At 37.9% G+C, this 1,153,433-nt stretch overlaps 3 protein-coding genes and 2 pseudogenes across 3 annotated transcripts; 3 read left to right on the top strand and 2 right to left on the bottom strand.

Moving 5' to 3' along the window:
- Window positions 1-209,965: 209,965 nt before the first annotated feature.
- On the top strand, window positions 209,966-217,428 carry LOC149236498 (disease resistance protein RPV1-like). Its single transcript, XM_089368928.1, has 2 exons — window positions 209,966-210,498; window positions 216,543-217,428. Exons 1-2 carry the CDS (start codon window positions 209,966-209,968, stop codon window positions 217,426-217,428), a joined length of 1,419 nt encoding a protein of 472 aa, XP_089225054.1.
- Window positions 217,429-406,068: 188,640 nt separating this feature from the next.
- On the top strand, window positions 406,069-409,610 carry LOC149236497 (disease resistance protein Roq1-like). Its single transcript, XM_089372413.1, has 2 exons — window positions 406,069-406,733; window positions 408,199-409,610. The coding sequence occupies exons 1-2, from the start codon at window positions 406,492-406,494 to the stop codon at window positions 409,004-409,006; spliced, it is 1,050 nt and encodes a 349-aa protein (XP_089228539.1). The 5' UTR covers window positions 406,069-406,491; the 3' UTR covers window positions 409,007-409,610.
- Window positions 409,611-430,763: 21,153 nt separating this feature from the next.
- Window positions 430,764-431,423, bottom strand: LOC149236496 (uncharacterized; annotated as a pseudogene).
- A 251,390-nt stretch (window positions 431,424-682,813) lies between these two features.
- On the bottom strand, window positions 682,814-683,524 carry LOC149236495 (DNA replication licensing factor MCM5 pseudogene; annotated as a pseudogene).
- Window positions 683,525-933,234: 249,710 nt separating this feature from the next.
- Window positions 933,235-947,496, top strand: LOC149236494 (disease resistance protein RPV1-like). Its single transcript, XM_089368927.1, has 5 exons — window positions 933,235-934,030; window positions 944,855-945,944; window positions 946,079-946,448; window positions 946,498-946,505; window positions 946,536-947,496. The coding sequence occupies exons 1-5, from the start codon at window positions 933,504-933,506 to the stop codon at window positions 947,280-947,282; spliced, it is 2,742 nt and encodes a 913-aa protein (XP_089225053.1). The 5' UTR covers window positions 933,235-933,503; the 3' UTR covers window positions 947,283-947,496.
- Window positions 947,497-1,153,433: the final 205,937 nt, after the last annotated feature.

Raw genomic sequence — 1,153,433 nt, 5'->3', positions numbered from 1 at the left:
ACGATCAGTGTTGGAAGATGGAGAGTTGAAGCTGGAAAAGATACACACTAGCCAAAACCCTGCAGATATGCTAACAAAAGTTGTAACCAGGGAGAAACTGAGAATATGCTCAGTTTCAGTTGGTCTTCAAGGATGACGATGAAGATGAGAAACAACCAGGTCCAAAGAGGAGTCATTGTCCAGCAAATGGAGCAGCGGTGGAGTTGCTACAATCAGTCTCCAAGTGGGAGATTGTTGGGTGTGGAGCCTGATTATCCTCTATATTCAAAGGTATCGCCACATAGGACCCCAACTCGAAATGGGGGCGGCAACGCTGCCCGTAAAATGTTCGCTGCAGGGGGGGTCCAGGAGGGGGCGGCTGCGACCTTTGGGAGCCCCCCCCTGGCGGGGGGTTTCGGGGGCAGCGCCCCCGAAGCTAAAAACAGCTGTAAAATTGCCTTGTAAAAGTATAGTAATTTCTAGTCAATCTGGGCCGTTCATTAGGCGGATGATCTGACAGTAGAACTTATGTTTATTTTAGGGTTTTTTGCCCTAGAAGGCAACCCCTCTCTTTATATGAGGGCATTGTATTTGAGGCTGTGAGATAGATGTGTATTCGGTGAGCGAGAAACAGAGAGGTGAGAATGTGAGAGAAAACAGAGGATATTACAGCGGATTTGCTGTAGGTTGTGTCTCTTCATTTTGCTGGATAATAGAAAGGAAGGACTGGCTATTCGGGGTGGACGTAGCCCAAACTGGGTGAACCACGTATATCTGTGTCTCTCTTGTTTTGTGCATTTTCTGTGTTTATATTTCTGCAATATTTTATGTGTTCCATTGCTCCGTAATATATAATTTTCTAACAAGGTGCGATGGAGGGAGAATGAGTTGTTCAAACCCCAAGGGCCCAGAAGCAGGGAAAAACTTGCTCAAAATCAGAAAAGGATGGAATGCAAATGAAGAGGTCAGGGTTAGCTCCTACCTGGTCCTAATGGCACGGAGAATAGTCCATTGGATCTCTCGAAATCAACTGATGAAATTTGAGGGGGAAAACCACTCCAGAGCTCCAGAATCCCAAATTTGAACTGAAATGGTGAAATGAGAGGTAAAACTACGTTTATGTTACTATTCACATACTTCGAGTAAAATGTTAGTTTTTAACTCATTTTTCGGGCATGTATATGTATTTCTAATCAATTTGATGGAGCAGTGCTAAGGCATAATTTGCTAAGGCTTAATGACATATATAAAGAATGACGGACATGTAATCCACCAATTGCACTTGTTCCACATATCCTTTCAGATGCTCATCTTTACTAACATGAACCCATGGGTCGAGTGCCTCCTCCGAGTAGACTGAGTTTTTTTGGGTGGGGGGGGCGTTGGTCGAGCCCTGCCGGACCTCTCCTTATCAGTCGAGCAGGTACTCGACTGTTAAGGAGAGGGAGAGGAGAGGAGAGGGACGGAGTCACTCACTATTCATATGGTGAGGGTCCTTTTAGTCGAGCCTGCTCGAGTTCACTTGCATGTGGTCGAGATCGTGGGCATGTGAAGGACTGCGGCGGGCACCAAGGCTGTTAAGGGGAGAGCGCCACTTTCTGTCTTCCTGCTTAAAAAAGTAAATAAAAACACTATTCTATGTAGTGCCTAACGCAAGCCCGAAAACAATCTCCTCGTGGGGCTCCCTGTAGATGTGTGGGCAATCAAGCAAGAACTCTCCGGGCAAGCATCACCCGGCCACCGGAGGTCTTGCGCTTCCGAGGGCAAGGTCCGGCAGGGGCTCGACTGATAAGGAGAGGAACTTGGCCGCTAAAAAACGTGAAGAAAAGACTTCAGCTCAAGATCCCAAAGAGTCAAACTACCGCACATAACATAGCGGGTCTAGCTCCAATTATCCCAGTTATCCAATGTTGAGAGTACACCCCCTACGCGCTAGGAGGCTTGGTCCACGGCATCAGCTATATCTCCTTTGCACTTAGTTGGTTCTCCGTACGAGATGATTGGTTTATGCCTCCGTCCTCAGTAACACTATTGATTCCATACCAATACCTAGAGATTAGGAGATCATGGGAGTACCCTACTCTCGGACTAACCTAGCCAATGGAATATCCATTTCACCTAGCAAATAAATGGATGTTGTGCCAGCTTAGCCCCTTCAATGACAGAGGTTCTCAAGATCTGGGGTTACGTCCAAAATCAAAGGTATCCTTTCCTCGACTTACCGGTTGAGCGCTTGTCATGATCGAACAGAAAATAGGGGTTTGGGCGGACGGAGGGAAAAAATGCATTCCATTAGGTTATTCCAGTGATTCCATCATCATTTTCCATACGACCTTCGGGATGCAGGCAGGTAGAGGGCGCGTAAACCTTCCTCCCTCCATTTCTCACTCCCCCTAAACCTCCTTCTTTACGAGCCCCATAACAGGAAATAATATATTCCGTTAAAGAGAGCCCTTCGCGTAAATTCCGTCGAAAATCCTTCCTTGAATTGTGCTATGCGGAGTTTTACTCTGCCTTGGAATCTATTTTCTGCATTCTGTGATCAAAGAAAAGGAAAATACATATTGCACAAAAATTTTCTGGAAATGACAGATCAATTCACTCTATCAATAACGGGATCTTTGGCATCTTACTCCGACTGAATGGTTGTGAAATGAAGGGCTTTGGGCTTTCCCGTCAAGCTTGAATCGAGAATGAAATGAAAGAGAGGAGTGGGTTGGTTGCTGGGCATCTGGAAATTATGTTCTTCTCCCTTCTTTTTCCCTTCCCTCATGAACTTAGAATAGAGGCTCACCTCACCTGTATAAGCTTCCTTCTGCTGTCACTGGTGAGAGGGGGGTGACTATTTGGAGCACTGCTCCATTGTCATTTGATCTATGCAATCTGAAGCGGAAGGGATCCATTATCCCAGCAGACAATTGCTGAGTCCTTATGTTTAGCGTGGCCAGAATTGCACTATTTCAGAGGTTTATTATTAATGGCTCAATCAAATATTAGAAAAAATATTATATTACCATCACTTATTATAGCCAAAAATATGGGTCGTATTTTATTATTTCAAGTCCGGTGACCTCTTGTCAATGAGACTGTATTCTATCGGCGGCCACTGTCTATCGACCGGCTGGAAATGGGGTGGTAATTACCTGGTTTACAATGAGCAGCTATCGACAATGATCAATGATCACTGGATCAGCGACCACTGGGACTGCTTGGCTCAGTGTCATTTCGGCCAACCACTGTTTCGACATCCATGCTAGGCTTTCCCGCCTTGTCCAAAATAAGTATCCGTGCACACCTAACTCACTCCGTCGGGATGGGTGATTGAACGTATAACGTATATTCTGGCTGCTTTCTCTCGTAAAGCCAAAGACGCCCCCCGTTCATTGAGGACAAGGTACAACTGTTGGTAATTCCTACCTATAGGTAGGTAGGTAGTGACGAACTCGAAGGCATCTGGACATGATCGAATAACCTAGATCTGGGCTGGGATAGTGGCATATGCCATATACTCTTGCTGGGGGGCATCGAATGCCCATTAGTTTCGAACAGGTTCGCTCATGCGCATCCTACCTACCTACGGTTCTTCTAGTTCACATAAATCTGAATGAGTTATCATGGAGGAGCCACATGCAGGGAAACTCGCATGTGTGGTTCTGGCCGCCTTCGGTATCTAATAACCATGCCTTTGCTCGCCGCTGGCGCACCTCTCCTTGCCCTCCTATTTGTCGAGCAAGGGAATAACCTAACTATCGCCCATTTTTTCCGGTGTTGAGCAGGTTGAATGACCGACGAAAGAATCTAATGTGTTAAATGGTGAATTGAACATCTTTGACCACTATCATGAGCAATGTTTCCACAAGGTTCAAGCTTGTTAAAAAATAAACCCGCCACTGAGCATATGTTAACGCAAGGTTCAAGCTCATTAAAAAATAAACCCGCCTTCAGTAAACGACCTCTGTGATTGCCATGCTATTAGCCTTTTGAGCCTTGGTTGTGTTCCTACCATCACCTCCATTCTTTTGGCCGATCATATGCTCCCACTTGAATGTTTACCTTTTTGAGGAACAAATGCAACGAGTGATTCTGTTAGCCACCCTCTTCACATGGCCATGTTTTGAGAAGTTCCAAACTTACCTGGAACCAGTTGCTACCCGAAAACACCACTCATTCCTCAAAAACGAGTCTCTTTTAAGCTCTTTTTAGACTCGTTAAATATGAAAATATTGCCGATCTACTGGCCTTTCCAGCTCGTTAAATTAAGGGGAAGTGCCATCCCTCCTCTACATTTTAATCTTTTTGGACCTGAGGGATCATCCCACAAAAAGATTGAGCGCTTGTCTTTTTTGGCTCGCTAAAGCGATCAAAAAGTCATTTCTTTCGTATTATTTTATACTTTTTCAGACTTAAGGGATTATGCTATGAAAAAGGACTGCTAGAGTTTCCTTTTCGCCCCTTTTCAAACTCTCTAAAAATGAAAAGAACCGAGTTATCTTTGTATTTAAACTCGTTAAAACAATAGTGACAAACTTGTCCACCCAGACAAGAACGAGTTTCACTATCGCTAGGCTCGCTAAAACATAGCGACAGGTTTGCCCAAAGGGAAAATTATAGAACAAGCATATGTTATCCTCCTCAAGCTTGAAAAAATAAAGAGGTATTGGTCAGCAATGACTGGGGAAAAAATGGAAGAAAACTTGAAGAATTTTATTGGTAGCAGGTCACTCTTGAACATGACACTTTCACTCCATCACCATGATTGAGTCGGGTTGGGTTATTCGATTCATCGGTCATATCACCATTGGTCCTCTGTACCATCCATGTTTTGGGGTTAATGCCACCAATCCATCTCAGTGTCGTTGATATGTTCAAGAGAAGTCATTCAGAGAATCACTACCCAACTAACTCCTCATCCACTGCAATATCTTCACCCTCCATTTTTCATGACCGCCATTCCTAAACCATGTATCATCAGATCGTTTTCACCTCCAGAAAATCATTTGCTTTGTTTCGTGTCATGGACATGGAAAATTTTAGGGGCTAATGTTCGCCCAGTGGGCTAATTTTCCATGATTTTTCCACAAAAAAGATTCGCCAATTTCCAATTTTATAAAAGACGATTCGCCCAAATTTTAGAATATAAAATTATTTTACCTTAAAAATCGCCAACATTGTATAGAGGCTATATATAAAATCATTATAAATTTGAATAATTTTACAAATATATCAATAAACATTTTATAGTTTGCATATTAGGGATTAGTGAGATTCGCCAATGTTTTTAAACTTCGAGAAATTTTTCCATCCTTAAAATTTTCCTTGGTCATAGATGTGGGATACATTAAGGCCCTCCTACGGTGGGTCACTTCTTGTCGACATCAGCTCATTATCCAAGAAGTTGACTTAGGAACAACCCTTTCAGTACTTTGAAGCTTTCATGCCTCAGTGGCAAGTTTCTCATTTCTGGCGACAGGTTTACATCAATGGCCTTCGACCGAAAGATTTTACGTGGTGTTCAACATTGGATCATATATTCACACCACGTGAATTGTACTGTAGTACCTTGAGGGTCATTATCATTATTGGTGATTCCTCTCGCACCTGTTAACAACTTACATCATTGGCTAGTAATCAGACGATGTCTTTCCATGTTTGACTTCAAAACATCTTTTCACATGGATCGACTTGTACATCGGGCGAAGATTGAACGAGTTTGAAGACCTCGAATCTAGTTTCATCCATTTGGGCTATGATATATTTAGGAATATAAAGACATCAAATGTACACAGAAGCTACACAGATGATCATCCAAGCTAAGGGATGATGACTCTACATATGAAGAATCACCAGTCTGCAACAGCAGATGATTATCTGTCCTATGTACATGAAAATGAATTTATAAAGCTGAACATGGGAATGCTCGCCTCAGCTAGATCATGAAAATAATATGATGATGATGTATTGTATTGTATTTTATATAGGTCACCTTCCAGTTCAAATACCCTAGATCCTCATGATAAAGCATTTCACCCGACATCAGAAGATTTATGACCTCATGCTTTAGGGGGCAACTGTTATAGACATATTTTGGAACTGCAACCCCAATCATATATGTCGATAAATCAAGGGCTCTTTAACACCTAAAGGTGTTGTTTCATACCCTAAAAGATCATGGTCAAACGATTACATCATTTCCCAGAAGTTCCACTTGAAAAACCACTCAGAACTAGCCAAAACTGGACCATACTGAATGCTCCTTGGTCAAGGTGTGATGCATACTGGCTCCTACACTAGCCAGGTGTGATGCATACTAAATAGGCCTTCTGTGGGGTGCAATGAGCGAGAATGGACAAATGGCTGAGACAGTTTGCTAAGTGGATGCTCATAGAATCTTCTGGAAACTTCTCTTATGACACTTGCCTCTCTAAATTCGCCTAGGGATGAGTAAGAGATCAATGAAATCTCCAAGTGGAACCAAGAACTACAAGTGGAATGACACTAATAAAAAACCCAGAGATGACTCACACCTCTACAAACATCTATAAATGGATCCCTCATCTAAGAGATCTGGAGGCTGGAATTTTGTAATTTTTAAAGAAGTGTTGTTAGTTTGTCTTTGAGATGAACATTGTATTGTTGGGTGATATTGCTTTTCATGAGGTGAAGAGGGCTTTGATGCTGGGAGAATGATGCTGGATCAGATAGCTAGCTTGTAATCCTCCCTTCTACAATTAATAAATTTCTTTGAGTTTTCCTCCATACAATCGTGTATTTGTGAATGTTGTCATTTGTGAATGCAATTGTATGGTCAATGTATTTCTAATTCTGCATTGTTTATGGTATTATAGATCGAGATGCTTTCATGGTGTGTTGTAGATCTAACCCAAAGATATTATGATAATAGAAATAACCCAAGAATAACAAGATCAAAATAGATAGAAATGCTTCTTTATTATCAAAACCATTATGGTAGGGCAACACCATACATTCACTCCTTAAGGAAGGAGCACACTCCACAAGCCATATGCCTGTTCATACAAGAATACTTCTCTTCATCTTCCTATGTGGAGTCTCTAGCCTTTATATAGGCCTCATACATACAATACCATGTACCATTACCATGGTTTCCTTATACCATCAACTAATACCACGGGCCCCTTACATTATTATTAACTACTTGTGGTCCCTTACATGACATGGGTTAACCACCTTATTTATTACTATGGCCCATCCAATTATTACCTTGGGTACCTCCCTTGGTACCCCATATTATCCCCCCTAGGTACATAACATTCCACCCCCCTAACTTGTTGTAGCTCTGATACCAATTGTTGTAGATCTAACCCAAAGATATTATGATAATAGAAATAACCCAAGAATAACAAGATCAAAATAGATAGAAATGCTTCTTTATTATCAAAACCCTTATGGTAGGGCAACACCATACATTCACTCCTTAAGGAAGGAGCACACTCCACAAGCCATATGCATGTTCATACAAGAATACTTCTCTTCATCTTCCTATGTGGAGTCTCTAGCCTTTATATAGGCCTCATACATACAATACCATGTACCATTACCATGGTTTCCTTATACCATCAACTAATACCATGGGCCCCTTACATTATTATTAACTACTTGTGGTCCCTTACATGACATGGGTTAACCACCTTATTTATTACTATGGCCCATCCCATTATTACATTATTACCTTGGGTACCTCCCTTGGTACCCCATATTATCCCCCCTAGGTATATAACATGGTGTTTTGTTGCTTTGTCTCTACAGGTATTTTCTAAAGCGGGACAAGTAGGAGAGGAGTTTCAAGCTCTATCAAGGGAGAGAGAAATCAAGCAAGGAATCAAGCAGGAGATCTAGGTTGGTCCTCTTTGCTTCTCTCTTATCTATCAAACATAAAGGAAATCACAAGTTTCTTTGATTGTTTGCTTCTAGGATAGCTACCAATCTTAGTGGGACTAGCAGATCGAAAAGACACTAGTTTTCCAGGAAACACTCCTGTGTTCTCACTTGTGGAATTGGTTCAAAGTAACCCGTGAGCTATTGAGGCATCTAATCGAGACTTCAAAAAAATGGCACAGCATGGAGCTCCGTTGCCCTCTAACAAAGTCATACTTGAACCAATTATTTGCAAATCTAATGTATAACTTTTTTTAATTATAATTTAATTCTAAAATAAATCTAATCAAACCTTAAAATGGATATAAAATCTTCATAAATGCGCCTCTAATATATTCTATATTTACTTTTGAAATATTTTTAAATATAATAATTTAAGTTATTTTAAATAAAATAATTTAACATAAGATAAATTAATTAGTGTTAAGTTAAACATTAATAACAAAAAAATATGATATACTTGGTAAAAGTCTAAGTTGAAGGAAGTTAAAAAGTTTCTTAACGGAGCATGGATTATTTTTAGCCTCGATGAAGACAGAGTGATCCAATATGTTTGGGGCCTAGGCACATCAACCAACAACTCAACTGAATGTTTAGCGTTATGGAAAGGATTAGATTTGGCAATTTCAAAGGAAATTTGTCATCTTTCTATCTTTGTTTGACTCTATGATAGTAATCCATCAGGTAGTCAAGATCAAGGAGAATTTAGAGCAACTCCAAATCCCCATTCTACATAGGATTAGTCGTCAAATTGCTAATTTTGATAGTGTGTAATTTTTTCACATTAAAAGTAACCTTAACCTAGTGGAAAATTCATTGGCAAATATAGGTGCCACATTGTGTTAAGGGATAAATTCCCCTAGGTTCTTGGGTCAATACCCTAGCAGATCAGAGGTTATCTATGGAGAGAAACACACATTCCATATAGACATGATGCTAATATAAACAAATTGAACGAAATGAGGTGCACTTGGGGGTCCTTCGTTTGGGAAGATCCTGCCAGGGTCCAAACCCTCTTGGAGTTCCTTTTGCTTCTACAACCTACAAAGCAATCAATTCAAGAAAGTACAATAGTATATGGACTAAAAATCATAAAGAAATCATCTTCATAGTATATTGAAAGGTAGTTAGTTACACAATTAGAACAACCATTCATATATGAATCATAACATAGATATCATAAACATGAAGAAGATTTATATCAGGAACAAAGACAAGTGTTTCTTTTATTATAGATAAATAAAGTACAGAAAGGAATAATTTCACCCGAGTCATCCTTTTGCAGGCTCCAAGCGGAATTGTCCTCCAGATTCGTACAGTCTCAAGCCTTTAACAAACTCCTTCCATGACTTACTCCATGATATCTCAAGTAGTAAATAGACATCATCACACAAGGAAACAAGGGTTTCCTGTAAATGGGGGAAGTGCAGGAGGCACAAGGATCTTCAGACTTGGTCAGGGAAAATCCCAACAGTGTGATATTTCTCTCTCTTCTCTCCTCCTTAGGCCTTCCCATTGAAGCCTTTTATACTTCTCCCAAAGTAGTTTTTTAGTTGGGAATTCGTTGGGAACAGTTGGGCCATGAGCACTAATAGGTAATCAACAGGTGAAACCCATGATCTCTACCCGAAATTAAGGAGATTTAATATTTTTAAGTGTTTTAAGACATATATGCGTGTTGGGTATACACAAAACCGCATACACACGTGTTTAGCTCAAGGCAATGTTGCATATAGGGCGTAAAACTCTTTTTTTTTAGTTTTGGACTAGGTCTGGAAGGAGGGGTTGTCCTAGGCCATAAGTGCAACATCACAAGCCTCAAGAGTGAGATTTAGAGCTATAACAGATGCCCCCTAATATATGAGGTCAGAAGGGGTACATGATGGCTGAAATGTATTAAGCAAGTACATGGAAAGGAAATCTGTCAAAAACTGAGAAGGACTTCACCAGAGTTCAGCCTGCCAAGCCACAAAAGGAGATCAGAAAGAAACACTATCTGAGGTGGGCATACCCATGCTCAAAGAAAGTACAGCATGTCCGCATATCAAGTACAAGTGGATCCACTAAGTATACAAGTATAAAAGACTGGAAAATACATAATGGATCATCTGATCACGATCGAACAAGTACATGTCTGAATGTCACATATAAGAATGTCAATGATGCTGAAGGATGAAGCAGATCACTGATATCAAAGACTGATCCCGAAAAGTACCAAATGAACATGATGGAGTAAGATGGTACTACACTGCAAACTCAGGTGCCAGCATATAGAATGTTGCCATGAATGACTGCAACATATAAGGTGGAGTGGTATAAACTAGAAGCAATAGGAGCAACTATCAAGTGAACCAATGAATGTTGATACAACCTGAGGTCTTCACCGACCACCGTGGTACATTTCTACAGCATGGGAATAAATGATCTGAAGTCGACAATGTGAGAAATCATTTGATTACCGGTCATTGATGTATACTGTTAACAAATGCGAGACTACTCACCGATAATGATAATGAGTGTCAAGGTACCCAATACAATCTAACAAGTGTGAATAGATGAGCTAAAGCTAAACACCTGTAAGAATCTATCAATCAGGAGACAATGATGGTTTCCCACTATTGATAGCGAAGGATCTGCCACTAATTACTGCAAACCCCAAGGTAATACCAAATGGACTCTAGATCTTTGCCCCAGAGCAATAAGTCGTAGTCAATAGGGAAAGATCCGCTAGAAGGCATTAAGGAATCCTTCATCAATCTAGTGCGAGTGTAACTTGTAGGCCAATAATTTGGAAGGAATCAGACGAAAAATATGTAGTAACACGACCAAAGTACATTTCTGGCATACACAAGATGTGGCTAGCGCATGACAGAAACCCTCTAAACCAACCAATAATGAAAACTGACACAGAGGCGAGGTATCCACCAATAGGGTCAAATGGAAACCAAGGTATTTCACAAATCCCAATGTGTGATAATGAAAGCTGATGTCGAACACAAGGAAAACCACTCAGTCAAAGACCCATGATACTAATTGATGCTGAGCACAAGGTGACCTATCAATAATGAAAATAGGGCCAGGGTGCAGCTCTAGGCTGTCCTCAGAGCAAGAAGTCATCGTCGATAAGGACAAGAACCGTGAGCAAGAAGTCAATGGGGACCTTCTCAAACTGGCATGAGTAAAGGACCAATATAGCTGATGTGATGATAGACATAATACTGACAATTAAGGATGGCTGATTGAAAAATGAGTCAAGAGACACCTTAGAGAGGCCGAGTCAGGCTAACTTCCCTTGAACAAAAGCATGCCTCAATGTGACTATGTGGCAGCATATGATGACTATGTATAAGTTCATCATGTAGGAGGCACGAACTAACCCTCCATATGATTGGAAGAGATAACCAATCGGGGGAGAACTGACTCAATAACAAGGTTAAGGCATACCTAAGTCAAACTAAATCCCGCCCAAATGGAGGAGACTTTATTTTTTGAGTGCTTTTTTCAAGGGCGACATGATTGACTCTAGCTGCCAACAATAAATTGAAATATTGTCCCCTTCCCGCTCTTGTTCAGAATATATATATATATATATTTGTCTTTTTCTTTTAAGCTGGAAAAAGAATAAAAGAATGTTATAGTACAGTGGAAAGAATGAGTGTTGGAGAAGCAGATGATCTAGTTCCTGGGATTGGAACAATCCTATGTTCAATGCAGGGAGGTGAAAACTGGTCAATAGACACTCAAAGGTGTGTTCCTTCCACGGGTCAAAGTGTGTCAAGTTGCAGAAGTCAAAGGTATGAAAGTTTGATTTTGCAGTTTCATGGTCAAAAGTTGGCTTAAACACGAGTCCGAGTGAAGCTAGCTCAAGGCCAAAAGGTGCAAATGGTCAAAATGGAATGCATTAGTACAACTCAACACAAAGGAGCCTCTAGGGTATATGGCCAGAACAAAGCGATGAAACAAAGAGGAATGAGTCTTCATCGCATAAGTCATGGCGGGACTAAAGAGGACTCCCGAGCCTACTCAGATCGGAGCAGCATGGGAAAAAAATGTCAGCGAGGTGCTAACTATGATGCCCATGTAAAGGATGGATTCTATCATCATGTCATGATTTAAAGAATCGACGAGTGGAAGTGGTTTACGAACCATAACATGATGGGATCGACCCTATGGCAAATGTATCGACAAATGGAGGCTAGTATGCATAATTCAATGGAAAAATGGCTTCCCTAACCTATATGCCAGTGAGAAAACGATACCTGCCATGACGGGTCAGCAGTCATGGAACTGTCCCGAAACTGTTGAAAAAACTTCCAAAATGCCCTGAAAATTAAACCATTCTCGACATTCCAAGCTCCCAAGTTAAAAGTAACATGAGGCCAAACAAAAGCAAATTTTGAAAAAATTTTGCATTTTCAAAGCCTATAAAAGAGTTTTTGGACTCACCATTTTCGCCATTTGAGTTTGAGAACAAATTAGTGGAGCAAAGGAGCAAACTTTTCCATACGCCAAATTCAACCGTTCAAATCCTTCCAAAATCACCAGGTAACCCTTATACTTGTCTTGCAATCAATTGTGACTAGTTTTAGAATTTTTAATTTATGTTTTACCGTTGGATTTTTTATCAAAAATTTCACCGCGACGTATATGCGGGTTGGATATATGAAACCCGTGTACATGCGAGCCCTACACATTACTGTGTGTAAATGGACCCGCGTATATGCCATGAACATTTCAAACAAAAAAACTAACGGTCTAAATTCATTTTTTCTTTAGGATGGTAGTTAGTTGGTGAGAAAGAGAGCATACCGCAGTGGATGATGAGGTCATGAATGATCCCAATGCTTTGGATGCCTTATGGGGATGTGGTTTGCTAAAATTCTTCAAAATGCCAAATATGAAAGCAAACACTCGCCTGCTTGAGATGCTCATTGACTATTGGAGTATCGAGGATGATTCGTTTATGATTGACCAGATGCCACTCAGGATAGAAGTGGAAGACATTTATTTCATCATAGGCCTTTCCCAAAGGGGAGAGGTAGTACATTCCAGGGGCAGGACATGAGGCAATCTCTCGATCGAGGACTACGTACATATATATTGCCCGAGACATCCAAAAAAGGTTGGAAGTCAAATTTCAATCACACATGTGGAGAGTTTATCACTGAGGATAATCTTGTTCACTATAGCTAGAGTGAACGGATCAGCTTCTCTGCACCAGGCATCATGGCTAGCCATAAGCTTGGCGGTCAACTGTCTCACCACCGTATTTGACTGGTGTGCTCCTCTTCTGGCTAGCTTGAAAAGTCAACTTACTTCCATCAAGAGAGGGAAGACCAAAAACTTCAGATATGGGACTATTTTGTGTTCTTTCTTTTTTGACAGGGTCCCTGCACTTCGTCCTAGAGTACCGGTTTCAATCAGCACCCCACGAGATCCACGAATGGGTAGGTGGGCTAACTTATTGAAACATCTAGGAGGTGGAGACGTCCCACGAATTACATTTGACGATGAATTCTTCTCCTGGTGGGAGCAGCAGATCATCGCCATAGATGACTACCCTTATGCTGGGTTGGATTTTCGAGGAGATCCCGATCTAGTATTACCACCGACCGCAGCATGGGGCGACATTGGTACATGTTTTTTGATTTTATAATTTTTTTTGGATTTTTCAAATATAATAATGAAGTTTGAAAATTTTTTTTGATAGGATTCAAATGACTAATATGATGATCATGTTCCAGATATTGGGCTGGTACGACTAGATGAGTTCCCATGGCATAGACGTCGCAACCGAGGGGCTGAAGAGGCAGCTGCAGACACAGAGCGACTACACACAGTTCAGCAGCACTTGGTGAGACTAACTCACGGAATACCGATGGCAACTGTAGAGGATCTTCCTGTAGATATGCAGCGTCATGTGGTTGGCATGCCACGAGACTGGGTCCGTACTCTTAGGCGTCTGGGCAATGCAGTGATTGCCTACTTAGACGCTCATCCTAAGCCAGGGCATTAGATGTACTAGACATGATTATGGGCATTTGAGTCCCAATTTTGTATATTATTTTTGGACAGACTTATGTACACTCGAGATGTTTTATGATATCTATATATATATATATATATATATATATATATATATATATATATATATATATATATATATATATAGTTCGACCTTTTGATGCTTGATTTTATTGTGATGAATGATTGATGTGCCAGTCTAATCTTTGATTAGCGATAGAATCAGCTAACCAATTATGAGATCTTGGAATGTGCAAATAATTAATATAAGTAAATGATCTTTGCAACAACCTCACCCTTAAATACTGGCGATATAAACATGGATCCCTTACCCGATAAATGTTATTCAATTGTGACACTATCAATTGTGAATCAAGATAAACTACCAACGAGTTGATTTCGTGAGAAATTGCCTTGGATAGTAAATTAATGACGGCAGTATACTCAGCCATATTATTTGAAGCGGGACCAATGCATACTCCCCTTGATACCAGCAACTGACCAGTTGGATAGTAGAGTACCCAAGCTGCAGAAGCGAGGTTTCGAGTGTGCCGACTAGCGCCATCGGCGAATCCAAAATAGACCAAGTCATCCATCAACACCTGCCACAGCAGACCGAAAGTGTTGATATCAAAAACTCTCGATAAGATATGTACAAATATACAAAATGTACAAGGAAGCCATTGCCTAGCTGCTACTTAAGCAAAGTACTTCTCGAAGTAGAGCCCATTTTGGGGCTCCACAACTTGTTTCCTTCAAAATCGATTAACTCATACGACCCTTTTTCTAAAACTCGTTTAATTATGAAGGGACCGTACCACATAGGCTTGAAATTGCCTACCCCCAAGGTTTCCTTATCTTGATCATAGACCAAGACAAGGTCACCTTTAGAAAAGGCTCGAGGACAGACAGCTTTATCATACTGAGTTTTAACCCTTTTCTTATGAGCCTCATTTACTGTGGTAGCATCTCGACGCTGCTCATTGAGATGTTCCAAGTGAAGGAGGTGCTCTTCGAGACTAGAAGTCTTTGGAAGGAGCTCAACAGCTAACTTAAGAGATGGGTTTTCACATTCGATAGGAAAGATAAATTCCGTCCCATAAAATAACTGAAATGGTGTAAAACCTATAGCAGTCTTTACAGAGGTTCGGTATGCCCATAGAGCCGGATACAACATAAGATGCCAATTGGACCGATTTTTGTCGATTGTCCTTTCCAGGATCGTCTTAAGAGTTTTTTTCACTACCTCAACCTGTTCATTGGCCTGAGGATAATAAGGAGTTGAATGCTCCTGTTGGAAACCTAATTTGAGAGCCAATTCAGACATTACTTGATTCTGGAAATGACTGCCATGGTCAGTGACAATCTCTCTGGGGATACCAAACCTTGAGATAATTTGATTAAAAAGGAATAATGTCATTGTTTCACTATCGTTTTTATAAGTGGGCATGGACTCAGCCCACTTCTTGAAGTAGTCTGCGACCACGATAATGTACTTGTGATTCGCTGCTAAAGGCAGATTACACATTGTAAAATCAATATCCCACTTAGTAAAAGGACCAATAGTGACAACGAGAAAAAGAGGAGTTGGATGTGCATGCATCTTCCGAGTATAAATTTGACACGGGTGATAGCATTTGACTGCTTCAATACAATCTTTGAAGAGCGAAGGCCAAAAATTGCTGGCACGCAAGATACGTTGAGCTGTAACAAGCCCTGATAGATGACCACCACAAGCTCCACTGTGGCAGTCATTGAGCACTAACTCTACTTCCTCTAAGGTTAAACACCGTCGAAGGATTGAATCAACCCCTCGATGATATAATGTATCACCAATGATAACATAATTTTTAGCCAGGTGACATAATTTTCGACGTTCATCCTTAGAGAAAGTAGAGGGAAACTTTGAAGTCTAGAGATATACAATGATATCTCCATACCAAGGGTCGAGTGAAGAGATGAGGAATAAATGTTCATCGGGAATACTTTCCTCATAAATAGTATCTTCTCCACAAGGTAGCTCGGAAATTAGCTCGACAAAAACCATAGATTTCTTAGACTTAGCGAACAAGAAATTGAGATCAAATTCCTGTAAAATGACTATCCATCGATTATATTTGCCCCCAATCACTTGCCTACTGAGGACAAACTAAAATGGATTGACCGTTGCTAAGACAAAAGTTTTGCGTAGCAAAATATAATGGAGGAGCTGCTGGACAGCATGGACAGCTGCCAAGGCCAACATCTCAACAAGAGAATAGCAAAGTTCAGGACCTATCAAGCCTCAGCTCAAATAATAAATCACATGCTCTATGAGAGCATCGTCTTCCTGAACGAGAACCATACCAATGGTTGATTCTGCTCCAGTGAGATATAAAAGGAAGTCCCTACCATAATCCAGTGGACTCAAAAGTGGGGCAGAGACTAATGCCTTTTACAAAGCATCGAACGACCGCTGCGCAAAGTTGTCCCATACGAATGGAACTCCTTTCCGTAGCAAACGCATGAACCCTTTAGTGATCTCAGCATAATTCACTATAAACCATCTTAAGAAATTAGCCTTCCCTTGAAGACTTTGAAGTTGCCGAATTGAGGACGGGGGAGGCAACTGAATTATTGCCTCAACCTTGAAGGGATCAACCCTAATCCCTTTATTTGACACAATGAACCCTAATAACTGACTGGACATAACCGAAAAAATTCACTTATTGGGATTCAACCTGATCTTATAAAAATGACATTGCTCAAAAACCAATCGAAGATGACTAGGGTGATCAGTTCTCTTTTGAGAACGAGCAGCGAGATCATCCAAGTATGCTTCGATGATATGTTTAATGTCATGGAAAGCATATGACATGGCCCGCTGGAAAGTAGCTCCAGCATTTTTAAGACCAAAAGGCATCTTTCTGTATGTAAAGGTATCCCAGGGACATATAAAAGTTGTCTTATGTTGATCTTTAGGACAGATAGATATTTGATTATAACAGGAAAAATCGTCCATGAAGGAAAAAATTTCATTACCCGCACACTCGTCAATAATATGATCAATGAATGGCATGGTGTAATTATCTTTCAGACAAGCCTCATTTAGGTCTCTAAAGTCAATGCATACTCGAATTGTTCCTTGCTTTTTATCCACAGGGACTGGATTAGATACCCAATCGATAAGAGGAACAGGGCATATAAAACCCGCCTTGAACTTCTCTACTTTAGCTTTAATGGCTGCTGCTTTCCTAGGATTAACTGGTCAAAGCCTTTGACGAACCGGTTTGGCGTTTTCATACATCTTGATCTCATGTTGAACTATAGAAGGATCAATGCCATGCATTTCTTCAAAAGACGAAGCAAATACATCTCAAAATTCCTTGAAAAAGTCGGTATAAATTTAAATTTCTTCAGGGGAACATTCGATTCTGATGAAGAGATTCTCAATCACATTAGGGTTCCCAGAGATGTTTATAGATATCATTTTTGAAATCACCGACATATTACCTTCGGCATGAAAGTGTGTTGGAGCCAAAGGATTTGATACCGTACAAACATCACTAGTAAAGAGCTCGGAGAACCTAGATTCTACTTCCTGCAATGGAGGAGGAAAATATGAACGATGGTGTAAGTCTTCCTAAGGTCGATCTATACCCATCATTACTTCTAGGATTGCTTCTTCAGAAGGTAAAACTGTATCTAAGCAGTCCAAGGCAGAGGTAGAATCAAGGGTCCAGGCTGGGGCCACATCACCATCTAACTCCTCCTCAGAAAAAGGAGTAGAGTGGTTGTCTGCAGAGTTAACGATAGACTGATATCTGAGCTCAGCTGCAAACATAGGAAATTCCATTCCATTGACCTTTCCTTCAGCTAATGTGGTCGTAGGTGAAGGCAAGGGCCAAGGGTCTGAAAAATAATGAGTTTGGAAGAACTCTTTTCGAGGAGACTCCTTAGATGATGAAACAGCATTGATTCTAGCAATAGGAGAGGGAAAATCAAAAGTACCCATTAATGAAGAATACATCCCAACTCCTAGATTCTCACTAGGCAGACGAGGGTTATCCACTAAAGGAACAGTAGGGTCAGAAGTTGCTTGAGGATCGACTAGACAATAATCCAATTGATCAACCTTAATGATTTTCCCTTCATGAGGAAATCAAATGACACGAAACAGAGTCGAAACAATGGCGCCCATTTCGTATACCCAGTTCCTTCCTAAGAGGAGATTGTAGTCTAGGTTAGCATCAATGACTTCTACTTCAATATTGACGACCTTCCCCCAACACATATAGGAAAGGTCGGGATAATCCCATGCGGCTTATGAGAATGCCCATCAAATGCAGTCAGAAGGGTAGGTGAAGGAACAGCCGAAGGCGATCCAATAGCCTTCCGGCATGACATCGACATGACGCATGTGGAAGCTCCTTCATCAATAACGGTATGAAAAATGTTAATTATTTGGTATGTAGACTTTATTTGAAAAGCCATATGATGAGGGAGTCGCTTTTTGACATTTAACATGTAAAAAGTGAGCACTAAAGAGTTAGTTGGATCAACTGCCCCAATTGCCGACAATAAAGCACTTCGCTGAGTTGGACACGACTGGAGAACCTCTAAAGCGGACATGGCGCATGGAATCTAAGCCAGATCCTCAACAATGGAGTAATTCTAGACATCCCTAGCATTAGGATTAATAGTCGCGTGTCTAGCGGAACCTTTTGGTATCCATGGTATAGTCTCAACAGCGGGTCGCTCAATATGAAGGTCGGTATTTCTGGGAGCAGCTTTGTCCTTGGAAGTTTCAGCTTCATTATAATCACGCGACCGAGTGGCCACATGGACATTAGAACCCATCATGAAGACATTTGATGATTTCTCGCCTTCCTGGTTGCCCCCTGTGGAGGTACCCGGATTTGAACTCGCGCCAGCAAGAATTTGCTGCCCTCGAGGAAAAGGGTTGGTTAACACAGCTTTAGAGCTAGAAGTCCCTTGCTGCCCTAACAAGCACTGAGTGTCTTGCATCTTTGGGCAGAGATGAGTTAAATGGTCTCCACTGCATAACTTACATGGAAACTTGCCTTTCTTTCTAGACTCATTTCTACCACCACCAACATTATTGTCAGATTTATTTGCATCAGCCTTTCCATCTTGACTCTTTTTCTTACCTCGCCCTTTCTTCTTCCCATTGGAATTTTGATTTCCTTTGGGATTGTCAGATTGGACGGCATTAGTCGAAGAGGGTTTGGAAGACGAAGGGTTAGACGATGTGCCCTGGTTGTTAGGAGCAGTTTGCAAAGACAACTGCTGCAATTGGCTCAACAATTTCACCGCATTTGTGTCTACCGATCCAATGATACCATTCGCATGGGGACCTAGCTTCGACTTGGCTATATCAACCTTAGTCCCGGGAGCATCAAGCAAGATTTTTTGTAGAATCCTAGACTGAGAGTAAATCAATTCTAATTGTTGGGCCCTAAAAATAGCTTGCTCCTCAGAATAGACTCCGGACAGGGAGACATCATTAGAGATTTCAGGTTGTAAAGATTTCAAAAACCATTGAAGACAATATTTTGGGGGAATTTTGGCTCTAATGAGCCTATTTCTCCGTCTCCATTCCTGAATATGGTCAGAAATGTGAGTTGCCATGTCCTGACGAAAAGTGGCCAGAAGTTCAGTTCCGGCATCATAACGGATAGGCAACTCGAAATGATTTAAGAAAATATTAGCTAAGTCGGTGAAAGATGTAAAGTTTCCCCTGGAAACTCTATATACCACTTGGTTGCATTACCAGTCAAGGTGCGTTGAAAAAGTCTCAACCTAATCGAGTCATCAATAAAGGAGTTTGATGAGCACCACAAATGGAATGTCGTTACATGGTCGCCTGGGTCTTCACCACCCTTTCCTTCGAATTTTGGAATGTCCAAAGGGAGTTTGGTTGGGACTGGAGGCCAGGCTGGATTGTATTTGATTGGATCATTTGTTGATTTCTTGAGGTCTGGCAAGTTCAAAGTTGCCAGAAAAGGAAGCCTAGGAGGACCTTGGGGATTCCACCTAGACTGGGCGGAGCTCCCAAAGTTCTGAAAAGATTGGCCTGGATTTTGGAAGGCACCAGGCTGCCTAAAGTAACCAGCAGAACCAGCTGAACCCAAAGGTGAACCTTGTGATCCAGCAAAATTCGGATTTTGACCAACTCCAGCCGAAAAACCTCCATAACCGGCGAAGTTCCCTCCTAAAGGATTATAAGGAGTCGATAACCCCTAATAAGGATTCCAAGCAGAAGCTAAGGGAGGAATACTTCAAAATGAACTAACTGTGGAGTATGACCTATTCCCTTGTTGGCCGAAAAATGGATTCCCAGTTCCTATGCCACTAACCACAGGGTTAGTCCAACCTTGAAAAGGATTGTTGCTTTGTCCTAAAGAAGAAAAAGGCATAGATCCAATTGTTGGGTTGGAATGTGGTATATGACCACTTTCGAAAGGAAAACCCTAAAATGAAGTCGATCCACCCATCATGTATGTGGAGGCACTAAATGGAACTGACAGAATACCTTGTGAATGGGTGCCAAATGGGAAGAATCCAGAACTAAAAGCATTGGATTGGGATTTCCACTCGTAGAAGGAATGGAGGTAGACCCAACTAAAGATGTGCTAGAAAAAGACCTGAATAAAGAAGCAGAGGGGATGAAAATAGTTCCTCCCCCATGTACTTATGTTGGAGTCTACATAGTTGTAGCACTTGTAGTAGAAGCCATGCTTCCAGTAGTGGTCATCGATGGTAAGTGTGTAATGTGACCTGGACTTGACGGTCTATGCGTCGGAGTCCCAACGTATCGTAATAATTCAAGATAACTAGAAGGTAGGGGAGAATTCAGAGTCGCTAACGACTATGGGAGATCTTCTACCTCTATGTTATCTTCCATTTGAAAGAGAACTGGAGTGTTCCTCTCTTGTTTTGTGGAAGTTCCAGGCCTTACTTGAACACTAATGCCCCCGACAGGAGGATCAATCCCCGATGGATCAGTTGCAGTGGGATGAAACCCACTGGTAATATTACATCTATGCCTTCTAGGAGAAGGCTGTAAACTTGGTGGTGAAAGACCACGAAGTCTTCGAGACTGTCTAGGTGATCGGTCAGCCACTTTGAATTTTTTATTAAGATCTAACTAAAGACTCAAAAAATTGAAAGCTAGGCCAACTAAGAGCACAGAGCACACACTAAAAAGTCCCTAAAATATATCAGCCAGTCAAACAACTTTCAAGTATTCCCGCTCCGGGTGATGAGGACCGAACACCAAAATACAAGAAAGTGAAGTAAGGGGACTTCCGAAGATAGTCTGGGATAATGACGGCCCAGTCCTACCAGCGAAGGTAACAAAGGAAGTTACACTAACCTCCTAACAACAACCTGTGCCAGTGCAAGCCCCCAAGCTTCTCAAGGGTGTCGTCTAGTAGTATCGTTGAGAGTGATACAACGTCGACCTCAGGTGCCACGGGATTCCCCTCCGCAGCCACTTATGTAGATCCCTAGGAGTAGCAACTAAGGTTACCAACTCGTGTCAGAAGCCAGGCGAAACAGTATTGAGGTAAGATCCAACAATTAGGAGTGGGGGTATATCTCTTCCTTGTCTTCAAAAATTGTCGTGCTTAACTCCCAGATCCAGAGCTTTCCTGGTCTCCCTAACGCTATTGGATTTTCACTCACTATTCAGACTCCTATGTTTGACAGCTTAAATGGCCTTGGAGACTTTTCTCTCCACTCGCCTAATCCAAGGCCCTAAAATATCCTAAAACTTGTTGGTGTGTCTAACTTGACAATTATAAAAAGTTATAGTATATTTTAATTAGCGCTTTTTTTTAAATGGGTTGTTCTTTAAGTCAAGGGGTAAGCGAAAATGAAACTAGTGGTGTTTTGACACAAAAGAAATTAATAAAAACCAAACTATATGCAAATGCACTTGTTTTGTTTTTCGATGAAAGAAATTTCTACTAGGTTCAGAGGAACTTCAAAGAAAGTAACAAATTTTTCTTTTCTTTTCTTTTACTCAAGCTTCACACTCACAAAAATTAACAAAACTATGGATGCCTAAAAGATGCACAAATTTCCCCTAATGCAATAAGTACATGCTGATGCAAAACTCAAAACTACTCTTAAATCAAGAAATGAAAGTAACTTGTTTATCAATTTTTAATTTGCCACTTAAAATGTTTAGATAGAATATAAGTTGCTGATGCTCATTTCATCCAAACACTAAAAGCAAGTTTCAAGACAAACAAAAATGCACTTTCACTCGCAAAAAGGAAACTAAATCAAAACAAAGTTCAAGAAAGCAAAACCAAGTTTTCAAGAAGTTTTCTTCAAAAGCAAAACAAAAATGACTTTTCAAAAGTGCTCTCAACAAGACTGAAACTTTATGATCGAAGAATAGGCCACAAAACACTTTGTGAGTTTGCAACACAAAACAGGTGAGAACTCAACAAAAATGTGTTTCAAAATGCTCTTAACAATCAAAAAGCAGCAACAAGAGCTTGGTAAAAAACCAAAAGATTGAAAAGACAACTTTCAAGAAAGTGTGAACCAACAACTTTCGGAAAGCAAGAAAAGTAGATGGTCATAAAGGTATAGTTTTGACATGCAAACCAGAAAGTCACCAAAACAACTAGACACAAAGGTTGAAATCAACCTTTCTGCCCTGAAGACATAGAGCAGTCAAGATCCTAGCAGGAAATCTTGTGTGCTTAAGCAAAAACGATGACGTTTGCAACACAAAACAAATAAGACCAACACTTTCCACAGTCAGAGAGAATTTGAAATCAGATACTTGCTGTAAAAATAAAGACTGACACAAAAAAGTAACTATTCAGGATTGGACCAGACTAGCAGATAGACCTTCAGAAACAAAAAGATTTGAAAAATCATAAAAATTTTAAGATATACGCGACTGTGTTAGTGCACAGATGCGTGTATACGCAACTCAGCCTAAGGAAACATGCGTATATACGCTTCTATAAACTAGAAAAACAGTGTATATAAAATATTTCAAGAAAAAACAAAAAACAGTCTGAAGAAACTGATCAAACTTACAATTCAAGTTCCTATAGGAACAAACTACACAGTAACAGCAAGCAAATAGACAGTTGAGCCCTGATTGGCTTGAATAAACCCAAACTAGGAACAACAATACTTTTGTCCCCAGCGAAGTCGCCAATTCTGTTAAGAGATAAATTCCCCTAAGGTCTTGGGTTAATACCCTAGCAGATCAGAGGTTATCTATACAGAGAAACAAACATTCCATACAACCATGATGCTAATATAAACAAATTGAATGAAATGAGGTGCACCTGGGGGTCCTTCGTTTGGGAAGATCCTGCCAGGGTCCAAACCCTCTTGGAGTTCCTTTTGCTTCTACAACCTGCAAAATAATCAATTCAAGAAAGTACAATAGTATATGGACTAAACATCATAAAGAAATCATCTTCATAGTATATTGAAAGGTAGTTAGTTACGCAATTAGAACAACCATTCATATATGAATCATAACATGGATATCATAGACATGAAGAAGATTTATATTAGGAACAAAGACAAGTGTTTCTTTTATTATAGATAACTAAAGTATAGAAAGGAATAATTTCACCTGAGTCGTCCTTTTGTAAGCTCCAAGCGGAACCATGCTCCGGATTCGTCTAGTCTCAAGCCTTTAACAAACTCCTTCCATGACTTACTCCATGATATCTCAAGTAGTAAATAGACATCATCACACAAGGAAACAAGGGTTTCCTATAAATGGGGGAAGTGCAGGAAGCACAAGGATCTTTAGACCTGGTCAGGGAAAATCTCTGCAGCGTGATCTTTCTCTCTCTTCTCTCCTCCTTAGGCCTTCCCATTGAAGCCTTTTTATACTTCTCCCAAAGTAGTTTTTTAGTTGGGAATTCGTTGGGAACAGTTGGGCCACGGGCACTAATAGGTAATCAACAGGTGAAACCCGTGATCTCCACCCAAAATTAAGGAGATTTAATTTTTTTAAGAGTTTTAAGACATATACGCAGGTTGGGTATACACAGACCCACGTACACACGCGTTTAGCTTAGGGCAATGTCGCATATAGGGAGTAAAACATAGTTTTTTTAGTTTTGGACCAGGTCTAGAAGGAGGGGTTTCCCTAGGTCATAAGTGCGGCATCACAAACCTCAAGAGTGAGATTTGGAGCTATAACACATTGGATCAAGGAGAATTGGTTCTAAATGAGGGGAATCCTACTCATCGTCCACTACCATGACAAGTATGAAGACAAAGTTAGTTACTGTTGGGTGTGGAGCCTGATTATCTTCTGTATTCAAAGGTTTCAGCTGGATGTATACCCTAGGAAGACTGTACACCCCTCATCCCCCCCCTGGGGGGTCCAGGGGTTAGCAGTCCCCAGTCGGGGTTTGGGGGTAGCGCCCCAGAAGCTAAAAATAGATGTAAAATTGCCTTGTAAAAGTCTAGTAATTTCTAGTCAATCTAGGCCATTCATTAGGTGGATGATCTGACGGTAGAAGTTATGTTTAGTTTAGGCTTTTTTTCCCTAGAAGGCAACCCCTCACTATATATGAGGGAATTGTATTGCGTCTATGTAGATCTGTATTCTGAGTGAGGAAGAGAGAGGAGATTGAGAGCGAAGAGGGTGTTACAGTGGATCTGCTGTAGGTTGTATCTCTTCAGTTTGCTAGATAATATAATAAAAGAAGGACTGGTTGTTTCTCCATGGACGTAGACCAAACTGGGTGAACCACGTAATCTGTGTCTCTCTTGTTTTATGCATTTTTTGTGTTTATATTTCTGCAATATTTTATGTGTTCCATTGCTCTGTAATATATATTTTTCTAACAACTGGTATTAGAGCTGAAGGTCTATTTGGCTGATAAACTCGCAGGAGAGAAGGGTTCCTGGTTCGAATGGGAGCAATGGCGGAAGATGGTAGGTTTAGGGTCAAAAAATTCAATGGCCAAAACTACCAGCTGTGGAAGATGCAGATGGAAGATTATCTGTATCGGAGAGATTTGTACCTACCATTGAGCGGAAAGACAAAGAAGCCGATGAGTATGATAGACAAAGAATGGGATATTCTCAACAGAAAGGCACTTGGAACAATACTGTTGTGCCTAGTGGTGTCGGTAGTGTTTAATATTTCAAAGGAAATGACAACACGGGGTTTAATGTCAGCATTGGCCAAACTATATGAAAAACTCTCGGCCTCAAATATGGTATTTCTTATGAAGCGTTTATTTAATATGAAGATGTCAGAAGGTGGATCTATTGCAGACCATTTAAATGATTTTAATAAAGTTACAAGTCAGTTAAGTTCTGTAGGGGTAAATTTTTATCATGAAGTTATGGCTCTGTTATTTCTGTGCTCATTGCCAAAAAGTTGGAATGGTTTAGTTATGGCCATTAGTAACTCTGTCTCTGGATCGAGTACTTTAGAGTTTGATGATGTTGTTGGTGCAATCCTTTGCGAGGAAATGCGATGGAAAAACTCCGGTGAGACATCAGGTAATGATTTGACTGCAGAGACTAGGGGAAGAAAAATGGAAAGAGGAAAGAGCTTTGGATATTGCAGTAAGTCCAGAAAAGACAGATCCAAGTCCAGATCGGGGATAGTGTGCTAGAAATGCAGAAATAAAGGACAACTAAAGAAAGACTGCAAATCTCGGAAGGAAAAAGAAGGAGACGCGCAGGAAGAAAACAATCATGAAGCGAATGTAACAGGTGATGTGTTGCAAGATGCTTTGATTCTTTCATTAGAAAATATTATTGATCCATGGGTGGTAGATTCAGGGGCCTCATTCCATGCCATACCTAATAAGAAACATTTTCATGATTATGTTCAAGGAGATTTTGGATAGGTTCGATTGGGTGATGATAAACCCTCTAAAATCGTTGGAATGGGTACAGTTTTCATGAAACAACAAAATGGAAATTAGTGGCTATTGAAGAAGGTAAGGCATGTTCCAGATCTAAAGAAAAATATGATTTCAACAGGGCAGTTGGGAGGTGAAGGTTGCGTAAGTGCTTTCATAGATAAAAACTGGAAGGTCACTAAAGGATCCATGGTAATAGCGAAAGGAGAAAAGGTTGGTAAATTGTATTTATGCAATGGTATTTCTAATTCTGTTAATGCTTTAACCTCTATAAGAGAAGATACAGCATTGTGGCATCATAGGCTCGGGCACATGAGTGAGAAGGGGATGCAGATTTTTCACTCAAGAAATTTGTTGCTAGGTTTGAAGCATGTTGATTTAAAATTCTGTGAGAATTGTGTTTATGGAAAGCATAAGAGAGTTAGATTCCTTAGAGTTGGGAAAGAAAAGAAGAGTGAAAAATTAGAACTTGTGCATACAGATGTATGGGGACCTGCTCAAGTATCATCTCTTGGTGGTTGTCATTATTATGTTACTTTTATTGATGATGCAACAAGAAAAACCCGAATTTATTGTATTCGAAATAAATCTGATGTATTTGATACTTTCAAGAAATGGAAAGCTTTGGTTGAAAATGAGACAAGAAAAAGGTTGAAGTTTCTTAGATCAGATAATGGAGGTGAATATTGCAACAAAGAGTTTGATAAGTACTGTTCAGAGAATGGAATTCATAGAGAAAAGGCAGTGATAGGAACACCACAAGAAAATGGTGTTTCAGAAAGGATGAACAGGACAATCATGGAGCATGCAAGGTGCATGAGATTGCATGCAGGATTTCCTTTACAATTTTGGGTAGATGCTGTAGATACTGCTATTTATCTAATAAATGGAGGGCCTTCAAGTTCCTTGGATGGTGGTATTTTAGAGGAGGCATGGACAGGTAAAAAGGTAAACTACTCACTTTTAAAGACTTTTCGTTGTGAAGCCTTTGTCCACATTAACAAAGAAAATAGAAAAAAGTTTGAGGCAAAATCAAAGAAATGTACCTTTATTGGATATGGTGTTAATGATTTGGGTTATCGCTTATATGATTATGAAAATCACAAAATCATTAGGAGCAGAGATGTAATATTCAATGAAAAGGTCTTGTATAAGAATCAGTGGTAGGAAAAGAAACAAGAAAAAGAAAACAAAGAATACATATTGCTTGATGATATCACAGGAAAAGTGATGGTGCCTGAAAATCATAATGATCAATAGCTAGAACAACAACCACAACAGCAACAAGCACCTCAAACACCTGAAAGTGGTGTTAGAAGATTTACCAGGATAAGTAGACCCCCTAAACGATACTCTCCTTCATTATATTATGTATTGTTGACTGATTCTAGTGAACCAGAAAGTTATGAAGAAGCAGTGTAGGTAGAAACCAGGAAGAAGTGGGAGCAAGCCATGAAAGAAGAGATGGAATCCTTAGCACATAACCAGACTTGGGACTTACTAAGGTTTCCTGCAGGTAAAACAACATTGTAGAATAAATGGGTTTACAGGCTGAAGGAAGAAGATGGATGAAAACAGAGGTACAAAGCTAGACTTGTGGTGAAGGGGTTTGCACAGAAGAAAGGTATTGATTTTGATGAAATATTTTCTCCTGTTGTTAAAATGACTTCAATCAGAACTATTTTAAGTCTAGTACTAGTTGAAGACTTGCATCTTGAGCAGTTAGATGTAAAGACAACCTTTCTCGATGGGGGCTTGGAGGAAGAGATATATATGCAGTAGCCACTAGGATATGAGGTAAAAGGGAAGGAGAAACTAGTGTGCAGGTTGAATAAGAGCTTGTATGGCTTAAAACAGGCACCAAGGTAGTGGTATCTAAAATTTGACAGGTTTATGTTTGAACAAGGTTATACTAGATGTCACTCTGATCATTGTGTTTATCTCAAAAGGCAAAGTGATGGCAGGTATATTATATTGTTATTGTATGCATATGACATGCTTGTTGCAGGTTCTAACATTCGGGAAATAAATGTGCCCAAAAGGAAATTGGCAAACTCATTTGCAATGAAGGATTTGGGTGTTTCAAAAGAAATCCTTGGTATGAGAATAACTAGAGAGTACATAGAAAAGGTGTTGAAAAGGTTTAATATGCAGAATGAAAAACCAGTTGTATACCTTTGGCTAGCCATTTTAAATTAAGTAAGGAGGCGTGTCCCAAGACTCAGGAAGAAATGGCTCATATGTCTAAAGTTCCATATGCATCAGCAGTTGGAAGCTTAATGTATGCAATGGTCTGCACAATGCCTGATATTTCACATGCAATGGGAGTTGTAAGTAGGTACATGAAAAATCCAAGAAAAGAACATTGGATGTTGGTGAAATGGATTCTCAGGTATTTGAGAGGTACCACAAATCAAGCATTATGCTTTGGTGGTTCAAACATTTCTCTACAGGGATATGTTGATGCAGATATGGCAGGTGATAAAGATAACAGGAGGAGGACTATAGGATATGTATTTACTATAGGTGGAACAGCTGTCAGTTGGGTTTCAAAAATCCAAAGTGTTGTTGTACTTTCAACAATAGATGCAGAGTATGTTGCTGCTATAGAGCTAGTAAAGAAATGATTTGGTTACAAAGGTTTCTGGATGAATTGGGTAAGAAGTAGGAGTTCGGCAGGTTATACAGTGATAGCTAGAGTGCCATACATCTTGCAAAGAACTCTGCATTTGATTCCAAGACTAAACATATACAACTCAAGTACCATTTCATATGGTCAGCATTGGAAGATGGATAGTTGAAGCTGGAAAATATACACACTAGCAAGAATCCTGCAGATATGCTAACAAAAGTTGTAACCAGGGAGAAAATGAGAATCTGCTCAGTTTCAATTGGTCTTCAAGTATGATGAAGAATATGAGAAACAACCAGGTCCAAAGTGGAGTCATTGTCTAGCAAATGAAGTAGTGGTGGAGTTGCTATAATCAGTCTCCAAGTGGGAGATTGTTGAGTGTGGAGCCTGATTATCTTCTATATTCAAAGGATGTATACCCTAGGAAGACTGCACACCCCTCCATGCGGGGGGACTTTTCCCCTCGCGGGGGTTTGGGGTAGCGCCTCGAAGCTAAAAATAGATGTAAAATTACCTTGTAAAAGTCTAGTACTTTCTATTCAATCTAGGCCATTCATTAGGTGGATGATCTGACGGTACAAGTTATGTTTAGTTTAGGATTTTTTGCCCTAGAAGGCAACCCCTCACTATATATGAGGGAATTTTATTGCGTCTATGTAGATCTGTATTCTGTGTGAGGAAGAGAGAGGAGATTGAGAGCGAAGAGGGTGTTACAGCGGATCTGCTGTAGGTTGTATCTCTTCAGTTTGTTGGATAATATAATAAAATAAGGACTGGCTATTTCTCCCTGGACATAGCCCAAACTTGGTGAACCATGTATATCTATGTCTCTCTTGTTTTATGCATTTTCTATGTTTATATTTCTGCAATATTTTATGTGTTCCATTGCTCTGTAATATATATTTTTCTAATAGTTAGTGATGCCATAATTCTAATAATGCGAAGGGATGTCCCATGTTCCTTTGTCAGTGCAACAATATGCACATCATTACATTCCTTTAATACCCTATTGTTTTGGTGACTTGTTTCAATTGCAAGGATTGAGTTTTGTGTTATCTTCTAGAATACCCACATATCCCACGATCTATTAGTGGATAGATGTATGTTGGCTCTGAAGGATAATAAATTTGAGTTAAGGCAGGGAATTAGTAGATGTGCACTTCATGTACAGGAAACACGTTTGAGCTCGATAACATTAATGGATCCTAGTATTAGTTGTAGGAAGGAAATCATGGTTGAAGATTTCAATATTGGGCACTTGCCTGAGAAGCACAACAACATTGAAGACACTGGAAGTACATTCAAATTGGAGAGGGCAACAAAGCTTGGGTATAAGAGGAGACAACATGATTCTAATGTAGTAGAGTGGCTCAATTGGTTCTCATATTGTTTGGGTGATTTTAGAGATAGTGTTGTGGTGTTTCTAATAGAGAATTTGCACATTTTTGATCCAACATCAGGGGCACTGGGGATTAGGAAATTAAGCAAACAATGAGGTGGAAGATGACAACACTAATGGAAGATTTGCGTAGAACAGGAGTACAGTTTGTTTGGATCGCAGCCTGTGAAACAAGGTTTGCATAATTGAAGCAGAGGATGGTTACATCACTTATCCTCGTGTTCCCAGATTGGAGTAATATTTTTCATGTGCATGTGGGTTCCTTTGGCATAGCACTAGGAAATGTATTAGTGCAACCAGGGGAAGAAACACTAGATTATTCAGTGTACTTTGCAAGCAGGACATTCTATAGGGCTGAGCAGAATTACACCACCATAGAACATGAAGGATTGGCAATGGTCTATGTGCTCTATAAGTTTTGACATTACCTACTGGGTCATCCATTTCATTTTTCATGGACCACTCAACATTTCAGTATTTGGTCAACAAGCTAGTCCTAGAAGGGTGGATCTGCCATTGGCTGTTGTTGTTTCAATCATTTTCTTTTGAAGTGGTTTTGAAGCCAGGAAAGCAGAATGTTGGGCCTTATCATCTTTCTCAGTTACAGCATGGGGATACTACAAGGACAGTTGATGAACTACCCGAAACTACTCTTTTTCATGTAGAGGCCATTCCATACTTCTTTGCTAAGATTGTGTCATTCCTCTCCCCTTTGGCCGAGTCACTTAACGTACCTTAGTACAGGTTCAACACCTAAGGACTATGATCGGTGACAACGATCACAGTTGATCGTACATGCAACTAATTCTTAGTTAACTGTCGGATAGTTGTATAGGTTGGCTACAGATATGATTCTATAGAGATGCATGGTGGATCATGAGTGGCTAGTAGTACTATGTGAGGCACCAATAAATATAGAATTCAGTGAGAACCAGTTCAATTAAATTGATCGAGAAAGGCAGTAAGAAAACTCTAGTTCCGACACTTTACTAGTAGAGTGAAAGCCATAGTTCCGTGTCTGAAGCTCCATGGAAATTAGCTAGTCAAGGACTCTAGCCAGTTTACATTGCCTAGAGTCCTTGACATAACCTCCATGGAGTATGTCATTAGTTTGATATCTAGGCGGGGGGGAAATCAATTGACTAAATCAAGAGCGCATTTTTCTTTGCTTAATGAGAATCTTAATTTGTTGGAACCTAAAATGGTAAGGTCACAACTGGAAATTGAATTGTTGAATGCCAATATGGGAAATTTGGCCATTCTATCTGACTTGGACTCAGTCGAGTAAACCAACGAGGAAGCTAGTAACTTTGGTGTTCAGCAGGAATTACCCTCAGAGCTACAACCGATGATCCAGGTGGATATTGGTGGCCACCTACCTATCCCACTTGGACCCCCACAATTGTCTATTTCAGTTTTTCAGTTTCCGTAATTGTAGCACAATTTACTATTTTTAGCAGTTTTTCAGGTCCCGAACTTCTAGAGACATTTTGAGACCCTAAATGACTTTTTTTAGGAAATTTGGGAGCAACATGGGGCCATGGATCGATGTTTCTCTTCCTAAATTTATATTTATCAGATAGATATTTCTAACGAGCTATTGTATGCGTCAAACGAAGATCAGATGCCAAAGTTACGACCTCGGGAAGTTGATGTACCAACTTAACCAAAACAGGGCCCACAATTTGGCATTTCATCTTCTAGGGTTAGGTGATGTTAAAGGTTTTCCATTGTTTCTCAACAATAAATATGCCTTCGAGCCTCATTGTAACACATTTTAGAGGCATGTAGCCGCCACATCTCTTCTCAGAGATAAGCTGCCATCGCCCTAGCTGGTTTATTTCCATTTCTGTTTGTAAGCATATTTCAATAGTTTACAGTAATGAAATGAAGTATTATTTCCATTGCATCTCTATGTATATGGTTATCTCTATATTTTGTTGTGTTCTTGTTTAAATCTAGATCAACCAAGGATGTCTGGAGCAAAGCCTCTGTCTTATCAAGCTGGGTTTGCAACTCATGGAACTGATGAAATCCTTGGACTCGGGGTGGACCTTGTTAGGTCCTTATAATACTAGTGATTACCCCATTACTATTGTAGTTGTATCCCTTATTAATATTGTTGTGCCCCTATTGTCCCCATATTGTTATTACTATGCCCCATAGAATCCCTCTATTGTTATTTTTGTGGCTTTATATTATTATTGTTAGCTCGGCTGGGTTATATTGTGACTCCTTAGACTCCTATATATAGAAAGAAGGTTTTGTCATTTGAATCATCCAAGAATTGTTCATTTATGTAATGTAAAGGAGGTTGCCCCCTCTAAGAGGCTGAATTCTAAGGCGTTGATCTATCTTTTCTATCTTTTTGTGAGTTGTTTTCATAACATTTGGTATCAGAGCTTTGGATTCTAGGGTTTTGCTGCTCCAAATATGTCATTGTAGCATTTTTTATATAACTTTTTTCGGAGATATTTCAGAAGATAAAACAAAAAGCCCATTTGAGAGGAAATCACATTGAACCTTGGGTCCGAATTTCAGAGCTTTTGGCACTGTATTTGCGGAGATATGATTTGAGGAAGTTGGTCTTTTTGCAAACTCTTGAATTACATTCTAAATAGGTGACCTGGGGAAAATTGTCATAACTTTATCTCTGAGCATTGGATTGAAATTTTGTAAGAAGTTACAGAAAGAGGATGGACTTTAGTTTCTTGTATATATTTTTTAGAGCCAAAGGTCGAAACAATGATTTGTGGCACGTCATAGAAGTTCGCTCTACTGAACTAGTCTATAATCAGGTCACTATGTAAGGTTTGGCATAACTTTTCTCTGGAGAATCCAATTTGGATAAGACTAGTGGCATTGGAAAGAGGATGCAGAGGGCTACTTCAAGACACAATTTCAGAACTGGATGATCCGAAATTACAGAGATACATCAGATTCAATATCAAGCTCCTACAAAGTGAAAAAAGATATGTAGTTTTTTTTAAATTTTTGCATAAGCTTGGTTTGAGAAATTAGTTTGAAGGAATTCAAAGGGCATAGTGTTCTGAAACCAGCTCAAGAAAAGATAGAAAAGATAGATCAACGCCTTAGAATTCAGCCTCTTCGAGGGGGCAACCTCCTTTAAATTACATAAATGAAAAATTCTTTGATGATTCAAATGACAAAACCTCCTTTCTATATATAGGAGTCTAAGGAGTCACAATATAATCCAGCCGACCTAATAATAATAATATAAAGCCACAAAAATAACAATAGAGGGATTCCATGGGGCACAGAAATAACAACATGGGGGTAATAGGGGCACAACAATATAAATAAGGGGTATAACTACGATAGTAATGGGGTAATCACTAGTATTATAGGGACCCAACATGCCCCTCTCCTTCAAAAAAGTGTTGTCCTCAACGCTTGAGTAGTTCTGGATACTTCTGCATAAAATTCTCATCCTCCCATGTGGAATCTTCAGCGGATAAGTTCTTCCATTTGATAAGATACTCTGAAATTGATCGATTTCGTAGCTGTCGAGTTCTTGTTTCTGTGACTGCTTCCAGTTCCAATATAATTTTTCCTTCCTCGTCAAGTTCTGGCAGTATTGTTTGAACTGGGAGCTTGTCACCTATAACCTTCTTTAAACATGAAACATGGAAAACTGGGTGCAATCGAGAAGCTGCAGGAAGCTCCAATTTGTATGCCATAGTACCAATCTTTTGCAACACCTTGTACGGACCATAATACTTTGGCGATAATTTATTATCCTTCTTAGCTTGCTTTAGGGACATTTGCTTGTATGGTTGTAGCCGTAGGAATACCCAATCACATACATCAAAACTTCTTTCACTGCGATGTTGATCTGCCTGTTGTTTCATTCTATTTTGTGCCAACACGAGGTTATCCTTTAAGAGTTGGAGGACTTGTTGTTGATGCTCTATGTGATGTTCCACTACCTGAACCTTAGAATTTTCTCTTAAATATGATGTGACGGATGGTGGTTGATACCCATAAAGTGCCATAAATGGGGTCATTTTTGTTGCTGTATGGAAGGAAGTGTTATACCACCATTCAGCCAGAGGCAACCATTTGACCCATTGTGTCTGTTTATCAGATACAAAGCAACGAAGATATCCTTCCAAACATTTGTTTACTATCTCAGTTTTCCCATCAGATTGAGGATGATAAGATGATCTATGAGCTAACTAAGTACCAAGACAAGAAAATAATTTTGTCCAAAAATTTTCAGTGAAAATGGGATCTCTGTCACTTACAATAATCTTTGGGTTTCCATGTAGCTTTTGAATTGTTTCCATAAATGCAGTAGAAACTGTACTGGCTTTAAATGGATGTGATAATGCACAAAAGTGTGCATACTTGGTAAGTCTGTCAACTACCACCATGATTACACTCTTTCCCTCAGACTTGGGTAAACTTGTGATAAAATCCATTGAAACCTCCTCCCAACGTTGGCTTGGAATGGATAAAGGTTGTAATAGACCCGGTGTCTTAATTGTTTCAACTTTATTTTGTTGGCAAACCAAACATTCCACCACAAACTTTTGAATATCTGATTTAAGGCCATCCCAAAAAAATTCCTTTTTAACCCTGTGGTAAGTTTTTAAAAATCCTGAGTGCCCTCCTAAGGGAGAAGTGTGCAATTCCATAAGAATCTTTTGTTTTAGCTGGGAATTCTTAGAGAGGTATAAGCGATCTTTCTACCATAACGAATCATTTTTCCAGCTAAATGTATCAGACGTACTAGAATCTTGTTGTAGCTTTTGAATAAGTTCCCACACTTCTTCATCATTCTTCCATTCCTCCCTTGCTTCGTTTATCCAATCTGGTTGGATAATAGAAATGGCGCACAACAATGCTTCCACATCCTCATCCTTTCTTGAGAGTGCATCTGCCACCACATTTTGCTTCCCTTTTTTGTAGATGATTTCAAAGTCATAACCCAACATCTTTGTGACCCACTTTTGTTGCTCTTCAGAGGATAATATTTGTTCTAAAAAGTATTTAAAGCTATCATGATCCGTTTTTACCTTTAAGTGTCTTCCCATTAGGTAGGGTCGCCATTTCTTAAGTGCATGGAGTATTTCCAACATTTCCTTCTCATAAATAGCTTTTATTAAAAAAATTCCCTTGATTGGACGACTTTCAAAAGCAATGGGTCTTTCATCTTGCATTAGAACATCACCAATTCCATTTCCTGAAGCATCACATTCCACAATAAAGGTTTTTGTGAAGTCCGGTGTAGCTAAGACCGGTGCTTGGCACATTGCCTCTTTAAGATGTTCAAAGGCCTTTGTTGCTTCTGGAGTCCATGAAAATGCATCTTTCTTCAATAATGTTGTTAGAGGTGCTGCTATTCTCCCATAATTCTTAACAAATTTGCGATAATACCCTGTCAACCCAAGAAATCCTTGCAGATGCTTTATGGATGTGGGGATTTTCCATTCCTTAATGGCTTTAATTTTCTAGGGTCTACCTTAACTCCTTAATGGGATACAATATGACCCAAATATTCCACGTCCTGGACTCCAAAGAAACATTTGGATCTTTTTGCATATAATTGTTTCTCCTCCAATAGTTGTAGCACCTTGTCAACATGTTCAACATGATCCTTCCAAGACTTGTTGTAGATTAGTATATCATCAAAAAATACTAACACAAATTTTCTAAGGAATGGTTTGAAAATTGAATTCATCAAACCTTGAAATGTTGAAGTTGCATTGGTAAGGCCAAAAGGCATGACCAAAAATTCATAATGACACTCATGAGTTCTAAATGCCGTTTTCAGAATGTCTTCAATCTTCATCCTGATTTGATGATATCCTGAACGAAGATCCAACTTGGTGAAGTAAATTGGTCCATGCAATTCATCCAGTAATTCATCAATGACAGGAATGGGGAACTTATCTTTAATAGTGAGCTTGTTGATCTCCCTATAATCCGGACACATGCGCCATGATCCATCCTTCTTGTGCACCAATACTACTGGAGCAGAGAAAGAACTTTGACTTGGTTGAATTATACCAGCCTCTAGCATTTATGCAACCATACGTTCAATTTCACTTTTTTGGACATAGGGATATCTGTACGACCTGATGTTTGGAGGAACACTTCCTGGAATCAGATGGATAGCATGATCATGATCATGCATAGGTGGGAGACCTTTGGGAGTCTCAAATACCTTGGAATGATTGTCCAGGACTTTTTGGAGATCTGGAGAAATAGATGATTTCGATGTGGAAACATATAGCGAACATAATTGTGCAATTACACCTCTTTGCTCCTTTTTTAGAAGCTTTGTCATACCATTAGAGCTGATTATCATTCCTGGTTTCCCTGCAATACCCCTTAATTCAACTTCCTTTCCTTCCGTAGAAAATTTGATGAAAAGTTCTTGAAAATTAAAAGCTATTGTACCCAAGGGTTGTAGCCATTGGACTCCTAGTACAACATCAGCACCTCCCATTGGAATGGAAAGCATTGGGCTAGTCAATACATATTCTCCCATGGATAGCTTGATATTATGGCACCTTCCAGAGCAATTTATTGTTCCTCCATTTGCAATCATCACTTGACACTCTGGTGCTGGATATAGGAAGCAATTCAATTCTTTTGCTACCCTACAATGAATAAAATTGTGGGTGCTTCCTGAATCAATCAACACTATTACCTTTTTCTTCTTGATTTGTCCTTCTATCTTGATGGTTTGAGGAGTGGTAATTCCTGCCAATGCATTACAAGATATGGTCGGATTTATTTGTTCTTCATCTAGGCTTTGTTCCTGGAGTATATCTTCTTATTTTGACCTTTCTTGCTCCTTTTCTTCTTCCTCTTCACAATCTATGTAGAATGATTTCTTCTCAGCACACTTATGACCTTTAGTGTATTTGCAATCACAACTGTAACAAAGCCCTTTTGCTCTTTTTTCTTCCAATTGTTGTGGTGTCAACCTTATAGGTTGTGGAAGACTAGGGGCAACAACACTTCCGTCTTTATAGTTGTGAGTGGTATGCTTCCTGGTTTCCATAATTTTTCTTTCCATTTTTATTGCTAACCTGAATGCCTTCTCTAATGAATCAGGTTCCCAAAGGCGAACATCATGTTGGATATTATCCTTTAAAGACCCTATGAACACATCAATCCTATCCTCCTCTGGAATATCTTTTACCCTTATGTTCAATTTTTGGAACTCCTCAATGTGCTCCATTACTGAACCCTTTTGTTTGAGACTAATCAATTGGCTAAAAAAAGTGTTGTTTTTTGTATCTTCATAATGTGCTATCAATTATTCCGTAAAAATTGCCCAAGTGATAAATTGTTTACGAGAGTAAAGCCATTGATACCATACAAACTGATTTGGTTCCAAATATACAGTTGCCATACGTACCTTTTGTGTGTTTTTCACATTATTGAGATCAAAGAACTGCTCCATCTGTAATATCCATGTGGCGGGATCCTTGCCATCAAACTTCCTCATATCGATTTTTGGAATATGGTGAGTCTTCAATCCAACATCAGCATCTATGGAATCATGATTAACATTTCTTTTGTTCTCATCATGAATTTCCTTTAGTACCCTTTCACCCTTAGGGACTATTTCTTGTAGCAACTTATTAATATTTATCTTCAATTCGTCCATGTCTGTCTTCAAATCTATCTTCAAATCATCCATCTTAGCTTCCACGTCAATCATCTTAGCTTCTACGCCTTTCTTTAAATATTCCATCTTAGCTTCTACACCTTTCTTTAAACCATCCATCTTAGCTTCTACATATTTCTTTAAACCATCCATCTTAGATTCTGTTCCTTTTTGTGCAAGGGACAGTTGTTGCACTTGGTCTTGTAATTTTGATATATCATGTTGCATTTCTTCCTCTTCTTCATGAGTCATGCTAGAGCTTTCAGGTTCCTGACTAGGTGTTTGCATTTTCTTTCCTTGGGGCATCAGTTACCGATAATAATGCTCTACTATGCCCTTTTAATTCCTTCAAAATAAATTTTCAAACCAAGCTTAAGCAAAAATTTAAGAAAATCTACACACCTTTTTTCACTTTGTAGGAGCTTGATATTGCCTCTTATGTATCTCTGTACTTTCCAATCATCTACTTCTGAATTTGTGAACTATAGTAGCCCTCTCTGTCCTCTTTTAAATGCCACAAGTCTGACCCAAATTGGATTCTCCAAGGAAGAGTTATGTGAAATCCCCCACAGTGACTTGCTTATAGACTAGTTCAGTAGAGCGAACTTGTACGATGTGCCACGAGTCACTGTTTCGACCTATGGATCTGAAACATGCATACAAGAAACTAAAGTCCATCCTCTTTCATTACCTTTTTACGAAATTTCAATCCGATCCTCAGAGAAAAATTTATGACGATTTTCCCCAGGTCACCTGTTTTGAATGTAATTCAGGAGTCTGCAAAAAGACCAACTTCCTCAGATCATATCTCCAAAAATATAGTGCGAAAAGCTCTGAAATATGGACCCAAGGTTCAACACCAATTCTTCTCAAATGGGTTTTTCTGGCAACTTCTGAAACGTCACAGAAAAAAAGTTATAGCGAAACTTCCACGATGACCTGTTTGGAGCAGCGAAACCCTAGAATCCAAAGCTCTGATACCAAATGTTATGAAACCAGCTCAAGAAAAGATAGAAAAGATAGATCAACGGCTTATAATTCAGCCTCTTCGAGGGGGAAACCTCCTTTACATTACATAAATGAACAATTCTTTGATGATTCAAATGACAAAACCTCCTTTCTATATATAGGAGTCTAAGGAGTCACAATATAATCCAGCCGACCTAACAATAATAATATAAAGCCACAAAAATAACAATAGAGGGATTCCATGGGGCACAGAAATAAAAACATGGGGGTAATAGGGGCACAACAATATAAATAAGGGGTATAACTACAATAGTAATGGGGTAATCACTAGTATTATAGGGACCCAACACATAGTAAAGCATTATTATCGGTAATTGATGCCCCGAGGAAAGAAAATGAAAACACCTAGTAAGCAACCTGAAACCTGTAGCATGACTCATGAATAAGAGGAAGAAATGCAACATCATATATCAAAATTGTGAGACCAAGTGTAACAAGTGTCACTTGCAAAAAAAGTAACAGAATCTAAGATGGATGGTTTAAAGAAAGATGTAGAAGCTAAGATGGATGGTTTAAAGAAAGGCGTAGAAGCTAAGATGGATTTTTTAAAGAAATACGTAGAAGCTAAGATGAATGACGTGGAAGCTAAGATGGACAATTTGAAGATAGATTTGAAGAAATATTTGAAGACATGCATGGAAGATTTGAAGACAAACTTGACAAAGTTTTTACAAGAAATGCTTACTAATGGTGAAAGGGTAGTAAAGGAAACTCATGATGAGAACAAAAGAAATGTTAATCATGATTTCATAGACTCTAATATTGGATCAAAGACACACCATATTCCAAAAATAGATACGAGGAAGTTTGATGGCAAGGATCTTGCAACATGGATATTACATATGGAGCAATTTTTTGATCTCAATAATGTGCAAAACACACAAAAGGTACGTATTGCAACTTTATATTTGGAACCAAATCAGTTTGTATGGTATAAATGGCTTTTCTCTCGTAAACAAATTATCACTTGAGCAATTTTTACGGAAGAATTGACAACACATTATGAGGATACAAAAAGCAACACTTTTTTTAGCCAATTGATAAGTCTCAAACAAAAGGGTTCAATAATGGAGCACATTGAGGAGTTCCAAAAATTGAACAGAAGGGTAAAAAATATTCCAGAGGAGCATATGATTGATGTGTTCATAGGGACTTTAAAGGATAATATCCAACATGATGTTCACCTTTGGGAACCTGATTCATTAGAGAAGGCATTCAATTTAGCAAGAAAAATGGAAAGCAAAATTATGGCAACTAGGAAGCATACCACTCACAACTATAAAGATGGAAGTGTTGTTGCCCCTAGTCTTCCACAACCTATAAGGTTGACACAAAAATTGGAAGAAAAAAGAGCAAAAGGGCTTTGTTACAGTTGTGATAACAAATACACTAAAGGTCATAAGTGTGCCGAGAAGAAATTATTCTACATAGATTGTGAAGAGGAAGAAGAAAAGGAGCAAGAAAGGTCAAAAGAAGAGGATATACTCTAGGAACAAAGCCTAGATAAAGAAGAAATGAATCCGACCATATCTTGTAATGCATTGGCTTGAATTACCACTCGTCAAACCATCAAGATAGAAGGACAAATAAAGAAGGAAAGGGTAATAGTGTTGATTGATTCAGGAAGTACCCACAATTTTATAAATTGTAGGATAGCAAAAGAATTGAATTGCTTCCTATATCTAGCACCAGAGTGTCAAGTGATGGTTGCAAATGGAGGAACAATAAATTGCTTTGGAAATTGCCATAATATCAAGCTATCCATGTGAGAATATGTATTGACTAGCCCAATGCTTTCCATTCCAATGGGAGGTGCCGATGTTGTACTAGGAGTCCAATGACTACAATCCTTGGGTACAATAGCTTTTAGTTTTCAAGAACTTTTCATGAAATTTTCTGCAGAAGGAAAGGAAGTTGAATTAAGGGGTATTGTAGGGAAACTGGGAAAGATAATCAGATCTAACGGTATGAAAAAGCTTCTAAAAAATGAATAAAGAGGTGTAATTGCACAATTATGTTCGCTAAATGTTTCCACATCGGAATCATCTATTTCTCCAGATCTCCAAAAAGTCTTGGACAATCATTCCAAGGTATTTGAGACTCCCAAAGGTCTCCAACCTATTCATGATTATGATCATGCTATTCGTCTGATTCCAGGAAGTGTTGCTCCAAACATCAGGCCGTACAGATATCCCTATGCCCAAAAGAGTGAAATTGAACGTATGGTTGCAAAAATGCTAGAGGCCGGTATAATTCAACCTAGTCAAAGTTCTTTTTCTGCTCCAGTAGTATTGGTGCACAACAAGGATGGATCATGGTGCATCTGTCCGGATTATAGGGAGCTCAACAAGCTCACTATTAAAGATAAGTTTTCCATTCCTGCCATTGATGAATTAATGGATGAATTGCATGGATCAATTTACTTCACCAAGTTGGATCTTCATTCAGGATATCATCAAATCAAAATGAAGACTGAAAACATTCCGAAAACAACATTTAGAACTCATGAGGGTCATTATGAATTTCTGGTCATGCCTTTTGGCCTTACCAATGCACCTTTTGCATTTCAAGGTTTAATGAATTCCATTTTCAAACCCTTCCTTAGAAAATTTGTGTTAGTATTTTTTGATGATATACTAATCTATAGCAAGTCTTGGAAGGATCATGTTGAACATGTTCACAGGGTGCTACAACTATTGGAGGAGAAACAATTATATGCAAAAAGATCCAAATGTTTCTTTGGAGTACAAGAGGTGGAATATCTAGGTCATATTGTATCTCATGAAGGAGTTAAGGTAGACCCTAGCAAAATTAAAGCCATTAAGGAATGGAAAATCCCCACATCCATAAAGCATCTGTGAGGATTTCTCGGGTTGACAGGGTGTTATCGCAATTTTGTTAAGAATTGTGGGAGAATAGCAGCACCTCTAACAACATTATTGAAGAAAGATGCATTTTCATGGACTCCAGAGGCAATGTGCCAAGTACCGGTCTTAGCTACACCGGACTTCATAAAAACCTTTATTGTGGAATGTGATGCTTTAGGAAATGGAATTGGTGTTGTTTTAAAGAAAGATGAAAGACCCATTGCTTTTGAAAGTTGTCCAATCAAGGAAAAGTTTTTACACAAAGCTATTTATGAGAAGGAAATGTTGGAAATACTACATGCACTTAAGAAATGGTGACCCTACCTAATGGGAAGACACTTCAAGGTAAAAACAGATCATGTTAGCCTTAAATACTTCTTAGAACAAAGATTATCCTCTGAAGAGAAACAAAAGTGGGTCACAAAGATGTTGGGTTATGATTTTGAAATCATCTACAAAAAAGGGAAGCAAAATGTGGTGGCAGATGCACTCTCAAGAAAGTATGAGGATGTGGAAGCATTGTTATGCACCATTTCTATTATCCAACCAGATTGGATAAACGAAGCAAGGGAGGAATGGAAGAATGAGGAAGAAGTGTGGGCACTTATTCGAAAGTTACAACAAGATTCCAGTACATTTGATACATTTAGCTGGAAAAATGATTCGTTATAGTACAAAGATCACTTATACCTCTGTAAGAATCCCCAACTCAAAAAAAATATTCTTATGGAATTGCACACTTCTCCCTTAGGAGGGCACTCAGGATTTTTAAAAACTTACCACAGGGTTAAGAAGGAATTTTTTTGGGATGGCCTTAGATCGGATATTCAAAAGGTTGTGGTGGAATGTTTGGTTTTCCAACAAAATAAAGTTGAAACAATTAAGACCCCACGTCTATTACAACCTTTATCCATTCCAAGCCAACATTGGGAGGAGGTTTCAATGGATTTTATCACAAGTTTACCCAAGTCTGAGGGAAAGAGTGTCATCATGGTGGTAGTTGATAGACTTACCAAGTATGCACACTTTTGTGCATTATCACATCCATTTAAAGCCAATACAATTTATACTGCATTCATGGAAACAATTCAAAAGATACATGGAAACCCAAAGATTATTGTAAGTGACAGAGATCCCATTTTCACTGGAAATTTTTGGATAGAATTATTTTATTCTCTTGGTACTTAGTTAGCTCATAGCTCATCTTATCATCCTCAATCTGATGGGAAAACTGAGATAGTAAACAAATGTTTTTAAGGATATCTTCGTTGCTTTGTATATGATAAATAGACACAATGGGTCAAGTGGTTGCCTCTAGCTGAATGGTGGTATAACACTTCCTTCCATACAGCAACAAAAATGACCCCATTTATGGCACTTTATGGATATCAGCTGCCATTCATCACATCATATTTAAGAGAAAATTATAAGGTTCAAGCAGTGGAACATCACACCGAACATCAAAAACAAGTCTTCCTACTCTTAAAGGATAACCTCGTGTTGGCACAGAATAGAATGAAACAACAGGTAGATCAGCATCGCAGTGAAAGAAGTTTTGATGTAGTTGATTGGGTATTCCTACGGCTATAACCATATAAACAAATGTCCCTTAAGTAAGCTAAGAAGGATAATAAATTATCACCAAAGTATTATGGTCCGTACAAGGTGTTGCAAAAGATTGGTACTATGGCATACAAATTGGAGCTTCCTACAGCTTCTCGAGTGCACCCAGTTTTCCATGTTTCATGTTTAAATAAGGTTATAGGTGACAAGCTCCCAGTTCAAACAATATTGCAAGAACTTGACGAGGAAGGAAAAATTATATTGGAACCAGAAGCAATCACAAAAACAAGAACTCGACAGCTACGAAATTGATCAATTTCGGAGTATCTCATCAAGTGGAAGAACTTATCCACTGAAGATTCCACATGGGATGATGAGAATTTTATACAGAAGCATCTAGAACTACTCAAGTGTTGAGGACAACACTTTTTTGAAGGAGAGGGGTATGTTAGGTCCCTATAATACTAGTGATTACCTCATTACTATTGTAGTTGTATCCCTTATTAATATTGTTGTGCCCCTATTGTCCCCATATTGTTATTACTGTGCCCCATAGAATCCCTCTATCGTTATTTTTGGCTTTATATTATTGTTGTTAGGTTGGCTGGGTTATATTGTGACTTCTTAGACTCCTATATATAGAAAGGAGGTTTTGTCATTTGAATCATCCAAGAATTGTTCATTTATGTAATGTAAAGGAGGTTTCCCCCTCGAAGAGGCTAAATTCTAAGGAGTTGATCTATCTTTTCTATATTTTTGTGAGCTAGTTTCATAACAGACCTTGACAAGGAGTTTCTCTTACTAATCTATGTTTTGTAATTTCATCTTAGTATTAGGATTTTTTTGAAGATATTACAAGGATAGTGTTTAGAATAGTGGAATGTATACATAGGGGAATGAGGGACATATCTTTTTGCTTAATTTTGAATGCAAATGCTGAAAATACTATCTGTTATGTACAAGGTTATGTGAAATATCCTTAAATTACAACGACTAGAATTTACTCTTCTAACTAGTTAGCGGTTTATTAATTTTATGATTGATACCGAATAAATCACATTGTAGTTCTTTACAAATAAATTCTACGGAAGCTAAATAAAATGTTGGAACTTAGAAAATAGATGCACACACAATAAAATAGACAAATATTTTTAGACTAATAATCCTCGGAAAACCCTCAAAGGGAAAACCAGTGCAGCAGATGAGGGTTTATTTTATTATTATGCAGCAGTAAAATCTAAGTAAAATAATTTGGATGCCTTACTGGCAATCCTTCAGAGATAATCTGGCCAAAATATTTGTGAGACAAATTGTCTCTCCACAACTAATTTGACTCCAAAAACTAGATCAATATAGGCTATAAGAAATTCCCCTACGCAATTCTTGCACAGACCCTACTCGCACTGCCTTTGGAACTACCTAGAATCTATCTCTTTTCCTGACTCTGCCTCTAGAAATGAATCACTTGGCTTTTGGATGAAAATCTCGATCACCAGCAACTAAATCGACCCCCTCTCTAGCTGAATCAAACTAGCCCTTTGAAGCGTCTGCATAGCCTCACTAAAGAATAATGTGGTCTCCCTTTCCTACATTGGAAACTGACTCGAAGTGATCTGGAATCCTCTTGTTGCTCCCTCAATCAATGTTGCTTTGGATCAAGCTTACTTTCTTACTGAATCACTACACTGGATAGTTCGATCTACCAAGGATTATCTCTCTCCCTCTTGCTCGATGTCTCTTCGACCTATCTTTTTCCATCCCATCGATTTGCTCTTATAATCTCTCTTTGGAGCACCAATGGCCATGATTAAATCATTATCAACAACTACGATCATCTTAGACTTGATCCATGTGAGTCTCTAGAGATTTCTCGATATTTCTCAATTAATTGTTGTTAATTAATCAATTTTCCTAAGTTAGGCTTAGAGGAGATCTCTAGCAACTTAGAATATCTTCTAAGATTTCAGATCTCTTTCCAAACATCAAACTTTTATTCAGTTGATCATTAGTTTTTTCTAATGCCTTTCCCAAGGAAATAATCTCAACTTCCAGTTTCTCGCAATGTACCTTTTTTTCCTCGAGGTGGCTTAGTAATATTTCTTCTATGTTTTTTGCCTCTTCTAGTTGGAAATTTATGAGAGAGAGTGTTGATTTATTAAGATCATGATTTTTTTCTTTCTCATGTTTCTGCAACATCTCCTTCCACTTTTTATCGAGTCTTTCTATTTCTTCTAATGCATAGATAAGTTCTCCCTTAAGATCTTCAACATCTTCTTCCTCTAAATTTGATTTCTCTTAATCAGAGTACTAAGCCTCCATGGTCATAAGTAGGAATTTTGTTTTGTCATTATCAAATGCATATCCATTATTTTATTCTAGTGAGCCACATCTTTCATTTTCACACTCATAAGATTTTCTCTTATCTTTGTGTTTTTCTTTATCTTTACTATTTACCAAAATTACATGTGGATATATAGATGCAATATGACCTCTTCTTCTACAATTATGATAGAATAGTAGACTACCTTTGCCTTTTCTAATTCCTCTTGAGATAGATTTCACTTCTTTTGCATCTAATACATCATTGGAACTATCAGAGGCTTAGAGATTTTTCACTTCTTCATCTAAATTTGATATCTCCTTATCAATGCATTGAGTCTTCATAACCATGAATAGAAACTCTTCTTGGTCTTCATCAAATGCATATTCATCATTGTCTTTTGGTGAGCTTCTATATTCCTTAGAATAGAGGCTTTTCTTCTCGAAAAATATTCCCTTCTTATTTTCATTACATTTTCTTCAATATTTATATTCTTCTTCATCATCATTATCTTCCAATTTTGCATGTGGACGTTTAGAAGCATAATGACCTATTCTACCACATTTAAAACATTTGAATGGTAGCTTACCTTTATATTTTCCAAATCCTCTTTTAAACTTCCTCACAAATTGAGATTCTTCTTCATCTAATTTAGAGCTAAACTGATCATGGTCCTTGTGTCCTTTTTTCTTCTTTAATGCTTTGAAGGCTACTTCCTTTATTCTTGACTTCTCCTTTCATGTTCGCATCTCATATGTAGTGAGAATTACATGTAATTCATCCATATTCATATTGTTAGATCTTTCATTTCTTCAATGGAAAATACCTTTGCATTAAATCTCAATGGAAGAAATCTCAACACTTTATGAACAATTAATGTTTCATCAATTGTTTCAGTATGTCCTCTAAAAGTATTGATAATATCATCTATATTAAGGAAAAAGGCCGCAATGCCTTCTTCTTCATTCATCTATAAACTTTCAAATTACATTTTGTGTGTTTGAAGCTTAACCCTCTTTACCTATTTATCTCCTTCATAACAACGTTAAAGCTTGTTCCAAATTTCTTTAGCAGAGTTACACTACGTTACCTTGAAAAATTTTGAATCAACAAGACCACTTAGAATGGCATTCATTGCTTTGGCATTATTTACAAAATCCTTTTTCTCATCCACGTATGTTGGAGGAATTGCTAGAACTTTATAGTCATCTACCATAGAATGCCATGCATCAACACCAAAAGACATTAGATATGCCCTCATCCTTATCTTTAAGAAAGCATAATTTGTTCCATCAAAGAGTGGGGCTTTGTTTGAGAATGAGAAATCCTTACTAGCCATTTCTCCCTTTAAGATTTACCTACTAGTGGTTAGATTGCTTTTGAAGGAACCCATTATGATACCAACAAAATTATACTAAGAAGGGGGGTGAATCAATATAGTGAAAACTTTTACTTATTTAAACATTTGAACATCATAAAACATCAATCTCATAACATGAACAAGTAACACAAGATATGCATGGAAACCCTTGCAAGATAAAACCACGAAACTTCTTTATATGAAAGAGCTTGTAGGCATCAACCTACAAGAGACACCAATCTCATTTGTTGTTTTCCGAGCACCAACCTACATGTGACCAATCCCCTTTGCCTATTTGTAGGCACCAACCTACAAGAGACACCAATCTCCTCTTGTTAATTTTGGGATAACAATGGTATGTTTTATCATTTAGAGCAATTTTACTTCATTTTTCTTTATTAGCCCAATATCATATCATGTATAGCAATCACATCATCATGATAGTAAAATGCAGATAGAACATAAACAATAATGGTAGAAAACAAACCAACACAAGAGGACACAAGATATGGCACCGGCTAGGGACAAACCCCAATGTGGGGAACCCTTGATCAATTCATCTTATATTTCTTCAAAAGTTCAGCAGAGAGAGTACAATTTACAATATTCACTTTCCCAAAGTGATCAGTCAAAATAGCAGAAACAAAAATCCCTAACTAGAAATTCAACGTTGGTACACAAGGCTGAAATTGACCTCCAAAACAGCTCGGTCAACCTTGGTCAACTCAACATATAATAGAAAGATAATGCAACCCAAAATAGTCTTAAAATAACCAAACAAATATGGTCAATAAATGTCAATGCAGCAACCTGAATTAGGGCAGTCAACATTAGTCAATGCAAGGGTAAAATAGCCGCGGTTTTCGTTCCTAGAATAGTAGCCTACCCAAACAGAAGTCTCCCTCACAAAATTGAAGTCAAACAAGGTCAACACTGGTCAAAGTCAGCCTCCTAAAATTTTGGTCTCCTAAAATTTTGGCCTCTTGAAATTTTGGCCTCCTGAAATTTCAGTCAAATCTGGGCTAGAGGAGGCTAATTTGATGGTTGGCTAACCTTGATAATTTATCCATAATCAAAATAAATTCATAACTTCATTTGTACATGTCATAATTAGATGATCTTTATATCAATCCTACACCTCTTAGAAAGAGGAATCCAAGAAAAATATCAGCTGCCTCATAAGAGTTGTCCAAAACCCTAGTTACCAAATTTAGCACTCACTTTCAACAAGGGAGAACATCACTTGAAAAACTCTTTGAAAATTTGTACCATCCCTTTCACTGCACTACTTTGCTGAATCATGAAGAAAGAAGAAATGATCAAGAATGTATCATACCATTCTCCACTGACCCGAAGTTAGTGTCCAACAATAGAGAGTGTGTCATACCACTCTTAACTGACTCGTAGTCAGTTTCCGTTGATTCCATAGCAATATCAACATCCTATCATAGGGAGTACAATAGTAAACAATGCATCCATCGATAGTACTATGGTCCCCATCCTCATTTCCCTACTCATCGGCCAGATGAGAGGTACTTCCCATGAGTCTCGGACTGCATGGATAGAATGTGTTGGTAGGAGAAGGTGAACCATTCATCCTACTCATATGCCATAGGGGAGGGTGAACCACTCAACCTATGAATATGCCACCATGGGGTATCACAGGGGAAGGTGAACCATTCACCTTGTACGCAGAGCACCACTAGGGGAGGGTGAGTCACCCTATTGTTGCTCATCGCTCCAAGAAATACCCCAAGCCCCACGGAGCTCCCAGAGCTCCCTATCCATCTCATACAGGACCCTCATAAGAGGGTCTCTCCACGACTCCAAGTCTTTCATGGAAGGTTAAGAATTTGACCTTCTTGAGTGGCTTCGTAAGAATATCAGTGACCTGCTCATTGGTCCCAATATGATGGAGCCTTAGTGCTCCCCGTTGCACCATATTCTAGATAAAGTGGTACCTGATATCAATATGCTATGAGCGATCATGAAACACGATATTCTCAGAAAGACAAGTCCCACTCTGGTTGTCATAGAAGATCACGGTGGTATCCAACACATGTCCAAACAGCTCACTAAAGATCTTCCTCAACCAGACAACTTCATAGGAGGCCAAACTAGCAGCAATATATTTAGCCTCAGCAGTGCTTAAAGCAACTAACTTTTGTTTCCTTCTCATCCATGATATTGAAGCAGAACCTAGTGAGAAGTAACATCCTAATGTGCTTTTGCGATCCACCACACTATTAGCCTAGTCTGAATTAGAGTAACCATGGAGCCTTTCCCAGCAGTCTATATAGGTCCATAAGTGATTGTGCCCCGAAGATATCTCAAGAGATTATTAGCAGAAATCCAATGTATATGATGAGGCTTGACCATAAACTGACTCATTGTGTTCACTTCAAAACATATGTTCGGATGAGAGTTCACCAAGAAAATAGAGGCCCCTATGAGTTGACGATACTCAGAAGGATCTCTCAAATCGGGTCAGGCAACACTTCCGCATAACTTCTTGAAGTTAAGTTCCATCAGAGTAGTCACGGACTTGCATTCCACCATCCCAAATCTTTCAAGTAGCTTCACAACATATTTTCCTTGAGAAAGGAAAATCTCCCTTGGCTTTTGCCAGACCTCCAACCCTAGGAAGTAATGCATTAGTCCTAGGTCCTTCATATCAAATTCAGAAGCCAAATCTCTCTTACATTGATGAATAAGAGGGTTTGCACCTGTAAGAAAGAGATCATCCACAGAGAGTACCAATGTGAGAGGTTTATCATTCTCAACCTTAAAGTAAAGGTTTGGATCAACTTCACTTCTTGTAAATCCCAACTTCATCAGATATCTATCAATCCTCTCATACCAAGCCTGGGGTGCTTGCTTCAACCCATAGAGGGCTTTCTTCAACCTGACTATCTTGAACTTCAAACCCCTCAGTTTGTTCCACATAGAATCCCTCCTTAAGTGAACCATGTAAGAAGGCAGTCTTGACATCCATCAGGTGTAGATTCCATCCCTGCAAGGCTACAAGGGCTATAATCGAACAAATGGTGGTGTAGCGAGAAATGGGTGCAAATATCTCATCATAATATACACCTTCCTTTTGAGAGAAGCCTCAAGCAACAAATTTGGCCTTGAACTTCTCAGCACTTCCATCAACACCATGCTTGATCTTGTAGATCCATATAGAGGTGACAACATATTTTTCCTGGGGTCTAGGGACCACATCCCAGACATCATTATTCATAATTGACTCGTACTCTTTATTCATAGCATCCTTCCATACTTGTTGCTTCACAACTTCTTTGAATGAGCAAGGTTCAGACTGAATAATTGTGCTCATAGGAGTTAAGTAACCTTGGTACCTATTAGGCTTCTTGCTTTCACGAAATGTCCCCCTTGATGCAACATGTCTCCTGACATATTCGAGAGTTTCTCTCAGCCATGAGGGGCTCCTTTTGGAGGAGGAGGGTTCATGAGGAGGAGGATCAATGGGATCCATCAGTTCTTCAACATCGAGCATGGGCTCATGCTACGAACCTCCCTGATTTTGTGCATCTACTTCTTTATCCTTCCTTGGAATAGGAAGGTTACTAATCTTCCTTAGGGAAGCATCCTCATTGAAGGTGACATCATGACTCAACTCTACTTCTCTTTGACCAGGCACATAAATCCTATATGCCTTAGAAGTTTTACTATAGCCCACAAAAGTTCATTTCTTCCCAAATGCCTATGATTTACTTCTCTTTTCTTTCGGCACATGAAAGTATATAGGACTACCAAAAATTCTAAAATGAGAAACATCATGTTTCTTACCGGTCAAAGCTTCTTCGGGAGTTTTGGAGTCCAATTATTGATGAGGGCATCGATTTTGAACGTACACAACAGTCTTGGCAGCTTCTCCCCATAGGAACTTTGGAAGTCCTTGATCATGAAGCATGGCACGAGTGGCTTCTATAATGGAACATTTCTTCCTTTCAGCAACACCATTTTGCTCAGGAGTATATGCAGTAGTAGTCTCCCTCTTAATGCCAGCTTCCTTGCAATAGTCATTGAATTCATTTGACTCATATTTGCTTCCATTATTGGTCCTCAATATCTTGATCTTCTTCCTTGTTTGATTTTCCACCAAGGCTTTGAAGTCATGGAACCATGAAAATATTTCGTCCTTCTTCTTCAAGAATATATCCAATTTTTACAAGAGAAGTCATCCACAAAGACAACATAACATAAATATCCTCCTAATGATTTCACATGCAACATACTAGATAGATCAGAATGAACCAATTGCAAAATGTCTATGGTCTTGCTATCACTTGCGGGGAATGGTCCCCTTGTATGTTTTCCCTCGGAAGATCCCTGACATACACCTTCATGCTCTATTTTAAATTTTGACATACCTTTAACCATCTTCCTTGCGTCAGGTAGAGCCTTATAGTGAAGATGAGCAAACCTTTGGTGCCAAAGTTTGGATTGAAGAGATGTGTCACAAGACATGGCTCCCAGTGGACTTCCTCCAACTTGATATAAATTGTTAATCCTGAATCCAAGAGTAAATGCTTCTTTGAAATTTCTTTTCCACACACATACCTTTCCATCGACGAATGCCACCTTGAATCCTTTGTCTTCCATCGTCGAGATAGACATTAGACTCTTCTTTAGATTAGGAACATATAGTACTTCTTGAATATGAACAGTATTACCTTGATTTAATTGAAGGGTAACAATCCCAACTCCCTTCACGGGATATGTGGCATTGTCTCCAAGGATAATTCCAAATTTGTATCCTTCTCTATCAGATTTGAAAGATCTTCCTTGTACCCAGTGAAGTGCCTTGAGGCACTAGTATCAATCAACCAATTTCCCAAAGTATCGGGGGGTGAGGCAGTAGAGAGGTCAGATATAAGATAAAATTCCTTTTGCTTAGAATTTACAACATTAGACTCATCACACCTAGAGTTTCTTGTTCTTTTAGAAGCTCGATCATTTCCAAGTTGAGTAGCGGAAGCATTCCTTTTCCCTTTGTTGTTGAACCTGCCATTCCTTTGATTGTTGTTGTTGACCCTGGAATGATTATGATCATCATCATGAGATGTGTCCCTTCTATTTGGACACTCCCTGACATACTGACCAAACTTGTTGCAAATGAAGAATCTTCCCTTCCTTCCATTTTTGAATCTCGGTCTTCCTTGACTTTGGTTCTTTGAACCTAGATTGTCCTTCCTCTTGGCATGAGCAGAGAATGCGGTAGGAATATTCCTATTTGAATGCATCTCCAATTCCATCATCCTTGTTTATTCTTGAGAACATCTAGTCAACAATACTTCAAAACCTAGAATTTTGTTGTTATTGAGAATAGTAGTGCTGAACACATGTCATTTGGGAGGAAGACCTCCAATGGAAATGAGTGAGCTCCCTGTCGGCAATAACTTGACCAATCGAAAGAAGATCATTTTTTATCTCCGTAATCCTCATGAAGTAGGATTGAATATCTTCACCTTTTACCTTCTTTATATCCTTCATCTTATTCAGTGAGGAAAAGAATTTGATTTGCATTGCTAGATTTGAACATGCCAACCAACTTACCATATATCTCCTTTGATGTATTCAAATCGGAGATGTAAGAAACTAAGTGCTTATGAATAGAATCCCTGATGATCTTCTTGGCTTTGACTTCACCATTCTTGTACTTTGTCTTAGTAGCAACCGGTGCATTTGAAGGAGGTTATGGAATCTTTCCTTGCACATAATCCATGACATCTTACTCTTCTAAAGTCAAATCAAGAGACATCTTCCATGCATGATAATCAGACTTATCATGAAGCTTATCATCAAACTTGAAGTAGGATGTGGAGGCCATTGAAACTTATTTTTTATCAGTGATTTCTCCTCTTAGTGATTGCTCTATACTCTTGCTTGGGCTTTGTCTTCACCTCAACTATGATACCATGTTAATTTTAGGATAACAATGGTATGTTCTATGCTTAGAGAAATTTTAGGTCAATTTATTTATTAGCCCAATATCATATCCAGTATAGCAATCAAATCAACATGTTAGTAAAATATAGATAGAACATAAACAATAATAGTAGAATACAAGCCAACACAAGAGGACACAAGATATGGCACCAGCCAAGGACAAACCCCAATGTGGGGAAACCCTTGATCAATTATTCTTATAATTATTCAAAAGTTCACCAGAGAGAGAGTACAATTTACAATATTCACTTGCCCAAATTGATCATTCAAAACTGCAAAAACAGAAAGCCTTAACCAGGAAGTCAACATTGGTCAACAGGGCTGAAATTGACCTCAAAAATAGCTCGATCAACCTTGGTCAACTCGGCCTCCAACAACAAGATAATGCAGCCCAAAAAAGTATGAAAATAACTAATCAAATCTGGTCAACAAAAGTCCACGCAACAAACTGAATTAGGGTAGTCAATTTTGGTCAACAGAGGGGTCAAACAACCTCGGTTTTTGTGCCCAAATGGAAGTCTCCCTCACAAAACTGAAGTCAAACAGGTTTTGTTAGCTCTGCTACAAACTTCACCATTTGGAGGACCAAATTTCAACTTAGCCATGCGTTGATGCAGAAAAGGGAGCACGCTGCAATCTTTTTACTTTCCTCCTTCAGTTTCCTCACACCCTCTTGACCTCTCACTGTTTCTAGTTTCCCCCAAAATCCTTCGTAAACCTATATTCTCCTCCACTCCCGCCTTCTGCTGTCCCTGTTTCTTATATATCTGCTTTCCCCACTTTCCTCCATCCTTTTACAGGACTCTTTGAAGCCCCATGCCTTCATTCGATCCTCGAATTAATCGTCTCTTGCATGCCATAACCCGCACCTACCCCGCTATACCTCTGCTTTGATTTCCACCGTCGGTCGCATCCTGATCCAAAGGTCTCCGCGTTCTCCGCCCGCACGTTAAGCCTCGTGCGTGTTCCCCTCCATCTAACCATCCGTCGCATGATCAAACGGTAGTCGCAAGGCTCGATCGTGCAATCTACCCGCCCATTAATGCGTGATCACGGTGGTTTCCTGCCGACACGTTTTGCTGTTTATTGGATCGCGAGGGGTTATACGAAAACTGCCCACCTTCGATAAGTGGTGCAGGGAATACCGCCCACCCGTGAAACCGCCTTTCCTCGTTCGATATCATCCGCGCATCTTTCACGTGCGACGACCGTTGGATCCACTGCTCCTTGATCTGACGGCCCATGTTTCTCCATCCGCCTATTCTCCCGATATCCACTGTAAGTCATTCTCCACCGTTTATCTATTTCATCCAATGGCCAATTTTATTCCTCCACCCATTCACGTCCACAACCATTCTTGGATCCCGAAGGAAGAAGGTGGCCAGCTACCTGTACCCAGCGCAATTACTCCTCATCAACTGCATTTAAAGAAGAAAATGGTCGAAGGACAAACAGGACAACCTCGAGTAGTTAACACAGTTATTAGTGTGTATCAGTCAGTACTTCACCTGCTCAGGAAGGACAACAAAATATCCAGAAAGGCCAATTTTTTCCATTAAAACATTCAGAATTGCGGCGGAGGCCCATTTCTGATTGTAAATGTGGTTGGTGGTCCATTATGACCCCTCCACGCATAGTTTAGCAGACTGTTTTTTTAAATCAACCTCTATATATATCCACAAGACAGAATGTAATAGGTGGATGAGTGTTATTTTGTTGTAAGCTTCAACTTCTGGAGACTGTAACTACTATGATACCTGCAGCGTCTGGTCTTCATTTTTAGCTAATGCAAGCTTCTTTTGCTGTTAATTTCTCACTTTCCACTCCTTCTTCTTTGTTCCAGGCTGTGCCTATTATGCATTTATTCATGTGTTGTAGATGTTTAGCATTAGAGGGGTTGTCATCCCACCTCTGTGTTAGAATCTAGTATGTATCATTGAATTTGTATGTAGGTTTCTGTTTGTTTAATGCTAGAGAGCTGTCATCCTGTCTGTGTTAAAAAATAGATTTGAAGACCTCTTTACTGGTTGCAGCCGGCCATCACAGGGTCCTGTGCATCTGCTGGTGTGGTCAGTATTCTCCATCTTCACCTATTCCTCAAACTATGAGTAATGGGTGGTTAAAAGCCTTGTAGTCTGGGGGTGTTCACCCATGTCTAGGGTTAAGCATAGTATAAGTGGTTATCTGGCTTGAATATGCAACATTTTTTTCATTCATCCACCATTTTTCCAACATTTTTGGTTGAGTTTGAAATGTTCTTGAGCATCTCCAAGATACAACCTAGGAGAGTTTCTTGGGGTGATAATAGGTTCAATGCTGGTCAAAGTCAACCTCCTGAAATTTCGGTCAAATTTGGTATGGAGGAGGCTAATTTGATGGTTGTCCAACCTTGAAAATTTGTGCATAATCAAAATAAATTCATAAATTCGTTTGTACATGTTAGAATGGGATGATATTTAGATCAGTCCTACACCTCTCTAAAAGAAGAATCCAAGAAAAATATCAACTACCTCATAAGAGTTGTCCAAAGTGATGTTTGGCCCTAGTTTCCAAATTTAACACCTCTCCTGCTTTTTAGGCACCATCCTACGGGGGGACACCAATCCTCTTTGTTGTAATATTTGTAGGCACAAACCTACAAGAGATACCAAACTCCTATTTTGCTTTGTAGGAACCTACCTACAAGATACACCAATCCTCTCTGCTACTTTATAAGAACCAACCTACAAGAGACATCAATCCCATATATTGCAAGATTTGTAGGCACCAACCTATAGGAAACACCAATGCCATCTATTGCAATATTTGTCTGTATCAACGTATAAGAGACACCAATCCCCACAACTGCAAATATTCATAGGCACTAACCTACTTCACTGAGTCTACTTGCTTTTTCACAATGTATGTTATCTACCTCTACTTTCACCAAGTCTTCTTGTTGCTTCTTCTTTCACTAGGTTTGCTAGTTTCTTCTACCTTCACCAGATCTACTTATTGCTTCTTCCCTCACTAGGTCTACTTCTCCCAAATGTTTTTCTTTTGAATTCTTCTCAAGAATGAACTTGCACAACATGACATGTATCCAATTTTGAAAATCTAGTTTTCAAATTTCTACCATAAGTACATAGAGATCCCTTCTCTATCTCCTCCAGATTTCACAGTCTAAAACATCTCAAAAGGAAAGTTATAACAAAAATGCTAAGTTGACCTATTTGAAGAATGTTTCAGGAGCATTCTAGAACACTAATTTCCTCTGATCATATCTATGAAATTATAGCAAAGCAAGGTATGCAATTTCTACTATAGGTACCTTGATATCTCTTCTTTGTCTCCCCCATATTTTGAGAGTCTGAAACATCTCGGAAAGAAAATTATAGCAGAAATGCCAAGTTGACATCTTTGAAACACGTTTTAGGAGCATTCAAGCAGACTAACTTCCTCAGATCATATTTCTAAAATTATAACAAAAAAATATTTGAAATTTCCATCGCAAGAGCCTTAAGATATCTTCTCGCTCTTGTCCAAATTTCGCAGACTAAAATGTCGCACAAAAAAAAAATTATAGCAAAAATACCAAGTTGACCTATTTGTTGAAAAGTGTAACTAGGTTCGGTCTTCATAATAACATGTAATTGTGGTTCTATGTAAGAGATGTAAACAAGAAAAATAAAATTATTGTAATGCTTGCATCATGGGCTTCATGAGCATGAGATTTTATTTTTAGTTTAGGCTCCCATTGAGATCCCATAGGAATTTTGTCATCTAGTCATAAAAGTCTAAAGAGTCATTGTCATGTATTGAAGGCATGTTACACTTTGTAAAAGAGTCATATTTGTCTATGCAAAGTCCCCCTCCAAGACCTTGTCACTAGCTCTCATCAAGTCGACGTACTACCAAGGGATAATCCTAAAAGATGAAGTCAACCTACTCCATAGATCATGTCAGCCTAAACAGTCATAACATATGACTATATATACCAGTGCTTGTCAATGACAAGCAATTCAGTGAAGCAAGTCTACAAATAAGTGCGAAAAACATAATAGAAGAAGCCTCTACATCAGCTAAGCAAGAAGGAAAGAGAGTGAAGATTGTTGTGAGTTGTTTGGGGCTAGTTCACCCTCCCATGTGAAAGGGTAGCAGATCCAAAGGTGTCAAGAGGAGGTCGAAGGATTGTAGTCACATTGAAGTGCTCTTGTTTGGGTGGAAATCTTTGCTATAGGAAGCCGAGTAAGAGAGGAAATAATCTCCTTCAAGGAGTCTATTCAAGTGGAAAATATGATCTAGGGTTTCTGCTATCAAGAAAAGGAGTTGCAGAATGACAAGGAGAGGTTGAAATTCTAGAGGAAGCCGAGAAAGAGAAGAGGAAGAGCAGGGTTCAAGAGGAGGCTAGTGACTTGGTCTTGGGAGGACTCTAGTGTCAAGGGTCTTTGTCATGGTCTTGGTATTCATTAATTGAAGATCTATAAGAAGAATTTCGTTTGGATTTTACCCTCAAAAAATGAGAGGTTTTGACCTTAGCTAAAAAGCCTATATACTATGTATCTTGTCTCTTTATTGTTAATGATTTGGTAATTGGCTTGATGAAAAGAACACAATAATAACTCAAGAAGAGAATATCATAATCAAGAAGTAAAAATACTATCACAAGAAATTATCATAAGTAGAGAAATCACCTATCTCTTGATGCCCTAGAGTTCTCAACATGGTTTCAGAGCTAAGATGATAAAGTCGAGAAGGGGCATCTAATCAAGGAGATAAAGAATACCAAGAAAAAGATCAAGATCTTCATCATACTGAAACTTTAGACGAAGAAATCTACTTTAGCAAGAATCTTGGAATGATCATCAAGGAAGAAGTAGAGAAAAAGTTGAAACCCTAGAAGTACTTCTAATCTACAAAGTAGTCAAAGTATCTTGAAGGCCCTAGAAGGCTAAAGGCATTGTCATCATATTCTAAAATGTTCCAAGGCAGTCTCCCAGTTATTGAAAGAAGGATCTCCTTATCCTTAAAATAAGACCATCTAAGAAGAATTAAATCAATCATTATCAACAAAGGGATATCTCCACTTATCAAGTAAGTACCATTTTTTTAATAATCTATTAAAATGACTTCATGTTTCAAGGAGAACTATAAGCTAGTTGGGACATCGAACTTCCTTGCTTAGGAAACAATGATAGACATAGTCCTTGAAGTAAATGAAGTCATTGATCATGTCCACATAAAGGTCTCCAAACCAAATGAATATCATGCACTATCTGAATACATGGAACGTGATCTAAGGGCTCAAAATATTCTTAAGGAATCTGTCAAAGGTCCCCTCATTCCCTATATAGCCAAGCTAGAGACATGAAAAGAAATATATGATAAGCTAGTAGAACTAGTATCTGAAAGTACAATAAGGAAGATCATATCACTTAGATCTTATCTATATAAATTTAAGGTATCAAAGGATGAAGGGATATATTCATGTCTCTTAAAAGAATCTCAAATAAAAAATCAACTGCAAGATCTAAGAGAGATAATATTTGATAAAGAAATGATCTCCATTTCTCTAAATGCATTAATTTATGAACAAGCTAACCCCATATCTAATAAGGAAGAGGAAGTTATTCAATTCAACAACTTGTGGTCTCTATGCAAGACAAAAGAAAACAGGTTGAAGGGAGAAAGTGATAAAAGATCAAATAAAAGAGGTCAAACATTGAAAAAGAGAAAGGGAAAGTTTAGTAAATTTGGTCCTCAAAAGAAAAGGAAGAATATGGCTAAATTTAGTGCTATAGATGTCAAGAATATGGGCACTATAGAAGAGATTTTCCTAAAAAATGCAATAACAAGAGAAATAAGGAATAAGCCCATAGATGAAGAAGCCTAAGAAGGACGAAGTGAAAGATCACTACTATGACTATGAAACACTTATTTTGTTCACTCACATTCACAATGCTCAAAAACATTGATTTTTTTAAACACACACACACACACATATTCGATGATGATTTTACAAGGCTAGGGTAGTTGTCCTTTATAGGAGTTGTCTGGCCATGAACCTAGAGACATGTCCTTTGAAGTAATGCATATTCCCAAATAATTGAGTAACTTAGCATCATTTCTAATTCATTTACTAAATATTAACTAATATTTATTTATTATTATTCTAATATTTGATAATTTATTTTATTATATGTATATTTATATATAGTTATGGATATTTAATTCATAACACTGTCTCTCCCTTTAAAAATGCTTTATCCTCAAAGCATAACAAATGTTTGGCATTGATGAAGAAAATGTTTTGTCTCCCATGATGAGTCTTCCTCTGGTAGTTTTTTCCTTTTGATAAGGTACGCCTTAATAGTCTTGGATCGTAGTGCCTTCTCCTTGGTAGAAAGTATGCATTTAGGTTCTAAGATGATCCTTCTATCTTTGTCAGTCTCAGGTATCTCTGTTTGACTTGTTTGATTTTGCCCCAATACTTTTTTGAGACTTGATACATGGAATGTGTTGTGGATTCGACAATTGTCTAGTTTCTTCAATCAATTAGCCGCGCTACTTACTATTTTTATTATTTAGTATGGTCCATAGTATTTAGGAGATAACTTATTTTCCCCTTGTTGTTTTAATGATAACTACTTATAGGGCTGAAGTCTAATAAAAATCCAATCTCCTTCTTTGAACTCTCTTTCGATGCAGTGTTGGTCGACTTGTTGCTTCATTCTATTACGTGCCACTATTAGATTTTCTTTTAATAGGTTAATAATTCCTTGGTTTTCTTCTAAATGGTCCTTTACTACTTGTAATTTAGAATCGTGTAGTGCAAAATCCTTCCACCTAGGTGGTTCATAGCCATATAGGGCTTGGAAAGGATTCATTTTAGCTGAAGTATGATAGGTGGTATTGTACCACCATTTTGCTAGGTGTAGCCATTGAGACCATTTGTTTTGTTTGTCGGTTATGAAACAATGGAGATATGTTTCCAAACATTTATTTGCAACTTCAGTTTGATCATCTGTCTGGGGGTGATAAGCTGAACTCATGTTGAGAGATATTCTTGCTTGGTGGCAGAAATCTTTCCAAAAATTGCCTTTAAATTTTGTGTCTCAATCACTGACAATGACTTTGGGAAAACCATGTAGTTTGTAAATGTTTTTACAAAACACATATGAAATTTTCTTAGTTTTATCATTTTTTTATTGCCATGAAGTGGGCATATTTAGTGACTTTTTCGACTACGACAAATATATTTTCCTTGCCATCCAACATAGGTAGTCATTCAATGAAATCCATCGATATGTCCTCCCATTTTTTATTTGGAATATGTAATGGGTGTAGTAAACCAGAGATTGGGATATTTTCACTCTTATTTCTCTAACAAAAATCACATTCTGTGAAATATTTTTGTATTTTATTACTCATACCCTTCTAATAAAATGATTGTCTAACGTTGTAGTAAGTTTTGAAGAATATGACATGCCTAGTTGCAGGAGAGTTGTGAGATTCCTTTAGAATTTTCATTCTAAATTTGGATGATGGGCTTAGGTAAATCCTACCTTTGTACCATAATATTCCATTTTCCCATTCAAAATTGGCATATTGAATGATATTTTCAATCATCGAACCATTGTCCAAATCCTTGGCATACTTAGCTCGTATTTCGTCTAACCAATCAGCGAAAACTACCAAGGTGGCATGTGTTGTGTTGTTATCATCCTTACGTGAGAGTGAATCAACTACGAAACTTTCCTTTCCCTTTTTGTGTAGTATTTGTAGGTCGAATGCTAAAATTTTCTCCATCTACGTTTGTTGTTCTATTGACAATGTTTTTTGTTGAAGTAAGAATTGAAGACTATTTTGGTAAGTTCGGATTGAGAACTTACTTCTAAGAAAGTACTGTCACCATTTAGTTAAAGCATGTATGATGGCAAGCATCTCCTTTTGGTAAGTTGATTTCAATCTTTCTCATTTGTTAAGTTTCATGCTATCGAAGGCTATAGGATGGTTGTATTTCATTAATACTGCTCTAGTTCAGAACCCTGAAGCATCAAATTTGACTATAAATGTTTTGGAGAAGTATGGAGTTGCTAGTACTGGTGTGGTTGTCATCACTTCTTTTAGATTCTCAAAACATTCATCTGCCTGGTTATTCCATTGAAAAACATTTTTTTTAACTAGTTGGCCAGGGGTGTCATCAAATGTGCATAGATTTTTATGAACCTTCTATAATACCTAGTTAAACCTAGAAATCCTATTCATTTTGATACGTTCTTGGGTTTGGGCCATTCTTTAGTTTCATTGTTTTTTTTGGGGTCCACCTTGAGTCCTTCATGGGATATAACGTTTCCAAGGTATTCAACTTCTTTTTCCCCAAAGGTACATTTTGATAACTTGGTGTAAAATTGATTCCTCTCTAATACAGACAGTACTTCCTCTAAATGCTTGAGGTTCTCCTTCCCTGTCTTACTGTAAACGAGAATATTGTTGAAGAAGACTAATACAAATTTTCACAAGTATGGGTGGAAGAGTTCATTCATGGTTACCTAGAAGGTGGTTGCTGCATTTGTTAAACCATATGGAATTACCTTAAACTCATAGTGCCCTTCATGAGTTCTGAATGTAGTCTTTTCAACATCTTCTAATCTCACTTGAATTTAATAGTAACCTGACCTCAAATATAATTTTGAGAAATATTTTACACCATTAAGTTCATCCAACATCTCATCAATGAATGGAATTGGAAATTTGTGTTTAATAGTAAGTTTGTTTAATCCTCTGTAATCTATACACAACTGGAAAGATCCATATTTCTTCATGGCCAATGCTACTAGTGTAGCGTATAGACTTCTACTTTTCATAATGACTCCATGCTTTAATAGATCTTGTATTAATCATTCTATTTTTTTTTATGATGATGGGGGTAGTGATATGGCTTTACATTTATTGGTGTTGAATCTTGTTTGACTTCGATGATATGTCCAATTTTCCTTTCAGGGGGGGGGATTTCATTGGTGTACCTTGGAAAACCTTTTCATATTTTTGGATTAGGGATGAAACATCAGGTTTTTGGTGAGCCCCTTCCATTGATAATAACTCTAACTATTGACATTGTGCAATGAATACTAGGGCTCCCTTGCAAATAAAATTTTTCATTTGTTGAGCTGAAATGACTTGGGTAGGTGGGGCTTGGAACCTAGAAAACTTATACTTCCTTCCATCCATTTTGAACTTAATGAACTATTTTTGGTGATTTGTAGAATATGTCCCTAGTGTTTCCAACCATTGTACTCCTAGGACGGTGTCTACTCCTCCTAAAGGAACCGTATAAAAACAGGATTCCATTTCACATTCGTTCAATTGCATTTTAATTTTATGTCACTTTCCGACTCCATCTATTTGTTTTCCATTTGCCACCATAACCTTTAAATTTTCTATAGGATAGGAAAAAATGCTTAGTCTTTTTGTGACATTGTTGATGGATAGTAAGGTCTGCAACAGAGTCGGAGGATCGTTGGTCACCACCGACATTCGCCGCCGCATTTTCTGATACCACTGAAACACTTAGTTTGTTCAATCACGTTCACAATGCTCAGAAACATTGATATATATATATATATATATATATATATATATATATATATATATATATATATATATATATATATATATATATAGAGAGAGAGAGAGAGAGAGAGAGAGAGAGAGATAGAGATATATTCAATGATGATTTTACAAGGCTAGGGTGGTTCTCCTTTATTCGAGTTGACTGGCTGTGAGCCTAGAGACATGTCCTTTGAATTAATGCCTCTTCCTAACTAATTGAGTAACTTAGAATACTTTTTAATTCATTTGCTAATTATTAACTAATATTTATTTATTATTATTCTAATATTTTATCTATATATATATATATATATATATATATATATATATATATATATATATATATATAGTTATGAATATTTAGTTAATAATATACTAAGATAATCTTCTTCACTAAAAGGTATTCTTCTGTTGTGTAAATTATAGATAGGAAGATTTGTAAATAAGATAGGATGCATAACATTAGAGTATGGCATCATGGTCGAAGCATTAGAAGAGTTGGAGTCATAAGCAACATGAAGGATGTCTAGAAAAAAACCTATAACAGTCATCTATGTAGGATATAACTCTTGGAAACCTCATTGAAAACTCAAGTTGTACTCATGAAAAGGGAGAGGCCATATAGTACAAGGTTCATCGTACGTTTGTCAAATGGAAACATCTGTTGATGGGGATACTATAGATCCTCAAGTTTATCTGATGGAATATTCATTTAAAGGTTCATCGATTGTGAGGGAAAGCAAGTGTTTCATCAAGAATTACAAAATTATGGAATTCATGGGATGAGGGTATGATGATATAACAAAGAAACAGATCAAAGGAATTACTTCCTTCAAGGGAAGCTGCTAAAGGAAGTTCGGATGACCCAAAGGAAATATGAGGTATGTATGCTTACATTTGATATTATGGAGTCATGTCATATGGTTTTAGGTAATATGGATCAATGGGAAGCATGATCAATGAAAGGATCTCCTCCCTTAAAGTATGTAGCAATGCATGGGTCACATATTTACAAGATAAAATCAACATAATATGTCATCATATGGAGTATGAGGTAATTTACTATAATTGAGGAACTCTAATTGGAAGTTCCTAAGAAGGAAATATGTGAATAAAGAAAGAAATAGATTGTGGAATATGAAACAATGGAAAAGGCAGACAACATCTGAAAGACCAAGAATATTTGACTATGTTATCTCCTAGAAAGATATGAAGACTTTGATGGAAGTCTAGAAAATATGGAGACCCTTGACAATACATATATTTAGGAGATGTGTCAACATGTATGTTGGATGTTGATGCCTATAGGAAGATATCGTGATGAAAGACCATCACAAAGGTAATTATGATTTAAGTGTTCATTTCTTATTTATGAACTAGTATTTGGATGGGCTTATGCGAGGCTACCAAAGGGAAGAATGTTATGAAACCATCTCACAAAAAGATAGAAAAGATATATCAATGCCTTAGAATTCAGTGTCTTCAAGGGGACAACCTCCTTTACATTACACAAATGAACAATTCTTGGAGTATCCAAATGAAACAACCTCCTTTCTATATATGGGAGTCTAAGGGGTCACAATATAACCAAGCCGACCTAACAATAATAATTTAAAGGCATAAAAATAACAATATGGGGAAAATAGGGGCACAACAATAACAATAAGGGATACAACGACAATAGTAATGGGGAATCACTAGTATTATAGGGACCTAACATGCCCCTCTCCTTCAAAAAAGTGTTGTCCTTAATGCTTGAGTAGTTCTGGATGATTCTGTATAAAATTCTCATCCTCCAATGTGGAATCTTCAACAGGTAAGTTCTTCCACTTGATGAGATACTCTGAAATTGATTGATTTCGTAGCTGTTGAGTTCTTGTTTCTTTGGCTACTTCAGGATCCAATATGATTTTTCCTTCCTCATCAAGTTTTGGAAATATTGTTTGAACTAGAATCTTTTCACCTATAACCTTCTTTAAGCATGAAACATGGAAAACTAGGTGCACTCGGGAAGCTGCAGGAAGCTCCAATTTGTATGCCATAGTACCTATCTTTTGCAACACCTTGTACGGACCATAATACTTTGGTGATAATTTATTATCCTTCTCAGGTTGCTTGAGGGATAGTTGTTTATATGGTTGTAGCCATATGAATACCCAATCACCTACATCAAAACTTCTTTCACTGCGATGTTGATCTGCCTGATATTTCATTCTATTATGCACCAAGGTGAGATTATCCTTTAAGAGATGGAGAACTTGTTGTTGATGCTCGATGTGATCTTCCACTACTTGAACCTTAGAATTTTCTCTTAAATATGATGTGATGGATGATGGATGATATATATAACGTGCCATAAATGGAGTCATTTTTGTTGCGGTACGGGAGGAAGTGTTATACCACCATTTAGCCAGAGGCAACTGTTTGACACATTGTGTTTGTTTATCAGAGACAAAGAAATGAAGATATCCTTCCAAACATTTGTTTACTATTTCAATTTTCCCATCAGAATGAGGATGATAAGATGAGCTATGAGCTAACTGAGTACTAAGACAAGAAAATAATTATGTCCAAAAATTTCCAGTGAAAATGGGATCTCTGTTACATACAATAATCTTTGGGTTTCCATGTACCTTTTGAATTGTTTCCATAAATGCAATAGAAATTGTACTCACTTTAAATGAATGAGATAATACACAAAAGTGTGCATACTTGGTAAGTCTGTCAACTACCACCATGATAACACTCTTTCCTTTGGACTAGGGTAAACTTGTGATAAAATCCATTGAAACCACCTCCTAATGTTGGCTTGGAATGGATAAAGGTTGTAATAGTCCTAGGGTATTAATTGTTTCAACTTTATTTTGTTGGGAAACCAAACATTCTGCCACAAACTTTTGAATATCTGATTTAAGGCCATCCAAAAAAAAATCCTTCTTAACCCTGTGGTAGGTTTTTAGAAATCCAGAGTGCCCTCCTAAGGGAGAGGTGTGCAATTTTCTAAGGATCTTTTGTTTGAGTTGGGAATTCTTACATAGGTATAACCGATCCTTGTACCATAACAAATAATTTTTCCATCTAAATGTATTAGATGTACTGGGATCTTGTTGTATCTTTTGAATGAGTTCCAACACTTCCTTGTCATTCTTCCATTCATCCCTTGCTTCGTTTATCCAATCTGGTTGGATAATAGAAATGGCTCAAAGAAATTCTTCCACATCCTCATCCTTTCTTGAGAGTGCATCTGCCACCACATTTTGCTTCCCTTTTTTGTAGATGATTTCAAAGTCATAAGCCAACATCTTTGTGACCAATTTTTGTTGCTCTTCTAAAGATAATCTTTGTTCTAAAAAGTATTTAAGACTATCATGATCTATTTTTACCTTGAAGTGTCTTCCCATTAGGTAGGGTCACCATTTGTTAAGTGCATGTAGTGTTGCCAACATTTCCTTCTCATAAATAGCTTTGTGTAAATATTTTCCTTTGATTGGACAAATTTCAAAAGCAATGGGTCTTTCCTCTTGAGTTAAAATAGCACCAATTCCATTTCCTGAGGCATCACATTCCATAATAAAGGTTTTTGTGAAGTTCAGTGTAGCTAGGACTGGTGCTTGGCACATTACCTCTTTAAGATGTTCAAAGACCTTTGTTTCTTCTGGAGTCCATGAAAATGCATCTTTCTTCAATAATGTTGTTAGAGGTGCTACTATTCTCCCATAATTCTTAACAAACTTGCGATAATACCCTGTTAACCTGAGAAAACCTCATAGATGCTTTATGGATGTGGGGATTTTCCATTCCTTAATGGTTTTAATTTTGCTAGGGTCTACCTTAACACCTCCATGAGATACAATATGACCCAGATATTCCACCTCTTGTACTCCAAAGAAACATTTGGAGATTTTTGCATATAATTGTTTATCCTCCAATAGTTTGAGCACCATGTCAACATGTTGGACATGATCCTTCCAAGACTTGTTGTAGATTTTTATATCATCAAAAAATACTAACACAAATTTTCTAAGGGTGGGTTTGAAAATGGAATTCATCAAACCTTGAAATGCAAAAGGTGCATTAGTAAGGACAAAAGTCATGACAAAAAATTCATAATGATCCTCATGAGTTCTAAATGTTGTTTTTGGAATGTCTTCAGTCTTCATTCCGATTTGATGATATCCTGAATGATGATCCAACTTGGTGAAGTAAATTGATCCATGCAATTCATCCAATAATTCATCAATGATAGGAATGGGAAATTTATCTTTAATAGTGAGCTTGTTGAGCTCCCTATAATCTGGACACATGCACCATGATCCATCCTTCTTGTGAACCAATACTACTGGAGCAGAGAAAGAAATTTGACTAGGTTGAATTATACCAGTCTCTAGCATTTCTGCAACCATACATTTAATTTCACTCTTTTGGACATAGGGTATCTGTAAGGACTGATGTTTGGAGGAACACTTCCTGGAATCAAATTAATAGCATGATCATGATCATGAATAACTAGGAGGGCTTTGGGAGTCTCAAATACCTTGGAATGATTGTACAAGACTTTTTGGAGATCTGGAGAAAAGGATGATTTCGATGTGGGAACCTCTAGTGAACATAATTGTGCAATTATGCCTCGTGGTTATTTCTTTAGAAGATTTCTCATTCTGTTAGAGCTGATTATCTTTCCTAGTTTCCCTGTGATACCCCTTAATTCAACTTCATTTCCTTCTTAAGAGAATTTCATGAAAATTTATTGAAAATTAAGAGCTATTGTACCCAAGGATTGTAGCCATTGGACTCCTAGTACAACATCAACACTGCCCATTGGAATGGAAATCATTGGGTTATTCAATACATATTCTCCCATGGATAGCTTGATATTATGGCACTTTCCCGAGCAATTTATGGTTCCTCCACTTGCAACCATCACTTTACACTCTGGTGCTGGATATAGGAAGCAATTCAATTCCTTTGCTATCTTACAATGGATAAAATTATGGGTGCTTCCCGAATCAATCAACACTATTACCATTTTCTTCTTGATATTCCCTTCTATCTTGATAGTTTGAGGAGTGGTAATTCCAGCCAATGCATTACAAGATATGGTCGGATTCATTAATTCTTTTTCTAGGGTTTGTTCCTGGTGTATATCCTCTTGTTTTGATGTTTCTTGTTCCTTTTCTTCCTCCTCTTCACAATCTATGTAAAATAATTTCTTCTCGGCACACTTATGACCTTTAGTGTATTTGCTATCACAACTGTAACAAAGCCCTTTTACTAGTTTTTCTTCCAATTGTTGTGGTGTCAACCTTGTATGTTGTGGATGGCTAGGGGTAGCAACACTTCCATATTTATTATTGTGAGTGGCAGGCTTCCTTGTTGCCATAATTTTTCTTTCCATTTTTCTTGCCAACCTGAATGCCTTCTCCAATGAATCTGGTTCCCAAAGGTGAACCTCATGTTGGATGTTATCTTTTAAAGTACCTATGAACACATCAATCCTATGTTCCTCTAGAATATCTTTTACCCTTATATTTAATTTTTGGAAGCCCTCAATGTGATCCATCATTGAACCATTTTGTTTGAGTTTTTATCAATTGACTAAAATTTTGGGTTGTGTTATATTATTAGGTTGGGAAAACCTACCTATGGTTTTGTGCATGATTTTCGCACATGGTATTGGACGCGATGGTTTTTCGGTCCATGGTATTGGATGCTTCGGCATGTATAAATATGTATTGTAACATTGAAAGGAACATAATGAAAAATCAAGCTGGTAGTCCCGGTTTTGGGATCCAGGGAAAAATCTTTGTGCATATGTGTTTTATGGGTTATGCTCTCGCATTGTTTATTTTCTTTGTTTAAGAATTCGTATGCAGGTAATTTCTGTACAGGGTTAAAACCTACATTTGGTATCAGAGCTGTTTTGGCTTCAAGGGGACGCTTTTGTTGCTAAGGGGTTTTCGCTCGGGCCTGTGGTAGACCCTGTTCAGTGGGAGATCTGCGAGATCGATTCTGGTGGTGAAAGAAGATGGCGAGTAGTGGAAAGATCGAGATTGAGAAGCTCAATGGTCAGAATTTTGAGTTGTGGAAACTCAAGATGGAGGATCTGTTGGTGGATAAAGATCAGTGGATCGCGGTAGATCCGGGTACTAAACCATCGGGAGTGACCGATGAAGAATGGAAGAAGTTGGATCAGAAGGCAAAGAGCACAATACGATTGTGTGTCTCAGATTCAGTATTGTTGAATGTATCAGGGGAAGCTACGGCGAAGGCTTTGTGGGACTTTGTACCAATCTAAGTCTCTGGTGAATAAATTGTTCCTGCGGAAAAAGCTGTATAACCTGAGGATGAAAGATGGAGACTCGGTGACAGAGCATCTGAATGCATTTAATACTGTGGTAAGTCAGTTATTATCTGTTGATATTAAAATTTCAGATGAAGATAAGTGCATCAGTCTATTGTGTTCTCTACCAGATTCGTGGGATAGTCTGGTTATTGCAATAGGTAGCAATGCAACTGCTTTGCAGTTTGATGAAATAGTCTCAGCCTTGCTGACGGAGGAGATGAGACGGAAGAATATGGACAACCAGAATGGTGATGCCTTGTTTGTACGAGGACGGTCCCAGAACAGAAACAAAAATAAGTCATCGAGTGGGAGATCTAAATCTCCAGGAAAACCTACAAAGGTGGTGTGCTGGAAATGCGGAAAGGAAGGGCACTTCAGAAGGGATTGTAAATCTAAAGCTCCTGATAAAGGAAAGGGATCTGATGATGCTCCTTCTGTAGAGGCGAAAACCACCTCAGATGAAGGTGGGGATGTGTACTTGGCTTCTTCAAGTACACATGTAGATCATGAGGCATGGTTGATTGACTCAGGTGCATCCTTTCACTTCACTCCCCATAGAGAGTGGTTCTGCGAGTATGAGAAATACGATGGTGGTGATGTCTTCTTAGGAGATGATAAGAAGGCTAGAATCATTGGTCGGGGAAAAGTAAAGTTGAATTTGCAAGGTGGAAGGGTTAGAACACTTCCGGGTGTTCTACATATTCCTGCATTGGCCAGAAATTTGATTTCTGTAAGCAAGTTGGATGATGCAGGTGTAAAGACGGTGTTCAAGAAAGATACCTGCAAGATGGTTTGAGGAGCACTGATATTGATGCGGGGAGTTCGGATTGGAACTCTGTACAAGCTGCAAGGTAGCACTGTTGTTGATGGGTGCAATAGTTCTATGGTTCCTGAAAATGGAGTAGAAAATCTAGTGGTCTCTGGAGAGAAGACCATGTTGTGGCATCAAAGGCTTTGACATATTGGAGAGAAGGGCCTTCGAATACTTCATGGTAAAGGTATGGTAGAAGGTATGAATGATAGCTCTCTGGATTTTGATTTCTATGAAAATTGTGTGTATGGGAAGCAGAATCGAGTGAGTTTCCCCTCTGGTGGTAAGAGGACGAAACAGATATTAGAGCTTGTGCACAGTGATGTGTTTGGACCTGTGAAGGTTCCATCACTGGGTAAGTCTGTGTACTATGTATCATTCATAGATAACTTCTCAAGGAATACATGGATATATTTCCTTAAGAAGAAATCTGAAGTCTTTGACAGGTTTAAAGAATTTAAGGCTCTGGTGGAAAATCAGACAGAGAAGAAGATAAAGGTGCTGAGGACAGATAATGGTGGAGAATTTTGCAGCAAGGAATTTGAAGAATTCTGTAAGAAGTGTGGTATAGCACGGCAGAAGACTACTCCATATACACCTCAGCAAAATGGAGTCGCAGAAAGAATGAACAAGACGTTGATGGAAAGGGCAAGAAGCATGCTCAGTGGTGTCGGGTTAGGACAGGAATTCTGGGCAGAGGCGGTGGATACTGCACGTTACCTGATCAACAGATCACCCTCATCAGCGTTGGAGGATAAGACTCCACAAGAAGTATGGACTGGTAAGAAACCCTCTCTTTCACATCTGAGGGTATTTGGATGTGATGCATATGTACATGTTCCAAAGGAGAAACAAACCAAGTTGGATAGTAAATCTGAAAAGTGCATCTTTATTGGGTATAAGGATGGTTTAAAGGGTTATAAGCTTTGGAACCCAGTCACACGGAAGGTTGTGTACAGCCGAGATGTGGTGTTCAGAGAGGTAAAAGATGTTATTCAACATGAAGTCCAACCAAAGGAACCTGAGAAGATAGAGTTTGAGCCAAAGGAGGAAGAATCAGACTCTGCAACAGAGGAGGAATCAGAAGATGAAGAGCCACAAACTCCGGCTGTGAGAAGATCAGGTCGAGAAAGAAGGCAGCCAGAAAGGTATAGTCCATCTACTTTCAGTTCAAATTTTGCTTTGTCTGTTACTGATGATGATCCCAGAACTGTGAAGGAAGCAGTGGATTCAGAGGATGGAAAACTCTGGAAAGAGGCCATGGTTGATGAAATGGCATCTTTGCACAAAAATGAGGCTTGGGATCTGGTAGAGTTGCCGGCTGGAAGGAAACCCATTGGCAGAAAATGGGTGTTCAAGAAGAAGACTAATGCAGAAGGAAAGGTGGAGAAATACAAAGTTCGGTTGGTAGCAAAAGGTTATTCCCAGGTGCCGGGAATTGATTTTGGTGATATTTTTTCTCCTGTTGCCAAGGTAGCTTCTATTAGATTACTTTTATCTGTTGCTGCTGCTTTTGATTTTGAGGTAGAACAGATGGATGTGAAGACAACATTTCTTCACAGGGATTTGGAAGAGGAAATCTACATGAGGCAACCTGAAGGCTTTGTGGTGAAGGGTAAGAAAGAACTGGTATGCAAGTTAAAGAAGTCTTTGTATGGGTTAAAACAGTCACCAAGGATGTGGTATCAGAAATTTGATACATTTATACGGGGACTTGGCTTCACCAGAAGCAAAGCAGATCATTGTGTGTATTTTAAATTAATTGGTGACCGTGTTATTTATCTAGTCTTGTATGTGGATGATATGTTGCTGGTTGGAAATGACAAAGAAATTATCCAGGATTTGAAGACCCAATTGTCCTCCAAATTTGACATGAAAGATCTTGGTGCTGCAAACTATATTTTGGGCATGGAAATTAAAAGAGATCGGGCAAAGAGGAAGCTCTGGTTAAACCAGAGGAAGTATTTCGAGACAATACTGCAGAGGTTTAATATGCAGGATAGTAAACCGGTGAAGGTTCCTATTCTTGTAGGTGTGAGGTTATCTGCTGAACAGTGTCCCAAGACACAAGAAGAGGAAGAGGACATGTCCCGTGTTCCATATGCAAGTGCAGTCGGTAGCCTGATGTATGCAATGGTCTGTACTAGACCAGACATTGCACATGCAGTGGGAGTATTAAGCAGGTTTATGTCAAAACCTGGGAAGGAGCACTGGACAGCAGTGAAGCGGGTTTTCAGGTATTTGCGTGGCACTAGTGATTATGGTTTGTGCTACCAAGGAAGACCAGGATTGGACAGAGTGTTGGATATTCATGGTTTTGTTGATGCAGACTGGGCTGGAGATCTAGATCAAAGAAGATCTACAAGTGGGTATGTGTTTAACCTATTTGGAGGTGCAGTCAGTTGGATGAGTAAGAAACAATCTGTAGTGGCACTATCAACTACAGAGGCAGAATACATGGCAGCCACTCATGCAAGCAAGGAAGCAGTTTGGTTGCAGAGATTGTGTTCAAGTATGGGGTTAGTACAGGGAGCTATAAGAATAGACTGTGACAGCCAAAGTGCAATTTTCTTAGCAAAGAACCCTGCTTATCATTCAAAGACAAAGCACATTGATGTTCAGTATCACTTTGTGAGGGATATGATAGAAGACAAAAAGGTGTTGCTGGTAAAGGTGGAAACTTTGAAGAATACTGCAGATGGATTGACAAAATCTGTGAGCTCTGAGAAGTTCTCTTGGTGTAGAGAAACAATGGGTGTTTCAAGGCTGGAAAAATGACTAAGCTCTCTTGTTGCCCCCTGTGGAAAGAAAACAACAAGTGGGAGATTGTTGGGTTGTGTTATATTCTTTCCACGACTAACCCACGTAGTTAAACGGGGGGTTAGAGGGGGGCGGTAGCCCCCTTCGTTGCGCCGATTGCACAGCGGGGGGTTTGAGGGGGGCGGGTAGCCCCCCTCTACGGGGTCCGGGGCAGCGCCCCGAGAAAAATTTTTTTGGACCCTATATTAGGTTGGGCAAACCTACCTATGGTTTTGTGCATGATTTTCGCACATGGTATTGGACGCGATGGTTTTTCGGTCCATGGTATTGGATGCTTCGGCATGTATAAATATGTATTGTAACATTGAAAGGAACATAATGAAAATCAAGCTGGTAGTCCCAGTTTTGGGATCCAGGGAAAAATCTCTGTGCATATGTGTTTTATGGGTTATGCTCTCGCATTGTTTATTTTCTTTGTTTAAGAATTCGTATGCAGGTAATTTCTGTACAGGGTTAAAACCTACATAAAAAAGTGTTGTTTTTTGTATCTTCATAATGTGCTATCATTTCATCTGTAAAAATAGCCCAAGTGACAATCTGTTTATGAAAACAAAGCCATCGATATCATACAAACTGGTTTGGTTCCAAATATAAAGTTGTAGTGCGTACATTTTGTGTGTTTTGCACATTATGGAGATCAAAAAAATTCTCCATCTATAGTATCCATGTTTTTGGATACTTCCCATCAAACTTCCTCATATCATTATTTTGAACATGGTGGTTCTTCGATCCAATGTTAGAGTCTATGAAATCATGATTAACATTTATTTTGTTCTCATCATGATTTTCCTTTACTACCCTTTCACCATTAGTAAGCATTTCTTGTAGAAACTTTGTCAAATCTGTATTCAAATCTTCCATGCATTTCTTTAAATCATCCATCTTAGCTTCCACACCATCCATCTTAGCTTCCACGTCATCCAACTTAGCTTCCATGTCATCTATCTTAGCTTCCACGTCATTCATCTTAGATTCTACGCCTTTCTTTAAACCATCCATCTTAGCTTCCATGCCTTTCTTTAAACCATCCATCTTAGCTTCTACCTCTTTCTTTAAACCATCCATATTATTTTCTGTTACTTTTTGTGTGAGTCATGCTAGATCTTTTAGGTTTCTTACTAGTTGTTTCCATTTTCTTTCTTCGGGTCATCAATTACCAATAATAATTCTTCACTATGCCCTTTTAATTCCTTCAAATTAATTTTTCAAACCAAGCTTATGCAAAAATTAAAAAAAAACTACACACCTTTTTTCACTTTGTAGGAGCTCGATATTGAATCTGATGTATATTTGTGATTCTAGATCTCCCGGGTCTTAAATTTCCTCTTGCGATAACCCTCTGAGTAATCTTTCTAACCATGCAAGTCTGATCAATATTGGATTCTCCAATGAAGATTTATGCCAAATCTCCCACAATGCCCTAAGTATAGACTGGTTCAGTAGATCAAACTTGTACGATGTGCTATGGGTCACTAGCTCAACCTTAGTTTCTAAAAATGATACCAAAAAAACATAGATTCTGTCCTATTTTTGTAACTTCTTACGAAAATTCAATCTGATTCTTCGAGCAAAAGTTATGATGATTTTCCCAAGTTGACCTATTTGGAATGTAATTCGGGGTTTGCGAAAACCCTAACTTGCTCAGATTATATCTCCACAAATATAGTGAGACAAGATGTAAAATTTGGAGCCGAGGTTCAGACCAATTTCTTATCAAATGGGTTTTTTTTAGCTTCTGAAAATTCGTAGTGAAAGAGTTATAGCAAAAACTCCATGATGACATGTTTTAGATGACATTATAGAGGTTGCACAAAATCTAAATTCCTCAGATGATATCTCCGAAAATATAGCGAGACAAAATCTGAAATTCAGAACCAAGGTTCAGCGTGATTAAGTCTCAAATGGGTATTTTTTTACTTCTGAAACATCACAGAAAAAAGGTTATAGCAAAAATTCCACGATGACCTGTTTGGAGCAGCAAAACCCTAGAATCCAAAGTTCTGATACCAAATGTTATGAAACGAGCTCACAAAAAGATAGAAAAGATATATCAACACCTTATAATTTAGTATCTTCAAGGGGGAAACCTCCTTTACATTACACAAATGAATAATTCTTGGATGATTCAAATGAAAAAACCTCCTTTCTATATATAAGAGTCTAAGAGGTCACAATATAACCAAGCCGACCTAACAATGATAATATAAAGGCACAAAAATAACAATAGAGGGACTCTATGGGGCACAATAATGATAATATGGGGACAATAGGGGCGCAAAAATAACAATATGGGATACAACGACAATAGTAATGGGGGAATCACTAGTATTATAGGGACCTAACAAAGAACCGTGGATGTCTTCCAAGATAACCATGTAGAAGGATGTAATATCCTTCGAAAGAAGAAAGCATGATGAAAGCAGCATAACACGAAGCAAATCCAGATGCAGAATAATGGAACACTTTCTAATGAAAGGAGTAATGACATGATTGATGCGTGGATTAAATTGATGAATGCTCTGTGCCCTTTGTATAAGTCCCAAAAGATGAAGACTCTGAGAAAAATAAATTTGTTACATCAAAGAAAGGAGTTCTTCAAGCAGCTAGTTGTGAAGAGATGTTGTAGGTCCCTAATTAAGAGGGGGTTTGGAAACAAGTTTCTTACTTGGAAGAAACTTTCAAATTCCTAAGCCAAGAGGGAGCTTAGGTAAATTCCTTATGTAGGAATGAGTACAGTCCTTTATTGGAATAGATATGTCCTCCCTAATTGAGAGGGAGATATAGACACATCATTCTGGTCTTCACCTGGGAAGATAGAATGGAGGATTGTGTAATTAATTGGCATCTAATTCTCTTTGAGGATGAGATAGGGAATCCAAGATAAGATTAGTTGTATAGGATCCATATTCTTTGAGGACTAGGGAGTCTAAGATAAGAATATTCTTGATGGAACACAACCTAAGAGAACCCGGGTGGGGTATGTTCTGAGAGGGACAGTGATGAGAATGTCTATTAATCATTGGTCTCACCAACATTGAGCTCAAATCTTGTGGACAGATAGAGTTGTTATTCAAGGCCTTGTTATGTACCAATGTTGGTTGATATGATGTTATACAAATGGGTTACAAATCTAATTCTTCTTATGAGAAATTCTTCAAATTGAGAATGACCAAGTACCATTATGAAGGCCTCCCTAGTTAAGAGGGAGTGTTGAAAAGTGTAACTAGGTTTGGTCTTCATAATGACATGTAATTTTGATTTTATGTAAGAAATGTAAAGAATAAAATTAAAATTATTGTAATTCTTGCATCATGGGTTTCATGAGTAAGAGATTTTATTTTTAGTATAGGCTCCCATTGAGAGCCCTTAGGAAATTTATCATCTAGTCATAAAATTCTAAAGAGTCATTGTCATGCATTGAAGGCATGTTACACTTTGTAAAAGAGTCATATTTGTCTATGTAAATTCACCCTCCAAGACCTTGTCAACAGCCCTCATCAAATCAACCTACTACGAAGGGAGAATCCTAGAAGATGAAGTCGGCCTACTCCAAAGGTCATGTTTCCCTAAACAGTCGTAACCAATGAATATATATACTAGTGCTTGTCCTCATTTGGTGACAATCAATTCAGTGAATCAAGTCTAAAAATAAGTGCGAAAAACATAATAGAAGAAGCCTCTATATTAGCGAAGAGATAAGAAAATAGAGTGAAGATTGTTGTGAATTATTTTGGGCTAGTTCACCCTCCCACATGCGAAGGTAGCAAATTCGAAGGTGTCAAGAGGAGGTTGAAGGATTGCAGTCACATTGAAATGCTCTTGTTTGGGTGGAAATATTCACTATAGGAAGCCGAGTAAGAGAGGAAATAATCTCCTTCAAGGAGGAGTCTATTCAAGTGAAAAATCTGATCTAGGGTTTCTGTTGTCAAGAAAAGAAATTGCAGAATGACAAGGAGAGGGCGAAATTCTAGACGAAGCTGAGAAAGAGAAGAGGAAGAGCAAGGTTCAAGAGGAGGCTAGTGACTTGGACTTGGGAGGACTCCAGTGTCAATGGTCTTTGTCATGGTCTTGGTATTCGTCAATTGAAGAGCTATAAGAAGAATTTCGTTTGGGTTTTCCTCTCAAAGAGTGAGAGGTTTTGGCCCTGGATGACAATCCTATATATTGTGTCTATTGTCTCTTTATTGTTAATGATTTGGTAATTGTCTTGATGAAAAGAACATAATAATAACTCAAGAAGAGAAGATCATAATCAAGAAGTAAAAATACTATCATAAGCAATTATCATAAGTATAGAAGTCACCTATCTCTTGATGCCCTAGATTTCTCAACATTGTTTGAAGTAGATTTTAAGAGCATTTAGTAATCCTAACTTCCTTAGAGCATATCTCCAAAGTTATAGAAGTTTGACATTATAACCACAAGTATAAGAATACATTTTGTCTTTATCCTCCAAGTTTCATGGTCTAAAACATCCCAAAATAAAACTTACAACGAAAATTCCAAGTTGAAATGTTTGAAGCATATTTCAAGAGCATTCAAGAAGCCTAACTTCCTAAGAGAATATCTCCAAAATTATAGCGAACAAATATTCGAAATTTGAACCATAGGTACATGAAGTTCTTCTATCTGTATCTCCAAGTTTCATGGTTTGAAACATCCTAGAAGAAAATCTATAGTGAAAATTCCAAGTTGACCTATTTGAAGCAAATTTCAGAAGCATTTAGGAAGCTTAACTTCTTCGGAACATATCTCTGAAATTATAGAAAAACAAAATCTAAAATTTTAATCACCAGTACAAGAAGATATTTTTATATCCTCCAAGTTTCATAATCTAAGATATCCCAAAAGAGAACTTATAGTTTAAATGCCAAGATGACCCATTCACCCCATACATCACATTTTTGTTTCCACCATTAAACTCCAAGAATCACCCCAAACATATTCCTTAGTTCCTCTTGAACACCCCAGTTGTCATCTTAATTAGATACACATCAAATTAACTCCTCTATCCTTTATTTATAGTGTTTCTATGTTCACTTATGGGATCAACTTGTAAAATTGGTTAGGTTTGGCCTACTTGTACTTTAGTTGGGTCATCCTAACAAAATCCTTCAAATATCCTCGTTCCTATGGTGTTAGAGGGAGTGTCATTTACCATTGGAAATGTCTTAAAATGAGATTTCAAATGATATATCCTACTCTAATTTGATCTAGGAAATTTGAGTAAAAATTCCTTCAAAGATAGGGTATCCAAGTTGGGCATCAAAAGCCCAAAAACAATATTTCCAACAATCTTCATTTTCAAATCTTTATCTTGGATATATGTAGTTTCCCCCTATCTTTGAAATTTATGATGATAATATTTCAAACATCCAGGTGCATCCCTCCTTGGTCCAAAATCAACCTCGTTTCTTACTAACAATGCTAAAGCAATGTTTGGCTTGAAATTGTTATAACATCTACATTATAGATATACATCCATCTCAGGGAAGTGTTGGGGATCAACTCGGAAGAGGACATTTGTGGATGTGATTGATCAAAGGGGGTAAAAAATATTCTACATTATGTTCACTTACCATTACTACAATCTCTAATTCATCCCCAACCCATCTTTTCCTTGAAGTAGCTCATGGGAAGGATAGTTATCAAAGCTTTGACTAGGCAGATCAACAATATTAAGCCTGAAGAAGAAGCAGTGGCATGCATACAAGACACTGTTAACAACTTTGGGTACATGATGTTAGCCACGTGTTATGGCTCGGTTGTAGTGATGGAAATTGTGTCACCTAGTTATAACATGAGGGCCATGTGATGCTATATGCATTGACAGATGAGCGGGTTTAAGATGAGATCCTTAGTTTTCAAATAATATAAGTTCTTATTCCAGTGTGATAAAGAATAATAGAGTATTTGTATATTGTTCTTGTGTGACGAATCATATATATATCTAAATATTAACCAATTTGGTAAATATCATCAATCTTGTTACTCCAATTTCATAAGACTAACAATATTTTATAACGATTTTTATATGAAAATATCCATTTCTTTTAAATAAATTTATTTTTTATTTGTTTATATATATATATGTTATTTCTTAAATATTTTGTTTTTTCGAACTAGGTTGAGCCTAAGTTAATACCAACCCCATTGTTGGATGGAAGAATGAATTTTCAATCAGTGGGATGCTATCACTAGGATTGTGTGATGCTCAGTCAAACTTAAATGCCCCTTGGGATAATTTAATTCCCCCATAATAATTTATAGGATACTTTTTATTTATGAAATAAAGGAGTTATAACATCTCTCAGTCGAAAGAAAAATTACTATAAGTTTGCTTAAAGTAAAATTGATTCATTCTATAGATTCATAGGTCGTAAAATTTTAAATGAATGACTCTGAAATTGCCCAATAAAGTAGTCTCAAATCAATGGATGATGCCTATGCATCCTTCTCCAAGTATGACAATATTATAGTTACTAAGTTAATTGCTTAGAATTAGTTGAACCATTGCTTGTCGTGCACAAATTAAATACGTTAACACTATTATCATCATGTGGGAAATGGGGAGCCAAGTATGGTATCCCTAGAGGTGCTCACTAGCCCAATATGGAAGAGATGTTATAATGTAAACATAAACATTTTGACTTGGTCAAACAAAAATAAATTAAATTAATAATTTACCATTGCCAGTTTTAGGGGTCAAAGTTTTCACAACCCATGGTTTTGACCATGGTATTTTTTATGATGAGGCATATTTAAAGGATTGAGGAAATCTAATATGGAATGCAAGAGTACTAGCTTAGATCCATCTTAACTCCAGACTTGATCCCTCTCGATGCTTAGTACATCTGGATTTAAGATGGTTCTAGGCTTCTTTTATTAATTCTTTGTTAGGTGCTAAAGCAAAGAGTTAATCATTAACTTTGCATTTGATTATAGTTCTCTACGACCTATGAATGTAGAGTTTGTAAAGCATATTCATTTACCTCTTTGAAAACTCATTATATTATGGCATTGAATGAAGTGTAATTATTCTCTTTACATTTTATATTCACTTAGCAAATTATATTCCACTGTGCCCTCTTATTATTATTAAAAGATTTTTTATAAATGTTTAGCCTTATTAAATTTGTATATTTCAATTAACATGTTTTTAATATATATAAAACAAAAAACAAAAATATACAAGAAAAAAAAACAAACAAATAAACTTGATACACCTTGAATCCAATATTTATTGAATGCAATTTAAACAATTGAATATGTTTGAGTCAATATTGAGTTTACTTATATTTGTGTTTTTTTAAACATTGAATATATCATTAAACCATAAATGAAGGTTTCCTGTTCATTTGAATCATGCTACTGACTTAAGTTTATTAAAACTTATTTCATAAATAGTGAAGTAACAATAGGAACTTATATTTCCATCACAAACGGTGTTTAAATTGTCGGGTGGAATCAACTAATTGATATGCAGGTGAATCATTTACTAGTGAAGGACAGGGCTGCCACCAAATGGACATCTTGCATGGAAGGTTATACAATGACAAACATAGAAGGGCCTAGTAGGAGCGTGGGAGAGGATGGAGGTGATATTTATGGATGCATGGGAACCCGGGGAAGGACAAACTACTCTATTCTCAAACATGAGGTGTCGATGAATTACAATAATGTATGAATCAGGCTAGAAAATATAGTATGATGACATTAGTGAGGATAAGGGCAATGAGGAAAGGCAACTTGCAACTCATATACTTGTTCGGGGACCTCCCTTTGTGTAGACTCTATGGGAAGTTACTATCCTCCATGGAATTACTATTTGTGAGAAAGAAAAACTAAGAGAAAAGGTGAACTAATGTTTGCTAGGGAATGGACATAACCTTGCATGTAGGGTTGATGTTCGTCCTTAGATAAAAGCTAGGAAGATTGGAATTTTCTATGACTAGGGCACTACAACTGCAAAGAAGGTGTTGCAGGTTTGCAATTTTTCTTGTCTTTTCTCTAAACATTTTTGTAGCTATAAATTTGATGATATCAGTATTATCAGGGAATTATGGTTTCATAGTATTTTGGTTTCATGTTCCCGCATTAGACTTGTTAATTTTGGTGGGGTTTCATTATATGGAAATCAGAGTTTCCTCTAGAGTTTAGGTGTTGTTCTTATTTTCACTTGACCTCCTCTTTTGGTTATTTTATATGTAAATTTAGTGGAGACTTGCACTTGGAGTTTGTATTTCACTTTAGGGATTTCATCTAGTGTTTTCACTTTTCTATTAATGTCATCCCCACATTTCTCAATGTTGATCCTTTCCCTTTATATGTTACTCAATATCCTTCAACCCACTCTAGTGTTTCATGTCCTAGGGTGGTTTTCAATTTGAGTAAGGTAAGATGGCTAGGTGTCAACTTTCAACCCCTCGTCACACTAGGCAAGGAGGTCACCTGTGTCCCCCACTTGCCTCTAAATAACCTATTTCTACTACTAGCCAAACCCATGAACAATCAGTTACTCATGCCACGGTGTGTAGATATAGAAGTATTATCCTTGAAGTATTAAAAAGAGCCATTTCTAAAGTGGAAGGCTAAGTGAGACAAAGTAGAAGATTTATTCTTGATAGACATATGAAAAGAGAGACCAAGGGTTGGATCGCTGACATTGGTAGCTCAACTAGGGCTCCTTCCTCATCTTATATGCAAAAATTCAACTTATACTGACACATGAAAACACTGAGGCAGGGTGCTTACTAAAAAAGTTGACACACGACAGGAGCTACTAATTTGTATAGGGAAAATAGTGGAGAACGTAGAAAAGCTTAACAAGAAAATCACAAGGTAGGCAAAGGCTTTTGGGAATTATCCTAATTCCTCCTTTAACAATGAAAATGAATAACAAACACCTTTCAAGTGGATCCCCCTCTTGAAATGTGATCAATCAAGACTATCAATTGAATAATATCATAGCTTAGGGAGATGTAATGTTTATGTTCCCCGGATCCGGGTGGAATTGAATCAACCAAGGCGCAAAAAAATTCGCATTCTAGTGTTGCATGAATTATTAATGAGAAGGGTTGGGTGGTAGTCATTCTCTCAGCACACTGAAGGTTACATTCATTGTAGACAAGATATGGGTGACCATACAAAAACAAGGAATTTACTAGTGGCAAGGAACATGAATTCCACCATTAGCACCTAGCAAGACATTAATTTCCTTAACTTTTTTTTTAGGTGGATAGTTATTGTGGTTTGGAAGGGTTGAGAGATTCAGGGTATTTTATGTCAAACGTATATAATTTTCAGGTATGATCATCATGGTCCATGAATGGGGTTGATCAAGTAGCGGTGGCATAGGACATGGGCATCAACCTTGTTAGGGTCCTATATTATATGGATCTTAGTCATTTTAGTATTTCTATTCATTTGAGGTCAATTTGTAAATGTCAGCCTTGATTTCATGAGTATTTTGGTTTAAAGGGGTCTTTTCTAAATAAGAGGTTTAGATTTGGATTGAGTGTCATGTAAAGTTTTTAAGTCAAAAGGTTATATTTGTTAAAATACAAAGTGTAATGTCTTCAAGGATCATCATTAAAAGGGTAATCATAAGGGGTCATTGGTCATCATCATTAAAAGGTCATGTCATCTAAGATTTTGGTCATCATGAGTTAGTTAGTTGAGTCATGTTAGTTATGGGAATCATTTATGGTCAATCATTTCTTGTTGTCATTATTTCACATTTAGAAAGTGGGTCATCATTACTTCAAAAGATCTTTGAAATGCATTAAGGCTAAAAAGGTCCCTTTCATTTTCATTTTAGCTACTTGAAGACATCATCTGATCTAAAATAACTTGGAGAATGAGAAGATGAATGCTCTTATTTTCCATTGGGAGCTGCTGTGAAAATTGCGAGTTGCTGTGAAAGTTAGAGTCTATTGCGTAATTGAGAATTGTTGCATATTTCAAGAAATCATTGAGTGAGTCATTAGTAAGGGTGTCTCTCATTTATCTGCATTTTTTACGTTGTATGTGCCCTATTTCATCTTGTCAAACTAAGCAGAGACCTTCAGATATCCTCCAACCATCTTAAGCTATGATTGTTGCATGTTTTTTGCGCAAATCCTTATTGTCTTTCATTGTATGTGAAATCCTTTTTCTGTTGCATCTAGTCTTTTCCTTGAAGCCAATATACCTCTATTTTAAACTACAGTCAAGTATCATTAACTAGGTTCTTGTTTACCTCTTTCCAAAGAATAACCCTAGCTACAGTTGTTGTGCATTTACCTATTTTCACCTTGCTATAAAATTCACCATTGAATAACACTGCACATTTCTTGGAAGAAGTTTGTAAGTCTGCACATACAACCATGGACATGTTGATAAATCTAGGGAATTAGCATTAGGCGATTTCTCTCCCATTAGTAATTTCTTGGGTATTCCTTTTGCTTCTTAAGATTATAATCTTTTCTTCTTAGATTATTAGTGTTCTTCTTCATCAAACGGTAACCAAAGCATGAACATAAAATATTCAAGAGACACAGAATGCAGGCTATCAGCCAGGGCCAAAACCTCTCACTCTTTGAGAGGAAAACCCGCACAAATTATTCTTATAGAGATTCAAATTGACAAATACCAATACCAAAACGCTTGACCTATTAGCCACTCCAAGACCAAGACACAAGTCCTCTTCCATCTTCTCGATTCATCTTCCTTTTGATCTTCTTAGTATTGAAACATTTCCAGCACTGAGATCTTATCATTATCACTAAGACTGCCAATCTGTGATCTTCTACTATGACACCAAGACTTTCCCTTTGAGATCTGAACTATTGTTCATTTGGATATCCCTTAAACTTCTTTGTTACTCCTTCATCACCTATATAAACTTATCTCTGCACTTGGTCATTGAATTCAGAGAGATCCAAACTATTCTTGATTTTGATCCTATTTGCACTTAAGAAAGAACTAAACTCTAGCCTTCACCAAACTATGTGAGACCGAGATTTCCTCCTGAACTGGTCATTCGAATCTCAAAAGTAATATGAAATGCCCCATGGCAATTGTAACCTGAAATCTCAGGGATATGTATGAAATTATAATTTTCATTGTCCACCAAAAAACTCAGAGAGGCATCCAAACTGTTGATTGTGATTGTCCCCCAAAATCACAGAGATACAAGTGAGCTTCTTCATTGTAATCCTATCCAAACTTCAGAGAGATATGTGAATTTATCTTCCACAATAGACATTCAGAAAAATCAGAGAAGAATGTTTGAAATTCTATTTTTATGGAATGAGTCGAGGTTGTTATTTATAGTGGTTGGTCCCATATAATAAGCCAACATGACAACTCGAATAGGTGTGTCTCCATATAACTGAGATGACATGAGTTATTATTTCATCTTGTAGGCTGACATAGGAAGAGGATTGTGTTCTTGTCTTTGGAGGGCTATTTAGACACATTATAGATTCAAATACATTGTTATATCCCCAAGAAGGGTTCTTCATACATGACATAGACTCTTTGACTTTTAATGACCAATCCCAAGGCTATCAATGGGAGCCATCTAAAATAAAATCACTTTCTTATGAAATCCATGAAGCAAGGCCTACAAAAATAATTTTATTTTCCTTATTACATTGTTTACAAAAGTCACAATTACATGTCATTATGAAGACCAAACCTAGTTACACTTTTAACCACTCCCTCTTAACTAGGGAGGTATTCATAATGGTACGTGGTCATTCTCAATTTGAAGAATTTCTCATAAGAAGAATTAGATTGGTAACTCATTTGTCTAGCATCATATCAACCAACACTGTCACATAGCAAGGTCTTGACTAAAAACTCTATCCACATGATTAGAGCACAATGTTGGTGAGACCAATGATTCATAGACACCAAAATCATTATCTCTAAAGGTTCATACTACACTCGGGTGTTCATAGAGTATGACCTTCTTTGGAATATTATTATCTTGGATAGCCATTCATCAAAGAATATGAATCTATGACTACTATTATCTTGGAGGCCCTATCTCATCCTCAAAGAGTATCGGATGACAGATGATTACCGAATCTTCCATTCTGTCTTCCCGTGTGAAGACCAGAATGATGTGTCTATCTCTCCCTCTCATTTAGGGAGGACATATCTATTCAAATAAAGGAATGTACTCATTCCTAGACAGGGAATGTACCTAAGCTCCCTCTTGGCTTAGGAATTTCCAAGTTTCTCCCAAGTAAGAAATTTGCTTCAAGGCTCCCTCTTAATTAGGGACCTACAGAATCTCCTCGACCAACTACTTTAAGAGCTCCTTCCTTTGATATCATGAATTCCTTTGTCCAAGAGTCTTCATTTTTTGTGGCTTCTATATAGGGCATAAACCATCCACCACTTTCATCCACGAGTTAGTCATGTCATTATTCCTTTCATCTGAAAGTGATCCATCAGTCTTCATATGGCCTTGCTTCATGTCATGCTCCTTTTTTTATGCCATATTTTTCGAAGGGATCTTACATCCATCTATATGGTCCTTTCGAAAGTCATCCACTGTTCTTCCCCTTGGTATTCCTGCGTAAGCCCATCAAGATATTTGTTCAAAAATGAGAAATGAACACTTAAATCAAAATTACCTTTGTGATGGTATTTCATCTTGACATCTTCCTGTAGGTATCAACATCCTTCATATATGTTGAGACATCTCCCAAAGATATCCATTGTCAAGGGTATTTATCTTTTCCAGACTTCCAACAAAATCTTCATATCTTTCTTGGAGATTTCCTAGTCAAATATTTCTTGATCTTTTGGATGTTGATTGTCTTTACCATGGTTACATGTCCCATGATCTCTTCCTTTCTTTCTTCACATGTTTCTTTCTCAGGAGCTTCCAATAAAAGTTCTTCAATTTTAGTCAACGACTTCATACTTCATATGAGGACGTATTATGTTGATTTCATCTAGTGTGGCTTATGCCTTCCTACATCCTTTCAGAGGAGGAGATCATTTTCTCTTGATCATACTTCTCGAGATAGATGTAGTGATACATGTTACCTGCAACCACACGACATGACATTATAATATTAAATACAAGCATACATACCTAATTTACCTTTAGTTCATCTAGGCTTCTTTCAGTAGCTTCCTTAATCAAAAATATATTCAAACCCTTGATCTGCTTCATCTCTTATGTCATCATACCATCATTCCATGAACTTCACAAGTTTGAGTTCCTGATGAAACACTTGCTTCCTCTTTTGATTGGTAAACCCTCTGATGAGGATTCCATCAGAGAATCTTGAGGATCTTGTATATCCCTATCCGACAGATGTTTCATTTTTTACTTGATGTATGACGAGCCTTGTCATAGATGACTTCTTCCTTCCCTTAAGTTTGTAATGAGGTTCCCAAGAGCTGTATCCTTCATATTTGATTGCCATGGATTTTTTTTTTGTCTGTCCTTCATGATTCCCTATGGTGATGTCATGAGCTCTTGTTTCTAATGCTTCCAAGATGCCATGATACATCTTATTATTTATTATAGCCTTATCCTATAAAATATTTAGGAGCTATGACAAGTACTTTTGTGAGGGAGACTATGATGGCATAGTAGAGATCTCTTACTTCCTCTTTTCTTGGACTTCTTCTCTTCGGCTCCACTTCTTTGGTGATATGGGATTCTTCTCTTCCTATTTTGATATTTTCTCTTTAGGAAAATCTTTCGTGTAATGTTCATAATTTTTACATCCATATCATTGAATCTCAGCTATGCTCTTCTTTCTTTTTAAGGAACAAATTTTCCAAACTTCCCTTTCCTTCCTGCAAATGTTTGAGTCCTTTAACCTTCAACACTTTTGCCCTCAACTTGTCTTATTCTATCTTGCATAGAAACCACAAGTTGTTGAATGAGGTAACTTTATTATCCCCATTGATATTTTTTACCTTGTTCAACAATTAATGCATGTAGAACAATGATTATTATCTTCTTATCATCTCTCCCAGATCTCATAGTTGAGATCTTATGAAGATATCCCTTCATTCTTTGATACCTTCAATTTTGTGTAGATCATATCTAAGTCATGTGACCTTCTTTATCGCATCTTCAGGGAATAGTTTTACGAGATTATCATATACATCTCTTTGATGTCTCCAATATTGCTATATGAGGGGAAATTTCATAAGAATCCCTCTCCATAAATTCATAGGATACCTTTTTCATTGATGTGTTCAATGCCTTCACTTTCTTCGAGGACAATGTCTATACTCCTTTTTCGTGCAAGAAATTTTGATGACCTAACCAACTTATAGATAACGTTGAAAACACGAAGTCATTTTACCAAATTTGATTAAAGCATCAAATATACTTACTTGACAAGTGAAGATGAAATCTTGAACTTGATCACTTTGATGATGGTTGAAGAAGATGCATCTCTTGTTGCTTACTCATATGATCTTCTTCGAGGACAAGGTGTTGGGTCCCTATAATACTAGTGATTACCCCATTACTATTGTAGTTATACCCCTTATTTATATTGTTGTGCCCCTATTACCCACATATTGTTAATTTTGTGCCCCATAGAATCCCTCTATTATTATTTTTGTGGCTTTATATTATTATTGTTAGGTCAGCTGGATTATATTATGACTCCTTAGACTCCTATATATAGAAAGGAGGTTTTGTCATTTGTATCATCCAAGAATTGTTCATTTATGTAATGTAAAGGAGGTTTCCCCCACAAATAGGCTGAATTCTAAGGCGTTGATCTTTCCTTTCTATCTCTTCTTGAGCTGGTTTCATAACATTTGGTATCAGAGCTTTGGATTCTAGTGTTTCGCTGCTCCAAACAGGTCATAGTGGCAATTTCGCTATAACTTTTTTTCTATGACGTTTCAGAAGTCGCAAACAAAACCCATTTGAGAAGAAATCGCTGTGAACCTTGGGTCCGAATTTCAGATTTTTCGCGCGATATTTTCGGAGATATGATCTGCGGAAGTTGGTCTTTTTTCAGACTCCTGAATTACACTCAAAACAGGTGACCTGGGGAAAATCGTCATAACTTTCTTTCTGAGCATCAGATTGAAATTTCATAAGAAGTTACAGAAAGAGGACGGACTGTAGTTTTCGTTTATATATTTTTCAGAGTCAAAGGCACAAACAGTGACACGTGGCACGTCGTACAAGTTCGCTCTACTGAACTAGTCTATAATCAAGTCACTGTGGGAGATTTCGCATAACTCTTCCTTGGAGAATCCAATTTGGGTCAGACTTGTGGCATTGGAAAGAGGACACAGAGGGCTACTACAGGTCACAAATTTAGAACTAGATAATTAGAAAGTACAGAGATACATCGGAGGCAATATCGAGCTCCTACAAAGTGAAAAAAGGTGTGTAGATTTTCTTTAATTTTTTCTTAAGCTTGGTTTGAAAATTTATTTTGAAGGAATTCAAAGGGCATATTAGAGAATTATTATTGGTAACTGATGCCCCGAGGAAAGAAAATGCAAACACCTAGTAAGGAGCCTGAAAGCTCTAGCATGACTCATGAAGAAGAAGAAGAAATGTTATATGATATATCAAAATTACAAGAACAAGTGCAACAAGTGTCACTTGCACAAAAAGCAACAGAATCTAAAATGGATGGTTTAAGGAAAGATGTAGAAGCTAAGATGGATGGTTTAAAGAAAGGTGTAGAAGCTAAGATGGATGGCATGGAAGCTAAGGTGAATGGCATGGACGCTAAAATTGATGGCATGGATGATAAGATGGATAAGTTGCTACAAGAAATGGTCACTAAGGGTGAAAGAGTACTAAAGGAAACTCATGATGAGAACAAAAGAAATGTTAATCATGATTCCATAGACTCTAATGTTGGATCGAAGACTCACCATGTTCCAAAAATCGATATGAGGAAGTTTGATGGCAAGGATCCCGCCACATGGATATTACAGATGGAGCAATTCTTCGATCTCAATAATGTGCAAAACACACAAAAGGTACGTATGGAAACTTTATATTTGGAACCAAATCAGTTTGTATGGTATCAATGGCTTTGTTCTCGTAAACAATTTATCACTTGGGCAATTTTTACGGAAGAATTGATAGCACATTATGAGGATACAAAAAGAAACACTTTTTTTAGCCAATTGATAAGTCTCAAACAAAAGGGTTCAATAATGGAGCACATTGAGGAGTTCCAAAAATTGAACATAAGGGTAAAAGATATTCCAGAGGAGCATAGGATTGATGTGTTCATAGGGTCTTTAAAGGATAATATCCAACATGATGTGCGCCTTTGGGAACCTGATTCATTAGAGAAGGCATTCAGGTTAGCAAGAAAAATGGAAAGCAAAATTATGGCAACTAGGAAGCATACCATTCACAACTATAAAGACGGAAGTGTTGTTGCCCATAGTCTTCCACAACCTACAAGGTTGACACCACAACAATTGGAAGAAAAAAGAGCAAAAGGGCTTTGTTACAATTGTGATAGCAAATACACAAAAGGTCATAAGTGTGCTGAGAAGAAATTATTCTACATAGATTGTGAAGAGGAAGAAGAAAAGGAGCAAGAAAGGTCAAAAGAAGAGGATATATTCCAGGAACAAAGCCTAGATGAAGAACAAATAAATCCGACCATATCTTGTAATGCATTGGCGGGAATTACCACTCCTCAAACCATCAAGATAGAAGGACAAATCAAGAAGAAAAAGGTAATAGTGTTGATTGATTCAGGAAGCACCCACAATTTTATTCATTGTAGGGTAGCAAAAGAATTGAATTGCTTCCTATATCCAGCACCAGAGTGTCAAGTGATGATTGCAAATGGAGGAACAATAAATTGTTCTGGAAAGTGCCATAATATCAAGCTATCCATGGGAGAATATGTATTGACTAGCCCAATGCTTTCCATTCCAATGGGAGGTGCTGATGTTGTACTAGGAGTCCAATGGCTACAATCCTTGGGTACAATAGCTTTTAATTTTCAAGAACTTTTCATGAAATTTTCTGTGGAAGGAAAGGAAGTTGAATTAAGGGGTATTGCAGGGAAACCAGGAAAGATAATCAGCTCTAATGGCATGACAAAGCTTCTAAAAAAGGAGCAAAGAGGTGTAATTGCACAATTATGTTCGCTAGATGTTTCCACATTGGAATCATCTATTTCTCCAGATCTCCAAAAAGTCCTGGACAATCATTCCAAGGTATTTGAGACTCCCAAAGGTCTCCCACCTATGCGTGATCATGATCATGCTATTCATCTGATTCCAGGAAGTGTTCCTCCAAACATCAGGCCGTACAGATATCCATATGTCCAAAAAAGTGAAATTGAACGTATGGTTGCAGAAATGCTAGAGGCTGGTATAATTCAACCGAGTCAAAGTTCTTTCTCAGCTCCAGTAGTATTGGTGCACAAGAAGGATGGATCATGGCGCATGTGTCCAGATTATAGGGAGCTCAACAAGCTCACTATTAAAGATAAGTTCCCCATTCCTGTCATTGATGAATTACTGGATGAATTGCATGGATCAATTTACTTCACCAAGTTGGATCTTCGTTCGGGATATCATCAAATCAGAATGAAGATTGAAGACATTCCGAAAACGGCATTTAGAACTCATGAGGGTCATTATGAATTTTTGGTCATGCCTTTTGGCCTTACCAATGCACCTTCAACATTTCAAGGTTTGATGAATTCAATTTTCAAACCATTCCTTAGAAAATTTGTGTTAGTATTTTTTGATGATATACTAATCTACAGCAAGTCTTGGAAGGATCATGTTGAACATGTTGACAAGGTGCTACAACTATTGGAGGAGAAACAATTATATGCAAAAAGATCCAAATGTTTCTTTGGAGTCCAGGAGGTGGAATATTTGGGTCATATTGTATCTCATGAAGGAGTTAAGGTAGACCCTAGCAAAATTAAAGCCATTAAGGAATGGAAAATCCCCACATCCATAAAGCATCTGCGAGGATTTCTTGGGTTGACAGGGTATTATCGCAAGTTTGTTAAGAATTATGGGAGAATAGCAGCACCTCTAACAACATTATTGAAGAAAGATTCATTTTCATGGACTCTGGAAGCAACAAAGGCCTTTAAACATCTTAAAGAGGCAATGTGCCAAGCACCAGTCTTAGCTACACCGGACTTCACAAAAACCTTTATTGTGGAATGTGATGCTTCAGGAAATGGAATTGGTGCTGTTCTAATGCAAGATGAAAGACCCATTGCTTTTGAAAGTCGTCCAATCAAGGGAAAGTTTTTAAGCAAAGCTATTTATGAGAAGGAAATGTTGGCAATACTCCATGCACTTAAGAAATGGCGACCCTACCTAATGGGAAGACACTTCAAGGTAAAAACGGATCATGATAGCCTTAAATACTTTTTAGAACAAAGATTATCCTCTGAAGAGCAACAAAAGTGGGTCACAAAGATGTTGGGTTATGACTTTGAAATCATCTACAAAAAAGGGAAGCAAAATGTGGTGGCAGATGCACTCTCAAGAAAGGATGAGGATATGGAAGCATTGTTGTGTGCCATTTCTATTATCCAACCAGATTGGATAAATGAAGCAAAGGAGGAATGGAAGAATGACGAAGAAGTGTGGGCACTTATTCGAAAGCTACAACAAGATTCCAGTACTTCTGATACATTTAGCTGGAAAAATGATTCGTTATGGTACAAAGATCGCTTATACCTCTGTAAGAATTCCCAGCTAAAACAAAAGATTCTTATGGAATTGCACACTTCTCCCTTAGGAGGGCACTCAGGATTTTTAAAAACTTACCACAGGGTTAAGAAGGAATTTTTTTGGGATGGCCTTAAATCAGATATTCAAAAGTTTGTGGCGGAATGTTTGGTTTGCCAACAAAATAAAGTTGAAACAATTAAGACACCAGGTCTATTACAACCTTTATCCATTCCAAGCCAACGTTGGGAGGAGGTTTCAATGGATTTTATCACAGGTTTACCCAAGTCTGAGGGAAAGAGTGTCATCATGGTGGTAGTTGACAGACTTACCAAGTATGCACACTTTTGTGCATTATCACATCCATTTAAAGCCAGTACAGTTTCTACTGCATTTATGGAAACAGTTCAAAAGCTACATGGAAACCCAAAGATTATTGTAAGTGACAGAGATCCCATTTTCACTGGAAATTTTTGGACAGAATTATTTTCTTGTCTTGGTACTCAGTTAGCTCATAGCTCATCTTATCATCCTCAATCTGATGGGCAAACTGAGATAGTAAACAAATGTTTGGAAGGATATCTTCGTTGCTTTGTATCTGATAAACAGACACAATGGGTCAAATGGTTGCCTCTGGCTGAATGGTGGTATAACACTTCCTTCCATACAGCAACAAAAATGACCCCATTTATGGCACTTTATGGGTACCAACCACCATCAATCACATCATATTTAAGAGAAAATTCTAAGGTTCAAGCAGTGGAACATCACATCGAACATCAACAACAAGTCCTCCAACTCTTAAAGGATAACCTCGTGTTGGCACAAAATAGAATGAAACAACAGGCAGATCAACATCGCAGTGAAAGAAGTTTTGATGTAGGTGATTGGGTATTCCTACGGCTACAACCATATAAGCAAATGTCCCTAAAGCAAGCTAAGAAGGATAATAAATTATCACCAAAGTATTATGGTCCATACAAGGTGTTGGAAAAGATTGGTACTATGGCATACAAATTGGAGCTTCCTGCAGCTTCTCGATTGCACCCAGTTTTCCATGTTTCATGTTTAAAGAAGGTTATAGGCGACAAGCTCCCAGTTCAAACAATATTGCCAGAACTTGACGAGGAAGGAAAAATTATATTGGAACCAAAAGCAGTCATAGAAACAAGAACTCGACAGCTACGAAATCGATCAATTTCAGAGTATCTTATCAAGTGGAAGAACTTATCCGCTGAAGATTCCACATGGGAGGATGAGAATTTTATGCAGAAGTATCCAGAACTGCTCAAGCATTGAGGACAACACTTTTTTGAAGGAGAGGGGCATGTTGGGTCCCTATAATACTAGTGATTACCCCATTACTATTGTAGTTATACCCCTTATTTATATTGTTGTGCCCCTATTACCCACATATTGTTATTTCTGTGCCCCATAGAATCCCTCTATTATTATTTTTGTGGCTTTATATTATTATTGTTAGGTCGGCTGGATTATATTGTGACTCCTTAGACTCCTATATATAGAAAGGAGGTTTTGTCATTTGTATCATCCAAGAATTGTTCATTTATGTAATGTAAAGGAGGTTGCCCCCTCGAAGAGGCTGAATTCTAAGGCGTTGATCTTTCTTTTCTATCTCTTCTTGAGCTGGTTTCATAACACAAGGAGATGATCCTTGCTTCAATGAGATGGAACTTACCTTATAGCTTTGAAGATGATGATATTGCCTTATCGCTTTCAAGATACTTCAACTACTTTGGTTGTGAATGAGTGTAGATCAAAATTGCTTCTAGGGTTTCAGCTTTCTTCAAGATAATGTGATCTTCGCCTTCAAAGTATTTTGAGCTATCTTGCCTTGTGGATAACTTGATGAGGGTCTTTGTGGTCTTTTGATGGTGACTAGAGGATCCCAAACTTTTTTTGTTGTAGACTGCTACTATTGTCGCTCCTAGATACATCCTCGGATTGCTTACAAGACCAGTGCCTGGGCACATCTAGATTTTGTGTGTCTCATATGATTCTCTAAAAGTTGGAGACATCACACACACACAGATATAGATATCTATATATATATATATATATATATATGGAATGGGCTGGTTTATTCACTAAAGGAGTAAGCCATGAATTCCTGGTACTTCTTCACATATACATATCACATAAATATATGCATAAGATAGTGGAGGCCGAGTAGTTCAAGGATCTACAATTTAATAAGGTTTGGTAGAGCAATGAGAGAGGATAAGGAGAAGGAGTAACTCATCACATAGAGCTTGAAGCATCAATAATTCTATACTTAACACATAGAGCTCGAAGCATCAAGAATTTCTACACTTATCTGAGTTACAGGTCGATATAATGGATAGAAGAGAGACTTGGTGCTATGATTCATGGAGTGCAACTTTAAAGATATAATTTCAATAATCCATATAGGCACATGCATTAAAAAGTCGATACAAATTAATACATGACGAAGTTTGAAATATTTCTAATAACTACGATTACATGAATTTAGAGAAGAACATGAACATAATGGATTTTAACATAGGGAGAACATATTGTAGTACTCGAAGGGGAAATCACCACCATTTCCTTTATATTCTGAAAGGTATGTACATTAAAGTCATACAGCCTGAAAATACATGTAGTTCTTTCTTAATAATTTTGAACCTTTGTAAAGTGTCGCTTCTTCCTATTTATTTGTAGAGGGGAGCCTTTGAAGATTCGTTACAACAAAATATCTTATGTCGAGTCTCAGCTATCAAATTGACTAGCTGTCTCGACCAAGGATGGATCTGTGGCCCAAAAACATTACAAAATATTAATTGACTCTTTAAATGGCAGCACGTTATAGGATAAAAAATTAGTCGACAATCAGATGAACACGTTAATAAAATATCTTTGTGCCCATCCCTGTGATCGCCGCTAATTAAGGTTGATTTTTTCTCATGGTCCAGCCTCCTATGTTACTCAATTGACTCCTGTCGCTTCATCCTTTATTGCTTGAACCATTCATCCTTTAAAGCTGGGAGTGGGCACTATCAGTTTCATGTTGCAGTACTGAAGCAGAGGACCCTTGGGTGGTACTTCGTCTTCCCTCTATATGGGGGAACCATGTTGAATAATCAAGTCCTCTAGAGCTTCCAAGTCATCATTTACTTCTATCAGCGTTGACCCGAATATCGTGTCACAATGGGCTTGTTTGGGTCTGTCCATGCCGAGTTTGAATGCTCCATCTCCTTTATCAAATGCCACAACTACCGACCCACCTTGCCTTTAAAATGTTTCACTACCTAGTCATGGTAGTAGTGGAGTGGAAGTGGAACAGAAGTGAGGGTGACATAACCAGGATGATGTAACAGTCAGTTGACGTGGAGCTGAGTGATAGGTGGAAAAGGGCATGGGACCATTGGCGGGAGACAGTGTGGGGATGAGTGGTTTTCGAAGGGGGGCATGAGTGGTAAGTGATAAATGAGGGGGGTGGGGGAGTGCGAAATAACATGAGAGGGACATGTAGTGGCAGGGCCTGGTAGGGAAACCACTTTTTCATACCCCCCCCCACTGATAAAGGCAAACATGGCAGGGGGTGCCGAAAAGGCCTGGGAGCTGTTGATCTAGGGAGATTCAATTTGGGTCATCCATAGATGGGGGTGTTTAATTAATATGTGGCCTTTGAAAATGGACAGAACTGACAATTCTTTAAATATATTGTATAAAATATCACAACTGGACTGGGACTTAACCACAAACCTGGACCTGAAGCCTTTCAAAATACAATTTATAATCTCATCGGGTCCAGTCAGGCTTTGATCGCATCGCGATTGCAATTCGGGAGGGACTTTGACAGAGGAGGAACTTTGCCTTGTGTGATCACCAATATGCGAGATTGGCCCCTTTTGTGCTTAGCCCTTGGTTCCTCGTCCCTCCATGTGATCACAAGCCAACCCCGTTATTGGAGCCCCCTTTACCGCAAATCACAATTAGAGACTTGCAATTGTAGTTGCGACCCTTTAACTTCGCTGATCGCTGATCTGCAGGAATCTCGTTTGGTGACATCGTCAGTGCTATGTGGCACTTCTTGAGTTGTGACACATGTTGCCCGGATATGCCCCCATAGGACCCCTGAAAACGCCAAATTTGCATGCCATGTGTCCTTTGTACTGTCACGTCATGCTGACGTCAGGTGCCATGTGGATTCTTAGGGACCAATGCTATTCCACCATGTGGCCCCCTAGAGGAGAGAGAAAAGGGCCCTCCTACCCTTGGTTTTTTGCTACAATCCTTTTTTAAATGGTTTTCAACCCCTCCCAATGATTTTACACTATATCAAGACTTTTCCACTTCATAATATTTTTAACCCCAATCCTATCTAGAATCGCTAATGTTGTGGGATTTCTAATATTGCAGGAAGTCCAACATGTGGGACCTCCAACCGCTAATAAGTCGATATATTGTGCCTGGGGCCTCCCACTGCCAATAAGCTAATAGACTATACCTAGGGCCCTCCAATCATCAATCTACCTTGTCTTGGACCCGTCAATATACGGTGTGAAATATCGGTGATCCACTGATTGCAGATTTCGTTGTTTACCCCTGCCGCTACTTCACGAAAACCCCTATTCCGATTTGCGATGAGCCTGACCCTTAGCCATTTTTGCTTTGTTTTCTGGCTTTGAAAGGGTATATTCAATCTACTCTATTTTCTCATCTAGGAGTCTGTTTTTGGACTTCCACCTATCGTTGGAAATATTATTCTGAACAGCATCCAATGGAGAAGATCTAATTTATCTTTGAGATCTTATGTGGATTGGAAGATGGCTGCAAAATTTGACTCTCTTTGGTACTCTTTGTACAACTGGAACTTTGTTTTCAAAAGGTGATAACATTGGCTCCACCTGGGGATAGTGCCTTGCTAGCAAGGTGCTGAGACATTTCAAGCTATGAACTTATCCTTTCGGCATGGAGTCTTTTCTAAACAAATGATAATGTCGTGAAAGTATAATTTTCAACATAAACTCAAAATTTCATATAACAATTACAATATACACATCGATATCTACAATGAGTGAAATACATGTACCTCTAGTTTTGGAAATAGAGTTTGAGGAACTGACCATTTACTAGTAGTTCCAACGATTCACCGTCCAGATTTTCAAATAGGTATGTGTTATTTCCTCTCCCTTCTACAATATTGAAAGGGTTGAACCATAGCGGATCGAATTTTCTGTGTTTTCCTTTGTCTTCCTATCAGACATCCCATCGGAGAACCAAATCTCCTGGTTGAAGAGGTCACTCTTTGGCCTTCTTGTTAAACAAGGATTTTGATTTTTGTTGGTAATTTTACAATTTGACCCCCACCTATTCTGCGTTTTCATGAAGTTCGACGATTTGATTTATCCTTCATGTCAAGGCACTCGGCTCTTCCTCAGCTTCCTGTAATAACTTCACCATTGGCATCGCTATTTGGATTGGGCAGACTATAGCCTTACCATACACTAGATTGAAAGGCAATTTTCTTGTGGATAATTTAGGAGTTACTCTGTTGGCCCATAGGGAAAACTTCAGTTGGGAGTCTCAGTTTCTATGATTCTCGATGATGGTCTTTTTCAGCACCCTCACCACAGTTTTGTTTGAGGACTCAACCAAGCCATTGGCTTGAGGATAGTAGGTAGTGGAGTGACCGATGATAATATTGAATTTATTGCTGAAGTTGGTGAATTTCGCGGATTTGAAGAACTGAGCATTGTCAGTGATAATTTTGATAGGACAACTAAAGAGAGATAATATGTTCTCCTCCATAAACTTGATTACCACTGAGTTTGTAGCGTTTCTGGCTGGGATGGTCTCTACCCACTTGGTGAAATAATATGTGAACATTAATATCCACTTGTGTTGGCCACTAGAAGGTGGGTTTATTTCTCCTATGAAGTTTATTCCCCACTGTTTGAAAGGTTCTTCCACATGCACTAGAATCAGGGGGAGAGGATAAAGTTTTTTCCACTCAGAAAACATTTGGCACTTCTGGCATGACCTGACCTAGGAATGAACATTTCCAAATAGTGTAGGCCAGTAGAATCCTATCTTGAGGATTTTATGTGTTGTGGTCTTCCAGCTGTAGTGACCTCCACAAAATCATCTGTGAAAATACTCAATCACTTTATGGGTTTTTCCCTCTACCAAACATAACAACAATACTCCCACCGGGTTCTTCTAGAAGAGTAGACCATTGGATATGATATATTTTTTCATTTTCAATCTCAAAGCTCGGTATTTGGATTTATCCAATCCCACCATTTACCTCAGGAATAAGAGATAATGAACGATGTTCTTATACCAAGGTGATCCCTTATATTTAGCATAGATCTTCTACTTGGATGTTTTAATCCTATCCTAATGATCCTTTGGTCTGCCTCCCTCTATTATCAGGTTTATCCCTAAATCTTGGCAATTAGATTTGGATAAAACCTTGGCCAACCCTTGGCCTTTTATGAGGTTAGTAGACTTTATGTCTAGTTCATATTATTGTATCTTTTCTATCCACCTACCCCCTTTTCCTTCGATGTCTCCTTGCACCAAGATGTCCTTGACCACTATCGTTGGGAAAATGTTGTGATTTCCAATTGTAGGACATCGATATGAAATTCCTTCAAAGCCTTGACTAGTGCATAGGCTTTTTTCTCCAAGATGTTATATTTAATCTTAGCATCCCTCAGGACTTGGCTGAAGAAGGCGATGGGTTGTTCATAACCATATTTATTCTTATGTAGTAAAAATGAGGCAATAGTATGCACAAAGAAAAGATTTAGAAAGGCATTGAATAGTTAGGGATGACTAGTACTAGGGATTCAGCCAAAGATTCTTTAATTCTAATGAAAGAATCTCGGGGGCAGGGCTATACTTGACTTCATTTTCCTTCTTAAGCATGTCTGTAATACCCTTGACTATTTCTGTGTAGTTGGGTATGAACCGCCTCAATAAATTTATTCTCCCTTAAAATGCTTGGACCTCTTTCTTATTTCTAGGTAGAGGGATAAGACTGATGTATTCGACTCATTTAGGATCGATCTTCACAACTTCCTGCACTACTATGTGTCCTAGTAGCTTCCCCTCACTCAGGGTGAATTGAGATTTCTTAGGATTAAAATAAATACCATACCTCCTGCATTTCTCAAAGGTGAGCTTCAAGTGGAGGATGTGCTCTTCATCAATCTTAGAAAATACTATGATATCTTCTAAATAAACTACCTTGAAATTATCTTTATCCCCTACAAAATCTATATACATAGCTCTTTGAAACATGGCTCCTGCATTAATAAGACCAAAAGGAATGCGAGCATACATGAATGTTCCCCAAGGGGTGGTGAAAGCAGTCTTCTTCTGATCATCAGGGTGGATTACTTCTTGGTTGTAACTAGAGAACCCATCCATCATGGACATTCTAACTAAGCCAACCACCTTCTGCAATATATAATCCATCTTAAGTAGCAGATAGTTTTCTTTCAAGGATACCCTATTTAGATTCCAAAAATCTACACATAGCCTTATTTCTCTGTTCTTTTTTCGAACTGGGACTAAGTTGGCCACGCACTTAGATTACCTTAAAGGCACTATGATTTTTTTCGTGTAGAAGCTTTCTCACTTCTTTTTCAATGGAGGGGAGTAAGAGTGGATTTATCTACCTAAGTTTTTGCTTGCATGGCTTTATTCCACTCTTTAAAGGAATCTTATGTTGAATTATGTTAGTATCAAATGCTTCTAAATCCTCATAAGACCAAGAAAAAACATCCTTGTAGACTTTGAATCGATTTAAATACCTTTGTTTGTATTGCAAGGGGATTCCTTTTGATAGTTTGATCATCTGGGGTTCCTCATATGAGCCGATATTGCAATCTTTTACTTGATTGTCCATCTATGGATCCATTTGTTTGGAGGCTATGTCATACTTATTAAAAATTCTTTCCAGTGGGACAAGTCCGTGAGGAATGGTATTCCCTTTCAGTTGTATAATTTTACGTCTAGCGACTATGTCTTCCCACGAAGTGGTTTCTTGATCTACCTATTTTTCCTTTTCTTGATTGATGGTTGAGTTAGCGAACTCCCCAACAACTTATATAAATTGTATCACCTTCTCATCATCCTCGAATACCTACTAGTGCTTGACATTATCAGGTAAAGAGGGTATGTATTTGACTTCCACCTCATACCTAAGGAGCGATTTCGAGGGGGTTTAAAACTGCTTTCTGCTACAACAAGGGAATCATCCATTTTGTTTCCTTCTCTAGGAAGAAATTGGATATTAGAGACCAAGAATATTTTATCAATTAGATCCCACACTTCATTATGATAAGTCCTCACTCTGGGGTGTTTGGCCTGGCACTAATTTATGATTTGCCTTACAACTAGATTAGAGTCTCCATAGACTGTTAGGCATTCAATATTCATATTCTTTGTTGTTTGTAGCCCAAGGAGCAATGATTCATACTCCACCACGTTGTTGGTTCCCTCAAACTGCAGCTTGAATGAGGGGGGTGTCAAGCTGCCCTCCAGAGATACCAACAATACTCCTGCTCCATTTCCCTCTTTGGAATTTGCTCCGTCAAAGTATAGTTTCCATACTTTGTTTTCATTTGTGTGTTGGTGTTATAACTACCTTGTTAGGTGTACTGATGTTTCTTCTAATATGGTATCATATTATTCTAAGAATAGGCAGGATAGGTCACTTTCTTTTCCATGCCCTGGGGAGTTTTTTTAGCCTTTAGTTGGGGTCACAGTTTTTACAAATCTGGACTCTTTGTACAACCTCTTACGTTTGCCTCCAAAAGTGGGGATAGTGGCATAAGTTAGATCTAACTTGATAGAGCATGTCAAACAGAGGGGGAATATCTACAACTACTATGTCCATTACCACACTCTTCAAAGGGATCTAAGCTAGGTTTACCACCAGATCTTTAATCATTCCTAAGCATTTGACCCTCTTAGAGTCAAAGGAGTATAGGTCCTTGTAGGGCCTAGTGATCTGAAAGTTAAGTTGTTGCATCACTGCTAATGACATGAGGTTGTGTGAGGCTCTGGATTCCAACATATAATTATTCAATAAGAGGTCATGGATTACCAGGGTCAATAGAAGGGTGTAGTAGAAGGATTCACTTCTTCCACATGAGGCCCAAAAACAACCATTGGCCTTTCTTCTTGAAGGTTTAAATAATCATGGGTAGGTGAAGAGGTGGATGGATACATGAATTAAGAGACTTGAGCTATATAAGTAGGCCTATTTATAATGTTGGGTTATGTTATATTCTTTCCACAACAAGTCCACATAGTTAGCTGGGGGGTTAGAGGGGGGGTGGAGCCCCCCCTTCGTTGCCAATTGCGTAGCAGGGGGATCACAGGGGGTTTGAGGGGTGCAAGTAACCCCCCTTTATGGGGTCTGGGGCAGAGACCCGGAAAAATTTTGTTTTTGGACCCCATATTAGGTTGGGGGGACCAACCTATGGTTTTGTGCATGATTTTCACACATGGTTTTGGACGTGATGGTTTTCGGTCCATGTTATTGGATTCTTTGGCATGTATAAATATTTATTGTAACATTGAAAGGAGAATAATGAAAAATCAAGTTGGTAGTCCTGGTTTTGGGATCTAGGGGAAAATCTCTGTGTATATGTGTTTTAAGTGTTATGATATCGCATTGATTATTTTATATGTTTTAGGATTCGTATGCAGGTAATTTCTGTACGGGTTTAAAACCTACATTTGGTATCAGAGTTGTTTTGGATTTAATGGGACACCTTTTTTGCTGAGGGGTTTTGCTCGGGCCTGTGGTAGACATTGTTCAGTGGGAGATATGCGAGATCGATTCTGGGGGTGAAAGAAGATGGTGAGCAGTGGAAAGATAGAGCTCGAGAAATTTAATGGTCAGAGTTTTGAGTTGTGGAAACTCAAGATGGAGGATCTGTTGGTGATAAAGATCAGTGGATCATGGTAGATCTGGGTACTAAACCAACGGGAGTGTTTGATGAAAACTTGGATCGGAAGGCAAAGAAGACAATACAATTGTGTGTCTCAGATTCAGTATTGTTGAATGTATCAGGGGAAGCTACGGCGAAGGCTTTGTGGGACAAGTTAGGGACTTTGTACCAATCTAAGTCTCTGGTGAATAAACTGTTCCTAAGGAAAAATTTGTTTAACCTGAGGATGAAAGATGGAGACTCAGTGACAGAGCATCTGAACGTAGTTAATACTGTGGTAAGTCAGTTATTATTTGTTGATATTAAAATTTTAGATGAAGATAAATGCGTCAATCTATTGTGTTCTCTACAAGATTCATGGGATTGTCTGGTTATTGAAATAGGTAGAAATGCAACTGCCTTGCAATTTGATGAATTAGTCTCATCCTTGCCGACAGAGGAGATGAGATGGAAAAATATGGAGAGCCAGAATGGTGACGCCTTTTCTATACGAGGACGGTCCCATAACAGAAACAAAAATAAGTCATCGAGTGAGAGATCTAAATTTTGAGGGAGATCTAAATCTTTGGGAAAACCTGTAAAGGTGGTTTGCTGGAAATGTGGAAAGGAAGGGCACTACAAAAGGTACTATAAATATAAAGCTCCTGAAAAAGGAAAGGGATCTGATGATGCTCCTTTTGCATAGGAAAAAACCACCTCAGATGAAGGTGGGGATGCGTACTTGGCTTATTCAAGTACACATGAGGATGGTTGACTAACTCAGGTGCATCCTTTCACTTCCCTTCCCACAAAGAGTCTTTCTTTGAGTATGAGAAATATGATGGTGGTGATGTCTTCTTAGGGGATGATAGGAAGGCTAGAATCATTGGTCGTAGAAAAGTAAAGTTGAAGTTGAAAGGTGGAAGGGTTAGAACACTTATGGGCATTCTGGATATTCCAGCATTAGCCAAAAATATGATTTCTGTAAGCAAGCTGGATGATGCAGGTGTAAAAACAATGTTCGAGAAGGATACCTGCAAGATAGTTAAGGGAGCACTAGTATTGATGTGGGGAGTTCAGATTGGAACTCTATACAAGATACAAGATAGAATTTTTGTTGATGGGTGCAACTGTTCTGTGGTTCCTGAAGGTGGATGTTGTGGGGGAAAGTATCCAACTCGGAATGACCCTAACCCACTCTAAGGGTGACAGTTCCTTAGCAACAGCTGAAAGCAAAGCTATCTAATGTTTCTTCTTTATGACATGCAAGAGATAAAAAGGATAGATCCACTTACCGATGTCTTGCGCAAATGGTCGATCCAATCTCCTTTGATTTCCGCTTGCTCCCAGCTCCAAGTCTTTTCACGGGCCCAGCTACACGAGATCCTGCAAATAAGACAAGAAAAGGAAACTACAAGAAGCATGCATGCATAACTGATTCAAGGATTAGCATAAATCAAAGACGCAAGTAAGACAATACACTATTGAAACACATGCGAATAGAAGAACCTCAAATGCTTTATTAATATATGGAAGTAAGGTTCAGGCGGTGATACAACCATGAGAGGTCCAATCCAGCATCACCTTCCCGACGGAGAGAAATCTCTTCTTCACCTCCCTCAAGCAATCACCCAATGCTCACAACTGTAAACCAACAGCAATTCTTCGCGCTAAATTCCGGCCTCCTCCTTGATCCCATGGGATGAGATCCTTATATAGAGTTTTGGAGTGAAGATAAGTCAGCTTGATGTGTGACTTGTTGTCCTCTTCAACTCCAGTTGTTCTTCAGTTCTTCACTCGGAGTTTCTATCTTCCACTTGGAGTTTTAGAAGCTCTTAACTCATCATTAGGTGAATCTTATGATCAAGTGTCTTTTTGGAAGCTTCCTGGGCACTGGCACATTGAGAAAAAGATTCCTCCACATGTCAAAGTACGCCCAGCACAGGTAGCCTTTGTTGCACTTGCGATGCAGCGCAGGTAGCCTTTGTTGCACTTGCGATGCAGCGCAGGTAGCCTTTGGAGCAGCTGCTTTGATCTAGAATTGTCCTGTTTTTGAGTGTTTTTCAGTGGAGAACTGATTTGTAGTGTTGTGGTTTGCTGACCTTGTTCCTCTAAGGGTAAGAACAACTTGTTTAGGGACTTTGGATCCCTTAGATTATTGACATTTCATGCTCTATGCTGTAAGGCACAAAAATGTCTATAACAGTTTCCCCCTAAAGTATGAGGTCGTTTATCGGGTGAAATGCTTTATTAGGAGGATCCGAAGTTCATTCGATCGCCGGGAGGTGACCTGTAACAAAATACAATACAATACATTATCTTTTCATACTTTCTTTTCATGATCTAGCTGAGGCGGGCATTTCCCATGCTCAGCTTTATAAATACATTTGTTGTACATAAACAGACGATCGTCTGATAATAGACTGATAATTCTCCGCTTTTAATTATCATCCTTTTTTAATAGGATGATCATCTGCTGCACATGTCTATGTTTTTATCTCTTGAATATATATCGCAGCCCGGATGGATGAAACTAGATCCGGGGTCTTCAAACTTGTTCGATCTTCACATTAGTACAAGTCGATCCATGTGAGAATTTCTTGAAGTCAAACATGGAAAGACATCGCTTGATTACCAGTCAATAATGTAAACTGTTAACAAGCGCGAGAGGAATCACCGATAATGATGATGACCCTCAAGGTACTGCAGCACAATTTACGTGGTGTGAATATAGGATCTGACGTCGAACACCACGCAAAGTCTCCTGGTCGAAGGTCATTAATGTATACCTATCGCCGGGAGTGAGAAACTTGCCATTGAGGCATGCAAGCTTCAAAGTACTGAGGGGGTGTTCCTAGATCAACTTCTTGGATAATGAGCTGATGTCGACAAGAAGTGATCCGTCAAAGGAGGGCCTTAATGAATCCCACATCAGTGACACGAAACGGAGCTAGTGATGATTGGTGAAAACGATCTATGAAATATGATTCAGGGTGGCGGTCATGGAAGGATGAAAGATGATGTACGGTAGTGGATGGGACCCGGTTGACACTTTCTGAATGACATCTCTTGAACATATAACGACACTGATGAGATGGATCGGTAGCATTACCCCATGTATGGACGGTATGGCGAGACCATGGTGAAGGGACCGGTGAATGATAATAACCCAACCCGATATTTATGGAGGCAAAAGTGTCATGTTCAAGAGCGACTTGCTACCATTAAGCTTTGAGGTTCTTCCCAATTTTTCCCCAGTCATTTCTGACCAGTACCTCTTTATTTTTTGACAAGCTTGAGGAGGATAACATATGCTTGATCTATAACCTGCCCTTCGGGCAAGCCCATCGCTATGTTTTTAATGAGCCTAGCGATAGGGAAACTCGTTCTTGTCTAAAGACAAGTTTGTCGCTATCTAATATTTTTAACGAGCCCAGCGACAAAGACAACTCGGTTCTTTTCATTTTTAGAGAGTCTGAAAAGTGTACATAAAGTAGACTCCAGGGGTCCTTTTTCGTCATCTAATCCCTTAAGTCCGAAAAAGTATAAAACAATACAGAAGGGATGAATGTTCGATATCTTTATCGAGCCGAACTAGACAAGCGCTCGATCTTTTTGTGCAATAATCCCTCAGGTCCAAAAAGATTAAAATCTAGAGGAGGGATAGCTCTTCCGGTCCTTTTAACGAGCTGGAAGGCCAAAACTCGGCAAACTTTTCATTTTTTACGAGTCGGTGAAAAGAGCTCAAAGAAGACTCGCTTTTGAGGAACGAGTGATAAACAGGGATAACAGCAGATTCCAGGTACAGGTTGGAATTTTCCAATCACGGCAGTGTCACAAGGATGGCTAGGTGAAATCACTCTTCGCAGCTGTTCCTCAAAATAGGTAAACAATCAAGTGGATGTGAATGATCGGCCAAATGACAAGTGGAGGTGACGGTGCACAATCACGACCAAGGCTTTTATGGCTGATGAATTTACGGTCTCAGATGGCTATTTACCGGTAGTGGGTTCATTTTTTAAAGAGCTTGAATGCGCCAAAACACTGCTCAATCTTATGTTTATTTTTTAACGAGCATGAACTATGCGCTAAAACTGCTCGGTTCTTGCGTTTATTTTTTAACGAGCATGAACTTTGCCAAAACTGCTCGTTTTTATGCATGCCCCCAGCATCATAATGACGCATGTCAAAGGAGGGTGCCCCCCAAGCTTCATTGCATTCAACTTGGTGGTTGGAATGAAGGTTTACCTTTGAATTTTGAAAAGGGGATTTGTTTCATTTTTTAATGAGGTTGACATAGTAAAAGAACTATCCTCATGATTCCTTGTTTCATTTTTAAACGAGGTTGACACGAGATAAGAACCGTTCTCGGGGCCCATTGTATTTACAGTATTTCCATTAGGGCGACGATCCATGCTGACAAAATATTTAGGAATCTTTTGAATCCGTTGGATATAGAAGATTTCATATTGTAGGTTTCCACTGTGGCTACTTCCGCCAGATTACCTGCCGGCGGTAGGGCAAAAGTACCCATTAAGGCTGGGTCTTTTAGGAGACCTACTCCAATATTTTGGAGCGATTGATTACTTTCATGGATCATTGTGCTGCTTCCCGTAACTTGAGAACTGTTGGGGAGAAATGTTTGTTGGTCGACGATTGTAACTTTTCCTTGAAAAGGAAATACAATTCTCCTGTAGTAGGTCGACACAACTGCAGCCATGGCATATATCCAAGGCCTTCCCAGTAGGATGTTGTAATCGAGGTTTCCGTCGATTACTTCCACATCAACTTCTACTGTTTTGCCCCCCAGTTCAACTTGCAAGTTACTTAAAATCCCGTATGGAGTGTATGATCGTCCATCAAATGCTTTTAACGTCGTTGACGATTTCGACAAGGGTGGTGAGCCTAAATTTTTCCAGCAACTCATCGACATAAGACATGTAGATGCCCCCTCATCAATAATTGTTCGATGAACAGTTTTGTTGAGGGCCTTCACTTTAATAAGGAAAGCTTGTTGAGCTGGTAACTTAGGGTCATATCCTTTATGATCAAAGGCCACAAGATTGGAATCCATTGGGCCAATCCCACCTATAGCTGATAATAAAGCTTGCTCTTGGAAGGTGCAATTTTGTGCTACCTCAAGTGTCGACATAGCGGACGACGATTGGGTCAGGTCCTCTATTATATTATAATCCTGTGTTATTTTTTCACGAGGATTAAATGTAGACTTGTGTACTACTCCCTTTGGCGACTTTATCATTGGATTAGGAATGATGGGTGGCACAACTTCAGTCAAAGTTGTTGTTGAACTACTAGGTTGTTTATCAGCCTTGCTATTCGACCGCTGTGGATTCCGGTAACCTTTATTCCTTGTCAAAGCATTATTCTGCTGCTTTGAGGTGGACAACATAAGCACTTGGGATCAGGAAGCATTTTGATTGGCAACCAGATTTTGGCTTGGATTAGGGAACGGATCAGTCAATACTGTTGGGGTTTTTGAACTCTTGAAGAGTTTCTTAACTTCAGGTATATGTGGACAATCTTTCGTCCAATGATCCTCATCGCATATATGACACCCTGTCGGGGGTCTCCCTTTCCTTTTCTTTTTCTTCTTGCCCCCTGGTTGCTTCAGTTGTTTGCCCTTGTCGGTCGACATGGCATTTACTTCTGAGGCAAGAAGTTCCTCATCTGCATTTTGACTAGAAATTTTGCGTTTGCCAGTCACGCCATTACTGGCGTGAGAGTTAGTATTTGATTTAGGAGGGGGAGGAATTGAAAATTCAGGTCTAGGGGCGTCAGGTATTTTGTCGTAGAGCGTGCCCGACTGAGTATATACTAAGTCTAAGTATTGAGCATGAGCAATGACTTGCTCCTCTGTTACGACTCCTCCCTTGGCCACATCTTCCGTTATAACCGGAAGTAACGACTTTATAAACCATTCAGCTAACAGCTGATCGGGAACGTAAGTTTTCACCATCCTACGACGACGTCGCCACTCATGTATATGATCAGATATGTGAGTGGCCGTTGTCTGTTTGAAGTTGGTAAGGAGTTCTGTTCCTGTTTCATACCTTATCGGTAATTGAAAATGGGTTAAGAAAGTCGTGGCTAAGGAGCTGAAATTGTCGAAAGAGGCTCTTGGCAATTCAATGTACCATTTAGCCGCTGGACCTGTCAATGTCCTCTGGAAGAGGCGAAGTCTTATCGAATCATCATTCAGGGTGTTTGATGAACACCATAGGTGGAATGTCATCACATGATTCGACGGATCTTCACCTGGATTTCCATTGAATTTAGGAATGTCCGATGGAAGTTTATGCGGAATCGCTGGCCACCAAGAGGCATAAGCAATTGGATCATTAGTCAGCCAGTTTAGATCTGGTAATTCTAGAGTTGCTATAAAGGGCAACTGTTGGTTCAGGTTAGGTGAAGCATATCCAGGATAAGATGGTATCGCCTGAGCAATGGGTCTTTGCAGACCAGCATAATGCTGACAACTTTGACAAGGTTGATGGGCATAACCATTATAGCATGGTTGCCCATTACTTACAAAGACTTGTTGCTCAAGTCCTTGATATGATTGCTGGAATGGCGGTTGTTGAGATTGAACCAGCTGTGGTTGTTGGACCATTTGCTGTTGACCACTACTGGATGATTGACCAAGATGAGGAGTCACAGTACTTGTTTGAGCCTGAGTCGCTCCAGATAAGGAGGCACCACCCTGAGATTGTGAATGAGCCGCTGAGCCAAGAGGTTGTTGTATTACAACAGGTAGCGCTTGTACTTGCGACGCATTCGCCATAGCAGGTGTGGTGGTAATATTCGACACAGGGTGTACTGGTTGCATTGAAGATACAACTCCTGGTTGTTGGGGCAGTATTGGTACCCAACCGCTGGATGTAATTCCAGTTTGACCTAATCCTTGTTGTAAACTCTCATATGGTTATTCTCTAGGAGGGAACAATGAAAGAGCATACTGCCCTCCACATGGTGGAAATCCAGTACTTAAAGGGTAAATTGGCCTTTGAAGACACATTGGATCAATTTGTCGAGTTTCAACATAAGAAGTACCAGATGATAATCCGGATGAAGAAATAGGAACTAACCATATTGTCGTCCCTGATGGGATTCCGGCTTGTTGTTGACAATTTGCCGGGACAGATGGTATACCAGCGAACATCGTTGGAGTAGCAGCAGGAGGTTCTGCTGCTGCTGTGTCAGACGACACAGTCCTAGATGTCGACGGTTGTTCAGACATATCTAGTCTATCCAAAAGATTTCTTAGCAATTCTACAAGAACTTACGATGCCAAAAGACTAACTTCGAAGATCAACGCAGGAATAGGAGGTGATTATGTTCCGTTTAAGATGAATTTTATATGACGACGCTTTAGACACAACTTGCTTTTTCACTTTTTAAGAGTCGAGAAAAAGCTAAAGATGACTCTAGTCTCCTTCGATGTATTAACGAGCCCGAAGTGACAAATGCTCGGATGGACTTTTTCAGTTATAGAGTTTGAAAAAGGCCAAAAGAAACTACTCTGGAGTTCTAGGCAAGGGTGTGCCAAACCTTTCGCGAAACCACAGAATACGTTTTACGGTACGAGTGGTCGATCTTCGTGAATGCTGTGTTCACTGCATCGCGATCAGTAGGGCGGCCGACACGGCTTCCTATGGATAAAGGCTTTGTTCCTATAGGGGTCCCCCAATATACGCGACGGTACGCGGGGGCACAAGTCCGTATTAGTGCTATCGTCCCTCAGGAGGAATCACCCACCTTCGTAGAGATCGACAGTCACTATGTTTAACGACGCCGGTTCACGTCTCTACCTAGACCTCTACTGTGTTTCGTTATGTTTCAAAGCGTTGTTAGATAAATTCAGTTCTTTTTAGGTTGATCTTGCTTAGCAGTTTGCCTTTATGGATCACCACGTGATGTATGAGACAACTCCTAAATGCAGTCTAAGAATGATAAGCAAGCTTTTTCAATTCTTTCAACTTATGAAAACCTTAACTACTGAAGGAAAAGAAGGACATCATCTTTTCAAACAGATCATAGAGCACACACTGATGCACTTTTCCTAAATCGACATGCAAGCTATCAAAATGCACATGCACAATGCAAGTATTTCTTTTCTTCTTCCTTAATGTTGATGTATACAAAAAGAAAGTTGTTGTATAATTTCGAATTCGATTTCAAGCGTAAGCAAACAAGTTTTGTCCAATAATCAAAGAACACCTTAAGATTCACTCGTTTCAACACAAGAAATATTGAAATCTGAACCATATAACGAAAGCAAATGCTCAAGCATCTATGAACAGCAATAAACTAGCTCTTAGAGTCACAAGGACACTTTCTCACAGGTCTAGATCCAAGAGGTCATAGCAAGACTAGTTCGCTTTCGCTATGGGAAACAGTGAATGACAGCAAGAAATACAATAAGAACAATCACGGTTTCTTCATACAACTGAGGAGGAATGAAGGCAAAGAGAAGTGGTTTCAGCTGGGTATACAGGTTGACAACAGGCTGCAAAAAACAATACTGAAAACTGGGCAACAGACAGTGGGGAATCTCAGTTGCACAAGGCAAAACTGGATCAGCGCAGGTTCTGCACTGTCAACCTGCGATGCAGCGCAGGTAGCCCCTTCGAGACCTGCGATGTCAGTGCAGGTAGCCTTTGTTGCAGCTGCACTGATGAGACAACTCTCGTCTCTCTCAGATTCCGGCTCACAGTTTGCTCAAAAATGAGCGGTTTTTGGCCAAATCAGTTACTATCAGTCAAGTATACTCTAGAGGATGATTAAAGGAAGATGAACACTATCACAAAGAGCTAAAAAGAGTCCTTGTGGATCAGCTCTTCAAATCATAAACATGCCCAACACTGGGCTAGAGTAGCTGCCCTCTACTTTGCATTCGAAGGACTCGCATGCAGTTCGATTCGGTACTCTTTTGTTTAAGAAATGAATAACAAGAAACACAAGCTACCAACAAGACACGATCCCCAGCGGAGTCGCCAGTCTGTTGTGGGGGAAAGTATCCAACTCGGAATGACCCTAACCCACTCTAAGGGTGACAGTTCCTTAGCAACAGCTGAAAGCAAAGCTATCTAATGTTTCTTCTTTATGACATGCAAGAGATAAAAAGGATAGATCCACTTACCGATGTCTTGCGCAAATGGTCGATCCAATCTCCTTTGATTGCCGCTTGCTCCCAGCTCCAAGTCTTTTCACGAGCCCAGCTACACAAGATCCTACAAATAAGACAAGAAAAGGAAACTACAAGAAGCATGCATGCATAACTGATTCAAGGATTAGCATAAATCAAAGACGCAAGTAAGACAATACACTATTGAAACACATGCGAATAGAAGAACATCAAATGCTTTATTAATATATGGAAGTAAGGTTCAGGCGGTGATACAACCATGAGAGGTCCAATCCAGCATCACCTTTCCGACGGAGAGAAATCTCTTCTTCACCTCCCTCAAGCAATCACCCAATGCTCACAACTGTAAACCAACAGCAATTCTTCGCGCTAAATTCCGGCCTCCTCCTTGATCCCATGGGATGAGATCCTTATATAGAGTTTTGGAGTGAAGATAAGTCAGCTTGATGTGTGACTTGTTGTCCTCTTCAACTCCAGTTGTTCTTCAGTTCTTCACTCGGAGTTTCTATCTTCCACTTGGAGTTTTAGAAGCTCTTAACTCATCATTAGGTGAATCTTATGATCAAGTGTCTTTTTGGAAGCTTCCTGGGCACTGGCACATTGAGAAAAAGATTCCTCCACATGTCAAAGTACGCCCAGCGCAGGTAGCCTTTGTTGCACTTGCGATGCAGCGCAGGTAGCCTTTGGAGCCGCTGCTTTGATCTAGAATTGTCCTGTTTTTGAGTGTTTTTCAGTGGAGAACTGATTTGTAGTGCTGTGGTTTGCTGACCTTGTTCCTCTAAGGGTAAGAAAAACTTGTTTAGGGACTTTGGATCCCTTAGATTATTGACATTTCATGCTCTATGTTGTAAGGCACAAAAATGTCTATAACAGTGGAGCAGAAAATCTAGTGTTATCTGGAGAGAAGACCATACTGTGGCATCAAAGGCTTGGACATATTGGAGAGAAGCACCTTCGAATATTTCATGGTAGGGGTATGGTAGAAGGTATGAGTAATATCTCTCTGGATTTTGAAATATGTGAAAATTGTGTATGTGGGAAGCAGAATAGGATGAGTTTCCCCTCTGGTGGTAAGAGGGCTAAACATATATCATAACTTGTGCACAGTGATGTGTTTCGACCTGTGAAGGTTACATCATTGGGTAAGTCTGCGTACTATGTATCATTTATAGATGACTTCTAAAGGAATACATGGATATATTTTCTTAAGAAGAAATCTGAAGTCTTTGACAACTTTAAAGAATTTAAGGCTCTAGTGGAAAACCAGACAGAGAATAAGATAAAGGTGTTGAGGACAGATAACAGTTGAGAGTTTTGCAGTAAGGAATTTGAAGAATTATGTAAGAAGTGTGGTATATAATGGTAGAATACTACTCCATACACTCATGAGAAAAATGGAGTTGCAGAAAGAATGAATAAGACATTGATGGAAAGGGCAAGAAGTATGCTCAATGGTGCCAGGTTAGGACAAGAATTCTAGGCAGAGGTGGTGGAGACAACATGATACCTGGTCAATAGATCACCTTCATCAACATTGGAGGGTAAGACTCCACAAGAGGTATGGACTGGTAAGAAACCCTGTCTTTCACATCTAAAGGTATTTAGATGTGATGCATATGTACATGTTCCAAAGGAGAAAACAACCAAGTTGGATAGTAAATCTGAAAAGTGCTTCTCTATTGCATATAACTATGGTTTTAATGGTTATATGCTTTGGAGCCCAGTAACAAGGAAGGTTGTGTACAGCCGAGATGGGGTGTTTAGAGAGGTGAAATATGTTATTAAACATGAAGTCCAACCAAAGGAACCTGAGAAGATAGAGTTTGAGCTTAAGGAGGAAGAATTAGACTCTACAACAAAGGAGGAATCAGAAGATGAAGAGCCACAAACTCTGGGTGTGAGAAGATCTTTTCGAGAAAGAAGGCAGCCGAAAAGGTATAGTCCATCTGATTTCTATTCAAATTTTGCTTTATTTTCTACTATTGATGATCCCAGAACTGTGAAGGAAGTAGTAGATTCAGAGGATGGCAAACTCTGGAAAGAGGCCATGGTTGATGAAATGGCATCTTTGCACAAAAATGAGGCTTGGGATCTGGTGGAGTTGCTGGCTGGAAGGAAACCCATTGGTAGAAAATGGGTGTTCAAGAAGAAGACAAATGCAGAAGGAAAGGTGGAGAAATACAAAGCTCAGTTGGTAGAAAAAGGTTATTCCTAGGTGCCAGGAATTGATTGTGGTGATAGTTTTTCTCCTGTTTCCAAGGTATCTTCTATTAGATTACTTTTATCTGTTGCTGCTGCTTTTGATTTTGAGGTAGAACAGATGGATGTGAAGATGAAATTTCCTCATGAGGATCTGGAAGAGGAGATATACATGAAGCAACTTGAAGCTTTTACAGTGAAGGGTAAGAAATAAATGGTATGCAAGTTAAAGAAGTCTTTGTATGGGTTAAAACAATCACCAAGGATGTGGTATCAAAAATTTGATACATTTATACGGGGACTTGGCTTCACCAGAAGCAAAGCAGATCAATGTGTGTATTTTAAATTAATTGATTACCGTGTTATTTATCTAGTCTTGTATGTGGATGATATGTTGCTGGTTGGAAATGACAAAGAAATTATCCAGGATTTGAAGACCCAATTGTCCTCCAAATTCAACATGAAATATCTTGGTGCTGCAAACTATATTTTGGGCATGGAAATTAAAAGGGTTCGGGAAAAGAGGAAGCTCTGGTTAAACCAGAGGAACTATGTCGAGACAATATTGCAGAGGTTTAATATGCAGGATACTAGACCGGTGAAGGCTCATATCCCTGTAGGTGTGAGGTTATCTGCTGAACAGTGTCCCAAGACACAAGAAGAGGAAGAGGACATGTCCCGTGTTCCATATGAAAGTGCATTCAGTAGCTTGATGTATGAAATGGTCTGTATTAGACCATACATTGCACATGCAGTGGGGTTATTGAGCAGGTTTATGTCAAAACTAGGGAAGGAGCACTGGACAGCAATGAACCGAGTTTTCAGGTATTTGTGTGGCACTAGTGATTATGGTTTGTTCTACCAAGGAAGTCTAGAATTAGACAAAGTGTTGGATATTCGTGGCTTTGTTGATGCAGACTGGGCTGGAGATCTGGATCAGAGAAGATCAACAAGTGGGTATGTGTTTAACCTATTTGGAGGTGCAGTCAGTTGGATGAGTAAGAAACAATCTGTAGTGGCACTATCAACTACAAAGGCAGAAGACATGGCAACCACTCATGCAAGCGAGGAAGTAGCTTGGTTGCAAAGATTGTGTTCAAGTATAGGGTTAGTACAGGGAGCTATAAGGATAGCCTCAGACAGCCAAAGTGCAATTTTCTTGGAAAACAACCTTGCATATCATTCAAAGACAAAGCACATTGATGTTCAGTATCACTTTGTGAGGGATTTGATAGAAGACAAAAAGGTGTTGCTGGTAAAGGTGGACACTTTGAAGAATATTGCAGATGCAATGAAAAAATATGTGAGCTTTGAGAAGTTCTCTTGGGGTAGAGAAACAATGGGTGTTGCAGGGCTGGATAAATGACTAATCTCTCTTGTGGCACCTTATGGAAACAAAACAACAAGTGGGAGAATGTTGGGTTGTGTTATATTCTTCCCATAACTAGCCCACATAGTTAACTAGGGTGGGGGGGAGGGTTGGAGAGGGGGCAGATCCCCTCCTTTGTTGCATGGATTGTGTAGCAGGGGGGGTCACAGGGGGTTTGAGGGGTGTAGATAACCCCCCTCTATGGGGTTCGGGGTAGCGCCCTGGAATTGTTTTTTTTTTTGGACCCTATATTAGGTTGGGTGGACCTACCTATAATTTTTTGCATGATTTTCACACATGGTTTTGGACGTAATGGTTTTCGATCCATGGTTTTGGATGCGATAGTTTTTGGTCCATGGTTTTGGACGCAATGGTTTTCAGTCCATGGTATTGGATGCTTTGGCATATATAAATAGGTATTGTAACATTGGAAGGAACATAATGAAAAATCAAGCTGGTAGTCCCAGTTTTGGGATCCAGGGGAAAATCTATGTGTATATGTGTTTTATGTGTTATGATCTCATATTGTTTATTTTCTGTGTTTTAGAATTCGTATGCAGGTAATTTCTCTATGGGGTTAAAACCTACATATAATATCAATTAGAGGAACATGAATCTTTACCTTTCAAGCTCCTTCTAAAGATTGAACATAGGTTGGCCTTTTTCTATAACTCCTGGCTCTGCTTCTCCTTCCTTACTGGAAGTTTTTAGCAGAATAGGTGACTTATTTTCTGTGTGTTCCTCGAAACTATTGCTTTCCTTATTTTAGGAGACTTTTATCTTGGACGAGTCAAGATTTAGCTTACATTTCCCTTTATCTAGTACTGGGGGAATATCTTGGGGAGAAATTACCTCTTGTTGTTCTGGTTCCCTCGACCTCTTTCTTGAAGATATTATATCATACATTTGGTGTATTTGTGCTTGCATGAAATCCACAAATTGTTTACAATAATAATCTATATCCTTATTTGTTGTTGCTTCTCTATCATGACGAGTCTCCTATTGAGCCATATTTTCATGTTCTTCTTCAGAGAAAGTGGAATAAAATTTTCCTTGCATCTCATGGGTATCTGACGACTGTTCATCAGGATCATCTTCTAAATATAGATGATGAGGGTTCTGATTGAGTTGTTCGTTTCTTTCCCTTGGAAGTATCCATAATGGAGGCATTCTATATTGTGGGTTATAACCCCAGTCATTGCCTTGAGAATTCTATTTGGAGAGACTCTTGCTCTCAAGTTCAATATTTCCAACCTTATGTGATAAACTCTTGATGAGTTTATCCAGTTCATCCCACTTCACATCTAGTGATTCTTTAGCTTGACCGGATGAGGATGCTTCTTCTTTCTCCCTCTTATTGTCAGTATGTTCCTGCTTTCCTCTTGACTTTCCCACCGAGGTGAAATTTTCTTCCACCTCCAGAGCATTGACATGGAGTTAATCTAAAGTGAGAGACTTCCTTTCTCTTAGGGTAAAACCAGTCTGATTCAAAGGCTCGCAAAAAAGCTATGCAATTAGTAGCTGGAGGAGGCTTTATCTCACCAGGCAGGTTATTATACTGCTTATTGAACCTTTTTATAAATTCTAAAGTATCCTCTTTGGAATTCTTCCTTATAGCATTAAAATCTATGAGGAGGTACTCATGGTTTCTCTTTTCACCCCATTTTTGTGTGAAAGAGTTTTCAATTTCCTCCTAGTTGGTGATGGAGGCATTAAGTAGGGCTTTACACCATTTTTTGGCTTCTCCATCAAGGGATCGTACAAAGAGTCTAAGGACCACATCCAGATTCTCTACATTTATATTCTCAGCAAAAGCACAAAAGGTTTTAATGTGTCTCTATACAGTGTTTTCATCCTCCCCATTCAACCTAGGCAAAAGATTTAGGTAGTCCTGGGGAATATCACTTAGGGGTTAAGGTAAACCAAGAGGAGCATATTTATTCAGCAAAAAAAATGAAACAACCATCTGAATTAATGGAGGGGGATTGAGATTTTACCGAGGTACTTGGGCCACAACCATAGTGGTTGGAGTGACTAGATTGAAAGTGGGGTATGTAAGGGTCTTAGGAGTAAATAATTAGTAGTGAGTAACAATGGGTTGGGAGCTGGATGAGGAAGCTTCAAAGACTGATGAGACGATAGCACAGGTAGTAGGAGTTTTCTCCTTCCAGACTTTCCTGAAAATTAATTTCTCTGGGTCAGATACAAATGGGGTTTTTTGCTAAGAGGTATCTGAGCGAGTGTGAGGCTTTATAAAAGCTAGGATGATAAATGATAATGGGGTTTGTGGAGTCTCCAAGGTGATGTGGATGCAATCAGAGTACCATTGCTCACCTACACAAAGAGGGCTCAACTTGTCATATCCGAGGGGAAAAATCCTTCAATATGTTCCCCGAAAACAGTGCTAGAAGATGTTGTCACTTCCAGAGTAGTGCCTAGGCACATCTAGATTATGTGTGTCTCATATGATTCTCTAGAAATTGGAGACATCACACACACACACACACACACACACATATTTAAATGGAATGGGTTGGTTCATTTGTCTAAAGGAGTAAGCAATGAATTCCAGGTACTTCTTCACATATACAAATCACATAAATATATGCATAAAATAGCAAAGGTCGAGTAGTTCAAGGACCTACAGTTTAATAAGCTTTGACAAAGCAATTAGAGAGGATAAGGAGAAGGAGTAACTCATCACATAGAGCTTGAAGCATCAACAATTTCTACACTTATCTGAGTTACAAGTGGATATAATGGACAAAAGAGAGATTGAATGACATGATTCATGGAGCTCAACTTTAAAGATATAATTTCAATAATCTATACAGACACATGCATTAAAAAAGTAGATACAAATGAATCTGTGAGGAAGTTTGAAATATTTCTAGCAGCTATGATTACATGAATTCAGAGAAGAACATGAACATAATGGATTTTAACAGAGGGAGAATATACTGCAGTACTCGAAGGGGGAATCACCACCATTTCCTTGATATTCTGAAAGGTGTGTATATTAAATTCATACAGCATGAAAATATATGTAGTTCTTTCTTAAGAATTCTGAACCTTTGTAGAGTGTTGCTTCTCCCTATTTATCTGGAGAGGGGAGCCTTTGAACATTCGTTACAACAAAATATCTTCTACCAAGTCTCAACTATCAGATCAACTACTTCTCTCGGCCAAGGATGGCTCCTTGGCCCAAAAGAATTACAAAATATTAATTGCCTCATTAAATGGCAGCACATTATAGGATAACAAATTAGTCAACAATCAAATGAACACATTAATAAAATTTCTCCGTGCCCATCCCTATGATCATCTTTATTTCAGGTTGAATATTTCTCACTTCATCCTTTACTACTTGAACCATTCATCCTTTAAAGTTGGGAGTGGGCACTATCAATTTCATGTCGCAGTACTAAAGCAGAGGACCCTTAGGCAATACTTCGTCTTCCCTCTATATGGGGGTACCATGTTGGATAATCAAGTCTACCCAAGCTTCCAAGTCCTCGTTTACTTTTGTTAGAATCAACCCAGATATCGTTTCACAAGGGGCCTGTCTTAGTATATCCATGCCGAGTTTGAATGCTCCATGTCCTTCATTAAATGCCACAACTACCGATCGACCTCGCCTTTAAAGTTCTGCACTACCTGTTTTTGGCAGTAGGGGAGTGGAGATGGAATGGAACTAAGGGTGACATAACCGAGAGGATGTAATGGTTATTTGACATGGAGCCGAGCGATAGGTAGAAAAGGGCGTGGGACCATTGGAGGGAGAGAATCTGAGGATGAGCGGTTTTCAGTGGTGGCATGAGCGGTAAGCGTTAAGTGAGGGGGGTGCGAAATAATATGAGAGGGACACATAATGGTGAAACCGCTTTTTTAGACCGCCCCCATCTCCAATAGAGGGAAACATGGAGGGGGCGGGTGTTGAAAGGGCCTGGGAGCTGTCGATTTGGGTCGTCTAGAGATGGGAGGTGTTTAATTAATATGCGGCCTTTGAAAGGGGACGAACCTGACAACCATTTAAATCTATTGTATAAAAATTTTTATCCAGACTAGGACTTAACCATAAACTGGGACCCGTAACATTTCAAAATGAAATTTATAATCTCGTCAGGTCCAGTCAGGCTTTGATCGCATCGCAATTGCAAGCCGGGAGGGACTTCAGCGGAGGAGGAAATTTGGCCTGTGAAATCTTCGATCTACGGGATTGGCACCTTTTGTGCTTAGCCCTTGGCTCTTCAGCCCTTCATGTGATCGTGGGCCAGCCCCCTTATCAAATCCCTCTTTACCGCAAATCACAATCGAAGACTTTTAATTGTAGTTGCGACCCTTTAACTTCATCGATCACCGATCTCCAGGAATATCCTTTGCTGATGTCACAAGTGCAACGTGGTACTTCTTGAGGGGTGACACGTGTCACATGGATATGCCCCCCATAGGACCCCTGAAAACACCAAATCTGTGTGCCACATGTCCTCTATACTACCATGTCATGCTAGCATCAGCTACCATGTGAATTCTTAGGGACCAATGGTATTCTGCCATGTGGCCCCTTGGAGGAGAGGGAAAAGGGCCCGCCTGCTCTTGGTTTTTTGCTACAATCCTTTTTCAAATGGTTTTCGGCCCCCCTCGGTGAATTTACACTATATTGAGACTTTTCCAATTCACAATATTTTCAAACCCAGTCCCATCGAGAATAGCCGATATTGCAGGATTTCCAATATTGTGGGAAGTTCGACATGCGAGACCTCCAACCGTCGATAAGTCAATATACTGTACCTGAGACCTCCTACCACCGATAAGTCAATAGACAATGCTTGGGACCCTTTGATCACTGATCTTCCTTGCCTTGGACCTGCCTATCTACAGTGTGCAATATCCATCAATCACTGATTTTGTTGTTTTCCCTTGTTGCTACTTCAGGAAAGCCCCAACTGTGATTTGCAATGAGCCTGACCCTTAGATATTTTTTCTTTGTTCTCTCCCTTTGAAAGGGTATCTTTAATCTGCCCTAACTTCTGATCTAGGAATCTTTTTTTGGACTTCCACCTACTGTTGAAAAGCTTATTCTAAACACCATATAGTCGAGAGGGTCTGATTTAGATTTGAGATCTTTTGTGGCTTGGAATATGGCTGAAAATTCCTATTCTCTTTGGCACTCTTTGTACAACTGGAACTCTGTTTTCAGAAGGTGGCGACAACTACTTTGATCTAGGGGTTTATTCCTCAATGTGGATCCTTCTCTTTTCTTTGATGCATTTCTTAAAACTCGATCCTTGAGTGTCTCTTTGATTAGATGTCCTTCCTTTGACTTTAGAACCTTAGCTCTGATACCATGTTGAGAAATCTTGATCTGTATCTGAATGTTAGTTTTGTTGTGCTAATTTCATTTACAGATTTAAAAACACATGTTTGTATATTGCTCCATGTGCAGGGTTCTTTTATGTTGTTTGTGATTGGAAACGGGGAGATTTTATTTCAAGTTTTATGTGAAATCATGAGCTTAATAGCATGAAATTAAGTACTAAATAACAATAAGAAAATGAATAGCAAACCATCAAGAAAAACACTCAACACAATTTTTTGATAAAGGTGTTCATCCCTCCTGAGCTACATCTCCTTGGTCTAGTTCCATGGCTTGGGCCTCTGTATTTTCTCAAAATGGAAAACAAATACAGTTTTCAATGCTCTACAGCTCCTAAAACATGCTTCAATGGACTCAGAGATTCAAAAATCCCTAAGCTGACTCTCCAAACTCCTCAAATGGACCACAACTATTTTGAGCATGACCTCCTCCCTGGTGGCCCTTGGCTTCATAAACAATCAATCTGGAATGCTCCATAGCCTTTGAAATATGTTTTATGGTGTTCAGAGGACCCAAAAACCCCAAAAATGATTATTAGATCTCTGAAAGCTGACTCTAGCTGATATGAGTATGACCTCCTTCCCTTGTGGCCCTAGGCTTCCCTAAACTTCCATATGGAAAAATCACTTGTAGAAGTCTTATATTGCCTCTGAAACCTACACCAATGAGTTTATAATGTTGAAATAATCTATGAATGACTATTCATTTTTCAAAATTGGTTGAAACTTGAGCAATCTATGGCTTTCTCCAGTTTAGCCTAGAAAACCTCCGCTAAAATTGGAAAGACTCTAGTTAAGTCCGCCAAAGTTGGCAGTCCTGCTGAATTTGGCACACCTCCAAAAATGTTGCCAACATAAACTCTAGATTAATTAAATCTAAGCTAGATTAGTGGAACTAATCGCACTTAACCATTTGGCGTTGGCCCTTGGTCATATCTTGAGGTCGTATGATGAGGGAGTTGGCCCGCGGGGCTGGCTCCCTCCGCTTTCACTATCACATTGTTGTAGGCTTTAAACACAATATCGTTACCATTATTTTCAAGCCTTAATGTTTGGTATAATGGAAATGCCATGGAGTTGGGAGGGGGAGGTCACGGATTCGACTCGCCTTCTGCCCATCCCTCATACATTTTTCCATACAAATAACATTGTGCCTTTATGTATTATGTGGATTTGTATTTAATGTGGAATTATGTATTATGGTTTGGAATTATATAGTTTGGAAATGATAATATTTATATATAATATATAACATATATAAATTATAATATAATATATGATTTAAATCATATAAAATAAGATATATATATATATATATATATATATATATATATATATATATATATATATATATATATATATATATATTAAAAATCCAAATAATATTAATCATGAACCATAATTCCACCTTGGAGGACATTGGGCAATTTGACCTTCACACAACCAAACTGGCGAATACTGAAGTGACACTTATCACAGTCTCATTGGTAAAAAACTGAAGAAGATTCCCATCATGTTGACTATACTACCATGTCATCATTCTATCTTGTTTTGCCATTTTTTTATCTGTTTAGTAAAATGGACAACATGCCTTTTCTCCTTCATCTGAACTCGGTTTTCAATTAAACAAATTGCATTGTGATTGTCTTGACGAGATGGACGTAGTCATATAGGTTTTGAGCTAATCTGAGAACTTTGATTTTTGAGCAAATTTTGGCCCCCTAATCCAGATTCCGATCTGTCCTTCCCATTGACGGGCTTTTGGACCCATAAAAATTGGTTATCTGATGAGAGCTAAACACTCTTATCTTTCCAAAGTTCTATCAACTAATTTTACTTGAAGAAATTTCCATGCCAACCACTTGGGTACACTGACATGCCTCGCATTGCAAAGGGCTATGCCCCTCAATCACTGTTCTCCCTTTGCTGCTGACCCAATCCAAAACTTGCTGGACATTTACTAGCTACAAAATACTTTTCTTGTACCAGATTGACCCCTTGGTGCTTGGAAAACTGATACAAGCCGATAGCCTTCCCACTGAAAATCTTGGCGTCAACACATACAATGATCTACAATGGCCGAAATGCTTTGGCATTTTGTCCACTTTTTGCTTCTTGCCTCTATCATCCTTCAGTTCAATATGTTTCCCATGTCATGATTTGAAAATGAAGGCGAAGCATGAGCATCTTGCTCAAGGATGGGCCTTCCACCATCGTGTAACATCTTGTCACAAGAAACACCCATTAAATGGAAAAACACATTATACAAGAAATTGTAAATCGACGACCTCTTCTTTTTCTCCTTCAAAGCAAAAATTGTCACAACATGTAACATCGCCATGTACTCTTGCATCTTGGTGTACAAAATATCGATTAAACACAAATCTAAAAAACATCATTGACCATACATAAGTCGATAAACATGCTCCAACAATTGACTTGACTTAAGAGCCAAAACATAAGCATGTACACAACTTGAGGATTCTTTGCATAAACAACAAGAATTTTACATCTCATGCAATAACATGTCAACAACTCCCTTTCATATTTGGAGATAAAATCAACTCTTCCAAGTTGATATGTTATACATGCAACAAAAATCAACACAAGTCGACACTCATGCATGTATCCAAACCAATGAAAATTCTCAAGTTTTCAATCATACATGTAACAAAGCAATCGATCGATACAGGTCAATCACTCATGCATGTTGCTAGTTTCATTCTTCACACACACACAAACTTTCATGTATGTGTACAATTATTCAACTCTCCCTCAAGTACAAACACAAGTACAATAACCCCAAAAACATGTATGGGTATATAAGAGTTGAGTTGACAAATTCGTTGCAAATGAAGTGAGTAGCATACCCCACTTTCATACACCTTAATGGCAAGAATATGCAACATCAAGAATTCTTTCAAAAGAGATGCATTCACGTACAAACTTGTAACCACAAATTGCCTTCTTTGCTACATTAAAGTGACTCAAACAGAACTCCACTTTCAACATCTTGCATCATACAAGTTCCAACATACTTTCAATACAAAAGTATTACATTTATAAGGCAAAGAAATGCATTTTTAAGGCAAAGAATTGCGTATATCAACAAAAAAAATGCAATCCTTATTTGGATAAGAAATCAATCCACCTTTTACCGAACCATTTCAATGGCCATTCTTGTGGCTGCACATCATCTTGTGAATCATATTGATGCACATAAATTATGTAATCTCCTTTTCCATCCTTTCCAAATTCTCTCTCCACCTTCTTCAAATGTCCTGGATGAGTTGTTGGATACAAAATCCAACATTTGTCTATGAGATGACCTTGCTTATGGCAATGAGTGCAAAAAAAATTGCATCTTCTTTGCAACATGGTTTCCATTATCAAATGGACCTCTGGTTTTTTTTCGCTTTTTCTTTAAAAGTTTTCTGTATGTGGCAATTTTCTTCCAACATCTTGAAACATTATGGTTATTCAAACCACAAAAGGAACATAAACTTTTTCTCCAATTCCTACATGAATATTTACCATGTTCAACATAATCAAAATAAACTTGATTAAAAGTAGATTTATAGCTTGAACATTCACCTCTGTCACCTTCTTGAGGAGGTGAATTTGAAGAGGTAGTGGCTCTCTTTGGAATACCAACAATGGTGTTAATAACCTTAGAACTTTCATCATTCTCTTGTTTGCCTTTTTCACTAGTTGCATGCTTATGAGCATCTTCTTGCAAAGTGGGTATACAACTTTTGCATTCATCATGAACACAATCTTCATAATCTTGAGGGTATGAACATGTAATTAAATTCTCTCTTGGAACACTTTCATGTGCCTCCTTGTCTTTGGAGCATTCTCCATCATGTCGTCCATAACCAAGACCCAAATACCTAGGCCTTTCCTCAACAACAATTGGCTCAACTATGCTTTGTGCATGTGTGCCTAACCCTTTACCTTTAAAGCCCATCTTCATCAATAATTTTGACCCTATTCCTCTAGTGTGACTTTCAAAAGCACCAAAACATTCATTTTGAGAGGAAATTGAAGATAAACTTGTATTTCATACCTCATTTTCATGCACATACTTTACTAGGGTGTCTTTGGCATCATGGAGTAAAATCTCCATCTCATGCATATTTTCAAGAAGCTCTTGCTTCTCCTCCTTCATGGCCATCAACTACTCCTGAATTATAATTTTCTACTTCCTATATTCAATCATCTCTTGCACCATACCTCTCATGATGAAAAAATCCTGCAACATCTCTTCATCAAATAATATTACTAAGTAAGAGAGATTAGAGAAATCACTTGTTGAAGTTGTCATCACATAAACTTGCACACTATTAATTCTCCTTGCACAAATCTCAAGCAATCAAGAAAATAAACCTTTTCTCTTATAACAACTTGATCTGTATCTGAATGTTAGTTTTGTTGTGTTAATTTCATTTGTAGATTTAAAAACACATGCTTGTCTATTGCTTCATGTGCAGGGTTCTCTTATGTTGTTTGTGATTGGAAATAGGTAAATTTTATTTCAAGTTTTATGTGAAATCATGAGCAGAATATCATGAAAGTAAGTATTGAATAGCAGTAAGCAAATGAACATAAAATCATTAAGAAAAACACTCAACACAGTGTTTTGATAAAGGAGTTCACCCCTCTTGGGCTACATCTCCTTGGTCCAGCTTTTATGGATTGGGCCTCTGTATTTGCTAAAAATGGAAAAAAAAAGTATAGTATACAATGCTCAATAACTCCTGAAACATGCTTCAATGGAATTATATAATTCCAAAACCCCTAAGATGATTCTCCAAAATCCTCAAATGGACCACAATTTTTTTGGGCATGACCTCCTCCCTGGTGGTCCTTGGCTTCTTAAAAATTCAATATGGAAACATCACATACAAAAGTGCTCCATAGCCTCTGAAATCTATTACATTGTGTTCATAGGACCCAAGAAACCCAAGAAATGACTATTAGATCTCTGAAAATTGACTCTGGTTGATCTGACCATGACCTCCTTCCTTGGTGGCCTTTGGCTTCCTTGAACTTCCTTGTGGAAAAATCACCTATAGAAGTCTTCTATTGCCTCTAAAACCTACAACAATGAGTTCATATTGTATAAATAATCTAGGAATGACTATTCATTTTTCAAAATTGGTCGAAAATTGAGCAATCTATGGATTTCTCTAGTTTGGCCTAGAAAACCTTCGCTAAAACTAGAAAGACTCCAGTTAAGTCTGCCAAAGTTGGCAGTCTTGCTGAATTTGGCGCGCCTCCAAAACTGCCACCAACATAAACTTTATATTAATTAAATCTAAGATGGATTATTGGTGCTAATCATGCTTAAGCATTTGGCACTGGCCCTTGGTCATAGCTTGAGGTCGTATGATGAGGGAGCTGGCCCGCGGGGCTGGTTGCCTCTGCTCCCACCGTCACATTACTCTAGGATTTAAATGTAATATCGTTACCACTTTTTTCAAGTCTCGTTTTTTGGTGTAATAGAAATTGCATGGAGTTGGGAGGGGGAGGTCACGGTTTGACTCAGCCTCCGCCCACCCCTCATACATTTTTCCATACAAATAACTTTGCGCCTTTATGTATTATGCAGATTTGTATTTAATGCGGAATTATGGATTATGGTTCGAAATTATATAGTTTGGAAATAATAATAATAATAATAATATATATTTCTAAAAAAAAACTCCAAATAATATTAATCATGAACCATAATTCCACCTTGGAAGGCATTGGGCAATTTCACCTTCACACAACCAAACTGGCGAATCCTGAAGTGACACTTTTCACAGCCTCATTGGGAAAAAATTGAAGAAAATTCCCATCATGCTGACTGTACTGCCATGTCATCATTTTGTTATGCTTCGTAATTTTTTTAGCTTTTTGGGAAAATGAACAACAGGCCTTTTCTCCTTCATCCAGACTTGGATTTCAGTGAAACTAATTGCGTTGCGATCATCTTGATGATACGGATGCATTTGCATAGGTTTCGAGCCAACATGAGAACTTCGATTTTTGAGTAAATTTTGGCCTCTCATCCAGATTCTGATCAAATCTAGGGCATTAGCATTAGGTGATTTCTCTTCCATTAGTAATTACTTGTGTATTCCTTTTCCTTCTTAATATTATAAAGTTTTCTTCTTAGATTATTAGTGTTCTTATTCATCAAACAGTAACCAATGCATGAACATACAATTGACAAGAGACATAGAATGTGGGCTACCATCCAAGGCCAAAGCCTCTCACTCTTTGAGAGGAAAACCCACACAAATTATTCTTATAAAGATTCCAATTGACAAATACCAAGACCAAGACTCTTGACCTATTAGCCACTCCAAGACCAAGACACAAGTCCTCTTCCACCTTCTCGATTCATCTTACTTTTGATCTTCTTAGTACTGAAACATTTCCACCACTGAGATCTGATCATTATCACTGAGATCACCAGTATGTGATCTTCTATAGTGACACCAAGACTTTCCCTTTGAAATATGAATTGTTGTTGATGTGGGTAGCCCTTAAACTTCTTTGTTACTCCTTCATCACCTATCTGAACTTATCTCTACACTTCGTCACCTACTTTAGAGAGATCTAAACTATTCTTCACTGTGATCCTATTTGCTCTTCAGAAATAATCGAATTGTAGCCTTCACCAAACTATGTGAAACTCAAAATTCCTCCTGAACTGGTCATTTGAATCTCAAAAGTAATCCGAACTACCTCACTACAATTGTGACCCAAAATCTCAGAGATATGTCTAAAATTCTAACTGTCATTGTCCACTGAAAAACTCAGAGAGGCATCTGATATGTTGACTGTGATTGTCCTCTGAAATCACAAAGAGACATGTGAGCTTTTTAATTTTACTCCTATCTGAACTTCAGAGAGAGATGTGAATTTATCTTCCACCACAAACATCCAAAAAACTCAAAAAAGAATGTCCAAAATTGTATCTCTATGGACTAGGTCAAGGTTTCTATTTATAGTGGTTGGTCCCATATAATAAGCCGACATGAAATCCCAAATAGGTGTGTCTCCACATAACTGAGCTAACATGAGTTATTATTTCATCTTTCAGACTGACATAGGAAGAGTATTGTGTGCTAGTCGTTCGAGGGCTATTTAGACACATTATAGATTCAAATACATTGTTATATCCCCAAGAAGGGTTCTTCATACATGACATAGACTCTTTGAATTTTAATGACCAATCCTAAGGCTCTCAATGGGAGCCATCTAAAATCAAATCACTTTCTCATGAAACCCATGAAGTGAGGTGTACAAAAATAATTTTATTTTCTTTATTACATCATTTATAAAAGTCATAATTACATGTGATTACGAAGACCAAACCTAGTTACACTTTTCAACACTCCCTCTTAAATGAGGAGGTATTCATAATGGTACTTGCTCATTCTCAATTTGAAGAATTTCTCATAAGAAGAATTGGATTGGTAACCCATCTGTCTGGCATCATATCAACCAACATTATCACATAGTAAGGCCTTGAATAAAAACTCTATCCACATCATTGGAGCACAATGCTGGAGAGACCAATGATTCATAAACAACAAAATCATTGTCTCTCAAGGTTCATACTCCACCCGGGTGTTCACAGAGTATGACCTTGTTTGGACTATTCTTATCTTGGATAGCCAATCTTTAAATAATGTTGGTCCATGACTACTCTTATCTTAAATTCCCTATCTCATCCTCAAAGAGTATTGAATGCCAGGTGATTACCCAATCCTCCATTCTGTCTTCCCAGGTGAAGACCAGAATGATGTGTCTATCTCTCCCTATCATTTAGGGAGGAAATATCTATTCTAATAAAGAAATGTGCTCATTCCTATACAATAAATGTACCTAAGATCCCTCTTGGCTTAGGAATTTCCAAGTTTCTCCCACGTAAGAAACTTTCTTCTAGGCTTCCTCTTAATTAGGGACCTACAACAGCTCCTTGACCAGCTGCTTGAAGAGCTCCTTCCTTCGATACCATGAATCTATTTGTCTAGGAGTCTTCATTTGTTGTGGCTTCTACATAGGGAATATACCATCCATCACTTTCATCCACGAGTCATTCGTGTCATTATTCCTTTCATTTGAAAGTGATCCATTAGTCTTCATTTGGCCTTGCTTCATTTCATGTTGCTTTCTTTATGCCATATTTTTCTGAGGGATATTACATCCTTCTATATGGTCCTTTTGAAAGTCATCCACAGTTCTTCCCCTTGACAGTCCTGCATAAGCCCATCTAGATATTTGTTCAAAAATAAGAAATGAACACTTAAATCAAAATTACCTTTGTGATTGTCTTTCATTATGACATCTTCCTATAGGTATCATCATCTTGCATACATGTTGACACATCTCCCAAATATATCCATTCTCAAGGGTCTTTATCTCTTCCAGACTTCCATCAAAGTCTTCATATCTTTCTGGGAGATTTCCTAGTCAAATCTTTCTTGGTCTTGTGGATGTTGATTGCCTTTACCATGGTTGCATGTCTCATGATCTCTTCCTTCCTTTCTTCACACTTTTCTTTCCTAGGAGCTTCCAATCAGAGTTCTTCAATTGTATTCAACCACCTCATACTTCATATGAAGATGTATTATGTTGATTTCATCTAGTGTGACTTATGACTTCCTTCATCCTTTCAGAGAAGGAGATCATTTTCCCTTGATCATGCTTATGATGGAAGTAGTGATCCATGTTACTTGCAACCACATGACATGGCATTATAATATTAAATACAAGCATACATACCTCATTTACCTTTAGGTCGTCTAGGCTTCTTTTAGTAGCTTCCTTAATCAAAAATATATTCAAACCGTAGATCTGCTTCATATCTTATGTTATCATACCATCATTCCATGAGCTTCACAAGTTTGAGTTCCTGACGAAACACTTGCTTCCTCTCTAGATTGGTAAACCCTCTGATGAGGATTCCATCGAAGAATCTTGAGGATCTTGTATATCCCTATCCTATAGATGTTTCATTTTTGACTTGATGTATGATGAGCCCTATCCTATAGATGTTTCATTTTTGACTTGATGTATGATGAGCCTTGTCATAGATGACTTCTTCCTTTCCTTAAGTTTGCAATGAGGTTCCCAAGAGCTATATCCTTCATATTTGATTGCCATGGATTTTTTTATGTCTGTCCTTCATGATTCCTTGCGGTGATGTCACGAGCTCTTGTTTCTAATGCTTCCATGATACAATGATACATATTATTATTTATTATAGCCATATCCTATAAAATATTTAAGAGCTATGACAAGACCTTTAGTGAGGAAGACTATCTCATCATAGTAGAGATATCTTACTTCCTCTTTTCTTGGACTTCTTCTCTTCGGCTCCACTTCTTTGGTGATATGGGCTTCTTCTCTTCCTCTTTTGATATTGTCTCTTTAAGACAATCTTTCCTATAATGTTCATAATTTGTACATCCATAGCATTGAATCTCAGCTATTCTCTTCTTTCTTTTTCTGAGGAACAAATTTTCCAAACTTCCCGTTCCTTCCTGCAAATGTTTGAGTCCTTTAACCTTCAAAAAAATTTCCCTCAACTTGTCTTCTTCTATCTTGCATAGAAACCAAAAGTTGTTGAATGAGGCAACTTTCTTATCCCCATGGATATTTTTTACCTTGTTCCACAGTTAGTGTATTTAGAACAATGATGATTATATTCTCATCATCTCTCCTAGATCTCATAATTGAGATCTTATGAAGATATCCCTTCCTTCTTTTATACCTTCAATTTTGTGTAGATCAAATCTAAGTCATGTGACCTTCTTTATCACATATTCATATAATAGTTTTACGAGCTTATCATATACATCTCATTGATGTCTCCAATATTGCTATATGAGGGGAACTTTCATAAGAATCCCTCTCCATAAATTCAGAGGAGACCTTTTTCATTGATGTGTTCAATGACTTCACTTTCTTCGAGGACTATGTCTATCCTCCTTTTTCATGCAAGGAATTTCAATTACCTAACCATCTTATAGATCTCCTTGTAAACACGAAGTCTTTTTACCATATTTGATTAAAGAATGAAATATACTTACTTGACATGTGAAGATCAAATCTTCAACTTGATCACTTTGATGATGGTTGAAGAAGATGTATGTTTTGCTGCTTCCTCGGATGATCTTATTCAAGGACAAGGATTCAATGAGAGGGAACTTACCTTATAGATTTGAAGATGATGATAATCCCTTCTCAATTTCAATATACTTCAACTACTTTGGCAGGGAATGAGTGCAGATCAGAATTGCTTCTAGGATTTCAACTTTCTTCAAGATAATGTGATCTTCACCTTCAAATTATTTTGAGTTTTCTTGCTTTGTAGATAACTTGATGAGGGTATTTGTGGTATTTTGATGGTGACTAGAGGATCCAAATATTTTGTTGTTGTAGATTGCTACTTTGATCCTAGTGTTCTTCTTCATCAAACAATAACCAATGCATCAACATAATATATATAAGAGACACATAATGTAGGCTATCAGCTAGGGCCAAAACCTCTCACTCTTTGAGAGGAAAACCCGCAAAAATTCTTTCTATAGAGATTCCAATTGACGAATACCAAGACCAAGACCCCTGACCTATTAGCCACTCCAAGGCCAAGACACAAGTCCTCTTCCACCTTCTCGATTCCTCTTCCTTTTGATATTCTTAGTACTGAAACATTGCCACCACTAAGATCTTATCATTATCATCAATATCACCAATTTGTGATATTCTACTGTCACCAAGATTTTCCATTTGAAATATGAGTCATTTTTCATGTGGGTAGCCCTTAAACTTATTTGTTTCTCCTTCATCAACTATTTGCACTTATATTTGCACTTGGTCACCGAATTCAAAGAGATCTAAACTCTTCTTGACTGTGATCTTATTTGCACTTCAGAAAGACCCGAACTATAGCCTTCAACAAACTGTGTGAGACCGAAATTTCCTCCTAAACTAGTCATTCGAATCTTAGAAGTAATATGAACTGCCTCATTGCAATTGTGACTTGAAATCTCATAGATATATTTGATATTCTAACTTTCATTGTCCACCAAAAAACTGAGATAGGCATCCAAACTATTGATTGTGATTGTCCTCTGAAATCACAGAGAGACATATGAGCTTCTTCAATGTATTCCTATCCAAACTTCAGAGAGATATGTGAATTTATCTTCCAACACAGACATCTAAAAAACTCAGAGAAGGATGTCTAAAATTGTATCTTTATAGACTGGGCCAAGGTTGTTATTTATAGTGGTTGGTCCCATATAATAAGCCGACGTGACAACTCGAATAATTATGTCTCCATATAACTGTGTTGACATGAGTTATTATTTCATCTTGTAGGCTGACATAGGAAGAGGATTGTGTGCTTGTCATTGGAGGCTATTTAGACACATTATAGATTCAACTACATTTTTATTTCCCCGAGAAGGGTTCTTCATGCATGACATAGACTCTTTGAATTTTAATGGCCAGTACTACGACTCTCAATGGGAGCCATATAAAATAAATAACTTGCTCATGAAACCCATGAAGCAAGGTCTGCAAAAATAATTTTAACATCTTTATTGCATCATTTACAAAAGTCACAATTACATGTCATTATGAAGATAGAACCTAGTTACACTTTTCAACAAGATGCTCCAGAGATGAAAAAGAAGGTAAAAGGAGGAGACATTGTAAGATATGAATCCCAAGACCTCAGTCTAGTGAATTTTGACCCTGTCATTAAGGTTTCGTTTGAAAAAGCTGGGTGTATTGATTTTTGTGAGAATATTCAGAGCTAGGGCCACCACTTCCAACTCACCAAGCAAATTGCACTGAATTTCAAGAGGAAGGAGCTAAATGTTGGAAGTTTGGTGTTTTTTGTCTCTGAGAAATCAATAGTTGTTGTCATTGATATCCCTTTACATGGTGAAGAGTGGTTTAAAGGTATGGAGTTGGATTTATCTAATTTTAAAGACCTTTTGAAGCCATAATACTAGGAGGGGTATGGGTCTGTTATCCTAAGGAGTTATCTGATGGACCACCATAGTAAGTTGTTGAAAGTGATTCAAAGGTATTTTACATGTGAAGGGAGGTTCATCAAAATCTATCAGTACCACATTAGACTTCTTATGCATTTTACAAGCAAGAAATCCTTGAATTTCCCTTACTATTTGTTTAGGAGTCTCAGAAAAATGTTTCATAGAGTTCAAGCAAGGGGGAGTAATATTCAACCTAGCCTATTCCATTTTTCATTGATAAAACTATTGGTGCTAAAAGAACTTGACAAGAGGGAGCATTCATGGAAAGAGTTCTTGATTTCTTCATGGTGGATGGTACAGTCCTCTGGAAGCCTAAAGAGTAAGAGAGACACCCCATCAATTGCAACCAAAGAAGCCTCATCTGCAGTAGTCGTCTTAGTAAAAAAGGCCTTTGATTAAGGATAAATTAGTGAACAAGAGAGGTTCCAAGAAACTTCACTTCTCACCCGAGGTAGAACAAGTTGCTAGGGGACCGAGAACAAGAGATTGCATGTAGAACTTACACCTATTCAAACTATTGAGATATCAGAAAGTGCACATGAAGAAGTGGAATCTGATGAAAAATATCAGAGAATTAAGGGCCTGCAACATAAACTTGGTAAGGTACTAAGGTACATTTAATGATAGCACAACTACAACAAGACAACATAAATATCAAGAGAAAAGCCTTACAAGAAATTGCTAAGCCTAGTAAGGAAGAAACATCAAAAAGAGCCTTGGTACTAATTGTTGAAGATAAAGGCAAACAAGTAGCACATATTGAAGATGTATAGAATATGGAAGTTGCGTACTCAAAAAGACCTAGAACTAGGTATACAGTGAAGAAAATGGAAATGCAAGTTTTTATCACTCAGATTTTCCTTAGAAGTTATTGAAAGAAGGAAAGGGGTCCGAGGTAACCACAAACCAATCTTTTAAGTATGGAATCTAGCCAATCTGTACTCAGAGAGGGCTCTCTCTTTATGATTTAGCTTTATTTGAAAAGATTTTAGGCTAGTTATAAATGTTCAATATTGTTTAGTTTGAGATTTGTGGAATTATGAAGCAAATGGACAAACTAGGCTTCAGGCCATTGGGCTATGGAGTCAATCTGGAAGAATTCATTGGATAAAGTCAAATTGCTGAGGTGAGATTTCAAAAAGTAGGATAACAGAGTAAAAAAAAATCAGGGCTTAAATGGATGATATTTTTGTTCAAAACAAGAGGGAAATTAAGAATCCTCAAGTTAGGATTAGAAGGAAGAGGGGATGATAGGTCAACTAGCATAAGGCAATTAAGAATCTTATACAAGGGACTTATTAAAGAAAACTATAGGGATAGAGGAGTAATTAAGAATTCCTTTACCAAAATAGTCTAGAAGAAAACATATAAATGACATATTATTGATAGCAGAGAGCAATGAAGCTAATTCTGATATACTTTGACTATTTTACCATTTAGTTTTGAGATGCATGGAACATTAAAACATGTACAAAACACATAAGTCACAAGGATAGAATACTTATTTTCTATTAGACCGCACATGAATCTGATGAAATGTCCTCAACTTTTATTCCTTTTCCAGAAAAAATCTAGACTTGAGTACAAAAGCTTTCTTTGCTTGATAGTGTATAGTTACAGAAATGTTATAGAATCCACCCCTAATACTTCAAATAAAGAAGTATTTATACAAAATTTACATCAAAATATCTCATAACTAAATGATATTTATTCTAGGAATATAGAAGATCTTTACACACAAATATAGAGAAATATGGTCTCGAATATAGAAATAGATAGTGAACTGATTGTGGCTATCCCTGTTTTTGTTGAAGGAGTTGGAGGCATGCTCTACAAACGTGCATCTTACTATTGCTCTAGTAACTTTGCGTTGGACATTTGATTTGACCTTTCCAACTGATACTCTTTCACTTGTATCTGATACAATTTACCTGTTCACCAACATTCATCCTTTTTACCAAAATTTAATGTGGTAAGTATTTCTATTTACCTCACTTTTGTCATGGAAATTTATAGGATGTCAGTCATGTTGGTCCACCACTTATCCTTTGGTATTTTTGTTCTTATCAACTTCCTATAAATTTCATCTGCCTCTGTATACTTCAAAAAATTGGGCTATACTGGAATAAGTGCTTTACTTCATGTTCAAGAAAAAAGAGGTTCTCTAAACTGTCGTACAACACTTTTCCTGTTGGTAATGCCTTGGCTAAATATGAACTAGCCTGACTGTTAGCTTTTTGATGTAATTTATCAATGTAATCAATCTAAACCATTAGCCTATTATTGATGACTAAAGGGCTTGGGAGTACTTTAATTCTTAGGATGTCAAATTTTCTCATGAACTCATCTATATCTTCCTGCATGCTTTGACATCTACATTCTAGGCCTTAAATCAGATTCCTTTCGGTCAACACTTTCTTCAGTGTTGAAAAGTGTGCAACAAGAAATGCTTGTTGAGAGTGCAACAATATGATGGAGCTTAGTGAAAAGAGTCGCCTTCACTAAGTGGGCCCGCAGGCTATTTTTGGCGCAAATCTATTTTTAGACTATGTCTACTTTTAGACATATGGATCATGTCTATGGATTGCAGGTTGCTGTTTATGGATGATTGGTCAAGTTGGGAAAAATATATGGATTCTATTTTTGATGAAAGTGTGAGTGATCACAATGTGAGTGATCAAAGTCTATTTTTAGACTGGCTGTCAAAAATAGAAAAGTCAAATATTATTGTCTCGTAATAATATTTGGACTATAAACTTGATCTTATTCTCTTGGAGCACTTCAGTTTGAGCTACAGAGGTGGCACATGCAGCTGTCAGAAGGAAATACACTTTTCTTATGAGTCAGTTGAGTTGTTGCATGCATGACTTCAGTTAGAACTCAATCAGTTGAGTTTGGTGGAGTTGATTGTGGAGTTGATGGAGTTGTGTTCAGTTTGACTTGGTTAAACTAGTTGTAGTTAGTCTAACTGCAGATAGACTAATGATGAGTTCTTAAACTAATTATTAACTCATGATGCAACTAATGAATACATCAGTTAACTCAGTTGCATGTCTGTGCATGTTCAGTTCAACAGGGACAAGTGGTAGAGAATTAGATTGCTATCAGTTGTGACTATAGTTGTGCACCAGATCTTGCACAATCAAGGGATTGAGTATGCCAATGAGTTTGCTCACGTATTTTCCCAGTATTGTAGCCTTTTCTCACGTCCAACAAAGTGTGAGTGATTATTTTGAGGTGAAATACGAGTTTGGGAAGCCATTCTCATCAGTTCTTGAGCAGGTATTGAGCAGTAGAGGCAGGCAAAGCAGCGGGGGAGATTTGGAGATCAAATCTAAGATGTATTGTGTGTAACAGGTGGAGCTGGTACTGGATTGCTTGTGATAAGCATTGTACTTTGTAATGTTACATGATTCAATCAATATAATATACAGATAGTGTGGGGTTTTTAGCGAGATGCTTTCCCCGGGATACATACTGTGTTAATGAGTTTGATTGATGCTTCTATGTGCGCCTGTGAATGTTTCTGCTTCTCTAAATTGATGATCAATGTAGAGGAGATTATGTATTATACATGTTCCGCTTATAATTGTATGATCAGGATAATCTCCATTGAATATCTGTCATATTATTCAAAATTTCTACATGGTATCAGAGCTAGATAATTGTAGAAAAATTTTCTACATGGTATCAGAGTCGCTTGATTTGTAGAAGATATTTTTACAGGATATCAAGCGAGGATTGATCATCTGATCTACTATTCAGGAAGTTTTTACATTCTATTTCTTTAGGTAGAGTCTATAATCGGGCCAGGTAGCCTCTGGATTCATCCTTCTTTTGGAAGGTGAGATATCCGGTAAAAGCCCATACAATCAATCTCTGTACGAGAAATAATTTGTTCTCACGAATTCTAGATCGGAAGCGTTTTAGTTTTGAGCAGGGGGAATTCGAATTTAATTCCAAAGCAAGAGCGAAACTCAGAAACATTCTGTGTGAGAATGGAGACAGTATGCCCAGGTATCTCACAAAGTTCACCCAATGCCGGGATGAGCTGGGAAGTGTGGGGGTGACTATCGGATGAGGATGGTGAGTCTAGGACTCCTTGACCTTCCTAAGAGTTGGCAAAGCTACCAGGACTCGGTGAATGGAAGGGAGAAACTGCCGGGATGGGAGAGACTTTGGTCGGATCTTGTGCAGGAGGAGATTAGACGGAGCACCAGAGACGGTTCTTCATCCATGCAAGATGAGGAGAACTGTGCCTTAGCGAGTAAGGCGAAGAAGGGGAAGGGGAAGGTTTCTCTTTCTGAATCTTGTTCTTCCAATGATGGGAAGAAGGTTGACAAGTCAAAGGCGAGATGCTTTCATTGTCATGAGATTGGTTCACAGGTCAGGAACCTGTATGCTCTTGAGGTTCAAGATGCATGAAAAGCCTTGAGCAGCGAGGCAACTGGTGGAGACTTGGTGGTTGAGAGGGAGCGTATATTACCTCTCAACATGCAGAGCCAGAAGAAGTCTCAGACAATTGTGGAGAAGCCACGATTGGTGCAGAAGCTTCAGGAGGTTGTGGAGGAGCCACAACAGGGGAAGCTGAGAGGAGATCGAGTAGAGACATCTACTCATCCAGAGACCTCCAGTAGGGGGAAACTTCAAGCCAGGTGGGTTGAGGGATCGCATGCATCCATACCTCCAGGTAGGAGGTGGGGTGATATGGATTGATTGTCCCAAGGAGGAGGGGCAGGATCCTTGAGGTACCCAACCTCTTGGATGAGACCTTACTACGGGAGCCCCGATGTGTAGTAGCAGGAACTGACTGATTGGGTAGAGACAAATGTGGATGGAGCGATAGAGAGAGCGACAGTGCAGGGAATCCCAGGACAACGCATAGCTAGCAGGCTGTAGCAATGCGAGAGGAACAAGTGTTTTGCACAGTGCTAGGTGGCACAGAGAGGTGTGCGATGGTGCGAGATGCATGGAGATGTTGCAGTAGCGCAGATGTCACAGAGGGAGCACTTTTCAGCAGCAGGTAGAGCTTCAACATCAAAGGGTGTTTCTATCCCAACAGGGAGGTCAGTTGGGAGGTGCAGTGTGGATGCAATGCTGGGAGATAGAACCAGCAGCAGCACGGATGCAGTCAGAGATCAAAGTGACAGAGGCTAGAGCAGTCAGATACTGAAGAGCACAGAGATGCAGAGCTTCAGTCGACAGAGGCAATAACAGTCAGAGACTTTGATGACAGAGCAAGTGGACTGGCCAGATGTGTTGCATGGAGAACATTCCAGAGTTACAGGATCGGGTTTGAGAGGAAGCCTTTCTTGTTGAGAGGGAGTGTTGAAAAGTGTGCAACAAGAAATGCTTGTTGAGAGTGCAACAAGATGATGGAGCTTAGTGAAAAGAGTCGCCTTCACTAAGTGGGCCCGCAGGCTATTTTTGGCGCAAGTCTATTTTTAGACTATGTCTATTTTTAGACTATGTCTATTTTTAGACATATGGATCATGTCTATGGATTGTAGGTTGTTGTTTATGGATGATTGGTCAAGTTGGTAAAAATAGATGGACTTCTATTTTTGATGAAAGTGTGAATGATCACAGTGTGAGTGATCAAAGTCTATTTTTAGACTGGCTGTCAAAAATAGAAAAGTCAAATATTATTGTCTCATAATAATATTTGGACTATAAACTTGATCTTATTCTCTTGGAGCACTTCAGTTTGAGCTACAGAGGTGGCACATGTAGCTGTCAGAAGGAAATACGCTTTTCTTATGAGTCAGTTGAGTTGTTGCATGCATGACTTCAATTAGAACTCAATCAGTTGAGTTTGGTGGAGTTGATGGAGTTGTGTTCAGTTTGACTTGGTTAAACTAGTTGTAGTTAGTCTAACTGCAGATAGACTAATGATGAGTTGTTAAACTAATTATTAACTCATGATGCAACTAATGAATACATCAATTAACTCAGTTGCATGTCAGTGCATGTCCAGTTCAACAGGGACAGGTGGTAGAGAATTAGATTGCTATCAGTTGTGACTATAGTTGTGCACCAGATCTTGCACAATCAAGGGATTGAGTATGCCAATGAGTTTGCTCACGTATTTGCCCAGTATTGTAGCCTTTGCTCACGTCCAACAAAGTGTGAGTGATTATTTTGAGGTGAAATACGAGTTTGGGAAGCCATTCTCATCAGTTCTTCAGCAAGTATTAAGCAGTAGAGGCAGGCAAAGCAGCGGGGGAGATTTGGAGGTCAAATCTGAGTTGTATTGTGTGTAACAGGTGGAACTGGTACTGGATTTCTTGTGATAAGAATTGTAGTTTGTAATGTTACATGATTCAATCAATATAATATACAGATAGTGTGGGGTTTTTATCAAGATGCTTTCCCCAGGATACATATTGTGTTAATGAGTTTGATTGATGCTTCTATGTGCACCTGTGAATGTTTATGCTTCTGTAAATTGATGATCAACGTAGAGGATATTATGTATTATACATGTTCCGCTTATAATTGTATGATCAAGATAATCTCCATTGAATATGTGTCATATTATTCAAAATTTCTACATTCAGTTCGAGGATGGTAGCAGTCCTATCCTCAATATCTAATTGTTATAATTGTTGTCTTCTTTTACTATTCAAAAAATTGATTAATCTGATTGCTTCCTCAAGTTTTCTACCCAGGTCTTCTTTGGTCTTCTCAATTTCTTCAAGAGCAAGCTTTACTAAATCAATCTGTTCAAAAATAATTTGAATTGATGACCAAATATCATTGATGGAATCAATGATATTAGTCCAAAATATCTTTCTAATGTCTGTAAAAGGCTCTTCAAAAGTCAGGTCCTTCTCCAATGCTTTAATCTGTTCTGTCATGCTCTTATTTTTCCTTTCTCTCTTTTGCATAATTTATCTTTGATAAATCATATTTCTGCTCCAATGTAGTGAACTTCTCTTTTACCTTCTGTAGCTGTGTTACTTGGAGCTTCATTTCTTCCATTGACTTAATTAAGTCCTTTGTGCTCTGTGTTGATGTACTTGCCTGTGTTGTACCCATTGCTTCCACTGGTGTGGTGGTTGCCAAAGGAATGTTTGTTGCTAAAACAATTGCCATAGTGGAAGGGACTGTTGTTGAAACTATAGGCACTACAGTCTCGAGCTCGATGGTCCACTCACTTTGCCTTGACTGCACTACTTTCTCCAATTCCTACTCTGTTTCCTTCAATTGATCGTTTAACTTAAGGACCAAGTCCATATGTTCTTCTTGATTTTTCTTCTCTATAATCTCAGCAATTTGAGTGTGTATGAGGGGTCGAAATTTCAGTTGTTTTCTAAGTGCAGCTATGTCTTCATTCTTCTTCTTGATTAAGCTTTCTATTGCCTTAACATCCTTTGGGTCATGACCCAACTCAACTACTGACTCTTCCAATGATTTTATTCTATTATCCTTTGCCTGTGAGGAGGCTTTCTCCAGCTGCAATTGGGTTGTAGAGTTGCTCAATGAATTTTGCAATCTATGAGCCATCAGTGCTTTGCTGGTCAATGTTGAATAGACCATCTCACTCATTTTCTTGTGTAATTCAATCTGGTTGATAGGGTGGATGTATTTAGCCAAAACCTCAAAATCACTTTTCAAATAATGTACTAAGGATTTTGGTTGTTCCACTATGGGCTTCAGGAAACTCGTTTGCATTTTACCTTCTTTGATGTCAAAGGTTGACATCAGTCTGGTCTGGTTTCTGGGGGGCATTTTTAAGTATTGAACATAGGATTGGTCCTTCAGTTGCTCATTCTTTGTTTTGATCTCCTTGTATTTCCCCTTTACATTTATCATCTTCTCTGAAGAAGACCTGAAAAATGATACTTTTGTGCTAGGTTTCCTTTCCAGTTCCTTCCTGTGTGAACTAGAGAGTGTCCCACCTGTTGGAAAAGTCTGTAAGTTGTCTGTTGCTTCCATCCTTATGCTCTCTATAGTCTCTCCAATGAATTCTTCCTCTGAATGAGGATTCAACCTTTGCCTCTTAGCAAAGGGTGGATCTATGGGTTTGCTAGAAGGGGTAGCTACTTCCCTTTCTCTTTTCAATTTTATTTCTTCATTTAGAGGAGTCTGTAGCACTGGAGAATCACCCATGTTAGTTTGAGCTGGATGTGGCTGTGTGTTGTTGGGAAAAGTATCCAATACGGAATGACCCTATCCCACTCTAAGGGTGATAGTACCTCAGCAACAACCGAATGCAAAGCTATTCAAGATTACTTCTTTATGAGATGTAAGAGAGAGGGGGAAGAGATCCACTAACCGTTATCTTCCGCCAATGATTGATCCAATCTTCCCTCTTTGCTGCTTGCTCCCAGCTCCTTGCTCTTTCACTGGCCCAGCTACACAAAGATCCTGCAAAAGCACAAGAAAGGGAAACTACAAGAAGCATACATCCATAATTGATTCAAGGATTAGAATAAATCAAATATACAAGCATCAATACACCATTGAGACACATGCATATAGAAGAACCTCAAATGCTTTATTAATGGAAGAAGTAAAGTTCTGAGAGTGTTACAACCATAAGAGGCCCAATCCAGCAACACCTCCCAGCAGAAAGAAATCTCCTCTTCACCTCCTTCAAGAAAATCACCCAATAGTTCTATGCACAAACCAACAGCACTTCCTTACATTCACAAGATTCCAGCCCCCTTAGACCTCATGAGAGAGCTCTATATATAGGAGTTTTGGAGAAAGGATGAGTCAGCTTGAGGCTGGCATGAAGCTGACTAGTGTCCTCTCCCACTTTAGTTATACTTCAGTTCTTGAGTCCACTTGGAGTTTCTTGCTTCCACTTGGAGATCTAGATCCTCTTACTCATCACATGGCGAATTCCCTGATCCAAGTGTCATTTTGGAAGCTTCCTGGGCACTTGACACCTTGCAGAATGACTGTGCCACTTGGCCAATCTCGCCCAGCGCAGGTAGCCTTCATTAGAGTTGACATTCAGCGTAGGTACAGAGTGGAGCAGTTGACATTCAGCGCAGATGCTCAGTGGAGCAGCTGACATGATCCAGAATTAGCTTGTTTTTGAGTGTTTTCAGGTGGAGAACTGATTTTTAGTGCTGTGGTTTGCTGACCTTGTTCCTCTAGGGGTAGGAATAACATGTTTAGGGACTTTGGATCCCTCAGATTATTGACATTTCATGCTCCATGCTGTAAGGCACAAAAATGTCTATAACAGTTGCCCCCTAAAGTATGAGGTCGTTTATCGGGTGAAATGCTTTATCAGGAGGATCCGAAGTTCATTCAATCGCTGAGAGGTGCCCTATAATAAATACAATACAATACATTATTTTTCATTCTGCTTTCCTGATCTAGCTGAGGCGGGCATTCCCATGCTCAGCTTTATAGATTCATTTTGGTACATATAACAGACGACCGTCTGATGGTAGACTGATAATTCTCTGCTGAAATTATCATCCTTTGAGTAGGATGATCATCTGCTGTAATGATGTACATATCAAATGTCTTTATTTTTCCTGAATATATATCGCAGCCCGGATGGATGAAACTAGATCCGGGGTCTTCAAACTCGTTCGATCTTCACTCTAAGTACAAGTCGATCTATGTGAGAATTGCGCTGAAGTCGAACATGGAAAGACATCGCTTGATTACCGGTCAATAATGTAAACCGTTAACAAGCGCGAGAGGAATCACCGATAATGATAATGACCCTCAAGGTACTGCAGTACAATTCACGTGGTGTGAATAAAGGACTTGGCGTCGAACACCACGCAAAATCTTCTGGTCGAAGGTCATTGATGTATACCTGTCGCCGGAAGTGAGAAACTTGCCATTGAGGCATGCAAGCTTCAAAGTACTGAGGGGGGTGTTCCTAGATCAACTTCTTGGATAATGAGCTGAAGTCGACAAGAAGCGATCCGTCAAAGGAGGGCCTTAATGAATCCCACATCAGTGACACGGAACAGGGCTAATGATTTTAGTGGAGGTGAAAACAATCTGTGAAATATGATTCAGGGTGGCGATCATGGGTGGATGAAGGATAATGTATGGTAGTGGATGGGACACGGTTGACTCTTTCTGAACGACATCTCTTGAACATATAACGACACTGATGTGATGGATCGGTAGCATTACCCCAAATGTGGATGGTTTGGCGAGGACCATGGTGATGAGACCGGTGAATGAAACAACCCAACCCGATGTGATACGGAGGACAAAGTGTCATGTTCAAGAGCGACTTGCTACCATTAAAGCTTTGAGGTTCTCCCAATTTTTCCCCAGTCATTTCCGACCAGTACCTCTTTATTTTTGTCAAGCTTGAGGAGGATAACATATGCTTGTTCTATAACCTGCCCTTCGGGCAAGCCCATCGCTATGTTTTAACGAGCTTAGCGATAGGGAAACTCGTTCTCGTCTAAAGACAAGTTTGTCGCTATTTAATTATTTTAACGAGTCTAACGACAAGGAAAACTCGGTCCTTTTCATTTTTAGAGAGTCTGAAAAGGTACAGAAAGTTAACTCCAAAATTCCTTTTTCGTCATCTAATCCCTTAAGTCCGAAAAAGTATAAAACAATACAGAAGGGATGAGTTTTCGATAACTTTAACGAGCAGAATAAAACAAGCGCTCGACCTTTTTGTGTAATAATCCCTCAGGCCCAAAAAGATTAAAATCTAGAGGAGGGATAGCTCTTCCGGTCACTTTAACGAGCTGGAAGGCTAAAACTCGGCAAACTTTTCATATTTTACGAGTCAGATGAAAAGAGCTCAAAGGAGACTCGTCTTTCGAGGAACGAGTGATAAACAGGGATAGCAGTAGATTCCAGGTACAGGTTGGAATTTTCCAATCACGGCAGTGTCACAAGGATGGCCAAGTGAAATCACTCTTCGCAGCTGTTCCTCAAAATGGGTAAACAATCATATGGGGGTGAATGATCGGCCAAATGGAATGGAGGTGGCAAGTGCAAACACGACCAAGGCTTTTTATGGCTAATAAATTTACAGTCACAATGGTTATTTACCGGAATAGGTTCATTTTTTAATGAGCTTAAACTCTGGAAGAAACTATTGCTCACGCTTTTCTATTTTTTAACGAGCATAAATTCCATGGTAAAACTGCTCGATTCTCACTTTTCTATTTTTTAACGAGCATAGATTCCGCGGTAAAACTGCTCGATCTTATGTTTATTTTTTAACGAGCATGAACTATGTACTAAAACTGCTCGGTTATATGGTCAAATTTTGATTTTTTACCATTACTAGCTTTTCTCTTTTCAAATATAGTACTGCATTTTCAATTGCTGCAACAAACTTTGTTAGAAATGAATAATATTTGCATGAAAATGAGATTATAACCCTAATATTTCACTTTAAACTGTGTAAAAAGTCATTAAAAGGTGTTTTTACCTCTCATTTACCACTTCATTTTCATTTGGTTTGTTGGAGCTCTGGAGGTGCCTCTTCCCCCTTGATTTTCACCAGCTGATTTCGGGAGATTCTACGGACGATTTTCGGCGCCGTTTGGACCAGGTAGGAGCTAAACCCTAGCTCTTTCTTTTCATGGTTTCATTTTCCTGTTTCATGCCTGTTTTCCAGTATTTCTGAGCCCCAGGGGTTTTGCAAAATCGCCCTAGTTCCAGCGCAGGTTCCCCTTTCGAAACCTACGCTGAAGGTCAAGCTGCCTTAAGGCAGCCTGACCCTCAGCACAGGTGGGAGACTCTCTGCCTGCGCTGGGCTCAAAAACTGAGTTTTTTAGGTCATTTTTTGATGATTTTTCGCCAGTTTTTCATCAAAATCAGGAACTTACTCCTTCTCTTGTTTGCTTTGCAGGGAACCTTGAACAAAATGTCCCTTACATGGCGAGAACGAGAACATGAAGAGGAGGACATGATTGCCCTCCATGACCCTGTCACGGTGAACGCGTTGCGGAACTGTGGCCTGCTGAAGTTCTTCCGTATCTCTAGTATGAGAGCACAGATTTCTTTGCTGCAGTACATGCTTGATGCTTGGGATCCTGTTAACCAAGTGTTCCAGATTAGGGGAAAGGCCATCCCCTTGACCATAGAGGACATGTACTTCTTGACTGGACTGTCAAGACAAGGTGCCCCCATTTCCTTGTCAGGTACGGCCCGGGGACTGATTCCACTAGAGATTATGTCCGCCAGTATTGCAGGGAAGGTTCTTAGCTGAGCAGAGACGGCAAGATTGTTATCCGTGAGATTACTGATCGGGCTCTCAGGTCCATTCTGTTCACTATTGGTAGGATGGCCGGCAGTGCAGCTCTACATGTTGCCAACAGGTCTTATATGCAGCACGCCTTGGAGTGTCTCCAACCGAAAGTATTCAACTGGAGTGATGCAGTACTTGTTCAGATGAAAAGTCAATTGACCAAGGTAAAGGACGGGAAGCTAAAGAACTTTGGATTTGGTTCTATTCTGACTGCCTTCGCCTTGGAGAAAATCCCACTGATGCAGCCTCATTACATCATACTCGACTTGCCTTCTCCGACCGAGCCACGCATGCAGAGGTGGGTCAACCACATGTCTAGGCACGCTGGTCAACCTCAGATTACTTTTACTGAGGCCTTCTTTAGGTGGTTCGAGCGCTAGGAGATGGCGTTTTCCGAGTATCCATACGTGGGTATGGATTTCCGAGGTAATCCGGATTTGGTGCTACCGGATGGCGAACAGTGGGGTGCCATTGGTAAACTCCTTGACCATATTACTGTTTACTGTTCTTATTCATAATGTTGTTGTGTTTTATTCTATCAAGACTTTTAATTGTACTCTTGGGTGCATGCAGATATTGGTCCTGTTCGTCCGAGATCGCTAGCTGCTGCCCCGGCAGTGGAGCCTGCTAGGAGAGTTGTTATTCGCGATCTTGACGATACTGAGACCCTTACAGCTGTGCAGGAGCAGGTTGAGAGCCTTACTCGTGGTCTTCCGGATGTACAGATTGACGAGTTACCTTTACAGCTGCAGCGGCATACCATTGGTGTGCCTAGACGATGGACTCGTCTCTTGCGCATGATTGCACATGCCGTGACGTACTATCATGAGCACCACTAGGCTAGGGTGCCCCCTAGCATCTTTTTGAGTTTTTAGGTCATATGACCAATTTTTTCTTGGTTACAGAACATTATGTATGAACTTATATAAACAGCTTATATATATTTTGATTTTCGAGTTTTATTCTGGTTGATTTATGTGATCCATATGTACAATCTTTGATGATGTGTCCTTTTTATAAATGTTGCAAATGTCTATCTAACACATAGTTCGCTAATGAGTCAGTTAATGTGTTTAAGTTTCTTGAAATATGTTGATATTGAATTGAATCAAATCGTCTTTCCAAGATCTTAACCCTTAGGAACATGCGATAAATAGCTGGATTGCGAACAAAATATATACCATTGAGTTGTAGTATTACGAGCTGTGAGTCTAGCCTGACAATTAGTCGACGTATGCCACGTGTGATGGCATCAGAGAGTAGTTCTATCAACGCGCTATACTCAGCGATGTTATTCGTCGATTGTCCAATACATACACCTCTGAAACTTACTAACTCACCGCTTGGATCAAAAATGGCCCAGGCTGCGGAGGATAGGTTCCGCGAACTACGACTCGCTCTGTCGGCATATCCAACACATGTCTCCAGAAGGTTTGACATCTGCAACGAAAAAAGGTGGATCACTCGACCAGAACAAACACTTTAGCGAAAACAAAATACAACAAAAGCATGCAGGTTACTATTTAAGCATAGTAACGCTTGAGGTACAACCCGTTGCGGGGCTGCGCCAGTGGAATTCCATCGTAATCCATTAACTCGTAGGCTCCTTTTGCTAACACCCTTTTAACAATATAGGGGCCCATCCATAAGGACTTGAATTTACCTGCTCCCAATTTATCGGATTCTTGGTCATAAAGCAAGACCAAATCACCTTCTGAGAAGACGTGGGGTTTGACATTTCTGTCAAACTGAGCCTTGACTCGTTTCTTATGAGCTTCGTTAGCCAAAGCGGCATCACGACAGGTTTCATCCAATTGGATTATTCCAAGAAACGAGCCTCTTCTTCTGAAGTTCCAGGGAGGAGATCAATTGCGAGTTTAAGCGACGAAATTTCACGCTAGATTGGCAAGACTGCTTCCAGGCCATACACCAGTTGAAAAGGTGTGAACCCGGTTTCGTTCTTTACCGACGTTCGGTAAGCCCACAAGGCTGAGTACAGGATTAGGTGCCACCTTCTTTTATGAACCCCAATCATCCTTTGCAACATACGCTTCAGGACCTTGTTGATTGCTTCAACTTGTCTGTTGGCTTGCGGATAATATGGGGTAGAGCTGTCGTGAGATAGCCCTAGCTTGGCAGCTAATTCGACCATCATGTGATTGCGAAAATGCGACCCATGATCTGTAACTATGGCCTGTGGTACGCCGAACCTGGCGACTACATGATTGAAAAAGAAAAGGGCAGCTGTTTCACCAGTGTTATCCAATGTAGGCATCTCCTCGGCCCATTTGGTAAAATAGTCAACAGCGACTATAATATACCCATGCCCCCCAGTCGAGGTGGGGTTACATTGCATGAAATCGATGCCCCACTTGGCGAAGGGCCCAATAGCAACTATCGGTTGTAAAGGTGTGGGTGGTCGTCTGGTTTTGCTATCAAAGATTTGACAAGCATGGCAACTTCTGACTGCGGTTATGCAATCTTTGAACATGGTTGGCCAGAAGTATCCTACTCGTAAGATTCTTTGTGCTGTTGCATATCCAGACTGATGCCCCCCACACACGCCTGAATGACAATCATTCAGGGCTTTTTCGGCCTCCTCATGGGTAAGGCACCTCCTCAGAACTGTATCGACACCACGACGGTAAAGTGTATCACCGACGATCATGTAGTCTTTTGCTTGGTATCGTATACGTTTTTGTTCGGAGCGAGAGGTGTTTGGCCTGAATTTTTGGGTTTGGAGATAAACAATGATATCTCCATACCACTCATCGCTTACAGATATCATAAACAAACTTTCGTCCACGATTGACTCTTCCGATGTTTCATCGTTGGACGACGATGGGAGATCGCACAATAATTCTGCGAAAACTAGAGCTTTCTTTGATTTGGATTTCACAAATTCCAGATCAAACTCTTGAAGGATCGCTATCCATTTTGAATATTTGCCCCCCAGCAACTGTCGCGACAGTATATAAGTCATGGGGTTGCAATCTGACAAGATGGTAGTTTTCCGAAAGAGGACATAATGTCGAAACCTTTGAATCGCTTGAACAGCTGCAAGCGCTAGTTTTTCAACATAAGAATATTTACTTTCTGTATCGTTTAAGTTTTTACTTACATAATAGATAGGATGTTCAATTCCATCGACTTCTTGAACTAAAACCATTGCAATGGTCGTATCCGCTGCAGCCAGATACAGGTTAAAATCTCTTTGATAGTCCGGGGCATACATTAATGATGCTTTTACTAGACAATCTTTCAGAGCATCAAAGGAAGCTTGCGCCACCTGGTCCCAAACAAAAGGTACATCCTTTTTCAAAAGACGAGTATAACCCTTAGCAAGTTCTGCGTAATTTGGAATGAACCTCCTCAGAAAGTTTGCTTTCCCTTGGAGTTTCTGAATCTGAAGCAAATTTGAAGGTGGAGGCAAATTAATGATTGCCTGAACCTTGCAGGAATCGAGACGAATCCCATCCTTAGAGACTACAAAGCCAAGTAAATGACCAGAACCGACGCAAAACACACATTTGTGTGGATTGAGTCTTATCTTGTAGTGTCGGCAACGTAGAAATATCGCTCTTAAATGTTGCGGATGATCAGTCCGCTTTCGCGAATGAGCTGGAAGATCGTCGAGATAAGGTTGAACAATGTTCTTGATGTCATGGAAGGCATAATTCATCGCCCTCTGAAACGTCGCCCCTGCGTTCTTTAAACCAAAGGGTAATTTTCGATAAGATAATGTGCCCCACGGACAAATAAATGCAGTCTTTGACTGGTCCTGTGGGCGGATATTTATTTGATTATACCCGGAAAATCCATCCATAAATGAAAAGATTTCACATCCGGCGCATTCATCAATTATCTGGTCGATGAAGGGTGTAGGGTAGTTGTCCTTCAGACAAGCTTGGTTTACATCCCTATAATCAACACACACTCTAATCGTCCCTTGTTTCTTCATAACAGGGACAATATTCGATACCCAATCGGTTAGAGGAACCGGGTAGATGAATCCAGCATGGAGGAGTTTTTCAACTTCCGCCTTAATGGCAGCGGCTTTCTTTGGGTGCACTTGCCGAAGCCGTTGTCTTACTGGTTTGACATCAGGATACATTTTGATTTCATGTTCAACTATACTCGAGTCAATGCCTGGCATTTCATCATATGACCAAGCAAAGACATCTCTAAATTCACGAAAAAGAGCGTTATATATTTCCAGTTCTGAAGGGGAACAACCTTTGCCGACATAAATATTCTCTACAACATCTGTTTTAGTCGAGATATTTATGGCTATAGTCTCTTCAATATTGGATAGGTTTCGCTCGGAATCCACCGTGTTTACAGTATTTGTTAGGATGATAAAGGTTGCTTTGAGTATCTTCTTCATATTCCAGAAGAAGGTAACGATGGTGGTGATCATTCCATGGTGCCCCCTCAATCATCATTGATTATAAGATTCCTTCGTCAGTCCCATGTACTTTCGACCAAGGATCTAATGGGGTTCCATATTTTCTAGACCTATCTACCCAAACACTTGACGAGCGTTGATTTGGGCTCGCCTCCCATGCTTGAAACATTGATTGCTACAATATTTATAAAGGGCTTGGGGGCAAGACCATTAAACGATCCATGTCGACCTTCGTGGAAGATATCATGTTGCAGGTTGCTACAAATGGTACATTTCCCGTATAAAAAGGGGGTGGTAGCGCGAAAGTTCCCATCAATATGGGGTCTTTCAATAATCCTACTTTGATATCTTGAATTGAATGGTTGCTCTCATGGATCATGGGAATGCTTCCTGTAACTTGTGAACCATTAGGGAGGAAATTCTGTTGGTCGACGATCGTAATCCCTCCTTCAAACAGGAACGCGATCTTCCTAAAATAAGTCGACACGACAGCTGCCATGGCATAAATCCATGGTCTACCCAGTAGGATGTTATAGTCAATATTTCGATCAATGACCTCAACATCAATTTCTACTGTTTTTCCTCCCAGTTCAACTTTCAAGTTATTAAGGATACTGTATGGGGTATAAGTCCTTCCGTCGAAAGCTTTTAATGTCGTCGAAGATCGCGACAAGGTTGGAGATCCTAATGTTTTCCAGCAACTCATCGACATAATACATGTTGATGCCCCCTCATCAATAATTGTTCTGTGAACAATTTTGTTGAGGGCTTTTACTTGAACAAGGAAAGCTAGCTAAGCTGGTAACTGAGGATCATATCCCTTGTGATCAAAGGATACAAGATTGGAATCCTTAGGATCAACCCCACCAATTGCTGATAACAACGCCTGCCTTTGGGTTGGACAATTTTGTAGTACTTCAAGAGTCGACATAGCGGATGGCGATTGGGCCAAATCTTCCACTATGTTATAATGTTGCGTTGCTCTGGCGCGAGGATTAAATGTCGACTTATGTACTACACCCTTTGGCGGTTTTATTGTTAATTCAGGGATGGTGGGTGTTACAACTTCTGTCGAAGTTGTTGTCGAACTACTTGGTTGATCTTTACCTTTTTCGTTCGACAGCTGAGGATTCCCATAATCTTTGTTCCTTGTCGAAATCAAAGCATCATTTTGCTGTTTCGAAACCGACAACATAAGTACTTGTGATGCGGAAGCATTTCCACTATCAACCAGATTTTGACCTGGGTTGGGAAATGGATCAGTTAACACAGCTGAGGTTTGGGAACTTTTAAAAAACCTCTTTAACTCAGCTTTGAATGGGCAATTCTTTGTGCCATGATCCTTATCATCACATATTAGACATGGATAATTCTGTCTCCCTTTCCCAGGAGGGTTTGAAGAATTTTTTCCAGGGGATGACTCACCCTGTTTCTTCTTCTTCCCTTTGTTTTGTTTCTTCTTGCTTCCTGGTTGATTGGTTTCTTTGCCTTTATCTTCCGATACGGCATTTACTTCCGAAGCAAGAATCTCTTCTTTTGCATTTTGGTCCGAATTCTTACGGGCTTTCTTTGACGAAGCCTTTGTCGATTTCGCGTTTGCTGTGCCAATCACGCCATCACCGGCATGAGAGTCACTATTTGATTTAGGAGGGGGAGGAATTGAAAATTCCGGTCTAGGGGCGTCAGGTATTTTGTCGTAGAGCGTGCCGGACTGAGTATAAACTAAGTCCAAATACTGCGCACGAGCAATGACTTGCTCCTCTGTTACGACTCCCCCCTTGGCCACATCTTCCGTAATAGCCGGAAGTAACGACTTTATAAACCATTCAGCTAATAGCTGATCAGGAACATATGTTTTCACCATCCTACAACGACGACGCCACTCATGTATATGATCAGATATATGGGTGGCAATCATCTGTTTGAAGTTGGTTAATATTTCTGTTCCCGTTTCATACCTTATCGGTAATTGAAAATGGGTTAAGAAAGTCGTGGCTAGGGAACTAAAATTGTCGAAAGAGGCTCTTGGCAATTCAATATACCATTTAGCCGCTGGACCTGTCAATGTCCTCTGAAAAAGGCGAAGCCTTATCGAATCGTCGTTTAGGGTGTTCGACGAACACCACAGATGAAAAGTCATCACGTGATTTGATGGGTCTTCACCTGGATTTCCATTGAATTTAGGAATGTCAGACGGAAGTTTATGAGGAATCGCTGGCCACCAAGGGGCATAAGCAATCGGATCGTTGGTTAACCGGTGTAGATCGGGTAACTCTAAAGTTGCCACGAATGGTAACTGTTGATTCAGGTTAGGCGAAGCGTAACCAGGGTACGATGGAATCGCTTGAGCAGTGGGCCTTTGCATACCAGCATAATGTAATTGATGTTGGTATGACTGATACGGTTGGTGGACTTGACCACTGTAAAGTGGTTGGTTTTGACCGTTTTGGATATACGGTTGTCCACTGTTCGCAAAGATCTGCTGCTCAGAACCTTGGTACACTTGCTGGAATTGCGGTTGTTGGTATTGCACAAGCCATGGTTGTGAAGCCATGTTTTGTTGTGCTATGCTAACCGTTGGACCGAGGTGTGGGGTAATTGTACCCGTTTGGACCTGTGTCGCCCCACCAGTTGGCGATTGTGGTTGTGACCCATGGTCAAGCGGCTGTTGCATTACAACCTGAGAAATCTGAGGTTGGCATGCAACAGGTATCGTTTGAACTTGTGATACAGTTACAATAGTCGGTGTGGTTGGGATGTTCGTCACAGGTACACACTGTTGCATAGAATATACAACCCTTGGTTGTTGTGGTAGCATAGGTACCCAACTACTTGATGCAATTCCAGTATAACCTGAACATTGTTGTGAACTCACGTATGGGTACCCACCCGGAGGGGGTAATGAAAGGGCATATTGCCCCCCATACGGTAGCAATCCAGAACTAAAGGGGATTGATTGCCCAGATTGACCTCCAAATGGATCAATTTGGCGAGTTTCAACATAAGAGTTGCCGGGTATTACTCCGGATGAACAAACTGGAACAGACCACACTGTCGAAATAGTCCCTTGGTGGACTCCTTCTAGCGGTTGAGAGCTAGTCGGGACAGCTGGTATGCCGGCAAACATTATCGGAGTGACGGCAGGGGTTTCTGCTGTCGCTGTGTCATTTGACACAGTCCTAGATGATGATGGTTGTTCAGACATTTTAAGTCTATCCAATAGATTGCCTAGCGATTCTACAGGAACTTCCACCTGTGGTGGATTAACTTCTGATGAAGGAAATAGAGTGACCCCGACTCCAAAATGAGTTGGAGTACTTGCTTGCGGATCCTCTGCGATTTCCTCTATCGCAATCAAACCCGGTGGAAGAGGAAGACCGTCAGGTCCGTAAAATATTTCTGGTGCCGAAGAAGTGGTTGTCTCGACAGCGACAGTTGTTTGAGGAACAAAACTCTCTGGACCGGTTATATATGGAACTGGTTCAGTTATACAAGTATTTGCCCCCAGACTAGGATCAGTATTACTGTCCTTCTGTGGCTGTTGAACTTCTTCTATAGAGGCAGGGTTTCCAGAAATGTTAGGAGTAACCGGAACCTCAGATGCAGTTGGAACACTTGTTTTAACTTTTGAAGGAGATTTTGAACTGGTTAAACGAGTTCGCTTTGTCCGTACTGTTTTCGATTCTGGAGACAAAGATGGTTGACTCGTAAGCCTCCGCGAACGACGGGGTTTCAATTGACTTTCTTCCACGATTGCGGATTACTCGATCAACTAAAATATTAAAAGGGGAAAATTGTGTTTCCGAATTGAATGAATTTTATTAGACGCTTTTAGACACAACTTGCTTTTTCACTTTTTAAGAGTCGAGAAAAAGCTAAAGATGACTCTAGTCTCCTTCGATGTATTAACGAGCACAAAGTGAAAAATGCTCGGTTGGACTTTTTCAGTTATAGAGTTTGAAAAAGGCCAAAAGAAACTGCTCTGGAGATCTAGGCAGAGGGTGTGCCAAACCTTTCGCAAAACCACAGAATACGTTTTACGGTACGGGTGGTCGATCTTCGTGAATGCTGTGTTCACTGCATTGCGATCAGTAGGGCGGCCGACACGGCTTCCTATGGATAAAAGATATATGCCTATAGGGGTCTCCCAATATATACGCGACGGTACGTGGGAGCACAAGTCCGTATTAGTGCCACCGACTCTCAGGAGGAATCACCCACCTTCGTCGAGATCGACAGTCACTACGTTTAACGACACCGGAACACGTCTCTAGCTTAGACCTCTATGTGTTTGCGTTATGTTTCAAAGCGTTGTTAGGTTTATTCAATATATTTTAAGTTGATCTTTTTAAATTTTGCCTTTCAAGGTTCACCACGAGATGTTTTGATACAAATTCCTAAATGCAGTCTAAGATGAGAAGCAAGCTTTTTCAATCTTTTCGACTTATGAAAATCTTAACTACTGAGGGAAAAGAGAGATAAAATATTTTCACACAGATCAAAGAGCATACACTAATGCACTTTTTCCCTAAATCAACATACAAAATTATATGCAAAATGCAAAATGCAAGTATTTCTTTTCTCTTTCTTAATGTTTGTGCGACACAAAAAGAAAGTTGTTGTATAATTTTGAATTCAATTTCAAGTGAAAGCAAACAAGCTTGTCCAAAATCAAAAGACACCTTAAGATTTACTTGTTTTGACACTAGAAATGTATAAATTCAAACCATATGACGAAAGCAAAATCTCAATCAGCTATGAACAGCAAATAAACTAACTCTTAAGATCAAAACGACACTTAATCAGAGGCCTAGATCTAAGAGGCCACAGCAAGACTAGTTCACTTTCGTTATGGGAAACTGCAAATGATATAAGAAATACACAAAGAACAAACGCAGTTTCTTTATACAACCGAGGCAGAATAGTGGCAAGGAAAGTTGGTTTCAGATAGGTACATTGACTGGTAACAGGCAGCAAAAACAAGAGTGAAAACAGGGCAAGAAACAGCAGGAAACCCCAGTAGCACAAGGCAAGACTGGTCCAACGCAGGTGGTACACAGGCAGTTTGACCTTCAGCGCAGGTAGCCCCTTCAGGAATTGCGCTGAAATGCAGACAGCCTTCACACAGCCTGCACTGAAGAACGAAACTTTCGTTTCTCTTGGTTTCCGGGTCACAGATTGCTCAAAAATTCACAGTTTTTGGCCAAATCAGAAGCTATCAGTCAAGTACACACTAAGGAATGAAAAGGAGGATGAAAAGCTATCACTAAGAGCTATTTATAGTCCTTGTGGATCAGCTCTTCAAATCATAAACTTGCCCAGAAACTGAGCTAGAGTAGCTGCCCTCTACTTTGCATTTGAAAGATTCGAATGCAGTTCGATTCGGTACTCCCTTTGTTTATGAAATGAATAGCAAAAACACAAACAACCAACAAGATACGATCCCCAGTGGAGTCGCCAATTTGTTGTTGGGAAAAGTATCCAATACGGAATGACCCTATCCCACTCTAAGGGTGATAGTACCTCAGCAAAAACCGAATGCAAAGCTATTCAAGATTACTTCTTTATGAGATGTAAGAGAGAGGGGGAAGAGATCCACTAACCGTTATCTTCCGCCAATGATTGATCCAATCTTCCCTCTTTTCTGCTTGCTCCCAGCTCCTTGCTCTTTCACTGGCCCAGCTACACAAAGATCCTGCAAAAGCACAAGAAAGGGAAACTACAAGAAGCATACATCCATAATTGATTCAAGGATTAGAATAAATCAAATATACAAGCATCAATACACCATTGAGACACATGCATATAGAAGAACCTCAAATGCTTTATTAATGGAAGAACTAAAGTTCTGAGAGTGTTACAACCATAAGAGGCCCAATCCAGTAACACCTCCCAGCAGAAAGAAATCTCCTCTTCACCTCCTTCAAGCAAATCACCCAATAGTTCTATGCACAAACCAACAGCACTTCCTTACATTCACAAGATTCCAGCCCCCTTAGACCTCATGAGAGAGCTCTATATATAGGAGTTTTGGAGAAAGGATGAGTCAGCTTGAGGCTGGCATGAAGCTGACTAGTGTCCTCTCCCACTTTAGTTATACTTCAGTTCTTGAGTCCACTTGGAGTTTCTTGCTTCCACTTGGAGATCTAGATCCTCTTACTCATCACAAGGCGAATTCCCTGATCCAAGTGTCATTTTGGAAGCTTCCTGGGCACTTGACACCTTGCAGAATGACTGTGCCACTTGGCCAATCTTGCCCAGCGCAGGTAGCCTTCATTAGAGTTGACATTCAGCACAGGTACAGAGTGGAGCAGTTGACATTCAGTGCAGATGCTCAGTGGAGCAGCTGACATGATCCAGAATTAGCTTGTTTTTTAGTGTTTTCAGGTGGAGAACTGATTTTTAGTGATGTGGTTTGCTGACCTTGTTCCTCTAGGGGTAGGAATAACATGTTTAGGGACTTTGGATCCCTCAGATTATTGACATTTCATGCTCCATGTTGTAAGGCACAAAATTGTCTATAACACTATGGTGGAGCTAACTCTACAGAGATTTCAGGCTGCTCTGATTCCTCTAGCTGTTCTGTTGTTTCTGGTTGTTTTGATGTAGGGGCACTTGTTTCCTGAGTTTGCCTCTAAGAAGGATCTGCTGTGGGACCACTATGTTCCGGTGTTGGCCTTTGGGAAGACTCTGTAGGTACCTATACAAAGGAGTCCATATCAATTCTCTTCTCCAAATCTTTCATCACATTCTCAACCTCGACCTTATCACTATCTTGTTCTATCAATGTCCCTTCCCTCCATTCATTTAAATTGGAATATTGTTCTATTTTAGGAAGTCTGTGATGGATGTAGGGTGACAACTTGTGTTTCATCCTTCTATCACAGATGAAACTGTGAGGATCATATGGCCAGATAAAACTTGTTTTCAACCTCATTCTCTCAAGGATTTCTTCTGCTTCTTGCCCTACTTTCCTGTTGTTGCACACAAATGGGCCTAAATCGTCTTTGATCCTCAGCTGAGCTTTCTTTTTTGCTTTCATGAAGTGGATTTGATTAGAGTTGATTATTTGTCTGTAGTACTCCAGGGAAAATAATCTCATGGGGACATACTTGGGTGATTTGTAGGGAGGCAATTCACACCCATAAACTCTAATCTCATTTTGGTTCTTGTATAAGTACCAGTCCCCAATCTTGTACTGCTTCGATAACTAAAGGATTCTTTTGATATCATCACTGATTCTAGGAGGGGGATATCCTATCAGCATGGTAGTTACAGGATGGACAATCTAATCAACGAAATCTATATATGAATAGGGAGAAGAAGGTGAGTAGTGAAAAATAGAGGTCCAGAAAATGACTGACCTAGGGCTCCCTTTGGTATCAATCTTATGCATAGAGAAGGGGAATTTTTCAGTTTGGTAGTAAAGGAAGAGATGATATAGAACTGTGGACTATTTGAACACTCTCCCATTCTCTAGCCTCATGAATTGGTCATGGATTTTGTCTGCAATGAAGGTGGAAAAATCATATTTGGCTGCAGGACACTAAACAGGGGTGTGAATAGTCATGAAATCTAGGGTCAATTCATCAAGAAACTCACTAGTATTGAAACTCATAATGCTAGCAACCATATTAACAATATCTTTGCCTATATTAGTGAAGAAACATGTTAGGTAGGGAGGGGGATCTTTGGGTATATGATTCTTATCCATGAAGGTATGGAAAATAGGGCTGAGTTCAGAATCAGACATTTTGGTGGATTTTTCTAGTAATTCTGCAATGGAAATGAGGGTGAGGTTATGGCCGTGTTGAAGCTGCAACATTTCATTAATTGAATCAGCAGTAATTGTAAATAGAACTGACTAGTTGGGGGACATTACAGCTCTGAGGTTAGGATTATAATTGTCATAACATTGATGGATAATGTACGGGAAAATGTGCACAGAAGGGAATAGGTAGTTTGGGAGATTTGATTCCCAAAGTCCTATGGTATCAAAATTGTTCAAGTAATTGTCTCAGCATCAGAAATATACTTTCACGGGGCAATTATCAGGTTTAAGGCCTTTTATTTGGAAGTCTTTATCTGCTAAGGGAAGGTAGTCCAAGTCCCTGTGAGGAATAGTGATTGGAGCTACATTTAGGGCCACAGGGGTTTCCATACCTGGTTCTTGTGTTTTCACGGACGAAACTAGGATTTTTCAATGAAATTTGTTTAAAATAGAGGTGCCTGGGAAGCTTCGACTAAGCTAACAACTCAATTGAACTGAAAACTTTGGGGTTTAAAGCAATTTCAAAGGAATTTCAGTATACAAGAGGGTTCCTGGGAGAAAATCTGGTAAATACCTATTCCTGGGCAATTGTTTATGATTTTCACGTTTGCAGGATGCACACAGTGGAATAGAGCAACGTTGAAAGGCAGCGTTCAAAGTGGTTGACGGTTGGGGTATGAGCTAGTTGATTTTGGACGTGCTGCGTGCATGCATGGGATTGTTCTGAATAAAGGACGAAGAATAGATTACACTTGTTTTTTATGCAAAGTCAATGTTTTGGCGGGTTAGCGACAAGGACAGATGGCGTCAACTTGATGATGTGACATTTTGTCGTTTATGGGAGGCAGTAAGTGGATTTCATTGCACCGCTTATGGGAGGTTGGTGGTATGGAGGGAGGGCTATGTGATTCCATTTATCAATTGACATGTAGCATCAACAACTTTTGGAAAAGCACTCATATCGCGTGCTTAACGTCTAACCAAAGGGCCTGCGCGATATGAGTTGTAGCCGTCGGATCTAAGAGATTCGATCGGACGGTGGTCGGGGATTGGGAAGTGACTGATGGTTAATGGAGGGCCCCGATGTTAATTAAAAGGCATTAATTACATCGGAAGTGATGTGATTGGTCAAAAGTTATTAATTAATCCTTTATTGTCATGGCGGGGGAGGGGGTTCTTAATTAGTCATGGGTTGACTAATTAATCCCATTTATAAAAGATATTAAGGTTATTTCACAATCGCGGGGCGGGATATATATTTATTGGAATTTTAATAATAATACGTGCAATGGGTGATTTTTCTGGAGTTGAATAATAATACAAATTAGTAGCTTGTTTGACTTAGTAGGATATGAATACGCACTAAGTTAAAATGTTTCCGAAAGCATTTCATTATACAAAATTAATGACTTAGGCTAGTAGAATATGAGGGTTTTGAGATAAAATGTTTTAATTTCCCTAAGTAAAATAGGATTTCACTTAGGAAAAGGTTTATGAATGGAATGAATGACTTTATGGAGGGGTAATATTGATGAAGGGGATTTAAGTACTTTAGGTATTTCAAATTATTAGGCCGAGGGTCCGGTCCCTTAAAAAGTCAGAGAAATGCTCTGAGCCCCTCTAACTTGTTATAGGTGCCTTTAGTGCTTAGGGGAAATTAGTAAAAAATAGGGGAAAAGGAGTGAGGAAGTTAATTAATTTGACTTTGAATTCTTAATATGTTGTCTTCATTGTGATCCATGCTTTGTCCCAAGTGATGAAAGCAAGGGATTTTAGCATTAAACTTAACCATTCATCACACCTTTTTTTTGCAACCAATCATCTACTTACCGTACCTACTTAACCTAGAATTTTTACTTCTTTATTAGGGTGCACTTAAATTGGCAAACCCTTATCGCACTTTTTTTTTTACATATAGCAATCTATCTAAATCTACACTTATTACATCCAAGGCTCAGATTAAACTGTTGAGCTCCTTCTATTCACTATACCTATCTACTTATCTACCAAGATTAAACAGTTTGGTCAGATTTTATTCTCTATCTCTATAAACATGAAATCGAAACATGGATTAACCAAGGTTAAACTATTTGGTTACCATGGATTGTGGCCTAGGTAACAAGTTGCACACAAACTTTATTACACAAAAGTAAAGTGGTGGCATTTGGACTTGCACACTTTCATGGTCTTTTCATTTTATCTTGGGGTTCATTTTCTTTCACTTTTTCTGACCTTTTCATTCTTTTTACCCTTTGATTTTTATTTTAGGGCATACCCTCTTTACATTTTTTTATTTTTTTGATTTTTTACAAATATGGAAAACATTTGCAACAAGCAAAGGTATTTACATATTTCAGAACCAAACCAAGTCAATCATGATATATGACACCTATTGGTATAGGAACCTAATAGTGGCTCCACTTGGGGATGGCTTTCCCTGGTGGAAAGTCAAGAACTGTAGACCAATGGCCCTTGAAAGACTTTGATTGTGCTCTGCAATTTCCTTTTCCCTGCTGCTTTATTGGTATGTATGACAGTAATATTTCTGAAGCTTAGGGCCTTCTCTTCGGGCTTCAACTTCAAAACTTTACCATCCAATCAACATTGAAAATTATGAAGGATATAGTATATACAACTGAACTTGTAAAATTAGTAAATGGGGTCAATGTAGTGATTTAACATTTGACCATTGATTGTTCCTCCTTCAATCTCTGTACCATTCAATTCTTTAAGGAAATATGAATTATTTCCTCTGAAGGCATATATAATGTATGGCCCTTTCCACATGAAATCAAACTTATCATGCTTCCCTTTGTCCTCTCTTCTTGAATCCCATTTTAACACTTTGTCTCTAAGATAAAAGTCTTCTGCATTGGTCCTTTTGTAAAAAATCTTCTTGAAGTTTTTCTTGTACTACATGGGACCTTTGGTACACTTCCTCTCTGGTTTGTTGTAGATGGATGGTTTGGTTAATTCTCCTCTATATATCATTTGGTTCCACTTGGGATTCCTGAAGTAACTTCATGACTGGAACTCCTAAATATGAGGGGAAAACTGCCTCCATTCCATACACTAGCTCATAGGGACTGGTTCCAATGGACTTCTTGGTAGTAAGCCTGTCTGCCCACAAAGCATTGGTTAATTTTTTGTTCCAAGTTTTCTTATTATCTTCCAATAGTTTTTTGATAATATTTATTAGACTTTTATTGGAAGATTCTGCAAGTCCATTCCCTTGAGGGTAGTAAGTTGTAGAATGACCAAGTGTTATATGATATTTGTGACAGAAAGCAATCATTTTCTTTAACTTGAAGGCTGCAGAATTATCAATAATGATTTTGTTGGGGCAACCAAATCTGGACAGGATATTGGCCTCTAGGAAACCTATGATAACAGTGTCATTAGCTTGCCTGGAGGGAATGGCTTCTATCCATTTGGTAAAGTAATCAGTTGCAGTGAGACTTCGTTTATGCTGAGTATAAGAGGGTGGATGGATTTCTCCAATGAATTCAAGACCCCATTGTTGAAAAGGTTTTTCTGTGGAAATCGGTTTCAGAGGCAAGGGTAAAAGTTTTATTTTGCCTTCGAAAATCTAGCATTTATGGCATGGAGTTACAAATTTTTTAACATCTACAAACAAGGTTGGCCAGTAAAAGCTAGCCCTTAAAATTTTATCAGCAGTTGACTTCCAGTAGATATGTCCACCACAATCTCTTGCATGGAATTCTTGGAGTACCTTGTCAGCTCCTTCTTTTAACAAACAATTCAACAAAATTCCTTCATAATTTTTCAAAAACAAAGTATTATCCATAATGCAGAATTTTAAAGCTCTCATTTTCAAAAACCTACTTTTAGTTCTGGATAACCCTGGAGGAGCCTATAGGTTTTGTAGAACATATATAATATCAGCATACCACGGTGAGTCTAAAAAGGACTGGCTGATCTGTGGAGTCGCCGTCTCCTGTTTGTTATCCAGTTCTGCAATAAAATTGATGTCTAGGGCTTGGAAATTTGTTTCTGCCATGAGTTTGGCCAACCCCTGACCTTTAATTAACTTAGTAGGTTTTATCTCTATATCATATTCTAAAAGAGTAGCTATCCATTTATCAACTCCATCCTGTGTCAGGATATATTTGACTACAACATCTGGAACATAAGCTACTACATGAGAATACAAAATATATACTCTAAAATCATTAATAGCCTTTACCAAAGCAAAAGCTTGTTTTTCCATTATTTTATACTTTAATGAGGCATCTCTAAGAGCTTTACTAAAAAATACTATTGGTTTTTCACATCCTAGATCATCTTTTTGTAGTAAAACTGCAGCTATGGTGTGTTTTGATGTAAAAGAAAAAATAATGAAGTGTCTATCAAATTTTGGACTTGTGAGGGCTGGTGTTTGAGTTAAGGCTAGTTTAATTTCTTCAAATGATTGTTTAGCCTCAATTGTCCATTTAATGGTTGAATCTTTTTTCAACATTTTATTCAATAATCTAATTAATTCATCTAAGTTAGAGATGAATCTTATTAAAAAAATTATCTTTCCTAAAATTGTCTGAAGTTATTTAATGTTTCTTGGGTGAGGTATCTGCAAAATAGCTTCAATCCTAGAGGGGTTTTTTCAGATGCCATCTTTAGAAATGATGTGACCTAACAAATTTCCTTCTTCTAAACCGAATAAAGATTTCTTTGGATTTAAGGAAATACCATATTTTCTACATTTTAGAAAAACTTGCCTTAGATGCTCCAGGTGTTGCTTATCTAATTTGGAAAAAACAGTGAGATCATCAAGATATATAACAAGAAAATCATGAATCTCTTTTGCAAAGGCAATGTCCATTGCTCTTTGAAAAGTTGCTCCTGCATTTTTTAGTCCAAAGGGAATTTTAATGTACATGAAGGTACCCCATGGTGTAGTGAATGCAGTTTTCTCTTGGTCATCCGGAAGAACTAAGATTTGGTTATAACCTGAAAACCCATCTAAAAGTGAAATTCTAGAGGAACCCACTACCCTTTGCAGTATGTGGTCCGTTTTGGGTAAAGGATAGTTATCTTTAAGTGAGACCTTGTTCACATTTTTCAAGTCAAAACATAATCTTATTTACCTCGTTTTCTTCTTGGTAGGTACTAGGTTAGATACCCATTCTAAAAATCTAATAGGGGCAATAATTCCTGCTTCATACATGCATTTGATTTCTTTCTCAATTGATGGTAATAACACAAGGTTAATTCTTCTGAGTTTTTGCTTAAAGGGCTTTTTATTTTGTTTCAAAGGGATAGTGTGTTGAATGATAGAGGTGTCATAGGATTTCAAATCTTCATAACTCTAGGCAAAGACATCTTGGAATTTCCTCATAAGTTCAACATACTTTAGCTTCTGATCAGGAGGTAAAAATTTTGACAATTTTATCAATTTGGGATCATCCTGTGTTCCTATCTTATAATCTTCAATGTATACTTTTAAAGGCTCCATTTTAGGTTTCTTCAGAATGTCATTAGAGTCAAACAAATCCTCCAAAGGAGTCAATCGTTTGGGTAAAGGATTATCCTTTAGATTTATAACCTCTGTTTCTTCTTCAATTATCTCATCTAGGTCCATTTTTAGGTCTTTGATTTCTGCTTGTGAGAATTTAGTAGGGTGAAGCATGTTTATTGAATTCTCTTCCAGATTGTTAATGTCTACCTCATTAGTGTGATCAAAATCTGAAACTAGGTCTACATCCATGTTAAGGTTAGAAAATTCCTCATTTAAAGTTAGAAAATTATTAATTTGCTTATCACTATCAAAGACTTGCGAGTTCTTAAGATTATCTGGTATGGCTGGCCTGTGCCTAATCTCAACAGTATACTAGTGATTGGGCTGGAAAGGAAATTTGCAGGTGCTGGCAAACATAGCCAGGCTATGAGCTTGCATATTATGTTTTGTAGGAATGGTTGCAAGCTAGGTTTCTAAAAAAGTGTTAAGGATTTCTATGATTGTCCCTCTGTAATATCCCAATCTAGGATCTCTAGTTATGTAAATTCCTTTTATTTTTTTAGCTATCAGTTCAGAATCTCCCATGATTGATACTCTTATGGCTCCTATTCTTTTAACTAACTTGAGGTCTAGCAAGAGTGCTTCATATTCTGCCATATTATTTGTACATTTAAAATTCAACCTATAGGCATGTCCTTCTGTGTGATCATTCTCTAAGTTATAGATCCATACCTAGTTTATTTACCGAGCCATCAAATTCTAGATGCCATAAAATTTCATGTTCACAATTTGTATCTGGGGTAGTGTAGTCTTTCTTAGCTAAGGTTTTTGGATTTTCTTCATTATCTGATTTTTATTTGTCATCTAATATCTCTTGAATTTGAATAGTTGATCTTTCATTTAGAATTTCTTTTGGTTCTATTGCTATACTATTTGAAATATCTTCTGGATCAATTTTAGCATTATAGAGAATAAAGGAATCCATATCAGAATGTACTGAGTAAATGGGAAATTTTTTAGGTTGCTCTTGACTACTCACTACATACTTCATTAAAGTTTCCCTATATAGCTTCTTTGGTTGTCTAGAAACAAATATGGTAGCATATGACATGTCTAATTGTAGAGACCCTTGAAGTTTGGCACCCGAGGATCTAGACAACAGCATGCCATACTTGGGTGGAATGTCTGCTACCACTATGTCCATAAGTATAGTTTTAGTAGGGTATTGAACCAATGAAACACATAAACCCTTTATAAGACCTAAACACCTCACTTGACTGGAATTGAAGGAAAATAAGTCCCTATAGGGTCTAGTGATGTCTAAGTTGAGTTTCTCCATTACAGACTTGGGCATGAGGTTGTGAGAAGCACCAGAGTCAAACATGGCATTATGAAAAATCTTATCATGGATATTGAGACTGACATAGAAAGGTGGTATCCCTCCTTCCAATGGTTTCCCATTTAGTTCAGGACCAAAAATCAACTCAAGCTGGTCATCAAAGAGATTTACAGAATTTGCATTTTCAATGATATTTAATGATTTGTTTATTAGAGACTTGTAAACATCATGTTTTTCCAGTTCTGTCAAAGGAATTGAAATTTTAAGCTTGGCTACCTCTATTCCTAGATTAAAGGGTAGGATTGCCTTGTCAGTTTGAACCTTTGGGTTTCTGGTAGAAATGTTTTATATGTTTTCTTCTATTTCAGGATTTGAAACATCCTCTACTGATTTCTCTGATGTGATCTTTTGAGATTCTTCCACTGTTTCCTTGGAGGGAAGTGAAGTGGAAGTTTGTTCATTACTGGGCTGGTTATCAGACACATCTTCTATGGTGGGGCCGGAAGGATGTTGATTTTTTCTTGAAAGCATCTGAAGTGTTCTGGTTACTAGAACTGTTTTAGAATTTTTGGGTTGATTAGGAGTTGTTTTTTGGTTTGTTTAAGGGTTATCAGTACTTTTTCTACTTCTTAAATTATACTGCTTATGTACTTAAAAAATAGTAGAGTCATATCACTGTCTGAAATCAAATGACTCTCTTGTTTGGGTTTTAAATTGTTGCAGCACATGGGATTTTTGGTCATCCTGAGTTAAAAATACATCTTCCTCCCCCTCTAGACCCATTAAATTTTTCAAAGTGTCTTGCTTAGGGTCTTCTGATTGAGAGGCTTCTGCATAGTTTTCCTAGAAAGGTGGTTTGATATTCTGGTCAGGAATATTCTTACTAGTGTTTTGATTCTGATTTTTCCTAGAATTAGGATTTCTCCCTGAATTGGCCTGCTAGCCATCGCAAGGAGATTTCCTTTCAATTGTATCAATTTTTTCAAACAATTTGTCAATTCCTTTAACAATAGCATCAATTTTTTGTTCAAATGGTGAACTTTCATCTTTTGTAGGTATTCTTCTCTCGTTTCTAGCTTTAGCTCTTTTAGAAAGTAGATTAACCTCAACTCTTATAGCTACGATTTGAATTTCTTCCAGAGTGGGGGGATTTCTTTCTCTTAGCTGAAAAGCCATGTCTGAATCAAATCCATCAGGAAATTTCACCAGAGCTAAACCAGGAGGGGGTCTAAGGTTGAGTGGAATGGCACTATAAACTCTATTAAATCTAGTGCAATAGTCCTGGACGGTTTCATGAGGTCCCCTTCTAAGGTTCTCATATTCAGATAAACTCTGAAGGGGGTATTTCCTTTTTTCCCACCTGTTCAAGAATTGTTAGTAGAGAGTTCTTAGTCTAACTATACTATTGGGTGTTAAGGCTCTAAACCAGGTTCTAATTTCTCCAGACAAACTTTGAACAAAAATTCTCATTTGAACATCAGCGGTGTCTATCTCATATATTTCAAAGTAATCGGTCATCTTCTTAGTGTGCTACTGAGTAGTGTAGGTTCCAGTTCCATCTGTTATAGCCTAAATCTACCTCAGGTTGAGAAAGGCAGGTCTAGGGTAACATCAAACCACGCTTAACCTGGTAGCTAGCCCTACTAGGTCGGGAGAGGGCTCTCTACTTATCAATCTCAATGAAAATATGTCAAGAAAGGCTTGAGATGACTGATAAGAATAATAATTTTAGGCTAGGTATGCTTTCCCAGAGGAATTTGATTGAATTTAATGGTTGGGTTGCTAGATCAAATGGGGAAGGCAGCTTTGGGTCTGGGAAATGAACACAGATTTGCAGAGGTTTTTGTGGGGTGACGTAGGCAATTGTTTTAGCACTTTGAAATGAGTGTAATGGTGAAGCTAAAGACTAGTGAGGAGCTAGAGAGGGCATGCAAAAGTCATGAGTCCTCTTCAAATATTAGAAAACATGTAAAACTAAATAAACCACAAGGCAGAGCACTGAAACATCAATGAATTGTACCTTTTACACTTGATTCATTTAGCTATGAAGAATAAAAGAGATGGTGGCACACATAAACATAAGATCATTGAATAACTGAGAAGGAAACTATGCTAATTCACATTGCCACAAGAATCCCACAAAATGCTACAAAACCCTGGTTTATTTCCTTGCCAAATTGTAGAAGTGATGTACAAAATAGCTCAATGCATCCACAAGAGTCCAACCTTGACAAATGACTAAGAAAGTACAAGATATAGGCATAAAACCACCTATGCTCGCCATCAGGGGTCAAATCCATGAGTCAAGGGGCTGTTTCAACAAGATGTAAACTAGGAACTGAAAAATAGGCAGTGGAACAACTTGCCTCTAAAACTATGGAAACTGAGTCATTCAGTTCAAAACCACCTAAAACTGATGTATCTACCTCCTTAAGTCAATTTTCATTATTTTTACATCAAAGTACATAAATCTACATCAATTTACATAATTAATTTGACCATAAGAGAGAAAAAGTCAAACTAGAAGAAAACTAGGCCAAAAACAGAGTTTTTGAGCAAAATTGGCACTTTTTCATTCTGTGCATAGCACTTTTTCCAAGCTGCTTTTGGAGGGCTTCCCGAGGTCCAAATCAGGTGCAGGATAGCTTTTTGGAAATCCCTATGAGTCTAATTTCTGGAACAACTTGAATTTTTGATTTGGAGTCCATTTTCCCGTCCAAAATTGCAATCTCCCAAGACTGCTTCCTATGTGGCCAAAAAGTGGTAGAGAGGGCATTTTTTGGTTGTTTTTGGCCCTTTTGGAGATCCAAAACTTGTCAAAATTTCCTAGTAATTTTTGAGCATGCACAAATTTTCATAAGGAATCCAAAAATGCCAATTTTTATTCAAATGGAAGTCCCTATCAAAAGTGAGCGCCGGTGGCACTACGCACCTGCCAAAAAAACCTGTTTTTTCCCTAAAAAATTCAAAAATGTCAAAAAGTTCGCCAAATTTCTTGAAAATTGGCACGGGTGATCTATTTCAGGTGATATGCTGGGCCAATGAAGCTTCAGCCAAGATCTTGAGCTTATCTTGCTCTTTCTTGCTCCTCAAAGTTCTCCTTAACTTGGCTTTTAGGCTTCTTATCCTTGTTTTACAAATTTTGTTCCGGGCCAAATAGTGATAAGCCATGTGGCGCAACATCTTTTTCTCCTTGTTGGCCTTGTCTAGCAACTTCTCAAGGTGGATATTGACTCTTTCCAACCATGATTCTCGGTCGGCCTCTATTTCTTGCTCTAGTGAAGTTAGCTTGATTTTCCTCTTCTTTGCCAATTGTTGGTTTTCCCTTATGTTTTGCAGCTCCATGATTGTTTGTTTGTCCTCCAATTGCTTGTTCTGTTGCTCAAGGTAATTAATGACCCATTTGGCCCTTTCAAGGTTAAGTGATAGTCTTTGAATCTCAACTTCTTTCTCCTTGATGATCTCATCCTTGAGCTTTGAGCTTTGGGAGGCCAAATCAGTGTCCTCTTCCTCAACCAAAATGAAATCTCTGTCTTGGCCTTTAGAAGGCCCTTCATCATGCAATGGTTGTTTTCCTTTGTCATGTACCTACTCTTTTGAAGAAGAAGGCAAAGCCCCTTTCACCCCGGGTGAAGATAACATTTGCCTATTGTCTAGTGAAGAGAACAAGACCCCTTCCACCTTTGGTGGAGATAATACTCATGTTGCTGCTGCAAATAGCCTCCTTGTCCCCTTCTCATAAGTGACAAACACTGGCACACCTATTGGTTCAGTCTCATGAACATATGGTTGGTTTGATGGCCCTCCTTCCTCTTGAAACACTGATGGGGTTACCTGAGGGCTTTTGAAAACCTCATGTGAAATGAAAGTATCCCATGAAATACTCAACAAGCTCAGTTGATGCAAAACAACAATCTTGATCAATGAAAAATGATAAAGGCTACTAAACTATTGAGGAAGAGGTTTCCTTTGCACCAATGTAGCCATCTTCTCAATATTTCTACATATGAAATAGGGGAGGTTCATCATCCTCACTCTAGTGAAATGCATCAATAATCTAACATGGTAAGTGTACAAGTGAGAAAACTTCCCTTCACAGGTGAAATATTTGATAAAGAGCTTCATGAGTGGAGCATTAGCGTCCTGTAGGTGTCTGAAAGGAAAGACCCTACTGATTTGCTTTTGATAAATAGCCTTGACATAAGGCTCATAATGCTCTTTGCCCACAAGCTATCCTTTGTTCCACTGTTCACCTACATTTGGAATACCTATTGCTGCAGCTATGGTTTCAGGTGTCAGAGTGAAGGAAACACCTGCTAAGTTCACTTGGCCATTGTGAAGATGAAGGAAAAATAGCTTGGCAAGTTCATGGTGGTATTTCACCCTCTCCACCATCTCTCAAAACTGGTAGCAAGACTAATGTTTAAAACATGTTACTGCAAGAGAGCAAGCTAGTAACTCAGTGAGTGTGGTGGGCTCCTCTCAGATATGTTTTCCTCCCTTATGTGGTTTTCTTGGTGCATGAATCTCTTGGGAGGAATCACTCATAGTTTCCTCATCCCTTTCATAAGCTGAATCCGTTTCCATATTTGCAAATGTAGAATATAGAATGATGAGTATGAAGAAATTTTCTTAAGTATAGGTGACTGCTATTTTCTTTCTTGGGATTTGATGGATTGACTGATAATAAAAATGCAAAGGACGGTTTTGATGATGGTTGTAGGGTTTTTAGGGAATGATAGGGTTTAGGAAAAGGGGAATTAGGGAAATTTAGTGCAGGGGGATGGGATGTGGGAAAATCATACAAGGGAGTAAAAATAGCAAGAATGACAAAAACTACAAAACCCTAGACATTTTTTGTCAAGGAAAATTGAAGCAACTAGGGTTTGATTTTTTACCATTGAAATCATTATGATGGATGACAAATTCTCTTGCTATGGCAAACAGGAGGGTGTACTTACTTGAAGAGATGATATTTGCAAATTTAGAGGCTTAGAAAATTGATGGCATGAAATTTGTAGCTCGGTTGACAGGTGTGCAACTCCAACGCCTAGGTGTGTAGTGCTTGGCAAGTGCATAGCGCCTGTTGAAAACCCTTTGGAAAACCTACACTCGCTGTGTAGCGCCTAGCAGGTGCGTTGCGCCGGGAAAAATCTTGAAATTTGATGCAACTTTCCCTATTTATCCTCAAAGCGCGATTTTTCTTCTTGTGCTCTCTCACTTTAGCACAAAATGATGTCTTCTAACACAAAGGATCCCTTTATATACATTTGGACTCTAATTTTTCATTTAGAAAAAACCCACTTTCTAAAGTTCCCTTTCACTTTGCTTTTAAAAACCCTGTTTTTGCAATTTGGCTCTTTTTTGTCATTTGATGGACTGATGCTTGGATGTTTTTGTTTCTTTCACAGGAGATGGGGTGCTGGAGTTTGGCAAGGTGACCAAGGCCTACAGATGATTCTTTATTACATATGAAAACAATAAAATTACATAAAAATTTTACATGAAATAGAAAAAATTTGTTTTCACCTCAAAGCTCACTGGGGTGCTGGTGTTTGGCAAGGTGACCAAGGGCTGCAGATGATGCTTTATTACGTATGAAAACAATAAAATTACATAAATTTTTTACATGAAATAGAAAAACTTTGTTTTCACCTCAAAATAGAGTTTTGAGGTAAAAACCCTTTATGGAGCAAAACATTCGTAAAATTTGTGATTCTATGAACTTAATAGACATCCTCATGTGCCTACTGACCTCTTATTGAGCTTTTGAAGACCATGGTGGCAAACCCTATACTTAATGAGACTTGAAAATCCTAAAATGAATTTTGCAAATGTAAATGACAAAAAATGACTATAAATGACCTGAACTTGTGAAAATAGGCCAACAGGTAAAGACCATGAGGGAAATTTGATAATGAACCACTTCCATCAGTTGATCCATGACCTAATGGAATGCAATTGATCGGATGGGACACCTAAAATGCATGCAAAAAGAGAATTTGATCACTGATGGAGGGATGAAGATACCAACACTAACACCATCAAAGGTGGTAATCTTACTCTGATAGTCTGGAGGCATTGCACCTAGGTTAGTAGGTAGTACCATGGGAGCATATCTATTGGCCATTATTCTGGGTTGGGTGAGAGTAGAACTAGGAGTTGGGGTAATGGGAGGTGATTGTGTTGTGGAGGAGGAACTAGAAGTGGTAGTAGGATGTTGAGTGATGATAGATTGAAGAGGGAGTGAAGGGATGAAAGGAGGAGTGGAATGGATTTCAGATGAATGAGGGAATAATGATGAGCTAGCAGAAAGAGAAGTAGTCTCAGAAAGTTCGGGTGTCCTATCGGTGATAAGAGATGACTGAGTGGAATCCTGCAGATATTGATCAATTGACAAATTGGCTCTTTGGATTTCAAGTTCTTTGAGGAATTTTGAATCTTGGGCTAGATCTAATAATTCACTGTCAGATGAGGTTCTAAACAGGAGAGTTTGAAGTGTTCATCAAAAGGAAGATCTTCTAGGGAAATCCATTTAATAGGACATGAATGCGATCTGAACAAAGGTCTGGGACTTGCTAAGCTTTATTGCCTTCTAATGATTCTTGGAATCAGGTTAGGATTTTCAAACATAGGTGGTGCATTGGGATCAGGATTAGCCCTAGTGTAACGAGTCCTTTCTAAAGCCAGATTTTAAATTTTTATGAATTTTCTTATATAAAGTTTCCAAGATAACTTCTAAAATCCTCTAAGATGCTTTAAATCAAACTTTTCGATTTCTTAAAGGTTTATTTCGACTGAGGAATTTGTTCATTCCCCAGTATGGTCACCACTATGTTATCACTCAAATTTTCCTTAGAAGTTATTGAAATAAGGAAAGGGGTCTGAGTTAACCACAAACCAATCTTTTAAGTAAAGAATCTAGCCCATCTGTACTCAGAGAGGGCGCTCTCTTTATGATTTAGCTTTATTTGAAATGATTTTAGGCTAATTATAAATGTTCAAGGTTGTTTTGTTTGAGATTGGTGGAATTCTGAAAAAAATGGGCAAACTAGGCTTTAGGCCATTGGACTATGGAGTCAATCTGGGAGAATTCACTAGATCAAGTCAAATTGCTGAGGTGGGATTTCAACAAGCAGGATAACAGAGTAAAAACAAATTCAGGGCTTAAATGGATGATATTTCTGTTCAAAACAAGAGGGCAATTTAGAATCCTCAAGTTAGGATTAGAAAGAAGAGGGGAAGATAGGTCAACTAGCATAAGGCAATTAAGAATCCTATACCAAGGACTTATTAAAGAAAACTACAGGGATAGAGAAGAAATTAAGAATTCCTTTACCGAAATGGTTTAGAAGAAAACATGTAAATGGCATACTATTAATAGCAGAGAGAAATGAAGCTAATTTTAATATACTTTGACTATTTTACCATTTAGTTTTGAGATGCATGGAACATTAAAACATGTAGAAAACACATAAATCACAAGGATAGAACACTTATTTGCTATTAGACTGCACATGGATTTGATGAAATGTCCTCAACTTTTATTCCTTTTCCAGCAAAAATAAAGACTTGAGTAGAAAAGATTTCTTTGCTTGATAGTGTAGAGTTACAGTAATGTTATAGAATCCACCCCTCATACTTCAAAAAAATAAGTCTTTATACAAAATTTACATCAAAATATCTCATAACTAAATGATATTTATTCTAGGAATATAGAAGATCTTTACACACAAATATAGAGACAAATGGTCTCGAATATAGAAACAGATAGTGAACTGATTGTGGCTGTCCTTGTTTTTTTTGAAGGAGTTGGAGGCATTCTCTACGAATGTGTATCTTGTTGTTGCTCTAGTAACTTTGTGCTGGACATCTGATTTGACCTTTTCAACTGATACTCTTTCACCTATATCTGATACAGTTTACCTATTCACCAACATTCATCCTTTTTACCAAAATTTACTGTGGTAAATATTTCTATCTACCTCACTTTTGTCATGGAAATTTATAGGATGTTAGTCATGTTGGTCCACCACTCATCCTTTGGTATTTAGTTCTTATCAGCTTCCTGTAAATTTCATCTGCCTCTGTATACTTCACAAAATTGGGCTGTAGTGGGAATAAGTGCTTTACTTCATGTTCAATAAAAAAGAGGTTCTCTAAACCGTCGTACAACACTTTTCCTTTGGTAATGCCTTGCCTGAAGATAAACCAGCCTGACTGTTAGCCTGTTGGTGTAATTTATAAATATAATCAATCTGAACCATTAGCCTATCATTGATGACTAAAGGGCTTGGGAGTCCTTTAATTCTTAGGATGTCAAATTTTCTCATGAACTCATCTATATCTTCCTGCATGCTTTGACATCTATGTTCCAGACCTTGCATCAGATTCCTTTTGATCAACACTTTCTTTAGTTCGAGGATGGTAGCAGTCCTATCCGCAATATCTAATTGTTCTAACTGTTGCCTACTTTTATTGTTCATAAAATTGATTAATCTGATTGCTTCCTCAGGTTTTCTACCCAGCTCTTCTCTAGTCTTCTCAATTTCTTCAAGAACAAGCTTTACTAAATCAATCTGTTCAAAAATAATTTGAATTGATGACCAAATATCATTGATGGAATCGATGATATTGGTCCACAATATCTTCCTAATGTCTGTCAAAGGCTCTTCAAAAGTTAGGTCCTTCTCCAATGATTTAATATGTTCTGTCATTCTCTTATTTTTCCTTCTCTCTTCTGCATAATTTATCTTTGATAAATCATATTTCTGCTCCAAAGTAGTGAACTTCCCTTTTACCTTATGTAGCTCTGTTACTTGGAGCTTCATTTCTTCCATTGACTTAATTAAGTCCTCTGTGCTTTGCGTTGATGTACCTGCATGTGTTGTACCCATTTCTTCCATTGGTGTGGTTGTTGCCAAAGGAATGTTTGGTGCTAAAACAATTGCCATAGTGGAAGGGACTGCTGTTCAAACTATAGGCACTACAGTCTGGGGTTGGATGGTCGACTCACTTTTCGTTGACTGCACTACTTTCTCCAATTCCTGCTCTATTTCCTTCAATTTCTTGTCTAAATTAAGGACCAAGTCCATAAGTTCTTCTTCAATTTTCCTCTCTATAATCTCAGTAGTTTGAGGGTGTATGAGGGTTCGAAATTTCAGTTGTTTTCTAAGTGAAACTATGTTTTCATTCTTCTTCTTGATTAAGCTGTCTGTTGTCTTAACATCCTTTGGGTCATGACCCAACTCAATTACTGAGTCTTCCAATGATTTTATTCTATTATCCTTTGCCTATGAGGAGGCTTTCTCCAGCTACAATTGGGCTGTAGTGTTGCTCAATGAATTTTGCAATCTATGAGCCATCATTTCTTTGCTGGTCAATGTTGAATAGACCATCTCACCCGTTTTCTTGTGTAGTTCAATGTAGTCGATAGGGTGGATGTCTTTAGCCAAAACATCAAAATCAGTTTTGAGATAATCTACCAAGGATTTTGGCTGCTGCACTGTGGGCTTTAGGAAACTCATCTGCATTTTACCTTCTTTGATGTCAAAGAATGACATCAATCTGGTCTGGTTTGTGGGGGGCATTTTTAAGTATTGAACATAGGCTTGGGCCTTTAGTTTCTCATTCTTTATTTTGATCTCCTTGTATTTCCCCTTTACATCTATGATATTCTCTGAAGAAGACCTGAAAGATGATTCTTTTGTGTTGGGTTGCCTTTCTAGTTCCTGCTTGTGTGAACTAGAGGGTGTCCCATCTGTTGGGAAAGTTTGTAAGTTGTCTGTTGCTTCCATCCTTATGCTCTCTATAGTCTCTCCAATGAATTCTTCCTCCGTATGAGGATTCAACCTTTGCCTCTTAGCAAAGGGTTGATCTGTGGGTTTGCTAGGAGGGGTAGCTACTTCCCTTTCTCTTTTCAAGTTTCTTTCCACATTTAGAGGAGTCTGTAGCACTGGAAGATCACCCATGTTAGTTTGAGCTGGATGTGGTTGTGGTGGAGCTAACTCTATAGAGATTTCAGGCTGCTCTGATTCCTCTGGCTGTTCTGTTGTTTCTAGTTGTTTTGATGTAGGGGCACTTGTTTCCTGAGTTTTCCTCTAAGAAGGATCTGTTGTGGGAGCACTATGTTTTGGTTTTGGACTTTGGGAAGACTCTGCAGGTACTTGTAGAAAGGAGTCCTGGTCAAGTCTCTTCTCCAAATATTTCATCACATTCTCAACCTCGACCTTATCACTATCTTGTTCTATCAATGTCCCTTCCCTCCATTCATTTAAATTGGCATATTGTTCTATTTCAGGAAGTCTGTGATGGATGTAGGGTGACAGCTTGTGTTCCATCCTTCTATCACAGATGAAACTATGAGGATCATATCGCTAGATAAAACTCTTTTTCAACCTCATTATCTCAAGGATTTCTTTTGCTTCTTGCCCTGCCTTCCTATTGTTGCACACAAATGGGCTTAAGTGGTCTTTGATCCTCAGCTGGGCTTTCTTTTTTGCTTTCATGAAGAGGATTTGATCAGAGTTGATTATTTCTCTGTATTACTCCAAGGAAAATAATCTCATGGTGACATACTTGGGCAATCTGTAGGGAGGTAGTTCACACCCATAAACTCTAATGTCAGTATGGTTCTTGTATAGGTACTAGTCCCCAATCCTGTACTGCTTGCATAACTGAAGGATTCTTTTGATATCATCACTGATTCTAGGAGGGGGATATCATATCAGCATGGTAGTTACAGGATGGACAAATTGATTAACAAAATCTATATATGAATAGGGAGAAGAGGGTGAGTAGTGAAAAATAGAGGTCCAGAAAATGACTGACCTAGGGTTCCCTTTGGTATCAAGCTTATGCACAGAGAAGGGGAATTTTTCAGTTTGGTAGTAAAGGAAGAGGTGATACAGAACTATGGAATATTTGAACACTCTCTCATTCTCTAGCCTCATGAATTTGTCGTGGATTTTGTCTGCAATGAAGGTCGCAAAATCATATTTGGTTGTAGGAGGCTGAACAGGGGTGTAAATAGTCATGAAAGCTAGGGTCAATTCATCAACAAACTCACTAGTATTGAAACCCATAATGCCAACAACCATATTAACAATGTCTTTGCCCATATCAGTGAAGAAACATGTTAGGTAGGAAGGGGGATCTTTGGGTATATGATTCTCATCCGTGAAAGTATGGCAAATAGGGCTGAGTTTAGAATCAGACATTTTGGTGGATTTTTCTAGTAATTCTGCAATGGGAATGGGGGTGAGGTTATGGCTAGGCTGAAGCTGCAACATTTCATTAATTGAATCAGCAGTAATTGTAAATAGGACTGACTAGTTGGGGGACATTATGGCTATGAGGTTAGGATTATAATTGTCATGACAATGATGGATAATGTTTGGGAAAATGTGCATAGAAGGGAATAGGTACTTTGGGAGATTTTATTCCCAAATTCCTATGGTATCAGAATTTCTCAGGTAATTGTCTCGGCATCGGAAATATACTTTCAGGGGGCAATTATCAGGTTTAAGGCCTTTTATTTGGAAGTCTTTATCTGCTAAGGGAAGGTAGTCCAAGTCCCTGTGAGGAGTAATGATTGGAGCTACATTTAGGGCCACAGGGGTTTCCATACCTGGTTCTTGTGTTTTCAGGGACGAAACTAGGATTTTTCAATGAAATTTGTTTAAAACAGAGGTGCCTGAAAAGCTTCGACTAAGCTAACAACTCAATTGAACTGAAAACTTTGGGTTTTAACGCAATTTCAGAGGAATTTCAGTATACAACAGGGTTTCTGGGAGAAAATCTGGTAAATACTTGTTCCTGGGCAACTAGCTATGATTTTCACATTCGCAGGATGCACACAGTGGACTGGAGCAGCGTTGAAAGGCAGCGTTCAAGGTGGTTGATAGTTGGGGGACAAGCTGGTTGATTTTGGACGTGCTACATGCATGCATGGGATTGTTCTAAATAAAGGACGAAGAATATATTACACTTGTTTTTTATGCAAAGTCAAGGTTTTGGCAAGTTAGCGACAAGGACAGATGGCGTCAACTTGGTGATGTGTCATTTTGTCATTTATGGGAGGCAGTAAGCGGGTTTCATTGCACCACTTATGGGAGGTTGGTGGTATTAAGCTAGGTCCATGTGATTCCATTTATCAATTGACACGTAGCATCGGTGATTTTAGGAAAATCGCTCATATCGCGTGCGTAACATCCGACCAAAGGGCCCGCACGATATGAGCGGTAGTTTTCGGATCTAAGAGATTTTGTTGGACGGTGGTCGTGGATTGGGAAGTTATTGATGGTTAATGGAGGGGACACGATGTTAATTAAAAGGATTTAATTACATCAGGGGCAATGTGATTGGTCAAAAGTTATTAATTATTCCAGATGATTTAATTAATCCTTTATTGTCATGGCGGGGGACGAGGTTCTTAATTAGTCACGGGTTAACTAATTAATCCCATTTATCAAATTTATTAATGTTATTTCGCAACCATGGGGTGGGATATATATTTATTGGGATTTTAATAATAATATAGGGAATGGGTGATTTTTCGAGAGTTAAATAATAATACAAGTTAATAGTTAATATGGCTTAGTAGGATATGAATATGCGCTAAGTTAAAATGTTTCTGAAAGCATTTCATCATACAACATTCATGAGTTAGGCTAGTAGAATATGAGGGTTTTGAGATAAAATGTTTTAATTTCCCTAAGTAAAATAGGATTTTACTTAGGAAAAGCTTTATAAAGGGAATGAATGACTTTATGGAGGGGTAATATTGATGAAGGGGATTTAAGTACATTAGGTATTTCAAATTATTGGGCCGAGGGTTCAGTCCCTCAAAAATTTAGAGAAATGCTCTGAGCCTCTCTAACTTGTTATAGGTTCCTTTAGTACTTAGGGGAAATTAGTAAAAATTAGGGGAAAAAGATTGAGGAAGTTAATTAATTTGACTTTGAATTCTTGAAATGCTTTCTTCTTTGTGATCCATGCTTTGTCCCAAGTGATGAAAGCAAGAGATTTGAGCATTAAACTTAACCATTCATCACACCTTTGTTCTGCAACCAATCATCTAGTTACCCCACCTACTTAACCTAGCATTTTTACTTCTTTATTAGGGTTCACTTAAATTGGAAAACCCTTATCACACTTTCTTTTTTTCACATATAGAAATCTATCTAAATCTACACTTATTACATCGAAGGGCTCAGATTAAACTGTTGAGGTCCTTTTATTCACTCTACCTATCTACTTATCTGCCAAGATTAAACAGTTTAGTCAGATTTTGTTCTCTATCTCTATAAACATAAAATTGAAACATGGATTAACCAAGGTTAAATTATTTGGTTACCATGGATTGTGGCCTAAGTAAAAGGTTGCACACAACCTTTATTACACAAAAGTAAAGCAGTGGCATTTGGACTGGCACACTTTCATGGTCTTTTCATTTTTTCTTGGGGTTCATCTTCTTTCACTTTTTTTTACCTTTTCATTCTTTTTACCCTTTGATTTTTCTTTTAGGGCATACCTCTTTACATTTGTTAATTTTTTTGATTTTTTACAAATATGGAAAACATTTGCAACAAGTGAAGGTATTTACATATTGCAGAACCAAACCAAGTCAATCATGATATATGACACCTATTGGTATAGGAACCTGATACAAGTGAATGAATATTCTAAGCCAGAAGAGAGGATAGTGGAAGTATTTGATGAGAAAAATGAGTTCAATAAATTGATGGAACAAATGGAGGAAGTCCAACAACAAGTAGCTTGGCTTGAAGAGAAATATCGAAGGGATAAGATGAGTTTATTTAATCAATTGCAAGTTGTTGAACTCGTCATTGAAAAGGCCAAACATAAGTTGAAGTGGACCTTGCCTCTGTATTGGCAAGTAAGAAATATGTATACAAAGAATTTGGTCTTTAAAAGGAGACTCAGACTAGTAAAATAGCAGTTGACTAAGGCTAAGCAATATAGAAGAAAGAGGAAGTGGGGCAAGTTAAACATACTTGCAAAAGCAGAATAAAGTTTAATTTCATCAGGTGAATTCCACCGAGTTCTGAATTTTGTTTTTTTTGTCCATAAAGCTTACACAAGTGAGTTTTTTGATGAAGAATACAGAAATGTAGCAAGACATGTTGTGCAATTGGTCATGATTCCTCATTTTGATAAAGCAGACACAATTTTGAGTTTTTGATAGTTTTATGGTATATTACAAGGTTATTATAGTTAGTGGGTGTTTCCTTCAACAATTTGGTTAAGGAGAAATCAAAGTTTGGAGATGTTGTAGTGTTGCACAAGTTTGATGCAAATCTAATAACAAAGGGAGATAGTGTTTTGGAGGCTTGCTTTCAGTTTTGAATATGTTTCATGAGTTCATGAGCTTCTCATGGGAATTTCAAGACAACCCACATGCTTTAGAATGTTAGAGATGAACCAGAGATATGCACAACTTGGATTGTTGCGAAAGTTGCTACAAAACTGGAGATTCGCAACAGATTTGTTGCATTTTTGACATAGTGGACATTTCAACTTGCTATTTTGAATTTTTGGTTTCTACAGGTTGTTTTAATCATGTTATTAGGTGTCATGGAACTTTAGGATGATGTAGTTATGCATTGTTGTGGAAATTAAATGTTTTTATGATGTATCAAGTTAAGATTTGCAGTAGGTAATTAGTTCCTATTTTTTAGCATAGTAGGTGAAAATGCAACGTATCTAGCTGTTGACTTGTTTTCTTTTGAAAAAATCAACCCTGATAGGTGGGAGTGGAATATTTTGATGTATATAATATGTGAAAAACAAAGAAAAATCTTTTTTTGGTTAGTGTGAGGAAGCAAGGCTGATATTTTGTACTTTTTATCAATTTTTCAAATGAATAGAAGAAGGCAAAAGGGATTTGATGGGTATTCATGTGTCAGACTTTGGAGCTAATGTTTTTCTCTATGTTTTTTATTATATCTTACAATTCCATGCTTTAAATACATGTCTTCATGTTTGTCTTAAGAATTAATAATTCAGAATTCACTAATGTGCTATGTTTTATGTAAGTCGAATAGTTTATGTTTCTTTCTCCTCATAATGGCACTTAGAATTTATCTGTAACCTAATGCTCTGAATTGTTATCTCATAATTATGCAGTCACCCTCCCTATAATGAAATCAAGTTAGAGTACCAACAAAACTGCCTATCTTGCCCCTTCCTAAATCACCTTTATCATCTCTTATTCACTTGAAATCATTAGCAGAATTGAAATCCATGCTTAATGGGTCTATATTCTCTCACTTGCTAACAAAACAGTAAATCAAGCCCGCTCTTTTGATCCTCATAACTAGCCTAATATCAAAGATGATTCATTCAGTTGATTGATTGAGAAGCAAACCTAGTGAGAGAGCCCTCTCCAAGGCTAGAAGGGCGAGATTCTTGCCTAAAAGTGGTATGTGGTTACCTTTATAATCCTTTCTCAGCCTAAAGGAAATTGCAAACTGATAAGAAACAATGTCGCTTTGTAGAACCATTTTCTCTCTGGTTTAGTAAAATTGCAGTTGAAGCCATTGTTACAGACATTTATCGAAATACCTATACAAGTGAAATGGGTCAGGCTCGATTGCAGGGTTTTCACAGTCAGCTTGAGTTCAAATCCTGTGGTAACGCAAATGTTAGGAGTCCCTGGCACAACAAATCGAGCATCAGCAGGGCTTCGACACCGGATGTGGAGCTGCGATAGGCTTCGACACTGAATGCAGAGCTGGATGGCCAACTCATAGCCTTCGACCTTGCTTACCTAGCCTGTAAATGGCATGTGAAACCAACAGTGACTTTTCCAAGTGTCATATTTTCATTTGTGGATGGACAACAAAAATGAGACATTTTTGTTGGGATTGGCTGGCTGGTTGATCAGTGTTTGCAACCCAACTCCGCAAAGAAAACACCTTTAGTATAATTATTTCACTCAAACTAATTGTTACTTATTTTTATCACTCCCACAAAAAAGTAAAAACACCACCTCGTAAAACTAAAAAAAAATATAATCTTAAAACTTAATCTGACACGAAAAAAATAATCAAGATACCCACCATCCATCTTTATAACTGATACTAAACAAAAAATCATATAATATAACTTCACATTTAATTTCTAATTAAAAAATCAAAATAATATATATATATATGAATGACCCATTACAAATATAATAAATAAATATATATTAGAGAACCATTACAAATATCCAATTGAAAATAAGATGGAGAGTCCTAACCGATAACGCACACAACAAGAAGCGTAGTGTGGCCGATGACGTTGAATTTCATGTGGTGGTGGCCCCATGGGTGTGATGGTTTGGCTGCCTCATCTCAAAACAAGAGGTTGCCAACGAGATTGCGTTTACTTCACTCCATCTTTTATTATGCGTTTGCTATCATCTTATCTTTCTGTATTTCAACGGGTTTCGGATTTCAAAAGAGCAGATGGTTTTTTTAATTTATTTTATTTTTTAATGGAAAAACAATTATTTTTATGTCGGCTTAACCTGAAGTAATAATAATGAAAGGAAACAAGGATGGTTGAATGCACTTTATTTTAATGCCAAATATACACACCTATAAGTATAATGATATAATAGAAACTATTAAACACCACTTCCGTGATTAAGAATCTACCATTATAGAAATTTTATAAAAACACCCACACAAGTTTGTTGGATTCCTAAACTTATGTAATAGAAACTATTAAACACCACTTCCGTGATTAAGAAGCTAACAATATAGAAATATTATAAAAACATCACACAAGTTTGATTCCTAAGTTTTTGGAAAACTATTCTATGCTATGTGCCATTGATTTATCTTTAATTAATTGATAAGAACTATTCCTTCAAAAATAAGTAGTTCATCAGGCATCAATGCGAACAAGATAATAAAGGTGAGCACAGTTGCAAAGCGTATAACCCACTATTCTTTAGTGTCCTATTGTTACTCTCTTTACACTAACTTGCCATGCAAATGAGAAATTAACAATAAATCCCATGCAAATTGTACATGGACAATATCATAGGACAAACACCTTGCTTTGCTGCTAATAAAATGTAATCGATCTTAACTCATGTATGAATACCATTCTTGAAGTTAGAGATGGACAATCTCATAGGATAGATGCAGTGTTGTGCAATTAGGAAAACTTAATTAGTATTAATTCAAACTATTTACTATATGTTTAGTAAATATGTATAGTATTGGTAAATTAGGAAAACTTAATTAGTATTAATTCAAACTATTTACTATATGTTTAGTAAATATGTAGAGTATTGGTATTTTAGCAAATAGACAATTACTTTTAAATTGAAATAAATAATTGATTTTAATATATATAACAATGATATTTTAAAAGATAATTGTTTTTACAGGTATAGTTTAATTGGTAACCAGTCTAGATTTATCTAATTCTAGATCCATCATGCATTGAGAGGGATCAAATCCCTCGAAGTGCAAACCTTCTTTTTGGATTGTAGAATTTGAGGAAAGATTTGCACCTCGAGGGATTTGATCCCTCTCGGCGCATGATAGATCTGGAGTTAGATGGATCTAGGTTGGTTCCAGTTGAGGGCAACAATGACACATTTTTAGATTATCATTATTATGTATATGTTTGAGATAAACTTCATACTTTGAAATTTACATTATGTTTTCTTTGTTTGACATGACTATATCATTCTCTTCTTTAATTTTGTTTTTGTTGCTTGCCTTGAATGGTTTGTATGTCTGTGCTTGGATGCTTTGAGTGGTTTGTGTGTTTATGTGTTTGGATTTGGATGGTAATGTTTGTAAATGTTACATTTGTTGTGTTATATTCATATGTGTATGTTATTATCTATTAGTAATTACTTGGTGATGAAGAAGGGAGACAATCTTGTCAATAGTTTGCAAGAGGATTGATATTGCACATTTATTTCATTTAATTTTAGGTATCACAACTTTTGACAATTAATTAATTCTTAATAGTGTCCCTCCAGGTATTACTAAATATATCTTGAAGAGTAGTTTTAATAATTTGTTGAAACAATATTACTCTTGAAATAATTTGTTTCATTGCTAATGTTTGAAATAATTTATTTCCTTCAAAATATTTTGATGAATTTTTTTTAATCTATAGTTTGATTTGTAAAAGTCAATAAATAATGTAATTTTGATTTTTTTCAATGAGTGGTCAGATTTACAAAATCTTTACATTATTTGTTAGTTTTTCCATCTTTTCATATCAATTATATGAAAAGGATAGTTGAGATAGTAAACCATCCAATTCTTTAACTCTAACTATTGTAGTAAGCATCATACCTTGTCTCTCTTGCTCTGTAATATTAATATGTTGAATTACTCACAAAAATCAATGCACATTGTCAACCATTTTTCTGTGTTTCTGAAATCAATGTATCTAATGCATGTAATCAAATAAGATTATAAAAAATCTATACTTAAATTAATGAATCTAATGCAATCAAGCAAATAAGGTTAGAAATCAACATCTACACTAAAATCAATGCATCTAGTGCAAGCAATCAAATAAGATTAGAAATCAACATCTACATTTAAATCAATGCATCTAATGCAAGCAATCAAATACGATTAGAAATCAACATCTACACTGAAATCAATGCATGTAGTGCAAGAAATCAAATATGATTAGAAATCAACATCTATACTAAAATTAATGCATCTAGTGAAAGCAGTCAAATATCATTATAAATCAATGTCTACACTGAAATCAATGCATCTAGTGCAAGCAATCAAATAGGATTACAAAACTCCATTTACACCAAAATCAATGCATCTAGTACAAGCAATCAGCTAGAATTATAAAACATCTACACTAAAATCAATGCATCCAGTGCAAGCAATCAAATAGGATTAGAAATCAACACCTACTCTTAAATCAATGCATCTAGTGCAAGCAATCAAATGTCATTAGAAATCAACTTCTACACTGAAATCAATGCATCTAGTGCAATCAATTAGATAGGATTAGAAATCACCATCTACCATGAATTCAATGCATTTAGTGCAAAAAATCTTCTTCCCTCTCCCTGCCTTCTATCTCTCATTCTTTGTCTCTCTATCTCAACCCCAAATATACACACTCTCGTTCCATCTCTTCCTTTTCAATCCCCCCTCTCTCTCTCTCTATATATTTCTTCTTCCCTCCCTCTCTCCCCTTCCAAATCCATCTCTTTTTCCTCCCTCTACCCTCCTCTCTCTCCTTTTCTCTCTTACCTCCCTCTCTCTCCCCCATCTCTCTCTCTCTCTCTCTCTCTCTCTCTCTCTCTCTAACCTTGTCCCTTATCCCTCCCTCTCTCCCCCTCTCTCCCCCCTGTCTCCCCCTCCATATTCGTGTCTCCCCATCTCTCTCTCTTACCCTTCTCTCCTTCTCTTACTCCTCTCCTTCTCTCTCTCTTCATTCCTTCTCTCCCTCTCTTATTGATCTCCTTCTCTCTCTCTTCATTCCTCCTCTCCCCTATCCTTTAGTTTATCTCCTTCAGTGCAAGAAATCAAATAGGATTAGAAATCACCATCTACACTAAAATCAATGCATCTAGTGAAATAATTCTTCTTCCCTCTCTCCCCCCTCCATATATATATATATATATATATATATATCTCTCTCTACCTCTCCTTCTTTTTCTCTATATCTCACCCCCCACCCCACAAATACACATGTTTTCTCTCTCCATATTTATCTATCTCTCCCTCTCTCTATCTCTCTCTTCTTCCCTCTCTTCACCTTCCATATATATATATATATATATATATATATATATATATATATATATATATATCTTTGTCTCTCTATATCACCCCCAAAACATACACATGCTTTCTCCAGATTTATTTATCTCTCCCTCCTTCTTCATCTGTCCCTCTCTCTCTCTCTCTCTTCCCCTTCTCTCCCTCTCTCCCCACTTTTATCTCTCTTCCCTCCTGCTCTCCTCTCTACCTCTCCCTTATCACTCCCTCTCTCCCTCTCCACCTTTCTCTCTCTATGTATTTCTTCTCACCTCCCTCTTTCTCTCCCTCCTTCTCTCCTTCTCTATCTCACATCCTCACTCTCTACCTTTTCCTCTCTCCCTTTCTCTCTCGTCTCCCTCTGTCCTTTCCCCTCATCTCTCTACCTCTATCTTTGTCTCTCTTTCTTTCTCTCTCTCTCGACCCTCCAGCTATGTCACTATCTCTCCTTCTCTCCCCCTATTTTCTATATCTCTCCTTCTCTATCTCTTTATCTCACCCCTAAACATATACACTCTCTATCCATCGCTCCCTTGTCACTCCCCCTCTCTCTCTCCACTTTTCTCCCTCTATGTGTTTCTTCTTCCCTCCCTCTCTCATCCTCTCTCATCCTCTCTCTCACTTCCTCTCTCATCCTTCCTCTATCTCCCTTTCTCTCCCTTCCACTCACTCCCTCTATCTCTCCATTGTTATCACTCTATGTCTTTGATCTTCCCTCCCATATATATATAGAGTTAATATATATCACGATATAGTAATATATATTATAATATGACAAATTTAATATTGTATTAATCCTAAGCTATTAAATTTATAGTATTAATATTAATGTTAGATTTAATGATATTTTTTACATGGCATAATAACAATATTTTCAAATATTACAACTTTGATTTGAAAATATTTATGTCTTTAGATATTTTAATATATCCATAGGATATGACTTTCCTTTTAAAGATTCATTCTACAAATATTTAATTAAAAGAAGTATTAAAATATTTTGGAGCAAGATTTTCGATTCTTTGTGTTGAATTAACCTTTTTTCTTTATTTTAAGAAATGGTATTGACTTTAGTAAAGAGTAAAAATGTTTAAAATTTTTCCTGATTTGGAATTTAGAATGTGCCATGGCTATAGATGGATTGATGTTTTCTTCTCCATATTTATCTCTCTCCCTCCCTCTTCCTCTCCCTCTCTCCCCTCTTCTATTTCTCTTCCCTCCTGCTCTCCTCTCTCTCTCTCTTTCTCCATCTCCCTTGTCACTCCCTCTCTCTCTCCACCTTTCTCTCTCCATGTCTTTCTTCTTACCTCCATCTTTCTCTCCCTTCCCCTCGCCTTCTCTCTCTCTCACATCCTTGCTCTCTTCCTTCCTCTCCCTCCCTTTTTCTCCTGCCTCCCTCTGTCTCTCCCCTTCATCTCTCTCTCTCTCTCTCTCTCTCTCCTTCTCTCTCTCTCTCTTTCTCTGCCCTCTAACTCTATCACTATCTCTCCTTCTCTGCTCTCCTTCTCTCTATCTCTCATTATTTATCTATCTATCTCACACCCAAACATATAGACTCTCTCTCCATCTCTCCTTTGTCACTCCCTCTTTCTCTCTCCACTTTTCTCTCTATATGTGTTTCTTCTTCCCTACCTTTCTTTCCTTCCAACTCCATTTCCCTATCCCTCCCTCTCTCTTCATCTCATATCCTTCCTCTCTCTCTCGTTCCCTCCCTTCCTCTCACTTCCTCTATCATTCTATGTATTTTTTCTTCCCTTGCCTATGTATCTAGAGTTAATATATATCATGATATATTATAATATAAAAAATTTGGTATTATATTAAATTCAATATTGTATGAATCCTAAGCTATTAAATTTATAATATTAATATTAATATTGGATTTAATGATATTTTTTACATTGCATGATAACAAAATTTTCAAATATTACAACTTTGATGTGGCAATATTTGTGTCTTTAGATATTTTAATATATCCATAGCCTTAATGTTACCCTTGGATTTTGGTGTTGGAGTTGTTGTAGTGATAATTAATGTTCATCATGCAATAAGCCAATCACGGGGAAAAAAGTAGGTATTTGATAATGAATCTAGTCATGCATGGAATCCATGATGTCATGCCACTAGAGACTACAGGGTTTTAGGTGCTCAATGATCTCTAGTTGTGCAACATGAACATGTTTTTCACTAATGGCCTAACCACCTTGGTGATACTTCACCTCGATTATGCCTTGCAAATCAGTGATTGATTTAAAATGTCTTATACAAGTTATATAGCATAATAAAACACAACTTAAAACTCAAGTGTATCTTTGCCCACTATTCAACTTCACATTCGCATGTGCGATCACAAGTTTGTTTGCAACATTAAACTCTTCACAATGTTATCTTCTTATCATCAAATAATTTTAATTTTTAAACAACATTATTTTAACAATCCACAAGTATGCACATTATTCACACACATAATGAACACCAAAATATATAAAGGGAGTGGCCTGTGACCTTACTTCAAAAGAAATTTATAAAAGCCACAAATTTTACAAGTCTTACCAGTTTGGATTGGGACACCACCTAAGCTCACCCAACCAGATCACAAGAGAATACAAGAAACTGCAACTTTGGGTTGTTGCCACCCATTACTTAGCTCACACGGATCATTCCATAGCTCACATGAATTGTGCCATAGGTTAGTAAGTTTGTGTCACAACTTAGGCTGGTAAAATTATCCCATTTGGTATACATTTAAACCGAGTCATTGGAAGAGAAACCACTCATCCTAAGAAAAGATCACCCCTTGATCTTAGTTGCAGTTTTGTTTGTCCTCTATCTTTCTCTATGGTTCATTTGTCTTATGTTGAGTCATGTTATGTTTGCATTATATTTCTTGCTCCCACATTTGGTTTTCCCCTACCACACACACACACACATATATATATATATATATATATATATATATATATATATATATATATATATATATATATATATATATATATATATATATATATATATATATATATATATATATCGGATGTGGGGATGCCAAAGGGAATGACCCTTATAATTTCAGCACATGTTGCATCTCTTCACATCTTGATCCAACCCCATACTTCATTCTTCCTTTCCCATCCTTAGTTGTGTTGACTCAGTAATCCACTTCATCTCATCATTGGCACAAATAATCTCATGGGTCATCTCACTTGTTGGCTCGTTGCATAACTGGGGTATGCATTCTACATAGTGCCACCCACTTAATTATGTGACATATCATCTTAAACATGTGTGTGCCCAACCAACCCTACACACATGAAAATCCCATCATCTTGATTGGGCATGTGCACCCACTTCCATGCCTAATCATCTCGGGTTGTCACCTCTTGCACTCATGTTTCCAAGTTCACATGGAAATCCCAAATTTAATGCAAAAAGTCATAAGTATCATCACAATTATTATGATTCCCATCTTTTCATGCTCATATATTTTATGTTGTGCACACGCTCAAGCTGAGGGCCTCATGTCCTCCATCACTCAAAATACTTTACATCATCAGTAATGCTTGAGTCCATAATTTCCCTAGTCACAAATTGAATTGTTGCATTGTGAAGTGTTACGCCTTCCTAGATAATGTATCTAATTGCATATATCAAAATCACTCCTACATGTCCTCCCTATAACTCTTGGCTAACCAAGTAGCTAAGCTTATCATTGCACCAAGATCTAGAAGAATGCATGTCACCCACACAAGTGTGATGTCCTCGAACCTCATATCATTTAAGTAACCCCGTCAACATATGCTCTACATGTGCATGTGGTATTGTGAAGGCACCCCACATATGAATTGCCCTCCAACTGATACAATGAGCCAACACTCCTCATGGTTCAATGTCATGGTGAGTGGTAATCTTAGTGACAACCACCTCCATCTCTAAATCCCATTTTACCTATTGGAATTACATTTCTATACTTATCTGTAAATTCCTCAACAATGGTGGATGTGAATCAATCCTACCTTTTGCTTCTTCAACACGATGCTCTTGTAATAACCTCAAGTTGATTCTCTATGTAAATAAATTAAACCAAGGTCATCGGACACATAGTCCAAGGTGAATGAGGGGATAAACATTATAGTGGGCATCAGTTGTGGTTTATTATTGGCTATGGAAATTGGCATTGGCATTGTAAAATTAAAAACGGAAATAAATGGCAATCAATTAAAAGAAATAAAGGAAAATAGGAGAAAAGGAAGATGAAGAGACACAAATGTGCATGCAAGGGAAAATGAAGTAAAAATGGAAGAAAAGGAAAAAAAGAAGAGACAGAGAACATTATATGCCTCTCTTAGGACTCTTAGGACTCTTAGCTACTCTTAGCACTCTCAACTACTCTTAGTCATTCTTGATCACTTCTTGGTTACTCTTGGACATTCTAGCATTCACTTGGAGAAAAGGAGTACTTGGACATAAGCAAGCAAGCTAGCAAAGGAATTTGAGGGAAACGAAGAAGAAGGATGGAAAAGTAGCTACAATAGGGGAATATTGCAGGTAACAAGTTGCATGTGTGATAGCATTGCTGATATTTGACTGCATGGTGCATGCATTTGATTATTTTGTTTCTTTACTGTCATTAACATGATAATTTCTTGGATTAATTGTGGTTTCAACCTTGCCTTTCCATTTCCTGGATAGCCATGATGTAGTGGGTTCTCTGCTTTGATTAAGCTATGGATGGATGGTAGACTTTGGATCCCTTTTGAGTTTGTCTTGGGAAAATTCCCAAGAGTCAAGGGTGGAGATGGAATTTATCCTGGAACTTTTGACCAATGGGTGGAGACATGAAATTTTTTCTAGGTATGGTGAAGAAATTCAGAGGAATCCAAACTTATTTTGGTATTAGTGATTTCTAGACCAATTGAGGTGAAATCATAGTGGTTGGGGAATGAGGTGGTGTAGCCTTTGGATTCCCTAGTTTGTTTTTTTTTTGTTTATCCCATGTGATCCCACATTCATGCTTGGAATATGGCACATAGGTGATTGGTTGACGAAGAGATTTGGTTTAACCTAATCTATGGTCAAGTGGTTTGTGCAACGCCCTGACTTGGTTGGATTTATGCATATGTTAATATGTGTTATTTTCTTATCAAGATCAATCAACATATGTATTGGTTACAGTGTTGATATTATGATTGGTTTGTCATGGCTTCATTCTGGTTAAATATTGGTTATAGGCATGGTTAATCAAGTGCTCTAGTTATGGATCTTATTGATGATTTGAAAATGTGTTGAATGGTTATATGAATGCATGGGATAACTATTTTTTTATTCAACTAGCTTGAGAGGGCATTGAGCCTTCTTAATGATTCTCTGATGAAGCTACGAAGACAATGAACAAATATGCATTCATGACATGTAGTTACTAGTTTTACCATGTGTTTGAAAAATTATTATCATGTGTTTGGAAAATTATGAGAAATATATAGCTTTAGTATTTATGATACAAACTTATTATCATCTTAGATTGAATTCTAGAAATTTTTGGGTTGTTCTAGGTTGCTAGCTTGTAGCTAGCCCTAAAAATCCAAAAATGGGTTTCTAGTCACATCCTTTGAACTGAGAGATATTCGTTGCAACCACATGGAGAAAAAAAATTTCATGCGGCTGGAGCTTTCGAGCCATATTCATAGTTTGGCAAGTGTGCGGATGGGATGCAGGGTCAAGGAAAATAAAGTTCCATCCCCATGGAAATATCATCAACATATGTTTTTTGGTATCTGGGTGATGTGGTCTTGCTGGGAGGTCGTAATATGTTTCTAGTTAGTAGACCCCACTTCCATAACTAGAACTTGGATCTTGGGTCATTTCATAGTAACTCTCAGCTCATGTTATCAAGCTACAACTATGATAGTTGAGCATATGGTGCAGACAGGCACAGAGGCATTAAGGAGGGCACTAGAATTGTCAGTAAAGGACTTTCGGGAAAAGATCATGCATTTCAAGACAAATCTTATGAAGTTGAAACAAAGAGTCTAGATAGTCCGATACATTGTCTTACAAGAGAATAGGAAAATTGAGGGTCTCATAGGGGTAAGTGTCGAATCAATGACCAAGTTGTATAGTGTTGAGGAATGACTCATGTCCCTCACAAGGCAGCAAAAGGAGTATAGTTGGGAGTTCTAGAGTAGCCTTCTACAGGAGTACATAGTTAAATCTTGCAACACTACCAACCCGCCTTTATACATTGGGGAGAGCAGGTCAGAGTTCTCCAAATGGATCATGTTGGGTGGTCAAGTGGAGCAACATGAGTTAAGCATCATTCAGCATCAAAATAGTAGAATTATTCCATGTGCAGGCATTCCTACATTAGATCATTCCCACGAGCTTTATTGGTGAGAGATTATGAGTTGGAACTCTATCGATGGGGTGATTCCTAGGAGGATACCCTTAGCAAAGGGCATAGTGCAGCTTGGGCCCTTAGGCACGGGAAGTGATGAAGAGTTGAGATGGTATCATAACTCACATTTCCCATGACTTAGGTGGCAATGGGATCCAAGTGAGTCTATTGAGGCCATGATTGGATGGAGGATTGTTTGGGATCTAAGTATCAAGGGGTCCATTCAGAATCATTTAGCATGGAGGTATGGAATAACACACTAGTTTGTATGGGATCCAAGTATCAGTATGCAAATGTTTTTGTTGTGGATAGAAGTGGATTGCTTTAGGGCAAGCAATATTTGGGTGAGGGGATTTGTAATATTCCCTTTTCTTGATGTGGTCAAAATGGACAGAATCTACCCATGGTATTTACGATGGTATTTTCCCATGGGATCTGCCCATAGTATTTGCCTTCGTTTTTTGAGGGAAAATAATAAAATAATATTTCTAAAGAGACCCCTCGAACCTATTAAAGGAGATAGGAGCTAGGCATTTGGATCATCCGGAGTTTGTCTATTGTATTGTATGTTTGCTTAGAACTTGGTGTGGTCAGTTCTAGCTTGATGCTGAGATGAAAACCCCGCAGTGAAATTTATGTGGTGGATCCATCCAGGGTCCAAAATTGTGCTTCATTGTCTTTTGTTGAGTAGTCGTGCATGCCATTGCAGGGGCTCTGATATTATTGTATGGGCATGTAATAATTTCTTCCATTAATAATATAAATAAAGGGTTTCACTTTCAGATCCCCAATTATGTTCGTATTTTTTTACTACAAGCATTTTTAGAACACTAAAGTGTGCTAGATCTATCAATAATTTTGACGCTTGAGTTCTTACAAAAAAATCACATATATGTAATTTTAGGTGAAAAAGGTTCCTTAAATAAAGATGATTAGTCAATTTACATAAGCCAATAATAACCATCTCAATTGATACACTTTATTACTTATTAAAAAAATTGTGATACATTTTCTTACTCGATAAAGAAAATATCCAATAATACTTATGAATATTGATGCACGTTATGCATCACCAAAAACATATGAAACAAGGAGGGTTGCACAGTAGCTAGTCCCTGCCTTAAGTGGGAGGAGTAGGGAGTGAGTGGTTGAGGACTACATGGGTTGACTTTGAAGTTAAGGCAATTGAACAGGCAGTTGTTGTGCGTGATTCTAGTATACTTATACTAATACAAGTAACTGATTACCTATACTAATACAAGCAACTACTCGGCTACTCGGTTTGCCTAATCGGCTACTTGTTTGGACTTGACTACTTCGCTTGGATTCCAGGCTACTCAACTACTCAACTAGGCTTGGTTGGCTACCAGATCGACTGGGCTAGAAACAATTAGTGCCTATAAGTTCTACTCAGTGAATGGATTTCTTGTCGGTGCACTTATAAACTCTTGTAAGTGCATTAAGCTCTGGTTGGTGCATGAATGAATGAAGCTCTACTCAGTGCAGCTAGTCATAGAAGCACCATTAAGGACTATGTTGAGACATTTTTCTTTTGTTGTTTTCTGGCAACAATAGACAACCATATGAAAGTTGCTTGAAGATTGAATTCTAATCTGGTTGTAGAGGGCATAGTAGAATGAAGAACATAGTACTAGCCCATTTGATTATGCCAATGGAGTTGAGCACCTTTTGATTTTTAACTCGTGACTCAAATGGGTGAATATCGAGAATTCTTAGATGTTTCTTTTGGTGCAGCTTATTTCTAGCATTGAAGATTTTATGTCTAGCTCTCAAACTGAAAAAGAGAGGTTGCAATTATAAAAGAAGAAGTGACTAACCTCATGTTAAACCAGATGAAAGGGGTTGAAGACAGATCACCACAAAAGTAGACTTTAGATTCAATGTTCTATTGAGATTTCCATCAGCAGGGTGTTTTCAAATTAGTTGATGACATCGAACTGTTTGTTTCCAAGAAAGCTCTTTGCACATTTCTAATTCAAATTTCCAATGACAATGCAAGGGCCAATGACTATGCAAGGGATTAGGCTCTAGTTTAAAAGAAAGCAGCTCCCAAATGACGTGGTCGATATTTTCCAAGGAGCCTGCTTTATATGAGTCATATAGAAGGTATTTCAGGTGGTTTTAATTCCCCCACTGAAAAGTCCCAAGTTGCCCATGTGTCCTTTTCATGAAAAGGATATTTTCAAGACTTGTTATCTAAATCTTGTTCTTGTGTAGACATGGTTTCTCCCCCCTTTAAAATTGTACCTAGTCACTGGACAAAGGACTTCAACAATTGATGGGATTGGGCCACCTAAGGATTCTTTTTCCTTCAATGACAATTCATTCACAATACATGAATGAAGCAAACCTCTATGGAGGGGGTGTTTTCGTGGAAAACTACAAGGAAGATCCAATTTTTTCATAGAACAAAGAGAAACTTATCAAATCTTTGAAGGATTAAAAAGAAGAAACTTTGATCTACAAGTTCAAATGTCTTTGCTTGTTTGCAGATGTACTGGAATGGTGGATAACACTTTACAACACTAAGGAATTTACAATTTTCTTCATTCTTGGGGATATTTCATTATCTACTTCATAAATCTTGAGGATAAGAAAAAAATCATGGAAGTCTTGTCGAAACAAACAGAGACTTCACCATCAAAAGGGAAACCAGACAATAAAATCCCAAATTTCTAGAGATTATGAGACAAGCAAATGGAAATATTGCCTAAACAACCCAAAAACAACTCTGAAAAAAGTCCCTTGACCCCACTCAAGGCAAGGGTTGAGTTTCTTTTGTTATTTTCTGTCCACCTAGAGTATTTGTTGATAACAAGTCTTTTTTCCTCAGTGTAGTACATCCACTGAAGTAAGAATAACAACAAAAAGACTCAGAGTTTTCAGTGTGTTCCACTTTTATGTTTGCATTGCATTAATCATCTTGGCTATACCATTGGTACACAACTCACTAAATCGAATCTTCCACTGTTGGAGTCACCACTTGAGAAAAATATACAAATCTGTTAAGGGGATGACAAGGGAATTTCTATAAGCATGCCCCATATCTGTTGCATGACACTCATGTTTTTGGAAACCATGTTTTTGGTCACCATCTTTCAACAATTATCATGAATTTCGCTACCGAATCTGGAATTTGGTTTTGTCGAATCCCCGTCACATCTGTGGTTTGACAGGAAACATAATGGAAAAGATACTTTGGTGTGCTTTCTTGCTTGGTTTGATCTCATCTTATCACAAAGAACCAACTTGACAGTTTCAATAGTTGACTCATAAGCTTATTGGATGCCACTAGAACAGATGAGTTATGAGCAGGATTTTGTGCAACTGGTAGAGAGGGCTCCCATCCAAGGCTGAGCAAGTACAATGATCATATTAGAAGAAGCTTATGTGGGAAAGAAGTCAAAAATTGGTAAAAACGATCGAGATTATAAATACAAATAAGGCCAATCATGAATGAGAAAAGGGCTATCAAGAAAGCATGGAACAACGTGATAAGTTGTAGAAGCAAGCTATGACACATAGATGAGTCATCTAATTGTTTCCTGAATAAAAGGCATGTTAATGGCTATGAGATGGTGGATAATGGATATGAGAGGTGGAGAGGGGTCATGATCTCTTATATCTCATTTGGGATGTACAATATGGAGCTAGCAACTAGTTTTTCCCTTGAAAAGGGATGGAGAAGGGATTTTTTTTACTTAGTACTCAGAATCTGTTTTCAAGTGTCAAATTTTGAGGTATCAAAAGAACTGAACTAGAACATAATGTGCTTGTCAAAAATTTCATAGGAATAAAATGGTTGATGTAGAAGTAATCATGCCCACAACTGGTAGCACTTCATTTCATCTCTTGCATTCAGATAGCAAGTTGTTAGAATCAACCACTTGATAGGAACATAAATTTTGGCAAGAAACACCATAAGCCTTCACATTTTTTTCCCTTTTCAACATATACATGTCCTGAGACTCTCCCATCTTTGGTTTGATCATAAAGAGAATGTAGAAGCCAAATTGTTGTGCTTGCTTCTGCAAATATAGAAGGAGTTAAGCAACATTCATTGAAGAGGCACCATTGGATTAAGTTTAAGTGGTGTGATTTTTAAATTTTACTCTAGTATCAAAGGGAGTTGCACCCATAGGGAAGGTAGTAGGGGCGGAGGTGAGATTAAAATACTCAGGATAGAACCTAGACAGAGGAAAATCTCTTATTCAAACAAGAGGAAAATGCTCGAAGGAACTCTAAGTAAGAAGCTAATAAGAGATCAATAAATGTACATGTAGAGGAATTTTGTCAGAAAGAGGATGATCATAAACAAAAGGTGAGCTTCATTAAGAGCACAAATCAATCGAACAACCTAAACAAATGGAAAGAGGATGACACTAATGCCTTGCAGGAAGGAGACCCGACATCTGTTTACAGGTAACCTGACCTGAGGCACCATATTAAGAAAACCCTAAGAAACACTTTCTAATACCCAATTCAATATGTTTCCTGAGAAACTTAGACGAAGCCTTGAAGAACAAAAAGAGAAGAACTATCTCCACTTAAAGCTAATTGTTAAGACCACTGAAATCCCTAAAAATGTTCTCAAGGTAGAGTGAAAATTTTCTCTAAGCCAATTAAGAAAATGTGAATAAAATGGCCATTATATCTGTTCTATTTTTGCTAGTTTCAAAGGGTTTGAATTTTGGATTTCAGTAGGTAAAAGAATGGAAAGTATTCTGGTAAAGGCCCTTGTTAATGGTTGGATGTAAAAACCACTGAAGTCCCTAAAACCTTCTAAAAACCACCTAAGTCCCTAAAATATTTCTCAAGCTATAGTAAAAATTTGTTATAATCCAATATAAACTGGAATAAAGTGTCTATTATATTTTTTCTATTTTGTTTGGTTTCAAAGGGCTTAAATTATGGCTTTCCATAGGTAAAACAATGGAAATTATTTTTGTAAAGGTTAAGGGATGGATGTAAATACTATGTATAGTATAGTTTTCTTTTTCCTTAAAAAATGGTTTCGTCATCACTACACAACTGCTCATGCTGGAAACATAAGGGACTACTAAGTTTCAAATAAAAAGAAAAGACATGCAGGCATATGACTAGAGATATTTTAAAATTATCAGCATGAGTCCCCCTCTGGATACACTTTACCCTTGCAAACAAAGCACTTAAATAAAATCCATTCTTGTCAACCAAATGTATAATCTATGCAAAGTTTTATATCATCTTTCTTTTTAATAATACGCTACTGTGCAAAAACTACTAATGTTAATCATCACTATAGAACAACAAGTAATTTTTGTGTACCTTTGGAGTGAAAATGTCTATTTTGTTGTTCAGATTGCAAGTTGAAATGTGTACTGAGTTGTTCAGATTGCCAATGTGAGAATCCAGTGAACTCGTTCAATAAAATACATTCAAGAAAAAAGATATTGATAATTAGTGCATAAATTTATGATTAGTACATACACATAGTGTGCTAGATGAATGAAGTTCAAAAAGAAATGATTGATGCAAATCAACCCTTGCTAGTCAAGGTGCATGATACATTCTAACATGTAATTTTTGTTTATAGTGCTTATATGCTTTCTACTCATTTCTTGTAGATTCATGTACAATTAATATAGTGTAGTTATAATGGGCATAACCTCAAGGAAAATGAAGTTGCAAATTTGCAATCTTCAATAAAATAACAAGAAGATGAAATAAAAGACTTGGAAAGGAATATTACCTCAAAAGATGAAAACATAAATGAGCTAAAACGTGAGAAAATTGATGTGTAAAAGGAGCTAGAAACTCTCAAAGGTAGAATGACTGGAATTCAAAAGATTTCAATAGTCTACTTTTTGTCAAGTTTTATACTATTAAGGATTTGAAGCTTTAGGATATTTATGACAATTGTGGTGGTTTCGATATAAAAAGTCTGATATTAAGTAAGGCTCCAACGACTAAGTACATGACAGCTCAGAAAGGACCCAAATTTTAAGAGCATGGAAACTGAAAATATGCAAACACACTTCCATATTTCTGTGAATAAAAAACAGTAAACAAAAGCAAGAAGAAAAGCTATGAAGTGCAGCAAAAATTGACACATCTTCAAATGCTACAAACATCCTGAAAGAAAACTGCATTTTCTCGTCCTTCGTGATTTGATGGAATTGTAAAAAGTAGGTAACTATCAGAAACAACCCATGAGAAAGGTGAAGGGCGGGAATAAAACTAAAATTTGTCACTTCCTTTTTTCATAAAGTCTTATAGTTCCAAGAAGAGTGGTGTGAAGGTTGATATCCATAAAGAGAGTGAGAGTGCCCCCTACAAAAAGGTGATAATGCTATTTGAGAATTCTCTTTATATTTTGAAATTTAATTTAAGAATAAGATAAAAATATAGAAGACTTGAAATTGGTTCCACAAAGGTTGGAGAAGTAGGTAAATGACACTATTTAGAATGTCCAAGTCCCTATTGAAATAAATGGTTGACTATGGTTGACTAAGATCTTGTGGAAATGTTGAAAACATAGATTCAATATGATTTACAATTCCATGGCTATGCTATCAAAGACCTTGCCCTTTATAAAGCATTATAGAGTACCTTAGAACCAAATACAATTGCATGTTACTGAAAACTAGTAAACACATGTACAAATAGAATCAAGAGAAAAAGAAAATAAAACAATATCACCATGTGATATTTCATTTAATCAAAGAATACATGATTTAGCTTAAGACACACTTATCTATGGTCTCATGCCTATTATCTAACACAGTTTCTAGTGTCACAGCTGGTATGTGGATAGTAAAGCCTCGAAACATATGACCTATAGTATGAGGGCCTTTAGCAAACTTCAGGAACAGGAGGCAGGCATGCATGCAAGTGGAACTTGGTTATGATGCTACCTAGCCAGTTGCAGGACAAGGATCCATCTCATTCCAAATTCCATCAAATGATATCCTTGAGCTTACTATATTTTTGTATGTACTTGGCTTAACCAAAAAATTCAATTTGTTTTCAAAATTAGTTGCTCGTTGTATCTAAAAACATAGATTTTGTCTTCATTTTGGCATTGCTGTGACAAGCCAACAAAACAATGTAGAGGAATGGCAGGGTTATTGAAGTGGACATTGAAAAAGAACTTCATGCATGTGTAGGAGATAGGGTGAATCCATACCAGTTCACCGAATTGATATACAATGATACTTGGTTACAAAAAACAACAACCAAAGCTGACATGGTCTAATCACGTGGCCATACAAGTTGAATTCACATGGAGAAGTTGGTCGAACTTGCCCATAGGCCATATGAGTTATCGGGTTAGTTGATGCTCTCTCTAGTGGATATGATCCACTACTAAAGCGATCAAGTGTTGCTGATGCCAGAGCTAGGCTAATGGCCATTGCAATGAAATTTACATCCTTGCAGAGCCATATCCACTCAACTCGTTTATACATGATATTTCCATGGATAAATTTACCAATTTGATATTGGCATATCTATCTACTTGGCACAATGCTCTAGACATGGAGCCATGAACAACAATGCTAATGGTTCATATATAATATGGCTTCAGAGATGCACAATCCATATAACTATCTCTACTAGTTCATATATGATGTAACCATATAGACGTTTACACTTGCCCATAGACTTAATAACATCCAAAAACCTAAATGACATGATTAATATATGATGTCGCCATATATACTTACTTGCTATGAACAACAGGAACTTTACCTAGGTGGTTATGCCCTTAACCCATGCCTACTCCCATAGTTGAGAAATTACCCATATCAACCTGAAGACTATGAATATGAAGGCCTATGTAAACTCTTATGTTGTTTCTAGTTCAACCTAGTTAACATACGATATCACCATGGGTAAGTACTAGCCTATGCTACTATGGGCTAGTTTCAGTTGCATATCTACGTCTGCAATTCTACTAATTTCTCTATGGGGCCTATTTGGACCTGCTGGGATGCGGCTCCTAATCAGGGATCCTGGCCATGAACAAAGAGAACAGGTTGAAATTGCATAGAAACATTGAACTTGGACTCACATGGATAAGCCCTATTGACCTATGTTATAATACTATGGGAAAGTTGAATAAATAACATATGTAAGTTTAGTTTTCACATGTTATGGCAGGTTGAACTCGGTGAGAAGTAGGATTGCTAGGGTGTGGTATGGAAATAGTGTGTTGTGCTTTATTGGTGAAAGTAGGCAGGCTGGTCCAAATGTTGATCACTCGATTGTGTTACTTTTAAGCATTGTTATGAGGAGTATACCATGGCACAATTGAAGAGAATTTGATAAAAGAAAAAGAGGTGCAAAAGTAATGGTCGAAATAGAAAGGAGCTCCAATAAAAAACTCAAATACTTTGAAGGGAAAATTGCATCAATATGGAAATCGGCGGTGGAGTGATCTTAGTAAATTGTGTACATTATGTTTATGAAATATATAATCCGAACTTGTTATGAAACCAGCTCAAGAAAAAGATAGAAAAGATAGATCAATGCCTTAGAATTCAGCCTCTTCGAGGGGGAAACCTCCTTTACATTAAATAAATGAACAATTCTTTGATGATACAAATGAAAAGACCTCCTTTCTATATATAAGAGTCTAAGGGGTCATAATATAATCAGAGCCTACATAACAATAATAATGTAAGGGCACAATAATAACAATAGTGGGATTCTATGGGGCACAATAGTAACAATATGGGCACTACATGGGTAAATCAATATAATAAGTGGGTTGTACTAATAACAATAAGGGGTTACAATAGTAGTATAGGGGCCTAACATGCCCCTCTCCTTCAGAAAGTGTTGTCCTCAACACTTGAGTAGTTCTTGACGCTTCTGTATAAAATTCTTGTCCTCCCATGTGGAATCTTCAGCGGGTAAGTTCTTCCACTTGATGAGATACTCTGAAATTGATTGATTTCGTAGTTGTCGGGTTCTTGTTTCAGTGACTACTCCAGGTTCTAATATGATTTTTCCTTCCTCTTCAATTTCTGGAATTATTGTTTGAATTGGGATCTTTTGAAAATTTTGAATAAGTGGCCCTACTTCTTCGTCCTTCTTCCATTCATCCCTTGCTTCGTTTATCCAATTTGGTTGGATAATAGAAATAGCACAAAACAATGCTTCCACATCATCATCCTTGAAGAGTCTTCCCATTCGGTAAGGTCGCCATTTTTTAAGTGCATGTAGTATTGCCAACATTTCCTTCTCATAAATAGCTTGCTTGAGATGTAGCAGTAAAAACACCCAATCACCTACATCAAAACACTTTTCACTATGATGTTGATCTAGTTGTTGTTTCGTTTGATTTTGCACCGAAGTGGCGTTATCCTTTAAAAGTTGGAGAACTTGTTGTTGATGCTCGATGTGATCTTTCACTGCTTGAACCTTTTTCTTCTTGATATGTCCTTCTATCTCTAGAGTTGGAGGAGTGGTAATTTCTTCCAATCCTTTACAAGATATGGTCGGATTCATTTCTTGATGCTCGATGTAATTTCGACCAATGAATTACAAGATATGGTTGGATTCATTGCTTCTTTCTCAATGTGATCTTTCACTTCTTGCACCTTTTTCTTCTTGATATGTCCTTCTATCTTGAGAGTTTGAGGAGTGGTAATTCTTGCCAATGCTTTACAAGATATGGTCTGATTCATTTCTTCTTTCTCTGGGGTGGGGTCTTGGTGTATATCTTCTTCTTCTGATGTTTCTTGATCCTTTTCTTCCTCCTCTTCATATTCTATGTAAAATAATTTCTTCTCAACACACTTATGACCTTTAGTGCATTTGCTATCACAATTGTAACAAAGCCCTTTTTCTCTTTTTTCTTCCAATTGTTTTGGTGTAACCCTTGTAGGTTGTGGAAGGCTAGGAGAAACAACACTTCCATATTTATATTTGTGAGGGGTATGCTTCCTGGTTTCCATAATTTTTCTTTCCACTTTGTCACAAAGCCCTTTTACTCTTTCCAATTGTTGTGGTGTTACTCTAAAGAAGGTGTTGCTCTTTGTATCCTGATAATGTGCTATCATTTCCTCTGTGAAAACTGACCACGTAACAAGTTTTTTACGAGAACAAAGCCCTTCATACCATAAAAATTGATTTGGTTCTAAATATGAAGATAAGATACATACCTTTTGTAATAGTGGTACACCATGTAGATCAAAATATTGCTCCATCTGAAGTATCTAATTTACCGGATCCTTGCCATCAAACTTCCTCATCTTGCTTTTTCTTGATTTTAGGAGGTCGATCTTGAAAAGACTGTAACTCTGTACTTTTGAATCTTTAAGTTCTAAAATTGCAATCTGTAGTAGACCTCTGTGTCCTCTTTCAAATGCCACCAGTTTGATCCAAATTGGATTCTCCAAGAAAGAGTTATGCACAATCTCCCAAGATGACCTGATTATAGACCTTTCCAGAAGAGAGAACTTGTATGAAGTGCCACGTGTCACTATTTCGACTTTTGGCTCTGAAAAATATATACAAGAAACTACAGTCAATCCTCTTTCTGTACCTTCTTACGAAATTTCAATCCAATGCTCAGAAAGAAAGTTATGACGATTTTCCTCAAGTCACCTGTTTGGAATGTAATTCAGGAGTCTGCAAAAAGACTAACTTCCTCAGATCATATCTCTGCAAATATAGCACGAAAAGCTCTGAAATTTGGACCCGAGATTCAGCGCGATTTCTTCTCAAACGGGTTTTTTTTTCAGCTTCTGAAACATCGCATAAAAAACGTTATAGCGAAAATTCCACGATGGCCTGTTTGGAGCAGCGAAACCCTAGAATCCAAAGCTCTGATACCAAATGTTATGAGACCAGCTCAAGAAAAAGATAGAAAAGATAGATCAACGCCTTAGAATTCAACCTCTTTGAGGGGGAAACCTCCTTTACATCACATAAATGAACAATTCTTGGATGATACAAATGAAAAGACCTCCTTTCTATATATAGGAGTCTAAGGGGTCATAATATAATCAGAGCCTACATAACAATAATAATGTAAGGGCACAATAATAACAATAGTGGGCTTCTATGGGGCACAATAGTAACAATATGGGAACTACATGGGTAAATCAGTATAATAAGTGGGTTGTACTAATAACAATAAGGGGTTACAATAGTAGTATAGGGGCCTAACAGAACCCTACAAGGAAACCAGAAGCGATGTTGTTCTAGTAGTGGCCTCAGTCTTCCCTAGATGGGATGATGAATAAAAAAATGTAGAGCTCATGCCTCTGGTAGTTAATATAGTGTAGTTATAATGGGCATAAACTCAAGGAAAATGAAGTTTCAAATTTGCAATCTTCAATAAAAGAACAAGAAGATGAAATAGCAGACTTGGAAAGGCATATTACCTAAAAAGATGAAAACATAAATGAGCTAAAACATGAGAAAGTTGATGTGTAAAAGGAGCTAGAAACTCTCAAAGGTAGAACGACTGGAATTCAAAAGATTTCAATAGTCTACTTTTTGTCAAGTTTTATATTGTTAAGGACTTGAGGCTTTAGGATATTTATGAAAATTGTGGTGGTTTTGATATAAAAAAGTCTGATATTAGAGAAAAAAAGAAAATAAAACAATATCACCATGTGAGATTTCATTTAATGAAAGAATACACGATTTAGCTTAAGACACAATTATCTATGGTCTCATGCCTATTATCTAACACTGTTTCTAATGTCACAGCTAGTATGTGGACACTAAAAAAGGAGAGACAAACCAGTGACACCTGATTTTATTTTTCCACTATTTCTAATTATGTGTATTATGAAGATACTCTATTATAAAGAGGTTGAAGATTACTCATTTAAAAATGATCAATAAGGTTTGCTTCAATTGATGAAAATAAAGTTTGTCAGTTACCAAGAGTGTCATATAGAGGGACCGAGATGTAAGAATATGAGGAGAATGCATGTTCAGTAATAATCCATTTAGTTATGTTGATTAAGTACAGTCTAATGCAAGCTCCCTAAGTTCAGGAAAATGACTCAGTGAAAGCTTTAAGGATCCTGCTAATTTGTGAGCCTTGTAGAGGCTATTCATGAGTATTGTGTAGATGTATATAGAAGGACACTGCTTTCTATTAACCTCTTAAGAAGCATATGTGTTCTTGCACAATACTCATAACTAACATATTGGAATGAGGAGAAAAAAATCTCTTTGACACCACCATTAGTTCCAATACTTGTGCTCTAGTCTCAAATGACTCACAACAGTCCATGTCTTGAAGTTTAGGAAAAACTTTAAACTCATAAACATGATCATTGTTTCCTTTCTTTCATTGATACTCCTTGTCTGGATATTTGTTTTCTCTTATTTTGAGGTTCAATGTGTAGGTGAGAAGACCTCCTTGTCTACTTATACAACCTTAACACAAACTTTTCTTTGAGCAAGACGACGATTGGTGTCCGTTTTTTGTTGTTTTTAGCACAATTTCCTTGTCTAAAAGCAAAGAAACCAATCAAGAAAGAGGAAGTAAAAATATAAGTGTTCTATGATCTTGTGGGGAAAACTTCTACCCCAATTCAATGTACAGTTATAATTCCTATGGTTTCATGTTAATGTTCATTTCTATGGTTATGCCTAGAATTGCATTATTTACTTTCAAGCACTGTTATATTTATGTAATGATCAACAATTTGACTCATACTGAATTTCTTATCAACCTAAAACTAAACAATAGAGATAAATGAAGTCCAAAAGCAAGTTACAATGCTTTGTAATAATTCTTCCAATCTTTATTTCAAATCAAAGCCACTATGGCTCAAGCTTCTTTAGTATGATGAAAAAAAATAATTGTGATCCCTTTAACCCTACCAATGAGGAGTATAACACAACACAATTGAAAAGAATTTGATAAAAGAAAAATAGGTGCAAAAGTAATGGTCCAAAAAGAAAGGAGTTCAAATAAAAAACTCAAATATTTTGAAGGGAAAATTTCATCAATATGGGAATCGACGGTCAAGTGAGCTTATTAGGAGGACCAAGTGAAAGGATCTAGAAGCAAAAAAGGACACTATTTTGTCCTAGGAGGAGGCTATGTGCAGAATTAAGAGAAGGGCGACATGGAAGAAAGTAATAGATAAAAAGAAAATATTCTTCCACAAACAAGCAGGGACTGGGAAAGCCCAAAATACCATATAGATATATTGCAATGAAAGAGCTGATATTTGTGTCCTTCTCTTAAATTAGTAAATTTCCTAGATTATATTTCTGAAATATATAATCCAAACCCTACAAGGAAACTAGAAGAGATGTTGTTCTAGTAGTGACCTTGGTCTTCCCTAGATGGGATGACGAATAAACAAATGCAGAGCCCATGCCTCTCGTCTCCATGAAGCAACTAAATTACATCCTAAAGAATAGACAAAATGGAAAAAGACTTGGATTTTCAGGGCTCCCTTTGATTTATTTAGATTCTTCTTGGAAATTATAGGGGAAGACAATTTTGGCAATGCTATGACAAGACATCATATCAGAAAGAACTATGTACTAAGGTCGCAAATCAGAGCAAACACCAAGCCAACCCAACAATGCATATGATTACTCTGCCACGAAAATTATGGCACATATCAATAACATTGGCATTGTTTACAAGCTAGAGATATATAGGCAAACTGGAAAGATGCCCTGAAGGCTAAGGACAACCTTTACAGAGTCTAAGGAAAACTAAGAAGAATATAGCAGCTGTTAAATAATGAAAGGGTATTGAGCAAGGCGAGACTTCATAGAATATCTGATCTAGATAGAACAAAAGATGCCCTGAAGACGAAGGACAACCTTTACAGAGTCCAAGGAAAAATAGGAAGAATAAAGAATCTGTTAAAGAATGAAAGGGTACTCAGCAAGGCAAGACTTCATAGAATCCCACACATTTCAAGGACTTGTAAAAACCAGGTGACTATCAGGAACAACTCGAGGACAAACACTCTTAAGTAGTCTCACAAGTTATTGTGAAGACGGAGGTAATATAGAGATAGGCATCTAGCCTGCATATCCATCCAATCCGCATGGGAGCCTACGATGACATTTCAGGATGCGAGAGCTTTCCACCCATTTCAAAACCATAGCAGAGCTAGCTAAGTAGAAGTCGTGACTATGTTATGTATAGCCCCCTATGAGGGAAGGCATAGTTTTTTAGGAACCTACCCTACAGGAATTGGGTGAGGGAGCTTAACCATCATTAAATGGGATTACTACTCCCGCTTTCAGAGCATCATCGCCCATATAACAATTTCAAAAGAGAAAAAAAATTACTTGACTAGAAAAACATCAAAGGAAGACATTTTGTTTTGTTTACTCAAAAAAAAAAATTCTTCAGTAACAAATATTTCTACCCATATGCAAGATTACAAGATTGATCAAATGGATGTTAAGATTACTGATGCTTTTACTTACTTGATATGCACCAACCAAGTCGGGCCGAAGCAAAAGCGAAAGGGCTCAAGTCACTACTAATTGATTTTCAAACAATAGAACTTTATTGACAACAACCATATTATATAACAACAGTAACTTACACGTATCATGACTCTGCATGCATAATGCTGGATGGAATGAAATGTGTTCACAATAAATTATTAGCAAGGAACACATATAAATGATGTGATTTGCGTTAACCTCTGTCAAATCAGCTTAACCAACACAAATGTCATAGATGTCATAGGTTTTGAAATAGATGTCATATTACCTCACTGAAACTAGTTCAGTTCTGATGATAAGCTACTCTTTGGTACGCTTTTTGTTCATTCGCCATGGGAAGTTCGACCTGCCTTCTCTATATGAGGCCTGCTTGAGCCTAGAACTGCCCCAGTTACAACAAACTCTTTACACCCGGAACAGTTCACCCAATTAAGCACCCCCTGTAAGCCCGCCTGGTCCGAAATTCGAAGTTTGACCTGCCTTCTCATGACCTATAAGCTACTTTTCTTATGAATTCATTATCAGTCTAATAGTAGTCAGTCTCCCTTTATCCTCGCTCGCTTCCAGATTCGTTGAAGCAGCAGTTTCAACAGTTGAATATCCAGTCTCCGTAATTTAATCCATTGATCCAATTGACCGAGAGCGATACCCCACCCTAGTTCAAGCAAATCTATGGGAGGCATAGCCTATTGATGTTTCTCCATAGCTCATTACCTTTAGGGGTGTTCCCTAGCCACCATTAGTTTCAGCACCAGTAAAAGCATCCTCGCCTATTTTAGATCAAGATACAGAGCCTCAGTGATAGTGAATAAAAGGGTAACTTGTCACAGAGCATACACTTTCGCAACTATAGATCACTCCAATCCCCCTCTGCCCACCTCTGAAGCTTCGTGATAATTGTCCCTATAGTGTCTCTGGGTAAAGTGTCAAGGTTGGGATTTTCTTTGACAGGCCATACTCTACTTTCTAATATCCCTAGTGTGGAGGGTCCTCCATCCCAGTGCCATTATGGAGAAAAGGATGAGGATGCCTAACTCCGACTCATATGGGAGATTCTGTCGCCTCAGATAATTTTTTTGATGTTTCCTTTAACACGGATGCCTCAGATGGCTCAAAATTGTAGTGGGTTTAAGAAATTTCTCCATTAGCAGTCTCCATGGACTAGAGGAAATATTCAACACAGTGAAGTAGACATCTATCAATAGTTTCAGTTCCATGGCATCAAACAATCAGGTAGTATTCGACAAGATCTTAAGTGACCACACAACATCTACATGCATCCACCTGTAATGCAGTTGCGACTCCACAATAACTTCCTGCAACCATAGCAAGAAAATATTTTCGCACCTTAATAATACATAACATTTAATAACCTCAAACTAATGCTAACATTAGTCCGCCACTCAAAAATATTTCCAAAAATGAACCGACTAACTGCAAAATCATATATAGTCTCTTCTGCCTTCGGAAGAGGCCAAATAAGATGTTGAAGTTGAAAGACTAACTAATGTCAAATGCATCAAACTGATTACTATAGTCCCATGAAGATTAACTAATGTCCAATGCATCAAACTGATTGCTATATTCCCATGCCAGATGGCAGGGACTAATAAGATTGGTGAGCATTGATGTGTCTCATACATGACAACAAAATCAGTGTGCCCATCGCTAACTGTATTGCATATGAATAGGAATAGAAAATGTCTTGTCAGTGGTGAGAGATGCGTGTAAATGGATTGATCAGTAAATGCCAAGAACTTTGACTAAACGCTAAATACTTTGTGTTTTATAACATAAACATTGTTATTTGGTTGGTGGCTAGATTATTAAATATATAAGGTTGTTGCTAATATTTAATTGAAATTAATAATATAATTCGGTGAGATGGTAATGTTTTGTTATTTAAAATATATTTTTGTTAATCATATATATGAATTAGAATAAGAAAAAATTATTGGAGTACTGAAATTGTTAGAGTTCTTAGAATACTAAAATTATGAAAAAATCATAAATTAAATTTGTGTTTCCAAAAATTTCTATTAAATTATATAAAAAAAAGTAACAAAAACACTCCAAAACATCTAACAAATGTGTTACAACTATTTAAAAATGCATTGACCAAAAAATTGTCCGAAACTTTCGCTAATGCTTCTTTTACTAAATGATTTATGTCTAATCAATGTGTTATACCTAATAGAGGCATGATCGAAAATGCATTAAGGAGAAATTGCCCAACAACTTTGGTTAAATGTTTGAATGAGGATTCACTGACCTTTTTATTTTATTTTATTTTTTAAATTGACGTTCTAGATTGATTCTTAAGGGAAGGGAATATTCTCAACATATGTTTCGTATGAATGTGTGTTAAAGAGTTTGTTAGGTTGCATTGACTTTTAATAAATTTAAAAAAAATTGATGTCCCAGTGCCATTATGGAGAAAAGGATGAGGAGGCCTAGCCCCGACTCAGATGGGAGCTTCTGCCAGCTCGGATGATTTTTCTGATGCTTCCTTTGCCATAGATGCCTTAGATGGCTCAAAATTGCAATGGGTTTAAGAAATTTCTCCATTAGCGGTCTCCATGGACCAAAGGAAAGATTCAACGCATCGAAGTAGACATTTATCAATAGTTTCAGTTCCATGGCATCAAAAAATTAGGTAATATTCGACAAGATATTACGCAACCACAGAACATCTACATGTATCCACCTGTAATACAGTTGCGGCTCCACAACAATGACCTGCAACCATAGCAAAAAAATATTTTCGCACCTTAATAATACATAACATTTAATAACCTCAAACTAATGCTAACATTAGTCCGCCACTCGAAAATATTTCTAAAAATGAACTGACTAACTGCAAAATAATATATAGTCTCTTATGCCTGGGAAGAGGCCAAATAAGATGTTGAAGTTGAAAGACTAACTAATGTCAAATGCATCAAACTGATTACTATAGTGCCATGAAGACTAACTAATGTCCAATGCATCAAACTGATTTCTATATTCCCATGCGAGATGGCAAGGACCAATAAGATTGGTGAGCATTTATGTATCTCATACATAACAACAAAATCAGTGTGCCCGTCGCCAACTATATTGCATATGAATAGGACTAGAAAATATCTTGTCAGTGGTGAGAGATGCGCGTAAATGGATTGATCAGTAAATGCCAAACGCTAAATACTTTGTGTTTTATAACAAAAACATTGTTATTTGGTTGGTGGCTAGATTATTAAATATATAAGGTTGTTGCTAATATTTAATTGAAATTAATAATATAATTCAGTGAGATGGTAAAGTTTTGTTATTTAAAATATATTTTTGTTAATCATATATATGAATTAGAATAAGAAAAAATTATTGGAGTACTGAAATTGTTAGAGAATACTAATATTATAAAAAAATCATAAATTAAATTTGTGATTCCAAAATTTCTATTAAATTATAAAAAAAAGTAAAAAAGAAACTCCAAAACATCTAACAAATGTGTTACAACTATTTAAAAATGCATTGACCAAAAAATTGTCCAGAACTTTCGCTAAATGCTTTTTTTACTAAATGCTTTATGTCTAATAATGTGTTATACCTAATAGAGGCATGATCGAAAATGCACTAAGAAGAAATTGCCCAACAACTTCAGTTAAATGTTTGGATGAAGATTCACTGACCTTTTTATTTTATTTTATTTTTTAAATTGACATTCTAGATTGATTCTTAAGGGAAGGGAATATGCTCAACAGATGTTTCGAATGTGTGTTACAGAGTTTGTTAGGTTGCATTGACTTTTAATAAATTTAAAAAATTTGATGTCCCAGTGCCATTATGAAGAAAAGGACAAGGAGGCCTAGCCCCGACTCTGATGGGAGCTTCTGCCAGCTTGGATGATTTTTCTGATGCTTCCTTTGCCACAAATGCCTCAGATGGCTCAAAATTGCAGTGGGTTTAAGAAATTTCTCCATTAGCGGTCTCCATGGACTAGAGGAAAGATTCAACGCAACGAAGGAGATATTTATCAATAGTTTCAGCTCCGTAGCATCAAACAATCAGGTAATATTCGACAAGATCTTACGCGACCACACAACATCTACATGCATCCACCTGTAATGCAGTTGCGGCTCCACAACAACAACTTGCAACCATAGCAAAAAATTATTTTCGCACCTTAATAATACATAATATTTAATAACCTCAAACTAATGCTAACATTAGTCCGTCACTAGAAAATATTTCTAAAAAATAATTGACTAACTGCAAAATAATATATAGTCTCTTGTGCCTAGGGAAGAGGCCAAATAAGATGTTGAAGTTGAAAGACTAACTAATGTCAAATGCATCAAACTAATTACTATAGTTGTTGAATTTAAGTTTCTATGATCCATATCAGGTTTTTTTAGAAGAATTTTCAGCGTAAATCACATTCGAATGCATTTGTCGACGCGTTTTGAACCAACGAGTGTGGTTCATCGTCAGGACAAGTTGAAGAATCAGATCTAGGTTGCATGTTAAAAGGTCAGAGCAGAACATCCAACGACTATATTTGACCATGCAACGGCTATATTGAACTAGTAAGCTAGACTCGCTAACGACTATATTTGACTGGGAAACTACTAGTCAGACTAGACCAAGGGACAGGGACAGGAGAACATAACTATATTTAAATGAAAATTAATCACTAGGAATTAATTATTTACTTGAAATGACATCTATTTAAGTAAGATAAATAAATATTTAGTTAGTTAATTGAAAGTTAGTTTAGTACCAAATATAAACTAGGTAATATATTAAATATATAAATAAGGTAAAGTTACATAATTAATAGTAAGTTAGTTTTACTATTATTAAATTAAAAGGGGTTAATATTAAATTTACATTAAATAGTTAATGGAAAGTTAGTTTAAAACATATATAAATAAGGTAACATATTTAATTAACATGAATAAAATTATATAATTAAATATTTAGTTAATTAAATTTAAGTTAGTTTTTAATTTATATTTAATCAAAGGAGTTAATAAAAATTTAAAATATAATTGTAAATTAGTATTGTTATATTTATTACCATAACCATAATTGTTGTTAAATCTATTAATCGATCTTAATAAAGCTATTAAAATAAAATAAACTTAAGCCTTATCTAAAATATAATAAGAATAATTCTTTAAAGGATAACTTATTAAGGTAGTTGAATAAGGGATCAAGGATAATTTTTTTTTTTAACTAAACCAATGGGGAGAAAGAAGCTTGTTTTAAAGAAGGTTAGTTCATAATAAAAAACCTTCATCACTAATTATGAAAAAAAAAGTTTTTATAAAAGGATTTTTTATTTTTTATTTTTTAAGCAAACAATAAAGTTTTCAATATAAATCGAGAGGAAGGGAAAGAGAACAGGCGAACAAAAATAAAAATCAAAGGGACGATAAAAAGGAAAAACCGACAATCCAGAAAACGAGGGGGAAGAACAACAAAAGGAGCGGGGCAGGGGGAAACGGCTAGGAAGAGAGGGCAGGGATCCAACAACTACTAATTTTCTAGCCGTCATCTCTATTGAGATTGTTTGGCCTTTTTCCAATCTCAATGGCTTCCCTAAATTTCCGGTGATGAAACTGAGCAACCCTAGCAATAACACGAGCCTCCTCAATACATACATGATGCTTTGTCTTTTCAGCATGCTCTGCTAAGGCGGACGACTGGGTCCTCCCATGTTTTAAGTCGGCTGAGTGCTCATTAATCGTTTGATTAATAGGACCCATCTCACCAATGGAGGGGGTCCCACAAGAACAGGGAATAACATAGACACCTTTCATGTCCTTGGGGTTGATCGGGTCTTTTAGTGACCAGAGGGAGCTACAGATAGTGTTAAGGGGTCTAAAAGTAGAGGGAACATTATGCTTCCTAAGAATCCTAGCAATCTTATGAGTAGTCCCTTGGATGAAAGGGAGATGAACCCTTGAGACTGACTTGATCATCTTTAGGGTTTTCTTGACCAATGAATTATTGCTGGCTTTAAAGAAAGCTTTTTGACTGAGGTGCCTACTATAACCGTTCTTAACAAAGACATTAAAGAGATAGACCTTCTCTTTATAGAGGCTCAAACTAATTAACTCATACTAATGTCTCGTAAAAACTAACTAATTTCAAATGCATCAAACTGATTGCTATATTCCCATAAAAACTAACTAATGTCCAATACATCAAATTAATTACTATATTCCCACGCGAGATGGCAATTGGTGAGCATTGATGTATCTCATACATAACAACAAAAATCGGTGTGCCCATCGCCAACTGTATTTCATATGAATAGGAATAGAAAATGTCTCCCAAGTGGTGAGAGATGCGCGTAAATGGATTGATAGTAAATGCCAAGAACATTGACTAAACGCTAAATACTTTGTGTTTTATAACAAAAACATCGTTCTCGGGTTGGTGGGTAGATTATTAAATATATAAGGTTGTTGCTAATATTTAATTTAAATTAATATAATTCTGTGAGATGGTATTGTTTTGTTATTTAAAATATATTATTAATTTTAATAGGAAAAAATTATTGGATTACTAAAATGGTCAGAGTTTTTGGAAAAAAATCATAAATTAAATTTGTGATTCCAAAATTTCTATTAAATTATAAAAATAAAAATAAAAAACACACTCCAAAACATCTAACAACCGTGTTACAACTATTTAAAAATGCATTGACCAAAAAAATTGTCCGGAACTTTCGCTAAATGCTTCTTTTACTAAATGTTTTTGTGTCTAATCAATGTGTTATGCTGTATTGTTTAATTACAATACATCAGTATCGGCTGAAAATGCATTTGAGAAGAAATTGTCAGGGCATTAAAAACAATTTATTATTAACAGAGAAGGGCATTATTTTGATATATAAAGTCCCACTGTGTCTTCAATGAAATGCGAATTTCAGAAATCAACCAGATCTCAGTGCTGTTTTGTGTTTCATAGATTGGTTGAACACATTGAAATATTGAGACATAAAGAAAGTGATACAGGCGCAGCTACTAGCCTGGTAGGTACTATGAGAAGAGGACCACAATATTAAGGTTAAGTGCGCAATCCCAAGCTCTGCAACACATCTTCAATCTTTACATCTTTCTTTGTTATTCATTTCTATAATATCCCATGGCTTCCTCCTCAACATCTACCTCACACAGCGTCAACAACAACGACTATGTGTGTGATGTTTTCATCAATCACAGGGGCCCCGATGTCAAGAAAACCTTGGCCACCCATCTCTACCATCGCCTTTGCAAACATGACTTGAGGGTATTTTTAGATGACCAGGAATTGTGCGTGGGAGAGAATCTGACCCCTCAAATTGAAAGCGCCATTAGAACATCCTCTGTGAATATAGCAATTTTTTCTCCGAATTATGCATATTCAAAATGGTGCCTTGATGAGCTTGTACTGATGGTGGAGTGTATGTCAAAGTTTAAGTCCACCATCATCCCGGTCTTCTACGACGGTGTCAAGCCTACAGAGCTACGATGGGTGGAGGGCGGAAAGGGAGTCTACGCTCAAGCCCTACGCGAACTTCAAGAGAAAAAAAATCTGGATGGTCAACAACGATACCGCTCTGAAGAACTTGAAAAATGGAAGACGGCTCTGTCTGCAGTTGCAGATATAACAGGTTTTGACGGAGAGAAGTATAACAGGTGAGAACAGCAGCCCTCCATGTACATCTTAGCATTTAATTCGTTGAATTATTAAATAGATAACGCCATGTGTAGACATTTCTGCATGGTGAAAGAGGTTGACTGATAGCCATTTATTATTATTGGTTTGTATTCCATTTTGCGGTGAAGATGATTTTCGTTTACGTGGTGGTAATAAGCACTTACATAATAAGATCAATAAGATCTCTTTTCTCTTAGAAAGATAAATACTAGCAATTGCCCAAAAAAGTGTAAGGAGAGGCTGATAAAATTGTTAAATTGAAAAAGTTGTACTTTGTTTTGAAATAATAATTATTGTATTAGATTTAAGTTGTTTAGTATGTTTGTGTTAGGTTGGTAATATACAATCAAAATAATAATTGAAATATTGAGATGATGAAAGTCCTATAGTTTGTCTATACATATCAAACAAGCCCCTCAGTTCTCTACTTGCCCCTTAGGTTCTCTACATTTTACATATCCTTTCATACATCACAAAAAATAAATAAATAAATTTTGTGGGGATTTGAATTTGATATCTAATTTTAACATGCTATTGTTGCATTTTCATTAAAGTAGAATTCCTCTCATTTATATATATGTTTACTATATGTAGTAATTCAAAAAAAAATATTATTAAATATGTCCATTGATTTTTTATATATATTATTATTTTTAATATATATTTTTAATCTAGTATATAAAATTTTGATATGATAAAATGAATTATAAACTTATATACTTAGTGATTGTTAATATGAGACCATTGAGAAATGCTTATAAATTTTCTCAATTTACTAAAACATGTTTTAGGTTTTCCCAATTTACTAAAACCATACACAAGTCTCTGCACAATTTGGTAGGACTCACCTCTTCTCCAAAGAACTTATTAGTGCTTTTCCCTTCGAGGGTCTGCCATGGGTGTTTACATCTTTTTCATAAGGCAACAACGTCTAGCTTGTTGTCTATGTCTCTCTTGAATATATACCAATAATTATTCATGAGGAATATATGTTGACAAAAGAAACATGCACTAATAATCAAACTTAAGAATAATATTGTTAATAACAATATTTTAATGTATATATAAATAAAACAAAGTAATCTAAATTTAAAAATTTCTTATATTTTCTTCAAATGTGTCATTTATTTCATTTTTAAGATGGAATTGATATATAAGATTTAAAAAAATAATAATAATAATAAAGAAAAGTTTAATATAGGTTATACATCAAATATTTGAAGATGCATGTTGAGTAAAAGATTTTAACATCAAACATATAGAGAGAGAAAAAGTGAGAAAATTCTTATTCCATTAATAAATTCTTTCTAATTCAAGGTATAAGGGAACTCATGATTAATCTGAATTTGGTATATAAAAGAATATTAATAATAAAAATAATTAAATATATGCAAGGAAGAAAAAATATTAATAACAAAAATATTTAATATGTGTGTAAAAAGAATGTGTGTTGCTCAAAACCAACATAGATCCGTCTAACTTCAGATCTACCAAACATAGATCCATCTAACTTCAGACCTATCAAGAGTTGAGAGGAATAAATCTATTAAGGTGCAAACCTTTTCTTAGTCAGAAACAAGTTTGCATATTGAAAGATTTTATTCCTCCTTCAGATCTACCAAACATAGATCCATCTAACTTCAGACCTATCAAGAGTTGAGAGGAATAAATCTATTAAGGTGCAAACCTTTTCTTAGTCAGAAACAAGTTTGCATATTGAAAGATTTTATTCCTCTGCTTGGTAAATTAAATCCCCATAGAAATTATTTTTAAACATATAAAAAAAATCCCCATTATTATTATTATTAAATATATAAATTGTTATGTCTACTACATTCTAATTATAAATAGTGATTACGTCCACATTCTAGTTATAAATTGTTATTAAATCCACATTCTAGTTATTAAGTCCACATTTTATTGAGTTGAAGGTTAAGTAAATACAAACAATACAAATTATTAAAACATATTTAGAAAGAAAAATACATTTAACACTTTCTAAATGTTACCTAATTATTCCACTTTTTAATTTTTATTTAGTGATTTTTTTTAACTTATATTTTTTTTTTATTATTTAAAATATGTTTTTAACTATATAAATACATTCAATGTGAAAAAAACTTGTAAAATTGTATAAATTTCATAAAAAGTTCATCCAAAACTCATAACAATTAGACTACCATTATGCAAAAACAACTATTATTTTTTCGGAAATTTTATAGAATTATTTTTTTAAAAACTTTATAAAACATAACTTGACCATGGAAGAAGAAAAAAGAAACATATTGTATATAGATTGGGAGCCCCATAATTTCCCATAACAAATTAAGGTACTTAAAAGTGAAAATGACACATCATTGTAGTGGACTCTTAACATTGATATTGAACAGACCTATAAAAAAAAGTGTCAACTACTACGAAATGTCATAATTATAGACATTGTAAACTAAAATAAATACTGCCAAGATCTAAAAAAAAATTTCAGCAAAACTGTACACTAATCTGTATCACCAACAAACTACCAGTTATCACCAACAACGATGATGAAGGTTATCCGGCCATGAGCGTCTGGTGGTGCCCGTGGGCAGAAGGGCTAGATCGGCATAGAGGAAGCGTCGGTTGGGAAGTACGTGGTAGCCGAGAAGATTTAAGTAGTCTTGGCCCGCCTCCAAGAAAACCATAGCAGCAGAGGTCGAGGTTTGGCAAGGTGTGTCCAGCCAGTATAGCTCGAGGATCAGTTTATTTATCAGTCTGATAAATTGTCTTATGTGAGATCAGATTGCTCAAAACTCTATCATTAAAATTCCAAAATAAAGGAGTGGATTTTCCAAGTTGTGTTTCTCACGAAAAATTATTGATAAATTGTCTTATGTGAGATCAGATTGCTCAAAACTCTATCATTAAAATTCCAAAATAAAGGAGTGGATTTTCCAAGTTGTGTTTCTCACGAAAAATTATTGTTTCTTGTGGCTGTGTTTTTATCTGAGTTTATTTTTATTTTGGTAAAAATAAATTAATTAATTTCAGATGGTTCATCATGACAATTGCAAAATTTCAAGGAATTTAACCTAATAAATTTGGAATTAAAAAGTATATAATTAATGTGTTTGACATTTAAAAAAATAATCATCACATAAACTAACTTACAAAATAAAAACAAAGAGACCCAACACATTTAAGAAGTGGAATGCCTCAACATAACATAATTATATTTGATAGGAAAAAGAAGGCCACATAGTTTCTGCGTACATTCAATCAAGGAAATATTATATTTATATACGTAAGAGGTATTGACATTTCTATATACGAAATAAATCCCCAATTTCAAAACAATAAACCCGCACCCATACCCAATACCAACAAATCCTTTTAACCTTTATAAGAAAAAAATTTTAAAAACGAAGTTGCACAAGGAAGCCAGAATGCCAAGGTGCCCCAGAATATTGGTTTATTGTCTGTTTCTCAAAAGTTTAATAACCACATATAAGCATTTAATGAAATGTATTGCTGAGCTTTAACTGAATTTTATGTGTGTAAGATTTAAAATACAATATAATAAAAATAATCGATATTCATTTGTTTATCATCAGTGAAATGAATATAGTGACTGTTTTTTTTTTCTAGTTTAAGACTAACCTAAGTACCCACGGGGGATTTGAACCGGTGACCTATCGCAAGGAGTGTCTTAACAGCTCACCCATTCACCGTCAATCCAAAACCGCGTGGGCTAGTGACTGTTAATTATTATAATCGAACTAAATACATAATTTACCATTCCAGGTTAACTATTGTCTAAAAGTCCACCACCAAATCCAGAAGAAATCCAACATAAAATAATATAGACAAGCTTATCATCAGTTAAATGAATATAGTGACAGTTAATTATTATAATAATTTACCATTCCATGTCAACTATGGTCTAAAGGTCCACCAAATCCAAAAGAAATCGAACATAAAATAACATAGACAAGCATAAAATAACAGAGACAGGCCGTTGGAAAAACCAAATCAATAATACGAAGTTGATATCATATGTTAGATAATAAAACCAACAAAAATAGTTAATATACACTCTTTAAATTAATTATCTATTTCAAGACATTACATTTACAATGTCACGAATAAAGTTGGCCAGAAAGAGGCCCTTCAGGAGATTATTATATTCACCGTGTAGCAGATCATGTTTGGAAACTAAAAACAATCATATTATTATACGTTTAACGAAAACAGGACACCCGCTACTTGGAGAACTAAAAAGTAACAACAACCATTGAAGCCATTTGGATAGATAGACAATCGCTTTGATGAGGAAAGCACCTTAATAACCAGATTTTCCTGCTATGGACAAATTCTTGAAGCCATTTAATTCCCTTTATAGCCCCTGTTTAAACCTAATTTCATATCTCCCCGGAAAATGATCCAATTCAAAAACACTTTTATTAGCGCATCTTCTGTTCTTGCATCCTTATCACAAACAATATCTGAAGAATCAAGATGCATTGAAATGGTGATGCACTGGTTGTTCTTTGGCTAAATATTTACCCAAAGAATCAACATGTTTTTCAATAAGTTTCATTTCGAATTGTAGTTAATTGCAGTATCCTCCACCATTTGTGAAAGAGATTTAACCTTTAATTTTTGAAAAAAAAAATGAAAGTGGAAAAAAAGGGTTCCATGGTTGCCTGGTAAAGAGTTCTAAAACCGTGAGGGTTTGCAGCAAATCCTGCTTTCCGCATTCACCAGAAGAGAAAATCCAAGAGAAGGGGACCAACATTTCAACTCTCTTCTTATATAGTTGGTTGCAGAGCCATTCACACTTTGAGATATGTACAAGAAAGTCTGCATATCGAGGACCTATGACCACCATCTGATAAAAGTAGTGATTCCACCAGTACAGGTCTTTTCCTTTTCGCATAAAATTCTTTCCAGAAAATCAAGAATATCCTTCTTTCGCAGCCCATAAAAGGTAACCAAATCAGGACCCCATAATCCATTACATTAGATTCAACACTCCTGTGTACATTACTGTTGCACGAGTTCGTCATTCTTGCTTGAGCATTGGCGTTATAATCTAATCCAAATCCAAGCGTTAGATACTATTTTTGTTGAATGCATCAGAATCCATTTCTTGAAACTGATAAAGACTAACAATATTATAGCAAATGCCATTAGATTGCTGGCCCAAAATCAGGGGTGGCACGTCATGGTAGAGGTAGTGAGTTGCAACTACACCAACCTCCTTTCCAACAACACCAACTGTTTAGGTGTCCCAATATAATAATCCTATGCAAATTTCGCTGAAATTGCCATGCGAACCGATAATGGCACCTCTAGCCATAGAAATTTCCAGAATTTGCCACTCGAACAAATAATGACCACTCGCCATTGAAATTTCCATTGCATCAGGAGAATGGCACAACTAAATTGATTGGAAATTCCACTATACATCAAATTCTACAACACATCAATTGCCCGCTGAATGCCCGCTCAATGAATGTGGACTACAGATGTAGACGTTAGAAACAAAAAGATGACGAAAGTCGGAAGGCCTATCGGCCTAAACATATAAACAAATATTCTAGAGCAGTTGAAGTACAATAGAGCGAAAGCAGATGAAATTCAGAAAATTGTCATTGTTATACTGATATGGTAGCGAAAGTAGGGTAGGATACTGATAACCTGAAAGGCCAAAATTGCATAGCTTCTGGGTTCAATTAGTTATTAGTCTTCTATGCCCTGCTGTGGAACAAAACCTTTATGAAGGGACAGGCAATCGGGAGAGTTCGTGATTAAAACTTCCAAGGGTTGCAGATGGCCCATGGATATACGCAGCTTCATTTATTTCTAATTAGGGCTAATGACGTAAATTCAACTGTTCATAAATTCTTCTTTTCGTTCATGCCTCCCTTGGTTTTCAGTGCTTGCATTTTCTTTTTTTAGATTTTTAGCTCGGTCCTTTTGGTTGAATGTGACTATCCTTTGCTAAATCACTGTTTATGTTTGGTTTCTTTTATTGTTGAAGTGGGAAGACAGGTATCTTGCAGTGCCTTGAGGCGCTCTTTGAACTCTGCAACTTTCCCTTCGTATTCAAAGAAGAACAGCTCCTCGAAGACGTCGTGGAAGCAGTGCTGGAAAAAGTTAAAAGAAGGCTGCATGTGTCAGAATATCCAACAGGCTTGCAAGAAAAATTAAAAGATTTTGAAACCACAATGCCATTGCAGCAGGAAGTTGGGAATGTTATAGTTACCGGAATTGTGGGCCTTGGAGGGGTTGGCAAAACCACCCTAGCGAAAGAGTTCTTTAATATTCAGAGATCAAAATACAAGCGACTTTGCATTTTAGAGGATATCAGAGACAATCCTTTAACTACCTTGCAGAAATACCTTCTAAAGGACTTAACCCAGAAGGACGAGGAAATACGCAGCATTAATGAAGGTAAAGGAAAGCTCCGAAGGCTTCTCCCATCTTCTGATTGTCTCATTATTTTAGATGATGTAGATAATATTGAGCAGCTGGAGGCATTACTTTATCCAGCGAAGGATGTCCTTAAAAGCAGTAGCTTAATTTTAGTGACATCTCGCAATAAGGATGTTCTCACAAGCTCAGACATCCCAGAATCATCCATATACATTCTGAAAGGCCTCAGTCGACGGCACTCCAAAGAGCTCTTTTGCTCGCATGCATTTGGCCAGCATCATCCTACTGCGGGATTTGACATAGTGGTTAACAAGTTTTTGGATTCCTGCCTTGGATTACCATTATCTATTAAAGTGCTTGCCTCGCTTCTTCGTGGAAAAAATGATTTAAATCATTGGGAAGCACAATTTAGCAAAATCTCCAACGTGCTTCCTGATGATATACAAGGCAGGCTAAGAATTAGCTACGACGGTCTTGATGAGGAGGAGTAAAAGATATTCTCAGACATTGCTTGCTTCTTCAGAGGAGAAAAAAGAGATAGAGTCATTAGAATATTGAATAGAACCGGCTGGGAAGGAACGCTGGGCCTTTGGAAGCTGGAAAACAGATGTTTGGTGCAAGTGGACAGTGAAAACCGTCTGAGAATGCATGACCATGTCAGAGACATGGGCAGATATCTGGCGGTGAAGGAACCTCCTGATGGTGAGCTTCGGCTCTGGAACCCAACTGCCAACCTTTTTCATAAGCTTTCCGGCCAATTACCTGTAAGTATTTTGAAGTGTTTTCGACAGATTTCCAATTAGCGTCCTGTTATCACAATTGTGTCTGGTTAGTTTTGAATTCTTAAAACTTTGCAAGAATGGATCTTGTTTCTAACAGCTCTGAGTGAACAATTCAGGTGCGTGGAATTAGCCTGGTAGATAGAAATGAGGTTGAACAATCTTTCGAAAACCTTGCGGAGCCTGCTCGCACTCGTTTATTGAGTAATATGAGCGGGTTGCAGTTGCTTAAGGCTGAAGGTTATTTTCCTACATGGCTACTGAATGTTTGCCACCATTTACCAAACCTAATATATTTAGACTGGCTGAGCTGTCCCGAGTCCTCCTTCCCTTCCTGGATTCCAACCAAGAATTTAAGAGTTTTAGATATAGAGGGACTTTTTTTTGAAACACTCTGGCAACACGAATCTCAGGTATTCTTCTTAAATTTCTATTTCTTGTTTTTTCTTCAAATTGTAAATATTTACTGCATTTAAGAATTGTCTTCCTCTAACACACTGCCTGTGACATTTACAGTCTTAGACGTACTTTAATGATGTATGTAAACAATGCAGGCACCTCTGCAGCTGAGGGAATTGTGTATTCACGCTCCCCTTTTAAATGTTCCAGATTTCATTGGGAACCTGCAGCACCTCGAAATATTTGTACTGTCCCACAGTCGTCATCTTAAAAGTTTGCCAGATTCGGTTGGGAACCTAGCACGCCTCCAACATCTCCACTTGTCGGAGTGCTCCGATCTGCAGACGCTTCCTGACTCGGTTGGGAACCTAGCAAGCCTCCAACATCTCAACTTGTGTAACTGCTTCGCTCTGCATACGCTTCCGGATTCGGTTGGGAACTTTTCAAGCCTGCAACATCTGTACTTGATCAGCTGCTCAGCTCTGCAGACGCTTCCGGACTCGGTTGGGAACCTAGCAGGCCTCCAACATCTGGACTTGAGGTACTGCTCCGCTCTGCAGACGCTTCCGGACTCGGTTGGGAACCTAGCAGGCCTCCAACATCTGGACTTGAGGTACTGCTCCGCTCTGCAGACGCTTCCGGACTCGGTTGGGAACCTAGCAGGCCTCCAACATCTCAACTTGTTTAACTGCTACGCTCTGCAGACGCTTCCGGACTCGGTTGGGAACCTAGCAGGCCTCCAACTTCTGGACTTAACCTACTGCACCGCTCTGCACACGCTTCCGGACTCGGTTGGAAACCTAGTAGGCCTCCAACATCTCATCTTGAGGTCGTGCTCCGCTCTGCAGAGGCTTCCGGACTCTGTTGGGAACCTAGCAGGCCTCCAACATCTGGACTTGACCTCGTGGTCCGCAGTGCAGACGCTTCCGGACTCCTTTGGGAACGTAGCAGGCCTCCAACTTCTGGACTTAAGCCAATGCACCCCTCTGCAGATGCTTCTGGGCTCGGTTGGGAACCTAGCAGACCTCTAACATCTGAAATTGTTTCGCTGCTCCGCTCTGCAGACCTCTAACTCTTCGATTGGCCCGTTGTTGAGCATGGTGCCCAATGTTGAGCTTTTGGGTTCGTTGGAGTATTTTAATGCGTCTCAATGTTCCAAACTGCAATGGGATGCGGGAATAGTAGAGCAGCTGCGCCAACGCCTGGGAGAAGGCTTTATTGAAGAAGTTTCCAGTGATGGAGAAGGTTTCAATGAAGAAAGCAGTGACGAAAGCTGAGAAATAGATTTCAGTGAAGAAAGCGTATCAGGGAGACGAAAGCGAGTGGTAAAATATAACAGTACTTTCAGAATGACAATCGTGGTCTGGTGGCTACAATGTAGTTTTTGATTAAAGATTATTATCGAGGACGAATTATGTATTTGGAGAACTAAACCTTAGATATTATAAAATTTCTTTGAATGAGTTTTATATTAAATTGATGTAAATTCATTTAACACAAATTTATTGAGATTTTTACATTAAATTTATGTAAATTCATTTAATAGAAATTTATGTTAAAATTTATTAAAGATTATTAAAAATACAGAGGAAGAAATATGGAAATATTTAAAATATTTTTTTATATGTTTGATTTTTTTAATGAATAAATTTTATTTAAAAAATTTATTAAAATTATATATTTACTGAATTAATTTAAAAACGAAAACTATTTAAAATTTATATAAAAGAAATGAAATTTTATTATATTAAAAAAAACTTAATAATTTAAAATTTCCATCCTTAAAATTTTTAACTATACATTTACTAAAATATTATATAAAAATAATAAAATTCTGTTATAATAAAATATTAAAAAAATTAATAATTTGAAATTCCCAATCTTTAAAATTTTTAATTATACACTCACTAAAATATTATATAAAAATAATAAAATTCTATTATATTAAAATATTAAAAAACCTTAATAATTTGAAATTCTGAAAATTCTTAATCATATTCTAAGTGCTTATCATTTTAAAATTTAAACTTTATTATGTACATTTTTCAGAAAAAAAAAAAAAAAAAAAATTGGAAAGTATTTTAAGCTTCAATATGTTTTCATAAAATGTGTTTTATTGAAAAATGAATTTATTATCATTTTGCAAATATAGAAGTCTATAATTGAAAGCCATATATATATCTATAAATAAAGTCTTTTATATATAAAATTATATATTTATTTATTGGAATTATATATATATATATATATATATATATATATATATATTCGATTTTACGTTTCAATATGTTTTCATAAAATGTGTTTTATTTAAAAATTAATTTATTATCATTTTGCAAATATAAAAGTCTATAATTAAAAGATATATAAATATATATATATATATATATATATATAAATTATAATTAAACATTTTTGAAATAAATATATAATTATTTGATCTTTATTTTATTTGATTGATTCATTCATTCATCAGTATATTTTTATTTTTATTTTATTTATTTATTTTTAATTTTTTTAATTTATTTTTTAATATTATTTATTTATTTATTTATTTTAACTTTATATTCTATACATTTAACATCTCTAACTTACATAAATCAATATACTTCTAAGCATTTACAACGCTCATCAAAGCATCTACACACAAATAACCATTAACCAACGAAATAATAATATTGCTATAAAGTAACTCTTCATTGCTTGTCATTTATACCTATTTTTGTAAATGAGGAGAAACAAATTAGAGAGTGGGTATGCAAAATACTAAGGAAACTTTTATTTTATATGCAATTTCTCACAAGTGGGAGTCATATTTGTTGATAGTCATTTAGAGTTGAATATTCTATAAATTCAAGTATTTTAAAAAAATTTTATAAAAATATTGATGACAATAAATTTAATTAAAATTTCATTTTTATTTAATTGAATTCTGTTTTTATATAAATATGTAAAGAAACAGATCTATTAAATATTATGTATAAATTATTATTTATTCATAAAATATTTAATAAAAATAGATTGTATAATAAAAAAATTATATTTAATTTCTCAATATATTTTTCATTTTGTAAGTTTAATCTAATTAATTTTTAAAACTAAATTGATCATATTAATTATCTATATATATATATATATATATATATATATATATATATATATATATATATATATATATATATAGATATATGTGTGTGTGTGTGTGTGTGTGTGCGTGTGTGTGTGTGCTGTTAAAAATTTTGTTTATGTTGTACCTAGGGTTTCTTTTGTTGTCATGCTATTTTAGTCTAGTGAAGTTGTGAGTTGCATTTGTAAATTATTAATTTCTTCATCCTAATTTCATGAATGGATCTTTGAGCAATTTTGTCAACATGAGACTCCCATATATTATTGTGTGTTTACATGTGCCTTTCATTTCTCTAGGCTTGCACTTCATATTTGTTGATTTTTTTTGTTGGTGTGTTGTTAAACAATCTCAATGGTTGGGCCTTCCACATCAAATGTGGAAGCCCTTGGTTCAACAAGTAAAAAGAAATACAAAATTGTCAAAAGGGCGAGTTCCAACTCCACTCTAGATATGAAACACTCTATGGAAAAATCAAACATCAAAAATTCGATGGAGAGAGGATTAATTAATGATTTCACTAGCCTTTGGTCTAGCCCCAATATTGTTCAAGAAAGGACTGCTAAGAATTGCATCAATCAAAACTTTATTTCTATTATTACTGCAAACACACACACACACACACACACACACACACACACACATATATATAATGCATTAGATATTCCATTGGATAGCTCGTCTCAACATATTTGATAAAATATTTTAAAATTCGAAAATCTATACTATGAGGGTTTATTTTTCTTAGATTTGTAAATTTATTAATTTAATAAATCTAGAACAACAAAAAATACGGAAAATAGAGGACAGTGAAAAGTAAACATCAACAAACCACAATGAACATAAGATATGCTTTGGGAAATCCTTTTAGGAGAAAAATTAGTTGGAAGGTGAGGTTGCTTTGCTGTCTCTTCCTCTAAATGGAAATGGTGCAAATACAAAGTAGTGAGACCTATGGCCAGTGGTTTACTACAAAACAAAACCCTCTATTATGCTCTCTCTCTCTATCCACTCTTAGCAACTCTTTTCAACTATGGAACATAATGCACTTGAATAGAATGGAACCCTGTTTCCTCCTAGTGGCATGGTGATAACATAGCTTGGTAGCCAACTAGTGGTTAAGTTTGAGTCCTTTGAACTCTTAAGTAAAGTACAATATCGACCCTTCTAGATTCCTCTTCATCATGTTCATGTGTCTAGTGCTTTTTCTATGAATAATAGGGCTTGGTGTGGCATCCTCTCAAATTATGGTGGTTCATCACGATAGGTGAACTTTGGGAGGCATAACTCTTGCATGCAAACTCTAATTAACGAATTTTGTAGATAGTTGGAAACTTATATGTTGTATAGCAACACTAGTGGATGGAGTGCTCAAGGGGAAAAGTTTTACTCCAAAAAAAACATCACTAAAGGCCTCACACTGGCCCTAGAAGGTTCAAGGCCCCAATTCTCCAAATTGGGCCTTACCGCTAAAACTGCTCATGTAAGTTGATTTCTCTAATTTTCCACTCTATAAGCATTGAGATTGATAAAAACCAATGTAATGATCCAATCCACATCGATTTTTATTTGAAAGTATAGAATAAAGGGGCTCTATCTTTAGAACTCATTCCTATTCTATGGGTTGCAAGGAAATAGGGGAATGTATTTATTTCAATGGAATTTAGACTTTAACCTAGATATAGAAATCACATTTGCTCCTTTTTGGATCAAAATCCTGCACCTCCCTATTATCTTTGGGACCTTGATTCCTTCAAATTATTGGAGACAAGTTGGGGTGTTACATAATTTACATTGAACCTAAGGGAAATTTTTTTACATGTGCTAGAATTTGTGTGGAAATTGACTTTCAACCGAGAGTGACTGAGGCAATTTAACTGAATTTGGACGACCAGAGTTATCTATAGGCCCTAATTATGAAAAAGTTATTTTTAAATGTAACATGAGTGTGGAAATTTTTTAAAATGTTACTTAAAATCCCAAGAAATTCAAACATCCTCGAAGTAGAGTTCAAAGAAAATTTCAACCTCTCAAAATAATACTGAGCAAGGTGCACTCAAACAAGTAAGAAGAAAACATGAGTGACAATAGCCTTGGCGGGACTAAACTTGATAACCAATCTCATCTACACTTATCCAATCCCTCTAATAATATATTTGGATCTCTGACAATGAAGAAGAGGTTGAGAAATATCATTCAAAGAATAACTTAGAGCCTAGCTGAGGGTGTCTTTCAAAGGAACAAAAGATCTTTAAAAATGCAGCTTCTAATGATACCCATATTGTGCAATGTGCACCTTCTTATGTGAAGGGATCTATTCCATAAATAGAGAGTATGGATCCACTTCTGAAGGATAATATAGTTACCAACTTAATGAGAATTTTTATCTCAAAATGAGAACACTAGGTCAGCAAATCTAGATTAAAAAATCAAAATTGACTTTAAAATTGGCACTTGAAATTTATTTACTATTTTTTTTTTTAAATTTACTGATAAAATAAATTAATAAAAAAATGATTTGATATTTCCTGATTCATCACAATATATTTTCTGGTTGACGTTTCGAGCTAGAAAATGTGGCTCATCATCAAGACATAGATAAGAAATATGATCTAGTTTAGAAGGATAAATGGGAGAGAGATGCAAGGTCAAAGAGTGGAAAATAGATGTTAGGTTAGATAAAAGTTAGAGATAAATTTAATTCATTAATAAAATTGTAAGAACGTGATTCAAACGATCATACTTATTAAAATATGTAAAATAACAACGTGTGTGTGTGTGTGTGTGTGTGTATATATATATATATATATATATGTATGTATTATATCAAAAAATTGTATATATATATATATATAATAAAATGTGTAAAAATACATTAGTAATAATAACGTTAATATAAGGAGATCGAGAAACAAAAGAGATTCAAATCGCCAAAAGTATATAATAATTAATAGAAAGATATATATATATATATATATATATATATATATATATATATATATATATATATATATATATATATATATATATAGATAAAATCAATTCTTACATTATAAAAGAAGGAAATAAAGATATTAAGTTCAGAAGAAAATTAGTAGCACTACGAAATTATTATTACAATAATGAGGGTTACAAAAATAATAGGTAAGATATATATATATATATATATATATATATATAAAGGAAAAAGACGTAATTTTCATTAATATGTTAAGAAAATTACATGTTGGATAATGTTGCATGTATGAGATGCATTCACTGAAGAGCAACTCAGAAGAGTTAGGGAAAAATTGTATACAAATTTACATCATAGTAGTCCAGGTAGTTATATCCACCATAATAAACAAAAATACTGAGTCACTGTCCCAATAGTAATAATAGAAACTGTAGCAAAAAAACATAGAACCAAAAAACCGAAAAAAAAGAATGATCTGTGAGATCACTCCGAGAGATGCCCGTTCATCTCAATGAATGGCCAGTGGAAAAAATGGTAGAAAATGCCCTCCCTGTATTCCTGAATTTTCCATTGTCCCATGTTCAGCTACGTGGCCGCTTTGGAAAGACGATCAGCAATCTCATTCCTTTCCCTGTATATATGTGAGCATACAATAAAATCAAATTGTGATTTTAATGTAAATATATCATCTAGCATGTCTCTGAGTGTGTGAAAGTGACAATGATATACATCGTTTATCTAATTTATAACAAGTTGTGAATCCCGTATATCTGAATCTTTTAGCAATTTAGTTCTCTCGCAAATAGGAGAAGGTGTTTTAGTTTGTTTAGTTCTGCATAATTATTGGTTCCCCTGCCTAGGTCGACTTGGATTTTGTAGGACACAAGATTGCTGATGTGTAATATAGCCCCCTCACAACCCTCGACTTGGGCCGAGCCATCAAAATATCCAATACACACACACACACACAGATATATATTTCAAATGTAAGAAAATATTTGACCAAGCTAGAAAGAAGGGGGTTAGAAGAAAAATAAAGTAAGAAGAATCAGGGAGAAGAATTTGATGATCAACATAAATATGTTAGAAATTAAATAACAAAGCAATGGAACACATAAAATGTTGTAGAAACACCAACATTAAAAAAATCATAAAACAAGAGAGTCACATATATACATGGTTCACCCAATTTGGGCTACATCCCTAGAGAAGCAACTAGTCGTTCCTTTTTATATTATCTAGCAAACTGAAGGGATACAGCGTATAGAAAATTCCTTGTAACTTCCTTTTATCTCTCACACAGTCTCCTATGTTTTTCTGTCACGGAATAATACACAATCGCAATACAATTCCATCATATAAATTAACGGTTGTCTTCTAAGGAAAAAACCCTAAATTAACATAACTTCTACTGTTAAATCTTGTGCCTGATAAACAATCGAGATTGACTACGAAATTACAATATTTTACAAGGAAAATTTTCTCTAATGTTTTATTCAAGGGCGCTACCCCTGAACCCTTTCCAAGCCCCACCTGATGACACTAGTGGGGGGGGTGTAAGCCCCTTCACAACCCCCGTAAGGGACTCACATCCAAATGTAGTTGAAACAATACCTCTAAATCAATAAAATAATCAGGCTTCACACCCAACAAAAGAGAGAATGAAGGGGAAGATAAAAATGAAGAAGACAAAATTTCAAATGAGACAAGAAAATGAAAGTAGAAGGGAAATGGGAAAGGATTTGCTTTAGCATGAAGAAAAAACAGGAACTATAAACTCAAAATAGGAACTTTGGCCAAAAAACCCCGAAAAGACATCAAAAACAGGGCTAAAAATGAAAAATGTGTATACTAGAATGATGGTTTTTTTAGGGTCAATTTTGAACTTGTTTTAAAAATGGAAGTGAAAACAAATTTTTCGTAGAATAGCATTTTTCTTTCCTAAGTAAAATTTCAATATGTTTTAGTAATGACGATAAAGATATAATAATGGGATCTAAAACACATTAAAATTCTATTAGTTTTCATCGATGTTGTTAAACATATAGTAACATCACACTAAAGATTGCCAAAATTCTAATTGTTTTCAACCATAACATTAAAGATACAAAAAAAATTGGAAAATTTTCAACCATAAAATTAAAAAACCATGACATTATGAATAAATTACATGACTAAATTAATCAAAATGTCATTATTTGTAGATTGAATGAAACTACATTATAACTTTAATTTATTGTTGCATTGTAGATATTCTAAACAATAAAAATAATCATAATTAAAACATATAAATCAACAACATAAAAATTACTCATAACTTTTGATTTAACACCATATGGAAATCAAAATTTTTATTTCAAGATACGACGCAAACATCAATTATATAAACTGTCTTAGACAATTATTCAAAATCACTCATATTTTCTTGCACACCATCAGAATTCACATCTTCAGATGAATGACTAGATGCAAATGAAGATGTTCCATATTCTTCTCTTTCATCAACTAGTGCCCCATCTGAGCCCACTTGCATGCCCACCATTTTAGGTTTCAAAATTCTTTTGGATCTACGACTGGATTCAGCACACTCCCATCTACACACTATTCCCTCTGGTAACAACCTTTTCAGAATCTCTATCGTCTTGAAGCGAAGAGTTCCTCTCTTTGTTAAATTGAAGTCATAAACAAGTATGCCAATATCCTCCAATTTTAAGAGGTCTATGCGGCGACGATTTATGTTTGTACCCTTTTTTTTTCTCTTTACGCCAATTTTTTTATTAGATACCATCTCTGACTTATACACACCATTGAATGGGTGTGTATTTGTGGCATACCAATGTACTTCAACATCTGTAACATCTTCATTTTTTGTAAAGACTTTTATAACCTTAGCAACCCAAAATGGATAGCCATTGGGATCTCCATCCGCTAGCACTGCGATCATGCAACCCTCCTTAATATCCTATACTGAACCCCTATAGAGGTCTTCCATGGCTTCATGTTGTGCATGAGATCTTCTGGAACCAATATACATCTCTCTTTCCTCTATCTGTGAATAATTAATAATACCTTGAGATTGTTGTTGTTCAATAATGTTTCATTCCTAATGTTCATTTGACACATTTTGGGGCCAAATAAATGGATTTTTCAAAGGTATATCTTCATTTTTTGTTCTTGAAATGATATCACTTTGATTATTGAAAAATGACTCCCACCAAACTGAATTAGCAATGTCAAAGTACTCATATGTATATCTAATACATTTTTTAATTTCTTCTAGGAAATCAGAATAATTTATATCTCTATTCTGCCTGCATGCATTATGAACTTCACCAACTAATTGTAGTAACAATATATTTGATACAAATATTGGATGATCTGGAATAAACTTAAAAAATTCCAAACCTGATGACGGTGCCCATTCTGCAGTAGTTGAATACTTCTTTCCCCTTATTAGTGTTTTCCCATCAATTTCTTTGATACCAAATTGATGTTGGAAGCTAATGTCATTAAGTTGTTCAATGTATTTCTCCTCACCATGCGATCCCATAAGAAACCTTCGCATGTCATCAGTTTCTTCCAACACATCAAAAGTAGGCTCTAGAATGTATGATTTCTTAATAGATGCAGTTAATGATGGCAAGCTCCCAACTTCCTTCCTCCTTAATGTGACTGAAAAACGACTAAACATCTGATCAATATTGTCATGAGTGTGCCCAACAAGAAGGAAACCAACCTTTACCTTCTGAAAAATTCTCAATTCAACAAGCATGTTTAGATATCCAAAAACAACCTGATTTTTGTTTTCACAGCAAGTGTTGTTCAATTGTAGATACAAAAATTTACGAAGATGACCAGACCAATGAGAAATAACATCATGAATTATGGTTATTGTCAGACTTGCATCATTATGAATATTTAGAGTTGTGAAGTACACCCTTGGCAACATTTTCCCATTGAAGACCATACAAACGAACAAGTGATATTGAATAAAATTTTCCTCCTGTAAATTTTTGGGTGTGCGAACAAAATGTGGTAAAAGTGTTTTCTTTTGGTCCATACCACCAATTATCAAATCCAAATATTTATTCGAATTATCATAACACTTATTTCAATGCTTTTACAACTTTTTCCTTTCACTTGTTTGTTGTTTGTGATGCTCCTGAAGTTCTTTGACAATGGAATCTACACAACATAAAATAAAGTCATTAAGAAATACGTTTTCATAGTTGATGACTATACAATTTTAAAAGTTAAAGCTATGAATGCTTACCTCTTTCTCACCCTTCACATTTATCCCTTTTTTATTTAAGAAAAGTACATGTACTGCAAATCCCCATCCTTGTCTTCTTAGGAATACAGACATTGTTGAATTCTTTCTTCCATACCTTGACAAAATATTGATATGTAATAAATCGACCATGTCCCTCAGAACCTTCTGCATATTCTTTGTATAAGTTATAGACTTATTGTCTTGAAAAATTATATGGAATATGTATTGTCTCTCTTTTTGGCATACACTCTCCATGCTTTGAAAAGAAATCTTTCATCCATGACGTTGCAATATTTGATAATGGCCAAAACTGTCGTTTATGATGTACTCTTGAATAAAATGTGGGATCCTTTTCCAAATTTTCTTGGATTTTTGAGAGACAAAAATTACCCATCGAATGAAACATTTTGAAAGCCTTTCTACAGATAAATAAAGACCCAATATGATAATCATAACCTGATAATGTAGATTGCATGCACCCAACTAAATATGCATTTTTCATGCTTTTATTCGTTGACAAATATCTCTTCCTTTTCTCTAATGGAAACTTGAAATCCATATATTTCAAACAATATTTTTGACAACATTCACTTGAAATGAGAGCGCTAATAGAACTTCTTCTCTTCAAATATTCTGCTCTACCCCTTATATAACTGGAACATCTTGGATTGATATGAAAAGGTCTACTCCTACTCCTTGATACAAAATTTCCTGGCAACATCTCCATCATTGGATCATCATTTTTATAAGCATGTTCATCATCATTCTAAGGAATTTTATCCTCACTATGATCAACTATGCTTTTGAAATACTGACTTCGAGGATATTCTTCATCTTCCCCTTCTTCAATGCTACTATCATAGTCCTTAGAATTAGGACTAAATGGAAAATTTGACTCGATGTTTATTGGATATTCTTCCTCATGTGCATTGCTAGTGTTGTTATCATAGTCCATAGGATTAGGACTACGTCGAAAATGTGACTGTTTACTTACTGAAAATTCTACATCATGTCCTTTGTCATTGCTACTCTCATAGTCCTTAGGATTAGGACTAAGTGCTTCATCCTATCCTTCGTCACTACTGCTCTCATAATCCTTAGGATTAGGACTAAGTGGAAACTGTGACTCTTTATTTATTTGAAAATCTTCATCATGTTCTTCATCACTGCTACTCTCATAATCCATAGGATTAGGACTAAGTGGTCACCATGACACTCTATTCATTGAAATTCTTCATCATGTTCTTCATCACTATTGCTTTCATAGTCCATAGGATTAGGACTAAGTGGACACTGTGAAACTCTATTCATTTGAAATTCTTCATCATGCTCTTCATCACTACTGCTCTCATAGCCCATAGGATTAGGACTAAGTGGACACCGTGACACTTCATTCTTTTGAAATTCTTCATCATGTTCTTCATCACTGTTGCTTTCATAGTCCATAGGATTAGGACTAAGTGGACACTGTGACTCTCTATTCAGTTGAAATTCTTCATCATTCTCTTTATCACTACTGCTCTCATAGTCCATAGGATTAGGACTAAGTGGACACTGTGACACTCCATTCTTTTGAAATTCTTCATCATGCTCTTCATCACTGCTATTGTCATATTCCATAGGATTATGACTAAGTGGACATTATGACGCTCCATTCTTTTGAAATTCATCATCATGCTCTTCATCATTGTTTCTCTCATAGTCCACAAGATTAGGACTAAGTGGACACCGTGACACTCCATTCTTTTGAAATTCGTCATCATGCTCTTCATCACTGCTGCTCTCATAGTCCATAGGATTAGGACTATGTGGACATCGTCACACACCATTTTTTTGAAATTCTTCATCATGCTCTTCATCATTGTTGCTCTCATAATCCATAGGATTAGGACTAAGTGGAAACCATGACTCTTTATTTATTTGAAATTCTTCATCCTGTCTTTCATTAGTGTTGCTCTCATAGTCCTTAGGATTAGGACTAAGTGGAATAATTGACTCTCTATTCATAGTGGAAGAATTTCCGTTATATTCATCAATATGAATAAAGTTGTTACGCGATGAAGATGTTGATGCTTCACAAAGGAAAACTTCACTATCAGAAGAATCCATGCCTTTCAAATAGAATAGGTTGAATGATACAAATGAAGACTCTCCTAATGATAATATATAGCTTAAGGAATGAAAATTTCCTTCAAAAGAATTTCACCAAAAATTTTCCCTCGAAAAATTTCATTTCACGTATTTCCCTCCATTATTTTCTTCTACAATTTATTGAAAATTTTTAACTAAAATTTTCTTATGAAATAAATCTTTTAAATTAAAATTGTAAACTAAATCTTTGACCTAAATTAATTTATTACTTAAACTATATAATATTTACTAGAAAATTGATTATTTTATTTTATTTTTATTATACCTTCTAAAACAAATTAATCTCACATTCACCATGCTGTAAAACAATTCCGTAATGTTCACTTTATCATAATTTCCTATATCACCATAACAAAATTTACATGTTAAAATTTATAAAAGAAAATTAATCCCACATTAACTGTATGGTAAAACAGTTATGTAATTTCCCCTATACAATACATTTCATTATCACTATTCCTCTCATCACATCAAGGTTTTCCGAGGTTCGTTAAAAGACATCGAGCAAATTTGTGGAGCAGCTACATTGCCATCAACAACATATTCAATGGAGGATTATTGCATTTGAAAGGTTAGTTAATTTTTTAGCTGTGCAAATTTTAAAATTAAATAAATTTAATGATTTTTTTTTAGAAATTAATTGTTTTTGTGGGACAAATTTACCCACTACGTCCGTAGTGGGCGTGGTGGGCCTGATCATGCTCTTGATGACCCAACAGACCCGTGGGTGAGAGGCGGGGGGGCCGGATACCCAGCACCCCGCCCCACCCCAGCGACCCAATGGCCGGCTAGGGCGGCGGGTCGTTGGGCTGTCGGGGTGGGGCGGAGGGGTTGGCGCTGAGCCCCTCGCCCCACCCCGGCGGCCCAATGGCTCATCACCCCAGCCAACAGTTAGACCGCTAGGGTGGGGCGGGGGGTTGGGTGCCAGCCCGCCCACCCAACCCCGACAACCTAACGGTCGGCCTGAGCGGTTAGTAGTTCGGCTGTCGGGGGTGGGCTGGGGATGGGTATGGTGTGGTTGTTGGGCCACCATGTTGGGGTAGGGGGGCTGACCCCAACTACCGGCTTGAGTGGTTAGCCGATTTTCGGGGTGGGGCAACAAGGTGCTGTATTTTTTAAATTTCTTAATTTCTTTTTTAAATTGTTATGTTTTACAAATTTAATTATTATTTATCATTTTATTTGTTAATTTAAGCTATAATTTTTTTGTAATTTACTGATTTATATATCTGTCTTTTTTTTAGGAAAACAACATCAAAGAATATTTTTGTGAATCTTTCTGGACCAAAGACTATTAAAGGTGGATTTTCCAAAAACACTGTTGAACGAACCAAACCTGAGCTGATAGCCACAAATCTTTCAAGTGCCTCAAACGATAAGAAGATTTCATACTGGAAGAAATCAAAAGAAGTGAAACTTCCAACAAATGTCTGGTGAAAGAAATATAAAGCCAAGATGTGCAGATATATCTATATGTTGATATACCTAATAATAATGAAATTTATGAGGTGCTAGGAAAGGTCATAGACATGTGTTCAGTACTGGACAGTGAAGTTGTTTACATACTTTCAAAACCGTCCAAGTCACATGAAATGATTAAATATCAGTTATTATATTTAGTGTATGGCCTGAGAGATGTATCTACAAAGTTGTGTAAACAAATCGTAAATGATATGACAAAAAATATTGTAAGTATTGTTATTTATATTTGTGTTTTGTGTTCTTGTAACTGTCTCATTATATTTTTATAACTTTGTTTTTATCGACATATGATATTTTGTTTGGCATAATTTTGTTGAAAGTGTTTCAATTATGTTGGGAGGCATTCATTTCATAGAGCATGATATTATGAAAGTTGTCAGCGGTTTCTAATCAGTGCCAGAACAAGATAGGCAAAAAAGCAAAATGTAGTAATTCATGATGCTACAAAACTACATCCAAGGGATCAGAAAGAATGCCTCTAGTGGATAAATCTAGCAAAGGTAGACAGGTTAATTTTGAAGATGATGAAATTGAAACTGACACTAAAGAATATGTATTTGTTACTGAGGATGACATTGGAACTGATGTTAGAAAGGAGAAGAGCCGTAAAAGACCAAAAGTAACAATGCCCAAGAATAAATCTATTCTAGTTAATGATGAGAATGTTATGATGAAGAAAAGTAAAGTTGAACATTCTCAAGTTGTCATTACCAACAATGAAGATCCTAGTGAAACTTCAAAAGAAAGTAGAGATATCATTACACCAAGAGTTGATTTAGAGGATGGCATTATTAAAACAAAACAAAATGCCATTCGACAAAACTTGACAAAGAGAAACTTAATTGAGGGTGGTCATACATTTCAGCTTAATGTGAGACAAATCTATAAGGCAAGTAAAGGACAATGTAAATGTCAAATCAAAAAACCATACCACCTACATGTTCACAACTTGAAGACATTGATGAGGTACAATCCATGTGCTCATCTGGTTAATTATGTGCTTCTTGCTGAATTGAGGCTTCTGTGATCCATATCAATTTTATGAGAAATTTTTCGGCATAAATCACATGAAATTTCATTTGTCGACGCCTTTCGAACAAACAAGTGTGGTTCATCGTGAGGACAAGTTGAAGAAACAAATCTAGCTTTGCCTATTGAATAGTTTGAACAGGACCTCCAAGGGCTAAATTTGTTGACCAAGCAACGACTATATGGACTAATGGCTAAATTTGACCAAGAACTAGTTAGTTGAATAGGATTAAGGGCATGACCTCTATTATTATAATTCCAATGAATATTAAATTTGATATTTAATTATATACAGGTTAAAGGGACTACGAAAACTTAAAATAAATAATATTTAAATTAAATTAATTAATAGTTAGTTAAAAAATGATTAAATATATAAATAATAGTGTAATTAATTATTAAGAGATGTTAGAATATATTTTTATTAAAAAGTTAAAGGGACATATTTTATTAAATTATAATTAGAAATATATAAATTTATTTTAAATTAGTAGTTTTATACAAATATTATATAAATTTTTAGGGGTTAGAAAGAATATTTTAAGATTAATTATATTATCCTAGATTGATTTCAATAAATAGAATTATTATTAGAGTATTGAAGGAATAATAGTGTTACCATAATAAAATTAAATTAATTTATTAATGAAGTCGTATACTTATAATCTAAATAAAAATAAAATAACCATGAAGAGAGACTAAGAGGCGAGGGCTGGGACCCAACAACTATAGATTAGCCATAACTAATAAAGGCCAAAGAGAGAAGGATATGGGAAAACAAGGGGAAACCAGGACCAAGAACAGGCAAAAAAGGAGGGAGGGAAGAAAACGACTAGGAAGAGAGGGTTGGGATCCAGCAACTACTGATCTTCCATCCATCCTCTCTATTGAGATTGTTCGGTCTTTTTTCAATCTCAAGGGCTTCCCTAAATTTCTGGTGATGGAACTGCGAAACCTTAGCAATAACACCCACTTCCTCAATACAAACATGATGTTTGGTACTCTTCGCATGTTCAGCTAAAGCGGAAGACTTGGTTCTCCTGTGCTTGAGGTCAGCTGCGTGCTCACTAATCCTTTGATTAATGGAGCGACCAGTCTCACCAATATAGGGGGTCCCACAAGAATAAGGAATGATATATATCCCTTTCATATCCTTAGGGTCGATAGGATCTTTCATAGATCTTAGCGACTTACGAATGGTGTTGAGGGGTCTAAAGGACGAGGGGATATTATACTTCCTAAGAATCCTAGCAATCTTATCAGTAGTCCCCTGCACAAACGGAAGATGGACACCTGGGACCCGCTCTTTCGGTTCTCTTCTAGTTAAGGAATTTTTTGCCGCTTTGAGGAACGCTTTCTGACCCAAGTATTTACTATAACCATTCTCAACAAAGACATTAAGGAGGTGGGTGGGATTTCTCTTTCTCGAAGCTCCTTTCATCAGAGATCCTAAGGGCACGAGTAGTAAGGGTGTTGAGAACACCCAACTTCTGAGCCGCGAAATGGTGGGAATCGGAATGAAAATATTGTCGATTCCCACCATTTCCCCGCTCAGAGGTTGGGTGTTCTCAACACCCTTGCTACTCGTGCCCTTAGGAACTTTGATGAAAAGAGCCTTGAGAAAGAGAAATCCCACCCACCTCCTTAATGTATTTGTTGAGAATGGTTATAGTAAATACTTGGGTCAAAAAGCATTCCTCAAAGTGGCAAAAAATTCCTTAACTAGAAGAGAACCGAAAGAGCGGGTCCCCGGTGTCCATCTTCCGTTTGTGGAGGGGACTACTCATAAGATTGCTAGGATTCTTAGGAAGTATAATGTTCCCTCGTCCTTTAGACCCCTCAACACCATTCGTAAGTCGCTCAAATCTGTGAAAGATCCTATCGACCCTAAGGATATGAAAGGGGTATATATCATTCCTTGTTCTTGTGGGACCCCCTATATTGGTGAGACTGGTCCCTCCATTAATCAAAGGATTAGTGAGCACGCAGCTGACCTCAAGCACAGGAGAACCAAGTCTTCCACTTTAGCTGAACATGCGGAGAGTACCAAACATCATGTTTGTATTGAGGAGGCGGGTGTTATTGCTAAGGTTTCACAGTTCCATCACCGGAAATTTAGGGAAGCCCTTGAGATTGAAAAAAGACCGAACAATCTCAATAGAGAGGATGGATGGAAGATCAGTAGTTGTTGGATCCCAGCCCTCTCTTCCTAGTCGTTTTCTTCCCTCCCTCCTTTTTTGCCTGCTCTTGGTCCTGGTTTCCCCTTGTTTTCCCGTATCCTTCTCTCTTTGGCCTTTATTAGTTATGGCTCATCTACAGTTGTTGGGTCCCAACCCTCGCCTCTTAGTCTCTCTTCATGGTTATTTTATTTTTATTTAGATTATAAGTATACGACTTCATTAATAAGTTAATTTAATTTTATTATGGTAACACTATTATTCCTTCAATGCTCTAATAATAATTCTATTTATTGAAATCAATCTAGGATAATATAATTAATCTTAAAATATTCTTTCTAACCCCATAAAAATTTATATAATATTTGTATAAAACAACTAATTTAAAATAAATTTATATATTTCGAATTATAATTTGATAAAATATGTCCCTTTAACTTTTTTTTTTTTTTTTTTTTTAACTGTAACGGCTGTAGGATTTTATTTATTTGAATAAAAGAGGTGGGGTCTTTGCCGAGGCAGCCCTGTTTACACAGAAAACAGCAAGCTTATTCTGCTTGTGAATTACAGACTTTTCAGGGAATTTGGTGGAAGTTTTCGCCATTGATAAACAACTGTCCTTTTATGAGCGGGCATCCTTTGTTCACCATTTGATCTGCTTCGCCATTCAGGTTTCTAAGAATGTGATAGAATTTATAGGAAGTGAATTCTTGGATGATTCTTTTCAATCTTCCCAGAAGTTTGTTAAGGCTTGCATTGTTGAAAAGATCTTCAGCATTTAACTTTTTGATTAGGATCTCTGAATCACCAAAGGCTTGGAAATCTTTGACTCCCTTTTCTCTTGCTATTAGACAAGCTTTGAGTAGACCATAGATCTCTGCCTGATTATTAGATTTCTGGCCTAGACCCCAATAAAAGTTGTCTCTTGAGTTGCTGTCCGGAGAGTAAATGACCCCTCCAGCTCCAGCGTTCCCGGGATTTCCTTTGGAGGCTCCGTCAAAAAAGATGGTGGTGAGATTTTTGGATTTCCACCAATTTGTGAAACTTTCCTCAGTTTCTCTTATTCTCCACTCCGGATTAACTGTTTGAGGGACGGGATGGAGCTTACGGGGAGAAGGCTCAAGTGGACAGAGCCATCTCCTTTCTTCAGGAAGGAGCAGTGGATCTTCTTTATGAAACTGTTGTTGCGCTGCTTCCAAGAGAAATGCTTTAGCTTTGGCTGCAACTTGAAGAGGAGTGTTTCTGTTTCCATTGAAAATTTGATCATTACGTGCCAACCATATCTGCCAGCAAACGAATTTTGGAATTGCTGTCCAAATTTTTTTCGAAAAGGATTTGTTGGGGATGCTATGGGGATAGATATTATTCCAGGAGGCAAACAATTATGCTACTGTATTTTGGGGAAATGCTGGAATCTAGAGGTCCAAAAGGGTGTGCTCCCACGCTTCCTTAGCAAATTTGCACTCTAGGAATAAATGCTGGGCTGTTTCAGAGTAGCTTCTGCATAACGCGCACCTATGTGGTCCTGCAATATTCCTTTTCTCTAGATTGTCGCCAGTGAGAAGTTTGTTGTGCACCAACGTCCAAAAGAAGAAGTTCACTTTGGGAAGAGCTAGATTGTCCCAAACAGACTTCCAGAAGGTTGGTGCATGACTGCTGTTTCTTGGACTCTGGAGAGCTTTATATCCTGCTGCTGTGGTATATGTTCCAGTCTTTCCCCACGCCCAGCTGTCTCTTATGTACCGATGCTCGGGAGAGGATCCTTCCAGTAAATCGATAAGACGGTTTTTTTTGTGGTATTAGCTAATCTGGGATACCATTTGTTATGCTCTTAACCTGCAAAATAATACCCAAATACAGAATATGCGAAGAAAAGATAGCCAGAACACTGAATAGCAATGATTTTATTATTCAGAGAGCAATGTTCACATGCCTCTTCGAGGGGGCAACCTCCAATAGAGCAGAGCTCGATTACAAAAATAAGACACAATGCTCCTCGCAGGGAGTCTCTATCCTTTATATATGACTCATACATGCAATACCACAGGCCAATACCGTGGGTTTTATTAATACCATCTATCTAATACTACGGCCCATTTGCAACTAACTGTGGTCCCGTCATTAATTGCGGGTTAAACACTTACAAATATTAATATGGGCTTTATTGACTCTTGACTATGACGTGATCCCATGACATAAATAAGGGGGTTAGGGTGGGACGCTAACATGCCCTCCCCCTTAATACTAGCCTTGTCCTCAAGGCTGAAGCTACGGAAACTGCTGAAGAATAGTGGCTGGTTCCCAAGTTGCATCTTTCAGAGAGGTGTCTTTCCATTTGACGAGGACTTCCTTAATCATGCGGCCGCGCAGGTGCTTGTCTCATGTATCTAGAACCTGTTCGGGTTGAAGCTAGATTGACCCTTCTTCGTCCAATTCAGGTAGACTGGTTTGAACTCGGAAATTGTTCCCAATCACTTTCTTGAGGCACGATACATGGAAAACTGGATGGATTTTTGCCGTAGGTGGCAAAGCCAACTTGTAAGCCACTTCTCCAATGCGCTGAAGTACTTGGAATGGTCCGTAGAATTTTGGAGAGAGCTTTTGACAACCCTTGTCTTTGAGTGATGTTTTCTTATATGGTTGCAGCCTCAAAAAGACCTGATCCCCTTCTCGAAATTGGCGCTCTGAGCGATGTTGGTCGGCCTGTTGCTTCATGCGGTTCTGAGCTTGATGAAGATTCTCTATAAGATGGGCGAGCATGGTTGCGCGGTGTTGTAGGAGTTGATCCACTGCTTGTACTTTGGAGCACCCCTTGAGATAAGAAGTAGGGGAAGGCGGAAGTTGACCATAGACTGCTTCATAGGGAGTCATTTTGGTGCTGGCATGATAGTTGGTGTTATACCACCATTCAGCCAGAGGTAACCACTGTACCCAAAGGTGTTGCTTTTCTGAAGTGAAACACCTAAGGTAGGTTTCTAGACATTTGTTGACGGCTTCGGTTTGACCATCTGTTTGCGGATGATATGAAGTACTGAGTTTGAGTTGAGTGCCTTGTATTCTGAAGAGTTCCTGCCAAAAATTACTGGTGAAGATCGGGTCACGGTCGGACACAATAGAAGTGGGCATGCCATGCAATTTGAAGATCTGATCCATGAAAGATTGAGCAACCAAAGTTGGTGTAAACGGGTGGGGTAGGGCGCAGAAATGAGCATACTTCGACAGTCGGTCCACAACCACCATGATGACTGACTTGTTCCCTGACTTTGGAAGACCTGTAATGAAATCCATAGAAACCTCTGTCCAAATTGATGCCGGAATGGGCAATGGTTGTAATGAGCCTGGTGTGTTGACGGTTTCCCCTTTGTGGCGTTGACAGACATCACATTCTTCTACAAAAGTAAGGATGTCCTGTTTCATACCTGTCCAAAAAAATGATCTTCTGGTGCGAGCATACGTCTTCTGAAAGCCCGAATGTCCTGCAATGGGAGATGAGTGCAATTCTGCCAAAATGTGACTTTTGAGGGTGGATGTTGGTGATATTACAACTCTGTCCTTGTAGCGAAGAATATCATTCTGCCACGAGTAGCCCTTGCTGGAATTAGGATCTACCTGCAATTGAGAAATGAGTTGGGAGAGCCGGGGTGTGAAAACCATTCCCTGCGAGCCTCTTCAATCCAGTCTGGAATGGGGAGGGAAATTGCGAGCATACTACTTTCCTCCTCAAATTGGCGAGATAATCCATCTGCTACACTGTTGTCTTTCCCTTTCTTGTAAATGATCTCATAATCATATCCTAGCATTTTGGCTAACCATTTATTTTGTTGTGGGGAGGATAGGCGTTGCTCCAAAAAATATTTAAGACTGTGATGATCTGTGCGGATTTGGAAACGTCGCCCCAATAAGTAAGGTCGCCAGGTCTCGACTTCATGTAAGATGTCCATCATTTCCTTCTCGTAGGTAGATTGGCTCAGATTCCTCCCACTGAGCTGTTGGCTTGTGAAGGCCAATGGTCGCCCTTCCTGCATTAAGACCGCCCCAATACCTGTACCCGAAGCATCACATTCAATGACAAAGGATTTGGTGAAGTCAGGTAGTGCTAAGACTGGAGTGGAACACATGGCGTTTTTGAGAGCAGTAAATGCCTGTTGTGCTTCTTCGTTCCAGAAGAAGGAATTTTTCTTTAGGAGTTGAGTGAGGGGCTTCGCTTTGCGGCCATAGTTGCGGACAAATTTACAATAATAGCTTGTGAGACCCAAAAATCCTCTCAAGCTCTTCAAGGTATTAGGTTGAGGCCATTCTTGCATTGCCTAGATCTTTTTGGGGTCCACCTTGACACCTTCACGCCCCACAATGTGGCCCAAATACTCAACTTCTTCCATGCCAAACGAACACTTAGACATCTTGACAAATAATTTATGCTTGCGAAGCAGTTGCAAGAGTAGATCTACATGCTGAAGATGTGCCGCCCAAGTGCCACTATAGATGAGGATGTCATCAAAGAAGACAAGGACAAATTTTCTGAGATATGGTTTGAGAATGTGATTCATAAGGCTCTGAAAAGTAGAGGGGGCATTACAAAGACCAAATGGCATGACCAGGAACTCATAATGGCCTTCATGAGTTCTGAAAGCCGTCTTGGGAATATCGACTTCCTCCATGCGAATTTGGTGGTAGCCTGAGCGAAGATCCAACTTAGTGAAGAATTGAGCCCCATTGAGTTCGTCTAGCAAATCGTCAACCACGGGGATGGGAAATTTATCTTTGAATGTCAACTTATTGAGGGCCCTGAAGTCAAGACACATCCGCCACTCCCCATCTTTCTTGAGGACCATGACCACTGGGGATGAATAAGGACTAATGCTGGGACGAATGACACCTGCTTCCAACAATTCCTTGACGATTTTTTCTATTTCATTCTTTTGGGTGAACGGATATCTGTATGGCCGCACATTTGGGGGTTGGGCCCCTGGAACCAAGGTGATGCTATGATCATGTTCCCCTCGCGAGGGTGGAAGCTCATGAGGCCTGTCAAAGACCGTCCGATGGTTATTTAAAATCTGTTGCATCTCAGGATGAACTAGCAGAGACAGGGTTTCGACTACCTGGATGGCATTAAATTGAGCGACCACTCCATGATGGCCCTTTTTTAACAATTTTTCCATCCTATGCGAGCTGATGATAGAGGGGGCTCCCGCCTGGAGTCCACGGAGGGTATGTGTGGAGTTGTTCTGCTTAAAACTCATATATAACTCCTGGAAATCCATTGTGATTGGCCCAAGAGTGTGGAGCCATTCAGCGCCTAGGACAATGTCGCAACCCCCCATGTGTATGGAAAACATGTGGGTTTTCAATTGATAATCCCCCATTTGAAGTTTGACATTTTCACAGCGGCCTTCACATTTCATTGTGCCCCCATCTGCAATTTGGACTTGGAAGTTAGAGACTGCCCGTACAAAACAATGCACTGCTTCTGCGATTTTTTGATGGATGAAATTATGGGTACTTCCACTATCAATTAAGACTACTATTGGGCGATGTTTAAGAAAACCCCTGATTTTGAGAGTTTGAGGGGAAGAAATTCCTGCCAACGCATTTAGTGAAATAATTGGTTCGTCAGATACAATCTCCTTTTGGTTGTCTTCTTCGATCGCCTCCGGTTCCTCAAGTGGTGGATCTTCCTCGGTGGAGCTGTAGTCAGTGGCATCTATTTGAAAAAACTTGGGCTCCTTGCATTTATGACCCAGGGAATATTTTTCATCACAGTAATAACATAGTCCTTGCTTCCTTCTTTCGGCCATTTTCGCAGGTGACACCTTTTGAATCTTAAGTTTCTGAGTCATGTTGGGAGCCTTTGGGGGACAACCTTTAGCGGGGAAATTGGGGCGGCTGTATTGGGCTGCTAATGCACGTTCCACCTTACGGGCTACCTGGCAAGCCTCTATCCACGTGGGAGGGTGGTGGAGTAGAACTTGAGCTTTGATGGCTTCTTTAAGACCACTGATAAAACATTTCGTGTAGAACTCATCTGTGAGACCCTTAGTGCGGAAGGCTAAGGCTTCAAAAGCGGTAATATATTCATCCACTGTACCCGTCTGTCGGAGCTTAGTGAGATGCCCCAAAAAAGAGTCTTCCTGTTCAAAGCGATTTCGAAGAGCTTTGGTAAATTGGTCCCAATTCTGAAAAGGTCCATTGCAACACCGATGCCATTCCCCCCATTGCCATCGTTCATTGTCCAAGTACATGGTCCCCACCATAAGCTTAGTCCAATCATCTAGGATATGATTCAATTTGAAATACTGCTCCATTTGTGCTAGCCATGCGGACGTGTGAGAACCGTCAAATTTATGCATATCCAACTTGGGAGGTCGCTGACTGGGTGGTGGATGGGTGTGCCAGACGTGAGGAGAGTGGCTCGACTCACCCTCATGGTATTCATGGCCATTATACGCCTCCTCGTGGGCTGGTTCCTTGCCCTTCGAGAGTGCTTGCTGTACCTGGAGACTTAGTCCGCTAATCTCACGTTGGAGGGAGCTCATATTTGCTTCAAGTTTGTCCAGCCTTTCATTGGCCATCGCTTGAGCTCTAGTTTCTACCATACACCAACTTGATGAAAAAATTGGGACCGCCTAAATTTTTTTTTTACTAATAAATTGAATGGTACCACCTTGCTCAGCTCGTCGTCCTGATGCTGATGGGCTAGATCACCAATAAGCGCCTTGGAAGATCTCAGACTTTTTTTTTTGTTTTTGGAAAACTCCTAACGGAGTTTTACTCCTTCTTGATCAATACTGCAGTCGCCAAATCCTCAAAATGTAAATGCTGCCAAAGGTCCTGCGAAAAGTATACCCCGATATAGGAACCCTTCACAATAACTCTGATCTAGTGGATTTGAGAGATATGAATGGTGGAACAACTGCTGCTGCAGATCTGATGGAGTTGCGGGACTGATGTCTGCTACTGCGGCACGTCTTTGCACACGCGGATCTAGAATAGATGATGTGTGATCCCCCGATAGAAAAGGGAACTATGGTCTAGAGGAGTGTCAGGTGCTACAGATCGCAATATACATAAGGGTTTGACAGTAGTACTCGGCCCAATGTTTCAGGGCTCTAACTAAGGAGGATCGACCGTACCCTTAGACGTACAACCCGACTACCCTATCGTACGGGCGAGTAATCTCCCCGAGTGCTGTTCTCGGTGTACTGTAGCCACAAGACGGTCGAAGGTTTATCTATGGCGAGGTTTCAAGGGAGCCTAGGGGGCTTCCTATATACCCAGAGGGTACGTGGACGACAGTCCGTGCGCGGTTCTGTCTAATGCGCTACTACTCGAAGGGGTACCCACAGGGGTTACAAGGGAGTCCAACAGACGTGACCACCTCTTGTATTTCCTACGTGCATGCCTCCCCAAATCCGCAGGTTTATGCGCTTAACAATAGATCCCGTGGTTTAAAGATGCTGGAACACGTCTCTAGCCAAAAAAAAATTTTGCTAAAAATTGGAGATCCCACCGAGCCCTGGAAAGTGCTCTGATACCACTTGTTATGCTCTTAACCTACAAAATAATACCCAAATACAGAATATGCGAAGAAAAGATACCCAGAACACTGAATAGCAATGATTTTATTATTCAGAGAGCAATGTTCACATGCCTCTTCGAGGGGGCAACCTCCAATAGAGCAGAGCTCGATTACAAAAATAAGACACAATGCTCCTCGCAGGGAGTCTCTATCCTTTATATATGACTCATACATGCAATACCACGGGCCAATACCGTGGGTTTTATTAATACCATCTATCTAATACTACGGCCCATTTGCAACTAACTGTGGTCCCGTCATTAATTGCGGGTTAACCACTTACAAATATTAGTATGGGCTTTATTGACTCTTGACTATGACGTGATCCCATGACATAAATAAGGGGGTTAGGGTGGGACCCTAACACCATTGATATCCCAACCGGCCCATTCACCTCTGCTGTCCCAGCTCGAAATGTCATAAAGTCTGGTTTTACCTGCATGCAACAGCCACTCTCTGATATCCGCTATGGCTTCATTTTCTTCCAATGGGTCATTCCCCATTATTCTATCGTTCCAGATGTTGATTCGTTTGCCGTTTCCAGGCACTCTGTAAAGGTGCTGATTAAAAAATTTGCTACTTTTACAGCATAGCTTCCATATCTGCGTGCCAATGGCAGAGGAATCGAACTGCAATCCTCTGTATGTGGAATTTCGGGAGTATTTTGACATCATCGTATTGCTGATCTGATGGTTTGGTTCGCTGGCCATTTTCCAAAGTAATTTCCCACCCATCGCAAGGTTTACGAGTGAGGGGTCTCGGATTTGAAGGCCTCCCTCTGCTGTCGGCCGTCTGACCATATCCCAACAGACTAAATGCATTTTATTTTCATTCCCTCTCCCGCCTTGCCATAAGAAATCCCGTAGCAATTTTGTAATCTGCTCCGTGACATTCCTGGGGGCCAGCATGAAGGCGGCCTGATAAATTGGGAACGCAGATAGCTGAGTTTTGATTAGGACTGTTTTCCCTCCTTTGGTAAGCCAATAGCCTCCCATCGCTTCTATCTTGGATTTAATTTTACATATTAAATCTGTCCAGAGCATTCTCCTATTGGCACCATTGATAATTGGAAGGCCGAGGTATTTAATTCGCTCCCAATTGGCATGTCCTCTAAATCCCATGATTGCCGCAATGTTGTTGGTCTCTTGCTGACCTGTGTTCCAACTATAAATTTCGCTCTTTTTTTCATTGATGAGAGCACCTGTGACCCTGCAGTAGCCTTTCAAGATTGAATCGAAGCCTTTGGCGATTCTGAGTGACGCACCTCCGAGGAGAAGTAAGTTGTCGGCAAAGAGAGCATGGTTCTGGGGTACTGCATCAGAGGATGATTTGAGTCCAGGAAGAGTGCCAAGAGTTCTTTCAGCTGTGAGCCTTCTACTGAGGGAATCTGCCATTATAATGTACAGGAAAGGGGAGAGGGGGCATCCTTGCCTGATGCCTCTCCGGGCTTGGAAGAAATTAGAGGGGCGGCCATTGACCAGGGGGGCAATCCAGGGGTTATTTATGCAAGCATTAATAAGCTGAACAAAATGAGGCGAGAATCCAAAGGTGAGGAGTACCTTAATGAGAAAAGAGCGATTGACTCTATCAAACGCATTTGCCATGTCTAATTTAATCAACATACCTTTCTCATTTCGCTTCACGCTGGTGTGGATTGTCTCCTGGACTTGGATGACATTGTCGAGAATGTGTCTGCCCTCCACAAAGCCGCCTTGAGGACCAGAGATCATCTTCTTGAGCAAGGGCTTGATTCTGCTTGCTAGCAATTTTGCCAGAATTTTATAGGATGCATTACACAGAGATATGGGTCTGAATCTGGAGAATGTTTCTGGATTAGATTCTTTGGGGATTAATGCTAGATACGTAGAGTTGGTTCCTCCACCAATCTTAGCTTTTCTCATGAACCCCTTTATCATTTTTTGGATATCTCTTTTGATGATGTTCCAACAGGCTTTGTAGAAGTGTATCGTAAATCCGTCTGGGCCCGGTGCCTTATCTGATTCCGTGGACCATATAATTTTAATAATTTCCTCCTCTGATACTTCTCTGGTGAGGGCAGTGTTTTCTTCTGGACTGATTAGATGAGGGATATTGGAAAGGAATTATGCAATTTCCTCCTCGAAAGCCTGTTCTCCTCTACTAAAAAGATTTTGGAAATGGTTGTCTGCAGCAGCTTTGACTTGGGCAAAGCCTCTGCTGACGTGGTCCTCTGTTGTCCTTATTTCATAGATATGATTCCTGTTCAGCCTGGCTCTATATTGTCTGTCGAAGAAGGAGATGTTCCGATCGCCTGCCTTTAACCACAGACTCCTTGATTTGATTCACCAATATTCTTCTTCTTTTCTAAATGATCTATATGTAGCAGCTTGAGCCTTGACTTCTTGTTCCAGAAGTTCAGCTGTGATCTCTTTGCTCTCTAATTCCGTTTGTAAGGTCTCCAATGTGCTTACTGCATCTTTCCTTATGCTGATTGGAGTAGGGGCTGGTTTCCTTATCCACTCCTTCAACGCTTGTTTGGTGGATTTTAGTTTTTGTTCCCAAACAAAGCTTGGGGACCCTGAGAATGACTTGGCCCAGGCTTCTTTAACAGTTTCAAAAAAACCTTCTCTCTCAATCCATAAAGGGCTGAAGTGGAATGGTAGAGGACCTAGATCCTCTTCATCTTCAAGGAGCAGTTGGATCGGCTTGTGATCAGAAGCTAACTTGGGTAAAATTTTTGTTTTGATTATCTTTTTATCCATGATCAGAGATCCTTGTACCAAAAATCGATCCAATCGAGCAGATATATGTTCAGACCCAGATCTGTTGTTGGACCAAGTGTATAGACCACGAATGGGCTTGAAATCTAAGAGGTCCCATTGCTGCGCTAGCTCTTCCACGAAGGCCAGCATAGGGTCTCTGTTGGCAGAGCCACCCCTTTTCTCTTTTGATTTCATTACTATGTTGAGATCACCTGCTAGTATTATGTTGCTTGGGGTATGCTGGTCTAAAAATGCTGAGAGAGAGGTCCAACATTCTCTTTTTTCAGAATAAGAAACAGGGACATAGAGATTAAATAAAGAGAAAGACAACTTACTTGAATATTGTGTAAGCTCCGTGAATATCCAATGCTGGGTTTCATGAGATTTTTTGAGTAAAAAAGATTCTTCTGACCAGAGGGTTGCCAGTCCTCCGGATGAGCCCCTTGAATTTACTGCTTTGCCTGAACTTTTCTTCCACTTTGTCTTGCTGATATCTAGAAGCGCTCGGGCTTCTATCTTCGTCTCTTGGAGCATGAGAATGTCTGTCGATTCTATTTTCAGGAGATCCATGACTGCTTCAACTTTGGAGGGGTTCCCCAAACCTCTACAGTTCCAAGAGACGAGCTTCATGTTTTACTTGAGGAGGGGGGTTGGGCCTCCCTTTGAAGGCCTTGGTCTTGTATTTCTTCCAATGGACATTTCTATGGTGGACTGGTTGCCTTGAACTTTGAGTCTCTCAGCTTCCTCTTCCCTTATTTCTTTGCGGGATTTCCTTCCTGATCTTCTAGAGGGGCGTTCAAAGGCTTCATCCTCTGAAGAACCCGCACTGTCTATTGGTTTTTTCCTTGTTACCTCTGTATAAGATGGATTGGAGGGGCTACCTTGCTCGGCTTGAGCAGCTTCTCCCCCTTCTTGGTTTAATGGTGGATCTCCTATATTTTCCTTTTTTTCTTGTGTCTTGCTTGCTATGACGGTCTGATCTTTTTCATTGTCATTCATGGTTGCGTCCATTTCTTGGTTGTCGGTCTGGTCTTTCTCAGTGTCTTTCGGGAATGCATCCATATCTTGGTTGCTCTTGGAGCTGCCTGGAGCTTCGGAGGTGTGCCCTTTTCCATTTCCTTTTTTTTGATGAACAGTCTTTCGGACTTCTGTCCATTGGTCCTCTTTTGCTTTGTCTGTTTGGTCTTCTGCTTTTTTCTTGCAATGCTTCACGAAATGGCCATGCTCGTGGCAATGTCTGCATTTGAAAGGGAGCTGTTCATAATCCAGTTCCTGTATGTGAGTCCACCCAGCGATAGAGAGCTTTATTGCTTCAGGCAAACCCTCTTCTAGGTCAACCTCTATGCATATTTGAGTGCATGTGTACTGATCTTTCCTTGCTGCCTAATCTATGTATTTTCCGAGCGCATTACCAATGATCTGGAGGGTTTTATGATTCCAGCAGTGCAGGGGTAGGTGGGGGAGTCGCACCCACACTGGGACAGTGGAGGGGACTTCCTGAGAGGGATCAAATTTAGGAGACCATTTATTAAGATACAGGCCTTGTGGTCCCATGAAATAAGGGCCATTGCTGAAGATAAGACTTCTGTCTTCCAGGTTCTCGAAGACAAAAACGAAAAACCCTTTACCCACAAAATAGCTCTTGACCCCGTCTTTGATCAGTGGAGACCAATTTCTTTGGGTCTAGTTCTCGACCAATTTTGGAGAAGGCCAGAGGCCCGTAAACTGTCCTATTAATCCTCTTTCTGCTAGGTTCAGTGCTGCCTTGCATGTTTCTTCTTCAGGAAGGGCAACCGTAGGAATCGATCCAAGTTTCTTGACGCACTTTTGCTGGCTTGCCGTGAGGGGGCGTTTCTGGCTTGCGGCTATTAGTGCTTTGAATGTTGATATCTCAGTAGGTGGATTGAGAGGAGGGGCAGAGCCCCCGCTGGATTCCATGGCATCTGCGGGTCCGCGCTGTCTTGCTCCCAACAGCCCAAACTTTCCAGTTCAAGCAGACAGACTTTGCCAATATTCCAGGTGCGATGGGCTCTGGTTCAGCGTGAGTCAGAACCAGGTTTCTTGCAGCGAGGGGGCCGAGGCTAGCCTGCGGCAAGAGGATCGGCGGCTAGGTCTTCGGTCTTCGCGGCTCCGGAAGATGGATGTCCCTTTAACTTTTAATAAAAATATAACTAACTATATTTTAACATCCCTTAATAGATAATTACACTATTATTTATATATTTAATAATATTTTAACTAACTATTAATTAATTTATTTTAAATATTATTTATTTTAAGTTATAGTTATAATTATTCATAACTACTAATTTAAAATAAATTTATTTTATAACTAATTTATTTTAATATATATTTTGAATTATAAGTTAATAAAATATGTCCCTTTAACTTTTTAATAAAAATATATTTTAACATCTCTTAATAATTAATTACACTATTATTTATATATTTAATAATTTTTTAGCTAACCATTAATTAATTTAATTTAAATATTATTTATTTTAAGTTTTCGTAGTCCCTCTAACCTGTATATAACTGACTATCAAATTTAATATTCATTGGAATTATAATAATAGAGGTCATGCCCTTAATCCTGTTCAACTAACCATTTCCTGGTCAAATTTAGCCATTAGTCCATATAGCCATTACTTGGTCAACAAATTTAGCCATTAGAGGTCCTGCTCACACTATTTAATAGGCAAAGCTAGATTTGTTTCTTCAACTTGTCCCGACGATGAACCACACTTGGGTCGAAACGCGTCGACAAATGAAATTTCATGTGATTTACGCCGAAAAATTTCTCATATGTGCTTCTTGTTGATCTAGTTCAACTTCCCAACAAAGAAGCATTTGATAAGTCAAAATGTTTTGAATACAATTATTATGTGCTTAGGGGGAACCATTTTGTAGAAGTTCAAAGACAATTGATGGAGGAATATCCCAATAACCCACATTTTGAAATAATGAAATGTATAATTTATGTTGGTTTATCAGATACAAAAGTAAAGTTAGTGGCATGGGATCATAATTCAGATAATGAATAGAGGATGTCTATGACTTTCATCCAAAGGGTTAGATTTATTCATAGTGAATTTGAACAAAAATGTGGCGGGGATAAGATAAATGTTACTATAGATTTCCGAAAGGAATGTTGTATGGATATAGGCTACCGAATTGAAGAGAAAATTAGTTCAAAAGGTGGCAAAGTAAATACTGATTTATTCAGAGGTATTGACAACATTTTCCAGTTGGCATTTAGAACTGGAGAGATATAGGAATTGATTAATGAGATTTTTAGCATGTGGGAGAACATTGGCATTAAAAACTAGAAGGTCAAAAGATCTAAACCATTGATATGTAGCAACAGTAAATCAGGTCCTGAAATGAAGCAACTTCTAGAAGATATGACTATCACACCTTGGAGAGCATTGCAAGGAGTGAAGGATGAAAAAATTGTCAAAGCAATATTATCTCATGTGAGGTCAGGGGAATTATCATTGGAGGGAATGTATGAAGAATTTCAAAAGTAAGTTTGTTGAATTATTTTCTAGATTATAATTTTCTTTTAAATATAACATATTGTTCTTGGTATTATTTGTTATACATATCATTATATTAACTTTTTTAAATTTATCTATGCAGTCTCAAAGTTTACATGAAAATACAAGAAATGGTTAAATTGTTGAATGAAGATGGTTGGGATGATGTTGTACGCAACTATCCAAATTCACGTTCTACATCAACATTAATTTTTTTTTATTATCTTGCATTTAAAAATGTATGTTGATTTATACATTCATTTCTATTCATCTATATACTATTTTTATTTTATAACTTACACATATATTTGTTCATTTTAGTAAAGATTAGGAAGGATGAAAATGGAGCACCAGATAGTTTTCAGAACCTTTATTGAAAAAATTAAGATCAAAAGATTGAAGAAGCAACACCTTAGGAATGTTGAACTTGATCCAACTCTTACTCATTTCATTTGGAATGGGCTTGACCCTATTCAATATCAAGCAATACAAGGCGACTATGAAGATATTGCTAAAGTCATACCTAAAAGGGATTATGCCCTAGTGATTGCAAATATTCCCCATGGTTTCAATATTCCGAACATTGACTATGATAGTGACCCTTATACTTATCAAGCTCTTAGTAAAGTTGTTGCGGAATTTCTAGAAGTCACATCATCACCATTATGGAGATTTGTGACATTTCATTCAGACACACAATTGACAAAATTATTGTCAAGCTTCAGCGGGAAAACAAACTCAATGACGCAGCTTACATGGTAAGACGTTGAAAATGAATATTTGATTAATGTTAAAAAATCCATTTATGTACAAGTTAATTGAACTTTTACTATTTCATGTTACAAGCAAAAGTCAAATCTTCTTAACCATGAAGATCAACCATTTATAAATGATTGTGAGTTCATCCATATTGATAGTTGGGCAAAATATGATAACTATATGTCTATGATTTTTAATCGGGTAGATGGAAAGAGTCATAGCCAAGAACTCGCCTATGATGTTGCTGTGAGAAAACTAACATATGAAAACAAAGAAGAAAAATGAGAGATAGTTAACATTTATAAAAAACCTTAGTTATTGATTAACTATCTTATAGACATATGTTCAAATGAAGGAGATTGGGTTCTGGATTTATTTTCTGGTTCAGGTAAGTTTTATTATATGGAATTGAATTTCAATATCTTCTTTCTTAATTTATATGTCATTGTACTAATTTACTTTATTATTTCTTTTGTGTTTGGTAATTAGGTACAACACTAGCATGTTGCCATCAAAAAGGAAGAAATTCCATTGCCATTGAAAAATATTCAGTACAGTGCAATTTTATTCAGCAAAGAATTAATGCTCTTCAATTTCTTCTAGATGCAATGCAAGAAATTGGGTTGAAGAAAGGGGACTTTAGTGAATCACATGTGGCAAAAAAGGCAAATGAACCTCAACCACTATTACATGGAATGATTGGAAAGGCATACATTGGGAGATTAACAGACATCAAAGATCCATTAGAAGAGGAAAATGAGGAAAATGAAGCAAAAAATATTGTGGAAGAAGACAGTGATGAAACTCTAGAGGATGAAGAGTTTAGATTACGTGATATTGTTGATTAAATTTAAGTTATGCTTGGAAATCAAACTCATTTTTTGTAACTATTAATTAGTTATACTTGTAATGTTTTGAATTTGACATTTGATGAGAAGAATAAGCATTTAATTAATGTTGTTATGTGTTCAATATTTGTATTATGTGATTTTCGCATTAATTTTTATGTTAATCATTATTTTTTGAAAAAATAGTAATTATTATTATGTTTTTGACATGAAATTCGTAAAAAAGACTATTATTTAACCATTTTTAGTTAAAATTTTCCTATAAAAATTGTGATTTTGACATGTCATTTCTAGCAAAAGATTACAAAATATTATCAAAAAGTGTAATTTTTTAGTTATATTTATGTTGAAAATGGTTATTTTTATGTCAATTGTTAAAAATTATTGTTTTTTAGAGACAATTACTTCATGTGCATTGAAAAATTAATTAATGATGTATAAATATATAGAATATTGAAACTTCAAAATATTGACCTTCTTCTTTAAATATGCAAAACAATAAAAACCTCACTACAAAAAATAAAAAAATAAAAAAATAAATAATATATATATATATATATATATATATATATATATATATATATAAAGAAGAAGACCACTTCAAAAATTGTTGAATTTAGAAAATAATTATTTACATTTCATACATTAGAAAATTTAAAGTCAAAAAATAGGTCTTTTAAAAAAAAGGTGATGCAGAATCACCACTTTTTTAAATTAACATGCAAATCACTAGCATTCTAAAACGTAATGTACATAAAAAAATTTAAAGTGCCAAAAACTATGCCCTAAAAATAATATGTGTGTTCTGCATCGCCCCTTTTCAAAATCGGGTCACTTTTTTGTTATCTCTACGAAATGGGTAACAGTATCAGTTCCTGTTTCAAAGTTTACATTGTTCAAATCTAAAAGAAATGGTGTGAACCAAGTTCTGACTAATCTTCCAACCATCATCTCTATTTAGATTTCTGGAGTGTTTTTCAATCTCAATTGCTTCTATGAACTTCCTATGATGATAATTCCCATTTTTTGATAGGATCATGTAGTCTTCAATGTGAATATGTCATTTGGTTTTCTTGGAATGCTCAACTAGAGCTGAGGAATGAGACCTACCATGTTTAATGTCTTCCACATGCTCTAGAATTCTTTGCTTAATAGATCTTCTTGTCTCGCCAACATAGGGAGCCCCTCAAGAGAACGACATTAAGTATACCCCTTTCATGTTTGAAAGGTCAACGGGATCCTTGACAGATTTCAAGATACCACTAATGTTGCTTAATGGCTTGAAATAAGTAGGAACTTTATTCTTCCTTAATATGCGAGCAATTATATCTATGGTTCTATGGATGAAGGAAAGTTGAACGTTGGTGATAAGATCAACAAGGTCTCTCTTTTATCTAAGACACCAGCTATATTTTTGGAACGCCTTGATGCCTTGGTTTTTCTTATAGACATTTTTCAAAAAGACATAAATGAGGTGGGATTTTTCCTCATTAATGTAGCTTTCATTAGAAATCCTTAATGCCTGGGTGGCCAAGGTGTTTAACACACTAAATTTATGGGTTAGATGATGATGGGACTTAACATGAAGGTATTGCTCCACGTGCATATTTTTTTGAAACACTTGGTGCGAGATGGAAGGAACAACATTCTTGGAGATAAGAACATCAAGGAATGACAGGCTCCCATTACTCTCGACCTCCATAGGAAACTTGATAAAGTTTGATTGATCATTCAAATGCTACTTGAATACTTCTAATTTATCAAGACCGTGGAGTCATATAATAAAAGTATCATCGACAAATTATTTCCATAACTTCAGATGGAAAGGAGCAGAGGCTAAAGCCTTGGTCTTGAAGTCTTCCATGAAAAGGTTTGTCACAACTGGGGAGAGAGGGGAACCCATGACAATACCACATGTCTATTCATAGAATTCACCTTGAAAACTGAGAAAAGTGGAATTCAAACATAACTTGACATACTATGATGGATCCATAAGTATCAAATCAAAATTGGCCATCTCACAAAAACTTTAAATCTGAAAGGAAAAAAAAAATTACTACTTTCTTAAAACACATTTAAAATATAAAAAACCCCAATTCAAATTTTCCAACAAAAACAATTAAAAATTTTGAAAATTAATAAATTAAAAACAAAAATAACCCCAAAAATGAAAAATACAATTTAAAAAAACCAAAAAAGGAAAGAAATATGGATGCTAAAAATAAAAACAAAAAATTGGCTACAAATACCTAAAATTATTTTAAAAGTACAAAACTAATATTAAAAAATAAAACAAAACATTAAAAGAAATCCAAAAAAACATATTTATTTTGTTTTTAAAATAAAATTAAAAAGGGAAAAAATAATTAAAAAAATTAAAAAGTGTTGAAAAAAGCAAATGAAACAAATCATTAAAACTATTAAAAAATCGTTTGTTTTGTGAGCAAAACCCAAACCTCCACCCAAGCTCCCATCCTCTCACTACATCCATCCAAACAAGCTCCACCACCATGTCACTTGTAGGTCACTCCACCAAAGATGGACACCCTTTCATCTTTCCCATCCACGTAGACTCCACCACCATGTTGTTGTTGAGGTGGCCCATGGCCAACTAGATAGTGGTTGTGTGGATAAACATGGCGGAGGAATGGGAATGTAGGTGGAGGGGTCACACAATGCCCGTCCCCAAAATACATGAGATTTTTAATAGTTTTAACGTTTTCTTTCATTAATTTTATTTAATTTTAAATAATTTATTATTATTATGTAATTTATATTTTTTAAATATTTTCTAATGTTTGTTTTATTTTTTTTTAATTTTTAATTTTAGTTTTAAAAAAATGTTTTGAATTTAGTTTTTAAAAGTGTTTTTTTTCTGTTTTTTATTTATTTTATTTTGTTTTGTTTTTGAAAGTTATTTTTATGTCTCTTTTTTTTTCTTTTTTATTTTATTTTATTTGGAAATGTGTTTTCATTTTTTTATATAAAGATTTGGGACTTTTATTTTAATATAAAAATTTAGAAAATATTGATTATGGATTTTTTGAAATTATTATTATTATTACTATTTTTTCTAAGAAATTTAAAAACACATTTATGTATTTTTTTTTTATATTTTATATCCATTTAATTCTTTAATGTAAATGTAACACCCTCCTCCCACATCCACCCAAGTAACCATTCTAACCGGGGCAAACATGATATGAGAGGCTACTATGATCAAATTCGACCTCATATGTGACCTTAAGGCTGTGGAATCGGCGAAATATCACATACATTCATCCAACATCATCAACAGAACCCTCAGGAGACAAGTCAGCCACTCAAATAGCTTGTTTTTGGGCCCCACTGTTATTCTAGACCTCTTAGGCCATAGTCGCTCTCTTTTTTTTTAAATGTCTTCAACCTTCATTCTAATTTGATGATATCCCGAATGAAGATCTAGCTTGGTGAAGTAAATTGCTCCATGTAATTCTTCCAACAATTCATTAATAACAAGAATGGGAAGTTTATCTTTAATACTGAGGTTGTTGAGCTCCCTATAATTTGGACACATACGCCATGATCCATCCTTCTTGTGCACCAATACTACTAGAGCAGAGAAAGAACTTTGACTAGGTTGAATTATACCAACCTCTAGCATTTCTGCAAACATATGTTTAATTTCACTCTTTTGGACATAGGGATATTTGTAAGGCTTGATGTTTGGAGGAACACTTCCTGGAATCAAATGAATAGCATGTTCATGATCACGAATAGGTGGGAGGCCATGGGGAGTCTCAAATACCTTGGAATGATTGTCCAAAACTTTTTGGAGATTTGGAGAAATAGATGATTTCGTTGTTTGAACATCTAGTGAGCATAATTGTGCAATTACGCCTTGTTGTTCTTTCTTCATAATCTTTGTCAAGCTATTAGAGTTGATTATCCTTCTTGTTTTCCCTATGATACCCCTTAATTTAGTTTCCTCTCCTTCCCAAAAACAATTCAAGAAAAGTTCTTGAAAATTAAAAGTTATTGTCCCCAAAGATTGTAACCATTAAATTCCTAGTACAACATCAACACCACCCATTGATATGGAAAGCATTGGACTATTCAATACATATTCCCCCATGGTTAAGTTGATATTATGGACTTTCTAGAGCAATTTATAGTTCCTCCATTTGCAACCATCACCTGACACTTTGGTGTTGGATATAGAAAACAATTCAATTCCTTGGTTATCTTACAATGAATAAAATTATGGGCACTACTCGAATCAATCAACATTATTACCTTTTTCTTCTTGATATATCCTTCTACCTTGAGAGTTTTAGGAGTGGTAATTCCCGCTAATGCATTACAAGACATGGTCAAGTTCATTTCTTCTTTCTCAGGGGTTGGTTCCTGGTGTATATCATCCTCTTTTGATGTTTCTTGTTCCTTTCCTTCCTCCTCTTCACAATTTATGTAAAATGATTTCTTCTCAGAACACTTATGGCCTTTAGTGTATTTGCTATTTTTTCCTCCAATCGTTGTGGTGTCAACCTTGTAGGTTGTGGAAGGCTAGGAGCAACAAAACTTCCATTTTTATAGTTGTGAGTGGTAGACTTCCTTGTTTCCATAATTTGTCTTTCAATTTTTTTTCCACCTATAATGCCTTCTCCAATGAATCAGGTTCCCAAAGGAAAAATTCTTGTTGGACGTTATCCTTTAGATTCCCCATTAAAACATCAATCCTATCGTCATATAGAATATCAGTTACCCTGATATTTAATTTTTGGAAGTCCTCAATGTGCTCTGCCATTGAACCCTTTTATTTGAGATTTATCAATTGGCTAAAGAAGGTGTTTCTCTGTGTATCTTCATAATGTGTTATCATTTCTCCATAAAAATTGACGAAGTGACAAGGGTTTTATGAGAAAAAATCCATCAATTCCATACAAACTGATTGGGTTCTAAATATAAAGATGCAATGTGTACCTTTCGTGTGTGTTGCACATGATAGAGATCAAAATATTACTCCATCTTTGGTATCCATGTTACCGGAACCTTACCATCAAATCATATTCATACATGGAATGTAGTTTGTATTTAACCAAACGTTGGAGTCTCTAAAATCATAATTCATATTACTTTTGTTCTTTTCATGATTTTCATGGATTATCTTGTCACCATTGGGAAGCCTTTCTTGTAGTTACTTTTTCAATTCTTCCATCTTAACATTCATCATTGCTTCCACATCTTCTTTTAAACCATCCTTCAAACCTTCCATGTCCCTTTTTATTTTTACGTATAAACCATCTATCTTAAAATTCATCATCAATTCCAATTCATTTTTGGTTACTTTGTAAGAGAGATAAATTTATTGCACTTGGTCTCGTAATTTTGATATATCATGTTGAATTTTTTCCTCTTCTTCATGCATCATAGTTGAGCTTTCTCGTTTCTTACTAGGTGTGTCCATTTTTTTCTTTGAGAATTTTTGAATCAAACAACGATACATATGATTCACTATGTCCTTTAAATCACTTTAAACTGATTTTCAAACCAAAGTTAAGTAAAATTTAAAAAAAATACACACATTTTCTTGCTTTTTAGGAGCTATATATTGAAACTATTGTATCTCTATAATTTTGGCTCTACAAGGTCTAAAATTTCTTCCTGTGGTTTCCCTTCGAGTCTTCTTTCCAATTCCATAAGTCATACTGATATTGGATTATTTAAGATAACGTTATACCCAATATCCCATGATGACCTGATTATGGACTAGTTGAGTATATTGAACTTGTAGGTAATTCCACATGTCATTATTACAACCTTCGAACTTGAAAATGATACAAGAAAAACTACAGTCCGTGAAATTTTAGTCAGTTTTTGTAAAATTCAAATTTGATGCTCATAGAGAAAGTTATGACGAATTTCCCTAGGTCACCTGTTTTAGACTGAATTCTGGACCCTACAAAACCCCAACTTCTTCGGATCATATCCCAGAAACTATAATGAACCAAGATATGAAATTTGTACATGAACTTTAGTCTATTACATCATGCTTAATCCCTAGTTGCATTGTGTGCTATTATGAGGAACACTAGAATGTTGTAGAGGAGATAATTGTTGTTACTGAAATTACCTCTAATGGTTTCTTTTATATGCAAATAAATCTCAGGTTTTCATTACATAAGGTTTAATGAACCACCGTTGATTTTCATATACCTAGATGCTACAAAATTTACTTTGAAACATGCTACCTATTAGAACATGACAACTAATGGTATCATATGTAAGGAACAGACCATAAATCTATGTATATACATAAGATTGTTCACGGGTTACAGCTAATTAATATAATTAGTGGATCTACAAGTTTAAATCTCCTCTACATTACAACCAACATATGGATTAACAGGGCATGGTTGTTATTGTTCCTTATCTAAGAAGTCCACACTAAGAGGCTACAAGGGGTTATATCCATGATGAAATTTGGGGTTAACATATGCAATCTCGTAGTGTATGCATTACAACAACATGTTATAATGGTTTTGTATGTTGATCAAGTGAATTTTTCACATGCGTAATGTTTGCCTAGGCTGGATATGTTTACATTCGACTAGTTGTAAATAACCTCAATTGCAAAATTCCTTTTTCTATAAAGTAAGATAAATACTATGATCAATGTTAGAGTCATTTATTGTGAAATCTATATATATATATATATATATATATATCCTGCACGTGGTATCTTATACTACATCGTTCATCGCTTGCAAATAATAACAAGAATTTGAGGAGCTTCATTAGATGCATGAATAGATTCAACAAAAAGGGTAGAAACAATGCTTATAGTTACAAACCTCTAAGTGGATAGGTGAACAAAGTAAACAAAGATGCACCACGCTATCAGCAACAAGGGTGTCAAAGGAAATACTCAAATTTCTAGTCCCTTTACAGAGCTGGGATGCCGAAATATCTCCATGTAAAGTACGCTTGACATCTAATTCTGTTAAGTGGTAAATATAAATTAGTATTCCAGATCTTAGAACTAGGTACGTTGACAACCAAACTTGAATTTAACTCTCCAAAATATCCATTACAGCTCGCAGTTTAACCTGTATATGAATTGCAACCCCTCTATTACTACCTAGACTATTGTTGTACAGTGGTTGCTAAGGATACGTTTTTCGCTTCCCTTAAAATACTTTGAGACAAAATGCTTGACCTTGCGAATTTAAAATATGATGTAAGATATGTTTTTTGATCTAGAACAAAAAGTTTCATTGTTCAAATCTCCATAATTCAATCCAACCAAAAACCAAACTTAAATAATGTGAGTCATAGAACCCATCCTCACCTAGAGAGACAGGTTCCCCTTTCAGTCATTTCCCCGGTTCAAAGAGGTGTGTTACAACAACTGCTTTCTTTGAAATTCTTCTTGCTTTTGTTGAAACTCTTATTCTTCCATTTTTCTTTGGTCATACAACATGCTCTTCATGTGTAGATTTTGGAGGCCATCTTTCAAACTAATGGAGGTGAAATGAATATTTATAGTTGGCCAAGAAGAAAACAATCGCGAGATGGAAAATAAAGGCATGAAAAAAATTGCAGGAATGGAAAATGCAGATAGTAAATTTTACATTTAATGTAGCTTAAATGTACTTAAATGTACTCCATGATTTCTGTTCTAGCAGGAAACCCAAGAAAATACCTCCAAATTTGACCTGGCCGAAAAACCCAACAAAAACCTCCAAATTCCACCTAGCTGGAAAACCAAGAAAAGCCCCCATATTCAACCTGGCCACTGAAACAAGGGCCTTTGGGTAGAGTTTTTAATTAAAATAGCTAAATTATTAAAAGAGTTATATAGATTCGACCTATTTAAAATGTTGTAGGAAGATATTGGATGGACTTGTTGAATGAGTCTGTATCAATGACTCTGCGTTGAACTGCTCCGCATTATCACTTATGTATCAATTAAGATGATTTGAACCATCTAGGAAAGCAAAGACATCTAATTACTCGTGATAGTGTGACTACCTACCAACTTGATAACTAAACCAATTAATTACTCGTGACAACATGACTACTTGCCATTTATCGACTAAAATATGAGCAAAGCAAAAAATCTTAATTTTTATAAATTATTTGATGCAAAAATATCATATGAGACCATTGTGAAATTGGAGTTACATAATGCATTGTAAGTGCTATTTCAATTGGAAAATAATCGTGTTAATTCTAATTTTATTGAGGGTGGGCATGGATTATCAAGTGCTTCAAAATGGAAAAACATAATCCACGAGACAAAAATTATGTTCGAAAGTCAAGCCCCCTTTCTCTATGGATTGAAGATTTCGACCATAATTTTAACACACGTAAAGTGGGGCTTACAAATGATTTTTGTGATTTTGTATCATTATCGTTAATTGTCATAACATTCTGAATAATGGATCTATCTGTATATTAGATGTGACTCTCCAAAAAGTTAGTAGGGAGAATTTGGTTTTTCTAAAGTAAAATTGGTTTAATATCCTATGACAATTGTACTCTACTTATGATGTTCAGAGGAGAAAAATCACTCTAGAAAAAATGGTCTACGTGATTGATTCTAGGGTTTGTCCGCTACGCCTCTCTTTCCCTGATGTCGTTGCTTCCCATGAGTTGGCTTACACTGTTGGGGAAGGGCCAAAAAATGGAGACTGGTTCTTCTGTTATCTCGATGCGAACGACAGTGGGGACCTTTGAGATATGGCTGAGGAGGAACAAAGTTTGGCTAAAAAATGAAGGTGTGGCAAGTCGAGACTGGGATCTAGATGTCTTGAGAGAAATGCATCAGATTTGCCAACAAAGGGTTGCCATTTTTGTGCCCAACTTTTTTTCCACAATCGCAGTGCTCTCGCCATGGATTGGTAAATGGTGGTATGGCTCCTCTGTGTGTGGTGGCTATTTTCTTCAATCGCTAGAGTATGTTTCCATTTATGTTCATGATTTTGATTCTAGCTCATTCGATGACCACGACCATGGAGGGTTTTCCTATGGTTTAAAGATTGCGCTCGATAATCATGGATGTGAAATTTACGAGACCAAATACTTATGTTTCAGATGCATATTGAACACTTCATATACTATGTAGTAGATCTTCCAAAGTGTTATACTAATTTAGCAGTCCTCGTCTATACAATACTTGATCTGTGGTTTCTACCTCCTTTCTTGGTAGAACCCGATGAAGACGAAAAGGAGGGTCTCTCAAGGTCGATGAAATATGGGTGAGAGGCATTTTTTATTCCAAATGAATGTCCATCAAAGAAAAGCAAGAAAGCACTTATCATGGTAAAATGTGTAGTATTTCAAATTTTCACTCAAACCCCATTTGGAATATCTATCCTCATGAGGGTCAAAAAATGATTTCTTGGTATGATATTTGAAAAGGGAGATCCATAACAGATCTTGTATTCCAATGGAGGCATAAAGTTTGATCTATGTCGGTAAATCTATGAAGGATGATCAACAACTATAGGACTATGGCGTAGATAGGAACTCCACAATCATCATTAAACTAAGGTTGTAGGGAGTCTTGCCTGGACGAATTTATGGATCTACTTCCTTTAAAGACGCTCTTAAAGGTAAATCTGAACAGACTCTAAACATTCATGGAGCCTATATTGTGGAGCAGATAAAACAAATCTTGGCAATGATAATAGATCTAGCATAGTCAACTAATATTCGTGCAACCTATCAATCCCAGGCAATTATTTGTAGGTTTAATGGTTTTTGCCAAAACCTCTAGATCTCTTTCAGTGGATTTTTATGACTTGGACACCAAACTGTGAGGTTCATTTATGGTCCAAGGGTTTCCTCATAGTTAAATTTGAATCATCAGAGACCAGAGAGTATGTTATACAAGAGGTCCCATGGTTTTGGGGTAATGTAGGACTATTTATCACTCCATGGTTCCCATATTTTGATGCCAACTCAATGGTGGTCTCAAAAATGCCAGTGTGGGTAAGATTTCATAATTTAGCCCTTCATTTATGGCATCCAAAAGTCCTCGAAGGAATTGGTAACTTGTTGTGAAGATACATCAAGATGGGTACACAAAGAACAAAAGGAGAAATATATACTTTTTCTTGAATTTGTGTAGAGGTGGACCTCAACAAAGCACTTGTTGATCGTATTCTTCTGCAACACAACAATGAGTGTTGGACCCAATTCTTAAATTATGTGAATACAACATTCAGGTGTCGCTTTTGTCTACAAATTGGACATTTACAAAACTCATGTCCTTTGACAAAGAAAGATCCTAGAAAGAAAAAGAAACCAACCAAGAAGCCTAAGTGATGGCAATTCTCAGCAGGCCAACTAGACGAGGAAGAGGAAGAGGATCCCATAACTGAGGATAACTCAAATCCTCCAACAAACGTAGGAATAAATCAAGAAGGAATGGTGGGAGCAAGGTCACAAAATCCAGATGCAGAAGGAAATCTTGATCAATAAATGCAAAAAGAGAAGGAAATCAGAGGACCCAAACGTCCTTATTCCTCTGAGAGCTCAGACTCAGATAAGGAACATCCGAGGAAAATAATATACAACCAGCTGATCATTGTAATGTCCACTCCTGATCACGGAGGATGGCGAAAAGTAGAAAAGAAGAAGGGTAGAAAAGGGTGACTAAGATTTTTTCCTTAGTCCCATCTTTCTTCTTTTTGTTTGGTTTTTGGCTTTTAGGCACCAACTATTGACTGGCTCTGCCTTGAAAGTTTCATGTAATATTTTATTTCTTATTTTTCTTTTTGGGCATCAGTCGAATGGTTGATATAAATGAATGCCTACAGGCATCTGCGAAATTTAATTTAAATTTTCCTTGATTTTCAGGTTGACTAAAATTATGATTTTTCTTCGGAAACAAAAATTGTACCCTGCTTACAATAATATTGTTTGGTGAAAACAAACATTCTTACTTTTTATAAATTACTTGATATAAAAAATATCCTAAATTTTTGGTAGAGGATTCTAGCACTCTTGAGAGAACCATGTTGAAGGAACTAGGAAATGTGAGTCCATAACTTCTGGAGTTAGTAAGATGCGAATAAGATTAGGAGATGGGTGGGTTACCATATGAAAATATTGAATTCAAACCTTGGACAAAGAAAAAACGATCCCTATGAACTAGATTATTATGAGCCATACTTAGCATTTAGGTATCAACTACAAAGGAAACATGTCTAAAATTACCTAATAGTGGAAGAGGTCAAGATCATCATGAAATGATAGATGAGTAAGAATATAGAATGCATTAGAATGCCCTTCTCGATGATCGTTTACTTCTACTAGAACAATATTCACAAGTTATGGTAAACATTCTCACTCACTAACAAATATCAATCCTCTTTTTTGGTAAAGAAGTATATTTACAAGTTAATTATTTATTTAGTGTGATAGTCAAAGAATCAAATTTAATTTACTAAAGAAAGTGAGTGGGTTTAATGGATAGATATTGGTTTCAAGTTGAATAGATAATAGTAATAAACTTTATAGTATTTTCAATTGCATGGAATAATGAAACTTAAGTTTACTAAAGAAAGTGAGTGAGCCTAATGGATAGGTATTGGTTTCAGGATAAATAGATAATAGTAGTAGAGCGGCTTGTGCCTTCAATTGTGTAATAATGGTTGTTGGTTTTTATTAGAAGTTCAATTGTATGAGTTCATAAGGAGCAACAACACCATTGCCCCCCTCGACATTTTCATTATTGGGGGCATGGACTTTACAAATTTTAAAACTAACCATAGGAGTTTAATTTCCACCATTACATGGACGAAACCACATAGCAAAGATTCTAAGATTTCTTATAGGATTTTTCAAATCTCAAGGGGAGAGGTTGAGGATGGGATCCAATTGTGGAGGGAATAAATTGTGCAATGAGCCATAAAAAAAATCGATCCACTCTCGCACATTCCTAGAAATAACATTCCTCTTTTGAGAAGATCATCCTTCTATTCAACATTGAAATTTGTCCCGACTTAAGTTCAACATAGCTTGACGCAAAAAAAAGTCTAAAATTTTGATGTATATAAATCTTGTATTACACCTACTCATAAATATAAATTAAATATATTTCAATACATTTTTTCTTTAGTTTTAAATACAACTCAATTCATTTCATCATAATTATATTAATATTATATATTATTATGAAAAATAATCTAAATATTATAGAACATTATTAATTAATGAGAATTTTCGGAAAAATCACATACAGAGAATTTGGTTGATGCGTTTTGAACCAGCCACTGTGGTTCATATTCAGGACAAGATGAAGAGACATCTTTAGGACAAGATGACGAGACAGATCTCGGAGGAAGGTTAAATAAAGAACTAAGTCAACCTAACAGTCATCTGAAGAAGCAACTATTTTTTACTCGGGAGGAAAATATTAATGGAAACCAACTAAACGACTATATAAGACTAGGGAAAGGGGTCACTTTAAATTGATTAAATAATTAATAAATAATAATTTAATTAATTTAATTTTAGTATATTAATTAACTTATTCCTACCTTATTTATTAATTAATATTATATATTTATTTATATGATTATTCGATAAAAATAAAATATAAAATAAATAATATATGAAAATAAAGAGTGAGGGAGTTCTTATATATATATAAAATAATAATAATAATGATAAATAAAAATAGAATAAAATGAAAGAAAAATATACCAAATTATTAAGTAAACTAAAAATGTATATATATACAGGTGAAATTAAATATTAAATAAACACTATTGAAAACTATTTAAAAATATATATAGATAAAAAAGGGTTTTTATATTATTAAAAAAAAAATTAGGAGAAAGACTAAGAGGAGAGTGTGGGAATCCAACAGCTACTAATTTTCCAACCGTCATCCCTATTAATGTTATTAGAGGACCGCTCAATTTTAATGGCTTCCCTAAACATACGGTGATGAAAATGAGAAATTTTTGCGACGACCTTAGCCTCTTCAATGCATATGTGATGCTTGGTCTTCACTGCATGTTCAGCTAAAGCGGAGGATTTGGTCCTCCCATGTTTGATATCAGCAGCATGCCCCTTAATCCTTTGGTTAATAGATCGACCTGTTTGGCTAATGTATGAGGTCCCACATGAACATGGGATGACATAAACACCTTTCAAATCCATAGGGTTCACCTGGTCTTTAACCAACTTTGGGGAGCTTCGAATGGTATTGAGGGGTCTAAAGGTTGAAGAAACATTATGTTTCTTCAAGATTTTTGCAATCTTGTCTGTCATCCCTTGTATAAAGGGGAGGTGAACTCCTAAATGTTGATCAAATGTGTCATTCTTAACCTTAGGACCCTTACCAGCTTTGAGGAAAGCTTTAACACCCTGCTGCCTACTATAACCATTCTGGACAAAAACATTGAGGAGATGGGACTTTTCCTTAGAAAGGTGGTTTTCATTTGAAATCCTAGAAGCACGGGTGGCTAACGTGCTGAGAACACCTATTTTATGAGCAGGAAAATGGTGGGAACTTGCATGAAGATACTGCTGAGTATGAGTCTTTTTTCGATACGCCTGATGGGAAAAGGAACCATTAACCTTTCTAGAAATGAAGACATCCAGGAACGGAAGACAACCATCCAATTCTCGTTCCATGGTGAACTTTATGGAGTTAGACTGATTATTAAGATGCTCAAAAAAGCTATCTAACTTATCGGGACTGTGCTGCCAAATGGAGCAGGTATCATCAACAAATCTTTTCCAAAGTTTAGGTTTAAAAAGAGCTGAGGATAAGGCTTTGGATTCAAAGTCTTCCATGAACAGGTTAGCAATGATAGGATATATATTATATTCTTTTTTATATTATATATATATATTTTAGGGTATAAATCAAATCAACTCAACATATAATATAAAATTAATACATAAATAATATATTACATTTATTATATTATATTATTTAAATTTTATATATTATTTTAATGATATATTACTATATAATTAAATTGTACTACGCGTGGGTAAGAAGGACGCCCAAGGATGGGGAGTTGCCCAAGGGTTGTACACGGTGGCGCAAGGCTACAAGAGTCTGCAGGATCGTTCTTATGTCCCCCCTAACCCAGCTGTTTGGAACGAGATCTGAACTTCAAATCCATGCCTAAGGTCGATTCTTTTTGCTGGCTGTTATGCCACAGAGGGATTTTAACAACTGACAGATTGCAGAAGAAAGGCTTTCATGGCCCCTCTCGTTGCCATTTATGCTGTGACAGCGAGGAGAACGCTCAGCATATCATTCTGGACTGTAAATTTTCAAGAGAAATCTGGCAAGGACTTCTGAGTTACTGGAAATCTGAATTCACTTTGCCCATGTCTATATCAGACCTTTTTGCAAATTGGCGGAATTACTACCCTGAAACTCTCCCAAAAAATGAAAGATTCATAGCAGCATGGCTCTCCTTGCCGAAATTCGCTTGCTGGCAGATCTGGCTCGAGCGTAACAGAAGAGTTTTCAGGGATGAAAGTCTTAACTCACAGGTCATCATCATCAAAACAAAATGCCTTTGGAAAGAAAGTCTCGGGGATTATCTGTTGGATCTGAATCTGAGCCAACATGACTTAGATTGGGGTGCCTCGATGGACCTCCATTTCTCAGGTGAAATTAGGCACCACAAGGCCATAAAAGAATGGCAATTCAGAGGGAAGGAGAATGAACTGTCGGATTTGCTTCTCAGGCAATCCAGATTTTCTTTGTTCTTTGACGGAGCAGCGAAAGGCAATCCTGGATTGGCTGGGGCAGGAGGAATTATAAAAAATAAAGAGGGCATAACAGTGGCAAAGTTCGCTTGGGGATTAGGGCAGTCAACCAGCATGCAAGCTGAAGCCTTGGCTCTTCTGCAAGGTCTTAAGCAAGCAAAGGCTATTGGTCTCTCAGAAGTCAGCATTATAGGAGATTCTCAAGCCATTAGTAGAGGATTCCTCTCTTGTAGACATTAGACTGGCAAGAATCATTTCAAGAATTAGAACCTTGATGAAATCTTTCCCGACTACAACTTTCCTCCACGTTTTGAGAGAAAACAATAAAGATGTTGATTTGGAAGCCAACAGGGCAGTTCCTCTTTCCGCTGGCTATCTCTTGGCAGACGAAATTGAGAGCTGGGATTCCATTCCATAACGATTGTCATGTTTTTCTACATTTTGCTGAATTAGTTTGTTTGTCTATTTAAGATAGGGAAAATAACAGAGATAGACTCGATAGTCTTGAATAAATCTCGTGGGTACCCAGGGTTTGGGACCTTTAACCAGCTAGTGGAAGAAAGTTTAAGGGCTATGCCCGACCAAATGTAACCGGTGAAAGGCATTTTGGCCAAAATTTAATATAATCCCATACCCATTCTTGAAAAAAAAAATAAAAAATTGTAAAATTTAAATAATATAATTTTTAATCAATAATATAATGTACTATTAAGAAGTTATATTTATAATTTATTTTAAGTACAAAGACAAATGCATTAATTATTTAATAATAATAACTTATAAAATAAAAAATAAAAAAAACTAGTCCAACGAGACTATTTTTTTGCTCTGAAAGTCATGGATGAAAATCTAGTAAGGATTTTTGTAAATCCAAGTTATAGTTGTTAAACTTTAAGATTTTAGGTGCCTTAGAGGTTTTTGATGCTGATGAATCTATTTCCACCATCAGAAACATAATTCAAACACTATATCTACATTATTTTTTGAAAAAAATTTTATCTACTACTTTTCACTCCTCCACCTCTACTCCTAAAAAAACTCATTTTTATTATAGTCACATCTATACATTTTTCTATCTAGAATTAAAACCCTGAGATTATCTCAATCACTGATTCCCCAAATATTCGACAATCGGATTAACACTCGCTCAGTCCGATTAACTATTGCAATATTCGACAATCGGACTGACATTATCTCAATTACTGATTCCCCAAATATTCGACAATCGGATTAATTAATACTCGCTCAGTCCGATTAACTATTGCAATATTCGACAATCGGACTCACACTCGCTCAATCCGATTAACTATGGCCGAATATTCGGGGAATCGGCAATAGAGATAAAGATGCCCAAGTTAAAATGTGTGGTCACTGTGAATCCGATCAATGACATAGCTTCGTTTTATTCCTCCTCCGTTGACTAAAAATATAACACGTCTCAGGAATCTCCGCGTCCTGGATCTCTTGACCGAGTTGACTGGTTCAGTTGCCAGTGTATAACCTGTCTCCGCACCCTCACTTCTTGCGACCTCCATGATAACTTCGTTAGCGGCTCCATTCCCCCGTCCCTGGGGAAATTGCTGGATATGTCTGACACTAGGGTCACGGGAAGCTCCATCCTGTACCTCTATACAAACAAACTCAGCGGCAACATCCCATCCCGACCTTAGTAGGGAATACGACGTCTCTGGATTTCTTCCTTTGGAGGAAAATAAATTGAGCGGAGAGCTGCCAATTTTAATGGGACTTCTGGTTAATCTGCAAAGAGTTTATATGTCAAATAACATGATGACCGGTCCCATTCCGGCTTCGTGGGGTAATCTTCAAAGATTCACTCACCTCTACCTCAACGATAACAGGCTGTCGGGTGTCATTCCCACGCCTGTAGGAAATCTTTCTAAGCTTCAATTTCTTGATCTCCCTCATAACAATCTATCAGGGAGCCTACCCGATGAATTATTATAGTTTTAACTTTTATGATCTGCAAAACTTGGATGTTTCATTCAATAATTTCAAGTTTGGGATTCTGCCCACATTAATATTGAACCTTAGTGGATTGCTTCAGCTTTCTCTCAGTAGTTGTGGCTTCGAGGGTAGAAGTCCCTACGGGTTTTTTGACAATGCTGTGAGGTCTCAAAATGCTTGACTTGTCAAGCAACGACCTCGGGGGCTCCACACCGCCATTGTTGGGCAACATGATGGGATTATATTCTCTCAACTTGTCAAACAACGCATGGACATCCATGATTTTAGAGGAGGTCCGTAACCTGCAATATCTGGCCATTCTGGACCTTCATTCAAATCTCCTAACATGAACTGTAACTGTCGTATTCTCCGCGATTTTTATTCAGCCCCAGAGTCTTTAATTGTACTAAACTCGCCAACTTAACTGGTATGGTGACGCACAATGTATTGAAACTGAGGTCCAGCACCATCAACTAAATCTGGTATGGCTCCGCTCTGCTGTTCCATACTGTTCTGACCACCCACTTTCAGAGATTTTTATCCCGTGAAATTGTTGTGGGACAAGTCCGCGGTCTCTAAATCCCCATTTGGAAACCGACTCTTAAGTGGAGAGTTTCTGAACCTCACGTTCCTCTTGCAACTGAGCGTGTCGCATAATTCCCTGTCAGGGAGGATTCCAGTCGGGGGTTTGCTTCAAAAGTTTCTAATATTATCATACTTTGATAGCAGCGGACTTTGGAGATCCTATTCCTGCTTGCTGATCCAATAAGATTCTTCAACTGCTCGAGGTTGTTGCCATGTTTTGCTTTTGTGCCTTCTACCATACTGATGGATACTTTGTCTGTCATATTCTGTTGAACTTTCAAATGGTAGGCATAATGAAAGGACTCAGTGTTTTAGATTTGTATGTTTTATATGGATATTTAACATAGATAATGAAGTTTTACTGAATCCGAAGTTTTGGATTCAAATCTTGTGTTATCAGTTCACTTATATTCAAAGTGGTAAAGTCAGTAATTTTTGGTTTGAATTTCAAATATACTCTATTCTTAAATTTATAAATTTATAGTGATTTGCAAATATATATAATTCAACTTATTACATGCAAATTTAAAACAAGCAGTGATGTTATGGAGTGTGGTGCGTTTTATTTAAGCCATCATTTTTTTAAAGAAAATAAGGATATTCCATAATTATAAAATAAGAATCATTATCATAATTTTTTTTCAGTTACCGTAATTAGAATATTATATTAAATATTGACATAGAACATTTAACTATGTATTGTGCCCTTGAACTTGGAGGGTGCTTAGAACTCCTCACATAGTGACCCTCCAAACCAATAGTAAGTGGCATAGTGACACGAAATATGGAAGAGCTAGGCAGACTGAAACCTAACAAGACTAAGATAGTATCACTATAGGGAGAAACATGGTAGAACCACAATGACACCTAGACTATAACTCAAGACAAGATAAAGAACTAAGGACAACCTTGAACTTCAATCCAAAAGGAAAAGGTGGTGAGAAATTTTGCCGAAAATGGAGTAAAACCCACACCTTTCCTTTTGAAATCAAACTAAAAGTCAAATCCTATGAGAGGTCCCACACATTGTGGAAAATGGTTAATGAAATATGATACAACAACAAACATAAGCATTGTAACAAAGGCATAAACTGGTAATAATAGGGCCACATGCTAGACAAGGAGTAGACCTCTAGAAAAATAAAGTTACTAGCCATAGAATTGAAATTATAATGTGCACCACGTGCTCCCCTATGAGTTGAACTTGAGTGTAGAATAAGGGAATTCTTTGACCAATTTTCCAGCTGAATCCTATTGTTGGTCACCAAAAAATTGAGATTGTAACCAAACCCCACAAGGGAACACAAACCTCCTTAATGATCACTAGAAAGAACAAACTTCCATGAGACTGAACACTGTAATACAAGCTCCCAATGCAAAAAATATTCCCCCCAGCTAGGAAATATTTGTTTACAAAGAATTTAAAATTCTCCAGGAACAGAAAACCTAGGAAAAGTGAGTGCTCAAAGAGAAATTATGACTAAATACAAATAGTTTCCTAACCAACATCCTTTGTATAACGCCAAGTATCCATACTCACACCCTTTTCCTTGCCATGAGAGCTATGTTATGTCTCCTTCTTGAATAATGATGATTCTTGATGGGAGAGACCATCAAACACATCATCGAGACAAAACATAGTGCAAAAATAAACCTTACCACATGTGCATGAACCATTTTCATATATAATTTCCATGTAGGTTGTTCATAGATCCCCACCTCCCTCAATTATTACCTCACTTAATCATTGGTTGTTCCCCGATTAAATAACACATTTGTTAAATAGTTGATTTAGTATTGAATAAATATCCATCGTATATAAAATTTTGAAATGCGAGAAATATGTTAGTTTGTTTTGAAATGGTTCACTAACAAATGTTTTTAAGTCAAATTTTTGTTTTCCATTTGTTTCAACATTTTGTATATATGATTCTTGCTTGATTTTACATCTAGTTAAATCCAATAATATATAGCTAAGGTATGGAGCTTTTGATATGAATTTTTTAATTTTTGTAACTAATAAGTTCTAAATTTAACATATATTAATTTTATGTTGAAATAAAATTATCAAAAAATATAATATTAAAAATTAATTCTCCCGGATCTAGGCATTTTCTTGATGGTGGATCCCTGTCAAAATGGGCTACACAAAATTAATTCCTAAAATGATTGGTGCCTCCAAGTGGCAGCCATGCCTCTCTTGAGGTGATAGACGCACAAGTTATTACAAATTATCTAGCTCATTCCTTCATCATCTACTTCGTGATCTACCTCACAACTTCTCTAATGTTCCAATTAATTCTTATGTCCCTACTCATGTCCCAACCTTGTGGTCTCCCCCTACATTCCTTCATGCAAATATTAGCAACTGATAGGCACAAACACTCCTTCGCTGTCCTTGTGATTGTTGATAGGGATCACTGCACAAGGTTCATCGATTCTCAATTTACCATCATGGACATAGAGATAGGAAGAGCAAGACGAGGGGGGGGGGGTGAGATGTCACTGGTCATCACCTCACATTCCCTTGATTGATGACGATGTGGAGTTATTTGACTTAGATGTTCAAGTCCATATCCATTGCAAGTTGGCTTCCTTGGAGGACGAGGAATGAGGAATTTTGGGTGAAGGACGTTGGGTTTTTCAGAACTGGTTGGTGTGCCATCTATAGACTATGGAGTTAGCTGGAGAAGGCATTCAAAGGAGAATGGTAGAAACAAAATCTCAACTCAGTAGAACTCATCTCTCATCACACAACCTCTCTAGATCCATTGGTATTGACTTCCTACCTACTCCTGTATCCTCGACATCCCCCAGTTCCTTGGAATGTTATGAGGATAGAAATTCTACCCACCAACCTCGTTATCCTCCTCTCCCTGATCTCCCAATAGGAAAAGTGCAAGACAAAGGTCTTGTGGTCAAAGGTTCTCCAAGCCATAAGCCTAAAGAAAAGGTGTGAAAATTCAAGTAGCCCTCCACCAATGCCACCCATATTGCCACTGAAAATCCCTCTCAGCAAGACACAAGTTCTTATTGATGCCTCATTGTTGAGGAAAAGGTGGATGGAAAGTCTCCAAGAAATATAAGCACCAATAAAGGAGGAATAAAAAATGCACAAGTTCCATCTGGCTCCAAGGGAAAGCAATCAACCGAATAGGATTTCTATTTAGTTTCATTTATTTTTATTCCTCCTTAGCTCATTGCATGGCTCTAGGTTTGATGGCCACTCCTGTAGGAATCTCGACAAATCTGTAAGACCTCTATTATCTTTGAGGGGCCATCAAAACTAGATGGGCCACATCTAGATCTAGTCATTTTGGTCTTGACTCCATGCCTCATAGTGACTCTATGATTGTATTCTATGTAACATATTTTTGCTAATATAAAGTTGCTTGCTTGCTTACAAATTTATTTTGTTAAAATATTTATATTTTATTTTACTAGAATAAAATAGTGTAGAATAAATCTTTTTAATATAACATTAATTCTTTATATTTTTAAAGGAAAAAGTATACAAAATTAAAATTAAACTTAAATTTTAAGTATATTTCTAAACATATATTTTTAACTTACTATTGTTATTAAATAATAATAAAAACTTACTCTAATATTAATAAATTATATAATTTTTGTACTTTTAATTTTTAAATAAATTTTAATTGATCTCATATTAATACCCTTTCACCTTATTTAGCTTTTGCAAGTGTTGTTTTCACTTTTTCTTACTGTCCTAAGTGTCATTTTTTATTATGTCCACTCCTATATGTGTCGCGCCTTCACACATCACTGGAGGCAACGCTAGCACATTCTGACACATTAGATGATCCTACATACCATAAGAATATGTGCTATATAAATTCTTATAGCTTAGCGCACTTTTTGGTCGCAATTGATGCTTTTGTTTCAATTTGTGTTTTAAGTGTTGCAATGCTATGTTTCAATTGTCGCACTTAGAAATAAGTGTTTCTTTGTTGTTGTTTGAAGGTGTGATTGTTGATTGTAAGTCTCATGCATTCCCTTCGTCTGTATTGATGAAACTCATGTGTGTGATCTATGTTTGAGTCTCCTTTTAATGTTTTTCTCTCTTTTACTCTATTGATCCCATACTTAGCCATTTTGGAGCTCTTCTTCATCCTCTTGTAAGGTGTAAGTTATGAAATCATTAATATTCCACCAGGTGATCAACACTGCCTATGCATGAACCTCATTGATAGAATCCTACCCTCTGGACTTATGCAATATGCCTTTCTTAGGGACAACCCCTATCATTGCACATCCCTCTTGGTTTTGACCTTCTTGTATTCATCTTGTAAATTTATGAATCTCATCCTCATCATCAGCATGATGTCATTCCTTCCTTACATGAACTAGGGTTTCTTCTTTCACCAGAAACATCAGCTCTAACATTTTATCTACAAACCCTAGGTTTTCACATCTAAGACTTCAAATATTCTAGAATTTACAAATCCTATTTTTATAATACTCATTTTACACTTTTTGCAAGTCCAAAAAACAAAAGATATGTACATAAATGAAAGTTGCGCATATATGGAAGATGCACATATCTTCCTTATATGCACAACTTCCATATATGTGAATATATTTTGTATATGCACATATCTTCTGTATATGTGCAACTTATGTATATGCACATACACAGAATTTGTGCGCAGCTTCCGTAACTTGCATATACGATAGTCTCCAGATATGCACAACTTTCGTATATGCACATCTATTGTATATGCAACTTTCAAATATGCACATATACAGAAGAAATGCACATATGCGGAAGATATGCACATATATGAAATATGTGAACATATTTTGTATTGCATATCTTCTGTATATCCACAACTTCCATATATGCGCATATATTTTGTATATGCACAACTTTTATATGGTTGCATATATGAAAGCGCATATATGGAAGTTGCATATATACATAAGTTGCGTATATACAGAGGTTGAAGTTGTGCACATCTTCTGTATATGTGTAGCTTCCATATATGCACATATGGAAGTTGCAAATGTATGGTAAATATACATATAGATAAGTTGCGCATATACATAATTTATATGCAACTTCAGCCATTGTAGATATACAACCTCCATATATCCACAATTTTCATATATGCATAATTTTTGTATATGTGCAACGTTTGTATATGCGCATATCCATTTGCACATATACGGAAGGTATGCACATATATAGAAGTTAAACCTATACAGAGGTTGAATTTTTGCACAACTTCCGCATATGCACAACTTCTCTATATGCACATATCTTTTGTATATGTGCAACTTTTGCATATGCACTTAGCTTCCATATATGTGCAACTTAAGTATATGCGCATATATGGAAGTTTTTCATATACATAAGCATTGTGCAACTTTTATAATATGCATATAAGACAACCTCCATAAATGCATAACTTTCATATATGCGCACATTTTCTATATATGCACACATTTTCTATATAAGCTCTACTTTTGTATATGTGCATAACTTCCATATATATGTAGCTTTTGTATATGTGAATCTACCGTATATGTGCAACTTCCGTATATTCACATATCTTCCGTATATGTTTAAATTCCTTATATACGCACATCTTATGTATATGTGCGTCTATCACATTTGCGTAACTTCCATATATGCACATATACAGAAGATATGTGCATATGGAAGATGCGCTTACACATATGATATGTGCATATACGAAAGTTGCATGTATATGAAATATATGCACATATACATAAATTGTATATATATGGAGGTTGAAGTTGTGCACATGTATGCACATATACGAAAGTTGCACATACACAAAAGATATGTGCATATACGAAAGTTGCACGTATATGGAAGATATATGCATATACAAAATATGTGCATATACAGAAGTTGCACAACTTTTATATATATGCATCTTCTGTATCACATATCTTCCATATATGCACAACTTTTGTATATGTGAAACTTCAATATATGCACATATATGGAAGTTGTGTATATGGAAGTTGTGCATACATGAAAACCGTTCATATATTGAAGTTGTGTATACAAAAGTTGAGCATACACAGAAATTGCGCACATATGGAAGTTATGAATATATAGAAGATTTACTTGAAAATTGTGTAGGAAATTAGTTGAATCACATATTCTTCTCTACTCTTTGAGCACTAAGTCATTTTCAGCGTTAGGGGCATTACTAAGAACATATGATAAGAGAGGCATATTCGAACTTTCCCTTTGTGGCTCTTAACATAGAATGACTGCCTTCCATGTGAGACATGTAGATGGAACATCCTACATATTAAACATGTGGATTAGAGTTGACATCATGGCATTGATTAAGAGTCTTATTTTATACGTGTTTGTTCAGGGAACAAAACAAACATACTTGGTCTTAGGTCATGGTCCTAGATCCAGAAGGTAGGATTTCATCAATGAGGCTCATGCATAGGAAATCCTCATCAACTGGTGAAAGATCAATACTTTGATAACTTGCACTTGATAAGAGGATGAAGAAGAGCTCCAAAATGGTAAAGTGTGGGACTAATAGAGTAAGAAAGGGAAAAACATTCAAACGAGACTCAAACATAAATCACACACATGAATTTCATCAATAAAATCAAAGGAAATGCATAGGACTCACGATCAACAACTACACCTTGAAACAAAAACAAAGAAACACTTATTTCTAATTGTGATACTTGAAACATTATTAGCATTACGATGCTTAAAAAACAAGTTACGACAAAAGAATTGAATGCAACCAGAAAGTGTGCTAAGCTATCGGAATATGTATAGCACACATTATTATGATATATATGATCATCTAATGCAGAAGAATGTTCTAGAGCTACCTCCAGTGATGCACGAAGATTCAACACACATAGAAGTGGACATAATCAAAAGCGAAACTTGGGACAGTAAGAAAAAGTGAAAATGACACTTGCAAAAGCTAAAGAAGGTGAAAGGGTATTGATATGAGATCAATTAAAATTTATTTAAAAATTAAAAGTACAAAAATTATATAATTTGTTAATATTAGAGTATGTTTTTATTATTTAATAATAATAATAGTAAGCTATATATATATATATACTTTTTCCTTAAAAAATATAAAGAATTAATGTTATATTAAAAATATTTATTTTACATTATTTTATTCTAGTAAAATAAATTATAAACATTTTAATGGAATAGTGAAGCTGATCTAATTGAACAACACTGGATAAAAACAATTTTGAGAAATAACATTAGCAAATAGCAGATTGTCATTTTTAATGTATATGTCCCTAATCACTACAGGGATAAAGAAATTTGTTGGGAAACTCTCAATAAAAACATCATGGAAGAAGATAACAGTGACATCATATTAGGAGGTGACTTCAAATTAATCATGCATGCCAATGAAAAGTGTGGGGGAAGCTTTATGCCAGATCCTTTCAGAAATCAAATGGAAAATATAATGCACATTGGTGACTTGATAGATATATCTCCAAAAAATCGCAAGTATACATGGAGCAATCGTAGGCTAGGCAGCAACAATATCATGGAGAGGATGGACTGGTTCTTGGTCAACATCTCCCTCCTATCAACTTTTTCAACTGTCAATTCCTCCATCTTGCCCTTTGCCGCTTCTGATCACTACGCAATCACTCTAGCTATAGATACATACTGCCCCCTCGGTCCGCTTCCATTTAAATATAATCACATTTGGAGTGATTATCAAGCTGCACGAAACATCATCCAACACACCTGGGGACAACATATTGAAGGATCCCTAGGCTTCATATGGAATAATAAATTAAGGAATGTGCAAAAAGCGCTCAGAAATTGGGCCAAATTGCACTACAATGAGCCTGAAAAGGAAAAAAGTGAGCTTAAGTCCAAAATTGCAGAACTTCAATGCACAATAGAACAAAAGGAATATTGCCAAAATGAAAAGGCTCAAGAAGAAGAGCCTTACAACCAACTGAGCAGAATTAAAAGAGAGGAGGAAGAAAAGTGGCGCATCAAATCAAGGCAAATGTGGCTGGAAAGCGGGGACAAGAATACTTCCTTCTTTCACAAACAAGCCACTGCAAGGCAAATCAGAAATACCATAACTGCCATTGTTGATAGCACAGGTACTCAACACGTTGAACAAGCAGATATCAAAGGAGCTGCCACTGACCATTTTAAGGATCTCTTAACTGAAACAAAGGAGGAAGAACCTTATGATGATCTGCTACAACATTTGCCTACTAAAATCATAGCTAATTTGAACAAAAGCGTGATAGCAGAAATAAAAGAGGAAGAAATAGTGGAAGCAATTTGGAGTCTCCATCCCAACAAGGCACCTGAACCGGATGGATTCCCTATTTGTTTTTACAGAGATTACTGGGAGCTGATAAAGAAGGATCTCATCAAATACTTCAAGTGGATCCAGAGAAAAGGCAAAATTGGTGGATATAGAAATTCTACCCATCTTGCCCTCATTCCTAAGGAGAACCGCCCTTCCAATTTCTCTCGCTTCAGGCCTATATCATTATGAAATTCTTCATACAAAATCTTCACTAAAATCATAGCCTCTCAGCTAAAACATCTCCTTCCAATGCTAATCTCTGAAAACCAAGGAGGATTTATGGCTAATAGACAAATTTCAGATTCTATTATGTTGGTTTAAGAAGCCATCCATTCAAGTCATGTAAGGAATGAAAAAGGATTTATTTTGAAACTAGACTTGGCCAATGCCTTCGACAGGGTAAGGCATTCATTCTTATTTGCAGTTCTTCAGAGGATGGGCTTCTCACCTCTCCTTATTAATGTCATAAGAGCTTGTATCTCTGGCCCATGGATCGCTCCCCTCATCAACGGAAAACATGGACCTTCCTTTCTATCCTCAAGAGGATTAAGACAAGGCTGTCCCTTATCCCCATATCTCTTCATCCTCATGGCAGAATCATTCAGCTGTGCGCTTGACCAGAAGAGACAGTCAGGCCTCATCACGGGCATCAAGTTTGAAGATGGAATTAAAAACATAAACCACTCTCAGTTCGCTGATGACACCCTATTGCTAGGGGGGGCGACCACCATTATAGCAAGAAGATTCAAATCCCTGCTAGACAAATTTATGAGATATTCAAGAGGTCATATAAATCACCTCAAAAGTTGCATTTATGGATGGAACGCTTCTCCTCAAATGATTCACAGCATAGCCAACATTTTTGGTGTCCCCTACAAGCTAAATTGGGACAGCTTCAGTTACTTGGGAATGCCGGTAAGAAAAGGGAATGCAAAGACAGGTGTTTGGGATTTAACATTAGACAAAATGAAAAGGAAAGTTCAGAAATGGGGAACTCTGTGGCTCAATCCAGCTGGGCGACAGGTGATTCTAAAATCAAGTCTCTCCTCCCTTCCCCTCTATCAATTCTCCCTGGCACAAGCTCCAGCCTCATACCATCGAAAAATGGATAACATTCTCAGATTTTGTCTATGGCAAGGGGGCAAGAACGAAAAGAAAAAATACAACCTAGTAAAATGGACACAAGTATTTCAAAGCCCAGAGAATGGAGGTCTTGGCATAATATCCCCATCTCTCATGAATTTAGCATTTGGAGGAAAGTTGATTTGGAGACTTCTGGACAATCAAACAGCCCGGTGGAAAAAAGTCCTGGAGGCAAAATATCTCAATCAGCCAAGGCAGAATCTTCTCACTTCTGAGATCCCCAGCAGAAATTGTACAAAGATATGGAAGCTTTGCAAAAAATCCATTGCATTCATGACGAAAAATGTCTCCAAAGTTCCAAAAGGAGGTGAAACGGTGAACTTTGGTTTGGACAAAATCATGGGGAACCCTCCCTTAAACAGTCTCCCAGGTATGGATCCTATAATTCATTATTTACAAAGCAAAGGTATATCTAATCTGAGCCAAATCTCTCAATGGAATGTTTCAACCAATGTTTTGATGTGATGGGAATTTCCACCCATCCCCCACCATCTTAAAGGCAGCTTCGATTCTTTTTGCAACCACCTGCACAGTATTGCGCCCACCATCAAAGATGAAAAGGATGAGTTCCGATGGGATCCTACAGGAACCAAATATTCAATCAAAGCAGGTTACAACTATCTAAGTAGCAAGGAATACCCAACGACTGTTTGGACACCCTGGAAAATTTTAAAGAGAGCTGAAGCAATTCCAAAAGTCAAATTTTTCATGTGGACTCTCCTGCATGGGAAACTTCTAACTACGGAGGATCTCAAGAAAAGAGGCATCGTTGGACCCTCTAGATGTCCCAACTGTAAAGTTGCAGAGGAATCCATACAACACTTATTCATTTCATGTCCCTTTGCAGCCTCATGATGGAACAACATCATTCCTTCTGCACCCCCATTTGGAATTCTGAGCACTCCATTGACGAAGCTATAAAAAACTGGAGGAGAAACTACCCTTGGCAATCAGTGAAGCAAAATCCAGCTAAACGAGTTTGGAATTCCATCCCTTTTGCTCTTCTGTGGCGTATATGGATTTCCCGGAACAACATGATATTCTGAGATAAAACAACTACAACTAGGCACATTCTCATCAAAGTAATAAGTCTGGCTTCTGAGACCATAGCTTCCAAGACAACAAAAAAAATCGACTCCACCAGTTTATGGGCAGAGGAAAGAAGTTTCATTCGGCACCTTATTGACAATAGCAGTAATACTTCAATAGTACAAATCAGCAAGTTGAGAGGCAGAGCCAACAATCCTGATTGGAAAATCCTCCTAACAAAGGAAGAATTTAGTAAATGGCTCCAATCGAAGAAATCTCATTCTTTATTCTTTGATGGAGCATCTAAGTTTAATCCGGGAGCAACGGGAGCAGGGGGCATCATCCTCAACCCTTCAGCTGTTCCAGTTTCCTCTTTCGAATGGGGTTTCGAAAATTTAATCAACAACAGAGCAGAAGCATTGGGCCTCTACTAGGGCATCCTTCAACTTCAGGTTCAAGGGATCAAAAAAGCTCTTATATTTGGTGACTGTGCCATCATAATATGCTTAATGAACAACAACCGACAAGAATCCAATCTCTTTTTACATCAGACCATCAACCGCTGTAAAAGTCTGCTAACTCAGGATTTGGAGTACCAATTTTTTCATGTCCTCCGATCCAACAACCAAGATGTAGACAAAAGAGCCAGTAAAGCCTGCTCACGAGAAAGAGGAAGTATCCTATGCAACCACGCGAATCTGCATCAATTCATTCCTTGATATTCATGATCGCTCCAAATCGATCCCCTCCAATGAACTGCGCCTCTTCTAATAAGGAATCTGACCAAATCCAAAAAATTCCTGATATCCATTGCAGCAAATCCCGAACTTTACAGTCGTATTACATCTTTGGAAATTTTGATACAGCAAATCAAAACTTGAACAGTAAAACCCGTGATCGCCCTTGCTTCCTCCTTGTGATCTGGTCCTCTTCTTGCCCCTGTCTGCCCGCTACATTCTCCAGCTCCAGATTCCTCTATTCCTCTGTTCTGCCCTGTTGTGGTTTACCCAGTTCGGTTTTAGCGCCCGGTTCTCAGAGAGATAGCTCTCTCAGAATTGTAATCAGATCTATAGTTGCAGTAAGTGCATGCTCTTCTCCAAAGTTGCCCCAAGACAGAGCTGAAGTTGTCCTTATGAATCGAAGCAAGGATTGCTTTGAACAAGAGCAATCCAGCGCTCTCTCGAATACCTTCCAAGAGTTAGGTGAGATCCTCAATTTCATTTCGGACAAGATCATCAGTTCAAATGGTCCAAGCACCAGCTCCTCCAGTGCAAGAGTTGCAGCAGTAGACAACCATCCGGAGGTTCCCAATGCCCGACAGATTAGCCTTATAAGCTTCGACTAGATGTATTGCAAAGTCAGCCTACTGCTGTCCCAATTTATCAAAATTTATACTTGTATTAAGACCTTTCAATCGAACAGTAAAAGCATTTTTACGAACTGTCATAATGTAATACAACCACAAGCTATTCTAGTGAGCTCATCCTCTGTAAAATCGGAGCTTAGTCTCCCCCTTGTTTTTTGAATATATCTAGCAACCGACTTTGTGAAAAAAAATTAAAAATAAATTATAAACATTTTAATAAAAAGAATTTGTAAGCAAGCAAGAAACTTTATATTAACAAAAATATGTTACATAGACTACAATCATAGAGTAATTGTGAGGCCTAGAGCCGAGACCAAAATGAGTAGAGCTAGATGTGGACCATCTACTCATGAAGGCAAAACCAGATGACCCCTCAAAGAGAATAGAGGTCTTACAAATCTGCCGAGATTCCTACACGAGTGACCATCAAAAGTAGAGGCATGTAGTCAGCTAAGGAGGAACGAAAACAAATGAAACTAAATAAAAAACCGATTCCGGTTGATTTCTTTCCCTTGGAGCTAGATTGAACTTGTTGTGCTTTGTTGATTCCTAATTTTTCAATGCTTTCATTGCCTAGAGACTTGCCATCCACTTTTTCCTCAATAATGAGGCATCCATAAAAACTTATGTAGACTTGCTGAGAGGGATTTTCAAGTGGAGTTGATAGGGGGCTACTTGAAGTTGCACACCTTTGCTTCAGGTTTATGTTTTGGAAAACCTTTGACAATAAGACTTTTTTCTTGCAATTTTCCTTCTTGGGATATCAGGGAGAGGAGGGGAGCGAGGTTGGTGGGTAGAATTTCTATCCTCAGAACATTCCTAGGAACTAGAGGACACCGAGGATATAGGAGCAGGTAGGAAGTATATATCAATGGATCTGGAAATATTGCATAACGAGAGATGAGTTCTACTGAGTTGAGAATTTATTTTTTCCATCCTCCTTTCAACACCTTCTCTAGCTAACTCCACAGTCTAGAGATTTCGATCCAACAAGTTCCAAACAAACTATTTTCCATCACCCAATCTTCTTCATTCCTTAACCTCTAGGGGAGCCACCCTACAATGGATATGGACATGAACATCTAAGTCGAATAACTACATGTCATCATCAATCAAGGGAATTTGAGGTGGATGTTTGTGACTTCTTCCCCCTCCCACCTCCTCGCTCCCCCTACCCCATCTTGCTCTTTCTTTCTCTCTGTCCATGATGGTAGACTGAGAATTGATGAATCCTGTACAATGATATTTGGCTACAATGACAAGGAGAGTAAAGGAATGGTTGTGCCTATCATCTTCTAATATTTACATAAAGGAATGTAGGGGGATACCACAAGGATGGGACACGAGTAGGTACATTAGCATCAACTGGCATGTTAGAGCAGTTGTGAGGTAGATCACAAAGCATATGTTGAAGGAATGAGCTAGAAAAGCTGTAATAACTCGTGCATCTATCACCTAGTGATATGTTATTGAATGTTAGTTTTGTTGTGCTAATTTAAATTTCAGATTTATAAACAGATGATTTTCCATTGCTTCCTATGCATAGGTTTCCTTAGGTTGTTTGTGAATGTAAACATGTAAATTTTATCAAGTTTTATGTGACATTCATGAGAAAAATAACATGAAAAACAAGTGTTGAACATCAACAATGAAAAGTACAACAAACCATCAACATGAACACTTAACACAGTGTTTTGATGAACGAGTTCACCTCTTTTGGGCTATATCTCCTTGGTCCATCTTCCATGGCTTGCACCTCTTTATTAGTTCAATATGAAAAAAATGTTGTTTACAATGCTCTAGTTCTCCTAAAACCTACTTTAATGTGTTTAGAATATCCAAATTAGCTAGGAACACCTTTTCCTAAGCTCCATTTGGTCGAATTTTGCTCCAGTTATGACCAAAATGATTTTCTCCTAGAAAACCTCGTCCAAAACTGGAGGAACTCCAGTTAGCTCTACTAAAATTGGTGGAACCTCTGAATTTATCGGATCCATTAAACATTCCACCAACTTAATTTGCAGTTAACTTAAGGATTAATTAAAGATAAGCGCGATTAGTTGGAGGTTAACTGTGGATTAGCGTGCAAATATCGTGTTGTTAGCTAATTGTCAACCTCCAGATGTGGGTAATGGTCACATAACGCGATAACCATGAACGGTTATGTCTACTGGCCATTTGAATACCCATAGCCGTCAGATATATGATATGTCACATGTCATGGTGTATTAACTGTGAGGGTTATGTTGTCGCCGGTTGGTATGTGTTGTCCGCTGGTTGGTATGTGTTGTTTTTCGGTTTGTAGTAACTGTGACCACTAAAGCGTTCACATGGGAGGGCTGGCCTGTGGACTCGCCCTCCTAACCCCCAACCGCCAGATCGTTAAACTTTAAATATATGTGAAACCCATAATAGTTAAGAACCACTAGCGCGGCTCAACGGTAAGTCACGAAGTTTGTTGGGAGCAGGTCTCAGGCTCGACCCCCCGACCAGACACATAATTTGGTCACACTACGCATCGAGTTGACCTTTAGGGAGGGACACGTGGCAGCCTCCGGGCTTGCCACTTATCCTTTTCTCATTGTTCTACCATTAACCATCCAAAACCTGCCACATCACCGCACTTTTGAACCAATAAAAACATGCCACTTGGTAAATCATGATTGAGCATTGACCACTGTTGTCCTTACACAGTCACCTGCCACGTCAGTAGTACGAACTGCTGACTGTGTAGCGACTATGTATTTTTTTTTTAATTTCTTCTATTTGGCAAAGCAGACAGAACTAATATCTTCCTCATACGAACTCGATTTTCAGTGAAATGAGTTGCATTGGAGACAGATGCGGTCGTTAAGGTTTCGACCAATTCTGAGAACTTTTTTTTGAGCTAAATACTGAGCACCTGATCATTCCTCCCCACTAGAAGCCTTTTGGACCCCAAAATATACTATCAATTGTTCAGCAGGTGAGGGTACAGCTCCCTCACCTTCTCGATATATAACCATTTGGCTTTAGAAGACTTTTGTCCCTTAAGTCCCACTCTAAGGTCTTCGACATTCCCTCGCTTTGAAGTTCTGGTTCTTCTGTCAAGTATGAGATCCTGCTGAAGTTCATCAAGATATTCTGGAGAGAAATCATTTATTGATGGAAGCTGATCATTCTCTCCTTGATCATCAATCGAAGGATGCTCAAACAAACTCAAATTCTCAACATTAATAATAGAGTATATTTGTATATAAGGAGGAAAATCTAGCTTAAATGCATTGTTACCAATCTTTGCAGAATTTTAAAAGGACCATAACGGATTGGCTTAAACTTTTTACCTTCCCCTTGAAGTCTCTCTTTGCTAATATATAACCAAACTTCGTCTCCAACTTGAAATTTGTGATCGACACAGTGTTTGTCATGCCTTGCCTTATAGCTGCTTTGACTTCTTTCAAGTTGTTCCTGCACTGTGTGATGTATGAACTGAATTTTCTCTATGAAATTCCTTGCCTTATAGATGTCATTGTGACCATCGATGGTGACATATTTCTCAAAGATGAAGTCCAATGGTGATCTTGGAAAGTACCCAAAACATGCCTAAAATGGCGATGTATTTGTGGAAGAATGCTTTGCCCTGTTGTATGCATGTTGTATGTAATGCAACTGTTCATCCAACAACTTGGGATGTTTGCTACAATATCCTCTAAGAAGATGAATGATTGTCCTATTGAACATCTCGGTTTGTCCATCTGTTTGTGGATGAAAGGTTGTACTCTTCTTCAACTTTGTGTCCATCATGTCCCACAAATTTGACCAAAAATTCCCAACAAATCGAGAATCTCGATCACTTACAATGGAAATAGGAAGACCAAAATGAACCCAAATGTTTTGGAAGGAAAGATGAGTTGTTCGTTCAGTTGTAATTTTCTTTTTACATGGTGTTAGTATACACATTTTAAATCTAAAAACCCTAAATTAACATAACTTCTACTGTTAAATCTTCTGCCTGATAAACAACCGACATTGACTACGAAATTACAATATTTTACAAGGCAAATTTTCTCTAATGTTTTCTTCAAGGATGCTACCCCTGAACCCCTGCTAAGGCCCCCATCCCCTGCTGACACTAGTGGTGGGGGGGGGGGGGGTGAAGCCCCCTCACACCCCCCGCAAAGGACTGACATCTAAATGTAGCTGAAACAATACCTCTATTTCAAGAAAATAACCAGGCTCCACACCCAACAAAAGAGAGAATGAAGGGGAAGATAAAAATGAAGAAGACAAAATTTCAAATGAGACAAGAAAATGAAAGTAGAAGGGAAAAGAGAAAGGATTTTCTTTAGCATGAAGAAAAAACAGGAACTATAAACTCAAAAATGGGAACTCTAGCCAAAAATACCCCGAAAAAACATCAAAAATAGGGCTAAAAATGAAAAATGTGTATACTAGAATGATGGTTTTTTTATAGGTTCAATTTTGAACATGTTTTAAAAATGGAAGTGAAAACGATTTTTTCGTGCAAAAATTGTGCAAAAAACACCCTGAAAATGAAAAATGTTGATACTAGAACAATGGTTTTTTTTTTAGGGTCAATTTTCAAAATTTAAAAAAATTCTAGTAAAACCGAATTTTTATGTGCAAAAAAATAGTTGTTTTTGAGGAAAAAACACACTAATGTTTTTGGTAGAATAACATTTTTCTTTCCTAAGTACAATTTCAACATGTTTTAGTAATGACGATAAACATAAAATAATGGGATTTGAAACACATTAAAATTTTATTAGTTTTCATCGATGTTGTTAAACATATAATAACATCACACTAAAGATCGCTAAAATTCTAATTGTTTTCAACCATAACATTAAAGATACAGAAAAAATTTGAAAATTTTCAACCATAAAATTAAAAAACCATGACATTATAAACAACTTACATGACTAAATTAATCAAAATGTCATTATTTGTAGATTGAATGAAGCATACATTATATCTTTAATTTATTGTTGCATTGTAGATATTCTAAACAATAAAAATAATCATAATTAAAACATATAATCCAATAACATAAAAATGACTCATAACTTCTGATTTAACATCACATGGAAATCAAAATTTTTATTTCAAGATACGATGCAAATATCGGTTATATAAACTGTCTTAGACAATTATTCAAAATCACTCATATTTTCTTGCACATCATCAGAATTCACATATTCAGATGAATGACTGGATGCAGACAAAGATGTTCCATATTCTTCTCTTTCATCAACTAGTGCCCCATCTGAGTCCACATGCATGCCCACCATTTCAGGTTTTAAAATTCTTTTGGCTCTATGACTGGTTTCAACACACTCCCATATCAACAATGTTCCTTCTGGTAACAACCTTTTCAGAATTTCTATCGTCTTGAAGTGAATATTTCCTCTCTTTGTTAAATTGAAGTCATAAACAAGTATGTCAACGTCCTCCAAGTTTAAGAGGTTTGTGCAGTGACGATTTATATTTGTACCCTTTCCTTTTCTCTTTTTGGCAATTTTTTTCTCAGCTACCATCTCTAGTTTATACACATCATTGAATGGGTGTGTATTTGTGGCATACCAATGTACTTCAACACCTGTAACATCTTCATTTCTTGTAAGGACTTTTATAACCTTAGCAACCCAGAATGGATAGCCATTGAGATCTCCATTTGCTAGCACTGTGATCATGCAATGCTCCTTAATTTCCTGTATCGAACCCCTATAAAGGTCTTCCACGGCTTCATGTTGTGCACGAGATCTTTTGGAACCAATATACATCTCTCTTTCCTCTGCATGTGAAGAATTAATAATACCTTGAGATCATTGCTGTTCAAGAATGTTTCTTTCCTCATGTTCATTTGACACATTTTGTGGCCAAATAAATGGATTTTTCAAAGGTATATTTTAATTTGTTGTTCTTGAAATTATATCACTTTGATTATTGAAAAATGATTGCCACCAAACTAAATCAGCAATGTCAAAGTACTCATATGTATATCTAATACATTTTTAAATTTCTTCTAGGCAATCCGAATAATTTATATCTCTATTCTGTCTGCGTGCATTATGAACTTCACCAACTGATTGTAATAACAATATATTTGATGCAAATATTGGATGATCTGGAATGAACTTCAAAAATTCCAAACCTGATGACAATGCCCATTCTGTAGTAATTGAATACTTTTGCCCCATATTAGTGTTTTCCCATCATTTTTTTAATATGAAATTGATGTTGGAAGCTAATGTCATTAAGTTGTTCAATGCATTTCTCCTCACCATGCGATCCCAGAATAAACCTTCGCATGTCAACAGTTTCTTCCAACACATCAAAAGTAGGCTCTAGCATGTATGATTTTTTAATACATGCAATTAATGATGGCAAGCTCCCAACTTCCTTCCTCCTTAATGTGACTGAAAAACGACTGAACATTTGACTAATATGGTCATGAGTGTGCCCAAAAAGAAGGAAACTAACCTTTACCTTTTGAAAAATTATCAATTCAACAATCATGTTTAGATATCCAAAAACAACCTGATTTCTGTTTTCACGCCAAGTGTTATTCAATTGTAGATAAAATTTTTTAGGAAGATTAGCAGGCCAATGAGAAAGAACATCATGAATTATGGTTATTGTTAGATTTGCATCATTATGAATATTTGGAGTTGTGAAGTACACCCTTGGCAAGATTTTCCCATTTAAGATCATACAAACGACCAAGTGATATTGAATAAAATTTTCCTCCTGTAAATTTTTGGGTGTGCGAACAAAATGTGGTAAAAGTGTTTTCTTCTGGGTCCATACCATCAATTATCAAACCCAAATATTTATTCAGATTATCATAACACTTCTTTCAATGCTTGTAAAACTTTTTCCTTTCACTTGTTTGTTGTTTGTGATGCTCCTGAAGTTCTTTGACAACGGTATCTACACAACCTAAAAGAAAGTCATTAAGAAATACGTTTTCATAGTTGATGACTATAAAATTTTAAAAGTTAAAATTATGAATGCTTACCTCTTTCTGAACCTTCACATTTATCCCTTTTTTTTAAGAGAGGCACATGTACTGCAAATCCCCATCCTTGTCTTCTTGGGAATACGGACATTGTTGAATTCTTTCTTCCATACCTTCACAAAATATTGATATGTAATAAATCGACCATGTCCCTCAGAACCTTCTGCATATTCTTTGTATAAGTTGTAGATTTCTCATCTTGAAAAATTATTTGGAATATGTATTGTCTCTCTATTTGGCATACACTCTCCATGCTTTGAAAAGAAATCTTTCATCCATGACATTGCAGTATTTGATAATGGCCCAAACTGTCGTTTATGACGTACTTCTGAATAAAATGTGGGATCCTTTTCCAAATTTTCTTGGATTCTTGAGAGACAAAAATTACCCATCGAATGAAACATTTTGAAAGCCTTTCTACAGATAAATAAAGACCCAATATGATAATCATAACCTGACAATGTAGATTGCATGTACCCAACTAAATATGAAATTTTCATGCTTTTATTCATTGACAAATATCTCTTCCTTTTCTCTAATGCAAACTTGAAATCGATATGTTTCAAACAATATTTTTGACAACATTCACTTGAAATGAGAGCACCGATAGAACTTCTTCTCATCAGATATTCTACTCTACCCCTTGTATAACTAGAACATCTTGGATTGATACGAAAAGGTCTGCTCCTACTCCTTGATACAATATTTCCTGGAAACATCTCCATCATTGGATCGTCATTTGTATAAGCATTTTCATCATCATTATGAGGAATGTTATCGTCACTATGATCAGTTGTGCTTTTGAAATACTGACTTGGAGGATATTCTTCATCTTCCCCTTCTTCAATGCTACTATCATAGTCCTTAGAATTAGGACTAAATGGAAAATTTGACTCGAAGTTGATTGGATATTTTTCCTCATGTGCATTGCCAATGCTGCTCTTATAGTCCATAGGATTAGGACTATGTCGAAAATGTGACTGCTTACTTACTGAAAATTCTACATCCTGTCCTTTGCCCCTGCTACTCTCATAGTCCTTAGGATTAGGACTAAGTGCTTCATCTTGTCCTTTGTCACTACTGCTCTCATAGTCCTTAGGATTAGGACTAAGTGGAAATTGCGACTCTTTATTTATTTAAAAATCTTCATCATGTTCTTCATCACTGTTTCTCTCACAGTCCATAGGATTAGGACTAAGTGGACACTGTGACACTCTATTCATTTGAAATTCTTCATCACAGCTGCTTTCATAGTCCATAGGATTAGGACTAGGTGGACAATGTGTCACTCTATTCATTTGAAATTCTTCATCATGCTCTTCATCATAGCTACTCTCATATTCCATAGGGTTAGGACTAAGTGGACACCGTGACACTTCATTATTTTGAAATTCTTCATCATGTTCTTCATCACTGCTACTTTCATAGTCCATAGGATTAAGACTAAGTGGACACTGTGACTCTCTATTCAGTTGAAATTCTTCATCATGCTCTTCATCACTACTACTCTCATAGTCCATAGGATTAGGACTAAGTGGACACCGTGGCATTCCATTCTTTTGAAATTCTTCATCATTCTCTTCATCACTGCCGCTCTCATATTCCATAGGATTAGGATTAAGTGGATATTGTGACACTCCATTCTTTTGAAATTCATCATCATGCTCTTCATCATTGTTCCTCTCATAGTCCATAGGATTAGGACTAAGTAGACACCGTGACACTCCATTATTTTGAAATTCGTCATCATGCTCTTCATCACTGTTGCTCTCATACTCCATAGGATTAGGACTAAGTGGACACCGTGAAACTCCATTCTTTTGAAATTCTTCATCATGCTCTTCATCATTGTTGGTCTCATAATCCATAGGATTAGGACTAAGTGGAAACCATGACTCGTTATTTATTTGAAATTCTTCATCTCGTCTTTCATCAGTGCTGCTCTCATAGTCCTTAGGATTAGGACTAAGTGGAAGAATTGACTCTCTATTAATAGTGGAAGAATTTCCGTTATATTCGTCAATATGAATAGAGTTGTTATGCGATGAAGATGTTGATGCTTCACAAAGAGAAACTTCACTGCCAGAAGAATCCATGCCTTTCAAATAGAAGAGTTTGAATGATACAAATGAAGACTCTTCTAATGATAATATATAGCTTAAAGAATGAAAATTTCCCTCAAAAGAATTTCGCCAAAAGTTTTCCCTCCAAAAATTTTGTTTCATATATTTCCTTCCATTATTTTCTTCTACAACTTATTGAAAATTTTTAACTAAATTTTCTTATGAAATAAATCTTTTAAATTAAAATTGTAAACTAAATCTTTTATCTAAATTAATTTATTACTTAAACTATATAATATTTACTAGAAAATTGATTTCTTTTTTAATTTTTATTATACCTTTTAAAACAAATTAATCCCACATTCACCGTGCTGTAAAACAATTCCGTAATGTTTGCTTTATCATAATTTCCTATATCACCATAATAAAATTTACATGTTAAAATTTATAAAAGAAAATTAATCCCACATTAACCCTATAGTAAAATAATTGTGTAATTTCCCCGATATAATAAATTTCATTATCACTATTCCTCACATCACATCAAGGTTTTCCGAGGTTCGTTAAAAGACATGGAGTGAATTTGTGGAGTAGCTACATTGTTATCAACAACATATTCAACAGAGGATTATCGCATTTGAAAGGTTAGTTAATTTTTCTGCTGTGCAAATTTTAAAATTAAATAAGTTTAATGTTTTTTTTTAGAATTTTTTTTTTTGTGGGATAGATTTACCCACTATGTCTGCAGTGGGCGTGGTGGGCCTATTCATGCTCCCAACGACCCAACGGGCCCGTGGGTGAGAGGCAGGGGTGCCGGATACCTAGCACCCTGCCCCACCCTGGTGGCCCAACGGCCGGCCGGGGTGGCGGGTCGTTGGACCGCCGGGGTGGGGTGGGGGAGGTTGAAGCCCAACCCCTCACCCCACCCTGGCTTCCCAATGGTCTGCTGCCCTAGCCGACAGTTGGGCCGCTGGGCGCCAACCCCCACCCGATGACCCAATGGTCGGCCAGCACGGTGGGCCGTTGGGCCGCTGAGGTGGGGTGGAGGACGGGTGGGGCTGGGGATGGGTAGGGGGGCAGTGGTTGGGCCGCCAAGTTTGGGTAATAAGCTGGGCCCAATTGCCGGCCCGGGTGGCCGACCGATTTCCCGGGTGGGGGGACAAGGCACTGCATTTTGTAAATTTCTTATTTTTTTTTAAATTGTTATGTTTTACAAATTTAATTATCATTTATCATTTTGTTTGTTAATTTAAGCTATAATTTTTTTGTAATTTACTGATTTATATATCTGTATTTTTTCAGGAAAATGACATCAAAGAAGATTTTTGTGAATCTTTCTGGACCAAAGACTATTAAAGGTGGATTTTCAAAAAATACTATTGAATGAACCAAACCTGAGTTGATAGCTACAAATCTTTCAAGTGACTCAAATGATAAGAAGATTTCATACTGTAAGAAATCAAAAGAAATGAAACTTCCAACAAATGTTTGGTATGTGAAGGAAATATAAAGCCAAGATGTGCAGATATATCTATATGTTGATATACCTAACGATAATGGAATTTATGAGGTGTTAGGAAAGGTCATAGACATGTGTTCGGTACCAAACAGTGAAGTCGTTTACGTACTTACAAAACCGCCCAAATCACATGAAATGATTAAATATCAGTTTTTATATTCAGTGTATGGCACGAGAGAGGTATCTACAAAGTTGTGTAAACAAATCATAAATGATATGACACAAAATATCGTAAGTATTGTTATTTATATTTGTGTTTTTCATTCTTGTAACTGTCTTAATATTTTTATAACTTTTTTTTTATTGACATAATATTTTTTGTTTGGCATAATTTTGTTGGAAGTGTTTCAATTATGTTGGGAGGTATTCATTTCATAGAGCATGATATTATGAAAATTTTCAACAATTTCTAATCAGTGTCAGAACAAGATAGGCAAACAAGAAAAATGTAGTAATTCATGATGCTACAAAACTACATCCAAGGGATCAGAAAAAATGCCTCTAGTGGATAAATCTAGCAAATGTAGACAAGTTACTTTTGAAGATGAGGAAGTTGAAACTGACACTGAAGAATATGTTTTCGTTACTGAGGATGACATTGGAACTGATGTTAGAAAGGAGAAGAGTCGTAAAAGACCAAAAGTAAGAATGCCCAATAATAAATCTGTTCTAGTTAATGATGAGAATGTTATGACAAAGAAAAGTAAAGTTGAACATTATCATGTAGTCATTACCAATAGTGAAGATCCTAGTGAAACTTCAAAAGAAAGCAAAGAAATCATTACACCAAGAGTTGATTTAGAGGATGGCATTATTAAAAAAAACAAAATGCCATTTGACAAAACTTGACAAAGAGAAACTTAATTGAGGATGGTCGTACATTTCAGCTTAATGTGAGACAAATCTATAAGGCAAGTGAAGGACAATGTAAATATCAAATCAGAAAGCCATATCACCTGCATGTTCACAACTTGAAGACATTGATGAGGTACAATCCATATGCTCATGTGGTTAATTATGTGCTTCTTGTTGATCAAGTTCAAGTTCCCAACAAAGAAGCATTTTATAAGTCAAAATGATTTGAATACAATTATTATGTGCTTGGGGGGGACCATTTTGTAGAAGCTCAAAGACAATTGATGGAGGAATATCCCAATAAGCCACGTTTTGAAACAATGAAATATATCATTTATGTTGGTTTATCAGATACAAAAGAAAAGTTAGTGGCATGGGATCATAATTCAGATAATGAATATAGGATGTCTATGACTTTCATTCAGAGGGTTAGATTTATTTATAGTGAATTTGAAGAAAAATGTGGCAGAATAAGATAAATATTACTGCAGATTTCCGAAAGGAATGTTGTATGGAAATAGGCTATCAAATTGAGGAGAAAATCAGTTCAAAAGGCGGTAGAGTAAATACTGATTTATTCAGAGGTATTGACAACATTTTCCAGTTGGCATTTAGAACTGGAGAGATATGGGAATTGATTAATGAGATGTTTAGCATGTGGGAGAAAATTAGCATTAAAAACCAGAAGGTCAAAAGGTCTAAACCATTGATATGTAGCAACAGTAAATCAGGTCTTGAAATGAAGCAACTTCCAGAAGATATGACTATCACACCTTCGAGAGCATTGCAAGGAATGAAGGATGAAGAACTTGGCAAAACAATATTATCTCATGTGAAGTCAGGGGAATTATCATTGGAGGGAATGTCTGAGGAATTTCAAAAGTAAGTTTGTTGAATTATTTTCTAGATTATAATTTTCTTTTAAATATAACATATTGTTCTTGATATTATTTTGTATACATATCGTTATATTAACTTTTTTTTACTTTATCCAAGCAGTCACAAAGTTTACATGAAAATACAAGAACAAATGGTTAAATTGTTGAATCAATATGGTTGGGATGATGTTGTATGCAACTATCTAGATTCACGTTCTACATCAACATTAATTTTTTTTTATCTTGCATTTAAAAAGGTATGTTGATTTATACATTCATTTTTATTCATCTGTATACTATTTTTATTTTATAACTTACACATATATTTTTTTATTTTAGATAAAATGAGGAAGGATGCAAATGCAGCATCAAATAGTTTCAGAGCCTTTATTGAAAAATTTAAGATCAAAATACTGAAGAAGCAACGCCTTAGGAATGTTGAACTTGATCCAACTCTTACTCATTTCATTTGGAATGGGCTTGACACTATTCAATATCAGGTAATACAAAGCGAGTGTGAAGACATTGCTAAACTCATACCTAAAAGGGATTATGCCATAGTTACTGCAGATATTCCCCATGGTTTCAATACTCCAAACATTGACTATGATAGTGACCCTTATACTTATCAAGCTCTTAGTAAAGTTGTTGCAGGATCTCTAGAATTCACATCATCACCATTATGGAGATTTGTGACATTTCATTCAGACACACAATTGGCAATGTTATTGTCAAGCTTCAGGGGGAAAACAAACACAATGATGCAGCTTACATGGTAAGATGTTGAAAATGTATATTTGACTAATGTTAAAAAATTCATTTATGTACAAGTTAATTGAACTTTTACTATTTCATGTTACATGCAAAAGTCAAATCTTTTTAACCATGAAAATCAACCATTTATAAATGATTGTGAGTTCATACATATTGATAGCTGGGCAAAATATGATAGCTATATGTCTATGATTTTTAATCGGGTAGATGGAAAGATTCATAGCCAAGTATTGGCTTATGATGTTGCTGTGAGAAAACTAACATATGAATACAAAGAAGAAAAATGAGAGATAGTTAACATTTATCAAAAACCACAGTGATTGATTAACTATCTTATAGACATATGTTCAAATGAAGGAGATTGGGTTCTGGATTTATTTTCTTGCTCAGGTAAGTTTTATTATATGGAATTGAATTTCAATATCTTCTTTCTTAATTTATATGTCATTGTACTAATTTACTTCATTATTTCTTTTGTGTTTGATAATTAGGTACAACACTAGCATGTTGCCTTCAAAAAGGAAGAAATTGCATTGCCATTGAAAAAGATCCAATACAATTCAATTTTATTTAGCAAAGAATTAATTCTCTTCAATTTCTTCCAGATGCAATACAAGAAATTGGGTTGAAGAAATGGGACTTTAGTGAATCACGTGTGGCAAAAAAGGCAAATGAACCTCAACCAACATTACATGGAATGATTGGAAAGGCATACATTGGGAGATTAGTAGACATCAATGATCCATTAGAAGAGGAAAATGGGCAAAATGAAGCAGAAAATATTGTGGAAGAAGACAATGATGAAACTCTAGAGGATGGAGAGTTTGGATTACGTGATATTGTTGATTAAATTTAAGTTATGCTTGGAAATCAAACTCATTTTTTGTAACTATTAATTAGTTATACTTGTAATGTTTTGACTTTGACATTTGATGAGAAGAATAAGCATTCAATTAATGTTGATATGTGTTCAACATTTGTATTATTTGATTTTCACATTGATTTTTATGTTAATCATTATTTTTTGAAAAAAACAGTAATTATTATTATGTTTTTTACATGAAATTCATAAAAAAAACTATTATTTCACCTTTTTTAGTTAAAATTTTCCTATAGAAAATGTGATTTTGACATGTCATCTCTAGCAAAAGATTACAAAATATTATCAAAATGTGTAATTTTTTAGTTATATTTATGTTGAAAATGGTTATTTTTATGACAATTGTTAAAAATTATTGTTTTTTAGAGACAATTATTTCATGTGAATTGAAAAATTAATTAAAGATGTATAAATATGTAGAATATCGAAACTTCAAAATATCAACCTTCTTCTTTAAATATGCAAAACAATAAAAACCTCACTACAAAAAAAAAACAAGAAAATATGAAGAAGAAGACCACTTCAAAAATTCTTAAATTTAGAAAATAATTATTTACATTTCATACATTAGAAAATTTAAAGTAAAAAAATAGGTCTTTTAAAAAAAAGCCTGATGCAAAATCACCACTTTTTTAAATTAACATGCAAATCACTAGCATTCTAAAACGTAATGTACATAAAAAAATTTAAAGTGTCAAAAACTATGCTCTAAAAAACATATGTGTGTTCTGCATCGCCCCTTTTCAAAATCGAGTCACTTTTTTGCTATCTCTACGAAATGGGTTATAATATCAGTTCTCGTTTCAAAGGTTACATTGTTCGAATCTAAAAGAAATGGCAGAAACTAAGTTCTTACTAATCTTCCAACCATCATCTCTATTCAGATTTCTGTAGTGTTTTTCAATCTCAATGGATTCTATGAACTTCCTATGATGATAGTGCCCATTTTTTGATAGGATCATGTAGTCTTCAATGTGAATATGTCGTTTGGTTTTCTCAGCATGCTCAGCTAAAGCTGAGGAACGATACCTGCCATGTTTAATGTCTTCCACGTGCTCTAGAATCCTTTTCTTAATATATCTTCATGTCTCGCCAACATAGGGAGCCCCTCAAGAGAACGACATTAAGTATACCCCTTTCATGTTTGAAAGGTCAATAGGATCCTTGACAAATTTCAAGATACCACTAATGTTGCTTAATGGATTGAAAGAAGTAGGAACTTGATTCTTCCTTAATATGCGAGCAATTATATCTATGGTTTCGTGTATAAAGGAAAGTTCAACATTGGTAATAGGATCAACAAGGTCTCTCCTTTATCTAAGACACAAGCTAGATTTTTGGAATGCCTTGATGCCTTGGTTTTTCTTATAGACATTTTTCACAAAGACATAAATGAGGTGGGATTTTTCCTCATTAATGTAGCTTTCATTAGAAATCCTTAATGCCCTAGTGGCCAAGGTGTTTAACACACTGAATTTCTGGGTTGGATGATGATGGGACTTAACATGAAGGTATTGCTCCATGTGCATCTTTTTATGGAACACTTGGTGCGATATGGAAGGAACAACATTCTTGGAGATAAGAACTGTCAGGCGGAAAAAGTTAACAATGCGGACACTATCAACCTCCCTAGGAGTCTAAGACTCTCTAGTGACAAACAAAACAAAGTAGAGCTATCCTTCTCTAAACATGCATTATTATATGAGATATCAAGTACGTGGCTCTTACCTTTGTCCAAACGCTGTTGTTGAAGTCCAAGCTTTGTTGATCCAGATGAGCTCCTCCTTTTCTCCAAAACCTGCAATCACCAACAGTCAAACCATTAAATAGCACCTGATTATAACATAAAACAAAGCATATTCAACATGTAGACCAAGAAACGCATGAAATAACTCATAAACAACAAGTTATTGAGAAGAATGGACTAATTTGCATTAAAGGTAACAAGAGAAACAATTACAACCTGAGTGTCTTGGTGTTGTGCAAGTTCCTCCCAAGGGTCCTTCAAGATTTTCCTCTACTTTGACAAAGCTCACCCCTCTTCCAAGTAGAACAAGTAAAGATGGCAATCTCTCCTCACAAGCTTCTAAATGGGAGTCTCTATTTCGACAGCATTTACCCTTAGAAATCTATAGCTTTCAACCTCCCCTCCTTCTGGCCCAAGGCCTTTATTTATAGTGCTCATGAAGAAGTTATTCAGATCCACCATCAATGGGATAAGTCCCTCTTTGGGTGGGATAGTTCCCCTCTTGATGGGATAAGTTCCTCCTTCATAGGGATACATGAACCATCTGGAGGCGCTCCATACACGTCGAACAACCTTCTAGAATGCTCTAGAAATAACCACAAGTAACTTTTTAAAGATGAAACTTGCGCATTTTGACTTTTACAGGGGGACGCACCTGTCCCTTTACATACAGAGCGTCTTTGGACGCAGCTTTTGTGAACATTAGGTGCGACCCCGCAGGAAAAGCTGAGAGAATCTGCGTCCCCAGAGATAAACACTTTTACAAAGACTTTCTCTCATTTTGGAGTTTGACATTACAAGCAGAGGCATAAGACTTGCCTAAGAGGATAGCATGACTGTTGATAGAGCCATACTAACTGTTCATGACCATGGTGACATTTTTTAGTGTAACAGATTGCCCCCTAAAGTGCGAAGCCTGTAGTAGATTAGGGTTTTGTAAGATCTAGGAAGGGTGAAGTGCTTTATCATTTCGAGGATCATCTCGAGGAGAGCCTGGTCAGAACCTGCAATTTTCAACACAAAATACATGTATAAGATTATATCATCACTGAGGTAGGCATTCCCATACTCAGATTCAAAACTTTAACTAACAGACTAACTACTCTGATACAGGAATGATCTTGCAGTACATCATAATCATAGACTTTTTATAGACACAGTATGGGTGCAGCCATCTGTTTATGATTGGTCTACTATATAATGAATACAAAACTCCTCGCAGCCTGGATGGTGGAAACTAGATCCAGGGTCTTCATTTCTGCTTCTCAAATTGGTACGATTCTAGTCATGCGAATAAATGAGTTGATGTCGAGCATGGTAGAAACCACTTGATTACCAGTCAATGATGTAAACTGTTAACAAGTGTGAGAGAAACCACCAGTAATTTCAATGGTTCTCAAAGTACCCAGTACAATCCATGAGATGTGAATGAATGAGTTGATGTCGAACATTTCACGGAATCCCTTGATCGAAAGTCAATGATGTAAACTGACGTCAAAGGCGAGAAACCTGCCATTGATGCATGCAGACTTCAAGGTACTGACGATTCCTAAGTCATCTTTCTAGATAATGTGCTGATGTCGATAGAAAGCGACCCGTTGCAGGCAAGCCCATAACACGAAATCTTTGTTTAAGTTGAAGAAATGTTGCTGTAAGGACCGACTCAGGGATGGTCAAATGGATGACAAGTATTTTGCAGATGAAAGTTTTGTTTGCAGACCTCTTGAACACATAACGACACAGCAGATGGTTTGGTGACGAATGACTCAAAGTTAATCCCGATTCCCGGTTAAAGACTTTCAATGTGGCTTGATTGACTATGAGGCAAAAGATTTCCCAACCCAAGTGAATGAAAAGTGTCGTGTTCAAGAGTGGTTATAAAGTTTCTTCTGTGATAAAGGATAACAAATGGGCTCATTCTTCTCTCTTTTCCCCCACCATTTCTGGCAAGTACCTCTTTATTTTTAACAAGCTTGAGGAGGATAACATATGCTTGATTATAAGCTCACCCTTCGGATGAGTCCAACCTAGTTTAAATTCGAACCCTAGGAAGGAGTGGTTCGTTCCTGTTTGTAATTGAACAGGTCCTTTACTGTGAAATTTTAACGAGTCCAGTATAGGAAAAACTCGGTGTTTTTCAATTTTAGAGAGTCTGAAAAACTTAAGAAGACTCCAAGTTGAACTTTTTCGTAAATTTGTGTCCCACAAGCCCGAAAAAGTATAAAATAATACCTGGGGGAACCGCTTGATCTTGCGACCAAGGAGTACTTTCATAGTTAGTGCCACTGACCTGAAAAGTAAAAAGCGATCAAGGACACGTCGTTTTATTTCCGTATCGAGTTTGAAACGACAAAAACCCGGCAATCTTTTCCTGATTTTACGGTCAGAAAAGGGCTATAAGGGGACCGTCTTTTAATTCCGTTTTAACGAGTGTAAAAGAAACGCTCGGCAATCTTTTCATGTTTTAGGAGTCAGAAAAGGGCTTAAAAGATGACTCTGATTTGGTTCGTGAAAAAATAACAATTTTCCCTCTAAGTCCCATTGTCCTGCACAAAAAGTGACACATTACTCATACCTGTTTAAGATAGGCAAAAATTCATCGAAAAACATCTTTTCATGGTGAAAAACGATCGAAATCATCCAAAAAACCTATAAAAAGACTTTTTATCATGTTATTTTACCATTTTACCGTTGAGGTTGAACAAAGGGCTTTTTGGCAAGAAACATCCCGTGGCTGCTGCGGAAAATCTGACCGTCGGAACTGAACACCGTCTTATCCAGGTATTTTACACATCCTACTCTGCATTTCTATCCGTTTAGAATTAATTTTTAGGTCTTAGTTTCATTTTTTGGGGGGGGTTTTGGTTTTGGAATGCGCCTCTCGGCGGACACGGGTGCCCTTCGGGTGACCCGCGTCCCCCGACTTTTTCCTACATAGGAAAACGGTCTGAAGACGCAGCCCGTATTCGGAGCAGCCGCGTCCGGACGCCCTGTGCTGAAAAGTCGGGGTGCGTCTTCCGCGAAACGCGCATTTCAAAACCCCAACCCTCTCAAAAAACCATAAAAAATTCCAAAATCAATTTCTAATTACTGTTTTTGATGTGCAGGGCATTAACCATGTTAGATTGGAGAGAAAGAGAGCATGTAGAGGATGATGAAGTTGCAATAAATCATCAACCTTCCCTGGATGCCCTAAGAGCATGCGGATTATACAAATATTGGACCATACCGGGCATGAGGGGCCAGGTAAGATTCTTGGAATGGCTGGTTGAGCGATGGAACGTTCAAGAACAATGCTTTTACATAGGAGAGCACCAGCTCGAGATAGAGCCCTCGGATGTATACTTTCTTACTGGCTTGCCAAACAAAGGCGAGCAACTCACTCTTGCGGGGACTAGGCCGGGTGGCCAATCCCTTGATAGTCTCCGCGACGAGTGGTGCACACCTGGGGCTCACCATGCGAAAGGCATAGAGATAAAACACATCACTTTGCGTGAACTCAAAGTCATAGCGTTCACGGTTACCAGAGTTTGCGGCGCGGCCGCTTTACACATTGCTTCCGGATCCCAAATGCGGATGGCAGTTGACTGTTACCAAGGCACCATTTTCAACTGGTGTGAAGCTGTGTCGGCTCAAATGAAGAGCCAACTGACCAAGGCAAAGAACGAACGACTAAAGACTTTTGGATATGGGCCTCAAGTCGTGAGCTTTGCCTTGGAGAGAGTTCCAATGCTGATCCCTCAGCAACTCACTGTTGATACTTTGGGTCCTCGGCAGCCAAAGCTGATACGATGGGTAGCGGTGATGGCCCGGCATCCTGACGAGGGTGCGACAGTTGTTCGATTCTTTGATAGTTACTTTCACTGGTTAGAAGACCAGGTTTTTGCGATACAGGACTTTCCGTATGCCGGAGTAGACTTTCGACATGATCCGGACATGGTTCTTCCACAGGGAGAATAATGGGATGACAGAGGTACTTTATCTTTCACAAGTTTTTAAATTATCTATATTTTTTTGTTTTTTATATATATCGTCGCAAAACTGACAGTAAAATGTTTCAAAATGCAGATGTTGGTCCACAGCGCCCAGCCAATCTTCGGGCTTTTGAGAGGAGACATCCAGTTGCACCGGTACCGGCCCCACAGGATGCGGCTACAGAGTCACTGGCCGAGTTGGAGCATGATCTAGAGCGTCTCACGGCGGATATACCCGAGACTACTATGGGTGACATTCCTACCAGACTTCAGCGCTATGTAGTCGCGGTCCCTGGACCGTTTATGAGATTTTTGCGCAAGGTAGCCCGTGCAGTGGTGTTGTATAGAGAGCATCACCAGTGATTGGATGGTTGCCTTGTAGACGCATGCGACATTTTTGACCTTTTTGTACTTATCATTTTTGCCGACCATAAGGTGTTTTTCAACCTATGGTCGAAGACGATGTATATTTTTTGACACACTCCTATCTATATATATATCACTATTACCGGCTTATCTTGTTAAACATGTATGATGAAATGTTTTTAAATTTACTTGTATGATTATCGTAAATGTCTTTCCAACATTCGAGAAGCAATTGCATCTGCTAATGTATTTAGAGACCTTGGAATATGTTGATATTCAATGTAATCAAACTCACGTTCCAAGAGACGCACTCTCAAAAATAATCTTAATAATACAGGATTTCTAATGGCATATACTCTATTAAGCTGTAATACAACGAGTTCAGAATCTAACCTCACTATCAAACGTCGAATTCCAAATGAAATGGATTCAGATAATAATTCAACCACTGCACTGTATTCTGCAATGTTGTTCGTTGTTTGACCGAGGCTCACCCCATGCATAGAAACTAACTCGTCAGAGGGCGAATAAATAACCCAAGCTGCGGAAGAGATATTCCGTGTACTACGACAAGCACCATCAGCGAATCCAATGTATGTTTGGAGAGGCGTCGACATCTGCAATATCAAGAGTAAAACCAAGATAAGCCAGAATAACGACGAGAAACACACTCTCTAAGCTAAGCACACTGTCTAAACTAACAAACACACTAGCTAGAAAGTAAAAACCTACCTAAAAATTCTCCATACCCATCATTTAAGCATAATACCTCTTTAGGTAAAGTCCATTTCTGGGTTTACCCAAAGAGTCCCCATCAAAATCAACTAACTCATAGGCCCCTTTTGCCAGCTTGCGCTTGACAATGTAGGGTCCATGCCACATGGGAACGAATTTTCCAGCCCCTAGCTTATCATTAGCTTGATCGTATAAGAGCACTAGGTCTCCCTCCGAAAAACTCCGAGGGGTCACGTTTTTATCATACTGAGCTTTCATTCGCTTCGCATGAGTCTCAATTGCCAAAGTAGCGTCACGTCGAGTCTCATCTAATTTAGCTAAGTACAATAAACGTTTCTCCTCTTCGGAAGTAGCTGGAAGTAATTCGACAGCCATTTGAAGTGATGGGATTTTGCATTCAATGGGTAACACAGCTTCCAAACCATAAACTAGCTGGAAAGGAGTGAACCCTGTTGAAGTTTTCACTGAAGTTCGGTATGCCCACAGCGCTGAAAATAACATGTTATGCCAATTCGTCCGATGAATGCCGATGATTCGTCGGACCATAATAACAAGAACTTTGTTGATAGACTCAACCAAACCGTTGGCTTGCGGATAATAAGGTGTAGAACTATCGTGGCGCAAACCAAGCTGGCTTGTAAGCTCAGTCATCATGGTGTTTCGAAAATGACTCCCATGGTCTGTGATGATTGCTTGCGGGACACCGAACCTAGTTATAATGTGATTGAATACGAAAACTGCAGCTGTTTTGCCGCTTGCGTCGAATGTAGGCATCGCCTCGGCCCATTTAGTGAAATAATCAACCGCGAGGATGATATACGCATGCCCCCCGGCCGAGTGAGGGTTACAAGTAATAAAGTCGATACCCCATTTGGCGAATGGTCCAACGGCAATTATAGGGTGGAGAGGAGCAGGCGGTGCGCGCATCTTGCGATCAAACACTTGACAGTTGTGGCATTTTCGGACCGCAATGATACAATCTTTAAACATGGACGGCCAGAAATAGCCAGCACGCAGCACCTTCTGAGCTGTGGCATACCCAGACATATGACCGCCACACGCTCCAGAGTGACAGTCATTCAAAACCCTCTCAGCCTCTTCGTGAGTTAAACAACGTCGAAAAACTAAGTCTGCCCCCCGGCGATAAAGTGTATCTCCAATAATTCTGTATTGCTGGGATTGAAACCGAATTTTCCTACGTTCTGACTTTGAAGCTTCAGGCCGAAAGGTTTGGGTCTGGAGATAGATGATTATATCTCCATACCACGGATCTAAAGTACTGATAAGAAACAAAGATTCGTCCGCAATGGACTCCTCTGCCACAGTCTCTGCGTCAGTACGCGGGAAATCACACATCAATTCCGCAAAGACTAAGGATTTCTTAGACTTGGACTTCTCGAACTCCAAATCGAACTCTTGCAGGATGACAATCCATTTAGAGTACTTGCCCCCTAGCAGTTGTCTCGTCAAAATATAAATCATAGGGTTGCAATCCGAAATCACTGTAGTCTTACGGAGAAGAATGTAGTGACGAAAACGCTGGACAGCTTGAACGGCTGCCAGGGCCAATTTCTCCACATGCGAATATTTTAGCTCGGTGGGATTTAACGTCCTACTAAGATAATATATCACATGTTCGGTTCCGAATTCGTCTTCCTGAACTAACACCATTCCAATGGTGGAATGCGAAGCGGCGAGGTATAAGAAGTAGTCTTGGTTGTAGTTGGGAGGATGCAATAACGGTGCATGGGTCAACGCGTGTTTAAGTGCATCAAAAGATTGTTGGGCAATCTCATCCCAAGAGAATTGAGCGTTCTGTTTCAACAACCTTGTAAAACCCTTAGTGACCTCGGCGTAGTTAGGAATGAATCGGCGCAAAAAGTTCGCTTTCCCTTGCAAACTTTGGAGTTGGCGCAAACTCGAAGGAGGAGGCAGTTTGATGATTGCTTCAACTTTCGAGGGATCGACGCGAATACCGGCTTTAGAAACAACAAATCCCAACAATCGACCTGCTTCTATACAGAAAACACACTTGTGGGGATTCAACCGAATACGATAATGCCTACACCTCATAAAGATTGCGCGTAAATGGATAAGGTGATCGGCTCGACGTGAAGAATGAGCAGGCAAATCATCGAGGTACGGTCGCACAATGTGCTTGATGTCATGAAAGGCGTAAGACATGGCCCGTTGAAAAGTGGCTCCGGCATTCTTAAGTCCAAAAGGTAATTTGCAATAAGCAAATGTCCCCCATGGGCAAATGAATGTCGTTTTTGGTTGATCGACAGGTAGAATATTGATTTGATTATAGCCCGAAAAACCATCCATAAAGGAGAACATTTCACTTCCGGCACAATCATCAATTATTTGATCGATATAGGGCGTAGGATAGTTGTCTTTTGGACATGCTCGATTGATATCCCTATAGTCGATACAGATTCTTATTGTTCCTTGTTTCTTGTTCACCGGAACAATATTCGATACCCAATCCGTTAAGGGGATCGGATAAATGAAACCTGCTTTCAACAGCTTTTCGACTTCTGCTTTAATCGCAGCCGCTTTCCTAGGGTGAATCTGACGCAAACGTTGCCGGACGGGTTTAGCGTCCGGGTAGGTTTTGATTTCATGAACAACAATGGCGGGATCGATTCCTGGCATTTCTTCGTAAGACCAGGCAAACACATCGCGGAATTCTTGGAATAGGGCCTTGTAAATTTGAATTTCTTCTTCTGTACACGAGGCACCTATATGAATGTTCTCAACAATTCCGGGCTTCACTGAAATGTCAATGGGAATAGTTCGAGAAATGTTCCCTAAATTCAACTCTGAGTCAGGATGTTTCGTTGGACTCTGAGCGTCTTTGACATATTCAGCGGTAAAGATAGATGAAAAATCGTTTTCAAAAGCATCAGCCTCAGGTAAAAACGAAGATCTATGATGGAGATCTTCCCATGGTAGATCGTCTACACTTAGGATTTCGCGAAGTTGCTCGTCAGATGACACGACTTCGGGAAACGTTATCCGTTCTGAGACTGATGGGAAAAGAGATTCCTCACTGACCACATTCATTTGGTCGATTTGGGTTGAACTTGGGTCGGTAAAAGACACGACGGCTTCATAAGCAATTTCATATGGACTCAATGGCATAGAGTCACCGAAAGAGTCTATCTCAGATTCAGATGGGACAATCCAAGGATCATCGTAAAAAATGGTGTCTGAAGTAATCATATGAATGGATGCGAATGAAGGGTCTGCGTTAACTGGAGGAAAAGGAAAAGTTCCCAGTAAACCAGAATCTTTAACTAAACCTACACCAACGTCCCTATAAGGGATTGTCGTTTTAGCGACATGCTGAATACTCTCTGAAGAGGCTGGGTCGGATGAAAAGTATGTCAGCTGATCAATTGTCACGATCTTGCCATTATATGGAAACTTGATTACTCTGAAGACCGATGAAACGACCGCTGTCATAGCATATGACCAACTTCGACCCAACAGAAGGTTGTAGTCCAGAGGGGCATCAACCACCTCCACATCTAGACTAACGGTTTTACCTTCTACCCCTATAGGTAATTCCTGCAAAATGCCAAACGGACGGAACCCACGGCCATCAAAAGCCTTAAGGATGGTGGGGGATTGGTTCAGCGAAGGAGAACCAAGTGATCTCCAACACTGAATCGACATAATACACGTGGAAGCTCCCTCATCAATTACAGTCCGATGAATAGGTCTGCCTTTGACTATCACAGGGATCTGGAAAGCCATTTGATGGGGTAAGCGCGGTGCACTATTTTCTAAATCGAAGATTATGAGATTCGGATCTTGAACGTCAACAGCTCCGATAGCCGACAAAAGTAATTTTCGTTGTGCTGGGCATGATTGCAGCACTTCGAGAGCCGACATCGCTGAGGGTGAAACAGCTAAGTCCTCAACAATGTTGTAATTCTGGGCCGCTCTCGCATGTGGATTGAAAGCAGACCTTCGAAGTACACCCTTGGCGGGCGGTTTGATTACTAGATCCGGGTTAGGTTTCTCGATCTGTAGTGGATCGGAACCGGAAGCTGAGGTTGATGGAATAGAATGAGAAGATTCTGCTTCTTTACCATCAACAGGATTCTTACTACCATAATCTTGCGATCGAGTCGCAATCCTCACATGAGACATCATCAAAATGGGTTCTTCACTGGCATTTGAGGAAGAACCTATCATTTTACTCTCCTGCTTTGGAAATGGATCCTTTAATACGGCAGGAGTGGGAGAACCTTTAACTATTTTCACAACCTCGGCCCGATGAGGGCAATCCCTAGTAAAATGATCCTCTTCACAAATAAGACAAGGATATCGAGGTTTGCGCTTTTCGTCATTGGTTTCCGACTTTTCTTTTTTCTCCTTCGGAGCCTTGTCTGCTTTATCCTTCTTCTTACCTTTCTTCTTTCCACCGTTTTTTGATTTGGCTGTAGATGACTCTACAGCATGAATATCGGCAGTAAGTTCAGGAGAAGATGAATCTCCTGTCGGAGAATCAGGTAAAGTGATTATAGGAGTAGAAGAATTCTTGGAAGATTTCTTCTTGCTCTTAGTGTTCACTGTACCAATCATACCATCAGCGGCATGAGATCCCGAAGGAGCAGCAGCGATTTGATTCGACTTTGGAAGATCTGGGATCTTCTCGTGTAACGTACCCGACTGAGTGTAAACTAAGTCAAGGTATTGCGCTTGAGCAATGACTTGCTCCTCAGTAACTACACCGGCCTTAGCTACATCTTCAGTAATCTTCGGTAATAATGATTTGACAAACCATTCAGCTAAGATTTGGTCCGGAATAAAAACTTTGACTAATCTTCTTCGACGTCTCCACTCATGAATGTGATCAGAAATATACGTGGACGTCGATTGTTTTAGCGAAGTTAATAGTTCCGTGCCGTTATCGTATCTGACCGGCAACTGAAAGTGAGTTAAGAACGAGGTAGCTAACTGGCTAAAACTGTAAAAATTGGCCCGTGGCAACTCAATGTACCACTTGGCTGCGAGACCAATGAGTGTACGCTGGAAAAGACGTAAGCGGATCGAATCATCCGAGATAGAATTTGAAGCACACCAGAGGTGGTAAGTCATCACATGATTTGACGGATCCTCTCCAGGCTTACCTTCAAACTTGGGTATATCACTGGGCAACTTATTCGGCATTGTCGGCCAAAACGTTTGATAATTGATTGGATCGTTCGTTAGGCGCGACAAGTCTGGTAAATCCAAAGTTGCAATAAACGGCAATTGCCGGTTCGGATCCCTAAAACTCGGAGTCATTACACCAGCCCCAGGAGGAGGATATCCAGGGTAACTTGGAATAGGCGTTGCGTTCGGGATATTGTATCCTCCTGGAAAACCAGGATTAACCGGACCGTACTGGGGTTGTTGAGGTTGTTGATAAGTGTACCCAGGATACGGTTGATACTGATAAGCCGGTTGCTGGACAGCTTGCCCATATTGCTGCTGACCCTGGTACGGTTGATAAGCATATTGAGGTTGAGTAGTAACAACCGTACTTATACCAGGCTGACCTACAGGCATTTGAACCGAAGTTTGAATCGTAGATCCAGACGGAGGTAAAGATGTCTGAGGGGTGGTAGCAGAGACAGTAGAAACAGGAGCTGTCGATACTCCGGAAGTGAGTGCGGTGGATGAAACAGGTGTTGCAGTGGTTGCAGCAGTCGTTTGAGATGGAGTACTAGGCCCAGCAGGCCCCGACTGAGTAACTACCGGAGGTACAGAAGTTTGAACATTTGACTGGACTGGTTGCTGGGGTGGACCAGTAACTAAAGGTTGTCCAGCTGGAGGTAACAACGGTACATTCGGTTGCAACACTTGCTGACCTTGCGAAGGATCCCACACTACAGGCATTCCAGGGTATTGACCCATTTGACCCATTACGGGTTGAGGATATTGAGGTCCGTAACCGTATTGAGGATAAGATTGATAATTGTAAGGGACATTTCCCGTATTTGGAATGTAAGATTGACCTTGGGGTGGTTGATAACCTTGACTCGGGTATTGACCTTGAGGGAGATAGCCTTGAGGTGAATACTGATACTGGGGTTGGCCATATTGATACTGAGGTTGGCCTTGAGGTACATATTGAGGTTGGGGTTGACCTTGAGGAAAGTATTGTGCCATAGGCACATATTGTCCTTGAGGTTGCCCCCCAGCCACAACTGGAGTACCTTGAGGTTGCCCCCCAGGCATTATTTGAGGCTGCCCCCCAGGCGGTAATTGACCACCTTGAGGTTGAGAACCGGGATTTGAACCTGACATCATATAAATGTCTCCTATACTCAATGGTTGATTACCATTGTTTCCAGTAAATAACCCATGTTCAATGGGTTGAGGAGATGCCCCTGCAAAAGTACCAGACAAAGACTGATACCCAGAAGGAACAGAAGGACCGCCATGCAAGAATGTTTCAGGCGATTGACTAAACATTGACGACTGACCAGACATATTTACAGGAGTAATGAAACCTCCAGGTGGAAAAGGAGTACGAGGTGTAGAAAAACCTAACCCGAAATTGTCCAAATGATTAGTTAACGAAAGGTACCAAGTGGTACTCCTAGGAGGACTGTAAAATATGGATTCACGCTCTCTGAGATCAAGAGTAATTTGATCTTGATCTTCAAGGTAAGAAACACCTATATCTTCCTCTGGGGCAAGTTCTTCAATAGCAATCAAACCAGTAGGGAGATCTTCGGTGATAGTTCGTTCTATCCTTGGTGAATCGGGAACACTAGAAGTTGGAGTAACAGGTTCAGATATTTCAGGTTCCTCACCTACGTCACTAGTAGATGCAACACTACCAGCAAGCTCGGAAACTGTAACAGCGTCAGGGTTATAACCTGTCTCTAGACTTTGGTAATCTGGATGGACTACCAAGGCAGATTCTCCTTCTTCAGGTGAACCTACTCTACTGCCACTAGGAGGAGTTACAAGGACCTTTAAACCTTCTAGATTACTGGGCTCGTCTCGAGGAGGCTCACCCCGAAGTCTACGGGATCTTCTCAACAATTCGGCCACAGAAATAACTTCGGGAGACTGGCCCCGCAATCTACGGGACTGTCTCGGTAATTCCGCCACAGTTAAAACTTTTAACTACTACACACGAAAACAAAGTAAAAATTTCAAATCAAACCACCTAAATCCGCTAAAGAACCAAACAAATTTTGATGCACACGCCTAAAGAATCTAGAGCGTCAAACCACACACAAACAGTAGCCTTCCGGACCGAAAACACTAGTTGGAGATGAAACCCAACGTCGCCGAATTTAGTACAGAAGTGGAGGGTGGAACAGTTACCCCGGCAACCTGCTTAATGAATAGACCGGCACAAGTTCCTCCACTTTAACCGTCTCGAAGTGAAGCGAACCCCCCGGAAAATCCAAGTGAGTATAACCGACGTCTGCTCCAGGTACAGTGGGATCTTCCCTCCACCGTCACCTTGGGTAGAATCCTAGAGATTATGGTCACTAAGGTTACCAACGGCCACAAGTACACCTGGGGGAACAGTCTAAACTTCGACAGCACGCAAGGGCAGAGTAACAAGCTCCAATCCCCTTACCGGCTCCTTGAGAATAATCCAAGGTTTACCGATAAGTGACCCCTGGCTCCTCGACAATGGTTAATCCGAGGTTTACCGTTTGTAATACGTACTGTCTGGCGTCGTTCCCAACGAGGGAGGATTGATCCCCTCACTGGTTCGGACACGAGCTCGTGCTTCTCCTTTAAGAGGAGCTTTCCCAGAGTGTAAATGTAACAATTGGATTTGATTCTAACTCAAGATCAGCTACTTGTTTGTTTTACTGTCTTGGAGAGTTAAGTACTCACCTACTCCAAGACACTAGCCTAAGCTAAATTGGTGCTTCAGAGCCCTAGTAAAAGAAAAGTTACTATGTAAATTTTACTTTAAGCGTGATTTTTATGGTTTTTCTTTAACTCAAAGGGTGGCGGAGATGAAACTAGTGGTGTGTAGACTCGACTCAAACCACTACAAAAATGCACCTAGGATGATTTACTCTACTTTCCTTTTTCGATGAAATTCTTAGCTAAGAAAGTTTAGAGAATGCAAATTTATAAAAACAACTCTCTTTTGCAATGAAAATCAAAGAAATAAAGCTTTTAGTCTTTCCAAGCATACAAACATGACCATTTAATACTTGCACGAAAAAACTCTTTTCTCTTTCAAAAATCAAAAAGCTACTTGAAACAAGACTTTCAAAGAAGATGTTTTTGTATTTTTCTTTTAATAAAGCAAATAAATCTATCTTAATCAAAAAATCAATCTCAACAACTATTAAAAAACTACGAAAATTCACTCAAAAGCAAACTAAAAGATAAATTTACTCTAAGCAAACTCAACGAGGTCAAAACCTTCAAGGATGTTTCTAGGCTGTTTTACTTGACCAAAATCAAATCAAGGATCAGCTATTGCAGAATCAAGAGCTGATCAAAACAAAACTCAAATCTTTTTGTTCTTTTTGTAAAATGGAAATCAAGACTTAATCAACAAGCACTTTGAAATTTGACCCAAAGAGACAACTTAACAGCTTGGTTGCTCACACAGGTAGACTTACGACAGATCCGACTCTTAAGAAAGTTGACCAAAACAGAGAGATCTAAGGCTTGACAACTTCCACCATTAAAGTCACTACAGGATCTAGTCAAAAAATCAAACCCTAGGCTTAAATTCCAATGAAATCCACTAAAACACTTAATGCTATAAAAACCAATTCAGGTGAAGGATCTTTGACAGGATACTAATGGATCTGGGCAGAAAAATCTATAAAAAACCAAAATTTAAGAGGAAAAAATCTAAAAAATGGAATTTTCTCAAATTTTAGCAGGGGACGCAGGCGACCCGTTTACACAGGTGCGTGCCCGCTCTGTGCGCACAGCAACAGCGCGTCCAGAGACGCACTGTGCGATACTAAGAGGGTGCGTCCGTCTGTAAAAGTCAAGAAAAACTAAATCTAACTTAATGCTAAACTAATCCACCCAAACACAAATTCACACAGTCAAAAACCAGAAAAAGAAATCAATTTTCTCAGAGCAAAGTTCATTCAAAGGAAAAATCTTTTTCATTCATGGAGTCCCCAGCGGAGTCGCCATTTTGTCAGGTGGAAAGAGTTAACAATGCGGACACTATCAACCTCCCTAGGAGCCTAAGACTCTCTAGTGACAAACAAAACAAAGTAGAGCTATCCTTCTCTAAACATGCATTATTATATGAGATATCAAGTACGTGGCTCTTACCTTTGTCCAAACGCTGTTGTTGAAGTCCAAGCTTTGTTGATCCAGATGAGCTCCTCCTTTTCTCCAAAACCTGCAATCACCAACAGTCAAACCATTAAATAGCACCTGATTATAACATAAAACAAAGCATATTCAACATGTAGACCAAGAAACACATGAAATAACTCATAAACAACAAGTTATTGAGAAGAATGGACTAATTTGCATTAAAGGTAACAAGAGAAACAATTACAACCTGAGTGTCTTGGTGTTGTGCAAGTTCCTCCCAAGGGTCCTTCAAGATTTTCCTCTACTTTGACAAAGCTCACCCCTCTTCCAAGTAGAACAAGTAAAGATGGCAATCTCTCCTCACAAGCTTCTAAATGGGAGTCTCTATTTCGACAAAATTTACCCTTAGAAATCTATAGCTTTCAACCTCCCCTCCTTCTGGCCCAAGGCCTTTATTTATAGTGCTCATGAAGAAGTTATTCAGGTCCACCATCAATGGGATAAGTCCCTCTTTGGGTGGGATAGTTCCCCTCTTGATGGGATAAGTTCCTCCTTCATAGGGATACATGAACCATCTGGAGGCGCTCCATACACGTCGAACAACCTTCTAGAATGCTCTAGAAATAACCACAAGTAACTTTTTAAAGATGAAACTTGCGCATTTTGACTTTTACAGGGGGACGCACCTGTCCCTTTACATACAGAGCGTCTTTGGACGCAGCTTTTGTGAACATTAGGTGCGACCCCGCAGGAAAAGCTGAGAGAATCTGCGTCCCCAGAGATAAACACTTTTACAAAGACTTTCTCTCATTTTGGAGTTTGACATTACAAGCAGAGGCATAAGACTTGCCTAAGAGGATAGCATGACTGTTGATAGAGCCATACTAACTGTTCATGACCATGGTGACATTTTTTAGTGTAACAATCTCTCACTCTCTTTTTTGTGAAGTTACTAGGAAATTGTAGGATCGAAGTTGCTAGAGTTGTAGGGTCGAAGTTTTACTGCTGCAGTGGGTCGAAGCTATAGAAGGGTCGAAGTTCCTAGGGTCAAAGTGTTGTTGCTGCATAGATCGAAGTGCTGCATAGATCAAAGTGTTTCATAGGTCGAAGTAGGTGTTGTTGCATAGAACAAAGTTTTGTTGTTACAGAGGTCAAAGATCTAGATCGAACTTGCTGGAAGGAATGGCTAACTTGGTGGTTGGACAAAGTCTTTATCTAGGATGAAGAGTCTAGGATTATCTCAGGAAAACTATTGAAGGAAGATATTTTGACTTGGTTTTCCCCTAGATAAGGTTTTTTCCCTAGCATAGTGCCTACATCTTGTGTCTCTTGTTTTGTGATCTTCATACACACATAATTTGGTAATTTCTTGATAAAATATAATATAACAAAGAAGTAAAATAAGCTATCATAATTTACACATAATTATTAAGAAAGAGGAATCTAACACCTAAGTCTACTTGCATTAATTTCTCAACATGGTACTAGAGGTAAGGTCAAGAAATATTGAAGATCACTCTATTGGCTTGAAGGAAATGGTCACTCCCTCTATGATAAGTTATATGAGAATGGGATTCAATACTGCATGAAGTTGGATCAAGAATATCTTCTACTACTTATTCAACAAGGTCAAAAGTCAAGGGTTCTTGGTTGCACTTATAGGTTCACTTAGTGATGATAATGCATGGATATTGACAATGGAGAATCAAGGAGTATGACAGGGAAGAGTAAACAACTTCAAACTCTATCAAAGGAACCATCCTCTCATGCAGTGGAATTGGGAGACAAAAAAAGCCATGTTGTTAGAGGCATGGGATCAACATATTTAAAGCTGGAAAATGGAGCTAAGCTACATCTCAACAATATAATATATGTTCTAGTTTTGAAAAAGAATTTTCTTTCAATTTCTTGCTTAGAATATAAAGGGGATAGAGTTTCTTTTGTTGATGGAAAGATTTTGGTTTGGGGAAAATATTAAAGTATCAATAAAGTTAGGATTATTGGAGTTCGTGAAAGAAGCTTATATAGAGTCATAACACATCTCCTCAAGCTCTAGTTCATATGGAAATCAATCCCATTGAGTTATGCCATAGAATATGTGGCCATCTACACTATAAGGTCATTCCCACTCTTAATCAACTAGTTTATGGCATCCCCAATATCAAAGAAGACCTTGAAGGATTCTGCAAGGGATGTTCTTTGGGTAAACAGACAATAAAACCATTTGAAAATAATGAAACAAGTTCTAAAGAAATATTAAACCTCATTCATTCAGACGTATGTGGGCCTATCTTTGAAAAATCACTTGGAGGTCATCTTTACTATGTAACATTCATTGATGATCACTCTAGAAATACATGGCTCTACCTTCTCAAGAAAAAGGATGAAGTATTTGAAAAATTCAAGGAGTTTAGATCTAAAGTGGAAACCCTAACCGAAAGAAAAATAAAGACTTTGAGATCCAACAATGGCAGGGAATACACTTCTAAAGAATTGATTGCATATTGTAAAGAAGCTGGAACTAAGAGGGAGCTCATTGTTCCCTACTATCCCAAACAAAATGGAGTGGTTGAAAGAAAGAATAGGACAATTGAAGAAGGTATATGAACAATGCTCCTTGATCAAGACTTACCAATATTTCTATGGGGAGAAGCAACAATGGCAGAAGTATATATTCAAAATAGAAGTCCTCATATATTATTGAGAATATGACACTCGGGGAAGCATTCACAGGGAAGAAGACAAGTGTGGACCATCTCTAAATATTTGGGAGTCCTGCCTATATCCACATTCCAAAGGAAAAACAAAAGAAGTTAGATTCTACAAGCATCAAAGGGATTTTCGTTGGTTATAGTCTTTCCTCAAAAGCATATAGAATCTACATCAAGGAAGGAAGACATATCTAAGTAAGAAGGGAAATTATATTTGATGAAAACTATGTCTTCAAAATATCCAAATATATACCTATTGATTCTAATGAAGAAGATATACCAATATTCAAAGATGAAGAAGTACACCATGAAAATCCTTCTACAATTCAAGATGGAGGAGGAGGACCAAGTGGTCCTATTCAACTTGTGATCATACTAAACACTAGGAAGAGGCTAAATTGGTTAAAATATACTCTTGAAGATGTTGAAGGACATGGAGTTGAAAAAGGAACCTTTAGAGAAAGCAAAACACCGAAAATATATTCTGGATATGCTGCATATATAACAAAATTGATTGAAGTTGAACCATTTACATTTGAAGAAGTTTCTCATCAAGAAGTATGGAAGAAGGTAATGCAGGAATAATATCAATCCATCATGAAGAATGGGGTTTGGGAAATTGTTCCTAGACCTAGTGACTAATCAGTTGTCACCTCCAAATGGATCTATAAGATCAATCATACTGTTGATGGAATTATAGACAAATACAAAGCTATATTCTTTGCAAGGGGTTTCTCTCAAAAGGAAGGCATATATTATGAAGAAACCCTTGCACCCATCGTAAGGTATACTACCATTAGATCTTTGGTTTCATTGGCTGCAACAATGGGATGGAATATCCATCAAATGAGTCTAAAGATAGCATTTCCGAATGGAACAATCGATGAGGAAGTATACATTGAACAACCAGAAGGCTTTGAAGTAAATAGCAAAGATGCTCATGTTTGTAGACTTAAGAAGGTCGTATATGGTTTGAAGCAAGCTCCTAGGGCATGGTATACAATAATGGATGCATACCTTCTAATAATTGGGTTCATGAAAAGTATTGATGATCCAAATCTCTACATCAAGGTTGTGGATAACGATCCAGTAATTAGTCTATTATATTTGGATGATCTATTTAGTATAGGTGTGGAGAGAATGATACAAGAATGCAAGAATAAGCTGGCAGACGAATTTGAGAAGAAATATTTGGGACTGATGCACTATTACCTAGGTCTAGAAGTATGGAAGAAGCCTGGGGAGATATATCTGGGGCAGGAAAAGTATATCATCAAGTTATTGCCTAGATTTTGGATGATGGATTCCAAGCCTGTGACTACTCCTATGATCACTAATCTCAAGAAGTTGAGGAGCTCTGACTCAAGTCTTGTAGATCCTACCTCCTATTGTAAGTTGGTGGGTTCTTTGATGTATATGTTAAATACTAGGCTAGATATATGTTTTGATGTGAACATTCTTAATAAGTTTCAGTTGGATCCTCGTCATGATCACCGGATAGGTGCCAAGCATATATTGAGATATCTTCATGGCACTATAAATCACTGCCTAAAGTATGATATAAAGGAAGTCAAGTTGATTGGCTTCACAGATTTTGATTGGGATGGAAGTGATACCGATGGAAGAAGCACTATAATTGGATGATTTAGTTTGGGATCTGCCATGATCTCATGGATTAGTAGAAAGAAAGATCTTCACTACAACAAAACCCTGTGATTAGCATCCATTTTTTCTTCCTTTTTTGCGTCTAGAGCCCATTTTTGGTGCTATTTGTGTCCATTTATCAAATATGGTGCAAAACTTGATGCAATGTTTGCACCGATTTTTTCACCAAGTCTTACACCAAGTTTAGCACCAGGTATTGTAATAGGCTTTGCACCAGGTTTTACACCAGGTTTTACGCCAGGTTTTATGCCAAGTTTTGTGCCATCCTTTGCACCATGTTTTGCATCAAGTTTGGCACCTAATTTTGTTTCACCAACTTTTGTATCCTTTATTGCATCCACTTTTTGCGCCTACACTTGCATCAACTTTTGCATCATCTCTTGCATCCTCTTTTGCATCATTTTTTAAATCATTTTTTGCATCCATTTTACATCATTTTTTGCATCCCCTTTGCATCAAGATTTGCATCAAGTTTTGTGTCTCATATTGCATCTACTTTTGCATCGAATTTTGTTGCATCAACTTTTGCATCCTATTTTTCATCCATTGTTGCACCCATGTTTACGTTCACTTTTGCATCCCTTTTTGCATCTTATTTTTCATCTTCATTTGCTTCTTTTTTTGCATCTATCATTACATCTACTTTTGTTGTGACACTATTTGTGCCATGTTTTGTACTTACTGTTGTACCCACATTTGCTTCCAATTTTTCATCCATCTTCGCATCCACTTTTGCATCAAAATATTGCATCTATTTTTGCATCCACTTTTGTGTTGGATTTTGCATCTCATTTTGTATCTTCTTTTGCATCTACTTCCATTGCATCCATATTTTTTATCCAATTTTGTTTCTGTTGTTGCACCCATGTTTGCATCCACGTTTGCATCCCTTATTGCATCTTGTCTTGCATCCAAGTTTGCATATTTTTTTTGTGTTTTTTATTACATCCACTTTCTCATCCACTTTTTTTGTGCCACAATTTGTACCATATCTTGTGCCTATCGTTGAAACCCACATTTTCTTCCAATTTTTCATCCACATTTTCATCCTCTTTTGTGTCCAAGTTTGCATCAATTTTTTTTTTATGTTTTTTGCATCCCATTTGCATCTACATTTACATCCACTTCTAATGCGTCCAATTTTGCATCTAATTTTGTGTCCACTATTTCACCCATGTTTGGTCCATGTTTACATTCATTTTTGAATCCAAGTTTGCCTCCTTTTTGCATCCAAGTTTGTGTCTTTTTTTTGTTCATTGGTGTATCCACATTTATTTCACAACAATTCATGCTAAGTTTTATGCCTACTATTACACCCATGTTTTCTTCCACTTTTTCATCCATGTTTGCATCCTATTTTGTGTCCAAGTTTGCATCAACTATTGCATCTACTTTTTCATCAACTTTTGTGTCAATTTTTCTGTCTTGTTTTTCATCTACTTATGTTGTGTCCACTCTTCATCCAATTTTACGTCTATTGTTGCCCCCAATTTTTTTTCACTTTTTCATCCATTTTCCAACACTCATATATTTTTTGCATTGATGATATCTCTTATGACATTAACAATTATAAACAACTGATGACAATGTCAATAATTATGACGATGATGATAATGAAGATGATGACGATGACATGAATTGTGATTATTATGATAATCAAAATGATGATAAAGACGATGGGGGTTACAATGACAATGATGATGACGATGCTATTGACCTTGGACAATCTTCCCAATTTTGTAGGTTTTAACCCTATACAGAAATTACCTGCATACGAATTCTAAAACACAAAAAATAAACAATGCGAGAGCATAACACATAAAACACATATACACAGAGATTTTCCCCTGGATCCCAAAACTGGGACTACTAGCTTGATTTTTCATTATATTCCTTTCAATGTTATAATACATATTTATACATGTCGAAGCATCCAATACCATGGATTGAAAACCATGGCGTCCAATACCGTGGACCAAAAACCATCGCATCCAAAAACATGTGCGAAAATCATGCACAAAACCAAAGTGGGTCTGCCCATCCTAACATAGGGTCCAAAACCAAAATTTTCCAGGGTGCTGCCCCCAACCCCATAAAGTGGGGTTATGAGTACACCTCAAACCCTCTGTGACCCCCCCCCCCACTACACAATCGGCGCAACGAAGGGGGGCTCCGCCCCCACTCTAACCCCCCAGTTAACTACGTGGGCTAGTCGTGGAAAGAATATAACACAACCCAACATTCTCCCACTTGTTGTTTTCTTTCCACAGGGGGCCATAAGAGAGCTAAGTCAATTTTCCAACCCTGAAATTCCCATTGTCTCTCTACACCAAGAGAACTTCTCAGAGCTCACATATTTTGTTAATGCATCTGCAGTATTCTTCAAAGTGTCCACCTTTACCAGCAACACCTTTTTGTCTTCTATCATATCCCTCACAAAGTGTTACTAAACATCAATATGCTTTGTCTTTGAATGATATGCGGGGTTCTTTGCCAAGAAAATTGCACTTTGGCTATAACAGTCTATCCTTATAGCTCCCTGTACTAACCCCATACTTGAACAAAATCTCTGCAACCAAACTGCTTCCTTGTTTGCATGAGTGGCTGCCATGTATTCTGCCTCTATAGTTGATAGTGTCACTACAGATTGTTTCTTACTCATCCAACTAACTGCACCTCCAAATAGGTTAAACACATACCCACTTGTAGATCTTCTCTGATCCAAATATCCAGCCCAGTCTGCATCAACAAAGCCATGAATATCCAACATTCTGTCCAATCCTGATCTTCCTTGGTAGCACAAACCATAATCACTAGTGCCATGCAAATACCTGAAAACCCGCTTCACTGTTGTCTAGTGCCTCTTCCCTGGTTTTGACATAAACCTGCTCAATACTCCCACTGCATGTGCAATGTCTAGTCTAATACAGACCATTGCATACATCAAGCTACCGACTGCACTTGCATATGGAACACGAGACATGTCCTCTTCCTCTTCTTGTGTCTTGGGACACTGTTGAGCAAATAACCTCACACCTACAGGAATAGGAACCTTCACCAGTTTACTATCCTGCATATTAAACCTCTGTAGTATTGTCTCGACATACTTCCTCTGGTTTAACCAGAGCTTCCTCTTTGCCCGATCTCTTTTAATTTCCATTCCCAAAATATAGTTTGCAGTTCCAATATCTTTCATGTCAAATTTGGAGGACAATTGGGTCTTCAAATCCTGGATAATTTCTTTTTCATTTCCAACTAGCAACATATCATCCACATACAAGACCAGATAAATAACATGGTCACCAATTAATTTAAAATACACGCAGTGATTTTCTTTTCTTCTCGTGAAGCCAAATCCCTGTATAAATGTATCAAATTTCTGATACCACATCCTTGGCGACTGTTTTAACTCATACAAAGACTTCTTTAACTTGCATACCAGTTCTTTCTTGCCCTTCACCGCAAAGCCTTCAGGTTGCTTCATGTATATTTCCTCTTCCAGATCCCCGTGAAGAAATTTTGTCTTCACATCCATCTGTTCTACCTCAAAATCAAAAGTAGCAACAACAGATAAAAGTAATCTAATAGAAGTTACCTTGGCAACAGGAGAAAAAATATCACCAAAATCAATTCCCAACACCTGGGAATAACCTTTTGCTACCAACCGAGCTTTGTATTTCTCCACCTTTCCTTCTACATTTTTCTTCTTCTTGAACACCCATTTGCTTCCAATGGGTTTCCTTCCAGCCGGCAACTCCACCAGATCCCAAGCCTCATTTTTGTGAAAAGATGCCATTTCATCAACCATGGCCTCATTCCAAAGTTTTCCATCCTCTGAATCTGTTGCTTCCTTTACAGTTCTGGGATCATCGTCAGTAATAGATAAAGCAAAATTTGAATAGAAAGCAAATGGACTATACCTTTCTGGATGCCTTCTTTCTTGAACTAATCTTCTCACACCCGGAGTTTGTGGCTCTTCATCTTCTGATTCCTCCTCTGCTGTAGAGTCTGATTCTTCCTCCTTAACCTCAAACTTTATCTTCTCAAGTTCCTTTGGTTGGAATTCATGTTTAATAACATCTTTTACCTCTCTGAACACCACATCTCAGTTGTACACAACCTTCTGTGTGACTGGGTTCCAAAGCTTATAACCCTTTAAACCATCCTTATACCCAATAAAGATGCACTTTTCAGATTTACTATCCAAATTGGTTCGTTTTTCCTTTGGAACATGTACATATGCATCACATCCAAATACCCTCAGATGTGAAAGAGAACGATTCTTACCAGTCCATACCTCTTGTAGAGTCTTATCCTCCAATGCTGATGAAGGTGACCTATTGACCAGGTAACATGCAGTATCCACCGACTCTGCCCAGAATTCCTGTCCTAACCTGAAACCACTGAGCATGCTTCTTACCCTTTACATCAACATCTTATTCATTCTTTCTACAACTCCATTTTGCTAAGGTGGATATGGAGTAGTCTTTTATCGTGCTATACCACACTTCTTACAGAATTCTTCAAATTCCTTGCTGCAAAACTCTCCACCATTATCTGTCCTCAGCACCTTTATCTTCTTCTCTGTCTGATTTTCCACGAGAACCTTAAATTCTTTAAACATGTCAAAGGCTTCAGATTTCTTCTTAAGGAAATATATCCATGTATTACTTGAGAAGTCATCTATAAATGATACATAGTACACAAACTTACCCAGTGATGGAACCTTCACAGGTCCAAACACATCACTGTGCACAAGTTCTAATATTTGTTTTGCCCTCTTACTACTAGAGGGGAAACTCACCCGATTCTGCTTCCCATATACACAATTTTCATAGAAATCAAAATCCAGAGAGATATTACTCATACCTTCTACCATACCGTTACCATGAAGTATTCGAAGGCCCTTCTTTCCAATATGTACAAGCCTTTGATGCCACAACATGGTCTTCTCTCCAGAGACCACTAGATTTTCTGCTCCACTTTCAGGAACCACAAAACTGTTGCACCCATCAATAACAGTGCTACCTTGCAGCTTGTACAGAGTTCCAATTCGAAATCCCCACATCAATACCAGTGCTCCCCGAACCATTTTGCAGGCATCCTTCTCGAACACTGTTTTTACACCTGCATCATCCAGCTTGCTTACAGAAATCATATTACTAGCCAATGCAGGAATATGCAAAACACCTGGAAGTGTTCTAACCCTTCCACCTTGCAACTTCAACTTCACTTTTCCGCGACCAATGATTCTAGCCTTCCTATCATCCCCTAAGAAGACATCACCATGATCCTATTTCTCATACTCGCAGAACCACTCTCCATGGGGAGTGAAGTGAAAAGATGCACCTAAGTCAATCAACCATACCTCATGATCTACATGTGTACTTTAAGAAGCCAAGTACACATCCCCACCTTCATCTGAGGTGGTTTCTGCCTCTACAGAAGGAGCATCATCAAATCCCTTTCCTTTATTAGGAGCTTTAGATTTACAGTCCCTTTTGTAGTGCCCTTCCTTTCCGCATTTCCAGCACACCACCTTTACAGGTTTTCCTAGAGATTTAGATCTCCCTCTAGATTTAGATCTCCCACTCAATGACTTATTTTTGTTTCTGTTTTGGGACTGTCCTCATACAGACAAGGCATCACCATTCTGGCTCTCCATATTTTTCCGTCTCATCTCCTCTGTTAGCAAGGATGAGACTATTTCATCAAACTACAAGGCAGTTGCATTGCTACCTATTGCAATAACCAGACTATCCCACGAATCTGGTAGAGAACACAACAAACTAATGCACTTATCTTCATCTGAAATTTTAATATCAACAGATGCTAACTGACTTACCATAGTATTAAATGCGTTCAGACGCTCTGTCACCGAGTCTCCATCTTTCATCCTCAGGTTATACAACTTTTTCCACAGGAACAGTTTATTCACCAGAGACTTAGATTGGTACAAAGTCCCTAACATGTCCCACAAAGCCTTCGTCATAGCTTCCCCTGATACATTCAGCAATATTGAATCTAAGACACACAATCATATTGTGCTCTTTGCCTTCCAATCCAACTTATTCCATTCTTCATCGGACACTCCTGTTGGTTTAGTACTTGGATCTACCACGATCCACTGATCTTTATCCACCAACAAATCCTCCATCTTGAGTTTCCACAACTCAAAACTTTGACCATTAAATTTCTCAATCTCTATCTTTCCACTGTCCGCCATCTTCTTTCACCACCAAAATCGATCTCGCAGATCTCCCACTGAACAGGGTCTACCACAGGCCCGAGCGAAACCCCTCAGCAACAAAGGCGTCCCCTTGAAGCCAAAACTGCTCTGATACCAAATGTAGGTTTTAACCCCGTACAGAAATTACCTGCATACGAATTCTAAAACATAGAAAATAAACAATTCGAGAGCATAACACATAAAACACATATACACAGAGATTTTCCCCTGGATCCCAAAACTGGGACTACCAGCTTGATTTTTCATTATATTCCTTTCAATGTTATAATACATATTTATACATGTCGAAGCATCCAATAGGACCGAAAACCATCATGTCCAATACCATGGACCGAAAACCATCGCATCCAAAAACATGTGCGAAAATCATGCACAAAACCATAGGTGGGTCTGCCCATCCTAACATAGGGTCCATAAAGTGGGGTTACGAGTACACCTCAAACCCCCTGTGAACCCCCCCGCTACACAATTGGCGCAACGAAGGGGGGCTCCGCTGCCACTCTAACCTGTTGTAGCTCTGATACCAATTGTTGTAGCTCTAATACCGAAATATAAATATACCCAAGAATAACAAGATATAAATATATAGAAATGCTTGTTTATTATCAAAACCCTTAAGGTAGGGCAACACCATACATTCACTCCTTAAGGAAGGAGAACACTCCACAAGCCATATGCCTATTCATACAAGAATACTTCTCTTCATCTTCATATGTGGAGTCTCTAGCCTTTATATAGGCCTCATACATACAATACCATGCATCATTACCATGGTTTCCTCATACCATCAATTAATACCATGGGCCCATTACATTATTATTAACTACTTGTGGTCCCTTACATGATATGGGTTAACCACCTTATTTATTACTATGGCCCATCCCATTATTACATTATTACCTTGGGTACCTCCCTTGGTACCCCATATTATCCCCCCTAGGTATATAACATTGTTGTAGCTCTAACCCAAGAATATTATAGATTTGATATAAAAGTATAAGATAATGCAAAGAAACCTAGAAATAATATGAAATGCTTCTTTATTATCAAACCCTTAAGGTATATAACATTCCACCCCCCTAAGCATGTTTCGTCCCCGAAACATGGGAAGAACACAAATAATAAGATCTACTCAAAAGAGTAGTCCACTGATACCATGCACGTGCATCTAGCCATCCAAGAGAAAGGTGAACCCTCGATTTCCCTGGTGCCTCGCTCGCTTGAGATGGAAGTTGACCGTGGCCGCTCTTCTGTGTTGATGTGTAGTGGGTGGATCTTCTCTCCTCGCGATCCGTCATGTGACGACTTGGTTTCCATCTTGATGGTTGTCTCGCTGGGTGATGTGGGTGATGATATGTTGAAGTTTTAACCCACGATGGCTTTTGCTTGACTTCACCATGTTGTGGTGCCTGTTGTGGTGTCTTCTTTGTCAATATGACTTCAACCACTGAGCCCTCCTCTGATGTATCATCACCTGTAACCTTTTCTTCTGCAGCCTCTGTGTGTGTTTGATTGTCGATCATCAAAGGCTCATCATCTGATATGTCAGTCCCTTGAACATCTTCTGCTTCAGCCTCCATGTGCTCAGAATCCTTATTATGACCTGTTTTTAGAAATGGAACCATCATTCTACATCTGCCCATGTGATAGAAATTTTGATCCAGGCACTAGAATTCCAGATCTGCGCTGCAACTTTCCCGCCGTCACCCAAAATTTCTGAAAAAAGAGCTGATTTTAAATCAGCAATATCTTCCTCATCCGGACTCCGATTCGCCTGATTTTTTTTTTTGAAATCAGGTGTTTTGTCACAAGGATTCCAGATCTACAATTAGATCTTATAGCTCTGGCACCAGGACGTCCAGATCTGCACCGCAAATTCGCTGGCCCTAAAAATTCTCTGCAACCCCACTGATTTTTAGATCAGTGATATCTCCTTCATCAGGACTCCGATTCAACTGATTTTTTTTTTGAATTCGAATATTTTTGCACAAAGAATCCAGATCTGTAATTATATTTTATAGATCTTGCACCAAAATGTACAGATCTGACCTTCAAAGTCGCCGCCCCCGAAACCCTGCAAAAAATAAAAAAAAAATCTCCACTTTTGTGCCCACGAAAGTGCTCTGATACCAATTGTTGTAGCTCTGATACCACTTGTTGTAGCTCTGACCCGGAATATATGAGAAATAACAAATATACCCAATAATAACAAGATGCAAATATAGATAGAAAAGCTTCTTTATTATCAAAACCCTTAAGGTAGGGCAACACCATACATTCACTCCTTAAGGAAGGAGAACACTCCACAAGCCATATGCCTGTTCATACAAGAATACTTCTCTTCATCTTCATATGTGGAGTCTCTAGCCTTTATATAGGCCTCATACATACAATACCATGCATCATGACCATGGTTTCCTCATACCATCAACTAATACCATGGGCCCATTACATTATTATTAACTACTTGTGGTCCCTTACATGATATGGGTTAACCACCTTATTTATTACTATGGCCCATCCCATTATTACATTATTACCTTGGGTACCTCCCTTGGTACCCCATATTATCCCCCCTAGGTATATAACATAACCCCACGGTTAACTACGTGGGCTAGTCATGGAAAGAATATAACACAACCCAACAAATTTTTAAATGTTGTCATGGTCATAATCATAATCATTATCTTTGGATTCATCTTCCAAGTCATCATCATTTGATCATCATTATAATTATTTTCATCTTGGTAATCATCAACAAAAATAGTGGCATGAATGATGATTATGATGTTCATGACGAAGTTGACAACAATGATGATAGAAATTACATTATTTATGATGATGGGGATGATGAAAATTATAATGACGATGATAATGGTAGTGATGATGATGATCATCGATCATCTCTAAAAAATAAAGTTGTCATTTCTCTTTCATATATCATGTGTCCTAACAACCCTTTTTTAGCACTCGTAATATTTTTTGGGTTGATGATATTTCTTACAACACCTATAATTATGAACAATTGAAGACAATGTCCATAATGATGATGATGATGATGACGACGACATGAATGGTGATTATGACGATAATGCAATGATGAGATTGATGGTGGTGATGATGATGATAATGAAGATGATGACACTCCCTCTAAACTAGGGAGGTACTCATAATGAGACAAAAAAGTACTCTCAAGTTGAAATATTCATATAAGAAGGGATCTAGATTGATAAGCATCAATGATGATTTACATCATCATAGCCAACATTGTCAAAATAGAAAGGCCTTGACTAACAAGTTCTATCTCTCCATTAGATCATAGCACAATGTTGGGAGGCATAAATTTGGACACCACTGCCTCTTTAGGCACTTACCCCACTAGGATGTTCATCAGGAATTTCCTCACATGATCATTTCCTAATCCACTGTCATAATATTTGACACCAGGAAATGTCAATCCTCATGACTATTCTTATCTTGGATTAATGTACTTGACTTATGGTGGTTAGTCCTAGTCAAAGCACAAATTCTCAAAGAATATTGGTCCCAGATGTTTATCTAATCCACCATTCTCCCTACTGGTGTCTTTAGTAGGCTTATGAATGTTAGTCTCGGCCATAGTACATGTCAAATGGATAATATGGTGTCAACGCTCACTCCCTCTCAACTAGGGAGGAGACATCCACAAGCATAAGCGTTTCTCAAGAATAGCCATCATTTTCATAGAGAATAACATCATTAATTTGTTTTCATCGCATGATGCCTTTATGATTAAGCATTCATAGATTTGTGGAAAAATATTCCCCCTTTTGTCATTTGTGATGAAATAAAATCAAAAAGTGAAATCCAAAATCATTAAAGACACACTATAATGATTTATCGAAGTCTAAACTCTAAGGTTGAAGTGAAAATTTATGTAAATATTATATCTATGAGTTGTTCAAAACTTATGAAAACCTTATTCCCTAAGTCCTATATATAAGAAAAATCAATAGAAAGAAAAATAAGGCCTAATGAATGGTAACTCATGTATTCACATCCTCTTTGGAAAACATATGAATATATACACTCCTAGTCACACTTGATCACATGTTTGTGATGGTTAAATCATGAAGTCCTCTTTTCCCATTTCATTTTCACTTCATCATTTAAGCACCTAATTGAGGATCTAGGGAATTTTTCTTGCCTAAGGGTTTCATGTGTACTCTTGGTTTACTTATGTCACACTATGGTCAATTATGTGACGGAGTGAAATACTTAAGTTTGTGGAGTTATTAGAACAGTGTGTTAAGTTAGTCACCACACACACATGTATTACATCTCATTGATCCACATGTGTGGGTTGGAGACTCATTGATTGAGAACTTTAATGGATAATACTTTAGGGCTTTGATGGTATATCTTACATAATCTCTTGGTAAACATTGTGATTCATCATTTCTTTTCCTCGAGACACTTGATAATATTGAAGTCACTCCCAATAATCCATGGAGATGGGGAGTATAAATTACTTGTGCTGGAAATGGAATTGAGAAATAGAGGTTTTTCATTTGCGATATTGGAGTCATAGACATTGGATACATGGTAGTAGTCCTCGATGTCAATTAACTAAAATTATACTGTCATAATGTGAAAAGAGGTAAACATATTGGTAACCTTGATGTCCTGATCATTCCAAATAATAGTCATTCCACCCGAGTATATCTAGTCATCAATCACTACTACTTGGAAATTCCTCCCCCATTTGCTAATTATATGAGGTAGAACCTCACTTAATATTTTTATTTCTTATATCAACATTATTGATGGGTGCTTTGTGTACCTTTTTTCTTTTAGGAGTATTTGTTTTCCTTTACTATTGAGGCCCCTCATGTTCTATGAGACTATTTTCATGGAGAATTTACACAGAAAGGAAGTATAATGTGATTAAAAAAAACATGTTCCAAGATTTAAGTTCTTGGACAATGCCACTTCATGACTCCTATATTTCCTTAACCTAGGACTGAATGGTGAACTTGATAGCCTTAAGGGAAATTAACCAATGAAAATCTCAAAAAGAGGTGACTTTTGACTTTATCACATACCAGTTAATATACTAAAAAAAATATCCATAAAAATTTCATCAATCAATGAATCTTTAAAAAAAATATCCAAAACAATTTCATCAAGAAATGAATCATTACATTCTAAATTACAATCTATAAACTTTTTGGGAAATTTTTGCTAAACCATGTTCAAAACCAACATATTTAATATTAATATTTAACAATAATATGGACAATAACACATTTTCATAAATTAAATAACATGTTACCAATCCTAAGAAATGTCACTAACATAAAACTAAAAAGCATGCAACTAATGGGAGTGACCACTCAAGGCCACCATAAGACAATTAATCTATTAAGACAAGGATTAATGGGGAAAAAATCTACAAAGGGCAGAGGAAAACCTATTTTAACTTTATTTTTTTATTAGGTGCAAGTTGAACATCTCAAGATATAATGGAGAGCAGAATTAATTTTATTGCATTAAGAAAACCCAAGCACATTCTATAACTTAGCAAGGAAGAGATGTATAATACCCATCTCAGCAACACAACGCATGGCATTAAGTTACTTTTTTATATATAATTTAAACTTATATCATAAAATCACAAATTTAGCATGAATGGATGTTTAAAATTCATTTTTATAAAAAGAAAATATAATTTTTGTTATAAAAAAAACCAAAAACTAAATAAAAAATTTTAGAAAATAAAAAAATAATAAACTGAATATATATTAAAAAAGAAAACTAAACTTAAGCAAATAAATTTATTTATTTTTTAATTTAAAATATTTTTTAGAATTTTTTTAAACACTCCCTTCCATTCTAAGAAGCAAAAATAATAATAGAAATAAGGACGAACCAAAAATATTCCTTTCCTTGGTAAGTGTTTCCCACCATTCATTCCACTCACTCGAGTTATTTCATAAAACAGAGATAAGTGTTATTTCACACTCTTTTGGAAAAGCCTATTGAGCTTCTCTTATGATATATCTATTCCTTGATGGAGTCCTTGATATATTGATCAAGTTTTGATTCCTTGGAGATTAATTAGAGCAAAGAAAACATGGGTACTCTTAATTCCAAGTTCAATGCCTCTAATGGTGGACACGAGGCAAGGGAGGGGTTTCTGTCATGGTCATAACTCCAAGTTCACTGTATCTGATGGTGGACGAGGCAAGGGAGGGGGTTGCGGTCATGGTCGTGGTCGTGGAGTTTTCTCTTTTACATTATATTTAGGGAGTTCAAAGCAATTTGAATGGAATCATTGTTGTCATTAGGTATAATGGATTAAGTGTGATAATGGATAAAATGAAGTAATTATTTGTGAGCATTTGTTCTTGAACGAACATTTTGATCCATTTTATTACAGAGAAAAGTACATGCATTAAAAACAACTCAATATTTCATGTGACATTCATATTATATGCGACTTATTTTTCATTAAAAACAATTTACTTTTTCATGTGACATTCTTTTTTTGTTAAAATTTCTTCTATTTCTAATCTAGATTACAATTGTAATTTGAAATAAAGCTTCCAGTAAATATTAATTTACCAATTGTGCATGGAAATCATAAGAAACATTCACAATATAATATGAAGAACAAATGGGTACCTACTTCATATGAATTAAAAAATGCTTCTACTACTTAATGTGAATTACAAGTGTAATATTAGTTGGATCTCCAATATATCTTAAGCCATATTTTCATTTTATTTTTAGTACTATTAAATGTTATTATCTCCTACCTCATTTTATTGTTAGCATTGTAATAAAAATATGCATTTTTCTATAGAATTAGTACTAACATGTAATATTGATTTTTTTCCCAGAACACTATAGGTAATGACCACGAAGATGATGATATAGACTATGTTTAGATTACATCATATATCTGAGATGATGATGAGGAGGATGGTGATGGCATTGGTGATGATTATGTGGATGATATTATCATGATGGTCAAGATGATGATTATGGAAATGATCATGAGGATGAGCTTGACTATGATTTTCGTGGTGCTATCTAGCCATGCATTATTTTTTATATTTAGTTGGATGGCTTAATATGGTAATCATACATTTTAATTTTAGTTGATTTGATTAAATATGATAACGATATTATCATTTTTATCTTGTTATTTTACGCATATATTGAAAATTATCAACATTATTTTGATGGAGAATTATTATGTATGATGATATTACTATTGTTTGATGGATGTTGTGAATTTACCTTAGAATAATGGTGTTCATGAAATATTTTGATATGATAATCACACATTTGAATCTTAGTTGATTTGATTAAAGATGATGAGGATATTATTATTATTATTATCTTGTTACTTTATATATGTGTTGAAACATGTCAATGCTTTTTGATGGGGAATGATTATGTATGATGATATTACTATTTTTGGATGTAATGTTGTGAATTTACCTTGGAATAATGATATCTGCGATAAGTGTTGATTTAGTAGTGATATATGTATATTGAAAACTGTCAATGATATTTTGAGGGAGAATAGTTATAGATGATGATACTGTTATATTTTTTATGAATGTTGTCAATTACCCTTAAATTTCTTTACAAATACTAAGTTAACAATTTGAATTGTGATATCTTCTTAAATGTGTTATATATGAAAATACCTCCTCATCATCTTGGAGGAGAATACCATGTTGTTGGTTGAAATGCCCCTTTCTCCTAAACTATATAAGACTATAATACAAGTTATGTACCATGAGGACCACGTTATCCTAGTCTATAGCAAGTTGTCCCCTTCATCTAACTTTTCTTACCAAAATTATCACATTAGAGAAATTTTCAACTCAAAAATAACCACCTAAGAAAAAATTAAGAAACTAATAATATAATGCCATGTAGACAATTTTTTAATATATCATTTTTATTATTCTTTTACCAAAATTACCCAAATAAATGTCACATTTATCAAAATAATTGTATATGTATTTTATATTTAAATTAATATATTAGCACAACATTTAATAAAATTTAAATTAAAAAAGAAAATTAAAATTAAAAAAGAAAATTCAAAATTTAAAGGAAATTTAAATTTAGATTTAAATTACCCAAATAAACCTCACTTTTATAAAAAATAACCGTCTACATGTATTTTATATTGAAATTAATTTATTAACACAAGATTTAAGAAAATTTAAATTTAAAAGGAAAATTTAAAATATAAATTAAAGTTAAATTTAAATTTAAGTTACTCAAATAAATGCACTTTTATCAAAATAACCATATATTTATATTTTATATTTAAATTAATTTATCAATACAAGATTTAATATAATTTAAATTAAGAAAGTAAATTTAAAATTTAAATTAAATTTAGGATTTAGGATTTTACATTTAAATTTATTTACTTAGCACACCATGATTTACCCTTCATTGAAAATATTCTCTATATTCTAACTTTTATAGATTAAGATATTAATTTTATTTTTAATATTTAATATAATTTTGGGTTACTTGGGCACCATTCACAGTTAAATTAGGTAAGTTATATTACTAAAAAATATCCAGTGCCTAGTCACACCTGTATGTATTTTAAATTTTAAAGGATTTTGTTTGGCTTACACATTATGACATGGAAATTCAATGTTAACATTTTAAAATGAAAATTCCGCTAATGCTAAGTCACAAGGAAAAAATCTCGAGCTAACTAGAATTCGACACTCTTGTTCACTTTCATAAACTCATATGGCAAAATGTGATCTCTTTATCCTCATCTTTAGATTTTTCCTAAAAAAATAATAGCATACTATAGTGGGAAAGAGCCATAAAGCATGGGGAAGCTTTTTCCTAAGCGCAAAAGCATCTAAAAAGTGGAAAATGCCATTTTTATATGAGGAAACATTATTAACCCAAAATATTTTTCCAAAATTGAAATAATGAGGAATTTGAGAAATCTTCATAGCCTTCACTTTCCTATATATTGGAGGCTTGGGGAAAAGATGGGAAATCATGTATTGTCATGTTGCTAAGATCTACCTTGAGAGGGAGTGTTTTGGAGCTAGGAGTTGAGAGAGGTGTTGTTGCCTGATGGTTGTAACTTTCCTCCAACTCCTTTATTAATATAGATGAGTGGTTCTTCCTTCCATATGCTACTATTCATTCTTTACTTATCCTATTTAACTAATGAATGTATGGGATTTTGGTTTATATTTATTTATTCAATAATATTTATATGTTTATGATAGTTTCAATTATCAAGATATTATGTTCTAAAGTTTTCTTTGTTCTCTCTCTTGTATGTAGGACCAAGATTTGGAGCTAGCTAGGAGGACTTCCCAGCTACACTAAAAACTCCAACAAGACCTAACTCCAACAAGACCTGCATCTGAGGACTCACATGAATTCATTCTCATTTTCTTAATCTATACTCTACATCTTGATCTACTAAGAATCCTGAGCCTTAGAACAACCTTTCTCTTAATCAGTCTATCCTAGGTTTCTAGGATAAACTGAGAGGGTTTTATATTCATCTAACTGTGCATTAAATCCTACAACAAAATGATATTTAGAAACTGTAATATATTTCACTATGTAATAAAATTAGTAAAATGGAAATAAAAGTAAAACTCTAAACAAGAAGCCAAAAGTGGATGTAACCATCGATGCAAAATTGGGAGTAGAATTGGATGTTAAACTAGCCATCAAAACAAGATGCAAATAATGACACAAAAGGGTTTTAAAGTAGAATTAAAAAATGGTGCAAAACTAGACACAAAGAAGGGAACAAAATATGGCATACAAAAAGATACCAAATTTGGCACAAACAAGGATGCAAAAATGGACACCAAAATGAGGATGCAAAGAATGGTGTAAAATTAAGATGCAAAATTGGGTGCAAAAAGGATGTAAGAAAATACACAAAACAAGATGAAAAATGGGACAAAAAAGGGGTGAAACTAAGGATGCCAAAAATGATGCATAACTAGATGAAAATTCAAACTAAAATCTAGGTGCAAAATGAGATGCAAGTGTGGACACAAAATGTGGCAGAAAAAATGATGCAAATTTGGATGCCAAAAAGGATGAAAAATTAGACACCAAAAAGGATGCAAAATTGGACATAAAAAATGGTGAAAATTTGGACACAAAAGTAGAAAAAATGGTGTGAAAATGGGCATAAAAATGGCTCAAATTTAGATGCAACATTGGATGCAAAATGAGGTGCAACAAATGATTCAAAACTTGGTGCAAAAACAAATGCAAAAGTAGACGAAAAAAATGGCTCAAAATTGAACGTAACATTAGACACAAAATGAGATTCAAAGGTGGATGCAAGACATGGTTCAACATAGGGTGAAAATTTAGATGCTCAAAAGGATGCAAAATTGGATGCAAGAAATGTTGTTAAAAATGATGCTAAATTGGATGCAACAAATGATGCAAAATTAGGTGCAAAATAGGATGCAAAAAAGGGAGACAAATGAAACAAAAAATTGGATGAAAAAAATGGTGCAAAAATGGATGAAAATTTTGGCACTAAATCAGATTCAACATACGGTGCAAAATTAGATGCAAAAAATGGTGTAAAAAAAGGTAGAAAAATTGGCGCAAAAATAGATGTAAAAATAAGTACAAAATTAGAAGCAAAAAATGGCATAAGACTAGATGCAAAAACTAGCACAAATTGGATGCAAAAAAAGGCACTAAATCAGATGCAAAAGATGGTGTAAAACTCGATGCAAATTACGACACAAAAATAGAAGCAAAGAATGGCACAAAACATGAAGCAAAAAATGATGCAAAAATAGATGCAAAAAATGGCACAAAACTAGAAGCAAAACCTGTTGTAAAACCAAATGCAAATCTTGGTGCAAACTATGATGCAAAATTTGGCATAAAAAATATGCAAAATTTGGCGCCAAAAATGACACTTTAAAAATTGTACAATAGAGCCAGATTTAGCGCCAGGCTGCTCATCCCAATGGAGAGAAAAATACACTAAAATATGGTGCTAAATCTGGCGTAAATTTCTTGTTTTGTTGTAGTGCTTGTTGCTTTGAGTAGTGCTGAATCAGAGTATGTGACTACATGTGAAGTAGGAAAGTAGGTTGTATGGTTGAGGAAGCTTCTAATAGACTTGTTCGAGAAGCCTCTGAGTCCTACTGTGATAAACTGTGATAACCAAAGTTGCATAAAGATATCTAAAGATCTTTTCTTTCATGCTAAGATGAAGCATATCAACAAAAAGGTCCATTACATTAGGAACTTGGTGCATGATGGGATCATGGAGCTACAATATGTCTTGACCAATAATCAGGTCATTGATATACTAATAGAGTCTCTTCCTAATAAGAAATTTGAATATCTTAGAAACATGCTTATTTTAGTAGATATTGTTCATCTTGTTGATGATGATAAAAGTTTGGAAGATATTTGTTGAGGTTTTCTGTGTGAGAAACATTTCCTGGGAAGACATCAAGTCGGTACTATGTGTTGATGTCTAGATCTCGAAGTAAGGAGGGTGGTGTTTTTCATAGAGGTCTGACCTCGGATACGCACCTGAATCCATGGGTTGATGGTTAGCAAGTCTGATGGTACCAAGAGAGGATGAAATCTTTAGTCAATCTTAGTCCCACCCAAATAGATTTCCCTGGTCAGGAATCTAATTTGCGGCACCATGAATGCCAAAATTGTTGGAAGACCTTGGATAGATTTCCCTGTTCAGGAATCTAATCCATGGCATTCTGGTTCCTAAACTCTTCATAGTTCATATGTTATGAGATCTTCCTTGTTTTGGCATTATGATACAGGTGTTGTCCTTGATGGCAACTCACTCTGATGACAGATCACAGTGCAACAGGTCAATAGCAAAGAATTAATGATCAGACTACAAAGAATGAAGAAAAAGATGTATACGCAGGTTCACCTTGACAAAGAAGCGTATACACGCGGGTTAACAGAACAAAAGGAGCGCATAACGTACACACACACTTTCACAAGAGGGAAAGTGTGTACTTGTTGGAAAACTAAGTTTTTGGTCCAAGGTATTTGGTCCATGGTATTTTGATCCATGGTTTTGGTCCAAGGTATCTGGTCTGAGGTATTGACCCTAGGTATTTGGTCCAAGGTATTGGTCCTAAGTGATTTGGTCCATGGTATTGAGAAAGGCATAAAACTATATAAGGAGGAGAAGATCATTAGGGCAATGTGTGTAAGTATTGAATATCTGATGAAGTGTGAGATTGAGTATGCAGGTTATGGGTTTGTGATGCTTTGCTTGATCTGAACCAAGGTTGCACCTATGTGGATGATGACGAATGATGGATCGGAATCTTAAGGCTTGGAATGTATTATCAGTATGTGGTTTGATCATGGATAGACTAGATCTGAATTACTAACGCATATTTTATTCTATAAATGTTATGATCTGGGTATGACTAATGCCTGGAATAGCTGCAGAGTTATGAGTAAATATTTGTAGATCTGTACGTGGGTTCGCCTTGGTAAAAGCACGTATACACACAAGTTCGTCTCATCAGACTAGTGTATACATTATGAAATATTATATTTTAATTTGCAGTTGGTTCTAGTAGTTGTTGCAGAGTTCTGGGTTGTGCTCTGTGTTCTATTGACTGTGTTTTGATGACAGTGATGATGGGCCTTTAGTGATTCAGTTGTGGGTGATTCAGAGATTGATGATGCAGATGTAATTGATGGTTGTATTGCAGTGGTGATTGATTTTATGCTTCAATGTTGTTGATGGGTCCAGTATGAAAATTGGATGAAACGTGGCCTTCATATTATGGTGTTGTGTTCTAGGAGTATCTAATCTGAAAATTTATGAAACATGGTCCTTGGAGGAAGAGAGAAGGTCGTAGCCTTCTATAGGCCACACCTACGTACTAGTAAACATATCGCCTAGTACAAGAACCAAGGGTTTGGAGCTCCCTTCTAGTAGTAGCAGGAAAACAAGTGAACGTTGGAGCCTTCAGTAGCCCGGCGCCTATGTACTAGTAAACAGATCAGTTAGTACAAGAGCTAGGGGGTTGTAGCTCCCTTCCAGTAGAAGCTTGATAACGATAGAAGGTTGTAGCCTTCTGCAGGTGGGTGCCTACGTACTAGTATGAGTTTGCACCAGTACATGATTGTAAACAGGTTTTTCTTATATTAAAAGAAGACAGCAGCAAGTGGTTTTTGTCTCGCCTTGGGTTTCCACCTTAAATCTTGGTGTTCATGTGTGTTTCTTATGTGTGATGGTTTGTTCTATTTTTACTACACCTGGTTACTGTTTATATGGTTAATGAAGTTCTGATGCACTGATTAAAGATCAACATATGATGAATTAACTGAATCATAAGTCTGTTGGATGTATGTTAGTTTCCTTAAACACAGTTATGTGTACACGCGAGTTCCCTTAACTAAAGTAGCGTATATAAATCTGATTATGGAAATGAAAAGTTATTGGCTTGCTAATACTGACTCACCCCCCCCCTCTCAGTATTATTTCCAACAATTAGTATCGGAGCAGGTCCTTTGGTAGAAGTTTGATCGCTTGAAGGAGATCCGTAGAAACAATGGGAAAGAAGCTAAAGAAGAAATCACCTCAGAAGAAGAACACAACTCAAAGGAATAGTGACAGCAGGAGAGACAATTGGCCATTAGGTGGAAGCAAGGATTCAGATTCCAAATCACCTTAGATTGAAGATGAACAAGAAAATGAAGCATCAGATAAAATCATAGATCAACAAGATCTATTTAACAAAAGGGAGTGTGCCTTCAAAGAAGAAGTTACTAGATTAAAAGCTCAGCTGGAGGAAGGAAACAAAGTAAGGAAGCAGCTACAGGATGAAGTGATATCATTAAGAAATGAAATAAATGATCAGAATTACTATGTAGCTAGGATCCTCTCTCTAAAAGAAGATCTTGAAAATAAGTAGAATGAAGAACTACCTCAAGAATATAAAGAATAAGAAAATGAAATTCTCAAACTAAGGCAACAAGTGGAAGAAGGACGAAAGGCTGAAGAAATCTTGAAGAAGCAATATCTGGAAAAGGAAGAACAACATCAGGTTGAGGTAAATATCTTAAAAGGTAAATTAGAAGAAAAGGATAAATTGTTACGATTTCAAGACAGTACTAAGATTTTAGATAATATTCTTAGTAGTCAAAGGTCTCCTACCATCAAAACTGGTCTTTGTTTTCATGAATCTGTTGAAGGTGAATCTAGCTCACAAGGTGAGGCAAGGAACTCTAATGCAAAATCTGAAATGCTCAACAAGGAGATGAGAGGTCAACCCCATCAACAACCAAGGAAAGAAAGTCTTCAAAGAAAATCTTTTACTCCTAACTATGGAAGTGATAGACGGTTATTTCCTTCGATGAATAATGTTGAATGTTTCATATGTCATAATTTTGGACATGTTGCAGCCATATGCAGTAGTAGAATGGTTCAAGACCGTCGCACAAAAAGATCATCACATTCCAGGTACTTTAAGGGATATTGTTTTTCTTGCAATATGTTTGGTCACAAAGCCATTGACTGCTATAGAAGGAATATGAAACATGTAATATGTTATGCATGTAACAAGCTTGGGCATATAGCAAAGGAATGCAGGAGAAGATTTCGGGCACCATACCAAAAAGAAAAAACATCATCACAGTCAAAGATATGGAAGAAGAAGGAAGTACAGTCAGAAAAATGTGGCATGACACAGTGTACAGACATAACAGACTCAGGGGGAGCTAAAAGTGTGAAACCTCAGTGGTCTAAATCCTATACACAAGTTTCATGAAGACAGGTCGCATATATATGCGAGTTTGAAGTTGCACAGTTGCATATATGTTGGTCTAAGGAAAAGCAGTGGGACAGACTCAGGAAAAGGGGTCTGATGTGGTTCAGTCAACTATCTGCTCTGTTTGATGATGGTTACAAGCTGTTGATGATGTGTGGAAATGTGTTGGTACTCATAAGATGTTATTTAGAAGGGCTTTTGATCCTCACAAGTTAACTTGATGTATATATGATTAATGATGATGCCTTGATACTTCTTACTAATATATGCAATGATCAGATCTGACAGTGAACAGGTGGAACAAGTTTAGGGGGAGAACATGTTATGCTTCTAATAAAGCATTGTTGGCATTATGGTTAGAAGATTTTTTTTGTGATGATACTTATGTGGCTAAATGATACATCTTTCTATCTCAGATGATACTTGGGGTCGCATTGTTTTTATTCAAATCAGATTCATGGATGATTACTTAAGTGGCATATTATTGTTGGTTGGACAAGAGAATGGTGTTATTGTAGGTTACAGGTCTAGATGTTGTTGACAGATGCTTATGATGTAGATCATATATGGTGTATGATAGTTGTCGATGACTATCATGGTCTTGTTTAGATTGTTGGTCTTTGTTATAAAAGTCATGTATATCATTTGATGTAAAGGTCATGCAAAGACCTAATTTGTAACCCCAATTTGCATGGGAAGGATGATGTAATAATTTCTATTTCATTCATGTATAAACAATTGGTATATCCCCACTTGGTTGGGTGGATGAGCCAAATCTGGTATATCCCCACTTTGTTGGGAGATGGATGTATGTATGAGTCTTTGGTGATAGGAAGGTCATACTCACATAGTTGAGTTATAAAGTCATGTTATTCTTTTGGAATATATTTTTGTAGACTCTGCATATGCTCAGGGGGAGCATGGTTGGTTTAATGCATCTCAGCATGTACAAAGGGGGAGCTTAATCAGAGATTTCAGCATGTACTCAGCGGGAGCATGAACAGCATAATGTATGTCAAAGGGAGAGAATATCTTGGTCCACCCTTTGCCCTTGATGTCAAAGGGGGAGAGTGACTTGGTGTTGTTGTTGCCATCAAGTCCAAATGGGGAGATTGTTGGCATTATGATACAGGTGTTGTCCTTGATGGAAACTCACTCAGATGACAAATCACAATGCAGCAGGTGAATAGAAAAGAATTAATGATCAAACTACAAAGAATGAAGAAAAAGAGGTATACACAGGTTCACCTTGACAGAGAAGCGTATACACGCGGGTTAACAGAACAAAAGGAGTGTATAACGTACACACACACTTTCACAAGAGGGAAAGCGTGTACATGTTGGAAAACTAAGTTTTTGGTCCAAGGTATTTGGTCCATGGTATTTTGATCCATGGTATTGGTCCAAGGTATCTCGTCCGAGGTATTGACCCTAGGTATTTGGTCTAAGGTATTGGTCCTAAGTGGTTTTGGTCCATGGTATTGAGAAAGGCCTAAAACTATATAAGGAGGAGAAGATCATTAGGGCAATGTGTGCTAGTATTGAATATCTAATGAAGTGTGAGATCAAGTATGCAGGTTATGGGTTTGTGATGCTTTGCTTAATCTGAACCAAGGATGCACCTATGTGGATGATGATGGATGATGGATCGGGATCTTAAGGCTTGGAACGTATTATCAGTATGTGGTTTTATCATGGATAGACTAGATCTGAATTGCTGACGCATATTTTATTCTATAAATGTTATGATCTGGGTATGATTGATGTCTAGAATAGATGCAAAGTTATGTGTAAACATTTGCAGATCTGTACGCGGGTTCGCCTTAGTAAAAGCACGTATACACACAGGTTCAGCTCATCAAAGTAGTGTATACATTATGTAATATGATATTTGAATTTGCAGTTGGTTCTAATAGTTGTTGCAGAGTTCTGGGTTCTGCTCTGTGTTCTGGTGACTGTGTTTTGATGACAGTGATGATGGGCCTTTAGTGATTCAGTTGTGGGTGATTCAGAGATTGATGATGCAGATGTAGTTGATGGTTGTATTGCAGTGGTGATTGATTTTGTGCTTCAATGTTGTTGATGGGTCTAGTATGAAAATTGGATGAAACGTGGCCTTCATATTATGTTGTTGTGTTCCAGGAGTATCTAGTCTGAAAATTTATGAAACGTGGTCCCTGGAGGAAGAGAGAAGGTCGTAGCCTTCTGTAGGTTGGCACCTATGTACTGGTAAACATATCAGCCAGTAAAAGAGCTAGGGGGTTGGAACTCCCTTCCAGTAGTAGCTAGAAAACGGGTGAAGGTTGGAGCCTTCAGTAGGCCGGAGCCTTCAGTAGGCCGGCGCCTACGTACTAGTAAACAGATCAGCTAGTACAAGAGCTAGGGTGTTGTAGATCCCTTCCAGTAGAAGCTAGAGAATGAGAGAATATTGTAGCCTTCTGAAGGTGGGTGCCTGCGTACTGGTATGAGTTTGCACTAGTACAAGATTGTAAACAGGTTTTTCTTATATTAAAAGAAGACAACAGCAGGTGGTTTTTGTCCCGCATTGGGTTTCCACCTTAAATCTTGGTGTTCATGTGTGTTTCTTATATGTGATGGTCTGTTCTATTTTTACTGCACCTGGTTACTGTTTATATGGTTAATGAAGTTCTTATGCACTGATTAAAGATCAACATATGATGAATTAACTGAATCATAAGTCTGTTGGATATACGCTAGTTTCCTTAAACACAGTTGCGCATACAAGCGAGTTCCCTAACTAAAGTAGCGTGTATAAATCTGATTACGGAAATGAAAATTTATTGACTTGCTAATACTGATTCACCCCCCCTCTCAGCATTATTTCTAACACCTTGTACTTGTATATGTTATTATGAATAACTCCCTAGTTAAGAGGGAGTGTTGAAGAATGTAACTAGGTTCGGTCTTCATAAATGTATTTGAGTCATTATGTAATGTAATTATCAAAATAATGAAAAAACAAAAATTTAATTATTGCTACAATGACTTAGTGAAGCATGGGTTTCATGCTTGGGTCATATTTTATTAGTCAAAGCCCCCATTGTGGACTCCTAGGATTTATATTGAGTCATTAGAGTCATTGTACATTTTATGAGACCCTTCTTGGCCTTTTGAATCATGTAAAAAGAATTATTTTTTAGTCAAAAGTATATTTTGTCACCTCCACACGAAGTGGGCCCTTGCCTGATGAAGTCGACCTGAAAGGGAAAAATTCGATCCAAAATAAGACTATATATACAAGTGTAATTCTATCTATTTTCTCATCCACTCAACAAGTTCAATACACATAAGAAACCATGGAGTAAAAAGTGCAAAGTGCAGGAGGAAGAATAAAAAGTGCAGGGTTGAATTTTTTGGGCTCTCTCTCTCTCTCTCTCTCTCTCTCTCTCTCTCTCTCTCTTCTGCGAAGTTACTGGGAAAGTGCAGGATCAAAGTTTTGCTCCTGTAGTAGGTCGAAGTTGTAGTAGGTCAAAGCTGCAGAAAGGTCGAAGTTGTTGGGGTCGAAGAGTTGCTACCGCATAGGTCGAAGTGTTGCATAGATCGCAGTGTTGCATAGGTCAAAGTAATTATTGTTGCATAGATTGAAGTTTTGTCATTGCAAGGTCAAAGATCTATATCAAAGTTGCTAGAAGGAAGGTTTGACTTGGTGGTTGGAGGAAGTTTGTATCTAGGGTGAAGAGTCTAGGATTATCTCAGGAAAACTATTGAAGGAAGATATTTTGATTGGGTTTTCCCCTAAACAGGGGTTTTTCCCTAGTAGATTTCCTACATCTTGTGTCTCTTGTTTTGTGATCTTCATATACACATAATTTGGTAATTTCTTGATGAAATTTAATATAACACAAAAGTGAAAGAAGCCAACATAATTCACGAGTAATTATCAAGAAAGAAGAATCTAAGACCTAATTCTACTTGCATTGATTTCTCAAAAGGTTCGTTGCCTAAATTTCCTCACATATGAATATTATAATATGATATTGTTTTTATATTGAATTCAAGAATAGTTCAGATTACCACTTCTCATTTCTTAGGTTAAGAAACAAAGGGGCTAAATACGGTAGTCTGTGAATTCTTCAATAAAATTACTAAAGACTACTTTTATACATACATATAATGCAAAATATCCTTAGTTTTCTCTCTAGATGATATGGCTAATTAAATTTTGTTTTGTTTTATATGGTGATTTTTTTTGTTTTGTTTTAAATTTCAAATGCAAAATATTCGTAGTTTTCTCACTGCATGATGTGGCTAATTATATTTGTTTTGTTATTAGCAATTTTTTTGTTTTGTTTTATTTGGTGAGTTTTTTTTGTTTTATTTTATATGTATGGTGCATTATATATATATATATATATATATATATATATATATATGTATGTATGTATGTATGTATGTATGTATGTATGTATGTATGTATGTATGTATGTATGTATGTATGTATGTATGTATGTATGTATGTATGTATGTATGTATGTATGTTTGGAGATATATATACTGAATCTTTATATTTATAAAGTATACTTGTATATTTAGGATTTAGATTTTATTTGAACAAACGAAGCTTCAAGGGACACTCTATCAATTAAGATATTGAAATTGAACATCCTAAATCCAATAATAGAGTCATGCAATAACAAAGTTTGTAATATCTTGGGGAAGGGAGATGTAAAAGCACATGAAACAAATATAGGAATATTTATGAAATCATATGGAATTATTGTAATTTCTTTGTTAGATATGTTAAACACACACATGGCAGCAAAAAAAGATGAATAATAAACAGGAAAGTACATTTATTATTAACAAATGATATACATTTATAGTACATGCATATGACCTTTGGTTTCGTATTCCAAGGTCTCTTGGACTTCCTTAGTCTATTCAGCTTCCACGCCAACCCTTAGAGGATTAGGTGTCCAACATTCCCCCCCTTAATCCAAAGGGTTATGTATGAGTCCAAGAAGAGAGCTATAATACAAAATGTACAAAAACATGGCATCACTAAGCTGAATGTGCTCTCTGAAATTTTGGTATAAAGGGAGGTGGTTTAAGGATGACCACCAACATTGGAATGCTTAGTGCAGTTCCCAAAATTCTTCCAAGTCTGGCATGAAGCTCAGGTCTTCTGCTAGATGAAGTGCTCCTGATGTTTTTAAGAGGGAAACCTTCAACCAATAAAGGGAGGTCTCACCCCGCATAAAAGGGAGAACCTCAACCTGAAAGGGGAGGTCTCAACCTGTGATGGTTTAAGGATGACCAACAACTCTGGAATGCTTAATGCAATTCCTGGAACTCTTCCAAAACTAGCAAGAATGAATTCTTCTGCTAGAGGAAGTGTCCCCAATTATTTGAAGAGGCATCACCAACTAAAGGCATGCTCAAGGGTATCTTTGTCTCTGGCTACAACTCTGAATCTGGTATGGCAGTTTGTGGCTCAGGCTCGCTTGATGTGGATTTAAAGCTTGTAGATGACCATCATTTCCCCCCTGTCAGATACAAGGTGAGATGATGGAGAAAACTCAACTGCAAGACTGTTCAATAGTCTAGAACAAGTTCTGACATGTGACTGAAATATCTTTTGGGCTGTTGATGCCCATTTCCAAGAAGTGATCCATCTAAGATGAATCTTTTTTCTTGCAGTAGGCTTGTTTCTGAAGCATCTATTTGAAGAATGACTAGTTTTATGACAGTGCTTACATGGATGAAGATCAAAATAGTGATCTTTCAGATGGCCAACTCGATCACAGTGTTGGCATTTCACAATCTGTTGTTGTTGTTGTGGAAGAGGAAGAGAATCTGGAACAGTTGAAGGTGAACTGTCATGAGGAGCAGGTGAAGATGAACTATCGTAAAGAAATCAAGCACTTTGAAATTGGATTGGTTTGGGGTAGTCTGGAATATGAAAGGACATGTCCTTGTCATATCCAAGACCCGTTTTGTGCTTGTTGTCGACAAGCTCTTCCTAAGGTCTCATGATGGGCTTGGGAAATGCAAACTGAATTTCTGTATCTGCATGTATAATTGCTGCTTTATTGGGCACTGGATCTGAATCAATTGTAACATTATTGTCTTGCTGTTTATGGGAGTCTGTTTCAATCTTCTGAACAGAAACAGGTTCAGAATGATGACGTCACTGCTGTAATTCCTCTTGTTGTAGTTGAGATTCAAGCTACAAAAAGACAATGTTTTCTTGTGCATGCTGTAAAGATGTTTGAATATCTCAGAGAGTGTCTTTGCTGACTTTAATTGTGCTTCCACCACTAGATAATATTAGAGTGCTTAAAAACTCTAATAATCCATGAATTTTCTCCATTATTCAAACAATCAAATCAATAAATGACCAAAAAATGCATTTGTAGAAACAATAATGGTTTTATAAAATTAATTTGCCAACTTTTCAACATGAATTAATTTGCACTGATGTCTGCTCATGTTCTCACTTCACAATGTCTTGTTCCTCAATTTCTACATAGCAAGCTCGATATTGTTGCCTTAACAGAATGTCCAGCTTGACAGGTTTGCAGCCCACAGGCTCTTCAACGGAAATGAGATTAGCTTCTATATTTCATCGACCATACACCATATAACACTAACAATGCAACCAAGGCTCTCCCACAACATTGTTGCTCAACTATCAATTTAGAAAACCGGGGAGCCACACAGATTTTCTTCAAGCCAAGACTGTTCCAAGGCATATAGTCAAAGGAATTGGCTTTGCCTTTTCTTCCAATACGCTTGAATCTGTTTTGTTTGACAATCAGTCTTAGAATTTCATCTCTCTTCTGAGGTTGTGCTTTCAGCTTCTCATCTCTCTTCAATTCTCCATTGTAATAATCTTCACAACTGGAGTAGGCCAATCGAACTCATTGCTTCCTTTTACAAGTCCATATACAACATTTAAGCATCGAACTGCATACTAGCTTTCTCACCACTAGGGAATACCTTTTTTTATGTCGACCAACTAGCAGATACAATTGACTAACTTTAATTGTATGGACTAACTCTCAACTTCATGTATGAATAGTCTGAATCATTTATATATGAATTGACCCTCAAAATGATTTAAGGCATATATAAATGGTTTTATATTCAAAGCGCATGTCTAAATGGTTCAACATAAGAATTGAACATCCCTCAAAGCAGAGACACCAATATACCAATACAAGCAATCAACTCTTCAATGCAAATGTATCACTACTCAAGCATACAATACAATACATTCAACATAATATAATAAATATTGCATATGCTCCAACGTAATACATTCAACGCACCATCCAACACACAAAGACCATCATACTTCAATTGGAGACTAGGAGTTACGCATGGAATCAACACTCCATTTAGGAATTGTAACCTAGATACAAGAATCGAATGTTGGACGGAGCTGAATTTGTTTTCAAAAATGAAGGGCCCGTACATGCAGTCAATTTAGAAGACTCGAATATCAGAGCAGTCACTATTGGTGACACTCCTTATACTTTAGGAAAGACGTTTGAGGAGTTGAACCTTTCCCATGAACTACTCAGAGGTATGTACTCGGAGATGGGATTTGAGAAGCCGAGCAAGATCAAAGCAATAATTCTTCCAATGATTCTTATTCCACCTTACCAAAATCTGATTTCTTAGGCTCATAATGGGTCTAGAAAGATTATTTTTCTTGCTATAGCTTGGAAAAGAGTGGCGTGGAGTAGCCTTCTTTGCAGCTGGCATCTTTGTTGGGGAAACTGGTTTAGTAGCCTTGGCTCACTTGGTAGCAGGAGCCTTCGTAGACTTGATGGACGGAGTAGCATGAGAGTTTTGGATGAATGACGACCCTCTAGTTCACTGTGGAGCAGCGTTCACCATGGAAGGACAGCGGAAAATCAAGCGCATATATATAACATGTGAAGCTCCAGCCTTGTATATATGGAACAACAGCCTGTATATGGAACAACAGCATTCAACCAACAGTGTAGGAGCAGTGTTCAATGGATACCAACAACGTATCAACCATGCCAAGGGCCGAGGTATGGAGGAGGGCCGTGGAAGTATGGGAGCAGAGCGATACCATGGATATATGGTAGCAACGATATATGGTAGGGAGCAGCGATACCACGGATATATGGGAGCAATGATGGTTAACGCAGAGTGACCAGTGGACTCTGGTATGGCAGTTCAACGTATGGACAGTGAATCAGAGACCAAAAATAGAGACCTGCGGATTTCAGAGGTCAGGAACATAGTCATTTAGACTAAGGTAGAGGAACTGTCACACATAAATGTGTCAGGGATGGTAGGATAATGGCTAAAATTGGAGCTCAAGTGTGCAGGGAGCGTTATAACTGCACTTAATGAATATAGTCTTCAATCTCCCAGTTTCATTCTTCAATGCAGAATACAACTGCAACAACCGACTACGCTTTTTTTCACATGACTAACAGTAGAACTGGCCACAGAAAACAATGACTCAAATATGAGCAGGGCCAAAATTCGCCCGCTTTGATACCATGTTAAACACACACATGGCAGCAACAGAAGATGAATGATAAACATGAGAGTACATTTATTATTAAAAATGATATACATTTATAGTACATTCATATGACCTTTGGTTTCGTATTCCAAGGTCTCTTGGACTTCCTTAGTCCATTCGGCTTCCTCACCAACCCATAGAGGATTAGGTGTCCAACAAGATACTTGAAAAAAAAAAAACTTATAGTGAAGTGTCTAATTAAGCTATTTATAAATAAAAAAAATGTTATTTAAAAATATATTTTGACAATTTTTTATTTTTATTTTAAAATATAATCAATCAATTAAATTAATATCCACTCACTTTGGAATTAATATGAAAAATATCATGTACTTTGTTTTTCTCTTATGTCCACTTAGTTTGGAAGTAATATGAAAAAGAAAGCTAAATTAAATTTTGGTATTTTGTTTTGATCTCATGTATAGATAATATGTTACAGTCTTTATCACGTATAATATGTTATAACCTTTCTCAAAATTCATTGAACCTAAAACATTGTGGAACTTAAGCTAATTTCAATTATAATGTTGAATTCAATGGTGAATTTAATGTCTAAGCATTGATTTATAAATTTCACTAACACATTTAGATTCTCTTTTTCCTTGTTAGATTTTTGAATAAAAAAACACACATTTATTGATATATTTTTGAACAATATGATATTTCAACATGTTTTCAAGAATTCTCTTTGTCTAATTTGAACATTAATGTGAATTTGAATACAAAGGTTGGAATCATTTCACAATGATTTATCTTTCTAAAAAACAAGGAGAATGCTTTTGGTATATAGTTTGTATATATGTAAATATTCACGAGATTATAATACTATAAGTGTATATAGATATGATGTTGTTTTTTTATTTTTTATGAATAAATATGTTGTTGCTTTTTAATTTATGTATTTACTTATTTTATTTTTTGTATTTCTTGATTATGTGTAAATCTTGAAAAATATCTCCCCTTGGTCATCCTAAGAAAGATAAGAACCAATTGTCAATCATTGATGTATTTGGTATCCCACAAAGTTCCAATCGACCATGTAATGATCAAAATTAATTTGATGCTCATCTACTTGAAGATGATGAACCAGATAGTGTGGAGCATGTTGAAAAGGAACAACCATCAAAGAAACACAAAATAATGTTCAAATCCAAATGGAAGACAAGTTTTCCATGTAATATTATTTTTTCTTGATATGGTCAAAATGGACGGTACTTTCCCATGGTATTTGCCCATGGTAATTTCCTTTTTTTTAGAAGAATAGTAAAAGAAAGGCATTCAGAGAGTCCATCAAGCATATAAAAAGGGAGAGGAGCTAGACATTTGGATCATCTTGAGTTTGTCTATCCTATTCATTTTTTGTTGAGAGCATGCTATGGCTAGTTCTAGTTAGTCCCCGAGACAAAAACCCTGTAGTGTAATTTGTCAGGTGGATCCATCTAGGGTCCACAAGTGTGCTTCTATTGGTTGATTCATTTGATGAGCAGTTGTACATGCCATTGGAAGGGGCTTCAGTATGACTTGTATGCGCATGTATCTTTGTTTTTAGTTATTAATATAATTAAGAGGCTGCATTTTCAGATCCCTTTATGTTCAATGTTTTTTATTGCAAGAATTTTAATTAGAACACTAAAATGTGCGAGATCTATTAAAAATTTTAATGTTTGGGATCTTACAGTGGTATCAGAGCAATGCATCCTCCCAATTTGAGGGATTCTTGACAGTAGATCAGAATTTTTATTTGAAGGATTGAAATTTTATGTCGTAACTTTGGTGGGATTTCTCTCTCCCTAATCGACATTTTACATCTTTGGTGGTACTCAATATCACCCTATTTGGTCTCTTATTTTTCAGCAAATTATTCCTACAACTAGTTCGATGACTAGATCTATATCTGCATAAGGTTTTTATATATATATATATATATATATATATATATATATATATATATATATGGAAAATTCGCTTTTGCGGACAAAAATGAACTCCCTACATCTAGTGGTATGATCTAGAACAACAGAGAGAAAAAAGATCTATGTTTTCCTTAGAGATATTGAAATACAGGAAAGAGACCTACTTGGAATCTATAGTAAGTTCTCTTCTCCTTCTTGCTTGTAAGCTCCAACTCTAGCTCCTCACATTATAAACTGAACCTAAACAAATGAATAAAACAAGCAAAGGAACTACAACATCCAGATAGAATAATTCAATATCTCTAATCAATGAGTCCACATGGTATTGAATTACATAAGCATTAGCATGACACAAGTACAGGAAAAAATAGTGCTTTTTGTATTAATAAATAAAGGAGAGAGTTACAACCATATATAGAATTTGACTTTGTAGATGTCTCCCCAATTGTCTTGCCCTTCCTTGCCAGAAAGAAAATCTTCACACTTAACCCTAATGCATAAATGGATGAATTACTTAAGCTCAAAGCAGCAACATGATGGCACTAGGAATCTCCATAATCCAACCCAAACTCTATGGGAGGTACTACATTTATAGGGTCAAAGTGGTAGTTTAGGATTTATCAATCTAGGCTTGAGATCCACATATGAGGGAGGATAAGCTCAAAGGATAAATTATAACAGCTTCAAGATAGGATCAAATAGGAATTTGGGATCTCTATCCATGCTAAATGGTTAAAACCACTTTAGAATCTTTTAGAAGAAGAAGATTCGAAAATATTTTGTAATTTTCCCTAAATTCTAGAATCAACACGATAACAGAATGGAGCAACCTGCGCTGATCAGTGTTGATATTCGGTTATGCAACTTTCATCCAATGCATGTGGAGGGGCATGCAGAGTGCGTTGGGGCTAAAAACATGGTTTTTGAGATGATTAACCCAGAAACTCAAACTTTTTGGAGAAGTGATGCTTAGGGATTTGTAAAGGAATTATGAAAAAGTTTTCAAGGATGTTGATTGATCCATTTTTCAGGCCTTTTAAGTGGATGTGACAAAATAACCTGTAATAGATTGCTCCCTAAAGTAAAAATTTAGAAGTAGTGGATGAGGACTAAATTTTTTTACCTTGTGACAAGTCTAGATGAAGAATAAATTAGTTCGAGAACATCATCTATTACAATACATATTATCATCATGATATCATCGTTGAGGAAGGCATAGCCATTGCATATAAGTCAGTCTTACATGTACAATGATCAAGAAGTCTCGTCCACTGATGAAAAGATGTGGACCCATGCTTGGATGACTGTCTTGAATGGTCATAGCCATCACACTTTGTAAACTTGTATCAATCTTGAAATCGCATCCTGGATGGATGGAACTAGATCTGGGGTCTTATACCTTGTCATTCGATAGTACGAGAACAATGTAAACTATCAAACAGGAACTGTACCAAGTAGCCATTTTTTGAGGTAGCAAAAAAGCATCTGATTTGAAAAGTGTTTTTTTATCATTAAAAAAACTTTCATTACATTTTTCAGGAAAGAATTATTTATAAAGATCATCTTAACAGTCCCTTTTCTCTCCTTCTAAACAGATTTGTTGATATTAGAGACTAGAGGATACCATAGAAAACACTTGACAAACATTATTTCTAGGAGGCAATGTAGCCTTAACATATTATAGCAACATATCAAGGAGGGGGGTTGGGGGCATTACAGCAGGAGCTACAAAATAGCCAGCACAATCATGCATATGGAAATCTATGTGTTCCGCCTGTGCTTCTAGGCTGCGTAGTTTTCCATTTGTGTGGTTATTGTTGAGATGAAAGTTGTCCAATTGTTCAAGAATTTCACTTTGACTGTATTGGGTGTCATTGATATCAACCACAATTTCTTTTGATCTTCATACCTGTGGTCCCTGAGAATGTCCATGTTGAGTTGAATGTTCTGAAGCTGCTCAGTGATGGACTTCATGGTAGCAAGGGCCACTATGTGACCAGAAGAGTGAGATCGAGAGATAGCTGTAGCATCCTCTGTCTCCCAATTGGCCAAATTGTCTGAGGAAAAGTTATGGCCTGACTGGGGATTCCCTACACGGAAGTGCTCCCCCCCCCTCTCGCAGTGAGGACTGCCCTATTAGTGAGGCATACTGAGATTGGCATGAAAAAGCCATTGAATGAAAGGGAGGGACAATGAGAAGTCTTCACATAACCTGCAATAACAAAACCAATAGTTGAAACCAAGAATCTAATGCCCCAGGTGGGTGATACCATCATCTAGGAAATACAAGAGTGAACACAGGGAGAGTTAGCATCGACTCAGACCAAAGAACTATACGGGGCAGATGCCTTCCATCATCCAATTACCCCATGGAAGCCAACAACACAGACCCAAGAGCATGCCGCAATAAAAATAGTGACACCTATTCCTAATAGTCACCCAGACCACCAGTAGAGTTGACCAAAGACCGAGGTAGCACCCCCCCACAAACAAGAGCTAGTGGTAATTCCCCACAGTGAACCAGCAATAGAGTGATCCCAGACAAGAAAAGATATAGCCCCCCTCCTATTATGAAAAGCGGAAGAAATTACTATCATAGATACATGACCCTTCACAGCAAGAGGTAGTTCATGTAGCTTCCGCTTCTGTATTGTGGGTTTGAGGTAGCTTGGCCCATGACTAGCATGAAGAAGAGATTACATCCCAACTGCTCAAGTTCTCGAATCCTAGGGACAAGCCAGCAAACCAATTTTGACCCAACCCAAAATAGCATAGACATCCACTCCTTGCTCAACCAAGGTCGTAACCCTAGAGGGTTGTCATGGAGCCTGTCTCGCACGCCTTTATTCTCCTCCCAACAAAAATTCATCGCCCAATCGTCCAGACTGGAGCGCACCACTCGCTTGCCCGTGAATTTAATTGTGGAATGTGCATGCAAGATGAGCACTCGCATGTATTGAATGCGAGGTCGACACATGAGCTGGTGTTTAATGAGCATGTGGAGGCAGGATGAGCCCCAATGGCCACGCATGTGACAAGTGTGTAGCTGGTAGGTCACCCTCATCAAACTTGATTTTGAAAAGTGTTAATTAAGAATACACCTTTTTTTAAGCATATTTTTGACACTTTAAATTTTTTTATGTATCAGGTATGAACATTTTTTTTAAATGTTAGTGATTTTCATGCTAATTCTGAAAAGTGTTGATGCAGCATCAACCCTTTCTTTAGAGGGCTTATTTTTGACACTTTAAACTTTCTAATGTATTAAGTATGGATAATTTTGTTAAATGTTGGTGATTTTCATGTAGATTTTGAAAAATATAAACAACTTTTTTTTAAGGCATATTTTGACACTTCAAATTTCCTTATGTCCTAAGTATACATATATTTTTTTTAAATGTTGATTATTTAACCATTCTTCAAGTTGTCTTATTCATTTTCATGTTTTTCATCTTAAGATATTTTTTTTAAGTGTTTTCCAAATTTTTGTTTTTTGTTTTCCTTAGTAATGTTTTTTCATAATGAATTTTATTTTTTTCTCGCAAAGTTTTAAAAAAATAATAAAATTAATATTTTGAGGTTAGGACTTTTTTTATATTTATATATCGTTAATTAATATTTCTATACACATAAAATAATTGTCACTAAAAAATAATAAATTTGAAAACTCGAGTAAAAATACACATTTTGCATAAGATATAATTAAAAAAATAAGTATTTCAGAAACTTTTCACTAAAAATGACATGTTAAATAAAATATTTTTATGGAAAAGTTAAATTAAAAAAATTGAAAAAATAACAAATTTTATGAATTTTGTATAAAAAATGATAACATTCGAAAAAAAAAAATTCTAAAAAAAATTATTCAAATAAAAAATTAAGTAAAAAGAACAAAATAATAAAGATACAATTAAATTATAAAATTAAAATAAATTAAAAGATTAAAAAAAACCATTAAAGTAAAAAAACAAAAATAAAAAAACATTTAAAAAATAAAAATTATAAATATTTAAAATATATATATATATATATGGAAAAAATATAAAATATAAATTTAAAGAATTTAAGAAAAAAACATTGTTATATATATATATATATATATATATATATATATATAACAATTAAAAATAAAATAAATAAATAAACATCAAAATATATGTAAAAAAAAAAAAAAAAAAAGTGGCTCGCGGCTCTGTCGATTCTAAGAATTGAACTCCACTTTCCCAAGGCCAAGGCACCTCGACCTCTGGGCAGGCTCATCCAATTCAAGGCCTCAATGTTTATTTTTTTCAATTTTACTTATATATTCTTTATAATTATTATTTTTAATTGTTTTTATTTTTATTTTTAATGTTTTTTTGCTTTTTATTTTGATTTTTTCCTTTATTTAATTTTTTTTTTTTTAAATATTTTAATTTTTTAATTTTTGTTATTTTGAATTCTTTTTATTTTTATTTTTTTTAATTTCTTTGTTTTTTTTAAATGATTTTTTTTCTAAGGTATTATTTATTTACTTATTTTAATGGCTTTTCTTTTAATTGTCCAATTGTTTTTGTTTCTTTTGTTAATGTTCCTTTTTAATTATGTTTTTTTGAATTTTTTTTTAATTATTATTGTTATTTTTTTCTCTTTTATAAGTTAATTTTGTTTTTTTATTTTTTTCCTTTTATAAGTTAATTTTGTTTTTTTTTTTTACATTTTTTTATGTTTGATTTTTCTTCTTTTATATAAGTTTATGTATTTGATTTTTTTTTTGTCTTTTTTTTATCTTATTTTTTTGTTCTAATATATATTATTATTTACCCATTATTATTTTTATTTTTATTTTCAGTGTTTTAATTTTTTCTTTCTTTTGTAAATTTTTGTTTTCAATTTTCTCTTGAAATTTTAAGGTTTTTTGGAGTCATGAAATTTTATCTTTAACGTAATTATTTAAAAATGTTGAAAATTTATCCCAAAAAAATATGGTATTCCAACATCAACAATTTTCATTTTCAGGGTGTTTTTTGCACAAAAACGATTGGTTTTCATTACTATTTTTAAAAAAATGTTGAAAATTTACCTTAAAAAAAAAAAATTAATAATAATAATAATAATAATAATTGTTATTCCAACATCAGCATTTTTTGTTTTCAAGCTGTTTTTTCATGTTTTGGGGGGGTTTTTTGGCTAGATTTATCATTTTGAGTTTACAATTTCCGTTTGATAGTTTACATTGTTCAATTGTAATCATGTGAATAAGTGACTTGAAGTCGAACATGGTAGAATACATCTGAATATCGGTAGATGATGTAAGCCATTAATAGATGCAAGAGAAACCGTCGATGATGATAATGGCTCTCAAGGTACTATAGTACAATCTATGTGGTGTGAATGGATGCACTGAAGTCGAACACCACACAAAATCTTCCAGTCGAAGGCCGATGATGAAGACCTATCACCTAGAGCGAGGAAACTTGTTATTGACGTAAGTAAGCTCCAAGGTACCGAAAAGAGTTTCTAAGTCAACTTCCTGGATAATGAGCTGATGTCGACAGGAAGCAATCCATTGTAAGAGGGTCGTGGTGTATTCCCCATCAACGACATGAGACAGGTATCATGGCTTGCGACAAAATGTTGCTGATGCAGAGCTAGTTCAGGAAGGGGAGACATGAATGAAGGTTTAAGGGTATTTTAGAAAATGTGAACTGAAGGACTTCTCTTGAACATATCAGTGACACTTTATGGAGTTAGCAACATTGATCGAAAATTGATTACGGAGGCTTTTGATATGGTGTAATTAATCAAAGATGCAAGCAGATTTCCCAACCTAACAGTAACAGAGATGAAGTGAAAGGGTGTCATGTTTAAGAGTGACTCACTGCCATTAATAAGTTAAGTTCCCTGTTTCCCCAATTTCCCCAACCATTTATGGTCAATACCTATTTAGTTTTGACAAGCTTGAGGAAGATAACATATGCTTGATCTATAAGTTCATCTTTCATATGAATCCTTCTAAGTATATTTAACGAACCCTCAAGAGTGGTTTGGTCTCATCATGTTTGACGAGTCCAACATTTTTTGATGATTTTATGAGTCTAATGAAGGTATAACTCGGCTCCTTTTTCATGTTTAGAGAGTCTGAAAAAGAGGTGAAAAAGAAAACTCCAAAGGTTCATTTTCTTAAATTTAGTCTCTTGAGTCTGAAAAGGAAGAAAATAATACTCAAGAGAACCTTTTAATCATGTTAGACTAAATTATTCTTTTTTCGTAACTAGTCCATCTCAGTCCAGAAAAGGGTTAAACTTACACTAGGCAGACATCTTTTCATTTACTTTAACGAGTTCGAAAATACAAGTGCTCGACAACCTTTTCATGTTTTCGGAGTCTGAAAGGAGCTGAAAGAGGACTCCAAGGGGTTCCTTTTTCATAAGTTTACATAGATAAATCTAAACTTTGAAACGGGAACTGATACTGTTACCCGTTTCATAGAGATAGCAAAAAAGTGACCTGATTTTGAAAAGGGGTGATGCAGAACACATGTTTTTTTTAGAGCATAGTTTTTGGCACTTTAATTTTTTTTATGTACATTACATTTTAGAATGGTAGTGATTGTCATGCTGATTTGAAAAAGTGGGTATTCTGCATCAAACCCTTTTTTTAAAAGACCTGTTTTTTGGCTTTAAATTTTCTAATGTACAAAATGCAAATAATTATTTTGTAAATTTCATCATTTTTGAAGTGGTCGTTTTCTTCATATTTTCTTGTTTTTTATTTATTTTTATTTTTTTTGTAGTGAGGTTTTTATTGTTTTGCATTTTTAAATTAGAAAGTCGATATTTTGAATTTTCGATATTCTACATATTTATGCATCCTTAATTAATTTTTCAATCCACACGAAATAATTGTTTCTCAAAAAAAAAAAAAATTTAACAATGGACATAAAAATAACCATTTTTAACATAAATATAACAAAAAACTACACGTTTTGATAATTTTTTGCTAGAATTGACATGTCAAAATCACAATTTTTATATGAAAATTTTCACTAAAAATGGTTAAATAATAGTTTTTTTTATGAATTTCATGTCAAAAAAATAATAATAATCACTTTTTTTTTCAAAAAATAATGATTAACTTAAAAATCAATGCAAAAATCACATATTACAAATATTGAACGCATAACAACCCTAATTGAGTGTTTATTCTTCCCATAAAATGTCAAAGTCAAAACATTGCAAAGCTTGATTTCCAAGCATAGCTTAAATTTAATCAACAATGTCACGTAATCCAAACTCTTCATCCTCTAGAGTTTCATCATTGTCTTCTTCCACAATATTTTCTTCTTCCTTTTGCTCATCTTCCTCTTCTAATGGATCTTTGATGTCTGCGAATCTCCCAATGTATGTCTTTCCAAACATTCCATGTAATGGTGGTTGGGGTTCCTTTACCTTTTTTGCCACACGTGATTCACTAAAGTCCCCTTTCTTCAACCCAATTTCTTGCATTGCATCTGGAAGAAATTGAAGAGCATTAATTCTTTGCTGAATAAAATTGCATTGTACTGGATCTTTTTCAATTGCAATGCAATTTTTTCGTTTTTGAAGGCTACATGCTAGTGTTGTACCTAATTATCAAGCACAAAAGAAATAATGAACTAAATTAGTACAATGACATATTAATTGAAAAATAACATATTGAAATTCAATTCCATATAATAAAACTTACCTGAGCTAGAAAATAAATCCAGAACCCAATCTCATTCATTTGAACATATGTCTATAAGATAGTTAATCAATAATTGTGGTTTTTGCTAAATGTTAACTATCTCTCCTTCTGCTTCTTTGTCTTCATATGTTAGTTTTCTCACAACAGCATCATAAGTCAGTATTTGGCTATGACTCTTTCCATCTACCCGATTAAAAATCATAGACATATGGCTAGCATCTTTTGCCCAACTATCAATATGAATGAACTCACAATCATTTATGAATTGTTGATCTTCATTATTAAAAAGATTTGACTTTTTCCTGTAACATGAAACAGTAAAAGTTCAATTAACTTGTACATAAATGAATTTTTCAACATTAATCAAATATAAATTTTAAACATCTTACCATGTAAGCTGCATCCTTGAATTTGTTTTCTCCTTGAAGCTTGATAATATCATTGCCAATTGTGTGTCTGAATGAAATGTCACAAATCTCCATAATGGTGATGATGTGACTTCTACAAATCTCGCAACCACTTTACTAAGAGCTTGATAAGTATAAGGGTCACTATCATAGTCAATGTTTGGAATATTGAAACCATGGGGAATATCTGCAATGACTAGGGCATAATCCCTTTTAAGTATGAGTTTAGCAATGTCTTCACAGTCGCCTTGTATTACTTGATATTGAATGGTGTCTAGCCCATTCCAAATGAAATGATTAAGAGTTGGATCAAGTTCAACATTCTTAATATGTTGCTTCCTCAGTCTTTCGATCTTTATTTTTTCAATAAAGGTTTTGAAACTATCTGGCACTCCATTATCATCCTTCCTCATCTTTTATAAAATAAACAAATATATGTGTAAGTTATAAATTAAAAATAGTACACAGATGAATAAAAATGAATGTATAAATCAAGATACCTTTTTAAATGCAAGATAAAAAGCTTTTAATGTTGATGTAGAACTTGAATCTGGATAGTTACGTACAACATCATCCCAACTATCTTCATTCAACAATCTAACCATTTGTTCTTGAATTTTCATGTAAACTTTGTGACTGCATAGATAAAGTAACAAAAAGTTAATATAATGATTTGTATAACAAATACTACCAAGAACAACATGTTTTATTTAAAAGATAAATATAATCTAAAAATAAATAAAAATAATTCAACAAACTTACTTTTGAAATTCTTCATACATTTCCTCCAATGATAATTCCCCTGACTTCACACGAGATAATATTGTTTTGACAATTTTTTCATCTTTCACTCCTTGCATTGCCCTCCAAGGTGTGATAGTCATATCATCTAGAAGCTGCTTCATTTCAAGAGCTGATTTATTGTTGCTACATATCAATGGCTTAGACTTTTTGACCCTCTGGTTTTTAATGGCAATGTCTTCCCACATGCTAAAAATCTCATCAATCAACTTCCAAACATCTCCAGTTCTAAATGCCAATTGGAAAATGTTATCAACACCTCTAAATAAATCACTATTTTTGTTGCCTTTTCCACCTTTTGAATTGGTTTTCTCTTCAATTTGATAGCCTATTTCCATACAACATTCCTTTCGGAAATCTGCAGTAACATTTATCCTATCCCCACCACATTTTTCTTGAAATTCACTATGAATAAATTTAACCCTGTGGATGAAAGTCATAGACATCCAATATTCATTATCTGAATTATGATCCCATGCCACTAACTTTGCTTTTGTATATGATAAACCAGCATAAATGATACATTTCATTGTTTCAAAACGTGGGTTATTAGGATATTCCTCCATCAATTGTCTTTGAGCTTCTACAGAATGGTTCCCCCCAAGCACATAATAATTGTATTCAAAACATTTTGACTTATCAAATGTTTCTTTGTTGGGAACTTGAAGTGGATCAACAAGAAGCACATAACTAACCACATGAGCATATGGATTGTACCTCATCAATGTCTTCAAGTTGTGAACATGCAGAAGATGTGGCTTTCTGACTTGATATTGACATTGTCCTTCACTTTTCTTATAGGTTTGTCTGACATTAAGCTGAAATGTATGACCACCATCAATTAAGTTTCTCTTTGTCAAATTCTGTCAAATAGAATTTTGTTTTGTTTTGATAATGCCATCATCTAAATCAGCTCCTGGTATAATGATTTCTCTACTTTCTTTTGAAGTTTCACTAGGTTCTTGACTGCTGGTAATGACTACATCAAAATCTTCAACTTTACTTTTCTTCGTCATAACATTCTCAACAGATTTATTCTTGGGCATTTTTACTTTTGGTCTTTTATGGCTCTTCTCAGTTCCAATGTCATCTTCAGTAATGGCAACATATGCTTCACTATCAGTTTCAACTTCATCGTCCCCAAAAGTAACTTGTTTACCCTTGCTAGATTTATCCACCAGAGGCATTTTTTTCTGATTCTTTGGATGTAGTTTTGTAGCATCATCAATTACTACATTTTGCTTGTTTTCCATATCTTCTTTTGACACTGAGTAAAAACTGCTGACAACTTTCATGATATCATGCTCTATGAAATGAATGCCTCCCAACCTAATTGAACAACTTTCAACAAAATTCTGCCAAACAAAATATCATATGTCAATAAAAACAAAGTTAAAAAAATATAGCGAGACACTTTCAAGAACGCAAAATACAAATATAAATAACAATACTTACGATGTTTTGTGTCATCTCATTTACGATTTGTTTACACAACTTTGTAGATACCTCTCTCGCGTCACACAATGAAGATGATAGTCGGTATTTAATCCTTTTATGTGACTTGGGAGCTTTTGTAAGTATGTAAACAACTTCAGTGTCCAGTACCGAACACATATCTATGACTCTTCCCATCACCTCAAAAATTCCATTATCATTTGGTATATCAATATATAGATATATATTCACATTTGTGCTTTCTTTTTCTTTCACATACCAGATTCTTGATGGAAATTTCACCTCTTTTGAATTCTTCCAGTCTGAAATCATCTTCTTATCACTTGAGGCACTTGAAAGATTTGTAGTCATGAGCTCAGGTGGAGTTCATTCACCAATGTTTCTTGAAGATGCACCTTTAAGAGTCTTTGGTCCAGAAAGATTCACAGAAATTTTCTTTGATGCCATTTTCCTGAAAAATAGAAACACATAAATTAGTAAATAACAAAAACATATTAACTTAAATTAACAACAAAAATATATCATAAATTTCTTATTTGTATAATCAGAATCGCCCAGCCACCCCTAACGGGCGGGTGGGCGGGTCGGTGGGCAGAAGGGAGGCCAGGTGAGGGATGGCGAGGTGGGGTGGGTAGTCGGGCGGGTGAGGGCAGGCAAGGTCAACGGGCGGGCAGGGTGGGTGTGGGAGAGAGGGGTGCACGTGTGTGGGCGGGCGGGCGGTGGGTGGGGCCAAGCGTGCGAGGGCGATCCGGCCCCCAACCTCCCCATCCTCACCCGCACCCGACCCCCTTCCACCCCCACGCCGACTGTCTTCACTCACACCCTCACCCCCTCCCCCCTCCTAACCAACCATCCCCCTCACTTGCCCTCCCCACACCCTTCTCCACCTTCCCCAACCCCTCACCTCCTCTCCCTCCCCATCCCCCTCACCCAAACTCCCCTCTCTCCCCACCCACGGTTCCCCTCCCCACCCCACCCACCGTTCCCCTCCCCCTCACCCACGCCCCCTTCCCCACCCTCCTCTCCCATACCACACCACCCGCCCCCTCTCTCGTACCCGCCCTACCCCCCCCTACCCTACCCCCCCCACCTACGCCTCCCATACCCTTCCCATCCGTCCCTTCCCGCCCCCCATGCCTCCCTTACCTGACCCACCCTCCCCCTCCCCTCCCCACCCGCCCCCTCCCCTCCCCCCACGCCTCCCCTCCCCTACCCACCCTCCCCTCACCCACTCCCTCCCCCCGCCCATGGGCCTCCCCCACCCACCCCTACCCACCCTCCCCTCACCCACTCCCTCCCCCCACCCATGGGCCTCCCCCACCCACCCCAACCCACGAGCCTCCCCCTCCGCCCCCCGCCCACGGGCCTCCCACTACCCACCCCCGCCCACGGGCCTCCCACTACCCACCCCCGCCCACGGACCTCACCCTCCGCCCACCACCCACGACCCCTGCCCTGCCCACCACTCACTGCCCTCGCCCCGCCCATCGTTCACTACCCTCGCCCACCGCTCACCGCCTCCACCCCTCGCCCCCACCCCTCGCCCCTCGCCCCCACCCCCCGCCCCTGCCCACGGCCTCTGCCCCCCACCCCCGCCCACGACCTCCACCTCCGCCCCCCGTCCACGGCCCGCCTCCCCGCCTGACTGGTGGCAGGCGATTCCTGGAATCACCCAGCCACCAGTCGGGTGGGGGGGCCAGCCGCCGAGGTGGCGCCGGCCGAGAATCGCCCGGCCACCAGTCGGGCGGGGGTGCAGGCCACCAGGGTGGCGCCGGTCGAGGCCGCGCCACCCCGACGGCTCGCCCCCCGCCTGACTGGTGGCCGAGCGATTCCGAGAATCGCCCGCCACCAGTCGGGCGAGGAGACGAGCCGTGGACGGGGGTCAGAGGCAGAGGCCATGGGCGAGGCGGGGGCGGTGAGCGATGGGCGGGGCGGGCGGGGGCGAGGGGTGGAGGCGGAGGCGGTGAGCAGTGGGCGGGGTTGGGGCCATGGGCGAGGGGCGGGTAGGGGGAGGCTCGTGGGCAGGGGTGGGTAGGGGAAGGCCCATGGGCGAGGGGCGGAGGGGGAGGCCTGTGAGCGGGGGCGGGTAGGGGGAGGCTCGCGGGCGGGGGGAGGGGAGGGAGTGGGTGAGGGGGTGGGGCAGGTAGGGGGGGAGGGTGGTGAGGGGGACGGGGAGGCATGAGGGGGACGGGGAGGAGAGGGTGGTGAGGGCGGCGTGAGGGGAGTGGGTTAGGGGGAGAGGAGTGGGTGAGGTGTGAGGGGAAGGGGAGAGGGAGAGGAATGGGTTAGGGGGAGGAGAGGGTGGAGATGCGTGAGGGGTGGGGGAGTAGGAGAGGAGTGGGTGAGGAGAAGGTGGGGTGGGGAGAGTGGGTTAGGGGGAGGGGGAGAAGGGCGAGTGAGGGGGAGGGTTGGTTAGGAGGGAGGAGGTGAGGGGGAGGGCATGCGCGTCAGGGGGGTGGGTGAGGGGTCGATGTGGGGGCGGAATGTGGAGGGGGGGTTAAGGGGGCAGGGGCACGGGGTGTGGGTGAAGGGGGTGAGGGTGTCGGGAAGGGGGGAAGGTGATAGGGGGCGAGTCGGGTTGCGGTGCCCAGCCCGGCAGCTCGCCCACCCACCACGGGGTTGGGCGATTCTCAGAATCGCCCAACCCCCGCGATAGACGGGCAAGCCATCGGGCCACCCCCACACCCCCTACCACTCCCCCCCCCACCCTCACACCCCACCCGCTCGCCCGACCTCCCCGCCCACCCTGTGACACCACAGCGGCCCACCCACAGCTATTGGGTGATTGAGTTTGATTGGTCCCACCATGCTCACGATGGACGTAATTGTCATTTTGGCTCAGAAAAATTATTGATTTAAAAAAAAAAAAAAAAAATCTTCTTCATTAAAGTAATTTAATATGAAAATTTTCAAGGAAAAAAATTTAACCTACCTTTCAATTGCGAAAATTCTTCGTTGAATATGTTGTTCATAGCAATGTAGCTGCTCCAAAAATTCACGAGTCTTTCAACGAACTTCAGAAAACGTGGATGTGATGTGAGTAATAATGATAATGAAATTTAATATATAAGTGGAATTACGGAGATGTTTTACCGTATGGTTAATGTGGGATAATTTGTTTTAAAATATTATAAAGCGAATATTGTAGAATTGTTTTACAACGGGTTGAATGTGGGATTAATTTATTTTAGAATATTAAAAAAAAAAAATTCAATTGTTTAGTAAATATTATATACTTTAACTATTAAAATAATTAATGTAGAAGTTGTAGTTTACAATTTTAATTTTAATGATTTATTTCATAAAAAAAATTAGTTTACATTTTTCAATAAATTGTAGAATAAAATAATGAAAGTAAATAAATCTAACAAACTTTTTGGAGGGAAATATTTTCGCGAAAATTTTTGGAGGGAAATATTTTCGCGAAACTTTTTGGAGGGAAAATTTCATTCTTTAAGCTATATAATATCTTTAGGAGACTCTCCATTTGTATCATTCAACATCTTCTATTTGAAAGAGATGGATTGTTCTGATAGTGAAGTTTCGATTTATACACCATCAACATCTTCATCACGTAACAACTCTATTCATATTGATGAATATAGCGGGAATTCTTCCACTATGAATAGAAAGTCAATTCTTCCACTTAGTCCTGATTCTAAGGACTATGAGAGCAGAGCTGATGAAAGAGGGGATGGATAATTTCAAGTAAATAAAGAGTCACAAATTCCACTTAGTCCTAATTCTAAGGACTATGAAAGCAGCAATGATGAATTGCATGATGGTGAAGTTCAAAAGAATGGAGTGTCACAATGTCCACTTAGTCCCAATTCTGAGGACTATGAGAGCAGTAGTTTTGAAGAGCATGATGGTGAAGTTCAAAAGAATGGAGTGTCGCGGTGTCCACTTAGTCCTAATTCTAAGGACTATGAGAGCAGTAGTTTTGAAGAGTATGATGACAAATTTCAAAAGAATGGAGTGTCACGGTGTCCACTTAGTCCTAATTCTAAGGACTATGAGAGCAGCAGTGATGAAGAGTGTGATAATGAATTTCAAAAGAATGGAGTGTCAAAGTGTCCACTTAGTCCTAATTCTAAGGACTATGAGAGCAATAGTGATGAAGAGCATGATGATGAATTTCAAAAGTATGGAGTGTCACGGTGTCTAGTTAGTCCTAATTCTAAGGACTATGAGAGCAGCAATGATGAAGAGCGGGATGAATTTCAAAAGATTAGAGTGTCACGGTGTCCACTTAGTCCTAATTCTAAGGACTATGAGAGCAACAGTCATGAAGAGCGTGATGATGAATTTCAAAAGAATGGAGTGTCACAGTGTCCTCTTAGTCCTAATTCTAAGGACTATGAGAGCAGCAGTGATGAAGGACAAGATGATGCACTTAGTCCTAATTCTAATGAGTATAAAGGTAGCAGTGACAAAGGACAGGATGTAGCATCTTCAATAAGTAAACAATCACATTTTCTACGTAGTCCTAATTCTATGGACTATGAGAGTAGCACTGAAAATGCACATGAGGAAGAATATCCATTAAACATCGAGTCAAATTTTCCATTCAGTCCGAATTCTAAGGACTATGACAGTAGCACTGAAGAAGGGGAAGATGAAGAATATCCTCCAAGTCAATATTTGAAAAGTAGAGCTGATCATAGTGTGGATAACATTCCTCTTAATGATGATGAAAATCCTTATACAAATGATGATCCAATGATGGAGATGTTGCCAAGAAATATTGTATCGAGGAGTAGGAGCAGACCTTTTCGTATCAATGCAAGTTGTTCTAGTTATACAAGGGGTAGAGAAAAATATCTGATGAGAAGAAGTTCTATCAGCGCTCTCATTTCAAGTGAATTTTTCCCAAATGATTGCTGGAAACATATGGATTTCAAATTTGCATTAGAAAGTAGGAAGAGATATTTATCAATGAATAAAAGCATGTAAAATTCATATTTAGTTGGGTGCATGCAATCTACATTGTCAAGTTATGATTATCATATTAGGACTTTATTTATCTGTAGAAAAGCTTTCAAAATGTTTCATTCGATTGGGAATTTTCATCTCTCGAGAATTCAAGAAAATTTGGAAATGGATCCCACATTTTATTCAGAAGTACGTCATAAAAGACAGTTTGGGCCATTATCAAATATTGCAATGTCATGGATGAAAGATTTCTTTTCAAAGCATGGAGAGTGTGTGCCAAATAGAGAGAAAATACATATTCCAGATAATTTTTCAAGACGAGAAATCTACATCTTATACAAAGAATATGGAGAAGCTGCTGAGGGACATGGAAGGTTTATTACCTATCAATATTTTGTGAAAGTATGGAAGAAAGAATTCAACAATGTCCATATTCCTAAGAAGACAAGGATGGGGATTTGCAGTACATGTGCTTCTCTTAAATCAAAAAGGGACAAATGTGAAGGGTTAGAAAGAGGTAAGCATTCATAACTTTAACTTTTAAAATTGTAAGTCATCAACTATAAAAACATATTTCTTAATGAATTTCTTTTATGTTGTGTAGATTTAATTGTCAAAGAACTTCAGGAGCATCGCGAACAATAAACAAACGAAAGGAAGAAGTTGTACAAGCATCGAAATAAGTGTTATGATAATCCAAATAAATATTTTGGTTTGATAATTGATGGTATGGACCAAAAGAAAACACTTTTACCACATTTTGTTCGCACACCCAAAAATTTATAGGGGGGGAATTTTATTCAGTTTCACTTGGTCGGTTGTATGGTCTTCTATGGGAAAATGTTTCCAAGGGTGTACTTCACAGCTCCAAATATTCATAATGATGCAAATCTAACCATAACCATAATTCATGATGTGATTTCTCATTGGTCTGGTAATCTTCTTGAAGTTCTGTATCTACAATTGGACAACACTTGCCGTGAAAACAAAAAATAGGTTGTTTTTGGATATCTAAACATGCTTGTTGAATTGAAAATTTTTCAAAAGGTAAAGGTTGGTTTCCTTCTTGTTGGGCACACTCATGACCATATTGATCAGATGTTCAGTCGTTTTTCAGTCATATTGAGGAGGAAGCAAGTTGGGAGCTTGCCATCACTAATTGAATGTCTTAAGAAATCATACATGCCAGAGCCTACTTTTGATGTGTTGGAAGAAACTATTGACATGCGAAGGTTTATTCTATGATCATATGGTGAGGGGAAATGCATTGAACAACTTAATGACATTAGCTTCCAACATCAATTTCGTATCAAAAAAATTGATGGGAAAACACTAATATGGGGCAAGAAGTATTCAACCACTGCAAAATGGGCACCATCATCAGGTTTGCAATTTTTGAAGTTCATTCCAAATCATCCAATATTTGCATCAAAAATATTGCTATTACAATCAGTTGGTGAAGTTCATAATGCACGCAGACAAAATACAGATATAAATTATTCTGATTGCCTGGAAGAAATTAAAAAATGTATTAGATATACATATGAGTACTTTGACATTGCTGATTCAGTTTGGTGGGAGTCATTTTTCAATAATCAAAGTGATATCATTTCAACAACAACAAATGAAGATATACCTTTGAAAAATCCATTTATTTGGCCACAAAATGTGTCGAATTAACATGAGGAAATAAACATTGTTGAACAACAACAATCTCAAGGTATTATTAATTCTTCACAGGCAGAGGAAAGAGAGATGTATATTGGTTCCAGAAGATCTCGTGCACAACGTGAAGCCATGGAAGACCTTTACAGGGGTTCAATACAGGATATTAAGGAGGGTTGCATGATTGCAGTGCTAGCAGATGGAGATCCCAATGGCTATCCATTCTGGGTTGCTAAAGTTATAAAGGTCTTTACAGAAAATGAGGATGTTACAAGTGTTGAAGTACATTGGTATGCCACAAATACACACCCATTCAATGGTGTGTATAAGCCAGAGATGGTAGTTGACAAAAAAAATGGTGGAAAGAGAAAAAGAAAGGGTACAAATATAAATCGCTGCCGCACAGACATATTAAAATTGGAGGATGTTGACATACTTGTTTATGACTTCAATTTAACAAAGAGAGGAACTCTTCGCTTCAAGACGATAGAGATTCTAAAAAGGTTTTTACCAGAAGAAATAGTGTTGAGATCGGAGTCTGCTGAAACCAGTCATAGATCTAGAAGAATTTTGAAACCTGAAATATTGGGCATGCATGTGGACTCAGATGGGGCACTAGTTGATGAAAGAGAAGAATATGGAACATCTTCGTCAACATCCAGTCACTCATCTAAAGACGTGAATTTTGATAGTGTGCAAGAAAATATGAGTGATTTTGAATAATTGTTTAAGACAGTTTATATAACTGATGTATGCATCGTATCTTGAAATAAAATTGATGATTTCCATATGGTGTTAAATGAGAAGTTGTGAGGCATTTTTATGTTGTTGGATTATATGTCTTAATTATGGTAATTTTTATTGTTTAAAATATCTGCAATGCAATATTAAATTAGAGATATAATGTATGTTTTATTCAATATACAAATAATGACTTTTGAATTCATTTAGTGATGTAATTTTTTCATAATATCTTGGTTTTTTAATTTTATAGTTGAAAAAATTTCAAGTTCCTTTGTATCTAGCATGTTATAGTTGAAAACATGTTGAATTTATACTTAGGAAAGAAAAATGATATTCTACCAAAAACATTAATGTGCTTTTTTCCTCATAAACAACTTTGTTTGGCACATAAAAATTTGGTTTTACTAGCATTTTTTAAAAAGTTTGAAAATTGACCCTAAAAAAAAAATCATTGTTCCAGTATCATCACTTTCGTTTTGAAGCTATATTTTGCACGAAAATTTCGTAGTAAATTTCGTAGTCACTGCCATTTTTAAAACATGTTCAAAATTGACCCCTAAAAAATAAAATCATCGTTCCAGTATACACACTTTTCATTTTTAGCACTGTTTTTGATGTTTTTTGGGGGTTTTTTGGCCAGAGTTCCCGTTTTGAGTTTATAGTTCCCGTTTCAAAGTTTACATAGTTATAGCCTAAAAAAAGCAATAAAAGTATTATCTTTCATCAAAATGGCCTGTATTGAAATTGCCATAAGATCCTTCAATTAGCTTTAAACATGTTCAAAACATCACCAAAAGATTAAAAATATATGAAATATGGTAAAATTAGGTCAAAATAATAAAAATATAATTAAATAATAATTAAATTGACCATAAATAGGAAAATGTAAATTCATTTTTCACCATTTTTCATTTTACCTCTTGTGAGTGAGCTTTGAATGCATTTTACCCTGAAACTTCAGTAAGTGATTGTAGCCAATCCGGTGGACCATTTCAAGTGTCACTAGTTCTAGGTAGGATATTTGTCCTTGCTCTTTTTTTTCACAATTTTCATTCTTCATGTTATGAAAAATTTTGAGATTATTCAGTGATTTGGGGTTTTAGATTTGCGCCCTAGGTCCTGCGCACCCTTTTAGTATCGAATGGTTCTTTGGTGTTTCTTGGTTAACACTAGGAAGAGCACCTCAATGCACCCTCCCAAGAAGGGAAAATGCACTGGAGCACTCTATCCTCTTAAAATTAGGTGTGTTGGGCATAATTCAAAAAAAGGATTTATGATTTTCACCTAAATTTCTCTCAAATTTTTTCATAAGATTCATTCTAAGGGTTCTTCTCATGGTTTTACAGCTATTCACCAAAACAAAAATGGTTCTAAATTGGAGAGAAAGAGAACATCTGTCCTGAGATTTGGATGTTTCCAATGATCCAGTAACAATACAAGAATTAAAGAATTGTGGACTCCTTAAATTTTTCTGGCTTCCAGGCATGAGAGCTCAGCTTGAGTTACTAGAATATCTAGTTAGGGCATAGGATATATAGGGACAGTGCTTCAGGATTGGAGCACATAGTCTCAGGAAAGAGGTAGAGGAAATATATTTTCTAATAGGCTTGTCTTAGAGAGGAGCTCCTATCCCATTATCCAAGATGAGAAGGGGTGGTGAAACCGTCAAAGATTGCATAGCTACACAATGTATACCTCACTCTCAACCAACAAAAGATGGCAAGATAGATATTAAGGATGTGAGTCGACTACCTCATAGGACGATCATTTTCATCATTGCTAGGTTGGTTGGTAATGCTACCCTGCATTTGGCTACCAAGTCCTAAATGAAATATGCATTAGAATGCATAGAATCTATTTTTTTTAAATGGAGTGAGGGGGTGTTGGCCAATTTAAAAGAACAAATCAATAGAGAAAAGGATGGGTGACTGAACAACTTTGGATATGCTTCCATTATGATATCATTTTCTCTATAGAGGATATCAATACTTCTACCACAACGTATTGAGCTTGAGGTTTCAGGTCATAGAGTTCCATAGATGAGGCAATGGGTAGATCTCATGTCTCTTCATGCGGGTGCATCTTCGATGAGCTTCACTCCCACTTTATTATGATAGTTGCAGATGTAGCTCATTATGATCAAGGACTATCCATATGCCAAAGTTCATTCCCGAGGAGATCCAGAGCTCGTTTTACCTGAATAAGAGCAATGGGGTGATATAGGTAAAACAATGTTATTTTGAATATTTTTTATTTTTTGGATTTTACAAGTTTTGTATGTTTTCGATGTATCAGAGACTAGCTATTGGATTTACATGCAGATATTGGACCAATACAACTAGTAGTCTCTTCCTATCTTCAATGACGAGGAGATCCACAACTTGCACCAGTAGAAGTTGTGGTTGCTACAAGGGCAGAGGAGGAGATCTAGGATCTCAACATAACTGAGAATCTTGATGAGTTCGAGCGCCATGTCGGGGGTTTGACCCATAGTATTCTAGAGACTAGGGTCAATGATATCCCCATGCTCTTACAATGATACACCATTGGAGTACCAAAGCGTATTAGTCAGTTGTTGTGCAAGGTTTCCTGTGTGGTTGTCGATTATCGCAATCACCACCGGGACTAGTCTACTAGGAGACCTTATAGCCATATTTTGTGTGCATGTATTTTGATAGAATAGGTCATGTGGCCATATGTGTCTCGGACACAATTTTTATGAAACCAATCTCTCTCTCTCTCTCTCTCTCTCTCTCTCTCTCTCTATATATATATATATATATATATATTGATGTTTCCCATTTACTCTATTTCTAATTCAATGTGTGATGTTGATTGAAATTTTTACATGTATTGCAAATGTCTGTCTAAAACATAATTGGCTAATGCAGCATTTAATGTGCTTAAACTTCTAGGGATATGTTGATATTAAATGTAATCAAAATGTCATTCTAGAAGATGAACCCTTAAAAACATGTGAACCATAGTTGGACTTCGTATGGAATAGACATTGTTCAAATGTAGTATTAGAAGTTGTGAATGATTTATGACTATCAAATGATGAATTCCATGTGAAATAACATCAGACAATAATTCAATCATCACATTAGTTTATAAACCGATATAAATCCCTTGTAAACTCACTAAATCGCCATTCGGAGCATAAATAACCCATGTTGCAGAGGAAACGTTTTGAGTACTACGACTAGTGCCATCATCATAACCAACATATGGTTGAGGGAACACTGAAATTGAAAATCAAATGTAAGCCAACATCAATAGAGATGGTATAAAACTTCAAAGGAAACACACTGCATACACACTAACACACCTATATAGTATGTACATAGTGACTATGCAAAGATAATCTAGGCATAGTAATTTTTAAGGTACAACCCATTTAAGGGTTGTGCCAAAGGGATTCCATCAAAATCAATGAGCTCATAAGCCCCTTTTTCAAGTACATGTTTGACAACATATGGGCTTAGCCACATCAGTTCAAGATTCCCAACCACTAACATATCAGCTTCCTGATCATACAAAAGGACTAAGTCACCTTCCAAGAAGGCACGAGGTTTAACATTTTTGTTTCATTGTGCTTTGATGTGTTTCTTATGAGCTTCATTGGCCATTGCGGCATCGTGCCAGGTTTCATCTATGCATGTTAGATGCATGTTAGGTTTCACTACTCCTCTTATGTGGAAGTTGCGGGAATAAGCTAGATGACAAGCTTCAAAGATGGAATCTCACATTCGATGGGAAGGACCACTTATATACTATACACCAACTGAATGGGCATAAATCCAGTAGGAGTTTAGACAGAAGTTCAGTATGCCCACAAAGTTGAAAAAATAATGAGGTTCCAATTCTATTTATGCATCCTTATCATGTGTTGCAACATTGTTTTCAAAACCTTGTTAATGGCTTCTACTTTCCCATTATCCTATGGGTAATGGGGATTCGAGCTATCATGTTGAAGGCCACGCTTGGCTGTAAGTTTAGACATCAGGTGATTTTAGAAATGTTTCCCATGGTCTGTAACAATAGCTTGTGGCACACAAAATCTAGAAATGAAATGATTGAAAATAAATAATGCAATTATTTCATCGATGTTTTATATGTAGACATCTCTTTAGCCCATTTAGTAAAATAATCTACAGCCACAATGGTGTAGTCATGCCCCCGAGCAAATGAGGGTTACATGTCATAAAGTCAATGCCCCATTTTGCAAAGGGACCAACAACGATAACAAGATGCATAGGAGTGGGAGGAGCCTGTGCTTTACGATCATAGATCTAGCAAGTGTGACACTTTTGGACTGCAAGAATGCAATCTCAAAACATGGTGGACCAAAAGTAGCCATCTCGTAAAATATTTTGGGCGGTGGTATAGCCAGATATATGTCTGCCACATGTTGCAATGTGACACTCATTCAAATCTTTATCGACCTCCTCATGAGGCACCATCTAAAAATCATATTGACACCATGGTGGTAGAGTGTGTCACCAATTATAATGTAATTTTAAGCTTGGTATCGAATACGTCATTGATCAGAGTGAGAGGTATTAGGCTGGATATTTTGGGTCTGGAGATAGATAATGACATCTCCATACCAAGGATCAGATGAATCAATTAGAAACAACAACTCATTGGGAATAGATTCATCAAACGTAGACTCAATTTCAAATGAGGGAAGGTCGCAGATAAGTTCAGTGAAGACTAGGGAATTTTTAGATTTTTATTTGATGAAATCCAAATCAAACTCCTGGAGAATAAAAATCCATTTATATTACTTGTCCCCCAATAATTTTCCTAACAAAATATATGTCATCGGGTTGCAATCAAAAACTACTATAGTCATGTAAAGTAGAATGTAGTGGCAAAACCTTTGTATAGCTTGCACGACTACCAAAGCTAACTTTTCAATGTGAGTATATTTGATTTTAGTATCATTTAAATTTCGACTCAAATAATAGAGAGGATGTTCATCCCCTAGGTCATCTTCTTGGAAGAATATCGTGGAAATGGTGGTACTAGCAGTAGAGAGATATAAGAAACAGTTGTGTTGATAATCAGGGGGATACGAAAACGATGCATGAACCATAACAACTTTCAAATCATCAAAATATTTGTGTGTTCTATCATCCCAATGGAAAGGAACCCCTTTTTTCAATAGGCTAGTAAATCCTTTAGTCAATTTTGTGTAGTTTGGGGGAAATCTTCGTATAAATTTAGCCTTCCCTTGGATGAATTGTAACTAAACAAGTGAAGAAGGTGCAGGAAAGTCAAGAATTTCCTGTACTTTGAGTGTATCGATATGATTTCCTTCCTTCGACACAATGAAGCTGAGAAGTCTACCAGATTCGACACTAGGAAAAAACATTTGTGTGGGTTTAATCTGATATTATAATGTCGAAAACATAGAAAAATATCCCTAAGATGCATTGGATGATCTTCTCAATGTTTGGGGTGGGAAGGTAAACCATGCAAATAAGGTTGTACAATGTGTTTGATATTATGGAAGGCATAATTCATGGCCCTCTGAAAAGTCGCACCAGCATTCTTCAAACCAAAAGGGAGCTTTTGATAGGAAAATGTTCCCCATTGACAAATAAAAGAAGTCTTATGTTGGTCTGACGGGAGTATGTTGATTTGATTGTAGTCTGAAAAACCATCCATAAATGAAAAAAGTTCGCTTCCATCACAGTCATCAATGATTTGGTCGATAAATAGGGTAGGATAGTTTTCTTTGGGGCAACCACAGTTATTATCCCGATAGTCCATGCATAATTGAATCATTCCTCATTTCTTCATCACAGGGATGATGTTGGAGACCCAATCAATGAGAGGAATCGGGTAAATAAATCCAGCATGAAAAAGTTTTTCGACCTTTGATTTGATCGCAACATCCTTCTTGTGGTGAATTGTGCGTAAGTGTTACCAAATTGGCATAGCATTTGGGTAGATTTTAATTTCATGTACTACGATATTCAGATCTATATCGGGAATCTCTTCATATGTCCAGGTGAAAACTTTGTGAAATTCTTGAAAAGGGGCTTTATAAATATTGACCCCATCAAGAGAACGAGATGCACCAATATGGGCATTTTCAATAACTCCAGAATTTATTGAAATATTAAGAGGAACAGTCTCTTCAATATTCGCTAAATTCTTCTCGAAATCGACATCATGAATAGAGACAAAATCCTTAAATGTCTCGGCAATATTGGGTGAATAAATATCTTGAACATTATTCTCAAGGGTTTCAGGTAAGGAGGAATGATGATGATTATTGTCCTGTGGTACATCATCTAATATCCATTTTCCATTATTCTTTCACCAGTAGAGAATGTACCAATGAAAGGGTCAAAAGATGAACCAAAATCTTAGGAATGATCAACCCAATTTATTGAGGATTTGAAATCATAATTTGTCAAACATGCCAAATAAATGGCTTCGTATTCAAGCTCAATGGGACTGAATGGCATACAATCACCAAAAGTATCAACATTGGAAAGTTTTGGTACTATCCAAGGATCAAATGGAAAAGTACAAGAGGAAATCATATTAAAACAGGCAACCGGATTTGGAATGTCAGGAGGATGGAGTAAGAAAATTCCCATCAAAGAAGAATCTTTCAGCAATCCAACTTTGACCTGTTGATAGGACTATGGGTATTCACCCACAAGAGGGATGCTTCTAGTAGTTTGAGAATTATTGGAAAAAAGGGTAAGATGGTCGATGGCCACGATGCCACCCTAGTGAGGGAAACAAATCATCTTAAAATAAGTTGGTACAAAAGTTTCCATGGCATAAATCGATGTGTGGCCTCCATCTATAAATTCAACTTCTACTGGAATCATTTTGCCAGCGAATTCTACTTGCAATGTATTCAAAATTTCCTAAGGTTTGAAACGTATTCCATCAAAATATTTAAGAGTGGTAGGTGATTGATTAAGTTTAGGAGAACCAATAGCTTTCCAATAGGAAAGTGACATGATACAGGTCGAAGAACCTTCATCAACAATTATGTGATGGATAGTTTTACTTTGAACAACAACCTAGGTCATGAATGCCAATTGGGGTGGAAGTTTGGGAGTATGATTCTCATGATTAAATACCACAAGATTAGAATCTGATGAGTCTATCCCTCCAATTGTTGCAAGTAATGACCTCTTGCAATACCTCGAGAGTTGACATAGAGAGGGAGCTTGGGCCAAGTCCTCAACTATGTTATCATTTTGTACAGCCCTTGCATGAGGATTGAATTTGAATTTGTGAATAATTTCTTTACAAGGTTTAATTGTTAATTCAGACGGTATCATATTTGGAGAAGGCTTCAAAGCAAGTTAAGTGGGATTGGCAGGTGGATCAGTAGCCTTACCAGTCGATGGATTTGGGTTACTGTAGTATTTATTTCTTGTAGCCACCATGATCTTGTCTCTATATTTGGTGAAAGATAACATCATAACCTAGGAAGAGGAAGCTGGAACTCGTGCAAACATATTGGTCTCCTAGTTGGGAAAGGGATCGGTAAACACAGTAGGTGCGTTAGATGATGACTTCAGGAATTGATTAACTTATGCCTGATGTGGACAATACCGAGTAAAATTTTCCTCATTAAAAATAAGTCAGGCGTAACAAGGATTTCATTTGTCCTCAAGAGACTGATTATTTTGTTTTTCATGCAAATAATTTTCTTTCTTCCTCTTTCCTTTACCTTTATTCTTACTTCTAGGTTGTTGAGGTTTTCCATTCATGCATTGAACAACATTAATCTCAGAAGTAGTCACGGGAGTAGCAGAGGATGGGTTTTGAGTAGCCATAGCAGGAGATGAACAGGAGAGTTTACTCACTAACTGTTGACTAGCATAACCAATCACACCATCAGCAACATGTGATTCTTTGGTAGGAGGTGGTGTGACAGTATGTTGATGTAGCAGAGCACTGTGTATCTTGTCGTAGAGCATGATAGATTGAGTATAGATCAAATCAAGATATTGGGCATTAGTAATGACTTTATCTTGAATAACAACTCTGACTTTAGCAACATCCTTAGTTATGGATGGTAACAAGGATTTGATGAACCATTCAGCCAATATTGATCAGGAATGAAACTTTTTACCAGTCGATGCTAATGCCTCCATTCTTAAATATGATCAGAGATAGAGTGGATTCATACTATTTCAAAGAGGTCAAAAGTTAAATTCTAGATTCATATCAGATGGGTAATTGAAAATGGTTCAGAAATGTAGTTTCTAAGGCATTGAAATTGTTAAATGAAGCTCATGGCAATTCAACATACCACTTAGTTTCCATACTAGTAAAAGTCCTCTGGAAAATTCATAAACGAATTGAATCATCATTTAAGGAGTTAGATGAGCACCATAAATGATATGTCATAACATGAGTAGACAGGTCTTCTCCAGGATTTACATTGAACTTTGGAATATCACTGGGAAATTTGGTAGGAATGGTTGGCCACCAAGGAGAATAACAAATAGTGCCATTCGTTAGTCGGGTTAAATCTGGTAATTTGAGGGTTGTCATGAATGGAAACTTCCTAGTAAATTCGGGTGGAGGGTACCTTGGGTATGACGAAATGGGTTGAGAAACCGGAATTTTCATTCCATGATAAGGAGGATTTTGATAACTAGGACAATTGTTTGTCAACTTAATTGTCTTAAACTGATTACATAAATAATTGACAGGATTTGGTAAACTTGTAAAGTGCAAGTGAACAATATATGTTAAATTCCTTTTTATTAAGTTGGATTTATTAATTGATTGAGTTATTGGAAATGTGTCTTTAAGTTTTTTATTCCTATTTCAAAATGAAATTAACATTGCTATCTAGTGAAAATAAAATGATTGTGAATTTAAAGCAATATTTCTTACTTAAGAAATGAAACCATAAAGAAATGACACTTGTAAAAATAAAATCTCACTTGCAGAATGAAAACTATATTAACTTACACTTGCAGAATGAAAACTATATTAACTCACACTTGCTTAAAAATTGAAAGTTCAAGAAGTAACTACAAACAAACCACTCTTCTTCTAAAATTAAACTAAGAAAACTTTTGAATAAAAATGCTCTAAATATAAAGTTGAAAGAAATCTATATACCCAAATATATAGGGAAAAACATAATTTATGCTATGAAGTTGGAATGCTTTTTAATGAAACTCCAAATAAATCACAAGGAAATCACTGGTATTTTGATGATTCAAATTAGCTTCAAAAACTATAAAGAGACTTGTAAAGCTACCATAAGAAGATAATGAACATATGTGAAAATGCTACAACAAATAATAACAAAAAGGAAAATCTACAAGTTAAAAACCCTCACTATTTGCAGGGGCCCTCCACAAACAGGCGGTCTCAAGCTTCAACGAAAAGTTAATTGTGAATCAAGTTTTCAAAGGTGCTTCCATTAAATAAAAACATAGAGTTTCAAAATGATTACAGTCACAAAATATTCATTCACTACCGTCATCTGTTTTGTCCTGCCTTACTGTATTTATAAAAGCCATTCAATAAATGTTTGAGGCTTTCATGCCTACTTTCAGCTAACAGAGTTCTAATTCAAACTATCAAACTGAGATTCCTAATTTTAGCTTCTAACAGATAGCGATTCACTCACGATTTGCTATTCGGCAAAGAAAATCATGAGGCATTTTCATCTCGGACTCTCGCTCGCTTGCTCCAGCTACATGTTGACTTTTTCCTTTGACCACACGATTTGGGCTTTCTTCTAATGATTTGGTGTAGATAAATAGGAGGAGATCATTGAGGGGATCAACCTCTTTTTGCCCATATCTTTCTTTCCTTGAATGGCACCTCGGACCCTATTCAACAATGGAGTTGACTGTAGAAACATATGGTAGTTGCGGAATTGCACAAATCCAGTAGCCAATGAAAAATTTAACTTAATAATAAGGAACATTTTTGAAATATGAAAAATAGGATAATTAGTACCTTACCTATGTCAAAAACCTGCAATTTGATGCCTATCAAGTCAAAAATAATGGTCAAGGAGAAGGAAAATGAGTAAATAAGAGTGTCAAGATGAAGCATTCATGAGGCTCTACATTCCCCCACATGGAGGTCATTGCATGTCCTCATGAAAAAATGAAAAAATTAGTGCCCTTGTCAACTACTGCATCTCCTTTGAAACTCGAGCTAGCACATCTAAATTTGTCTTTTTCACCTTTTTCCTTGCCACTTCCATCCTTGGCTTCTTCATCAGAATTTTGTATTTCAGATCTATCACTTTTCTTTTAAGGACCTTATTCTTTTGTTTCATCTTATTATTTTTCTTATACCATAGGCTTAGATGTAAGACAATATTGTCATTTTGGGTTCTTTGTATTTCATTCTGCATCTTCAAGGCTTTATGTTCCTTTTGTATGTGTCTATTTAGCATCTCTAGTTCAAAGATTTCTTGTTTTGAAATATTTATGACTGGAGGTTCTTGTGGGCTACTAAACTGATCTTCTTTTTCATGCACTGTTGAACCAGATGTCTTTTCTGTAGCTTTATTTTCCATGGATTCAATATAATCATATATCTCTTGTTGTACAAGATCTATCTCTAGTGTTCCTTGACCTAGGCTTTGAATGGATGAAATGACAGTAGGTGAGGTAGTCCTCTACTTCTCTTTTTCCTCTAAATTAACATATTCCATGACTTTTAGAGATGGTTCCTTCAATGCTTGATTAAGCTTGGCACTTCTTCTCATATTTGATGGAGGAGGGTTTTCTATTTGAATTCTTTTATTTTCTATTTTTACCTCCTCTATCTCCTTGGATGTGTTTTCTTCTTCTCTACTAAATTTCTTTCTTCTAACAGTTTAATTTATTATTCTTCCTAAAATTTTTGCAATAGGAATTTCATCCTCTGATTGTTCCTGGGACTGTTATTGAGGTAACTTTTGAATAGGGCTTTCAGATACTCTTTTTCTCCCTCTTTTTCCTTTACTACTACTAGCCTATTATTCTTCTTTTTCCTTAAAACGCTTTCTAAGTAAGAAGTTTTCCCAATCATCTCCTAAACCCTTAAGGTGGAATTCAATAAGCATTTTGATGAGGCCGTGATGATACATAGTGGTCTCTATAAAGTGAATATTTTTTTGTATATTTTCTAACATTTTTCTTAAGCTATTCAACAAAAAGTATGGCAGATTGATCTCATTTCCTTCCAGAAAATGCATCATTAGGCGAATGTGATAAAAGAACATGCAGCCAAACCTTCCTTCACAAGAGATAAATTTTTGAATAACCAGTAATAGATTTCTCCATTTACTTTTAAGTGCAATGCTTGGGATTCCTTTCTTAAAAATGGATGTGTCCATACCTGGATTCTTTAAGAAAATTTTCCATTCTTCACTTTCTATGCCTCTGTTTTTAAACCATCATTCTCCTCCTCTGGATAGGTCGGTAGCTTCAGAAATAAGGGACTCTGTCACTGCAAATTTAACATCTCCAATCTCAAATTCTACTCCATCAAAAGCTCTAGCGAAGGATTTGGTCACCTCTTTGTTGAAACCATCAAATTTCTCCATGAAATGTAGCCACTGCACTTTCTGCAGCATCTCTTTCACATGCAGGTAACCTTCAATGAACTTTCTTCCATTCGGATCAGACCTCATAACGATCCCCATGATTTGAAATTTTTTCTTGTGACTTGCTTCTTGACACAAAATGGATCACGGTTTCATAATGAGGGGTTTCGGCAAGGGTATAAATGAAAATGAGGACAAGATATGAATGAGTGAAGTGACCATTCTAGACTATTTAATGAATGTGAGTTGGTGATTTCGGAGATCTCTTCAATGGGTTCGAATTTGAGTTGGGAGTGTTGTGAAATGATTAGAGGCAAATGGCGGTGTTATGGTGATATGACCAAAATATCTTTCAACCTTAGGCAATGATGGTTTTTAACTGGCGGTGCAATCATCATAAAATTCATATAATTAATGATTTTTTATCCTTATTACTAAATTAAATGTTTTCGTACCTTTGCATACCCTTACTTTGATATTTCTAACCTTTGTTTGCTCCTTTCCTCATTGTCTTCAGGTGCTTTCAAGAATGAATTTGATCATTTCTTCAATTGCTTCAATCGGTCGTTCCTGTTAAACATCAACTGTAGAATTATGTGAAAGCTGTAGATTTCTTGCTATTTTGTAGCTAGTTAATTTCTGAAAAGTAAAAGAGGGACAAAAAGAAAATGAGAATGGGAAAAAAAAATAGAATTCCAAAATTACTTGGTTTTCACCCTAAATTTTCTGTATAAACATGCCAATAGTGTTGGTTTTCATGTTTATACAAATTTCATTATATATTTTTTATCTTTTTTTCTAATATATGTGTGTGTGTGTGTGTGTGTGTGTGTGTGTGTGTGTGTGTATTATAAAAGAAAAAGACTTATAAGTCAAGTTGGAGGAGAAGGAAAATCCTTCTTAACCAACTGGAAATCAGTGTTGTCTTGCAAATGTTTGATAAACTCCTCCTTTTTCAATGGCTTATAATAGATTTTTAATCGATGACCATTCACAAGAAAAGTGGCTCTCTCTTCATCAATAGTTCTGATCCTAATTGCACCATTATCAAAGACTGTTTCAATCTCATAGCGCCCAAGCCAATGAGTTTGAAATTTCCCTTTGAAATATTTGCAATTTGAATAAAAAAGTAATGCCCAATCTCCTGGATGGAACTTTATTTCTTTGATATATTTGTCATGCTATCTAGATATTTGTTGTTGAACTAAACTTGTTCTTTGGATTGCATCTTGTCTTATTTCATCAAGTTCATTTGACTGCTCCACCATTTGTCTTTGTGCTTCTGAAAGGTCAAAACCCAATTTAAGTGTTGTCTTGAAAGTTTTGACTTAAAACTCGATATGAAACATGACCAGCTTCCCATAAACTATCTCATAGGGAGTGTGCCCTGTAGTGTTTCTCCATGTGGTATGGTATGCCCATAAAGCTTTTGGAAGCTTTTCTGCCCAGTCTCTTCTATGCAGATGCACAGTTTTGGTGAGAATTTATTCAATTACTTTATTGGTGGACTGCACTTGTCCATTTTCTTGTGGATTGTATGGAGTGGACTTCTAGTGTTTGATTTTTTACTCCTCCATTGTCTTCTATACCAACTTGGATGTGAATTGAGTACCTTGATCTATTAAAATTTCCCTTGGGACACCAAAATGAGTAAAGATATCCTCAAAAAGAAATGAAACTACATCATTTTCAATAGCAAAAGGAAGTGCTTTAGCTTCTACCCATTTTGTAACATAATCAGTGTAAACAAGAATGTACCTTTTCTATCTCGATGGTGGATTGATTGGACCAAAAAAATACAGAGCCCATTTTTCAAAAGGCTCAATAAGTACCTGAGGTTGTAGAGGCATTTCATTAGAGGGAATAGGTTTCCCCATCCTTTGACAACTATCACATCTCTTGACATACTCCTTAGTATCCTTAAAAAGGGAAGGCCAATAGTATCCCAAGATAAGGACTTTGTAGGAATTTATTTCGCTAGCGAAGTGTCCTCCACATGGCTCATCATGACAAGCTTTCAATATCTTTGGTACTTCATATTCTCTAACACACCTTTGGATGATTAGATCTCACCCTGTTTTATACAATTCTTCATTTATCCATGAATAAGATGCACTAATTTGAATTACCTTCCATTTTTCTCGAGGAGATAAATATGATGGTAACTTCCATGTACCCAAATAATTATTAATATCTTCAAACAAAGGTGATTTAGTAGATACTACAAAAATTAACTCATCAAGGAAATTGTCTTCTAGAGGTACATCATTATTATCATTTTGAATTCTAGATAAAAAGTCAGCAACTTTATTTTTTTTCCAATTTGATCCAAAATAGTAATGTGTTGATGGGGTCTAAATGTACCACCAACAATTAAGAGGTCTCCCCAATGTGAAGTCCCAGTTAGACCTCACATCGTTTGGGATAGGAGTCCCATCCAGTATGTGGGCCCAGATGCCACCTTGAATTTTTCTACTCTTGGTTATCAAATGATAAGGTATCAGAGTGGGACAAGAATGAAATGCTCAGGTAGTAAAACAAAATAAGCCCAAGATTGAAAAATTGCAGAAAGAGGTACAATCAAGTCTCAGCAACAATAAGAAGAGATATACCATGAGAGGGATTAGTGAGCTAAAAACACATCAAAGATAATAAATAGGAACATGCTAGAAGTCAATTGCAAAGTAGTTCACAATAGGTCATTGACATGGCAAGGAACAAGTAAACACATATTCAAAATCAAAACACACATGCAACCATTATGTATCAGTCCATAACATATTGCGTAGATGAAAGCGCACATACAAATGTGGTGAAGTACCATACAACTAATACAACCACCATAAGTAAGCATGGGAATCAATGCCAAAGATGAAGAACATCTTATTAATATCGTTGAAACTTCAAATGCATATCATGCTATTGGTCAAAACCCAATAATGGAACATGGGTTGTTCATACAGTTGCCTGATGTCAAAACCCTAGCCCCACTGCAAATCCACTCTACTAGCTGCCAAGAGCTAAGTGGCCCTAGCTCTCAAGCATAAATTAGCTATTTATCCTGGCCTCCACTCAAGTGCTAAAGTCCCCCACTGTGAATGAGGGATGAGGGAACATTTATAGAGGTCAGGTGACTGTTCACCTACCTTGGCTTTTGTCCTTCCCTCATGCCCTTTCAGCTACCTTTATGCCTCTTGAGCTTCCTCACTGCTCTCTCATGTCTACCACCTAGTACAGGCTAAATTGATCTTAGCCTAACTGCTGACATCATAGGAGAACATTTACATTACGATGAAAAAAAGAAGAAGATGTAGAGGGTTCTTGTCGACCCTAGAACGCTTGTCACCAAGGCAGTTTCCAGAGTACAAGACCAAATTGTGTGGTTCATTGGTTGCATGGAATGTCATCGCAGTTACCATAGTGTCTCGATCAGCTATGTGGAGCCATCTTGTTCATTGGTTGGTCATCCTGACCATAGGGCTTCCTACACGTAACCCTATATATCTCCTCATAAGTTGAAGTTCTCACTCTCCTATACCCTGTAAGCAAATACTTGTAGTTATACATGATGATAATCAAAGAACCACACCATACATGTAAAAATAGATAAATAAACAACAGTAATCACGAAAAACCAAAATCAACTTTGGACCCCTGGATAGTCCTATCCCGTGCTATGGCAGTGTTAGAGCGAGTGGATTTGCAAGGCCTTACCAAACTTCCATATCATTCTTCATGGTTTTAATCATAGTGAATCCAAACCCTAACTTCTTCCTTGCTTTCACGAATCAACTTTATACAATAGGTTCTTTGGGCAAGGGTGTGAGGAGCGCGCAGTTAGTCATTGCATTTCAATGCTTCATGTCCCTTCAGCGGGTGCACAGTAGATCCCTTATGGTCATTACAAGGCATATATCTAGATTTAGGTTTGGTAGGGAAACTAGCAGGACCTATGTTCATCAGGCATTGACTTCCTTCCTTCAAGCTCTCAAGAAGAATTTCTTAAATACATATCACCAAACTCCCTGAGGTTCACCCTTGCATGAGAATAGTGCTTCATATATGGGGAAGCATGTCCAATCCACATTGGCACCTAAAGTGAATATAGATGGACCAGAATTTCTGATTGTTGAGTGTGGAATATCATCATCGAATAAAAGAAGACATGTTTGATATGAGTGGCATATTCTTCTCTTTCATAAACAAACCATCAACTCTAAGCACCTGTCCTTTACATTCAGTTTCATTTTCGGCTTATGATCAAGGCTAAATTTCCTTGACATAGTTTGACAAGCCATGTTGGGTCCAATAATTAGAAGGCAATAAATGTAGAGTCGCATTTCAAGATTCTCCTCCGTCCCAAGGAATAATATTCGTGCTCCCTTGTATACAAAGTAAGCCCAAGAATTATGTGGAGGCCTGGGGAGTGATTTGTGATTTTCCCCAAAGTCGTATAGTCGCACTTCTGCAAGTCACATCTCTGCCTTCTTTCACTAAGGGATGAAAACACAACCTCGTGACCTATGTGGGAGCGTGACATACTAAAGGTCGCATGGTCGCAGCAGATGGATGGTCGCACTTCCTAGGAGCTCGCCTGAGGAGTTGTAATGTGACCTGGCGACTTAGTCGAAAGTGCGACCCCCCCCCTGGAGGTCGCTAGGTCGCAAAACAGTATAGGGCACAACACACTCCAAGTCGCACCTCTTAGATGCCCACCTGAGGCCTTCAAGTGTGACTTAGCAACCATTAGTCGCACAGCCACATTTTTAGCAAGGTCACACTTTTGGTTTCTTCCCTGAGGGTGTGAAGTCTGACTTAGCAACTGGTGAGAGCAAAACAATTCACTTCTAAGCCTGATGTTGATCCAAGAAGACGGTCTGACATGAAATGCATGATTCCATTCTTGTATGGCCAGGATCCTATCAGTAACTTTGGGAATTCCAAAAGAATGTAGAAACGTTTCTTCTAGCTCCCTTATGGATCTCAGGCGTAATGTTTCCTTTTCGTTGAGTGGTTTGATGCAATTGTAGTCTTGACATCCCTTAATCTTGACATGTTGTGACTTTATTGAAGGCTTGTGTTGCATGGGCACGAGAAATAATTCATGCAAGCAGTTCTACCATTGGAGTTCTGAGAACTCTTGCCAAACATTACCCATGTTTCATCCAGATCTGGAAGCATTATTAATGTTCAGTTCCTCTCATCCCCTCAGTAGATCAGTATCCTTCGACGAGAAAGTGGATTTGGCCTCTGTGTGGGCATCTCTATAACTCTCAAGTGTCGTGAGAATCATTCTTTTTAATTCATTGGCATTTTGTGTATAGTGACATGGCATGCATCCTATTCGAACTCGATTCTAATCTTATTTCCAACGCAAATTTATTTCCGACTCTACCACCTAACGCAAATGTATTCCCCTCATGGTTCAGGTGTTGGCCATATCTTCCTTTGCCACATCACTTTCAGTCTCAAGTCTTGTTAACCAGGTGTTGGCATGCTCCGAAGATGTTCCAATAGAGTTCGAACATTTGCATAGTCATACACAATGGAATTCATGTATTTTAGGGTGAGTCAACAATTTGGTGGTCCAACGAACAACATGCAGTGTTGTGTCAACATTAAGCAGAACTGGTATGGGTTATTGTTGTAGTATGCCTCCTCATGTTGCAATAATGGTGTGGTCTCCCTTTTCCCCTTGTTGCATATGCGTTACGATATTCCCAAGACATTTAGAGAGGGATGACATTAACAATGGTTGTCGAGTGGCATTGAACATACAGGTAGAGCTACAGCACACTACACATTTTCCTTTTGAAAGTGTTTGATGTGTAATCCTAATGTCCCAGTTAAATGTATGCTTCTTCATACATTTATACGTTCGAACACGTGCCTCTTTTCAAGGAGTTGTACGCGATAGGTGGTTTCTCCATGGTGGTTTCAAGTGCTTAGAATTCCCTTGAAGGCCCAACTCCCATTGGTTGCATGAGGGACATCCTTAGTCACAACAACTTATGGTTTTATAATATGAGGGTAAACCCACAATATTTCGAACCCTAGATCTGAACGCACCAGGGCACATGTGTAGTATGGAAAATGTTGCATCATATGTCTATCTCTCGGACTATTCCCTCATCGTTGCCTCATAAATACCAATGTGCCCCTTCTATTCTAAGCTCATTGTTGACATATTCACAACTTATCTAATATATGGTCAACCATTCACCTTCAGCATGCTCAAAAGATAGTTTTTCAATGTAGAGATCTCGTGGGTGTTGGTCATCTATGATGACCTAGATACTTCATTCTTCGTATGCGACAGGTGCCATCATGATCTTTAGTGATATTACACAAAACCTCATCTATTATCGAGCCTACATTTATGTTGGTAATATTATATGTCACAAGTAGAAGCCTTTTCACACTTAGAAGTCTATACCTACAAGGACAATTAACATGGGGCCAAGTCTTAAAATACTTGTTATAAAAATGCTAGATGTGTTCTAAATGGGGACATAAATACCACTAATGTAAACGACCTTCCTATAAGCGTGATAAATTGTGAGCATGTGTATTATCCAAGGCTTTAATCTTGGGTATGTAAGTGACAATTTATCAAATGTATCAAACCCCTTAGCATGTGAATTGGCTCAAATTCAAAAAGTGAATATGTATATGTCATGTCTAGGACCGAAGCTATGATTTCATTTTGGAGAGGGAAGAGATTGAGGTTATAATTTGGAAATCATTAAAATTCCTCCAACCCTGGTGCAGCCAGGATGATGTTATGGTGTGCTAACAATGCCAACACATGTTTGTGGCAATGCAGTTAGAGGATAAGGTGATGTTAGACAAGGTCATGGGTTTATTCGATCATCAGGGTTTCTGGTGCGCAAGATGGGGATCACAATACACAAACCCAAATACATTTGGAAGGGACGAGGATGATGGTGAGGAAGTGCCATCGACAAAATGTATTCCCATAAACCCTAGAGGGTGAGGATTACTTCAAAGCAAGGTTGGACCTTCAATCATATGCACCTAGGGTTACAGAGATGTTAAGGGAAAGCCATGACCCCTTCAAACCCTAATGCACATGAAGAGGTGAAGGATCTGCCAACAACCTGGGGAAAGTGTTTTGAAATGACTCTCACCATGATGCCAAGTGATGCCGACGAGAATGCACCCCTACAGGAATATGCGAAGGTGAGCTTCAAAATCATGAGAGACTCTTAATGCATCAATGCAACCATTAACCTTCAAAACCCTAATGCGATCCTAAGGCCTATGTCTGAGATAAATCATGACGTGCGGATGCAATGTATGAAGCATGAGTGGGCACATCAAAGGGGTTGGATAGGCAAGGTCGAGGGGAGAGTAACCAGTTGAAGGCCTTATCGCAACCCTAGTAGCTTGGGGTGAGTGATGGGGTACTAAAACTTTTGGATATGCCCAAAATTTTGGGTGGTGTTGTAGCGGCTACAACATAAAGTTAAACCCTTGCAACAACAACAACAATCTAATGATTCTTCCATTAGTGATTAGTTTATTAATTAAGTACCTAATTGCAGAATGATATGTAAGTATAAAATTTTCATAGCCAGTATTGTAATGTCTGAATTTATTAATAGCATGGACAATAACTAAAAACTCCTTTTTTGTTACAGTATAATTTAACTCTGCAGGAGTCAAATTTTTACTGGTGTAATAAAGGGAATAAGGAGTTAAATCCTTTTGTCCAAGTACAACTCCTAAAGCTGTGTCCGAAGCATCAGTTGAAATGTGAAAAGGTAATTTCCAATTTGGTCCTCTAAGAATGGGTGCTTCAAATATTTTCTCTTTTAATGTCTGAAAGGCCTTTTGGCAATCAGAATTCCAATTGAATTCACAGTCTTTTGTGAGCAGTTTGAAAAGTGGAGATGAAACTTTTGTAAAGTTTTCTATGAATATTCTATAATAATTAATGAAACCAAGAAAACTTCTAACATCTCGTTGATAGGTTGGAATTGATAATTTAGAAATAACTTCTACTTTAGATGTGTCCACTCTAATTCCATTTCCTGAAATATGGTGTCCTAAAAAAATTCCTTCAGTAAACATCATAAAAAAAATCCATGGCTCAATGAGAGATTTTCCTCTTTACATCTAAGGAGAAATTTTTCCAAATTTTTAAGAGCTTCTTCAAAATAATTTCCATAAACTATAAAATCGTCCATATACACTTCCACACAATCATGAATTCGACCAGAAAAAATACCTAAAACTGCTCTTTGGAATGTTGCAGGTGCAGTACATAATCCAAAAGGAAGTAATTAGTACGCATAAGTTCCCCATGGGAAGGTAAAGGTAGTTTTAACTTGGTCTTCTAGGGCTACTTGGATTTGATTATACCCACTAAAATCATCTAAGAATGAAAAATATTTCTTTCCTGCCAATGTATCTAAAACTTGATCTATGAAAGGAAGTGGAAAGTGATCTTTTAAAGTGGATTTATTCAATTCCCTATAGTCAATACACACTCTCCATTTTCCATTCTTTTTAGGAACAATTACTAAGGGTGAAACCCACTGAATGTTTGATATTGGATAGATGAAATTGACATTCAACAGTTTTTGTAGTTCCTCCTTAACAATTTCCCTTATATTTGGATTCATTCTTCTTTGAGGTTGTCAAATTGGTTTGGCATTTTCTTCAATATAGATATGATGTATACAAGTATTAGGATAAATTCCCTTCATGTCAGTATATTCCCATGCATAGGCAGAGGAATGTTCTTGTAACATCTTTATGAATACTTTCTTTTGAAATTATCCCAAATTATTGTTGATATTCAAATTTTTTCCTTGAAAGATTTCAATTGTAGAATTGCTAATTTTTTCCATAGAATGCAAGGATAGTTGACGAGATGATCAATATTCAATATTGTATTGTTCTCGAAAACTTTGACTAGATTCACAATATGATGAAGATTCATTTTTTTCTATTAAATTCAAAATTTGATCTTCCTCATCTATTTGTTAAGTAGCAAAGATTGGTCTTATATCAATGTCATCATCTATCCATTCTTCATTTTCAACTTCTATTGTTGTTTTTGCATATGGATACAGTGTGAATTTCTTTGTTGAGCTCCCATCATAAATGAACATATCACCAGATCTACAACTTATAAAATCATCGGTTGTAGCTAGCCATGGTCTTCCTAGAATCAATGGATGTCCTCCTAAGTTATTCTTGGGTGTTAAAATCATAAAATCGATAGGGTATTCCCAAGAATATAAGGATACATATATATCTTCTAATACACCATCAGGTTTGATTACAAATCTATCTGCCAATTGTAACAGTGTAGGTGTATATTGAAGATTAGAAAGTTTTAATTGATTCATAGTTTGTTTACTCATGATGTTTATAGCTGCTCCTAAATCAATCAATGTATTTGGGATCTCTACACCATTGATGTGTGTTTTCACAATGGGACTTCTTAGATCAAGATATTTTTGAATTGTTGTCTTACCCATCATGATATCTGCAATTTTTCCAACTAGTTGGATTCTTTTGATTTCTTTTCTTTTTCTTCCTGGTCTTTTTATGCTCAATTCCCTAATTGTCTTTGTGAAAATTGGTATTTCATTAATGGCTTGTAGCAAAGGAATCTTTATGCAAACATTCTTCAGTTCATCTAACATGTCATAATTAGGGAATAAATTTTATTTTTATAACCCCTCATCAATTTTTAATCTCTCAGGAAAAGGTGGTTTTGAAACAGATACTAAAGGTTGTTCCATAATAGGAGTTGAGTTATTTGAATGTGTTGGAGTAACTTGCTTTTGAGTTTTTTCTTTTTCATTAAGAGACTTCTCTTCTTCAGAGATATTTTCTTTTTCACTTTCTTTAATAAGAAATGATGGGGAATTTTTTATAATATTCTACCATATCTAAGTCAAACATTGTTTAGATCTAGTGGAGTTATCATGTAACTTTGAAAAAAAATTCCTTCCATATTGTAAACATGTTGTGAGTTTTTATTAGTGTTTGGATTTGGGAGTGGTTGGGCGGGCAATTGGTTTGATCTTTGAGGAAATGGTAATGAAATTTGTGGATTCAAATTGTGAGGTTGATTTTGTTGAATGAGCTGAGGATAATATTGTGGAGGAAAAGTAGGATATGGTTGTTGAAATTGTGGAAATTGAGGATATTGAGGGTACTTTCCATAAGGAATTTTCCATCCTTATTACCAAGGTTGTGGCTAAGATTGCCAATGCATTGGGGTAATCCAATTAATTTGTGATGATTTTGCAAATGGTTGAGCGTTAAATCCTTGAGCTGTATTTGGTTGTGGATTCTTCCAAGGTCTTTTAGCAATAAAACAAAGAGGATCTACTTGATTTGGTACTCCTTCGTCTTGATAGACAGCTTTAAGACCTAGTATTGAGGGACATTGTTTTGTATCATGATTTTCCGCACATATAACACAAGCTTCTACACTCTTTAAATCAAGAGGACATTCTCTCAGGGCATGTTTCTTTCTGCACTTGGGGGAAAAAATGGACAATGCAACATTTTCATCTTTTTGTTTGTTTTGTATTTTAAGGGTGTCAATTTGTTCACTAAGGCTCCCTAAAATATATGTTTTAAAATTATTAAGCAAATTCCTAATTCTGCTCTACTTATTGTCCCAACTGTAGATTTATTAATCCTTGATAAAAGAGGATCTCTTGGATTTTTCCTGGTTCTTGCTTTGCCTCTTGAAATGTGTATGCATAACTCACAAATTTCTCCTAGTGACAACTGAGAAATGTCTCCCTTACCCATTAGATTGAGAAGATCAATCCACTCATCTCTAATGGATTTCAATAAGAGAGCTTTCAAAGTTTCCTCATCTAGATTATTCATTTTTTCCCTTTTAACATTATAAGCAAATCTTTCAACGAAGTCTTCAAGATTTTCATCTTCTTTTTGTACCATTTTAAAAACTTCATCCTTAATATTATGGGGCATACAATAGTCCTTATATTTCTCTAAGAATGTAGTTTTCATTTGTTCCCATGTTCTTATGGAGTTTATTCCTAAACTCATAAACCATTTTAATGTTGCATCTTTAAGGGTTGCATGGAATAATTTCAACTTTTGAGCATCTTGCAGATAATCATATGATCTACACAAGACTTCAAATTCAAAGAGAAATGTTTTAGGATCTTCACTCCTTAGTCCATGAAAGTTTGGAAGGATAGAGGGTGATATATTTTTCATTGTCACAGTTGTATCTTCATCGAGGATAGGAAATCCAAAGGGTTTTGGACTTATATCCTCTTCTCTTCCTCTTCCTATTCCTCTTCCACCTCCCCTATTTCCTTCTCTTCCTCCTCCAATCCTAGGTTGTTCACCATTTAAATTATGTACCTCTTCTTCCCCTTCTCCATCCATTGTAGATTCTTTGGTTCCAAGATTGGGTTTTCAACTTCCTCTAGTTCCTTTGGTTATTCTATCAATGGTTTGTTAAAATAGGTTTATTCTTCCTCTTCTTCAGTAGGAACTTCCATCTCTTGAGCTAGAAGTTGTTCTCCAGTGAAGATAGGAAAATCACTCCTATTGTTGGGGATATGGGATCTTCTTCTTCTATTATGGCTTCTATTGGTGAATTTGGTGAATCTCTAAGTTGGATTTCGGATCTTAATACCTCAGGGAGTTTGTGTTTGCCTGCTATGGATGGAATTCGAGTTTATGTGGGTGGTGTGGCACTACGAGGTCGTGGTAAGTGATGTTGTTGGAATTAAAATCTTTGCTCTACCTACAATTCTACCCTTAAAGCCTCTTTCCCTATTCATATCATATTTTTGTTTTTGTTGTTCTTTTTTAATCTAAAAGAAATAAAGACATATTTACACTTCCTCGACAATGGCGCCAAAATGTTTGTCAACTTAATTGTCTTAAATTGATTACATAAATTATCAACTGGAGTTGGTAAACTTGTGAAGTGCAAGTGCACAATATATGCTAGAAGCCTTTTTATTAAGTTGGATTTATTAATTGATTGAGTTATTGGAAATGTGTCTTTAAGTTTTGTATTCCTATTTCAAAATGAAATTAACATTGCTATCTAGTGAAAATAAAATGATTGTGAATTTAAAGCAATATTTCTTACTTGAAAAATGAAACCATAAAGAACTCACACTTGCAAAAATAAACTCACACTTGCAGAATGAAAACTATATTAACTCACACTTGCTTCAAAATTGAAAGTTCAAGAAGTATCTGCAAACAAACCACTCGACTTCTTAAATTAAACTAAGAAAATTTTTGAATAAAAATGCTCTGAACAAAAAGCTTAAAGAAATCTATATACCCAAATCTATAGAGAGAAACATCTTATGCTATGAAGTTGAAATGATTTTTAATGAAATTCCAAAGAAATCACAAGGAAATCACTAGTATTTTGATGATTCAAATCAGCTTCAGAAACTATAAAAGAGAGTTGTAAAGCTACCATAAGAAGATAATGAACATACGTGAAAATGCTACAGCAAATAATAACAAAAAGGAAAATCTACAAGTTAAAAACCCTCATTGTTTGCAGGGGCCCTCCACAAACAGGCGGTCTCAAGCTTCAACGAACAGTTAATTGTGCATCAAGTCTTCAAAGGCACCTCCATTAAATAAAATCATAGAGTTTCAAAATGATTAAAGTCACAAATATTCATTCACCATTGTCATTAGTTTTGTCCTACCTTATGGTATTTATAAAATCCAGTCAATAAATGTTTGAGGCTTTCATGCCTACTTTCGGCTAATAGAGTTCTAATTCAAACTATCACACTGATATTCCTAATTTTAGCTTCTATAAAATAGTGATTCGTTCATGATTTGCTATTCGGCAAAGAAAATCCTAAAGCATTTTCATCTCAGACTCTCGCTCGCTTGCACTAGCTACATGTTGACTTTTTTCCTTTGACCACATGATTCAGGCTTTCTTCTAATGATTTGGTGTGGATAAATAGGAGGAGATTGTTGAGAGGATCAACCTCTTCCTGCCCATATCTTTCTTTCCTTGAATGGCATCTCATACCCTGTTCATGGAATTGGTTGCAGAAACAGATGTTAGCTGCAGAATTGCACGAATCTGGTAGCCAATGAAAATTTTAACTTAATAATAAGGAACATTTTTGAAATATGAAAAATAGGATAATTAGTACCTTACCTATGTCAAAAACCTGCAATTTGATGCCTATCAATTCAAAAATAATGGTCAAGGAGAAGTAAAATGAGTAAAGAAGAGTGTCAAGATGAAGCATTCATGAGGCTCTATAACAAGCATAACCAAAATTGTCCAATTCCTTGATAACCTTGAAGAGGCTGGAATGATTTTGTTTGAATCTGTTGGCGTTGCTAAGGCATTGGTGGAATAGTAATTTGAACAATAGGTATTTGTGGGATACTTTGGAATGGTTGCCCAGAGAGATTTTACATCATCCCTACATTGGGTTGAATGGTTGGTACTTGGGCCATACCATATATAGGTTGATTTACTCGCATATGAGGTATAGACTGACCAATTGGTGGGGTTCACAATGCACCTTGAAGAGGCATGGTAGGTGGGACTCGAGAGATCCTAGATACCAGTGGAATATGTTGTGTTGGAGATACAACCTACACAAGTTGACTTACTTGAGATAAAACTTGGGTAGTTTGAGGCATAGTTTGAATAGGTGTGCAAGTGGGAACTTGGGGTGTGAAAAAATCAGGTTATGAAGTGGGAAGTTGATTCAAAACCAAACCAAGTTGAATAGGAAAAGTAGGATTCCAAGAAGCCATTCTAGGGAATGGAGGACTTGAATAGCATTGAGCACCCATTTGTGACATTTTATCATGAGATGGAGACATGGAAATAACAGGTTTCTCCCTATTGGGGTTTAAGGAGTATATGGAGGAAACTTCCCCTCAGGAGGTGATTACCTAGTATAGGATGGCATAGGTTGTTGTAGATGTCCCAATCCACTAATATATGAACCATATTGTTGCTCCAAAGAAGGTTGGGGTGCAATAGGTGGAACAGATGGTGATGTGCTATCAAAGAAGTGTTGGATAACATTCCAGATGAAGATGACAAGGTAGAAGTCCATGGACTAGTCGACGCACTAGAAAAGGTTCTAGATAATGACTAGTAGCCAGGTGGCACTGACATACCACCCTACAAATGGGTTTCTAGTAAAGTCACAAACATGGAGGTACCTGCAACTTTAGTTGACTCACTCATAATAGAATATACAGGTTGAGAAACTGTCATTGACTCAGTCATGGTTAAATTTCCCAAAGAATTTTTTCGAGGGAAAATCAAAGGTGAGTTGAAACAACGAGTGCTAGGTGAAGGAACTTGTATGGGAGTATGAGGAGTATGAAAAGGATGAGATTGATAAATAGGAGTCCCTCCTAAATGGAAAGCAGACGAGGGTCAAGACTCTTCAGTAATTTCCTCAATTCTCAAGAGATCAAGTGGAAGTACTTCTCCAATGGGACCAAAATATACAAGTTGTGGTTGGGTCGAAGGCAAAGGAAGAGAAAAAGAAGGCCTTAAAGTAGTGGGTTGAGTTAACTAAGGCTCCTCAGGTTGAATAACTTTAGTTTGTAATGTTTCTGAATTTGGAAATTCAAGTTCAATGACCTCAAGTAGTAAAGTTTCAAGGTTTTCAATTTTGATTGCGTTAGACTCACCAGTTGGTAAAGATATGATTTCGGAATTAGTACCTATGGGAAGTGATTATTCTAGTTGATTGATTTCATATGTAGTGCCAGAAGGGGAATCTTCCGAAGTACTAATTTTGGTAATTCGCGTATTTTTATTCTTTTGATGACTAGGTGTTGCCTCTGGAGGTAGAGGAGGCAATCTTTACATTCTATGTGAACGAGGAGATTGTTGAGGGTGTTCTTCCATGATGGTTTAATGAATTTTATAACTTTAACAACAATCAAAAAATAAAAAAGGGGTAACTAGGAAGAAAGGGATTACTAAGTCACTTTGAAATGTGGAATATTGTTTCCAGTACATGCAGAAAATATCCATGAATGTTGTGTTTGGTGTATCACAGTAGAAAAGGTGCCTGACTCGATTACCTATGACGAGATAAAAACCTATAGGGGACTTCCAAAATATACCTGGAAGTATGTGGAAGTGTTGTACATGGTAGTGTTGTCTAATGATAGGAAATATTCTGATATACTTTTCATACATGGAGCATCATCCAATATACCCAGAGGTATGTGGAGAATGGCCTAATATACTTATGTACGTGGAATATCGACTATCCCCATAATATAACACAGACAATTAACGAAAACTCCAATGTTTGAATACATCGGAACACGTCTCTAGCCTAGACCTCTATGTGTTTCGTTAATGTTCTAAATGCTCCTTTGATTGATTGAGTAAATTTTAGAAGTTGATCTTCAATTATGTTTCAGTTTCAAAGCTCGCGATAAGAGTTAACTTGAATCCTCTATGATGCAACTAGTATGATAACAAGGACTCTTTTATTTTCAATGAAGATCTATCTACAAGAGATAAGAAACATAGAATAATGTAGTAATCAATGATGTAGAAAAAAAAGTTTCCTAAATATATATTGGCAATGTAATTGTTCCCATTCGAATTGAAAACCCTATATGCAATGCAAATAATGAAAAAAAAAAACTTTTCTTTCCTCTTAATTTTAAAATGCAATGAAAACTAAGATGCAGCTAGATCATTGATAAAAGAAATCACACAGAATATGACTGTAATACAAATTTGTTCAAGCCAGTCAACAATCAATCCCAAAAGACCTAATTGATAAGAAGGAATAAAAATCAAAGAAATTCTTATCTAAGGCTAAGAAAATCAAATGCAAACACTATGACGGCTTTTCAGAGACACAGAAAAACTAAGAGACTCAAGAAAACCTTTTGGACCAAAGCATGAACAAAGAGAAAGGCAAATAAATTCAATATTTTGCATTCTACACGATCAACACGGGTGTAGTATGGGCACCAAAGTGCAGCAGCACACTTCCAGAGAAGAGAAATTCCGTTGCAGTTCTCTGTCACATAACAGAGAGTGTGTTGGGGCTAATTTGGTCAAAATACAACACAAGAAACCCTACAAAGCTCAAAAATGTGCTTTCTTAAGGTAAAATGTTATCTAAATAAGTAAATTAAGGTCACTTTTAAAGGTGACAAGATGTTAAGGCCAAGGAAACCACTAAGGGAAATCTCGATCCCCAATATGGTTGTCAATTTTTTATATGGAAAATTCACTTCTATGGACAAAAATTAACTCCCTAGATCTAGTGGTCTGATCTAGAACAACGGAGAGAAAAAAGATCTATGTTTTCCCTAAAGAAATTGAAATACGGAAAAGAGACCTACCTAGAATCTATAGTAAGTCCTCCTATCCTCCTTGATTGTAAGCTCCAACTCTAGCTCCTCGCGCTATAAATGGAGCCTACACAAATGACTAAAACAATCAAAGGAACTACAACATCCACATAACATAATTAAATATCTGTAATCAATGAGTAAACATGGAATTGAAATACATAAGCATCAACATGACACAAGTATAGGAAAACATAGTGTTTTTTGTATTAATAAATAAAGGAGAAAGTTATAACCATATATAGAAGTTGACTTTGTAGATGTCTCCCCAATTGTCTTGTCCTTCCTTTCCACAAAGAATATATTCACACTCAACCCTAATGCATCAATGGATGGATTCGTTAAGCTCAAAGTAGCAACATGAGGGCACTAGCGATCTCCAAAAGCCAACCCAGACATTATGGGAGGCAGTAAATTTATAGGGTGAAAGTGGTAGTTTAGGATTTACCAATCTAGGCTTGAGATCCACATATGACGGAGGATAAGCTGAAGGGATATGAGATAAGATTTCTAAGATAGGATCAGATAGGAATTTGATTTCTCTATCCATGGGAAATGGTTAAACCCACTTTAGAAGGTTCTAAAAGAAGAAGATTCGAAAATATTTTTTAAATTTCCCTGAAATTCTAGAATAAATGCACTTGCATAATGGAGCAACCTGCATTGATTAGCATTGATACTCAGTTATGCAACTTGCATCCAACGTAGATGGACAGGCATGCAGAGTGCGCTCGGGCTAAAAACATGGTTTTTAAGTTGTGTAGAAATTCCTTGTAGATTTAAACTGCTTATGTAATATGCTAAAACAAAAGACTTGAATCTACTCTACTCATTAGCAGAAACAATTAATCGATTGAGAAATCACAAAGCATATTAGAGAAAGAATTCAATCAACACATTACATAATTATTTCCTGGGGAAATCCACAGCTAAAAACCCTTTATATCTGTATATTGCATTAGTCAAAAAATATGAGAAGATTACAATGCTTTGCTCAAGCTCGAGGTACCTCTACACTATATCTATCTCACAACTTCCTAGACAAGCTTTGGTCAATACTTAACCAAATTTTGGCTTTCCCAAGTCCCTATTTCCTTGCGTTATTTCCTTGGGAATTATCCCCTTATTAATTAGGGAAATTCCTCAATATGAATTATGCAATCCTCATAGGCCTTCCTCTAACTGAATGCACCACCCATATAATTTGGATGATTATACAACTAATAGTACATTTACCTTGAAATCCAATCTCAACTGAGTAACTCTCAAATCTATCATGCATGAGTTATTTATGAGTGAATCATCAGTTAACTAGTTGAACACATGAAGAAGAAACCCACTGTATGAACTCCTAATATTTCCTCCATCAGTTTGAACTAGTTTAACTAATTTTAACTCAGTTAAACTGAATTTATTAATTACAACTCAAAATAAACTCAACTAGGGCTCCTATAAAGTAGGAGAAACTGTACATGAATCTAGTTAGACCCTCAACTCGAATTAACTGAGACAAATAAGACAAATTAACTTAGTTAACTCATACAAATTGTCTTGTGATGTGGAATTACAATTGTATTCCTAATTTAATTCAAGGACAAAGTTAAATCATGATTTTCTTGTAGCATTTTCAACACTCCCTCTCAACAAGAAAGGGATTATTAGATACCCCAATGTTGCCTCTATGGAACTCGAATTTACCTTTTGAAAGTGTCTTAGTCAATATGTTTGCATCTTGTTCCTCTGTAGGAATGTACACCAACAACATGATTCTGCTCTACACACAATCTCGTATATGCTGATACAAGATGTCGATATGATTGGACCGATCATGAAAAACTAGATTCTCAGAGAGTTTGATACAAATCTTATTGTCACAGTAAATCATTGTAGGATCCATCTACTGAACAAATAACCCAACAAGGATATTCCTTATCCAGATAGCCTCACAATCTACTTGACTAGCAGTCATGTACTCTGCCTCTACTGAACTGGGGACAACTAATCTTTGCTTCCTATTATACCAAGAAACTATTGTTGACCCAATACTGAAGATTCCCCCTGATGTGCTCTTCCTTTCGGATGGACTCCCTACCCAATTTTCATCTGTGAAGCCTTGAAGCTTCCAACAGAGTTTGGTTGGCTTAACCATTACTTGACTAAGCTAGTTAACTACAAAACATGTGTTCGATCGTGTGTTCACCAAATACATAAGTGAACCCTGATCCGGATTTAAACAGGAACGCAAAAAATTACAGAGATAACCATAAACACAGATATGCAACGTAAATAATACTTCATTTCATTAATGTAAAATACTGAAATATGCTTACAAACAATAATGGAAATAAACCAGCTAGGGCGATGGTAGCTTATCTCTGAGAAGAGATGTGGTGGCTACATGTCTCTGAACTGTGTTACAATGAGGCTCGAAGGCCTATTTATTGTTGAGAAATAAAGGAAAACCCTTAACATTCCAAAACCTCACCCTAGAAGATGAAACGCCAAACTGTGGGCCCCATTTGGGTAAATTGGTACATCAACTTCCTGGGGTCGTAACTTTGGCATACGATCTCAGTTTGGCGCGTATAATAGCTCGTTAGAAAGATCTATCTGAGCACCACCACTTTGGGAAGGTAAACATCAGTTCATGGACCCATGTTGCCCCCAGATTTCCCAAAAACGTCGTTTAAGGCCTCAAAACGGCTCCAGAAGTTCAGGACCCGAAAAACTCCTAAAAATTGTAAACTGTGCTACAATTTAGGAAACTGAAAAAGCTGAAAGAGACAATTGTGGGGGTCCAAATGGGATAGGTGGGTGACCACCAACATCCACCTGGATCATTCCTCCCCCCTTAGGAAGCAATGGTCCTCATTGTGTTGAGTTCCTCCATCTGTTGAACTTCGTCCCTGGTGAGCTGTTCTGCAATCTCTCATGTGTCCAGTAATGGTGAGAAGCATGGTCGAGTGCAGTACACATTGAACACGTTGTGCAGACGAAGGAATGGAGGAATGTTGTGCTTTAAAGCATTATTTCCCACAGCTTTAGTAATGGTGTAAGGACCATGTCAACGTGGTCGGAACTTTTGATGAGCTCTTGTAAGGTGTTCTTTTTGTCGATGCAACCAGACTTTGTTGCCCACCTGAAACTTGTGTGGTACCCTTGTGGGTGAGGAGAAGTTGTTCCTATGTTCTGTCATGACCGTATCCCTTTGTTGCTGCTGTTGCATGGAGGAACCCTTTGCGGGGGTCATGGATGTAGCAACGATCTTCCGCTTACTTTGGGAGTGAACCAGACAGATGAATTTCCTGGTCTAGGAGATGAGCTTGATGCCTTTCTTAGTAGTGATCAAAGAGGTGGCAGTAGGTGGGGCTACCTCTGGTATCCTGTATAATGAATTATTCAAAGAAATAATGACAGCACGAGGCCTTGACTCATACACAGCATGTTGCCTCCACAAGTATGGCTGGCCTAATAGTACATCACAAACATCCAGAGGTGTAACATCACACAATACCTCATCTGTGAAGGGCTTGATGCTGTAGGGAAGGCGACACTATTGGCGAACTTTGAGATCTTGTCCTTCATGAAGCCACTCGATAGTGTATGGCTACGGGTGTGGTGTAGTCGGTAGGCCTAACCGCTTCACGACCTCTGCTGAAACAAGGTTCTTCTGGCTCCCACTGTCAACAATGAATTGCAACGGTGAACCCTTCACCCACATTTATGAGTGGAAAAGGCGCTCCCCCTCCTCTGGATCTTCAGGCTCATTCTTCTAAATCTTGGCGGTGGCAATAGTGGTGTTGGGATCCGCATCAATGATCTACTTCCCTTTGCCATTCCCCTTGTTAGGTTCTGGCTTAGGGTCGGAACATGCATCTGATTCAAAAGCCTTCAACTCAGCCACCAGCGACTGCTTGGTCCGACACTCACTTGTGTTATGAGTGGGACTCTTGTGGAACTCACACCACTTTCCTGTGTCCTTCTTCGACTTCGTGGTGTGGTTTTTTTCTTGCGGCTTTGAGGGGATGTCTTGGGTCACCCTGCCTTGGATTTTTCCTTTGGGCTTCAGATTTGCAAATCTAATGTCTCGCTTCTTTTGTTTGAACTTTTTCTCGATTTTGACAGTGTATCGATATGCCGTGCCGAGCGAGAAGATGTTCAGGAACTCCATCTCTTCCTGGATGTATCTGTGTAGGCAGCCGTGGTATTTGAGTACCAGATGCAGCTCAGAATCTTTGATACCCAACTGTGTGCGAAGGGTATGAAAAATGTTTGTGAACTCCAGCACATCTTGATCTCGTCCATGCCGCAGTGTGGTCCATTTGATGTATTTGTCCTCATAGCTTTTGACAAGGTAGTACTACTCCTTGACGGCGTCTCGGAATGAATCCCAAGTGGGTGCGGCTGAAAATAGTGAGCCAATGCTTTCATCCTTCTGCTCGCAGTAGGTTTCCCACCAGTCCTTGACGTGGGGGGCTGCTTTAAGAAGAGCGAAAACAATCTTTTCTCGACTCGAAAATTCATGAACAGAGAAATACCCTTCTAGCAGATTAAACCATTTATCTACGGCATTTGCGTCTATTTGACCCTCAAAGATGGGGATTTCAAAATTAACTTGTACCTTAAACGATGTGGTGTTTCCAAAGTAGCTGTTGGAAGTCGATGCGTCGCCTCTGGGTAGTCGCTGAAGGATCTGGGCAAAGCTATCCATCATCGTGTTCCGTTGTCGTTCGAGGGCTTCTTCGAGCAAGATTTTGATAGGATCTCCTACCCCCTCGTCTTTCTTCTCATCTGCCATGGGAGGTCGTCGGGATTTGCGGGGCTAGTCTTGCAAAGGTTCGACCAGTTCAAGCCCTAACTCCTTATATCCCGACCTCGTTGGGGACATGCAAAGGAAAACAGAGAAAAAGCAGACCGCTCTGATACCACTGATCCGGATTTAAACAGGAACGCAACAAATTACAGAGATAATCATAAACACAGATATGCAGCGGAAATAATACTTCATTTCATTAATGTAAAATACTGAAATATGCTTACAAATAGTTATGGAAATAAACCAGCTAGGGCGATGGTAGCTTATCTCTGAGAAGAGATGTGGTGGCTACATGCCTCTGAATTGTGTTACAATGAGGCTCTAAGGCCTATTTATTGTTGAGAAACAATGGAAAACCCTTAACATTCCAAAACCTCACACTAGAAGATGAAACGCCAAACTATAGGCCCCGTTTGGGTAAATTGGTACATCAACTTCCCAGGGTCGTAACTTTGGCATACGATCTTCGTTTGACGCGTACAATAGCTCGTTAGAAAGATCTGTCTGAGCACTACCACTTTGGGAAGGACAGCATGGGTCCGTGGACCCAGGGTGCCCCCATATTTCCCAAAAAACGTCGTTTAGGGCCTCAAAACGGCTCCGGAAGTTCAGGACCCGAAAAACTGCTAAAAATAGTAAACTATGCTACAACTTAGGAAACTGACAAAGCTGAAAGAGACAGTTGTGGGGGTCCAAATGGGATAGGTGGGTGACCACCAACATCCACCTAGATCAACTGATCTGGATTTAAACAGGAACGCAACAAATTACAGAGATAACCATAAACACAGATATGCAGCGGAAATAATACTTCATTTCATTAATGTAAAATACTGAAATATGCTTACAAACAATAATGGAAATAAACCAGCTAGGACGATGGTAGCTTATCTCTAAGAAGAGATGTGGTGGCTACATGCCTCTGAACTGTGTTAAAATGAGGCTCGAAGGCCTATTTATTGTTGAGAAACAATGGAAAACCCTTAACATTCCAAAACCTCACCCTAGAAGATGAAACGCCAAACTATGGGCCCCATTTGGGTAAATTGGTACATCAACTTCCCGGGGTCGTAACTTTGGCATATGGTCTCCATTTGACGCGTACAATAGCTCGTTAGAAAGATCTATCCGAGCACTACCACTTTGGGACATGGATCAGTGTTGCCCCCAGATTTCCCAAAAAACGTCGTTTAGGGCCTCAAAACGGCTCCGGAAGTTCAAGACCCGAAAAACTGCTAAAAATAGTAAACTATGCTACAATTTAGGAAACTGACAAAGCTAAAAGAGACAGTTGTGGGGGTCCAAATGGGATAGGTGGGTGACCACCAACATCCACCTGGATCATTCCTCCCCCCTTAGGAAGCAATGGTCCCCATTGCGTTGAGTTCCTCCATCTGTTGAACTTCGTCCCTGGTGAGCTGTTCTGCAATCTTTGATGTGTCCAGTAATGGTGAGAAGCATGGTCGAGTGCGGTACACATTGAACACTTTGTGCAGACGAAGGAATGGAGGAATGTTGTGCTTCAAAGCATTATTTCCCACAACTTTAGTAATGGTGTAAGGACCATGTCGACGTGGTCGGAACTTTTGATGGGCTCTTGTAAGGCGTTCTTTCTGTCGATGCAACCAGACTTTGTTGCCCACCTGAAACTTGTGTGGTACCCCTGTGGGTGAGGAGAAGTTGTTCCTGTGTTCTGTCATGACCGTATCCCTTTGTTGTTGCTGTTGTATGGAGGAACCCTTTGCGGGGGTCATGGATGTAGCAACGATCTTCCCCTTACTTTGGGAGTGAACCAGACAGATGAATTTCCTAGTCTGGGAGATGAGCTTGCTGCCTTTCTTAGTAGTGATCAAAGAGGTGGCAGTAGGTGGGGCTACCTCTGGTATCCTGTATAATGAATTATTCAAAGAAATAATGACAGCACGAGGCCTTGACTCATACACAGCATGTCGCCTCCACAAGTATGGCTAGCCTAATAGTACATCACAAACATCCAGAGGTGTAACATCACACAATACCTCATCTATGAAGGGCTTGATGCTGTAGGGAAGGCGACACTGTTGGCGAACTTTGAGATCTTTGTAACATCCCTTAACGACGTTTTTTTGGAAATTTGGGGGCAACATGGGTCCATGGACCGATGTTGCCCTTCCCAAAGTGGTAGTGCTCGGATAGATCTTTCTAACGAGCTATTGTACGCGTCAAACGAAGATCGTATGCCAAAGCTACGACCCCGAGAAGTTGATGTACCAATTTACCCAAACGGGGCCCAGAGTTTGGCGTTTCATCTTCTAGGGTGAGGTTTTGGAATGTTAAGGGTTTTCCATTGTTTCTCGACAATAAATAGGCCTTCGAGCCTCATTGTAACACAGTTCAGAGGCATGTAGCCACCACATCTCTTCTCAGAGATAAGCTACCATCGCCCTAGCTGGTTTATTTCCATTACTGTTTGTAAGCATATTTCAGTGTTTTACATTAATTAAATGAAGTATTATTTCCGCTGCATATCTGTGTTTATGGTTATCTCTGTAATTTGTTGCGTTCCTGTTTAAATCTGGATCAGTGGTCCACAAGAGTCCCACTCATAACACAAGTGAGTGTCGGACCAAGCAGTCGCTGGTGGCCGAGTTGAAGGCTTCTGAATCAAATGCATGTTCCTATCCTAAGCCATAACCTGACAAGGGGAATGGCAAAGGGAAGCAGATCATTGATGCGGATCCCAGCGCCACTGTTGCCACTGCCAAGATCCAGAAGAATGAGCCTGAAGACCTAGAGAAGGGGGAGCGCCTTTTCCACTCACAAATGTGGGTGAAGGGTTCACCGTTGTAATTCATTGTTGACAGTGGGAGCCAGAAGAACCTCGTTTCAGCAGAGGTCGTGAAGCGGTTGGGCCTACCGACTACACCACACCCGCAGCCATACAGTATCGGGTGGCTTCATGAAGAACGAGATCTCAAAGTCCGCCAACAATGTCGCCTTCCCTACAAAATCAAGCCCTTCACAGATGAGGTATTGTGTGATGTTACACCTCTGGATGTTTGTGATGTACTATTAGGCCAGCCATACTTGTGGAGGCGACATGTTGTGTATGAGTCAAGGCCTCGTGCTGTCATTATTTCTTTGAATAATTCATTATACAGGATACCAGAGGTAGCCCCACCTACTACCACCTCTTTGATCACTACTAAGAAAGGCAGCAAGCTCATCTCCCAGACCAGGAAATTCATCTGTCTGGTTCACTCCCAAAGTAAGGGGAAGATCGTTGCTACATCCATGACCCCCACAAAGGGTTCTTCCACGCAATAGCAACAGCAAAGGGATACGGTCATGACAGAACACAGGAACAACTTCTCCTCACCCACAAGGGTACCACACAAGTTTCAGGTGGGAAACAAAGTCTGGTTGCATCGACAGAAAGAACGCCTTACAAGAGCCCATCAAAAGTTCCAACCACGTCGACATGGTCATTACACCATTACTAAAGTTGTGGGAAATAATGCTTTGAAGCACAACATTCCTCCATTCCTTCGTCTGCACAAAGTGTTTAATGTGTACCGCACTCGACCATGCTTCTCACCATTACTAGACACATCAGAGATTGTAGAACAGCTCACCAGGGACGAAGTTCAGCAGATGGAGGAACTCAACGCAATGGGGACCATTGCTTCCTAAGGGGGGAGGAATGATCCAGGTGGATGTTGGTGGTCACCCACCTATCCCATTTGGACCCCCACAACTGTCTCTTTCAGCTTTGTCAGTTTCCTAAATTGTAGCATAGTTTACTATTTTTAGCAGTTTTTCGAGTCCTGAACTTCCGAAGCCGTTTTGAGGCCCTAAATGACGTTTCTTGGGAAATTTGGGGGCAACATGGGTCCATGAACTAATGTTGCCCTTCCCAAAGTGGTAGTGCTCGGATATATCTTTCTAACGAGCTATTACACACGTCAAACGGAGATCGTATGCCAAAGTTACGACCTCGGGAAGTTGATGTACCAATTTACCCAAACGGGGCCCACAGTTTGGTGTTTCATCTTCTAGGGTGAGGTTTTGGAATGTTAAGGGTTTTCCATTGTTTCTCAACAATAAATAGGCATTCGAGCCTCATTGTAACACAGTTCAGAGGCATGTAGCCACCACATCTCTTCTTAGAGATAAGCTACCATCACCCTAGCTGGTTTATTTCCATTACTGTTTGTAAGCATATTTCAGTATTTTACATTAATGAAATGAAGTATTATTTCCACTGCATATCTGTGTTTATGGTTATCTCTGTAATTTGTTGTGTTCCTGTTTAAATCCGGATTAGATCTTTGCTTCCTATTATACCAAGAAACTACTGTTGACCCAATACTGAAGATTCCCCCTGATGTGCTCTTCCTTTCGGATGCACTCCCTACCCAATTTTCATCTGTGAAGCCTTGAAGCTTCCAACAGAGTTTGGTTGGCTTAACCATTACTTGACTAAGCTAGTTAACTACAAAACATGTGTTTGATCATGTCTTCACCAAATACATAAGTGAACCCACAAGCTGCTTGTAAATAGTAGCCTCCACTACTTCACTTAAAGTAGCATCTTCCTTCTTCCATTTCCCTACTAGAGGAGTCTCCATGGGTTTGATGCTCTCCATGTGGAACTTTTTCAGTATCTCATTGGCATACTTGCCGTAAGAGACAAACAACTCCTCATCTCCTTGCCATACTTCCATACCAAGGAAATAATGCATGAGCCCCAAGTCCTTCATCATGAATTCTCTTGTAAGATCCTTGTTGCAAGATTTCACCAGCTTCTTATCACATGTTAGAATTAAATCATCGACATATAATACTATAATCAATAATTTACCTTCAACCACAATATGGTAAAGGTTCACATCTGCTTCACTTTTGGTGAAGCCCAACCTAGTGAAATAGTTTTCAATCATGGTGTACCAAGCACAAGGTGCTTGTTTCAATTCATATAGCACTCGCTTGAGTCTGCACACATGTGACTCTCTGTTGAAGGTCTTAAATCCTTCCGACTGCTCAAAGTACATCTCTTCCTAAATCACTCCATTGAGGAATGTTCTCTTCACATCCATTTGATGTATATTTCATCTCATCTGCATTGAAAGTTCTAGAATAGATCTGGTTGAAGAGTACCTTGCTACTAGAGAAAAGGTCTCCTCATAATTAATTCCCTCCACCTGAGAGAACCCTGTGGCCACAAATATGGCCTTGTGTTTCTTGACACTCCCATCTGTTGCTTGATTTACCTTGTAAAGCCATCTGGAACTCACCACTGACTTGTCAGCTAGTCTTGGGACCACTTCCCAATTTAACATTGTTTCTGATAATGAAATCATACTCCTCTACCATGGAATCAACCGAGTGGAACACCAACAACGTCACGCAAGTACCCGGGGGGAGAAACGAGCAAGTAAACGGCCCGAACAGAATAAGGCAGCTGACGAAACAACAACGAGAGTATGTGTTCTCAAGGGGACTTAACATGCCCTACACCGGTTGAACTGGTCACGATGCATGGAGGACACGTGTCACATGGTGGAGGACAAGTGTCATACGACACCTCACCTGGTTTACATAGCATAATGGTTGGTCTACGTCGACCCGTTCACATGGTGGGGTTGTTCCTCATATGTACACGCAAGAGATTATGAATTGGTACCTAGTTGATAATATGATTCCTAGGAGGTCATTCTCAGTTGGGACGTGATACAATTAGATCCATGGCGAATGGGCCATGAAGTTGGGTTGTGGTGGAATTGGGATCTAGGAGGATCTGTTGATGGCAAGTTGATTCAATGGTGAGATTGGGATCCAGGTAGCAATTCACATGCCAGTGGGTCTATTGATGGGTAGTGGACCCAGAGGTTGATATGGTATCCTCGCATCAGGAGATCCTTGATTGGATGATACAATGGCATACTATGATGATTCAGTGGTTCATATGGTACCCCTGTATTGGTACGCGTTTGCTTCGAACAACCATACTGATAGGCAACTATGAATTTCTTGAGGGCAAGCAATATCGGGGTTGAAGGATTTGTAATATTCTTTTTTCTTGATATGTTCAAAATGGATGGGATTTGTCATGGTATTTACCCATGGTATTTGTCTTTGTCTTTTACAAGAACAATAAAAGAAAGGCATCTAGAGACTCCATCGAACCTATCAAAAGGGAGAGGAGATAGGCATTTGGATCATATTGAGTTTGTCTATCCTATTGAGTTTTTGTTGAGAACTTGGTGTGGCTAGTTTTAGTTGATCACTGGGACAAAAACCCCGCAGTGTAATTTGTTTAGTGGATCCATCCAGGGTCCACAAGTGTGCTTTAGTTGGTCGAGTCATTTGATGAGTAGTCATACATGCCATTGATAGGGGATTTAGTATGACTTGTATGAGCATGTATCTTTGTTTTCAATTATTAATATAAATAAGAGGTTGTTGTTTTAGATCCCTTTGTGTTAGGTATTTTTTATTGAAAGCATTTTAATTAGAAAACTAAAATGTGTCAGATCTATTAAAAAAAATTGGCGTTTGGGACCTTACATTCCATGGGCTTAGGTTGTGAAATATTTTAGCGGAAATGAAAAGATAAAATGTTCTTGGTGTATTAAATTTAAGAGAGACACTCCATTTTCTAAAGAGGGAAGTACCACTTTTCAAGTTAGTGCGCTGGTTCGCCATGTAGAATAAAAAACTCATAAATTTTCTTTACAAATTTTGGAAGGATAAAGCAAATGGAGTAATCTTCCAATCACTAAACACGTAGAACTAATGTTAGACGTTGAGGAGGAGAGAAATATATCAGTGGTTGAAAACATGTACTTTGTTGTTATACATGATTTATCTTTAGAAATGTATCAGTCAATATCTGACTTGAACATGTATAAATGTGCTCCAAACATGTCTTTATCAAATGAATATTTTGCATACACAAACACGACATCATGAAAATAATTTCTTCAAGCTGCTAATGTGATGTATTTAAAACATTTAAAAGATACGATATTACATAGCCCATTTTAGTCAATTCTAGTTGATGAAAGCATTGATCGAACTATGAAACACCATTTGATTGTTTATATTACATATTTGACAAATGGAGGAAGAGGTCAATGTGTAACAAAGGTTATATATATGCTTCATATAAAGGATGGAACAACTTAGTGGATATATGATGCTCTTAAAACTCTTTTAGCATAGATGGATTTATCTTTGAAGAAGTTAGTTGGTTTTGGCTCAGATGGTGCATCTTCCATGAGGGGTATTCATGAAGGTTTATCTTTTAAGCTTCATCAAGATGCTCCTAATTTATTAGATATCAATTGCATAGCTCATAGAGAATCATTAACTACAAATGATGTTTCATCTCATTTTCGAGAGTTGTAATATATTGACAAATTTGCAAACAAAGTTTATTCATGGCTTGGGAAATTGACAAAAAGACATGGAGAATTGAAAGAGCTAATGGGATCATTCCAAATCACTAAGCTAGAGGTCTTACAAATTCATGGAATTAGATGGCTTTCTAGAGGAAAAGTCATGGAAAGACTTGTTAAAATCATGTGTGCTTTGTTAAAAGATTGGGAATCAAGGGAGAAAAAAATGTATGAGTTGGCAACAATATTTCAAATGAAATTTTTCATCCATCTACTTGTAGATGTGTTAATTGAATTAAATAAGTTGAATAAGAAGTTTCAAGAGGATCATGTTGATATTACATCTATTGGCACTACTCTAGATGTTTCTATCAGCATGTTTCACAAACAATTTTTAGGAAGCAGTTTTAGGGCAAGTGCAATCCACATATCCTCTTTTCTAATTAAAGCACAAGGGGGGACCCTTGAATTTGTGGATAACATAGGTATGGTACATTTACATCCATTGAGGTTTGAAAGTTTGCCAAAGATGCAAACATCAGGGACAATAGATGATTGTATTATTTTGGGAAAATGTTTTGTTATGAAGATGATTGAATCTCTAGGTAGCATGCTCAAACTAAAAGATGGCTGAAATGTTTATGTCAAAAATTTAGTGTTGGGGAATCACCTATTGTAGAACTGCTAGAAGTTTGGGTGAAATGGATGAATTTATTTGTACTATTTATAAATCATATCCCTAAAAACATATGTTTGGAGCATGAGATCTATGTGGAGATGAACCTAAATTGTATGAAGACTTTCCATATTTGATGCAATTATAGCAAACAATTCTTGTTATTCCAACAAGCACAACAATGTGTGAAAGAGGCTTCTCAAAATTAAACGAGATTAAAAACAATGATAAATCAAGACTTTCATTTGAGACGCTAGATATGTTGATGTTCCTCTCTTTTAGTGCACCTCACGCTGTAAATGAGGTACATCGGAATGTTATTTATGACGTATGGAAACAAATGAAAAGTAGAAAGCCTCTGTCATTGTGCAAATAGATTGAAATTTTCAATGATGTAAGTCCAAATATTTTTGAAAATCATCTAATGAATGAAAGAAACATTTGCTTGGTTGTTTTTTAAATAAAATTTGAGAAAAATCTTTCCTTATTTACTAGTTTTATTGAAATTTTGGGGTATTTTGATGTAATCACAATCTAATTTTTTCAAGATGTATAGGTTTAGAAGGGCATTACTTTATTTATGCATTTTTTTAATAAAAGGTTTATTTACTCTACACTTGTCAATTGAAGTACAATTTTTTTTAACGTTTCATCCTTGAAAAGTTAGATGAGTATATACTCTTCCAAATGAAATTAATACGAGTACTTCAAATTTGATCACTCTCATCTTTATGAAAAAAAAATGAAACCACTTTTCTTACCATTGGGACCATTCTAACATGAGATCACTAAGTGTGCTTATCATCTTTATTAAAAAAACAAAATGAAACCATATGACATGAGATCACTAAGTGTGTTTGTCATCTTTATTAAAAAAACAAAATGAAACCACTTTTCTAACCATTGGGACCATTATGACATCCAATCAAATTTGATCACTCTCATCATTATGAAAAAAACAAAATGAAATCATTTTTCTGACCATTGGGACCATTATGACATCCAATCACTGAGTGTGCTTGTCATCTTTATTAAAAAAAACAAAATGAAACCACTTTTCTGACCATTGAGACCATTATGACATCCAAGAATGTGAAGTTATCATCAATGCCAATTGTTTTACATATGAATGAGATTCATAACATTTCATCAATGTCAATTGTTTTACATATGAATGAGATTCATAATATTTTGAGAATAATCAAATGAATCAGAGCACAATTTTGCCTTGAAAACAATGGCAATTTGACACAATTTTAAATTTAGTAGAAATTTTTGGAAACCAAAGTTATTATTATGAAGCTTCAAAGTTTTGAGCACCCAAAAATTCTTTATAATGTGTCAAACACTAAGATCAGATTTTTTGAAAATTTTCACCCATAATTTCACCCTATAAGCAAAATTGTGGGCTCCTTAGGGAAGGCCATAAAGCCGTAGGAAAATGAAATCTGATCTGCTTTATGTCCAATCAATGCGTGGTATTGGGTCCGTGGGAAGATTCCAAAATTCAGTGAGGAAATTCCTTTGATCTTTAATGCTTTATCTTTAATCAATGCGTGGTATCTGGTCCGTGCTAAAATGCTTTCCCAACCTCTGCAACACATCTTCAATCTTTACTTCTTTGTTATTCTCTATCCACTGGCCTCCTCTTCAACATCCTCCTAACCTCTGCAACACATCTTCAATCTTTACTTCTTTGTTATTCTCTATCCAATGGCCGCCTCTTCAACATCCTCCTCACCAGGCGAGAACGAAAGCTATGTGTTTGATGTTTTCATCAGTCATAGGGGCGCCGATGTCAAGAAAACCTTGGCCACCGATCTCTACCATCGCCTTCGCATGTATTTTTAGATGAGCAGGAATTGCGTGCGGGAGAGAATCTGACCCCTCAAATTGAAAGCGCCATTAGAACAGCCACTGTGCACATACCAATTTTTTCTCCAAATTATGCGTCTTCGAAATGGTGCCTGGATGAGCTCGTACTGATGGTGGACTCCATGTCAAATTTTAAGTCCACCGTTATCCCGGTTTTCTACGGTGTCAAGCCTGCAGAGCTTCGGTGGACGCAGGGCGGAAAGGGAGTCTACGCTCAAACCCTAAGCCAACTTCAACAGAAAAAAAATGTTGATGGCCAACCGAGATACGACTCCAACACACTTGAAAAATGGAGGAAGGCTCTCTCTGACGTTGCAGAAATAAAAGGTTTCGACGGAGAGACGTATAACAGGTGAGAACACCACCCCTCCATGTAAATCTTAGCATTTAAATTTGCTGAATTGATAGATAGATGGCACTGTACCTAGGCATTTCTGCACAGTGAAGTAGGCAGACTTGCCGCCACTTATTATCGGTTTGCATTTTATTTTGAAAGGGAATGAAAGCAGCGAAGATGATTTTTGCACACGTGGTAGCAATAAGTTCTCCTGTAATAAGATCAATAAAATCTCTTGGAAAAATAATTAACAAATAAACAAATATTCCTGAGCAGGAGAAGTAAAAACAGAGCAAAAGCAAATGAAATTCATAAAATTGTCACAGTTATAATGAATACTGTTAGATTCTTCGAACCTGAAAAGCCAAAAATGCATAATTTCGTGCTTCAATTAGTTCCCATTCTTCTAAGGCATGCCAAGCGGGGGAACAAAATCAAAATGTGATTAAATCGTCTGATGGATGCAGATAGACCATGTAAATAGGGTTAATCACAAAGATCAAATAGGATATCCACCTTCACCATTCACGCTCGACCTACCCCAACCCCTTCACATTGCCACAAACACAAGCACCACCACCATGACCGCCACAGGTCTGAGCACAAACACAAGCTCAAATGCAAGGGCAAATTCAAGCACCACTGACCTCACCATTTTCCACACCACAAACATCACAGATTTCACCATTCCCCGCACCACAAACATCACAGATCTCACCGTTCCCCACACCATCATCATATAACTAATGACATTTTCAGCCCCTTCCATCATAAACATCATGCCGCGTTTTACTGACATGCTACTCTACCCCACCATGGCTTTTTCAATCACCCCATTTCTACCACTCCACATGAGGGCTTATAAGTTTTGTGACTCCCCCACACTTTGATAATATTCTGCACTACAGCTTGTTTATCTACAGGAAAGGAATAATCAGTACTTTTAGACTTTGGTTGCTTCTCTACAGGAAATGGATAATCAGTACTCCTAGACTGTAGTTGCTTAGGCGGGAATCAGAGCCATAGATACTTCAGATCATTGAATACATTTCACTACTTTGTATATGTATCAGGCATTGAACTATATGTAGCATGCCATGGAATGTGTATTTATTTTATTATCTTTGAATTTAATATGTTACTCAATTTGTGCACATGAATGTATGTTTCAATTACTTGTATGGAAAATGCTGGCAATCGGTTTTTGTTTGCATCTTTCATGGCAATTTGGAAAATGATCTCTTAATACCAGCAACAAATGAGTGCGCCCTATTTGTCTCTAAATAGGGTTAAATTGTTAATCATAAAGATCAAAGAAGATTTAAATTACATATCACTCAATTGTTCAGAAATTCTTCTTCCCCTTCATGTTTCCCAGGCTTTACTGAGCGCTTGTATTATTTGTTAGAGATCTTTAGTACTGCCCTTCCAGTTGAAACCGGTTCTGCGTTGCTCAACCGCTGTTCATGTTTGGTTTTAGTGTGAAAACAGGGGTCAACCTTCCTGTGGTAGAGCAGCTCCTTCAAGACGTGGTGGAAGGGGTGTTGAAAAATGTTAAAATACCGCGGTTTGTGTCAGAATATCCAAAAGGCTTGCAGGAAAAACTAAGAGAATTTGAAACCAGAGTATCACTGCAGTGGGAAAGCGGGGAGACTAGAGTTATAGGAATTGTGGGTCTTGGTGGGGTTGGCAAAACTAATCTAGCAACAGAGTTCTATAACCATCAAAGATCAAATTACAAACGATATTGCTTTTTGGAGGATATCAGAGACAATCCTTTAACTACTTTGCAGAAATACCTACTAAAGGACTTAACTCAAAAGGACATGGAAATACGCAGCACTACTCAAGGTAAAGGAAAGCTCCGAAGCTATCTCCCATCTTCTGATTCTCTCATTATTTTGGATGATGTGGATCATATTCAGCAGTTGGAAGCATTACTTTATCCAGCCAGGGATGTCCTTAAAACCGGTAGCTTAATTTTAGTGACATCCCGCAATAAGGATGTTCTCACAAGCTCCGGCATCCCAGAGTCATCCATATACATTCTGAAAGGCCTCAATCGACGGCACTCGCGAGAGCTCTTTTGCTCGCATGCGTTCGGCCAGCGTCATCCCCCTGCAGAGTTTGACAAAGAGGTTGAAAAGTTTTTGGATTTCTGCCATGGATTACCATTATTCATTAAAGTGATTGCGTCGCTTCTTCGTGGCAAAAATGATTTAAAACTTTGGGAAGCACAATTCGTAAAATCTCCAACATACTTCCGGATGATATACAAGGCAGGCTAAGTGCGACTCTCTGCCGTGGCTCCACAGACTCGATTGGGAACTTAACGAAACTCCGAATTCTTGACTTGGCCTATTGTTCCAATTTACAGATGCTACCCAATGTTGAGCCGCTGAGTTCGTTGGAGAATCTTATTGTGTTTCGATGTCCCCAACTGCAATGGGATGCTGGAGTAGTCGAGCAGCTGCGCAGCGATTGGGAGAAAGCTTTATTGAAGAAAGCTGGCGAGAAGTCTCCAGTGATGAAAGCTCCAGTGAAGAAGGTTCCAACAAAGAAAGCTAAAGAAAGCATGCGTTGTGTACACATTTACCGTTCCTGAGGTTTTGGCCGAAGTTTGTTGACAGGTGTGTTAGTTAAATTTTGTTCACGGTACGATATGTCTCATTCCAACAAATTTCTTTTGGGTCAATTAAACAGCAAAATATGTCCAGGAAAATATTACAGCACTTTCATCATTACATTCGTGGTCAGGTGGCAACAGTGCGCTCTGCACGCTGCCTACAGAGCTCTGTCATTAACCTCTGAAGGCATTTAATTAATCATAAGGTTTGCATTTTATTTCAGGTGGAGTCAGGGTTGGAATTTCAAATCTCTTTTGCCCGTCAAATGAAAATTTATTGACGTTTTTATATTTTTCATGCCTTTCATTATACCTTCTATGCAAAGTTGTGAGTGTCAACTTCTTCTTATAGGGAAACTTTATTTCAACTACTCTTGCATCTCAACTTTCACTAATCTCTCTAAAAGTGTCTTGTTTTTTCTTAAGTTAGCATATGTGCTTCAAAATAGCATACAACCACACTTTTAAGATTTTGTAAGGCTTTTCAGCTTTTTGGGTTAATAGTTTCGATTATATACTTAAATTTTAATATGTGAAAGGCACTAAAAAAGGTCAGATAGTTAGGATGATGAGGATCCTCAACCATTATTGGATGAGATGGTGTTCTGCATCCCTTTAAGCATATTAGACATGGAAAACCTGCATCAAGAGAAAAATACTAAATGGATGTAACTAGTTGTCGAAGAACCATTGCCCATCACAAATGATTTGTTGGCTAAGCCCAATCATGACACCTTTGATCTTTTAGCTAAAATCTATGATAACTTGTGTTTAAAATAACAATAATTATGTATATTGTTAATGCAACCATCAAGACATAAACTAATACTTTTAATGGTTTTCGTATTAAACTTTGGGCATGTGATCTCTTTCAAATTTGCTAAGTTTCATCTACAAGATGGGATGAATAAATAGTTTGTTACAACAATGAAGTGGACAGAAGTATCATCCTCATTGTGAAAGGTTTGAACTAACATTGCTAACTTTTGATAAGCATGATTCTAGGCAGTGAGGGTTATTTATTTTGACGACAAGGGCAAAATTATGATAATTTTTACAACTAATTGAGGAGCCTTTTATTAAAGATATGAACAATAGTGTGAAGAAATGCTAAGTCAATTTTTTTCTAAGAACATGCACATGGATTGTGGTGAAATTTTGCAATTTGAGACCTATTGAGGAATACATTTTCATGCTTCAAAGGTAGGCGGGCTTCAGAGAAAACTCTTTCTGATATGAAAGACAAAAATATCATACTTTGTGCAGATATGAAAGTAGATTGAAAATATACAGGAAAGATTCAACAAATTAATTTTTTCCAAAAGTCAAAAGCATATTGTTACATGAGCCACTGCTTGTTAAGGTTGAACATTTAAGGTTCCAGAAAATACCGTTGGATAAAAAAAATCTTGTTCAAGGTTCATTCAATAGAGCCTAAATGTGTCCTATGTGAGTATGTGACTGTGTCGATATTGGAGGCCATGAGTGTAATACCTCTTTGATCTCGACCCGACCTAGAATTAGAGGTAATGTAGAAATGAAGTTCAGTATACTAGGAGTAAAGAAAGAAGAGAATGCTAAGTTTATGGACTAAAGCATTTGTTGGACTTGGAAAGTTGGAATGTATGTTGTGTCTAGAGTCCAATCCCTCCTTTTCAACAAGACTGAAAGTTGATAGATGAAACCAACTCTGAATTGTGAAGTCTATTGCTACAAGACAGTAGAAGGCCAGACAAGAGAATTTATAAAACCCGCCCATCCTTAGACATGGAGTCCAGTGTTTTTAGTTTATAATAGAGTCATACTACTTTAAAGGTCAAGATTTTCTTCCTCCCTCTAAGCATTAGTTAGTATATGATATATCTCTAATTTCATAAAGTAATATATAGTATTTTAATCCAAGAAAAACTAATTAAAATTTAAATAAAGAAAAATATAATTTTAATAATAAATATTATAATAAAAAAATATATAATCATGCCTAACTACAAAAAATCATACAAAAATTCAACTTAGATACAGCATGAAACATTATAATTAAAAAAAAAAAAAAAAAAAAAACCTATAACCATATATTTTACAAAAAAAAATCTACTCTATACATACCACTCTCAATAATTAGAATTTTTTTCTTGTCATCAATAATGACAATACAACAATTTGTGTATTTTATAAAAACGATGAGGGATTCTTGGAGCTCTGCAACCCCAATGACCTTGCGGCTATGAGGTAGGCGGCGCGGAACACCTCGAAAAACTAGAGGACAGGCACAGACAAAAGTGAACAGGTGGTTGAGAAATGACAGAGGAGACTAGGAGGGGAGAGATCCCCTCCTACAGAGATGCGACAGCGGGAGAAGGAACCAGTAACACCAAAGTGGAGGCTGCACAAAGGACACCATGACCAGTCCTGGGAGCACGTTGACAAGCAGGAAGCAAAGGAAGATGTCTGCCTGCGTAGTGGAGAAACCGAGGTTTGTCATTTTGATGAACAAACTGGAAAGGTACAGAAGTTACATGAAGGATCGTGCCTTGATTTGCAAGTACATTGGAGTCTAGCCCCAGAAAAAGAACTGACAAGATGGATCCAGCAGAAATGGCAGCCACGCAGCCACATTGAACTAAAGCTAGGAGCACGCGGTTTTTTTATGGTAATCTTCTCAAACCTGCAAGACAAAGAGAAAGTTTTTGAAAACGAACCATATTTCCATAACAATGCAGGTTTATTTATGAGGTATTGGGAGGAATGCTATAACCCACACCAAGAAAAATTCCTAGCAGCATCGGTATGGGTTAGACTGTTTGGACTACCTATGGATTTCTGGGACCCAGAGATTCTTGAAGGAATAGGGAACACCATAGGCAGTTTCGTAAAGATAGTGGAATCAACTAAAAGAGGGAGATATACCTTGTATGCAAGAATATGTGTATACATGAACATTGCAAACCCTATACCAAGTGCAGTCAAACTAGAGTATCATGAGGAGGTCTGGCAGCAAGCTCTGGACTACGAACATATACCATTTAGATGTAGAAAATGCCATGAATATGGACACTTTTTTAAGGAATGCCCCTTAAATGCAGAGGAAGAGGAGAGAAAGACCAAGCAACAGAGGAAAACCAATGAAGATGATGAGGGGTTTCAAGAAGTAAAACCCAACAAACGGCCCACTAAAGAATTCTAGCAGAAAGGAAGGAAATAACAACCAACCACAAGTCAAGAGACAAATAGGTACGAAATACTACAAACAGAAGAAGGGGAGGAAGAAACCCAAAAGATGGACTACCAAGAAGGGACAGATCAGGAAGGCGGGGGGAAAAAGTAGGATACCAACAACAATAAGCAGAAAACTCAAGAAGAACAAGAAGAAAAGGGGAACCAAGAAAAGGAAGTACACCAGGAGTATGAAGTAATGGAACTAGACATAAATAAGGGGGATGAACCAACCACAGAAGAGGAAATTTTAAAAAAATTACTGGATAAGTGGAAGAATCTGGACGAACGGTTTATCCCATAGGAAGATAAAAAGCTATACAAAGACATCTTCCAAAAATACAAAGAAAAGCAAGAGAGTGGAAAAACAGGGATGACTGAACAGCTTGGAACACAGCAGGATAATAGCTAGGAACATCAACATAAAGAGAAAGGGGGGAAAAAAAGAGGATGGAATAACCTACAAGAATCCATTCAAATAATGGGTGAAATGTTAGTTAACACAGGAAGAGTAGTGCCGCTCTCAGCAGTCTTCCCCCAAACAACCCAACCGTCTCAATGATTATTACATATTGGAATATAAGAGGGCTTAACAACAAGGGTAAGCAAAGATATCTGGCTAAGAGGATCAAAAAAGAAAAACCTCAAATCATGTTGCTTTAAGAAACAAAAATAACAAGAGCAAAAATGGAGGAAATTTTAAAAAAAATCAAGCCTTATTATGAAAGTATGATAGTCGATGCAAAAAGGGAGTGCAGGGGGTATAGCAATACTGTGGAACCCAGCAGAAGTAATGGCTGACCTATGGACAGGAATGCGAAGGATTCTATCAAGAAGATTCAAAATGGTAGGACATAAAGATTGGTTCCTGGTATCAACAGTCTATGGGCCGCATATACCGCTTGAGAGAGAGGCCTTTCTAACACAGCTACACTGAATGGGCAACCTACACACAGAAAAACTATGGGTGATAGCAGGAGATTTTAATATGATAACAACCACAACAGAAAAGAAAGGAGGACTGCAATGGGAGGATGCAGATATGGAGAGATTTAGGGAAACCTAGACAGCCCTCCAATTGATTGATATCAATACTACCAATGGAAAATGCACTTGGAATAATAGAAGAGGAGGTAGCAGGTAGATAGCCTCCAAATTGGACAAGTTCTTAGCCACAGAACACTTCCTAGTGAAAGATATATTCTACGAAGCAACGATCTTACCATGCCAAGGATCGGATCACTAGCCAATAAAACTTGAAATTGCCATGAACAATCAAAACCAGCACAAACCCTTCAGGTTTGAAGCCTTTTGGCTAAGAGATCCAACACTCATTGACAAGCTGGAAACCTGGTGGCAGAATAGTGAAGGAGAAATACAAGGCAAGAATAAGATGCATACACTCCAATTGAGACTCAAGGAGCTGAAAAGAAAAATTAAGACTTGGAACAAAGAAGAATTCGGCAACATCCATAAAGACAAGGAACAACTCCAAACAACAATGAAAAGGATACAACAAAAAATCATAGAAGAAGGAAGAACCGAGGAGAGTGTGAAGGAAGAAGGGGAGGTGCTAATCAGACTGGAGGAAAGGAGAAAGCAGGAGGAAATCCTATGGCACCAAAAGTCAAGAGTTCAATGGCTAAAAGAGGGAGAACAGAATACAAAATTCTTCCATCGAGCAATGCTGCAACACAAGCAGCAGAACCGAATTTTCTCCCTCAAAAATAAACAATGTAACAAGATAATCCAGAAAGAGGAAATGGAAAATCTCCTAATCCAACATTTCAAGGGCATACTAATAGAGCTGCAAAGCAACATAACAGAGGAGATAGCAAAGATAAAATAATACATCCCAGAAAAGGTAAGCAGGGACCAAAACCTAGCGCTTTTATGGGTAATTACGGAAAAGGAGGTTGAGGAAGTAATCAAGACAATGGCTAAAAATAAAGCCCCTGGCCCGGATGGCTTTACAGCTGAATTCTTTCAAACAACGTTGTGGTTCATAAAAAAAGATATTGTTAATGCAGTAAAAGAATCAAGAAGCCATAAAAGAATGCACCCAGCATGGAATGCTACCTTTCTGGCCTTAATACCAAATGTAGATCAAGCTGAAGAACCCCATAGCTTCAGACCTATAGCTCTTTGCAATGTAATCTATAAAATTATGGCCACTATAATGGTAAAAAGATTACAACCCCTACTTCCGAAATTGATAGCAAAAGAACAAACAGGGTTTGTGAAAGGCAGACAGATTGTGGATGGGATTGTAGTTGCGCAAGAGGTGATCCACTCCCTAAAGAAAACCAGAAATAAAGGAATGATGATCAAACTTGACTTAGCGAAGGCATATGATAAACTCAGCTGGCAATATCTACAATAAATCCTTCAAGCCTATGGCTTTGATGATAGATGGATGGCATGGATAATGTCCATGATATCCACACCTAGTATGTCAATCCTACTTAATGGGACCCCTACTGACACCTTTAAGCCTACCCGTGGCCTAAGACAGGGAGACCCTCTCTCACCGTTCCTGTTCATCTTAGCAACGGATGGTTTAGGTCACTTAATCAACTCCAGAGTAGGCAGAGGAGAATTCAAAGGGCTAAGATTATGGGGGGAAGACTTAACTATCACACATCAACAATTTGTGGATGATGTGATGATGTACAACCAAGCAAACCTCAAGGAAGCAAAAAAAATAGGGGAGATCTTAACAGAATTCACAAAAGCTTCAGGAATAGAGGTGAATAAAGAGAAAACCGAAATCTTCTTTTTCAACGCGCCAACAGTGAGCCAAGCCTTCCTAGCAAGAACATCGGGGTTCCAAATTGGGAAGTTCCCAACAAAATACTTAGGAGTACAACTGAGTGATCAGCAGTACAGAGTAGCGAATTGGCACGGTTTGATAAGGAAAATTCAAAAAAGAATGGACAATTGGATGTTTAGAACGCTCAATACACCGAGTCGTCTCATACTCCTGAAATCAGTCCTCCAAGCTATGCCAATCTATTAGATGGCAAGTCAAGCAATCCCTAAGACCATATGTCAAAAAATGGTGCAAATCTTTAAAAAAAAATTATGGCAAGGGGCAAACAAATCAAAAAAATGGGCATTAATTTCATGGACATGGTTAAGCAGGTCGGTATCAAAGGGAAGTATGAGACTCAGAGACCCTTATATTTTAAAACAAGTCATGGGGGAAAAATTATGGTGGAGATGGATTCAAGGAGGGACTGACCTATGGAAAATGTTGTGAGAACAAAAATATGAGATAGCACGGACACCGGAGGGTAAACTCCGAACCTTGATAGAAAAGAAAGGCTCAGCGATTTGGAACCTTGCCAATATGAACAGAGCCCTGATAAGAGACAACAGCATCTGGGAAATTCGTGAGGGAGACAAAGCAGATTTTTGGCAGGGAGGGTGGCAAAAAATAGGTACGCTGAGTCAAGAACCCCAACTACACAAAATACAACAGTACACAACCCAAGTAGTGGAAGACGCAGTAAGAAACTATTGGGTAGGGGACCAAGACAGTTATTGGCGAAAATGGAAGATGAAGAATGACTGGCCTGAAGCCCCAGAAACTGATCAATGGACTACCTATCACAAAGAATTGGCAACCAGGAAAATAGCTATTAAAGAAGGACCAAATATAATAAGATGGGGCAAACGCATCAAAGGCATATTCACAATATCAGAAGGCTACCATATGAAAACAAGAGGAGCTGGAAATGCAGACACAAAAAAATGGAAAAGAATTTGGTAGCTAAAAACCTGGCCAAAAGTGGCGTTTTTTACCTGGACAGTGCTACATGGGAGAGCCTTGACTTGGGATCAATTAAGACGGAAAGGGATGCACAGGCCCTCGCGCTGTGTGCTATGCCAAAAGCAAGAAGAAACCATGGAGCATGTCGCAAATCCCTGTAATGTAAGTAACAACTTATGGCAAAATCACCAACAAATTTTTGGGATTACAGAAAGAAAAGTAGAGAGCATTAAAACAACAATAGAGCTATGGAGCAGCAAGCCGTACCACAACATAAACCTCAACCATGCTTGGAACCTATTAATTGGGTTTTCCCTGTGGAACCTCTGGAAAGCCTGAAACAGGGTAATATTCAGAACAGAAAAAAATGACATAGGGGAAATCTGGAACCAAATTATGAGAAACATAAGGGAAACAATCACTCTAGAAAACTGGACAGAGGAGGACTAGAAGACGAAAAGTACGGAAACCAGCATTATGAACCGACTGGAAATTAAAGTCAAAAACTCAAGTAGCATAAGGAAGGTACAAGATGTAGAAAAGGTAAGAGCAGAATAAAGTTAGAGGAATCCCCCCCAAGGATTCATAAAACTAAACTTTGACGAGGCAGCAAAAGGCAACCCAGGGGAGGCGGGTATTGGAGGGATATTTAGAGACGAGGAAGGAAAGATCATAAGGGCATATGCAATGGACTGCGGCATTGCCACAAACAATGAAGCAGAATATCATGCACTAAACAGGGGATTGGCGATAGCAATACAAGAAGGGTACCAAAGATTGTAGATAGAAAGGGATTCCATGCTGGTCATAGACACCATAAAACAATTACAGCGAGGAGTACTCATGGAAAAACTAAGCAAAAGTTGGAGGACAGCGTGAGTAATAAGAGATGTGGAAAAGCAACTTCAGCGACTGGCATATACTATCTCATCCCATGTGAAAAGGAAAGGAAATGCCCCGGCAGACCTCCTCGCGAACTGGGGATGCCGAAACAGAGAGAAACAGTTAGACGCAGGAGAAGCAGAGCTTAGCCAGAATGAGGAAATGAACCAAATGAAACAGGCAGTCAAGGCAGACCAGCGACAACAAGAGAACTCGGGTGACGTAGATGGGAGGGTAGAAGGATGAAGGCAGGTGCAGGCAGACCAGCACAGATCATCCATGGAACAACACAGGATGGAAGAAAGGACAAAGAGGACATGGATGACGGAAGAGGAAAGGGAAAGGACTAGCCCAAGAAGCGTGGGGGTAGAAATGGAAAGAGGTGGGTGAAGGGAGAACAGGACAACAGGACCAAGAAAGGACAACAAAGGAAAGCCAAATGGAAATGCGGAGTCAGCAAATGGACGGCAAGAGCAATTGAGAGAAGATAAAAATTAATGAAGCACGAAGGACAAGACATTTGGGCATCATCCCAAGGAAAGTGGTTTGGAAAGCGAGCCACAGATGGACGGAAATGGAGACAGCTCGAGGTAAGGTTAAGATAGAGGAATGTTAAAAGAATAAAGTCTGAGGGAAACCATGCATTTTGCATGTGGACGCGGAAGAAGGAAGGTGCAAGTGAGAACGCATTGACGGCCAACGACAGCTGCAGAAGATAGAACAGCGCAACCAGGTCAACAGGTATGTTAAATTTCCTCCCCCTCGTCTAGAAAATAGTTTCTGCATGAAGCATAATGTAGGCATGCAGTTAGATAGGGATAATCTGCATCACCTCAGAATCAGTTACAGAGTTAAGGTAGTTTGGGATAGGGGAGAACCCTGAGAATCCATGGTCGGGAAGGGTGAGTATGACAGTAAGGAGAAGGGCAAACAGGAAATGAAGGACCCATCCACCCATGTCCCCTACAACAGATGTGGAGACCCAGGAATTTCAAACCCTGAGACTATGCCTTTGGAAAGGAAAACCTGGAACATCTGAGAGTGGAAGCAGGAGCATCCCATAGGATACAAAGAATCTGAAAAAAATTGGGAGGGGGACTCTGAACCAGAGGAACCCAAACCGGGGATGGGGATAGGTAAGCCTAGGAGAGCTAGGAGGGGCCTGGAATGCAAGGCGAACCACTCGTCCCAGAAAAACAAGCTAACTATCATAGTGTAACCCTGAGAGATGAAAGCTCGGAGCTGGACAGTTCTAGAGAGGCCTTGGATCTGCATAAAAGAGACAACCATAATTCAAAAGGACCTACGAAGAAGGGGGGTTAGTGCTACCCTTTCCAATTATACCGCCCCAATGGTTACAACTGACAACTGTGTTCATAATGTGATAGGTCTAACAAACAGTAAGGGGACAACTGCAACCCAACAAGAATATCTGAAGGAACAGAGCACCAGTAAGCTGACCAGTGAAAACATGGCTCCCAGGCGAAGCAAAAGAAATGTTAAGCAAGAGGCCAGAACAAGCAGTGTGGGCCAGGAAAAAGGAAGGAAATCAACAGGTGAATAGGTTAAGAAAATAGTGGACGCCTACATGAAGGAAAATCCACAGGAAATCCAGGACCAGATTTGGAGTTGGGAATGAGACCTAAGACAAAATCTACGAGGTAGAGACCTTCCCCTGCATGAGTGGGAAGAAATGGTACAAGACCTAGGCACAACAAGTGGTCGACAATCTCTCTATATCAAGACTTTGCAACAATACTGGATCATGAAACACATAGTTGCTCGCACTATGACCCTCCATCAGGAGCACATGGAAGGGGAAGTGTTGAACCGGCAGGAGCGAAAAAAGGAACCGGAACTTGGCCGAGGAGAAATGATGAAGGAACTGGCAACCATCCATATACAAACATACAGGAACAATCTTGCTTTGGGCCGCATCGAGCAGTCTCTGTCCGAGATAAAGTGGAAATTGTTCCAGTAGGGACAAGAGCTCCCAGGCCCAGGGGTGAAGCCACAGAACACTGGAAAGAAGATGTTGAGCCCAGAAGAGAAGGAAACATTTCAGATAGCCTCCTTAGATGAGGAGTAGGAGCTTTATCTTTAGTTTTCTATATCTATAGTTTTTGAATGTTTATGTCTGAAAGGCCAAAAAGAGAAACTTCGGAGATATTGATGCTAATGATGAATTTATTTAAATTTTGGAGTGGATACAATGTTGATCGATGGCCACCTGGTTTCCCTCGGGCATGTGGCTGGGCTGATCGATGTTTTAGAATGTAAATTTTGAAAAAGTAAATATAGAAAGTACTACCTTGTTTACAAAAAAAATGACAATACAACCATCCATGTGAAAAGAAAAACAATGTTTTTAAGTTTTTAGGGTTTTTTTTCAAATTTAATGAAATTATATTTAGAAAATCAAATTATAAATTTGACCATAAACTTACCATAATTTAAATATTTAAGTAAAAAAAAAACAAATTAATTTATATGTTTAAAATTAAATTTTAAACTATAAATAGTTTAAAATTTTGTAATAAAATTAGAAAATATGAATCAAAATTGTTTATTCAGGGCAATAAAAAACTCCAAAAGGTATAGTAATTAATTAACATTCAACTCTAAATCTCCTTCTACTACAAATAGGATGGTGAGTCAAAATCTCCTTATACCACAAATAGGATGGTGAGTCAATATCATTGACCGGATCTCAGTGGCAAGGGCGCACTTAATTTCTATTTCTTCTTCACTATGTTGAGATGGCACAATAATGGGATGGGCCGAAGGGATAGTATTAAGGATTGTCCTATAAGGAAGCCACAATTTTGGTTGGAAAACAACAAGGAATCAAAATCTTAGACTATAATGGAAATCAATTTATGTAGAAACGCAAGCTTCAAACCAGAGACAACGCATATCATCTGAAATCAAGTTCCTCCCATAAATAACTAATATTGTACATCTCTAAAGACATGAAAGTTACCAATGTAAACACATTTAAAATTTGTGTAGTGTATCATTTAAAAACTAAAAGACAACAAATGATTCAATTCAAATACATCGCCAAAAAACTCAAAAATACAATGAAAATCTAAATGTAAATGCAAGTGTTTCTACTTAAATGCTAACGCAAACAGATATGAAACAAAATCCAGCATATGAAACTTTAAATTAAATTTAAATCCAGAATTCGCCAAATTATAAAATTAATTTAAATCCACACTTTGCTGACTTTTAAATTAAATCTTAATCCACACATTTCAAAGGGTTGCATATTAAATTCATACCCAGACTTGGCAAAGGTTCAAGAGTAAAAGTAAAACTAACCCTAAGAACAACAAAAACAACATAAAAACTCACCTCTACTGTTTTCGAAGATCAAAGGAGGAGATTGAGTCTGCAAATCAAAAAATTGGGGCAAAATAGTCCTCTGCTTTGGTGGTTCTTCCTCTGCTAAAAAATATGTATCGCCCTAGAAAATAAGAAATTTGTGCCTTCCGCCTTAAAAATTGAATTACCGACCTTTATTTAATTTTACAAAAGAAATCATTTAACATTTACACCAAAGCCGTCATTTCTTATTCAATGGTCTGGATCTGGTCTAGAATAATCTACGATTGAGCCGCTGAGGTTCATTGAGCCTATACTCCATTCCCCCTAAAATTTATGACGGGCAACCTAAATACCTGAACGTCAAATTTACGGTTTGAGAATTTCTTTTAACTGTCACTTAATACGTTTGGAAAAAAAATTTGGGCCGTCAAATACTTTTAAAAATCGAAAAAACGTTCTGTGGAACGTCGAATTCCAGGCCTGGGTGGAGTTTTAAAACATGATGTCACAAGCAGGAAAACGGACCTGTCAGTTACTGCGATGTTGGATGCTACACTTGCAAGAGAACCAATGATTGAGGAGAGAATAATTGCCTTAAAACTTGCAAATATGATTTGATTTAGCATAGCTTCCCAAGAATGGGGACATTTTGATGCATTGCATATGATTTGATTTTACAGAGCTTTGCAAGAATGTGGGTATTTTGATGCATATTTCACATTTGGAACTCGATTTTGGTTGTTGATAATATTTGGGTGTTTTATGTATTTAAAAAAATATATATTGAAGGATTATCGTATCTGGAGGGTTCTCTAACCCAGTATAGAAGAAGAGATGTAATATCTTGTGCATTTTGTCTTATTTTATTAGCCAAAGATTTTGATTTTTTTAAATTATATTAAAAAAATAAAAAATAAAATACAATAAAATAATTAAATAAAATTAAAGTAAAATGGTCAATTTATACTTAGTGGTGTTTGGACTCTCATTTTTGAGAGTCCATAATTTTGTGAATAATATTTTTAAGAATATATAATTCTGGATCTCCGAAGTGTAGAGGGATCAAATCTCTTGAGGTGCAAATTTCTTTTAAAGTGAAAAGAGATTCGATCCTTCTCAGCACTTGGTAAATCCTACTAAATTAAGATAGTTTGTATATTTAGAAAACTAACATTTTTTTTTAAATATTTGAAGATATAAAGTGTTATTGTAAAACTTCATTATATTGATTATAGAGTGTTATTGTAAAACTTCATTGTATTGATTATAGAGTGTTATTGAGTCCAGGTGAGACAACCCGATTCGCTATGGTCAGGTGAGCGAGGATGTTGGTCCCCCTAGGTTGCGGGTTCAAGTCCTTGAGTGAACAATGTAATCAATGCAATCTTGGGCAAGACTAGTTATATATACCTAAGAGTTGCTCTAGGCACAATTTCTTCTAATAAAAAAAATAAAAAAATTGGTCCTTACAAGTTGGTGTTCCAATCTTAGACAAGACTATATATATCTAAGATTTGCTCCGACACAATTTCTTTTGATAAAAAAGAATGAATGGACTTAAATTTATTTAACACAAAATTATATTAAAAATTGTTAAAAATTATTAAAAGTATTAAGGAAAAAAACATAAATAATTTTACTTTTGAAAGTGTAATTTTTTTTAAATATAAAATTAAAATAACTGTGTTATGTTTGAATTTTTAATAATAATTTTAATTTAAAAATTTACAAAAAAAACACCCTGATACAATATATTTACTAAATTAATATAAAAAATAACCATTTAAATATTATATAAAAATAATGAAATTTCATTATATCAAATATTAAAAATAATAGTTGAAGAAATTTAGCACAAATGGTGAAGGCACATGTTTAGTGGCCTAGCCACTGAGTTCAGGGCTCTAGAGAAATCCCTAGGCTCTAGAGAAATCCCTAGCGAGTAGGTTCAAATCTCTAAAAAAACATTATTCATTTCTCAAAAACAAATATGAAAAATAATAATAATAATTTGAAATTCCCAATTTTTAAAACTTTAATCTATATATTTTAAAGACTTGTCATTTTAAAATTTAAACTTTAATCTATATATTCTTCAAATATTATATATATTAAAAAAAAAAAAAAAAATATCTTCATAATTCATTTCTCAAAAACAAAATATGAAAAAAAAATAATAATAATAATTTGAAATTCCCAATTTTTAAAACTTTAATCTATATATTTTAAAGACTTATCATTTTAAAATTTAAACTTTAATCTATATATATTTCAAATATATATATATATATATATATTAAAGACTTATCATTTTAAAATTTAAACTTTAATCTATATATATTTCAAATATTATATATATATATATATATATATTTTAAACACTTATCATTTTAAAATTTAAATTTTTTTTTGCTGAAGCAAGAGACGATCATTCTATTTCATTAAAGCAAAAATAATGTTACAATATATACAAAAACCGTCCATCTTCATGGACTCAGGAGAAACAAAGGGCATCCCACCATAGACATGGCTCCCCCTACAACAGTCATTATCAAACTCTCAAATTACATTAAAAATAGGGCTAAAAGGTTCTCCATCCCCGTGGAAAACTTCGGTACCTTCCACCTCCACTGCCCGGAGAATCCACAACAGTCGCCACCGACCATACTTCACGCGCCAACCACCAGCTGATGGAAAAAGTGTTCCAATGAGACTCGTGAAGAAAAAGACCTGGCCCCACCGAAACAGCATTGTCGTTTCTGACCGTAGATCTGGACGACTAGATCCAACGGCCAGGAGCAATATCGCGCCGCCAAGCTGACCTAAAGTTAGTGAGCGATGGGGGGCGGTATTCCATCCCACCCCCCTGCCACGTGTAAGAAGCCTAATGGGATCGCTGCCAAAAAACCAATACCATTTACCACTCAGGACCGCTGCGATAGTCTGGAAATTGCTGAGAACCTTGTTTTCCGAAAAGAAAGTTGTTTGAAGGGATATTGTCATCGCCAGAAATCCCTCCAATCTAGACCGATGAACTGCTTGATTAATCCCGGTCGTCGAATCGCCTAGTTTGATCCGATGGCTGAGGATCATTCCGCAACGCCTAATACCACTGAACATTATCACTTCCCGCCAACTAAACTGATAACTTGCACGATCAATCCCTGCCATAGAATCACTTCGCATGATCCGACGGCTGAGGATCATTTCGCCCCAACTAAGTTCACTGAACATTAGTGTGCGATGAGGGCGGTATTTTAGCCGACCCCACCGCCACGTGTTGCCCTCTGTATGGAATCACTCCAAATTCGGCAAAACCTTTTCCTACTTGTGAGGGTTGCGATCGTCTGAAAACCTCTCCCAGCCCGGTAAACCGAACCCAGACGAAAAACCTCTGGTCTTGCGATTGCCGAGAGTACCCGGGATTCTACCTATCGTTTTGTTTTCTCTGTCGGAAACCTGAAAGGACGAAACCTCCGCCAGCCGATCTTTCTTAGATGAACCAGGGCCCCCCGAAAGATTAACCATTGGAATCTCCAAAACAATGCTGACTTGATATAAAATGGTCGACAAAGCACTGCAACCCCCTGAAGACCTGAAAGTATAACAAATAAGAAACATAGAACACAAGAATCAATTAGATTCCATCTCCATGGCCCTACTCCGAAACACAAGCTTGTCTTCATCTGCCTGATCATAACATTTCGCTTTTAACCTATTTTGAGGCATTTCTTGCTAGACAAAAGCAACCCTGTTCTCTGTGCTGATCACTCCTTGATTGGCAAGAAGATCAGCCACTTTATTTTCCGATCTTCTTACATGTTTAAAGCTAACAGTCCAAAGGCTCTGGAGGTGCTGCTGAATCCGTTGAAAGCCCTGGATTAGACGCCAGTTCCTCGAGACTTTTTCCGGTCTTGAGCCCCAGCTGATCCTCTTGACTGAATCAATGATTAACTCTGAATCAGCTTCAACAATCACATTTTTCTGGTTATCCTGTCTCATGAAATCCAAGCAATGCTCCATAGCCATCAATTCCACCATGTTGTTCGTTGCTTTTCCTAACTGACATTGGAAGATGAAAAGAACTTCACCATCCTCATCTCTTAACACTCCTCCGAAACCCGCAGAGCCCGGGTTGCCCTTTGAAGCCCCATCAATGTTGAATTTCAAAAAGCCCTTGGGGGGAGGATGCCAAAATTCAAGCTCAGAAACTAGGGAGAAAACTTTCCTATCCCATCCCTTAGGAATAAGACCCTGCAGACCTAGATCACTGAGAGTTTTCAAATCCGCAGCAGGAGTGTTCTTGGGGAGATTTCGCACAATAGTGCCAACGTTTCCTTGATTTGTTTTAAGATCTGCTCAAAAAGACTTTGGGATGACCTCTTTTCATTCTTGAAGATTCTGTTGTTCTTTTCTTTCCATACATTCCAAATAATGAAGGTTGGCATGATGGCCCATGCTAAGCTAAGAATCTCATTTTCTGAAAAAGTTCTTCTCCATCTGTTTAGGGTATTGATGATGCTTCCTTTGTCCCTGTCAGACTGTTGGAAAATGGTGGCAAACGAATCCCATAAACTGGAGGTGAATATGCAATTATTGAGAAGGTGCTCCATAGTTTCCTCTTGGGATTCACAAAGCTGACATCTGGAAGGCCCCAAGACACCCCTCTTCCTGATATTCTCCCAGGTCAGGATTTTCTTATGCTGGACTAACCACATGAAGAGTTTAATCTTCATCCATCCTTGATGTCTCCATAGGTCTTGCCAAGTCTTGTCTGGAGCTTGAGAGATGAGGTCAAGGAGAATGAGTTTTGCTTCTTTGAGATTAAAGGTACCCTCACTTTTGTTACCCCATCTTAGCTGATCCTGCTCCCCTGATTTCAAAATCTTCCTTTGCTCTAACATATTATTTAGAGTCTCTGCTTTAGCCTTCAGGGGGTTTTCATCCCTGAACTCAAACTTCCTCCAGGTTCTCCATTTTCCACTACTGTTGGTTTGGATCCAAAAGTCTTTTACTTTAGATAACCCTTTAGTATTTGTATCCTCCTTGAGATCCCTTAAGTCTTCCTTTAACAAAATAGGTTCTTGTTGCCATCTGTCCTCCCAGAATAAGGCAAGGTTTCCGTCTCTAATTTCCCAGAAGCTGTTTCCTTGGACTAAGCCCCTATTGTCCCAGGCATTGTTCCATATGTGAGAGCCCTTGTTGAATCCTGACATTCTTGTTAGATCTTTATTTTGCCACATGTGTGCATATTTTTCTTTCCATATCCTTGCCCATTGTGCCTCAGGCTCTTTAACCCATCTCCACCATAATTTAGCTCCTAAAGCCTTACTTTGAATCTCGGGATCATCCAGACCAAGTCCTCCATAGCTTTTGGGTTTGCAAATTTTTTCCCATGCTACCAGGGCTCATTTCTTTCTTTCTTCCCCCTTGCCCCAAAGAAAGTCTCTTTGCACGTTTCTAAATTGTTGCAGAACACCTTTGGGGGCTGGGAGAGCTGATAGCATGAAGACTGGAATTGATTGAAGGACTGCCTTGGTTAACACCAATCTTCCAGCCAAATTTAAAGCTCTGAAAGTCCATTTCCTAATCTTATCTTGCAGTTTGCTTATCACTGGCTCCCAGATGCTCTTGTGTAACGGCTTGGCTGTTAGAGGGACTCCCAAATATTTTGAAGGGAGGATCTCCCTTTGAAAGCCCAAAATTCTTGAAATATTTTTCTGAATAGCAATGTGAGTATTGAAGAAAAAAATCTTAGATTTGGAGAGATTAACTTCCATACTTGAAGCCATGGCGAAGTGTCTCAGGATTTGCTTATAAGCTAGAGCTTCTTTGACTGTGGGGATGCCTTGCAGCATGGTATCGTCCACAAATTGTTGATGTGTTAAAGCTTGACCATCTTCAGTAAGTTGGAGACCTTTGACTTTACCAACTTCTTTAGCATGCCTGATAGATCTACCCAACCCTTCCATCATAAGAATGAAAAGAAAGGGAGAGAGTGGATCTCCCTGTCTGAGGCCTCTTGTAGGAATGAAAGTCTCTGATAACAAGAATTGAAAAACTCGGAGAAGTTACTAGGGCCATTACCCATCTGATCCAATTGTGATCAAACCCAAAAGCCAAGAGAACTTTTCTGATATAGTTCCAGTTCAGCTTATCATAAGCTTTGGCTATGTCCAACTGCATGATCATTCCAGCTTTCCTCTTGCTTGTTAGTGAGTGCACCACCTCATGAGATTGAATTATATTGTCGAGGATTTGCCTGCCTTCCACGTATCCAGATTGTTCCCCTGACACCAGGGTGGGGAGAAGAGGCTTGAGTCTATTGGCCACAACCTTGGATATTATCTTGTAGACTACATTGCATAGGGCAATGGGTCTGAACCTGTCAGGAGTTAGAGCTGAATCCTGTTTAGGGATTAGGGCAATAAAGGTGGTATTTAGCGCTTTCAGAATGGTTTTGTCCCTTCTAGAGTCTTCCACTACATTCAGAACATCTTGTTTAACAATATTCCAGCAAGCTTTGAAGAAATCCACATTGAAACCATCCGGACCTGGTGCTTTACCATTTTGCATTTCTTTTAGGACCTCACTGATCTCATCTTCCGATATTGGTCTATTAAGGTTGAAATTCTCCTCATTGGAAACCAGCGTTGAAATATGTCTAGATATAACCCTAATAGATTGTTCCCTATCTGAACAGGATTCCTGAGCAATACCACGAAAGTGCTGAACCAGTACTGCTGCTATTTCTTCATGAGAATGAAGAAGATTACCACCTTCATCCTTGATAGTAGAAATCTTGTTGTGAGCTCTGTTCGCCACAGTGGATCTGTGGAAAAATATGGTACATTGCACTCTAGATTTTTGCCTCCACAAAATCTTCTCTTGTTTACAGAAGTTCTCCCATTCTTGTTGATACTTGGTTGCCTGCTCATTTCTGACCTTATCAAAGCCCTCCCTAATAAGGGTTTGGTTGAGTTCCTGCATTTTTCCTTCAACAAATTTTTTTTCCTTCAAAAATATTACCAAACTCCTTCTTGTTCCACTCCTTGAGCTTGAGTTTGATATGTTTTAGCCTTTTTTGGAGTAGGAACATGTTTGTGCCTTGAATGTTTAATTCTTCAGCCCACTAGATGGCTATATTGTTGGTGAAATCTGGGTGGGAAAGTCAGATGTTTTCAAATCTGAAAGGTTGCACGGGCCAGTGATCAGAGCCTCCAAAGGGGAGAACGCTTGCAACTATGTCCTTGTCCTTGAGCATAAGATCCTCTGAGATGATGAATCTATCTAATTTGGAAGCTACCTGAGACTCTCCTCCTCTTTTATTGTTCCAAGTATAGGAACCATTACTCATACCAATATCCACTAATTTCATAGTGTCTATGAAAGAAAGGAAAGCACAAGAATCTTTATTTAGAATTCTGATGCCCCCTTTTTTCTCAGACAATGATTTGATCATATTGAAATCCCCCCCAAGATCCAAGGGATACTTGCATGTCTTTCCCTAAGATCCTGCAGGGAGTCTAAAAGCTTGAGTTTGCCATCCAATCTTTGGGGACCAAACACATTCGTTACCAGGTAGGCTTCCTTATCTCCCACTGGCTGAATGACCATTGATAGATAATCCTTGGCTGCCTCTGCATCTATAATGTCAATTTTTTGGGGGTTCCAAAGTGTGAGAATGCCACCAGCTGTATTCTCTGCTTTGACTTCTAGAAACTCAAATTTATTGAGCCATTTACTGTGAATCTCTTTTATTTTCTGAATGGAACATTTAGTTTCCTGGATGAAGATTACATCCGGTGCTGCTTGTTTCATTCTATTACTGAGTAACCTTTGTTTTCTTTTACTGCCTAGGCCTCTAATATTCCAAGAAGTGAATTTCATTATTAAAGATTTTTCATTATTAAATATTTGTAAAGGAGTAGCTGGATAGGTCTTTAATCTTACCTGAGTCTATCATTAGCTTTCCACATTCCATCAAAAGCTCGTTCTGCTTTTTCCTGCCTCTTTTCTTTCCTGGGTATCTGGGTGCCAAGCTCGGTGTGGTTTTCAAAGCTTTCACTCCTTCGCTGCTCTGCCTTTTATGAGTCCCTTGCTTTTCCAGTCCTGTGTTCTAAGTTTTCCATAAGAACAGTTGTTGAACTCTATTGAACTCCTCTGGAGGCAACGAATCCACTCCCTCCCTTGTTCCTTGTTTCAAGAATCCTTCTAGATCTAGATTCTCTTTCTCAAGAATCTCCTGTAGTTCGTGATCTTCCATTTCCATCTCACTCTGGGTCATTTCCAGATCCATCTCCAATTCTGTGTCACTCATCATGTCTTCTTTCTGTTTGTTAATGGTTTTTGTTTGCTCCTCCTCTTTTTCGTTCTCCTCGTTCTCTGGAGTGTCTTCCTTGGCCTGATCTGTTTTCGTTATCCCCTCTTCCTCTTCTAGTGCTTGAAACCTATTTTGACTGGCTTGTTGCCTATCATTTTGATGTGTCTTCGATCCCCTCTTGCTCCCTTTTCCTTTCTGGACCACTTTGTGAAAGCTTTCAGTGTCTTTCATGGTATTGGTTTTACTGTTATTTTCAGTCTTACTAAGTGGGCAATCTCTGAATAGATGCCCATGTTCATGACATTTATGACATCTGAATGGGATGTGCTTATAATCCACGGTTTGTACCCATTCTTCATCAAACACTTCCAATATGACCTCATCCGGCAGAGCTCCAGAAAGATCCATCTCCACACATATTCTTGCAAAGGATGTGTATTTTCCTCTTCTGGTGGCCTCAGAAGCTTTGACAAAACGTCCTAACTTATTTCCTATGGCAGAAAGGGATTCCAATTGCCAGTAATCCAAAGGTAGAGAGTAGAGTCTTACCCAGACCGGGACTGAGGTAAAAGTTTCACGTTCTGGGACAAAATTCATGATCCAAGGTCTCATATACAGGCCTGCTGCTGCATAAAAGTAGGGCCCTCCTTCAAATACTTTGTCCTTATCTTCAATGTTTGCAAAAACTACCGTAAAGAATCCCTTTGACCCCAGATGTAGTTCTATGCTTCCTTTTGGTTCCCAGTGGTATTTAATCCAAGATTGTAAAGCTTTTTCAGTGGGCTATAAACCCATGAACTTACAAATGATTGCATAAGTCTGCATGTGGTCCCTATGCGCCTGCAGAGCAGGATCATTCAAAACAACTCTCAGAGTGATAGTAGTCTTGGGTTTGCATGGGCCCCTTTGAGTTTTGTCTTTTGTGCCCTGTTCCTTGTCTACTTCCTTGCTTTCTTTATTGTTGTTATTCTCCTTGGATTCAGAGCTCTCCTGCTCCCTTTCTCTGTTTCTTTGTTTTTCAGCGAAAGGATCTATATCCTCTTCTACTGGTTTTTTTCCTCTGTTGGCTACTACCTGCTTACGGCCTTCCATGGAGAACGAACTCTGCTAACCTGTAACCCTAGCTTCAAAATCGCCCTCCGCACCCCCGCTCTGACCTAACTCATATCATTCATAGCCTCATTTTAAAATTTAAACTTTAATCTATATATTTTCAAATATTATATATATATTTGAGATTATGTCCAGTAATTAAAATAATATTTGAGATTATGTTCAGTAATTAGAGAAATGACTTCATACCTTTATCTATATATAAAAATATATATTTATTTAATATTTCATTGTATTTATTTAATTAATTATTTTAATTATTTATATAAATTTATTTATTTTATTCGGTAATATAGCTATAATCACTTCATACCTTTATCTATATATAAAAATATATATTTATTTAATGTTTCATTTTATTTATTTAATTAATTATTTTAATTATTTATATAAATTTATTTATTTTATTCGTTAATATAGCTATTTGTTATAATTTTATTGTTAGTTATAAATGAAACTTAATTTACATAAATCAATAACCTTCTAAACTAAATATCTATATCCAAATATAACACACCCAAATAAACAACATGGCTGTGGAGCAGCAAGTCCCTGCCCAGGCAGTGGACTTTGCCAATGGAATTTAGCAAAACTAGTTTCTACCATCTCAGCCACAATGTTCACAGTGTTCAAAATTCTACAACTGAGAATGAGCCTTTTCCTTTTCTTACCGAATGTCAAAACAGGCTTCCAGCCACAATGTTCACAGTGTTCAAAATTCTACAACTGAGAATGAGCCTTTTCCTTTTCTTACCGAATGTCAAAACAGGCCTCCAGAATTCAATTTTGCCAAACTCAGCGTTTTCTTTTTCTTACCGAATGCTAAAACAGGCTGCGTATGACCAAGTCGGGTCATGTTGATCACGAAATATGGGATTTGCAGCAAGTTGCTCAGCGAGCGTCTCCACTAACAAGTACAGAAACACATTATGTTCAAGTTGGCCATTATGGTCTTCATGGACACTCGCAAAGATCTGATCATAGAGCAACTCAACTGTTTCATTGGCTTCTAAAGACCGCAGTTCTGATTTGCTAACTTTACCATCTTTATTCACATCCAACTGCTAGAACATAAGATTTTCCACTTGCTCTAAAAGTTTTTCATCTGCCAGAAACTTTCTCAGTTGTAAGCCATTGAAGACCTTAATATCTTGGATAACAATGGGCTTTAAAGCCAGAAAATCAGCCAGATCTTGCAAGATACCCTGGAGTAACTGAGCAAACTGAGCCTGCGCTAATTCTTTGGTCCCTTCTACCCCATGCTTCTTTAAAATGTTTGTCGGAAGAGCATCACCTTCGGGGGTAACTGTGAAGGGAGGAACACCCATCTTGACTCCCATTTGAACAAGGGAAGACCGCAACTCATTTCTGCTAAATTTTGCCACTGTCATCTGTATGAAGATCTGTGAGCAGATTTTCTTCCAAAATGATCATAAACATCTGACCAACTACTAGTTGAATAAAACAGAGTACAGAGTAATATTGTATATAAGTAGATTAAAATTTGGAGTATATTTTTCTCTTTCGACTTCCACAGGGGAAGTAGCTTATGTGTTGTAGTGGGGGCTTCAACAACATTTTCCTTCCTGTCATTTTGGGAAGGGAAGGTCAGTAATAAAGAAGTGTTGTACAAGCATTCAAGCACCATCAAGGACTATGCTGAGACATTTTTCTTTTGTTGTTTTCTGGCAACAACAGACAACCATACTAGAATGAAGGATACAATACTAGCCCAACCATACTAGAATGAAGGATACAATACTAGCCCATTTGAGCATGCCAATGGAGCTGAGCACCTTTACTCCAGCATGTTCTCTGATTTTTAACCCGAGACTCAAATCGGTGAATGCCAAGAATTCTTAGATGTTTCTTTTGATGCAGCTTATTTCTAGCATTGAAGATTCTATGTCTAGCTCTCAAACTCAAAAAGAGAGGCTGCAATTATAAAAAATGCAGTGACTAATATTGCAATATTGCAAGCAATTGCAGGAGTAAACCAATATACCAACCTCATGTCAAACCAGATGAAAGGGGTTGAAGACAGATGACCACAGAAGTCTTGGATTAGTTACACGCAACTTTACCTCTACTAAGTAGAAGATCCAGTTTTGTCTTAGAACAAAGAGAAACTTATCAAAGCTTTGAAGGATTAAAAAGAAGACACTTTGATCTACAAGTTCAACTGTCTTTGCTTGTTAGCAGATGTACTGGAATGGTGGATAAAACTTTACAGCACTGCGGACTTTACAATTTTTCTTCATGCTTGGGGATATTTCATTATCTACTTCAGAAATATTGAGGATAAGAAACAAATCATGGAAGGGCCTTCGTTTTGGGGAAAAGGGAAAACTCTATATGAAAGATTTAGTTCTTGAATTTTAATCTTGTCAGTACAACCATGATCACTTCTGTAGGAATGAGATATTGAAACTACCAATTTATTTATAGAATGGAGGAGACAAAGCCAACAAGCGATGCTGAGTAATAGATAGATGCAAAAAGAGTCTGGACAAGTAGATGCAATTTGTAATTTGGTACAAGCTAGGTCTTAAGTAAATAGGTATTCTAGACAAGGAGAAGATGGATCTCAATGATGTAATGTGATGGTAATGCCATGAGTAACGGCTTAGGTATTGAGGTCACTCGGAAGCCCGGTTGTACAGAGCCTGCAAAGAGCATATTTTGAGAGAAATTATGAGGTGGAATAGAAAAAAGGCAAATTGAAATATAATCCATTTTTAACAAAACAGCTTTGCTCCTAATGGTCAGGGAGCATAATTTCAAGTTTCTCCTAATGGTCAGAGACAATAATTAAAACTTGAAGGAGTGAAAAATTGGGTCTTCCCACCATGCCTAAACTGCATCCAATGATGGTGAAACAGAACATTGGACATAGTTGCAATATTGAAAATCTGTCAATCTAGAAAAGAGCACATGCTTTAAATAAGACACAGAATCAATCCATTTGACCTTGGAAAATTAAGCAAAATAACTGATGGTGATAGAATCTCCTTGTACCCCAATCAATATGTTGGTTGGATGGATATAAAGAATAAAATGGGAATAAAGGGCACGCGATTTTTGCTAACTCTAGTTCAATAATGCCCACCTACACCTACTTTGAAACCAGACACCTTCCCCCGAATTGAGCTACTAACATTAGGGGCCTCAACCTCTTAGTTTACATGTCATGGTGCTGGGGATTTGATACTATATCACCCTTCCATTCCGGTTCAGCTGCTGTTTTTGAAACAAAGCTTGAAATTCAAAAATACTACATCATTCCTACATATTTCTACAACATCCAAGTTCAAACACAGTTTTAACCAGCCAAAATGTTTTAACCAAAAGAGAGTAGCCATGTGCACAGCCTAAACCTTGTGTGATACTTAATTTCACACCAGCTGGTTTAACACACAAAATTATTGTGATACTTAATTTCACACCAGCTGGTTTAACACACAAAATTATACAATAGCTACAGAGAACACATTATTTTCATTTTCTTGATAATGTATAACCAGAAATAAACCCCAAATGAATAGAATATGTTATGATATTACTATTCCAAGTTTTAAGTACGTTGTAAGAAGCCCCTTATTTTTATCTCCTGGAGAGAATCTTGCCTCATCCAATTTTCTCTGCAATGCAAACAAAGCACAGTTCATGTGTCTATCCCTATTATTTAGTGGAACTTGCAAGTACAGATAAAAAAATTTAAGTATCTAGTATCAAATAAGAGATGATGTGCTGATTTAGATTCAGAAAGTAACATAGCGGACTATTCTTCACAAGTTCGAAATCTGAAGTTCTCAGATCAAAGATAGGTTTGATGAGATAAAATTTGTGTTGTTGTGCAGGCATGACAAGAAAGGCATCAAAATTCAAAGTTAACAAACTTACACCAACATTGACCATGTTTCCCAAATATTTGCAGCAAAACTTCCAAATTTACAACTCTAGATCAGTAACAGCCAAAACAGTTCCTGACTCGGGGTGGATCCCAAACAATATATAATAGTGTGTTTCATGATCTTGCAATGTAGTGCTATGCATAATCAGACACTATATACAAAGAATCTCCACTTTGTGGGAACTTTAAGTTACCCTTGTGAAAATTTCCAATAGAAACGAAACATGAAAATGAAACTTGCAGTCTCTAGAAAGAGAAAATAAGTTGTGCCACTCTTCGAAATGAAGAGTGAAAACTCTGATCAGTTGGGCCATTTAAGGCTTGCAAATCGTTGGGGGCTTCACACCTAATGCCTTAAGCCTGAGTCAATCGCCTTAATAGAAGACTATCTTAGTCCAAGCATGAAGCTGCATGGACTGCCCTATGGATTGTAGTTCTGTTCAAGCCCTAGAGTCTAAGCTTTAGTTTCTTGAAAGACTTGCTTGTCTGTTTCCGTAATAGTCAGCCCGAGATGCATGCAGAAAACGTTCAGGCAGAATCTGATTATAGTTAGTCCCAGATGCACATTAAGGCAGAGTCTGATTCTTGGATGCACATATCAAAATCTGATTCCTAGATGCAGATGCCAGTTACCATGAGAATACCAAAATTTGATTGCTAGATGCAGATACTACTTACCCTGAGAATACCAGTTACTTATCCGTCCAAATGCCTTAATCCTAGGGGTAACTATTGATAGAGCATTTTTGCGAAAAAAAAAAAAAAAAAACTATTAATAGAAAATAAATGAAAATAAATAAATAAAAAAACATAAAAATAAATAAATAAAATTGACAAGAACAACTATGAGGTTGCATGCAGCCCATGTGTTAATATTATGAGGTTGCATGCAGCCCATGTGTTAATATTAGAAAATCTGTATATTGATAAAAACAACACAACAAACTTGGGGTCCACGTCGTGCTTGCATGCAACCCACATTGCCACTTGGCAGTAGAGTATGAAATTGAAACATGTACATGTTAATGTCTTAGTAAGAATATATCACACTGTATTTCAAAAGCGAAAGGTTCAGATTGATCTTTGTTCTCCATGGATTTCCAGTTCTATATTCATTACAAGGGCTCACCAGTTGGATATCATGAGTTGTATTAGTATATCATGAAATACAAGATATTACTATGGTTTTCCATGGTTTGCTCCGGCGGCTTGCTCACTGGCATGGTTTGCTCCGGCCACTGGCAACTTGCTTTGCTCTGGCGGCTTGCTCCCTGGCAATACATGATAGTACTATGGTTTTCCATGGTTTGCTCCGGCGGCTTGCTCACTGGCATGGTTTGCTCCGGCGACTGGCGACTTGCTTTGCTCCGACGGCTTGCTCCCTGGCAGAGCATGGTGGTAGACAAAAAAATTCCTCCAAACCATTATAGCGAGGTCATCTTCCCCAATAAGTACAGGACCTGGTATTACTTGCTTGGGTAGAGTGTTTATTCCCCTTAAATCGCCCTCTGAACGGCCAACGGAGGCATTCATGTGTGGAAAGCATGGATATTTTACATGTGGAGGCTGCCTTTGGATTTCTTGGTAGGGCACTAAACAGGCTTAAGGGGTCTTAAATCTTGAGCTTGGAGGTCAGTTCTTTACCCCCCGAATGGCATATTGGAGGTCAGTTCTTTTTCCCCAAATGGCATTAGCATATTGTGATGCAGGTGTGTTCACCGAGCGAACACACCAGTCACCGAGTAACAAGAAATAGTTCTGAACTGGAGATTTCTTGCAGTTGTGGAGTCAACTGGACTTTAGAGCTAACGTGTATAAATACGATGGTAAGGAGTAAGCATTTAACCACTTCAATTATCATTTCAGTGTAGTCTCTTCTCTTCTGTTCGTCACAGTATTACAGTATTGTATTGTGCTTCTCTTCTACTCATCATAGTGTTGTATTGTGTTTTCTTTAACATTGTGATAATCGCATTGGGTCAAAATAGAAAAGTTGCCTTAAATTACTAGAACGATGAAGAACTCTACTATGATTATTTTAATGTTGCTTGCAGCACCATCAGTTGAGACTGCTCGGATTTTCGGCCTCAAGCCATTCTCTTTCAATAGCAATTCTCAAGCCATTTTCTTTCCATAGCAATTTTCAGGTTAAAGCTACTCTTGCAATTAGTTATCCAAAAAGACTCCTGAGATGGCAGTCCTGGAGCTAAACGAGGTAATTGTTATCCAAAAAGACTCCTGAGATGAGAGGCCTGGAGTGAACGAATCTTTTAGCGGAAGAGCCTCTCCGAATGAATCTTTTAGCTCAAGAGCCTCTCTTGAAAAGCATCTTGGCTCACATGCTAACTTCATGCCCAATGTATCTGTGAGCCAACTTCATGCCCAATGTATCTTCTGAGCCGAGCCGAGCCGAGCCGAGCCAAGGAGAAATCTGTTTCGCTTCTGAGCCGAGCCGAGCCGAGGAGAAATATGTTCCCCACTTTGAACATGTGGTTGACATGCACTGCCATGTGGTCTGGGGGTGTCTGGCGACGTGTTGTGGCTTGCCTATATCAACTGACAAATGTGCTGTGTGTTGTGGCTTGCCCATATCAACTGACAAATGTGCGGTGTGGTCTGGCGGAGTGCACTGAAAATCAATGCGTCCATGTGATAGGTTGAATAACCACACTTTATAAAATAATAAGTTTAGACTTTAGCTTAGACCTGCACAGAGTAATGCTGGGACAAAAAAACGAATGCTGAGACAAAAAACGATTACTATAGTCTCGTGCCGCAGGGACTAATAATAATATTGATTAAGTAACCCCTTCATTGCCCGTAATTTATACCTATTTCTCTAAATAAGGATAAACAAATTTAGAGATTGCGTATTCGAAATAGTAATATTTGTGGATGTTCGTTGAAAGTGAGTTTTTGTATTTTGTAAGTTCATGTTATAACGATATTGATAAACTTTTCATTTTCTTTTGATTGAAGTTCATTTTTATTTTTATATAGATAAATGTGAAAGAAACATGTTTATAAATATTTGTTCAAAAAAGTTATTAAATATGAATTGTATAATTAAAAATTAAAATTATTACTAAAAATAAAAAACAATTATATTTAATTTTTCAATGTAATGTGAAAGAAACATATTTATAAATATTTGTCAAAAAAATTATTAAATATGAATTGTATAATTAAAGATTAAAATTATTATTAACAATAAAAAACAATTATATTTAATTTTTCAATGTACTCTTTATTTTGTAAATTTCTTGTAATTGGTTTTCAAAACTAAATTAATGATATTAGTTTAGTTTTGTTAACTTCCGTTTGATATATAATAGAGATAGAAGTTGTGTTTTTATTCCGGTTAGGATTTCTCTAGTTGAAGTTATGAGTAGTGTTCGCAGATAACTAATCCCCTCGTCCCAATCCTATGGATGGATCTTCATGTGATTTTGTCAACATCAGCTTCTTTAGGCTTGCACTTTAGATGTGTTGAGTTTTTTCTCATTGGTGTGTTATCAATCAATCTCAATGAGTTTTTCCTTGTTGGTATGTTATCAATTAATTTCAATGAGAAGAAATATAGATTTTTCAAAACAGGTGGGTTCCATCCCCATTCTATGGCAAATTTGAACATCAAAATCATGATGAAGAGATGATTAATTAGTAAGTTCACTAGCATTTGGCTTAGTCCCAGTACCCTTCAAGGATGGACCCCTAAGAATTGGATCACTCAAAACTTTGTTTCTACCTATTACTACAAAAACACATAAATGTTGTGGATATGGATATTTCGTTGGAGAATGCATCCCAATAAATTTGACAAAAATATATTAAAATTTGAAAATATATATATATATATATATATATATATATATATATATATATATATTTACAGGAACGGATAGAGGATATATTAGATACTTGGCCTTAATGCCAAAAAACAGATTACAAAAGGTGAGTCTAATTCCACAAGTACCACACAACCATGCAAGGCCATGGCATTTATGCTTAGCTCACATCTCTTTTTGCTTGTTACTATGTAATCTATTTTTGAGATTTTCCAAACTTTATGGGTACATGCAAACTGATTTAACAAAAGGCAGTAAAACATGATAGCTATCTAAATTAAGGAATTGGTTCCCATGATTCTTGTCCTCCTCTGAGTAGGGCTCCAGCCGTAAGGAGGGCTGCTTTATTGGCTTTGATGTCCGCCTCCTTATTATTAGCTCTCAACACATGATAAAAATTCAACTTCTGGAAAGAGTCTCTAAGATCTGTTACTCTGAAAATCAGCCTTGCAAGCCTTAGATCCGTTGGCTTAGAATGAGTCACCATAATGTTAATTATTACCTGGGAGTCCCCAATTACATTTGCCTCCCTGATGTTCAGCATTTTCATAATCTTGAGTCCTTGGAAAAGAGCCAAAGCCTCAGCTTGAATGCTAGAAGCTATGCCCAGGCCCCAGGCGAAACTGTGTATCCTTATGCCATTAATTTATGGTTTTATTAAATTAATGTTTTCTGCTTGTGCATGCAGTAGATAAAATATGAAAAATAGAGAATTGTGAAATATAAAGACTCACAAACCACAATGAACACAAGATATGCTCTGGGAAACCCTTTTAGGAGAAAACTCAGCTAGAATGTGAGGTTGCTCTGCTCTCTCTTTCTCTAAATGGAAATGGTGCAAATACATAGTAGTGAGACGTGTGGTTGGTGGGATGCTACATAACACAAACACTCTATGTTATGCTCTCTCTCTCTCTCTCTCTATTCACTCTCATCTACTCTTTTCAACTATGGAACAAAATGCACTCAAATAAAATGGAACCACTTTTCCTCCTAGTGGCCAGGTTATAACATATCCCAATAACCAACTAGTGGTTAAGTTTGTGTAATGTCCCCATTTTTATTCTTCTTCATAGTATAGCCAAGGTGGATTTCCAGGGCAGGGGATGTCCAGGTCAGTGGAGCAGGTTTATGTCATCAAGGGTTCCGATGGAGTTTTGAGGAGTTTTTATGGGGTCTGATGACATTCGCTCGGCATATTCATCATTATGAGCAATTCCGCACATCTTGTTTTTGGTTCCATGACTTTTTGATAATTCCCATAAAACGGGGTTATTATTGGCATAACTTAATTAATTATGTTCAAGGTGGCATTCTAGGGAGATTAATTGATGGAACACCTTAGTGTAATATCTCGTTGGAATCGGAACGAGAAGATCTACAAGATGGGATGCTGAGAAATGACTTCCAGTGGACGAAGAGAGTATGGTGGATGTTTTACCATTTTCCTTAGTTAAAAATGACTTTAATTAGTCATTTAATTAAGGAAAAATAATTAATTAGAAGAAATGGTCCAAAAGTGACTTAAGTAAAATAAAATAAAATAAAAAGGGGTCACTTAAGATAAATTCAATGGAGAAGCTTCTAGAATAATAATAAAATAAGATGCTTCTAGAGGCTTGGAGATCTATCCATTAGATCTATAAAAGGAGGAGGAGAAGATCATTTGGGACATCTTGGTTTTGACATTGTTTCTTGTATGTGAGGTTGAGAACCCAGTTCTCTACTCCAGTAGTAGCCCCAGGATGGAAACCCTCGGGTGATTTAGAGAGATTGGGCGAGCACCCATCTCCCCTTGGTGGGTTCATTCAGAATCCACAGGTGTAGTGATTTTTTTTTGTTTCAGTTTGGAGACCAGAGGGTCATTCCCAGGTATTGTATTGGCATCTATCTATATATAATAAAGCTGGATTTTGGTTGCTTCATTTCTCATTGTTCCTCATGTTGTGATTTTTAATGAGATTTTATACAATTTTTGGGTTTATGGTTTCAGTCAAATTTCTGGCGTTTGGGTTTCCATGGCAATTTCTTGTTAAGTGTTAGATAATTTGATTTGAGGAGTTTGTTCCAAATTTCTTGCGTTTGGGACATTACAGTGGTATCAAAGCCTTGGTCTTGGCTCAACTAGCGGGTTTTCAGTTTTTCAGCTGCAGCTATTATTGAAGGGGTTTCATAGAGAAATCGAAAACCCACCTTCTGCAACAAAATGAGAATTTGTTAAAAGGAGCTCAACAATTTTATTTGTGAATATGCGACAAATTGACAAAGTGTTGCATGCAGAATAAAAATTCAATGAAAGTGTGTCGTGAAATATCATCAAAGTTTGAAGAGCCAAATCATTATGATTTATTTAAAAGAGGCCAAGGATCAAATTGAAAATGGGGCCAAATTAAGCTTGGTCTAATTTCTCCATGTGGCTTGTATTTTTGAATGGGGTCGTGAAGATATAGAAGGGTAGACAATGTTATTATGTGAAAGCCAAGCATAATGCAAAGTAATTTGATGGCAAATTCCATTATGCCAAACCTCATCAATTATTTGGGGGCTCTCATGTATACCAAATTATTTCTTGTTGCAGTCGCGCAATATAACAAAACTTGACCGGAGTTCATTTTCGAGCCAGAGAAAGGGATCAATTGCAAGGAAAATAGAGGCCAAGTCTTCCTGCCCAGGAAAAAGCCGTAAGCTCATAAACCAATCGCTCCAATTTTTGGACGTGATCTTGCTCCAGCGGGACCGAGGGTGGATTACCAGACCACCACGATTTTGCTCAAGGGTCGAAACCAACATTCATTCAAGAGGCCGACATTATTTCAGCAGCCTGAATTTGTCTTTTAAGGATCTGCTCACATCTGGTGTCTAGTTGTAAGTGCTAGTGGCCCGATTTACATTGTAAACGAGTAGCTCCAGCTTCCAGACAAGACCAATTTGAAGTCTCGATCAAATCAACACCAGCACAAAATTGTCATACGCTAGGAAGACAAGTCGTGAGCCTAATATCACCAGCGAAGCTGAGTTCTCTCTGATGAATCGAACTCTGGAGAAGAGACTGAGGTTGATGTAGTTCTTTTGGGGCAATTGCACCACGCCATAAAAGTCGCGTTCCAAGCTTCGGCGGAGTTATCACTGACCGGAGTCAACTTTCTTCAGGTGGCAGCATTGACACTCGTTGACTGGAGTTGTTGAGTGTACTGGGCCTGGTGACGAAGATATTAATTTTTTTTGGGAGCAATTTAATATGCTTGTGACCGCATGACTATTTGTCTGGAGAAAGCAGCCAACATAAAGAATTAGTGGCCACTTATGAAGGGAAAGACAATACACCTGTAGCAGACATTGCATCCTTGTTGATTCAAATTTAAAGAAGGGCCGAGTTGGGGTCTTTCCTTGAAGGCACTCACTCAGTCTATTAATTAAAAGTACACAAGAAGTCGGGCCAAATTCTATAGAAGTATATATTTCCATTTGGATGCTTGCTTAAAGTGGTCACATTTGATAGGTCATCGACACCTTGAACGCAGAGACATTTTCAACAGTCAAAATCCATTTCTTAGATTTAATTTACATTTGGAAAGTGCTATCATCCCAAGAGGACGGGACTCATAAGGGTCCAACCTATATCTTCATCAAAGGCTGAGAACCAACGAGGACTGTGTGCCAAATAAAAGGAGGGCGAGCTTTCAGCCTTCAAGCCTGAAGATTACACTATGGGATCTCTCATTACAAAGTCTGGATGTTGAAGTATGCATAATGGGTTTGTTCCAGCTTCTTTTTCCTCTGTACCTAGTTCATGAAATATTTGTTTGTTTAAAGTCCTTTGCTATGCAAACTTGTGTCAATATTGTGTAAATTATGGGCATGAGATTTGTAATATTCAGAGTATTTGTAGTGTCAACTTGAAAAGGATCCTTCAAAACAGCGGGTGTAGGTGAACTTTTGACGAATTTGGAAACTTCGTCCCGATGAGGGCACTCATTAGTGTAATGGTCTTCCTCACAAATCAAGCAAGGATATTGAGGTTTCCTATTTTCGTTAGATGGTTCGTTCTTGGTTGATTTCTCCTTAGAGCGGTTTTCTTGTTTAGTTTTGTCTTTTCCCTTTTTCTTATTTTCGGATGACTTACCCTTGCCAGTAGATGAATCTATGGTGTTGATTTCGGAAGTAATTCTAGGAGAAGGATCTTCGTTAAGTGAATCAGATAGAGCCAAAACTTGAACATTCTTAGAATTTTTCTTTTTGTTCTTAGACTTTTGGCTCACAGAACTAATCATGCCATCTGTGGCATGTGATCCTGGAAGAGGTGGATTATTTGGAGTAGTTCAAGGTAAATCTGGGATCTTTTCATACAAAGTACCAGACTGAGTATAAACAAGATCGAGATATTGAGTGCGGGCAATTACTTTCTCTTTAGTTACAATGCCCCTTTTGGCCACATCTTTAGTTATTACTGGTAAAAGCGACTTTATGAACCATTCAGCCAGAATCTAGTCTGGAATGTAAACTTTAACTAGGCGACGTCTTCGTCTCCATTCGTGAATGTGATCTGAGATATGGGTTGACGTTGACTACTTTAAAGAAGTCAAAAGTTTAGTTCCATTGTCATACCGAATGGGTAATTGAAAATGGGTCAAAAAGGTTGTAGCAAGGGCATTAAACATGTTGAAAGAAGTGCGCGGCAATTCTACGTACCATTTGGCTGCCGAACCAATTAGGGTTCGTTGGAAAATTCATAATCTAATAGAATCGTTGTTTAATGAGTTGGACGCGCACCAAAGATGGTAGGTCATGACATGGTTGGACGGATCTTCATCGGACTTACCTTAAAACTTAGGAATATCACTGGGAAACTTAGTAGGAATAGTCAGCCAGTAGGGTAAATAAAGAAGTGGATCATTAGTTAACTGAGAGAGGTCAAGAAAATCCAAAGTTGCAATGAAAGGCAACTGGCGATTAGGGTCTTGTGATGGATATTGATAACCCTGAGGGGCGAGTCCCATACCGGGAGGAGGATATCTAAGATATCCTGGGATAGCTTGAGCAGTTGGAATCTGCATACCTCCTGGGTATCCAGGATGAGCCATACTATATTGCGGTTGAATAGGTTGTTGAAACGTATGACCTGGGTACGGTTGATTCTGGAAGGGGAGATTCTGACCCATTTGACCTTGAACAAATTGTCCTTGAAAGGGTTGAATTTGCAAGGGTTGACCTTGAAGAAATTGAGTTTGAAAAGGTGTAGCTTGAACAAACTGACTCTGGGGTAAACCTTGGAAAGGTATCCCTTGAAAAGGTACTTGCATATATGGAACACTAGGCTGAAAAACAGGTATTTGAGGTGCTGACGGAATCGTAGGAATGGATTGAACACGAGATGCCTGAGGTAAAGACTGAACAAGAGTTTGCATAGTAACCTGTGATGTAAGCGGGACAGTTATTTGTGATACTCCTGGAATGGGAGTTTTAGGCGAAATTGAACCTGGGTTCTGAACAGTCATTGCCATAGCAGACTGCCCTACAGTTTGATGAGTACTTTGGGCGGACTATTGAAGCGATTGTTGGGTAGGTGTCGATGAGTTAGCCTGGAAGGTTCATTGGATTTGAGAAGACATACCTTGAAAAGGTAATTGTTCCATAGTTTGTCCAAGAGGCTAGCCAGGGTGATACAAAGGCATCTGAGAAGCAACAGGAATTGATTGTTGAGAAGGGTTCCAGATTGTATTCAATCCATGGTAAGGCATTCCAAAGGTGGGTTGAGGCATAACAGGTTGACCAAAACCGGTTTGAGGCATTTGAGCATAGTTAAAGTAGTTTCCGGCAAGGAGTTGCCCCCCAACTGTAGGGTAAGGTCTACCAAAAGGTTGTCCTCTAGGTGGAGGATACGATGGTTTCCCCCCAGGTGGATAATAACCACATGATGGGTTGCTTGTGGATTACCAACATTACCAGAAATCATATTAATGGCTTGTTCAGATGCCAAACCTTCATTGGTAGGGTTAACTACACCAGTTGACATGTTTGAAGATGAGTTCGAGGAAGAAGCTCCTGAATAAGCTCCTGCAAGAGAGTGATATACAAGTGGTAAAAAACCACCATACAATGTGCACTCCGGAGAAGTGGAATACATGGATGTATCTGACACGACACTTCTAAGAATCATTGTGGACCAGTCAAAACTAGGTACGGTAAAATAAGGAGTCATGTAACACAGAATCCCTTGCCCTAAAAATTTCAAGGGTGTAAAATACCAAGGGTCACGGTAAAGAGATCGAAACAAAAGTTCTAAGATATCTGCAAGTTCACTGGTAGAAACTATGGGTCCTCCCTTTTCGTCTGAAACAGTGCTTCAATAGCAATAAGACCAGGAGGAAGACTATCAGTAATGTTAAGTTTCACACGCGGCAAAAGTGAAGGATCCGGAAAATGTGTTGTAGCAGATGTATGAATTTTAGGCTTAGAAATATCAGACTCAGGTTTGTCAATATCTGGTTCGGAAACAAGGTTTCTATCGGAAGATTCTCCGGTATTTGATTCAGTTTGAACGAGTTCAGTAATTTGTAAATCAATTGCTGCCGAGTCTGATGTTAAATTCCGAGTTTGATCAAATTCATTTTCTATTACTTCAATGCCTCAAATAGTAGATGTTATAGGTTGATTAACTTCAGTTCCTCTTACATCAGAATCTATAATAGTAGAAGTTTCAGTTTCTGTTGCAGTTCTAGTTTCAGATGATTTAGATTTTTCTTCTTTAATCTTTTCTAACTGACTCGATGTATACTTAGGGGGATCCCCGAGTATCCTACGTGATTGTCTTGGTAGTTCCACCACAATGAATTTTTTTTAATTTATTAATCACACAATATCTAAATTATACCTAAAGTCTTTAAAAAGTAAAAAAAATCAACACAGAAAGTAACACACGCTAAAAAATCTAGGAGTTCAAACCACACAAACTTACTCTTCACAGAGATCAATATATACTAGTTGGTGATGAAATCCAACATCGAAGAGACCAAGGTGAATTTTTTTTATTTATAGAAAATGAGTATTTGGACCAGTTACCCTAACAACCTGCTTAATGAAACGGTATGGTGCAAGTAACTCTTATATAAACCATCCCGAGCAAAGATTACCCTCCAGAGAGTCCAAGTGAGTCTAGCCAATGTTTGTTCCAGGTACAGCACGACATTCTTTCTGTCACCACCTTAGGTAGAGCTCTAGGATTATAGTCACTATGTTCACCAAATACAATAATTTTATCTGGGGGGTAGTCGTAGATCAGACATACACGCAAGGGCAAAGTAACAAGCTCAATCCTCTTGAAGGCTCCTCCATGTTATCACTCAGGTTTTTTCCTTAGAAGTTATTTAAGAAGGAATGGCCCGAGGTAACCACAAAACAATCTTTTAGACTCAGGTTCTAGCCAACCTAAGTCCAGAGAGGGCTCTCTCTTTATGATTTATTGTTGTTTTGATATGATATTAGGCTAGTTATTGATGCTCAAGAGATTTTGTTTCTATTTGTTTGGTGGAATTAAGGAAACAGATGGGTAGAGCAGGTATTCAGGCCATTGGGCTATGGAGTCAAATAGGAAAAGTTTAACAGGATTTGATTAATCACTGAGGTAAGAGTTCACAAGGCAAGATAGCACAGCAGGGACAAATCTGAAAGTCTCAATGGATGGAAATCTTAACCAGGGCTAAGGGCAATGAAGAATCCTCAACCGAGATTAAAATGAAGAAGGGAGGTTTGGCAAGTAGCAAGGGAAATTAAGAATCCTGTACTAGGGGCCAATAGGGGGAATAAATTACAGAAGTGAGGGAGCAATTAAGAATTCCCGGACTTAGGCAATTTAGCAGAAAACATTAAATAAGCAAACAGTTAAAACAGAGAGCACTTAAGCTAATTCTGATAGTATTATTCCTTGTTTGCTTCTAAGATTTATAAGAAAACACATGTGATATTTCATAACATGAAAGAAAACAATATTTCAAACTCAGAGAAATGATACTTATTTGTCTTCCACAGTGCACATGAATCGAGTGAAATGTCCTCAGCTTTATTTAATCCAGTAAACCGGTCCAGCCTTGATTACATCAGCTCCTTTAGCTCAAAACAAAGTCTCCAGAAATGTTTTTTAATCCACCCCAATTACTTCGTTTTGTGAGGTATTTATACAAAAAATATTACAAAATATCTCATAACTATACGAGATTTATTATAGGAAACAAAAGTTATCTTCCACACGAAGATAGAAACAGATGCAAAATGTATTGTTTGCTGTCCCTCTATTTGTGAATGTGCTGGATGCTGGAACTCGAATTTGTCTCATGCAGTTGTCTTGGTAATTGTGTGCTGGACTTCACTCTTATCTTCACCTACTGATACTCTTTACCTGTGCTGATACTCTTTACCTGTATTTACCAGACTATACTGTAGTAAACATTTTTACGCCATAGATTTACAGGGATGGGGATTTTCCTAAAATTAGGATTTCTCATTGGATTAGCCTGTTGGTTATCCCAGTGATGTTTCCTTTCTCTGAACTATGTTGAAAATGAAGATTCTGTGAATCTCTTTGATGACCAACCTGAGTTACTTTTCGGGCCAGATGTCAATGGAAAGCCAGTTGAAGGAGGGATACCACCTTTCTACATCAGCCTTAACATCCATGACAAAATCCTACACAATGCCATGCTAGACTCTGGAGCCTCACACAATCTTATGCCTAAGTCTGTAATGGAAAAGCTTAACCTGGATATCACCAGACCTTATAAAGATCTATTCTCCTTTGATTCAAGCCAGGTTAAATGCTTGGGGCTTATAAAAGATTTGTGTGTCTCCCTAGTTCAGTACCCTGCCAAAACCATACTCATGGATATTGTTGTTGCTGATATACCACCCAAGTATGGTATGCTGTTGTCTAGATCCTGGGGTGCCAAACTCCAGGGATCTCTGCAATTAGATATGTCTTATGCTACCATTTTAGTCTTTGGACATCCCAAGAAATTATATAGAGAAACTTTGATGAAGTATGTAGTGAGTAGTCAGGAGAGGCCTCAGAACTTCCCCATATATTCAATACATTCGAACATGGATTCTTTTATTCTTTATAATGCTGAAATTAATCAAGAAGATACTCCAAGTAATATAACAACAGAACCAAAAGAAATTGTAAAAGAAAATTCAAATGTCCAAATTCATGAGATATCAGATGACAAAGAAAATCTGGATGCCCTAGTTAAGAAAGATTCCACCACCCCAGATGAAAATTATGAACATGAAATCTTATGGCATCTAGAATTTGATGGTTCAGTAAACAAGCTAGGTGCAGGAGCAGGTGTATGGATTTATAACTTAGAGAATGATCATGCAGAAGGTCATGCCTATAGGTTAAATTTCAAATGCACAAACAATATGGTAGAATATGAAGCACTCCTGTTAGGTCTTAAATTGGTTAAAGGATTAGGAGCTATAAGGGTATCAATTATGGGAGATTATGAACTGATAGTTAAACAAATTAATGGTGCTTATTTAACCAGAGACCCTAGATTAGGATTTTACAGAGGAACAATTGTAGAAATCCTTAACACTTTTTTGGAAACCAAGCTTGCTACTATCCCCAGAAAACATAACATGCAAGCTCACAGTCTGGCCATGTTTGCTAGTACTTGTAAGTTGCCTTTCTAGCCCAACCATCAGTATACTGCTGAGGTTAGGCACAGACCAGCTATTCCTGACAACTTAAAGAACTGGCAAGTATTTGAAAATGATAAACAGATTAACCATTTCTTAACTTTAGATAATGAATTTGTAAATACCAACATAGATACTGACATAGCAGTAGATTTTAGTTGCTCTAATGAAGTAGAAATAAATGAACTAGAAGAAGATCAAATAAAAGACAGACTTTATCCTACAGAATTCACAAAAACAGATATTCAAGATTTAAAACAAATGGAAATTGATGAAATAATTGATGATGAAACCGAAGTCATAAACCTTAAAGACAATTTCTTACCCAAAGGATTAACTCCTTTGGAGGACTTATTCGACTCAAATGATATTCCTAAAAAGCCTAAAATGGAACCTTTGAAATCAGACATTGAGGAATGTAACATAGGATCTGAAGAGAATCCCAAGCTAATAAAACTGTCTAAATCATTGCCTCCCAATGAAAAACTGAAATATATGGAACTTATGAAGGAATTCCAGGATGTTTTTGCCTGGAGTTATGAGGATCTAAAATCCTATGATACCAGCATTATACAACACACTATCCCTTTAAAAGAAGATCAGAAGCTTAGAAGAATTAACCCTGTTCTACTACCTTCTATTGAAAAGGAAATCAAACGAATGTATGAAGTAGGAATTGTTGGAAATAATACTGAGAGGGGGGGGGGGGGGGGGTGAATCAGTATTATCAGATCAGTAAAACCTTTCCAATTTCATACTCAGAAACATATACACTACTTCAGTTAAGTGAACCAGCGTGTACACGCTACTGTGTCTAAAGCAACCAGCGTATAACCAGAAATCTTATGATTCAGTTAGCTTATCTTCAGTAAATGCATCAGGACATTATTAACCATATTAATAGTAAACAGGTGCAGTATAACAGAACAGATCATCACACAAAAGCCACACACATGAACACCATGATATAAGGTGGAAACCCAATGTGGGTGAAAACCACCTGCTGCAAGTCGTCTCTTTCTTTCTTTAATAAGAAACTTCAGTTTACAATCTTTTGTACTGGTGCAGCCTTATACCAATACGCAGGCTACAACTTGCAGAGGGCTACAACCCTCTCTCGTTTTCCAACTACTTCTGGAAGGGAGCTACAACCCCCTCAGCTCTTGTACTAGCCGATCCATTTACCAGTACGTAGGTGCTGACCCTACAGAAGGCTACAACCTTCTTTCCTTCAGGGACCACGTTTCATCAATTTTCAGACTGGATCCATGAGTACAAAACAAACACTGCTTCAATACAATTATCAACTTATACTTGCATCATAATCACCCAATACTGAATCACTGAAACCCTGTCATCAAGAACACAGAACACAAACCAGAGCCCAGAACTTTGCAACAACCACCAGAATCAACAGCAACCTGAAATATCAAATCTTAATATGCATACGCTACTTCGCTATACCAAAACCGCGCGTATACGCACTTTCTCCAAAGGCAACCCACGTGCAGATCTAGAAATAATTACTTATACCTTCGCTGTCAGATCCGACCCTTGCCAAGCGTCCCGAACAGATAACCAGCAATACCAGATCTTCTCACTTCATCAGACACACATTGCTTGCCACACTTTGCCTAATGATCTTCTCCTTATATAGCCTTAGGCCCTTCACAATACCATGGTCCAAAACCATAGTAACACAATACCATCAACTTCAAAACTAGGGATCGACACGCCCGTCGAGACACCATGGTCCAAAACCATAGGCACAACTTCCAAGGACTAACCGCCACGGACCAAAGGTACGTTTTCACATGTACGCGCTTTTACTGAAGCCAACCTGCGTGTATACGCTGATGTTCCTTAATGAACCTGCGTATATCTCTTTCTTGTCCTGCTGTTATAAGATCTGTCCTCTGATTAAGTTGCCATCACTTGTACCTGCTTCTGAGTGAGTTGCCATCAAGGACAACACTTGTATCATAATGCCAACAATCTCCCCCTTTGGACTTGATGGCAACCACTACACCAAGTCACTCTCCCCCTTTAACATCAAGGGCAAAGGGCGGACCAAGATATTCTCTTCTTTGGTATACCTTCTGCTGTCCATACTCCCCCTGAGTACATGCTGAAGTTTCTGATTTGGCTCCCCTTTGTATATGCCAAGTTGTATCAATCCATCCATGCTCCCCCTAAGCAGATGCAGGTTCTAAGACCAGCAATAACTATCATTTATCATATATGATCTGTACCATACGCATAAGCCTGCAATACCATTCCTTTGATCAAACAACAAGATGTATCATTTAGTTTCATCAGCAACCATAATGCCAACAATGAATTATTTGAAGTATATGCTCCCCCTGAGCGTGAGCCAATCATGACTGAACCATTTCCTGAGTCTGTTTTGCTGCCCTTTATGCTCCCCCTGAGCCTGAGCCAACCATGACTGAACCATTTCCTGGGTCTGTTCTGCTGCCCTTTCTACATATACGTGACTTTGCAGCCTGTAACTCGCGTATACACGCGACTTGTCTTCATTATATCAGCGTATGCAAGATGGAATACTGAAATTCATCACTTTCAGATTCCCCTGTGTCTGTTATGTCAGCTGACTGAGTTATGCCACACCTTTCTGTCTCTGTCTTCTTCAATTCCTGGAACTGTGATGATGTATGGTCCTCTTGTTTTGAATTTTGAAATCTGCTCTTGCATTCCCTTGCTTTATGCCCATATTTGTTGCATGTATAACATCTTACATATTTCATGTTCCTTCTATCGCAATCAATTGCTTTGTGTCCATATGCATTGCATGCAAAGCAATATCCTCTGAAATACCTGGGATTCGATGATCTTTTGTAATGGTCTTGAACCATTCTACTTCTACATCTGGCTGCAACATGTCCAAGATTATGACATACATAACATTCAACATTATTCAGTGGAGGAAATAATCGTCTATCACGTCCATAGTTAGGAGTAAAGGATCTTCCTTGAGGATTTTCTTTCCTTGGTTGTTCCTTGTTGAGCATTTCAGATTTCTCATTAGAGTTTCTTGCCTCACCTTGTGAACTAGATTCACCTTCAACATATTCATGAAAACCAAGACCAGTTTTGATAGCAGGAGACCTTTGACTATTAAGAATATCGTCCAAGACTTTAGTACTATCTTGAAATCGTAAAATCTTATCCTTTTCTTCTAATTTACCTTTCAAGATATTTACCTCAACTTGATGTTATTCTTCCTTTTTCAGATATTGATTCCTTAGGTCTTCTTCAGCTTTTCTTCCTTCTTCCACTTGTCGCTTTAGTTTGATCACTTCATGTTCTTGATCTTCAAGAGCTTCTCTGTTCTGTTCTCTTGATTTTTTAAGATCTTCTTTTAGAGAGAGGATCTTTGATTCAAGTCTCTGAATAGTTATGCTCTGATCCTTTACTATATCCTGCAATTGCTCCCTTACCCTGGTTTCTGTCTCCAATTGTTCGTTTAATTTGGTAACTTCTTCAGTTTCTGCATTCTTCTTTTCATGTGCCATGAGACTTCTAATATCTTCACTATTATTGGATGAAGCATTCTTCTTTTCATGTGCCATGAGACTTCTAATATCTTCACTATCATTGAATGAATCATTACCTTTAACATGGGTATAATAGCTTCTACCATCTTCTTCAGACATCTTTCCTTTGTTATGAGGGCATCTAGCAGCATAGTGACCAACTCTACCACATAGAAAACATTTGAAAGGTAGCTTACCTTTGAACCGTCCAGTTCCCCGTTCAAGATTCTTGACAAAATTTACCTCATCTTCTTCCTCCGACGCTTCGAATGCGGCTTCCGATGGTACCTCTATTCACATTTCAAAAGCAGTTAAGATCCCGTGAAGCTGTGACATGGTGATTTTCTGCACGTTCTCTTTTTCTTCTATGGCAGACACTTTGGAATCAAATTTAGAAGACAGAGATCTCAAAACCTTTTCAACTAAGACAACTTCCTTAAATTCTTCACCCAGATCCCTCATACAATTTACAATCTCATCCATACGCAGGAAATAATTAGCTATGCTTTCATTACTATGCATCTTAAGATTTTCATACCGGATTCTGAGAGTTTGAAGCTTTTCTCTTTTTACCTGATCATCTCCTTCGTAGCTTGTAACGATTTTGTCCCATATTTCCTTAGCTGATTTGAAATGCATGACCTTCATAAATTCTGATTGTGTCAAACTACTCAATAAGACAGTAACAGCTTTGGCATTGAGCTCATATTGCTTTTTCTCTGCTGGATCTGTAGGAGTTGCTAATGGGAATTTATATCCTCCTTCTACGATTCCCCAAACTTCTGCTCCAAGTGATTGTAGATATGCAGTGGTTCTTATCTTCCAATGGGTAAAATTGTTCCCGTCAAAGACTGGTGGCCTGATGTGTGCCTCTCTTTCTGGATTAGCCATTCTGATGGATCTTTTCCTTCAAGCGATCAAGCTTCCTCTGAAGGACCTGCTCCGATACCAATTGTTGGAAATAATACTGAGAGGGGGGGGGGGTGAATCAGTATTATCAGATCAGTAAAACCTTTCCAATTTCATACTCATAAAAATATGCGCTACTTCAGTTAAGTGAACCAGCGTGTACACGCTACTGTGTCTAAAGCAACCAGCGTATAACCAGAAATCTTATGATTCAGTTAGCTTATCTTCAGTAAATGCATCAGGACATTATTAACCATATTAATAGTAAACAGGTGCAGTATAACAGAACAGATCATCACACAAAAGCCACACACATGAACACCATGATATAAGGTGGAAACCCAATGTGGGTGAAAACCACCTGCTGCAAGTCGTCTCTTTCTTTCTTTAATAAGAAACTTTAGTTTACAATCTTTTGTACTGGTGCAGCCTTATACCAGTACGCAGGCTACAACCTACAGAGGGCTACAACCCTCTCTCGTTTTCCAGCTACTTCTGGAAGGGAGCTACAACCCTCTCAGCTCTTGTACTAGCCGATCCATTTACCAGTACGTAGGTGCTGACCCTACAGAAGGCTACAACCTTCTTTCCTTCAGGGACCACGTTTCATCAATTTTCAGACTGGATCCATGAGTACAAAACAAACACTGCTTCAATACAATTATCAACTTATACTTGCATCATAATCACCCAATACTGAATCACTGAAACCCTGTCATCAAGAACACAGAACACAAACCAGAGCCCAGAACTCTACAACAACCACCAGAATCAACAGCGACCTGAAAGATCAAATCTTATTATGCATACGCTACTTCACTATACCAAAACCGCGTGTATACGCACTTTCTCCAAAGGCAACCCGCGTGCAGATCTAGAAATAATTACTTATACCTTCGCTGTCAAATCTGACCCTTGCCAAGCGTCCCGAACAGATAACCAGCAATACTAGATCTTCTCACTTCATCAGACACACATTGCTTGCCATCCTTTGCCTAATGATCTTCTCCTTATATAGCCTTAGGCCCTTCACAATACCATGGTCCAAAACCATAGTAACACAATACCATCAACTTCAAAACTAGGGATCAACACGCCCGTCGAGACACCATGGTCCAAAACCATAGGCACAACTTCCAAGGACTAACCGCCACGGACCAAAGGTACGTTTTCACATGTACGCGCTTTTACTGAAGCCAACCTGCGTGTATACGCTGATGTTCCTTAATGAACCTGTGTATATCTCTTTCTTGTCCTGTTGTACTAAGATCTGTCCTCTGATTAAGTTTCCATCACTTGTACCTGCTTCTGAGTGAGTTGCCATCAAGGACAACACTTGTATCATAATGCCAACAGGAATTATTGCGCCCATTAGGTTTTCAGATTGGGTATCTAGTCTTGTCCCCACAAGAAAGAAAACAGGAGAAATAACACTGTGTGTTGACCTAAGGAATTTAAACAAAGTTTCGCTCAAAGACAACTATCCCCTAAATTAGGTTCCACAAGAATCTCATTGTTAGATGGTTATTCACAACCCCATGGGGTACCTTTATGTACGTTAAAATGCCTTTCGGATTGAAAAATGCAGGGGCCACCTTTCAAAGGGAAATGGATATTTCTTTTGCAAAAGAAATCCATGATTTCCTAGTTATATACCTTGATGATATCACAGTGTTTTCCAAATCAGATCAACAACATTTGGATCATCTTAGGCAGGTCTTTATTAAGTGCAGGAAATATGGCATCTCGCTAAATCCTAAAAAGTCTTTATTTGGTTTGGAAGAAGGCAAACTATTGGGCCACATTATCTCCAAGGATGGAATCTAGATTGATCCAACCAGGATTGAAGCTATTTTGCAAATACCTCATCCCAGGAAAAATAAATTTCTTAAGAAGATTCATCTCAAATCTAGCTGAACTGATTAAACTATTAAATAATATGTTGAAGAAAGATTCAGCTATTAAATGGACAGTAGAGGCTAAAAAATCATTCGAAGATATAAAACTAGCCTTGACTCAAACACCAATCCTCATAAGTCCAATGTTTGACAAAGAATTTATCATTTTTTCTTTTGCATCTGAACATAGTATTGCTGCAGTTTTACTACAGAAGAATGATCAAGGATTCGAACAACCAATAGCCTTCTTTAGTAAAGCTCTAAGAGATGCATCCTTAAAGTATAACATAATGGAAAAACAGGCTTTTGCTTTGATACAAGCCATCAAAGATTTCAGAGTCTATATCTTGTATTCTCACATTGTAGCTTATGTTCCCAATGCTGTAGTCAAAGACATTTTAACACAGAATGGAGTTGATGGCAAAAGGGGAAAGTGGATAGCTACCATATTAGAGTATGACATAGAGATTAAACCTACAAAATTAATCAAAGGCCAAGGGCTGGCTAAACTTATGGCTGAAACCAATTGTCAAGCCCTAGGTATAAATTTTATAGCAGAACTGGACAACGAAGAGGAGATGGCGACTCCACAGATCAGCCAAGCCTTTTTAGACTCACCCTAGTATGCTGATATAAGATACGTTCTACAAAATTTACAAGCTCCTCTAGGGTTGTCCAGAACTAAAAATAGGTTCTTGAAAATGAAATCTTTGAAATTCTGCATAATGGATAATACTTTATTTTGGAAAAATCATGAAGGAATTATGTTAAATTGCTTATTAAAGGAAGAATCTGACAAAGTACTCTGATAATTTCATGTAGGTGATTGCGGAGGATGCCTCTACTGGAAGACAAAAGCTGATAAAATCCTAAGAGCCGGATTCTATTGGCCAACCTTGTTTTTTGATGTGAAAAAGTTTGTAACGTCCTGCCACAAGTGCCAAATCTTTGAAGGAAAAAGAAAGCTTCTGCCTTTACCTCTGAAACCCATTTCTATTGAAAAACCATTTCAACAATGGGGTCTAGACTTCATTGGCAAAATTCACCCCCCCTCTTCTGCTCAACATAGATGGATACTGACTGCCACAGATTACTTTACAAAGTGGATAGAAGCCATTCCCTCCAGACAAGCCACTGATACTGTCATCATAGGTTTTCTAGAGGCCAATATTCTGTCTAGATTTGGCTGTCCAGACAAAATTATCACAGACAATGCTACAACATTTAAATAAAAAAGGATGATTGATTTCTGCCATAAATACCATATAACCCTTGGTCACTCTACAACCTACTATCCCCAAGGAAATGGACTTGTAGAATCCTCCAATAAAATCTTAATGAATATAATTAAAAAATTGCTGGAAGACAATAAGAAAACATGGAACAAAAAACTGATCAATGCTTTGTGGGTAGACAGGCTTACAACTAAGAAATCTATTGGGACCAGTCCCTATCAGTTAGTCTATGGGATGGAAGTTGTTTTCCCTTCATCATTAGGAATTCCAGTAATGAAACTACTCCAGGAATCCCAAGTTGAGCCAAATGATATTCAGAGGAGAATCAATCAGACCATTCATTTGCAGCAAACCAGAGAGGAAGTATACATCAGAGCCCAAGTACTGTAGGAAAAACTTAAGAAAGTTTTTGATAAAAGAACCAAAGCAGAAGACTTCTATCTTGGTGACAAAGTTTTGAAGTGGGACTCCAGAAGAGAAGACAAAGGGAAACATGGGAAGTTTGACTTCCTGTGGAAAGGTCCATACATTATATATGCCTTTAGAGGGAATAATTCTTATTTTCTCAAAGAGTTAAATGGTGCAGAGATAGAAGGAGGACTAGTCAATGGTCGAATGTTGAAACACTACATTGATCCAAGCTACTAATTCTACCCATTTCAGTTGTACATAATATATCCTTCGCAATGTTTAAGTGTTGATTGGATGGTTAAGTTTTGGAGTTAAAGCCCGAAGAGAAGGCCCTAAGCTTCAAGATTATCACTATCATAGATATCAATAAAGCAACAGAATCAAAGGAAATTGCAGAGTGAAATCACAGTCTCTCAGAAGGCCATTGGTCTACATTTCTTGACTTCCCACCAGGGAAAGCCATCCCCAAGTGGAGCCATTGTTATGTTCCTATACCAATAGGTGTCATAATTTATGATTGACTTAGTTATCTATGAAATATGTACATACCTTTGCTTTTGCAAATGTTTTCCATATTTGTAAAAAATAAAAATAAAAAATAAAAATGTAAAGAGGGTATGTCCTAAAAGAAAGATCAAAGGACAAAAAAGAATAAAGAAAAGGTCAAAAAAGATGAAAAAATAAACCCCAAAGGAAAAGAAAAAGACCATGAAAGTGTGCAAGTCAAAATGCCACTGCTATTTTATTTTTGTATAATAATGATTGTGTGCAATTTGTTACTTATGCCACAACCCATGGTAGTCAAATAGTTTAAACGTGACTATCTCATGTTTTAAATTTTTATGTCTATAGATAGAGAATAAAATCTGACCAAACTGTTTAATCTTGGCAGATAAGTAGATAGGTAGAGTAAATAAAGGAGCTCAACAGTTTAATCTGAGCCCTTGGATGTAATAAGGATAGACTTAGATAGATTTCCATTGTAAAAGAAAAGAAAAATGTTTCATAAGGGTTTTCCAGTTTAAGTGCACCCTAATAAAGAGTAGAAAAAATGGTAGGATGTGTAGATGGGTAAGTAGAGGAATGGTTGCAGAATTGTGCATGATGAATAGTTGAAACTCATATCATTTTCTTTCATCATCATATTACTTTAAAAAGTATGGATAACAATGAGACATTTACAAAGTCAAGTTATTAATTTCCTCATTCCTTTTACCCCTAATATCACTAATTTCCCACAAATAACAATAAAAGCGCCTAAAACCTTAAGTCAAAGGGGCTCAGAGCATTTCTCTGACTTTTGGAGGGACCAGACCCTCGGCCCAATGACTTATAGGTTCCAAGTGCTAAAACCCCCTCATCAACATTCACCCCCTCCATAATTCATTCATTTTCCCTAAAAACCCCTTTTCCTAGAGTAAAATCACTATTTGCTTAGGAAAAGTAATTATCCTCATACAAAACTCCTTCTCACAAAAAAACCCACAAAATGCACCTAAGCCTAAGTTATAATGTTTAAATGCGAAAATGTGAATATATTTCGAAACATTTTACTTAGTGCATTCTTATCTCCGTTTCCATTTCATATTAACACTAATTTATTATAGTTAACTCCCGGAAAATACACCCTGTCCCTGTATAAATTATTAAAATCCCTTATATTAATATCCCGCCCTAGTTTGAAATATAAACCCTAAATAATGAAATAATCAGATAGACTGATTAATCGATAGATTAATTAATCTATCTGCCATCAATCAAGACCTATAACCCTTCGCTGCATTAAAAAGGAATTAATTAATCAACCTATGATTAATTAAGAACCTTCCTCCAATCACATCGCCCCCGACGTCATTAATCTCCCTAATCCGCAGTTATTACCCCGTTAGGCCCCTCCATTAAATCCTGATCAAGTCCCTTCCTCGACCACCGTATGATCTGACGCCTTCAGATCTAACGGCTGATGCTCATATCGAGCGGCCTCTGATGCCGAACTTTACCCACTCGATACGAGCGGTTTCACTATTCACCCCGCCGCTACGTGTCACCCGATGAATGGCATCGGGCGGGCCTCTCCCAATACTGCTACGCCCTCATAAGCAGTGCAATAGATTCCACTTGCCACCCCCGCTTACCACCTTCGCTAAATGACAAAATGTCCCATCCATTAAATCGTGCCAACTATCATTTTCATTATACCCGCCAAAACATTGACTTTGCCAAATAAAAACAAAAATACTCATTATTTTGTTTTACCAAGAAAAGAACCTTTTGTTCTCCATGCACACTCAGAGTACGTTTGAGCCGCCACCTTGCTTCCAACCGTCAACCTTCAGAAGCCACTGAACTCCAGATTTCCATTGCAGACCTGTGCGCTTCATGCAAACAGTGCACCAGAGCCATTGGTCCCTTTATCCAACCATAACCAGGTATTTACCCGTTTTACTGAGAAACCCTATTTTCGTATTCAACCTAGACTAAATTGCTGTAAAAATCAAGTAATTTAGTGATAGCAAGCTGTTTGACAGTCTAGAGACTCCCTGAAATGACCCAATTCTTCACAAATTCCTTGGAATTCCCTACCCTCTTCCTTGAATCCACAAGAACCAAGGATGGACGCTCCAGTTGCCCTGGATGTCAGGCCAGTTACCACACCCCACAGAGATTTAGACCATCTTCCCCTAGCTGACAGAGACTTTCAAATAAAGGACCTCACCTTTGACGAAACCCCTTTGAAATTGCATTGCAAATACAGAGATAATTACTTAAACCATGCAGATAAGATAGGTCTCTGGGAATCAAACCTGCCCAAGTATCAATTCCCCAGTATCCACATCTTCCCAGATATTATTCACTACTACCATGCCAACTACGACCCTATTATGAGAGTTGTGATGTCTCCAGACCAAAAAATCCTATTCACCATTACAGCCGAGTCCATAAATGAGATGTTACAGTTACAACCAGGTCAAGACCTCATTCCCCTTTCCATTTCTGATTTACTTGAAAGATCTTCAAAGCTGTCCAGTTCCAGAAGTGCCCAAATTTGCCAGACTTTCATTAAAGAAGGGCATATGCCAAAAGACCCCCCTCCTTACATGTCTGTCATCTTTTCTGATCTGGGCAAAGATATTGTCACAATGATAGCATGCATTTTAGGTTTTTCCACCAATGAGTATGTTGATGAGATGACCTTTGCCTACATGTCTATTTTTACCCCTGGTCAACCTCCTGTAGTCAAATTTGATTATGCCAAGTTCATTGCTGATAAAATGCATGATCAGTTTATGAGACTGGAGAATGAAAGAGTCTTCAAATATTCATCAGTCTTGTATCACTTATTTCTTTACTACCAGACTGATAGGTTTCCCTTCTCTGTACAAAAACTTGATACCAGAGGGAATCCTAGATCTGTCATCTTCTGGACTTCTCTTTTCCACAGGTCTCATTCTTCTCCCTACCCATATACAGATTTTATTGACCAATTTGTACATCCAGTGACTACAATGTTGATAGGAAGTCCCCCTCCCAAAATCAGTGCAGACATTAAGAGGGTTCTCCAGTTGTCCAAGCAATACAAAGTTGGGGATTGGTATTTATACCAAAACCATACTGAAATCAGAATTTATGGGTGTGAGCTGCCTCCTTATAAGTTACCTAGATATCTCCCCATGCGATTATTTGCTCTGGAGTACTATAGGAAAATGATAAATTCTGATGATATTCACTTTGTTAAGACCAAGAAGAAAGCCCAGTTGAGAATAAAGGATCACCTAGGCCCATTCATTTGCAACAACAGGAAAGCAGGAAAGGTGGCAGATGAAATGCTCCAAAATCTGAGACTAAAAAAGAGTTTCATCTGGGCCTACGACCCTCACAACTTCATTTGTGACAGAAGGTAGAAACATAAGCTATCACCATATATCCACCATAGAATCCCAGAGATTGAACAATATGCCAACCAATCTGAGTGGGTGGAAGGCACTTTAATAGAGCAGGATAGTACACAAGTTGAAGTTGACAATGTATGGGTAGATTTAGAAAGAAGGCTTGATGAAGATTCCTTTGTACATGTGCCAGGGGAGACTTCATCGCAAAGGCAGTCCCAGGAACCTAGTACACAACCATCAGAACATCAAGATACATCAGAACAGGTAGAAGATTCAGAGCAACCAAAGTCCTCAGAACAAGCTGAGCCATCAAGACAACAGGAGCATTCAGGAAAACAAGAACAATCTGAGCAGCCCGAAATCTTGGAAGAGCTAGCTCAACCTCAGCAAATCATGAGCAACCCTCCTGTGTTGCAGACCCCTCTCAATGAGGAAATAAATCTCAAAAGAGATAAAGAAGAGGCCACTCCTTCCAGCAAGCCTATTGATCAAACTTTTGCTAAAAGGCAAAGGTTGAACCCCTATACAGAGGAAGAATATACTGAGGAGACCACAAGCAACGCAGTGGCAGAAAAGACTGATAGTATGTAGACTATCCCAGCAGGTGGTACACCGTCCACCTCCCATATACAAGCATTGGAAAGACAACAAAGCACAGAAGTGTCTTCTTTCAGAGCTTTCTCTGAACAAAGCTTAGACATTAAAGGGAAATACAAAGAAATCAAAGCAAGGAATGAGAAATTAAAAGCTCAAACCTATGCTCATTACCTCAAAATGGCTCCAACTAATCAGACCAGGCTTATGTCAGCTTTTGACATAAAAGAAGGAAAAATGCAGATGAGCTTCCTAAAACCAACTATACAGCAGCCGAGGTCAATGGCTGACTATTTGAAAACTGATTTTGAAGTTTTAGCCAAGGATATCCATCCGATTGACCAAATAGAACTGCACAAGAAAACTGGTGAAATGGTCTATTCCACACTGACTAATAAAGCCATTACAGCACATCAGTTACAAAATTCATTGCACAACACCACAGCACAGCTGCAACTGGAAAAGGCCTCCTCTCAGGCCAAAGACATCAGAATCAAAACTTTAGAAGATCTGGTGATAGAATTGGGACATGATCCCAAAGATGTCAAAGCAGCTGAACAACTGATTAAGAAGAAAAATGATGATATAGTTGCATTGAAGAAGCAGCTTAAGATCCCTCTTCTCCATCATCCTCAAACTACAGAAGTCATAGAGAAACAAAAGGAAGAAGAACTTATGGACTTAGTCCTTAAGTTAAATAATCAATTAAAAGAAACTGAATAGGAATTAGAGAAAGCAATACAGTCTAAGCAGAGTGAGCTGGCCACCGCTCCTCAGGCTGTCATACCCATGGTTTCTACAACAGTACCCTCCACTCTGGTAGCTTCTTTAGCACTAGGACTTCCACCAGTGACAGCATTGCCAATAGCAGAGACTATTCCAACTACAGGTACATCAACCAGTGTAGAGTCAACAGCAGAAAGGACAGATGAAGTGATCAAAGCTATGGAACAGATGAGTATCCAGGCTACAGAATTAAAAAGGCTCAAAGAACAAATATCAAGTATGGAAACAAATTATGAACTGGCACAAATTCAGAACAAAGAAGAAGAAAGGAAGAACAAAAGAATGGAGGAGAGAATCAGAACCTTGGAGAAGGACTTAACACTAGAAAAACCACTGGGAGATATGAGAAATATATTGTGGGCCAATATCATTGATTCCATCAATGATATTTGGCCTTCTATCCAAATAATTTTTGAACAAACTGAACTAGTCAAGATAGCCGTGGAAGCTATACAGAAGACTAGAGAAGAATTAGGAAATAAGCCTGAAGAGGCAAATCAGTTAATTGATTTCTTGAACAGCAGGAACATGCACCATTTGGATGCATTAGAGATTGAAGATAGAATGGCCACCATCATTGAATTAAGAAAGTTCTTACTAAAACGAACTTGATGCTTAACTTGGAGAAAAGGTGTCAAAGTATTCAAGCAGATATAGATGACTTCATGTTGAAGTATTGCATCTTGAGAGAGAAAGGCCTTCCAAGCCCACTGGTCATAAATGACAAGTTGATGACACATGATGACTACATCGAAAGACTAAACAAACAGGCCAGGAGCCAAGCCAACTCTTTAATAGTAAAATCACTACCTATAGGAAAGGTGCTTTATGATGGCTTGGAAAGCCTATTTTACATAGAACATGAAGTGAAACATCCTTTCACCAACAGGCCCAATTTTGTTAAGTACATAGAAGCTGATGAAGTGTACAGGAAAATGATCAGAATGAAAATACTGAATGATGAATGGTGGACCAATATGACCGATATACTATAAAGTTACTATAGTAAATCTATGGAGTAAAAATGTTTACTACGGTATAGTTTGGTAAATACAGGTAAAGAGTATCAGCACAGGTAAAGAGTATCAGTAGGTGAAGATAAGAGTGAAGTCCAACACACAATTACCAAGACAACTGCATGAGACAAATTCGAGTTCCAGCATCCAGCACATTCACAAATAGAGGGACAACAAACAATCTATTTTCCATCTGTCTCTATCTTCGTGTGGAAGATAACTTTTGTTTCCTATAATAAATCTCATATAGTTATGAGATATTTTGTAATATTTTTTGTATAAATACCTCACAAAACGAAGTAATTGGGATGGATTAAAAAAAATTCCTGGAGACTTTGTTTTGAGCTAAAGGCACTGATGTAATCAAGGTTGGACCGGTTTACTGGATTAAATAAAGCTAAGGACATTTCACTCGATTCATGTGCACTGTGGAAGACAAATAAGTATCATTTCTCTGAGTTTGAAATATTGTTTTCTTTCATGTTATGAAATATCACATGTGTTTTCTTATAAATCTTAGAAGCAAACAAGGAATAATACTATCAGAATTAGCTTAAGTGCTCTCTGTTTTAACTGTTTGCTTATTTAATGTTTTCTGCTAAATTGCCTAAGTCCGAGAATTCTTAATTGCTCCCTCACTTCTGTAATTTATTCCCCCTATTGGCCCCTAGTACAAGATTCTTAATTTCCCTTTCTACTTGCCAAACCTCCCTTCTTCATTTTAATCCCGGTTGAGGATTCTTCATTGCCATTAGCCCTGGTTAAGATTTCCATCCATTGAGACTTTCCAATTTGTCCCTGTTGTGCTATCTTGCCTTGTGAACTCTTACCTCAGTGATTAATCAAATCTTGTTAAACTTTTCCTATTTGACTCCATAGCCCAATGGCCTGAATACCTGCTCTGCCCATCTGTTTCCTTAATTCCACCAAACAAATCAAAACAAAATCCCTTGAGCATCAATAACTAGCCTAATATCATATCAAAACAATGATAAATCATAAAGACAGAGCCCTCTCTGGACTTAGGTTGGCTAGAACCTGAGTCTAAAAGATTGGTTTGTGGTTACCTCGGGCCATTCCTTCTTAAATAACTTCTAAGGAAAAAACTTGAGTGATAACACTCCACATGATCAATTGGAGGTTTACTTTCAAGTGACCCCAAGTACCTTTACTTTCAAACCAACTTAACACAATACATATAACATCAAGATCTCCAATGAAATAAACATAACCATCACACATATGACCAATCCAAATTAAAACATCAAGATATCAATGAAATAACCCTAATCATCAAGTTAATACCACATAACAACAATAAGCTATATATCATGCTCATCAACAACATATAGCCTAATCATCAAGCTAACTATCCTTTAACATACTCATCAACAATATATAACACAATCATCAAGTTATCTAACATAAGCAACAAAAGAAATGCATACAACCACATCTTCCTATCATTCTTGACTATCTGACACATGTGCATATGGTTATACTAATCAACTATCATTTATCATGAATGTAACCATAACATCAAAAGACATGTACATAAATCTAATGCATATAACAATCCTTAACTTACATACTTGCATGCTAAACATACAATACACGTATGATGATCTGCTCTTACCCAAAAGTCTAATGTTGCAACCTCATTATGACAATCTACATCTCCTACTCTATCTCAGCCATCATATTAGTATCATAACAACCAATAGCACTATGATGACCTAAATTGCATACAATGATTTCACAAGGCATGTTTGAGCTACTATTCACGCATAACTATAACCAAGACCATACATGCATAACAACTGCATATAGACATATAACACATGAGTACAAAACCAGATACCCATCATCCTAGCTAGAGTCCAGTCATCAATGCATGACCATATCAAATACACAAACCATGAACTCATGCATGAAAACAAAAACCACATCATGTGCACTTGATAATATGTAATCACTGATGTGCATAACAATGCATAATCAACCATACACACATGAAGACATACTGCGTGACAACACCTTCAACCTTCACATGGTGACATCACTACAACCATGATCAACACCATGCAAATGCAACAAGCACATGGACTACATGCATAATAAACACATATGCAACCAACATGAAAGCATAATAAACACATATGCAACCAACATGAAAGCATAATCAACACACAGCCCAAGGTGAGCGCAACCATGCTCTGATACCATTCTGTAAAACCCTCCCCCCACATCTACCCAAGTGTTAACTAGGTAAATCCTCTCTGTGGACAGAGATGATCCCTCTAGCCCAATGAGTGGGACTAGCAACCTACATGACAATCTACTGGACATTTTCCTAAGTTACAATTGAAATGAGAGATGAAGAAGAAGGCCTACCTTGTTCTGATGCCATCACATTGTCCTTTGTTGAAGACCTTGAATCAACTTGCGTCATAGGCTCATTCCTACTGCTCACAGTGTTTATGCACCTGCACAAGAGATCAAGACACAACAAACCATGCAAATACAAATATCATATTCAAAAGCAACCTACTTATCAGATCAAGGAGCGTTAAGCTAAATGATACATGAACCTACATTTAGGGAAAATGAACTAGCAGTTATATATTAATATAATAAAGGAGGAAGCATACAACCAAGCCTTGATGTCAATAGGCTCTCCTTGAATGATTTTCCAAGTCCAAGCTAAGCTTTCCAAGCCCTTCTTCTCCAAGCCAAATGAGTAGCTTATAGGCATGATTTTAGCATAAGGGTGCAAATAGACATAGACCAACCATTTGGGAATGGAAGAGGATGAATATATAGGCTGGGAAAGGGAGTTAGGATCTCTCTAAAGATAGGAGTAGGCCCTCATCTCAAGGAGGTATCTCATAGGGATAAGACCAAGAGGCCAAGTTGAGAGAACTTGATCTCATCTACGCCGAACAACCTCCAACTCATCGCTGGAAGCTTCTAGATCACGAAGCTTCTCATCCTCTTTGGGGAAATTGATTTTTTTGGATCATCGCGGGTATACAAGTAACAGAGTGATGCCATCGTGGGTAGGGTATAATACGACCATCCTTATGTCGATTGCTGATTCCTTGAATATTCAAGAATCAGACAAACATGGGAGCGGTTAATTATTTGACCATGCCCATGTCCGTCCGATTCTCAAATATTCGGGGAATCAACAATCGACTTAAGATCACCCATATAATACAACATGTGACCATCACAATTTTTAGTCTCATAAGAGCGATGATTCTCAAATTAGGGTTTAAGAGCTAGTTCCTTCAAGGGAAGCTCAAGACATTTTCCAATCAATGTCTTAAGGAGGATCTGAGCTACATATATGAATGAGTACACTGCATAATGGTCATGTTTCGGGCACTTTGGGGTATGTCACAGGGAAGTGTAGGAGGTGTGACAAAATACTGTGTAACATATTCCCCCTAAAGCATGAAGGCAGAACAAGGAGTGATGGCTGAGATGTTTTATGAAATTTTGCAAGGATGAGAACAAACACAGTCAGGAGACCTACAAATCAAGGACGCATATACATATACATATCTGATATCAAAACACGAATCCATGGTATGGACGCATCCATCTGGATAATAAGGACTATATGAAAGGATCCATGGCATGGGTGCATCCATCCAAATGAAAAGGATCATTTGTAAATCTAAGATCCAAGGTGTGGACGCAGCCATCCAATATAGAAGGATCATCATAAATGTAAAGTCCCACAGTATAGTCACATCCATCCTCATAGCATAAACATCTGTACAATCACGAATAACACAAAACTCCACGCAACCTGAGTCATATCAGACAAAACTCAGGGTATTGCGCTCCATCCCAACCCGTTCAAAGTACAAATTCTAACATGCGAATGAATGTGTCGAAGTCGAACATGCTAGAAAGCCACCTAATTATTGGCCAATGATGTGGACCGTTAACAGGCACGAGAGAAACCACCAATAATGACAATGGTCCTCAAGGTACAATAGTACAATCCGTGAATGTGAAAATGAAGTTGATGTTGAACACTCCTGGAATCACCCAATCAAAGTTCAATAGTGAAAACCTATCGTCGGATGCGAAGAACTTGCCATTAAGGAATGCAAGCTCTAAGGTACTAAAAGATAATTTCTAAGTCATCTTCCTAGATAATGAGTTGAAGTCGACAGGAAGTGACCTGTCGAAGGAGGGCCATAATGATTCCCCCATCATTGACACGAAACAAAGAATAAAGTGGAATGAAATGAGTAGGATCCAAGACTGTGGCAAAGAGTCAGACAACGTATAGCTAATAGACTACATATAGGATTTCTCTTGAACATATCAGCGACATGAATTTGAAGTGTGGTAGCATTTCACTCAATCAGAGGACCAAGGGTCATAATGAAAAAGTGGAATAATAAAACGAGAGGCAAAATGGATCACCCAAACCCAGAAGGACAAGTGACTGAGTGAGGATATCCCAAACCTGACATGAGAAATAGATGAGTGTCATGTTCAAGAGCGACATGCTACCTATACAAGAGATGTTTCAATTTCACTTTTCCCCACTATTTTTAGTGAGTACCTCTTTGTTTTTACACAAGCTTGAAGAGGATACCATATGCTTGTCGTATAAGTTCATTCTTCAAATGAATCCATCCTAGTAAGTTTTACGAGTCCTAGGAAGGAGAAACTCGGGCCTGTCCTGGTGACAAATCTTTCGTTTGTTTGATTTTTATGAGTCCGGTGGAAGAGTAACTCGGTATCCTTTTCACATTTAGAGAGTTTGAAAAAGAGACGAAAAAGAAAACTCCATCATGTCCCTTTTCGAAATTTGTCCCTCGAACCCGAAAAGGTAGAAAACAATATTCGAGAGAACCTCCTAGCCATGTTTGACTAAGGTGTTCCTTTTTCGTACAATAGTCTATCTCAGTCCAGAAAAGGGTTAAACTTATACTGAGTAAATATCATTTCATTTACTTTTACAAGTTCGAAACGACAAGTACTCGGAAATCTTTTCATTTTTTTAGAGTCAGAAAAGAGCTGAAAGATGACTTTGGCTAGAAGAACGAGTGGTATAAAAGGGTAGTAACTGGTTTTGGTCATGATGGCACTGCTCAAAACATGTAATGGTCAATAAGTTGGCTAATAAGACCATTCATTGCAGATGTTCCTTAGGCAAGGGTAAAACAACCAAGTGAAAGCTAATGATCATCCAAAGAGATGATGATGATGGAATGAAAGAACCGAGGTTCATCTAGAAAAACAGGCTGATAAAGATGGCAATCATGAGATGTAAAGTGGGAATGGTTTCATTTTTACACAAGCTTGAAACATGGGAAACTATGCTTGAGTATACTTGAGGATGGTTTCATTTTTTCACAAGCTTGAAACATGAGAAAAAACTATGCTTGGATTTGGTTTCATTTTTACACAAGCTTGAAACAAAGATAAACTATGCTTGAGATAAGTTTGCATGCCCCTAGCATAATGACTCAATTCAAGGTACATGCCCCCCAAGCTTCATTTCATTCACCTAAGTAGACTACTGGTTACTAACAGGTGGATGGAATGAAGGTTCACTTACGAGATCAAGTGAAAGACTCGACTAGGATTTTACGAGATCTAATCAAAGACTCGAATTGGAAGGGGATTTGTTTCATTTTTTAATGAGCTTGACACAAGAAAAGAACCATGCTCATGACACCTTGTTTCATTTTTTAACGAGCTTGACACAAGTAAAGGAACTTTGCTCTTGGTCCTTGTTTCATTTTTTAACGAGTTTGACACAAGACAAGGAACTCTGCTCCATATCCCTTTTATCACAACCCAAAAGAGGCCATGACTTCCAAGAGGTTCTCATTAGATGGGAGAACAATACTCTGGAAGGGATACATGTCCAAGGATCTAAAGGAAAAATTGGGCTCCAATGCCCCCAGTACATGGCGTACTACATCACCTACGAGATCATTAGTAGATGTGGGCATGGAACAGGTGGCCACATAATTAACTTGTGGTGGGGGTGATACCGCTTGGGTATAAGAACCACTTAGGAATGATGGTTGAGTGGGAGCTTATTCAGGACCAATGAATGTAAGTTGATCAATGATCACAATGCTTCCTTCATGCGGGAAACACATCACTCGAAAGAGGGAGGAAACAAGAGCTCCCATGACGTAAACATAGTCACGACCAAGGAGTAGATTAAAATCTAAAGGGCCTTGGACAACCATCATGTCTATATAGACAGTCTTTCCTCCCAAAGTAATAAGTAACTTAGGAAGGATCCCTAATGGTTGACTGGTTCCTCTATTAAAAGCTAACAAATTATGGGTGACGGGGACAAGCTGAGGAGAACCTAAAGCTTGCCAAGCAGTTGAAGACAAAATGCTAACAGATGTGCCCTCATCTATGACTGTGCTCGGTACGGCCATATGGTAAGCTTGTACTGTAATATGGAAAGGCACATAAGATGGAAGGCGATATCCTGCCAGTCAACTCCAATCAAAAGAAGTGACTAAACTACTCGTAAGGGGTGTCGTAGGAACGTGAGAGCTACCCTCTTGCTCTATGGGAATGGGAGCAATGCTCTCATGCACCTCGGGAATAGGAGGAGTCCCCTCCAGTTCATTCGAAACTGAAGAAACCAGAAGAACCTGAGCGGTGTGGAGTTCACTCTCTTCCTGAAAAGTACGGTTAACTGAAAGTGTTGTCAAGTCTACCAGTTTCTCAATCAATGGTTGGTCGAGAACAGACTCATGAGACTCACTTTTAGAGAGAGTGGGGTTGACCAAAGATGACTTTTGATCAATCACTGGATTAAATAGTGAAGGATCAGGGGAAAGCTTTCGATACCCGGTCGAAAGACGAGGTTGAGAAGCTGTAATTTTTTCCAACTCTTGGGAAGCTTCATCCATAAGAGGACAAAGGTGAATGGGATGATTACCTTCACACAACTTATAAGGAAATTTGACTTTTCCCCTTTTCCCGTGAGCTTTATTGTTACTAGTTGAGGGTTTATCACCATCATGATCTCCAAAGGCTGATGACAAAGGTTGATGTGAACTTGTGGACCACATTTCTAAGACCTTAGGAATACCAGGACAATTCCAAAGAAGGTGGTCACCCTTACATAACATGCAAGGAAATTTTACTTTTCGGGGTTGATTGGAATATTTTTCTACATCAGTTGCATCTGTAGCAATGGTTGTTTGGTTGCCCCCTTCCTTATTTTTCTTCTTCTTCTTCATCCTCTTCTTCGTCTTCTTAGCTTCTTGGTTACTAGAATCTAGACTTTCACCAGGCGAAGAGGAAGAACGGGGTAAAGAAACAAGCGAAGAAGATGAGGGATCAACTTTAGGATCAATATGAGGTTGATATTGTTCAGGTTGAGGAGAACTTTGTTGAAAAGCATTTTGGACACTTGGAACCACCGAGGCCGAAAACAACCAAATTGGCAGACCAATGGTCAATCCAGGAAGGGACAACGTTGCCATATAAGGAGCACCAGTATTTCCAAAAGAAGGAAAAGGACTAGGATTCCCATTAGAGGGGTTCCCTTGACTAGTGAACTCAGGAAATGTTTCCACTGGTATCAACCTAAGATCTACTAAGGAGTATTTCCACAGGAAGGTTGTTGTTCCGCGATCAATTAATTTTAGAATTTGAAACAAAAACTTTGATTTTTCATGTTTTAAGAGTCGAGAAAATGACGAAAAGGTGACTTTAGTAGCTTTCATTGGTTTAGCGAGCTTGAAAGGACAAGTGCTTGATGAACTTTTCAAGTTTAAGGAGTCAAAAAAGATCGAAATGACTACTCAGGTTACTCTAGGAAAAATGGATTACCAAGTAATCGTGAACTGCAATATACACCTTAGAAAATAAATTTACTAAGGACTTGGCATACGTGTAGGCAATCTCCGCGAATGTTGTTTTCAGTGTATCACATTTACAGGGCGGCAGACTTGGCTTCCAATGGATAAAGGTTTTGCAACCTATAAGGGTCTCCCTTTATATACTCGATGGTATGGGAAGCACAAGTCCATGCTAGCGTTGTCTAATGCAAGAGCATTGTGAACGACAACTGCTGAGTTTTATAAATGTCAGAACATGTCTCTAGCCTGGACCACCAAGTATGAGCGTTAATGTTTCAAATGCTCCTTAGATTAATTGAAAGATTTTAAAGTTGACCTTCAATTATGTTTTAGTTTTAAGGCTCAAAATGATGTCCCCTAAACACCTATGATGCAACCATATGAGAAAAGGAAAATTTTCGTTTCTATGAAAGCTAGACTAATCAAGGGAAGAAATTTCAATCAATAATGCATCAAACAAAAATGCATCTTGCAAAAATGCCTTCCACTAACTTTCACTTTCATCTTCCAAATGCAATGCCAAAAGTAAAAATGATTTTGACTCCTAACTATCCTAAATGCAACTTTTTCGAAAGGAAAATGGTTTTACTTTACAAAGATGCACTTATATGAATTATGCTTTTCTTTCCATTTTGAATGATTCCATATACCTAATAAATTTTTTAGCTTTCAATCACTGAAAAATGTGATCTATTTTCAATGATGAATCTCAAAAAATAACTTTTCAATGCAACTAATCTAATGCATTTCCATGAAAATAAAATTTCGAAATTCAAGCTAAAACAAATGCAAAACGATGTTTTCAATGATCCCCACAGAAAACAACGCTCAATCAATCAGCAAAACAAACATCTCAATGACACCGACAAGCAGCAAGTGATGACCAATTGACTAGAAATCCTAGAACTCAATCAAATTTCAGTTCAAAGCCAATGAGACAAATTTTGTAAATTAATCAAGACAATCAATCAAAAACACCATAGACACTCTAGAAAATCATTGATAGAGGACACAGAGACTGAAAACAAGAAGAAAAACCCTATTTTCTCTTATACTCTGGGATCATCTTCCCTGTTAAAGGAAAAACAACGATAATCACGATTGTAATTAAAACATCCGCGATGTCATTGCGAATGTAAAGAATAAAACCACGATGGGCGAGAAAAATGAAGAAAAAATAAAAAATCTTCAAGACCAGACAAAAATCAATGTCCTCAAGCAATCACCAGCAAGTGAAAATAGTTATAGAAAAGCAAACAAGCTAGAAAACTGACGGTTGGTCAAAATCATTAGAAATTCAAAGTGAAGGATTGAATGGAAAGGGTTATAGCTTCCCTAGTATAGTCGCCATTTTGTTGTCTAGGTAAATCCTATCTATGGACAGAGACGATCCCTCTAGCCCAATGAGTGGGACTAGAAACCTACGTGACAATCTGCTGGACACTTTCCTAAGTTAGAATTGAAATGAGAGATGAAGAAGATGGCCTACCTCGTTCTGATGCCATCACATTGTCCTTTGTTGAAGACTTTGAATCAACTTGCTTCACGGGCTCGTTCCTATTGCTCACAACATTTATGCACCTGCACAAGAGATCAAGACACAAAAAACCATGCAAATACAAATAGCATATTCAAAAGCAACCTACTTAATAGATCAAGGAGCGTTAAGCTAAATGATACATGAACATACACATTTAGGGAAAATGAACCAGCAATTGTATATTAATATAATAAAGGAGGAAGCATACAACCAAGCCTTGATGTCAATAGGATCTCCTTGAATGAATGTCCAAGTCCAAGCTAAACTTTCCAAGCACTCCTTCTCTAAGCCAAATGAGTAGCATATAGGCACAATCTTAGCATAAGGGTGCAAATAGACATAGACCAACCATTTGGGAATGGGAGAGGATGAATATATAGGTTAGGAAAGGGAGTTAGGATCTCTCCAAAGATAGGAGTAGGCCCTCATCTCAAGGAGGTAGCTCATAGGGATAAAATCAAGAGGCCAAGTTGAGATAACTTGACCTCATCTACATCAAACAACCTCCAGCTCCTCGCTATGGAAGCTTCTAGATCACGAAGATTATCATCATCTTTGGGAAAATTGTTTTTTTGGGATCATCGCAGGTATACAAGTAAACAGAGCAATGTCATAGTGGGTTGGGTATAATACAACAGGTGACCATCGTGGTTTTTAGTCTCATAAGAGCGATGATTCTCAAATTAGGGTTTAAGAGTTATTTCCTTCAGGGGAAGCTCAAGGCATTTTCCAATCAATGTCTTAAGGAGGATCTGAGATGCATATATGAATGAGTACACTGCATAATGGTCATGTTTCGGGCACTTCGGGGTATGTTACAGGGAAGTGCAGGAGGTGTGACAAAATACTGTGTAACACTAAGCAACTGGCCAGCTGGGGTAAACATGTGATGAGATGCTACTATGATATGATTCAACCTCCTAGGTAACCTCAGGTGCTTCAGGACCCCCAGGAGCTATTCCACCACTCCAGGTTCCCAATCACTAAGTTAACCTATCATTTAGATGAATTAAACCCAAAGTTGCTCCCATGACAAGGCATGCTTGTGACTATAACCCTATAGTCTCTCTCATAGGCTTGCCTGCTAGCGACCAGAGACCCAAATTGTTAGTGCTATGCCAACGACTCCGATATTTGAGCCACTTTTTCAGGTACAGAGTCCAGGTCACTGGCCATAACTGAAACATCTCTTCAAATGAGTAAAATAACATGGAAATGACAGTACTAAAGCAAATACTTGTTCAAGAGCTTCACTGGACCCCTACTGGCCATGACAGGTATTTTGTCAAACACTTTGTAAATATGCAACCTACAGTTGTAATTAACAGATATGAGCATAGGGGTCTCATACTTATCTGAGATTCGCTATGAAGCATTGTCTCCTGATCACATTAACCGCCATTTCATCCATTAGGTCATAGATACATTGATCATTCAATAACAAGTAAGAACATGATGAGAGCCATACATAACTATTGTCATAAAATACATACATAACCAACATAATAGAGACAAAAATACCAATGAAATCATAGCCATATACACCACATATAATCCATCATAATACTCATAGAAATACCAGGAGAAATAACCTTTCATTAATGATGAAAAATCCAAACCCGGGATGGGACTTCCACGTTCCACCCTATCGTAGAATGCTAAGCCAAATATCTCTTGAGTCATTTGCCCTCGTGCCATATTCCAAGCATGAATGTGGGATCTCGTAGAACACATCAATCAAATCTCATCTAGGGATTCAAAAGGCCATCCACCTCAACCCATCAATCAGTGATTACACTCACAGTCGGACATCACAAAACCAACTTCAGATCGATCTCTATCCCAGCCTTCCAAGGATGCAGAGCATTTGTTCCAACCCAGCTCCGAGGACTAGTAACTCAAACCATAACTTTTACCAGGCTCCAAAGTGTTTTTCCAACCAAGGCTACGTGACTAGTAACTCAACCCACAACTTTTACCGGCCACCAGAGTGTTTGTCCAACCAAGGCTACGGGACTAGTAACTCAACCCAAGTTGTTACAGGGCTTCAGAGCATTTTTCCAACTAAGGCTACGAGACTAGTAACTCAACCCAAGCCGTTACAGGGCTCCAGAGCGTTTGTCCAACCAAGGTTTCCAGAAACTAATAGCTCAACCCAAGCTAAGGAAACATGAGAACCAACCAGAATACAAAGAAAATAACCCACAACACCATGGCTATCCAGAAAATGGAAAGGCTAGGCAAATCCATTGTTAGTCCAGGAAATCCTCCATGCCAGTGACAGATCATGACCAAAAAACCACATGCATGTGCCATGCATGCCAAAACTAGTGAAGAAATCATACATGCAACTCGGTACCTGCAAGCAAATTTGATGTAGTTGTTGATCTCGATGCCCTCTTGCACTTTCCTTCTCTTCCTTTGCCTTCTTGCTCCAAGAATCCAAATATGCCACACCCTCCAAGAGTGCTCCAAGAAAACTCTAAGTCTCCAAGAGTATGAGAGAGAGAGAGAGAAAATAATGAGAGAGAGCTCCAACACTGAACTGACCAAGTCTTGCCCACTGATCCTCAGAAGCCTTTTTATTAATAAGGCCTTTATTTTCTTCATTTACCATTATTTTCCAGTGTGGAAAAAGTCAGGATTAAATCCCCAAAACGCGATATTTTTGGCTGGCCAATTAAATCGGTTGATTTTTTGCCGATTTTTTCCTAGTTGAAAAAGTCGGGATTAAATCGAGACTTTTTCCAAAAAAATCGTGAATGAGGTAGTTTCTTTAACGATTTTTTATTTTTATTTTTAAAAAATCGGGATTTTATTGAACAAGTTGGGATTTAAAAAAAAATGATTTTTTTGTATTTTTTTAATTTTGTCGACTTTTTGCTGACTTTTTAAAAAAACTCCCAACTTTAACAACTTTTTCAACTTTTGGACCCTTGCCGATTTAATCCCAACTTTGACTTTTTCCACATTGAATCAAACTGTGGGAATTCCTCTTCAAATTACCCCATCACAGCCCAGGAATACGGTTTAATACAGAGAGAACAACTTGAGGAAAATCCTTTATATGAAAAATGCAGACCAAAACCCCATGTACATTGTAATAGCCCTGGTGAAAATTCCATGTAAAATTTAAAAATATATAAGGCCATGGTGATGGAACACGTATTCCAAGCTGAATGGTGGAGGAAACATCTTAGTGGGTGTTGATTTAGTTTATTATGGCTAAGGAAGTTAGCAAAGGCAATGGCTAGGCTTTGGAAATGCATGAGGCATTTATTGGCATTTTATTTATAAAAATAATGGAAATTAGGAGAGAAGGAAGGTGAAAGGTCACAAGTTGCATGTGAAGAGGAAAATGAAACTTTGATCATAAACCTTGTCTCAAGTGGACTCTGTGAACAAAGGGTGATTGTTGGTGTCCTGCTATGTCGAGGTCAGGTCAACCTAATGAGAAAAAAATGGTTGCATTGGTTTTTTGCTTATTATCCTTTTGTATTATGTTATCTTACTGTTACCAAGTCGTCTCTTTGCGAGCTAGTCTCAAATTTGGATGGAATCCTAGGTGGCAGTGTTGGTGATGCTTAGGTATCAAGTTCAAGGGCACCTGTGTGGATTACTGTTTAGTACCATTGCACGACCCTCCTCACACAATGGGAACACAGGCCGGGGGGACGAGGCTGAAGCCGAAACAATGGAGCAAGACAGGGGGGTCAACAGTCCCAATCATGGTAGACTAGGGGTAGAGGGTGTCACAATATTTCAATCTTGGCCCGAGAGGCCGCCCAGGCTTACCAGGTCAACATGCCTCCACAGGTTTGACAATTGATCTTTGGGTGGGAGTCAAACTTAAAAAAGAAAACATAAAATATCGATCTAGACATGGATGACTGGCAGACCCTAGTCCATGACCCAGGCCATTCTAGAGGTCGGTATACCCAATTTCAGTAGACAATATATTTATATTGGATAATGAAAAATATTCTAGAAAAAGAAATGATGGCTTCCTCTGCCGGATCATCTAAGACTGAAACAGACTTGCAGGAAATACACAGGGGATTTCAACTCATCCAACATTAGATTCAGCAACAAAATGCTCACCTCAGTCGCATAGAGAAGCACATCCCATGCCCTCCCTTAGACCGAATTGTCAGGGTCCAGTGCTAAATATTTGACGCCCATAGACTCATCTGATGACTAATTTGATAATTAGCATGGTTCTTTTTTTAAATTTTGAGATGTCAATAAGATGGATTTACAGATTTTGATGTTTAGTTAGATAGCTAATAGGAAAATTAAAGAGAATCAGACATATATAGCGATGCTAGACAGTCTAAGGATTTTTAAGTTTTGGACAACTTATAATGCAGTCAGATGGCCAATAGACCTGGTTTCCCAAAGGGAAAGTTGAGGTCATCTAATCCTAATGGATATGGATGTAAAACTTGCCTGCTTATTTTTATGAAAATGGAATAGAAAGGTATTGCCAAGCTTACAAAAAAAACACATGCAAGAATGCAAAATTTAAGTTTTATAACTACATATTTTTTAAGGTATTAATTACTTAATATATCAAGATTTAACATATATAACATAGGTGTTATCCTTTATCTAATTTACATGACATTTTATTTGGAGTGTCACTTCTACAAAGTTGTGGTTTTCAAGAATCACTTGAATCTCAATATATTTTGGTGCTATAGAGTCAGACTAATAAGTTATTGTGCTTTCTTCTTCTAAGAATTACCACTTTAAATGTACCTTCCAATTGCTATACAAAATTTGCATGTAACAACAAAAATTTGACATTCACAAATCTATTTAAAATGTAAAATGATGCATGAAAAATTATTGACCGTCATCAAATTTCCACTTGACAGGGAAAACAAATTTGAAATTTTAAGCATGATGCCAACTGTTTTATGGATGAATGAGATGCATAACATTTTCTTATGTCGGTAGATGCCCTCTATCTTAGGAAATCGGTAGGGAAATCACATCCGATCTTCTTAATGTGTTATGTCTAATCAATGCATGGTATTGGGTCGATGCTAAGATTCGAAAATGCACAAACAAAATTGCTCTGAAATTCTACTAGATGCTTTAGCAGGAGTCTAATGAATTATGGCATAATTCCGAGAAAAATCATTGAATTTTTTGGAAATCTAGGTTAGATCTATCAAGCTTTCAGATTTTAGGTGTTCCAAGGTTCTTGATGGTGCTAAATCCATTTCCACTATCAAAAAACTATTCAAATATTCCCAAATTAAATTTCTTCAACATTTTCTTGCAGAATTCATTATTCAGGCAAAATTGTGGTTTTCACAACTCAGTTTCCAGAGAAATAAACATTTCTTGAAATCAATTAGATCTCAATGTTGTTTTCTTTTCAATAAATTAGCTGAACATTGAAAGTATTTAATGAATTAATTATTTCAAAATTAGAGAAGCTTCGAAACAAAATAAAATTCAACATAGATTTTATTATATTTAAAAAAAAAATATGTAACATTATTATTAATTTAAATTCAACAAACAAACAAAAAATGTTATATGAAAATAAAATTAAAACTAGGTATTATTATTACTTTTTAATTAATTCATAATTATTCCATGTCACAATTCATCTTCGTAGACCTTCAATCCTAAAGAGAGTCTTCTTCTTCTTCTTTTTTTTCATTCAGTAAGAAAAAAGCATTATATATATCTCTTAGAAAATGCAGTACATAATGCATTTTATAATGCCAACACCATCATAGATCTATCTGATACTATCATTGTATCTGTCCATCCCAATTTCTCTGCACAAAATAAATCTGTCTAATTTGTGACTATGTACCGTATGGTATAATATGCAACAATATCATCTCCCAAATTTGGGTCATATTTGTTTGGATTGTAATCATCTATTATCTACATGAAAAACATGCTATGTACAGGAAAAAGCAGCATAGAACAAGTAACTAACATTCCTGGAAAATAAAAATAAAAACAAAAAGTGTCAGATGTGTGCTCCTCCAGAGCTTGGATATTATCTAGGAAGTGGAAGTACCCCGACCTCTACCATAGTATCACCTAGTTTAATTTTTATGTGCATCCCATCCAATTCATCCTGTAGCCCCCTCTTAGACAGACGGTCTGCATTTTGATTGAACTTCTGCCCAATATGCCTCATCGTAGAATTCTTGAATGTGGCCCAAAGATTCTCAATTTGCCTGAGCCAGCCATGTAGCAGTGGCTGATTTACTTTTGTGCATCACATTACATGTTCAATGATGATCCGAGAGTCCCCAAAAATGTGAATGGAAGGGATGTTTAGATAAATCGAGAACCAAAGAAGGCCCCATAATGCCACCGCTTCAGCCTTCATATTTTTGGCCCTACCAACACCCCAATGAACCCATATTTCCTGCTCCTCTGATATAGAAATCCAAAATCCGCATCCACAGTTGTTCCTTTGTGCCACACCATCAAAAAATTTGGTTGGATACCCAATCTCAGGGCTTGTCTTTTTGTTGTTATTCTTCTTAAGAACTGAGTTATGTTGTTTACCAAGTGTATACCATCGTATAATACGGTCCTTCACCCGCACATCATTATCCCTGCAATTATCAAAAATTATTTTATTACGCCATCTCCATATTTCCCAGAAAAAAGCAAGTGGGATGTACCGCCATGATGGGTTTTGATTACTCCACCACCTTAAGCATTCAGAAATGTTGTCATAATGGTTGTATGTGAAACCAATGGAACATGCAATGTAACTCCAAATCTGAACTATTATAGGACACTTTAGGAAGAGGTGGCCATTATCCCCCTCCACATTCCTGCATAGAATACAAATCCCCAGCCCCTGCCAATTCCTCTTCTGAAGGTTCTCCCATGTTAGATTTTTATTTTTCTAGACCAGCCAAAGAAAGAGTATCATCTTAATGGGAATTTTAGTCTTCCAGAATGTATAGAACCAACATACCTCATTGTTGCGTGCCTTCTGGTAGCAGAGGGTATTGTATACATCAACTACCATAACGCCACCTTCCTTCATTTTTCCAATCCATACAATTTGGTCCCCACCTACCTCTCGGCAGACCCCAACTAATTTCACGTCTATTCAAATATGATCCCACTCACGAGCTAGCTGCCCATCTAGTCCCATTTCCTGTGCCAGTTTCCAAATCAGAACATGACCCTGCCATTCGGATATGGCCTGGCTCCAAAATAAAATCCCTCGTCTGCTAATGTAATGGACAAGGTCTTCTGAGATATTATGTGTCAAGTATATGATCAATCCCAATTATTATTCGATGCCCTATCCCTGGTCTCCAACATAGGTTCTGCAAGAATCATTTACTGATTTTTTGGAAACTAAGCCAAATGGCTGACCCCAATGCAATCCAAATACTTCCTTTGTGCATCCAAGTAGTAAAATCATGGTCCTTTTGATACTTGTGTCTGATGATCTTACCCCATATGACATCCCCAAATATACCCCTCCATAATGAATTCTGCAATAACGCCCTTCCAAATGTCCGCAGATTCAATATCCCCCAGCCACCCAAGCGTTTAGGTGGAATTTGGTATGGTGTATCGCACCAAACCAGATGTATTTTTCCATAATCCGATTCAGAGACTGGATAATGGTGTGGGGGAGATAATATAAATGTGCCCAGTATACTCCTAGCTGTGTGATCACTGATTGGGTCAGTGTGATACAACCTCCAAAGGATAAACATCTGAACTCCCATCCAGTGATCTTTTTATAGAAACGGTCCACAAGCCACATCCAATCATTTATCTTGTAACTACAGGGCTTAATATGATAACCAAGATATTTCATGCCCCCCATCAATGTGTCAGTTTCCACCCCAAAAAGTCTATGGATGTATGCAATAACCCCCAGATCACACGTACCGTGTAGGATGATAGACTTCTGAAGGTTCATGTATAGTCTGATTGCACTCCCAAATTTTGCAAAAATATGAAATAAAGTCATCCATGCAACCTATTGATCATCCCCATGATGAGCACATCGTCAACAAAAAAACTATGTGCCTCAAAGTGTCCATCTGACATAGATTTTTCGATGTGTAAGCTGAGCTTGTCCATTGCCAATATGAATAATAATGGTGACAGTGAGCAACCTTGTCTGAGTCCCCGCCCTGCCCTGAAAAAGTCAGTGGGATAACCATTAATAATAACAACATATTGAACGTTTGTGACGCAAGCCATGATCCACTCAGTGCACCTGACCTGGACTCCAATTTTGAGGAGAACCATCCTCAAGTATCCCTAGTCTAGGAAGTCATAAGCCTTCTGGAGATCGACCTTCATGATAGCGGCATTTAATTTTTTTGTATGGATCGAATGTAAGCTCTCTTGGGCAATAGCCACTACATCATGTATTTGTCTGTTCTTCAAGAACCCAAACTGCTCAGGAGATATATGCTTTGACAATGTGTGCTTAATCCTAGTAGCAATAGTTTTAGAGATGATCTTATAAATAAGATTACAGAGAGAAATGGGTCTATAATCCGAAAAGGTAGTCGAGGATATTCTTTTCGGAATGAGAGCCATATAGGTAGAAATTATATGCGGATGAATGTAGCCCTTGGTTCTTGATTCATCCACCATATCGAGCAAATCCTGTTGAAAAATGTCAAAAAAGTGTGTAAACATTTCAACTGTCCACCCATCTGGACCAGGGCTCTTGTTTACCATTAAGGATTTGAGCACCCCCAGGAGTTCCTCCTCGTTGAACATGGATGGATACAAATCCACTCCCCATATTTGGTCCTCAGCATTAACAGAATCTTTGCATCGATATACCCTCTCAAAATGATGTACCGCGGCTCTACCAATATCCTGTTGCGTCTGAAATTGGGTCCCATCTGCATCAGTGATCTCCCATATAGAGTTGATCTTCCTTCTATGATTAGCAAATCTGTGGAATAATTTAGTATTTCTATCCCCTTCCCGGATCCATATAGATCTACTCTTAAGGCGCCAGGTTGTCTCATTTATTTGTAGAATTTGTTTCCTTTTATGTTCCAATGAATGAATATGATTCTTGAGTGCAGCGGGGGGATTATGAATTAGCATTTGAGGCTGCATAGCATCTAACTCCACCGAGATATCATTTAGATCTTTTTTCAATTGACCTCGTTTCCTCCTCTCCCATACTTTGACCTCCACCTTAAGGGCCCGAAGTTTCTCCAGAATATGTGTCATGGGAGAGTTATTCTAAACCTTGTCCCGATTCCAGACTTCTCGCACAATATTGTTAAAATCGGGGTCTTCCAGCCACACACGGTTAAACTTAAAAGGCATCCCACTTCTGAGATCCCCCCGTCTCTAGAGAAGGATAATGGGACGATGGTCTGAGATATAACTATTCACAATATCTGATTGTACAGACCCAAGCCACTCAACTAATTGTTCATGTAATAAGAAACGATCAAGCCTTTTCACCACATATCTGTCCCCCGTCCTACCATTGTTCCAAGTAGGAACAATCGAAGGAGGACATATATCAACAACGTTAAAGTCAACTGTAATGACTTTAATCTATGCAGCAAAAGCATCCACTTTTCTGGAACTCCCCCATACCTCATCTAGACCAATGGTACAGTTCAGGTCCCCAGCAATAACAAGGGAAGCCAGCCCCAAAATCTCTGATGCAACAATTTTATTCCAAAAGGAGGTCTGGTCTCTGTATGGTGCATATACATTTAATATATGTATGTGGCCCAGTAAACCTATGATGTAACCAGCAAGGAGAATGCCCGCAAAACATGAGTATGCCTTCACCCTAACCCAATGTGGATCCCAAAGAGACACCAGACCCCCTGAGAGGCATGCAGCGTCAGTGGTTGTCATGTGCCAGTCGGGGAGCATCTTCCTGAAATATTCAATCACATGAAGTGCAGAATGCATAGTTTCCTGTAGAAGAATGATATAGGGACGAGATGAAAGAAAAAGTTCCTTGAGAGCTAAATATTTTGGAGCAGCCCCTAGACCTCGAATGTTCATTGATAGGATGAAGTTCATGTTAGCTCAGGAACAGGCATCTGTGCTCTAAGGGCCCGAGGGGAGGTAGTAGATGCAGTAGGAACGTCAATGACGACATGTGAATTGGAAGAACAAAATGGAGGAGGTCGTGCGTGTCCTCGGAAGTGTCTACTTTCCCAATTCTGTTTCCGACGGACGATGATATTGCCCACCAAGGATGGACTGATGTGGGGGGTCGGTGTGCCCGAAGGCTTGTGTATGGTGAGAGTACGTAGGTCCAAGGTCTTCTTATGGAGAAGGAAATCTATGTCACTATCTACTGAGTTGGTGGGAGAATATAAGGGTGAAATAGGCGATGTAGGTCGGGTCCTATTCCCTGGGATAGGTTGAGAGGTGCGTGTAGGGGAGGTCGCAGGAATATACGTAATATGTGATGTGGAGGGTGCGTCATATGACATCAGAGGGGGTGGTACAATATTCGGAAGAGCCGAGTCAACATGAGGGGTAAGGGGAAGCCGGTTCAATGGGGGTGGCGAGGTGTCATCAACCGTAGGTGTACCAGAACCTATCGGGGTCTAGTGGGAAGAAGGAATGAGTAAGGGGGTAGATTCGTCATGTTTTCACAGAATGAAAATCATTGGAAGGGAAAGGGTGGGAACAGAGTCGAGTACCTGATAACCATCGTGCATCACCCGGGTAATAAGCCTCCCCATGATCATTCATAGAAATAGTATAATGAGCCTCCGCCTTCTCCCTCAAAATGAAACCATGTCTCTTGTGTCGCATATGCCTGCCACCCAGTCTGCGTGGACACTGTGCCATAAGATGTCCAGTATGATGACAGATAAGACACAGGAATGGAACACCCCAAAAATCTAGCTACTGCACTAGATGAGTGTCCTCCCATTGAAGCTCAATGTGATTCGGAAATCCACCTCTGTATTCCTTTTTGATCAGGATCCATGCAATTCTCTTATCATGTGCACCCAAACACCGTGGGTCGACATATACAAACTTGTTAGATCTAAGACTTTTGTGATCCATAATGTAGATATCAGTCTTTCGGATTAATCACATCGTTAGGATTGGGTCAACGTTTCGAACCAACTAATGTGGTTCATCCTTAGGACAAGGTGAGAAATCACTGGATCTGAAGGAATAAATAGTATGGATGCATCATTGCCCAGAGTTAGTCGTTTGTTAATCTGTTACAAAGTTAAAAACTAGCTATTATGTGATAAATAAATATTTTATTTCGATGTTATAAATAGAATATTAAAAAAATAATAATAATAATTTGTTGGGGTTCGACTTATTTAAGGTAAATTTGATAATATTTCAAAGTAAAATATTATTAATTATTATAATAAGAGTATTATGTGTTGAATTGTTTAATATTTAGTTAGTTATGAATAATTATTTTATTTCGATATTATAAATTAATTAATTTAATAATATTAATTTATATAACGTGATCTATGAGGGAATGACTAAATAATTTATATAAATAGAATATTAAAATAAATAACAATTTGTTGGGGTTTGACTTATTTAAGGTAAATTTGTTAATATTTCAAACTAAAATATTATTAATTACTACAATAAGAATATTATATGTTAAATGGTTTAATATTTAGTTAGTTATGAATAATTATTTTATTTTGATATTATAAATAATTAATTTAATAATATTAATTTTTAGAATTAATTTATATACTGTGATCAGAATAATTAATTTATATAATGTGATCTTTTAGGGATTTGACCAATCTAAGGTAAATTAGGTCTACGAATCACTTAATAATTTTTTATTTCAATTAAAAAGAAAGTTATTAATAAGACCACAATTTTCAGGGAAGAACTAACCTAGATTATAAAGGAGGATGGCTAAGAAAATTAAACATTTTTGGAGAGGCTAGGTCAACCAATGAGATTAGAAATTAAATCGCAAGCTGAGAAAATGAGGTTAAAGGAATAAACCGAAACAAAGGGGGGGGGGGGGCAGAAGACTAAAAGAGAGAAACAGAAAATCGAACAGGATAAAGGAGAGGGAGGGAAGAGTCAAGAGGAGAGAGCTGGAATCCAACTTTTACTTAATTTCCAACCATCATCCCTATTAAGGTTTCTGGCATGCCTCTCAATTTCAATCGCTTCCTTGAGTTTCCTGTTGTGGAAATGGTCGACCCGAGCAATGACTTTGGATTCTTCAACATAGACATGATGTTTCGTTTTCTTTGCATGTTTGGCAAGAGCTGATGTGCAGATCGATTGTGTCTAATGTCAGCAGCATGTTCGATGATTCTTTGCTTAATAGATCTCCTACAGAAATAGGTGTATCTTGTAGAAAATCCCAGCCAGGAATGCCTAGGGATCCATAAACCTCCAAACCCGAAATCAGATCGACAAACCTCCAAACCTGAAATCAGAACCTACGGAACATAAACCCACATCCTACCAATAGAGATATATCGTTGTCGAAACTCATCCAAAAACAGAATGATACGAATGATTGGAAATATAAAATGGAATGCCCAATCCGAATTAACGCCATGAAATCTCCAATATCCAGGATGTCAGTAGACGTGTGATAGAGAATAATGAGTGATGCAAACCCAAGTCATCTCAAAAGAGAGTGATTCGAACAACCATCGACAAGAAAATTAAAAAATTGTCAGGAAAGTAAAATCCGGCGCCGGATAAACCAATACCCCCGATGCACTAGCACCCATAGCCGAGCCACCAAGAGATACAGAAAGCAACCAGAGACAATGACTAGGTGAGCAAACCTATACTCCTTCACAGCAACAGCAGCAACAACACCCCAAACAAGTCCACCACCTGTTACAAACCCGAAAACCAAATGCCTTGCAAGGCCTTGAAATGATGAAAGAATTAACCCAACGTTGCCAGAGTGGATATAATTTTTTGGAAGTAGACAATATCCCTCCCCCTGGTTATGTTGAGGACAGACAAGTGTGAGAATCTCAGTCCAGATAGGCATTAGGACGCCGGAAGGGAGATGTCATGTGAGTCCGAAAAATGCAGATAAGAATGTATATAGCAATATAGAGAATCATCAGAATGTGAAAGATTTCCGATTTAAAAAGGGAGAGAATGTCATCCAGGAATAGTATGGGCATTCTAAAGAGAGAGTATGAATGGAAGTCAAGAAAGGGTAACCCAAGTTTAAACCCCACATGCAAGGACGGATACCAGAGGAGAGTAAACCATCCAATCCAATGGCAAATACCTTACGCGTTTTACCCGACATGCAGTAATATTGGTAGATCTACTAGTGTGCCTAACAATACATCCACCCCAGGAATGAAAGAATACCCGGAAACTCAGGTAAATATACAGTGACCTAAAGTTATGACAAATCAAAACCAAAATCACATCGTGAGGACTTGTGAGAGGAAACCAGAGAGACCAAGTGATTTCTACCTTAGAAGTACCGCCATCCACGGGGTGTTATGGGTAGATCTGTGCATGCTTGCTCCGCACTGTTTGCCACTACCTTATCAGGGATAGTATATGATGCTTGTTGTAGTTCAACTGAAGTAGTTGCCTTGTCAAGGACAAGTATCCGACTCTGTTTTAGTACTGCCCGTCCCAAACAGACAAGCTGGCATTGACCCACACTCCAGTTTCCTCCATTCTCAGCAACTGTACAAGAGATCAGAAATTGTCACATGTGAAACCTTCAAGTGAACACTATAAATTATCACATCATAATTCATCTTCATAAACCTTAAATCGCAGAGAAAGTTTGTCCATAGCTTTTGAAGGGAAATGGCACATGTGAAACCTTGAAGTGAAAACTGTAAATTATCACATCACGATTCATCTTCATAGACCTTAAATCCCAGAGAAAGTATCTCCATAGCTTTTGAAGGGAAATGGCTTACATGTGAAACCTTAAAGTGAAAACTGAAAATTATCATTTTATAATATGTAGAGAATCCCCATTTGTTCATATCACACACTAATGTTGTTTATTCTTGCTTGAAACCACTATCTTTATTTATGAAACAAACCAATGTTATTTAAGAATTTATGATATAACAGTGTTTCCCCTTTGCCTGCACCATTGCCCAAACCTCCACCCACTCCACTAACTCCGCCAAATTCTCCTCCAGCTGCACCACTAGCACCTTCGCCTAATCTTCCTCCAACTCCTGCCCTGCCACCTACACCTCCGCCCAAATCTCCTCCAGCGCCACCACAAGCTTCGTCTGTATAAATATAATTATATCAGAAAATGCATAGATGAAGAGAAGCAATGAAAAATTGTTAGCCTAGAGGTCAAGAGATTATTCCCAAGAGAAAAAGCGCACTAGATTCCCAATTTGTCTACGCCAAGCAAATCTGATTTTCTAAATGCATTGTGTCGAATCAATGCATGGTACTGGTAGGTATCTGGTTCTTACAAGTTCGTGGCCCAATCTTAGACAAGAAAATATATATATATATATATAAAATTTGCTAAGACACAATTTATTTTCATTCAAAAAAATTGACTTAAATTTATTTAACATAAAATTATATTAAAAATTATTAAAAGTATAGAAAAAAAACATTATTTATAAACAATGAAAAGTGTATTTTTTTTTTTAAATATAAAATTAAAATAATATTTGTATATGTTTGATTTTTTAATAATAATTTTAATTTAAAAATTTACACAAAAAATTATTGATACAATATATTTATTAAATTAATATTAAAAATAACCATTTAAATATTATATAAAAATAATGAAATTTCATTTTATCAAAATATTAAAAATAATAGTTGAAGAAATTTAGTACAAATGGTGAAGGCACATATTCAGTGGCTTAGTTACTGGATTCAAGTCTCTAGAGAAATCTTTAGCTAATAAGTTTAAATCTTTAAAAAAATTTGTGAGTCAAAATTCATTTCTCTAAAAAACAAATTGAAAAATAATAATAATAATAATAATTTGAAATTCTCAATCTTTAAAGCTCTTAATCATATTTTAAAGACTTATCATTTTAAAATTTAAAATTTAATCTATATATTTTTCAAATATATATATTATTTGAGATTATATCTAGTAATTAGAGAAATGACTTCATACCTTTATTTATATATAAAAACATATATTTATTTAATATATTTATTTATTTAATTATTTATATAAATTTATTTATTTTATTCATTAATATAAATATTTGTTATAATTTTATTTTTACTTATAACTGAAATCTGATTTACATAAATCAATACACTTCTAAACTAAATATCTATATACAAATAACACACATCCAAATAAATAATAATATTGATAAAGTAACCCCTTCATTGCCCGTCATTTATACCTATTTTTATTAATAAGGATAAACAAATTTAGAGATTGCGTATTCGAAATAGTAATATTTGTGGATGGTCATTGAAAGTGAGTTTTTGTATTTTGTAAGTTCATGTTATAACAGTATTATAAACTTTTCATTTTTTGTCATTGAAGTTCATTTTTATTTTTATATAGATAAATGCGAAAGAAACATATTTGTTCAAAAAAATTAATAAATATAAATTGTATAATTAAAAATTAAAATTATTATTAAAAATATAAAATAATTATATTTAATTTTTCAATGTATTTTTCATTTTGTAAATTTCTTGTAATTGGTTTTCAAAACTAAATTAATGATATTAGTTTTGTTAACTTCTGTGTGATATATAATAAAGGTAGAGGTTGTGTTTCTATTGTGGTTAGAATTTCTCTACTTGTTGTCATGTCATTTTAGTTTAGTGAAGTTATGAGTAGTGTCTGTAGATAACTAATCCCCTCATCCCAATCCTATGGATGGATCTTTATGTGATTTTGTCAACATCAGTTTTCCAAATATTATTGTTTTCTTCTCTATACCTTTTGATTCCTTAGGCTTGCACTTTAGATTTGTTGAGATTTTTCTTGTTGGTATGTTATCAGTCAATCTCAATGAGAAGAAATATAGATTTGTCAAAACGGGTGGATTCCATCCCCACTCTAGATGCGGGACACTATGAAAAATTTGAACATCAAAATCATGATGAAGAGATGATTAATTAGTAAGTTCACTAACATTTGGCTTAGCCCTAGTACTCTTCAAGGATGGACCCCTAAGAATTGGATCACTCAAAACTTTGTTTCTACCTATTACTACAAAAACACATAAATGTTGTGGATATTTCGTTGGAGAATGCATCCCAATGGATTTGATAAAAATATATTAAAATTTGAAAATCTATATTATGAGGGTTTATTTTACTTATATTTATGGTTTTATTAAGTTAATGTTTTCTGCTTGTGCATGCAATAGATAAAATACGAAAAATAGAGAATTGTGAAATATAAAGACTCACAAACCACAATGAACACAAGATATGTTGTGGGAAACCCTTTTAGGAGAAAACTCAGCCAGAATGTGAGGTTGCTCTGCTCTCTCTTTCTCTAAATTGAAATGGTGCAAATACATAGTAGTGAGACTTGTGGTTGGTGGGATGCTACATAACACAAACACTCTATGTTATGCTCTTTCTCTCTCTATTCACTCTCATCTACTCTTTTCAACTATGGAACAAAATGCACTCAAATTAAATGGAACCACTTTTCCTCCCAGTAGCCAAGTTATAACATATCCCAATAACCAACTAGTCGTTAAGTTTGACTCCTCAAAATCTTAACTAGAGTTACAATATTGACCCTTCTTCATCACGTTCATGTGGCTAGCCCCAATTTCCATGAATAATGGGGGTTGATGTGGCATCATATCAAATTATGGTGGTTCATCATGATAGGTGAACTTTTGGGAGGATTTTTTTAGCATATGAACTCCAATTGATGTGTTTCTTGGATTGTTGGAAATGTCTCTTTGCATAGAATAGCGTCAGTGGATGCAATGCTTATGTGGCAAAGTTTCACCCCCAAAAAACACCATTTAAGCCTTGAAATTTTCTAGACCCTAATTCTCCCAATTGGATCTTGCCGCTACAACTGCTCTTATAAGCTAACTTCTTTGATTTTTCCACTCCATGAGCATTGAGATGGATGAAAATTTATGTAATGATTCAATCCAATATCAATTTAAAAATATAGAAGATAGGGACTTGATCTTTAGATTTGGTCCCTTTTTCATTGGTTACAAAGAAATGTATCTAGTCCATTGGACTCTTGACTTTAACCCAAATATGGAAATTTCTTTTGCTCCTATTTGGATCAAGTTACCACACCTCCCTGGCATTTTTTGGGCCCTTGATTCCTTCAAAATTATTAGAGAAAAGTTTGGGTGTTACATAACTTACATTGCACCTAAGGGAAAACTTTTCACATGTGTTAGAATTTGTTTGGAAATGGACTTTGAATAGGGAGTACCTGAGGTGATTTAACTCAATTTGGAGGACCGAAGTTATATACAAGCCTTATATTATGATTATATTCTTTTGAAATGGAACATTTTCCATGAGTATGGGAATTCTATTAAATGTTACTCAAAAGCCCAAAATATTCATCGATCATCAAAACGGACTTCAGAGTAAATTTCAACCTCTCAAAGTAATATTGAGCAAGGTGCATTCAGAAGTAACAAGAAATCATAAGTGACAGTAGCCTAAGGGGTACTTAACTTGCTAACATGTCTCAACTATGTGTGCTTGGAAATGGCTAAGTTATATTCTTATTCATGTGTTATTAAAATTATCACGCTAATGTTGATCTTCCTACATGAATTTTGTGGAATGGTTTGATTACTGCTTGCATGGCTTATCTCAAAGCATATTATTGAGTTTACACACAAGCTAATTATCAGGTTCATTTACAATGCAGGATAAGTGGATCACTTATGTCGTTGATAAGGTGATTACAACACTTATCCAATCTCTCCGATAGTATATTTTAAGATCTGTGATCTTAAGAGGAAGATGATGAGGAAGAGCTTGAGAAAGATCACTCAAAAAATAGTTCAGAGCCTAACTCATTGTGTTTCTCAAAAGAACAAAATATTAAAAAAAATGTGGTTTCTAATTATACCCCAATTGAGCTATGTGCACCTTTCGACGCGAAGGGATCTGTTCTAGAAAGAGAGAGTATGGCCCCAATACACAAGGATAATATAGTTACAAACTTAACGATAAATGTGACCTCAAACCAAGAACTTTAGCCCAAAAATTCTAGATTAAAAAATAAAATTTGACTCCCAAATTGATATTTAAAATTGTATTTTTTTTTCTTCTGAACTTAGGCTTCTTTGATCCATAACTAAATTGAAAAACATAAAAAAATTAAAAAATTAAAATTTTAAAAAATAAATTAAAATATGAACCACACTAGTTGGTTTGAAACGCGTCAACGATATTTTCTCCAATGTGATTATCATCGAAATATTTTTTCAATCTAATTATATTTATTATTTATTTTTTAAATAAATTTACATAAAAAAATAAATAAGGCAGAAAATCCACAACAAATTTTTAAATTATATATATATATATATATATATATATATATATATATATATATATATATATATAGATACGGGATTTGAGATTTTTTAGGGTGCGGGAAGAACGACAGAGCCGAGCGAAGAAGCTTTCCAGGGTCTCGAAATGGCGTGCTCACAGATGGACAGGGGCCATACCCTGATGCCCCAAGAGGGTCTGAGTCTGGTTTTTCCCTTTAGGCCGTCTACGACGTTACCCTCAGTTCCCCTAAGATGCATTTCCTGCAACATGCACTCTGTCCGGGCCACATTTTCCGTGGCTTTTAGGTCGTCGACATATCAGATTCTCCTTCCAGCTCCACATGAGGGAAGAGTGACTCTAGATCAGATCTCCCAGGTTTCGATTTTGAAACCCCTCAGTGTCAAGCATCATATTTTTGTCAAGGGTTTGGACGGCAGAACGATAAGCTTGCCGGCTTCTGCATTTTACCTTGCGGCGTTCGATCCAAAGGAAGGTTTTGTCACCTCGCAGCTTCAGAGGGGTCGCGAAGGCTGTTATCCACTGGCCCATCCCGTTTTTTGTTTGAGAGGGGGCAAAGGGGGTTTCGGCCTAACCCTGAGGGACGCAAACACCAAGGCCGGCCAGAAGAAAACTTTCAATGCTGAGGATAGCTGCGACTTGAGAGGAAGGAGGCTCCGCCAAGTAAGCGTCGAGAAGTGATCTGAAGTTTTTCACACAGATCTGGCAGCTGAAATCAAAGAAGGGGTCATGCATGCAGCAGATTTGCCCCCTTTCATAACAGATCGAGTCAGATCTTGCAGATCCGGGATGGATCTATCAGATCTATTCACTTCCAGGTAGCAGAGCGGTGAAAATAAAGGGCAAACAGCGACTGGAGGGACAGAGCCACCTGCCCCCCTATACGCCTCTGTGACCCAAATAGCAGTAGATTCAGGGGGTAAAAAATCTAAGCTAGCCCACAACGACCCAGAACAGGATCGAACTCAAATTTTCATCAGAACCCTGTCAGGAAAAACTATATGCAAGCAAATCTGGACAGGAATATTGATAAAAAATATAAAGGATGAAATACAAGCAGATATAGGCATCCCAGCAAATCTGCTAAGCTTGATACATGCAGGAAAAATCCTGCAGGATAATTTCACAGTACAGCACTATGGCATTGATCGAGACTCAACTATCTTTCTAAGCACAAGGCTGAGAGGAGGAAGCTTTGGTCCAGGCCCTAAAGGCATTGGTTCTTTTAAAGATGCTGTCAAAGGGAAGGGGGAAGTCAAAAACAAGCCAGCAACATCTCCAGATCTCCCTGGTCCCTACATTGTGGAGCAAAGATCACAAAATCCTGTTCTGCAAATCGACTTGCCTGAGGTAAAAAATTTTCAGTCTGATCTTTCTTCATTGGCTGTCATATGCAGATTCAACGGGTTTTGGCCTAAAACAGATGCTTTAAGAAAATGGATCTTCTCCACATGGACCCCAAATTGTGACATCCATTTGTGCTCCAAGGGTTTCTTTATTGTAAAATTCGATTCGATAAAGGAAAAAGATTTTGCCCTCCATGAGGGGCCATGGTTCTGGGGCAATGCTGGTCTCTTCATGACCCCCTGGTTCCCGGGTTTTGACCCCTCCTCTATGGTGGTTTCCAAAATGCCGGTTTGGGTCAGGCTCCACAACCTACCATTACATTTTTGGTTTCCTAATGTTTTTGCAGCGATAGGGAATGCCATAGGTTCATACATCAAGCAAGATATGGAAAGAATAGAAAGATGCATTCATACTTTTGCCAGAATCTGTGTGGAGGTCGACCTTAGTCAAGGGCTTCCTGACAATATAATTCTGATCCATAACAACTCTCAGTGGAAACAGCCTCTTGATTATGAAAACACGGCCTTCAGATGTCGAGGCTGTCAACAAACAGGACATCTACATAATAACTGTCCGCAAAACAAAAGAGAAAACAAAAGGAACAAGAAACAAGTACACAAACCAAGAGGCTGGCAATGCACAGTGAATCCAGAAGAAGAAGAAATAGAGGATGAGGGGGAGCTTAACTTCCCACCTGAACAACATGATGATCCTATTGGGGAGAATGTCGCGGCTGCCACCCCCATGGCAAACAATCAGGAACATCTGTCATCAGATTCCGGAAAATTTACTACATCAGCAAACAAGAACACAAAGATTCACCAAAATCAGGCAGAGATGACAAACGTGGATCCAAGCATGGGAGGCATCAAACGGCATCACCACTCAGATACTTCAGACTCAGATAAAGAAACAGGGCCACAGAATGTAGAAACACAGTTAGTCATTGCTTCGATCGAGCCCACTCAAGGAGAGTGGCGCAAGGTTGAAAAGAAGAAGGGGAGAAAAACTTGAAGCGTGAGTTTTACTCACAGCCGGAATTCAGTTTTTTTTGCCCTTTCTTTCTCTCTCCTCTCTTTCTCTTCTCTTATTCTTTGTGCACGTTAGTCCTCTAACGTTGCGTGGGGTGCGAAAGCACTCGAGCCCATGTGGCAGCTTATGGGAATGCTTAATGCATCTGCAATTGTAACTTTTCATTTTTTAATAAAAGGTTACAGCTTTTTCCACTGGAAAATATATATATATATATATATATATATATATATAGATATATATATATATATATATATATATATATATATATATATATATATATATATATATATATATATATATATATAAAACTCAAGACATTTCTATAAATAATGACCCTCATATCCTCCTCTTGTAAGTACTTTCAACGAGCTATCTTGTGAGAAGACCTTTGTAATTTTTCAGCCCTCATGAGCTTCTAATGCAGGATCTTTTGCAGGGAGTTTAAGGTTTTGTTGAGGTCTAGTTAGGGTATAAAATTATGATCAAGTTGGAGGTCTGTTTTGAAGGAAGTTTAGAACCTTGGATTATAGGATTTCGCTGCTTCAAACAGGTCATCGTGGCATGTTCGCTATAAATATTTTTCTACGAAGCTTCTAACGCTGAAATTAAAATCCATTTGAGCGAAAATATTGATGAACCTCATTACCGTATTTCAGATCTTGGTTTTCTATATTGTCGAAGATATAAACTTAGGAAGTTAGGGTTTTTGTAGGCTCTCGAATTCCTTGTCAAACAGGTGACCTTGGTAAAATCGTCATACCTTTCTCTCTGAGCATTGGATTCAAATTTTGTAAATAGTGCCAGAAAGAGGAAGGACTGTAGTTTGTTGTGTATCATTTTCAGGGCCGAATGTCGAAACAGTGACATGTGGCATTTCATACAAGTTTTCTCTACTGAACTAGTCTATAATAAGGTCATCATGGGAGATTGGGCATAACACTTTCTTGAAGAATCCTATATCGATTAGACCTATGGGGTTGGAAAGAGGACTCATAGGGCTACCACAAGACAAAATTTCAGACCTTGGAGATCTGAAATTACATAGACACAATAGATTCAATATCGAGCTCCTAGGAGGCAAGAAAAAATATGCATTCAAGGATCACTACAGTAAGGACAACACATCAACTATCAAGGGTAGGTCTGCTATAACAAACGTATGTATGATTAGTGTTTGAATTTTAATTTTAAATATCATCTCTGACATGTGCTTTTGTAGGATAGTGTAAGTATTTTTTTTGTTTATTGGTTTGGGTCTTGTTCATTAATGCATATGCAGGAAGGAGGACACTTCAGGACAACTCAGACATGTACTAGAAGGACATGCAATGCCAAAGTACCTGTAATATTCCTTTTTTTTGGATATGGTCAAAATGGATGAAACCTACCCATGGTATTTACTATGGTATTTTTCCATGGTAGCTGCCCCTAGTATTTTCCTTCATTTTTTGAGGGAAATAATAAAATAAGGTTTCTAGAGAATCCATCAATCCTATAAAAGGGGATAGGAGCTAGGCATTGGATCATTTATCTATCTTGTTGTATTCTTCTTGAGAACTTAGCGTGGCCAATTCCAGTTTGATCCCAGGGACGAAAACCCCATGGGTGTTATTTTGTCTGGTGGATTCATCTAGGGTCCACGATTGTGCTTCAATACATTTTTCTTCTCTTTTTGATAAGCAGTTGTGCATGCCATTGCAGGGGCTTGAGATTTATTGTATGGGCATGTACCATTTAGAATTATTAATATAAATAAAGGCTACATTTCTAGATCCCATTGATTTATTTTGAAAATTTTGTTACTGCCAGTTCAAGAAACAAATCTAGATCAATATTGGGGCAGGGGGTTTCAAAAAAAAAAAACAAATAAAAAATTTGAGTTTTAGTGATATCAATTCTGGTGGTTATCCATCGCCACCTTAGCCAACCATTCTAAAAAATTTCTCTATTCATCATTGAGTTTATTTACAGGATAAATTTTGAATATCAAATCCCATTGAATTTTACTAGAGAATTATATTGGGGAAGAGTCGAGTTGGTGCTATCAAGGAAATCTAAGTATCTTGTTGTGAAGATGAGAATCCAATTTTAGGTCAAAGAGTTGTTGAGAACACAATCTTTCAATGTTATGAAACCAGCTCACAAAAATATAGAAAATATAGATCAACGCCTTAGAAATAAGCCTCTTCGAGGGGGCAACCTCCTTTACATTACACAAATAAACAATTCTTAGATGATTCAAATGACAAAAACTCCTTTCTATATATAGGAGTCTAAGGGGACACAATAGAACCAAGCTGACCTAACAATAATAATATAAAGGCACAAAAATAACAATAGTGAGCTTCTATGGGGCACAATAATAACAATATGGGGACAATAGGGGCACAACAATAACAATAAGGGATACAATGACAATAGTAATGGGGGAATCACTAGTATTATAGGGACCTAACATGCCCCTCTCCTTCAAAAAAGTGTTGTCCTCAATGCTTGAGTAGTTCTGGGTGCTTTTGTATAAAATTCTCATCCTCCCATGTGGAGTCTTCAACGGGTAAGTTTTTCCACTTGATGAGATACTCTAAAATTTATCGATTTCGTAGCTGTTGAGTTCTTGTTTCTTTGACTGCTTCAGGTTCCAATATGATTTTTCCTTCCTCATCAAGTTCTGGCAATATTGTTTGAACTGGAATCTTGTCACCTATAACCTTCTTTAAGCATGAAACATGGAAAACTGGGTGCACTCGGGAAGCTGTCGGAAGTTCCAATTTGTATGCCATAGTACCTATCTTTTGCAACACCTTGTACGGACCATAATACTTTGGCGATAATTTATTATCCTTCTTAGCTTGCTTGAGGGACATTTATTTATATGGTTGTAGCCATAGGAATACCCAATCACCTACATCAAAACTTCTTTCGCTGCGATGTTGATCTTCCTGTTGTTTCATTCTATTCTACGCCAAGCTAAGGTTATCCTTTAAGAGTTGGAGAACTTGTTGTTGATGCTCGATGTGATCTTCCACTGCTTGAACCTTAGAATTTTCTCTTAAATATGATGTGATGGATGGTGGATGATATCCATAAAGTTCCATAAATGGGGTCATTTTTGTTGCAGTATGAAAGGAAGTGTTATACCACCATTCAGCCAGAGGCAACCATTTGACCCATTGTGTTTGTTTATCATATACAAAGCAACGAAGATATCCTTCCAAACATTTGTTTACTATCTCAGTTTTCCCATCAGATTGAGGATGATAAGATGAGCTATGAGCTAACTGAGTCCCAAGACAAGAAAATAATTCTATCCAAAAATTTCCAGTGAAAATGGGATCTCTGTCGCTTACAATAATCTTTGGGTTTCCATGTAGCTTTTGAATTGTTTCCATAAATGCAGTAGAAACTGTACTCGCTTTAAATGGATGAGATAATGCACAAAAGTGTGCATACTTGGTAAGTCTATCAACTACCACCATGATAACACTCTTTCCTTCAGGCTTGGGTAAACTTGTGATAAAATCCATTGAAACCTCCTCCCAACATTGACTTGGAATGGATAAGGGTTGTAATAGTCTTGGGGCCTTAATTGTTTCAACTTTATTTTGTTGGCAAACCAAGCATTCCGCCACAAACTTTTGAATATCCGATTTAAGTCCATCCCCAAAAAAATCCTTCTTAACCCTGTGGTAGGTTTTTAGAAATCTTGAGTGCCCTCCTAAGGGAGAGGTGTGCAATTCCCTAAGAATCTTTTGTTTGAGTTTGGAATTCTTACATAGGTATAACCGATTCTTGTACCATAACGAATCATTTTTCTAGCTAAATGTATCAGATGTATTTGGATCTTTTTGTATCTTTTGAATGTGCCCACACTTCCTCGTCATTCTTCCATTCATCCCTTGCTTCATTTATCCAATCTGGTTGGATAATAGAAATGGCAAAGAAATGCTTCCACATCCTCATCCTTTCTTGAGAGTGCATCTGCCACAATATTTTTCTTCCCTTTTTTGTAGATGATTTCAAAGTCATAGCCCAACATCTTTGTGACCCATTTTTTCTACTCATCTGAAGATAATCCTTGTTCCAAAAAGTATTTAAGACTATCATGATCTGTTTTTACCTTGAAGTGTCTTCCCATTAGGTAGGGTCGCCATTTCTTAAGTGCATGTAGTATTGCCAACATTTCCTTCTCATAAATAGCTTTGTGTAAATAATTTCCTTTGATTGGATGACTTTCGAAAGCAATGGGTCTTTGTTCTTGCATTAAAACAGCACCATTTCCATTTCCTGAGGCATCACATTCCATAATAAAGGTTTTTGTGAAGTCCGATGTAGCTAAGACTGGTTCTTGGCACATTTCCTCTTTAAGATGTTTGTTGAGAAGGTAAATCCCCTCTACGGATAGAGGCGATCCCTACTAGCCCAACAGGGGTCTAGCAACAATCACACAATGCTGCCACGCATGTTCCTAGTTACAATTAGACAAGAAGTAAAGAGCACCTACTTGGATTCCTGCGCTGTCGTTTGTCGAGGGGATGTTTCCCTTGCTCCTTCGCTTCAGCTGGTCATAGTCTTCTGCGATCCCCGCGAACGGACACCTGCACACACGAAGGGAAAGCAAACGCAAGCGTGAAATCTAGTAAAAGTAACTATATGCCAGTCAGAGAAGACATAATTCACATTTATCCATTGCATAAACAAACGAGAATGGAACAATAATAGCAGTCATCTATTATTAATCAGAATAGAGAAGAGTACAACCAAATGTTCTGACGTCGATAAACTTCTCAGGAGGGATCAGTCAGCATGTATCTCAAGCATCCACCTTTGAGGATGGTTCTCCCAAGACAAACTAGTCTCTCTCTCTCACACAAATGTCACAAACAAACTTCCCAAAGCAATCAATCACTTCCACTCCTAACACACCACACCTATAGCGGCAATCTGAGCACTACAAGCTCTTGTATAATCCAAGCTAAGTCTAGCTATTTTCTAACCAGCTGCTCATGGTAATGGTGGAAGTTTATATAGGAGAAGGAGTCTCCTAAAAAGGTGGAAGGATGAGCTTATCTTCAAGGGGAGTAGTTGCAAAAGGTCGAACAGACATGCCATAGAAGGGAGTCGACATTCACAAAGCTAACAACCAAGCCTGGAGAGATCTGGAAGGCTGGTTGTTTGAACAAATTCGCCCAAACTGGATCAGCGCGGATTATATGGAGACTGCCGCGCTGTCAGCACATGACAACAACTGAACAAGCCATGTCAGCGCGGAAGGACACGTGAAAGCCGCGCTGTGCGTCATCGCGGAAAAGTGATGTTCTTCCGCGATGGCAGCGCACGAAATAGACTGTGGGGCGCTGGTCATCGCAGTTATTTTAGGAACAGACGCGCTGATGCACAAAACTTTGGAAAAATGGGTTTTTAGCCAGTTCAGGGAGCAAACATTTAGTGATTGTGACTTCTTGGACACAGCAGGGTGACTGACAGGAAGGCAGTGATAAATTACTGTGTAACAGATGCCCCCTAAAGCATGAAGACCGAGAGAGTGGGAGGGGTGAAATGCTTTACAACACACGCCGAACTGGAACACCACCAGGAAGTACCGAAAAATCTCTGACAATCATGTACACGCAGTCTAGGTATGGGCGCAGCCATCCAAAAGACATGCAAGACTGGTCTATGGTATGGACGCAGCCACCCAGCTAAAGAGACCATAATAAAGACAAGGTATGGTCGCAGCCATCCATGAAGACTCAGGTATGGGCGCAGCCATCCATCGATGAGTCAGGTAATGATTATCCACAAAATCGCAGCCTGGACCACAGTGAGCAAGGATCCAGGGTCTTGCGCTCCATCTCGACCCGAACAGAGTACAGGTCCACACATGTGAATACAGGGGTTGGAGTCGAACATGTATGAACATCGCCTGATTACCGGTCAATGATGAGAACCGTTAACAGACGCGAGAGGTACCACCAATAATGACAATGGCCCTCAAGGTACTATAGGTACAATCCGTAGCGTGTGAATCAATGAGTTGGTGTCGAACACCCACGGAATCATTCGATCGTAGGTCAATGATGTAAACCTTGCGTCGAACACGAGGAACCTGCCATTGAGGCATGCAGGCTCCAAGGCACCTGGAAGGAGTCTCTAAGTCACTTTCTCGGATAATGAGTTGAAGTCGACGAGAAGTGGCCTTGATCGAAGGTGGGCCATAATGATTCCCACATCAGCGACACGAGACAGAGGTATAATAATTTGTGATGAGATAGCGAACGAGGTTGCTTTGTGGCAGAGGACAACTTCTCTTGAACACATAACGGCACTATAACGGATTTGGCAGTACTTGACATCAAATGAGCAGCGGGTAGGATGATGATGGCAATAAACAGATGAGAGGTCAAATAGGATGTCCCAAACCCATGGAGGTTAGTGAAAACGAGATGAGATGACCCCACCCAGACACGAAACAGCGGAGTGCCGTGTTCAAGAGCGACGTACTGCCGAGACGACTGTAATCAAAGTTCCATTTTCCCCACCTTTGCAGGCAGGTACCCCGATTATTTTTGGACGACAAGCTTGACGGGGGTAACATATGCTTGATGTGTGTCATGTTGACAATATCCGATGTCATTGAGTGTTTAACGAGCCTGACAAAGGAAAAACTCGGCTTCTTTTCTTGTTTCGAGAGTCTGAAAAGAATGCGGAAAAGGAGGCTCCAGGGGGGTCCTTTTTCGTACAGTTGTGTCTCTCGAGCCCGAAAAAGTATAAAACTGTGCTCGAAAGAACCGCCCGGTCATTACAACCGAGGAGTACTTTTCATAAATAGTGTCGCCGACCGGAAAAAGTAAAAAAGTGGTCGAAGACACGTCGTTTTAGAGCCAATATCGAGTGCGAAACGACAAGCACCCGGCGATCTTTTTGGTTTAACGGTCGGAAAAAGAGCTTAAAAACGACCGCCTTTCGTTCCCCTTAACGAGCTGAAAGGGAGCTCGGCCATCTTCTCTTGTTTAACGTCGGAGAAGAGCTTAGAGACGACACTTTGGGAATCACATGAATCGTGGACTGTCATGACCAAGCTGCGATACCTGTACCTGCACAAGGGCACTACCCGCATAAATCCATTCGATATACGTAAAAAACATATTGAAACATGCTTGAAAACAGAACCAAGGCTAGTTTTATGGCAAAAAATGGTAAAAACCCAAAAAATATGGTAATTTAGGAGTTTTTACTATAAATAGGGGGGGGTAATAAGTCATTTTTACCATTTTACTATTTGGAGTGCGAAGAACGTGGAGAAGCCAAAAAGTTGACGGAGCGATTTCCAGCCCATCCGGAGACCATTTTCAGATCTGCTTCTTCCAGGTAGGTTCTCATTCCTTTGCCCTGCATTCTGGTTCATTTTAGGAGTTTTTTAACGGTCGAATAGGCCCAATTGGGCATTTTTTATTTGCATGGGTGCGCCCTCGGTCAGCGCGGAAATTGCCCACGGGGTCGCGCTGATCGAAAAATAGGCAATGTAACCAACTTCGGGTCAGCGCGGAAAAGGCGTGTTCTTCCGCGCTGACCTCGCATTTTTAACAAAGAGCTGCCATTGTCAGCGCGGCTGTTTCTAAAACAGTCGCGCTGGCGCGGAAAAATTTTGTTTTTTTTTTTGAAAATGAACGTGAATTTTTACCTGGAAGCACTTCTGATCGGTTTTATTGTTCATGCAGGACATCATGGCTTTTCAATGGCAAGAGAGAGTTCACGATGTGGAGGATGTGGCTGCTTGGGGAGACGTAAATTGTTGCAACGCCATGCGGGCGTGTGGATTCATGAAATTCTTCCTGACGCCGCGTCTAAGGGCCCAACATGATCTGCTGGAGCTGCTGATCAGGGCATGGAACCCGGTGGACCAAAAATTCACCATCCGCGGTCACGACATCGAGTTCGATCATATGGACATCTTCTTCTTGACTGGGCTGTCGCGCCGAGGTGGGAGGCCCATCTTAGAGGGGCAGCGACCTAGCGGTGGTACCCTGGATGACTTAATGGCTGAGGTTTGCCCAGGGGCAGTAAAGACGCGGAGTGGGAAGTGCTCGATCCCCACAGTGAGAGACATAGTGTTGCGCACCATCCTGTTCATGGTGACCCGGGCAGCGGGCAGCATGGCGAACCATGAGGCGTCCAAGACTCATCTCCTACTAGCCCTCGAGTGTCTCGAGCCTACCGTGTTCGACTGGTGCACTGCAGTGTGCAACAATATGAAAAGGCAGTTGAGCAACTGCCGTCGCGGAGAGACGAAGCAGTTCGGGTATGGATCGATCCTGGTCCCGCTTATTCTGGAGCGAGTACCAGCCATGCGGCTGCAGTCTATGGCTGTGGATGCCCCCAGAGATCCTCGAGAGACGAGGGCCACTCGATGGGCTCGGATTATGCCACGTGGGGGTGGCGGCCGACCACATAGCTGGGGGGTATATTTCAGAGACTGGTTGGACCAACAGGAGATCTTCGTACAGGACTGGCCATATGCAGGGATGGATTTCCGCAATGATCCTGACTTGGTGCTGCCTCCGGGTGAACAGTGGGATGATGAAGGTATGACACTTTTTGTCTTTTTGAGTTTTGTATATTTTTTTTTTTTATTATGTACATGTCCTAATAAATGTCTTGTCACGCAGATGTAGGGCCTACTAGACCGATTGGCCTGGCTGTCACGGCACGGAGAGAGGGCCCAGGAGCCGGAGCTTTGGCCTTAGCCCCTCCAGAGGCCAACACGCCAGAGGTTGTGGCTCGCAACCTTGAGGGGTTGCTGGAGGGGGTACCGGATTTCCAGGGGGTTGAGGAGGTCCCTGTGGAGCATCAGATCCACACAGTGGGTGTGGAACCCAGAGTGCACCGCCTTCTGAGGCGGGTAGCACGAGCGGCCGTGTACTACAGAGAGCACCACCCAGCCGATTAGTCACCTAGGTTTTATTTCCACTGTTTATTTTGAGACATTATGACTCGGATGTACTGAGATTTTGGGACACGTACTTCTATTTTTGAGCGCCTCAGTGCGCCACACGATATATATATATATACATACCGGTTTTTGGATGAGTCGTTGTTACATATGATGATGTGTTATCTGTATTATGCGTTTGTTTTAGTACAATTTGTGATCTTATGTATGGATTCGCATGACACTCGACTCATGGATTTTATATGTTTAATGCAAGCTTAAAAACACACGTGCAAACTATGCTTGGAATGACTTATTTACATATGCTTATGGTCTTACTATGTTGTTCTTTCCTTCTTTGTATGATGTTTATCTGTTTCGCAAATGTCTGTCTAATACACGATTTGCCAATGCATCAGTCAACGTATTTAATCGTCTTGGAATATGCTGATAAGTAATGAAATCAAAACTCCGTTCTAACAATCTCACACGTAGGTATAACCTTAATATGCGCTGGTCTCTGACGGAATATTGCCTGTTTAGTTGATGGACCACCAACTGGGAGTCCAGGTTTACCACTAGCTCTCGGATGCCGAGGTCAACTGCTTCGGCAAGCAATTCTATTACAGCACTGTACTCGGCAACATTGTTAGTGGTACGACCTAGGCACACACCCTGTAGGTTTATCAACTCCCCGTGAGGATCGTAGATCACCCACGCTGCCGAAGACAAATTACAAGTACTACGGCAGGCACCATCAGCGAAACCAACATAAGGAGTACGAGACATCTGCGCAGGAAAGAGAAAGCATAATAAGGGGCAAAAACACGCCTTCACACCAAAGCAAAAGAAACTCATGCAATAAAAACTCAAAACACACGTATATACAAAGTGACTGTGAGCAGTTATGCATAGTACTTCTTCAGATAGAGTCCATTTCGGGGCTTGTCAAGAGGATTCCCTTCATAATCAATCAACTCATATGCGCCCTTTTGTAAAACACGTTTCACGATGTAGGGGCCTAACCACATGGATTCGAGTTTTCCTGCCCCCAGCTTATCCTTAGCTTGATCGTAGAGCAGTACTAAATCTCCCTCAACAAAGGAACGGGGATGAATATTTTGATCGAAGTGAGCCTTGACTCTCTTCTTCTGCGCTTCGATAGCCAGAGAGGCCAAACGACGAGTCTCGTCTAACCGTTCTAGGTAAAGAAGTCGTTCCTCCACCGAAGTGGTGTTGGGAAGCAACTCGACAGCTAATTTTAATGAAGGAATTTCACATTCGACGGGAAGGGTAGCCTCCAGTCCATAGACTAGTTGAAACGGGGTGAAACCGGTGGCATCCTTCACAGAAGTCCGGTAGGCCCACAAGGCTGGGAAAAGCATTAGATGCCAGTTTGACTTGTGCGTATTGACGGTGCGTTGAAGCATGGTGATCAAAACTTTGTTCACAGCTTCAACTTGACCGTTAGATTGAGGATAGTAGGGTGACGAACTATCTTGACGCAAGCCTAACTGGTTTGTTAACTCTGTCATCATATGATTTCGGAAATGCTTTCCATGATCTGTAACGATAGCCTGAGGGACTCCGAAGCGAGTGATGATATGATTGAATAGAAACTGCGCCGCTGTGTGACCGTCTTCGTTTAATGTAGGCATTGCTTCGGCCCACTTGGTGAAATAATCCACGGCAACGATAATGTACCCATGCCCCCCGGCCGAACGAGGGTTACAGGACGTATAATCGATGCCCCATTTGGCAAATGGACCTACGGTTACCACAGGGTGCAGTGGTGCAACAGGTGCACGCAGCTTCCGGTGGTAAACCTGGCATTCATGGCATGCGCGTACAGCAAGGATACAATCCTTGAATATAGAGGGCCAGAAATAACCAGCGCGGAGGATCTTTTGAGCGGTAGCGTATCCGGACATGTGGCCACCACAAGCGCCGGAGTGGCAGTCATTCATGACTCGCTCAGCTTCCTCGAGAGTTAAGCATCGGCGAAGAAGGGAATCGACGCCGAGGCGGTACAGGGTGTCGCCCAAAATGCGATACGGTTGAGCCTGATGACGGATCCGTCGTCGGGCTTCTTTTGATGTATTAGGACGAAACGAAGACGTTTGTAAATATACAATGATGTCTCCGTACCATGGGTCGAGAGTGCTGATGAGAAAGAGTGTTTCATCCGGAATTCGCTCCTCTAAATGAGATGGTGCAGATTGAGATGGTAAGGAACAGAGCAGTTCAGCAAAGACCAGGGATTTCTTGGACTTGGCGGCAGTAAATTCCAAGTCGAACTCTTGGAGGATTACGATCCACTTCGAGTATTTGCCCCCCAGCAACTGGCGTGATAAAATATAGGTCATGGGGTTGCAGTCAGAGATCACGGTCGTTGTGCGCAACAGGATGTAATGACGGAAACGTTGGACGGCACATACAGCAGCCAATGCCAACTTTTCGACATATGCATAGCGAGTCTCCGTATCAAGGAGGTTGCGACTAAGATAGTATACAACGTGCTCTGAGCCATCGTCATCATCTTGCACTAAAACCATGCCGATGGTGGTATCGGCGGCGGCCAGATAAAGGGTGTAGTCACGGTGGTAATTTGGAGGTCTTAGGAGCGGAGCTGAGACCAGAAGGTCTTTAAGATGCTCAAAATATTGCTGAGCGATAGCGTCCCAATGAAAGGGCGTGTCTCGCTTTAGTAATCGCGTGAAACCCTTGGCCACCTCGGCATAATTTGGGATGAATCGTCTGAGAAAATTGGCTTTTCCCTGCAAGCTTTGTAATTGCTGTAGAGTGGCAGGGGGAGGAAGATTCACAATGGCCTCGACTTTAAGGGGATCCAAACGGATGCCTTCTCGGGAGACGATAAACCCGAGTAGTCGGCCAGATTCCACGCAGAAGACACACTTATGCGGATTGAGTCGAATACGGTAGTGTCGACAGCGAAGGAAGATTTCGCGTAAATGAGATGGATGGTCTTGACGTTTAGCTGAATGAGCGGGTAGATCATCCAGGTAAGGTTGTACGATGTTTCGGATATCATGGAAAGCATACGACATCGCACGCTGGAAAGTGGCACCGGCATTTTTAAGACCGAAAGGTAGCTTCTTGTAAGCGAAGGTGCCCCAAGGACAAATGAAAGCGGTCTTGTGCTGGTCTGCGGGGGCTATGTTGATCTGGTTGTAACCAGAAAAGCCGTCCATGAACGAATAAATTTCGCTTCCTGCGCAATCATCGATAAGCTGATCAATAAAGGGCGTAGGAAAGTTATCTTTTGGACAGGCGCGATTGATATCGCGATAGTCAACACAAACCCGAATAGTGCCCTGTTTTTTATTGACAGGAACTATATTAGATACCCATTCCGTGAGGGGAATGGCATAAATGAAACCAGCTCGAAAAAGCTTTTCAACTTCGGCCTTGATGGCTGCAGCCTTTCGAGGGTGCACCGGGCGTAAACGCTGACGAACAGGCTTAGCCCCAGGATAGGTAGGGATTTCGTGCTCCACGATACTGGGGTCAATGCCGGGCATTTCTTCGTAAGACCATGCGAAAACATCACGAAATTCACGAAATAGATCTGTGTAGATTTGAATTTCCTCGGGAGTACATGTGACTCCAATATGAATATTTTCGACGACTCCTGTTTTGACAGAGATGTCGATAGCCAAAGTTTGTGTAATGTTACCCATGTTCCCTTCCGAGGACACTTGATATAACTGGATAGGTGTTTGGAGAGGGATATGTGGGAGACATGAAGCAAACTTTCCGAGACACGTGGCCATTTCCGAATAAGGAGGGAGGAACGAAGAGCGATGGTGGTGATCAAACCAAGGGAGCTCTTCGGGAGACATAGTCTCGATAATAGCCTCGTCGGATGGGAATGATTCTTTCAGGGGGTCCGAGGTGGCCTTCTCTCCCAACCAGGGGAAGGTTTGAGGTGAATCGGGAACGCTGCCTGGAAAAGCAGGTCCGGAGGTTGAAGCCGATGCAGCAACTATTTCGATGTAGTTGAGCTCGGCTGGGCTCAACGGCATCATCTCGCCCCATGAGTCTTCTTGATTCACGGGAGGGAGAACCCATGGATCAAAATGCGTCCTGATCATGTTAACGGAGGCGAGATTTGGAGGTGGGAGGGGAAAGACTCCCATCAAGGAGGGATCTTTAAATAATCCGGCACCCACACTCTCGAGCGATTTGAAGGTATGCTCCACGAATGGTACATTCCCTTCAGAAGAGGAAGCAAAAAAGGACAGCTGGTCCACCGTGACGATTTTTCCTTGATGGGGAAAGCGAACGACACGGAATAAAGAGGAAGCCACGGCCTGCATGGCATAAGTCCAGCTTCGTCCTAGAAGGAGGTTGTAAGTGAGATTAGCGTCAACGACTTCAACCTCGACTTCTACAGTTTTCCCTTCTAAAGAGATAGGTAAACGCGGGAGGATACCAAGTGGACGAGATTCTCTTCCATCGAACGCCTCTAGGGTGGTGGGAGACTGGCTCAGAGCAGGCGAACCAAGAGCCTTCCAACAAGCAACCGACATGATGCAGGTTGAGGCTCCTTCATCAATGACAGTACGGTGAATCGTCTTGCCTTTGATGAGAACTTGTATAAGGAAGGCCACCTGATGAGGTAATCTCTGCGTGAAACCTTCGAGGTCGAAAGAAATGAGATCCGAATCTGCCGGGTCGATGCCACCAATTGCTGATAGCAGGGACTTCCTCTGGGAGGGGCAGCTCTGGAGGACTTCTAACGCGGACATAGCAGACGGAGCCTGAGCTAAGTCCTCGACAATGCTATAATGCTGTGCGGCACGAGCATTGGGGTTATAAGATGACTTCCTGAGTACACCTTTGGGAGGGGGTCGGGGGATCGTCTCGGTGCTGGGCCGTTCAATGTGAAGAGGGCCAGAACTAGACGCGGGAGCGCTGGAGGGGACCTCCGGCTCCTTCCCGGCTGAAGATGGATATTCTTTCGTTCGAGTCGTGACGTGGACGGGGATGGTTCCTGCCATGAATACTTGAGAACCGAACGAGGAAGAGGATTGAGAAGGGTCTGCCACCTGATGCGTCTGCTGGGATGGGAAAGGCTCTTTAAGCACGGCGGGGGACCCTGAAGCACCTTTTAAAAGCCGACTAACCTCGGACCGCCTAGGGCAGTCCTTGGTGTAGTGATCCTCCTCGCAAATGAGGCAGGGATACTTAGGCTTCCGCTTGGCTCCGTCCTCGGTGGGAGGTTTAGGAGAATTTTGCTTAGGTTGTCCGGATTTTTCTTTGGCCTTTCCTTTCTTTTTGCCTTTCGAGGATTTGTCTGCCGCGGTGGACTGAACGGCATTTACCTCGGAGGTATTCCCAGGAATAGATGGGCTCTGAGAAGCATTCTCGTTAGAGGCGTTTTGTTTCTGCTTCCCAGAGTTTGCGGTTGATTTCTTACTTGGTGAATTCACGGAGCCAATAACTCCATCCACAGACGGTTTCGGTGGAGCTTTGGTTTGTCCGTGCCTCGGGGCATCTGGCAAATAGTCATACAAAGTACCTGACTGAGAATATACTAAGTCAAGGTATTGAGCTCGCGCAATCGCTTGCTCTTCAGTTACACACGCCCCCATTGCAATATCTTTGGCAATTTTAGGAACAAAGGACGTGGTAAACCAGTCGGTCAGGAGTTGATCGGGAATCCAAAATTTAATCAAACGACGGCGCCTTCTCCATTCATGTATATGATCAGAGATGTGCGTTGCCGTATCCTGTTTTAGAGACGTGAGCAAATGGGTCCCAGTCTCGTACCGAATGGGTAACTGAAAATGAGTAAGAAAGGCCATAGCCAACGAGTTAAAGTCTGAAAACATACCGCGATGAAGTTCGATGTACCATTTTGCGGCTGAACCAGTGAGGGTCCTCTGGAAGAGGCGCAGTCGGATAGAATCATCAAGCCATGAGTTAGATGAACACCAAAGGTGATAGGTCATTACGTGGGCTTGAGGATCCTCTCCGGCTTTGCCGTCGAACTTTGGACAGTCACCTGGTATTTTGGTCGGAACCGGTGGCCACCATGAGTTATGCAAAATAGGATCATTTGTTAACTTGGACACATCGGGTAGTTCCAACGTAGCCAAAAATGGTAGCTGCGGGTTGAAGGACATCTGTGGCTGAGGGTTCGAGGCGATATTAGGGTTCCACCCAGATTGGGGTTGCCCCCACGAACTTTGTCCAGACGGACCTGGCCCGAAAGGACCGGCCGCATAGGAATTTTGTCCCGATGGACCTGGTCCGAAAGGACCTGGCACATAGGGAGTTTGTCCGTAGGAGTTTTGTCCGTGTGCGGACGACTGTCCCTGTGTTTGCCCCCCAGCTCCCCATGAATTAGCAGCTTGCCCGCCAGGTTGACCATATTGATAATTTTGATAGGGAGTGACCTGTGGTCGCTGATAATTTTGGTAAGGAGTATACTGATTTTGCCCCTGGGGTTGCTGGTAGCCATGTGACTGCTGGGTCGCATACGGAGCTTGGTAGGCAGGCTGCGTTTGATATGGAGGTTGATAACCTGTTTGAGTCTGAGGCCCAGAGTATTGTCCTTGAACCGGTTGAGGTTGGACTACACGTCCCGAAGGTTGACTTGGTCGGATTCGAGATGGACCTGGTTGGCCAGCAGGATAGCCTTGCTGAACGCCAGGTTGTCCATGTGCCACCAAGGGCTGTCTTCGCGGAACGGGTGGTCGAATTGGTTGGATAGCTGGTTGACGCTGAGGCTGGCCAGCTTGTCCAGGTTGACGGTGAGGGTAGACCCCGGGTTGATTTGGCTGTATAGACGGTTGGCTCGTTTGTCCCCCACTGTAACCGGGTTGGGAAGAGGGTTGGGCTTGTTGTACGGCAGGCTGCCCTCTTGGGTATATAGGCTGGGCAGAGGGTTGCGCCCCTTGCCCAGAAGGATTTGTGTTTCGAGGGGTAGGTGGGCCCTGTTGAACATAGGGTTGTCTACCCTGGCCATAAGGATACCCTTGCTGGACGGCTGGTTGATTTGAGGGATTGTAAACTGAGCCAGTTGGTCCAGAGGGGTACCCTGGCTGGAAACCAAGCTGGTCTTGAAAAGACGGTTGCTCTGGCTGCCCAGTAGGTTGATTCTGATATGGGTATGGCGGACCTCCCATGTCCATAGGTTGTTCCTGGTAAGGTTGACCTTGTGGGTGCCCAGATTGTCCTGGGTCAGGCAGGCCATATAATGGTTGCCCTTGAGGGGGCTGCACGTAGAATGACGGGTCTTGATTGGGTGGTCCTATGGGCTGCCGAGGAGGGTCTCGGTTTCCAAAGTACTTAGTAGTGTGGTCATACCTGACATTCAAAGATTCCTCGTTCTCTTCGAAGGGGTGACGAGGGAGACCTGAGATTTCCTCAAGGAACTCACCATTTGCATCGAAGAAGAAAACAGGACCATCGTAATCTGGGTCTGTTATAGGTTCCCCATAAGCATCATACGGTCCTGATCCTGGAATGCCTCCAACAAAAGAACCAGCTTGAGGAACTTCAGACGAGGGAATCGGCGCAGCACTGACGACCGGAGTCGAACGTGCTACACAAACAGTAGGTTGAGCGGGAACTGAGGTGACGATCGGGTTGAGTTCTGAGGTGAGGGGTGGGAAAAGAGGCTGTGAAACAAAAGGGCCAATCGAGGCCGCGAGAGAAGGATCCCATATGGTGGTAGAAGTTGTTCTAGCATCATACCTATCCCTTAGCGATTGATATCGTGGAGGGAGGGGAGATGAAGACGGGATCGGGGTCTCAATGTCTGTGACCGCGGGTGTCTCGATGTCTGTGACTGCGGGTGTCTCACCCGTGCTGGAAGCTGCCCCCTCCATTGGAGATGACATACCTAAAGGGGTACGGGGGGTTTGGGGGGTATCCCAATCTTCTTCCCAGACGGGATTCCAATCCTCCAAGTAATCTGGGTTGCCTGGGGACCGTACGTTAATAGGCTGGATACTCGGAACAATGGGAAGAGTACCGCCTTCAACTGGTACCTCGGGAGCAACAGAGGATTGAGAACCTTGGTCACTTATACCGGGAGTTGATGGGTCAGCCAGGATGACCAGACCCCTTAGAACTCTTAAAGGAAACTATCGATAAAAGCCTACTCAAAACTATCGCACACAAGACCTAAAAAAAGGAGATGTTATCGTGGCCAAATTAATTTTTAAGACGCAAGGACCAGACTTGACCTTTTCATATTTCAGGAGTCGAGAAAAGGACAAAGATGACTCCAGTCTCCTTCGAATGTTTAATGAGCACGAAGTGACAAGACGCTCACAGGCACCTTTTCGTTTAGGGAGTCTGAAAAGGATCAAAAGTGACTGCTCTGGAACTCTAGGTAGAGGGTGTGCCAAACTCTTCGCAAAACCACAGAATACTTTTTAGGGTACGGGTGGTCAATCTTCGTGAATGCTGTGTTCACTGCATTGCGAATTGTAGGGCGGCCGACTCGGCTTCCTATGGATAAAGGATAAAAGCCTAGTGGGGTCTCCCTATATACTCGACGGTACGTGGGAGCGCAGTCCGTATTAGACCACTATCGAGTCACAGAAGGAGGAATCACCCAACCCAATGTGAAACAACAGTGACTATGTTTTAAGACGCCGGAACACGTCTCTAACCTAGACCTCTAAATATTTGCGTTTAGTTCCAATGCGTTTTTAGATTCATTTGGTTCATTTTATAGTTGATCTTGAGATTAAGTTTCGATTTCAAGCTCTATCGTATGTTCGCTCACAATTACTTAGATGCAATCTATATGCAAAAGAATTTCGTTTCGTTCGATGAATTCTAGCTACGAGAGGGCAGAGAATTTTTGAAACAAAACGAAAACAAACAAACAAGTAGCTAAATGCAACTAAAGCGAGGAAAGGAAACTTTTCTTTTGAAAATGGAAATCAATGAAATGTTCTTTTCCTTCTCGAATTTTAAAACAAGCTACTAATTCGTTTCCTTTTATTGACATAACACACCTAAAGGAATTTGGAGGAACTTGAACACCAAGTAAACTACTTAATGAGAGCACACGAAGTTCCCAAAACACTCAACCAAAGTCTCGAAATCAAAGGGAAACAAGGTAATGCACGAGCTATGTGATCTAAGCTCTGCAAAACAAGCAAGGAGGAAGCGCAAAAGATCACTTGGAAGCACAAACCAATACACTCTAACAATCACTGAAAAAATGCGAAGAGCGAGTCTAGAATGAGCTGGTCAATCAAGCAAACAGGGATCCTTGCGGGAGGCTTGACACACACACGGCCGCTAGATGTCCTAGGGTTCAGAGCGTGAAATCAAATAGAGAAAAGCAAACATCCGATGGACCAGAGTTGCAACCAGTCAATTAGAGACTCAAACACAATCCAGTAATCGCGAAAGTCAGGACGAAAACGTGAACCAAGCAGCTAGAAGGGAAGTTGTTTGCAAACTTAAAACCAAGCAAAACGAAACCCTATGGAGTTGAGCTTCGTAATCAAATAGTTCAAAGTTCAGAGAGTGAAAAACAAGTCATCAGACAAGTGGGGAGAAGCAGGGAAAGTCACAGCAAGAGGTTCAGGAGGTCAAATTGGACAAAAAAAAGTTTTTCAGGCTCAGCGCGGGTAGCCTTCAGCAACTTTGCGCTGACAGGGGGAGGCCTTCAGCAACTTTGCGACGTCAGCGCGGAAAGTCAGGGAAAAAGCGCGCTTCCCTAGGACAAACGAGGTCAGCGCGGATATAAGACACACAGACGCGATGACCGAAATCGCAAAGAAGAGGGGGCGCGATGTCAGCGCGGAAGAACACGAATAAAGCGCGCTGCCCTTGAAAACGAGGTCAGCGCGACTGTTAGACGTACAGGCGCGATGAAGAGAAAACCAAAAGAACAGGGCCGCGATGTCAGCGCGACTGTTCCGAAATAAAACGCGCTGGGAGTAAAAAACAAGGAAAGCCAAAACAAAAACTTCCCAAACCAAAGGCAGGAGCTTTTTAATAATAAAGACGCTTTCCAGAAACACCCAGAAAGTTCATAAGCCACAAAAGACAATCCCAAAAACCCACAAAGAGATCAATCAAAGCCAAACACAAAAGTGGACTCAAAAACAAAAAGGCTGATCCCCAGCGGAGTCGCCAAATTGTTGAGAAGGTAAATCCCCTCTACGGATAGAGGCGATCCCTACTAGCCCAACAGGGGTCTAGCAACAATCACACAATGCTGCCACGCATGTTCCTAGTTACAATTAGACAAGAAGTAAAGAGCACCTACTTGGATTCCTGCGCTGTCGTTTGTCGAGGGGATGTTTCCCTTGCTCCTTCGCTTCAGCTGGTCATAGTCTTCTGCGATCCCCGCGAACGGACACCTGCACACACGAAGGGAAAGCAAACGCAAGCGTGAAATCTAGTAAAAGTAACTATATGCCAGTCAGAGAAGACATAATTCACATTTATCCATTGCATAAACAAACGAGAATGGAACAATAATAGCAGTCATCTATTATTAATCAGAATAGAGAAGAGTACAACCAAATGTTCTGACGTCGATAAACTTCTCAGGAGGGATCAGTCAGCATGTATCTCAAGCATCCACCTTTGAGGATGGTTCTCCCAAGACAAACTAGTCTCTCTCTCTCACACAAATGTCACAAACAAACTTCCCAAAGCAATCAATCACTTCCACTCCTAACACACCACACCTATAGCGGCAATCTGAGCACTACAAGCTCTTGTATAATCCAAGCTAAGTCTAGCTATTTTCTAACCAGCTGCTCATGGTAATGGTGGAAGTTTATATAGGAGAAGGAGTCTCCTAAAAAGGTGGAAGGATGAGCTTATCTTCAAGGGGAGTAGTTGCAAAAGGTCGAACAGACATGCCATAGAAGGGAGTCGACATTCACAAAGCTAACAACCAAGCCTGGAGAGATCTGGAAGGCTGGTTGTTTGAACAAATTCGCCCAAACTGGATCAGCGCGGATTATATGGAGACTGCCGCGCTGTCAGCACATGACAACAACTGAACAAGCCATGTCAGCGCGGAAGGACACGTGAAAGCCGCGCTGTGCGTCATCGCGGAAAAGTGATGTTCTTCCGCGATGGCAGCGCACGAAATAGACTGTGGGGCGCTGGTCATCGCGGTTATTTTAGGAACAGACGCGCTGATGCACAAAACTTTGGAAAAATGGGTTTTTAGCCAGTTCAGGGAGCAAACATTTAGTGATTGTGACTTCTTGGACACAGCAGGGTGACTGACAGGAAGGCAGTGATAAATTACTGTGTAACAATGTTCAAAGGCCTTCGTTGCTTCTGGAGTCCATGAGAATGCATCTTTCTTCAATAATGTTGTTAAAGGTGTCGCTATTCTCCCATAATTCTTAACAAACTTGCAATAATACCCTGTCAACTTGAGAAATCCTCATAGATGCTTTATGGATGTGGGGATTTTCCATTCCTTAATGGTTTTAATTTTGCTAGGGTCTACCTTAACACCTTCATGAGATACAATATGACCCAAATGTTCCACCTCTTGTACTCCAAAGAAACATTTGGACATTTTTGCATATAATTGTTTCTCCTCCAATAGTTTGAGCACCATGTCAACATGTTGGACATGATCCTTCCAAGACTTGTTGTAGATTAGTATATCATCAAAAAATACTAACACAAAGTTTCTAAGGAAGGGTTTGAAAATGGAATTCATCAAACCTTGAAATGTAGAAGGTGCATTGGTAAGGCCAAAAGGCATGACCAAAAATTCATAATGACCCTCATGAGTTCTAAATGTTGTTTTTCGAATGTCTTCAGTCTTCATTCTGATTTGATGATATCCTGAACGAAGATCCAACTTGGTGAAGTAAATTAATCCATGCAATTCATCCAATAATTCATCAATGACAGGAATGGGAAACTTATCTTTAATAGTGAGCTTGTTGAGCTCCCTATAATCTGGACACATGCGCCATGATCCATCCTTCTTGTGAACCAATACTACTGGAGCAGAGAAAGAACTTTGACAAGGTTGAATTATACCAGCCTCTAGCATTTCTGCAACCATAAGTTCAATTTCAATCTTTTGGACATAGGGATATCTATAAGGCCTGATGTTTGGAAGAACACTTCCTGGAATCAAATTAATAGCATGATCATGATCACGAATAGGTGGGAGGCCTTTGGGAGTCTCAAATACCTTGGAATGATTGTCCAAGACTTTTTGGAGATCTGGAGAAATGGATGATTTCGATGTGGGAACCTCTAGTGAACATAATTGTGTAATTATGCCTCATTGTTCTTTCTTTAGAAGCTTTGTCATTCCATTAGAGCTGATTATCTTTCCCGGTTTCCTTGCAATACCCCTTAATTCAACTTCCTTTAATTTTGAAGAGAATTTCATGAAAAGTTCTTGAAAATTAAAAGCTATTGTACCCAAGGATTGTAGCCATTGGACTCCTAGTACAACATCAGCACCACCCATTGGAATGGAAAGCATTGGGCTATTCAATACATATTCTCCCATGGATAGCTTGATATTATGGCACTTTCCTGAGCAATTTATGATTCCTCCACTTGCAACCATCACTTGACATTGGTGCTGGATATAGGAAGCAATTCAATTCTTTGGCTATCTTATAATGAATAAAATTATGGGTACTTCCCGAATCAATCAACACTATTACCTTTTTCTTCTTGATATGCCCTTCTATCTTGATAGTTTGAGGAGTGGTAATTCCAGCCAATGCATTACAAGATATGGTCGGATTCATTTCTTCTTTTTCTAGGGTTTGTTCCTGGTGTATATCCTCTTCTTTTGACGTTTCTTGTTCCTTTTCTTCCTCCTCTTCACAATCTATGTAAAATAATTTCTTCTCGGCACACTTATGACCTTTAGTGTATTTGCTATCACAACTGTAACAAAGCCCTTTTGCTCTTTTTTTTTTCCAATTGTTGTGGTGTCAACCTTATAGGTTGTGGATGGCTAGGGGCAACAACACTTCCATCTTTATGATTGTGAGTGGTAGGCTTCCTTGTTGCCATAATTTTGCTTTCCATTTTTCTTGCCAACCTGAATGCCTTCTCCAATGAATCTGGTTCCCAAAGGCGAACCTCATGTTGGATGTTATCTTTTAAAGTCCCTATGAAAATATCAATCCTATGCTCCTCTAGAATATCTTTTACCCTTATATTCAATTTTTGGAAGTCCTCAATGTGCTGCATCATTGAACCCTTTTGTTTGAGATTTATCAATTGGCTAAAACAAAGTGTTTCTTTTTGTATCCTCATAGTGTGCTATCATTTCATCCGTAAAAATAGCCCAAGTGACAATTTGTTTACGAGGGAAAATCCATCGATACCATACAAATTGATTTGGTTCCAAATATAAAGTTGCAATGCGTACTTTTTGTGTGTTTTGCACATTATGGAGATCGAAAAATTGCTCCATCTGTAGTATCCATGTTCTGGGATCCTTGCCATCAAACTTCCTCATATAAATCTTTGGAACATGGTGGTTCTTCGATCCAACGTTAGAGTCTATGAAATCATGATTAACATTTATTTTGTTCTCATCATGAGTTTCCTTTACTACCCTTTCGCCATTAGTTAGCATTTCTTGTAGAAACTTTGTCAAATTTGTCTTCAAATCTTCCATGTCTGTCTTCAAATCTATCTTCAAATCGTCCATCTGAGCTTCCACGCTGTCCATCTTAGCTTCCACGCTGTCCATCTTAGCTTCCATGCCATTCATCTTAGCTTCCACACCATTCATCTTAGCTTCTACGCCTTTCTTTAAACCATCCATCTTAGCTTCCACACCATTCATCTTAGCTTCCACACCATTCATCTTAGCTTCTACACCTTTCTTTAAACCATCCATCTTAGCTTCTACACCTTTCTTTAAACCATCCATCTTAGCTTCCACGCCATTAATCTTAGCTTCTATGCCTTTTTTTAAACCATCCATCTTAGCTTCTACGTCTTTCTTTAAATCATTTATCTTAGCTTATGTTACTTTTTGTGCAAGTGACATTTGTTGTACTTGGTCTTGTAATTTTGATATATCATGTTGCATTTCTTCCTCTTCTTCATGAGTCATGCTAGAGCTTTCAACTTGCTTACTAGGTGTTTCCATTTTCTTTCTTCGGGGCATCAATTACCGATAATAATGCTTCACTATGCCCTTTGAATTCCTTCAAACTAATTTTTCAAACCAAGCTTGTGCAAAAATTTTAAAAAAAAAAAAATACACACCTTTTTTTTCACTTTGTAGGAATCTAATATTGAATCTAATGTATTTCTGTAATTTCAGCTCTTCCAGTTCTAAAATCACGACCTACAATAGCCCTCTGTGTCCTCCTTCCAATGCCACCATTCTGATTGAAATTGGATTCTCTAAGAAAGATTTATGCACAATCTCCCAAGATGACCTAGTTATATACCTTTTCAGAAGAGCAAACTTGTATGAAGTGCCACGTGTCACTGTTTTGACCTTTGGATCTGAAAAATTTATACAAGAAACAAGAGTCCATCTTATTTCTGTAACTTGTTACGAAATTTCAATCTGATGCTCAGAGAGAAATTTATAATGGTTTTCCCAAGGTGACCTGTTTGGAATGTAATTCGGGTGTCTGCAAAAACCCTAACTTCCTTAGATTATATCTTCGAAAATATAGCGTTACAGGATCTGAAATTCAAAGTTGAGGTTTAGACTAATTTCTTCTCAAATGGGTTCTTTTTTAGCTTTTGAAACTTTGTAGCAAAAGAGTTATAGCGAAAATCCCACGATGACCTATTTTAGTTTAAATTCTGGAGCTTGCAAAAACCTTAACTTCCTCAGATCATATCTCCGAACATATAGCAAGACAAGCTTTGACATTCGGACTCGAGGTTCAGCGTGATTGTGCCTCAAATGGATTTTTTACTTCGCTTTTGAAACGTCGCAGAAAAAAGGTTATAGCAACAATGCCACGATGACCTATTTGGAGCAACGGAACCCTAGAATCCAAAGCACTCATACCAAATGTTATGAAACCAGCTCACAAAAAGACAGAAAAGATAGATCAATGCCTTACAGATAAGCCTCTTCGAGGGGGAAACCTCCTTTACATTACATAAATGAAAAATTCTTAGATGATTCAAATGACAAAACCTCCTTTCTATATATAGGAGTCTAAGGGGACACAATATAACCAACCCGACCTAACCATAATAATATAAAGGCACAAAAATAACAATAGTGGGATTCTATGGGGCACAATAATAATAATATGGGGACAATAGGGGCACAACAATAACAATAAGGGATACAATGACAATAGTAATGGGGGAATCACTAGTATTATAGGGACCTAACATTCAAAGGTACCAGTCCCTATAATTCAATCAAGCCAAACTCCATTCCAAGAAAGTCAGACACCACAAATTATTGAAGGGGATCATTGAACCACAGATTGACCCAAGTCAAGTGGACCCACGCACATCGAAGGGAGAAGATCTCGAAAAACGACAAAGCCATGACGAAGAGGTTGCTAGGGGGCAAGATCAACAGTTAGAACACCGGTGTGAAGGAGTTGTATAACCCTGCTGAGTACACGGTTGCAGATCCAACAACAGTGGGTGAAGGAGGGTGTGAGACCTAAGTAAATGTGAGAACCGACCTATCATCAGGAGATTTAGCCCATCAGACAACAGAATTAGGTGATTAAGTGGGAGTGAGTTTCAAGGTCGCAGATGGGAAGTATTGAAGCAGTGAAGGATGTGCTCGTTGTTGCTGCAAGTTGGTGCCATAGAAATATTTAGTTGATTGGGGGTGTGGCATTAAATACGTGGTGATAGAGCTCTGAGGCTTTAAGAGCTGCTAGGTCAAACATATCGCAGGGATATCCTAGTTGTTGGAAGCTGACGACCATAATAGAGTTATTACATGGGTTGTCTAGTGATTTTATTCATAGTCGTGGAGCCATTAACAACATTAACGAGTTGCAAAGAGACCGTGAGCCGCATCAGCAGACCGAGCTATGACCGGGAGCCATTGATCGGGCTGCACAGGGGTGGTGGAATTTGTTGAGAAACCCACACATCAAGCATCGATTCATTGGGGCAGGTGTAATTGACTCCTGTAAAAGACTGAGGAGAGCATCAAATTGCAGAAGCCACACAACATGAGATTGCATGACTCCATTTGGACTGCATGACCAAATCGACATTCTCTACAGATCGAGTTGACTCATTGTTTCCCTCTAGGAGTGAAGAGTCAAAAACGATGCTTTAATCACTTATTTCCCGCGGTTTTGAGGATCATTGCATTCCTTGCTGAATTGACTAAAACTTGGGCTATTCACGGAGCGTGCAAGTAGAAATCACAACAGAAAAAACCAAGCTATGGTGGCCATACTCTTGTCTGCATTATTTCTAGGTCATGATGCCACATCAAATAACGCTAGGTCAAATAGTGGACTGACTAATAGGTGAGCAGGACTGAGAGCCGTGGACTGAAGTTCGTGGGTGCGGATACCATATAAGGTGGATCCATACAAAAGGCCATAGAACGTTGCATAGAGCACAATGTTTCATATTTGTCTGTCAAGAAAGCTTTGACCATTCGGTTGTTCGACCAATTAAAATTTAAGGTATCATATCTCTAGAGGGCCAGCATCGCTTACCCTGCAGTGACAGAATGAGAGATTATTACAATGATATTATGGTGGGTCTATTTCAGGTGAAAGCATATTGGTGGGATTCCACGGTGGCCCACGAGCTCATTCCTTTATTTTATGAGTTATATGATCCATCCAATTATCATTAAATTTAAGATAGTGTAGCTGCATATTCGTAAGGCTTAAAAAAAAACTAAGTATCAGAATCCATTAATAATGTCATCATTTTATTTTTGGAAGCAACTCAGAAATCGACATGGTAATGCATTAGCCAATCCTCTGGGCTACAATACTTCGGTGGATCGAAAATGGCAACAACGTGCATATCATAAGCAAGAGCATAACAACAAGCCTTTCTCTCAAAAGATCCATGTTATCTTTCAACAGTCAAAGGATATCCGAAAGGAAGATGTCAGAAGCAAGTATCTCTTTGCACTTGGATTTGAGTTGGAGTGTATAAAGTCAGGAAATTGCCTTCTTAAGTTGGAGGAATTAGACACATGTCTTTCTAAGGTAGGGCAGCTAGAATGGAAGAAACTTAGTTGGGCTCTCAAGCCATCCATGCTTGCATTGATACAACCCAAACTTTGGGAACATCCTTGTGAAGAGGTCAAGCTCACAATTGCTTCTTGTCTTAGTAGGATCATAGCTCTAACATTGCCACTACTACCCTACAACAATGATCTCATGAGAGATATACTGCGGCTGATAGTAGAAGCCCTTCAGGGATTGAATAACATCATGCTTCCCACCTTTCAGAAGAAATGTAGAATTTTAAAACTCATGGCAGAATTCAGCTTTGGCACATTCATGCTAAATCTGGAATGTGATGAGTTGATCTTTCAGTTGCTCCAAAACTTTTACACCAATATTACATCAGCTCATTCAGACCATGTCAAAACAAGCATGCAAAATATTGTGTCTCTATTATTAGAAGGCAATGCTCACATCTGCAAGATACTAAGATGCAAATTGTTGACCATTTGGAGGAAGGAACCACAGAGATCACTAGCTGCCTATGATCTAGTCAAGAAGTTGGTCAGGAAAAACATAAAATTACTCAAAAGGGTGCTGACTAGGAAGGAGTTGAGAAGGATTGATGGAGGAAGCAAGAACAAAATATGCAGCAAGAATGAACTAAGGAGGAGAGGACTATGCTTTATCTGCAAGGGACCTTGGGCCCTTAACCATTCATGTCCAAGTGATAAGGAGGCAACAAGGGCAGATCATGGGGATTCATCCATAGTTGGGTTCATCGGTTTTCATAAGAGAACCTATGACGGATCCAAGCAATCAAGTACAGATGGTGAACAACAAAACTATGTTTTATAGGGAAACTTGCAAGACAAGCTGATGACAATCATTTAGATACACAAAGTACATGGAGAAAGGAAGGAGGTAATTCCTCCTGATCATGTGGTAGTTGAGTCTATAGATATCCAGGAGAAAATCCATAAAGAGTATGTGCAATCAGGTGTAGATAACAATCCACCAGTACATCCATGTGTGACAACAAGAGAAGGTGGACAACTTATCTCCACCAAGGAAAATTTTAAGGATGGAAAAATTTCTTGAAGTTTAAAAAATTGGCGAATCTCACTAATCCCTAATATGCAAACTATAAAATGTTTATTGATATATTTGTAAAATTATTCAAATTTATAATGATTTTATATATAGCCTCTATACAATGTTGGCGATTTTTAAGGTAAAATAATTTTATATTCTAAAATTTGGGCGAATCGTCTTTTATAAAATTGGAAATTGGCGAATCTTTTTTGTGGAAAAATCATGGAAAATTAGCCCATTGGGCGAACATTAGCCCCTAAAATTTTCCATGATCTCCACATGTGGAGAAGTTCAGGAAGAAGACATTCAAGGAGAATCAAATGAGGAGGGAGTACTAATAATCTGACAAGACGAGCATGATCATGTAGGGTAGCATGGAAAATATAGTATGCATGATGAGCCATTTCTGGAAGGTTAGTCAAAGATTCAAGTTAAAGCTGTGGTCATGGGGCATCCGATGCAGACAGATACCGAGACATTCAACAAGGCACTAGAATTACCGGTAGAGGAATATTGGGAAAGGATCATGCATTTCAAGACAGATCTTATGATGTTGAAGCAAAGAGTCTGGACAATTCGAGACATTGCATTACATGAGAATAGAAAAATTGAGAAGCTCATAGGGATATGTGTCGAATCAATGACCGAGTTGTCTAATGTTGAGGAACAACTCAAGTCCCTCACAAGGCAGCAAGAGGATTACAATTGGGAGTTCCAAATCAACCCTCTACAGGAGTACATAGATGAGGCTTGCAACACTATCAACCCACCTTTATACACTGGGAAGAGCAGGGTAGAGTTCTCCAAATGCATCATGTTGGGTGACCGAATGGAACAACATGAGTTGAGCATTAAGCAACATCAACATAGTAGATTTGCAGGTATTCATCCTTCCCAAGGCATGGATTTGCGAGAGATTATGAATTGGTACTCTATTGATGGGTTGATTCTTAGGAGGATACTCACAGCCAAGGGAATATTTCATCTTGTGTCCTTTGGCAAAAGCAACAATGGAGGGCAGAGATGGTACCATAACCCACAAGTCCTAGGAATTAGGTGGCATTGGGATCCAAGAGAATCCATTGGGGGCAGTATTGGTCAGAGGATTTTTTGGGATCCAGGTATTGAAGGATCCATTCAGGATCATTTAGCATGGAGGTATGGAATAGCACATCAGGTTGTATGGGATCTTGGTATCAATGCTTTTGTTGTGGATAGCAGTGAATTGCTTGAGGGCAAGCAATCTTTGGGCGGGAGGATTTGTAATATTTCTTTTTTTTGGATATGGTTAAAATTGATGAAACCTACCCATGGTATTTACTGTGGTATTTTCCCATGGTAACTTCCCTTAGTATTTTCCTTCGTTTTTCAAGGGAAATAATAAAATAAGGCTTCTAGAGAATCCATCAAGCCTATAAAAGGGGATAGGAGCTAGGCATTGGATCATTCGAGTTTTATCTATCTTGTTGTATTCTTCTTGAGAACTTGGTGTGGCCAGTTCCAGTTTGATCCCAGGGACGAAAACCCCGTGGGTGTTATTTTGTCTGGTGGATTCATCTAGGGTCCACGATTGTGCTTCAATACATTTGTCTTCTCTTTTTGATAAGCAGTTGTGCATGCCATTGCAAGGGCTCGAGATTTATTATATGGGCATGTACTCTTTACCGTTATTAATATAAATAAAGGATGCATTTCTAGATCTTGTTGTGTTTAGTGTTTTGATTGCAATTATTTTTAACTAGAACAACTAGATGTGTCAGATTGGTTGATTATTTCGTTGTTCAGGATATTGCAATATCATTGCTTGAAGCAAGGATGACAGTACCTCAACAACTACAAGTGGTCTAAGAAGCCATGTCAATTCAAGCATCAGTTCTTGTCAAGAGTCAGTATTATAAAATATCATCATTGTAAAATTGTAAAAGAGTCATTATTGTAAAAAATCAGTCTGCCTAGAGTTGAAGAGGCATTGTTGGGAGGTATAGGAGTCATTGTTGGATGATTTCAGGGTTAGGTTACAGGTCATAGTTTGATTGGGTAATTTTTCAAGTACAAGAAAATCATTGTAAATTATATTGTATCGTGGATCATTGTCCCTCGTATGGGAGTCCACACTCTTGTTTCATTTCTGGTCATTATAGGGTGGCATGGAGGAGATAGGCAGGTGCATGAAGTCGCCTATAGGTTGGAGCCTATGAACACTTTAGGGTGGTAGGTTGGTCTAGGATGTTGGGGCATCCATTCAGTTGACTAATGAAGAAACTAGGGCATTGGGGTGTCCTTCCAATGGGAGCTGGAGAAGAATACTTTTATAGAATTCTAGGAAGTTATAACTTTCATTTTAGTTTGGGTTGAAGATTAAATAATTTATTAGAAAAACGTTCAGTGGTTTTTTACCCAGAGGGGGTTTTCCACCTAGAATTATTGTGCCCATTGTGTTATTTTGTTTACTTTTGTTACTAGATAAACATTAATAATAATTGAAGATTAACTAATGCTCTGAAAAGATTTAAAAGTGAAAATTGCTAAGGAATATTGATTCACTCCCCCACACGCCACCCCCCACCCCCCCGCGCCTCTCAGTATTTCCAAAAATTGGAATCAGAGCTTGGTTCCTTCAATAGCATTCTAACAACTGGAAGGAGATCATGGAATACACCAAGAATAGTGTTCCCTTTTTCAATGGATTTGCTAGCACAAGGATATGAAGTATGGGCAATCATTGAAAAAGGCTTCACATTGACCCCGGATGAACAAGGTAAGAAAAATATGGTATATGATGCAAAGGCTAAAGATATTATTATCAGTGGGCTTATCGAATCTATCTATATTAAAGTATTGAGTTGCAAAACTGCTAAAGAGGTATGGGGCAAGCTTGAGAATATATATGCAGGTGACTCACAGGTGAAAGAAGAAAAGCTTCAAAATTTCAAGGAAAATTTTAAGAAACTCAGAATGAGGGAAGACGAAGATATTGCTGCATACTTTCAGCGTGTTGATGAAACAACAAATACATTGGAAGGTTTGGGAGAACCTGTCAACACAAAAATTGTTGTCTGAAATATCCTCAGAACCTTGCCAGTAAGATTCAACCCAAAGGAATATGTTTTGGAAGATAGATCGAATATGACCAATCTCAGCATAGATGAATTGCATCGAATTCTTATGGCATATGAAATGAGAATTGAAGAAGAGGATGGCATATCTCACTTAGAAACAACATGTGTCGCATCCAAGAAGACTAGTGAGGACAAGCAAACTCCGAAAAAAAAAACTTGCAGTTGCAAGGATGAAGAAAAGGAGGAAGAATAAGAAGAAGAATTTTTAGATAAAGAATTTTCCCACTTCACGCGGAAAATGAAAACAGGTACGAGAAAATTCAAAGGTAAACTTCCATTAATATGTTTTGATTGTGGTGAGGTTGGGCATTTTGCAGCCAAATGCCCTCATAAAAATGAGGTTGTTACGAAAGGAAAGAAAGGTCCTAGGAAGTTCAACAAGCAAGGCAAGAAGAAATGGTTTAAGAAGAGTTTCTTCTCCAAAGAAGATAGCTCCTCATTTGATGAAGATAGTGATAATGAAGAAGAAATCAATGGAAGAGTATTGTTTATGTCCAAGCAAAATAAGCAAGAGGTATTTGATGAAGAAGGAGATGAAGAAGAAGAGGTGACTGAGGTTGAATTTCAAGATGAAGTGATTAAGGCTATCAAAGAGCTCAAGGTCGAGAAGAAGCACATCAACACTCTTGAAGACAAATTAAAGACATAAAGGGAACATGTCCTAAATCTTAAAATCAAGGTTGAAGAATAAAAACAAATTGAAGCTCAGGAAAGAATTAAAGGAAAGAAACAAGAAAAGAGAAACATTGGAAGATGAAATAGTTTCTCTACGAAAGGAAGTAAAAAATGGAAAATATCTTAAAAATTATGCTAACAGATCAAAGAAATTAGAAGAACTCATCATCAATCAATGATCATGCATTGAGAAGACTAGTCAAGGTTACAAATAAAAATCTGAAAGGGTGTCAACTCCTACTATGACAACAAAATAAGAGGGATATGAAAAATATACCAAGCAGGTAGATCTCCCAGCTAAGTCAAGAGATCAAGACTCGCAGGAAGAACCATGGAAGACAATTCCTCTAAGAATATTTCCTCCCAGGTATCAACCTATCTTTTATGGTCATTTTTATTCATGTGGAAGGTTTGGACATAAAGCTGTAGAATGTCGCACGTATGTTTGGAATGGATATAGTTCCAGGAGATCTTTCAGAAATGGATATTCCAGAGCTCAGCGGAATATCAACAGATTTGATTATTTGAGAGATGATGCATAATGTTACAAACGTAACAATTTTGGACACCTGGATAAAGATTGCAGACTTGGAAGTTCTTCAAAGGAATTCTCACAAAATTAGAATGAACAAGTATGGAAAAAGAAGATTGAAAGGTGTTCTCTCACTCTCAAGGCTCAAAGCAATAGAAACGTTTGGTATGTTGACAGTGGTTTCTTAATGCATATGATTGGAGATAGATATAAGTTCATATCCTTGAAGGAAAATAAGGATGGAACGATGTCTTTTGGAAATGACGGGTCTTCAAATGCCATAGGAACATGTGTGGTCACACTTGGAAGCAAGGATGCATTAGCGAAGGATGTGTTATTAGTTGAAAATATGAATCACAATATGCTCAATGTTGATAAATGTGTGATCAAGGACACATGATGTCATTCAACTCTAATAAATGTGAAATCGGGAAAGGAAATTTTGGAAAAATTGTGGCTACAACAAGTAGAGCTCCAAATGACATATACATTTTGGATGAAACACCTAAAGGGTGTGTTTTGGCAAAAATATATGAAATTTGGTTATGGCACAAATGAATGGGACATATATATTTCGACAATTTGGTCAGGATCATCAAAATGGAAGCAGTAAGAGAAATCCATAAAATTTCAAAACCTACCAATATGATATGTGAATCTTGTTGGCATGGCAAACAGGAAAAAGTTGAATTCAAGACGAAGGAACACTTTGTGTCACGTCTATTTGAATTAATACATGCTGATCTATGTGGTCCTATGAGAACAAAAGTTTTAGACGGTGAATTATACTTTATGCTAATGATAGATGATTACGCCAGAATGACAACCTTCAGTTTCTTAAAGAAAAAGTCTGAGGCATTAAAATGTTTCAAAATATACAAGGAATTGGTCAAAAATGAAACCGATTTGAAGATCAAATGTCTGAGATCAGATAATGGCGGAGAATTCACGTCCAAAACATTTCAGCAATACTGTGAAGAAAATGGAATAAAAAGGCAATTCTCAATAGCCAGAACACCATAGTAGAATGGAGTTGCTGAAAGAAAAAACAAAACCATACAGGAAATGGCTAGAACAATGTTAAATGACTCAAAATTAGATGATAAATTATGGGTTCAAGAAATTGATACAGCTGTATTCATTATAAACATAGGTTAGCTCAAGAACAACTATAACATGAATTCATACGAACTATGGAAAGGAAGACCGGCTAATGTCAAATACTTCAAAATATTTGGAAGTAAATGCTACATCAAAAGAGAAGACCAAAAATTGGGCAAGTTTGATTCCCATGTTGACGAAGGTACTTTCGTTGGTTATTCACGCAAAAGAAAGGCTTATAGATGCTACAATATGAGGTGAAAACAAATAGTTGAAAGCATAAATGTTACTTTTGATGAAGACTGTGTTCCAAAGGATAACAATGAGATATTCTCTTCAAACAAATCTGAGGGGCTTGAGGTAGAATCTATGAAGGATGAAAAAGAAGCTCCAAAACAAGACCAATCAAATAAGGAAACAACAGTCAACCGAGAGGAAATAAGAAATTATTAGCAGGATTTACAAGAAACTTCTCCAAAAGTTTTAAAATAATGGTGTCAAAATAATCATTCGTCAAATGAAATCATTGGCAACATAAATGAAGGAATTGGAACCAGAAGAAGTTGACTGCTTCATTCATCACAACAAGCCCACCTTGCTCTTTTAGAAACTTTTTGTTAGAAAATTATATATTACAGAGCAATGGAACACATAAAATATATTGCAGAAATATAAACAAAGAAAACACATAAAACAAGAGAGACACATATATACGTTGTTCACCCAATTTCGGCTACGTCCACGGAGAAATAGCCAGTCCTTCCTTTTATATTATCCAGCAAAATGAAGAGATACAACCTACAACAGATTCGTTGTAATTCCCTCTTCTCTCTCACACAATCGCCTCTCTCTTTCTCGCTCATAATACCGATGTACATAGACGCAATACAATTCTCTCATATATAGTGAGGGATTTCCTTCTAGGGAAAAAAACCTAAATTAAACGTGGCTTCTACCGTCAAATATCCTCCTAATGAACAACCCAGATTGACTATGAAATTACAACATTTTACAAGGCAATTTTACATCTATTTTCCGCTTCGGGGGCGCTGATCCTGATCCCATGCCAGGGGGGGGGGGGGCTCCCAAAGATCGCAACCCCCCCGGGACCACCCTTGTAGCACAAATATTATAGGAGGCATTGCCGCCACATTATGAATTGGGGTCCAATGTGGTGATACCTATGAATAAATAAGATAATCAGGCTCCACACCCAACACTTTTGAGCCTAGCAATTTTGAGGAAGCTAGTCAACATGAACATTCGGCGGAAATTATGAATTAAGAACTAGATCAAATTGAGAAGAACGACACTTGGGAATTGGTTCCATGACCAAAGGATAAAAATGTTATTGGAACTAGATGGGTCTTCAGAAACATATTGAATGAGGATGGATGTGTTATTAGGAATAAGGAAAGATTAGTCTACAAAGGATATGCACAAGTAGAAGGAATTGATTTTGAATAAACATTTTCTCCAATTATCAGAATGGAAGCTATTAGGATGTTTCTCACTTATGCATGCTAGAGAAAAATCAAGGTGTACCAAATGGATGTTAAGTCAGCCTTTCTAAATGGTGAATTGGAAGAAGAAGTTTACATTGAACAACTCGAAGGTTTTCTGCTCTCTAACAAAGAAGACTACGTCTGCAAATTAAAGAAGGCACCATATGGTCTCAAGAAAGCTCCTAGGGCTTGGTATGCTCATCTTGATGGATATCTACATCAACAAGGATTTAAGAATGGAAGCACTGACAGTGATCTCTATGTGAAAGTGGATCAAGATAACCTAACGATTATCGAGGTATATGTGGATGATATAATCTTTGGAAGCAATGATAACAGATTAAGTAAAACCTTTTCCACAAAGATGCAAAGTGAGTTTGAAATGTCTCTACTTGGCGAGATGACATACTTTTTAGGGCTTCAGATATCTCAGCAAGATAAAGGAATATTTATATATCAAACCAAGTACATCAAGGAAATGCTCAAAAAATTCAAGATGGAAGATTGCAAGTGTGTCCTTATCCCAATGGTAACAGGTTGCAAGTTAAGTTTAGAATATTCGTCAAAGGATGTGAACCAGAGGTTGTATAGATCTATGATTGGTAGTTTTCTATATGTGACAACCTCTCAGCCAGATGTAATGCAGGTAGTTGGACAAGTAGCAAGATTCAAAGCAGCACCAAAAGAATCTCATATTATTATCGTCAAAATAATTCTTCAATATCTTAAGGGCACATCGGAATATGGTTTATGGTATCCCAAAGGAAACGATCTAGTTATCCAAGCTTATACAGATGCAGATTAGGCAGGAAGTGTTGATGATCATAAGAGTGCCAGTGGAGCAACATTTTATCTAGGTGGTTTCCTTGTTTCATGTTAAGTAAAAAGTAGTCTTCAATCTCATTATCCATAGTGGAAGCATAATATATCACGGTCGTAGCTTGTTGTACTCAAGTTGTCTGGATGAAGCAAACTTTGCAAGATATTCAAGTCAAGTTTGATGAGCCCATTCCCATCTTCCGTGATGACACCAGTGCGATCAATCTCCAAGAATCTTGTGATGCATTCCAAAACAAAGCACATTCCAATCAAATATTATTTCGTTAGAGAGAAGGTCACCGAAAAGAATATCAAGCTTGAATATGTTGGCACAAAGGAACAAATTTCTAACATCTTTACTAAATCATTACCTCGTGAAGAATTTGAGTATCTCCCCCAAAATCTTGGGATTCTCCCAAGTTCTCGTTAAACTCTTTCTCTTATCTAACTAAGTAGAAAGAGGGAGTGTAGGTGAGTACAGGTCCGCACGATGGTAGTTTGTTAGGGGGAGTTAACCTTTTCCATTGATGTCGAAGGGGGAGATAAGGTAGTATGAAGAGGTGTCATGATCACAGGGGGAGTAATTTTGTTGCCATCAATGCCAAAGGGGGAGATTTTTGATCAATGGTTATCATTGATGTCAACCCAAGCAGCACTAGTGGCTACCTCAATCTTGCATGGACATTTTGAGTTGACAATCTTTCTATTCTAAGTCAAGGATCTTCTAGATGGATTCTACTCATCGAGATGTTTCCATTGATATATGGAATGCCATGTAGTTCTTCATGGTTTGAGAGTTATTCATGTTTGAAGTTAGTAACCCCAGTTAGTGGGCTAAAACCCTATGGGGTTGTGGCATGGCACTCATCATTGGTTGTGATCATTGAATAGTCAATAATTAATAATGTTTTATACTCCTAAAATCCCTCCAACGTTCACTTGTTGAGGACCCTCTCAACTCAAGACATTTCTATAAATAGTGATCCTCATATCCTCCTCTTGTAAGTACTTTCAACAAACTATCTGGTGAGAAGACCTATGTAATTTTTTGGCCCTCATGAGCTTCTAATACATGATCTATTGCAGGGAGTTTAAGGTTTTGTTGAGGTCTGGTTAGGGTACAAAATTATGATCAAGTTTGAAGGTCTACTTTGAAGGAAGTTAAGGATCTTCTAGATGGATTCTACTCGTTGAGATGTTTCCGTTGATATATGGCATGCCATGTAGTTCTTCATGGTTTTAGATTTATTCTTGTTTGAAGTTAGTAACCCTGGTTAGTGGGCTAAAACCCCATGGGGTTGTGGACTAGCACTCATCATTGGTTGTGGTCATTAAATAGTCAATAATTAATAATGTTTTATGCTCCTAAAATCCCTCCGACGTTCACTTGTTGAGGACCCTCTCAACTCAAGACATTTCTATAAATAGTGACCCTCATATCCTCCTCTTGTAAGTACTTTCAACGAACTATCTAGTGAGAAGACCCATGTAATTTTTCAACCCTCGTGAGCTTCTAACATAGGATCTATTGCAGGGAGTTTAAGGTTTCGTTGAGTTTTGGTTAGGGTACAAAATTATGATCAAGTTTGAAGTTTTGTTTTGAAGGAAGTTTAGAGCCTTGGATTCTAGGATTTCACTACTTCAAACAGGTCATCGTGGAATTTTTGCTATAAATTGTTTTCTACAAAGATTAAGAAGCTGAAATTAAAACCCATTTGATCTAAAATCTTGATGAACCTCATGACTGAATTTCAGATCTTGGTTCTCTATAATTTAAGAGATATGATCTGAGGAAGTTAGGGTTTTTGCAGGCTCCTGAATTCCATGTCAAACAAGTGAACTTGGGAAAATCGTCATAAGTTTCTCTCTGAGAATTGGATTCAAATTTCGTAAATAGTGACAGAAATAGGAAGGAATGTAGTTTGTTGGGTATCATTTTCACGACACAAAGTTGAAATAATGGCACGTGGCACTTCATACAAGTTTTATCTACTGACCTAGTCTATAATAAGGTCATACTAGGAGATTGAGCATAACTCTTTCTTAAATAATCCAATCTCGATCATACCTATGGAGTTGGAAAGAGGACTCAGAGGGCTACAACAGGACATAATTTCAGACCTTGAAGATCCGAAATTACATAGATACAACAAATTCAATATCAAGCTCCTAGAAGGCAAGACAAAGTATGCATTTAAGGATCATTGCAGTAAGGACCACACATCAACAATCAAGGGTAAGTCTGCTACAAAAAGGTATGTATGATTAGTGTTTGCATTTGAAATTTGAATATCATCTTTGACATGTGTTTTTGCAGGACAGTGTAATTATTTTGTTTGTGTATTGATTTGGGTCTTGTTCATTAATGCATGTGCAGGAAGGAGGACACTTTAGGACAACTCGGAAACATACTAGAAGGACATGCAATGCCAAAGTACCATTACTTGAAGCAAGCACGACAATACCTCAGTAGCTACAAGTGATCCAAGAATCCATGTCAAGTCAAGCGCCAATTCTTGTTAAGAGTCACTATTGTAAAAGATCATCATTATAAAATTGTAAAAGAGTCATTATTGTAAAAAGTCAATCTACCTATAGTTGAAGAGGCATTCTTGGGAGGTATAGGAGTCATTTTTGGATGATGTCATGATTAGGTTTCAAGTCATAGTGTGAAAGGGTAATCGGTCAAGTACAAGAAAATCATTTTAAATTATATTGTATCGTAGATCATTGTCCCTACTACTGGAGTCCACACTCTTGTTTCATTTTTGGTCATTATAGGGTGGAAGGGAGGTGCTAGGCAGGTGCATGAAGTCGCATATAGGTTGGAGTTTGTGAACACTTCAGGGTGGTAGGTTGGTCTAGGATGTTGGGGCATCCATTCAGTTGACCACTGAAGAAACCAAGGCATTGGGGCATCCTTCCAGTGGGAGTTGGAGAAGAATGTGTTTCTAGAATTCTAGAAATTTGTAACTTTCATTTTAGTGGGGCTAAAGATTAAAGAATTTATTAGAAAAAAGTTCGGTGGTTTTTTACTCGGAGGGGTTTTTCCACCTAAAATTCTTGTGCCTATTGTGTTCTTTTGTTTACTGTTGCTACTGGATAAACATTAATAATAATTGAATATTAACTAATGTTCTGAAAATATTTAAAAGTGATAATTGCTAAGGAATACTAATTCACCCCCACCACACCGCCCCCAACCCATCCCCCCACCCCCCCCGGCAATATTTCCAACAACCATGTGGTCCATAAATGGTAGGTGTATGGCCTATCCATTTCACTAATTTGAATACTTTGTAAAATAATTGAATGATGTCTCTGCAATTAAAAATAGGTTGAGATCAAGAGTCTTCATTTATTGTTTATTAACTAGTTACAAAGCTTAGTATGAAAATCCAATAAATAATATCTAGGCTAGATGAATGTCAACCAAAGGAAAACAAGCCTACCCTATTTCATATTTCATTCACTACTCAGTTGCTTGCATTCCCAATTTCACAAACATCTACAACTCTACCAATGCCAAAATGAAGTGGCTCTATGGTAAAATGGGTGAAAACAACAATGTTTTAGTGTATGGTATTGGAACTATTTGAAAATTTGTATGCTCATACAAAGCCACCACAATATAACAAACACTTAGCGGAAAAAAACATTGCTCAAAGGAGAGAGAAATGACATAGAAAAATAAAATAAAATTCCCAACAATATAAAAAGAACCCAACAATTAGTCAAACTCAATTAAATCAATTTGCAATCTCCTATATAAGTTCTCTGACTCTTAAATGACAACCATTAATATTCAATCTCTAAGGATAATGGATGGACAAGAATAGAGCATTATTGTCATTCATTAAATAATAATGGAAATTGGTTGATTAAGAGAAATACAATGTGGAACTTTTCATTATGACTATGTGTGCAACCAACAATAACAATACATCATAAATAACTATAATAATCTCACCCAAAGCATTCTAAATAATATTAAAACACACACACCCATAAATATTGAGATGTTCGTGGAAGCCCAACTAGAAGAAAACCAATTTGATTTGAGAATTTTATTAAGTAGGAAATTGGGCATAAGAGGATGATCTATGCATATTTAATTTATTTTTACTCACTAGCAAGGGATTTGTAGATGACCATGGCTCAACAACACTCTTCATTCATTGTGGGACAAACTCAATGTCTTCTTCTCCTCCAACCATTAAGAAAACTACTTCTTTGAGATCTCATCTTTGCTACTACCCTTCTTTGTTTACTCCTCATCTCACATCTCTATTAAATTCCTTTCTTCTCCATAACATTCATTTTTAATTGCCTATCTTGAAATGCCAACCATCACAATAATTTGTTTCAACTTCCAAGTGAATTTTGGACATTTGCTCAACTTTGTTAAAAAACATTTAAATACTTATTACAAAGTTTACAAAGATATTTTTATGAGCATCTAATTTGGATTAGTGCCACTTTATGAGATGAATGTATCTATTTCCATTACGTACAAGAAAACTCTCACAAGTTCTTGTCCAACAAATTGTATTTGAAATTCTCATTATGTATCTTGATTAGAGAAAACCCAACACTGAAGAAAAGGTCATACCCAATGTCTTATACTTTTCGATAAGTGCATATAATAAGGGAACCATCTATGTGTGGATATAGGATCAATGCAACCATGGCAAGGAAAACAATGTTTTCCCACATGTTGAGACTAGGCATAAATGTTGAACATTGTGTGGTTTATCATAAATTGTTTTCACAGTGTAATTCAACTAGAATCCTCTCTTCATGCTCTCTCAATTCACATGCTTCTTGTTTTTCAATAAATCCTAAGTGATAGTGTCTGTTTAATATTTTTGGCCATAACATTATATTTTCCAAGTGTTGAAATAACATTAATATATTTTTGTGCATGCACATTTAAAATTGATAAGTCAATGCTACAAGAAGAAAAGTTGTTGGCATATGCCTAGTGACATTCCATGTTTATAATTAACAAGTTAGAAACATAAGTTGAAATAACTCCAAGATGTTTCAAGCGACCTTTGTATTACAAATTAATGGGTTTGAAATGCAACAAGAAATTTTTTTTGCATGTAGAATGCAATGCCGAAAAAATGGAATAATTTCGACATGTAAGAAAATAAATGGGTAGAAACAAAACGAAATTGACATTTAACAAATTATATTGATATATTATGGAGGGAGGAGTTGAGGGTGTGGAGGGCTCGGTGGTTGGGGAACCCTAACTACCTATGCTCTATGGTTTATTCCTCCTCCTGGTCATGGTCGTAATTGATGTCATGTTTTCTTCCTCAACAGGTGTTGGCATCATCATTTTTGGTTGGTGCTATCGTCTTTTATTCAACCTGCATGGATGTTGAAGGTTCCACTAGGTCTTCTGCTTTCGCTCGCTAGGGTCTCCACCTCTATGAGCTCTGTTTTTTTGTTGCCTCCATCATCCCAGATGTCATTGTTGAGGATTGTTTAGGGTTTGGACTTGTTTCTTCCACACCACCCTCTCTTGGTTGTTTCCACATGCACTTCTTCTCTAATGTTGCCCAGCTTCTCACCATGGTGTTACCAAGCTTCGTGTTGAGGTTTGTTGCCCTTTTCATCTATGTTGGATGTCACTTTTGGGCTTGTTGTATGGCTTATCTTGGGATGTTTGGGCTCTGTAGGTTGTTTTCTTTTGGGTTGTTTTTATGGGCTATCAAAGTGGTATGTGCCCTATTTTAGTTTTTGTACGACAATGATCTATTACAGATGGTCCTACCTGACACCCTACAAGGGTTATTTTGTTATGGATAAAGACTATTTGTCAGGATGTTTTTTTATCTTTTTTTCCACAGTATGGAACTGGGTAGATCCTTCTTGAATGCACTCCTAAAGTGCATATACAAAATGTAATTTTTTTTATCTGGATAAATAAAGTTACAACTTTTTTCCTTGGAAAAAAAATCATTGATATATTACAATATTAGTTTGCCATGAAAATTCAATTAATCTTAATTGAATAAATAACATTAATATATTTTAAAAGGAGTTTTAAGTTAAAAATTGATAATTTAAGAGAATACTTATGTGAAATCTTATACGAAGTATAGGGGTAGTATTTTATCTAGATTCTTTTGAAGCCAAATTCATATGTGGGCCTTTTTTTTCTTTGGTTGCATAACAAACTCCATTTCATAGTCAAGATGACTCAGTTCTCCTATCTAAAAGACATGAAGCCTTCTCCTATCTAAAAGACACGAAGCCTACTTCAACTTGTGCCTATGTTAGAATAGTTCCATTTGATATCCTTGGCACCAAACAATCCATCTAGGAGTTCTTATGGCTTCATCTATGAATTTTTGTTTATACTAGCTTGGGTGGTTGTTACCACATTCTCCTATGTTACAAAACTATGAAAATGTGTCAGTTATCTAATCAAGTCAAGTTGATTTTTTGTACAGTTTTTTTTTAGGGTGTTTCTTTATCTATCTCACCACGCCTCTTTATGTTAAAATAAGTCATATTTCTTTGCAAATGTTTCTACCTCAATAAGAATTTCAACTTCTTTAACTTTCTAGAATGCTTAATATTGCTCCTTCTCAATGCAACATCTTTGGTTTCCTTACTGAATAAAAGTATTGTTTCCATTATCATTAATCCTCCTCAATCTTGACAATTACTTAAGTTTAGTTTGCATGTTGTATTCCAATCCCTTGACTTATGCAATTAATGTTTCATTTCTATTTAATTTTATAACTTGGGCATTGAACTGATTAGGTTGTAGCAACATGATTGATCATATTTTTACAAAACCATACTCAAAAGTGTCACTTATTGCTTATAATTTTATAAATATAATAAATGATCCAACAAATTTTCTCCTCTTAATCATGTTTGAAAATCATACTTCTAAAACTACTCTATATACACTAATTAAATTATTTATACCAACGGGCAAGTTTTGATGAGTTTCTTCTGGTAATAATCCACCTTAAAATAAGTTGCCTTCTTATTACAATATCAAATATTTTGCCTTCTAACTTGCTTTAAACCTCATTTTCTCAATATTGATGCTCAAAATCATCCACGAAACACCATTATAAATTCCATTACTTATTTCAAAGGCATCAAGGCATCCAATCTTATGCACATATAAGGAAAACAATATATGGCATTTATGCATGAAACACCATTATAAATTACATTACTTACATCAAAGGCATTAATGCATCCAATGTTATGCATGCATAAGGAAAACAATATATAGCATGTAACCCATCTTTGATAAATTTAGATGTGGCCCTGCAAAGGGTATGTTGTTTCATTAGTTGATATACCAATGAGAAAAAAAAAAGAACAACAATATATGGTATTTATACTTTGCAAGTGGGTGAATGAAAGTCTCACTTGATATAAGTGAAACACACTTAATAAATTCAGATGTGGCCATGTAAAGGGTTTGTTGTTTCATTATTTGATATATTAATGATGTTGTTTCATTATATGGCATTTATATTTTGAAAGTGGGGAGTGCAAGATTCATTTGATATAAAGAAAACACACTTGATATTATAATAAATTCAAATGTGGCCATGGAAAGGGTTTGTTGTTTCATTATTTGATATATCAATGATGTTGCTTCATTATTTGATATATCAATGAAAAAAAAGGACAACAATATATGGAAGTTATACTTTGCAAGTGGGTGAGTGAAAAAATCACTTGATATAAAGGAAACTTACTTAATATTATGATATATTCAGATGTGGCCATGCAAATATTTTGTTGTTCCATTATTTCTTATATCAATGAAAAAAAGGACAACAATATATGGCATTTATACATTGCAATTGGGTGAGTGATAGACTCATTTGATATAAAGGAAAGAGGTTAGAAGTCCACCCCGGCTAAATACGTACTCTCTATAGTTTATTGTGTTTATTCTATGGTTTAGTTTTAAAAATATTAAAATTTTGAATAAGGAAATTATTACTTTAGTGTGACTCGGGCTTGGAATTTGATGTTCCACATAATATTTTTTTCCTTTTTGGATGTATTTGACGGTTAACAAAAATTTGGAAATATCTAAGGTGACCTGCAAAAAAAATTGAAACTGTCAATTTGACATTCACCATTTTAAATTACTTATCATATTTCATAATAAGCATAGTCATAGTCAAATTCGTGAGGGGCATCTTATCCAACTTTACCATCATTTTATTTTGCAGAAAATTCTTCTCCTTTGGTAGCCATCACGAGAAAATCACATGTCCAAAAAATCTTCTACTTTAAAGAGTACCTTGCATAGATGGCTCCATTTTTTCACAAAATTATATTTAGATTTTTGAAATAGGGTAGTGCACAAATTCAACTAATCACACTGCATATTCTGAATATGAATTCTTTCATGTGATTCGAGAAGTTTTAGAGCATAGACATATGCAAATGTGTGGTACATGGGCCCAATGAGAATAAGTGATTGTCAACATCACGACTTGAGGATCCTGAATTGATTTTCAATTCTGGTCCATCCTACGATTTTGAAGATCAAACCCCGATGTTTTCAAAGACTAATGTGGATGATTGACCCTATAAGATCCCTTAGGGAAATCAGATTCAATAATTGTAATTGTGTTGGTTCAATGGAAATACTCTTACCAAAACTCTTCACATTCGACTGTATTAGATGCCAAGTTTGGCTGCAACTTGTTAATGGTCAACAATTTTGGTTTCCAAGAATTTTATCCAAAAATGAATACTTAAAAAGATTGTAGTATAAACAAAAAATGGGAGTATCCTAACCATTTTGTTTCATAAATGTCTAAACCAATTTAGTCACAAAAGGATAAATTATTTTTCAACTTAGCTTTCCCATTTGAATTTATATAAGATAAAAATATAGTATAATATATTAGTATATATCTATCTTAAATGTGATGTAATAAGTGAATAATTATTTCATTTAAGGGCCCACTACTACATGTCCTCCCTCGACTGCACTATAAAATGTTACTCTCCTGATAATTAAAAAATTTAAATCAATGCAATGTAATCTTATTTAGTTAATTTTAAATCACATAATAAAAATAAAAATATTAATATTTATTAATGAATAAATAATGTTTTATTTTAAAGAAAGAGCTCTCCAACCAAAAAACCTAATGGTGGCAAGGCGGTAAAACCCTCGGGGAGGAGCGAAGGAAAGGCCAGGGTGCAGACAACAGAGCGATACAACAGAAGAAAAGGCAGACAACTGAGAGACAAAAGGCATGACAGAAGACGTCTTGAGGGGAGATATCCCCTCCTATCAGGATACGGTGACAGGAGACAGTCAGAACAGTCAGCCGACAAAGGAGAAACAGAATGCTGGACCGGTGCTGGGAGCAACTTGGTAGGCAGGCCGCAGGGGAAGATGCCTGCCATGTGCAGAGGAGAGACCCAGGTTCATGATTCCAGCGAATAAACTGGAAAGGTACAGAAGTTATATGAAGGATCATGCCCTTATCTGCAAGTTCGTAGGAGTTTGGCCGTCGGAAAGAGACCTTACCAAGTGGATTCAACAAAAATGGCAGCCCCAAGGTCACATTGAGCTCAAGCTGGGAGCGAAGGGTTTCTTTATGGTAATTTTCTCAAACCTACAAGATAAGGAAAAAGTATTTGAAAATGGCCCTTATTTCTATTATAATGCTGGTCTGTTTATGCGTTATTGGGAGGAATGCTACAACCCTGATAAGGAAAAATTTCTAGCAGCACTAGTCTAGGTTCGTTTATTTGGGCTACCTATAGATTTCTGGGATCCGGAAATATTGGAGGGGATAGGAAACTCAATAGGAAGTTTTGTGAAAATAGTAGAAACCACAAAGAAAGGAAGGTATACCTCATACGCTAGGATATGTGTCTATATGAACTTAGCAAACCCCATCCCAGATTCTGTGGAGCTAGAGTATCATGAAGAAGTTTGGCAGCAAAATGTAGACTACGAGTACATTCCATTTAGATGTCGTAGGTGCCATGACCATGGCCATCTGGCTAAGGAATGCCCGATTACAAGGGAAGAAGAAGAAAGGAGGAGTACCCTGCAAAAGAGAGGGCCAGTTGACCAAGAAGGATTCTAAGAGGTGAAAAGTAAAAGGAAAATAAACAAAGAAATCTCCAAGGAAGACAAGAAGGAAAAACAAACAACCCCAGAGAAATCAAACAGCTTTGAAATATTACAGGAAGAGGGCGAAGAGGAGGACCAAACCATGGAAAATCAAGAGGATAAGGAGTCAGACAATAGCGCGAGCAGTGAAAGAAACCACACAAAAAGGAAAGCCCCGAGTGAGACCATGGATAAAGGTAAGGAACAGGAAGAACTAGCAGAACAGATGGAGACAGACTTGGAGACAAATAGGGAAGATTTAAGTCAAGAGGAAGAAGTCTTAAGAAAACTATTGAATGAATGGAGGAATCTGGATGAGAGGTTTATCCCGGAAGACCAGAAGAGGTTGTATGCGGAAACCTTTCAGCAGTATAAGGCTAAACTGGAAAAAGGTAAAGCTACGCCAGAAGAATACCAAGAAAGCCAGAGGGAAAGCAGAACAGATCAGCAAGGACAAGGAAAGGGGGGGAAAAAAGAGGAAGGAAAAATCTAAAGGACTCCATCCAACTAATGGGAGAAATGCTGGTGAACACAGGGAGAGTGGTTCCGCTGTCAGCAGTGTTTCAAAACCTATCCCAAGTTAACCAATGATTTTGACATCATGGAATATTAGAGGCCTAAACAGCAAAGGGAAACAGAGACATTTAGCGGCAAGACTGAGGAAGGACAAACCACAAATCATGCTTATTCAAGAAACTAAAATTTCAGGTTAGAAGATGGAGGAAATTCTCAATAAAATAAAACCAAGATATGAACAAGTAACCATAGATGCCAAAGGAAGTGCAGGAGGGATAGCAATTATTTGGAATCCAGCAGAAGTCCTATCAGATTGGTGGATAGGAATGCCAAGAATCCTGACTGGAAGATTCAGACTCATTGGGCAAAGTGAATGGGTGGCGGTGTCGGCTGTCTACGGGCCCCATACCCAGGCTGATAGAGGCCTATTCCTTAACCACTTAGAAAAACTTAAAAATATGCACCAGGAGCAGAGATGGATTATTGCAGGAGACTTCAACTTGATAACATCTAGAGAAGAGAAGAAAGGCGGAATAAGCAGAGAAGACCCGGAGATGGAAAGATTCAAAGATGTCCAAGCAGAATTAAGGTTGGTAGATATCCCTACTATAAATGGGAAATTCACCTGGAACAATAGAAGAGGTGGGGCCAAACAAATCGCGTCAAGATTAGATAGATTTCTAGTCTCTGAGCACATAATAGGGTTGGATATTTTCTATGAAGCCTCTATCCTACCCTCTATAGGGTCCGATCATTGGCCAATCAAGCTAGAAATAGCTTTGAACGATCAGAATAAAAAGAGACCCTTTCGTTTTGAATCCTTTTGGCTTAGAGCTCCAGATTTCTTAGACAAAGTAAGGAACTGGTGGCAGGAAAGCAAGAGGGGAACGGAAGGCTGGAACAAAATGCACACGTTCCAGCTCAGACTTAAGGAAATAAAGAGCAAAATTAAGAAATGGAATAGGGAAGAATTTGGCAACATCCAGCAGGAGAAAGGAAAACTTCAGACTAGATTGGAAGGAATACAACAACAAATCATCAAGGATGGAAGAAATGAGGAGTTGGCTGAGGAGGAAGGCAGGGTAATCAATCAACTGGAGGAAAGACGCAAACAGGAAGAAATTCTGTGGAAACAGAAATCTCGTGTCCAATGGTTAAAAGAGGGGGAAAAGAATTCCAAATTCTTCCACAAAGCAATGCTGAATCACCAGCATCACAACAGAATTTTCTCTTTGAAAGATAGTCAAGGAAACAGAGTGATGCAGCAGAAAGAAATGGAACGGCTCCTGGTGGAGCATTTCAAAGGCATCCTAACAGAACCAAATATTAATAGAACAGAGGAAATAGACAAGGTCTGCCAACATATCCCAAAGAAAGTTACCAGAGAAAAAAATATGGCTCTGCTCAGGGTAATCACTAAGGATGAATTAGAGGAAGTGGTTAAAAAAATGGCAAAGAATAAGGCCCCGGGTCCCGACGGCTTTACCATTGAGTTTTACCAGGCAACCTGGAGTTTTATGGGAAATGACTTGCTAGACTTAGTGGAGGAATCAAGGTGTTCTAAACGAATGCACCAGGGACTGAATGCCACATTCTTGGCTTTGATCCCGAAGAATGGCAGTTCGGACGAACCGCAGGGATTCAGGCCTATATCCCTCTGTAATGTAGTGTATAAAATCTTAGCAACAATTATGGTAAATAGACTCAAGCCTATCCTGCCGGATCTCATAGCGCAGGAACAAACAGGTTTCGTCAAAGGGCGGCAGATTACAGACGGAATTATAGTGGCCCAGGAAGTGATTCACTCCCTGAAAAATTCTTGAAACCCAGGTATGCTTATCAAATTAGACTTGGCTAAGGCGTATGACCGCCTTAGTTGGGGGTACCTGGAAGGCATTCTCAAAGCCCACGGATTTGATCAAAGATGGATAAAATGGATCCTGTCAATGGTAAGTACCCCGGTGATGTCAATATTGCTGAATGGTACACCCACCGAAGCCTTCAACCCTTCACAAGGGCAAAGACAGGGAGATCCCTTGTCTCCGTTCCTCTTCATCCTGGCCGTGAAAGGATTGGGTAGGCTGATCAAGGCCCAAGTCGCCAGGGATCAGTTAAAAGGGCTACGAATTTATGGGAACGATCTCCCTGTATCGCACCAGCAATTCGTAGACGACGTTATGTTATATGGCCAGGCCACACTCAAGGAGGCCCAAAAGATTGTTAAAACATTATCCAAATTCAATCAAGCTTCCAGGATGGAGATTAATAAGGAGAAATCTGAAGTTTTTTCTTTAACACCCAGCTAGTGGCCCAAAGATTCTTGGCGCGCACTATGGGTTTCAGAATTGGAACCTTCCCATCAAAATACCTGGGTATTATGCTTAATGAGCACCAATACAGGGCAACTAACTGGGAACCTTTAATTAAAAAAATCAGGAACAAGATGGACAACTGGACCTTTCGCTCGTTGAATGCCCCCAGCCAGCTAATTCTATTAAAAGCTGTTCTACAGGCTATTCCAATCTACCAGATTTCGTGCCAAGCTATCCCAAAGTCCATTAGTCAAAAGCTGGTAGCCATGTTCAAGAAATTTCTCTGGCAGGGAACCAGCAAAACCAGAAAATGGGCCTTAATTTCGTGGGAATGGCTAAGTAGGCTTTCCAAAGATGGAGGTTTAGGATTAAGGGACCCCTTCGTTCTTAACCAAGTGATGGGGGTGAAGCTTTGGTGGAGGTGGACTTAGGGTGGCCAAGATTTGTGGAAGGTGATCTGGGAAAGGAAATATGAGGCAGCAGGGGAACCCGAAGACAAAATGTGGAGCCAGATAGAGGCCAGAGGCTCTGAAATTTGGAACCTGGTGAGGGGTAACAAAGAACTGATTAGAGATTATAGCTTTTGGGAGATAAGAGCAGGAGATAAAGCCAGGTTTTGGGAGGAATCATGGCAGCAACGTGAAAGGCTTATCCATAAGGAAAACCTTCAAGCCATCCATGATTTCACGTCCCAGGCAGAGGAGAATGTTGTAGGAAAATTTTGGAAACCAGGTGTAGGAGGATATTGGCATAACTGGAAACAGAAAGAAGACTGGGAAAGGGCCCCTGACTCAGACAGATGGCAGGATTATTACAAGGAGATGGCATCCCGCAAAGTGGCGAGGAAAATAGGGCAAGATATTCTAAGATGGGGTACCCGAATTCAAGGCACGTTTTCAATAATAGAAGGCTATTATCTAAAAGCTAAATAGAATCAACAGGCAGAGACAAAAAAATGGAAAAATTTATGGAAAATCAAACATTGGCCGAAAGTGTCCTTCTTTGTTTGGACTATGTTACATGGCAGGGCGCTTACCTGGGACCAGCTCCAGAGGAAGGGGCGACAAGGACCATCCCGCTGTGCGCTCTGTAATTCACAGGAGGAGACTATGGAGCACTTGATGAACCGATGTATAGTCAGCAACACCCTGTGGGAACGCCATTTCAAAATGTTTGAGCGTCGTCACAGAAATTATCAAAATATTATTAATACCATAGAAAACTGGCCGAGGAAACCTTACCAAAACCCAGTGGTAAATCATGCGTGGCTACTCTCCGCTGGGTTCTTGATCTGGAACATCTGGAAGGCACGGAATAGTGTAATTTTCAAGGCAGAAAACTGAACTCTAGCAGACATATGGGAGCAAACCATCAGGAACATGAGAGAAACAATTTTAACGGAAAGATGGAAGGACGAGGACTGGCAGGCGTCGCAAATGGAGGAGAAAATCTTGAAGAGACTAGAGGTAAACCAGAGTATGGTAAGCGGGGGCGTCCAAAGAAAAGACCAAGTACGAGAGGTGGTAGAAATTAAACAGTATAGACACCCCCCATAGGGATTTATAAAACTAAATTTCGATGGTGCTGCCAAACACAATCCGGGAGAAGCAGGTATCAGGGGAGTCTTTAGGAATGACTGTGGAAAAACCCTGAGAATCTTTGCGATGGACTGCGGGGAGGCCACTAATAATGAAGCAGAACTGCATGCTCTGAAGCGAGGCCTGGAAATTGTGATACAGGTAAAAATTAAGAGTCTCCAAATTGAGGGAGATTCAAAATTGGTGGTGGACATGGTAAGGCAATTACAACAGCAAAAACCAGTGGAAAAAATCAGCAAGAGCTGGCGAACAGCGTGGCTCATCGGAGAAATAGGGAAACTCCTGACCAAAATAGACTATCTAATCCCTTCCCATGTAAGGCGCTCGGGCAATAAACCGGCTGACTGGTTAGCGAATTGGGGTAGTCGGAATAGGGGAAAGGCGATAGACAATGAAGGAATGGATCCGCTGCTCCCGGAGGAGCGCGGCCAATTACAACAATTGCTCGACGTCGATAAGGGTGGTAATGGTAATTCTGAGGTGAATGGCCAGGATCAGATGGTACGCAACAGCTGCGGGGAAAGATTGCAGCGGGTGGGGATGGACAACATATTCGTGGGAAAGGACAGGAGTGATATAAGCGACGGAGCTGGGCAGCTGACGGGGCAAGGTAGGATAGGGCCACGTGACGGGGAAGAAGAGAGAACCGAGACATCATTAAGGAAAGATCTGGAGGGAGTGTGGGAAGTCGGGATAAATGGCAGAGGAAGGACGACAGGTGGCATCAGGGGTACAGAAAGGATACGGCAGGAGCAGCCGGGAGAATGTAGGAGTTATGAAGAATAAAGGAGGACAGACAGGTTTCGCCAAATCCCGAGGAAGGGATGCGGGGATGAGAGCCGGGGAATTGAATGGCCAAGTGGAGGTCAGGATGAGAGGACAAAGGAGAGTTTACAAGCAAAGGCCTAAGGTGGCAGATGGAATGCTCATGCAGTATAACACGAAACATGAAGGATTGACGAAAGGTGGCAGCGAGGCTCAGCGACCAGCCCTCATCTTCGGTTTCGGCGAAGAAAGGTGGTATGTTTCCTCCTGTCCCCGTCTTTCAGGCCTTGTGTTAGCTAGAGGTAGAATCGTTTGTTCTTTCTCTGAAATTTCCAGAAACAGGAAGCTGTCAACCAGTAGTCGGATAGGAGGAGGCCATCCCGGTAACGGGAAGAATAGCCTTTACCCCATCAGAGCAGATGAGGTTTCGGGTGGTGAAAATTTTGGCCCCCGGAGGGGGGTTCAACTCATGTCCAGAAAGGAGAGGTGGGAGGGGAGGGTTGCCTTGTCGGGTCTCGTCAAGCTCCATGCTAGGCAACGGAGCCCTACCCATGTATGCTGTCCAGATAATTCCTGAAAGGCTAAGCCCATAAATCCTCTGGGTCACAGGGGGGTTAGAAGCCTTCCCCATAAGATGGGGAGTCGAGGGAAGATGGTTTTGTTTGCTGAGACTAGCCAAGTTGGTCAGCGAGGCGATTCCAGGGAAGTAGAGAGAGGAGGGAGGGGCTCGGGCGGCATAACAGGAAAGGTTGTGATGTGGCTCAGGATTGCGAGCCAGAAACACCTGTGAGACCTTCATGCTAAGGCTGGGGGGGTAAGTGATTGGATTTTAGCAGAATTACAAATTAAAGGCATTGATTTGTGGTTTGTTGTCTTGATAGGTAGGGAAGACACAGTAAACTCAAGGTTTCAGGACCACAGCAAGATGGCTCCGAAGAAGGCAAAACAAGCTCGGACCCAGGAAGAAGGCACAAGCAGCAACCCGAAGCGGAGAGGAAGGAAGCCAGAATCAGAAAAAAGCATGTTCATGATCAACGCGTATATGGCCGGGAATTCCCCGGAAATCTGAGCTCAAATCAATGGGTGGGAATGAGAGTTGAGGTCCATTAGCAAGAACAAGAAAATTCCCCGTGGGGAATGGGAAGATCTGATTCCAAACCCAGGAAACACTAGGAGAAGAAACTCTCTGATTAATAAGACACTCCAACAGTATTGGATAATGAAACACGTGGTAGCTCGGGCTATGGAAATGAACCAGCAGTCCGGGAAGAAGAGGAGGAGGAAAGAAAGCAGAGAGAGGAACAGGTGAAAAGCCAGACAATGGAGGAAACAGAAAATCTAAAGGCTACCCTCCTGAAAGAGATAGCGGCCATCCAAGTCCAGGCAGCGAGAAATCACCTGATGCTGCGAAACATGGAACAAATGCTGCAGGAACTGAAATGGGTTATGGAGCAGAAGAAGGTGAAACCTGGGATCAGCACCACGGCGCCCGCCCCGGTCAACTCGTTAGATGAGGAATGATAGAGATGAGTCTCTGGATTTTTTGTTTAAAATGTTGTTAAAAAAGAACTGTGCCTGGTTGTTATGTTATGGTACTGTAGATAGATTAGTTAGCAGTATTCAAAAGCACGGCTATGACAGTATGAAGGAGAAAAACATTTTTAAATTTTGGTCTGGTTATAAGGCTGATAGGTGGCAGTCTGGTTTCCTGCGAGCAGACTAGCCACCTGAACATAAGTTTGCTGTAAGATTTTGTTTTCGCAATATAGAAAGAGGAATGCCTAAGTTTACCAAAAAAAAAAAATTATGTTTTTATTTTACAATTTACAATTTTTAGGTTTTGTCACTCCTAGAATTTTATAAATTTCTAGCAAAAAAAAAGCAACAATTTACATATAAATAAATGATTAAATCTTCTCATTTCAAGTATAAATTAGTATATAAAATTTAAGAAAAAAAAAAAAAATATTATTTTTCTCCATTTAAATATAAATCATTATATAAAATTTAAAAATTATAAAAATTTATAACATTGTTGGTCATTTCTATATTAAAAAAATAGAGATTTATTATTTTATTTAAATTTATAAATTATTTACCCAAATTTATATAGAAAATGATACTAGCCAAATAAAATTACAAAATATATAACTAAAATTTATAAAGCTTTTAAAAAAAACTTGTCTTTTCCCTCACTCTAGAGAATGATACTATCCTACGAATATAAAATACATATCCAAAATAAAAACATGGTCTATTGTTTTGTAAGTCACACTTGACAAAACTTTAAGAAGTTATTTTGAAATCAATGTACAAGTACGTTTAACATGTATTATATCAAGTTTGAAAAAGGAAAATCTCACAACGTTTTCATCTACATGATTCTTCCATAAGTTTAATGAGAAATTTTCCTAATATAACGTTTAACATGTATTATATCAAATTTGAAAAAAGAAAATCTCACAACATTTTCATTTACATTTACATGATTTCTCCATAGATTTAATAAGAAACTTTCGTATTATAATTTTTAAACTATTTTAAATATTTAAAAATTGAATTTATATTGCTTTACCTTTAATCAAGTGCATACTTCCTTTCACCTTTAATACTTAAACTAATTAAGTGCAAATTTCATTTCATATTAATTGAATTGAGGGATACACTTGTAAGAGCTGTAGTAATAGAAAATAAATATTTTTATATTAATTGAATTGAGGGATACACTTGTAAGAGCTGTAGTAATAGAAAATAAATATTTTTATAATATGATTTTTTAATTAAGTGCATATTTCCTTTCACCTTTACTAATTAAGTACATATTTCATTTTATATTAATTGAATTGAGGGATACACCTGACCTTTACTAATTAAGTACATATTTCATTTTATATTAATTGAATTGAGGGATACACTTGTAAGAGTTGTAGTAATAGAAAATAAATATTTTTATAATATGAATTTTTATATAGTAAAAAAATAAATTTAAAAATAATATATTGGAATAATAGATTTATGAGTAATAAGTCAACTCAAAAGGCCAACTCTGTTTCTGTCTTCTGTTTGATTTCTCATATGGAATAAGGTATTGATTTTTAGCTTGGGTTAAATGTAAATGCACGTTTACACTCTCTTTCCGGGTTTATTCTGTGGTTGAGTTTTAAAAATATTAATATGTTGAATAAAGAAATTAATACATGAATCAGGGGTTAAATGTCAATGCATGTTCACACTGTCTATGTCGAGACTCAAGTGATTATGTTTACTCCGTGGCAAGTTCTAAAAATATTAAAACGTTGAATAAGGAAATTAATACTTTAGTGTGACAGTCGATCTTTATTAAAAAAGAAAATGAAACCACTTTTCTGACTACTGGGACCGTTATGAAATCCAAGAACGTGGAGTTACCCTTACATTGAGTGAGATCCATAAATGCCAACTCTTTTGTAGATGAATGAGATGCACAACTCTTACTTGTGGGTGGAAGCCATCTGTTTTGGAAAATGATTTGTTGAGACTAACCAAAGGAATCGGTAGCCAAATTAAATCTGGTCCTCTAAATGCTTTATCTCTAAGCAATGCATGGGTCTAGTCTTACTTAAGGTTTGAAAATGTATTGAGGAAAGGAAGTTTGTTTATCAAAACAGAGGAATTGTTCGGAATGTCAAAAGTGGTTAAAATTTGAATAATTTTTTTTTAATTTTGCTATAACAATATTTGAATCATAGAAATAGATTTAACTCTATTAAAAACATTTGAGATATTTACAAGTTTCAAATTTGACAATTATAAATTGGTTTTACAATATTGAAATTGAATGCACATTCCAAGCTCTGCAACACATCTTCAACCTTTATTTCTTTGTTATTCTATGTCCTATGGCTTCCTCCTCACATAGCGACAACAACGATTATGTGTTTGATGTTTTCATCAATCACAGGGGCCCTGATGTCTAGAAAACGTTGGCCACTGATCTCTACCATCGCCTTTGTAGACATGACTTGAGGGTACTTTTAGACCAGTGGGAATTGCGCATGGGAGATAATATAACCCCTCAAATTGAAAGCACCATTAGAACATCCTCTGTCCCTATAAAAATTTTAGCGATTTTTTCCTCTGGCAATGCGTATTCAAAATGGTGCCTCGATGGACTCTATGTCAAAGTATAAATAGAAGAGCTTTGGTGGACACAAGGGGAAAGGGAGTGTAGGCTAAAGCCCTATGCGAAGTTTAAGAGAAAACAAATGTTGATGGTCAACCACGATACCACTCTGACGAACTTAAAAAATGGAGGAAGGCTCTCTCTGACGTTGCAGAAATAAAAGGTTTTGATGGAGAGACGTATAACAGGTGAGAACATCACCCCTCCATGTAAATCTTAGCATTTAATTGGTTGAATTGATAGATAGATGACACTATACATAAACATTTCTGCACTGTGACATTGAAGAGAAGAAGAAAATATTCTTAGACATTGCCTGTTTCTTCAAGGGAGAAGACAAAGATAGAGTCATTAGAATATGGAATGGATCCCGCTAGGAAGGATCATTGGGTATTTGGAAGATGGAAAATAGATGGTTGCTGGAAGTGGACAGTGAAAACCGTTTGAGAATACATGACCACATTAGAGACATGGGCAGATATCTGGCGAAAAAGGAACCTCCTGATTGTGAGCTTCGGCTTTGGAACCTAACTGACAAATTTTTTCACAAGATTTCTGGCCAATTACTTATAAGTGTTTTGAAGCTTTCGACCTACTTCCAAAATAACCCCAAGTTTGTTAGAATAATAATCATGAACTTTCCATCTTTATTATATGACGGTGAGTAGTTGGTGTCAGTTGGCAGGAAGCGGCGATAGTCGGCAGAATCACATAGGAAGTTAATGACTGTATGTAAAACCCTTATAGATTTACCCGCTGGGTTTTGTATAAATATTTATGTTTTGTAATGCAATAATCAAGCTCTTTTCAAAGAGTCTTCAGTGTTCATGCTATCAGAGCTCAGGTGAGCTGAGAGGAAGATTGCAGTGTCCTAGTTGAAGACTGCGTTGTGTGTTGAGCCTACAGTAGGCCTTTTGAGTTGGAGTAGTGTGCTGCGTATTTGCTGGAGGAGGCATAACCCTCATTGTGAGTTGTGAGAGAGCCCGCTATGTACAAAGCGTGAGCTCTGAGGTAGATGCTATTGTGGAAAGCAAAATAGAAGCTTGATTGATTAGTTGTTAAAAGGTAGAGTTGTGGGCTCAGTGGTGTGGTTGTGTGTAAGTCTGGAGCACGTAAAAGTTGTTGATGTGTAAGTGCAGACCGTGAAGTGGAGAGACCGTTGTTAATTGGGGCTCATGCTGAGTTTGTGATGAACCCTGAGGTGAGCATTGACGCTGCGATAAGGAGCAAGATATTTAGTGTTCTCTTCCCATAAAGAAGAGATTGCCTTGCTGTTTGAAGGCCGTTGGAGCCATTGGAGTAGAGCGGTGACTATCTGGAGATGCTGTGAAGGTGGAGTTGAAGTGTGATAGGGCAATGCTCAACGTCAAGGAGCGTAAAGGCCTAGGAGTGGAGACCCCTGTGAAGGTCTAGGGGAGTGAGATCCAATTTGTGGGCAAGAGCTAACGAGCTTGCTATAGGGCATTAAATGCTTCGTTCATGCATACTCGATATCCTAATAATACACGCACGCAGTGATTAGATAAATAAAAAATAATAGAGGTGTGTTATTGGGTTATCGAGTATGCATGTAACAAGGCATTTAATGCCCTATGGCAAACTCGTTAGCTCTTGCCCAATTTGTGTGTGAAAAATTGTGGATTGTGTGCAACCTGGGAGTGTTGTGAATCTGTTTGTTGCATTGAGCTGCACGGAGGGCATTGTTCGTTGTCTGATCCCTTGAAAAAATTGTTGGAGAGCGCAGTTCCAAAGGCGTATTAGTGTTGGAAAGTTGAGCCTAGAGAAGCAGCCAACATAGATTGTGTGGTGTGAGCATTGTGTACAAGGGAATGCTGGGAAGCTACGTAGAGCTGGAGTGGCTTTAGCAGTGTGGAGTTTCGAGCCCGTGTCATTTTGAGGAGTTGTGTTGCGTAGCAGCTGTTCTACTTCTTATTGAAGATTATGATGAGGGTTTACATTTGATTTTCGTGGTCAACTGTTGAGGCATGGAGGAGCAAAGGAACTACCTAAAGAAGTGGCCATCGTGCGTGGAGAACTACGTAGACCATCACCAGTCTGATTGTACTCGGTACAATGAGTGGAATAATGTTTGATAGTGATATTTTTGATGATGCATTTTTAAAGAGTCCATTTGGAAGTATTTCTGGGCCAGATAATATTTTTTATTCCGGTACTATTTTTGAGTCTAAATAATTATTTGATAAACATAATGGTTTTATCGACAACCATGAATATCATGCGCAGTGTATTCCACATGTTCTTGCAATCAGTGAGAGAAGAACTTGCTTTTCCACGAACCCCATTGTTAGAAATTTGATTGGATCTATTTTTAAGATAGTTTGGACAGTGGAAGATATGATTATGGATGTTGTTTAGAGGTCGCTCATGTTCGAAGATGACTGCATTTTATTGGCTCATCATGGAAAGTGGGGAAAGCATGGAGTGGATTATCTTGTTTTCACTGTTGGAGGTGTTAGAATAATAATCCTGAGCCGTCCATCTTTATTATATGACGACGAGTAGTTGGTAGTTGGTGTCAGTCGGCAAGGAGCGGCGATGGAAGTTAATGACCGTATGTAAAACCCCTATAGATTTACCCGCAAGGTTTTGTATAAATATTTATGTTTTGTAATGCAATAATCAAGCTCTTTTCAAAGAGTCTTGAGTGTTTCTATCAAGTTATCAAAATTGTGTCTAGCAGCTCCGAGTGAACAATTCAAGTGCGTGGAATTAGCATGGTCGAAGGAAATGAGGTTGAAGAATATTTCGAAAACCATCAACAATATGTGGAAAAACTTTAACAATCTTTAGCAAATCCAGCGGAGCCTGCTCGGACTTGTTTATTAAGTAATATGAGCAGGTTGCAGTTGCTTAAGGCTAAAGGTTGTTTTGTTAATTGCCTATCCGATGCTTGCCAGTAGTTACAACACCTAATATATCTCTACTGGTGAAACTGTCCGAACACCTACTTACCTTCTTGGATTCCAATAAACAATTTAAGAGTTTTACATATAGAGGGCGAATTTTTGAAAACACTCTGGCGACACGAATCTCAGGTATTCCTCTTAAATTTTTCCAGATATGTTTTGCTTTTTCTTCAAATTGTAAAAATTGATTGCATTTAAGAATTGTCTTCCTATACCACACTGCCTGTGACATTTACAGTGTCAAATGCACTTTAATAATGTATGTGAACATTGCAGGCACCTCTGCAGTTGAGGGAATTGTGCATTAAGGCTCCCCTTTCAAATGTTCCAAAGTCCATTGGGAAGCTGAAGCACCTGGAAAAAATTGTCCTGTTAATGAGTGATCTTGAAATTTTTCCAAATGAATTCTTTAATATGCATTCTTTGAAACACGTTGAGTTGTGGTGGGGTGAAAAAATGAAGTTGTTTCCAGATCAAATTGAGAAATTGACAGGCCTCCAAAGACTTGATTTGATTGGGTTTTCATCTTTGCAGACACTCCCAGAATTGGTTGGGAACCTGGAAGGCCTCCAAAAGGCTTAACCGTGGAAAATGCTCTGCTTTGCAAACTCTCCTGGACTCCATTGGGAACCTGGCGGGCCTCGAAAGTATTCATTTGGGAAGTTTCTACTCTCTGTAGACTCTCCCAAACTAGGTTGGGAATCTGGCGGGCCTCCAACGTCTTGATTTGTTCAACTGCTCCACTTTGAAGACGCTCCCTGAATCAGTCGGCAACTTGGCAGGCCTCCAAAGTCTTGTCTTGCATGGTTGTTCCTCTCTGCAAATGCTCCCAGACTCAGTTGGGAACCTGGCGAGCCTCCAAATTCTTGCCTCCGGCGAGTGCTCGGCTTTGCAGACGCTCCCGGACTCGGTTGGGAACTGGAGGGCCTCCAAAGTCTCCACTTAAACCAACGTTCCACTCTATGGACCCCCCAAACTCGTTTGGGAACCTGACGGGCCTCTCAAGTCTTCACTTGCGCCAGTGCTCCTCTCTGCAGATGCTTCCTTACTCGATTGGGAACCTGATAGGCCTCCGAAGTCTTCACTTGTGCAAGTGCTCTGCTTTGCAGATGCTCCCGGGCTCAGTTGGGAACCTTACAAACCTTCGAAGTCTGACTTGCGCCTGTGCTCCACTCCGCAAACACTTTTGGACTTGGTTGGCAACCTAACGGGCCTCCAAGGGGGCTTGACTTGAGCTACTACTCCGCTCTGCAGACGCTTCTGGACTCAGTAGGGAACTTGACGGGCCTCCAAAGGCTTAGCTTGCGCAGGTGCTCCTCTATGCAAACACTCCCTGACTTGATTGGGAATTTGATGGGCCTCGAAAGGCTCGACTTGAAAGGGTGCTTCACTCTGCCGAGGCTCTCAAACTCACTTGGGAACCTTACGGGCCTCCAAAGTCTTATCCTGTCCGGGTACTCTACTTTGCAAAATCTCCCAGACTCGATTGGGAACTTAACGAGCCTCCAAACTTTTCACTTGGCCTACTGTTCTAATTTACAAACGGTGCCCAATGTGGAGCATTTGAGTTTGTTGAAGTATCTTAATGTGTCTCAATGTTCCAAACTGCAATGGGGTGCGGCCGTAGTCGAACAGATGCACCAACAACTGGAAGAAAGCTGCTTTATTGAAGAAGGCTGGCAAGAAGTCTCCAGTGATGAAAGCTGGGAAAAGTTTCAGTGAAAAGCCAGTCGAAAAATGTAACAACACTTTGATAATTACAATCGTGGTCAAGGTGGAACAGTGCCAACTGCATGCTGCATACATACAGAGTCTTTTTCAGAGAAAATAACTTCTTTCTATTATGGAAAAGAAAGTACATATATCAGTGAGATAAATTTAAATAGAGTCATTTACCGAGGTGGAGGAATTGTTTGGATAGTGAAAAGTGGCTGGAATCAAAGAAAAACAAAATCAAAATTTTTTGTATAGGTAGTGTTTGAATCATATTTTTTATGGTGGAAATGGATTTAGCACCATCAACACACCTAAAATTATGAATTTTAACAACTTTTACTTGTATTAACAAAAATCCCTAGCAGTGTTTTTCAAAATATGATTGGAATTTCCAACTTTCAAGGCAAAAAAGCATAATTTTTCAGACAAGTCTTCATCAATCTGCTGACACAAATCACTACAGAGAAAATACATACACAAATCGCCACAGAGAAAATAAATGGAACAGTGCCAACTGCACGCTGCGTACATAGGTATTTAATTAACGAGTTGTCTTTAGTGCGACCTGCATACAGAGGTATTTAATTAACAAGTTGAATTTAGTGAGATTTTTTGGAAGCTTTTTAGGTGGGTTTTTCCAGTGTAATTTCTCTAAAATCCGTAGGAATTTATTGAAATTACAAGTTTGATGGGTAAACCCTGCACAAACCAACTGCTCTAGGGGTTTTTCAAGGTGCTGAATCCTTATATACAATGCTTATATACAGTGAAAAAACCAATTTAAATAACACAAATCAAGATTTCACCTCAAATTTTTCCCTGGATTCAGGGACTGGAAAATTCAAAAAGTCGCACTAAAGACAACTCCTAAAATTTGCATTTTATTTCATGTGATGTTCTAAAATTTATCCGCCCAATCTGTTAATTACTACATAAAATTTATCCGCCCAATCATGAGAACAGCCCTGTCAATTACTGCATAGAGGGCCCGCAATTTTGTAATGATTGAGCACCCCTTAATGAGGGAGAGAATAATTCCTATAAAAGTGGCCATGTCAGTTACTACACCGATAACCCGCAATTTTGTGATGATTCTCTTAAGAGGGAGAGAACCCGCAATTTTGTAATGATTCTCTTAAGAGGGAGAGAATAGTTTCCCTAACAGTTGGGAATGTGATTTGATTTTATACCGCTTCTCAAGAATTGGCAATATCTTGATGCATTGCATGGTTTCAAACCCTTGAAACTAGTTTTAGGGTGATAATTTTTGGGTGCATTATGTGTTTCTAGAGAAATTTTTCGAGGATTATATATGTGGAGATACAAAATTTCTTTAATGTTTAAAAATTATTTTGAATTGGTTTTAGATTAAATTAACGTAAATTCATCTCACACAAATTTATATTTAACTTAACTATTTTTTTTAAGCTTTAAGATATAAAGCGTTATTATAGAACTTCTTTTAATGGTTTTGAAAATTATTAAAATATAGGAGAAGCAATTAAATAACATTTTGAAAATGTTAAAACTAATTTATATTAGTTTTAACAACCACATTTATATTAATATAAATGTGGTTGATAAATATCGATAAACATATATCAATTAATATCATTATTATTAATAATATAATACAATATTATTAATATTATTATAAAAATATTATATAATAATAAATAAAGATAAATTAATGAATAACAAATTAAAATATTTTTAGAAATAAATAACAGCGCATATAAACAAACATTATAAATTTATAATATTATTAATAATAAATTAATGAATAACAATTTAAAATAATTTTAGAAATAAATAATAGCACACATAAACAAATATTATAATAAATAATTAAGCACAATTTAATAAACCGAAGGTAATAATAATAAAAACCCAAAGCATTTTACTCAGTCGAATAATATTAAACTTAATGGATTAATATTATAAACTCAAGGTATATAAACCTTAAGATAAATACTACAAACGAGATAGTCTTTGTCATAATGCGGCATTGAAGCATGCTTGACCATGACTGATTTTCATATTGAGTCAATCTTTTTCAAAATGCGACATTTGACAATGGTTGGCTATGATTATGAACCCAGGGGACTAATATTATAAACCTAAGGTATTACCCTAAGATAAATATTATAAACACCAAAATAAATATGGTTGACCATGGTCGATTTTCATATTGAGACAATCCTTATCACAATGTGACGTTCGACCATGGTTGACCATGTATGTTTTTCATATCGAAACAATCTTTGTCACAATGCAACATTGGACCATGGTTAACCATGGATGTCTTTCATATGGAGACAATCTTTGTCAAAATGGTGCATTCAACCATGATTGACTGTGTTTGATTCTATAAAACATGGTTGACCATGATCAACCATGGTTGACCTTAATTTTCCATGACAGTCCATGATTTTCACATGGAGACAATTTTTGTCACAATGCGACATTTGACCATGGTTAACCATGGTTGAGTATGATTGACCATGATTGATATTATAAGCCCAAGGGAATACTAAACCTAACGGATTTATATTATAAATCGAAGGGAATAATAAACCTAAGGGATTAATACTAAAACCCTAAGGATTATGAAACGAAGGGAATAATATTAAACCCAAGGGACTAATATAATAAACCCTAAGTATATAAACCCTAAGATAAATATTACAAACACTAAAATAAACATGGTTGACCATGGTTGCCTATGATTGATGATAATTGACCATGATTGATATTATAAACCTAAGAGAATAATGAACCCAAGAAATTGATATTATAAACCAAAGAGAATAATAAACCTAAGGGATTAGTACTAAAGCCCCAAGGGATTAATACTAAAACCCCAAGGGATTATGAAACCAAGGGAATAATATTAAACCTGAGGGATTAATATTATAAACCCAAGGTATATAAACCCTAAGATAAATATTATAAACACTAAAATAACATGATTGACCATGGTTGATTTTCATATTGAGACAATCCTTATGACAATGCGACGTTGGACCATGGTTGACCATGGATGTTTTTCATATCGAGATAATAGTTGTCACAATGCGACGTCAAACCATGGTTGACCATGGATGCTTTTCATATTGAGACAATCTTTATCACAATGTGACGTTCAACCATGATTGACCATGTTTCATTCTATCAAACATGGTCAACCATGATCAACCATGGTTGACCATGGTTCACCATGATTGTCCATGATTGTCACATGGAGACAATTTTTGTGACAATATGACATTTGACCATGGTTGACCACGGTTAACCATGGTTGACTATGATTGACCATGATTGACCATAATTTATATTATAAACCCAATGAATTGATAGTTGGACCATGGCTGACCATGTATGTTTTTCATATCGAGACAATCTGTTTCAAAATGCTCCATTCAACCATGATTCACCATGATTGACCATGTTTGATTCTATAACACATGGTTGACCATGATCAACCATGAATGACCATGGTTGAACATAGTTGTCCATGATTGTCCATGATTTTCACATGGAGACCATTTTTGTCACAATGCAACATCTTGTTGGCATTTTGGCACAGGTGTGGCTACGATACAGGTGTTGTCCTTGATGGAAACCCTCTTTGATGACAGATCTCAGTCCAGACTACAAGTATGAAGAGAAATTTCATATACGCAGGTTCATTAAGCCCAAGTTGCGTATACACGCAGGTACGCTATATACTAAGTAGCGGATACGCTGGTTCACTATATACAAAGTCGTGTATACACGCATCTTCATGAACAGAAAAGGGCGTACATGTCGAGAAGCTTCCCTTTGGTCCGTGGTAGTTAGTCCTCGGTACTTGAGCCTATGTCTTTGGACCAAAGTATCTCGACAGACGTGTTGATCCCTAGTTTTGAAGTTGATGGTATTGGATTTCTATGGTTTTGGCCCTTCGTATTGAGCAAGGCCTAAGGCTATATAAGGAGAAGAAGATCATTAGGCAAGTACAATTTTTGAAAAGTCTTGAATATCTGAAAAAGAAAGATATCTGGTATGCAGGGTCTGGGTTGCTTGATCTAAGCTAAGGAGAGATCACACCGGTTGATGGAAGACTAGATCTAAGGACAGATCGGGATCTAATGGTTTGAAATGCACTATTATGATATGGTTGATTATGCGTAATTCTAGATCTGCATACTGACGCAATGTTATATTCTGGGTCTAACTGATGTCTGGTTCAGCTGCAAGTTGAGAGAATTTATTTTTAGATTTGTACGCATGTTGTCTTCGGTAAAAGCGCGTGTATACGCGAGTTGCTCTCATTGAAGTAGCGTATATCTTTTGAAGCTTGATTTTTGGGTTTGCAGTTGGGTCTGACTATTTTTGCAGAGTTCTGTAGTCTGCTCTGTGTTCTGATGACTGGGTGTTGACAGGGTTTCAGTGGTTCAGTGATAGATGATGCTAGTATTGGTTGTTTTGTGCTTCAATGATCTGTTATGAAAGTTGAATGAATTGTGGTCTTCGGATTGTAATGTTGTGCTTCAGGAATATCCAGTCTGAAAATGTATGAAAGGTGGTACCTGAAGGAAAGAAGATTGTAGGCCAACACCTACGTACTAGTATCTTAGCTAGTACAAGAGCTAAGGGGGTTGTAGCTCCCTTCCAGGAGAAGCTGGAGAACGAGAGAAGGTTGAAGCCTTCTGCAGGTTGTAGCCTGCGTACTGGTATAAGGCTGCACCAGTAAAAAAGATTGTAAACTAAATTTTCTTATTAAAGAAAGATAGAGACGACTTGCAGTAGGTGGTTTTCACCCACATTGGGTTTCCACCTTATATCATGGTGTTCATGTGTGTGGTTTTTGTGTGATGATCTGTTTTGTTATACTGCACCTGTTTTACTATCATGTCCTGATGCATTTACTGAAGATAAGCTACTGAATCATAAGTTTTCTTTTTATACACTGGTTGCTTTAGACACAGTAGCGTGTACACGCTGTTTCACTTAACTGAAGTTGCGTATATGTTTCTGAGCATAAAATAAAAAGGTTTTTCTGATAATACTGATTCACCCCCCCCTCTCAGTATTATTTCCAACAATTGGTATCAGAGCAGGTCCTTCAGAGAAGCTTGATCGCTTGAAGGTAGATCGTTCATCGTGAGCAACTACGAGAGAGAAGCATCAATCAGGCCACTGGTTTTTGATGGGACAAACTTCAATTATTGGAAAGTAAGAGTTACTGCCTATCTTCAATCTCTTGGTACAGAAGTTTGGGACATCGTAGATACAGGCTACACTTTTCCTTCAGCTACTCCTACAGATGCAGACGAGAAAAAGAAATATGAAACAAATGCGAAAGCAGTCAATACTCTATTGGGATGTATATCCCAATCGAAATTCATGAAGGTAATGCACTATAAATATGCAAAAGAAATATGGGACAAAATTGTCACGAGCTATGAAGGAGACGAACAGGTAAAGCGTGCTAAACTTCAAACTCTCAGGATTAAGTATGAGACTCTCAGAATGTATAATGATGAAAGTGTGGCTAACTATTTCCTTAGGGTAGATGAGATTGTTAATTGCATGAAAAACTTGGGTGAAGAAATAAAAGAGGCTATTGTGGTTGAAAAGGTTCTAAGATCTTTGTCCCCCAAATTTGAATCTAAAGTGTCTGCCATAGAAGAAAGGAAAATCTGCAAATTCTTACTATGTCTCAGCTTCACGGAATTCTAACCGCTTATGAATTGAGAAAGGGAGGTCCATCAGACAGAAGAGAAGCTGCCTTCAAGGCTTCAGGCAAAGAAGATTATTATGAAGCAAGTCATGTGCCAGAAGATGAAGAAGAAGAATCAAATTTTGTCAGAAATCTTCAAAGGGGTTCTGGAAGGTTCAGAGGTAAGTTACCTTTTAAATGTTTTTCTTGTGGAAGAGTAGGTCATTATGCTGCCAAATGTCCTCACAAAGATAAGAATGACAAGGGAAAGGAACCTGTTAAATGGAACAAGAAACAGAATGAAAAGAAGAAAAGCTATTACACTCATGAAGATAGTGATGGTCTTTCAAATAGTGACGAAGATGAACAAGGTAATAGATATAAACTTTTAATGGCTTTTGAAGATGATGACTACATGGATGCTATAGATGTAGATGGCTTTTATGAAGAAATGAATAATCTTAAAGTTTTCTTAGAAGAGAAAAGTGCTATTATTGATTCTCTACATTGTCAACTGACTGAAAAGGAAAAACATCTTGAAAAATTGGAATGTGAGATTGTTTGTCTTAGAAAGGAGATTGAGAAAACAAAAGCGATTAATCTCAAATTTGTTAAAGGATCTGAAACCTTGGATGAGATTATCAATGTGCAGCGATCTCCTCTAATCAAGATAGGTCTGGGATATAATGGAGAAACATCTCAAGCCTCTACCTCTAAAAGTTATCTTGATGCAGCAAGGAGAAGCGAGCAAAGGCCAAATAAAAGTCATCAGGTGAATCAGGGACAGTTTACCTCAAGAACAAATAAAGACCATCAAGAAAATCGGGGACAAACTGCCTTAAGGACAAATAGAAGCTACAATTAGCCATAGGTAAAATCTTCCCAATTTGCTCCAAGAATGAATAGAAGCTACAATCGGTTGGATGATAGATCTGATTATCACAGAAGTTTCTTTAATGGCCAATGCTTTTCTTGCCATAACTTCGGTCACAAAGCAGCTCAATGTGTTGCCTACAAGACAATCATGACTAGAGAAGCTCAAAAGCAAGGGAGAATGACTGGAACCATGAAAAGGACTTATAACAACTTTTCGGTTCTTGAAAATGAAGTTGAATGCTCTATTTGTAATAACTTTGGTCATGAAGACTCTGAATGCAGGAGCAGGTTCCGAAAGACAACTCAAAAGGAACAAACCTCAAATGTCAGAACATGGAGAATAAAAGAATCGCAACTAGAAAGATGTGGGATAGCCTTTTATGCAGAAGGTCAAGAAAGTCTATGGTACATTGACAGCGGATGTTCGAAGCATATGACAGGGGACAAAGAAAAGCTTGAGTCATATACCGCATTAGAAAAGGGGAAGAAAGTTTCTTTTGGAAACGATATCTCTGCAGCCATAAAAGGAAAAGGTGTTGCTCCATTGAAAGAGAAGGTCAAAGCTGGAAATGTTTTGTATGTTGATGGATTGAAGCATAATCTTCTGAGTGTCAGTCAGATGTGCGATCAAGGAACAAAGGTAATATTTAGATCAAATGGATGTTGTGTTTGTGATCTTGATACAGGTAAAACAGTGATCAAAGGAAGAAGGACTCCAAATAATCTATACATATTTGAGGAAAGACCACAACAATGCTATTTGAGAAAGGATGATGAACACTGGCTATGGCATAGGAGGTTGGGGCATCTAAGCTTTCCACAAATAAGGAAAGCATGCAAATATCAGGCAGTTCGTGATCTTCCAGATATCAAAATTCCAGACAACACCATATGCAAATCATGTCAGTTTGGAAAACAAACCAGAACTAATTTTCCTGAGAAGGAAGGATCAGCTAGCATGCCTCTTGAGCTAGTACATACAGATACATGTGGTCCATTCAGAAAAAGAACACCTCGAGGAGAAGAATATTTGATATTATTCATTGACGATTTCTCCAGGTTTGTCTGGTTAGGACTTATGAAGCACAAAGATGAAGCATTCGAAAAATTCAAATCCTTCAAAGCATTGGCTGAAAATGAATCAGGACACAAAATTAAGTGCCTCAGATCTGACAGAGGTGGGGAGTTTACCTCGAATGAATTTTTCGATTTTTGTGAAGAACATGGGATAAGAAGAGAATTCTCTACAGCTAGAACTCCTCAGCAAAATGGAGTTGTGGAAAGAATGAACAGAACAGTCCAACAAATGGCTCGTGCTATGCTTGATGAATCTGGTACTCCCGCAACTTTCTGGGGTGAAGCTGCACATGCTGCGGTCATTATTCTCAACAAAACAAATGTTCGAGTAAATAGCACTCAAACCCCTCATGAGCTCTGGTGTGGTAAGACTCCTTCGGTGAAGCACTTCAAAATCTTTGGGAGCAAATGTTATATTAAGAATACTGATGAGCAACTTGGAAAACTTGAACCAAGAGCAGATGAAGGCATTCTTCTTGGTTATTCTCCACATAGCAAAGCATACAAGTGCTACAATAAAAGACTTGGCAGAATTGTTGACAACACTGATGTAGTGGTTGATGAGAAGGGATACATTCCTAGGCAAGTTCATCATGAAGACATTGAAGAAGATGAAGGCTACCCTCAAAGGCAGAATGATGAAGAAGAAGAACCTCAAGAAGAACCAGAGGAGCAGACAAGAATAGAAGAGAAGACTCCATCCAGATATGTTCAAAAGAATCATCCGGAATCTCAGATTGTGGGGCAGAAAGAAGCAGGAGTACAAACAAGAAGAAGAATTGCAGAAGCTTCAAGCTATTTGGCATTACTCTCTTCCACTGAACCACAAAATGTGAAAGAGGCATGCAAAGATGAATGTTGGGTCAAAGCAATGGATGAAGAACTTGAGCAGATCGAAAAGAACAACACTTGGGAATTGGTTCCTAGACCAAAAGATAAGAATGTCATAGGGACAAAATGGGTCTTCAAAAATAAATTGAATGAAAATGGAGAAGTAATTAGAAATAAGGCCAGACTTGTTTGTAAAGGGTATGCGCAGCAAGAAGGAATAGATTTTGAAGAGACCTTTGCTCCTGTTGCAAGACTTGAGGCCATCCGAATGTTCCTTGCTCTCTCAAGCTTTCAAAACTTCAAGGTATTTCAAATGGACGTGAAATCAGCCTTTCTGAATGGAGACTTAGAAGAAGAAGTATATATTGAGCAGCCAGATGGTTTCATTCTTGGGAATGATCCAAACCTTGTATGCAGATTGAAAAAGGCTCTCTATGGTCTCAAACAAGCTCCAAGGGCTTGGTACTATCGGTTGGACAAATATCTTCACCAACAAGGATTTTCAAAAGGATCAGCAGATAGCAATCTCTATATAAAAGTTGAAAATAACAAATTGCTAATACTTGTTGTTTATGTAGATGATATTATCTTTGGCAGCAATGAAGAGACTATGAGTCAAAACTTTGCCTTGGTTATGCAGAAAGAATTCGAAATGTAACTACTTGGAGAATTGACATACTTTCTTGGATTGCAAATCCAACAAAATGAAGGAGGTATCTTCTTGTCTCAAACCAAGTACCTCAAGCAGATCTTGAAGAAGTATGGCATGGAAGATTCAAAGCCAGTATGTACACCCATGATTACAGGATGCAGCCTCAGTGCAAATGATGAATCAGCAGCAGTTCATCAACCAACTTATAGATCTATGATTGGGAGTTTACTTTATTTGACAGGTACCCGACCAGACATCATGCATGCAGTCGGAATAGTTGGAAGATTTCAGGCAAATCCAAAGGAGACTCATCTTCAGGCAGTGAAGAGAATTTTCAAATATCTTCAAGGGACACAAAATTATGGCTTATGGTATCCTAGAGATACAGATCTCACACTTCATGCTTATACAGATGCAGATTGGGCCGGAAGCGTGGATGACAGGAAAAGCACAAGTGGTGGTGCATTCTTTATGGGCTCCAGATTAGTATCTTGGTTCAGCAAGAAGCAGAGCTCGATTGCCTTATCTACAGCTGAAGCAGAATATGTGGCTGCGGCATCTTGTTGCACACAACTTCTTTGGATGATGCAGACCTTGCAGGATTTTCAAATCACTTGCACTCCACCAGTCTCTATCTTATGTGATAATACAAGTGCAATCAGCATTTCAAAGAATCCAGTCATGCACTCAAAGACCAAGAACATACCAATCAAGTACCATTTTCTTCGGGAACAAGTGCTTGAGCAGAAGGTCAAGTTGGAGTATGTTCCTTCTAAGGAACAAGTTGCTGATATTCTCATAAAACCACTGCCCAGGGAAACTTTTGAATATCTCAGACAAAAGCTGGGAGTAGTTGATGCTTCATCCTGCTGTTGAAGCTTGTATGTTCTATAGAAAAGTTGGTATACGCTAGTTGTGTAAGGGATATCTGCGTATATACGCCGATTTATGCAGGGAAAGTCGCGTGTATGGTGTACGCGTGTTGTAGAAAGTATATCCGCGTACATACGCTATTTTATGCAGGAGAAGTCGCGTATATGGAGTTCTGAACAGCAAGGGCAGACTCTGGTTGGAGAAGGTCTGAGATGGGTATGCCAGAATTCTTCAGGCACAGTTTCAGGGGGTGCAGCAGGCACAGCTTCAGGGGGAGCAGCTTAAAGTCTCATAAAGCATTGTTGGCATTTAGACACTTTTGGTTCTAGTTCACAACTGTTGTTGGTTTCAGGAGAAGGAGCACAGAAGAAAATCTTAGTTGCTGATCTAAAAGATGTTTATCAGATGCTGCTGGTGACTTTCATAAGTCTTGGTCTAGGTTTGTTGTCTCTATGTCATGTATCTCTTTTATGGTATTTTATCTCTTTTATGGTGTCAAGGTCATGTAACGGCCTATGTTGGTTTCCCCACTATACCTGGGATGAATGATGTAATATAATTGGTTGTTATATATGTATCCCCTCTTGGTTGGGAGTATGGATGTATGTATTGAGTCCTTTGGTGATAGGAAGGTCCCTTATGGTGTATAAGTCTTGGTTCTTTTGAAGAACATCTTTTGCAGATATTGCCTATAGTCAGGGGGAGCATGTTTCAGCACAGCCAAGCAGAGATATCAACATGTACTCAGGGGGAGCATAGCCCTTTGCCCTTGATGACAAAGGGGGAGAATGATTCTAAGGATCTTGGGGTTGCCATCAAGTTCAAAGGGGGAGATTGTTGGCATTTTGGCACAGGTGTGGCTACGATACAGGTGTTGTCCTTGATGGCAACCCTCTTTGATGACAGATCTCAGTCCAAACTACAAGTATGAAGAGAAATTTCATATACGTAGGTTCAATACATGCAGGTACGCTATATACTAAGTAGCGGATACGCTGGTTCGCTATATACAAAGTCGCGTATACACGCATCTTCATGAACAGAAAAGGGCGTACATGTTGAGAAGCTTCCCTTTGGTCCGTGGTAGTTAGTCCTCGGTACTTGAGCCTATGTCTTTGGACCAAAGTATCTCGACAGACGTGTTGATCCCTAGTTTTGAAGTTGATGGTATTGGATTTCTATGGTTTTGGCCCTTCGTATTGAGCAAGGCCTAAGGCTATATAAGGAGAAGAAGATCATTAGGCAAGTACAATTTTTGAAAAGTCTTGAATATCTGAAAAAGAAAGATATCTGGTATGCAGGGTCTGGGTTGCTTGATCTAAGCTAAGGAGAGATCACACCGGTTGATGGAAGACTAGATCTAAGGACAGATCGGGATCTAATGGTTTGAAATGCACTATTATGATATGGTTGATTATGCGTAATTCTAGATCTGCATACTGACGCAATGTTATATTCTGGGTCTAACTGATGTCTGGTTCAGCTGCAAGTTGAGAGAATTTATTTTTAGATCTGTACGCAGGTTGTCTTCGGTAAAAGCGCGTGTATACGCGGGTTGCTCTCATTGAAGTAGCGTATATCTTTTGAAGCTTGATTTTTGGGTTTGCAGTTGGGTCTGACTATTTTTGCAGAGTTCTATAGTCTGCTCTGTGTTATGATGACTAGGTGTTGACAGGGTTTCAGTGGTTCAGTGATTGATGATGCTAGTATTGGTTGTTTTGTGCTTCAATGATCTGTTATGAAAGTTGAATGAATTGTGGTCTTCAGATTGTAATGTTGTGCTTCAGGAATATCCAGTCTGAAAATGTATGAAAGGTGGTACCTGAAGGAAAGAAGATTGTAGGCCAGCACCTACGTACTAGTATCTTAGCTAGTACAAGAGCTAAGGGGGTTGTAGCTCCCTTCCAGGAGAAGCTGGAGAACGAGAGAAGGTTGAAGCCTTCTGCAGGTTGTAGCCTGCGTACTGGTATAAGGCTGCACCAGTACAAAATATTGTAAACTGAATTTTCTTATTAAAGAAAGATAGAGACGACTTGCAGTAGGTGGTTTTCACCCACATTGGGTTTCCACCTTATATCATGGTGTTCATGTGTGTTGTTTTTGTGTGATGATCTGTTCTGTTATACTGCACCTGTTTTACTATCATGTCCTGATGCATTTACTGAAGATAAGCTACTGAATCATAAGTTTTCTTTTTATACGCTGGTTGCTTTAGACACAGTAGCGTGTACACGCTGTTTCACTTAACTGAAGTTGCGTATATGTTTCTGAGCATAAAATAAAAAGGTTTTTCTGATAATACTGATTCACCCCCCCCTCTCAGTATTATTTCCAACACATCTGACCATGGTTAACCATGATTGAGTATGATTTATCATGATTGACCATGATTGATATTATAAACCCAATGGAATACTAAACCTAACAATTTATATTATAAACCGAAGGAAATAATAAACCAAAGGGATTAATACTAAAACCCCAAGGGATTATGAAATGAAGGGAATAATATTAAAACCAAGGGAGTAATATTATAAACCCAAGGTATATAAACCCTAAGATAAATATTACAAACACTAAAATAAACATGGTTGACCATGGTTGATTTTAATATTGAGACAATCTTTCTCATATTGCGACATTTGACCATGGTTGACCATGGTTGGCTATGATTGACGATAGTTGACCATGATTGATATTATAAACCTAAGAGAATAATAAACCCAAGCGATTGATATTATAAACCAAAGAGACTAATAAACCTAAGGGATAATACCAAAACCCCAAGGGATTAATACTAAAACCCCAAGGGATTAATATTAAAACCCAAAGGGATTATGAACCTAAGGGAATAATATTAAACCCAGGGGACTAATATTATAAACTTAAGGTATTGCCCTAAGATAAATATTATAAACACTAAAATAAATATGGTTGACCATGGTTGATTTTCATATTGAGACAATACTTATCACGATGTAACGTTGGACCAAGGTTGACCATGGATGTTTTTCATATCAAGATAACTTTGGGCATAATGCAACGTTGGACCATGGTTGACCATGGATGTTTTTCATATCAAGAAAATCTTTGTCACAATGCTACATTCAACCATGATTGACCATGTTTGATTCTATAAAACATGGTTGACCATGATCAACCATGGCTGACCATGGTTCACCATAATTGTCCATGATTGTCCATGATTTTCACATGGAGACAATTTTTGTCACAATGCGACAGTTGACCATGGTTGAGTATGATTGACCATGATTGATATTATAAACCCAAGGCAATACTAAATCTAAGGGATTTATATTATAAACTAAAGAGAATAATAAACCTAAGGGATTAATACTAAAACCCCAAGGGATTATGAAATGAAGGGAATAATATTAAACCCAAGGGACAAATATTATAAAACCAAGGTACATAAACCCTAAGTTAAATATGCCAAACACTAAAATAAACATGGTTGACCATGGTTGATTTTCATATTGAGACAATCCTTGTCACATTGCAACATTCGACCATGGTTTCCTATGATTGACGATAGTTGACCATGATTGATATTATAAACCTAAGAGAATTATAAACCCAAGTGATTGATATTATAAACCTAAGAGAATTATAAACCCAAGTGATTGATATTATAAACCAAAGAGAATAATAAACCTAAGGGATTAATACCAAAACCCCAAGGGATTAATACTAAAACCCCAAGTGATTATGAAACCAAGGGAATACTATTAAACCAAGGGGACTAATATTATAAATCCAAGGTATATAAACCATAAGATAAATATTATAAACACTAAAATAAACGTGATTGACCATGGTTTATTTTCATATTGAGACAATCTGTATGAACGTTCGACCATTGTTTACCATGGATGTTTTTCATATCGATATAATATTTGTCACAATGCAACGTCGAACCATGGTTGACCATGGATGTTTTTCATATCAAGACAATATTTGTCACAATGCGATGTTCGACCATGGTTGACCATAATTGACCATGTTTCATTCTATAAAACATGGTCAACCATGATCAACCATGGTTGACCATGGTTGACCATGATTCTCCATGATTTTCACATGGAGACAATTTTTGTGACAATGTGACATTTGACCATGGTTGACCATGGTTAACCATGGTTGACTATGATTGACCATGATTGACCATAATTTATATTATAAACCCAAGGGAATGATAAACCCAAGGGATTGATATTATAAACTGAAGAGAATAATAAACCTAAGGGATTAATACTAAAACCCCAAGAGAATATGAATCCAATGGAATAATAGTAAACCTAAGGGACTAATATTATAAACCCAAAGTATATAAACCCTAAGATAAGTATTATAAACACTAAAATAAACATGGTTGACCATGGTTTATTTTCATATTGATACAATCCTTATCACAATGTGACATTCAACCATAGTTTACCATGGTTGGTTATGATTGACAATAGTTGACCATGATTGATATTATAAACCTAAGGGAATAATAAACCCAAGGGAATAATATTAAACACAAGGGATTATTATTATTATTATTATTCGAGGGATTATAAACCCAATATAATAATATTAAACCCAAGGGATTATTATTATTAATAAGTATTTTAATAATGTTCGTGATATGTACTTTATTTAACGGTTAATCTCTTTTCACATTTTGTATACATATAATGTCAAGATTGATCTTAATTTCAAACTTAAAAATTAAGGAAAAATGTGTAGGTAGAGGCATTTGATCTCATCAAGTACTTGATAAATTCAAAATTAAGTTGAATTTAGGATTTTGTCTATCCAAGTTAGTTGTGTGATACTCTTTCAACATTCTTATATATGGAAATATAGAAAATATTTCAATATCAACAATAAATAAAATATTCAAGTTAACTCTGTCACTCACATTTAGCATGAGCTCCACTTCCGAGATCTTAGGGTTTTTTTTATCAGATGGCCTAAGATTTTGTGGGTTGGTTAACCGTAAGTCTCATTCACAATGTTTCCATTCCAAGTCAATGGTTCTGTCGTTTGTAACTAACCATAGAATTTTTGGACATCACTGATACCTTGTGATCGCTTTAGTTATGTATCAAAGTTCATGCCTAATCCAAATTCCAACTTCCACTGGTACCTTGTGATCGCTTTAGGTATGTATCGAAGTTCATGCCTAATCCAACTTCCAACTTAAGGTGGATGAGGATCTTTTGACTTTTTTTTTTTAATTGACACCCTAGATTGATTCTCAAGGGAATATGCTCAGCATATGCTTAGTCTTAATGTTTATAAACAACTTTAGTGTGTTACCGAGTTTGTTAGGTTGGACTAACTTTTAATAAATTTAAAAAATTATATTTGTTCCACGTGGCTCTCTCCCCACCAATTTCCTGGGGATTTGAGATTATTCCAATTCTAATATGTTCATATTCTAATTAGATGTGGAAATTAATATATAAGTGAATTTTATTTAGCAAAATGGTCCATTTTACAATAAGATGTGTAATTCCTTTCTTTCTCAAGTTAAATTAGATTCGTTCCATGTGGCTCCCCCAACCAATTTCCTAAGGATTTGAGATTATCCCAATTCTAATAAGTTCATACTCTAATTAGATGGGGAAATTAATATATTAGCAAAATGGTCCATTTACAATAAGACGTGTAATTCTTTTCTTTTTTTTGAAGTTAAAGTTGACCCATAATCTTTTTTTAAAAAAGTATTAATTTATCTTTTATAAATATAAAGAGATTTAATCTTTTAAAGTATAATAAATTTAGAAACTAAAATAAATTTACATTAATTTAAATAATAATTTAAAATAAAATTACATTAATTTAGAGTAGTCTAATATTAGATGTTTTTGTCTTTGAAATGTGTTTTTGCAATGTATAAATAAATTATTGACACACTCAATTTTCTACAAATTAATTTATATGACTAAAACTTAAAATTCCTAGAAATTCTTGCGAAAATTTTGAAAATTACCCCAAAATAGAAGGAAACAAACATATCTCAGAATTAATCTATTACTTTAACAATAACTAGAAAAAATTATCTTCATTTTAAAAATATACATGCTTTATAAACACGTGTGACTTCTTTATTAATGCAAAATCCAATTTAAAGGCATTTTGTCCCCCACCAAAAGGGTGAGTACATGTGGTTGTTTTATTGAAGCATAATCGATATTAAAAACATTTTTGTTTTTTCTTTTAAATTATTGTGCTCGTCACCTCTCCATTTATTTGAAATATTTCCTCTCCATTTATTTGAAAGACTGCATTCTGTTGGCGGACACTACTAGTTTTCTTTTTCTAATGACTGAAAAAGAAAAGTAGACACTATCATCTTGAAATTATGTTATGCAACGATAATGCTGAAAATATTTGGCAAACGAGTTTCAACAGGCAAAATGATAATAACATTTTTTGGATAGGGTGGAAAAGAAAAACAAATCTATGGTTTCCTGATTCTATGGGAACAATTACTCAGTCAAGTAACTCTCTTGAAATTCTTATGAAACCTTGTTAATTTCAATGCCATGCCCACCTCATTTTTCCTTTCCCTTTGGACCTGGTATGAACACACATGAATAGTTTAATGAAGACATTCATTTTGTTGAACTTATAAACATTTTTGGAGTTGTTAGACCATCTCTAACTATAAATTAGTCGCTTATTCAACAACCACACTATGATTTTGAACTATCACTTATAGATCTTTGTAACAGGGATATCCATGAAATTTAACAACATAAATGCAATATCTATAATAATAATAATAATAATAATAATAATAAATTACGTATACAAAATTTGTTATACACTACTCATTTATTAATCAACGAGGCAACATCTATCCATAGAACAAGTTGGGTTATAAAATAAACAATGGTCATAAATACTCATGGCGATGAATGATATTATTATTCACATTTTAACAGTCACATAACAAGCCTATTCCTAAGCCTTAACCAAAGTTTAGGTCCTGGAACATTTTCAAAGGTAAGAGATTGCAACTGGAAATTACGGGTCAAATGTTTGGCATGAGGGCTAATCTCCACCGTAGACATTGGATCATGTATATGACAGTCGTGATTCAACAACAACAAGTTAGGGTAACAAAACCCTATCCCATCCACCGCACATAACCCTCATTCGCTACGACGCTTGAGCCTACTCGACCTCTGCAAGCTTCACAACACCAACTCCCACCGAAGGTCCAAGGCAATCTCCACAAACACGTAAATAACGTTCATAACTCCATTGTTTGCATTAGATGGTTAGGGTTTTCTAACAATTTTAGCCATTAATTTATGCGTTTGGATTAACGCCACTAAGATTTAGGACCAAGATTCTCCTTGTTGCTGGAATACTCGGTGACTATGGCAAAATACTAACAAAAGTTATAATAACAGGTGAGTTCCCGAATTGAGGTTTCTGTCTGTTGTTTGAACGCATTTTGTCTCTAGCTACACCTTGGGTTGGTATTACTAGTAATTTTCACACATAGGTTCCACAACAATATTCAAAGCACACTTCTCGACTTTTGTTTGTTGAAGGTAAGGAAGTGTGCGAAATTCCTGTTGGTTGACAAATCCACCCTTCTGCCTCATAGGTGTAACTGCCAAATTCCCTGTTGGTTATTGCAGGTTAACACGGTTGTTTGTTTGTCGAGCCAGCCAGCAAAACCAACAATAGTTTGCAGCAATAGGCCAAAAACAATGGAGTCCGAGAAATACTCTCTGCAACACTTAGCGTTGACCTTGTTCACTCAACCCACACTACACTGTATAAATTCTAGCCGTGGATAATGTTTCAGAAGAAACATATTCCCTGCACTTTAAATCTACATCGTTCGTTCAAAAGTCCACCTACCTTCATCCATCTAAAGTTCCACCTAAAGTTCACATATAAATACCTATTGGCAAATTATAAAACTTCTTTTAATGGTTTTACATTAATTTAACATAAATTTATATTGAAAATGATTAAAATATAGGAGAAGAAATTAAATAACTTTTTGGAAGTGTTAAAACTAATTTTTTTAATTATAAAATTAAAATATTTTTTTTTATATGTTTGATTTTTTATTAATAAATATAATTTTAAAAAATTATATAAATTTATTAATACTATATATTATTAAATTAATATAAAAAATAAATGTTTAAATATTTAAATATCATATAACAATAATGAAATTCTATTATATTAAATTAGCACAATTACATTATTAAATGTGGTTGACATGTTATTTTTCATTATTTATATGTTAATCAACTTTTCACCTAGGTGGAAAAACCTATCAACTCAGGTGTCAAAACCAACAGTGAGGACAGCCATCTCTGGCTGCTATCCGCGAATGTCGGTTTGACTCATCACAGTTAGATAGGAAAACCACGCCACCTGAAATAACCCGCTGGTGGTCCGTAAGGGAGCAGGCTCATCACTCCTGCCAGATGCCTCTGGGTCTTGGGCCGTTAACCTGTTTCCTTACGTCCGAGGAAGACGAGCTCTTAGCCAAGCAGAAGCAGTTTTACGGCATACTCCAGGCCGTTAATCAACTTTTACAAATGAAGTCAATTAATATAATTTGATATTATTTATTAATTTTAATAGAAATATTATTTAACTTAAAAACTAATAACATTAATATTAAAATATTATAAAACATAAAACTTAATTTTAATTTCTAAAATATAAATTAAATATACAAATATATCATATGATAAACAATATTAACATTATCATATACATAAATTTACAAAATTTTTTTTATATACATAATTTTATAAATATTAATTTAAATATAAAAATTATTATTTTTTAATTAAGCTTTTCATTTAACATACTTTATCATTCGAAAAATGGTTATCGTCGAACAGGAAGAAAATGGCAGAATTAATGGAAAATCATGAATTTAATAAAACCTAAAAAAAAAACCTTAAATCAGAAATTAGTTTAATAAAATTTATAAAAAATTTATATATTTAAAATAATTTTTGGATTTGTATGTTTCAACAATAGTTTTTCTTTTTAATATAAAATGATGAAAATCAAAACAAAAATCCAAGTAGATTCCTAATAAATTGATTGACGTGCAATATTGAAATTGGATATCATTATTTTGATTCCTACGAGTGTAATATTAATAATCTATTAACATAAATTTGACATTTAAAATAAATTTAAATTACGTTACGAGAATTGTCGGCACTCGGGACATTTAAGATAAATTTAAAGTACGGTCAGCACTTGAAATTACGGGGAAAAAATAATTTTAAAAATTATAAAAAATTTGGCACTATTTTGATCAATTTTGGTAGGAATTTTTGTAAATCTAAGTTAAAATTTTTAATTTCAATATTTTGAGTGCTTTAGGGGTTTTTGATGGTGCTGAATCCATTACCATTTTCAGAGACATAATTTAAATACTACTTCTGCAAGATTTGTTGAATTTTTTTGGCCTGGATTTTGATTAAAAATAGCCTTCCAAGCAATTCTTCCACCTCAATAGACTTGTCCAAAAAAATAAAATTAGGAAATGCAATGTATATCACCAAAATTCATTTCTAATTGCTCTGCAGCTCTCATAAATGAGCACCAAAATAGTACAAAATGCAAACTAGTTTTGACCCAATATACTCTGCTCTGGCCCTTTTAATGTAAGCTCGAACAGAGCCCAACCCCAAAATCTAACCTCACGATCGAATTTCCTGTCACATAGCACAACTCAATTGAGAATTGGAAAGCTAAATTAGCCACATTCCTCTAACTCGTTAGTGTTGGGCAGATTACATGTTGTGCTACACTCGCCCACATTTGTAGAATTACGACACTGATCGAACTCATTAGCATTTGGAGAGTTGCACGACGTAATGCAGTCCTCATATCAAGCTTCCGGGCATTCGTCTCTCGTATTACCTGCAAAGAAGAGAAGTTTGAAGAGATCCTAGATAAAATAACTGCACTCAATCGCCACTCCAAATGATCCAAATGAAGCTGAGCGCCAAAACAATATTTTAATAAATTATAAGTAGAGATTTATTAATTATTTTTTAATAAATTAAAAATAGGAGTAGATTTCTCCCGATCAGGGTGGCTGCCCGAGGAAGTTGGCCAGATATGGCTGTCAGGAAAACACAAGGATGGGTACAGCCCACACGCTCATGGCGATGGGTGCGGTGGCTTCCTGCATGACGATGTATAGAGTGGAAGGGAGAAGTGGCAGCTAATGCCAGGGTAGTGATGGAGGTGGGAAGGACAAGACAGGAGGATGGATGGGACAAAGAAGGAAGGAGGGGGAGTATGAAGGAATGAAGGGTGATGGGGAGAGTATTGCTGCGAAGGAGAGATGGAGGACTGACGAGGAAGCTCAGCTCAAAAACCTGCAATGACACCTTTGAAGTGGCACCGGGTATGTTATCTGGCTATATTCGTTAATTGAAATGATGCCTGTGTGTTTATATGGAAGGGGAATGAGAGGTCCGACCAGAGAGGAGGGTAGGGATAAAGGAGGGAGAGAACTGGACATGCAGGGAGGGAAGGGGACTGAGGTCGAACCTGTAATTGGTAACGCGAGGGACCACCAGGGATGGGAATATGAGGAAGCACATGCCATTAAGTTAGCCAGACAAACTTACAATGAGGAAGGAGATAAGGGAGATAAGCAAGTGAGAGGCGGGGCAATTGCGAGTGGTAGAGAAGAGCGAAAGGTGCACTGGCTAGAGGGGAGAGAGAAGGGAAAGAAATTGAGTGTAGTAATTATATGGTTCGAGGGGCAGGAGGTTAAGGATGTAAGTGTCATGCGAATTGAGCACCAGGACTCTAACCCCGGGAGCAGAGCAGAGAGAGGCAAATACCAAAAAGGCAGAGAGGCTATTGCATGGCAAGGGAGTGGCACTGTTATTTCTGGCAGAGAGGCTATTGCATGGCAGGGGAGTGGCGCTGTTACTTCAGGCAGAGAAGAGGCAGCAAAGTAGTGGGCAGAGGGGCATCGGGGCAGAGACAGGGGTGGTAGGAAATGCAAGGAGAGGGGAAGCGACAAAATGGTGGAAAGGCTGGAAAATATAATATGTAAGCTAACTGGAATGTTTTGTGAATAAGTGCGCACAATAGGAGACATGGCTAGACCAGCCCGTGGACGAGGACGAGGCAAAAGGGGAAGGGAGGAGCCTTGGGCAGCTGACCCAGGCACCTCGGAACCTAGACATGGAAGAAAGCCAGTAGAAAGGCTTATCAATGAAGCGGCGAAAGCGTATAGGGTAGGGACAGATGCAAGCATCCAGAAGATCTTAGAAGATTGGGAGGAATAGATAAAAGAGGAGGCAGACTCAAAAGAGGAAATGGAGGCCTAGCAAGAGGTAATCCTGGACCCAGGAAATATGAGGGGAAGACTAACTCAATTTAAGCAGACTCTATACTTATATTGGCTCATGAAGAGCCTGATGGGGAAGGCCATGGAGCAGTTATCAATGGGGATGGCAATGACCCTCCAGGACATGCCAAACTACAAGAAGGACCTACAGACCATACAGTTTTAGTTGTGCAAGCAGGACATTCGCCTAGATCATATTCAAAGGCATATCCCTTGTATTATCGAGCTGGCAGATGTACCAAGAGACTCAACTGAAGACCCTGCCCTGGTTGACAAAGCCTCAGAGGATCAAAAGGAATAGTCAGGTTCTTGACTGTTTTTTAGTTTTTAGCGGATAACATTTACTTTTATTAATGTATGCTTATGATAGACAGAAACTTAGACTCTTATCATGATATAGATGTATATATAGCTTGGGTAGATCGCCTTAAACTATATGATTTTTGGATGGCATATAACGCGGATAGGTGGCCAACAGACTTGGTTTCCCATTGGGCAAGTTGAGGCCACTTATCTCATCTATGTGGTGTAAACTTGTCTTTCATAAATAGAAAATAGAAGGTCCTACCAAGCATTACAAAAAAAATAAGAGTAAATTAAATAAATTGAAAAAGTATTCACATACCTTTACTAAATGAGACTCAAAATATTTTGAAATTATCAAATCTTAACTATTCATAATTAAAAATTTCAAAATTCCTTAAACCCAATTTCAATGTAAACCAAACTTTCTACTTAAAAATATTAAATTACTTTCTACTTGAAAATATTAAAAAAAAATTAATTTGAATTTTCCAATATTTAAACTCTTAACCATATTCTAATATACTTATCAATTTTATATATTAAAAAATTTAAGTTTAAAATTTAAATATTATATATAAATTTACTTTTAAAAATTTAAATATAATTTATAAATATTATATATTTATTAAAATATTATATAAAAACAATAAAATTATATTATATTAAAATATTATTAAAAAAAACTTAATAATTTAAAATTTCCATTCTTTCAAACTCTTAATCATATTCCTCATGCTTATCATTTTAAATTTAAACGTTATTGTATACATTTTTAAAATGTGATATAATAAAATGGAAAGCCTTTTATGTTTCAATATGTTTGTTTATAAAATATGTTTTTTTTTAATTAATTTATCATCAATTTTCAAATATAAATAAGGGAGGTTGTATGGTAGTTAGTTTTTGCTTTGAGTGGAAAGTAGGGCTTGAGTATCTTTGTAGTCTTTAATTTCAGTAAGTGAAGGCTAACACTTAGATGGGTGCTCAGATCGGCGTGCTTATCTGTTCAACAAAAAACTTAACCTAGTTATCCATAACTCAAAAGCAAAGGCATAGGCAATTGAGGTGGACCACCCAGTTATAGATTGACGAGGTCTAGTGGTTTATTTGGTAATTTCAAATGCAAATACATCCCTTTTACTAAATCATGTAGACTAAAAATAATTTGAGGTTATCAAATCTTAACTATTCATAATTAAAAATTTCAAAATTCCTAAAATCCAATTTCAATATAGACCAAATTTTCTACTTAAAAATATTAAAAAAAAAGTAATTTGAATTTCCTAATATTTAAACTCTTAACCATATTCTAATATACTTATCAACTTTATATATTAATAAATTTAATTTTAAAATTTAAATATAAATTATACATATTATATATTTATTAAAATATCATATAAAAACAATAAAATTATATTATATTAAAATATTATATAAAAACTTAATAATTTAAAATTTCTCTTCTTTCATACTCTTAATCATTATTCCTAGTGCTTATCATTTTAAATTTAAATGTTACTCTATGCATTTTTTAAATGTAATAAAATAAAATCGAAAGCCTTTTATATTTCAATATGTGTTTATAAAATATGTGTTTTTTAATTAATTTATTATTAATTTTCAAATATAAACAAGGGAGGTTGTATGGTAGCTAGTTCTTTCTTTGAGTGGGAAGTAGGGCTTGAGTGCCTTCGTGGTACCTAATTTTAGTAAGCGAAAGCTAACACTCATGGGTGCTCAGGTTGGCATGCTTATCTGTTCAACAAAAACTTAACCCAGTTACCCATAACCCAGAAGCAAAGGCATAGGCGGCTGAGGTGGACCACCCTACAGATTGACAAGATCCAGTGGTTTATTCAGTAGTTTCAGATGCAAGTACATCACCCTTAGTCACAAACACTAGTTGATGTTGTTGATCTAGTCATAGTAGCAGTGCTTAAACCAGTTTGAAAGAGTATTACAATTGAACCAATTCTGAACAAAGACCCTGTTGGCAATAAAACAATTATCTTATTATTAAAATCAACCTCGAGCAATAGGACCTCTTTGCAACAACTACTAAAAACTGAAAAGATAAATCAAGTAGGGAAAATAATAACATAGATCAAAATTTATGGGACCTCATTAGATAATAACTAGCTAGGAAACTAATATCACTAATGACAGGGTTTGATTTTTTCAGCTTTAGAACAAGTTGCAAAATTTGAAAGACCACTTCAAGATGTCAATTTGAAATAAGGATGGGAGCTTAGGATCGCTGGTGAAAACGATCACTTGACAAAGAAAGGATTGGTGTCAATATGTGTATGTGTGATCAATCAAAGTCTATGAGGCGAGTCAAAGTCTATGAAGCAAGTCCATCAATAAATCAATTAAACTTTGTCAAGACAATTATAACATCAAGATTTGCCAAGTCTCTATTTGGTTTTCCAAGTATCTATCTCACGGTTAAGATTTGGTTTTCCAAGTATCTATCATTCATCAATTGATCCATGCAACACAACATTCTTCGATCAATATTTCAACCCCAACTTGATAATAAAAAGTGCATTTTGCTGTGTCTTTCAGGGTACCCACGAGAAATGGGTGGGATGGAAGCCCTATCATGCCTTCACGAAGCATTGATTGAGCCATTGAGCGATGAGGCACATTCAAGCAAGAAAAAATGCTTGTGTTATGCACAACTAGTATATGCTAAATACTGCTATACATGAGTAAATGGAAAAACAACATAATGTGCTCTATACATAACTCGATTTGGAAGAAGGTATGATAGGCCTTGCTTGAAAAGTTAAATTAGGTTAAATTTCTTTCATATGGAAGCGTTGGCTTGCAGAACCCTCTCAATCTTCTCAGCTTTCACATAGTATGACTCAGTCACACGTCCAACAGGGAAGGCAGTTATCTCTACTACCAAATGTGGGGTAGGAAGTTCATCAAAGAGTGACCTAACATTGTTATAACACACTCTCTCTCCATGGGCACTCTGTTGGGTGTGGAGCCTAATTATCTTCTTTATTCAGAGGTATCACCGCATTGGACCCCAATTCATAATGTGGTGGCAACGTTGCCCATAATATTTACGCTGCAGGGGGGGTCCAGGGGGAGGCGGCTATGACCTTTGGGAGCTCCTCCCTAGGGGGGGATCGGGGGCAGTGCCCCTGAAGCTAAAAAATTGATGTAAAATTGCCTTATAAAATGTTGTAATTTCGTAGTTGTCAAGCCGTAAAAAGGGTCTTTTTCACCTCTAATTACCTCACATTAACTTGTGAATCTAGGAACGATTTGTTATCTCAAAGAGTGTACTCAGTTTGAGGCTGTCATTTGTCATAGTAATGCTAGTACTATAGCGCTCAAGAAAATACAAGAGTAAACGGATGCTTGAAAGAAAATCTACTTACAACAAAATACTTTGAAGCCTAAATCATGCACTCGGAAAACTAAGCAATGTATCAGTCAAGGGTCCAGTAACAATAACTCATCCTTTTGGAAACTGATGTAACCAAAAGTAATCAAGGAACAAATCATCAATCTCGGGACTAGACAGCAAATGCCAATGCCCACTACAGTTTTAGATCGTTCTACACACCAAAGCAAACAGTAGCTCAAATAATAGGAAATGAAACAACAATTAAGAAATGGAACAACAACTAGAAAATATAACATCAACTAAATCTGATGAACAACATCACCTTAATCTATAGAAACAAGTACAACGACTTTATCAAATATCAATCTTTACTCAAAGGACAAATCAGACAACAAATAGAAATGGAACCGCAACCAATGAAATATAGAACAGTGCATAGTACCAATTATAGATACACGGTGCTGAAATAAATAATACACCCAGCACACTGAAATATTAAGAAAACAGTGATCTGGGTCCTGATACCGAAAGTATTGATCCCGGTTAGAAAGGGTAACGATCGCAATTCATAATGGAACAACAATGTCAATTGAACAGCAGCCGTATGAAGTATAAACCATAGATGAATACAGTAATACCAACTTAAGAAGGTTACAACTTGGTTACTCTGCGATTAAACAACAATAGAATTCTGTAAAGAATAACAATATTACATTAATGGCTTTAAAGGAACAACAATGCGTTATAAGATCAGAATGCACGATATAACGTTCCTGTTGCAGAGAACAATATATAGAATATAACAGAGCTGCGATATAAGATAACAGAACACACCATATTACCGATTCAAGTGAGTAATACAAACCACACACGAACTAAAGATAATGATATAGGATCAAGTGTTCCACTAGGGTCGGGCCCTTAGCCTCCAGGGATACACTGCTTGAAGTTATCCAGAATCACACATGGAACAAAAACCAGATGTATATTAAAGCATAGAAATAGAGTTACAGTGGATCACTTCTCAATGAGAGTCAATGATCAAAGTTTTAGATATAGAGCAAAGTTACATGACAAATTAACAGTCTCCCCCGGGCTAGCAATGTTTCCCTTACTTATAACAGCTGAAGCGGAGATACCAAGGATGCAAAAATAGTTAAAGTAGCGATCCCTCAGGATCAAAGGATCCTGAGGGATTCGCCAAGCTGTTAATCCTTCAATTATCCGATCGTCTTCTTACGCCGAGTCGATATCTCCTTTTCCTTTCCTTGGCTGAGATGTTTTAATTTAGATCGCCTCGTTTGCATATGGTTCCCCACCAAAGGGACAGTGGTTAGCTTGGCCCTGTCTTTTTCCTTGGAGCGACAATATTTAGTTTTTCCCTTTTCCTGCATAAGAAATAGAAATTATTAGCGTTTTCAGGTTACATATAGATCTTCATAGATTTGTCATGATTTCCCATTTTCTACCTAGTTCATGATGCAAAGATGTTATGAGTTCTAAAGAAAAGATGACAAAATAGTCAATGAAAGCATACCTTCTCCAATACTCCACACACCCCCCTACTTACCCTTTTTCATGCCCTCATGAAAACATTGTAGTTGACATGCAAGGCAGTGAGAGAGTAGGTTGGAGATGGGATCTCATGTGGTGGCCTACAGCCATGATGTCTAACTAGGTGTTCAAAAAGATGGCCTGTCTGACCCTCAGGCATCTCATACTAGGCTTGGTATCCAGGTGCAGGGTGCTAAATACTCGGACTTCGAAACCTATATCCTAACCAAGATGGCCCTGCCCTCAAGATAATTTCGCCATAGAGGTTCAAACGATTAGCGGCTAACTTAAAGTTCTCGTAATTAAATGGTTCCCTGAGTTGGATGTTCGGATTAGAGGTCTGATATCGAAATTTAGCAGCTGCAATGGCAAGGTCCTTAATGGTAAAGAAGTATTCTATCCCCTGCTGATTGGTTTCTATATGAATGGGTTTTAACGCGTCAATTACGCCCGGAGTCCTCATAAGGCTCCTGTGTTTGTTCCATAACTGTAATGGATCTCTAGGCTCAGCTCTTACCCATAAGTCTAATCCGTTTTCTTGTCTTTGGAAGGCATTATAGGCTTTAAGCCATTTGATTTGATTAACTCCAAATGAAATAAACACCTGCAGTTGGATATCCCCAATGAAAGGGCCGGGGTTCTGCTCTGTGTCCTGGTCTAGCACAAGGTTATGCAGATAGAATTCACACAGTAATCTTTGAACCTTCACTCCATAATGCTTACAACAATTTATAAAATCATCAATGGTATTAATTTGGATAGGGGCTCCTGCTTTGACGGCCTTAATTTTCAATTTCAAATATTGTTCCATTAAAAACAAGGCATAATTCTTGGCAGGGGCTCTACATGCTAGGACGTCAGTGTACAAAGAGCATAAGGTATCCATCTGTCTGATAACTACATCTAATCTATGAGTTACCTTTGCAACTTTTTCTTGTTCTTTTCACCATCCTTCAAAGGCTTGGCTTTCGGATAAATTGACATTCCTCAGCTGTTGTTGTAATTCTTCATACTTTTCTCGAGAAACCGTTTGTTTCGTGAGTTTTTCAACTGCTTGCTGTGCTTGCATCAAACCCTCTCGTAGGGTTACTGTCATCGGATCGCTATCCCACACAGTAGTGGCTAGTGGAAGATTTACCTGAATCTTCCTATTGCGTCGTCTTGTGTTCATAGTCTGCATCCTTTCAGAGGGCTGTGCCTCTGTCTGAACTTCCTTGTCACAGGCCAATATGTCGTCCGTTTGTACTTCAATATGGGCAACAATGGAATGATGTTCATTTTTCTTTTGAACAACAGTCTGCTCTTTAACAAGAGTTTGAATAGCAGACTGTTCTTCGACGGCGGTTTGAACAATAGACCGTTCGTCGACAACAATTTGAACAACAGACTGTTCTTCGACAACAATTTGAACAGCAGACTGAATAGGGGTCTTTCGAATCTTCTTCTTGGGGTGTCTGTTAACGGGAAAAGTGTCTATTCAGAATGACCCTATCCCACTAAGATGTGACAGTGACCTTAGAAACAAACAGAGAAAACTACTTTCATATTCTTCTTTATGAACTATAAACGAAGAGGAATAGGATGAACCAACCTGTGTCTTGCACTAGTCCTTTGATCCAATCTCTCTCCTCTTTGACAGCTTCCAGCTACCTGCTCCCTTACTTTCCCAGCTTCACCAAGTTCCTGTAAGATCATAGAAGAAGGAAACTACACAAAGACATGGATTTATATTCATAAATAGTTTAGGATCAGATTTAAGCTAAACATACAAATGTAAGAAACATCAATGATACACAAGCATGTAGGAGAAACTCAAATAGTTTTATTGATATAACAAGAAGAGCCAGGAGGAGTTACAACCGATGATTCCTGATCCAGCATCAACCTCCCAGCAAAGAATCCCCTCTTCACCTCCAACAAAGCATAAATCACCCAATACTCTGATATCTATCTCAAAACCAACAGCAATTCTCTGCAATGTACAAAATTCTAGCCTCTGGATCTCTAGGATGAGGGATCTATATATAGATGTATGCAAGGAATATGAGTCAGCTTATGATTTGACTAGTGGCTTCTCTCTGTCAGTTCTTGCTTCCACTTGGAGACTGAGAGCCTCTTACTCATCCTTGGTCGAACTCAGTGAGGCAAGTGTCATTGGAGAAGATTATGGAAGCTTCCATTGTCTTTCCACCTCGTGGAATGGCACTGCCATTTGTCATTTCCCGCTCAACGCACCCTGGTAGTGCATTTAGGTGCGTTGCAACGCACCTAGCTAGTGTACTTGGGTGCTATGCAACACAGCTAGCTAGTGGAGCAGCTGAAATGATCCTGATTTGACTGATTCTGAGTAGTTTCTGGTGGAGAACTTCTGGGAGAAGCTGTAATTTGTTGACCTTGTTCCTTTAGGGGTCGGAACAACACTTTTAGGGACTTAGGATCCCTTGGTTTATGGACATTTCATGCTTAGAGCTGTAAGGCACAAAAATGTCTATAACAGTTGCCCCCTAAAGTATGAGGCCGTTTATCGGGTGAAATGCTTTATTAGAAGGATCCGAAGTTCTTTCAATGCTGGGAGGAGACCTGTAATAAGATACAATACAATACATTATCTTCATACTGTTTTCATGATCTAGCTGAGGCGGGCATTCCCATGCTCAGCTTTATAAATTCATTTTCATGTACATAGGACAGACAATCGTCTGATGGTAGACTGATGATTCTGATAGAGCCATCATCCTTTTGGTAGGATGATTATCTGTGCTGCAATGCTGTACATTTCAATGTCTTTATTTTCTTGAATATATATCGCAGCCCGGATGGATGAAACTAGATCCGGGGTCTTCAATCTCGTTCGATCTTCACTCGAAGTACAAGTCGATCCATGTGAGAAATGTTTTGAAGTCGAACATGGAAAGACATCGCTTGATTACCAGTCAATGATGTAAACTGTTAACAAGCGCGAGAGGAATCACCGATAATGATGATGACCCTCAAGGTACTGCAGTACAATTCACGTGGTGTGAATAAAGGACTTGGCGTCGAACACCACGCAAAATCTTTCGGTCGAAGGTCATTGATGTATACCTGTCGCCGGAAGTGAGAAACTTGCCATTGAGGCATGCAAGCTTCAAAGTACTGAAGGGGGTGTTCCTAGATCAACTTCTTGGATAATGAGCTGATGTCGACAAGAAGTGATATGTCAAGGGAGGGCCTTAATGAATCCCACATCAATGACACGGAACGGAGCAAATGATTTTGATGGAGGTGAAAACGATCTGATGATATACGGTTCAGGATGGCAGTCATGAAAGAATGAAGTATAACGTATGGTAGTGGATGTGACACAGGTGACTTTTCTAGATGACTTCTCTTGAACATGTCGGCGACACTTATGTGATGGACTGGTAGCATTTACCCCAAATGTGGATGGTATGGCGTGACATATGCTTGTTCTATAATTTTCCCTTCGGGCAAACCCATCACTATGTTTTAACGAGCCTAGCGATAGTGAAACTCGTTCTCGTCTAAAGACAAGTTTGTCGCTATTAATATTTTTAACGAGTTTAACGACAAAGATAACTCGGTCCTTTTCATTTTTAGAGAGTCTGAAAAGGTACGTAAAGGTAACTCCAAAATTCCTTTTTCGTCATCTAATCCCTTAAGTCCGAAAAAGTATAAAACAATACAGAAGGGATGAATTTTCTATAGTTTTAACGAGCTGATCAAAACAAGCGCTCGATCTTTTTGTGCAATAATCCCTCAGGTCCAAAAAGATTAAAATCTAGAGGAGGGATAGCACTTCCTGTCGCTTTAACGAGCTGGAAGGCCAAAACTCAGCAATATTTTCATATTTTACGAGTCAGTTGAAAAGAGCTTAAAGAAGACTCGTCTTTTGAGGAACGAGTGATAAATGGGTAGCAGCTAATTCCAGGTAAGGTTTGGAATTTTCCAATCATGGCAGTGTCACAAGGATGGCTAGTGAAATCACTCTTCGCAGCTGTTCCTCAAACTAGGTAAACAATCAAATGGAGGTGAATGATCGGCCAATGGAAAAGTGGAGGTGATGGTGCAAACACGACCAAGGCTTTAATGGCTGATATGCTACATTCACGGTGGTTATTTACCGGGGAATAGTTCATTTTTTAACGAGCTTAAACGCGGGTGGAAACATTTGCTCATGTCTTATGTTTATTTTTTAATGAGCTTGAACTATGTGCTAAAACTGCTCGATCAGATGGTCTTGTTTTGATTTTTTACCATAAATAGCTTTGTCCTTCCAAAGATCGTACTGTATTTTCAACTGCTTCATCAAACTAGTCAGAAATGAACAATATTTGCTTGAAAACGAGATTAAAACGCTAATATTTTACTTTGAACTACGTAAAAGTAATCAAAAAGTGTTTTTACCTCTCATTTTACCATTTCATTTGAACTTGGTTTGTTGGAGCTTTGGAGGTGCTTTTCCCCCTCGATTTTCATCAGTTGATTTCGGGAGATCCTGTGGACGATTCTCGGCGCCGTCTGGACCAGGTAGGAGCTAAACCTGAGCTCTTTCATTTCATGGTTTCCATTTTGCTTTTTGACCCTGATTCCCTGCTTTTCTGAGCCCCTGGGGTTTGAGGGATTCGTTCTGCCATCAACGCACCCCCAGTGTATCGAAACCTGCGTTGAATGCTGGCTTGTATGAAGGCAGTTTGACATTCAACGCACCTAGAACACTGCTACAGGTGCGTTGGGCACAGAAAGGGAATTTGTTGCACAATTTTTGATGGAATTTTGCCTGTTTTTCACCAAAATCAGGATCTAACTCCTCTCTTGTTTGTTTTTTCATAGATTTGGGAGTAAGATGACCCTTACATGGCGAGAACGTGAGCATGAAGAAGAGGACATGATTGCCCTACATGATCCAGTTACAGTGAATGCGCTGCGGAATTGTGGCTTGCTGAAGTTCTTCCGCATTTCTAGCATGAGACAACAGATTAACTTACTGCAGTATTTGCTCGATGCTTGGGATCCTATCAATCAGGTTTTCCAGATTAGGGGAAAATCTATCCCCTTGACTGCAGTAGACATCTATTTCTTGACCGGCTTGTCGAGGCGGGGTGCCCTCATCTCTTTGTCAGGTTCAGCCCGAGGAGGCGATTCTGTGAGAGATTATGTCCGCCGGTATTGCAGAGAAGGATCTCAGCCGAGTAAAGACGGCAAGATCATCATCCGTGATGTCACTGACAGGTCCCTTAGGACTATCCTGTTTACTTTTGGTAGGATGGCCGGTAGTGCATCTCTTCATGTAGCCAACAGATCCTATATGCAGCATGCCTTGGAATGCCTCCAACCGAAGGTGTTCAACTGGTGCGATGCAGTACTTCTTGTGATGAAAGAACAGTTGACCAAGATAAAGAACGGGAGGTTGAAGAACTTTGGGTTCGGTTCTATTTTGACCGCCTTTGCCTTGGAGAAGATACCACTGATGCAGCCGCAGTACATTGCACTCGATTTACCTTCTCCTACTGAACCACGTATGCAGAGATGGGTTGACCACATGTCTAGGCATGCTGGCCAGTCTCAGATTTCATTTTCTGATACCTTCTTCAGGTGGTTCGATCGTCAGGAGATGGTTTATTCCGAGTATCCATATGCTGGTATGGACTTCCGGGGTGATCTAGATTTAGTACTGCCGGATGGCGAGCAGTGGGGTGTTATTGGTAAAATCTCTGACCATGTTGCTGTTTACTGTTTTTGTTTATAATGTCCTTGTGCTTTATTCTATCAAGACTTTAATCAAACTCATGTGTACATGCAGATATTGGTCCTGTTTGTCCAGTAGTTCACCTGAGAGTACCAGCTGTTGCCCCAGCAGGAGAGGCCACCGGAAGAGCTATTCTTCGCGACCTCGATGTGGCCGAGACTCTCTCAGCTTTACAGGAGCAGATTGAGGGCCTCACTCTCGGTATACCAGATGTGAGGACTGACGAGCTACCTTTGCAGTTACAGCGGCATACTACTGGTGTGCCTAGACGATGGACTCGTCTCTTACGCATGATCGCACAGGCTGTGACTTGCTATCACGAGCATCATTAGACTAGGGTGCCCCCTAGTATTTTGAGTTTTTGAGTCATGCGACCGATTTTGTCTTGGTTACAGAACATTATGTGTAAACCATAAACAGCTATATATATTTTTGATTTTCGGGGTTTTATTTTGGTTGAGTTATATGATCCACATGTAAAACATTGATGATGTGTTTCTTTTTATAAATGTTGCAAATGTCTATCTAACACATAGTTTGCTAATGAGTCGGTTAATGTGTTTAAGTTTCTGGAAATATGTTGGTATTGAATAAGATCAAATTGTCTTTCCAAAATCTTAACCCTTAGGAACATGCGATAAATAGCTGGGTTTCGGACGGAATATATACCATTGAGTTGTAGTATTACGAGTTGTGAGTCTAGCCTGACAATTAGTCGGCGTATACCATGGGTGATGGCATCAGAGAGAAGTTCTATCAACGCGCTATACTCAGCGATGTTATTCATTGATTGACCAATACATACACCTCTGAAACTTACTAACTCGCCGCTTGGATCAAAAATGGCCCAGGCTGCGAAGGACAGGTTCCGCGAACTACGACTCGGTCCGTCGACATATCCAACACATGGCTCCAATAGGTTTGACATCTGTAATAAGTGTAAAAAGTGGATTACTCGACCAAAACAAACCCTTTAGCGAAAACAAAAATGTAACAAAAGCATATTGGTTACTATTTATGCATAGTAACGCTTGAGGTACAACCCATTATGAGGCTGCGCCAGTGGAATTCCGTCATAATCCATTAACTCGTAGGCTCCTTTCGCTAACACTCATTTAACAATATAGGGGCCCATCCATAAAGACTTAAATTTACCTGCTCCCAATTTATCGGATTCTTGGTCGTAAAGCAGGACCAAGTCACCTTCCGAGAAGACACGGGGTTTGACATTTTTGTCGAACTGCACCTTGACTCGTTTCTTATGGGCTTCGTTAGCCAAAGCGGCGTCACGACGGGTTTCATCCAATTGGATTAATTCCAAGAAATGAGCCTCTTCTTCTGAAGTTCCGGGGAGGAGATCAATTGCGAGTTTGAGAGACGAGATTTCACACTGGACTGGTAAGACTGCTTCCAGGCCATATACCAGTTGGAAGGGTGTGAACCCGATTGCATTCCTTAGCGATGTTCGGTAAGACCACAAGGCTGAGTACAGGATTAGGTGCCACCTTCTTTTGTGAACTCCGATCATCCTTTGCAACATGTGCTTCAGGACCTTGTTGATCGCTTCAACTTGTCCGTTGGCTTGCGGATAATATGGAGTAGAGCTGTCGTGAGACAACCCTAGTTTGGCAGCTAATTCGACCATCATGTGATTGCGAAAATGTGATCCATGATCTGTGACTATAGCTTGTGGTACGCCGAATCTGGCGACTACATGATTGAAAAAGAAAAGGGCAGTTGTTTCACCAGTATTATCTAATGTAGGCATCGCCTCGGCCCATTTGGTAAAATAGTCAACTGCGACTATGATATACCCATGCCCCCCGGTCGAGGTGGGGTTACATGTCATGAAATCGATACCCCATTTGGCGAACGGCCCAATAGAAACCATTGGCTGTAGAGGTGCGGGTGGTCTTCTGGTTTTGCTATCAAAAATTTGACAAGCATGGCAACTTCTGACTGCGGTTATGCAATCTTTGAACATTGTTGGCCAGAAGTATCCTGCTCGTAAGATTTTTTGTGCTGTAGCATATCCAGATTGATGCCCCCCACACGCGCCTGAATGACACTCATTCAGTGCTTTTTCGGCCTCCTCATGGGTGAGGCACCTTCTCAGAACTGTATCGATACCACGATGGTAAAGTGTATCACCGATGATCATGTAGTCTTTTGCTTGGTATCGAATACGTTTTTGTTCGGAGTGTGAGGTGTTTGGCCTAAATTTTTGGGTTTGGAGATAAATGATTATATCTCCATACCACTCATTGCTTGTAGATATCAGAAACAAACTCTCATCCACGATTGATTCTTCGGATGTTTCATCATTGGACGACGATGGGAGATCGCATAATAGTTCTGTAAAAACTAGAGCTTTCTTTGACTTGGATTTTACAAATTCCAGATCAAACTCTTGAAGGATGGCTATCCATTTTGAATATTTTCCCCCCAGCAACTGTCGCGACAATATATAAGTCATGGGGTTGCAATATGACAGAATGGTAGTTTTCCGAAAGAGGACATAGTGTCGAAATCTTTGTATCGCTTGAACAGCTACAAGCGCTAGTTTTTCAACATAAGAATATTTGCTTTCTGTATCATTTAAGTTCTTACTTAAATAATATATAGGATGTTCAATTCCATTGACTTCTTGAACTAAAACCATCGCGATGGTCGTATCTGCTGCAGCCAGATACACGTTAAAATCTCTTTGATAATCGGGGGCGTACATTAATGATGCTTTCATTAGGGAATCTTTTAAAGCATCAAAGGAAGCTTGCGCAACCTGATCCCAGACAAAGGGTACCTCCTTTTTCAAAAGACGTGTATAACCTTTAGCAAGTTCGGCGTAATTTGGAATGAACCTCCTCAGAAAGTTTGCTTTCCCTTGGAGTTTCTGAATCTGAAGCAAATTTGAAGGTGGAGGCAAATTTATGATTGCCTGGACCTTACACAGGTTGAGATGAATTCCATCCTTGGAGACTACAAAGCCAAGTAAACGACCAGAACTGATGCAAAATACACATTTGTGTGGATTGAGTCGTATCTTGTAGTGTCGGCAACGTAGAAATATCGCTCTTAAATGCTGCGGATGATCAGTCCACTTTCGTGAATGAGCCGGAAGGTCGTCGAGGTATGGTTGAACGATGTTTTTGATGTCATGGAAGGCATAATTCATTGCCCTCTGAAACGTCGCCCTTGCGTTCTTTAAGCCAAAGGGTAATTTTCGATATGCGAATGTGCCCCACGGACAAATGAATGCAGTCTTTGACTGGTCTTGTGGGCGTATATTTATTTGATTATACCCGGAGAATCCATCCATGAATGAAAAGATCTCGCATCCAGCGCATTCATCAATTATCTGGTCGATGAAGGGTGTAGGGTAGTTGTCTTTTGGACAAGCTTGATTTACATCCCTATAATTGACGCACACTCTAATTGTCCCTTGTTTTTTCATAACAGGGACAATGTTCGATACCCAATCGGTTAGAGGAACCGGGTAGATGAAACCAGCATGGAGAAGTTTTTCAACTTCTGCCTTAATGGCAGCGGCTTTCTTGGGGTGCACCTGCCTTAGCCGTTGTCGTACTGGTTTGACATCTGGATACATCTTAATTTCGTGTTCAACGATACTCGAGTCGATGCCTGGCATTTCACTGTATGGCCAAGCAAAGACATCTCTGAATTCGCGAAAAAGAGCGTTATATATTTCCAGTTCTAAAGGAGAACAACATTTGCCAACATAAATATTCTCTACAACATCTGTTTTGGTCGAGATATTTATGGCTATAGTCTCTTCAATGTTGGACGAGTTTTGCTCAGAATCCATCGTATTTACAGTATTTGATAGAAAATCAAAGACTGAAGGATGATAAAGGTCATTTTGAGTCTCTTCTTCACAATCCGGAAGAAGGGAACGATGGTGGGAATCATTCCATGGTGTTCCTTCAATTACCATAGATTGGACAATTCCTTCATCGCTGACATGCACTTGCGACCAAGGATCTGAAGGAGTACCATATTCTCTAGACCTATCTATCCAAACGCTTGATGAGCGTTGACTTGGGTTTGCCTCCCATGCTAGAAACATTGATTGCTATAATATTTCTATTGGGCTTGGGGGCAAAACCACTGCATGATCCATGTTGATATCGTTTTCTGAGATCTTCATAGAAGATATCATGTTGCAGGTTCCTATCGACGCTACTTCTGCTAGATTGATAGGAGGTGGAAGAGTGAAAGTTCGCATTAGTATAGGATCTTTAAGTAGGCCTACTCCAATATTCTGAAGCGAATGGGGGCTTCCATGGATCATGGGAATGCTTCCTGTAACTTGAGAACCATTGGGGAGGAAGTTTTGTTGATCGACGATTGTAATTCCTCCTTGAAAGGGGAATGTAATCTTTCTAAAATAGGTTGACACAACAGCTGCCATGGCATAAATCCATGGTATTCCTAGTAGGATGTTGTAATCAAGATTCCCATCGATGACTTCAACATCTATTTCTACTGTTTTCCCTCCTAGTTCAACTTTCAAGTTATTTAGGATACCATATGGGGTATATGTCCTTCCGTCGAATGCTTTTAATGTCGTCGAAGATCGCGACAATGTTGGAGATCCTAAAGTTTTCTAGCAACTCATCGACATAATGCATGTAGATGCCCCCTCATTAATAATTGTTCGATGAACAGTTTTGTTGAGGGCTTTCACTTGAATAAGGAAAGCTAGTTGAGCTGGTAACTAAGGATCGTATCCTTTATGATCGAAGGATACAAGATTGGAATCCTTTGGGTCAATCCCACCAATGGCTGATAACAAAGCCTGCCTTTGGGATGGGCAATTTTGTAGTACTTCAAGAGTCGACATAGCGGATGGCGATTGGGCCAAATCTTCCACTATGTTATAATGCTGCGCCGCTCTAGCGCGGGGATTAAATGTCGACTTGTGTACTACTCCCTTTGGCGGTTTTATTGTTAATTCGGGAATGGTGGGTGGTACAACTTCTGTCGAAGTTGTTGTCGAACTACTTGGTTGATCTTTATCCTTGTTGTTCGACAGCTGCGGATTCCCATAATCTTTGTTCCTTGTCGAAATCAAAGCATCATTCTGCTGCTTTGAAATCGACAACATCAGCACTTGAGACAGGGAAGCATTTCCACTTTCAACCAGATTTGTTCCTGGATTTGGAAACGGATCAGTTAACACTGCGGAGGTTTTCGAATTCTTAAAGAATTTTTTAAGCTCTGCTCTGTGTGGACAATCTAAAGTCCAATGATCCTCATCGCATATCATGCATGGATATTTTTGTTTCCTATTTTCAGGAGGGTTTGAAGAAGACTTTTCAGGTGATGATTCGTCCTGTTTCTTCTTCTTCCCTTTGCCCTTCTTCTTGCTTCCTGGTTGTTTGGTTTCTTTGCCCTTATTCGTCGATACGGCATTTACTTCCGAAGCAAGAAGTTCGTCTTTTGCATTTTGATCTGAAATCTTACGGGACTTCTTGGACGTAGCCTTTGTCGATTTCATGTCTGTTGTGCCAATCACGCCATCGCTGGCGTGAGAGTCATTGTTTGATTTAGGAGGAGGAGGAATTGAGAATTCCGGTCTAGGGGCGTCAGGTATTTTGTCGTAGAGCGTGCCGGACTGAGTATAGATCAAGTCCAGATATTGTGCACAAGCGATAACTTGCTCTTCCGTTACGACTCCCCCCTTTGCCACATATTCCGTGATGGAAGGTAGTAATGACTTGATAAACCATTCAGCTAATAGCTGATCGGGGACGTACGTTTTTACCATCCTACGACGACGTCGCCACTCATGTATATGATCAGATATGTGAGTGGCTGTTGTCTGTTTGAAGTTGGTAAGGAGTTCTGTTCCCGTTTCATACCTTATTGGTAATTGAAAATGGGTTAAAAAGGTTGTGGCTAAGGTACTGAAGTTGTCGAACGAAGCTCTAGGCAATTCAATGTACCATTTTGCCGCTGGACCCGTTAACGTCCTCTGAAAGAGGCGAAGTGTTATCGAATCATCATTTAGGGTGTTTGATGAACACCATAGATGAAATGTCATCACGTGATTCGATGGATCTTCACCCGGATTTCCATTAAATTTAGGAATATCTGATGGAAGTTTATGCGGAATCGCTGGCCACCAAGGGGCGTAAGCAATTGGATCATTTGTTAACCGATTTAAATCAGGTAACTCTAAAGTTGCCACGAATGGTAACTGTTGATTCAGGTTAGGTGAAGCATACCTAGGATACGATGGAATCGCCTGAACAGTTGGTCTTTGCATACCGACATAATGCATTTGATGCTGGTATGTTTGGTAAGGTTGGTGGACTTGACCATTGTAAAATGGTTGATTTTGACCGTTTTGAATGTACAGCTGTCCACTGTTCGCAAAGATTTGCTGCTCAGAACCTTGGTATACTTGTTGGAATTGTGGTTGTTGGTATTGCACCAGCCATGGTTGTGAAGCCATGTGCTATTGCGCTATACTAACCGTTGGACCAAGGTGTGGGGTGATTGTACCCGTCTGGACCTGTGTCGTCCCATTAGTTGGCGATTGTGGTTGAGTCGCAGGGTCAAGGGGCTGTTGCATTACAACCTGAGAAATCTGAGGTTGGCATACAACAGGCAGCGTTTGAACTTGTGACACCGTCACAATAGCTGGTGTAGTCGGGATATTCGACATAGGTACACATTGTTGCATCGAATACACAACTCTTGGTTGTTGAGGTAGTATAGGTACCCAACCACTTGAGGTAATTCCAGTATAACCTGAATATTGTTGTGAACTCCCGTATGGATATCCTCCTGGAGGGGGTAATGAAAGGGCATACTACCCCCCATACGGTGGTAATCCATAACTGAAGGGGATTGTTTGCCCTTGGGGACCGGACTGCCCAAATTGACCTCCAAATAGATCAATTTGTTGAGACTCAACATAAGAGTTTCCGGATATTATTCTGGATGAACAAACAGGAATGGACCAGATTGTCGAAATAGCCCCTGAGTGGGCTCCTTCTAGCGGTTGAGAGCTAGTCAGGACAGATGGTATGTCGGTGAACATTGTCGGAGTGACAGCAGGGAGTTCTGTTGTCGCTGTGTCAGATGACACAGTCCTAGATGTTGACGGTTGTTCAGACATTTGTAGTCTATCCAAAAGATTACCTAGCGATTCTACAGGAGCTTCTGCTGGTGGTAGATTAACTTCTAATGAAGAAGGATATAGAGTGAGTCCGACTCCAAAGTGTGTTGGAGTACTTGTTTGAGGATCTTCTACAATTTCTTCAATTGCAATCAGACCAGGTGGAAGGGGAAGACCGTCAGGTCCGTAGAATATTTCTGGTGCCGAAGAAGGTGTGGAATCGACAGCGACAGATGTTTGAAGAGCAAGACTCTTCGAACCGGTTGTAGATGGAACTGGTTCGGTAACACAAGTGTTTACTCTCAGACTAGGATCAGTATCACTGTCCCTCTGTGGCTGTTGAACTTCTTCTGTAGAGGCAGGGATTCCAGAAATGTTTGGAGTAATCGGAGTCTCTGATGTCATCGGAACACTTGTTCTAACTTTAATAGGAGATTTGGAACCGGTTAAATGAGTTCGCTTTGTCCGTACTGGTTTCGATTCCGGAGACAAAGACGGTTGACTCGTAAGCCTCCGCGAACGACGGGGTTTCAATTGACTTTCTTCCACGATTGCGGATTACTCGATCAACTAAAATAAAAAGGGGGAGTATATTTCTGAATTAAATGAATTTTAGACGCTTTTGACACAACTTGTTTTTTCAGTTTTTAAGAGTCGAGAAAAAACAAAAGATGACTCTAGTCTCCTTCGATTTTTAATGAGCCTGAAGTGACAAGTGCTCAGATGGACCTTTTCCATTAAGGAGTCTGAAAAGGAACGAAAGGGACTGCTCTGGAGATCTAGGTAGAGGGAGTACCAAACCAATCGCAAAAATGCAGAATACTTTTTACGGTACGGCAATCAATCTTCCCGAATGTTGTGTTCGGTGCATTGCGATCAGTAGGGCGGCCGACACGGCTTCCTATGGATAAAAGGTTTTAAGCCTATAGGTGTCTCCCAATATATACTTGACGGTATGTGGGAGCACAAGTCCGTACTGGCACTTATCGTCTCAAAGTGGAGGAATCACCCAACCATCAGTGAGGACAACAGTTACCAGGCTTTACGATGCCGGAATACGTCTCTAGCCTAGACCTCTAAATGTTGTGCGTTAAGTTCCAATGCGTTGTTAGATTCATTCAATTTATTTTAAGTTGATCTTTCTTATGAAGTTTGCCTTTTGGGTTCACCACGAGATGTAGATGTAATTCCTAAAATGCAATCTAAAGATGATAAGCAAACTTTTATCTCTTTTCAGCAATGAAAATCCTAGCTACAAGGGGAAACGAAAGACACAATCTTTTCACAAAGAGCAAAGAGCACACTGTAAATGCACTTTCCTAAATCAAGCCAAATAGACTGCCAATATGCAAATGCACATGTGCATGTATTTGTTTTTCACTTTCTTAATACTGATGCCTAAAAAGAAAGTTGATGTACAAATCTGAATTTGCTTTCAAGTGACAAACACAAACAAGCTTCTTTTCGAAATCAAAAGGCAGAGATGATTACGACACTTTACGATTTTGAAATAAATACTCGTTTCAACACTATAAAGTCACAAATTCAAACCAAAGGCAAAAGTAAAAGCATAATCGACTGTCAACAGCAAATAAAATTTCTCCTAAGATCAAAATCGACAGTTACGACAGATCTAAATCAAAGGACGACAGTATGACCATTCTACTTTTGCAATGGAAAACTGTAAATGATGTAACAAACACACAAAAACACCTACAGTCTTTTTGTACAAAGGAGGCGGAATTAAGGCAAAGAAAAGGGGTTTTTAAACAGACACATATACTGATCACAGGCTGCAAAAATCAGAGACAAAAACTGAAAAAATGAAGCAAAGAACCTCAGCTGCACAGGGCTAGGCTGATCAGCGCACCTGTTACACAGAGAAACTGGATTTCAGTGCAGGTAGCCCTCTCGGGAACTGCATTGAAATGCAGAACCTCTTCACAGAGCCTGCGCTGGGGCATAAACGAGAATTTTATCCGGGTTCTGGGTCACGGTTTGCAGTTTAATCTATGGTTTTTGGCCGAGTAAAAGCAATCAGTAATGCACAATCAGAGGGTAGATTTAAAGGAGGTCTAAGAGCTATCACAAAGGGAAATTAGATCATTTGTGAATCAATTGTTCAAATCATAAACAGATCCAATGAATGGATTGAAGTAGCAGATGTCTACTTTGCATTTGTTAATGGCAAATGCAGTTCGATTGCTACTTCTAAGTTTATGAAACAAACAACAAGAGAAACACAAACAAACTAATTAGACACGATCCCCAGTGGAGTCGCCATTTTGTTAACGGGAAAAGTGTCTATTCAGAACGACCCTATCCCACTAAGGTGTGATAGTGACCTTAGAAACAAACAGAGAAAACTACTTTCATATTCTTCTTTATGAACTATAAACGAAGAGGAATAGGATGAACCAACCTGCGTCTTGCGCTAGTCCTTTGATCCAATCTCTCTCCTCTTTGACAGCTTCCAGCTACCTGCTCCCTTACTTGCCCAGCTTCACCAAGTTCCTGTAAGATCACAAAAGAAGGAAACTACACAAAGACATGGATTTATATTCATAAATAGCTTAGGATCAGATTTAAGCTAAACATACAAATGTAAGAAACATCAATGATACACAAGCATGTAGGAGGAACTCAAATAGTTTTATTGATATAACAAGAAGATCCAGGAGGAGTTACAACCGATGATTCCTGATCCAGCATCAACCTCCCAGCAAAGAATCCCCTCTTCACCTCCAACAAAGCATAAATCACCCAATACTCTGATATCTATCTCAAAACCAACAGCAATTCTCTGCAATGTACAAAATTCCAGCCTCTGGATCTCTAGGATGAGGGATCCATAGATAGATGTATGCAAGGAATATGAGTCAGCTTATTATTTGACTAGTGGCTTCTCTTTGTCAGTTCTTGCTTCCACTTGGAGACTGAGAGCCTCTTACTCATCCTTGGTCGAACTCAGTGAGGCAAGTGTCATTGGAGAAGATTCTGGAAGCTTCCATTGTCTTTCCACCTCGCGGAATGGCACTGCCATTTGTCATTTCCCGCTCAACGCACCCTGGTAGTGCATTTAGGTGCGTTGCAACGCACCTAGCTAGTGTACTTGGGTGCTATGCAACGCATCTAGCTAGTGGAGCAGCTGAAATGATCCTGATTTAACTGATTCTGAGCAGTTTCTGGTGGAGAACTTCTTGGAGAAGTTGTAATTTGTTGAACTTGTTCCTTTAGGGGTCGGAACAACACTTTTAGGGACTTAGGATCCCTTGGTTTATGGACATTTCATGCTTTGAGCTGTAAGGCACAAAAATGTCTATAACAGTGTCTCACTGGAGTAGCTGTGTGTCTTTCCCCTGAAGTTCTTCTTGCTTTCTTTCTCATTCTCAAAACCCTGATTTGCGGTCAAAGTCGAGCTATCACATTTAGCAACCTTTTCTACTCTTTTCATAATCATTTGATTTCTTCTGCTTCCTTAGAGGGAACAGCTGTCTGTTTACTCGGGCCTGGACTGTTATCTTGTCCACTTCCCTGATTTTCCTTTTGGGGTTCTTCTTTGGTGTTTTGTTCAGGCTGCTCAGGAGTAGAAACCCTAACTGGCTCTGTTACTTCCTAGGTAACTTCCTTGTCCACCCCTTCTTCTTCATGCAACTCTTCTGGTGTAGTCTAGCTGGGAGTGGATTGTTCCCCTCCCATATTTTCATCGTTTTCTTCTCCTGTCATACTTGTAGAATGGTTCTCTTTATTTTCTTCCCCGTCGTACAGTTCCTCGGGTGCATTTTTATCCTGAGCAGAATGCTCTTTCGGTTCTTCCTCAGTCTAGAGGCCTGGCAGGCTGAGAGGCTGGCCATATTCGCCCATATTGGCTAGAATTTTTGCCAATTCGTCCTCTTGCAATGGATTTTGTAGTGGACTCTCTTCACGTTTTTCTGCCTCCACCTCCACCTGCTCAGGTTGCTCGGTCTCTTCCTCTATCTCTCCTTCCTCATTTCCCTCTGCTTCTTTCTCATTCTCTTCTCCTTACAATTGCGGGGGTTCCTCATCCCCTGAGTCGTATATTTCCACAGGCTGGCTGGTACTCCCTTGGGGATTTTCCAACCTTCCTCTAATCTGTGCCAATCTAACTGATTTTCTCCGTTTTGATGGTTTATTTGGTGTACTGGCAGTGTGTTTGCGTTTTGGGGCTAGCGGAGTTGGTGCCCCATCTATTATAGCAATTAGTTCTTCCCAGCTACTCTGTTTCTGAGCCAAACTATGGCTAACTATCAGCCGTATCAACCCATGGTGACTCACCACCGATTCCACATGTTGTGACTTTTTCATGCTTCGGGAAACATCATGCAGTAATGAATTTAAAAATGCAGGCAGGTTCACAGAGCATTTTTCTTTTAATACAGCTAAGAGTTTAAGGTGTCGTGGTCTTACCACGTCTTTCCTGCCTTCGCAGGTGATGTAGCTCTGGATGATCCTCGCCAATTCTGCCCACGGTTCTCCTAATGCTGCTGGTAGGACTCCCTTTCCTCTGACTGTCAAGTTCTGGCCTTCATCCTGGAAGATCTCCATGATCTTTTGCAATCTCTCCTTCTTCAGGGTCCATACAGGTCCAGTGGTTGGCAGTCCCGAGACTTCTGCAATTACGTCATCAGTGACTGCTATATGTTTTCCCCTTACTGTGGAGTGATTTTCTTGTAAATTCTGCAAGAATTCTATTGCCACGGTCTCGTTGGATTCCTGAATGCGATTAAGATAGACTAACCATCCTGCCCTTGCCAGGATTTCCCGTGCAGCATCGGAAACTGTCAATACCTGTGGTTCTCTTCGAATTGACCTTCCTCCAATGCTTTATCTCACTGTAGAAACACAGAAACGGTAATGGAACAACAAGCTGTTCGAACTATTAAAAACACAGAATAAAAATAGTAAAATCTCAAGGCTCGTTCAAATCTCCCTAGTTATTGCAGACGGAAATATCTTAGGAACAGCGTGCAAATTGAAAAACGAGATACCGTTAAGGCTTGCTATTTCCGAGTAAGAGTTTGATGAGTGATAGCCTGACACGTATGTCAACAAATTATGAAGTCAGCCCCCCCTGCAATGTGATAGGCCATCCTCGGCCGTCAAATGAAGGAGCGGCGGGCCAGTCTGTTCTGGTACAGGGTCATAAAGGAACAGCGTATGCAACGATGCCATGTTTACAAAAGTAGCAGGTTACTGAAATCGAGGTGTATAATCAGATCGCTTAATAAATAGGAAAATGCGGTTACATGATGCGAGGCTGGGAGGATAGGACAGCTGACGTGCATAACAAGTGTAATGCAGTCATTGTCTACTTTTTCCATCATGATTGGTTATAATGGATTTTCATGCGTTTAATGGTTCGAGGAAGGGATATGCATAATCTTATTTGACAGATTACCAAGGTATAAGACAGAAAAGGATATTAATGATGACTATTGGTGTATAAGGAATGTGACTTCAATACCATTAACAGAGCTCTGCTGCCGACAGGTGTCCATAACCTTGGCAGAGTTGTTTGTTTCACCCATGGAACCATGATCCTTTGTGTATGTGCAGGAAGTTCTATTTAGTGTCAAAATGGAGGTCATTATGCTTTCTTGGTAACCAGTTAAATCATAATGCCATTCACTAGGAAGGAGTGAAAGATGGGCAGGCCGACTCGTGATGAGACCTCATGTTCCAAGGACTCTTTATTTTTTCTGATGTGCCTCTTGGACCATATCCCTCGTGTGGTGGCCATAGTGGGAATGCCACTTCACTTTCTTTCTTATGATCATGGTAGGCTGGCTCTTGATGAGACCCCCTATCCTGCATTTGAAAATTCAAAATATTCGTCTTTTTTTATTTTTATTTTTATAACATGCTTTCCGATTTATACACAAAGGGTGGTTCGGCCGTCCTTAAGAGTAAGAATGGTGGAAGAAGTCTTAACATTTCAATAGAAAAATATAAACCCTTTTCTCTTATTCCTTAATAATTATCAAAGAAGATTATGGGAATTTAAAAAGAACCAGCATGATAAAGATGACCAATCATGTCAGTATTAGTAGGGTAGTGACAGCAAAAGTAATGAATAATTGTGTCCTTCCTTTGTCCCTCGTTATCAATTCACAACAATTCCTTATAAAAGTAGTAAGTTTATATAATTCTCTGATTTCAGTATGTTCTAGCTTTGTATCCATTGCATGAGTGTATAGCTGTGCTCCAAAAGACCTGAAACAAGAGGAACAACAGGGATCTTTAGGCATAAGTAGAAGGAGTACAAGAATGTTGTTGTTTGAAAAAGGAAGAGCAAAGGAATACAAGTGTTGTTCCTTTGAAAAAGGGACAACAAAAATCGCAAGTGCCGTTCCTTTGAAAAAGGAACAACAAAAACCGAATCATGCCGTTCCTTTAGAAAAGGAACAGCAGAAAACCAAAAGTGCCGTTCCTTTGAAAAAGGAATAGCAGAACCGCAAGTGCTGAAAAAGTGCCATTCCTTTGGAAAAGGAACAACAAAAACGCAAATGCCGTTCCTTTGGAAAAGGAACAACAAAAATAAAAAAGTGTCATTCCTTTGAAAAAGGAACAACAAAAAATCCAAATGCCATTCCGTTGGAAAAGGAATAGCAAAAATCACAAGTGCTATTCCTTTGGAAAAGGAACAACAAAAAAATTCGAATGTTGTTCCTTTGGAAAAGGAACAACAAAAATCGAAAGTGTTGTTCCTTTAAAAAAAGGAACACCAAAAACCAAACGTGCTGTTCCTTTGGAAAAGGAACAACAAAAACACTCAAATGTTGTTCCTTTGGAAAAGGAACAACAGACCACACAAATATCGTTCCTTTGGAAAAGGAACAGCAAAAATCGAAAGTGTTGTTCCTTTAAAAAAGGAACATCAAAGATCAAAAGTGTTGTTCCTTTGGAAAAGGAACAACAGAACACTCAAATGTCATTCCTTTGGAAAATGAACAGCGAAATGAAAAAGAAACAATTGAAACAAAGGTGTTGTTCTTTCGAAAAAGGATCAGTAAGAAAAATGTTGTCTTTTTAGAAAAGGAACAGAAAAAAATGACAGTGCTGTTTCTTCTGAAAAAAAGGAACAACAAGAAAAACAATGGAAATACAAAAATATATACAGAACAAAGAGATTATGTACAAAGTATAAAAAGGTGAATCACTTAATGAATTATAGGTGAGGAAGATTGCTCTTCCCCCTGTAGAATTTGCATATCGGAGTCCTCGCGTAGTTGCTGATAGAAGGATTCCCGAGTAAGCGGTTTGCGGTATAATCGAACTCGGTGGCCATTTACTTTAAAGGTATGTCCAGATCCGTCAATAGTGACTAGAGTTAAGGTGCCATTATCATGTACCTTCTGGATTTCATATGGCCCTAGCCAGCGAGTCTGAAGTTTCCCGAGAAAATCCTGAAACCTGGAATCATATAAGAGTGCCCAGTCTCCTTCGTGGAAGACTTTGTTTTTAATGAGAGCGTCATGCCATTTAGCTCGCTGCTGTTGGATTAATGCAATATGTTGAAGGGCAGAGAGCCTGATTTCATCTAGCTCATTGATCTGCTGTAATCTATTAATCTATGCCTCGTTTAGATCTAGGCCGACTTCTTGTGTTGTTCGCAGTGTTTGGATTTCGAATTCTATGGGAAAAATGGGTTGCTTTCCAAACACCAATTGGTATGGTGAATATCTAGTAGTGCTTCTCCACATTGTTTTGTAAGCCCACAATGCTTCTGGTAGTCTTGCATCCCAATCGCGTCTATGTGATGCAATGGTTTTTGTGAGGATTGCTTCTATTATTTTGTTGCTGCTTTCTACTTGATCGTTTACTTGTGGGTGGTATGGAGTAGTAATTTTATGCTGGATATGATAGTTTTTAAGTGTTGCAGCAATCTTGTTACCAACAAACTGTGGTCCACAGTCTATAATTATGTCTCTTGGAAGCCCATATCGCACAAATATATGAAACAGGAATTGTATGACAGAATCCTCTGTAGCTCTCGGTAACGCTTCTACTTCCACCCATTTGGTGACATATTCTGTTGCCACCATAATATATGATTTCTGTTGCCCATCGCTCGAATGGTTCAATAACCAGTTATGGTTTCAGGGGCATTTCATCGGCCTGAGCAGGGCGTCCTGCTCTTTGACAACTGTCACAAGCTTGAACAAACTTCTTTGTGTCTTTGAAGATCGTAGGCTAGTAATCTCCTGTTTGTAGCACCTTATGTCCAGTTCTCTTATCGGCAAAGTGTCTGCTGCATGGTCCGTCGTGACAAGCTTTCAAAATATAAAAAATTTCATCCTCTCGGACACAGCTCCTGATGTGCATATTTGCTCCTATATGGAACAGGTAGCCCCCAATCCAGGAAAATCGAACACTTCTCTAGACAATTTTTTTTCGTTCATTGGGAGTCAGATGTTTTGGTAATTTACCTATCTCTAAGTAATTCGCAACATTAGCATACCAGGGTGTTTTCACAGTGACAATAAACAAATGCTCATCTGGGAATTGATCTTCAACTGCTGCTGCATCCACTGGTTTTGGTATTCGTGAGAGAAAGTTAGCTATAGGATTTTCTTTTTTGGGTCTGTCTTTGATTGTAATATCGAATTCCTGCAATAAAATCAGCCATCTAGTTATTCTACCAGTTGTGATTGACTTATTTGCTAAATATTTTATGGCAGAGTGATCTGTATATAAAATAACAGGATATCCAGTAATGTAATGTCTGAACTTATTGATAGCATGTATTACAGCTAGAAATTATTTTTCAGTAACAATATAATTTAATTCAGCAAGGGATAAATTCTTGCTAATATAATAAATTGCATATGATTTTTTATCTTCTTCCTGCCCAAGGACTACTCCAATAGCTGTATATGAGGCATCTGATAAAATCTGGAATGGTAGGTTCCAATTTGGTCCACGCAGGACTGGAGCTGTGGAGACAAGCTTCTTCAGATCTTGAAAAGCACGGTCACATTTTTCTTTCCAAAGAGAGTCAACATTACCTGTCAGTGCATATAGAGGTGTAGCCATATGTGAATAATGTTCTATAAACCTTCTATAATAACCAAAAAATCCAAGAAAATTGCGTACCTCTGTTTGAGTGCTAGGAGTGGGAATTAGCAAAATTATTTGAATTTTGGCTGGGTCTGCTTGTATGCCAGCTGCTGAGTTATAGTGGCCTAGAATAAGTCCTTCAGTCATCATCATATAGCATTTTTCATGGCTTAAGCAAAGTCTGGTGGCAATGCAGCGCTGCAGGACTTTTTCTAGTGTGTCCAATGCTGGATCAAAATCATCTCCGTATGGTGTAAAGTCATCCATGTAGACTTCAAGCCCTTCATTTATTAAGTCTGAAAAAATGCTGAGGATAGCTCTTTGAAATGTGGCAGGAGCATTGCATAAGCCAAAAGGTAGAACTCTGTAGGCAAATGTTCCCCAAGGACAAGTAAAAGTAGTTTTGTCTTGGTCTTCAGGGGCAATCTAAATCTGATTGTATCCACTGAAGCCATCTAAGAAAGAAAAGAATTTCTTTCCTGCTAAAGTGTCTAATACTTGATCAATGAATGGAAGGGGAAAGTGGTCTTTTTGTGTTGCTTTGTTTAGTTCTCTATAATCTACACAAATCCTCCACTTTCCATTCTTCTTTGGTACCACAACAAGTGGAGAGACCCATTTACTATCGGAGATAGGGTAGATGAAGTTAACATCTAAAAGTTTTTGGAGTTCAGCTTTTACAACGTCTTTTAGATGAGGATTAAGTCTCCTTTGTGGTTGGCGAATAGGTCTCGCATCCTTTTCTATATAAATGTGGTGTGTACATAACTGGGGATCAATTCCTTTCATATCAGGGTAGTCCCATGCAAATGCCTCTTTATGTTTCCTCAATAACTGGATGAGTTTCTTTTCTTGTTCTAAAGTCAGGTTGGCATTAATGTTTAAAGTCTTTCCTTGCTCAATTTCCACAATTTTTCTATTCGAGATAGAGGTGGTAGGTATTGGTTGATCATGCATATCTTTAAGAAGATTCTCTTCCAATTCATTATCAAATGCCATTTCTATCATGTAACATAGTACGTGGGATCTGGGTTCAGCTAAGCTAATGAAATTATTAATGGCATCGTCTTCTGTTTGGTCTTTGAAATCGAGGGCCTCTTCTATGGTTAATGGAGATCTAATATTTTCTGTAAGGTATGATACAGGGTGCTTGTTAGTTTTTATTATGGTGACACTTGGCTGCACTGGGGGGCATAAAGCTAGATTCTTGATATTTGTCCCCCTAGAAATGGTCATATTTCCTTGTCGATAGCCAATATGAGCATCAACAGTTGCGAGCCAAGGTCTGCCTAAGATCAACGGATGTCCATCAAGTCAGTTTTTAGGGTTTATTATCAGAAAATCGGCCGGATATTCCCAGGAATCAACAGATACAATAACATCCTATAGCGTGCCCTCTGGCCTCACTACAGATCGATCAGCCAGTTCTAATAAAGTGGAGGTCGGTTCTACTAATGTAATGCCTAGTTTTTGGCAAGTAGCTGTTGTTAAGATGTTAATTGCGGCTCCTAGATCAACTAAGGCATTTGAGAAGGTTTGACCATAGATCTGTACAGTTACTATTGGATTTCCTAGGTCTTCATATTTAACTAGTGTTTCTTTTCCTGATAATAAGTCAGATAAAGTGCCAACTACTTGGACTTTTGGGTTATTTGTTATTTTCCTCCTTGGTTTCTTTATACATAGTTCTTTGATAGTCTTTGCATATATCGAGATGTCTTGAATGGCTTGGAGGAGCGGGATTTTTATGCACAGGTTTCGTAATTCTCCCAGAATGTCAAAATCAAGATGTTGTATAGGTCGAGGTATAATTAAGCATTCTGGGAATGGAGGAGAGGATGTGGTTACTGGATCATGAATTTTTTGTCTGGGCACGTCCTCTCCTTGCAACGGTTGTTCTATAGGTAACTGATTTTCAACTTGAACTGTTTTATCTCCCTCTGTTTCAATGATACACCCAGATCTTAATTGAAGGTCATCACACTCCTTTAGATCGGTTCCTATCTCTGGTGTTTTGATTATTTGAATGGTCTGGACCAGTCTGTTATTTGAATTGGGATTGGGTTGGGCTGGGAGTTGCGGCCTTAAATTGGACTGGGAATTTTGTTATAAGGCTGGCAGTGTAGGTTGAGGGAGCAGGATAGTTCCTACTGGCTGATTCATCGGTCTTTGCTAGTTTGTCTTCCAGGTTTGACTTTGTGAAGTAGGAGGAGTCCATTGCGGTGGAAAAACATTATTTTGCCAATATGGTAGAGTATAGGGAAAATTTGGCCAATTGGGTTGGCTTACTTGACTCGGCCATGGACATGATGAAGGGAATGATTGCTGTGACCAATTTGTGAAGGGAGGTTGATTTTGCCACATTGAATTATATTTTTGAGCATGGTATTGCTGAGGCTGGAAAGAAGAAGCTGGGTCTGAAAACATACCTGTTTGTCGCGGCTGCCACTGACGACACTGATTAAGTAGATACACTGGTTCTGGCTCTTCTTCTACTTCCTTGTATACTGCTTTCAATCCAGGAAGTGAGGGGCAGCTCTCTATGGAGTGGTCTTTTGTACAAATGGCACAAACTTGAACTGCATCTAATGGACACTCCTTGTGGCTGTGTTTCTTTCTGCATCTGGGACAGAAGATTGCCAAATTCTGTTCTGCTTCTGCTTGCTTCTGTTTAGCCTGCATAATATCAAGTTGTGTTGTCAGTGTCCCCAATATGTCAGTTTTAAAATTTTCTAATAAATTTCCAATTTCTGCACGAGTTACTCCTTCTGCCGAAATTCTATTATCTCTTACAAATCGATCATGCTCTGCTAGTTTTAGTCTTGTGCTGCCTCTCGAACTCTTGATACATAAATCAATAATGTCAGCAAAATTTTCTTGATAAATATCTCCTTTCCCCATAATGTTTAATGTCTCAATCCATTGTTCCTTCATTCCCCTAATTAATGTTGTTTTTAATACATTATCAGGTAAGGGTAATGATGCATAAGGAGATCTTTGAAGATTATACTAGAATCGTTCAACATACTCTTCCAATGTTTCATTTGGTTTAGCTACCATCTGAAATATTTCATCCTTTAATTCTCGAGACCTACAATAGTCCTGATACATTTTTAGAAAAGACTCTTTCATTTGATCCCAATTATTTATAACACCACTGCCTAATCCCATAAACCATCTTAAAGCAGCTCCTTTTAATGTAGAAGGAAATAATTTCAGTTTCCAGGGATCGGTGGTATAGTCAAATCCTCTGCACAACACGTCGAATTCAAACAGAAATGCATCTAGATCTTCTGATGTAAGGCCATGGAATGTAGGGATATGCTAGAGAGGAATTGCTTTCATAGGTGCATTGGCTGCAGTATCCACAATGGGGTATTACAGAGTAGAGGTTTGGGTGTTAGGCTAATTCTGGGCCATTTGATCAAATATATGCCAATAGCCTTCTGGGATATCTAGGAGGGTATTCCTAGGTTGTTGAGAGGGAATGGCTCTAATGGGAATGGCCTTGACAACACTTTCTTTATTTGGGATGATGAGAGTGCCTAATGTCTGAGGGGATTCGGGTTCTTGAATTTCGTTATAAATGATTTTTGCAGCACTTCCCTTATCTAGGCTGCTTAATGACTGAATTACCCTAAGAGGAGGTTTTGGTTCTTCTGCTTCTCCTGTTTCTCCCGTTCCTTCATAGAGATTGCTAAGGTTCCCTTCTTGCAATGATTTTGGGCTAAAATTTCCAATTTCTTGAAAATCTTGCTCTTCGGTTTGACTATGCACCTCAGCAAAGGCTACAGATGGTGATCCTGTGGCCTGAAGGGAACTAGTAGGCTGTCTAGAAGTAACTTTTCTAGGTCCTACTGAAGGCTGAGATTCTACTTTCTTAAGAATTTTGTCTATAAAGGTCGATCGGCCAAGGGTCACTGGCCCCTTAGCTTTATCAGACTTGGGTAGAGGTTTGGGATTCCTTTTTGGCTTTTTCTGCTTAGTTAAGCACACAAATCAACTGCTAGGTTCTACCCAAACAAAACAACAACAAATCTACAGGAAAGCGGGCAGGGGAGCAGGGCTATTACATGCTCCGTACGCAGGTTCTTACCTTCCATTTTTAAAACCCAGCTCTTTCCTAACAGGTTCTTACACTACTCCAAAAAAAACAAATGGCTACACTCCTCCCTGGCAATGGCGCCAAAATGTCGAGCCGTAAAAAGGGTCTTTTTCACCTCTAATTACCTCACATTAACTTGTCAATCCAGGAACGATTTGTTATCTCAAAGAGTGTACTCAGTTTGAGGTTGTCATTTGTCAGAGTAATGTTAGTACTATAGCGCTCAAGAAAATACAAGAGTAAACGGATGCTTGAAAGAAAATCTACTTACAGCAAAATACTTTGAAGCCTAAATCATGCACTCGGAAAACTAAGCAATGTATCAGTCAAGGGTCCAGTAACAATAACTCATCCCTTTGGAAACTGATGTAACCAAAAGTAATCAAGGAACAGATCGTCAATCTCGGGACTAGACAGAAAATGCCAATGCCCACTACAGTTTCAGATTGTTCTACACACCAAAGCAACCAGTAACTCAAATAACAGGAAATGGAACAACAATTAAGAAATGGAACAACAACTAGAAAATATAACAACGACTAAATCTGATGAACAACATCACCTTAATTTATAGAAACAAGTACAACGACTTTATCAAATATCAATCTTTACTCAAAGGACAAATCGGACAACAAATAGAAATGGAATGGCAACCAATGAAATATAGAACAGCGCATAGTACCAATTATAGATACACGGTGCCAAAATAAATAATACACCCAACACACTGAAATATTAAGAAAAACAGTAATCTGGGTCCTGATACCACAAGTATTGATCCCGGTTAGAAAGGGTAACAATTGCAATTCATAATGGAACAACAACGTCAATTGAACAGCAGTTGTATGAAGTATAAACCATAGATGAATACAGTAATACCAACTTAAGAAGGTTACAGCTTGGTTACTCTGCGATTAAACAACAATAGCATTCTGTAAAGAATAACGATATTACATTAATGACTTTAAAGGAACAACAATGCGTTATAAGATCAGAATGCACGATATAACTTTCCTGTTGCAGAGAACAATATATAAAATATAACAGAGCTGTGATATAAGATAACAAAACACACCAGATTACCGATTCAAGCGAGTAATACAAACCACACACGAACTAAAGATAATGATACAGGAGCAAGTGTTCCACCAGGGCTGGGCCCTTAGCCTCCAGGGATACACCGCTTGAAGTTATTCCAGAATCACAGATGGAACAACAACCAGATGTATATTAAAGCATAGAAACAGAGTTACAGCGGATCACTTCTCAATGAGAGTCAATGATCAAAGTTTTAGATACAGAGCAAAGTTACATGACAAATTAACAGTCTCCCCCGGGCTAGCAATGCTGCCCCTACTTATAACAGCTGAAGCGGAGATACCAAGGATGCAAAAATAGTTAAAGCAGTGATCCCTCAGGATCAAAGGATCCTGAGGGATTCGCCATGTTAATTCTTCAGTTATCCGGTTGTCTTCTTACACCGAGTCGATATCTCCTTTTCCTTTCCTTGGCTGAGATGTTTTAATTTAGATCGCCTCGTTTGCATATGGTTCCCTGCCAAAGGGACAGTGGTTAGCTTGGCCCTGTCTTTTTCCTTGGAGCGACAATCTTTAGTTTTTTCCTTTTCCTGCATAAGAAATAGCAATTATTAGCGTTTTCAGGTTACATATAGATCTTCATAGATTTGTCATGATTTCCCATTGTCTACCTAGTTCATGATGCAAAGATGTTACGAGTTCTAAAGAAAAGATGACAAAATAGTCAATAAAAACATACCTTCTCCAATACTCCACAGTAGTCAATCTGGGCCATTCATTAGGTGGAGATCTGATAGTAGAAGTTATGTTTAATTTAGGGTTTTTTCCCCTAGAAGGCAACCCCTCGCAATATATGAGGGAATTGTATTGTGTCTATGTAGATCTGTATTCTGAGTCAGAAAGAGAGAGGAGATAGTGTGAGAGTGAAGAGGGAATTACAGTGGATTTGCTGTAGGTTGCATATCTTCAGTTTGCTGGATAATATAAAAGGAAGGACTGGCCGTTTCTCCGTGGACGTAGCCCAAATTGGGTGAACCACATATACCTGTCTCTCTTGTTTTCTGTGTTTTCTGTGTTTGTATTTTTGCAATATATTTTACGTGTTTCGTTGCTTTGTAATATATAATTTTCTAACAACTGGTGTCAAAGCCGAAGGTCTATTTGGTTGATAAACTCACAAGAGAGAAGGTTTCCTGGTTTGAGTGTAAGCAATGGTGGAAGATGGTAGGTTTAAGGTCGAAAAATTTAATGGCCAAAACTACTAGCTGTGGAAGATGCAGATGGAAGATTATCTGTATTAGAGAGATCTGTACCAACCATTGAGCGGAAAGGTAAAGAAGTCAATTAGTATGATAGTCATAGAATGGGATATTCTCGATAGAAAGGCACTTGGAACAATACGGCTATGCCTAGTGATGTCGGTATCATTTAATATTTCAAAGGAAATGATAACAGAGGGTTTAATGTCGACATTGGAAAAACTATATGAAAAACCCTCAGCCTCAAATAAGGTATTTCTTATGAAGCATTTATTTAATATGAAGATGTCAGAAGGTGGATCTGTTGTTGATCATTTAAATGAATTTAGTATAGTTACCAATTGGTTAAGTTCTGTAGGGGTAACTTTTGATGATGAAGTTAGGGCTCTGTTATTTCTGTGCTCATTGCCAGAAAGTTGGAATGGTTTAGTTATGGCCATTAGTAACTCTGTCTCTGGATCTAGTACTTTAAATTTTGATGATGTTGTTGGTGTAATCATTAGCGAGGAAATGCAATGGAAAAGCTCCGGTGAGACATCAGGTAATGCTTTGACTGCAGAGACTAGGGGAAGAAAAATGGAAAGAGGAAAGAGCCCTAGATATCGCAGTGAGTTAAGAAAAGGTAGATCCAAGTCCAAATCGAGGATAGTGTGCTAGAAATGTGGGAAGAAAGGACACCTGAAGAAAGATTGCAAGTCTCAGAAGGGAAAAGAAGGAGACGGGTAACAAGAAAATAAGCATGAAGCGAATGTAACACGTGATGTGTTGCAAGATGCTTTAATTCTTTCATTAGAAAATATTATTGATGCCTGGGTGGTGTTATCACTCAGAAGTCTTCCCTAGAAGTTATAAAAAGAAGGAATAATACGAGGTAACCACAAACCTAATCTTTTAGACTCGGGTTCTAGCCAACCTAAGTCCAAAGAGGGCTCTTTCTTTATAATTTAACTTTGTTTTGGGAGGGATTTTAGGCTAGTTCTTAGTGTTCATAAGGTTTTGAATTTGGTTGGGTGGTGGAATTCTAGGAACAAATGGATGGAACAAGGACTTCAAGCCATTGGGCTATGGAGTAAATCAAAGGATGGCTTAACTGGACCAGATCACTAAAGGGAGTGTTCACAAGGCAGGCTAACAAAGCAAAGGCAAATCTTCAGGTTCAATGGATGAGATAGTCCTAACCAGGGTGAAAGGGAAATGAAGAATCCTTAGACCGGGATCAATATGAAGAGCAGGAGGTGATCATGAGAAAAGGGAAACTAAAAATCCTTTACTATAGACCGAGGGGGAATCTACAGAAGCAAGGGAGCATTTAAGAATTCCCTAACTAAGATAGTTTAACAGAAAATATTAAGAAGGTAAACAGTCAAGACAGAGTGCATTAAAGCAAGTTCTGAAATATCATTCCTAGTTTACCATTTAGATTTTATAGAAACACATATGATTATTAATAAACATAAGGAAAAACAATAATACACATGAAAGAATACTTATTTGATTTTTTCTTTATACAAGAATCTTGTAAAATGTCTGAACTTTATTCCATGATCCAGCAAGCCAATCCAGTCTTGATACAATAACACTTTAACTTGATAAGAAAATGTCTATAGAAATGTCTTTGAATCCACCCTAAATACTTCAAAATGTGAAGTATTTATACAAAAAATATTACAAAATATCTCATAACAGTTTGAGAATTAATCTAGGAAATCAAAATATCTTCAATCATGAAGATAGGGACAGATGGAAAACTGCATCATGTTGTCCCTCTTATTGTGGTAGTGCTAGCTGTTGCAGTTGAAATTGAGCCCTTTTAGGCTGGCTGATATTTGTACGTTAGAATCATCTTTGTCTTTGGTTTTTAACTGATACTCTTTAACCTGTTACTCTTTGACCCTGTTTACCTGCTTCATCTGTCTGCCATTCAGATTTATTGTGGTAACTTATAGTAAATATGTCATTTTTTCCCACCATTCATCTTCAGGTAACTTTACTTTGAGCATCCTTCTATATATCTCATCTGCATTAGTGTATTTGGAAAATTTTGGTTTGGTGAAAAATAGATGTTTCACCTCATGCTCTAGGAAAAATAGATTTTCTAAAGTATCATATAATACTTTCCCTATTGGCTTCCCCTGTTGGCAATGCTTTGACTCCTTAAGTGCTTGCCTGTTCCTTAGATAATTTCTTTAATCTATCAACATAGTCCAATTGGGTCATAAGTTTTTCATGGATGACCATGGGACTTGGAAGGCCTTTCTCCCTCAAAATTTGAAATTTTGTCATGAATCTGTCAATGCCAACCTGCATGTCATGGCATTTTTCCTCTAGGTTAAGCATAAGGTTTCTTTTAGAAAGAACCTTTTTGATCTTAATGATGGCTTCAGTTCTGTCCTCCACACCAAGCTCATTTAGTTCATGCCTGTTCTTGCTGTTCAAGAATTTGATGAGTCGATTAGCATCCTTAGGCTGGTCTCCTAGGTCTTCCTTTACCTTTTGTATTGCTTCGATGGCCACTTTCACCAATTTTGTTTGCTTGAATATTACTTGAATTGATGGCCAAATATCATTGACAGAGTCAATGATATTGGCCCAGAGCATCAACTTACTCTGTCCTAGTGGCTTTTGTAAAGTTAGATCCTTCTCTAGGACCTTTATCTTCTCACCCATCCTTAGGGCTTTCTGTGCTTCTTCTTTCTGTTGTATTTGGGCAAGCTTGCAGTCAGTTTCTAGGCTTGCCACTTTCTCCTTAAGTCTCTTAAGCTCTGTTGCCTGGATGGACATTTCCTCCATGGCTTTCACTAACTCTGCTGTCTTTTCTATTGAGGTACCTGCAGTTGTAGACTCAGTTGTGAATGACAGTGCTGTAGCAGGTGGAGCTGTTGGTGCTAAAGAGGTTGCCAATGTTGAAGGGACTGTAGTTGTTACTGTGGGAATGGCAGCTATGGAAGTAGTGGCCATTTCACTCTGTTTGGACTGAATCAATGTGTCCAATTCTTTCTTTGCTTCTTTCAATTGGTCATTTAGCTTTAGGACCAAGTGCATAAGCTCTTCTTGTCCTTTTTGTGTCTCTGGGACCTCTGATGTCTGTGGATGATGCAGTGGTGGAATCTTTAGTTGCTTCTTCAAAGCAGCTATGTCATCATTCTTCTTCTTTATCAACATTTCAGTGGCCTTTACATCTTTGGGATCATGTGCCAACTCAATGATTAAGTCCTCTAAGTACTTGATTCTGGCGTCTTTTGACTGTGAAGAGGTCTTCTCCAATTAGAACTGAGCTGATATATTATTCAGGGAGTTTTGCAATTGGTGGGCTGCGATGGCTTTCCTTATGTTAGTGTCGGTCTTGAAGCCCTCCATCAGCGATCAAAGCTCTTTGCATTTGCATAGGTAGGTGTCTCATCAGTGTCAAGTTTTGCATCCCGTTAGGCATGCCATAACCCTGATGGAGGAGCTGGTCTATTTATACCCCTCTTGGCTTTGCTGGATCAGGTCATATCAGTCATTAAGCTCTTTCAAGCTTGTCTTGTTTTGTCTTGAGGTCAAAGTCCTAGGTCTAGGGTTTTGGTCATTTATCTCTGCAAGGTCGTGTCTTTGAAAGTCCATGAGTTCCCAACAAGCCAGATGGAGGATTATAAACATGTTTCCTTGATATTTTCATCTTGTACAGTTCATTTTTAACCTTGGATTTAAAAACTCTGTTTTTAAAGCCAAGGTCATTTTAAATTTTTGTAAAAATAATGAAATTCCAAAAAGTCTTCAAAAGGGCAGCAGTAACCCTGGTCCCCTTGCCAAAGTCCCTCAGATGATCTACCTGCAAAAAGAATCAAGTCAAAGCACTCAATGAGTCAAATTCAGGACAAAAGAAACCAAAAAATCAGTGTTATAAAGTGTCAAAAAGAAAACATTAGAAAGTGGGTTTGTGAATGAAATTTTTTCAAATCAAACTTATAAAACCCCAAATTCCCTCCTATCACTCTCATTGTGCATCCTAAACGCTTGCAAGAGAGATTGAGAGAGTGATTGGGAGCAAGGAGCGAAGAAGGAGCGATTTCGGGCAGTGGACTGGTGCGCGACCCGTCAGGCTAGGTGCGCGACCCGTCAGGTGCGCGCGACCCGTCAGAGGGTTGTTTGCAGTGTAAAAACATAACGGGCGCGACCCGTCAGAGGGGCGCGACCCGTTGGGCATGGTGCGCGACCCGTCGAGCTGCTTCCCTTTAAACTGGTTCCAATTTGCTCAAGCGCTCAACAAAGCATCAAATCGTTTGAGCATAAGATTCAGCATTTTTTACAGGTAGAGACAGCAGTGCAGTTTGTCCACTTTGCTCCTAAACTATGTCAGAAACCAAAACTTATGAGCAAAGTGATGACCATTCGTCATCAGTAGAGGTTGAGGTACAGAGGAGGCCTCGTAAGGGTGGTAAGGGTGGACATCATAAGCGAGAGGAGCCCACTTCTTTAGCAGAGTTACAGGCCTGTCCTTTGGCAGTCACTTGTTTTCAGTACATGTCTTGTTATGAGTTCTGTGAGAGGATTTCTCGGATTCAGCACCACAGAGAGTTGGCCCGCCTTTTTTTTTTACACCTCCATGATGGACATGTCAACCTTGCAGGGGTGGACTTTACATTGACACCCGAGGTGATTTCACATGCTACAGGGATACCTAATGTTGGTGAGGTGTGGCATAAGCGCAAGATGCTAGATACTGTTCACTTTGAGCCTTATGTCCGGCCACCATTCATGAGACATTTGGCGGGTGCTTTTCCATTCATATTTCTCCAGAGCGAGTATGCTCCCATCATGAGGCTTATTATGCACTATTTTACCTGTGAGGGCAGATTTTCACAGGTGTACTCATATCACATTCGCCTCTTGATGCACTTCACCCGAGTGAGGATGATGAACATCCCAGTTTTCTTCTTTCAGAACATTCAGAGGATGGTGCCCATGTTGCAGAGGAAGACCCCGGTACAACAGTACAGGAGCCTTCACCATTATGGTTTGATTCAGCTAGTAGTATTGCATCAGTTGACTCAGCAGGGCATCTCATGGGATGAGTTCATTTCCCGTGAGTTTTTCATAGCACCACCACAGCCACATCCTGAGGTCATTCATGAGGAGGGAGGACCATCTCAGCAGCTTGACATTCCGGTCACTCGACATGTTAGCTCCTCACCTTTGGTCACCTATCAGAAAGGCCCAAGGGCCTTATTTGCAGCAGCCAGGCGAGTACTATCTCCACAGCAGGTGGAAGGGGTCTCGCCTTCATCTTCAGCTCAGCGAGTGTTATCTCCACATCAGGTGGAAGGGGCGTCGCTTTCTTCACCAGCACAGGTACCAGAGAGGGGCAAACAGCCCATGATTCATGAGGGTCCATCCGGAATTCCAGACACTGGGGTGATTGATCTTGAGGCCAGTTCTCCTAGCCGAGAAGCAAAGGAGATCATTCAGCATCTCAGAGCTGAAAATGATGTTTTGCAGAGGAGATTTGAGGGTGCCCAATGGACCATCACTTACCTGGAGCAGAGAAACAAACAGTTGGAGGAGGAGAAAGCACTTGATGAGCTATGGAGGATTTGTAGTGACCGAGTCTTGAACCGTAGAAGACCTGGTGACCCATTGCCTGCTGACCGAGAGTCTATGCTCATTCAGGAGAATGCCCGCTTAGAGAGGCTGTTGGCTAAGGCCAACCAAGAGAAGAAACTGCTGAGAAACATGAAGAATCATTACTGGGCGAGAATGCATGTATGCAAGGCCAAAATGAAAATGTTTCAAAGGAGGTTGTCCGAGGCTCTTAGGCGGAAGAAGAAGACCAATCCACTCCGTATCTTGGCTGAGGCTTCCCTCAAAGATCAAGGCACTAAATAGCTCAGCCACAGCACAAATCCCAAATTTTTTTGAGAATTTTGGGTAATTTTGGCATTTTTTGGTAATTTACAGGTTTTGGCTCTTTAACGGGTCTCACCCCCCGCGCGACCCTTCATCAGGGCAACTCCTTTTCACAAAAACTCAGCATTTCCTGATTTTTCATGCAAAGTTACATATGCCCATGGATGGACTTGAGTTTTTATGGAGTTTTGGGCCTCCAGAAGGTCAAAATACATGCAAAATTTGACTTTCTGCCCCTTTTTTGAGTTGCAGAAAGCAGTCTTGGGAGAATTGATTTTTGACAGGGCAAATGAACTCCAAATGCAAAAATTCTAGTTGGGTTGGAAAGTAGACTCAAGGACCTTTCCAAAAAGCCCACTTTTGCTCAATTTGGCCACCTGCAAGTACCCCAAACAGACCTCCAAAGGGGCGCGACCCGTCAGGCAGGGGGGCGCGACCCGTCAGGCAGATTTGTCCAGAAATGCACTGTACAGCCCAGAAAACGCAGATTTGACTCAGTTTGACTTTTTGAGGTTAATGATGGTCCTCTTTGATGTAATTGTGACACTTTTTAGACACTTTTACCCTTTTTTAACTCTTCTAGAAGATTCATTTATGAAAAGGGTAAAAATTAAATGTATGAATTGGTTTCCAAGTTTATAGAGGCAAGTTGTTTTGACTGCCTAGTTTGTAGTGCTTAGTTTAGAAGTGGTTGAAACAGCTCCTAGGATAGTGAGCTCGACCCATGGAGGCAGGGAAAGAGGTTAGATCATCTATATTATGTACTTTCTTGCTCATTTTCATGGTTGGACTCTTGAGGGAGAAGCTATCATTGTATTTTTCACTTGTATCTCTGCAATTTTTGGCTAAGGAAGACCAGGGTTTTGCAGTCATCTTTGGGATTCTTGTGGACTCATGTGTTGATGGTGTGTTTCCTAATGTACTTGTAAGTGTGTTTATGTGATTCATCTCCTTTCTTTACTTCTGCATATTAAACAAATGAAGTGTTAAAGTAAGAATTCATGCCTGCCATGCTCTGCTTTTAAGTTTGTTTAATTTCTATGTTTTCTGCTGTCTAAAGAGAATTCAAAGACATTGTTTGCTCTCTTTAGCTCCTCCTCTTTCATTCCTGATCATCCATCTCAACTAAAGGCATCAATACAGGCTCCTACCTCGCCCCAAAGAACCCCCTGCAGAAACTGTGTCAAATCCCCACACCCTAAATTGCAATTCCTCAATTTTGCCACCCAAAACCCTAAAAATTTTAAATCAACCTTTCTAAATCAGTTTACTAGCCTAATATCAGTGTTACCGTATTGGTCATCTCATCCATTTGAAGATCTACCGAGATTGACCGGAGAGAGCCTTCTCCTGCCCCGTAGGGCTAGCTACGAGGCTGAATGGTTTGATGTTGCCTTGAGGTTTGCCTTCTTCAGCCTAGGGTGAAATTTCAAGCACTAACATACTGGCGACCATACTGGGGAGAACAAATTGATTGTTTGCTTATTGGTATGTTTAATTAATAAGCTTAGACGGAGTCTGAAGATACGCCAGGTAGCCTTCGAAAACGCTCTTGTTTTACATCAGCGTAAGTAGATAAACGCTCCTTCAGTCGACCTCCGTGAGCTAGTGAATGTAACATGGCAATCTGCATTTTAACCCCAGTGTGTTTATAAACTCTGAACTTTCGGATGATTGAGTTAAGAGTTTTTATAGGCTGATTGGTTATTCGTTCCTTGATTTTCAAACTGGCTTCTAATTCTGGTCGAATATTTAAATCCCATTCATGCCCAACTATTTTTGAGTATCTTGAAGATCTTGATTTCGACGAGAGTTTTGAGTTGTCGTTGTTCAAAACCAAATCTGAAAGTGCACTTGCTACTCTAGTTCCTAATCCTGATTTTGCAGCTGCTATTGAATTTGAGAGGCATAATAAATTGGTTGAAAATTTCATCTTGAGAAATCTCCAGACACGTGTACAAGCTACTACCCTTGCTGATTTTCTTGAAAATATCTCTGGTCATATTGGATCTTCTATCACGGCGCATGAACAGGCAAATCCTCCTTTTATTGCTATTTCTCCCATAGTTACTCATCCCCCATCTACAGTTGGTTCGCCTTCAACATCCCATACCGCTTCTCCTCCTCTTACTCCTCATACAGCTACACCTACTCCGCCTGCTACTCCAAGACCCACCTTACCTAGAACAATGGCAGCCCGGTTTGCCCCACTTGCTTTGCCTGCAAATCTCCATGACATGCCAGCTGATTATCAAAGTAAAATTCCCATGTTCGATGGCACCCCGCAAAGCATTACTGCTCAGCAACATATCGACAAAATGACCACTTTCTTTGATCTATATGAGTTAGATGAAGAAGATGTTACCATGCGGTTGTTCGTGCAAACATTTGCCGGAGAAGTTAGAAAATGGTTCAGAGGGTTAACAGCTAACAGCATTGCCACCTTGGAAGCACTTCAAAATCAGTTTTTAGATCGGTGGGAAATCAGAAAGGATCCGCTTCAGATTAATGCCGAATACAACAACCTCAAGCGTAATCCGGGTGAGTCAGTTCAAGATTACATAATCAGATTCAATACAGTTTATAATGCTATTCCCGATGATTTGAAACCGTCAAGAAAGTCAGCTCTACTTAAGTTCCCGGATGGCTTTGATCCGGAGATGGCATATTCATTGAGAGATAGAGATCCTCCTACCTTGGAGGATATGCAGAAAATTGCTGTCAGCGTTGAGGCAAATTTGAATGACAAAAGAGCAAGGATGAAGGCAGAAAAGCGAGTCACAATCAAAGAGGAAGCATCCACTTCAAATCAGTTACATCGTGATGTTGAATAGATAAAGAGGGCACTCGAAAAGATTACTATTGACAAGCCGGAGCCTCAGATTCGTAATCCTAATTTCAGAGGTCAACAGCAGCAACAATATAGGATCAAGCAGCATGAAGCAAGGGTACAAGAGGCAGCAGCTCAGCAGCAAATGAAACCACCTTTTCAGCAGAATTTTGTTGGTCAAGAATCTGAAGATGAAGGTGACAATGTTGGAGAAGAGAATCACTTCTTCACTCCTGATGATCTGCCCACTTTTGTTACAGAAGAAGATGAGTTGGTGAGTAATTCCATTATTCCCCAAGATGAAAATTACATTTTGTCACATGATGCAATCCTTGAAGAGGAATCTGAAGAGTATCAAAGAGGATATTTGCATGCCTTATCAGCTCAGCAAGGTCAAAGACAATTAAGAAACCGATCTATTCCCATAAATCCTATTCAGAAAAGAAAAGATGCTGCAGCAAAGAATGATTCGGTTTCCAATCACGCAAAAGGAAAAGACATAGTCGGTCCTTCAGCAAGTCAATCATCGCCAACAACTAAGACAGACCAGCCATCAAATGCACCAAAAGATAAAGCAGAAAAAAGAGATAATCCGGGCAAAGAAGGTGAGAAAGTTTCAGCTTTCAGTTTGGAGAATGAGATTGCAAAGTTAAAAATATCTATTCCCTTGACGGAAGTCATGAAGAACAGCACTTACCGAGGTCAAATTTCCAAGCTGCTGAATTTTGATCCAATGCTAGACATGGTGAATGTACAAGATGATCAGCCGGAGTTGATTTTTGGGCCAGCTTTAAATGGTGAGTCTCCTGAAAGTGATGTTCCTCCATTTTATATCAGTTTGCGTTTGCATGAGTTTGTGTTGCACAATGCCATGTTTGACTCGGGAGCATCGCACAATCTGATGCCAAAAATGATCATGGAGAAGCTAGGACTTGACATCACAAGGAAGTATCATGATTTGTATTCGTTTGATTCCAGCCGGGTGAGATGTATTGGTTTGATCAAAGACTTAGTGGTGAGTCTAGATCAAATTCCCGCAAAGAATGTCTTGATGGATGTGGTGGTGGCGGATATTCCTCCGCGGTTTGGCATGTTGCTGTCGAGATCATGGGGAGCCAAGCTCAAAGGTACACTTCAACTTGATTTTTCATATGCCACAATTCCAGTTTTCGGTCAAATGAGGAAGTTATATCGGGAAAAAAAGATGAAATACATGATTACTAGTAAGGAAAAGCCCGTTAATCATCCTGTAAATTATGTACAAACAGATTTAGAATCTTTTGTTTTGTTTGCGGAAAATTTCAATGAGGTAGATAGTCAATTAGTTCAAGTAGAAGATATACCAGACATTTCAGAAAATTTCAGAGAAGTTTTGAGAAAGGAAAGTGAAGAAAGGTCTGCTGTCATAAGGCCAATTGCTGAAACAAATGGGCAGCAAACAGAGCAGGTATCAACATCAGATTTTCAGCACTTAGAAGATGATGAGGATGGTCTTTGGACCATGGATTTTGATGGCGCAGTGGGCAGCGATGGTGCTGGTATAGGTGTGTGGATTCGAAGCCCATTTTCAGTCCAAAACCAAGTTCCAAGCAAGGTACGGGTATGTTCTTATAAATTGGCATTTGATTGTTCAAATAATGAGGCGGAATACGAAGCTCTTATTGCTGGTCTGAAAATCATTTGGAAGTTGAAGGCAAAGAAAATAGCGGTATATGGCGACTCCGAGTTGGTTATCAAGCAAGTGAAAGGAGAATTTCAGGCCAAACATCCTCGTATGCGAGCATATCGGAATGCTGTCCTAGATATCTTAAAACTGTTTTCAGAACATACTTTGACGTGTGTGCCCCAGATTCAAAATGGTGTTGCGGATGCATTGGCTAAGGCAGCAAGTAGTCTCAAAATACCCATGAATTCCAGCAATAAGTTTGAGATATATGTGAAACATCGTCCTACAATTCCCGATAATAAAAGGTGTTGGCAAGTTTTCCAAGATGACGAAGAGATCAAAGATTTTCTGCAAATTGAAGGTAAATTTGAGGATATCTCAATAGATACGGAAGCTGAAGGAGTAAATCACATGGATGTGTTGCAGCTCAAGGACAATTACATTCCTAAAGGATTAATTCCTTTGGAAGAATTGTTTGATCAAGATGACGTGGCCCGCAAGCCAACTTTAGGGCCAACGGACGAAGGAGTTGAAGATGTGAATCTTGGGACAGCCGAAAGCCCAAATATGGTGAAGCTCTCGAAAGCGTTGCCGCCAAAGGTAAAGAAAGAGTATATCAGATTATTGTCTTCGTTTTCTAATGTTTTTGCATGGGACTATTCAGATTTGAAAACTTATGACACAAGTATCATTCAACATACCATTCCCATAAAGGCAAATCAAAAGCCTTTCCGTCAAAAATTGAGAAGAATTAATCCTAAACTGCTACCATTGATTGAGAAGGAAGTCAACAGGTTGTATAAGTCTGGAATCATAGTGCCCATCCGGTTTTCTGATTGGATTTCCAACTTAGTACCCGTGAGAAAGAAGACTGGCGAGATTCGATCGTGCATAGACTTCAGAAATCTGAACAAGGTGTCATTAAAGGACAATTATCCGCTGCCTAAAATGGACCACATATTGCAGCGGGTAGTGGGGGCATCTAGGATGTCATTGCTTGATGGTTACTCCGGTTATAATCAGATTTTGGTGCACGAAGATGATCGTGACAAGACAGCATTTACTACTCCATGGGGTACGTTTCATTATGCCAAGATGCCATTTGGATTGAAGAACGCGGGTGCCACATTTCAGTGGGCAATGGACATGGCTTTTGCAAATGAGAAAGATGTCTTTTTAGTTGTTTATCTTGATGATCTGACCGTGTTTTCTAAATCAGATGAAGAGAATTCGTTTCATTTGACTAAGGTGTTTCAAAAGTGTAGAAAATATGGCATCTCATTGAATCCGAAAAAGAGTCTTTTTGCCATGAGCGAAGGTAAGCTGCTGGGCCACATCATTTCTAAAGATGGCATTCGTATAGATCCCGCACGGGTGGAAGCAATTCAGCAATTGGATCAGCCCCGTAGCAAGAAAGAAATTCAGTCCTTTAATGGCAAATTAAATTTTCTGCGCCGCTTTATTCCCAATCTTGCCGAACATCTTAGAGAGATAACCAACATGCTCAAGAAGGACAGCGAGCTCAGATGGACCGAAGAGGCGGTTAAATCTTTCAATTTGGTAAAGGTAATCTTGTCTTCAGCCCCAACTTTGATCAGCCCAGATTATACTCAGGATTTCATTTTGTTTTCATTTGCTTCGGAGCATACATTGGCAGCCGTGTTAATGCAGAAGAGAGATGGAGTTGAGAGGCCCATCGCTTTTTTCAGCCGCATCATAAGGGACGGAGCGCTGAATTATAATATTATTGAAAAGCAAGCATTGGCGCTGATCAAAGCCTTAAAAGATTTCCGGGTATACATATTGAATTCTCATGTTTTGGCATATGTTCCTAATGCAGCTGTGAAAGATGTTTTAGTACAGACGGAACCGGAAGGAAGAAGGGGTAAGTGGATCGCTGCGTTATTAGAATATGATGTAGAAATTAAGCCTACCAAGTTGATTAAAGGTCAAGGTCTTGCTAAGTTGATGGCTGAAACGAATCTTCACGTCCTTGATATCAACTTGATTGCTGCCTTATCCGACGAAGATGAAGAAAATCCAGCTGTACAGGTATCCGATATCTTTGTGTCCTCTCCTTGGTATGCTGATATAGTTTATGTACTTCAAAATTTGTCTGCACCCCCTGGTATGTCTAGAAACAAAGCTAGAACATTGAAGCTAAAGGCTGCCAAATTTTGCATCATGAAATCTGCACTTTATTGGAAAGATCCCGGTGGCATATTGCTGAACTGTTTGGTCGAAGAAGAAGCCAAGGCAACAGTAGAAGATTTTCACAAAGGTGACTGTGGGGGTCATTTGTTTTGGAAGACTACGGCTAATAAGATCTTGCGAGCTGGTTTCTATTGGCCTTCTTTATTTTCTGATGTGTATAAAGCAGTAAAGAGCTGTCATGAATGTCAAATTTTTCAAGGAAAACAAAAAGTACAGCCATTGCCTCTCAAACCCATAGAAATCAGTGCACCTTTTCAGCAGTGGGGCTTGGATTTTATTGGCGAAATCCACCCAGCATCTTCCGGGCAGCACCGATGGATCTTGACCGCCACAGATTACTTCACAAAGTGGATTGAAGCCATTCCTACTCGGCAAGCTACAGATTCGGTAATTATTTCTTTTCTTGAGAATAATATCTTATCACGTTTTGGCTGTCCACACAAGTTGATTACAGATAATGCAGCAGCGTTTAAATCAAAGAAAATGGTTGATTTTTGTTATAAGTACAACATCAGCTTGGGGCATTCGACGGCCTACCATCCGCAAGGTAATGGGCTGGCCGAATCTTCGAATAAATCTCTAGTGAACATCATCAAGAAAATGCTGGAAATCAACAAGAAGAGCTGGCATAAAAAGTTGGTAAATGCATTATGGGCTGATCGGGTAAGTCAAAAGAAGTCAATTGGTATGTCGCCATTTGAAATAGTCTATGGGATTGATGCAGTGTTTCCAACTTCACTTAGTGTTCCAGTAGCTAAATTGCTTCAAGAAGCAGGTGATGAGGAGGATGCTATGCAACGACGGATCAATCAAATGATTCATTTACAGCAGACACGAGAAGAAGTTCATCAAAATTCCTTGAAGTTGCAAGAGCGCATCAAGAAGATCTATGACAGAAAAGCCAAAGCAGATGATTTTCAGATTGATGATGTTGTGTTGAGATGGGATGCCCGAAATGAAGACAAAGGGAAGCATGGAAAATTTGACAACTTGTGGAAAGGTCCTTACAAAATTGCAGCATACCGTGGTCCAAATGCTTTTCTTCTCAAAGAAATGAACGGTGATGAATGTTTTGGTGGGTCGGTGAATGGCCGGCTGCTCAAAAGGTACCATGCTTGAGCATTTTCTGCTCTAATCATTCTCATTGTAATTACCATTTTATTTTCATTCTGCAGCAAGTGTGAAACTGATCTCCCATCTTCAGTTTGGGGCCCGTAGTGAAGGCTATAATTCTGAAAATGGTGATTGGTTGGTGTGAGTCTTTAGAGTTATTTCAGTCAGTTTATTTTCTCCATAAAGTGAGTTAGTTAGTGTCAAATTTAGTCTAGGATTTCAGTCACTAGTCCAAGTCAAATAAAGTTGTTTCAAATTTGGTCACATGTCTATAATTTGACTCCATTGCCCAATGAATAAAGCACTGGTCTGCTCTCCCAGAGGTCTAAGGTTCTTGGCACCTCCAAGGAGCTACCATCCCCATTGGAGCCAATGTTAGTGTCGGTCTTGAAGCCCTCCATCAGCGATCAAAGCTCTTTGCATTTGCATAGGTAGGTGTCTCATCAGTGTCAAATTTTGCATCCCGTTAGGCATGCCATAACCCTGATGGAGGAGCTGGTCTATTTATACCCCTCTTGGCTTTGCTGGATCAGGTCATATCAGTCATTAAGCTCTTTCAAGCTTGTCTTGTTTTGTCTTGAGGTCAAAGTCCTAGGTCTAGGGTTTTGGTCATTTATCTCTGCAAGGTCATGTCTTTGAAAGTCCATGAGTGCCCAGCAAGCCAGAGGGAGGATTGTAAACATGTTTCTTTGATATTTTCATCTTGTACAGTTCATTTTTAACCTTGGATTTAAAAACTCTGTTTTTAAAGCCAAGGTCATTTTAAATTTTTGTAAAAATAATGAAATTCCAAAAAATCTCCAAAAGGGCAGCAGTAATCCTGGTCCCCTTGCCAAAGTCCCTCAGATGATCTACCTGCAAAAAGAATCAAGTCAAAGCACTCAATGAGTCAAATTCAGGACAAAAGAAACCAAAAAATCAGTGTTATAAAGTGTCAAAAAGAAAACATTAGAAAGTGGGTTTGTGAATGAAATTTTTTCAAATCAAACTTATAAAACCCCAAATTCCCTCCTATCACTCTTATTGTGCATCCTAAATGCTTGCAAGAGAGATTGAGAGAGTGATTGGGAGCAAGGAGCGAAGAAGGAGCGATTTCGGGCAGTGGACTGGTGCGCGACCCGTCAGGCTAGGTCGACCCGTCAGAGGGTTGTTTGCAGTGTAAAAACATAACGGGCGCGACCCGTCAGAGGGGCGCGACCCGTTGGGCGTGGTGCGCGACCCGTCGAGCTGCTTCCCTTTAAACTGGTTTCCAATTTGCTCAAGCGCTCAACAAAGCATCAAATCGTTTGAGCATAAGATTCAACATTTTTTACAGGCAGAGACAGCAGTGCAGTTTGTCCACTTTGCTCCTAAACTATGTCAGAAACCGAAACTTATGAGCAAAGTGATGACCATTCATCATCAGCAGAGGTTGAGGTACAGAGGAGGCCTCGTAAGGGTGGTAAGGGTGGACATCATAAGCGAGAGGAGCCCACTTCTTTAGCAGAGTTACAGGCCTGTCCTTTGGCAGTCACTTGTTTTTAGTACATGTCTTGTTATGAGTTCTGTGAGAGGATTTCTCGGATTCAGCACCACAGAGAGTTGGCCTGCCTTTTTGTTTTACACCTCCATGATGGACATGTCAACCTTGCAGGGGTGGACTTTACATTGACACCCGAGGTGATTTCACATGCTACAGGGATACCTAATGTTGGTGAGGTGTGGCATAAGCGCAAGATGCTAGATACTGTTCACTTTGAGCCTTATGTCCGGCCACCATTCATGAGACATTTGGCGGGTGTTTTTCCATTCAGATTTCTCCGGAGCGAGTATGCTCCCATCATGAGGCTTATTATGCACTATTTTACCTGTGAGGGCAGATTTTCACAGGTGTACTCATATCACATTCGCCTCTTGATGCACTTCACCCGAGTGAGGATGATGAACATCCTGGTTTTCTTCTTTCAGAACATTTAGAGGATGGTGCCCATGTTGCAGAGGAAGACCTCGGCACAGCAGTACAGGAGCCTTCACCATTATGGTTTGATTCAGCTAGTAGTATTGCATCAGTTGACTCAGCAGGGCATCTCATGGGATGAGTTCATTTCCCGTGAGTTTTTCATAGCACCACCCCAGCCACATCCTGAGGTCATTCATGAGGAGGGAGGACCATCTCAGCAGCCTGATATTCCGGTCACTCGACATGTTAGCTCCTCACCTTTGGTCACCTATCAGAAAGGCCCAAGGGCCTTATTTGCAGCAGCCAGGCGAGTACTATCTCCACAGCAGGTGGAAGGGGTCTCGCCTTCATCTTCAGCTCAGCGAGTGTTATCTCCACATCAGGTGGAAGGGGCCTCGCTTTCTTCACCAGCACAGGTACTAGAGAGGGGCAAACAGCCCATGATTCATGAGGGTCCATCAGGAGCTCCAGACACTGAGGTGATTGATCTTGAGGCCAGTTCTCCTAGCCAAGAGGCAAAGGAGATCATTCAGCATCTCAGAGCTGAAAATGATGTTTTGCAGAGGAGATTTGAGGGTGCCCAATGGACCATCACTTACCTGGAGCAGCGAAACAAACAGTTGGAGGAGGAGAAAGCACTTGATGAGCTATGGAGGATTCGTAGTGACCGAGTCTTGAACCGTAGAAGACCCGGTGACCCATTGCCTGCTGACCAAGAGTCTATGCTCATTCAGGAGAATGCCCGCTTAGAGAGGCTGTTGGCTAAGGCCAACCAAGAGAAGAAACTACTGAGAAACATGAAGAATCATTACTGGGCGAGAATGCATGTATGCAAGGCCAAAATGAAAATGTTTTAAAGGAGGTTGTCCGAGGCTCTTAGGCGGAAGAAGAAGACCAATCCACTCCGTATCTTGGCTGAGGCTTCCCTCAAAGATCAAGGCACTAAATATCTCAGCCACAGCACAAATCCCAAAATTTTTTGAGAATATTGGGTAATTTTGGCATTTTTTGGTAATTTACAGGTTTTGGCTCTTTAACGGGTCTCACCCCCCGCGCGACCCTTCATCAGGGCAACTCCTTTTCACAAAAACTCAGCATTTCCTGATTTGTCATGCAAAGTTACATATGCCCATGGATGGACTTGAGTTTTTATGGAGTTTTGGGCCTCCAGAAGGTCAAAATACATGCAAAATTTGACTTTCTGCCCCTTTTTTGAGTTGCAGAAAGCAGTCTTGGGAGAATTGATTTTTGACACGGCAAATGAACTCCAAATTCAAAAATTCCAGTTGGGTTGGAAAGTAGACTCACAGACCTTTCCAAAAAGCCCACTTTTGCTCAATTTGGCCACCTGCAAGTACCCCAAACAGACCTCCAAAGGGGCACGACCCGTCAGGCAGGGGGGCACGACCCGTCAGGCAGTTTTGTCCAGAAATGCCCTGTACAGCCCAGAAAACGCAGATTTGACTTAGTTTGACTTTTTGAGGTTAATGATGGTCCTCTTTGATGTAATTGTGACACTTTTTAGACACTTTTACCCTTTTGTAACTCTTCTAGAAGATTCATTTATGAAAAGGGTAAAAATTAAATGTATGAATTGGTTTCCAAGTTTATCGAGCTCAGGGTCCAGTCCCTCTAGAAGTGAGAGAAATGCTCTGAGCCCCTTTGACTTTAAGATTTTGGGTACTTGAAACTTATTTTGGGAAATTAGTTAGGTGAAAGGTGTAATGAGTGAGGGAAATTAATCAATTGACTCTGTGGACTTGATGCATGTCCAATTGCTCATTAATACTTTGAATTTTCATGATGAGAGTGATAAATATGCTTTTTGTCTAACAATCTTCAAAATTCTACAACCTTTCTACTACTTACCCATCTACTCATCCTACCATTTTTACTTCTCTTTATTAGGGTGAATTTGAGCTAGCAAACCCTTATCAAACATTTTTCTTTCTTTTACAATGGAAATCTAACTTTATTACATCCAAGGTCTCAGATTAAACAATTGAGCACCTTTATTGACTGTACCTATCTACTTATCTGCCAAGATTACACTGTTTGGTAAGATTTTATTCTCTATCTATAAGCATGAAATTGAAAGCATGAAATAGACAAGTTTAAACATTTTGACTATCATGGATTGTGGCATAAGTTACAAACTGCACACAATCATTTATTCTGTACAAAAAGTAAATAGTAGTGGCATTTTTACTTGCACATTTTCATGGTCTTTTCTTTCTTGGGGTTCATATTTTTCCTATTTTTTGACCTTTTTATTCTTTTTTGTCCTTTGATTTTTCTTTTAGGACATACACTCTTTACATTCTTTTAATTTTTTGAATATGGAAAACATTTGCACAAGCAAAGGTATGTACATATTGTAGGTTTAACCTCATCCATTCAAAAATTATGACTCCTATTGGTATAGGAACCTAATAGTGGCTCCACTTGGGGATGGCATTTCCTAGTGAAATGTCAAGAACTTGTAGATCAATTGCCATTCTGTATTGTTGTGACTTTAGCCTGCAACTTTTTCGCTTTCACTTTTCTGCCTTATTGCTATTTATGACAGTAAAACCTTTGAAGCTTAGGGCCTTCTCTTCAGGCTTCAACTCCAAAAATTTACTATCCAATCAACTCTAAACTTTTGAAAAATAGAATATGTACAAGTGATTAATGAAATCAACAACTAGGTTCTATGTAGTGTTTAAGCATTCGACCATTAACTGGTACTCCTTCTGCTTCTGTGCCATCCAATTCTCTGAGGAAAAAAGCTCTATTACCCCTAAAAGCATAAATGATATATTGACCTTTCCATAGGAAATCAAACGTTCCATGTTTACCTTTATCCTCTCTTCTTGAGTCCCATTTTAAAACTTTATCTCCTAGGTAAAAATCTTTTGCTTTGGTCCTTTTATCAAAAGCCTTTTTGATCCTTTCCTGCACAACTTGGGATTTGATGTACACTTCTTCCCTAGTCTACCGTAAGTGAATTGTTTGGTTGATTCTCCTTTGAATATCATTTGGCTCAACCTGCACCTTTTGGAGTAATTTCATCACTGGTGTTCCCAAGGAAGATGGGAAAACAACCTCCATTTCATAAAATAATTGATAAGGACTGGTACCAATGGATTTCTTTGTGGTTAGCCTATCTGCCCACAAGGAATTCACTAGCTTCTTGTTCCATATTTTCTTGTTATCCTCCAACAATTTTTTGATGATATTCACTAAACTCTTGTTGGAGGACTCTGCTAGTCCATTCCCTTGAGGGTAATAAGCTGTAGAGTGAGCTAGGGCTATATGATACTTATTATAGAAATCAATCAATCTCTTAGATTTGAAGGCTCCTGCATTATCAGTGATGATTTTGGTTGGGCACCCAAATCTAGATAGGATGTTGGATTCAAGGAAGGCTTTTATAACAGTACCATTGGCTTGCCTTGATGGTATGGATTCTATCCATTAGGTAAAGTAATCTGTAGCAGTGAGAATCCATTTGTGTTGGGCAGAGGAAGGTGGATGGATTTCACCAATGAAGTCAAGACCCCACTGTTGAAATGGTGCTTCAACAGATATTGGTTTCAAAGTTAAGGGTAAAAGCTTTTTCTTTCCTTCAAAATCTGACATTTATGACATGAGGTTACAAATTTATTTACATCAGAAAATAGAGTGGGCCAATAAAACCCAGCTCTAAGAATCTTGTCAGCAGTTGTTTTCCAATAAAGATGCCCCCCACAGTCACCTGCATGAAACTTTTGTAACACCTTGTCAGATTCTTCCTTTAATAAACAGTTAAGAAGGATGCCTTCATGATTCCTCCAAAACAGAGCATTGTCAATTATGCAAAACTTCAAAGATTTTATTTTTATGAACCGACTTTTAGTCCTGGATAATTCAGGAGGAGCTTGTAGATTATGTAAAATATATATAATGTCAGCATACCATGGTGATTCAATAAAGGCTTGGTTGATTGGTGGAGTCGCCATCTCCTCTCCATTATCCATTTCTGCAATAAAATTTATGTCTAAGGCCTGACAGTTCGATTCAGCTATGAGCTTGGCTAAACCTTGGCCTTTGATTAACTTTGTAGGTTTGATTTCTAGGTCATATTCTAATATAGTAGCTATACACTTCCTTCTCTTTCCATCTGGACCATCCTGAGTTAGGATGTCTTTGACCACAGCATTGGGAACATAATCTATTACATGAGAATATAAGATGTAAACTCTGAAATCTTTGATAGCTTTAACTAAAGAAAAAGCTTGCTTTTCCATTATATTATACTTTAAAGGGGCATCCCTCAGGGCTTTTCTAAAGAAAGCAATATGTTGTTCAAAACCCTGATCATTCTTCTACAGTAAGACTGCAACAATTGTGTGTTCTGAGGCAAAAGAATATATAATGAAATCCCTATCAAACTTTGGGCTGATCAAAACTGGTGTTTGTGTTAAGGCTAGCTTAATATCTTCAAAAGACCTTTTAGCCTCAACTGTCCATTTAATAGTTGAATCTTTCTTCAGCATGTTATTTAATAATCTAATTAGTTCTGCTAAGTTTGAAATAAATCTTCTAAGAAAGTTTATTTTACCTAAAAATGCTTGTAGTTCTCTGATGCTCCTAGGATGTTGTATTTGTAAGATGGCTTCAATTCTTGCAGGATCTATTTGGATACCATCTTTAGAGATTATGCGGCCTGACAGTTTTCTGTCTTCCAACCCAATTAATTTTTTTTTAGGATTCAAATAAATTCCATACTTTCTACATTTGATGAAGAGCTACCTTAGATGACCTAGGTGTTGTTTATCATATTTTGAGAATACAGTGATATTATCTAAGTATATTACTAGGAAGTCATGGATTTCCTTAGCAAAAGCTATATCCATAGCTCTTTGAAAAGTGGCCCCTGCATTCTTTAATCCAAAAGGCATATTCACATACATGAAAGTGCCCCAAGGAGTAGTGAATGCAGTTTTAGCCTGGTCATCTGGGTGGACTAAGATCTGATTATAACCAGAAAACCCATCCAACAATGAGATTCTGGTTGAACCTACTACCCTTTGTAATATGTGATCCATTTTGGGGAGAGGGTAGTTGTCCTTGAGTGAAACTTTATTGATATTCCTAAGGTCAACACACAGTCTAATCTCACCAGTCTTTTTCCTTGTGGGCACCAAATTTGAAACCCAATCAGAGAATCTAATTGGTGCTATTATCTTGGCTTCATACATTCTTTTAATTTCCTTTTCAATAGAAGGCAATAGAATGGAATTAATCCTTCTAAGCTTCTGCCTTAAAGGTTTATGTTTTTATTTTATGGGGATAGTGTGTTGTATTATGCTAGTGTCATAGGAATTGAGGTCCTCATAACTCCAAGCAAAGACATCTTGGAATTCCTTTAGCAGTTCTATGTATTTTACTTTTTCAGTAGGAGGTAAGGATTTTGAAAGTTTTATCAATTTAGGATCTTCCTCGGAGCCTATGTTACACTCCTCTATATCAGATTTCAAGGGTTCCATTTTCAGTTTTCTAGGGACATCATTTGAATCAAACAAGTCTTCTAAAGGAGTTAATCCTTTGGGAAAAAATTTGTCTTTGAGATTAATGATTTCAGAATCTTCGTTAATTATCTCTTCAATTTCAACCTTCTTTAGGTTTTGAATATCTGATTTAGTAAATTTTGTGGGATGGAATCTATCTATCTCTTCGTATTCTAATTTGTTAATATCTATTTTATCTGTAAAATCCAGATCTAATTTTATGTCAATATCTATGTTGCTATTTACAAATTCTTCCTCTAAAGTTAGAAATTTTTTTATTTGTTGGTCGTTAGTGAATACTTGCCAGTTTTTCAAGTTGTCTGGTATAGCAGGTCTGTGCCTAACCTCAGTAGTGTACTGATGGTTAGGTTGAAATGGTAACTTAAAAGTGTTGGCAAACATTTCTAAACTATGAGCTTGCATATTGTGTTTTCTTGGGATGATTGCAAGCTTAGTTTCTAAAAAAGTATTCAATATTTCTACAGTTGTTCCTCTATAAAAACCTAACCTAGGATCTCTAGTCATATATACAGCGTTGATTTGTTTTATAACCAACTCAGAATCTCCCATAATAGAAACTCTTATGGCTCCTAACCTTTTAACCAATTTGAGACCTGAAAGAAGTGCTTCATACTCAGCCATGTTGTTAGTGCATTAGAGGTTTAGCCTGCAAGCATGCCCCTTTGAGTGATCATTCTCTAAATTGTAAATCCACACTCCTACTCCTGCACCTAGTTTGTTCACTGACCCATCAAATTCAAGATGCCATAGTATTTCATGTTCATAATTCTTACTGTCTGGGGGAACAAAATCTTCTTTGATTAAGGTATCTTGATCATCTTTTTTATCTGAAAGCTCTTGAATTTGGACAATTTGATTTTCTATTGCAACTGTAATTTCTTTTGGTTCTAAAGTAATGATGTTTGAAGTATTTTCTTGGTTTGATTTAACATTTTACAGAATGAAAGAATCGATGTCAGAATGCATGGAATATATAGGAAAGTTTTGAGGCCTCTCCTGGCTACTCACTACATACTTCATCAGGGTCTCTCTGTACAATTTTTTAGGATGTCCAAAGACTAAAATTGTGGCATATGACATGTCAAGTTGTAAAGATCCTTGGAGTTTAGCCCCCCATGATCTATACAATAGCATGCCATATTTAGGTGGTATATCAGAAACAACTATGTCCATAAGAATAGTCTTAGCAGGGTATTTTACTAGGGAAGCACACATGTCTTTTATTAGTCCTAGGCACTTAACTTGACTTGAATCATATGAAAATAGGTCCTTGTACGGCCTAGTGATATCTAAGTTAAATTTCTCCACAACAGATTTAGGCATTAGATTGTGTGAAGCCCCAAAGTCTAGCATAACATTGTGTAGGATTTTATCGTGAATGTCAAGGCTAATGTAAAAGGGTTGTATCCCTCCTTCCATAGGTTTTCCATTAACATCAGGACCGAAAATAAGCTCAAGCTGATCATCAAATAAGTTAACAGAGTCTTCATTCTCAACGAAGTTTAAATATTTGCTTATTTGAGATTTGTAAGTTTCATGTTTAATCAGCTCTGTTAAAGGAACCGAGATTTTCAATTTGGCCACCTCTGCCCCCAAATTGAAAGGCAAAGGGGATTTCTCTATTTGAGTGTTTGGAATTTTAACAGCAGGGTTTGGAGCAGATTGCTCTTCTTTTTCTGTATTTGAAGTCTTTTTTAGTGGATTTTCTAATATAATGTTTGGAGTTTCTTCCACTATCTCCTTGGAGGGGATTGAAGTGGATGGTTGATTATCAGGGGTTAGTCATTGGTTACATCTACAATGGTGGGACTAGGAGGGTTCTGATTTGGTCTACAGAGGATTTGGAGAGTTTTGGTAACTGGAACTGCTTTAATTTTCTTAGGTTGATTTGGTACTGTTTTCTTATTCTGGTAAGGAGTATCAATGTTCTTTTTACTCAAATTGTACTATTTGTGCACTTTGAAGATAGCAGAATCATACCCTTGCTTGAAATCGAATGATTCTCCAGATTGGGTCTGTAATTGCTAAAGCATGTCTAATTCCTGATCATCTTGAGTCAAAAAGATAGTTTCCTCATCATCTAATCCCATTAAGTTAATTTGGGTGTCTTGTTTAGGGTCTTCTGAATGGGAAGTTTCAACATAGTTTTCTTGAAAAGGTGGCTGTTATAGACAATTTTGTGCCTTGTAGCATCAGGCATGAATTGTCAATAGTCCAAGGGATCCAAAGTCCCTAAACATGATGTTCCTACCCCTAGAGGAACAAGGTCAGCAAGCCAACAGCTCTCAGATCAGTTCTCCACCTGAAAACACTCAAAAAACAAGCAATCCTGAAATCAAAGCAGGTGCTCCACTAGGTTTCTGCGCTGAAACTCAGTTGCTCCATGGTGTACCTGCGTTGCAAAGCAAGTGGAACAAAGGCCACCTGCGCTGAGCGAGATGGGACAAGTGGCACAATGAGTCATTGCTCTGGAATCTTCCAAAAATGACACTTGGACCAGGGATTTCGCCTTGTGATGAGTCAGAGGCTCTGTTTCTCCAAGTGGAAGCAAGGTTCTCCAAGTGGACTCAAGAACTGAAGATCAACTGAAGAGAGAGAGGACACAAGGCAGCTACACATCAGTTGCAAGCTGACTCATCCTTTCTCAATTCATCTATATATTGAGCTCTCTCCTATGAGCTCAGGAGGCTGGAATTTTGTGCAAAGTAATGATATGCTGTTGGTTTCACTATAGAGCTATTGGGTGATTGCTTGAAGGAGGTGAAGAGGAGAAATTCTTTCTGCTGGGAGGTGTTGCTGGATTGGAGCCTTCAATGGTTGTAACACTCTCAGAACTTTACTTCTTCTATTAATAAAAAGCTATTGAGGTTCTTCTATATGCACTTGTTTCAATGTTATGTTGTGATGATTGTGTATTTGATTTATGCTAATCCTTGAATCAGTTATGATTGCATGCTTCTTGTAGTTTCCTTCTTGGTTATTTTGCAGGATCTCATTGTAGCTGGGCTAGCAAAAGAGCAAGGAGCTGGGAGCAAGCAAGCAAAGAGAAGAGTTTGGATTCGACATTAAGCGCAAGGCAACGGTTAGTGCTTTTCTTCATTCTCTCTTGCTTTCATAAAGAAGTAAACCTTAAGTAGTTTTCTTTACAGTTGTTGCTGAGGTACTATCACCCTTAGAGTGGGATAGGGTCATCCGAATCGGATACTTTTCCCTACAACAGTGGCCTAATATTTTGATCAGGTCCATTTTTTCTAATGTTTTGATTTTGATTCTTTCTAAAGTTTTGATTTCTCACTGGAGGTGCCTGGTGATTATCCTAGTGAGGCTTTCTTTCAATCTTCTCCATACTATCCATTAGTTTTTCCATTCCTTTCGCTAGGGCATCCATTTTAAGGTCAAAGGGTAAGGCTTCATCTTTCAAGGGTACTCTCCTTTTGTTCCTAACCCTAGCTCTTTTTGCTAGCAAATTAGATTCTACACTAACTTATACACTCTGCATATCTTCTAGAGTTGGAGGGTTTCTCTCTCTAAGTTGGAATGCCATATCAATGTCGAACCCATTGGGAAACTTTATCAGAGCTAAGCTAGGTGGGGGTTTAAGGTCGACTGGTATTGCATTGTATATATTGTTAAATCTAGTACAGTAGTCCTAGACTGTTTCATTTCGTCCTCTCTTGATGTTTTCATATTCTGAAAGGATTTGCAGAGGATTCTTTTTCTTTTCCCATCTATTTAAAAATTGCTGGTAAAATACTTCTAAACTATATATACTATTAGCAGGTAAAGATCTAAACCATGTTCTTACATCACCAGCTAGAGTTTGAGCAAAAAGTCTCATTTGGACATCTGCAATATCAATTTGATGTAATTCAAAATAATCTGTCATCTTTCTTGTGTGTTGTTGTGCCGTATAGGGTCTTATGCCATCAAATTGGACAATTTTGTTCTGGTAGTCTTGTGGCATGGCACCTAGTGGAGCAGGCAACACAAGAGAAGCATATATATTTGCCATGGCTCTAAGTTGGGCAGGACTAAGAAGTGGAGTTTGGGTACCAGAAGGTGATACAGTGGGTAATGGAGAACAGGGAGTGATAGGTGACTGATGTGTAATGGTAGGTTGGTGGGGAAGTGAAGGTATAAATGGAGGTGAGGAATGAACTTTAGAGATGGAAGGGAATAATGGTGAACTAAAGGAAGTTGAAACTGTTTCAGAAAGCTCAGGGATCTTAACAGTAGTAAGGGATGACTGAGGGGAATTTAGAATGTATTGATCAATTGACAAGTTTTCCCTTTGGACTTCAAGTTTTGCTGTAAATTCTGGATCTAGAACTATGTCATCAAGTGCACTCTTAGACCTAGTTCTAAATAGGGAAAGGTCAAAAGACTCATTAAAGGGGAGGTCTTCTAAAAACAACCACTCATCCAGGAAGGAATTTACTTTAATTGAAGGGTTAGGATTCACTGAGCTTTATTGTCCTCTGGATATTCTTGAAATCAGATTAGGATTATCAAATACTTGGGGAGGGTTTGGATCTAGGTTGGCCCTAGTATAGTTAGTTCTCCTTGAAGCCACAGTTTCAAACTTTTCTAGTTACTTTCTTTTTATGAGATTTTTATAAACAACTTCTAATAAATTCTTCAAGAGGCTTGAAATAAAAATTTGAAATTTCTCAAAGGTTTATTAAGACTGAGGGTTTGAGTCCCCAGTATGGTCACCACTATGCTATCACTTAGAAGTCTTCCCTAGAACTTATCAAAAGAAGGAATAATCCGAGGTAACCAAAAACCTAATCTTTTAGACTCAGGTTCTAGCCAACCTAAGTCTAGAGAGGGCTCTCTCTTTATAATTTAACTTTGTTTTGGGTGGGATTTTATGCTAGTTCTTAGTGTTCATAAGGTTTTGAATTTGTTTGGGTGGTGGAATTATGGGAACAAACGGATAGAACAAGGCCTTCAAGCCATTGGGCTATGGAGTCAATCAAAGGATGGCTTAACTGGACTAGATCACTAGAGGCAAATCTTCAGGCTCAATGGATAAGATAGTCCTAACCAGGGTGAAAGGGCAATGAAGAATCCTTAGACCAGGATCAAGATGAAGAGTAGGAGGTGGTCATGAGTAAAGGGAAACTAAGAATCCTTTACTATAGATCGAGGGGGAAACTACATAAGTAAGGGAGCACTTAAGAATTCCCTAACTAAGATAGTTTAGCAGAAAACATTAAGAAGGTAAATAGTCAAGACAGAGTGCATTAAAGCAAGTTTTGAAATATCTTTTTTTTTGTTGACAGGGGAATCGACAACTGGGACAACCTCGCAACTTGCGTAACACGGGGTCGATTCTGGCCGCCACCACTATAACCCCTGGGAACTGTGCCTGCCTGCTATAACACAGCTCCAAGTAAGTCCAGGGATTTGAACTCGTGACCTCAAATACAAAGTCCGCTTTTACAGATGAACTACACCGCAGTGCGATTATCAACTCGCCTACCCCGTGGGGCTAAGGAAGTTCTGAAATATCATTCCTAGTTTACCATTCAAATTTTATAGAAACACATATGATTATTAATAAACATAAGGAAAAATAATAATACACATGAAAGAATACTTATTTAATTTTTGCTTTACACAAGAATCCTGTAAAATATCTGAACTTTATTCCATGATCCAGCAAGCCAATCCAGTATTGATACAATAGCACTTTAACTTGATAAGAAAATGTCTATCAAAATGTCTTTGAATCCACCCTACATACTTTGAAATTTGAAGTATTTATACAAAAAATATTACAAAATATCTCATAACAATGTGAGAATTAATCTAGGAAATGAAAATATTTTCAAGCATGAAGATAGAGACAGATGGAAAACCGCATCATGCTGTCCCTCTTATTGTGGTAGTGTTGGCTGTTGCAGTTGAGCTTGAGCCCTTTTAGGCTGGCTGATATGTGTACTTTGGAATCATATTTGTCTTTGGTTTTTAACTGATACTCTTTAACCTGTTACTCTTTGACCCTGTTCACTTGTCTCATCTGATTGCCATTCAGATTTACTGTGGTAACTTATAGTAAATTTGTCATTTTTTCCCACCATTCATCTTCAGGTAACTTTACTTTGAGCATCCTTCTATATATCTCATTTTCCTCAGTGTATTTGGAAAATTTTGGTTTCGTGACAAATAGATGTTTCACCTCATGCAATAGGACAAAAAGATTTTCTAAAGTATCATAAAATACTTTCCTTGTTGGAAATGCTTTGACTCCTAAAGTGCTTACCTGTTCCTTAGATAATTTCTCTAATCTATCAACATAGTCCAATTGGGTCATAAGTTTGTCATGGATGACCATGGGACTTGGAAGGCCTTTCTCCCTCAAAATTTGAAATTTTGTCATGAATTTGTCAATGCCAACCTGCATGTCATGGCATTTTTCCTCTAGGTTAAGCATAAGGTTTCTTTTAGAAGGAACCTTTTTGATCTTAATGATGGCTTCAGTTCTGTCCTCAACACCAAGCTCATTTAGTTCATGCCTATTCTTGATGTTCAAGAATTTGATGAGTCAATTAGCATCCTCAGGATGGTCTCCTAGGTCTTCCTTTACCTTTTGTATTGGTTCGGTGGCCACTTTCACCAATTCTGTTTGCTCGAATATTACTTTAATTGATGGCCAAATATCATTGACAGAGTCAATGATATTGGCCCAGAGCATCGACCTACTCTTTCCTAGTGGCTTTTGTAAAGTTAGATCCTTCTCTAGGACCTTTAACTTCTCACCCATCCTTAGGGCTTTCTGTGCTTCTTCTTTCTGTTGTATTTGGGAAAGCTTGCAGTGAGTTTCTAGGCTTGCCACTTTCTCCTTAAGTCACTTAGGCTCTGTTGCCTAGATGGACATTTCCTCCATGGCTTTCACTAACTCTGTTGTCTTTTCTGTTGAGGTACTTGCAGTTGTAGACTTAGTTGTGACTGGCAGTGCTGTAGCAGGTGGAGTTGTTGGTGCTAAAGAGGCTGCCAATGTTGAAGGGACTGCAGTTGTTACTGTGGGAATGGAAGTTGTGGAAGTAGTGGCAATTTCACTCTGTTTGGACTGAATCAATGTGTCCAATTCTTTCTCTGTTTCTTTCAATTGGTCATTTAGCTTTAGGACCAAGTCCATAAGCTCTTCTTGTCCTTTTTGTGTCTCTGGGACCTCTGCTATCTGTGGATGATGCAGTGGTGGAATATTCAGTTGCTTCTTCAAAGTAGCTATGTCATCATTATTTTTCTTTATCAACTTTTCAGTGGCATTTAAATCTTTGGGATCATGTCCCAACTCAATGATTAAGTCCTCTAAGGACTTAATTCTAGTGTCCTTTGCTTATGCAGAGGCCTTCTCCAATTGGAACTGATCTGATATATTAATTAGGGAGTTCTACAATTGGTGGGCTGCAATGGCTTTCCCTGTCAAGGAGGAATATATCATCTCCCCTGTCTGTTTGTGCAACTCAATCTAGTCAATAGGATGTATGTCCTTTTCCAGCACTTCAAAATCTATCTTATTATAGTCAGCTATTGATCTTGGTTGTTGTGTAGTGGGCTTCATGAATGTCATTTGCATTTTGCCTTCCTTCTCATCATAGGCTGACATCAGCCTTGTCTGGTTGGTAGGTGCCATCTTGTTTTTCTGTCTTCTATTGTAGATGAAGTCACAGGGGTCATATATCCATATGAAGATTTGTTTTAGTTTGATTCTTTGAAGGATTTCTTCTGCTTCTCTCCCAGCTTCTCCACTATTACATACAAAGGGGCCTACTTGATCTTTGATTTTGAGCTGGGCCTTCTTTTTGGCTTTAATAAAATGTACCTCATCTGAGTTGATTGTCTGCCTGTAGTACTCTAGAGCAAATAACCTCACTGGGAGGTATCTGGGCAGTTTATATGGGGCCAACTCATAGCCATAGATCCTGATTTCTGTGTGATTTTGGTACAAGTACCAATCTCCCACTTTGTGTTGTTTTGACAGCTGCAGAATCCTCCTGATGTTTGAACTGATTCTTGGAGGAGGACTTCCTAGTAGCATGGTCACTACTGGATGTATCAAAGGAGTCCAAAAAATTACTGATCTAGGATGACCTTTAGTGTCAAGATTTTGGAGAGTGAATGGGAACTTGTCAGCTTGATAGTATAAGAAAAAGTGGTACAAAACTAAAGAATACTTAAACACTCTTTCATTACTCATTCTCAAAATTTTTTCATGCATCCTATTAGCTATGTACTTGGCATAATCATACATGATAGCAGGGGGCTATCCTGGAGTAAAAATGGACATGAAGGCTAAAATGATTTCATCTATGTACTCACTGGTGGTATAGCCTAAAACACAAGAGATCATTGGTACTATATCCTGACCAAATGGGGAAAATATGGTAGCCACATATGGAGGAGGTTCTGTTGGGACAAGCTTTCCCTCCTTGATGAAGGTCTGAAGCATTTCAATAATCTTGGTAGTGGTAAGCTTGGGAAATTTGTCTAGTAGGTCTCCAATTGAAATAGGGGTTAAGTTCTACCCTGGTGGTAATTGTAGCATTTCATTTATTGACTCGGCAGTGATGGTGAAAAGTATGGTTTGGTCAGGGGACATCATTGCCCTTTAACTAGGAATGTAGTTTTCATGGCAATAATGAATGATTTCAGGGAAGATGTGCACCTCAGGGAATTGATACTTGGGTAAATCAGATTCCCACAGACCTATTTTATTAGCTTGGTTTAGGTATTGGTCCCTGTATCGGTAGTACAGTTTGATAGGGGATTCCAGGACAGAGGTGTCCTTGATTTGGAAATCTTTATCAGTAAGGGGAAGGTGATCCAAGTCCAGGTGAGGAGTGGAAATTGGCCTAACATCCATAGCAATTGGGGCTGCCATTCTCAGTTCTTGTGGATTTGAGAATGGGGAAAAAGGGTTTTTCAGTCAATTAGGGCAATTGGGTTCCAATACAGAGTAGTCTTGGGTCACTGTGTAGTTATTTCACTTAATTTCTTATTAATTCCAAGCAATGCAAGTAACTGGTTCAGAAATGAGACAAGGTTTCCAGTGAATTTGGATTAAATACCTAGAATTTTGGGAATATTGACTCTAAACAGGTCGACGGGCGACTGTGCACGGTTGCAAAAAGTCTGTGTGAACTGGAGGGTGGACTGCGAGTTCAATGGCTTCTTCAGGTTGGCAACTGGATGTAGGTTGGTGGTTGGACATCGTGGAGTTGCGTGCATGAAGGTATGGAGATTTAGTTTTATGATAAAACAAATATTATGAGGTTTTTGGCTTTATTAACAAAGTCAACATTTGGCAGGTGTTTGGGGAATAGTGGTATTTTTGGCAGTTAGCGGGGTGATGTGATAGTTTGGCATTCAGTCGGTGGCGGTAAGCGGGTTTTTTCGCACTGCTAATGAGTGCTAGATGGTTTTGGGGGGAGGCCGCCTGATTCCACTCATTGGGCACCACGTCGCATCGGGGGCCCAAGGGAAAACAACCCATTTCGGGTGGGTAAAGTTTAGGTTTCGGGCCCGTGCAAAATCAACGTGGATCATTGGATTTGAAGGGGGGAAGATCGGGTGGCAATCGGTCGATGAGAATGCAAGGATGGTAGTGGGGGGACCCGATGGGTAATTAACTCGGTGGTTTTGGATTTAATATGGGATTAGGGTGAGATTAATGCATCAGGTGTGATTTTATTGGCGGAGGATTTAACTTTTAATTAATCGCTGATCGATTAATTAATTCATTTGTTGGGTTCAGGTATTTCTAAAGTTTATATTTCAAACTTCGGGGATGGGGTATTAATATTAAAGGGATTTATTAAATACATAGGGGAAAAGGGTTATTTTTTGGGAATTAATATATAAATAAAATTAAAAGTTAATATGAACATTGCGGAAAATGGGTTAGCGCTAAGTATAATGTGTATTTGAAACTTATTTGCTTTTCACATAAAAACATTATGACTTAGGCTTAAAGTATTTTTGAGGGTTTTTTAGGAAAAAGGGTTTACATGGGAGTAATTGCTTTCCCTTAGGAAAAATGGTGTTTTATCTTAGGAAAAGGGATTTGTTTGGGAAAATGAGGGAGAGTGAAGGTGGGTAATGTTTGTGGGGGAAATTCTAGTAATTAGGACCTATAAGTCATCGGGCCGAGGGTCCGGTCCTTCTAGAAGTCAGAGAAATGCTCTGAGCCCCTTTGACTTTAAGATTTTGGGTACTTGAAACTTATTTTGGTAAATTAGTTAGGTGAAAGGTGTAATGAGTGAGGGAAATTAATCAATTGACCCTGTGGACTTGATGCATGTCCAATTGCTAAATAATACTTGGAATTTTCATGATGAGAGTGATAAATATGCTTTTTGTCTAACAATCATCAAAATTCTGCAACCTTTCTACTACTTACCCATCTACCTATCCTACCATTTTTACTTCTCTTTATTAGGGTGCATTTGAGCTAGCAAACCCTTATCAACCATTTTTCTTTCTTTTACAATGACAATCTAACTAAATCTAACCTTATTACATCCAAGGGCTTAGATTAAATAGTTGAGCTCCTTTAATGACTCTACCTATCTACTTATCTGCCAAGATTACATTGTTCGGTCAGATTTTATTCTCTATATATAAGCATGAAATAGCCAAGTTTAAACATTTTGACTATCATGGATTATGGCATCAGTTACAAACTACACAGAATCATTTATTCTGTACAAAATGTAAATAGTAGTGGCATTTTGACTTGCACACTTTCATGGTCTTTTCTTTCTTGGGGTTCATATTTTCCCTCTTTTTTGACCTTTTTATTCTTTTTGTCCTTCGATTTTCTTTTAGGACATACCCTCTTTACATTTTTTAATTTTTTGAATAGGAAAAACATTTGCATAAGCAAAGGTATGTACATATTACAGGTTTAACATCAGCCATTCAAAAGTTATGGCTCCTATTGGTATAGGAACCTAACAAGTGGTAGATTGAGGGGCCTCATTCCATGCCACACCTGATAGGAAACATTTTCATGATTATGTTCAAGGAGATTTTGGACAGGTTCAATTGGGTGATGATAAACCATGTAAAATCATTGGAATGGGTACAATTTCCATAAAACAATAGAATGGAAATCAATTGATATTGAAGGAGGTAAGGCATGTTCTAGATCTGAAGAAAAATCTAATTTCAATAGGGCAGTTGGGAGGTGAAGGTTGCGTAATTAATTTCACAAATTAAAACCTGGAAGGTCACTAAAGGAGCCTTGGTAATAGCAAAAGGAGAAAAGGTTGGTACATTGTATTTATGTAATGGTATTTCTAATTCCCTTAATGCTTTAAATTCTACAGGAGCAGATATGGCATTGTGGCATCATAGGCTTGGGCAGATGAGTGAGAAGGGAATCCAAATCCTTTACTCAAGAAATTTTTTGCTAGGTTTGAAGCATGTTGATTTGGAATTCTGTGAAAATTTTGTTTATGGAAAATAGAAGAGAGTCAGATTTCACAATGTTAGGAAAGAAAAGAAGAGCAAAAAATTAGAGCTTGTGCATAGAGATGTATGGGGACATGCTCAAGTATCATCTCTTGGTGGCTCTCACTATTATGTTATTTTTATTGATGATGCAACCAGAAAAGCTTGGATTTATTGTATTTGAAATAAATCTGATATATTTGATACTTTCAAGAAATGGAAAGCTTTGGTTGAAAATGAGACAGGTAAAAGGTTGAAGTGTCTCAAATCAGACAATGGAGGGGAATATTGCAGCAAAGAGTTTGATAAGTACTGTTCAGAAAATGGAATTTGCAAAGAGAAGACAGTTCCAAGAACGCCACAACAAAATGGTGTGTCAGAAAGGATGAATGGGACAATCATGGAGCGTGCAAGGTGCATGAGATTGCATGCAAGATTGCTTTTACAATTTTGGGCAGATGTTGTAGATACTGTTGTTTATCTAATAAAAAGAGGACCTTCAAGTTCCTTGGATGGTGGTATTCCTGAGGAGGCATGGACAAGTAAAAAGGTAAACTACTCTTTTTTAAAGACTTTTGGTTGTGAAGCCTTTGTCCACATTAATAAAGAAAATAGAACAAAGCTTGAGGCAAAATCAAAGAAATGTACCTTTATTGGATATGGTGTTAATGATTTTGGTTATCTCTTTTATGATTATGAAAAACACAAAATCATTGGGAGGAAAGATGTCATATAAAATGAAAAGGTTTTGTATAAGGATCAATTGTAGGAAAAGAAATAGGAAAAAGAAAACATAGACTACACAGTGCTTGAAGAGATCACAGAAAAAGTGATGGTGCCTGAAAATCATAATGATCAATAGCCAGAACATCAAAAGCTACCACAATAGCAACAAGCACCTCAGACACCTGAAAGTGGTGTTAGAAGATCTACCAAGATATGCAGACCCCCTGAACAATACTCTCCTTCATTATATTATGTATTGTTGACAAAGTTTGGTGAAACAGAATGTTATGAAGAAGCAGTGCAGGTAGAAACCAGGGAGAAGTGGGAGCAAGCCATGAAAGAAGATATGGAATCCTTAGCACATAACCAGACTTGGGACTTAGTTAATTTGCTTGTAGGTAAAACAACATTGCAGAATAAATGAGTTTACAGGTTGAAGGAAGAAGATGGAGGTAGAAAAAGGTATAAAGCTAGACTTGTGGTGAAGGGGTTTGCACAGAAAAAGGGTATAGACTTTGATGATATATTTTCTCCTGTTGTTAAAATGACTTCAATCAAAACTATTTTAAGTCTAGTAGCAGCTGAAGATTTACATCTTGAACAGTTAGATGTAAAGACAACCTTTCTCCATGGGGATTTGGAGGAATATATAGATATATATATATATATATATATATATATATATATATATATATATATATATATATATATATGCAGCAACCACAAGGATATGAGGTAAAAGGTAAGGAGAAACTAGTGTGCAGATTGAAGAAGAACTTGTATGGCTTAAAACAGGATCCAAGGTAGTGGTATCTAATGTTTGAACAAGATTATACTATATGTCACTTTGTTTATTGTGTTTATCTGAAAAAGAAAAATTATGGAAGCTATATTATATTGTTATTGTATGTAGATGACATGCTTGTTGCAGGTTATAACATACAGGAAATAAATGTGCTCAAAACAAAATTTGCGAACTCATTTGCAATGAAGGATTTGGGTGCTGCAAAACAAATTCTTGGTATGAGAATAACTAGAGACATGAAGAATAAAAAATTAACATTGTCTCAGAGCGAGTACATAGAAAAGGTGTTGAAAAGATTTAATGTGCAGAATGAAAAAATAGTTAGTATACCTTTGGCTAGCCATTTCAAACTAAGTAAGGAGTGTAGAAATTTCACACCTATAGATCAAACTAATATATGCAATGTATTAAAGCATAATACTTGATCTAGTTCTACAAAACATTAAGCGGAAGCATAATCGATTTCATGAGAAACATCAAGCATAAACACATATAACTGATCAAGAGAAATAATCAACCATAACACAAGATATATCACTGGGGAAAGCACCAGCATAAAACCCCTATCTGTATTATCAATCAAGTGGAAATCCTCTTTTGTTTACAAAAAGAATCAGCTCAAGAGCTATCTTGTACTCTCTGCAATCAAAAGATGAAGATCATAGACTACCTAGGCCTCAATATATAGGCCACAAGTCCTCCAATCTCCTATATTACATATTTCTCTTGGAAATAGATCCTTCTCCATGCAAGGAATACTTACTAGAAATATCCAAGCATCTGATAGTACATTGTCCCTCATTTGAACTCAACTGGGTCTTTGTCTGAACTGACATGCATCAATTATCCATGAGGGAATGCTCAGTTATCTGAAATAATAGTTGTCACATGCATGCAAGCATTAACAAACTATATCTCATTAATTTAACAACTTTTTAAATTAATTTAAATGGACTTGACTAAGGAAAACCAATTCAACTGATCCTCTCATTATAGAACTCATACTTGATTCCTCAATCAGTGGAGAAAATCAAGGATAAATTCCTTAATTAGTGGGACAACTAATTGCATGTTCTCACAAAGACTTCTAGTTTAATTTTCCATAACTAATTAGCTCATGGAGATTAATTAATTAATATTTTAAACTTCTGTTAAGACCAAATTCATTTTTACTTCCTATAGTTAGACTAGGGATTGCTAAAAATAGGAAGGGACTCAGAAATGCTATTTTTAGAAGATTATATTTTTAGCAGTTTCACCTCTCACCGAAGGTGGCCAAAATGCTCATTGGTCAAACTGCTATTTTTAGAAGTGCTATTTTTAGGAGTTCTATTTTTAGCACATTCTAAATTTAGCATTTATTATTGCACACTTTTCAACAAGGAGGTGTGTCCCAAGACTCAGGAAGAAATGGCTGATATGTCTAAAATTCCATATGCATCAGCAGTTGGAAGCTCAATGTATGCAATGGTTTGCACAAGGCCTAATATTGCACATGCAGTGGGAGTTGTAAGAAGATACACGAACAATCGAAGGAAAGAACATTGGATGGCGGTGAAGTGGATTCTTAGGTATTTGAGAGGTACCACAAATAAAGCATTATGCTTTGGTGGTTCAAACATTTCTCTACAGGGATATGTTGATGCAGATATGGCGGGTGATAAAGATAATAGTAGGAGCACAACAGGACATGTGTTTACTGTAGGTGGAACAACTGTCAGTTTGGTTTCAAAACTACAAAGTGTTCTTGCACTCTCAACAACAGAAGCAGAGTATGTTGCTGCTACAGAGGCTAGTAAAGAAATGATTTGGTTACAAAGGTTTCTGGATGAATTGGGTAAGAAACAGGAGTTGGGTAGGTTATACAGTGACATCCAGAGTGCCATACATCTTGCAAAGAACTCTGCATTTCATTCCAAGACAAAACATATACAAATCAAGTATCATTTCACACAGTCAACATTGGAAGACGAACATTTGAAGATGGAAAAGATACACACTAGCCATAATCCTGCAGATATGTTAACAAAAGTTGTAACCAGGGAGAAACTAAGATTTTTCTCAGTTTCAATTGGTCTTCAAGTATGATGAAGAAGATGAGAAATAACCAGGTCCAAAGTGGATTCATTGTCCAACAAATGAAGCAGCGATGAAGTTGCTATAACCAGTCTCCAAGTGGGAGATTTTTGGGGGTGGACCCTGATTATCTTCTTTATTCAGAGGTATCACCGCATTGGACCCCAGTTCATAATGTGGCGGCAACGCTGCAGGGGCCATTCATTAGGTGGAGATATGACGGTAAAAGTTATGTTTAATTTAGTGTTTTTTTCCCTAGAAGGCAACCCCTCGCTATATATGAGGGAATTGTATTACGTCTATGTAGATCTGTATTCTGAGTGAGAAAGAGAGAGGAGATTGTGTGAGAGCAAAGAGGGAATTATAGCGGATCTGCTGTAGGTTGTATCTCTTTAGTTTTCTGTATAATATAAAAGAAAGGACTGGCTGTTTCTCCGTGGACGTAGCCCAAATTGGGTGAACCACGTATATCTATGTCTCTCTTGTTTTATGTGTTTTTTGTGTTTGTATTTCTGCAATATATTTTATGTGTTCTGTTGCTTTGTAATATATAATTTTCTAACACACTCTCTGATAGAATTTGGCAGCCATGCACATGGGAAATGCATGAATAAAGGGAATCAAACCCAATTTTTACAAGCAAAAATGAATCATGATTGGGAAATTTAAGTAAGAAAAATGTTTACTAGGAATCCTACCTTATGAGATGTCGCATCGCTAAATCTATCATCATCTAATAGAAGATAAGAAATGGAACTTAGAATTCTATGACCCTATGATTTCATTGGCACTTTGTAGCTTTGTTTGATGTGCCCTTTGTTGTAACATGCCATTTACACACCATATTCCTTCCATCATTGGTTGCTTGAGTTTTTGCATAACCTAGTACACATATCAAGTATAATAATAATTTGTTAGGTAGTTCAAAACACACATGAAATCCAGGAAAATATGTTGGATGGCCTAGCACAAATCTCACATGTATGCATATGCAATTCGAGAAAGATGTGAGGATAGTCATAGCCAAAAATTAATTTCATCTTTAGAATAATGTGTTCTGACAATCTACATTGTATAAGTAGAATGCCTACATAATTATATAATGCAATGCATTCGATTAAAAATTTGCCCAGATAGTTCCACAATTCATATTGAATCTGAGAGAAAAATAATTGTATGAATAAAAAAATTAATTAGAATGCCTGCATAGTTCTATGATGCAATGCAAGCCATTAAAAAATTGCCCTAATAGTTCCATAATTCACATTATATCTGAGGGAAAAACAATTGTATAAATAAATGCAATAATTAGAACACCTGCATAGTTCGCTAATGCAATGCAGCCCATTAACAAATTGCCCAGACAGTTCCACACTTCATACTGGATCTGAGGGAAAAACAATAATTTGAGGAAACATGTACCCAGGCAGTGCTTCAATGCAGACAAATTCCATATTCATATACTTAAAGATTTTGAACAACAACCAACAATGTGATGGAGGTGTATCCACTATTGCAAAGGTTAAAAGAAGATGTTACAAGGAATGTGGTACAAAGAGGAGGAATAATATGATAAAAGTAGATGTTCCAAGGAATATTTGTTACATATTCACAATCTCAATACGATTCTAAATTTTAAACTATCCATTTTCTTTCTCTTCAATATGTTGGTTATCAATGGTTGAGAGATAAGAAAGAGTCCATTATTTTGTGCACATTGCTCCAGATATTTATTGACTCATGTCGTTGACTCCTTTGTCATAGTTTCTTCAATATTGATTCTTGAGCGTTCCAATGGTGGTACTGTGTAATCTGCCAAAATTTTAACAAAATTCACTATGGATTGGTTATATGTTGCTGGAATCGAAACCCATAGGTAACTTTGTAGCTCTCTAAAGATGGAACCACAAGGACAAGGGGACACCTATTATGATCCTTAACCCTTCAAATTGAATCACAAAAGATATATAAAAAAATGCTAAATACTTTATTCAATATCAAGTGAAGGGGATTTTCTATCATATTCTTGTATGTCTTATGTGATTGCATTTTCAGATCTAAGGTATATAACATCCCTTAGGGAAATAATACCTACTGACAACTTTGAATAAGCCCTAGAATAGATGCTGGAAAAAATGTTTTTTAAAAATAAAAGACTAGCATGAACAACCAACACAAAAAGCCTTAGTGTTGAGCACCAAAATTTCAATAGTTAAGAAAAAAATGGGCACAGAACAACCCTAAATAGGAAGCCTTGCGGCGAGAAAAAAACACTTCTATTGGGTTGTGTTATATTCTTTTCACGTAGTTAATAGGGGGTTTGAGGGGCACCCATAACCCCACTTTATGGGGTCCGGGGCAGCGCCCTGGAAAATTTTGGTTTTGGACCCTATGTTAGGTTGGGCAGACCCACCTATGGTTTTGTGCATGATTTTCGCACATGTTTTTTGGACGCGATGGTTTTCGGTCCATGGTATTGGACGTGATGGTTTTCGGTCCATGGTATTGGACGTGATGGTTTTCGGTCCATGGTATTGGATGCTTTGACATGTATAAATATGTATTATAACATTGAAAGGAACATAATGAAAAATCAAGCTGGTAGTCCTGGTTTTGGGATCCAGGGGAAAATCTCTGTGTATATGTGTTTTATGTGTTCTGCTCTCGCATTATTTATTTTTAGTGTTTTAGAATTTGTATGTGGGTAATTTCTGTACAGGGTTAAAACCTACAACTTCAATATCCCTAAAAAAGGGATGAAAATAACTCTTGAAAAGGATGATACAGAATGAAAGCTAGTAAATAGCCTGTAGATGCTTCCAACCAGCCAAAAAATCTTCCAGATTAGGCAGTGAGTTTCATTATTTCTCTCTAACCCAATCGTTTCTCACATGTTTGACTTAAACTAATTCTTGCATCATGAAGATTCATACACATTAATAGTTGTCGTGTTCCAGATCCAGTTGAAGACCCTGTTGTACTGTTCAACAACCTCCATTTTAATATATTATAAATTTCCTATGAAATTTATTATATTAAAATAGGGACCCTTCAATTTAAAAAAAAAAAAAATCTTATAATCAAAGTTTAATACTTAGGCTTTTTAATTAGAACCCAAGTATTAAACCTTGATTATCCCAAAAAACCAAATTAAATAGCCCCCAGAACCAAGACTTATTCTTAGGATTTAAAACACCTTAAATAATAAACAATACAGGTTATTTATTTAAAAAAAACAAAATAGTCATAGTTCTAGTTCCCAAAGGTTTTATTCTTTATAATCTCCGATTCACAACTTCCCCATAAACTCTGACTCATTCTAAAGGAGAAGACTTCCCCGCATCGCAAATAATACAAAGTTTCAAAGGCTCAAGACCCCTCCGCCATTATCCATTGCAATTTTGATTAGACTAGACCCAACGGGATTATCAATTACAATTCTATGATTCCCCCACATCCACGGATATTGCAATAAACCATAGAACTTAAGCCTCACACCTTAAAGAATTGTGATATGCGATAAAGCTCAGACCCGATGGGATTATAAAATCCAATCCATAAAATCCTGTGTCTCTAAGCTATCACAAAAGTTTAAAAGATTAATTCCATACTACTGTCGAACGTCGATTGTGATATGTGATGTAATTGGACCCACCAGAATTACAAAAAGCAATTAAATTAAATATCGCATCCGTGCAATCACAAAATTCCAAGAGTCATGCCTCATTTGAATTGTGATTGCGATATCCTTCCTCATGCCGATTGTGATATGACGTCATCTATGATGTCATCCTCCACGAAATACTTCACGTCATCGCCATGTCAGATCCACGTCACCATTCCACATGGATCTGCCACATCATAGTGATGTCACCATGACGAAATCTCGTCCCGCATATTGAAAATCACAAGTCTCCCAGCCAATTCTTATCATTTGCCACTCCATAATTGTAACTACGATATTACTCAGCATTGTGATCTGTGATCAAGCCCTGGACCCGATAGGATTATAAATGCCATTTCATAAATTCCTCGTGTCTGTAGCTATCGCAAAAGCCATGGGACTTAAACCATTCCTCCTCTTCCCATTCTGATCGCGATTTGGTCTTATTTAGATTTTCGTATATTTCAATAGGGATTATCCCAGTTTGAAACGTGATGATAATTCATACCCTAATTCCAAAGTGATTGCTATATGTTTTAAAGAAAGCCCCCTTTGGATTTTATTTAGACTACTCCCGACCTAGAAAGCAATTGTGATTTACCGTAAAGTCTGACTTCTCTTGTCACAGACCTCACTCTGCATTCCTCTCCATGATGGTTATGTTCGAAATTTATTACAAGTCTATGTTTTTTCTGATTTCCTGCAAAAGAGATTTGTTTCAAATAAAACTCGCTTACCAGTTTCATTCATTTCCAGCTTAACGATTCTTGTTTTTCTTGTTAAGGTTCATGACAGAGGAAGACAAATGTGCTAGCAAGTGGTAGTTCAGTTCAAACAGATAGAGAAACATCCAGACAATGCGATGGAACAAAGAAAGTTGATGAAGACAAAAAATCACTTTCAGAACATTGCTACCAAAAAACTATTTTTCTTTAAGTGTATTGAAGGGATCTGTTTAAATTCCCTCAACATTCTGCACAATAGATTCAATTGTTTTTTGCTATTTAAGCTTACTTTTTTTATGAAATAATGGTCCTGAATTTTATGAAGAAAGGCTTATGAAACACTATTGTACTTTCATAATTTTCTCAATAGAACGACTGGAACATTGTTTTCAAATTTTCATAAAGAATTTTGAGAAGTTGCACTACTGTACTCCCGGAATCATCTTTGTGAGAAGGACTAAATTATTGCTATTTCTTTTATGCGCTAAATGAAGTGCATATGGTATTTCTATCATTGTACCTCTATTTTGTTCATAAGTAAATAGTAAATTTATATTTTCAAATCGCATATTACTTGATATTTAAAGAACAATATTACATGTATTCAACACTGATCATGTTGCCATTGATATTTTTATACATGTTAAACAATTTGCTTTGATATTCTAAATGCGATATGAGTTACACATTATTTTGATAACTATTTAATCAAACTAATCATCTTTAAATAGTTTCATTTCCATTGTTGTTTGAGAAATCTATATTGTCATTTACTAAGGAAAATCATTACAGACCACATATAGATAAAAGTTAAACAATCCCGGGTTATAGATTAGATTTATGTATATATTTTTCCATTTAATTCATTACTACAAACCCATCTATTTCACTTCACTATAAGCATTACACACTCATTCAATCACCTTTTATTGGGAAACTAGTCCCATACAATCTAGTTGAAGCCACTACTTAAACGGAAAAGGAGTTGTTTTAAGGTTTGGACCAGGTGGTTTCCCCCTATGTTGAAGTAGCAATTTTCGAGGCCTAAATAGAGCCCCAGACAGGTATGGCCATTTTTAGCAATGTTTTTTGGGTGTGGAGCTTGATTATCTTCTGTATTCAAAGGTTTCAGTCGGATGTATACCCCAGGAAGACTATACACCCCTCCACGTGGGGGGGACTTGTCCCCCCCGTGGGGGTAAATCTCCCCCGGCTGGGGAGTCTAGGGGCTAGCAGTCCCCTGGTGGGGGTTCAGGGGAAGTGCCCCCAAAGCTAAAAATAGATGTAAAATTGCCTTGTAAAAGTCTAGTAATTTCTAGTCAATCTGGGCCGTTCATTAGGCGAATGATCTGACGGTAGAAGTTATGTTTAATTTAGGGTTTTTTGCCCTAGAAAGCAACCCCTCAGTATATATGAGGGAATTGTATTGCGTCTATGTATATCAGTATTCTGAGTGAGGAAGAGAGAGGAGATTAAGAGCGAAGAGGTTGTTACAGCAGATCTGCTATAGGTTGTATCTCTTCAGTTTGCTGGATAATATAATAAAAGAAGGACTGGCTGTTTCTCCGTGGATGTAGCTCAAACTGGGTGAATCACATATATCTGTGTCTCTCTTGTTTTATGCGTTTTCTGTGTTTATATTTCTGCAATATTTTATGTGTTCCATTTCTCCATAATATATAATTTTCTAACAACTGGTATTAGAGCCGAAGGTCTATTTGGCTGATAAACTCGCAGGAGATAAGGGTTCCTAGTTCGAGTGGGAGCAATGGCGAAAGATGGTAGGTTTAGGGTCGAAAAATTCAACGGCCAAAACTACCAGCTCTGGAAGATGCAGATGGAAGATTATCTGTATCAGAGAGATTTGTACCTTCCATTGAGCAGAAAGACAAAGAAGATGACGAGTATGACAGACACAGAATGGGATATTGTTGATAGAAAGGCACTTGGAACAATATGGCAGTGCCTAGTGGTGTCGGTAGCGTTTAATATTTCAAAGGAAATGACAACACAGGGTTTAATGTCAGCATTGGCCAAACTATATGAAAAACTCTCGACCTCAAATAAGGTATTTCTTATGAAGCGTTTATTTAATATGAAGATGTCAGAAGGTGGATCTGTTGTAGACCATTTAAATGATTTTAATACAGTTACAAGTCAATTAAGTTCTGTATGGGTAAATTTTGATGATGAAGTTAGGGCTCTGTTATTTTTGTGCTCATTGCCAGAAAGTTGGAATGGTTTAGTTATGGCCATTAGTAACTCTATCTCTAGATCTAGTACTTTAAAGATTTATGTTGTTGTTGGTGCAATCCTTAGCGAGGAAATGTGAAGAAAAAGCTTCGGTGAGACATCAGGTAATGCTTTGACTGCAAAGACTAGGGGAAGAAAAATGGAAAGAGTAAAGAGCTCTGGATATCGCAGTAAGTCAAGAAAAGGCAGATCCAAGTCTAGATCGGGGATAGTGTGCTGGAAATGTGGTAAGAAAGGACAGTTGAAGAAAGACTACAAGTCTCTGAAGGGAAAAGAAGGAGACGCGCAGCAAGAAAACAATCATGAAGCGAATGTAACAGGTGATGTGTTGCAGGATGCTTTGATTCTTTCATTAGAAAATATTATTGATGCCTGGGTGGTAGATTAAGGGGCTTCATTCCATGCCACACCTGATAGGAAACATTTTCATGATTATGTTCAAAGAGATTTTGGACAGGTTCGATTGGGTGATGATAAACCCTGTAAAATCATTAGAATGGGTACAGTTTTCATAAAACAGCAGAATGGAAATCAATGGCTATTAAAGGAGGTAAGGCATGTTCTAGATCTGAAGAAAAATCCGATTTCAACAGGACAGTTGGGAGGTGAAGGTTGCGTAAGTACTTTCACAGATAAAACCTGGAAGGTCACTAAAGGATCCTTGGTAATAACGAAAGGAGGAAAGGTTGGTACATTGTATTTATGCAATGGTATCTCTAATTCTATTAATGCTTTAACGTCTACAAGAGAAGATACGACATTGTGGCATCATAGGCTTGGGCACATGAGTGAGAAGGGGATGTAGATTCTTCACTCAAGAAATTTGTTGCTAGGTTTGAAGCATGTTGATTTAAAATTCTGTGAGAATTGTGTTTATGGAAAACAGAAGAGAGTCAAATTCCTTAGAGTTGGGAAAAAAAATAAGAGCGAAAAATTAGAGCTTGTGCATACAGATGTATGGGGACCTGCTCTGGTATCATATTTTGGTGGCTCTCATTATTATGTTACTTTTATTGATGATGCAACCAGAAAAACCTGGATTTATTGTATTCGAAATAAATCTGATGTATTTGATACTTTCAAGAAATGGAAATGTTTGGTTGAAAGTGAGACAGGGAAAAGGTTGAAGTGTCTCAGATCAGATAATGGAGGTGAATATTGTAGCAAAGAGTTTGATAGGTACTGTTCAGAGAATGGAATTCATAGAGAGAAGACAGTTCCAGGAACACCACAACAAAATGGTGTGTCAGAAAGGATGAACAAGACAATCATGGAGCGTGCAAGGTGCATGAGATTGCATGCAGGATTGCCTTTACAATTTTGGGTAGATGTTGTAGATACTGTTTTTTATCTAATAAACAGAGGGCCTTCAAGTTCCTTGGATGGTGGTATTCTAGAGGAGGCATGGACACGTAAAAAGGTAAACTACTCATTTTTAAAGACTTTTGGTTGTGAAGCCTTTGTCCACATTAACAAAGAAAATAGAACAAAGCTTGAGGTAAAATCAAAGAAATGTACCTTTATTGGATATGGTGTTAATTATTTTGGTTATCACTTATATGATTATGAAAATCACAAAATCATTAGGAGCAGAGATGTAATATTCAATGAAAAGGTCTTGTATAAGAATCAGTTACAGGAAAAGAAACAGGAAAAAGAAAATAGAGAATACACAGTGCTTGACGATATCACAGGAAAAGTGATGGTGCCTGAAAATCATAATGATCAATAGCTAGAACAATAACCACAACAACAACAAGCACCTCAAACACCTGAAAGTGGTGTTAGAAGATCTACCAGGATAAGTAGACCCCCTGAACGATACTCTCCTTCATTATATTATGTATTGTTGACTGATTCTGGTGAACCAAAATGTTATGAAGAAGCAGTGCAGGTAGAAACCAGGAAGAAGTGGGAGCAAGCCATGAAAAAAGAGATGGACTCCTTAGCACATAACTAGACTTGGGACTTATTCAGGTTGCCTGCAGGTAAAACAACATTGTAGAATAAATGGGTTTACAGGCTGAAGGAAGAAGATGGAGGAAAATAGAGGTACAAAGTTAGACTTGTGGTGAAGGGGTTTGCACAGAAGAAAGGTATTGATTTTGATGAAATATTTTCTCCTATTGCTAAAATGACTTCAATCAGAACTATTTTAAGTCTAGTAGCAGTTGAAGATTTGCATCTTGAACAATTAGATGTAAAGACAGCCTTTCTCCATGGGGATTTGGAGGAAGAGATATATATGCAGCATCCACAAGGATATGAGGTAAAAGGGAAGGAGAAACTAGTGTGCAGGTTGAAGAAGAGCTTGTATGGCTTAAAACAGGATCCAAGGCAGTGGTATCTAAAGTTTGATAGGTTTATGTCTGAACAAGGTTATACTAGATGTCACTCTGATCATTGTGTTTATCTCAAAAGGCAAAATGATGGCAGTTATATTATACTGTTATTGTATGTAGATGACATGCTTGTTGCAGGTTCTAACATGCAGGAAATAAATGTGCTCAAAAGGAAATTGGCAAACTCATTTGTAATGAAGGATTTGGGTGCTGCAAAACAAATCCTTGGTATGAGAATAACTAGAGACAGGAAGAATCGCAAATTAACATTGTCTCAAAGTGAGTACATAGAAAAGGTGTTGAACAGGTTTAATATGCAAAATGCAAAACCAGTTAGTATACCTTTGGCTACCCATTTCAAATTAAGTAAGGAGGCGTGTCCCAAGACTCAGGAAGAAATGGCTCATATGTCTAAAGTTCCATATGCATCAGCAGTTGGAAGCTTAATGTATGCAATGGTCTGCACAAGGCCTGATATTGCACATGCAGTGGGAGTTGTAAGAAGATACATGAACAATCCAAGAAAAGAACATTGGATGGCAGTGAAGTGGATTCTCAGGTATTTGAGAGGTACCACAAATCAAGCATTATGTTTTGGTGGTTCAAACATTGCTCTATAGGGATATGTTGATGCAAATATGGAAGGTGACAGAGATAGCAGGAGGAGCACTACAGGATATGTATTTACTATAGGTGGAATAGCTGTCAGTTGGGTTTCAAAAATCCAAAGTGTTGTTGCACTTTCAACAACAGAAGCAGAGCATGTTGCTGCTACAGAGGCTAGTAAAGAAATGATTTGGTTACAAAGGTTTTTGGATGAATTGGGTAAGAAGCAGGAGTTGAGCAGGTTATACAGTGATAGCCATAGTGCCATACATCTTGCAAAGAACTCTGCATTTCATTCCAAGACTAAACATATACAGCTCAAGTACCTTTTCATACGGTTAGCATTGGAAGATGGACAGTTGAAGCTAGAAAAGATACACACTAGCTAGAATCCTGCAGATATGCTAACAAAAGTTGTAACCAGGGAGAAACTGAGAACCTGCTCAGTTTCAATTGGTCTTCAAGTATGATGAAGAAGATGAGAAATAGTCAGGTCCAAAGTGGAGTCATTGTCTAGCAAATGAGGCAGCGGTGGAGTTGCTATAATCAGTCTCCAAAAGGGAGATTGTTGGGTGTGGAGCTTGATTATCTTCTGTATTCAAAGGTTTCAGCCAGATGTATACCCCTCCATGCGGGGGGGACTTGTCCCCCCCACGGGGGTCCAGGAGGGTAAATCCCCCCCAACTGGGGGGTCTGGGAGGGTAAATCCCCCCTCGACTAGGGGGTCCAGGGGCCAATGGTCCCCCGGCGGGGGTTCAGGGGTAGCGCCCTCGAAGCTAAAAATAGATGTAAATTTGCCTTGTAAAAGTCTAGTAATTTCTAGTCAATCTGGGCCATTCATTAGGCGGATGATCTCATGGTAGAAGTTATGTTTAATTTATGGCTTTTTTCCCTAGAAGGTAACCCCTCACTGTGTATGAGGGAATTGTATTGCATCTATGTATATCAGTATTCCAAGTGAGGAAGAGAGAGGAGATTGAGAGCGAAGAGGGTGTTATAGCAGATCTGCTGTAGGTTGTATCTCTCCAGTTTGCTGGATAATATAATAAAATAAGGACTGGCTATTTCTCTATGGATGTAGCCCAAACTGGGTGAACCACGTATTTCTGTGTCTCTCTTGATTTATGCGTTTTCTGTGTTTATATTTCTGCAATATTTTATGTGTTCCATTGCTCCGTAATATATAATTTTCTAACAATGTTTGGAGCCCTCAAGCTGGAACCACCCTTTAGGTAGCCCCATACATGTTCTGGCATGTAGAAATTGATAGATTGAATTGGCTGACAACTGGAGAAATTGTGAGATTAGAGCATGGATCAAAATCATTCCTGCACCAACTAGTCACCCTAAAAAAGACTTTTCGATGTATGCGTCGCCATACTCGAAGACTTGTAAATGTACTAGTCACCGTACTTTAAGATTATATATTTGAATTTGACTGGTAGAGGCGACGTAGACAAGATTACCAACTTGAAGGCTTGGCTTAAGAATTGGATTCCTTATAGAAGGCTAATAAAGGCTTGGCTTAGGACTTTGATATCATAAAGACTTGGCTTCTCGTTTTCTTGAAAGCTTGGATTAAGACTTGGATATCATGAGTTTGGGGCTTGCTATCTCCTTTTGTACACTCATAAACTAGGCTTGGGAAACTCGACTTAGATCTCAATAAACTGAACCATAAGACTTTGGATTAATGTATAGGATTGAATTAATTTGATAAGGCTTGGGATCATGGGATAGATTGATTCGTTTGGGACTAGGAATTGGTACTCGGACTGTCAACTGGGATAGGGAATAGATTGATTGGACTGGAAATGGGAGGTGATTCCCCTTGCCTATATCCCAATGTCCTATATTATATAGAGTTATAGGCTCAATATCCTCATCAATAATTAATTTTCCACTATCTAGAAGAAGCTTAGAGTGACCACCATTGACTGAAGCAGGTGAGGGTATCATCTTCAAAATGTAGATGGTTGAGATAGCTGAAGAGGAGAGACCATCCCAATGGATATGGATTTGAAGGAGAATTCAAATGCCAGCGCTGCAGATAACTTCTTGCCAGACCAAAACGTGTGGGCTCCATGTAGGAGGTAGTGTTCACAGCTTGTACTTCATATATATTTTTATTATAATTATTATATGCTTTATTATTTATTTTATATGAATTTGTGATAAATTAAAAGCAATAAAATTAAAATTGGAAATAAGAATAAAATTAAAATTAGAAATAAGAGTAAAAAACATAGCTAAAATTTTGTTTATGTGCATGCAACCCACTTGTTTGATCATTGAACGAATACTCACCACTTGTTTGATCATTGAACGAATACTAATGGAGCCCATGCAAAAGTATAATCTCCCAGCCCATACACTTGAACATAGGAGAATCTCCCATTTCTATACACCATGGTCAAAATCAAATTTACTAGATACCTACGACAGTATCTACGCCGGGTTAACATCGAAAGCCTCATACAAGAGTTCCACTAAATTGAATATATTTTGCTCGTGAGTTATAAGAGTAAGATTTCCCCTCCCCCACACCTTTGTAGAGGGTGTTGGCTTGAGTGGTCCTGACCCAAGTTCAGATTTATCTGCGCCAACCAACAAAAACCTAACTGCTCGCCCTTTCGGAAAAAATCCGTGTGGCGTAGGCTGTAGTCTCACCTGAAGCAATATTGGCGGATGCCATAACCAGGTTTCTACATCTAGAGGTTAGTGTGATGGGTTCATGTGGTTTCTAGGGCTTATTTTGATCTTCGCGAACCCTAACCCTTATAATACATATATTTGTAGTAATGTTCATAAACTGAATCTAGGTCTTCGCAAAATTCTTTAAACATTTATAACAGTAAGTAAATAAGAATATATGCTACTTTCACACATCAATTAAGCATTCCTTCATATAATTTCATAATAATAGAATGAATATACAAAAATTACATAAGTAAACACATATGCACATATACACAATTATGGCTCAAAATAGTTTTTATTAGATGTATTCTTTGTTGTTACAGACTCTTCTTCCCTACGCACTCAGCTGCAGGGGCCCGCGCACTCAGCTTGCGGACATACCAAGGTCTCTGTGCACTCAGCAGCGGGAGCCTGCCCCTTCACCTAAGTACATGAAACAAACTTTCTTGCCTTACTTTACTTGCACATACAATGATCTTCTATTCCATGATTATCTCCTAGAATCATTATGACTCCTTTATATATAGCCTTCTCTTTTACAATACCATGGTTCGCGAACCATGGGTAGGTCACAAAACCTCATATATTCTAACAAACTAATAGACTAAGCTCCTTTTGACTCCTATGACCTTCGCACTCTGCTCCCACAAAATGCGGAGACTTTATAATTATAAAAAAATTGATGACAAAATTTACCCCAGGGGGCCCTCTCCAAGAAGGCCCCCAACACAATTTGGTGACTCATCCTCGAGTCACTCTGCTAGTGGCACCTTGATCTTCATCTACAGCTCACTGAACTCGATCTTCAAAAAATGTAGATCTGATGTTCCTTGCATTGCAGCATGTTCCACTTCCTCGACCAACTTTTCAGTAGATGGACCTTCAACTGCAAGGCCCATGGTCCTTTGAGTATGTTGCATTCCTTGGAGTTTTCTCTATCCTAACAAAGTCAATTGACTCACCTCATCTATCCATGGTTGTGTCCTCGAAGAGATGATCGTTTCCTTATGGTGTAACTCATTGATCTTGCTCTGAATTAAGTTGCCTTCCTACAGTCTGGTGAACCTTTGCATTGGTGTTAATGTCCACGTTGTTGACCTAATTTCATCGAATTGCCTCTGCTTCTCTCTGATGTCTGCAGAAATATTTTGCAGAGTGGGATCCTCCTGCAGTGAGGTCCACAATTCCACGGCCTTCTCAAATAACTCAGTGCAACCCTTAACTACATCTTCCAAGGTTGCCATGCCTTCTTTGATAGTAGCTTCATGCTTCTATCTAACTTCTGGAGGAGACGTGGGCTGCAGTTTAAGTTGTAACTCGGATGTTTATAACTCCATCTTGAACCAGACTCTGTCGATTTCATCCTCGGACTCCTTCACTGTAGTGATCAGTTTCTGAATATTTTTCACTGAGGCTACTGTTGGGCTGTGAATACGACCACTTTTTAACACTTATTTCATCCATTTTTACTCTTCTTTATCATGTCATTTATTATAGTTTATTATATAAATCCATTTTATAATGATTTATGCTCTTATGGAAAAATATTATTTATTCTCCTTTATTTCTAATAAATTGATGATTATGCATGATTTTATCAATGATGGTTTATTAATAAATTGGTTGTAACATTACTCACCATTTTTAACCTCCAAGATAATTTCCAGATTGAAGATTTCATCATCAAATATTCCAACTTAGAAATTCGTTGGAATAAGAAGTGATAGTTTTGAAATTGAGATTATGGGAAAATGAAGAAGAATCTGGAAAATTCGAAACATGGGTTTTGTCAAGAACGGACCAAATTAACTTTAACCCAAAGAATGGTTTGCCCAAATTTGGCTTGTATTGAGAGAAACGCAGGGTTCTTTGAGCATAATTTTCTTAGACTTGCTGTGTGGCTGTTTTCCAAATCTCAGCTGCAAAGCCAAATTTGCCTTGCTCTTGTTGAAAGATAGATGGAAGTATATTTTCTTGTTCATCAATTGGTTAGAAACAATCCAATTTTGTAATAGAAATCATGTTGTAATTATCTCTATTGTAACTGCTCTCTGCTCTCTCTCTATTTAAATGAAAACAGAGATCAGAGAGGGGGAATGATGGATTCGAGATTCAGAATTGAGGATGGCGGAGAGAATGGATAATGGCTGAGAGATGGAGAGATTTCTTGTTGTAATTATACAATTTCTCATCGACTTTCGTTGAGAAGTGATCCACTGTAACTCTGCTTTGATGTTTTAATATAAATCTGGTTGTCGTTCCATCTTTGATCCTGGAGTAATCTCAAGCGGTGTGTCCTTGGAGGCTAAGGGCCCAACCCTAGTGGAACACTTGCTCCTGTACCATTATCTTTAGTTTGTGCATAGTTTTCATTATCAGCTTTGTTTAGTAATCTGATGTGTTTTGTTATTTTACATCACGGTTCTGTTATATTCGATTTATGTTCAACTGAGTAATATCATTCTCTATGACAGGAATGTCGTATTGATCATTCTGACTTTGTAACGCATTACTGTTCCTTTAATCATTGATATAACGTTACTGGTCCTTACAGAATGCTATTGTTGTTCAATTGCAGAGTAACCGTGTTGTGACATTCATAAGTTGGTATTACTATATTCATCTATGGTTTACACTTAATCGCGATTGTTGTTCAACTGACATTATTGTTTCATTACGAATTACAATCGTTATTCTTTATAACTGAGATTGATATTTGTGGTATCGAAGTCAAATTACTATTTCTCTTAATATTAAGGTGTGCCGTGTGTATTTTGGTTCACTGTACATTTATATTTGATCTTAAGTGTTGTTCTATATTTCATTTCTAATTAGTTGCCATTCTATTTTCGTTTCCTGTCTGATTTATCCTTAGAGTAAAGGTTGTTATATGATTCCTGTAGGATACAATTGCTACATTTATTTCCTTAGACTAAGGTTTTGTTGTTCATTATAGATTGTTGTTAATTTAGCTTTCCTATTGTTCATTTCCATTAATTTAGTGTTGTTGTTCATTTCCGGTAAATTAGCTTTGTTGAACAAATAGACTTTGTTGTTATCTCTTTCACGCAAGGATTTGTTTTTGCCTTTTAAATGTTATTGCAGCAAGCGTGTTTATTCCATTTCTGTTAGCAGCATTATTGATTTATCATTTTCAGTTTATTGCTTTAGTATGGATTGTAAGATCAACAACTGTAAAGGACATTGGCTATCACTGCCTAAGTTCTCAGATTGTGGATCTTGTTTATGCTTGATTTAATTTATATCAGTTAAACAAGGAATGAGTTATTGCTACTATATCCTTGACTGATAAATTGCTATAGCTTTCTGAGTGAATGATTTAAGTTTCAGAGTGTTAAGTTTCTTTTAATTGTAAGTAGATTTTGTTTCAAGCATTCATTTACTTTTGGATTTTAAGCACTATACTACAAGACATTATTCTTAAATAAAATAGCCGCCTCAGATTGAGTACACTCTTGAAATAAAAAGTCGTCCCTAGGTTGACAATTAATGTGAAGATAATTAAGAATTAAAAAGACACCTTTTTATCGCTCAACATTTTGGTGTCATTTCCGGGGAGAGTGTAGCCATTTCTAAAGAGTAGTGTGCATCTGATGAGTGCTTGTTAGGACATAAATGAGTATTAAAAACGGAAGGTAAGAACCTGCGTACAGGAGCATGTAAAAGCCCTGCTCCCACACCCGCTTTCCAACAGAATTGTTAAAGAACTTAGGGTAGAAATTAATGTTTGAATTTATATGTGAGTGACTAAAAAATAAAAGTAGAAATTTTGAAAAGCAAATCTCATGATTTCACTCAAGTGGTGATGTAAGCACCACTCATTTCACTAGCCGATTGACAAGAACATTTGAAGAAGGAGCCTCAAATACATACATGAAGAACATTTTATATTATGGTAAGAAATGACTCATATTTCTACTTTTGAATTCCCTATCAAAGATCTAAGAGGAGTGACACAAATGCACATAATTCCCCCATTTTCTCTACCAAATTTTCATGGTTTGACAAATGAAGATGCAAATACATTCTTATTTTAGTTTGAATTACTTTGTAGAGGATATGATTATTGTACTGATGATCAAAGGTTGAAAGTGTTTCCTCTTACTCTAAAAGGAGCAACTCTTCGATGGTTCATGAGCCTAGGTGGGCACTGCATCCAAACATGGGAGGACATGAAGAACATATTCTTGAAGAAGTACCAAGACTATTACAAGGCTGATGAAGATATTTTCAATATGATACAAGGGGAAGCTGAAAGTTTGGAGGACTATGTAGATCGATTTCATTACAACCTTCAAAAATCAAAATATAAGCATTTGGAAAAAGAGATCTTAAAAACACTCCTACTCAAAGGAATCAAAGATGAATTTTTAGAACTCTTAAATCTGATAGGAAAAGGTGATGTTTTTCAGTTATCATATGATGATGTTTGTGAATTGTGCATAAAGTACTCAAGAGGAATCTCCAAGGCTGGTAAGAATTCTAGAGATGTTTGTTCTTTCTTTTCCAATTCTGCTACAAGATCAGGAGATATAAGAGCTTAAATCAATGATTTAATTTTATTAGCTCTCTAAGTTTAAAATTGGATGCTTTGCAGGGTCAGAAAAATTAAGAATTTGATGAAGTGTTTTTCCCTCATTACTGGAAGGAGCATCTCATAGATACTCACTCTTCCTTATCTAGGATGGAAGTAGCATATCAAAGAGATGAGGACGCTGCAACAAAGTCAAAACCATGGAAATCATGGCCTACAGGTATGGTTCAAAACACTTCTTCTCCGTTCTCTTACTTTCATAATCCATTATGGAATATTAATGTGTTAGGGTAGCCATGTCAATCTCAATATAACCACCACCAATCTTGTCTACAAGTTTGGCATGGTTCACCTTATGATTGCATGACTACTCTCCCTCATCTTGTAGCACAAACACATCCTTGATATTCTCCACTAGGTCTTCCACAAAATCTTGCTTGCCTATTAAAATCACCCACTCAACCTAATCAACCACATTATCAAAATGCTCCTTTCCGTACACAATTTCCTGCTCAACTCATTCCACACCCTTACCATAATAAACCAGTACAACATGCTTACAGTGTTGAACTGCAAAATTTACCCACCCTTCCCACCCATTCTATCTCACTTGCGCCATTAGAGAAAACTTACAATGAGAGTCAGAATGTTTCAAATTCAAAAATTGTAGAAGTTATGGGAAAAAATGAGGTTTCTTTTAGTTTGCATGAACAAGCCATTTAAAAAGCTCAAGAACTTCATGATACGATGGCTATGGGAAATCAAGAAAGTAGCGGATACATTGAAGATTGGTTTCACTCCATCCTTTGTTTGCAACATCACTCTATGCTTCAACAATTTTTGGCACCATCTTTTCAAGGGAAGTTGGCTTCTCATACCCTAATTTTTATCAACATGCATTTTTCAAATTTGGGTATGTGCATACTTGAAGCCTTATTTCAAAAATGGTTTCATTGGAAGTACTCATATACGTAATCATATTCATTTTTCAAATCAAAATAGGTTAGTGTAGAAAATAAATAAATAAGGACATAAATAAACACATTTTTTAATTTTTGTAAAAATAGTTGTTTCTTTGTTGCAACACGCTGTGAAATCAACATTCATGATAAATATTCAAATTTATGTGTATGTAGATGAATTATATTGCAAATAACAATTCTACAAACACTTTTATTTATTTTTATGATCAATATGGAAAAATTGCTTGAATATCATTTTCTTTTTTGGCTTGTGGGCTTGATGAAATTTCTGGAAAAACAGTCAGGACAATAATGTTTTGAGGGACCAAAAAGGAATATTTTTAAAATATGTTTCTATCCTAATTATCCCTTCCTGTTTAATTTCCAACCCAATTTGAATCACTCAATTTGGATTTGAAACAAGAAAGTTAGAACCAAAACATTGACAGGGTGTCTAGTAGGCAGCTCAGGAACACAGATGGGACAGTCAGTTTTTGGAGGTCTAAATGGCTATATTTTTAAAACATATTTCTATCTTATGTATCCCTTGATATCTAATTTATAACCCAATTTGAATGAATCAATTTTGATTTGAAACGAAAAAGTTAGAACCAAAACATTGACAGGGTGTCTATTAGGCAACTCAGGAACACAGATGGGACAGTCAGTTTTTGGAGATCTAAAGGGCTATATTTAAAAAAAAAAAAATCTATTATAGGTATCCCTTGATATCTACTTTCCAAATCAATTTGAATCACTCAATTTGGATTTGAAACGAAAAAGTTAGGATCGAAACATTGACAGGGTGTCTAGCGGGAAGCTTAGGAATAGAGTTGGGACAGTCGGTTTTTGGAGGCCTAAATGACTATATTTTTAAAATCTGTTTCTATGGTCAATTCCCCTATGAATCAAGTTTACAAGGAAATTGGAATCACTCAATTTAGATATCGTATGAGGAATTTATGATCAAAATACTGACTGTCTATCGTAAATTAGCACCCTTAAAACTATGTCTTTCCGGCTGTTCCTTAGAGTATTTAACCTATCAATTCTTCTTGTCTTCAAAACCTGTTTCTATTGGAGATAAATAAATGAATTTAATTTCATTTCCAATTTGAATCATTCAAATCCAACATCAAACGAAAAATTTATGCTTGAAATATCAACTGCTGGTCTAAGATGGAAAATCGAAGTTGACTCTATTATGCAGGTTGTTCTAAGCAAATTTGACATATCATATTATTGAATTTTTAAAACCTGTTTCTATTGGAGATACACTTTTGAATTAAATCTCATCTAGCTTTGGAATCACTCAATTTGGACGAAAAACAAAGAAGTTGTGATTAAAACACTGCTGGTTAGTATGGTCGACCACTGCTCTCCCGCAGGTGACATAAATTTTACTTTGTTATTTTCTCAGTGGATTTGTTATACAGAGTAACTACTTGTTGTTTTTTTGCATAATTATTGGATTAGGAGAGCCCGCGCACATCTCTTTCTCTATGATTTAATGTTTTATTGCAGGTAGATACTCATTTTTTGTAGGTCTTAGGAGAAAAAGAAGGTCATTTATGGACAAGTGATTCTTGAAAGAAATCTTAATGAAACAAGGGAATTTAATCCAACTCATTACCCAATGGATTCATAATAGAAGAAATGAAGAATTGATTTCCATTTGAAGATTCATGTCTTGTCATTACTGCCAAAACATTTTTCAAAGAGATCATTTTTTTACATAATATCATCGCTGTTGTAACTTAATTTATTTATTTACATACTGTTTTTAAATAAAATGTTGTTTCTTTTCTGATTTCTCTTATATTTTGTGTTTCAGGTGTTGCTTCATTCAAACTGTAACCCATCCTCAGCATCAATACAGTGAACAACTAATTCATTCTTTGCGTGCTTGCATTTTATGATTGTGCATTTTGGAACAACACTGTCATTTTTGTTGTTCCTTTTCTGAAGGGACAACATTTGTGTGCACTTTTGTTGTTTCTGCTGTTCCTTTTCCAAAGGGACAACATTTTCATTTTGCTGTTCCTTTTTCAAAAGAATAGCACCTTTTGTGTCAACCGTTCCTTTTTCACTTTCATTTTGCTGTTCCTTTTCTAAAGGAACGACACTTTTAGTTTCTGCTGTTCCTTTTCCAAAGGAACGACATTTGCGTTTTTGTTGTTCCTTTTCCAAAGGAATGGCACTTTTAGTTTCTGCTGTTCCTTTTCCAAAGGAACGACTTTTGCGTTTTTGCTGTTCCTTTTCCAAAGGAACGAAACTTTTAGTCTCTGCTGTTCCTTTTCCAAAAGAACGACATTTGTGTTTTTGCTGTTCCTTTTCTAAAGGAATGACACTTTTAGTTTCTGCTGTTCCTTTTCCAAAGGAACGACATTTGCGTTTTTGTTGTTCCTTTTCCAAAGGAATGACACTTTTAGTTTCTGCTGTTCCTTTTTCCAAAGGAATGACATTTGCGTTTTCTGCTGTTCCTTTTCCAAAGGAACGGCACTTTTGGTTTCTGCTGTTCCTTTTTCAAAGGAACAACACTTGTATTTTTTTGCCCTTCCTTTTTCAAACGACAACATTCTTGTATTCCTTTTACTTATGCTTGTTCTCCTTGCTGTTCCAATTTAAAGATACCTATTGTTCCTCCTGTTTCAGGTCTTTTGGAGCACAACTATACACTTATGCAATTGATACAAAGCTAGAGCATACTAAAATCAGCGAATTATATAAAATCACTACTTTTACAAGAACTTGCTGTGAATTGATAGGAGGAAAGAGGAGTGTTGTTCCTTCCCGAAATGAACAACACTTCTGCACTTTCACATTTTTGTTATTCCTTTGAAAAGGAACAACATTTTCGCATTTTTTTGTTGTTCCTCTTAAGGAACAACACTTTTTCACATGCATTTTTTTGTTGTTTCCTACAAGGAACAACACCTTTTCGTGTGTATCTTTTCTTTTTGGTATGCATTTTCTTTGCTGTTTCCTACAAGGAACAACACCTTTTTTGAGTGTTTTTTCAGTTCCTTCAAAGGAGCAACACTTTGGGAATATTTTCGGGAGCAACCCTTCCTTCCTCTTGTGGGATTATTCCTAGTTCATCTCAACCACATATTACTGATTCTCTTTCATGGCATGAAGTACATTACTTTTATAAGGACAAGAATTATGGATTCTATTGAAGCGAGTTAATATCATTCACGTTATGATCTTTAGCAGGATAGCTCCTTGATGATAGATTCTTTTCAAAAGGGGCACAATTATTTATATACTACTTTACTGCATTGTTTTCTGCTGTACATGATACTGATTGATCATCTTAATACCATGCTGGTTCCACTCTTCTTGGTTATAATCTTCTCTGTCTGTAATAAATGAGATTATGGGTATATTTTTTTCTATTGACATATTCAACTTCTTCCACCATCCCTACTTTTAAGGAGTATTGAGCATCCCTCTTTTTATTATAAAAATGTGTTTTAATAACAAAATTTTGTTCACAGATGGAGGATAGGGGGTCTCATTATGAGCTAGCCTACCATGTTCATAAGGTTGTAACAAAGTGACATTGCCATTATGGCCACCACACCAGGGTTATGATCCATTGGATAGCCAAATTATCCTTGGAACAGGAGGTCTCATCACGAGCCGGCCTGATCACTTTTGCTACATCCCAATGAATGCCAGTGTGGTTATCTGGTTACCATGCCAGCACACTGATCTATTCTGTAGAACAACACTAGAACTTTCCATTTATAAATTGAAGATCCTGGCTCATATGGGTTAAAAAGCAACCCTGCCGAGGCTATGGACGCCTGCTGGCAGCAAAGGCTTTGCTTATGGTATTGAAGTTATATCTTATCGTCAATTATTACTATAATACCCTTTTCTTATTTTTTCTTTTTATCAGAGAATTTATTTCCTTAATTTTCCCTGTTTTGAACTTTTATGCATGAGAAATTGTTTTCAGATCAATCGCATCATTTTCAGCTAGAATACCGTCAGCAAAGCATATTTTTGCCATATTGTTGTTCTTTTTTTTTCGCATAACTTATCATCAATCCAAAGCGTCCTATATCTTATTCATAACTATCTTTATACACTCTGCTCTCATTATAACCATAACTCTCACTGTTCTATCAATGATATGTGTACTCTGCTTCATTTACTGATGTATTATTCATTCCCTTGCCTTGCCATTAGCATAACACCTTTCATAGGATTTATGGTCATGGAATCCCTTTTCCAATTGGAGGGGGGCGTGTATGCATTATGGGATAGCATGCGATATGATTATTACACTTTGCCATAACTTGTTGATTTGACAACATCTTAGTATTGCATGGATACAAAAGTTTTTCTAATTGAAATTTTTGTCATGCATCTTAATCTTTTTCTATTCAAAACTAACACTATGGATTCAAGAACATTGTTTTCAAAATAGTGCTTTGTTTATAGGAGAACAACAAGTATGGGGGTAAACTCTATTCGAAACATGACCACACTATTGCAACTAACAGAAGAGGCTTGAGCAACTCGTAAACGTGAACAATTGTTTAGACATGATGTGCTTGCATGGATTTCACCTTTTGCATCACTTTTAGCACCAACTCTGCCTACATCAGCTTCAACAAATGCCAGTACATATATGTTATTCCACATTTTTCTTTTTGGAGGTAAAACTTGAGGTAAAATAGCATAATTTTCTGATTTATTACGAATTTAGGATAATTTAATGAAAATCCATTTTGAGGATTATTTATCATCCTTCATTCCACATCTTTACCACTTCCTCTTTTTCAGCGGCATATCATCTTCGAGTAACCATGTTGTGACATTCATAAGTTGGTATTACTATATTCATCTATGGTTTACACTTAATCGCGATTGTTGTTCATCTGACATTACTGTTTCATTATGAATTATAATCATTATTCTTTATAACTGAGATTGATATTTGTGGTATCGAAGTCAGATTACTGTTTCTCTTAATATTAAGGTGTGCCGTGTGTATTTTGGTTCATTGTACATTTATATTTGATCTTAAGTGCTGTTCTATATTTCATTTCTAATTAGTTGCCATTCTATTTCCGTTTGTTGTTTGATTTATCCTTAGAGTAAAGGTTGTTATCTGATTCCTGTAGGATACAATTGCTACATTTATTTCCTTAGACTAAGGTTTTGCTGTTCATTACAGATTGCTGTTAATTTAGCTTTGTTGTTGTTCATTTCCATTAATTTAGTGTTGCTGTTCATTTCCGGTAAATTAGCTTTGTTGTTCAAATAGACTTTGCTGTTATCTCTTTCACGCAAGGATTTGTTTTTTCTTTTTAAATGTTATTGCATCAAGCGTGTTTATTCCATTTCTGTTAGCAGCATTATTGATTTATCATTTTCAGTTTATTGCTTTAGTATGGATTGTAAGATCAACACTTGTAAAGGACATTGGCTATCGCTGCCTAAGTTCTCAGATTGTGGATCTTGTTTATGCTTGATTTAATTTATATTAGTTAAACAAGGAATGAGTTATTGTTAATGTATCCTTGACTGATAAATTGCTGTAGCTTTCTGAGTGAATGATTTAAGTTTCAGAGTGTTAAATTTCTTTTAATTGTAAGTATATTTTGTTTCAAGCTTTCATTTACTTTTGGATTTTAAGCACTATACTACAAAACATTACTCTTGAGTAAATAGCCGCCTCAGATTGAGTACACTCTTGAAATAAAAAGTCATCCCTGGGTTGACAGTTAATGTGAAGATAATTAGGAGTTAAAAAGACACCTTTTTATCACTCAACAGTTGCTTCTACAAGGATCTTGAGCTCTGGAAGCTCACTACAGGCCTGTGTAATGGCTGCTTCCAACTGTTGACTTTGCATTGTGATCTTCTTTTTATCTTTAAGTGCTTGCACCTTCTCCTTAAAAATTTGTTGATTGTTTGTCTTGACTTCGCTGATTATCAGTAGTGCACGTTGCTCTCGAACCCTCAATTCATCAGAAACCCCTTGATGTAGTTCATGCAAGGTTTGGATGGGGAGCACTATGAGATTTAAGCTCAGGTTCTTCATCTGCATCAGTTGAGCCCTTTCTTCTTCTGTCTCGGTGCACAAAGATCCTTCTGGTAGTTGAATGACGAAAAGATCCAAGGTCATATTTTTGTCCAAAACTAAACTTCTCACTTGACTCATGCTCACTTGCTTCCCGCTCACCTATCCCATGCTCACATGTATCCTACCTGTTTGGACTTGCAACTTGCGCAAGTCTTGCTGAACATTTCCCAGTGCTTGTTGATAATGTTCCTCAAAGTGGCCCCAAAGATCTATTGTCGTGTCGTGGACCATATCACCTATTTCATCTAAGTGCCCTTCAATGAGGACCAAAGGGGTCGTGCTTGCTGATCTGTCAGAATTTTATTTCTTGCATGACACAGTTGAGGTATACTTCTTCCTTGTCTAAACCACGAAGGGGGATTCTAAATCCACACCCCATTCATCTTGTTCCTCTATTTCTTCCTCCTCCAGTGTTTACTCCTTTTCACACTCCTTGACGTTAATTATGGCCAAGGATGTTGTATTCTCTTATTCTACTTTTTCTTTGGCTACCTCTTCTTTCTCTCATACAACAACTTCCTTCTTTTGTACAACATTTTCCTAAGAGGAAGCCTTCTCTGCTTCCTTTTTCTTCGCTGTTACCATCATTTTCATGGCTAATACTTCAATGGCCTTACTAGTACCTACGTCGGCATATGAAGGGGTGAGCCAGTTACTTGGCCACTTGCTGACAACCCCTACTATATCCTCCTCAGCCACCAAGTAAGGAAACTTGTGCCATACCCTCATGCCATCCTTCTTCACTCGAATATGCAGATTGTGGAAATCTGCTTTAAATTCAGCTATGGTTTCATACTACGCATGCAATGTGGGTGATAGCCTTGACCTTTGGTTGATCACCATCCTCAGTTCCATCTCAAAAAGGACCCAAAAGATCTTCACCTCTGCGATGTGCACAAGGCTCTTGGTAGCGTAGAGCGACGCGAAATTTGCTGCCTCCAGGAGGTCTGAGTCATGCAGAGGAAACTGATTGTCCTTAGGTATCCCCCAAGCCACCAATGTTATCAATAGTAGCAACTAGGTGTAATGGAACATCTTTCCCTCATCCTAGGCCTCCCTGCAATTCTCCAGAAACTCTTTGCATAATTATTGAGCCCAGTTGTACTAGACTCCTTTGGTGCATTGAGCAACCAAAGATATCACCGATGTCGGTACTTCATCTATGCGACACTTACACATTATCTTTCCTGTTAGTATCTGCGTGACAATATTCACCACTAGATCCGTGATAGAGTGGATGGAGTATCCGCGGGACTTCTTTATGAGACCAAACTCGCTATTCATTTGGTCTGTGAGGTTATTTTCCCGCGTTTTTCCTCCAAGCACCTCTATAGGGTCCACTCCTTGAAATGGAAACAATGTAATTCGTTGGATCAACATATTTATGATGGAGATGGGTTCCCCCAACAAGAAACACCCATCATGGACCAATTTTAGCAATTGGCACACACAGATGGTGTTTATGTTGGTGCAACTAAAGTGTGGCACTTATATCATATTCAAAAGCCCCGCGGCCCCAACGCCAGCTACCCATTTAATTGGTTCCAACCATGTGACCTTCGACTCTTCATATTATACCTTGGACAGGTATTTTCTCAACGCCAACTGAGGGAACTTCTCATGGTCCCCTAAGTCCCAATCCTCCATCTTTAGGGTCGGTATGTGGGCCAACAACGTGCCCTCAAACATCAATTTCTCTGGAAATAGTGGCATGGACACCATGAACTTCACGTTTTCTGGATCTTTTGGTACCTTAGTCATGGTCTTTAGCGATAGAATATATTTCGGTAACCGAGTCATTGGCTCACCCTCCTTAGCATCAATTTATTCTATGCCTCCATGAAGTTTTTCTTCATCCAAATCCATCAGATTTGTTAGCTGTCATGACTGATCCATGGGGTTGCCTCCATCTCAGGGGGAGTTGTAGTCATTCTGTCTAGAAAACTCTTACGGAAAATTTCAGGCACGTCTACTAACCCTAGTCGTGAAAAAAGCTCCTCCTAATCTGGACCAAACATACAGTGCAATACTTGGCACAAATCAAGGTGGAAAATCCTAAGGCAAACTCTTAGGAAGAAAAGTGTTCGAATGCGGAGTGACATGCCATATTTATAGGTGAATTTGAATTCAAATCCAATTGTTCCCTCTAATTCTTACCCATTAATGCATCTTTGGTGGCATATTTCCAAATATATGATCCATAAATGTGTTTTCCCTGCTCCTTTCAACGGAAATTTCACCATCCAATCATCTACAATGCTTCCAACGGTCACTTTTCGGCCAAGCCACGTGATACCCGACCTTGTGATGCAACTCTCCTCAGTGCCTCACTTCAATTCATCGCGCAACCTCATCACATTGACTTTCCAACTTTCAGGCAGTGTAGTTTATAGTCTCGTACTTCCTTGTGGCTAGCTGCCTGGAGTATTAAGACTATCCCATAATCATATAATCATTATGCAGGGACAAGATCACCCTTATACAGTTTCAAGCGACTTCCATTGACCTTTCTTGAGAATAATTCCCCATTCAGCTTTGCGAGCTAAACAACGCCACCATCTGTAATTTCCTTAATAACATAAGGTCCCAACCAATGCATTTGAAATTTTCCATGGAATTTTGTAAACTTATTATCATAAAGAAATACCAAATCTTCCATCTTGAAGGTGCTTTCTTTTATATGGCAATCATGCGATGCCTTTTCACAATCCTTCTGCACCTGTTGATGAAATCCTACCAAGAAGCGATCCTCTTCCAGTTCTACCAGTTGCGTGAGTCGCTCCTCCATAGTATAGTGATCAGCCATGTCTGTAACTGTTGCAATCCGTAGACTTGGCACAATGTATTCTATGGGAATTACAACCTCTTGCCCATATACCAATCTAAGTGGGGTTTGGCCTATCAACTTCTTACAAGTAGTCCTTGATGCCCAAAGGACTGCTGGTATGCGCACATCCTAGTCATTCCTCTTCACGTTGCAAATCTTTGTCAAGGCGCTCTCCCAAATTTTATTGAAGGCTTCCACCGTGCCATTCACTTGAGGGTGATAAGGCATACTCTTCTGATGATATACCTGGAATTCCTCAAGCAACACAACAATTGTTTCATTTAAGAAGTGCGTACCCCGATCACTCATTAAAATTTTATGGCAGTCGAACCGAGACAAGATATATTCAAAGATAAACTTTGTTTTTTTAGTTATGCTACAATCTTTTACAAATTGTGTTTCTGCCCACCTGGTTAGTATTCTATCATTGTAATAATGTATCTAGCCCCCATATTTTTCTCTGGTGGCTGTATTGAACCCACAAAGTCTATCACCCACTTATCAAACACCTGCAATGTCACTTGCAAATTTAGGGGAAATTCATCTCTTCGTGATGGTCTCCCCATCCTTTGACAAACATCGCACGCCTTGCAATAGGTCTTAGAGTCCTTATGCACAGTAGGCCACCAAAGTCCTGCATGTAGGATTTTTTGTGTAGTCGCTCTCCCTGCGTAATGTCCTCCCTCTACTCCTCCATGTGCTTCTGCCAGAATGCTTGGACGCTCATACTCTGGGACATATCTGTGCAATATTTCATCAAAGCCCATTTTGTATAAGTGTTTGGCAATCATAGAAAAATCAGCTGCCCGGACCACTAGTTCTTTCTTTTGTTGCGTCGAATATCCTTTTGGGGTTGTACTTGTAGACAAAAATTGAATTATATTTGCAAAGTGATCATCTACGATGCAAACAACGAAGAGCTGCACATCAAGCAACCCTTCCTCCAAACTTTTAGGCTCATCACCAATCTCAATACGCGAGAGGTGATCAGGAACAACATTTAGGCGTCCTGGCTTCATAATTACCTCAAAATTGTATTCCTAGAACAACAAAAACCACCTGAAAATCTTCGCCCCCAGCACAAGCTTGTTGACTAAATATTTCAGAGTAGAATGGTTCGTATACATAAATAATTGTGCTCCTAATAGATAGTGCTAAAATTTCTGTTGTGCGTAGACCATCGCGCTCTGTGGATGAGTAGTTCTTTTCTGCCTTTGAAAACTTCCTACTCGCAAATGCTTTTGGGTGGTCAATATATCCTTCGCCTGTTTGGGTCAGTACCACACCTAGCACAATACAGGATGCATCTACATGAGCATGAAACTCCTTCTTCCAATCCAGGAATACTAAAATGGGTGCAGTAACCATTTTCTCCTTCAAAACATTCAAACTTTTGTGACAATCCTCGTCCCAACAAAATGTTGCACCCTTTTTCAACAGTCTTAACATTAACACAGTTATTTGCACATATGCCTTGATGAACTTCCTATAATATCCGATATGGCCCAACACTGTGCACACTTGCTTAATGTTCTTCGGGGCCTCCAAATTGATGATGGCTACAATCTTGGCAGGGTCTACCTTCAATCCATACTTGCAAACCACATGGCCCAAGAGTATCCCATAAGGTACACAAAATATGCACTTCTTCACGTTAAGGGTGATTTGATGTCTTCGATAGGTATCCAACATGAGGCATAGACTACCAACATGGCACTTTACCAATCCAAACACGGTCGAGTCATCAAAGTAGACCTCCAAAAATTTGTGGATAAATTCCTTGAAGGTTGCAATTACTACTCGCGAAAAGATTGCGGGTGCATTCTTCATCCCAAAAGGTATCACTGTATATTGAAAACAACCCAACTTAGTTGCGAAGGTGGTCTTACTCTGATCCTCCAACACGATCTTGATCTGATGGAACCCTTAGAAACCATCTGTGAACGAGTAGGCTTCCTTCCCTCCAACATTCTCCAGTACCTCGTCTGTAAATGGCATAGGGAATGGATCATGGATGCATGTGTCATTCAACTTCCTCAAGTTTGCACATATCCGAATTTCATCCTATTGCTTCTTTTCTTAAACCACCATGGGACTCACCTAGTCTAACTCCTCCACAGGTTCAATGATCCCAACTTCCAACATCTTATCCAACTCCTTGCACACCTTTTCCTTATACTTGTGATTCAATCGGTAAGGGTACTTCTTTACTGGCTTCGCATATGGATTTAAATTAATCTTCATGATGCCAAAATCCCGTACTATCCCTTTTAGATCAGAGAACTTGGTGGGAAATAAGTCCTGATATTCGTGAAATAGCTCTGTGACTTTGTCAATTGTATCTTCATCCCAATAGTCGCCTATCTTCGCAAACTTTGGTTGTGCTTCTGATCCAATATTCACTTGCTTGGTCTTTAAAGGCTCTAATATGTCAACGATTTATGCTTTAGGTCCCTTGACTTCGCGCTATCCTTCAGACTTGGAATGTTGATGCTTCTGGGATCTTCTTCACCTTATTTTGCAGTCACATTATAATATTCAAGCGCATGGCACAGATGCATACTCCAATCTGGTTGTACCCACTCAACCGTCTCTTCAGGTATTTTGAATATCGTGTATTTGATCTCTTGGAGTGCCTCACTATACGCTTAAACCCATCTTCAAAGGTGAAATTCAACAGAAAGATATCCTTTAGGATATTCCATTCTGTTGTCCTGTGTCGCAACTCGGTTTCCAAAGTATGATAAAATGTGAGCCCACTCGAGCTACGGTTCTTCTCCCCATGCTTTCGTCCATCGTGCCAAATGCTCGTGCGGATCGTCCTTCCCTATGTATTTTTCCACCATGCGGGTATTGGTGTACCCAAACCTCAATTTCATCATTCTTTGATACTCTTTCCAATTGGCGAAACTGTCTTTATGCGTACCCCACAAACAGGCAGGCGTAGCTCACGATGCAATATGTAGAGATTGGAACCGATGTTCCTCCAGTACACCCCTTTCAAACTTATCCAAAAACAAATTAACATCTTCTAAACCATCATAATAAGGTGAATTTTGTACCTCAGTGGATATGCATCGAAGCGACTTTGTAAGCCTGTTGCAGCACAACGATGATACTTCATGCAGTTGGTTTTTCCAATGCTCAAGCTTGTCATGATAATCCAAAGTGCAGGAACTATCCCTATCCCACGCGATCCGTCCATCCACAGTGGGGTTGATCTAGTCCTCATCGCACACAATGATCTTATAGATTTGATCAAGATCATCTTCTTCTTCATAATCACATACTAGTTCAGTATATCGTGCACCCTTAGTCAGATCCAATGGAACAATAACCCTGAGATCCTTCCTTTCAAACATCTTTTTTCACTTTTTGAGATTAATGACCGCATCCATATCAATGGCCTAGTAGATGCCCAGTAGTGTAGGGTAAGGGTTGCTATTGTCGCATATGTCGATCACTTCAAAATAAGCTAGAGTGCTTGCTCCTTCAATATCTACCGTTACCCCGTATAGGTGCCCCATTGGAATGATCATTTGTTGATTCACCATTCGTAGCTGGATAGGAGACCAATGCAATGTAGATCTCCCCATTCTCTCCCAAGTATTCTTTGGAAAAACGTTCACATCAGATCCTAGATCAATAATTACTTGATCCATTTCATATTCTCCAATTTGTGCAGTCAATGACATCTCACAAACAATTCACTTCCTTCTTTTGCCCACTATGCGTACTGCGCGCTGTTCAGCAGAGGTTTGATTTTACTTGTATAATTATCTATTAGTTCCTATATCCCCTCTATCGCCTTCCTATCCCTTAGAAGCTTCATGAAAGTCTTCAAAAATGTCTCTAACAATGAAGGGTCTACATCCTGTGCATTATCGCTTCCTCCAGATTTTCCCTGACTTCCTAATGTAGAAGCTTTCATGAAGCTCTTCTTAGACACCATAAAGGTTTCCTTTTCTTTTTTTAAATTGAACCCAACTTCTTTTTTAGTATCCTTGCATACCCATCCTTCAACTTTTGGCTACCTCCATTTGTCTTCTCTAGTGTCGATACTGCTTCACGTAATGATATTAACACTAGGCTCATCTTCATGAGGCTCTAACCTCATCATTTGGATATTATGCGTAGGTTGTTGGGTCTGATTCTTATTTTCTTTCATATTTACTATAAGTATCGGACAATCTTCTATGACATGGTCAAGCTACCTACAATACTAACAGGAAGGGTGTGTCAGATTCTGACAGTCACACGTGAAATGACCTGCTTCACCATAGTTGTAATAGATGTTCTGACCATGACCCCTTCCAACTCCTCCTCCTTTCCCTTGAAATCATTCATGTGCCGCAGTTGAACCTTGATCTTGAGGCCAATTTTTTTCCTGTATCCTATACGTAGGGGTCTACTCCATCATTAGTTCATAGCTTCAATAGTTGTGCTCAGAGTGACCTACATATTTGTAGAAAGTGTAAAACAATTGTTGCGAGGTCTGTACAAACGTTTCCTGAAGATGACAATTATATGTCGCGTGCTTTCCAAAAATTTGACAAATAGTGCACCACAAGGCTACCCCTGCACTTGGCCCAACGGTATTTTTTGGCTTCAGGGGGGCAGGGCATCCCCCTATAAGATAATTTTCATAGACCGGGCAATGGTCCTTATCGTGACCATGACCTTTGCATTTGAGGCACCAAAATTCTGTGTGCACCTCCAGCTAGACTTATTTTCCCTTCTTGAGGCTCTGCAACTCCATATGTAAGCTAGCCAACTGTGATTGAATCTGTTGCACTCCCAGATTCGTATCCTGCATGGGTGAAGCCTCCAATCTCATGGAAATCTCCAAGGCTTCATCTTGCGTTCCTATTTTCTATTGAGACAGTGGCAATCTCAGATGAGGAAAGAGTGAAGCAATTTACCAGTCTTTGTGTTGATCATCCGTGATCCTCATATTAGCCTGTTGAATCAGACACTTCATTATTTGATCAAAGTCCCACGCAGACTCATTTACCTTTTGTTGGATTTGTTTAAACTTTGTCACTGAATGGGCTTGCGATTTAGGCTTCTTAAACTCATTGTCTAGTGCTTGTTGTGTTTCCAGCATAGTCGCATTGGGTTTACCCAAGAAAAACTTGATATATGAGCTCAATGCTCTGTCCTGTAGCATTGTAACAAGCTGCACTTTCTTCATGTCATCATCTGTAATCTATTGTGCTTTCCATACAACATCTGCTACAAACCAGATTTGTTTAGGGTCCTCAGTCCCTAGACCCTTAAACACATGAATCTTCATCGCGTTCGCCATGTTGAATGATGGAGGTGGAGGTGGAGGTGGAGTGAATGGATGTGGTATCCATGCGATACCCTAACTCACAATCTGCAGCGCACCTCGTGGTGTCTTCAGAATACTTCTTCCGTCATCACTATCAGATGATCCCAACAGTGGAATATACTCAACACCCGAATCTAGGTTCCCTCTGAACACTCTTCCACTTCATGTAGTCCCAAACATCAATTCAAAGGCATAACCCGCTTTTCGCACAATAACATTTTAATCCAGGTTTTCAAGGATTTTAGGTACTTACCTCTTGGCCCCTTGAAAAATCTGTGCTCTGCTTCGCTTTAACTAGTGTACATATCGATCATGAACTCAGTAATGAATCCTCCTAGAATAATATTGATCTAGTAATCGAGAGCCCGCGTGATTTTTTTATTTTTATTTTTTAATTTTTTAATTTGTATTTTAATTTATTATTTAATATACTTAACACCTGAATCTGGGTTCCCTCTGAACACTCTTCCACTTCACGTAGTCCCAAACATCAATTCAAAGACATAACCTGCTTTTCACCCAAAAATATTTTAATCCAAGTTTTCAAGGATTTTAGGTACTTACCTCTTGGCCCCTTGAAAAACCTATGCTTTGCTTCACTATAACTGGTGGACATATTGATCACGAACTCAGTAATGAATCCTCCTAGAATAATATTGATCCAGTAATCGAGAGCCAGTGTGAATTTTTTTATTTTTATTTTTATTTTTTTAATTTTTTAATTTTAATTAATTAATTTATTTTTATTTTTATTTTTATTTATTTATTTTATTTTATTATTATTTTTTTTTTGTTTTTATTTTTTTGAAACCTTTAAGTGCTTCACCAGTTCTGGGATCCACACAATAGGGCCATCAAGATTCCACGTACCCTGACTATCCGCCAATTTAGACAACCACTCGTGTAATTCTCATGGAAAAGAGCAGAAGAATATCTCGTGTTTGTTTGTGAATAGATATCTGTTCAGTCACTCTTCCTTTGATAGGCGCAACTTCCTGTTTTCTTGAGCTCCAAACGAATGTAGTTTTCAATCTATCCACTTTTCAATCTCTTTCTTAGTGGGGAACCACTTATCACACATCCCTTAGATAGATCCCGGTCTCGTCAACTTAACCATTTTTTGGCTTGAGGGGTCCCGACCAAGGTTCAGATTTAGCTGCACTAACCAGCAAAACCCTAACTGCTAGCCCTTTTGGTAACAACCCATGTAGCACAGGATGCAGTCTCACCCAAAGCAGTATTGGGGGATGAAAGAACCATGTTTATGCATCCAAAGGTCAGTGTGATGGATTCCTATGATATCTAGGGCTTATTTCGATCTTTGTGAACCCTAACCCTTATAATACAGATAATTGTAGTAACGTTCAAAAACCGAATCTAGGTCTTTGTGAAATGCTTTAAGCATTCATAACAGTAAGTAAATACATAGATCTTCTACTTTCGCACATCAATTAAGCATTCCTTCATATAATTTCAGAATAACAGAATGAATATACAAAAATTACATAAGTAAACACATATGCACATATACACAATTATGGCTCAAAATAGTCTTTATTAGATGTATTATTTGTTGTTACAGACTCTTTTTCCCTAAACACTCAGTTACAGGGGCCCTCGAACTCATCCTACAGGCTTACAAAGGTCTCCACGCACTCAGCAGCAAGAGCCTTCCCCTTTGCTTAAGTACAAGAAACAAAATTTTGCTGCCTTAGCTTACTTTCCCATACAATGATCTTCTATTCCATGATGATCTCCTAGACTCGTTATGACTCCTTTATATATAGTCTTCTCTTTTACAATACCATGGTTTGTGAACCATGGGCGGGTCACAAAATTTCCTATCTTCTAAAAAACTAAGGGACTAAGCCCCTTTTGACTCGAATGACCTTCGCACTCTGCTCCCACAAAATGCAGAGACTTTACAATTATAACAAAATTAATGACAAAATTTACCCTAGGGGACCCTGTCCCAACATAGGGGATAATTGTAAGTTACATACACCAGCTTCACGCAAGAAAATTTATGATATAACTTGATAATAGCTATATATTTTCCACATATCATATGCTAGCTTAATAGATATAGATTTACCAGAGCCATGTTCATTGAGCAACAACTTTGACCATTTTATATGCCATGCCAATAGAGACAACTTTCAATTATTAGAGACCAAGTGAGATAGGAGGAGATACACAGGATCGATGCCTCCTCAGCTTCCTTTGAGTTTGGAGTTACTAATTATTAGTAATGAGGGGCGGAGATAGAAATTGACACTTTATCTTTAGATAAATGTTGGAACTCTTCTATTATGATGCATGCATGGTTGTTCTGCTTGTTGTTTCTGTGGTAAGTTGATTTAGTTGGTAGATTTGGTAGTGCTTCATAGATAGTTGTTATATTCTTATTTTGTGACATGTTCCTCTGTTTTTATAGACAACCTTCTTTAAATACATTATTTTCAAATTTTCAAATGCAATCTTACAAATGAAATCGATTGACTTTGATTAAAAATAATTGTTGACACCTAATCATTGGGATTGGGTGAACATTTGTAAATAATGAAAATGAAGAGACATTGGGAGGTGAAGCCCAAGATTTTCTCCCTCCTGTGTATAACCATGAGTAATCTTAATGAATAAACAATTCGATTTGAGGACTTACCTCATGGCCAGACATGGTATCAAAGGCAACTCCATTTTTGACATCGCTTTCTTCCATTCTAACTCCCTTCTGCCATTTTTTTGTAGTTTTTCCTCTGCCTCTCTCCTTTGACAGAATGTATGTAGTGCCATACATAATATCTAATTTGAATATTTTCTTGCATATGAGACCTAAATGTTGTACACTAAATTCATTGCTGGTGCGGTGAGCATGGAATAGAGGAAGGATTGGAGCTTTAACGTTGGTGTGGTGAACGCTAATGTAGTGATTGGTATGTCTTCGACTAATATTCTATGTATTGTAACACACTTCCATATTGAACAGTGACGAGGTGTTTAGGTTTCTTCTGGCCCCTCCACCTTCCAGCCTACCCACCTTCTAGCTCCCAACTAAATAACGTATACCATACTTACATAGTCAACATCATGTTCTGACTTTACTTCTACTTGAGATTTTTGTGTCACGCATTCATGCCAAGGTTGTTTCTCTATCTCTTGGAATGCACTAGGTTTCAAACTTCATTATTGGTCTATATTTCCTCAGTGTTTGTAATAAGTTTGGAATCATCAAAGTTTATTTAGGATTTGCTACTGTCTTCCCCCTTGTTGTCATCTATGTGGCGAATAATGTAGTGGAAACTAAAGGTCACTCACTAGAGGTTCCACTGAGATCCCATTGGTTATAGAGCTTGCAAAAAAACAAGTTGTGGTGTATTCTCCGTATGCCCTGACTCCTCATGCATTGAGCATTGGCTTTTCATACCTTCCATCGCCAATGTATACTCCACTGTTTGCAAATACCACTCTCGGTTCATCCTTAACTCCCTTGGCACCACTTGGTAACATTGGTGTATACCATCGGTTTCTCCATATGATAGTTTCTCCATAGCACATATCATGGCCGCTCCAAAAACATCATATAATAAATGTTATGTAACTCTCCCTCCAAACTAGAAGCGCGTTCCTCGGTAACTTCTGGGTTGTTAAAATTTCCATTGCAACAGAGGTGTTGAGTTCAATTCGTGGCCTCTATCATATATCTCGTGTCTTTGTCATTGACTCTGTGTTTGCGATCCATACACATATGCACATACCATATATAACAGTCATATATCTCATACCACTACTCTCCCATACCACCTCTGGTTCTATTGTCATAAATGTAAACTAGAATTTTTTTTTTACACATATTACCACCAGAAGTGCATTTTTTCCAGCATAAGTACATTTTTTTTTACAGTACATAGATTTTAAAATGCATTCATTGATAGCTATCATGGGAGTGGTTCTCACCAGCAAGGAGAACTATCCTGGGTGGTCTCGGAATATCAAACACACTCTCATTTTCAATGAGTTGTGTAAATGAGTTTGTGCAGGAGAAGGAGATAATGAACTCACAAATCCTACCTCAGACAAGGAATTCTCCATTTGGGAAAACAAGAATAGAAAGGCCTATTTATTGATTGCAACATCTATAAATGAAAAGGTGAGTCACCATATTTCACCATTTTCAAATTCTTTTGAAGCCTTAAAAAATTTGAAGGAACTCTATGACTGACACTCTAAACTTGAAGTTGTCCAATTGATGATTAAATTGTTCATTCTTGAACTAAGAAATGAGGAGCCTCTTGCTTTGGCATCAAAAGTAAGATTTATTATGCATGATATCAAAGTCACTAATGTTGAACTAGACATTCCTCTTATAGATTTTTTCAAGGCACTTTATCCCACTTATCAAATTATCTCGAGTCATTGCAAGCAAATGGAAACCTTGAAGAGATTACCTATGACTCCCTTGTGAAAAAGTTTACTGCGAGAGAGAAGGATTTTGGGAAAAAGACAACTCCTCATTCTTTTGAAGAAGTTGTGTGTCTTGCACATAGAGAGAAGGGTCATGCTCAAGATTCTTCTAGAGGAAGAGGTGGTCAAAGAGGAAGAGGAAGAAGAAATTTTAGAGACAAGGGGGGTAGACACTCTCAAGGAGAAAACCCTGATATTCATTGCATACGTTGCAATAGAGATGGATCACATGATGCATCCACATGCAAGTTTTCTTGGGACAAAATTTATTAGGAAAGAAATCAACCCAAAGGTAAAATCAATGACAAAGAGAAAGGTAAAGTACCTGAATCCGCTCACTATGTTGTGGCACATTGTAATATTGGAGTAAATGAAGACTTGTTTAATGCTTCACTTGCTTCTTGGAAAAATGATTGGTTGCTTGATTCATGAGCAACTTACCACATGAATTTTAGAAGAAATTGTTTTGAAGAATTTACTCCTAATGTTGATGGAACAATATACTTTGTAGACAAACCAAAACTCAAGCCATCAGGGCTTGGCACAATCATGCTCAAATTGCCTGGTATTCCACACTTTCTTCTACATGATGTTTTATATCTCATACAACTGAGGAGAAAATTGTTGTCCTTGGCCCACATCCACCAACAAGGACACTCCATTCATATGTTTGATGGAAAGGTTGAGGTTAGAAAAGCATCAGATCACTCACTTGTCATGACGGGGATAGAAGAAGAAAGACTTCTGAAGCTGCAAGGTACTTCTGCTCGTGCACACAATTTCTCATATAGTTCTCATTATGATGAAGGTACATTTCCATCAAGTCTTTTATGGCATGCTATATTTGGACACTTGAACTATGACAACTTCGCTTGTTGAAGAAAAATGGTGTTACTGGTTTGCCTACAATTCCTAGGAAACTTAAGAAATGTGATGCTTCTATTCTAGGAAAGCATAGAAAACAATGTTTTCATGATTCACATTCCAGAGCACATAGAAAACTTGAACTCATTCATTTAGATTTATGTGGTCCAATGCTTGTTCCTTCTGCAAATGGAAATAAATATATGATGACATTTATTGATGACTACACCAGAATGTGTTGGGTTTATCTATTGAAGAATAAATATTATGCTTTTCAAACATTCAAGAACTTTCATACATGGATTGAAAATGATGAAAAATCTCATATTGGCCCTATTTGCACTGATAATGGAAAAGAATACACTTCAAATGAATTTGAAAACTATATTCTCTAGCATGGGATCAAACATCAAACAATTGTGCCTTGTAATCCCTAATAGAATGGAGTAGCTGAAAGAATGAATAGGACAATCTTAAATATGGTATGTTCTCCGATGTTTTTCAAGAATGTAAAATTGATGTTTTGGGCTGATCCAGTTCTATGTGTTGTGTATGTAAAGAATATATGTGCATTGAATGCTATTAGAAACAAGACTCTTTATGAAATGTGGTATGGCCACATTCCTTCGGTAAAGCATCTCAAGGTCTTTGGTTCTACCTGTTATGCCTTGATACCAAACGTATAAAGAAGCAAACTTGGTGCAAGGAGTCATAAGTGTACATTCTTGGGGTATTTAGATACCTCCAAAGCGTACTGTCTCTATGATGAAGTTAATAAGAAGATTGTTTTATCTAGAGATGTAATCTTTCTTGAATCTTCTAAAGCTGACAGTGTTGTTGAGAGACAACTTGATCACTTGGATAGATTTGGACATGAAAAATCGTTCCAAGGATTTGATAATCAGATTCCAAATATTGAAGGGGGGATTCCTATACTGGATCAATTTGTGTAATCTTCTTCTGGAGAACTCTCTCCCCCACATGAAGCTCTAGCCACTGATGATACTTTAAGTGACGTGATTGACATAATTGGGAGAATCAATCTTAATTCAATCCCAACTCAGTCAAGTGAGCAACCTAGGCCATCTTAGAAATGTCCTCCAAAATGGCTGACAAAGACACTTGAAAGTGTTCATCCTGATGAGGTTGGAAAGATGGGAACAAGAAATTCAACAAGGCAAAATGGAGGTTATGTAAATAATTTTGATTCACTTGTTGATATGGATGTTTCTTGTGATTGTGAACTGAACTTGTCTACAGATTCTAAACCAACTTCCTTCAAAGAAGCCACTTCTCATGATGAATGGAAAGAAGCGATACAAAATGAGTATGATGCCTTGATAAATAATGGCACTTGGAAGCTGGTTGACCCTCCATTGGGAAGAAAACCAATTGGCTGCAAGTGGGTCTACAAGAAAAAGTATAAAGTTGATGGCTCACTTGACAAACATAAAGCCAGGCTTGTGGCAAACGGTTTTGTACAGAAGGAAAGGTTCGATAATGAGGAGACTTTCCCCCCACAACAAAATGGGCTACCATTTAGACACTTTTCGCCTTGGAAGCTCAGAACGGTTGGAAAGTCCATCAAATGGACGTAAAAGTTGCTTTCTTGAATGGAGATCTGAAAGAAAATGTTTTTATGTCCCAGCCAGAAGGATTTGTTGTGAAAGGACATGAACATAAAGTATGCAAACTTGTGAAATCCTTGTATGGCCTCAAGCAAGTACTGCGAGCCTGATATCAAAAGTTAACTGAGCATCTTCTAAAACTCAACTTCAAACATTATGATCTTGATGATGCAAATTTGTTTGTCAAGAAAGTTGGCAAAACAATTGTATATCTTGTGGTATATGTAGATGATCTTTTGATGACAGGGAACAATGAGAGCTACATTGCATCCATAAAAAAGGAATTGAGGAAAGGTTTTGAAATGACTGACATGGGCTATGTTCACTACTATATTTTTTATTGAAGTAACTCAACATCCGAAGTCTATATTCCTCTCTCAAAAGAAGTGCATTGGAGATCTGTTGAATAGGTTTGGCATGGCTCAGTGCAATCCTCTGACTACTCCAATGGAACAAAACTTAAAGCTCACATCCATTGAAGGAAAATAATTTGAGGATACAACAAAGTATAGACAACTTGTAGGAAGTCTCAACTACCTAACTACTACCAGACCAGACGTTTCGTTTTTTGTTGGAATCCTCAACAGGTTTACACAAAAGCCTTGTGAGGAACATTGGTCTACTACAAAAAGAGTTCTAAAGTACTTGAAGGGAACCCAATACTTTGGACTCAAGTATACATAGGTGGGCGACATCAACTTGATTGGATACTCTGATTCAGACTTCAATGGAGACAAAGAAACTGGGGTATCTACTTCATGTTATGCTATGAGTCTTGGATTAGGAGCTGTCTCCTAGAGATCACACAAAAAATAATTTCTACCAAATTCCACAATAGAGGCAGAATATGTGGCAGAAACTGAGGCGACAAAAGATATTGTGTGGCTTAGGAAAATTCTAGAATATTTGTAGGTGAAACAATTACATTCAACTCCACTCATGATTGACAACACCTCTGTAATACAGTTGGCCATGAAACCAAAGCTCCATGATTGAACGAAGAACATCAATACAAAATAACATCTGATTCGACATCATTTTGAGGCCAAGACAATCCATCTACACCATTGTTCCACTAATGAGAAGATTGCAGACATATTCACCAGTGTGGTTGGAAGAGAAAAGTTCGAAAGATTTAGAACGATGCTTGGACTCACCAACATCCCTTCAAATTAAGGGGGGGGATGTTGACACCTAATCAAATAGATTGGGTGAACATCTGTAAATAATGTAAATAGTAAATAATGGAAAATGAAGAGACATCGGGAGGTGAAGCTCATGACTCTCTCCCTCCTATATATAACCATGAGTAATCTTAATGAATAAGAAATTCGATTTGAGGAGTTACCTCCTGGCCTGACAATAATGCGTACATTGAAAATTATAAAATAATGTTGGGGCTACTCACAATTGCATCTTTGCAATCAACTCCCTTAATAGAATAATAGCTTCAAATTTCCTTGTTATTATAGGTATCTTGGGAGAATATCCACTTTCATGGGCTTGTTGGTGCATTTGCTGAAAATTCCAGACATAACGCCAATGATTCCAAAATAAAAAACTGATAGAAAGTAATTCCTTTTGGGAAAAAATATTTCCTATCTAGGGAAAAAAACCCACATATAAATGAGAGTAATTGTCTAATCCTAACATAATTATTCTGTAACATTTTAGCAGCAACATCGCCTGTAATGTCATTGGTAGTATTCAATATACTTGTTATTATAACACATGCTCATAATGAATAAGAGCTCTATAAAACATGTTTTGTTTATTTTTTTAACCAAACTATATGTAAGTACTTGAAATAATATGATTAGATCATAAAAATGAAATCTTTTCAAAACCATTTTTGTGCTCAACTTTTAAGCCAATTTCTCTATCTCTAGCATCTGAATATTTAGACACGGCTCATGCATTTGCATGGACTTTGATAATATGATGGATACAATGAAAATCATATCAAATTGAGAAATAATTGTTGTCTACAAATCAATGTTGTCTTGTGTTGTCTGGAGATGCATCGTAAATGAACTCGTATCAAAGTAGAAAGGTACAAGAGTTGGGAATAGTCGTAATGCCTGCTTTTGCAATAGATATTGTCTGATGCTCCATTGCCTTATGAACAGGAACTTTGTTTGAGATTGTTATTTGCAGGGGAGTACACCTACCAAAGTTGGGCAGCTCACCAAACCAACAATGCTATATTAGCAAACGTAATTGGTGTTTTATGTGGTTTCAGACTCTAGACTATTGTTGTAGTGGGCAGTGGAATCAATGTAGGTTGCATCCCAGGAGATGCATCTGCAAGAAGAGAGCTAGTATATTTGGGTATTTCCACTCGTAAAATGATTCTTCAGAGTCGTTGTAAAAGGAACAGATTCTGCTAACATTTTATGCCTACGTTAGAGAAAACAGAGCGACATTGGTGACTCATGGAGGGGATCTCATGGATTCTTATTGATAGACCATACTATAGAGGATCTTACCTCCAAGAAGAGAAGGAAAAGGAGATCAGGATGCATAATCGACATTTGCATGTTTTTATGCATGGCTATATAGGTGGTAGGCTAAGGTGACTTTTTTCAAATAGGTGGTAGGCTAAGGTGACTTTTTTCAAGTAGGTGGTAGGCTAAGGTGACTTTTTTCAAATAGGTGGTAGGCTGAGTGACTTTTTTCAAATAGGTGGCAGGCTAAGGTGACCTTTTTCAAATAAAAGGAAAGTTGAGGTTACTTTTAAAATAAAGTACAAATTTTCTTATGAAATGAAAACATTCACCCCCACTAGCGGTTGTTCGTAAATTAAAATTTATTGCCTTCAAGTAATGCTAACATTAGTTTCAACAGTTTCAAAATACGAAGAAAATGGATAAATATAATATATGATTTTGCCTCCCCACCTCGGGAAGAGGCCAAATAAGATGGTGAAAGAGAAACTTTTCTTATTCGTGATCATTCATGACAATCAACAGTTGAATTAATTCTAACCTTGACATTTTGATTACTATAGTCCTTGCCGTGCCTGCGATAATGTAACACCCTCCTCCTACATCTACGCAAGCAACCAACCAGCTGGGGTAAACATGCGACAAGAGGCCACTATGATATGATTCGACCTCTTAAGTCATGTTAAGGAAGTGGAACTGACGGAAATACACCATACAAACATTCAACATCAGCTTTAAGATCCCTGGGAACCATGCCAAAACTTCAGGCAGCGTGCCCCTAGGTCCCACTGAGCTTTCAAACAAGTTAACCCCCAGTCGCTCCCATGATATAGGCATGACAATGTCCAGATACCTCGAGTCACTCTCACATGCTTATTTTCCAGTGTCCAAAGGCCCTTTTTGTCATTGTTGTCCAACATCCCTGCGATTTGAGCCACTTATTCAGGCCTAGAGCTTAGGTCACTGCCCAGAATTGAGCCATATCTTCAGAACAATAAAATAACATGGAAATGACAATACTAAAGAAAATGATTTCTTAATACCTTGACTAGACCCCTACTAGCCATGGCAGACATTTCGTCAAACATATCACAAATATGTAATCTACAAGTGTAAAGAATAGTTCTGAGCACAGGGGTCTCATACTTAGCTGAGAATCGCTAAGAACCATTAATGCCTCAACACATCAACTATCATTCCATCCATTAGGTCATAGATACATCGATCATTCAATTACAAGTAAAAGAATGATGAGAGCCATACATAGTTGTTGTCATAAAACACATACATAACCAACATAGTAACACTAGAAATACCAACAAAAGTATAGCCATATAGACCACATATAATCCATAAAAATTCTCATAGCAATACAAGGAGAAATAACCTTTCATTAATGAGGAAAAATCCAAACCCAGGATGGGACTTACACATTCCACCTAACCGTAGAATGACTGAGCCAAATCTCTCTTCAGTCATTCACCCCCATGCCATATTCCAAGCATGAATGTGGTATCTCATAGAACACATCAATCAAAAAACAATCCATGACTTCCAGAGGCCATCCACCTCAACACATAAAACAGTGACTCCACCTCACGGTTGAACATCACAAAACCATCATCAGATTGGTCTCTATCCAAGCCTTCCAAGGCATCTAGAGCATTTGTTCCAACCAAAGCTTTTAGGATTAGTAACTCAACCCACAATTGTCGTCGAGCTTCTAGAGCGTTTGTCCAACTAGGGCTTCCATGACTAGTAAATCAACCCACCAAGGACTTCCAAACTATTTTTCCAACCAAGGCTTCCAGGACTAGTAACTCAACCCACGTGTTATAGGGCTTCTAGAGCATGTCCAACCAGGGATTCCAAGAACTAATAACTCAACCCAAGCTAAGGAAACATGAGAACCAACCAAAGGCAATGAAAACAACCCACAAGCACCATGGCTATCCAGGAAATGGGAAGGTTAGGCAATCCACTGTTAATCTAGGTAATCTTCCATGCTAGTGATAGATCACAAACAACAATCCACATGCATATGCCATGCATGCCAAAACTAATGAAGGAAAGATACATGCAACTCGATACCTGCAAGAAAATATGATGTAGCTTTTGATCTCGATGCCCTCTTACGCATTCCTATTCTTCCTTTACCTTCTTGCTCCAAAAATCCAACTATGCCACACCCTCCAAGAGTGCTCCAAGAAAACTCTATGTCTCCAAGAGTATGATAGAGAGAGAGAATATTGAGAGAGCATGAAAAATAATCTGACAAAAGGTTACCAACTGATCATTGGAAGAATTTTTATGAATGAGATCTCTATTTTTTCCATTTTCCATTATTTTCCTTCATTTTCCTCCTCACATGCAACCTGTGACCTTTCACCTCCCTTTTCTTCTAATCTCCATTATTTTCATAAATAAATATGCCAAAATGCCATTTTTCCTTTCCAAAGCCTTATCCATTGTCTTTTCCAATTTCCTTAGCCATTAAACAATGCCAAGTGATACCCATCACTAGGATTTTTCCCAACACTCAACTTGGAATAAGTGTCCCATCAATCGTGGTTATTATTTTGCCTTTATTAACTTTTATTACATGGAATTTACACTAAAGATGTTATAGGAAGGGACTAAAAATATAATAGAAAGCATTTTATGTGTGAATATGTGTTTATTAATGTTTTTGGTTTCTTTAATATATACTTTTATTTTATTTTTTAATATTGAAACATGTTTACTTATAAATTGTGTTTTTTAATTTAATTTTTTATCAGTTTTCAAATATAAAAAATATAATTGAAATGTCAATATGTGTTTATTATTTATATATATATATATATATATATATATATATATATATATATATATATATATATATATATATATATATATATATTAAATTGTATATTTTTTCTAAATAAATATATAAATGTATATTTGTTTGTTTGGATAACCTATTTTCTCATTTATTTATTTTTCATTTTATTATGAATATAAAAAATTGTTATAATTTAATTTTTTTTATTTTTCCATATTTATATTTTAACTTTATAGAATATATGTTACATTTATTTTTCCTCCCCAAGGAAAATTTAACGAATTGGATGATAATGAGTTGTACAACTCTTTGGAGACAATTTTTTTTTTTTTTTTTTATCTCAAAAGACATCTACATTGTTGTATGTTTCTCTATGTGAAGGCCTCCCATATAATTGCCACACAAATCTTGCCTAGGTGTATCTATTGACTATTGGCATTAATAGGTTGACTAGTAGTTGAATGCCTTGTTTCTAGTATCCTCCTGAAAATTGCACACAATTCCTTACACATTGGTGAAATATTTCTAACAGAATTGACACATGGCTTGTAGTTTCAAGGCTTCGTGTCATTAATAAGAATGACTAGGCGAAACAAAGTTGATGCATGGGTGGTCTCTCATTGAAAAAGAAATTTTTTAATGTCATTTGGCACTATGATTTGGGCGCATAGAGTTTGGATAGACATTGCTTTATATTTTTTATTATTTCTTCCTATCGTAACTGCTACAACACCCTCCAAAATTTTGGCTTGCACTCAAATTTCAGATCCTTCCTTGGTCTTTCCCTTGATTGTTGCAAACACTTAAGCTCATTTCACGAGCTTTACCCAAGTTCTTTGAACCCTTTCACTTGTTTGATTAATTATATTATTTTGCCATGTTTGATTGTTATGTCATGTGTGTGTTACACATTATTTTGTTAGCAACCCCGGATTCCCGGATCCCGGACACTACCGGTCCATGTTATTGACATCTAATTTGTGTCATGTTGCAAAATATGTGTCAGTGTCTTCCTTGTCATCTCAGGAAGAATACCTTAGTTCATTACTCCTGGAGCAAACCCTTTTTAACCTTTCTTTTTGGGTCGTCGTGGGTCATCAATTATTCCACCCACGAAGATGGCCAAGATTGAACTAAGCCTAGCGACGTCATCACTCTGTCCCTTTGTTTCAATCGTGACGAGCTATTTTTGGCAAGTTTATTTTAACAAATTGTTGATGAGTGGTCCTAGGGTTGGTTGTTGGATCATATGAGCTTGGCTCCCTCCTTTGGGATGGTTGTTCCGCCCTTTGTGCAACCTCCCAAAGGGATAAGATCTTTTTCCCATCTCTTATGGAGGCTCCTCCTCTTATAAATCTCCTTCATGGCTGAGATCTCCTAGGGGCTAGTGGCAAGTGGCAAGTGGAAGTTGAAGTTAGAGAGAGTAGAGTTTGGAAGTAGCCTCTTATGTAACTTAGCCTAGGATGGTTTTGTGTGGATTTGGCTTCATTGTATGAGTGTTCTAGCATCATAATTTTTCCTTTTGGGTAGGAGAGAGAGTTATTCATCCTCTTGGGAGACAGTTCATCAGTGAATGCTTGCGGTGACATGATGAGAGGACCATTCAAGGAGACCTACAACATCAAGGCATGCTTGTAAGTTTTACTTCAGTTCATATTAATACATATCAATAGTTTATTTTTTATATCTTATGTCAAATTGAATATTGATAGCTTGAAGTTCCTTGACCCTTTAAGTAGATAATTTTTGTCATATTCTATTATGTTCGTTGGTGTTCTCTGTATGTTGTTTTCAGGTACAAAAGTGATTAGAACGAGAGCTAGAGCAACAGAACGAGAACTTCATCAAATGAGGATTTGAAGGTAGGCCTTCATGACATCAACTATCTAAGGGAATTTACTTTGATATTTTCTTCTCTATGACTAGACCCACTCTAGGGCTAGAGGGGTTGCATTTGTCCATAGAGGGAACTTGCCTACATCATAAGTTGGCGAACATACTGGGGATCTGTGTCTTTTGTCTCTTGATTTTCTTTTTCTTTTCTTGTTTATTGTCTCCTTTACTTTCTGGGTAGAAATCTCCATATTGTTGGTTGTTTGACTACTCCTGGTAGTATTCCCTCTATCATAAGTGATAGGTCTGGCCTTTCCTCAACTAAATTTTTAAAATTTTCCTTTGATTTAGGGTTGTCACTTTTTATTTTATGAAAGTCACGATGATGGTTGCAACTGCTCTATTTAATTAGTTGTGCTTTCTACTATTTGACGAGGTTAAATCACCTCACAGTCACGATAGGCTCTGAAATAGGCTCGGTGCTGTTGTCTGGTGTACTTTTGTGACGACGTTGCAAAGTTGCTAGTTAAGGGGGTGCAACTTTTCATTGTCAGCGCAGGTTGTCAGTTTGACGCTCACAAAGATTCCTGTAGGTTTCAATTTTGAAGTTCTGTTTGCTGATTGGTCAGTGTGTCCTATCCTTTAGAGCTTGTCTTCTGCCTATTTATTGTGTGTCAAATTGTTATTTGCTAGAATACTTGACTCTTGGTTTCATTTCCTTGAGACTTCTCCTTTTGAACTGTGTGACCTGTTAACCTTATGGTTTCTTGAAGCATTAGCTTTTTCTTGGGTTACTTGTTCGTTTGGACCTTTGAGTTGTGTTTGAAATGATCCCTTGCTTTGTTTGAGGTGTTTCCTTATTGACTGTTCTTTCATCTTCCTGATTGGTATGTGACATTTGGTTATCAAAACTTCCAAGTCTTGTTTGTTTGGTTTCCTTCCATCACTTTGGCATAGATCACATTGCTTCCCATTCAGTTAGAAAGCTCTCAAGTTTTTGCAAAAAGAAACATATTCTTTGTTTTAAATCTTTGATTATTTTCTGAGTGGAATGTGTCTCTTTACTTATTTGAATGATTTCATTCGAAAAGGACTTAAAACTAGCATTGTTTTGAGTTTTGCATTCAGTTTCTTGTCATCTATTCGAAAAATCAAAATATCACATTCATTTTGCATTAGGAAATGAGAACAATCTTTTGCATTAGTAAATTCTTGACATTTAGAAGTTGAAAAGCAAAGGATGTATTTTTCATTTTCTTAATTAGATTACTTGCAAGTTAGTGAAAGATAGAAGCATTTCTCTTTCCTCTTGATTGGTTTACTTGCGAAATAACGAAAAGTACCATTCTTGTGTTTGCTTGCTTGTTGCTTTGATTGCTTTGAAATAAACCTCTCACTTTTATTTAGTTAGTTGTTCATTGAAAAGAAATGGTTTCTTTACTCATTTAGTTTCATTCTAGGAGTTTTTGAAGATACATTTGGTAGGGCCTTAAAACTGAGATCTAATTCAAGATCAACTGTTAAAATTTATTGAATTAACCTAAGGAAGCATTGAAACTTAACACTCATATCTAGAGGTCTAGGCTAGAGACGTGTTCTGGTGTCTTTAAACCTAGTGGCTATTGTTTTCACTAAGGTTGGGTGATTCCTCCTTTTGTGATTCGATAAGTGCTAGTACAGACTTGTGCTCCCTGTACCGTCGCGTATATGATGGGAGACCACACTAGGTTGCAACCCTGTTATCCATAGGAAGCTGAGTTTGCCACCTTATGAATTGTAATGCACCGAAAAAAACATTCAGGAAGATTAGTTGCTGTATGGGAAGTCCTTGGTTATTTCTCTTTTTTTTTTAATACCAAGGTGTATATGCAGTTTTACGATTTGTCTGGTAAACCTTTTGCCTAGAGCTCTAGAGCATTCATTTGATATTTTTGACTCATTAAACTTAAAATATCGTTTGAGCACTTGTCCTTTTGATCTTGTTTCCAATTAGAAGTGATAGAGTCACCTTTCGTCCTTTTCTCGACTCTTAAAACATGAAAAGGAAAAGTTTTGTTTCAGTGTTCTAAAATTAACTTCCCACGAAATATTCCTGGTAAAAGTTATCTTCCTTAGTAATTCTTTAGCATCGATTCCAATGGAAACATTTACGGAGTCCACTCATCAAGGGTTCCCCTCGAAAGGGAATCTTGGTCCTTTTCCTTCTTTTGGAAACGTTGGTGCTCCTTATATGGCAATGTTGTCCCTCCCTGGGTTAACCATTGGTTTACTTGTCTAGTTATTTTTGACCTCAGTGATCTTGAGTGTCCCAACTCCTGCCCCGCCATCTCCTTCATTTGAATCATGTCACGATGATTCTAAGGTTGACCCCTCACCTTCTTCCCCTATTTCTTCACCTCCCTCTTCCACTTCATCTGGTGAAAGTTTCAAATCTAGTAACCAGGAGGTTAAGAAGAAGAAGAAGAAGTTAGATAAGTGAGAGGCCAACCGTGCAACTATAACTCCAAATGCACCTCCTACAAACAAACCTTCTGATCCTCCATAGAAGGTCAAATTCCCTTGTAGGCTATGTAAGGTTGACCATCTCCTTCGAGACTATCCTAGCATTCCTAGAGTCTTAGAGGTCTGGTCTCAAAATCTAGATCGACCATCCCCATCGACCTCTGGAGATCATGTCGATGCTACACTCTTGGCTAGGGATGGTAAGAAGAAAAGGAAGATTAGATTCCCCCATAGGCTATGTGAAGGAGAGCATCTTCTTCACCTTTGTCCTCTTATGGATAAATCTTCCAAAGTTTTGGAAAACCTTACAACTCCTCAACCCCAACTCCCTGTTGGTTATCAGAGGCTTTCTTCTAACTCTCTCCTAGTTGGTAAAGAGATTGACTTGGGTCCATCTCTTGCCCGTCCTGCTCTTCTTGAGTGAGACTCTTTTGTGTCTATTCCTGACCAACCATTGGTTGAAAAGAGTTTTGACTTGGCTTTGCCACCAGTTGCTCACTCTGATCTAGAAGAGCATAGTGATCTTACTGCTCATGTTCTTCTTGTCTCCTTAGAATCTCATGAATCGAAGAGTGACCCTCCCATCCTAGTTGTTCAAGAGAGTCCTTCTTCTCTTTTTGCAGTGCATGGGGGAAATCATATGATACCCCCACCAAGCAGTTATGTCATATCTTTCGATTGGGGTCCATTGACTACTTTCCGCCTCCCATCTTATGTGCCTTTCCAGATCACAGTACAAGCCTATAATATGGTAGTACTTGGCACTATATTAGATGAAGGTGCATCTGTTAGCATCATGTCTTCTACTACATGGCAAGCTTTGGGCTCCCCACAGCTTGTACTTGTCACCCAGAATTTGTTGGCTTTCAACAAAGGAACCGGTCAACCCTTAGGGATCCTTCCATAGTTCCCTATTACTTTGGGAGGAAAGACCGTCTATATAGATGTGGTGGTAGTCCAAGGTCCGTTAGATTTTAGTCTCCTCCTTGGACGTGACTATGTGTATGTCATGGGAGCTCTTGTTTCTTCCATTTTTTGTGTGGTTTGTTTTCCGCACGAAGGAAGAATTGTGACTATTGATCAATTGTCGTTCATTGGTCACCAGGAGTCTCCTTTGCAACCATCATTCCCTATCAGCTCTTGTTTGCAAGCAGTACCTTCCCTACCACATGTTAATTATGTGGCTCCCCGTTCCATCTCTACATCTACTGATGATCACATAGATGGGATTGTACATTATGTACTGGGGGGATTGGAACGTGATCTGTCTATGGTATGAAATGACATGTATTCCTCCTGGAGTGTGGTCCTTCAGTCTAGTGAAGACCTCTTGGAAGCCATGTTCTCATATGGTCCATGAATAGGGTATGAGGATAGTTCTTGGTCTTGTGTCAACCTCATTAAAAAATGAAACAAGCGATGAGGAGAGTTCCTGGTCTTGTGTCAACATCATTAAAAAATGAAACAAAGGGTCTGTAGCATAGTTCCTTGTCTTGTGTCAAGCTCGTTAAAAAATGAAACAAGGGGTGATGAGGACAGTTTTTTTCTTGTGTCACCCTTGTTAAAAAATGAAACAAGGGGTGATGAGGACAATTCTTTTCTTGTGTCAACCTCGTTAAAAAATGAAACAAGGGGTGATGAGGAAATTTTTTTTCTTGTGTCAACCTCATTAAAAATTGAAACCAAATATATGGGGATAGTTCCTAGTCTTGTGTCAACCTCGTTAAAAAATGAAACAAAGAGTGTGAGCATAGTTTTTGTCTTGTTTCAAGCTCGTTAAAAAATGAAACAAGGGTCTTGAGGATAGTTCTTTTATTGTGTCAACCTCATTAAGAAATGAAACACCTCCATTTTCACATTGAGTTTTTGATTAAGATCTCGTAAAATCCCAGTCGATTCTTTCCAAGATCTCACAAGTGAACCTTCATTCCATTCACCTAGTTGAATGACATGAAGCTTGGGGGGCATGTATCTTGATTCGAGTCATTATGTCGAGGGCATGCAAAATTATAACAAGCATATTTTTTCATTTCAAGCTTGCGTAAACATGAAACCGAATCCAAGCGAAATTCTCTGAATCCAAGCAAAATTCTCCATGTTTGAAGCTTGTGTACAAATGAACCCATACCCCATTTTAACCCTTGTGATCGCCATTCTTATTAGCTAATTTCTGCTAGATCAGCCTTGGTTGTTTCATTCCGTCACCCCCAACTCTTTGGCCGATCATATGCTTTCACTTGGTTGTTTGTCCTTTCTTAAGGGACTGCAGCGATGAGTGGTTTTATTAGCCAGTCTCTTGACCATTACATGTTTTGAGCAGTTCCACCATTGTCGAAACTAGTTGCTACCCTTTATACCACTCGTTCCTCCAGGACGATTCACCTTTAAGCTCTTTTCTGACTCGTAAAATATGAAAATATTGTTGAGTATTTTTCCCTTTTTGACTCTTTAAAGAGAATAAAAATGGGGGGGTTCACTTTTAGCTCTTTTCTGACCCTCTAAAAACAAAAATATGGTCGAGCCCTTTTTGTTTCGAACTCATTAACAAATGGGAAACGTCATGCGCCCAGTATAAGTTTACCCCTTTTTTGAGCTGGTAGGCACTATTTATGAGAAAGGTACTCCTTGGCTGAAATGGTCAAGCGGTTCTCTCAAGTATTGTTTTCTACCTTTTCGGGCTCGAGAGACACAAACATACAAAAAGGGACCATGTGGAGTTTTCTTTTACGTGTCTTTTTCAAACTCTCTAAACAAGAAAATGATACCAAATTACACCTTTTTCAGACTCGTTAAACTATTAAATGACATCGGACTCATCACCATGACGAACATGAGTTTCTCCTTCCTAGGGCTCGTTAAACTTACTAGGTCGGATTCATCTGAAGGATGAACTTACAATACAAGCATCTATTATCCCCTTCAAGCTTGTGTTTCAAAAATAATTTGGGTACTCGCCAGAAATGGTGGGGGAAAATTTTGAAGTATTCTATCGGTTGTATGAATTATTACAGTAGTTTGTCGCTCTTGAACATCGAAAATCTTTTTGCTTTGAGTCGGGTCAGGATATCCTCACTTTATCGTTGGCCTTTAGGTTTTTGGGTTATCCATTTTGCCTCATTCCATTTGATCCTTGCTGCATCATCATGACCTTTGATCACTTGGTACCAAAGTGCTTCCAAACTCTGGAGTTATGTCGTCGATATGTTCAAGATCTTAATCCTTCTGCAATTTGTATCCTTACACACCTTCCTCGGATTCTTTGTCTCACCCACATTCATCTTGCTCCTTTGTCTCACTTCGATGATACAGGAAACATTATGGCCCTCCTTTGACCGATCGCTTCCTATTGACTTCATCTCATTATCCGGGAAGTTGATCTAGAGACTCCTTTCTGGTACCTTGGAGCATGCATGACTTAATGACAAGTTATTCACATTCGACGATAGGCTTTCATTATTGGCCTTTGATCAGGTGATTTCATAGGTGTTCGACTTCAGATCATTCTTCACACTTTGTGGATTGTACTAACAGTACCTTGAGAACCATTGACATTACTGGTGGTCTCTCTCGCACTTGTTAATGGTTTACATCATTGACCGGTAATCAAGTGATTTTATAGTGTTCTCGACTTCAACACATCTATTCGCATATTAGAATTTGTACCTTGATTGGGTTGGGATTCAAGACCTTGGCCTCAGATTACACAAGTCCAGGTTGCGTGGATTGGTTCATGATTGTACAGATGACTCTTTTGATTGGATGGTTACGACCATGCCTGAATCTTTTATATGCTCCTTCTGATTGGATGGTTGCGTCCATACCACAGATCTTTTATGTTTATCTTTTGGATGGTTGCGCCCATGCCTTATGCACATGTATTTCCTTTCATTATGTACTCATGTATTAGAGATATCAATTGTACTTACGTTTGCAGGTTCTTTGCAATGGTGCTCTGTTTCAGTTATGAATTCGTAAAGAATTTCACCCCTCCCACTCTCTTGGCCTTCATGCTTTAGGGGGCATCTGTTACACAATATTTTGTCACCAACCCTGCATTCCCTGATCCCAGACACTATTGGTCAGTGTTATTGACATCTTCTTTGTGTCATGTTGCAAAATATGTGTGAATGTCTTCCTTGTCATCTCAGGAAGAATACCTCAGTTCATTACTCCTGGAGTAGACCCTTTTTAACCTTTGATTTTGGGTCGTCGCGGGTCATTAGTTTTCCACATGTGAATATGGCCAAGATTGAACTAAGACTAGCGACATCATCGCTCTATCCCTCTGTTTCACTCACAATGAGCTACTTTTGGCGAGTTTGTTTTAACAAATTATTGATGAGCGATCCTAGGGTTGGTTGTTGGATTAGATGAGCTCGACTCCCTCCTTTGGGATGGTTGTTCTGCCCTTTGTGCAACCTCCCAAAGGGATAAGCTCTTTCTCCCATCTCTTATGGAGGCTCCTCCTCTTATAAATATCTCCTTCATGGCTGAGATCTGCTAGGGGCTAGTGGCAAGTGGCAAGTGGAAGTTGAAGTTAGAGAGAGTAGAGTTTGGAAGTAGCCTCTTATGTAACTTAGCCTGGGATGGTTTTGTGTGGATTTGGCTTGATTGTATGAGTGTTCTAGCATCATAATTTTTCCTTTTGGGTAGGAGAGAGAGTTATTCATCCTCTTGGGAGACACTTCATGAGTGAATGCTTGCGGAGACATGCTAACAGGACCCTTCAAGGAGACCTACAATGTCAAGGCATGGTTGTAAGTTTTACTTCAGTTCATATTAATACAAATCAATGGTTTATTTCCTATATCTTATGTCAAATTTCATATTGATAGCTTGAAGTTCCTTGACCCTTTAAGTAGATCATTTTTTTCGTATTCTATTATGTTCATTATTGTTCTCTGTATGTTGTTTTCAGGTACAAAAGTGATTAGAACAAGAGATGGAGCAATGCAACGAGAACTTCATCAAATGAGGATTTGAAGGTAGGCCTTCATGACATCAAGTATCTAAGGGAATTTTCTTTTATATTGTCTTTGTTGTGACTAGACCCACTCTAGGGCTAGAGGGGTTGCCTCTGTCTGCAGAGTGAACTTGCCTGCATCACAGGTTGGCAACCATACTGGGGATCTATGTCTTTTGTCTCTTGATTTGCTTTTACTTTTCTTGTTTATTGTCTCCTTTACTTTCTGGGTAGAATTCTCCATATTGTGGGTTGTTTGACTACTCTTGGTAGTCTTCCCTCTATCATAAGTGATAGGACTGGCCTTTCCTCAACTGAATTTTTAAATTTTTCCTTTGATTTGGGGTTGTTGATTTATATTTTATGATAGTTTTGATGATGGTCGCATCTTCTCTATTTAATTAGTTGCACTTTATACTATTTGGCATGGTTAAATCGCCTCACAGTTGTGACGGGCTCTGAAATAGGCTCGGTGTTATTGTCTGGTGCACTTTTGCGATGACGTCGTAAATTTGCTAGTTAAGGGGGTTCGACTTTTCATTTTCAGCGCAGGTTGTCAGTTTGATGCTTGCGAAGATTCTTGTAGATTTCAATTTTGAAGTTCTATTTTCTGATTGGTCAGTGTGTCCTATCCTTCTGAGCTTGTCTTCTGCCTATTTGTTGTGTGTCAAATTGTTGTTTGTTAGAATACTTGAATTTTGGTTTCATTCCCTTGAGACTTCTCCTTTTGAACTGTGTGACCTGTTCACCTTAGGGTTTCTTGAAGCATTAGCTTTTTCTTGGGTTACTTGTTCATTTGGACCTTTGAGTTGTGTTTGAAACAATCCCTTACTTTGTTTGAGGATTTTCCTTATTGACTGTTCTTTCATCTTCTTGATTCGTATGTGACATTTGGTTATTGAAAATTTGAAGTCTTGTTTGTTTGATTTCCTTCCATCACTTTGGCATAGATCACATTGCTTCCCGGTCAGTTAGAAAGTTTTCAATATTTTGCAAAAAGAAACATATTCTTTGTTTTAAATCTTTGATTAGTTTCTGAGTGCAATGTGTCTCTTTACTTATTTGAATGATTTCATTCAAAAAGGACTTAAAACTAGCATTGTTTTGAGTTTTGCATTCGGTTTCTTGTCATCTATTTGAAAAATAAAAATATTTCATTCATTTTGCATTAGGAAATGAGAACAATCTTTTGCATTAGTAAATTCTTGACATTTAGAAGTTGAAAAGCAAAGGATGTATTTTTCATTTTCTTAATTATATTTCTTGCATGTTAATGAAAGATAGAAGCATTTCTCTTTCCTCTTGATTGGTTTTCTTACGAAATAATGAAAAGTACCATTCTTGCGTTTGCTTGCTTGTTACTTTGATTTCATTGAGATGAACCTCTCACTTTTCTTTAGTTAGTTGTTCATTGAAAAGAAATGGTTTCTTTACTGGTTTAGTTGCATTCGAGGAGTTTTTGAAGATACATTCGGTAGGGCCCTAAAACTGAGTTATAATTCAAGATCAACTATTAAAATTTATTGAATTAACCTAAGCAAGCATTGAAACTTAACGATCATATCTAGAAGTCTAGGCTAGACACGTGTTCCAGTGTCTTTAAACCTAGTGGCTGTTGTTTTCACTAAGTTTGGGTGATTCCTCCTTTTGTGATTCGATAAGTGCTAGTACATACTTGTGCTCCCTATACCATCGTGTATATGATGGGAGACCCCACTAGGTTGCAATCCTATTATCCATAGGAAGTCGAGTCTTCCGCCTTACGAATTGTAACGCACCGAAAAAAACATTCAGGAAGATGAGCTACCATACAGGAAGTCCTTGGTCATTTCTCTTTCATTTTAATACCAAGGTGTATATGCAGTTTTACGATTTTTCTGGTAAACCTTTTGCCTAGAGCTCTAGAGCAGTCATTTGATCTTTTTGACTCATTAAACTTAAAATATCGTTCAAGCACTTGTCCTTTCGAGCTTGTTTCCAATCGGAAGTGATAGAGTCACCTTTCGTCCTTTTCTCGAGTCTTAAAACATGAAAAGAAAAAGTTTTGTTTCAGTGTTCTAAAATTAATTGCCCACGAAATATTCCTGGTAAAAGTTATCTTCCTTAGTAATTATTTAGGATTTATTCCAATGGCAACATTTTTGGAGTCCACCCGTTAAGGGTTCCCCCCAAAATGGAATCTTGGTCCTTTCCCTTCTTTTGGAAATGCTGGTGCTCCTTATATGGCAACGTTGTCCCTCCCTGGGTTAACCATTGGTTTACCTGTCTGGTTATTTTCAACCTCAGTGATCTCGAGTGTCCCAACTCTTGCCCTGCCGTATCCTTCATTCAAATCACATCATGATGATTCTAAGGTTGACCCCTCACCTTCTTCCCCTATTTCTTCACCTTCCTCTTCCACTTCGTCTGGTGAAAGTTTCAAATCTAGTAACTAGGAGGCTAAGAAGAAGAAGAAGATGATGAAGAAGAAGAAGTCAGATAAGTGAGAGGCCAACCGTGTAGCTGTAACTCCAAATGCACCTCCTGTAGACAAACCTTCTGATCCTCGATGGAAGGTCAAATTCCCTTGCTGGCTGTGTAAGTTTGACCATCTCCTTCGAGATTGTCCTGGCATTCCCAGAGTCTTAGAGGTATGGTCTCAAAATCTAGATCAATCATCCCCATCGACCTCTGGATATCATGTTGATGCTAACTCTTGGCTAGCGATGGTAAGAAGAAAGGGAAGATTAGATTCCATCATAGGCTATGTGAAGAAGAGAATATTCTTCACCTTTATTCTCTTATGGATAAAGCTTCCAAAGTTTTGGAAAACCTTACAACTCCTCAACCCCAATTCCCTGTTGGTTATCAGAGGATTTCTTCTAAACCTCTCCCGGTTGGTAAAGAGATTGACTTGGGTCCATCTCTTTCCCGTCCTTCTCTTCTTGAGTGAAACTCTTTTGTGTCTGTTCCCAACCAACCATTGTTTGAAAAGAGTTTCGACTTGGCTCTACCACCAGTTTCTAACTTTGATCCGGAAGAGCGTAGTGATATTACTTCTCATATTCTTCTTGCCTCCTCAGATTCTCATGAATCGAAGAGTGACCCTCCCGTCCCAGTTGTTCAGGAGAGTCCTTCTTCACTTCCTGGAGTGCATGGGACCTCAGTGATAAAGCTCTCTCCATGTCCCCTGCAACTGTGTAGTTATTGGGACCTTTCTCCCAGCCTATCACTTGTCCCCGACTCAATTCATTTATAATAATGCATCATCTTAGGTTAGGGATTTTTTGGATTGATGTTGTCTTGTCATGAGTGAATTGCAGAAAGAGGTACACTATTAAGTCATGGTGAGATGTTGAAGAAGGAGAAGGAGGGAAGCATGCCTAAAGGCTCATTTATAGCTAAATTGGTGAGTGGACTTGCCATGAGAAAGAAAATGAACACAAGTGTGTAACCACCTTCCAAGACTGAAGATCATTGAAGACCTCGCATTACCAAGCTATGCGGAGGAGAAGAGAAATCATATCCAAGAACACATCTAGCACTCAGTAGCAGCAACGACTTGACATTACCACATCATCAAGCCAGTCCATGTCAGGAGTGTCATGTCAAGTTGTGTCATGAGTTTTCATATGCCACATCACTATTGTGGGCTATGTATATTGTAAATCAAATGTATTTTAAAGTGGAAGTCCATTGGACACACATGAATATGAAGAGTTGTGTAATTTGAAAAGTCATAGGAAGTTGAATAGTCATGAGGGTATTCAAAGAGTCACAAGGGGTAAGCATCACCCCTTGGTTATATATACCCCCTCATTGTATGAGAAAAAGAATTTTCACCTTGGCTCCTCCTGCAAGGAATTAGAGAGACCATATAGTTCTTTGAGGAGCAAGGAGTGGCTCCAATGTCCCACTACTGGGGCTAGTGATGTACAATGTAAATATGTGCCTTGGAACTCTTTCCTAATAACATAAGTTTTTTAAGACTAACATGTTATTCATGCTTGACTTATGATTGTTTGTAATATTATTATGTGGAAATTTGTATTTCATGTTTTCTTTCACATGTACTAAGATAGTTGAACTATTTTGGTTATGTTAGTGCTTATCTTGTTGAGAATGTGATGTAATGGTTGTTATTTCTCTCCCATCCTTGTGGACTATTCCTGTTGGATTAGTGGGTCCTCACCAAGGTTTAGAGTTAGTTGTGCCAAACAAAACCCTACACTATTGGCCCTTTTGGCATCAACCCACATAGTGGGGACTGAAGTCTCACCCGAAGCAGTATGGAGGGATGTTGGAACCAAGTTTCCACATCCAAAGATCAGTGTGATTTCCTTTTATGTCCTAGATCTGCCTTCACACAGATCTCTAAGCTCTTAGGGCTTGGCACTGTAGTTTCCTTCAAATGGCCACTAGACGTCTACAAAGGTCTACGATCGACTTCTGTGAACCTTTAACAGATAGGTTATCTACTTATGTGCATCATAGACTAGCCTCAGATCAATATTCATACATATTTGCTTAAGTGCTTAATAAACATAACAGAAAATATTGTAACCTTCTTGTAAATACTTAGCATGTATTGCATTCAATGAACAAGACTTATCTAGTAGATTTGTGCATGAATACATTATTATTTAGTAAGGACATTATTTCATCATAGCATAAGTCAGAAACATAAACAACAGAAGTAAATAGGTAAACACATGATTTTATCTAACAATATTCTTTATTGATCTTCAATGTAAGGTTACAAACTCAAAACTTCCCTGCGCACTCAGCTACAGGGGTTTGCACACTCAGCTACGAAAACTATTCTAGGCCTCTGCACACTCAGCTGTAGAGCCTCTTCCCCCTCTAAAACTTACTTTTCTGTGCTAACTTCATAAGACTCCATTCATTGTAGCCATAGACAAAGACATAGATCTGCCTTAGACTCTCTAAGAAACACCTATTTATACAATCCCATGGTCTGTGGACCATGGGTAGATCTGTTTTGGAGAATTCAGCCTCTATGGATAAATACTAATTCACTAGGCAAGTAGTTGTGCCTAGAACAACAGTTTAAATTGTTTTCAACTTTTTTTATAAACAATAGATAAGAAGAGAGGATAGAAGGGCTACATGTAGTCTTGCTTTCCACTCGTCTCCGTTGTATCGATTCCATTGCTCCTTCCCGTACTTAACCCGCTTGAGAAGTACCCTGTAAACACAACAGAAGACAAAAACTGATCAAAGCATATGATCCATTGAATATAAATGAAAGGAATCAAAAGAAATTCATGCATATAAGCATTATGAAAGAACACAACATATGGAAAAAGGTTCAAACACTTTATTAGATAGAAGAAAGAATTACAACCATCAGTGTCTGATTCAAAGTCATTCCTTCAGCTTGGATCCCATCCACATCACATCAAAAGCAAGACAAGATTGTGGCATCACATCATTTGCTCTAAAGTCAAGTCTCATAGCAGCATTGTCTCCTTACAATTCAACATAATCCAGCCCCTGATCACTTAGATGAGTGGTCAATTTATAGGAAAACGAAGGAGGTTTTGTCATTAATGGTGACATTGAATGGACTTTCATACTTATAATTAGTTCCATGGCGGAAGGGATGAGAGGATAGGATTCTCCTTAACTCATTCCTCATCCATTTTCAAGCTCATAGGAGTTGATAAGATAGGGAAACTTCTAGATGACTCCAAAATATAAGAATATTCCCCAAACCCTATGTGAATTTTGCTCATTCTCACCCAACACAGGTGAAAGGAAGGCTAAGTTCTCTACAGAGCACCCTGGCAGTGGACTTAACTACTCTGTAGCGCACCTTCATAAGGGCTTACCTGTGTTGGTCCCTCTAGAGGCAATTTCTGGATGTATTCAAGTCATGAAACTGTCTGGGAAGGAGGCATTCAAAGGGGTGACTTATTTAGGGCATGAAAAAACTGAATTTAGGGTTTGATGGGCCCTAAAACACTGATCTGAATGTTGGGATTTGATGTGCCCAAATGGATCTATAACAGCTACCCCCTAAAGCATGAAGTTAGGAAAATGCCAATGTCAAATAAAATGCTTTACAATGTGATGAGGAGGTATCAAAGTGGAAGGTGACCTGCATCAATTACAATACATATATCATGATATTTGATTTTACATGAATTACTAAGGGAAGGCATACCAGTGCTTAGCTTATAAAATTTCATTACATGTACATAAATAGTCGTCTACAGATATAGACCCATGATTAGAATGACCATCAATGTAAAGCCATTGTACATATGATTTAGTACTCCTAAAATCGCAACCCGAATGGATGAAACTAGATTCGGGGTCTTCTATCTCGTTCAATTGTTTGCTCAAGTATGAGTCTAACCATGTGAATCTGTGATCTGAAGTTGAACATGGGAAGACACCATCTGATTACCAGCCAATGATGTACGCTGTTAACAGATGTGAGGGAAATCACTAATAATGATAACGATCCTCAAGGTACTGCAGTACATTCTTTATGGTGTGAATGGATGATTTGATGTTGAACACCATACAAAGTCTTTCGGTCAAAGGCCATTGATGTATGCCTATCATTGGAAGCAAGAAACCTGCCATTGATGTATGCAAGACTCAAGGTACTGGAAGGGTGTTTCTAAGTCAACTTCTTAGATAGTGATCTGATGTCGACAAGAAGTGACTCATCGCAGGAGGGCCTTGATGTATCCCACATCAACGACACGAAATGAGTGTAGTGATTTTGGAGATGGAATTTGACTAACGACACAAGGTTCAGGAATGGTGGTCATGAAAATGAAGGTTTATGGTACTGTAAAGGATGACTTCTCTTGAACATATTGGCGACACTGAATGAATTGGTAGCATTGACCCAAAATCAAAGTAGTAGATGGTGTGATAGAAAAATGGTATGATAACCATCAAGCAGATAACCCAACCCAAATAGTCTAAATGAACTGGCAGCATTCGCCGAAAACAAAAGTGATGGATGGTGTGATAGACCATAGGTATGATAACTGTCAAGAAGATAACCCAACCCAAATAGTCATGGAGATGAAGTGAAAGTGTCATGTTCAAGAGTGACCTACTACCATAAAGTGGTTTTCCCTTTTTTCCATTTTCCCCAGTCATTGCTGACTAGTACCTCTTTATTTTATCAAGCTTGAGGTGGATAACATATGCTTGTTGTATAATTCCACCCTTCGGGTGAATCCATCACTATTTGATTTTTTAACAAGTCTAGCGAAGGTGAAACTCGGTCTTGTCTAGATGGACAAGTTTGTCGCTATTTGATGTTTTAACGAGTTTAATGACAAAGATAACTCGGTCCTTTCCATGTTTAGAGAGTTTGAAAAGGGACAAAAAGAAAACTCCACAAGTTATTTTTCGTAAATTAATCTCCCAAGCCCGAAAAATCATAAAATAATACAAGAGGGATATCGTTTCCAATCCGTTAATGAGCTGGAAAGGACAAGCGCTCGACAATCTTTTCATGTTTAGAGAGTCTGAAAAGAGCTTAAAGAGGACTCCAATTTGAGGAACGAGTGGTATCTAGGATAGCAACTAGTTCCAGCATTTTTGGAACTTCTCAAAACATGTTGATTTATGTGAAGAGGCTGGCTAATAAGACCACTCATTGCAACTATTCCTCAAAAAGGGTAAAATAACCAAGTGAAAGCATATGATCGACCAAAGGGATGGTGGCGATGGGATGAAAACAACCAAGGCTCATTTGATGAAAGAGGCTGATAGAATGGAAATCACGAGGGTTAAAAAATGGAAATGGGTTCCTTTTTACACAAGCTTGCACCATGGGGAACTATGCTTCGATTCAGTTTCATGTTTAAACAAGCTTGAAACGAAAAACTATGCTTGGATTCAGTTTCATTTTTACACAAGCTTAAAACGAAAAAACTATGCTTGAATTTAGTTTCATTTTTACACAAGCTTAAAATGAAAAACTATGCTTGAGATTGGTTTACATGCCCCTAGCATGATGAAAGGGAAAGTCTCCTGTAACCACATGGAAGTCGCTGCGGTGAAGCAGGATGGTTATCCAACACCTTTTTGGCTTCATCCAGATGGGACAAAGGTGAATGGGGTGATTCCCTTCACATAACCTACAGGGAAACCTAACTTTACCACTAGGTGCATGCCCCCCAACCTTCATTATATTCACCTAAGTAGACTACTCATGGCCATCAAGTGGATGGAATGAAGGTTCATTTATGAGATCAAGTGAAAGTATCGATTGGGATTTTACGAGATCTACTCAAAGATTCGACTTGGAACTTTGCTCCAGGGGACCTTCTTTCATTTTTTAATGAGCTTGACACAAGACAAGAAACTCTGCTCAGATTCCTTGTTTCATTTTTTAATGAGCTTGACACAAGACAAGGAACTATGCTCATATCCTTAGTTTCATTTTTTAACAAGGTTGACATAAGACAAGGAACTATCCTTATGGACCTGTTTCATTTTTTTAACAAAGTTGACACGGTAAAAGAACTATCCTCATATCCTTGGTTTCATTTTTTAATGAGGTTGACACAAGACAAGGAATTGTCCTCATGGGAGCTGTTTCATTTTTTTAATGAGGTTGACACAGTAAAAGAACTATCCTCATATTCCTTGTTTCATTTTTTAACGAGGTTGACACAAGACAAGGAACAGTCCTTGTAGACCCTTGTTTCATTTTTTAACGAGCTTGACACAAGACAAGGAACTATCCTCATATTCCTTGGTATCACAACTCATAAGAGGTCATGAAGGAGAGATCTGGTTCCAATGCCCCCAGTACATGATGTACAACATCACTGAATTGATCATCAGTTGATGTAGGTATGGAATGGGTTGCCACATAATTAACCTATGGCGGGGAAGATACCATTGGTACAAAAGGACCATTTAGGGATGATGGTTGACTCAAAGCCATATTTGGACCAGGAAATGAAAGCTGGTCAATGGTGACAATTCTGCCTTCATGCGGGAAACAAATCACTCAAAAGAGTGTTGAAACAATAGCTCCCATGTCATAAGCATAGTCACACCCAAGAAGTAAATTGTAATCCAAAGGGCTTGGGACTACCATCACATTCAGATAAATGATTTTTCCTCCCAAAGTAATAGGTAACTGAGGGAGGATCCCTAATGGTTGACTGGTTCCTTTGTTAAAAGCCAACAGATTCTAGGTAACTGGCACAAGCGGTGGCGAACCGAGCGCTTGCCAAGCAGTTGAGGAAAGGATACTCACAGATGCACCTTCATCTATAATAGTGCCAGATACAATCACATTACAGACATGTACTATGATCTGGAAATGCACATAAGAAGGAAGATGGAATCCTGCTAGTCGATTCCAGTCAAAAGAAGTGACCAGACTACTTAGAGGGGGTACCGTAGAAATGGGAGAATTAACCCCTTGAGTTACGAGAGCGGGAGGATTTTCCTCCTATCTTGATGGAACAGGAGGATTGCCCCCAAGCTCATTAGAATCTGAAGAAACAAAGAGAACTTGAGTGGTATCATATTCACTCTCTTCGAGAAAGGTACGACTAGCTAAAGGTGAAATCGGATCAATTGTTACCTTGACTTGTTGATTTGGGTTGGGTATAGACTCATAAGATTCACTTTCAGAGAGAGTGGGTTTGACCGATGGTTGATTTCGGTCAGTCAATTCATCAACTAATGAAGGATTAAGGGAGTGTTTCCTATAACCAGATGGAAGTCGCTACGGTGAGGCAGGACGGTTATCCAACACTTTTTTGGCTTCATCTAGATAGGGACAAAGGTGAATGGGATGATTCCCTTCACATAACCTACAGGGAAGCTTAACTTTACCCTTTTTTCCATGAATTATACTATCACTAGTTGATGGTGTGTCACCAGCATGATCTCTTGAAGTTGATGACACAAGATGATGTGAACGAGACAACCATTCTTCTAAGATATGAGGAATATCAGGACAATTTCAAAGAAGATGGTCTCCCACACAAAGTTTTCATGGATATCGAACCTTGTGAGGCTTGACAGATGGTTTCTCATCAGATGTTGCATTCAAAGAAATGGTTGCTTGTTGCCCGTCTACTGAATTTTCTTCTTCTTCCCTTTCTCCTTCTTCTTAGCCACCTGGTTACTAGTACCAATACTTTCACCAGGCGAAGAGGAAGAAGGGGAGGAAGAAACAACCGAGGAAGAAGGAAAAGGGTCAACTTTAGGATCAACTAGAGGTTGATTTTGTGTAGTTGGAGGTATACTCGATTGCAAAGAAATCATGACATTTTGAACTAAGGAGGTTGAAAGCAACCATATTGGCAAGCCAATGGTAAATCCCGAAAGGGACAATGTAGCCATATATGGAGCACCAATATTTCCAAATGGAGGAAAAGGACTAGGATTCCCATAAAAAGGAATTCCTTGATCGGTAGACTCCAGATTTCTCACCATATGTTTCAACCTAAGATCAACTAAGGAGTGAGCGTGGAGGAAGTTATCTGCGGTCAATTAATTTTATTTTAATCAAAGTAACATAACAAAACAAAAGAGATATAATCTAGGCAAAATGTTTACCAAGCAACTTTGAACTGCAGAATACCTCCTAGTGAACCAAGAAGTATGGGTAGGAAATCTTTGCGAATGCTATGTTCGGTGTATCACAGTGTACAAGGCAGTTGACTCGGTTACCCAGGGATGGATAGCAACCTAGTGTTTTCCTCCCATATATACCATAAAGTACGTGGAGGCCCAATCCGTATAAGTGTTGTCTAAAGCAAAACCGCACAGTGAGAGAATTCCCATATAATTTACGTACTGTAACACCGCCGTATATACACAAAGGTACGTGGACGAGCTACAATATACTCACGTACGTGGAATGAGGTATCACACTCGGGATGTATTTCAGACAAGTTAGCAACAACTAATTTGTTTTATGATGCCAGAACACGTCTCTAGCCTAGACCTCTAAATGTTTTTCGTTAGGTGACAATGATCCATTAGGTAAATTCAGATAAATTTTAAGTTGATCTTCTTTAGAATTTTCCTTTCAAGGTTCACCACATGATGTATGTTTGCAATTCCTAAAATGCAACTAATATGATAAGCATTCTTTCCATTCAATTTAAATATGAAAATCCTTAGCTAGTAGGGATAGAGCAATAAGGATTTTGACAAAGAGAAAAGAGCACATCTAATGCAATTTCCCTAGCTATTCCCTTAAAGCATTCACAGACTACAATATGAACGATGCAAGTTTTTCTTTTCAAATCCCTTAATGTTATGATGAACAAAAAAGGAAACTATGCACATACAATCAATCAATCTTTAATAAGAACGAAGAATTTTACGACAGTTCTAATTCGAAGGAAGAGAAGACTTTATGACACTTTCTTTCGAATGAAGATTAATCAACTATATTCTAACTTTGACTATAGACTGATAATAACAAAGAAAACATTAAAGAAACATTAATCAATGAAATCAAAGTAGGGCTAGCAAAAGAGATAAAAAATTGTTCTCTGGGACATGACATTCATTGATCAATCAACAAGAAAACAAACAGAGAAAAGTTAGCAAAAACAGTTTCCAAAGGTGGGAATTTGACCTAAGGTTGATCAACACAGGTCAAAGAGGGCCTAACTACGTTGCAGAGCACTGTCTCTCACTCAACGGTTTTCTGCAGAGCACTGTTCCCTGACCAAGCCTGTGTTTTTTCCTGAGAGGCCACTCAAGAGTCATCTAACCTCAATTTTTGACCAAAATTCAATGCAAAAGCACTGAAATACAATACGAGGTGAATAAGCTACTAGGAAAGGTGATTGTTCCTCAGTGGAGTCGCCAATTTGTTTTGGAGAATTTAGCATCTATGGATAAATACTAATTCACTAGGCAAGTAGTTGTGCCTAGAACAACAGTTTAAAGTGTTTTCAACTTTTCCTATAAACAATAGATAAGAAGAGAGGATAGAAGGGCTACATGTAGTCTTGCTTTCCACTCATCTCCCTTGTATCGATTCCGTCGCTCCTTCTCATACTTAACCTGCTTGAGAAGTACCCTGTAAACACAACAAAAGACAAAAACCGATCAAAGCATACGATCCATTGAATATAAATGAAAGGAATCAAAAGCAATTCATACATATAAGCATTATGAAATAACACAACATATGGAAAAAGGTTCAAACACTTTATTAGATAGAAGAAGGAATTACAACCATCAGTGTCTTATTCAAAGTCATTCCTTCAGCTTGGATCCCATCCACATCACATCAAAAGCAAGACAAGCTTGTGGCATCACATCATTTGCTCTAAAGTCAAGTCTCATAGCAGCATTATCTCCCTACAATTCAACATAATCCAGCCCCTGATCACTTAAATGAGTGGTCAATTTATAGGAAGATGAAGGAGGTTTTGTCATTAATGGTGATATTGAATGGCCTTCCATACTTAGAATTAGTTCCATGGAGGAAGGGATGAGAGGATAGGATTCTCCTTAACTCATTCCTCATCCATTTTCGATCTCATAGGAGTTGATAAGACAGGTAAACTTCTAGATGACTCCAAAAGATAAGAATATTCCCCAAACCGTATGTGAATTTCGCTCATTCTCACCCAGCACAGGTGAAAGGAAGCCTAAGTGCTCTGCAGAGCACCTTGACGGTGGACTTAACTACTCTACAGCTCACCTTCATAAGGGCTTACCTGTGATGGTCCCTTTAGAGGAAATTTCTAGATGTCTTCAAGTCATGAAATTGTCTGGGAATGAGGCATTCAAACGGGTGACTTATTTAGGGCATGAAACAACTAAATTTAGGGTTTGATGGGCCCTAAAACACTGATCTGAATGTTGGGATTTGATGTGCCCAAATGGATCTATAAGAAGATATCAAAAACCGACTCAACTTTACATAAATGAAGGTAAAAACCCTTTTTGACTCCTAACTAACTACGCGCTCCGCGTCCACAATTCACGGAGACTTTACATCTTTTTATCAAACTTTACATCAAAACTTGGGTTTTTAACCCAAAACTAACCCAGCGGACCCCATCCCAACAGGCCCCCAACACAAAGGTCATGACTTGCCCTCGAGTCACTCAGATGGCGCGGTGATCTTGCTGCAAAGATCCCTCACCTCCACCTGCACAACTGCTACCTCAGTAGCACTCTATTTAGTTTCCTACTTCACTTGTTCGACGAGTTTCTCCGTAGTTGGTCCTTCACCATGCAACTTGATCTTCTGGTGTGTGAGTTGCAAGTTCGTCAGCTTCTCTTGAATGTTGGTTGAGACTTGGTAGGCTTCTTCCAACCAAGGACCCAACCTGGCCTTAAGCACTGAATTATTTTCTTAGTTGCTTCCACTTGTGCGGGGAGATGCTTCACCTCCTACAACTTGGTGAGGTGTTGCGCTATAGCAATTGAGCGTGTCATCGCCCGAACCTCATCATAGTGCTTTTGGAGCTCGCGGATCTCTGTATTCAATATCTACAGGTTGGGGTCTTCCTACAAGGTCGTCACCAACTCCATCACCTGTTCAAACAAGGTTGTGCATTCAACGACTAGGGAATCAACAGTAGCCATCCCTTCCTTGATGGCGGCTCTGCGTGGTTCCCTAACCTTGGGCAGATTCGAAGGCTGTGATTTGAGCTACAAATCCATGATTTTCATGTTGAGTTAAAATTGAACTCTCGCAACTTCGGCCCTTGCCTCGCGGATGCCTGCAGCTAGTTTTCGGATCTTGGTCCTTGGTTGTGCGTCCTCAGGTATGTGCAACTCTAGCACTATTCTGCATGCCTCTGCAATCGAGGCTGCCAGCTAGGAGCTCTGCACTTGGATAGTATCCCTTTCTTTTAGGGCCCGTGTCTTCTCGGTGAACATTTTTTCATTGTTCACCCAGTACTCTCTTATTAAATTGAGAGTGTGTTTCTCCCAAGCTCTTAATTCCGTTGTCACTCCTTCCTGCAACACATGAAGAAATTCGTTGAGGAGCGCTGAAATATTTAGGCAAATGTTCTTAAGGGTACTTTTGATGATCTTGTCATTGGCCGATTCTACGCTCAAGGACCCCTCTGGCAAAGCAACTATTCTAAGGTCCACTATCCTTACCAGTTCTGCAACCTGACTTGTCCCTGGTGCCAGGATCGTTTGTGCGGCACTCACTTGACTTGCGCCCACCTGCATTCTTCTCTTTTGGATCTGCAGTTCGTGCAAATCCTTCTAGACATTTCCCAACATCTGCATGTATTGTTGCTCAAATTACTACAATATTTTGGTTGTAGTGTCATGCACTTTGTCGCCGATCTCGTTGAGATCGCCCTCTGTCAAGGTGATACAATCCACCTACATTTTACCTGACTTTGTCTTCTTGTGGGAACCCTCCTGCTACTGTTCTCTGCGCTTGCTTAGCTGAAATGGGGTGCTCTTCCCCTCATCGCCACCACCGCCCTACGCAGACTACTCTTCTTCGGTTTTGGGTGAAGGAGATTTTTTTCTTTGCTTGTAGTCATGTTGTTCTTGCTCGACACGTTCCTTTGTAGCACGCTCCTTTTTCATTCGAGCCTTTTCTTCGGCTTCCTTATTACGCCGCGTGGCCAACTTTTGTGCCACTTGTTTTATTGCATCCTTTTGTTTCTTCTTAGCTGAGCTCCCCGTGCCTTGGTTGGTGCTTGCTGTTATCACTCTGATAATTCTTTTGAAGTAAGAAGAAACAAAAACCAAAGGTAACCACAAACCACTTTTGGAGATTAGGACCTATCCTTCCTGATGCTCAGAGAGGGCTCTCTCTTTAAAATTTAACTTTGTTTTAGTTAAGATGTTTTTAGGCTAGCTATGATTGTTCAAGGGGTGTTTGATTTGTGTTTGAGATTAGGTGGTGGGATCTGCTTAGATAGATGGATAAATTGATGTCTTTTAGACCATTGGGCTATGGAGTCAACTAATAAGGAAGAAAAATTGGATTAACTCACTAAAGGGGATGTTCCAAGGGCATGATAGCAGAGTGTATTTCAGATATTTGAGATAGAGGGGTGAAAGGATTTCACTCAGGGTGAGAGAGAAATTAAGGGTTCTTAGACCTGGATAATGAATGAAGAAGGAAGGGGTAATCAAAATCCAAAGGCAGTTAAGAATCCTTTAACCTGGATTATTCATGAAATGAATCTAAACCAAAGAGAAATTAAGAATTCTTTAATTTAAATATCAGAAGAAAACATTCAAAGGCGTAACTGTTACGATAGAGTTTGATTAAACAAGTTTCTGAAATATTATTCTAGTTATAACATTTAGATTAAGAAACACATTTAAGATTATGAATAACTTTGAGAAAAATTACAATAAGACATGAAAATACTTGTCTAAAATTCACTCAACACATGAATCCTTGGAAAAGTCTGATCTTTATTTATCAATCCAGCTTGCTGGCTCATCAATTGATACAATAACCTTCTGGGTCTTCTTGATCAAAAAGTCTATAGAAATGTCTAATAGAATCCACCCCACATACTTCGAATTGTGAAGTATTTATACAAAAATTTATTACAAAATATCTCAAACTAATTTGAGATTTAATCTAGGAAAGAATAATATCTTCTTGCAAGAAGATAGAGACAACTATTGAACTGTTTCATATTGTCCCTTTTATTTTGGTACTGCTAGCTTTTATGCTTTGAATTTTATGCCTTTATGCTACTTTGTTGTTTGATCTTTCACACTGGAAGCTTCATTTAATTTAAGCTTTCATCTGATACACTTTGACTCTCATACAGTTTGACTCTATTGATCTGTCTTCATCCTTTTACCATGTTGTTTTACTTTCACTGTACATTAACTTTTTTACTGCATATTTCTATAGTAAATAAGTTAATTTCTCCCATGTTTCAGCATCAGGGAATTGGATTTTTAGCATTTTTCTATATACTTCATCTGCCTCGATGTATTTGGAAAAAGTATGCTTATTGATAAACAAGTGTTTTACCTCATGCTGGAGGTAAAACAAGTTTTCAAATGTTTGGTAGAGTAATTTGCCTATTGCCAATGCCTTTATTGATGATGTATTTACCTAATCCTTTGCTACCTCTTTGATTTTCTTGTTGTAATCATCCTGTGTCATGAGCTTGTAATTTATCACTAAAGGATTGGGTAATCCATTCTCTCTCAGAACTTGGAACTTAGCCATAAATATGTCAATGACTATCTACATATTCTGACACTTATCTTCCAAGTTTTACATTAAGTTCCTCTTGGAGAGGACCTTTTTGACCTCCAAAATTGTCTATGTTCTGTCTTCTATTTCCAATTCCTAAAGTTCATACTTATTCTTGTTGTTAAGGAATTGGATAATTCTGGTAGCCTCTTCTGGCATTTGTCCTAATTCTTCACTTTCTTTCTAGATGGCCTCTATAGCTAACTTTATTAAATCTATTTGCTCAAAAATTACCTGAATAGATGGCCAAATATCATTGACAGAGTCAATGACATTGGCCCATATCTGTTCCTTAGCCTGCCCAAGGGGTTCTTTCAGTGTTAAGCCCTTTTCCAAGGCTTTCAATCTTTCACTCATCCTGGTAGCCTTTTTCACTTCTTCTTTGTGCATGATTTTGGCAAGCTTGTAATCAGTTTCCAAGCTTGTCACTTTCTCTTTGAGCTTATTCATCTCTATTGTCTCCCTCAACTGATCATTTAGTTTAAGGACTAAGTCCATCAACTCTTCATGCCTTGTTTGGTTTTCCAAGACTTCCTGTGTTAGGGGTGTTGTAGTTGAGGTATCTTCAACTGGTTCTTGAGCACTGCAATGTCATCATTCTTCTTTTTTATTAGTTTTTCAGTAGCCTTGATGTCTTTGGGGTCATGTCCTAATTCAATTATCAAGTCTTCTAAAGACTTGATTCTGGTGTCTTTGGCCTATGAGGAGGCCTTTTCCAATTGATATTGGGCTAAGATGTTATTCAATGAATTTTGCAAGTGACGGGCAGCTATGGTTTTTCCTATAAGGGTGGTGTAAATCATTTCTCCAACCTGTTTGTGAAATTCAATTTGGTCCATGGGATGAATATCCCTTGCCAATACCTCAAAATCAATCTTCCTGAAATCTACTGATGTTCTTGGTTGTTGTATAGTTGGCTTTATGAAGGACATTTGCATCTTTCCTTCCTTGATGTCAAAAGCAGACATCAACCTACTTTGATTAGGGGGTGTAAGCTTGAGACACTGTGCATAGGATTGTGCCTTCAATTTCTCATTTCTAATTTTGATTTCTTTGAACTTGTTCTTAATGTCCCTATCTCTATCAACAGGTTTATTAAATGAGGAGACTTCTACACTGAGCTGCCTTTCTAACATTTGAGTTTATGATGTAGATGGCTCTTGCATTTCTCCAAATGGAGTTTTGCCCTTGCTCATGTCTAACTTAGTACTAGTTATTTCTATTGAGCCTTTTGTGTCTTCCTTTTCTAAAACAGGATTGAGCCTAGGCCTTTTGCCCTGGATGGATTTATATTGTACATTGGATGTGTCCATACCTGAACTGGAGGCTCCCTCTCTGTTCCTTTTGGGATTCTTTTCCTCATTCTGAGGAGTCTACAAAATAGTAGGGGTACTCATGGTTCCTTCTTGCTCTGGTACCTACAGGAATGAGCTTTCATCAAGCTATCTCTCTAAATCAAACAAGGTGTTTTCAACATCTACCTTTGTACTATCCCTGTCTATGAGAGTGTTTTCCAACCACTCAGATTGATTGGCATATCTCTCTATTTCTAGTATGCGGTGATGAATGTAATGTACCAATTTGACCTTTCATCTTAGTTTGGCTATAAACCCTTGAGGGTCATACCTCCACATGAAACTATTTTGGAACTTCATTTCTTGTAGAATTTGATTTGCTTTCTTCCGTGCTTCTCTAGAATTGCAAATGAAAGGGCCTAACTGATTTTTGACCTTGAACTGAGTTCTTTTATTGGCTGAGACAAAGTTGACATCATTAGAGTTCATTATCTGCCTATAATATTCCAGAGCAAATAACCTCATGGGGAGGTATTTGGGCAGTTTGTATGGGACAAGCTGGCAACCATAGATTCTTATTTCAGTGTGATTTTGGTAAAGGTACCAATCTCCCACCTTAATTTGTTTGGATAATTGGAGCACTCTTTTGATTTCTTGGCTTATTCTGGGTGGAGGGCTTCCTGTCAGCATGGTCATGACTGGATGAAAAAAAGAGTCAATGAATTTTGTGTAGGTGTATGGTGATGAATACCTATGGAATATTGGTTTCAAAAATATAACAAACCTGTGTTGGCCTTTAGTATCCAACTTTTTGATGGTGAAGGGAAATTTGTGTGACTGATAATACAAAAACATGTGGTATAGTACAGATGAGTACTTGAATACTCTTTCGTTGTGCATTCTGGTAAATTGTTCATGCATCCTTTTGGCTATGAACTCAACATAATTGTACAAAGTAGCAAGAGGCTTTCCTGGAGTGAAAATGGACATGAAGGCTAGGATGAGCTCATCAACAAATTCATCTGTGGTATAGCCCAGAATACATGATATCATGGTTATAATTTTCTTTCCCCTTTCAGAGAAAATGGCAGAAACATATGGAGGGGCATCTTTAGGAATGTGCTGCTCTTCTACAATGAAATTTTGGAATATTTGGGCTAGTCTAGATGGACTTAATTTGGTGTACTAGTCTAAAAAATCCCCAATGGAGAGTGGGGTTAGGTTTGGACCTGGTTGGACTTGCAACATCTCATTGGTTGACTCAACTGTAATAGTGAACAAGACTTTTTGGTCTAGGGACATTATAGCTCTCTGGCTGGGAATGTAACAGGCATGGCACATATGGACAATCTCAAGAAAGATATGTACTTGTAGAAACTAGTATTTGGGCAAATTGGAGTCCCAAAGTCTAATGTCATCAGTATGGTTTAGATATATGTCCTTACACAAACAATGAATTTTGAATAGGAGTGTATAGGCACTTGTGTCTTTGATTTGAAAATCCATGTCCGCCAGGGGAAGGTGGTCAAGGTCCAAATGGGGAGTTGTGACAAGTCTGACATCCATGGCGATGAGGGCAACCATAATTCAGTTCTTGTGGATTTTAATTTGGTAATACAGGTCTATATTAGAGGTTTTGAAGGTAATTTGGAAACTTTTCGATGGGTTTGGGCACACAATTTAATTTTTAAAGTATTTTCAATTAATTTTACTTAATTAAAACACTTTAAAGATTGAATGTTTTCAAATTGAAAGGGTGTCTAGTAGTTTGTCTTCAAATACCTGGAATTTGGGTGAATTAACTTCAAACTGGTGTTCTTGGCAACTACAAAAGGTTGAATAGGTTCTGGTACGAACTAAGAGTTTGATTGGTGTCTATGCAACTTCTTCAGGAGTGAAATTGAGGTCAATTGGTGATTTTAGCGTTTGAAGGTGTCACAATGGTTTATAGAGGTTTACAAAGAAATTGAGCGAAAAAGGCGAAATAGGGCTTCTCGGCCTTTTTATTGAACAATGGTCATGTTTTGGCGGGTAAATTACAAATGAATAGTGGGTGGTTTTTCAGGTTGGGTGGGGAGGTGGTTTCCCAAGCCATCACACCGCTTTTATGGAGGAGGCGATATTTTGGCGAGGTCACCCGATTTATGTTAGCGCTTGACACATAGTAGATGGGGGGCTCGACCAAAAACACTTTATCGGGAGGGTAAATTTCGGACATCAGGTGAACCCGATAAGGTTGTGGGCCGTTGGATTTGGGCGTTGACGATCGGACGGTAATCAGGTGACAGATATGCACAGATGAAATGGGCAAAGGTTTCGGGGGGGGCTTTTATCCATGGCGGTTTGGGATTATTTATGAGTTAAAAATGGTATTAAAAGATTGGGCGGGGTTTAATGAAGGGATTATCTTAACTTTACCAAGTATTGGTGAGTTAAGAGGGTTCTGTTGGGGGTATGGGATAAAAAATAGTTTATAGTTAAACTAAGGGTTGGGGTATTACATAAGGGATTTATTTATATATGGGAAAAGGTATATTGGGAGTTATTTTAGTATGTTAAGAATTAATACGAAATGAAATGAGCGGAGGGAACATACCACTAAGCATAATGTAATATTTGTGCATTTTATTCACATACACTTATATTTAGGATAAAATCTTTTTGTGGGTATTTCGAATGAAATGGAATTTAGCATGGGGTTGTTTACTTTTCATATGCCAATGAAGCTTAACCTTAGGAAAAGGGTTTTTATTAGGGTAATGAAGGGAAATGAATTTTTTGAAGGGTATTCTAACACTTGATGTCCATAAGTCATTAAGCCGAGGGTCCGGTCCCACCAAAAGTCAGAGAAATGCTTTAAGCCTTTATGACTTGAAGGACTTTTAGTACTAGAACATACTTTTAGATGGGGAAATTAGTAAGTATAGGGATGAAATGAATGAGGGGGAGTTAGTTAAATCAACTTGTAAACCATTGCTTTTGTTTTCTTAACTTCTCATGCACATTGACAGATATGATTAAGCATGATAAATGTGCTTTTGTCCAATCAACTTTATATTTCAGTAACCTTTCTTCTACTTACCCATTACTTACCCTAGCATCTTTTCATTTATTGGGTGCATTTAAGCTAGCAAACCCATATCATTCTTTTTTCTTTATAAATTAAACTATCTAATTCTAACCTCATATCTTCCAAGGGCTCAGGTTAAACTGATGAGCTGCTTTTATTTTCTCTACCTATCTAATGATCTGCCAAGATTAAGTTGTTTGGTCAGATTTTATTCTCTAACTATAAACATAAAATTCGAAGAATGAAATAGTCAAGATTAAGCAGTTTGACTACCATGGGTTGTGGCATGTATGACAAGCTGCACACAACCATTATTTAAGATAGTAAAGCAGTAAAATAGTAGTGGAATTTAGATTTGAACACATTCATGATCTGTTTTTGTTTTTGGGGTTCATTTTTTTTCATTTTTTTTATCATTTCTTATTCTTTTTGTCCTTTGATATTTATTTTAGGACATACCCTCTTTACATTTTTTAATTTTTAATATGGAAAACATTTGCAGAAAGCAAAGGTATGTACAATATTACAAGGCTTAACCTTAGCCAATTCAAAATTATGAATCCTATCACTATAGGACTCTAACAGCTGCATCTAAGGAGGACGGGGTGTGCCAATCTGTCGTCCAATGCTTGATCACTTCTTGTATGGCATCATTGGTGACCAAATATGGTAAATCGAACAACTTCTGCTGCGGGTCCTTCTGCGCCTGAATGTAGATGTGGTGGAAATCTGCCTTGAACACAACATATGTGGACAACTACTCATACAAGGTTGGGGACAACCTTGGGAGCTGGTTGATAGCCATGCAGAACCTCGCTTCCATCAACACCAAGAAAATATTTGTTTCTGTGACCCGCGTGGGGTCCTTCATGGTCTAGACAGAGGCGAATTGCACAGCCTCCATCAATCCTTCCTTAAATGGAGGAAAATGGCTATCGTCTGGTAGCTCCCATGCAACTAGCACGATGGAGAGCAACAACCACGCGTAGTGGAACTGCTTGCTCTCATCCTGGACCTCACGACAATTCGCAAGAAATTCACTTCATAAGTACCGTGACCAGTTAAACTACACGCCCTCTGCACATTGTGCAGTTAATGATACCACAAGCACCGAAACCTCGTCCACGTGGCACTTCCTCATAACCTTTCCGACCAGTATTCGGTTGGAAATATTCACCGTGGGATCGTTGATAGATGTGATGGAATAGTCGCACAGATTCTTGACAAGCTCAAACTTCTTTTTCATCTTCTCTGCCAAGTCCCTTTCACCTGCCTTTCTACCAAACTCCTTGGCCAGATTCAAACCCTCATGTGACAGGTGCATGATCCTATGGATGAGCATATCTATGATGGATATAGACATGCTAAGCCATAAGCACCCATTGTGCACTAGAGTAAGTAGTTGCCACACATAGGTGGTGTTAATATTAGTGCGGTGGTAGTGGGGCACCCACAATAGGTTCAACAACCCGAAGTTCTCCACTTCGTGGATCCATTCAACTGTCTCCAACTCAGTGACACCGGAGTCTCGGTAATACACCGCCTCATATAATTTTCTGTCGCGAGGTGAGGGAACCTCTCATGGTTAGATAGGTCCCAATCTTAGATTTTTAATAGAGGGATTCATGCCAGGTGCGAGCCTTCAAAGGTTATCTTCTTTGGAAATAGGGCGAGTGAATGAGTAACTTGTTTGAGTCTTGGTTCTTGGGGACCTTCACCTTCCTTTTTATGTGGAGGGATATATTCAGGCAACTTGGTGATGGGCTCCGCTCCCTCAATGTCTATATCCTCAGTACCCTGTTGAGCTTCCAAATCCACAACCTTTTCAGGCTTTTTGTCCTTCTTCTACTTCTAGGTGGCAGTATGTTTCCTGGGCGACTCACACATTGGAACTAGCCTCCTCTGCTTGTATTTCTTTGGTTTCTGGGTCTCTTTAAAAGGGGGCACTTAGCCTAGGCGACCTCGGCGCCGTAGGCATAGGAGCCGGAGCCTCCATGCTCACAACCTCTGGAGCATCTCCTTCGGAGGCAACAGTTCCTCCAGTGCTTGTAGTCTCTGTGGGGCCTGGTCCTAACATGGTATCGTAGATGAATTTCCAGGTTAACTCTGGAAAATTATTGAATGCGGGGCTTGTGACCAAATCCTCGAAGAATGCACGATTCATAAGCGATAGAAAACACAACTCAAAAACTCTAAGCCTAAAAAGTGCTCTCTGCTAGACTGGCACGCATAATTTATAGGAAATTTTGATTTCAAATCCGACCGTGCCCCCCAAAATTTTTCCATTAAAGTTTTTTTGGCAGCAAATCTTCAAATATTTTTCCCTGAAATGTCGTCCGCTCGCTCCTCTTAACCATCTCCTGGCTATCAAATCATTAATAATGACTCTAACAGTCGCTTTCTGGCTGTGTTGCATGGTAACTCCTTTCATAATGCAGCGCGCTTCATGTAGCTTCTAATATGGTAACGTCACCCTTTTGTGCATAGATCCCCTACCACGTAGTCCCCAAAATCAAGAAGTGTAGTTTATAGTCTCGCACTCCCTTAATGCTGCCTGGAGCATTAAGATTGTCCTGCATTTAGTCATCAAGTCAGATCTCCTGTATATGGCTTCAATCAGCTTCCATTAACCTTTCCCGGAAAAGGTTCTCCATTCAACTTCGCAGGATGAACTGTGCCCCCATCTGTAAATTCTTTGATGACATATGGCCCAATCCAGTGCATCTGAAACTTTCCTAGAAACTTAGCGAACTTACTATCATATAATGAAACCAAGTCATTTACCTTGAACATGCGCAACTTGATGTGTCGATCATGCCATGCCTTTTCACGTTCCTTTTGCACTTGCTGATGGAATCTAGCTAAGAATCTGTCCTCTTCAAGCTCCATCAGGTGTGCGAGCCGCTCTTCCAAGACTCTATGGTCTGCCATCCCTGTGAAAGTTGTTGTGCATAGACTAGGCATGATATATTCCATAGGCATCACAGCTTCTACGCCATAGACCAATCGGAAAAGTGTCTGGCCTATTAGCTTCTTGCAAGTATTCCTCTACATCCATAGTACTGCCGGTACGTACACGTCCCAATCATTCCACTGCGCATTGCAAATATTTGTCAGCACATCCTCTAATATATTATTGAAGGCATCAACTGTCCCATTAGCCTGAGGATGATACGACGTGCTCTTCTGATGATAAATATAGAACTCTTCGGTCAACGCGCTAATTATTTCATTGACGAAGTACGTACCGTGATCACTCATCAATACTTTTGGGCAGCCGAATCTGGTTAACACATACTCAAACAAGAACTTGGTTGTTGTTGCCCCTATACAATCCTTCACCGATTGTGCCTTTGCCGATCTGGTTAGGTATTTTGTCATGGTGATGATATAGTGCAACCCTGTCTTCTTGCCTGGGGAAGAATTAGTCCTACAAAGTCAATTTCCCATTTTTCAAATGGCTGCAGTTATACTTGAGGATTTAATGGTAGCTCATCCCTCTGCGATGGTTTGCTCATTCTATGACATGCATCGCATGCCCTACAATATGCTTCAGAATCTTTATGCAGTATAGGCCACTACAACCTTGCGCGTAAAATCTTTTGCGTTGTTGCCTTTCCTGCATAATGTCCTCCTGCAGCCCCTCCATGAGCTTCAGCTAAGATTCTACTTCATTCAAAATCGGGTACATACCATCACAATATCTCATCAGCAACCATCTTATACAAATGTCCGGTGATCACCGAAAAATATGTCACGCGCACTACTAGTTGATTCTTTTGCTGACTTGTATATCCTTCGAGAGTTGTTTTGGTAGTCAAAAAGTGGATAATATTTGCAAAATGATTATCCGCTACGCACACCACGAAGAGCTATGCGTCGGGAAACCCTTCCTCAAAATTAGTAGGTTCCTCCCCCGTTTCAATCTGCGACAAGTGGTTAGGTCCTGCATTCAACCTTCCTCGCTTCACACTTACCTCAAAGTCATATTCTTGAAATAAAAACATCCATCTACATATCCCCCCCCCCCCCCCCCACCCCAACATAGGCTTATTAACCAGGTATTTCAAGGCGGAATGATCCGTGTACATCTTGAAATGTCTACCTTATAGATAGTGCCTGAACTTTTGAAGCATGTACAACATAGCCAATCCTTTGTGTTTTGTTGTTGAGTAATTCTTCTCCGCTTTTGATAATTTCCTGCTCGCAAATGCTATAGGGTGGTCCATCTCTCCTTCAACAGCCTGTGTTAGCACTACTTCCAATGCAATACACGAGGCATCACCATGCACATGGAATTCCTTCTTCCAATCCAGGGAAGACCAAGATAGGTGCGGTGACCATCTTTGCTTTTAATACATCTAGGTTGCGCTAAAATTCTTCATCCCAACCAAATTTAGCATCCTTCTTCAATAGCTTCTCCATAGGTGAAGTAATCTGAGCATAAGCCTTGATGAACTTTCGATAATATCTAATATGGCCCAGTGTTGTGCGTAGCTGTTTGACAATCCTAGGGGCCTCCAAATTGACTATTACCGCTATCTTGGTAGGGTCCACCATTAGTCCTTGCTTGCAAACCACATGACCTAGAAAAATCCCAAAGGGGACACAGAATAAGCACTTCTTCAGGTTCAACACGATCTGATATCTTCAGCACGTATCTAACATTAGGCGTAGACTGGTTACATGGTGCTTTACTAACCCAAACACTATCCAATCATCAAAATACACCTCCAAGAACTTGTGAATCAATTCCTTGAACAACACGATGACTACGCGAGAGAATATCGCCAATGCATTCTTGAGTCTAAATGGCATCACCATATCCTGATATTCACGGAGAAAGTCAGCAACTTTATCCAACATGGCATCATCCCAATAATCCCTGATATTCGCAAATTTTGGATCTGCTTCAGTACCAATGTTCACTTGCCTAGTATTCAATGGCGTAGTGATGTCCAGGTTCTCAATTTGCGAACCTTCAAATGCGTGATGGCCCTATGCCTTTGGAATATTGATATTTCTCGGATCCTCATCTTCCCCTTCAGTAGTCACATTATAGCATTCCAGTGCATGGCATAGCTGGTTGCTCTAGTCTGGTTGAACCAACTCCAAAGGGTCATGCAGTATTCTGAATATCGCTGCCTTAACCTCCTGCAGAGCTTCATCAATGCTTTCGAACCCATCTTCAAAACTAAAGGTCATTAAGAACCCTTCCCTTAATATATCCCACTCCGCGAATCCATGACAAAGCTCCATTTCTAGGTACCAATTCATAGGGATTATATCTAGAGTGTGACAGAATAAGTGTACCCACTCTAGTTGTGGCTCTGTTCCATAAACTTTAGTCCATTTCACTAAATTATCGTGCGGATCATTTCTCCCATCATATTTCTCAGGTAGCCTAACTTTTGGATGGTTGTATCACAACATCATCATCCTCCTATAATTGCGCCATTCATCATCGTTGTCCTCGTGTGTACCCCACCACCATGCAGGTGTAGCGCTCAACACCAAATCCAATGCTTAAAAGCGATGATCCTCAGGGACTTCTCGCTCAAAGGCACCCAAAAACTTATCCACGTTATTTAAATTTTCATAATAGGGTAAATTTCTTACCTCCGACGATACTTAGTGCAACGATTTAGTTATCATGTTGCAACGCATTGTAGATACTTCATGCAGCCTATTTTGCCAGTGTTCCAACTTTTCATCTGAATCTGAGGTACAGGAGATTCTGCAATCCCATGCAATCTATCCATCAGTTGTTGGATTAATCTAGTCTTGGTTTCACACTGTAATTTTGTAGATTTGATCCAAATCATCATCACTTTCTTCATAGTCATGGACCGATTCAGTATAGCATGGTCCTTTTGCAAGGTCCAATGTACTACAATTCTTAGCGATTTCCTTTCAAATGACATCGTCTACTTTTTCAAATTGATGACTCTGTTCATGTCAATGGCTGAATCAATTCCAAGGGGTGTAGGGTACGAATTTCTATCATCAACGATTTCTATCACTTCAAAGTCAGCAAGCGCGCTCGCACCTTCTATGTCTATGGTGACTCCATGTAGTCGTCCCATAGGGATAATATTTTGTTGGTTCGTCATTCTCAATTGAATCAGAGACCATTGTAGCACAAGTCTCCCCATTCTCTCCCATGTATGTTTAGGCAAAACATTCGCATCAAATCCCAGATCCAAAATAACCTCGTCCATCTCATAGTCTCCTATTTGCGCGGTGAGCCTCATCTCACACCTTGTTCTTGCCTTATGTTTTCCAATATTTCTAACTCTGTGGTGTCCATCAGGAGTATTTTCCTTACTAGCACACTTTTTTATCAACTCCTATAGCCCCTTCACAGCCTTGCTATCACGCAACAATTTCATACAGGTCTCCAAGAACGTGGTCAGTACAGAGGGATCAATCTTTGTGGGTGCACTGGTTTTTGGTAGCTTGTCCTGACTTCCTAAGGTGGATGCCTCAACGAAGATTTTATTCACCTCCATAAATGTCTCCTTCACGCATTCTAGATCAAAGCTAATTTCCTTTTCTGGGGCCTTTCGGACCCACCCATTCTCTTCAGGTTGTTTTCCTTTATCATCATGAGTCATTATTTCACTTCTCACCACGTTATACACATTTGGATCTTCCTCGTGGGGTTCAGCCCTCATCATCTATAAGTTCTGGGTAAGCTGTTGAGGTTGCACCTTCTTCTCCTGCATCTTGGCTATCAAAACAGGGCATTCTTCTATTGTGTGGTCAAACTGAGTACATTATTAACATGACATGCGCGTCTGATTCAGACACTCCCATGCATAGTGCCTTGGTGTCCCACAATTATAGCAAATGACGTTTCTGTGACCTCTACCAGGTCATCCTCTTCCTCGGCCTCATCTGTGCCCCTGATATTCTCCACGTGCTCCCCCAGTGCCCTGATCCAAAGGCCAAGTTTCTTCTTGCATTCATTACATAGGCATCCTCTCCATCATCAATTCATAGCTATGGTAATGGCGCTCATCATGGCCCACTAATTTGCAAAAATTGTAGAACAATTGTTGTGGTGTCTACACAAACTTTTGCAGCAAATGACAATTATCTGTTACATGTTTCCCGGACACCTAACAAATAGCGCACCGTAGCGTGGGTCTCACACTTGGGCTTGTTGGAGCTTCTTGTCTCAGGGGCATCGGTCCTCCCCTTGTAATGTAATGTGTGAAGATAGGGCAGTGGTCTTTATCATGACCCTGTCTCTTACACTTGAGGCACCAAAATTCCTCATGCACCTCTGACCTGGCCTCCTTTTCTTTTTTCAAGATATGTAATTCCAAGTAGAGGTTCTGCAACTTCGAGTGAATTTGTTGAACTCCCAAAGTCGAGTCCTAAATAGGAGTTTCATGTAATCTCATCGCGATCTCCAGGGCTTCTGCCTGAGTTCCTATCTTCTGCTATGACAAAGTAAACCTCAGGTGGGGCAGAAGTGAGGCTATAGACCACTTGTAGTGCTAACTATCTGTGAGTTGCATATTAGCTTCGCAGATCACACACTTCAACCTTTGATCTAACTCCCAAGGAATTTCACCAGCCTTCATTGTGATTTCGTTGAATCCAACTACTAATTATGAGTCAGAATTAGGCTTACTGAATTCTTTGTTCAAAGCGGCCTTAGTGTTTGCTAATGATACCAAAGGATTATTGGTGTAGTACTTAATGTACCATCTCAGTGCGCAAACCTGCAAAGAGGTAACCAACTGTGACTTCTTTATATTATCATTCGTAATCTATTGTGTTGTCCACACAACATTCAAAACAAACCAAAATTGATCTGCATCCTCACTTCCTATGCCCTTGAAAACTGGCAACTCCATTGTATATAGAGGAGGAATGACCTGTTATAGAGTTTTTGTGAACCCAACATTTCGGACTACTAAGTGAGTCATTCATCAGGGAATACATCAATAGATATTCTTCAGATCTTAATGATGTATCCATGAGCTATATTTAGGGTATATATATATATATATCTATCTATCTATATATATATATATATATATATATATATATATATATATATATATATATATATATATATATATATAGGTTATTAAGGAAAGATATACGAAATTAGGTCGGCCATTATCCTATTAGTTTTTTATTTATCTAATTATTTAGTATTATTATTATTATTATTATTATTATTATTATTGTTATTATTGTTATTATTATTATTATTTATTTATTATTTATTTATTATTTTATTAGCTGATTAATAAGTTAGATAGGTAAATTAATTAATTAATTTATTAATAAGTTAAAGGGATAAATCAATTAACTTATTAATTAATTTACCTATCTAACTTGTTAATTAGCTAATTAAATAAAATAAATAATAATAATAATAAATAATAATTAAATAAATAAAAAACTAATAGGATAATGGCTGACCTAATTTCTTATATCTTTCCTTAATAACATATATATATATATATATATATATATATACCCTAAATATAGCTCATGGATACATCATTAAGATTTGAAGAATATCTATTGACACATCCCCTGATGATGGACTCACTTGGTAGTCCGAAACGTTGGGTTCACAAAACTCTATAACAGGTCATTCCTCCTCTATCTAAAACTATCCTCACCTGTATGGATTCATTATTTAACAACATCAAGTCCTACCATGGAAGGGATATGATGGACAGCGCATCAGAATTCGAGAAATTAAGATTATCTAGAGCTAAACTCATTTCCAATCTAAATTTTCTTAAAAATTGTAGAGATAATAATCTCATTCCTAAATTTGCTATCTGCAAACATCCTCTTCGGTTAGGTAGAAATCTGTCCAGTTTCAAAAAATTAAGTGAAACCCTAGTTAGAAATGAAATTAAATGGGTTAGATCAAGATTAGTAAAAACTTCTCAGAAACTTCTTTCCTCTCATCTATACCTTTCCTCATATCTTAGACAGGATCTATGGAAATCCTTGGATGCGGTTACATTTATAAAATCTGATAAATGGTTAATTAAGGACAACATCTGGAAATTAAAGAAACTAAACAATTTGCGCAACGTTTGTGAAGAGCATAACCCGTGCTCTCATAAACACCACGCTTATTCCAGTTTAAAGGTCTCTTAGAATTGTAATATTGATGTTTTGCAAGCTTACCAAACACAGCAGAATCCGCTTATTGATAATCAACCAGACTCCTCATCTCCTGATAACATTCCTCATCCTGCTATAACAAAAATAAACACCGCAGGTAGAAATAAGGATAGGAACAGTGGGTTTAGAAACATGTAAGGAGATTCGATGTCACAGGCAAACAGTCACCAAGTCACTCCACCGCAGCAGAATCTGCTTATTGATAATCCTGATAACATTCCTCATCCCGCTATAACAAAAATAAACAGCAAAATTAGAAATAAGGATAGGAACTAAGGGTTCAGAAACACGCAAGAAGATTTGATGTCACAGGCAAACGGTCTCTCGCAATCCAGCTTATAGATCCCTAATAGCACTGTCCCTTATCTTGATTCCTCCAGAACGCAATCAAGTTTTGATTTAATGGCTAATCCTATAAACAGCACAGTTATAAATCAGGATTGGAACAGTGTGGGTATAAAAGCTATCAGCAACACGCATAATGATGAAATGAGAATAAACAGCGTGGCAATGACATAGGATATAAGCAGCGTAGACATAATCGGTCTCTCCATCAAGCATAGCAACATGTTGGACACATCACCAAGTCACTCCAGAACACAGCCAACTTAGAAACTCTCCTCATCTCCTGTCAACACAATTCCCCTGCTTGATGTGATAGCGAACTATGGTCTTATAAACAACGTAGCTATAGATGTTGGGGAAATGCAAGGGTATAGAACACTGGATGAAAACAACGCTGATATAAACAAAAATGTGGATAAAACCAAGAGCTTGTCAAACAACCCATCTACCAGCTTAAAAACTCAAACCACACATCCCAATCAAAGTAGGACTTCAGATAAAGCCCACGTCATTAACTTATCAGACATCATCCTAGATTATGCAACTGAATCCATCTTGAAAAAAGGTCTAAATTTTGCCATAACCCCTAATAAAATACCTGTGGAAGAAGTCATCAGTAATATTGAAGTAGCTATTAAAAACCTAGATATAGCAAAAAGTGAAGAAATCAGACAAGATATTGCAAAAATTCTGAGAACCGCTAAACCTCTTGCATCTAACATTTCTGTAGAAGAAAAAAAAGCTTTAAACAACCTCAGAAAAAATAAAACATAGTCATCCTAAAGGCTGATAAGGGCAACGCAACTGTAATTATGAACAGAAGTGATTATGACAATAAAATGGAAGAACATCTAAATAATAGTGGATGTTATAAAATAATTAATAAAGACCCCAGTGAGAAAATCATGCGCAAAGTAATTAAGAAAATCAAAGAATCATCTCTGGATGATGTCACAAAAAAGAAATTCATCCCTAATAGTTCCATTATTCCTAGAATTTATGGGGCTCCTAAAGTCCATAAACCTAACATACCTCTCAGACCTATAGTTAATACCATAGGTTCCCCGACTTACCTGCTGGCAAAACACCTAGCCAAAAAACTTAGACCCCTGTCTGGTAATACCCCTTCTTATATTAAAGACTCCTATTCCTTTGTTCAATGGATTAATAACATAGAAATGAAATATGAAGATCTCATGGTTAGCTTTGATATTGTATCCCTTTATACCATGATTCCTATTGGTGAAGCCATTGAGATCACGAGAAACGTCACTGATAAAGAAACTGTGGATCTTTTGGAGCTGTGCTTGAAATCCTCTTATTTCAGTTTCAAAGGTATAATTTATGAACAAACTCATGGTGTGGCTATGGGCTCTCCTCTATCCCCCATAATTTCCAATATCTTTATGGAGCACTTCGAATAGAAGGCTCTTAGGTCATTTCCATACACCCCTAAAGAATGGAAAAGGTTTGTAGACGACATATTTGCCAATTGGAGTCATGGAAAAGAAAAACTTGACCTATTCCTCAATCACTTAAATAGCCTCTCTGACCATATAAAATTCACTATTGAAATTGAAAACAACAACCAACTTCCCTTTCTTGATGTCCTTCTAACTAAAAGAGATGGGTCTCTTGGTTTCCAAGTCTATAGAAAGAAAACCTATACAGAAATATATTTGCATGCAAATTCCCATCACCACCTTAAATAGAAGATTGGCATCATTAGGACCTTAACCACTAGGGCGGCCAGAATATCTAATCCTAACCATTTAAATGATGAACTCAACCATCTTCACAAAGTGTTTGAACTGAATGGCTATAATAGAAATACCATCAAGAAAGCCATGCACCTTTCCCTAAACAAGAATAACAAAGATATTAAAGATCAAAATCTATCAACCCCTAAGGTCTCCCTTCCATACATAAAAGGCACCACTGATAAAATTACTAAAATTCTTAATAAACATAACATTAATGTAGCATTCACCCCTGCTAACACCATCAGACAATTATTCAACTCAGTCAAGGATCCCATAAACCCTAACCTTCAAAAAGGTGTTTATGTGATTCCTTGCTCATGCGGTAAGGAATACATAGGTGAAACAGGTAGGTCTCTTAATATTAGAATCAAAGAACACACTGCCGACTTAAGAAGAGAAAGGACTTCTAAATCAGCCTTAGCAGAACATGTTCACTCTTCCTCTCATTACATCTGCACGGAAGAAGTCAAACTGGTTAGAAAAGAAGAACACTATCTTAAAAGAAAAATCAAAGAAGCCATTGAAATAGAAAAAAGGAAGAACAACTTGAACTGGGACAATGGCTTAAAACTAAGCAACACCTGGAAACCTTTACTTGAAATCTTAAAAAATCAATAATCAACTCTTACCCCTTAAAATAACCTATTTTCTCCTCTCTTAAAAATCGGGATAATAATTAACAAAAACATCAATTATATAACACTCCTTAAACAATAAAACAATTGACAAATATAAACATAAATTAGTAATTGATTACTTCACATATAATCATCTGATAATATTAAAATATAACTAATAAAATACATATAGTTGTAAAATTAAAAATTAACTCTAGGAATTATATATAATATTATAGCAAACTAACTCACCAAATCTATAAGGATTAATTAATTAATTAAAAAAAAAATTAATTAATCAAATTAATTAATTAATCAAATAAAAACAAATTAATCAAATAAAAATAAATAAGAAAATGAATAAAAAAAGAAATAAATACATAAAATTAAATTTCAACAAATAATAAATAATAAAATTAATCAATCGATCGATTCTTTAATTAATTAAATCAAACAAATTAGTTAAGTAATTAAACACATTAATTAATCAAATTAATAAATTAATAAAATTAATTAATCAATCAATTATTTTATTATTTGTTAATTTAATTATTTATTAATTTTAATAAATAATAAAATTAATTAATCAATCGATTCTTTAATTAATTAAATCAAACAAATTAGTTAAATAATTAAACACATTAATTAATTAATTAAACAAATTATTTAAATAAATTAACTTTACATAAAAGTAATAAACATACTAATTAAATCAACAAATAATAAAATTAAGTAATTAATCTATCCCTTCAACTTATTAATTAATTAATTAATTAATTAATTAAATTAATAAATTAATAAACATATTAATAGAGAATAAATAATAAAACTAATTCATTAATCAATTCTTTTAATTTATTAATCAAACAAAGTAATTAATTAATTAAACAAATTATTAAATCAACCAAACCAATTATTTAAAAAATTAATTTTATATATAAAAATAAAATTATTTAACATTTTAATTAATTATAGAAATAATAAAATTAATTAATTAATTTACCTATCTAACTTATTAATTAGCTAATTAAATAAAATAAATAATAAATAATAAATAATAATAATAATAACAATAAAAGTAAAAATATATAATAATAATAATAATAATAATAATAATAATAATAAATAATTAAATAAATAAATAACTAATAGGATAATGGCCGACCTAATTTCTTATATCTTTCCTCAATAACCTATATGTATCTACCCTAAATATAGCTCATGGATACATCATTAAGATCTGAAGAATATTTATTGACGCATCCCCTGATGATGGACTCACTTGGTAGTCCGAAACGTTGGGTTCACAAAAACTCTAGAACAGGTCATTTCTCCTCTATCTAAAACTATCCTCACCTGTATGGATTCATTATTTAACAACTTCATTGTATTCGACATGTTGAACGACGGTGGTGGTGGTGTGGGCGAAGGTATATGCTGTGGAGGCGAAGGTGGAAGTGGTGTGGATGGATGATGTATCCATGGAAAACCCTGCCTTATCAACTGGACAACACTTCGTGGTTAGGCCTGTACCACTCCCTCGTCGTCACTTGAAGGAGGTCGAATCAACGGGCTATATTTAGGACCTTATTTTTCATGATTTCTAAAGCTACGTCCACTTCACGTAGATCCAAAAATCAAGGCAATGGCATAACCCATTTCTCACATAAGAGCATCTTAATCCAGGTATTCAAAGATCTCAGATACTTACCTCATGGTCTCTTGAAGAAGCATCACTCTGCTTCATTGTAACTGACTGAAGTGTCAACCGCGAACTTTGTAACAAATCCTCCTATAACTAGATCAAAGCCAGTGATCAACAACGCACACGATCTTATCTTCAGAATCTTCCAACCTCTACACTAGCTCCAGAGTCCACACTATTAGACCGTCAAGCCTCCACCTTCCTTGGCCGTCTGCCAACTTAGCTATCCACTTGTATAGTTTAATCGGGAAGGTGCGGAAGAAAATTTCATGTATTTCTATGTACAAATATCTGTCTAGCCATTGTTCTTTTGTTAGGCACAGATTTATGTTCTCCTACGCTACGAATTTGTGGATCTTCCTATCCAAAGACTTCTCAATTTCCTTTTTGTTCAAATTCCAATGATGCGACATCGCACATCTCTTTATGCAGATCCAGGTCCAGGCGATAGAACCATTTGTTGGCTTAGTGGGTCCTGACCTAGGTTCAGAGTTAGTTGTGCCAAACAAAACCCTACACTACTGGCCATTTCAGAATCAACCTGCGTAGCGAGGAGTGAAGTCTCACCCAAAGCAGTACGGGGGGATGTTGGAACCAAGTTTCCACATCCAAAGATCAATGTGATGTCCTTCTATGTCCTAGATCTTCCTTTGTTCAGATCTCTAAGCCCTTAGGGCTTGGCACTGTAGTTTCCTTCAAATGGCCCCTAGACCCCTGTGAAGGTTTACGATCAGCTTCTGAGGACCTTTAACATATAGGTTATCTACTTATGTGCATCATATACTAGCCTCAGATTGGAATTCATACAGATTTGCTTAATTGCTTAATAAACATAATAGAAAGTATTATAACCTTTGCGTAAATACTTAGCATGTATTACGTTCAATGAACAAGACTTATCCAGTAGATTCGCACATCAACACATTATTATTTCATAAATACATTCTTTCATCACATCATAAGTTGTAAACATAAACAACAAAAGTAAAGAGGTAAACGCATGATTTTCTCTAACAGTCTTCTTTATTGATCTTCAATGCAAGGTTACAGACTCAAAACTTCCATGCACACTCAGCTACAAGGGTCCACGCACTCAACTGCAGACACTATTCTAGGCCCCTATGTACTTAGCTGCATAGCCTCTTCCCCCTCTAAGACTTACTTTTCTGCACTAACATTCTAAGACTCCATTCGTCGTACCCATAGACAAAGACATAGATCTGCCTTAGACTCTCTAAGACACACCTATTTATAAAATCCCATGGTCCACAGACCATGGGTAGATCTCAAAAACCGACTCAAATTTACATAAACGAGGGTAAAAATCCTTTTTGAGTCCTAACTAACTATGCACTCCGCATGCATAATTCGCGGAGAATTTACATCTTTTTATCAAACTTTACATCAAAACTTGGGTTTTTTACCCAAAACTAACCCAAGGGACCCCATCCCAACAATTCTGCAGGATACTAGAAAGATATTTCCTTGCTTATTTGTTATAATGACTGTCACATCTGTTGTAGGCTATTCCACTGGACGTTAGATGGATCTTCCCTTGTTTGTTGGTTGTAACGACTGTTGTGTCCGATGTGCACTATTACGTTGGATGCTAGATAGGTCCTTCTAGTTCATGTGTGTATCTTCTAGGGTGGTACTATTACCTTTCATTTAGAGGTTCACTTTTCTCCCCCCTTTTACAGTAAGAGAACCTAGGCACATTACAATGATTTTTCATGCATATTTTTTCCATGTACCTTAGATGGTAGAGCAGATGTATGGTATCACAACCTTCCTCCAAACTCCATCTAGAAATAGAGGGAATTCAAAAGGATCTTTCTTGAAAAAATTGTTGAAGATAAGACCCTTGCCATGCTATTAAAGGAGTTGGGTAGTCTTAAGATGGAGCAGAAGGAAAAAGTTAAAGATTTCAATCAGAGGTTCAATTGCATCTTGAACAAATTTTCGAACGACACAAAATCTCATGACTCCATCACCATAGACTACTACACTTCTACCTTGTTGACAAGTATTACGTAATTTGTAAAGCAAACTGCCAAACCAACGTTGACTAGAAACTACGAAGAGGATATTTTCATTGAGAATGACTTGCATGCTATTGGAGTCATCGTGGATGATGAATCAACAAAGTACTCAAAGGACACGATTAAGAGGTCTCAGGCCTCCGTGAGAAAGGCTAAGGAAAAGGAACTGAATGATCTTGAAAACTTGACTCCTCTCATGAAGTCCCTGACCACTGAAATGGCTGAACTCAAAAAAAAGACAATCAAGACTACCGTGAGAAGTAGGACCCCCAAGTTCATGCTTAGAAGGAATTCAACTCCGACAGCAGCAACAATGAGTTGAAAAAACATTATTAAAGTTCCAATGTGGTTTTGAACAGTGAGAATATTAGCATGGATTCGTATTGCATGTTTCATAATGAGCATCATTCGAAGAATACGTGCACACAGTGGAACCAAATAATGAGAAGAATGGATACGCATTTTGTTGACTCGGTCATGGTTGAGGAGAAAGCTAAGCCTGATGAAGAGAAGGAAGACATTGTTACAGTTGATGAATCTCCAAGCACTCAGCATGCAATGAACATGGATCATTGCATTCTCACAACCCAAAAGAGTACTGCCGGTAAGCAGCCTCTAAGTGATGGTCTGACCCAGAAGAAGAACGATCGATATAACTTGAGAAGCCAAGGGATGACCATAGTGATTGAGGTGCTAAAATAGAAATTCAAAGAAAACTTGTTAAGAAAACTCAATTCTCTGTCTAACTCAGTACAAAACACTTAGAGCAAGTTTGGGAAAGCAGTTTCAACAAAAAGTGTTTCTGACAACACTAAGGACAAAACCATCCCTCCAAAAACCACAAACCAAGTTCCATTCCTGGACACCTCAGTCAATATTTCTACTATAGATTATAACATTTTAGAGGATATGAATAAGGTTCGTGCAAACATCTCCCTATTTGAACCGATAAAGATCACGATCCAGTGGGACATCGTTCTACGGGCACTTGAACAAAACTCTACAGGTAATGCTACCTCTTTAAACAAGGGATATAGTAATTCTCCTGATGTTCTCGCATCTGTACTTAATGCAATCATGATTGATGAAAACACAATCTTCTCACCTGTTAACACCCAGGTTGTTCCCTTTGACTCCCAAGGGAATACGGCCGGGGTAACCACTAACCAATCTTTGGATTACAGCTTCTAGCCAGGCTGTAATCAGAGAGGGCTCTCTCTTTATGATTTGTCTATGTTCTGATAGTATGAATTTTAGGCTAGCTATGATGTTCAGGATTTGTTTTTTGTATTTGGTTGGAGAATGTTTCAGTCAAGATATGTGTGCTCTTAACAGAATGATATATGTCATTGGGCAATGGAGTCAGTGGTCCTTTGGTTGTCTGGTGTGCTATGTTGATACAATAGTGAAGCTGCAGAGCTGGATAACTGTCTGGGAACAACGCTTTGAAGTTTTGATTAAGTATGATGTATTCAGTTTATGAAAGGCAGTTAAGAAATCTTTCAATAAAAGGATATGTGAAGAAGTGGGAATGTTATTTAGAAGCAACTAAGAATTTCTAGACAACATTCACATTTATGGAATTAAAGTAAACATGAGCATTCAAGATTTCATGTTCATGGTTAATTCAGAAGAAAACATTTACAACAATAAAAGATTGAGCACAGGGTGTTATGAAACATGTCCTGCACTATCCCTTTTCTTTAATGCTAGATTTAATGAAAACATGAGTGTGACATAACATAAGAAAACAATAACAGAGATTAAGAAGACTTATTGTTCCATCAGACAACACGAGAATTCTGCAACAGCACGCAAGTCATCAGCAAGACATCAGATTTTTAGGAAATCACTGAGCTCATCAGCCCTTTGTATTAGATAATTTTGAAAGTGTAGAGTACATTTGCCTCAGAGTAAAAATTACCAACCCCTTATGCGTTACTAAGGGGAGTATATATACAAAATTTTACACAAGAAAATATTTGAATGAAGAGTAAATGCTCCATTAATGTCATGCCAACCCCTGGAGCGTTGTAGCTGAGAAAGTTAATGCTATAATAACTTTTAGTCCCTTAGCTGTCAAAAATGGTCAGAAGCTGTTGACTTGGTGGCTGTTGGAGTCGGTTGAGGATACGCTGTCCAAAACTTGCGTATTTCCTTATCTTTTAGGCTAGCTATCATTGTCCATGTGCTGAGTCACTTTTCAGCTGCCTTAAATGCTAACCCTTTTCTGCTGTTTGTCTTCTAGTGAGCTGGAGAGGGCAGTGACTGAGCAACTCAGGCTACCGTGGCAAAATTTGAAGCATTGCCTGCCACCAATCTTCCTTAGGCATCTGATGTCTTCGAATCTTTATTAAAGTTTCATCGGCCTCTGTATACCTGTAAAAATTAGGAGGAGTTTCAAAAAGATGATTTACCTCATTTTCAATAAAGAACAGGCCTTCAAGTTTCTCATATAAGCTCTGTCCTGTGGGAGGCCCTGTTTATCCAGACGTACTGCCAGATGCAGTAATCTGATTTTCAATGTAGGTTGCCATTCTGTTGGCAAATTGATCTCGGGAGATCAGTCTTCCTGCACCGCTTAGGAGGCTGGGCAGGCCTTTTGTTTGCAACACTGCCATCTTGACTTTATATTCCTCCACATCTGCTTGTATCTCATAGCACTTCCTCTCCACAGTTTGCACATAGTTCCTGAGAGTTAGTACCTTCTTGGCAGTGAGGACAGCCTCTGTTTTGTTGGGAATGCCTATGGCTGCCAGTTCCTCCTTTCCTTGCCTGTTCAGGAAGTCTATCATTCTGTTGGCCTGTTCAGGTCTGTCTCCCAGTAATGCTTTGGCCTTATGGATTTCTGCTTTTGCTTGGCCCAATAAGTTCATCTTCTCATGTATTGTTTTTATTGACCTCCATTGTTGAGTGATGGATTGGCCAATTTTGGCCCATAGAATCCTTTTTATGTTGGCCATGGAAGTCTCTAGATTCAACTCTTTCTCTAAGGCCTTTATCTTTTCTTTTAGGGCCTTTATCTCTCTACTTTGCTCAGCCACAGTTACTTTTGATTTGTCATACTTGGCATCCAGTTCTGCCAATTTCTCCTTGGCCTTCCTTATTTCATTTGCCTGGAGTTCCATTTCTTTGATGGCTTTGGTCAATTCCTCTACACTTTTGCTGGAATCTGGAGCTGTCATTATTGCTGCTGCTTCTGTAGTGGGGGCCACTGCTGCCTCTGTAGTTGTTGTTGTTGCTGAAGTAGTTGGGGGAGCTTGGGATGTGGATTCTCCCTGTTTGTCTTGTAATGCCCTTCAAGCTCTTTCTCCAACTCAAGGACCTTTTGGTTTAGCTGCATTATGAGGTCCAGCTGGTCATCAATCTGCTTTTCTTTTTGTAGCTCTGTTGTTTGAGGATGCTCTGTAGGCAGCAGCTTTAACCTTTTCTTTAATGCATTGAGGTCATCCTCCTTTTTCTTCATAAGGGCCCTTACACCCTTTGGATCATTAGGATCATGCCCTAGGTCAACAATAATGTCCTCAAGTGACTTTATTCTGTTATCTTTGGCTAGGGAGGACATTCTCTCAAAATCCAACTGAGTGTTGGTATTTTTGAGTGACTCTTTCAGTTCATGGGCCATGGTTGCCTTCTCCACCAAGGTTGCATAGACCATTTCTCCAGTCTGTTTGTGGAGTTCAATCTGGTCCATGGGATGTATGTCTCTGGCTAGGACCTCCACCCTTGTCTTCACATAATCTGCTGCTGATTTTGGATGGGGCACTTTAGGCTTGAAATCGCTGAGGAGCATTTTCTCCTCTTGAATGTCATATACCGACATTAGCCTTTCCTTTTGGGCTGGTTTTGCATCTAGAAATTGTTTATAGACCTCTACCCTCAACAGATCATTCTGAGCCTTTATTTGTTTGAAAGAAGCCTTAGTGCTCTTGGGCTTCTTGCTCTGCTGGGAAGAGGAGGACACCTCCAAACCAAGCTGTAAACCTTGCTCCTGCTGAAAGGAGCTTGTACCTGTATGCTGACTGCCCTCTCTGTCTTTCCTTGCTGTGTCCAAGACATCTTCAGTGATGTCTTCTACCTCTGGGGAGTCTACCCTTTGCCTTTTGGCTTCTGGTTTCTGGGAGGATCCACTAAGAGGAGTGGACTCTTCTCTATCTCTTTTTGTACCCCTTTCCTCATGTGCTGGGGTCTGCAAAATTGGGGCAGTCAATGGCTCAGTTTGTGGGGGTGGAGTTTGCATTGTTGGAGCTGCTGGCAGCTCAGTCTGTGGTAGGACAGTTTGCCCTTGTTGTTGTTCTGGTTGCTGCCCTTGTTGCTGCTCACCTGAAGGGGCAGGTTTTTCTTTGATTGTTTCTTCATCTGCACCCATTATGCCTTTCCCTTTGTCTGCAGCTAGTGCTGCTGTAGAAGGTGCATGTGTGGCTGGTGCAGTCCTTGTGGCCGAGGTCCCTTCTCCAGTTGAGTGAGGCCGTTTGAAGGGTACCTGTTGCACAGAATCTAAGTCAAGCATCTTTTCCAGTTCCCTGACATTCTTTTGCATTACTTCTTCCTCAGTTAACTTTTCAACTAAGGTATCCTGTTGCCATTCTTGCTGGTTGGCATATTTTTCAATGTGTGGATATTTGCAATGCCTATAGCCTAATAGCCTGTACTTGACTCTCCTAGCAGTGATGAAACCTTCAGGTTCATAAGGGACCCATCTGAAACTATATGACAGCTTGTATTTGTCTTTGAGGATTAGGTCAGCATCTTCCCATCCTTCTTTTTTATTCATGATGAAGGGGCCCACTTGGTGTTTGAACTTGAGATGGGCTTTCTTTCTGGGGTTGTGGAAGTGGGTGAGGTCAGACTGAATCAACTGCCTATAATACTCCAAGGCAAATATCCTCATAGGCACATATTTTGGGAGCCTGTACGGACAGAGCTCACAGCGATAGACTCTGATGACTGTATGATTCTCATATAGGTACCAATCACCTATTTTGTACTTCTTGGAAAGCTGCAGAGCTTTCTGTATCTCAGTTGATATTCTGGGAGGAGGGGACCTCATCAATAGGCAAGAGACAGGGTATACAAATTGGTCAATGAATTCACAATAAGTATAGGGTGAATCTGAGACTTTGTGAAAGACAGATGTCCAGAAGATCACAGATCTTCTTTCCCCTCTATAATCCAGCTTTTTGATGCAGCAAGGGAAAACTTTAGGCTGATAGTACATGAAAAGGTGGTAAATATAGGCCAAGTACTTGAAGACACCCTGTCTGTCCACTTTGCTCAACTGATCATGAATCTTGTTAGCTATGAAATTGGCAAAGTTATACTTGCGGGCAGGGGGTTGGCCTGGGCTGTAAGCAGCTAGCAATACCAGCATTGTTTCATCCACATGCTCACTGGTTCTGTATCCCAGCACATATGCAATCGTGTCTAGCAACAGTCTGCCTACCTCAGTAAAAAAGACATCCAAATAGGGAGGTGGCCCTGCAGGCTGGCATTCAGGTCTCATAAATGTCCTGGTGACCTTCTGAATCTCCTCACTAGTCATCTTGGCGCCAGTGTCCAGCAGGTAATTCATGGAAAATGGGAATAGCAGCTCAGTTTGATCAAAGTGGAGCATTTTATTGATGGTTTCAGGATTAATGTGGAAGAGGATGCTCCCAGATGGAGACTTAATGGCTCTTTGCTGCACATTATAGTTTTCAGCACAAAGATGAATAATGTCAGGAAAAACATTGACAGAGGGGAGGCAGTAGTATGGCAGATTTGATTCCCATATCCCATATGTTATTTTTCCATTCAGATAGTCATCTCTTAACTGCCTGAAGGTCTGCAAGAAGTCCCTGTTACCCACAAAGTCTTCAATGAGGTAGTCCATATCAGCAAGAGGCAAGGACTCCAGGTCTTTGTTTGGTGGATTTAATGGAGCAGCACTGAGGGCTGAGGGTGCAGGGGCAGCCATTGTGTAATCTGATTTTGAACAGGGTGAATGCAATGGTTTGCAAGGTTCCTCAGAGCTTAAGTGATAGACCCACAGTAGACAATACTTGAAATCTTCTTCACAGAGAAAAGGCAGTCTTGTTTCTGCAGTTTTTGGTAAGTTCACAGGGATTGTGACTTGCTAGGGTAAAATTGCAGGGGGTATGTGAGATTTACTTAGGTAAAAAGCTGCAGCTGGTCTACACCCGGCAAAAGGGAACAATGCCGGGCACCTCGAGGACAAATTTACAATTTTGGTCCGCGAATTGACTGTTTTAATGTCGAATTATAGTGCTGGGGCAATGCAGGTTACTTTAGCTCTCATTTAAGTAGCAGACTATGCTTAATTTGGAATCTGACAAGTGTTTTAATGGTGAATTTGCAGAGAAATGGTATGCATGGGTGAAATGGGAGAATTACGGTGAATACCTGGATAAAAACGCTTGAAAGGCCTGCGGGCCGAACTGTGGAGGCACAAGGTAGCTGAGTTGATGAGTTGGTACGGTTGCAAATTTGAATTTGGAGGTCCGGAGGCATTTTGGCAGTGAACCAGCACCAACGGCTATGTCTTCTTCACTCGAAAATGACATAAAACGGCCCAAACCGTGACTTTTAACGACGAATTCGGAAAAAAATGAGTAATTGGCGCCTTTCCGCCAATGACGTCATGGCGGGCCCAAGTACGGAGGGTGACGTGGCTGCTGAGGTGTAGGCCAGCGTGGCCAGACATGGTGGCGGGCGGATAAGGTGGCAGGGCTACGTGGAGGGCCACGCTGCGTGGGGGGCGGGAGATGGTGCTACGTCATGATGACGGGTAGATGACGTAGGAGGGATGGTGGTAACAGGATGGTGGTAAGCGGGTTCCCCGTGCCACCTTTGGGCAAAGGCAGTAACGGGGAGGGGGCTTCCGAACAACCCCGCCGCCTGCCACGCGTCCCTTGTACGGGGCGGAAAACCACCGTTCCCCGGACGCTAAAGGTCGGCAGATCCGGGACTGAAAATGCCCGCCCATCGTTGGATCGGGGGTGGCAGATGATGGACGGCTGGCGGGCCCTCCGACGGATCGTGCATGTTGGGGCGGGGGGCCCGCCAGCATATTAAAATATTCGATTTAATAATCTGGGCGGAGAACTTTAGGTTTATAGTTTTTTGTGGGTTTTTTGGGGGTAGGGGTTAATATGCGGGGGGAAATAAATGAAAAATGGGTTTTGAACAGAGGGAAAGTGTTTTTTGAGGGAATTCCTTGAGCAGAGGTGAGGTGGTGGCTTAGGGGGAGGTTCTTACTCATAACCAGAGGTTTAGAGTAATCCCATGACAGGGTTGACCACAGTCCCTGGTGGACTAATGTCTCCCTTAACAAAGTTATTTAGCTATAGTGCTAAAAGGGAGGATATTTATACAATGCTGGGGTTTATACACCATAGTGTTATAATAGTAGGGAAAAGGTAAGTAGGGGATTTAGATAATAGAAGTCAGAGGTCAATGTGGATGGAAAAGGTGAATGAGGAGTGATATCACTAAGTGTATTTGAAAATCACTTAGCTTAGGGAGTAGATCAAAATGAAAAGAATTTTTACACAGGAAATGTGGCTTCTTTTCAGGGATAAGAATCAACATAACACCTTTAAAGCTTTATGAATCACAATTGATGAAGGGAGGTTAATAATGAATGTACAAGGGGGAAAAAGGAAGTTAGTGATGTTTCATTGCTTTGTTGTAACATAATAGAGAGGAGGAGCTTCTCTATCCACTGATATTCTTTTTGCAAACAGTTTACCAAGCATTCAGCTGAAGGGAATAAAGCTTCTGCAACCCCATCTGCCTACCCCTCTATTTCCTAGCATTTTTTGTTTCTTCATGAAGGGTGCACTTAGACTTGCAGATCCTTATGTTCCTTTTCTTTTCTTTGGCTTTTTCTTTTGATTTTCTATCTAATGCAACCCTTATTGCTTCCAAGGTCCCAGATTAAGCAGTTGGGAACCTTACTTCTCTACCTAAGCTACTTGTCTGCCAATGTTAAACAGTTTGGACAGACTTCTTTCTCTATTCTACAACAGAAAATTGAAATATGGTATGATCCAGATTAGGCTGTTGGACCATCCATCAAAATTTAGTCTACCTCAAGCTATGTACACACATTGTTTTCTCTTGGAAATATGGGATCTTTGCATCACCAAAGCAGAGCATATTTGGACCTTTCTTTGCCAATCATGAAATATGAAACCTATTGGTATAGGTAGCTAACAGTGGCTCCACTTGGGGATGGTTTTTCTTCTTGAAAGACCAAGAACAACAGGTCAGAATGCCTTGGCCCTTGATCTGTTCTTGCCAAAATTTGGGAATTCTCTCTTTGTGTATCAAACTAGAAGCTATTACCTCTATGGACTTTCTGGCCTGTAAAGCCCCCTTTTCTGTTTATTTATAGTGGCTTTTCAAATTGAACTATTTATGTGCTGAAAGAAATATATACAGCTGATTATGTACAAGGGAAAATTAGGCTGCACTCATGGATGGTAGTCAAAATAGTGCTTTAGCATCCTGCCATTCACAGGACCTTCATCTAAATCAGTGCCCTCCAATTTTTCTAAAAAATAAGTGTTATTTCCCTGTATTGCTTGTATGACAAAGGGCCCTCTCCAAAGGGATTCAAATTTTCCATGCTTACCCTTGTCTTCTCTTCTTGAATCCCACTTGAGGACTTTGTCTCCAGTGCTGAAATCTTCCGCCTTAGTTCTTTTGTCAAAGGCCCTTTTTAATTTTTCTTGTAGAACTTGAACTCTGCTGTAGACTTGATCTCTAGTTTGCTGCAAACATATTATCTGATTTATCCTTCTCTGCATATCGTTTGGTTCAGCTTGACTTTCTTGAAGTAGTTTCATAACAGGAACTCCTAGTGATGAAGGGAATTTGGCTTCTAATCCATAGACTAACTCATATGGGCTGGTCCCAATTGATCTCTTGGTTGTTAGTCTATCTGCCCATAAGGCATTCACGAGCTTCTTATGCCAGTTCTTTTTATTCTCTTCTAACACTTTCTTTATGATGTTTACTAAGATTTTATTTGATGATTCAGAAAGGTCATTTCCTTGGGGATAATAAGCAGTAGAATGACCCAAGGTAATGTGAAATTTGTGGCAGAAATTCACCATCTTCTTAGATCTGAAAGCAACAACATTGTTTGTTATTATTTTGTCAGGGCAACCAAATCTAGTCAATATGTTATTCTCAAAGAACTGAATGATTATTGAATCATTTGCTTGTCTGCATGGAGTAGCTTCAATCCACTTAGTGAAATAGTCTGTAGCTGTTAGAATCCATCTGTGTTGGCCTGAGGATGAGGGATGAATTTCCCCAATGAAATCCAAGCCCCATTGTTGAAAAGGTCTCTCTGTTGCAATAGGCCTCAAAGGAAGTGGCAGTAACTTTCTCCTTCCCTCAAACACTTGACATTTATGACATGATGTGGTAAATTTTTTAACATCAGAGAAAACAGTGGGCCAATAGTAACCAGCCCTCAGTATTTTATCCACAGTGGACTTCCAATACAAGTGTCCACCACAGTCACCTGCATGAAATTCTTTCATGATATTGTTAGTTTCATTTTCAACAAAGCAGTTTAATAATATACCCTCATGGTTCTTCCAAAACAAATTACCATCCATAACACAAAATCTTGATGCTTTCATCTTTAAGAACCTACATTTAGTTCTGGACAATCCTAGGGGAGCACACAGGTTTTGTAACACATAACATATATCAGAGTACCAAGGGGATTGTTCAAAGGCTACATTGATCTTTGGAGTCGCCAGCTCCGGTTCATTGTCCAGTTGGTTGATGTCTAAGGCTTGGAAGTTTGCTTCTGTCATTAATTTAGCCAAACCTTGCCCTTTTATCAGTTTTGTAGGTTTTATTTCAATATCAAATTCCAAGATGTTGGCAATCCATTTTCCTCTTCTGCCCTCTAAGTTTTCTTGAGTGAGTATGTCTTTTACAATAGGACTTGGCACATAAGCTACAACATGGGAATAAAGGATGTAAATCCTAAAGTCTTTAATGGCCTTGACCAAAGCATAAGCTTGTTTTTCCATGATTTGATATTTTAGAGGTGCATCTCTAAGAGCTCTACTAAAGAAAGCAATGGGTTTCTCATTTCCTTGGTCATCTTTCTGTAATAAAACAACAGCAATAGTATGCTGGGAGGCAAAAGAGAAAATGATGAATTCTCTATCAAATTGAGGATTTGTTAAGACTGGGGTTTGGGTAAAGGCCAATTTTATACCTTCAAAGGCCTGATTTGCTTCAACTGTCCATTTCACTTTTGAATCTTTCTTTAGCATGTTATTTAGTAATCTGATCAGCTCTGCTAAATTAGGGATAAACCTTCTCAAGAAGTTGATCTTTCCCAAGAATACTTGCAATTCTTTGATATTTCTTGGGTGGGGCATTTGTAAGATAGCTTGTATTCTATTTGGGTCAATTCTTATGCCATCCTTTGAAATGATGTGTCCTAACAGCTTACCTTCTTCCAAACCAAACAGAGACTTCTTGGGATTCAAGGAAATTCCATATTTCCTACATGTTAAGAAGATCTGCCTCAAGTGTTTCAAACGTTCTTGATCAGAATTTGAGAAAGGTGTGAGGTCATCTAAGTAAATGACTAGAAAGTCATGAATCTGCTTGGCAAAAGCAATATCCATTGCTCTTTGAAATGTTGCCCCTGCATTTTTCAATCCAAAAGGCATTTTTACATATTTGAAAGTTCCCCATGGGGTTGTAAATGCAGTTTTGTCCTGATCATTAGGGTGTACCAGGATCTGATTAAAGCCTGAGAACCCATCAAGTAGTGAGATCCTTGAGGCTCCTACCACTCTTTGGAGAATGTGATCCATCTTAGGTAAGGGATAGTTATCTTTCAGGGATACTTGATTTAGATTTCTTAGATCCACACAAAGTCTTATCTCACCAGTTTTCTTTCTTGTAGGGACTAAGTTTGAAATCCAATCAGAGAACCTGATTGGTGCTATGATGCCAGCTTTAAACATTTTCTGCAATTCTTTTTCAATTGAAGGGAGGAGCATGGGATTAATCCTTCTCAATTTCTGCTTGAATGGCTTTTGATTAGGATTGAGAGGGATAGTATGCTGGATAACAGAGGTATCATAGGATTTTAGATCCTCATAGCCCCATGCAAAGACATCCTGAAACTCCTTGAAAAGGTCAATGTATTTGGGTTTTTGATCAGGAGGTAAAGATGCAGACAACTTTATTATTTTGGGCTTGTCAATAGTACCAATGTTGCATTCTTCAATGGCCGCATTTAAGGGCTGCATTTTTGGTTTTCTAGGGATATCATTTGAATCAAAGATGTCCTCTAATGGAGTTAGGCCTGTTGGAAGAAAATTGTCTTTCAGCTCTATGATTTCAACCTCAGCATTGGCCACTTCTTCACAACTGATTTGTTGAATTTGTTGAATGTTTTCCTTGTTGAAAATGGTTGGATATAGCATTTGTTTTGCTGTTCTAGGTGATATTGGGTGGTTATTCTGTTCAAACTGTATTTGTGATTGACTTGCTCTCTCAGTGTCAATGTTTAATCCTGCAAATTCTTGCTGCAAAGTCAAAAAATTGTTTATTTGTGTATCATCCTCAAATACTTGCCAATCCTTAACATTGTTTGGAATGGAGGGTCTGTGTTTTATCTCGGCTGTGAAACAATTGTTAGGTTCCAAAGGTAATTTGCAGGTACTTGCAAATGTGGCCAAACTATGAGCATGAAGATTATGGGTTCTAGAAATTTTGGTAATTTGGAATTCAGTGAAGGAGTTTAGTACTTCAGCCATAGCAGACCTATAAGACCTCAATCTTTTGTCATTAGTGACAAAATTTCCCTTCACTTGTTGGATGACTAAATCTGAATCTCCCATGATTGAAACCCTTATACCCTGTAAGGACTTTACTAGCTTGAGGCCTAGTAAAAGAGCTTCATATTCTGCCATGTTATTAGTGCATCTGAAATTTAGTCTGTAGGCTCGGCCTTCTGCATGACTGTTTTGTCTATTGTGTATCCAAACTCCAGCTCCTGCCCCTAATTTGTTGACTGAGCCATCGAATTCAAGGAACCATAGGATCTCTTGTTCCAGGGGAGACTTAATGATCTCTTTGAGTGCTGGAATTGCAAGTTGAAGTTCTGATTTTTCCTTTAGTTTGTCTTTTAGGACAGTCTCATTACTTGATTGGATCAATTTGACTTCTAGAGCAACTTTCTTTGATGGTGGTTGAACCATTGTTTCTTGGGTAGCAGTTTGTTCACTAGTGTCCTCCTCTTGTATGAGTGTCTTGGTTTGAACATCATTGTTTGAGAGAGTTGTATTATCATTGAAGAGAATGTATGAGTCTATGTCTGAATGGACAGCATATATGGGAAAGTTTTGAGGCTTTTCTTCACTGCTGACCATGTATTTCATTAGTGTTTCTCTGTATAGTCTTTTTGGTTGCCCAAAAACAGAGATGGTGGCATATGACATGTCTAATTGCAGGGAACCTTGGAGTTTAGCCCCCCATGACCTTGATAACAGCATCCCATACTTGGGTGGGATATCAGCAACTACAACATCCATTAGAATTGTTTTATTTGGGTACTGAACAAGAGACACACATAGATCTTTTATTAGGCCTAAGCACTTGACTTGGCTGGAGTCAAAGGAGAATAGGTCCTTATATGGTCTTGTTATATCTAGATTCAATCTTTCCATGACTGCTTTTGGCATGAGGTTGTGAGAGGCACCTGAGTCAAACATTGCATTATGTAATATTTTATCATGAATATGTAAGCTGACATAAAAAGGCAAGATCCCTGTGACTACTGTTTTTCCATCCACTTCTGGACCAAACAGTAATTCTGGGGTGTCATCCAACACATTGACATCATCTTTGTTGTTGGTGAGTTGAAGGGACTTCTTGACTTGTTGTTTATAAATGTCATGTTTAGCTAGTTCTGAAAGAGGAATAGCTACCTTTAATTTGCCAATTTCAGTCTCTAGGTCAAAAGGTTTTTCAGATTGGGTCTTGGGATTGTGAATGACAGTCCTTTCCTTGTTCACTAACTCTTCTTCTTGATTCTTATCTTGATCTTGAGGATTGTCCTTCTTGCTCATCTCCTGAGGGGTGATACTTGGGTTAGGATGCAAGGATGATGTAGCCATGGGCTGTTGTTTTAAGAAAAAAGGTTCAGTGACTTCTTCAATAGTTACTTCTTTTGTAGGTGGATTCGTTTTGTCATTAGGCTCTATGACTATGGCTCTTTTGGGCTGCTGGTTATCCTTTATCTTTTCAGGCTGAGTTACATTCACAGTTCTGCTCCTTAGCTTGTATTGTTTATGGACTTCATAAACAGCTGTGTCATAGCCTTGTTTAAAGTCAAATGATTCACCTGATTTGGTTTGGAACAGCTTGATTTCATCATCCTCATGATCTTCTTGTGTTAAAAAAACTTGACTTTCACCATCCAAACCCATTAAATTTATGTGAGGATCTTCATTGGGTTCACTTGATGTGGAAGTCTCAGCATAGTTTTCTTGGAAAGGGGGTCTTATGTCTGGATCAGAACCTGCCTTGCCCATGTTTGGGTTTTGAGTTCTCCTAAAATTTGGATTCCTAGTAGGGTTATTCTGTGGTGCTTCCCATGATGACTTTCTCTCAACTGATTCCACTCTATCACCCAATCTCTTCATACCAGTGAGTATTGCATCCAGCTTTTGATCAAAAGCTGAGGGTTCTTCTTTGAAGGTAGTTCTCTTTTCTAACCTTGCTCTGTTTCTTTTGGCAATCAGGTTTGCTTCCACTGTGACAGCAACCTTTTGGGCATCTGCAAGGGTTTCAGGAGCTCTTTCCTTCAGCTGATAGGCCATATCAGGGTCAAAACCATCAGGAAATTTATACAAGGCTAAGTCGGGAGGAGGTCTTAGATTTTGTGGTATTGCATTATATACATTGTTGAATCGTGCACAATACTCCAGAACGGTCTCTTGAGGACCTCTTTTGATTGTGTCATATTCTCCAAGTATGTGAAGGGGATCTTTCTTTTTCTCCCATCTGTTAGTAAAGGCTTGGTAAATCTCATCAGGAGTTCTGATGGAATTTGCATTTAGAGATCTAAACCAAGTTCTCACATCCCCAGTCAGGCTTTGAACAAACATTCTCATTCTCACACTGTCATCATCTATTTCATAGTTCTCAAAATGGTCTTGCATCTTTTTGGCATGCTGAATAGCTGTGAAAGGGCCAGTGGAGTCAAAATATGAGATCTTAGATTGGTAGTCTTGTGGTAAAGCTGCAGCATTAGCAGGTAACTGCAAAGGTGCATACCTATTGGCCATATTTACAGGATTTAAGGGGTTGACAGGGATAAACGGGACAATAGGGATGATAGGTGTAACAGGGTTGATGGGACCGGTAGAAACTAGAGTGTTGGTCAAGGGAATATGTGCAGAGGATGAAGGTGTAAAAGGAGGGCTTTGAGATGTAGAGGGGGAACTGGGGGAATCAAGGGTAGATCGAAATAGAACCTTGATTGGAGTTGGAATAGGGTTTGGATGAACTGTCTCGGGACTTGAATCAGCAAGAGTTTGCTGTCCCTGCTGCTTCCTGATGATCTTAGGGATTGTATTAGGATTTTCAAAAACAACTGGTGGATCTGGTTTTCCTTTTAGGAGCCAGCTTCTAAACTTCTTTTTGGTATTTTGCAGGATATTTTGTGTCTACAGAGGCCAGACAAGATTTTGGAGTTACTGTGTATATGCCAAAGCTAGCACCAAAGTGAATGAGGCAGCTTTCAAGAGATAAACAGAAATTAGAAAATCCTGAGGAGTCCCCAGCGCAGTCGCCAATTATGTTAACACCCAGGTTGTTCCCTTTGACTCCCAAGGGAATACGGCCGGGGTAACCACTAACCAATCTTTGGATTACATCTTCTAGCCAGGCTGTAATCAGAGAGGGCTCTCTCTTTATGATTTGTCTATGTTCTGATAGTATGAATTTTAGGCTAGCTATGATGTTCAGGATTTGTTTTTTGTATTTGGTTGGAGAATGTTTCAGTCAAGATATGTGTGCTCTTAACAGAATGATATATGTCATTGGGCAATGGAGTCAGTGGTCCTTTGGTTGTCTGGTGTGCTATGTTGATACAATAGTGAAGCTGCAGAGCTGGATAACTGTCTGGGAACAATGCTTTGAAGTTTTGATTAAGTATGATGTATTCAGTTTATGAAAGGCAGTTAAGAAATCTTTCAATAAAAGGATATGTGAAGAAGTGGGAATGTTATTTAGAAGCAACTAAGAATTTCTAGACAACATTCACATTTATGGAATTAAAGTAAACATGAGCATTCAAGATTTCATGTTCATGGTTAATTCAGAAGAAAACATTTACAGCAATAAAAGATTGAGCACAGGGTGTTATGAAGCATGTCCTGCACTATCCCTTTTCTTTAATGCTAGATTTAATGAAAACATGAGTGTGACATAACATAAGAAAACAATAACAGAGATTAAGAAGACTTATTGTTCCATCAGACAACACGAGAATTCTGCAACAGCACGCAAGTCATCAGCAAGACATCAGATTTTTAGGAAATCACTGAGCTCATCAGCCCTTTGTATTAGATAATTCTGAAAGTGTAGAGTACATTTGCCTCAGAGTAAAAATTACCAACCCCTTATGCGTTACTAAGGGGAGTATATATACAAAATTTTACACAAGAAAATATCTGAATGAAGAGTAAATGCTCCATTAATGTCATGCCAACCCCTGGAGTGTTGTAGCTGAGAAAGTTAATGCTATAATAACTTTTAGTCCCTTAGCTGTCAAAAATGGTCAGAAGCTGTTGACTTGGTGGCTGTTGGAGTCGGTTGAGGATACGCTGTCCAAAACTTGCGTATTTCCTTATCTTTTAGGCTAGCTGTCGTTGTCCATGTGCTGAGTCACTTTTCAGCTGCCTTAAATGCTAACCCTTTTCTGCTGTTTGTCTTCTAGTGAGCTGGAGAGGGCAGTGACTGAGCAACTCAGGCTACCGTGGCAAAATTTGAAGCATTGCCTGCCACTAATCTTCCTTAGGCATCTGATGTCTTCGAATCTTTATTAAAGTTTCATCGGCCTCTGTATACCTGTAAAAATTAGGAGGAGTTTCAAAAAGATGATTTACCTCATTTTCAATAAAGAACAGGCCTTCAAGTTTCTCATATAAGCTCTGTCCTGTGGGAGGCCCTGTTTGTCCAGACGTACTGCCAGATGCAGTAATCTGATTTTCAATGTAGGTTGCCATTCTGTTGGCAAATTGATCTCGGGAGATCAGTCTTCCTGCACCGCTTAGGAGGCTGGGCAGGCCTTTTGTTTGCAACACTGCCATCTTGACTTTATATTCCTCCACATCTGCTTGTATCTCATAGCAGTTCCTCTCCATAGTTTGCACATAGTTCCTGAGAGTTAGTACCTTCTTGGCAGTGAGGACAGCCTCTGTTCTGTTGGGAATGCCTATGGCTGCCAGTTCCTCCTTTTCTTGCCTGTTCAGGAAGTCTATCATTCTGTTGGCCTGTTCAGGTCTGTCTCCCAGTAATGCTTTGGCCTTATGGATTTCTGCTTGTGCTTGGCCCAATAAGTCCATCTGCTCATGTATTGTTTTTATTTACCTCCATTGTTGAGTGATGGATTGGCCAATTTTGGCCCATAGAATCCTTTTTATGTCGGCCATGGCAGTCTCTAGATTCAACTCTTTCTCTAAGGCCTTTATCTTTTCTTTTAGGGCCTTTATCTCTCTGCTTTGCTCAGCCACAGTTACTTTTGATTTGTCATACTTGGCATCCAGTTCTGCCAATTTCTCCTTGGCCTTCCTTATTTCATTTGCCTGGAGTTCCATTTCTTTGATGGCTTTGGTCAATTCCTCTACACTTTTGCTGGAATCTGGAGCTGTCATTGTTGCTGCTGCTTCTGTAGTGGGGGCCACTGCTGCCTCTGTAGTTGTTGTTGTTGCTGAAGTAGTTGGGGGAGCTTGGGATGTGGATTCTCCCTGTTTGTCTTGTAATGCCCCTTCAAGCTCTTTCTCCAACTCAAGGACCTTTTGGTTTAGCTGCATTATGAGGTCCAGCTGGTCATCAATCTGCTTTTCCTTTTGTAGCTCTGTTGTCTGAGGATGCTCTGTAGGCAGCAGCTTTAACCTTTTCTTTAATGCATTGAGGTCATCCTCCTTTTTCTTCATAAGGGCCCTTACACCCTTTGGATCATTAGGATCATGCCCTAGGTCAACAATAATGTCCTCAAGTGACTTTATTCTGTTATCTTTGGCTAGGGAGGACATTCTCTCAAAATCCAACTGAGTGTTGGTATTTTTGAGTGACTCTTTCAGTTCATGGGCCATGGTTGCCTTCTCCACCAAGGTTGCATAGACCATTTCTCCAGTCTATTTGTGGAGTTCAATCTAGTCCATGGGATGTATGTCTCTGGCTAGGACCTCCACCCTTGTCTTCACATAATCTGCTGCTGATTTTGGATGGGGCACTTTAGGCTTGAAATGGCTGAGGAGCATTTTCTCCTCTTGAATGTCATATACCGACATTAGCCTTTCCTTTTGGACTGGTGTTGCATCTAGAAATTGTTTATAGACCTCTACCCTCAACAGATCATTCTGAGCCTTTATTTGTTTGAAAGAAGCCTTAGTGCTCTTGGGCTTCTTGCTCTGCTGGGAAGAGGAGGACACCTCCAAACCAAGCTGTAAACCTTGCTCCTGCTGAAAGGAGCTTGTACCTGTATGCTGACTGCCCTCTCTGTCTTTCCTTGCTATGTCCAAGACATCTTCAGTGATGTCTTCTACCTCTGGGGAGTCTACCCTTTGCCTTTTGGCTTCTGGTTGATGGGAGGATCCACTAAGAGGAGTGGACTCTTCTCTATCTCTTTTTGTACCCCTTTCCTCATGTGCTGGGGTCTGCAAAATTGGGGCAGTCAATGGCTCAGTTTGTGGGGGTGGAGTTTGCATTGTTGGAGCTGCTCGCAGCTCAGTCTGTGGTAGGACAGTTTGCCCTTGTTGCTGTTCTGGTTGCTGCCCTTGTTGCTGCTCACCTGAAGGGGCAGGTTTTTATTTCACTGTTTCTTCATCTGCACCCATTATGCCTTTCCCTTTGTCTGCAGCTAGTGCTGCTGTAGAAGGTGCCTGTGTGGCTGGTGCAGTCCTTGTGGCCGAGGTCCCTTCTCTTGCTGAGTGAGGTCGTTTGAAGGGTACCTGTTGCACAGAATCTAAGTCAAGCATCTTTTCCAGTTCCCTGACATTCTTTTGCATTACTTCTTCCTCAGTTAACTTTTCAACTAAGGTATCCTGTTGCCATTCTTGCTGGTTGGCATATTTTTCAATGTGTGGATATTTGCAATGCTTATAGCCTAATAGCCTGTACTTGACTCTCCTAGCAGTGATAAAACCTTCAGGGTCATAAGGGACCCATCTGAAACTATATGACAGCTTGTATTTGTCTTTGAGGATTAGGTCAGCATCTTCCCATCCTTCTTTTTTATTCATGATGAAGAGGCCCACTTGGTGTTTGAACTTGAGATGGGCTTTCTTTCTGGCGCTGTGGAAGTGGGTGAGGTCAGACTGAATCAACTGCCTATAATAGTCCAAGGCAAATATCCTCATAGGCACATATTTTGGGAGCCTGTACGGACAGAGCTCACAGCCATAGACTTTGATGACTGTATGATTCTCATATAGGTACCAATCACCTATTTTGTACTTCTTGTAAAGCTGCAGAGCTTTCTGTATCTCAGTTGATATTCTGGGAGGAGGGGACCTCATCAATAGGCAAGAGATAGGGTATACAAATTGGTCAATGAATTCACAATAAGTATAGGGTGAATCTGAGACTTTGTGAAAGACAGATGTCCAGAAGATCACAGATCTTCTTTCACCTCTATAATCCAGCTTTTTGATGCAGCAAGGGAAAACTTCAGGCTGATAGTACATGAAAAGGTGGTAAATATAGGCCGAGTACTTGAAGACACCCTGTCTATCCACTTTGCTCAACTGATCATGAATCTTGTTAGCTATGAACTTGGCAAAGTTATACTTGCGGGCAGGGGGTTGGCCTGGGCTATAAGCAGCTAGCAATACCAGCATTGTTTCATCCACATGCTCACTGGTTATGTATCCCAGCACATATGCAATCATGTCTAGCAATAGTCTACCTACCTTAGTAAAAAAGACATCCAAATAGGGAGGTGGCCCTGCAGGCTGGCATTCAGGTCTCATAAATGTCCTGGTGACCTTCTGAATCACCTCACTAGTCATCTTGGCGCCAGTGTCCAGCAGGTAATTCATGGAAAATGGGAACAGCAGCTCAGTTTGATCAAAGTGGAGCATTTTATTGATGGTTTCAGGATTAATGTGGAAGAGGATGCTCCCAGATGGAGACTTAATGGCTCTTTGCTGCACATTATAGTTTTCAGCACAAAGATGAATAATGTCAGGAAAAACATTGACAGAGGGGAGGCAGTAGTATGGCAGATTTGATTCCCATATCCTATATGTGTCTTTGCCATTCAGATAGTCATCTCTTAACTGCCTGAAGGTCTGCAAGAAGTCCCTGTTATCCACAAAGTCTTCAATGAGGTAGTCCCTATCAGCAAGAGGCAAGGACTCCAGGTCTTTGTTTGGTGGATTTAATGGAGCAGCACTGAGGGCTGAGGGTGCAGGGGCAGCCATTGTGTAATCCGATTTTGAACAGAGTGAATGCAATGGTTTGCAAGGTTCCTCAGAGCTTAAGTGATAGACCCACAATAGACAATACTTGAAATCTTCTTCACAGAGAAAAGGAAGTCTTGTTTCTGCAGTTTTTGGTAAGTTCACAGGGATTGTGACTTGCTAGGGTAAAATTGCAGGGGGTATGTGAGATTTACTTAGGTAAAAAGCTGTAGCTGGTCTACACCCGGCAAAAGGGAACAATGCCGGGCACCTCGAGGACAAATTTACAATTTTGGTCTGCGAATTGACTGTTTTAATGTCGAATTATAGTGCTGGGGCAATGCAGGTTACTTTAGCTCTCATTTAAGTAGCATACTATGCTTAATTTGGAATCTGACAAGTGTTTTAATGGTGAATTTGTAGAGAAATGGTATGCATGGGCAAAATGGGAGAATTACGGTGAATACCTGGATAAAAACGCTTGAAAGGCCTGCGGGCCGAACTGTGGAGGCACAAGGTAGCTGAGTTGATGAGTTGGTACGGTTGCAAATTTGAATTTGGAGGTCCGGAGGCGTTTTGGCAGTGAACCAGCACCAACGGCTATGTCTTCTTCGCTCGAAAATGACATAAAACGGCCCAAACCGTGACTTTTAACGATGAATTCGGAAAAAATGAGTAATTGGCGCCTTTCCGCCGATGACGTCAGCATGACGTCATGGCGGGCCCGGGTACGGAGGGTGACGTGGCTACTGAGGTGTAGGCCAGCGTGGCCGGACATGGTGGCGGGCGGATAAGGTGGCAGGGCTACGTGGAGGGCCACGCTGCGCGGGGGGCGGGAGATGGTGCTACGTCATGATGACGGGTAGATGACGTAGGAGGGAAGGTGGTAACGGGATGGTGGTAAGCGGGTTCCCCGCACCACCTTTGGGCAATGGCGGTAACGGGGAGGGGGGCTCCGAACAACCCCGCCGCCTGCCACGCGTCCCTTGTACGGGGCGGAAAACCACCGTTCCCCGGACGCTAAAGGTCGGCAGATCCGGGACTGAAAATACCCGCCCATCGTTGGATCGGGGGTGGCAGATGATGGACGGCTGGCGGGCCCTCCGACGGATCGTGCATGTTGGGGGGGGGGGGCCGCCAGCATATTAAAATATTCGATTTAATAATCTGGGCGGAGAACTTTAGGTTTATAGTTTTTTGTGGGTTTTTTGGGGGTAGGGGTTAATATGCGGGGGGAAATAAATGAAAAATGGGTTTTGAACAGAGGGAAAGTGTTTTTTGAGGGAATTCCTTGAGCAAAGGTGAGGTGGTGGCTTAGGGGGAGGTTCTTACTCGTAACCAGAGTTTTAGAGTAATCCCATGACAGGGTTGACCACAGTCCCTGGTGGACTAATGTCTCCCTTAACAAAGTTATTTAGCTATAGTGCTAAAAGGGAGGATATTTATACAATGCTGGGGTTTATACACCATAGTGTTATAATAGTAGGGAAAAGGTAAGTAGGGGATTTAGATAATAGAAGTCAGAGGTCAATATGGATGGAAAAGGTGAATGAGGAGTGATATCACGAAGTGTATTTGAAAATCACTTAGCTTAGGGAGTAGATCAAAATGAAAAGAATTTTTACACAGGAAATGTGGCTTCTTTTCAGGGATAAGAATCAACATAACACCTTTAAAGCTTTATGAATCACAATTGATGAAGGGAGGTTAATAATGAATGTACAAGGGGGGAAAAGGAAGTTAGTGATGCTTCATTGCTTTGCTGTAACATAATAGAGAGGAGGAGCTTCTCTATCCACTGATATTCTTTTTGCAAATAGTTTACCAAGCATTCAGCTGAAGGGAATAAAGCTTCTGCAACCCCATCTGCCTACCCCTCTATTTCCTAGCATTTTTTGTTTCTTCATGAAGGGTGCACTTAGACTTGCAGATCCTTATGTGCCTTTTCTTTTCTTTGGCTTTTTCTTTTGATTTTCTATCTAATGCAACCCTTATTGCTTCCAAGGTCCCAGATTAAGCAGTTGGGAACCTTACTTCTCTACCTAAGCTACTTGTCTGCCAAGGTTAAACAGTTTGGACAGACTTCTTTCTCTATTCTACAACAGAAAATTGAAATATGGTATGATCCAGATTAGGCTGTTGGATCATCCATCAAAATTTAGTCTACCTCAAGCTATGTACACACATTGTTTTCTCTTGGAAATATGGGATCTTTGCATCACCAAAGCAGAGCATATTTGGACCTTTCTTTGCCAATCATGAAATATGAAACCTATTGGTATAGGTAGCTAACATCACCATTCTTGTTAACACTTGAAATCTTTAGCTTCAATGTACAGAACTGCTTGGTTGATTCTGGTGCATTGGTGAATGTCATGCCACTATTTATGGCCAAGAAGACCAATGCTAAATGGGACAAGGTTGATGCACAAATCATTTAGCTGGAAAAAAATCATGTCCAAACAATTGGTGAACTCAGGGATGTCATCATCTAGTTTTCATCAGAACGAACGAATTCATCAATGTATCAACATAGTGATTGTGGACATTCCTGAAGCATATGGAGTGTTACTGAGCATAGAATGGTCAATCAAGCTTCAAGAATAATTTTCCACAGACTGGTCACACTTATGGCTTCTGTATAGAGGTAGGAACAATCAGATCTAGTTAGAGTCAAAGAGATACATGAAGCACACAGTGACTCCCTTGAATGGTTATAATGAACCAATGGCTTTCGTAGAACTTTCATTTGGAAATTATTTTCTGGAAACACATTTGGGGTGCTATCTTGCAGAGCCATCCCCAGTTCCACCAAATACAAAGTTGGATCTCCCTCCATATCCAACTGGTTATAATGAAATTTTTACAGTTAGTAGTAGTAGTAGTAGTAGTAGTAGCAGTAGTACTAGTGCAGTGAGTAGTCCCTGTACATATGATATGTGGATAATGTAATTTAACAGATCCAAGACATGGGAGGGTTGTGGAGCTAGTTGTGTTTTAATAGACCCACTACAGAGAAAACATTTGATCTCTAGTCACTTGAAATTCAAGTGCACAAATATCACTATAGAGTATGAAGCACTCATCTTGGGCTTATAGAAGACCATTGACCTCAACCTTGTCGTTCTAAAAGTGGTAGGTGACTCCAAAATCGTGGTGTGTCAGGCATCTAACACTATACATTGTGTGTCACCTCATCTTAAGAGTTATCAACAAGAGGTATGGCGACTCATTTCTCACTTCCAAGCTTTTGATATTATTTCAGTACCAAGAATGTGTAATGCAGTTGCATGTGCCTTGGCAAACACAACTTTTATGATGTTACCATTAAGGGACAACTTTTCTATTAAAAATTTGTATAAACCGCCCATCCCAGATAATATAACTAACTTACATGTTTTTTATGATGACCAATAGATATTGTACTTAATGGTGAACACTGACGTATTCAAAGATGCAGTGATCAACGAGGAGGAGCTCAAACAGACACTCCAAGACACAACCACTGCAAGTAAAGTAAACCTCATCCCTAAGGGTGTGGTATCACTTGAAATGTTGTATGATCTTAAAAACCACTTCTGGGGACCTATTAATGCCAAGACCCACAGTTGTACATTGTCACATGAGAAAATCAACTTGGGAATTGAGAAAGATCTAAAATATGTCAATCTCGGTACTTGTTTCACACCACAAGAGTGGCAAGCCTTCATCTACTTATTCAAGCAGTACCATGATGTCTTCCTATGTGCATACAATGAACTTAAGACATATGACACACGAATCATCCAACATGTGATACTAATCAAGGAAGGGCCGAGCCATTCCAACAGAAACTAAGAAAAGTTCACCCAATGCTTGAACCCCTCATACAAAAGGAGTTGAGAAAATTGTTGGATGCTTATATCATCTACAAGGTGTGACATTTAATGTGGATATCAAAATTGGTTCCTGTGAGAAAGAAGTACGAGGAGATTCGCCTGTGCGTAGATTTTCGCAATCTAAACCGCACCTTGAACAAGGATAATTACCCCATGCCGTCCATGGAGAAAATATTGCAAACAATATCAGGGGCCAAAATGTTTTATTTTCTCGATGGATTCTTAGGTTACAACTAGGTTCTAGTAGTAGAGCCTAACAAACTAAAAACTACGTTTTAGACGAAGTGGGGCACGTTCGCATTTCGACAAATGTCGTTTGGGCTTAGAGTCAATGTTGGTGGAACATTCCAATGTGTGATGGACATCTCCTTTCGCGGACTTATTGGATAGAGTGTAGTGGTCTACCTTGATGATGCGAGATTATTTTCTAAACATAGGTAAGACCCCCTTCCACATCTAAAGAATATTTTTGAGCGATGCCAAAAATACGGGATATCCTTGAATCCTAAGAAGAGAATATTTGCAATGTTCGAAGGTAACCTCCTGGGACACATCATTTCTAAAAGGGGGATCAAGGTGGAATCAGATATGGTTAGGACCATCACGCAAAGTCCCCACTTAGTGAACAAGAAAGCCATGTAGTCTTTCCTGGGGAAGATCAACTTCCTCCGAAATTTCATCTTTTACTATGCTCAGATTGTTAAACCAATATTGGAGATGATCAAGAATGACACAGTTTATAAATAGGACAAGAGGGGAAAGGACTCATTTTTCCATATCAAGCAAGTCATAGCAGAAGCACCCGTGTTGTATAATGCAGACTTCGGTAAAGACTTCTTGGACTACATTTTTTCTTCCGAGATGTCTCTTGTTGTTGTGCTTACTCAGAAGGATGAGTTGAACAATGAACATCCTATCTTCTTCATGATTTAAAGCCCGCAAGGACCAAAGCTCAATTACCATGCCATGGAAAAACAGGCTTATGTAGTGTACAAGGCGTTAAAACACTTCATACCCTATTTGTTAGAAAATCGTTGTATTATCTTTGTTCCACACCCAACAGTGAGATCACTGCTTATTCAATAAGAACTCAGTGAAAGGAGGGAAAACTAGATGATTGGATTACATGAATACAATATTGACATCAGTCCAGTTCACACAATCTAGGGTCATGGTCTTTGCGAATTAGTAGCAGAAGCAGTTAACGCAAAAGAGGAAGAAGAAGAGCTCGCAGGATGGGAGTAAGAGATTGAAATGTACAACATTGATTGAGCCTCCCCCACTTCATACATAAACTATTGGTACACGGATGTGCACCAATACCTTTAGCATGGCACAATTCCCTTTCACTTCTCCATGTGGCAGAAGAGGGCACTCTAAATTCAAGCAATGTGATATCAGTTGGTGCATGTGGTGCTATTTAGGAGGAACCACAAGGGAGTATTTATCAGGTGTTTGGATGCATAATATTCAGAAAATGTGTTATGTGATCTCCACGATGGGCCAGCCAAGGGACACTTTGCAGGAAACACTACAACACATAAGGTCATGCAAGACAGATTATACTGGCCTACATTATTCAAGGATTCTCATGCCTATGCCCGCAAGTGTCCATTCTGTCAACTGTGTGCTGGCAGAAATCAAAATTCAGCAGTGCCAATGTATCTGTATCATCAAAAATACCATATTCTCTGAAAAATGAAACTAGCACTCTACTTTGTTGAATGCCTTATGGGTTGACCGAGTAATGCCTAAACCTTCTCTAAACACCTCCCCTTACATCCTAGTGTACAAAAAGGCAACCATCATCCCTTCAAACATCTACTTGCTCACTCTCCAATTGTCCCAAGAATCCCAAGGCAAGCCATGTCTTTTAGTTTACCGTAGGATGGAAACTTTGCACAAAATACAGGAAGAAAGGTTGAAAGAAAAAGAAAAATTTTCACTTCACCAAAGTTGTATCAAGAGATGGTTTGATAGAAATTTTTTAGGGAAGAATAGCTTTAGTGTGGGTGACTTAGTCTTGAAGTGGGATAAATCTCACAAGGAAAAAGGAAAACACACTAAGTTTCAGTTCCTATGGATTGGTCCATACACTGTGGACAAGAAGCTTGGCCAATGCACTTATCCTCTTCAATCAATTGATGGGAAGATTGACTCTCTCCCTATCAATGGCCAAGACTTAAAACAATATTTTCAATGAAGAGTTGGGGTTGCACCCCACATTATGTACATAGTCTTTTGTTATTTTTTATTTATGTCTTTGCTTCAGTTTTGTGTTTTTTTGTCATGTAAATAAGTTTTGTGCCTAAATGCGTTGTGGATTCTAAGCATGTGTGTGGCTAAAGTTCAAAGATACTTGTGACACTACAACATTTGATTAGCCCTGTATCTGTCTTCCTTGTGTTGGTTGCATCTTTTTTCCAATGAAGTTCTGACAGAAAATACAATCCGTCTGTAAAGAGAGTTTTGGTCCAACCATGAACTCATGTCTAGTATGGAAACTTCATGCCTGTACTCAATTTTCTACTTTGATGTTTTCAAGCCTATCCAACTAGTAGAAATGGAGAAGGGGAAATATATAAATGAGCAAACCTAAATCAAAGGAATTTATATGCTTCTCTGAAGGAACAACCTCTCTTGCTCTTAATAAGTTATGATCCCTCTTCTACCTCAAAAAAAAAGTGTTGATGCCCAGTTCTCTTTAAATAAAAAAATAAAGGCAAAAGAAAAGAAAGGCTTCTAGCATAGAGAGGTGAAGCAACCAACTCTTTGGGTTAATGTCTAGGTTCAATGATAGAGTAGAAATGTTTGTGTTCCTGCATGACTCCATCGGGGTACTATCTAGGCCTGTTGGCAATGGAGCAACATTAGAGATGAAAAATTATACTATGAAAATCTTAAGCTCGCGAGCTAAACTACCCTTCCCAACTCAAAACATTGTGATTATGTTGAATATTATGTTGTTTTTATGTGAGAAGGCATAGAGGGGACCGTGTTTTCCCATGGGGTAAGTGGGGAAGCCAAAGTATTCTACATAATGAATCAATACTCGCTGAAGAACCAAGGCCATGCACAGAAGAAACTATCGAAGACAGAGAAGTTGAAGTTCAACTAGTGTGTCACCAAGTGTTGTAGTTGTTGTAACACCCTCCAAAATTTTGGCTTGCACTCAAATTTCAAAGCCTTCCTTGGTCTTTCCCTTGATTGTTGCAAACACTTAAGATCATTTCATGATCTTTCCCCAAGTTCTTTGAACCCTTTTGCTTGTTGCATTAATTGTCATATTTTGGCATGTTTGACTATTATGTCATGCTTGCGAACCTTTTCTTGTAGTTTTGAAGACTGGTCCTTGTGTATATGAGTTGTCCTAACCATGAAAACACTTGTTGCACTCATACACAAAGTCTTGAGCACTATTTCACAAGTGTCATCACGATCATCCTAAATTCTATCTCAAGTGTGGCACTTGTCACTTCTTGTTGTGAGACAGTCACAAAGAGGGTAATGATTTGTTTGTTTCTACAATGTTCTATATTGTCATGTCATCCAAGTATGCTAAGTGTGTGATCACAAGTTCAAGTTCATCACGAGTCTATCTTACTCCCACACTTAGCCATTTTCGAAAGATCTTCCCGACTAGGCAACTCAGCTTCATAGGGCCTCGACTGAGCTGAGCACTAGGTAGTCTAAGCCTTCATTGATGTGACCTCTCTACATAGAACTACACATTCAATGTCCTCCAGGGTTGTTGTACTTTGCAATACTAAATCCTAACAACCTTCCTTGACCCCCAAAATTGTGCAATTGTGCCTCCCGGTCTACCTTGAATTGCACACTTCTCACTTTGAGTCCTCAAGCTTTTCCCTTGCCTGCTGGAACCCCGTAAAGTGTAGAGAGCCCAACCTCCCTTGGCCTCTATAACTACTAAGATGTTTCCTCCACTGTCCTTCTCTTAGATGGAGCTCATTTCCCTCAAGAACTGCATAGATTTGTCCTCCATACCTCTATGTTTCCCAGTCCCCCTTGCCTCTGAAACCTATATAGAACTAACCTCTCAGGGCTTCATCTTGCATCAGCCACTACTAGCTTGAACTCTGCAATCCTGACTCTCAGTGGCCACTACATAATTTTTCTCCCCAGTGGGGACTATGCTGAAACATTTCCCAGTGAAGCATGTGTTGTGCTCTGCACAGTCCCAATGATCAATTTCTCTCCCTGTCACCTGGAAATGATCAATACGTTGTTACTGGGCCCTCTCTCCTAGCCTGTCACTTGTCTTAGGCACAGTTCATGGATAATAATGCATCATCTTAGGTTAGGGATTTTTTGGATTGATGCTATCCCGTCATGAGTGAATTGCAGGAACATGTACACTGTCAAGTCATGGCGAGATGATGAAGAAGGACAAGAATGAGGGAATCATGCCTAAAGGTTCACTTGTAGCTGAACAAACAAGTGGACCTCCCAAGGGAGAGCAAAAATTAGGGGAATTTTGAGGTCTAAAATATGCCTCCTAAGGAAATTATAAAATAATAGTGGAAATAATAAAATAAGATTAGATTACATCATCAAATTTTGGAGGGAAAAAAGAAAAAACTATTTTTTAACTCATATTTTCAACTTATCTCTCTATGGGTTTATTGAAATTTCGAGCGACAACACTTCTTGGATGCATAAATTGATTCCTCATCCAAGGAGTACCATTTTTAATACTTTCCATGGGCCCTGCTACATGAAAAATGAGAAATACATGAAAAGCGTGATTGCAATCACATTTTTTCATGTATTTCTCATTTTTCATGCAATGTGGTCCATCGAAAGTATGAAATATGGGTACTCCTTGGATGAGGAAATAATTTTTTCATCCAACAAGTACTCCCACTCAAACTTTGAGTAAAACTTTAGGGAGATAAGTTGAAAATACGAGTTGAAAAAGTAGTTTTATTTTAAAACCCAATGAATAGGATGACTCGACTTAGCAGTGAATCAATAGGCCGAGGGCTTTCTAAAATAGAAAAATAGCCCGGAAATCAGTAGACTCCTGCAAACTAGGCTTTCACCATAAATAGATTTAGGGCCCTACTCTATAATTGGGCTTCGTGGAGCGCTTTCCAGGTGCATTGGAAGCCTTACAAGCGATAGGGCGATCCACCTCGTTCTTTTTCTGATCCTAACTAACAACCTGTGATAGATGAAGGGATTGTTTGAGTGGTATGGCTTGATGAGTTATGGAAGTTCTATAAATATGGATGTATTGAATTGATTTCTTGTCATGCTATCTATATGGTCTGTTATGGTGGTGCTAGCTATCTATCGGTAGAGAGAAGCTATCCCTTTAGTTTTGGAGCGTGTGGTTATGTGATGAATTGCTTGTATATTTGATTGGCCATGTGGAATGCCTAGTGGGATTGGGGAGCCTAGTTTTGAGTGAGAAATTGTTTGGCTTAATATGCTTGGGTTAGCTAGAATATAGGGATTATAAGCCAAACATAAGTATGAGGTCAGATTCCGAGCCCAATAACCAACTAGTGAGGTCGAGGTGATGACCAACCCAACAACAACACGAGGTATGAACCCTATCTATTTCTTTCCCATGAGTACGATAAAAAGCCATGGTTCACATGATAAGCTTGGTTTGGGTAGCCAATGAGAGTATCTTCAAGCCAATGTTTAGGAGGTTTTGTAGCCCTAGTTTATTTAGGCACCAATGTGCAACCACTTGGTTTATTTTTAATATGTTTACCTTTTTACTCAAAAAATGGTGAATCATCCCCCATGTTTGACATCATCATATTGAATCATATTAGTTCTTATAGAGTTTATTTTAGTTGTACATTTTTCTTAGGAGGCCCATTTTAGACCTCAAAACTCCCCTAATGGAAACTGTTGTAGCACCTACAACCACCCTCCAAAATTTTGCCTATGCTTTGTTTTAGAGCCACCCTCCTAAATCATAGCAACTCATCTCACACTAACCTAGGTACTTGTGCTTTCATTGAGCTTTATCTTTTTCATTCTGTCTTGTATTTTATCACCTGGTGTACTGTCTAACCCACAAGTCAATCTCCTGACTTAGTTTCAACCCAGTTCCAGGCTTGCCTTAGTGAACCGCATAATCCTTGAGGGCTATCAGCCTTGCTCTCAGGAATTGTGCAGTCAAAATTGATAGTGAGCCTTCAGCTCCAAAATTGTGTAGCGCCAGCTAACAACCAACCTTCAGCTGGGAAATTCGTAGATAATGAGAGGCAGCCAGGGCTACTCAAACTAGAAATTGTGCATAAGCTTTTCCCTCAGCAACTACCCAATGCATGAGCTACTAAGTTGCCCAATTCTCGCTAGAAATGTGCAATATCTCCAAAAAATGCACAACAACTTTTCCCAAAAAAGAAAAAAAAATATCATCCCCAAAAAATAGGGAATTATTTTTAGCATCATGAAGGTGGCACTCAATTTATTTTGGAAACCGCTGCCAAGTGTCACTTTTTCTGAGATTTTTGGCCTTCATGTCATAAACCCTAAATCGACCAAATCTATTTAAACGATGCAACCAGAGCTCATTTCCACATTCGATCTTGGAGCTCTAGAATTCCTGAGGAGATGTAGGAAACTCCGGTGTGATCCTTGCTGCTTTTCCAAGTAAGTCTTGATTTTATTTTGTTTGTTTGGCTTGTGAGAGTGTTGTTTTGCAAATTTTATTGAATGACCAACAACGTTTTGATTTTTTTTACCTTGTAGAATTGTTGTTTTAAGTTTTTCATTGCCTTTCCTAAATGTTGCATGCACTACCCATTTTTTGCACATACAAACGTCGTTGCGGCGAATCTCTCCACATGATTCATTGTTCTTCAGTTTGATTGATTCCTGCACTCATTTTACTTACATGCATCATCATTCACTCATATCTACACCCACCATCCTTTCCTCCTTCATATCTGCTTGTTTTCATGCTCCCATTAGATAGATTTTGACTTCCTTGGCTCGGATCTTGCTCTTCACCGACATGCACTACGCATTTCTAAATCTCAAAGCTCTTCCTTGGCTCCAGGAATTGTGCAGAGGCTGCGAAGGCCTAGCTTCAACTATGTATTATGCAGTTCCAGGAGCTAGTCCTGAACCTTGTTCACTGGGATTGCGCAACATGTAGTCCCACCGTGCCTAAGCCTGACTAAACTACGCATTGCACAGTTCTAGTCAGCAAGCCCTCCCACTAGAAGTTGGGACTGTGCAATGCATAGAACCAGATGGCAATCAGTCACCTCTGAGAGCTAGGATTGCACAATTCTTCCCAACAGTTGCCAAGTTTGTTGTTTGGTCTATTCTTGAAGTGATTTTGGTTTCAAGCTGACATTTTCATGCCATGAATGTCCTCTTTGTCTCCACGTACAACAATTATTGAGCAATTCTCCAGCAATTATAGGTAACATGGATTCGAAGACAACTGCATCAAAGGATACTATTGAGTGTAGCACTGGGGAAGCAGTTGAGCAGGTGTCAGTGAATTTTCCAGTTTATGTAGACACTCAACTGTTCATTGAGAAGGTCATGAAGTTATCATGGAAGGGCATCAAGGATATCTTTACAGGGGACTTCAAGGAAGATCTAGAGGATCAACAGGTTTACATCAATGTCCACCATTCAGGCTTACATAAGGTTGCATGCAAGTACCCTTCCTTCCCATGTGCGAACATCATCCACTAGATTGTCTCACACACATATCTAGAGACTATCAAATTGAGCAGTGATAGTGGGACACAATTTGCTACCTTTAGGGAAGAGAACTATCAGCAGATGTATCACTTACCTTAGTCGGTGAACCGCATGGATGTACATTTCTATGTCATCCATAGCTTTGTGAACACCATGGATATTCTAAATATTGGGCGAAAGATCCATCGAAGTTCATAGTGACACCCAATCATGTTTACATGACTAAGTCACATGGAATGGCCTACCATCTCTTGATCATCTTTGCATGTCGATTGTATGGTCAAGAGAGCATAGAGACCTTTCTGGAGAATTGGGTGGTTGTGTTGGACCAGTTGGTGAATGACGGAAGGTGATTCAATTGGTCATATTTTTGGCTCTTCAGTTGAAAGTCGATGTGACTAACGCTCGACATTCACCTAAGGATGAGCAATCAAGATTCTATAAGTTTGCATATTTGCTTGATGCAATCAATGCCAAGCATTAGTTTCATGGCATGGGTTGGACATGGACACCAGAAGAGATTGTCATCAACATTTATTTCAAATTTCTTTTTGAGTGTAGCTACTGAGGAGTTATGGCAAGGCTAACTGACCATTTCATCATCCCGATATACAAGTTGATATTTGATCAGGATCCACCTTGCATGTCCCAAAAAACTATGGAGGAAATACTTGACATTGCAGATTGGTATGCCTCATTTAGTGGCACATTCATCAAGATGTTTGGCGGAGAGAAGCCTCCACATGTTCTACCAAGGTATGCCACAGAAAAGTTGGTCATGCAAGAGGTGTCATATCACATCTCCACAAGGTTATCAATAGAGCTACCTAGGAGGAATAAGGCACCATGGCCTGCTCTTCCTTTGTGGATAGGATTGTACGATATTAAGAGCTTGAAGGATGTGGATGTTGAAGCTAAGGAGTTAGTGGAGTTTGAGTTTAGCACCAAGGATGTCAACCCGTATGATCCCCACGGTATTTTCAATAACCACTTTGCGAAGGTGTATTATCCATGGAACTATAGGACATGTCATTGGGAAGAGGAGGACCCTTGGAGGTACTGTTACAACTACTCCAAGATCAATGAACTGCTTAGTATAGCAATAGCATGGAAATTTGCTATGCGGGCAGCAACAATGCAGGAAGCAACAACAAAAACAGCAATAAGTAGCAAACTAGCACAGGACAAGGGTAAGAGGAAGATTGTCGAGAACCCAGAGGTTAAGCAAAGCTACAAGTTCAAAGAAGATCCTCTCATTGAGAAATCAACTTTGGAAGTGGAGGTAAAGAGGCAACAATGCATAAAGATAACAGAGTGAAGGAAGAGACAAATGAAAAGGTTGGAGGAAGCAGAAAGGAAGTTGCAGGAAATAGAGAAGAAGTTGAAGGAAGAGAGTGACCTAAGAAGGAGAGAGAGGGAAGAGAAGCAGAAATAGGAATAAGAAGAAGGGCAAGGCATGATGACAGAGAAAATTGTGCCCATATAGGTTGAGGAGTCATAACAACCAACAGATGAAGAAGAAGGTGAGTAGATGTAGAATCAGGAACTTGCTCAGTAGATTGAGCATATGGTTGAAGTAACTGACATGGAGTTGGGACAGGAGCCACAAGACCAAGACACGGACCTCATGCCGAGAGCACCCAAGGTCACCTCTTAGCCTCCACCACCTCCAGTATTAGAACCAGTCTCAAGCAAGCAAAGAGAGGTTGTAGTCCTTGATGATGATCCAGTGATTGATGTGTAAAATTTATCATTTGATGAGTTACAACAGAAGATTGTACAGGCACAGAGAAATAATTTCCAAGATGATCACGCATCACCTGCATTTATGAAGGAAAGGGTGATAGTGTCAAATTTCATAAAGCATCCATTCATCATGGTTAATGCCACTATGACATATGCAGGAGCCATGAGCTCAAATGTCAAGTTCCTATTAGCATAGAATGAACATATGGCAAAGAAATTGCAAGTGGCTAGGTAGAACACAAAACAATCTGCAGGTTCCACAATGGTAGAGATGAGGAAAGTGATACTTTCTGAAGTATAAAATATTATGGCCACCATGAAGAAACTCTATGACAAATTTGTCACCATGCATAAGGTGGTTGTCCATATATATGGTTTTCAGAAGCAGAGCAGGAAGGTTGTCCAAACACTTATGGACATAAATGTTGTTATTTCCCATGTGCAGGAATGGAAAATGAGGTACAAGGGAGCCCCACTTTCCTTGCATAAGATGATGATGTCACAGGCAGAGCTAGATAAAGCATGAATCCATATGTTGATCCAGAACTATGAGCAGCTCGCCTCATTCGTCACCAACATACAGGCTTCATATGCGCGGTTGTATAAGGGTTTGGAGGTCATGATAAGAACTCACATGATCCCGTCAATCGGCTCCCTCACTAAAGCTAAGGAAAAGAACCAAGTATGGAAAGAGGTTGACAAGTACATGGGGTAGCTAAGGTAAGAGGGCACCAATGATGACTTGGATCTGAGTGTAGAAAACATGCAGAAGTACAATGGTAGTCCTGTCATAGTCAAGACTATGCCGCACATGCTTCAAGATGAGTTGGACAAGGGTTCTAAGACCATATACCCAAAAGCTATGGAGGTAAGAGTCCGCTTCCAGAAAGACATCATCAAGCAGTTTTGGGACACCATAGCATAGTACCAAGCTTGGTACTAGTACATCACCGAGAAGCATCAAGTGCAGGTTGTTAAGTTGGTATTTCCCCAAACTTTTGAGTCATAGTCTTTGTGTTGTGAGGTTGTCTCTAGCCTATTTTTTCTCACATGGGTACATGTGGAAAATGTATATTATTTGTAAATATGTTTTAAGTGAAATTCCAAGTGTCATTAATGGAATGTGAAAATTCACTATGTAATGTAATGAGTTATTTGTAAAGAAGTTGAAGAGTCATAAGGGTAGTCAAAGAGTCACAAAGGGGACTATTCTGGTTGCTTTAGCAACATAGGTTGTTTAACTTACACATTTTCTTATGTACTATTTTGTATGCAATTGTATGAATCTTGTTGAATGCATGTTGTTGGATTAACCCGTCACTTTGGTTTGTGGACTATTCCGCTTTCCATCTTGTGATGTCATTCCGCTCATGTGTTCCTTTCAGGTTGCATACTATTATAGGCTTCTGAGGGTCACACTTTATTTTCCCCTCTGTGTGTTAGAACCCCCATACATATCACTTGACTCGCTGCAAGCTCACACACTTGTTACCATCCAAAGTCATCATATTTATCTTTGTGCATTATCATGATCAAGGCACTACATTAGCCACCCATTGTTGGGATTCCTACTCCAAATGGGCTGAGGTCTAGTTAGGAATTCTTACTGGGGATATCCCCTTAAATGTTGTTGGGTCCAGCGCCATCAACATTTCTGGTTCTAGAAGGAGGACCAAATGACAAGTTGAGCCCTCAAAGACTATTTTGAATCTCTATACATCATTCATGACTCACATCACAATCTCAACCCCGACATGTTTTTCTCACGCTTCTGATTTTGATATGTTAGTGGATGTCATAGATGACTTGTCACAAATTAATATGATGGTGAAAACAGAACATCCCTGTTAATCCATAGAATTTCCTTTTTGGGTTTATGTGATAGGAATGAAGTCCCCATGGACGACATTTCCTACAGGTTGTTTTCTTACATGTTCAAAGGACGCGCTAAGCAATGGTGTCTCACATTACCCACAACCTCTATACAATCTTTCAACCACATGTTCAGAGAGTTAGGTCATGCTTTCTTCTTTAATGATTGTAAAGCACTTAATCACAAGATTTTAAAATTATGGAAAGCACCTGATGAATCTATTGTGCACTTTTATGATCATTCCCGTGATTAATGTTTTGAATTTCTGGAAGATGAAGTTGATTGGAAATTTCTGACTGAAATATTTCAGTATCTTGTTCACATATCTGAGAATCCACATGAGTTAGAATATTTCTAACCCCTCCCAGCATACCTTGGTGTTAGATCTTCTAAATCTGAGACGGACAAGGTTATTGTTCCAAGTGACCCTTCATCCCCTTCTCATCCAATAGTTCTATCTACGTAGGACAAAGTGGGAGTAGTTATGAACCCAACTTTTGCATTGTCACCTTCTCCTCCCACCCGACCTACTCTAGATTGTTGCACAAATTTGGACTGCAAGCTTGATGGCTGTCATGTGGTCTCATTTTCTCAGCCTTGATCCACTGGTTCCTTTGGTCCTTTAGATTTTGGTGTGTTGTGTTCATCCGTTCAGGAGTCCACATGTGATGTTCACAAGGATCAAGTTATGGACGAAGTTGGTGTTGGGAAGCCAACATGCGCTATCATTTTTTATGAGTATGTGTGGGAATCCAAACAAGAATTTGTGGTGAAGGATGACCTCCTTCTAACCACACCTCATCTACTTTATCCTGACATCTTCTACAATTTTTTTGTTTCTAATTTAAGTTGTGAAAATTCATCTCTAGTTGTTTCTACTTCCAATCATTCATAGAATGTGTAGGATGTTAGTATGTCATTCAATTGTGGGGAGGACAAATCTTTCTTCCCGAATTCACTCGATCTCTCATCTTTCATTTTTGGAAACCCAGAGGGTAAAAGTTCTTGTTTTCCGTCACCCCCTTTGTATGATTCATCAAATCATGAGGATGTCGATGTACATATCGAATTTTCTGATCATGGTTGTTGTGATATTTTCACTTATTCATCTGGTCATGATACTGATTCATCTATTGTCGATCTTTCTAAGCCACTAGTCTTTGATGATCCATGCTCTAATGAAGTGGAAACTCCTCAAGTTGTCGAGGCACTTCAACCCGAGCTGATGGTTATGTCAGGTTCTTGTAGCCTTGAGGTCAATTCCACTTCGGATCAGAAATCTGTCAAATATCCCCAGGATCCTCATCACTTTCTTGTTCACATTGAAAATCAATCTAGTTTATAGTTTTCTCATCCTCCACCAAAATCACATGATCCTATCGCTCATGCATTGGAGGAGTCATATGTAGCAAGCACTGTAGCAAAACAAAAATTTTCTTCCTTCTTCATGTTTACTTGTTTGTCGCATTCGAAAGAGTGTAAATGTTTGTCGTCCATGTGCAATGTGACATAATAACATGATATGTCTGCAGAGTGTCTTTCATGTGGTTTCAATATTTTCTTTTCTGTGGATGCATTCAAACTTTGAACGCTTTGGTTTTCATTTCTTTATCTTTCTTGCTTGTTGGTATGCTTGAATATCTTTCTTGTCAACCATGCCATCATCCACATGGGTAAACCAATGCGTCAGTGGATGCATTGGAAATATAACTTCACGTGAGTTGGCCCATGCTCTGTTTAGCTTAGGAGTAAGAGCAGTGTTTTATTTCTTGTTTGTTTTTGCTTACTTGATTTTGTTTTCGTCTTACTTCTTTCCTTTTCTTGTTTTTTGTTCATGCACTCATAGGATTAGTTTCCCCATGAAACCATGTTTGGATTCTGAGAAAAGCAGGGTGAAATACAAGAGGACTTGTACAACTATCAACACTTGTCTATTTGTCTATTCGCTCTCTTTATTATAATCTTGTGTTTCTTCTAGTCAATGATACCCTGATGGAAAATACATTCCTTTTAGAGCGAGTCTTGGTGAAATCACAATGCTTGCACTCTTAACTAGTACCGACTACTCTAATGGATTTTCTATATTCGGTTAACCCTTGTCGACTCAGTCATGTAGAGTAAGGTGAGGGGCAATCCTTACCAAGTATGTAAGAGGTATATATATACATCCTTCCTTGAAGGGACAACCTCTTCTACTCTCAATAAATCGGGATCCCTCTTTTGCTTCATGAAATAAATAAGTGCCTATGCACAATTCTTTGAAAAATGAAAAAATAAAATAAAGGTGAAAGAAGAGAAAGGCTTCCTATGTAGAGAGGTGAAGCAAGTAACTCGACCGGGGTACTATTGAGGTTTGATGGTAGTGGATCAATGCTTGTGTTCCCAAAGTGACTCCATCGGGGTACTATCCAGGCCTATTGGCAACAGAGCAACACCATAGATGAAACTAAAACTCTAAATGTCTATATTACTTGTGCATCAATATACCCCTCATCCCCAATCGAAACAACTCAATTGACTTACCTTGGTATGTGTGTTGTCGATAAAGAGAATGGTAGGGGCTACATCTTTAACTCAAGCTAGTGAAGAAGCCATGATGATCAAATAAGCAAACAATACTTTCGAAAGAGTTAGACTCACTTTACACGGGACAAGGTCCATATAGAGAGTTGGAGTTCTACGAATGTGTCACCAATGTTGTAGCAACTACAACCACCCTCCAAAATTTTTCCTATGCTTCATTTTGGAGCCTCCCTCCTAAATCACAGCAGCTTATCTCGCACTGACCCAGGTACTTGTGCGTTCACTGAGCTTTATCTTTTTCATTTTGGCTTGTGTTTTCTCACCTGGTGTACTGTCTAACCCACAAGCCAATCTCTTGACTTGGTTTGAACCTAGTTCCAGGCTTGCCTTAGTGAACTGTGCAATCCTTGAGGGAAACCAGCCTTGCTCTCGGGAATTATACAGTCCAATTTAATAGTGAGCCTTCAACTCCAAAATTTCACAAGGCCAGTTGACATCCAACCTTCAGCTGGAAAACTACGCAAAGGATGAGAGGTAGCCAAGGTCACTCAGCCCAGAAATTACGTAGAAGATTTTCCCTCAACAACTACCTAATGCATGAACCAGTGAGTTGCCCAGTTCTCTCCAGAACTACACATTCTCTCTAGGAAATGCATGACATCTTCTCCCAAAAAATAAAAAATTAAAAAGCGAAAAATCATCCATAAAAAATAGGGATATATTTTTTGCAGCCTGGAGGTGGCACTCAAGTTATTTTGGAAATCACCGCCAATTGTTGCTTTTTCCTATATTTTTGGCCTTCACATCATAAACCCTAACTTGACCAAATCTATTTAAATGACACTTCGATATCTCATTTACACATTCGAACTTGGATCTCTGGCATTCTTGAGGAGATCTAGGAAACTTCGGTGCGATCGTCATTGCTTTTCTGAGTAAGTTTTGCTTTTCTAATTTTCTTTTGCTTTTTCTATCACTTTTGTTTGTTTGGCTTGTGAGAGTTTTGTTTTAACCATTTTATTGAGTGACCACTAGTGTTTTGATTTTTTTATATTGTAGAAGTGTTTTTTAAATTTTTTCGTACCTTTCCCAAGTGTTTCATGCACTACCCAATTTTTGCACTAAAAATTGTCGTTGTGAAGACTCTCTCCACATGCTTCATTGTTATTTAGTTTGACTAATTCTTGCACTTATTTTACTTGTATACATCATCATTCACTCAGACCTTCACCCACCATCATTCCCTCCTTCATATGTTCTAGTTTTCATGCTCCAATTGGGCAGATTTGGGCTTCCTTGACTCAAATATTGCTCCTCCTCAGAATGCATTGTGGATTTTTGTATCTCAAGGCTTTGCCTTGGCTCCAAGAATTATGTAGAGGCTGCCAAGGCCTAGCTCCAACTGTGCACTTTGCAATTCGAGGAGCCAATCATGAGCCTTGGCTATTGGGATTGCTCAATGTGTAGCCCCACCCGACCTAAGTCTGACTGAACTGCACATTGCATAGTTCCAGTTAGTAAGCCCTCCCAGTAGTAGTTGGGACTCTACAATGCATAGAATCAGCTAGTAGTTAGTCACTTCTAAGAGCCAAGATTGTGCAATTATTCCCAGTAGTTTCCCACTTTTTTGTTTGGTCAGTTCTTGAAGTGATTTTCATTTCAAGCTAACATTTGAGTGCCATGAGTGTCGTCTTTGTCTCCAGGTACAAATTTTTTTGAGAAACTCTCTAGTAGTTATAAGTAACATGGCTTCCAAGAGAGCTGCATCAAAAGATATTGTTGAGAGTAGCACTGGGGAATCAGTTGAGCTAGTGTCCGTAAACTTTCTAGTTTATGAAGACACTCAGTTGTTCATTGAGAAGGGAATGAAGTTATCATGGTAGGATATCAAGGATATCTTTACAAGGGACTTCAAGGAAGATCATCGACATGATTACATCAATGTCCACTGTTCAGGCTTACATAAGGTTGCATGCAGGTACCCTACCTTCCCATGTGCAGACATCATCCACTGGATTGTCTCACACATAGATCCAAAGACTATGACATCTAGCAGTGCTTGTTGGGATGGGGTCAATTTTTGTCAGTTAAGCCAAATTTTGTAATAGTTTTTGTTAAATAATGAAAGTCTCCACGAAATGTGGAAGTAGAGTGCGAATCTAAGCAAGTTCAAAGGGGCATTAGCCCCTTGTATGGGTAGGTGATAGAGATGTTTTGAGACCTGCCCATGGTCTACAGACCATGGTATTGTAAAGAAAATGCTATAAATAGATGAGTCATAGCGAGTCTTAATAACTTCAACTTAAGTGAAGAATCATTGTAAGGGAAAGGGTGCTAAGGTAGAAAAGGTATGTTTCTTGTACTTAGGTGAAAGGGGAAGGCTCCTGCAGTTGAGTGCATGGAGACCTTGGTAAGACTACAAGCTGAGTGTGTGGGCCCTTGCAGCTGAGGGTGCAGGGAGGAGAAGTCTGTAATTGAATGCTTATTCATAATAAACACTGTTTTGAGCCGAATTTGTGCATCTATGCCTTGATTATTGTTTGTTAAGTTTGTATATCTTCGTGATCTGTTATGACTTATGTGAATTAATGCTTGTTTATTACACGAAAGTAGTGGATCTGTATCTTTTATGCATGTTAATAATAATTTAATACCTTCGCGAAGATCGGGAATTTGTTAGATAGATCTGTTGTAGTTAGCTATTCGGAAAGGGTAGATCTGCACGACAGTAGATCTAGGCCAGAAGGGCTTCAGAATACACATTTACTATGTGGAACTAGTAGATCTGTAATCTTTCTGCATGATAAATATAATTGAGTACCTTTGCGAGGATTTGAGCGTCATTTTGATAGGGTTTCAGTAGTAGATAGTTAGAAGGAATAGATCTGTGCGAACGTAGATCTAAACCCTAGGAAACCATCACACAGGCCTCTGGATGCAGAGACCTAGGTCTAGCATCCCCTAAAATTGCTTCAAGAGAGACTGCAGCCTGCGCTACACAGGTTGTTTCCAAAAGGGCTAGAAATTAGGGTTTTGTTGGTTAGCACGAATAACTCTGAACCTGGGTTAGGCCCCCTTAAGCCAAAAAATGGTTTTCTTGTCAGGACTGGGATAAATATGTAGAATGTTTGATGTCGAATAAGTGGTTTCCTACTAGGAAACAAATTAAGAAGTGCCTCGATCAAAACAAACATGTGTTCGCAGCTTAAGAGAATAGGAATTCATGGTTTCCCAAAGAATAGTGGTTGAATAGATACATGTACTTAGACGAAACCGAAAACATTTTCTATTTCTGCCCTTGTGAATTGCACAAGTGGCTATCTAGATTAGTGAATAGTCAGGGTACGTGGAGACTTGACAATCCTATCGTGTGGACTTCGGAGTTGGCGAGGTGCTTAGATGCTTCAAAGAATAACATTGTGTAGGCTGTTGATCACTGGATTGATCCTATCATAGGAGGATTCGTCACTAAGCTCGTGATTGACACGACCATCAGTTATAGTGAAGCAGAGTGAAATCTCTTAAAGGGACTACGAGGTAAGTACTTAAAATCTATGAAAACTTGGATTAAGATGTTGTTGTGTGAAAAACGGGTTATTTCGTTACCTTGATGTTTGGAACTAAGCAAAGTAGAAAATCCTTCAGCAAGAACCGAGAATCGGGCTCTGAATATAGTCCACTCTTGGGATCCTCTTTAAGTGATCATGAAGGAAATATTCTGAATACACCGTGAGGTGTGCTGCAGTTGTTAACTCAAGGTATCCCGAGGATACCTCATCCATCCACTCCGCCTCTACCACCTCCACCTCCACCGAATACTCCTCCACCTCCACCATTCAACATGGAAAATGCAATGAAGACACTGATCTTTAAAGGGGTAGGGAACGAAGCCCCTGAGAAAATCTGGTTTGTTGCAAATGCTGTGTGGACAATGCAATAGATCACTAATGATAATTTAAAGAAAACGTAGTTGGTCACGACACTGCAAGATAGAGCGCTGACTTGGTATATCAAGTACTGTCAAGATCACCCTGTCACAATGTTGGCAGATACTCAGCAATCATTGAAGAGTGAGTTTAAGAAGCCTAAATCTCAGGTGAATTTTGTTACAGAGTTTAAGGAGATACAACAAGTGGTAAATGAATCCTAGTGGGATTTCGATCAGATGCTGAAATGCCTAATACAGAAGGCTAATATGAACATCATGGATGAACAACACAAATATTGGTACATTTATTCATTTTTGCCGCACCTAAGATTACCATTGTCGCAACAAAAGATATCAACGCAAGAAGAATCTGTGGAGGTTACAATGAGGTTGGAAGCCTTGCCAATACAAGATATGAACATTGGAGTACAACAGATTCACTCACAGCTAGAAATTCTACACTTGGAGTTGCAGAGCCTGAAGAAGGGAAAGGAAGCCCGGCCTGAAGTTCACGTAGAAGTTTGGTGCTTGAAATGCAAGGGCCATGGCCATGAAAAGGACCATTGTCTGATTTATGAGAATTATCTTATTGGGGGAGAGGTTGTCCCCCTAAAGCCAGAAAATACCGCAAGGCCGAGTACAGGAGCAACACTGTGGTGCGTTATTTGTCAAGTTACAGGAGATGTGACATACAATTGTCATCTACCATAGAAGTTTGTACAAACCCCTCACTAGTTGTTTTGCAATTTCTGCAAATTTGTAGGTCATGATGAGCACCATTGTCGAAGTTATGAACTAATGATGGATAGAACCCCTACCTATCAAATGTAGGCAGAAGCTTGGCCTCAAGATCATGGTGTGGGTGTAGCTCGCGAAGGATTCCAAGGTTATGGAAGAGGAAGAGGAGGAGGGGCTAGCAGAGGTCGTGGACAAGTTATTTGTTATAACTATGGTGAAGCTAGACATTTTGTGTGCGACTGTCCGAACCCAACACATCCATCTTGTCAATATTGTAGATAGTTCGACCATGTGATAGAAGATTACTCGATAATTATAGCAAAGATGCAAGAGAAGAAGATGAAGACCCAACATCCTACACATGATATCTATATGATGAGGGCAGAGCCTCGCAAAGAGAATCATAACATAAATATCATAATGCATAGTGGTATGACAACCGATAAAGATAAGGGAAAGTAATCAGAAACCGAGAGATGGGTGCGCAAGGCTGCTGAAAAGGAAGTTGGATTTGACCTCAACTGAGCTAAAGAAAATTTCATGGAAGCTAATATTATTTTTTATAGGGCTTCTACATCTGGAAGTCAAGAGAAATCAGCTAGGAACATTGAAGTGCAAGATGTGGATCCTTCGTTGTTAGCTACTTTTTTGAAAACTTGTATGAAGCTATTGAGGGATCAAAATGTTGTTGAAGGGCTGCAGGAATTGATAGATAATTATACAACTAAGATTAAGATTCCTTTAGAATAGCACATTGTGGGGAAACTAGGTAAGCACAAGAAGCGGAAGGGTGCAAGATGAGGCTCACCATGCAAAAAGGAGAATATGAAGTGGACCAAGTCACCCTGGATTTGGGTTCTGATGCGAATGTGTTGCCTAAGCAGACATGGGAAAGGATGGGGAGACCTATGCTGCAATGGTCTCCTATACAACAATGCATGGCTAATCAATAGAAGATTATTCCTATGGGGTGCTTGTATGGGGTAACAGTGGACATTGAAGGAGTGAGTGCATTGGTTGACTTTGAGGTAATTGAAATAGTCGATGAAAACAATCCTTACCCTGTGATACTAGGAATTTGTTGGGCCTTCAACATGGATACATTGATTAATCTGAAGAAGCAGAAGATGACATTTGAGAGGAAGGTGCTTAGGGTTATTATGCCATTGGACCCTATTAAAGGAGCATGCTATATTGAATCAGTTCTAGACCAGATATACAAGATCACGTCATGAGACGAAGATTGGATCAACCCTACGACCGATGGAAGAATTACATGGGATAGAGATAGCTCCTATACCTCATATTCAGATGAAGAGCTCGAACACTGAAAGAATACGTTACATGAGGTCTCTATGCTACGTGGCAATATGATGACAAAATCAATGCAGTGCATATCTACATAGGTAAGGAAACTTCCACATTATGATGGCTTAAATGATGTTAATATTTTTTTGGATGAGTTTGAAAGGGAGGTGCCCGAGGAACATCGATTCCAGGCACTTGTATTGGCACTGCACACTACACCTGCTTGTTGGTGAGGTAAGCATAAGGAAAGCTTCACTGACTGGAAGAACTTCAAGTAGATGATAAAGCTTAGTTTTGGGCATGCTAACACATGGATGACTGAGAAATACGGTGGGAAGGATGACCCGCTTGAACACCTGGCGTGGTGGACTAAATCTTGGTGTGAAGAACCTCAACTAGAGTGGGTACATGTATTCTGTCACACCTTAGATACTATTCCCATGAATTGGTATTTGGAAGCAGAGCTATGCCATGGGACAACCGAATGGGATATCTTGCAGGAGAGTTTCTTATTAACCTTCAGTTTTGAGGACAGATTTGGATGCATTGACAAAGTGCTACAAGAAATTAAGGTCGATATCTTTAGAATGCCTGAAGAACCGGTGGAATGGGTACAACCAGACTGGAATACACAGCTGCGCCATGCGTTGTAGTGCTTCAATGTGACTGCTGAAGAAGAAGAAGATGATCTAAGAAAATTCAACATTCTAGAAACTGAAGGTCAACCCAAGGTTGAAGGACCTAAGACAGAGAACCCTGATGTAATAGAGTCGTTGAAAACCTGACAAGTAAATATAGGATCTAATGTGGAGCCTAAGTTCGCGAAGATAGGAGACTATTGGGACGAAGATATAGTTGATAAGGTGGCTGAATTGTTGCGCGAAAACCAAGATCTATTCCCAACGAAGTTCTCGGATCTAAAGGGTATTGTAGGATATTTGGGCATAATCAAAATTACTTTGAAACCTGACGCGAAGCCTATAAGGTAGAGACCTTATTAGCTCAATCCTAAGTATAAAGAAAAGGTATGCAAAGAGCTTGATAAGATGTTGGAGGCCATAATTATTGAACCAGTTGAAGAATCTATTTGGGTGAGCCCTGTGGTGGTCTAGGAAAGGAAACAACAGGGTGAAATTAGAATATGCGTAGATCTAAGAAATTTGAATGATGCATGTATGCATGATCCATTTCTAACACCATTCACAGATGAAGTTTAAGAAAATGTTGGAGGACAGGAATCTTATTCATTCACTGATGGGTTCCCAGGTTACCATTAGATTAAGATCACGACGGAGAATCACATCAAGACAACCTTCGCAATAGAGTGGGGTTGATTTCAGTATACAGTAATGCCATTTGGGCTGAAGAATGTGCCCATGATCTTCTCTAGGGTAGTAATCATGACGTTTAAAGGGTTTATTCATAAATTTTTGGAGGTATATTTTGATCACTAGACTATGTTCGGATTGGTGAAGCACCAGGTAGAAAGTCTGCACCTCATGATGGATACATGTCACAGATACCAGATTGCGCTGATCTTGAAGAAATGTATATTTTGTGTGCCTTTTGGAATTTTGCTAGGCCATGTAGTATGTAAGCAAGAATTGATGGTGGACCTTGCGAACATAGCAGTGATTATGAATTTAGAGGCTCCCAATAATGTTAAGTCGTTGCGTGCACCATTGGGCCACACAGGCTACTATAGGAAGTTTATCAAGTCTTATGCCCAGATAAATGCGCTAATGGAGAAACTATTAAAGAAGGATGCAACTTTTTTTTGGGATGAGGAGTGTCAACAAAGTCTTGATGTGCTAAAGGACAAGATGGTGACTGTGCCCATCTTAGTATTTCCAGATTGGAAGAAACAGTTCAATGTGCATGTAGATGCCTCATGTATTGCGTTGGGTGTGATATTGATCGAGCCTGATGAAGGTGATATTGATCATCCAGTAGCCTTTTCAAGTAGGAAACTATCAAAAGCCGAAAAATGTTATTCCACTATAGAGCGCGAAGTGTTGGAAATGGTCTACACGCTGAAAAAGTTTCGACGCTATTTTTTAGGCGCACATTTCAAAATGTACAATGATCACTATGCTCTCAAGTACCTAGTCAACAAGCCTGTGTTGGGGGTCAAAATATTTAGGTGGTTGTTTTTGTTCCAAGAGTGTGACTTTGAAGTAATAGTGAAGCTTGGACGGTTGAACGTAGGACCAGATCACCTAAGACGAATCAAAACAGGTGAAGAACAAACCAATTTGGAAGAAGGATTGTCAGATGTGAAACTCATTGCCATGCACGTTGTGGATGACCACTTTGCTGATATCATTCAGTTTTTGACCATGGGTATAGCTCTGAAAGGCTATTCTACTCAACAGAAAAAGGAATTAGTGGTCTACGCAATTGATTTTTCTGTTATAGAGAGACATTTTTATAAGACGAGAGCAAATGAAATATTGTGCCAATATGTTCTAGAGTTTGAGCACACTAGTATCCTCACTGAAGCACATGGAGGAGTGGCGGGAGGACACTATGCAGGTAGAGCCATCACACATAATATTTTACGTGCAAGGTTATGGTGGATGACAGTGCATAGATATTCTAAGGCATTTTGTAAAGCAAGCAATGTTTGTCAAAGGATGGGAAAACTTTCACGAAGAGATGAATTTCCCTTAAACACTCAGGTTTCTTTACAAGTATTTGACAAATGGGTAATTGACTTTATAGGTTCGATAAAACCACCAGGAAGGAAGATAGGCACGTGGTACATCATTACTATGATGGAGTACTTAACCAGATGGGTAGAAGCGTAGATGATGAAGGATTATGTTGCTGCTATAGTTGTGAAGTTCCTGTTTGAATACATCTTAACGCGGTTTGGGTGCCCTAAGATATTGATGAGTGATAGGGGTACGCATTTCCTGAATGAAACAATCAACGTGATGCTCGAAGAATTCTAGGTTTACCATCAAAAGAGTATGCCCTATCATCCCCAAACCAATGGTACAGTGGAAGTGTTCAATAAGATTCTGGAGAATGCATTGACAATAGTTTGTAACGTGAAGTGAAATGATTGGGATGTACATATCTCGACGATCCTATGGGCATATAGGACGACGTGCAACAAGTTGACAGGCCAGACTCCGTTTAGGTTGTTCTATGGGATCGAGGCAGTGATGCCCATGGAATATATTTTACCAAGCCTGCGCATTGTAGCTTTGACAGATATAGTGGATCATGAGACCCTGGAGGAATGGCTCATGTAGTTGATGGAGTTGGAAGAAGACCAGTTTCTTGCAACATTTTACTAGCAAGTGCAAAAGGAACGTGAGAAGTCTGGGCATGATAGGCATATTAAGTTTCGCACTTTCAAAGTGAAAATTTTGGTTTTTCTCTATGATAGTAAGTTCACAAAGTTTCTCGACAAGTTCCAAATGCAATGGTTGGGCCCATATATTATCAAGGAAATTACAGATGCTAGCGCAATTCAGCTCGCGAAGCTAAATGGAGAACTATTCTGTGGAAGGGTGAATGGAAGTCGGTTGAAGTTGTATATATGGGATCTTGCCCCTATGTAATGAATACATGGTAGCAGGACAGTCTTAGCTCTCCAGGCAATTGCAAGGGAGAGTGGGACTATAAACTAAACTACTTGAAGGAAAGGAAAACACAGTAAGGGGGCTATGCGATAGACGCAAGGGGTACAACAGATGAAGTTGCAACAGAAGAAGCTACGATCAACGAGCTACGCCATGGGGGTTGATGCCATGCAGTCAGGTCCAAAAGTAGTCGTTAAAGTCACTGCTCATGATTAGATAGTGAAAATCCCATTAGGAGGAGCAGGTAGGTGACATTTATAGTAAAAATATTTGGAGATCTGCAACCAAAGATGCATTTATGATCAAAAAATGGAGTGAATGGTCAAATTTGAATTCGAAATCAGGTATAAATCTAGCATGTTGGTCTACCATAGAACACTTTACCTTATGAAAATCACATATGAGCTGATCCAAATCGGATCCATAAATGACTGTCAAAGAACCATGACTAAATCAGGTCGAACAAATCTCTAATAAAATCCAAAACAGCAATCGAAAACACCTTGAACCAGTGGCCATGGCAGTCGGCGTGGAATGACAAGGACCTCGGTCAAAATGCATTGACCGAGGCCCATGGAGATTGCGCAGGAGATCAAAATAGCCCTTGGGAGCCCCAGATCGGGAAAAGGAGCTGATTTTGGATATGCGTATCGCTGGGAAAACAGGGCCGAAGAGGAGGAGCCTTAAGCACTCGGTCACGTGGGGGAACTAGAGGACCACGGGCGGAGAAAGGTAAAGGCACTAAAGTACAAAGGCGGGACCTGCGCCCTGGAAACCGGTGTTATTGATCGAGGCACCCTTGAACGGTAAGCAGTTTTTGGGAAAGCGGAGCGATCACACTCAGCGATCGACATGTGGCAGCGGAGGTGAGAGAAAGACCGCCGTGATTGCATGTTATCAGTCAAGCAAGTCAACCGCGCTCGACGTGCGTATGACATTGGATCTGGAGGAGCCCAGATCGGACGGCTGAAATTGCGCCCGATAGAAAGAAGCGGAATCGACAGGGAATTAAGCCGTGATTTAAGGGGATTTGGAATCCATTTGACCACCATGGTGGAGAAAGAACATATCCATGACATAGCCAAGGAAAACAAATCGACGAGAAGGCTGACGCTATTCTGATGGGGACACGTCGCTACTTCTCGAGCGTTCATGCTGATGCCGAACAGGGAACTCCAAGCACACAGGCAGTAGGTGAATTGACGTAGGCAGAGAGGAACCGAATAGGCATAGAGATCGAATGGCTAAAGCCATGAAGAGAGACAATCGAATGAGAAGAAGAGCAAGAATAGAGAGGAGTCCAAGCGATAAAAGAGACAAAGAACAGTGAACCCTAAGAGGAGGACTGAACACAGAGAACAGTAAAGCCAAGTAGAGGAGACAAAGGGCCGAGTTGACCACAGGCAGCGTCGAGCACCAAAGAGCTTGAAGATTCAAGCCTTTCCCTAGAGGAATCCAAGAACCACCCTACCAAGCAAAATCTGTGAACTTTGAGTGGCTTGGGGAATCCAAGAACCACCCTACCAAGCAAAATCTGCTTCAGGAAAACTCACATTGAGTCCTTGTATTGTAATTTCTATGTTGTAAGACACAATAAAACAAGGCCACCACTGAAGTTGGATAGGAGATGTAGCCCTGGAGAATAGGGGAACTCCTTATTAAAAACTGTTTGTGCCTTTGTGTTGCTTACTATATTTCTCTGTTGTCTTTCCACTTATTTTTTGTGTATTGGCAATCTGATCGATCTGTTGCTTAACTAACATAGAACACACACCATCACATGAGTCGGTAATACCTTTTGTTTAATAAATCTTTAACTGAGGTCACTCATAGGGTGATTATCAGATCAAGTGGTATTAGAGCTCTAGGCTGTAAGGTTAGACAAGCTTGTGTTGGTTTAGCTATGAATGCTCACTAGATCAAAGCTCAAATTAGGAGAAGGAGAGTTGGTGGAAACTAATCCTGAAATTGGGAGAGTCTATTCTCGGAAGACAATGTCAGAGGAAGGTTCTATAGGGCCAGACCCTCAATTCATAGAAAGTTTCCTAGCTATAAAGTCTATGGTAGAAGAAATGTATAGGGACTTTAGAAAGCATAGGGATGAAGATTCATCAGGCTCTAAACAAGATAAAGAAAAATATGAGTCTCATTTCCATGACCACTCCAAAGGAAAGGGGAAAGAGGAAAGCTGTCATACACCTCCTAATAGCCCTGTGCATAATAAGAACGCATATTTGATTAAGTTAGATGTTAAATTTGATTTTCCTATATATGATGGAGAGCTAAATGATGAAAATTTGGAAAATTGGATAAGACAAATTGATGTGTATTGCAAGGTACAAAACATAGACTCAAACAAGAGTAAGATTCAGTTGGCAAGCCTACGCCTAGGAGGCACTGCCTTGGTTTGGTGGGAAGGCAGAACCCAAGATGATATGCAGAAGCATGGTAAGACCATCTCTTTCTGGAGTGAATTTGTTGCTGCAATCAAAAAGCAGTTCTATCCATTGGCCCACATGCAACAAGCCATGATGAGTTGGCAAACCCTTCTGCAGTTGAAAGGGCAAAGTGTACAAGGGTATACTCAATAGTTCAGAAAGAGAGCATTGATGTTGGGTATCTCATTAGACTCACCAGAGACTCTTTTGAAGTACATTGGTGGTCTACACAGCTACATGAGGTATACCATCCTCATGTTTAATCCCACTAGTATAGATGAGGTATCTGTACAAGCTACTCATCTGGAAGCTAGAGGAAAGAATGGAAATCCAGAAGTTGGGGGACCATCCCAACCCACTGTAAGCAAGAGCAAGGAGAAAAGAAAGTAGAAGTGGAAAGCAAGGAAGGCTAACACTGCACAAAAAGGCAAAGCTTCATGCACTCACTGTAAAAAGGAGGGGCATGATGATGAGCATTGTTGGATTCTGCATCCAGAGCTGAGACCTAAGAAGTTCGAGGGCAAGAAGAAGAAGACTGTTGTAGCTATTCAGAAAGATTTGGGGTCAGACTCGGGAGATGAAACAATCATTGCAGCCACAAGTATAAAAGGTTGTCTGCTTTAGAGAATGCTGAAATCAAGAAGCAGGTGCAGGAGTTGCTCGAGAAAGGGTTCATCAGGCCTAGCACATCACCATGTGGGTCACCCATCGTCTTGGTGAGAAAGAAATATGGCTCATGGAGAATGTGCATTGACTACCGAGCACTAAATAAGATAACAATCAAAAATCATTATCCCCTTCCTCGCATAGATGATCTTTTATATCAATTGAAGGAAGCTGTTTATTTCACCAAGCTGGATTTGCACAGTGGATACCATCAGGTTAGAGTTACAGAGTAAGATGCATGGAACACTGCTTTCAAAACAAAGTAGGGATTGTATGAATGGCTGGTTATGCCTTTTGGCCTAACTAATGCTCTTGCTACTTTCATGAGATTAATGAATGATGTACTCCGACCTTTTCTTGATGATCTTGTTATTATGTATCTGGATGACATTCTGATTTTTAGTAAAATGTGGGAAGAACATTTAAAGCATGTTAAGCAGACATTAGATGTTTTGAGAAGAGAAAAAATTTATGTTAAACTCTCCAAATGTGAATTTGGAAAAACCTCTCTAAATTATTTGGGTCATATAGTAGGGGGAGGTGAATTGAAAATAGATCCCTCTAAAGTGGCAGTCATCATAAACTGGCCTAAACCCAAGTCTTCCACAGAAGTGAGAAGCTTCTTAGGAGCAGCACAGTATTGGAGGAAGTTCATTTCAAATTTTTCCTCAATTGCAACTCCCTTACATGCTTTGACAGGATTGAACAAGGTTTTTCAGTGGGGAGGCAAACAACAAAAAGCCTTCGATACCTTGAAAGAAAAGATTAGACCAGCACTGTACTAGCACTACCAGATCTACAAAGACCATTTGAGATCCAAACTGATGCCAGTGACTATGCCATGGGAGAAGTGTTGACACAGCATGATAAACCCATATGTTATCATTCTGAGACTTTTAATCCTGCAGTAGTTAACTATCCTACATATGATAAGGAATTGTATGCATTAGTTCAGAGTGTGAAAAAGTGGAAACATTACTTAATGGGCAAAGAAACGGTAATACATACTGATCATCAGCCACTTCAATACCTACACTCCCAACCTAAATTGCAGCAATCAAGACATTATAGATGGATGGGTTTTCTACAACAGTTTCATTTAGTCATCAGATATAAAAAGGGCATACATAACAAAGTTGCAGATATGTTATCGAGACCCATTATAAATGCATCTACCATACTTAAGCATAATTCTGTGCTGCATGAAAGCTACATAGAACAGTATGTTCAGGACATGGACTTTAAAGATGTATATGCAACTTTGAGTCAAGGCAAAAGAGTAGAAGAATTGGACTATCATGTGAAGGACCGGCTCTTATATCATTGTGGGAAACTCTGCATTCCACAAACTAAGAGAGAAAAGATAATTAGGGAAGCACACACTTCTCTGATATCAGGTCACTTTGGGGTAAGTAAAACAGTTGCACAGCTACAAAGGTTCTGCTATTGGCCAAAAATGAATGAAGCAGTTTCTAGATATGTAAAGGGGTGTGCTATGTGTGCTAAAAGCAAGCCCAGCAACAGAAAACTAGGCTTATACACTCCATTGCCAGTTCCTTCTCACCCTTGGGAAAGAATTTCCATGGATTTTGTGGGAGGACTGCCTAAATCTAGGAAAGGTCATGATTATCTATATGTTGTTATGGATAGGTTCAGCAAAATGTGTATTTTGATACCTTGTAGTAAACAGATTACAGCTGAACAAACTGTAAAATTATTCTTTGAACATGTATGGATTCATTTTGGATTACCCACTTCTATTATATCTGGTCGAGACACCCGATTTGTGGGGAAGTTTTGGTCAAGTCTGTGGGAACTAATGGACACCAAGTTAAAGAAAAGAACAGCTTTTCATCCACAAATAGATGGCCAAATAGAAGTAGTTAACAAGAGAGTGATCCAGTTACTAAGAGGATATTGCAGCAAACATCCTAAGCTTTGGGATGAGCACTTGTGCTATGTGCAGCATGCTTACAATAGAGCCAAACACTCTTCTACACAGAGATCTCCTTTTGAGATTTGCTTTGGTTTCGTGCCGAGGTCTCCTTTGGATTTTGTCTTTGGTAAAGATACCATGGTTGATAGACACAGTGATGTGGACAAGGCAACTAGGTTCATTGAATAGATCCAGGAGATCCACCAGGCAGTACAGGAACAGCTGGAAAAGAGCCAGGCCAAGTATAAGGCTAGGCATGATAAGCATCGGATGGAGCATAGTTTTCAAGTTGGAGACCAAGTCTGGCTATATATCAGCAAGGACAGGATGCAAGGTGAAGATAAAAAGCTAAAACCTATCAAGTATGGACCCTTCAGGATACTTGAGAGGATTGGTGAAAATTCTTTTTGCCTTGATCTACCAACTTACATGCACATCTACTCAGTCATGAATGCAGATTGATTGAGGTTGTTTGAACCTTCAATGATTGAGGACCCCGAAGAGTAGAGTCAATTACCTTCTGTTGATGACCTGCTACCTAAATATCTTAATGAGTTATAGGAAGACACAGTGCTAGACAGGAAGGTAAGGATGATGCGCAATGGACAAGTGGAGTACCTCAGGATTGGGCTTAAAGGTTCGAAGTCGAGCAGTGGGAAGTGGATTGAGATTGGACAAGTGAGATAGCAGTTTCCTCACTTAGTCGATGCTTGAAGAAAACCAACTTTTGGTGGTCCAAAAGCTCTTTCAGTAGGGAGGCCATGATCCGAATCGGATCCATAAACGACTGTCAAAGAACCATGACTAAATCAGGTCGAACAAATCTCTAATAAAATCCAAAATAGCAATCGAAAACACCCTGAACCAGTGGCCATGGCAGCCGGCGTGGAACGACGAGGACCTCGGTTAAAGCACACTGACTGAGGCCCATGGAGACTGCGCAGGAGGTCAAAATAGCCCCTGGGAGCCTCGGATTGAGAAAATGAGCTGATTTTCGATACACGCATCGCTGGGCAAACAGGGCCAAAGAGGAGGAGCCTTAAGCACTCGGTCGCGTGGGGGAACCAGAGGACCGCCGGCGGAGAAAGGTAAAGGTGCTAAAGTACAAAGTTGGGACCCACGCCCTGGAAACTGATGGTATTGATCGGGGTGCCCTTGAACAGTAAGCGGTTTTGGAGAAAGTGGAGCGATCACACTCAATGATCGACGCGTGGCAGTGGAGGTGAGAGAAAAACTGCCGTGATCGTGCGTTATCAGTCGAGCAAGTCAACCGCGCTTGACGTGCGTATGACGTTGGATCTAGAGGACCCCAGATTGGATGGCCGAGATTGCACCCGACAGAAAGAAGCAGAATCGACAGGGAATTAAGCCGTGATTTAAGGGGATTTGGAATCTGTTTGACCGCCACGGTGGAGAAAGAACGTATCCATGACATAGCCGAGGAAAACGAATTGAAGAGCAGGCTGGCGCTGTTCTGATGGGGACACGTGGCTACTTCCCGAGCATTCATGCTGACATCGAACAGGGAACTCCAAGCACACAGGCAGTAGCTGAATCGACGTAGGCGGAGAGGAACCGAACAGGCATAGAGATAGAATGGCTAAAGCCATGAAGAGAGACAGTCGAACGAGAAGAAGAGGAGGAATAGAGAGGAGTCCAAGTGACAAGAGAGACAGTGAACAATGAACCCTAAGAGGAGGACTGGACACAAAGAACAGTAAAGCCAAGTAGAGGAGACAGAGGGTCGAGCTGACCACAGGCAGCGTCAAACACCAGAGAGCTTGAAGATTCAAGCCTTTCCCTAGACGAATCTGTCCAGACTGAGCGTCACATTTGGCTCTTTCTACTGTAGACCAAGGGTCGCAGAGCTGGTAGGAAGAAAAAGAGTCTATGAACTCCGAGTGGCTTGGGGAATCCAAGAACCACCCTACCAAGCAAAATCTTCTTCAGGAGAACTCACATTGAGTCCCTGTATTGTAATTTCTCTGCTATAAGACACAATAAAACAAGGCCACCACTGAAGCTATACCGGAGACGTAGCCCTGGAGAATAGGGTGAACTCCTTATTAAAAACTTTTTGTGTCTTTGTGTTGCTTACTGTATTTCTCTGTTGTCTTTCCACTTATTTTCTATGTATTGGCAATCTGATCGATCCGTTGCTTAAGTAACACAGAACGCACACCATCACATGAGTCTGTAATACCTTTTGTTTAATAAATCTTTAACTGAGGTCACTCATAGGGTGATTATCAGATCATGAGCCCTCTTGTTTTCACTCTATGAATTGACTAGTTTGGGAGGATTTGATTTCAAGCCCAGCATTTATGAGACTGCCTGAGTGGAACCAGAAGATTATCCTTAAACAAATGTCTTCCAAATATGTAAGTTCTGAAGCCGCTATCTCTCAAGTGGAAGCCTCAGAAGTTGTGTCAATGGAAGCTACTCCATATCTTCCTATGACATCGAGGTTGCCTAGGCCGAAGCCATCTGTTACTAAGGAAAAGCAGAAGAAGCCCCAAGCTGTACTGGTGAGGCAGTAATCGAGGAAGATTCTAATAGACGTTAGGAAGAAGGGAAAATTGGATAAGTCCAAGTAGCCCCATCAACCCTTAGATTTGGACGAAGATGAACTCCATGAAGAAGTTGAAGAGTTGAATGGTGATGAGGGAGAGCCTCTTACTAGCCTCCCAGAGTATATCCCTCCACAAAAAGGGAAAGCGAAGGTTCCAAAGGATCTCTATGCCTCTATTGCTGGAAGAAGTGGTATTTGAAGACGTGCTCTTAGCACGTATCCCTGTCTTAAAACAAGAGGATTGGGATCTAGCCAATCAGGGAAAATTTCTGCATTTGGCCACTAATAAGTACATGACCAAGATTCACTATGAAGACATTGGGGTCACAAAGCTAGAACCAATCGAATGGGTAAAAGTGGTCGAGCAGACTGGGTTTCTACATATGATGTTTGTGCCACACTTTCACGAGTCGATTATCAATACTGTATGTGTGCACCAATTTCTCACACTGTAGCACGATGGGTGTTTGTGGTTAGGTGAACCCATCTCCATAATAGACATGTTGATCCACAGAATTACGAAATTTCCCTATAAAGGGGCGGATTCAGCCAAGGAGTTTGGAGGCTAAAACAAGGAAAAGGAGCTTGCAGATAAAATGAAAAGTGAGTTTGGACTGGTCAAAAAGTCGCACGGATACTCTATCCACTCTATTACAGACCAAGCAATGCAGTTTTCCATTCATATTTTGGCTGAGAAGGTCACGAGAAAATTTCATGCGGATGAGGTTTTGGCACTAGTAATTTCATTGGTTGCATAGTGTGCAAAGGGGGTGCAATACAACTGGGCATAGTTCCTCTGCAAGGAGTTCTTAGAAAATTTCCGCGAAGCACAGAATGATAGCAAGGCATTTCACTATGAATGGCCCTTGTTGTTGATTGTACTCATTACATGGTGACTTCCTGAGGGTAGTCAGTTCCCTCCGCAGGATGAGGATTTACCGGAGGCAATGAAGTTTTCTTTGTTGTGGGCAACGACAAATCTGGAGAGGATCACGAAATCAAAAGTATTATGGATACTAGTCGAGATGGACCTTTGCACAGTGATCAGTTAGAGGCCAAGTTTGTCTCCAACCTTGTTTGAGTAGCTACGGGCCTACACGGAATTTAAGGCCGATTTTCATAATGTATCCATCTATGCGAGTCGAAATCATAAGAAGACATGGCATAAGCTGCCATACCTAGTTATGGAGTCCGCTGTACAAGATGTTGTGGGGACATGGCCAGGGGAGTGGCAACAACCCACAGATCTTGGCACAGGTATGAGCAAAGGTAGAGACAGCTCCTCCACGTAGACGACAGTTGCATAGAAATAGAAAGAAGAAGCACAAGCAGCAGCATGGGAATTGGCCAATCAGAAGAAGAAAGAAATTGCTTCTAAAGCAACTACCACTAAGGTAGCTGTCGAAAAGGAGTGCGCTGCAAAGGAGGTCGCAGTGGAAGTATAGGTGTCTGCTTCTTAGCAGAATATGAACAAGGAAGGGTGTAGGGAGGAGGAAGAAGGTGGTATCAAGGAGCAGAGAACCCCCTTAAAATTGCAGAAGTGGACCAAGGAGACGACTTCTAGACCCAGGAAGAAGAAAAACTCAGACAAGTAGGCACATGCATATTCAATAGTCCTCAGTGAGGCGGACTTGGATGAGATCGGGGATAAGGTATGTGACACAACGATGGTGTTGTGGACTTAATTTGAGCAGCAATACATGTAGACATTGGGGAGCATCCAGAAGGATCTACGCGAGTTACAGATTCAAGCAGGCAGAATTCAGGTGAGCATGGGATAAGTGAGCGAGGTTCAAGTGAGCATGCAACAAGCGAGTGAGAGCATAATGGAAACATAATGGATGTTAGACCTCAGAGTCATTCCCTTGCCAGAAGGAACATTATGCACAGATTCCGAGGAAGATAATGCCCAGCTCGAAAAGATCAAAGGCATGGGTATGAATTTAGTCGTGTTGCCACTTTAGACCTTCCATGTGCTTCATTAGGGGGTCTCAGATGATCTTTGGATCAGAGAGAAGTGCGCGATATTGGTAATTAGCAAAGTCAAAATGAAAAATGAGTAGATATTTTCCGAAAAGGATTAGGCTCTTAAGGAAAAAGAATAGCTAGCAGCATGAATCCACAACCTCAAAGTAGTAATTACACAAGCGTGTAATTCAGTACTAGAACTACACATTCTAGAGGATGAGGCAACTTCAGCAAAGATTCAGAAATTGGTTGCTACAGTGTGATAGTCAAAGGATGAGGTAGGTCGAGTTACTTTTGACTTTTAGATGAATATATCAGAATTGCAATTGAAACTACATCTGACTACTCCGCTAGAGGTTAGGGAGCAATGCGAAGTAGCCATTAGAGAACACATGTCTACTTTGGATAATGCAGTATCGGGCTGCAACGGTCTTTTTGAAAATGCAATGGAACTATGGACCACTTTACGAGAGGACTTAAACCTGCAACAACTGGGTATAGAGATCAGAGAGGCACAAAAAAATGTTGATGAGATCAAGGTGACTGCACGCACTTTGGTGCCAGTCTAGCGCTTTGCGCACTTACAAGAAATGAAGCTGCTACAAGCACATGTTGAGGAGATGCAACACAAATAATTAGTTTTGAAGGCTTGGATGCAAACATGGACATAGGAAGTGAGCCAGATTACTCTGTCTATCCAAGAGAAGATGAAGACTTTCTAGGAAACAAAAAGGACCATGTGCCTCATGATGGAGGGGCCAACTACAGAGAAGCTGGTCGAAGAAGTGCAGCAGGCCGTAGTACAGAGCATAGTCAACCTTGAAGTATTGAAGCTTGCGTTTAGTGACCTCCGCACTAAAGTGGAGATGTTGGCTGAATGACTCGAGGGCAAGTCAACGTATTTGTGTTGGGGGCCTATTAGGATGGGGTCCCTAGGGTCAATTTTTGTCAGTTAAGCCAAATATTGTAACCATTTTTCTTAAAGAATGAAAAGTCTCCATGAAATGTGAAAGCAGAGTGTGAAGCCCCTTGTATGGGTAGGTGATAGAGATGTTTTGAGACCCACCTATGGTCCACACACCATGGTATTGTAAAGAAAATGCTATAAATAAATGAGTCATAGTGAGTCTTAATAACTTGAACTTAAGTGAAGAATCATTGTAAGGGAAATGGTGATAAGGTAGGAAAAGTCTATTTCCTATACTTAGGCAAAAGGGGAAGGCTCCTGCAGCTGAGTGCGCAGAGACCTTGGTAAATGTACAAGCTAAGTGTGTGGGCCCCTTCAGCTAAGGACATAGGGAGGAGAAGTATGTAATTGAACGCTTATTCATAATAAAGATTGCTTTGAGCATAATCTATGCATCTATGCCTTGATTATTGTTTCATTTAAGTTTGTATATCTCTGCGATTTTCTATGGCTTATGTGAATTAATGCTTGTTTATTTTGCAAAAGTAGTGGATATGTATCTTTTATGCACGTTAATAACAATTTAAGACCTTTACGAAGATCGAGAATTCATTAGATAGATCTGTTGTAGTTAGCTATTCGGAAAGGGTAGATCTGCATGACGGTAGATCTAGGCCAAAAGGGCTTTAGAATACACATTTACTACAGAACTGGTAGATATGTAATCTTTGTGCATGATAAGAATAATTGAGTACCTTTGCGAGGATATGAAGGTCACTTTGATAGAGTTGAAGTAGTGGACAGTCGAAAGGAATAGATCTACTTGAAGGTAGATCTAAAACCTAAGAACCCTAGGAAACCATCACACATGTCTCTGGATGCAAAAACCTGGTTCTAGCATCCCCTAATACTTCTTCGGGTGAGATTGTAGCCTACGCTACACAGGTTGTTTCCGAAAGGGCCAGTAGTTAGGGTTTTGTTAGTTGGCACGAATAACTCTGAACTTGGGTCAGGCCCCCTTAAGCCAACAGTGCTAGCGAGACAAAACTTGTTGTCTTAAGGGAAGAGAACTATGAGGAGATGTATCACTTACCTCAGATCGTGAACTACATGGATGCACTTTTTTATGCCATCCAAAGCTATGTGAACACCAGAGATATTATAAAGCGTTCGGTGAAAGAACCATCAAAGTTCAAAGTGACACCCAATCCTGTTTACAAGACTTAGTCACTCAGAAAGGCCTACTAGCTCTTGATCATATTTGCAAGTCGATTGTATGCTCAAGAGAGCACAAAGACCTTTCCGGAGAATTGGGTTCTTGTGTTGGACCGGTTGGTGAATAATGGAAGGCCATTCAACTGTTCATATTTGTTGGCACTTCAATTGAAAGTCCTTATGACTAATGCCTGAAATATACCCAAGGATGAGCAAGCAAGATTCTACATGTCTGCATATTTACTTGATGTAATTTGTTCCAAGCATCGATTTCATAGCATGGTTTGGACATGAACACTAAAAGATATTGTCGTCAACATTTATTACAAGTTGTTTTTCGACTGTAGCTACCAAGGAGTTATGGTGAGGTTGAGTGACCATTTCATTATCCCAATATACAAGTTGATCTTTGAGCAGGATCCACCTTGCATGTCCCAAGAAGCTATGGAGGTAATAATTGACATTGCAGATTGGTATGCCTCGCTCGGTGGCACCTTCATCAGGATTTTTTGTAGAGAGAAGTCTCTGAATGTTCTACCAAGGTATGCCACAGACAAGTTGGTCATATAAGAGGTCTCATATCACATCTCCACAGGGTTATCAGCAAGGATGCATAGGAGGAAGAAGGAAAAATGGCCCACTCTTCCTTTGCGGATTAGATAGTACGAGATTAAGAGCTTGAAGGATGTGGATGCCGAAGCTAAGGAGTTAGTGAAGTTTGAGTTTGGCACCAAGGGCTTCAATCTATATGATCCCCGCGGTATTTGCAAGAACAAATGTGTGAAGGTGTATTACCCATGGATCCACGGGACCTATCATTGCGTAGAGGAGGACCTTTGGAGGTATTGTTACAACCACTTTAGTTTCAATGAACCGGTCAGTATAGCACAAGCTAGAAAGTTGCTCTACGAGAAGTAGCAGTGCAAGAAGCAACAACAAAAATAACAATAAGCTGTAAAATAGCACAGGACAAGCGTAAGAGGAAGATTCCTAAGAACCCAGAGGCTGAGCAAAGCTACAAGCTCAAAGAAGTTCCTCTCATTGAGAAAGAAACTTTGGCAGTGGCGGAAAAGAGGAAACAATGCATAAAGAGAGTAGAGAGAAGGAAGAGAGAAAAACAAAGGTTGGAGGAAGAAAAAAGGTAGTTACGAGAAATAGAGAAGAAGTTGAAGGAAGAGCATGAGATAAGAAGGAGAGAGAGGGAAGACAAGAAAAAATAGGAACAAGAAAAAGGGCAAGGCATGATGACAAAGAAAGTTGCACCCATATAGTTTGAGGAGTCAGAACAACCAGCAGAGGAAGAAGAGAGTGAGCAATTGCAGGATTGGGAACTTGCTTAGAATATTAAGCAAATGGTTGAAGTAAAAGACATGGAGTTGGGATAGGAGATACGGGACCAAGACGCTGACATCATGCTGAGAGAACCCAAGGTCACCTCTCAGCCTCCACCACCTCCAGTGTCAAAACTAGTCCCGAGCAAGTAAGGAGAGGCTGCACTCCTCGATGATGATTCGGTGATGGCCATGCAAAATCTATCGTTTGATGAGCTGCAGTAGAAGACTGTACAGGCATGGATAAATTAGTTCCCAGATGATCACGCGTCACCTGTATTTATGAAGGAAAGGGTTATAGTGTCAGATGTCAGAAAGAATCCAGTCGCCAAGGCCGATGCCACTGTGGCATGTGTAGGAGCCATGAGCTCAAATGTCAAGTTCCTATTAGCAGAGAATGAAAAAATGGAAAAGAACTTGTAAGTGGCTAGACTGAAGATAGAACAATCTATAGGTTCCCCAATGGAAAAGATGAGGAAAGTGATACTTGCTGAAGTATCAACTCTTGAGGACACCATGTGGAAACTCTATGATGGATTTTCCACCGTGCATAAGGTGGTTTTCCATCTATATGGTTTTTAGCAGCGGAGCAGGAAGGTTATCCAAACTCTTAAGGACATACATGTTGCTATTTCCCATGTGCAGGAATGGACAATGAGGTACAAGGGAGCCATGCTTTCCTTGCATAATATGATGAAGTTGTAGACAAAGCTAGACAAAGCACTAATCCAAATGTTGATACAAAACTATGAGCAGCTAACCCAGTTCATCACCAACATATAGGCTTCATATGCATGATTCTATAAGAGTCTGGAGGACATGGTAAGAATGCACAGGATCCTATCAATCAGTTCCCTTACTAAAGCTAAGGAAAATAACCAAATCTAGCTAGAGGTTGATAGGTACATGAAGCAACTAAGGAAAGAGGCCGCTAACGATGACTTGGAATTGAGTGCAGAAAACATGCAGAACTACATTGGTGGTCCTGCTGTAGTCAAGACCATGTTGGACATGCTTCAGGGTGATTTGGACAAGGGTTCAAAGACCATATAACCAGAAGCTATCGAGGCAAGAATCCACTATTAGAAAGACATCATCAAGTAGTTTTAGGGATACCATAGCACAATACCAAGCTTGGTACTAGTACATCACCAAGAAGCATCAAGTGGAGGTTGCCGATTTTGTCTTTCCCCAAACTTCTGGGTCATAGTGTTTATCCTGTGAAGCTGTCTCTAGCCTATTTTGTCTCACATGGGTACATGTGAAAAATGTATATTATTTGTAAATATGTTGTAAGTGAAATTCCAAGTGTCATTAGTGGAATGTGAACAATCACTATGTAATGTAATGAGTTATTTGTAATGAAGTTGAAGAGTCGTGAGGGTAGTCAAAGAGTCACAAAGGGGAATGTCAAGGGTCAACCAGCCCTTTGTTATAAATAGAACCTCATAACTCATAGAAGGGGCTTTTAGGAGCCAAGATTTTGGCTAGGCTTAGGCTTAGAAAAGGCTTGGGAGTATTGCGACGAGCCTTGGATTCTCCACAACATAGAGCAAGTATAATTCTTTGGAGGAGTAGGTATTTTTGACTATAATGCTCCACTATTGGGGCTAGTGGTTGTCAATGGTGTATGTATGGATGGAAATTTCTCTTATAATAATAATAATATCTGAGCCATCATGCTTTCATGCATATGTTGTTATTGTAGTTGGACTATTCTGGTTGCTTTAGCAATGTCTGTTGTTTAACTTACGCATTTTTTTATGAACTATTTTGTATGCAATTGTATGAATCTTGTTGAATACGTGTTGTTGGATAAACCCATCAATTTGGTTTGTGGATTATTCTACTTTCTAGCTTGTGATTTCATTCTACTCATGTGTTCCTTTCAAGTTGTGTACTATTACATGATTCTAAGGGGCACACTTTATTTCCCCTCCTTATGATAGAAACCCCATGCATATCACACACATGCTTCCACCCAAAGTCATCATACTTATCTCTGCATACTATCATGGTCAAGGCACTACATTACCACCCACTACTAGGACTCCTACTCCAAATGTTCTGAGGTCTAGTTGGGACTTCTTACCGGGAATATACCCTTGAATGTTTTCAGGTCCATCACCGTCAACAAGAACACAAGTGTGCAACAACCTTCCAAGAACTAAGATCATTGAAGACCCCACATTACCAAGATATGCAGAGTAGAGAAAGAATATCCAAGAACACATCTAACACAACAACAACTATGAATTGACATTGCAAATCATCAAGCTAGTCCATGTCAACAGTGTCATGTCAAGTCATGTCATGAGTTGTCATATTCCACATCACTATTGTGGGCCATGTATATTGCAAATCAAATCTATTGTAAAGAAGAAGTCTAATGGACACACATGAATATGAAGAGTCACGTAAGTTGAAAAGTCAAATGAAGTTGAACAATCATGAGGGTAGTCAAAGAGTCAAAAGGGGTAAGCATCACCCCTTGGTTATATATACCCCCTCATTATATGAGAAATATACTTTTCACCTTGGCACCTCCTACAAGGCATTAGAGAGACCAGCTAGTTCTTTGAGGAGAAAGAAGTGGCTCTAATGTTCCACTATTGTGGCTAGTGATGTACAATGTAAATATGTGTCTTGGAAATTTTTCTTAATAACATAAGCCTTTTAAGACCAGCACGTTCTTCATGCGTGACTTATGAATGTTTGTAAGACTATTCTGTGGACATTTGTATTTCATGTTTGCTTTGACATGTACTAAGATAATTGTACTATTTCAATGACTTTAGTGCTTATATTGTTGAGAATGTGTTGTAATGGTTGTTATTACTGTCCCATCCTCGTGGACTATTCTATAGGATACTAGACAAATATTTCCTTTCTTATTGGTTATAACGACCATAACATTTGTTGTGGACTATTCCGCTGGATGTTAGAAGGAAATTCCCTTGCTTGTTGGTTGTAACGATTATCGCATCCACTGTGGACTTCTTGTAGCGGCTACAAGCACCCTCCAAAATTTTGCCTTAGATTAGTATTGGAGCCTCCCGACTAATCATCCTCAACAACATGTCTTGCACTATCAAACACATAGGCTTCAGCTATTTCATAGAGTCTTTCCAGCTTGTGCATGCAAGTTTGTTCCACCTCCTTCACAGGCTTCTTTGTAGACTTAGTGTCAGTTGCTGGTTGATCATATTCCTCTCGGAATTGTACAATTCTAGAGGGGAACCATCCTTCCCTCCAGAAACTGTGCAAACCCAGCTGGACAACCAGCTAGGCTCCAGAATTATGCAATTCTTCCTGACAGTCTTCCTCTAAAAAAATATGTAATTTATCCCAGGACAGTTGCTTAGCCTAGAAATTGTGTAATTCTAGGTAGCAGTCACCTGTTGTTCCTAGAAATTGTGCAATCTCTATGGGACATCTAGCCCAAAAGCTAGTAGAAATTGCATAAATCAGCTAAGGTAGCCTGCTAGGTTTAGAAATTACGCAATGCAGTCAGACATGCTTCCTTGAGAAAATTGCACAATTTGACCCAGGACAGCTGCTCAGCCCAGAAATTGTGCAATCCTAGGAGACAGTCACCTGTTCCTCCCAGAAATTTTGCAATCCCTCTAGGATAGTCAGCTCTGCTCAGCCCAAGAACATTGTAGATTTTCATCCCAGACTTGCAGACCGATGCATGTGATTTAAGGTTGACCGGTTCCCTCTGGGACTAAGTAAAATTGATTTGCATGCATGGAATTCTTTTCCCAAGGTAGCATGCAAAGGCATCCCTAGATTTAGGGATCTATTTTTAGCAATTGGAGGTTACATGCAAGGATCATTTCAGAAACCTCCTGCCAAGTTTCACTTTTCCTAGATATGTGGCATGCATGTCATAACCTCGATCTTATCAAAATTCATCAATCGGACACTACAAAGCTCATTCCTCACATCGACCTTGTAGCTCTAACATCCCACATTACATCTAGGAGTCGTCGACAAATTTAGCTTAGATGTTTCGAGGTAAGCTCACTTTTAATGTCTTTCGTTGCGTTTCTATCGCTTTTTGTGTTTCGCTTTGTGTGAGTGTTTTCTACTTGATTTCAGTGAGCGCTTGTTGTTGTTTTGATGTATGTTAGCTTGTAGAAGCACCATTTTAGTTTTCGTTTGCATCTCACTACTATCACATGCATGAAACTGTTTTCACTGATGGTCACCGTTACGGTGACTCACTTCACACACATGCATGTTTTTCCATTTTCTAAATTCTGCACTCACTGTTTGCATGCATGATCATTCAATCTTGTTTACACTCAGTTTCACCATGCATTCAGACTTCTCATGTTTTCAGTCGCCCGTCGGCCGGTCTGGGCTACCTTAGCCCGGATTGTGCCTTTCCCGGCTAGAACTGCGCATTTTCAGAAGTGAAGGCTCTGCCTTCCCTCCAGAAATTACGCAAGCATGGCCCAGCACTGACCTCTAGGATTTCATTGCACAATTCTTGGAGGCAATGTCCTGTTGGCCCCAGAAACTGCGCAATGCATTTTCTGGTTGCATGTCACTGCTGACTGAAATTATGCATTGCACAGTTTTAGTCCTCAGCATACCAGGCTAGACTTTGCATTGCACAGTTCTAGCAGTCAGTCAACCTCCTGATAGCTCGGACTGTGCCTTGCGCTATTTTGGAAGTTAGTCTCCCAACCTCTTAGCTGAAATTGCACAACCTTCACGATCAATCACACAGCTATATTGCAAGTCAGTCCTCAAGTTTGTTTTGGTTTTCAACTAAAAAATTGCTTTCCTGAGTGCCACTATGTCTCTAGGAATCACAGGTGTTCATCTGTCTCTCAACAGCACAAGTACAATGGCCTTCAGGAGAGCAGAGTCAAAGGACACAGTTTAGAGCACAATGGGGTTTGTAGCCAACCAAGTCTCTATGAGCTTACATAACTATGAAGACATCAATTTGTTCATGGACAATGATATCAAGATGAATAAAAACAAAATCACAACAAGTAGCACCATTAGTAGCAGTAGAAGGCAACACACCTACACGCGACGAATGCAAGAAGAATGTTGTTGATAGCATAGAAGTGGAGAAAAGATGCAAGTTCAAAGCAGATCCACTCATGACGAAAGAAGCTTTGGAGATTGAGGTTATGAGGTGACGGTGTGACACAAGATCATGTGAAGGAAGAGAGAGAAACATAGAAGGAGTTACATGTGTTGAAGCAGTAGCTCAAGAAATAACAGGAGTTGCACAGACGAGAGAATGAGTTGCAGCATGAACAGGCACATCACAAGGTGAAAAATAAACAAATGGATGAAATTGTGCCCATACAAGTTATAGATCCATCCCAGCAGCTAGCACAGAACAAACAAGGTGAGCAGTGTTGTTGATCGCATGCAAGGGATTTAGTAGCATGCATGTCATTATGCACACGTATGCGATCCCACCCATTTGGCACACTCACCGAGGTGAAGACAAGAAGCAAGTATGACTGGAGCTGAACATGTACTTCGAAAAGTTGATGCGCATGGTCACCAACACACACTTCGAGATAAGCATAGACACTATGCATCAATATGTTACTGGTCCAACCACACTCAAGACGATGATGCGCATGCTATCAGATGAGTTGGATAGAGGAGCCATATCAGTGTACCCAGATGCAATGGAGTCAAGAATTTGCTTTCAGCAGGATGTCACCATTGAGCGCACAGACACCATCACAGATGACCAAGCTTGGCATCAGTTCGTCACCATCAATCATCACGAGAATGTCGAATATTTGGTCTTACCACAACAGTCTGAGTGTTAGTGATGTCTTGCATAGCTTTCTCAAGCCATTTTGTCTCACATGGGTACATGTGAAGATTGTATGTAACATCTTGTCAAGTGGCAGTTCAAGTGTCGACAGTTGAATGTAATAATCATAGTGTAGTTGAAGAGTCATGAGGGTAGGTGAACAGTTACAAAGGGGAATTTCAAGGGTCACCCCACCTTTTCTATTTATAGTACCTCATAACTCAATGTAGAGGCTTTTTGTCAGCCAAGATTTTGATAAGAGTATCTTAGAGACAACTTGGACAGTATTGTAATGAGCCTTGGCTTCTCCACTGTGCAGAGCTAGTATATCCCTTTGGAGGAGTAGGTGGCAGTGACTATAACGTTCCGCTATCGGAACTAGTGGTTGGTCATGGTTGTATTGTATGATTGGAAATTACACTTCTTAATATAACATAGGCATCACATTTCATGCTTTTGTCGTATTGTATTTCAACTATCTTGTTTACTCTAAACACTACAAGAAAAATAGACATTGGTGAGGGGTGAAAAATGTCACCATAAACTCATTGGTGATGGTCAAAAGATAATTCGTCACCAAAGGTGGTGTCGCCAAAAGTATAGGTGTTGCAGTGACATACAAATTCTGTCACCAATAATAATCTATAATGACGGATAGCGACCGTCACCATTTCATATGAGCAATGGTGATGGACCATAGCCTCCGTCACCAAAAACTGAACGTCACCAAAGGTGGTGTCACCAAAAATATAGGTGTTGTAGTGACATTCAAAGTTCATCACCAATAATTTTTTATAATGACAGATATCGACTATCGCCATTGCATATGAGCAATGGTGACAGACCATAACCTCAGTCACCAAAAACTGAATGTCACGAAAGGTGGCGTCGTCAAAAGTATAGGTGTTATGGTGACATTAAAGGTCTGTCACGAATATTGATTATAATGACGGATAGTGACTGTCACCATTTCAAATGAACAACAATGATTTATTGTGATGGATCTTTAATGGTCGTCACTATTGGTGCATATATATGGTGATGTTTGTTGACTGTCACCAAAAACCACATTACCAGAAGTATAGGTGTTGTGGTGACATTCAAGGTCCATCACAAATAATGACTATAATGATGGACAACGACCGTCACCATTTCATATCAACAACAGCAATTTATGGTTACGGACCTTTGAGGGTTGTCACTATTGATGTGTGTATATGGTGGAGTTCATTGATCGTCACCATTTCATATTTTTTTTGAGGGTCAAAATATGTCACCAAATCTCATTCGTGATGGTCAAAAGAGCCTCCGTCACCAAAAATTAATCGTCGTCATTCCATGTGGATGTCAAGGCACAATGGAATCGAACCACCAACCTCCTGCTTGTAAAGCAGGTGCTCTTCCATTGAGCTAGCACCCTTTAAAGAATTATACTTTTAAAAAGTAGACCTTGAAACTTCATAGCTTTTAAATTCTACAACTTTTAATAAATTAAAGCCTCGGCAATAATTTACTAAACAAGCAAAGCAGCATCGAAGTTGCAGTTCCTTACCTAATGGTTATTGAAGTTATTAAAAGTGGGTGGAGGGAAAAATAGTTATGTATAAGAAAATCAATATGTTTAGTTGAATACTCAATTAGAAGTAAAACCCTGAAGACATTTATAACCTATAAATGACCTATAACTAGAAAATGCACCAAATATTGCAAAGGAAATGTCATAAGTGGATAGCGTATGGAAGAAGAGGAGGTAGGGACTTGGAACCCTTGTACATCTTGGCATGCCTTAGAACTTGGCACATCTAAGCTTGTTTAACATGTCTTCGTACTATCTGGAACATCTTAGCATTCCCTAGCATTCCCTAACAAACCTTGGCAGTCATGACCTCACAACTAGCATTACATTTTTCCATGACTTGGGAACCTTGCATTCACTATAAAACCTTGGCACTCCCTAGTTGTCATGTTCTCTATTATCCTCCACAATGTCCGAGGCTGATGAGGAGATCGATGGAGGTAACCACAGACCAAGCTTTTAGTTTGGCAGCTAGCCCTACCAAACCAGAGAGGGCTCTCTATAAAATCACAGCCAAGAGATGACTGGAATGTATATGATTTTAAGCTAGATAGCTAGGCTCAGGTGGGTTTTTGGAAAATTTAGGGACTTGGAACTTTGTCCACTGTTGTCTTGTCTGGCAGGGACTTTGTCAAGGAAGCATGGACTTGGAACTCTATCTAGGATAAAGCACCTAACATGCATGACAGAAGCTCCCTAGAATAGAGTACCTCCTACCTAGAAGAGTGTCCCTTGCTCAAAATATAGAACCCTTCTCTACTGTGCACTTTTCTTAAAGATAAATCTATGCATAATAAGAAAAACACCTAAATTAAGAAAAGTGAGCATCTAAGTCAAACTATAAAAGTATACTAAATATGGCTCTATATAAGTTTGGGAAATGCTAGACAAGCATGCTTGCATACAACAACCAAAAGGTGAGCTGCATAGATCATTTGAAATGACAGATTTGGGAATACTTTATTATTGTTTAGGAGTGTTAGTATAGAAAATTCAAGGTATCCTGTTGCGTCTTTATGTCACAGGCCAAGGATGTCAAGAAATACATAAAATATTAAATAGCATGGTATAAGTCAATTGCAGATTCTTTTGAAACGGGAATGGAATTCTCCTTGTGCGGGTTCTAATCTAGTGGGTATAACTTTAAATAAGAAACTAATATTTATGGGGTTGGAATTGTCTCACAGTTCATGAAAAGTCCCAAATTTGTTCACTAGAAAGAAGCAGAGCGAATTGTCGGGTTTATGGAAGTGAATACCATATTCACAGGAAGATAACTTGAAATTATTCAGGCACATTATTTCTCGTCTTATTGTACGTGTGTGCTTTGAAAAGATAACCACATCCCGAGACTCAATAACAGCTCTAGTAAAGTTTATAGATGTGAATCACTTCTGAGAAAACCCATCGCTTAATGACAATTGAGCGAGGAATATGTCGAACGATTCAATATTGCACTTAGTCATAAAAAGGAAGTTGGAGTATCCAGCATCTTGCCAACAAACCAACTGCAACCATAATGTGAAAGGCAGGTTAACTACAAAACCTCTTTCCCACTTTGTAGTATTGTTGCCTCTTGAATTCCAATAGGCATCTGGCTTCTTAGATCCACAAAACTCATGCCAGGTAAACTCTGCATGATAAAATTGTGATGTGCAAGCTTGACACACACTCTAGTTTCCCTCTAAAAGACGGTAAGTCAAAATATTATGACAATATTAACTGTAATTTGATCATACACTATTGAGGTATTGCATGGAATAAATAATATACTATCAATGCACTAATGAAGAACTCAAAATTAACGAATTTCTTATTGCTACAATAGTGCCACTCTTGGAATTCTCGAATAAAGCACCTAACTTGCATGGCAAAGGCTTCCTAGAATAAAGTACCTCCTACCTAGAAGTGTGTCCCCTGCTCAAAATATAGAACCCTTCTCTACTGTGCACTTTTCTTAAAGATAAATCTGTGCATAAAACAGAACTAAAAAAAACACCTAAATTAAGAAAAGTGAGCATCTAAGTAAAACTATAAAAGCATACTAAATATGGCTCTATCTAAGTTTGGGAAAAACTAAACAAGCATGCTTGCATACAACAACCACAAGATTCCCAAAATCGATGCACTTCTTTCATCGCTACTACACCCTCATAGGAAAACTAATCTACGACATGTATCCCAAGGCATTGGATAGGTACTTCCACATAGGTCTAAGTGTGTAAACATGTGGCAATACTCCAAAAAACTCTTAACCTTGAAAATTACTTTAATTAATAGAATTATTAAAGCAATTGGATTTTATAAGAAAAAGTGAGTTAACCTAATGAAATGCAGAGGCTCTTTTCTTTAATGAATTAAATGAATCTCAACCATAGATCTCAAATGATGTTGAGATCTAATCTCAACAATGAATCACCTTGGAGATCAGAGTTTTCGATTCAATCAATAAATCAAACTTATAAAAGGAACGCTAGGCTAAAAGAGAAGACACATTAGTGAGCACAAGACAATGAGGTAGTGAGGATCTCAATGATTGGCTGGAGGACATTCATCCAAGTGTGCAGAGTCCGAGGAGGAGTGCAAGGGATAGCAAGGGAGAAGGATCCAGATTAGCTAGAAAGATAAAATGATGAGTTTTGGAGGGTTTGATCAGCTGGAATTTCCCAAAGTTTTGTTGTATTTGTATTTTTCCTCAATGGGCCATTATACCAGTAAGGGAGCCCTTGTATGCTGAAGATTAATTGATAAAACAACAGATTTGAAAGGCAGAGATCTATGTGTGCATGTGTATGAGATTGATGTGATTATTTTGCTTCCACTGTTTATTTTTATTTGTGTTAAAATCTCAACAATGTTTTTTATTCAGTAGATCTGCAACAATAATTATTTAATAAAAAAGGAATCTGTCGAGTCAATGATTAGCCAACATCTGGGGTTAGAGAAATCAACACACACACATGGACAACTTCAAAACAAGCAACTTCAAAGAATTTTTCACCAAAGAAATATGTCTATCTGTTCCATATGCACACTTTTACGAATATATGCCTTTTACACAAATATTTGAAGGCATAAAATTCACAATTTGGAGAGAGTTTTCAACATTTTCCTAAAGAAAACCTCACAGCAAATCCCCCAGGATTTTGCACACATGGACAGTTTCAAAAGAAGAACCTTCTAAAAATTAGGCAACAAAGAAATATATATCTATGCGTCTAATATTTTCACTTTAACAAATATATTCTTTTTAGATAAATATTTAACAACATAAAGTACACAATGTGAAGAAAAATTTCAACTTCTTTTCTAGGGAAAACTAGGTGGGGAAAACCCGGAAACTTACCTACAATTTATAGATGGTATCGAATGTAAACCCAGACTAACTCACTAGGGATGTCAAGAGAGACACACAAAAGGGGCAGCCAGCCCTGGGAAAGAACCCTGAGAACTCCTACATGAAGTTCAAAGCACTCAAACACTAGAGTTATCCCATGGAAAGAATTTTCAATTTAGACATAAGAATACAAACATAGTTTCCAAAACAAATTAAATAGGAAAGGAATGACTTTGAAATTAACTGTTGTAGACATAAAAATATAATTAAAAATTATATTAAGGGATGCAACAAGAGGGCAGGGTAGAGATTCTCAACTCCCTTTCACCCTAGGAAGTTCCTACCCAAAACCCAAATAGGGTTTGACAACATGTAGAGGAATGCATGCACGTTGTCAAGCAAATCAAGGAGCTTTCTAGTGAAGGGTTGAGAGAGGCACCTAACTTGGAACCTAAATAGGTACCGAACAATGCAAATATACACAAAAGCATGCAATTACAAAAAAAGGATTTCTTGTTGCGCACTCTACATTCCATTAGTTGTATGTGTAAAAAATTGTGGTAGGTGGAAATAGGTGAAGGGTTGGGTAAATGTGGGTAGAATGTTAGAAAAGAGACCAATGCTCTATCCCCCATCCTCCAAGCATGTTAGTATCTTTTGGGATTTTCCTATCATCCTCGGTACACAATGGATGACAAGAAACATAAGTGGCGATATCCTTTACTAAAGTATGACACTCCTAGTACTTAAGAGTGATGTTCCCAAGTAATAAGAAGTCCTAGGATTACCACAATACCATGAGTAATTCTAAACTCTCCCTCTTCCAAATGACACCTACAAGCATATAAAAATAACTAATAAATTTTTTTATTTTAATTCTCTTTTTATTCCTATATCAAAATAGGTGGTGAAGTCCTCCCAAACTTTGATTCTCACTTATTTAAGTCACACAAACATTCATTTGATTCATTTTTCAACATCATCTCACTAGTGGCATCATATCAAGGAGTTTATAGATTAATTTGTGGACAGAAAGTTTCCAAAGGAATGGAACAACTTTCTGACACATTTCAAGTGCATTCAATTCCCAACAATCCACAAAATAATTTGTACAGAAAATTTTGATGTTCATCTTGTTATGTCTCCTCTAATTTTGATATTTAGGCATTTTGGTAGTTTTCATATATTTTATATTTGGAGCAGTGTGTGTCATATTGATTGACCTATGTGGATGTTGGAACAAGGTCAAAAAGAGCATACTCTAAAGTGAAAGTGCATGCCACAAACACAAAACATGTTCCTCTACAAAGTAATAATGTGAATGTCCTCGTTGGAGAATCAAGCTAACTATGGGTTGTTGAACCATGTGTAAAAAAGAGTTGACCACCATATCCTTGGGTTGCGAGGATTCACAAACAAGTTTGTTCTTAGAGGGGTGTAACTCAAATTGCTTCATCGTTGAGTTGAGTGAAGCAATTCCTAATGGAAAATGAGTAATCGAAGTTTTGACTAGATGCTTAAAAGTGTAACTCCCTATTGAAGTGTGAAATCCATGGAGTAGGTTATCATAAGTTGGGAAGGGTGTGAACATTAAATCAAAATAAGAGTCCTAAACTTATGGAGATTGATAAAGTTGAGGTCCATGCCTCCATGTCGCAAGGAATTGAGAGACGATGACATAAGTTTGTGAGATTTACAATCTTAGGGCAATCAATAGGTCTCCTGGAAGGCATCATATACTACCTTATGATCTCATTAGTAGGTCGTACTAAAAAGTAGATCACAAAAAACCTAGTGATAAGATCACAAGCGATACAAGTTCTTTTGGCTACCATTATCCAGCATCAACTATGCGATCTTTTGCCTAAGCTGGAAATTACAAGTGAAGAGTGCTTCCCAAGTTCCCTCTTATTGTAAAGGAGAGTTTGAGAATAATTCTCAGTAGGGGAAACTTTGAGGTGGCCAAATATGTTGGATTCCAAAAAGCCCAAATTTTAGGCTCTAACTAACTGATATGAACAAGGGTAACCATTGATGCAAATACCATAGTTACCAAATTCGATATGATATGGGGAAAAACAAAGGGAATGCATAAAAATTGGTATTGAATAATTCGGCACTATACATCTCATGAAACTAAAACATTATATAATTTTTTCAAAATTTAGGTCTTAATAGGCTAATCCTAATTCCTTGCCTCATTCAAGGCCACCATAAAGGGATCAAAATCATGCCCACTTTCACCCCCCTGGTAAATTCTGAAAAAGCCTTTTGAGAATCCTCTGTCCCTCCTTGAGGTGACTACAACCAATGCAGCCACTGCAAAATCGAGGAAACATTAATGTTTTCTACATCATTGTTGGAGTCTCTTATTAAAGGAAATAGAATCCTAGAACCAAAGTTTCAAGGTTCTAAACAGAATGAAATAGTTTTATAGTCCATTACAAAAACCAATGAAAAGATTAAATTTAAAAAAAATAAAATTTGGAGATCAAAAATTTTGCACAGGCCAGTAGTACATGAGAGGATAATGGTACTAGACCCATAAAAGAATGACAGTAAAATGAAAAATTAAAAGAGGTAAATCCAATACAAGGCAATCCCAAATAAAGTATAGATATCCTACACAAGAAGAAAATATTGAATAACCTTATCGGTTAGCTCAAGTGGTCATAAGCCAAAAGTGAGATCTCTCCCCCAAAGTTAAGTAGGTCATGAGTTCGACTCTCTTGATCCACCGACATTAGGATCTGTAATCAGGGCCGATGGTTTACCCCATTTACCATATATAGATCATAAGGAAGTACTTGGAAGCACTTCCCATGAAGTGTTTTCCTTGGGAAAAAGGAATCAAACCTTGATTCAAAGATGACATTTCAAAAAGAATGTGACTGTCGAATCTTTAGAACATAGTGAGGAAGACAACCAATGTTATCAATATCTAGCAGCAAAGAGCATGTGACAGTTGTGGTTCTAGCAACCACGAATAAATTTGAAAAAACTTAGAATTAATGATTAGGACATCTAGAAACATCAACTACCTAATACATCACAAGCTACTAAGCTAGAAGTAAGAGACACAGAAGCTGAATTTGTCCATCACAAAAGAGCTCATCAGTTGTCAACAATAACGATGCCTTTTGTCTTTATGAACTATAAACTCAACCTAAAATATTTCCATGAGAATTCACAATATTTATCTCCCTACCACCAAATTTTTACATTGATTACACATACCATCCAAATTAAATTGCACCAAATAATTCAATTGTATGATTTTTTTCCAAATTTTAAATTATTTGGCCCAGTTTAGGTCCAAACTTTGTATATATGGAAAATACTCACATAAAGATATAAGAACGAAAGTTGTATCAAAAGAAGATTTTCAAATTGTGCATGACGTGATGTACACTCTATATTCCATTAGCTATATATAAGAGGAGCTGCAATAGGTGGAGGTAATTAAAGAGTTCAGTGGAGCAGGTGGATTGTTAGATTTCTGATGTTTGACCAAGCCACCTTTACAATGATGTACATAAAATATTAAGTACAAGATTACAAACAATACATTTTTTGGACTTATTCTTTGTTCATTTGGGGAAAATACTGCAAAGGAATCCAAGGCAGGTCATGTGTTTACAGGTGTTGCACGTGGAGGTTTTGTGTAGCATAATTTTGCACCTTTGGTGGAGATATTGTGACGAGTTGCTTTTGTAGTTTTCAAAAGTGATGGCATTAGTCAAGAGCTCCACAGAGAGTGTTTTTATTAGTGTCATTTGAAGCCATACCTTTTCACAGTTTGATTGAGGATGACAGAAGGGTTTCAAAGTTGTTTTGGTAGCATGTATGTAGAAGGGGAGTATAGGCTAGTTTCATAGCCTACTTGATATTGGTAGCGTTTTTGTGGAAGGCCTCATTGCTACTATGCGTCTACTACATTGTGGTTGTTTAATTTTTCTTGTTCTGTCAAAGGTTGGTTGTTCTTGTACACAACCACTGTTCTGGGATTTTGATGACATTTTCAATGGGCTAAAGAGGATAACACCTTGCCATTGGGCTTACAAATCTCTATTGCAATGGAGCACTGGTACGCAATTAGCTTAAATATGGCCTCAAGGTGTATTTTTCCCTGCACATTTCATTGGCCTTTTATGGTAGGTCAATTTATGTTTCTTCAAACAAGTACATATTTCTTCCTTGCAAGATTCCTGAGAGACTTCAAGGGTTTGTACCTATATATTTATTCTCTCTTTCTCATCATTTCTTCAGAAAGGGGGTTTGACAGTGTTTTCATGATTCTCATCAATTGTGTGCTTCAAAGGGATCTGTTTCAGATAGGATCCTTTTTAAAGTTGGGAGCCCTGCAAGCCCTTGCTTAAAGTTGTTTAAGATACAAAGAGCATATTACAGAAAGGGATGTGAATATATTTCAAAAAAAAATACGAACCAGAAATAAGACAAAACTATTATCACTGTAGTTGTTACGTGTTTTTGAGAAGAAATAGATCCCCATAGGTCGGATTTGGTAACTGAGTGATCATAATAATGTCTCATTTCCAGAATTAAAATAATTAGGAATAATTTCCAACAGAAAATTGATAGGAAACTTGATATAGATAGGAAAGATTTCTTTTCCAACTGGCATCATCTTAAGTACTTCTACTCTAATACCTTGTGGTGCCACCTTTTTTTTTCTATTTCAAATATGAGTGTTAGTAAGAAGTTAGAACCTTTGTGGACATGATTATTTTTTTCCTAAAATTGAGAACACTAACCTAGCAAGGATGAAACTCCACCTAAAGAAAAAGGACTAGTAGCAAGTTGAAACTATAACAACAACAATATTTAAAAGGTTTACATTTTCCAACAAAAGTATGTACTACTTAACATTCACATTGTTAGCATGAGGTTAGGATTAAATATATAGATGGTAATTTTTCCATTAGTGACTTATTAGCATGAGTAGTTATTGTCCATTAATTGCATGCTTGGTAGGAGAAATTAACACTATAAGGCTTTTAATTTTAGAAGGGACTGTGTTTTTTTGTCTGTGTTTTTTTCCACTACGGCAAGAAGGATAATGTGGATAGCATGAAGATAACCATAAAATAGGCCCTGAAGATAAATAAATTAGGCATGATGGTTAATAGCAAAGGTATTTATCTTTAGAAAGGCAAAAGCAAGGCACCTAAAGGCTAAAACTAAGCACAGGTTTCTCACAAAATCAACCACTATAAACTCTAAGGGACATAGTTGATGGTAGTGTAATATAACAAAACCAAGGGGCACTGATGTGGGTATTTAATTGCTAAAGAGAAAGAATGGTAGTTTCATTGCTTAAAGAGCCATTTTATTAAAGAAGGATGGCCTCATTAACTGCAATATTTTCACACTGTAGTTTTGCAATTTCACGGACTGGAATTGATATTTGAAGGTTAGTGTCAAACTTTTACAGACTGCAATAGCATGTATAGCCTATCTTATGTAGACAGAAACAAAAAGTGCAGGACAACCTTAGGATTTGTCAGCACAAAAGTGTAGGTGCAGTCTGCCCTCAGCATAACTGATGGCACAGGATACCATTTGCATTTTAGCATTCCAGCATGGATTTGAATTTTTATTCACATTGTCATCATATAAACAGATGAAAAAATCTGGAGATATGTTCCCGCACCAGATGGTGTGACAGGTTGAACGATGAAGGACTAGTAATTTTGAAGTATATACGATGTTGTCACCACCAACATAGGATAAAAACGCGTAGTTTATACATTACAATTTTAATGTATCTAAACAAGAATATCTCTTGGTATACTTCTTTTAAAGTAGAAGGTCCTTTCCTAAAGATTGAAATGACAAAAATATTTCCCTTTTAAAAGGCAATTTGTATAAAGTCCTTTTATCTTTATAAAAAGGCAGAACTTAGTTTAGAAAAATATTGTTCTTTCTCTCTAAATTCATTCTTGTTTATGTAAAAGTTGTTTTAATATTTTAGGAATCCATTAGGATTTATTATGCTTGGTTTTACTACATCATTTGAGTCAATAAGGACTTTTTAAAAGGCATCCATTGGGTATATGGAGTCAATAAACTTATGATTTATGAGCTATATTCCCAAGCAATAAGACAATGCTATAGCCGGAATGAACAAATTATAAATGAATGAAGATATCTGATTTCAAGGCCCTAATTCCAACAAGTTTTAACTAAGAAGGCATAACATTCATTAACACTTTCTAGTAGCAAACATAAAGAGTTGTTGCAGGACAACCGTTTACATTTCAATTATTTTTCTAAGCTTGTTCAATAGGTTTTTAACAGGTATTTTTATCTTTCCATTTAATGTAATGAAATTTGCTAGTTCTAGTATGTGGTTGAGGAATTAGAGGGATAATTGGAATTTGTTTAGATTTATCTATTTCGGGAGGATAGGAATCCATCCTTTGAGGATTGAGCCATTCTTCTTTGTAATTGTATAAATAAACATCTCAGTTAGAAAACAAGTGGGGGTGAAGTGAAGAAAGTAGAACAAAGAGGACAATGATGGTAATTCTAGTTCATCAATAAAATTTCCAGATTGTGTTGTGTGTTCTTATTCTTCTGTTTTAAATCTTTATCACCATTAATTCTCCGACACTGAATTGCATTTTGTTTGAGCACAACCTTTTAAATTCCCTATCATGAAAATAATTTTATGAATTGTTGAATTATTTGTTCAAAACAAAAGTTGTACAGAAAGCGTTGAATTAAATCATTCACCAGCTCGGAACATGGATCGAAGGAGAGAACTAGTTTGAAAGTGGAAGGTTTTGATTTGGCATAGTTCCTCATTTGGATCCGAACTTTTTTTTATCAAAACTTTTGGATTTTGTACCTTGGGGAGACCCCTGAATTATGCCACAGAAAATACCTTAGATTACCTCAGATTTTGCCCCAATTTGATGCAAAGAATGCTTCAAAATTTGTGTCCTTAATCTACCTTAGATAATGATGGGAAAAATGTTTGTCACCAAAGATATCAAGGTCTATCACAAGAGATGCAAAATGTGATCGTAAATGGCTTCAGAACTGTGTAAAATTCTGCCATCGACTGCTCCAAGTTTGACCCACAGAGATCTCCAAAATTACCATCATTTTGTATCCTACCTTTGAAAATTAAGTCCTTATTTTTAAAAGGGTGTATCGTTGTAAATCCCAAAGCAGCAGGCACACCCCTTAACAATCATCACACCAGAGTGACAGTTCAGTTTGGGATTAATCACCACCTCTGTTTCAAGTACTCCTTAAATTACCTGGTCACCTCCAGCCCTCCATACAGGATTTGAACAGGATAATTAGAGAGAATATACACCAACAGTACATCAGGTCACTTGGACCACTTCCCCTAATGGCCTTGGGCCTGAGATGACATTCCATTCCAAGCACTTCATGCCACTGAGGGATAGCCTTATTGTCAAACCTACATATACATATAGACATTGAATGCATAGCCAGAGGATTCCTCCTCGTCAATTCAAGATTTTCTTGCACAAGCTCCAGATTGAGACAGATCATCACATTCTACAGTCTAAGAGGATTTGTTAATTGATTCATTTGTAAGAGATTGAGTGAGAGGAGAACCTCATCTTTAGGTGACCCATTTATTATGAGATCATATGGAGGTTCCAATGAGGGTGCAATGACATTGGAAAACAAACAAAGTCTTTTAAATCAGTTCTTAAAATGAATTGAAACTCGAGAAAAGATATTACCTTTTAAAATCCTCAACATCACTAATAGAAAGTTAGAAATTATAGAAGTATTCTAAGAAACTTTAAGAAATTGTCCCAGACTAACTATTCAATTAGTCCTGCCATTCTTCTGTTTTTATTCCTTCCAAAATCATAATTCTCTGCAGTCTTGAACCTCCATTAATGACCATATTTGTTAGGAGGTCAGCAATTTATTTGTTGTCCATACGTGTATGGAGTCCAAATTTTTTATGGCTTCTCTAATCCAGACGATTTGGCCTGAAAATTCCCATGAACGATCTCCCAAATAATTTTTCAAAAGTATTATAACTATATTTAAATCTCTCCTTCCAAGATTTATGTTTTTTTATCTTAATATTGAGGCAAAGCTTACCTCCCTCTAAGCTATTTCTAAATAAATGTCAATATCAAGAACAAGTAAACTTAAGACAGACCCTTTCGTAGTCATTGTACACCATCGACCCACACACTAAAAATTGTTTGCAGACAAAAATGAATGAGACTACAATCATTCTGAGGTGGACAGTTCCAACACGTGTAATACTTTCCACGTTCAAATTTCAGATTAAGAATAGATTCCAAGAAAAGTAATGAATTAGTTAATTGTGAATTGAGTTAACAACGAAGTGTTTATGGAAAGCATGACATTTTAGTCCAAGCAATGTTGATTCAGTAGTTTTGTCATATATGGTCAGGAATTCACTCCGGTTGATTTGTGCCAACATTGCATACAAAACTATATAACTGTGTATATCCCACTTCCATAGGTTGATGTAGAAACCAAGATCCTAGCCCTCTATAATCTTCACTTTTACCATAATATATATTATACTATTCAGGGTAGACTTCATAGTTCTAACAAAGTTAGTGGATCATCTATGATGTTAGCAAGACCAAAACTTATCACGGGAGGCAAGTGCATTAGTAAAAGTTGACAGCCATTCACAGTACAATGTTGGTGGGTAAAAGACACTTTCCAGATCCATATCAGACTCTCTCTATCCAAGCCACGTACTGTTGCAAATGACATAAATATTTACTCTAGTGTCTAACATAATTTTTTTCTATAAGCATTTTCAACTGGTGATTCACACTACACGGTTCTACTATCATGAAAAGGCTAGCTTCTTCCATTCAATAAATTTTGCATGGATTTAGGAGATTAAGGTTTAAGACTATCCACCCACTAAATTTGCACTATCCTTGTCTCTCACTTTAGAAGAATCATACCTTCACAGCCATGGTTCCTGCATGTCGGATTAACCGATCTATCCAAGATTGCTCGCTCTCCCTAACATTGAAGGTTACCTTGTTGATGGGCATAATAACCTAGGGCTCGCCATTGATGGCATAATGTGCACTCCACCCTTACATATGCTCTAACTACGTGGGTTTTGTGGGCCAACTGGGATAACCATCAAGGGTTGGGAAGAGTTATTGAAGCGCTGTCAATATTGCAGCATTTGTTGCAGCCTTTATGAGATTAAAGGTTAAAGGGTAGGTCTCCCACCATTATGAGAAATATGTGGTAGAGACATAAGTGAATGCAACATTATCAGGCGGGCAAATGAATTCATAAAAGTTTCTAGCCATTCACAGTACAACATTGGCTAGTAAAATACACTTTATAGATCCATATCACACTCTCTCTATCCAAGCCACTTACCGTTGAAAATGATAGAAATATTTACTTTAGTGTCTAACATAATTATTTTGCATAAGAATTTATTTTCTACGGTGATTCACACTACACAGGTCTACTATCATGAAAAGGCTAGACGCTTCCATTCAATAAATTTCACATAAATTTGAGGATTTAGGAGATTAAAGGTTTAAGACTATATTTAAGGATAAGAACATGGACCAACATGGTAAGGGACAATTTCACCCTAAACAAGAAGCCAACTACTCAACTTGCGTGAGTGGGAATTAGAGACTCATGCCTTCATGACTATGCTAAAAGTGAAATAGCTAGAAATGGCCTCTGCCCTGGCTACACTGCAAATTCTAGTTGGGCACATAGTGGCTTGTACGAAAAACCTCCCTGTAGAGGCTCTGTAGCGACCTTTATGCTGACATGAAAAAAAATCATGGACTCAAATCATCTTCTTTTTTTGACAATCAGTTGTTGCAGTCGGTATCTCTATATTGTATAAAAGATATCAGGTTTCATTCTAAGGTAGTATCGGCCAAAAGTAATGTGTGAACAAGCAAGGCAATGCTTTATGAACTCCATGGTTGCAGTAGTGTCGAGTTATTGTTGATCAAGGTTTTTCACAATAATTTTGGAATCTCTCTTGCAGTAATGTAAACAGTATAGACAAAGTAAAATTAAAACCCTTCGATAAGAACCAAACTTAGGAGATGACAACTAAAATTTCCCAAATCGTAAAAGTTGTTAGCTATCCACAGTGCAACGTTGGCTGGTAAAATACACTTTCAAGATCCATATTAGACTATCTCTATCCAAGCCACATCTCATTGCAAATGACAGAAATATTTACTTTAGTGTCTAATATAATTCTTTTCTATAAGCATTTTCAACTGGTTAGCACTACATGGTTCTACTATCATGAAAAGGCTAGTGACTTTCATTCAATAAATATCACATAAATTTGAGGATTTAGGCCTACAACAACATAAATTGTTGGTTCAGGGAACATCTAGCAAAATATGCTCCGTTCAAAATATAATTTGGCGGTATTCACACAACAAGCAATTCATAGACATGTGTTGTTAATTATCGTTGGAATTTCTCGGATCTATGACTCTACCGATTACGACTAGGGATCCTGGGCACTATCACTATTTTGTGCCTCTATCCTTTCCAATTACTAAAATTAGTATAAAACCTCATGATGGATCAAAATGGTAATAGCCCTAAGGAAGAGCTCTGTATTGTCTTAAAAATCTTGCTATTATATCTAACGTTTGACCCGAAAGGAAAGGCAATTAGCATTCAGAGTTCACAGTTTCGAATGGATCAAGAAAGGGGAAATAAAAGCTTACGTACCCAAACCCGACATTGTCACAATAGAGGTGATTGATGAGAACGTCTCCTCGAAGATTCAAGAAGTAAATTGCAGAGGCAGCCATCAGCATTGTGATCCACCCAATTCCACAACCTCAAATCTTCAAAATTTAGCAATGGCACTTCCTCTTCTTTTTCTTTAGAGTAAACCAATCATTTTGTTAGGTCCCTATAATACTAGTGATTACCCCATTACTATTGTAGTTGTATCCCTTATTAATATTTTTTTGCCCTTATTGTCCCCATATTGTTATTACTGTGCCCCATGGAATCCCTCTATTATTATTTTTGTGCCTTTATATTATTATTGTTAGGTCGGCTTGGTTATATTGTCACCCCTTAGACTCCTATATATAGAAAGGAGGTTTTGTCATTTGAATCATCCAAGAATCATTCATTTGTGTAATGTAAATGAGAGGTTGCCCCCTCGAAGAGGCTGAATTCTAAGGCATTGATCTATCTTTTCTATCCTTTTGTGAGCTAGTTTCATAACATTTGGTATCAGAGTTTTGAATTCTAGGGTTTCGCTGCTCCAAACAGGTCATCATGGAATTTGCGCTATAAATTTTTTCTGAGATGTTTCAGATGCTAAAACAAAAACACATTTGGGTTGAAATTGTTCGAAACCACAGGTCCGAATTTCAGAGCTTTTTGCTCTATATTTGCAGAGATATAATCTGAGGAAGTTCGCATTTTTTCAGACTCCCGAATTACATAAAAAAGAGGTGACCTGGGGAAAATAGTCATAAATTTTGTTTTGAGAATCAGATTGAAATTGCATAAGAAGTTACAGAAAGAGGATGGATTTTATTTTCCTATGTATATGTTTCAGATCCTAAGGTCAAAACAGTGACACGTGGAACTTCATACAATTTCTCTCTTCTGAAAAGGTACATAATCAGGTCATCTTTGGAGATTGTGCATAACTCTTTCTTGGAGAATCTAAATTCGATCAAACTAGTGGCATTGGAAAGAGGATGCAGAAGTCTACCGCAAGTCATAATTTCAAAACTAGAAGATCTGAAATTGCAAAGATACATCAGATGCAATATCGATCTCCTACAAAGTGAAAAAAGGTGTGTAGATTTTTTAAATTTTTGCTTAAGCTTTGTTTGAAAAATTATTTTGAAGGAATTTAAAGGGCATTGTAAACCATTATTATCGATAACTGATGCCCCTAGGAAAGAAAATGCAAACACCAAGTAAGCAACCTGAAAGCTCTAGCATGACTCATGAAGAAGAAGAAGAAATGCAACATGATATATCAAAATTACGAGACCAAGTGCAACAAATGTCACTCGCACAAAAAGTAATAGAATCTAAGATGGATGGTTTAAAGAAAGATGTAGAAGCTAAGATATATGGCGTGGAAGTTAAGATGAATGACGTGGAAGCTAAGATGGACGATTTGAAGATAGATTTGAAGAAAGATTTGAAGACAAGCATGGAAGATTTGAAGACAGGTTTGACAAATTTTCTACAAAAAATTCTTACTAATGGTGAAAGGGTAGTAAAGGAAACTCATGATGAGAAAAAAATAAATGTTAATCATGATTTCATAGACTCTAACGTTGGATCTAAGAACCACCATATTCCAAAAATCGATATGAGGAAGTTTGATGGCAAGGATCCCGCAACATGGATACTACAGATGGAGCAATTTTTTGATCTCAATAATGTGAAAAACACACAAAAGGTACGTATTGCCACTTTATATTTGGAACCAAATCAGTTTGTATGGTATCAATGGCTTTGCTCTCATAAACAAATTGTCACTTGGGCAATTTTTACGGAAGAAATGACAGCACATTATGAGGATACAAAAAGCAACACTTTTTTTAGCCAATTGATAAGTCTCAAACAAAAGGGTTCAATGATGGATCACATTGAGGACTTCCAAAAATTGAACATAAGGGTAAAAGATATTCTAGAGGAGCATAGGATTGATGTGTTCATAGGGACTTTAAAGGATAATATCCAACATGAGGATCTCCTTTGGGAACTTGATTCATTGGAGAAGGCATTCAGGATAGCAAGAAAAATGGAAAGCAAAATTATGGCAACTAGGAAGCCTACCACTCACAGCTATAAAGATGGAAGTGTTGTTTCCCATAGCCTTCCACAACCTATAAGGTTGACACCACAACAATTGGAAGTAAAAAGAGCAAAAGGGCTTTTTTACAGTTGTGATAGAAAATACACTAAAGGTCATAAGTGTGCTGAGAAGAAATTATTCTACATAGATTGTGAAGAGGAGGAAGAAAAGGAACAAGAAAGGTCAAAAGAATAGGATATACTCCAGGAAAAAGCCCTAGATAAAGAAGTAATGAATCCAACCATATCTTGTAATGCATTGGCTAGAATTACCACTCCTCAAACTATCAAGATAGAAGGACATATCAAGAAGAAAAAGGTAATAGTGTTGATTGATTCAGGAAGTACCCAGAATTTTATTCATTGTAAGATAACAAAAGAATTGAATTACTTCCTATATCCAGCACTAGAGTGTCAAGTGATGGTTGCAAGTGGAGGAACGATAAATTTCTTTGGAAAGTGCCATAATATCAAGCTATCCATGGGAGAATTTTTATTGAAAATCCCAATGCTTTCCATTCCAATGGGAGGTGTTGATGTTGTACTAGGAGTCCAATGGCTACAATCCTTGGGTACAATAGCTTTTAATTTTCAATAACTTTTCATGAAATTTTCTGTGGAAGGAAAGGAAGTTGAATTAAGGGGTATTGCAGGGAAACTAGGAAAGATAATCAGCTCTAACGATATGACAAAGCTTCTAAAAAAGGAACAGCGACATGTAATTGCACAACTATGTTCGCTAGATGTTTCCACATTGAAATCATCTATTTCTCCAGATCTCCAAAAAGTCTTGGACAATCATTCCAAGGTATTTGAGACTCTCAAAGGTCTCCCACCTATTCATGATCATGATCATGCTATTCATTTGATTCCAGGTAGTGTTCCTCCAAACATCAGGTCGTACAGATATCACTATGCCCAAAAGAGTGAAATTGAACATATGGTTACAAAAATGCTAGAGGCTGGTATAATTCAACCTAGTCAAAGTTCTTTCTCTACTCCAGTAGTATTGGTGCACAAGAAGAATGGATCATGGCGCATCTATTCGGATTATAGGGAGCTCAATATGCTCACTATTAAAGATAAGTTTCCCATTCCTATCATTGATGAATTATTGGATGAATTGCATGGATCAATTTACTTCACCAAGTTGGATCTTCGTTCAGGATATCATCAAATCAGAATGAAGACTGAAGACATTCTAAAAACAACATTTAGAACTCATGAGGGTCATTATGAATTTTTGGTCATGCCTTTTGGCCTTACCAATGCACCTTCTACATTTCAAGGTTTGATGAATTCCATTTTCAAACCCTTCCTTAGAAAATTTGTGTTATTATTTTTTGATGATATACTAATCTACAGCAAGTCTTGGAATGATCATGTTGAACATGTTGACAGGGTGCTACAACTATTGGAGGAGAAACAATTATATGCAAAAAGATCCAAATGTTCCTTTGATGTACAAGAGGTGGAATATCTGGGTCATATTATATCTCATGAAGGAGTTAAGGTAGACCCTAGAAAAATTAACACCATTAAGGAATGGAAAATCCCCACATCTATAAAGCATCTGCAAGGATTTCTCAGGTTGACAGGGTATTATCACAAGTTTGTTAAGATTTATGAGAGAATAGTAGCATGTAACAACATTATTGAAGAAAGATGCATTTTCATGGACTCCAGAAGCAACAAAGGCCTTCGAACATCTTAAAGAGGCAATGTGCCAAGCACCGGTCTTAGCTACACCGGACTTCACAAAAACCTTTATTGTGGAATGTGATGCTTCAGGAAATGGAATTGGTGTTGTTTTAATGCAAGATGAAAGACCCATTGCTTTTGAAAGTCGTCCAATCAAGGGAAAGTTTTTACACAAAGCTATTTATGAGAAGGAAATGTTGGCAATACTACATGAACTTAAGAAATGGAGACCCTACCTAATGCGAAGACACTTCAAGGTAAAAATGGATCATGATAGCCTTAAATACTTTTTAGAACAAAGATTATCCTCTGAAGAGCAACAAAAGTGGGTCACAAAGATGATGGGTTATGACTTTGAAATCATCTTCAAAAATGGGAAGCAAAATGTGGTGGCAGATGCACTCTCAAGAAAGGATGAGGATGTGGAAGCATTGTTGTGCACCATTTCTATTATCCAACCAGATTAGATAAATGAAGCAAGGGAGGAATGGAAGAATGGAAGAATGACAAAGAAGTGTGGGAACTTATTCAAAAGTCACAACAAGATTCCAGTACATCCGATACATTTAGCTGGAAAAATGATTCGTTATGGTACAAAGATCGCTTATACCTCTGTAAGAATTCCCAACTCAAACAAAAGATTATTATGGAATTGCACACTTCTCCCTTAGAAGGACGCTTAGGATTTTTAAAAACTTACCACAGGGTTAAGAAGGAATTTTTTTGGGATGGCCTTAAATCGGATATTCAAAATTTTGTGGCAGAATGTTTGGGTTGCCAACAAAATAAAGTTGAAACAATTGAGACCCAGGGTCTATTACAACCTTTATCCATTCCAAGCCAACGTTGGGAGGAGGTTTCAATGGATTTTATCACAGGTTTACCCAAGTCTGAGGGAAAGAGTGTCATCATGGTGATAGTTGACAGACTTACCAAGTATGCACACTTTTGTGCATTATCACATCCATTTAAAGCCAGTGCAGTTTCTCTTGCATTTATGGAAACAATTCAAAAGATACATGGAAACCCAAAGATTATTGTAAGTGACAGCGATTCCATTTTCGCTGGAAATTTTTGGACAGAATTATTTTCCTGTCTTGATACTCAGTTAGCTCATAGCTCATCTTATCATCCTCAATCTGATGGGAAAACTAAGATAGTAAACAAATGTTTGGAAGGATATCCTCGTTGCTTTGTATCTGATAAACAGACATAATGGGTCAAATGGTTGCCTTTGGCTGAATGGTTGTATAACACTTCCTTCCATACAACAACAAAAATTACCCCATTTATGGCACTTTATGGATATTAGCCACCATCCATCACATCATATTTAAGAGAAAAATCTAAGGTTCAAGCAGTGGAACATCACATCGAGCATCAACAACAAGTCCTCCAACTCTTAAAGGATAACCTCGTGTTGGCACAGAATAGAATGAAACAATAGGCAATTCAACATCACAGCGAAAGAAGTTTTGATGTAGGTGACTGGGTATTCCTACGGCTACAACCATATAAACAAATGTCTCTCAAGCAAGCTAAGAAGGATAATAAATTATTACTAATGTATTATGGTCCGTACAAGGTGTTGCAAAATATTGGTACTATGGCATACAAATTGGAGCTTCCTACAAAAGCATCAAATAATTAAGTAGAAGTTTATGGCTTGTATCAAGGATTTTTTTTTAACGTTTTAGAAAAAAAATAATAATAATAATAATGAAAGTGAAAGATATCACATTTTTATTTATCATTTATAAAAGGTTTTTTGTTAAGAGAATAATAGACTAAACATATTTCTTTTCATAATTCAAATGCTCTTTCAATTTGATGACTTTAAGGTCTTCCATGTCTTTCATAATAATAACTTTGAGACTGGCCAGTTAATGAATTGTGGATCTAAGTTATCACAAGGGGGGCTCTTGGTAAATAAGTCTTTCATAGCCATTAAATGTGGATGCTTGATACTTGGACAAGCATCAAGGAGACCATCCAAAGTTTAGGTAAGCATCGGGGAGGTCATACAAAGTTTAGGTGAGTGGCAGACCTATGTAGTGCAGGTGAAGTGATATGGTGATATAAGAATAATTGAAAGCTTATTATCCCCCCTCTTGTCAATTATGTTAATCTTTGTGGGTACGTCATGTCTACAAGGGAGATGATTTCTCTTGCACTTATTAGTAACGGAGTTTGGAGGGATCATGTCTCTATGTATAGGATTAGGTCAGCACATATTTTTTGTAATCATGGTGAAGCGAGATGGCATTGAAATTGGAACTAGGCTTGGTCTTCATATTTATGATATTGTAGAAAGTAAAAAAGAATGTATTTGAGTAAAAAGAAAAAGTTATTTTATCATGTCCCTTTTGGACATGGGAACTTGGAAAAAGAATCAAATAATTAAGTAGAAGCTTATGGCTTGTATCAAGGATTTTTTTTTAATGTTTTAGAAAAATAATAATAATAATAATAATGAAAGTGAAAGATATCACATTTTTATTTATCATTTATAAAAGGGTTTTTGTAAAGAGAATAATACACTAAACATATTTATTTTCATAATTCAAATTCTCTTTTAATTTGATGACTTTAAAGTCTTCCATGTCTTTCATAATAATAACTTCGAGACTGACTAGTTAGTGAATTGTGGATCTAAGTTATCACAAGGGGGGCTTTTGGTAAATAAGTCTTTCATAGCCATTAAACCTCAACGCTTGATACTTGGACAAGCATCAGGGAGACAATCCAAAGTTTAGGTAAGCATAAGGGAGGTCATCCAAAGTTTAGGTGAGTGGCAGACCCATGTCGTGCAGGTGAATTGATATGGTGATATAAGAATAATTGAAAGCATATTATCCCCCATCTTGTCAATTATGTTAATCTTTGTGGGTACGTCATGTCTACAATGGAGATGTTTACTCTTGTGCTTGTTAGTAACGGAGTTTGGAGGGATCATGTCTCTATGTATAGGATTAGGTCAGCACATATTTTTTGTAATCATGGTGAAGCGAGATGGCATTGAAATTGGAACTAGGCTCGGTCTTCATATTTACGATATTGTAAAAAGTCAAAAAGTATGTATACGAGTCAAAAGAAAAAGTTATTTTATCATGTCCCTTTTGGACATGGGAACTTGGAAAAAGCATCAAATAATTAAGTAGAAGTTTATGGTTTGTATCAAGGATTTTTTTTTAATGTTTTAGAAAAATAATAATAATAATAATAATGAAAGTGAAAGATATCACATTTTTATTTATCATTTATAAAAGGGTTTTTGTTAAGAGAATAATAGACTAAAAATATTTCTTTTCATAATTCAAATGCTCTTTCAATTTGATGACTTTAAGGTCTTCCATGTCTTTCATAATAATAACTTTGAGACTAACTAGTTAGTGAATTGTGGATCTAAGTTATCACAAGGGGGGCTCTTGGTAAATAAGTCTTTCATAGCCATTAAACCTAGATGCTTGATACTTGGACAAGCATCAAGGAGACCATCCAAATTTTAGGTAAGCATCAGGGAGGTCATCCAAAGTTTAGGTGAGCGGTAGACCCACGTCCTGCAGGTGAATTGATATGTTGATATAAGAAAACTGAAAGCCTATTATCCCCGATCTTGTCAATTATGTAAAACTTTGTGAGTACCTCATGTCTACAAGGGAGATTTTTTCTCTTATGCTTGTTAGTAACAGAGTTTGGAGGGATCATGTCTCTATGTATAGGATTAGGTGGGCACATATTTTTTGTAATCATGGTGAAGTGAGGTGGTGTTGAAATTGTAACTAGGTCCAATCTTCATATTTATGATATTGTAAAAAGTCAAAAGGAATGTATCTGAGTCAAAAGAAAAATTTATTTTATCATGTCCCTTTTGGACATGTAAAAGAAATAAATTTGAACTTTTAAGTATGATTTTGTGTCTCCAAGTTGACCAAATAAGCGCTCTAGAAGACAAGTCAGCCTACTCAAGGAACATGTCCCTTCAAATGAACAAAAAACTCTATATTGGAATTTATACTTCATCACTTGGCAACTAGTTTGTATCTCTTTTGTGAAGGACAAGATTCAGATCTATCTCAGGCACTTTTTTTTTTTTTTGCATGTGGTTCATGAGCACCCTGGTCAGTGAGTGATTGCTACGTCCACGGAAAAATCTGGGCGATAGCTAGGCTAAATCGGCCCTCGGCTTACTGCAAGACCTGACCCCAAGGGCTTCAGCTAGATTCAACCCTGTGACCTCCCGATGGCGACGCACGGTTTTTGACCAACTGAGCTAACCCTTGGGGCTAGATCTATCTCAGGAACTTATCTTCTATGGTATGTGAATTATTTTAGGGACAATCTTCTGTGGTTGTAACATGCCACCCCACATTTACCCGCTTTCACAAGCCCTCTCAGGTAAATGTGAACTGACTTGCCATTATGACATGACCTGACCTTCTAGTTAAGGAAGTGGGGCCTACAACTAAGACTTACTAACCTTCCTTAGGAACCATAGATCACTAAGAGGTTGAAGAACCACCGTAGGTGACCAATCCCTGAGCTAGAACCATTTTTCTCTAACATAGACCTATAATTGCACCCTTGACACTGCCTACATGCGGTTGTGAGCCTCCAACTGCATGCACAAGCCTTGCTCCATGCATTTATGACCTCATATCCTTAGTTTTGTGCCTAAAGTCCTGAGATCTGAGCCACTTTTCTAGGCTAGTCTCCATACCATTGCCCAAAACTTCTTGTAGCTTTCCATAATCATATTTCTTATAGCAATAATGTTAATCAACTTGAAGCCAAAACTTGACCTAAACTAGTGAGAACACAATGACACTTCGTCAAACATATGGTAAACATGTGAGTTATAGGTCATGAATGCATATTTGAGTGTAAATATCTGTACTTTAGCTGAAAATCACCGATAAGTTCTAATGTCCTCTCAAGTAGCTGCAACAACACTTGTTAGCCCATGAAATTGGAGGATATGTTGAGGATGTGTGTGATGCATCAACAACGGAAGTGGGAAGAGTATCTTCCACTAGTTGAGTTTGCTTACAACAATGGGTACCAGGAATCTTTGAGGATGAGTTCATTTGAAGCATTGTATGGGTGGAGTTGTAATACTCCCATCATTATTAGTGATACAATGAACACAGTGTTGATTGGACCAAATATGTTGGCAAAGATGGAATAGGAAATGAAGGTAATCACGAAGAATCTGAAGGCAACATAGGACGGGTAGAAAAGTTATGCAAATCATAACAGGTTTTTTAAGGAGTTTCAGGTTGGGGAACAAGTGTATTTGTGCATCAAGCCCAATAAGAGCTCCTTGAGGATTGGATCATGTGCCAAGATGGCACCTCAGTTTTTTGGACCTTTCAAGATTATTGAAAGGATTGTACCAGTGGCCTATCGACTTGCATTGCCTCTAACAGTGAAAGTCCATGATGTTTTCCATGTGTCATTGCTTAAGAAGTATGTTAAATATGTTGATCATGTGATTGATTGGTCTGTATTGCATAGGGAGCTAAATGGATAATTTCAGTCAGAACTGAGAAATCGAGCAGGTTAAAGTGTTGTGGAAGCACTTTGGGCCCGATGAAGCTACAAGGGAGATGGTGGATCAAATGTGGGCTATGTATCCTTCTCTATTCCTTGGTTGAGTGAATTGTTTTGGTATATGTTTTAGTGTGATGTTTTGGTATATGTACATACATATACGGATGTAAATACCATCATGAGTTGTGTTATAAAGCTCAAAAAAGTGATATGGGTGTCATGTTGTTATGGTTGTTATGATTGTTATGTGTCATGTTAGTTTTCTTCTTAGCAGGTTGATCATTGTAAATACTGCATCGAGCTAATTTATATAGCTCCTTGGGCAGTATGTTTTGATTTCAGTGGTCTTTTTGGTTGTAGGTGTCATTGAATACCAAGGACAGTGTTCCCCCAAGGGGGAGGGTTCTGTAACAACCCTGGTCAAAATTCCATGTAAATAAAGTTAATAAAGGAAAAATAATAACCAAGGTCATGGGACACATATTCCAAGATGAATTTTGGGCAAAACATCCTAGTGTGGGTGTTCATTTGGTTTATTATGGCTAAGGAAATTTGCAAAGGCAAAGGCTTTGGAAAGGCATGAGGCATTAATTGGCATTTTATTTATGAAAATAATTGAAATTAGGAGAAAAGAAAGGTGAAAGGTCACAAGTTGCACGTGAGGAGGAAAATAATGGAAAATTGAAGAAAATAGAGGCCTCATTAATAAAAAGGCTTATGAGGATCAATTGGTACCTTTTGTCAATTTAGTTTTGGAGCTCTCCCTCTATTCTCTATCTCACACTCTCAGACACTTAGAGTTTTCTTGGAGCACTCTAGCATTGGATAAAGAAAGTAAAGGAAGGACCAATAAGGCAAAGATTAAGCAAGGAAGAGCAACATATAGCAGATACAATGAGATTATTTGCAGGTACCGATTTGCAAGTGTGATTTCCTTGCTAGTTTTGGCATGCGTGGTACATGCATGTGTGTATTTGGTTCTCTTGCTATCATTGGCATGGGTTTTGCCAGTTGTGACAGTGTTCTTCAACCTTGCCTTTCCATTTTTGGACAGCCATGGTGTGATGGGTTCTCTTGTATTTGGTTAAGCTAGATTGCTAGATGGTTTTGAAACTAAGTGAGGTGGTCTCTGAAAGAAAGAACACAAGGCCTAGGAATCATTGGACCGGACTGGGATTGCGGTAATATCAGATTTTATGTGCCTCAGTGGGCCTAGGAATCATCTATCGGTGAATGGCGGGATATATGGTAAATCCTAGAGGTGTTTTCCCTCGATTAGGCCTAGGAATCCTTGACTGATGAATGGTGGGATATACGGTAAATCCTAGAGGGTGGAGTCTTGATTAGGCTTAGGAATCCTTGACCATTGTATAGCGGGATATATGGTAAAGCCTAGAGACTAGGAGATAAGAAAATTCCTCACGGTGTAGGTGGAGAAATCCAGTGGCATCCATGCTTGTTTAGGGCCTACTGATCCGATGGGGATTATGGTAAAGCCGAAGGAAACCTGGTTTGGTTTGGTTTTGAGTCCCACATTCATGCTTGGAATATGGCATGGGGTGATTGGTTGAAAGAAAGATTTGGTTCAACCAATATATGGTTGGGTGGTTCATGGAAGTCCCAAACCTAGTTGGATTTTGCATTCATTAATAATAGTTTCTTTTCCTTGGTATTTCATGTGTAAATGTACTGGCGTATATGTGGATTATATGGTTGTTAAATCCTTGTTATTTCTATTGGTTATATGTTGGTTATGAGTATGTTTTATGACAGACTTGATGTATGGCTCTCATCATGTTCTGATTAGTAATTGAAAGTACAATGAATATATGACCTAATGGATGATAATGTAGCTATTATGATATGGAAACAATGCTTCTTTACGAATCTTAGATAAGTATGAGACCCCTATGCTCAGATCTATTGTTATAACCTGTAAAATGCATATTTGTGACATGTTTGACGAAATGCCTGTCATGGCTAGTAGGGGTCCAGTCAAGTCATTGATCAAGTGTTTGCATTAGTACCTTTGATCCAATGTTATTTATCATTTTTGAAAGTTTCATTAACTTTTGGGCAGTGGCCTGAGTCCTGGCCCTAAAAAAATGGCACATAATCCAAGGTCGCTGGCTCAAAACTAGCTGAAAAAGTCCACATTCGTTGGCATGCCCTTACTATGGGAGCAACTAGAAGGCCTCAGTTGCATGCATGGATTTTCATGGGAGTGAATGGGGGTCCAGATCAGTGAAATGTCAAGTTTCCTCAGGGGTTGGTCACCTGGAAGGGTTGGTTCGCTCCTGAAGTTTCAGTAGCATGTATGGAAGGTCAAATTGGTTTGGTTTTGTCTATTCCACTTCCTTAACTATACATGTGGATTTGAATCACATCATAGTAGCCTCTAATCCCATTTCTACCCTAGAGAACCGATTAACTTGGGAAAATATTCAAGAACGATGTTACAGAGTGGTATTAGAGCTTGGTTCACCCCTTGAACTGGATGGGTGGTGCGTTGGTCATGAATTCGTGTCGGTTGCATATATGTGTTCTCTATGCTTGTGCTCTATGTACTTGTTATGTATGCATGGTGTTGGTCATGGTTACAGTGGTGTCACCATGTGAAAGTGGATGGTTGTTATAGACATTTTTGGGAACTGCAACCCCAATCATACATGTCCATAAACCAAGGGCTCCTAAGTCCCTAAAAGTGTTGCTTCACACCCTAAAGGAGCAAGGTCAGCTGATTACATCATCTCCCAGAAGTTCTCCACAGAAAACTACTCAGAACTGGTCAAAGCTGGACCATACAGACTGCCCAGTGCAGAGGGTGCGATGCATCTCACCTGCTCAGTGTAAAGGTTGTGATGCATACTGGAAAGCCCTTCTGTAGGGTGCGATGGGCGAGAGTAGACAAATGGCAAAGAAAGTTTGCAAGGTGGATCGTCATGGAATCTTCCACAAACTTTTCCTATAACACTTGCCTCTCTGAATTCGCCCAGGGATGAGTAAGAGATCATCAATCTCCAAGTGGAATCAAGAACTATCAGAGAGAGGACACTAATCAAAATCCCAAAAGCTGACTCACCCCCCTACAATCATCTATATATGGATCCCTCATCACAGAGATCCAGAGGCTGGAATTTTGTATCTTGTAAGGAAGTGTTGTTGGTTTCTTGGTGGAATATCATAGTGTTGGGTGATCTAAGCTTTTCATGAGGTGAAGAAGGGCTTTCATGTTGGGAGGATGACGTTGCGTTAGAACAATTGGTTGTAGTCCTCTTTGCTATTCTTGATATTAATAAAGCTATTCACGTTTTCCTCCACATTCTTGTATGTTTGATGATATATGCATTTGTGTGGTCAATATATATCTGGTCCTATATTGTTTATGATTGTAGATCTCTGTTCTTCGATAGTATTATGCTTCTTTGATTCCACAAGTGCTCTTTGAAGTTGGGTAGACGTAGGAAGAGCGGCAAAGATCTGTTAGAAGGGAGAGGAACCAAGTAAGGAACCAAGCGCAAGACTGAGGTTGGTGTCTTTTGTTCCCCTCTTATCTACTTCTCATAAAGGAAAGCAAAAGTAGTTTTAGTTTGTTTGTTTCTAAGATAGCTACCAGTCTTAGTGGGACTAGCAGCTCCGAGTGGACACTAGATTTCCTGATAACAAAATGGTGACTCCACTGGGGAGCGAATAGATTGTTTGCTTGTCTATATTTGTTTGATTTATAAACTTACAGATAGAGCCTTAAGTTAAGCCAGCTAGCCTTCGAACTGCATTTGCTATGCAAGTGAAAAGTAGATCAATGTTGCTTCAGTCTATCTCCAGGTTTTGTTCATAAATTGAACAATCGATTTGCAAACAGCCTAATTGCCCTAGTGGTGGTTCTAGTAACCTCATTAGATCAACCCCTATGATTTCTATTTACTGACTATCATTAGCTCGACCTAAATCCCTGAACTAAGCTACAAACTGTGACCCAGAACCAAGTTGAAGTCTCATCCCTGCACCATCACACTTTCTCCTCTTGGGAATCTAGATGCATCGCACCTCCCATGTGCAGTAGGTGCGCTGCATCGCACTTTCCCTGTGTTGCAGGTGCGCTGATCAGACAAGACCTCTTCTGCTCTCAGATTTTGGTTTTGTGTTCACTCTCTTCAGCTTTATTCATGAGTTTTGCTATCTATGATCAGTATACCACTGTGGAAACTCACTTCCTTTGCATGATTCCACCTCCATAGTACAAAGAATTTTGAATGTTTTTTATGTATTGTGCGCCACTTACAGTTCTCTTTTACAAAAGGTAGCATAATGAAACTATCGTCTTTTGATTTGGAAGTGTCGCAAGTGTCGTTTTCAGTCAAAGAAAAGAATTCTATTGTTCTTGATGGTCGATTATACAGTTACTCTTGTATTTGATTTGAATTAGTAGTTTTTCAAGTGTCGAAAGCAGTTTTCAATTCAAAATAGTAAAGTGACGTCATTATCTTCCTTTCGTTTTTGAAGAGAAATTTGTTAGTACTGTCGCTTTGAAAAGATAATTCAGATTTGTACTTAGCAGTCACACATTAAGAAAGCTGAAAACAAATACAAGCATGTGCATTTGCATTTAGACTGCTTGTTGGTTTGATTTAGGACAGTGCATCTAGTGTGTGCTCTCTGCTCTATGTTGAAAGAATATCATCTCTCTTTCTTTAGTAGCTAGGATTTTCATTGCAAAAAGAAGATTAAACAATTGTTTATCATCTTAGTTTACATTTTAGGAATTGTATATCTACATCACATGGTGAACCTGAAAGGAAAATTTCTTAAGAAATATCAACTGTAAAATAAATTCAATGAACATAAAAACACTTTGGAACCTAACGCACAACATCTAGAAGTCTAGGCTAGAGACATATTCCAGCGTCGTAAAGCCTGGTAACTATCGCTTTCATTGTTGGTTGGGTGATTCCTCCTCTTTGAGATGACAAGTGGCAGTACGGACTTGTGCTCCCACATACCATCGAGTATATATTGGGAGACCACAATAGGCTATATCCTTTATCCATAGGAAGCCGTGTTTGCTGCCCTGTCGATCGCAATGCACTGAACACAGCATTCGGGAAGATTGACTACCGTACCGTAAAAAGTATTCTACAGTTTTGCAATTGGTTTGGTAATCCCTTTGTCTAGATTTCCAGAGTAGCCTCTTTCATTCCTTTTTATACTCCTTAAAGGAAAAGGTCCATCCGAGCACTTGTCACTTCAGGCTCATTAAAAATCAAAGGCGACTAGAGTCATCTTTTGTTTTTTCTTGACTCTTAAAAATTGAGAAAACAAGTTGTGTCAAAGCGTCTAAAATTTATTTTAATCGGAATAACATCACCATTCCCGCGTTGGTCTTAGGCTGAGGAAAATGGAGTCCACCAACCAAGGATTTCCCCTTAGAGGAAATCCTAGTCCTTTCTCCTCTTGGGGAGATGTTGGTGCACCTCATATGGCCACATTGTCACTTCCAGGATTGATGATTGGCTTGCCAATATGGCTCTTCTCGACCTCCGTCATTCAGAACACCGTGATTCCTGAACAATCGAGTCAGCAACTAGATGATACTAAAGTTACCCCCCAACCTTCTACTTCGTCCGATTCTCCCTCTCCTCCTTCCTCTTCGCTTGATGAAGCTGGTAAAGCCAAAAATCAAGTAATTAAGAAGGAGAAGAAGGGGAAGGAGAAGAAAGAAAAGAAGAAGAAGGAGCCAAAGGCGAAAAGAGGTAACCGGGCATTGTCTAGTGAAAATCCACACACTTCACCATCCAAGCCTAAATCTCCATGTGTCATTTGCAAAGGAGACCACTATCATTGAGATTTTCCTTGCATCCCTCGGATCTTAAGGGACTGGTCCCCTCGTTTGCACAATCCGGTGTCATCAACCTCTAAAGATCATGTTGAAAGTACACCATCACCTAGTGAAAGTGAAGCATTCGGACAGAAAAGGGAATGTAAATTTCCTTGTAAACTGTGTGAAGGCGATCACGTCATCCACCGTTGTCCCTTCCTAGATGAAGCTAAAAGAGTTGTGGATGACCATCCCACTTCTTCGCTACGGTTTCCTCCTGGATACAAGAAACTCTTGCCGAGTCCATCAATGGTTGAAAATTCGACTGACACACCATTATGGTCAGTCGAAGCGTCTATCATTGAAGATAAACCCATTGAATCCATACCAGATGAAAGTCAAAAGGTTGAGGCAGCAGTCGACCCGGTCTTGTCTTCAGAAGGTCCATCTTCAAATGATACAATCACCGAAGAGAATGAGAACGACATCGTTCAAATTCTTTTCGTAAACACAGACTCCAATGAACATGGGGGCAATCTACCCATTCCTTTACCACTGGAAGGAAGTTCGTCAGAGTCATATCCTGGCATCTATTCGGTCCCACCTCCAAGCAACCTAGTCATTTCCTTCGATTGGAATCTACTAGGCAGACCCCGTTTACCGGCTAGTGTACCATTCTGAATCATTGTACAAGCTTACAAAATGGTCATGGTTGGTACCATCATAGATGAAGGGGCTTCTGTGAGTATCCTTTCCTCAACTACTTGGAAAGCGCTTGGTTCACCATCGCTTCTGCCTGAGATGAGAAATCTGACAGGCTTCGACGAAGGAACTAATCGACCATTAGGGATCCTTCCCAATGTGCCCATAACGTGAAAACCATTTATATGAAATGTAATGGTAGTCCAAGGACCTCTAGATTATAATCTACTCCTTGGGCGCGACTATATTTATAGCATGGGAGCCATTGTCTCCTCACTCTTTAGAGTAATGTGTTTTCCACATGAAGGTCGAGTGGTCCAGCTCGTAGACCAGCTTTCGTTCCCCGGCTCACACATAGCTAATAGTCAAATGCCATCCATAAATGGTCTTTTCACGCAAGGAATGTCTCATCAATCTCCAGTCTGTCCACCTGAAGAATGCGAGTAATTCGGGAGGACATGACTGAAACCCAGGGGGCATGCACCCTGGTCTATTTCGGCAGGAAAACCTTGGGTATAGGGTAGGTTTCCGTGGAGGATATATGACTAGTTTGACACACCCATCCATTTAGGAAAATGGGATTAGACTGGAATAAGATTCCCTCGTCAAAGTTATGTGAGTGGAGGCGACCGTGCCACTCACCTTTGTCTATTTCGGTAGACATCGCCAAGGAAGTTTTTTGTCTGCAACATGGATGGAGCAATCTTGAAAATGCGAGAGCTTTCATATGGTAACCTGGAAACTCTACTTCGCTATGCCTGGGCACATGCAAACCTTTCTGCCTGAAAGTAAAGAGCGACCATTTATTTTCTTAGTTTGTAGTTTCTCAACCCTTTAAACTCGTAGGATTGGTCGTTCCTAGCTTGCATAATGAAAGGATCTGGAGCAAAGTTTCGAATGGTGCAAGCTCCCTAAAAATTGAACCTATCGATGAGACATCCTTATTATATGACTGGCATGAGCAGTTTTTATGTGGAGTTCAAGCTCGTTAAAAATTAAACCTAAGCAATGAGCAAATGTTTCCCCCAGAGTTTAAGCTCATTAAAAAATGAACCAATTTCTGGTAAATAACCATTGTGAATGCCTTATCATCAGCTTTTGAGCCTTGGTCGTGTTCTCATCATCACCTCCACTCTGTTTTAGCCGATCATTCACCTCCATTTGATTGTTTACCCCTTTTGAGGAACAGCTGCGAAGAGTGATCCTATTAGCCATCCTTGTGACACTGTTGTGATTGGAAAATTCCAAGCCTTACCTGGAATTAGCAGCTACCCGAAAATATCACTCGTTCCTCAAAAAACAAGTCTCCTTTAAGCTCTTTTCACTTGACTCGTAAAATATGAAAAGATTGCCGAGCAATTGGCCTCTCCAGCTCATTAAAGCTACTGAAAGTGCTATCCCTCCTCTAGATTTTAATCTTTTTGGACCTGAGGGATTATTACACAAAAAGATCGAGCGCTTGTCTTTCTCGACTCGTTAAAACTATCGAAAATTCATCCCTTTCGTATTATTTTATACTTTTTCAGACTTAAGGGATTATATGATGAAAAAGGATTATTGGAGTTTCCTTTACATCCCTTTCAGACTCTCTAAAATTGAAAAGGACCGAGTTATCTTTGTCGTTAAACTCGTTAAAACCAATAGCGACAAACTTGTCCATACAGACAAGAACGAGTTTCACTGTCACTAGGCTCATTAAAATATAGCGACAAGTTTGCTCGAAGGGCAAATTATAGAACAAGCATATGTTATCCTCCTCAAGCTTGATAAAAATAAAGAGGTACTGGTCAGCAATGACTGGGGAAAAATTGGGAAGAAAACTTGAAGAAACTTTATTGGTAGCAAGTCGCTCTTGAACATGACACTTTCACTCCACATTAGAGTCGGGTTGAGTTATTCCGTTCACTGGTCATATCACCATTGGTCCTTCGCACCATCCATATTTTGGGTTAATGCTACCAATCCATGTCAATGTCGCCAGTATGTTCAAGAGAAGTCGCTCAGAGAATTCACCTGTGTCTCATCCGCTGCAATACATTCACGCTCCATTCTTTCATGACCGCCACCCTGAACCCTGTATCATCAGATCGTTTTCACCTCCAAAATCATTTACTCCGTTCCGTGTCATACATGTGGGATTCACTAAGGCCTTCCTACGACAGGTCGCTTCTTGTTGACATCAGCTCATTATCCAAGAAGTCGACCTAGGAACAACCCTTTCAGTACTTTGAAGCTTGCATGCCTCAATGGCAAGTTTCTCACTTCACGCAAATTGTACTATAGTACCTTGAGGGTCATCATCATTATCGGTGATTCCTCTCGTGCCTATTAATAGCTTACATCATTGGCTAGTAATCAGGCGATGTCTTTCCATGTTCGAATCCAGAACATCTTTCACATGGATCGACTTGTACTCTGAGTGAGGATTGGACGAGTTTGAAGACCCCGGATCTAGTTTCATCCATCCGGGCTGCGATATATTCAGGAAAATAAAGACATCAAACGTACATCATTGCTGCACAGATGATCATCTAAATCAAAGGACGATGGCTCTATCAGAATCATCAGTCTGCCACACAAACAGTTGTCTGTCTTATGTACATGAAAATGAATTTATAAAGCTGAGCATGGGAATGCCTGCCTCAGCTAGATCATGAAAAATATTATGAAGATAATGTATTGTATTGTATCTTATCATAGGTTGCCTTCCAGCTAGAAAAAACTTCGGATCCTCATGATAAAGCATTTCACTCGACATCAAAAGATTAACAACCTCATGCTTTAGCGGGCAACTGTTATAGACATTTTTGGGCACTGCAACCCCAATCATACATGTCCATAAACCAAGGGCTCCTACGTCCCTAAAAGTGTTTCTTCACACCCTAAAGGAGCAAGGTCAGCTGATTACATCATCTCCCAGAAGTTCTCCACAGAAAACTGCTCAGAACTGGTCAAAGCTAGACCATACAGACTTCCTAGTGCAGAGGGTGCAATGCATCTCAACTGCTCAGTGTAAAGGGTGCAATGCATACTGGAAATCCCTTCTGTAGGGTGTGATGGGCGAGAGTAGATAAATGGCAGAGACAGTTTGCAAGGTGGATCGTCATGGAATCTTCTAGAAACTTCTCCTATGACACTTGCCTCTCTGAATTCGCCCAGGGATTAGTAAGAGATTATCAATCTCCAATTGGAATCAAGAACTATTAGAGAGAGGACACTAATCAAAATCCCAAAAGCTGACTCACCCCCCTACAATCATCTATATGTGGATCCCTCATCATAGAGATCCAGAGGCTGGAATTTTGTATCTTGTAAGGAAGTGTTGTTGGTTTCTTGGTGGAATATCATAGTGTTGGGTGATCTAAGCTTTTCATGAGGTGAAGAAGGACTTTCATGCTGGGAGGATGACGCTGGGTCAGAACAATTGGTTGTAATCCTCTTTGCTATTCTTGATATTAATAAATCTATTCAAGTTTTCCTCCACATTCTTGTATGTTTGATGATATATGCATTTGTGTGGTCAATATATATCTGGTCCTATATTGTTTATGATTGTAGATCTTTGTTCTTCGATAGTATTATGCTGCTTTGATTCCACAGGTGCTCTTTGAAGTTGGGTAGACATAGGAAGAGCGGCAAAGATCTGTCAGAAGGGAGAGGAACCAAGAAAGGAACCAAGCGCAAGACTGAGGTTGGTTTCTTTTGTTCCCCTCTTATCTACTTCTCATAAAGGAAAGCGAAAGTAGTTTTAGTTTGTTTGTTTCTAAGATAGCTACCAGTCTTAGTGGGACTAGCAGCTCCGAGTCGACACTAGATTTCCTGATAACAATGGTGTGTTTTTGGATGTGGTCATCAAGAGTGTATATCGGTTATGCATTGGTTATGCATGTTAGTTCTTATATATTGTTGTGTGTACATTGTCTGATATGACTCATAACAATGTATGCAAAACAATATATAAGAACAATATATATATGATATTGTGATAACCATATCATAAATGTCTGATAATGTCTGATATTGTGCATAAAGGTTATAGTACTCCATCAGTTAATAGAGCTGAAGAACATGACATGGGACACCTTCATTGAGGAAACCTTGAAAAACTCATATAACCACTTCAACAAGAAAGCACCAAACCATGTCAGTACATCCCATGGAGGTGGGGTCATCAAGAAAACATGATGAGGTTTCCAAGGCACCTAGGCCTGAGGTGACCAAGACATATCAGAGAGGCTGAAGGCTTGTGTTTTCTCCTCAAATTGAGGAAGGGGCCAAGCCTACTACATCGGCAAAACAAGGATCACCATCACATCATGAGGCTTCTTTGCATGATGAGGAGCCCATTGAGCATGACTTTGACCTAGTTCACTTGGAGGCATATTATGATCATCAAACTTTGAAAAAATTCATCAAAGAGAAGGATTCTCATATCATGGAGATCAAGGACAATTTGGAAAGGGCCAAATTCATCATTTCATTCCTTGAGAAACAAAATAGTCAACTTAAGGCAAAACAACTAGTCATGGAGAAAGAGAAATTCAAAGCCAAGAAATAAGAGATGAAAGAAAAGGAAGTGGTGGACCATGAGGACACTGAGTAGCACGAAGGACATGTGGCAAGGAAGAGACTAAGGACAATGGTCTTAGGAAGCACTTCAGAGAGAGAGAACAAAAGCCACCAATGGAAGAATTAACCTTTGAAGATAGGATTTCCATGGAAATAAATGAGGACATGGATTTATGAATTGACAAAGTAAATTTCCACCTTGAGAAGCTCCTTGACAAGGCCAACAGGAATAACAAGTTGCAAAAGAAAATAGCCATCCATTATTACACAAGGAATCAGATTTCCAAGGTCAAAATCAAGCAGTTGAAGGAAAAATTCAAGGAAACCCTAATCAGCCAACAGGAGAAGGGTAAGTTAGATTTTCTTGTTTATGCATCCATGATTGCATAACATACCTCATTAGGCATCTCTAGACAAATTTTGGGAGGATTTTGAGAAAATTTTGTGTTTTGGTGCAGAAATGCAATTTTTTGGCAATTTTATGTCTAGGAGCGCAACAAACTCACGTTGCGCTTCTTCCTCAGGGCTCCAAATGATGGAAAATCAGCATTTTTGGAAAGCTTATGACCCCCCCTCAGAACCCATTTTCCCACTTTCCTGGCTTGGGGCTCAGGTTTTGAGAAATTTGCAAAAAAGAGGCCAAAAATCACCTTTCTGCCCCTATTTTTCCATTTCGCTACTCACCTGGAGAAACCTTCGGAGAATGGCCATATCTCAGCCAAAAATGGGTCCTTTTGAGTGAAACAATACTCTAAATACATCTACACTCTCCCATATTTCCAGAACAGGTTTCATATCTAGATTTGGACTTCATAAAGGCACTCAAAAATGGCCTCCAATAGCTCGCTACGCACTTGGAAATTTCTGAGATTTTTGTAAAATTTTCCCTATGTAATTTTTTTAATTCCTAGTCTGACTTTGGTAGAAGTCAAAAGGGTGAAGTAGATGAATGGGAGGGTTAAAAGTAAATGTAAATAATGGGTGGTTATTCTTTCTAAGTTGTTTTTATGTAAATTTTACCTTATTTATGAGAGAGGTTGGAGTCAAAGTTAATTATAGAAGTTGTTTTTAACTTCCCTAGACATTAGGCTTTGGTTAGAACACCTCATGGAATAGTTCCTAGAGTCATGGATTAGACCCCTGAGAGTGGGGAGATGTTGTTTTGGTCTTTATGTATCAGTTTTTCAGTGATAGAATGGGTTGGATTTCAGAGGAGAGAACTATTGTAGCTTGTACTTGGACATTTTCTGGAAATCAAAGGACACAGTTTGCAACTATTATCTAGGAATTCATGTGCAGTAAGTTTGTGATGTTGTTTTTCTCTATTATAGTTTAATATGAAAGATATTCATATTCTCATTCCATTCATCAATTCTTCAATGGTTTTCCTTACAGTTTATAAACATAATTCTTTGCATAAAGCTCTGTTTTGATGGAAAAATCATTATGTGTTACTTTCTTTCTTGCTTAATGAATTCATGTTTCATGATCATTAAGACTTTTTGATTCTTCTAAACACTACACTACACCGAAAAACCCTAAGATCCATCACAAAAGTAATGCTACCTTACTCCTTTATATCTTTGTTGTTGTAACCCTTTGATCCTCTGACCTAGCTACCTGCTTTTTCTCCCTTATCCAGCAACAAAACCCTAAATTTTACAAAACCCACCTGGGCCTATCTATCTAGCCTAAAATCCTTTACATTCCAATCATCTCTTGGTTGTGATTTCATAGAGACAGACCTCTCTAGTTTGGTAGGGGTAGATACCAAACTAAAAGCTTGGTCTGTGGTTACGTTCGTCAATCTCCCCATTGGCCTTAGATATTGTCGAGGATAATAGAGGGCATGACAACTAGGGAGTGCCAAGGTGTTCTAGTCAATGTAAGGTTCCCAAGTCATGGAAAAATGTAATGCTAGTTGTGAGGTCATGACTACCAAGGTGTGTTAGGGAATGTTAGGGCATGCTAAAATGTGCCAGATAGTACGAACACATGTCAAACAAGCTAAGATGTGCCAAGTGCTAAGGCATGACAAGATGTACAAGGGTGTGACAATGCATGCCAAGGGCTGTCAAGGTAACAAAATGGAGGAACAAGTTAAACTACAAGGAAATGAGCACATAGTAGGGTTAATAAGTCATCAATTTACCTTTTCCATGAGGGGCATGCTAGGCACACCAACACTAGGTTTCAATAGGTGCCAAGTTCCAAGTTTCAATTCATTCTAAGTGCCAAATCTTCCTCCGTTTCTTCTCATCTATTTTCCAATAATTGATCTCAAATAACTTTAATATTAAACCATGCCAAACATGTTAAGACTTGCCAAGTGCCAATGTGCGTCAGCGAGTGTGATGCATGCTATGAAGTGGCAGAGCATATTAAAGAGTACTAATAAGGTGTGCTAGAGAGTGCCAATGCATGCTCAGGAGTGTTAGGGAGTACTAGGAAAACACAAGGGAGCACTAGGTCAAAATGCATGGAAGTGAATGAATATGAGGGTGTGTCGGGGAGTGTCAATGAGTGCTAGTTGTCATGCCAAGGAGGGAGTGACAAGGTATGCTAAGCACGGGTAAGGCATGCCAGAGAATATCAGGGCATGTTGAGAAGTGCTAGAGTGTGCTAGGTAGTTCTGGGGTGTGCTAACATGTGCCAAATAGTGCCAAGGCATGCCAGGTGCTAAGACATGCTAGGATGTGTAGGGTGCTAGAGTATGCCAATATGCGTCAAGGATTTTCAAGGCAACAAAAAGAATAACCAAGATAAAATGTAAGGAAATAAACACATAAGAGGGTTAATAAGTCGTGAATTTATCTTTTTCAAAAGGGGCATGCTAGGCACACTAATAATACGTTCCAATACATGCCAAGTGCCAATGTGTGCCAATGTGTGACAAGTCCTAATGTTTGTCAATGCAATATTATGCCAAGGTGTTCTGGGGCATGTTAGGGACTACAGGGCATGCCAACACATGATAGGGGAGTGCTATGCTATGCTAGGGCATGCCAACATGTGCTTGGGTGTCCTACTCATGGAAAGATGTTCTAGGTACAAAGATGTTCCAGGTACAAAGATGTTCCAAGACATACGAGGTGCCAAGGAATGTTAGTATATTGTTCCAAAGCATGTTAAGGTGTGACATGAGTGTCAAGGAGTGCTAGGTCTCTCTCATTAATAGAATTGACAGAGTTTGATTATGTATTAAATAATATAGTTCCTACACACACTAGTGGAACTTTATTTAAAGGAAATTTTCTAGATAATAAACCTAATAGAGATTAATCATGTGTTGACTCATACGAAAACTACATTCTTATGACTTGAGGGAAATGATACACACTAATTAATTCTTAACAAATTGACTGACTATAACCACTATGAACTTTGAAAATGAAAAAGACTCCACAACAATGGTCTTAAATCATTATCTTTTGAAAAAAAATATAGTAACAGGTGCATAGTGTCATCAAAAAATCATTGGAATGATTAAGGATGATGAAAATTTTTTGACCATCACCAAAAGTAACCAAAAAGAGCATTAGTGAGGGTCAGTAAAATATTGTCACTAGAAGTTTCACCAAATAGAGAATTAGTGATGGGCCTTTAACGATCCTCACCAAAAGTGTCACCAAAGAGAGAATTAGTGATGGGCCTTTAACGACCCTCACCAAAAGTGTCATTGAAAATGGCTTTGGTGACAAAACTTAAAGGACCATCACTATATACACTTACAACAATGTTTTTTAAAGACCGTCACCATATGCGACATTGGTGACTGACCTTAAAGTTCTATCATAGGCATGAAGTGTCATCAAAAACTTATTGGAATGATCAATGATGACGAACATTTTTTGACCATCACTAAAAGAAACCAAAAAGAGCATTGGTGAGGGTCAATAAAAGATCATCACTAGAAGTGTCACCAAAGAGAGAATTAGTGATGGGCCTTTAATGACCCTCACCAAAAGTGTCACCAAAGAGAGAATTAGTGATGGGCCTTTAACGACCCTCACCAAAAGTGTCATTGAAAATGGCTTTGGTGACAAACCTTACAGGACCATCACTATATACACTTAAAAGAATGCTTTTTTAAAGACCGTCACCATATGCGACATTCATGACGAACCTTAAAGGTCCGTCACAGGCATGACCCTCACTAATGACCTTTTTTCTTGTAGTGAAATGATATATGTATTTATTTTCTTACACATGCATGTGTAGCTATTTTATGTATATGTATGTATGAATCTTACTGAAATGTGTTGTTGGTTTAACCATCACTTTGGATTGCTAGCTCACTTTCCTTCTAGTTTGTGATGCATCTTAGCCCATGTCTTCCCTTCTTAACTTCATGCTTTCACAAGTTTCCAAGGCGCCCACTCTTCTCACCCTCCCTTTGTTAGAACCACACATGCACCTTCCTTGACTTGCTACATATGTCACACCATTTCTACCAACAGGGACATCTTACTTGCCTCTGTGCGAAACCGCAATCAAGGCGATACTGTACGACCCACTACTAGGACTCCTACACCAGACGATCTAGGTCTAGTTGGGACTTCTTATAGGGGATATCCCCTGACATTTTGGCAGATCTAGCACCATCAACATTTTGGTGCTAGAAGGAGGGCCAGATGACAAGCTGAGTCCTCACATCTGTTTTGAATCTCTGCATATCCATCATGAATAGCTACAGAGTTTCTCTTTCGGAGTGTATGTCTTATGGAAATGACTTCGAAATCTTAGAAGAGCTCTCGGATAAATTTTCACATAAAACATATGATGGTGGAGGCTATGTAGCCTTGGTTAGGCACACGGTCGGCATTGTAGGCTCATATGAAAGACATGGAATCTTTGAAGAATACATGACCCATGAATTGTTCTTCTACACACTTCGAGGGAACCCATTGAACTGGTGTGCCACACCTTCTGAAAAATCTATTCATTCTCTTGCTCATCTATTCACAAAGATAGACCATGCTTTCAATCACTTTAACCGTAAAGCACTCGATAAAGAAATTCTAAAATTACGAAAAGCACCCAATGAATCCATTGAACAGTTTCACACACGCTTTTGTAATCTTGCATACTGATTTCCCGAAGATGAAATTGATTCAGAATTTCTTGATGGAATATTTGAGTATCTTCTTTACATATCTTAAAAATCCAGAATTCTTGAAATCATTCGAATCCTGCTCAACATACCTCGATGATGGAGCTGCATAATCACAGGCATGCACAGTTGTTGTCACAAGTGACTGTCTGCCTTCGTCTCATCAAACAGCTCCACCACCACAGAGTGATGTGGGAGATTATGCACACACATTTGTTGAACTATCATATCCTCCCATCCCACCTGCTCTTGATATCTGTGCAGATTTGGCTTGCAAGCCTGTTGGTTGTCACGTGGATTCATTCCCTCAACCTCTGTCCCCACGTTCTATTGATCCTCTGGATTGTACTGTCTTGTGTTCTTCCATTCCGGACACCTCACCTACTATGAACGAGGATCAATTTGTCGATGGAGTTGGTGTTATGCAGCCAACCTATGCCATCATTCATGATGAGTGTGTGCAGGAATTTAAAGAAGACCCCACGCTGAAGAATGAATCCCTTCCAGCAACACCTTGTGCGCTTTATCCTGACATCCATTGTGATTCTGCCATTGTTGATTTCCCCTATGAAATCCCATTTCCGAATGTTTCTACTTCCGATCATTCATAAGACATGTCAGATGTCAGTCTGTCATTACATTGCAGAGAGGAGACATCTTCCTCTGAAAATCCATCCAATCTTTCATGCGTCATTTCTAAAAACACAGAGGGTGAACATCATTGCTTCTCATCTACCCCTATGCAGGATTCATCAAATCACGAGGATGCCGACAAACGTCCTAGATTTTCTTATATTGGTTGTCATGATCTCTCTACTTCTTCACCTGATCACGATGTTGATTCACTTGTTAATCTGTCCAAGACACTGGTCTATGATGATCTATCTGTCGACGAAGTTGAAACCCCGCAGATTGTCGAGGCACTTCAGCCCGAGCTGATGGTTATGTCAGTTCCTCGCTGTCCTGTGGTTGGTTTCACTTCTGATCAGGAATTTTTTTAAACACTCAAGGCTCCTCATTACTCTTTACTTTTCATTGAAGATCAATCTAACACTTAGATTTCACTTCCTCCATTAGAACTACACGATCCCATCACTCATGCATTGGAGGAATCTTACACAACAAGCACACTTGCACAACGTAAGTGGTCTTGCTTTCTCACATTTGCTTGCACATCACAGTTAAGAGAATGCATACACTTAACATCTACACGTAGTGTAGCACAACACCATGGCAAGTCCACAGATTACATATCATGCATTTTCACTCACTTATATTCTGTGGATGTATTTAAACTCAGAGTGTATTTGTCTTTACTTTTATATCTTTCTTGTTTGTAGGTTTTCATAGCTATCTTGGTCGTGAACCATGCCTTCACCAACATGGGTCGACCAATGCGTCAATTACTGCATTGGAGTATCACTTCACATGAGACGACCCATGCACTGTTAGCTTAGGAGTAGGAGTAGCATTTTCTTTGAGTTGTTTTCTTGCATGCATGTTTGCTTCTTTCTTTGTGTGTTTTCTTTCTTGCTTTCTTGTTTGCTTACTCGCTTTGCATACGCAATTTCTTATTCTTCTTGCTTTGCATTTTGTTTTGTTTGCTTGTTTTCATTCGTAGGTTGGTTTCGCATGGACCGTGTGCAACTCTTGAAACAAGCCTGGGTAAAGTACAAGAGGACTTGTACAACTATTAACATTTGGTTATCTGTTGTCCACTCTCTCATGAAGAAGTTGTTACTTTTAGTCCATGGTACATCAATGGAAAATACATATTGTTCAAAGTGAACCTTATTGAAAAAACAACACTTGCGTGTGAACTAGTATCACCTACTCGATTCGGGTGTTTTTGGGTTAATCCTTGTCAGCTCAATCAAGTAGAGTAAGGTGAGGGGGAAACCTTAATAAGCACTTCAGGGGTATATATAAACTACTTCTCTGAAGGAACAACCTCTTATGCTCTCAATAAGTCGAGATCCCTCTTCTGACTCTAAAATGAATAAGTGTTATGCATAGTCATGAAAATGGAAAAAATGAAAATATGAAAATATGAAAATAAAAATGGAAAATGAACAAGGTAAAACAAGAGAAAGGCTTCCTGTACAGAGAGGTGATGCAAGTAACTCTATCGGGGAATTGATTAGGGTCACTCGCAATGGAGTGATGCTTGTGTTCCTACGTGACTCCGTCGGGGTATTGTCCAGGCCTACTGGAAGTGGAGAAACACCAGAGATGAAACTAAAACTTTGACAATCATATGACTTGTGCACCAATATACCCCTCATCCCCAATCGAAACAACTGTGTTGACTTGGATTGGAATGTGTGTCAACCGAACAAGGGCTTGGCAGATGATACATCTTACAATCAAGCAAGTGTAGAAACCAAGACAAACAGAAAACTGAACAAAACTTCCGGAGGTGTTAGACTTTCTTTTGACAAACAAAGTCCATTCAGAGAGCTGGAGTTCTACCTGTGTGTCACCAAGTGTTGTATAGGCTACAAGCACCCTCCAAAAATTTTCCTTAGCTTCATTTTGGAGCCTCCCTACCGACCATCCTCAATAGCATGTCTTGCACTGTTAAGCACATAGGCTTTAGTTGTTTCATAGAGTCTTTCCATCTTGTGCATGTAAGTTTGTTCCACCTCCTTCATAGGCTTCTTTGTAGACTTAGTGTCAGTTGCTGGTTGAGCATCTCCCTCTGGGAATAGTGCAATTCCCAGAGGGGAACCATCCTTCCCTCTAGAAATTTTGCAAACCCAATTGGACACTCAGTTGGGCTCCAGAATTGTGCAATTCTTCCTGACGGTCTTCCTCTCAAAAATTGCGCAATTCATCCCAGGAGAGCTGCAGAGCCCAGAAATTATGCAATTCTGGGCAGCAGTCACCTACATCTCCCAGAAATTATGTAACCCTTTGGGACAGCTAGCCCAACAACTAGTAGAAATTACACAAATCAGCTAAGGCATCTTGCTGGGCTCATAAATTGCACAATTCAGTCAGACAGACTTCCTTGAGAAAATTGCACAATCTAACCTAGGATAGCTTCTCAGCCCAGAAATTGCACAATCTTGGGAGACATTCACCTATTCCTCCTAGAAATTGCACAATCCCTATGGGACAGTCAGCTCGGCTAAGCCCAAGCACAACGCAGATTTTTATCCCAGGCTTGTAGACCGATGCATGTGCTTTTAGGTTGACGGTTCCCTCCAAGACCAACTAAAACTGATTTAAATGCATGGACTACTTTTCCCAAGGTAGCATGCAAAGGCATCCCTAGATTTAGGGATCTATTTTTAGCATCTGGAGGTTAAATGCAAGGATCATTTTAGAAACCTCCCGCCAAGTATTGCTTTTCCTAGATTTGTGCCATGCACGTCATAACCTTGATCTTATCAAAACTCATCAACCAGACGCTGCAGAGCTCATTTGTCACATCGAACTTGTAGCTCTAACATCCCACATTACATCTAGGAGTTGTCAGCACATTCAGCTCAGTTGTTTCGGGGTAAGCTCGCTTTTCATGTCTTGCGCTGCGTTTCTGTTGCTTAATGCATTTTGCTTTGTGTGAATGTTGTCTGCTTGATTTTAGTGAGCACTTGTTGTCGTTTTGATGTATGTTAGCTTGTAGAAGCATCATTCAGTTTTCGTTTGCATCTCACTGCTGTCGAATGCATGAAATAGTTTGCGCCGACGGTCGTCGTTACGAAGAATTGCTTCACACACATGCATGTTTTCTCATTTTTTGAATTCTGCACTCACTGCTTGCATGCAAGATCATTCACTCTTGTTTACACTTAGTTTCACCATGCATTCAGACTTCTCATGTTTTTAGTCGCTTGTCGGTTGGTTTAGGCTGCCTTGGCCCAGACCGTGCCTTGGCCAGATAACAATGCACATTTTCAAAAGTGAAGGCTCTTCCTTCCCTCCAAAAATTGCACAAGTCTGGCCCAGCACTAACCTCTAGGCATTCATTGCGCAATTCTTGGAGGCAATGTCGTGCTAACCCCAGAAACTATGTAATGTAGTTTGTTGGTTGCATGTCACTGTTGACTGAAAATACGCATTACGCAGTTTCAGTCCTTAGCAGGCAAAGTTGGACTGTGCGTTGTGTAGTTCAAGCATTCATCAGCCTCCTAACATCCCAAACTATTCCTTGCACAATTTTGGTAGTCAATCTCTCGACTTTCTGGCCGAAATTGCGCAACCTTCACGATCAATCACACAGGTATATTGCAAGTCAGTCGTCAATTTTGTTTTGGTTTTCGACTAACAGATTGCTTTCCTGAGTGTTGTTATGTGTCCAGGAATCACAGGCATTCATCTGTCTCTTAGCAGCATAAGTACAATGGCCTTTAAGAGAGAAGAGTCAAAGGACACCATTAAGATCACAACAGGTTTGGAGCCAAGCAAGTGTCTATGAGCTTGCCTACCTATGAATACATCAATTTGTTCATGGACAAGGATATCAAGATGAATGGAAACGGCATCATAACGAGCTGCACCGTCAATAGCAGTAGAAGGTAGCACACCTACACGTGACAAATGCAAGAGGAAGGTTGTTGACAAAATAGAGGCAGAGAAAAGTTGTAAGTTCAAAGCAGATCCACTCATGATGAAAGTAACTTTGGAGATTGAGGCTATGAGGTGATGATGCGACACAAAGATTGCGCAAAGGAAGAGAGAGAAACATAGAAGGAGTTGCATGTGCTGAAGCAACAACTTAAGGAAGAACAAGAGTTTCATAGACGAGAGAATGAGTTGCAGTAGAAACGGGCAGAGCAGGGGGCGCAACATGCACAGACGGATGAAACTACACCCATACAAGTTATAGATCCATCCCAGTAGCTAGCACAAAATTGACAAGGTGAGTAGTGTTTTTGATCGCATGCAAGGGAATTCATCAGCATGCATGTCATTGTGCACACGTATGCGATCTGACCCATTTGGCACACTCACCGAGGCAAAGACAAGAAGCAAGTTTGACTGGAGTTGAACATGTACTTAAACAAGTTGATGTGCATGGTCACCAACACACACTTTTAGATCAACACATACACTATGCATCAATATGTTGTTGGTCCAGCCACACTCAAGAAGATGATGCGCATGCTATCAGACAAGTTGGACAGAGGATCCATATTAGTGTACCTGGATGCAATAGAGGCAAGAGTTCACTTTTAGTAGGATGTCACCATTGAGCACACAGACACCATCACGGATGACCAATCTTAGCATCAGTTCGTCACCGTCGACCATCACGAGGATGTCGAGAGTTGGTCTTACCACAACGGTCTGAGTGTTAGTGATGTATTTCATGGCTTGCTCAAGCCATTTTGTCTCACATGGGTACATGTGTAGATTGTATGTGACATCTTGTCAAGTGGAAGTTCAAGTGTCGACATTTGAATGTAACAGTCATATAGTAGTTGAAGAGTCATGAGGGTAGGTGAAAAGTCACAAAGGGGAATGTCAAGGGTCACCCCACCCTTTTCTATTTACAGTACCTCATAACTCATTGTAGAGGCTTTTGGTCAACCAAGCTTCCTATCGGAGTATCTTAGAGAGAGCTTGGACATTATTGTAATGAGCCTTAGCTTCTCCACTATGCAGAGCTAGTATATCTCTTTGGAGGAGTAGACTGCAGTGACTATAGCATTCTGTTGTCGGGACTAGTGGTAGGCCATGGTTGTATTGTATTACTGGAACTTACACTTCTTAATATAAAGAGCTAGCACGTTTCATGCATATGTCGTATTGTATTTCAGCTATCTTGTTTACTCTAAATGATATATGTATATGTTTGCTTGCGCATACATGTGTAGCTATTTTCTGTATATGAATGTATGAATCTTACTGAAATGTGTTGTTGGTTTAACCATCACTTTGGATTGCTAGCTCACTTTCCTTCTAGTTTGTGATGCATCTTAGCCTAGGTTTCACAGGTTTCCAAGGCGCGCACTCACCTCACCCTCCATGTGTTATAACCGCTCATGCACCTTCCTTGACTTGCTGCATATGTCACACCCTTGCTACCAACACAGACATCTTACTTTCCTCTGTGTGAAACCACAGTCAAGGCAATACCGTACGACCCACTGCTAGGACTCCTACACCAAATGGTCTGAGGTCTAGTTGGGACTTCTTACAGAGGAGATCCCGTGACATGTTGGCGGGTCTAGCACCATCAACACGACTATTTCGCTATTATAGACAGGTCCTTCTAGCTCATGTGTGTTTTTTCCTAGGTGATACTATTACCTCTCATTTAGAGGCTCACTTTTCTCCCCCCCTTTTGCAGTAAGAGAAACTAGACATAGTTGTGATACACACTCATCTTTCTTTTCGAAGATACCATTGCATCACTCTCTTGTGCTAACAACTAGAGACAAGGAAAATCTTTAAGGTTTTGGAAACTATGCCTTTATACCAGATCAGACTCCTACACCAAATGGTGTGAGGTATGACTGGGACTTCATATCAGGGAGATCCCCTAAACGTTGGGGGGACCAGCATCGTCAATACTGCCATGGCTTGTCCCACATGTATGCGAAGATACAGAATTAATTTCTTTATAATTCTAATTAGCCACAAATTATTTCAAATCATTGTTCCCTTTATACTCTCTTCTCAAGTCGTAGGCCTAGTGCTTGACTTGGGCATTGGAATTTGACAATTTCTTTATGTTCACTTGTGGTTTTTGGTAATGCACATATGTGGTTTGTAAAAATGGCTTCGAGATTAGGCTGAAAGGCCCAACTTACATGAGCCAATATTTAGGACCTTTTGATGATTAGCCTTCTTAACCTCGAGAGCACATTGACCTGTTACACCCAATTTTCACTCAAATTATAAAAATTTTGTAAAAATTTATAAAAAATGTGTATGTGATAATACTGATCATTAAGATGATTCTTGAATAATTATAACTTATCGTGACCATGAGGAAAAATAATAAATCTATTATCTATGAACCTCTTCTAGAGCTTGGATCGAAAGGGTGAAGAAGCCAACGCCTTGGTATCAAAGTCCTCCATGAGAAGGTTTTCCACCACTAGGGAGAGAGGAGAGCCCATGGAAACCCCACAAGTTTTCTCATACAATTCAAACTGAAAGCTTAAGAAAGTGGAATTTGGGAAAATTGTGGCTAACTTAGTGATATCAAAGTTATTTATGTAGTGATTAACATCAATGGCTTCATTAATGGGGATTTTCATGAATGGAGAAACAACATCAAATCTCACCAAAAATATCAGAGGGATAGAGGTTGATATATTTAATCTCATTGGAAAATGAACAGGAGTCCTTAAAAAAGGAGATGGTGAGGTCCACAAGGGGTTTAAGTTTTTGGACTCAATGCTCAGCGAGAAGATAAGTGGGCCCACCTATAGTATTAACAATGGGTGTCAAGGGGGGGCCTTCTTTATGAATTTTTGGGAGGCCATAGATTCTAGGGGTGAGGGGATTTCTCTCAACTATTTTTTTCCTTATATGGTTGAGGGCACTATCAGATTAGATAGAATCTGCGATCCCCCTTGATATTTTCTTATGGGGACTCTTACTCAAATTTTTATGTCTCCCACTATTGTTGAGGTGGTCCAACATTTTTCACATAATCAACCATTTCGTCAACAAAAATTCCAGCCTTATTAGCTTTAAGAACAACAATGTCAAGGTTATTATTAAGAGCATTCAAGGAATGGAACACAACTTACTATTGTTTCTCTTAGGAGGCTTAGCTCTTCTAAGGATAACAATGAACTCCTCCCTAATGACTTCTTTAGTTAATTCTAGTAAATATTTAATAAAAAACTCAATACTCCACATGATATCTTCAATAGGGATTTTTATTTGGGCAATAGAAAAATTTAATCATTTTCCTAAAAGATTACACATATGTCTATCTAAAACAAAACTATAGAGATTGAACACTTTCTTTCTAGGGGAAGAGGGAGAAACACTATTAGGAACTCCATCCCAAATTAGGGTTCTAAGAAATGGTAAAGGGAGAATAGGAGGAAATATGCAAGTATCATAGTTTGGGGGCAAGCTCATGGGAGAGAAGGAACAAGAGTCACACAATTTAGAAAAAAAAAGGGAATGGTCCTAGAGGAGATCGGGTTCATGGAAGGGGAAACCAAGTTGGAGCACATTTGATGAAAATTTCACCAAATGAATTTTTCAATAAGGAATTTTTCATATAGTTGATATAATTTTCCATGAGAAAATCGAATATTCACCTACCTTAAAATGAACATTGAATATAACATTCACCTCCATTTATAAACTTTATGAAAAATATCACATTCGTAAAGTTTCCCTTGGTCTTCCATTGCATGCTAGATTTGGAAATATTAATTATAATACCCTTAGTTTATTGAAAATTAATGATGTTTCTGATTTTCCTACTATACCTATGATGAAATAATGTTATGCTTGTATATTTGAAAATCACAACAGACAACCCTTTCATGATTCTACATCTAGGACATGTCGAAAACTTGGAATGATACATTCTAATTTGTGTGGCCCTATGATTATCCCATATACTAATGGAAATAGTTATATGATGGCTTTTATTGACGACTATACCAAAATATGCTAGGTGTACTTGTTGAAAAATAAATCTCAAGCTTTTGAAACTTTTAGAAATTTTCATGTATGGATTCAAAATGAAGCACAATCACTCATTGGATCTCTTCATACAAATAATGGAAGAGAATATACATGTAATGAATTTGAAAATTATATTTTCCAACATAGGATTCAAAATAAAACCACCATTCCACACAATCCTCAACAAAATGGTGTTGGTGAAGGAATGAATAAGACTATCTTAAATATGGTTAACTCCATGGTGTTTTTCAAAAATATAAAGTTGATGTTTTGGGTTGATGCAATTCTTGGTATAGTATATGTGAAAACTAGGTGTCCATTTCATGCTCTTAAGAATATGACTCCTTAAAAAAAGTGGTATGGAAACATTCCTTCTGTAAGGAATCTTAGGGTCTTTAGTTCCACCTACTATTCCTTGACTCCTAAGGAGAAAAGAAATAATCTCAATGTGAGGAGTCAAATTTTTGTATTCTTGGGGCATTCAAATACCACTTAGGAATATTGACTTTACAATGAGGTAAACAAGAACTTTGTTCTTTCCAGAGGTGTAAATTTTCCTGAACCCTTTAAGATTAACAATATTATTGACTGAAAGCTTGATCATATTGATAGATTCACTAATGTAAAGACACATAATGAATTTGATAATGAGATTTTACATCTTGAATGAGGGATCCCTATCTTGGATCAATCTTTGGGATCTCATCTTGAAGCACCATATTCCCCTCATGAATTCCCAATGATCCGAACTGGATCATTATATTTTTTTTCATCCATTTCGATGCATTTGGAGTGGAAAAAATGGAGGAAGCATCTCACAGGACCATTTTTACCGGGGGGACCCAATTTGGTGAAATAGGGTCTGAAACCTTCCAAGAGCATTTTGAGGCATCAAACGATGTTTTTTGGGGGTAAAAACTTGTCTCTTTAATGTAGCAAAAATTTCATGCTATTCTACACACATAGACATTTCCGGTGCAAGAAGCACATCAATCGAAGTCTGTATGCAAAGGTTATGCCACTAAGAAGTTGACCTTCCTGTTTTCACACTTATAGTTTGGGATGATGCTACCTTAGCCCCAATTATTCATGGAAAAATGGCTAGCCACGTGTTTGTGATGTAAAATACTCTAGAAGAGTATAGTTTGTAACTATAGTCAAGAGTTGATGTAGTTAAACTTAACCACTAGTAGGCTATTTGGTTGTGTTATAATCGGGAAACTAGGAGGAAGAGGCATTCCATTATTTTCGAGAGAATTTTGTTCCATATTTGAGAAGATATATTCATGCGAGATATGAGATAGAGCAAACAAAGAGAATTTGTGAACTGTAGCATCCCATGGGCCACAAACATTACTTCTTTATACCCATAGCCATATTTCTAGACAGAGAAAGAGAGCGAAGCAACCTCACATTCCATTTGGGTTTTCTCCCTAAAGGGTTTCCTAGAGAGCATATCTTGTGTCTTGTGTGTGTGCTTATTTATCGTTCTCTAATTTTCTGCATTATTTCCATTCACATGCATACACTAATTACAGTTAAATCCATAGATCTTAAAGTTTAATAAATAGTAATAGTGTAAAATTTTCAGAGTTTTAATATAATATTATTAGATCTGTTGTGACGGATTGTCCAGTGGAATATCCATGATAGTTTATGGACCATTTGGTATCATATCCAATTTTATTTGTCTATTTTGTGGAGATTGTAGGGATCTAGATCAATGGGTCCAAAAATCATAAAACCCTAATCATGGGCGACGAATCTGTAAATAAACCTTGTGATCCTGCAGAGGTGAGGTTTTCGCTGCTCGAACAACAAGTCACGGATATAAATCACAATGTAAATATACTCATGCAAACACTAAGCAATAATATGTGGATATTTGGAGAATATGGAGGTTTGAGTGCAAACAACAAATTAGAAGATGGATTGGGAGATCAAGAAGACACAAAGAACCAACCGAAGAAAGAACCCATAAAAGATCAACCCAGTTTGAGTGCCATGAATCAATCTTTACTCAAAATGGAAGCAAAAGTTGATATCAAGGTGTACCACACTAAGATCGATGCTCTGAAGCTAAACCACTAGTTGCAGTAACTAGAAGTTTATTTCAATGTCCATCAGATCGAGGAAGGGAAAAATATCTCATTTGCACGATTGAAATCAGAGGGCCATGCACTGACTTGGTGGGAAAGCCACAGAGAATCCCTAAGGTTGGAGGGAGAACCTCTAGTGACTAAGTGGGAGGATTTCAAAACCCTTATTAAGTCATAGTTTTATCCCATTAGGTACATGGAGGACCAGTGGATCTAGTGGCATTACTTCAGTCAAAAGCCAGGCCAAAGCGTGCAAGAGTACACCACAAAATTCAAAAATATTTCGATAATGTTGGGTATCTCTCCAAAGAAACCAGATGTACTCCTCAAATATTAGGGGGGTCTGCACTTCCATCTTCATGAGAAATTGATGTTTTTCAAGACCAAATCAGTGGATGAGGCTTGTGTACAAGTACAGTACATAGAGAACATAGGCCTGAAAAGAGCGCAATCAAGTGGATTGAAGCAGAAGGAGAAATAGGGAGCTTATAAGGAGGTGAAGAAGAAGTGAAAAGGGGGAAAAGATAAAAATATGATATCCACAGCACACCAGTGCAAATATCCTAGAAACCAATGCAACAACTGCAACATTGATGACCATATAGAGGAGAAGTGTTGGAAGTTGTATCCAGAGATAAACCCGAAGAACAAGAAGAAATATAATAAGAAGAAGAATCTCATGGCTACTGATTCAACAACCAAGTTGAAAGCCACTCGGACGTGGATGAGAAGATTGTCTGTGCATCAGTGCAAAGGGAGGTGAATCTAAGTCGCCTTTAGCAACAAGAAGAGAAAGAGATGACCAAACTCTTCCATATAAAGGTATAGGTCAAGAAGACAAAGATTGATGCTCTGCTTGACTCAGGATCGCAGGAGAATCTCATTGTAGTAGAGATGGTCAAAAAGTTTGGGTTGGAATTTTGTGGCCATCCAAACCCATATCCACTAGGATGGGTAAATAAGGATGCAAAGTTGAAGGTAACTAAACAGTGCAAAATTAGATTTTCTATCAATGCTTACTTTATTGATGAAGTAGATCTAGATGTGGTTCCCCTTGATGTATGTGGAGTCATGTTTGAGAGTCCATACATGTACATGTGTGATGCAATATTCATGAGGAGATCAAACCAATATCATCTCATCAAGGATGGAAAATTGCTCATCATCAATGCGCACAAAGGAAAGTAAAAAATTCCACTGGTAAGTGCCAACCAAGCCAAGAAATTGATCAGTTCCAACAAGAAGTATGTTTTATTGGTTTTAAGAGAAAGAAAATCGGAAGAGGAGTCAATAAGAGGCAAAGCATCCATGGAGGGGTGTACTAAGAAATAGAAACAACAATTGGAGGAGTTGTTATAGGCATACAAGGATGTGTTCTGAGAGCCTAAAGGGTTACCACCTAAGAGAGAAGTGAAGCACGAGATCCATATATTTCCAGACTCCCCATTTCCAAATATTGGGTTGTACAGGCATTCTATTGTAGAAGAAGGTGAGGTGAAGAAAAAATTGTAGAAACTGCTGGAATAGGGTGTCATCTGACCGAGTATGTCACCATGTAGGTCACCCATCATCATTGTGCCAAAGAAGTATGGGACTTGGCACATGTGTATATATTATAAAGCGTTAAATAAAATCATTTTCAAGAACATATACCCCTGCCTAGGATAGATGATCTGCTAGATTAATTATAGTAAGAAAAGTATTTCACCAAGCTGGACTTGAACTCTGGCTATCACCAGGTTCAAGTCAAAGAAGAAGATACATGGAAGACCACCTTCAAAACTAGGCAAGGTTTGTATGATTTGTTAGTTATGCCATGTAATGCACCGGCTACATATATGATATTAATGAATGATATACTACTCCCTTTTATATATTCATTTGTTATTGTCTATCTAGATGATATACTAGTATATAGTGCTACCTGGGAAGAGAATATTTCAAATTTGACATAGGTGTTGGAAACATTGAAGAAGAACCAACTGCTAGAAAATCTCAAGAAGTGCAAGTTTACGCAACAGTCCTTGGTGTATTTGGGGTATGTGATTGGTGGAGGAGAGCTGAAGATAGATCCTTCGAAGATGGAGGCCATAATGAAATGGTCAATGCCTACTAATGTTTCTAAGGTTAGGAGTTTCATTGGGGAAACACAATATCTAAGGAAGTTCATGGCCTCATTTTCAATGGTAGTAACAACACTCCATGCCGTAATAGCAAGTGGAAAGAGTTTCTAGTGGGGAGAAGGTTAGACACGGGCTTTTGAAGATCTAAAGAAGAAGATCATCCAAGCACCAGTCCTGGCATTACCAAACTTACAACGACCCTTTGAAGTGGAGACAAATTCAAGTGGGTATGCTATGGGAGTTGTCTTGATGTAAGGAGGAAGGCCTGTTTGCTACCATTCTGACGTATTTTATAGGGCAACCATGGACTACCCTACCTATGACAAGGAGCTCTATGCCATGGTGAAAGATGTGAAGAAGTGCAAGAACTATCCGATGGGAAAGGAGATAGTAATCCACATATATCACTAGTCATTACAGTACTTGCAGGACCAGAGTAAGTTACAATAGACCAGGCATTACGAGTGGATGGGGTTTTTACAACAGTTTCATTTTGTGATCAAGTATAAGAAGGGAAGCACAAACAATTTGGCCAATATGCTTTCAAGGCCGCCCACATCAAATATCACAACTTTGGGAACTCTTATGCACATGGAGCCATTCACCCATGATTCATACAAAGAGGAATATTCAGAAGATGAGGACTTTAAGGAGGTGTATCAGCAGTAGCAGAGTCGAAGTCATGTGCACGATGGTGACAACATCGTTGACTACCATCTCCAGGATGGGTTACTCTACATGTTGGATAAATATGTTTTCCTAAAGGTGAGCATTTGCAGCTGATTAGAGAGGCTCACAGCTCCAAGGTTGGAGGGAACTTTGATGTAGGGAAGACTATGGCTAACTTGCATATGTATGTGTATTGGCCCAAGATGCAAGAGGAGGTAGCTAGGTTCATAAGAGGATGCATGTTTTGTTGTACCAAAAAGCCTAGAAACAAGAAATAGGGTCTATATTGTCCCTTACATATACCTACTCATCCGTGGGAAATAATTTCCATGGACTTTGTGGGAGGTTTATCGATAGCCAGGAAAGGACATGACTACCTATTCATGGTAGTTGACATGTCCAGAAATATGTGTGTTCTGATGCCCTTTAAAAAGGCCATCAACGGACATGAAGCATCAAAATTGTTCTTTAGATAGGACTGGATGCACTTTGGGATACCAAGGAGGATCATTTCAGACAGGGAGAGAAGATTTCTCAATGCATTCTGGACTACATTGTGGGAGAAGATGGACACAAAGTTGAAGAGATCTACAACATTCCATCCATAGACAGATGGACAAACAAAAGTAGTCAACAAGACTTTGGTGTAGCATCTAATGGGATACAACTAGAAGCATCCGAAGACCTAGGATGAAAATATGGTATATATACAACATTCTTATAATAGAGCAATCCACACTTCTACAGGAAAGCCCCCATTTGAGACTTGTTTTGGATAGTTTCCACCTTCACCTTTGGATATTGCATATGGGAAGCAAGGAGGAGTGACAGAAGATCTTACATGATATGCTTTAAGGGCTGAAAAAATTATAGAGAAGATTAGACATATCCATCTACAGGTACAAGAAAAACTGCAAAAGTCGCATGAGAAGTATAATGTCAGGCATGATCAATAGAACAGAGAAAACATTCAAGGTGGGAGATAGATTATGGCTACAGTTGAACAAGTAGAGGCTGCAGGGGCCTGGTAAGAAAGTCAAGGCTGTGAGGTATGGTCCCTTTGAGATACTAGAAAATTTGGGTGATAATTCCTATCGACTCAGTTTACCACCATATATGCGCATTTACTTAGTTGTGAATGTAGAGAATTTGAAACTCTATGAGCATTCCATGCTAGATCAAGAAGAGGAACAAGTCCTACCTTTTATGGAGGATTTGGCACCAGACGCTAAGGCAAAGATGACATAAGATACAGTTTTGCAAAAGAGGTCCAGAACTATAAGACGGGGACAACATGACCTTTGGAAAATTGGGTTTAAGGGACAACTTCTAGTCAAAACTAAATGGTACACCAAAGAGGAGGTGGATGAAAAATTTCCTCACCTCATTCAATAAAAGATTTTAGGGACCAAAATCATCACAAAATGGGGAGTTGTGATCCAAATTAGATCACTATATTGTTTTTCATCCATCTCAAAGAATTTGGAGTGGAAAAAATGGAGGAATCAGCTCATGAGATTGTTTTTACCAGCGGGACCTAGTTTGGCGAAATGGGGTTTGAAACCTTTTGGGAGCGTTTTGAGGCATCAATTGACATTTTTTGGGGTACTATTTTTCCCCTCTTGTGACCCATCTCTTCATTCTATTCTAAACATAAATACCTTTCCAATGGCATAAGAAGTGCATCAATTAGAGTCCATATGCAAAAGTTATTCCACTCAGAAGTTGACCTTCATGTTTTCACACCTATAGTTAGGAAGGATGTCACATCATCCCCCATTATTCATGGAAAAGGGGATGGCCACGTGGTTTTGATGTGAAAGAATCTAAAATAGTCTATTTTGTAACTCTAGTTAAGAGTTGATGTAGTCAAACTTAACCACTATTAGGATATCAGGTTGTGTTATAATCGAGCCGCTAGGAGGAAGAGGCATTCCATTATTTTTGAGAGAATTTTTTTCCATAGCTGAGCAATGATAGCCTGGAGAGATAGGAGGTAGAGCACATAAAGAGGATTTGTGCACTGTAGTAGCCCATGGGCCACATGCATTACTTCTTTGTACCTGCATCCATATTTCCTGACAGAGAAAGAGAGTGAAACGACCTCACCTTCCAGTTGGTTTTCTCCCGAAATGGTTTCCTAGAGAGCATATCTTGTGTCTTGTGTGTGAGCATGTTCTTATTTGTTGTTCTCTACATTTATTCATAATTTTCATTCGCATGCATGCACTAATTACAGTTAAATCCATAGATCTTAAAGTTTAATAAAATGTAATAACGTAGAATCAAATTTTTATTATAATATTATTAGATCTCTTGTGACAGACTGTCCAATGGAATATCCACGACAATTTATTGATCACCCAACCATATCATCATATTAGGAAGATCCTTTGAATCATTTGATTAAGAGGATTGAAAGGTTTAATCTTTATGTAGCCCCATGTCAATTAGTGGAGCAACCTGGAGCATCTCAAAAAGTTACCCCAAAATCGCTCATCAAAACACTTGAAAGTGTTCATCTTGATGAGGTCGAAAAGATAGGTGCCAAAGATTCCACTAGACAAGATGGAGGTGATGTAGATACTTCTGATTTATTTGATGATATGGATGTTCATGTTATTGTGAATTAAATTTATCTACTAACTTTGAACCAACTTCCTTTAAAGAAGTTGCTTCTCATGATGATTGGAAAGAAGCAATGCAAAATAAGTATGATGATCTCAAAAGAATGGAACATGGAAGTTGGTGGATCCTCCATTTAGAAAAAAAACAATTGGTTGTAAGTGGGTCTACAAGAATAAGTAAAAATCAAATGGCTCACTTGAAAAGCACAAAGAAAGGCTCGTGGAAAAATATTTGCATGGAAAGAAGGTGTTGAATATGGGGAGACCTTTTCCCCCATAACAAAATGGACCACCATCCAAACTCTTTTTTCCCTAGTAACTCAAAATGGATGGAAATTCCATCAAATAGATGTGAATATTTATTTATTGAATGAATATTTGAAAGATAATGTCTTCATGTCTTAGTTAGAAGCTTTTTTTTTTTTTAGGGTGAAGGGACAGTAATAGAAAATATGTAAACACGTCAAATCCTTATATGGCCTAAAAAAACATTGTGATCTTGTTATGAAAACTTCCCTAAGAATCTTATAAAATTGAATTTCAAACACTTTTATCTTGATGATGCAACTCTGCTTGTCAAGAAATATGGAAAATTTGTTGTATATCTTGTAGTGTACGTAGATGATCTGTTGATGACAAGAAAAATGAAAGTTGTATTACAGCCATAAAGAAATAATTGAATAGGGGATTTGAGATGACATATTTGGGGCATCTTCACTACTACTTTGGTATTGAAGTGACTCAACATCCAATGTACATATTCATCTCCCAACCCTCTTCCCACTCCAATGGAAAATAATTTGAAGCTCATATCAAAACAAGAGAAGGGATTTGAGGATGCAACCAAGTATAGATAATTTTTGGGAATTTTTATCTACCTGACTACCGCTAGACTAGATGTTTCATTTATTTTTGGGATTCTTTCCAAGTTTATGCAAAAACCTTATGAGTGATATTGGTATGTTCCAAAAGACTTCTAAAATACTTAAAAGGAACTTAAGAATTTGGACTCAAATATTCACATGTAAATGGATTCAACTTGATTGGATACTCTAATTCAAACTTTTACCAAGACAAAGAAAATGGAGTGTCGAATTTAGGTTATTCCAAGAGTCTTGGATCAACAGTTGTCTCCTAGAGGTCACAATAATAGTTAGTTCCAACGGATTCCGCAATAGAGGAAGAATATGTGGCAACTGCAGAAGCATCAAATGATATTATGTGGATGATTAAAATACTTGAACATTTGCAAGATAAACAAGTGAATTATACTCTTCTTCTAGTTGACAATACTTCTGCAATCAGGTTGGCCGAGAATCCCAAATTGTATGATTGAACCAAGCACATCAACACAAAATATCATTTGATACAATATCATATAGAGTCCAAGACCATTCATTTGATACATTGATCCACAACCTATCAAATTGTGGACATCTTCACCAAAGCACTCAGAAGCGAAAACTTAAAAAAGTTTAGGATGATGCTAGGACTCACAAACACCCCTTTGGCTTAAGCAGGGGAATGTTGGACACATAATCCTATGGGATTTTGTGTTAATTGAAAATGTTGTAAATAATAGAAAATCAAGAGTCATAGGTGGAGAGAAAGAGTCACTTTACCTTGGAATATGTAACCAAAGGTCACATAAATTGTTTTATATAACATATTGTTCATTAATATGAATCATCCAACATTGGAGTTATTGACATGTATGAAATTGGTTATATTAAACTAGAAGGTAATCTAAAAGAAATTAGGCAAGAATGATTTTCAGTATATTTTTTATATTTATTGATAAGAGCATGATTAGAAGCATGTATGTCATTAATACCCAAGTAAGGTATGGTAGTGGTAGGAAGTTGTAGGTGTGCAAATATTGGTAAAATCTTTGTGTTACATTCATTGACTTTTGTAAATCATTATTAAATCAGTAAATCACATGAGCTTAAATTATGAAGGCTAACTCAATGTGAGAATGCATTAAGGGGACACATGTTTTTATTGAATGACATTGACTTGATTTCATGTTTATGGAAGGGAAGTCCTTCCAATACTCTAGGAAAGAGAGTTAATAGTGAAGAAAGTGAAAAAGAAGTCACGAGTATTAACACATATGTTGATTGGCAGAAATACCTAATGGAATTATGTAATGTTTAGTATGTTAATATTGCATATATGATGAATGATTGTTTTATTCCATTTGATATGAGTAACATTTCAAAATAGTTGAAATGTTAATATGTGAAAATTTTGAAATCATTGCACAAGAACTATGTATATAAACACTCACATATTTTTGTTTGATTGAAAGTTCAAGTTACGAGTAGAATGGTCTTGGGTATGGAAATGAGTATAATTCCATAACGAAGATTGGGTGCTACCACTACTACAATAGTGAAATATTACAAGGAGGAATATCATACTTGGGAAATTTGATTTCCTATCTAAAACAAATTTAGAAATGGAATGTGTGTGAAACATGTTTAAAATAATTTTGGTTGAAATTACTATGATGCTAGCTCATGGTAATTGTATGGACATGATGCAGGTTAGATAATGGATCTATCTAGGGAGGATAGATCATGGATTTCGATCTAGAAAACATGGAAACGAGGTTATTGATGTGACATAAGAACCCTATGATATTCCATGATCATCATTGACATGTGCTATGCTATGTTAGAGTATGCCAGAAGAAACCTTGGATATAAGACTATATAAGTATCAATACTCTTTCATTGTAAGGAAGCCTTAGCAAATTAAGGGTTGCCCAAGTGACCATGTAACAAAGAATGGGATATCTAAGGTTGGAGGGTGAGTGACTACAAGAGATAGGAGGCTTGACTAAATAACATGCTAGCTTGGATTGTGAGTGCATTGGGTATATTTGAGAGAACAATGAACTAATTTCTATTTGTGGTAGCCATATGGATGTGGATCTATAATCAGACAAAAAAGGTATTGTGTTTAAGTGTATACTTTATCTTGAGTTATGAATGTTAATGGAAAATTTATGCGTAGAAGTGGTTATAATATATGATTGTTATAGGTATATGCTTGAATACTAGAAGTTTGAAGGTGGTCCAAACCATGCAAAGGATGACACTGCTTAAGCAATTGAAGGATAAAGCAATATTGAGTGTTTATAATATGAAGAGAGCATTGAGGCTAATGTTATTTAAATGGATATGGTTTTTAATATCCCCATTTTGATCCCTTGATTAAATGTGTAACTAATTATGCTAATTGTGTTTCATTTCTAGCATGGATATTTAATTGTTATGCCATTATCATCAGGACATGTTTTGTAAATATCTTTTCCTCTTGTTAATAGAAAAATGTCAAGAATTGATGGAGGTTCGAACACCTATAGGGGGCATGATACCAAGAATGGAGAATAGTGAAGGGGCCAATAAGGAAGTTCTACATGTCTATTAAATCTCAAGCCAACTTTCTAAACCAATCTTGTGAATTATTCTTTATTTCTCCCCTTTCAAAAATCCAAGGCAATCAATGAATGGTTGTAAGGAGGTTGGTGGAAGTTGTCACCTCCCAAATTATGAGAGCCTGGGAGGGTAGTTGAGAGAATCCTTTTAATAGTAAATGTAAGGAATGGGTTGAATAAAATCACAAGGGAATGTGGAAGACCAAAATCTGCATGGGAAAAAGAAAATTGTCAATGAGTGAAGGCAACGAAGATGAAGGAGGGAGAGAGGATAGTTGATATTTAAAAAGAGACATTGATAGTGAGAATCTAGTTGAAAATCCATGGATTGACACTCTAATTCACATTGGAAACTCTCTAAACTCAGCTGGAACATGTAACTATAGTGTAAGGGCTCATTGTATGCAAGATTGTAAGGATGAGTTCTTTGAGGTACCGTGAAGTTGAAAAAGGGAGCTCACTCTTTTGTTGTGCAAAGTTAGCAGAAGGGGCACATGGTGATTATAGGGGTCATAAGATCCAAATGAAAGTTTCCTTGTGAGAATGTCCCTTAAGAGGATATCATTTTCCCATATTTTCTAAGAGTTTTTTAGATTTTCCCTAGTGGTGGTGGTGGTGGTGGTGTGTGTATGTGTGTGTGTGTGTTGGGATGTGACTCTAGGTAAGTTAACTAGGGTAAACAATTACTTAGTTGTAAGCTTGTTTTCTTCCTTTATACAAGAGAGTCCACTTTTATTGATGTAAGAAGAGATATGTGAAAATAAATAAATGAAGGAGCACTCTCTACTCCTTGTGTGCATCATAGGTTGCATTAGTTTTGGTATAGCTTGTATAATAACATAGATAAAATTAAAATCCTTGATAATTTCTTAAAATATTTGCAGAATATTAAGTCTGGTCACTTGTGTGGAAGGAATTATTGACAGAATCATGAATGTTAAGCATGCATTACATACATGGATCACACAATGACGGTATATATTTGAGGTCGAAAAATTTACATTTTATTTTACACTTGGTTGAATGAATGAATGAATGAATAAATAAATGAAGAAAGAGGGAAATTCTAATCATTGCATTTAGGAATTAAGTTAATTTTCCAATCTTTTACTCCACAGAATTCATGTTTTAAGGCAATATTATATTTTTCTCTATAGGCTCAGATGTTGTTGAAATATTTAACATTGGATTGACTAGTGTGCTTCTCGACTATGAAAGGTTCAAATGTTGTGATAATACAAACATGAATGATTTCAATATGGTTGATGTATTGTTATTGTTTAAGTGTTATGGGCTCAAGTAATGTATATTTGAATTCTAAATGACTAGAATGATTTAAATTTGGATGATGATATAATTGAGATCTGAGTGAATGAGAGGATAACATTTAAAGTCCTTTTAGAGAAATATTAATATTTTGTTTAATTCTTTAAAAGGTTTTGTTGCTAAATACTTGATTTGGTTTTGGTTGGATGATTAGTGACTAGACTTGATAGATAGTCTAAGAGGATCTTTATTTAAAACATAGATATTTTTAAATAATTAATTAAGTACAAGAGGTCCCAGTGTACCCTAGACTTCATTATTTTGGGAAGAAATCCTATAGAACAACATAATTTCTCTGTGTTGTCTAAAAAGGAAAAGGGATCCCTCTTGTCAAAAAGAGACTCTTGCAACATTAAGAATATAAGTCAATGTACATTTTTTAATAAATATAAAAAATCAGTAAAATTTTATGGTCCTATAACCTTGATTACTAAACCTCCTTATGAAGGATATACAAGTATAAGCCCTTGGAATTATAGCCATACTTCTTGAGTGAAATCCCATAATATGATGTTGGCACCTTTCTAACAAGTTTGAGCAAGTATGAAGTTTAAACGCCTATGACTCTTTTTATTTCCTAGTAGAAGCAAGAGTTTTACTTTACAAAAAACATAGTTTTTGTAGGATAACTTAAAAGAAAATTGGAAATTTTTTTCTAAGACAAATTTAGAAACTTTTTGTATTACATAAAGAAAAACTTCATACAATATACATGCATTGCATGAACAAAAACTCCTTGCAATACAATAAGGGATAAGTGTTTGGGTTGAAAGTAAGGGGAACATGGAGCTATGTATCACATTCAAATTATTTTGGTGTGATACGCCACACCTAAAAAAATTGAAAGCATGGAATGTTGAAAAAAATCAAACTTTGGAGGTATGATATGGGGTAGAGAAGGAAAAGAAGAAGGATGGAAGGAGGAGAGGAAGGAAGAAAGAAAGGACAAGAAAAGAAGGAGAAAGACAGAAAATAAAAAGAACAAGGAAGGAAGGAGGAGAGGAAGAAGGAAGGAAAGAAAAGAGGAGGAGGAGGAGGAAAGATGTTTGTCACATGAAAGAAAACTTGGTGTGATGTGACATATTGCACCATAAAAAATTATGGTGTGATGTGACATATTGCACCATAAAAAATTATGGTGTGATATGTCACTAGAAAGAAATATTTCTTACGATGCGAAAAGAGAGAAATTATTCCTTTATTATGAGAAGGAAAAATTTCTCCAATGCAATACATTGTGGCATAAAAATTTATGGTGCGAAATGTAGCATTGGATAAAATTCTCAAGGTTGTGATACACCATAATACAGAAAGTTTTTTAGGATGAAATAAGCCAAAGAGCAGAGAATTGCTTTGAAAAATGTGAAACCTAGTGATTGTTTATACACTTGTTGATGTGTCACCATACAATTCCATGTTAGACAACAAGTGTGGTGCCATATAGGATGGAATGTCAGGTAGGCATAGTGACATATAGAGTAAAGAATCCCAAGGAGCCTTATGTTGTGGCCACAACCACCACCCTATTAAAACCTGCTCTGGTAGCAAATTTGAATGGGTCCCCTAAAAGTTTGATCTTTCATTTCTCTAAGTGATAACTCTCCAAATGACCTGTTTTTATCCCAGGGATTTTAACTCTCTGCCGAGTCAAATCTTCAATTCTTAATGGTTAAGACCCCCCTGAATAAGTCTCTACGGCATGATTCATTTATAACCCAGTCTAGCCCTTCATTCATATCCTTCATCGGGACTTTCTCAACCCTCAAAACCTTCTATCACGTCCTTATTTCTATATCAATGCTTTGATAATAGAAATATGATACAAGTATGCATAACTTACCCTTTTCGTGCTTCCTCGGTCTTTACACATCTCTTGATGCATGCCTTCATCGCTTATCGCAATTGCTTGACCACTCCTCCATCGCATATCACTTTTCACATTGGTAAAGGGCTAAGGTCTATCTCCCATGAGTTACTACGATGCTATCAATTCTTCGATCGCATCGTATATCGCAATTGGCACTTTCAACGCTGATACATAAAGTGCACCATGATACACCGGACCCACCGGGATTATTAAACATAACACATATATTTTTCAGGTCTGCTTCCCCAATCACAAATCGCAATTAGCAGAGTTCAGTGTTTATACATAAAGCGCGATGCGAGATGGTAGACCTGTCGGAATTATTAACCACAGTGCATATATTTTTCGGGTCCGGCCTATCGCAAATCGCAATCGGTGAAGCCCAAGGCTTATACATAAGGCATGATGCGATATGGCTAACCCACCGAGACTATTAAATGCAACTTATATATTTTTGGGTCCATACAATCGCAAATCGCAATCAGAAGTCAGTGAAATTGGAGCGACATGCGATACGTGAAGGGGCGATGAGCAGACCCGACGATAATTATAGATCCAAGTGTATAGTATTTGAAGTCCGGCCTTATGGTTCAGTTGCGGGTTTTCCCGTGTATTCCCATGTGTTTTGATAAAGTGTTGTGGTCCGGGTTTTTAAAATAAAATCTGATAGAGTGAATGGTCCACTTTTGAAGCATTATCAAGCGATTCTTGAATAAAACTGAATATTATGGACAATGAGAATACATGTTACAATAGGTTCAGTGGTTTAATAATTATAGTTGCTCTACATTGCGAGATTAAATAGAAACTGTGACTGAATGCAAGGTTTGTTTGTGGGCATGTTTGTCATATTTCTCATAATCATAGCTTATATGAACTATTTCTGTAGGTGAGGACCAAGAGAAGAAAAGCAAGTTCGAGTGGACCCGTTAACGGATAAATGCAATTTATATCAAGGCGACACCTTTGCACCACCAATATCGATATTGCAAAGACATACTCTGCAAGAAAGGGATACGAACCACCATAGTGCATAATGGAGACACGCTCTATGTCAATAGGAAGCAATCATGACATCACTGATCCATCAAGAGGTTATTACCTCCAAACACACCTTCAATCATGCCAGATGTGGGATGATGAGTGCAGTGTCTTCAGTTTCCTTCAGGAAATAATAGGAAATAACATCCAGTCAATATAGGTGTGAAGAGATGACAAGCAATCATTCTCTTTTAATCAACATCTATTCATTTCCCCAAGAAATGAAGCGCTCCAGCAGATATGCCCTCTACATGTCAGCAATTTCACCGTTTGATTCTACGTCTATATATTTTAATGTGTATATGGAAAAGAGTAGGAAGGTGGAAAGTTGGGGAGGGAAGACGAAGGGTCAGTGTTTTCTACATAAGTATTACCTTCGAAGATGGGTAGAGGACTTTTTTTTGGCAGAAGAGGGGTCAATTTTATTATGCTAATAAAGAAGACTATTTCGGTCAAGAAGAAGCTTTTCTTTCAGATTTATTTTCCTTTTCCTTTCATGTTTGGAATCTGGGTGTTGTGACTGGCATGAGGATATATATGTTTTGTTTTTGTGCACAGTGATAACAAATAGCTTATGATTAGTATTAGTTATTCGAATATAATTCGTTATCATGGTTAACTCATGAGCGGTCTATGATTCGAAGCTATATTAAACATCAGTTGCAATTTTTATTTGTAGGAACATGAATGTGTATTCTTGTATGAATAATTAGATTGCAATCAAGCTTAAATATCGTCTTGTTCATTGGTGAATTCATTAATTGATTCATTTGGACTTGGAATCTATATATGATGTTTAATCTCTTTTATCACACTCCTGCAGGATAGATTAGAATAGTAAGGACTAGCATGACTAGGTAGAATCAGTATCGATAGGACTTGATACATATAGGTTAGTTGTTTCTTTTGTTGATTTAATGGAAGTATTCCTTCAGGGAGCAATATTTCAACACCTATAAGAGTTTACAGGATCCTTTAAAACCCGTCGGAACTAGCCATTCCAAATGAAAGCAGATCTAATCGAGGTCTGTGATTAGGTTGGTTCCCTCTGTTGGCACATGAAAATTCGCAGTGTCAACAAATTTGGCGCTAGAAGGAGGGACTGAACCGTTGTCCACAGCTTTTAGGATTTCATCTATAAATGTCACGCATGGATTCAAAAAGACTAATGTATGGATCGTAAAGGTTGAAAAGATCCTTCCGCCCATTTGGAAGAGCCTCATTTCGAAGAAGTAGAGGTCCCTCTAAGTCCCGTGTTTGGGTCACCTAAGGAAGAGAGACTGTGGGAGTATCCTATCATTCAGGAACAACCAATCATAGTACTTACTCGTGCTTATGCTCGTTCCCTATCTCAGCTCCCCATCTTTCATTCTTTACCTCTGACAACTAAAAGAAATCCAAGGATCTGTCCCACAAACGAAGGGACATCTACAGCCCCTTCTCTTGAAGATATGGTGCTAGAGTCCTTGTAAAGTATCGACACTCCTTGGGAAGAAATTGCTGAGGATCCACTCTCTGATGGTAATTCCTAGCCCGATTTGGGAAATCCTAACAAAGAATGCCCAAAAGATACCCTCAACCAAAACTTCCCAAATCATACTATGGCTAACGTTCCTCCTCCAGGTGGGAATCAACCCCCACCTCCTCCGGGAGCACTCCCTCCTTGGCTTGCACAAGATTTCGTAGCAGTGCCCAGGCAGCAGCATGCCTTACCCAAGAACAGAGAAAGAGTATTTCCTAAATTCGACCCTGAGCGGGGAGACACTGCTGATAACCATATTCACTCTTTCTTCCTAGTCGTGTGCATGTTGGGGGTAGCCGATGAATATGTGGTATGTCGCTTGTTCCCTTTTACTCTGATTGGTGCGGCCTCCACATGGTACTTTAGCTTGAGAATAGGATCGATCATCTCATGGGGTGCCTTTCAGCAGGCCTTCTTAGACAAGTTTAATGATGATAAGACGCCTGCAACCTTAGTTTTAGAACTATCCCATTTAAAAATGGAAGCCAAAGAAAAGGTCAAGGATTTTAACATCTGGTTCAACACTTTGTTCAACAGAATCCTAGCTAATGCTAGACCTACTGATGAGGTGCTCATGGAATTCTACATCACTACTCTCCCTGCCGCTACTGCGATGTGGGTCAAGAGGAGTAACACACAAACCTTACAAGGTGCTATCGATGAAGCAGTAAAAGTTGAGAATGAAAGGATCAGTCTCACAACATGTCATTATACAACCGAAGGAAAGAAAGCCTCTCAGTCATCCAAGAAGAATAATGGGAGTGATAACAAAGTGGCTGAGATCAAAGAAAAGGACACCACAAATGTGGAAGGTTTGCATCGGATCATTAAAAAATTGACGAACACAGTCATCGATATGAAAAGGAATTCTAGAGAGAGTACAAGTGGGAGTGGAGGAGATTATAACAACAGAAAACCCTTCAAACCTTTTTATCATAAGAAAACAGAAGGTGGTCATGGTCAAATTGTGTTATTTCTCCACCCAATGAAGGGAATTTAAATATGGAAGAGCTAGCTCTTATCAGATCACTTCTTACCAAAGAAGAACCTATAGTAGAGCTAGAGCCAGAACAAGAAGATGAGGAAGAGTACCAAGTAGAAGAGCCCTTGGACGAGGAATCTCAAGTCAATGTACTATGGGATTTCTATACAAATGGGAATGATGATGATGAAGAAGATAGTACAATAGAAATCCACACTAATGAAATCCACACACGAAGTAAATGGCCATTTGCAGGCATGATGAAGCCTGTATACCAGACAAATAAAGATGTTCACCCTTCGAAGGCATCCGCTCCCAAGTTTCTTGTTGAGAAGAATAAACCTGGTGGCAATTCCAAGAGCATTCCAGTTGTGAACTATCTAGAGAAAGATAATACATCTCCAAATGCAATGAAGGCGACTCAAAATGGTAAACTCCCACCTAAGAATGGCAAAACCGGTATGTTTACTCTGCCCTACCCTATTTATAACATTGATTACAATATTGTGGAAGATCTTAAGAAATCTAGAGCTAATATCACATACTTTGATTTGTTAAAGTTAATGCAGCAAAGAGATCTGCTTTTGAAAGCTATGAATGAATGGAATTGAAAATCTCCCACCAATCCGAGTAGCCAAACCATGAAGTTGGTGTCCAGCCCCAGTAGAACCCCCAGTACAGCCCAAACACCATTAGCCATGGAAGCCACTCTATCAAAAATGAATCGAACACCTTAAGATGTTAGTGCAGCCATGATAGGAAGGAAATAAAAATCCATGACTCCACCTTTCCTTATCACATTTGAAATCTTCAACATGAACGTATAAAATTGCCTGGTAGATTCTGGTGCCTCATCCACTGCTATGCCTTACGCTGTTGCTAAAATACTTCATGCAATGCCCAAGAAAACTGGAACTCGAATTATGCAACTGGACAGAACGAATGGGAAAGCAATTGGAGAATTGAAAGATGTGCTGATTCGGATGGCTGCCAAACCACAACACACACAAGTCATTGACATAGTGGTAGTCGACATACCCGAGGTATATGGAATGCTTCTTAGTAGGGACTGGTCAGTAAAACTGAATGGATATTTCTCAACTGATTGGTCCCATCTCTTGTTGCCTCAGAAGGGAAAAGGTGATATGCTAAGGGTTTATCGAGAAAGATACATGAAATATGTAGTGAAAGAACTAAACGACCCCAATGAACCTGTAATGTTTACCAACTGTATCCTTGGGTATTATAGTTTCGATGTTTGTGCCATGGAAACTTGTTTTGGAGAATTCCATGTAGAGACAATTGAAGAAAATGCAATAAACACACAGTTGGAAGCTCTTCCCCATAGTCCAATTAATGAGCCACCCTGTAATATAGTAGATGATAGAACTAATTTCTTAGGAGGCAGTTCATTTGATGTAACATTAGATTCGATATTTTGGACACTCTACTTTGATGGCTCTCACTGCCTTGAAGGTGCAGATGTTGAGAGCATTCTCATTAACCCACAAGGATCCAACATCTGATGGCCAGCTGATTGGAGTTCACGTGCACCAACAACACGGCAGAATATGAAGGCTTGCTGCAGGGCCTAAAAAAAGCCATTGATATGAAGGTAAAAAATCTTAAAGTTTTTGGTGACTCACAGATAATTATGGACTGGGTAAGGAAAAGGATACATTGCAATTCACCACACTTGGTAAGATACCAACATGAGGTATGGATCTTAATTGACAAGTTTGATTCTTTCATCGCAGAAAGATAACTATCTTGTCCCTTCTATGGAACACATTCTTCAATGCGTTTCTAGGTCTGAAATGTTGTCCCTATTGGATGGGTTTTCGAGATATAATCAAGTGTTGGTGGCGAATGGAGATTAGCTTAAGACAACCTTCAACACTAAATGGGGCACTTACGCATATCACAAAATGCCATTTGGACTTATTAATGCGAGTGCCACATTTCAAAGAGCTATGGACATAGCTTTCTGAGGATTGATTAATAGATCAATAGTGGTTTACATGGATGACATTACTATGTATTCATATCACAAAAGGGATCATATTTATCACCTGAAATAGATTTTCGAAAGATGCCAAAGGTATGGAATATCGTTGAATCCTAAGAAGACCGTCTTCGCAGTTATAGAAGGGAAACTACTGGTTCATATCCTCTCTAACAAAGGGGTTATTATTGATCCTGAAATAATAGAGACCATCATGAGAATACAACCCCTCGCAAGTAAAAGGGCAATGCAATCTTTTTTTAGGAAAATTAATTTTGTTAGGAAATTTGTTTTAGGTTTCGCAAAAATAGTGCATCCCATTCAGCTAATGATGAAGAAAGACGCTGTGTATAGGTGGAGTGATGAAGCTAAGAGATCATTTCAGTGAATTAAAGAGACCATCGCAGAAGCTCCTGCACTTGTTTGCCCCAATTTTGACAAGGAATTCCTCCTGTACACTTTCGCTTCAGACGTTTCATATGCCGCAATCCTCACCCAAAAAAATGACAACAGCGATGAAGTCCCTATTTCTTATATGAGTTATAATCTTCAGGGAGAAGAGCTGAACTACCCAGACGTGGAGAAACAAGGTTTTGCGGTTTTTAAAGTCATGAAACATTTTTGCCCTTATTTAAATGCCAGGACTAAAGTAATCATCCCCCACCCTACTGTAAGATCCCTCTTTGTGTAGAGGGAGAATGGAGAGGGAATTGGATAACCGCTCTTCAAGAATACGACCTTGAGATTAAGTCAGAAAATATAGTTTGAGGGTAGGGATTGTGTAAGCTCGTGACAAAAGCCTTGGCAGATAAAGAAGGGGCGTCAAAAGAACCAGAAGCACAGAGCACATGGGAAGTGCAAGTAGAATTTAGGGAGGAGCCCATATGGATTAACGAAATGCTGATGTGTGAGCGCGGAACGTTGGAAGTCCCTTTGGTCCCTGAGTAGTGGTATTACGACATACAATTTTATCTAACACGGGGATCATGTCCTGAGCACATGGATGCATCACAAAGGAGAGCGCTCAGATTAAAATCTAATCAGTATCACTTGGCCAATGATATATTATACAGAAAAAATTATGATGGAGTTTGGCTAAGGTGTTTGGAAAAGGATGATGCTGATCATGTTTTGAAAGAAATGCACAATGGCCCAGCAGGTGGTCACTATGGCGGAGAGACCATTGCTCACAAAATATTAAGAGCTGGGTATTATTGGCCCATAGTGTTCAGAGACTCGCATGCCTATGCTTGGAAATGCAGGGTGTGTCAAACTGCCGCAGGGCGAGAAAGAAAGCCAGTCGTTCCCCTCAGGCTTGTTATGATCTATCGCCCGTTCCAGCAATGGGGTCTAGATGTCATAGGTGAGATCACTCCTAACTCTTCACAGCAACATAAGTATATACTCACGGTGACTGACTACTTCACCAGATGGACTGAAGCCATCCTGCTTCGGAAGGTTAATGAAGACGAGGTAATATCTTTTATTGAGAAATTTATTATCAACAGGTTTGACATCCCTGATGCTGTCATATTTGATCATGCTTCTTACTTTTCATCACTAAAATTGACTAAATTTGCTATCGATAAATCAATTCTCATAAGGTATGCATAAAATTATTACCCCCAAGGAAATGGAGTTGCAGAGTCCTCAAATAAAAATCTCATCTACATAATCCGTAAATCTGTCGCTGACAACCAGAGCAACTGGCACAACACCATAACAAACGCCCTTTGGGCTGATAGGGTAACCCCAAAAGTAGCATTAGGAAACTCCCCATACTTCCTCGTGTATGGGCAGGAAGCCATATTGCCTCCCAATGTCACCCTTCCCTCGTTATAGCTCTCCCAAGCCTCAACCAATTAGTGAGGATGGAGGAATTGAGAGATAATGCCAGAAACAAGTTCAGGAATCACCAAATGATCGTGAAGAGATGGTTTGATCGCCCTCTGGCAGGAGATAAAGATTACCAAGCCGGAGAGGTTGTCCTCAAATGGGACAAGTTGAGTGAGCCAAAAGGTAAGCACACGAAATTCCAACACTTATGGTTGGGCCCATTCCAAGTTGAGGAAAAAATTGGTCAGGGAACCTACAAACTGAAAACTTTACAGGGAGAAATCGAAAAACTCCCTGTTAATGGCCAACATCTTAAAAGGTACTTCCAGTAGCCACCGCATGGTGGTTAACTCCTGAGTAGGTTAGGATTCATTTTATTTTTTGATGTTAGCTTAGTTATATTTTCATCCTGTATGTTCTTGTTTTACACAAAGTTTATGTTCCTGCTGTTTTGAATTTCATTCCTTTTCAGTCAATTGATTTTGGTCCTTCTATCTCGTTTTCACCTTTATAACTCTTCATATTACCCTCATTCTCCACCTTCAGTTTTTTTCCTCCCTCAGTAACCTGATGATGAGTCTGCCAATCCTAAATTCATCTTTACCTTACAAATCAAGCAAACTTTCAATGAGCCTATGAGAACTAGAAAATCAACAATGAAATTCAAATAAAAGCCACTTATTGGCATCTGTTGGGAACTAGGTAGGATATGTTGATAACCTGGATACCCGAAGCATGAAGGGGCATCTTTATAAAATAAAAAATGTGTAACCACAGCTGGACTAGCATGGTGGAACGCTGCATTTTTAAAATCCCATCCAGACGTAGCCTATACTTGTCTATGAGGTTTGCAGTCATTCTCCATTGGTTCCGTCCACCACACTAAAATTTCCAATATCTGTCATCTACAAGTAAACCTCTTCTCATGGGCTAAGCTCGTTGTCGTATATCCTATGGAAAATTTAAGTGTGCTCTAGTCCTTGTGCCTAAAACTTGAAGGACTTATGTAAAAGGATGTGAAATATTGATTCCTTGTGCCAATTTGGAAGGACAGGTTGTTTGGGAAGCCGATTGGAGTATGCAATGTTGCTGGACTCAGAGTACCGGTTGACACAGCAAGCCCAACCTTGCTTAAGCAGTTTAAAAATATGGCATGATACATGACTGCACCCCATTCAATCATTCAAAAGTAGAGCACTAAAATTCTTACATAAAGTGCAGATAAACATATCTACATCAATTTTGATGAGCGATAAAGAGCTGAGGTACACACCTAAATAGGTATTGACATACCGGTGATGGCCCCGAAAGGATTTTGAAAGTAGAAAATAGGTAAAGAAAGGTCAATAAATCCCATAATACGACCATTGGAGAATGCCTGTCAAAACCCTATCAGTAAGTAGAAGTTATTTGTCTTTATCCTGCCTAAAGCTATTAATGCTGAAGTGGAACCCATGCCTATCCATCTATATAGTTTGCATTTCAAGTTTATCTTAACACCCTGATGTTCTACTGATCCAAATTTTATTTGGTAACAGAGATAACTAGTTCGCCCAACGGTTCGCCATTTGTTGTGGCCACAACCACCACCCTATTAAAACCTTCTCTGGCAGCAAATTTGAATGGGTCCCCTAAAAGTTTGATCTTTCATTCTCCGAATGACCTGTTTTTATCCAAGGGATTTTAACTCTCTGTCGGGTCAAATATTCAATTCTTAATGGTTAAGACCCCCTTGAATAAGTCTTTACGGCATGATTCATTTATAACTTAGCCCTTCATTCATATCCTTCATCGAGACTTTCGCAACCCTCAAAACCTTCTATTGCATCCTTATTTCTATATCAATGCTTTGATAATAGAAATACTATACAAATATGCATAACTTACCCTTTTCGCGCTTCCTCGGTCTTTACACATCTTCGATGCATGCCTTCATCACTTATTACAATCGCTTGACCACTCCTCCATTGCATATCACTTTTCACATTGTTAAAGGGCTAAGGTCTATCTCCCATGAGTTACTGCAATGCTATCAAGTATTTAATCGCATTGGATATCGCAATCGACACTTTCAATGCTCATACATAAGGTGCACTGTGATACACTAGACCCGTCGGGATTATTAAACATAACGCATATATTTTTCGGGTTTGCTTCCCCAATCACAAATCGCAATCGGCAGAGTTCAGTGTTTATACATAAAGCGCGATGCGATATGGCGGACCCACTGGAATTATTAACCGCAACGCATATATTTTTCGGGTCTGGCCTATCACAAATCGCAATTGGTAGAGCCCAAGGCCGGGACTAGTAAACGCAACTTATATATTTTTGGGTCCAACTAATTACAAATCGCAATCGGCATTCAGCGAAAGTGGAGTAACATGCGATATGCGAAGAGGTGATGAGCGGACTTGACGATAATTATAGATCCGGGTGTATAGTATTTGAAGTCTAACCTTATGGTTCGACTGTAGGCTTTCCCGTGTATTCCCATGTGTTCTGATAAAGTGTTGTGGTCCGAGTTTTTGAAAGAAAATCCAATTGAGTGAATGGTCCTCTTTTGAAGCATTGTCAAGTGATTCTTGAATAAAAATGAATATTATGGGCAACGAGAATACATGTTACAATAGGTTCAGTGGTTTAATAATTATAATTTCTCTGCGTTGCGAGATTAAATAGAAACTGTGACTGAATGCAAGGTTTGTTTGTGGGCATGTTTATCATATTTATCATAATCATAGCTAATATGAACTATTTCTGTAGGCGAGGACAAAGAGAAGAAAGGCGAGTTCGAGTGGACCCAGTATTGGATAAATGCGATTTATATCAAGACGACACCTCTGCACCACTGATGTCGATATTGCAAAGACATACCCTGCAAGAAAGAGATATGAACCACCACAGTGCATAATGGAGGCATGCTCTATGTCAAGAGGAAGCACTCATGACAGTGCGGATCCATCAAGAGGTTATGACCTCCAAACACACCTTCAATCATGCCGGATGTGGGATGATGAGCGCAGTGTCTTCAGTTTCCTTCAGGAAATAATAGGTAATTACGTCCTCTCAATACAAGTGTGAAGAGATGACATGCAGTCATTCTCTTTTAATCAACATCTATTCATTTCCCCAGGAAATGAAGCGCTCCAGCAGATGTGCCCTCTACGTGTCAGCGGTTTCACTGATCGATTCTACGTCTGTATATTTTAATATTTATATGGAAAAGAGTAGGAAGGTGGAAAGTCAAGGGGGGGGGGGCAGGGAAGATGGAGGGTCAGTCTTTTCTGCATAAGTATTACCTCCGGAGATGGGTAGAGGACTTCTTTTTGGTAGGAGAGGGATTGATTAATAATGTTAATAAAGAAGATTGTTTCGGTCAAGAAGAAGCCTTTTTTTCATTTTCATTTTCCTTTTTCCTTCATGTTTGGAATTAGGGTGTTGTGACTGGCATAAGGATATATATGTTTTGTTTTTGTGCACAGTGATAGTAGATAGCATATGATTAGTCTTGGTTATTCGAATATAATTCATTATCATGGTTAACTCATGAGCGATCTCTGATTCGAAGCTATATTAAACATCAATTGCAATTTTTATTTGTAGGAACATGAATGTGTATTCTTGTATGAATAATTAGATTGAAATCAAGCTTAAATACAGTTTTGTTCATTGGTGAATTCATTAATTGATTCATTTGGACTTGGAATCTATATATGATGTTTAATCTCTTTTATTACGCTCCTGCAGGATAGATTAGAATAGTTAGGACTAGCATAAGTAGGTAGAATCAGTGTAGATAGGACTTGATACATATAGGTTAGCTGTTTCTTTTGTTGATTTAATGGAATTCTTCCTCCGTGGAGCAATCTTTCAACACCTATAACAGTTTACGGGATCCTTTAAAACCCGTCGGAACTAGCCATTCCAAATGAAAGCAGATCTAATCAGGGTTTTTGATTGGGTTGGTTCCCCTTTGTGGGCACACGAAAATTCGTAGTGTCAACACCTTAAAAGGCCATAAATTCTTGGTTAAATCTTAGAGTTGAGCAAGAGTAAGATTTTTGGAAAGCACAAATGAATGGAGTGCATCCATGTGCCCATAAGTTGCTTTAGATTCATGTGAAGAAATATTATTAAGAGGAAAAAATTGATTATCCCACCTTCCTAATAGATTTTATGGGTTGGGTATGTGACATGCCAATAACTCAATTAATTCTTATTACAAAGTTTACAATGTGATTTTCCTGGTGAGGATACAAGTTCGACTAGTGTCCCATTTTGAGATGAATGCATCGCTTTCAATTAGGTACAAGCAAAATCTCATGATTTCTTGTAACAACCAATTACATTTGATAATTCTCATTATATATCTTCATTAGAGAAAAAAATGGTAAAAATAAGAGATGTTTCCCAATGTCTTATACTTCTTGATAAGTGTATACAATAATGCAACCACTTGTGTGCAGATGTAGGATTAATGCAACCATGACAAGGTAAAAAAATTTGTCCACATGTTGAGACTACACAAAAACGAATAACGAAGTGTGTTCTATATCATGAATTATTTAATGATGTAATTGACATCCTCTCTTTCTCCTTTCTCAATTCATATGCTTCTTACTTTTTCAATGAATCCTAAGTAATAGTGCCTATTTAATCTTCTATGCCATAATAATATCATTTCCTAAAGGAATCAAAGAATAGGTTATATCCAAGTGTTGAAAAAACATCGACATATTTGTTGTGCATGTACATTTAAAATTGACGAGTTACCACTACAAGAAGAAAATACATTGGCATATGACTAGTGACATTCCATATTTAAAATTAACAAGTTAGCACATAAGAAGAAATAACTCCATGATGTTTCGAGTGGCCTTTCCATTTCAAACTAATGGGTTGCCAATACAACAAAAATCAACATTGATGCATAAAAAATAATGGCTAGAACACAGAATGATTTCAAGACATAATAAAACAAATGGGTAGAAAAAAGAAATAATGGGTTGATAATACAACAAAATTTAGCATTGATGAATAAAAAACAATGCCTAGAACATGGAATGATTTCAAGACGTAAAAAAACAAATGGGTAGAAACAAGAAATAACACTAACATGTAAAAAATAACATTTAAAAATTGCATGATCAATCACATTTAAAATTCAATTAAGTTCAAACAATGAAATAATGTCCATATATTTTATATGGAGTTCTAAGTTAAAATTTAATAATTTAAGATAACACATGTAAAATCTTATAAGAAGTATAAGAGTTGTGCTTTATCCAAATTCTTTTAATTGATGCCAACTTCATACATGGGCTCTCTTTTTTTCTTGGATTGTATAATAAGCTCCATTGCACAATCAAGATGACTTAGTTCTCTTTTTTAAAGATCACAAAGACACTTAGAGGGAATAACACCTTCAACTCGTGTTTACACCGAAATAACTCTATTTGACATCCATACCACCAAGCAAACCATCTAGAAGTTCTTGTAGCATCATCTATGTAACCTTTTCCAGTACTAGTTTAGGTGTTTGTTGCGACATTCTCTTATTTCATAGAAGTATGAAAATGAGCCAACAATCTAACCGAGTCAAGTTGATTTTATGTGTAGTTTATTTTTTTTAGGGTGTCACTTTATCTAGCTCAACTCACATTTCTCGACAAATGTTTCTACCCTAACAAGGGTCTCAACTTTTCATTAATTTTTTAGAGTGTGTAGTGTCGTTCGTCCTTAATGCAACATCTTTGGTTTACATACCAAACAACAACTTTGTCCCCATTATTGTCAATCCTCCTCAATATTAACATTTGCTCCAATTTAGTTTGCATTTTTTATGTGGATCTCTTTGACTTATGCTAGTAATATTTCATTCATGTTAGATTTTATGACTTCGACAAAACGAACTAGCTTGCAACAACATTATTTATTATATTTTTACCAAATCATACCAGGAAACCTCAATTCTCACTTGTAATTTCATGAATATAATAGATGATCTATCAATTTCCTTCCATTTAATCATGTTTGAAAACCTCTATATAACTCCTAAACCTACTCCACATATAATACATTTAATTCAGCATACTAATACAATTATTTCTTTATACAATTTTCAATAAATCATTTCTTTATACAAATCTACTTCTTTAATTAATTATTAAAAAAATAAATTATATTATAACTAAATTGTCAAAATAATATATAACGAAATTAATAAATTAAGTTATAACTAAAATGTCAATTTTCTCCGAACTTATTAGTCATCTCATTTACAAATGCTCAAATCTATCTATGAAACACTACTATAAATTTCAATTATAACATACATCAAAAAGGCATCATAAGACACACATATAATGAAAACAAAACATATATCCTCGAAAACATATATCCTCGAAAATGGGGTGAAAAACATATATGGTGTGTATCTTTGAAAATTGGGTGATTAAAATATCGGCTTGACATAAAGGAGCGGAGCTAGAAACCACTTTGGCTTTAAATACCAATAAAGGTTCTGAATAGAAGTTTACACTTCATTCGTAAAGTGGTTAAGTTTATTGAATGAGTTATTTAATAGAAGTTTACACTTGATTCGTAAAGGGGTTAAGTTTATTGTATGAGTAAAGGGGTTAAGTTTATTGTATGAGTTAGTTTTAAAAAGTATTGTTTAATTTTAAAAATAAAATGTATTTTTTTAGTTTATGATTTTTGTGTTGAGAGGTGTTCTACAGTTTAGTATATGAGGGAGATGTTGTTACGTAATGTAATGTTATATTTAAAAATATTAAAAAGATATGATGGAGATGTTGTCATGTAAAGTAACGTTAATTAAAAAAAATACTAGCTTAGATCCATTTTAACACTGAATCTATCAAGCGCCGAGAGGGATCAAATCTCTCGAAGTGAAAATCTATTTTTTGAGTGCAAAACTTGAGGAAAGGTTTGCACCTCAAGAGATATAATCCCTCTCAGCGCTTGATAGATCTGGTGTTAAGATGGATCTAGGTTGGTTTTAGTCATGTGCAGTCATACAAAATTTGTTGAACATCTAATTATTTTGATCATTTTAAATATGATAAATATGTCTAAGATTAATTTGGTCAATTTAATTTAAAATTTGCTAGTTATCTCAGTTTGCTGAGATGAGAGAGGCCGTCAATAACTTGAATAATGAAAAATGATGAAATACAAATTTTGAGTGCAAAGTGTCAATGTAACAATTTTGATAGATAGACAATGTGAATAGTAAGAATATTGCCAATTACAAACAATGTTCATTGCAATCAATCTGAAACTATTTTCTTCTATTGTTCTTATTGTCACACTTATTAGTTTTTTCCATTTTCTCATATCGATCATATGAAAAGAGTAGTTGGAATCATAGACCATTCAAATATTTAACTCGAGCTATTGTAGTAAGCAACATACCTTGTCTATGTTCCTCTCTAATATTAATAGTAGTTTTCTTGAAATTCAATCATTGTGAATTGAGTGTTAAACCCCAAATAATTTTCAATGGTAGTTATTTTCTATTTCCGCGTTTGAATGCAAAGTAATTAAAAATGTTGAATGATGGAAAATGGGAATAATAAGAATGTACCCAATTATAAATGGTTTATAGTTTCAAGAGGAAAACATTTGGGGTAAGCAAACATTTTATTTAGGATGAAAATTCAAGTATTATATTTATGGTTGAATAATTTTTATGTGCTTACAGTGAGAGAGAGTGTGTATGTTTTGGGGGTGAGAAGGAGAGACAAGGGGAGATAGAGATATAGATGGGGGCGGGGGAGGAGAGGGAAGAAGAGAGAGGCAAAGACAGGGAGGGAGGAAGAGATATAGATATGGAGAGAGAAATGTTAGAGAGAGAGAGAGGGAGGGGAAAGGAAGGGAGGGAGAGAGAGATAGATAGATATGGAGAGAGAGTGTGTATGTTTAGGGGCTGAGATAGAGAGATAAAGAAGGAGAGACAATGGGAGATAGAGATATAGATGGGAGAGGTACAGATGTACTTACACTGAAATCAATGCACACTATTAATCTAATTACTTTGAAATTAATGTACATCATACATCTTGTTGCATCAAATAAAAAATTAACATCTACACTAAAGTCAATGCATCTAGTGCAAACAATCAAATAGGATTAGAAATCAACATCTATACCGAAATCAATGCATCTAGTGCAAGCAATCAAATAGGATTAGAAATCAATATCTACGCTGAAACCAATGCATCTAATGCAAGCAATCAGATACGAGTAGAAATCAACATCTACACTAAAATCAGTGCATCTTTTGTAAGGTATTAAATATGATTAGAAATCGACATATAAACTGAAATCAATGCATCTAGTGCAAGCAATAAAATAGGATTAGAAATCAATATCTACACTAAAACCAATGCATCCCGTGCAAGCAATCAAATAGGAGTAGAAATCAACATCGACACTGAAATCAATGCATCTAGTGTAAGGTTGTTATAGACATTTTTGTGCCTCGCAGCATGGAGCATGAAATGTCGATAATTACAAGGATCCAAAGTCCCTAAACATGTTGTTCTTACCCCTAGAGGAACAAGGTCAGTAAACCACAGCACTTCCTATCAGTTCTCCACCTGAAAACACTCAAAAACAGGCTATTTTTGGATCATGTCAGCTGCTCCACTGAGCGTCTGCGCTGAATGTCAACTGCTCCTCCTTGTACCTGCGCTGAAAGTCAAAACCAATGAAGGCTACCTGCGCTGGGCGAGATTGGCCAAGTGGCACAGTCATTCTGCAAGGTGTCAACTGCCCAGGAAGCTTCCAAACTGACACTTGGTTCAAGGAATTCGCCCTATGATGAGTAAGAAGGTCTTGATCTCCAAGTGGACTCAAGAACTGAAGATTAACTAAAGTGGGAGAGGACACTAGTCAGCTTTATTCCAGCCTCAAGCTGACTCATCCTTTCTCCAAATCTCCTATATATAGAGCTCTTCTATGAGGTCTCAGGAGGCTGGAATTTTGTGCAAAGCAAGGAAGTGCTGTTGGTTTACAGTTAGAGCTATTGGGTGATTGCTTTTATAGAGGGGAAGAGGAGATTTCTTGCTGCTGAGGAGGTGTTGCTGGATTGGAGCCATTTATGGTTGTAACCTTCTCAGAACCTTTTTCTTCTATCAATAAAGCTTTGATGTTCTCCTATATACTTGTATTGCAATGATGTATTGTTTTTATCTGTATATTTGATTCATTCTAATCCATGCATCAGTTATGAGTACATGTTTCTTGTAGTTTCCCTCTCTTGTTTTTGCAGGATCTTTGTGTAGCTGGGCCGGCAAAGGGAGCAAGGAGCTGGGAACAAGAGGCAAAGAGAGAAGACAGGATCGACAAAAGCAAAAGACATCGGTTGGTCAATCTTTTCTTCCTTCTCTGTACTTTCATAAAGGAAAAATATCAAAGCTTTACTTTCAGTTGTTGCTAAGGAACTATCACCCTTAGAGTAGGGATAGGGTCATTCCGAGTTGGATACTTTTCCCCACAACAAAGGTATTAAATAGAATTATAAATAGACATCTACACTGAAATCAATGCATATAGTGCATGTGATCAAATAGGATTAGAAATCAACAACCACATTGAAAATCTTAAATATTCATGACTTTCTAGATCTAACTTCTATGTTTATATTTGTCTCTGAGAGACTCTTTCTTCTTCCCTCCCTCTCCACCTTCCATTATGTGTCTACCTCCCTCCCCCTCTCCTTCTCTTTCTTTCCCCCCTCTCCCTTGTCTCATTCTATCTGCCTCTCCCTAACTTTCTCTATATTTCTCTTCTTTCCTCTCTCCCCCTGCTATCTATATTTATACTTTCCTCCATCTCTCCTTATTTCTCTCTCTATCTCAACCCCCTAAACATATGTCATCCTCTATCTCTCTCCCCCCATATCTATCTATCTCTCCCTCTTCCTTTCCCTCTCTCTCTCTCTCTCTCTCTCTCTTCCTCCCTCCCTCACTTTGCCTCTCTCTTCTACCTCCTCCCTCGCCCCATCTATATCTCTATCTCCCCTTGTCACTCCTTATCACCCACAAAACATACACACTCTCTCTCCATATTTATCTATCTCTCTCTCCCTCCCTATTCCTCTCCCTCTCTCTCTCCACCTCCTCTCTCTCTCTCCCACTGACTCTCCATCTCTCCCTTATCACTCCCTCTCCACCTTTCTCTCTCTATGTCTTTCTTCCCCTTCGAACTCCATCTCTCTCTCCCCCTCTCTTTCCTCTCTCTCAAGTCCTCTCTCTTTTTCCTTCTCTCCCACCTCCCTCCGTCTCTCTGCCCATCATACACACACTCTCTCTACACCCTCCAACTCTGTCACTATCTCCCTCCCTCTCTCCTCCCCTCTCCCCCCTCCATATCTATGTCTCCCTATCTCTCTCTTCCCCTTCTTTCCCTATCTTTATCCTCTCCTTTTCTCTCACTTCCCTCATCACCTCTCTCCCTCATTCCATCTTCATCTCTCCCTTGTGACTCCCTCTCTTTCCCCCTCCAAATCCATCTCTCTCCCTCCCTCTCTCCCCCTCCTTTCTCTCTTCCTCTCTCTCTCATTATGTCCCTCACCTGTATATCTCTCTCCCACACTCTATTCCCCCTTCCATCTCACTCTCTTTTTTAAATATGATCCCATTGTATTGTATTTAAAAAAGTATCTACACTAATAAAAAATATAATTGGTTGTAAAATATTAAACCTATATTTTGGATCAATCATATTAAAGAAAATACAATAATAAAAAAATTAAAAGAATCACGCACTATCTTTCCTCTCTCATTGTTAATCACTTTGCTTTCTGATCACTTGGATCCTTGGTTAAGATGCATCTATCCTAGTTCTTTATAATATTATTTATATTATATAAATTTCACATATGTATATATTAAAGTATTCTCACTTTTTAATTCATTATAACCTCCATTTAATCTCTATGAAAATATGGTTAGTATTCGGATGGAGGGTTTAGATATACCTGAAGAGTAATTATAACCTTTTTTCTCTTAGATTTAATTAAAAAATGTTATAAAATTAAATTAAAGTAAAGTAAAATATTTTTATTTTGAAATAAGTTATTGTTTTTGGGAATGTGATATTGATAATCCATGGTATTGTAACAATTAAAATCTTAGATCCATAATATAATAATCAAAAGTCTAGATGGCCCATGGTATTGATAAACCATGGTAGTAACCCATGGTATTATAATTTTCTTCCCTCCTCTCCCTCTTTATCTTTGGGTATTGGCCCATGGTAGTGTAAAAAACGTGCTTAGAAGTTAATAATATCCATGGGAAATATGCATGAATAAAAATCTTGTCATATTCTAAATATTAAGTTTTTATCCGCTTATTAATTAAATTTATAGATGAACACATCTATATTAATTGTTACAAATATATTGATTACATAAAATATAATATTACAATATTATATGTTGCCCAATATTTATAACCACCCCCACCTACTAAATAGTGGCCATGGGTGGGGAGAAATACTAATTAAAATGTAATATTATTAAATTTTACCTAATATTTTAGGTCACACCCCACCCTAAATATTACATTCTACTCAATATTTCCCCCCACTACCTCGTTATTATTATAGGATATGCCCAATTGAATCTTCGCTTCCTTTACCTAATTTTCTTTGTTATTCAATGAATAAGCTAATCGATCTCTTTTTAAATTATATATATATCGTTTTCAAAATTGAGTTTGTTAATATTAGGTGACACATTTTTTTATTTTAATTAATTTTTTTATTTTATTTTAAAGTAACGTTACACATATATACAATATATATTAGCCAACACATATATAGTAACGGTACACATATCTTACGCATATACAATATATATTTTAATGTAACATATATTAGCAGACACATATATAGTAACGGTACACATATCTTACGCATATACAATATATATTTTAATGTAACGTTACGTTAAGTGACAACATCTCCCTCATATTTACAACATCTCCCTCATATTTTTTTTTATATTTTTTTTAATGTAACGTTAGGTTACGTGACAACATCTCCCTCATATTTTTTTTTTTTTTTTTTTTAATGTAACGTTAGGTTACGTGACAACATCTCCCTCATATTTTTTTAATATATATTTTAATTAACGTTACTTTATGTGACATCTCCCTCATATTTTTTTAATATTTTTTAATTAACGTTACTTTACGTGACATCTCCCTCATATTTTTTTAATATTTTTTAATGTAACGTTACTATGTGACAACATCTCCCTCATATTTTTTTACTGTAACTTTACGTGACATCCGATATAATATATATATGACAACATCTCTCTCATAATTTTTTAATTAATGTTACTTTACGTGACATCTCCCTCATATTTTTTAATATAACTTTACATGAGAACATCTCCTTCATAACTAGAGAACGCCTCTCGACACAATAAAAAATATTCAATTAAAAAAGAATGAAATTTCATTATAATAAAATATTTTAAAAAATTATTTGAAATTCCCCATTTTTGAAACTTCTGATTATTTTTAGTTTTCCAAGTTCGGAATTTTTATTTACAAAATTAAGAATTTATAGATTAAAGAAGATCCGAGTGGTGAGGTTCAGTGGGGTCTAAGCCCGTAGCTCATAAGATAAGTGTATGAAGAATAAAAGGTCCCCGTCCTATACTACACACGTAGCGAATATGGTGGTGAATCTTATGCATAAGTAGGTTATCAAGAAGATCCCTCCCTATATGAAAACAGGGATGAGGTGGGGGGCTGGCACCAAGTGAGTTGGAAAGGGTGGAGTTCAAATAATATCTAAATATCCATGATAAGGTTGATCAAGAAGAAGCCTAAATGTACTAAATGGTTAAGGGTATGGCACCAAGGAAGGTTCTGTAAGGATGGATAACACCTTGTCCTCCTTTCTGGGTACGTAAATATATGTTCTCTGAGGTCGTCCGTTCTCTATCCTTGATCAACCTATCTTTGATCGTCTTATCCTAGGATTCTTATCCTTGATTCTGTCCTCTTTCTTGACGTCGCCCTCTTTGGGTTGGTGTTTCAAGCTTCCTCACTTTGAAGTGCCCACCTGAAGAACATGTTTCATAGGCCGATCAATAATCAAATATATATGTCTCAACCTGGTTTCACCCATTTTTGGTCTGGCTTAAAAATTTATATAAAATATTTTAATGTTAAAATAAATTATAGTTTTTGAACATGTGATATTGATAAGCTATAATATTAAGCTAATAATTATAATACTTAATATATATATATATATATATATATATATATATATATATATATATATATATATATATATATATATATATATATATATATATATATATATATATATAATTTTTATATTTAACTATTCAATTTAAAACTACATAAAAATAAAAAATACTCCCTTTTCAAAATTTTAATAAACAAACAAAAAACTTTGGTCGTTAACTAAAATAAAAAACAATTTAAGGTATGCGTATAGTAAATTTTTATTTCATTTGTATTTTCTATTTTGTCACTGAGTGAATATTTGAGAGTGAGTGTTTGTATTTTTTTAAATTCTTGTACTTTCAAATTTATATAACAATGTTGATGAAAATAAATTTAATGAATTAGTTTTTTTTTATAAAATTATTTTATAGAAAAAATGTAGAAAAACAAATTCATAAACTATTACATATAAATTTATTTTTTATTGATAAAATATTTAATAAAATAGGATTATAATATAATAAAAAATAACTATATTGAATTTTGAGTATACTTTACACTTTGTAAGCTGAATTAATTGATTTTCAAAATTATAATAATAATAATATTAGTTTGTTAAAATTTATATATAGGGGTTGTGGTAATGCCAAGTCACTGACACTCCTGACATGGACTGTTTGGTGATGTGGCAATGCCAAGTCACTGTTGCTCTTGTTAATGATGTCTTCTTGAGAATACTCTTGTCTTCCACCTCCTCATGGCTTGGTGACAGAATCTTCAATGATCTCAAGTCTTAGGTTGTGGTCATGAGTTGGTGTCCTTTTTCCTCGATAGATCAGCTGGCATGCTCAACTACAATAATTTCCTTTGCATGTCTTCCTCCTCCATATCCTTCTTCCTCATCCCGCTAGGTTCCTGTATCTTTAATTCACTCATGACAAGACAACATCAACCCGAAAACCCCCTAGCCTAAGATGGTGCATTCTGGTCTAGGGACTTAGCCATAACTGAGTTACAAGTTGGGAAGGGAGGCTCAGTGATTGTGCATTGTGCAGTACCAGTAGCCAGGGCTGAGGCTTGAGGTCTGGAACTGTGCAATGCTCAGAGGTTTTCTTCTGCACAGTTTTGGATATGAGTGAGTTCGGCTGAAGGAGGGGACACTATGGAAGATTTATGTGCAGTTCTGGAGAGGAAGACTAACTAACTTATGCGTATTTTTAGGAGGCAGTGGGTCAAGATGAGGGGAGGACCACTGAAGGTAGCTTCTGTGCAGTTTTGGAAGGGAAGGCTGACTGATTAGATTGCACAATTCTAGAATGGAAGGTTGGTCTTGAGCTCAGGAATTGCGCAATGCAGGAGTCTTGGGGGACAGGAATTGTGCATTGCGCAGATCCAAGGGTTAAGTTCATAACCTATTGACTGGAACTACACAATGCGCAGTCCAAGCAGGTTGGGTGAAGCCAAGTTGAGGGGTCGGGGAGCTTCTTCGGAAAAGGCTAACTACTGGACCAGTGAGACTAACAAGTGAAGTGATGAGGATTTGACTATGTCCTAACACTTAAAATACTTGACGACTCAGCAACATTGACCACCCATAACACATGAACAACACTTTTTCTTATGTGTGACCGCTTCATGACCAACTACGACAAGTGTGACACCTAAGATAGGCTTTATGATGATTGTGACGACACTTGTGTGACAATGCTAAAAACTTTGTGAATGAGTGTGACAGATGTTCATATGGTTGTTAAAAAAACTCGTAAACACAAAGATGAGCCCTTGAAACCTCCAGAATGAGCTTATGCAAAAAGTGCGACAACCAACATGCAAAAAGATGACATCTTGCCTATCTTGCGAAAGGGAGCGAAACACTTAGCGAAAACACATGGAATGAATTTCAGTGTTGCAACCATACATGCCATTGAAGACATAATGATATGACAATGATAAGATGTCCTTCATACTACACTAAGAGATGCATTTCAACTTCATGAAATATGTGCTTTGTTTTTCGTACCTACCCTCCAAAGGGTTGTGAATGAGATGGAGTCTTCATGCGGTCTTGATCTTTGACCTTCTATAATACCCCAGTGTTCCTTGGTCTTCTTATCTAATGATTATATTTTCTCCTTAGCTCCTTAAGTGTCATCTATCATGTCCTCCTTCTTCATCTGCTTCTTCATCATCTTGCCATAGTGTAAGAGAGTACTTGCATGTGCAACTCACTCATGATGAGACAACATCAGTCTGAAAACCCCTAGACTAAGATAAAGCACTTGAATTCATGAATTGGGTTGAGACTGAGTGATCGGTCAGGGGAGAAGGCCCAGTGAATGTGAAATTGCACAATTCAAGCAACCAAGGGTCAAGTTTGATCACTGAGAATGCGCAATGCACAACTCAGGCCAGACTGAGGGAAATTTTTGCACAATCCTCACTGAGGAAAAAAATTGCGCAGTGCCCACTAAGGGATAAAATTGTGTAGTTCAAGCAGGCAGAGGTTGTTGTGGGATGGGGCCCTGGGAGGAAAAACTGTGTAGTTTCAGAAGGCAAGGGGGACTAGGTAGCTGAGAGGCTTGAGGGATAGAACTACACATTTTTGGGAGGTAGTGAACTCCGACTGAGGGAAGGACACTGGGGGAAGCATCTACGCAATTTTGTAGGTCAAGGGAGGCTAGTATTTTTGCGCATTGTGCAGTTCCAGTAGGAAAGGAAAAGTATTAAGGGTTGTAGATGCAAAGTGCATAGTTTAGGAAGGCTGGATGAGGCTAGGTTGCTAGGAATCCTCTAGAATTTGGCCAAGTGTGGGATCAGTGGAACCGATGTGAACAATGATATAAATTGCATGTGACCACACACTTGGACACTTAGTGATACAACATATATCATCTAAAACATATGAAACATACTTCGCTTAAGGCAACAACCTTTGTGGTAACTTATGACAAGTACGACCCCGTCGATAGAATTTGTAAGGATAATGGCTACACTTGTGTAATGGTGCGTGAAACTTTTGAAATGAGTGTGAAACATGTCTATATGATGAGAACACACCTTCATAAATATTTCCCCTTGAAGTAAACCAAAACTCCCCTTTGTATGACAAGCGATAATTCCCATGCTCGAAGACGACACTTTCTATATAAAGATAAAAGCGTGAACAAAACTTGATATCCGAGAAGGGGGGTTGAAATCATCAACTGACCAATAAGTGACCAAGGAAAAATCAATCATAGGATCCACAGTAGGCTCCAAAATTTGAGTGTAGGCCAAAATTTTGGAGGGTGTTGTAGCTGCTACAACACCTTATTAAATGTGTAATTAATTATGCCAATTGTGTTTCATTTACAGCATGGATATATGGTGAGCGCCAGTATTGCAGAAAGAATGCTGCAACTCCTAGGCTTCCAACTTTACTTTTATCAACCTGGTAGTTCTTAAAAAACTTGTAAGCGTCGGTGCTATATGCACAAGTACTAGTTCTCACTACAGGTTGTCACTTGGTCAGCCAACACGAGATCACTAGGAGCTCAAGCCAACTTCTATAGATTTCAGAATAAGCTCTACGTGTGATGAAAGGAAAGAAAGATTACTCTATAGATGCTATTCTAACTGCAGAAAGGAGAAAGAATGGAATGTAAAGCAAAACCTAGTAAACCCTAATTAACAAGCTAATTCTACGTTTTCCAAAAACACTATGAAAACTATGAAAGAAATGCCATTACCTACTCAAGGAAGTAAACAACATCTAACCATGCTATTTCTGGAAGTAAATAAGCATAAAACATATTGTTTGGATTTTGATGTGTTTTATGTGAATTTAACATGCATCTAATTTATTGTGTGTGAGTGTGGCAGCGAATAGGTGGCATTAGAGGGCGGTTTTGGAGCTTTGGAGGATGTAGGAAGGTGTGGATGGGTCCTAGAAGGTCTTAGGTGTCTTTCTAGAGGCTTTTCCCACACTCAGCCTTCAAAAGAAAGCCCACCGGAAAACGTATAGGAGGACACAGGAAAACTACAAGAGGAAAACAGGGAAACTACAAGAGGCCTACAGGAGGAGGCCGCGAGCAATTTTCACTGCTTTGAGGGTGTGAGAGTGGGTGGAAAAGGTAGATGAAGGTTGGAATGAGATTTTAGGGTAGCTAAGGTCTACCTTGAATCACCAGGAGAGAGAAAGATGATTGGGTTTGCTCAAGCAGAGAGGAAGAAGCTCTATGAAAGATGAAGGAAACTAGGGCAGAATTGAGGTGAGGTTTGAGAGACCTATAGGGCATGGATCAGATAGAGGGTGTGATTGATAGTAAGCTAGCCTACTACTGGAAGAGATCTACTACATAGAAACTGATAGTCAACCAAGAAAATCAAGCAACCAATGAAATGAGTGCATCCTAGGAAAAACAGAGTTTTGCATTAAAATGGCCTAAACTATGATGTATAGAAGGAAATGCTAGGAAATGTTGTAATAAAGGAAAGCGTGCAAAAGGACTATTGCAAATCAGGAAGTGAACATGATAAAGAATATCTAAAGCAAAGAAAAATTGGACTATCAACCTACTAGAGAGCTGCAAACACTAGAAGTCCTAGGAATGAGGAAAATCTGTGTTTTTGGGGCAACAAGAGAGTCTTTGCCTCAAATCCTGGTCCCAAAGGGAGGAAGAGAGGCCAAGGCATTTCTGCTAGCCTTTTTAATCCTCTCTGATCACTGCTTAACCTACTTTAGAAAGCACAAATAGAAGCAAGCTACTAAATCATCAAAAGCAACCTATTCTTAACCATAAGAGAAATACATCTAACAGCAAACTAATCTACAAACTAAAGTAAAGCATACAAATACAAGTAAAGAGAAGCTTGGCTGCTTGGATTGGGCCCTAACCCAAGATCTTCAGCCCTCTGAGGTAACTCAGTACTAGCTCAAAAAAGATTCCATCTTCATTATCAAAAAATAGCAAGATTACATAAAACTGTCATAAAATAGTAAGCTCGAAATTTGAGCAGAGTTTACACAAGCAAAAAAAAAATCGACCCTAGTGAGGCCCTAGGCCTCTCTACTTATACATCTGAAGCTACCAAAACCTTCCTTAAAATTAGGGAGGCTTGGCTCCCAAAACTTGATATAACTATCAATCATCTTCCACTTGCTCGGCTGCCTTCTAGTGCATGATTTGGCTGCTTGTACTCTGAGCTTAATGAAGTGGAATTCGATATGAGGAGCAATAAATGAAGGGGATTTCCACCTATAAGTCCTCTTCTCTGTCTACTTCGAGCTATTGTTGTAGTTTGACCACTAGATCCTTGACTTTGACCTCGAAATCCATCAATAATATGCATTAAATACATGTTAGACTACATGGAATAATAACTAACCCAACTCACCCTATAAGCATAAATATAATCAAAAAATCATACAATAAGCTAAGAGAATGGTTGATTTGACTAGGTTAGGAGGTAAAATGAGCCCATATAATTACCTATTTTTGAGGCTCATCATCACCCCCTACTGAAGGTGTTGCTCATCCTCTGAGCAACCTAGTCAATCTCTTGGTCTTTCATGGCCCTGGTGGCCTCCCTAGCATCCAAGGCTTCTAATGTGGTCTGCTCATGTTCTCCATAAAATCCTGCCTTTCTATCTATGTCCTTCCACTGCTCCTCTCTTCTTCTTCTCTTCTACCTTCCAGCATGCCTAATATGAGTGGAGGACTCAGTTTGAGGCCAATCCAGTTGACCTTCAGCCTTTGCATGGAGCGCTTGTACATTGGCACTCTTTTCAATGCCTCCTTCAGCCTCAAGGGGGAATGGTATTCTCTGATCTGCAAGCTATGGGGTAGGGTGTTCCATATTCTATTGCATGCATGCACATAGTGATCCCCAAGTAGCCTAAGCATATCTTCAAAGTGTGCAATGGCTTGTTCCTAATTGGCTAGATATTGAGGGGAAATCTGAGGGTCATCGACAAGTAGGTTGTGTGAGCTCATGAGTGCCATAGGATCTGATGGCTCAGCTCTTATCATCAGTGGTTCACTCTTCTCTTTTATTAACAATCTTTTCATTTCTGCTGCCCTCAATTCTTCATGGTTCATCCATGATGCCATGGCCATTAATTGTAGGTCCCCTAGCTTGGCATTGGGGTCCCACACATTTAGGTCTGTGAGGGCCATGTTGTGTAGATAGAACTCTACCATATTTGCTTTGTCGTCAGAGGTGCTTTGGTCACACAAATCCATTAACTTCCTGTAGTCTTAGAAATACATTATTCCTCTTTATGCCCAAGTTTTTATTTGGAATTGAAGCCATTGATCCTTCATATAGAGGCCATAAGATTTGGCTGGTGTTCTGCATTGTAATGCTTCTATGGATAAGCTGGCCATGTATACCAAATGAGTCTCTTTCTCTTGTAGCTGCCTCCTTAGTAATTCATTCTCATTCTCTAGGTGGCTTCTTGTAGTGGCTTATCTGTCTCTGAGAGCACTCAATTCCCTGCCCATTTCCTTGAGTTTGTCTTCCATGTGGCCAATATCCTCAACTCCTTTGGACTTGGCTATCTGCATCCACCTATGCGTTCTCACTCTCTCTTTTTCCAATTCGAAAAACAGTGGAATTGCAAATTTTTGTGGAATTATCTTGCCTCCCTCAAGTAGTCTGTAATAGGAGTGAAGATTAGGCTGGGGGTCATGTTCTTGTGGCTCTTGTGCTTCCTCTTTCACCTCTGGCTATCCTCCTATATTTTCCTCAAGTTTTTGTGTCTCCTGTAGTTTGGACAGTGTCTCCTGTAGGACTATTTTAGCCTCCTGTAAGTCTGGTTTGGGGTCCTGTAGAATTGCCTTTCCCTTCCATGCAGAAGATCTTGTAGTCCTCCTTTCATAGGTTATGGGTGTCTTGGAAGGAGATTCTTTAACCTTGGAAGATGGTGAATCTTCAATGTTAATGGGAGTCTTTGATGAGGGCTGAGGTTTTCTTGTTTTAATTTTGGTACTCTTCCTTGCCCTGAAATACATGGAGGTTTTTCTTTTCCTCTTCTGCTTCTGCTTGACTGGTGTACTAAGGGCAGTGAGGGCAGCTGCTGCTTCTCTTTCCAAAGTTTCAAGGGACTCTTCTCTTTGCTTTACCCTCTCTACCTCCTTTTCTCCCTCTTCTGTCTCTTTTTCCTCCTCCTACTCTGTCTCTTTTTCTAGCTCCTGTTTTGTCTCTTCAACTCTCCCCTTCTCTATTTCTTTTCTTTCCTCCTTCCTCTCTTGCTCTGCTATGTCACCATTGGCTTCATCTTCTCTTCCTTGTTGTTCTCCCTCCTCACTAACAGTAGGACTGACATCATAGGTTAATGCCTTAATGTCATCCTCAATTGTCATATTTTTAAAAACTTCCCATGCTATAGGGATTGTAAGGGTATGGAGGGCTTCTTCTACCAGGATCTTGATTAGGCCATGGTGAGCTAACCACTGTGAATTTCCTTCTTGTACCTTGGTGCTAGAGTCAATGAGGAACTGAAGGAGAAAGTAAGGGACACTGAGCTTTTGATGTGCTGGGGTATCCGTGCCATATCTCAATTCTTGGAGGATTTTGAAATGATATCCATAAACAATGTTGTGCCTCCCCTCACAAGAAATGGATTTGATAACTTGGTAGCTAACCTCATCCCAGGGATATGGTGCACTAGCCCTCCTAATTTCATTTTTGTCTTCAACAGGGGTTTCATTATCTTGCAAAAATTTCCTCTTGGCAGCCTGGCCAATTATTTTCTCATCTTTACTCCAAGGTAGCCCAAGAGAAAGGGTAGTGACCCTACTGATGAATTTAGGGGTTATTTCAATGGAGAGGCATCTAATGGTTACAGTAGCATGAGTTCTTGTGTGAGGGACCAGAGAGAGAGCAAATTCATGGGCAATTTCATCATCAAACCCTCTAAACTTCTCAAAGAGATTCATCTAGTTTGCCCTTGTAAATATTTCCACCACTTGAGGATGTGCATGGAGTCTAGTGGAGTTAGTGGGATCTTCTCTCATAAGCCCCCTTGTCATACTTCCTATACTTCTTTTGAATAACCAGATATGGAGGTGGAGACAGAATTTTGAGTGAAATAGAAAAACAATGAGGACTATGTTTTTTTTTTGAAAAACAGATTTTTTTTATGTATTTCTACCCTCTTAAAGATTTCATTTTATCTTCAATTTGAGACCAATTCTTTCACATTTTGATATTCAATAGAGGGAATTCATGAACCCTACCTCTTCAGACTAAAATTCATGAAAAAAATCACGTTTCCTCCCTTCAAAATGACTCACTGCCCCTCCTGTAGAAGCCTGTTGTCCCTCCTGTAGATTTCCTGCAGAAGATGCCGAGAGCAAAAATATGGAGGAAATTGATGGAGGATGGTGGATACGAGGTTGTGGGGGCATAATAAGACTGCTGTGTGGTTGAGTTACAAGGATAAAATGAAGAAAAGGTGGTGAGAATACGCGGGAAGGACTGCTCATTACCTTTTATGGCTGTTTTCGGTTATAAGTGCTGAGCTGGAAAAGTGTACGTTTCCTAGATTAGGACCGTTGGTCCCCACCTGCTTGGTCATCATGACCCCTCTCGTAATCATCCCCTCATTACTACATTGGAGTTAACTCTTCCTCCCAGTACGTGTCCTTCGCATCTTTTGCTTGAGTTGACTATGCACATGTGTGGGTGATATCTTGGTTAAGTGGAGTCAACTAAATGAAGGTGGTCAAGTTAACTGGCCACCTTTCCCCCTTTCGATTTCAACCATCTTGTTGCCTTCGTATGATTCCTAATTACACAATTGCAAATAGATGAGTGACTTAGCTACTTACATGTAATCAAAGTGTATTTGCTGCCATCGACTGTGAGGTGTTGTGGCTTTCTCTGCTGCATGCCTTCATTTTACCGCATGCATGCTGTCTCTACTTGTTGATGTGTTGTTGTGTGTTTTTATAGGTTCTTCTTTTGCTGGAGCTGAGCTACATGTGCCTTTTCAACCTTCAGATGTTTTGACCCCTGCTGCTGGTGCTGGAGTTCTATGGGATCAACTACTACAGAAATTCCTATAGGAGCTCCTGTAGTTGCTTCTCCCCTATAAACTTCAGCTATTTCCTTGTGCTTGGAGCTCGAGAATGATGCCAGAGGTGGAGATGAATTATGGAGGGATAGTAGGTAAGGTTTATGTAAATTTAATGGTGCCTTTTCCTCCTTTTATTTTTGTTTTTTTTCAAAACTGAAAAATTATTTTTCTATGTTTTTCTTGGGAAGGAAGAAAAAAAATAAAATAAAATAAAAATAATGATGCTTGGAGTGTGATGCAGGCTTGGAAATGATGGCAAGGAGGTTTGAAGATGGTAAGAGGGATTATAGGTTCCTCATGAAGTTTTTCTTGTCCCTCAAATTGCCTCCTGTAGACACTTTTGGCTCTCTATAATTCCTACAGGAGCCTCCTGTAGGAAACACCGTTTTGGAAGAAAAGGTACAGTGGGGTGAAAGAGATGCCAAAAATGATGGAGGAAGGTGTGGAGAAGATGAGATGGATGTTGATATGAATGTCAAGGTCCCCTTGGCACCTTCTTCTGCTCCCTGTAGTCCTCCTGCAAACCTGCAATGCAATAGAAATTCATTTTTTTTCTTTCTCTTTCTTTTTTTTTTTTTTGAAAACAATTAGGGCACCTCAAAGAGGTTTTCACCTTAATTGCCTACCCTGGGTGCCTCCAAGGGAGGTTTTCACCCAGGGATCTTATTCTTTTCCCATTTTTTTTTCACATCACTAGGCCGCCTCAAAAGAGGTTTTCAACCCAATGATGGGACTTAAGCACCTCATGGAGGTTTTCACTTGAGTCCTTATTTTTTCTCTTTTTTCTTCAGTGAGTGGGTGAAGTGGAAGCTAAGACATGCTCCACTACTATCACTTTTTTATTCAAATCTTCAATAAACTTTCGCTTGGAGAGGGGTTTCTTGTAGACTTTCAACCGATGTCCATTGACAAGCATGGGGATGGCTTCATCATCAATGGTTATGATCAAAACTAAGCCATTGTCATTGCATTTCTCCACAATGTAGGGTACCAATAATCTTGTCCTCAACTTGCCTTTGAAATCCTTGTATCTTGAATCATAGAGTAGTGCCAAATCTCCCTCTTGGAATTGCTTCTCCCTAATATTTCTATCATGCCATATCTTTCTCTGAAGCTGAACTACCTCTGTATGGAGAAGGGCTTGCAATTTGTATTCATTCAATCCATTGAGCTGAAGTAATCTCTCATTCTGTACATGGCTGAGTCTAGGTCCAGCTGAGCTAACATCCTTAGGGTATTGAATTCAAACTCTATTGACAGCAAAGCCTTCTTCCCATAGACCAGTTCATAGGGTGTGAACCTGGTGGTGGTCTTCCATGTTGTGTTGTAGGCCCAAGTGGCCTCAACTAATCTGTCCACCCAGTCTTTTCTATTGTTGCTCACTACCTTGGTTAGGATCCCTTCCAATGCTCTGTTAGTGACCTCCACTTTCCCATTGGCTTGTGGATGGTACTGGGTTGAAGTCTTGTGCTGGACCTTATGATGTGTGAGTAGGTCTTCAATCAGGTTGTAAGTGAACTGACTGTCTTGGTCTGTGACCAACTTTCTCAAATACCTGAACTTGTAGAATATGTTTTCCCTCAAAACCTCAGCTACTTTTTCCTTTATCGCTTCTTTGATTGCTTTTTTCTCTGCCCACTTTGTCAGGTAGTCGGTGCACACAATGATGTACTGCTTCTGCTTTGAAGGGGGGTTGATAGGCCCCACAAAGTCCATGCCCCACTTCTCAAATGGCTCAAAGGTCACTTGAGGTTTCATGGGCATTTCATCCTTTGGAGTGGGTTTCCCCATCCTCTGACACCAATCACACTGGCTCGTGTATCTCCTCACATCCTGATGAAGAGTGGGCCAGTAGTAGCCTGCTTGCAATATCTTGAAGGTGGTTCTTTTTGCTGCAAAATGACCTCCACAAGGCCCATCATGATAGGTTAGGAGGATGTCAAAGACTTCCTCCTCCCTCACACATCTTCTCAAAATCCGATCTAGGCCAAGTCTGAAGAGATTGCCTCCAATCCAGGTGAAAGGGGTGCTTTTCCTTACTATCTTTCTCTTCTCTTTTGAGGATAGGTGTGGTGGGAACTGTGTTGAAACCAAGTAGTTTGCTATATCAGCAAACCATGGAGAGATTACTGATATAGCAAATAGGTGTTCATCTAGAATTTGGTTATCCACCATTCCTTCTTTACCTGCAGGCAAATTTACTCTAGACAAAAAGTCCACAACAACATTCTCTTTACCAGGCTTATCAATAATGGTCAGATCAAACTACTGCAGTAAAAGCAACCATCTAATAATGTGAGAATTTACATCTGGTTTGTTAATTAAATATCTAATTGCAGCATGATCAGTGTGCACAAAGGTTTGATAGTCTGTGATATAATGTCTAAATTTTTTTAAGGAATGCACGACAGCTAGGAGTTCCTTCTTGGTCATTGTATAGTTTAACTCTGCCTTTGACAAGTTTTTGCTTATAAAGTATATGTCATAAGGTAAATTTTCATCAAGTTGTCCTAAGGCTGCTCCTATTGCTTTGTTCGAGGCATCTGTGTGAATGTGAAAGGGTAGGGCCCAGTTTGGGCCTCTGAGAATTGATGCAGTCACTAGCTTGCTCTTCAAGGTATCTAGGGCTTCTTGACAGTTTTCCGACCATATGAACTCAACATCTCTGCCTAGGAGGCCAAACAAAGGAGAGGCTAACTTGTTGAAGTCTTTAATGAATCTCCTATAATATCCAGCTAAGCCTAGGAATCTTCTGACATCTCTTGCCTTTTGAGAAGGTGGGACCCTTTGGATGATGGAAATTTTGTTGGGGTCCACCTGCAGTCCTTGTTGAGATATTGCATGACCTAGCACGGTCCCTTTAGTCATCAAAAATTCACATTTTTCTGAACTAAGGGACAGGTTCATCTCAATACACTTATCTAGAACTTTTCCTAGGTTAGATAAAGCTTCCTGAAAGTCAGAGCCATAGGGAGTAAAATCATCCATGTATATTTATACTGCATCATGAACCAGTTCAAAAAATATACTCAATACCACTCTTTGAAAAGTGGCTGGAGCGTTGCACAAACCAAAAGGAAGGACCCAGTATGTAAAGGTACCCCAAGGACAAGTGAAAGTGGTCTTATCTTGGTCTTTCGGGCTAATTTGAATTTGATTGTACCCGCTAAGCCCATCTAAGAAGGAGAAAAACTTTTTCCTTGTCATACCGTCTAACACTTGATCTATGAAAGGTTAAGGAAACCGGTCCTTTTTAGTGGCTTTGTTCAACTCCCAATAGTTGACATAGATTTTCCACTTACCATTTTACTTTGGCACTAACACCAAAGGAGAGACCCATTCACTGTCAGAGATGGGATAGACGAATCCTGCATCAAGAAATTTCTGCAATTCTTCCTTAACAATATCTTTAAGTGTTGGGTTCATCCTCCTTTGAGGCTGCCTGACTGACTTTCAATATTCCTTGATGTATATATGATGAGTACATACTAAAGGGTGCACTCCCGTCATCTCCTTATAACTCTAGGCAAAGGCATCTAGATGTTTTCTTAGTATGCTGCATAGCTCCTTCTCTTCGAAAGTAGACAGGGATGGATTGATTTTCAATGTTCTTTCTAGGATGAACTCTATATTTTTAATACAGAGAGAAGTGGGGTCGGCCACACAGAGATCAGTTGAGAGGTTGTTTTGGGTTTCTCTTACTATGTCTTCTAATGGTGATACACTAGGAGGTGGATTCTAAATCAAAATTTCAATCATATCATCCTCATCTTGCGGTTTTCCCCCCATGGCGATTTCTAATGTACAAAGTGGTGAAGAATAAACTTCATCCTCATCCTCCTCCTCCAACCAGAGAGGTTGATCATGTTGTAGCAAGGGTTTGGCAGGAGGATACAAGATTAACTGCTTGGACATGTGCCCATTCTTTATGGTCATGTTCCCATCTTGGCAACTGATGTAGGCATCGACTGTGGCCAACCAGGGTCTTCCCAGAATGAGAGGATACCCAGTGAGCTTTGCCTTCGGCTGGAGAACTAAGAAATCAGCAGGGTACTCCCAAGAATCAATGGAGACCATCACATCTTCCACAATCCCCTCAGGGGTCACTATGGAGCGGTTTTCTAGCTGCAGCACTGTCATGGTCTTACTCAAGGAGCCTTGGAGGTTAAGTTTGAGCATTGTGTCCTTTGTCATCACATTAATGGAAGCTCCCAGATCAATCATGGTATGTAGGACCATTGTGCCATTGATGTGGACATCAACTACTGGGCTTTCAGGGTCCAGATATTTTGGACAGATTATCTGCCCCAACATCAAGTCGGACAGTTGTCCTATGACATTGATGGTTGGGACATCTCTCTTGCCCCTTCCTAGATGACTAAAGCACTTCTCTTTGATCAACCTATTGTAGATAGGCACATCTTTTATGGCTTGGAGAAGTGGTATCTTCACACATAAATGTTTCAATTCTCCCAGGAGTTCAATCTCTTCTGGGGTAGGATGGATTGTCATGGATAGTCTCTTAGGAAAGGGTGGATTTGCTTTAGGTTCGCTTTCCTCTTTATCTTCCTCAACCTCCCTGGGTGGAGACTAGCTATCTAGGAGAACTTTCCTGGATCGCAAGTTAGTTTCTTGAATCTCCATAGCATAAGTTGGGCATGATGGTTCCCCACTATACATTTGCTGAGCCTGTCTATTGTTCAGGTTTGGATTTGGCTGGGCAGGCATTTGAGGTTGCCTTGGTGGAGAAAAAGGTAATGGTTGTGGTTGGGCAGGTGATGGAGGTAGAAGAGCGGGAAGAGAGTTGTATTGGGGCCTCCACACCTGATGATATGCATTCCACTAAGGTTGCGACTGAGAATAGGATTGAAATGAATGGGTGGCTGGTTGGGCATGATATTCAGATGTGAAGGACCAAGGAGGAGACGTGGACAAGGAAGGATGAGCAGGGGGGCCCCAAGAAGGTATGGAGGTGACTTGGTTGGGGTTGTAGTATGCCTAATATGTCCCTTGCATCCCCTGCTGGTATGGTTTAGGTCCATGCGGCCTCCTTTGGTTTATGTGATAGATCTATTCAATGACTCCTTCGGCCCCTTGGTATACAACTTTAAGTCTGGGAAAGGAAGGGCACTTATATGTAGAATGATCTTCTTCACAGACTGAACAAACCTCTATAGAGTTCAATGGGAATTCATTCCTAGGATGGCTCCTGGTGCATCTAGGGCAAAAAATGGCCAAAGCCCTCTTAACTACCTCTTGTTTTCTTTTGATATGTAAGGTATCCATTTGCATTGCAAGAGTCTGCAGCATCTCACTCTTGAAGTCTTCTAGCATGTTTCCAATTTCACCTTTAATGGATGAATTGGAAGAAGAGGTACTGGCTATGGGTTGACTCCCCCTACCTTTCTTTCTGGCTGCTCTAGAATGGTTTCTAAAAACAGTGTTTATGTATTCATAGGATAGTTGGTAGATGTCTCCCCCGGCCAGTAGATGGATGGTGTCTAAAATGTCTTCCCAAATTCCCCTAAGCAGGACCAACTTCAGAGACTCAGGGTCACGTGTACACCTGGCCATTTTATAACTAAGTTGGAACCTCTCTTCATAGTCTTCCAAGGACACATCACTTCCTATGGTCATTCGAAATATTTTTTCTTTAGTATCTTTTGACCTACAATAGTCTCAATACTTGTTATTGAAGGCCTGCTGCATCTGAGCCCAAGTTGTGATGCTATTTCTAGGTAATCCCATGAACCAGTGCAGTGCTGCATCCTTGAGAGTATAAGGGAACAGTTTCAAATTTTGCTCGTCTTTTGCATACTCATAAGTTCGACAGATGACAACAAACTCAAACAAGAAAGTGTCAGTATATTTTGTAGTCAGACCATGGAAGTGCGGTAGGGATGAAGTACTTATATTCTTCATTTTGGTGTCCCCATTGGTCTCCTGAATGGGCAAGGTACCCTCTATTCTCTCTCCATTTCCCCTAGCATTTCTGTTTTCATCCATTAGTTCCAGAGGAATGTTTTCTTCTTCTTCTTCCCCTATAGGTTCTTCAAATATGTATGGATGTTCACTTAAGGGTTCTTCTTGATTGCGGCCACTGAAGAAGAGAGAAGGTTGGTTGTGTGAAGCAGTGGGGGTGTTGGGCAAAAATTTTCCTAAGTTATCTCTACTCCTACCAGGCATGAAAGAAAATATTTTTGGTTGGTCTTTGTTGTTTCTTTTTCCCCACACTGAAAGTACCTGCAGAAACTGAAATTGTGATTGAAAAAAACAAATTGCAACTAGCTAAAATGAACTCGCTGAATAGAAATTTGAAAAATTGAAATGGAAAGCAAGGAAATGCAGAACTGAAAGAAATGACTAGCCTACTTTTGCCAAAATAAACTATTAGCATAATGTTGCAATAGGAAATAGAAGAAAACAGTAATCATGGAATACTCTGACGCTTCCCCAGCAATGGCGCCAAAAAAGTGGTGAGTGCCAGTATTGCAGCAATAAAGTTGCAACTCCTGGGCTTCCAACTTTACTTTTATCAACCTGTTAGTTCGTAACAAACTTGGAAGTGTCGGTGCTATATGCACAAGTACTAGTTTTCACTGCAGGTTGTCACTTGGCCAGCTGGCACGAGATCACTAGGAGCTCAAGCCAACTTCTATAGATTTCAGAAGAAGCTCTATGTGTGATGAAAGGAAAGAAAGATTACTCTACAGATGATATTCTAACTGCAGAAAGAAGAAAGACTGGAATGTAAAGGAAAACCTAGTAAACCCTAATTAACAAGCTAATTCTAATTTTGCCAAAAACACTATGAAAACCATGAAATAAATGCCATTCCCTACTCAAGGAAGTAAACAACATCTAACCATGCTATTTCTAGATGTAAATAAGCAAAAAACATATTTTTGGATTTTGATGTGTTTTTATGTGAATTTAATATGCATCTAATTTATTGTGTGTGAGTGTGGCAGCGAACAAGTGGTGTTAAAGGGTGGTTTTGGAGCTTGGGAGGATATAGGATGGTGTGGATGGGTCCTAGAAGGTCTTAGGTGTCCTTCTGGTGGCTTTTCCCACACTTTGACTTCAAAAGAAATCCTACATGAAAAACTACAAGAGGACACAAGAAAACTATGGGAGGAAAACAGGGAAACTACAAGAGGCCTACAGGAGGAGGCTGAGAGAAATTTTCGCTGTTTTGAGGGTGTGAGAGTGGGTGGAAATGGTGGATGAAGGTTGAAATGAGGTGCTAGGGTGCCTAAGTTCTACCATGAATCACCAGGAGAGAGAAAGATGATTGGGTTTGCTCAAGGATAGAGGAAGAAGTTCTATGAAAAATGAAGGAAACTAGGGAAGAATTGAGGTGAGGTTTGGGAGACCTATAGGGCATGGATCAGATGGAGGGTATGATTTCTAGTAAACTGACCTGCTTCTGGAAGAGATCTGCTACATAGAAGCTGATAGTTGACCAAGAAAATCAAGCAACCAAAGAAATGAGTGCATCCTAGGAAAAATAGAGTTTTGCATTAAAATGGCCTAAACTATGATGTATAGAAGGAAATGTTGGGAAATGTTGTAAGAAAGGAAAGCATAAAAAAGGAATATTGCAAATCAAGAATTGAACATGATAAAGAAGATCTAAAGCAAAGCAAAACTGGACTATCAACCTACTAGAGAGCTGCAAACACTAGAAGTCCTAAAAATGAGGAAAATCTGTGTTTTTGGGGTAGCAAGAGAGTCTTTGCCTCAAATCATGGTCCCAGAGGGAGGAAGAGAGGCCAAGGCACTGCTGCTAGCCTTTTGAATCTTCTCTGATCATTGCTTAACTTGCTACAGAAAGCACAAATGGAAGCAAGCTCCTAAATCATCAAAAGAAATCTATTCTTAACCATAAGAGAAATGCATCTAACAACAAACTAATCTACAAACTGAAGTAAAGCATACAAATACAAGTAAAGAGAAGGTTGGATACTTGGATTGGGCCCTAACCCAAGATCTTTAGCCCTCTAAGGTAACTCAGTGCTAGCTCAAAAAGGATTCCATCTTCATTATCAAAAAATAGCAAGATTACATAAAACTGTCATAAAATAGTAAGCTCGAAATTTGAGCAGAGTTTACACAAGAAAAAAAGGTTGAATCTACTGAGGCCCTAGGCATCTCTACTTATACATTTGAAGCTACCAACAGCTTCCTTAAAATCAGGGAGGCTTGGCTCCCAAAACTCGAGATAACTATCAATCATCTTCCACTTGCTCGGCTGCCTTCTAGTACATGATTTGGCTGCTTGTACTTCGAGATGAATGAAGGGGAATTCGAAGTGAGGAGAAATAAATGAGGGGGATTCCCTCCTGTAAGTCCTATCGTCTCTCTATTTCGAGTTATTACTATATTTTGACCACTAGATCCTTGACTTTTACCTCGAAATCCATCAATAATCTGCATTAAATACATGTTAGACCACATGGCATAATAACTAACTCAACTCATCCTATAAGCATAAATATAATCAGAAAATCATACAATAAGCTAAGAAAATGGTTGATTTGACTAGGTTAGGAGGTAAAATGAACCCATATAATTATCCATTTATGAGCCTCATCAATATATATTTTTTATGCCATGATCATCATGACATGTTTTGTAAATATCTTGTCCTCTTGTTAATAGAAAATGTTGTAACAACCCTGGGTTAAAATTTCATGTAATAAAGTTAATAAAGGAAAAATAAGACCAAGGTCATAGGGCATGTATTCCAAGTTGAATGTTGGGAAAAACATCCTAGTGGGTGTTCATTTGGTTTATTATAGATAAAGAAAACTTACAAAGGAAATGGCAGAGGCCTTGGAAAGGCAAGAGGCATTAATTGGCACTTTATTTATGAAAATAAAGGAAATTAGGAGAAAAGGAAGGTGAAAGGTCACAGGTTGCATGTGAGGAGGAAATTGAAGAAAATAGAGGCCTCATTAATAAAAATGCTTTTGAGGATCATTTCACAGCTTTTGTTGGTTCAACTTTTGTCAATTCAGTTTTGGAGCTCTCTCTCTATTCTCTCTACTCTCTCATACTCTTGAACACTTAGAGCATTCTTGGAGCACTCTAGCTTTGGAGAAAGGGAGGCAAAGGAAGGATAAGTAGGAAAAGGGAAGTAAATATAAAGAAATGAAGAGTTGGATGAAGCAGCTACGAAGGGATTACTTGTAGGTATCGAGTTTCATGTATGATTTCCTTACTAGTTTTGGCATGCATGGCATATGCATGTGGGTATTTGGTTCTCTTACTTTCATTGGCATGGGTTTTACCAGGGGTGAGAGTGATTTTAGCCTTGCCTTGCCATTTTTGGATAGCCATGGTGTGATGGGGTTCTTTCATTTGGTTGAGCTGGATTGCCAAATGGTTTTGGAACCGGGTGATATCACGAGGTTCGAGTCAAAGAAGAAGATACATGGAAGACCACCTTCAAAACTAGGCAAGGTTTGTATGAGTTGTTATTTATGCCATTTGGCCTATGTAATGCACCGACTATGTTCATGAGATTAATGAATGATATATTGCTCCCTTTTATAGATTCATTTGTTATTGTCTATCTAGATGATATACTAGTATATAGTGCCACTTAGGAAGAGAATATTTCAAATTTGACACAGGTGTTGGAAAAATTGAAGAAGAACCAACTGTTAGCAAATCTCAAGAAGTGCGAGTTTGCGCAACAGTCCTTGGTGTATTTGGGGTATGTGATCGGTGGAGGAGAGCTGAAGATAGATCCTTCCAAGATGGAGGCCATCCTGAAATGGTCGGTGCCTACTAATGTTTCTAAGGTCAGGAGTTTCATTGGGGAAACATAATACCGAAGGAAGTTCATAGCCTCATTTTCAACAGTAGTAACAACACTCCATGCCATAATAACAAGTGGAAAGAGTTTCCAGCGGGGAAAAGGATAGACACGAGCTTTCAAAGATATAAAGAAGAAGATCATCCAAGCACCAGTCCTAGCATTACCAAACTTGCAACAACCCTTTGAAGTGGAGACAAATGCAAGTGGGTATGCTATGGGAGTTGTCTTGATGTAAGGAGTAAGGCCTTTTTGCTACCATTCTGACGTATTTTATATGGCAACCCTTAACTACCCTACCTACGAAAAGGAGCTCTATGCCATGGTGAAAGATGTGAAGAAGTGGAAGCATTATCCGCTGCGAAAGGAGATAGTAATCCACATATATCACCAGTCATTACAGTACTTGCAGGACCAGAGTAAGTTACAGCAGAATAGGCATTACAAGTGGATGGGTTTTTACAACAGTTTCATTTTATGATCAAGTATAATAAGGGAAGCACAAACAAGTTGGCCGATATGCTTTCAAGGCCACCCACATCAAATATTACATCTTTGGGGACTCTTATGCACATGGAGCCATTCACCCATGATGCATACAAAGAGGCATATTCAGAATATGAGGACTTCAAGGAGGTGTATCATCAGTAGCAGAGTCAAAGTCATGTGCACGATGGCGACAACATCGTTGACTACCATCTCCAGGATAGGTTACTCTACATGTTGGATAAGCTATGTTTTCCAAAGGTGAGCATTTTCAGCTCAATAGAGAGGCTCACATCTCCAAGGTTGGAGGGCACTTTGATGTAGGGAAGATTGTGGCTAACTTGCATAGGTATGTGTATTGGCCCAAGAGGCAAGAGAAGGTATCTAGGTTCATAAGAGGATGCATGTTTTGTTGTACCAACAAGCCTATAAACAAGAAACAGGGTCTATATCATCCCTTACCTATACCTACTCATCTGTTGGAAAGAATTTCCATGGACTTTGTGGGAGGTTTACCGACAGCCAGGAGGGGACATGACTACCTATTCGTGGTAGTTGACATGTCCAAAAATATGTGTGTTTTGATGCCCTTTAAAAAGGCCACCAGTGGACACGAAGCATAAAAAATTTTCTTTAGATAGGTCTCGATGCACTTTGGGATACCAAGGAGCATCATTTCAGACAGGAAGAGAAGATTTCTCAATGCATTTTGGACTACATTGTGGGAGAAGATGGACACAAAGTTGAAGAGGTCTACAACATTCCATCCACAGATAGATGGACAGACAAAAGTAGTCGACAAGACTTTGGTGCAGCTTCTAATGGGATACAACTAGAATCATATGAAGACCTAGGATGAAAATATGGTATATATACCACATTCTTATAACAAAGAAATCCACACTTCCACAGGAAAGCTCCCATTTGAGACTTGTTTTAGATATTTTCCACCTTCACCTTTGGATATTGCATATGGAAGCAAGGAAGAGTGACGGAAGATTTCACAAGAGATTCTTTAAGGGCTGAAAAAATTGTAGAGAATATTCGACATATCCATCTATGGGTACAAGAAACACTGCAAAAGTCGCAGGAGAAGTATAAGGTCAGGCATGATCAACACAGAACAGAGAAAACATTCAAGTTAGGAGATAGAGTATGGATACAGTTGAACAAATAGAGGTTGCATGGGCCTGGTAAGAAATTCAAGGCTCTAAGGTGTGGTCCCTTTGAGATACTAGAAAATTTGGGTGATAATTCCTGTCGACTCAGTTTACCACCATATATGCGCATTTACTCAATTGTGAATGTAGAGAATTTGAAACTCCATGAGCCTTCCATGCTAGATCAGGAAGAGGAACAAGTCCTACCTTTTATGAAGGATTTGGCACCAGATGCTCAGGTAGAGATGACAGAAGATATAGTTTTGCAAAAGAGATCTAGAATTATAAGACGGGGACATGACCTTTGGAAAATTGGGTTGAAGGGACAACTTCTGGTCAAAGCTAAATGGTACACCAGAGAGGAGGTGGATGAAAAATTTCCTCACCTCATTCAGTAAAATATTTTAGCGACCAAAATCATCCCAAAATGGGGAGGTGTGATCCAAATTAGACCATTATATTGTTTTTCATCCATCTCAATGAATTTGGAGTGGAGAAAATGGAGGAATCAACTCACGAGATCGTTTTTACCAGCGGGATCCAATTTGGCGAAACGGGGTCTGAAACTTTCTGGGAGTGTTTTGAGGCATCAAATGATGTTTTTTGGGGTACAATTTTTCCGCTCCTATGATGCATCTCTTCTTTCTGTTCTACACATAAAGACCTTTCCAATGGTGTAAGAATTGCCTCAATCAGAGTCCATATGCAAAAGTTATGCCACTCAGAAGTTGACCTTCATGTTTTCACACCTATAGTTAGGTAGGATGTCGCATCAACCCCATTATTCATGGAAAAGGGGATAGCCACGTGGACGTGATTTCAATGATAGCCTAGAGAGATAGGAGGTAGATCACATAGTCAAAAGCAACCTATTCTTAACCATAAGAGAAATACATCTAACAGCAAACTAATCTACAAACTGAAGTAAAGCATACAAATACAAGTACAGAGAATCTTGGCTGCTTGGATTGGACCCTAACCCAAAAGCTTCAGCCCTCTGAGTTAACTCAGTACTAGCTCAAAAAAGATTCCATCTTCATTATCAAAAAATAGCAATATTACATAAAACTATCATAAAATAGTAAGCTCGAAATTTGAGCAGAGTTTACACAAGCAAAAAAAAATTGACCCTAATGAGTCCCTAGACCTCTCTACTTATACATCTGAAGCTACCAACAACTTCCTTAAAATCAGGGAGGCTTGGCTCCCAAAACTTGATATAACTATCAATCATCTTCCACTTGCTTGACTCACTTCTAGTGCATGATTTGGCTGCTTGTACTCCGAGCTGAATGAAGGGGAATTCGATGTGAGGAGCAATAAATTAAGGGGATTCCCACCTATAAGTCCTCTCCTCTGTCTACTTCAAGCTATTGTTTCAGTTTGACCACTAGATCCTTGACTTTGACCTCGAAATCCATCAATAATCTGCATTAAATACATGTTAGACCACATGGAATAATAACTAACCCAACTCACCCTATAAGCATAAATATAATCAAAAAATCATACAATAAGCTAAGAGAATGGTTGATTTGACTAGGTTAGGAGGTAAAATGAGCCCATATAATTACCAATTTATGAGGCTCATCATCACCCCCCTACTGAAGGTGTTGCTCATCCTCTGAGCAACCTAGTCAATCTCTTGGTCTTTCATGGCTCTAGTGGCCTCCCTAGCATCCCAGGCTTCTAATGTGGTCTGCTCATGTTCTCCATAAAATCCTGCCTTTCTGTCTATGTCCTTCCACTTCTCCTTCTCTTCTTCTTCTCTTCTACCGTCCAGCATACCTAATATGAGTGGAGGACTCAGTTTGAGGCCAATCCAGTTGACCTTCAGCCTTTGCATGGAGCGCTTGTACATTGGCACTCTTTTCAGTGCTTCCTTCAACCTCATGGGGGAATGGTATTCTCTGATCTGCAAGCTATGGGGTAGGGTGTTCCATCTTCTATTGCATGCATGCACATAGTGATCCCCAAGTAGCCTAAGCATATCTTGAAAGTGTGCAATGGCTTGTTCCTGATTGGCTAGATATTTAGGGGCAATCTGAGGGTCATCGGCAAGCAGGTTGTGTGTGGTCATGAGTTCCATAGGATTTGATGGCTCAGATCTTATCATCAGTGGTTCATTCTTCTCTTTTATTAACAATCTTTTCATTTTTGCTACCCTAAATTCTTCATGGTTCATCCATGACGCCATGGCCATTAATTGTAGATCCCCTAGCTTGGCATTAGGGTCCCACACATTCAGGTTTATGAGGGCGATGTTGTGTAGATAGAACTCTGCCATATTTGCTTTGTCGTCAGAGGTGCTTTGGTCACACAAATCCATGAACTGCCTATAGTCTTGGAAAGGAATTATTCCTCTTTGTGCCCAAGTTTTTATTTGGAATTGAAGCCATTGATCCTTTAGATAGAGACCATAAGATTTGGCTGGTGTTCTGCATTGTAATTCTTCTATGGATAAGCTGGCCATGTATGCCAAATGAGTCTCTTTCTCCTGTAGCTGCCTCCTTAGTAATTCATTCTCATTCTCAAGGTGGCTTCTTGTAATGGCTTCTCTGTCTCTGAGAGCACTCAATTCCCTACCCATTTCCTTGAGTTTGTCTTCCATGTGGCCAATATCCTCAACTCCTTTGGACTTGGCTATCTGCATCCACCTATGCATTCTCACTCTCTCTTTTTCCAATTCGAAAAACAATGGAATTGCAAATTGTTGTGGGATTATCTTGCCTCCCTCAAGTAGTCTATTATAGGAGTCAAGATTAGGCTAGGGGTCAGGTTCTTGTAGATCTTGTGCTTCCTCTTTCACCTCTGGCTGTCCTCCTATCTTTTCCTCAAGTTTTTGTGTCTCCTGTAGTTTGGACAGTGTCTCCTGTAGGACTATTTTAGCCTCCTGTAGGTCTGGTTTGGGTTCCTGTAGAATTTCCTTTCCCTTCCATACAGAAGATATTATAGTCCTCCTCATAGGTTATGGGTGTCTTGGAAGGAGATTCTTTCACCTTAGCAGATGGTAAATCTTCAATGTTAATGGGAGTCTTTGATGAGGGTTGAGGTTTGCCTGTTTTAATTCTGGTAATCTTCCTTGCCCTGAAATACATGGAAGTTTTTCTTTTCCTCTTCTGCTTCTTCTTGACTGGTGTACTGAGGGCAGTGAGGGTAGTTGTTGCTTCTCTTTCCAAAGTTTTAGGGACTCTTCTCTTTTGTCTGCCCTCTCTTCCTCCTTTTCTCCCTCTTCTGTCTCTTTTTCCTCCTCCTGCTCTGTCTCTTTTTCCATCTCCTGTTTTGTCTCTTCAACTCTCCCCTCCTCTATTTCTTTTCTTTCCTCCTTCCTCTCTTGCTCTACTATGTCACCATTGGCTTCATCTTCTCCTCCTTGCTATTCTCCCTCCTCACTGACAGTAGGACTGACATCATAGGTTAATGCCTTGATGTCATCCTCAGTTGTCATATTTCTAAAAACTTCCCATGCTATAGGGATTGTAAGGGTATGGAGGGCTTCTTCTACTAGGATCTTGATTAGGCCATGGTGAGCTAACTACTGTGAATTTCCTTTTTGTACCTTGGTGCTGGAGTCAATGAGGGATTGAAGGAGAAAGTAAGGGACATTGAGCTTTTGATGCGCTGGGGCATTCATGCCATATGTCAATTCTTGGAGGATTCTAAAATGATATCCATAAACAATGTTGTGCCTCCCCTCACAAGAAATGTGTTTGATAACTTGGTAGCTAACCTCATCCCAGGGATATGGTACACTAGCCCTCCTAATTTCATTTTTGTCTTCAACAGGGATTTCATTATCTTGGAAAAATTTTCTCTTGGAAACCTGGCAAATTATTTTCTTATCTTTACTCCAAGGCAACCCAAGAGGAAGGGTAGTGACCCTACTGATGAATTCAGGTTTTATTTCAATGGAGAGGCCTCTAATGGTTATAGTAGCATGAGTTCTTGTGTGAGGGATCATAGAGAGAGTAAATTCATGGGCAATTTCATCATCAAATCCTCTAAACTTCTCAAAGAAATTCATCCAGTTTTCCCTTGTAAATATTTCCACCACTTGAGGATGTGCATGGAGTCTAGTGGAGTTAGTGGGCTATTTTCTCATAAACCCCCCTGTCATACTTCCTGTACTTCTTTTGAATGACCAGATATGGAGGTGGAGACAGAATTTTGAGTGAAATAGAAAAACAGAGAGGACTATGTTTTTTTTTTTTAAACAGATTTTTTTTTATGTATTTCTACCCTCTTAAAGATTCATTTTATATTCAATTTGAGACCAATTCTTTCACATTTTGATATTAAACAGAGGGAATTCATGAACCCTACCTCTTCATACTGAAATTCGTGGCAATAATCATGTTTCCTCCCTTCAAAATGACTCACTGCCCCTCCAGTAGAAGCCTGTTGTCCCTCCTGTAGATTTCCTGTAGGTGCTCTTGTAGAAGATGCCGAGAGCAAAAGTATGGAGGAAATCGATGGAGGATGGTGGATACGAGGTTTTGGGGGCATAAGAAGACTGTTGTGTGGTTGAGTTACGAGGAGAAACTGAAGAAAAGGTGGTGAGAATGCGCGGGGAGGAGTGCTCATTACCTTTTATGGCTGTTTTCAGTTATAAGTGCTGAGCTGGCAAAGTGTATGTTTCCTAGATTAGGACCGTTGGTCCTCACTTGCTTGGTCATCATGACCCCCCTCGTAATCATCCCCTCATTACTACATCGGAGTTAACTCTTCCTCCCACTACCTGTCCTTCGCATCTTTTGCTTGAGTTGACTGTGCACACGTGTGGGTGATATCTCGGTTAAGTGGAGTCAACTAAATGAAGGTGGCCAAGTTAACTGGCCACCTTTCCCTCTTTCGATTTCAACCATCTCGTTGCCTTCGTATGATTCCTAATTACACAAATGCAGATAGAAGAGTGACTTAGCTACTTACCTGTAATCCGAGTGTATTTACTGCCATCGACTATGAGGTGTTGTGTCTTTCTCTGCTGCATGCCTTCATTTTCCCTCATGCATGCTGTCTCTGCTTGTTGATGTTTTGTTGTATGTTTTTGCAGGTTCTTCTTTTTTTGGAGCTGAGTTGCATGTGCCTTTTCAACCTTCAAATGTGTTGACCCTTTCTACTGGTGCTGGAGTTCTATGGGATCAGCTGCTACACAAATTCCTATAGGAGCTCATGTAGTTGCTTCTCCCCTTGAAACTTCAGCTATTTCCCTGTGCTTGGAGCTTGAGAATGATGCTAGAGGTGGAGATGAATGATGGAGGGATAGTAGGTAAGCTTTAGGTAAAGTTAATGGTGCCTTTTCCTCCTTTTATTTTTGCTTTTTTTTCAAAACTGAAAAAATGTTTTTCTGTGTTTTTCTTGGGAAGGAAGAAAAAAATAAAATAAAATAAAAATAATGATGCTTGGAGTGTGATGCAGGCTTGGAAATGATGGCAAGGAGGTTTGAAGATGGTAAGAGGGATTATAGGTTCCTCATGAAGCTTTTATTGTCCCTCAAACTGCCTCCTGCCCTGGGCGCCTCCAAGGGAGGTTTTCACCCAGGGATCTTATTCTTCCCCCCCCACCCTTTTTTTTTTGACATCACTGGGCCGCCTCAGAAGAGGTTTTCAACCCAATGATGGGACTTAAGCACCTCATGGAAGTTTTCACTTGAGTCCTTATTTTTTCTCTTTTTTCTTCTGTGAGTGGGTGAAGTAGAAGCTAAGACATGCTCCACTACCATCACTTTTCTATTCAAATCTTCAATAAACTCTCGCTTGGAGAGGGGTTTCTTGTAGACTTTCAACCGATGTCCATTGACAAGCATGGGCATGGCTTCATCATCAATGGTTCTAATCAGAGCTGAGCCATTATCATTGCATTTCTCCACAGTGTAGGGTCCCAACCATCTTGTCCTCAGCTTGCCTTTGAAATCCTTGTATCTTGAATCATAGAGTAGTGCCCAATATCCCTCTTGGAATTGCTTCTCCCTGATATTTCTATCATGCCATATCTTTCTATGAAGCTGAACTACCTCTGTATGGAGAAGGGCTTGTAATTTGTATTCATTCAATCCATTGAGCTGAAGTAATCTCTCCTTCTGTGCATGGCTGAGGTCTAGGTCCAGCTGAGCTGACATCCTTAGGGTATTAAATTCAAACTCTATTGATAGAAAAGCCTTCTTCCCATAGACCAGTTCATAGGGTGAGAACCCGATGGTGGTATTCCATGTTGTGTTGTAGGCCCAAGTGGCCTCAACTAATCTGTCCGCCCAATCTTTTTTGTTGTTGCTAACTACCTTGGTTAGGATCCCTTCCAATGCTCTGTTAGTGACCTCCACTTGCCCATTGGCTTGTGGATGGTAAGGAGTGGAAGTCATGTGTTGGATTTTATGATGTGTGAGCAGGTCTTCAATCAGGTTGGAAGTCAACTGACTGCCTTGGTTTGTGACCAACTCTCTCAGATACCCGAACCTGTAGAATATTTTTTCCGTCAAAAACTCGGCTACTTTTTCCTTTGTTGTTGCTTTGATTGCTTTTGTCTCCCCCCACTTTGTCAGGTAGTCGGTGCACACAATGATGTACTGCTTCTACTTTGAAGGGGGGGTTGATAGGCCCCACAAAGTCCATGCCCAACTTCTCAAATGGCTCAAAGGTCACTTGAGGTTGCATGGGCATTGTAGAGCCTCTAACTTGTGCCTAATCATCCATTATTACCTACAGTTTTTCCTCACTTATCTCTCTCTTTTGCCTTATTTTCCTTGTAAACCTACCCAGATCATTACATTTGATGTCTTTAAGCATGATTAGTGAACTTTGCTAATGTGTGACTGTTTGTTTAGATTTTTGACATATTCACAGAGATTCCGCAGCTGTCTGGCAATTCCGCAGCCATTCAGCGATTCCGCAGCCATCTGGTCATTCCGCAGCCTTTTCATTGATCTCTAGGTTCCACGTGTCATTTTGCAAAACGAATCACATGGGCACGTGGGAATAAAGGTGCTCAAGGTTCCTGTGCTATTGGTTCGGTCAGCAACATCATCTACACCTCCGGTCAACGAGGGTCAAGCCACGGTCAACAAAGGCAGCTCAAACGGTGCTGCGTGAGCTGATGGGTCACGTCACTCCAGATGGTGATTTATCCGTGTTACGCAGGTTGTGGGAGACATAATCCAACCTTGGATTCAATCTCCATGACGACCAAAACCTCCAGATCATCCACGGGTCTAATTACGTGTTGCTGAACCTTTAATACGCATGACAGATTAGTTAATTTTCAGTTTCTAGCTTTACGCATTAGGCAATCGTTCAGATGCCTATAAAAACCAGCGTCTGCGTACGCTTAATGTTAATCTTTAGTTGCTGTGTTTTATGTTCTTGTTATAATTTTAGTGCATTCAGAAACTCTGTTTTGATAGTGCTGTTCTAGCACTCTTTACTGTAATTTTCTGCATATGGAGTAATAGAAGACAGTGTTGTTCTGACGTTTTCAAGTACCTGAGTCTTCTTTGGGTTTTGTGGATGGAGGGCCCCCGTTCATAACAGCCCTTGTATAGTAATTTTATGTTCATGTTCTTGCTATTTCCTTATTTTGAATCCAGCACTTTCCTTTTCTTTGAAACATGTACAGTTTGATTTACTTTCACTGTCATTTCATTTGCAGCATTTACTTTGACTGATCAGGATTGTTTTCTGCAGGTTTTTAACCCGGGATTGTGTGTATTTGTGTATTTGCTTTATATCTAGTGGTATTTTCAGTTGTCATATTCATAGTGCTGCCTTTACTCTGTTTTCTAGTTTAACTTCTAGTTTAGTTTCTCAAGTTGTATGCTAACTGATTGATGGTCTCTTTATCATAAACTGTTTATCTTTAAGAGATCAGAATACTAATGAATTACAGCTTGCTTTGAAGTAGTTTTGGCTTATATCACTAACTCTTTCTTCACTTGTTACACATAACAATGTATGTTGGAAGCAGAATGCTGGAGAAAGGCACAGTGGTGTTATAATTTGTCATTTAGAGCTTTATCACTTTTTAGACTTATCTCTAACTACTTCCTAATCGTGTTTTACATAGTACCATATGTTGGAAGCAGAGAGTTAGGAAGAGATGAACATTATCATTGGTCTTTGAAGTGGTTTTCTTATCTTTTCATTTGCAGCATCATGAATAGTGACTAGTGCCATTAGAAAGTGGTTCTTTGCTTTCAGTTCATTTCAATTTATTTATTTATTTCAATCTCTTTCTTTGCAAGTTTAGAAGGTAGTTAGAAACCACTAATCACACACACACTCACTCATCTAGAATTCACCTTACACACACTATCACTCATCTGTTTATAAAACTCCATTCATCTTAGAAAGATAAATTAACCACAAACAACACCCCAAACGACAAAAAGCTCTAAGAGGTTGCTTAAGTACATATAGTACACCTTCACTTCATCAGCTTACGAGCCCCGGGTTGACAATTAATGACATCAATTTAGGAACACTAAATTGACTAAACAGGCATTTCATCCTTTGGAGTGGGTTTCCCCATCCTCTGACACCGATCACACTGGCTCGTGTATCTCCTCACATCCTGATGAAGAGTGGGCCAGTAGTAGACTGCTTGCAATATCTTGAAGGCAGTTCTTTTTGCTGCAAAATGACTTCCACAAGGCCCATCATGACAGGTCAGGAGGATGTCAAAGACTTCCTCCTCCCTAACACATCTTCTCAAGATCTGATCTAGGCCAAGTTTGAAGAGATTGCCTCCAATCCATGTGAAAGGGGCGCTTTTCCTTACTATATTTCTCTTCTCTTTTGAGGATAGGTGTGGTGGGAACTGCGTTTAAATCAAGTAGTTTGCTATATTAGCAAACCATGGAGAGATTACTGATATAGCAAATACGTGTTCATTTGGAATTTGGTCATCCACCATTCCTTCTTCACCTGCAGGCAAATTTACTCTAGACAAAAAGTCCGCGACAACATTCTCTTTGTTAGGCTTATCAATAATGGTCAGATCAAACTGCTGCAGTAAAAGCAACCATCTAATAATGCGAGAATTTACATCTGGTTTGTTCATTAAATATCTAATTGCAGCATGATCAGTGTGCAACAAAGGTTTGATGACCTGTGATATAATGTCTGAATTTGCTTAAGGAATGCATGATAGCTAGGAGTTCCTTCTGGGTCACTGTATAGTTTAACTATGCCTTTGACAAGTTTTTTCTTATAAAGTATATGTCATAAGGTAACTTTTCATCAATTTGTCCTAAAGATGCTCTTATTTCTTTGTTCGAGGCATCTGTGTGAATGTGAAAGGATAGAGCCCAGTTTGGGCCTCTAAGAATTGGGGCAGTCACTAGCTTGCTCTTCAAGGTATCTAGGGCTTCTTGACAGTTTTCCGACCATATGAACTCAACATCTTTACCTAGGAAGCCAAACAAAGGTGAGGCTAACTTGCTGAAGTCTTTAACGAATCTCCTATAATATCTAGCTAAGCCTAGGAAGCTTCTAACATCTCTCACCGTTTGAGAAGGTGGGACCTTTTGGATGATGGAAATTTTGTTGGGGTCCACCTATAGTCCTTGTTGAGATATTGCATGACCAAGCACGGTCCCTTCAGTCATCAAAAATTCACATTTTTCCAGACTAAGGGGCAGGTTCATCTCAATACACTTATCTAGAACTTTTCCTAGGTTAGATAAAGCTTCCTGAAAGTCAGAGCCATAAGGAGTAAAATCATCCATGTATATTTCTACTGCATCATGAACCAGTTCAAAAAATATACTCAATACCGCTCTTTGGAAAGTGGATGGAGCATTGCACAAACCGAAAGGAAGGACCTGGTATGTAAAGGTACCCCAAGGAAAAGTGAAAGTGGTCTTATCTTGGTCTTCCGGGCTGATTTGAATTTGATTGTACCCGCTAAACCCATCTAGGAAGGAGAAAAACTTTTTCCTTGCCAGACCGTCTAACACTTGATCTATGAAAGGTTAAAGAAAATGGTCCTTTTTAGTCGCTTTGTTCAATTCCCAATAGTCGACACAGATTCTCCACTTACCATTTTACTTTGGCACTAACACCAAAGGAGAGACCCATTCACTGTCAGAGATGGGATAGATGAATCCTGCATCAAGTAATTTCTGCAGTTCTTCCTTAACAATATCTTTAAGTGTTGGGTTCATACTCCTTTGAGGCTGCCTGACTGGCTTGCAATCTTCCTTGATGTATATATGATGAGTACATAATGAAGGGTGCACTCCCTTCATCTCCTTATAACAATAGTCGAAGGCATCTAGATTTTTTCTCAGTATGCTGCATAGCTCCTTCTCCTGGGAAGCAGATAGGGATGGATTGATTTTCAATATTCTTTCTGGGCCGAACTCTATATTTTTAACATGGAGAGAAGTGGGGTCGGCCACACATAGATTAGTTGAGGGGTTGTTTTGGGTTTCTCTTACTATGTCTTCTAATGGTGATACACTAGGAGGTGGATTCTGAATAAAATTTTCAATCATATCATCCTCATCTTGCGGTTTTCCCTCCATGGCAATTTCTAATGTACAAAGTGGTGCAGAATAAACTTCATCCTCATCCTCCTCCAACCAGAGAGGTATATCATGTTCTAGCAAGGGTTGGGCAGGAGGATACAAGATTAACTACTTGGACATGTGCCCGTTCTTTATGGTCATGTTCCCATCTCGGCAGCTGATGTAGGCATCGGTTGTAGCCAACCATGGTCTTCCCAAAATGAGAGGATACCCAGTGAGCTTTGCCTTTAGCTGGAGAACTAAGAAATCAGTAGGGTACTCCCAAGAATCAATGGAGACCATCACATCTTCCACAATCCCCTCAGGGGTCACTGTGGAGTAGTCTGCTAGCTGCAGCACTGTCATGGTCTTCCTCAAGGAGCCTTGGAGGTTAATTTTGAGCATTGTGTCCTTTGTCATCACATTAATGGAAGCTCCCAGATCAATCAAGGTATGTGGGACCATTGTGCCAATGATGTGGACATCAACTACTGGGTTTCCAGGGTCCAAATATTTTAGACAGATTATCTGCCCCAACATCAGGTCAGACAGTTGTCCTATGATGTTGATGGTTGGGGCATCTCTCTTGTGCCTTCTTGGATGCGTAAAGAACTTCTCTTTGATCAACCTATTGAATATAGGCACATCTTTTATGGCTTGGAGAAGTGGTATCTTCACACATAAATGTTTCAATTCTCCTAGGAGTTCAGTCTCTTATGGGTTAGGTCGGATTGTCATGGATAGTCTCTCAGGAAAGGGTGGATTTGCTTTAGGTTTGCTTTCCTCTTTATCTTCCTCAACCTCCCTGGGTGGAGGCTGGCTATCTAGGAGAACTTTCCTGGATCGCAAGTTAATTTCTTGAAGCTCCACAGCATAAGTTGGGCATGATGGTTCCCCACTATACATTTGCTAAGCCTATCCGTTGTTCAGGTTTGGATTTGGCTGGGTAGGCATTTGGGGTTGCCTTGGTGGAGCAAAAGGTAATGGTTGTGGTTGGGCAAGTGGTGGAGGTAGAAAAGTAAGAAGAGAGTTGTATTGGGGCCTCCACCCCTGATGAGATGCATTACACTGAGGTTGCGGCTGAGCATAGGATTGAAATGAATGGGTGGTTGGTTGGGCATGATATTGAGATGTGAAGGACCAAGGAGGAGGCGTGGACCAGGAAGGATGAGTAGGGGGGCCCCAAGAAGGTATGCAGGTGACTTGGTTGGGGTTAGTATGCCTTAGAGGTCCCTTGCATCCCCTGCAGGTATGGTCTAGGTCCATGTGGCCTCCTTTGGTTTATGTGATAGATCTGTTCAGTGACTCCTTCGGCCCCTTGGTATACAACTTTAAGTTTGGGCAAGGAAGGGCACTTATTTGTAGAATGATCTTCTTCACAGACTGAACAAACCTCTATAGAGTTCAATGGGCATTCATTCCTAGGACGCCTCCTGGTGCATCTAGGGCAAAAAATGGCCAAAGCCTTCTTTGCTTCTTGTTATTTTCTTTTAATATGTAAGGTATCCATTTGTATGGCAAGAGTATGCAACATCTCACTCTTGAAGTCTTCCAGCATGTTTCCAATTTCACCTTTAATGGATGAATTGGAAGAAGAGGTATTGGCTATGGGTTGACTCCCCCTACCTTTCTTTCTAGCTGCTCTAGAATGGTTTCTAAAAGCAGTCTTTATGTCCTCATAGGATAGTTGGTAGATGTATCCCCCAGCCAATAGATGGAGGGTGTTTAAAAGGTCTTCCCAAATTCCCCTGAGCAGGACCAACTTCAGAGACTCAGAGTCAAGTGTACACTTGGCCCTTTTGTAACTGAGCTGGAACCTCTCTTCATAGTCTTCTAGGGACTCATGACTTCCTATGGTCGTTCGGAAGACTTCTTCTTTCGTATCTTTAGACCTACAATAGTCTCGATACTTGTTGTTAAAGGCTTGCTACATCTGAGCCCAAGTTTTGATGGTATTGCCAAGTAATCCCATGAACCAGCGCAGTGCTCCGTCCTTGAGAGTAGAAGGGAATAGTTTCAACTTTTTGTCTTCTGCATAGTCATAAGTTCAACAGATGACAGCAAACTCAAACAAGAAGGTGTCAGGATATTCTGTAGTCAGACCATGGAAGTGAGGTAGGGATGAAGGACTTATATTCTTCATTTTGGTGTTCCCATTGGTCTCCCGAATGGGGAAGGTACCCTCTATTCTCTCTCAATTTCCCCTAGCATTTCTGTTTTCAGCCATTGGCTCCAAAGGAATGCTTTCTTCTTCTTCTTCCCCTATAGGTTCTTCAAATATGTCTAGATGTTCACGTAAGGGTTCTTCTTGATTGTAGCCACCGAAGAAGAGATAAGGTTAGCTGTGTGAAGCAGTGGGGGTGTTGGGAAAATAATTTCCTAAGTTATCTCCACTCCTACGAGGCATGAAAGAAAATATTTTTGTTTGGTTTTTGTTGTTTCTTTTTCACCACACTGAAAGTACCTGCAAAAACTGAAATTGTGATTGAACAAAACAAATTGCAACTAGCTAAAATGAACTTGCTGAATGGAAATTTGCAGAATTGAAAAGGAAAGCAAGGAAATGCAGAATTGAAAGAAATGACTAGCCTATTTTGCTGAAATAAACTATTAGCATAATGTTGCAATAGGAAATAGAAGAAAAAAGTAATCACAGAATACTCTGACGCTTCCCCGGCAATGGCGCCCAAAAAGTTGTGAGCTCTAGTATTGCAACAAGAATGCTGCAACACCTGGGCTTCCAACTTTACTTTTATCAACCCGGTAGTTCGTAACAAACTTGGAAGTGTTGGTGCTATATGCACAAGTACTAGTTTTCACTGCAAGTTGTCACTTGATTAGCCGGCATGAGATCACTAGGAGCTCAAGCCAACTTCTATAGATTTCAGAAGAAGCTCTATGTGTGATTAAAGGAAAGAAAGATTACTCCACAGATGCTATTCTAACTGCAGAAAGAGAAAGACTGGAATGTAAAGCAAAATCTACTAAACCCTAATTAACAAGCTAATTCTACTTTTGCCAAAAACACTATGAAAGCCATGAAAGAAATGCCATTCCCTACTCAAGGAAGTAAAAAACATCGAACCATGCTATTTCTAGAAGTAAATAAGAAGAAAACATATTTTTGGATTTTGATGTGTTTTTATGTGAATTTAACATGCATTTAATTTATTCTGTGTGAGTGTGGCAGTGAACAGGTGGCATTAGATTGCGGTTTTAGAGCTTGGGAGGATATAGGATGGTGTGGAAGGCCTTCTGGAGGCTTTTCCCACACTCAGCCTTCAAAAGAAAGCCTACATAAAAAACTTCAGGAGGACACAGAAAAGTACAAGAGGAAAACAAGGAAACTACAAGAGGCCTGCAAGAGGAGGCTGAGAGAAATTTTCACTCTTTTGAGGGTGTGAGAATGGGTGGAAAAGGTGGATGAAGGTTGGAATGAGGTGTTAGGGTGCCTAAGGTCTACCATGAATCACTAGGAGAGAGAAAGATGATTGGGTTTGCTCAAGGAGAGAGGAAAAAGTTCTATGAAAAATGAAGGAAACAAGGGAAGAATTGAGGTGAGGTTTGGGAGACCTTTAGGGCATGTATCAGATGGAGGGTATGATTGCTGGTAAGCTAGCCTATTGCTGGAAGAGATCTGCTGTATAGAAACTGATAGTCAACCAAGAAAATCAAGCAACCAATGAAATGAGTGCATCTTAGGAAAAACAGAGTTTTGCATTAAAATGGCCTAAACTATGATGTAGAAGGAAATGTTGAGAAATGTTGTAAGAAAGGAATGCATGCAAAAGGACTATTGCAAATTAGGAAGTGAACATGATAAATAAGATCTAAATCAAAGCAAAACTGGACTATCAACCTACTAGAGAGCTGCAAACACTAGAAGTCCTAGGAATGAGGAAAATCTGTGTTTTTGGGGTAGTAAGAGAGTCTTTGCCTAAAATCATGGTCCCAGAGGGAGGAAGAGAGGCCAAGGCACTACTGCTAACCTTTTGAATCTTCTCTGATCACTACTTAACCTGCTACAGAAAGCACAAATGGAAGTAAGCTACTAAATCATCAAAAGAAACCTATTCTTAACCATAAGAGAAATACATCTAACAGCAAACTAATCTACAAACTGAAGTAAAGCATAAAAATACAAGTAAAGAGAAGCTTGGCTGCTTGGATTGGGCCCTAAACCAAGAGCTTTAGCCCTCTGAGGTAACTCAGTGCTAGCTCAAAAAGGATTCCATCTTCATTATCAAAAAATAGCAAGATTACATAAAACTATCATAAAATAGTAAGCTCGAAATTTGAGCAGAGTTTACACAAGCAAAAAAAAGTCGACCCTAGTGAGGCCCTAGGCCTCTCTACTTATACATTTGAAGCTACCAACAGCTTCCTTAAAATCAGGGAGGCTTGGCTCCCAAAACTCGAGATAACTATCAATCATCTTCCACTTGCTCGGTTGCCTTCTAGTGCATGATTCGGCTGCTTGTACTCCGAGCTGAATGAAGGGGAATTCGAAGTGAGGAGCAATAAATGAGGGGTATTCCCTCCTATAAGTCCTCTCCTCTATCTACTTCGAGTTATTACTGCAGTTTGACCACTAGATCCTTGACTTTGACCTCGAAATCCATCAATAATTTGCATTAAATACATGTTAGACCACATGGCATAATAACTAACTCAACTCACCCTATAAGCATAAATATAATCAGAAAATCATATAATAAGCTAAGAGAATGGTTGATTTGACTAGGTTAGGAGGTAAAATGAGCCCATATAATTACCCATTTATGAGGCTCATCAATATATATTTTTTATGCCATGATCATCATGACATGTTTTGTAAATATCTTGTTATCTTGTTAATAGAGAAATGTTGTAACAACCCTCGGTTAAAAATTCATGTAATAAAGTTAATAAAGGAAAAATAAGACCAAGGTCATAGGGCATGTATTCCAAGTTCAATGTTGGGAAAAACATCCTAGTGGGTGTTCATTTGGTTTATTATAGATAAAGAAAACTTACAAAGTAAATGGCAGAGGCCTTGGAAAGGCAAGACTCGCAAGGAAAATTTTAAGGATGGAAAATTTTCTTGAAGTTTCAAACATTGGCGAATCTCACTAATCCCTAATATGCAAATTATAAATGTTTATTGATATATTTGTAAAATTAATCAAATTTATAATTATTTTATATATAGTCTCTCTATAATGTTGGCGATTTTTAAGGTAAAATAATTTTATATTCTAAAATTTGGGCGAATCGTCTTTTATAAAATTGGAAATTGGCGAATCTTTTTTTTGGAAAAATCATGGAAAATTAGCCCACTGGGCGAACATTAGCCCCTAAAATTTTCCATGGCAAGAGGCATTAATTGGCACTTTATTTATGAAAATAAAGGAAATTAGGAGAAAAGGAAGGTGAAAGGTCATAGGTTGCATGTGAGGAGGAAATTGAAGAAAATAGAGGCCTCATTAATAAAAATGCTTTTGAGGATCATTTCACAACTTTTGTTGGTTCAACTTTTGTCAATTCAGTTTTGGAGCTCTCTCTCTATTCTCTCTACTCTCTCATACTCTTGAACACTTAGAGCATTCTTGGAGCACTCTAGCTTTGGAGAAAGGGAGGCAAAAGAAGGATAAGTAGGAAAAGGCAAGTAAAGATAAATAAAGGAAGAGTTGGATCAAGCAGCTACAACGGGATTACTTGTAGGTATCGAGTTTCATGTATGATTTCCTTGCTAGTTTTGGCATGCATGGCATATGCATGTGGGTATTTGGTTCTCTTACTTTCATTGGCATGGGTTTTACCAGGTGTGATAGTGATTTTAGCCTTGCCTTGCCATTTTTGGATAGCCATGGTGTGATGGGGTTCTTTCATTTGGTTGAGCTGGATTGCCGAATGGTTTTGGAACCGGGTGATGTGGTCTCACGAAAATTCCCAATGGCCTAGGAATCCCTTGACTAGTAATCAGGTGGGATTCACGGTAAAGCCTCGGGGTGGAGACAGAAAATTAATCAATGTATTGGTGAAGAAATCTGGAGGCATCCATGCTTGTTATGCCCAGTGATCCCTTGACCAGTAATGGCAAGTTTGCATTAAAGCCTGTAGTGTATGTTTATTTGTTTGGGCCTAGGAATCCCTTGATCGGTAATGGCGGGATACACAGTAAAGCTCAGTTGTATAGATGAGGGTTTCAGGCCTAGGAATGCCTTGACCGGTAATGGCGGGATACATGGTAAATCCTGAGAAGCCTTTGTTGGTTTTGTTGTGAGTCCCACATTCATGCTTGGAATATGGCACATGGGTGATTGGCTGAAAGAAGGATTTGGTTCATCCCAATCTATGGTCATGTGGTATGAGGAAGTCCCTGACTTGGTGGGATTTTCATGTGTTAATAAGAACACATTTCTTCTTGTATTTCATGAACATTATGCTTGTTATTATGTGGCTTTGATGGATGGTCTATCATTGATATTATTCTGATTATATGTTGGTTATAAGCATGATTAATGATAGACTTGAGTTATGGCTCTCATCATGTTTTGATTAGTAAATGAGTGCTTAATGAACATATGACCTAATATATGATAATGCAATTATTGTGAGAGGGCACCAGACCTTCTTGATGAATCTCAGATAAGTATGAGGCCACTATGTTCATATGTGTATTTATGACCTGTACATTACATGTTCATGATGTGTTTGATGAAATGCATGTCATGGTTAGGATGAGTCAGGTCAGGTCTTTGTTCAAGTTTTGCTTTATAGGCCTTGTCTCCTTATTATTTATTATCTCTGAGAGCTTCATTAAGTTTTGGGAAGAGGCATGGGTCCTAGCCCTGAAAAAGTGGCTCAGATCTTAGGGGCTCTGGCACAGAACTAAGTGAAAAAGGCTATAGTCATTGGGATGCAGGCTCATGAGAGTGACTGGGGGGTCTCAATTGGTGGCTTGCCTTGTCATGGGAGCGACTACGAGCCCAAGTTAGTGAAAATCTAAGTTAACTCAGGGGTTGGGCACCTGGGGTGGTTGGTTAGATCTTGGGGGTCCTGTAGCACCTGAGGGAGGTCTGTAAAGTTTTGTTTCGTCGGTTTCACTTCCTTAATTGTAGTGAGGGAGTTGAATCATATCATAGTAACACTTCATCACATATTTACGTTGGTGGACCGGTAAGCTTGGGTAAGTGTAGGAGGAGGGTGTTACAAATGTCAACAATCGATGGAGGTTTGAATGCCTATAGGGGCCATGATACAAGGAGTGGGGAATAGTGATGGGGCCAATAATGAAGTTATACATGTCTATTAAATCTCAAGCCAACTTTCTAAACCAATCTTGTGAATTATTCTTTATTTCTCCCCTTTTCAGAAATCCATGGAAATCATTGGATGGTTGTAAGGAGGTTGGTAGAAGTTGTCACCTCCCAAATTATGGGAGCCTGGGAGGGTATTTGAGAGATTCCTCTTAATAGTAAATGTAAGGAATGGGTTGAATAAAATCATGGGGGAATGTGGAAGACCAAAATTGGCATGGAAAAAAGAAAATTTTGGATGAGTGAGGGCAACGAACATGAAGGAGGGAGAGAGGATATAGCTAAAATTTGAGCAGAGCCATTGCTAGTGAGAATCTAGTTGAAAAGCCATGGCTTGACACCCTACTTCACATTTCAAACTCTCTAAACTCAATTGGAACATGAAACTATAGTATAGGGCCTCATTGGATGCACATGACACATTGTAAGGACGAGTTCTTTGAGGCACCACGAAGTGGCAAAAGGGAGCTCACCCTTGTGTTGTGCAAAGTTAGTAGAAGGGGAATGTGGGGATTACAAGGGCCTTGAGATCCAAATTAAAGTTTCCTTATGAGAATTCCCCTTAAGAGGATATTATTTTCCCATATTTTCTAAGGGTTGTTTAGATTTTCCCTAGTGGTGGTGGTGGTGGTGGTGGTGTGTGTGTGTGTGTGTTGGGATTTGAATGTAGGTAAGTTAACTAGGGTAAATAATTCTTTAGTTGTAATGTTGTTTGCTTCCTTGATACAAGATAAATTCCTTTTTTATTGATGTAAGAAGAGATATGTGAAAGGAACTAAATGAAGGAGCACTCTTTGCTCCTTGTGTGCATCATAGGTTGCATTTTTTTATAGCTTGTATAATAGTAGAGATCAAGTTAGAATCCTTAATAGTTTCTTAAAATATTTGCAGAATATTAAGTCTAGTCACCCATGTGGAAAGAATCATTAATAGAATCATGAATGTTAAGAATGCATTACATACATGGATCACACAATGAGGTATCTATTTGAGGTTAAATGATTTACAATTTACACTTGGTTGAATGAATGAATAAATGGATGAAAGAGGGAAATTATAATCATTGCATTTAGGAATTAGGTTAGTTTCCCAATCTTTTATTCCATGGAATTCATGTTTCAAGGAAATATTATATTTTTCTCTATAGGCTCATATGTTGTTGAAATATTTAACATTGGATTGAGTAGTGTGATTCTCGACTATGAAAGGTTCAAATGTTGTGATAATACAAACGTGAATGATTTCAATATGGTTGATGTATAATTATTGTTTAAGTGTTATGGGCTCAGGAGATGAATATTTGAATTCTAAATGACTATAATGATTTAAATTTGGATGATGATATAATTGAGATCTGAGTGAATGAGAGGATAACATTTAAAGTCCTTTTAGAGAAATATTAATATTATGTTTAATGCTTTAAAAGGTTTGTTGATAAATACTTGATTTGGTTTTGGTTTGATGATTAGTGACTAGACTTGAGAGATAGTCTAAGAGGATCTCTATTTAAAACATATATGTTGCTTTAAACAATTAATTAAGTACAAGAGGTCCCAGTGGACCCTAGCCTTTGATTATTTTGGGAAGTAATCCTATAGAACAACATAATCGCTCTGTGTTGTCTAAAAAGGAAAAGGGATCTCTCTTTGAAAGAGAGACTCTTGCAACATTAAGAAAATAAGTCAATGCACATTTTTTTAATAAATATAAAAAACTAGTAAAATTTTATGGTCCAATAACCTTGCTTACTAAACCTCCTTATGAAGGATATACAAGTCTAAGCCCTTGGAAGTATAGCCATACTTCTTGAGTGAAAACCCATAATACAATGTTGACACCTTGCTCACAAGTTTGAGCAAGTATGAAGTTTAAATGCCCATGACTCATTTTCTTTCCTAGTAGAAGCAAGAGGAGGCCTCAAAGAAGTGTTTTCCCTGTACAAAAAACACAGTTTTTGTAGGAAAACTTAAAACAAATTTGGAAATCTTTTTTTAATACAAATTTAGTCATTTTGTGTATTACATGAAGAAAATATTCATATAATTTAACATGCATTGCATGAAGAAATACTCCTTGAAATACAATAAGGGATAAGTATTTGGGTTGAAAGTAAGGGGAACATGGAGCTATGTATCACATTGAAATTATTTGGTGTGATACACCACACCTAAAAAAATTAAAAACATGAAATGTTGCAAAAAACCAAACTTTGGAGGTATGATATGGGGTAGAAAAGGAAAAGAAGAAGGATGGAAGGAGGAGAGGAAGGGAAAAAGAAAGGACAAGAAAAGAAGAAGAAAGAAAGGGAAATAAAAAGAAAAAGGAAGGAAGGAGGAGAAGAAGAAGGAAGGAAATAAAGCAAGAGGAGGAGGAGGAAAGACGTTTGTCACATGAAAGAACAATTGGCGTGATGTGACATATCACACCATAAAAAATTATGGTGTGATTTGTCACTAGAAAGAAAGATTTCTTATGATATGAAAAGAGAGAAATGATTCCTTTATTATGAGGAGGAAAAATTTCTCCAATGCAATACATTGTGGCATAAAAATTTATGGTGCAAAATGCCTCACTGGATAAAATGTTCAAGGATGTGATACACCATAATAGAGACAATTTTTTAGGATGAGATAAGCCAAAGAGAGGAGAATTTCTTTGACAAATGTGAAACCTAGTGACCGTTTATACACTTGATGATGTGTAATCGTAAAATGCCATGGTAGCCAACATGTGTGGTGCCATATAGGAGGTAATGTTAGGTAGGCATAGGGACATATCAAGTAAAGAATCCGAAGGAACCTTAAAAGGCCATAGCTTCTTGCTATCTGAGCAAGAGTACAATTTTTGGAAGGCACTGATGGATGGATTGCATCCATTTACCCATAAGTGGCTTTAGATTCATGTGAAGAAAGATGATTAAGAGGAAAATTTTGATTATCCCACCTTCCTAATAGAGTTTAGGGGTTGGGTATGTAAAACATGCCAAAAACTCAATTAAATCCTTATTACAAAGTTTACAATGAGATTTTTCCTGGTGAGGATCCAATTTCGATCAATGTCCCTTTTTGAGATGAATGCATCTCTTTTGGTTAGGTACAATCAAACTCTCATGATTTCTTGTAACGACCAATTATGTTTGATGATTTATAAGTGCATACAATAATGCAACCACTTGTGTGTGGATGCAGGATCAGTGCAACCATGACAAGGTAAAAATGTTTGTCCACATGTTGAGACTGCACAAAAATGAATAACGAAGTGTGGTCTGTATCATGAATTATTTAACGATGTAATTGAAATCCTCTCTTTTTCCATTCTCAATTCATATGTTTCTTACTTTTTCAATAAATCCTAAGTAATAGTGCCTACTTAATCTTCTATGCCATAATAATATCATTTCCTAAAGGAATCAAAGAATAGGTTAGATCCAAGTGTTGAAATAACATCGACATATTTGTTGTGCATGTAAATTTAAAATTGACGAGTTACCACTACAAGAAGAAAAGACATTGACATATGACTAGTCACGACATTCCATATTTAAAATTAGCAAGTTAACGCATAAGAAGAAATAGCTCCACAATGTTTCGAGTGGCCTTTCCATTTGAAACTAATGGGTTGATAATACAACAAAAATCAACATTGATGCATAAAAGACAATGCCTAGAACATGGAATGATTTCAAGACATAATAAAACAAATGGGTAGAAACAAGAAATTATGGGTTGATAATACAACAAAAAATAGCATTGATGCATAAGAACAATGCCTAGAACATGGAATGATTTCAAGACATAAGAAAACAAATGGGTAGAAACAAGAAATAACACTAACATGTTAAAAATAACATTGAAAATTACAAGATCAATCACATTTAAAATTCAATTAAGTTCAAGGGATGAAATAATGTCCATATATTTTATATGGAGTTCTAAGTTAAAATTTAATAATTTAAGATACCACATGTAAAATATTATAAGAAGTATAAGAGTTTTTCTTTTTCCAAATTCTTTTAATTGATGCCAACTTCATACATGAGCTTTGTTTTTTTCTTGGATTGTATAATAAGCTCCATTTCAAAATCAAGATGACTTAGTTTTCCTTCTTCAAGAGCATCAAGACTCTTAAAGGGAATAACAACTTCAACTTGTGTTTACATAGAAATAGCTCTATTTGACATCCATACCACTAAGCAAACCTTCTAGAAGTTCTTGTAGCATCATCTATGTAACTTTTTCTAGTACTAGTTTAGGTGGTTGTTGCAACATTCTCATATTTCATAGAACTATGAAAATGAGCCAACAATCTAACGAGGTCAAGTTGATTTTATGTGTAGTTTTTATTTATTTAGGTTATCTAGCTCAAATCACATTTCTCGACAAATGTTTCTACCCTAACGAGAGTCTCAACTTTTCTTTACATTTTTTTAGTGTGTAGTGTTATTCACCCTTAATACAACATCTTTGGTTTATATACCAAACAACAACTTTGTCCCCATTATCGTCAATCCTCTTGAATCTCAACATTTGCTCCAATTTAAGTTGCATTTTTTAAGTGGATCTCTTTGAATTATGCTAGTAATATTTCATTCATATCAGATTTTATGACTTGGACATTAAACCAACTAACTTGCAACAACATCATTAACATCATTGATTATATTTTTACAAAATCATACCAAGAAACATCCATTCTCACTTATCATTTCATGAGTATAATGGATGATCCAACAATTTCCTTCCATTTAATCATGTTTAGAAACCTCTACAACTCCTAGACCTACTCCACATACAATGCATTTGATTCATCATTCTAATACAATCATTTCCTTATACAAATCTACCTCTTTAATTAACTATTAAAGATAAGTTACATTACAACTACATTGTCAAAATATAGAACGAAATTAATAAATTACATTATAACTACCATGTCAATTTTCTTCAAATTGGTTAGTCATCTCATTTACAAAAGGTTAATGCCCAAATCTATCTATGAAACACCACTATAAATTTGAATTATAACAGACATCAACGACATCATAGTATATATATATAAATATATATATATATATAAATATATATATATATATATATATATATATATATATATATATTTCTTGGAAAACGTATATGAGGTTTATTCTTGAAAATTGGATGATTAAAATACACAATTTTAACACATAAAATTTATAAAGTTAAATTAAATTATTGAACTCCTTGAAAACCTATACTTTTTCCCATAGTATTCTTTTTTAATATAGCCTATTTAAAGGCATAAAATTCCAATAATTTTCTTAATAAAAATAATTAGTGTCTTGGAGATTCCTGTAATGATTTTCTTTATTTTCTTTAAAATCCTATAGTTGATTTGGTCTACATTATTGTTTTTTTGTAAGCATATCTTCATCATGTCCAATATATCACCCTATAGTTGATTTGGTCTACATTATTATTTTTTTGTAAGCACATCTTCATCGTGTCCAATATATCACCCTGATCGGGGCGAGGAATTGAACCAGTGACTTCACATCAAGGAGGGCGGGGAATTGAACCATTTACTTCACATCAAGGAGTGCCTTAACAAAGCACACGATCACGTCTATGAGGACGGGGAATTGAACCATCGACTTCACATCAAGGAGTGCCTTAACAAAACACCCGATCACCATCTATCCAAGACCCCGTAGATCATTTGATCTATATTATAAAAAAAATTAATTTCAAAATAATATTATTTATTTATTTTTTCCCACTCTATTATATTTGTTTAGTTTATTATATCAATATTTTATAACAAACCCTAACATTTTTCTGTAAAGATGCTAAGATCCCTTGAATTATGGTATTTAAACATAAAATTCAAAAATCATCTAAAAAAATGGAAAAGTATACCCATATGATTATTTTATAGTGCAAAATCTCCTTAAATATCTTATCAAACAAACTTGATCCATGTAAATGGAAACCTCTTTGAAGTGAATAAAAAACCATGCACCATATTAACCCAGATTCCTAAAACTCTTACCAAATTCTTTCCATTAGCTGATATTATTTCACAAGCGGCCCTCTACAAACATTTGCATTGTAACAAGCTGCCCTCTATCTATAAACATTTGCATTGTAAGGTTAGGAGGATAATTAATCACGATTAGTTGAATAAAAAATTTGTAAAAAAAAAAAATGTTTAGTTATTATAATGTGAGGAAGATAATTAATCACGATTTGTTGAATCAAAAAAAAAAAAAATTGTTTTAGTTATTGTAAGTTGAGGAAGATAATTAATTCTGATTTGTTGAATCAAAATATTGTCCAAAAATATTGCTTTAGTTATTGTAAGGTGAGGAGGATAATTAATCACCATTTGTTAAATCAAAACTTTGTCAAAAAAATTGTTTTTGTTTTGAGATGAATTTTTAAGGTGATTACATTGAGTGTAGTATAATATGGACTAAATATTGTAATGTTAAAGAAATGTCACTCTATTATATGGAAATGTTAGTTAAATAAAAAAAGTTAAATGGGATTGAAATAGGTTGGTTGTACACTCGTTAGATTAAGGTTTTGGCATATTTAAAGGTAGTGTGAATATTCTTTTTATTAATACTATTATTATCATCTAATAGATTAAGGTTTTTGGCATATCTAGAGGTAATGTGAATATTCTTCTTACTAGTGTTATTACTATCACTATCGCATACTATATATAAGACAAAGAATACAGGTTGAAAGGTTTTATTTTTTTATATATATACTTTACATAAAAATGTAAAAATTTGAATTGAAGCCTATAATCCATATGCAGTTTTTTTTAATAAAGGTGAAAATAATTATTTTTCACTAATTTCTGTAGTAATGCTATTTATACAGTTTTTTCTTTTTAAATCTTGAAGTAATGTAGGAAAAATATATTAAGAAGAAGTATGCTAATTCAAAGTACAAATACTTAAACTTTTTTTTGAAATACACTTTAAAGTGTATATACATAATGTAATTTTGAATAATTTTATAAATGATTAAAAAATAAATGGAAACCTCTTTGAAGTGAATAAAAAACCATGCACCATATTAACCCAGATTCCTAGAACTCTTACCAAATTCTTTCCATTAGCTGAGCGGCCCTCTACAAACATTTGCATTGTAACAAGCTGCCCTCTATCTATAAACATTTGCATTGTAAGGTTAGGAGGATAATTAATCACAATTAGTTGAATAAAAAATTTGTCAAAAAAAAAAACTGTTTAGTTATTATAATGTGAGGAAGATAATTAATCACGATTTGTTGAATAAAAAAAAAAAAAAATGTTTTAGTTATTGTAAGTTGAGGAAAATAATTAATTCTGATTTGTTGAATCAAAATATTGTCCAAAAATATTGCTTTAGTTATTGTAAGGTGAGGAGAATAATTAATCACCATTTGTTAAATCAAAACTTTGTCAAAAAAATTGTTTTTGTTTTGAGATGAATTTTTAAGGTGATTACATTGAGTGTAGTATAATATGGACTAAATATTGTAATGTTAAAGAAATGTCACTCTATTATATGGAAATGTTAGTTAAATAAAAAAAGTTAAATGGGATTGAAATAGGTTGGTTGTACACTCCTTAGATTAAGGTTTTGGCATATTTAAAGGTAATATGAATATTCTTTTTATTAATACTATTATTATCACCTAATAGATTAAGGTTTTTGGCATGTCTAGAGGTAGTGCGAATATTCTTCTTATTAGTTTTATTATTATCACTATCGCAGGCTATACATAAGACAAAGAATACAGGTTGAAAGGTTTTATTTGTTTTGTATATATACTTTACATAAAAGTTGCATTGAATCTTATAATCCATATGCAGTTTTTTGTAATAGAGGTGAAAATAATTATTTTTCACTAATTTTTGTAGTAATGCTATTTATACAGTTTTTTTTTTTTAAATCTGTAAAGTAGAAAAAAGTATATTAAGAAGAAGCATGCTAATTCAAAGTACAAGCACTTAAACTTTTTTTTGAAATACACTTAAAGTGTATATACATAATGTAATTTTGAATCATTTTATAAATAAATAAAAAATAGAGTTTTTTTCTTTATAGTTAAAAAAATAAATAATAAAAAAAACTAAAAGTAATAATAATAAAAAGAGAGCTAAATTTAATTTGTTATATTTGTTTTTATTAATAAAATTACATTTTTTTAAATAAATAATAATTTAATGATAATATACATATTAAATTATGATTTTTTTTTATTAAAAAGGATTTAAATAATAATTTTGAAAATTTTATTTTTAAATTTAATTAATAATCATATACAAATTTAATACTTCATACACATATAAATAATTTAACGTTATGCATGTTAAGCAGTTAAATTTTTAGCAAAACTGTTTGAGAGACATCTAGTTGGAGTGAAAGGTTGCCCTTTATGGACCACTAACACAGAGACATCTAGTTGGAGTGAAAAGTTGCCTCTTTATGGACCACCAATGACATAGTTTTCCTTGAATAATAGTGATGATAGCCACCAAAAATGGTTGTCCTCACTACTAGTTTGACAATTGAGTTATAATAGTTTTTCCCATTGTTGAAAAAAAAAGTTTAAATTATTAATAATAATAACTACCTTGGATCCATCTTAACTCCTCATCTACCAAGGGGATCCATCTTAACTCCTCATCTACCAAGTGATAAGAAAAATCAAATCCATTGAGGTGCAAATCTCTTTTAAAATGAAAAGAGATTTGATTCCTCTCAACACTTGCAAATTTAAAATTAAGATAAGTGATAAAAAAATCAAATCCATTGAGGTGCAAATCTCTTTTAAAATCAAAAGAGATTTGATTCCTCCCAACACTTGCAAATTTAAAATTAAAATAAGTGATAAGAAAAATCAAATTCATTGAGGTGCAAATCTCTTTTAAAATTAAAAGAGATTTGATTTCTCTCAACACTTGCAAATTTAAAATTAAGATAAGTGACAACAAAAATCAAATCCATTGAGGTGCAAATATCTTTTAAAATGAAAAGAGATTTGATTCCTCTCAACACTTGCAAATTTAAAATTAAGATCTTTGATAAAAAAAAATCACTTTGAGGTGCAAAATTCTTTCCCTCTTTTAAAATGAAAGAGATTTGATTCCTCTCAATACTTACAAATTTAAAATTAAAATCAGTGAAAAAATCAAATCCATTGAAATATAAATCTCTTTTAAAATGAAAAGAGATTTGATTCCTTTCAACACTTACAAATTTAAAAATAAAATCAATATAAACTTGTAACCAAAAATATAATAACAAATTTTAAACCAACCATTAAAATTTTATTTGCTGACTTTTGGCATCGTAATATCCATATCCAATGAATTTTGTGAACATTGAAGTATGTCCACATACGACAAATACATCATCGTAATATCCAATGGCTTTCGTGAACATCGAAGTATGTCCACATACGACAATTACATGATGACAAGATACGTCAAATCGGTGTGACGGTCTTCTTTCTACGGGAAAATCAACAACTTTCTTTACAACTTGTGACCATTGCGGCATCCAAGAACGTGAAGCTATCATTACATTATTGGAGTGACGGGGAAATCGCTAAGAACTTCGTCTAAATAATTTAGGTATAATCAATGTGATACCTGGGGGCCGGTGGTGGCAGGATATGAAAATGCACCGACCAAGAAATTGCCTAACAACTTCTGCCAATTGCTTTGTTTAATCAAAATGCATCAGTGTCCGGTCCGCGGCAATATTCAGAAATGTATTGACCAAGAAATTTCCTAATATTTCTATTTAATGCTTTATGTCTAATCAATGGGATACTTGGTAGTGACAGGATTTGAAACTGCATTGACTAGAAATTGCCCACGAGATTCGCTAAATTCTTTATGTTTGTTCACAATGCATCCCTGTATGGTTGGTGGCAAGATTCGTAGATACCTGGGCGGTGGCATTATTAAAGAATTATTTAATTATTTACAAATTGTCCACAACTTGGACTAAATGCTTTATATCTAATCAATGCGTCCTACCTGGTAGTGGGAAGAATTGAAAATGCATTCAGGAAGAATTTCAGCTAAATGCTTTATGTTTAATCAGCATTAATGACCATTTGTTGAATCAAAATTTGGTAAAAGAAATTTGTTTTAGTCAAAATTTGGTAAAAGAAAATTGTTTTAGTTCTGTTTAAATTTTTAAGGTAATTATGTTGAGTGTTTCATAATTTAAGAGTGGTTTTGGTAAGTTAAATCAAGCAATATTAAATATAAAAAATTAATAAATTAATATCAATTTATTATGGGGAGATATTATTATGAAATATTAAATATAATGTTAGTTAAATTATAAAAGTTAAATAGAGAGTTAAATAGGTTGGTTGTAGGCTTTCAAAATCAATTTTGATTATGGTTCAAGACCTTTGGCATATCTAAAAGTAGCGTGAATATTTCTCCTATGAGTATTATCATTATCACAGTTTATAAATAGAACAAATAATACAAGTTAAAAGGCCCACATAAAAGATGCATTGAAGCCTACTATCCATATGCAGTTTTTCTAATAAGGATGAAAACAAATATTTTTTCAACAATTTTTGTGGTAATATTATCTATATAGCTTTTGCTGAAAATTCTAAGGTAAAGTAGGAAAAAGGTATTAAGAAGAAGCATGATAAAGCAAAGTACAAGCACTCAAAACTTTATCTTGAAACAGGCTTAAGGGTGTATATGCATAATGTAAATTTGAATCCTGTTCTAGATGAATGAAAATTAAGTTTCTAAGAAGAAAAAATAAAATAAGCTACTAATAATAATAATAAAAGAGAGCTAAATTTAATTTGTTATATTTGTTTTTATTAATAAAATTACATTTTTTTTAAATAAATGGATAAAGAATTTAATCATAATATGCATATTAGATTGAAAACAATTTAATAATAATTTTCAAAGCTTTCTTTTTAAATTTAATTAATAACCATATACAAATTTAATACTTTTCACACACACATATAAATAATTTAATGTTATGTATATTAAGAAGTTAAATTCTTAACAAAATTGATTTTGTATGATTAAGAGGCCCAAGACCTACTAGTATTTAGTTGGAGTGAGAGGTTACCCCTTTAGGGACCATTAGCTTGTCATTCAAGGTGAATTTAAAATTATAAATAATAATAACTAGTCTACATCCATTTTAACTTTTGATCTACTAAATGCTAAAAAAGATCAAATCTGTTGAGATACAAATCTCTTTTGAAATGAAAAGATATTTGATTTAGATTTGATTCCTCTATACATTTGCAGATTTAAAAATAACATCAAAATGAACTAATAACTAAAAATATAATAACAATTTAAGAAAAAATCATTAAAATTTTATGTGCTGAATTTTGGCATCGTAATATCCAATGACTTTGTGAACATAGGAATACATCATCGTAATATCCAATGGCTTTTGTGAACATTAAAGTATGTCCACATACCACAAATACATGATGACAAGATAGGTCAAATCGGTGTGACTGGGCATACTATAGGGCATTAAATGTCTGGCTACATGCGCCCCTGTTGGGCGCGGGGTGAGAGATAAATAAAAAATACGCACGTGCGTGTTAAAAAACTAACAGAAACACATATAGCAGGGCATTTAATGCCCTATAATATGCCCCTTAACTCTTGCCGAAACAAATAAAACTACTTCTTTACAACTTGTGCCAACTTATGACATCCAAGAACTTTGAAGCTATCATTACATTATTGGGGTGACAAAGAAATTACTAAGAACTATCATTACCGCATTGACTAAGAAATTACCCACGAAATTTGCTCAATGCTTTATGTTTCATCACAATGCATCCGTAGATATCTGGGCAGTGGCATTATTAAAAATTTATTTAATTATTTAAAAATGGCCCACAACTTGGACTAAATACTTTATATCTAATCAATGCATCATACCTCGTAGTGGGAAGAATTGAAAATGCATTGGGGAAGAAGTTGCCTAAGAATCTCTGCTAAATGCTTTATGTTTAATCACAACACATCAGTGGTATGCGGTTGGTAAAGTTTTGAAAATAAATGGGGAGAAATTGCCCGGAACTTCTGCTAAATGCTTTACGTCTAATCAATGTGTCACATCCAAGACACGAAAAAGCAGTAACCAGGAAATTGCCAAGGACTCCTCTGCCCCATTCAAACTAATGTCTTATTACTTCCTTCCTCCATCCATTAAACAAAAAAAGGGTATTAATAGTAAGAGAAAAGGCCTCACGACTCAGTTTCTTCAAGAAAACAAGAAGTTTAGAAATCAACCAGATATCAGTGCTCAATTTTTCAAAAGATTGGCTGAATATTGAGAGTGATTAAGGCGCATAGTACTGGTTACTCTGAAATAGTGAGACCATACAGGCGAGGAGAACGACAACACTATTGAGGTTAAGTGCGCATTTCCCGGCTCTGCAACGCATCTTCAATCTTTACTTCTTTGTTATTCATTTCTATAATATCCCATGGCTTCCTCCTCAACATCCACCTCGCATACCGTCAACAACGACTATGTATTTGATATTTTTCTTAATCATAGGGGTCCCGACGTCAAAAAAATCTTTGCCACCCCTCTGTACAAACGCCTTTCCGATCATGGCTTGAAGGTATTTCTAGATGAGAATGAATTGCGCGTGGGAGAGAATATTACCCCTCAAATTGAAAGCGCCATTAGAACATCCTCTGTGAACATAGCAATCTTTTCTCCGAATTATGCATATTCAACATGGTGCCTTGATGAGCTTGTACTGATGGTGGAGTGTATGTCAAAGTATAAGTCCACCATTATCCCGGTCTTCTACGATGTCAAGCCTACAGAGCTACGATGGGTGAAAGAGGGAAAAGGAGTCTACGCTCAAGCCCTACGCGAATTTCAAAAGAAAAGAAATCTGGATGGTCAACAACGATACCGCTCTGAAGAACTTGAGAAATGGAAGACGGCTCTGTCTGCAGTATCATATATAACAGGTTTTGACGGAGAGAAGTATAACAGGTGAGAACAGCAGCCGTCCATGTACATCTTAGCATTTAATTCTTTGAATTATTAGCTAGATAACACGCTGTGTAGCCATTTAGTATTATTGGTTTGTATTTCATCTTGAAAAGGGTCCATGTACATCTTAGCATTTAATTCGTTGAATTATTAGGTAGATAACACCATGTGTAACGATTTATTATTATTGGGTTGTATTTCATTTTGAAAAGGAAACGAGAGCGGTGAAGATGATTTTCGTTTACGTGGTGGCAATAAGCACTTCTATAATAAGATCAATAAAATCTCTTTTCTCTTAGAGCAGTTGAAGTACAATGGTAGCGAAAGTATGGTAGGATACTGATAACCTGAAAGGCCAAAATTGCATAGCTTCTGGCTCAATTAGTTACTAGTCTTCTATGCCCTACTGTGGAACAAAAGCTTTATGAAGGGAAAGGAAATCGGGAGAGTTCGTGATTAAGACTTTTAAGGGTTGCAGATGGCCCATGGATATATGGGCCTCATTTATTTCTAATTAGGGCTAATGACGTAAATTCAACTGTTTATAAATTCTTCTTTCCGTTCATGCCTCCCTTGGTTTTCACAGTGCTTGCATTTTCTTTTTTTAGATTTTTAGCTCTGCCCTTTTGGTTGAATGTGACTATCCTTTGCTAAATCACTGTTTATATTTGGTTTCTTTTATTGTTTAAGTGGGAAGACAGGTGTCTTGCAGTGCCTTAAGGCGGTCTTTGAGCTCTGCAACCTTCCCTTCGTATTCAAAGAAGAACAGCTCCTCGAAGACGTCGTGGAAGCAGTGCGGGAAAAAGTTAAAATAACTCTGCATGTGTTAGAGTATCCAATAGGCTTGCAAGAAAAATTAAAAGATTTTGAAACCCCAATGCCATTACAGCAGGACGTTGGGAAGGTTATAGTTACCAGAATTGTGGGCCTTGGAGGGGTTGGCAAAACCACCCTAGCGAATATTCAGAGATCAAAATACAAGCGATTTTGCATTTTAGAAGATATCAGAGACAATCCTTTAACTACCTTGCAGAAATACCTTCTAAAGGACTTAACCCAGAAGAAGGACGAGGAAATACGCAGCATTAATGAAGGTAAAGGAAAGCTCCGAAGGCTTCTCCCATCTTCTGATTGTCTCATTATTTTAGATGATGTAGATAATATTGAGCAGCCGCAGGCATTACTTTATCCAGCTAAGGATGCCCTTAAAAGCAGTAGCTTAATTTTAGTGACATCTCGCAATAAGGATGTTCTCACAAGCTCAGACATCCAGAATCATCCATATACATTCTGAAAGGCCTCAGTCCACGGCACTCCAAAGAGCTCTTTTGCTCGCATGCATTCGGCCAGCATCATCCTACTGCGGGATTTGACATAGTAGTTAACAAGTTTTTGGATTCCTCCCTTGGATTACCATTATCTATTAAAGTGCTTGCCTCGCTTCTTTGTGGAAAAAATGATTTAAATCATTGGGAAGCACAATTTAGCAAAATCTCCAACATGCTATTTCCGGCACATTTATTTATAAGCTCCTGTAATGCCTTCACAGCTTTGCTATTGTAAAGTAGCTTCATGCAGGTTTCTAGAAAGGTCGTAAGTATAGAAGGGTCCATTTCCTCATCAGGCTTATCCTTATTCCATGAGGTGGAGGCTTCAACCAAGCTCTTCTTTGCTTCCATAAACGTTTCATGTGGGTGCTCCAAATAAAATTCAGCCTCCTTTGGTAGAGCTTTGCGAACCCATGTGTTGTCTTTGGGTTGTTTCCCCTTATCATAGCCGGTTGCAATTCTACTTCGGAGCACTATATTCACATTCAGATCCTCCTTGTGATGCTCAGCCTTCATCATCTACAAGTTCTGAGTCGATTGAGGTGATAGCACCCCTTTGTCACGTATCTTTGCTATCAGCGTAGGACAGTCCTTTGTCTCATGATTAAACTGAGTACAATATTTACACGATAGTCACGTTGGGTTAGTGCATTCACGGGCATAATGTCTTGGTCCTCCACAGTTGTAACAAATCAGCTGTCCCCGACCTCTGCTAGGTCCTCCTCCGCCTCGGCCTCGTCCGTGACCCTAAAATCTTGTTCGTGTCATCCCAGCGTTCTGGTCAAGGGGCCGAATTTATGCCTAAACCCTATAGGCAGGTGTTTTATCCATTATCAATTCATAAATTCTGCAGTTGCGCTCATCATGCCCAAACGACCTGCAGAAGTTGCAGAATAGTTGTTGTGGTGTTTGTACAAACTTTTGCAGCAAATGACAGTTATCCGTCGCATGTTTTCCTACTATCTGATATACAACGCACCACAACGTAGGCCCCGCACTTGATCTTGCTTGGGCTTCCAGCCTCAAAGGCATCGGTCGTCCTCCTGCAATATAGTTTGCAAAGACTAGGTAGTGGTCTTTGTCATGCCCCTGAATTTTACATTTCAGGCACCATACCTCTTTGCATACCTCCGGTCGAACTGTTATGTCCTACTTCAAACTTTTCATTTCAAGGAAAATATTTTGCAACAATGCATGGATCTACTAAACCCCCAAATTCAGATCTTGCATTGATGTTTCATGCAGTCTCATTGCAATCTCCAAGGCCTCTACCTGAGTCATAATCTTTTGTTGTGATATTGCAACCCTTAAGTGTGGCAGGAGCAAAGCCATGAACCATCTGCGGTGTTGTCCATTTGCTAAGTTCATATTGGCTTCATGGATTTTGCACTTCAACCTTTGATCCAATTCCCAAGGTGTCTCGCCTGGTTTCATCGCGATTTCCTTGAACCCCACAATCGACTGTGCCTCAGATTTAGGCCTACTGAATTCTTTATTCAACGTAATCTGGATGTCTCCCACTCCAACGTTTGGGTTATCATTAGAGTACTTGATGTACCAAGTTAGCGCGTGATCCTGCAAAGCACTAACCAATGTTTCCTTCTTCATGAGATCATCTGTGACACCTTGAGCTTCCCATACAACTTTCACGACGAACCAAAACTGATATGGGTTCTCATTTCCCAAGCCTTTAAACAAAGGAAACTTCACTGAATTTTCCATGTTGAACTGCAGTGGAAGTGGTGGTGGTATGGGTGAAGTCGCAGGTGATGGTGGAGAAGATGGAGGTGGCATGGGTGGAGGTTGCAGTGGCAGGAATCCCTGTCTTATTCACTGAATTGCACTTCGCAGACAAGCCTGCGTTACTCCTTCTTCGTCACCCAATGGAGGTGAAATCAGTGGGCTATACTCAAGACCCTTTCTTCCTTCATTTCTGTAAGTCTTTCCACTTCGTGTAGCTCTGAACATCAAGGTACCTGCATAACTCATTTTTCGCACAATAACATCTTAATCCAGGTATTCAAAGACTTCAAGTACTTACCTCGCAAACCTTTGAAAAAGCGCCACTCTGCCTCGCTGTAACCAATTGAGGTATCGACCACAAATTCAGTCACAAATCCTCCTATTATGTGATCGAGCCAATGATCAAGAGCATGGGAGGTCTTATCCTCAGAGGCTTCCAGTCTCTGTACCAACTACGGGGTCCAAACAATATGACCGTCAAGCCTCCACCTCCCTTGGCTATCCGCTAGCTTCGCGATCCAATCGTATAACTCAACTTGAAAGTAACAGAAAAAGATCTCATGAATTTATGTATATAGGTATCTATGCAACCACTGTTCTTTTGCCAGCCATGGATTTCTATTCTCTTGCATTGCGAATTCATGGATCTTCCTATCCAACCAGTCTTTGATTTTTTTCTTATTTGGGTTCTAGTGATACGACATCACACATATCTTATGCAGATTCCGGTCCCGGTAACGGAACCATTTGTTGGCTATGTGGGGCATAACCCAGGTTGAGCGTTAGTTAGCCAAACAAATCCCTACACTACTGGCCCTTTCGGCATCAGTCCGTGGAGCACGGACCGAAGTCTCACCCGAAGCAGTATGGGGAGATGTTGGAACCAAGTTTCTGCACCCTGAGATGGTCGTGATATCAGGTTATACCCTCTATTCCTACTTTTGTGCAGGTCACTAAGCTTTAGGGCTATTCCAGTCTAGCCCTTTATTTCGTCCTTCAGTACCCCCGCGAAGGTGTATGATTGACCTTCGTGCAACCTTAACATGTAGTCCATGTACTTTCGTGCTGCTATGACAACGTATTGTACAAGTTCCCAAGTTATCTTATGTTTTTTTATTTATCTTACTAAACAGTCACAGTCAACGCCGCGTAAACTGATATTCTTACTTGCATTCAATTAACTAATATAATCACATACATTCGCGCATCACATAAACATTGTAAATGAAACCCAAAACGCAATATAACCAGATGCATTAACAAGAAATAAATACAAAGAATTTGCAAAATACTTCTCTTTATTGATATCTTCAGATTATTATAGATTCTATTTGCCTTGTGCACATAGCTGTAGGGGTCCACACACTCAGCTGTAGACTTCCACCCTAGCTCTCTGTGCACTTAGCTACAAAGCCTCTACCTAAGCTAAGACCTGAACACTTAGACTTCTCTACCAAGACTTTTCACTTCGTTCTTGAAACTACAACTAAAATACTTAGAGCTTACTTAGCTCCTTTTTATACCATCCCATGGTCCGCGGGCCATGGGTGGATCTTTACAGCCGACTTTACACTTTACAACATAAGGGCAGACAACCCTTTATGACTCTTGACACCTTCGTGCTCCGCGACCACAAAATGCAGAGACTTTACAACTTTATTACACAATTGACCCAAAACATGAGATTTTAGACCCAAAACTGTCCTTAGGGGGTCCCGTTCCCAACAACATGATATACATTTATAGTACATGGTGTGACCCTTGGATTCATATTCCAAACGGTCTCTTGGACTCCCTCTGGCCGTTCAACTTCCACACAACCCTTAGAGGATTAGGTGTCCAATAACAACAAAAATCAACGTTGATGCATAAAAAACAATGCCTAGAACATCAAATGATTTCAATACATAATAAAACAAATGGATAGAAATAAGAAATAATGGGTTGATAAGACAACAAAAATTAGCATTTATGCATTTAAAAAAAGCCTAGAACATGGAATGATTTCAAGACAAAAACAAATGGGTAGAAAGAAGCTATAACACTAACAAGTAAAAAATAACATTGAAAAACTACATGATCAATCACATTTAAAATTCAATTAAGTTCAAGGGATGAAACAATGTCCATATAAAAGTTCTAAGTTAAAATATAATAATTGAAGATAACACATGTAAACGTCTTATAAGAAGTATAAGAGTTGTGCTTTATCCAAATTATTTTAATTGATGCCAACTTCATACATGGGCTCTCTTTTTTTCTTCGATTGTATAATAATATCCATTTCACAATCAAGATGACTTGATGACTTAGTTCTCCTTTTTGAAGATCATGAAGATTCTTAAAGGGAATAACAACTTCAACCTGTGTTTATACTGAAATAACTCTATTAATTGACATCCATACCACCAAGCAAACCATCTAGAAGTTCTTGTAGCATCATCTATGTAACTTTTCCCAGTACTAGTTTAAGTGGTTGTCGCGACATTCTCTTGTTTCATAGAACTATGCAACAATCTAATTGGGTTGAGTTGATTTTATGTGTATGTTGTTTTTTTAGGGTGTCACTTTATCTAGCTCAACTCACATTTATCGACAAATGTTTCTACCCTAACAAGGGTCTCAACTTTTCTTTAAATTTTTAGAGTGAGTAGTGTTGTTCCTCCTTAATGCGACATCTTTGGTTTACATATCAAACAACAACTTTTCCTTATCGTCAATTCTCCTCAATCTCAACATTTGCTCCAATTTAGGTTGCATTTTTTATGTGGTGTCTTTGACTTATGCTAGTAATATTTCAGTCATGTTAGATTTTATGGCGAACCAACTAGCTTGCAACAACATCATTGATTATATTTTTACAAAGTCATACCAAGAAACATCCATTCTCACTTATAATTTCATGAATATAATAGATGATCCATCAATTTCCTTCCATTTGATCATGTTTGAAAACCTCTATAACTCCTAAACATACTCCGCATACAATGCATTCAATTCTTCATACTAATACAATCATTTCCTTGTAAAATTTCAATGCATCATTTCTTTATACAAATCTACCTCTTTAATTAATTTAAAAAAAAATTAATTACATTACCACTGCATTGTCAAAATATAAAACGAAATTAATAAATTTTTCATACTAATACAATAATTTCCTTGTAAAATTTCAATGCATCATTTCTTTATACAAATCTACCTCTTTAATTCATTTTTAAGAAAATTAATAATTTCCTTGTAAAATTTCAATGCATCATTTCTTTATACAAATCTACCTCTTTAATTAATTTTTAAGAAAATTAATTACATTACCACTGCATTGTCAAAATATAAAACGAAATTAATAAATTACTTTATAACTACAATGTCAATTTTCTCCAAACTTATTAGTCATCTCATTTACAAAAGGTTAATGACCAAACCTATATATGAAACACCACCATAAATTTATATATGAAACAGCACCATAAATTTCAATTGTAACATACATAGAGGCATCACAATTGTAATGTACATGAAAACATATATGAAGTTTATCTTCGAAAATTGGGTGAAAAACATAGATGATGTTTATCTTCTAAAAGTGGGTGATTAAAATACTAGCTTGATATACAGGAAAGGACTTGGAAATGAAGTTGTTTTTAGTGTGACTTTTTGGACTTTCTAGTGTTGGAATCTGGCGGAAAGTTTTGAGGTGAAATCTTGATTTCTTAAACTGGTTTTTTGATTGTATATACAGATTCAGCACCCTAAAAAACCCATAGGGCACTTAGATTGTGCAATTGTTACCCATCAAACTTGTGATTTTTTTATTTGTGTTAATTAAAATGGTTTTTTGACTATATAAATGGATTCAACACCCTAAAAAACCTTTAAGACACTTAGATTGTGCAGTTGTTATCCATCAAGCTTGTGATTTCAATAAATTCGTGCGAGATTTTAGAGAAATTAGACCGGAAAAAACTAGTGGAAAAGCTTCCAAAAAGTCTCACCAAAGGCAATTGGTTTGGGAACCACTTTGACTTTAAATAGGAATAAAGGTTCTTTTGGTTAATTGAGAATATAAGTTTACACTTTATTAGTAAAGTCATTAAGTTTATTGTATGAGTTAGTTTTTAAAATATAGTTTAATTTAAAAACATGTATTTTTTTAATAATTTAAAATGTGCTTTTTTTTAATAATATATATATATATATATATATATATATATATATATATAATTTTAAAATAAAATTATTTATTTAACAAATTATTTAAACTGATTATAATTTTAAATTATTATTATTATGTCATATATCTAGAAGTACATTTCAACTTAGTATAGATTAGATGTTGTAATATCGTCTTGTAAATATTTGACTTGGTCAAATTGTAGACAAAAAAAAAAAAAATAATAAAAAACTCAAATCAATGTATAATTAGAAGTATACAAATAAAAAAATAAAAAAAATAATTAAAATTTTAACACAAAATTTATAATATTAAATTAAACTATTGGATTCTCTGAAAATTTATGGTTTTTCCCATAGTACTCTTCTTTAATGTATCCTATTTAAAAGCATAAAAGTCCAACAAATTTTCCAATAAAAATAATTAGTGCCTTTAAAATTCCTCAAAATACAACCATTTTTTTTAAATCCTATATATAATTTCGTTTACCTTATGAAATTATTATAAAATTTTATAATTTTGAAATGATATTGTTTATCTATTTTTTCCACACTATCATATTTGTTGTTTATTATATCAATAAGATCTCCTAAACTAGATTATTCAAACATAAAGCTCAAAAATCATCCGAAAAACAATAAAGAAATCAAATTATTTTATACTACAAATTTTCTTTAAATATTTTGTGAGACAAACTTGATCTATGTAAATGGAAACCTCTTCAAACTCAAGAAAAAAGCCATGTGCCATGTTAACCCAGTTTCCTATAACTCTTACCAAATTCTTTCCATTAACATTGCCCGATATTATTTTACAAGCTGCCCTCTACCAACATTTGCATTGTAAGGTGAGAAGCATTAATCACGATTTGTTGAACCAAAATTTGGTAAAATAAATTAAATTGTTTTAGATTTGGGATAAATTTTTAAAGTAATGATGTTAAGTATTTCACAGTTTAATATGGATTAGATATTGTAGTGGTTTTAAATGGATAAATTTTTAAAGTAATGATGTTAAGTGTTTCACAGTTTTCAAAATAAAGTTTGATTATGGATCAAGACTTTCGCATATCTAGTAGTGTGAATATTCCTTCTATGAGTACTATCATTATCACAGTTTATACATAAAACAAACAAACTAGGCTAAAAGGTCTTATTTTTTGTATAAACACTTCACATAAAAGATGCATTGAATCTTACCATCCATATGCAGTTTTTTCAAATAAGGGTTGAAAAAATTATTTTTATCAATTTTTGTAGTAATATTATTTATATAGCTTTTTCTGAAATTTCTAAAATAAAGAAAAATGTATTAAGAAGAAGCATGCTAGCTCAAACTACAGGAACTCAATATTTTTTCTTGAAATAGGCTTAAAGGTGTATATGCATAATGTAATTTTGAATGGTTTTATAAATGAATGAAAATTAGGGTTTTAAGAAGAAAAAAAAAAAAGAAAAATTAAAAGAAGCTAAAAATATTAATAAAAAATAAGAACTAAATTTAATTTGTTATATTTGTTTTTATTAATAAAGTTACATTTTTTTTAATAAATAAATAAAGAATCTAATCATAATATGCATATTAGATTGAAAATAATTTAAATAATAATTTTCAACACTTTATTTTTAGATTTAATTAATAACCATATATATATATATATATATATATATATATATATATAATTTAATGTTTTGTATGTTAAGTTTTTAAATTTTTAGCAAAATTCTTAGTCCCAAGACAAGTATTTAGTTGGAGTGAGAGGTTGCTTCTTTGGGACCACTAGCTTGTCATTCAAAATGAATTTAAAATTATAAATAATAATAACTGAGATAAATCCATCTTAACTCTTGATCTACTAAGTGCTAAGAATGATCAAATCTATTAAGGTATAAATATCTTTTAAAATGAAAAGAAATTTGATTTAGATTTGATTCCTCTTTATATTTACAGGTTTAAAATTAACATTGAATGTAAACTGACAACTAAAAGTATAATAACAATTTTAAAAATATGATTAAAATTTTATTTGCTAAATTTGGGCATCGTAATATCCCATGACTTTGTGAACATAAGAATACATGGCTTTTGTGAACACTGATGTCCAAATAGCACAAATACATGATGGCAAGATGGGTCAAATCGGTGTGACTGTCTTCTTTTTCCAGGAAAATGAAACCACTTTCTTTACAACTTGTGACCACTTGTGGCATCCAAGAAATTGACTCAGAAATTGCCCAGGAAATTCGCTAAATGCTTTATGTTTAATAACAATGCATCCATATATGGTTGGTGGCAAGCTTCGTAGATATCTGGGCGGTGGCATTATTAAAAAACTAGTTAATTATTTAAAAATTACCCACAACTTGGACTAAATGCTTTATATCTAATCAATGCGTCACAACTTGGACTAAATGCTTTATATCTAATCAATGCGTCATACCTGGTAGTGGGAAGAATTGAAAATGCATTCAGGAAGAAGTTGCCTAAGAATTTCTGCTAAATGCTTTATGTTTAATCAGTATATGTGCTTTGTAAAGATTTGAAAATAAATGAGAAATTGCCCGGAACTTCTGCTAAATGCTTTACGTTTCATCAACGCGTCACATCCCAGACTCGAAAAAGCAGTGGCCAGGAAATTGCCAAGGACTCCTGGCTGCCCCAGTTCAGACTAATGTATTATTACTTCCTCCCTTCCTTCCATCCATTAAACAAAAAAGGGTATTAATAGTAAGAGAAAAGGCCTCGCGACTCAGTTTCTTCAAGAAAATAAGAAGTTCAGAATTCAACCAGATCTCACTGCTGACTTTTTCAATAGATTCGCTGAATATTGAAATAGTGAGACCATAAAGGCGAGGAAGACGACAACAACATTGAGGTTAAGTGCGCATTTCCTCCTCAACATCAACATGCACCTCCACCTCACATAGCGTCAAGAGGAAGACGACAACAACATTGAGGTTAAGTGCGCATTTCCTCCTCAACATCAACATGCACCTCCACCTCACATAGCGTCAACAAACATGACTTGAGGGTATTTTTAGATGAGAAGGAATTGCGCGCGCGAGATATTGTAAGCCCTCAACTTCAAACCGCCGTTAGAACATCCTATGTGAATATAGCGATTTTTTCGGAAAATTATGCGTATTCAAAATGGTGCCTCGATGAACTGGTAAATATGGTACACTCTATGTCAAAGTACAAAGTCCACCATCATCCCAGTCTTAACGATGAATTTCGTTTGCGTGGTAGCAATAAGCACTCCTATTAAAAAAAATCAATAAAATCTCTTTGGAAAAATAATGAACAAATAAACAAATATCCTAGATCAAAAGCAAATTAAATTCATAAAAATTTCATAGTTAAATGTGATTAAAACTTCCGATGCATGTATATAGTCAGCTTTATTTGTTTCTAATTATGATTAATGATAAAGATGAAACCAAATCTAGATTAAATATCACTCAAAATAAATTCTTCTTTCTTATTATTCTTTTGAGATCTTTAGTTCTGCCCTTGTACTTCATAGCGAGTGTCTGATGTTCGACCACTGTTCATGTTTGGTTTCTTTCACTGTTTTAGTATGGAGCAGCTCCTAGAAGATGTGGTGGAAGGAGTGCTGAAAAATGTGAAAAGAAGGTTGTATGTGTCAGAATATCCAAAAGGCTTGGACAGAAAATTAAAAGATTTTGAAACCACAATGTCATTGCAGCAGGAAGATGGAAAGGTTAGAATTATAGGAATTGTGGGCCTTGGAGGGGTTGGCAAAACCACCCTAGCGAAAGAGTTCTTTAATATTCAGGGATCAAAATACAAGCGACTTTGCATTTTAGAGGATATCAGAGACAATCATTTAACTACCTTGCAGAAATACCTTCTAAAGGACTTAACCCAGAAGGACGAGGAAATACGCAGCATTAATGACGGTAAAGGAAAGGTCAGAAGGCTTCTCCCATCTTCTGATTGTCTCATTATTTTAGATGATGTAGATAAGATTGAGCAGCTGGAGGCATTGCTTTATCCAGCGAGGGATGCCCTTAAAAGCAGTAGCTTAATTTTAGTGACATCTCGCAATAAGGATGTTCTCACAAGATCACAGATTCCAGAGACGTCGATTTACATGTTAAAAGGTCTCGATCCAGAGCATTCCCGAGAGCTCTTTTGCTGGCATGCATTTGGCAAGCCTCATCCTGCTGTCGGATTTGAGGAGGAGGTTGAAAAGTTTTTGGGTGGCTGCCTTGGATTGCCGTTATCTATTAAAGTATTTGGGTCGCTTCTCTGTGGAATAAATGATTTAAATCATTGGAAAGCACAATTTCGCAAAATCTCCAACATGCTTCCTGATGATATACAAGGCAGGCTAAGAATTAGCTACGACGGTCTTGATGAGGAGGAGAAAAAGATATTCTTAGACATTGCCTGCTTCTTCAGAGGAGAAAATAGAGATAGAGTCATTAGAATATTGAATAGAACCGGTTGGGAAGGAACGCTGGGCCTTTGGAAGCTGGAAAACAGATGTTTGGTGCAAGTGGACTGGGAAAACAGTCTGAGGATGCATGACCATGTTAGAGACATGGGCAGATATCTGGCGGAGAAGGAACCTCCTGATGGCGAGCTTCGGCTTTGGAACCCAACTGACAACCTTTTTCATAAGCTTTCCGGCCAATTACCTGTAAGTATTTTGAAGTATTTTCGACAGATTTCCAATTAGCGTCCTGTTATCAAAATTGTGTCTGGTTAGTTTTGAATTTTTAAAACTTTGCAAGAATTGATTTTGTTTCTAACAGCTCTGAGTGAACAATTCAGGTGCGTGGAATTAGCCTGGTTGATGAAAATGAGGATGAACTATCTGTCAAAAACTTTGAACAATCTTTCGAAAACTTTGCAGAGCCTGCTCGCACTCGTTTATTGAGTAATATGAGCGGGTTGCAGTTGCTTAAGGCTAAAGGTTATTTTGTTGAACGCCTATTGAATGTTTGCCACCAGTTACCAAACCTAATATATTTACAGTGGCTGAACTGTCACGAGTCCTCCTTCCCTTCCTCGATTTCAACAAAGAATTTAAGAGTTTTACATATACAGGGAAATTTTTTTAAAACACTCTGGCAACACGAATCTCAGGTATTCTTCTTAAATTTCTATTTTTTGTTTTTTCTTCAAATTTTAAAAATTCACTGCATTTAAGAATTGTCTTCCTCTTAACACACTGCCTGTGACATTTACAGCGTTAGACGTACTTTAATAATGTATGTGAACAATGCAGGCACCTCTACAGCTGAGAGAATTGTGGATTCAGGCTCCCCTTTTTAATGTTCCAGATTTCATTGGGAACCTGCAGCATCTCGAAAGATTTGTAGTGTCCAGTGATCTTGAAAGTTTGCCAGATTCGATTGGGAACCTAGCACGCCTCCAACATCTCGACTTGTCTTGCTGCTACCATCTGCGGAGGCTTCCGGACTCGGTTGGGAACCTAGCAAGCCTCCAACATCTCAACTTGAGCTTATGCGATGCTCTGCAGACGATTCCGGACTCGGTTGGGAACCTAGCACGCCTCCAACATCTGGACTTTGGGTGCTGCGAGGCTCTGCAGACCCTTCCGGACTCGGTTGGGAACCTAGCACGCCTCCAAGATCTCGACTTGTCCCAGTGCTACTCTCTGCAGACGCTTCCGGACTCGTTTGGGAACCTAGCAGGCCTCCAAGATCTCAACTTGTATGACTGCCCCCTGCAGACGCTTCCGGACTCGTTTGGGAACCTAGCAGGTCTCCAATATCTCAACTTGAACTCGTGCAGATATCTGCAGAGGCTCCCAGACTCGATTGGCAACTTAACGAGCCTCCAAACTCTTCGGTTGTACAATTGTTACAATTTAGAGATGGTGCCCAATGTTGAGCATTTGGGTTCGTTGAAGGGTCTTGAAGTGGATGGATGTTCCAAACTGCAATGGGATGCGGGAATAGTAGAGCAGCTGCGCCAACGCCTGGGAGAAGGCTTTGTTGAAGAAGATTGATGAAAGGAGCGACGAAAGCTGAGATATAGATTTCAGTGAAGAAAGCGGGTATCAGGGAGACGAAAGCGAGTGGTAAAATATAACAGCACTTTCAGAATGACAATCGTGGTCTGGTGGCTACAGTGCAGTTTATATTATCAAAGAAATTTATTAAGGTTTATATATCTGGAGACCAAAGTTTTTGATTAAAGATATGTATTTGGAGAACTAAACTTTTTTTTTGATATTATAAAATTTCCTTGAATGAGTTTTATATTAAATTGATGTAAATTCATTTAACACAAATTTATTGAGATTTTTACATTAAATTTATGTAAATTCATTTAATATAAATTTAAAATTTATATTAAAATTCATTAAGATTATTAAAAATACACCGGAAGAAATTAAATAAATTCTAACTCTTTGGAAGTGTTAAAAATATTTTTTTAATATAAAATTAAAATATTTTTTTATATGTTTGATTTTTTTTAATAAATTTAATTATTATTTTATGAATAAATTTTGTTTTAGAAATTTACATAAAATTTATTAAAATTATATATTTACTAAATTAATTTAAAAACAAAAACTATTTAAAAGTTACATAAAAGCAATGAAATTCTATTAGCTTGAAATATTTTAAAAAATTTAATAATTTAAAATTCCCAATTTTTAAAAATTTTAATTATACACTTACTAAAATATTATATAAAAACAATAAAATTTTATTATATTAAAATATTAAAAAAACTTAATAATTTGAAATTCTCAAGATTCTTAATCATATTCAAAGTACTTATCATTTTAAAATTTAAATTTTAATCTGTAAATTTTTCAAATATATAAAAGAATAAAATCAAAGTATTTTAAGCTTCAATATGTTTTCATAAAATGTGTTTTATTTAAAAATTAGTTTATTATCATTTTGCAAATATAAAAGTCTACTATTGAAAGCCATATATATATCTAAATAAAGTTTTTTTATATATATAATTATATGTTTATTTTTCCAAATAAATATATAATTGTTTATATATATATATATATATATATATATATATATATATAATTATATATATATATATAATTATATATTTATTATAATTATATACATTTTTCGAATAAATATATAATTGTTTGTTTTTTATTTTATTTATTTATTTTTAATTAATTAATTAATATAATTTATTTATTTATTTTTAATTCTATACATTTATAAATAACATCTCTAACTTACATAAATCAATATACTTCTAAGCATTTACAACACTCATCAAAGCATCTACATACAAATAACCCTTAACCAACTAAATAATAATATTGCTATAAAGTAACCCTTCATTGCTTGTCATTTATACCTATTTTTATAAATAAGGAGAAACAAATTAGAGAGTGGGCATGCAAAATACTAAGGAAACTTTTATTTTATATGCAATTTCTCACAAGTGGGAGTCATATTTGTTGATAGTCATTGAGAGTTGAATATTCTATAAATTTAAGTATTTTCAATATTTATTTATTTATTATTATTTTTTATCTATAAAAATATTGATGACAATAAATTTAATTAAAATTTCATTTTTATTTAATTGAAATCCATTTTTATATAAATATGTAGAAAACAAATTCATAAAATATTATATATAAATTATTATTTATTCATAAAATATTTAATAAAAATAGATTGTATAATAAAAAAATTATATTTAATTTCTCAATATATTTTTCATTTTGTAAGTTTAATCTAATTAATTTTCAAAACTAAATTAATGATATTAATTTCATATATATATATATATATTGTGCTTATGTTGTACCTAAGGTTTCTTTAGTTGTTATGCTATTTTAGTCTAGTGAAGTTGTGAGTTGCAATTGTAAATTATTAATTTCTTCATCCTAATTTCATGAATGCATCTTTGAGCAATTTTCTCAACATCAGACTCCCATATATTATTGTGTGTTTACTTATGCCTTTCATTTCTCTAGGCTTGCACTTCATATTTGTTGAGATTTTTGTGTTGGTGTGTTGTTAAACAATCTCAACGGTTCAACAAGTGAAAAGAAATGCAAAATTGTCAAAAGGGTGAGTTCCAAGTCCACTCTACATATGAAACACTCTATGGAAAAAGTAAACATCAAAAAATCCATGGAGAGAGGATTAATTAATGATTTCACTAGCCTTTGGTCTAGCCCCAATATTGTTCAAGAATGGACTGCGAAGAATTGCATCAATCAAAACTTTATGCACTTGAATAGAATGGAACCCTATTTCCTCCTAGTGGCATGGTTATAACATAGCTTGGTAGCCAACTAGTGGTTAAGTTTGACTCATTTGAACTCTCATGTAAAGTTACAATATCGACCCTTCTAGATTCCTCTTCATCGTGTTCACGTGTCTAGTGCCTTTTCTATGAATAATAGGGCCTGGTGTGGCATCCTCTCGAATTATGGTGGTTCATCATGATAGGTGAACTTTGGGAGGCATAACTCTTGCATGCAAACTCTAATTAATGACTTTTGTAGATGATTGGAAAGTTCTATGTTGTATAATAACACTAGTGGATGGAGTGCTTATGAGGAAAAGTTTTACTCCCCAAAAAACATCATTAAAGGCCTCACACTGGCCCTAGAAGGTTCAAGGCCCCAATTCTCCAAATTGGGCCTTACCACTAAAAATGCTCATGTAAGTTGATTTCTCTAATTTTCCACTATATAAACATTGAGATGGATAAAAACCAATCTAACAATCCAATTCATATCGATTTTTAATTGAAATATAGAATAAAGGGACTTGATCTTTAGAACTCGTTCCTATTCTATGGGTTGCAGGGGAATAGGGGAATGTATTTATTTCATTGGACTTTGAACTTTGGACTTTAACCCAGATATAGAAATCATTTTTGCTCCTTTTTGGAACAAACTCTCACACCTCCCTATTATCTTTGGGATCTTGATTCCTTCAAATTATTGGAGACAAGTTGGGGTGTTACATAATTTACATTGAACCTAGGGGAAATTTTTTTACATGTGCTAGAATTTGTGTGGAAATAGACTTTAAACCGAGAGTGTTTGAGGCAATTTAACTAAATTTGGAGGACCAGAGTTATCTACTGGCCCTAATTATGAGCAAATTATTTTTAAATGTAACATGAGTGTGGACATTTTATAAAATGTTACTTAAAACCCCAAGAAATTCAACCATCCTTGAAGCAGAGTTCAAAGAAAATTTCAACCTCTCAAAATAATATTGAGCAAGGTTCACTCAAACAAGTAAGAAGAAAGCATAAGTGACAATAGCCTTGGCATGACTCAACTTGATAACCAATCTCATCTACACTTATCCAATCCCTCCAATAATATATTTGGAGCTCTGACGATGAAGAAGAGGTTGAGAAAGGTCATTCAAAGAATCACTTAGAGCCTAGCTCAAGGTGTCTTTCAAAGAAACAAAAGATTTTAAAAAATGTAGCTTCTAATGATACCCATATTGAGCAATGTGCACCCTCTTAGGTGAAGGGATCTATTCCATAAATAGAGAGTATTGCTCAACTTTTGAAGGATAATATAGTTACCAACTTAATGAGAATTTTTATCTCAAAATGAGAACATTAAGTCAACAAATCTAGATCAAAAAATCAAAATTGACTCTAAAATTGGCACTTGAAATTTATTTACTATTTTTTTTATAAATTTACTGAAAAAATAAATTAATAAAAAAAAAGGAAAAAAATGATCTGACATTTCCTGATTCATCACAATATATTTTCTAGTTGACGTTTCGAGCTAGCAACTGTGGCTCATCATCAAGACATAGATAAGAAATATGATCTAGTTTAGAAAGATAAATAGGAGAGAGATGCAAGGTCAAAGAGTGGAAAATAGACGTTAGGTTAGATAAAAGTTAGAGATAAATTTAATTCATTAATAAAATTGTAAGAACATGATTCAAACGATCATATTTATTAAAAAATTTAAAAAAAAATGTATGTGTGTGTGTATATGTATGGATTATATCAACAAATTGTAATCAAAAGTATATATATATATATATATATATATATATATATATATATATAAAATAAAATGTGTAAAAATACATTAGTAATAATATCGTTAATATAAGGAGATCGAGAAACAAAAGAGATTAAAATGGCCAAAAGTATATAATAATTAATAGAAGGATATATATATATATATATATATATATATATATATATATATATATAATCAATTCTTACATTTTAAAAGAAATAAATAAAGATATTAAGTTCAGAAGAAAATTAGTAACACTACAGAATTATTATTACAATAATGAGGGTTACAAAAATAATAGGTAATATATATATATATATATATATCCAAGGAAAAAGGCGCAATTTTCATTAATATGTTAAGAAAATTACATGTTGGATAATGTTGCATGTATGAGATGCATTCACTGAAGAGCAGTTCAGAAGAGTTAGGGAAAGCTGTATACAAATTTACATCATAGTAGTCCAAGTAGTTATATTTGCCATAATAAACAAAAATACTGAGTCACTGTCCCAATAGTAATAATAAAAACTGTAGCAAAAAAAAGCATAGAACCAAAAAACCGAAAAAAAAGGAATGATATGTGAGATCACTTCGAGAGATGTCCGTTCATTTCAATGAACGACCAGTGGTAAAAATGCTAGAAAACAACCTCCCTGTATTCCTGAATTTTCCATTATCCCATCTTCAGCTGCGTGATCGCTTTGGAAAGACGATTAGCGATCTCATTCCTTTCTCTGTATATATGTGAGCATACAATAAAATCAAATTGTGATTTTAATGTAAAGATATCATCCAGCATGTCTCTGAGTGTGTGAAAGTGACAGTGATATACATCATTTATCCAATTTATAACAAGCTGTGAATCCCCGTATATCTGAATCTTTTGGCAATTTAGTTCTCTTGCAAATAGGAGAAGTTGTTTTAGTTTGTTTAGTTATGCATAATTATTGATGCCCCTACCCAGGTCGACCTAGACTTTGTAGGACACAAGATTGTTGATGTGTAATATAGCCCCCCCCCACAGCCCTCGGCTTGGGCCGAGCCATCAAAATATCCAATATATATATATATATATATATATATATATATATATATATATATATATATATATATTTGAAATCTAAGAAAATATTTGACCAAGCTAAAAAGAAAGGGGTTAGAAGAAAAAGAAAGTAAGAAGAATCAGGGAGAAGATTTTAATGATCAACATAAATATGTTAGAAATTAAATAACAAAGCAATGGAACACATAAAATGTTGTAGAAACACCAACATTAAAAAAATCATAAAACAAGAGAGACACATATATACGTGGTTCACCCAATTTGGGCTACATCCCGAGAGAAACAACTAATCATTCCTTTTTATATTATCTAGCAAACTGAAGGGATACAACCTATAGCAAATTCCTTGTAACTTCCTTTTATCTCTCACACAATTTCCTATGTTTTTCTGTCACGGAATAATACACAATCACAATGCAATTTCATCATATAAATTAAGGGTTGTCTTCTAAGGAAAAAAACCCTAAATTAACATAGCTTCTACTGTTAAATCTTCCGCCTGATAAACAACCGAGATTGACTACGAAATTACAATATTTTACAAGGCAAACTTTCTCTAATGTTTTCTTCAAGTGCACTACCTGTGAACCCCTGCCAAGCCCTCACCCTCGCACCCCCCTACCCGCCCCCCCCCCATATTGACGCTAGTGGGGGGGGGGGGGGGGTAAGCCCCCTCACACCCCCCATAAGGGACTAACATCGAAATGCAGCTGAAACAATTCCTATGAATCAAGAAAATAATCAAGCTCCACACCCAACAAAAGAGAGAATGAGGGGGAAGATAAAAATGAAGAAGACAAAATTTCAAATGAGAAAAGAAAATGAAAGTAGAAGGGAAAAGGGAAAGGATTTGCTTCAACTGTTGAGATTGCAACAAGATGATGGAGCTTAGTGAAAAGAGTCGCCTTCACTAAGTGGGCCCGCAGGCTATTTTTGGCGCAAGTCTATTTTTAGACTATGTCTATTTTTAGACATATGGATCATGTCTATGTTTATGGATGATTGATCAAGTTGGAAAAAATAGATGGACTTCTATTTTTGATGAAAGTGTGAGTGATCACAGTGTGAGTGATCAAGTCTATTTTTAGACTGGCTGTCAAAAATAGAAAAGTCAAATATTATTATCTCACAATAATATATGGACTATAAACTTAATCTTATTCTCTTGGAGCACTTCAGTTTGAGCTACAGAAGTGGCACATGCAGCTGTCAGAAGGAAATACGCTTTTCTTATGAGTCAGTTGAGTTGGTGCATGCATGACTTCAGTTAGAACTCAAGTGAGTTGAGTTTAGTGGACTGGAGGTACAGTTGATGGAGTTGTGTTCAGTTTGACTTAGTTAAACTGGTTGTAGTTAGTCTAACTGCAGATAGACTAATGATGAGTTGTTAAACTAATTATTAACTCATAATACAACTAAAGAATACATCAGTTAACTCAGTTGCATGTCAGTGCATGTTCAGTTCAACAGGGACAAGTGGTAGAGAATCAGATTGCTATCAGTTGTGACTATAGTTGTGCACCAGATCTTGCACAATCAAAGGATTGAGTATGCCAATGAGTTTGCTCACGTATCTGGATGACATTATAGCTTTTGCTCACGTCCAACAAAGGGTGAGTGACTATTTTGCAGGTGAAAAACGAGTTTGGGAAGAAATTCTCATCAGTTCTTGACCAGGTATTGAGCAGTGGAGGCAGGAAAGCAGTGGAAGAGATTTGGAGATCATATCTGAGCTGTATTGTGTGTAATAGAGGTGGAGATACTTGTGAGAAGTATTATGTTGTGTAATGTTACATGACTCAATCATTAATATACAGATAGTGTGGGGTTTTTAGCGAGATGCTTTCCCCGTGATACATACTGTGTTAATGTGTGAATGCTCTTGATGTTTTATTGTTATTGATGCTGCTATATATTGATGATCAAAGTAGAGGAGCTTATGTATTGTGTATGTTTCCGCAATAGTACATGATCAGGATAATCTCCATTGAATATGTGTTAAATTATTCAAAATTTCTACATGGTATCAGAGCAGCTTGATTTGTAGAAGAGATTTTTACAGGATATCAAGCGAGGATTGATCGGAAGCAGTTGAGTTGGTTGCTGGTGGAATTCGAATTTGCAGCAGTATTTTCTTGGTGACAACGCAGCAATGTCTTTCAACGGATTGCGATTGGAGTATGCTCTTGAGGGCAGCTCAAACTATATTGCATGGAAGGACAGGATGGAGGCAGTATTGGATGATAACGGGCTGAAGGAATTCATAGATACAGATATTCCAAAGCCTACTGATGCTACTCAAGCTGATGCTTGGCAAAAGAAGATCGAAAAATGTCGAAGAATTCTGTTGGAGGGCGTGAAGGATCACATTGTGTCCAGCCTCCATGGAAAGGCTACTCCATATTTGATGTGGAAAGCATTAACAGAATTATTCCAAAGCAAGAGCGATCAGAGGAAGCTGGCGCTCAAAGATAAACTCAGAAACATCAAATGCGAGAAGGGAGACAGTATTCCCAAGTATCTCACGAAGTTCACTCAGTGTCGAGATGAGCTGGGAAGTGTGGGGGTTACTGTCGATGATGAGGACTTGGTGAGCTTGGCTCTCCTTGGTCTTCCGAAGAGTTGGCATTCCTATCAGGACTCTGTCAATGGTCGGGAGAAGTTGCCAGGATGGGAAAGACTATGGTCAGATCTTGTGCAGGAGGAGATCAGGCGGAGTACCAGGGACGGATCTTCGTCAAAGGGAGTTGATGAAGAGAATTGTGCTTTGGCTACCAAAGCAAAGAAAGGGAAGAGCAAGAAAGCTTCTCAGTCTGGTGCGAAAGGCAAGAAGCAGGATATGTCCAAGGTGAAGTGTTTTCACTGTCACCAACACGGACACTATGCCACTAATTGTCCGCAGAAGAAGAAGAACAAGCAGGTTGCTGGATCTTCAGCAGGGGAGGCTCTAGCCTCACAGTTTGAGCTTGATTTTTCATTGATCGCATGCTTGGTTTCAAGTGTGATGGGATCAGTGTGGTTCCTGGACAGTGGTGCGTCTTTTCACATGACGGGAGATAGAGATTTGTTCTCTGATCTGGAGGACAAAGATCTTGGAGTGCACATCGAGATGGGCGATGATGGTAGATACAGTGCGACCAGTATCGGTACCATTTCCTTTGAGAGGGAGTCTGGTAAACCCTTTGTATTGAAGGAAGTCATGCATGTTCCAGGATTGAAGAAGAATCTCATCTCAGTGGCGATGTTAGAAGACAAGGGGTATGATGTTGTTTTCAGCGAGGGAAAGGCCTTCCTGCGCAGCAAGACAACTGGTGAGACCCGAAAGATAGGGGTTCGAGTGAGGAACCTTTATCAGTTGCAAGTAGATGGATGCGCAGCAATGGCGGGCAAGGCAGAAGGATTGGTGAGTCGGGATGATGGCGAGTTGTGGCACAGGAGATTGGGTCACCTTCACCATGGAGCCTTGAAGATACTGCAGCAGATCACTACAGGGCTTCCTAAAGGCACACTTGCGCAGTCAGATCAGTGCAAGGGGTGTACTTTGGGGAAGTTTGTGAAAGCCACCTTTCACGAGAAGGATAGTCGCGCCACGACAATCCTTGAGAGAATTCACACAGACGTGTGTGGACCTTTCTCAGTTGCTTCGACAGCAAAATACAGGTATTATGTGATTTTTGTTGATGATTTCTCTCGTAGGTGCTGGATCTTCTTCATGCAGAAGAAGAGCGAGACATATTCAAAGTTCTGTGAATTCAAAGCACTAGTCGAGAAGGAGTCGGGGAAGAAGGTGAAGGCTCTTAGGAGCGATAATGGTGGTGAATACATCTCGGACGAGTTCAAGGATTTCTGCAAGGCAGAAGGGATTCGTAGAGAGCTCATAGCTCCCCATAACCCACAGCAGAACGGGGTAGCTGAGCGGAAGAACAGAACGATTGTGGGTGCTGCACAGGCAATGTTGCATGATCAGGGCCTACCCCTTCACTTGTGGGCGGAAGCATGCAATACAGCAGTTTATGTGCAGAACCGTTGTCCTCATAGGATACTTGGCATGAGTACACCCGAGGAGGCTTATTCTGGTAAGAAGCCTGATCTTTCTCATTTGAGGATTTTTGGTGCTAACGTTTACATGCATGTGACGAAGGATGCCAGAAAGAAGTTGGAGCCGACTGCAGAGGTTGGGATATTTTTGGGGTACACTGATACGCCCCATAACTATCGTGTGTATTTGCCAGACAGTGGTAAAACTGTTGTGCGACGAGATATAAAATTTCAGGAGGAGAAAGCCATGAAGTGTTCTCTTGAGAGGGAGCTACACTTGCATGCAGATGAGGAGCTATTAGTTCCTAAGGATGAGCTTCAGGACGTGGATCAGCCACAGGACGAGGTTCATGGAGTGGAAGAGACCACTCATGCAGCGCGAACCATCAGAGGGAGAAAGCGCTTGACAGAAGCTGAGCGACTGGCTCAAGATGCAGAGAAAGTTGTAGGACCACCTACAGCCCAACGCAGGCAGAGACAGTCACCTGATCGGTACACTGGATACATGGCTCTTATGAGCAAGTGTGTTGTGACTGAGCCATCCTCTTTCGAGGAAGCTGTGGAGGATCCCGCATGGGTAGACGCCATGGTGGAAGAGTATGATTCTATTGTCAGAAACAGTGCATGGGAGATTGTTCCTAGACCGGAAGGGAAATCAGTGGTGGGTTCGAGATGGATCTACAAGGTCAAGCAAGCAGCTGACGGGAGTGTGGAGAAGTACAAGGAAATATTTGTTGCCCGAGGCTTTTCACAGATTGAGGGGATTGATTATGAGGAGACCTTTGCACCTGTCGCAAGGTATTCTTCCATACGGACGATTCTTTCTCTCTCAGCGCAGATGGGATGGCACATTCATCAGATGGATGTGAAGACTGTGTTCCTCAATGGAGTCATTGAGGAGGAGGTGTACATTGAGCAACCCGAAGGCTTTGAAGTCTTCAGCAGCGAGTCGCATGTGTGCAGGCTCAAGAGAGCGTTGTATGGGTTGAAGCAAGCACCACGTGCTTGGTACACACGGATAGACAGCTATTTCACAGGACTTGGATTCTCCAAGAGCGAGGCGGATCCGAACCTATACCAGATTGTGGTGGAGGGTAAGTTGCTTATCATTGTACTGTATGTTGATGATTTGATTCTAACGGTTGATGAGCTGTTGATACTGTCATGCAAGAAGGATCTTGCTACAAAGTTTGAGATGAAGGATTTGGGCCTCCTTCACTATTTCCTAGGATTGGAAATATGGCAGCGCAGTGGTGGACTGTTTGTTTCTCAGGGCAAGTATGCTCGAGAGATACTGGAGAAGTTCAACATGCATGGCTGCAAGCCTGTTGATACTCCTCTTCCTGGAGGTTGGAGGAAGGAGGATGCCACTTCGGGAGAAGAAGTGGATGCCACTGTTTATCGACAGTTGGTGAGGTCGCTGATGTATTTGGTCAATACACGACCTGATATATGCTATGCAGTTAACCAGCTTTCACAAGCTATGGTTAAGCCTACCAAGCTCTTCTGGAAGGCGGGCAAGCATGTATTGCGCTACTTGAGAGGCACATCGGGATATGGTTTGTGGTACAGACAGGAGGATGAGGTGAATCTATGTGGCTTCACGGATGCAGATTGGGCAGGGAGCCCAATAGACAGAAAGAGCACATCAGGAGGGGTCTTCAGTATCGGATCGACAACAGTTTCTTGGTACAACAGGAAGCAGAGATCCGTGGCACTCAGTTCAGCGGAGGCCGAGTATATGGCAGCAAGTTTGGCTGCATGCGAGGCTATATGGATGAGGAAGATCCTGGTTGGTTTGTTCGGTTCTCATTTGGATCCTACTGTGATTTACTGTGATAACCAGAGTTGCATTAAACTCTCGGCTAATCCTGTATTTCATGATAGATCTAAACATATTGACATCAGGTACCATCATATCAGAGATTGTGTGCAGCGGAGGATCATGTTACTTTCGTACATTCCAACGGAGGATCAGGATGCTGATATTCTGACGAAGGCTCTCACCAGGAGCAAATTCGAGTACCACCGAGGCAGGATAGGGGTTGCTGATAATCCATATCTTGTCGAGAGGGAGTGTTGAGATTGCAACAAGATGATGGAGCTTAGTGAAAAGAGTCGCCTTCAATAAGTGGGCCCTCATGCTATTTTTGGCGCAAGTCTATTTTTAGACTATGTCTATTTTTAGACATATGGATCATGTCTATGTTTATGGATGATTGATCAAGTTGGAAAAAATAGATGGACTTATATTTTTGATGAAAGTGTGAGTGATCACAGTGTGAGTGATCAAGTCTATTTTTAGACTGGCTGTCAAAAATAGAAAAGTCAAATATTATTATCTCACAATAATATATGGACTATAAACTTAATCTTATTCTCTTGGAGCACTTCAGTTTGAGCTACAGAAGTGGCACATGCAGCTGTCAGAAGGAAATACGCTTTTCTTATGAGTCAGTTGAGTTGGTGCATGCATGACTTCAGTTAGAACTCAAGTGAGTTGAGTTTAGTGGACTGGAGGTACAGTTGATGGAGTTGTGTTCAGTTTGACTTAGTTAAACTGGTTGTAGTTAGTCTAACTGCAGATAGACTAATGATGAGTTGTTAAACTAATTATTAACTCATAATACAACTAAAGAATACATCAGTTAACTCAGTTGCATGTCAGTGCATGTCAGTGCATGTTCAGTTCAACAGGGACAAGTGGTAGAGAATCAGATTGCTATCAGTTGTGACTATAGTTGTGCACCAGATCTTGCACAATCAAAGGATTGAGTATGCCAATGAGTTTGCTCACGTATCTGGATGACATTATAGCTTTTGCTCACGTCCAACAAAGAGTGAGTGACTATTTTGCAGGTGAAAAACGAGTTTGGGAAGCAATTCTCATCAGTTCTTGAGCAGGTATTGAGCAGTGGAGGCAGGCAAGCAGTGGAAGAGATTTGGAGATCAGATCTGAGCTGTATTGGGTGTAACAGAGGTGGAGATACTTGTGAGAAGTATTATGCTATGTAATGTTACATGACTCAATCATTAATATACAGATAGTGTGGGGTTTTTAGCGAGATGCTTTCCCCGTGATACATACTGTGTTAATGTGTGAATGCTCTTGATGTTTTATTGTTATTGATGCTGCTATATATTGATGATCAAAGTAGAGGAGCTTATGTATTGTGTATGTTTCCGCAATAGTACATGATCAGGATAATCTCCATTGAATATGTGTTAAATTATTCAAAATTTCTACATCAACATGAAGAAAAAACAGGAACTTTGGCCAAAAAACCCCGAAAAAACATCAAATATAGGGCTAAAAATGAGAAATGTATATACTAGAACGATGATTTTTTTTTTAGGGTCAATTTTGAACATGTTTTAAAAATGGTAGTGAAAACGAATTTTCCGTGCAAAAATTGTGCAAAAATCACCCCGAAAATGAAAAATGCTTATACTAGAATGATGGTTTTTTTTAAGGGTCAATTTTCAAATTTTTAAAAAATTCCAGTAAAACCGAATTTTTATATGCAAAAAAGAAGCTGTTTTTGAGGAAAAAAACACACTAATGTTTTTGGTAAAATAACATTTTTCTTTCCTACGTACAATTTCAACAGGTTTTAGTAATGATGATAAAGATAAAATAATGGGATCTGAAACACATTAAAATTCTATTAGTTTTCATCGATGTTGTTACATATAATAACATCACACTAAAGATCGCCAAAATTCTAATTGTTTTCAACAATAACATTAAAGATACAAAACAAATTGGAATTTTTCAACCATAAAATTAAAAGACCATGACATTATGAATAAATTACATGACTAAATTAATCAAAATTTCATTATCTGTAGATTGAATGAAACATGCATTATATCTTTAATTTATTGTTGCATTGTAGATATTCTAAACAATAAAAATAATCATAATTAAAACATATAATTCAACAACATAAAAATGACTCATAACTTATGATTTAACACCATATGGAAATCAAAATTTTTATTTCAATATACGATGCAAACATCAGTTATATAAACTGTCTTAGACAATTATTCAGAATAACTCATATTTTCTTGCACACCATTAGAATTCACATCTTTAGATGAATGACTGGATGTAGACGAAGATGTTCCATATTCTTCTCTTTCATCAACTAGTGTCCTATCCGAGTCCACATGCATCCCCACCATTTCAGGTTTCAAAACTCTTTTGGATCTATGATTGGTTTCAGCACACTCCCATCTCAACATTGTTCCTTTTGGTAACAACCTTTTCAGAATCTCTATCATCTTGAGGCGAATAGTTCCTCTCTTTGTTAAATTGAAGTCATAAACAAGTATGTCAACTTCCTCCAATTTTAAGAGATTTGTGTAGTGACGATTTATATTTGTACCCTTTCTTTTTGTCTTTCCGCCAATTTTTTTATCAACTACCATCTTTTGCTTATACACACCATTGAATGGGTGTGTATTTGTGGCATACCAATGTACTTCAACACCTGTAACATCTTCATTTTTTGTAAATACCTTTATAACCTTAGCAACCCATAATGGATAGGCATTGGGATCTCCATCTGCTAGCATTGCGATCATGCAACACTCCTCAATATCCTGTACTAAACCCCTGTAAATGTCTTCCATGGCTTCACGTTGTGCATGAGATATTCTAGAACCAATATACATCTCTCTTTCCTCTGCCTGTGAAGAATTAATAATACCTTGAGATTGTTGTTGTTCAACAATGTTTCTTTCCTCAAGTTCATTTGACACATTTTGTGGCCAAATAAATGGATTTTTCAAAGGTATATCTTCATTTGTTGTTCTTGAAATGATATCACTTTTATTATTGAAAAATGACTCCCACCAAACTGAATCAACAATGTCAAAGTACTCATATGTATATCTAATACATTTTTTAAATTCTTGTAGGCAATCAGAATAATTTATATCTCTATTCTGTCTACGTGCATTATGAACTTCACCAACTGATTATAATAACAATATATTTGATGCAAATATTGGATGATCTGGAATGAACTTCAAAAATTCCAAACCTGATGATGGTGCCCATTCTGCTGTATTTGAATACTTCTTGCCCCATGTTAGTGTTTTCCCATCAATTTTTTTGATACGAAATTGATGTTGGAAGCTAATGTCATTAAGTTGTTCAATGCATTTCTCCTCACCATGCGATCACAGGATAAACCTTCGCATGTCAACAGTTTCTTCCAACACATCAAAAGTAGGCTCTAGCTTGTATGATTTCTTAATACATGCAATTAATGATGGCAAGCTCCCAACTTCCTTCCTCCTTAATGTGACTGAAAAATGACTGAACATCTGATCAATCTGGTCATGGCTGTGCCCAAAAAGAAGGAAACCAACCTTTACCTTCTAAAAAGTTCTCAATTCAAAAAACATGTTTAGATATCCAAAAACAAATTGGTTTTTGTTTTCACAGCAAGTGTTGTTCAATTGTAGATACAAAAATTTAGGAAGATTACCAGAACAATGATAAATAACATCATGAATTATGGTTATTGTCAGATTTGCATAGTTATGAATATTTGGAATTGTGAAGTACACCCTTGGCAACATTTTCCCATTGAAGACCATATAAATGACCAAGTGATATTGAATAAAATTTTTCTCCTGTAAATTTTTGGGTGTACGAAAAAAATGTGGTAAAAGTGTTTTCTTCTGGTCCATACCATCAATTATCAAACCCAAATATTTATTCGGATTATCATAACACTTCTTTCGATGCTTGTACAACTTTTTCCTTTCACTTGCTTATCTTTCACAATGCTCCTAAAGTTCTTTGACAATGGAATCTACACAACATAAAAGAAAGTCATTAAGAAATATGTTTTCATAGTTGATGACTATATAATTTTAAAAGTTAAAGTTATGAATGCTTACCTCTTTCTGACCCTTCACATTTATCCTTTTTTTATTTAAGAGAAGCACATGTACTGCAAATCCCCATCCTTGTCTTCTTAGGAATACAGACATTGTTGAATTCTTTCTTCCATACCTTTGCAAAATATTGATATGTAATAAATTGACCATGTCCCTCAGAACCTTCTGCATATTCTTTGTATAAGTTATAGATTTCTTGTCTTGAAAAATTATTTGGAATATTTATTGTCTCTCTACTTGGCATACACTCCATGCTTTGAAAAGAAATCTTTCATCCATGACATTGTAGTATTTGATAATGGCCCAAACTGTCGTTTATGACATACTTTTGAATAAAATGTGGGATCCTTTTTCTTGGATTCTTGAGAGACGAAAATTATCCATCGAATGAAACATTTTGAAAGCCTTTCTACAGATAAATAAAGACCCAATATGATAATCATAACCTGACAATGTAGATTGCATGCACCCACTAAATATGAAATTTTCATGCTTTTATTCATTGAAAAATATCTCTTCCTTTTCTTTAATGCAAACTTGAAATCCACATGTTTCAAACAATCTTTTTGACAACATTCACTTGAAATGAGAGCATCGATAGACCTTCTTCTCGTTATTTATTCTGCTCTACCCCTTGTATAACTAGAACATCTTGGATTGATACGAAAAGGTCTACTCCTACTCCTCGATACAATATTTCTTAGCAACATCTCCATGATTGGATCATCATTTGTATAAGCATTTTGATCATCATTTTGAGGAATGTTATCCTCACTATGATTAGTTGTTCTTTTGAAACACTGACTTGGAGGATATTCTTCATCTTCCCTTCTTCAATGCTACTATCATAGTCCTTAGAATTAGGACTAAATGGAAAATTGGACTCGATGTTTATTGGATATTCTTCCTCATGTGCATTTCCAATGCTGCTCTCATAGTCCATAGGATTAGGACTGCATTGAAAATGTGACTGTTTACTTACTAAAAATTCTACATCCTGTCCTTTTTCATTGCTACTCTCATAGTCCTTAGGATTAGAACTAAGTGCTTCATCATGTCCTTCGTCACTACTTCTCTCATAGTCCTTAGGATTAGGACTAAGTGGAAACTACGACTCTTTATTTATTTGAAAATCTTCATCATGTTCTTCATCACTGTTGCTCTCATAGTCCATAGGATTAGGACTAAGTGGACACCGTGACATTCTATTCATTTGAAATTCTTCATCATGTTCTTCATCATTGCTGCTTTCATAGTCCATAGGATTAGGACTAAGTGGACACTGTGACACTCTATTCATTTGAAATTCTTCATCATGCTCTTCATCACTACTGCTCTCATAGTCCATAGGATTAGGACTAAGTGGACACCGTGACACTTCATTCTTTTGAAATTCTTCATCATGTTCTTCATCACTGTTGCTTTCATAGTCCATAGGATTAGGACTAAGTGGACACTGTGACACTCTATTCAGTTGAAATTCTTCATCATGCTCTTCATCACTACTACTCTCATAGTCCACATGATTAGGACTAGGTGGACACTGTGACACTCCATTCTTTTGAAATTCTTCATCATGCTCTTCATCACTGTTGCTCTCATATTCCATAGGATTAGGACTAAGTGGACATTGTGACACTCCATTCTTTTGAAATTCATCATCATGCTCTTCATCACTGTTGCTCTCATAGTCCATAGGATTAGGACTAAGTGGACACCGTGACACTCCATTCTTTTGAAATTCGTCATCATGCTCTTCATCACTGCTGCTCTCATAGTCCATAGGATTAGGACTAAGTGGACACCGTGACACTCCATTCTTTTGAAATTCTTCATCATTATTGCTCTCATAATCCATAGGATTAGGACTAAGTGGAAACCATGACTCTTTATTTATTTGAAATTATTCATCCCCATATTTCATCAGTGTTTCTCTCATAATCCTTAGGATTAGGACTAGGTGGAAGAATTGACTCTCTATTCATAGTGGAAGAATTTTTGTTATATTCATCAATATGAATAGAGTTGTTACGTGATGAAGATGTTGATGCTTCATAAAGCGAAACTTCACTATCAGAAGAATCCATGCCTTTCAAATAGAAGAGGTTGAATGATACAAATGAAGACTCTCCTAATGACAATATATAGGTTAAAGAATGAAAATTTCCCTCAAAAAAATTTCACCAAAAGTTTTCCCTCCAAAAATTTTGTTTCATGTATTTCCCTCCATTATTTTCTTCTACAATTTATTGAAATTTTTTAACTAGAATATTCTTATGAAAAAATCTTTTAAATTAAAATTGTAAACTAAATCTTTTACCTAAATTAATTTATTACTTAAACTATATAATATTTACTAGACAATTGATTTTTTTTTTTTTTTTAATTTTTATTATACCTTCTAAAACAAATTAATCTCACATTCATCGTGCTGTAAAACAATTTCATAATGTTCTCTTTATCAGAATTTCCTATATCACCATAACAAAATTTACATGTTAAAATTTATAAAAGAAAATTAATCCCACATTAACCGTACGGTAAAACAACTCTATAATCCCCCCTATATAATAAATTTCATTATCACTATTCCTTACATCACATCAACGTTTTCTGAGGTTCGTTAAAAAACTTGAAGTGAATTTGTGAAGCAGCTACATTACTATCAACAACATATTCAACAGAGGATTATCACATTTGAAAAGTTAGTTAATTTTTATGTTGTGCAAATTTTAAAATTAAATAAGTTTAATGATTTTTTTTTTAGAAATTAAATTTTTTGTGGGATAGATTTACCCACTACTCCGCAGTGGGTGTGGTGGGCTTGATCATGCTCCCAATGACCCAATGGGCCCGTGGGTGAGAGGTAGGGTGTCACGCTCCCAGGCCTGCGGTAGTCTTTCAACCGCTCTTGGCGAGGTCCGGCACCACCGAACACTTTCTTTTTACCAATACTAATGTTCATGGACTACGCCTAATTCACTTTCTCTTACTTAGTTTGTATTTCGCAACCAAGTATTATTATGCATAACCTTTATACTAATGAACACCCATACTTATTTATTATCAACAGCAATTATAACATGAACACAATTGCACAGTATAAAGGGAGGGGAAACTCCCTGAACAATGAGTCTGCCCAACAATATGTATTAATCAATCTTTCTTCAATAATACAAGCTTCACAAGTATCCTTGGCAAAATCCAAATCTATACTTAGCCAATTTTACAATGGAGGCAAAACTGCCTTTACAACCTATGTGCATACCTTGCACGGTGGGAGGGTGCTCACCCGAGCTGTCAAGACTCCCTCCTCAAGTCTTGCACAAAACATCTCTTCAAACAACCCACGACACACTTGCCTACAACTTTGACTTCCACCAAGTGCGTTTTACGATAGTGCACAACCCAACTTAAGCACATGAGTTATGCTCTCCTCCAAGTCCTTATGCGCACTCCTAAATCTGCACCTTATGCGAGTTATCCAAGTTCAAATGAGTTGATGAAATGATCCTCCAAAACGCTCCAATATATATGCATTTTAGTGTGGGTGGTGGCTCACCCGGCCGACCACCCAAACGTAGCTTACACACCCTTTGAAATGCCCTTGCACATGTCATCCAACCCTCCAACACGAGTTGGCCTCCATCTAACTCCTCCACGCTTCGTTGGGTATAAGTCTCCATCGTTTTCCCTATCGTCGCATATAACTTCTGCTTTCGTCGCATTGTCGTGTGCGTTGACGCGCCCACACGCCCGCCCGCGTGCAGCCTAACTCGCCACGCACCCGCCCGTGTGCAGCCTAACTCGCCCTGCGCCCGCGCGCTCGCCCGTGTGCAGCCCGACTCGCCCGTGTACCCGCGCTCGCCCATTGTGCCCGCGCTCGCCCGTCGTGTGGCCCGACTCGCCCGCGTGCCTGCATTCGCCCGACGCCCAACCGTGTGTGCGCCCGAGGACCTTACATCCTCCTCCACCTAAAATCGTTGTCGTCCTCGACAACATGCCATCCCGGTAGCCATCCACCAAGATCATCACTATCCATGATGTCAACTCCTCCACATATGGCAAACATCCCTGCAACATATGTAGAACTCCATCTCCATCATGTCTCACCTTAGTAACCAACTGTCACCAAGTTCTCCATACCAAGGTATACACCTCAACGGTATGTCATGTATCAGATATCATCTCGATCCATGATCATTGACCCCTTTGTCACAATCTCCACTGCAACATCCCGCGTCAACCTCATCATGTGTCATCATGTGAGCCTCTTGTCATGATACTTCAACAAGAGCTAACACATGTCTATCATGTGTCCACATCTCATCCCAATAGCAACATCATCCTGTACACTGGATCCCCTCATGACTCAAGCTAGTTGGGTAGCTAATCCAACCATACGCCCAAACCATAAGAATGCACATTCTTCCATCACCATCAATTGTTTCTCAAAACAACCTGCCACATTCTTGACTCATCAAGAATCTATCTCCATAAGTGTAAACCATGCTCAGGTCCATGGAAACTCCATCCATCTCATCTGCAACATGTCATGATGCTTGATGCCAAGCCATCCTTGCACCATCAGTCATACCTGCTCAATATGTTTTAAGGACTCACTGCCATGAGCAACTAACAATGAGCCCCATCTTCTCATCCATCTAAGAAGATGTAGAGGGACTAGATCCTGAAGGCTCTCCTTCACTAATCAACTCAATCCATCTGTCAGGATCCTCAATCTCCATCCTTTGTAGATAAGCAACCCGGTCTTCCCTCTGGACATCCAGCCTCACATACACCTCCTCATCATCATCATCATCTTCAACCAACTCTAGCCTTCTTGACAAGTCCAAGATGCTATCTGAAAGTGACCTGATGACCAATGACTGCTCGGTAAGCTTTGCCTCAACAATAGACAACCGCTTACTCATGTCTCCCATTCTCTTCTCGTCCTCCATTTGCATCAATCCCAATTTACAATCAGGCCTTGTTACTCCAATGGTTGGCACACCAATTGGTACATCCTCCCTTCCATCATAAATGTAGAGCTTCCTCAAATGTGGAACAATCATAGCATCAAATTGTTTCATGAATTCCATCCCCAATACAGCCTCATAGTCATCCATCCGCACTATAGTGAAGTCCACCTTCCCGGTCCATTCACCAAGTGTAGTGTCCACCCTTTTGAACTATACCAGGAACTTCAATAGGAGGAGAATTGATTGTCTTCATCTGTGCCTTTGCCGGTACAAATCTCAGCCCAATTCTTCTCGTAGTATCTTCACCCATGAAGTTGTGAGAGGCCCCACTATCCACCATAGTGAGTACATCAGCACCTCCAACCTTCATTCGAACATACTCCAACCTGTTCCTCTCAGGATCTCTTCGAGAGACCACCTCTGTAGTAGCAGAAGCACCAAGTATCTGCATCATCCCCACAGAAGCACCTTCATTCTTTGCATCAGATTGTGCAATAGCAGCCACCTTTGGTCTAGAAGGACAATTCTTCACCGTGTGTGGTCTAGCACATATCCAACACTTCAAGGCTTTCTTCATCTTCGAATCATCATTCGATTTTGAAGCATCATCCTTCTTCTTCTCCTTCGGTTTATCGGACTTCTTCTTCCTATCATCAGAAGTCTCATCATAATGCTCCACCAACCTGTCAACAACAACAAAAGCTTCCTCAAGTGTTCTAATCCTCTGCCTCTTCACTTCATTGTGTGCCCAAGGCTTCAACCCAATAATGAAGTTGAACACCTTGTCCCTCTCCGCGATGTCAGGAAGTTCCAGAACTGCACTTGCAAACTCCCGCTGATATGTCTATAGGTTCCCGATCTGCTTTATGAACTTAATCTTCATCCTTGCTTCCCATGTTTCATCCTGAGGATTGAAATGGGTCTGCAAAGCTTTCTTCATGTCATCCCACGAAGTAATGTCACCAGAACTGCCATTAGAAATCTGATCCATCCTCCTTCACCACCGCATCTTAGAATCCTTTGTTAAGAACTGAGCAGCTACCTTGACCTTTGTCTCATCATCAGATAGACCCAACCATTCCAAGTATTGCTCCATGTCCCATAGAAATTTTCCAAGAGTCTTTGCACTCCTTGGACCATCATAATATTCTGGTTCCTTGACTTTCACATGAGGCACTCCTCCACCTGAGTTATGCCTCACGGCCTTCTTCAACACCGCGATCTCATCTCTGGCTTCATCAAGAGATTTCTTCAAGTCCATGATCTCTGCAAGACCCTGGTCCCTTGCTTCTTCAACCTCCTTGACCCTTACTTCAAGTTGTGTACACATAAGATCAATGTGCTCGTGTTGTGTACGAAGTTCATCAAACTCTTCCTTCATCTTTGAATTGGCCTCTTGCTCCTTAGCGAACAAGTCCATCTTCTTATCCCAGGAAGTTTCCATAACCTCCATCCTCAACAACACCTTTTCCATAAGTGTGATAGTAGCATCCTGCACATGATGAATAGACCCAACCTGAGATTCAGCTACCATCTCTAACAACTTCTTCCTCTTTTGCAATCTAGTTTCGACCATCCAACAGCTTCACCAAGATGCCTGCAACCCAAGTCCTTGATGCAACACTTATCAGGAAGTGTTCACCAACCTCTTTCACCTGCAAGTACCTGCTTCACTGCCTTCAACTTCCAAGTTTTTCCACACTTGCTTCACCCAGCTTCCTGCAAGACTCCTCCAAGTCTTCAGATTAGCTCTGATACCAATTGTCACGCCCACAGGCCTGCGGTAGTCTTTCAACTGCTCTTGGTGAGGTGCGGCACCACCGAACACTTTATTTTTACCAATACTAATGTTCATGGACTATGCCTAATTCACTTTCTCTTACTTAGTTTGTGTTTCGCAACCAAGTATTATTATGCATAACCTTTATACTAATGAACACCCATACTCATTCATTATCAACAACAATTATAACAAGAACACAATTGCACAGTATAAAGGGAGGGGCAACTCCCTGAACAATGAGTCTGCCCAACAATATGTATTAATCAATCTTTCTTCAATAATACAAGCTTCACAAGTATCCTTGGCAAAATCCAAGTCTATACTTAGCCAATTTTACAATGGAGGCAAAACTGCCTTTACAACCTTTGTGCATACCTTGCACGGTGGGAGGGTGCTCACCCGAGCCACCAAGACTCCCTCCTCAAGTCTTACACAAAACAACTCTTCAAACAACCCATGGCACACTTTCCTACAACTTCGACTTCCACCAAGTGCGTTTTACGATATTGCACAACCCAACTTAAGCGCATGAGTTATGCGCTCCTCCAAGTCCTTATGTGCACTCCTAAATCTGCACCTTATGCGAATTATCCAAGTTCGAATGAGTTGATGAAATGATCCTCCAAAACACTCCAATATATATGTGTTTTAGTGTGGGTGGTGGCTCACCAGGCAGACCACCCAAACGTAGCTTACACACCCTTTGAAATGCCCTTGCACATGTCGGCCAGCCCTCCAACATGAGTCGGCCTCCATCTAAGTCCTCCACGCTTCGTTGGGTATAAGTCTCCATCGTTTTCCCTATCGTCGCATATAACTTCTGCTTTCGTCGCATTGTCGTGTGCGCTGACTCGCCACGTGCCCGTGTGCCCGCCTGCGTGCAGCCTAACTTGCCGCGCGCACGCGCCCGCCTAACTCGCCCCGCGCCCGCCCGCGTGCAGCCCGACTCGCCCGTGTACCCGCGCTCGCCCATCGTGCCTGCGCTCACCCGTCGTGCGGCCCGACTCACCCGCACGTCCACGTTTTCCTGGCGCCCAACTGTGTGTGCGCCCGAGGACCTTACAGCGGGGGTCGGATACCCAGCACTCCGCCCCAACCTGGTGGCCCAACGGCCGGCTGGGGTGGCGGGTTGTTGGGCCATTGGGGTGGGGCAGGGGGGTTGGCACCCAGCCTTTCGCCCTACCGCAATGGCCCAATGGCCCACCACCTCGGTCAGCAGTTGGGCCACCAGGGTGGGGCAGGGGGCCGGGCGCTAGCCCCCCCGCCCCACCTCGGTGATCCAACGGTTGGCTAGGGCAGTGGGCCGTTGGGTTTTCAGGGTGGGTTGGGGGCCGAGCAGGGCTGGGGATGGGTAGGGGGCAGTTGTTGGGCCACCAGGTTGGGGTAGGGGAGCTGGGCCCAACTATCAGCCTGGGTGGTTGGATGATTTCCGGGGTGGGGCGACAGGGTGTTGTATTTTAATTTTTTTTTTTTTTTTAATTATTATGTTTTACAAATTTAATTATCATTTATCATTTTGTTTGTTAATTTAAGCTATATTTTTTTTATAATTCACTGATTTATATATCTATTTTTTTTCAGGAAAATGGCATCAAAGAAGGCTTTTGTGAATCTTTCCGGACCAAAGACTATTAAAGGTGGATTTTCAAAAAACACTGTTGAACGAACCAAACTTGAGCTGATAGCTACAAATCTTTCAAGTGCCTCAAACGATAAGAAGATTTCATACTGAAAGAAATCAAAAGAAGTGAAACTTCCAACAAATGTCTGGTATGTGAAAGAAAGATAAAGCCAAGATGTGCAAACATATATATGTTGATATAACTAACGATAATGGAATTTATGAGGTGATGAGAAAGGTCATAGACATGTGTTCGCTACCGGATAATGAATTTGTTTACATACTTACAAAATCGCCCAAGTCACATGAAAGGATTAAATATCATTTATTATATTCAGTGTATGGCACGAGAGAGGTATCTACAAAGTTGTGTAAGCAAATCGTAAATGACATGACACAAAATATTGTAAGTATTGATATTTATATTTGTGTTTTGCGTTCTTGTAACTATCTCGTTATATTTTTATAACTTTGTTTTTATTGACATATGATATTTTGTTTGGCATAATTTTGTTGAAAGTGTTTCAATTATGTTAGGAGGCATTCATTTCATAGAGCATGATATTATGAAAGTTGTCAGCATTTTTCAATTAGTGTCAGTACAAGATAGGAAAACAAGCAAAAGGTAGTAATTCATGATGCTACAAAACTACATCCAAGGGATCAGAAAAAATGCCTCTAGTGGATAAATCTAGCAAAGGTAGACAAGTTACTTTTGAAGACGAGGAAGTTGAAACTGACACTGAAGAATATGTTTTCGTTACTGAGGATGACATTGGAACTGATGTTAGAAAGGAAAAGAGACGTAAAATACCAAAAGTAATAATGCCCAAGAATAAATGTGTTCTAGTCAATGATGAGAATGTTATGACGAAGAAAAGTAAAGTTGAACATTCTCAAGTAGTCATTACCAACAATGATGATCCTATTGAAACTTCAAAAGAAAGAAAAGAAATCATTACACCATGATCCAGGTGGATGTTGGTGGCCACCCACCTATCCCATTTGGACCCCCACAACTGTCTCTTTCAGCTTTTTCAGTTTCCTAAATTGTAGCACAGTTTACTATTTTTAGTAGTTTTTCGGGTCCTGAACTTCCGAAGCTGTTTTGAGGCCCTAAACGACGTTTTTTTGGGAATCTAGGGCAACATGGTTCCGTGGACCGATGTTGCCTTCCAAAGCGGTAGTACTCAGATACATCTTTCTAACGAGCTATTGTACGCGTCAAATGAAGATCGTATGCCAAAGTTACGACCCCGGGAAATTGATGTATCAATTTACCCAAACGGGGCCCACAATTTGGCGTTTCATCTTCTAGGGTTAGGTTTCGGGATGTGAAGGGTTTTCCATTGTTTCTCAACAATAAATAGGCCTTCGAGCCTCTTTGTAACATAGTTCAGAACAGTACAGAGGCATGTAGCCACCACATCTCTTCTCAGAGATAAGCTACCATCGCCCTAGCTGGTTTATTTCCATTTCTGGTTGTAAGCATATTTCAGTATTTTCCATTAATGAAATGAAGTATTATTTCCGCTGCATCTTTGTGTATACGGTTATCTCTGTAATCTGTTGCGTTCCTGTTTAAATCCGGATCAGTGGTATCAGAGCGGTCTGCTTTTTCTCTGTTTTTCTTTGCATGTCCCCAACGAGGTCGGGATATAAGGAGTTAGGGCTTGAACTGGCCGAACCTTTGCAACACCAGCCTCGCAAATCCCGACGACCTCCCAGGGCGGATGAGAAGAAAGATGAGGGGGCAGGAGATCCTATCAAAATCTTGCTCGAAGAAGCGCTCGAGCGGCAAAGGAACGCGATGATGGATAGCTTTGCGCAGATCCTTCAGCGGCTACCCAGAGGTGACGCATCGGCTTCCAACAGTGACTCTGGAAACGCCACGCCGTTTAAGGTACAAGTTAATTTTGAAATCCCCATCTTCGAAGGCAAAATAGATGCAGATGTTGTAGATAAATGGTTAAATCTGCTAGATGGGTATTTTTCTGTTCATGAATTTTCAAGTCGGGAAAAGATTGTTTTCGCTCTTCTCAAAGTAGCCCCGCACGTCAAGGACTAGTGGGAAACCTACTGCGAGCAGAAGGATGAAAGTACAGGCTCACTATTTTCAGCCGCACCCACTTGGAATGACTTCTGGGATGCCATCAAGGAGCAGTACTACCCTGTCGGAAGCTATGAGGACAAATACATCAAATGGACCACATTGCGGCAGGGACGAGACCAAGATGTGTCGGAGTTCACAAAAATTTTTCATACCCTTCGCACACAGTTGGGTATCAAAGATTCTGAGCTGCATCTGGTACTCAAATATCGTGGCTGCCTGCACAGATACATCCAGGAAGAGATGGTGTTCTTGAACATCTCCTCACTCGGCACAGCATATAGATACGCTGTCAAAATCGAACAAAAGTTCAAACAGAAGAAGCGAGACTTTGGATCTGCAAATCCGAAGCCCAAAGGACAAAGCCAAGGTGGGGTGACCCAAGAAAACCCGTCGAAGCCGCAAGAAAATAACAACACCACGAAGTCGAATAAGGACACAGGAAAGTGGTGTGAGTTCCACAAGAGTCCCACTCATAACAAAAGTGAGTGTCGGACCAAGCAGTCGCTGGTGGCTGAGTTGAAGGCTTCTGAATCAGATGCATGTTCTGACCCTGAGCCAGAACCCGACAAGGGGAATGGCAAAGGGAAGCAGATCATTGATGCAGATCCCAGCGCCACTGTTGCCACCGCCAAGATCCAGAAATATGAGCCCGAAAATCCAGAGGAAGGGGAGCGTCTTTTCCACTCACAGATGTGGGTGAAGGGTTCGCCGCTACAATTCATTGTCAACAATGGCAGCCAAAAGAACCTTGTTTTAGCAGAGGTCGTGAAGCGGTTGGGCCTACTGACTACACCACACCCACAGCTGTACAGTATCGGGTGGCTTCATGAAGGACGAGATCTCAAAGTTTGCCAGTAGTGCCGCCTTCCCTACAGCATCAAGCCCTTCACAGACGAGGTTTTGTGTGATGTTACACCTCTGGATGTTTGTGATGTATTATTATGCCAACCATACTTGTGGAGGCGACATGCTGTGTATGAGTCCAGGCCTCGTGTTGTCATTATTTCTTTGAATAATTCATTATACAGGATACCAGAGATAGCCCCACCTACCGCCACATCTTTGATCACTACCAAGAAAGGCAGCAAGCTCATATCACAGACCAGGAAATTCATCTGTCTGGTCCACTCCCAAAGTAAGGGGAAGATTGTTGCTACATCCATGACCCCTGCAAAGGGTTCCTCTACGCAGCAGCAACAGCAAAGGAATACGGTCATGACAGAACACAGGAACAACTTCTCACGCACAGGGGTACCACACAAGCTTCATGTGGGCGACAAAGTCTGGTTGCATATGCAGAGAGAACACCTTACCAGAACCCATCAGAAACTCAGACTACTCCGTCATGGTCCTTACATCAGTACCAACGCTACGGGAAACAATGCTTTGAAGCACATCATTCCTCCATTCCTTCGCTTGCACCGAGTGTTCAATGTGGACCGTCGTCGACCATGCTTCCCACCATTTCTGGACACATCAGAGATTGCAGAACAGCTCACCAGAGAACCAGCTTAGCAGAAGCTTCCTCATCTCAGGGAGGAACTCAACGCAATGGGGACCATTGCTTCCTAAGGGGGGAGGAATGATCCAGGTGGATGTTGGTGGCCACCCACCTATCCCATTTGGACCCCGACAACTGTCTCTTTCAGCTTTTTCAGTTTCCTAAATTGTAGCACAGTTTACTATTTTTTGCAGTTTTTCGGGTCCTGAACTTCCGGAGCCATTTTGAGGCCCTAAACGACGTTTTTTGGGGAATCTGGGGCAACATGGGTCCATGGGCCGATGTTGCCTCCCAAAGTGGTAGTACTCGGATAGATCTTTCTAACGAGCTATCGTACGCGTCAAACGAAGATCGTATGCCAAAGTTACGACCCAGGGAAATTGATGTACCAATTTACCCAAACGGGGCCCACAATTTGGCGTTTCATCTTCTAGGGTTAGGTTTCAGGATGTGAAGGATTTTCCATTGTTTCTAAACAATAAATAGGCCTTCAAGCCTCATTGTAACACAGTTCAAAATAGTACAGAGGCATGTAGCCACCACATCTCTTCTCAGAGATAAGCTACCATCGCCCTAGTTGGTTTATTTCCATTTCTGGTTGTAAGCATATTTCAGTATTTTCCATTAATGAAATGAAGTATTATTTCCACTGCATTTTTGTGTATATGGTTATCTCTGTAATCTGTTGCGTTCCTATTTAAATCCATATCACACCAAGAGTTGATTTAGAGGATGGCATTACTAAAACAAAACAAAATGCCATTTGAGAAAACTTGATAAAGAGAAACTTAATTGAGGGTGGTCGTACATTTCAGCTTAATGTGAGACAAATCTATAAGGCAAGTGAAGGACAATGTAAATATCAAATCAGAAAGCCATACCACCTGCATGTTCAGAACTTGAAGACATTGATGAGGTACAATCCATATGCTCAAGTGGTTAATTATGTGCTTCTTGTTGATCCAATTCAAGTTCCCAACAAAGAAGCATTTGATAAGTCAAAATGTTTTGAATACAATTGTTATGTGCTTGGGGGAACTATTCTGTAGAAGCTCAAAGACATTTGATGGAGGAATATTCCAAAACCCACATTTTGAAACAATGAAATGTACCATTTATGCTGGTTTATCAGATACAAAAGCAAAGTTAGTGGCATGGGATCATAATTTAGATAATGAATATAGGATATCTATGACTTTTATCCAAAGGGTTAGATTTATTCATAGTGAATTTGAAGAAAAATGTGGCGGAGATAAGATAAATGTTAGTGTAGATTTCTGAAAGGAATGTTGTATGGAAATAGGCTATCAAATTGAGAAGAAAATCAGTTCAAAAGGCAACAAAGTAAATATTGATTTATTTAGAGGTATTGACAACATTTTCCAGTTGGAATTTAGAACTGGAGAGATATGGGAATTGATTAATGAGATTTTTAGCATGTGGGAGAACATTGGCATTAAAAACCAAAAGGTCAAAAGGTCTAAACCATTGATATGTAGCAACAATAAATCAAGTCCTGAAATGAAGTAGCTTCCAGAAGATATAACTATGACACATTGGAGAGCATTGCAAGGAGTGAAGGATGAAAAACCTGTCAAAGCAATATTATCTCATGTGAGGTCAGGGTAATTATCATTGGAGGGAGTGTTTGAGGAATTTCAAAAGTAAATTTGTTGAATCATTTTCTAGATTATAATTTTCTTTTAAATATAACATATTGTTCTTGGTATTATTTGTTATACATATCATTATATTAATGTTTTTTACTTTATCTATGCAGTCACAAAGTTTACATGAAAATACAAGAACAAATGGTTAAATTGTTGAATGAAGATGGTTGGGATGAAGTTGTATGCAACTATCCAGATTCACGTTTTACATCAACATTAATAATTATTATTATTATTATTATTATTATTATTATTATTATTATTATTATTATTCATTATTATTATTATCTTGCATTTAAAAAGGTATGTTGATTTATACATTCATTTTTATTCATCTATATACTATTTTTATTTTATAACTTACACATATATTTGTTTATTTTATAAAGATGAGAAAGGATGCAAATGGAGCATCAGATAGTTTCAGAGCCTTTATTAAAAAAATTAAGATCAAAAGACTGAAGAAACAACGCCTTAGGAATGTTGAACTTGATCCAACTCTTACTCATTTCATTTGGAATGGGTTTGACACTATTCAATATCAAGTAATACAAGGAGACTGTGAAGACATTGCTAAACTCATAACTAAAAGGGATTATGTCCTAGTTATTGCAGATATTCCCCATGGTTTCAATATTCTAAACATTGACTATAATAGTGACCCTTATACTTATCAAGCTCTTAGAAAATAATTAATGCTCTTCAATTTCTTCCAGATGCAATGCAAGAAATTGGGTTAAAGAAAGGGGACTTTAGTGAATCACGTGTGGCAAAAAAGGCAAATGAATGTCAACCACCATTACATGGAATGATTGGAAAGGCATACATTGGGAGATTAGCAGACATCAAAGATCCATTAGAAGAGGAAAATGAACAAAATGAAGCAGAAAATATTGTGGAAGAAGACAATGATGAAACTCTAGAGGATGAAGAGTTTGGATTACGTGATATTGTTGATTAAATTTAAGTTATGCTTGGAAATCAAACTCATTTTTTGTAACTATTAATTAGTTATACTTGTAATGTTTTGACTTTGAGATTTGATGAGAAGAATAAGCATTCAATTAACGTTGTTATGTGTTCAATATTTCTATTATGTGATTTTCGCATTAATTTTTATGTTAATCATTATTTAAAAAAAAAACAGTGATTATTATTATGTTTTTGACATGAAATTCATAAAAAAAAACTATTATTTAACCATTTTTAGTTAAAATTTTCCTATAAAAATTGTGATTTTAGCATGTCATTTCTAGCAAAAGATTACAAAATATTATCAAAATGTGTAATTTTTTAGTTATATTTATGTTGAAAATGGTTATTTTTATGTCAATTGTTAAAAATTATTGTTTTTTAGAGACAATTATTTCATGTGCATTGAAAAATTAATTAACAATGTATAAATATGTAGAATATCGAAACTTCAAAATATCGACCTTCTTCTTTAAATATGAAAAACAATAAAAACCTCACTAAAAAAAAAAACAAGAAAATATGAAGAAGAAGACCACTTCAAAAATTGTTAAATTTAGAAAATAATTATTTACATTTCATACATTAGAAAATTTAAAGTCAAAAAATAGGTCTTTTAAAAAAGGGCCTCATGCAGAATCACCACTTTTTTAAATTAACATGCAAATCACTAGCATTCTAAAACGTAATGTACATAAAAAAATTTAAAGTGCAAAAAACTATGCTCTAAAAAAAATATGTGTGTTCTGCATCGCCCCTTTTCAAAATCGGGTCACTTTTTTGTTATTTCTACGAAATGGGTAACAATGTCAATTCCCATTTCAAAGTTTACATTGTTCAAATCTAAAAAAATGGGTGGGAACCAAGTTCTTACTAATCTTCCAACCATCATCTCTATTCAGATTTCCCGAGTGTTTTTCAATTTCAATGGATTCTATGAATTTCCTATGATGATAGTGCCCATTTTTTTATAGGATCATGTAGTCTTCAATGCGAATATGTCATTTGGTTTTCTCATCATGCTCAGCTAGAGCTGAGGAATGATACCTACCATGTTTAATGTCTTCCACATGCTCTAGAATCCTTTGCGTAACAAATCTTCCTGACTCGCCAACATAGGGAGCCCCTCAAGAGAACGACATTAAGTATACCCCTTTCATGTTTGAAAGGTCAACAGGATCCTTGAAAGATTTCAAGATACCACTAATGTTGCTTAATGGCTTGAAAGAAGTAGGAACTTGATTCTTCCTTAATATGCGAGCAATTATATCTATGGTTCCGTGTATAAAGGAAAGTTGAACATTGGTGATAGGATCAACAAGGTCTCTCTTTTATCTAAGACACTAGCTAGATTTTTGGAATGCCTTGATGCCTTGGTTTTTCTTATAGACATTTTTCACAAAGACATAAATGAGGTGGGATTTTTCCTCATTAATGTAGCTTTCATTAGAAATCCTTGATGCCCAGGTGGCCAAGGTGTTTAACACAATGAATTTGTGGGTTGGATGATGATGGGACTTAACATGAAGGTATTGCTCCACGTGCATCTTTTTATGGAACACTTGGTGCGAGATGGAAGGAACAACATTCTTGGAGATAAGAACATCAAGGAATGACAGGCTCCCATTACTCTCGAACTCCATAGGAAACTTGATAAAGTTTGAATGATCATTTAAATGCTACTTGAATACATCTAATTTATCCGGATGATGGAGTCATATAATAAAAGTATCATCGACAAATTATTTCCATAAATTCAGATGGAAAGGAGCAGAGGCTAAAGCCTAGGTCTTGAAGTCTTCCATGAAAAGGTTTGTCACAACTGGGGAGAGAGGGGAACCCATGGCAATACCACATGTCTATTCATTGAATTCACCTTGAAAACTAAAGAAAGTGTAATTCAAACATAACTTGACATACTATGATGGATCCATAAGTATCAAATCAAAATTGGTCATCTCACAAAAGCTTTAAATCTGAAAGGAAAAAAATTACAACTTTTTTAAAACACATTTAAAATATAAAAACCTCCAATTCAAATTTTCCAACAAAAACAATTGAAAAATTTGAAAATGAATAAATTAAAAACAAAAATAACCCCAAAAATGAAAAATACAATTTAAAAAAACCAAAAAGGGAAAGAAATATGGATGCTAAAAATAAAAACTAAAAATTAGCTACAAATACTTAAAATTATTTAAAAAATAATTAACTAATATTAAAAAATAAAACAAAACATTAAAAGAAATCCAAAATAAATAAATAAATATATATATATATATATATTAAATAAAATTAAAAAGGGAAAAAATAATTAAAAAAATTAAGAAGTGTTGAAAAAAGCAAATGAAACAGATCATTAAAACTATTAAAAATTCGTTTGTTTTGTGAGCAAAACCCAAACCTCCAAGCTCCCATCCTCTCATTACATCGATCCAAACAAGCTCCACCACCATGTCACTTGTAGGTCACCCCACCAAAGGTGGACACCCTTCCATCTTTCCCATCCACGCAGACTCCACCACCATGTTGTTGTTGAGGTGGCCCATGGCCAATTAGATAGTGGTTGTGTGGATAAACATGACAGAAGGAATGGGAATGTAGGTGGAGGGGTCACACAATGCCCGTCCCCAAAATACATAAAAATTTTAATAGCTTTAATGTTTTCTTTCATTATTTTTTTATAAATAGTTTATTATTATTATTATTATTATTATTATTATTATTATTATTATTATGTAATTTATATTTTTTAAATTTTTTTAATGTTTTCTTTAATTTCTTTTAATTTTTAATTTTAGTTAAAAAAAATGTTTTCAATTTAGTTTTTAAAAATGTTTTTTTTGTGTTTTTATTCATTTTATTTTGTTTTGTTTTTGAAAGTTATTTTTATGTCTCTTTTTTTTAATTAATTTAATTGGGAAACGTGTTTTCGTTTTTTTATATAAAAATTTGGGATTTTTATTTTAATATAAAAATTTAGAAAATATTGATTATGGATTTTTCGAAATTATTATTATTATTATTATTTTTTATTTTTTATTTTTTTCTGAGAAATTTAAAAACACATTTATGCATTTTGTTTATTTTTTCTATCCACTTAATTTTTTAATGTAAATGTAACACCTCCTCCCACATCCACCCAAGTAACCATGCTAACTAGGGTAAACATGAGATGAGAGGCTACTATGATCAAATTCGACCTCATATGTGACCTTAAGGCAGCGGAATCAACGAAATATCACACACATTCATACAACATCATCAACAGAACCCTCAGGAGACAAGTCAGCCACTCAGACAGCCTGTCTCTAGGCCCCACTGTTATTCTAAACCTCTTAGGCCATAGTCGCTCTCTTGTTTTCAAAATGTCTTCAACCTTCATTCTAATTTGATGATATCCTGAACGAAGATTCAGCTTGATGAAGTAAATTGCTCCATGTAATTCATCCAACAATTCATTAATAACAAGAATGGGGAATTTATCTTTAATAGTGAGCTTGTTGAGCTCCCTATAATCTGGACACATACGCCATGATCCATCCTTTTCTTGCACCAATACTACTGGAGCAGAGAAAGAACTTTGACTAGGTTGAATTATACCAACCTCTAGCATTTTTGCAACCATATGTTTAATTTCACTCTTTTGGACATAGGGATATCTGTAAGGCTTGATGTTTGGAGGAACATTTCCTAGAATCAAATGAATAGCATGCTCATGATCACGAATAGGTGGGAGGCCATGGGTAGTCTCAACTACCTTGGAATGATTGTCCAAAACCTTTTGGAGATTTGGACAAACAGATGATTTTGTTTTTTGAACATCTAGTGAGCATAATTGTGCAATTACGCCTTGTTGTTATTTCTTCATAATCTTTGTCATGCTATTAGAGTTGATTATCTTTCTTGTTTTCCCTGTGATACCCCTTAATTTAACTTCCTCTCCTTCCCAAAAACAATTCAAGAAAAGTTCTTGATAATTAAAAGTTATTGTCCCCAAAGATTGTAACCATTAGACTCCTAGGACAACATCAACACCGCCCATTGGTATGGAAAGCATTGGACTATTCAATACATATTCCCCCATGGTTAAGTTGATACTATGGCACTTTATAGAGCAATTTATAGTTCCTCCATTTGCAACCATCACTTGACACTCTGGTGTTGGATATAGAAAACAATTCAATTCCTTGGTTATCTTACAATGAATAAAAATATGGGCACTACTCGAATCAATCAACACTATTACCTTTTTCTTCTCGATATATCCTTCTGCCTTAAGAGTTTTAGGAGTGGTAGTTCCCGCTAATGCATTACAAGATATGGTCAAATTCATTTCTTCTTTCTCAGGGGTTGGTTCCTGGTGTATATCATCCTCTTTTGATGTTTCTTGTTCCTTTCCTTCCTCCTCATCACAATTTATGTAAAATGATTTCTTCTCAGGACACTTATGACCTTTAGTGTATTTTCTATCACAACTATAACAAAGCCCTTTTGCTAATTTTTCCTCCAATTGTTGTGGTGTCAACCTTGTAGGTTGTGGAATGCTAGGAGCAAAAAAACTTCCATTTTTATAGTTGAGAGTGGTACACTTCCTTGTTTCCATAATTTTTCTTTCAACTTTTCTTGCCACCTATAATGCCTTCTCCAATGAATCAGGTTCCCAAAGGAAAACTTCTTGTTGGATGTTATCCTTTAGAGTCCCTATGAAAACATAATCCTATGGTCCTATAGAATATTAGTTACCCTGATATTTAATTTTTGGAAGTCCTCAATGTGCTCTGTCATTGAACCCTTTTGTTTGAGATTTATCAATTGGATAAAGAAGGTGTTTCTCTTTGTATCTTCATAATGTGTTATCATTCCACTGTAAAAAATGACCAAGTGACAAGGGGTTTACAAGAAAAAATCCATCAATTCCATACAAACTCATTGGGTTCTAAATATAAGGATGCAATGTGTACCTTTCGTGTGTGTTGCACATCATAGAGATCAAAATATTGCTCCATCTGTAGTATCTATGTTACCGGAACCTTACCATCAAATCATATTGATAATTCGAATGTGGTTTGTATTTAACCAAACGTTGGAGCCTTTGAAATCATAATTCATATTCTTTTTGTTCTCGTCATGATTTTCATGGATTATCTTATCACCATTGGGAAGCCTTTCTTGCAGTAACTTTTTCAATTCTTCCATCTTGACATTCATCATTGCTTCCACATCTTCTTTTAAACCATCCTTCAAACCTTCCATGTCCCCTTTTATTTTTATGTATAAACTATCCATCTTAAAATTCATCATCACTTCCATTTCATTTTTGGTTACTCTTTAAGAGAGAGAAATTTGTTGCACTTGGTCTTGTAATTTTGATACATCATGTTGAATTTCTTCCTCTTATTTATGTGTCATAGTCGAGCTTTCTGGTTTCTTACTAGGTGTGTCCATTTTTTTTCTTTGAGTATTTTTTGAATCAAACAACGATACATATGATTCACTATGCCCTTTGAATCACTTCAAATTGGTTTTTTAAACCAAATTTATGCAAAATTTTAAAAAATACACACAATTTTCTTGCTTTCTAGGAGCTCTATATTGAAACTATTGTATCTCTGTAATTTCGGCTCTACAAGGTCTGAAATTTCTTCCCGTGATTTCCTTTTGAGTCTTCTTTCCAATTCCATAAGTCATACTGACATTGGGTTATTCAAGATAAAGTTATGCCCAATATCCCATGATGACCTGATTATGGACGGGTTCAGTATATTGAACTTGTAGGTAATTCCATGTGTCACTGTTACAACCTTCGAACTTGAAAATGATACAAGAAAAACTACAGTCCTTGAAATTTCAGTCGGTTTTTGTGAAATTCAAGTCCAATAATTGTAGAGAAATTTATGATGAATTTCCCTAGGTCACCTGTTTTAGACTGAATTCTGGACCCTACAAAACCCCAACTTCCTCGGATCATATCTCATAAACTATAATGAAACAAGATATGAAATTTGTGCATGAACTTTATCAAGATTTCATGTCCATGTGGTTGCAATATCAACTTCTGAAACCTTGTAGAAAAAAATTATAGTGAAAATTCCAAGATGGCCTGTTTGAAGAAGCGAAACCCTAGAATCCAAAACTCTGATACCAAATGTTATAAACCATCTCACAAAAAAGAATAAAATATAGATCAACGACTTGAGAAATGCCCTCTTTGATAGGGAAACCTCCTTTACATCACATAAATGAACAATTATTGGTTTGTACATATGATAAGACCTCCTTGATATATATAGAAGTCTAAGGGGTCATAATATAATCAGAGCCTACATAACAATAATAATGTAAGGGCACAATAATAATAATAGTGGGCTTCTATGGGGCACAACAATAACAATAAGGGGGCAACATGAGAACAACAATAACAATAGGGGGCTACACTAGTATTATAGGGACCTAACAAACTATATTCCATTTTACACTTAGAGCTTAAAGTTACAAAGATGGTATGGTGCTTTAAGGGATTTGGGATAACACCTACATAACACTTTAGTCTATTAAATCATGCTTATTCCCTGGTTGCATTGTGTGCTATTATGAGGAACACTGGAATGTTGTAGAGGAGATAATTGTTGTTACTGAAATTACCTCTAATGGTTTATTTTGTATGCAAATAAATCTTAGGTTTTCATTGCTTAAGGTTTAATGCACCACTGTTGATTTTCATATACCTAGATGCTATAGAATTTACTTTGAAACATGCTATCTATTAGAACATGACAACCGATGGTATCATACGTAAGGACCAGACCATAAATTTATGTATATATATATATATATATTTATGTATATACAACTAATTAATATAATTAGTGGATCTACAAGTTTAAATCTCCTCTACATTACAACGAACATATGGATTAATAGGGCATGGTTATTATTGCTCCTTATCTAAGAAGTCCACATAGAGAGGCCACAAGGGGTTGTATCCATGATGAAATTTTGGGTTAACATATGCAATCTCGTAGTGTATGCATTACAACAACATGTTATAATGGTTTTGTATGTTGATCAAGTGAATTTTGCACATGCGTAGTGTTTGCCTAGGCTAGATATGTTTAGATTCGATTAGTTGTAAATAACCTCAATTGCAAAATTCCTTTTTCTATAAAGTAAGATAAATACTATGATCAATGTTAGAGTCATTGATTGTGAAATATATATATATATATATATTCTACATGTGGTAACTTATACTAAATCATTCATCGCTTGCAAAGAATAGGAAGAATTTGAGGAGCTTCATTAGATGCATGAATAGATTCAACAAAAAGGGTAGAAACAATGCTTATAGTCACAAACCTCTAAGTGGATAGGTGAATAGAGTAAACAAAGATGCACCACACTATCAGCAACAAGGGTGTCAAAGAAAATAGTCAAATTTCTAGTCCCTTTACAGAGCTGGAATGTCAAAATATCTCCATGTAAAGTACACTTGACATCTAATTTTGTTATGTGGTAAATATAAATTAGTACTCCAGATCTCAGAACTAGGTATGTTGACAACCAAACTTGAATTTAACTCTCCGAAATATCCATTACAGCTCGCAGTTTAACCTGTATATGAACTGCAACCCCTCTACTACTACCTAGACAATTGTTGTCCGGTGGTTGCCAAGGATATGTTTTCCGCTTCCCTTAAAATACTTTGAGAAAAAATGCTCGACCTTGCAAATTTAAAATATGATGTAAGATATGTTTTCTGATCTAGAACAAAAATTTTCATCATTCAAATCTCCATAATTCAATCCAACCAAAAACCAAACTTAAATAATGTGAGTCATAGAACCCATCCTCACTTAGAGAGACAGGTTCCCCTATCAGTCATTTCTCCAGTTCCAAGAGGTGTGTTACAACAACTCCTTTCTTTGAAATTATTCTTCTTCCTTTTATTGAAACTCTTATTCCTCCACTTTTTTTGGGTCATACAACATGCTCTTCGTGTGTAGATTTTGGAGGCCATCTTTCAAACTAATGGAGGTGAAATGAATATTGATAGTTGGCCAAGAAGAAAACAATCGCGAGATGGAAAATAAAGGCATGAAAAAAATTGTGGGAATGGAAAATGCAGGTAGGAAATTTTACATTTAATGCAGCTTAAATGTACTTAATGTACGCCATGATTTTTGTTCTGGAAGGAAACCCAAGTAAATACCTCCAAATTCGACCTGGCCAAAAAACCCAGCAAAAACCTCCAAATTCGACCTGGCCGGAAAACCAAGCAAAGCCCCCATATTCGACCTGGCCACCAAAACAAGGGCCTTTGGGTAGAGTTTTTAATTTAAAATAGCTAAATATATTAAAAGAGTTATATAGATTTGACCTATTTAAAACGTTGTAGGAAGATATTGGATGGATTTGTTGAATGACTCTGCATCAATGACTCTGTGTTGCACTGCTCTACATCATCACCTATGTATCAATTAAGATGATTTGAACCATCTAGGAAAGCAAAGACATCTAATTACTCGTGACAACATGACTACTTGCCATTTATCGACTAAAATATGAGCAAAACAAAAAACCTTAATTTTTATAAATTATTTGATGCAAAAAATATCATATGAGATCACTATGAAATTGGAGTTACATAATTCATTGTAAGTGTTATTTCAATTGGAAAATAATCGTGTTAATTCTAATTTTATTAAGGGTGGGCATGGATTATCAAGTGCTTCAAAATGGGAAAACATAATCCATGAGACAAAAATTATGTTCGAAAGTCAAGCCCCCTTTCTCTATGACTTTAAGATTCCTACCATAATTTTAACACATGTAAAGTGGGGCATACAGATGATTTTTGTGATTTTGTATCATTATGGTTAATTGTCATAACATTATGAATAATGGATCTATCCATATATTAGATGTGACTCTCCAAAAAGTTAATAGGGAGAATTTGATTTTTCTAAAGTGAAATTGGTTTAATATCCTATGATAATTGTACCCTGCTTATGAAGTTCAGAGGAGAAAAAACACTCCAAAAAAAATGGTCTACGTGATTGATTCTAGGGTTTGTTCGCTACGCTTCTCTTGCTCGGATGTCGCCACTTGCCATGAGTTGGCTTACACTATTTGGGAAGGGCCAAACAATGGAGATTGGTTCTTCTATTATCTCGATGCAAGCGATAGTGGGGACCTTTGAGGTATGGTTGAGGAGGAACATAGTTTGGCTAAAAAATGAAGGTGTGGCAAGTCGAAACTGGGATCTAGATGTCTTGAGAGAAATGCATTAGATTTGCCAACAAAGGGTTGCCACCGTCATGCCCAACTTTTTTTCCACAACCACAGTGCTCTCGCCATGGATTGGTAAATGGTGGTACGGCTCCTCTGTGTGTGGTGGCTGGCTATTTTCTTCAATCGCTAGAGTATGTTTCCATTTATGTTCGTGATTTTGATTCTAGCTCATTCGATGACCACGGCCATGGAGGGTTTCTCTTTGGTTTAAAGATTGAGTTCGATAATCATGGATGTGAGATTTATGACACCAAATCCTTATGTTTCAGATGCATATTGAACACTTTATAGACCATGTAACAGATCCGCCAAAGTGTTATACTAATTTGGCAGTCCTCCTTTGTACAAGATTTGATATGTGCTTTCTACCTCCTTTCTTGGTAGAACCCGATGAAGATGAAAAGGAGGGTCTCCCAAGGTCGATGAAATATGGGTGAGAGGCATTTTTTATTCCAAACGAGTGTCCATCAAAGAAAACCGAGAAAGCACTTGTCATGGGAAAATGTGCATTATTTCAAATTTTCACTCAAACCCCATTTGGAATATCTATCCTCATGGGGGTCAAAAAATGATTTCTTGGTATGATATTTGAAAAGGGAGATCCTTAATGAATATTATGAACTAGAAGAGGATGAGGGTTTCGGGAGCGGGAGCGGATTCGATCGAGGGCAGAAGGTAGGGTTTCAAAGGAGCAGGATCTCAGCGGAGCAGTAGCAGACCGCGGCGGAAGAAGGAGACCAGGCGACCGGAGAGATCGCGGCCGGGTAGGAGCGGAGCTTTAAGGAAAGAAAGAAGAAGAATAGAAGGGGGAGACGGACTGAGAGAAGTAATGGGAGAACGACAGGGGAGGGGAGAGATCCCCTCCTACAGGAATGTGATATTAGGAAATACAGGGAATGAAGTTGGGCAAGGGAGGGAGCGGGAAATAAACAGGGAGACACCAGTCCTGGGAAACAAATGGCAAGCAAGGATGATAAACAGATGTCTTCCTAGGGCACAGAAGAAGCCAAGGTATGTGATCCCAAGCAATAAACTGGAGAATTATCGCTGCTACATGAGAGATCACGCTTTAATTTGTAAGTTTATAGGATACTGGCCATCTGAAAAGGACCTCACGAGATGGATTCAGCAGAGATGGAGGCCAAGAGGGCATATAGACCTCAAACTGGGGGCCAAGGGATTCTTTACAGTCATTTTTGCAAATCTCGAGGATAAGGAAAGAGTTTTTGAGGAGGGACCACACTTCATGAACAATGCGGGACTGTTCATACGATATTGGGAAGACAGATACAACCCTGATGAGGAGAAAATAATGGCAGCCCCGATATGGGTCAGATTGTTTGGGTTACCGGTAGAATTTTGGGATCCAGAGATATTGGAAGGGATCGGAAATTCGATTGGTACTTTTGTGAAGGTGGCAGAGTCGACGAAAAGAGGAAAATACACTTCTTATGCAAGGATCTGCGTATACATGAACATTGCAGACCCTTTACCGGAGTCCATTGAGGTTGAATATCAGGACGAAATATGGCAGCAGCCCATAGATTACGAGCATATACCTTTCAGATGCCGGAGATGCCACGAATATGGGCATCTAGCAAGGGAGTGCCCACAAAATCGAACAGTGGAGTCAGAGAAGACTAATAGGGAGGAGCTAAGGAAAGGAGAAGGATCTGGAAGTGAAGAAAATGAATTCAGGGAGGTACAGAGGAGGAGGAAGCCAAATCTGGGGACAACAAAAACACAATCAAAAGAAACAAACTCACCAATTGGAAGCCAAAATAAGTTCAAGATCCTACAGGAGGAGGAAGAGGAGAACGAGGGAGAAAAACAGGAAGAAGAGGTTAACGAGATAACTCCAATGGAAATCATAAAGGAAGGGAAAAGAAAAAGCATGAGCACAAGCAAAGAAACAGAAAGGGAAGCGGGAGGAAGACAGGAGAATATGGCTGAACAATCAATGACAGGTCCGGATAATATAAAAGAAACAGGCACAGAGGAAGAGAAGATAATGAAGAAATTACTCAATGAATGGAAAAAATTGGACGAAAGATTCATTCCGGAAAAAGAGAAACAGCTGTATAAAGAAACTTTTCAAAGATATAAGGAAAAGAAGGGAGGATCCATAGAAAATAGATCAGATCAAGCAGGAAACCAGGAATCCCAAAGTTTAGAAGGGGACGGTAATGGCAAGGGTGGAAGAAAAAAAGGGAGACGGACGATAAGTGAATCGATCCAAGCAGTGGGAGAGATTCTAGTAAATTCAGGGAGGGTGATACCTCTGTCAGAGGTATTTCAACAAACTTCTAAAAGTTTCAAATGATTGTTACAAGCTGGAATATTAGGGGACTAAATAGTAAAGGGAAACAGAGATATTTGAAAGAAAGGGTGAAGAAAGATAAACCCAGCATCATGATAATTCAGGAAACGAAAATGGAATGGCAGCAACTGGCAGAAATTATAAAGAAACTGAAATTAGGATACGAGGTTATGGCCCTGGATGCAGTAGCAACAGCCGGGGGTTTGGCTATTTTGTGGAACCCGGAGGAGGTAATTTTTGAAAACTGGTTTAGTCTTCCTAGAATCCTATCAGGTCTATTTAGATTAGTGGGGATGGGGGAAAGAATCCTTATCTCAGGAGTGTATGGGCCTCATATATATAGAGAACGGAAAGAATTCCTGAAGAATATTCAAACTATGAGAAGCCTAATCCCGGAAACCCCTTGGATAATAGGAGGGGATTTCAATATGATCCGGGATCTAGGAGAAAAGAGAGGAGGAATAAGGAAAGAGGATCAGAATATGGAGGAGTTCAATGACCTGATTAGGGACCAGAGGTTAGTAGATATCCCTACAACTAATGGAATCCATACATGGAATAATAGAAGAGGAGGACAGAATCAAATCGCATCTAGACTGGATAGGTTCCTGCTATCAGAGCAAATTTTGAATCGCGATGTGTTTATTGAAGCAAAAATCCTTCCTAGCCTTGGTTCAGATCACTGGCCTATAAGATTAGATATTGATATTAAGAAGGTTAAGGGGAAGAAGCCCTTCAGGTTCGAATCTTTCTGGCTTAGAGACCCCCAATTCATAAAGAAGCTGGAAGAATGGTGGAATCAGAGTACTATCAGAGGCAAGGGGAAAATGCATACCATACAATTGAAGCTCAAAGAGATTAAAAAGCGAATTAAAAAATGGAATAGGGAAGAATTTGGGAACATTATGGAAGCAAAACAGAAATTAGAAGGAGAAATGGAAGAAATCCAGCAAAAAATAATCCTGGAGGGAAGGGATGAAGAGAAGAGTACGAAGGAAGGAAGAATAATAAGCCAGTTGGAAGAGAGAAGGAAACAGGAGGAGATACTATGGAGACAAAAATCAAGGATAAAATGGTTAAGGGAAGGAGAAAAGAATACAAAATTCTTTCATCAAGCTATGATCCAGAACAGACAGAGGAATAGGATTTTTTCTATCAAAAATGTTGAAGGAGAAAGAGTAATAGAACAGGAGGAGATAGAAAAGACTCTAGTTGATTACTATAAAGGGATCCTTACAGAAAACCAGAGGGATAGAGGAGAAGCAATAGACAATATATGCAAGGAGATACCAAGATTAGTAACAGAGGAGCAAAACAAAGCGTTAATGCGGGCAGTAACCATGGAAGAGTTAAAAGAGGTAGTGATGAATATGAGCAGGAACAAGGCACCAGGACCGGATGGGTATACAGTGGAATTCTTCCAGGCTAGTTGGCATTTTATAGGAAAGGAGATATTGGAGGCAGTTGAAGAATCAAGAATGAAACAACGAATATGGCCTGGAATAAACTCGACTTTTCTGACCCTGATCCCCAAAAGTAACAGTTCGGAGGAGCCACAGGGCTTCAGACCTATAGCCCTATGCAATGTCATCTATAAGATTATATCCACTCTGATAGCGAAAAGGTTGAAACCTCTCCTTCCCAACATAATTGCTCCTGAGCAGACAGGCTTTGTGGAGGGCCGGCAAATTTTGGATGGTATAGTGGTATCTCAGGAGGTGATTCATTCCCTAAAGATGAAAAAATAGAAAGGGATGCTAATGAAGCTGGATTTATCTAAGGCCTATGATCGACTGAATTGGGACTACCTCAGAGCGGTTCTGGGAGCCTATGGTTTTGAGAACAGGTGGATTGAATGGATATTCAGCATGATCTCTACCCCAAATTTCTCAATTTTGGTCAATGGTATACCTACAGGTACGTTTAATGCTACCAGGGGAATTAGGCAGGGGGACCCAATCTCCCCGTTTTTATTCATCTTGGCTGTGGAAGGCTTAAGTAGAAAACTCAAAAAGGAAGTAAGAGAAAAGAAAATCAAAGGAATCAGGTTGTGGGGGAACAATCTGATCATTACACATCAACAGTTTGTTGATGATGTGATGTTATTTGGAGAAGCGTCGCTCAAGGAGGTGAGAAATTTCAAGAGGGTCTTAGATGTCTTTATGAGGGCATCAGGCATGGAGATAAACAAAGATAAATCCTGTACATTCATATTTAATTCGCCAGATTCTATTAAAGCTCATTTAACTAGAATACTAGGTTTTAGACAGGGAGAGTTACCTACTAAATATTTGGGTATCCAACTGGATATAAATCCTAATCGGATGAAAAATTGGCAGAGTATGTTGGAAAAAATCAAGAAAAGATTAGCCAGTTGGTCTTTCAGATCGATGAATATCGCAAGCAGAATTGTCCTATTAAAATCGGTCTTATTATCTATACCTATATACCCCTTGTCTATTATGGCCGCCCCCAAAGGAGTTTTCTCCAAAATGAGGGAGATTTTGGGGAAATTTTTATGGGGGGGTCCCAAGCAACAGAGGAAATGGACTCTGGTCTCATGGAAGAATGTAATCAAGAGGAAAGAGGAAGGAGGCCTGGGAGTGAGAGATCCGGAAATTTTGAATAAGGTTCTAGGGGCGAAGCTATGGTGGAGATGGGTCCAGGGGGGAAACGATGTGTGGAAAAAAATATGGAATCAAAAATATGACATGCCTGATACAACTGAAGGGCGTTTAAGAGTAGAGGAAACCCCAAGAGGATCGCAAATTTGGGAACTAGCAATCAGAAATAGGGATATAGTTAAGAACCTTGCTTTTTGGGAAATCCGAGAGGGAAGCTCAGCAAGATTTTGGGAGGAAGGATGGCAACAACGTGACAAACTGGAAAGAATCCAAATTCTTCATGAAGTTCAAGAAAAAGTGAAAAGGGCAGGATTGGAATATGTGAGGGACTACTGGAAAAGAGAAGAATTAAATGACATATGGAGAGCCTGGAGAAGGCTAGAAGAAAGGGACGAGAATATAAATCAGGAGGCAGAGCAAATGTATACCAAAGAAATAGAATCGAGAAAAATCAAAATCAGAATGGGTAAGGATATTCTTAGATGGGGTAAAGCGATGAAAGGCATTTTCACGGTGAAAGAAGCATACTACTGGGCAACGAAAGAGGAAAGAGAGGAGGGATCAATGGAGTGGAAAAAGATTTGGGAAGGAAAATGGTGGCCAAAAATAACTTTTTTTGCATGGTTGGTGAGCAGAGGAAGGATCCTGACATGGGATAATATTCAGAAAAGAGGAATGAATGGACCCTCAAGATGCAGTCTCTGCAGCAAGGAAATAGAAACTCAGGAGCACTTATTGAACAAATGTTCATATGCTCAGAGCCTGTGGGAGGAAATTAGGGTGCTCTTTGGTATGACAAAAAGGGATCCAGGTAGCATCAAGAATACTCTGATACAATGGGGAAAGGGGAACTTCCAAAGCAAAGTTGTAAGAAGAATATGGAACTTGGCGGTAGGTTTCGTAATATGGTCGATTTGGAAAGAGCGAAATCGAAGAGTCTTTAGGGATAAAAGCTGTCAAGAATCGAGAATTTGGGAGGAAATAGACACAGGGTAGAGCCCCTGCGATGCCCAGAATTTCAAGTTGTTCAATGCACACACGCATACATCCAAACTGTCCCTATAAAATTTCCTTTTCTTTTCTGGCAATTGAATTACACTTGAATAACTGGAATTATGTGATATTGGTTCAGGGTCAACCTGCAACGGAAAGAACCTCACCTACCATGCAAATTCACTTGCATCTCAGCTTCAAAATTACAAAGTCACCCACAGTCTCTATCATGCGGAAGTTTTTATTTAAAACTTAAAATTCAAACTGCAACTCACAATCAACACACCTTAATCGAATGCCATAGCATATTTGCCAATACCCAAATATGAATTTCCTCTTTTGTCAACGCCCTTGTATTTGATCTTATTCAATTTATAATGCAGGGCCTTTAGGTTTACTCTTCCAACATCTGAATCAACACCTTTTGATAAAAACATTCAAACAACATTAACACCTTACCAAGCAATACAACCCATGTATCCTCTCGCTGCACAGATCTGATCGATCCTTAAATTATTTCCTAAATCGGTTGAATGCTCTTACAAACAGAGCGTTATGAAGATTCTTGCGCTCAGATCCATGTCTTCAAAGTTCTTGCCCATGAATCACTGCGGCACTGTCAAAACATCAATCCACAAAACTAAATCCCAGATCCAATGATTCGGATCGATTTCCCTTTCACTGTTCAAAAACGTTCCAATTATGGTTGACCTGACAATTTAAAACACTTAGCAAATCGGATAGTTCGATATGTTATCAATCTAACTGCTCTGACTCGATATCATTGCCTTTGCGCAATTAAACTGAAGTTTAACTACTCTGAGTTCAATTTGACCAATCTAATAACAATCGGTGGTCTTTTGAATCATTGCTACAAACATTACAGTGTTTTGACACTTCTATGACACCATCGGAAGTCACACATTGCCGAAATCTACTAACACCCAAACTGTCAACCATTATTCCGCGCCTATACTATATTTCTCCCCTACTCCGTCACATTCAGATTCCATACAAACTTCGTTACACGATCCGATAAGATCGATATCAGAATTCGCCATGAATTAAGTGCCAAGAGTCAAGAACCCAGCAACCCCGATCCGTCCAATCGGATCCCGGAAATCGCGTTGCAACACGATGTTTACTGATCTTCCGGAGTGTCAGAGCGATCCGATGCACTTCAAAAGGTCCGCAAGGTCTTTTCAAATTGTTTTCCTTCAATTTTAGTGACAGAATGCAAGGCAATCTTCTTGCATTTATCGCAATACAAATCCACTGCCATCACAGTTTTATTCGCCATCTGAACAGGAGCAGGAACAGGGTACTCCGAAGATTCTTATTCCTCAGCAGAGATCTAGACATTCAAGGGTTCTCAAACAAAAGCAAAGAATTCTAAAACAACCTCGCAATCAGACCTTGACTTTTACAACAAAAATGGCAGATTAATAAATACTGAAAGAAAGCTACAGTAACCATATACTAAGAGCCGTCTCGATCACGTAGTTTCAGAACAGATAACACCATTGGATGGTCATAGGTGAGCAAAGTGGGAGACTGAATCCGGCCTGTCATGTATCGTGACAATACGTCATTCATATGTATTCTATGGCTATATCTGCGAAAACCTCCATTTCCCCAATACCCATGTGCATCACACAAAATAAACACCCGAATTTTATTCAAAACAGAGTAAGAGACAGGGTTTCACCATGTCAATCCTACAAATAATGAGATCTGTCTCTATTTTTAATCTACACAGTTCTCTAATATGAGCTTTCGCTCCACCTCCTCACACACTAACACTTCACCCTCGACTCTAACTAATTCCTCCTTATAATGCTTCTTGCTCTCCTCTTTTTAACACAAAAGAGATTGCGTGTATACTCACTTAACCATCTCCTCCATATTTGGAGATATAAAATATATATTTAGAATTCCTACCTTATCCTATTCTAAATAAAACTGGATTACTTGGCTTGATCTCCACGCAGGGAAGACCACTTGCCATTTATCTAATTTCAATTCAGAATCAAGCCACTCTTAGCTAATTACATTTAATTGAAATTAATACAAGATTAACAACCAAATCTTCCTTCAAACTTGTATTAGCCACAACATGTGACCATTCCATCACATTGTTGGCTGGGTCTAGATGCTCCTGCATCAGACTCCCAAAGTTTAAATTAACCATGATCTCCTGATCATGCATTTCTGGTTTGCGTCCTCCTCGATCCCACACTTGATTTGATAGTCTGTTCTTGATTATTGCTGCTGTTGTTGGTCCCTCAAGTCTCTGTCCACTCTGTGGTAGTGCATCACTATCTGCTGCTATCCTTTTCACATACCTTGCTGCTATTTTGCTCACTTTAATTTGCAATTCTTCATTCCTTGCTGGCTTCCTCATCAAAATATTCGACTTATACAAATCTGCTATCTTATCTGGAAGTTCTCTCAAAAGTTCTGTATCATCTTTACTAACTGCTTTGTCCGCAATATTTGTCTTTAATCCTCCTGCACTCTGGCTTTCTTCAATATCAATGATCTTCAATGACTCAGTGTATCCCTTGAATTCAAAAATTCTTTTGCCATCCTCCTTAGTCTGCATATGACTATGAGTAGTCATTCCTTCAACAGTCTTCAATAACTGTTTATCTTTCCTTAAGTCAATGTGACCTGCAAACACACAACAACCTTTAGTTTTCAAAATACAATACCTTCGATTTTCTTTTGATGCTTCAAGCACCAATCCTCCACCATAGATCTTTTGGATTTCAGCGGATCCTTCTTGCGATGACTCCAATTCTCCGAGTCTTTCTTTCTTCAACAAATCAATATGAATTTGCCCAGGTTTCCTGAACTTATTCATCAGCTTGCCATTCCACCTCCGTTGCAATAGCTTCCACTTCACCCTTTTCTTCAGTCTCCATCTGTACCTTCGATCTTCACTTATCTTTCTTTGTACTATCAGACCGATTTCTGGTTCTTCATTCTGCTGCCAACTTCTACACTTTTGCAATTTAATGCTTTCCTCAAATTCATTCTCATATAGCTGATCATTCCTTCCAAATTTTTGGTTACTTCCACATTCATCTTGCTGAGTTAATATTTTTGTCTCTTTTATGCCTTTGAGGACATAACCTCCTTGCTGCTTCTGATCTTTCATCTCACCTTCATATAATCGCTGCTCAATTTCTCTGATTTCAGCATCATATTTAGTAATGTTTTCTTCCGCACCTTTTCCTCCATCAGGTTCTGTAGGCTTTGTTTTTCCTTTGGGTTCCTCGAGTAATCTTTCCAAGAATTCTATCTCCTAGTAAAATCTCTCCAGTAGATCATCACAATTTTCCTTCTCAGCTTCATTCTTTTCCTGGCATTCTTCCTGAGTTGACCTGTTTTCTACATCATCATATTGCAAGCATCTTTCATTAATTCCATTAAACAAATTCATCGGTTTACCTTTCTGTAGTCCCACTATGGAATTGTCTTTAGGCTGCTGGTCTATATCAACCTCATCTGACTGTTTCATACCAAACAGGATTTCATCTATGAACTCCTTCTGTTGCAAATGATCAACACCTTCTTCCTCTAAAAAGGATTCTTCATCATATTTTACCTCAAGAGCTTCATTCCTGGTTGTGACAATTTCAATCGACTGTCCATCATTCTCTGCATATCCTGCAAACATACACAAACTGTAAGAATCAAAATCACAAGGCTTCATTGCCTCATCTGCTTCCTTTGTCAACATATCTTCAAATTGTTCTGAACTCTGCCAGTAGTCCATGAGATCTTCAGCTGACCTCTCATTATCCTCTTCTCCCAACATTTCACCTTGTTCTAGTCTGCAAATGGAAACTTCCAATTCTACCTCTGCTTCTCTGAGTTTCTCTGATTCCTCTTGAGCACTCAATATCTACTCAATCTTTCTCAATTCTTCTACTATCTCTGACTTCACTTGCTGATTTCTCCTTTCTCGTAGCCTTGGCCACTTTACTCTTTTCCTCATGGTCCAAACACTTTTCTGCAGCATCTTCATCAATATTCCAATCTGGAAATCTATCTCAGCTTTCTCTCGGTCAAACTCTTTTTGACTCATCTTCATGCCACTTGCTTTGGCATCTTCCTTTCTGCTGTGGCTTCCTTGTGAACTTCCGCTATGACTATCTGTAGTCATTTTCTGCTCCTCTCTTTCCATGAGCTCCTCGCACCTCTGCAACAAGCCTCTGCAACAGTAAGTCCTTCTTACTGCAATCTTACCTCACTAAGCTCTCCTCACTCAGTCTTTTGGTAAGCACGATCCCCTATCTGGAATCTTCTCCTGAGCACACCTTTGCTCCCTCTAGGCTTCTGCAATCTCTCACTCTCTTTCCAGAATACTTCAATTGTCTTTTCTGTCCAACCTCTTGTTGGATTCTTCAAGTTCACTGCCACTTCTGCTTTTAAGAACGCATCTGGTTCTTCTTTCACAGCTTCTCTTGATTTATTGTGCTGCAGTCTTCACTCCTTCTGATGCTGTCACCGTGTTTTGAATGGATTTCCTCACTGCTTCATTCAGAAAACAAACTTATACAATTTCAATAGAGCCAAGCTCTGATACCAAAAATTGATGCAGGGCAGAGCCCCTGCGATGCCCAGAATCTCAAGTTGTTCAATGCACACACGCATACATCCAAACTGTCCCTATAAAATTTCCTTTTCTTTGCTGGCAATTGCATTACACTTCAATAACTGGAAGTATGTGATATTGGTTCAGGGTCAACCTGCAACGGAAAGAACCTCACCTACCATGCAAATTCACTTGCATCTCAGCTTCAAAATTACAAAGTCACCCACAGTCTCTATCATGCGGAAGTTTTTATTTAAAACTTAAAATTCAAACTGCAACTCACAATCAACACACCTTAATCGAATGCCATAGCATATTTTCCAATACCCAAATATGAATTTCCTCTTTTGTCAACGCCCTTGTATTTGATCTTATTCAATTTATAACGCAGGGCCTGTAGGTTTACTCTTCCAACATCTGAATCAACACCTTTTGATAAAAACATTCAAACAGCATTAACGCCTTACCAAGCAATACAACCCATGTATCCTCTCGCTCCACAGATCTGATCGATCCTTAACTTAATTCCTAAATCGGTTGAACGCTCTTACAAACAGAGCGTTATGAAGATTCTTGCGCTCAGATCCATGTCTTCAAAGTTCTTGCCCATGAATCACTGCGGCACTGTCAAAACATCAATCCACAAAACTAAATCCCAGATCCAATGATTCGGATCGATTTCCCTTTCACTGTTCAAAAACGTTCCAATTATGGTTGACCTGACAATTTAAAACACTTAGCAAATCGGATAGTTCGATATGCTATCAATCTAACTGCTCTGACTCGATATCATTGCCTTTGCGCAATTAAACTGAAGTTTAACTGCTCTGAGTTCAATCTGACCGATCTAATAACAATCGGTGGTCTTTTGAATCATTACTACAAACATTACAGTGTTTTGACACTTCTATGACACCATCGGAAGTCACACATTGCCGAAATCTACTAACACCCAAACTGTCAACCATTATTCCGCGCCGATGCTATATTTCTCCCCTACTCCGTCACATTCAGATTCCATACAAACTTCGTTACACGATCCGATAAGATCGATATCAGAATTCGCCATGAATTAAGTGCCAAGAGTCAAGAACCCAACAACCCCGATCCATCCAATCGGATCCCGAAAATCGCGTTGCAACACGATGTTTACCGATCTTCCAGAGTGTCAGAGCGATCCGATGCACTTCAAAAGGTCCACAAGGTCTTTTCAAATTGTTTTCCTTCAATTTTAGTGACAGAATGCAAGGCAATCTTCTTGCATTTATCGCAATACAAATCCACTTCCATCACAGTTTTATTCCCCATCTGAACAGCAGCAGGAACAGGGTACTCCGAAGATTCTTATTCCTCAGCAGAGATCTAGACATTCAAGGGTTCTCAAACAAAAGCAAAGAATTCTAAAACAACCTCGCAATCAGACCTTGACTTTCACAACAGCAATGGCAGATTAATAAATACTGAAAGAAAGCTACAGTAACCATATACTAAGAGCCGTCTCGATCACGTAATTTCAGAACAGATAACACCATTGGATGGTCGCAGGTGAGCAAAGTGGGAGACTGAATCCGGTCTGTCATGTATCGTGACAATACGTCATTCATATGTATTCTATGGCTATATCTGCGAAAACCTCCATTTCCCCAATACCCATGCGCATCACACAAAATAAACACCCGAATTTTATTCAAAACAGAGTAAGAGACAGGGTTTCACCATGTCAATCCTACAAATAATGAGATCTGTCTCTATTTTTAATCTACACAGTTCTCAAATATGAGCTTTCACTCCACCTCCTCACACACTAACACTTCACCCTTGACTCTAACTAATTCCTCCTTATAATGCTTCTTGCTCTCCTCTTTTTAACACAAAAGAGATTGCGTGTATACTCACTTAACCATCTCCTCCATATTTGGAGATATAAAATATATATTTAGAATTCCTACCTTATCCTATTCTAAATAAAACTGGATTACTTGGCTTGATCTCCACGCAGGGAAGACCACTTGCCATTTATCTAATTTCAATTCAGAATCAAGCCACTCTTAGCTAATTACATTTAATTGAAATTAATACAAGATTAACAACCAAATCTTCCTTCAAACTTGTGTTAGCCACAACATGTGACCATTCCATCACATTGCTGGCTGGGTCTAGATGCTCCTACATCAGAAATATGCAGGTCAATCAAAGAAACTGTTCTGTCAGAAGTATGGGAGGAAGAAGATTGGAAGTTGAATCCGGAAGAGCAGAGAATAGTCTCAAAACTGAGCATGGAATTTAGGATGGTCTACCCCAATACGGAGAGGAGGAACAGAACTGGCATGCAGAGTCCCAACTATTTTAGACTTCCTGGGGATCAACGAATTAAATTAAACTTCGACGGGGCCTCAAAGGGTAACCCGGGACAAGCAGGTCTGGGAGGCATCTTCAGAGATAGCAGAGGCAATACAAGGTGGGTGTTTGCCGAATGGGGAGGGCAAATGACGAATAACGAAGCGGAGTTGTGGGCGGTACATCAGGGTCTCTGGATAGCAATTAGAAATGGTTACATGAACCTTGAAATCGAAGGAGATTCCCAAATTACGATAGAAATGTTAAGGAAATTAAGGGATGGTAGAAGATGGGATCAGGTAACGAACAGCTGGAGGACAGCAGGGATAATCCAGGATATTGAGGGGCTGCTGAGTAGGATCGAATACACAATAATTAACCACGTATTGAGAACGGGGAACCGCGCAGCAGATCTATTGGCCAATTGGGGAAGTGGAGGATCGAACAGGATAGTGGATGGCAGCTGGACATCATTAAAGGATGAGCCAAGCTGGAGCGAGTTAAATAATATACTAATTTGGGACTATAATGAAGTGATCGCACAGGAAAGAAGCAATTAGCCGCCTCCAGGTTATGGGAAGGAGGAGAAAAGACAGGTTAATCAATGCTCGGATAGAGAGTATGCAGGAACAAGCATACGAAGATCAAGTCATAAAGGTCGGGATCAATCAAACCATGGGAAAGGTGAGCACCCCTAGGAGAGAGGTGGGAAAGGTACCGAGAAGGGGAGGTGGATCTGTCAGAGAGACAGAGATCGCTAGCCCTCATGATAAGGAAAAGAGGACAGCTGGAAGAACAAATAAAAAAAGTATTGATGAGGAGAATAGGAAGCAACGAGGCTTTAAGAAGAAAAGGTGGCAAAGCAGGGGTAGTAAAGGAGCAGCATGCAATAGGACGACGCAAAGAGTGAAATTAAGAGCGAGCCAAGGCCAAGTGAGGTGGAGAATTGGGAATTTGCAGAAGACGAAAAACAGCCGGAGAAAACAAAAGAGGGAAAGGATAATGGCAGAGAACCAAGAAAGGAGAGCAGGAAGGTGGACGAGAAGTAAGGCAGTAGCTCCAGAAGAGAAAGGAAAAAGTATAGCAGAGGAAGCTCCGCAGAAGATTTTTCTAACAATCCCGGATGAGTCGGAGGAAGAATTTGATATTCGGAATTACATTATAGAAGAAGGGCCAGGACGTGGGACGGCTGGGAAAGAAAGTAAGACGGAGGGGAACCAGGCTAGGACGAGAAGCCGAGAAGACGAGGAAGATGACCAGGAAGAAGGAGAAGGAGAGGAGTGTGGTAGAAGAGCAGGGAGCAGAGTAACGCGAGGACGGGGAAAACAAATAGGAAGAGGGGGGACTGGAGGACGAGGCGGACGAGGGAGTAGGGGCGGAAGAAGGGGATCAGACGAGGGAGAAGCCAGTGAGGCGAGAGGCAGGAAAAGAGGTAAGAAGGATATTAGAAAGAAGCTACAGGAAGCAGAGGAGGCCTATTACCACGATACTAACCCGAATATCAGAAGGATAATTGATCACTTAGAGGAGGAAGCCCTGCAGGAGCCTTCAGATCCAGAGATGGAAGATTGGGAGAGGCTACTCCCGGATCCGGGGCATACGAGGGGGAGAATGTCCCTTTACAAACAATCTCTACATGTTTACTGGGGAATGAAACGGTTACTGGCCAAAGCAATGGAGCAGGTGGCCATGGAAATGGCCGAACTGTCCCAAGGAATCCCCACCCTGAAAAAAGAACTGAAGAATATTTAGGTCACCCTACTCATGCAAGACAGGAAAATGGATGAGATTCAGCAGATGCTTCAAGCGGGCAGAATGGGAGTCAAGCTAGAGAAGGAGCCAGAGCCTGGCACAATGAACCAGGAGAAGAAGGGGTCGCTGTAAGGAGGTTTTTATAAAAATCTCCATTCTGTTTTTTGTATGTTTAGATGTTATTTCTGCAGAGGAAAAACAGTTTGATTAGAGGTAGAATAGAGGTGTATTTAGCTTGGGTAGACAGACTGACAATATACTTTTTTTGGTTGGCTTTTAAAAACTTCAGATGGTCAAGAGACCCTGTTTCCCTTAAGGGCGGGTTGAGACCCGCATATCTATGTACTGTTTTTAATTTTTGATAATGGAAAGAAAAGAGTACCGCCTCAGCTTACAAAAAAAAGAAAAGGGAGATCCATAACAAATCCCGTATTCCAATGGAGGCACAAAGTTTGATCTATGTCAGTAAATCTATGAAGGATGATCAACAACTATAGGACTATGGCGTAGATAGGAACTCCATAATCGTCATTAACCTGAGGTTGCAGGGAGTCATGCCTGGAAGAATTTATGGATCTACTTCCTTTAAAGACACTCTTAAAGGTAAATCTATTACATCAGGTAAATCTGAACAGACTCTAAACATTCATGGAGCCTATATTGTGGAGCAGATAAAACAAATCCCGGCAATGACAATAGATCTAGCATAGTCAACTAATATTCGTGCAACCTATCAATCCCAGGAAATTATTTGCAGGTTTAATTGTTTTTGCCAAAACCTCTAGATCTCTTTCAGTGGATTTTTATGACTTGGACACCAAACTGTGAGGTTCATTTATGGTGCAAGGGTTTCCTCATAGTTAAATTTGAATCATCAGAGACCAAAGAGTATGTTATACAAGAGGTACCATGGTTTTGGGGTAATGTAGGACTATTTATCACTCCATGGTTCCCATATTTTCATGCCAACTCAATGGTGGTCTCAAAAATACCGGTGTGGGTAAGATTTCATAATTTAGCCCTTCGTTTATGGCATCCAAAAATCCTTGAAGGAATTGGTAACCTGCTGGGAAGATACATTAAGATGGGTACACAAAGAACAAAAGGAGCAATATATACTTTTTCCCGAATCTATGTAGGGGTGGACCTCAATAAAGGACTTCTTGATCGTATTCTTCTGCAACACAACAATGAGTGTTGGACCCAATTCTTAAATTATGTGAATAAAATATTCAGGTGTTGCTTTTGTCTACAAACTGGACATTTACAAAACTCATGTCCTTTGACAAAGAAAGATCCTAGAAAGAAAAAGAAACCAACCAAGAAGCCTAAGGGATGGCAATTCTTAATAGAACAACCAGATGAGGAAGAGGAAGAGGATCCCATAACTGAGGATAACTCAAACCCTCCAACAAACAAAGGAATCAATCAAGAAGGAACGGTGGGAGCAAGGTCACAAAATCCATATGCATAAGGAAATCTTGATCAATAATTGCAAAAGGAGAAGGAAATTAGAGGACCCAAACGTCCTTATTCCTTTGAGAGCTCAGACTCAAATAAAGAACATCCGAGGAAAACAATAGACAACCAACTAATCATTGTAATGTCCACTCCTGATCACGGAGGATGGCGAAAAGTAGAAAAGAAGAAGGGTAGAAAAGGGTGACTAAGATTTTTTCCTTAGTCCCACCTTTCTTCTTTTTGTTTGGTATTTAGCTTTTAGGCACCAACTATTGACTGGCTCTGACTTGAAAGTTTCATGTAATTTTTTTTTTTTTTTTTCTTTTTTTTTCTTTTTCTTGTTGGGCATCAATGGAAAGGTTGATCTAAAGGAATGCCTACAGGCATCTGCAAAATTTAAATCTGCAAAATTTAATTTTATTCCTTGATTTTCAAGTTGACTAAAATTACGATTTTTCTTCGGAAACAAAAATTGTACCCTGCTTATAATAATATTATTTGGTGAAAACAAACATTCTTACTTTTTATAAATTACTTGATATAAAAAATATCCTAAAATTTTGGTAGAGGATTCTAGCGCGCTCGAGAGAACCGTGTTGAAGGAACTAGGAAACGTGAGTCCATAACTTCCAGAGTTATTAAGATGTGAATAAGATTAGAAGATGGGTGGGTTACCGTATGAAAATCTTGAATTCACACCTGGACAAAGAAAAAACCATCCCTATAAACTAGATTATTATGAGCCATACTTGGCATTTAGGTATCCACTACAAAGGAAACATGTCTAAAATTACCTAATAGTGGAAGAGGTTGAGATCATCATGAAATGATAGATGAGTAGGAATATACAACGCATTAGAATGCCCTTCTCGATGATCGTTTACTTCTACTAGAATAAAATTCACAAGTTATGCTAAACATTCTCACTCAGTAACAAATATCAAACCTTTTTTTTGGTAAAGAAGTATATTTACAAGTTAATTATTTATTTAATGCGATAGTCAAAGAATCAAATTTAATTTACTAAAGAAAGTGAGTGGGTTTAATGGATAGATATTGGTTTCAAGTTGAATAGATAATAGTAATAAAATTTATAGTATTTTCAATTGCATGGAAAAATGAAACTTAAGTTTACTAAAGAAAGTGAGTGAGCCTAATGGATAGGTATTGGTTTCAAGATAAATAGATAATAGTAGTAGAGTGGCTTGTGCCTTCAATTGTGTAATGATGGTTGTTGGTTTTTATTAGAAGTTCAATTGTATGAGTTCATAAGGAGCAACAACATCATTGCCCCATTTGACATTTTCATTATTGGGGGCGTGGACTTTACAAATTTTAAAGCTAACCATAGGAGTTTAATTTCCACCATTACATGGAAGAAACCACGTAGCAAAGATTCTAAGATTTCTTACAGGATTTTTCAAATCTCAAGGGGAGAGGTTAAGGATGGGAGCCAATTGTGGAGGGAATAAATTGTGCAATGAGCCATAAAAAAAATGGATCCACTCTTGCACATTCCTAGAAATAATATTCCTCTTTTGAAAAGATCATCCTTCTATTCAACATTGAAATTTGTCCAGACTTAAGTTCAACATAGCTTGAGGCAAAAAAAGTCTAAAATTTTGATGTCTATAAATCTTGTATTACACCTACTCATGAATATAAATTAAATATATTTCAATAAAATTTTTATTTAGTTTTAAATACAGCTCAATTCATTTCATTATAATTATATTAATATTATAAATTATTATGAAAAATAATCCGAATATTATAGAATATATATTATATTCCTTTTTATACTATATATTATTTCTTTTTGGGTATAAATCAAATCAACTCAACAAATAATATAAAATTATTACATAAAATAATATATTACATTTATTATATTATATTATTTAAATTTTATATATTATTTTAATCACATGTTACTATATAATTAAATTGTAAAATTTAAATAATATAATTTTTAATTAATAATATATTGTACCATTCAGAATTTATATTTATAATTTATTTTAAGTATAGGGGACAAATGCATTAATTATTTAATAATAATAATTTAAAAAAAATGTAGTCTAACGACACTGTGTTTTTGCTCTGAAAGTCATGGAAATTCTCGTTATATTTTGAGAAAATCTAGTAGGTATTTTTGTAAATCCAAGCTATAGTTGTTAAACTTTAAGATTTTAGGTGCTTTAGAGGTTTTTGATGGTGCTGAATCTATTTCCACCATCAAAAACATAATTCAAACACTGCCTCTACAATATTTTTTGAAAATTTTTCTTCTACCACTTTTGACGGTCAGGTATTTTCTCTGCCTCCACTGCCAAAAAAACTCATTTTTATTATAGTCACATCTATACATTTTTTTCCCTGATCTCCAATTCCCTGAATATTCAGCAATCAAACGGACAATAGCTTGGTCAATAATTTGATAAAGATTCCCCTCCACTCCCAAAAAAAACTCCTTTATATTATAGTCACATTTATACATTTTTCTATCGAGCTTATCTCGATTGCCATTCCCCGAATATTGCCAATCCTGGCTCGGTCAAAAATTTGACCGACCCGTGTCCATCCCATTGCCTATTCCAGAATATTCAGGGAATCTTTGCAGATGCTGAATATGTCTGACACTAGGGTCACGGGAAGCTCCATCCTGTACCTCTATACAAACAAACTCAGCGGCAACATCCCATACGAAGTCTCTGGATTTCTTCCTTTGGAGGAAAATAAATTGAGCGGAGAGCTGCCAATTTTAATGGGACTTGTGGTCAATCTGCAAAGAGTTTATATGTCAAATAACATGACGACCGGTCCCATTCCGGTCATCATAACGTAACGCACAAAACAAGAAGCATAATGTGACCGATGACGATGAATAGTATGTGTTGGTGGCCCGGTGGGTGTGGTGGTTTGATTGCCTCATCTCAAAACAAGATGTTGCCAACGGTTTCCCATTTCATGTGTTGCTGTTATCTTGCTTCTCTGTATTTCAACGGATTTCGAACCTCAAAAAATAAAACTTAATTTATTTTTCAATTTAAAATACACATTTAGAAGACTAATAATTTAATACAACTATTTAACTCTTTACTGAAATTTTTAAAAAATGTCATACAAATTCAATAATACTTAGAATTTTAGAAAGCTATTTCATATTTTAATGGATTAATTTATTTTTAATCCATTAACAATAATTATTTCTCAAAGATAGACCTGCTCACTGGTTCATCAAATATCAATGTAAACATGATGGTAATTATTTCTTAAAGATAAACCTGTTCCCTGGTTCATAAAACATCAATGTAAATACGAAGATAAGGGTAAAGATAAAAATAAAGACAAAAAATATAGCTAACAACTCTTCAATGTTTTAGTGTTCTTTTTATTCTTACTTCCTATGTTTTATGGTTTTTCCTTTTACACTTATTTCATATCTTTCTTTACACTTACTTCATATTCAAATGAGAGATGAAGAACAAATCCCACGCAAATTGTAGATGGACAATGTCATAGAACAAATACCCTACTGCTGAAAAAATGTAATTGATCTTAACTTACAAATGGAAAATATCATAGATAGATTTGCTTTCTATTGAGAAAAATTAATTGATTTTAATTCAAATGTTTTTTTGCAAATAGATAATTTTTTTAGATTAAAATGAATAATTAATTTTTATAAATACAAATATATTTTTGCGAACAATGAATTGCTTTTTTTACGTCAAATTTATAATATAGACTAAATTTTTAGATTTGTTATGTTAGTAGGGAAATATAATAACAATCTAATTTATTATTTCTATGTGTCAATGTGATTTTTTAAGGGTTTAACATACTATAGTGTAGCGATCATTTTTAATATTTAAATATTAAATTAGATTTTGATTGAAATTATTTATTTAATATATGATTAGTTTTGCAAAATAAATGCAAGTCCCATCACCATCTCCGGAGTTTTGGTGTTTGGAATCGATTTGCAGTAGTCCCGCCCGTGTTAGATTGATGTTGTCATTAGGTTGTGAAACAAAGATTATGATGACCATAATTTATATCTATCACACACTAAATCAATCATTAACATTGGAAAATCATTTTTCATTCTATATATATATATATATATATATATATATATATATATATATATATATATATATAATGTTATGGTCCATCAACCCAACATTCTCTAGCCCTTGACAACTCCAATACATGAAATGCCATGACACAAACTGTTATTAACACTTGATGGGATGTGAGGTATAAAGCGTTTATTGAAGAGAGGGGTCATCTATGGAGGTGATCCAAAATGGATTTTGGATAGACTCCTAAGTCTAAGTGTTCCTCATAGAGGAAAATGAAAGTCCAAAGAAGTTCCTGGAAATAGCCCCATTGCAAAGATCGTCTCATTTTGAATCTACTGCAACTTGAATGGGCAAAAATGGACTTAGGATGCAGAGGTTATCGCAGAAAGAGGATGCCCTTTATTCTTTATAAAAAGAGGCAAAATCCCCTAAAATGGGCAAAAAAAACCCTTAGAAAGGGAAATCGCATCGGAGAGGGTCCAAGAGTGGACTTAAGCGGAAATGGGAAGAGACCCCCGATTGTCGATCCTCGATATATCAGGTCAGAGGCAGGCTGGTGCATATAACATGAGGAAAGGACTCGGGCCGATGCAACATTTAATCGGCAGATCGGCATCGGCGATGGCATAAGACAAGGGACAGACCCCCGGGGCTATGCGACGAGCGATTGCGATATATCGCATTGCAACATCGCATTGCGGCAATAAAAAGGGCGATAATACATGCACATGCGATCGCCGGACCCGATGGGTTTTATAAACACAACGCATGATATTTGAGTTCTACAAAGGTGGGATTTCGGGCAGGCCTCGGGCAGAAAGCGGTATTGGGTTGGCTCCGCCCGCTTCCACACACTGGTCGACACGTGGCTGGCGGAGGAGAGAGGAAAACCACCTTTTCGGGCGGGTAACCCCCGTACTCCTAAGCCACCCAAAATTGGATATCGACCGTTGATCGGAGATCCCGTAGGTCGACAGTGGGGATTGCAATACCAGCCAAAGGCAGGCGCAATGCGATATTATGGCGATTTCGATATAATTTCAAGTTCGATAGAAAAAGTTATGTCGGGTTTTTCACGTTTTCTCGTGTATTTGGGATTTTACCCAAAACACTTATGTGATGCGATATAACGCCTAATGGTGGACCCGATAAGGATTTTAGGGGTGATTGAATGGGATTCCACGTCTGAAAATCACACTCGATAGTGTATTTTGCAGACATTCTCTGTGTGATGGGATTTTCTCATTTTTCAGGTTTTTACCTATGAAACGGCCCCGATTCCTTCTGTAACCACTCCTGATCATCATGCCACGCTGCAGCAGGCATTTTTACAGGAAATGATGCATTTTGAAGCCACGGAGCCATAGAGCCAAATGGCCAGTCTAACTGACACGGAACAGAAAAGCCACAGAGTCACAGGGGGATAATGAATCGCAGAGGAACGATTGAGGTAGCCGAAAAGCCAAAAAAATGCCTCAAAGAAAGCCAGAGAGCCAATTGACGAGGTAGCTAAGCCAAATTAGGAACCTAAGGCGAAAGAGAGCAGAGAGAGTGAAAATCTAATGCGCAAAGTAGCTGAGGGAGTCTTTGCAGTCACTTGAAGGTCAAGTGAAAATCCAGAGAGCTGAAAGTTGCAAAAAGCCAGAGCGAGAGCCCAGAGCCAGAGCAAGAGCGCAGGGCCAGAAAGTCGAGAGCTTTAGAGCCAGGGATAAGATGGTGTCTAAACCCATTGTTTCTGTGTAAAACAGTGGAGTTGAGCGAGGAGCTTGTAAAAGGACTGTTGCCATAATCCTAGAGAGCCTAGTCGAGTTGACGAGAGCTCATGGAGATGTAGCCCCAGAGTCTTGGGTGAACTCCTAATTAAATTGATGTTCTGTGTGTTTGTTTATTACTGCATTGTTACTATTATATATATGTTGTATCAGCATAAACAATATAATTTTAAAATCACATAAACAACTTTAAAACAACCATAAGCATACACCTTATTTTCAAGCACATATTTAATTCCGTATTGGTTAATCATATAAACTTGGGAATATTTAAGCTTTGGAAGTGGGAGAGGTGATTGTAAGTTAGACAAGAAGCCTAAGTGCCCCATTTTTAGATTAGGTGGTATCAGAGCCTGAGATTGATTAACCTCAGCTTCAAACAAGGTTATATCAGAATGCTTGATTGACAGAGCAAAGATTGCTTGTCTAAAAGGTGTTTAAACAATCAGAGGTTGATTGTATGCTTGTTTGCAGACTGAATATTGTTTGAGTTTGTAGAGGTGAAGGGAAAGCTATTGATAGCTCAGTCCAGGAAAGACAAAAAGGAAGAAGGGCTAAAGGCATTCTTCTTATCCCAGAGGACCTCAAGGCAATCCTTGAAGCACAAGAGGTTTGTTGCAAAAGTTTGCTGAATAAGCTCTTTATTAATCTTGTTTGAAGTTCTTTTGTTCATTTTTTCATAATGACAACTTCTATAAGTGTATCCTCAAATTCCTCCTTCATCACAAGAGTCTTTGATGAAGACATGAAGCAAGACTTGTTCATCATGATGGACAAGGTGAATGAAATGTATGACGATGGATGGAAGAGCAGCATACTTAGAGAGAAGTTGAATTCCGTGGAGGAAGAGAAGCATATGCTTTCTGACAAATTACAGGAAATGGAGAGGCAACTGCATATTGCAAATATGAACCTGAAAAGGAGGCATGAGTTGAATTCACAGCTCTTTGTTGCCAAAGAAGCCTTGGTCAAGTATCAGCTTGAAGAAAAGGTAAACAAATCCAGTTTGTCTTCAAATTCTTCTAAGAATTCTTATATTGGTTCTTTTGAAAAACATACTAGAGGCATAGGTTCCAAGCTAATGTCCAAGATGGGCTATGAAGGGAAAGGCTTGGGTAAGCATGCACAAGGTATTGTTGAACCAATAATGGTTGAGGAAAGGCCTAAGTATTTGGGTCTTGGCTATGGACAGTCTTATGGATAGAGTTCCAAAGCTGCCATGAAGGCCATTGAAACAGTCCCAAGAAGGAGTTTCATTTCATGTCCTCTACCTCAGAAGTGTGAAGATTATATTAAGGAGGAATGCAATAACTTGAAACATCATTTGCAGGTTGCAGGTGTTCAGAAGCACACACTTGAACCAGAGAGTTGTGGAAACTCTGATAACCTTGAAGAGATTAATGGTATTCCAAAGGGAGCCGCTTCTTCATTTGCTTCACCTGCTCATGAAGGCAATAAAGGTGAAAGAGAAAGGTATAAATCTGGTTCTAAACATATTCCTTTTGATTTTTCAAAGCATGATAAATTTCCACATAGATATGGGAAAAGAATTGCATGTTCCTTTTGTGGTTTGGATAACCATCATGTTTCCAGATGTTGGAAGAGAATGGCTGCATACAGGAAAATTTTTAAGGGAAAGAAGCAAGAAGCCAAAGGTCCATTGGACAAGGAAAATCATGCTATCATGAGGATGCACATGTGTTGCACTTACTGCCATAAGAAAGGGCATCTTTCTGAAAGGCGTTGGACTCTGAATCCAGCAATGCTTCCACCAAAGCTGAAGAAGGTGGAAAGAGAAAATGGCAGGAATGGAAAGGAAGATTCCATGAATGATGTGTCTCAGGATGATTCACATGTTGATGCTGATGTGCAGACAAAGGAAGGACCTTTGAAATGGATTGGTAAGAAATGGCTAGAGTTCTTATCCAATTAAGATTGCATGTCTATTGATGCATCTATTTGCATTTCTTTGTTGATGAGATGCAAGTTGCAGGATTTTACCAAGAAGGTGAATGGAGAAGTTGAGTAGGAGGCTCACTTTATTGCTGCAACATTATATTTCATTTCAGCTTTGAAAGTACAGTGTGCTTAAGCGAAAGTTGAAGGATGAAATGCATGCATGAGCATGAGATACATGAACACAAGGATGTTGATGTTTTCCTTGTATTTAAACATGTATATGTAATTGACTTGAAGGGTTGATTGCTTTGTTTTTAAACATGCATGTAATGCAATATTGACTTGGGAAAAGTTGATTTGGTCTCCAAGATGGAGATAATGATGAAGTGTTTCATCTTTTGAAAAAGAGTTCTAATGGTATTTTTTTTCCTACATGCTTGACTTGAAGGGTCATTTGTTTTAAGGGCATGTTTTGTGGGCTTGTTGTCTAGTCCATCATTTTTATGCATAGTTTCTCAAACAGGTACAAATGAAATTTTTGTGGAGCAGGTGTACTTCACATTTGTTTGAGCCACCTTGGATCAATGATCAAGGCAGAGAAGTTCAAACTACCTTCTATGAACATCTCAGCAGGAGTTCTACAGGAAGGCGAGGAGGAAGACAGTTCTTACCAGGAGGACCAACTTATCCAGGAAGGAAAGTGGTCAAAGGCTTTGGTTCAGAGGCACTATGCAAGGCAAGTGTATGGAAGCTGAAAGAAGATGGTGCTGCTACTCTCATTTACCGTTCATATCAGTATATCAGTCTTTTGGAGACCAAAAGTTTTTTTAGTAGGAAGGCGTGATCCAAAATGGATTTTGGATAAACTCCTAACTCTAAGTGTTCCTCACAGAGGAAAATGAAATTCCAAGGAAGTTCCTGGAAATAGCCCCATTGCAGAGATCATCTCATTCTAAATCTACTGCAACTTGAATGGGAAAAATGGACTTAGGATGCAAAAGTTATTGCACAAAGAAGATGCCCTTTGTTCTTTAGAAAAAGAGGCAAAATCCCCTAAAATGGGCAAAAAAAACCCTTATAAAGGGAAATTGCATCGGAGAGGGTCCAAGAGCAGACTTAAGCAGAAAGGGGAAGAGACCCCCGATTTCCGATCCCGAGATATCAGGTCGGAGGCTGGCTGATGCATATAACATGAGGAAAGGACCCGGGCCGATGCGACATTGCGATCGCTGATCGGTGGATCAGCATCGGCGATGGCATAAGACAAGGGACGGACCCCCAGGGCTATGCAACGAGTGATTGTGATATATCGCATCGCAATGCCGCATTGCGGCGATAATACATGCACATGTGATCGCCGGACCCGATGGGTTTTATAAACACGGCGCATGATATTTGAGTTCCGCAAAGGTAGGATTTCGGGCGGGCCTCGGGCGGAAAGCGGTATTGGGCTGGCTCTACCCGCTTACACACACTGGTCGACATGTGGCTGGCCGAGGAGAGAGGAAAACTGCCTTTTCAGGCGGGTAACCCCTGTACTCCTAAGCCGCCTGAAATTGGATATCGACTGTTGATCGGAGATCCCGTAGATCGACGGTGGGGATTGCGATAGCGGCCAAAGGCGGACGCGATGCGATATTAGGGCAATTTCGATATAATTTCAAGTCCGATAGAAAGAGTTTTGTCGGGTTTTTCATGTTTTCCCATGTATTTGGGATTTTACCCAAAACACTTATGCGATGTGATATAACGCCTAATGGCGGACCCGATAGGGATTTTAGGGGTGATTGAATGGGATTCCACGTCCGAAAATCACGCCCGACAGTGTACTTTGCAGACATTCTCTTTGTGATGGGATTTTCTCATTTTTAAGGTTTTTGCCTATGAAACGGCCCCGATTCCTTCTGTAACCGCTCCTGATCATCATGCCACGTTGTAGTAGGCGTTTTTACAGGCAATGATGCATTTTGAAGCCACAGAGCCGTAGAGCCAGATGGCCAGTCTAACTGACAGGGAGCAGAGAAGCCGCAGAGCCGCAGGGGGATAATGAATCGCAGAGGAACGACTGAGGTAGCCGAAAAGCCAAAAAAATGCCTCAAAGAAAGCCAGAGAGCCAATTGATGAGGTAGCTAAGCCAAAGCAGGAAGCTAAGGTGAAAGAGAGCAGAGAGAGAAAAAAGCTAATGCGTAGAGCAGCTGAGGGAGTCTTTGGAGTCACTTGGAGGTCAAGTGAAAAGCCAGAGAGCTGAAAGTTGCAAAAAGCCAGAGCCAGAGCCCAGAGCAAGAGAGAGAGTGTAGGGCCAGAAAGCTGAGAGCTTCAGAGCCAGGGATAAGATGGTGTCTAAACCCATTGTTTCTATGTAAAACAGTGGAGTTGAGTGAGGAGCTTGTAAAAGGATTGTTGCCATAATCCTAGAGAGCCTAGTCGAGTTGACGAGAGCTCACGGAGACGTATCCCCAATGTCTTGGGTGAACTCCTAATTAAATTATTATTCTGTATGTTTTTTTATTGCTGCATTGTTTACTGTTATAAATATGTTTTATCAGCATAAACAACAAAATTTTAAAAACACATAAACAACTTTAAAACAACCATAAGCATACACCTTATTTTCAAGCACATATTTAATTCCACATTGGTTAATCATATAGACTTGGGAATATTTAAGCTTTGGAAGTGGGAGAGGTGCTTGTAAGTTAGACAAGAAGCCTAAGTGCCCCATTTTCAGATCAAGAGGCGGAGAAATTGCCCACACTGCTAAAAGTGGTTGAAATCTGGGCAAAAAAATTTCAAAAAAGCTTGGAGTAGCAGTGTTTAAATCTTGTTTTTGATGGTGGAAATAGATTCAGCACCATCAAAAACCTTTAGAACACCCAAAATATTGAAGCTTGACAGCTATAACTTAGATTTGGTCAATTTTGACCAGATTTTATCAAAATATAACTAAAATTTCTATGATTTTCAAGGGAAAAAAACAATCTGATTAATTTACGGCATTGAGATGCTAGATACAAAGCATTGATCTCACTGGCGCATCACGCAATTGCGAGTCATTAACATCCACCACCTACTTCTCATTAATATCAATCGACCATGACTTGCCCTTTTTTTAATTTGAGTTTCCAACCAAAGACCAAAAATAGTGGAACTCTGAAATTGTTCGCTTATTGATTTGAGTTTATTATTCACTAGTGTGCCTTTCATGATGTGTTTTAATGGATTAAAGCATAAGGATTTCTTCATGGAAGCAATTGTTCTCAGCCACTCTATAGGTTACTATGTTGTTATATTGTATATATGTTGATTGAGGGCTATAGTAGAATAGAGTGGATCATGTAACCACCTAATTCTTCAACTATTTTCTAGCAAAGGAAAGGGAATACATTTTGTTATGTTAAAGCAATGACATTTTTATTTTTAAATGTATGAGAAAAGTTACACTTTAAGATGAAGAAAGGTAGAGGGTGATAACATGGAGTTGAGTTACATTTTTTAGCGAAACGAGGGTGTATTTTGGTGAAAAAGAACTATTTTAAGTGTTGGATTGAGCTATTTTTAAGCACTCAATTGAGTGTTAAAAAAATATCTCAATCGAGCATTAAAACTAACCCTTGATTGAGCTTTTTTGTAACCCTGGGTTAGGAGCTCGATCCACCTTTATGGCTCCATAAAGTTGCCTTAAAGATGGAAATTTTAAAATTTATGTAAAATATCAACAATGATATGCAAACTTTAAAATTGTAAGTATTTGATAGTAAAAAAATAAATTAATTACTAATTATATTTGAATAGGTAATTAACAATGGTGTGGATTAATTTCTCATTACATTTCTAGCCTTGTGGTGTATAGATTTGAAAAAGGATTTTATCAAGCTTGCAATTGAAATTGTAATATTCTTATATTTATAATTTGGTAACTTAAAAATTAGTTTTTAATATGATTTAAGTTTTCAATGTTATAATTTAAATAATAAATTGATTCAACATAAGAAAATTTATCAATTTGATTTTAATAAATATTATAATTTTTTGTATGAATAAGTGTAACTCAAAAATGTGAATTTAACAATGTTGGAAATGTATATTTTGTAAAATTTACTAAAGAGTTAATAAACATGATTCCCTCCATCATATATATATATATATATATATATATCTATATATATATATATATATATATATATATATATATATATATATATATATATATATCCATTGATTCAGGAAAAGAAATGAATGCAATAATAATTAGCGTAGTTGTAATAGTTGTAAGTTATAATTAATATAGTCATAATGGATGCAATGCTATGTGCACTTATAAATCTCTCTCAACCTATAAAATGTGATTGCAGTCAATTATGTTCTTAGTTTGCAAAAGTGCAAAGTATATTAATAAATTTTTACTCCTCACTTAGGTTTGAAATATATATTTTTACAATAATAAAAACATTAAAAAATCATAAATTTTTTAAATATTATTTGACTACTTTGAATTGGAGTAATCTAGATTTAAATGTGTGTATGGAATTATTTTTAAAATAATAATATTATAAAGTTTAGTTTAATTTAGTTGGTTGTTTTTTTTGTTATAATTTGATTTACTTTTATTGAATATATATATATATATGTGTGTGTGTGTGTGTGTGTGTGTGTGTGTGTGTGTGTGTTATATTTAAAATCAAAACAAGAAAACAAATTATCATTTTTAAGAATTTCAAAATCGAAACAACAAAGTTAAGGTTTCTTATAGAAAGTTATTTATATATTATTATATTTATTTTCTTTTTGTCAGTAAAATAAAATAAATTTGGATTTATAATTAAGGAAAAATAGAGTTTGGAATATATTTGAATATTTAAAAAAAATGTGGAATAAATAAATTTTATAATTCACTTAGTGACACGTATTGAGAGACATTTTTTTCAGATAATTATGATAGGCTAGCTCGATGGAGCCTCTATTTAACCACATTAAGAGCTATATCTAGTTGTTGAGGGCCTCAAAAACAGAGTTTTAGCTCCTTTTCTACATATTTCTCTGCAACATCATTTTGTACCCTAGCATACTCCAAGAAAAATTTGTCCTGAAGTGTTGCAGTTGATCATGTTGGACTCTAGAATGAACCCTCTATCCAATGGCATATGAGTTTGATATTTTCCAATTCATATGATATCTTTTATTAATTATTGAATTAATATTGCATATAAATCTCATAAAATTCAACCAACTTATTATTCAGGGCTCTGATCTCTAAGGTTGACTTTGGGTCATTAACATGGTGATGCCCTGTCTCAACCACTAAACCACAGGCCAACAAATAGAATACTGCAAAATGTTACAATCATTACCATAGTAAACCCAATGACTCCACACACAAGAATTTATTCTTTACTGGAAGAGCATATTGGTTACCCATATCCACAAAAAGAATGCAAGGTGGAAAGCATTCTGCAGAACAAAATCTTTGTTATTATAACTTGTAGCATTGTTCCAACCAACAAAACTATCTGCACATTTTGGAAGATCAAATGGAAATAAGTTTTGAAGAATTCAATCAGAAAATGTCCAAGATCATTGGCTCACATGATTAATGGTACCTTGTCCTATAAATCTAATATTTTTATTCACTTACAATTAAGGGAGAAAACAAGATCCAAAAGAATGTATACCACCCTCCTCAAAGGAATACATCCAATCATAAGGAGAATGTTAGTTTAAACAATTGTGGATATGTAGAATGAAGAATTTGGAAGCACGGTAGAGTACTGAAGATTTACCATTCACATTAAGAAGCATAAAGATTATAACAAAATCACATTATTTACCATTCACATTATTTTACATGCCTAATTCACATTGAGCTGGATTACACCTGACTTCTCTCAAAATGCACTTCATGCACTGCTCAAGTTCTACATATAGTCCAAACATCTTCAACCTAAGGAGGATACAAAAGTAAACAACGTTGGTGTCATTAATATTCAATGCTAAAGAATTTCATTGCCACGATTATGCTTGTTGTTGTGAAATTTTGCTAAAATCATTTTGCCTATATGTTTTTGAATGTCCTGTTCACCACTGCTCTGTGAAGAAAAAAATGTACAACAATTTTCCTTTTAAAGGTACAATCTGGCACAAGGTGGTACTATCCTTTGTGTATGTTTTTGCTCTAAGAATTATATCCTAGTGGTAAGTGTCCAAGAGATGCCAACCATGGTCAACAACTGGGTAAAGCCACGATGTTTTGTCAAAAGGTAAGTTGATTTGAAAGAAAGCATAAGTAAAAAAGATGAATATTAATTGGCCTTCCACGTTACAACCCAAGTAGACAACACTTTCCTATTAATATCATAGATCCATCTTAACTGCATATTGATTTAACACCGAGAGAGGGATAAAAACAAAAGACATGAAAGCCTAATTTATTTTCCATTTTAGATTTTTATTAGCATTACACACATTAAGTTTGTTAATACTCTTAACTCAAGCAGACAACGCTTTCCTATTAATATCATAGATCCATCTTAACTGCATATTGATTTAACACCGAGAGAGGGATAAAAACAAAAGACATGAAAGCCTCATTTATTTTCCATTTTAGATTTTTATTAGCATTACACACATTAAGTCTGTTAATACTCTTAAAGTGACATGCCTCTTCCACCTGGGTGCAAAATATGGCCATGGGTCGTTCATCTTTTCAATAAGGTTCTTAACTTATATGAGATTTATATCTAGATCTCACCCTCTATTTCAATAAGGTTCTTAACTTATATGAGATTTATATCTAGATCTCACCCTCTATCTGATCTGCAGTTTGGATTATTCAATTATTATGGATTTTTCTCATTAGTGATTTTAACTTTGCTAAGACAGGAGAAGAATGTCCATCTGACTTGTCATAAACATATATAAAGTTAAATCGACCACACTAAAAACAAAATGGATCTATGTAAAGTAAACATTTCATGCAGCCTCATGATGTGAAAAAGAAACATTAGAGAAATGTGATATGCATGTGCAAAGGGGGATTTTTACCCTTTCAAAAGATAATATATCTCACCACTAATAAATTCTTTGGATACAAAAGTTAGAAAATTATTACCTAGGTAATATTGCAAGGAAGGAATGATGAATTCAAAGAAATACAATATCTCACCTCCAAAATATCACAATAATGAATTCAAAGCAATGTTTCGATGCGACATACCTTAGGAGAAAATGTTCATCCATTTTTTATGGTTTTCTATTTGGTTAAAACATTATGTTTTAGAACTAAATCATTTTGTGTAATAAATAACACCTTTTGTCAGGGATCTTTTAAACTTCAGAGAGTTACATTTTATCACACCTTTGAAATTTTAAACTTCAAAGAGTTACATTTTATCACACCTTTGAAATTTTTCACACTTTAAACTTCACAGAGTTACATTTTATCATTTATCACACCTTTGCAATTTTTCGTGTGAAAAACTATCATAGTATTTGCCCTTTTTTTGTGTGTTGTCATAGCATTTTCCCTTCTTTTTTTTTGTGTGGGATCTTTATCATGTGTTGCATCCTTATTGAAGGTGGGTGAAATATATTTCAAGTTATATCATTTTCCCTTTTTTGTGTGGGATCTTTATCATGTGTTGCATCCTTATTGAAGGTGGGTGAAATATATTTCAAGCTTCACACATGTTTATCATTGGGCAAGACTTACATTTTATCACACCCTTGAAATTTAATAGCCCTTCTTATCCTACTCAGAGGAGGCAGTGGCCCAATTCTACAGTTTCCATAGTTACTGAGAATAACTCTTGACTTTCTTTGAACTGATAAATACTCATTCTTTCTAGTTATAAATAAGTCAGTCTACTACAGTATCTAAGTTGGATTTCCATACATTCTAAGGTTTTTCAGAGTTTTTCATCATATAAAGGAAAATCTTGTCTTCCTGTTAAATACCAAAGATTTATTACAACACTTTATCCTACTTCTCATACATGCAAGAATACGATTTCTCTTTAGTTAAGAGACATTCCTTTGCTCTACTCAATTAGCTTTTGCCTAGTTCACAATTGTAAATATTCAAATACTGCATAATCCTTTTACAGTATTTACATGCATGTTGTAAAAGGCAGCAGGAAGGCCCAAGCATTATTTTCTTTGTCTCTCTTGAGAGGAACTACCATCACTAGAGCATTTACATGCATGTTGTAAAAGGCCCAAGCATTATTTGCTTCGTCTCTCTTGAGAGGAACTACCATCACTAGACCTGATTCTGTGAATGGTAGCGTGAAATCGACATAGTTACTTCGATTAGCTAAAATTGTCATATCGCCAACAACTGCATCAAATTTCTGTCAACCAATCTTGAAATCAATAAGGAGTTGAATTCTTGGTAATCAAAAGAGTTTGAAATCTAATAATTCAGCAGGCTATAGAAGGTACCTTGAGATGAAATAGTGTCAAGCAAGGGTGAGGTTGACGTGCAAGTCTTATAATTTGTAACTAACTTAATACTATTAAATCAATCAGATTACTCAAAATATTTTAATTGTCTAACACCTAAATCAAGGGCACACAAATGTACACATAATCTGAGAGGGGAGTTCTTTTCAGAGGGAAACGCCTAACGTAAATATAAACCAATTGTGTAAATTATAAATCAAAATTAATTTTTTTTCTTAAAGCATTGAGAAATAGTTTAAATAGTTATGCAAACCAATAACAATGTGTTTGGAAAGATAAACTATGTGCACTACTAAGTAATATATTTATAACATATAAAATATATTGCAAACTTGTTTACCTATTTTGTATTTTACATTTTGTTGTACTTTACATTTTTATGATACTCATAAGATTCAATATCAATCTAATCATTTCCTCATGTTTCATTTACATTAGAATTTAACTTTTTTTAATAAAAATTATTAAAATCAAATTAATTATAGATATGCATTCCATAAATTATAAAATTAAATCAATTATTACCTCGTGTATATTTTGGAATAGGATTTCTAGAATTTAAATTTAATTATCAATAAGTAATAGATAGATTGTAGGTATTTAATGCTATTTAACATTTATAGAATATCCACATAATATTTATGTCATAGGCATGTTTATTTTGAACTATGGTTGCCAAAATTTTAATTTAATTATCAATAATTATGATTTGGATGGTAGGGATTTGACCTATAATATTTTTAATAGTATACACAAATCAAAGGATGAGATTTATTTTCAAAGTAGCTATGCCTTTTTTGGCCCTTTTAATCAAATGCATTAATTATAAAAAAATTGTATAAACAAGTGTCCTATGAAATGAGTTATGGTTTTTTGGGCATATCCTATTGATAAGTCATGATGTTGGACCATGGTATTATAACAAAGCCTATTTACTGATTAAGAATCTTCATGATAAAATTACATGATTTTTAAAAATGTTTATATGTGTTTAACTTATATAGTAATTATTTTTCATAATAAGGGTTAGCTCAATTGGTCAAATTTTTGTTGCTGATAAGCCATGGCATTGGCCCTTAGTATTATAACAAAGCCTATTTGTAGGTTAAGAATCTCCATGGTAAAATGAGGGTGAATCTCCATTGTAAAAAAAATGGTTGCATGTATGTTTTTTTTTTAACAACTGGGTGTATGATTATGTAAATGTTTTGATGCTTATTAAAGATTGATGCCTATCATGTTGCACTAGTTTTGCACTAGTTTTAGTAGTAGTTGAGATAGAGGGTTGAGATTTATTTTAAAAATAGTTATGACATATGTGGTATTGATAAGCCATGTTATTGGCCCATTGTAACAAATCCTATTTATAGGTTAAGAATATCCATGGTAAAAATGAGGGTGAATCTCCATTGTAAAAAATCTTGTTGCATGTATATTTTCTTTTAATGTATTAATTTATATATGAATTCTTTTAATAATAATAATAATTTAAAATTAATTAATAATTCAGTTAATTTTTATGATTATTTTTTTAAATTTTGGCAATGAGAGATGGATCATGAGGTAAATGTTTTGATGTCTATCAATGTTTACGACCATTTCCATAAATTTGAAAATATGTTATAATAATTTTATCATTTCTTTTTGATAAATAAAACGTTAAATTATGAATGAAATAGATGAAAAAAAGAATCAAATTGTATAAGATCATGTTTATTATATATATGATTTTTATTTATACAATTTTATATGTTTTTTAGTTAACCAATATTTAATAATAATAATAAATTTATATGGGTTATTAAAATTCATAATATTTAAAATAAATAAGTTACAAATTTAAAATTAATTATCTAAATAAAACATTTCTAAACAAATTATTAGATTTACAAATTTAAAATTAATTATCTAAATAAAACATTTCTCAAAAATTATTAGATTGAGACTTCTTAATGAGTTAAATCTAAGTATAAAAAATATATAAAAAAAATATTATAAAAATTCCACTTTAACCTTTACAACCAATATCTCAAATAAAGTAAATGTTATTTTTTTTATTTGGTTATTTACATAGTCAATGTCTCAAGATTAGACATACCCTAAACATCTGAGTTTCCAACCACGATTGATTTTTTCTTGATGGTTTCACCTTGAGCCATGTAAGCTACCTCGTTTCCTTAAGGAAACTATTTATTTATTTTTAGATGCTAGGTAAAGGACGCATAGCTACCTCGTTTCCTTAAGGAAAACTACTTTTTTGTATTTATTTTTAGATGCTAGGTAAAAGACGCATAATAATCTATATTGGTTGTTGCTACATTCATGCAATAGTGAGTGATGCAATTTTGTAGTGTCTATTATTGTTTTTTCATCATAGTTTTTATTAGATTATTAGAATGATAACTTCTTTGCATTGTTAACTTTAATATATAGATATAATTAATTTACTATTAAAATCAACATTTACTTTTAAACGTCCAACCCAACAACATCCAAGCAGCATTCCCACGCTTATAATAATTCAACAGATGAAATTCTTTTCATCGTCTAAAACAGTACACGGTGGCACCTAGGGGAATTCTTTTCGTAGGGAAATGCCTTACGATGTAAATATTATAATTAGTTATCATATCATCAAATATTTTCGAGTCGGATTATTCATTGGTTGAGATTTTGAGAGCGTGAAATTTTAAATGATTATGAATGTGATATATATTTTAAATGGTAAGTGAACTTTAGTAAAATATTTATATTATTTGGCTTTATGTGTTTAACTATATTTGGATTATTTTTTCCTAGGAGGATTGGAAATCTTTTTTGAATATTTGGTTTTATATGTTTAAGTATATATATATATATTTTTTTTTCTCGGTAAAAACTAGCTAAACTTTTATATTATATGTACAAGAGAACTTTACACACAGAAAGACATGCCTTCCAGGGCCTGCAATAGCACCCTGGGAACCTTGACTGTAGACCGAAAAGCTCCCTCGCAGGGGCAGCATCGCCAGAACTTCTCAGAACTTCTCATGACAACAAAAGCTCCCACACAGGGGCAGCACCGGACCGACTTCTCAAAACAATGGCAAAATCTATCAGAATCCCTGAGGAACAACATTGTATAGACCAGACACATGACTGCCCACGCAGGGGCTTGCTGCTAAGATTGACTGAACCATATACCGGACAGATTTAATCACGACAGAGCCACAAGTGTCAACTGCCATCGTAGACCAAACAGAATTGAGACTGAACCAGAGACCTGACAGATTTAAACACGGCAGAGACACAAGTATCAACTGCCAGCAAACATAACCGAATAACCAAATCAAAATACCCGCAGCTGCATTAGTCCTGGAGACGGGCTGAGGATGGAAGGTGGGCTGCAAGATGTGCTTCCGCCTCTTCACAGAGGCTCTTGTCTTCGACCACGAACGCCCAACCGTCACCTTCTTCACGTCCTTCCCACATTTTCTTCCATTTCTCCTCGTCAACGCCTGGAGGGGCTGGCCCCAATGGAGGTGAGAGGACTTGCGAACTTTTTTCCTCCATGCCTCCAGCTTCAGACGGTGGATGCACCGTAGCAATGACCTTTTCTGCAGCCGCTTCTTCTCCAACCTCAATTTCCTTACCAGAGCCTTCCAGTGGCATCTCCAGCGTGCCCTGAGGACTTCCATCCTCAATTCCTTCCAGAATTCTGGTGAATAGGACTGAAATGTGGGCATTGACTCCTGCATTGTCCGCAGAGTTGCCCAGAGTGAATACCACAGAGCCGAAGGATGGAAGCGCCGGCTTCCCTTCGTTGGAACTCCCGACCTCCATGAATTGTCTAATGGGGAGCTTGGTCGCCCGGGCTCGCCTATGACAATAGCAGCAACAACAGTGATGATGTTCATCTGCTGCAGGGGTTCGTGAGGAGGATCCTCTCCATGGACCCCTTCTGATGGGCTGTCGCTCCCGTACTTTAACCATGGTGTCCCTAATGCCTCCTTTGTATGCCTGAGGGTAAGCTTGAATTCGGTAGCAATGCCAATTTCTTCCCAATTCGCCCTCTGGTGCACAGAACTTAGCTTGAATTCCTCCTCTTGGTGCCAGACTATTCCATTTCCCCAATTGTCGTTGCGTATTTTCCAATTTCCCTCCCCTTCCAGACCAGCGGCAAGGATGGCAACAGAGACAGGCTTCAACTGTGCCGCGGGGTGGTGAAATCTTCCCCGACCTGAACTCTCTGTGCTTCTGCACCCACCAACTCTCAGCAAACCAATATTCCTTGCTCGACCCATCGAGCTCCTCATATGCTGCTTCATTCCCTCGTTGCAGGCGCTCAATAACTGTGCTCTGCTCCTCCATCTACCTCTCCCCTCAGCCATCAATTGCATTAACTGCAGCTTTGCGCGGAAGGGGAGTTTAATTGCCATTTGACAGCCTTCTCCGAGGAGCCGTGGAGTTAACACGGGGTGGCACATGCTGGGCATGTGGCTCGCCCTTCCTCGACCCTCCAACACCCGCATCCGGGGTATATGTTTAAGTATATTATTTGACTTTATGGATTTAATTATATTTGGATTTTTTTCTATGAAGGTTGGATTTTTTTTTTTAATATTTTCTTTTATGTGTTTAAGTATATTTGGCTTTATGGGTTTAACTATATTTAGATTTTTTTTCCTATTAGGGTTGGAATTTTTTTTTTGAATATTTGGTTTTATGCCTTTAAATATATTTGGATGTTTTTTTATAAGGGTTAGATTTTTTTTAAAATATTTTTTCTTATTTTGAGATTAGTATTTATGATAAACTCTAGAGCCTTTAAAGTACAAGAGTAGTTAGAATAAAGTTAGAAGTCATTATAACAATATACTCATTAGGAATTCAACATGTCACTTACAAGAGTTGACCCTGGGTGGAGATAGATAACAATCATTCCTCCCAACCACCTAAAATAAACTCAATTGACAACTATGTTTAGGTTCCTTAATTTATGATAATGAGATTTCCATTTAAGGGATGTGTCATTTCTTTCCAAGAATAATTGAGAAATATCGTTTCGCCTCAAGTGTCTTCCCAATTAACATGGCTTACAAAACATTGGCCCAAAATTTCTATTGGGTTTCCCTTCCAAGGTTTTCCTCGAAGACACCTCTTGACCCTTAAGTAACCTTATTAAAGCACTTATTTTTCTTGACAACTAGTCCTTCATATTCATTAGGCCAACGTAATCTCCTTCACTCAACATCTTTACTTAGAGGTAAGGCATGTGACTTGTCTCTTTACTTACCTAACAAGAGCTCTCCAAATTTCTCATTTTCTTAGAGGTCACATTAAATAGTTGTTCTTACCTCCATTTTGGAAAAGTGGTGCTACTAGTATCTTTTTCTCTCTCTTTTAAATTTATTATGATTAATTTTGACATTTTTCAACCATGATTTGGAATGTTGTAAACAAAAAAATTAAGATCAAGTCAAAATTAAAAATTGGTGCTAGTAGTATAACCCTTTATTTTTTAAAACTAAAATTATAACTTTTTTGAAACTATATTCTTAACAACTAGTACCATTAAAAGCAACATATTAAAATGAATCCTCATATTTAAAAACAATGTTTTTTCCAAAATGAAAAAAACTCGTAATTTTATTCAACTTACATTTTGTAGATGTTAATCGCATTCAATAAGAGCAGCCTCTCAACTTATGAGCATAAGCTATATATATCTATATCTATATCTATATATCTATATATATATATATATATATATATATATATATATATATATATATATATATATATATATATATATATATATATATATATATATATATATATATATATATATATATAAGGACTTCCTCGTTAAGGAAGACCCTTACTAGCCCTTGGAAGAATTTAATTTGGTTAAGGAAAAACATATTTTAATATGGAAACCCCCATGTGAACAAAAAGGACAAGTTGACCCAAAAGGAAATTGGGCACCCTTGGATGGCTATAAATACAAGTCAAGTGACCCTCATTTGGAGATCATCAATCATTATTCTTTACTTATTTTGGCTTGCATAGGGCTAAGGTTCGTTCGTGAAAGTTGGCTTGCACAAGTTTGAAATTGCAGGGTCTGAAGCTCGCACATGTGATTAGGGTTTTTGGTTCTCAATCGCAGAGATGCTTCCGACCGCAAGAATGCAAGCCTATGATTTTGGTTGGAGGCTTTCAGCTGCACGCACATCTCTCTCTCCATGTGGTTGGAACCTAGGGTTTGATTTTCACAATTGACTGCAGATTCCGACAATTGATGACAATTGATCGTAGACTTCTAAATCAAGGTTTTTATTACTATCATTGTTGGGTTAATCTTTTAGATGTTGTTTAGTTGATTTTGCAAGGTAGTTTTGTGGGTGAAGATATGGATCATTGTACTCTCTCTTTGCTAAAGCATTTAATGACAATCGAATAAGAAGAAGAATTTGAAATGTTTTTCCCCCTTGTGAGGTTTTTCCTTGGTCTCCAACAAAACCTAGTGTCTCTATGTGTAAATCCTTTTCTTTTATTGTTCCTTTATGTTCCACTGCATTGATGATGATATTGTTCTTTCTATATAGTTGCATATGTTGTTGAATAATGTTATGATGTTGTGGGGTCTATTTAATATGTCAATGATGAAATGCAATTATCTAAAGCAAAGAACAATATAGCCCTAAGAAAAATTAACATGGTTTCAGGGTTGGGTTGAAGAAAAGTCATTGAAGATCACCCTTGTTAAGACACCATTGATGAGAGCAAGCAAAAATGGAGGAGACCTGAAAGAATAATAGCTTTTGAAGGGAACCCTAGGTAATTTGGTTGTTAATGTTTGATAGATATCATGAGGTTAGGGTTTAGAAGAAACCTTGGGATAAGATAAAGGCTTGAGTTTTGAAAACCAGAAACCCTAGCATGATCAAGGAGGAATTATTTTAGCATAACCATAGTTGGGCTATGCCTCAATTAGGCCTTGGTTTTTTATTAAGTCAATGGATATATTGATGGAAACATTGTTATATGAATAATGGATGGTAATGACTCTTGAACACTAGTTCAAGAGGGAGATGATCACTTCTCGTTAGAGATAAGTACCTTTCATATTTATGTTATTCTTTGTGACACTATTCTTGTTTTGACTTATTGTTTTGATTAATTCTTATACTTATTGCATATTTGAGTGTTGGACACCTAATCCTAAAGGGTTAGTGTGGAAGCCGAAAAGACTAAACAGTCCAAGAGACCTTGGGATCTGAAACCCAAGAGTCACACATTTGAACTATAAATGTATATCTATTGTTAATAAAAAAATGAACTCACATGATTTATCTTTCTCATTGTTTGCTGTCCATGTGTGTTTAACATGGTATTAGAGCCAGGTTGTTTTTCTGTGGCCTGTTATGTGCACGTCAGTCCTGCACCTCTGCCCATAATTCTGTGTCTGAGCTGCTCATACCTGAGCGCTGCCTCTCTCATGCGTTTCATTCTCTGCCCTGACACTGCGCCCTCTGCCGTGCTGAATGTGCTATACACCTGAGCGTTGATGCGTTTTTACTTGAGCGTTGATGAATGCATAGAAGAGTTGTTACTGGTGTGTTTTTTACTACCTCTCTACGCATGAATACTGGTGCCTGACATGGTGACAGTGAATGGTATTAAACGCTGCCCTCTCTCACGCTGCTGACCTGATTCAAAACACTCCTCTCTGCCATATGGTATTGTTAGTATGCTATCCCTATGAATTTTCTGTTGAATGTCAGGCTCTGCTGCCTCATGAAACCTCTGTCCTGAGCACACTGAGCTTCAGTTTCCTTGCATGAAGACTCTGTATTGACGTTGGAGAATTTGCGTTGAGCGAGATTCGGATTGTGCGGAGGTCGACGAAGGCTGTGAGAGATGGAGCTCCATACGAATTTCTGAGATGAGGTAGGCGCTGCCTGTATCAGTCCACCCTCCGCTCCGTTGCCTGTATCAGTCCACCCTCGGCCCATATTCGTTATCCCGGTGGTTAGTAGTGGCGATAGCTTAAGCTACGTCCGGAGTTCGAATGGTCCGACCTGCCGGAAGCCGGTGGGGTCTGGAGTGTTCCAGTTGTTGGTGCCTTAGATTTCAAGAGCGTAACTACGACGGTAATATTTTACAACTTTATCAGTGGGTTGCACCTGTATTTAATCTAACTGTTGAAGAGTTGATTTGCTGCATTGAGGATTTTTTTTGCTGCGTCGAATGGCGTGCTATGGATGGTGCATTAAAGCCGAAGGTGCTGGTGTGAAGTAGCTGCCTGGCTGGTTACGTATATCCTAATTGTGTTATGTATATTGTAATATGCATTGGTTTAATACACTGCAAGCTCATCACCTCGGCCTCGCACAGTCCTCCATTTGATCTCCCATACACATATATATTGCGCCTCCATTGATATCACAGTTAATACCTCAACATATCCTGGTAGGACCTCCGTCTCTGCATATATGCTGCCCCTCTCCGCTCCGTGTGTCTATATTTTTTTTGTTCTGTCGGGAGGGATTTAACATTCAGGTGAGCGCTGCAGTGTGACTCTCTTGAATCGACTGCATGTGAAAGAGCTCAGCGATTTGAAGAAAAGGACTGTAAAAGTCGGTTTTGACAATCAAAGACCTTTTCGCAGAACGCAACATTTGCCATAATACTGGATATTATAAAGACTGCAAGAGCTCATAAATTCAGGGCAAGTAATCCACTACTTAGGCAGAGGAATCCTGGGCACAGTAATAATCAGAATCCATATACCAAGTTGTTTTAAATGTATAAATCCATTACATCATATGATTCATTGTATGTCATGATCCTTGTATATATCTTCTAGGTGGCATGTAAGAAGGAATACAAACAGTTGTCTGTGGGTGCTCATGGGAAATAAGAGCACAGTATATGTTTATTCTTCCATCTTCATCTATTATCATGACATTGAAGTTGAAAAGTTAGTGGGCAAAGCACTCAAGCTATGAAACATTTGGATTCATAGAACGTGAGGGAACTTGACTATTTAAGGTAGTGTGGACACTGCCTTGATTCTCGACATAGGCATGGTGTATCGTTCTCAAGGATTTGCATAGCCAACGGGTTTTATTCAGAAAAAAAAAAATCTTTGTATCTTACTCTATTGACTGGAGTAGAATCATATCGACACCCTTTCTCTCATTTTCAAACTAGGAGGAGGAAAAGGTGTGAGATAATCTTCTCTGACAAGTGAGAGAATGTGTCAAGATCTTCCTGCACGTTGAAGGCCTAGTGCACTCCAGGATTAGCAGAAATAAAAGACTTGTATTGCGGTATTCAACGACATTTTTAACAGCTAAGTCTCAATGTTGAATAGTGCTAATAGTGTGAAGAGGTCGGAATGGTGTTGTAGTGAATTAGTGCATTACAAAGTCCATTGTTGAATGTTGCTCGTACCTTGGTCTAAGATTCATGAGAATTGTGTGTTGATATGGTGTGAATGCTACCTGAAAAAAAAAAAAAAAAAAGGTGTTCTTATGGATGATTCTCTGCAATAAAAAAAATATACATTCAAGTATTGATACCATTCAAAAAAAAATTGGAGCTCAAAACACAGTTATCTAGTTACTTAATATATTGCTGCTGGCTGTTGGTATTCTGGGTCAATTTCTACCATACCAGAATGAGTTTGTCACAATTTAGATGCCATTTAGAGACTATTTGTGTGGCTGTATATTCTTCTCATTAGCTGATACTAAAGTGTTGATATACGTTGAAGAGTGAAGGAGTATTTGAAGGATCCAAGCAAGTTTGCAATTGTTGCTGCCCCAATTGTGGCATTGAACTTAAAACTCATTATAGTGCATTGTTTCCTTGATTCAACTGCTTCATAAAGATTTTGGTGAGCTGATTGTAATCTTTTATGCTGCACACTGATCATTTGCTGACATTTATAAAGGATATTGCTGTGTATTGTGAGTAGATATTATTTTTCTGCATTAAGACAGATGGCCAGAATCAATGAAGTATTAGAGTTCATAAAAACTCTTATACAATCTACTGTTGATGACACATTAAAAATCAGCAAAGGATCTCTCTCAGAAATTCAGACATGCTTATATAATGCCCAGGAAAAGATTGATTTTTTGCAGCTTGAATCACAGCTACAGCAAGAAGAGCTACACCATTCTGAACCTGTTTCTGTTCAGAACATTGAGACAACCACCCATCAGCAGCATATTAATAATGGTACAGTTCATTCAAATAAAGCAGCAGTTGAACATGCAGATGCAGAAACTCAGTCTGCACTTCCCAAGCCCATCATCAGACCTTGGGAACAGCTTGTCCACAACAAACACAGAACTGGTCTTGGATATGACAAGGACTTGTCCTTTCATATTCCAGACTATGCCAAGCCCATTCAGTTTCAGAGTGTTGGATTCATTCATGACAGTTCAGCTGCTCCTCATGACAGTTCAGCTTCAGCTGTTCCAGACTCTGCCCCTCTTCTACAGCAACAACAACAACAACAAAAACAACAGATCGTGAAATGCCAACACTGTGATCGAGTTGGCCATCTGAAAGATCACTGTTTTGATCTTCATCCATGTGAGCACTGTCATAAAACCAGCCATTCTTCACACAGATGCTTCAAAAACAAACGTCCTGCAAGAACAAAGATTCATCTTGGATGGATCGCTTCTTGGCAATGGGCATCAACAACCAAGAAGATGTTCCAAACACATGTCAGAACTTGTTCCAGAGTATTGAACAGTCTTGCAGTTGAGTTTTCTCCATCTTCTCACCTTGTACCTAACAGGGGGGAAAATGATGGTCATCTACAAGCTTCAAAGTCACATCAAGCGAGCCTGAGCCACAACCTGCCACACCAGTTTCAACGTTGTAGCCAGAGACAAAGATGCACGTGAACAGATTGAGAACACTTCCTCTAGCAGAAGACTCCAGCTTCTTGCCAGTTTTGGAAGAGTTCAGGAATTGCATTAAGCATTCCAGAGTTGTTGGTTATCCTTAAACCATCACAGGTTGAGACTTCCCTTTTCAGGTTGAAGTTTTACCTTTTATGTGGGGTGAGACCTCCATTTTATGGTTGAAGGTTTCCCTCTTTAAAACAATAGGATCACTTCCTCTAGCAGAAAACTTCAGTTTCTTGCCAGTGTTGGAAGAGTTCCGGGAACTGCACTAAGCGTTCCAGTGTTGGTGGTCATCCTTAAACCACCGCCCTTTATACCAACATTTCATAGAACACATTCAGCCTAGTGCTGCCATGCATTTTTTGCACATTTTGTATTACAGCTCTCTTCTTGGACTCATACATAACCCTTCGGATTAAGGGGGGGAATGTTTGACACCTAATCCTAAAGGGTTAGTGTGGAAGCCGAAAAGACTAAGCAGTCCAAGAGACCTTGGGATCTGAAACCCAAGAGTCACACATTTGTACTATAAATGTATATCTATTGTTAATAAAAAAATGAACTCACATGATTTATCTTTCTCATTGTTTGTTGTCCATGTGTGTTTAACATATTTGAATGTAAAACAAATAAGAATTTAAAGAACTCATGCTAGATGTAAAAACCCGCTTCATTGTTCGGAGATTTTCTTGTGTGAAACTCATATTAAAGCTTACATTGTGTGGACGAAGCTTCCTCTGCATAATGAAAGCTTTCATTAAACAACTATAAACCTAGAAATCATAAATATAAATTAAATTTATTTAACTTTATAAGAAAATCGAATTTATTTAATAATAAATTTTATCAACTGCAACAAAAAAATTAATAATATTATTACGAAAGCCATTTCACTTGTTTTTGAATGTATGCAGAGAAACTTTCATCTACCAAACTGAGAACCATAATTGTAGCAATTTGTTTCATTGTGTGGGGTTTTCATTATCCAGGGGAAGCTTATCTCTGTTTCAATTAGAGACTAAGTGTGTGCTTAAAGTTTTAATAATTTAATGTTTACGTAATAAAGTTCCCTCTGTAACACCATTTGAAATTATTAAAAGGACACTTAATTTAATATTGAATGATAATAATAAATATTTAATGAATAAATGTTGTTATTCACACCTAGGAACTATGCACAAAATGTTGGTTTTGTGTTTTATCATAATTCAAAAATTATTTGTTTCAACATTTGTTTTGGCTATTTTTTGTTAGTATTTTTGACACATTGTTTGAAATACGGAGGTGTGAATTCATAAACTGTGCGGAAATTGGAAATTCATATTGATAAAATATAGAGAAATACTATATATTGGTTTATTATATATCAGATTCATCCATTGTGGGTAGATCGGAAATTCATGTTGGAAATAATACTGAGAGGGGGGGTGAATCAGTATTATCTAGCAATTTACCAAATCTTCCTTATTTGATCTTTTGAATTATTCTTGCATATCAATACCATAAAACAATGAGCATGAATAAAGAGAATAGGCAGTCACACCAAAGAACACAAGATGTAAGGTGGAAACCCAATGCGGGAGAAAACCACCTGCTGCAATATGTCTCTATCTTCTTTCAAGAAATTATTTTTACAATGATTTTGTACTGGTGCAGTCCTTTACCAGCACGCAGGCTGCAACCTGCAGAGAGCTACAACTCTCTCTCGTTTTCCAGTCTCTCCTGGAAGGGAGCTACAACCCCCTACTTCTTTTCATGAAGAATCAAATGATCAACAAGTATACAACAGATACAGTTTACTACAGATATCAGATCAGTAATTACAGAAACAACCCAGAACACCTTATGAACAAAAATATACAGTCAACAGATCATCTTAAGACAGGGACGCATATTTTCTTTCTGTGGCCTGCGACTGGACGCAGTGTACCTTCTGCTGTTCTGCGTGCAGACGCACTGTTCTTCTTTGCTTTTCTGCGACCGACGCACCCAGCACCACTGACGCGCCGCGTCTTTCGCTTCAGAGACGCACCCAATAACACAGTCGCGCCGCGTCCTTTGCCTCAGAGACGCACCTGAGCCTTTACTGTCCTGCGTCCCGGCGCACTTTCTCTTCACTGAACCTGCGTCCCTTCAGATATAGAAGATAAGAGGACTTCAGATTCAACCCAAACACTCAGATCTACAGATCTGATCATGCGCCATATAGATCATAGTCCATTAGAAGATTCGCCTTTATAGATCTGGACTAGATCTCACCAAGAGATGTTCAACCAAGATGATGCTTAATCCAAATGAACTCCTTTGCTTTATATAGGCAAGCTTCTCCCCAAAACATGGAACAATACCACGAGCCGACACCATAGAAACACAAAACCGTCGGCTAGATACCACACAAGAAACCCCCACGTGCTTTTCTCTGCCTTGAAATGAGTGCACAGGGCGGACGCACCTCCTGAACGGCTGGCCTGCGTCCCTGGACGCGGGTTCTGCATGGTATACCTGCGGGGACGCACTTGCTGAACATATTTCCTGCGTCCTTCTTGATTTATCACCTGAATGGGTTTGCCATCAAGGACAACACCTGAATCATAATGCCAACAATCTCCCCCTTTGGACTTGATGGCAACCACATAATCTTCACCTTCATTCTCCCCCTTTGACATCAAGGGCAAAGGGTATGCTCCCCCTATGCTCATGCTTCTCCAGATCTGTAACCAGAAATCCATCATGAAGGAGATAGAGACATATTGCAGCTTTTTCCAAGATCTCCTTTTCCATAATGCCAACAATGCATTATGTGCTCCCCCTGAGCCTATACCATCAATAGGAAGATGATCAACAGTAAGATGATGCATCAACAACCCCCAGCTTTTGCCTGAGGTATTCAAAAGTGTCCCTAGGCAACGGTTTGGTGAAAATATCAGCAACTTGTTCCTTAGAAGGAACATACTCCAACTTGACCTTCTGTTCAAGTACTTGTTCCCGGAGAAAATGGTACTTGATTGGTATGTGCTTGGTTTTTGAATGCATAACTGGATTCTTTGAGATGCTGATTGCACTTGTGTTGTCACATAAGATAGGAATAGGAGGTGTACAAGTGATCTGATAATCCTGCAAAGTCTGCATCATCCAAAGAAGTTGAGTGCAACAAGATGCAGCAGCAACATATTCCGCTTCAGCTGTAGACAAGGCAATTGAACTCTGTTTCTTGCTGAACCAAGATACCAGTCTGGGACCCATAAAGAACGCACCACCACTTGTGCTTTTTCTGTCATCCACGCTTCCGGCCCAATCTGCATCTGTATAAGCATGAAGAGTGAGATCTGTATCTCTAGGATACCATAAGCCATAATTTTGAGTCCCTTGAAGATATTTGAAAATTCTCTTCACTGCTTGGAGATGAGTCTCCTTTGGATTTGCCTGAAATCTTCCAACTATTCCAACTGCATGCATGATGTCTGGTCGGGTACCTGTCAAATATAGTAAACTTCCAATCATAGATCTGTAGGTTGGTTGATGTACTGCTGCAGATTCATCATTTGCACTGAGACTACATCCTGTGACCATGGGTGTACATACTGGTTTTGCATCTTCCATGCCATATTTCTTCAAAATCTGCTTGAGATACTTGGTTTGAGATAAAAGGATTCCTCCTTTCTTTTGTTGGATTTGCAAACCAAGGAAGTATGTCAGTTCTCCTAGCAAGGACATCTCAAATTCTTTCTGCATGACCGAGGCAAAGCTTTGGCTCATAGCTTCTTCATTGCTGCCAAAAATAATGTCATCTACATACACAACAAGTATTAGTAATTTGTCATTTTCAACTTTTATATAAAGATTGCTATCTGCTGAACCTTTTGAAAAACCTTGTTGATGAAGATATTTGTCCAACCGGTAGTACCAAGCCCTTGGAGCTTGTTTGAGACCATAGAGAGCCTTTTTCAATCGGCATACAAGATTTGGATCATTTCCAAGAATGAACCCATCTGGCTGTTCAATGTACACTTCTTCATCCAAGTCTCCATTCAAAAAGGCTGATTTCACATCCATTTGAAATACTTTGAAGTTTTGACAACTTGAGAGAGCAAGAAACATTCGGATGGCCTCAAGTCTTGCAACAGGAGCAAAAGTTTCTTCAAAGTCTATTCCTTCTTGCTGCGCATACCCTTTACAAACAAGTCTGGCTTTATTTCTAATTACTTCTCCATTTTCATTCAATTTATTTTTGAAGACCCATTTTGTTCCGATAACATTCTTGTCCTTTGGTCTAGGAACCAGCTCCCAAGTGTTGTTCTTTTCGATTTGCTCAAGTTCTTCATCCATTGCTTTCACCCAAAATTCATCTTTGCATGCTTCTTTCACATTTTGTGGTTCAGTAGAGGAGAGTAATGCCAAATAACTTGAAGCTTCTGCAACTGTTCTTCTAGTTTGTATACCTGCTTCTTTTTGTCCCATGATCTGAGATTCTGGATGGTTCTTTTGAACATATCTGGATGGAGTCTTGTCTTCTATTCTTGTTCTTTCTTCTGCTTCTTCGTGAGGTCCTTCTTGAGATTGTTCTTGCAGTTCTTCTTCTTCATCATCCTGTCTTCGAGGGTAGCTTTCATCTTCTTCAATGTCTTCACGATGTATTTGCCTAGGAATGTATCCCTTCTCATCAACCACTACATCAATGCTGTCAACAATTCTGCCAAGTCTTTTATTGTAGCATTTGTATGCTTTGCTATGTGGAGAGTAGCCAAGAAGAATTCCTTCATCTGCTCTGGGATCAAGTTTGCCAAGCTGCTCCTCAGTATTCTTGATATAGCATTTGCTTCCAAAGATTTTGAAGTGCTTTACCGAAGGAGTTTTACCACTCCAGAGCTCATGAGGAGTTTGAGTGCTGTTCACTCGGACATTTGTCTTGTTGAGAATAATAACTGCCGCATGTGCAGCTTCACCCCAGAAGGTTGCAGGAGTTCCTGATTCATCAAGCATAGCACGAGCCATTTGCTGGATTGTTCTGTTCATTCTTTCAACTACTCCATTTTGCTGAGGAGTTCTAGCTGTAGAAAATTCTCTCCTTATCCCATGTTCATCACAGAAATCGAAAAATTCATTTGAAGTAAATTCCCCACCTCTGTCGGATCTGAGGCACTTAATTTTGTGACCTGATTCATTTTCAGCCAAAGCTTTGAAGGATTTGAATTTTTCGAAAGCTTCATCTTTGTGCTTCATAAGTCCTAACCAAACAAACCTGGAGAAATCGTCAATAAATAATATCAAGTATTCCTCTCCTCTAGGTGTCCTTTTTCTGAATGGTCCACATACATCTGTATGTACTAGCTCAAGAGGCATGCTGGCTGATCCTTCTTTCTCTGGAAAGTTAGTTCTGGTTTGTTTTCCAAACTGACATGATCTGCATATGGTGTTGTCAGGAATTTTGATATCTGGAAGATCGCGAACTGCCTGATATTTGCAAGCTTTCCTTATTTGAGAGAAGCTTAGATGTCCCAACCTTCGATGCCATAACCAGTGCTCTTCATCCTTGCTTAGATAGCATTGTTGTTGTCCTTCATCAAATATGTATAGATTATTTGGAGTTCTTTTTCCTTTGAGAACTGTTTTACCTGTATCAAGATCACGAACAACACATCCATTTGATCTGAATATAACCTCGGTTCTTTGATCACACATCTGGCTTACACTTAGTAGATTATGCTTTAGTCCATCAACAAACAAAACATTTCCAGCCTTAACATCTTCTTTTAAAGGAGCAATACCTTTTCCTTTTATAGTTGCAGGAGTATCATTTCCAAAAGAGACTTTCTTTCCCTTTTCTAAATTAGAATAAGATTCAAGTTTTTCTTTATCACCTGTCATATGCTTCGAACATCCACTGTCAATGTACCATAAATTTTCTTGTCCTTCTGCATAGAATGCTATCCCACATCTTTCTGTTTGAGGTTCCTTTATTTTCCATGTTTTGGTGCCTGAGGCTTGTTCTTTTTTCTGTTCTTGTACCTTTCTTTCCGGAAACCTGCTTCTGCATTCAAAGTCTTCATGTCCAAAATTATTGCAAATAGAACATTCAACTTCATTTTCAAGAGCTGAAAAGTTGTTATAGGTCCTTTTTGTAATCCTTGTCATACTTCTTTGTTTTTGAGCTTCCCTTGTCATGATTGTTTTATACGCAACACATTGAGCTGCTTTGTGACCAAAGTTATGGCAAGAAAAGCATTGTCCATTGAAGAAGCTTCTGCGATTATTGAATCTACCAGCCAACTGATTGTAATTTCTATTTTCATCTATTCTTGAACCAAATTGGGAAGATTTTACCTGTGGCTGGTTGTGGCTTTTGTTCACCCTTAAGCTGGATTGCCCCTGATAGTTTCTGTTTGTCGTTTGTCCCTGCTTTACCTGATGATCTTCCTTGTGCTTTTGCTCATTTCTTCTTGCTGCATCAAGATAACTTTTTGAAGTGGATGCTTGAGAAGTTTCTCCATTATAGCCCAGACCTGTCTTATTTAGAGGAGACCGCTGCACACTGATAATCTCATTCAAAGTTTCAGATCCTTTGACAAACTTGAGATTAATGGTTTTTGTTTTCTCAATTTCTTTTCTGAGACCAACAATTTCACCTTCTAATTTTTCAAGATGTTTTTCTTTTTCATCAATTTGAAATTGTAGAGTATCAATAATCATGTTCTTTTCTTCTATACATCTCTTGAGTCTAGTAATTTCATCATAAAGGTTATCCACATCTACAGCATCCTCATAATCATCATCTTCAAATGCCATTAACAATCTATATTTGTTACCTTGTTCATCTTCATCACTGTTTGATAAGCCATCACTATCTTCATGGGTGTAGTAGCTTTTCTTATTTGCACTCTGTTTCTTGTTCCATCTAACTGGTTCCTTTCCTTTATCCTTATAAGAGCATTTTGCAGCATAATGACCTACTCTTCCACAAGCAAAGCATTTGAAAGGTAGCTTACCTCTGAACCTTCCAGAACCCCTTTGAAGATTTCTGACGAAATTTGATTCTTCTTCCTCTTCTTCTGGAACATGGCTTGCTTCATAGTGATCTTCTTTGCCTGATGCTTTAAAAGCAGCTTCCCTTCTGTCTGATGGACCTCCCTTTCTCATTTCATAAGCAGTTAGAATTCCATGCAGCTGAGACATAGTGAGAACACGGAGATTTTCCTTTTCTTCTACTGCAGATACTTTAGATTCAAACTTGGGGGATAAAGATCTTAGAATCTTTTGAACTACTATAGTCTCTTTTATTTCTTCACCCAAATTTTTCATACAATTAACAATCTCATCTACCCGAAGAAAATAATTAGCCACACTTTCATCATTATACATCTTGAGAGTCTCATATTGAATCCTGAGAGTTTGAAGTTTAGCTTCTTTTACCTGTTCATCTCCTTCATAGCTAGTGATCATTTTGTCCCATATCTCTTTTGCTGATTTGAAGTGCATGACCTTCATGAACTCTGTTTGGGATATACTTCCTAATAGAGTACTTACTGCTTTTGCATTTGTTTCATACTGCTTTTTCTCAGCTGGATCTGTAGGAGTAATTGAAGGAAAGGCATAGCCTGTTTCTATAATGTTCCAAACTTCTGTACCAAGAGATTGAAGATATGCAGTAACTCTTACCTTCCAATAATTGAAGTTTGTCCCATCGAAGACGGGTGGCCTAATTGATGCTTCTCTCTCGTAGTTGCTCATGATGAACGATCTACCTTCAAGCGATCAAGCTTTTCTGAAGGACCTGCTCTGATACCAATTGTTGGAAATAATACTGAGAGGGGGGGTGAATCAGTATTATCTAGCAATTTACCAAATCTTCCTTATTTGATCTTTTGAATTATTCTTGCATATCAATACCATAAAACAATGAGCATGAATAAAGAGAATAGGCAGTCACACCAAAGAACACAAGATGTAAGGTGGAAACCCAATGCGGGAGAAAACCACCTGCTGCAATATGTCTCTATCTTCTTTCAAGAAATTCTTTTTACAATGATTTTGTACTGGTGCAGTCCTTTACCAGCACGCAGGCTGCAACCTGCAGAGAGCTACAACTCTCTCTCGTTTTCCAGTCTCTCCTGGAAGGGAGCTACAACCCCCTACTTCTTTTCATGAAGAATCAAATGATCAACAAGTATACAACAGATACAGTTTACTACAGATATCAGATCAGTAATTACAGAAACAACCTAGAACACCTTATGAACAAAAATATACAGTCAACAGATCATCTTAAGACAGGGACGCATATTTTCTTTCTGTGGCCTGCGACTGGACGCAGTGTACCTTCTGCTGTTCTGCGTGCAGACGCACTGTTCTTCTTTGCTTTTCTGCGACCGACGCACCCAGCACCACTGACGCGCCGCGTCTTTCGCTTCAGAGACGCACCCAATAACACAGTCGCGCCGCGTCCTTTGCCTCAGAGACGCACCTGAGCCTTTACTGTCCTGCGTCCCGGCGCACTTTCTCTTCACTGAACCTGCGTCCCTTCAGATATAGAAGATAAGAGGACTTCAGATTCAACCCAAACACTCAGATCTACAGATCTGATCATGCGCCATATAGATCATAGTCCATTAGAAGATTCGCCTTTATAGATCTGGACTAGATCTCACCAAGAGATGTTCAACCAAGATGATGCTTAATCCAAATGAACTCCTTTGCTTTATATAGGCAAGCTTCTCCCCAAAACATGGAACAATACCACGAGCCGACACCATAGAAACACAAAACCGTCGGCTAGATACCACACAAGAAACCCCCATGTGCTTTTCTCTGCCTTGAAATGAGTGCACAGGGCGGACGCACCTCCTGAACGGCTGGCCTGCGTCCCTGGACGCGGGTTCTGCATGGTATACCTGCGGGGACGCACTTGCTGAACATATTTCCTGCGTCCTTCTTGATTTATCACCTGAATGGGTTTGCCATCAAGGACAACACCTGAATCATAATGCCAACAATTCATGGTAAGCATATACTAAGGAATACTAAGTATAGAAAGGACAGTAAGACATTGAAAATTGAAAAAATAAAGGTGCATAGTAAAAATTTAGTGATAAAGTAGAAATGAATGTTGATGTGTCTATAATTGCAGCTAGTGGAATCATGAGATTCCATCAAGCTACTAGTAACGCACTTGCAATGTCTATTGAGCAACAGGAAGCAAAGAACCCGATACTCAAAGCAAGAATAGAAGAGCTAGAAAGTGCTCTAAATCTGGGTCCTTTGTTTATGACTCCACCCGTAATATAGACTCTTCCATATGCAATTTCCACTTCTAGAACATCCCATTTCTCTAATAAATCTCTTAAAATTCTTAATGTAGCCAAATTTCATATTATCACTAATATATGCCAAAGACTAGAAATCATTGAACATGTGTGGCAAGCAGTTTTTGATCTGCTACTTTTGGCACAACAAATCAATTCATTTTCCGATTTGGTTAAAAGTAATGTTAATGAATACAAGCCTTTCGTTAATAATGACTTTCTTATTTTTAGTCTAAGGCTTGAATTGTTGTCTGATCTGGACTAAAAAAAAACATAGAACTGCCAAATGCTAATTAAATGAAGAAAATCAAAGTTGAATGGTCCAAAAGAATCAACACACTTGAAAATATTATTTTTAAATCTGAAAGCATAAAGAATAGAAGTAATGTGTTTCTAGAGGTGATGCATATTGTTCAAGATCTAAATGATACACACATCATACACAATTGTGAGTTGATCATAAAAGATAAGCTGATAGCTAAATTGAAAGAGCTAAAAGAGGCAATGGCAAGACAATTTGATGATATAACGAATTTCACTACGAAAGAAAATAGCAAATGGCTAATTACCTTTGCTAGTATTAATGAAAAGAAGTTTGTCTTAGCTGCTCAAATATAGAAAGAGGAAATGGAGATTGAGAAACATATATTTAATCAACATGTTAAGCTAGAGATTACAATTGTTCCAATGAAAGATTTCATTAAAGCTATGTTGAAGATATTCATTCAAGATGTCATGGATCTAAAGACAATTGATAGTCACACAATTAGCATATATGCTTTCACATACTATAAGTGTCCTTAAATATTTTCACATTTGTTTTATGTTTACTACTATTTAGTTATTGGATTTGTAAATTGTCTTAATGTCACATTTTCTAATTCCTCAATGCAGTCCCTTGTTTTCTTTTGTAGTTTCCTTTTTTCATATTATGGTTCATGGAAATCCAAGCCCGGTCCTAATTGGAATGAACACATTTACTTTCCCAGAATGTAGGAGCAGATAATTAAAGAGAAAATGCCAGGATGGCATGTTGAATGAGCTCATTAACTGAGTTGTTGACCATTTTCAATACCCTTTTAACTTTTAAATTATAACTAAGTTTCTTTTACCGATCACAGTGAGAATGAATAGTCAAGAAAAGTTTTAGATTTCAGATATATGTTTCGTGTATTGTACTTATTTTAATCATAGCCATGATCATTGAAATTTGAATCTCCATACATTTCTTACTATTGTGATTGTGTTGCTTAATGTTCAAGACTTATGCTTTGAGTTTGTATATTATGTCATTCATACATGTGCCAAGAATACATAACAAAAATATAGTGAAGAGTTTTTAAATTTTACTAGTTTTATTTGCTATGAAGCTTGAATAATGTTGATTGTTTTAATATTTTAAATTTGTGTGGAGTGCGGTAGTACGCGAACAGATTTTATTTCATTTTCCCTGTATCTCTCTATTGTGCATAGTAAAATTTCTTTCTATATTTCGAAATGAAATTGATTTACTGATTTTGTGCAATTTCAATTTTGGGCTATAAAGTAGCTTGTTGTAAAATGTTTTGATCTTAAGCAGAATTATAAGAAATTTGCGCAAAACAAAGTGTTAATGTTAAAAAAAAAGAGCTTAGTGTTTGCCTCATTTCTATTATTTACATTGATTTAAGATAACAATATAAACTATTTGTACATTTGTTCATGAATTTATGGGAAAATAGTGGCCAAAGCCTATCATAAGAAAACAAAAAGTATTTAACAAATCAGTCATCAAAGTGGCCAACGCACAATGAAGCTCTCTACATAATGAAATCTCTTCGACCAAAGTTATATGCACAATGAAAGCACTCTGCACAAGCATTTCTTAATAAGCAATAAAAGTGTGCCACGATGTTCCTCACTTCCGCATCCATTGTCTCTTCACATAGCTTTTCTGCACCATTATTATTATATATTATTGACAATAATTTAATACTAAATAATCCTTATTTCTATGTTGTGAATATTCTCTTCCCGCACAAAATTCTCTATCAGAAATGTTTGAAATTATGCAGAAACTTGGAGTGACAGATACTAATTATGATGCAAATGAATTCAGACTTAACATTGAAGAATTAATTTCTTAGTGGTGCTATTAATATTTATTCAGAAAAATGATACGCAATCATGTTATCGCTCAAATGCTTAATAGAATTTACTCTGATGTCAATAAAATTATGTCTATTGATATTATAAAATAATATTTATGTCATTTATTCAATGAATTCAAGTATATGCATAGGTTTCCATAGCTAATATGCCTCATAGAAAATTGAAAAAATGTGCGGATCTCCTTTGTACACTTCTATTTGCATATTTCTTTTGTATAATGAAAGCTTACTCTACATAGTCATTGTCCGAACATGTATAATGATTATTGGTCATAAACATATCAAGGAGAACGTATTTATCAATATTATGAAATAATATTTTCATCATTTATTTGGTGACTTGACACGTAAACATATATTATGAAATGGTATTTTTGTCATTTATTCAGTGAATCGATAATTAATGAGGACATCGTAAAAACCTATTTAAGATTTAATTCTATGATTAACAGATATACTTTCAGATATAAATGGTAGGTACTATTAAGATCATAAGCATGTGTAGCAGAGTAATCCTAAAATCATTATATGTTTAGAGCTTAAGTGAATTCAAGTCCATAGTACCAGGAGATTGTAACGGATACCTCTAGTCAAAATCACATAGCTAGACGATGTAACCATTTCTAGACAAAATCACATTGTATATAATAAAGCATCTACTGTTATTTGTCCAAATTGCATGAATTATGGACTTTGTTCTTATTGCATGTATTCTAGTTATCATTTACTAATTTTTTATTAACGATAGAACACAAATTGCGCAATGCTTTAATGTGAGGCATAACTATTTCTTATTTAATTACCTTTTTAATATTCAGTAATCGATGCTCCAGAATGTTTCTATGTGTGGATAGGTAACATATATGAAAGTGTAAAAAATAATGAACAAAGATTATGTCGCACATATTGCTTTCTGCACATTGCTTTACTTTGCCATAATGGAAACTCATTGTGGAACAATGTTTATGCATGCATTTTCTAAATAAATAGTGAAAATGTTATTTTATAATATCTATTGATTTGCTAAAAATCAATAATCATTATACAATATCAACTTTCCGAATAAATTTTTACGTTAACCGAAAAAGGAAATAGAAAAATCTGCAAATTAAGTTACGAAAATATTTTGAAATTAGGGAAATATTTTTTGGTTTGCGAAATATTGTCAAAATAATATTTTACACCCAAAGCAGAGAAACAACTAAATAAGCGATGATTTACATTGATTTATCACTCTATTTACCATAATTTCTTGTAAAATATTATATTATTCTTAATCATTCTTTTGTGGTTTAGTAATGTTTATTTTCCTTTATTTTTAATAAATTGAAGATTATTATACATAATTTTTCAAATGATGGTTTATTAATGGATTTGTTATAATATCACTCATGATTTTAGCCTTCAAGTCTGAAGCAAATTCCAATAAGGGCAAGGTTATCACATGTAACACCATCCTCCCCAATCTACCCAAGTAATCGACCAACCAGTAAAAACATGAGACGAGAGGCCACTATGATATGATTTGACCTCCTAAGTCACATTAAGAAAGTGGAACTGATAGAAACATACCATACAAACATTCAACATCAAAATTAGGACCCTTAGGAACCAACCGAACCTTTTTCCAACTATCCCCTGGGTCCCACTGAGATTTTGGACCACTTCACCTTCGGATGCTCCCATGCTATAGGCCCGCTAGCATCCAAGAGGCTCTGGACGCTCTCATGACAAGGCATACCAATTTCCAGGGACTATTTTTCTCAGTGTTGTGCCAGCATACCCGAGATTTGAGCCACTTTTTTAGGCCAAGTGCCCAGGTCACTACCCACAATTGAATGACATCTTCAGAATAGTAAGATAACAAGGAAATGACAGTAAAAATGAAATTACTTGAATAAGACCTTGACTGGACCCCTACTACTCATGACAAGAATTCCGTCAAACATATCACGAATATACAATCTACATGTGTCAATAACAAATCTGAGCATAAAGGTCTCATACTTAGCCAAGAATCATTAAGAAGCATTGATGCCTCAACACAATAACTGACATTCCATCCATTAGGTCATATATACATTGTTCATTCATTTACAAGTAGAAACATGATTAGATCCATACATAGATACTGTCATAAAACATGTACATAACCAACATAATAGCAACATAAATACCAAGGTAATCAAAACCATATAATCCACATATAAACCAGCATAATACTCACATAATTAGAAGGAGAAATAATGTCATATTGATGATGCAAAATCCAAACCCAGGATGGGACTTCCATGTTCCACCCGAACATAGAATGGTTGAGCGAAATCTCTCTTCAGCCATTCACCCCTGTGCCATATTCCAAGCATGAATGTGGGATCTCATAGAACACATCAATCCAAAACAATCCAAGGCTTCGAGAGGCCATCCACCTCAACCCATCAAAGAGTGATTCCACCTCGCAGTCGGACATCACAAAACCATCATCCAATTTGTCTCTATTGAAGCCTTCCAGTTCTCTAGAGTGTTTTTCCAACCAAGGCTTCTAGGACTAGCAACTCAACCCACAACTTATTCTGAGCTTCCAAAGAATTTGTCCAACCATGGATTCCAGAAGTAGTAACTCAACCCACCAAGGGCTTCCAGAGTGTTTTTCCAAACAAAGCTTTGAGGACTAGTAACTCAACCCAAGATGTTATAGGGCTTCCAGAGCGTTTGTCTAACCAGGGCTTCCAGGACTAGTAACTCAACCCAATCTAAGGAAACATGAGAACCAACCAAAACAAAAGAAGTAAATAAATCCACAATCACCATGGCTATCTAGGAAATGGCAAGGCTAGGCAATCCACTTTCAATCCATGCAATCATCCATGCCAATGACAGATCATGACCAATAATCCACATGCATATGTTATACATGCCAAAACTAGTGAGGAAAACATACATGCAACTCGGTACCTGCAATCCAAATCTGTTGTAGCCGTTGATTCTGATGTCCTCTTGCACTTTCCTTCTCTTCCTTTTCCTTATTGCTCCAAAAATCCAAGTATTCCACACCCTCCAAGAGTGCTCCAAGAAAACTCTAAGTATCCAAGAGTATGGGAGAGAGAGAGAATAATGAGAGAGCTCCAAAACTAAACTGACAAAAAGTTACTAAGTGGTCCTCAGAAGACTTTTTTTATGAATGAGGCCTCTATTTTCTTCATTTTCCATTATTTTCCTTCAATTTCCTCCTCACATGCAACCTATGACCTTTCACCTCCCTTTTCTCCTAATTTCCATTATTTTCGTAAATAAATGTGCCAAAAATTCCATTTTGCCTTTCCAAAGCCTTAGCCATTTCCTTTGCCAATTTCATTATCCATTAATAACCAAATGAACACCCACACTAGGATGTCTTGCCCAACATTTAGCTTGGAATAAGCATCCCATCAACCGTGGTTATTAGTTTGCCTTTATTAGCTTTTATTACATGGAATTTTCACACGGGCTATTACAGAAACTTCCCTCTTGGGGGAACACCGTCCTCAGTGTTCAACAACACATATAACCACAAAAATACTCTAAGAAAAATATATTTCCAATGGAGCTTTATAGCTTAGCTCGATGCAATATTTACAATGATCAACCTACTAAGAAGCAAACCAACATGAAAACATAACAACATAACATAATAATGACATGAAACCAATACCACTTATTAGAGATTTATAACATAGATCATGGCAGTATTTACATCCATATATCTATGTACATATACCAAAACATCACCAAACATGTACCAAAATATATACCAAAACACCATACCAAAACTACTTTGCCTCAACTGGAAAACAAAGAGGGATACATAGCTCGCATAAGGTCCGTCATCTCCCATTTAGGTTCATCGGGCCCAAAGTGATTCCACTGCACCTTAACTTGCTCGATTTATCGGTTTCGGAGCATGAGCACCTTTTTCTGCAATATACACTGAGTCTTCGGCTAGAATTCTCCATCTGGTTCCACCTGCAATACAGACCATTCAATCACATGATCAACATATTTAACATACTTCTTAAGCAATGACACATGGAAAACATCATGGACTTTCACTTTCGGAGGAAATGCAAGTCAATAGGCTATTGGCCCAATCCTCTCAATGATAATAAAGGATCCGCAAAACCATGGTGCCATGTTGGAACATGATCCAATCTCTAAGGAGCTCTTCTTTGGTTTGATGTGCAAGTACACTTGTTCCCCAACCTGGAACTCCTTGAACAAATTGTTCCGATCTACATAGCTCTTCTTCCTATCATGTGCTGCCTTTAGATTCATTTTTATTACTTGCATTTCTTGTTCCAAGTCCACCAACATGTCTGGTCCAATCAACACCCTGTTAACTGGATAACTCCAACTAATGGGAGTATTGCAACTCCACCCATACAACGCCTCAAACGGACTCATCTTCAAAGATTCTGGATACCCATTGTTGTAAGCGAACTATACCAATGGAAGATACTCTTCCCACTTTTGTTGTTGATGCATCACATATATCCTAACATGTCCTACAATATCGTTTTGACCCTCTTTGTTTGTCCATCTGTATGTGGATGATAAGTTGCACTGAAGGCCAACTTTGTGCCCAAACCTACAAATAACTCCTTCCAAAACTTGGAAGTGAACTTCGCATCCCTGTCTAACACTATCTTCTTCGGAACACAATGTAATCTGACCACATCTATGATGAATACCTATGCTACATCACTAGTTGAGAATGTAGACCTCACTAGAATGAAGTGCGCAACCTTTTTTAACCTATCCATAACAGCCATGATGGAATCATGTCTCACTGTCCTCAACAAACCTATGTTGAATTCCATGGAAATGACCTCCCATTTCCATTCTAAAATCGCAATAGGTTGTAGCATCCCACCTAGATGCTTACACTCTACCTTCACACACTGACAATAAAAACACCTAGCCACAAAATCTACTACATCCCTCTTTAGATTCGGCCAGTAATAAAATATCTTAACTGCGGTCAATGTCTTCTGATAATCTGGGTGCCCCGAATATGATTTCACATGAAACTCCCTCAATATCACCTTCTTGAGCTCACTACTATCTAGCACATATATCTTGTCTCTGAATCTAAGCAATCCATCTACTATAAGGCAATAGTCTGCATCCTCTACACCTGCATCTATACCTATACTTGTACCACTACTTGTACCTGTACCTATACTACTACCTGTACCTATACATGTACTACCACATGTACATGTACTTGTACTACTACATGTACTTGTACCACCACATGTACATGTACATGTACCTATACTTGTACTACCACTTATACCTGTATGAGTACTCTACTATAACCTGTGCATAATCTCCATATACTTGACATTCTGCTAACCTGCCTGCAAGATCATATCCTGTAAATATGTCCCATAGGAGCTCATAGCTGCTAAGTGATCTATCTGTATCCGCTTGCTAAGAGCATCTGCCACTCTGTTCTCTTTACCTTTGATATATCTAATTGCATGTTAGAGATGATCTTGGTGAAGTAGTAGATATTGTTCCACCATTTGAACTTGTGAGATTAACACTCCTTAGTATTCCAAAGTCCTGGCATAGATATCAAGATTCAGTTAATGGAAGAGGAAAGCTCCCAAACTGGGAGAGACTTTGGTATGGCTTGGTGCAGGAGGAGATTAGAGGAAACACTAGAGATGGAGTCTCATCCAAATTCGGTGAGGAAGAAGATTGTGCTATATTTGGCAAAGGAAATAATTCCAAAGGCAAGAAGTCCCAAGGCGAGGTAGAATCTAGCCAGAATCATGACAAGAAGAAATACCTCAGTAAAATTGAATGAGATCACTACCATGAATATAGACACTATGCAACCAAGTGTCCACATAAGAAATCCAGTAAGGATCTTGGAGCAACAGTAGGAGGAGATGCTCTCACATCACAATTCGAGTTGATTTCACCCTCATTGATTTCATGGAAAGCACAGTAAGAGGGTGTAAGTGGTACTTAGACTCTGGTGCTTCATTTCATATTACTCAAAATAAGGATTTCTTCAGGAGCCTAGATGAGAAGGACCTACAATTACTCATAGATCTTGGAGATTATGGGAGATATAGTACCAAAGGGATTGGAATTTTCACCTTTAAGAGGAATTCAGGCTCCCATCTTAACCTAGAGAATGCAATGTATGTGTCAGGTCTTAAGAAAAATCTAGTTTTTGTAGTTGTACTTGAAAACAGAGGATATGGTTGTTTCTGGGAAAACTAATGTCGCTATTTGATATGCTAGTCCCACTAAGATGGGTAGCTATATTAGAAACAAACAATTCAAAGCAACTTGTGTTTTCCTTTATGGATGATAGATAAGAGAGAAGCAGAGAGCACCAACCTCAGTCTTTCGCTTGGCTCCTTGCTTGTTTCCTCTCTCCTTTGATAGAGCTTTCACCACTCCTTTCTCACTTGTCCCGCTTCAAAGAACACCTGTAGAGGCAAAGCAGAAAAATACCATCAAAGCATAGAGATCTATAATGCCATAAACAATGTAGAATCAAATGTACATTAACCATACAATTGCATCCACAAATACAAGATTTACAAGTACACAAGTATATGGAGGAAAACTCAAATAGCTTTATTGATAGTAGAAGTAGAAGAGAGGATTACAACCCAGCTATCTGATCCAGCATCATCCTCCCAGCATGAAAGCCCTCTTCACCTCATGAAAAGCAAGATCACCCAACAATACAATGTCTCAAAGAGAAACTAACAACACTTCCTTACAAATTACAAAATTCCAGCCTTCTGGATCTCTGGGATGAGGGATCCATTTATAGATATTTGCAGAGGGGTGAGTTAGCTTCTGGGTTTTTGATTAGTTTCATTTCATTGATAGTTCTTGGTTCCACTTGGAGATTTCACGATCTCTTACTCATCCTTGGGCGAATTCAGAGAGGCAAGTGTCATATGAGAAGTTTCTAGAAGATTCTCTGAGTTTCCACCTAGCAAACTGCCTCTGCCATTTGTCTGCTCTCGCTCATCACACCCTACAGAAGGGATTTTCAGTATGCATCGCACCCCTTGTGTGTAACAGGTGAGATGCATCACACCCTCAGCATGGAGCAGTCTGTATGGTCCAGTTTTGACCAGTTCTGAGTAGTTTTTCAAGGAGAAATTCTGGGAAATGATGTAATCAGTTGACCTTGATCCTTTAGGGTTTGAAACAACACTTTTAGGGGTTTGAGAGCCCTTGTTTTATGGACATATGTGATTGGGGTTGCAGTGCCCAAATATGTCTATAACAGTTGCCCCCTAAAGCATGAGGTTGTAAATCTTCTGATGTCGGGTGAAATGCTTTATCATGAGGATTCAAGGTTTTTCGAACTGGAAGGTGACCTGTATAGAATACAATACAATACATTATATTCATATTATTTTCATGATCTAGCTGAGGCGGGCATTCCCATGCTCAGCTCTATAAATTCATTTTCATGTACATAGGATAGACAATTGTCTGTGTGGCAGACTGATGATTCTTGTAGAGCCATCATCCCTTAGCTTGGATGATCATCTGTGTAGCTATGGAGTACATTTGATGTCTTTATTTTCTTGAATATATCGCAGCCCAAATGGATGAAACTAGATCTAGGGTCTTCAAACTCGTCCAATCTTCGCCCGATGTACAAGTCGATCCATGTGAAAAGATGTCTTGAAGTTGAACATGGAAAGACATCCTAATTACCAGCCAATGATGTAAGCTGTTAACAGGCGCGAGAGGAATCACCGATAATGATAATGACCCTCAAGGTACTACAGTACAATTCACGAGGTTTGAATATAGGATTTGATGTCGAACACCATGGGAAATCTTTCGTTCAAAGGCCATTGATGTAAACCTATCGCCAGAAGTGAGAAACTTGCCATTGAGGCATGCAATCTTCAAAGTACTGAAAGGGTTGTTCCTAAGTCAACTTCTTGGATAATGAGTTGATGTCGACAAGAAGTGACTTGTCGTAGGAGGGCCTTAATGAATCCCAAATCTACGACACGAAACAAAGCAAATGATTTTCTAGAGGTGAAAACGATCTGATGATACAAGGTTCAGGGTGTTGGTCATGAAAAATGGAGCGTGAAGGTATTGCAGTGGATGAGGCATTAGCTGGGTTGGTGAATTCTCTGAGTGACTTCTCTTGAACATATCGGCGACACTGTGATGGATTGGTAGCGTTAACCCCATGGATGGTATGAAGGACCAATGGTGTTGGTGAATGGAATAACCCAACCCGACTCAATCATGGTGATGGAGTGAAAGTGTCATGTTCAAGAGTGACCTGCTACCAATGAAGTTCTTTGAGTTTTCTTCCCTTTTTCGCCAGTCATTGCTGACCAACACCTCTTTATTTTTGTCAAGCTTGAGGAGGATAACATATTCTTGTTCTATAATTTTCCCTTCGGGCAAACCTGTCGCTCTATTTTAGCGAGTCTAGCGACAGTGAAACTCGCTCTTGTCTGGATAGACAAGTTTGTCGCTATTGTTTTAACGAGTTTAACGACAAAGACAACTCGGTCCTTTTCATATTTAGAGAGTTTGAAAAGAGACGGAAAGGAAACTCCAGTAGTCCTTTTTCGTGGTATAATCCCTTAAGTCTGAAAAAGTATAAAATAATATGAAAGGGATGACTTTTCGATAGTTTTAGTGAGCCGAACAAGACAAGCGCTCGATATTTTTGTGTAATGATCCCTCAGGTCCAAAAAGATTAAAATATAGAGGAGGGATGGCACTTCCCTTTACTTTAACGAGCTGGAAAGGCCATTAGCTCGGCAATCTTTTCATATTTTATGAGTCTAAAAATAGCTTAAAAGAGACTCATTTTTGAGGAACAAGTGATGTATCCGGGTAGCAACTGGTTCCAGGTAAGTTTGGAACTTCTCAAACACGGCAGTGTAACGAGGGTGGCTAATAGAATCACTCGTCGCAGCTGTTCCTCAAAAGGGTAAACAATCAAGTGGAGGCGTATGATCGGCTAAAAGAGTGGAGGTGACGGTAAGAATACGACCAAGGCTCAAAAGGCTGATAGCAAAGCGTCATAAAATTTATTTAATTCAGAATAACATCACTGTTCTCTCATTGATATTAGGTTGAGATAATGGAGTCCACTAATCAAGGATTTCCCCTTGGGGGGAATCCTAGTCCGTTCTCTTCTTGGGGAGATATTGGTGCTCCATACATGGCTACATTGTCCCTTCCATGAATCACAATTGGCCTGCCGATATGGCTATTCTCGACCTCTGTAGTTCAAAACACCGTAATTCCTCAACAATCGAATCAGCAACCAGATGATGCTGGAGTTACTCCCTCACCTTCTACTTCGTTTGTTTCTCCCTCTCCTTCTTCCTCTTTGCTTGGTGAAGCTAGTGATATTGAAAACTAGGTAACTTAGAAGAAGAAGAAATGGAAGGAGAAGAAGAAGAAGAAGCCGGTCCAGCCAGGGGGCAACCATGCATCGTTCGATGAAAATCCGCACACCGCACATTCTAAACCCAAAACTCCATGCATAATTTGCAAAGGAGACCAGTATCATCGAGATTGTCCTTGCATCCCACGGATCTTGAGATACTAGTCTCCCCGCTTTCACCATCCGGTGTCATCAACCTTTGTCGATCATGTTGAGAATACACCATCGACTAGTGAAAATGAAGTCAATGGGCAAAAAGGAAAATCTAAATTTCCTTGTAGATTGTGTGAAGGTGACCATGCCCTCCACCGTTGTCCTTTTCTAGATGAAGCTAAAAGAGTCTTGGATAACCGTCCTGCTTCACCGTAGCGACTTCCGCCTGGATACAAGAAACTCTTGCCAAGTCCATCGCTAGTAGAAAATCCGACTGACATACCTCTGTTGTCGGTCGAAACACCTATCATTGAAGATAAACATTCTGAGTCCACACCGGACCAAAGTCAACAGGTCGGGATGGTATCCGACCCAATCTTGCCTTCAGAAGGTCCACCTTCAGATGATACAGTCTCCAAAGAGAATGGGAGGTCGCGTAGTAACTCCGCAAAAACTAGAGATTTCTTTGATTTGGATTTTGTGAATTCCAGATCAAACTCTTGCAAAATCGCTATCCATTTTGAATATTTTCCCCTTAGCAATTGACGCGACAGGATGTAGTTCATAGGGTTGCAATATGGTGGAATGGTTGTTTTGCTCGTTTTTTCAATGCATACCAGGTGCGATGGGGAGAGAACGAATTGTTCAAACCCCTGAGGCCTAGAAAAACAGGAAAAGCTGCTCAAAATTAGAAAAGGAAAGAATGCAATTGAAGAGCTTAGGGTTAGCTCCTACCTGGTCCAGACGGCGCCGAAAATAGTCCACCGAATCTCCCAGAATCAGCTGATGAAAATCGAGGGGGAAAACACCTCCAGAGCTCCAACAATCCCAAATTTGAATGAAATGGTAAAAATGAGAGGTAAAACTACTTTTATGTTACTGTTCACATAATTCAAGTAAGATGTTGGTTTTTAACTCATTTTTCAAACATGTATTTACATTTCTAATCAATTTGATGGAGCAATTGAACAAGTAGTACGATCGTCAAAAGAACAAAGTGTTAATGGTGAATTGAACATCTCTGACTATTATAACGAGGAATGTTTCCGCAAAGTTCAAGCTCTCGTTAAAAAATAAACCTAGCACTGAGCATAGTTTCTAAAATATTTAAGCTCATTAAAAAATGAATCCACCCTCGGTAAATAACCTTGTGATCGCATTGCTATCAGCCTTTTGAGCCTTGGTCGTGTTCTTACTGTCACCTCCACTCTTTTAGTCGATCATACGCCTCCACTTGATTGTTTACCCTTTTGAGGAACAGCTGCGACGAGTGATTCTATTAGCCACCCTCGTTACACTACCGTGTTTGAGAAGTTTCAAACTTACCTGGAACCAGTTGCTACCTGAATACATCACTCTTTCCTAAAAAACGAGTCTCTTTTAAGCTCTTTTTAGACTCGTAAAATATGAAAATATTTCTGAGCTAATGGCCTTCCTAGCTTGTTAAAGTAAAGGGAAGTGCCATCCCTCCTCTATATTTTAATCTTTTTGGACTTGAGGGATCATTACGCAAAAAGATCGAGCACTTATCTTGTTCGGCTCGCTAAAACTATCGAAAAGTCATCCCTTTCGTATTATTTTATACTTTTTCGGACTTAAGGGATTATACCACGAAAACGGACTACTGGAGTTTCCTTTCCGTCTCTTTTCAAACTCTCTAAATATGAAAAGGACTGAGTTGTCTTTGTTGTTAAACTCGTTAAAACAATAGTGACAAACTTGTCTATCCGGACAAGAGCGAGTTTCACTGTCACTAGACTCGCTAAAATAGAGCAACAGGTTTGCCCGAAGGGCAAATTATAGAACAAGAATATGTTATCCTCCTCAAGATTGACAAAAATAAAGAGGTACTAGTCAACAATGACTGGGGAAAAAGGGAAGAAAACTTGAAGAACTTCATTGGTAGCAGGTCGCTCTTGAACATGACACTTTCACTCCATCACCATGATTGAGTCGGGTTGGGTTATTCTGTTCACCATCACCATTGGTCCTCCGTACCATCCATGGGGTTAACGCTACCGATCCATCACAGTGTCGCCGATATGTTCAAGAGAAGTCGCTCAGAGAATTCACCAACCTAGCTAACGCCTCATCCACTACAATACCTTCGCGCTCCATTTTTCATGACCACCACCCTAAACCTTGTATCATCAAATCGTTTTCACCTCCAGAAAATAATTTTCTTCGTTTCATGTCATAGATGTGGGATTCATTAAGGCCCTCCTACGACGGGTCACTTCTTGTTGACATCAGCTCATTATCCAAGAAGTTGACTTAGGAACAACCCTTTCAGTACTTTGAAGCTTGCATGCCTCAATGGCAAGTTTCTCACTTCCGGCAACAGGTTTACATCAATGGCCTTCGACCGAAAGATTTTGCGTGGTGTTTGACGTCAAGTCCTATATTCACACCACGTGAATTGTACTGTAGTACCTTGAGGGTCATTATCATTATTGGTGATTCCTCTCGTGCCTGTTAACAACTTACATCATTGGCTGGTAACCAGGCGATGTCTTTCCATGTTCAACTTCAAGACATCTTTTCACATGGATCGACTTGTAAATCGGGCGAAGATTGGATGAGTTTGAAGACCCCAGATCTAGTTTCATCCATTCGGGCTGCGATATATTCAGGAAAATAAAGACATCAAATGTACTCCATAGCTGCACAGATGATCATCCAAGCTAAGGGATGATGGCTCTACAAGAATCATCAGTCTACCACACAGACGATTGTCTGTCCTATGTACATGAAAATAAATTTATAAAGCTGAGCATGGGAATGCCTGCCTCAGATAGATCATGAAAATAATATGAAGATAATGTATTGTATTGTTTTTTATACAGGTCACCTTCCAGTTCGAAAAATCTCGGATCCTCATGATAAAGCATTTCACCCGACATCAGAAGATTTACGACCTCATGCTTTAGGGGGCAACTATTATAGACATATTTGGGCACTGCAACCCCAATCACATATATCGATAAACCAAGGGCTCTCAAAACCCTAAAATTGTTGTTTCAAACCCTAAATGATCAAGTTCAACTGATTACATCATTTCCTAGAAGTTCTCCCTGAAAAACTACTCAGAACTAGTCAAAACTGGACCATACAGACTGCTCCATGCTGAGGGTGCGATGCATCTCTCCTGTTTCACACAAGGGGTGCGATGCATATTGAAAAGCCCTTTTGTAGGGTGCGATGAGCAAGAGCAGACAAATGGCAGAGACAGTTTGCTAAGTGGAAACCCAGAGAATCTTCTAGAAACTTCTCATATGACACTTGCCTCTCTAAATTCGCCCAGGGATGAGTAAGAGATCATGAAATCTCCAAGTGGAACCAAGAACTATTAGTGAATTGAAACTAATCAAAAACCCAAAAGCTGACTCACCCCTCTGCAAATATCTATAAATGGATCCATCATCCCAGAGATCCAGAGGCTAGAATTTGGTAATTTGTAAGGAAGTGTTGTTGGTTTCTCTTTGAGACATTGTATTGTTGGGTGATCTTACTTTTCATGAGGTGAAGAGGGCTTTCATGCTGGGAGGATGATGCTAGATCAGACAGTTGGGTTGTAATCCTCTCTTCTACTTCTACTATCAATAAAGCTATTTGAGTTTTCCTCCATATACTTGTGTACCTGTAAATCTTGTATTTGTGGATGCAATTGTATGGCTAATGTACATCTGATTCTACATTGTTTATGGCATTATAGATCTCTATGCTTTGATGTTATTTTGCTTCTTTGCCTCTACAAGTGTTCTTTGAAGCGGGACAAGTGAGAAAGGAGTGGTGAAAGCTCTATCAAAGGAGAGAGGAAACAAGCAAGGAGCCAAGCGAAAGACTGAGGTTGGTGCTCTCTGCTTCTCTCTTATCTATCATCCATAAAGGAAAACACAAGTTGCTTCCTCCAATCAATCTAGTCGTTTCCTTTGATTGGAATCTACTAGACATGTTTGGGCCAGATCCTCTACTATATTATAATTCTGTGCTGCTCGAGCACGAGGATTAAATGTTGATTTATGTACTACTCCCTTTGGCGGCTTTATTGTTAGTTCAGGAATGATTGGAAAACTAGTGTCGCTATTTGATCTGCTAGTCCCACTAAGACGGGTAGCTATCTTAGAAACAAACAATTCAAAGCAACTTGTGTTTTCCTTTATGGATGATAGATAAGAGAGAAGAAGAGAGCACCAACCTCAGTCTTTTGCTTGGCTCCTTGCTTGTTTCCTATCTCCTTTGATAGAGCTTTCACCACTCCTTTCTCACTTGTCCCGCTTCAAAGAACACCTGTAGAGGAAAAGAAGCAAAATACCATCAAAGCATAGAGATCTATAATGCCATAAACAATGTAGAATCAGATGTACATTAACTATACAATTGCATCCACAAATACAAGATTTACAAGTACACAAGTATATGGAGGAAAACTCAGATAGCTTTATTGATAGTAGAAGTAGAAGAGCGGATTACAACTCAGCTTTCTAATCCAACATCATCCTCCCAGCATGAAAGCCCTCTTCACCTCATGAACAGCAAGATCACTGAACAATACAATGTCTCAAAGAGAAACCAACAACACTTCCTTACAAATTACCAAATTCCAGCCTCTGGATCTCTGGGATGAGGGATCCATTTATAGATATTTGTAGAGGGGTGAGTTAGCTTCTGGGTTTTTGATTAGTGTCATTTCACTGATAGTTATTGGTTCCACTTGGATATTTCATGATCTCTTACTAATCCTTGGGCGAATTCAGAGAGGCAAGTGTCATATGAGCAGTTTCTAGAAGATTCTCTGAGTTTCCACCTAGCAAACTGCCTCTGCCATTTGTCTGCTCTCGCTCATCGCACCCTATAGAAGGGCTTTTCAGTATGCATCGCACCCCTTGTGTGTAACAGGTGAGATGCATCGCACCCTCAGCATGGAGTAGTCTGTATGGTCCAGTTTTGACCAGTTCTGAGTAGTTTTTTAGGGAGAACTTCTGGGAAATGATGTAATCAGTTGACCTTGATCCTTTAGGGTTTGAAACAACACTTTTAGGGGTTTGAGAGCCCTTGGTTTATCGACATATGTGATTGGGGTTGCAATGCCAAAATACCTCTCGCTTTGAACAATGACGTACTCGATACCAAGCAAAAGACTACATGATCATCGGTGATACCCTTTACCGTCATGGTGTTGATACAGTTCTGCGAAGGTGCCTCACCCATGGGGAGGCTAAAAAAGTCCTGAATAGTTGTCATTCAGGTGCGAGTGGGGGGCATCAATCTGGTTACGCTACGGCACAAAATATCTTACGAGCAGGTTACTTCTGGCCTACTATATTCAAAGATTGCATAATCACAGTCAGAAGTTGCCATGCTTGTCAGATCTTCGACCACAAAACCAAACTACCACCCACACCGCTGCATCCAGTAGTTGCTGTTGGGCCATTCGCCAAATGGGGCATAGATTTCATGACATGTAACCCCACCTCGGCCAGGGGGCATGGGTATATCATAGTCGCAGTCGACTATTTTACAAAATGGGCCGAGGCGATGCCTACATTAAACAACAGCGGCGAAATGGATGCTCTTTTCTTTTTCAATCATGTAGTATCTAGATTTGGTGTTCCACAAGCTATAGTCACAGATCATGGATCACATTTTCGCAATCACATGATGGTTGAATTGGCTGCCAAATTAGGATTGTCCCACAACAGTTCTACTCCGTATTATCCACAAGCTAACGGACAAGTTGAGGGCATCAACAAAGTCCTGAAGCACATGTTGCAAAGGATGATTGGAGTCCACAAACGGAGTTGGCACTTAATCCTCTACTCGGCCTTGTGGGCATATAGGACATCGGTGAGAAATGCGACACTAGTTTTGCCGGAAACAAACAATTCAAAGCAACTTGTGTTTTCCTTTATGGATGATAGATAAGAGAGAAGCAGAGAGCACCAACCTCAGTCTTTCACTTGGCTCCTTGCTTGTTTCCTCTCTCCTTTAATAGAGCTTTTGCCACTCCTTTCTCACTTGTCCCACTTCAAAGAACATTTGTAGAGGCAAAGCAGCAAAATACCATCAAAGCATAGAGATCTATAAATCCATAAACAATGTAGAATCAGATGTACATTAACCATACAATTGCATCCACAAATACAAGATTTACAAGTACACAAGTATATGGAGGAAAACTCAAATAGCTTTATTGATAGTAGAAGTAGAAGAGAGGATTACAACCCAGCTGTCTGATCCAGCATCATCCTCCCAGCATGAAAGCCCTCTTCACCTCATGAAAAGAAAGATCACCCAACAATACAATGTCTCAAAGAGAAACCAACATCACTTCCTTACAAATTACAAAATTCTAGCCTCTTGGATCTCTGGGATGAGGGATCCATTTATAGATATTTGCAGAGGGGTGAGTCAGCTTCTGGGTTTTTGATTAGTGTCATTTTACTAATATTTCTTGGTTCCACTTGGAGATTTCATGATCTCTTACTCATCCCTGGGCGAATTTAGAGAGGCAAGTGTCATATGAGCAGTTTCTAGAAGATTCTTTGAGTTTCCACCTAGCGAACTGCCTCCGCCATTTGTCTGCTCTCACTCATCGCACCCTACAGAAGGGATTTTTAGTATGCATCGTACCCCTTGTGTGTAACTGGTGAGATGCATTGCACCCTCAGCATGGAGCAGTCTGTATGGTCCCGTTTTGACCAGTTCTCAGTAGTTTTTCAGGGAAAACTTCTGGGAAATGATGTAATCAGTTGACTTGATCCTTTAGGGTTTGAAACAACACTTTTAGGGGTTTGAGAGCCCTTGGTTTATCAACATATGTGATTGGGGTTGCAGTGCCCAAATATGTCTATAACAATGATGTGGTGTTCAATAAAGGGAAAGCTTATCTGAAGCATGTTTCTATTGGACAAGAAAAAAAAATTGGTGTTTAAGTTAAAAAAATCTACAAGTAAGAAGTGCTTTCACCATCCATGCAGTTATACCTCCAAGAGTGAGGTGGGGCGATGTAGAGCCTTAGCCCTAGAGTTGCAAATATTTGGGCGAGGTCCATAGGAGAGCAGTAGAAGTTGCAGTATACTCTTCTCATGGATCATTACCCTTGCTATAGAGGCCCACAGTATTCAGTTGCAGATAGATCAATGTCCTTTAATGCAATCAAAACTCAAGTGATAGCTGGAGAGGCTAGTAGCAGTCAGAGACTCAGGAGACAGTTGCATCTCATAGACACAGTTGATTTAGTATTTTGGATGCTTCTCAGTTGCAATTTTTACAATAGCATCAACAAAAATGATAGGGAGTGTTAGTTGTGTTACAGTACATTCCTATAGAGGAGAAGGATAGGGGTTTTTCATAACCTGTTTTCTTGCTAAAAGGGAGTGTTAAATTGTAGCAAGAAAAGGCTTCATTGACTTGTACCTCAGTCAAAAGGAGAAATTTTAATTTCTACATCATCAGGATGACTTGAGTTGTAATTAGGAGGAATGACATGGCCAAGCCACTTATTTAATCCATTCAATTTGAGTTTGTGGGCAAGAAGTATATTTGTACATAAGTTTATTGCTAAGATCTAGTAATTTGGTGGTGTTATAGTTAGTGAAACTCAATTATCTGAGCTCTAGTTATGAATAGAGTTAGTAGGAATTTAGTTGAGTACTTATAAATGTTGTTAGCTCACTAATGTCTCAGCTAAATAGTCAATTTACTAAAAATATGTTACACACCCTCCTCCCAGGTCCCCCCAAGCAACCGGCCAGCCGAGAAAACAAGTGATGAGAGAGGTTAATATAAGGGATTCAATATCCTTGGCAACCTTAAGGAAATGGAATCGATGGAGCTCATCAAACAAACCCATCCACATCAACAATTACACCCCCAAGAGACATGTCAACCACTCAGACATCCTTTCCCTAAGTCTCACTGATGTTTTAAGCCTCTTAACCCAAAGTCATTATCATGTTATATGCAAGACAAAGACCAACAACTCAAAGTCGCTCTCATAGGCCTCTATGCCAGTGATTGTGGACTTTTCTCAGTAGACCTGTGCTAGTGACCCCGAGATTTGAGCCACTTTTCTAGCCTAGAATCTCGACCTCTGCCCAGAATTTTCTACAACCTTTAGAATCCATCAAAGACATGATAACAATGTTGATAAATAAAAAATAAACCTCAAGACTATGCCTAAGCATCCCCAACTGGGACTGGCATTTTGTCAAACACTTGGCATCAATGCAACCTACAGGTATAGGATATAAGACAAAGCACAAATGACCCAAAGAAATTATGAAAAATTACCAGAAGGATCACCTCCTCTATTGGACTATTATATCACCAATTAGGTCTTGCATCCATCCATTTAATAATTACAAGTAAATACATGAAATAACCATGACATGAACCAGTCACATAACCATGCTTATAACAAGCATTAAACCATATAAATATCATAGATATGATAACCATTAAATCCACATATAAATAAGTATAAAAGTAAGAGAACTTAGCTTTTATTAATCATAGGAAAATCTGACCAGGTTCGGGACTTCCACATACCACCCGACCATAGACATGGTTGAACCAAATCTCTCTTTCATCCAGTCACCCCCGTACCATATTCCAAGCATGAATGTGGGATCTCTTAGAACAACCAAGGGAATCCAGAGGTTAAACCACCTCCACCCTCACCAAACCATGATCACACCAAAATAGGTGCTCCGATCATAACTGAAGCGAACTTGGAATGCCATTTGGAATCCATCACTATCCTTGAGGAATTTTTTGTCTCCTTGTCTCTCAGGTTGTACCACAATCCAATCTCGGATCACTAGGCCCTAAACCGAGACCAGTCTCTCAGGCTTTACCATAATCCAAACCCATATCACTAGGCACTAAACTAAGACTCCTCCCTTAGGCTTTACTGTGTATCTTGCCAAAATCGGTCAAGGGATTCCTAGGCCTTTGGGAATGAACCTTGAGACCACCTTTGCCCCGGATTCTGAAATCCATCCTACAAACCAAAGCTCAAAACCAAAATAAACATCCCAACACCATGGCATCCAGAAAAAGGCAAGGCTAAAAGCCATTGTCATAACCCAACAAAACCATGCCAACGACAACAAGAGAACCATACACCAACATGCAAATCCATGCATGTCCAAACCAGCTAGGAAATCACACTTGTAAAAGGTTACCTGCAAGTATTCCTAATGAAGCTGCTTGATCATGCTATTCTTCCTTAATCCTTTATTTCCTTCCTTTCCCTTTGCTTGCTTTTCCTTCCTTCATCCAAAGCTAGAGTGCTCCAAGAAAACTCTAAGTGACCAAGAGTGAGAGAGAGAGTTTAATGAGAGAGCTCCAAACTTGAACTGACCAAGAGCTTAACACTGACTATGCTTGAGCCAAGGGCTTGCAAACTAATCCTTAGAAGCATGTTTATTAATGAGGCCTCTAATTTCTTCATTTTCCATTATTTTCCTTAATTTCCTCCTCACGTGCAACTTGTGACCTTTTACCTTCCTTTTCTCCTTATTTCCTTTATTTCATAAATAAATGTGCGAAAAATGCCTTTTTCCTTTTAATTCCTTTGCCTTAGCCTTTGCCAATTTTCCTTAGCCAAAACACACATCCAGTGATGCCCATTGTATATCTTTGCCAAACATTCAGCCTGGAATAAGTGTCCCTTATCCGTGGTCTTATTTTACCTTTATCTACTTTATTACATGGAATTTTCACGAGGGGTGTTACAAAATATCCCTAGTCATGCATGCAATTCGAATTGCCTAGTTGAGTGGAGGGAAAAGGCATAATTGTATTTATTGTTGTATACTAGAGAGTGTACAGAATTTTATATGTAGCAAGTGAGGAATTCTCTTGGGATTGCGCAAGAAAATATGAGCTCTTCCTATTCTTTAGCAGCAAGAATTGTGCAAGGAAATAGGAAGCAGAAGGCCTATTTTGGCTAAGTATTCGCCATAGCAGAATCAGGAGGAGATCAATATTGTAATGCAGGTTGAGCTTCAAGGATTGAAGTTTTCATTATAATAGATCTATATTCTCATATGCTATACTACAAACAGAGGAGGGGTTTTTCCCATTTGAGTTCCCCAGTAAAAATAAGGTTTTCATTGTGATTGAATGATTGCATGTGTTACTATTGTATGTTTTCTTTTCAACAGATTGAGTAGAAGAAATTTGTGTTTATTCTTTTCAGTCTAAATTCATTAGAAACTACAAATTTTGAGCTATTTCTACATGATATACTATTCTCTTTGCTTGCATTATGAAGCGATGTACTATTGACTAATGACAAGGGATTTTGTATTATGTTGTTTACTAAGACTACTTATTATTATTTAATTTTTATGTGTAGCTGGTTCATTATGATATGTTGTCTCCGCTTTTTAGCAATCTAATTTCTTACATTCTTTTATTGGTTTATCATATTTTCAAATTCTACAATTAGTCAGGCAATATTATAACTTTCTTACGTGGGATAATCAATTAATCATTTTTCAGAGACATTGTTCTTAATTAATGGAGTCATCTCAGTGACATTTCCTGTAGTTAATGATGACTCTATTTTTTTTATTATGACTTAAGTGAAAGTGTGTGGAGGTGCAAAGGTGTGCAGAGGATTTTATGAAATGTGGATGCCTTCGCATTTTTCATTTCAAACAGGTAATCCGCTCACCACAACGAAACCATTACCAAATTTAATAATATTTGACAATGACAGTCTTTCTTTTTAGTTTAGCTCCAGAAATTTACACCATAAAATCAAAGCTATGAATGTTACATTGTGTATACAATATGTTGCACTTAACTGTGTTCGATATGTTTGAATAGTTCATGGAACTATTAATTTTAATACATTGTGTGGAGATGCGAAAGAGAATATGTCCCCCCACCCACCTGGTCATTTATTCTTTTGCATTCCACACAATGCTCTCCTATCACTCTCCCCTGCCCACCCAGTCGTTTTCTTGTCCATACTCCACATAATGCTCCCCTAAGCCACCGCACCCCACCCCCCAACTGTTATCGACTATTGATATTTGTACTATGTTATTTACTAACAATATTTACAATATTTTTCATTGTCCTATGTCATGTGTTCTTTTTTCCAATGTGATTTCTTACATTGTTTTACTGTTTTATCAAATTTGCAAATATTTCTATCAAAAAGGATCTTTCATGCAAAATTTAAACAAATATCTAAATAAATCATTATCATACAAAGTTGAAACAAATTTGTACATCAAATAAGCAAGACTATGATATAACTTAGTAAATATTTTGCATCTATATATACGTGTATATTGTACAATATTTTGATTCGTTTTTCTCACTATACCGAGAATATTACAATATATAGCCTTTAGCATATACTAAATTTCGAAATTGGTTGAGAAAGTGGAAAATTTTGGTAACGATTTCTTCATTGATCAACCATTATTCCTGGAGATCAACACTTCTACTGATTATGATGTGAAAATGGAGTTTGATTGTTGTCTTCATTTTTTGCGACAACTCTTTTAACAATGTTCTTACAGTGTCCAATTAATCTTTGAGCCGCCTAAGCCTTTGTTGAAGTTTCAATATCTTATCCATTAGCATTCAAATATATTGAATAAACATTAAGATATATTGGTTGAGCATCAAGATATCTTATCTTTCTGCATATACCTTTTCCTATGTGTTTCTGCCATTGTTTCTGTGAGCCATTTGTTTTGCTCTTAGTAACAAATTCAAAAAACAGTAGACAAATGATAAAGAAAATCCTAAAAACACTTATCAATTTTAGAAGAAACAAAGCAAATCAGTTTCCTAGAACTTTTAGTTCTGGTATTATAAACTATTTCAGAGCAAATGGGCATATATATAATGCGTGAAAGGTAATAATTCATTTAAATCACGAATTGACATCAAAGTTTTGAAAGTACATCTAACTACTATCGATTTTAATGGTATTCATTAACCAGTGATCGTCACCAATTTGGATAGTACTAATTTTACTGATATCTAATCAGAAAAGCCTATTATGAAATTAGTTACTTTAGATCATATCCACTTTACTTAAATTCCAATTTGAAAGAGTCCAACTGATATTATTATGATTCATGATTGTTATGTTTGACATGCTATAGAAATTGATATCAAGATCCTATTTTATTAATATCCTAAATCATTTTATTTTGATTAACTAAAGCTCTCTTGCCAATAAATACAAGTCTTTTTGGAATTTATTCAATGATCAATCTGTATTTAGGAAATTTACTCTATAAACTTGTTTTTCCATCAGCCGAATCTACATTAATGATTTCATATTTTCCAATTGAACTCATATTATCCAATATCCATTGAAACATGTTTTCAATATGTATGAGGAAGAAGTGTTACAGAGGAAAACATATAAATGGACCATAGTACGCATTCACAATTACTTTATCCGCGCAATTTGCTTCTATAATTGTGCAATTACTTTATTTGTAAAAAGTTGACAAATTTTCACTCAAATCAAGTCACTCGGCATAATGAAACATTGATTGTGATCAAAGAAAATTTAACTTTAACTTTATCAGCAAAGCAAATTTACTTAATAATAAATTTTATCAATTTATAAAAACATCACGGATTTATGATACAATATTTTTTTTTTTGAAATTAAAAGCATGAACTCATAATACATTAAACTATCTACTTTATTTTTCAAAGCATTTTGATTCCATATTTTATTTTGCAATAGTCAATGCTAAATTACTCTTTGTAATTAATTTGCGGAGAAAGAAGAAAGATTGTGGGGGAAGTGTGACAGAAGGGTTGAGCAGAGAAATTAAGTGCGTGGAAGTTTTTTAAGTAGTAGGAACTATATCGAATCATGTTTTTTTCCTCTACAACTCACATAAAGCTAGGTTAATTTTGTGAATAGCTATTTTTGTATTGATTATTGTGATATTGCTATGACTGACATTGTTGTTGATCCTTAAGAAGCTTTCATTTTAAACTTTTTTTCCATTTTAAAAATTTGATCATGATGTTGTGCAATATGATAAATAAAAAATAATTTTAATGCATCGAAGCAATTATAAAGATCAATAAAGCATGAAGCATAAAATATTAAAGACTAGAAATGAATCCAAGCACAAGCAGATAAACAATCATCTAAAAAAAAAAAGTTATATGCAAATAAGGTGGAAAAGGAAAATCTTGAACAATTAGCAATGTTGGAAGCATTTGTAAATGAAACTAAGTATCAGTTTATGCCAAAAAAGAACACAAGGATTACTGTATCGATAACAACTTAACAAAAAATTGACTCATTGCTAAAAAAGGAAAATAAACATAGATCCAAAAAACTTTTAGGATCATTACATACTCAATAGCTACTAACTATGAGGGGTATTTATGGAAAAGGATTCTCTGTTGCTGAGCTCAATGACGGTGGAAGATGAAATTCACAATGTACATGTTTCTCCATATGAGAAAATTTTCCTTCAAAGTGATTTAGTTCTTCATGTAAACGCTCTTAACCCCTCTACAAATTTTCTAACCTATCCTACATCTACCACTGGTTGCGTTGAAGATTATTCATGAATGAGATAATTTCATTTCGGTCAGCATGTATGTTTCTTAGGAGTTGTTCCACAAGCATTTTGAGATATGCAAGCTCATTACCAATGTTGTGTTGATCAAAAGCATAATCGTTAAAATCATACCCGTTGGCAGGGCTATGATCCATAGCCTCCCCCTAACCAATGTTGTACAGGTGACTTCAACTTGAATCTACTCGTTCACTAACTACATGCCTCACTATGCCTCGTTTGCATGGCATCTTGTATTTATCTAGAGGACAGAAAAGCATTGAATACAATAATGGTATGAACGATGCAAACTAACAAAAGCTTTTAATTTCTATGTGTGACATTTATCTATATCACTTTATATAATTCGTTGTCTATACCCTGCATCAATTTAAATTGTCATTGATTTAGTTGTTTCTTTGCTTTCGGTGTTAAACCTTATTTTGCCAATATTTTCGCAAACCAAAAAATATTCCCCTAATTTCAAAATATTTTTGTAACTTAGTTTGCAAATGTGTATATTTCCCTTTTCGGTTAACGTAAGTATTTATTTAGAAAATTGACATTATATAATGATTATTTCTTTTTAACAAATCGATCGATATTATAAAATAGTCTTTTTGGCATTTATTGAGGAAATGCATGCATAAACATTGCTCTGCAACCAGTGTTCATTCTGGTGGGGTAGAGGGATATGCAGAAGCAATACGTGCAGCATAATATTCATTCATTATTTTTGACACTTTTGTATACATTAACTATCCACACATACCAACTTTCTGGAGCATGGATTACTGAATATTAAAAAGTTAATTAAGGCTAATAATGAAATTCTTATGCCTCACATTAAAGCATTGCACAGTTCATGTTCTATTGTTAATAGAAAAATTAGTAAATGATAACTAGAATACATGCAATAAGAATAAAGTCCATAATTCATATAATTTTCACAAATAATAGTGGACATTTTATTATAATTTCTTCTTACTCTGGACTTGAATTCGCATAAGCTCTAGACATATAATGATTTTACTGTTACTCTGCTACAAATTCTTATGATCTCAATAGTACCTGCTATTAATATCTGAAAATATATATGTTAATCATAGAATTAAATCTTAGTTAGGTTTTTAAGATATCCTGATTAAGTATCGATTCACCAAATAAATGACAAAAATAGTATTTTGTAATATCTGATTATGCATCGATTCACCAAATAAATGATGAAAATATATTTACAATACCATAAACATGTTCTTATTGATATGTTTATGACCAATAATCATTATACATGTGTGGTCTGTGAAGATGGAAAAGAAAAATTCATTGTGCAAAAGAAATATGCAAATACAATTTTACGAATGAGACCCACATATCGTTTCAATTTTCTATGTGGCATACTGGTTGCATTTGCATGTACATATACTTGAATTCACTGAATAAATTCCGAAAATATTATTTTATGGTAATGATAGATATGATTTTATTGATATGTTTGCAACCAAAAATCATTACACAATGCATCACAGTAAATTTTATTAAGCATTTGAGCGATAATGTGACTACGTATCGATTTTCTTAATAGATATTAATAACACTTCTATGAATTAATTAATTCTTCAATGCTAATTGTGAATTCATCTACAACACAATCACATAGGGAGCCCGAAAAGCCGAAGAAATCAGGGTTTCTGAAAACAACAGAGTACGTCTCTTATGGTGGGCGGCAGAGGAGGGAGCTCGGCTCCCTCCTACAAAGAAGTTGTGGCCAGCAGAAGTAAATCACCGATAGGGAACAATGGAGATTGCACTAATGAAAGGATCAAGGAGAATGAAAAGGAAACAGGGGGGACCAAAACCAAGGAAAACAGTAGCACAACGGACAAAGAGGAAGACGACAAAAGTCAGGGTTCAAGGGAAAAAAACAAAAAGGACCTTGCAAACCAAAAGCAGAAATTACTCTGAGAGTAATATTAAATGATCCTACTCTGCAGGCGCACAGGGAACACATGGGGACCTACGCCATTATCTGTAAATTCATGGGACTATGGCCCACTGAAAAAGCTTTACAAACGTGGATTAAGTATCACTGGAAACCCAAAGGAAGCATTGACCTACATCTTGGGTCAAAGGGATTCTTCACAGTGGTGTTCTCAAACATCGAAGATAAAGACAAAATATTTGAAGGAGGACCCTACTTTTTTGCTGCAGTCGGTCTCTATATGAGGCCTTGGAGGATGAACTTTGTACCAGAGAAGGAAACGTTCTCTTCGGTACCAGTTTGGGTAAGGCTCTACTCTCTACCTCTTGATTACTGGCAAACTGAATCGCTAGCTACCATTGGAAATAAACTAGGACGTTTTGTCAAAGCTTCTGAAGCCACAAGAAGAGGAAAATATACCTCCTTTGCTAGGATATGTGTAGAAATGGATCTGTCAGGTGCGCTTCCGGATGAAGTCATCCTGGAAGTTTTTGATGAGGAATGGGTGCAGACAGTGGACTACGAGCATATCCCTTTCAGATGCCGTAGATGCCACGAACATGGACATCTGCTCAGAGACTGCCCTCTTAATAAAGCAGACAATAAAGATAAACTCCATCCAACGAAGGACTCAGATAACTTTCAGAAAGTGGCAAGCAAAGGAAAAGGGGGAAAAAGGGGGCTAAAGCAACAACATAACGAGGGGCTGAGGATTAATCAGAACAAGTTTCATGTGCTGGAAGAGAAGGAAGAAACCACAAGAGAAAACCAATATCAGGAGAAAGGCACTAATGAAAAAGACAAAGAAGAGGACAAGATACATTCTCTAGATATTGATTCTCTAAAAGAAATGATGATAAGTGAAACAGAAATGGAGATGGACCAGGAAATGACCCAAAGTGAAACAGATTTGGAAGATCATGAACTACAAGAAATTCTCGACAAGGAAAACCTGGATCTGGAAGGATTCTTGATGCAGGGAACCAAAGGAGGAATAGATTCACTGCCTCAAGAAGAATGCAACAGAATACAACAACTGTTTTTATGGAAAACTCAAGAAAAAGAACTGGGTAAAGGTAAAAACATTCACAAACAGGAGCACAGAGGGGTGAAAACAATGAAATCAACTCCCGAATTAGCTACTAGAAATCCAGGAAAGAAGAGAGGCAGGAAAAAACAAAATGAGCTCTTGATGGAGTGTGGAAAGCTAATGATAGATTCTGGTAAGATGAAAGATCTAACCAGTTACTCCTTTACAAATCTTTAATCATGAAGTTCATATCTTGGAATATCAGAGGTCTAGGTAGTAAAAGGAAACAAAGAATGATAAGTAACAGAATGAAAATAGCAACACCAGACATAATCTTCATTCAAGAAACAAAATGCTCCATTCAGAAACTAAAACAAATACATAGCAAATGGCTTAACAGATTTGAGTTTCTAGAAGTTAAAGCAGAGAACACAGCTGGGGGCATTCTCACTCTATGGAATCCCCAAAAAGTCAGCATAACAGATGCGGAGGCATTGAGAAATTATTTATCAGTCATCATTCAACCAGTGGGGGTGTCGGACACCTTCCTGGTTACAAATGTTTATGGTCCACAACGAATAGATGAGAAACTCAAATTTCTTGAATCCTTGGTAAATCTCAGAAGCAGACATGCAGAAATGCCTTGGGTCTTGGGAGGAGATTTTAATATGATTAAATCTCTTTCGAAAAAGAAAGGAGGTACCAGATTGCTAAGTAAAGATTCAGTAGCGTTCCAATCCTTCACAGACAACATGAAACTGGTTGACTCTGAAATGCACAATGGCCTTTTTACTTGGAATAACAAAAGAGGAGGTGAAGCCCAGGTCACCTCCAAGTTAGACAGATTTTTGATCTCAGAGGAGATGATGCTCACAAATAAAGAAATAACTGCTAGAGTTCTCCCCTTTGGAGGCTCTGATCACTGGCCGATTCAACTAGAAATCAAGGGGATTGATTCACCCAGAAATAGACCCTTCAGATTTGAGAATATCTGGCTTTCCCACCCAGATTTTATTAGCAACATTGAAAAATGGTGGTCTGAAGATCTGCAGATCCAGGGCACTAGAATGTTCCTCCTGCATAAAAGATTGAAGCACATTAAACTCCGACTCAAAGAATGGAACAAGAAGGATTTTGGCAACATTTTCGTAGATAAAAAATCAGTGGAAATCAAACTGCAGGAACTAAACCAAGCATTAATCACAGAAGGTTTTGATAAAGTCAAGAGTAAACAAGCTGATAAATACAATCAAGAATGGGAAAATTTATGCAAACAAGAGGAAATCTTCTGGAGACAAAAGTCTAGAGTTCAATGGCTCAAAGAAGGGGAACGAAATACCAAATTTTTCCACAGATCCACTATGGCCAATAGAGTGCACAATAGAGTCTCTTCGTTATTGAATGAGAATGGGGAGCTCCAGACCACCCATAAGAATATCGAAGCTGTGCTAGTTCACCATTTCAAAGGCATCACAAAGGAAAGTAATCTAGACAGAGAACAAAGCATCAAGGAAATCACAAAAAATATCCCTCAGATGGTGTCTAGAGAGGATAATTTTAACCTGAATAAACCAGTTACCGAAGAAGAAATCAGTGAGGTCATTAAAGACATGCAGAATGGCAAAGCTCCAGGTCCAGATGGCTTTAATGTAGATTTTTTCAAGGCCTGCTGGAATGTTGTCAAACAGGATATTCTGAATGTTGTAGAGGACTCCAGAAGAAGCAGGTCCATTCTGAAAGCCCTCAACACCTCCTTCATCTCCCTGATCCCCAAACAGGAGTCAGCCCTGACTCCTGATAAGTACAGACCCATTGCTTTATGCAATGTGGTGTATAAAATCATATCCAAGATTTTGGCCAACAGGCTCAAACCTCTTCTTCCTTCTTTAATTTCAGGGGAACAATCTGGTTATGTGGAAGGAAGACAAATCCTAAACAACATTATTCAGGCCCACGAGGTGGTTCATTCACTTACCAGTAAAAGGCAGGCCGGTATGATCATGCAATTAGATATTGCTAAAGCGTATGACAAGGTGAACTGGATGTACATCAAGAAGGTCCTTATTGCTTTTGGGTTTGATCACAACTGGGTCAGATGGGTTATGGCTCTGGTTACTTCTTCCAGCTTTTCTATTTTGGTGAATGGCTCGCCCTCAGAGATCTTTACTCCTTCCAGAGGACTCAGGCAGGGAGACCCACTCTCTCCCTTTCTCTTTATCCTCATGATGGAAGGATTGGGCAGATCCATTAAACAAGCCAAAATCTCAGGAAAGATCAAGGGACTGCAATTAACGGAGAATGGTCAAGCAATGACTCACCAACAATTTGTGGATGACACCATGCTGCAGGGGATCCCCACAGTCAAAGAAGCTTCAACGTACAAACGAATCCTAAATGACTTTGCCTTGGCTACAGGTATGGAAGTCAATCTCTCCAAATCAAAGATTTTTTCTTTAATACTAACATTGCAATTCAGAGGAATATCTCCAGAATTTTGGGCTTTCAAAGGGATTCCCTCCCCTCAAAGTATTTGGGAATTCCCCTTACGGCTAAACCTTTGCACAAAAGCATTTGGGAACCGGTGCTCAACAAGATGCAAGACAAAGTCAAAAAATGGACTTTCAGATCTTTGAACCTTGCTGGTAGGTTGATTTTGACAAAGGCCGTTTTGCAATCTATCCCTGTTTTCTTTTTATCTGCCCTTCCAGCTCCCAAAGGGGTCTTACAGCAATTTAGGAATATCCAGAGAGATTTCCTTTGGGGCAAGGAGGAAACAAGGAAGAAATGGGCCCTTGTTTCTTGGGACAAAATCTGTAAACCCAAAAGTCATGGAGGTCTAGGCTTAGATGATCAGGAGATTCTAAGCAACGTTTTAGGTGCTAAGCTCTGGTGGAGGTGGGTTAAAGAACTAGAAGCTCAATGGGCGAAAACCTGGAAAGAGAAATATGCTAGCTCCTGGCACACAAATGATCTTATAAGAATGTCGGGAAACATAAAAGGCTCTTATATCTGGAACAAAGCCTGGGCTAACAGAAGCCTTGTTCAAAACAACAACTTCTGGGAAATCAGAGAGGGAGATCTTGCTCTCTTCTGGGAAGACAAATGGCAACAAGAAACAATGCTGATAAGAGAGGACTTTATAAGCCTCAAGCAGGAAACAGAGTCCCAAGGTTTAATAAAAGTTAAATATTTCTGGAATCTTCCTCATGATTCGGGAAAGTGGAGAAAGTGGAAAGATATAGAATGCAGAGAGGACAGTCCCAACAAAACAAAAGCCGAGGAACTCATGAATATGTTGAAACAAAGGAAGATCTTGGTAACAGAAGGGCAGGATCAATTAAGATGGGGTCTCAATAAAGAAGGTTCCTTCAACATTAAGGAAGCAAAAAGATTCATTCTGAACCTTGATCCCTGTATCTTGGCGAAATCCTGGCAACAACTTTGGAGTCACCAAGGTTGGATGAAGATCAAGCTCTTTATGTGGTTAGTTCTTCACAAGAAAATATTAACTTGGGACAATATGAGGAAGAGGGGGGTTATTGGACCTTCTAAATGTCAATTATGTGAAGCTCAAGAGGAGACAATGGAGCATATTCTCAACAGTTGCACCTATACCACCTGGCTGTGGGATTCTTTTTACACCATTTTCCAATAGACAGACAGAGATAAGGGTAGCATCATTAATACCCTGAATAAGTGGAGGAAAAATTATTCGGAGTATGAAATCCTCAATCTGGCCTGGACCTTTACACCAAGTTTCATTATCTGGAATGTTTGGAAAGAAAGGAATAAAAGAATTTTCAAGGATGAAAAAACTACTCCTCTTAGCCTGATGGATCTGATCTTGAAACAGATTAAGGAGACAGTGTCCACCACTATGAGCACTTATCCCAAGAACCCTCCCACTCCGAGTGAATTAAAATCTCTCAGGCATCTGGGCATGCAGGAGATCATTTTTAATGGTCTTAACAGAAAGGAAAGAGATTTAGACATGGAAAAGGAGATCTGGCAACCTCCACCGAAAGGTTATCTGAAATGCAATATTGATGGTGCTTCAAAAAGCAACCCTGGTACAACAGGTTATGGAGGGGTGTTAAGAGATGAAGAAGGAAATATAATCTTTACTTTCCACTGCCATTTAGGCAGAGCCACCAATAACATGGCTGAATTAATGGCCTTGGAACAATGTCTAGAGCTTCTTACACTAAATCACAGCTCAAATGTCATTATCGAAGCTGACTCAGAGATCTCTATAAAGGCGGTGAAGAGAATCAGTTGTGGAAAAGCACCAGAAAGGGTCTCAAAACACTGGAGACTATTACAAGTGTACCAAAGAATTCAAAAACATCTCCTGAGTCTCAGAACTGTTAGCTTCAATCATGTTCACCGGAAAGCCAATAAACTAGCGGATTTACTGGCCAACCAAGGAGTGATCAATTCAGAAAGCAGGATTGAGATGAAGTGGCTGGAGGCGCCGCAGAGCAGATTAAAGGCTCTCTGCAATGAACAGGCGATAGAGGACAGAGAAATTTTTAGCTATTGGGCAAACAGGGAAGGCACAGAATGAAGCTCAGTATGCAGATTCAAACACAGTTCCGTGGTTGGTACCTTGAAGAAGGTAAAACTCTGATTGGATACTTTAGCCTCTGGGGTAAGTTTACCAGTCTCGTTTTCCTGCATATTGCTACACAGGGTTTTTATGTTCAGTCAATGGCTGCGTCAGTCGAGAGTCCTGAAGTAAGATATTGGGGGAAGAACGGGTGGATCCTCCCGGCGACGGAAATTCTCATGTTTTCCTATTTCAGGCTGGTGATCCAGGCTTTGAAGCGGTTTCCAGGCGATCGCTGTGATTTTAAATGGTAAGTGGTTTGGGCGCTTTGAGAGCGATTCCACTAGGCTCTCGACACGTAGCAAGGGTAGGGTACGATTTACCACCCTCCATCGCGCCGTAAGGCTCGAGCATCTTGGCTTTCCGATTTTTCTCCGAGCCGTTCGTTTGAGTAGCTGGAATCAACGGTCTGATTTAGTCGTGCAATTTTGTGGGGCCACTTTTATGTTCAAACTTTGTAAGTTTATGTTGAAGATACTGCGAAGTTCGACGGGGAGTTTTCGGTTAACCGAGAGAACCATTTGTGAGAATAGATGATCCTTTAGTTAGTTTGGAGGGTTATATTCATGGCCGAATAGCCTGGATATCTCTGGAATCCATGATTTAGTCTGGATTGATTGTACACATTGTAATACTTCTTTTGATTGATGGAAATAGAAGGATATTCACTTGCTTTAGCAAAAAAAGAATTCATCTACAACGCAATCAATATCTGTCACTCCAAGTTTCTGCATCTTCACAAACGTTTCTATCCTGATACAGCTTTTTCATATATGGCTATGCCACACACTTATTATTTCTCATGTTCTCTAGTACTAATTCTTTCAACAGTTTGTACGTTACATGTTATCATTATTATGATTACGTAATACAATATGTTATAAACATTAATGTTTGTTGGTAATCCTTTCTTCTACACTAATTCTTCTATTAATAAAGAGACATAACCTTAATAACACATTGTATTTAATGCATTTGATAATGTTAATAGCCTTATAATCATTTAAAAACTAGTATGGAAAGTGTGCAACAAAACACTTCGGAATATGAAGATGCAATTCAAAAGAATTGTGTGGACAAAGAATCCATGCGGAAGTGCGAAAGAGAATCATGCACTTGTATTTGTTATTAACAAATTTCATCTAATGTTGGACAATTCATTGTGCATGGAGTTATGTGTGGAGCGATTTCATTGTGCAGAGAGCTTTCATTATACAACTTTTAATAATTAATATGGATTATTTAGTATTAAAAATATTACCAATATTATATAATATTAATAATGCGAGAAAATTGTGTGGAAAGACACTAACAACAATACAGGTGGAGAGCTTTGTGTAGAAATCTTCCATTGTGCGGAGAGCTTTGTGGACAAATCTTTCATTGTGCGGAAAACTTTCATTGTGAAGAGAGTTTTCATTGTGCGAAGAGATTTCATTATGCAGAAAGATTTCATTATGTGGAGAACAACCTTTAATCAATTAATTAGTGGCAGAATGTGAAGACACATCGATAGAAAGACAGGTGGATAGATTTGTTCAGAGAGCATTGTATTCATTGTGTAGAGAGTTTTGTGGGGACAAATTTCATTCTACAGAGAGCTTTCATTGTGAAATTTTTTCTCTATATTTCGTACAACATTTAATCAATTAATCAGTGGTATTCGAAGTACATATATATGGATTATTTAGTATTAAAATATTACCAATAACATGTAATAATAATAATGCATAATAAATGTGCAAAGAAACACTGACAGCAAGACAGGTGGAGAGCTTTGTGTGGAAAGATTGCATTGTGCAGAGCGCTTGTGGAGAGATATTTCATTGTTTTGAGTGCCCAAGGAGTTTTTCAAGGTGTTGAATCCATCTATGCATTCAAAAATGTATTTTAAACAATAAAAAATTACAATCTTGCTTGAGATTGTATCATCGGATTCCAGTGAAAAAGGCCATTTCATCCATAAATTAGACTACGCCTTATCTTATATATTAATTTTGATATATATTTAAAATTTAAACACACACACACACACATATATATATTAATTTTTCAATTAAAATTCACATTTCATCAAAATTAAAAAGAATTGTTACATATGGAATTATTTTCAAGCATTAAAGTATCAAATCTAAAGGCATGATTTCCAAAGCATCAAAATATTAATATTAACTTATATTTTCAAAATTAACACAAATGCATATGTGCGGGACTATGAAGGGAGTCCAATGTGAGGAGGAAGCTTTCAATCTTTCATTGTGTAGAGAGTTTTGTGCAAAGAGCTTTCATTGTGTGAAGAGTTTTGTCCAGATAGTTTTCATTGTACGGATAGCTTTCATTGTGTGGATTTTTTTCCACACAACCTTTAATCAATTAATTAGTGATACAGAGATTATATTGCATTGTAGGTATTACCCTTGTTTATATTTACATATAATGTTCAATTAAAACAAATGGTTGTGAGAGCATGTAAAGATAACATGGAGCAATTCATATAGTTGCAATAATTCCACTTTATGTAGATGTAAGTACTAAAAAAATTTTATAATTCAAATGGATAAGAGACTCACAATAAAATTTCAATTATATTAAATATATATTTATACTCAAACTATAGACTTTTTTAGTATTCAATTATTATATTCAAATAAAAGGAAAATTTGCATTACTACTTGGAGTAAAAACTAATATACATATTGATTTTTTTTTAATTATCATAAAGGAGTTGTAAAAATATAGAGACATATTCAATTGAGAAAATATATATATATTTTTATCATGAATCAATAAATTAAATCACTTGGTAAATTGAGAGATACGGTTTAATATAAATTTTCAGAGACCACTTTATTTTCATTCTAAATATTTAGATAAATATGTCATGTTAGATATGTATGATTTGATGAATGAAAGTATTTTTCTTTGAGTGAAAATGTCAAATTTCATCAATGAATTGAATAATTATCTGCATGTAATATTTTTACTTTTGATATGAATGGTTTCCATATAAAAAGATAATATCTTTCTATAATATGACAAAGGATTATGTAAATAATCAAAAAAATTGAGCATCTTTACTCCATGAAAATAACATCTTATTTCTCAGATTGCCTCTAGCAGAAGCCCAAGTTGAGGAGTTACCAGAATGCTGCCAATATATCTATTTTTTGGTTTAATATTTAGGATTCCTAGCTGCTATGATGAATGGCTTCCTCCTTCTCTTTTATTCTTAACAGAATCTATAAGAAGGAGATATAAAGAAGTATATATGTCCATGCACATAATTTGTTGAATTCAAAGAGTTTGTACTATAAAACTATAACTAATTGTAACATCTAAGAAAAAAGTTATTTTCTCTTTCCTTTTCATAAAACAATTCTAAATTTTTACATATAAATATATAAAGAGAATTCATATGTTCCCTATTATTTTGCTTGGACTTGCAAAATATACTTTAGAAGTTCCATTATAAGATTGTAATTTAGAATCATAAGAAAGGTAAGTAATTTATCACCCTATCTTATGTATTGTATCACATCGATTTTTTTATTTTTTGCATTATTTCACTAACTCTTAAATGACTCAAAGGCTATCTTGAATATCATAGATTCTTACCCATCCATAATTCAGTGAGATATAAATAAAACATGTGACTAAACTATATAAAATATTCCAAATATTGATACCTTCTTTTGTGAACACAATTGTTATAAACCAGACACACTAATAACATTTAAACCAACATTGAACTTAGCTATATATATATATATATATATATATATATATATATGCCTACTTGGAGGGAGCATATATAATATTCCATAAGGGAAATCCCTTTATTCAAGTAATTTATATATCTAAATAGAAGTTGATTTCATTAAAACAAATTTATCTTTGATGTTTTTGATGTTTTATGTCCAAAAGATTGGTATTCGAAACATTAAAAAATATACAAGAAATTTTATTTATTGAAATTATCCTTGTAAGCCTAAAACATTACATGTGTTTGTAGATAGCCACTTTATATATGGTGGCAATCCCAAGGAGGGACACGTAGCAACAACCGTTTAATTCTTGTCGATTTTCGGATAAACAATAGCAGGGTTTTTGGTGTTAGGTTTTAATTCACTTTATGTTTTCGACCTGCCCTTTGTACTGGCCTTGGTTTCGCAAACGTGGTCATTTCACACCTGCTGAGGAAAAGTTGGAGTTCATTCTTGTATTCATCTTGGTCTAGTTCGGCTCTGTGGGTGCGTTGTGCCTTCGCTTGTTTCTTGTGGTGGTTTGTTAGCATTGTGCCTTTGCTTGTTCCGTGTGGTGGTTTGTTAATGTTGTGCCTTCGCTTGGTCCTTGTGGTGGTTTATTTCGCTGGCTCTCAGAGGTTTCAACCTGCAAGTTGTTTCATCTATGTTACCCAGCTCATGCTTTGTCTCTACTCTGCTCGTGATGATTTTTTTCTTGGTGTTGGTTCTGGTGATGATCTGGTTCTCTGTAATCACAGGTTCTTCCCTTGCTACTGCGGCAGACGGCTCAGTGAACTCTACTTCAGGTAATTTCTTATTCCAATTTCATTTCTACATTTCGTTTTTATGTCTCTAACCCTCTGGCTCCTTGATGAGTAGGTAAATTTCTACTTTGGCATTCCTATTGGGAGAAACCCTCTAGCGAGAGACTCGGTTCTCATCCTCTGGCACGGAGTCAGGCCTTTTCCAGGTAATTTCCCGCTCCTTTCTTCGTTTGTCTGCTCGCTGTCCTTTTGTTTTGTTGGCCCTATTGTTTTCTTGACTGCCACCTTGTTTTGTGCTGGTGTGCAGGTCATTCCGGGGGAACGCTGCTCCATGCCCTCGTCCTTGGGAGTCTTCGCAAGTTTGGGGAAAACCTGGGTAGGATCTCTCTGTGGCTGTATCTTGTCTTTACTTGCGCTGCCTTTGGTTAGGTATTTCCTTTGGGGTTTCGCTTTCTCCGTGTGTTTGTATGGTTTCGTGGGTTTTCATACCCTCAATGTTTGACTATTTTGGGCCTACAAATCATTGTTTTCGATGCTCGTGGGTTTCAGAACCCTCTACTATTTTTGGGTTATATAAATGTATAATGAACTGTTAAATTTGGAAATGTAACAAATGCATAGGTGTGCTTGAAATTTGAATGTAAATGTACCTAGTTTTTTTGTTGAGAAAAGTTGTATTGTCTTTGCTGGCTTTGCCTTGTTTGGTCCCTGGTCTGAGATGCCTTCAGTCACAAGATTTTGTCAATTTCATTCGGCTTCTTAATGAATTATTTCACTATTTTTATTTTAACACAATGTCTGAAACATTAATGCACAGGAAAAGAAAAATTGTCTTGCTTCCTTAATGACAGGTTCTAGATTCATTTGCTTTCATAGATATTTCAAGAAAAATTGTAATTTCAAACTCTATGTCCTTTCTTCTCTCTGGATGGTAGCCCCTTGCATGAGGCTCTGGTTTTTCTTTTTCAATGCCTTACTAGCAGTTTCTTACAGTTGAGGAACTGTTCCTCAGTTACCTTTCAATTATCTTAACAGTTTCTTTAAACATACTCTTAACTAATCCTATTTTACTTGCTTGCTTAATTTTTAAAGAACAATGAATGTGTCAGACTTAATTTAAGTAAAACAAAAATAAAACAGAATTCGAAATGTTTTTCTTTCTTTCCAGCAAAAATAAAAAACCATTTCCCAGCTGTCGCCTTTTCAGTTGAATGCTCCTGCATCAGGCTCCCAGGGTAAATTAAACTCATGGCTCCTATCCATGAGCTCTTCAATAGAGTACCCAGCACTTTGAATCTGGCCAGCATCTAACCAAGAACTATCTTCAATAGGATGGCCCTTCCACTTGACTAGGTACCGCAAATATTCTTTTCTTCGAGTCCGTCTGGCCACTTGGGTGTCTAGGATCTGTTCGATCTCTAAAGGCTTTGTTGGGGGCATCTGTTTAATCCACGAGTCGTTCTCATTCTAGGTGTGTTGTGTTCATCTTTCCGAACTATCTTTCCATTTGTCGCAACGTATGGGTACAGATCTGCCACATTAAAAATGGGCGAGATTCCTATACCTGGAGGTAACTGCAACTCATAAGCATTCACAGAAAACTTTCGAAGAATCCTGCAAGGCCCAATTTTCTTCCATTTTAACTTGTTGTATTTGCCTTTAGGAAACCTCTCCTTGTGTAGGTGCGCTAATACTAGGTCCCCTACATTGAATTGTACCTCCCGCCTTTTCAAATCTGCTTTCTGTTTGTATCTTTGGTTGTTGTCTTGTAATTTTAATTTCACCTGTTCATGAAGATCACTGATTGCCTTTGCGAAATCTTCACCATTAGCACTCCTATGCTCCAACTGACCCAAATCCCACAACTCATGTACTCCACGTGGGTGCATTCCATATAGGATCTGGAAAGGACTACTGCCCGTGCTTCTGTTGGGCGAATCGTTATAAGAAAATTCCGCTTGTGCAAGTACATGATCCCACTGTCGAGAATTTTCTCTAACCAAACTCCTTAATAGATTCCCCAGACTTCGGTTCACCACTTCGGTTTGCCCATCGGTCTGTGGATGATAAGCTGAGCTGAAGTTCAGTTTGGTGTCTAATTTTTTCCATAAGGTATACCAAAAATGACCTGTAAACTTTGCGTCTTGGTCCGAAATAATAGACTTTGGCAAGCCATGTAATCTGACTATTTCTGTGAAAAACAAGTGTGCTACATGCATGGCATCACTGGTTTTCCTGCACAGAATGAAATGTGCCATTTTGGTGAAACGATCCATCACCACCATGATGGAGACAAATCCCCGTTGTGTCTTCGGCAGACCTAAGACAAAGTATAAATTGACTGAGTCCCACGGTCTGTTCGGAATAGGTAAGGGTGTATACAACCCTGTGTTCTGGCTGTGTCCCTTTGCAAGCTGACACACTTTGCATCTAGTCACAAACCTCTGTACATCTCTACGCATCTTCGGCCAATAGTAAAAGTGGCTCAACTGATCCAAGGTCTTGTCTATGCCAAAATGCCCAGCTAAACCTCCATTATGCTTTTCCTAGATTAAGTTCTCTCTCATAGAACATTCCGGGATACACAACTGCCCTCCTTTGAACAGCAACCCTTCCTGCATATTATAGTCCAACCATGAACTGTTATCTCTCAACAATGGATTTTGGCAAGCTTCATAGGCTTCCTTAAAATTTGCATCTGTTTCATACAAGTCCTTAAGATGTTCGAATCCTAATACTTGTATCGTACTTTCCTGTAGGATCAAATTCCTCCTACTTAATGCATCTGCCACTTTGTTGGCTTGACCGCTAATGTGTTTCAACACAAATGTAAAACTCTGTAGGTACTCCACCCACTTTGCATGTTTATGGTTCAGCTTATGTTGTTGCATAATATACTATAATGCAGAATTGTCTGAAAATAAGACAAATTCATTGGCCAATAGATAATGTCTCCAATGCTTTAGCGCTTGAACCACCGCATAAAATTCTTTGTCATAAGACATGTACTTCTGCCTACTTTCATTTAATTTCTCACTAAAATAGGCTACTGGCTTGTCTTCTTGGCTGAGTACTGCACCAATGGTTGTCCCACTGGCATCACAACGAACTTGAAAAAGTTTGTTAAAGTCTGGTAATCTTAAAATTGGTTTTTTAGTGATCTTCCTTTTGAGCAGCTGAAAACTCTTCTCTGCCGATTCTATCCAATGAAAAGGCTGATTTGCCTTCTTAATGGTGTCCACCATGGGTGCACAAATCCCACTAAATTTTTTAATAAACTTTCGATAAAAACTCGCCAATCCATGAAAACTCCGTACCTCAAACAAACTCTTGGGAGACAGCCAGCTAACTATGGCTGCAACCTTTTCCGGATCCATTTTTAGTTCATTCTCGGAAATCACAAATCCCAAATAAATTAATTCTTTCTTGAAAAAAGAACATTTCTTCAAATTTATCAGTAATCTATTTTGCTACAATTTTTCCAATACATACCTCACATGTTGAAAATGCTCTTCCTTCATCTTGCTGAATATAAGTATATCATCCAGATATACAATCACAAATTTACCAATGAATTCTTTCAGCATCTCGTTCATCAAACGCATGAATGTGCTGGGGGCATTGCTCAATCCAAATGGCATAACCAGCCATTCATATAAGCCTTCATTAGTCTTGAAAGTTGTCTTCCACTCGTCACCTTCTCGAATCCTGATTTGGTGGTAGCCACTTTTCAAGTCTATCTTTGAAAAGTATGCTGCTCCACTCAAACAATCCATCATATCATCCATCCGAGGTAAAGGGAACCTGTACCTGATGGTGATCTTGTTAATTGCCTGGGAATCAGTGCACATTTGCCACTCACCTCCTTTCTTGGGAGCTAAAATAGTCGGAACCGCACAAGGGCTTAGACTTTCCCGAATCAATCCTTTATCCAACAACTCCTGCACCTGCTTCCTAATTTCTTCATTGTCCTTCGGACTCATCTGGTAAGCAGCTTTGTTTGGCAAACTGGCTCCTGGAATGAAATCAATATGGTGACTAATGCTCTGCTTTGGTGGTAATTTGTCTGGTAGATCATCTACCACAATATCACTAAATTCCTGCAGCATGTCCTGTATCTCTTTAGGTAAGTCAGTGATTTCAGTATGGATCAATACTAGTTTTGGCCTTCGCACAACTGCATATTTTACCTCATCATCCTCCATCTATCGCAAAAACTCTTTTCCACCTAACAGTAATGCTTTTGTTCCACTGGTTTCTGCAACATCCTCTTCCTTTATGGGCACTAGCGTATGCTTTATCCCATCTTTAACAAACTTGTAACAATTTGTTTCCCCATCATGGACGACTTTCCTATCATACTGCCATGGTCTACCCAGCAAAATATGGCACACGTCCATTGGCATGATATCGCAAGTCACCTTGTCCTTGTACTTGCCAATATGAAACTCTACTTCGCATTGCTCATCGACTAGCAGTTGGTGACCTTTCTACAACCAAGACACCCTATATGGAGTTGGGTGCTTCAACTTCTTCAAACCCAATTTCCCCACCATTTCAGTAGCTACCAGATTATCAGTACTTCCACTATCTATGATTAATTTGTAGCATTTCCCATGTGACTTGCACACAGTTCAGAACAATGCTTTCCTCTGTGTTTGATCAGCTACTTCCTTAGCTGGTTTCAATAATACCTTGTTCAACACCAAGGCTTCCTCGGTTTCAGGCATATTTTCCACCTCCTATGGCGGTGCCTCTGCTTCATTGGGCTGAGCAACATATGCTCCCCTCTGTCTAGTTTGTTCATTTTCAGGACATTCAAAGGACCTGTGTCCCCACTTGTGACACTTGTGACACTTGTAACACTGATAGGCATTTCCTCTGCCTCTGCCATTACCTCTTCCTTGCTGGTATGACCTTCCTCCTCTGGTGTTACCTTCCCTTTCAGTCTGTCCCAAAGTCTTCGAACTGCTACCCTCTTCATTTCTGTTGGCAGTTCTACCTTTGCCAAAGGACTGTCCCCTACCTCTACCAGAACCACGTCCTCTTCTGGAATTCTGTTTCCTGGCAATCTTTTCCTCCACCTTCAAAGCACTCTGATAGGCTTCCTCTATGGTCTTAGGGGAAAGAATACTAATTTTGTCTAGGATCTCCATCCGTAGACCATTTACAAACCTCACTATTTTTTCAAGGGTATCTTCAACATAACTAGCTCTCAGGTTTACTTTATAAAATTCTTCAGTATATTCCTTTACGGTCATCATTCTTTGTCTCAGGTTCTGTACTTGTCTATAAAGGGAAATTTGGTAATCTTTAGGCATAAATTTGCTCTTGATCATAGCAATCATCCTGTCCCATTTTTTAATCAATGGTTTGCTCAATCTCCTCCTTTCTGCCTGCACACTGTCCCACCACAGTGCTGCATGTCCCTTCAACTTGGTGACAACAAACCTGATCCTCTTGTCTTCGTTGATTTCTTCATATTCAAAATATTTATCTAGCTCACTTATCTAGTCTAACAATGCCTCTATGGACAAACTGCCATCATAATTAGAAAGCTCCGGTCTTGGCTTGCTACTAGCCAACAAAACTAACCTCAATAGTTTAATCTCTGGTCCCTCTTCATCTGACCCATCCATCGTGGCTGTGTTTTCCTCCTCACTGTCATCCCCACCTTCTGGATCTCTACGCCTTCCTGCTTCCACTGCTGCCAAATGTGCAGTTAAAGTCCTAATCTCTTCTCGTAGCCCTTCATCTGCTACTCTTTTGATGGCTCTACCTCGACCCCTTCTTCCTACCTCCATCCTTACTGAGAGAAAGGAACTAACCTCCTCTGATACCAAAAATTGGTGGCAATCCCGAGGAGGGACATGTAGCAACGACTGTTTAATTCTTGTCGATTTTTGAATAAACAATAGCAGGGTTTTGGTGTGAGGTTTTAATGCACTTTATGTTTTCGTCCTGCCCTTTGTACTAGCCTTGGTTTTGCAAACACAGTCATTTCACACCTGCTGAGGGAAAGTTGGAGTTCATTCTTGTATTCGCTGTGGTCTGGTTCGGCTCTATGGGTGCGTTGTGCCTTCGCTTGTTTCTTGTGGTGGTTTGTTAGCGCTGTGCCTTCGCTTGTTCTGTGTGGTGGTTTGTTAACGTTGTGCCTTCGCTTGGTCCTTGTGGTGGTTTATTTTGCTGGTTCTCGGAGGTTTCAGGTCGACTTTCAACCTGCAAGTTGTTTCATCTCTGTTACCCGGCTCATGCTTTGTCTCTACTCTGCTCGTGATGATTTTTTTCTTGGTGTTGGTTCTGGTGATGATCTGGTTCTATGTAATCACAGGTTCTTCCCTTGCTACTGCGGCAGACGGCTCAACAAACTCTACTTCAGGTAATTTCTTGTTCCAATTTCATTTCTGCATTTCGTTTTTATGTCTCTAACCCTCTGGCTCCTTGGTGAGCAAGTAAATTTCTCCTATGGCATTCCTGTTGGGAGAAACCCTCTGGCGAGAGACTCGGTTCTCGTCCTCTAGCACGAAGTCAGGCCTTTTCCAGGTAATTTCCCGCTCCTTTCTTCGTTTGTCTGCTCACTGTCCTTTTGTTTTGTTGGCCCTACTGTTTTCTTGACTGCCACCTTGTTTTGTGGTGGTGTGCAAGTCGTTCCTGGGGAACGCTACTCCACGGCCTCGTCCTTGGGAGTCTTCGCAAGTTTGGGGAAAACCTGGGTAGGATCTCTCCGTGGTTGTATCTTGTCTTTACTTGCGCTGTCTTTGGTTGGGTATTTCCTTTGGGGTTTCGCTTTCTCCGTGTGTTTGTATGGTTTCGTGGGTTTTCATACCCTCATTGTTTGACTATTCTGGGCCTGCAAATCATTGTTTTCGGTGCTCGTGGGTTTCAGAACCCTCTACTATTTTTGGGTTATATAAATGTATAATGAACTGTTAAATTTGGAAATGTAACGAATGCATAGGTGTGCTTGAAATTTGAATGTAAATGTACCTAGTTTTTTTGTTGAGAAAAGTTGTATTGTCTTTGTTGGCTTTGCCTTGTCTGGTTCCTGGTTTGAGATGCCTTCAATCACAAGATTTTGTCGATGTCATTCGACTTCTTAATGAATTATTTCACTATTTTTCTTTTAACACAATGTCTGAAACATTAATGCACAAAAAAAGAAAAATTGTCTTGCTTCCTTAGTGACAGATTCTAGATTCATTTGCTTTCATAGATATTTCAAGAAAAATTGTAATTTCAAACTCTATGTCCTTTCTTCTCTCTGGATGTCAAACCCTTGCATGAGGCTCTGGTTTTTATTTTTCAATGCCTTACTAGCAGTTTCTTACAATTGAGAAACTGTTCCTCAATTACCTTTCAGTTATCTTAACAGTTTCTTTAAACATACTCTTAACTAATCCTATTTTACTTGCTTGCTTAATTTTTAAAGAACAATGGTTGTGTCAACCTTAATTTAAGTAAAACAAAAATAAAATAGAATTCGAAATGTTTTTCTTTCTTTCCAGCAAAAATAAAAAACCATTTCCCAGTTGTCGCCTTTTCAGTCGGATGCTCCTGCATCAATATACAAACCAATGGCTAAAGCTATAATATTGTGGCCCAAGTTACTTAAACTTGATGGAATGTTTAGACTTCAAAGTAGCAAACCTAGTGGGTTTAGTGAGAGTCATGCTAGTTGAGCATATATGCTTTATGTATTTTTTGCATGACTTGAATCCACGTGCCTTCAAGTCCTTTGGTGTGATATCGGTCCTCTTAACCATATCAAAATCATTCTTCTTTTTATTTTTCTGTCAAAATTACACCATTATCAATAAATATCAAAATCCATATCGATATAATGAAAATATGGGGATCATGCATGGAAAGACAAAAGACACAATGCACTAAGTAGCTATGTAGTACCAAATTATAATAAATTATGTCAATGTTATTATGAACTAAGATAGAGGGTATATAACTTACCTCTCTTAAATTATCTTGAAGTCTAGGTGAACTTCTCAATGGTTGAAGACAGTGTGATTTTTGTTAACTATCATGTCCACCATCGTTTTGGTGCAAAGAGGTTTTGAGAGATGTATATTCATTACTCTGAACATTAGATTATAAAAAGATATATGTATGTGACTCAAATAGAATCAAATGTAAAAATATGATAAAATTATACAAGAGTATAAATACATATAAAGATACTTTGCATTATGACGTTAGATGTGAAGATGGTTGTACTATTTGAACCATTTCCTTTACTTTCTTCTTAAGATTTCAACCATCTTTCAAGGACTTCATTGATTGCACTCGTTCCAAAAGCAACACTTGCACCATAAATAAGAAATAACATATACAGTAAAAAAATTTAAATCTATATAATAAAATAAAAAATCAAAGGAAAAAATTATAAAATATAGAATATCCATTTCTCACCCCATGATTATAGTAAAGCACAATGATTCATATATTAATGTTTTGTGGAATAGGTTGTATGAAAGAAAAACTTGCCCCATAAACCCTTGAAATTTTGGTGAGTGATGTAATGGATGGTAGCTTGATGTTTGTTGTATATCTAAGGCAATGGATCTATATTCGAAACTATGTGGAGATCTCTCTAGGTAATTTTGTTGATTAGGATATGCATATTAATAACAATGGTAAATTAGTATACAATTTGTAATAAAAGTAAATATAATGTAATGTCAAAATGTCTTGAAAATTAATACATGCAAAAAAATGGACTAAAGTGTGTAGCCATTGTTATTATTGGTTTCATCAAAGTTAATATATGGGTATGCCATCTAATACTTCTTCCCCTACATCATTAGGAACTTTTGTCCTTACTTTCCCTTTTAAAGCAATATCTGTGTGTTTCATTGTGTCCGTATGTCTATGATGATGATTTTTTTCAGAATTTTTTTGCTTTGAAGTAGCATTCAGTTGATTGAATGTAGAAACTAACTATGGAAACAAGTTTTAATGAATTTAGTCCAAAATAATACATTTATATTATTAAAAAGCACATGCATACAAATACCAATAAATACTTACAGTGGAAAGAATTTCTTCATTAACAAATATTTTATATGCTTGTTGGTGTGCACGACATAGCCTTGCATCTAAATCATATTGCATTTTTTCATTTTGTCTTTTAATCATACTCGTTGATTTGGAAAGGTGTTTAGCATTTGCATCTCTTACCCGACGTATTCGACACGGAGGAATTGGAGGGCGATTAAGTATCATAGCATGATGGGAATTAAGGCCATATAATTTAGATTGGGTGAAGATCCCAAAAAAATCTCCAACCAAACAAGTGAACACTTGTTTAGTATCCTTGATAATTACATCCCTCATGACTATTTCTCTCCATTTTCTAGATTCCTATAAATGAACATATACACAATAATGATATTAAAACTATTATAAAAACATCTTTAAATAAGAATCAATATTCATATTTATTTATTTCTTATTACTAAAAAAATAGGCAAGTTGTACCTACTATTTACAATCACAATCCAAAGAATGAGCCATGTTGAATTTTAAATTACCAATGCTTTAGAAGCTCTAATTGGACTTGGAATTGGTCCACGGTCAAACTAAACTCATATTGGAATCAGCGAATGGCTAAGTTTACAAATTGTTTTTGTGAACAGGTTAACAAAACCGGATCCCCTGGAGAAGGAATCATATGCTGAGCCCATGAAATGGATTCCACATATTCCAGTGCTTTTTTGACCAATTGATACCCTAATAAATTGATTTTTTAATGAAAAACTTCCTAGAATTAATACTCCTAAAGCTTAGTTGTTCATGGACGATGGCAATGATGCCATCGTCCATGAAAATATGGATGATAATTTTTATAACTGATAATGATTAGTTTTACAACTGAAAATTTGGATGATAATGATTAGTTTTACAACTGAAAATATGGATGATAATTTTATCTTTTTTAAATGAAAAACTTTCTAGAATTAATACTCGTAAAGGTTAGTTGATCACGGACGATGGTAGTGATGCAAGCTTAGTTTTACAATTGAAAATATGGATGATAATTTTATATTTTTTAAATGAAAAACTTTTTAGAATTAATACTCCTAAAGGTTAGTTGTTTATGGACGATGGCAATGATGTAAGCTTAGTTTTACAATTGAAATTAGTTGTTTATGGATGATGGCAGCGATGTAAGCTTAGTTTTACAATTGAAAATATGGATGATAATTTTATAATTGAATAAAAAGAAAAAAGCAAAAATTAAAAATCACAAATATGTATTGTTGTGTAAGATAAAAAACAATAATGTTTTAAAATGTTTCAATGAAAACTCATGTTTTTTTTATAAGAGGAGCAGACCACATGGATTGTAAATTTTATTTTTAATTTTAATTAAATTAGTTAAAAAAAATAATGATAATATTACCAATTTAAATTGAATGAATAAAATTTTAAAAATTATAAAAAATAAAAAATATTTTTATTAATTTATTATATTGATATTAAAATTTTCTCCCGCAGCGGATGATGCACTTTTCATAGGATTTTTCACCCTTTTGATTCTAAGACATATATACACCTCGCAACACTTTGAGACTGGGGATGGAAGGTGAGGTCATCAGAGATATGGAAGGTGACAAGAATAAGGTGTTTTGAGGGAGGCCTTTTTTCTTTGTTTATTCATGTTATGTATTTTCTTACAGATTGTTATGTATTTTCTTACACATTGTTTGACTTCTCATTCATGCAGCTTACAGTACTTATCACCGAGATAAATCGTATTAACGAGGAGAATTAGAAGGTCAAGTCTATGTTCAGACTCCTATGTTGTAGTTATGACCACCTATAGAAGTATATCACTACGTTGTAACAATAGAAGTGGATGGTAGGTAGGCATCACAAAGGTGATGGATATGAAGACGAAGATGGGCAGGATCAGGATCAGGCCAAGTCGAGGGCTGGGAAGATGTATTATACCTAGGGGGATAATATGGGGTACAAAGGGAGGTACCCAATGGAATAATAATGGGATGGGGTGTTGCACTATGTTAAGGGTTTGATATCAATAAAGAGAAGCATTTCTATATTTAGATCTTGTTATTTGTATTTTCTTATATTTTCATATCAGATCTATAACAGAAGAAAGCGACCATAATACAGGAGAAATCGAACGTAAAATGGGGTGAGGTTGTTTAGGTGAACAAATAAGGCAGAAAATGAACAATGCATGAGTTTTACCAGTGTCATTATATGCATAGAGATGGGTTTAAGGTTACCTATTTATTGTATGATAACAAGGTGCAGAATAGCGTGATGTTGGAAATTGTTCCCTAGCTAAATAGTTGGTTTACTAATGTGAATTATAAAATCTCTATTGATGAAAGAAAAAACAGTTATGCGGGCCTATATGCAGCTAAAGATGTCAAGTCCGCTTGAAAGAAATGAATGAAAATTTCCAGGAATGAAAAGCTCCAGGTTCATGAAGTCGAAAGCTCCAGATTTTTGAGCGTACTCGTCGGGGATCGAGATTATCATAAATTCTAGTTTGTATCATAAATATAAGCATTGGTACCATTGCATATACAAATTTATCTCCATTCGCCGTCACTAACACCTCGAGAACATACCAGCTCAAATTCACCGGAGATGGGAAAGGTTCTTAGCCAGAGATTTGATTGATTATATCATGCCATGCTTACCATACATGCATGCACTGATTGGCTTAGTGCAAGCTAAATAATCTTTGTCATTAGAAGTGTTGGCTCCCCGTTAATGGCGGTGTAGAAGGTCAACGCTCCCCGTGTGTTTCGTGGCATGTGCTTAAATCTAGCGATGTGTCTATTTACTAACACCTGCGAGTTTTGGTGTAATGGCAATCATGACTATAACAAGTGGTATCAGAGCCAGAGGTCTCGAGTTCAAAACACACTAGGCTCGCATTAGGGGGGAGATTGTTGGCTCCCCGTTAATGGCGGTGTAGAAGGTCAATGCTCCCCGTGTGTTTCGTGACATGTGCTTAAATCTAGCGATGTGACTGTTTACTAACACCTGCAGGTTTTGGTGTAACGGCAATCGTGACTATAACAAGAAGCCCACCCTAGCTTTAAATATGTACTCTCTACGTCAACTTGAAAGTTTATTGTGTTTATTATGTGATTTAGTTTTAAAAATAGTAAAATGTTGAAAGTAAAGTAATACTTGAAAGTGACCATCGTTCAAATTTGCACCCATCCCAAGCTGTCCTAATGCTTCTAGCCCATCCGATAAGTGTAAAAAAAAATTGGCCTTAAAAAAATTCATAATTTTAAAATTACAGTCAATTAAGAAACCTCAATTAAATTTTGGTTTTTCAAAAGACGGGTGATTTTTTTTGTGTAGACATGTCAATAATATTTTTTAAACTTAATCCTAATATCTGTGTTTTCCAACTAAACCGCTCACCTACACGTTACGTAATTAGAAATCAGTGATCAAATCCATAGTTCATTAAAAGAAAGTGCAGTCTCCAAATTCGCTTGCAAGTTGCAAGGTTGGAAATTGAAGTTTTGAGTTATGGAATCACTACACTACACTACCATGTGTCACATCCATTTACACACAAGTATTTACTAGCTAGCATTACAACATAGATTTTCTTTAAGAGTGTCATGCCAAATAAATCATCATGTAACTTAATTAGCAATTTCATCAAAATCTCTTGAGTTAAGCGTACAATGCCTTTTAAATGTAGGTGTCACACCGCCAATGCCACTTGCCATTGCAAAGGTTTGAACGGCTACGATGTCACGGTCTTTGAGCCCTATGCAACTGTCTTCATTAATTTCATCTCATAGTTTTACGTATTTTCATATCTATTTAAACTCTATGATTCCAATATTTTTTTCTCAATCTCAATTTGGTTTGTCTAGTGTGTGAAGAAAAGAGATTGGAGAAAGGAGTAGTGAATCTCGTAATTTCAAGTTGGTATTTTTATATTGTTTGTTTATGCTACAAAGTGTGTGATTGTAATTTAATTTCTTATGTTTATGATATATTTTTTATTTCCGTAATTTCAATAATATTGTTTTTATATATTTCTAAAATTTCATTTATTTTTATCAATGAAATATGATATTATTTCTATGTAATTATGTGTTGTTTTTTTTATGTTTATAAAACTTGCATCTTGTAACAGCTCTTTCACAAATTTTAAGAATAAATTAAAGCAAACTAGTTTTCTCAATAGGGAGGTAGGTTTTGTTGAAGAATATAACTAGGTTCGGTCTTCATAAATGTATTTGAGTCATTATGTAATGTATAGTGACTTATTAAAGCATGGGTTTCACGCTTGGGTCATCTTTTATTATTCAAAATCCTCATTGTTGACTCCTAGGATTTATATTGAGTCATTAGAGTCATTGTACATTTTATGAGACCCTTCATGGGCTCTTAATTCATGTAAAAAGAAATTATTTTTGAGTGAAAAGTAAATTTTGTCACCTCCACACCAAGTCGACCCTTTCCTAATGAAGTTGACCTAAAAGGGAGCAATTCGCCACAAGAAACTATATATACAAGTGTAGTTCGATCTATTTTCTCATCCACTCAACAAGTTTGATACACATAAGAAGCAATGCAGCAAAAAGTGTGAAATGAAGGAGGAAGAAGCAAAAGTGCGGGATTGAAGTTTTTGGGATCTCTTACTCTCTTTTCTACAAAGTTACTAGGACATTGTAGGATCGAAGTTGCTAGAGTTGTAGGGTCAAATTTCTGCTGCTGCAGTGGGTCGAAGTTACTAGGGTGGAAGTGTTGTTGCTGCATAGGTCGAAGTGTTTCATAGATCGAAGTGTTGTTTTTTCATAGGTCAAAGTGTTGCATAGATCGAAGTGTTTCATAGGTCGAAGTAGTTGTTGTTGCATAGATCGAAGTTTTGTTGCTGCAAAGGTCAAAGATCTAGATCGAACTTGCTGGAAGGAAGGGCTAACTTGGTGGTTGGACGAAGTCTTTATCTAGGTTGAAGAGTCTAGGATTATCTTAGGAAAACTATTGAAGGAAGATATTTTGACTCGGTTTTCCCCTAGATAGGGTTTTTTCCCTGGCATAGTGCCTACATCTTGCGTCTCTTGTTTTGTGATCTTCATACACACTTAATTTGGTAATTTCTTGATGAAAGATAATATAACAAAGAAGTAAAATAAGGCAACATAAATCACACGTAATTATTAAGAAAGAGGAATCTAACACCTAAGTCTACTTGCATTAATTTCTCAACATGGTTCCAGAGGTAAGGTCAAGAAATATTGAAGATCACTCTATTGGCTTGAAGGAAATGGTTACTCCCTCTATGATAAGTTATATGAGAGTGGGATTCAATACTGCAGGAAGTTGGATCAAGAAGATCTTCTACTACATATTCAACAAGGTCAAAATTCAAGGGTTCTTGGTTGCACTTATAGGTTCACTTTGTGATGATAATGTATGGATTATTGACAATGGAGCATCAAGGAGTATGACAGGGAAAAGTAAACAACTTCACACTCTGTCCAAGGAACCATCCTCTCATGCAGTGGAATTGGGAGACAACAAAAGCTATGTTGTTAGAGGCATGGGATCAACATATTTAAAGTTGGAAAATGGAGCTAAACTACATATCAACAATATAATATATGTTCTAGGTTTGAAAAAGAATTTTCTTTCAATTTCTTGCTTAGAAGATAAAGTGGATAGAGTTGCTTTTGTTGATGGAAATATTTTGGTTTGGGGAAAATATTCAAGTATTGATAAAGTTAGAATTATTTGAGTTTGTGAAGGAAGCTTATATAGAGTCATAACACCATCTCTTGAAGCTCTAGTTCATATGGAAATCGATCACATTGAGCTATGGAATAGAAGATATGGCCATATACACTATAAGGTCATTCCCACTCTTAATAAACTGGTTTATGGCATCCCCAATATCAAAGAAGATCTTAAAGGATTTTCCAAGGGATGTTCTTTGGGTAAACATACAATAAAACCATTTACAAATAGTGAACCAAGGTCTAAAGAAATATTAAACCTCATTCATTCTGATGTGTGTGGGCATATGTTTGACAAATCACTTGGAGTTCATCTTTACTATGTAACATTCATTGATGATCACTCTAGAAATACATGGCTCTACCTTCTCAAGAAAAAGGATGAAGTATTTGAAAAATTCAAGGAGTTTAGATATGAAGTGGAAACCCAAACTGAAAGAAAAATAAAGACTTTGAGATCCGACAATGGCGGGGAATGCACTTCTAAAGAATTGATTGCATATTGTAAAGAAGCAAGAATTAAGAGGGAGATCATTGTTCCCTACTATACCAAACAAAATGGAGTGGTTGAAAGAAAGAATAGGACAATTGAAGAAGGTATATGAACAATGTTCCTTGATCAAGGCTTACTAATATTTCTATGGGGAGAAGTAGCAATGACATAAATGTATATTCAAAATAGAAGTCCTCATATAAATCTTGAGAATATGACACCTGGGGAAGCAGTGGACTATCTCTAAATATTCGGGAGTCCTGCCTATATCCACATTCCAAAGGAAAAACAAAAGAAGTTAGATTCTACAAGCATCAAAAGGATTTTTGTTGGCTATAGTCTTTCCTCAAAAGCATATAGAATCTAAATCGAGCAAGGAAGACATATCTAAGTAAGAAGGAACATTATATTTGATGAAAACCATGCCTTCAAAATATCCAAATATATACCTATTGATTCTAATGAAGAAGATATACCAATATTCGAAGACGAAGAAGTACACCATGACAATCCTTCTGCAATTCAAGAAGAAGGAGGAGGACCAAGTGATCCTATTCAACTTGTGATCATACCAAACACTAGGAAGAGGCCAAACTGGTTAAAAGATACTCTTGAAGATGTTGAAGGACATGGAGCTACGAAAGGAACCTTTAGAGAAAGAAAGGACCGAAAATATATACTGGATATGCTGCATATATAACAAAATTGATTGAAGTTGAAACATCTACATTTGAAGAAGTTGCTCATCAAGAAGTATGCAAGAAGGTAATGCAGGAAGAATATCAATCCATCATGAAGAATGGGGTTTGGGAAATTGTTCCTAGACCTAGTGACTAGTTAGTTGTCACCTCCAAATGGATCTACTAGATCAAGCACATTGTTGATGGAAGTATAGACAAATAAAAAGCTATATTTTTTGCAAGGGGTTTCTCTCAAAAGGAAGGCACATATTATGAAGAAACCTTTGCACCCACCGTAAGGTATACTACCATTAGATCTTTGGTTTCATTGGTTGCTACAATGGGATGGAATATCCATCAAATGAGTCTAAAGATAACATTTATGAATGGGATAATCGATGAGGAAGTATACATTGAAAAACCAGAAGGATTTGAAGTAAATAGCAAAGGCACTCATGTTTGTAGACTCAAGAAGGTCGGATATGGTTTGAAGCAAGCTCCTAGGGCATGGTATGCAAGAATGGATGCATACCTTCTAATGATTGGGTTCGTGAAAAGTACTGATGACGAGCCAGTCATTATTCTATTACATGTGGATGATCTATTCATTATAGGTGTGGAGAGAAGGATACAAGAATGCAAGAATATGCTGGCAGATGAATTTGAGATGAAATATTTGGGATTGATGCACTATTATCTAGGTCTAGAAGTATGGCAGAAGCCTGGGGAGATATATCATGGTCAAGGAAAGTATATCATCAGGTTATTGCAGAAATTTTGGATCATGGATTCCAAGCCCATGACTACTCCTATCATAACTAATCTCAAGAAGTTGAGGAGCTCTGATTCAAGTCTCTTAGATCCTACCTCATATTGTAAGTTCGTGGGTTCTTTGATGCATATGTTAAATACTAGGCTAGATATATGTTTTGATGTGAACATTCTTAATACGTTTCAGTTGGATCCTTGTCATGATCACTGGATAGGTGCCAAGCACATATTGAGATGTCTTCATGGCACTATACATCACTGCCTAAAGTATGATAGAAAGGAAGTCAAGTTGATTGGCTTCACAGATTTTTATTGGGCTGGCAGTGAGATCGGTGGAAGAAGTACTACAAGTGGATGCTTTAGTTTGGGATCTACCATGATCTCATGGATTAGTAGAAAGAAATATCTTGTTGCTTTGAGTAGTGTTGAAGCAGAGTATGTGACTGCATGTGAAGTAGGAAAGTAGGTTGTATGGTTGAGAAAGCATCTGACAAACTTGTTCGAGAAGCCTCTGAGTCCTACTGTGATAAACTGTGATAATCAAAGTTGCATCAAGATTTCTGAAGATCTTGAGTTTCATGCTAAGATGAAGCATATAAACAAAAAGGTCCACTACATTAGGAACTTGGTGCATGATGGAATCGTGGAGCTACAATATGTCTTGACCGACAATCAGGTCACTAATACACTAATAAAGTCTCTTCCTAATAAGAAATTTGAATATCTTAGAAACATGCTTGGTTTAGTAGATATTGTTGATCTTGTTGATGATGATAAAAGTTTGGAAGAGATTTGTTGAGGCTTTGTGTGTGAGACACATTTCCTGGGAAGACATCAAGTCGGTACTATGTGTTGATGTCTAGATCCTGAAGTAAGGAGGGTGGTGTTGGTCATATAGCTTTGACCTCGGATACACACCTGGATCCCTGGGTTGATGGTTAGCAAGTAAGTCTGATGGTACCTAGAGAGGCTGAAAGCTTTAGTCAATATTGGTCCCACCCAGATATATTTCTTTGATCAGGAATCTAGTTTCTAGCACCATGAATGCCTAAATTGTTGGAAGACCTTGGATAGAATTCCTTGGTCAGGAATCTAATCCATGGCATTGTGATTCCTAAACTCTTCATAGTTCATATGTTATGATATCTTCCTTGTACTTTTATATTTTATTATGAATACCTCCCTAGTTAAGAGGGAGTTTTGAAGAATGTAACTAGGTTCGGTCTTCATAAATGTATTTGAGTCATTATGTAATGTAATTATCAAAATGATGAAAAATAAAAAATTTATTATTGCTACAATGACTTATTGAAGCATGGGTTTCATGCTTGGGTCATCTTTTATTAGTCAGAGTCCGCATTGTGGACTCCTAGGATTTATATTGAGTCATTAGAGTCATTATACATTTTATGAGACCCTTCTTAGGGTTTTGAATAATGTAAAAAAAAATATTAGTCAAAAGTAAATTTTGTCACCTCCACACCAAGTGGTCCCTTGCCTGATGAAGTTGGCCTATGAGGGAACAATTCGATCCAAAAGAACACTATATATACAAGTGCAGTTCTATCTATTTTCTCATCCACTCAACAACTTCAATACACATAAGAAACCATGGAGTAAAAAGTGCAAAGTGCAGGATGAAGAATAAAAAGTGCAAGGTTGAATTTTTTGAGCTCTCTCTCTCTCTCTACCTCTCTCTCTCTTTTGTGAAGTTACTGGGAAATTGCAGGATCAAAGTTGATGGAGTTGCAAGGTCGAAGTTTTTCTCCTGTAGTAGGTCAAAGTTGTAGAAGGGTTGAAGTTGTTGGGGTCAAAGAGTTGTTGTTTCATAGATCACAATGTTGCATAGGTCGAAGTAATTATTGTTGCATAGATCGAAGTTTTGACGCTGCAAGGTCAAAGATATACATAGAAGTTGCTGGAAGGAAGGGCTGACTTGGTGGTTGGAGGAAGTTTGTATCTAGGGTGAAGATTCTAGGATTATCTCAGGAAAACTATTGAAGGAAGATATTTTGACTGGATTTTCCCCTAAATAGGGGTTTTTCCCTAGTAGAGTTCCTACATCTTGTGTCTCTTGTTTTGTGATCTTCATACACACATAATTTGGTAATTTCTTAATGAACGTTAATATAAAAAAAAAGTGGAAGAAGCCAAATACATTCACAAGTAATTATCAAGAAAGATGAATCTAAGACCTAATTCTGCTTGCATTGATTTCTCAACAGGTTCATTGCCTAAATTTCCTCACATGTGAATATTATAATATGATATTGTTTTTATATTGAATTTAAGAACAGTTCAGATTACTACTTCTCATTTCTTAGGTTAAGAAACAAAGGGGCTAAATATGGTAGTCTGTGAATTCTTCAATAAAATTACTAAAGACTACTTTTATACATACATATAATGAAAAATATCCTTATTTTTCTCTCTAGACAATGTGACTAATTAAATTTTGTTTTGTTCTATATGGTAATTTTTTTTGTTTTGTTTTATTTGGTGAGTTTTTTTGTTTTATTTTATATGTATGGTGCATTGTGTGTGTGTGTGTGTATATATATATATTGATTGAATCTTTATGTTTGGAGATATATATACTAAATCTTTATATTTATAAAGTATGCTTGTATATTTAGGATTTAGATTTTAATTGAACAAACAAAGCTTCAGAGGACACTATCAATTAAGATATTGAAATTGAACATCCTAAATCCAATAATAGAGTCATGCAATAACAAAGTTGTAATATCTTGGGGAAGGGGAATGTAAAAGCACATAAAACAAATATAGGAATATTTATGAAATCATATGGAATTATTGTATTTTCTTTGTTAGATACTTGAAAAAAAAACTCATAGTGAAGTGTTTAATTAAGCAGTAGTCTTTAACGCGACTTTTTGAAAGCCTTTCCGGCGATTTTTTCCGGTGAAAATCCGGCAGTAATTTATTGGAATCCAAGTTTGATAGCTAATTTCTGCACAATGAAACCGTCCCAGGGGTTTTTCAGGATGCTGAATCCGAATATGCAGTTAAAAAACCATTTTAACTGCAACAAATCATGATTTCATCTCAATTTCTTCCTCCGGATTCCGTCACCGGAATCTCAAAAAGTCGCATTATAGACAACTCCTTTAATTAAGCCATTCATAAAAAAAAAATGTTATTTAATAATATATTTTGACAATTTTTTGTTTTTTATTTTAAAATATAATCAATGAACCAAATTAATATCTACTTACTTTAGAATTAATATGAAAAAAATCATGTACTTTGTTTTTCTCTTATGTCCACTCAATTTGGAAGTAATATGAAAAAGAAAGCTAGTTTAAATTTTGGTATTTTGTTTTGGTCTCATGTATAGATAATATGTTATAGTGTTTCTCATGTATACTATGTTATAGCCTTCCCCAAAATTCATTGAAACTAAAACATTGTGGAACTTAAGATAATTTCAATTATAATGTTGAATTCAATAGTGAATTTAATGGTTAAGCATTGATTTATAAATTTCACTAACAGATTTAGGTTCTCTTTTTCCTTGTTAGATTTTTGAATAAAAAACACACATTTATTGATACTTCTTTGAAAAATATAATATTTCAACATGTTTTCAAGAATTCTCTATGTCTAATTTGAACATTAATGTGGATTTGGATACAAACGCTAGAATCATTTCTCAATGATTTATCTTTCTACAAAAAAAGGAGAATGTTTTTGGTATATAGTTGTATATATGTAAAGATTCACAAGATTATAATACTATAAGTGTATATAGATATGAATTTATTTTTTAATTTATTTTTAATAAATATGTTGTTGCTTTTTAATTTATGTATTTACTTATTTTATTGTTTGTATTTCCTGATTATGTGTAAATATTGAAAAATGTCTCCCCTTGGTCGTCCTAAGAAAGATAAGAAGCAATTGTCAATCATTGATGCATTTGGTATCCCACAAAGTTCCAATCAACCATCTAATTATCAAAATGAAGTTGATGCTCATCTACTTGAAGATGATGAACCAGATAGTGTGGAGCATGTTGAAAAGGAACAACCATCAAAGAAACACAAAAGAATGTTCAAATCCAAATGGCAGACAAGTTTTCCATGTAATATTCTTTTTTCTTGATATAGTCAAAATGGACGTTACTTTCACATGGTATTTGTCGTGGTATATAACCATGGTATTTTCCCATGGTAATTGCCTTCTTTTTAGAAGAACAATAAAATAAAGGCATTTAGAGAGTCCATCGAGCCTATAAAAAAGGAGAGGAGCTAGACATTTGGATCATCTTGAGTTTGTCTATCCTATTGTTTTTTTTTTAGAACTTGCTATGGCCAGTTCTAGCTAGTCACAGGGACAAAAATCCCGTAGTGTAATTTGTCAGGTGGATCCATCCACGGTCCACAACTGTGCTTCTGTTGATCGAGTCATTTGATGAGCAGTTGTACATGCCATTGGAAGGGGCTTCAGTATGACTTATATGGGCATGTATCTTTGTTTTCAGTTATTAATATAATTAAGAGGCTACATTTTCAAATCCCTTTGTGTTCAATGTTTTTGATTGCAAGCATTTTAATTAGAACGCTAAAATGTGTCAGATCTATTAAAAAATTTGATGTTTGGGATCTTACAGTGGTAACAAAGCAGTGCATCCTCCCAGCCTGAGGGATTCTTGATAGCAGATCAAAATTTTTATTTGCGGGATTGAAATTTTATGTGGTAACTTCAATGGGATTTATCTCTCCCTAATCGACATTTTCCATCTTCGGTGCTACTCGATATCACCCTATTTGGTCTCTTGTTTTTCAACTAATTATTCCTACAACTAGTTCGAGGACTAGATCTATATCTGCAGAAGGTTTCTCATTATATATATATATATATATATATATATATATATATATATATATATATATGGAAAATTCTCTTCTGCGGACAAAAATGAACTCCCTAGATCTAGTGGTCTGATATAAAACAACGGAGAGAAAAAATATCTATGTTTTCCTTGGAGAGATTGAAATACAGAAAAGAGACCTACTTGGAATCTATAGTAAGTTCTCCTCTCCTCCTTGCTTGTAAGCTCCAACTTTAGCTCCTCACGTTACAAACTGAACCTGAACAAATAACTAGAACAAGAAAAGAAACTACAACATCCACATAGAATAACTCAATATCTCTAATCAATGAGTCAACATGGAATTGAAATACATAAGCATTAGCATGACACAAGTATAGGAAAACATAATTGTTTTTGTAGTAATAAATAAAGGAGAGAGTTACAACCATATATAGAAGTTGAATTTGTAGATATCTCCCCAATTGTCTTGTCCTTCCTTGCCACAAAACAAATCTTCACACTCAACCCTAATGCATAAATGGATGGATTACTTAAGCTCAAAGAAGCACCATGAGGGCACTAGCAATCTCCAAAATCTAACCCAAACTCTATGGGAGGTACTAAATTTATAGGATGAAAGTGGTAGTTTAGGATTTATCAATCTAGGCTTGAGATCCACATATGAGGGAGGATAAGCTCAAAGGATAAAATATAACATCTTCAAGATAGGATCAGATATGAATTCGAGATCTCTATCCATGGTAAATGGTTAAAACCACTTTAGAAGATTCTAGAAGAAGAAGATTCGAAAATATTTTTTAATTTTCCCTAAATTCTAGAATCAAAACACCTGCAGAATGGAGCAACCTATGCTGATTAGTGTTGATACTCAGTTATGCAACTTTCATCCAACGCAGGTGGAGGGGCATGTAGAGTGCGTTAGGGCTAAAAACATGGTTTTTGAGATGATTAACCCAGAAACTGAGACTTTTTAGAGAAGTGATGCTTAGGGATTTGTAAAGGGATTATGAAAAAGCTTTCAAAGATGTTGATTGATCTAGTTTTCAGGCCTTTTGAGTGGATGTGACAAAATGACCTGTAATAGATTTCTCCCTAAAGTACAAAGTTAGAATTAGTGGCTGAGGACTAAAGTTTTTTACCTTGTAATAGTTCTATATGAAGAATAAATTAGTTTGAGATCATCATCTATTACAATACATATCATCATCATGATATCATCGTTGAGGGAGGCATACCCATAGCATATGAGCTAATCTTAAATGTACAATGATCAAGAAGTCTCGTCGATTGATGACAAAATGTGGACCCATGCTTGGATGATTGTCTTGAATGATCATAGCCATCATACTTTGTAAACTTGTATCAATCCTGAAATCGCATCTTGGGTCTTCTACCTTGTCATTCGATAGTACGAGAACAATGTAAACTATCCAACAGAAACTGTACCGAGTAGCCATTTTTTTGAGGTACCAAAAAATCATCTGATTTTGAAAAGTGTTTTTTTTTCATTCAAAAAAATTTCATTAGATTTTCAGGAAATCATTGTTTACAAATATCATCTCAGCAGTCCCTTTTCTCTCATTCTAACTAGACTTGTTGAGATTAGAGACTGGAGGATACTATAGAAAACATATGACAAACATTATTTCTGGGAGGCATTGTAGCCTTAGCATATTAGGAAAAAACAAAAAGAGGACCACAAATTATAGCAACATATCAAGGAGGGGGGTTGGGGGGCATTACAGGGGGAGCTACAAAATAGCCAACACGATCATGCATATGGAAATCTATGTGTTCCACCTATGCTTCTAGGCTGCGTAGTTTTTCATTTGTGCAGTTGTGGCTACGACGAAGGTTGTCCAATTTTTCAAGAATTTCACTTTCACTGTATTTGGTGTCCTTGATATCGGCCACAATTTCTTTTTGATATTCATACCTATGGTCCCTGAGAATGTCCATGTTGAGTTGAATGTTCTGAAGCTGCTCAATAATGGACTCCATGGTAGCAGGGGCCACTATGTGACCAGGAGAGTGAGATGGAGAGATAGTTGCAGCATCCTCTATCTCCCAACTAGCCAAATTGTTTGAGGACAAGTTATGGCCTGACTTGGGATGCCCTACACGGAAGTGCTCCCCCCCCTCCCATGGTGAGGACTACCCTATTGGCGGGGCATACTGAGATTGGCACGAAAAAACCGTTGAATGAAAGGGAGGGCCAATGAGAAGTCTTCACATAACCTGCAATAACAAAACCAATAGCTGAAACCAAGAATCTAATGCCCTAGGTGGGTGATACCATCATCCAGGAACCATAAGAGTGAACACAGAGAGAGTGAGCGTTGACCCAGACCAAAGAGCTATATGGGGCAGATGCCTTCCACCATCCAATTACCCCATGGAAGCCAACAACACAGACCTAAGAGCATGCCGCAATAAAAACAGTGACACCTATTCCTGATAGTCACCCAAACCACCAGTAGAGCTGACCAGAGACCAAGCTAGCAACCCCCCACAAACAATAGCTAGAGGTAATTCCCCATAGTGAACCAACAATGGAGTGATCCCAGACAAGCAAAGACATAACCCCCCTCCTATTATGAAAAGCGAAAGAAATTACCAGCATAGATACCTGACCCTTCACAGCAAGAGGTAGTTCCTGGAGCTTTCGCTTCTCTATTGCGGGTCTGAGGTAGGTTGGCACATGACTGGCATGAAGACGAGATGACACCCCAATCGCTCAAGTTCTCAGATCTCAGGGCCAAGCCAGCAAACCAATTTCGACCCAACCCAAACTAGCACAGACATCCACTCCATTGCTCAACCAAGGTCGTGACCCCAGAGGGTCGTCATGGAGCCTGTCTCACATGCCTTTGTTCTCCTCCCAAAAAACATTCATCACCCAGTCGTCCAGACTCGAGCGCACCGCTCGCTTTCCCATGAATTTAATTGTGGAATGTGCGTGCAAGCTCAACACTCGCCTGTATTGAATGCGAATTCGGCCCATGAGCTGGTGTTTAATGAGCGCGTGGAGGCAGGATGAGCCCCAATGGTCGCACATGTGACAAGTTTGTAGTTGGTAGGTCACCATCATCGGGGTTGATTTTGAAAAGTGTTGATTCAGAATACACCTTTTTTTTTATCATATTTTTGACACTTTAAATTTTTTTATGTATCAAGTATGAATATTTTTTTTTAAATGTTAGTGATTTTCATGCTAATTTTGAAAAGTGTTGATGCAACATCAACCCTTTATTTAGAGGGCTTATTTTTTACACTTTAAACTTTCTATTGTATTAGGTATGGATTTTTTTTTAAATGTTGGTTATTTTCATGCAGATTTTGAAAGACAAATAACTTTTTTTTTAAGGCAAATTTTGACACTTCAAATTTTCTTATGTCCTATGTATACATACTTTTTTTTTAAATGTTGATTATTTAACCATTCTTCAAGTTGTCTTATTCATTTTCATGTTTTTCATCCTAAAATTATTGTTTTTTAAGGGTTTTCCAAATTTTTGCTTTTCGTTTTCCTTAGCAATGTTTTTTCATAATGATTTTTTTTGGCAAAGTTTTAGAAAAATAATAAAATTAATATTTTGAGAGGTCAGGACATTTCTTCTATTTATATATCATTAATTAATATTTCTATACACATAAAATAAATGTCACTAAAAAATAATAACTTTGAAAACTCGAGTAAAAATACACATTTTGCATAAGATATAATTAAAAAAAATACATATTTCAAGACTTTTCCACTAAAAATGACATGTTAAATAAAAAAAATTATGGAAAAAATAAATAAAATTTTTGAAAAAATAACAAATTTTAAGAATTTTGTATACAAAATGATAACATTTGAAAAAAAAAAATCCAAAAAAAAAATGATTCAGATAAAAAATTAAGTAAAAATACAATTAAATTAAAAATAATAATTAAAATAAAATAAAATTAAAATTAAAGGATAAAAAACATTAAAGTAAAAAAATAAAATAAACATTTAAAAATTAAAAAAAATATATACATATTTGGAAAAAAAATTAAAAAAAAAAAGAATTTAAGAAAAAAACATTGTAAAAAATATATATATACATTAAAAACAATTATAAAACATAATTAAAACAATTAAAAATAAAATAAATAAATAAACATTACAACAACAACAACAAAAACATTAAAATATGTGTAAAAAAAATTATGGCTCCTCAGACCCCTAGGCGGGACTCGGTCGATTCTAAGAAGTGAACTCCACTTTCCTAGCGTTGAGGCACCTCAGGCCCCCTGAGCGGGCTCATCCAATTTGGGAGAGGCCTCAATTTTTATTTTTTTCAATTTTACTTAGATATTTTTTCTAATTATTTTTTTAATTGCTTTTATTTATTTTTTTAATGTTTTTTTCTTTTTATTTTAAATTTTTCTTTTCTTAAATTTTTTTAATTTTTTCCTTTCTTAAATTTTTTATTTTTTATTTTTTTATTTTATTCTTTTGAATTCTTTTTATTTTATTTTATTTTTTATTTCTTTCTTTTTTTTAAATGTGTTTTTTCCTAATGTATTATTTGTTTTTTTTGTTTTGTTTTGTTTTTTTTTTTTAATTATGTTTTTTTCAAAATATTTTTTTATTATTATTGTTATTTTTTTTCTTTTATAAGTTATTTTGTTTTTTGTTTTTTTTTTTTTTTTAACATTTTTATGTTTGAATTTTTTTCTTCTATATATTTGATTTATTTTGTCTTTTTTTTTTTTTTTGGTTCTAATATATATTTTTATTTACCCATTATTATTTTAAAAAAAAATGTCTTTTTTTCATTGTTTTAATTTTTCTTTCTTTTGTAAATTTTTGTTTTCAATTTTCTCTTGAAATTTTAAGGTTTTTCGGAGTCATGAAATTTTATCGTCATTATTTAAAAATGTTGAAAATTTATCCTTTAAAAAAAAGACGATATTCCAACATCAACACTTTTCATTTTCATGGTGTTTTTTTCTAAAAAAAAATGGTGTTCATTGCCATTTTAAAAAAATGTTGAAATTTTACCTAGAGAAAAAAAATATGTCATTCCAGCATCAACATTTTTCGTTTTCAAGTTGTTTTTCATGTTTTGGGGGGGTTTTTTGGTTAGATTTATCAAACTGAGTTTACAGTTTCCATTTGATAGTTTACATTGTTTGATTCTAATCATGCGAATAAATGAGTTGGAGTCAAACGTGGTAACAACCATCTGATTATTGGCAGATGATGTAATCCATTAACAGACACAAGAGAAACCACCGATGATGTCAATGGCTCTCAAGGTACTATAGTACAATCTATGTGGTGTGAATGGATGCGTTGAACTCGGACACCACATAGAATCTTTCGGTCGAAGGCCGATGACGAAGATCTATCACCTAGTGCGAGGAAACTTGTTATTGACGTAAGTAAGCTCCAAGGTACCAAAAAGTGTTTCTAAGCCAACTTCCTGGATAATGAGTTGATGTCGATAGGAAGTGACCCATTGCAAGAGGGCCTTGATGTATCCCCCATCAACGACATGAGACAGGTATCATGATTTGCGACAAAATGATGTTGGTGCAGAGCTAGTTTAGGAAGGGGAGACATGAATGAAGGTTTAAGGGTATTGTAGCAAATGTGAGCTGAAGGACTTCTCTTGAACATATCAGTGACACTTTATGGAGTTGGCAACATTGACCCAAAATCGATTACGGAGGCTTTTGATATGGTGTGATTAATCAAAGAGGCAAGTAGATTTCCCAACCTAACAGTCATAGAGATGAAGTGAAAGGGTGTCATGTTCAAGAGCAACTCACTGCTACTAATAAGTTAAGTTCCCTGTTTCCCCAATTTCCCCAACCATTTATGGTCAATACCTCTTTAGTTTTGATAAGCTTGAGGAAGATAACATATGCTTGATCTATAAGTTCATCTTTCGTATGAATCCTTCTGAATATATTTAACAAACCTTGAGAAGGAGTGGTTTGGTCTCGTCATGTTTGACGAGTCCAACATTGTTTGATGATTTTATGAGACTAGTGAAGGTATAACTCGACTCCTTTTTCATGTTTAGAGAGTTTGAAAAAGAGGAGAAAAATAAAACTCCAAAGGTTCCTTTTCGTAAATTTAGTCTATTGAGTCTTAAAAGGAAGAAAACAATACTCAAGAGAACCTTTTAATCATGTTAGACTAAATCATTCATTTTTCGTAAATAGTCCATCTCAGTGCGAAAAAGGGTTAAACTTACACTGGGAAAACATCTTTTCATTTACTTTAACAAGTTCCAAAATACAAGTGCTTGACAACCTTTTCATGTTTTGGGAGTTTGAAAGGATTTGAAAGAGGACTTTAGAGGGTTCCTTTTTCATAAGTTTACATAGCCTGAAAAAGCAATAAAAGCATGCTCTTTAATCAAAATGACCTGTATTGAAATTTTCATAAGATCCTTCAATTAGCTTTAAACATGTTCAAAACATCACCAAAAGATTAAAAATATATGCAATATGGTAAAATTAGGTCAAAATAATAAAAATATAATTAAATAATAATTAAATTGACCATAAATAGGAAAAAGTAAATTCAATTTTCACCGTTTTTAATTTTACCTCTTGTGATTGAGCTTTGAGTGTAGTTTACCCTCAAAATTCAGTAAGTGATTGTAGCCAATTCAATGGACCATTTCGAGTGTCACCAGTTCTAGGTAGGATATTTGTCCTTGTTCTTTTTTTTCACAATTTTCATTTTTCATGTTATGCAAAATTTTGAGATTATTCAGTGATTTGGGGTTTTATATTTGCGCCCTAGGTCCAGCACACCCTTTATGTATCGAAAGGTTCTTTGGTATTTCTTGGTTAACACCCAAAAGAGCCCCTCAGTGCACCCTCCGAAGAAGGGAAAATGTGTTAGAGCACTCTATCCTCTTAAAATTAGGTGCTTTGGGCAATGTTCAAAAAACGGATTTATGATTTTGAATTTCTCTCAAATTTTTGTATAAGATTTATTGTAAATGCCCTTCTTATGGTTTTACAACTATTCACCAAAACAAAAATGGTTCTAAATTGGAGAGAAAGAGAACATTTGTCCCAATATTTGGATGTTTCCAATGACCCTGTCACAATACAAGCATTAAAGAATTGTGGACTCAAATTTTTCTGGCTTCCAGGCATGAGAGCTCAACTTGAGTTACTAGAATATCTAGTTATGGCATGGGATATATAGGGACAGTGCTTCAGGATTGGAGCACATTGTCTCAGGAAAGAAGTAGAGGAAACATATTTTCTGACAGGCTTGTCTCGGAGAGGAGCTCCTATCTCATTATCCAGGATGAGAAGGGGTGGTGAAACCGTCAAAGATTGCATATCTACACAATGTAGACCCCACTCTCAACCAACAAAAGATTGTAATATAGAGATTAAGGAGGTGACTCAACTGCCTCATAGGACGATCCTTTTCATCATTGCTAGGTTGGTTGGTAATGCTACCCTGCATTTGGCTACCAAGTCTTAAATGAAATATGCATTAGAATGCATAGAATCTATTGTGTTTAACTGGAGTGAGGGGGTGTTGGCCAATTTGAAAGAAAAACTCAATAGAGAAAAGGATGGGTGACTGAATAACTTTGGGTATGCTTCCATTATGATATCATTTTCTCTAGAGAGGATACCAATACTTCTACCACAATGTATTGAGCTTGAGGTTCCAGGTCCTAGAGTTCCATAGATGAGGCAATGGGTAGATCTCATGTCTTGGTGCATCTTTGATGAGTTTCACTCCCACTTTATTCTGATAGCTGCAGATGCATCTCATTATGATGAAGCACTATCCATATGCTAGAGTTGATTCCCGAGGAGATCCAGAGCTCGTTTTACATGAAGGCAAGCAATGGGGTGATATAGGTAAAACAATGTCCTTTTGAATATTTTTTATTTTTTCAATTTTACATTTTTTGTATGTTTTCAATGTAATAAAGACTAACCATTGGCTTTACATGCAGATATTGGACTAATAGAACTAGTAGGCTCTTCCTATGTTTAGCGATGAGGAGATCCACAACTTGCACCAATAGAAGTTGTAGTTGCTACAGGGGAAGAGGAGGAGATCTTGGATCTCAACATAACTAAGACTCTTGCTGAGTTTGAGCACCATGTCGAGGGTTTGAGCCAAAGTATTCCAGAGAATAGGGTCAATGATATCCGCATGCTCTTACAGCAATACACCATTGGAGTACCAGAGCGTATTAGTTAGTTTTTGTGCAAGGTTTCCTGCATGATTGTCTATTATCATGATCATCACTAAGACTAGTCTACTAGGAGGCCTTATAGCCCTATTTTGTCTGCATGTATTTTGATAGTATAGGTCGTGTGGCCATATGTGTCTCGGATGCAATTTTTATGAAACCAAACCCCCCACTCTCTCTCTCTCTCTCTCTATATATATATATATATATATATATATATATATATATATATATATATATATATATATATATATATATATATATATATATAGAGAGAGAGAGAGAGAGAGAGAGAGAGAGAGAGAGAGAGAGAGATTGATGTTTCCCATTTACTCTATTTCTTGTTCAATGTGTGATGTTGATTGAAATTTTTACATGTATTGCAAATGTTTGTCTAAAACATAATTGGCTAATGCATCAATTAATGTGTTTAGACTTCTAGGGATATGTTGATATTGAATGTAATCAAAATTTCATTCTAGAAGATGAACCCTTAAAAACATGTGAAGCATAGTTGGACTTTTTACGGAATAGACATTGTTCAAATGTAGTATTAGGAGTTATGAATGATTTCTGGCTTTCAAATGATGAATGCCATGTGAAATAGCATTAGAGAATAATTCAATCATCACACTATACTCAATGATATTATTGGTTGATTGACCGATATAAATCCCTTCTAAACTCACTAACTCGCCATTCAGAGCATAAATAGCCCATGTTGTAGAGGAAAAGTTCTGATTACTATGGCTAGCGCCATCAGCATAACCAACATATGGTTGCGGGAATGCTAAAATTTTCAAATCAAATGTAAGCCAACATCAACGGAGATGGTAGAAAACTTCAAAGGAAACACACTGCAAACACACTAACACACCTATATAGTATGTACACAATGACTATACAAAGATATCTAGGCATAGTATTTTTTAAGGTTCAAAGCATTTATGGGTTGTTCCAAAGGGATTCCATCAAAATAAATGAGCTCATAAGCCCCTTTTTCAAGTACATGTTTGACTATATATGGGCTTAGCCACATCAATTCAAGATTCCCAAACACTAACATATCGGCTTCCTGATCATATATAAGGACTAAGTCACCTTCTAAGAAGGCATGAGGTTTAACATTTTTGTTTCATTATGCTTTGATGTGTTTCTTGTGGGCTTCATTAGCCATTGCAGCATTGTGCTAGGTTTCATCTAAGCATGTTAGATGCAGAAAGCGCTCCTCTTATGCGGAAGATGCAGGAAGAAACTCGACAACAAGCTTCAAAGATGGAATCTCACATTTTATGGGAAGGATCACTTCTAGACCATACACCAACTAAATGGGTGTAAATCGAGTCGGAGTTTAGACAAAAGTTTAGTATGCCCACAAAGTTGAAAAAAGAATGAGGTTCCAATTCATTTTATGAATCCTTATCATGTGTTGCAGCATTGTTTTCAAAACCTTGTTAATGGCTTCTACTTGCTCATTGGCCTATGGGTAATAGGGAATCGAGTTATCATGTTGAAGGCCACACTTGGCTGTAAGTTTAGAAATCATGTGATTTCATAAATGTTTCCCATGGTCTATAGCAATAGCTTGTGGCACACCAAATCTAGAAATGACATGATTGAAAATAAATAATGCAATTGTTTCATCGATGTTTTTATATGTAGGCATGTTTTTAGCCCATTTATTAAAATAATATACAGGCACAATGATGTAGCCATGCCCTTGAACAAATGAGGGTTACATGTCACAAATTCAATGCCCCATTTTAAAAAGGGACCAATAACGATAAAAAGATGCATAGGAGTTGGAGGAGCACGTGCTTTGCGATCATAGATCTAGCAAGTGTCACACTTTTGGATTGCAAGAATGCAATCTCAAAACATGGTTGACCAAAAGTAACAATCTCATAGAATATTTTGGGTAGTGGCATAGCCAGACATATGTCTGCCACATGTTGTAGTGTGACACTCATTCAAATATTTCTCGGCCTCCTCATGAGGCACCATCTAAAAATCATATTGACACCATGGTGATAGGGTGTGTCACCAATTATAATGTAATTTTGAGCCTGGTATCGAATACGTCATTGATCAGAGTCAGAATTATTAGGCTGAAAATTTTGGGTCTAGAGATAGATAACGACATCTCCATAACAAGGATCAGATGAATCAATTAGAAACGACGACTAATCGGGAATAGAATCATCAGACATAAACTCAATTTCAGATGAGGGAAGGTCACATATAAGTTCAGTGAAGACTAGGGAATTTTTAGATTTTTATTTGATGAATTTCAAATCAGACTCCTGGAGAATAAAAATCCATTTATATTACTTGCCCCCTAATAATTTTCCTCACAAAATATATGTCACCGGGTTGTAATCAGAAAGTACCATAGTCTTCTAAAGCAGAATGTAGTTGTGAAACCTTTGGACAGCTTGCATGGCTACCAAAGCTAACTTTTCAATGTAAGTGTATTTGATTTTAGTATCATTTAAATTTCGACTCAAATAATAGATAGGATGTTCATCCCCTAGGTCATCTTCTTGGACCAATACCATGGAAATGGTGGTAATAGCAGTAGGTAGATATAAGAAATAGTTGTGTTGATAATCAGGGGGATACGACAACAATGCTTGAACTATAACATCTTTCAAAGCATCAAAATATTTGTGGGTTGTATCATCCCAATGGAAAGGAACCCTTTTTTTCAATAGGCTAGTAAATCCTTTAGTCAATCCTGTGTAGTTTGGGGGAAAAATTCATAGAAATTTAGCCTTCCCTTGGAGGCATTGTAACTAAACAAGAGAAAAAGGTGCAAGAAAGTCAAGAATTTCATGTACGTTGAGTGTATCGATACAAGTTCCTTTCTTCGACACAACGAAGCTGAGAAGTCTACAGGATTGGACATTAGAAAAAAACATTTGTGTGGGTTTAAGCTGGTATTGTAATGTCGAAAACATAGAAAAATATCCCTAAGATGCATCAGATGATCTTCTCAATGTTTGGGGTGGGAAGGTAAATCGTCCAAATAAGGTTGTACAAAGTGTTTGATATCATGGAAGGCATAATTCATGGCCCTCTGAAAAGTTGCACCACCATTCTTCAAACCAAAAGGGAGCTTTTGATAGGAAAATGTGCCCCATTGAAAAATAAAAGAAGTCTTATGTTGGTCTGATGGGAGTATGTTGATTTGATTGTAGTCTGAAAAACCATCCATAAATGAAAAAGGTTTGCTTCCAGCACAATCATCAACTATTTGGTCGATAAACAAGGTAGGATAGTTTTCTTTGGGACAACCATGGTTAATATCCTGATAGTAGACACATAATTGAATCGTTCCTTATTTCTTCATCACGGGGACGATGTTGGAGACCCAATCAATGAGAGGAGTTGGGTAAATAAATCCAGCATGCAAAAGTTTTTCGACCTCTGATTTTATCGCAAAAGCCTTCTTGGGGTGAATCATACATAAGTGTTACCAAATTGGCTTAGCATTTGGATAGGTTTTAATTTCATGTACTACGATATTCAGATCTATATCGGGAATCTCTTCATATTTCTAGGCGAAACGTCGTGAAATTCTTGAAAAGGGGCTTTATAAATATTGACCTCATCAAGAGAACATGATGCGCCAATATGGGCATTTTCAATAACACCGTGTTTTATTGAAATATTAAGAGGAACAGTCTCTTCAATGTTCGTTAAGTTCTTCTCGAAATCGACATCATGAATAGAGATAGAATCATTAAATGTCTCAATAATATTGGGTGAATAAATATCTCGAAGATTATTCTCAAGGGTTTCAGGTAAGGAGGAATGATTATGATTATTGTCCTAGGGTATGTCATCTAATATCATATTTTCCATGATTCTTTCACCAATAGAGAATGTACCAGTGAAAGGGTCAGAAGATGAACCAAAATTTTAGGAATAATCAACCCAATTTATTGAGGAGTTGAAATCAGAATTTGTCAAACAGGCCAAATAAATGGTTTCATATTCAAGCTCAATGGGACTGAACGACATATCATCACCAAAAGTATCAACATTGGAAAGGTCTGGTACTATCCAAGGATCAGATGGAAAAGTACAAGAGGAAATCATATCAACACAGGCAACCAGTTTTGGAATTTCAGGAGGATGGAGTAAGAAAATACCCATCAAAGAGGAATCTTTCAGCAATCCAACTCCGACATGTTGATAGGACTGTGGGTATCCACCCACAAGTGGGATGCTTCTAGTAATTTGAGAATTATTGGAAAAAAGGGTAAAATGGTCGATGGCCACGATGCCACCCTAGTGAGGGAAAGTAATCATATTAAAATAAGTGATACGACAATTTCCATGGCATAAATGGATGTGCGACCTCCATCTATAAATTAAACTTCTACTGAAATCGATTTGCCAGCTAATTCTACTTGCAATGTATTTAAAATTTCCTAAGGTTTGAAACCTATTCCATCAAAATCTTTAAGAGTGGTAGGCAATTGATAAAGTTTAGGAGAACCAATAGCTTTCCAACAGGAAAGTGACATGATACAGATCGAAGAACCTTCATCCACAATTATGTGATGGATAGTTTTACTTCGAACAAAAACCTATGTCATGAATGTCAATTGGGGTGGAAGTTTAGGAGTATGATTCTCGTGATTAAATACCACAATATTAGAATATGATGGATCTATCCTTCCAATTGTTGCAAGTAACAACCTCTTTTGTGTAGGACGATTATGCAATACCTCGAGAGTTGACATAGATAGGGACCTTGGGCCAAGTCCTCAACTATGTTATAATTTTTTACATCCCTCGCACGAGGATTGAAAGCGAATTTGTGAATAAATTCTTTACAAGGTTTAAGGGTTACTTCAGACAGTATCATATCTGGATAAGGATTCATAGAAAGTTAAGTGGGATTGACAAGTGGATCAATATCCTTACCATTTGGGGGATTTGGATTACTGTAGTTTTTATTTCTTGTAGCCACCATGATCTCGTCTCTATGTTTGGTGAAATATAACATCATAACTTGGGAAGAGGAAGCTAGATCTCGTGCAACCATATTGGTCTCCTAGTTGGGAAAGGGATCAGTTAACACAGTAGGCACGTTAGATGATGACTTCGGGAATTTATTAACTTATTCCTGATGTGGACAAACCCAAGTAAAATGTTCCTCATTAAAAATAAGTCAGGGTAACAAGGATTTCATTTTTCCTCAAGAGACTGATTATTTTATTTTTCATGAAAAGAATTATCTTTCTTCTTCTTTCCTTTACCTTTATTCTTACTTCTGGGTTGTTGAGGTTTTCCATTTGTGCATTGAACAACATTAATCTCAAAAGTAGTCACAGTAGTAGCAGAGTATGGGTTTTGAGTAGACATAGCAGGAGATTAACCAGGTAGTTTACTCACTAATTATTGACTAGCATAAATTAATCACGCCATCAACAACATGTGATTCTTTCGTAGGAGGTGGTGGAACAGTATGTTGAGGTCGTGGAGCACTACGTATATTGTCGTAGAGCATGCCATATTAAGTATAGATCAAATCAAGATATTGGGCATGAGTAATGACTTTCTCTTTAGTAACAACTCTGACTTTAGAAACATCCTCAGTTATGGATGGTAATAAGGATTTGATGAACCATTCAGCCAATAACTGATCAGGAATGAAAGTTTTGACCAGTCGATATTAATGCCTCCAATATTGAATATGATTAGAGACGGAGTGGATTCATAGTATCTGAAAGAGGTAAAAAGTTCAATTCAAGTTTCATATTAGATGGGTAATTGAAAATGGTTCATAAATGAAGTTTCTAAGGCATTGAAATTGTTAAATGAAGCTCGTGGCAATTCAACATACCACTTAGTTTCCATACTAGTAAAATTCCTCTGGAAAATTCATAAACTAATTGAATCATCATTTAATGAGTTAGATGAGCACCATAAATGATATGTCATAACATCAATAGACAAGTCTTCTCCAGGATTTAGATTGAATTTTGGAATATCACTCGGCAATTTGGTAGGAATGGTCGGCCACCAAGGAGAATAACAAATAGTTTCATTTGTTAGCCGGGTTAAATATGTTAATTCGAGGGTTGTCATGAATGGAAACTTCCTATTAAAGTCTGGTGGAGGGTATCTTGTGTATGACATAATGGGTTGAGAAACCAAAATTTGCATTCCAAGATAAGGAGGATTTTGATAACCAGGACAAGTGTTTGTCAACTTAATTGTGTTAAATTGATTACATAAATTATCAACAGGAGTTGGTAAACTTGTGAAGTGCAAGTGCACAATATATGTTAGAATAATTTTTATTAAGTTGGATTTATTAATTGATTGATTTTGGAAATGTGTCTTTAAGTTTTGTATTCCTATTTCAAAATGAAATTAACATTTCTATCTAGTGAAAATAAAATGATTGTGAATTTAAAGCAATATTTCTTACTTGAAAAATGAAACCATAAAGAACTCACACTTGCAAAAATAAACTCACACTTGCATAATGAAAACTATATTAACTCACACTTGCAGAATGAAAACTATATTGACTCACTCTTGCTTCAAAATTGAAAGTTCAAGAAGTAACTGCAAACAAACCACTCTTCTTCTAAAATTAAACTAAGAAAACTTTTGAATAAAAATGCTCTGAACAAAGAGTTGAAAGAAATCTATATACCCAAATCTATAGGGAGAAACATCTTTATGCTATGAAGTTGAAATTATTTTTAATGAAACTCCAAAGAAATCACAAGGAAATCACTGGTATTTTGATGATTCAAATCAGCTTCAGAAACTATAAAAGAGAGTTGCAAAGCTACCATAAGAATATAATGAACATACGTGAAAATGCTACAGCAAATAATAACAAAAAGGAAAATCTACAAGTAAAATCCCTCACTGTTTGCAGGGGCCCTCTACAAACAGGCAGTCTCAAGCTTCAACAAATAGTTAATTGTGCATCAAGTCTCCAACGATGCTTCCATTAAATAAAAACATAGAGTTTCAAAATGATTACAGTCACAAAATCCATTCAATAAATGTTTGAGGCTTTCATGCCTACTTTTGGCTAACAGAGTTCTAATTCAAACTATTAAACTAAGATTCCTAATTTTAGCTTCTAGCAGATAGTGATTCGCTCACGATTTGTTATTCAACAAAGAAAATTGTGAGGTGTTTTCATCTCAAAATCTCTCTTGCTTGCTCGAGCTACATATTGACTTTTTCCTTTGACCACATGATTTGGGATTTCTTCTAATGATTTGGTGCAGATAAATAGAAGGATATCAATGAGGGGATCAACCTCTTCCTTCCCATATCTTTCTTTCCTTGAATGGAACCTCGGACCCTGTTCAACAATGGAGTTGGTTGTAGAAACAGATGTTAGCTGCAAAATTGCACAAATCCGATAGCCAATGAAAAATTTAACTTAATAATAAGGAAAAATTTTGAGATATGAAAAATACGATAATTAGTACCTTACCTATGTTAAAAACTTGCAATTTGATGCCTATCAAGTCAAAAATAATGGTCAAGGAGAAGGAAAATGAGTAACGAAGAGTGTCAAGATGGGGAATTCATGAGGCTCTACATTCCCCCACACGGAGGTCATTGCATGTCCTCATGCAAAAATGAAAAAATTAGTGCCCTTGTCAACTACTGCATCTCCTTTGAAACTCGAGCTAGCACATCTAAATTTGTATTTTTAGCCTTTTTCCTTGCCACTCCCATCCTTGGCTTCTTCATCATAATTGTGTATTTCAGATCTATCACTTTTCTTTTAAGGACCTTATTCTTTTGTTTAATCTTCTTATTTTTCTTATACCATAGGCTTAGATGAAAGAGAATATTGTCATTTTGGGTTCTTTATATTTCATTCTTCATCTTCAAGCCTTCATGTTCCTTTTATATGTGTCTATTTAACATCTCTATCTTAAAGATTTCTTGTTTTAAAATATTTATGACTAGAGGTTCTTGTGGGCTACTAGACTGATCTTCTTTTTCATGCACTCTTGAACCAGATGTCTTTTTGATAGCTTTCTTTTCCAGATATTTGATATAATTGTTTATCTCTTGTTGTACTGGATCTATCTCTGGTGTTGCTCGGCCTAGGATTTGAATGGGTGAAATGACAGTAGGTGAGGGAGTCCTATGCTTCTCTATTTCCTCTAAATTAACATATTCCATGACTTTTAGAGATGGTTCCTTCAGTGCTTGATTAAGCATGGCACTTCTTCTCACATTTGATGGAGGAGGGTTTTTTATTTGAATACTTTTATTTTCTGTTTTGACCTCCACTATCTCCTTGGATGTGTTTTCTTCTTCTCTGCTAAATTTCTTTCTTCTAACAATTTTCTTTTTTATTCTTCCTAAAAATTTTGAAATAGGAATTTCATCCTCTAATTATTCCTCGGACTATTGTTGAGGTAACTTTTGAATAGGGCTTTCAGATACTCTTTTTCTCACTCTTTTTCCTTTACTACTACTGGCCTGTTCTTCTTCTTCTTCCTTAAAATTCTTTCTAAGTAAGATTTTTTCCCAATCATCTCCTAAACCCTTAAGGTGGAATTCAATAAGCATTTTGATGAGGCCATGATGATACATAATGGTTTCTATAAATTGAATATTTTTCTGTACATTTCCTAACATTTTTCTTAAGCTATTCAATAAAAAGTATTGGAAATTGATCTCATTTCCTTCCAGAAAATGCATCATTAGGCAAATGTGATAAAAGAACATGTAGCCAAACCTTCCTTCACAAGAGATAAATTTTTTAATAACCAGTAATAGATTTATCCATTTACTTTTAAGTGTAGTGCTTGGGATTCCTTTCTTAAAAATGGATGTGTCCATACTTGGATTCTTTAAGAAAATTTTCCATTCTTCACTTTCTATGTGTTTGTTTTTAAACCATTGTTCTCCTCCTCTGGATAGGCCGATAGCTTCAAAAATAAGGGGCTCTGTCACTGCGAATTTAACATCTCCAATCTCAACTTCTACTCCATCAAAAGCTCTAGCAAAGGATTTGGTCACCTCTTTGTTGAAACCATCAAATTTCTCCACGAAATGTAGCCACTGCACTTTCTGCAACATCTCTTTCACTTGCAGGTAACCTTCCATGAACTTTCTTCCATTCTGATCAGACCTCACAATGATCCCCATGATCAGAAAGTTTTTCCTGTGACTTGCTTCTTAACAAAAAATGGATCAAGGTTTCATAATGAGGGGTTTCGGCAAGGGTATAAATTAAAATGAGGACGAGAGATGAATGAGTGAAGTGACCATTCTAGAGTATTTAATGAATGTGAGTTGGTGATTTCAGCAATCTCTTCAATGGATTCGAATTTGAGTTGGGAGTGTTGTGAAATGATTGGAGGCAAATGGTGGTGTTATGGTGATATGACCAAAATATCTTTCAACCTTAGGCAATGACGGTTTTTAATCGGCGCTACAAATATCACAAAATTCATATAATTAATGATTTTTTATCCTTATTACTAATTTAAATGTTTGCATACCTTTGCATAACCTTACTTTGATATTTTCGACCTTTGTTTGCTCCTTTCTTCATTGTCTTCAGGGGCTTTCAAGAATGAATTTGATCACTGCTTCAATTGATCCAATCGGTGGTTCCTGTTACACATCAACTGCAGAATTTTGTGAAAGCTGTAGATTGCTTGCTATTTTGTAGCTATTTTATTTCTGAAGAGTAAAAGACGGACAAAAATAAAATGAGAATGGGAAAAAAAGTTTAGAATTCCAAAATTACTTGGTTTTCACCCTAAATTTTTTGTATAAACATGCCAACAGTGTTGGTTTTCATGTTTGTATGAATTTTATTATATATTTTTTATCATTTTTTTAATATATATATATATATATATATATATATATATATATATATATATATATATATATATATATATATATATATATGAAAATAAAAAACTTACAAGTCAAATTGGAGGAGAAGGAAAATCCTTCTTAACCAACTGGAAATTAGTGTTGTCTTGCAAATGTTTGATAAACTCCTCCTTTGTCAATGGCATATGATATATTCTTAATCGATGACCATTCACAAGAAAAGTGGTTCTTTCTTCATCAATATTTCTGATCCTAACTGCACCATTATCAAAGACTATTTCAATCTCATAGGGCCCAAGCCAACGAGTTTGAAATTTCCCTTGGAAATATTTGAACTTTGAATCAAAAAGTAATGCCCAATCTCCTAGCTGGAACTTTATTTCTTTGATATATTTTTCATGCCATCTAGATCTCTGTTGTTGAACTAGACTGGTTCTTTGTATTGCGTCTTGTCTTATTTCATCAAGTTCATTTAAATTCTCCATCCTTTGTCTTTGTGCTTTTGAAAGGTCAAGACCCAATTTAACTATTGTCTTGAAAGTTTTGACCTGAAACTCGATAGGAAACAGGACTTGCTTCCCATAAACTAGCTCATAGGGAGTGTTCCCTATAATGTTTCTCCATGTGGTACGGTATGCCCATAAAGCTTCTGGAAGCTTTTCTGCCCATTCCCTTCTATGCAGATGCACATTTTTGGTGAGAATTGATTCAATTACTTTATTGGTGGACTCCACTTGTCCATTTTCTTGTGGATGGTATGGAGTGGAATTCCGATGTTTGATTCTGTACTCCTCCATTATCTTCTATACCAACTTGGATGTGAATTGAGTACCTTTATCTGTTACAATTTCCCTTGGGACACCAAAACGAGTAAAGGTATCCTCGAAAAGAAATGATACTACAATATTTTCAGTAGCAAAAGGAAGTGCTTTAGCTTCTACCCATTTTGTAATATAATCAGTGTAAACAAGAATGTACCTTTTCTGTCTCAATGGTGGATTGATTGGACCAAAAAAATCCAGAGCCCATTTTTCAAAAGGCTTAATAAGTACCTGAGGTTGTAGAGGCATTTCATCAGAGGGAATAGGTTTCCCCATCCTTTGACAACTATCACATCTCTTGACATACTCCTTGGCATCCTTAAAAAGGGAAGGCCAATAGTATCCTAAGAGAAGGACTTTGTAGGAAGTTCTTTCACCAGCGAAGTGTCCTCCACATGGCTCATCATGACAAGCTTTCAATATATTTGGTACTTCATCTTCTCTAACACACCTTCGGATGATCAAATCTCGCCCTGTTTTATACAATTATTCATTTATCCATGAATAAGATGCACTAATTTGAATTACCTTCCATTTTTCTCGAGGAGATAAATATGATGGTAACTTCCGTGTACCCAAATAATTATAAATACTGCAAACCAAGGTGATTTAGTAGATACTGCAAAAAGATATTCATCAGGGAAATTGTCTTCTACAGGTACATCATTATTATCATTTTGAATTCTAGAGAAAAAGTTGGCAACTATATTTTGTTTTTCAGTTGATACAAAATATTAATGTGTTGATGGGTCAAAATGTACCACCAACAACTAAGGGGTCTCCCCAATGTGAAGTCCCAATTAGACCTCACACCATTTGCGATAGGAGCCCCATCCGATATGTGGGCCCAACTGCCACCATGAATGTTTCTACTCTTGGTTATCAAATGAGAAGGTATCAGAGTGGGACAAGAATGAAATGCTCAGGTAGTGAAACAAAATCAGCCCAAGATTGACAAATTGCAGAAAGAGGTACAAACAAGTCTCAGCAACAATAAGAAGAGATATACCATGAGAGGGATTAGTGAGCTAAAAACACATCAGAGATAATAAACAGGGACATGCCAAAATTCAATTGCATAGTAGTTCACAATAGGTCATCGACATGGCAAGGAACAAGTGCAACCATTATGTATCAGTCCATAAAATATTGTGTATATGAAAGCACACATATAAATATGGTGAAGTACCGGACAACTAGTACAACCACCATGAGTAAGCATGGGAATTAGTGCCAAAGATGAAGAACATCTTATTAATATCGCTGCAGCTTCAAATACATATCATGCAATTGGTTAAAACCCAATAGTGGAACATGGGTTGTTCATACAATTTCTCGATGCCCAAACCCTAGCCCCACTGCAAATCCACTCTACGAGCTGCCAAGAGCTGAGTGGCCCTAGATCTCAAGCATAAATTAGTTATTTATCCTAACATCAACTCAAGTGCTAAAGTCCCCCATTGTGAATGAGGGATGAGGGAACATTTATAGAGGTCAGTTGACTGTTCACCTACTGTGACCTTTGGCCTTCCATCATGCCCTTTCAGCTACCTTTATGCTTCTTGAGCTTCCTCACTACTCTCTCATGTCTACTTCCTAGTACACACTAAATTGATCTTAGCCTAAATGCTGACATCATAGGAGAACATTTACATTATGATGAAAAATAAGAAGAATATGTAGAGGGTTCTTGTAGACCCTAGAACGCTTGTCACCAATGCGGTTTCCAGAGTACAAGACCAAATTGTGTGGTTCATTGGCTACATGGAATTCCATCGCAGTTGTCGTAGTGTCTCAATCAGCTTCGTGGAGCTATATTTTTCACTGTTTGGTCATCCTAACTATAGGGCTTCCTACATGTAGCCCTATATCTCTCCTCATAAGTTGAAGTTCTCACTCTCCTATACCCTGTAAGAAAATAATCATAGTTATACACGATTATATTCGAAGAACCACGCCATACATGTAAAAATAGATAAATAAAAAATAGTAATCACGAAAAACCAAAATCAACTTTGGACCCTTGGATGTCCTATCACGTGCTATGGCAGTGTAAGAGCGAGTGGATTTGCAAGGTCTTACCAGACTTCCATATAATCCTTCATGGGTTTAATCATAGTGAATCAAAACCCTAACTTCTTCCTTTCTTTCACAAATCAACTTTATACAATAGGTTCTTTGGGCAAGGGTGTGAGGAGCATGTGGTTAGCTATTGCATTTCAATGCTTCATGTCCCTTCAGCTGGTGCACAGTAGAAAAGATCCCTTATGCTCATTACAAGGCATATATCTAGATTTGGGTTTGGTAGGGAAACTAGTAGGACCTATGCTCATCAGGCATTGAATTCCTTCCTTCAAGCTCTCAGGAAGAATTTCTTAAATACATATCACAAAACTCCCTGAGGTTCACCCTTGGGTGAGAATAATGGCCAATCCACACTAGTGCCTGAAGTGCATATAGATGGACTAGAATTTATGATTCTTGAGTGTGGAATATCATCACTGAATAAAAGAAGACATGTTTGATATGAGAGGCACCTTCTTCTCTTTCATAAACCAACCATAAACTCTAAGCACCTGGCCTTTATATTCAGTTTCATTTTCGGCTTATGATCGGGCCTGCATTCCTTGACGTAGTTTGACAATCCATGTTGGGTCCAATCATTAGAAGGAAAGCAACATAGAGTCGCATTTTAACATTCTCCTCCATCCGAGAGAATAGTATTCATGCTCCATTGTATATAGAGTAAGCCCAAGAATTATGTGGAGACCTAGGGAGTGATTTGTGATTTTCCCCAAAGTCGCATAGTCACACTTTTGGTAAGTCACATCTCTGGCTTCTTTCACTGACGCATGAAAATGTGACCTCATGACCTATGTGGGAGCGTGACTTACTGAAGGTCGCATGGTCATAGCAGATGGATGGTCACAATTTCGGTGAGCTTGCCTGAGGAGTTGTAATGAGACCCAACGACTTGGTCGAAAGTGTGACCCCCCTAGAGGTCGCCATGTTGCAACACAACACAAGTCACATCACAGTCTAGGTCACACCTCTTACATGCCCGCCTGAGGTCTTCAAGTGTGTCTTAGCAACTATTAGTCGCACAGTCGCATTTTGAGCAAGGTCACACTTTTGGTTTCTTCCTTGAGGGCGCGGAGTCTGACTTAGTGATTGGTGAGAGAAAAATAATTCACTTCTAATCCTGATCCTGATTCAGGAAGATGACCTGAGATGAAATGCATGATTCCATTCTTGTATGGCCAAGATCCTATCAACAACTTTGGGAATGCCAAAAGAGTGTAGAAACGTTTCTTCTAGCTCCCTTACGGATCTCAGACGTAGTGTTTCCTTTTCGCTGAGTGGTTTGACGCGATTTCAGTCTTGACATCCCTTGATCTTGACATGCTGTGACTTTACTGAAGGCCTGTGTTGTATGGGCACGGGAAATCATTCATGAGAGCAGTTCTACCATCGGAGTTCTAAGAACTCTTGCCAAACATTTCCTATGTTTCATCCAGATCTAGAAGCATTATTAATGTTCAACTCCTCTCATCCCCTCAATAGATCAGTATCCTTCGACATCAACATGACTTCAGCCTCTGCGTGGGAATATCTATAATGCTCAGGTGTCATGAGAATCGTTCTTTTGAATTTACTGGAGTTTTGTGTATAGTGACATTGCATGCATCCTATTCGAACCCGACTCTAATCTTCTTTCCAATGCAAATGTATTTCCAACTCTACCACCCAACGCAAATGTATTTCCCCTCACGGTTCAGGTGTTGGCCATATTTTCCTTTGCCACATCACATTTAGTCTCAAGTCTTGTTAACCAAGTGTTAGCGTGCTCCAAAGGCATGCCAATACCATTCGAACATTTGCATAGTCATACACAATGACATTTGTGTATTTGAGGGTCAGTCAAAAGTTTGTTGGTCCAATGAACACCATGTGGTGTTGTGTCGACATTAGGCACGACTGGTATGTGTTATTGTTGTAGTATGCCTCCTCATGTTGCAATAATGGCATGGTATCCCTTTTCCCCTTGTTGCAGATGCATTACGATATTCCCAAGACATTTAGATAAGGATGACATTAACAATGGTTGTTGAGTGGCATTGAACATACAGGTAGATCTCAAGCACACTACGCATTTTCCTTTGAAAAGTATTTGATGCGTAATCCTGATGCCCCAGTTAAATGTATGCTTCTTCATATGTTTATACATTCGACCATGTGCCTCTTTTCATGGAGTTGTATGCGATAGGTGGTTTCTCCAAGGTGGTTTCAGGTGCTTAGAATTCCCTTAAAGGCTTGACTCCCATTGGTTGCATGAGGGACATTCTTAGTCACGACAACTTACAGTTTATAATATGTGGATAAACCCACAATCTTTCAAACCATAGATCAATTGAACGCACTAGGGAACATGCGCAATATGGCCAATGGTGCATCATATGTCTATCCCTCGGAATGTGCCCTCATTGTTTCCTCATAAATACTAATGCACCCCTTCTATTCTATTCTCATTGTTGACATATTCACAACTTATCTGATATATGGTCAACCATTCACCTTCAGCATGCTCAAAAGGTAGTTTTTCAATGTAGAGATCTCTTGGGTGTTGGTAATTCGCGATGACCTAGATACTTCATTCATCGTATGCAAGAGGTGTCATCGTGATCTTTAAAGAGATTACAAAAAACCTCTACTATTGTCGAGCCTGCATGTACAAAGGTAATATTAGATGTTGGTAATATTATATGTCACAAGTAGAAGTCTTTGCACACTTAGATGTTAATACCTACAAGCACAATGAACATGGGGCTAGGTCTTAAAATACTTGTTATAGAAATGCTATATGCGTTCTAAATGGGGACATAAATACCACTAATGTAAATGACCTTCCTATCAGCATGATAAATTGTGCGCATGTGTATTATCCAAGGCTTTAATCTTGGGTATGTAAGTGACAATTTATCAAATGTATCAAACCCCTTAGCATGTGAATTGGCTCAAATTCAAAAAGTGAATATGTAGATGTCATGTCTAGGACCAAAGCTATGATTTCATCTTGGAGAGGGAAGAGATCGAGGTTATAATTTGGAAATCATTAAAATTCCTCCAACCTTGGTGTAGACAGGATGATGTTATGGTGCACTGACAGTGCCAACACATGCTTGTGGAAATTCAGTTAGAGGATAAAGTGATATTAGACAAGGTCATGGGTTTATTTGATCATCAGGGTTTCTTGTGCGCAAGATGGGGATCACAATACACAAACCCAAATACATTTGGAATGGACGAGGATGATGGTGAGGCATTACCATCGACAAAATGTATTCCCATAAACCCTAGAGGGTGAGGATTACTCTGAAGCAAGTTTGGACCTTCAATAACATGCACCTAGGTTTATAGAGATGCTAAGGGAAACCCATGACCCCTACAAACCTTAATGCACATGAAGAGGTGAAGGATATGCCAACAATCTAGGGAAATTGTTTTGAAATGAGTCTCACCATGATGCCAAGTGATTCCGATGAGAGTGCACTCCTAGAGGCATATGTGAAGGTGAGCTTAAAAATCATGAGAGACTCTTAATGCATCAATGCAACCATTAACCTTCAAAACCCTAATGCGATCTTAAGGCCTATGTTTGAGATAAAGCATGAGGTGTGGATGCAATGTATGAAGCATGAGTGGGCACATCAAAGGGGTTGGACAGGAAAGTTTGTGGGGAGAGTAATTTGTTGAAGGCCTTATCACAACCATAGTAGCTTGGGGCGAGTGGTAGGGTACCCGAAATTTTGGATATACCCCAAAAATTTGGGTGGTGTTGTAGTGGCTACAACATAATGTGAAACTATTGCAACAACAACAACCATCTAGTGATTCTTCCATTCGTGATTGGTTTATTCATTAAGTACTTAATTGCAGAATGATTTGTATGTACAAAATTTTCATAGCTAGTAACATAATGTCTGAATTTATTGATAACATGGACAACAACTAAATACTCCTTTTCTATTATAGTATAATTTAACTCTGCAGGAGTCAAATTTTTACTAGTGTAATAAATGGCATAAGGAGTTAAATCCTTTTGTCCAAGTACAGCTCCTAAAGTTGTGTTTGAAGAATTAATTGAAATGTGAAAAGGTAATTTCCAATTTGGTCCTCTAAGAATGGGTGCTTCAAAGATTTTCTCTTTTAATGTCTCAAAGGCCTTTTGGCAACCAGAATTCCAATTGAATTCACAGTCTTTTGTGAGCAGTTTGAAAAGTGGAGATGAAATTTTTGTAAAGTTTTCTATGAATCTTCTATAATAACCAGTGAAACCAAGAAAACTTCTAACATCTCGTTGATAGGTTGGAATTGATAATTTAGAAATAACTTCTACTTTAGATGTGTCCACTCTAATTCCATTTCCTGAAATATGGTGTCCTAAAACAATTCCCTCAGTAAACATCAAAAAAAAAAATCATGGCTTAATGAGATATTTTCCTCTTTACATCTAATGAGAAATTTTTCCAAATTTTTAAGAGCTTCTTCAAAATAATTTCCATAAACTATAAAATCGTCCATATACACTTCCACACAATCATGAATTAGATCAGAAAAAATGCCTAATACTTCTCTTTGGAATGTTGCAGGTGCATTACATAATCCAAAAGGAAGTACTCAGTAAGAATAAGTTCCCCATGGGCAGGTAAAAGTAGTTTTATCTTGGTCTTCTGGGGCTACCTAGATTTGATTATACCCACTAAAACCATGTAAGAAAGAAAAATATTCCTTTCGTGCCAATGTATCTAAAACTTGATCTATGAAAGGAAGTGGCTTTATTCAATTCCCTATAGTCAATGCACACTCTCCATTTTCCATTCTTTTCAGGAAAAATTACTAAGGGTGAAACCCACTCATTGTCTGATATTGGATAGATGAAATTGACATTCAACAATTTTTGTAGTTCCTCCTTAATAATTTCCCTTAGATTTGGATTCATTCTTCTTTGAGGTTGTCGAATTGGTTTGGAATTTTCTTCAATTTAGATATGATGTATACAAGTATTAGGATCAATTCCCTTCATGTCAGTATATTCCCATACATAAGCAGATGAATGTTCTTGTAACATCTTTATTAATACTTTGTTTTGAAATTCTCCCAAATTATTGTTGATATTCAAAGTTTTTCCTTGAAAAATTTCAATTGTAGAATTGTCAAATTTTTCCATAGAATGCAAGGTTAGTTGATGAGATGATAAATATTCAATATTCTATTGTTCTCGAAAACTCTGACTAGATTCACAATATGATGAAGATTCATTATTTTCTATTAAATTGAAAATTTGATCTTCCTCATCTATTTGTGAAGTAGCAAATATTGGTCTTATATCAATGTCATCATCTATCCATTCTTCATTTTTAGCCTCTATTGTTGTTTTTGTAGGTGGATACAGTGTGAATTTCTTTGTTGAGCTCCCATTAGAAATGAACATATCACCATATCTACAACTTTTAAAATCATTGGTTGTAGCTAGCCATGGTCTTCCTAGAATCAATGGATGTCCTCCTAAGTTATCCTTTGGTGTTAAAATCATAAAATCGACTGGGTATTCCCAAGAATCTAAGGATACATATATATCTTCTAATGCACCATTAGGTTTGATTACAGATCTATCTGCTAATTGTAACAGTGTAGGTGTATATTGAAGATTAGAAACTTTTAATTGATTCATAGTTTTTTTACTCGTGATGTTTATAGCTGCTCCTAAATCAATCAATTTATTTGGGATCTCTACACCATTGATGTGTGTTTTCACAATGGGACTTCTTAGATAAAGATATTTTTGAATTGTTGTCTTACCCATCATGATATCTGCAAATTTTCCAACTAGTTGGACTCTTTTGATTTCTTTTCATTTTCTTCCTAGTCTTTTTATGTTCAATTCCATAATTGTCTTTGTGAAAATTGGTATTTCCTTAATGGCTTGTATAAAAGGAATCTTAGCATTCTTTAGTTCATATAACATGTCATAATTAGGGAATAAAATCTATTTTTCTACCCCTTCATTAATTTTTAATCTCTGAGGAAAAGAAGGTTTTGAAACAGATATTAAAGGTTGCTCCATAATAGGAGTTGAGTTATTTGAATGTGTTAGAGTAACTTGTTTTTGAGTTTTTTCTTTTTCATTAAGAGACTTCTCTTCTTCAAAGATCTTTTCTTTTTCACTTTCTTGAATAACAAATGATGGGGACTTTTTTCTAATATTCTACCAGATCTGAGTTGAACATTGTTTAGATCTAGTGGAGTTATCATGTAAGTTTGAAAATTTTGTCCTTCCATATTGTAAACAGGTTGTGAGTTTTTATTATTGTTTGGATTGGGAGTGGTTGGGCAGGAAATTGGTTTGGTCTTTGAGGAAATGGTAATGAAAATTTGTGGATTCAAATTGTGAGGTTGGTTTTGTTGAACGAGCTGAGGATAATATTGTGGAGGAAAAGTAGGATATGATTGTTGAAATTATGGAAATTTAGGATGTTGAGGATGTTGAGAGTACTTTCCATAAGAATTTTTCCATCCTTGTGACCAAGGTTGTGGCTAATATTTCAAATGCATTGGGGCAGTCCAATTACTTTGTGATGATTGTGCAAATGGATGAGTGTTAAATCCTTGAGTTGTATTTGGTTGTGGATTCTGCCAAGGTATTTTAGAAATAAAACAAAGAGGATCTACCTGATTTGGTACTCCTTCTTCTTGATAGACAGCTTTAAGACCTGGTATTGAGGGACATTCTTTTGTATCATGATTTTCCGCACATATAACACAAGTTTCTACACTCTTTAAATCAAGAGGACATTCTCTCAAGGCATGTTTCTTTTTTCACTTAGGGCAAAAAATGGACAATGCAACATTTTCAGCTTTTTGCTTGTTTTGTATTTTAAGGGTGTCAATTTGTTCACTAAGACTCCCTAAAATATATGTTTTAAAATTATTAAGCATATTTCCTAACTTTTCTCTACTTACTATCCCAGCTGTAGATTTATTAATCCTTGATAAAAGAGGATCTCTTGGATGTTTCCTAGTTCTTGCTTTGCCTCTTGAAATGTGTATGCATAACTCACAAATTTCTCCTAGTGAGAACTCAAAAATGTCTCCCTTACCCATTAGATTGAGAAGATCAATCCACTCATCTCTAATGGATTTCAATAAGAGATCTTTCAAAGTTTCCTCATCTAGATTATTCATTTTTTCCCTTTTAACATTATAAGCAAATATTTCAACAAAGTCTTCAATATTTTCATATTCTTTTTGTACCATTTTAAAAAATTCATCCTTAATATTATGGGGCATACAATAGTCGTTATATTTCTCTAAGAATGTAGTTTTCATTTGTTCCCATGTTCTTATGAAGTTTATTCTAAACTCATAAACCATTTTAATGTTGCATCTTTAAGGGTTGCATGGAATAATTTCAACTTTTGAGCATCTTGCAGATAATCATATGATCTACACGACACTTCAAATTCAAAGAGAAATGTTTTAAGATCTTCACTCCTTAGTCCATGAAAGTTTTGAAGGATAGAGGGTGAAATATTTTTCATTGTCACAGTTGTATCTTCATCGAGGATAGGAAATCCAAAGGATTTTTTATTTATATCATTTCCTCTTCCCCTTCCTCTTCCTCCACCACTTCCACCTCCCCTATTTCCTCCTCTTCCTCCTCCAATCCTAGGTTATTAACCATTAAAATTATGTAACTCTCCTTCCACTTCTCCATCCATTGTAGATTCTTCGGAACTAATATAGGGTTTTGTTTCCAAGATTGGGTTTTCAACTTCCTCTAGTTCCTTTGGCTCTTCTATAAATGTTTTGTTAAAATATGTTTCTTCTTCCTCTTCTTCAGTAGGAACTTCCAGCTCTTGAGCTAGAAGTTGTTCTCTAGTTGAAAATAGGAAAATTACTCCTGTTGTTGGGGATATGGGATCTTCTTCTTCTATTATGGCTTCTGTTGATGAATTTGGTGAATCTCTAGGTTGGATTTTGGAACTTAATACGTCAAGGAGTTTTTGTTTTCCTGCTATGGATGGAATTTGAGTTTGTGTGGGTGGTGTGGCACTACGAGGTCGTGGTGGAGTAAGTGATGTTGTTGGAATTAAAATATTTCCTCTACCTACAAATCTACCCCTAGAATCTCTTTCCCTATGTATATCATATTTTTGTTTTTGCTATCTGTTTTTTTTATCCAAAAGAAATAAAGACTTCTATTTACATTTCCCTGACAACGGCGCCAAAATGTATGTCAACTTATTGTCTTAAAATGATTACATAAATTTTCGACCGGAGTTGGTAAACTTTTTAAGTCCAAGTGCACAACATATGCTATTGGAAATGTGTCTTTAAGTTTTGTATTCTTTTTTCAAAATGAAATTAACATTGCTATCCAGTGAAAATAAAATGATTGTGAATTTAAAGAAATATTTTTTACTTGAAAAATGAAACCATTAAAAAATCACACCTACAAAAATAAACTCACACTTGCATAATGAAAACTATATTAACTCACACTTGCAGAATGAAAACTATATTAACTCACACTTGCTTCAAAATTCAAAGTTCAAGAAGTAACTACAAACAAACCACTCTTCTTCTGAAATTAAACTAAGAAAACTTTTGAATATAAATTCTCTGAACATAAAGTCGAAAGAAATATATATACCCGAATATATAGAGAGAAACATATTTATGCTATGAATTTGAAATTCTTTTTAATGAAACTCCAAAGAAATCACAAGGAAATCACTGGTATTTTGATGATTCAAATCAACTTCAGAAACTATAAAAGAGAGTTGTAAAGATACCATAAGAAGATAATGAACATATGTGAAAATGCTACAGCAAATAATAACAAAAAGGAAAATCTACAAGTTAAAAACCCTCACTGTTTGTAGGGGGCCTCCACAAATAGGCGGTCTCAAGCTTCAATGAACAGTTAACTATGCATCAAGTCTTCAAAGGCACCTCCATTAAAAAAAAAACACTGAGTTTCAAGATGGTTAAAGTCACAAAATAGTCATCCATCGTCGTCATTTTCTTTGTCCTGGTTTACAGTATTTTATAAAATATATTCAAAAAATGTTTGAGGCTTTCATGCCTACTTTTGGCTAACAGATTTCTAATTCAAACTATCAAGCTGATATTCCTAATTTTAGATTCTAGCAAATAGTGATTCGCTCATGATTTTCTATTCGGCAAAGAAAATTGTGACGCGTTTTCATTTCAGACTCTCGCTTGCTTTCTCCAGCTACATGTTCACTTTTTCCTTTGACCATGTGATTCCGACTTTCTTCTAATGATTTGGTGTGGATAAATAGGAGGAGGTCGTTGAGAGGATCAACCTCTTCCTTCCCATATCTTTCTTTCCTTGAATGGAACCTCAGACCATGTTCAGCAATGGAGTTGGCTATAGAAATGGATGTCAGCTACAAAATTGCACGAATCTGGTAGTGAGTGCAAAATTTAACTTAATAATAAGGAAAAAAAATTGAAATATGAAAAATAGGATAATTATTACTTACCTATGTCAAAAACCTGCAATTTGATGACTATCAAGTCAAAAATAATGGTCAAGGAGAAGGAAAATGAGTAAAGAAGAGTGTCAAGATGAAGCATTCATGAGGCTCTACAACAAGCATAACTAAAATGGTCCAATTCCTTGATAACCTTGAAGAGGCTGGAATGATTGTGTTTGAATTTGTTGGCCTTAATAAGGAATTTGTGGAATAGTAATGTGAACAATAGGTATTTGTGGGATACTTTAGAATGGTTTCCCAAAGGTATTTTGCATCATCCCTACATTAGGTTGACTGGTTGGTACTTGGGCTATACCATATATAGGTTGATTCACTCACATCTGAGGTATAGACTGACCAATTGGTGGGGTTTGCAATGCACCTTGAAGAGGCATGATAGGTGGGATTTTAGAGATCCTAGATACCAATGGAATAGGTTGTGTTGGAGATACAACCTAGACACGTTGACTTACTTGAGATAAAACTTGGGTAGGTTGAAGCATAGTTTGAATAGGTGTGCAAGTTGGAACCTGAGGTGTCACCAAATTACGTTATGAAGTGGGAAGTTGATTAAAAAAAACCAAGTTGAACAGGAAAAGTAGGATTCCAAGAAGCCATTCCAGGGAATGGAGGTCTCGAATAGTATTGAGCACCCATTTGTGACATTTTATCATGAGATGGAGACATGGAAATAATAGGTTGCTCCCCTATCAGGGGATAAGGAGCATATGGAGGAAACTTTCCCCCACGAGGAGATTGCCCAGTATAGGATGGCATAGGTTGTTGCAGATGTCCCAATTCACTAATATATGAACCATATTGCTGCTCCAAAGAAGGTTGGGGTGCAATAGGTGGAACAGATGGTGATGTTCTCATCAAAGAAGTGTTGGATAACATTCCAGATGAAGATGACAAGGTAGAAGCCCATGGACTAGTCGACGCACCAGAAAAGGTTCCATATAATGACTAGTAGCCAGGTGGCATTGATGTACCACCATACAAATGGGTTTCTAGTAACGTCACAAGCATGGAGGTAGTTGCAACTTCAATTAACTCACTCATAATAGCATATACAGGTTGAGAAATTGTTGTTGACTCAGTCATGGGTAAACTTCCCAAATAATTTTGTTGAAGGAAAATCAAAGGTGAGTTGAAATGAGGGGTGTTAGGTGAAGGAGCTTGTATGGGAGTATGAGGAGTATGAAAAGGATGAGCTTGATAAATAGGAGTCCCTCTTAAATGGAAAACAGACGAGGGTCAAGAATCTTCAATAATTTCCTCAATTCTCAAGAGATCATGTGGAAGTACTTCTCCGTTGGGACTAAAATATGCAAGTTTTGGTTGGGTCAAAGGCAGAGGAAGAGAAAAAGAAGGCCTTAAAGTAGTGGGTTGAGTTAATTGAGGCTCCTCAGGTTGGATAAATTTAGTTTGTAATGTTTCTGAATCTGGAAATTCAGGTTCAATGACCTCAGGTAGTAAAGTTTCAAGGTTTTCAATTTTGATTGTGTTAGACTCACCAGCTGGTAAATATATGATTTAGGAATTAGTACTTATGGGAAGTGATGATTCTAGTTGATTGATTTCATATGTAGTGCCATAAGGGGAATCTTCCGAAGTACCAATTTTGGTATTTTGTGTCTTTTCTTTCCTTTGATGACCAAGTGTTTCCTCTGGAGGTAGAGGAGGTAATCTTTACATTCTATGTGAAACATGAGATTGTTGAGGGTGTTCTTCCATGATGGTTTAATGAATTTTATAACTTTAACAACAATAAAAAATAAAAAAGGGGTAACCAGGAAGAAAGGGATTACTAAGTCGCTTTGAACTATGGAATATTGTTTCCAGTACATGCAAGAAATCTCCATGAATGTTGTGTCTGGTGTATCACAATGGAAAAGGCAATTGACTCAATTACCTATGGTGAGATAGAAACCTATAGGGCACTTCCAAAATATACCTGTAAGTACGTGGAAGTGTTGTACATGGTAGTGTTGTCTAATTTGTCTTGTATGATAGGAAGTATTTTGATATACTTTTCAAACATGGAGCACCATATGATATACCCAAAGGTATGTGGAGAACGGCCTACTATACCTAGGTACGTGGAATATCGACTACCCCCATAATATAACACAGAAAATTAACGAAAACTCCAATGCTTGAAGACACCAAAACACGTCTCTAGCCTAGACCTCTATGTGTGTCGTTAATGTTCCAATTTCTACTTAGATTGATTGAGTAAATTTTATAATTTGATCTTCAATTATGTTTCAATTTCAAAGCTCGCGATAAGAGTTCACCTAAATCCTCTATGATGCAACTAGTATGATAACAAGGACTCTTTTATTTTCAATGAAGATCTATCTACAAGAGGTAAGAGACATAGAATAATGTAGTAATAAATGATGCAGAAAACAAAGCTTCCTAAATATATATTGACAATGCAATTGTTCCAATTCGAAATGAAAACCTTATATGCAATGCAAATAATGAAAAAAATAACTTTTCTTTCCTATTAATTTTCAAATGAAATGAAAACTAATATGCAGCTATATCGTTTATAAAAGCAATCACACTGAATATGGTTGTACTATAAATTTATTCAAGCTAGTCAACAATCAATCCCAAAAGACCTAATTGATAAGAAGGAAGAAAAACCAAAGAAATTTTCATCAAAGGCTAAGAAATTCAAATGCAAATACTATGATGGCTTTTCAAACACATGGACAAACTTAGAGACTCAAGAAAACCTTTTGGACCAAAGCAGGAACAAAGAGCAAGGCAAAGAAATTCACTATTTTTTCATTCTATGGGATCAACGCGGGTGTAGCATGGGCACCAGAGTGCAACAGCACACTTCCAGAGAAGAGAGATTTCTCTATAGTGCTCTGTCACATAACAAAGTGTGTGTTGGGGCTAATTTGGTAAAAATATGACACAAGAAACCCTACCAAGATAAAAAATGTGTTTTCTTAAGGTAAAATACTATCTAAATAAGTAAATTAAGGTTGCTTTTAAAGGTGAAAAGATGTTAAGGCCAAGGAAACCACTAAGTGAAATCTCGATCCCAATATGGTTGTCAATTTGTAATATGGAAAATTCACTTCTATGGACAAAAATGAACTCCCTAGATCTAGTGGTCTAATGTAGAACAACAGAGAGCAAAAATATCTATGTTTTCCTTAAATAAATTGAAATATAGAAAAGATACCTACCTAGAATCTATAGTAAGTTCTCCTATCCTCCTTGATTGTAAGCTCCAATTCTAGCTCCTCGTGCTATAAATGGAACCTACACAAATGACTAAAACAATCAAAGGAACTACAACATGCACATAGCATAATTAAATATCTATAATCAATGAGTAAACATGGAATTGAAATACATAAGCATCAACATGACACAAGTATATGAAAACAGAGTGTTTTTGTATTAATAAATAAAGGAGAGAGTTATAACCATATATAGAAGTTGACTTTGTAGATGTCTCCCCAATTGTCCTGTCCTTCCTTACCACAAATAAAATATTCACACTCAACCCTAATGGATAAATGGATGGATTCCTTAAGCTCAAAGTAGCGGCATGAGGGAACTAGCAATCTCCCAAAGCCAACCCATACTTTATGGGAGGCAGTAAATTTATAGGGTAAAAGTGGTAGTTTAGGATTTACCAATCTGTTGTAGCGGCTACAACCACCCTCCAAAATATTTCCTTAGATTCATTTTGGAGCCTCCCTACCAACCATCCTCAGTAGCATGACTTGCACTGTCAAACACATCAGCTTCAATTGTTTCATAGAGTCTTGCCAGTCTGTGCATGCAAGTTTGTTCCACCTCCTTCACAGGTTGATTTTCGGACTTAGTGTCAGTTGTTGGTTGAGCAGCTCCCTTTGGGAATTGCGCAATTCTGGAGGGGAACCATCCTTCCCTCCAGAAATTGCACTAAACCAGCTAGACACCCAGCTGGGCTCCAAATTGCATAATTCTTCCTGACATTCTTCCTCTCAAAAATTGTGTAATTCATCCCAGGAAAACTGCTCAGCCTAGAAATTGCACAATCCTGGGAGACAGTCAGATGTTCCTCCCAGAAATTTCGCAATCCCTCTAGGATAGCCAACCCTGCAGCTAGTAGAATTTGTGAAAAATCCATCTAGGCAGCTTGTTGGGCTACGAAATTTTGCAATGCAGTCAGACAGGCTTCCTTGAGAAAATTGCGCAATCTGACCTAGGATAGCTGCTCAGCCCAGAAATTGTGCAACCGTGGGAGAGAGTCACTTGTTCCTCCATGAAATTGTGCAATCCCTTTGGGATATCCATCTCTTCTCAACCGAGAAACTGCGTAGAATTTCATCCCAGGACCGCAGGCTAATGCATGTGCCTTCAGGTTGACCAGTTCCCTCCGAGACTGAGGAAAACTGATTTGCATGCATGGAATTCTTTTCCCAAGGCAGCATGCAAAGGCATTCCTAGATTGAGAGATCTATTTTTAGCAAATGGAGGTTACATGCAAGGATCATTTCAGAAAACTCCCACCAAGTGTCCCTTTTCCTAGATTTATGGCACGTTCCTAGATTTATGGCATGCGTGTCACAATCTCGATTTGATCAAAAATCATCAACCGGATGTTGCAGAGTTCATTCCTCACATCGACCTTGTAGCTCTGACATCCCACATTGCATTTAGGAGTCGTCATCAATTTCAACTCAATTGTAACGGGGTAAGCCCACTTCGCATGTCTTCCGCTGCATTTCTGTCGCTTTTTGTGTTTTAGCATGTGTGAGTGTTGTCTGATTGATTTATGTGGATGCTTGTTGTCGTTTGCATGCATGTTAGCTTGTACAAACGTCGTTTCAGTTTTCGTTTGCATCTCACTACTGTCGCATACATGACATTATTTTTTCACCGACGGTCGTCGTCGCGGCGACCCATTTCACTTGCATGCATGCTATCCCATTTTCTGAATCCTTCACTTGCTGTTTGCATGCATAATCATTCACTCTTATTTTCACTCATCTCATCACGCATTCAAACTTCTCATGTTTTTAGTCACCCATCGGTCGGTTTGGGCTGCCTTGGCTCGGACCGTGCCTTGCCCGGCTAGCACTGCGCACTTCCGGAAGTGAAGTCTCTGCCTTCCCTCCAGAAATTACACAATTCTGGCCTAGAACTGACCTCCAGGCTTGCATTGCGCAATTCTTGGAGGCACTGTCCTGCTAGCACCAGAAAATGTGCAACACAGTTTGCTAGTTGCATGTCACTACTGACTGAAATTGCACATTACGCAGTTTCAGTCCTCAGCAGGCCAGGCTAGACTGTCCATTATGTAGTTCTAGTAGTCAATCAGTCCACCTCCCGGTAGACCAAACTGTGTCATCCACAGTCTTGACAGTCAATCTCCCAGCCTCCCAGTGAAAATCAGGCAATCTTCACGGATAGTTAGACAGGTAGGTTGCATGTCAGTCCTCCAGTTTATTTTGGTTTTCAAATGATAGATTGCTTTCCATGAGTGTTTTTATGTCTCCAGGTATCAAAAGTGTCATCCGCCTCTCAGCAGCACAGGTGTAATGGCTTCTAGAAGAGCAGAGTCAAAGACACCATTAAGAGCCCAACTGGGGATGTAGTCGATCAAGTGTCTATGAACTTGCCTATCTAAGAAGACATGAAGTTGTTCATGGAAAAGGATATCAAGATGTATGGCAACAACATCACAGCGAGTAGCACCATCATAAGCAAAAGAAGGAAACACACCTACACACGACGAATGTAAGAGGAATGTCATTGACAGCATAGAGGCAAAGCAAAGCTGCAAGTTCAAAGTGGATCCACTCATGACAAAATCATGCTTTGGAGATTGAGGCTATGAGGTGATGGTGCAACAAGACGATCACGCGAGGGTAGAGAAAGGAACAGAGAAGGAGTTGCAGGTGATGAAGCAACAACTCAAGGGAGAATAGGAGTTGTACAAACGAGAGAAGAGTTGCAGCAAGAACAAGTACAGCAAGGGGCGCAACATGCACAGACTGATGAAACTGCGCTCATACAAGTTATAGATCCATCCTAGCAACTGGCACGAAGCAGATAAGGTGAGCAGTGTTATTGATTGCATGCAAGGGAATTTAGCAACATGCATGTCATTGTGCCCATGCATGCGATCCCACCCATTTGGCACACTCATCGAGGAAAAGACAAGAATCATGTCCGACTGGAGCTGAAAATGTATTCCAACAAGTTCATGTGCATGGCCACCAGCACATGCTTGAAGATCAGCGCATACACTATGCAACAGCAATATACCTGTTGCACCCAGGACTACCATGTGCATGTTATCAGATGAGTTGAACGGAGGAGCCATATTAGTGTACCTGAATGCAACTAAGGCAAGAGTTCACTTTCAGCAGGACGTCACCATTGAGCGCATGGACACCATCATGGATGACCAAGATTGGCATCAGTTCGCCACCAACGACCATCACAACGATGTCAAAGAGTTGGTCTCACCACAATAGCCTGAGTGTTAGTGATGTCTTGAATGTCTTGCTCAACCCATTTTGTCTCACATGGGCACATGTGCAGATTATATGTAACGTCTTGTCAAGTGCAAGTTCAAGTGTCGATAGTTGAACATAACAATCATAAAGTAGTTGAAGAGACATGAGTATAGATGAACGGTCACAAAGGGGAATGTCAAGGGTCACCCCACCCTTTGCTATAAATAGTCCCTCATAACTCACTGTAGATGCTTTTGGTTAGCCAAGCTTCTGATAGGAGTATCTTAGAGAGAGCTTGGACAATATCGTAACGAGCCTTGGCTTCTCCATTGTGCAGAGCTAGTATATCTCTTTGGAGGAGAAGGCGGCAGTGACTGTAACGTTCCGCTCTTGGAACTAGTGGTTGGTCATGGTTGTATTGTATGACTGGAACTTACACTTCTTAATATAACAGATCCAACATGTTTCATGCATATGTCGTATTGTATTTCAGTTATCTTGTTTACACTAAATGATATATGTATATGTTTTCTTACGCATGCATGTGTAGCTACTTTCTATATATGTATGTATGAATCTTACTGAAATGTGCTATTGTTTTAACCATCACTTTGGATTTCTAGCTTACTTTCCTTCCATGTTGTGATGCATTTTTGCTGGTGTGTTCCCTTCTTAACTACATGCTTTCATAGGTTTCCAAGGGGCACACTTACCTCACTCTCCGTGTGTTAGAACCGCTCATGCACCTTCCTTGACTTACTGCATATGTCACACCCTTGCTACCAATAGGGACATCTTACTTGCCTCTATGAAAAACCACGATCAAGGTGATATCGTACGACCCACTGCTGAGACTCCTACACCAAACGGTCTGAGGTCTAATTGGGATTTCTTACCGAGGAGATCCCCTAACATGTTGGTGGGTCCAAGACCGTCAACATTTATGGTGCTAGGGGGAAGGCCAGATGACAAGCTATGTCCTCTCATCCTGTTTTGAACCTTTGCACATCTATCATGGATTTTGTTACACTCACCCCTCCATGATGTTTTTCGCATGCTGAACCTCTCAACATCACAAGGGAGTTTTTTGATCTCTTGTCCGAATTCACGTATGATGGTGAAGGCGAAGTGGCCTAGCCTGAGTACTTAGAAGACTTCTATGCATTCCTTGAGAATGCAGATGAGTTCTATGCAGAAGAGGTCAGTCTGCTGCTTGCATACACACTTCGTGAATCCCCACTACGGTGGTGCTGCAGCCTACCAACTGGAAGCGTGCACTCACTTAAACAATTTTGTGATCTCATTGCATTTTGTGATCTCATTCAAATTGTGAAGTTTATTTTGTTGAACGAGCTGAGGATAATATTGTGGAGGAAAAGTAGGATATGATTGTTGAAATTATGGAAATTTAGGATCTTGAGGATATTGAGGGTACTTTCCATAAGGATTTTTCCATCCTTGTGACCAAGGTTGTGCCTAATATTTCCAATGCATTGGGGCAATCCAATTACTTTGTGATGATTGTGCAAATGGCTGAGTGTTAAATCCTTGAGTTGTATTTGGTTGTGGATTCTGCCAAGGTCTTTTAGCAATAAAACAAAGAGGATCTACCTGATTTGGTACTCCTTCTTCTTGATAGACAGGTTTAAGACCTGGTATTGAGGGACATTCTTTTGTATCATGATTTTCCGCACATATAACACAAGTTTCTACACTCTTTAAATCAAGAGGACATTCTCTCAAGGCATGCTTCTTTTTGCACTTAGGGCGAAAAATGGACAATGCAACATTTTCAGCTTTTTGCTTGTTTTGTATTTAAGGGTGTCAATTTGTTCACTAAGGCTTCCTAAAATATATGTTTTAAAATTATTAAGCATATTTCCTAACTTTGCTCTACTTACTGTCCCAGCTGTAGATTTATTAATCCTTGATAAAAGAGGATCTCTTGGATTTTTCCCAGTTCTTGCTTTGCCTCTTGAAATGCGTATGGATAACTCACAAATTTCTCCTAGTGAGAACTCAGAAATGTCTCCCTTACCCATTAGATTGAGAAGATCAATCCACTCATCTCTAATGGATTTCAATAAGAGAGCTTTCAAAGTTTCCTCATCTAGATTATTCATTTTTTCCCTTTTAACATTATAAGCAAATATTTCAACAAAGACTTCAATATTTTCATCTTCTTTTTGTACCATTTTAAAAACTTCATCCTTAATATTATGGGGCATACAATAGTCCTTATATTTCTCTAAGAATGTAGTTTTCATTTGTTCCCATGTTCTTATGGAGTTTATTTCTAAACTCATAAACCATTTTAATGTTGCATCTTTAAGGGTTGCATGGAATAATTTCAACTTTTGAGCATCTTGCAGATAATCATATGATCTACACGACACTTCAAATTCAAAGAGAAATGTTTTAGGATCTTCACTCCTTAGTCCATGAAAGTTTGGAAGGATAGAGGGTGAAATATTTTTCATTGTCACAGTTGTACCTTCATCGAGGATAGGAAATCCAAAGGTTTTTTTATTTATATATTTTACTCTTCCCCTTCCTCTTCCTCCACCTCTTCCACCTCCCCTATTTCCTCCTCTTCCTCCTCCAAACCTAGGTTGTTCACCAGTAAAATTATGTACCTTTCCTTCCCCTTCTCCATCCATTGTAGATTCTTCAGAACTAATGTAGGGTTTTTTTTCCAAGATTGGGTTTTCAACTTCCTCTAGTTCCTCTGGCTCTTCTAGAAATGTTTTGTTAAAATAGGTTTCTTCTTCCTCTTCTTCAGTAGGAACTTCTAGCTCTAGAGCTAGAAGTTGTTCTCCAGTTGAAAATAGGAAAATTACTCCTGTTGTTGCAGATATGGGATCTTCTTCTTCTATTATGGCTTCTGTTGATGAATTTGGTGAATCTCTAGGTTGGATTTCAGATCTTAATACCTCAAGGAGTTTGTGTTTTCCTGCTATGGATGGAATTCGAGTTTGTGTGGGTGGTGTGGCACTACACGGTTGTGGTGGGGTAAGTGATGTTGTTGGAATTAAAATCTTTCCTCTACCTACAAATCTACCCCTAGAGTCTCTTTCCCTATGTATATCATATTTTTGTTTTTGTTGTTTGTTTTTTTTTTTAATCCAAAAGAAATAAAGACTTCTATTTACACTTCCCCGACAACGGCGCCAAAATGTATGTCAACTTAATTGTCTTAAAATGATTACATAAATTATCAACCGAAGTTGGTAAACTTTTTAAGTGCAAGTGCACAACATATGCTATTGGAAATGTTTCTTTAATTTTTGTATTCTTTTTTCAAAATGAAATTAACATTGCTATCCAGTGAAAATAAAATGATTGTGAATTTAAAGAAATATTTTTTACTTGAAAAATTAAACCATAAAAAAATCGCACTTGCAAAAATAAACTCACACTTGCATATTGAAAACTATATTAACTCACACTTGCATAATGAAAACTATACTAACTCACACTTGCTTCAAAATTAAAAGTTCAAGAAGTAACTACAAACAAACCACTTTTCTTATGAAATTAAACTAAGAAAACTTTTGAATATAAATGCTCTGAACATAAAGCTGAAAGAAATCTATATACCCAAATATATAGAGAGAAACATATTTATGCTATGAAGTTGAAATGCTTTTTAATGAAACTCCAAAGAAATCACAAGGAAATCACTGGTGATGATTCAAATCAGCTTCAAAAACTATAAAAGAGAGTTGTAAAGATACCATAAGATGATATTGAACATATGTGAAAATGCTAAAACAAATAATAACAAAAAGGAAAATCTACAAGTTAAAAACCCTCACTGTTTGCATGGGGCCTCCACAAATAGGCGGTCTCAAGCTTCAATGAACAGTTAACTGTGCATCAAGTCTTCAAAGGCACCTCCATTAAATGAAAACACTGAGTTTCAAAATGATTAAAGTCACAAAATAGTCATCCATCGTCGTCATTTTCTTTGTCCTGGTTTACAGTATTTTATAAAATACATTCAATAAATGTTTGAGGCTTTCATGCCTACTTTTGGCTAACAAAGTTCTAATTCAAACTATCAAGCTGAGACTCCTAATGTTAGATTCTAGCAAATAGTGATTCGTTCATGATTTTCTATTCGACAAAGAAAATTGTGAGGCGTTTTCATCTCAGACTCTCGCTCGCTTTCTCCAGCTACGTGTTGATTTTTTCCTTTGACCATGTGATTGCGGCTTTCTTCTAATGATTTTTTATGGATAAATAGGAGGACGTCGTTAAGAGGAGCAACCTCTTCCTTCCCATATCTTTCTTTCCTTGAATGGAACCTCAGACCATGTTCAACAATGGAGTTGGCTGCAGAAACGGATGACAGCTACAGAATTGCACGAATTTGGTAGCGAGTTCAAAATTTAACTTACTAATAAGGAAAAAAATTGAAATATGAAAGATAGGATAATTATTACCTTACCTATGTCAAAAACCTGCAATTTGATGACTATCAAGTCAAAAATAATGGTCAAGGAGAAGGAAAATGAGTAAAGAAGAGTGTCAAGATGAAGCATTCATGAGGCTCTACAACAAGCATAACTAAAATGGTCCAATTCCTTGATAACCTTGAAGAGGCTGGAATGATTGTGTTTGAATTTGTTGGCCTTAATAAGGAATTTGTGGAATAGTAATTTGAACAATAGGTATTTGTGGGATACTTTAGAATGGTTTCCGAGAGGTATTTTGCATCATCCCTACATTAGGTTGACTGGTTAGTACTTGGGCCATACCATATATAGGTTGATTCACTCACATCTGAGGTATAGACTGACCAATTGGTGGGGTTTGGAATGCACCTTGAAGAGGCACGGTAGGTGGGATTTTAGAGATCCTAGATACCAGTGGAATAGGTTGTGTTGGAGACACAACCTAGACAAGTTGACTTACTTGAGATAAAACTTGGGTAGATTGAGGCATAGTTTGAATAGGTGTGCAAGTTGGAACTTGAGGTGTCACCAAATTACGTTATGAAGTGCGAAGTTGATTAAAAAAAAAAACCAAGTTGAACAGGAAAAGTAGGATTCCAAGAAGCCATTCTAGGGAATGGAGGACTGGAATAGTATTGAGCACCCATTTGTGACATTTTATCATGAGATGGAGACATGGAAATAATAGGTTTATCTCCTATAGAGGGATAAGGAGTATATGGAGGAAACTTTCCCCCACGAGGAGATTGCCCAATATAGGATGGCATAGGTCGGTGTAGATGTCCCAATCCACTAATATATGAACCATATTGCTGCTCCAAAGAGGGTTGTGGCACAATAGGTGGAACAGATGATGATGTTCTCATCAAAGAAGTGTTGGATAACATTCCAGACGAAGATGACAAGGTAGAAGCCCATGGACTAGTCGACGCACCAAAAAAGGTTCCATATAATGACTGGTAGCCAGGTGGCACTGATGTACCACCATACAAATGGGTTTCTAGTAATGTCACAAGCATGGAGGTAGTTACAACTTCAATTGACTCACTCATAATAGCATATACAAGTTGAGAAATAGTTGTTGACTCAGTCATGGGTAAACTTCCCAAATAATTTTGTTGAAGGAAAATCAAAGGTGAGTTGAAATGAGGGGTGTTAGGTGAAGTAGATTGTATGGGAGTATGAGGAGTATGAAAAGGATGAGCTTGATAAATAGGAGTCCCTCTTAAATGGATAGCAAACAAGGGTCAAGACTCTTCAGTAATTTCCTCAATTTTCAAGAGATCATGTGCAAGTACTTCTCCATTGGGACTAAAAGATGCAAGTTTTGGTTGGGTCGAAGGTAGAGGAAGATAAAAAGAAGGCCTTAAAGTAGTGGGTTGAGTTAACTAAGGCTCCTCATGTTGGATAAATTTAGTTTGTAATGTTTCTGAATCTGGAAATTCAGGTTCAATGACCTTAGGTAGTGAAGTTTCAAGGTTTTCAGTTTTGATTGTGTTAGACTCACCAGCTAGTAAATATATGATTTAGGAGTTAGTACTTATGGGAAGTGATGATTCTGGTTGATTGATTTCATATGTAGTGCCATAAGGGGAATCTTCTGAAGTACCAATTTTGGTATTTTGCATCTTTTCTTTCTTTTGATGACCAAGTGTTTCCTCTGGAGGTAGAGGAGGAAATATTTGCATTCTATGTGAAATATGAGATTGTTGAGGGTGTTCTTCCATGATGGTTTAATGAATTTTATAACTTTAAAAACACTAAAAAAATAAAAAAAGGGGTAACTAGGAAGAAAGGGATTACTAAGTCGCTTTGAACTGTGAAATATTGTTTCCAGTACATGCAGGAAATCTCCATGAATGTTGTGTCCGGTGTATCACAATGGAAAAGGCAGTTGACTCGATTACCTATGGTGAGATAGAAACCTATAGGGGACTTCCAAAATATACCTGGAAGTACATGGAAGTGTTGTACATGGTAGTGTTGTCTAATTTGTCCTGTATGATAGGAAGTATTTTGATATACTTTTCAAACATGGAGCACCATATGATATACCCAAAGGTATGTGGAGAACGGCCTACTATACCTATGTACGTGGAATATCGACTACCCCCATAATCTAACACAAAAAATTAACGACAACTCCAAATCTTAAAGACACCAAAACACGTCTCTAGCCTAGACCTCTATGTGTGTCGTTAATGTTCCAATTTCTCCTTAGATTGATTGAGTAAATTTTATAATTTGATCTTCAATTATGTTTCAATTTCAAAGCTCACGATAAGAGTTCACCTAAATCCTCTATGATGCAACTAGTATGATAACAAGGACTCTTTTATTTTCAATGAAGATATATCTACAAGAGGTAAGAGACATATAATAATGTAGTAATCAATGATGCAGAAAACAAAGCTTCCTAAATATATATTGACAATGCAATTGTTCCAATTCGAAATGAAAACCTTATGTGCAATGCAAATAATGGAAAAAAATAACTTTTCTTTCCTCTTAATTTTCAAATGCAATGAAAATTAATATGCAGCTAGATCGTTTCTAAAAGAAATCACACTGAATATGGTTGTACTATAAATTTATTCAAGCTAGTCAATAATCAATCCCAAAAGACCTAATTGATAGGAAGGAAGAAAAACTAAAGAAATTTTCATCAAAGGCTAAGAAAATCAAATGCAAATACTATGATGGCTTTTCAAACACACGAACAAACTTAGAGACTCAAGAAAACATTTTGGACCAAAGCAAGAACAAAGAGCAAGGCAAAGAAATTCAGTATTTTTTCATTCTATGGGATCAACGAGGGTGTAGCATGGGCACCAGAGTGCAGCAGCACACTTCCAGAGAAGAGAGATTTCACTATAGTGCTCTGTCACATAACAAAGTGTGTGTTGGGGCTAATTTGGTAAAAATATGACACAAGAAACCCTACCAAGATCAAAAATGTGTTTTCTTAAGGTAAAATACTATCTAAATAAGTAAATTAAGGTTGCTTTTAAAGGTGAAAATATGTTAAGGCCAAGGAAACCACTAAGGGAAATCTTGATCCCAATATGGTTCTCAATCTGTTATATGGAAAATTCACTTCTATGGACAAAAATGTACTCCCTAGATCTAGTGGTCTAATCTAGAACAATAGAGAGAAAAAATATCTATGTTTTCCTTAAATAATTGAAATACATAAGCATCAACATGACACACGTATAGGAAAATAGAGTGTTTTTGTATTAATAAATAAAGGAGAGATTTATAACCATATATAGAAGTTGACTTTGTAGATGTCTCCCCAATTGTCTTGTCCTTCCTTTCCACAGATAAAATATTCACACTCCACCCTAATGGATAAATGGATGGATTCCTTAAGCTCAAAGTAGCAGAATGAGGGCACTAGCAATCTCCAAAAGCCAACCCATACTTTATGGGAGGTAGTAAATTTATAGGGTAGAAGTGGTAGTTTAGGATTTACCAATCTGTTGTAGCAGCTACAACCACCCTCCAAAATATTTCCTTAGATTCATTTTGGAGCCTCCCTACCAACCATCCTCAATAGCATGACTTTCACTGTCAAACACATCAGCTTCAATTATTTCATAGAGTCTTGTCAGTCTGTGCATGCAAGTTTGTTCCACCTCCTTCACAGGTTGATTTTCGAACTTAGTGTTAGTTGCTGGTTGAGCAGCTCCCTTTGGGAATTGCGCAATTCTGGAGGGGAACCATCCTTCCCTCCAGAAATTGCACAAAACCAGCTGGACACCCAGCTAGGCTCCAAAATTGCATAATTCTTCTTGACATTATTCCTCTCAAAAATTGTGTAATTCATCCCAGGAAAACTGCTCAGCCTAGAAATTGCGCAATCCTAGGAGACAGTCACATGTTCCTCCCAGAAATTGCAAAATCCCTCTGGGATAGCCAACCCTGCAACTAGCAAAAATTGTGAAAAATCCATCCAAGCAGTCTGTTGGGCTAAGAAATTTTGCAATGCAGTCAGACAGGCTTCCTTGAGAAAATTGCGCAATATGACCTAGGATAGCTGCTTAGCCCAGAAATTGTGCAACCCTGGCAGAGAGTCACTTGTTCCTCCATGAAATTGTGAAATCCCTTTGGGATAGCCATCTCTTCTCAATCGAGAAACTGCGTAGAATTTCATCCCAGGCCCGCAGGCTAATGGATGTGCCTTTAGGTTGACTGGTTCCCTCCGAAACTGAGGAAAATTGATTTGCATGCATTGAATTCTTTTCCCAAGGCAGAATGCAAATGCATCCCTAGATTGAGAGATCTATTTTTAGCAAATGGAGGTTACATGCAAGGATCATTTCAAAAAACTCCCACCAAGTGTCCCTTTTCCTAGATTTATAGCATGTTCCTAGATTATGGCATGCGTGTCACAATCTTGATTTTATCAAAAATCATCAACTGGATGCTGCAGAGCTCATTCCTCACATCGACCTTGTAGCTTTTACATCCCACATTGCATCTAGGATTTTTCATCACATTCAACTCAATTGTAACGGGGTAAGCCTGCTTCGCATGTCTTCTACTGCATTTCTGTTGCTTTTTGTGTTTCGGCATGTGTGAGTGTTGTTCTATTGATTTATTTGAATGCTTGTTTTCGTTTGCATGCATGTTAGCTTGTACAAACGTCGTTTCACTTTTCGTTTGCATCTCACTACTTTCGCATGCATGACATTATTTTTTCACCGACGGTCGTCGTCGCGGCGACCCATTTCACTTGCATGCATGCTATCCCATTTTCTGAATCCTACACTTATTGTTTGCATGCATAATCATTCACTCTTATTTGCACTCATCTCATCATGCATTCAAACTTCTCATGTTTTTAGTAACCTGTCGGTCGGTTTGGGCTGCCTTGGCTCAGACCGTGCCTTGCCTGGCTAGCACTGCGCACTTCCGGAAGTGAAGGCTCTGCCTTCCCTCCAGAAATTATGCAAGTCTAGGCCAGAAATGACCTCCAGGCTTGCATTGTGCAATTCTTGGAGGCACTGTCCTGCTAACCCCAGAAATTGTGCAATGAAGTTTGCTAGTTGCATGTCACTACTGACTGAAATTACGCATTGCGCAGTTTCATTCCTCAGTAGGCCAGGCTGGAATGTCCATTGGGTAGTTATAGTAGTCAATTATTCCACCTCCCAGCAGCCCAAAATGTTTCATCCGCAGTCTTGACACTCAATCTCCTAGCCTCCCAGTGAAAATCAGGCAATCTTCACAGACAGTGAGACAGGTAGGTTGCATGTCAGTCCTCCAGTTTATTTTGGTTTTCAGCTGATAGATTGCTTGCCATGAGTGTTTTTATGTCTCCAGGTATCACAAGTGTCATCCGCCTCTCAGTAGCACAGGTGCAATGGCTTCCAGGAGAGCAGAGTCAAAGACACCATTAAGAGCGCAACTGGGGATGCAATCGATCAAGTGTCTATGAACTTGCCTATCCACGAAGACATAAAGTTGTTCATGGAAAAGGATATCAAGATGAATGGCAACAACATCACAGTGAGGAGCACCATCAGAAGCAATAGAAGGAAACACACCTACACACGACGATTGTAAGTGGAATGTTGTTGACAACATAGAGGTGAAGCAAACTTGCAAGTTCAAAGTGGATCCACTCATGACGAAATCATGCTTTGCAGATTAAGGCTATGAGGTGACGATGCAACAAGATGATCACGCGAGGGCAGAGAAAGGAACAGATAAGGAGTTGCATGTGATGAACCAGCAACTCAAGGGAGAATAGGAGTTGTACAGACAAGAGAAGAGTTGCAGCAGGAACAGGTACAGCAAGGGGCGCAACATGCACAGACTGATGAAACTGTGCTCATACAAGTTATAGATCCATCCCAGCAGCTGGCACGGAGCAGACAAGGTGAGCAGTGTTGTTGATTGCATGCAAGGGAATTCAGCAACATGCATGTCATTGTGCCCACGCATACGATCACACCCATTTGGCACACTCATCGAGGCAAAGACAAGAATCATGTCCGACTGGAGCTGAACATGTATTCCGACAAGTTCATGTGCATGGCCACCAGCACATGCTTGAAGATCAACGCATACACTATGCAACAACAAGCTACCGGTCGCACCCAGGACTACCATGCACATGCTATTAGATGAGTTGAACGAAGGAGCCATATTAGTGTACACGAATGCAACAAATGCAAGAGTTCACTTTCAGTAGCATGTCACCATTGAGCGCACGGACACCATCATGGATGACCAAGCTTGGCATCAGTTTGTCATCAACGACCATCACAGCGATGTCAAAGAGTTGGTCTCACCAAAACGGTCTGAGTGTTAGTGATGTCTTGAATGTCTTGCTCAAGCCATTTTGTCTCACATGGGTACATGTGCAAATTATATGTAACGTCTTGTCAAGTGCAAGTTCAAGTGTCGATAGTTGAACATAACAATCATAGAGTAGTTGAAGAGACATGAGTATAGATGAACGGTCACAAAGGGGAATGTCAAGGGTCACCCCACCCTTTTCTATAAATAGTCCCTCATAACTCATTGTAGATGCTTTTGGTTAGCCAAGCCTATGATAGGAGTATCTTAGAGAGAGCTTGGACAGTATTGTAATGAGCCTTGGCTTCTCCATTGTGCAGAGCTAGTATATCTCTTTGGAGGAGAAGGCGGCAGTGACTGTAACGTTCCGCTGTCGAAACTAGTGGTTGGTCATGGTTGTATTGTATGATTGGAACTTACACTTCTTAATATAATAGATCTAGCACGTTTCATGCATATGTCGTATTGTATTTCAACTATCTTGTTTACACTAAATGATATATGTATATGTTTTCTTACGCATGCATGTGTAGCTTCTTTCTGTATATGTATGTATGAATCTTACTGAAATGTGCTATTGTTTTAATGATCACTTTTGATTTCTAGCTTACTTGCCTTCCATGTTGTGATGCATTTTTTCTCGTGTGTTCCCTTCTTAATTATATGCTTTCACAGGTTTCCAAGGGGCACACTCACCTCACCCTCCGTGTGTTAGAACCACTCATGCACCTTCCTTGACTTGCTTCATATGTCACACCCTTGCTACCAACAGGGACATCTTACTTGCCTCGATGTGAAACCGTGATGAAAGTGATATCGTACGACCCACTGTTGAGACTCCTACACCAAATGGTCTGAGGTCTAATTGGGACTTCTTACCGAGGAGATCCCCTAACATGTTGGTGGGTCCAACACCGTCAACATTTCTGGCACTAGGAGGAGGGCCAGATGACAAGCTATGTCCTCTCATCTTGTTTTGAACCTTTGCACATCTATCATGGATTATGTTACACTCACCCCTCCATGATGTTTTTCGCATGCCGAACCTCTCAACATCACAAGGGAGTTTTTTGATCTCTTGTCCAAATTCACGTATGATAGTGAAGGCGAAGTGGCCTAGACTGAGTACTTAGAAGACTTCTATGAATTCCTTGAGAATGCAGATGAGTTCTATGCAGAAGAGGTCAGTTCACTACTTGCATACACACTTCGTGAATCCCCACTACGGTGGTGCTGCAGCCTACCAGCTGGAAGCGTGCACTCACTTAAACAATTTTGTGATCTCATTCAAATTGTGAGGTTGATTTTGTTGAATGAGCTGAGGATAATATTGTGGAGGAAAAGTAGGATATGATTGTTGAAATTATGGAAATTTAGGAGTTGAGGATATTGAGGGTACTTTCCATAAGGATTTTTCCATCCTTGTGACCAAGGTTGTGGCTAATATTTCCAATGCATTGGGGCAATCCAATTACTTTGTGATTATTGTGCAAATGCCTGAGTGTTAAATCCTTGAGTTGTATTTGGTTGTGGATTCTGCCAAGGTCTTTTAGCAATAAAACAAAGAGGATCTACCTAATTTGGTACTCCTTCTTCTTGATAGATAGCTTTAAGACCTGGTATTGAGGGACATTCTTTTGTATCATGATTTTCTGCACATATAACACAAGTTTCTACACTCTTTAAATCAAGAGGACATTCTCTCAAGGCATGCTTCATTTTGCACTTAGGGCAAAAAATGGACAATGCAACATTTTCAGCTTTTTGCTTGTTTTGTATTTTAAGGGTACCAATTTGTTCACTAAGGCTCCCTAAAATATATGTTTTAAAATTATTAAGCATATTTCCTAACTTTTCTCTACTTACTCTCCCAGCTATAGATTTATTAATCCTAGATAAAAGAGGATCTCTTGGATTTTTCCCAGTTCTTGCTTTGCCTCTTGAAATGTGTATGCATAACTCACAAATTTCTCCTAGTGAGAACTCAAAAATGACTCCGTAACCCATTAGATTGGAAACATCAATCCACTCATCTCTAATGGATTTCAATAAGAGAGCTTTCAAAGTTTCATCATCTAGATTATTCATTTTTTCCCTTTTAACATTATAAGCAAATATTTCAACAAAGTCTTCAATATTTTCATCTTCTTTTTGTACCATTTTAAAAAATTCATCCTTAATATTATAGGGCATACAATAGTCCTTATATTTCTCTAAGAATGTAGTTTTCATTTGTTCCCATGTTCTTATGGAGTTTATTCCTAAACTCATAAACCATTTTAATGTTGCATCTTTAAGGGTTGCATGGAATAATTTCAACTTTTGAGCATCTTGCAGATAATCATATGATCTACACGACACTTCATTGTTCAAATTCAAAGAGAAATATTTTAGGATCTTCGCTCCTTAGTCCATGAAAGTTTGGAAGGATAGAGGGTGAAATATTTTTCATTGTCACAATTGTATCTTCATCGAGGATAGGAAATCCAAAGGGTTTTTGATTTATATATTTTCCTCTTCCCCTTCCTCTTCCTCCACCTCTTCCACCTCCCCTATTTCCTCCTCTTCCTCCTCCAATCCTAGGTTGTTCACCATTAAAATTATGTACCTCTCCTTCCCCTTCTCCATCCATTGTAGATTCTTCGGAACTAATATAGGGTTTTGTTTCCAAGATTGGGTTTTCAACTTCCTCTAGTTCCTCTAGCTCTTCTATAAATGTTTTGTTAAAATAGGTTTCTTCTTCCTCTTCTTCAGTAGGAACTTCCAGCTCTTGAGCTAGAAGTTGTTCTCCAGTTGAAAATGGGAAAATTATTCCTGTTGTTGGGGATATGGGATATTCTTCTTCTATTATGGCTTTTGTTGATGAATTTGGTGAATCTCTAGGTTGGATTTCGGATCTTAATACCTCAAGGAGTTTGTGTTTTCTTGCTATGGATGGAATTCGAGTTTGTGTGGGTGGTGTGGCACTATGAGGTTGTGGTGGGGTAAGTGATGTTGTTGGAATTAAAATCTTTCCTCTACCTACAAATCTACCCCTAGATTCTAATTCCCTATGTATATCATATTTTTGTTTTTGTTGTTTGTTTTTTTTTTTTATCCAAAAGAAGTAAAGACTTCTATTTACACTTCCCCGACAACGACGCCAAAATGTATGTCAACTTAATTGTCTTAAAATGATTACATAAATTATCAACCAGAGTTGGTAAACTTTTTAAGTGCAAGTGCACGACATATGCTATTGGAAATGTGTCTTTAAGTTTTGTATTCTTTTTTCAAAATGAAACTAACATTGCTATCCAGTGAAAATAAAATAATTGTGAATGTAAAGAAATATTTTTTACTTAAAAAATGAAACCATAAAAAAATCACACTTGCAAAAAAAAACTCACACTTGCATAATGAAAACTATATTAACTCACACTTGCAGAATGAAAACTATATTAACTCACACTTGCTTCAAAATTATAAGTTCAAGAAGTAACTACAAACAAACCACTCTTCTTCTGAAATTAAACTAAGAAAACTTTTGAATATAAATGCTCTGAACATAAAGCCGAAAGAATCTATATACCCAAATATATAGAGAGAAACATATTTATGCTATGAAGTTGAAATGCTTTTTTAATGAAACTCCAAAGAAATCACAAGGAAATCACTGGTATTTTGATGAGCTTCAGAAACTATAAAAGAGAGTTGTAAATATACCATAAGATGATAATGAACATATGTGAAAATGCTACAGCAAATAATAACAAAAAGGAAAATCTACAAGTTAAAAACCCTCATTGTTTGCAGGGGACCTCCACAAATAGGCGGTCTCAAGCTTCAATGAACAGTTAACTGTGAATCAAGTCTTCAAAGGCACCTCCTTTAAATAAAAACACTGAGTTTCAAAATGATTAAAGTCACAAAATAGTCATCCATCGTTGTCATTTTATTTGTCCTAGTATACAGTATTTTATAAAATACATTCAATAAATGTTTGAGGCTTTCATGCCTACTTTTGGCTAACTGAGTTCTAATTCAAACTATCAAGCTAAGATTCCTAATTTTAGATTCTAGCAAATAGTGATTCGCTCATGATTTTCTATTCGGCAAAGAAAATTGTGAGGCGTTTTCATCTCAGAATCTCGCTCACTTTCTCCAGCTACGTGTTGACTTTTTCCTTTGACCATGTCATTCCGGCTTTGTTCTAATGATTTGGTGTGGATAAATAGGAGGAGGTCGTTGAGAGGATCAACCTCTTCCTTCCCATATCTTTCTTTCCTTGAATGGAACCTCAAACCATGTTCAACAATGGAGTTTGCTACAGAAACGGATGTCAGCTACAGAATTGCACGAATCTGGTAGCGAGTGCAAAATTTAACTTAATAATAATGAAAAAATATGAAATATGAAATATAGGATAATTATTACCTTACCTATGTCAAAAACCTGCAATTTGATGACTATCAAGTCAAAAATAATGGTCAAGGAGAAGGAAAATGAGTAAAGAAGAGTGTCAAGATGGAGCATTCATGAGGCTCTACAACAAGCATAACTAAAATGGTCCAATTCCTTGATAACCTTGAAGAGGCTGGAATGATTGTGTTTTAATTTGTTGGCTTTAATAAGGAATTTGTGGAATAGTAATTTGAACAATAGGTATTTGTGGGATACTTTAGAATGGTTTCCGAGAGGTATTTTGCATCATCCCTACATTAGGTTGACTGGATAGTACTTGGGCCATACCATATATAGGTTGATTCACTCACATCTGAGGTATAGACTGACCAATTGGTGGGGTTTGCAATGCACCTTGAAGAGGCACGGTAGGTGGGATTTTAGAGATCCAAGATACCAGTGGAATAGGTTGTGTTGGAGATACAACCTAGACAAGTTGAATTACTTGAGATAAAACTTGGGTAGGTTGAGGCATAGTTTGAATAGGTGTGCAAGTTGGAACCTGAGGTATCACCAAATTACGTTATGAAGTGCGAAGTTGATTAAAAAAAAAAACAAGTTGAACAGGAAAAGTAGGATTCCAAGAAGCCATTCTAGGGAATGGAGGACTCGAATAGTATTGAGCACCCATTTGTGACATTTTATCATGAGATGGAAACATGCAAATAATAGGTTTATCCCCTATCGAGGGATAAGGAGTATATGGAGGAAACTTTCCCCCACGAGGAGATTGCCCAATATAGGATGGCATAGGTTGGTGTAGATGTCCCAATCCACTAATATATGAACCATATTGCTGCTCCAAAGAGGGTTGGGGCATAATAGGTGGACCAGATGGTGATGTTCTCATCAAAGAAGTGTTGGATAACATTCTAGACGAAGATGACAAGGTAGAAGCCCATGGACTAGTCGACGCACCAGAAAAGGTTCCATATAATGACTGGTAACCAGGTGGCACTGATGTACCACCATACAAATGGGTTTCTAGTAACGTCACAAGCATGGAGGTAATTGCAACTTCAATTGACTCACTCATAATAGCATATACAGGTTGAGAAATTGTTGTTGACTCAGTCATGAGTAAACTTCCCAAATAATTTTGTTGAAGGAAACTTAAAGGTGAGTTGAAATGAGGGGTGTTAGGTGAAGGAGCTTGTATGGGAGTATGAGGAGTATGAAATGGATGAGCTTGATAAATAGGAGTCCCTCTTAAATGGACAGCAGACGAGGGTCAAGACTCTTCAGTAATTTCCTCAATTCTCAAGAGATCATGTGGAAGTACTTCTTTGTTGGGACTAAAATATGCAAGTTTTGGTTGGGTCAAACACAGAGGAAGAGAAAAAGAAGGCCTTAAAGTAGTGGGTTGAGTTAACTGAGGCTCCTCAGGTTGGATAAATTTAGTTTGTAATGTTTCTGAAACTGTAAATTTAGGTTCAATGACCTCAGGTAGTAAAGATTCAAGGTTTTTAGTTTTGATTGTGTTAGAATCACCAACTGGTAAATATATGATTTAGGAATTAGTACTTATGGGAAGTGATGATTCTGGTTGATTGATTTCATATGTAGTGCCATAAGGGGAATCTTCTGAAGTACCAATTTTGGTATTTTGCGTCTTTTCTTTCTTTTGATGACCAGGTGTTTCCTCTGGAGGTAGAGGAGGCAATCTTTGCATTCTATGTGAAACATGAGATTTTTGAGGGTGTTCTTCCACGATGGTTTAAGGAATTTTATAACTTTAAAAACAATAAAAAATAAAAAAGGGGTAAATAGGAAGAAAGGGATTACTAAGTCGCTTTGAACTATGGAATATTGTTTCCAGTACATGCAGGAAATCTCCATGAATGTTGTGCCCAGTGTATCACAATGGAAAAGGCAGTTGAATCGATTACCTATGGTGAGATAGAAACCTATAGGGGACTTCCAAAATATACCTGGAAGTACGTGGAAGTGTTGTACATGGTAGTTTTGTCTAATTTGTCCTGTATGATAGGAAGTATTTTGATATACTTTTCATACATGAAGCACCATATGATATACCCAGAGGTATGTGGAGAAAAGCCTACCATACCTATGTACATGGAATATCGATTACCCCCATAATATAACACAGAAAATTAACGACAACTCCAATGCTTGAAGACACTAGAACACGTCTCTAGCATAGACCTCTATGTGTGTCGTTAATGTTCCAATTTCTCCTTAGATTGATTGAGTAAATTTTATAATTTGATCTTCAATTATGTTTCAGTTTCAAAGCTCGTGATAAGAGTTCACCTAAATCCTCTATGATGCAACTAGTATGCTAACAAGGACTATTTTATTTTCAATGAAGATCTATATACAAGAGGTAAGAGACATAGAATAATGTAGTAATAAATGATGCAGAAAACAAAGCTTCCTAGATATATATTGACAATGCAATTGTTCCAATTCGAAATGAAAACCTTATATGCAATGCAAATAATGAAAAAAAAAAAACTTTTCTTTCCTCTTAATTTTCAAATGCAATGAAAACTAATATGCAGCTAGATCATTTATAAAGGAAATCACACTGAATATGGTTGTAGTATAAATTTATTCAAGCTAGTCAACAATCAATCCCAAAAGACCTAATTGATAAGAAGGAAGAAAAACCAAAGAAATTTTCATCAAAGGCTAAGAAAATCAAATGTAAATACTATGATGGCTTTTCAAATACACAGACAAACTTAGAGACTCAAGAAGCAGGAACAAAGAGCAAGGCAAAGAAATTCAATATTTTTTCATTCTATGGGATCAACGCGAGTGTAGCATGGGTGCCAGAGTGCAGCTACACACTTCCAGAGAAGAGAGATTTCGCTATAGTGCTTTGTCACATAACAAAGTGTGTGTTGGGGCTAATTTGGTAAAAATATGACACAAGAAACCCTACCAAGATCAAACATGTGTTTTCTTAAGGTAAAATACTATCTAAAAAGTAAATTAAGGTTGATTTTAAAGGTGAAAAGATGTTATGGCCAAGGAAACCACTAAGGGAAATCTCGATCCCAATATGGTTGTCAATTTGTTATATGGAAAATTCACTTCTATGGACAAAAATGAACTCCCTGGATCTAGTGGTTTAATTTAGAACAACAGAGAGCAAAAATATCTATGTTTTCCTTAAATAAATTGAAATACAGAAAAGAGACCTACCTAGAATCTATAGTAAGTCCTCCTATCCTCCTTGATTGTAAGCTCCAACTCTAGCTCCTCATGCTATAAATGGAGCCTACACAAATGACTAAAAAAATCAAAGGAACTACAACATGCACATAGCATAATTAAATATCTATAATCAATGAGTAAACATGGAATTGAAATACATAAGCATCAACAAGACACAAGTATAGGAAAACAGAGTGTTTTTGTATTAATAAATAAAGGAGAGAGTTATAACC

Source organism: Pinus tabuliformis, chromosome 8 (genome assembly GCF_031772625.1).
Source record: "Pinus tabuliformis cultivar Carrire ecotype Pingquan chromosome 8, CPIR1, whole genome shotgun sequence".
Taxonomy (NCBI): Eukaryota; Viridiplantae; Streptophyta; class Pinopsida; order Pinales; family Pinaceae; genus Pinus; species Pinus tabuliformis.
The sequence above is the reverse complement of the archived record's forward strand: the minus strand, read 5'-3'. Positions and strand labels throughout refer to the sequence as shown.

What these genes read in the sequence shown, in the direction of transcription:
- LOC149236497 (XM_089372413.1), top strand. Translation starts at nt 406,492, where the DNA reads ATGGTGGACTCCATGTCAAATTTTAAGTCCACCGTTATCCCGGTTTTC. An exon ending in GACGGAGAGACGTATAACAG is followed by an intron (nt 406,734 to 408,198) that starts GTGAGAACACCA and finishes GTTTGGTTTTAG; the next exon opens with TGTGAAAACAGGGGTCAACC.
- LOC149236498 (XM_089368928.1), top strand. Translation starts at nt 209,966, where the DNA reads ATGGCTTCCTCCTCAACATCTACCTCACACAGCGTCAACAACAACGAC. An exon ending in GACGGAGAGAAGTATAACAG is followed by an intron (nt 210,499 to 216,542) that starts GTGAGAACAGCA and finishes TTATTGTTGAAG; the next exon opens with TGGGAAGACAGGTATCTTGC.
- LOC149236494 (XM_089368927.1), top strand. Translation starts at nt 933,504, where the DNA reads ATGGCTTCCTCCTCAACATCCACCTCGCATACCGTCAACAACGACTAT. An exon ending in GACGGAGAGAAGTATAACAG is followed by an intron (nt 934,031 to 944,854) that starts GTGAGAACAGCA and finishes TCACTGTTTTAG; the next exon opens with TATGGAGCAGCTCCTAGAAG. An exon ending in AGCTTTCCGGCCAATTACCT is followed by an intron (nt 945,945 to 946,078) that starts GTAAGTATTTTG and finishes TGAACAATTCAG; the next exon opens with GTGCGTGGAATTAGCCTGGT.